At 37.5% G+C, this 1153433-nt stretch overlaps 3 protein-coding genes and 1 non-coding gene across 12 annotated transcripts in view; 3 read left to right on the top strand and 1 right to left on the bottom strand.

Annotated features, from left to right (window-relative positions):
- Window positions 1–35974: 35974 nt before the first annotated feature.
- On the bottom strand, window positions 35975–79609 carry TMX3 (thioredoxin related transmembrane protein 3). Its single transcript, XM_049902000.1, has 16 exons — window positions 79133–79609; window positions 78073–78127; window positions 69322–69361; window positions 67986–68109; window positions 62527–62572; window positions 61138–61218; window positions 56877–56976; window positions 55856–55933; window positions 53801–53867; window positions 49674–49772; window positions 47568–47625; window positions 47324–47377; window positions 46949–47005; window positions 39937–40066; window positions 38670–38738; window positions 35975–38026 (listed from the first exon to the last, which is right to left on the bottom strand). Exons 1-16 carry the CDS (start codon window positions 79176–79178, stop codon window positions 37766–37768), a joined length of 1365 nt encoding a protein of 454 aa, XP_049757957.1. The 5' UTR covers window positions 79179–79609; the 3' UTR covers window positions 35975–37765.
- On the top strand, window positions 78289–531503 carry CCDC102B (coiled-coil domain containing 102B). 9 transcript variants are annotated; one of them, XM_049901993.1, is made up of 10 exons: window positions 78289–78344; window positions 114116–114317; window positions 179198–179800; window positions 182301–182521; window positions 192091–192199; window positions 207970–208086; window positions 250133–250342; window positions 378033–378203; window positions 417950–418053; window positions 530114–531503. In XM_049901993.1, exons 3-10 carry the CDS (start codon window positions 179210–179212, stop codon window positions 530247–530249), a joined length of 1659 nt encoding a protein of 552 aa, XP_049757950.1. In that variant the 5' UTR covers window positions 78289–78344; window positions 114116–114317; window positions 179198–179209; the 3' UTR covers window positions 530250–531503. The 9 variants fall into 9 exon arrangements, with proteins under 9 accessions (XP_049757950.1, XP_049757948.1, XP_049757951.1 ...); XM_049901991.1 differs by lacking the exon at window positions 78289–78344 and adding an exon at window positions 106856–107017; XM_049901994.1 differs by lacking the exon at window positions 78289–78344 and adding an exon at window positions 114407–114531 and having other exon boundaries at window positions 114030–114317.
- A 147448-nt stretch (window positions 531504–678951) lies between these two features.
- Window positions 678952–679059, top strand: LOC126086394 (U6 spliceosomal RNA). The gene has a single exon (XR_007519485.1). It is a non-coding gene; the product is annotated as a U6 spliceosomal RNA (small nuclear RNA).
- Window positions 679060–747181: 68122 nt separating this feature from the next.
- The window catches only part of DOK6 (docking protein 6), a 436821-nt gene continuing 30569 nt past the window's right edge, over window positions 747182–1153433 (top strand). Inside the window, exons 1-7 of the mRNA XM_049902004.1 lie at window positions 747182–747247; window positions 913710–913817; window positions 947079–947193; window positions 1004318–1004437; window positions 1022721–1022910; window positions 1093340–1093478; window positions 1111716–1111833. Coding sequence (XP_049757961.1) covers window positions 747182–747247; window positions 913710–913817; window positions 947079–947193; window positions 1004318–1004437; window positions 1022721–1022910; window positions 1093340–1093478; window positions 1111716–1111833 — 856 coding nt within the window. The remainder of the gene's footprint in view (window positions 747248–913709; window positions 913818–947078; window positions 947194–1004317; window positions 1004438–1022720; window positions 1022911–1093339; window positions 1093479–1111715; window positions 1111834–1153433) is intronic.

Below are 1153433 nucleotides of genomic sequence, written 5' to 3' on the forward strand. Positions count from 1 at the left end.
ATCCAAGAGTTGAAGCAAAAAGCAGACAAAAATGAGGAAAAAATAGACAAATTTTTGGAAAAGGCAGACAAATTCATGGAAAATACAGACAAAAAATGGAACAATTCAGGAAAGTAATGCCAAAATAAATTCACAACTAGAAATCATACAAAAACAACAATTAGAAATCCAAAAGATAAACAACAAGATTTCAGAAATGGACAGTGTCATAGAAGGGCCGAGGAGCAGGTTTGAAACAATAGAAGACAGAGTCAGTGAAATTGAAAACAAACACTTGGATACAATTCTGTTTGAGGAAAAATCAAAAAAAAGAATGAAGAAACCCTGAGTATTATGTGGAATACAATAAAAAGCAAAAATTTGTGAGTGATCAGAGTTCCAGAATAGGGAGAGAAAGTGGAAAACACAGAGAGGATCATTGAAGAATTGCTGACAAAAAACTTCCCTAATATCATGAATGATGAAAAGACGACCATTCAAGAAGCTCAGTGAACCCTATATAGGATAGGCCTCAAAAGAAAAACAGCAAGGCATATCATAATCACACTCGCTAAAACCAAAGACAAAGAAAAAATCCTGCAAGCAGCTCGAGAAAAACAAAAAGTCACACACAGAGGAGAAACAATAAGACTAAGCTCTGATTATTCAGCAGAAACCATGCAGGCAAGAAGGCAATGGGATGACATATATAAAACCTTGAAAGAAAAAAATTGCCAACCAAGAATAATATACCCTGAAAAACTTTGATTCAAATATGATGGTGAAATTTGGACATTTCCAGATAAACGGAAATTAAAGACATATGTAAAAAACCAAACCAAATTTACAAAAATTATTAAAGGGAGTCCTCCGGTCTGAGAACAAACAACATCAGACCACAGCCTGAATCTAGGACACAAGGCCATACCAGGCAGATACCAACCTAGGAAATTGGAATATGGTCTCAAGGACTATCCAAAAATAAAACAATTGCAACAGGGAACCAGAGAGGTTAATCTGTAAATGACAACAATGTTAGAACAATAAAAGAGGGAATAAATGGTATAGGTATAGAACCTTCTAATGAAGAGGAAGGCAAGAAGATACCAAGTAATAATATACTGCTTCAAACCTAGGAAGATAAGGGTTAATTTCAAGGTAACCACAAAGGAAGTTAACAAACCCACTCATTAAAATAAAGAAGAAAAACATAAAGTCTCAATAAAAACAAAATATACAAAAACAAATGAAAAAGAAATCCACAAACAAAAGGAACTCAGCACTGGCAAGTAAGAGGAACAAAGAAAACATTAGCACCACAAAAAAAAAGCACTACAAACTGACAGGAATAAACTCAACGATAAAGAACAACAATGGATCTGTGAAGTATCTGATAACATGGATGCATCTGGAGGATATTATGCTGAGTGAAATAAGTTAATCACCAAAGGACAAATATTGCATGAGACCACTACTAGAAAAACTAATGAAAAGGTTTACATACAAAAAGAAACAATATTTGATGGTTATGAGGGAGGAGAGGAGTGGGGACGGAAAAACACTTAAAAGACAACCGATAAGCAGTAACTTTGGTGAAGGGTAAGACAGTACAGAATACTGGAGAAGCCAGCACAACCTGTACAAGGGGTGCATCAGCCCTGGGGCAGGCACTGGAAGGCAGGAGGGAAGAGAAAAGCTGGTAATAGGGAACCCAGGGTTGAGAAGTGAGAGTGTTGACATGTCATGGGGTTGTTAACCTGTGTCATACAACAACGTGTGTACTGTTTGATGAGAAACTAGTTTGTTCAATAAAAAAGAAAAAGTTAAAAAAAACAAAGATATCAAAAGACGTATTGCATTAGGCAAATCGGCTGCAAAAGACCTGTTTAAAGTGTTGAAAACCCAAGATGTCACCTTGAGATTAAGGTGCACTTGACCCAAGTAATGGTGTTTTCAATCATCTCATATGCATGTGAAAGCTGGACAATGAATAATGAAGACTGAAGAATTGATGCTTTTGAATTTTGCTTTTGGCGAAAAATATTGAATATACCGTGGACTGCCAAAAAAATGAACAAATCTGTCTTGGAAGAAGTACTACCAGAGTGCTCCTTGGAAGCAAGAATGGTGACACTACGTCTCACATACTTTGGACATATTATCAGGAGGGACCAGTCCCTGGAGAAGGACATCATGCTTGGTAAAGTAAGAGGGTGAGCGAAAAAGAGGAAGACCCTCAATGAGATGGATTGATATCATGCCTGCAACAATTGGCTCAACCAAGGATTGTGGGGATGGTGCAGAACCAGGCAACGTTTTATTCTCTTGTACATAGTGTCGCTATGAGTAGGAACTGACTTGACAGCACCTAACAACAACATCTAAACTATAATAAATAATGGTAAGCCCCCTCCCCCCACTTAGAGGTAAAACAGAATGATACGTAAATAAAGCATACATGGTTTATATGACTAAAAGAGTGAGAAGGCATTCCTGAGCAAGTAGCATAGGGTTTTAATAAAGTGGTTATAAAGGGCCAGGCCATTTCAGGAAATGAGAAGTAAATGATTAATGGGATCAGCTTTATTTGGCCACTGTGCAATTCTTTAAATGTTGTTAGAAAACCAAACCCATTGCCATCAAGTCTATAGGACAGAGTAGAACTGCCCTGTAGAGTTTCCATGGAGTAGCTGGTGGATTCAAACTCCTGAACTTTAGGTTAACAGCCAAACACTTAAGCACTGTGCCACCAGGCCCCATGATGCTGTTAGGTGCCATCAAGTCGGTTCCAGCTCATAGTGACTCCATGTACAATAGAACGAAACGCTGTCCTGTTCAGCATTATATCCTGTTCTGCTGCTATCCATAAGTTTTTCACTGGCCATTTTTTCTCAGAAGTAGATCATCAGATCCTTCTTCCTAGTCTGTCTTAGTTTGGAAGCTCTGCTGAAACCTGTTTACCATGGGGAACCCTGCTTGTATTTGAAATATTGGTGGCATAGCTTCCAGCATCACAGCAACACTCAAGCCACCATAGTATGACACACTGACAGGCAATTCTTGAAATATGTGACTGAATTTACATCCTTGTTTAGAAATAGGTGTGACCTGTGTTTTTTTTATTTTATTTTTTTGTGTGATAAGTATATATGTAACAAAACATTTGACATTTGAATAACTTTTAAACATCTTTATGATTTTTGATTACTTAAGCTTGATATATTATACTGCACATAAACATACAAACATTTCATAGCAGAGGGACCATTCAATATTTGTTCTTTTGTGATTGACTTATTTCACTCAACATAATGCTTTCAAGGTTCACCCATGTTGAAGCATGTATCAGGACTTCATTTATGGTTGAGTAATAGTGTAGTAAAAGCAGTAATGTAGAGAGACCAAGGTTTATTAGCATTTACCAGGGTCAGTGGGAGGGAGGGGGAAAAGAGGGGTCAATGCTTACGGGACACTGAGCTTCTAAGAATGATGGTGTAATCTGGGAACAAGTAAGGGTAATGGTTGAAGAATATGATGAACCTAGTGTCACTGATCTGTACATATGAAGATTGCTGAAATGTCAAATGTTTTACACTTTGGTGTGGAACTTTATACTCTATTAATATGAAATACCTTTCTGAATTCCCTTTTAGTACTTTTAATATCAAATCATATGTTGTAAAATACATTGCCAAAGCTATTTTTTAGTATTTACCTGGGATCATTTTTCTTTCTTCTCTCTCTCTCTCTCTCACATGCGCTGTCTTTTTTTTTCTTTTTTGAAAAATAATAAAACCTGTGGCAATAATCAAATTGTGTTAAAAGGAAAGTGAAAGATGAATTATTTTGCATTTTTTAATTAATCAAAACGTATTTTCTATGTTAAGTTTATTTAAAATATTCTAGAAATCTAGATCATGAATCCACATCATAATATTTTATTCAAGCATTATGATTTTAGAGAAGTTATATCAATGATTCAAAACCAGCTTTTAAAATAAAAGTAATTTTACTGGAAATTCTCTAAATTATACTCACACTTTTCCTGTAACAATCAAAGTTCAAAATCCAAATTGGTCAATTCTCTCATCTCTCCTTTGCAGAAAACAGGGATATAATTTTTCACATTACACATTTGAAACTAAGTGCCTATGGCAAGGGATAGAGGTTATCATTTTTAAAATCCAAGCGCTATTTTTAAAAATAAGGAGAGAAAAAGAACGCGTCAGATAAGGAACGGTCCATAAAGGACTAACACAAAACGTTGCAGTTATTTGGGTAAATTTCGTTTCTCTCAAGAGGGTTTGCTGCCCCCTGTCGGTTATTTGTTTTGTTTTTAGTTTTTTTGTCGGTCTTTGCAGAGGTAGGCTGCAAAAGAACAGGTACTAAGGGAAAACTAAAAGTGCTCAGCTCTAAAATATTTCAAAGGACAATTTATGGGCTGTATAAAATAAGTTTTCTTGGGGGAATCCATAAGACTTAAGGCTTGTTCCACCCTACGGTCCCCTGCAGAAAACGATGACCCTGAGGCTCCTACTGTGTGAGTTATCAGATTTTTGTTATCCAATTGCGCCAGCTGCCAGCTCACTAGACATGGCCGCCATTTATAGCCTCGGCAAATGAGAGGTGAGACACCGACCATAAAACCCTATAGAATGCCCCATAATAAAGGCGCTTCATGTTGACAGATGATTAAATAACTTTGAAAGACACAAAGGGCAGGGACAAGAAATAAGAGAAAAAGCACATGGGGCCTGTGTGTGGGCTCAGGACGGCTGAGATCATGCCCTATACTTCGTTATTTCCCAATTTATTCCTTACAATCGACTCATATTACTTGAGTTCCCATGAATATGTTTTGTTCTTCCAGATGAACTAAAAGAGCCCATCGAGATTTCTTCTATTATTTTACATAATCTAATTTAAATATACAAAGATATTACTGACCAGTATTATGTAGCAAGGCCCTAAAAATGATGAGAAATAAACCCTCCTTCATTTCCAATTCTTAAGGTAGAATTCTAAAACTTAGGCAATTATTACACACATCTTATGAATGTGATAATGTGGTTCAATGGAAAGAGAATTGGGCTGGTATTAAATGTTAAGAAAATAATTTAAGTTCCCTAAATCTCACATAAATTAACTATCGCTACTGCTCTGACTACTGTAGAGGGTTAAGGAATTGAACATAAAGTACTCGATACACTGCAAAATAACATACGAAGATAGCTTGTAGTAATATTGACAACGGGCAGCCTGTCTTATCTGACACTAGAAAATATAATTGTTGTTTTTGTTAGGTGCCGTCCAGTCGATTCTGACTCATGACGACCTCACTGACAGAGAGAACTGACCCCATAGGGCTTTCTTGGCTGCAATCTTTACAGGAGCAGATCACCTGGCCTTTCTCCCACATAGCTACAGGTAGATTCAAACTACCAACCTTTTGGTTAGCAGCCATTGCGCCTAACCATTGCACCATGAGGGCTCCTCAGAGGATATAATAGATGTCCATTTGTTCATAAGACAAATATTTACTGAGTACTTGGTATATCAACTACTTTGTGATGTTCTATTTTTCTTCTCACCTAAGCCCAAAGTAACTTGGCTTTATTCCTGTGGCAGAGATTGTCTGGCTGATAATCAAACCTGTTTCCTTCGTTTCCCTGTGCATACAGCTAGATTCATTTCCCAACCTCTGTTGCAGGTAGGTGTGGCCATGCAAACGAGTTCTAACAAACAGAATGTGAACACAAATAAAGCACCAGGAAATTTTACAGAAGAAGGAATGTATATGATTAATATACATTTATGACTAATAATCAAGATTATTAGTAGTCAAGGAAATGCAAGTCAATTCCATCCTACACAATGAAATCTAATACAGAGGTTAAATGCATTGCCTACGACAGTTAACTATAGATGAGCCTATATAGTCTATAATGGTTAAATGCACCATGATTTTTTCTTTTATAGAGTTTAAAATAACTATTGTAAAATACACTTTTAAAAATTTATTAAGATGCAAAAAATTATAAAATGGAAAGCAAGAAAAACATTAATACAGGATTCAGGATGACAGGATTCATGAGTGGGTGAGACTGGGGTAGAATGGTGGGACCCTATGGTTTGATACAGTTTACTAAGTCCTAACTTTTGTTTTAGGTGGCTGTTGCATGGAGGGGCTTATTACATGATTAAAAATAACTTGCTAAGTAATTAACTAAATAAGTGGCCATTCTTGGAACAATAATGAGAATGTTCATGAACTAAGAATTATGATTAATGCAACTCGATGTATCTGAGGTCCAAAGGAAGAAAATGGGGTGGGGTGGGCTACCATTTACTGAGCGTTTACTCCGTGGCAGTCCCTGGGCTGGCAACATGCACATATGTCCCAGTCAGCCCACACACATGATCCTCCTTGCGAAGTTGTTGTTGTTAGCTGCCATCCAGTCAGTTCTAAATTATAATGACCCTATGTATTTTTTTTTTTTTTTATGTATAGCAGGGAAACCCTGTTGGCGTAGTGGTTAAGAGTTCGGCTGTTAACCAAAAGGTTGGCAAGTTTGAATCCATCAGGCACTCCTTGAAAACCCCATGGAGCAGTCCTACTCTGTCTTATAGGGTCACTATGAGTTGGAATTGACTCGATGGCAACAGGTTTGGTTTTTTTGGATGTACAACAGAATGAGACGCTGGCTGGTCCTGCACCATTCTCACAATTGTTGCTATGTTTGAGCCCATTGTAGCAGCCACTGTATCAATCCATCTCATTGAGTATCTTCCTCTTTTTTGATGATCTACTTTACCAAGCATGAGGTCCTTCTTCAGAGACTGATCCCTCCTGATAACATGTCCTAAATAGGTGAGATGAAGGCTTGCCGTCTTTGCTTCTAAGGAGCATTCTAGCTGTACTTCTTCCAAGACGGATTTGTTCATTTTTTTGGCAGCCCATGGTACATTTGATATTCTTATCCAATATCATAATCCAAAGGTATCAATTCTTCTTCAGTCTTCCTTATTTATTGTCCAGCTTTTGCACACATATGAGGTGATTAAAAATACCATGGCTTGGGGTCAGGCGCACCTTATTCCTCAAAGTGACATCTTAGGTTTTTAACACTTTAGAGAAATATTTTGAAGCAGATTTCCTCAATGCAATATGTCATTTGATTTCTTGACTGCTGCTTCCACGGGTGTTGATTGTGGATCCAAGTAAAATGAAATCCTTGACAACTTCAATCTTTTCTCTGTTTATCATAACGTTGCTTATGGGTCCAGTTGTGAGGATTTTTGTTTTCTTTATGTTGAGGCGTAATCCAGACTGAAGGATCTGGTCTTTGATCATCAGTAAGTGCTTCAAGTCCTCTTCACTTTCAGCAAGTAAGGTTGTGTCATCTGCATATCGCAGGTTGTTAATGAGTCTTCCTCCAATCCTGATGCCCTGTTCTTCTTCCTATAGTCCAGCAGTACCCCCTTGCTGTATTTGAACGACTGCCTCTTGATCTATGTACAGCTTCCTCATGAGCACAATTAAGTGTTCTGGAATTTCTATTCTTCGTAATGTTATTCATAATTTGTTATGATCCACACTGTCGAATGCCTTTGCATAGTCAATAAAGCACAGGTAAACATCTTTCTGGTATTCTCTGCTTTCAGCCAGGATCCGTCTGACATCAGCAATGATATCCCTGGTTCCACGTCCTCTTCTGAATCCAGCTTGAATTTCTGGCAGTTTCCTGTTGACGTACTGCTGCAACTGCTTTTGACTGATCTTCAGCAAAATTTTACTTCCGTGTGATATTAATGATATTGTTCAATAATTTCCACATTTGGTTGGATCAACTTTCTTGAGAATAGGCATAAATGTGGTGTTGACTGTAAATGCTAGTTATTTTATGAAAAAAATCAACTTAATATTAAATAATAAAAGTGGTTGTGTAGGGATCAAGATGAGGGTCTGTGGAGGCTCATACTTATTCTAATTCTGTGCTGAGATTCAAAAAAAAACAGAGAAAATAGTATGTTTATGGAACAGAAGGGTCTCTATACACATATAATTGGAGTTCTAGAGAATAAATTTTAAAATGAAAGAGAAAAAATATCTTCAGATGTATAATAGGAAAAAATAAACTTTTCTGAAGTAAGAGAAGCTTTGAATTTTCAGATTAAAGGAGTAAAGAACTAATAGAGAATTTCTAATTGCAGAAGAAAAATACAGTTGTTACAAGAAGGAAAAATCAGGCTTGTTGAGATTTTTCACCAGACTTCCGACACTGGCAAAGTTTTGAGGAAATGAAAGTGTGAAAAGAAAATTTTATTATTATTTTTCTCCTAAAAGCATTAAAGAAACAGGCATTTGTATTTAAGAACATGGGTCTCAGGAAACATAGGACCCAAGCCCATGAGCTCTTCTTGGGGAAAAAAAAAAAATCTGAAAGTGAAATCCAGGCAATCAAGAGCAAAAAGAACACAAAGAACTTAAGAAACGAATCTGTGATGAAGGGATTGGTGATGAGCACTGAATCGATTTATACATAAAATCACAAATAAACAACTATGAGAACCTTGGCTACTAAAAAGAATGTAAAAATTATAAACCTTATTAAAAGTAAAAATGCAACAAAATCAATAGTCCAGGAGAATGGATGTGGAAGGAAGTTTAAGTATATTGATTTCTTCATTTTTCATAATAAAGGAGATGGTAGAAATGACTAATTTTAATAGTCATTAACTGACTTTAATCTCCTCCAGTGCTGTTCATAATCTTTGTTCTTAAAATCTTTCAGGAAATAATATCTCTTATCAGGAAAACATTTGTCTGAATTCCAGCCGTTTCTCCAAATCCACACAAAGACTCAAGAAAATCTAATGTTATACTTCCTATTTAAATTCATCTATACAGAAATTAATATCTACCTTGAAGAGAAAAATAACATTATTCATTCCAAAGAAAAAGATGAAACAGCAAAGTAAGAACCTCAGGGCTTCCAGGAACCTATTCAACTTTTATAATGTTTGTTTTCATCAAAAGGCAATCATTGTTGAAGCATGTGATCACCAGTTAGGAAAGAAATGCAATCTCTGTCTTTAAGCTCTGCAGCCTGCTATGTTGAACTGTTATTGACATCTGAGTCTGAGATGATATGTTGTGATTAACATAAATCACTATCTCTTCTTAGTGATGCCTTGCTTCATAATCCTAAATGACACTGTAACTTCAACAGCTTACAGCTCAACAATAAAATCATCTACTAAAACATGAAACTAATTGACACTTTTTCTAAATCTATGGCTGCAGAAGACTAGGACTTTAATAAATACCTCTATGATAATACCAGTATAGTTTTATTGCACACAAACATCATTAGGCATTTTCTTCACTGGGGAAGGACTCTAGGCACTATTGTGCTATCATGTTGGCTCTGGAGGACCACATCCTACCCAGGGAAATGGTAGAGAAACATGAAACGCTAATGCCTTTATCAAACCATACAGCCCACAGGCAGCTACCTGAGAAATGCAAACCCTCCCTCCACATCTCAACCCCCAAATTTCACAGCCTTCTTTCCATCTTTTATTTCTATCTTTAGCTTTTATCATTGACATTTTATATTTGACTTATTTTTTATTATCTCATTATTGTTTATCATACCATTATTATTTCCATCATCGACATATACATCCCATGATGGAAAGACTTTTGTTTTTGTTCTTGACTAATTCCCCTGAGCCTATGGGGACAAGGTATGTGAGTACTTGGAGCTCATTAAATTTTTGGGAAATAAATGAATTATTGCATGTTTAATTGAGTAGACATTAGTCATCTGAAATAAAATCATATATTGCAGAAGGGAGCTATTATTTCTTGATGTAGTCACCAACTGTCTTAGAAGAAGTACAGCCAGAATGCTCCTTAGAAGCAAGGATGACTAGACTTTGTCTCACATAATTTGGACATGTTATCAGGAAGGACTGGTCCCTGGAGAAGGATATCAAGCTTGGTAAAATAGAGGGTCAGCAAAAAAGACGAAGACCCTCAATGAGATGGATTGGCACAATGGGTGCAAAAATGGGCTCAAACATAGCAATGATTGTGAGAATGATGCAGGACTGGGCAGTGTTTCGTTCTGTTGTACATAGGGTCGCCGTGAGTTGGAACCAACTCGATGGCACCTAACACCACCACCAACAGTCACCAACTTAGGTTAGCCACACTACATAAATATCCTGAAATTTTTTGCATGAACCCTCTTACTAAAAACTAGAACTCTGACCCTTTATTAAGAACAGTGGTTTGTACCAAGATATGTGCTATAGCTAACCAAAAGAATATATTTTTCATTGGAAATAGCTTAAAAACCTTGGAGAAATATCATATTGTTTTGACAGGAGAAGAACTTCGTGATTTTCATTACCCAGTCTTAAAATATATAAAAGTATTATTAGATGCATTTTAAATCCTACAGTAGAAATAACTTTGAGAATATTTTCCTACCATATTTGTCCCTGATCCCTATTAAGTATTCACCTTGATTTGTGTTCAAATTCCAGTACTATGATTTACTGGCTATATAGACTTGAGAAATTGTCTAATCTCACTAAAACTCATTTCTAAACTTAAAAATAGTGTTAGAGACTTCCAGTGCTCACCCATACCAATTCTCCTCTCATTGGTACGTAGTCAGATTATTCTTCACCACCCCTTGAAAAAAGGCAGTTCCATATAACTGGTTCCTACCAACTGGCTATGAACATACATTGCTTTGACAACCAAGGTGGTCCGCTGTTTCAGACAGTGTAGCACAAGATAGTGGAGGCTCCAACAGTCTGAACTGCTGATACAATGAAACCTGTGAGAGCTGAAACTCAACAAGACTGCTTTGTTTTCCTGGGTCTTGCAAGTTTTCCACCTTTGGCAAGGTGCAGTCTTACCACTTTTCCTTTGCTCTCTATTGGTGAAAATATTTGAGTTTCCCTTTTTTTTTCTCTGACAGGTTTCAGCCTTACACAGGTTCCAGCTTTCACAGGTTTTGCTATACTTATGTAATTAATCCTTTTTATAGCTCAAAAGGGAATGATTCAAGATAGACCCTACACTAATCCTGCCTCATTAACATAACAAATCCCAGACATAACCCGTTGCCATTGACTTGATTCTGACTCACAGCGACCCTGTAGGACAGAGTAGAACTGCCCCATAGGGTTTCCAAGGAGCTGCTGGTGGATTCGAATTGCTGACCTTTTGGTTAGCAACTGATCTGTTAACCACTGCACCACCTGGGCTCCAAGCACAGGCACAGAGGTTAGAATTTACAACACATATTTTGGGGGGACACAATTCAATCCGTAACAGCGATGTACATAAGTTCAACAACCGAAGTAAAGTATTAGTTTAAATTTCACTATATTAGAAAGAAAGAGATAACTTTCATATAAAGATTCATAGCTCCTAATGCAGAAGGGAAGGAGCCCTGGTGGCGCAATAGTTAAGCACTTGGCTGCTAACAAAAAGTCAGAGATTTGAACCCACCAGCCACTCTGCAGGAGAAAGATGTGACAGTCTGCTTCCCTAAAGATTTACAGCCTTGAAAACCCTCTCTGGCAGTTCTACTCTGTCCTATAGGGTCTCTATGAGTCAGGATCCACTGGATGGCAACTGGGTTTTTGTAATGCAGATAAGGAGCATGTCTTTCAGCTCAGCACTTATTTTTATCAACAATATACAAATTAAGAAATGACATAGGCTAAATAGATTAGAATTTATTTGTATTCAGTTTCCCTTAAAACCACTGTTGCACATTTTTCAAATATGTAAATGATTTGCCCAGTTGCATTTTAGGAAAAACCTTGATATTTGCTATTTATATAGGAAATTCATGGAAATATTTTTACTTCGTACTTCAGTTAAAGTCCCTACAAATACCATTCTGCTAATTGTCACCCTTTGTAATACAAGAGAAGAATGGCTTCTATTTAGTTGTGTTATCAATAAGATTACATTGAAATATAAAAATATTATAACTTTGAACTAAGAATTTGTGTGTAATAGTAGAGATTGGTTTTTAGGTGAAACAAATTTAGAGTTCTTTACTAGTTGGATCATGGAATAGGTTTCCTGTTACAAGGTATGCCTGGTAATATATAAATTTTGCTGTTCCAGAGAGGTGAGCTCACCTAAATGCAGAAGACATTGATCCTACACCTTGTTTCTATCCCTAAGCCTAAATCAATGTTATCTGATGGCCAGACAGAGCTGATCGTGGTCAATGGACCTGGGTTGAACCTTGGCCTCTTCTTTGAATGCTTTGGTGGCAATTCATTGAGGGATGTGGTAGGGAGGAAGACCAGATTGTGATATTATATCATGACCAACAAACCTGCCACCCTACACACCAACACTACACCACACCACCCCAACATAAAATAGATTGCCATCCTCCCTTCCATGGGCATCCTCCAAGGGGTTTTTGGTGATCTTTTCCTGATCTTTTTTGGGTTTTTCCTGACCTTAGCCCCTTGATTTTCATTTTACCAATTATCACTTAATTTCCTTATGAAGCAGTCAATGATGTATTGCTTCGGGCAAATCAGCTGCAAAAGATCTCTTTAAAGTATTAAAAAGCAAAGATGTCACTTTGAGGACTAAGGCGTGTCTGACCCGAGCCGTGATATTTTTAACCACCTCAAACACATGAGAAGAAAGCTGGACAATGAATAAGGAAGACCAAAGAAGAATTGATGCCTCTGAATTATGGTGTTGGTGAAGAATAGTGAATATACCATGGACTGCCAGAAGGATGAACAAATCTGTCTCGGAAGAAGTACAGCCAGAATGCTCCTTAGAAACGAGGATGGTGAGACTTCATCTCATGTATTTTGGACCTGTTATCAGGAGGGACCAACCCCTGGAGAAGAACATCATTCTTCTAAACTGTAAAGTAGATGGCCAGCATAAAAGAGGGAGACCATCAACAAGAAGAATTGACACAGTGGCTGCAACAATGGGCTGAAACATAGCAATGATTGTGAGAATGGCACAGGACCAGGTAGAATTTGTTTTTTTCTCTTGTACATAGGGTTGCTATGAGTTGGAACCAACTCAATGACACCTAACAACAAAAGCTTTTTAGGGTCAGGAGACGGGCACACATAGTGGGCTTTGTGTCAGATCCCACAGAGTGGCTGCCTGATCCCACAGTTCTAAAACAAAATCCAGCTGGTTCACTATTATTCTCCGCCCTAGAACTATACAGAATCCTTTGAATTTTGAGTGTGGTATCCAGTATGGAGCAGTAGTGGCTCCAGAATTTTTATTGTAGGTGGGATCAGGGGTCATAATTTTGTTGGAAAGATAGGCTGATGGAACACTGAAGGGATTCAGCTGGACTCTTTTTTTTTGCACAATGGGCACACTGACTTGGGCGTGGAGGTGAGGATGGAGATCCTGGTAAGATCCTTAACTTCTCTTTGGTACCAAATTAACATTAAAAAAGGAAACTGCCTTTTTTCTGCAATTTATGGTGCCCTGCATTGCTTGCTTTTTCACCTTAAGTTTCAGTTTTTGTTTTTTTTTTAAGGCAATTCCAACTTATAGCGACCCTGTATGAGAGTAGAACTGCCCCCATAGATTTTCCTAGGCTGAAATCTTTATGGCAGAAGATCACCAGGTCTTTCTCCTGTGGAGCGGCTGGAAGGTTTGAACCAAAGGCCTTTCAGTTAGCAGGCCAGAGTGCCGCCAGGGCTCCTTTTGTAGTTGTTAAAAAAAAAAAACTCATTGCTGTCAAGTCAATTCTGACTCATAGTGATCCTATAGGACAGAGTAGAACTGCCCCATAGGGTATACAAGGAGTGCCTGGTGGATTTGAACTGCTGACCTTTTGATTTGCAGCCAAACTCTCAGCCACTATACCACCAGGGTTTCCTTGTAGTTGTTAGACACCTATATTTCTATTTTTAGAATGTGGTCATTGTGTAGTTCTTTGAACAAAGTTCAGAGCTGAATCCAGCTAATTCTGCTGGCTTCTTGGACTCCCAACACCCTCTCCCATTGTGTTTTCTTCTGGATCATTTAGAAAGATGCAGAGAAAAATATAAAAAAACTTTAATCTGTCAAACTCTGAAGATGCTACCGCCCTCCCCTCTTCATGATCCTCCCCTGGGCTGCTGGCCCAATGTTTGATTGGTTGGTTTGGGCAGAGCAGGTGAGAGTGGAGCCTTGTCTAAAGAGGAGTTTTCTTTGTCATTTGTTTTTCCTTTTTTCTTTTGATCTCTTTAGAATGTTATGAGCTGGTTGGAGGACAGAGGGATGGCTGAAGGATAACCATTTCTGGTTTGCTCGTCCATGACGGAGGAACTCACAGTCTTAAATGGAGCTTGTTATTCACAGGTTGGCACACTTTGATTTATTATCATTCCTCTGATTCTGCTTACTTTTTTAAAGGGGATCTGTGCAGAGCTACCATTTCATGTGAGAAATGCTGCTCAGCATGGCTGAGAGATAATAAACTTTACTGGGAAGCTGAGGGGGGTTGATTTGTCCCTGGAAACCTGCTCTTTAAAAGTTTTGCTGTTTTATATTGTACAGTCCCAGAGTTTGTACTTGTTCCTCCAGATATAAGCTTTCTCTAAATAACCACCCAATAACGTGTGGTTAAAGATGAGTGACGGGATATAATAAGAACATTTGTTTGCTCAACCACTGGGTTTTTTTCCTAAGGAAGAAATATAAAGCTAAATAATTCATGTAACATTACTGACTCCCACACTATTGATTATGGTACTCATCATCAATTTGCTGCCCCTCAAGCCATTCCAACAGGTTATTACTTACAGATTGTGGTATTGTTTGCTGCCAGGATTCCATTTTTGGGGGAAAAACTTTTTTTTTTTTTAATTTTTATTGTGCTTTAAGTGAAAGTTTACAAATCAAGTCACAGTCTCATACAAAAATTTATAAATGCCTTGCTATATATTCCTAGTTGCTGTCCCCCAAATGAGACAGCACACTCCTTCTTTCCACTCTCTATTTTCATGTCCATTCAGCCAGCTTCTGATCCCCTCTGCCCTCTCATCTGCCCTCCAGACAGGAGCTGCCCACATAGTCTCATATGTCTACTTGAGCCAAGAAGCTCACTCTACACCAGTACATTTTCTATCCCATAGTCCAGTCCAATCCCTGCCTGAAGAGTTGGCTTTGGGAATGGGTTCTATCTTGGGCTAACAGAAGGTCTGGGGACCATGACCTCCAGGGTCATTGTAGTCTCAGTCAGACCATTAAGTCTGGTCTTTTTACAAGGATTCCTTTTTTTTTTTTTTTTTTTTTAAGTATAAACAATGGGAGAACATTTTTACCACACCAGAGGGGTCCTTCTCTTTTGAACGTCACATAAGCTACATCTCTGATTTTTAATTAATCAGATGTGAAGAGCTGATCCTGAAATTTCAAGTAGGATCAAAATGAGTGGCAAATGGTAAGACTGAAATAATTGCCTACAGTAAGAGCAGAAATTTAGGAGAATAATTTTTTTATGATTTAAGACCAATGCCAGAGTAATCAAATACTCATCATATTTATTGACCAAAGACTAAAATAAATGATATACTTATTAATTGGAATATAATACAACAATAATGCATTTTATTATAAGTTCAAGCTCCCAGGTACAGAGAGCGAAACATGGCAAACTAAAAAAATTACTTATCACTTACCAGCAACTAGGAGAATTTTGGTTCAATATTAAGGAATTGCCTTTGAGACATTTCTTTTCCTCTTCAGAGAGCTGAGAAAATTCTATTTATCCTATTTCAGTAGGGAAGGTAATAACAAGCTATGCAACATATCAGTGTACCAATCGAAGAAGGTACAACTAGGAAAAAACAATATTACACGGTACAGTGAAAGGTGTTCTCTAAGTTGCATACAAAAGGAGTACAAGTGGGTCCATTCTGCTTTCTAGAAAGCTGTCTACTCTAAGTCACATGGTAATGGGGAGGTGAACATTTTGTACCTCCTGGTTTTCTTGGTGCCAGGTACATGGATTGTAAATATAAGCTTCTCACAATTTATTCTAATACTTGCAAATAAGTATTAGAATTTTAAATTCAAAATGATCGTGAAGGTAGAATTTCAACAATCTCAACTAAAAATAATTTAAGAATTTGAAGAGACCATTAAACCCATATGCTGTCACATAGATAATTCTCTAAAAGAGCACAATGCTCAAAGCAGATATTCTTTACTAATTAAGACAAGATTTTCTTGGTACAAAGAAGACTTTAGGAGATTAATTTGGCTTAAGGCTTAAAATTTAAAGATTATCTCAGGGCGGTAGTTTTGGGGGTTCTTCTAGCCTCAATGGCTCCAGAAAAAGTCTGGATTTCATTGAGAATTTGAAATTCTGTTTCACAGTTTTCTTCCCACAAGATTTTATTCTTCTGTAGAATCTCTGATCAAACTGTTAAGTAATGGTAACATGGCACCTCAAATTCTTCTGGTCTCATGGCAAAGGAGGCTGTTGCTCATGGAGGAAACCAGACATACATTCAGTTTTTATCTATGTGAAATCAAATTGACAACAGCAACCCAAAAGTTTGGATGGGAAGCTTTGGGTGGCAGTGAGTTTCAGATAATTGTGTTGGAATAATTTGGAAAAGGATAGCAAGAATAGCAGTACAACTTGAAGAATGTAAGTAATGTCACTGAATTGTACACACAAAAATTCTTGAAATGGTTTATCTTCAGCTGTGTATACTTTCACCAAAAAAAAAAAAAAGTTGCTAACAACGACAACAAACCCAAAGGCATTATCCACCCCCAGTTCTTGCTGTCTGAGGATGAGCGTAAGTGTAGGGCAGTTGTGCCGGTTTCCGTGCTTTCACAGCTAAAGAATCGTCTTGCAGTCTGTTGTGGGTTGAATTGTGTCCCCAGAAATATATGTTGAAGTATTAACCGCCACTACCTGTGAATGCTCAACATAGAGAACACAAATATCCTCACAATTGGACCAATAAGCAACATCATGATAAACGGAGAAAAGATTGAGGTTGTCAAGGATTTCATTTTACTTAGATCCATAATCAACACCCATGGGAGCAGCAGTCAGTCAAGAAATCAAAAGATGCATTGCATTGGGCAAATCTGCTGCAAAAGACCTCTTTAAAGTGTTAAAAAGCAAAGGTGTTACCTTGAAGACTAAGGTGGGCCTGACCCAAGCCATGGTGTTTTCAGTCACCTCATATGCATGCAAAAGCTGGACAATGAATAAGGAAGACCAAAAAAGAATTGACATCTTTGAATTGTGGTGTTGGTGAAGAATAGAGAAAATACCAGACTGCCAGAAGAACGAACAAATCTGTTTTGGAAGAAGTACAGCCAAAATGCTCCTTAGGAGCAAGGATGGTGAGACTACATGTCACATAATTTGGACATGTTATCAGGAGGGATCAGACCTTGAAGAAAGACATCATACTTAGTAGAGGGTCAGTGAAAAAGAGGAAGTCCCTTAATGAAATGGACTGATACAGTGGCTGCAACAATGGGTTCAAGCATAACAATGATTGTGAGGATGGCGCAGGACCGGGCAGTGTTTCATTCTGCTGTACACAGGTTCTTTATGAGTCGAAACCAACTTAACAGCATCTAACAACAACAATAAGAACAGCCTGTGAAGGTGATCTTGTTATTAAATAGGGTCTTTGAAGACGTTATCAGTTAACGTGAAGTTGTACCAGAGCGAGATGGATCCTAATACAATCTGAATGGTATCCTTATAAAAGAGAAGAGACACAGGGAAAACAGCCATGTGATGAAGGAGTTACACTGCAGCTGCAAACCGAGGAATCCCTGAGGCTACCAGAAGCCAGAAGAGATAAGAAAGCCTTCAGAGAGAACACTGACCCTGCTGACATCCTGAATTCAGACTCTCAGCCTCCAGAACTCTGAGACAATAAATGTCTCTTCTTATAAGCCACCTCTTTCCTACTGTTTGTTACTGAAGTGCTAGGAAATGATTGCATGCATAGTCTTTTCCACATTCGGAAACCCTGGTAGCGTAGTGGTTAAGTGCTACGGCTGCCAACCAAAGGGTCGGCAGTTCAAATCCGCCAGGCACTCCTTGGAAACTCTGTGGGGCAGTTCTACTCTGTCCTACATGGTCGCTGTGAGTCGGAATCGACTCAACGGCACTGGGTTTGGTTTTGGGTTTTTTTTCCACATTCTATTGTAATTTGCCAATTTATATGTCTCTCTCCTTCCTCAAGACTGAAGGGGAACCACAATGTGTAAATCTTTTTTCTTTTTCTTGTTTTAATTTTAGTTACCAAACACTGTATCTGGTGCATAATAGATGTTGAAGAAAGGCTACTTGAATTGAGTTCAATTGGAATTACCTAGCTTATATTATTCAGGAAGGAGTCCTGGTGGCACAATGGTTAAGGGCTGGACTGCTAACCTAAAAGATCAGTGATTTGAACCTACCAGCAGCTCCACAAGAGAAAAAACTGGTGTTCTGCCCCCATAAATGTTATAGCCCAGGAAACCCTATGGGGCAGTTCTACTCTCTCATATAGGGTCGCTAAGAGTAGGAATTGACTTGACGGCACACAACATAAGATTCAGAACTTTTCAAATAGGTAACTAAAATTGACTTTTTTATTATCTTTTTGTGCATTATCACAGGTATAGCAAAAAATAAAAATAAATGAAGACACAAACACATACCCCACTTCCACTCTTCAGGTCACCTTGGGGGGGGAGGTTATAATGCTAGGCAAGTCATTTATTTCGCTTAGGCTCAGTTTTCACATTTGTAAAAGTAAGTGGTAATTATACATATTTCTCAGGTATAAAATCATTCTACAGTAAAATAATTCAAAGAGAAGCAATCAGTAAAAGTTGTGAAAGAGCACTCTAAAACTGAGGCGCTTGACATAACTAAAATGGCTAACACAGGCCTAAATCAAGCTCCATATTGTCCTAGGTCCTTGCTTCTGCTTTTTTCAGTACATGACCCATGACCACACTCTTCACCAAAGTAACTTGTTGTGCAACATTCTGAGGTGGCCCACCAAGAATATTGTGGGAAATAAAAGGAACCAGCTCTGGAACACAGGAAACTATGGCTAAGGTTGAGTACCGCAGCCAATAGAAATATTTGGTCAACCAGTCTTAAAAAAGCATATTGAATGCCAACAAATCACATGTACCCCTGTACTCTTCCCAGCTCTGTATAAAGTTCTGAAAAAATTGTGTATAAAATACATGTGCTTATGCTCCCTCTTCAAAATGCCATTTTGGGCTTTTATTTTGGCACTTCCTGATTTACAAAACTTTGAGTATGAATAAAACTCTTATTTTATAGAAACTCTGCTTAGTTTTTAACAAATGTAAATTTTCAACAATGTAAATTGCTTTTATTTTTCAACATGCTACTACTAAACTTGGAGCCTATGCGTATTACCTAGCAGTTGAATAACACATATACGCTATTTGTTTTAACTCTCAGAATAAACTGCAAGCTTTGTGAGGCTAAAAACTTGTACAGTAATTTTGTCACGTTCTGAATAGCATACAATACAGTGCTGGCCATGCACCTGACTCAGTAAAATTTCATTATAGATGAATTGATTATTTCCCTTATTCACTCAATTAAACTACTAAATAGATTAATAAATGAATTCACCGGGTAGATTTCATTTGACATTTCCTTATCACTTTAATTTTAAAGTGATTAAGACATTTGTGTTATTTGCCAAGAGAGTTTTTATCTGGAACAAAACATGGGAGGAAGTTATAAATAAACAAAACAATCATACTTCTTAGTGACAGGAATAAAACAATGCTTTAGGATAGAGCAATAATAAAAATTACTGAAAAGATCACGCAAAATAATAGTAAGATACCACTACGTACTTATTGGAATGGCTAAAATTCAAAATACTGACACCACCAAGTGTTGGCAATGATGTGGACAACAGAAATGCTCATTCTTTGCTGGTGGGAATACAAAATGGTAAAAAATGGAAAAGTAGCCATATTTCAAAAATGCTTTACTACCATCTGGGTGCTCCCAGACATCACTTAAAAAAGAAAAAAAAAAAAAACCACTTTGGAATATAGTTTGGCAGTTTCTTACTAAACTATCCATAATCTTACCATATGATAGATACAACAATCATACACCTAGGTATTTACTTGGAGGAGTTGAAAAGTATGTCCACACAAAAACCTGCATACTAATGTTTATAAAAGCTCTATTAATAATTGCCAAAACTTGGAAGAAACCAAGATATCCTTCAATAGGTGAATGGGTAAACAAAAATAATACGATGAAATATTATTCAGCAATGAAAAGAAATGAGGTATTAAGCCATGAAAAGACACAGAGGATCTTTAAATGCACATTGCTAAGTGAAATAAGCCAGTATGAAAAGGCTACATAGTGCATGAGTCCACCTCTATGACATTCTGGAAAAGGCAAAATTATAGAGACAGTAAAAAAAATCAGTGATGACCAGGGGCCTAAGGGGAGGCAGGTACAGGTGGAGTACAGGCATTTTTAGGCCAATGAAACTATTCTGCATGATACTTCAGGGAAGCAGACTACCACATCTTTCTCCCACATGGCGGCTGGTAGATTCGAACTGCCAACCTTTTGGTTAGCCAAGTACTTAACCATTGCACTACCAGGGCTCCCACTGTAATGATAGACATATGCCATTATGTACTTGCCAAAATTCATAGGACTATATAACACAGAGAGTGAGCACTAATGTGAACTCTGGAGTTTAGTTAATAATAGCGTATCAATATTGGCTCAACAGTTGTAACAAATGTACCACAGAAATGTAAGATGTTAATAAGAGAAGCAGTATGCAGCCGGGAGAGAGGTATATGGAAATCCTCTGTATTTTCTCCACAATTTTTATGCAAAAATGTTTTAAAAATAAAGTTTATGAATTAGAATTAAAATCATCAAATACAAGAAGGAAAACTGAAACTGAGTAGAAGTTAGCCCAGAAAGGAAAGAGGAGTTTGAAAATGGTCTGCCTAAGACAACTCCAAGTTGCTGCGACCCTGAGAGGGGTTGGGGAACTGGGAAAACAATGGGCTTTGGGGCCACCACATTCCAGCTTTGAGATGTCTGGCAGGTAGATTAAAACCCTCTGATTGCAGGTTTCCTCATCTATAAAATGGGCACGATAACCCCTGGTTCATAAAAGTAGAGTATAATTTGTAGCAATTCTTAATTTTAACACAAACAATCTCTCGCTTGGTTTCCTAACTTTGGAGAATATCCTTTAAAAACATTTAATAGTTTTAGGAAGCATGAACTAGAATGATCAAAGCCGAGCAGGTAATTAACTGACACAATTAAGCAGATACTTTCGGTCTTGACTTTTTCTTCATGATCAGCCAAAAACTACACCTGTGTTTCCTACATACGTAGCATATGGCTTCTAGAAAAAAGTTTCCTAATACCAAATAAACTATACATCTACCTATAATAATTCCAGATTAAAGCACCAAACCCTCTGTTAAAACTTTATTAGAACATCCGTTGAAGCACAAGTAAGAGTCAATTGTTAAATGACTTTAAGACAATTGGCAAACTGATTTAAAAGAGCAACATTTGAGCTCGAGTCAGATGAAGAAGACTAGCCCAGGGGCAGCCAAGTTTTTAAGGCTCCATGTGCTTTTTTAAATTGTGCTTTAAGTGAAAGTTCACCAATCAAGTCTGTCTCTCATACAAAAATGTATATACACCTTGCCATGTACTCCTAGTTGCTCTCCCCCTAATGGAACAGCCCGCTCCTTCTCTCCACCCTGTATTCCCTGTGTCCATTCAGCCAGCTTCTGTCTCTCTCTGCCTTCTTATCTCCCCTCTAGACAGGAACTGCCCACATAGTCTCATGTGTCCACTTGAGCCAACAAGCTCACTCCTCACCAGCATTATTTTTCTATCTTATAGTCTTTTTTTTTTTTTTTTTATAGTCCAGTCCAATCCATGTCTGCAGAGTTGGCTTTGGGAATGGTTCCAGTCTTGTGCAAACAGAAGTCCTGGGGACCATGACCTCTGGGGTCCTTCTAGTCTCAGTCAGACCATTAAGTCTGGTCTTTTTACGAGAATTTGAGGTCTGCGTCCCACTGCCCTCCTGCTCCATCAGGGATTCTCTGTTGTGTTCCCTGTCAGGGCACTCTCCACTTGCTCTTACAGTTTCAACCTGTGAACCTGAAATTTTTCTCAGCCCTTCTTTACCCAATCTTCTTTATACCTGACCTTATACCTGTTTGCAAGGATTTTTAAAAGCCAGTGTTCGAATTCCTTATTTCCATCCCCATCATATCATGATTCCAATTCATGATAACTCCTCTTCTAATTGGTCTGCTTTTGTTCCTGGTGGTACTTTGTCTGTGCTTAACTCAAAGGAACTCAAAATAATAATCCTGGTCCATTCCCTTGGCATAAACCAGACTATGGCAAGGATGTATCTATATGGTGCTGATCTATTTTCTTGGAAGTGTTAAACTACTTCTATTTATGTCCAGGTTTAAACCACCTCCCTATACTTCCAGGTTTAAACTTCATTTTCAAAGAAGACTCCTGTTATAATGTGCTAATGTATAAGTGCTTAAGAGCTACGGCTGCTAACCAAAAGGTCAGTAGTCCAAATCCACCAACCGCTCCTTGCAAACCATGTGGGGCAGCTCTACCCTGTCCTATAGGGCTGCTATGAGTCGGAATCGACTCGACAGCATTGGGTTTGAATGCATAAAATAACTGTTTTTGTAATCCGTTTAAACAGACTACAGCATTGTTAGGAAATTGATATGTTGTACAATATACATTTTACATCTATACATATTCAAAATAATTATAACCAGTTGATAGAAACAACAAAAGCAGCGATGAGAATTTTAGATTCTGCCTTCCATTGAGACCTGAGCAAGAGCTGGTTTGTTTAAAAGGGAACTTGGGAAAGATCTATTTAAAAAAAATAATAATAATGTTAGACATTTAATAAATGTGCTAGGTGCATGCCCTCCCAGCAAAAAAAGTGATTTGTTTTATTCATATGCAAATGAAGCAGGTTGCTCGGTTTTGACTCAGTTGTCAAGAATTCTAAGCTTGTCAGTTCCTCCTGGAGAATCTTAAAGCAGAGGCGTGTCCATGAATGCATGGCTTAGTGTCTCCTTTGATCAATATGACAGTGATTGCTTACACCTTTATCCTGTACAGCAGTTTCTTTACTACCCATCCTTATCACAGTAAATTATGAGTAAGAGTATGAACATTTCTTTTCTGAAACATGCCATGCTTCAAGGATTTTTATTTCCCCTTCTCTATCTAAAAATAACTATTAGCAAATAGAGATTAAGTGAGAAGCAGTTTGGAAAATTTCAAGAAACAGTGTTTAGATTTTATTTGCCTCTGAATGTTCTTCATTAAACCTTTTGAAGGTTGTGTAACATTTAAGATGCATGCAGCTGCAGGTAACAGAAAACCACAGTCCAATCCAGTTTAGGCAATGAGGAAAATGTTTTATCTCGTATAACAAGAAATTCTGAGATCAGTTTTAAGTCAAGGCCATGTAACAGCTTGAGCTTAACCTGTCGGCAAGACCCCAGGTTCTTTTCATTCACTGCCTGCTTGGTCCTCAGGTTACTGTCTCTCATGGCCACAAGATGTATGCCATAGCTCCAGTCATCACATGCTGACCTGACAGTAGTAGCTGGCATATCTTCCGATATGTTCTTTTATTCTGAAGGGAAGCATTCTGAGAGGCGAGTTGATGGAAGATGTGTCTCATGACTGAGACTGGAGGAACCCCAGAAGACATGGCCCCCTGGGCTCTCTGTTAATCCAGAACTGAAACCATTCCTGAAGCCAACTCTTCAGACACAGATTAGACTGGACTGTAAGACATAAAATGATACTTATGAAGAGTGTTTTTCTTAGTTCAAGTAGATACACGTAACTAAATGGGCAGCTCCTGTCCAGAGGCGAGATGAGAAGGCAGAAAGGGACAGAAGCTGGTTGAATGGACATGGGAAATCTGGGGTGGAAGGGAGGAGTGCGCTGTCACATTATAGGGAGAGCAACTAGGGTCACATAACAATGTGTGTATACTTTTTTTATGAGAAACTAACTTGAGATGTAAACTTTCACTTAAAGCACAATAAAAAAAATAGAGAAAAGGAAATGTGTCCCCTGCTCATTTCTTAATCCATCACTGGCCAGAGAAATGAGATTTCAATGACTAACTTAGGGATGCTGTCTTAGTTACCTAGTGCTCCCTCAACAAAAAAAAATACTACACATGGGTGGCCTTAAAGAACAGAAATTTATTTCTCACAGCTCTGGGGGCTAAAAGTCCAAATTAGGGTTTCAGCCCTGTCAATTCCATCTGTAGACCTCTCTCCTACTTTTTGGTGTCTGTCAGCCAGCAATCCGTGGGGTTCCTTTGCTTATAGACTGGTCCTCACTTGGCGTCTGTCTCCCTCCTGTGTGTCTCTGTCTTTATTCTGCTTTTTTTTATAAGACACCACTCAAATGTGATAAGGTTTGGACTCTGGTATGGCCTCATTAACATAACAAAAGAAAATCCTTACTTCCAAACAGGGTCATGGTACAGTAGTTAGGACTTGCACATGTTTGGAGGGGGATACAATTCAATGTATATGGCTGCGTGGAGAAGATGGATTACCAGAATAAAATGACATCCTTTGCTAGAAGTATATACTGGGGCCAATTGAGATAAATCACTTATTTGTTCTTTGGTAAGGGCCTTTGTTCCTTTGCAGGTAGAGAATATACATGTATTTGTTTATTATTATACTTCATAGCTTAAAAGGAGGTTACCATATATTCATTTATATGAAAGAAGTAATACATTTTTGTAAATGAATACATCAAGTAAAGGACATTAAAAAAAAAAAAATCCCAGAGGGCTAAAACAGATAAGTGATATAGAAATTAGCTCTAAAAGGATGGAAACAGGACTTCTGGGCTACACCTGTGACTTCTTGTTGTATGCCATCACGTCAATTCTGACTCATAGCAACCCTGTAGGATAGAATAGAACTGCCCCATAGGGTCTCCTAGGCTGGTAATCTTTGTGCAAGCATATTACCAGGTCTTTTCTCCCACAGAGGAACTGGTGGGTTTGAACCGTCTACCTTTCAGTTAGCAGGCAAGTGCTTAACCATTGAGTCACCAGGGCTCCTTCATCTGTGACCTAGACCTTTTACATGGACACTGTTAAAGCAGAGAAACAAGGAGCCCAGAACACCTATAACCTCTCAATTAACTAGGGTTGACAGAAAAAATACCAGACGCCCAGTAAGATTTGAATTTCAGACAGTCGAGGAATATTTTAGTGTAAGTATGGCCCTAGTATAAGTATATCCCTCTTACCCTAGTCAGGTGAGGCAGGTGAGGGACTGTGGCTGCCACCAGTAACTTGACTCTCTGCGTTGACAGTGTCCAAGGAGCAATTAACATCAAAAAAAAAAAAAAATTTTTTTTTTTTTTTTTTTTTTTTTAGTAGGGGGTAGTCAGGGAGCTCTGGCGGTACACTGGTTAAGCAATCAGTTACTAACTGAAAGGTCAGTCATTTGAACCCACCAGCCACTTTGCAGGAGAAAAGACCTAGAGATCTGCTTCCATAAAGATTACAGCCTAGGAAACCCTATGGGACAGTTCTCCTCTGTCCTACAGGATTGCTATGAGTCAGAATCGACTCAACGGTAATGGGTTTGCTTTTGTTTTTTTTTTTAAGAAGAGTCAGTGAAGCTTCAAAAAGAGATGATTTATCAATTTATGGTGATTTGTGAATAGTTTATAAATTATCTTTGTTAAATTAGTGAAACGCTGCTATATAGTGACAGTAGTCAGACATTATTTAAATGCTTGTTTGAAAAGAATTATAAGCAAGTGTCTGCTTATATTTTTCTAAGTTGAATGAAAGGGATGGGCCTTTCAATCTATGCTCATGGTTTTGAGTATCATTTATTCATTTAAAACTTTATCTAATTTCCACTAAATAATTTTGTTCAAACCTTTCATGTGCATTTATAACAACAAGGTTATCATCTCACTAAAGCCACTCAGTCAGTCATAAATCCATTTTGCATCTAAGTTATTTGAAATACAGTACTTTTTAAAATCCATGTACAATGCTATCTGTAAAAAACGGCATGGGGGAGGTATCTGACCTCCTCCAACCCCAAAAGTGGGAAGGAGAACCAAGATCAGTAGCCCAAGGCTGATTCCTATGAGGTGGAGTCCAGACACACTTCCTCTCTCCATCATCTTTACTAGCTCTGACAGGAATCGCCCCTCCCACAGCATTAGGTTCGATAATTTATTGCAATGGCCACACAGAACTCACAGACCATACTCACAATTATAGGATTTGTTAGGGAAGTAACAGTTACAATTCAGGCTCAAGAACATTCAGGATACAGTTCTTCCATCAGGATAGCCTCTTCCCAGCTGTGCTCGTAGGCATGCCTGTCCCTGTCCCTAGGCCTCTCCCCAAAGCACTCAGCTTTCTCTCTCCATGGCCCACCTCGCTATCTCCTGCTGCAAGGTCTCTGCTGCCAGGTGTCTCCTGCCACCGCCTCTCATCATCTTCAGGGTTTCAGCCCTCTGTCTCCTGCTTCCCGGGGCTTCTCAGAGCAGGGATTCCAGGACCAAAGGACATGCTCTCTGCTCCTGGCTGTTCTTCCTTGGTGCTGGTAGGATCCTCCTCTCTACTCTGGAATTGGTTCTCTCTTAAGGCAACAGTAACCAATCCCCTTGGTGGGCCACAATTACCCTATCACATGGTCCCACCCAATTACTGGGGTGGGAGTTACAAGGCCATGGCTAGAAAAGCCACACTAATGTAATCAATCACACCACACTATCATAGTACATTGTATCTGAAGTCAAATATGTATAATTCCATCACATTTAATGTTTAAAAAAAAAAAAATCTCTGGGTGTATATTCAAGATCACCATAATTAAATAGCCTTGTACTATATTGCTTTTTAAAATTTTTTTCCAACATTTATTTTGAAACTCTTCCAACCTACAGAAAAGTTGCAAGAATAGTGCAATTGGCAATTCTAGGTGAAAAAGTGCCTTATATCCACGTACCCTTACTTAGAATCACCAATTTTAAACGTTTAGCCACATTTGCTTTGTTTGCCTCTAAATATACACAATTAGACTTTTGTCATTTGTTTTGTTTTTAACACATTTGCCAATTCAACATTTTTTTTTATGTATAATTCAGTGAAACCTATTACATTAACGCTTGCTTGATTTGTCAAGTTTAATTGAAGACACACCTTGACTGTTTCATCTCAGTGTTTAGAACCCTGTCGGTTTGTGATTATGTTGGGATTCCAGACAAGGAGTAATCTTGAAACCTCAACTACTCAACTACTCTTGCTAAATAGTCATTGTCAGATTTTATTAAAGCCCTCTCAATACAAAGAGATAAGACATTTCTTCTTTCCCTTGTCCTGCTGGGAATGGTAAATGTATAATTAAGCTTGGATATCATTAATCACTTTTGAGTTGTTTGCTCCAAGGTTTCAAATACAAACTATTCCAAGCTGCAATTTCATTGAAAATCATGGGCAGCTCAAGTTCACTTGCATATTAGGAGTGGCTGAGGCTATAATTTGTAAAATTTTTACAAAATATGCTAATTCTAACATCTGGTTTATCTGTGGGTGTGCTTCTATTAACTGCTTTTTCTCTTGACTACAGGTATAATTTCTTTTTTCTTCATGTATATGGTAGTTTTCAATTGTTTACTGAATATTGTGGATAATACAAATTAAAGTGTATCTGCCACTGAAGAATGTTGAGTTTTATTCTAGCAGGCAGTTACATTGCTGGAAGATCACTTTGATGCCATGGAGGCTTGGAGTTAGCCTTGGTTAGGGGTATTTTGGTTTTGGCCTTAGTTTAACGGTATAAATCTTAGTCCTGGGATAGGTCCTTACTTTAAGATTTGACTCTACAATTAGAAGTTAATTGTTTTTTAAAACTAAGAACATCTAAAATGGACTAAAATCAGAATTATTAGGGTCAGAACCATGGTGCCCCCATACCAAAAGTCATGCATTGCCCCACTAGGATCTGGAAATTTAAGTTCTTCTCTTATTGTCTTCTTCTTCTACAATCTGAGTTATCCAATACAATTTCCTTGAGAAGAAACTGTGTTTGATCACAAAAGTCCAGTTATCTAGAAATGAACTGCACCTAAGAACTAAAAGCAGAAAACTCCCCTATTGCTTTGGCTGTTTCTGGGCTTTTTGCCTTCTGTTCCTAAATAGATTTCTTGGTACACATTTTATATTTGGGACTAGCTGTTGGTCCTACAAACATTTGTTTCAGATAGTATAGAAGAAAGAAGTGGAGCTGTGAATGCATTTTTGTATTTTACATTTCACTTTCTATACCAATGAGTTATGAGATCTGGCCAGAAGCTGAAGCTGAGATGTATAATACCTCACTAGTGTGCCCCACACCATGTTTGCACAGCAAAAGCAAAACTAGTTGCTGTTGAGTTGACTCTGAGTTATGACGACCCCATGTGTGTCTGAGTAGAACTGCACTCCCTACAGTTTTCCATGGTTGGTTGTCCAGAAGTAAATTGCTAGGCCTTTTTTCCGAAGCACCTCCGGGTGTACTTGAACCTCCAACCTTTCAGTTAGCAGCTGAGTGTTAACCCTTTGCACAACCCAGGGACTCTGTCCACAGCAAATGCTGGTTTAAGTTGGTTGAACCATTGCACATCTCTCAAGCAAGGATGGCAGAATAAGAAGAGCAGTAAATAATCCCTGGCTGTACATAACCTACTTTCTTGCTTGTAAGAATAAGAATCCCATTCCTGAGCTGCTACTGTTGTGCTAGCGAGTTTACTCGCTGTTGGTCAAGGTTGAGGTGTCGATTTGGAGCCACTGGAGCATAGCAAGCTCTTGTACTGTCTTTGAACTCTGAGGCTTAGAAGGAAGTATCAAAAAACACAACCTCTCCCAAAGGCACTGACACTTTCACCCCCGCCACCTCCATAATCATTTAAAACATTGGTTCACAACTTGGAGTACACATCAAAACCAACTGGGGAAAGGTTTACTTTGTTTTTTTTTTTTTTTTCTCCTTTGTTCTAGTTTCAAGCAGAAGTTCACCCAAAGTGTACCAAATAGATTTTCTAGGGTTTATGTCTATTTTAATAAATCGCCCGAGGTGACGTTGGGGTAATTCTGCTAAGCACCACTCATTCAGAGTCCCGGACTTAAAATACAGTAATTAATACCACACAGGCTGAAATTTTATACTTCTAACATTTGCAGAAGAGCTACTTACTTATTTTTCCATCATATATGAAGGATGGAAAATTGTTTCGTTACCCTTATAACTTTTATGTTAATTACTTTTCCTTCTTCAGTAAGCATTTATATACTTTATTCTTCTCGGATCTAAGACATTAATATTTACGGTCACTGAAAATAGAGATTTGCACTTTCCTTCCAATAGGTTCTATTACTTAACAAGAGGAATGAAGACTCTGCCTGCCAGCTTACCCACCACATCAACGATTTCTTTGCATGTGGCTATGAAATAATAGGATAGTTAGACAGGTATCTTCCCCCTGTTGGCAGACTGCCTGTGAGAGGAGGTAGCTACAAGGAAAACAGTGTGTTAAGAGAGGTGGTAGGGGTGTGGGTTAGAGACTTGGGGATGAGGCTACCTTCAGTCTTCTAGCTCCTAAAAAAAAACTAATCTTATTCCTGTTTTCCTCCCTCTCTTCCTTAAATTAAGCTTGGGACAAGGAATTTTGGTTTTTGCAAGAAAGAAAAATTCTACTCGGTCATGTGGTATTGCTGCTTTCTTGTAAGGACCTCCCTGGAGATCACAGGAAGCAGGCAACACATGCAGACATGTTCCTACTAAGCCCCATAAAACTGCAGGCTTTGTAGGCACATATGCAGCAACACCATCAACCATTTGACAGTTCATGACCCCCAACTTCTCTGAGAAGGAAATGGGGTCTAGTCCCTGCTTATCATCTGATTTTGACTCAGCCAGTGAGATAATGAGCAAGAGTAATTTGTTCAGATTTAAAGTTACTGAGTGGGTCTATTCAGATCTGAACCTTGGTTTATCTTCAAAGGTCTTTTGAACTATATACCCACTCCTCACTTAGCCGACGTGGTTAGGTTCCAAAGACCAGGTTGTTAGGGGAAAGTCAGGGGCCATGGCGGTCTTCAGTGCTGTTGTTCTCCTCCTCCCAATCATGTGCCACCGGCCTGTCCCGGGATGTGTGTGGCTAGTGGGCTCCCCTTCCCCACCACGTCTTCCCACCACCGCAGAGCCCACGGAGGTTGGGGGTGGTGGTGGTTGTGTGTTGCCGGCCACCTCCCACTGCCCACCCTAGCAGGGGACCCAGCTCGTCCTCTGTCTGCCCTGGCCCCACAGGCCCGCATGGCCCCCTTCCCTTTCTCCCCCTTCCTGCGTCCACCCACCGGCATCCCCAGCACCTTCGGCCCGGGACCAGTCTCCGCCTGCCAGCCTGCAACCTCACATCATCCCGCCGTCATCCTGGGCCCTCTGTGACCAGATGGAGACGACACAGACGAACTGGGGACGGTGTCCCACGGCCGGTGGGCTGCCTTCCCTTGCGTGGCCCAGTTAGTCGCCGGGGCCTCCGGCACATTGTTGGGGTGTCCCAAAGAGGGCACCCCGGGCCCAGCTGTGGTCCTGTGTGGGGCCCAGACCATCAGAAGCACTGCCTAAGAATTGTCAGATAAGGAGATAGTCGGTAAGTGAGGAGCAGGTGTACTTCATATTTAAGATCTAAGCCTAAACAGTCTTTCCCCCCACAATATACCTGAGAAACGCCTCATACTCTGATAAGCAACTACGGATTTTTACAATGATAGAGAGCCAATGTAAGGGGAAGGGGACATAGCTGAATTTCTATTGGGAGAAGAGGACTTAAAGGGTTCATGGCTATGCCCTTTTGAGGTCGTTTGGCCCCTGTGAAAATTACTGCTGTGCTTCACACATCAATATTTGAATGGCTCTTTGCATATTTATAAGGACTCCAGAGAAAAAGTCATTATTTTGGAGGTTACCAATCCACAATTTGTAAAGAATAGATTTTACTAAGTGTGGAAATAAAGCATGAGAAATAAAGAAGAAAATGTTCAAAATATTTTCAAATGTCATTATTTATCCATTTATACATAAGTAACCAGTGTCAGCTTCATGTGATTATTATACAGTTTTAATAGACCCAATACTCAGCAAACTATTAGCGGTCCTATCCAAAATGTTTTATGTGATGGATTTTAAAATAATAAAATTCCACTGTAATTTTATATTCTAGAATTCAGACTTTATATGAAATTCATGAATTCTTCCTTTAAAATCAGCAAACTTTTATTGCAATTTTATCTCCCAAATCACTGGCATTCAAACAAGTGCTTCCATGCACAAAATATTATACTATACAATTGTTAAATGCTCTTTTAATGCCAATTAAATACATTATGCATGGAATTTAATAGCAATTCTATTAAAGTTTTGATTATATCTGACACTGGGTAATTTGGGTGTGAGATATAAATATCTTAGAAATTATCAAATTCTAAATGAGTCAATATATGTCCAAATATAAGGAGAGTTTTGTGAATTTCTTTAATCCTTCCAAAATTATCCCTTAGAGAAAAGGGAGTCACCTTTCACTTAAATTCTTACAAAAAATCCGATTTGCAGAAGTCACTCTCTCAACTATTACTAGAACAATAAAGTATTTTGGGAGAAGTCATATGATCTTAAAACATCCATAATGCCAATTCTGAATGTTTATCAAGGTACCTCAGGATCACAGATTATTTCTGCATGTACAATTTCAAAATTTTAACTATCACTATGAGTCATTAAAATCTAACCACTTACTATATTTTTAACTGGGTCCTTATGTTTTAGGATAACATTTCCAGTGATAGCACCAAACACATATTCAGAAACAAGTTTGATGGAAGGAACCATGGTTAAATAAATCAAGAAGTGAACATAATTAAAACTGATGCAAGGATTCAAATGAAAAATGTGAATGTATGCCGAAATACTCTCAATTTCTATGATATATTCACTCAGCTTCATCTATACAACTACTGTTTCAACTACACAACTAAAATTGATACATTAAAATTGGCTAAAACTTTCTTGGATCTTTTTGGTGGAAAGAGTAGGAACAGTCCTATACATGGGCATAGCGGGTGGCTTCAGTACTTGGAAGCTTACAATCTCGATCTCAGAAGGAAACTGGATACCAAAGGGTTGTCCGGCTTGTTCGAGCATTTTCAAACGTGGGTGCCCTCCCTCCCAGAGTAAGCCCATTCTGTCTCTGGTACTCCCTTCGTTGAACGTTTCCACACTTTGAGCTGCATTTGCTCTTATTACCTCCTTGATAGCACCTCCACCAGTGCAGACATACCGAGTAAACCTGAGCCCACACACATTTGAACAGTCTTCTGTTTTCCTCTTGCCCTCATGAGTCCCAAAGATCTAATAATTACCAATAATTTTGCACTCAACAATAAATTATGTGAGAAGGGAAAGTAAGAAAAGTAGAAAATCTGCAAGCAAGCATTTCAAGTAAAAACTGATTATTGATTACAGATGACTAAAAACTCCATGAGGGCTGAAGAACATGACTTTTATTGTGGGTGGAGTCCTCAGCAGCACACAGAAGACACTTGTTAATATTTGTTAGGTGAATAAATCATGAGTAGGTAATTTTCAACTCTTTGTCACTAGTTGTTTAAAACACCAATTGAACTTACAGAAGGGTTTAGAGAAAAGTTAAGGGCCTAGGACTACAGTCACAAAGGTATGGAAAAAAAAAAATTTCCATGTCCATTAACATTCTAAATGTGTCTAAATCACATGTGTATCTATGACAACTATTCACACACATCAATGATCCTATTGGATCCTTATATCCTAATATACTTGTTTTCACTGTAAGCAAAAAACTCAAAGGATTTCCAGGTATTTGTGAACCTCAATTATTTGTAAATAAGTTTAATTGCAAAATAACAATTCCTTTTCATTTCTAGCTAAAATATTAAGAGCTTAAATTGTAAAAAATAGCCAAGCAAATTAAAACATATTAGGATTTCATTCTTAATGACTTGGCCTTCCTCTGTGGTATATGATGACATAAATTCTAAATGGAGAAATTGAACGTTATAGTTGATATCTGAGCTCTATGTGCCTGCCAGTCACTGTTATAAACAGGCCTCATGAATCACTCATTTAATCCTTACAACTCAATGAGATAGGTGCCATCAACTCCAAATTACATATTAGACAGCTTGAGAGGTGAGGTTATATTCCTTACCCAGCTCTACACAGGTTAAGTGATGCAAGAACTCAGATCCAGGCGGTTGTGACACTGGAGACTCCCACACACAATGCTAGACAGTTCTCAACAGGGGCAGGGTACCTGTCTCACCCCCATGGAATTCATGGATGGCTGAACACGCTTTGTCAGTCTTACCAGAAACCCGTCCTTACCAGGTAGTCTTTGCAAGTTCACAAGTTGTATGGGACCATTTTGTGGCTTAACTATTTTGGTTATTCCCGTGCTACAGAGTAATTCACTGCATGCCCACGGTATAAAATATGAAAAAAGAGAAATTAAAACTTAACATTGACATAAAGCACTGTTTTTTCATATTTTCCCCAAATGATGCTTAGAAAAAAAGGAGGCTTCAGACTCTCATTTTACTTACAACAAAAGTGGGGTGCCGAGGTCATGGTGTATCCAGGATCACTATGTAGTAGTTAAGGACACAAATCCAATTCTTATAACTTTAAATTCTTTAACAGGAGGGTGAATGTAAAAAAAATGGCATGGTAGCATTAGACCTCATCTAACTTCACAAGGGAAGGGAGAGAGAATCAAGATCAACACCAGCCTAAGACTGATCCCATGAGGTAAGGTCAGACATACCTACTCTTTCCAACCTTTTTACCAATTCTGACACCAGTCGTCCCTCCCATGGCACTCCTTACATCTCTGCAGGTTTCAATAATTCATTGCAGTGGGCACACAGAACTCACAGACCATATTCACAGTTACAGGGTTTATTAAGGAAGTAACAGATTACAATTCAGGACCGGGAATGACTCAGGATACAGATCTTCGGTCAGGACATCTTGGCTATGCCCACAGGCAGGCCTCTCTCACTCTAGTGAAAGATACCCTCTTGGAAAAATCAATATTTATAAGTAATCAGATTTTACATGATATGTCAAATACAAAACAGGTCAAGCCTATGAATCTTAGGTTTCTCAACTATAAGTGGATTAGATTAGAATCAGATCTCTATAAAGTCTGTTTAAACTCTAAAATTGTTTTTATAATTATGAATGACTTACATTTTAGCAAAAGGGAAAAAATACTTTGTAGAGGGTCAGTCTTGGCTGTCCTCTCTGCGCAGAACACTATTCGTTTCACAACCAACCAAAAGAAAAATAATAAAAGTAATAATATATTACACATGTTTTCAGTTAATTTATTTTAGAAAGGCAAAGGTTTACAATTGGTGCCATAAAGCAGGACATCATGAATTCAACAAGTTAGTAATACACTTTCAAAAACCTTTATAGATTAGCCCAAAGTAAAAAAAAAAAAGTCCACTCTTGGACACACATTCTGAAACAAATATACATATATAAATAAAACAGTAAACATATCACAGAGATTGACAGCCCTAGCATTTCACATTGGTTTATTTGGACAATTTCTACATAACAAAAACAGCAGAGTGATTTTTCCCTGTCCTACCTCCATTATTATATGCAACTATGATGAAAATAATTATTTTGCAAAACCAGAACCAAAACTGTCCCCTGAAATAAAACACAAGAAAAGAACAGAAGTCCACCAAACTAAAACAAAGTGTAGTTAACTACTCATATAGACCGAAGACACAGGCCCTCCTTCAACCTCCAGACATTTGGCAGCTTAATGTCGTCTCTAAATCAGATACCAGGGAGAAGTGTGTAGGAAGAAGAAAATGAGAATTCTGGGCCTAATACACCTCAAACAAGGTTCAGGTAAGATTAGCCAGAGAAATACTAATGTATACAATGAAATAAAAAGGAATGCAAGCTCCGACGGAGTGCATCGGATACTTGATAAAAACATGCCATTTCTTTCTATGAAATATATATATTCTCTGAGGACCAAGTTCAGCAACAGCAAGCATCTAGAATTCTGAACTATAGAACCTTTGCAATTGAAAGGGAAGGTGAAACTCCAACTTACTAAAGGACATTTCCTGTGACTGAGATGCAATGACAGTTAAGATTTATCTATGAATTATGATGTCTACGTTCTCCTACTAGGTACAATTATTAGAGGTTTGCCTTTATTTTGAAGGAAATTTTCCTAAAATGAAAATAGCTTTTCTAGTAAGCTCTGATATCACATTCATGGGAAACGCATACTAGCAAACTAAAGTTTAAAATTTGCTTTGTGAGCAGTCTGACAATATAAACACAAAAAGAAATAAAACGGTAAACCTAAACCACTTACAAACTACATATTTTGTTCTTCCAATGAGCACACTTCAAAAGCACACACACACTTTGAGGCAACAGCACAAACGTGTGAAAAGTGTAACAGAAAACGAAGGCATTAATTTAGAAACGAAAACCTCGGAATACACAGGAAGATCACTGGATTTTTGTCTTCTGTATGTATTGAGCTTTACTTTTTAACCCCCTCCCTATCGAGGCCTCTCATTTAGAGATAATGCTTGAATGATTCAATCCAAATACAAAAACATGGAGGTGACTAACATCTGAGAGTGGTAAATGTGAAAGAAAGACAGAAAGAAAACAAAAAGGCATGTTTGTAGCAGAAATGTATCCTCTCACTGACTACACAGCTTTCGCTTTCCATAGTAGCTGAGTATCAAATGAGGCATCTGTAGTTATCTAAGCTTGTCACAATTAAAAATCCAGCCTGATCATTAGGAACATTAATATTTACCTTCTAAAATAATTCATCATGACTCTCTGGAGAGGATTCTACCTGATGAAGCTAATAGCATATATCTCCAATTTCTATTTAAGAACACTTACCCCAGTATTTCCTGAAATTCTCTGACTGTATGTCTCATTATTAAAAAAGTAATGGGTCCCAAACATTAAGAATGAGTAATTATTAAATTCTAAAAACAAGAGCACATGAAACAATAAACTACTAGTATAATTCTTTAGTACCTAAGATGTAAGAGTTTCAGTTTAGTCATGATCAGCAAGGCAGTAGAAATAACAAAAGCCCTAGACAACTTCAGTATCAGGACCATGAATGACGTATTTTTAAACAAGTAAACATTTTTAAATGCTTAAAGAAATTCTTTATATTGGATAACTCAATCACTCAAGAAATAACCACCCAAAAAATAGTCACCTAAGAAAATTCAGCTGGAACGAAAGCCTGAAAAACAACAAACTAATCTACAATAAACATACTATAATGTTACTGGAAAAACTACTAATTTATTAGACATTACGTGGGGTGGAATTCCTACCTTGTTTCACTGTGGACAGATGATGGGAGGGCACTGGTTAGTGGAACTGAGTGGACACTAAAGATAACTGGCAGATCTCTTTTTATTGGGCATGACTTTTGTTGTTTGACGTGCTGACAATGTCATCTATTACTCATACGAACACAGACATAGCAATAATATTACCTAACAGACTTATGGTCAATAAATTTTATATATACATATATATACACACACACACACTCACACACATTAGAATATAAGTTACAATAAAGAGTATCATATATATTACTTTTTTAAAAGCAGCAGAAGCTTTGTATGAAAGAAAATTTTAGAAGCAATCCCAATACATAAAATAAACCAAAAAAACAATGAAGCTGTCTTGGCCAAAGCTGGGTAGGAGAAACAGACCTTCTGTTCCTGCAATGACCACCGAGGCATCTGTTAAGAGTGTCCGAGGGTATGGTTTGAAACCACTGTTCCAAGTCAGCCCTGTTTACAGTGCAAAGATCAAACATAAAGACTACTTTGTCCCACTCTATAGGTCCATTTGAAAACTTTATAATAATGTAACTAAGTATTAAAGTTAAAAAGTAACATTTTCTCTCCTTTAAAAATAATAGCTAAAAAATAACATGGCTATGCTACACAAAACCAAATTATTAACCTCATAATTTTAATTCGATATATGGAAAAATTATTAGTTCTCCTTAAAGTGCCGAATTTTTTTTTAAAGACTTAACTTTGTCCATATAAATCTTATCCAAAATATATGAGAATGGATAATAGGGGGTGGAGGTATTATGTTCCTATAACAAACATGTATTTTCTACCTGATTGGCCAATTTAAATATTCTGCCCCAGAATCTGAACTTTGACACAAATATTCAGATAGAGAAACATGCAAATATAACTGATCTGCTAAAATAACATCTATGATGTAAACTCTGATGGAGTGTCTTTTTTCTGTCTGCATGTTTTAGACCAGCATCCCATCTCTCTGCTCCAAACATCCCCCCATTTATGGGAGAACTTTAATCCACGCAGTCAATATTAGTAAAAAACCCATAACATGTTCCCTTCTGTCAAGATCATGATTAAGTATCTAAATTCAATAAACAGACTCTTGAATAATTTGAAATCCTATCCACCATTTTATACTGCTAAGGTCTCAATCTTTCTTCTTTTCTAATGCATCTTTGGGTTCATGCATTGGAGGCATTACAGGCTCTCCATCGCTTGGCTCCTGTTGTTCTCTGCTCTCTTCCATGAAGTCTTGACCTTCCATTTCACTTTTCGATATTTCATACTGTTCTTCCATGTAACCTCCATCTGTGTCAGCAGAGTAGATTCCATAGCACATGATACTGATGACACCCAGTGGTAGGCCAAAGAGAAAGCAGCCCATAAGTGGTGAGCTCTTGAATATAGACTGTGGAAAGATAATTAAAACTCAGTTCTCCTCAGATGTCATTCTGATACACAAAAGCACAAATGAATTTAAACATTGAAGTTTGACTCCATTTTCAACATGTTTCGTATGTTCTTTCCCCTCTTCTGGGTTACACTACTAGAGAAACAAGGAGAAGGAAAATACTGTAAAAAAATTCTTGGCTAAGTTGTTCTCAAAGTAAATAAAATATGGGATTGATAAAATATGGCTTTAACTTCCCATGAATTAATACCAACATTTCTACAGTAACTAAAGACACTGTAAGAGACAAAAATTTTGTATGTATGTACGTATGTGTGTAACCAGCTACTACTACTGGCAACAGAGGATACCAAATACTATATAGCCTTTTCTAGAGACACTGATTTTTCTCACATCACATAGTTCTCTTTAAGATAGTTATTATATGCTCAACAGCTTTAGAGTTGTCTTCTGAGCTACAGTAATATTATTTTCCACCTAATGAATATATTTTCTTGATATTAATACTGACTAGTAAATATCCTGCAAATTAAAAAGACATATTTTTTCCTAAACCTATAAATTTCCAGATTTTATCACAGACATAAAAAACCTATTACCCTTAATTATAAAAGACACTAGACAAACTGTCACAACTTACCACAACAGTAGTCCTGGCATCAAACATTATTCTCTTCAATCTCTGCAAAATGCTATCACCTCCTTGGGCCTTAAAACAGGGGGAAAAAAAAATTGTTATGTAAGTACCATTCTTCTATGTTGTAATCAAACAACTGGAGGTCAAAAGCTAACTACAGAAGACGGCCTAAAGCACCTGAGCCTGGCCTGCCCAGGTGTTGTGTGTGGTTGGCATTGCTAAACTAGAGCTGCTGAGCAGTAAAAGTCACCTGAGGATGAAGCTCCGCAAGGAGTGAAAGGCAGAGAGAGAAAAAGTCCTGATGAAAATCAAATTCCTGCATCTACCCACTCTTGAAGTTTACCAAATTTGAATTTGTAGGCTAAAAGTGTCAACAAAATCTGTCATTAAACAGTTTGAATCACGTTTCACTGATTTACAAATAGAGGGTGAGTTTCGTTTGAACAAGAATATTATTTTCATAAATACAAAATTCCTACTATGTGATTGAGTATTCTTCAAACTTCTTGACCTGGATCCAAAGGAGAAATACTTGTTATGGTATGAACCAACTTTCAAATAAAGTTAGTGTAAAACAGATAAAATAAAAAGTTTCACAAAATTTCATAAAATCATCATCAAACTTAATAAAAACAAAGAAGTCTCGTATTTTCCATTTTACTCTATTAAATTAAAACACATGCAACTCACAGCCTACTCAAGTAATTACACTACCCTCTAATATGGAACCTATTTCAGAACCACAGTTGAAAAAGCACTAGAGTAAGATTTATAGAAAAGAAAATTAAGACATGCAGTCATTATTTCTGAGAAACACTTTATCAGACTGTAATTAAAACTTTTCACTGAGGCTCTGATTCTCAATTCATTTCCTTCTCTCTGAAGAAACTCTGGTCCTAATAACGTAATCCAATTGTACTCTTGAACCTAGAAAGGCCCTAACAGCCAGGAAAACCGATGATTGCTATTGGTTCCCTCAAATGCCAGAAACACTTCCCAATCACTGTCACAACAAAAACCACTCTCCAAATGACCCCTAAAGGAGCACTTCCACCAGTTAGCTGCCTCTGACATAAAAGAGCCTTCTATGTCCTCCATGTCAGGGAGACTTTGCCTATACCAGGAGAGGAACAATGTATAAAGTCTGCCCCCACCCTTCACCCCAGGTGATGGCCCACAACTGCTTTTAGAATCAGGAGTAAAGAGATGAACTTGTTTTCTTCTCTGCATCCTCACCATTATCACTTTGAAATAGAAACTGACAACTTACTTCTACTGTGCCATTCAAAATGTTATCAATGAACCGGACCATGTCACTGGCATTCTCAATTTGTCTATCCAGTAAAAAGTACTGTTGGTTAGAAGTATTCAGTACAACTACAGTTGGGACCGTCAATTCACTGAAAAACATAAAAGCAAAGAACTCAAAATACATATTAAATACAGAGATAACAAACATTCTGACATTATTTCACACTGTAGCTCAGTCACTATAATTACAAAAGGATGCACCAAAACCTTTGCCTCCGTTTGCCTACATGAAGAAATTTTTTAATTTCACATCAATTTAAAAGTATTCAAATCATTATATTAAAAAAACATTCTGATGTGTGATACAATAGACATAGCTGAATAATCATTATTAAACGTAAAGCTAAAATTATTACGTATGAATTATCAATTTCTGGGCAATGTGCCACAAATTAAATACATACCAAGAGTGTTAGTCATACACAGTCACATCTCAGTAAAATGGTACTCAGGTAACTAGGTAAGAGCATGGTCTCTCTGGAGTCATACTGCCTGTGTTCAAATCTGTCCTCAAACCAGGAGATGTCAGGCAAATAACTTAGCCTTTTTTTTTTTTTTTAATAAGGGGGGAGCGGCAATAATAGCGATCTTGCTTTACAAATTAAATGAGAGAATTCTACTTAAACTTACAGCACAGTACCTCGTACATAATACATTTGCAATAAACACTCCCGCAAATTCTCTAACTCTCACTATACACTCTATCGCATTCTCAGGAAATGTTTCCGTGATGTTACCCGAGCATTAGTTCACCTTGCAGAGTGAAAAATGATGTAACAACACCAATATGTGCCATTTAATTGTTTTAAATTTTATTGTTTCTTTCAGGGATAGGGTTTTGTTTAATCATAAAAAGGTGCTTAATTCCTATGTCACAAACACGTTACTTTATGGCTATTTGTATGTCTACATGAAAGCATTATTTAAAAGTATAAAACTTTATAACACAAACAATTTACATCAGTATATTGTTGCTGTGTCCCTTTGAGTTGATTCCAACTCATAGCGATCCCATGTGAGAGAGTTAAGCTGCCCCCTAGGGTTTTCTTGGCTGTCATCTTTACGGAAGCAGATTACCAGGTCTTTCTCCTACAGAGTGGCTGGGTGGGGTCAAACCGCTGACATTTCACTTAGCAGCCAAGCACTTAACCACTGCACCACCAGGGCTCCTTTATCTATATACTATCACTACCTAAATTACTGAGAAAGGATCACTAATTATTTCCTAAGAACAGAATCCCTTCCCATACCACATCCTTTTCCGGGTACTTTGCAGTTGTTCCTACTGGAGGCAAAATACACTCATCTGACCCCGGATGGACTTGCAGAGGCCTGAAGTGTGCTCATGTGGCTGGGCTTTTCTCTGTGTTTCTATGGCTGTCATGAGAAAATTCCCATGGGAATATTCTTCCAGGGTCAAGGACAACCAAAGACATGTGGAGCAAAGTAGAACATCACTGGCACGTTGGAGTCACATCTAGATGCACCCAGCCAAGGTCAGCCAACCCCAGACACGTGAGAGAAAATAAGTGATTACCGTTTTAAGCCACTAGTGTTGTACGGTACCCAAAGTTGTTATTAAGAAACAGCTGATTATAAAATTAAAAAAAAAAAAAAAACAACTTAGCTCCATTCTTATGCACAAAAACGGGATGCAGTTATTTATAGATTTTTAGTTATTAGTTATAAGGCATGAGTCACAAAAAAAAAATCCCTTCTTATGGAATAGATTAGAACCTGGCAACCACATAAAAATACCTTTTATAAAAAAATAAATACGCAATTGAAACAAATGTTTGTTTCGAAAGAATTCAGTATGAATGATGGGAAATAACACCTTATTCTGTTAATTAGATTCACAAAAACCCAATACAAAATAATTTAATAGCCCAAAGACCTGAAAGTACACCATTTGTCTTGGAAAAAAAGTAAAAAACATATTCAATACTGTAATTTTATCTTAGATAATAGTATCAGGCACTCGCCGTAAGTTAAAAACATTCTAGGTATCAATACCTGTTCAATCTCACTAAGTTATCTGCCAATATTAAGGCTACAGTAGTTAAGAGCTTTGGAGTAAGAGAGATCTGGATTTGAGGACTGGATCTCTTTAACTTACTTGTTGTGCATCCTTGGGCATATTACTTAACATCCTTGAGTTTCTTCTAAGAAATTTCAATTTCCTCATCTATATAAAATGGAGATAATAATAGTACTTACACCTCACGGAGTTATTATAAAAACCAGATGAGATAATACACACTGACCACTTAGTCCAGTGTTGGTCACAGGGTAAGTGTTCAATAAGGACTTTCAATTATTATTACATAACCTTGAGTATGCGCCCCTCTCTCTCTCTCAAAACAAACAAAAAACTGTCAGGGTGGGTTGGTAGAGGGGGAGGTTCGTGTTCCACCTGCTTTTATTCCAAAGCTCCTTCACTTCTCCTTCCTCTTGTGCTTTGTAATAGTTAACTATATAGTAATATCTAATAAAATAGATCTCTTTAAAAGACAGTCAAATTTCTTTTAAATCAACTACACAAAAGAAAGCAGAATTATCTTCTGTTCCCCCAGAGACAGAAAAATCCACTCATTATTTCCTACGTGAAATCATTCATGTAGTTGTAACACTATGACAGCATTTTATTAGCATGTGAAGTCATTTTCTTTCAGTTAAATAATCTTTAAAATGTCCACCCTTTGGGAGAACAAAAGCTAAAAACAAGATACATTTAATGTGTGTATTAGTTTTCTATTGTGGCCATAACAAATTACCACAACACCCATTTATTATCTCACAGTTCTTTGGTCAGAAGTTCGGTAGGCTCAGTTGGTTCTTCTGCTATAGAGCCTAACAAGGTCAAAATCAAGGTCAGAAGGCTATGTTCCTTACTGGAGGTTCTGGGAAAGAACCTATTTCCAGGTTCATTCTGTAGATGATGCAGCCGGCCTTGGGTCCCCATTTCCTTGCTGCTTGCTGGCTGGGAGGTTGTTCTCAGCTTCTAGAGGCCACAGAGTCCCCTGGCTCCTGGAACCCTGCAGCAGTGGGTGGAGTCCTTCTCTTGCTTTCTATCTCTCTGATCTACCCTTTTATTGCACCTCTTCTCTGCTTTTGCCAAAAAAATTCTCTGCTTTTAAGACCTCATGTGACTAGAATTAGGCCTTTCCCCACCCTGCAGCATGGCTAATCCAGGATAGACAGCTGCCTTCAACTCAACTGACACAAGGCAACCTTATGAACAACAGAACAAAATCATGATCACTGTGGCTACTGCGCCAATCCATCTCTAAGGGTCTCCCTCACCCTCACTCGCTCTCTACTTCACCAAACATGATATCCTCCTCCAGTGATTAACCCCTTCTGATAACGTGTCCAAAGCAAGTGAGCCAGACAGTTCTGTTGTCAGGCATAAAGTTTTCATTGGCTAATTTGCATAAGTAGATTGCCAAGCCTCTCTTCCTATTCCATTTTTTCTAGTCCATCTTAGTCTGAAACCTGTTCACCATGGGTGACCCAGCTGGTATTTGAAACACTGATGGCACAGCTTCCAGCATCACAGCAACAGGCAAGCCACCACAGGATGACAAACTGACAAATGGATGGTGGTAATTGAAGATAATCTATCTTAGGGTCCGTAAACTTAATTACACCTGCAAAGAGTCTTTCGATCTGTAATGTAATATATTCCAAAGTTCTGGGAATTGGAGCATGCACATTTCTGGGGGGCCATTTTGCCTACCACAATGTGGAAAATGAACAGAATCTATGCTACTATCTAGTCAAAATCACTTGTCAGGCTATCCTTGCCTAAAATGTATCTAATTCAAAATCCTCTGCGTAAACTCCCTGGTTTATATATACTCTAATACCCAGTCCTACTTATCTGCCAGTAAATATATTATCTTCTAAACACTGGTACTCTGAAATTACAAGACTTTTAAAAAATACATCATGCCACTTGTTTTTAGTTAAAATTATACTGCATAAAAGACAATTATTTTTTTTTTTAATTTTAAACATGTTTCAGGCATCTGCCACCTGACAGATTACTGAAACGTCATGCTAAATATCACCACTAGTCAGGTAAATTGGTCAGTACTTTTAACTCAGTGGGATAAAACTGCCAAAATTATTTCACAACTGAATTTAGAATTTACAGTAAAATTATGTCTATGTATTTTTTATTAGAGATAACAGAATTTTATAGTCACCAGCAGAATACCAAGCAAAAAAGTACTCTCCTGTTAAATCCATGGTAACTTTGTATTGCTATTACTCACATGCCTTACTCTACATGTAGCTCTCCACGTGAAACTCTACTGACACCGATGATTCTGAGAAAAGCCTTCTCATTACCTTCCTCATCCAATGCCACATCCCTATATGAAATTAACTTTTTCTGAAGTCAGATGATCCTTACTCCTCAAAGTAACTGCCACAATCCAAACTGATTTGAAATATCACAAAAAATATATATTCATTATCAAGATGACCACCTATACATCATTTTTATTGTGGTAAATATATATAACAAAAATTTGCCATTTCAAAATTTTTTACATGTACAGTTCAGCGACATTGACTAAGTTCATCATATGTTCAACCATCATCACTATCCATTTCCAAATTTTCCCATCACCTTTAATAAAACCTCAGCCAGTGTCCCCTAAGCAATGAAGTCCTTTTCCCCACCTGCCCCTGATAACCACTAATAAACTTTGGTCTTTATAAACTTGCCTATTCTAGATATTTCATGTAAGTGAGATCATAAAATATTTGTCCTTTTGTGACTTATTTCACTTAACACAATTTTTAAGGTTCATCCATGTTGTAGCATGTATCAGGATTTCATTTCTCTTTATGGATGAATAATGTTCATTACCAATGGTAATTACCATTGCCAACAATATACATGTGACACATATTGTTTACGAATTCATCTGTTGATGGACATTTAGGCTCCTTCCACCTTTTGGTTATTGTGAACAGTGCTGCAATAAACACTGGTGTACAAGCATCTGTTTGCATTCTTGCTTTCAATTCTTGTTTTACTACTCACATTTGTGTTTGGAAACTTTGCTGGTGCCAAAACGTTATATTTGAATTATCAGAGACTGATGAAAACAGAGGTGTATTCAATACGTAGTTGATAGAGTGGTGCAAAGTGAAGACCAAGGCAAGGTAAAAAATGAAGGATTTGTGGTAACAATTAAGAAAAGGTATCGAAGAAATGAATCATCACAATGCACACCATACCACAGGCATGCCAAGCTCCAAAGAAGTTACACATTAAGAGCCTTTATTATATTCTCACTAAAAGCAGCAATTTAGTTTCAGCAATATTAAATCATCTATCGCATTAAATGTAAATGAATTTGAATGTTATTGATTGTGTAGACTTGTGTCCATATTTCATTTGTAAAATCCATTTTTATAGCTGTATAAAATCTAAGCGTAAGAAATTAAAACTGAGTCACTTGTACAAATTAAAATATTAGAATAATTTAAAACAACATTGGGAACCTGCAACAGCTTTTTTATCTTTTAAGAGGGTTCAATATAACAAGGATTTAAGACACAATAGTTAAGAAAGTGATGGTATATAGCATTCACCTCCACATTACATCTATGCTTGTACTCTAACAAAACTCCTTCCATTTCATTGTTTTTCACTCAATCACTTCTAGTTATAAACAAGTGGCTAAAATGAGGGTCAGTAGCTATTTTCCTTTATTCAAGAACTTCTCATTTGCACTCCCTGTCTACAAAGTCTAGAGCACTGGATCTTAAACTTGGTGGCTACCTGAACCACAGGGAGAACTTGCTGAAACACAAATTACTGGGTCCCACCCAAGGAGTTTCTAATTCAAACATAAGATGTTATAAACATATAGTAAAATGACAATAGTGTGATATTGGTGCTGGAATTGAACTGAAACCAGAGTTTAGAATGGAAACAAAGTTTAGAAAAAGAATCAACAGAAATGAATGGAAAATTGCTTCATGATAAAATAATTGGGAACAGACCAATTCAATGAATTGTGTTAAGACGATTAATTTTGAAGGAAAAAAAAATACATATATATGTCTATTCTAACATTTTTAAAACAATAAATTCTGGGTTTCTGGTCTGAACAAGATGGCATAGACTAGTCTCTCCCTGTTCTTCCTGCTAAGTACCACTACAAACCCTTGAAATAACTCAAGATTGTTTATATCACTTTTAGTTTTGATAGTTTGTTGTTTTCCAGCAGATGCTTCATTTTTTTTTTTTTTTTTTTTTTTGAGAATACTGTCAAACTAATGATTGCAAAATTGTTTTAGTGTTTTCTTATCTGCCTTTTAATGGCTGCAAGGGCTGCAGCAAAATCCCACTTCATTCCTGCTACAGGTGATTTGTGTCATATCTCTGTCAGCCTTGCTAGAGGTTTATCAATTATACTGATTTTTTTGGTAAGAAATCAGTTTATTGTTTCATTGTTTTTCTCTATTATTATTTCCACTTTCTTGTTTTCAATTTTATTGATTTTTTTTTTTTTTTCTTATCCTTATTTCCTTCTGCTTTCTCAGGGTTTATTTTGCTTTTCTTGTTTTTGTTCTAGTTTCTTTAGGTAGGTCTTGCATTATTTTCTTCCGGACTTTTCTGATTTTTAATGTAAGGCTTCAGTGCTTTAAATTGCCCTCTCAGCACTGTCTTAACTGCATCCCAACTTTTTTTTTTATTGTTTTAATCACGCTTCCTACTTTATAACATTGACTTACGAGATGATAATTTGTTTTTTAGTAGAGAGCAATATTAAAATTCAGTAACTTTTGAATATGGCATTTAAAAACTAAAGTAAAATATTTAGCGACAGAATATCTGCATCAGAATATATCAAGTGTTTTTGTTTTATATTTACCGGTCCTCTGTCTCTCAGAAAGAGATTTAAAAAATGATCGCAAAAATCATTTAGCAGTTTACTTACTCCATCAGCAAGCTATTTATATATTCATTTCCATCCATATGGCCAAAGTGAAAATCCCTAATCAACAACAAGAGAAAGAGTGATTAAACACACACACAAAAAAGTAAACAATACAAAGAATGGAACTTTTGGGCTTAGTAAGCATGGAAACACTATATATTTAACATGTAAATCACGTACAATAAAGGTAGAAAAGAGAATATGAAGTCTACTGACTTTTGAATCATAAATACATATAAACAGAATTAAACAAAGGCTGTAATTTTCTCAGTTCCTTAATTCACCTTTGAAAGTATAAAATATTACTAGTGCTGCTTTATTAAATTACAAAGCATAATTAAAGACAAAAGAATCTTTCAGAATCCAAACACCTACCTACGGAAGTGGGCTTTGTAATCTTGGGCAACTTCCTGAATAACTGACTTTAATCTGCAGAAGAACAAACATATGAATTTTTCATCTCTCTTGAAAAACATAATAAAATAGCTCAATTCTAATGTCCGCTACCCTATCCTAAGTGCTGCAGGAAAAGTAAGAAACCATGTAAAATTTATCTGAACCCCTGTAAAGTCTGAATTAGATGACATTTGAAGCTTAAAACTATTTCAAGGTACTATACCTGGTATGTTCAATTGATGTATTTTTCTCATCAATAACTGCAATAACGACAAGCTTTCCTGAAATTAAGAATGACACATCTAAATTCAGTTAACACTCATTATATGAACTTTTCAATTATGCTTTTGTTGTGGATGGGGAATTAATAAAGAATGGTTCTGGAATTTAATTCCAATCATCCTATACAAGTTAAACTCAATAATTATATCAACACATTCTAGTACAATATATGCTTATAAAAAATCAATAATGAATTAGTTCACTCCAGGTGATAAGTTACCTCCCATCCCCGACCTCCAAAATGTAAGCAATGGTAAATATTTATAATAATTTATACACAAAATTTTTTTTTGTTTTCACACAACCTACACATTGACTAAAATAACTCTTTTGTCGAAAACTAAAGTCATATGGAATAAGCTAATATATCAAATTTACTAAAGTAATCACTATAGTTCTAAAAGAATGGTATATAACAACAAAAAATGATTTTTATACGGCTGTTCTCTTCAGTTCCAGAGATCACTACTTGCCATCAACTAACATTTATTTAACCCTGAACAGGACATAAATCATGACAAAAGTAGCTGGGACATTGGTATTGGAGTCAGAAAACTGGACACCACCATCCTGCAGAATCTACTACATCCTGGGTAGTGTACCCAGCCCTAGGAGAACAACAAGGAAGGCCATCACTTATAATCTCAGTAAACATCAACTTATTTTAGGGAACTAATACTGATTTCAAGGAGTTATTGAGAGAATCACTATGCTGCCAGGGTTCCCGGAATGAGATTACACGCACACAAATACTAGAACAGTATCTAGCTTAGACCAGGTACAAGAATATAGATTTAATTCAAGAATCTTTCATTATCATTCCCACATTTTAATGCTGCTTCCCCTAAGACCATACCGATTAAACAGCTCTCAACTCTTCTACACAATCTACACAATCTCAACTCTTCTAACCCTCTGCTGAAAACAGTAGTTCACAATGATTATTTTCCTTTTCAAAATATTATCTCATTTACGGTTTAGAACTTGGACTTTATGTGCTTCTTTAATTTTCAAATGCCTCATGAGTTATTTTCAAAATGTCTACCACATACAGAGCATCTTCCCAGCGGCCAGCAGGGTAAAAGAAACACGGGCAGTTTGTCATGCATTAACAAGCATTTAGTGCCAAATAATGTGCCACACACTGGGAGAGTTATAGAGGACACAGTGATGAGCACACTCAGACACAATTCTGCCCTTGGAGAGCTCATAGACCAGCCACGAGACAGGCAATTTAACCAAATAGTCACACAAATAAAGGTACGGTTAAAAATTAGAGGAGTTCTGAAGGAATAAGGTGCTATCAAAGAGTATTACAGAGGGAACTAACGTAGTTTGAAGGGGTAAGGGACGTTTTCTTAAGGAAGAAGTACTTGTATTAACTACACATTTCCAGACAAAGAAAATCTTCCCATTCTTTCACTCTAGAGCTATGCTTTTACTGTACTTACCATGAAGTTGTGAATGGAAGCAAATGCAGCAACAATGTTCATGATTTATTTCTCACTTATAATTCACTGTCAATTCACAAAACAATTCCTTCTAAAATTTACATAGGACCATATAGTTGCCTTTGTATAGCTTTCATTTTTTGCATCCATATTTATATTTGCTTTGCCTAACATTTCCAGTCCTATAACTTTACCAGTTTCATTCCCATGTCTTCCCCTCACAAGTAAAAAAAAAAAGTAAAAAGCAGACCTTAAAAGGTAATAAGTTGTATTCTAACTCCTATTACAAAATAAGTCTCCTCAGTATAAGTTCTTGGTTATTTTTTCTCATTTCTTTTAATTACCCAGGCTCTCTGTCGTCATTGTGCCAATAAGTTCTATCAGTAAAATGGTAGCTTGTCTTTAAGCCACACACAAAGGTATATACTCTGGTAATATTAGTCTGTACTCTCATAAAGCAGAGCTGGCGTTCAAATCTAAAGTAAGGAATAAAATTTTTAAATACAGCTTAAAATTAACTTCCTACACAATCAGATTTAAGCAATCAATTAAGGAAAGAATCTGTAGTGTGACGGAGAATTGTACATGACTGTTACCTGTGTCTCCAAGCTCATACAAGAGGAAGCCATCCACCGTAAGGTAATTCTGAAACCTCTCTCTGGTGATCCAGGATTCCAGATCACCGTCTTCAAACTCTAAAAACAAAGCAAAGGTGGTAAGTGATGGTGTAAATATGAGCTCAAAATGTCTACATCTCACAACCTGGCAACATGTATAAAAAGCCAGACATAAGATCATCATCTGAAATTTCTAACTTTCATTTTTCAGAATTTATTCCAAGCACACAATCAAAGATACAAAAGGATCCATGCACAAAGCAACTGTTCAATGTAGCACCATTAAAAATAGAAAAAAAAAAAAAATAACAACAGGGAAATAACTGAAATGCCCTAAATAGGAAATAATTTAAATAAATTATGGGACATGTTGAGGAAGACAATTTAAAGAACAAAAAAAATACGATAAATAATTAAACTGCAAAGCAGGTTACAAAGTATTATTGCAGAATGACAGTAACTCTGTAAAATCTAAAGTATGAAGAAATTGATTGATAGATGATAAAATGAAGGCATATGGCTCCTCAATGGTTATCCTGCATTGATGGCTACCCTGGGATTATAGAACAACAGGTAACTGTTATTAAAATTTATTTGCTCTTCTTATTTTATGACATTTCTGTCTTAAGTTTATCTTCTTTCTTATGTGCAGCTCCTAGCAATTACACACACACACACACATATAAAACCTTAATACTTTGACCTTTTTCCAACATCAAATCCTTACTCTGCTAAGCAGATAGAAATAAATCTAAGAGGAATATTATATCCTGATTAGAAACAAAATTCTCCTGCAATTCTGGAAAATTATTACAACTGCATGAAAAGGAAACTGATGTAAAGCAGCATCTTTAAAAGTCTACCAATACGTCTGAAGACTGATTTTTATGGATTTCTTGAAAGTTATACATTTTCTACCAAGTGCACTGACAAACAAAACACTTTCATATTCAAAAACCCACAGCACAATGGCTAGCATATATAAGGATGAATACCAGATTACAAAGGACCTTTCAGGTCAGAGAGTGTTTTTTATTTCATTAGTTGTCAACAGGTAAGTAATAACACATTTTTGAGAAGGCAGATGACTTCATACTAACGTTTTTGGCAGTCACATGCAGGGTGAACAAGAAGAGCAGTTTGAGGCAGGAAGACCACTTATGTCAATTTTATCTGAGTCTAGGATGCTGGGAGCCCAGGATTGAGTGCTGGCAGTGAAGTGAAGAGGAAATAGTAATAATTCTTAAAGTCATTTTTAAGGGCGAACTCAGGTATGATAGATTGGCACTGCTGCGTAAAAAGGAATGACCTAAAATAATAGTACAAGATTCTTAGCCTAGCACAGAACTGTAAAACCACAGGTTACATGGAAAAGAATGATTAAGTTTAATTTTTTGTGTATTTGCATATTAACTACTGTTTTGGATTTGTGGTATTATGCTTAATGTTCGAAAATAGGGAACTAGAGTGTAGGTGAGATGTTAGAGCTGGGATCATTGAGTCAAACAAACTAATTGTTGAACTTTGAGAGGAGACAAGATCAATGGCAGAGAAACAGGGAAGAGTTGATTCTTCCTGAAATAAACTTTTAACAATGCTTAAGGAACTATTAATTAGAATTCCTTTCAATTGTTCCTCATGAAAATAAGTTCTTATGTCCAGACGTACATGTTGATCAACATGCATACACACTTATCTACATCCATGTGTAGATTTTAAATATATGATACATCAAATCTGAAAGTATTTATGGATTCACAATTTAAAAATACATATATAAACTGGCCACATTCCCCACTCCAAGTCAAAACCAAATTTTCTAAAGATTCCAAAAAGTGATAAAACTGGAAACTCAAGAGATAATAAACCATCCTCCTGAACTCCTGTGCCAATGCTTATAATAAACTTATTAACAATAATTAAATATCAGCATAAGAATTCAAGGTAAAGCCTTTGTTTTATCTGAAGTCCTCAGGCAGGTCCTAAATACAAACCATTGCGGCTTAGGCAATTCAGCCTCGATGATCCCTACTGACACTTTATATTACTCCTGCCTTTTCAGCACTGTAGGCCATGTCTGAAACCTGAGCAATAAACAGGCACCTTCCTAGGCAGGCTCAAATAATATATTTGAGTTTAAACAGAAATGGTCAGGTTTCTTTCAAAAATGAAACGAAGTGGTTCTCTGAGTTGTTAAACACTCCTAACACAACTAAAACCAGTGATTTGGGGTCAGACATTTGAAGACGGAATTCTCATTATAATATTTACTATTTTAACTTAGAAAAAAAATCTCTTTAATCATGTTTCTCTAACTGTAAAATAGTAAGAATACAGATCTCAAAAGAGTGCAGGAATGATCAAATAAGACAATCTACACAAAGTGCTGCTCATACACGGAGTGCCGTCATCAAAGACCAGGTGGATGGAATACAAGTGGTGATGGATTAGTTTCTTCATATTTTCTTTTAGGCAAGCTTCTCTTAATTTTTTGTGAAGATGCTTAACACAGGCATTCAACAAACAGCTAATGGATTAGTGAATGAGCAAATGAATGAATCTGCTACTTAATGACACACCATTTACTTCTCTAACAACCTCTATTACCTCCTTTGTAACCTCAGGACATTAATGTATCTGCCTTCCTGCCTACCTCACAGATTATTCTGAGGGTAACAAGAAAATATAAGTCAACTACACAGACAGTACCTGCTGTAAAAACGATGAATAAATGCCAATTATTTTACAGCAAGCATTCAAATTCAGTCCTCACATTTAAAGACCATGAAGATACAAGATTGTAGAAATGCTTAGTCTTCACAACATGACTATAAAAACAACTAAAATGCTCCTTTTACTAAAACAATCAAAATGATGCTTTTATTGGATAACCCTCTATTCATTTGAATTATTTAATCAATTCAAAATCTACTGCTCTCAACTTGTTCTAGGTTCCTTTCTCTGATACAGAATTCAGAAAGAGAAAGAACCACACTCTAGAGCCTGTTTCTGCAATGAAGAGAATGCTCCTAATCTGTGCTGTCCGATAGTAGCGACTACCCACAAATGACTGCAGTGAGCACTTGAAATGTGGCCAGTGCAAATGAGGAAATGATTTTTTTTATTAAATTGTAATGTAGAAGATTATCAAAACTGCTATTAGGCAAGACGCTGCATTCACTTAACTTCTGAGCAGGCTCACATAACTTCTGAGCGAGCGGTCACTTAACAGATGTCAAGCTTCAATGCTTCCCTTGAAATCTAAAATACCTCCTAGTGCCCCTGTGAGTTTGGTGCACCACCCTTGTGTACCTCAGGGCACGGCCTGGGAACTACAGGAGTAGGTATTATATGAAACCAAGAAATTACTGTTAACTTTGTGAGGTGTTATGATAGCATGTGGTTATCTTAAAAAAGAGTGCATATTTTTTAAGACTGCCTACTGAAGTACATACTTAAGAAATGATATCATGTCTAGGGTTTGCTTTAAAATACCTCAAAGGAAAAAAAAAAACAAGTTGAAGCAAACATGGTTAGCTATTGGTAACTGTTTAGCCTGAGCTATACAAGGTTTTATTATTTTACTACCCCCTTTCCTACCGCATATGTTTGATATCATAATAAAAATACTTTAAAAATAAGCCAGTGTTTGCATCAATGAAGAAACAATGGCTAGCAGGTGAATGGTTACTTGTGTCAGGGGTGGAAAGGTAAGCACCTAGGGAGGGATGCGTGGAGGCTTTACCACCACTGATGTTCTGTTCCTTCACCTTTCTGGGTGTTTGGAATATTAGGGTTTTTTTTTTTTAATTAATGTAAACATTTCAGGGCAGTATTGTACAGTAATTGCATACGGTTCACTTCTCAAAAAGACAAATAATTTGACAAAAATATAACAAATTCGTTTTAGGCAAAACTCAATTAAAGAACACTAGATGGAAAAACTAAAATTGAAAGACAACCACAAATCCCCATTAGCCATTCAACTAATGGGGATTATAAGCAGTAGCTCCATTTGCTAATCTTTCATCAACACCTAAGTCCTACAAAAGATACAGCATTTTCATTTTAAGATGTTTTATATGAATTAAAACATTGCAACTTACCATCATAAATGAAGTAAGTGTCATCTTTGAAAACAAGCACAGCAGGCACCTCTCTCAGCACCACAGACTGCAAAAATTAGAAGTTTAAATAACATTTTATCATGGAAAAAATGTAGATGATAGCTATGATTGCAAAGGTACTGAAGGACACCAGAAGAAACCCCCCCCCCCACCAAAGTGTTAGAAACAGTTCAGAAGAGCACAGTGGGTCTCATGTTCATCCAAGAGTCAAGTTTGACCACTCTTTGTCCTGCAGCCCTGGCACAGGGTCCCGTCTATTACGGTGAATACCATGGATTACTGTTAGAGAAAGGAAACAGATCTAAAGGTACCACGGGAAGTAAGAGATGGGAGGGGCCCACAAGGTGCTGGAAAAGCAGGGGCTGAGGTATTAGCCCAGCTGGGCTCCAGTCCTCCCCACCACTTACTCTCTGGGTAGTAGTGAGTAAATCAGTTTGCCTATCTACTCTTCATCTGCTTCCTCCTCTATAAAATGAGGGCACTAACAATGCTTGTGTCACAGGCGGGTTATGGGAATTTATTAGATTGTGTATGTGAGAGCACTGTTTAAACTATAAACTGTTTTATAAATGACAAATTATAATGGTGGTTAACAATAAGAGATTCACTCAGGAGGTACCCTCTTCTTAAACCTGTGTTGCAATTACTTTCAAAATAGTAAAATTACCATGGACAATCAGTATCAGAGTAGAAGAGAAATAATTAGGTTAAGTCACATAGAATTACTACATGAGAGTGGTTAACACTGAAAATAACAATAAATAATAGGATAATAGATAAAATAATAAAACAAATAGTACAATAAAAATAACAATAATGATTAAAAAAACTATAGACAGATGTTCCAGGAAAATTTAAAAATGAGGGAAGGGAGGTAGACATATCTCAGGACAGAGAAAATAAAATAGAATTATTTGGTTACATAGCTACTAAAAAATGATACAGCACCATGTAAATGGCTATTTTAAGCAGTAAGGCTTTAAAATCAAGGACGCCTCCATTAACCTGCTCCTGGCAGCTCATCTAATGCTCGGGAAGTATTTTTTAATATTCACCTCTCTCTCTTTCAAGGACAATTGCTGGCATATTCCTGTAACACCAAGGAAATGGTCTGAAACCTTGTAGCTACCTAGTTCCACACATTCTAAATCCCTGCTCTTCTCTCTTGTTTTGTTTTAAACTCATTAGCTTGTATTAGTTATTTGTGTACCTGCCAAGCTTCTCCATTCATCTTCAGGTATCCTGAAGTCAGGAACTTCTTTTTTTTTTTTTTTTTACCTCCGGGGTTCATAAACTCTAGCTGTAAAGCTAGTAAAGGTTCCCATAACCAAACATTAAAATTCAACATATGAAGGAGACCATAAAATTATGGGCTTTGTCTCTTATTTGAATACTGTCTATAAGAGTAAAAATTCCCATATTATTACAAAACAACTGTTTTCCCCAGCAGACTTTTGCAACTTCATACTCAGAACTAAAACAAAGAGATGAAAAATACTGGTGTTTGCAGGAATAATTAAAGAATGCTTGAAGAAACCAGTTGAGAAAGCTAATAATAATAAAATTAATGCATAATAACCAAGGATATCCATGTAGCACATGCTATTTGTACCTATTCAGACCCTCTGAGTTCTAGGGCCCCTGACCTAAGATATCCCATTAAAATGTGAGTTCCATAAGGGCAATCTTGTTTGCCATCCATTAGCCAGGATTTTAAAAAAAGCATAGCACATGGTAAGAACACAATAAATAGCTGTTGAATAAAAAACAGAATATTAAGTAACTCAGCATTTCAGGATCTGAGCTATCACTTGTCACTACTGTTATTATTTTAAACAGAAAAAAGTACTAACTGTTAAATGCTACAAATCTGGGGATATTTCCTTATTAATAAGAAGCATTCTGATACCAGCAGTAAGGAGTTAACATGCTTGCTAGTTCCAAAAATATGAGAGTAAATATATCTGAAAGATAAAATCAGTAATAAATTAAAAAAAAAAATTTGTGTCATTAAAATCCAATTTTAAATATTACCTCAGGAACCACGTCTTCTGAGGCAGCAAAGAAGTATGAATACACAATTAATTCTGAAGCAGCATCTACATATTTCTCCTGTAAAGATACAAACAAAAAAGGTCATTTTTAAATATTAAATATCAAGTTCATTTCTCATTAAACACTCAGAGCAGCCTACGCAACAAGCAGTATTATCCCAATTTGCTACCTACACTTTTATGTGAAAAGAGGGAATATAATGGAATGAAATAAATTGTTTGTAAGGCAAAAGACCATCGTATTAAGTGCTTTTATCCTTCTCCAAATAAAGTTCATTAAATATAATGTAAGTTCAATTCATATTTATCAACTCAATTTGATGATGATTTCAGAAGAATATAGAAGTGATAGGTGGGTGGTGCAAACAGTTAAGTGCTCGACTACTAACTGAAAGGTTGGTGGTTTGAACCCACGCAGGGATGCCTCAAAAGAAAAGACCTGGTAATCTGCTTCCATAAAGATTACAGCCAAGAAAACCCTATGGAGCAGTTCTGCTGTTACACGTGGGGTCACCATGAGTCGGAACTGAAGGGTCAGCAACTGGTTTGGGTTTTTTTTTTGGTTTATCAGAAGAGATATGTGCACATATACATACATGCACATATAAATACATGAGTGTACACACACACGCACACATGCATATATAAAATAAGCTTAGGACACCAGTCTGTCTTTTGGCTTTAAAAAGTTTACACTTGAACTGCAACATGCAGTCTCAAAGCACCCACAACGTTAGGAAACAACGTAAGATTCAAATAACCAGGACAAAAAGAGAAGGTTTACCAAGGCAGGCAACATCACGTACCCACTTTTTACTCACTTCTGTTTCACGAAGGCAAACACTAAACAAGAAATCATCTCTGTTATAAAAATATTTACATTAAACTATGTCCAATAAGAGTAGGGAAAGTTTTGAGTTTTTGGTCTAGTCTCAGCTATGTAGCAAATTAAATTACAATATATCTGAATTCTGTGGATTAAAAATAAAACCATGCTTTACCTTCAAAGGTGACTCTCCACCTACATAAACGAAAAACACACGGTGCCTCCTTTGCACATGTTCAAACATTTGCTTACTCGGAAGTGGCCGGATTAGAGCCCTGTTTGAAAACAAAACAAACATGTATTATGAATTAGATATATTACATAATTTTTCCTATTTATATGATAGCCTATCATATCTAAAGTTTAGTAAATTTATATTAATTGCATGTTAAGTGTACTGCCCAAATTATGTAAAGCTAATGTTTTTTTTTTTTAATGTAGTAGCAGCCTATGACTACTACTGAACCCATATATGTAAAAGGAAACAACCATGCCTACCCATAATTTAATCCATCAGTTTAAAAACTAGCTTTAAATACATCCCTTCAGAGAGTACCATCTTTGTCAATATTGTGATAGGCCAAAAGAGAATTATAGTCGATTTAGAGTTCTCAGCTGAAAACAAAACAATTCACATGAGAATTATTTTCTGTCCTCCCTTTCAAAAGATTATTCTCATAAACATACTGTGAAACACTATCCCAAGAATTTATAATGCTATACTAAGAATATTTATTTCTTATGCTGTTTTAAAAGCTATATAGTTTTAAAATATAGAGGCTAAAACAAAAAGTTTCAGAAATATGTTATTAAATTTTTTCAGGAAAAATAAAATAGAAGATGGTAGACATAATATTAGAACATAAAATTCTCATTAATAGAAAAAAACAAAAAACATGAACAGCAAAAGACATAATAGATAAATGGGGCCTCATAAAAATTAAATACTTCTGTTCATCAAAGGTCTTTACCAAAAAGTGAAAAGACAACCTACAGACTGGGAGAAAATTTTTGGGAACCATATATTGAATAAGGGTCTAATACTCAAAATACATACAAAAATACTTGTACAATTTAATAACAAAAAGACAAACAACCCAACCAAAAAATGGCCAAAGGACTTGAACAGATGTTGCAACAAAAAGGATATTCAAATGGCCAACAAGCACATGAAAAGATGCTCAACGTCATTAGCCATTAAAGCCATTAGCCATTAGAGGAATGCAAATCAAAACCACAATAAGATAGATACCACTTCACTCCCACTAGGATGACTAAGATTTAAAAAAAAAAAAAAAATTTAAAAAATGGCAAATAACAAAGGCTGTTGAAGATGTGGGGAAATTGGAACCCTCATCCACTGCTGGTGGGAATGTAAAATGGCACAGCCGCTGTGGGAAACAGTGTGGTGGTTCCTTAAAAAGTTAAACGTAGAACTACCATATCACTCAGCATTTCCACTCCTAGGTGTATACCCAAGAGACCTGGAGGCAACAACGCTAACAGACACATATATACACCAAAGTTCACTGCAGCACTATTCAAAACAGTCAAAGGGTACACTGAGTAAAGTAAGTCAGTCCCAATAAGGGCAAATATTGTATGATCTAACTCACATCAAATAACAAGAACAGGCAAATGTACAGAGAAGGTAGTTTATTAATGGTTACTAGAGGTAAGAGAGACAGAAAGGAATGTCATTATTTAGGAAGCAGTGAGGTTTCTGTTTATAGTGATGGGAAACTTGGCAATGATTACAGGCGATGATTGCATGACACGATTAATGTAATCAATATCACTAAACTGCACACTTCAAAAATGTTGAGTCGGAAAATATTGTTTTATATATTTTTGCAATAAAAAAGTCTACAAAGAATTTTATTAAATGCACTTATTTCAAAGGCAACCAGACTAAACTGAGAAATGAATTACAGATATTACTTACAAAATTAAAATCTAAAAGATATGGCAGGCTTCTGTTGAACATGGTCTGTATTATTGCATTTTAGTCTGTCACCAAATTTGCAAAAGGAACAGTATAAATTTTACAAAAGCAACCGATTTTCAAAATGCACAATGCTGAAGATGTATTGCATCAGTCTACGCTACTCTAGTTTCTATTTTAACACTTCAGTAATTAACCAGTAAGTGATGTAACTCCAGAACTGACTCTTGAAAATTTCATTTGCAAAAGAGTCACCTTCAGTTACATCAGGAGAAACTCTTTTTAATGCCAACTAAAACTCACTGTTAAAACATAAAGGCTAACATAAATGATGGGGAAATTACATTCCACTACCAATCTTTTCATATAATGTTTTCTCAAAAGTTACTTACATGCAAGTCACATACAGAAAATGAAACATGCCATGCAAACAATGAGAAAACACAGTAAAAAGAATATTAATAAGCCCTGCAAGCTTTAATATATAAAGACTGTTCCTAATTCTGTGCGTTTCTCAAATAATTTAAGCCAGTTAAAAAAAAATTTTTTTTTTAGTATACTGCCACCTAGCAAATCCACCCCAATATTTTATATATGCAATATATAATATATACTGTCAAAACCATAATTCTGCAAGTACAGTTTCAAAGCCTATATACATTAACTTATTTTGAGAACCATCCTCTTCAAGAAGTTCCACATAATCACATTAAATAATTACAAGCACTGCCTGTCTTTTTACTCCAGCAAGATGCAGATTAAAAAAAAAAAAAAAAAATCACTGTATTCAAAGCAACAAGAAATGCTTACAGAAAAATGTTTCCTTACCAGTAAAACCTCAAAAGGCCTATAATGCAAAGAGATCTTTGGGTTCTAAATGTGTCATGTTCTAAGCATAAACTGCAGTAGTACTTCACAGCTGGCATCAAGTGGCATGTGATATGTAAGGTAGCACAAGAGGAGTATTTTAGCTGAATCTCAAAAGCATTTTTCAGTATCACAGGCTAGACACTGAGGTCCAACTTTATTCAGAACAATAATAACCTATGGTTTCTTTTCAAACTCTGAAATGAGGTAATGAGAAAAATCCATGAAAGCAGGTAGTACAAAAGCAAAATTATAAAGATTTATAAAATTGTTAGTATCAATGAAAAATTTTAAAACGTATTAAAAATTCATTGGAAAAAAAATTTTTTTTTTTTAATTTAAATGAGGTTAAGTACAGATAATACAAATTCTGGTCCCTTTTTATTTTTTTTTTTAATTTTTTATTTATTGTGCTTTAGGTGCAAGTTTACAGCTCAAGTTAATTTCTCATACAAAAATTTATATACACGTTGCTACGTAACCCTAGTTGCAATCCCTATAATCCCTATGACAGCATGCACCCTTTCAACCCTGGGTTTCCTGTGTCAACCTTTTTTTTTTTTTTTATTCAACCAGCTCCTGTCCCTGTCTGCCTTCTCATCCTGCCTCCAGACAGGTGCTGCCCATTTAGTCCCGTGTATCTACTTGAACTAAGAAGCACACTCTTCACAATTATTATTTTATGTTTTATAGTCCAGTCCAATCTTTGTCTGAAGAGTTGGCTTCGTGAATGGTTTTACTTCTGGGTTGACAGAGAGTCCAAGGACCATGTCTTCTGGGGTTCCTCTAGTCTCAGTCAGACCATTAAGCCTGGTCTTTTTATGTGAATTTGAGTTCCACACCCTACTTTTTTCCTGCTTTGTCAGGGGCCCTCTGTTGTATTCCCTGTCAAGGCAGTCATTGTTGGCAGCCAGGCACCATTTAGCTCTTCTGGTCTCAGGCTGATGGTGTCTCTGGTTTATGTGGCCCTTCTGTCTCTCGGGCTAATATTTTCGTTGTGTCTTCGTTGTTCTTCATTCTCCTTTGCTCCAGGTGTGTTGAGACCAATTGATGCATCTTAGATGGCCAATCGTTAGCTTTTAAGACCCCAGATGCTACTCACCAAAGTGGGATGCAAAACATTTTCTTAATAAACTTTGCTATGCCAATTGACCTAGAAATTCCCTGAAACCATAGGCCCCAGATCCCTACCCCTGCTACTCTGTCCTTTCAAGTGTTTGGTCGTGTTTAGGAAATTTCTTAGCTTTTGGTTTAGTCCAGTTGTGCTGACCTCCCCTGTACTGTACGTTGTCTTTCCCTTAAACTAAGATAATTCTTGTCTACTATCTTTTTTTTTTTTTAGCTAGTTAGTTTCTCAGGTTCCTCATTGTTCTCCATCGTTGTGTAGTATCTGATTGTGTGTATATACCATAATTTGTTTATCCATTCGTCTGTTCATGGGCTTTTTTATTTCTTTAAAGTATTCCTCTGGATGACCTTATCTTTCTAAATAAATAAATCAGCAAGCAAGCACAGTTTATTTAGCTAAGTCCCTAATATATGTGTGTATAACGTGGTCCATGAAAAATATATTTAATTTTCGAATATTAATGTCTCATAGTAAAGGCTGTTCCTAAGAACTTACCCAGATACTCTGTGAGCAAAGTCAATAATATCATCTTTAGTTCGTGGTCCTCTATAGTTATATGCTAAGTCGCCCTTTAATCTTAAAAAGAAAGAAAAGAGAAAAAAAGGGGGGATAAAAGCCTGGATTATCAACCTGTTTTAATATTTAATGTTAATCATTCAGTATTACTGCACAAAATTACTAAATGCAGTTTTAGAAGTAGCATACCCAAGTAACAAAATCCTATGTAACACACAGTAGAAAACTGGCAACTCAAAATATAAAGAAAAGTGCCTGTATTCTATTAATACACAGAAATAGTTTACTGTGCATTGGATAGTTACAGTGTGTCTATGACTCTTGCTAAGTGAATAACCTACACATTCATGGGCAAGACTTTGGAAAAATTAAAGCCCTTTAATTGCCATTGTCTTCCCTATCAAAACCTAAAGGACAGGAAATTCAAAGCATTTTGATAGAGACAAAACACATTTTAAAAGCAATAGTACCTTGATACTCCAAGATTACAGAATAAAACAATGCATAAAAACAACTCTTCTAGAAAATTACATAATTTTCCAAAAGCATGCCAAGGGATTAATTTAGACATCTAATAAACTTAAAATAATAATAAAAATTGAGAAAGTAAGACAGAACATCAGTAATTAAACAGAATGAATAGAAAGAAAAATTTACCTAGCACAAAAAAGTGAAAGGGGCATAGCAAACACTTTTCTAAAGTGGGCGGAGGGCCATATAAAACTCAAGAAAGAAAAAAAAAATAGCCAAATTTTGAAATTAGCACTTAAAAGCTTATTTTATTATCATAAAATAGGTTTCAAAATAATTCCTCAGCTCACTAAAAAAAAAAAATAGATTACCTAAATAAGGTTAATAGAAAGCATGAGAAAATTCAATGTAATCATGACATAAAATAAGGCCTTGAGAACTATCACGCCACTCCTTCCAACTTGCACTACCTTGTATTACAAGGGATTACAATTAACACCCATCAATTTTGATTCTCCTCCTTTTATCCCTAATGAATAAGCCTAGTTTACATAAAAGTAAAATTTGTTAGAAGGCAACATTTACACAGATAAAGTCGAATACACTCTTGAGTGCCTTGAGGGCAAAGCCTTTTCATAAAGATTGTGTGCCTCGGCCTACACAGCCCTGTGCCTATCGCACAGTAAGCACTGGATACAGGACTAGTGCACTAACAGTAAACAACACATTTATTTCAATGTGAATACAGTCTCTCTCTTTTGATCACATACTGCACCTAAAAAGAATTGCTGAACCCAAATCTTCAATGGCCTAAGGAAACTACCAGAAATTAACATAACAAACCTAAGTAGGGTGAACTAATAAAAAATATACATATAAACATACAACACGACTTACAGCTTAATTGTTGGATAACCTCGGACACCAAACTCTGCAGCAAGGCCTTGATAAGAAAAAGAACAAATAATTCTGAATTCTATTAAAACAAGAAACTAGGAAACAAAGGAGCTACTTAAAACTTATATATTTATACAAACACATAAGATTTTTTTTTTAAGTCCTAAAAAAGAATATATACACAAAACGAGATTCTTATACAAAATGATTTCACTTAATATAACCTAACCCGTGGTTTGCATGAAATACTATGACTAAATTCGCTGAGCTTGAAATGAGTCACCCCAGAGGCGGGCAAGAGAGGCTCCCACTACCACTAAGGAAGGAGAGCCAGAGAAGCGGTGGCAGAGGAACAGCGGCAGGAGACAGCACAGTGGGCTTCCCAGCCCACAGAGCTAGAATGCTGAGAGTCTTTGGGCCAAGGCTTACTGGTGGAGCGGGGTGCCTCGCGAGTACTCACTGGGAGATCTAAAAGTTTTTTAACACTTGTTTGAGCAGGGCAGAGGCACAGGGCCAGGAAGAGAGGCCTGCGTGTGAGCACAGCTGGGGAGAGGCTATCCTGATGCAAGAACCATAACCCGAGTGTTCCTCAACCTGAATTATAACCTGTTACTTTCCTAAAAAACCCCATAGTCATGAATATTGTTTGTGAGTTCTATGCGGCCACTGCAATGAGCAGAGAAGTAGAGTGTGTGGGAGGGACGGCTGGCAACAGAAATGGTAAAGATGGGGGAGAGAGGAGGTAAGTCTGACCTGTCTCACAGGAATCAGCCTTGGGCTGTTGATCTGGATTCTCCTTCCCCATTGTGAAGTTAGAGGAGGTCAGAAGCCACCTCTGTGCCATTTTCATAGTACTTATTTAAAAATATATATTCTTATGAAAAATTAGTTAATTAAGCCCCACATCTCATTTCACTTCATTTCCAAATATTTCTAAGTTCTGTCCACTCCTTGAAAAAATGGTCCATCGCCTCCTTTAAAAAAAAAAAAAAGGAACCTAAACCCTTTGCTGTCGATTGAATTCCAACTCAGGGTGACCCCATGAGTCACAGACTAGAACTTCACTACAGGGTTTTCCTGGCTGTAACCTTTATGGAAGCAGATTACCAGGTCTTTTCTCCAGCGGAGACACTGGGGGGGGTTCGAACTACCAACCTTTAGGTTAGTAGCCAATCACAAACCACTTGCACCACAAGGATCCTCTCTCTTCCTTTGGTGAGTTGTAAAAGAACTGCATTGTATTTTAATTTTAAATAAATTGTATCTGCAAAAATCCATAAATTTCTGTAGCTAACATAAGATCTAAAAGCAACTTCATCTACTTGTTTTAGGGGCTTCTGCTTTTGTAATAACCTAGGATAATTCCCATTATCTCAAAGATTATTCTGAAATCTTCACATTAATTAAAATGAAAAATAATTCATATTTTTATTCCAGGCAACAAAATCAGCACAGACAACAAAAACAGGAACTCAAGTTCTAAAGACAGAGTTTCTGCCTCTGATTAGTCATATTAACTGAGACCAATCACATCATTTATTTGTGTCCCATCTCTAATTTAAGACTTTACCTCTGTCAAGTATTTTCTAATTGGAGAGGAATGCTGTTACGGTGGAGACTGCCTTTTTCCAAGCCAAAAAACAAATCTGATTTGGGAGAGATTATGTGAGTAAAGCATGTTCTGAACAACGCTTCCTCAAATTAAGGAAGCAAGTAAATACAAACCCTTATTACTATAAACTAACTCATTAAAAACTGCCGAAACATGAAGCCTAATGTAATTGATGGGGGTGGGGGAGTGAGTATATCCCACTAGCAACTTCCCTTATATAATTTAAAATTTATTTACACACAAAGTAAATAAAGAAAATGAAATATGCAATCAATAAGAAAATACAGTGGTGGTATTTTATAACCTGATGTGGTGGATCTCATAACAGACTTCAGAGAGAAAATCCCAGCTCCAGACTTAACCCCATCACTTCATTTCCTTGACCTCAAATTCCATCTCTATAAGGTGGGGACAATGTCACCCACCTTACAGTCCCCTGGCTACTTGATCTTCATTTCTGACAGAAGTTCGATTAGACACTGACTCCCAAACTTAAGTCTTAGTTTTCCCCAGAGAGGAATGGTTTTATAATAAAACAGCAAAGAACAAAGCCTGGGTTATAGATATAAGGACCCCCAAGTCACAGACCAAAAATCTCTTGGTAGTTTATAGACAGTAGCTATTTGAATACTTATCAACTTCTGTTTTTAAATGCTGGCAAGATAATATTCTTTCTCTCCACAGCACATGAAGCATCTCATTGATGCTATAATTGAATGGATAATTCATCCATCATCAACACCAAACAGAAGCTAGCAATAAAACACTGTGAACATTACAATATTTACTTAGGTTTATTGGTTATCGTTCATCTCTCCCCAATAGAACATAAGCTGCATGAGAGCAGAAATGTTTGTCTTCCTCGCTCACTCATATATGACCAGTGCCCAGAACGTGCCTGGCACAGAGTAAACACTCCTTAAATATCTGCTGTGAACAAATGCTGACTCTGCAACATGCCCACAACAGAATCATTTTTCAATAAACCATATCTGGATATTCAAGGAGTCACAAGGTTCAACAAGCAAGCGGCACCTTATAGGCCAGAGTGCAAGGTGAAAAATGGGATACAGGAGGTACAGTATTCCATATCCAAGGAGTAAATTACATAAAGCACTCACCATGTGCCTGGCATATGGTAGAACTCCACATATACCAGTTCCCTTTTCTCCAAGCTAGACAGTTTCAGTGAAATAATGTGTTAATGTACATGCCCCCTACACTGCAAACTCCTCAAAGGGGTTTTTAAGCTCTTAATTCCACAAAATGTATAACACTATGCTAAGCAGACAAGAAATAAAACCTGTAACAATCATGGCATCACAAGCAAAAATTGTACCCAAATTAAAAAAAAAAAAAAAAAAAAAGCTGACATATGAAGCCAAGACCCACAAGAATATTCGTTTTTATTCACAGCATGTAGAACACTGTTTTCTAAGCTATTCAGAAAAAATATCTTGGCTGTTTTTCCCTAGTCTAGTGCCACTTAATAAATAGTGGCACATAATGGCACTTAACAAATAATAAATAACTATACACATTAATAAAGAATTCTTGGCTTAACGTAAACTGTTAATTATTACCAAAGCATCACATGAGTAGCTTACCACTAAGGTTGTTTTTATTTACATGCATGATTTCTGTCATTGACTATTTTTCTTTACATCCCCGCATTCCTTGATGCCTTACTCTATTATCTCATCGGGCGATTCAAGTGATTCTAAGGATTTATCATTTTAAGACTTTCTTACACTTTTCTATTTTTTTCACCTTTTTACCTCAATAATATTAAGACTGTAAGCATTTCCAGGGAAAGCAGTATTTGCTTTGGTCTTTATCTTTAGAGACTAGCACAGAGCTTGAAAACCAGTAGTTAGTAAATAAATATTGATTGAGTGAATAAATGTAAAATTTATACATGGATATAGGTAAGCAGTCAGTTAAAAAAAAAAAAAAAAATTTTTTTTTTCCCTAGACATAAGAACTTATTTTTATGTGGAACGGTTGAAAGAAATCTAATTAATTGTTCCCTAAACATCATTAAAAGCATATTTCAAGAAAGATCAACTCTTCCCTTTCTCTCTATAGTAAGTTCCTGCCATTGATCTCGCCTCCTCTCAAAGTTCAACAATTAATTTGTATGACTCAATAATCCCAGCTCTAACATCTCACCTACACTCTCGTTCCCTAATTCCAGACATTATTAAATATAATACCACAAATTCGAAACAGTTACTAACATGCAAATGCACAAAAAATTAAACTAAGAATCTTGTACTATTATTTTTAATCATTCTTTTTTACGCAACAGTGCCAATCCATCATGTCTGAGTTAACCCTTAAAAATGGCTTTAACAATTACTGTTTCCTCTTCATTCCACTGCCACCACTCAATCCTGAGCTCCCAGCATCCTAGACTCAGATAAAACTGACATAAGTTATCTTCATGCCTCAAACCACTCTCTTGTTCACCCTACATGTGACTGCCAAAAACATTTGTATGAAGTCACCTGCCTTTTCAAAAATGTGTATTTCTTACCTACTGACAACTAATAAAACAAAAAACACTCTCTTACCTGAAAGATCCTTTGTAATCTGGTACTAACCTTTAGCCTTTTATATGTGCTAGCCATTGTGCTATGGGTTTTTGAATATAAAAAATTAATACAATCCTTACAGCCTTGAGGATTATCACTCTCTCTTTTAGAGACATGGAAACTAAGATTAAGAAAGGTTAAGTACTTTCCAAAAGCCACAAAAGTGGGACGCAGCATGGCTAGTATCAAAACTAAGGTCTGTCTTCCTCCAAAGTATAGACTATAACGCTGATTTCCTAAAAAGAAATATGCACTGTATACTTCCACTTTCTACATTAACTAACGGGAAAGGGAATCTACATTTATTACTAGTACAAGGGGCTTTACATGGGCTACATCATTCAAATCTCAAATTCGATTACATATTTACCAATGTGGAAACCAAAGCTTAGCGGTGCTGAGAAATTCCTGGAATTACACAGGGAAAGCAATAGGCAGAGCCAGGATTTGAATCCAAGTCTGCTTCCTGAAGCCATGCTCTTTCCAAATTTATACAATGTTTCATACTTTTTCCTTTTCTCAAATCCTTCAAGTGAGGTCTTGGCAAATTTTTTTCTGCAAAGGGTCAGACAGTAAATATTTTAGGCTTTGTGGGACATGTGGTCTCTGTCACAACTACCTAATGTGCCACTATAACACAAGAGCAGTCATTGACAATAGGAAAGAAGTAAGTGTGGCTGTGTCCCAATATAATTTTATCTATAATAGCAGGTGGCAGGTTGGATTTGGCAAATGGGCCATAGTTTGCCAACCTCTGTTTAAAGACATTTTATCCTGTGGTACATACTCATTAAGCTCATTTTCCATTCTGTGATTTTGCCCCAATATTCTACCTAATTTGAATACCTTCCTCATTCTCATGTCTGTTTATCCTGGTTCTGCTCATTCTTTAAAATAAGTTCCCCTTTATTCCTCCACTAAGACATCACAGGCCACTCTAACAGACAATACATTAACTCATATGCCAACATCAACAGTGTAACTTTCAACTGTCTGTCATTTCTTCATGTAAGCTGATCATTTCAGGTGGGCTCAAAACAGGAACAATGACTTACACACCTCTGTTAGCTGTATTAATACATTGGATAGTCAATGGCTAATTTATTTAACTCATTAAGTATACAATCTTTAATTACTAACTTTTACTTTACATGAGCAAAGAATTTCCTCTCACCCTGAATACTGCTGCATACAATTTAAATATTTTTCTTATGACAACAGCAAAATAATAAAACAGAGTAAATGCTTACTAGCATAGGAAGTAGCATCCATCTTCCCAACTTTAACTGGAGAACCCATGTTTTTCATCTCAATACCAACTTCATTCCAAATTGGTTCCAGTTTTTTACAATGGCCACACCACGGTGCATAAAACTGGTTAAAAAAAAAAAAGACAACCACTAGAATGTTGTGCCACAGTGAACATCAATCTTAATTTTTAAAGAACTTCTTTGGTTAAATGGTCTAATAACTCATTTTACACAAAAAGTTTAACTATAAGTTTTAAAGTAGTTACACAGGATAAAATATACACACATAAACCTAAACAAGTTAACTCCTAGTATATAGCTCAACGGTGATACTATTCTAAATTCATTTTAACTACTGAAATTTATTTTACACAGATAAAACAATTTACAGTAAAATGTTTCTGCTTCCCAGAAAATGTTCCCATGTTCTACAGAAAATGAAGCCTCTAGAATATACACCTACACGCCACGTGCAGACCTCGTGAGTGTTAATGATGAACGTCAATCCATTTCTACCACAAAAATTCCAACACAGTTGGTGCCTTTTCTGACTTTCAGCCTAGCCATTGGTAAGACATGGGAGATCATTAAGATGATCAACTTGGCACAAGTCAGGATGATTAAACTAAAACCACAGACCTTCATTCTCCTTCTGAATCACTAACTGGTTAGGATGGTACCTAGGCTTGCCTAGTACAATGGTATCTCAATCTGCCTGTTCTATTTCCATGAAATAAAATTTATTTCTTAACTTTATAATATGGAAATTTTCAAATATGCACAAAAGGAGAGAGAATTAAACAATGGGGCCCCGTGCTCCATCATAACCTAGCTTCAATAATCACAGATTTTGCATTTTTGTTCCACCTCTTTTGTGCTACTCTACTTCTTTTTGCTAAGGCATTTTAAAGTGAGTACCAAACACCTTAAGATTCAAATGTATTTCAAACTTGAAAATAAAGAAAGGGAGACGAAAATTCCATTTTGTTAAGATAAAAATATGATATTGGCTACTAAGTGATATTAATATACTAAATCTCTTGGCAACTATGAAGTGAATTCTATGATAAAATCACACCATAATCTCCCTCAGACACAATCCAAAAGTTAACCTCATCATAAAGTAGGGCTCTGGCTTCCCTGCTAATGCCCTTGCCCTCAGAATTTCTCACCAACAGGTCACCCTGCCAAGACCCTCAAGGTTCAAGGATTCATTTTAATACATGAACCAAAATAGCCATAACTGAGAAAACAGACTGAGTAATACATAAACACATACTGTGGGTGAAGGAGAACAGAAAATAATACTTGAATTAGTAGAGGAGTAATTACTTACATCTACAAGCCAAATGTCATCTTTTCGACTTTGTTTAAATCTAAAAATAAAAACAAGAGAAACAAATCTTTGATTGTACATTTGTATACATTTCACAATTATATGGTATAAAACCAAACCCAAACCTATTGTCAACAAATTGACTCCAACTCATAGCAACCTACGGGACAGAGGAGAACTGCCTCATGGGGTTTCCAAGGCTGTAATCTTTACAGAAGCGGACCGCCACATCCTTCACCCATGGGGCGGCAAGTGGGTTTGAACCACCAAGCTTTTGGTGATAAATATATGAGCCTAGAACAAATTCTTTTCAATAATTTTTTATGTAAAATTTTTACACAGTGACCTACCTCTAAATCTTATCCTATCCATTAAACGCTTCAAGAATAAAAGTAGAGAACGAAGGGATAAAATAACTAGGAGGAAAGAATCTAAAAAAAGAAAATCAAAGTGGGACTTGGTGGCAACACAGATCTATGCCAAGCACCCTTCCCCTCTAGTACATTTCATACCTGTGCATAAGTTAACCCATCAGGCCTGAGACTGCTATCCTTAGACAGGCTTGCTTGCAAGGTTTGCCCTTGGCTGGTGTCTGGGAACCTGGATTTCAGGAGGGTTCCTGCCATTTCCTGATAAGGGTGGCTCACTGTGCCTAATCTGTGCAAACAATGTGATTTTATGCCAAACACCTACTTTCCTTCTGGGCATCTGAAATTTTGGTTCGTGCTAGGCAGAGGATGCCTGTAGGGCCGGCCCCCAATAAAAAACCCTGAGTACCAAGTTCCAATGTGCTTCCCTGATAGATAATGTTTCACACATGCTTTCAGAACTCATGCCGAAGGAATTATATGACTTCACTGGGAGGACTCAGGGGAGGCTGTGCCAGGTTTCCTCAGGACTGCCTCAAGTATCTTTTCCCCAGGGCTTTGAGTGGTTTGCTCAGGTTGGAGCCCCAGCTGAGAATATGCATTTCAAATAAGTTCCTAGGGGATGCTAATGCTGCTGGTTAGGAACCAATTCTGAAAACCACTAGTAGAGCAGTGGCGGGGGGGGGGGGGGGGGGGGCTTCAAAATTTATCATACAACAGAATCACCTGGGGATCTTGTTAAAATGTAGACTATGATTTAGTATATCTGGGCTGGAAATAATTGACTCGAGGACAACAGGGTTTTAACAGGTAGGGGATGGAAATGCAAATTCTCAGCAGGGGTTCAAACTGGAACTAAAGGGTTTGAACCAGAACAAAGGGGTTCAAAGCCCTGTTTTTCCCCGTTGCTGATTTTACTTTGTCTTTTCCCGTAAAAATCATAGCCGTGACTTCGACTAGATTGAGTCCTGGAGTCCTCCTAGCAAATGGCCGAACCTGGGGGTGGTCTTGGGAACCCCCACATGACACCAACCTGGTAAAATATCTTCCTAAAGCGCCATTCTGATCATGTTATTCTCTTATCTGACACTTTTTATGACCTCTGGAATCAACTCAAGGGCAACTGGTTTGTGGTCCCCTTTATAACCTACAGAAAAAAGTCCAAACTCCTAAACTTACCTAGCTCCAACTTGTCTTTCCACTCAAATGGAAACCCTGGTGGCATAATGGTTAAGTGCTATGGCTGCTAACCAAAGGGTCAGCAGTTCGAACCTGCCAGGTGCTCCTTGGAAACTCTATGGGGCAGTTCTACTCTGTCCTATAGGGTTGCTATGAGTTGGAATTGACTCGATGGCACTGGGTTTGGTTTTTTTTTTATAACCTACAGAAAAAAGTCCAAACTCCTAAACTTACCTAGCTCCAACTTATCTTTCCACTCAAGTGTTCAGTAGCCTATAATTTTCTGCTGCAAAAGACCTCTTTAAGTTGTAAAAAGCAATGACGTCACTTTGATGACTAAGGCACACCTGACCCAAGCCATGATCTTTTTAATCGTCTCATACGCATATGAAAAGTGGACAATCAAAAAGGTAGAAAAATTGATACATTCAAATTGTGGCCCTGGAAAAGAAGATTGAATATAATGTGGACTGCCAGAAGAATAAACAAATCAGTCTTAGAAGAAATACAACCAGAATGTTCCTTAAAAGTGAGGATGGCAAGACTTTAGCTCACTTAGTTTGGACACATCAGGAAAAATCAATGCTAGAAAATGACAGAATGTCTGGCAAAGCAGAGGGTCCGTGAAAACAAGTGAAACCCTCAATAAGATGGATTGACACAATAGTCATAACAATGGATTCAAGCATACCAATGATCATGAAGGTGGCACAGGATCTGGCAACGTTTTGTTCTGTTATACATAAGGCGGTCATGAGCTGGAGCTGAATCAATGGGAACCAACAACATGATTTCCAAACCACTCTCACCAATGTTCCACATGGAATGTTACATTAGTAGGAGGAAAACAGATGAAGGCTTATTTCCACAAAAGAAATAATAACTCAAGGGGGCAGATACAATGCTAAGAGTATAAAAGTCACCGACGACCATGTGGTTAACCAGCTAGAAGCTGCCCAGTGGGCAGAGTCCTTGAGTGTAACTGAAGAATCTACATAGGGCAGGAGTGAGCAGAGAGGAAGAGAAAGCTGCCACCGTCACAGTCAAAACAGCTTGACAGCCAATCCGGTGCCCTCCTTCTCCAGATATTTAGGTTGCCCCATCTGTGATAGGAGCAAGCTGACATTTAGGGGTGCATTTCATTTTTGTAGTGTTAGAGGCTCAGTTGCAACAATGCCATGGGTCCAGGTTAATAAAGTTGGGGTACCTCAGGTACCAGAAAGGTCCATGGTTAGAGAATGGTCCATTTGTGGTTTTCAGTGGCACAGCAATCAGATTTTCACCTGTGGGATCAGGCAGTGAGAGACATACCCAATAGCTCGTTAAAGTCAGGGCTGTGGCAACTGCCTGGGGCAAGCTTATCAACAAATTTGGCAAGATGGAGTCACATGAGCCGTCCTGTGAGACAGAGAAGAGCCATTAGGTCTCCTTTTCTTCCCTCCCTCATATCGGGGCTCTCCAGTCCCAAGGTGCTCACATCATATTATCAAGGATGGGCTTGTCTCCATCAACTGTGATATGCATAGTCTGTACTGTATAAGCAAAGAGAGTGCCCTCAAATAAACCCCCAGGGTGGTTAACCCAAATCTTTTGACTTGGATCTTCTTGTGGTTTAGTATTTTATATTGTGGTTTCTATTTCATATATTCATATCCATCCCATGGAGCTAACCAGAGAAAAGCAGCTGGGCCACCTTAAGGAAATTGTTGAACCAGACATCTCAAATTGGCGGTCAGTATTTTTGAGGTCCATGTAGGGAAAACTCATGACTCTGCACACAGGGGTGAATGGGGAAGGAGCATACTGTCACCCACTCCTTGCTATTTAATAGTCATCCTTATCTCCCATTGATTTGAATCTTCAGGAGGGGGTCAAAGGGAATGGAAGGCCCTTGCAGGGCCCGCCAAAGAAATCAAGGTCTCAATAATTGTAAAAGAAGGGTATACACCCTGAAGGAAGGGTGCAGATGAAGTGTCCTTCCAAGGAACTGTTGCTTTGAGACCCCTGACTGCTTGCCTGAGACGTGTGGTCCAAGCTAGGGTTATCTTGTTCCCCCCCACAGCCATGTAAGCCTGTCTTTTAACCATCCATTAAAGTGTCCAGTCACCCTGGAGCATGAAGACTCCATCACATGCCCCATGATTATGTCCACTGATGTGTCACTTAGGTCACAAACCCAGGGCCATTTCACATGCAACGTGTTCAGAGAACCCAAGCTGGAAAGAAATATGGTCTTGTAGGGCCTGGACAGTATGGTCTGAGTGAGTGGGATGCACAGGAATGCCTAGGCCAAATCTAGACAGTGTCAACTGCAGTCAGGATCTGGCAGAACCTTCAGGAGGACAATGGGCCTAATATGATATATCTACCAAGAACGTCTTGGCCTGCTGGCTCAAAGGATCTGTTCCTGGGTAATACTTTAGCCTTGGCCAAGGTCTAGCAGAAGGGACAGCTTTTCTATGCTGTGTCAATGTCTTCTCGTGACAGCTGCAGTCCGTGTCTGGGATGGTGTCTGAATTTCCATGGCCGTCCTCTCGTGATCACACATCTATTTGCTCTAGGGCCAAGGACAGCCAGTCTCCTCCTTTAGCTGACAGGTGCAACCTGGTTGATGGTTATTTTTCCCTTCCTCAGTGGAGCGCTGTTTCTGGTGAGCATTCCCATGTGTAACACAAAGCTTACTAGGAGCAATGCTGATTTTTATCTAAATGTCTTGTCCCCACAGGGGGCTTGTTTTACACACCAATCTAAGGCTTGCCAGTGGCCCAACCAAATGGCCAGGCCACAGCCACAGCCCATGAGTAAGTTAAAATACAGCAGAGCTCCTTTGTTGGGTTAGCCAGAGTAGTAATCCATACTGCATGAATCTGCCCATCATGCTGAGTTTCCTTTACCACACTCAGTAAGGGGCAGGTCTTTCTCAGGTTAACTGGCAGCTGCACCCCATTTCACCCCAGTACAAATTAATCTAGCAGAGCCATCAGTGAACCAGGCCCATGTGTGGTCTGGAAGGTCTCTATATCTGGGTCCCTAATGGGCCAGTGGAGGCAGCAGATCCTTGGTCAATACGCCTGGGACGGGTAGGGGCACTCCTGAGACTGGAAAGGATTCCTGAACTGCCACAATGCAGTAATCCAAGGCCTCTGCTCAGACTGACTTGATTGGGATTTCTGGTTGTATGACTACTTCATGATCATGGCTCATGTTCTCAGCATCCACTAAGAGGCCAATAATTGTTTGTTAAAAGGTGTATATCTTTCAGTCAACTCCAGGAACTCAGAGGTCCAAAAGCCCAATGGGCACTGCTGGCCTGTGGCAATGATTTTCTGCCACAGGTTCCAATCTGAGAAGCTGCTGAAACCTATAAGTCAAACAGCAAAAGTGGATGGGTGCGACCCAAAGGAAGGGGATCCAGGTGGGTGTGTTGGAGAGAACTCCTGGTGCCCTGTTGGTCAGGCCCCACTTAAAGGTAACAGCCCAGTAGGTGGATGCCAGTAGCTGAATAGGTCCAGAAATCGCTGTGCCTCTTTTTTATTTTTTAGGGCAGAGAGAGCCAAAAGTGTGACAATCTTCTCTGGAACGAGTCGTTGTGACTCCATTATGCCCAGGAATTTCACCTGCATACTAGAGGCCCTTGTCCCTTGCCTGTGTTAATGGCCCAGCTGTGTTACTGCATGTGTGTCATCAGGACCTCCAGCCCTTATCGGGTGATGACTGTCTGGGTCCACCAGGAAGATGTCATCAAGGCTAGTACTCCCACTGGGAGTGAGACTTTTTCCAATCATGGACTACCCATTGCTGGCAGACAGCTGGGAAATTCAGGTAGTTTTGTGGAAGAACCCTTTAATGCGGATTGCAACCCATTCTGCAATGAAGACAAATCAAGCCTGTTCATACCCATGGAGAGGTTATGCTAAAAAGGCAATTGTGATGTCAACTGCTGAATACCAAGTTCTCTCAGCTTGGGTGACAGCCTCTGTGACAATCACAATATCAGGTATCACTGGTGCCAAGGGTGGGACTACAGCACTGAGTGCCTATAATCAATGGAAAGAGTCCAGGCACCCAAGGCCTTTTGCACAAGCCAGACAGGCTAGGCTTCCTTAAGCTCAGCAATGAGGAAGGTTCTATCTTTTTCTCCTCCAGGTGGCTGATACTATTTTTAGGAGACAACTGCACTGGACATTGGTTTTGTTGTTGTTAGTTGCCATTGAGTTGATTCTGATTCATGGTGACCCCATGTGTGCAGAGTAGAACCATTCCATATAGTTTCCAAAGCTGTGACCTTTCAGAAACACACTGCCAAGTCTGTCTTCTAAGGCGCCTCTGTGGGGGCTAGTAATTGAGCTAGCAGTAAAGCTAGTAGTCGAGCAGTTAACCATGTGTACCGCCCAGGTGCCAGGGGGACTACAGTCTTCCACATGCCCCACTAAGATGGCCCTACTACAATAATTCCCATCAGGGCTTAAGAGTGAAGGTGAGTAGTTCTGCGCCCTGACAATACATCAATACCAGTAATATATTCAGCAGAGTGGCCAATAAACGCAGGTATGCAAGAACCTGAAGGTTACTTGGGCTTAGGCCAGGGTATCAGTGGCAGTGGCCTCAAAACCTGATGGTATGATCTGTTTCCCTCTCATGCTGGTGCCAGGAGTTGCAGTGATCACACTCACCTGTGTACCAGTATCCAAAAGGCCCAAGAACTGCAATTTTCTCTCAGAACTATGATCTTGGCATAAGACCTCTGGTGCCCCTTGAGGACAAAGGAACCTCCAGCTAACCCCTAGTCTTGTGTATTTTTTAAAGATGAGAGGCCCGGTGTCTTAGTTTATCTAGTGCTTCTGTAACAGAAATACCACAAGTGAATGGTATTAACAGAAATTTATTCCCTCACAGTTTAGGAGGCTAGAAGTCTCAAATCAGGGTGCTGGCTCTAGGAAAAGGCTTTCTCTCTCTGTCCACTGTGGGAGAAGGTCCTCATCAATTTTCCCCTGGGTTTAGGAGTTTCTCAGTGCTGGGACCCCAGGTCCAAAGGATGTGCTCCACTCCCAGTACTTCTTTCTTGGTGGTAGGAGTTCCCTCCTCTCTGTTTCCTTCTCTCTCCATTTATCTCTTGTAAGGTAAAGCTGTGACTCAAGCAAGGGTGGTACATCCCACCTTGATCCTCATTAATATAACCTAATCATGCCTCATTAACATAGTAGACAACTCTACTCCAAAATGGGACCATAACCATAAGCATAAAACCCGTAACCCACTGCCGTCAAGTCGATTCCGACTCATAGCAACCCTACAGGTCAGAGTAGAACTGCCCTATAGAGTTTCCAAGGAGCGCCTGGTGGATTCGAACTGCTGACCTTTTGATTAGCAGCCACAGCACTTAACCACCATGCTACCAGGGTTTCCCCACAGGCTAAGATTTACAACACATAATTACATCAGATCACAAAATGAAGGATAACCACATGATACCGGGAACCACGGTCTGGCCAAGCTGACAAGAATTTTTGGGAGGACACAATTCAATTCATGACACCCAAGTAAAGTTGGCAGGGGTCTCCAACTCCACTGGGGACAACACTTGTATTAGCCACAAGGGACTATCAGTGGGCAGATACTAATGAAGCTGCCTGTCAGACCTCCATATCAAAGTACTTGGCCAGTAGTTCCTTGGCAGAAAGCCTATCAATCTCCTCCTTTGAGACCCCTATTTTCAAGTAACTAGACTGAGTCTTTTCAGGAAGGCCCTTGGCCGGGCTGCCCAGGAAAAGGCACCTGGTTACCACTCTTCTGTTGGTCGATCTTTGCTATCTTGGCAGTAGCCATTTTTTCCACGTCTGGGAATGTCAGTTAAGATTCAGATTGTATCATGGACCAAATGACCTGACCTCATGAGGAGGTTTAACTGGGCCAGGTAACCAGAGAGAGTAGTACGGAAAAACCTAGAAATCTGGGTCAGGTTAACAGTCTCATGACCCAATTATTCCCAATCCCTCATTATAGACCCAACGGACCACCAGGGTGGTTCACAGGGACACTATAGTCTGAGAGGGTGGCCCAGACATGTTTTTCAGTGGCAGGAAACTCTTCATAGGTGGGACAGACCTATCAGAGCCCAAACAGTACCCAGCTGCAGAAGGAGAGTCTCGATGTTCATGCCCTCTCACTAGCCACCTCCTCCTTAGGCAAACTAAGGCTTCCTGTCAGTGCATCTGCAAAGAGGTCTGTAATGACATGCCCTACAAGGCACCACTCCCTCACTAAGTTTAACAAGATCAACTTCTTCATTATGGAAGCCAACTAACCGAGGCTCTAAGGTCTCTTCAGGCTGCTGGGCAAAGGGATCCTGACAGGCCCTACATTCTTTTTTACTGAAGGCCTGAGATTCAATAACTTGCTGTGTTGAAGAAGGTCTGTTGGCACCAGGACGTGCTGGGAGCTAACAGCAACCACTGGACGCAATTTTGCACGCAGAGCACCCGAGTAAGTATGCAGCGCAGATGGGGAATCCTCTTGCTGCCGAGGAGCCACAAGCAAAAGGCTTCTCCTCTTCATGAACTGGGCGGGCGGGGTGGGGGGGGGGGCCTGAGGGTGGAAGGTCAAAGTGAAGGGAAGTAACAAGTAACAAATGGAGGTGCCTGGGCTAAGAATGCAGATATGCATATGAGTATGGCTGGCAATTATGGGGGGAGGGGTCCTGAGAGCCTGACTACAACTCCCTCCAGACACCACAGGGCACCAGCTGTGCAACTCGTCTGGTGTGGGCAGCGCAGCTTCTCCCATGAGGCCTGCCAGTAACTGCTTATGGTCAGGCCTGAAAGAGTACATACAGGATTTTGGCTTGGAGCTAGGCTCCCCAGCTACTATAAGCAAGGTCTTGGGACTAATGCTGTGGGGGTAAAAGATATAGTATGTCCCAAATTCCGGCACTCACTCAGGTGCTATAGAATGGTAATATAGAATATTGAAAGGTCTGCCACGTTTTTGACCTTGTAAATATCAGTAAAACTCTTTTGAGCATAACCCTATCTCATATATAAACAGCACTTAGAACTCCTGGGATAAAATCGGTAATATATGAGCATAGTGTCTATTATTTTTATTAAGATTAGAATTAGATTATTAAGATGTGAACATGTAAATATTCAGGTTAACAACAGAATTAGAAATTAAAATACTATTGAAACAAAATACGTATACTCACGAGTCATCTAAATCTGGCACCACACTCTTACCAAAAGCCATGTCAAGAAAAATAACTGAAAAACAGAAAGAAGAGACTAAATGTATACTTCTGATTTATCATTTCGTTCACACTTGACGCTTAGTCATCTATAAAACGTTTTTTTTTTTTTTTTTGATGTTCTGACCAGAAACTCTATCACTGATTCATCCCGGGGTACAAGTGAAGGAAAACCACAAGGAGTTCATTTGTTTGATAGATATTTATTCTGCAACGTAATTTCCCTGTGACAGGTAAGTCCTACGTATGATAGTAAATTCAAAATATAAAAGCTCTTTTTCAACATATCTTTCCTCTGATCCTATTTTTCCATTTTAGCATTCCACCTGTTCGGAGCAGAGACAGAAATTGTTCTATACTTCTCCCCTTTCCTTAGTACTTCTAACTTCAAGTGCCATCCAAAATATTATTATTTTTTTAATATTTAGATAGAAACAGAATTGAGCTACCACTCTAGTACTTATGACAGAGCAGTGCCTGGCACATAGTGGAAAGGCAACAAATGGTTGCTGAGTAAGTGAACGCAGGGAGGCCGGCAGGAAGAGGCCCAAAAGGGTCACCACACCGCTGTCGCCGTCACTGCACAATTCCAGCGGTCTGATAGTGATCTGTCCTTGACCATCCTTCCCTTTGCCCATGGATGGTGAAAACCCTCCAAATACGACAACACTTGGCCCCTAAAAAGCCAAAGCAAAATGTGGCCACACGTTGGGAAAGTGTCACCTGCTCGCCTGTCTGAGAAGCCAGGGCGACGGTACCCCTGCCACAAAAGACGAAGACGAGGACAGGGAATCTCCTGGGGGACAGCGCATCTTTTGGGGCCTGGCACCGGGTATGCACTGCAATGCCGAGTGGGTGGAGGACCCTAAGGTGTCAGGACGCCGCAGGACTGCGCGGGGTCCGAAGGGGGAGGCCGGGAGCCCGCAGACGTCCCCGCGGACCCCGCAGGTAACCCCCAGTCCAGAGGCCACCCCCGGCGCAGGGGTGATCCCCGGCTCTCCTGTCTCGCGCGCGGCCATACCTGTGGCGCAGAGGCGCAAGGCGGTCGCACTGCTCAGAGCTGCCATGCTCGCCGCAGTAGCGACTCCGCAGTGGCCGGGACAGACGCAGGCGCCGGCCGCCGCTCTCCGGAAGGGGAAGCGGGCCCCTTCGAACGCGGAATGAAGCCGGGCACGGAAGGCGGGGGCGGGGCAACCCGGCCTCTGTTCTCTCCCGGACCCCGCCGGCCCTGCCTCTGAGCATGCGCGGACCGCGGGGGCGGGGCGGGCGAGCCTCTGCTCCCTAGTGGACCCGGCCAGCCTCTCCTCTGGGCTTGCGCGGGGGGCGGGGCGGGGCTGGCGGGCCTCCGTTCTCGCCCCCTCTGGGCTTGGTTTAGCGGGCTGCAATCGCGAGATGACGTGCACGCGCAGTCGCCTTATCGCGGAGCGTCTGTGCCCTTGGCCGCGTCTGGGGGCTATGGGAACCTGGTGGCGCGGGCTTCTTGCGGTTTGGGCGAAGAGGTGTGTGTGTGTGTGAAGGGGAGACGAAAAACTGAAATACAAATTCTTAAATTAATACTAAGCTTTGTACTGAGGATGAGGTAGGCTTCGAAAACGCAGTTTGAGGTTGAATCTCGCCTGCTCATTTACCTGCTACACCTGTTCAGTGAGCCCACCAGTGCGTTGGTTGGTGGATCACACTCGTGAAGAGAGGCACGCCTTAGTGTGGGGAGAAAAACGGGCCCTGGATCACCGGGTTCTGTGACACTGCCTACATTTCCAAAACGTGTTTGGAAGCTGTTTGAACCTGTTTCCAAAATTGGGCATTTTTTAAGTTCTTTTAATAAATTTTTGCTAACTAAAGGAGTCCGTTTTTTAAAATTTGTTTCTCTTGAAAACTGAAAAAAATGGCCTGTATCATTTGTAATGATTTTTTTCCTCTATATTTTCTTTTTTTTAATAATATTTTATTATGGTTTAGGTGAAAGTTTACACAGCAAATTAGGTTCCCATGTAACAATTTTTATACAAGTTGTTTGGTGACAGTGGTTATAATTTTCATAATATGTCGGCATTCTCATTATTTCCATTCTGTTTGTTTTGTTTCCATTGATCCAGCTTCCCTTCCCCTCCTTGCCTTGTCATCTTTGCTTTTGGGTAAATGTCGACCATTTAGTCTCGTATAGTTGATTGCTCGAGGAAGCACATTATACATGCATAATATTGTTTTTTTTATTAAGCCAATCTATTATTTGGCTGAAAGGTGACCTTCAGAAATAGCTTCAGTTCCAAGTTCAAAGGGTATCTTAGGCCAGCAGTCCCAGGGATTCCTCTAATCCCTTTTGGTCCAGTAAGTATGGCCTTTTTTTAGGAATTTGAATTTTGTTCTGAATTGTTTTCTGATTCTGTCTCAGACCTCTTATGTCCCTGGTCAGAATGGTCGGTAGTAGTAGGCGGAGACCACCTAGTTCTTCTGGTCTCTGATTAAAAGAGGCTGTGGTTCCTGTGGGCTGTTAGTCCTATGGACTAGTTTCTTCTTTGAGCCTTTGGTTTCCTTCATTCTCTTTTGCTCCATTCAAGTTGAGACCGATAGTTGTATTTTAGATGGCTGCTCACAAGCGTTTAAGAGCCCAGGCACTATTCACCAAACTAGGATGTAGAACATTATTTTTATGAACTATGTTATGCCAATTGACTGATTTGTCCCACTAGACTATGGTCCTAAGTCTTTTAACCAGGGCTTCTTACAAGTTCCCAGGCCATGCTAATGCTCCTGGTTAGGGACCAATTATGAGAATCACTAGCAGAGCAGTGGTTCTCAAGATTTATTATATGAGTATTACCTGGGGTTCTTGTTAAAATGTAGATTCTGATTCAGTATACCTGGGGTGGAAATGTAAATTCTCAGTAGGGTTCAAACTGGAATGAACCAGTTTGAAGCCTTGCTTTTAACCCAGTAAACCAATCCCACAAGTTGTTTGGATATGCTCAGGAAGCTTCCATAACTGTGTCCCTTATGTGCTTCATTATATAAAAAAAAAAAAAAATCCAGCACGCACAAATGCCTACAGATACTCCTATACATGCAGGTACGTTTACTCACATATGCCTTTCTATACACATATTTGCATACGTATCTGCCTATGTAACCACACACAGTTTTTTTGATGTTATTGTTGTTGTGAACTTGTATATATTAGAGCATTTACTGAAATTGTCCCTTTTTCTTGTGTACGTCTTGGTGTCTTTGTTTACTTTGGTCAAGTTATGCTGACTCCACCCATATTTGGTATTGCCTTTCCTATCACCAAAAATAACGAGTGTCTGCTGTCTAAAAAGTGATTCCTCCCCCTCTTCCTCCATCCCTGGCAACCATCAAAGAATGGTGCTTTGTGTGTGTGCATCTGTTCTTGACTTTTTGTAATAGTAGGACCATACAATATTTGTCTTTTTTGTGATTGACTTATTTCACTTAGCATAATGTCCTCCAAGTTCATCCATGTTATATTTCACGGACTCATTATTCTTTATAGTTGATAGTATTCCATCATATGTGTGTACCACAATTTGTTTGTTCATTCATCCATTGATGGGCACTTACGTTGTTTCTGTCTTTTTGCTGTTGTGAATAATTCTACAATGAACGTAGCAGTGCATGTGTCTATTCGTGTCACTGCTGTTATATCTCTTGGATATATATCTAGGAGTGGGATTGCTGGATCATAAGATACTCCTATTTCTAGGTCTTTGAGGAAGAACCATACTGTTTTCCATAGTGGTTGTACCTTTCTACAATTCCACCAGCAATGTATAATTTTATGATTATTACTTTTGAAATAAGTAAAGTACTTTATATAAAAAGAAAATTCCTACACAAGAAATGATTTCTGAAAACAATAGTATACTTTTATACAAAGGTTCCTGGACCAAATGCTGCATCTGACATTTTTATAGACACAAAATACCAGAGGGTTAAGATTACTTCAACTCTTGAAAAACATGTGAGAACAGAAAGGAATTATGATGTCAGCTGGTTCACCTTAGTTTCAAAATTCCAACAGTCAGAAATGTCATAAAACATTGCTATTCCAGGTGACTAGAAAGATAAAATTACCATCTGATTGTGAGCGGGGCCTAGGTTTCAGCCCTTTATTCATACTCCATAGTAGCCAACGCAGGCCTTCAGCAGATTTGAATATTTTCTTAATTTAAAAAAGTACACTAAAAAATAAGGAACCTAGTAAGGTGATAGGAATGTCTTATCAATGATTGTAGAACAGTTTCTTAGTCAACACTGAAGACTTGATTTTCTCTCATGCAGAGGATTTTTCATTTTCTTGGCAAGGTCTTTGAATGACCCAGTTTCATTGTTTTTTCTCTTCATTCTCATCTACTTCAAAATTTTCGTTCTTCCACAGCACGTAAAATAATGTAACTTATGTTAGAATTTGGATCATAGGTTAAATTTCCATGTGAAGGACAAGAAAACCTCTTGATCTAGACCTGCGCAGTTCAGTAGAGTAGCCACTAGCTACATATGGATATTGAGCTCTTGAAATGTGCCTAGTGTAGCAGAATAACTGTATATTTAATTTTATTTAATTTTAATAAATTTAAATACTGATACTTGATCGTTATTGGAAAACTGTTAAGTATTGTTAGAATAACCTAGGTATGTAAATCTACCTTCTCAACTGTAAATTTAATGAAATCTAAATACCAATCAAATACTTCTGGTGGAAATTTAGAGTCTGAAGTGAGATATACTGTATATGTAAAATAGACACTGGATTTTGAAAACTTACTACAAGAAAAGAATGTAAAATATCTCAATTTTTATATTGATTATATGTAAAAATGCTAGTATTTTAGATATGTTAGATTAATAAAATAGATTATTAAAATTCCACCTGCTTTTGTTTTTCATTGCAACTTCTAGAAATTACACGTGGCTTGTGTTGACCTAGACAATCTGAAAATGATCAAAACAAAATGATACACTGTTTCAAGTTTTTGTATAGAAAACAAGGCTAAACTTCCATATGTTAAAACTTCTATTCAGTGAGTTCATAATACATTATGGAATAACTTTTTTGAACTAATGAAAATCATTTGTTTTTCCCTGTTTGTCTGTATCAAGTGGTGATGAATTTCCTGGAGATTAAAAAGTTCCTGTAATAATTGTGACAAGTATAAAAAAGAAAAAAAGAAAAACTTTCAAATAAACTACATAACATACAAGCATCTTCTCCTTATTGTTGCTGTTGTCATTAGGCATCATCGATTTGCTTCGGACTCATAGAGACCTTACATTCAAGAGAACAAAACACTGCCTAGTCTTGCATAGATCGTTGCTATACCTGAGCCCGTTGTTACAGCCACTGTGTCAGTCCATCTCATTGAGGGTCTTTCCCTCTTTTGCTGACCTTCTCCTTTACCAAGCATGATGTCCTTCTCCAGTGACTAGTCCCTCTTGATAACATGTCTAAAATATGTGAAACAAAGTCTCACCCTCCTTGCTTCTAAGCAGTATTCTGGTTGTACTTCTTCCAAGACGGATTTGCTGGTTTTTCTGGCAGTCCATGGTATTTTCAATATTCTTCACTAACACCATAATTCAAAGGTATCAATTCTTCTGTCTTCCTTATTCACTGTCCGGGTTTCATATGCGTATGAGGTGATTGAAAACACCATGGCTTGGGTCAGGTGCACCTTAGTCCTCAAAGTGACGTCTTTGCTTTATAACACTTTAAAGAGGTCTTGTAGCAGATTTACCCAATGCAGTAGGTCATTTGATTTCTTAACTGCACTTCCCTGCATATTAATCAAATATTATCTTCATCAAAAGACATGTTCAAATATATTTATAACAGGACTGTTTGCAATTGTGAAAAGTTAAACAACTCAAATGTCCAATAGTTCAACAGATGAATTGTGTTGCATTCCTGTAGTGAACTGTGCTGTTGTTAGGTGCCGTTAAGATAATTTTGACTCATAATGACCCCATGTGACAGAGTAGAACTGCCTCAAAGGGTTTTCTAAGCTGTAATCTTTATGGAATTGGAGCCCTGGTGGCACAGTGGTTAAGTGCTCAGCTGCTAACTGAAAGGTTGTCAATTCGAACCCACCAAACACTCCACAGGAAAAAGACGTTGCAGTCTGCTTCTGTAAAGATTTAAAGCCTTGGAAACCCTGTGGGACAGTTCTACTCTGTCCTATAAGACTGCTACAAGTTGGAATTGGCACGACAGCAATGGGTTTTGTTGGTTTAATCGTTACAGGAGCAGACCAGCAGTTGTTTCTCCTGTGGAGCTGCTGGGTGCGTTTGAACTGCCAAGCTTTTGGTTAGCAGCCAACCATTTAACTTACGCCATGGAGGCTCCTTCTCTAGTGGACTACTATGTAGCAATGAGAATGAATGGGCTTTCCTAAAGGCAACAACACAGATGCACGTGGTAAACACAGCGCTGAGCAAAATAAACCAGAAAAAAAGACAGGTACTCAGTGTGTGGTTTCATCTTCACAAAGTTCAAAAACCAGCAAAGTAATCAATGGTGTTAAAAATCAGGGGGCAGACAATGTTTTGTTTCTTGATCTGGGTGCTGGTCACACAAATGTGTTTGTGAAAACACATTGAGCTGTACCCTTACAGTTTGTGTACTTTTCTGTAAGCATGCTCTAAGAATAACAATTAAAAAATAAAAACATAAATTTATAAAAGTTTGATTTTTTTAATGGAAAGATGACTATGGTAGAGTGTTGTGCCAAATTTTAGTAAACATCAATTACCTGGAGAGCTTGATGAAATGCACACTCTGAATCACTCCCTAGAGAATCTGACCCAGTAAATCTGGAGTGGGGCCCATGAATTTGTATTTCTCACAAGTTGCCGGATGATGCTATTGCTTTTGGCCTGCAGACCTCACTTAGTGGTTGAGGGAAAAGAACTTTGGAAAATATCATGCATTTTTAAAATCGGTTTGCGTAAAAATATGTGACAGGGGAAAAATAAATACAAATCAAATTTTATGGTGGCTATTTCTTTTTGTGTATAATAGTTTATTATTGTTATTTTAAATGAATAAATAAATATTTTTGAATGTTTCAATTTCTAATATGTTAAATACGATTAGCTATAACCCACGTTAAAACAAAAAAACTTCTTAGAATGCTTTTTTTTCTTCTTTTTTTAACATGTACAGAGGTCCTGAGGCCAAAAAATTTGAGAGGAAAAAAAAAATGGAGATAGTTATAGAACTTTGTGCTTGACAAGTGAGGAATGCATATTCTTCTCTAACGCTCATGGAACAGTTAAAAGAAAACTGTACACTTATCACACCATAAACCAAGTCTTAGCAGGTTGAAAAATGGTATTTCCATATAGTCTTTGACCACAATATAATTACATAATTGATAACAAAATATAAAAATCATATCCCCAAATCTTGGAACTTTGAAAACATATGTCTAAATAACATCTGTGTAAAAAAACAGTGGTAATGGAAATAAAAATATCCTTAGAACTGAACAATGAGAATCTGCCTATCAAAACTGTAGGATGCAGCAAAATCACTGCATTGAGAAAAATGGATAGACACAAAGGCTTGTTTTTTTTTATTTTAGAAAAAAACGATGAAAATTAGTGAATTAAACATTCTGCTTAAGTGGAAAAAGCAACAACAGAATAAAGAGGAACAAAAGTGATAAAAAGAAACAGAGAAATTCATTTTGTTTTATTCCAAACAATGTTTTATGCACGGAGAATTTATCGTTGAACAACTTGAACCCTCACTAGTGAATTATAAGAGCTATCACTTGTATTTTTTGTTGTTTGATGACTTTGAGTTTATTCCAACTCTCAGCAACCCCATGTGACAGAGAAGAACTGCCCCGTACAGTTTCCTAGGCTGCGATGTATATAAAAACCAAACCCATTGCTATCGAGTCATAACGACCTTATAGGACAGATTGGAACTGTCCCATAGGGTTTCCTAGACTATAATCTTTACGGGAGCAGATCACCAGGTCTTTTCTCTGGAGGAACGGCTGCTGGGTTAACCTTTGATTAGCTATAATCAACAGCTAACATTAATCAACGGTAACATTAATCAACATTAACAGTAATCGACAATAATCAACCGTTAACAGCCAAGCTATTACCATTGTACCACCAGGGCTCCTTCCCTGGATCATGGCCTCCTTCGAAGCCAGCAATGGTGGTTGGCTCTTCGTGTTTCATATCTCTCTGATTTTCACCTTTGATAGCCCTCCAAGTTACTCTTCTCCCTGCCTCCTCTATTTTTAAGAGGCCATGTTGATTACACTGGGCCCAAGTGAATAATCCAGAATAATCTCTTTATTTTAAAGCCAGGTGATTAATAACCTTAATTCTATCTGCAAATTCCTTCAGAGCAATGCCAAGATTAGATTTTGACTGCATAAGCAGAGAATGGAAATCTTAAGGGGCTGGCTACCTTCAGAATTTAAACTACCACAGACAGTAACGGATGAAAAAGGTGACCTGAAGGGAAAGGGCCTCTCAATCCAGTCTCTGTGGGAGGACCAAGACCTTTCAAAATGTGTAGGTGAGATGGCATGGGGATGGAGAAGAAATTCTTCTATGTCAGTTGGACACAGAGTTGCCTCGGTCTGCTAATGAGCCCCTCAGGAGAGAGGGAATTAATTTAGGGAAACATGGGGAAGCTACTGTGAAAGGAATAAAAATTAAAGTCTCATTAAAAGTTGAAGTATATGACTAAAAATGTAGACTGGTGGTATCTCTCTCACCTGATTGTATAATTTATTGGATATAATGTCTGGCTGGGAATTCCTCCCCCTACTGAATAAAGTAAAATAGAAAGAACTTGTAGATCCGCCCATCATCCAGTACTAATTGGATTTGAAAAATGGGAGCCATTAGAGTTGTCCAAGCCTACTGAAATAGTAAATTTGAAATACTATCATATGCCTAGGGCCACAAGAAGTGACTGCTGTAATTAGAAAAATGCCTGCTGACATAGTGTTAGTGCAGAATAGTGAGGAAGACTAATGGATCATGGAGACTGGCAATAGACAATAGGGGACTCTGTTAAGCTGCAACACTATTTGCTTCAGCAGTTCCCTATATGGCACGGACTATTCCACTGAACAACAAGCTAAAGGTGACTGGTTTTCTGTAATTGATCTGGCTGATGCGTTTCTCAATATGAGTTGTTATGGAGATAACAATTTGCATTTATGTGGAACATTTCTAATATAAAACTTACCTCAAGAATATTTGAACTCTCCTGCATACTGTCACAACCCCATGAGACAGACGCAGACCTAATACAACTGGGCAGTGTTCTCAGGTACTATATTGATGTTATGATGACTGTCTTGGAGGCTGAGAATCAAGCTGAAGGCAACCTTACTGATGACTGGTCAGGGATGGCTAATGAACCTTGAAGAAACGCAGGCCCCCACGCAGATGTAGAATTGTGGGGGATTAAATAAACTGGAGTTCCTTATGATACTCTGCAGATCATTAGGAATAACAGGGTATTTATCGTTCCCCACCCTTCACACTAAACAAGAGGTCTAATGCCTAGTGAGCCTATTTAGCTTTTGGAGAAATCATATCCTCCACTTAGGAATACTCTTGGGAAATAAATCACCTGGGAATGAACATTTATGATTGGAAGACTGAACAACAAGCTGCTATGGGCTGCATAAGGCTGAAGTTCAAGCTACTCCATTAGGAACATAAGATCCTAACGCTGAAATTGTACAGCAAGTGTCAACCACCCGCATGCATGCAGACTCATGTCCCTGGAAAAAGCCCATAAATACTGCTCATCAGTGACCTCTGAGCTTTTTGCTAGAAAATGAATGAATACTAATCTCTGGTATATTCCTTTCAAAAACAGTTGCTGGCTAGTTATTGAACATTCACTGACACAACTCCAATAACTGAAGGAAGTAAAATTATACAACTCCTGAATTACCCTCAATTACATGGATAATGTCAGAAAAGTATCCCAACAAGGAGGGTGATGTCCATAGTCGTTACATCATAAAGTGGGAATAGTTAATACAGAAGTCAAGGTCTAAAGGACTGACTCAGCATACTCATGAAGAAGTAGCCTCTTTCCACCAAGACCTCCTGTAAAGCCACCTGAAGATGTGCTAGCTACTTTTGCTGAATGGGCCCCTACTTCCTACCAATTGTCCAGGGATGACAGGCAACCAGCTGGGTTAAGTGATGATAGTTCTAGAATGGAGCGCCACGGCTCAGTATGGAAAGCAGTTGTCCTGTGACCAGCAGATTGTAAATTTGTTGTGGAAGAAGTTAAGAACAAGTCAGAAGCGCAAAGGCCTAAATCACAGGCTCTGTCCCTGGTAATAGAACTGGACACAAATAACTGTCCGCTTTGCCGTGAGACCAGAATCGGATGGTGCCCAGCTACCACTACTGAATATTTTGATCAAAGATTTTGCAGAAGAATTCTGACCAAAAGGGGAAAAATGCTAAACAGAATTTCAAAGTCTCACGGAATCCAATTTTTCTGGAACCATAAAAAAATAAAAAATTTTTTTTTTGACCATAGAGGCTGAATAAACCTTGAGATAATCTTTAAACCTTAAATCAAAAATATCCCCTGAAGCCTTCTTAAAATCGAGCAATAGTTTAGCTTAACTTAAATATTGTGATTTTTTAAGATCCATCTATACGGAATCCAACTGAAAACAGGAACTCAAAAGATTAGATAGGAAGCTTAAGGGGTAGTGAGTTTAGGTTAACGGGGAGGAACAACTTGGAAGAGGAGGATGAGAGTGGTTGTACAACTTGAAGAATGTAATCAATGTCACTGAATTGTGCATGTAGAAATTGTTGAGTTGGTTATGTTCTGCTGTGTATATTCCCAACAACAACAAAATAAAGCATAAAAAAAATCCTTACTATCTGTGTGCATACTAACTTTTGAACGGCTGCCAGTGGGCTCACAATTTGATCTAGCCAGTGGACAGTAGACAGCTGTCCCATAAGGAGGCTCCTGTGTTGGATAATGAACTTTGGAAAATGCTGTGGCAATCTTGAGGACAAATCAAAGCACAACATATTGTTGCTCTTCAAAGAACCGTATGCCAGTTTCTGATAGTGATTGGAATCAACAAGTTGATGCTCTAATTCAATCTCGTGAAGTGGCAACTTGGGCCCATGAATTAAGTGTACATGCTATGCAGTGATGAGCTGAATGGTGGCATATACCACTGGCCTCTGCTGAAGCTCAAATGTTCATAAAATTGTCCTGTATGCCAGCAGGAAAGGCAACATTAGCAGTTATTCCTGGAAACAAACACATATCAAGAAAGTAGATTATATTTTCTTGTTCCTTATTGCTTCCACAGGAATTGTATGGACTGGACAGAGCTTAACACTTATTGTTGGATTAGCTTTGCATACCCAGTAACTGAAGGCACTGCTGCTAATACTATGGAAGGATTGAATACACAAATATACATGTATATACACAACGATTCAGCCTCTTAGTTACAGCTCCTGAGATCAACGCAAAGCTTTTCAACCTGAGCACCAAGAACATGATACAAGTGTGCTACCATATTATTTCCTCAGCCCTAGACATGGCTGGGCATGGTCTAGAATAGGCAGAACAACCTAGTCTTTTGCCTCTAGCCTTGAGGGGCCTCACTTACTGACATCAGTATGTCTAAAAACTATTATAATTTCTTGCTAGTGTCATAATGCTTAAAAGGTTGTGAAATCAAAGGATAAATTATAAGAATTAATAACTTACATGAGCCATTGTTCTCAACAGTGAAAAACGTTTTCATATCAAGAGTTGCGTGAGTTCATTATTACCATGTCTATTAATGGGTTTGGGTTATTAAATATTACACTGAAAGTCCTGGCCTGTGTGGTACAGCAAAGGGGAAAGCATAAGGGCAACCCTTATAGAGGAGGAAACAAACTGTCGTTTATCATTTTAATATATTGAAAAATTTAAAAATACTTAAATACAGACTTAAAATTAATTAAAAAAAATTTAAAAACTCAGACAAATTGTTAGCATGAAGAAATGTTTATCAAAGTGGGTAGATACTACATCAATATGCAAAAAATCCATTTCTTTAAAATAGGAATTAGGAGAAAACAAATTTTAAAAAGATATTCACATTAACAACAAAAAATGTTATCTTATAATAAAACTACAGATTATGATAGCCTCATGGAAAAAAACTATACAAAATTATTTAAATAAACTAAACAAGACCCAAATAAATATAGACATAAAACATTTTAACAGATAGAAAACTCAACAGCACATATATACTGGTTATACCCCAGATTACATGCAGATTCAGTGAAATGTCAATGAAAATTTCAAGACATTTAAGATGTTTTCCCAAGAACTTTGACAAGCTGATTTAAAAATTTATGTAGAAGAGCAAAAGTCAACGTATAGCCAAGCCGTTCATACAAAAAAAAAAAAATAACGTGAGATAATGTCTGCTAGCTATCAAGACTTAAAGTCATAGTAATAAGAACAATGATATTAGCACAGAAAGAGAAAAGTTTGCCAATGGCGTAGAATAGACAGCTCAGAAACAGACAGCCCAGACGTAAATGGACACTTATATGACAGAAGTCACAATGAAGAAAACTGAAGACAAGGATATATTGTGCTGAAACAATCTGATATCCATAAAGACAAAACAGCTTGGTCCAAACCTTATGCTGTTGACAAAATACAATTTCAGAGAGAAAAAGACAAATGACCAGGAAAAATATTAATAACTTTAGAAGAACATGTAAGAGAATATCTTTGATACTTTGGAATAGAAAAAAGATTTCTTAAACACAAAAATTGGTAGTCAAAAAGAAAAGATTGATATATTGGTTGAAAGACACCATTAATAAAAAAGAAGCAACAGGGCTATTTGCAACACATATAATTAAAACAGGATTAGCTGATAAAAAAGAATCAATAAGAAAAGAAATGCAAAGCATATAACAGAAATGGGCAAAAGACATGGACAGGTATTTTCTAGAAAACAAATATAAACATCAATCAATCATATGCAAAGATGCTGTACTTCATTAAAATTTGTTAAATTCAAAATAAGACCTCACTGACGTCTCATTTGACTTTCATTTGGGAGTTGAATTGGGAATTCTTAAATACCATTAATGTAAGATTTATATTTATGAATAACAAACCAAAACCAAACTTGTTGCCATCAAGTTGATTTCAACTTATGGTGACCCTATATGACAGAGTAGAACTGCCTCATAAGGTTTCCAAGAAGCAGTTGGTGGATTTGAACTACTGACCTTTTGGTTACCACCCCAGCTCTTAACCAGTGCACCACCTGGGCTCCTAGTTATGAGTACAGTCAACTTAAATTGCTCTCCGGTGTTTTAATACTAAACTTAAAATTGTAAGATTACATCTAAACAAGTTACCTGCTTAGATATTTCAGATTAGATTCAAGGCTATCATCACAATAACTCATATTCTCTTATCTATTAAAAAAACAGATACAAAAATATAAAACAGTAAAACTGTATTTTTTTCTTAAAAATTTCTATAGTCTTTAAACCAAAAATATCCCTGAAGTCTTCTTAAAACTAAAAACTAGCTTAACTAGTAAAAAATGTCTACCTTGAACATTATGTTCTTTTAAGAACTATCTATATGGGATCAAATTAACAATAACAACTTGACAGATTAGATAGGAAACTTAGAGGACAATGAGTTTATGTTAATGGAAGAGGAGAGACTTGAAAAAGGAAGGTGAGAATGGTTGCGCAACTTAAAGAATGTAATCAATGTCAATGAATTGTACATGTAATAACTGTTGAATTGTATATTTTGCTCTGTATATTCTCAACAACAACAAAAATAAATAAAACTTAAACAAGCAAACAAAAAATAGGAGCAATGATGTGCAGGAGGGAGGAGGGTGTGTCGGAACTGTCTGTATTCTCTGTACAATTCTGCTGTAAACCAAAAACTGCTCTAAAGAATACAGTCTATTAAAAAAAAAAAAATTCTATCGTCTCCCAGTTAATGAGTTTATTCACTTCCGGAGAGTAAGTCCAGGAGAATTACTAAGACTCTTTTTCATGACCCTGAAGAAACACTTTGAACCTTATTTTTAATTATTATGCCATTTTTTTTCATAATTTCAACGAAAGAATGAACATTCAGCCCGCTGATGTTAATACTTCAGTTTGCTCATAGAAGTCTGCAGCTCCACCCAGGATAAGCAAATGATTAACACTTAAGATATGTAAACATTTTTCCTGCTGAATTTTAAAGACTTTTAAACACAAATGCAATTTTCCTTCATCATTTTAAAAGCAAGCAAATATTGATTTTAAAGTGACATAAGATTGAAATATGCATATCTCATATCTTCGTTTGACTGAATGTCACACTTACGAGACCATTTCCTTGAGTCAGCAAAGGTCTTCTAATTGATGCATTTAATACGTTTTTAGATTCTGCGGGGAAACCCTGGTGGTGTAGTGGTTAAGTGGTACGGCTGCTAACCAAAGGGTTGGTGGTTTGAATCTACCAGGCGCTCCTTGGAAACTCTATGGGGCAGTTCTACTCTGTCCTATAGGGTTGCTATGAGTTGGAATCGACTCGACGGCACTGGGTTTGGTTTTTTTGGGGGGCTTAGATTCTGCATCCTTTATCAATATTATAAATGTGTTGATAATATCAAAGGAACTGAGTAATAAGATCTAGCTGGAATACAATCTGCTCTCTTGACTTTTTTTGGTATACCTTGTTACTTTATCTTTTTGTGTATCATGGAATGGACTCAAGATTTTCATAGATTTAATGTATTTCAATTAACCACAATCATTATTCCATTTTTGATGCTCATATTGTCACTATCCAGCCCCTGTAATTTGTTTCCTGGTTGTATTGGTCTGATTCCATTAATCCTTGAAGAATTCCTTGGTTTTTGGAATGAGATGTTCTAAATTTCCTTGCCTCTTCCAGTCATAGAATCAGTTATCATTCCTAAATACCTTGTTCTTTCAAATAGAAAATTGATTTTAGAAACTCTACCTGGGCTTTAGGTGTGCATATTAGTTTGGTCCCATCTGAGGTCTGAGGTGCCATCGCTTGTAGGCATATCAGCAGACAGAGGGAGAAACAATTATAGGTATTTAGAGAGAGAGTCCGGGTGGCCTAAGTGTTCAGGCTGCTAACCTAAAGTGGGCGGTTTGAACTCACCCAGCCACTCTGGGGGAGAAAAGATCTGGCGATCTCCTTCCATAAAGATTACATATAAGATGGCTGTGTGTTGGAATTCACTCCACAGCAAAACAATACATGTGTATATGTGTACACACACACACCACACACGACACACACAGGCACAACCCAAGAGAATCTGCTATATAATAATGCTAATTCAGATACAGCAATTGTGAAATTCATTTGGAGGCATACTTTTCAAATAGAAAATTATTCTTTTTTTGATTTTTGTTTTTATTGTACTTTAGATGAAGGTTTACAGAACAAACTAGTTTCTCACCAAACAGTACACACATTGTTTTATGACATTGGCTAACTACCCCACAACATGCCAACACTCTCCCTTCTCAACCCGGGGTTGCCTATTACTAGCTTTTCTGTTCCCTCCTGCCCTCCAATCCCTGTCCCAGGGCTGGTGCGACCCTATAGTCTTGTTTTGTTCCATGGGCCTGTTCAATCTTTGGCTGAAGGGTGACCCTCAGGAGTGACCTCATTACTGAGCTGAAAGGGTGCCCAGAGGCCATACTCTAAGGGTTTCTCCAGTCTCTGTCAGGCCAGCAAGCCTGGTCTTTCTTTTTGAGCTAGAATTTTGTTCTACATTTTTCTCCAGTAGAAAACTATTCTTGAGACTGAAAACTCTAAACACCATTTCCGCTTTAATAAATAACAGTAAATTTTATGAATTACAGCAGTCCAAGTTCTCTTTGGAGGAAATTTTTTTTATAAGACTGCAATTATATAAATCTCTTATCAAAGGAGAATCATTTACAGTTTTTTAGATTTAAGCTTTAAAAAAAAGGATCTACTAAATACTTCCTATTTTTCTTTCAAATAAAAATAATTCTCTATCTTCTGGCTTTAGTATTCTAAGACTTCTCTAAGGAACTTTCTCCATTTTGATACATTTTCAATTACTCACATGTTAACGTTCAGAGATTGGTGGAATTAATTTCAATAAAATATACTGCTTTGGGGCAGAAATCCTGAATCCCTTTTATGTGGGCCTGACAGCATTTACTGGAGCACAAAGTTTCTTTGGGTGAGTACCTCATGTATTTTTAGTATTTCTAAGTTAGGTACCACAAAGGGCTCAGGAAATAGTAATCATATCATGAAATCTTATTCTTCTAAATGGGTGTTTGGCATCACTTCAAGGATTTTTATAGAAATCGCTCCTGGTTATCTTTCTTTTGTTACCCTCTTCTGCCTGTAGGTAATATGACTTCATCTATTCAGGGTTGAAGTTTTCCAGATTTTCTCTTAAATGTTTGAGAACATTATGCCTTCCAGCTGTGATCTACCACCACTAGCTGCCATCAGCTACCATCAAGTCGACTCTGACTCATGAAGACCCCCGTGTGTGTTGGAGTAGAACTGTGCTCCATCGGCTTCTCAATGACTGGTTTTTCAGAAATAGACCACAAGGTCTTTCTCCCAAGTTGCCTCTGGGTGGACTCGAACTCCCAACCTTTCGATTAGCAGCTGAGCAAGTTAAGTGTTTGCACCACCCAGGATCCCTGAACAATGGATAGAAAACTGAAATTTTGAGTCATCCTGCCAGGCCAATTACAACTTTACAGGTCAAATCCCATCATGTTTTGACATGAATTAAACAGAGTTGGGTTGGGGCTCCCTTCCTTATTCTTGGACCGATTGATCTAGTCTAGGAACAAAAGGGACACATCCGATATTTACAGAGAAAGATACAGAGGAGATGTAAGAGATAGGGAAAGGGCTATGCAGAGGCTGAAGAGACTCAGACGCTAAATGAGTTCAGTTCCAATCCTTATGTGAATTCGCAAGGCTTTCTGAACTAAAACAGGTCAGAAATGGAGTCAATGCCAGCTAGGTCAGCCCCAGGCCATGACGGAGAGAGAATAAGGCCTATCTGAAAGTAAGACACCAATGATGAGTAACTTTACATATTTTGTCTTTGTTCTGCCAAATTGTGAAAAATAAGACCTAAAACTCAGAATTTAAAATAAGTGTTTATTGTTTACTATGAACCACATTTAAAAAAAAAAAAAAAAGAGTTGAAGTGGGGGTGGGGGAGGAATACTTATCAGATCCTGGTTCCTTAATATACCAAGATTACAAATAGTCTTGTGTAAGTCCCTTTGAGAATTACATTATGGTTGACAGGGTGGGAGTTGGGGGTGGCGGTGGACAGGGAAGAGAAGAATATCTGATAAGAGAGAGGAAGGCAGACCTTTGAATCCTAGGTTAGAAAACTTCAAAAAGTTCTTTGTAAGGGACACTGAAAACAGATTTCAATGGGCTTATAGCGTTTTTCTAGTAAAATGGTGTTAAGGATCCATTGACTCGATGGCACTTAACAACTACAACAATAAACATTTCGTTAGACTCTTTCAAACTCAAATTACTGAAATTAATACCTAGGGGCTGAGTGTTTAATAGTTTGGCTTTGTCAGATAAACCCTTATATTCTTGAAGCAAAGAAAATTTACTTTCTTTGAAGGCATACGACATGCTATATTACCTATGTTACAATTTAATCTTCACAAGAACCTCGAGTGTTACAAATCGGTAATCTCTCTATAGATGAGTACACCGAGATTTAGGAAATTAAATGCCAGTAATTTGTATAAACTGAGAATTTACCTCAGAGGCCTCCCAACTTCCTCCATAAATTCAACTATGAAAAAAGGAAATTTTACACTTGTCGCCGTTTACTCATTTTACGTTGTGATGATATCTGTCTCCTAATATCCAAGATTGTTTCTATTAGTCTGGAAGGATCTTTAGGTTGGGATTTTGCGATAGCAATAAGAATGGCGACACCTGCTGGAATTTTGTGTTTCAGCATCCAAGAGCCAAGTCTAAGCCGCCGGCTAAGCCGACCCCATCATGCCTGTGTTTCCCAGGGAGGGTTTCAGATACACGTTAAAGTGGAGAAATGACAAGTCTTATGCTTCAGTGATAACAAAAATTTGTTATGGAGAAAGCCAAGCTCTTTAAGACTTCAGGAGAGCTAAAATCTTCTAGAATAATATCTTTGTGAAGAAATTCACACTCTAAAAACTTAAAAAAGTCAGAGAGAAAGCAGTTAGCTGTGGTTGCCATAGCAGCACAAGTAAACTTGTCTTCAGGGAAGAACAGAAAAGAATGATAAGGCCCCTAGGGAGTTGGTTCAAGGGCTCATTAGGCAGCACGGGGTGGGGGTGGGGGAGCGGCAGGAGATGCCTAGCTCTGAAATGACAAACATCTAGAGAAGTGCCCGTTTTAGTTAAGTACTTTTATTATTCAGAGGAGCCCTGGTCATACAGTGGTTAAGTGCTCAGCTGCTAACTGAAAGGTCGGCACTTCAAATCCACCAGCTGCTTCTGGGGAGAAAAACGTGGCAGTCAGCTTCCATGAAGATTTACAAGCTTGGAAACTCTATGGGGCTGTTCTACTGTGTCCTGTAGGATCACTATAAGTTGGAATCAACTCAACAGCAATAGGTTTGGCTTTTATTACTCAGAGGCTGCTGCACTGGGGGTGTAGAGATAAGCCAAAACAGCAAATTATGTAGATAATCTTTGAGTCCCAAATGTGCGTATTGAATTCCACAGTATGACAATAGCCAGGTGTTAGTGCCATCGCCTCGCTAAGGGAGAAACTAAGCATTACACATATTTAAACCACAAATAGAAATCCACAAATGTCAAGGGTTTTATGCATCATGACTCAAATGTCACAATGTTGTCTATTTCAGACTTAAGCAATGCCTCCTAATTAAGTATTCTGGAAATGAGTTTCTCCTACTTACTTTCTTTCATGATTTTATAAATGTCAACCTTTTTTAGTTTTTCTCCAGGCGAAAGATCACAATCATTTGCGTAGATTTCCTAAAAGAAATACTTGATAATTTAAAATACTGTTCTCTAGACATTTTCCATCTCTATGTGTCTTTTTTTCCACAGTTTGGCAGGAGAAAGATAAAATGCATGTTGTGAAAGGTATGAGTAGTTTAGCACACTCTTACACGTCTTTTATCTTCTCCCTCCTCAACCTGCTGGTATTTTCTAGAAATTTAATCCTGAGTTTTTATGGATATTCTATCTTTTTAAGTTCTTTGGCATTTGGTTTTTTGAACCACAAAAAATTATGTCATTTGTTCATCCTTACTGTCTGTATCTCTGATAAAACCCAGTAAAACACCTCATTTTAGTATTTCCTTCAGTAATATTTATCACCATTTGCCATTGAGTCGATTCTGATGCATGGGAACTCCATACATGTCATAGTGGGACTGTGTTCCACAGGATTTTCAATGGCCGATTTTTTGGTGCCTCTGGCTCGAGCTTCCAACTTTTTGTCAGCAGCCGAGCACTTTAACCATTTACATCACCCAGGGATTCCTAATGTTTATAAAGGACTTCTTTATATACAGAAAGTTCTAAAGCTTTGTTTTGGTGAAATATATTTTTATTATAATTACATATTTAAAAGGACATTTGATTGGATATAAAATTTTATATCCAAAAGCCTTTCTCTTAAGTACATACAGACATACTATTCCTTGTTTTCTTGCATCCACTTTGTTATGTTGTTATGTCTGATGTCCTTTTTATCCTTGTTTCCTTGTTGGTGATCTGCACTAACTCACTGTGAGCTTTGTGCATTTCTCTCTGTCTTTGATGTTCTTAGATTTCACTGCGTTGTCAGGCATAGGTTTCTCTTTATATGTCCTGTTTGGCATGAAGACAGATCTGACAAGGAAGCCCAAATACACAAACACAATGACTTTGCTGAACCTTTCTGACTTCTTACCTGGCATCCTCACCAAGCTTCAGGCTGCCCAGGTGCCAGGACCATCCCAAAGAGGTCCATTTGTTGATAGGAGATATGTGAGATCCACCACAAACTCATCAGCTAGAACTATCTGATGTTGTAAGAGCCGTGTTGCTGAGAGTAGTGCAAAAAATTCTGTCTAACTGAATATTTTTATTTGCAAAGCATTTCTTCTAAAGGTTTTATTCCATACTTAGAACCTTACGTTAGAGGGACATCATGTGGCATTATGAGGATATGCAGGCAGGCTTGGAAGTAACAATGTTGGTTTTTCTATCAACTCTTCAGGCACCAGATATACTTTTTCTATTGGTTATTTAATATGAAATATCATATCCTTTTATACCAGAGAATTTTTTTTATCACTTTATAACAGGCTTAAATTACTTAGATGGAGGGGCCTTTTCAGGATTTTTAAAAATATGTTTTTAAAATTAATATGTGGAATAATAAGCCCAAAGGCTGTTTTAGGCCATGTGATGATACAAAATATAAAACACATCCCAGTGGATGTCATTTTTGAGAATGCTTTAAATTTAAGGTCATTTAAAATTTAAATACTAATCACATCTTATCTTACGGGTTCCCACATTTTTATCATAAAATTATCAAGAAGGATGAATTTTTATGCTGTGGTGGTAATCTTAAATATGAAGTGCAGATATAACCAAAAATAAAAACCAAACCCACTGCCATCGAGTCAATTCTGACTCTTAGCAGCCCTATAAGGTAGAGTAGAACTGCCCCATAGGGTTTCCAAGACTGTAATCTCTATGGAAGTAGATTGCCATATCTTGCTCCTGAAGAGTGGCTGGTGGGTTTGAACTGCCAAGCTTTCGGCTAGCAGACCAGTGCTTTAACCACTGTACTATCAGGGCTCCTTCAAGTTCAGGCATAGCCTTCATAAAACACAAGGGTCTCTCCCCCAACTTGACAGTGAATTAACATTAGCCAAATATGACCTAATCTAAGACCTGTGTGATTTAAATTGTTTTTCTATGATTATGACCAAAACCACTGTTAATGCCAAGTTGTACCGTGGATATTACTTTATCAGTCACAGCCCTGATCCTGAGAGCTCTGACAATTTCTTTATACAATTTATACAATTTTGATGATTTATATTATATGTAGTTATTGATGGAGCATTGCAGACTTAGACAAAACATCAGAGTTTTAGATTTGCTTCTTAGAAGCCTGAGATGGGATTCTTGTTCAAGCAGTGTGTTGAGAGGGGAGAACATTGTTGGAATGAGGACAGAGCAAGGGCATGAGGCTCGGCAGGAAAGTGGTCTTAGCTGAAGGGTAGCTTTAGACTGATCCCACAGGACAGTTCTGGAGTACCTCTATTCAGTCACAATATAATACACACCATACATGTAATTTTAAATTTTTGAGCAGCCACATTTAAGAAGGTAGAAAGAAATGGGTATTTTAAGCATCTGAGAAGGGTATGATGAACAAGGACACAAACCCCTCTAGAATGACAGTTTGGGACAACACCCCACCTAAACCAGCAGATGTGCTAGCCAGAGGGGGAGGGAATCTAGGATGGGTAGGGAAGGAGGGAGACTGAGTACAAATTACAGCATTGGACCAAGACTTAGTATCAAAGGCTTAGTATGAAAATAGAATGCAAAATATCTCATTAATATCTTTAATATTGATTACCTATTGAAATGACAATATTTTGGACATATTTCAGCAGGTATTCACTGTTCACCATAACCTCCTCAGGCTGTGGTTGGCTGTTTAGTTAACGTGATTTAGAGAGATCTATGCACTTTGTTCCAACTCGATGCCTCTCGTACCTCTCATCACACGACTCTTCCCAGATCTCCGCAAATCCAGCATTCTCATCTTTTTCCTTCCAGGCCTCTGGCCAGTCATTCAGCACTGCCCATGAGATGTCCTACCTCAGCCACTCAGAGTACGTTGCCTGAATCTCTGTCTGTTGGGCTGTAAAGCAGCAGCCACTCATTTCCAGTATGCATTCACACTTCGAGCAGAACCATTTATGTACCAAGGTTGAGCTTTTCATCCTTTCCTCCCCTTCTCCCCTTTTCCATTCCCTGCTGCCACAATGCCATAATTTTGAGCTGAGGGCAATGTATCTGTGAGAAATGGCGGTTGACACGAGGCTCTGGCCATCAGTTCACACAACTTACTGTGGTCTCTGGACCTGCTGCTCTCTGATATCAGATGCACCCACTGCAATTTACTATGGACTGAGGCTGGGCCTACTGGATCCTAGGACTTGGTGTATGTGAGAGTACACAGCTCATGATGAGCATGCTTGGTTGTGGGGTCACTTGGTAATCCACCGTCAGATGCTCAGTTTCTGCTTGAGCCGACAAGGGTATCAGGAAGTGCTTTTTAAGTGATGCACAGTTCCTGTTCCAGACCTTGGAGGTTAGCTGCAACTCGCTTGCTGGGGCTCCCCAGAGGGTTCACCTGGTGTTTGTCTGTATTAAAGACACCTGTAAAATAGAAGGTGTCCCCATGCAGCAGGAATCGTAGTGCCACAGCCTGGAGCTGCTGCTGAGTGGTTTCCTGCTCTGTGTTTTGCTCAAACCCAGCTGCCTTTGCTGTCACAAGATAATTGGTTAGTGGTAATACTGACATAATGAATTAAGGGATAGTCCAAAAATTTTAATTACAAACTGTTATAGATTGAATTGTGTCCCCCCCAAAATATGTATGGTAAATTCTAACCCCTGTGCCTGTGGTTATATTCCCATTTGAGAATGGGTTTTCACTGTTATGTTAAAATGAGGCAATATTAGTGTAGGGTGTGTCTTAAATAAATCACTTTTGAGATATAAAAGAGATAAACAAGCTAGCAAGCCAGCAGAGATGGGGGAGAGGGATGCCAAGCCACACAAAGATCGCCCAGGAGTAGAAGCTCAAAACAGACAAGGACCTTCCTCCAGAGCTGACAGAGAGAGAAAGCCTTCCCCTAAAGCCGGCACCCTGAATTTGGACTTCTAGCCTCCTAAACTGTGAAACAATAAATTTCTGTTTGTTAAAACCACCCACTTGTGGTATTTCTGTTTTAGCAGCATTAGAGAACTAAGACACAAACACAACAGAGAAGGAGATAACTGATAGAGATTCCATGATATCGTTGAGATTGAAGGCTTCTCAACCTCAGCACTACTGACATTTGGGCTAGGTAATTCTTTGCCATGAGGGACTGTCCTATGCATTGTAGGGTGTTTAGCTGTATCCTTGACCTCTACTCACTAAATGCTAGCAGCATCCATCCCAGTTATTACAACCAGAAATGTCTCTAGACATTGTGAAATGCCCCTAGTTGCAGGAAGGAAAATCGTCCCAGTTGAGAATAGCTTATGTAAGTTATCTGATTCTCTAGAATATCTTTGGTATTGATAAAAGGAACAAACTGATTTTTTAAAAATCTAGGAAAGAAATTCTCCAACATTACTCTTACTTTTCAAGGTGGTCATAAAATTTTTGTTTCATCAAATTATAAATGAAACCGTAATGATTATAAAACTTGAAATTCCTGTTACAGTTTCAATATGAGATAGCTACAACTCATGTGAGGTTTTGTTTTTGTGTTCTTGTTACCATACCATAATCATTTATGACTTCTAACATTAGAATTAGCATATTGATAAATTCTTAATGTTTTAACTTGAGGGAAATCTAGAAGCCAACTGTTAGAAGGAGCACATTTGTATTTCTCCAGGAAACTAATCATTCCTAGTGGAGAGGAGTGATTTACCTGTTTGGTGAATACAGGAGGATTAACAGGGCATGATTAGCTGAGCTTTTGCCTCTTTCTTCTTTAGCGGACAGCCCTACTATACTTGGTCTTGCTATATAAGCTTAGTTGTGAGGATCTTGGTCTTTATGGGGTTTGGCATAGGGAAGTAGGTCTGTAGCCATCAAGCACCACCTATAATGGGGAGAGTAAGTCTGTCTAAAGCTGGGGTTCAGTTCTCAAGTTTATTTGGCTCCTCACTAATCTATGTCCCCAATTTGTATCATTGATAAAGTACAATTTTGTCTATTTTCTCTAGAAGTGTCTATTTCTTAATTTATTCAGTACTCAGAAGATGATTGCCGTGTATTGGACCCACTCAAGGACCTCAACAACTGGTGCCAGTGCTGGGAATATTGAGCAACAAAAAAGAGTAAATAGTTTGTAACACATTGGAGAAGCTTTGTTATTGGGGCTAGTATCCGACCTGCTCGCTTGGATCCTGGCAGTTTGTGTATATGTCTAACACATGGCCTGGGCAATTCCATGTGGGCAGATGGTTTTGTGCCTTAGACCACAGGTTATTTTAACCTTGGCTAGTGACTGTGCTTTATGGCAGCTTTACCCATAAGTGATCGGCTGTTTTTATTAATGTAAGTTACCTGATTCTCCAGAATAATCTTCAGTATTGATAAAACAAACTGAATTTTTAAAAACCTAGGGAAGAAATTCTCCAACATTGCTCCTACTTTCCAGGTCATCGTATAATTTTTGTTTCATCAAATTATAAATAAAATCATAATGATTATAAAACTTGAAATTCCTGTTATCATTTCAGTATGAAAAACTACAACTCATTTACTTATGGACAGTTTCAATCAAGTGATGTTCAGGCTGTTTAGCCCAGGGTCAGTGTGGGCAGGTCAGAGGGTCAAGACAGCTTTAGCAAACATGTGTATGCTGAACCAATGAGCCACAACTTTCTTGAGCAGGCATGATGGTGCCAAGGATTAAATGATAGGAAAAAGAGATTATTTTTCATATTCAAGCCTTTCAGATTTTAAAGGGCATAAGAAACATTACCTATTTTTATTGTATTTTTTAGTTGGATCTGTACAATATTAACAGGTAGCATAGAAGGAGTCTTCGTGGCATAGTTGTTAAGCACTTGGCTGCTAATGGAAAGATCAGCAGTTTGAACCCACCAGCTGCTCTGGAAGAGAAAGATGTAGCAGTCAGCTTCCTTAAAAATTACAGCCTTGGAAACCCTATGTGGCAGGTCCACTCTGTCCCATAGGGTCACTATGAGTTGGAATTGACTCGATGGTAATGGGTTTGGTTTTGGGTTTAGTGTAAATAGGGTCACTATGAGTCAGAATCAATTTGATGGCAAGGGGTTTGGTTTAGTGTAGATAGGCTGACCCCAAATCTGTTTCTCTTTCTGGTTGTTTTTATCGACCTTCTGAATCCAGAGAGAAAGAGCAGCAAAGGAATTTACCTTAAATACAGGAGGCTTGCTTATAAGCTTAAGAGTCACCCAACACCATGTGTTAGACTTATTCTCAGAACAGGAACAGTGGAACAAGCAAAACAAAACAAAGGATGCAGGGTTATTAAACAGGAAGAAGAGAGACATTTCCTTAGGAGAAAGTTGGAATTTTTTGTAGACACTTTTGAATTTACAAAGGAGAAATTAGATTTTAAACACCACTGTGTTGTTGTTAGGTGCCATCCAGCTGTAGTGACCCCAGGTACAACACAGTGGGATGTTGCCCGGTCCTGCCAAATTTGGGTGTATTAACTTTGATCATGAAACTATATAGTAAAGTGCCACAGATTTTCTTAGTTAGCCAAAACAAATGCAGAGTCCTTATAAAGACCATCTGTCATCTTGTTGGATTGAGGTAGAGAAAAATATAATGAAGTTATTGAAGCTCCAAAGAGAAGAAAGCAACTTAAAAAAATGAGGGCTAGGAAGTACATTAAGCAGGAAGTAGAGTGCTTTGAAACAAGAAACACCTGCGTCTAGGAACGAGCTCAAGCAGGGAGTACAGTTGTTTGAAAACAAGGAACACCTGTCCCTAGGAAAAAACTTAAGCAGGAAGTAGAGTGGCTTGGAAAAGTGTTATTCTCAGAACAGGAGCAGTGGAACAAGCAAGACAAAATAAAGGAAGTGGGCTTATTAAACAGGAGAAGAGAGAACTTTCTTCAGGAAGAAGTTTGGATTTTTTTCACACACTTGGATTTATAAAGGAGAAAATGAGACCTTAAAGACCAGTACAGTGGTGGTGTTAGGTGCCACCCAGTCAGCTCTGACTCAAACTGACTCCATGTGTAACACAACGTAATGTTGGTCAATCCTCCACCATCCTCACAAGAGTAGGTATGTTTGAGCCCATTGTTGCAGCCATTGTGTCAATTCATCTCACTGAGGGTTTTCCGCTTTTCTCCTGACGCTCTAACAAGTATGACGTCTTTCTCTTGGGACTGGTCCCTCCTAACAAGGTGTCGAAAGTAAACAAGATGAAATCATACCATCCTAGCTTCCAAAAGCCAGCATAGAATATACAAAAGTGAAGAGGCTGCACCAAAGTCTACATGCTTTTAAAGAAAGTGTCAGAGAAGATAGTTTAATTGTGAATTGATTAGAAATGCAACAGGCATTTAAATAAGCCCAAAAGAAGGATGAAGATGGAATAAAAGAGGAGACAAAAGAACTCCTCCAGGGGGAGCTAAGATCCAAGAAATTAGTGAGCAGCCTCTTAAAGGAGAAGCTAGGGGCTGCACATTGTTGTGTGCCATCAAGTCTATTTTCCACTCATGGTGATCCACGTGACAGAGGAGGACTGCCCCATAGTATTTTCAAAGCTCTAAACTTTACGGAAGCAGATTGCCAGGTCTTTCTTCTGCTGATCCACTAAATGGGTTTAAACTGCCAACCTTTTGGTCAGCAGACTAGCGCTTAACACTTGCACCACCAGGGTTCCTTAGGGACTGCACAGTGAGGGCAATTTGGGAAACATGCCTTGATGATTAGGAAAGCTGTTCCAGTAGAGAACAGGGAGAGATGTTAGTAGATGACCAGATGAGCAGCATAAATTCTAAAAAAATACTGGGAGGGACTGAAGATGCCACAGGCATCACTGGTGGAGACATAGGCATTGCCTATGCCCCAAGAGCTTTAGGGAACTCGAGGTCTAGCGGGATGCTCTGAAAGCTTAAGGAGTTTTAAAGGAAGCCAGGCCTCAGCACAAGGGCTTAAACTGCTTTCCTTGATGAGCCAACATTCTGAGCACAAACCTTTAAGGCTCAACCCCTGCAACAAGCCCCTGCCCTAGTTTCAAGCTCCCTCTGGCACACTGAAATAGACACCTGTTGGTTCCCTGAGCGGGAGAAGCCCTGGTGGCGCAGTAGTTAAAGAGCTCGGATGCTAATGGAAAGGTGGGATGTTCAGCCGCTCTGCGAAGGAAAGATGTGGCAGTCTGCAGCGGTAAAGATTTATAGCCTCAGAAACCCTGTGGAGTCACCGTGAGTCAGAATTGGCTCCATGGCAGTGAACTTGATTTGGTTTTTGGTCCTCTGTGCTAAGCCCCTTAGAAACTCCCGTCTTTTTCCCTATGTGGCCCCACTAGACAGTCTTCCTCGGGCTTACGCCCTTCTCTTCTCCCCGCGGTCCGTTGTTACATCTCTAATGACAGGCAGTCTCGCGTGATAGGCAGTCTCGCGTGATTGATAGTACACTCTCGCGTGATAGGCAGCCTGGCGTCGTTGTCTTGTGCTGTTTCCCCAGTAGATGCAAAAATGGCTGCAACAGTGGGCTCAAGTATGAGCGTAATAATAATTGTGAGGATGGCACAGGACTGGGCAGTGTTTGGTTTTGTTGTACATAGGGTCGCTGTGAGTCGGAACCAACTCCAGGGCACCTAACAACAGGCACGTGCAAAGGAGCACTGGTGGCACACTAGTTAATGGGCTGGGCAGTTGGAAGCCACAGACGGCTCCATAGGAGAAAAACCTGGCAATCTGCTCCTGTAAGGATTATAGCCTAGAAAACCCTATGGGGCCTTATGGGGCAGTCCTATTCTGTCACATAAGGTTGCTGTGAGTTGGAATCAACCTGACTCCAACAGGGACATACAGTCTTCAGGCACCCAACAACAGCAGCTGCTAATTTAAAATTTTAACTTGTCAAATCCACCAGGATAGCTAACTGCCTACCCCACCCTGACACCCCAAGAAACGCAGCTGCCACAGTTCCTTGCTTGCTCTCGATGGCTCTCCATTGGCATTGCCCTGCACCCGCTGGCCGTGCTCCCTGTGCTTTTATGGGTGTACCTCTCCGGACGGTGAGTGCAGTAACCCTGGTCACTCTCATGCCTCTGATCTTCGTTCCCCTTCGATCCTGGCCTGCCATTTCACAAACATGTCTGTGCACTGGCATAGCACATCCAGTTTTGGGTCACTGACTGATGGGAGGTACTTTCTGGATGTGTTTGTCAAATTCTTAGAGATCAAGTTGAAAATCTTTGCTTGAACAAAGGGTGTTTTCCAGCAGACATAGAGCTTAATGTTTCCATGGCCCTCATTTTGGGAGATGTCATAAGACAAAATCTAAATTGTATTTGGGAGAAAAATATCTAGGTTGGAAATAAATTGGAAAGAAAAATAAAAGAAGACACTCAAACCCATCTAAGAGCATGAGCCTACGTTATGGTAGAGAAGAACAGGATCCACTTAAACAGATTAAGCTGCAAGGAGTAGGGGGGACAGCAGAGGAAAATGAGCTGGGGTACATATCTCAGTCTTAGAAAAAGATGTAGCAAAAACTAGTGCCTAAGTTTTTCTTTTAAGGAGGGAGCTCTGGTGGCACAGGGTTAGAGGACCTCGCTGCTAACGGAAGTTTCGCATTTCAAACACACCAGCTGCTCGGAGGGAGGAAGATGTGATAGTCTGATTCGGTAACATTTACAGCCTTGGAAACCCTAGGAGGCAGTTCTGCTCTGTACTATGGGGTCGCTATGAGTTGGAATCGATTGGACAGCAGTAGCTTTTTTTTGGCAAGGACTGACACTTAAAAAGCTGAAAGAAGACGCTGTCTTGAGGAGCACAGGGCAGAGGTATGCTCCAGGGGCATGAGTGTCAGAAGCAGTAACAGCTGTGGATTCACAATCAGCGGAGGAGGATTCTCCAAGTATCTCATGTGGCTGTAGGGGGAAAACTCCCCTATAAGACAGATTCTAGCCCTAAGGGATTCCACAGAAAGAAGCAGTAGGGGCAGATATTGTGAGAGAATTAAAATTCTTCCTCCCAGGAGAACATGATGTCTCTTTCACTAAACGGAGACCAATCTGAAATGCAGCCCCAGGGTAACAGAAACATGGGCTCCATGGGGAAACAGGATGGGCCTGGCCTCCAAACACCACAGCCACTGAAGGGATAAGGAAGGGTTTACTATTCAGATAGTGGAGCTTTCTGGGGAGAGCAGGGTGGCTCCCAAACAGGTCTGAAAATGGTTTGAGAGGGTAGGGAAAGGAGACTTCTTGCCTTTTTTTTTATTGTGGTCGGTGGGTGAGACTGGGCAGAGGGTTCCTAAAGGTCGTTTGAACTTCCTGCCGACCCCAAAGAAGGGAGTACCTGGGCTTCTCACCAGGATGCGCAGTTGTGTGTAGAAGAGGATGAGGCAGAGTGAGGCTTAAAAACTCAGCAGACACCAGGAAATTGTGTCAGACTCTTAAATTTCTTGTCACCCTGACACAAGTGGATTATGCCCAGATAGAAGGTAAACATGTGGAAATTAACCTCTTGATGGCTGATTTCTCTATTATAAGTTTAAGTTAATTGGTCATGGATTCCTAGTACAGATTGATGGGTCTTGGTAAAGCTGAAACCAGCATTTTTCTGCACCTACCGGAATCGTTTCGACGGCACTGCGTTTGGTTTGGTTTTTGGTACCATTGAGCTTCTGCTGTGATTTTTGACATCCCTGAGGGCTGGAGAGTAAGAACAAACTTTTGCCTGGTAACTGTTTTAAGGGCTGCAGATTGCATGATTTTCTAAATTTGCTGGGTATAGAAACAGTGTTGTGATAATCTTTGAGCTCTTTCAAAAAAAGAAACTATGAAGGATTGTGGTAATTTACAGCTGGATTGGACTAACTCTAGCTTTATTTCTGGGGATGCCTGGATGTCTCTCCAGCCTTGATTCATGGCCAAGATAAGGGTAAAGGGCCAGTTTGGCTACTGATGATTTTCAGCTACCAAATGGGTTAGACAACCTGACTTGACTCCGTGATCAGTGGCACTTCTGCCGTGAGCTCTCTGAAAGCCAGGATTCAGTGCACAGACCTTGGTGGCCCCATCCAGTGAGCACATCATTGTGTGAATAAGGACCCCCTAGTGCTCTCTGTGCTCCATTCTCCTTCTCTGCTGTATCAGACACTTTTTAAATAAAACCCTGGTGTGAATAGGCTCTGCGGAGTCTTGTGAGACCTTTCAAATTCTAGAACTTGTGAAACCTTTGCAGAGGTTTATGGAAGACTTGGGATTGGATTAACACAATCTTGGAGTCCCTGAAGGAACTTTAGTCATTTCAGTGAGAGATGCTGAAAGAACCTCAAATCTCTCCAGTTATGAAGAACCTTTTTTTTTTTAACTGAGGTGGAGCAGAAAAAAGAAATTTGGGAGGAGTTAATTTTTTCTAACTTTTAACTTAAAAGGGCAAGACATTTCTGTTTTGAATATTAATTTCTTTGGATGTTGAAGTCTTTGGATTTGAACACTTTTAGTATTTTCCCTTAATTTCTCCCTGAGAATTTCATGAATGAGAAACTATATTCATTACCTAAGATGTTTCTATATTGTTGAAATTTTATTTGTTGGGTATCTTTATGCAGTTTGTTAGTGGACTATCTTATTGTTGTCATTTAATTTCACAGAGGATCTTTTGATAAACTGTTGAACTACTTAGCTGAACATAATGTGGGTAGAAAATAGAACAGAGAGGTGATTTTCAGGCTGGATGACTTTTCTTGGAGTTAATATATTCTTCTGACTAATCTCAGAGCTTTATGAGGACAACTATTGGAAATTTAAAACATGTCTGAAAAGCCTTCGCTATCCCTCTTATTCTCAGCAGCACCTAACAACAACAACCCCTCTTATTGAGAGCTGGAGGTCTATATCTCCTGCCCTGAATTAGGATTGATTTAATGATTTGCTTGTAACAAATAGAAGTGATGTTTTAACACAGTCTCTGCTGGTTTAGCCTTGTCCTGAGCTTAGGACCCAATGCCCCGCTCTTATAGGGAAAGCCTGTGGAGGTTTAGCTTCCTCTGTGACTGTAGGTCAGTTACTGAGCTTATTTCATCCTTCACTGTATGCAACCTCCTACAGTTTACTTTTAGGAAGAATAAAGATGACATCCTCCAAGTGCCTGACCCCTAGCCTTATTTCCCATTATGTTCAGAACTCATGTGGAGATAAAGGGTGCTATTTATTGGGCTTTCTTAAGATGCCGAGTCAGTTCCTCTGTATTTATATCACATACTCAATCATGTTAAGTATGTTGTCATGTGAATTATCTAACCGCAGGACAGAGTAGACCTTTACTAACTTATACCAAATTTTAAAAGTATATAAAATGTATGACATCTTGTTCTAATACTTAGAAATGGACTCCAGATGTATGCATGGAACCGGTCTCTCGATATATTACCACCACATTAAGAACTTCTTTTAAAAGATCTTATTTTACATAATTTCCGGGCCGTGAGATTATCCTTACTTTATTACCGAATACAATTCATCACCCTAAGAGGTGATAAAACATTTGGAAATTACTAAAAAATATCTTAAATGTTTTCAGCTGAGAATTCTTTTCAACCAAAAATAAATTTCAGAGGGCTGTTGGGAAATTTATTAACTTTCTCTCCAAAAGGAGTCTTAATCCGTTTGTTACCCAATGTGATATGCATCTTTCATAATAAAAACCATACCAGGATTGCACAAAGGAACGGTGAAATCCCTAGTCATAGAATTCCTGGTTAACAGTGGTTTTATGACTTTTGCACTAGTAATAGCGCAATGTCTTCTTTGATCCTAAGAATAAATATAATCTTGTAACTTTTACCTTTTTGGGAAACGTTTGACTTCTGAAATTCCTCTTAGGAATGTTTGGTTTTATACCTCAGTTCTATAGGTACTAACCCCTAAATTAGCTGCTTATTTATTCTTAGCAGAGAATCAATATTATAACTAAATCATAATCTTAACAAATAAAAGTGATTGGTGCTATATTTGGTTCTGCCTTAAAAGTAGAACATTTTTAAATGAGCTGTATAATTTTTGAAAGTTTAATGTAGCTTTTGTGCAGTACATTCCAAAAATTATTTTTGAATTCTATTATGTTCCATAAGGCATCTTTGCTTTCCTTTTTCTCCTAATCACAACGAATTCTGCAATGTTACGCTATTGTTATTAGTCAAGAGTCAACAAGTCTGTAGTGGATAATCTGAGGAGAGTTTAAGAGAATGTTTACAAAGATAAAATTGATTTTTTAAAATTTTTGTATAAAGCAGTCTATAGAGGTCAGTGTATTTTGTCCACAGAATACAATATACTGTCTAATTTATGGATTATCAAGAATTGAGATGTGTTTACGTCTCACACACTGTGGATTTATCAGTAGCTTCTTTTATTTCTTTCCTTGTTTATTTTATATATTTTTATCCTCATCGTTTGTTCTCCACATATTTAGAATTCTCATACCTTTCCGGTGAGATGGAGATTTTATCATTCTGTTTCAAATATCTTTGTTGCTTTGTACTTTAAGATCTATTTGTCAGATATTATGTAACTACTTCTTTTGATAATATTTTCCTGTTACAGCTTTTTTTTTTTCTTTTTAAAGTTTTAAATCTAACCCTTTCTGTGTTCTAACCACCATATGGAAGATTATATTTCTTAAGAACATACCAGTTTCAGCAGATTAGCAAAAAGATTGAAGAGTTAATTTTGACAAAATTTTGTGTTAAAAATTTTTTTAAAAAATTAAGGTGATTACGAGCCCAAGAGACAGAAGGGGCCACATGAACCAGTGACTACATCATCCTGAGACCAGAAGAACTAGATGGTGTCCGCTTACAACCGATGACTGCCCTGACAGGGAACACAACAGAGAACCCCTGAGGGAGCAGGAGAGCAGTGGGGTGCAGACCCCAAATTCTCATAAGACCAGGCTTAAGGGTCTGACTGAGACTGGAAGGACCCCGGGGGTCATGGCCCCTAGACCTTCTGTTGGCCCAGGACAGGAACCATTCCTGAAGCCAACTCTTCAGACATGGATTGGACTGGACAATGGGTTGGAGAGGGATGCTGGTGAGGAGTGAGCTTCTTGGATCAGGTGGACACTTGAGACTATGGTGGCATCTCCTGTCTGGAGGGGAGATGAGAGGGTGGAGGGAGTTAGAAGCTGGCGAAATGGACACGAAAAGAGAGAGCGGAGGGAGAGAGCGGACTGTCTCATTAGGGGGAGAGTAATTGGGAGTGTGTAGCAAGGTGTATATGGGTTTTTGTGTGAGAGACTGACTTGATTTGTAAACTTTGACTTAAAGCACAATAAAAATTATTTAAAATTTTTTTTTTTAATTATTAGAGATAAATACATTTAGGCACTAGTTTGAGGAGCCAATTATTTTGATTTCTATTTTCAAAATATGTAAGTTTATTTTTAAACATTAAAATACATTTATCTTTCTCTTTTCTTAAAATAATGCAAAAAAAATAGTAATGGGTGCTTAAATAGGACAGAGGAGCAAAATTATGTTGGAATCTGAATTAAGCTACTTCTGGCTCTATGGACATCAGCTGACAAAGAATATGACGTATAAAAAAAGTACCACAATAGGGACACAGTGACAGATTCTGCCTCCCACCAAGTGATATGCATGGTATGATTATGTATGAACAAAATCTTACAGGTTTAGCTAATCTGTGCACATGTTCTTGAATATGTGGTCTTAAAAAAACTGAGTCCATTGCCATCGAGTTGATTCCAACTCATAGTGACCCTGTAGGATAGAGTAGAACTGCCCATAAGGTTTCCAAGAAGCAGCTGGTGGATTCGAACTGCTGGCCTTTTGATTAGCAGCTGAGCTCTTAACCACTGCACCACCAGGGCTCCATGTGGCCTTAGTAGGTTGAAATTCTTATTCATATCAAGTGCAGATGAGGACTCTTTGTTGACACTGGGTTGAGATTGTGGTTAACTATTTGATATCTGGTCCATGAGAATGCATAGAAAGCCATTTATTTAGTTTTTCATAAAGCTAATAATGTGTTTCTAATCTGATGAAACTGGCAGCGGATCATACGGCACAGGAGTTTGCAAATGCTGTTCTGAGTCAGAGTAATTTGTGAGTCTGAAGCCTCCTTTTTTAAAAAATCTTTTTATTTTGCGTGCTTAATTTTACCAGCTGAGAAATATGTATCCAAGAAAATCAAAAGGTTATGAATCTGTGTTGGTGTGTCAGAAGGGCCTCAGTTGGAACTAACGTGTTCTTTGGGCATGGTTAGACAAGAAACAATAGCTCCTATTCAGCAAAAGAATAATCTTAGGAATTAAAGCCGAAGTCATTTAGGTGAATGATAATATTTTGAATTTTTATAATTTATTCTTTTGTAAAATCTAGTAATCACATTATTTCATTACTGTACATAATACTAGTTGAATAGGCTGCTTTGTCCTATTTCATGGATGAGAATATTAACACCAAGGAATATAGTGTTACAAATTATGTTAGATAAAGATTATAGAATCAGAAATCGTATGCTCCTTGAAATTTTCAAGATAGTCTTATCTGCTGTAACCAACCAAAACCAAACCTGTTGCTGTCTAGTCGATTCCCATTCATAGTGACCCTACAGGACAGAGTAGACTGCCTGATAGGATTTCTCAGGTGCAGCTGTTTGGGTTCAAACTGCTGACCTTTTGGTTAACAGCCAAGCTCTTAAATGCTGCACCATCAGGGCTCCTCATCTGTTATAAAAAATGGGGTAAAATTCATTGTTCTGAAAATTCTGCATTCTTTTTCTGTTTTTGCTGTTAATTTGTTGAAGCTAGGCAACTCATTTTAATTTAGTATACTCATGTATTAATGATCAGAGTACCTGTGGGAAATTAAGAACCCTTATAAAAATTTATCTGTTAAAATTCATGGAAGTATCAAAAGTTCATAATAATGCTCTGAAAATCTCTTTCTAATGATTATATGTGATTTACAAAGCTCTGGTGGTGAAATCGTTAAGCACTCAGCTGTTAACTAAAAGGTCTATGGTTCGAACCCACCAGCCTGTCCATGGAAGAAAGATTTGGCAGTCTGCTTCCATAAAAAAGAAACCCAGTGGGGCAGTTCTTCTGTGTCCTACATGGTCCCTATGGATAGGAACTGATTGGATGGCAACCAGGTTAGTGTAACAGTAACAGTTGTTTACAGTCATTTAAAATTTTAAATGAAAATTGTCAGTATTGATATTAGATATATTAAAGTTTATTCTACAAAATAAAATATCTTAGTAAAAGAGAAATGTTTTTGGTAAAATGTGTACAATGACTTTTAAAATTATTAATTTATCTTTAGTATATTGAATCAAGAATTAAATTTGGCATTTCAAGTCATCACAATTACAGTTCAATATATTTTTAGAATAAACCAAAATAAAAATGACATTACTTGAATAAGCATTTATTTTTGGAATTGGCAATTTTTTGATTCTCTTCTGGTTTGTAATCATCAATATACAATTTAACTTATTAGACTAGTTTATTAAAACTGGTAATTGCATTGATATCATTATAAATCTGCATCATAACAGGAGTCTAAATGGATTTATATTCTGAAAAGAAAGACTTTACAGATGAAGTTGTTGATTTCTCATTGCATAATAGGGTAAAGGGTCCAGTTTCCGGCTTCTAAACTCTTCTTGTAAGCCAGCAAAGACAGATGGGTTTTATTATTATAGAGACAGTAGTTACTCCCCTGATGATAGCTCTTCCCAGGGCTTAATCACGTGTAGCTAAAGAATTCTGTTTTTGGTCTGACCAAATTCATATGCTCCTTTTCAGATAGGAAGGACAGACAGTTGATGCATACCACTTAGGATAACCTTCCTATACTCAAACATACACCGTCACAACTCTACTCTTTGTCTTTTATCCAGGTTCATGAAGTTCAGGGCCTCATTGGTCTTGTATCTGCCCTTACTTTGTGGTGGAGCCCTACTGGTGAAGTGATTAAGAGCTCGGCTGCTAATCAAAATGTCGGTAGTTCAAATCCACCAAGCGCTCCTTGGAAACCCTATGGGGCAGGTCTGCTCTGTCCTATAGGGTTGCTATGAGTTGGAATCAACTTGACAGCAACAGGTTTGTTTTTTCTATTTTTTTGGTTTACTTTGTGGTACCGGTTACTTTAAAAAAGTTTAAAGTAAACTTTTTTTTTTTTTTTACTTTAGAGCACTGAAAATTTTTATACGTTGTTTGCCATGTGGCTATTAAATAGGAAATGAAAGCACTTAGTTAACAAAATCAAAAGCACAAGTTCAAGGAGGAGAGATTTGATGTTTATGTTCAATGCAAGGTAAATACATATGAACAAGTTATTTTTCCTGACTCAAAATGTCATGTAAACTATACTCTTAGGTTCAACTGTTAGATTCATTCAGTTTTGTTTATAAATGACTTTCTGGCTTAATATAATCAATATTTATTGCATTAATATGCAGTGAGCATGAATAGATGTTATCCCTTCAAGTTGCTTTCAAGTTAATGAGGTAAATATGCATAAAGAATCATTATCCACCATAACATGCAATAGAAGTTATTATAGAGATACAATTCTAACTGGAATAAAGGGGAGGAAGGTAACAGAAGGGACTTGATGGGTGATTTTCATAAGCAAAGGGGATAAATTTGATGTGTATTCCCTGGTGGCGTAGTGGTTAAGTGCTATGGCTGTTAACCAAGAGGTTGGCGGTTCGAATCCGCCAGGCACTCCTTGGAAACTCTATGGGGCAGTTCTACTCTGTCCTATAGAATTGCTATGAGTCGGAATCAACTCGACAGCAGTGAGTTTAGTTTTTTTTATTCTAGAGTAGAAGATAACACACACCAAGTGTAAGCTAAAAATGCAGAGGCTGAGCCAGGGAGAAATTGGCTGAGAAAAGAATATGTACTGTATTTGAGAAATTGTAAGTAATTAAGTTTAGCTGAGATACAGGAAATTGGAAAAAATACAATGGGAGCTGACACTGTAATCAACTTTACGTGAAATGCTGAGGAACTTGGACTTTATTTGGTAAGTAATGGGGAGCCATTCAGTGTTGTTAAGCAAAAGGACCTGGTGAGAATTATGTTATAACTAAATTCTTCTGGATCAGGGTGTAGGGTGTGTATGTGTGTGTGTAAAAACCAGAGTGAGTTGACTGTCCATGTGGGAAAAAAATGAAATTGGACTGATGCCTTACATCTTAAAATTTTGGGGTGAATTATAGGCATACATATAAAAGACAAAACTGTAAAGCATTTAGTAGATAATAGATAAAATATCTTCATGACTTCAGAGTGGGATTTCTTAAACAATTATTAAAATCTCTAGCCAAAAAGGAAAGTAGTGATAAATGTGTTATTATTAAAATTCTGTCATTTTCAATAATTAAAAATTTGACAGCACCAAATCTTGATAAAGAAGAATGATAGGAATTTTATGCACAGTTGGTGGAGGGTAAATTGGTGTCATTATTTTTGAGCAATTTGATATTATCTAATAATTTTGAGTTACGCATACACTTAAGAATTTAGAGGAATTTTTCCATGTATGCCATAGAACACATGCATGAGAATAGTCATAGCGGCTTTCTTAGTCATCTAACAAAAATGAAAACAATCCAAATGTCCATTTACAGGAGAAAGGATCAACACATTTAGGCATATTCATACAGCTGACTTCTATGCAGAAATAAACTATAACATCACGGAGCAGCACAGATCAATGACATAAATAAAATAAAATGTCGATTCTAAGAAGGAAGACACAAAATACATGTGATATGGTTCTATTTATATAAAAGTTAGCAAACTAGAAAATAATTGAACTAAATTGTTTAAGGATGCCTGTGTATATTTTAGGGAGTCCTGGTGGTGCAGTGGTTAAGAGCTCAGCTGCTAACTAAAAGGTTGGCAATTGGAATCCACCAGCTGCTCCTTGGAAACCCTATGGGGCAGTTCAACTCTGTTCTGTAAGGTTGCTGTGAGTTGGAATTGACTTGATAGCACACAAAAACAACATAAAGAATCCAGAGAAGTTATTATAGAGGCATAATTCTAACTGGAATAAACGAGAAGAATGTAACAGAAGAAGGGACTTCTTAAAATTTTTAAAAGTTTTGAGAAAGGCAAATGTGATTATCCTAAATGTTTGGATGCTGCTTGCTAAAAGGAGGGGGGAGAAGGTTGTGATTTCAGAGGGGCACAGAGAAACTCTAGAGTTCTGGCAATATTCTCTTCTTTGGTTTGCACTTATGTGAAGGAGCCCTGGTGATGCAGTGGTTAAGTACTCAGCTGCTAACCTACCAGCTGCTCCGTGTAAAAACGATGTGCAGTGTGTTTGCATAAAGATTACAGCCTTGGAAACGCTACGGGGCAGTTCTACTTTGTCCTGTAATGTTGCTATGAGTCAGAATTGACCATACAGCAATGGTAATGGGTAGTTATGTGACTCTTTCCTATAATTCATCAAACTATGTTATGCCCTTTCCTCTGATGCATTTTTTTTCTATAAAACTGTATAAAGAAAAAAAAAAAAACACTATAAGGAAACCAGTTAGTTGGCTATTGCTATGCTTCTGGTGAAGAGTAAAACAAAACAAAAAAACTAAACCCATTGCTGTCAAGTTGATTCTGACTCATGGTGACCCCTTGTGTGATAGAGTAGAGCTGCTCCATAGGGCTTTTTCTTGGCTGTAATCTTTATGGAAGCAGATTACCAGGACGTTCTTCCATGGTGCCACTGGGTGGGTTTCAACTGCCAACCTTTAAGTTAGCTGCTAGTTGCAAACTGTTTGCACTACCCAGAGGCCTCTGGTGAAGAGTTGTGTGCAGTTGGGTAAAAAGTAAAAAAAAAATAAATAAATAAACCCAAACCCAGTGGCATCTGGTCGATGCTGATTCATAGCAACCCTATAGGACAGAGTAGAAAAACTGCCTAATAGGGTTTCCATGGCTGTAAGTCTTTACAGAAGCAGACTTCCACATCTTTATCCCAGAGAGGCTAGTGGGTTCGAACCACTGACCTTTTGGTTAGCAGCTGAGCGCTTAACAACTGTGCCATCAGGGCTAGGCATTTAGGTAACTCCTATAAAAAAGGAGGTGGGGGGAAATCTTCAATACATTTTTTCATGGTTGGGTCACATGAGGCAAACTTACAAAATGTGGTGGAGCCCCTTGCACTGCAGAAGGAGGATGGTGAAGTTGGGAGAGCATGGGCTTTGGAGCTACACAGACCTGTGGCTGTGAAAACATTTGGATATTTACTAAGAGAATCCAAAGTTTCAACCTGGAAGTTACTAAGTTATATTGGATCTGCAAAAAAAAAAAAAACTTTCTGCCATCCATGCATGTAGGGGTCAAAGCGGAGGTCACCTAGAAGTTTAGTTTATTCATTAGAGGGCGATTTATACTTCTACACATGTGAATTGTGATTCTGAAACATAAAGACATGCACATCTTTTGGGAGTAAGAATTCTGAAGATCCTTAGTTCTTAAGTGTCTGGCCAGAGTCTGTTAGGGTAAATAGGTCTCTCTTCTGTTTTATGACATTTTAGAAATATTGTTTCACCATGCAGTAGCTTTGATCTTTATTATTTCAGTTCCACACATTTCTAAGGGTAGAGATTAATGTTACAAAGTTCAGAATCAAATGTAATGAGCAGAATCAAATTTTTCTCCCATGGTATCAGTCAAAGAACCAAGATCTTGACCCCAAGTTTGAACACCTTGGCTCTGCTATCAAAGTCAGAGCCCTACAGTATCACACACTATCTAGTACTATTCAACTGAATGAGGATTTGTTCATTCAAAAAGGTTTATTTTACTGAAATCCTTTTTGGTTGTTGTCAGTACAAGGTGAAGTGGAAAGTTGGAAATAATCCTGAAAAGTTGGTCAGCATAGGCAGCCAAACCAGATAATTAGGACAAAGCTGTACTCAGCACCATATTCTTAGAACTTGTAGAGTACAAATTATCTGCAGCTGTGGACAACTTCTAATATTTAAGCAATGGGCAGAAGTTTTACTTCTAACCCAAACTGTCTGGCTTGGCTCTCTCCACAAGCTGTAAGGCCAACTTTCCATTTTGTTTTGCTTTTTTACAGGCGTGGTCAAAATCTTCTGAACTAAAGAAACTGGATACTTTTAGTTCTTAATTTCGTAAAATAAAGCTGAAGTATTTAACAAGTTGTTTATTATTCATTGAGATATACTGTCTCTTAATAAATGGGTTAAATAATCAAAATATTAATTTTGTGTTTATTTGGAAATTGAGATCTGGAAGTAATTCTTCTAGCTCAAGGAAAAGAAGGAATGTTAATGCTGGAATTTAGCCAGATTTTTCTTGATAACTCTAAACAGACTAATTAAAAGAAAAGCTTTAATATTTTTCTCTGGGAGAGCTAGCTGGCCCTTACTCCCAGAGATCTTTATAGCTTAATAGATAAAATTTCTGGGAGAAAGAATATTAAGAAGATGAAAAATTAAAGAGAGAGAGAGTGCAAACTGGTATGAGTCTGGGAAAAGGAGTTAAAGATTTCTGGTAAGTGAAAAAAAGGCAAATGAGTGTTACCAAGTTTTGCTTTTTGGGACATCTGCCATGAAATGTGAAATCTAAAGGAAAAGTTACAAAGTGAAAAAAAGGATTAAATCATTACCAGTATGCACCCAAAAATACACCCTTAGCCATAAGAACTTCTTCCAGAATAATATATTTTCATTCTGGAAATATACTAGAAAAACTCTTCAAAACTAGGAAAAAAAAAAAAAAAATGCCAAGGCAGGGGAACCAGCTTGAGCTTCTCCCTTTAATTTTAAAGCTGGTCATTATTTTCAGTGTTTAGAGGATATCTGCAGCTGTAAATAATTTTCACTTCAACATTACAAGAAGGCTGAGTGAAATACTAGTAACAGCTGTAGGAGAACCAGAGAGAAGCGGAAGGTGAATTTTGACCTGTCATACAGTATCCAAGAAGTGAGTTTACTTCATATGTAGTGGACGGCAGGTAAAATTTATTTACAATAAAAGTTTTTTTGTTAAAGAACACACAGGTTTTCAAAAATAATCTTCTATATGTTAATTTTTACAATACTATTTTAAATATACTCATTGGAACTTGTAGAAAAAAAAAAGCCAATAATAAGAAGCCTTGCTACGTAGCATCCAAGGAGCCCTGGTGGTGCAGTTCTTAAATGCTCAGCTGCTAACCAAAAGGTAGATATTCACAACCACCAGCTGCTCTGTGGGAGAAAGATGTGGCAGTCTGCTTCTGTAAAGACTACAGGCTTGGAAACTCTGTGGGGCAGTTCTACTCTGTCCTGTAAGGTTACTATGAGTCGTAAATGACATGACAGCGATAGGTTTTGTTTTCGGTTACCTAGCATCCTAATATAAATTTATCTTAATAGTTAATTGATGCTAAGTATGATTATTTTTCGACAGCTCTGCTTTAAATGATTGTTTCTTAAAATCAAATGCAATGTTTCTCTAATAAAAACTATTCTTTCAAATGTATCAAATTGTAAAATACATTATTTATTAGCTATCATTAAGGATGAAGATTTTCAGAGATGTGAAATATTTTTTATTTTACAAGATAACTATATGAAATATAAGAATGTTTGATGTCTGGCATTAAAATATTTGAATGAAAAAACAGTAAGATGACATAACTGATTTTCACATTAGCACAGCACATAGTTTTGATAAAATGTCCAGACATTCCTTTTTTTGAACAAAACACAATAATAATAGCATAGTTATTCTACCCAAATACTGTATCATTTCAGTCATAAATTTTGCCTATCATTGAAATTTCAATTGTGTTTAAGAGAGAAAACAAAGGTTAACAAAAATGTAGACCTTTTCTTTGAATGGTACCTACAGGGTCACTGTAAGTAGGAATCAACACAATGGCAATGGGTTTTTTGGGGGGGGGTTATTAATTGTTAATGTGTCAGGTAAAAATGATCATAATGTCATTAGTTCAAACAATTTAAAATGTAAGCAGGTAGGGAATTTAAAAGGGATATTTTAGGTCCTTTCTTCTCCAGAGTGACTGGTGGCTTCACACCACCAGCCGTTTGGTTAGCAGGTGAGCACTTAGCAACTGTGCCACCAGGGTTCCTTAGCAAGGAGAGTAGAAAAATTAAATTGTGTGTCATGTAATGCTACAAAATAGGGGTGTGGATTTTTTGAAAGACTTGTGAGGCTGGGCATTTTCTAATAATTTAGAAAACTGTGATGGTCAACTTTGGGTATTAACTTGGCTTGGCTACCCAGTTACTTAATCAAACAGTAATCTAGGTGTTGCTGTGAAGGTATTTTGTAGACATGGCTGACATCTGTAGTCAGTTTACTTTAAGTAAAAGGGATCACCCTCGATAATGTGGGTGGGCCTCATCCAATCAGTTGCATGCCTTAAAAAGCAACAGCTGAGATTTTCCAAAGAGGAGGAAACTCTGCCTCAAGGCTGCAGCATTATCTCCTGCCTGTTTCTAGCTTGCCCACCTCTCAGGATTTCAAACATGCCAGCCCTCACAGTCCTGTGAGCCAATCATTGGATTTGTGAGGCTCTTGCTCTAACGAGACCAATTCCTCAGTCAGGAAAGCGCCATTGTCACAAATCTGCACACAGGTTCTCTGGCTCCTGTAAATATGTAGTGTTACGGGTGTGGGATCCCTTTATCAGAGTACTCTTCATAGCACATCTAGTTCTTTAGCTCAAACATACCTCTCTGAAGGAAAACCAAAGCTCAGGTGGCCTTATGGTCTTTGCTACATCTCTAACAAAGCCTATTCTGTTTTCGCTGAATGGCTCTGATATGTATATACGTTCTTATCACTGTACATGACAGTAATCTGTCCAGCCCCACTCCACCCCAATCTGATATTAGCATAGCCACAGCAGCTCTCTTCTGTTATTATTTTCATGAAATATCTTTTCTTTTTCCTTTTAATCTCTTTTATCTTTGAATCTAAAGTGAGTCTCTTATAGACAGCATATAGATGGACCTTTTTAAAAATCCGTTATGCCAATATTTGCCTTTTCTTTAGACAGTTTAGTTCATTTATATTTAAAGTAATTATTGATATGGGGGGACTTTTGCCACTTTTCTGTATGTTGTTGTTAAGTACTATTGAGTCAGCTCTGACTCATGGTGACCTTATGTACAACAGAATGCAATGTTGACAGGTCCAGCACCATTCTTACAATATTTGAGCCCGTTGTTGCAGCCACTGTGTCAGTCCATCTCATTGAGGGTTTTCCTCTTTTTTGCTGACCCTCTGATTAACCAAGCATGGTGTCCTTCTTCAAGGTTTGGTCCCCCCTGATAATGTGTCCAAAGTAAGCAAGATGAAGTCCTCACTCCTAAGGAGCATTCTGCTACACTTCCTCCAAGACAGATTTGTTCATTTTTCTGGCAGTCCATGTATATTCAACATTCTTTGCCAACACCATAATTCACATGTGCCAGTTCTTCTTCTGTCTTCCTTTTTCATTGTCCAGCTTTCACATGCCTACGAGGCAATTGAAAGGATCATGGCTTGGGTAGGGTGCACTTTAGTCCTCAAAGTGACATCTCTGCTTTTCAAGATTTTAAAGAGGTCTTTTACAGCATATTTGCCCAATGCAATACTTTTTTATTGTTTGCTGCTTCCATGGGAATTGATTGTTGATCCAAGGAAGATGAAATCCTTGAAAATTTTGATATTTTCTCCATTTATCATGGATGTTGCTTATTGATCCAGTTGTGAGGATTTTTGTTTTCTTTATGGTGAGGTGTAATCCATTCTGAAGGCTATAGTTTTTTATCTTCATCAATAAGTGCTTCAAGTCATTTTCACTTTGGACACGCAAAGTTTTGTCATCTGCATATTTGAAATTGCTAATGATTCTTCCTCTAATTCTGATGCCACATTCTTACTCATTGTAGCCCAGCTTCTCAAATTATTTGCTCAGCATACAGATTGAACAAATATGGTGAAAGGCTACAACCCTGACACACACCTTTTTTGATTTTAAATCATGCAGTATCTCCTTATTCCATTCAAACGGCTGTCTCTTGATCCACATCCAGGTTCTGCATGAGCATAATTAAATATTCTGGATTTTTCTCAGCGATATCCATATCTCGTTAAAATCCACAGAGTCAAATGCCTTGCATAGCCAATAAAACGTAGGTAAACATCTTTCTGGTATTCTCTGTTTTCAGCCAAGATCCATCTGACATCTGCAGTGGTATCCCTAGTTCCACACCCTCTTTTGATTCCAGCTTGAATTTCTGTCAATTCCCTGTTGATGTCTGGCTGCAGCTGTTTTAGAATTATCTTCAGCAAACTATACTTGTTTGTGATATTAATAGCATTGATAGTTTCTGCATTCTTTTGGATTACCTTCTTTGGGATGGGCATAAATATGGATCTCTTCCAGTTGATTGGTCACGTAGCTGCCGTCCAAATGGTTTAAACACTTGACTGATAACTGAAAGATTAGAAGTTTGAGTCCAGTAAGAGGCATCTCAGAAGAAAGGCCTGGTGATCTTCTTGTAAAAAACAGGCCATTGAAAACCCTGTGGAGTACAGTTCTACTCTGACACACATGGGGTTGCCATGAGTTGGAATTGACTTCATGGCAACTGGAAAAAGTTTATCATCTGGAGTAATTAGCTAACAATATCTGGAAACAAAAAAAAATTTCTTAGACGATCATGGGGATCATGGTTGGTAGTCTGCTTTGTGCTTATTTATATTTTCTAATGTCTTAAACATTTAGCACTCAATAATAATATTTTTACACAAAATATTTTTAAGATTGCAGGAAATGAATACGAGAATGAGAGAGTGGACAGAAAGAACTTGGACAGACAATTTTTTCTCACCGAAGTCAAGATTCTTTATCTATAAAATAAAGATTTTGCTGTATCAGTTGCTTGGCAAAGTACTCTCTAAGGTCTGAGGATTCTGTGGATTATGCCCCAGGGACTTTGTTTAAGGAAATTAAATGTGAGGAAAATTTCCAAGTGGGCTGGCATCCAAATCCTCCCCCAGTTATTAGTGGAGAAGTTCCTCTTTTGACACTGAAGAGTAAATGTTTTTGTGAAAAATTTAGGATTCCATTACTTAAAAAAAAAAAAAAAAATTGAAACCCAAGGTGTTACAGAATTTCTAAGGGTAATTCTGACTATATGCTGTGAAAATGTTACAGTATAATTATTATTTTGTTATTTTTCAAATTGCTTAGTATGTCATCTGAGCTGGGCCTGTATAATGATTTGGGGAGTAGATTGCAGACAAATGTCTTGGGTTATGGGTATTAGAAAAGATTTTTATTACACAATCTATCTGTGAGTCCTTGTATATTAATTGAAGTGATAATATATGTTAATTTCAAATTTTAATATCAAGAGATTATACTAATCACGTTGTGCAACCATCACCAATATCTGTTGCCAGATTTTCCGTCACCATAAACAGAAACCCAATGCTTTTGATGTTTAGAAATTTCCAAAAATGCCTTGTCTGATACTAGCACTCTTTCTTGATTTTAGCCCTGTTAGGGGTTTATTTTTTAAATAACAACAATAAAACTTTTATGTTTGTCATTGAGAATTGAGGTGTGAGGAGAGAAAAATGTATATGTCAAGCCTACTATGTTAAACTGAAGTCTACTGAAACCATTTATGAGTTTTGTGTAATACCTTGTTTTGGGTTCGAAAACTGATACTCAAAACTAAATTACAATTTTTTTTTTTTTTTGCTCTGTCTCAAAGGAAATTTTATAGCTATTCTAATGGGGCTTTGTTGAATTGTGATTTTTTTTTTTCCTGTCTTATTTATAAATTTTTTTTTTAATCCTTGAGCTACATTGATTTACCCTGAATATACTGTAAAATTCTAATATTTAGTAAGGAACTTCAAGCCTGGTTAATGTCTTGATAATAATGCATATTACTAATAAATTAAAGGGTAATATCTTGATAATAATGCAAGTTACTAATAAATTAAAGGCTAATAGAATACAGTAATTTAAGAATTCATGTCAGACTTGATACCATTTTTATTAAAGAGTATATTTTGTCATTAAAAAGTTATATTCTTATAACATGCAAAATACTATTTCCTAATTTTATTATAATTATTACATTCATTATTATATGTGTCTTATTTTCCAAAAAAAAAAAAAAAATTTTTTTTTTTTTTTTTTTTTTTATCTTAGTGAAGTTAAGTAAATGGCCTAACATGGGTAACATGTTGGGGCCATGACCAAGCTTGGATCTCTTAGAGCTTGGTTCACATTACCTTAAAGCAGTAAAAAAAAAAAAAAAACAAACCACTGCCATCAAGTCAATTCCGACTCATAGTGACCCTATAGGACAGAGTAGAACTGCCCTATAAAACCAAACCAAACCAAACCCAGTGCTGTCGAGTCAATTCTGACTCATAGCGACCCTATAAAGCATTACTATTTTAGAAACTTTTATTGTGTTCTGCCCATAGCTGTAGTACATTACCCAAAAATGACAATGACTTACTATATAAGGGAAAGAATTTTTATTCTTTCACAGATTATAGGAAATTCTGTTTCATAAGAGTTCAAATAGACAAGTAAACAACAGGGAACACGCAAAAAAGTGAAAGAAAACTTGTGTGCTTTGTGGAAAAAAGTAATTCATAAACATTAGCAAGTAGTGGTTTAACATTGGTACCCAGAATATTTATTAAAATTAATCAGAACAAGTATGCACTGAGAAGGATTAGTTCTGTTTTGAAAGAGATTATTTAGCAAAGGGTGTTTAAATGGTTGTAGTGTAAAGATTCAGAAATGTGATGTTTTCTAAATCAGCTCAATAAATTTTTTTATTTGTAGTATTTTTTTATGTAATATGTAGATTGTCTTTCCTTAGTGATGACAATAAAATTGCAATTTAATATTATTCTTGACTAGCATAAAGCACTTTTTATTAATTCAGTGACTATTAAGTTGTGTTCTTTTGAAGAAACAAAACAGTGCTTCTTTTTATCAGTTTATATGTATCAAGGAGATCTTTTTGTTTCTGTGTATGTGTTAATCCTGGAGTTACACTTACTAAGAAAAATCAAAGACTACGTCCCTGCATTTGAAATGTGCTTTGTAGAGGCCTGTGTGTCTGATGTCAGCACTATTTTCTGAATTTATAAAATGGGGAAAAAAACAAAACAAAAAAATAGAAAAAAAAATGTTAGGAGTAATTTAAAAGCCACCAAACAATTATTCAATCTTTTAAAGATAGTACCTTTCAACTTAACTTCCTCTGCAACTTGTCGACTTCTGATGTATTCACATTTCCTTATGCATTTGATATGCTGATACATACAGACTACACGAGTGACTGTGCTTGAAAGATGTGAGTTGCGAGCGTGTGTGTGTGAGAGAGAAAGAGTTAGTTTTAGCATGATAAATCTTAGAGATTGTCTAGTCCAATTTCCTGAAAATACAGCTTGGAAAGATGGAGTCACTTCATCTTACCCAGGATCACAAAGCTGACAGCTGGTTATTAGCAAAGCTAAGCCATGTCTTAGTCTCATCTTTCCATTGCACCATCAGTCTAAACAGTGATTCTCAACTTGTATGGTTCTCAAATGGAAGGGGACATTTGGCAATGCCTGAAAACATTTTTGGTTATAACAGCGGGGTGGGGTGGGGGGGCGGATACTACCAGCACCTACTGGGTAGAGCCCAGGGGTGGTACTAAACACCTGAGTGCTGAGATTTGAGAAACTCTTTCGAAAAGAGAAGTACATCATATTGTTATTAACTAAGGGAAAAATGGCTGACCATTTAGTTCTACTATGAGCTGGATTGAAATCCAGTGGTTAATTTTTTTTAACCCTAATTGTGTAAAATATCTTACGGTTAATACAAAACATTTTCTGCTGGGCCATTATCTCATAAGTATGTATTCCCAAGTAAAGCTCCTGACATGTTGAAAGCTGAGTTCACAGACCTGCTTGTAAGCCTAAGCAATATGTCACATTGGTTTTGTTGGGGCCTAAGTGGTGGATAAGGAGCCTGGGTTGTGCAGTGGTTGAGCACTCAGCTGCTGACCAAAAGGTCAGTGGTTCGAACCTACCAGCCGCTCTGCGGGGGAAAGATGTGGCAGTCTGCTTCTGTAAAGATTACAGCCTTGGAAGCCTTGTGGGGCAGTTATGAGACTGTCCTATGGGTGGCTCTGAGTTAGAATCTACTTGATGGTAACAGCTTTGGTTTTTGTTTTTTTAAGTGGTAGATACCAGGACAAGATCTCAACCATGAAGCTGTGACTTAGAGAGGTGATAAAATAAACTATATCATCATGCTTCTATTTGTTTAATGCTCATATTTAGAATAAGAAAAACTGATTTTAAACTATTTTCTAGGCGTTATAGTTAGGCCAACATAGCAACTTTTTTGAAAAATAATTACCGCCAACAATAAGTGCTAAGTGCCAGTGTTAAACACTGTTGTAGATACTTTATATCCATTGCCCCTTAATACTTTGAGTATCTCCATAGGTTATAATATTAATTTTATAATTGAAGGGACTGAGGCTCAGAAATGTATCTGTCTGAGCACATAACCTGTGAGAGGCAGAACTGGTGCTTGAACCCAGATCTGACCTCAGGGACTCTTCTGTCTCACTATGTTATATCGTAGATCAGATTTATTTTTCTTAAAAACTTCTCTGAAATTTTCCCTCAGTTGACATGAATAAAATTTACTTTGTGTTACAATTTATACATTTTAATGGGAAATATATGTTACATTTGTAAAGAAGTTGTAAAGACATTGGGAGACAATAATTCCTGTAATAGTAAGAGGGAAGAAAATATTACTTTCTATAATTCGTATAAAACTCATACATTGACATCTGGATTTATGTGACTGATGTGTGTGGGTAGGCATAAGTTAGTTTAATAAAAGAAACTGACTTTTCCAGCTGGGACTCTCTTGGTTAATGAAGGATGTATTTGTAAAGTCAGAGCTGTATTCAGTGATTTTATGTATGTACTGTCCTTTCAAATCACCTAGTATGTTTCAATCAAAACCAAAATTGCCTTGATGGAAATTTTGAGTTACCTAGGCAGTTATGTGTAGCTTTAGAATAATTCTACAATATTGTTAAAATCATCAAAAGTGTAGCGGTTAAAAGTACATCTGAACTCAAATAGTTACTAAGGTTCACAGAAAATTATTTGTCTTTGTGGGTATTATGGATTCAAGTAAGAGTCTCGTGTCTGATGTTGGCAAAAGTAGGGGGAAAAAACCAGTGTTATGAGTAATTTAGTAACCACCATACAATTATTCAATATTTTAAAGATACATCTTTCCAACTTACTTTCTCTACAACTTATGCAATTCTGATGTATTCTCATTATTTTATTCAATATTTTTCTAGACCATTTATTTATCCATCTATACTTTCATTCACTTATCCATTAATTTACTTGCTTATTTGCAAAACTGAGAATTCAGAGACAAATAGGATAGTATTTTTAAAGAAATGCACAGTTTGTTGAGGAAACAAATAATTGCATGAATATAGCCTTTGGCTGTAGCAGAAACTGCTTCTCTTGGAATTAGGACCCTCCTCACAGAGATGGTGAGAGATAACTGTAGAATTAGGTAAAGTCTTCTGTGGGAGTCTTCAATTACATGACCTCTTCTGGATGCCTCCAATCCATGCTTGGGATCTGGAGTAAAACTAGTTTTTTTGTTTTTCCTGTTGTGTTACAGCTTTTTTATTAGCCTGTAGCTTTCATTCTAAATAGTAAGAAGAAACCAGAAGAAAGGGGATTAACCAGATTAAGGTGCTTTTCCGTCCATATCCAAAAGCCTCCAGAGCCATGCAGGCCAGGGCTGGAACAGCATCACCAGACCAATAATGCCCACAGCACCTTCTGCCATTCTGAATGGGTAGCTTCTATCCTCATGGCCACCTCATATTTAAAGATGGCTTCTCCACCTCCAGCCTCCCATCCTTGTTCAAGGCAGGAAAAAGAAGAAAAAGGTGAAAATGAACGGAATGATGTCTGTATCAGGAAAGTAAAACTTTTCCAAAAATGCCCCTTAGACTTCTACTTGTGGCTAATTGGTATGGGCAGCTGGAGAATGCCTTCATCTTCACGTGATTGTCTTCCCTCTGTGTCTGTCTCTATCTGTTCTGGTCTTTTTATAAAGGTACTAGTCTTACTGGGCTAGGGCCCACCTGATGACAGGATGACCTCATTTTAACTAATAAGGCCTTTAAAGATCCTATTTTCAAACAAGGTCACGTTCACAGGTACTAGGGGTTACAGCTTCAACATATCTTTTTGGGGGTCACAATTCAACCCGTAACACCCCTCATTGCTTGTTATCAAATATGAAGCATTAAGATAATTACGATTTTTGTGTATGTACATGGTATAAGCCCTGGTTTATTAGTGTAACTTTTGAATAGATGGAGACACTGGTTAATCTTGTTTCTGTGATGCCGGAAGGTACCATGAATCAATCAACAATTTGTGAGCCAGACTTGAAAATAAAGACCAGGCAGGACACTTACTCCACTATCTTACTCTAAGGGAAGTGGGGTGATGGGTGGACAAAGAGCTGGAAGCTCTCTTGAGAAAGCTGTCAGTGAGACAAAGCTCTCCATGTATACTAAGTTTTACTGATCAGTATTTTATAAACTTGCCAGCAAAAAAATGACATGGTAAGACAAAAACATGATGGGCGTGGGTTCAAAAGTTATGAGAGGAGATAAAGTAGAGCTACACAGCCAATTCTTTCAAGTATTACAGCCAGCCAGCGCCATCGAGTCAATTTTGACTCATAGTGACCCTAGAAGTGAATTATTATATTTGAAGGGTGAAGAGAAATAAAGATTCAGGAATGATAAAGAGTATCATTTAAGATTGGGAATACAAGATACTGTAGAGATTTTGGAAGAAATGTTAATACATCCAGTTTTTGGATATTGTTGTGGATTTAAATGGCTCCTGGTGAATATTATTGTAAGACTGTTAGAAATACATATCTGAAGCTTGATAAACTGCTGTGTGCTGATCATATGTACCTGGGAATTGTATGTATGGCAAAATAAGCCACAGAGACAGAAGATGCAGAGTGAGAAACGGACCAGTGGTAGAGCCTTGGAGGTATTCCGCCACTGATGGGAAGGGAAATAAGTAAAGGAGGGTGTCAAGGACTTGAAGTTATCAGCAAAATAGGAAAAAAAAAAAAAAAAAAAAACCCAGGAAAGTTGTGTTACGAAGATCGAGAAGAGCATGTTTTGCAAAGAAAATATTTGTCAGGAAGGATAAAACCTTCAGATATTTCAAGCAGTGTGAATACTGTAAATGGGGCATGGAACCAGATATCTATGATTGGAAATACTTTGTAACTCTTGCTGAAGTCTGAGAGGAACAAATTTCGGGCAGGCATGTAATTCAGGAGGACACTGCAGTGATCCAACCACAACCTGTCTATTGGTTTGTCGTACTGTTCTGACTTCCATGTTGCTGGAAGCTGTTCCACCAGTATTTCAAATAACAGCAAGGTCACCATTGTGGACAGGTTTCAGTGGCGCTCCCAGACTAAGATAGGCTAGGAAGAAAGGCTTGACAATCCGCTTACAAAAATTGTTGTTGTTAGTTGCTGTTGAGTCAGTTCTGACTTGTAGCGACCCTGTGTACAACAGAATGAAACACTGACTGACCCTGTACCATTCTCAGAACCATTGTTATGTTTGAACTCACTGTTGCATTCAGTGTGTCAGTCTATCTCGTTGAGGGTCATCCTTTTCTTTGCTGACCCTCTATCAAGCATGATGTCCTTCTCCAGGGACTGGGCCCTCTAATAACATGTCCAGAGTATGTAAGATGAAGTCTCACCATCCTTACTTCTAAGAAACATTCTGACTGTACTTTTTCCAAGACAGATTTGTTCATTCTTCTGGCAGTACATGGTGTATTCAGTATTCTTCACCAACACTGTAATTCAAATGTGTCAATTCTTCTGTCTTCCTTATTCGTTGTCCAGCTTTTGCGTGCATATGAAGCAATTGAAAATACCATGGCTTGGGTCAGGGGCATCTCAGTCCTCAAAGTGGCATCTATGCTTTCTTAACACTTTAAGAAGGTCTTTTGCGGCAGATTTGCCCAATGCGGTACATCATTGACTGCTGCTTCCATAGGTGTTGTGGGTCCAAGTACAATGAAATCCTCGATAATTTCAATATTTTCTCCATTTAACTCTATGTTGCTTATTGGTCAATTTGTGAGGATTTTTGTATTCTTTATGTTGAGGTGTAATCCATATTGAAGGCTGTAGTTTTTGATCTTCTTCAGTAAATGCATCAAGTCTTCTTCACTTTAAACAAGCAAGGTTGTGTTATGTGTGTATTGTAGGTTGTTAATAAATATTCCATCAGTCCTGATGCCGTGTTCGTCATATAGTCCAGCTTCTTGGATTATTTCCTCAGCATGCAGATTGAATAAATATGGTAAATGGATACAACCCTGACACATACTTTTCCTGATTTTAAACCATGCACTACCCCTTGTTCAGTTCAAAAAACTGTGTCTTGTTCTATGTACAGGTTCCTCATGAGCACAATTAAATGTTCTGGAATTCCCATTCTTCACAGTATTATCCATAATTTTTTATGATCCATGCAATTGAACTTACAAAACATAGTCAATGAAAACCATATGGATCACAACAGAATATTATCTGACGTAGTGCTGGAAAATGGCCCCTTAGGTTGGAAGGCACTCAGAAAACACTGTGGCTGTGACACTGGACTTAAGCATACTGTGGATTGTGAAGATGGTGCAGAACCAGGTAGCATTTTATTCTGTTGTACATGGGCTCACCACGAGTCAGAGCCTACTCAGTGGCAACTAACAACAGCAGTGATCCAGGTGGAGTCTGACAGTGGTCTGAATAAGGGTAATTAGTAATGAGAAAAGAGAGGACTGGGTCATTTATTGAATTAAAATAAAAAGGAAGTTGTGCTTCACTGGATATAGGATAGAAAGAGTCAAGAATGATTTCTAGAATTTTTCTTTAGCAAATTAAGATTGGGTTGGCATTTATTGAAATAAACAACACAGCAGGCCCATGGAGAGATGATAGCTTCAGTTTTAGATGTGTCGATTTGGACGTATCTGCAGTGCTTTCTAGTGGAAGGATGTAGTGTGTAGATACGTATCAGCGTTGGGAATTAAGAAGAGGATTTAGCCCAAATGTAGATATTTGGAAGTCATCTGAAAAAAGAGATGGCAATTGAAACCACGAGGTTGTGTGACATAATCCAGAGAGAGGATATAACTGTACACAGGAACAAGGCCCTGATGTCTACCAAGGGATGAGAGGAGTAAAAGGGTACCACCAGACAGTGAGGCGAGGCAATGACAATGGCTGAGAGGAATACCAAGAGAGTTTTGTGCCAAGAGAAGAGCCTTGATAGAGGTGGTAGCATCAAAGCTGTGTAGAGGTCAAGTAGAATGAGGACTGAGAGTCCCTTACAGACTTTAAAAAACAAAGAGTTTGTGTGTGTGCATGTGTGTTTACTGAGAAGAGTCACTTGGTGCAGTGAAGGAAGTGGAAGGCAGATGAAATGGGATTATTGTCTGGGAAGAGCTCTTTGAATCATCTGACCATGAAGGGGAGGACAGTGGCACCTGGAAGTGAATATGGTATTGAGGGAAGCTTGTTTTGCTGTTTTTTTTTTTTTTTTTTTGGCTGAAGCACTTACTGAGACTGAAATCTCGTGGGGAAGATCCAGAAAAGAGGGTGCGTTCAAGGACATAGGAGAGAAAATCTTGATATAGCATGTTTCTAGAAAAGATAAGGCAGAAAGAGAACCTGAGTTCAAAATGTTCGTCTTTTTACATGACAGTTTTCACCCTGTCCAATTGTATCAGAAGTGAGGTAAGGATACTGTTAAGTAGACATAGATGATGATAGAATTGCTAATGGGCTAAGAACAACCCTCCGAATTAAAACTGAGGAACAAAATAAATTGACTGGACAGCAACTGGTTGATTGGTTTGGGTTACTCCCTAACTTCGAAATGCTGTCTTCATGCTATTATTAAGGAGCATACTGATTGTGTTTCTTTTGCCCTTTTCCCTTTTACTTTGGGCGTTTGTGCTGTTTTAACCAGGGAAGCTGTTTTATGTGGTCTGCCATCACCCTTTTGTCAGAACACTTCCTGACAGCTGAATCATGTCACTGGAAAGCCACTTGGTGTTTTTCCCTGGGGAAAGGGGCCAGAGAACTCCCACTGGGGCCCTGGGGACGGCAACTCACAGTTCCTGCCAACATGACTGAGATCAAGCGTTTTGACATACAGTTTTTGAGCCATGGTGTCTGTATTCAAGTATTGTATTAAACAGTACCTGTTTTGTTTTTTTCTTGACAATCTAATAAAAATTAGATCGGGCAGGTGATATTTTCTATTGTTCCTGTGATCTGCAGTAAAATCTTCCTTTAAATCTTTTGCAGACAGGTACTTTATCGTATTTTTGTTTTGCCATTTTGATTTTTTTTCTGTTATTGCAAGTTATACCTGTCATTATTAAACATAAGCAAATTTGTGAATGAAGTCATGGGTGTTTTCTTCCCTTTTCACTTACTGCCCATAGTTTTAGAGGGCTGGGATGTAAAGTTGTGGATAGCTGTACTTATACTTAGTTGGGAGACATTAAAAATGATTTTATTTTGGTTCGCTCACTTGTGTTCCAAAGAGGGTGTTGCGGTATTGGTTTTGATAAAACTTTAGAACCAATGGGAATCCTTTTGGATTTAGTGTGGAATGGCCTTAATGCTGCAAATAATCCTGTTGGCCAGGGCCCCAGAGCTATACAGATGAGAAAAGGATGCAGGAAATTCTGTTGTTTACACATATGTCTAACAGTGAGCCGCTAGAGCCGCCCAGCAAGCCCAGAGGGTAAGAGTGTTTAATAACCTTGTGGTTTTCTATTTAATTTTTATACTTTCCTGCTGGGGCAGAGTGTATGTTGTTCTCAGAGCAGGGAAAAAGCCAGTTGCTTGTAAGATGCAGAGCAAAACTACTGTAGGTCTGTGAAACAGAAGGGTTTGGTGTTCTTTTTCAAGTGGACTTGATTTCTGCCCTTCCCTTTCCATTTCTCCACTGTTGGTGTTATTTATCCTGACAGCATGTCACACATTTCCTGTCTTTAAAAAATAACTGTGTACTAAACAAACTCAGGTAAGAATTTCAACTCTAAATCTAGACAGTGATATAAGACGTTGTTATTAAAACCTTGTCTTATAGTTTCAAATGAATATGTGCTAATATGTTTTAAGTAATCTATATTCTTAGAGTTTAAAGAAAAAAAGAAGTGAAATTTTTATGCAACCCTCATAGGTATGCCTCATGCAATTAGCATTTTTATTCTGCTTGTCCTCATGCTGCATTCCTGTCACTGTTACAGAAAGTGATACTTCAGACTTAGTACTAATACTGATTTCTTTACATAAATTTCTGGGGTAGTATGGAGGAGGCAAGGACACAGAACAAAGCCCTATGCATAATAAGGAATAAATGAACATTTAACTATGTAGAAGGCAATTACAGAACTGAAGGAAAAATGCTGTAAATTATGGAGAAGTATTTGCTTATGTTTTTTGCAAAGATAAATTGTGGCATGAACGTTGAGCAGGTAAGTCTATTCAATGGAAGTATAAAAAAATTCTTAAAACAAAAAATTGCAATTAGAAATATGTAACATATGGCATTGAAATACACAAAGACATTTCTTGCTATTCTCATGTATGTCAACACTAGTTTTTCTGTTTTCTAAAATCTTTTTAATAACTTCTGATAATCTTTTTGTGGGAGAAGGTGTTGTAACAGTTACTGATTAAATGATTTGTTGTTCATAAATTCTTTTGCTGTCAATAAAGATCCTCATATATACATAAAAATTCATAAATTCTAACTCCCCCCCCCCATATTTTAATGAAGGTATTAAATTAGAAAGGAATCTTGAGAGGCTAGTGATATGTATATAAATTTTGGATGATTTTGTGTATTGATTTGAAATACTAGTAAATCTGTTTGAATGACATTTAGAAAAATGCTTTATGTTAATTTTTTTCAAGAACATTTAAAGAAATAGTATTCGTGTGAAATAGTACATTCTTCATATGTCTTCAATGGATTCAGTAAGTCCCTGACCACTGGGACAGAGCTTCTTGGGGCCTTACTGTGGATGTGGCCTCAAAATAACTTACAAGACTCTTCATCTAATCATTAGAGCCACAAGGATAATAATAATTATTAAAAATACAGACAATAATCTCAGCCGAGCTCTTTTTAAAGAAACATCTCCCATGCTGACCTTACAATGTCAGTTGAATTTTGCCATTATGCAGAATCTTCAAAAATTCCCTTTTTATAAGGAATTTTAGGGCTAGAGAAATTTGAGAAACGTTGAAAGAGATGTCTGACTTCCTGAACTGAGTCTTGAAAAATCAGTGGAAATTGGATAGTTGGTGAGAAAAAAAAAAAGAGTATTCTACTTTAGTGAAGAAGTTGAAACCAAGGGTTTGGAGGCCTGAGTTATCATAATGTGGGGAAAGATAACGGTAAGTCATCAGCCTGATGAAGCAGAAAAAAATACATCTCTGTAAGTAGCAAATGTTGTGCCCAATTAGATAGAGTGGGATGAAGTTGTGGAGCATATTAAAATTCGTGCAGAGTAATTTGTCTTTATAGATTGTATGGCAGGGGGAATGGGGAGTTCGTGAGAAGAGATAGAGTATCATCATCGTCACTGTCATCAACACACTGCCGACAGATTTCCTCTGTGCAGAATGACTTACATACAGATCTGCAGTTTCTATAGCTGTGTAGTACAATGAACTTCGTCACACGCATTATCTTCATTTTACACATGAAGGAACCTGATGCTCAGAGGCATCGAATGATTTATTTAAAGGCACAAATATAGTAAGCGCTGAAGCCAGTATTCAAAGCAATGTCTTTCTGGCTTCAGAACTGTTTCCACTCTATCGCACTGGTATCTTAGGAATGTGAATCTGGCAGAAGTTAAGCAGAATGATTTGATATGGGTGTGGAGGCAGAAGGTTGCAGGCAGTGAGACAGCAATCCAAAGATTGGTGCCAATATTCTGTACAAGTTAATCATAATTCCCTCAGGTGTCCTACCCTTTCTTTTGGTAGTGAGGGCAAAGAAACTGATACTGCCAAAGAGGAATAGTTGTTACATTTAAATTAACTGTTGGTTTCTGGGTTCTTATGTTCAACTCTTATGACTTTCTCTTTAATTTTCTTGAATATTATAGACAAAGAATATATCTTTTGATTTCCCCAGTCAAAAGAAATTCTGTTGCTGATTTTCACTGAACATTATTTTTTCACAAATAAAATACATGAGGTGACTGGAAATTATATTGGGAACATATTTGCCTTTCTTTGTTTCTTTTTGATGTACGATGTGTCTGAACGCTTAGTGACCACATCCTTTTTTTACTTATGGAAATATTAAATTGTTATCAAAACAAGTATCATACAGTTTTATTTGAGTGGGTGAAGAGCATATCCAAAATTAATGTTTCAAGTACCTAATACAAATTACAGTGTACACAAAGTTAAAAGAAAGTATAGCCCATTTATTAACACTGCCTTCTTCACATATTCAAATCTTAGACAGATGATTTTACTTCTTGAAGAATAGTAGTAGTGTCTTGAATAGTATTCACTTTCTTCTTTTATGTTTTTCAATGTTTTCACTGAAATAAAAACACTACCTTATATTATCACAAGTTTTTTTTTGTTATACATACACGCTCATACAGTAGATAGTATCTATGCTATCATTTTAGAAACCTACTGTCTACTATTTTATAAGCCTACTCGCATTTAGGTAGGCTTTACTGGAGGAATAGATTTTTGCCATATATCCAAACGTATGAGGAGGTCGAGATGCAAAGATTCATCCTTTTAAATTTATCATCATTAAAATGATGAATGCATTTGCATTTTAAATGCTTTTGGTATTGACCTTTTGACATTTTATTATAATTAAACAGACCTTGACTATATACCACAGGGGGCAATTTGTACATGCAGGGTCCAGTCCACCGTGCCCCGACCCACTGGAGATGCACAACAAGGTCTCATCATGATGAGTATGAGCTTGATACCTCGGTCGTAAAAAGGAAAATTGGAGATTACACTGAAGGAAAGTGTCTCAGCAAAAAAACTGTTGCTCAGCAAAGAGAATGGGGCTGTGCCTAAGCCCATTTCATTGAAGTCTTAGTTTTGTAAAGGATTGTTAATATTATTATATACTTAAATATTGTCTGGGTTGATTTATATCTGGTGGTATAGCCTAAGAATTGCTGTTATGTGCAGTTTTCTTTGAGGGAAAGAAGTCTTAAATTTCAGTGTTTTTGGTTGTATTTTACAAAGATAGGAAAGATATTTGATGCTAAAATTCTGAAAGATTCCCCTTCTTTCTTTCTCTCCTTTCTTTTTTAATGTAGTTGAAGACAGAGATGTCCTTAGTGTTAAGTCAAAAAGTATATGCTCATTGCAGAACTTAAAAATGGTACCTTATCATAGTGTCTGCTTTTAATCTGGGAAATTAAGATTTTGAAAAAAAAATAAAAATGAGTCTTTTAGTCACCAGCTCAGGAATGAGCACCTGCTTCTAAAATAAGTAACTGTTTAGAAACACAGCACAAGGTAATGTGTCAGTATTTTAGTATAGAAGAACTTGTATCAACTTTAGTTTTCATGTGGAAATAGTGTTAGTTTTTTTCATATAATCCTTCATTTCTTCCTTTAGTGAATTTAGAGTTATAAAGATATGTCAAAAGTTGAATGCATGGTGGCTGAAAAGACCCAATGACCTTATTATTCAACATACATTCAAAGATTCCTATCCCCTGTTCTCTCATCTTCTGGATGAGATGGAAATTGTAATTTGCACATGAAGAGGGAAGACTATAAGCACTGGGTTGGGTGACAGCTCTCAGTGGCACAGGAGAGGAGAGGGACTGCCAGGTAACCTGCTGAAGTTCACCGTAGCCCTGGAGATTTCTATTTACAACAGCTTTAAACCTGTTACAAATTAGGAGCCAGAGCATGCCAGGGTTTTCTAAGGGTTCAGGTCTGCTTCATCCATCTTTAATCCAGAACCTTCTTGTGGGTACAGTCAGTGGCAGGAATGAGCTGGGTCCAAGCCAGGCTGCTGAGAATTGCCCCAACCCTATTTTCTGCTGCTGCCCCAGACACTTTATTTTATTATTATTTTTAAATGACAAAGCTTAATTTATAAAACTTATGATTGTGTGAATTGAAAATATTGATTGTTGCAATTGCATCATGTTATAGTGGACTCGAAAGGTGTTGATGCCACGTGAATCTATATTCTGGAATTTAAACTTGTGAAGTGGGCATACAGTGAAACCTCCATCTGTAAGGGATGTTTTCCTTACTGTAAACTTGGACTAATAGTGCAAATTAACAGGAGAAATTAGTGTTCAGAGGGTTAGAAGCAGGAATGCTGTCTCAGACGTAGGCTTCTCACATGGGCCACAGCCTAAGCCTGGCTGAAACCAAAGCTCTTCTCCTTGATCCTGCATTAACGTAGTCACGTGAGGTGGGTAGTCATTGTCCATGTTACTGAGTAGGGTGTTTATCTATCTGAATTAATGAAGATGACTCATTCTAGAAACCTAGACATTTATCGGAAAGTTAATATCAGAAGTCAACCATTGAGTCGTCCTGGGTGGAACAAATGGCTCATGTTTTTGGCTTGGGGGTTCATATCCACCCTGAGGTGCCTCATAAAAAAATGGCCTGGTGATCTTCTTCTGAAAAATTAGTCATCGAAAACCCTGTGGAGCACAGCTCTACTCTGACCCCCATGGGATCACCATGAGTCAGAATCACTTGAAGGCAGCTGGTATCGGTAATATCAGACGTGTAAACAGTGCAGGAGGCAATACCCTGGACTCACCCCCACCCTCTGCTTCTGAGTCCTTTGAGGCTCTTCAGTTGCCTCGTCTTGTGGAAGGAGTTTTTATACTTCTTTTCTGTCTAATAGCCCATCCATTTTCCACAGTTTGAGAATAGAATAAAAAAACAAAACCCATTGCTGTCAAGTCAATTTTGACTCGTAGCAACCCTATAGGACAGAGTAGAACTTGTCCCTTAGGGTTTCCAAGGCTGTAGTCTTTACGGAAGGATCCCTGGTGGCGCAGTGGTTAAGTGCTTGTCTGCTAATCAAAAGGTCAGCGATTGGAACTCACCAGCCGCTCTGCGGGACAAAGATGTGCCAGTCTGCTTCCATAAAGATTTACAGCCTTGGAAACTCTGCGGGGCAATTCTACTCTGCCCTGTAGGGGTGGTCTGAGTTGGAATTGACTTGAGGCCACTGGGTTTTGGAATCTTCATAAAAGCAGACGGTCATATCTTTCTCCCACAGAGGGTAGGTTTGAACCGCTGACCTTTTGGTTGGCAGCTGAGTGCTTTAAACACTGCGCCACCAGGGCTCTTTTGTTTCAGAATATCTGTGGTGAAATAAGTGAAAATGTTTGTAGATACAGATATTCACTGTAAGCATAAAAAAAAATGCATATGTGTTATTTAGATACTTGGAAGAATAAAGTCCCTGATATAATTAAAATGGAAATGAATCTCACTGACAACTGACTTTTAGGGTAATTTAAAAAGCCTGTGAGACAATTTTCAGAAAGTCATCTTCTTTAAAGGAGTCTGAATTATTTGAATAAAAATGTATTAAAAAAGAAAAAAAAAAAAACCCATTGCTGTCGAGTCCATTCTGACTCGTAGCGACCCTGTAAGACAGTAGAACTTCCCCATAGGCTTTCCGAGGCTGTAATCTTTATGCAAGCAAACTGCCACATCTTTCTCCCCCAGAGGGTGGGTTTGAACTACCGACCTTTCATCTAGCAGTTGATTATTAACCACTGCACCACCAGGGCTCCTTAAAAATATATTAGAGCTTGTATTACTTGATTTTTGGGGAGAGAAAGAGTAAGTCTAAGTTACCCTGTTTTCATTCAGATTTTACTCATTCAGCAATGAATATGTCTGAAACTGTTTAGAACGAGGAATAGGGATGTGAAAGAAATTAAAAAGTCTGGCTCTCATCAACCATATAGTCTAGCTGATAAAGCAATAGAATCCACAAGTTTTATATAACTGTATGTTACGTAAGGAAACCTGGCGGTACAATGGTTAAGAGCTTGCCTGTTCACTGGAAGGTTAGTGGTTGAAACTCACCCAGAGGCTCCATGGGAGAAAGATCTGGAAATCTCCTGTAAAGATTACAGCTTAGAAAACCCTGTGCGGCAGTTCTACTCTATCACATGGGGTTCCTGTGAGTTGAAAATGACTCAGTGGCATCTAATCATAATCATAGCATATATTAACTAGTGGTAAGCTCTATGAAGGAAGAAAAGACAGGCTAAGAAGGAGAGAGTGTCCATTGGATACAATGATAAAATCAGGGAATTCCCCTCCATCAGGGTTGATGAAGTAAGGAATGTACTCATGAGGAATATAGGGGAGGAGAGTTATCTGCAAAGGAAACAAGTGTTCAAGCCTGGAGTCAGGAGAGTATCTCTTCAAAGAATGGTAAGTGAGCAAGACTGAGAGCTACAGTCCAAGGCAGGTTTCCTGTGAAGTTAATTCAGCAAGATACTTTTTTATTTAAAAAAGGTGCCTCTCTCCCTGTATATCATTCTAACACTATGAGTCTTAGGTCCAGAAACCTTGGATCCTGGAGAAAAATTTGGAAAAATAGCCTGTGTCTAGATCATGACACTGTTGTAAGCCACGGTCACAATTTTCTCTTTTTCTTCCTTTTTTTTTTGTTTTTGAGTATAATGGGAAGCCATTTAAATCTTTTGCTCCCAGAAATGACAGTAGTTTTAAAAGGATCACTCCTGCTGTGTATAGAGATGAGAGGAAAGGTGGAATCAGGGAGACTGGTTACCAAGCCTTAACAATAGCCCAGGTGAGAGATAGGTGACTTGAAGTAGACAGTAGTGATGGAGTTGTTGAGACTGTATAAATTTCATATTTCCCTGCCATCTCCTTGTTGACTCAGGGAAGATTCAGAGAAGCAGGTTTAGATGTGGAGGGAGGCAGGTTCAAGAGTTTGTTATTGGATGTGAAAAGTCTGAGATACTGATTAGATGGCCAAGTGGTGTCTGGAGATAAAGCAAGGTCTCAGACTGGAGATACAATTTTGAGAAACATCAGCAAATCAGTGGGTTTGAAGGCAAAGGACTAAATGAGTTCATCTAGAGTGATTCCCACTGGGGAAGACAAGAGATCTGAAGACTCCCTGGTGAAGCATTTCCACTGTAAGAGGTGGGAGAGGGGTTGACCCATTAAAATAGGATGAGAAGGAGCAATCAGTTGGAGTAAGGGGAGGACCTAGAGAAAGAAGTTTCTCAGAAACCAAGTGAGGGAATGATTCTGGGAAAATGAAATAACCAGTTATATAAAATATTACTGATTGATCAAATAAGACATGACATAGAATTAACCATTAATTAGATTTGGCAGTGTAGAATTCAGTGTTTTTATGGAATACTAGAGCTGGAAAAAAAAAAGCTGAACACTGATACAAATACAGTGTTTTCAGTTGAGAATGGGTTGAGTGGAAATGTGTTTTGAAGGTTTTTGTTACAAAAAATAGAAGAAAATCAGAATTTATATTTGGGAAACAAACTAATGATATTCTTGGGTTTCTGTTTATAACATTTAAAAAATTACACGTATTTTTCATTTTAGTAATAATTTTGTCTAAAAGCCTATGCTACCTCCTGAATAGCTTCAAAATGGGATTACTCAGAGTGTGGATAAGGATGTTGAGCAGACATCAATTTTTTGAATGATGCACATTTTGTTTTGGTTTGACCGTTGCAGTATCACCTCTTCGGCATGATGTGACCATGGGGCAGATAATGAAAATGTCCCCTTTAGTTATATTTGAAGAGCAGGCACTGGTACTTCAGTGTGTATTTTCATTATCAGTAGAACGAATTTTCTCAGCATATGGTTATGAATGTTATTGCAGTCATCCTAATTTGAAGTATTGATAATCAGCTTCTGAGAGACAGAGTCAGAAACACTGCCAAGCCATACTGAACAAGTTAAAAACAAACAAACAAACAAAAAACATAGATTTGTATCTCTGTGAAAAGTAACAAAAATAGCTTCTTGAATTTTGGGGGGTGCTCTAGAGCAGTGCTGTTGAAGACAAATGTAATCTGAGCAACGTTTACAATTTTAAATTTTATAGTGGCTATATTAAAGAAGAAACCCTGGTTGTGTAGTGGTTAAGAGCTATGGCTGCTAACCAAAAGGTTGGCAGTTCAGATCTACCAGACGCTCCTTGGAAACCATATGGGTCAGTTCTGCTGTGTCCTATAGGGTCGCTAAGAGTCGGAATTGACTCGATGGCAACAGGTATATTAAGGAAGTAAAAAAGAAACAGATATAATTTTAATAATACATCTTACTTAGCCCGGAAAGTAAAAAATATTATTGCAAAATGTAATTGTTATAGAATTATTAATGAGATATTTTATAGTTTTTACACTGCCTATTTTACACTTACATATTGTCTCAACTTACGTAGCACATTTCTGGTGCTCACTGGCTAGTGTGTACCGTATTGGACAGCGCGGGGTATAAACATTTACAACGTATTCTTATAACAACCATAGGTCATGATGAAGGCATTGGACTTATCCCTTACTGTAAATAAGGCCATACAAGTTTGGGTGACCTTATAAGGAACAGGTCTGGGGCTTCACTATAGGTTTTCTGAATCTTAACACAGTGTTTTCTCCACCATACCATTCTGATGTTGTTATAGCCATATATTTGTGTTATATGGTGAAAAGTGTGTGAAATATGGTGACTAGGGTAAATAATCTGTACCAATATATTATTTGCTTGCTCTAATTTAAGAAAATATAATTGCTGTGAAAAGCAGTGATGAAAATGATGAATTCCAATTTCAGGAACCCACAAAGCTCTTAATTTTTGTTTTTTTTATAAATTAATGATACAAATCTGGGAAAGCATGAGATATTTAAGAGACAAAAAGTGAAAAATAGAGTTTTTTGATGAAATTTAAAATCGTGGAGTTGTAGGATGTGATAGTTAAAGTTATGTGTCAACTTGGCTAGGCTCAGTGGTTTGGCAGATAGTTATGTAATCATCCTCCCTTTTATGATGTGATGTGAGCAGCCAATCAGTTTAAAGGGAAATTTCCTTGGGAGTGTGGCCTGCATCTGGTATATATGAATGTTCTGGCAAAGCTCACTCTTTCTGCATCCTGCATCTGACTTATCCTCTGAGCTCTGGTTCTTGGGACATGAACTAGCAGCCTGCCAACTGACCTGCAGATTTTGGGATTTGCCAGCTCCCACAGCCCCATGAAACCAGCAGCCTGCCGTCTGACCTGCCAATTTTGGGTTCACTAGCCCCTGCAACCACGTGAGTCAGGAGAAGCCTGAACCACGGATTTAAGACTGCCAGCCTTCACGACTGCGTGAGCCATTTTATTGAAATAAACTTCTTTCTCTGTAATATTATAAACATAAACGCATATAACCCAGTGCCATCAAGTCGATCCCGACTCGTAGCGACCCTATAGGACAGAGTAGAACTGCCCCACCGAGTTTCCAAGGAGCGCCTGGTGGAACTGAACTGCCAGCCATTTGGTTAGCAACTGTAGCACTTAACCACTATGCCACCAGGGTTTCCATAAATCTTGCTGTTGTTGTTAGGTGCCATCGAGTCGGTTCCGACTCATAGTGACCCTATGCACAACAGAAGGAAACACTGCCCAGTCCTGTGCCATCCTTACGACCGTTGTTATGCTTGAGCTCGTTGTTGCAGCCACTGTGTCAATCTACCTCGTTGAGGATCTTCCTCTTTTCCGCTGACCCTGTACTCTGTGAAGCATAATGTCCTTCTCCAGGGACTGATCCCTCCTGATAACTTGTCCAAAGTATGTAAGACACAGTCTCGCCATCCTTGCTTTTAAGGAGCATTCTGGTTGTACTTCTTCTAAGACAAATTTGTTCGTTCTTTTGCCAGTCCGTGGTATATTCAATATTCTTCGCCAATACCACAATTCAAAGGCCTCAACTCTTCTTCGGTCTTCCTTATTCATTGTCCAGCTTTCACATGCATATGATGCGATTGAAAATACCATGGCTTGGGTCAGGTGCACCTTAGTGTTCAGGGTGACATCTTTGCTCTTCAACACTTTGAAGAGGTCCTTTGCAGCAGATTTACCCAATGCAATGTGTCATTTTGCTAGCATGTGATATTAATGATATTGTTCTATAATTTCCACATTCAGTTGGATCACCTTTCCTGGGAATAGGCATAAATATGGATCTCTTCCAATCAGTTGGCCAGGAAGCTGTCTTCCATATTTCTTGGCATAGACAAGTGAGCACCTCCAGTGCTGCATCTGTTTGTTGAAACATCTCAATTGATATTCCATCAATTCCTGGAGCCTTGTTTTTCACCTTGGACTTCTTCCTTCAGTACCATTGGTTCCTGATCATATGCCACCTCTTGAAATGGTTGAATATCGACTAATTCTTTTTGGTATAATGACTCTGTGTACTCCTTCCATCTTCTTTTGATGCTTCATGCATCATTTAATATTTTCCCCATGGAATCCTTCACTATTGCAACTCTAGGCTTGAATTTTTTCCTCGGTTCTTTCAGCTTGAGAAACGCTGAGTGTGTTCTTCCCTTTTGGTTTTCCATCTCCAGCTCTTTGCACATGTCATTAGAATACTTTTTCTTGAGAGGCCCTTTGAAATCTTCTGTTCAGTTCTTTTACTTCATCAATTCTTCCTTTTGCTTTAGCTGCTCGACACTCAAGAGCAAGTTTCAGAATCTCCTCTGACATCCACCTTGGTCTTGTCTTTCTTTCCTGTCTTTCAGTGACCTTTTGCTTTCTCCATGGATGATGTCCTGGATGTCATTCATAACTCGCCTGGTGTTCGGTCACTAGTGTTCAATGTGTCAAACCTATTCTTGAGGTAGTCTCTAAATTCAGGTGGGATATACTCAAGGTCATATTTTGGCTCTCGTGGACTTGCTCTGATTTTCTTCAGTTTCAGCCTGAACTTGCATATGAGCAATTGATGGTCTGTTCCACAGTCGGCCCCTGGCCTTGTTCTAACTGATGATATTGAGGTTTTCCATCGCCTCTTTCCACAGATGTAGTCAATTTGATTTCTGTGTGTTCCATCTGGTGAGGTCCATGTGTATAGTCACTGTTTATGTTGGTGAAAGAAGGTATTTGAAATGAAGAAGTCATTGGTCGTGCAGAATTCTATCGTTCGATCTCCGGCATTGTTTCTTTCACCAAGACTATATTTTCCAACTACTATTCCTTCTTCTTTGTTTCCAACTTTTGCATTCCAATTGCCAGTAATTATCAATGCATCTTGATTGCATGTTCCATCAATTTCAGACTGCAGCAGCTGATAAAAATCTTTTGTTTCTTCATCTTTGGCCCTAGTGGTTGGTGCGTAAATTTGAATAGTGGTCGTATTAACTGGTCTTCCTTGTAGGCGTATGGATATTATCCTATCACTGATGGCATTGTACTTCAGGATAGATCTTGAAATGTTCTTTTCGACGATGAATGCAACACCGTTTCTCTTCGAGTTGTCATTCCCAGCACAGTAGACTATATGATTGTCCGATTCAGAATGGCCCATACCAGTCCATTTCAGCTCACTGATGCCTAGGATATCGATGTTTATGCGTTCCATTTCATTTTTGACGATTTCCAATTTTCCTATATTCATACTTCGTACATTCCAGGTTCCAATTATTAATGGATGTTTACAGCTGTTTCTTCTCATTTTGAGTCGTGCCACATCAGCAAATGAAGGTCCCGAAAGCTTTACTCCATCCGTGCATTAAGGTCGACTCTACTTTGAGGAGGCAGCTCTTCCCCAGTCATCTTTTGAGTGCCTTCCAACCTGGGGGGCTTATCTTCCAGCACTATATCAGAGAATGCTCTGCTGCTATTCATAAGGTTTTCACTGGCTAATGCTTTTCAGAAGTAGACTTCCTCGTCTGTCTTAGAACCTGTCCTCCATGGGTGACCCTGCTGATATCTGAATATTGGTGGCATAGCTTCCAGCATCACAGCAACACACAAGCCCCCACAGTAGGACAAACTGACAGACATGTGGTGGTCTGTAAACATATATATATATATATACTTCACTGGTTTTGCTCCTCTACAGAACCCAGCCTAAGACAGGAATTATGGGGAGAAAATTGAAGAAAATGTTTATCTAATGTAAAAGATAAATAAAAACCAGGCAAGTTTTTCAAAATGTTAAGAGTTAATCTGGTCTTTGGTTCTCTGTAGCTTTCTATTTCGGGGACAGGAAAGCTAGTTCTTTTGAGAAATAGAAATACAGGTTATTCATTTCCTGTTATTTTGAGATTTTTAATCCAATTTCTTGTCTTTACTGGGAAAATAAAATCAACTACACCTACAGTAAAAACAAACAGATGAAAACTGATTCCAGATCAATTAGCAATTGTGTTAAGAACTCTGATTTATGGATTGTTTTTCTCGAAATGTTATCTTCTCTTAAGCCAAAGGATAAAAGCCAGAAACATCAACACTTAAAAAGATGATTGGAGCCTGGGAAACTCTGTCTAAACAAATTCCTAATTCATTTTTGCTAAAATGGAGCAAGTATGGGCAGGGATCAAAACCAGGAAACAGATTTATTAGCATTTATAGCAACTGATCTTCAGATCAAAATCTGACCTTTATGTTTTTTTAAGAAAATTTCAAATCTTTTCTTCCTTAAGTGTATCTTATATACTTTATAGGTGAAAATTTCCCAGTGATACTAAGAGTTGGGTCTCATTATTAAATATTATTAAACTCAGCATTCAACTTAAATATTATACTACATTTTTTTTTTGCCTGGACTGAAGCATTTTCCTCTAAATGATGTATCTGACAATTGATTAGTTGTCTTATGTAATTATAATCATCTTAGAAGACTCCAGAGAATAAAATGGACAGTGACTGAGATACGGAATTCAAAATATGTTTAGACATCAACATATTACTAAAACTAAGTACTATTATAACTATTTGTGGTGATATATATGTATACCCTTTTTGTTACATAATACAAGAATGTTCATTTTCAAACAATCCATTGTTCCTCCTTTGCTTTTTTATACCTTTTTATTTTAGAGGTTATTTGCATATTAAAATACTCTTCATCAAGAGAAAAATTATTTAATATCTTTGTAGTACAGCAAATAAATGAATATAATTTTAATTAAATACACAATTTTACATGTTTGTTTAATATTTTTTCCATTTATGTAATAGGTAGTACAATTGCAATATGTTTTCTGAAATTTATGCTATTCCTATTCAAAGATAAGTAGCCTTGTAATTTCAAAATAGATGAATTGTGTATTTTAAGAGAAAAACATAATTATGAAACTTGTGAAGGTCAATATTCACCAATAATTTTATTTCCTCAACGTTCTTTGCAGTCGCACTCATAAAGGCACATAATTCAAGGACCAAATCAGAGATGTAGTAATTTGGAGCATTCAAGGTCTTGAATGAGCTCCGGCGGTATTGTACTTTGAACACATTGCCATGGAGAGGTGGAGGTCACTGAATTACTGTTTAAAATATTTTGAGAACTTTTAGAAAGTTCAGTTCTCTCTCAGTCCAGGATTTCCTTCATTTTTCATAAGGAAGGAGAGTTGACATGTGCAGGTATTTATATTTAGGAGATTAATCAGGACTATGTGACAAAGTCCAAAAATAGGGTTGTTTTAAGTTGTATAAAGTATGTTTATAATTTATGCAATTCTATTATTTCCAGTTCTTCCAATATTTTCAAAATTACTTTTTTTTTTTATTCCTTCATAACATACTTTTTGTTGCATTTAAAAATGTTAAAACAGTTACATAATTTGCTACAAGTGAATCTTTGGGAAAACTTTTTTTAAATATACACTTGTATTTCTCTGAGTGAGATTTCATGTATAATCAGAATGTATGTTCCATGAGGGCAGACATTTCACATCTGTTTTATTCCTTGATGTATCTTTAGCCCCTGGAACTGTGCCTGGAACATGGTAGATGTCCAGTTAGTATTTGTTTTATGAATACATGAATAAATTTAAGCATCAGAAGTGAAGAAATGTTTATTGTATTTTAACATCATGCAGAAATGTGTACAATGTTTTTACACAAATGGTGTGCACCTTCTGTGTTTGTTTGCTGGCTGTGCCCTTCCCTCTGTGATGTGTTTTCCTAAGTTCTCTTATGCTAATTTTTTTAAAGCAACATGTGGAAGGAGATTGGCATGATGGTGTTTGTGAGGGTGGCTTGCTGGGGGGGAGGGCGTGGCCAGCAAACAAACACAGAGGGCAGGCATTATATATAGTACATGTTATTGTATATGTTTAGGCACGTATTTAATAAAAACCAAAACCAAACCCATTGCCGTTGAGTCAGTTCTGACTCATGGCAAACCCATGTGCTACAAAGAAGACCTGGTACACACGATTTTCTTGGCTTCTTTATGGAAGCAGTTTGCTAGACCTTTCTTCTGCAGTGTTGCTGTGCGGGTTCAAACTGTACCACCTAGCCTTGAAAACCTTATGAGCAGCTCTCTGCACACATGGGTTCACCATGAATTGGAATTGATTTGATGGCAACTAATAGGGATATTTTTAATGATCATCAAAATACATGGTTTTACATGCATATACTGGCTTGTGTGTTCTTTAATTTTGCCTTTGTTACACGTGAGTTGCTGAAATCTTTTTTAAATGTTCTAAACTGGATGCCAATAGAAGTAAAGACAAAGGGAGATAAATATGAGTACTCAATTAAAAATGATTGTATTTTACCACTTATTTTTAATTAGGTGTATTTTAGGTTGAATAATGATTTCTCAGTCAAATTTACATCTATAGGGGTATTTGCAAGAGAGTGCTCGCCTTTGAAAAGAGTGCATTATGTTTAAAAGATATTATTTAAAAAGACAAAACTCAAACAAAAAAACTTAATAGAAACGAAGTTTTGAGAGAGGTAGTGAACAGCTGTTTTATAAAAACTAACTTTTTTCAGATGGATTTGATTCTTATCTTTACTTTTCATTTTTTAACCAAGGAAGTTATTTGAAAGCCTTGGTGAAGAACTTTAATAAAATAATCATTTGCAAAAAACATACTCAGTAGGTGGTCAAGCCCTGCCAAGGTAGGAATGTATCACACATATGACTTCCATCTGATTAAATTATAAATACAACAAAAATTCAGTGTAACTTGTTTTTGCAGTTCTACAGTGTCATTAGTAAAAATTCAAAGGAAATTTTCTCCCGTCTGCCTTAACAATCTAGAAAATAAAATCTCTTATTTCTGGGCCTTAGTCTGTGTCAATTTCAAATGCTTTCCAAGTGCAAGTTACTCTCTTGGGTATTTGTAAATATAGTGATTTTTAGGGAGACCCTGTTTTGAAAGATTTTTTCTAATTAGGAAGACTAGATATAAAACAATATAGGGTCTCCTTGGAAACATTCAAGAAAATGGTTCCCGTTCTATAATGATGAAATGCAAACTTAAAGTGAGCAATTTAGGCAGAAAGGAGAGGTTTTAATAAAGGGTGAGTTTGAAACAGCTAGGCAAGGTAATTAACAGACTAAAAGGCAGAGGCATTTAGGAAGGCAGGAGCATGGTGATGTAGCAAGGATGACAGGTGATGAGCCGGGGGTGGCATGAGCGTGAAAGACAGCAATCTGATTCTCATAGGAAAATCACAAGGGAGAAAAGTTGGGCTGAAACTGATACTTCTGTATTTTCTTAGAATAAATATTTCTTCTGAAGAATTAACAAATAGAAATTCAGTAATGACAGCCAATTGAAGCTGAATTATTTTGGTAATCCAAGACTAAAAGCTCAGCTAGAATCAGAGGTGAGATATCCAGTGGTCCAGGCAGAGGAAACAGTGGAGATGCTGAGATGGAAAAGAAAGGAAGGGAAAGTCTAGGAGGTGGGTCTGGTGAAGTAGGGGAGGATGAGAGCTGGGCCCTATAGTCATGATAAGGACTTGGAACTTCATCCTAAGAACAATTGCATTTTTATAGAGTTTCAGGAAAGAAGAAATAATCAAATTAAAATATATATAAAAAAAAATTTCCAGTTGTTGAGTAGAGAGTAGTACTGGAAGGGGGAACAGCTGGAAGAGTACTTCAGTGTCGGGAAGTGAGAGAGTGCTTGGACTAAGTTGGCTGAGATGGAGAAAAGTGAACCCAGACAAGAATGTTTTAGAAACTAAGATGAACAGGGCTTGGCAGTTGATTCGCTAAAGGGCATGATGAAGAATGATTAGTAGGGGAAGGCTGCTAAATTTCTGGCTTACACAAACTGAAAGGATGATGGTGCCTTTTATTAAGGGAAAAATGGAAGAAAACCAGGGTTAACATTCTGTAGAATGAGAAGTGTAATCACAAAGAGCTTTCTCCCAAATCCCTGAAGTAGCAAAATTCATGTTTTCCTTTAGAAAACAAAGGAAGTATTTTCCCTATTCCAGTTTCTTGGAAAGGAGTAAAATATGTTTCTCTCGCCCTCTTTGAGGGGGAGGAATTTTCTAGCTGTGCACATTATTGTTTGGCAATTTAGTAATTTTCTCCCCTAGGCTTTGTCTCTTAGTAACAGGCGTGGGCACTCTTACAAAAAAAAAAAATATGTTTACTCAATTTAGAGCATCACTCACAATAAATCAGCAACTTAAATAGAAATAAACTGGTTTTACTAGGAAATAACATGGAGAGATTTTGGTAATTCTTACTTCTACCTTCTTAGAAACATAATCGTAGAATTTTGGACCAGGGAGATGTTAGTTCTTCATTGCACACCCACTTATATGCAGACGTTACCTGAGGCTTTTTTCCCCCTGTTATATCATGTATAATCATATTTTTTCAAAGGAAAATTGAACAAAGATAAAATACATAGCAATTTTATGTCTTTAAACATTTCTTGTGATTTATTAAAATTGTTTAAAGGTAGAGCAATAAGTGGTAGACTATCACATCATGGAAGCTCTTCTTTTCATGTTTAAAAAATGGTATCTGTAAGATCACTTGCATTTTGAAAATGTAAGTAGTCCCAGGAAACCAAAAAACCAAACTCACTGCCGTTGAGTCCGTGCCAACTCATAGTATTCCCAGAGATATATGAAATAGTGATAATAACAATGGGTGTGTTTTCCAGAATATTTCATTTGAAATGAAAGAAAGCTGAAGAGAGAAAAAAACCCAACAAAAACCCTACAGTGTATTTATAGGTTTAATGATCAAACACTAGCTTTAATGAGAAAAACATTACTATGATTTTATTTTTCTGATACAACCTATATCGCTGATAAACTCTAATCAACTGCAGATTGTCATTAAGATTGTATTCAGTAGAATAATAACAGAGTAAATAAAAACAGTAATAAACAGAGAAATGCAGATTTTTTTTGCATAGTAGTATAGACAGTGCTTTACTCCTCTATATTGAAGCGGTAAGTATTATTTCATGTGAGTTTATATTATGATAAATGTGCTTTTTTCACATACTAGTTCTGAGATTTTGAATCAAGAAAATCTAAAACTTCCTTTGTCACCAGCCCTGAAATATTATAAGCTACTGATAATTTCCTACTCTTCTTTCACTTTTTCTTTCTTTTTTTCAAATTTCCACACATAGACACATACACATTAAATATACTTTTCATCTTCAACAAGCCTGAAGATTCCAAATTGAAGAAATAAAATTCACTTGTTATATCTCAGTGGATAAGCGTATACATGATGTCATGCATATACATTTGGCAGTTGTAATTGAATTGCAGTTGTAGTTTCCTCTAACTCACTGATTAAGCATCTTCTATATTCTAGTCACTGTGAGGACGAAGATAAATAAAATACATGCTCTGTCCCTTAGAGGCTCATAGACTGTTTGTGGAAAGAGATATTAAAATTATTATGCAGCATCATAAGTCCAAGTAAAGTAATTAACCAATGGATGGGACCACAGATGAAGGAAGAAGAACAGAGTATAGATCCATGATTTCTTTCATCACTAACCATCTTCCACCTCCATTCCACATACCACACATACACCAACTGAATTCTATTTTGCTTTTCAAATAATTTCTGCACCAATATTATTTTATAGTTGTAAAATCTATGTCTCTTTATCTGGTCTGTGTACCTTATAAGCAATATCATGATAAAAGGAAAATATTGAAGTTGTCAAGGATTTCATTTTACTTGGATCCACAATCAAAATCCATGGAAGCAGGAGTCAAGAAATCAAACCAAGTATTGCATTGGTCAAATCTGTTGCAAAAGACCTCTTTAAAGTGTTAAAAAACAAAGATGTCATTTTGAGGACTAAGGTGCACCTGACCCAAGCCATGGTGTTTTCAGTCATCTCATGTGCATGAGAATGTTGAATAGTGAATACGGAAGACCGAAGAAGAATTGATGTGCTTGAATTATGGTGTTGGCAAAGAATATTGAGAATACCGTGGACTGCCAAAAGAACAAACAAATCTGTCTTGGAAGAAGTATAGCCAGAATGCTCCTTAGAAGCAAAGATGGTGAGACTTTGTCTCACATACTTCAGACATGTTATTGGGAGGGACCAGCCCCTGGAGAAGGACTTCATACTTGGTGAAGAAGAGGGTCAGTGAAAAGAGGAAGACGCTTAATGAGATGGATTGATGCAGTTGCTGCAACAGTGGGCTCAAACTCAGCAATGATTGTGAGGACCTAGCAGCATTTCATTCTGTTGTACACGGGGTCGCTATGAGACGGAACCCACTTGACAGCACCTGACAATAACACAACAAGGCGAACCTCATATACTCTGAGTTTAAGCTAAGAGTTAATGACATGACTTGAGTAGAATAATACAGCAACTTGCCTCTATTTATATGGGCTCTGTGAAATGCATATTCCATTTGGACAGGTACCAAGGAAAAAATCAGTTTGAATTGTTTACTTAAAATTTGTCATTGTACTGTTTCCATAGCTTTAGATAACTTGGAAAGTGGAATTGTTTACATTCCTATATCTTTGTTTTATCTTTAAGTGCTTTTTTGCCTTGTAAATTTTATTAATCTTATTTTCTCCTAATTTCATTTTGGCAGATTTTTTACTGTCCAAAGGAGGAGTAGAAAATAGAGTAGGTTGTTCAGATAGCTGATCCTTTGGATAATACCCTCTACCTCCACTGAAGGTTTGGTAATAGCAATAAAAATGTGTGAACATTGGTCTTATACTCTGCATTTTAATTTCAGCCACAAATTCACGATGTACAGATGGGAATTTCAGGTAGTAAAAAGAATCATAAAGTAATAACTACCATTTATTAAGGTCTACAGTGTGCCTGCATCTTTATGTACTTTATCGCATTGCATTCCCACAGCAAACTGATGAGGTCGATATTATCATTCCAATATTATGGTTAAAACTGAGTTTGGGAAAATTAAATAACTTCTTCCAGGTTTCACGCCTGGTTAGAATTTAAGTCAAGTCTCTCTTCAGTGTACGCTTCTGCCTAATTTTTTTTTCTTCCACTTTTTGGGGAAATGGAAAGCTTGCAGATATTTTCTCTTGAAGTGTTATTTTAAAATCAGTCATAGTGAATGAGAGCTGATTTAAATAGAAAAAAAAGATTAATTTCTCTGCTTTTAATGTATAGTAAAATGATAAAGCAAAATGCCTTTGTGTTATGATTAATAAGATGTTCTTGTGTACTCTATTGTTTTACATTGTGGGAGAAAGCAAGCCAGGAGCTGTATTTAGGTCGTAAGTGTCCCAAGGTGGTACAGAATGCTTTTGCTGTTTACGAGGGAAAAAAAGGGATTGTGTTATCTTCACTTTCTTTTACTATTTGGAAGAAAATCTGCTGTTATAAAATGTTACATGTTTTTCGGTTTTATATTTACTTTTATGAAATGTTTAATTAACTGATGATTATTTTTTGTCTGGGAATTATTTTGACCTGTAAGGATGCAGATTATTTTAACGCATAAAAGAAATTTGAAATTGAGTTTTAGGTCTTACGCGACTTAAGTCAGTGAGAGACTTGAGCCTCTGAGGTCAAATGGTTCCTGTTGCCATACATTGTTAGAGATTGAGAAGTAGATTTGTCTTTTGAAAACGAATTGAACAAGTAGAACTCAATGTTTGAATTTAGTCTCATTCCAAATATCAGTTCCTTTTTGTTTTTTACATTTTCAATTTGAATTTTAGCATTCCAATAGCAAAATTATTATCGATTCTGTTTTTTTGTCTTCTGGCTTTTTGCTAATGGAAATATAAAGGAGATGGAGGAAGTGGTTGAGGTTGCTTTTTGTTTCCAAGTCCAATTCTCTTTGTGTTTTTAGTGTTTGAAGCAGACCCAGAGCACCTTGTTGCTTGTCTATGTAAATTACTTCCTTTTATAGATGAGAGATAACTGTGAAGGGAGGTGTTGTTAAGCAAGTGATACAGAATTAAGAGTGTGCTTGTGTTTTTTTTTTTTTTTTTGTGTTTAGGTAAGGGGAAGTGTGGGACAATTGATTACCCTGTCATGAGACATGTTAACTTTTTTACAAACCATTCGTTTGCTGAAACTCCTGCCTTATTTTACATCAAGAGGAGTTATTTATACCTGGTCATGAAATTGATAATTTGAACATTATTTTAATAAGCATTACTTCCACTGGACAAGGAAGTATCTGAAAAATTTAATCTGGGTGTTTGGATAACTAAAACACGAATCAACTAGCCTGCTATGTTATGGTAGGCTCCCTTGTATTATTGGAGTCCCAGGGTGGTGCAAGCAGTTAATGTGCTTGACTGCTAACTGAAAAGCTGGAGTTTGCAGTCCCACCCAGAGGCACCTTGGAAGAGAGGCCTGGTGAAATACTTCTAAAAAACCAGCCATTGAAAACCCTATGAAGCACAGTTCTATTCCGACACACATGAGGACCACCATCAATTGGAATCAACTTCATGGCAACTGGTTTTCCCTTGTATTAGACGTGATTAGAAAAAGCTAAAGCTTTATTTTTTTTTTTTATCATATATAAATTTCATCATTCCTAATATAATTAAACACACAGAAATCACTGATAATTTTTACATTTTAGGCCCATTTATAATATCCATAATAAGCCACATTATCTCACTAAAACTAACTGAGACTCATTGAGTTCAATCAAGATGATGACCTTTGGGGAATATACCTCCTTTCAAGCAGAGCTGATTGTATACAATTTGCCGAGGACTCTGAGCTGCGTAGACCCCAGTACAACCTATCATGTGGTTCTCCTTTTCGCATGACTGAAAGATTCTTACTCACTCTTTGAGGATATCTATCCCCTTATCTGGAGCCCTAGTGGTATAGTGGTTAAGAGATCGATTGCTAACCAGAAGGTCGGCAGTTCAAATCCAGCAGCTTCTCCTTGGAAACCTTATGGGGAAGTCCTACTCTGTCCTATAGGTTCTCTATGAGTCAGAATCAACTCGATGGCAGTAGGTTTGGTTTTTTTTGGTATCCCCTTATCCATTAAGCAGAAGAACATTTTCCCTCTCCTGTTGCCATTGCACTCTGATTGTACCTCCATTACAACACACATTGCTACATTGTGACAATGTTCCGTTCATCATGTCCATTCTCCTGCCAAATCTGGAAGCTTCTTGACATACAGAGATCTAGAACCATTTAGTGTTTGTAAAGACAGTACCTGGCCATTGGCAGTTTTCCAGTTATTTAAAGGATGATGTTCAATGTTGAAGACTCCCCATAAAGAGAACGAATTGTGAACATTTACAGATCACCCACATAGCCGCCACCCAGGTCAAATAATAGAATCTTGTTAGCACTCAAGAAGGCCCTCTCATGCCTTCTCCAAGTTATTGCCACTTTATCCAAGAGTAGCCACTGTTCTGACCTCTATCATGCTTATTTTTGAACTTGTTATAGATGGGATCATAAAGGATGTGTTATTTTGTGCCAGCTTCTTTCGCTTAACATTATGTTTACGAATTCATCTATCTATTTTTTATAGCAATAGTTCATCCATTGTTATTGCAGCATAGTATTTCATTGTATGACTACTGAAAAATTTACTTATCCATTCTTCAGTTTATGGGTAATGTATACTCTCAGTTTTGAGCTGTTAGAAATAATGTGGATATGATAATTTTTATGAGTTGTGGTTTTAATTTGCATTTCCTTGATAACTAATAATGTTGAGAACATTCCACATAGTTACTGCAAAGATTTTGTCAATCTGTACTCATTCTTTGTACATTCCAGGTATCAGTACTCAATAAATATATGTACGGCTAATATCCTCTCCCATGCCGTTGTTTGCATTTCTATTCTTTTGATAATATCTTCTCATGAATAGAAATTCTTAATTTTAATGAAGTTCCGTTTATAAATATTTTACTTTGGGTAATGTTTAGTATCCCATTTAGGAAATCTTTCCTTACTGCAAGGTTCTGAAAATAACTTTCACTTTCAGGTCAGTGCTCTATTTGGAACTGATTTATTTATTTGTTTATAATATAGTGTGAGGTAGCAGATCCATATAGATAAAACAGGTAAGCCTGCTCCATCTGTTGACAAAAGTAAAAATACTTTGCCTTACTGCATTGTCGTAAATCAGGTGCCATAGAGGTTAGGTCTGCATTTGAACTCTCTATTGTCTACCATTAATCTGTCTCTCCTTGTCCTAATATCTCATTGCCTCAATTATTGTAACTTAATATTGTCTTTATATCCAGTAGTGTAGTTCCTCTTTAATCTTATTAAAGATTATCTTGACTGTTTTTGACTCTTGGCATTTCCAAATGAATGTTAAAATCAACTTGTCAATTTCCACAAAATAAGCCTGAGGTTTTGAATGTAGAGGTTGATTTGTAGAAAACTGTCATCTTTACTGTTTGGACTTTATAATCCATAAGCATAATTGAGTTATCCATTTATTTGGATACTCTTCAGTATCTCTCACTAACATATCCTAGTTTATAGAGCTTAAGTTTACACATCTATATTATATTTATTCCCAAGCATTTTGATATATTTAATGCTGTTATAAAATGATATTGGCTATCAAAATCTGATGTCTGAGTATTTGTTTCTAGAACATAGAAATACACATGATTCTTTATATTGACGTTATAGTTAGCAACCTTACTAAATTTACTTATTCTAACAGTTTGTAGATTGGTTTGAATTACACAGTCAGGTTGTCTGAGAATGACAGGTTTATTTTTTCATTTCTATTTCTATTATTTTTATTTCCCTGCCTTGTCATATTGCACTGGCTGGGACCTCTCTTGTATAATATCAAACAGTAGTGATATTAGCAGGCACTCGTTCATTAAGGAATATTGCTTTAGGTTTTCTACAGACGCCTTTTACCATATTGAGTAATTTTCCTTCCATTTTTGATTAAAAAAATTTTTTTTTTGTTATACGCTGGTATTGAAGTTTATTTAATGAGAATTTTTCCTTTGTTTTGCTAATGAGGTGAAGTAGGTAAATTACACTGACTGATAATCAAATGCTGAAGCAAATATATATTCTTGGAATATATTCAACTTTATGTTATCTGAATCTTTTTAATCAAGAGGTTTTTCTTGCTAATGCTTCTGTTATGGTTTTACGTCTGTATAAATGAGAGAGATTTGTCATGAAGTCCTCATCAGGTCTTGGTATCAAGGTTATGCACATTTCATAAAATGAGTTGGGGTGTGTTCGTTCTTTTTCTCTAATATGGAAAAGTTTGTGAGTAATTGAATCATTTCTTCCTGGTATGAAAATATGTTCTTTCTAAATGCTTTATAAATAATATTTGCCGGATTTGAGAGACTCTCAATTTTTTTGGTTCATACAACAAATATTTACTTAGTGTGTACTGTAACACAACAGTGCTCATCCATGGGCATGGGAAGATGAGCAGAAGTAGATATGGGCCTTCTCCATTAGGCTTAAAGGGTAGTCAGTGAGTAAGATAGACAGTAATCCAATGATTTTAAAACATGGAACTAATGCTAATAAAAATTTATGAAGAATGGTCATCATTGTCAGAGACCACAGCAGGGGAACCTGAGCTAAGAGAGGATTATGGAGGCTTCCCTGAGGAAGCCAGTAGTCAGAAATAGATCAGTTAATTTCCTTTCTCTTATTTGAACTAACATCTGAGTTTTTGGTTGAATGTTTAAATGAGGATAACTGGCTGTCCGGTTTACTTGTATACATTTTATAGAGAATGTCATATCCTTCACACTACGTGAAAATCTGGCTCAGAAACTAAATATTTGAGTCAAAAAAGAAAAACACTGAAAATAAACCTTCCTGGGGCCATAATAGCAGTGACTAAAATAAATACTTGCTGCTGGTCTTAAATTCATTGCAGTCGTTTATCTTACCATTTTTACTTGTTTGAAAATATATGAAAGTTTGTATGTTTCTGGATGTTTTATAAACTTTTTCTTTCCTTAACTTTGCTTAAATGTCATTGGGGTATGCTATTACAGTTTGTTCCCTAATTCTTTTATTGTGCTCAAATCCAACAATTGAATGGCAGAGAAAGAAAACAAACCCTGAATCCTTGAAGTTCTTCTCTGTAATGAAACATACTGAGTTTTATTTTATCTGAGAAGCTAGCTCATGCAATATTAAATCATGCCAAATGTAGGCAGCAGGACAATATATGCAATATGTTGCTAAGTTCTTTTAGTTAAAAATCTTCTAGGAAAAAATCAGTATTTAATGGGAAAATGAAATAAATATTTTTAGAAAACACAAACATTTTGAGTAAAGGATACAAATATCATTCGGTGTAACTGCAGGAAAAAAATACAATATTCAAAATAATTTCAAAATTCCCTTAGGAAACAACTGTCAAAGAGTTTCAAGATTTGTATCCTTTTTGAGACATAACAAGTGTGGAGGGTTTACAAAATGTACAAGGTTAAGCATCACTTTGGGCTAGAAACTTATAAAGCTATGAATTTGGACTCCATTATAATGAACACCTGCTATGAAATTTTAAAACATCTATGGAATTTTTGTTTGTTTGTTTAAGACTGGAATATTACAGACACAAATGGAAAAACATTTAACGTGTCCAATTGTTCATTTGAACTAGGAAATTAAAAACTATGGTAATATAATCACATTCCTCCAGTAGATTTCATTGGGATAAATATTGCCAGAGAAATGAAAATACTGAAATGTATACAATTCATCACAATAATACAGAATGGCCAGATTAAAATGACATTATAAATATTTGGAAAACTTTTATTTAGGACAAAGGCTCCGGAAATTTCAGTTGAGTAATGAAAATGTTTATAATAAAATAATTGGAATGGACTTCGCGTGATCTGAAGAAATTATTTGTTACACATACACACACCCTCATCCACTCACACACATGTTTTTAAGAAAAAAAAAATTAGGATAGACAAAAAGCAGAGAGGGATAGAGAGAGAAATAAAATCAGGTATACCTTTTGGGTTGTGGTGAGAAAAAAATAGATTAATATATGTGAAATGTTCACAAATTTTCCTGATAATTTCCCTCACTCTCTGTGTCTTCCCAGATTTTATTGTAAAGTGCCAAACAGTGCAGTTAATCTGCCATTTGATTTGCAAAAATTATTTTTATACGAAGAAAGGAAAAGATGACAAATGTATTAAGAAGCATTAAAACAAACTAATTATCCTAGTAAATGAAATTGACTTTGATGAAACTGAAGAGCTTTATAATTTTAATTCCACTTTCAGTGTTAAAAATTAACACTACTGAACTTAAATGATGTTTGAATAAAAAGATTTTCTTATACTGTTGTAATTGATGTTCAAAAATGTGAAAAAAGTCTAAATAATTAGTTAAAAGGTTTATCTTCCCAAAAGCAAAACAGGATCATGTATTTTGAATGTAAAAATACTTTTTTGCATTCAAAATATTTTATTAATTCATTAGAATAACAAAATGTAAAAATAAGCATGCATTTAGTATTCTTTACATATCGCTAGAGAGGAAAATCGTATGCAATGAATTAAATGTATTATATACTATAACAGCTATATGTAGTCTTATACAATTTAGAAACATTTTAGGGAAGTGAATCTGTAAATTCTTATTTTCTAATTTTCAGTTGTTAGAGGCATTTTCACAGACTGGTTTATATTTTCTGTCACATTTCTGAAGAAGTTTCTATTCAAGAAACTAGAAAAATAAGAGTAAAATAAACCCAAAGAGAGGAGAGAGGAAGGAAATAATGAAGGTAAGAACAGAAATTGATTAAATTGAAAAGAGAAAATCAATGAAACAAAAGTATGTTCTTAAAAAAAAAAAGTGGTTTAAACTTAGAGCAAGACTGATCAAAACAAAAAAAGAGTAGATATAAATCATCAATATCAGGATTGAAAAAGGGGATATCACTACAGATCCTGTAACCATTAAAAGAAATATAGGGGAATACTTTAAATAACCTTATGCTTGTAAATTCTACAACATAGAAGAAATGGATCAATTTCTCGAAATCAGGAACTACTAAAACTCAACCAAGATGAAATAATCTAAATAGTCCTGTAACCGTTAAAGAAATTTGAATTTATGATTTAAGACAACTGAGTTTCTGTTAAGGGTGATGAAAAACTTTTGGAACTAGATAGAATTGATGGTTATACAACATGGTGGATATAATTAATGACAGTGAATTGTACACTTAAAAATGGTTAAAATGGCGATTTTTTTTGATGTATATGACTTAATTGTAAAATGTAACACTATGAAACTTTTAGAAAAAAAATTAGAAGAAAATATTCAGGGTCTAGGGCTAGTAATATTCTTAAACTTGACACCAAAAGTACAATTCATGAAGGAAAAATTAATATATTGGACATCATGAAAATATTGTATTGATCCAATTCTCCAATCTTATTCAGATATCCTGGTGTGAGACCAGATATCCTGGTTGTGATATTGTACTATAAATTTCAGAAGTTGTTATCATTGGGGGAAACTAGGTGAAGGGTACATGGGATATCTTGGTATTATTTCCTAAAACTGCATGTGAATATACAATTAACTTAAAAAAAAATCCAATTGTAAGCACACTAAAATCAACACTTGTTAGGTCTTAATGAGTGTTAGTTTTGCTATTGAAATAATTAAAGCCTCTGATGTAATTATACAAGAAAAAAGTGCTCTATTCAATGACCAGGAAATAAAATGGTTACTGTTATCCAAATAAAAATGAAAATGTGGTCTATATAAAGCTCACAGTGTTAGAGCTGGAAATCCCACATAGTCCATGAGTGTCTGGAATACTGCCACATACATATATACCCATACTTAGTCCTGTTGCCTCACCATCAGTGAGGCTCATAGTAAGTTTTCTATAGAAAAAAATGTTCTAACCCAAAGAGAATTTAGGAAATAGAGCAGATTTACATTTGATCTAGCCTCGCTTTTATTTCTATAGTACTCATTCATTATGTTGCTGTATGTTTTCTTATCATGGTATTCATTTATGATATATCATTGATTTGCAATGTCTAATATCTGTATCTTCTCATATTTATGGTCCTTCTTGATGATTCTCACAGTATACCTCAACTCGACCATTGGTTAAGTGCTTTGGATGCATATATATATACATACAATTAGAATTTAGTTAAAAAATGTCTATGTTGTATTCTTTTTTTTTTATGTTGTATTTTAATGATGTTGTCATTGAATGGTCATATATAATATGCATATTTATATGTATATATTAAAAATGCACTATATCCTAGACATCAGTATTAAGAAGAAAATTACACAATCTAGATATAATCTCTTTTAAATATTCAAGTTTGCCTTACTGCAGTCCTAACTTCTAAATATTAGATGAAAATATATTTTATGCAGCTTTTATACATTAATATTTATATTTTTTAACATTGAAAATTAGATTATTAATACAAATTGGTATGTGATATTTTTTAAAACTATGGTTGTTTTCAGGATAATGCTAAAAAATAATTCATCATGAGTCAGTGGACTAGAACTCAAAATTTTCTATTTCGTCTTATAATATTTCGATCTCCCCTGTTTTCTACCCACAAACTAGAAAGTATTCACTAGTCAAAAGCATAATCACTTGAAAAATTTCATATGGTTTAGGTGAGAGAGAGGTCAAAGCACTAGGAAAACTGCTTTTTCTGTACATACCACTTTTATTTTGTGTTTTCTTTTGATTTTTAAAAATGACTCCAAAATATAAAAAAGCATTTAAAAAAAAATTCTTCTCACCTACCCAATTTATAGCTTCATGACTGCTTATTACAAAGTAGACTATAAAGATTGATATTTTGATTGTAGAGGGACAGATAATTCAAAATAATATGGAATAATGTTCAGTTTACTCAGTCTTAGATTGTAAATCTCATCTGATTGTTGGAGTAGTTCAATTCCCTATGTAACTTTTGAAATGGTTTGTGTTATGGAAACCTCAAATGTGTTTGTTAAATTCTTTACCCATAAGATTTAGACCCAAGAGTAATTCAAAGAAAATTCCATACATATGTTTATAATTTAATATGTTAGGCTTTTTATTTTTTCTTTTTGCTATTTGATGTCCAACAACTCTCTTGAGTCACATCTTTCAGGAATGTTTTGGCAAGATTAGACTGGGTCACAAATGAAAAGTTTTAGTTTGGAATTCGCATACATCAATAAGATGTAGATTCTGAATTACCCTAAGAAGTCTTTTCATTCTGAATCTAAATGCCAGAAAGTAACTATAGAGTTAAATATTACTAAAAAAGCACTGAAGGATATTGAAGGTAATTCTGGTTAATGTTAACCCAGAGTCAACAAAATTATTCTTAAATTGTATAAATACTTAATCATGGAAAATGTTAATATAAATATTTTTTAAATTTATTAATACTTTTTACATGAACACTCAACTATTTCAACAGCACATTTTAATTTACTAGACCAGATTTGTTTAACAATTTTTAAACATCTAACCTTTAATCCCTGCTTTTTTCTATCATGGTTTAAAATCTTCTTGGTAAATGTACATGATTTGAATGTAAAAATATGATCTTAATGTTCTTTAGTAATTTATTATTATAATGTGTAGTTTGAATCTAACATTTATCGATAACTGATAATATACACAGAAGCTGTGTATTTTTTGAATTTAAAAAAGACTTCATAAGCATGTGACATGAACCTTGGAAACCATAAAGAAATATTGGAAATACATGTTCAAAATACATTAATAAGTAATTATTATTTTACTTTAAGTCTTTGCACATATGTAATTGTGGTGAAATCAGTTGAAAGGAAAAGTAATTTTTAGATTAGGGATGTATTTTCTCCAAGTACTGCTGACATCCCTAAATATGCACAAAATATCAGCTCAATCTGCTTAACAGTATAAAAATCATATACAACTCAGTTAAAAATAATATATATACACACACATATACATATGTGTGAATCTTTTTTATTTTTTATAATTGTATTTGTTGTTGAGAATATACACAGCAGAACACACACCAATTCAACAGTTTCTAATTGTAATTTAGTTACATTGATTGCATTCTTCAAGTGGTGTAACCATTCTCACCGTCCTTTTCTGAGTTGTTCATCCCCGATTAACAAACTCACTGCCCCAAAGGTTCCCATCTAATCTTTCAAGTAGCTGTTGTCAGTTTGATCCCGTATAGATAAATCTTAAGAAGCGTAATGCTCAAGGCAGACATGGTTTATTTTTAATCCCTGATTTAAATATATAATCCTTTTTTAAACATGGTACATTTTTATGGGTATATATGTATTTAAGGTGGCTTGAGGAAGACAGTGTAGGAGTACTGAGACCTTTATTTATTTATTTTCTCCCTTAGAATAAGTAATTTAATGGGATCTGGGCCCTAAGAGTATCTTGCTCTGAGGCCAAAAGTATGTAAGAATGGAGGGACCATGGAGTGTTGGTGCCACTGTTTACTGAAAATCAAAAACCAAACCCATTGCCATGTAGTCGAATTCTGTCTTATGGTAACCCTACAGGACAGAGTATAACTGCCCTGTTGGGTTTTCTAGGCTGTAATCTTTACAGAAACAGACCCACATCTTACTTCCATGGAGCGGCCAGTAGGTTTGAACTGCCCACCTTTCAGTTAGCAGCCAAGTGCTTAACTACTGTGCCACTGCTTTCTGCTTTGTCCAATTTACTTGGCCTTTTGTTTTTTATAAGAAAAATAAGAATGTAGTGATGGCTGTTAAATTCTATAGTTTTAATGGATGAGCTGGGGTTGTAATTAAATTCTTTTCCTTGGCCCTCATTCTAAGTTTCAGTGGGACCACACAATGTTCTGCTATTTTGGTCAGGGTATTGATATTCCTCCTGTACGGTTGGTAAAGAAACAATTTCATATAGTGGCAATAACTTTGATCTTTGAGGTGAAAGATCTGAATTAAGTCCTGTTTTTGTCACTTAATCAGGTTTTCTGATGTTAGTCCAGGCACCCATATCTACTTGGTAGAATTGCTGAGAGCATCATACAAAACATACATTTGAAAGCATTTTACAAGTGAAAGTTTATTATACAAATTTAGTTATTACATCTTGAAGGTGATGCTTGAAATGCTACTGTTAGAATTTTAGGTAAGGAAACATATTGAATTCTTAGACGTTCTGTACTTTTTGGGGGGAATAGAAACCTGAAAACCAGTTTTTATATGGATTTAAGGGAAGAAAACTTGAAGGACCTTAGTATAACTATATGTTGTTTTCATACATAGATCAGCAAAAGGAGACATTATTGAAAGAGAAGTGTTCAGAATTTGGACCTTACATATGTTTCTTCCCTATTATTAAACTTTAAGACTCAAAGATCCCTAAACTCTTATTTTGCTTTAAACTAAGCTTAAGCAGCAGTCAAGAAATCAAATGACGCATTGCACTGGGCAAATCTGCTGCAAAGACATCTTTAAGTGTTAAAAAGCAGAGATGTCATTTTAAGGACTGAGGTGCACCTAAACCCAAGCCATGGTGTTTTTATTCGCCTCATATTCAAGTGAAACTGGATAGTGAATAAAGAAGACTGAAGAAGAATCAATGCCTTTGAGTTATGGTGTTGAAGAATGTTGAATATACCATGGACTGCCAAAAGAACAAACAAATCTGTCTTGGAAAAAGTACAGTCAGAATGCTCCTTAGAAGCGAGGATGGCGAGACTTTGTCTCGCATACTTTGGACATGTTACCTGGAGGGACCTGTCCCTGGAAAAGGACATCATGCTTGGTAAAATAGAGGGTCAGTGAAAAAGAGGAACACCCACGATGTGATTGTCATGGATTGAATGATGTCCTCCCAAAAATGTGTATATCAATTTGGCTAGGCCATGATTTACAGCATTGTGTGGTTGTCCTCCATTTTGTGATTGTAATTTTATGTTAAAAAGGATTAGGGTGGGATTATAACACCATCCTTACTCAGGTCACACCCCTGGTCCAATATAAAGGGCGTTCCCCTGGGTTGTGGCCTGCACCACCTTTTATCACTCAAGAGATTAAAAGGAAAGGGAAGCAAGCAGATAGTTGAGGACCTCATGCCACCAAGAAAGAAGCGCTGGGAGCAGAGTGTGTCCTTTAGACCTGGGGTTCCTGCGCAGAGAAGTTCCTAGTCTAGGGGAAGATTGAAGAGAAAGACTTTCCTACAGAGCCGACAGAGAGAGAAAGCCTTCTCCTAGAGCCGACGCCCTGAATTTGAACTTTTAGCTTACTTTACTGTGAGAAAATAAACTTCTCTTTGTTAAAGCCCTCCACTTGTGGTATTTCTGTTATAGCAGCACTAGATGACTAAGACAGAGATGGAATGACGCAGTGGCTGCAACAATGGGCTCGATCATGAGGATGGGGCCGAACCAGGCAGTATTTTGCTTTGTTGTACATAGGGTCACTATGAGTTGGAACCGACTTGATGGCACCTAGCAACAACAAGAAGTATAGGACAGGAGTGTGGTGGAGGAGATGTACAAGAAAAGTTTAAACAGCAGTAGAGGCTATGGTAGGCAGAATAATACTCCCCACAAAGATATCCACGTATGAACCCCAAGAATTTGTGAAAATATTACCTTATGTTCAAAAGGTACCTTCCAGGTGTGATTAGGCAAAGGATGTTGAGATGGGAGATTATCCTAGATTATTTGGGTGGGTCCAATGGAATCACAAAGGTCTGTATAAGAGGGAGGCAGAAAGTCAGAGAGAAGATGCGATGCTGTTGGCTTAAAAGATGGAGGAGGAGGCCATAAGACAAGAAATGTGGGATGCCTCTAGAAGCTTGAAAATGCAAGGAAACAGACTCTTCCCTAGACTCTGGGGCTTCTAGAGCCTGATCACCCTCAGGTCCATTTTAGATTTTTGAGCTTCAGAAGTATAAGAGAATACTTTTGTGTTGTTTTTAACCATTGATTTTCCGGGAATTTGTTATAGCAGAAACCCTGTGGGGTAGTTCCACTCTGTCCTATAGGGTCACTACGGGTCGGAATCGACTCTACAGCAATGGGTTGTTGTTGTTATAGCAGCAATAGGAAACTAACAGAGAAGGTCAGGTAGGATCATATTTCTACCCTAGCAACACTGGACCACCCCTGTCCTTGCTTAGAGAGGAGGGGAGATTATATCATTATTGTGTTTTGAACATTCCACATACTTTCATTCCTTTGGGCCTTCATTTATGCAGATACTGTGTTTTTCTCCGGATTTCAACATGCTAAAATTCTCCTCATCCATGAAGCCTTTTTTGGCTCTCTTTTTTTCCCCTGTGGACTGAATTAATTATTGTTTTCCCTTTACTTCCACCATAAGATAAATGAGCCATTTATTTCAGCAGTTAATAAAAGATGCCGTTTCTTTTATTCTAACTATGTAAAAAGCACAGAATTTAAACCTTTGTGATTAGATAAGTTCTTTGATTAAAATCTTGTTTCCAACATTCATTAGATATGACCTTTGAGAAAGGTGCTTAAACTCTCTCAGTCTAGATTTCTTATTTGTTTGATGGGATACTAAAATCTATATTAAAATATTTTTTGTGAGTATTTACATCAACCATGTTTTAAAGTAATTAATATACTGTATGGAATATAGTAAATAATAAATGTTAGTTTTTGTGACTCGTATCAGCAAGCATTTATTTTATTCCTAGAACTTTTTTACAAATGTTAATTATAGGTTTAACAAATATTTATTGAGCTAGTATAGTCCATGCAGTATTGGAGGCATGCAATGTTAAAATATTAGACAAGATCCTTATTTTTGAAAATCATTTTGTAGCTGAGAATATACACAGAAAAAACTTACCAATTCAACTTTTTGCATGTGCAATTCAGGACAGACAAGATCCTTATTCTCATATTTTAGTAGGAGACAAAAAAAAAAAGCAATCTATTAAATAATTGTGGTATTATAAAGTAATGGTGAATGGCCGTAAGAAAAGTGAATGAATCATTAGGGAGGTTGCCTGGGAAAAATGGCAGATGGGCTGAGGCCAGATTGACCTGAAGGAGAGGAGAATGAAGATCTGAGGAAAGAGCATTGTCCACACAAGGTCTTGCAGCAAGAATGCACGTGGGCTGTTCAAAGAACAGGAGACAACCAACATGGCTGGAGCTGGTGAAGACAGATTAGTAGGTAGGTTGGAGGTCAGGGAGACATTCGGAAGCTGAGGCTGTGATTAAAAGCTTTTGTTTTAGGGAGAAAATGCAAAACAGAATTTCCAATTCTCATGGAATCCAGATTTTCTGGAGCCTGGAGATAGTCTTTAAACCTTCAATCAAAAATATTCCCAGAAATCTTAAAACCAGACAACAGTTTAGCTAAACTAGTAAAGAATGTCTGCCTTGAGCATTGTACTCTTTTAAGATCTATCCATAAGGGATCCAAGTGACAACAGGAAATCGAAAGATTGGATAAGAAACTTAAGATGCAGTGAGTTTATGTTCAGGGTGTAGGAACAACTCAAAAAAAAAGGAGGGTAAGAATGGTTGAACAGCTCAATGTAGTCAAGGTCACTGAATTGTACATGTAGAAACTGTTGAATTAGTGTATGTTCTGTGTATTTCTCAACAACAAAAACAAAATAAAATAAATTATAAATGTTTAAAAATTTGATTCTAAATGTGGAGGCATTGATGGGCTTTAATTTGGGAGTGAAGTAATGTGGTTTAAATTTTAAAAAGATTCTTTGGCTCCTAGGTATAGATATCTAGATATAGAGAAGTAGTAGATATTTTACTAGTAGTATAATTCAGAGGGGGAAGAAAGGCCTGGAAATCTACTTGATCTGCTTTGGAAAATCACCCAGTGATAACCCTGTGGATCACAACAGTCTGATCTGCAAATGATCATGCGAATAGCATGGGACTGGGCAGCATTTCATTGAGTTGTTCATGGGGTTCCATGAATCGGGGCTGACTCCATGGCAGCCAACAACAGCAATGTTTGAGAGATGGTGGTTGTTTCCACAGGGTAGAAGCAGTGAAGGTGGAAAGAAGTACATGGATCTAGGAAGTAATTTGAAGGAATGAGGGACTAGGACTTGCTGACTAAATATGGGGTTAAAAGAAGCTAGGTTTTTCACCTGAGCAGTTTGATTGCATAGCGGTGCCATTTACTGTGTTATTCAAATTGGGAAAAACAGCTTTGCAGGGGGCTAGGGATCAAGAGTTCAATCTGATCAATATTGAGTCTAAGATATCTATTAGACACCCAAGTGAAGATACTGAGAAAATATTACAATACGTGAGTCTAGAGTTTGGGAGATTAAAAAGGGCTGGAGATATGAATTTGGCAGTCAGTGACAAAGACATTACATTTAGTGCCCTTGAGCTTGGACTCTGTGACGTTTGGAGACAAGCAGCAGGGAGGAATGAAGGAGACCAGGAAGGAGGAGGCAGAGGGTAGTCAGGAGAATGTCATGATGAGGAAAGCAAAAGAATGGAGGGAATTTTCACCCGTTTTGAGTATTGCTGAGTTCGAGTAAGGTAAGGATAAAATAATGCACATTTGCTTTGGCAATAAGGAGGTCATTTGTGTTCTTGACAAGTGTGATTTCCGTGAAATGGAGTTTGCAGATTTCCACGTGGTATGGGCTGATGAGAGAATGGGGAGTGAAAAAATGAAAGCAGTGAAATTAAACACTTTGAATAGGTTGTCTCTGTTGTGGTGGGAGGAGAGAAGTGGGGTATTACTTGGTGGGGCCGGTTTGTAACGACACAATGAGTTGTTACGCTGAAGGGGATGATCCAGTGAAGAAGGAAAATTGATGTGGTGCTCCTGAAACAAGCACATTACAGAGTTACTAATATTCCCATTTAAAGATGAGGAAGCCTTTTAATGTAAATTAAGTTGCTAAGGTCACATAGATGCTAAATGAGAAAGCAAGAAATTAAAGTGGTTTCAAAGTCTAATCTGCTTTCGCTATGCCACCTATGGCAGGCTGAACAGTGGGCCCTCAGAGATGTCCACACCCTAATCCTGGGAACCTGTGAATAAATTACATAGTAAAAAGATTTTGCAGATATGATTAAGAATCTTGAGAAGAGATTATCCTGTGTTATCTGAACAGGCCCAATGTAGTATCAGGGGCCCTGTTAAGAGGAGGTAGAAAGATTAGTTAGTAGTCCAAGATGTGAGGATATCAGCTGAGTTGGAGTGATGCAAGGAAGGGGCCATGAGCCAAGGGGTGTAGGCAGCCTCTGGAAGGTGGAAAAGGCAAGGAAATTGATTCTTCTCTCAGAGGCTCCAGAAGAAACCAGTTGTACTGACGCCTTTATCTCAGTGAGACTGACTGTGGACTTCTGCCTTCCAGAATTGGAAGATAATAAATTTGTGTTGTTTTAAGCCACTAACTTTGTGGTAATTTGTTACAGCAATAGGACACTAGTACACTATCTTTACTAGTTTGGTTAATTATCCACAAGATTGTGTATTGCTCGTCAAAATCAAAACCAAACCTGTTGACGTCGAGTTGACTCTGACTCATAGTGACCTTGTAGGACAGAGTAGAACTGCCCCATAGGGTTTCTGAGGAGCGGCTGCTGGATTTGAACTGCCAGCCTTTTTATTAGCAGCTAAGCTCTTAACCACTGTGCCACCAGAGCTCCATTGCTCTTTAAAAACCCCTTAGCCTAAGTTAAATACGTTCCATCATGGTAGTGTCCAATGAACATATGAATAAATAAATTAAAAGCCAACTTCTATAATTTTTAAATACTGCTTCACTTGACCACCAAGATGGTGATGACAGCCTTACCCAACCTCTTAGGCGTATTTGTGAAACTTCTGAAGATTGACTGAAATCTTGATGTCCTCTGGCAGATATTTTGTCACCAGCCTCTCCATAGCCCTTGACAAACAGTAGCTGCAAATCCATAGGCTGCTTGTATTTGGCAGTTGCCTTCCTGGGTTCCGAAGTCTTGAACTCTGGGGGATAAAGATTCTGTCAACCTGGTCTTTTGACTGTCCAGAGAACAGCCTGACTTGCCCAATCTTTTCCAGATGCTCTCTACAGCATTTGGGCAACCAGTGATCCTATGATTTTGGGGGGAGCTAGGGTTCTTAAATCACTTTTTCTTCATCTGCTTTATATTTCAGAAGAGTGAATTTGCTCTCTGGTACCAATATGGTTATTGCTGTTTACACTGAAAATTAAATTCCAGATCATACTTAGGAAATGAAGCTTGAGTAACAAGCACCATCAGACATGCTTTTATATATAAACATTGCTTCGCTTGAGTGAGAAGTAGGGTGGACGAAACAAAGTATTTGGAAATATTACACATAAGTATAGTTCATAAATACCAAAATACATTAGATCACATTTTTGCTCTTAGCTTTTTGATGTGGGATACATTTTAGCGAATCTAGGTGATTAATCTAAGGAGGCCCTCTTGGGGAAATGAAACAGACTTTGAGAATAAATGTTGTTTTGATTAAAAAAAAATTATGACTGTTGTTCAAAAATAAACGTGACAATCACTTGGACTGTGTGCTCTTTAAACTTCATTATTTAAGCCTGAGAAAACTTTCTAGTCAGCTAATATAAAGTGATTTGGCAGCTATATGCATTCCATCAAATAGGTGTGAGAAAATATCACTGAATCACACTGACATGAAAAGCTTTCTCATTCACTAAGAAGTGTCACTAGATCTGTGAAGAATTTCTGACTTAGCCTCATACATTCTCTGCAAGCCAGTGTGAATGGGGTAAATGGCTTAAGAATTTTGCTTAGGAAATACATAGGAAAATTGAAATAGCATGTGGTTTTGTTCACTGGTACCTTGAAATAAACATAGATATTGGAAAATGTTCATGAATCAACCTTAAATTATTATTATTTCTATTAAACATTTATGTATACTAAGTTATAAAAAACAAATTGCTTTTAAATTTAAAAAACTTACGACTTTGAAAAAAATGACCCTCTGCTCTTACCACCACGTAGTTAGTAGTGGAACTATGAAGGGAATTATTTCATACAGTAATCAACTCTCACATTATAAATTAATAATAATACTAATTTAAAGTAGTTTACTATGTGTTCTTTGGATTTTATTTTAATTTCTGTTAAACTAGAATCTACAGAAATTTTGTTCTAGGCCTTATTTAGCAGTACCTGCGTGGTACAAACATCCTCACCTGCTAACTGAAAGATTGGCAGTTCGAGTTTGCCCAGAGGCACCTCAGAAGAAAAGCCTGGTGATCTACTTCTAGAAGATCACAGCTATTGAAAACCTGCAGAGCACAGTTCTACTCTGACACAGGTGGGATCACTATGAGTAGGAAGCCACCTGATGACAACTGGTTACGCATTATTTAGTTTGTATGGGATTATATATACTGATATTAACATAGCTATGAAATTACCAGATTCAGGGTCCCATGTCTAACTTTGGGAAGTGATAGAATCCTTGACATTACCAGGCTGTAGCAGCGTTCTTTCCAAAAAAGAGTGCCTAGTCTGACTGTTAGCCACCTGGAACTAGCGGTAAGGGAATTCTTAGACTCAGCAAGGCTGTACAGTTCCATCACTAGTAATAGTACTTTCAGGGTTGGCTTAAGTTCTCAGCAGATATTCTGGCTTATTTATTTGGCACTATTAAGTTGGATTAGATTGCATAGGAAAATTGGGATAGTTTGTGGTTTTGTTCACTGAAACCTTGAAATGAGCACAACTATTGGAAAATGTGGATGAATTCAACAAGTGTCAGGTTTCATACAAAGAGGCAAAAAGAAGTATACATTTTTATAAACTGCTGCAAGAAACAAGCTTCTAAACTCAAATTTTAGTTAAAATACCTTTCTCAAAATTCACATGCTGGTGAGAAATTTCAGGAATATTTTAATACAGCACTTCCTTGAACTTGTTTGGTACCTGAAGTAATACATAAGAATAGTTATGTTATATCCACCAAGAAATTCTAGATTGTCTGAACCTAAATTTGTACTTGGCAGGCAAACCACTACAAAGATTTCAAGGCCTGCCAGAAAACAGGAATTTTATTTTTCTAAGACCCACTACAAATGATGCATTGACACTTTATAAAATGGATTGTGGATTTTGGATCTCTCTTTATTCTTCTATTCATATTCCAAATCAGATCAGAATGGTTACTTTTTGTCTAACCTATAAGTAGGTTATTATTTTAATGTTGAAGTTTTTTCCTCTTAAAGCTTGTAAAACATTGGTTATGTCTGAGTATGGTAGCGATAACAACAACCTATTATGTGGAGAGATTATTCTGAAATAGTTGATTTTAAAAGAAATTGAATTCATTTTATCTGTCACTGAGCTTTTTCTAAGAAACATATTATTTTTCTTTTTTTTCAAATAATCTTTAGCTTAAAACCTAGACTCAATAAAAACATGATATTGATTTGAAACAATGATACATAGCTTCAACAATACTAAGCAATAGTAAGAGTTTAACGAGGTAGTCCGTCAGTTTGTCGTACTGTGGCCACTTGCGTATTGCTATGATACTGGAAGCTATGCCACCGGTATTTCAAATATCAGCAGGGTCACCCATGGTGGACAGGTTTCAGTGAACTTCCAGACAAAGAGAAGACTGGGAAGAAAGATCTCGCGATCTAATTCTGAAAATTAGCTGATAAAAACTCTATTGATCATAACAGAGCATTGTCTGATATAGTGCTGGAAGGCCCCTTGGCCTGGAAGGCACTCAAAATACACTGTGGCCACCACCAGGGACTCAAGCATACCAATGATTATGAAGATGGCACAGGACCTAGCAATGTTTCACTGTGTTGTACATGGGGTCCCTGTGTATCAGAACTGACCTGGTGGCAACTAGCACAAGCAATGAAGATCCCACTAACAAAAGGCAGGGCTTATCATATGAACTCCATGCCAGTTAAAAAAAAAAAAAAAAAAGAATTTCTATCGGACCAGATAATGTACTTTATAATTAAACAATGAATTTGGCCAAACATAAATATATAACCCACCAAAAAATATATAGGCTTTTAAAATGTTAAGTTTGTGCTTATTTTATACTATAATACTTTTGGAAAGTAAAAGATCTAAGCTTTAACTAATTGGCAGTTTGTACAGATTTATTTGACATTATTTAATTGCCTGTTCCGTGCAAGTATTTCCTGCCGTTATGCAGTTTCAAAATCTCAATTCAGCATCAACAAATGTAAACTGTAACTGTCCATTTAACTTGCCAGAGTGCCTGGATTTAAAAAATATAATATTTAACCATTGCCCTGGTGGCACGGTGGTTAAGAGTTCGACTGCTAATCAAAAGGTTGGCAGTTCAAATCCACCAGCCGCTCTTTGGAAACCGTATGGGACAGTTCTACTCTGTTCTATAGGGTCACTATGAGTTGGAATCAACTCGACAACAGTGGTTTTCTTTTTTTTTTTAATTGGCAAAACAGACTATATAGAAGTGATGTCACGTGACCGTCCACTGTAATTGTTTCACTTATCTCACTGTCACAACTGGTCTTTTCATGTTAATGATTCTGTATTTTCTCTGTGAAACACTCCCCCGAAGCACATGACTTTATCTGCGTCAGACTCATAACAAAACATTTAAGTTTTATGCAGATCATTTGTGCGTGCTTGATGGACAGGCCACATTATATAGTACAGTATGATGTTTTTCTTTCCTGAATATTAAAAACTAGTTGTTGCTCTTCTCTTTTTCTATCAGAATGTGTGACATCTTATCTATAGTTACAATTGTTTCTTAACATTGTGCTACAAATCGGCATTAATCTATTTTCTCTTTGCATATGGCTTTTGCTATTATTGTTGCGTGTGCATTTTTTTTTATGCATTAGAGATCCTAAGCTTCTTAGGAAAAAATGCAAGCAGGGTTTCATTTAGAAAGCATTTCCTATAGGTTAAGGGAAAGCAATAAGTATAAACAATAAAACAAAAAATCCTTCCAGTCTCTCTATTTTTCTGCCGTGATTGTGTTACTTTTGCCAAAAAATGCTTTTCTTTTGTTCCCCTTCATTTTTTGAATAATACATAAAATATCAGCTGAGCAAACCTTCCCTGTTTCAAGTAAATAGGTATGTTTTAGATCACAGCACACTGTTGCTCCTTTTGAAGGCTTAATTGAAATTGTTGATCATTAGTTTTATTTATTGTTTATGGTTATTAGCAAGGTTTCGTGATAGCAGATGTTAGCAAGGGCCCATGTCTATGTTGTTCACAACCACAGAAGAGACAAACACAGAGTAGGCGTACCTCTCAGAGGAAGAGCCTCTTACTTACCTAGGAGAGTCAGGGGATGGGCCCCTTAGCGGGGTGGTATAAGGTGCTGCCTGAAGGATAAGAAGCCAGGGGAAGAAGGGCATGTGGACAGAGGGAAGCGTGCTCCTGCATAGCAATCAGATTGCGCAAAGGAAAACAGAGGTAAGGCCCACACAAGGCAGTGATACACCCACTGTGGCTCAAGTCTGGATGGGAAAGCTGGAATGACAAATAGAGGAGGCCAGAAGGATGGACAGACACCAGACCTTGTAGTTCATTTAAACCAAGATAAGGGGATTGAATTAACTCGAACAGCGATGTCAGAATTGGGGGACTGATTATGGTGTGATACATAGAGAATATTTGAGCTTAGAAATATCCAAAATGAGATTCTACCAAATGTATTTCTCAAGTAATAGGAAAGGTATCTCACTGCAAATGAAAATAGATGATATCTGGGAGTGGTATATTTTTGATATGGGGAGGCAGTGGCTCTGGATTCAAATTTCCGTAATTCCAAAAGTAGATTGGCCACCTCTCATGGTACACCTGGGCTGGTTGCATTAGCACTCAGAGTCGTAGTTTCTTGACTTCAGGATGAGGGAATAATGGTAAATAATTCACAGGGCAGGTTAATTAATGAAAAGCACTTAGCAAAATTCCCGGCACCTAGAAAGCATTCAATGAATGTCAGTAATTGAAATTACCCCTTTGTCTAGAGAACAAACAAAAAAAAAAGATTATTTTCACTTTTTTTTGAAGTCAAAGTAAGGTTAGTAAAAAGAAGTGTAAAGACTCATCTACCCTGAGACCAGAAAAACTAGATGGTACCTGGCTACCACTATTAACTGTTCTAATCAGGGCCACATTAGATGGACCTTGATCGGGGGGAGAAAAATGTGGAACAGAACTTCAAATTCCTAAAACAAAACAAAAAATAGGCTTACTGGGCTAGTTGAGACTTGGAGTACTCCTTGAGACTATTGCCCTACAATGTTTTTTAAATCTTGAACTGAAACTAACCCCTGAGGTAACCTTGTAGCTAAATAACCAATTGGCTTACAAAACAATGAATATCACCCACGAATACTGTGCTCCTTTAAAAAATCATCTATATGAAACCAAATGGCCAACAATTATTTTAAAAAGAAGGAGAGACTAGATTAGTGGAAATGGAACAATCAGAAGGAAAATAATGAGAATGTTCATGCAATTCAGTGTTACTAAACAACTTGTGTATAGATTGTTTGAAGGGGAACCTAAACTTCTGGGTAAACCTTCACTGAAAACACAATGAAATATTATATTGAAAAATTTAAATGTAAAGACCACCATTCCAAACACACACACAAACACACACACACGCACACAAAATGCTTGACCTTTGAGCTTCCACATTCAAGGCACTTAAAAATATAGTAGAACAAGGAGCACTTGTCAGTTTGGTGCTCTCTTCCCTCTTTGTCCTTCCTGTATGGGGCCTCATATGGTACCTTATAGAAAAGTAGAGAATAAACAGCAAATTAAAAGATGAGAAGTGTCCGTGATCAAGGATGTCAGGGATCAATTTAGAAAATAAATTTAGTTATAGGAAAATTAAGTATATTTTATTTTGTGAATATCTGAGTTTGTGATTGGTGAAATCCATGCCTCCTATACTTGCTTGCTTTGAAACCTGTAACCTATTTTGAATTTATACTGAATAATATTAGTTTTTTTTAATATTAGTACTATATAAAAATTAATACTGTACTTTTATCACATAAAACTCAAAGCATTTTTGTAAATATCATTTATTCTTATACTCTCCCTGTTTAAGTACACCATTCCTGATTTTAAAAAAGAGAGAAAAACCAAAAAAAAAATTAAATGACACATTAGCCCAATGTGACATAATAGAGACTTCAATTGCTGAGAAAAACTGTCTCCTTGTCTAAGAGACAGACTAAGACAGCCAGTATGCAGGCATTTTCCCATTTAATGCTCACAATTCAATGAGGTACTTGCTATTTCTGTTTCCCTTCACATATAAGGATTTTGAGTCAAAGACAGTTTATATAATTTTTCCAAGTCATCTCTCTAGAAAGTGTCACACTCAGGACTTGAACAATAGAGTGTGGTTCTGGAGGTCACAGTTTTACACATCAAGCTCCTCTTTGGCAAGAAGCAATATGTTTAGCAATCTTATATATACGTTATAGAGCCGTAACATTTTATTTATTTGGTTGCATCCTATATTCAAAACTATTTGCAAGAATTATTTTAGTCTGATTATATAAGCATTTTTCTCAAAGCAAAAATTCAGTATAAGAAACCAAAAGTCAATGGCATTAAAATATTTTTTGCATGGATCAAGGGCCTTGTGTTACAACCATTGGCAAAGACTTTCATAGTTGTATGAAATAAACCCTGAAGAGAATGCACATATGTGTAAGGGATTGCTTCAATAAATATACATATGTATTAAATATTCCCATTTACCCTTGACTGAGAAAACTCCTCAGAACAGGAAATACTATTCAAGTTCAAGGACTGAATGATTAAACCCAACTCACTTTTGTTTAATCAGATGTAGAAAAATACATAGTAAATTGGTAGGCAAGATCCCAATGTACCAGAATCCAATTATACAGTCTTCAAAATGCTAGTGAGATAAAAGTTAATAAGAGATTTTTAAAGTCATTGCAATTTCATGATTCTGATTTATTTTGAAAAATGGGAAGGATAAATTTAACTTTGATGTGCTAAAAAAAAAAATCTGTCTTCATTTTAGAATTCTAACCAAAAGGAAAAAAATAGATATAAAATATTTAGTGTGCTTCTAATTAAGAGTTTCTTTTGTTCTTTTCTTCTTTTAAGAGTCTATGTTAAAACTCTATATATACATTGATTTTGGTTTAGTAATGGTCCAAGAAATTTGGTCAGTTTATTATTATTGCCCTCTGAATTACAGAAAATGAAGGATTGTTTACTCCAAATCAGCACTAATTCAAATATGATCGGCCATATACCAATGCTGATAAAAGTAATTACAATCATGAGTCTGTATTATTATAATAAGGATTATAATGAGTATATTGGTTTGGGCTCTCTACAGGACACTTGTTAAAAAATTTTTTTTCACACCTGAAAACAATATACACTTAGTATTATATAGTCCTTTTTTAAAAAAAATAAGTAAAGGCTTATTTTGCAAATTAGTTGGTATAATGAAACACAATCAGTCGATAAAATAGATGGGGTATAAGGAGGCAGCTTATGATCTATAATTATTAAAAATGAAAAAAGTGAAAGAAATTAATGTCATCCACATAAAATGTCACCTATGATTATTTACACCATAAAAACTTACCTGGTAATAATAATGAGTAATTTTATACAGCCACGGAACCATATTGATTTGTAAATTGAACTGTATATTTTAACTCAATTATTTTGAAGAAGAAATTCCACTTGGTTTGTTGTCAAAATAGCTCTGTGGTTACATTTACACTGAATAAAGTAATGGGTGTACATATTGTTAAGAAAGCTTTGCATTTATAAATGAATCTGCCTTTTACCATTTATAGGAAAAGCTGTCTTAAAAGCTTTGAAATTGCTAAGATTCTGTTCGAGTGTCATCTGCTGTGTGAGACCTCCTCATTTCTAGGAGACAGAGTTCATCACTCCTCTAAGGAGCTCTACTCCTTAGAGCACCAAGGAACCTAACACCAACTTCGCCCATAACGCATACAAAAAAAAGATGGGGTGAATCAATAAATATTTTTGTTACAGTAAATATAATATATTTTTTTATTTATACCTGCTTGCCTCATCCATTAGATTGTAAAATCTTTGAGGAAAAGGGCCATGTCTTATAATAACCAATTTTCAGAGCTTATAACAGTATTAGTACTAAATACTAAATAATACTAAATTAATTGATGTATCAGTTAGATATGTTTTTGACTGTAAGTAACAGAAAAACCAACTGCTATTATTATGTGCCATCAAGTGGATTCTGATTCATAGCAACCCCATGTGACAGAGTAGAACTACCCCTATAGTGGTACGCATAGGCTGTATAATCTTTATGAGAACAGGTTCCAGGTCTTTTCTCCCTCGGAGCCACTGGTTGGGTTCAAACCACCAGCCTTTCAGTTAGTAGCTGAGTGCTTAACCCGTGTACAACCAGGGCTCCTATTATAGCTTAAATAAATACCGGTAATCACTCTTACGTAGGAACGAGACCAGAGATAGGTACTCCAGAGTTGATGCAGTAACGTCATCATTAAATCAGGATCTTTTCCCCACTTGACTCCACCAACCTAAATGCTACCAGATGACTGGTACACTTTCTTCTTCCATACTCATGCCCTCATTCAGGTAGGAAGAAAACAGAGGAAAGGGGGTGTCTCATTCTGCGGTTTTCATATTTTCCTGGAAGAGAAGCCTTTCCCAGTGGATGTCTCTTTATATCTCATCAGCCAGAACGAGGCCATATTTGTGCCTTGAAACTAGTGGATGGTCAATGAGATGCGGTCAACATGGCAGATTTAGACCAATTATGATTTAGCACCTGGGATGGCAATGGGGATTTATCTTCCCAGAGATTAATGAATTCTGTATTCCACTTGAACAAATCGGGATTTAGTTAGCAGGGAAGAAAGGGACTATTGTGTAGTTAATGGACAATACACATGACAGTAAACATTATCTAAATATAATCTTATTTGTTGAAATAAATTATTGATGTCATATACTATTCTCAATTGTTTCTTTATATTTTTGGCAAGATTTAATGTGAGAAATTTTTCTTTCTTTGAGGATAATTACGATTTCACAAAATCCTGTATATTTTTTGGTTACACTGGAAAAAACAACGCGCATTTATGCAATATGGAAAACATGCATTGTTTTCATCAACTTAAAAAACAAATGAACAAACAAAAACCCAACTAGGTCTTGCTCTTGTAATTGCAAGGGAAATTCAAATGTGTAATTATGTTCCTTGTCTTCCTTAGGCCTGAAAAGGTATGAATTTAGATTCCATTCATCGATTAATTGCGGAAGCACAAATCTTCCAGATGCAGCAGTCGTCACTGAAATCACCTTGTGACTCAGTAGTGCCTGCCTCACCCCGCAGGGAAACCTGCCACTCCTATTTGCCACTTTATGGGCTCCAGTCTCATGCCACCCAAAATGTCTGTGCACACTCACACAGCACCAATGAATGGGACATCAGTGAAGAGCTTCGTCTGCGGGAACTTGAAGAGGTGAAGGCCAGAGCTGCTCAGATGGAAAAGACCATGCGGTGGTGGTCAGACTGCACTGCCAACTGGAGAGAAAAATGGAGTAAAGTTCGAGCCGAAAGAAACAGTGCCAGGGAGGAAGGAAGACAGCTAAGAATAAGGTTAGAGATGGCACTGAAAGAATTAAGTACACTGAAAAAGAAGCAAAGATTGCCCCATGAGAAAGAAGCTCTAGAAGTTAAAGTTACCCAGGACCTGGAGCGTCCTTATTTCTTAGAAGCCTATGCACAAGAAGAACAATTTCAAGTTCGTTCACAAACAAGAGAGTGTTTGGTAAAAAATCAATCTTCTGCAAAAGAGAACACAAATAGCAAGGTAAAAAAAAAAATCCACAGAGGGTCCTAGAGATTATGTAAATGTGTTAATGCTGTATAGAGTGATGGGAAGGAGCCCTGGTGGCACGATGATTAAGTGTTTGGCTGCTAACTGAAAGGTTGCTGTTGGAACCCACCAGAGGATCTGGGAGAAAGACCTGAAGATCTGTTCCCCTAAAGATTACAGCCTTGGTAAACTTATGGGGCAGTTCTACTCTATCGTGTAAGGTCTCTATGAGCTGGAATTGACTTGATGGCAATCGGTTTTTTTTTAATAGTGATGGGGAAGCAGGGATATGTGGCAAGCTGAACAGTGACCATGCTGGTATTTTTAGTGAAAATTAAGCCAGTGTTTATAAAAAAGAAAATTTTGATGATAATTCTCTCATTATCCTTGCTATATGAATAATAAGGGATCCGTAGAGTAGTTTTACACTTCCCAAGATGTGAAACTCTGGTCTGACAGTTAACTCCTTGCAAAATGGGTTCCATATGCAAATACTTTTAGGAGACAGGTCACACTACCTGCTCTTGGAACTTCTTGGTATAGTTTAGAATCGTGAAGTTTGTGAGAATTCTCTAACAAAGAAACTATTTAAATTTTATTTAATCTAGCAGTTCATACATACTTATTTACCCATGGACCCACCCCCTTTTCTTTAACCTGGTAAATACAATTAATGTCCCATGGAAGATACTTTGAGAAACTGTAGGTAATCATGTTATGTCATATCACAGTTTCAATTTATATTGTTATCCTTTTCTATTTAATTCCATCTTTCAAAATGTAAAATCATGTTAATGTCTTATACCTTTATAATTCTATCTAAAATTTTTTAGCCTTTGTATGAAGCATGGACCTTATGGTAGATATAATCTAGAATCAATCGTAAAAGAAGAAAAGTCTTAAAAAGATTACAAGAACACAATTACTTCTGCTTATTTGGTCTTGGTTTTGTGTGTGTGTGTTTAAGTGTGCCTTTTTTTTTTGGAATCTCGAGAATCTAGGCCATAGTATCTATATTCTCTTTGTGTGCATCTTTGGATAAATGTTACGTATTACCAAAATTCAGTCGTGTTAATTGTGTGTATTTGAATCTAGTGATTGGAATGAAGAAATGTAGCTAACATGATGTGCACTGAATAAAAAAAGGTCTTTATTATGTATGAGTCACTGGACATCACATTTGAAAATGTGAAGGCTTCCCTTCACATTTGTTATGCTAGGAAATTCTCAGTATCTTGGGATTTCACTTGGAATATCTTTTGTATCATCAATGTCAAGAACAAATCACGCATACCAAACCCATAGCCACTGAGTCAATTCCAACTCATAGTGACCCTATAGGACAGACTAGAACCACCCCATAGGGTTTCCAAGGAGTGGCTGGTGGATTTAAACTGCTAACGTTTTGGTTAGCAGCTGTAGCTCTTAACCACTGAGCCACCAGGATGGCGAGTATTTATTAAAAGTTGGTTTATTTAGGAAAAAATATAGTAAAAATCCCTTCTGATGATAGGGGAGTTAATATTCGGATGTTGAAGAAGCTTCAATCCGCTGTTTTTTATTTTGACCAATTTCCCTGCCAACTCTAGGCCTAATGAGAAAAATATTCATGGATGTATGGATTGCTTGACCACTGTATTTTTCATGTAGAACTATGTATGTCTTATTGTTTTTCAAAATGGTATAAATAATAAAAATACTAACTTTTTGAGAAAAAGGAGAGGCAAATTATACTACATAGCCCAGTACACATGTACTATTTTAAAAATAAAACACTAATAATGATGTGTCATTGAGATTTTATTTGAACTTGGCTACTATAAATTGCATTATCTCATTTAAAGCCCATACATCATGGCAAATTTAAATTATAGACAGATATCTATATCATGAGTTCAGTGCAGTTTTGGAATTATGATAAAGGATGATTGAAACAGTGTGCTTCTCTGGTAATTGATGTCCATATATATTAAAAGGTCCAATTAAATTCTACTTGCGATTCAACTAGTGAACTTAAATAGCTCAATGCACATGCCTGTTAAAATATTCAAGAGTTTCCTGAAAATTCTTTTTACCTTGTCCTCCAAAGTTGTTAAAAAATAATCAGTTGACTTCACTTTCAAACTTGTGACAAAACTTTAAAGAGCAATTCAGCTCATTAAATAACTCTTTACTGATATTTAAGTTTAGTCAGGGTTATTTTTAGATATTATTAGAAAAAGAAAACTTAAACTAAAAGTTAAAGCAGAACTTTTGAGAAAATAATTTCATCATAGTAAGATGGAACATAGAAAAGAAAAACCACTTTGAAGAAGAATGTAGTTGAAGTTTGGCGATGTAACAGTCTTATGATAATGAAATGAAAATAAGGACTTGATTCTACGTCAATACATTTATTTCCTTTCAAATTGTGTCTTTTTTCCCCCTGATTTTTCTCATGAAAGGTTTAAAAATTCACCAATAATTATTTTATTTTATTATTTTTTCCTTTCAGGAAGAAGGTGTGATTATTGATCCATTAGGATTAAATGAGAATATGAAGCTCAATCTTGATTTTTCTGATTTATTCAATAATGGTGGTTCTGGAAACTTTGCAACAAAGCCTAAACTAAGACCGCATGCGATAAATCCACCTTTGGAGAGTGAAGCGCCTGAAATGTCCGCTTTGCAGGTGCCTTCAGATGACCTCAAAAAAGTCTTATGGAAAGAAAGAGAGTAAGTGCTAATCATTGTCCCCCTTCACCAAGTCTGGGTTTTAAACTTCTTAAAATTGTTCACCCTGATGGAATGGTCACTTGAGAATGTATTTTACCCACAAATAGTCATTAAGTTTTAAGATTTTAAAACTGAGTTTGATAAATATTTACTTTTTTTCCAAAAAGTAATGGATAACTTGTTAGTTCTTATCTTTCTTTTACATGACTTTAATTATAACCATGTTCTTGTCACCTCCAGCATATTCACCTCAACTGTATTTGAATTCCTAACGTATATGGTTAAAATATCAAATGTATTATCTATTTTTGCAACATTCTTGGACTCAGATGAGTCGGTAAAAGTGAACAACCATGTTATTATTAGTAACAGACAACTCACAATGTCGTGAGCTATTGATCACAGAAAAGATGTCTTGGACACTGATCACGTGTGTATAGAGGAAAGAACACTAGACTTGTGATTCAGAAACCTGAACAGGCACCTTGGTTTTGACAAGTTCTAGCCATGTGACATTGGTTAGGAAGACTGTGCTTTCCTTTGTAGACTTAGGAGCAGCTATGCCTATTATCTAGTTTTCTAAGTAGCCCTGGTGGCGTAGTGGTTAAGAGTTCAGCTGCTAACCAAAAGGTCACTGGTTCAAATGTACTAGCCGTTCCGTGAAAGAAAGATATGCAGTTGGCTTCTGTAAAGATTACAACCTTGGAAACTCTATGAGGCAGTTCTCCTCTGTTGTATATAGTCGCTATGAGTCAGAATTGACGCGACAGCAGTGGGTTTGGTTTTTTGGTTTATTGTTGTGTAACAAACCTTCCCAAATAATGGTAGTTGTTTAAACAACAACCATATAATCTGTTCATGAATCTTAAGTATGCCTTGTCAGCGACAGCTGTAAGTGGCTTAGCTGGGCTGGCTCGGTGGCTGGGGGTGACTTGAGGGCTAGAGTTGAGACCATATGTAAGCCCTGCTCACTTATGTATCTGGTGGTTGACTTTGTTTTTCAGCTGGGGCCTCAGCTGGGACACCTACAGGTGGCCCCTTAGTATGGCCACTTAGCTTTTTCACAGCATCATGGCCAGTTTGTGGGTGAGCATCTTAAGGGAATAGACAGAAGTACAGGACATTTTTATGATCTTGCCTCAAAAGTCACATGGCATCACTTCTGCCAAACTTACTGGTCGAAGCAGTTTCTAAGGCCTGCTCAGGTTCAAGGGCAAGGGGATATAAACTGTACTGCTCAATGGAAGGAGTGTCAAAATCATATTATAAGAAGAACATTAAGAATAGGATAACTCTGGTGGCCATCTTTGGAAACTACAACCTGCCACAGCCTTCTTCACTGAGTTCTTGTAAGGATCAATCACAAATTATGTCTGAGAAAGTGACTGGTAATAAGAACACAATAAGTATTAATAGAATGAAATGCTGCCCGGCCTTGTGCTGTCCTCACCATCATTGCTAAGTTTGAGCCCATTGTTGCAGCCACTGTATCTTTAGACCTGTACACATACTAAAAATTAATTTTACCTGCACCTATATGTCACAATCACATTCAAACCTCTGTGTTTTTATTTTTTGAAGGAATTAACTTTTTAGTGGTTATAGAATGTTCTCAAACCCATTTACTTACTTCACTAATCTAGAGTAGTAGGAGTAATTAGAAACTGCTGTGTCCTAGATAGACCTTCCTCTAAGGTGCCAGTTTTAATGCTCTGCGCATGTAGCATTCATTACACACTCACACATATATACACATGTATTTTCCATTTTCAACTTCCCTGGAATACATGAACAATCTCCATAAATAGTAAGCTTTCAAGTTCCAGAAACTGCAATACAGAAACCATAGATAGGCCAAAAAAATAAGGGGAAAAGGGAGCCTTTGGTTCAGCTTTATCTTCCTACTCTCTTCTTTAAGAAACAATCCCACGGACATTGTAAGTCAGGGTGTACGTGTCCATGAATCAACATGCAATCCACATGAGGCAACTGAAAAGCCTTTTTTTTCCATCACAAAAGAATGTTTCTCAAGGATATAGTATGTGTTATTACTATAAATCTGTCTAAACTTTTAAAGTCTTCCTTCTGGAATCTCAGCAAGTGGGTGGCGTGAGTTGAGGAAATGTGAATGTGATTTTTCTATGTTCCCAGCTAATGGGAACATTCTCTTGACTGGGGCACGGGATTAAACTGAGGGAAGCCAGGGAATCATTTCCACTGTTGTCATGGACTAGACCCTCCCCGTCGAATAAAATAAGAGTTATTGTATTGTTTGTACTCTGTGTACTGTTTCAGCCTTATGCATAATTATCCAGTATCTGGAAACCTCTCATACTCTTGAGTATTTGTATATTTTTGATCACTTAGATATAAAATTGTCCAGGCAGAATATTTGGGATTAAGATGGGAAATCTGATTCAGTTAAGAGCTAGGTTCACCTAAACAGTAAGGAGGATTTTTGTGAAAATCTTAAGGGAGAATATGATGTAGAATGTTACGATGAACTGTTTTAGCATTCAGAACTAGTCTTCATATTAAACTACTGTATGCCTTATAAAATTGTCTGCTTTGTGTCGTTTAAACTGAACTTAAGTCCTTTCTCTTGGTTTTATTTTCTGAATTGTTTTTCTTGATAAGAAAAGAAATATGCCTCAATTATTTTTCTTTGCTTTGCTAAATGTTGAATTTTTTCCTTAGTAAAATGAATTTAAAATCCTGGTGAGAAGATATAGGAAATTAAAAATGGTTCAAAGATTACCATGCAAATAGAAACATGGGTTTTTTAATTACTGTATTAACACAGTGAATGAATTGGTGCATAAAAACACTAAACCCGCTGCTGTCAAGTTGATTCCGACTCATAGCGACCCTATAGGACAGAGTAGAACTGCCCCATAGAGTTTTCAAGGAGCACCTGGTGGGTTCAAACTGCTGACCTTTTGGTTAGCAGCTGTAGCTCTTAACCGCTATGCCACCTGGGTTTCCAAATTGGCACATAGACATGGTTAATATCGTTCAGTGTAATATTGTTAAAAATTAGAAATGCCTACTTTACTTATTCACTGTTAGTAGTGGGATATACAATAAGCCTTTGTCTTTTTTTTCATATTTTTCTCTATTATGGTAAATGTGTATTTGACATTTCAAAAATCTTCATATGTACAGTTCAGTGATACTAATTACGCTTAGCATGTTGTTCAGGCATCACCCTGATTTGTTCCCAGATTATGCTATCACCCTTCAGAGAAGCTCAGTGTGCCCTAAGCATTGAGTTTTCCTTTCCTCCTCCTTCCCACCCACTCCTGGTAACTACTCATAAACTTTGCTCTCTATACACTTGCTTATTCTAGATATGGACTGTCCGCTAGGAGCCTGGTGGCGCGATGGCTCCTGACCAAGAGGTTGGTGGTTCAAATCCACCAGTGGCCTCATGGGGAAAAGACCAGGCAATCTGCTTGGCAATCTGCTCCCATAAAGATTACAGTGTAGAAAATAGAAAAGCCAGTGGGCATATTGGCTCGCTATGCGTTGGAGTTGACTTGATGGCACACAGTAACAGCCACCTTATGAGGCCTAACCTATTGCTGTGTGTAGATTATACAAATCCTAATACGTAAGTGTCTACCACAGTCTCCCTTGCAATTAGGTTGCAGACCTTGGCCTGGGGCAGTAATTCAGATGAAGCCCCCTAGTCTTTTAAGCAGTAGCTAACGCTACAGGGAAGAAGAGCATATCCAGCGTCCATTCTGGTGAAGGGAAAGTAATGGCTGTAGTGACCTCTGGTTTTCAGAGGCAGCAGTGGTCTCTGAACTCTGGTGACACCACCCAGTGTCTTGCATTGGTGGCATTGAGGTCATGCTGTGATGCTGGACGTCAGTGGTGGCCCTGGTGCTGCCTCATGATTTTTTGGGGAGGATTTTTCTGATTGCACAAGTTTATAGTTTGCTTCTCTTGCTTCCTCAGAGATTATTTGAGCAACTAATGTCTTTCCCTACTTAAACTAGCTAATTTTGGACATGTTTGCTTGCCAGAAATATAATTGTTACCAGAAGAATATACTGGTGACAGATAGGAAAGGACAGATAGTGGGGTCTTCTTAGGACCAATCCTGTGGCATGCAGGTGGACCTCGTTCCTGGCCGCATCTCCTTCCTCTCTGGCTCTCCTGAAGATTTCCAAACTTAACAGCATTCTAAATATATATCTTTTCTAATTAAATTAACACTGTGTGGCTTGAACTGTTTGCAGCTAAGAACATTTACTTCTGCCAGATGTAATGATAAATAGTTGGAAGTGCAGTCACAGAATGACAGATACATTGCTCATTAAAAATAAATCTGTATAAACTTTATTATTCATAGTTCAACACTACCTCTGCATTTTGTGGTAAAATAACTATGGGCAGCCAAACATTATTACAAGTTAATTATTTTGGTCTGGCAAAAACATTTTGACATTAATTGGACTCTTTCAGAAAGACTAATTAGGTATTTTTTTACTATGGAATTTCCCACAGTTCAAAAATGATTAATATTTATTCCCAGATACTATCATTTCAGGGCATTTCACTCCTGAGAAATATTTTTATTAATATTCCTGTCTACGTATCCAATTTTTATGCCCAATTATGAGGTCATAATAGTTAATAAAGTGTAAGAAGATTGCATAAAGTGTAATCACATCTTTCTATAAAAATAACTTTGGTTCCTACTTTATCTTTTAAAAAAAAAAAAAGACCCTGAAAATTCTATATAGTTTAGTAATTTGATTTTTTAAAGTTCATAACATCATTTTAAAGATACTATATTTTTACTGAGCTTGGGCTTAAGTTTATTTTACAGAATTTATGTGTAAAATATACAGTATCCTTTGGAATAAAGATTAGAGTGTGTTTTTTGCTTTATTGTTTAAATAGCATGATGATGATTTAAATTTCAATTATAAATTTGACTATAGAATTAACCAATTTTGAAAAATCTCTCTGAAATCTAAAATAAATAACTAGGTCAGAAAATTAAGGCTTTATAGAGTGCCCTCTGCTGCATAAATTTAGGTATGCACTGTCCTTCATGGGTGTATAGAGTTACGTTCTTTGATAGGCCATTCTAACAATATCCAACCATCTTATTAAATGCTTTTTCATGAATTTCTTGTCCCTTATTTCCTGACCAAATTGTAACTTTTTTACATAATCAAAATATATAATTTTGAAAAATATTACCAATTATTTTAAGATGTATATCTAAAGAGATAAAGGTAATCTAAAATATCATTTCTAAAATATTACTATCCTTGAAATGTTATTAATTTGCTTTAAGTAAGGAATATGAATACTTTGGTAAAAAAAAATTTTTTTTATAAAATGTCTTTTGAATATTTACTCTAGGTTTAGATATGATATAGATAGTTGTAACTTTATATTTAGATTATATCCATATTGCATAAAACGGAGATTAAAAGCATACTTAGTATGTAGTTTGAAATGTTCTTGAACTATTTGTAAAACCCTGGAAGGAACAGTTTCCCGGTAATTTCGATGACATTTTGGAGGATGAGCATTTAGCCTGTAGTAGTTATAAATTGTTTTTATGTTAATGTGAACTTTTTTACCCTGAAAAAATTGTGTTTATTTTGATTTTTTCAAATTAGCATTTGATTTACTACCGTGTAAAAGCTAAAAAAAAAAAAAAAAAAATTTTTTTTTAGTTTTTAATTAAAAAAAAAACCTGACATTTGGTTTCTTAACATGTATAATTTTAAATTTATAAATTAAAAAATCTAGATCTTTCTCAAATTTTCAAGTACAATTTTTATGTATTATTCTGTTTATAAATAAAATAATTCTCGAAGTTATCCTTAAGGAATCAATTGATAAATATATGCTCCATAGTACCACCAGGATAGCAGTTGCCACTGACTAGATGCTGATTCATGGCGACCCTATATGTTTCAGAGTGGAACTCTGCTCCATGAGGTTTTCAATGTTTGTGATCCTTTGGAAGTAGATTCCCAGGACTTTTTCAATCTGCCAACCTTTCAGTTAGTAGCTAAGTCCTAAACCATTGGTACCACCCAGGGACTCCATGTGCTCTATTACCAAACCAACGCCTTTGCCATTGAGTCAATTCTGACTCATAGTGACCCTATAGGACAGAGTAGAATTGCCCCGTAGGGTTTCCAAAGCTGTCATTCTTTACAGAAGCAGACTGCCACATCTCTCTTCCGTGGAGCTGCTGGTGGGTTCCTTTTGATAAGTGACATTTTGGTTAGCAGTTGAGCGCTTTAGCTACTGCACTACCAGGGCTTCTATATGCTCTGTTACCCAGTATTAATTAATTTCTTTTAATAAAGTACTTTATTAGTTTCATAGATCCTGTTTCATCCCTATGTCTTTCAACTGCTGACAAGAAATGTTTCCAAGTTCTTAAATACTCATATAAATCTAATCAATTAAAATTATAAATATGGTGATTCTTATCATCAGTATTCTTTTTAAAAATGAATATATCTATTTAATGTCTTGAATTTCCCTCCATAATATACATGGACCTTTTGGGTTTTTTTTTGCTGTCTTTAGGACCTAGCATGTCTGGTGCATATTAAGTGTTGAACGTATATGAGATGAAGGTACCAGACAGAATTTCCCATGCCTGGTAGGACACTGTAATATTCTACTGGATAAATTTCCAATGTCAGTTGAAATGCCACCTCAGACACCTGACCGATGCATCTAGTGGTGATAGAAGAATCTCTAATACTTGGTAATGTTGAACTTACCCCCCTCAAAAAAAATCCTTCATTTTAATATTATTTTGATAGTTGCTCCATGGTTTTAATAAAATTTTTTTTTCCATGGTTTTTTTAGAGGGCCAGATTTCTGTTCATATTTTTATTGAATGTTAAAATATAAAGCATTCCATATGTCTTCTGTAAATTTTTAAAAATTAAAAAACTATAGTACAAAATCAGCTAATTTCAAATACTTATCCATAAAATTGTAAAAATTTGTTTAAGCAAGATCTAAACTTTAGATAAAAATATCTACAATATTTTAGCAAAGTTACAAACTTAGTACAATTTTATCATACTTTTCAAGAAATTTAGAAGTCTAATACCCAGTTCCCCTTAAATATTCAAATATGCTTTATCATGTGAAAGTTTAAAAGTATTCAAATGCCAAATAGTAATGTATTTTAATGATTTGTGCACATTCCTTCTAAACTTAACAAAAAATATTAATAGTTGGTGATTTGCTGATTATTTCTGTACCTAATTATATTCTTCTTGGTATCCTAAAAGCAGACACTAGGGACAAAATTTACATTATAAATGGGAACTTGGATGTCATCAGCTGGCTCGGTTTGCTTAGCTATCAGAAATTTTGGATTTTTTTTTAAATTTTGAGCTGTGGACATTCATAGGCTGTGTTTTTAAGACCCAGATTTCTACAGTGAGACTTTTTGTTAGTTAGATTTTGTTTGATATATTTGCTGTGCCAATAATCAGGGTTTCCAAATCAAAGTCCTAGAAATGGTGCTGTTTTTGCAGCCTGAGTGCTTCGAGGTTAAAAACTAATTCTTTTGTGACCTCTTTCAATTTTTTTGGCTTGGTGTTATAAAATGATGTAACTCTTTAATAGACAACTTAATTATTTGATTGGATTAAATTAGTATATTTACAGGCTAATTTCTACTTTGAATTATTTTCATAGTTTTGCTACCTGGAAGAGTCATAATTCTTATAGATATGTAAATGATATTCTATTTGGATTGTGCATATATTTTATGGTGCCGTGAATGTTTCTAAGCTTTCTAATGACGTTTAACATCACTGACATAGATTCATGTGTGAATATCAGTTAATTACATCTACGATAAGGTTGTACAGCTAACAAAGTCTCAGTGGCATAGGACAATCAGCATTTGTTAGCTAGAGTCTGTCAGCCAGCTGGGGATTGGCTGATGGGGGCTGGGCTCTGCAAGGGAGACTTGGTTATGCCCAGTGTCTCTTATCCTCCTTCTGGGAACAGTGGGCCAGCACCTGCAGGTACTTCTCACAGTCCTGTATGAAACACAGGAGAGCCAGCCCAGTTGCATAAGCACTTTTCAAGTGTATGGCCACCATGTGCCACTAGCATTCCGTTGGTAATGTCAGGCATATTTTCCATTTTCTAAGATACTGCAGATGACAATTTTACCACATGCTCCACCACTAAGTGACATAGGTCACTATTTTTCCAGCCTCCTATACATTTTATCAGCATTTCCAGCCTTTGGTCACCATCTGATCCCAAAGTGTAATCTCCATACTTTTGTTTTTGTTATTGATGCACCCCACTTTTAGATATCAATTTCTATATCAGTTATATTTTGCTGCATTAACAATGACAACAACAACTTGAAATTCAGTGACTTGAAGCACCCATTATTTACTTTGCCCCTGTGGATGCAAGGAGACTGGCATCAACTGATCTCAGCTGGGCTCTGCTAGGTGGCTCTGTTTCAAGCTTTGGATCTAACAGGGCTCAGATCCTTGGTGAGGTTGGCTAAGATCCGCCCATCTCTGTTTCAAGCCTTGGATCTAACAGGGCTCAGATCCTTGGTGAGGTTGGCTAAGATCCGCCCATGTCTGCTTCTTCTGGAACAGCAGCTACCTGGGGAAACTCTTCTCACAACCCTGACAGACGCATGCGAGAGGAAGCCCAAACCCACAAGTTATTTTTAAATCTCTACTTGTGTTACATCTGCTAGTATCTTGTTGCCAAAACCTAGGATTGAGGAATGGGGAAATCGACTCTGTCCATGGAAGTAGAGGAAAAAGGAATATGTTTGAACTGAGGACAAGCTGATTGCAGATGTCAATATTTGCTTATTACAGTCAGAAATGAAACAATTATTTTCAATGACTCACTCTAATGGACTTTGTGGGCATAGGAAAAATAATCAATGACAGAGATATTAAAGGATCAGATTTTATTCCTAGTTCTGTCAGTAATTCTACAAATTATGAAATTAATTTCTGTTATTTTGAGTATAGCAGAAACTCCAGTGAAATTGCTTCATTAAAACAAAGTTACAAATATTTTTAAATTACTTTTATATTCCCAATAAATGGTTAGTTTTTTAAAAATGTTTGGTAGGCTCTTTGGCATTCTCTGTCATTTCAAAGATTTCTTTGTTCATATGCAGTCACGCTATGAAGACAGAAAACCATGTTAAAGTTAGAAACTTATACTATCCTCCTCTATAAGGAAATATGAATAATAGGCATTGTAGAGAAATGTATTAATAACGTATGAGAAAGTAGCCAGGAAATCAATTATTGTGATATGGGCAAAGCCAAATTAAATATGCTTATTTTACTGTAGAGTTAATTGACAGAATAACAAGATAAATCAAGTTTTATTCAATATTTGTAATTTTAAATAAGTTGGAAATTTTTTTCTCATTACAATAATCATATACAAACATCAAAAATTAAGAATATAAAAAAGCTAAAATTGAATGCATTTGTAAGTTATTTTTACATTATAAATCTAATCTGCTTTCTTTTATTTCTTAAATGATTTAGAATACGCTCATCTTTGGAAAAAGAAATAGAACAATTGGAATCAGCTTTGTCTTTATGGAAATGGAAGTATGAAGAACTGAGAGAATTGAAGTTAAAAAATCCAAAAGAGGTATGGAGACATAAGATGTAAAAGAAGAAATGACACAGAATGTTTTCTCTGTTTGAATGTGTAATAGAGCAGGCATAAGGCAGAGCTTCTACAGAAAAGCTGAAGAGGTTAAAAAACTGGACTTCCGTGTATAAGATGAATATTTGAACTCACATCAGTAGTGGACATTGTCAAACTCGTCATAAGACATCTTGTTCTAAATAACTTATATTTTAATGATCAGCCTAACTAAACCAAAACCAAACCTATTGCCACTGAGTCGATTCTGACTCCTAGCGACCCTATAGGACAGAGTAGAACTTCCCCATAGGGTTTCCAAGGCTACAATTTTTAAGGAAGCAGATTGTCATATCTTCCTCCCCAGGGGCAGGTGGTAGATTTGAACTGCTAACTGTTTTGGATAGCAGCCAAACGCTTAACCACTGAGCAACCAGGGCTCCTTATCCTCTAACATAGACAAAGTTATTTTACTCTCTTATGACACGTTTTGAAAATATCAACTTATCTCATGCCTATTGACATTGTTTTCATATTTGGCATCATAGTTACTTAGGATCAGCTACTTGCCTTTATAAGTTTCCTTTGCACCTTTATCAGTAAAATGCTGTTGTGGAATCTTTCAGATGAAATGACTTATTAATATTTATTATATAAAACATTTATTGTACATGTTCTTTGTGTAAAATACTGAGCTAGCTAAGTATGTGGGATAGAACAATAAGTAAGACAAACTAAATGCTCGCAAATGAGGTAACACTTAGTGGCAGTGTGATAATATCTGTGTAAAGAAGCTGACTATCTAAATCTATTATGTAACCAGCCCTGGATTTTTTGTGTTTTTTTAACCATCCCTGGAGCTGCCTTCATTATTCTCCCATCAGTTGTTTAAAAAGTGGTACCATTCCTCTGCATATGAAATCCCATATGAATGTTGTTTAATGTTTGTGTCTAACAAGTGATAATGTTTGCAGTCTTTACCTAAGTTTAGTGAAATCATATGATGGAATGTTAACACACTTTTGCTGCCAGTGTGTGCCTTAATCCTGGGCCATGTGCAGGTGCCCCAACGTCCATTAGAGCATAGTTATCATCTTGCACAGGTGCAGAAGTAGTTATATTAACCCTCTGGATCAATGAGATGTAGAAGAACAACTTTTCCTGATACCCTCAAATAAATATGTCATGTTTACAAATCATTCATAAATGAGACAATTTCAGTGAGAACAGCAAAAATTTAGTTGGAGTGTCTGGAAAATGTAGCATATCTCAATGAGGAGTAAATTAAAATCATACAATCTAAGTTAAGTTTATTTCTTCTTTATGGGTTCATATGCTAGGTTGTCAAAGTGGCTTTGTTTCTATCTTAAACTTTGGAGGTATCTCTCTTCTTTCTAACAGACACAGACACACACACATACGCATATATGGATTCACAGTACTTGTAGTCACAGGTGCCTAACTGAACATGACTTCTTTAGGCATGAACATTGACAGTAAGTTAATATGCAGGAAAAATGGCTCACAACACAAAAACCATACTATGCTTGGAGCGTGTATGTATATGCTCTGTGATATAATGGGCTTTAAACATAACTAAGAAATCTAACATTTAAGACAGCATTGATCTTAACTTTAACTAAAAAAGAAACATGCATTTACTGTATATTGCCACCAGTGTGCAGTGCAGACTTGATAATATTACTCAGTCTCCTGTGCATCTCTTTATTCCTGTTATTTAGCATGTATGTAGCAACTGTTTTGGAAAAGGTCATATTCTGAAATGGTTTACAAAGCAGTATGTATATTATAAGATGTTTGATGCTTTTTATACAAGAACAGTCTTATTTTTGGTAGCAAATGGGAACATGCTTAATATAATTTTATAGGTGAGAAAGAAATATAACAAAATAGCGTTATACAGTGTAAACTGTGTTCATACTTTGATGTTCTTGTAGATATATATATTAATACAAGTATAATGTTTAATAGATAACCCGCTGATAGGGTTTCAGAACAGGGCACTTCAACGTCTTTGTGGAAAAATTGTCCAGATATTTAAACTGTTGAGTGAATGTTTCAGTTAGATGAACTACAAAGCTGGATGTCTCTAATAAATGACAATAAATGAAAAAAAATTTTTATTATACATGATGAAACATTATAAACAGAGATAAAGATAAAACATTGTTTGAATTATTTAAGTTGGATTAAAAAATATATAGATATACCTCTTTCTACTTCCTAACAAGGAATTTGTTTTCTTTTTTTGGAGAAATGTGGTATGCACATATATTTATTTTTATAAAATATAAATTTGAAAATGCTTAAAGGTTAAAAAAATAAGAATACTTAAAAAAACCCCATTGCAGTACTTAAAAACATGTAATTATTATTATACACTTGTCTTGAGTCTCTTTTATAATGGATTATAACAGGATTTTATGCTATATTTAAATATGGCAATAACGAATAATTATAAGAACAAAATATTCAAATCCTCATGTAGCTGATCAACAATCAGAAAGAAAGTAGTGTCATGATACATTATTTTAAATTTTATAAGAGTTCTCCCTTACTCCTCTCCCCTACAATTTTGATAACTCACCTTAGCCTTGACTGTAGCTCTCTATCTCTAAAAGATTTTGGATAAAACTGTAATTCTTTTTTAGATGTCTGAAACTGTTAAAAGCAAGCACATGCCTGGGTAAGAAGTGCTGATGGAAAGATTAGCAATTTTTAGAGATGGAAACAGATGTGCTTAATAGATCAAGATTTTAAAAAATGTATTTGAAAGTCTGGTACGCATTTTAGAGAGAAATCATTCTTAAGCTACTGGCATTTAGAATAGAGAAAGTATAACACTTTAATCATATAATCTAAGTAAGTATTTTACATGCAGTCAAGACAATGAGTAGTAGAGGTAATTATGGTAAAAATGCTGTCTGTATGCTGATTTTAATTCTTATTCAGCTTTTCCTTTGCAAGTCTGTATGTACTGATTTGGAATTAGATTATAAATTCCAAGGATGCTGAAACTATCGTTGCTATTAAATCTCATGGTCTAGTAAAAAAATGGTCATGTAAATAATATTGATTACAAATAATTATGATACGTTGCTTTAACAATCAGTGAATTTGATGCCTTATATGGAAGACATCCTTTGCCAGGTGTGGAGAAACTGCTAACATTTTAAAACTGGCCTCATGCTAAAAAATGGAAAATAACTTTTTCAACTTTCTTTGAAAATCATGTTTTTTTTTAACCTGATGTCTTTTTATGGATTTTACTCTGATATTTATCTTTTTGTGATCATAACAGTGTGACTCCGTTAAAAACCAAACCCATTGCCATTGAGTTGGTTCCGACTCATAGCAACACTATCGGACAGAGTGGAACTGCCCCATAGGGTTTCCAAGGAGCACCTCGTGAATTCGAACTGCCGACCCGTTGGTTAGCAGCCCTAGCTCTTAACCACCACACCACCAGAGTTTCCACAATGTGTCTAGTAGTTTACAATTTACAGTGACCTTTAATCATCCATTAAATAAATATTTATAGAGGCACAGGCATTACCGGCTCCCTTATGGTGCTTATAGCTTATATTGAAGCATTAGCGCATTTAACCCTCAGAAGACCGTTCTGAGTTGGGGGATTTAGGAGAATAGCAGTGCTAGTTATATGTAGTTAACTACATTGATACTTCACTTTTAAAAAGATCATGCCAGATGGGACATATTCTGCACACATCTGTAGAGAGTCCTTGAAGGTACTTATTAGAAATAGGTATATGGTGGAGAATTAGTGTAGTTGTGAACTCAAAGCTCATTTTAAAACACTGTCTCTTATTGCTATTCTTGGGCTAAACATTCATGTATTATCTTGTCATTTCTGCCTCCAAATCCTGTCTCATGCCATTTCATCTATCATTGCTACTTCCCCAAACAGAGCCATCATAAGCTCTTACTTGTGCCCTCCTACCAGGTCTCTTCACCACCACTGCTGACCTACTTTAATTCATTTTTTATTCCAGCAACAAGGGTGATAGTTCTAAAAACATAAATTCATTTGTATTACCCCCTTGCTTAAAACACGTCAGTGACTTGCCTTTGTACTTAGAGCCTAACTGCCTTCCAGGTCATTTGGAAACCCAAGAAAACCCAAATCCGCTTGGCTAAACCACCAAAATACATACTTAACAAAATCACCAATAAAAATGGCATTAGTTTTACATAGGATAGATAAAGTACAAAATGTGAAACAACTTCTGTGTGGGTAGGTCACTAGTGTATCCTGAGATAGTGTTTGTTTAGGCACTGAATTACGTGGGAGTAGTAATAGAAATGAAGCATGTGGCAAGGAACAGAGAAATCTTCATATTCCCTCTGGTGGAGGGGCTCATGGTAAAAACACTCAGGAAAGTGAACAACAACAAGCACAAAGAAACAGCAACCAAAACCAAAACAAAACAAAGCAGAAAATAAACAGAAAACAAGTAACTGTCTTTGTAGCCCAGCATGGGTTCTTAGAATAAGAGAATAGTCATGTCACATCAGCACTCCAGTCAGCGGATTTGCTTGTGATTCAAATCCTCTGTCAGATTTTTATAGTCTCTCTTTATTTCCTAATCACACCCTGCTGAGCTGAATTCTTGCCTCAGACTCTTTCATAGCCCAGTGGCCACCCTCCAGATAAAAAAATAGCAGCATTTAAATTGGCCACTATCAGAATTGTGGCAGGATTGCAGGACAAAGTATGGCAAGTTGGATGGAAGGGGCTCAGTTGGTCAGAAGAGGTGGTGGGCTTAGCGGAGACTCAGCATCATTCTTCTCCAGGCAGTGGAGCAGTGTTTCAACAGGAGTTAAGAACTCTCAGACAGAGGGCTCCTTTGGCTGGTATTTCTACAGGGATTGTATGGAAGGAATTAAGACACAAAGACTGCATACTAGAACAGCTATGAAATGCATTTTAGAATGTGCAGCTGCTAACCAAAAGATCAGCAGTTCAAATCTACCAGGCGCTCCTTGGAAACTCTATGGGGAAGTTCTGCTCTGCCCTTGAGGGTGGCTGAGTCGGAATTGACTCAATGGCAACAGGTTTGATTTTCTTGGTTTTAATTGTCATTTATGGAGCCCTATTGGTGCAGTGGTTAGGCACTCAGCTGCTAACAGAAAGGTCAGTGGTTTGAACCCACCAGCTGCGCCACGAGAAAAAAATATGGCAGTCTGCTTTCTTAAAGATTACAGCCTTGGAAACCATATGGAGCAGTTCTAATCTATCACATAGAGTCACTGTGAGTTGGAATCAACTTGATGGCCGTGGGTTTTGTTTGATTTAATTATCATTTTAGATCATCTTGAGGAGATGTTTTCCCTTCTGAAGCTATGATCAAAGCCAATACAATATATAATTCCATATTTATATTAAAACATCTGTGATACAGAAAATGAGATGCAGGTGCAATCTCTTAAAAGTTCTCATGTGGATAATTGGAATATTATAAAACATTAAATAATTCAGTTGTACTGAATTATCCAAATCTATCAGACTCATGTAGAAAGCATTTTTATTTTCTTTAATGTGTATGTCCAGATTCCTCCTTGAAGGTTTTGCTTTAGTAGGTTAGTAGTGCTTCTCAGATATCTGTGTTTTGAAAGCTCATTGTTCTAATGTTCACCCCCATTTTTGATCTACTGCTTTTAAATACTCAATCACAGAGCAGGAGAGAACCGTGGATATTCCCAAAGACCAACCTCACTTGCTGAAAGAGCCGTTACTTAACCTAGGTCTACTCACTGCAAGTCCTGCTGTTTCCCACTCAGCAATTGTCCCTTCCTTTGCCAATTGTGTTGGTATCAACAGAATTATGGGCTCCTAATTAGTAACTTCAACTTTGAGATGAAATATATACTTTATTTAACTCACTCTTCATGTCTATTTGTAGGTATGACTTAAAAAGAATTTGTAGATGTACAAGAAAGATTGCACTAACATAAAGATACTCAAGACAGTTGATTTAGATACTTTGAACTAAATCACTTTGATTCTATAAAGGAGAAAAGACAAGCTACCTCCTCCATGGGGATAGAAAAGCTGAAGAGGCTTTTGTCCACGGCCCCTCTATTGCATGGGCACTTTCAGGACAGCCACCCTGGAGAGATGATCAGCAGATACTTACAGGTGGGCTTAATGGAGGTGGAGAATGAATGCGTGGAGTTGTTGGAGGATTGTGTTGTGACTCCTTAACTTTTGGCCTATTTATTATTTATCTGACTTTTTTTTCTTTGCACTGCATGAGGTGACTTTTGCTGACTCTAGATATCAGCATTGTTTACATAAAAAGACACAAAGTCCCAAAGAAGAAAAGTGGTTTTGTCAGCTATTTGGTCGTGGGAAGGATTTGCACAGCTCAGACTCCTATCCCCAAAGATATCAGGAGAGCCATATGTTAGCAGAAAGGAGGAATATATTAACAAACAGCAAGTCACCAAATTAGAGAAAAATCATATAAGGTGGAGTGCCCCTGAGAATAACTTAACTTACATAAAAAGTAAGTACTATCCTACATAGAAGTTTAACTGTCATTTCAATATTGTAGAGAGAGAAAAAGAGTTTGAGAAGTGTGAAATTCACCACTTGTGAGCCACATCCTCAATGTTAAAATGCAAAATATAGAGAGAAGGGAATGGGTATTCTTTTGATTCTTCCTAAGATAGGGAGCCAGTGAGACAAATTAAGAGGTGAACACTTACTTTGTTCTTCAGGTCCTTTAATTAAGAATGCTCCTAATGGAAGCTATTCAAGATTTAAAATTAAAATAGAAGGAATAATTACTGTAATCCTTGTGACAAAAATAATCTTTGCTGTTTACAAAGCTCTTTTTTAAACAGCTTTATTGAGATATAATTCAGATACCCTACAATTCCCCCCGTTTAAAGTATACAGTTCAGTGCTTTTAATATGTCCACAGAGTTGTTCAAACATTGGAAACCCTGGTGGCATAGTGGTTAAGTGCTACAGCTGCTAACCAAAAGGTCAGCAGTTCAAATCCACCAGGTGCTCCTTGGAAACTCTACGGGGCAGTTCTACTCTGACCTATGGGGTCGCTATGAGTCGGAATTGACTCGACGGCAACGGGTTTGGTTTTTTTGGTTCAAACATTACTAGAATCAACTTTGGAACATTTTCATCAACCCCAAAATAAGCCCCAGAAACCCTAAGCAAGCACTACTCTAATTTTATCTCTAAGATTTGCCTATTCTGGGCATTTCATATAAATGGACTCATACAATAGGTGGTATTTTGTGATTGGCTTCTTTCACTTTATGTCAGTTTTTAAAATATTTCCGTAATCCACTATCCTAGCAGTTTTTTTCTGTCACAACCGGACAAAAAGCATAAACATCATGCTAATTTTAATGAGACCACATTTAGAAAAAAAAAAATCACGAGGTATAATTTTCTGTTTCTCATAAGAAAAATATTAACATGGATGTCCGTGTCAAGAGATGAAAAAATTTGAAATACTCTTTTCCTTACATGAAAACTTTGGTTTTGACAGTAGTAGAGACCACTATCTCATGCTTAATAGAAAATGAGTAAGTCTGAAAACAAAGGAGAACACTTTACATTTTACGGCTTTGTAGAAATGTAAGATTTTCCTTTATGATTTCTAAAGTTGGCACTCATTTTTTACTTGGTGAAGTTAAATCACATAGCTTGGCTCCTATAAAATATACTCAAATATGATAATTTAGTGTTTCTTAGTTTTATACTCTCTGTGAGTCTGAACTATCTAGATGGCACCTAACAACAACAGCAACAATTATGTGCAGCTTTATGTAATATTTAATTAAGAATGAAATCATACTAATCCCTTAAAGGAGCCATGGTGGCACAGTGATTAAAAGCTGGGCTGCTAGCCAAAAGGTTAACAGTTCAAATCCACCAGGTGCTCTTTAGAAACCATGTGGAGTGGTTCTATTCTGTCCTATAAGGTCTCTGTGAGTCAGGATTCACTTGACAGCAATGGTTTTTTTGGCTTGGAATCCTTTAAAAACCTACTTATATACAAGTAAAAATCTAAAACACAGTTTTTTTCCCCCTGAGAAATTTGATGTCCTATAATTTTAATTTTTTTTCTGAGCTAAAGGACTCAGAATTATGGAGGGGGTGGGAGAAGGGACCTTAGAGAACATTGTTCGATGAAGTTTAAAAGGCTTGTAAGGAATATATTAAGATATATTAAAAATAAGTAATATATTTAAAAGATATTACTTTCAAAATTGTATCTTGAAGATGCTTTTACATGGTGTTTTCCTAAAATTACAATAATGATGTATTTGTTTTTGTACCTGAAATTGATTTAAAAGATTTAGTATAAATGAAAATAAAGAACACCTTGTATGGAATATCTGTTCTGTTTATTACCTTTGGACCCATTCTCATTTTCTAAGCATATTTAGTATGAGTATTTGAGGAAGAGTGATCTATAGTCTTTTCAAAGTATTTCTCTTATTGTTGGTTATTTGAGAAATTAATGAGCCCATATCTCCTCTTTGCAAGTAGAAGATTGCAGAGGTTCCCATTGAATATGCAGAACAGAGCAGCTTACCTCTATCGCCAAAGAAGCACCGACCCACAGCTTTGAAAAGCAGTTATTGAGAAATGAACCGAGGATTAGAACAAAACTAGCTGGTCCTTGTGTGCTAGGTACACATTTTCATTCTACATGTAAGAAATTGTTTCTTTTTTGTTTTATTATCCCTTTTAATAATTACATATAAATATATGCATATGAATTTATGAACACAAATGCTATCCTATATTATTTTTAATTTTAGTGTAGAATTTAGTTTCGCATGTACAGTTTTTGTCTTCCCTCCCCTTCCCAGACCCCTTATCCTACATCACTCACCTCAAGGCTGTTATTTTCCTACAGGTTTATATACAAACACATATACACGTATACATGTATATGTGTATACTTATATACAAACCCACATACACATGTGTACATAAAACATATATGTGTACACATTTATAGTATTTTTGTAATTGTTCTATGCTTTTTTAGATAATATTATAAACATTTTTCTGGAGCTTTCTTTGCTTACTCAACACCTAGTAGGATAAACTCTAAGTAAACTGATACAGTGTAAATCCATATTTTGAATATTCCGTAATGTGGTCGTCCCACAATTTATTTAGCTATTCCCCTAATGATAGACATTGTCTAATTCCAGACTTTTGCCCCTGTGAGAAGTCCTACAATAAGCAAACTTGTACATATATCCTTATACATTGATGCTTTAATTTTTAGTCTTTTTTTCAGTAACACAGTTTAATGTCTGACTAAAGATTTCATGCTAGTTTACTGCAGAAAATTTAATCTTTGCAGGTTTAAACTTAATAAGTTTACAATTCTCCTCCCTCCTGATCACTTCTCCCCCAGTTCTCCTCAGAGTGGGGTTTTGTGATTTAACTTAGAAGGATATTTTATATATATATAATCTATTGTATGAATGTCTATCTAACCAGTGTGCCCGGCTTTCTCAGGCCCATATTAACGCAAAAGGAATAAAACTGAAGCTAATTCCTATCTCATTCTGTCAGTAAGTAATTTCATCTATAGATACACAAATTAATTGAGAAAAAAAATTATCCATTCATCTCATTAAGAGATGCATTGCCAGTGAATGATTCTTTTATACTTAATAATTATCAAAATTTATACTCTTGTTTTTTTTTTTGTTTACCGTTCATAATTATTAAAATAATTCAATTCATAAGAAAGTTTTTAGCATTTGAAGACTTACAGTCATGATATAAAAAATATATACACGTTTTGTTGTATACTATACAGTGAAAGTATTTTTAAGTATAAACATAGTTTCAGTATGATAATCTTGAAGAGGTGGAATAGAAATAAAAATTTAAAATAAAATTAATGATATAAATTAAAAAGGTGAATATGGAATGTATATGGTTCTTGGATATCATTGGATACAGTAAAGCTCAATGTAACCATTTTGTTTAAAATGTCAATGTTTAAAATGTACTATACATTTTATTTTTTGAATCTAAATAAATGTATTATTACTATTTTAAGACAAACTTTTAAAATGTAAAGCGTACATTAGCAAGAGAGCAAAGATGAGTTATTATTTTGACTTGAAGGAGTGCTGGTGGTACAGTGGTTAAGTACTCAACTGCTAACGGAAAGGTCGGCGGTTTGAGCTCACCAGCCACTCCACACGAGGAAGATGTGGCATTCTGTTTCCGTAAAGATTACAGCCTCGGGAACCCTATGGGGCCGTTCTGCTCCACCTTAGAGGGTTGCTATGAATCAGAATCAACTGGGCAGCAATGGGTTTAGGTTTTCGTTTGAATTTTGACTTGAAGGATTCAATAAATATTTCACTTAATCAAAGGTGACATTCTTTAGTGCCTTTCCTATTATTCTTTAAGGCTAACTGGGCGTCTTTTGTAAAAATTATGTTAAAAAGCTTTGGCTAACATTTTTGGAGCCATGATCTAAGGCAAGAAATTTTGGAGCCTTGTCTTTGTGCTTAAAGTTAATTCAAATTACTTGATACCTTCATCTTGCTGTTGGATAACCCTGGGTCAGCTGCGTTTGGGGGTCTTTCTATTAAGGCACATTTCTTTGTTACGTTCCTCACTTTTTGTAAGAATGTGATGATGTTACCAGAACCTGTCTGTTAAACACTTGGTCTCTTACTCATTTTTTTAACCAAATTAAACATGTGTGTACCAACATGAAAGCAACGGGGAGAGTCCTCAAAGTGCATTGACCAGGGGAGTGAGATAATCAGATTAAAATGTGAAGAAAATGACCAAACATCAGAGTGAGGAAGAGATTGAGGGAGGCGAGGAAATTGTTATGAGGCTGCATGATGATTCACAAAGAAATTATAGAATATACTAAGTTTGGTGGGGATGGCGAAATGTGGACAGTTGAGAAATATGCAGGTGGGAGAAATGGAGATGCTTAGTGATGAATTGAAGGCTGTGAATGTGTGGGGAGGCAGGGAGGTGACAGAGTAGGAGAAATTGCAGTTTTCTGGCCTTATCAACTGAATGGCCATTAACGCAAGAGGGAATATCAGCAGGAAAAGAAACTTGAGGAGAAAAGATAGTGAGTTCAGTTCTGAACAAGTTGAGTTAGAGGTGGAAATGTTTGGCAGGATTTTGAATTCATAAGCACAGAAAGTAAATATGAAGAACGAGCAGAGAGATGGTGGTTGAAGCCATGGGAGAAGATGAATTCACCAACGGATGGAGTATTAAATGAAGTGAAAAAGGGTTTGGAGGATTGGCAATAGGCAGATCATAGAGAAGTGGACAGTCCACAGAAGTCGTAGAAGGATTGGGGGGGAAGGGAACAGGAAATCCTTTCTTTGCATAAACCAGGGGAAGAGAGTTTTTGAAGAAGGGCATTATCAATAATGTCAAATTCTGCCAAGGATTCAAGTAAGGTGAAGGCTGAATATTCTGAGTTGGAGAGTCTAGAGAATGGTGGCAGCAGAAGTCAGAGAGTGGAGGAGTAAACAAGAGGGAAAGATGTGGGAAATGTGAATCAAGCCACTCTTTTAAGGCACTTTATAGTGAAAGGAAACAAACAGCTGAAATGGAAGCTTTAGGAATAGAGACAAAAGGGGAGTCTCTAACCTTACTGTCTCACATCACCTCCCTCCCCAAACTAAATGGAAAATATTGACCAATTTAATATGGATGAGGGAGAAACCAAGAAAGGGAGATGTAAAAGATGAGACACTTACAGGTACGGGAGAGGAATAATTCATAGACTGAGTTCTCCAAGTACCCCAAAGGTATCACATCCTGAACACAAGTGGAGGTATTAGCCTTTGACTCAAGGAGGGACATTTTAGTTCCTTAGTAGTAGGAAGAAGGAAAAGATTTGTGTAGATGCCATGCAAATTCATAGATTTTGTTCCAGGAATTCGAACGTCTTTCTTATATGCAGCTTCTGTTTTCCTGTGAAGGAAGCGGCAAGGTCATTTGTGAAAGGTAGAGGAGAAATGGTGAGTTTGGTATTTAGTGGAGACTGAATTAACGTTGTATTGTTAATAATGTTGACATAAATAGTCAACACATTATCTCACCGAGACTAGGCCTTTGAAGCCTGCATTAACTACTTAGACCTTTTAGATTACTTCGGAGGCTGAAATGTGAGGCAAAATGAAAATAACAGTGTTTTAGATACATTTATGTGTTCCTTTTGAAATGAATTTTTCTTTTCCTATAATATCTGTAAAAGAAAATATTTCTCTTTATAAGTTATATAATTTTTTTCCTAGACATCATCTTCAGAAAGATTTTCTACTGCATGCAAATCTGAATGTACTAGAATATATATTTACAGAAAATGTTGCTAATTCTCCAGAGCCAAATTATGACAGATATTCCTGAAACCAGACATGTGGCAAGTTGCCTGGTTTAACCTTTCAGAAATATTGCAGTTTGAAAAGCTGATTTTTAAAGAGTAATTTTGCTATGGTCATATTACGATGCAACCTCTTGGGGAGGGGAGAGCCTTATAAGACAAAACACTAAATAAATATTAAATGAAAGGACATGAACTTGGAAAAAGCTTTTTAATGCTGACTCATTAGAAATGAGTCAGGTACCTTCTATTTTTGTCACTTTTAATTTAACTGTGGAGATATATCATTTGTGGATGGCATAATTCTGCTAAATTAATAATCTTTAGCGTCTACAAGTGTACTGCTTTCAACTTTTCAGCTGCTAGTAGATTTTGAATACAACTCCATTAATCTAAACCCAAAGTTGAAACAGTAAGTGGTAAAAGCAAGGTTATTTTGGGTCCAAAGTATAATTTTAAAATGATCAAAATAATCCATTTTTAAGGGAGTTTCATTAATCTGTAGTCATTTTTTTCCCTGATATATTATTTTAATTACATTATCTGTACAATATCTCATTTATTATTTCTATTTTCTGTTAGGCTTTTGCATGCTTGGTGTATGCAAGGAGCACGAAGGCCAAATTGACTAGAGTGGAATGAGCGGGGGGGTGGGGGCAGAAGGGTGGGGGAGTGTGGTAGGAAATTAGAGCAGAGAGGTGATAGGACCAAGTAGATAGTAATGTCTTTGACTTAAACTCTGAATAGAGTGGGAAGCCACTGAAGGATTTTGTGCAGAGCAGTGAGACTATCTGAATTGCTTTTTAGGAAAGTTCATTTGGTTGCTGTGTTGAGAAAGGGGTAGGAAGCCAAGCATAGGAGCACGGATTGGGGCGGTCATTAAAATAACTGTAGCGAGAGATGTTGGTGGATTTTGATCAGGGTGTGTCACTGGTGTAGTTGGAAACAAATGCTTGGGCTTATTGTATTCTTTAAAGGTTAAGCTAAATCAATTTGCTTTTAGTTTGGATGTTGCATGTGAGAGAAAGGAGCTAAGAATAAATCCATACTTTTTGGCCTGATCAAAGGAAGAATGGAGTTTCCATTTATTGAGATGGCAAAGACTGATGGAGAAACGGGTTTAGGGGCAAAGTCCTGAGCTTTGCTTCCCAGTATGTTGTCTGAGATACCTACAGGGTAATAAATAGGATGTGGGCATATGGACCCACGGTTCAGAAGAGAACTACAGGTCAGAGATGGATGCTTGGTGATTGTCAGCATTTTGCTTAGTATGTAATTCCATGGGAACACACGGGCTCCCCAAAGGAATGAAAGCCTAGGGACAGGAGGTAAAAGGACTGAACTTCGGGGCCTTCCACATTCAACTCTTCCAACTTTTTTTAGTTAATGTTTATAAAGGAAAGATGATTAGATGCATTTTTTAATTTCCCAGCGGATGTCCTTTATTATTCTTTAGAATTGTTCAGTGTCCCTTATTTATATAAAAAAATATATATATAAGAATGCAATATAGTGTCGATTTATTTCTCAAGATAGTGATTAGTTTTTTCATAATATTTTACTTCATATTTTAAATTGTACCTTTTTCTTTTTTTTCTATCAGACATCCTAATTCTTAATCTTGACCAATTTTTTTTTTTTTTTTTTTGTGACACTGGGTTCTTCATATGCCCAAAGATCCTTGATTTTCCTCTCATACTTAAGAATGAAAATGGAATTATTTTAGGTAACTGGTGTCGGTTTCCTCTGCTGTTGAGTTTCCTGCCTCATCCCCACCTTCAGTGGTAAGGCTGACTGAAAGTTCTGCTGACAAGGAAGGATTTATTGATTGATTTAATTCCCTCTGGATTAGAGACCAAGATTTTAGGTTTTAAGCTAGGGGCATCCAGCTACCAGAATGAGTTAGATTATGGTTTGGTGAATCTAAACCACAACCAGTTGCTTTCATTTTACCCCTGCAACTCATTTTCTTCATTAAATGACTTTAATTTTGCTTTATTTTGGCCAGGGGTTAATGCCAAGCTATCTAATTTGCATAAAAGTGGGAGAAACTTGCCTAAAGAGACTTTCAGTGAACTTCATGCTATTATCTCCTGTTTTCAGTCCTACCTTCCATGATACCCTTTCCATGATACCAACTCTGAACATGGAACTTCTCTTTGGTTTGTTGATCAATCAGCTCCCGCCTTCACTGCAGTCCATTTCAAGTGTGATTGGGCTATGGCACCTTCTGCTGTTTCTGCCTTTACTCTACTTCTATCTACTTATTGCTTTTCAGAAAATTATTTCAACGTGTCTTTTCAGTGTTTTCCAGATAAACAGAACCAGTGATATAAATGTAAGTTAGGGATAGTAACAATGTCTAATGCACACATGGGATTACTACTAGCGTTAATTAAGGCAGTACATGTCCAGTTCAATTCCAGGAGACTAGTACATGCTTGGAGCCCTGGTGGCACAGTGGTTAAGAGCTTGGCTGCTAACCAAAAGGTCAGCAGTTCGAATGTACCAGTCGCTCCTTGGAAACCCTATAGGGCAGTTCTCCTCCGTCCTGTAGGGTCATTATAAGACAACTTTTACGTGCTTAATATTATTATTAACAATGACACTATTACTGATCGCATTCTTTAATTTTTTAAATAAATGGTATGATATTAGATTTAATTTTTTAATTTATCATAGGACTGCATACAACTTATATAATACAAATGATGGAAAGATGTACTGAGTATTTTAGTGAAAAATATGTTAATAAAACAAAATACTGTGTGTGTTTACACATTTTATATGCTTATCAAATTTGGCTGTTCTGCTGAGAACCTCTGATTGTAAAAATAGTTATGGAAAAAATTCACTGTATAAATTTTCAATATCTTTTCTGACTTTCCTATGTATTGATTTATGTGTTTTCATTTCCAAATTTGTCTGTTTCAATCAATATATTATTTATACTTTACAAATAATAGACATAAGTAGGATGCTAAATGCTTATAATCAGGACTAAAAGATAAATACTAATTGGATTATTGTAAGAAGCCAATTGGTAAATTGCTCAGGAGTTTGTGGAGGTAACTGGAATTCGCTTATTTTTCATTTGGTGATTTTGGATTTGCTGGTTTGCTTTCTAATATGTCATGGTTCTTCAATTACAAGTATAAAAATAAATGGTTCAACAACAATAAAAAAAACCGTCAACAACACAACCTGCCAGAATCCACACAGAAAGAAAAAATGACCTAAAATGAAAAGGAAAAAAAAAAAAAAGATAGTCTAACGTAGGTTATACTGGACCAGTCATTGTGGCATTGTGTGATTATAGATTTAACCTTTTTATTTTTTCTCCAGATTAGCCTTTTTCATGGTCAACATGAAAATGAAGTGGAAGGAAAATCAAAAGATGTAAAAGAAGGACCAAAATCTCAAAACAGCAAAGATAGAGAGATCCATGAGCTAAGAAGAGAGGTAAGACATTGACTGCATCAAGAGTATAATACACAGTAAAACATACCCAGAAGGTTATTAAATAATATGCTATTTTAAGTAGTATGGCTGAGGCATCCTTGGTTACTTTATGAAAAATATGGCTGAAAATCCAACAAAATAATATGATGAGTTTATATGTTATTTAAAATACTGTGAAATGATTGTTGTTGTTAGGTGCTGTTAAGTCAGTTCTGACTCATAGCGATCCTGTGTATCACAGAATGAAACACTGCCCAGTCCTGTGCTATCCTTACAATCATTGCTATGCTTCAGCCCATTGTTGCAGCCACGCTGTTAATCCATTTTGTTGAGGGTCTTCCTCTTTTCTGCTGTTGCTGTACTTTACCAAACATGATATCCTTCTCCAGGGACGGAACCCTCCTGACAACATGTCTAAAGTATGTAAGATGCAGTCTTGCCAACCTTTCTTCTAAGGAGCGTTCTGATTGTACTTCTTCCAAGACAGATTTGTTCATACTGACTTCATAACTAGATCTGAAATATATGAATATTACAAAGACAGAATATTTAATTAAAAAACCATTGCGTGGTCAGTATATCTTCCTGTGATAAATGCTTAAAAGTTCAATGAGCTTCATTGTCTAATATGCCAAGTTAGTGTCAGAATCAATGATGTACAAGATGAGCTACTATTGGCAATTAGTAATAGTAAACAGGCTATAGTTAATATAGTTATTAACTATAACTTTTGTTATAGTTAATTCATGTCTTAGATATATATGCTAAGTAAAATAGATGTTTCAACCATTTTAAATATAAAAAATTTTTAATTTTTTATATTTAAAATGGTTGAAACATCTATTTTCCACTCTTACCACCAGCTCTAACAAATGAATTCCACTGATTGTAAACCCCGAGTGTTTTTCCTGTCTTGATGATAAAGGAGAAATTATGTTCCTTAGATATAGAAGGGCATATTAAATTATTTGCACTTCATAGAAAATGATGTTACTGCATTAAAAATGGGTTTATTTATTTTGCAACAGGTAATTTTGGAAAAATGTCTCAGATACAAAAATGTAGGAACATTCAGGAAATTGAATGAAGTTAGTGGAAATATAGGTGGTGAGGGAGGAAGGTGATTTGTATTCAGTGTTTTTTGCTTATAAAACTCTTCAAAGATTGAACTCACACCAGAGTATATTTTATATCAGCTAAACACAGTAAAATGCCAAAGGCATAGAATGTTAAGGCAGAAGGGACTTCATTGCTTACTGATTACTTTATTCTTGCCAACTCATTAAAACTCTTGAAGTCTCAGTTTCCAGACTGAAATAATGGAGATAATAATAAAAGTTACCACACAGGATTTTTTAAAAAGGTTGCATGCTACAAGGGAAAACTCGCCCAGGATAAAAATAGAGTGCTGTAATGTTGGGAATTAGTGTTGTGCAGGAGAATTAGTTCCTCTCTGTGTTGCTTCTCATTGCATCAGTGCCATCCCTCGCCACCTCTTCTCCAAGTCATGTAGAGGGATATGGGGTAAGGGAAGAGTATCAAGAGATCCTTGATGAGAAATGCTGAAATTGTCAAAAAACAAATGTTCCTAGCAGCGAAGCCAAAGGAGGGAAAATGATAGCTTTCATATGTTTTGTTTTCTAAGAGGAATTATACCATCAGGATAGGTAACACGTTTTCTTGGGCCTGAGCACTAAGAAGTATCTTTGATTAAGGGGCATTTCACAGCGTATTGCCTAAAAGCTTATTTAGCACATAGGATAAAAACAGAGGAAGGCATATATGGCTGTTTACTGTAACTCTCAGCAAATCCTAAGGTGTTTTATTGTTGTTTTCAGGGTACATTGGGAGCCATAGCAATATAGGGCTTCTGATGTGCACCTTTTATACTTTGATTTAATAAAAAGCTCTAAGATCTGTTTATTAGTTATGTGGCCTTTGTTAAGATATTTTATAGATATCAATTGTGTCCCTTACAATATGGATGAAAACATTTTACCTACCTAAAGGCAATCTCCTACAAAGAATTCAAGTACTGTGATACATGATTTTATGATTTAAAAATCCTTAGAAAGCATTTAAAACTAAAAGCAAATTTTTTTTTAGAAAGCATTCAAAACTAAAAGCAAATGTAGACATGAACTAAGGCTGTCTTTTACTACATGCACTTGAGTGGTGTATTCAATCGACTGGAAATGCAGGAAGAAGGCTTTGGTCAAAGGAAAACAAAAGATGGAACGGATTATTTTAGAAACAAGAGTTTTTGTATGTGGTATATGTGGGCATATATGTGTGAATTTAAGATGTAAATTAGGATGGAAGCCATGTCGTCTCCCAAGAAAAGAAGACAGACAGCCACTCTTTGGTGCCTTTATTTTCCACAAAGTGTATGTTTAGATAAGGAGCCCTGGTGGTGCAGTGGTTACAGTGCTTGGCTGCTAACTGAAAGGTCAGCAGTTTGAACCCAGCAGATGCTCCATGGGAGAAAAGACCTGGCAATCTGCACCCATAGATTACAGCCTAGGAAACCCTATGGGGCAGTTCTACTCTGTCCTATAGAGTTGCTATGAGTTGGACTCACTCAATGGCATACAACCATAACAGCATATTTATTCTTAAAACCCCTGGAGGGGAGATAAAACTATTGGCCACTACTTATCTGTAGCAAAAGAGAAAGAAGGAAACCAGAGGTGCAAAGAAGAAACTAGTCTACAGGACAAATAGACTACATGAACCATGGTCTCACCTACCCTGGGACCAGAAAAACTAGATGGTTCCCAGCTACCACAGCCTGCTGTTCTAATCAGGGCCACAATAAATGGACCTTGATAGAATGGGAGAAAATGTAGAAGAGAGCTTCAAATTTCTCAAATCAAAACAAAACAAACAAACAAAAAAAACAAGCAAAAAACAGACCTCCTAGACTGATTGAGACTAGAGGATTCCCTGAGACTATTGCCCCAAGATACTGTTCAAACCTTAAGCCAAAACTAAGCCCTGAGGTCACCTTGTAGCTAAATAATATACTGGATCAAAAAATAATGAATATTTCCAGTGAGCACTATGCTCCTTAAAAAAAATCACCTATAAGAGTCCAAAGAGTCAACAATTACTTTAAACAAGCGAGAATGTAAGGGGGAAGGGAAACTAGATTGGTGGAAATGGAACAACCAGAACAGAAATAATGAGAATGTTCATGCATTGTGAAGAATATAATCAATGTCACAGAACAACTTGTGGAGAAATTGTTGAATGGGAACCTAGACTTCTGTGTAAAACTTCACAGAAAACACAATAAAATATTATTAAAAAAAAAAAAAAAACCCTGGAAGGGAGCTGTCTATTTAAAGCACAGGTGTAGTTTCTGTGCTACCAGCTTGGAAAGCTCATATTTTGTACTGTTATCAAGGTTGCTCTTGTTATATGACAGGGATAATGTTGAAGGAAATTGTGGCATAACTACCTAGAGTCGTGTAGTCTACCCCTGTCATGTGCTTTATATAATTTTGCTTGTCTTTTGTATGGCACTCACTCATCTTAAAGAAACACATGTAAGAACACATGTAGAATGGCTAAAATAAAAGCCAAAAGACTCTTTCCCTAGGGTAAATAAAATAAAGCCTTACAGGAATTCCTAAGTATTGTACTTTCTTTAATTGATACTTCCTATTAGGGATGTTATTGAAGCTTTCCTATTCTACAGGACCGTAGTAAAAAATGTTTGTGAGTACATATGTACACCTAAATCTATTTTTGTATGTACATTATAGTGGGCCTTATATTTTTTAATGTTTTATTGTGTTTTAGATAAAAGTTTACACAGCAAATTAGATTCCCATTCGACAGTTTATACACAGATTTTTTTGTGTGATTTTAATTTCAATCTGTGCAATGTGTCATCACTCTCACCATTTCCACCCCACCTACCCAGTCTCCATCCATCCACTTGCCCTGCGCCAACTTGCCTTCTTACCTTTACTTTTGAGTAAATGTTGACCTTTGGGCTCATATGGTTGATTTTTAAAGAAGCACATTCCTCACAGTGTTACTGTTCATTTTATAAGCTGGTTAATTATTTAGCTGAAAGGTGACCTCCAGGAGTAGCTTCAGTTCCAGGTTGAAAGGATATCGTAAGGGGATAGTACCTGGAGTTCCTCTAGTCACTATCAGTCCACTAAGTCTGGTCTTTTTTATGAATTTGAGTTTTATTCTATGCTATTCTCCCATTCTAACCAGGACCTGCTGTTGTGTCCCTGGTCAGAAAGGTCGGTGGTGATAGCCACACACCATCTGGTTCTTTTGGTCTCAGGCTAGGACATGCCATGGTTTGCATGGGCCATTAGTCCTGTAGTCTGATTACTTCCTTGAGTCTTTGGTTTCCTTCACTATCCTTTGCTCCAGATGGGAAGAGACCAATAGCTGTCTTAGATGGGCACTTGCAAGCTTTTAAGACCCGGACACTACTTACCAAACTAGAACGTAGAACATTATCTTTATGAACTGAATTTTGCTAATTGACCTAGTTGTCCCATAAGACAATGGTCCTGAGCCTTCAAACCCAGTAAATCAACCCCGCGAGGTATTTAAATGTGTCTAGGAAGTATCCCTAATTGTGCCCCCTGTGTGCTTTACTATATGTATGAATATATATGCAGTACCTACAGGCATGCATATGTGTATGCCAACAAATATATGTATATATGCACGTGCATGTACTCCCATACACCATCCCACATCCTTATAGTACATATCTACTCACGTAATAACTCACTATTTTTTGCTTATTACTGTTATTGCAAGGTTGTATATGTTATAGCATTTACTGTAGTTATCCTTTATTCTTGCATACCTCTCAGTGCTTTCATTTACCTTGGTCAAGTTGTGCTGACTTCACCCATATTGTATATTGCCTTTCCCATCACCAGGACTATCACATGTCTACTATCTAGTAAGTGATTCTCCCACCTCTCCCTCCTCTCCCTCCCATCCCTGGTAACCATCAAAGAACGCTGTTTTCTGTGTGTATACCTAGCCTTGACTTTTTATAAAAATGTCATGCAATATTTGTCCTTTTGTGTTTGACTTATGTCAGTTGGCAAAATGTCTTCCAGATTCATCCACGATATAAGATGTTTTGCAAACTCGTTATTCTTTATCATTTTGCAGTATTCTACTCTATGTATGTACCACAATTTGTTTTTATGTAGTTATCAGTGAATGATGCTGCAATGAAGGTACGTGCGTATGCCTATCCGTATCACTGTACTTACAGACCTTTATACCTATGAATGGGATTTCTGGATGATAAAGTATTTCTATTTCTAGCTTTTTGAGGAAGTGTCATATCATTTTCCATAGTAATTTTACTATTTTACAATCCCACTAGCAGTCCATAACAGTTCCAATCTCCCCACAACTTTGCCAACATTTATTGTTTTCTGTTTTTTTTTTTTTTTTTTTTTTGATCAGTGCCATTTTTGCAGGACTAAGATGGTAGCTCATTGTGGTTTTGATTTGCATCTCTCTAATAGCTAATGGGGAAACTCTGGTGGCATAGTGGTTAAGTGCTATAGCTGTTAACCAAGAGGTCAGCAGTTCGAATCTACCAAGTGCTCCTTGGAAACTCTATGGGGCAGTTCTACTCTGTCCTATAGGGTCGCTATGTGTCGGAATCGACTTGACAACAGTGGGTTTTTTAATAGCTAATGGAAGCCCTGGTGGTGCAGTGGTTAAGTACTTGGCTACTTAAATGATTGGTGGTTCAAACCAACCAGTGGCTCCAGGGGAGAAATATGTGGCAGTTTGCTTCTGTAAAGATTTACAGCCTTGGAAACCCTTTGGGGCAGTTTTACCATGTCCTGTTGGGTTGCTATGAATTGGAATCAACTCAACAGCAATTTTTTTTTTTTTTTTAATGGCTACTGATCACAAGCATCTCTTCATGCATTTGTTAGCTGCCCGAATGTCCTCACTGGTAAAGTGTCTGTTCATGTTCTTTATCCATTTTTTTAATTGGATTGTTTATCTTTTTGTTGTTGAGCTGCTGAAGTTTTCTATATATTTTAGAGTTTTGTCAGATGTGTCATTACCAAAATTTTTTTTCCAGGCTGTAGGTTCTTATTTTACTTTTTTGGTGAAGCACAAATATTTAATTTTTAGGAGGTCCCAGTTATCTAGTATATCTTTTGTTCATGCATTTTTAGTTGTGTTTGGTTAATGTATTATGCCCAAAATTAGGACCCCTAGCTTTGTCCCCATGTTTCTTCCAGGAACTTTAAACAGTTTTAGCTTTAACATTTAGGTTTTTTGATCTATTTTGATTTAGTTTTTGTGTATGGATCCTGTTTCATTTTTCTGCAAATGGATATCCAATTTTGCCAGCACCATTTGTTAGAGACTGTCTTTTCCCATATGAATGAACTTTGACCTTTTGTTGAAGATCAGTTCATACATAGATTGATGGATTTACTTCTGGGTTCTCAAGTCTATTCCATTGGTCTGTCTGTCCTTGTACCAGTACCAGGCTGTTTTGATTACTCTGGCTGTAGAGTAAGTTCTGAGATCGGGAAGTACGAGGATTCCTACTCTTTTCTTCAATATTGCTTTAGCTATTTTGGGTCCCTTTCCTTTCCATATAAAGTTGGAGATTAGTTTACCCATTTCATTGAAGAATGTTGTTAGGATTTGGATTGGAATTGGATTATATTTATAAATAGCTTTGGGTAGTATTGACATTTCCACAATGTTGTCTTAAAATCAATAAGCATGGAATATTTTTCCATTTATATAAGTCTCTTTTGGTTTCTTGCAGTAGTGTCTTATAATTTTATAAGTCTTTTACATCCCTGGTTAGATTTATTCCTAGGTATTTTACCCTTTGGGGGGCTATTGTAAGTGGTATTGTTTTCTTAATTTCCTTTTCAGAGTTCTCCTTGTTAGTGTAATGGAACCTACTTTTGTATGTTGATCGTGTACCCTGCTACTTTGGTGAACCCTACTATTAGTTCCAGTAAATTTTCTATGCATAGAATTATGTCATCTGTGAATAAGGATAGTTTTACTTCTTGTTTACCAATTTGGATACCCTTTATTTCCTTTTCTTGCCTTATTTCTCAGGCTAGGACTTATAAAAAAAAAAATAGCACAATATTAAATAAGAGTAGTGATAATGGGCATCCTTGTCTCATTCCCATTCTCAAGGGGAATGCTTTCAATCTCTCTCCATTGAGAATAATGTTACCTGTTGGTTTTACATACCTGTTACTCTTTGTCGTTGAGTAGATCCTGACTCATAGTGGCCCTAGGACAGGGTAGAACTGCTCCATAAGGTTTCCAGGGAGCACCTGGTGGATTCGAACTGCTAACCTTTTGGTTAGCAGCCGAGCTCTTAACCACTGCACCAGCAGGGCTCCATAGGAAACCCTGGTGGCATAGTGGTTAAGAGCTTGGCTGCTAATCAAAAGGTCAGCAGTTCGAATCCACCAGCCACTCCATGGAAACCCTATGGGGCAGTTATACTTTGTCCTAGGGCTGCTATGAGTCAGGATTGACTCTATGGCAATGGGTTTGGTTTGGTTTTACATATATGCCTTTAATTAAACTGAGCAATTTCCCTTCTATTCCTATTTTGCTGTGAGTTTTTATCAGGAAAAGGTTTTGGAATTTACCAGATGCCTTTTCTACATTGATTAAGATGATCATGTGATTATTTTTCTTTATTTTATTTATGCGGTGAATTACGTTGATTGATTTTCTAATATTTAACCACCCTTACATCCCTGGTATGAAACCTTCCTGATTATGATTTATATATATATATATACTTGATATGCTGTTGTAGTCTGTTGGGTAGAATTTTATTGAGAATTTTTACGTCGATATTCATGAGGGATATGGGCCTGTAATTTTCTTTTTTTGTGGTGTCTTTGCCTGGCTTTGGTATCAGGGTTATGCTGGCTTCATAGAATGGATTAAGGAGTATTCCTTTCTTTTCTATGAACTTGAATAGTGTGAGTAGAATTGGTGTCAACTCTTCTTTGAATCTTTGGTAGAATTCTCCAGTGAAGCTATCTGGGATGGGGCTTTTTTTGTTGGAAGTTTTTTTTATGACATCTTTAATTTCTTCTTTTGTTATGGGTCTATTTAGATTTTCTACCTCTATTTGTTAGTTTAGGTAGGTGGTGTGTTTCTAGAAATTTGTCCGTTTCTTTTAGGTTTTCAATTTTTTGCAGTACAATTTTTCATAATATACTATTATCCTCTTTATCTCAGTTGGTTCTGTTGTAATGTTGCCCATTTCATTTATTATTTTGGTTATTTCCTTCTTCTCATTTTTTTCATTTATCAATTTGGTCAATGGTTTGTCAATTTTATTGACTCCTTCAAAGAACCAACTTCTAGTTTTGTTGATTCTATTGTTTTTCCATTTCATTTATTTCTCCTCTCTGATCTTTATTATTTCCTTTCTCCTGGTGACTGGACCTTTTTTTTCTGGTCCTTCTTTATTTGTTCAAGTTGTCCGATTAAGTTATTTATTTTGACCCTTCTTTTTTGATGTGTGCATTTTTTGCTGTAAATTTTCTTCTGAGCACTGCTTTTGCTATGTGCCAGGGGTTTTAGTGTGTTGTGTCTTCATTCTTATTTCATCCTAAGAATTTTTAATATCATTTTTAATTTCTTCTATGACCCAATAGTTTTAAAGTAAGGTGTTTAGTTTCCATGGATTTAATTTTTTCCTTGCTCTTTCTGTTATTGATTTCTAGTTTTATAACGTTATGATCAGAGAAGGTACTTTGTATCATGTCAGTGTTTTTCAATTTATTGAGGCTTGCTTTGTGGCCTAGAATATAATCTGTTTAGGACAATGATCCATGTGCTTTGGAGAAGAATGTGTACTGTGCTACTATTGTGTGGTATGTGTTCTGTATATGTCAACGAGGTTGAGTTGTTTAATTGCATTGTTTAGATCTGTATGTTTATTGAGTTTCTTTGTAGTTCTGTCCATCATCAAAGTAGTGTGTTAATGTCTCCTACTGTTACTGTAGAACTGTCTGTTTCTCTTTTTCAATTCTCTTAGCGTTTGTTTTATATATTTTGGAGCTCTGTCACTGGGTGCATAAACAATGAATATTGTTAAGTCTTCTTGGTGAATTGACCCTTTAATCCTTATATAATGCCCTTCTTTGTCTCTTATAATGCATTTTGACTTAAAAGTCTATTTTATTTGAAATTATTATTGCTACTACTCTTCTTTTTTGGTTACTGTTTGTTTGATATATATATATATATTTTCCATCCTTTGAGTTTTAACTTATTAATGTCTTTGTGTCTAAGGTGTATCTCTTGTCGGTTAATCTATTGATGAGTCATTTTTTTTTTTTTAATGTATCTTCTACTCTGTTTCTTGACTGGTGCATTTAATCTATTTACATTCAGTGTGATTAACAATACGTATGAATTCTTTGCTGTAACTTTGTTATACTTTTTTTTTGTGATGGTAACGTTTCCTTTGTTTCTCTTAATTTTCTATGCTGAGTTCTTTTTTGTATATGGATTTTCTTTTCCTATCAATTGTTGTAGTTCCCCAGCCGAGGAGCTTCTCAGTGCAGGGACCCTGGGTCCAAAGGATGCACTATTCTCCTGGCTCTTGCTTCTTGATGATGTGAGGTCCCCTTTGTCTCTCTGCTCACTTCTCTATTTTATATCTACAAAGAAATTGGCATAAAACACAATCTGATCTTGTAGATTGAGTCCTGACTCATTAACATAACTGCTGCTAATCCCACCTGATTAACGTCTTGGAGGGTAATATTTACAACCCATAGGAAAATCACATCAGATGACAAAATTGTGGACAATCACACAATACTAGGAATCATGGCCTAACCAAATTGATAAGTGTGTTTGGAAGACACCATTCAGTCCATAACAGGTGGTCTGGTTTTTATGAAATCCCTTGATTTCTATTTATCCGAGTATGTCTTAGTTTTGCCATTGTTTTTGAAAACCAGTTTTGCTGGATATGTGATTCTTGGTAGAAAATTCTTTTCTTTCAGGATTTTATATATGTCATCCTACTGCCTTTTTGCCTGTGTGATTTCTGTTGAAAAATCAGCACTTAGTCTTATTGGTGCCCCATTGTAAATGATATTTTGTTTTTCATGAACTGCTTCAGAATTCTTTGGTTTTGGAAAGTTTGATTATGATATGTCTTGGTGAATTTCTTTTGGAGTCTATTCTGTATGGAATTCGTTGAGCTTCTTGGATGGAAACCATCTCGTCTTTCGTGATATTTGGGAAGTTTTCTGCCAATAAATCTTCAAAAATCCTCTCTGTACTTTTCCTTTTTCCCTCCTCTTCTGGAATTCATATTACATGTAAATTATTCTTCTTGGTGCTGTCCCACATACCTCTTAGGCTTTCTTTATTCCTTATTCTGATTGTTCCTCAAACAAATTAGTATCAAGTGATTTGTCCTGTATCTCGCTGATTCTTTGTTCCTGTGATTCTACTTCTGTGTCTTTCCATTGTTATCTATTTTGATATTTTATTGTTAATCTTCTGAAAATTTTTTCCTCCCAATGGTTGTTTATTGAGTCTGGCATTTTGTTCTTGTATTGTTTTCCTGAATTCTTTTAGGTTTTTTTTCTGTGTTTTCCTCAGTCTCTTTGAGGATTCTAAATATAAGTCTTTTGAATTCTTTATCATGTATTTCTATCATCATTTCTTCCTCAGGAAGGTTTTCTTTCCTTTTCCTTTGTTCACTTGTTTGAGCCATCTGATCCTGTTTCTTCATATGATTTGTTACTGTCTGATGTAACACCTTAATCTAAGACATTAAGGTGTTATTTATTTATATATTTATTGATTGGTTGTATGTTTGTTTTGTTCTGGTTTTTTTGTTTAGTTTTGATATATCAGGATGGGGAGGGTGGGCATGCTCTGCTGATCACTAATCTGGTGGCAAAGGAGTGCTGGCCACCTATTGCAAGTTGGTGGGGTGGCATTGGCTGGGGTGGGGCAGACAGATCAGGCACTTGCTCCCAGTCACCAAGTGGGCAGAGCAATGGTGTGGGGTTGGCAGAGCGGGTACACACCCCCACCAGTGGCCTGGTGACGTGGGAATGCGTGCTGCCATTCATCGGGTGGATGGAGTGATGAGGGGAAGATGGGCAGGTGTGCACTGCCATCGATCGTTGGCCTGGCAGTGTGGGAGTATGCGCTGCCACTTGCTCGGTGGGAGGAGCAAACATGCTTCATTGATTGTGGGAGGGATCAGGCTGGGTGGGGCAGTGAGCAAGGGACTTCTACTGCCTAGTCAGACAGAAAGGCAGGGGTGGGTGGCCCACGCACTGATCACTGGGAGGGTAGTGGGATGGAATGGGAACTTGTTCTTCCCATTCCCAGTAAATTCCTAGTTCTGGGCATGGATGCCAGGGCACTCCTTGTAGGCTGCAGCCAGCAATTGAGACCAGGCCCTGACCAAATGTGAGGATGAGCTGCTGCTTGGATCTTGTCTGGTGGGGGACCTCCTTTTGATACTCTACAGATCTGCTTTTCTCTGTGTGCCACCATCCTAATTTTCAGGCACCGCTGCTAGTAAGTGGTCCTTTCTCTGGTTCCTGGCTCCCTTTCTGCTTTGTGGTCATCAAGATCCTTGGAACTCTCATTTGGCTTCCTGTACTTTCCCATCTTAGATCTGGTTCATGTCCTATTCACCTTGCTTCGCTCCAGATTTGTCTACACAGTTGTTCTGTCTCCTGTTGGGAATTCTGTGAAGTTGTCTTACTGCTCCTTACCTGGGGTTTCTGCTCCTTTTGTTGCAAGATGTACATGCTGTGCTGGGCCAAATGGAAGGGTTCCTCTGATCCAGACCTCTCCTTGTTCACTGTTTTTGTTCAGTTTCTCCTTCTAATTGGTGTTCTATCTAATTCTGTATCCTTTTGGTGCTCAGGGTTCCAGGATTGTCATCTGTATCTGTTTTGCTTGATTTCTCAGGTCTTTGCTGTAGGGGGATAGCAGGGAATGTGACCAAGCCACTATCTTGGGCCGTCTGATCTTTATATTTCTGAAAAGCAATTTTTTCATAGGGCCATCAGCTGGGAGCCTGGCTATTTGATTCTAGACACGATTGCTTGGTTTGTTGGAAGTCACTGAATTTCTCTAAGTCTCAGTTCTTGCTTTGTAGGATTGAGCTACTTGGATTCGATGACAATTCAAGTTCCTTTCAATATTGTTATTTCTCAATTACATAATTAAAAATCAAGGATTTCCTTATAATGCTTGCGATTTTAAGGTTACATATGTAGTAAGGTAATACCAAAAAACCAAACCTGTTGCTGTTGTGTCAATTCTGATCCATAACAATAGGCATCAAATATTTTAGGATTTGTAATATATTTAAAAATTAACAGTTTTTGACCAAATAAGTTACCTGTGATAGTACTTCTTTCTAAAGGGATATTATTTTTTTTCTTATTTTATTGATTTTTAAAATTTACATATGTAATAGGAATTCATTGAAGAAATAATAAGAAACTGTAGCTAAGGAAAGATTAAAAAAAATACCACTTCTAATTTTTTTAACATCTTGGTATATTCTTTTCCCAATTATTGTTTTCTACTTATTTTTTAAATACAACTTACACTATATATAAATATAATTTTTTGCAACCTGTATCTATTTAAAATATATAATTTATGTTTGTGTAAAAGTCATTGTGTGATAATAACATAATTTAATTAAAAAACTCTAATTTTGAAAATGTTAGCTTTTATATTTGTGTATAATCAATACTACAATAAATATGCATATATAGGTATATCTTTGGACATTTATCTTTGGCATAAAGTAAATTCCTAGAAATGGTGTGGCTTGGTCAAGAAAAAGTTTAGTTTTTAAACCTTTTATACACATTGCCAAATTGTCCATTAGAAAAATTGTTTCCGTTTACAGCCTCACTTGCCTTTAGTGTGTAAACATGCACATTTCATTATTCTATAGCTAACACTAGATATCATTCTTTTTAATATTTGCCTAGCTAAGCCAATATATCTCATTTTAATTTGCATTTGATTGATCTTAACTTACAAATTTTCTAGGTGACCTTTGACATTTTCTACTTGATATAATGTTTATTATAACAGCTGCCATTTACTGAGAACTTACTGCTGCATGCCTCGTTTTATTGCACTTCACTTTATTGTGCAGATATGGCATTTTTTCCAAATTGGTTTCTGGCAAGTCTGTATCAAGCAAGTCGGTCAGCACCATTTTTCTAACAACATATGCTCACTTCGTGTCTCTATGTCACATTTTGGTAATTCTTGTAGTATTTTAAACTTTTTTATGATTATTGTGTTTGGTATGGTGATCTGTGATCAGTGATCTTTGATGCTACTATTGTAATTGTTTGAGGTGCCTCAAACCATGCCCATATAAGATGACGAACTTAACTGATAAATTTTGTGTGTGTTCTGACTGCTCCACTGACTGGCCATTCCCCGTCTCTCACCCTCTCCTCAGGCCTCCCTATTCCTTAAGGCATGACAATATTGAAATTAGGCCAATTATTAACCCAATGATAGCCTTTAAGTGTTCAAGTAAAAGGAAGAGTTTCATGTCTCTCGCTTTAAATCAAAAAGTTAGAAATGATTAAGCTTAGTGAGGAAGGCATGAAAGCTGAGATGGGCCAAAAGCTAGGCCTCTTGCGCCAAATAGCCAGTCAAGTTGTGAATGCAAAGGAAAACTTCTTGAAGAAAATTGAAAGTGCTACTTCAGTGAACATACGAATGATAAGAAAGTGAAACAGCTTTATTGCTAATACAGAGAAAGTTTTAGTGGTCTGGATAGAAGATCAAATCAGCCACAACATTCCCTTAAGCCAAAGCCTAGTACAGAGCAAGGCCCTAACTCTCTTCAATTCTGCGAAGGCTGAAAGAGGTGAGGAAGCTACAGAATTAAAGTCTGAAGCTAGCAGAGACTGGTTCATGAGGTTTAGGAGAAGAAGCTATCTCTGTCACATAAAAGTGCAAGGTGAAGCCGCAAGCACAGATGTAGAAGCTGCAGCAAGTTATCCAGAAGATCTAGCAAAGATCCCATTCACGATTCATGGGAGGAGGTCAAAATAGCGACATGAACAGGCCTTCGGAAGAAGCTGCTTCCAACCCTCATGGACGACTTTAAGGGTTACAATACTTCAGTGGAGGAAGTAAGTTCAGAAGTGGTGGAAACAGCTAGAGAACTACAATTAGAAGTGGAGCTTGAAGATGTGACTGAACTGCTGTAATCTTGTGATAAAACTTTAATGGATGAGGAGTTGCTTCACAGGGATGAGGAAAGAAAGTGGTTTCTTGCGATGGAAACTACTGATGAGGATACGGTGAGCATTGTTGAAATGACCACAGAGGATTTAGAATATTATGTAAGCCATTTTGATAAAACACTGGCAGAGTTTGGGAGGATTGACTCCAATTTTGAAAGTTCTACCATGGGTAAAATGCTATCCAACAGCATCACATGCTACAGAGAAACCTTTCGTGAAAGGAAGGGTCAACTCATGCAGCAGACTGCTTTGTTGTCTGATTTTAAGAAATTGCCACAGCCACTCCAACCTTCAGCAGCCACCACCCTGATCAGTCAGCATCCGTCAACTTTGAGGCAAGACTCTGCACCAGCAAAAAGACTATGACTTACGGAAGGCTCAGATGATGGTTAGCAATTTTTAGCAATAAAGTATTTTTTATTTTAGACATGTACTTTTTTTTGGACATAATGTTATTATGCACTTAATAGAATACAGTATAGTGTAAACATAACTTTTATATGCACTGGAAACCAAAAAATTTGTGTGACTCGCTTTATTATGATATTCTCTTCATTGCACTGGTCTTTAACTGAACCCACAATATCTCCAAAGTATGCCTATACGTGCCAGGGATAGCACTTGGCCATTCAAACATAAGTTAATCTACCCAGTTTCTTTCAGAAGTAGTTTGATGATCTTCCTACTTTGAGAATCAGATTAGTCAAAGACATTCAAAATGTAGATCCTGACAAAAAAGCCTCTAGAACCTTTGAATCTTTTGTCACGTGTGTAATGATGAGGTCTCTGAACTCTGAGGATGCTGGATAAATGCATATGTCACAGTCTATGCGTGTATACGTATGTGTATCAGTAACATTTAATCTCTTCTGCAGATTTAAGATCAGGACCCCTTGGACTGGAAATGAGAAGTTGATTTAGAATAGAAATCAAGGGACATTTGAGTCAGAAAATAATTACTTCTTTTTACAGTTGGCCTGGCTGCTTAAAAGCAAACTCATTATCAGGAAACACTCCTTTTTTAGAGTCCAAACAGTATGGGATAAACTTTTTCAAAGGAAAACTATTCTTTTCTCTAGTATTATTCCAAGAATACATCAGCAACATTTCAGTTCCAAAATTTGTTTTCTTAGCTCAATTGTTCTTTCTTCGTGCTTTTCTACATATTTAAATCCTATTCCTGTTCCACTTTTGGGAAGATGAAATACACATACTTGTCCCTCTGTAACCCACTAAGTGCAACAAAAACTGAACATTTTGTATAAAACAAATATTTGCTGTGTGCCGTTGAGGTGATTCTTACTCATAGTGACACTACAGGGCAGAGTAGAACTGCCAATAGGGTTTCCAAGGCTGTAATCTTTACAGAAGCAAACTGCCACCTCTTTCTCCCATGGAACAGCTGGTGGGTTCAAAACTCCAACCTTTTGGTTAGCATCTGAGCTCTTAACCACTGTGCCACCAAGGCTCCTTAAAACAAACATAAGACTCTGAAAGTTGGAGAGAAGGCCAGCTGAGTTAAGACATTGAGATTCAAGGAACAACAAGGTGGCAAGCTCCCTGTATTTTTTTTTTTTTTTTTTGCCTCCTATATCCCAGACTTGGAGTTGAAGAAGCTGGCAATCTGGAAATGCCTCTGGGCATGGTCAAAAAACAGCCCAGACCAAAGCCTGCTTGTTCTAGCCAAAGGACTAGGAAAGGGGAAGAATAGCAACACAGAAACTTCTAAACAAAAACCCTCCAATCTTGCCAATTACCACGGACAATAACTCCCCTAATCCAGCCAATTACCAAGAAATTTTTAGACATTAACTGCTCTAATGCAGCCAATTACAGCCCCAGCTCCATCCCAGCTAGCAGAGAATGAGTCAGAATCTGATATTTTCCATCACTAGGCTATGAAGAGGATCCCAACCCTCAATGCTGAGAGTTTGGCAGAGAAGGTTGAAGAGGAGCCAGGACCTTCTCCCCCTTTGGGCCATAATGAGGCCCCCAATCCCCACAGTGTCAGTGGAAACCATGTAGGGAGCCTGGATTTCCACCCCCACCCTCTTCCCAGTACAGTGATGTCAGAGGAGGCCCAGTGGAGAGTCCAGACTTGCACCACCACTCCATAATATCAAGACCACCTCCCCATGGTGTTAATGGAGCCTACGCAGGGAGCAGTGACAAGATGTTCACATCCCTCTCAGCCAGGGACATATCAGCAGAGGCCAAGGAGGAGCTGGAAATTCCATCTTCACCAAACAGTAAGAGAGTCCCCCCAGGCAAGTGTCAATGGTATATATGTGTTCTCTCTCTCAGCTGTGAACGTTTTGAGTGTATATTACCTACTGTGCTACCAAAAAAAAAAAAAAAAAAAACTCAAATCTGTTGCTGTCCAATTCATTCCAACTCTTAGTGACCCTCTAGGATAGAATAGAACTGCTCCATAGAGCTTCCAAAGCTGTAAATCTTTATGGAACCAGACTGCCACATTCTTCCCATGGAGCAGCTGGAACCACCAACCTTTTGGTGAGCATCTGAGTGCTTAACCATTGCACTACCAAGGCTCCTTCTTATTGTGCTAGAACCTAGTTTTTAATAGTATGCAGTGTAGAAATGGACCTGCCCTCTAAGAGCTGTGTTCAGTTAGGGACACTATTCATCAAAAATCATAATGTTAAGTTCATGTTTTCAAGTATATGGGAGCTACATAGCAGATGTACGTCATGCTTGGGTTGGTTGACCTACTCAGAGGAGATATCTGAGATTTTCTTACTGATGTAGTTTAAAAGTATCATCTTTGACTAGGAAGGGTGTAGTGTATTTAGAAATCCAGTGGCATCATAATTAAATTTGCTGATATTGCCGTGATAGATGTTGATTGAATTGATTTAAATCTCGTGTGTCTCAACAGCTTTTATTGGTTTTACACATTCTAACAAAGAGATTTAGATGGCTGATAATACTATGAATGTATCAAAAATGGTCATATAATTTTGAAACATGATATTGGGGGCTGCAAGCAGGTCAACTGAGAAGTCTGTTAGTGATATCTATGTAAGCATTCTGGCATACGCTGGGTTCATATTGACAAAACTCGGTAAACAGAATCTATAAAAGGGTATTTGATGTCAGTAAAGGCAGTAGAGAAAAATAACATCCTGGGAAAGCTGTGATTCAGATTGTCACAGGTAGATTTTTATTCTGATCACTCAGACAAATGTAAGTCTAAATGCTTTAATTTTCCAAGCCTAAAACTCTCACTTGTCCTGCATTTACAAAAGTCTGATGAGAATAAAATTTAATAACGGACGAAAACCTGTGATCAGTTATCCAGGAAGTACTGAGTACTTGAGTCACAGAAAAATCCTTCAAAATAGGTTTTGAATTAAATTTTGGATGAAACGAAGAAATCCAAATTCCTCTGTTAGGATAATCCACCAGTAGTAGCTTTTCCTGCTGGCCGGTTCTTCAGAAAAGCTTTCTAGGTCACTTAGGTTGATATTTTAGTTACAATCTGAGGTTTATTTTCTTTAACAGTACGTTTTTCTTACTATCTTCTTTTGAATGGAGGACCATCTAATGAAGATTTTTATGTGAGAGGGGATAGAGGAGACCCCATTAATTAAAACTGTTAAATGTTAGTTGCCTCACCTCTCTTCATCAGAAATCCCTGCACATTTTAGTCCTAACCCCAAAGGCACCTTTTGTTGTTAGTTGTCATCAAGTTGGCTCTTACTCATGGTGACCCCACGTACAACAGAACAAAATGTTGCACATTCTATGACCACCGGTATGCTCTAGTCCATTGTTGAAGCCACTGTGTATTTTGAGTGCCTTCTGCCATAGAGGCATATCTTCCAGCACAATATTAAACAATATTCTGTTGTGATCCATAGGGTTTTCATTGACTAATTTTTAGAAGTTGATCACCAGGCCTGTTTTTAGCCTGTCTTAATCTGAAAGCTCCTGTGAAACCTGTCCACCATACGTGACCCTGCTGGTATTTGAAATACTGGTGGCATAACTTCCACCATCACAGCAACGCAGAAGCCATCACAGTGTGATGAACCGACAGGTGGTAGCATCTAGTATTTCCTTAATGCCATCAGGCTACTTAGACCTCAGCTGTTACATCTACAGGTCTTGTCACCTTTGGGATACAGACACATACATTTGGGACTTTTCCTGGCCCTTTGTTCTGTGCAATTCTTTCAGGATCTTTTTTACTGCTTTCCAAGGGGGGTTGGGTAAACTTAGCAAATTCATATTAATATGCTATTTACAATTTTTATTTAACATATCATCTTTACTTTCAATGTTCTGAATTAAAAACTGCTTTACTAGAACTGTTAGACACTAGTTATGATTAACAAGGATACAAATTCCCAGTGAAGAGAATTGTTCTGTTTTACATTAGAGACATTTGCTGTAGAATTTTCTTATTATCATACTGAAAATGTTTCTCTTAGAAACACGAATAGAGGCCTTCTGGGAACATAATGCCTTAAACCAAATGAGCAACTGCACTTCTCTCTTTCTGCCCATATTCCTGATCAATATAAATATCATGAAAAGGTTAAAAAAGGGACATCCAGTGAAACAGAGTTCTTAGCTTCATTCTGCAGTAGTTTCTAGCGCATAGTAGGTGTTCAATAAGTGGCTACTGATTGAATAAATAAGGGGAAAGATAAAACACATATTAAGTAGAAGAGAGAGCCTCACATTATGAGGTTGAAAGAAAATATAAAATCAAAATGGAGTGACTGTGGAGCTGTTTATACTTATTTAGAATATGATTTTGATATACTCAAAACAATTAGTCTTTATAAATGCCCATCAATATAGATTGTTGGGTGCATTGTTTTAAGGGACAAAAATTTCAAGAAAACTAGTGGCTGGTCACTTAAGTCATAAAGATAAGCTCCATTTTATAACAACTCTACTTTCAGGAGTTAATTGAAGGAATTCTGTGGCCTTTAAAATTTTTTTTTTTTTTTAAATGAAGTACTGAAGATGTTTCTCTCAAATATTATTAGAAATTATTCTGTGGAGAATGTTGATAATAAGGTAGCTTCTATAAGTTTTCAATAAGTAAAACTTTGCTTCTATTTATTTTTCAATTGTGGTAAGCACAGGTGGCTGTTGGAACAATTATTTTGAACAGTAATGTACCATATTGATTTTTATTTTCAGTATTTATCTTTTTAAAACACTTCAGGTTCAGAACAGATGTTCTGGAATTGAGTCTTGTAACCTGAGGCTTTTTTTTTTTTTTCTTCTGTATAGTTAGCAAAGATTCACTTACGCTGGAAAAAGAGAAAAATTCTCTTTAGTTCATATTTAAGTCTCTGATTTTAGGCTTTCTAGTAATCACCACAACAATAATTGATTTACTAAAGAAATAAATCAGACAGGTGAAAAACCAGGACAAATGTTCTTCTCAATTAATTTATCAATCAATAAGAGTATGCCTTATACAAAGTAGAGGCTGTCATTTGGAGATTAGCAGGCACAGAAATTAAAGAAAAGCTGAGGTGGAAGGAGACAAAGAGAAAGGAAGAAGACAAGTCATGCAGCCTTACTTTAAATATTGACAAGTAATGGAAGGTGCATAAATATCTATTAAATACATTTCTTTCAGATTGAGTGTCACTAGGTATTTACTGTTAATGTTTATGAATGCTTTGTAGGTTCCATGTACTTTATACTCACTTAGTCTTTGAATTCTAGATAGTTTCCAGATAGAAAGATCTATCCAAGAACTTAGCGTAATAATAGACAAAATACACAGAACAAAGCCCATTTCCATAAAATCTGAGAACACAGGAATAAATCAAAGTGCCTAAAAACAACTGTGGAGAAATTAATAGACACAGAGATGAGCAAAGGATCCGTGGTGGTGTAGTGGTTAAGTCCTCAGACTCTAACTGAATGGTTAGTCCTTTGAACTCACCAGCCACTCCCTGGGAGAAAGATGTGGCAGTATGCTTCCATAAAGATTACAGCCTTGGAAGCCCTATGGGGCAGTTGTACTCTGTCCTCTAGGGTTGGTGTGAGTCAGAATGGACTCAGTGGCAACTGGTGGAGATGATCAGAAATCGTAATAGTATCAGACTTCTCAATAAACAACTATAGAACCTAGAAAACAATGAAGAATAGATTTTCAAAATTTGGGGGGACCACATATGAGCAGTTGACATTTGGTAACGTCTCCAAATCAGTTAAACGGGGAAAAGACAGTCTTTAACAAATGGTGCTGGCATAACTGGATATCCATCTGCAAAAAAAATGAAACAAGACCCATGCCACACACCAAGCACAAAAATGAACTCAAAATGGATCAAAGACTTAAATATAAAGTCTAAAATGAAAAAGATCATAGAAGAAAAAATGGGGACAACATAAGGAGCCCTAATACATGGCATAAACAGTATACAAAACATTACTAACAATGCAGAAGAAAAACTAGATAACTGGGAATTCCTAAAAATCAAACATGCTCATCCAAAGACTTCACCAAAAGAGTAAAAAAATTACCTATAGACTGGGAAAAAGTTTTAGCTACGACATTTCTGATCAGTGCCTGATCTCTAAAATCTACATGATACTGAAAAAACTCAACTACAAAAAGACAACCCAATTAAAAAATGGGCAAAAGATGTGAACAGACACTTCACTAAAGAAGACATTCAGGTAGCTAACAGATACGTGAGGAAATGCTCACGATCATTAGCCATTAGAGAAATGCAAATCAAAACTACAATGAGATTCCATCTCACTCCAACAGGGCTGGCATAAATTCAAAAATCACAAAATAATAAATGTTGGAGAGGCTGTGGAGAAACTGGAACACTTATACACTGCTGGTGGGAATGTAAAATGGTACAAACACTTTGGAAATTGATTTGGCGCTTACTTAAAAAGCTAGAACTAGAACTACCATATGATCCAGCAGTCCCACTCCTTGGAATGTATCCTAGAGAAATAAGAGCCTTTACATGAACAGATATATGCACACCCATGTTCATTGAAGCACTTTTTACAATACTGAAAAGGTGGAAGCAACCAAGGTGCCCATCAACAGATGAATGGATAAATAAATTATGGTATATTCACACAATGGAATACTATGCATCAGTAAAGAACAGTGATGAATCTGTGAAACATTTCATAACATGGAGGAATCTGGAAGGCATCATGCTGAGTGAAATCAGTCAGTTGCAAAAGGACAAATGTTGTATAAGACCACTATTATAAGAACTCGAGGAATTGTTTAAACAGAGAATATTCTTTGATAGTTACAAGAGGGGGGACGGAGGAAGGGAGAGGGGGATTCACTAATTAGATAGTAGTTAAGAACTACTTTAGGTGAAGGGAAAGACAGCACACAATACCGGGGAAGGTCAGCACAACTGGACTAAACCAAAAGCAAAGAAGTTTCCTGAATAAACTGAACACTTTGAAAGCCAGTATAGCAGGGGCGGGGATTTGGGGACCATGGTTTCAGGGGACATCTAAGTCAATTGACATAATAAAATCTATTAAGAAAACATTCTGCATTCCATTTTGGAGAGTGGTGTCTGGGGCCTTAAATGCTAGCAAGCGGCCATCTAATATGCATCAATTGATCTCAACCCACCTGGATCAAAGGAGAATGAAGAATGCCAAAGACCCAAGGTAATTATGAGCCCAAGAGACAGAAAGGGCCACATAAAACCAGAGACTACATCAGCCTGAGACCAGAACAACTAGATGGTGCCTAGCTACAAGTGATGACTGCCCTGACAGGGAACACAACAGAGAACCCCTGAGGGAGCAGGAGAGCAGTGGGATGCAGACCCCAAATTCTTGTAAAAAGACCAGACTTAATGATCTGACTGAGAGTAGAAGGACCCCAGTGGTCCTGGACCCCAGACCTTCTGTTAGCCCAAGACAGGAACCATTCCCAAAACCAACTCTTCAACAGGGATTGGACTGGACACTGGGATAGAAAAAACATGCTGGTGAAGAATGAGCTTCTTGGATCAAGTAGACACTTGAGCCTATGTTGGCATCTCCTATCTGGAGAGGAGGTGAGAGGGCAGAGGGGGTCAGAAGCTGGTGGAATGGACATGAAAAGAGAGAGAGGAGGGAAGGAGCAGTCTGTCTCACTGGGGGAGACCAATTAGGAGTATATAGCAAGGTGTATATAAATTTTTGAATGGGAGACTGACTTGATTTGTAAACTTTCACTTAAAGCACAGTAAAAATTTAAAAGAAAAAAAATTGGGGGGGAAATGATTTACATACTAGAAGCCTATTTGTAAACAATTTTCAATAAAATTGAGAGTAATGCATTTGAACACATGCAAAATATGAAAATATTGTCATTGTTGTAACCTGTTACTACTTGTCATGGGTTGAATTATATCCCCCCAAAAATGTGTGTATCAACTTGGTTAGGCCATGATTCCCAGTGTTGTGTGGTTGTCCTCCGTTTTGTAATTGTAGTTTCATGTTAAGAGGATTAGAGTGGGATGGTAATACCACCTTAATCAGGTCACCTCCCTGATCCAACTTGGAGGGAGTTTCCCTGGGGTGTGGCCTGCACCACCCTTTATCTTTCAAGAGATAAAAGGGAAGCAAACAAGAGAGTTGGGGACCTCATACCACCAAGAAAGCAGCTCCAGGACCAGAGCACATCCTTTAGACCTAGGGTCACTGTGGTTGAGAAGCTCCTCGACCAGGGGACGACTGAGGACAAATACTTTCTTCCAAAGGCAACAGAGTGAAAAAGCCTTCCCCTGGAGCTGATGCCCTTGATTTGGACTTGTAAACTACTGACTGTGAGAGAATAAATTTCTCCTTGTTAAAGCTATCCACTTGTATATCTGTTGTAACAGTGCTAGATGACTAAGACACTACTTTACAAACTTATCTAAAAAGGTACAGTTAGAAAATAGGAGAACTAAATTAGAAAAGCTAGACTAGAGTTTCCAGGATTATGATGAATGTTGATACCAGGTTGATAGTAGTGCCTCATTCATGTAGAACAACCATTCCAGACTGCAACCAAAGAATAGTAAAAAGATATCTCTAAAAAAAAAATTAATTTAATACAAGTGATTTCCATAGATTATCTGCTGTGTTTGTTAGTATTTCCAGGAGAATTATGCTTAAGTTAGTATGTTCCAGGTTAGAGATAAGCATGTGAAAAATTAAGCAAAAGAAAATGTGAATCGCATAGTAACTCCAGGAAACACAAAAATATATATGATACATTAAATACAGTTATAGCATACTGCATAAGTCAGCTGTACATAAAATGTATTTATTTTTACAGTATTAAGACAGAATATTATTGTGTTCTGTATTTAGAAGCTGGGAGAGTTTGTATGTGTACGGGGGGTAAGGAGAGGTTGAAATCCTCATGTCAGTGTTACTGTTGCTGGGTGCCTTGAGTCGATTTTCATCTTCTAGTGACCTTATGTGACAGAATAGAACTGCGCCATAGGATTTCCATGGCTGGAATCTTTATGGAAGGAGCTAGATAGCCAGGTCTTTCTCCTACAGAGCCACGGGATGAGTTTGAACTGCTGACCTTTTGGTTAGCAGTTGAGCCCTTAAATGTTGTACCACTTGGGCACCAGGGAGAGGGAAACAGTGTAAAATAGCTAAACCTTCCACTGTAGAATTTTTTTTTTTTAATTTTTATTAAGCTTCAAGTGAACATTTACCATTCCAATCAGTCTGTCACATGTAGGTTTACATACATCTTACTCCCTTCTCCCACTTGCTCTCCCCCTATTGAGTCAGCCCTTACAGTCTCTTGTTTCGTGCCAATTTTACCATCTTCCCTCTCTCTCTATCTTCCCATCCCCCCTCCAGTCAAGAGTTGCCAACACACTCTCCCGTGTCCACCTGATTTAATTAGCTCACTCTTCATCAGTATCTCTCTCCCCCCCACTGACCAGTCCTTTTCATGCCTGATGATTTGTCTTCGGGGATGGTTCCTGTCCTGTGCCATCAGAAGTTCTGGGGAGCATTGTCTCTGGGATTCCTCTAGTCGCAGTCATACCATTAGGTATGGTCTTTTCATGAGAATTTGGGGTCTGCATCCCATTGGTCTCCTGCTCCCTCAGGAGTTGTCTGTTGTGTTCCCTGACAGGGCAGACATCGATTGTGGCCAGGCACCAACTAGTTCTTCTGGTCTCAGGATAATGTAGGTCTCTGGTTCAAGTGGCCCTTTCTGTCTCTTGGGTTCTTAGTTGTCGTGTGACCTTGGTGTTCTTCCTTTGCCTTTGCTCCCGGTGGGTTGAGACCAATTAATGTATTTTAGATGGCCGCTTGTTGGCATTTAGGACCCCAGGTGCCACAATTCAAAGTGGTATGCAGAGTGTTTTCATAATAGAATTGTTTTGCCCATTGACTTAGAAGTCCCCTCAAACCAAGTTCCCCAGACACCAGCCCCTGCTTCGCTGACCTTTGAAGCTTTCATTTTATCTCGGAAACCTTTTTACTTTTAATCCAGTCCAATTAGGCTGACCTTCCTTGTATTGAGTGTTGTCTTTCCCTTCACCCAAAGCAGTTCCCATCTACAGATTGATCAGTAAAAAGCCCTCTCCCTCCCTCCCTCCCTCCCCCCTTTGTAACCACATAAGTATGTGTTCTTCTCCGTTTTTTCTATTTCTCAAGATCTTATAATAGTGGTCTTATACAATATTTGTCCTTTTGCAACTGACTCATTTCGCTCAGCATAATGCCTTCCAGATTCGTCCATGTTATGAAATGTTTCAGAGATTCGTCACTGTTCTTTATCGATGCGTAGTATTCCATTGTGTGAATATACCACAATTTATTTACCCATTCGTCCGTTGATGGACATCTTGGTTGCTTCCAGCTTTTTGCTACTGTAAACAGAGCTGCAATAAACATGGGTGTGCATATATCTGTTTGTGTGAAGGCTCTTGTATCTTTAGGGTATATTCCGAGGAGTGGGATTTCTGGGTTGTATGGCAGTTCTATTTCTAACTGTTTAAGATAACGCCAGATGGATTTCCAAAGTGGTTGTACCATTTTACAATCCCACCAGCAGTGTATGAGAGTTCCAGTCTCTCCGCAGCCTCTCCAACATTTATTATTTTGTGTTTTTTGAATTAATGCCAGTCTAGTTGGTGTCAGATAGAATCTCATCGTAGTTTTAATTTGCATTTCTCTAATGGCTAATGATCGAGAGCATTTTCTCATGTATCTGTTGGCTGCCTGAATATCTTCCTTAGTGAAATGTGTGTTCATATCCTTTGCCCACTTCTTGATTGGGTTGTTTGTCTTTTTGTGGTTGAGTTTTGACAGAGTCATGTAGATTTTAGAGATCAGGCGCTGGTCTGAGATGTCATAGCTGAATATTCTTTCCCAGTCTGTAGGTGGTCTTTTTACTCTTTTGGTGAAGTCTTTAGATGAGCATAGGTGTTTGATTTTTAGGAGCTCCCAGTTACCTGGTTTCTCTTCATCATTTTTGGTAATGTTTTGTATTCTGTTTATGCCCTGTATTAGGGCTCCTAGGGTAGATCCTATTTTTTCTTCCATGATTTTTATCGTTTTAGTCTTTATGTTTAGGTCTTTGATCCACTTGGAGTTAGTTTTTGTGCATGGTGTGAGGTATGGGTCCTGTTTCATTCTTTTGCAAATGGATATCCAGGTATGCCAGCACCATTTGTTAAAAAGACTATTATTTCCCCAACTGACTGACACTGGTCCTTTGTCAAATATCAGCTGCTCATACATGGATGGATTTATATCTGGATTCTCAATTCTGTTCCATTGGTCTATGTGCCTGTTGTTGTACCAGTACCAGGCTGTTTTGACTACTGTAGCTATATAATAGGTTCTGAAATCAGGTAGGGTGAGGCCTCCCACTTTCTTCTTCTTTTTCAGTAATGTTTTGCTTATCCGGGGGTTCTTTCCTTTCCATATGAAATTAGTGATTTGTTTCTCTATTCCCCTAAAGTATGACATTGGTATTTGGATTGGAAGTGCGTTGTATGTATAAATGGCTTTTGGTAGAATAGACATTTTTACTATGTTAAGTCTTCCTATCCATGAGCAGGGTATGTTTTTCCATTTAAGTGTGTCCTTTTGAATTTCTTGTAGCAGACTTTTATAGTTTTCTTTGTATAGGTCTTTTACATCCTTGGTAAGATTTATTCCTAAGTATTTTATCTTCTTGGGGGCTACTGTGAATGGTATTGATTTGGTTATTTCCTCTTCGGTGTTCTTTTTGTTGATGTAGAGGAATCCAAGTGATTTTTGTATGTTTATTTTATATCCTGAGACTCTTCCAAACTCTTCTATTAGTTTCAGTAGTTTTCTGGAGGATTTCTTAGGGTTTTCCATGTATACGATCATGTCATCTGCAAATAGTGATAGCTTTACTTCCTCCTTACCAATCTGGATACCCTTTATTTCTTTGTCTAGCCTAATTGCCCCGGCTAGGACTTCAAGTACGATGTTGAATAAGAGCGGTGATAAAGGGCATCCTTGTCTGGTTCCCGTTCTCAGGGGAAATGCTTTCAGGTTCTCTCCATTTAGAGTGATATTGGCCGTTGGCTTTGCATATATGCCCTTTATTATGTTGAGGAATTCTCCTTCAATTCCCATTTTGGTTAGAGTTTTTATCATAAATGGGTGTTGGACTTTGTCAAATGCCTTTTCTGCATCTATTGATAAGATCATGTGGTTTTTATCTTTTGTTTTATTTATGTGATGGATTACATTAATGGTTTTTCTGATATTAAACCAGCCTTGCATACCTGGTATAAATCCCACTTGATCAGGGTGTATTATTTTTTTGATGTGTTGTTGGATTCTATTGGCTAGAATTTTGTTAAGGATTTTTGCATCTATGTTCATGAGGGATATAGGTCTAAAATTTTCTTTTTTTGTAATGTCTTTACCTGGTTTTGGTATCAGGGAGATGGTAGCTTCATAGAATGAGTTGGGTAGTATTCCGTCTTTTTCTATACTTTGAAATACCTTCAATAGTAATGGTGTTAAGTCTTCTCTGACGGTTTGGTAGAACTCTGCAGTGAAGCCATCTGGGCCAGGACTTTTTTTTGTTGGGAGTTTTTTGATTACTGTTTCAATCTCTTTTTTTGTTATGGGTCTATTTAGTTGTTCTACTTCTGAATGTGTTAGTTTAGGTAAGTAGTATTGTTCCAAGAATTTATCCATTTCTTCTAGGTTTTCAAATTTGTTAGAGTACAATTTTATGTAGTAATCTGATATGATTCTTTTGATTTCATTTGGTTCTGTTGTGATGTGGTCCTTCTCGTTTCTTATTCGGGTTATTAGTTTCCTTTCCTGTTTTTCTTTAGTCAGTCTAGCCAATGGTTTATCAATTTTGTTAATTTTTTCAAAGAACCAGCTTTTGGCTTTGTTAATTCTTTCAATTGTTTTTCTGTTCTCTAGTTCATTTAGTTCAGCTCTAATTTTTATTATTTGTTTTCTTCGGGTGCCTGATGGATTCTTTTGTTGCTCACTTTCTATTTGTTCAAGTTGTAGGGACAGTTCTCTGATTTTGGCTCTTTCTTCTTTTTGTATGTGTGCATTTATCGATATAAATTGGCCTCTGAGCACTGCCTTTGCTGTGTCCCAGAGGTTTTGATAGGAAGTATTTTCATTCTCGTTGCTTTCTAAGAATTTCCTTATTCCCTCCTTGATGTCTTCTATAACCCAGTCTTTTTTCAGGAGGGTATTGTTCATTTTCCAAGTATTTGATTTCTTTTCCCTCGTTTTTCTGTTATTGACTTCTAGCTTCATTGCCTTGTGGTCTGAGAAGATGCTTTGTAATATTTCGATGTTTTGGATTCTGGAAAGATTTGTTTTATGCCCTAATATGTGGTCTATTCTAGAGAATGTTCCATGTGCGCTAGAAAAAAAAGTATATTTTGCAGCAGTTGGGTGGAGAGTTCTGTATAAGTCAATGAGGTCAAGTTGGTTGATTGTTGTAAGTAGGTCTTCCGTGTCTCTATTGAGCTTCTTACTGGATGTCCTGTCCTTCTCCGAAAGTGGTGTGTTGAAGTCTCCTACTATATATGTGGAGGTGTCTATCTCACTTTTCAATTGTGTTAAAATTTGATTTATGTATCTTGCAGCCCTGTCATTAGGTGCGTAAATATTTAATATGGTTATGTCTTCCTGATCAATTGTCCCTTTTATCATTATATAGTGTCCTTCTTTATCCTTTGTGGCGGATTTAAGTCTAAAGTCTATTTTGTCAGAAATTAATATTGCTACTCCTCTTCTTTTTTGCTTATTGTTTGCTTGATATATTTTTTTCCATCCTTTGAGTTTTAGTTTGTTTGTGTCTCTAAGTCTAAGGTGTGTCTCTTGTAGGCAGCATATAGATGGATCGTGTTTTTTATCCAGTCCGTGACTCTCTGTCTCTTTATTGGTGCATTTAGTCCATTTACATTCAGCGTAATTATAGATAAGTAAGTTTTTAGTGCTGTCATTTTGATGCCTTTTCATGTGTGTTGTTGGCCATTTCATTTTTCCACATGCTTTTTTGTGCTGAGACGTTTTTCTTAGTAGCTTGTGAGATCCTCATTTTCATAATGTTTAACTTTGTGTTTATTGAGTCGTTACGTTTTTCTTGGCTTTTTTCTTGAGTTATGGGATTGATATTCCTTTTTGTGGTTACCTTTTTATTTACCCCTATTTTTCTAAGTAAAACCCTAACTTGTATCCTTCTATTTCGCCTTGTATCACTCTCCATCTGGCAGTTCAATGCCTCCTATATTTAGTCCCTCTTTTTGATTATTTTGATCGTTTATCTATTGATTTCCATGATTTCCTGTTGTGTGTATTATTTTGTTTATTTATTTATTTTTTAGAATTAGTCTTAATTTCTTTGTTTTTGTGCTTTCCCTGTTTGAGTTGCGTTGATATCCGGACGTTCTGTTTTGTGACCTTGTATTGTGCTGGTACCTGACATTATCGGTCATCCGGCCAAACAATCTCCTTTAGCATTTCTTGCAGTCTTGGTTTAGTTTTTGCAAATTCTCTAAACTTGTGTTTATCTGTAAATATCTTAATTTCTCCTTCATATTTCAGAGAGAGTTTTGCTGGATATATGATCCTTGGTTGGCAGTTTTTCTCGTTCAGTGCTCTGTATATGTCGTCCCATTCCCTTCTTGCCTGCATGGTTTCTGCTGAGTAGTCTGAACTTATTCTTATTGATTCTCCCTTGAAGGAAACCTTTCTTTTCTCCCTGGCTGCTTTTAAAATTTTCTGTTTGTCTTTGGTTTTGGCAAGTTTGATGATGATATGTCTTGGTGTTTTTCTTTTTGGATCAATCTTAAATGGGGTTCGATGAGCATCTTGGATAGATATCCTTTCGTCTTTCATGATGTCAGGGAAGTTTTGTGTCAGGAGTTCTTCAACTATTTTCTCTGTGTTTTCTGTCCCCCCTCCCTGTTCTGGGACTCCAATCACTCGCAAGTTATCCTTCTTGATAGAGTCCCACATGATTCTTAGGGTTTCTTCATTTTTTTTAATTCTTTTATCTGATTTTTTTTCAGCTATGTTGGTGTTGTTTCCCTGGTCCTCCAGAAGTCCCAGTCTACATTCTAATTGCTCGAGTCTGCTCCTCTGACTTTCTATTGCGTTGTCAAATTCTGTAATTTTATTGTTAATCTTTTGGATTTCTACATGTTGTCTCTCTATGGATTCTTGCAACTTGTTAATTTTTCCACTATGTTCTTGAATAATCTTTTTGAGTTCTTCAACAGTTTTATCAGTGTGTTCCTTGGCTTTTTCTGCATTAATCCTAATTTCATTTGTGATATCTTTAAGCATTCTGTAAATTAGTTTTTTATATTCTGTATCTGATAATTCCAGGATTGTATCTTCATTTGGGAAAGATTTTGATTCTTTTGTTTGGGGGGTTGGAGAAGCTGTTATGGTCTGTTTCTTTATGTGGTTTGATATGGACTGCTGTCTCCGAGCCATCACTGGGAAACTAGATTTTCCAAGTAGTCGGCTAAAAAAAAATGCAGTCAGATCCCTATCTGAATTCTCTCTCTGGCTCCGGGTATTCGGATGTTAATGGGGTCGCCTGGGGAGGGTGGGGGAGGGATCTGAGACCTAGAAGTGTAGCACCACAGAATATAAAGCTGAACACCATGTTCACGCTCTGCTCCCATTCGCCAAAATCCGGGCTAGACGGGTCCCTGGCTAGGACACTGCTTTCCTTGCTCGGAAACCAGTCACTTCCTCCTGGGGACTTCCTCCGGTGCGCGGCACTGCTCGTGGGCACTGGGTGGGCGTTTCCCGCAAGAACGGGTGGGCCCGCCCCCAGGGTCTATTCAGGCTATTATAATTGGGTCCGGCGGTCACGCCCCGCCTGTGCGCGCGCCCAAATCCCAGCGGGATGACTTCCGGGTTGAGACGCTGCTTTCCCCGTTCCGGAACCAGTCACTTCCTCCTGGGGACTTCTCCTTCCGGAGCGCCACACCTCTCGCGCGAACTGGGTTGGCGTCACCTGCACGGCCAGGTGGGCCCGCCCCCTGGGTCAATTCAGGGCAATAAAAATGGACTCCTGCTCACACCCCGCTCATGCGCGTGCCCAAGTCCCAGCAGGACGGCACCCCGTCTGGGATGCTACTTTCTGCGCTTCGGGACCAATCACTTCCTCCCGGGGACTTCTCCTTCCGGTGTGCCACACCTCTCGCGCAAACTGGGAGGGCGTCACTCGCACGGCCGGGTGGGCCCGCCCCCTGGGTCAATTCAGGGTAATAAAAATGGACCCCACACTCATGCCCCGCCCGCGCGCACGCGCATCCAGATCCCAGCGGAATGGCTCCCCGTCTGGGATGCTGCTTTCCTTGCTTTGAGACCAGACACTTCCGGGGATTTCTCCCTCTGGTGTGCCGCGCCACACGCGCGGACTGGGTGTGAGTCCTCCCGCACGAACGTGTGGGCCCCGCCCTGGGGTCACTTTAGGGAAATATAGTTGACCCCCCCCCCCTCGCGCCCCGTCGGCTTCTCGCCTAACTCCCGGCGGGACGGCACCCCAGCTGGGACGCTGTTCTCCCCCCTCCCAGATCAGTCACTGCCTCCCGGGTGCTTCTCCCTCCGGCTGCGCCTCTACGCCGCCCGCGCCAACCTGCTAGACTTCCTCCCGGGATGGGTTCGGGGGGGAAGGGGTGGGCCCCCTTTCTGTGCCGTCTGCCACCCTGGGCTCTGCCCCAGATCGAGCTCCGAAGGTCACCTGCCTGGTGCGTTGGCTCCTAGTTCTGAAAACAGTCGCTGTCTGCCCGTATTTGTTCGTTTTCCGTCTCTAAGTCTGTGCTTGTTGTTCAGAGTTCGTAGATTGTTATGTATGTGATCGATTCCCTTGTTTTTCCGAGTCTTTGTTGCAAGAGGGATCCGCGGTAGCGTCCACCTAGTCCGCCATCTTGGCCCCGGATCCCACTGTAGAATTTTAAAACTAATATATACAACTGGAAACAGTAGTGTTCATATGCATTTAGGAGGAAAAAAACTAGGAAAGTCAAAAGTTTCTGGGGAACAGAAGTCAGCCAAGTCTGGAGCCAAATGCTGCTTTTGTTTAAATATTAATATTTTGACATTTAAAAGCATGTATATTTACATGTACATAACTTTACTAAAAAAATAAAATACCATAGATAAGTTACAGGAGAACACTGAAAAAAGAAAAACCCTAAAGAAAGAAATCAACCAGCCCAAGTTTTCAAGACCTTAACTTTACAGATAAGAAAGTTGACATCTGGAAAGTTCTGTGACACATAGCAGAATTCAGTAGTTTTAAGCTGCCTAATGGTTAAGCTGATGACTGAGAAATCTCATTCCATCAACAGAGAGTTGTACATAAATGAGCTCAAAATAACTTGGCTCATTGAGCACAAATTGGAACTCTGAATACCTAATAGGAAGTAAGTGCTTTGAAGGCAAGTCAGAGTAAACTCCTTCCTTTCCTTTCCCTGCCTTTCCATTTCTGTTCACCTTTTCTCATCATTGCTGCAAGAATAAATTTAGTTCAAACCATATCTTAAGTGGCTGGTAACTAACTAGTCCCAGGTACCCTAAAGCAGATAATTTTTTAGCCTTTTTTGATTGGAAATAGAGTAGAAACCCAGTAAATTATTGTTGTTATGTGCCCTTGAGTTGATTCTGACTCATAACAACTCCATGTATAACAGAAGAAATGTTGCCCAGTCCTGTGCCATCCTCACAATAGTAGTTAGGTTTGAGCCCATTGTTACAGCCACTGTCAATTTCATTGAGGGTCTTGCTCTGTTTCACTGACCCTCTACTTTACAAAGCATGATGTCCGTCTCCAGGGAGTGATCCCTCCTGATAACATGTCCAAAGTACGTGAGATAAAATTTCATCATTCTCGCTTCTGAGGAGAATTCTGGCTGTACTTCTTCCAAGACGATATGTTCGTTCTTCTGGAAGTCCGTGGCATATTCAGTAGTCTTCACCAACACCCTAATTCAAATGCGTCAATTCTTTTTCCATCTTCCTTATTCATTGTTCAGCTTTTGAGTGCATATTAAACCCCTAAAATCCATTGCTGTGGAGTTGATTCTGACTCATAGTGACCGTATAGGACAGAGCAGAACTGCTCCATAGGGTTTCCAAGGAGTGCCTGGTGGATTTGAACAGCCGACCTTTTGGTTAGCAGCTGTAGCTCTTAGCCACTACACCACTAGGGTTTCCGCATGCATATTAAGCCAAAAAAAAAAAAAACCAAACCCAGTGCCATCGAGTCGATTCCGACTCATAGCAATCCTACAGGACAGGGTAGAACTGCCCCGTAGAGCTTCCAAGGAGCGCCAGGCAGATTCGAACTGCCGACCTGTAGGCTAGCAGCCATAGCACTCAACTACTATGCCACCAGCATGCATATTAGGTAATTGAAAATACCATGGCCTGGGTCAGAGGTGTCTTAGTCCTCAAAGTGACATTTTTGCTTTTTAACACTTTAAAGAGGTCTTTTGCAACAGATTTGCCCGATGCAGTGTGTTGTTTGTCAGTCATTAATAACAAATATACTCTATCAGAGGAAAACAAAAATTGTATGTGTAAGTTTTATGTTACTTTACCAGGAAACTGAGGCAAAAAATGTTTGGGAGCTTTCCAAATGCCACAAATCTAGTACATATGAAGCTGGGATTTGAAACCAGACTGCAGATATTTCCCAACCACTATGCCATGTTTCCACGTATGGATAGAATTTTAATATCTCCTATAACTTCTTTGACTATTATTTTAAAAATGCATCAAATCCCATAAACATTACTGTTGTCAATTAGTCAATTTTCAGCCCTTCACTATTATAGATCACCTTTAAAAGAATTTTTTTTTTTTTTTAATATCTAATTCTTTTTAAATTAGATCTTCTGGATGAATTACTGAAAAAAAACTAGAAAATGTTTCTAAGGCTATGGATATTTTTATGGTGCTTGAATTGCATTTCTTAACTAATTTCAGAATGTGTTACTCCCATGTGTGTGCCATGGAGTAGTATGCTAGTTTTAACAACCTTTTTACTCTGGTATTAATAAAGAGAAAAAAAGTGGGGAGAGTGAAGTCTTTAAATTGGTTGGCTGCTTTAAGAAAAAATTCCAAGTATTTTACATATTTTAATGTTATAGTATGTATTTGCCAAATTTTCGTTGACATAATTGTCATTATCTTTCAGTTCACAATATGTTTTGTAATGAATATACCTTGTTAAGTCAGATGTTTGTGGATATTCCAGTGTTTTGTTTAGGATTCTGACTTTAATCATGGTATTAAATTAGCCAACCAATGAGTACTTTTTTCTTCATCTGAAAACATGAATAATAGTACCTGTTCTATAAGTTTTGGGGAGGAGTATGTGAAATAATGAAGGGAAATCAGAGTAGTGCCTATCCCATTGGATATAAATTGCTAACAAATATTAGCAATCACCATTAATAAACAGTACAGTCAGAGCACAAATCATAATGCCATATTTTATGCTCAGCTATGGTCTAGAGAGGCTATGTCTTCATATTAAGAGAAGTATAATGATTCCAGAAATCGTATACAGACATTACATTTTCATTAAAGGATCATGTATTTATTTTGGAAAAAAATTACTTTTCTTTATTCATTTTATTGGGGGAAACATTAGAGCTGGTAATTAACTATAAATAAAGATTGCTTTCTTCATTAATAGCAATGATAGGCAAGTGTACATGCAAGTGACCAGGGAAATTTTTCCTATAAAATGGAAATGTAAGATATATCCCTCATATTTTACAATGGATATTGAAAACATAATACTGACCAAAATAAGTGACCATGTATCTAGGATTAAAATTAAGGAAGAAAATCTTCAGTTGAACCTTGTTTAATGGCGACCTATATTATTATTATATTATAGGATTTAAAAAAGCTATTCCCAATTTATTTTTAAAATATGATTGAACGATTTTACATGTTCAATGATTGTTTTTCAAATATAGTGAATGCATTCATTTTTTATCAGTCTACAGAAACTTTTGTTCTAGAAAGTGTTCCAAGTAGCTAATAAACATTGAAGGAGAAGTTGTTTATGTTACTTATAGACTGTCACTTCTGTATATTACAAATAGCAGCTTCCTTATCTACCCTGCTTATTGATGCAGATATTTATTCCTCTTAGCTAGTTTGATATTCACTCATTTCACATGGACTTCTGCAAAATGACTCTATACTCTTTTTTTTTTTTTTTATTGTGCCAAAAATATAGACAAGCATACTTCGGAGATATTGTGGGTTTGGCTCCAGACCATCATAAAGCAAATATTGCAATAAAGTGAATCACATAAAGTTTTGGGTTCCAGGGGCATATAATAGTTACGTTTACACTATATTGTAGTCTATTAAGTGTGCAACAGCATTATATGTAAAGACATTAAAAAACACTTTATTGCTAAAAATTGCTAACCATCATCTGAGCCTTCAGTGAGTTGTATAGTTTTGCTGGTGGAGGATCTTGCCTCGGTGTTTATGGCTGCTGACTGACCAGGGAAGTGGCTGCTGAAGGTTGGAGTGGCTGTGGCAATTTCTTAAAATAAGACAACAATGAAGTTTGCTGCATCAATTGGATCTTCATTTCGTGAAGATAGCATTTTATTCACAGTAGAACTTCTTTCAAAAGTGGAATCAATCATCTCAAAGCTTGCCACTGTTTTATCAACTAAGTTTGTGTAATATTCAAAATCGTTTGTTGTCATTTCAACAGTGTTCACAGCATCTTCCCCAGGAGTAGATTCCATCTCAAGAAACCAGTTTCTTTGCTCCTCCATAAGAAGCAACTCCTCATTTGTTAACGTTTTATCATGAAATCGCAGCAATTCAGTCACATCCTCAGGCTCCGCTTCTAATTCTGGTTCTCTTGCAGTTTCCACTGCATTCGAAGTTACTTTCTCCACTGAAGTCTTGAACCTCTCAAAGTCATCCAAGAGGGTTGAAATCAGCTTTTTCCAAACTCCTTTTTTAAATTAATATTAATATTTTGACTTCCTCCCATAAATCACAAATGTTCTTAATGGCATCTAGAATGATAAATTCTTTCCAGAAGGTTTCAATTTTCTTTGCCCAGATCCATCAGAGGAATTACTATCCGTGGCAGATAGAGCCTTACAAAATGTATTTTGTAAATAATAAGACTTGCAAGTCAAAATTACTCCTTGGTCTGTGGGCTGCAGAATGGATGTTGTGTTGGCAGTCATGGAGACAATGCTAATCTCCTCATACAACTCCATGAGAGTTCTTGGGTGGCCAGGTGCATTGTCAGTGAGCAATGATATTTTGAAAGGAATCTTTTCTTTTTTTCCTGAGCAGTAGGTCTCAACAGTAGGCTTAAAATCTTCAGTAAACCATGTTGTAAACAAATGCGCTGTCATCCAGGCTTTGTTGTTCCATTTGTAGAGCACAGGCAGAGTACACTTAGCATAATTCTTAAGGGCCCTAGGATTTGGGGAATGGTAAATGAACATTGGCTTCAGCATAACTGAAGTCAGCAGCTGCATTAGCCCCTAACAAGAGAGGCAGCCTGTCCTTTGACGCTTTGAAGCCAGGCATTGACTTCTCCTCTCTAACTAAGGAAGTCCCAGATAGAATCTTCTTCCAATGTAAAGCCGTTTCATCTACATTGAAAATTTGCTGTTTAGTGTTGCCACCTTCATCAGTTTTCTTAGCGAGATCTCCTGGATGACTTGCTGCAGCTTCTCCAGCTGTACCTGCTGCTTAAGCTTGCACTTTTATGTTATGGAGATGGCTTCTTTCCTTAAACCTCATGAGCCAACCGCTGCTAGCTTCAAATGTTTCTTCTGCAGCTTGCTCACCTCTCTCAGCCTTCACAGAATTGGAGAGAGTTAGAGCCTTGCTCTGTATTAGGATTTGGCTTAAGGGAATGTTGCGGCTGATTCGATCTTCTATCCAGACTACTAAAACCTTCTGTACATCAGCAATAAGGCTGTTTTGATTTCTTATCATTCATATGTTCACTGAAGTAGCACTTTTAATTTCCTTCAGAAGCTTTTCCTTTGCATTCACAGCTTGGCTAGCTCTTTGACCCAAGAGGCCTGGTTTTTGGCCTATCTCGGCTTTCATGCCTTCCTCACTGAGCTTAATTATTTCTAACTTTTGATTTAAAGTGAGAGACATGCAGCTCTTCCTTTTACTTGAACATTCAGAGGCTGTTATAGGGTTATTAATTGGCCTAATTTCAATATTGCTGTGTCTTCAGTAGTAGGGAGGCAGGAGGAGAGGGAGAGAGAATGGCTCACACACAACATTTATCAATTAAGTTCACCATCTTATATGGGCACGGTTTGTGTTGCCCCAAAACAATTACAGCAGTAACGTCAAAGATCACTGATCACAGATCACTATAACAGATATAAAAATAATGAAAAAGTTTGAAGTATTGCGAGAATTACCGAAATGTGACATAGAGACACGAAGTGAGCACATGCTGTTGTAAAAAATGGCGCCAATGGACTTGCTCGACACAGGGTTGCCGCAAACCTTCAATTTATAAAAAATGCAGTATCTGTGAAGCGCAATAAAATAAGTTATGCCCGTAGAAGGCAACATTTGCTAGAAGCTGATAATTTTCCTGACATTTAAGTTTCAAGCCTCTATTACATTTTTTCCCCCAGTTATTCCTATAAGGTTATCCTATGTTCCTGTATTTTTTTTTTTTTAAAAAGCCTCTGGATTTCTTTAAACTTCCCTACATTCGTTCTACATTTTTTCTTCTTTGTGGAGTCAAAAACCTTGGCCTCCACTCAGATTTCCCCTCTTGTGGGCTGTATCCATTAATTCAAGTTTAATGGAAATCCTTACCTTTCCGAACTCCTCCTTCACTTTGATACTGTGACTACTCCTGTGCTAGTGAGAGAAGGAAAGAGACCCTTCCTTCTCCAATCTCTTTATCCCTCATGGAGGTGGTGAGGTGGAGTGTTGAGGTGAAAACGTGTGTATCAGGGAACCCAAAGGATATTTGCCTCAGAGATAAAAGTCACTTAAAATATTTTTCACAAATGATTTGGAATTCTGTTCATAAAAACTTATTGGAAACTAAATTCAAATACTACTCAAGTCTATACTTTGACCTTTTTAAAACCTTTTGGGAGATTCTTTCCTCTACCATAAATGTCTAAGAATTCTTCAGTAAAAAGGTCAGGTGAGTTGAAGATTCTTACATAACCGATCCATAGGCGTTGACATTTGTTTTTGAATTTGGACAAGTGTTCATGTTAGACTTTGGCTCACTGACATATTTGAGTAATTGATCCTTTTAACTGACTCGCCCTTGAAAAATATTTTTCCTCTTCCAGCAGAAAAAACTCAAAGTACAAATGTAAAGCTGCACTTAAACGCACCTTCAACATTGCTATCAAAATAATATTTTTGTCAAACATCTTAAACTTTAAACATTACCAAGTGAACAAAAGCATTGAAACACCTCAAAAATCCTTAAATATGCATAGTATATAGAGGAAAAGCATGTTTTCAGGCACCATTATGTTCTGGGATTGCCAAATACTTTTCTTGCTCCAGGTCTGCAATCAAGCATTACTGCAAATAGCTGGTTTATCTTATTGGAAAGATCTGGGTGTTCCAAAAAAAAAAAGAAAAAACACTTGCCACTGAATTGATTCTGACTCATATAACAACCCAACAGGACAGAGTAGATCTGCCCCACAGGGCTTCCAAGGCTGTAATCCTTATGGGATCAGACTGCCATGTCTTTCTCCCGTGGAGTGACTGGTGGGTTCAAAGCACTGACCTTTTTGTCAGCAACCAAGTGCTTCACCACTGTGCCAGCAGGGCTCCTTCCTACCTGAGTGTTAGGCATGCTTATTTCCCTGACAATGTGATTGCTTCCATGTCCTTTCAGCAGACAGAGCTAGAAATAGGTACACCCACAACCCTACTTCGAGTTTAAATTTAGAATTAAATATTTATTAACTTTTTTACTAAGGTATAATTTACACACAAGTTAAGGCATAAATATAAAAGGATACTGGTCAATGAGTCTTGGAAAATGCGAGCATCTGTATAATGCACACTCCTATCAAGGTACGGAACATTTCCATCACCGCAGCAAGTTCCCAGGTTTATTCATGCCCCTTCCCAGTCAATTCCCTAACCCAGAGGCCCCATAGATTAATTTTGCCCATTCTAGAACTTCATATAATTGGAAACACATCACAAGTACTCTATTGGCAGACTTCTTTTGTCCAAATTTAAAATATTACTTTGTTTTTGTCTTATTGCTTTAATTTACATTCAATTGAATGATTTTTAAGGTAATGGATCTTCATACGATTCATAGAAAACAATCTGATAAGGGATAATTTAGCAAAATGAAAAGTAAAATAAAATTCCTTATAATTTTTATGATATTCCAACTTTCGTATAGGAGCTTTAATTTTCTTATGTTTGTCACGTACATAATTTTATCCATTAATCAGTATGTCAGTTAAAACTGCAGATGATAAAAGCTCAGGCTCTGTTATTTAATCTTTATTGTTACTACTTTGGAAATCATTCCTTTTTAAATTTACTTTTTAAGATACAGAGTTTATTCATTAACACTGTAACATTAAATGCCTTGTTTTATCTGTTATCTGATATTATCAATTTATTTGACTTCAGCAATTTATTTTAAATGCCTACAATTTAATAAAGCTGTGACATGATATCATTATATTTGTCATTGGCCAAAAACATATTTATTCTCCTAAAATCAATTTTCCATCACTAACTTGCTGACTTTTTGTTGCAGCTTTGTTATTTTCATTCTGATAAGTGTTACAATGATAGACAAAATGTTTCAGCATTCATCTGAATAATTAAAGAAATGTCATGAACTTATTGCACTATGAAATACTATTTTCACCTCATATTCCCAAACAGGCACGCCAAATGTCAAACCACATTATCTAAAATTTGATCCATTAAAGTTTATTATATTTAATTGATAAATGAGGTCTAATGCCAAGAATGCAATTTTGGTTTCCTGTTTTTTAGAAGCTAACGTGTCTCTTAGATTTGGGAAAAGAACATTTCCTACAATAGTGTATGATTTCATGCATATAAAAAAGCCGTTTTTAGATTTTATATCAAATTTCATTTCCAAGGCTATTAGTGAACTCTAACATTTTTCTTAATGTTGACTAAGATGATTTTTATTTAGAATTTAAAATGGCATTAAAAAAAAGTTCTTGAGAGTATAATACTATACAGTAAGGTCCCTATGAGTTGGGATCAACTTGAGGGCACACAGCAATGATACAATACTTTGTGATCATACTATTCAAAATTAACAATTAAAAAATATCAGTAATTTCCAATTTTTAACCTTAACAGATACTTTCAAAATACCTTCTATTTTAGCCATCTTACACAGATTAGAAAGCATTCCGAATAATTGATCTTATTCATCCCTTACAGTAACTCCACAAATTTTGGGGGCTACTATCCTCATCCTTATTTTACAACTGAGGAAACAGTATAACAGAGTAAGTGGCTTGTTAGAATCAGAGAATGAGCAAGTGACAGAACCAGGATTAGAGTATGATAGTTTTTCACTACAAAGAGTTGCTCCAATCCACAGATTTATGCCATGAGTTTCTTCGACATTTGGATATACATATGGCCATATGGGAGATAAAAAAAAAATTTTTTTTTAGACATGCATAATTCTTTTTCTGAGATAATGTCTCCTTGTTTCTTCTCTAGGAAGTACATTGCTTATGCAAAGTGCTTTCCAATTATTTTAATTTTACGTCTTACAAACTTTGTCAAATTAGAGAATAAACTGTCCACATAGGGGAGATGAAGTTACCTAAATTATCTAGAAAATAAATGGTGAGGCCAGGATTAGACTTAAAAGCCAAAAGCTAATAATCATTTCTCCTTTCAACGTCCAGAAAAAAAAAATATAAAAGGCAAATATGATTCAAACTCAAGATAGTAATGAACAAACATTTAAACAGAATAAAAGTTGAAAATAAATACATTTGATATTGCCTCTTTAAAACTTAAACATAAAAAAATTAAAATAATAAAAATTGATCAAAGGAAGTATTAAAATGAACCTAAACCAATTAAATCAGAATTTCTACAGGGGGGTTCTGGTCACTGATAATTATGAAAACCTCCCTAACTGAATCTAACATGCAGCCTTGGTTGAAAACCATGGGTCTAGGGCAGAGGTTGGCATATTTTTTCTGTAAGGGGCCAGAAAGTAAATATTTTCAGCTTTGTTGGCCATATGGATTTAACATAAGTGCTCAACTCTGCCACTGTAGTGTGAAAGCAGTCAGACAAATGCATAAACAAGTGAGCATGACTGTGGTCCAAAGAAGGTATTATTTATGGGCACTGGAATTTTAATTTCATATAATGTTCATGTGTCATAAAGTGTTCTTCATTTGATTTTTTTCAGTGATTTAAAAATACGAAAACCATTCTTAGCTTGTAGGACAAATAAAAGCACATAAAAAATACAATCCCTGTTCTCTGAAAATCAAATTAGCCACTCATATGAATGGCTTTATTTTGTAGTATTCTTTTTTTTTTTTTTTTAATCACTCGACGGCTCGAAGGCAGTTTTTTTTTTCACTTTAATCACAGAATTTACAATATTGTATTACATTTGTCTTTATCTACTTTATCCACAGTGTCTAAAAAAAAAAAAAAAAGTGTCTAGCTAGCATCAAATCTGGAATTAGAAATCTCTACCTCTATCTGTCTGTCTGTTGGTCTGCCTGCCTATCTAACCCAGATAACCAGACAAATGAATGAGTAAATAAATGAATGAACTATATCCAGTCAAAACTGCCAAGAAATTATTTTATGTCTTCTCAACTGATAGCTGTTCATCAACTGAGTGGAGATTGTTGGTGAAAAAAATCAGCAATATTTCACTTAACTCACTTATTTCATAACTATGGTCAGTGCAATTATGGGGACAGTTCACATGGACCAAGAGGAAATATGTGCGTTTATCAAAGGATAGCCTAGTCTTAGGACTTTTGTGTTATTCTTAACTTTCCAAACAAATAGAGTGTCCTTTTTAAAATACAGATAGAATTATCTGTGAACCTTTCTGGTTCAGGGCCTCTTTGCTGGGTGCCTTGTCTTTGGCAGTTACGAAGGCTGCATACTCCTTCTTTGTGTTCTTTGTTTAGCTGGAGAGGTTGCAGGCTGAAAATACCTCAGAGTGGGACCAGAGGGAAATGCTTGAAACAGAAAAACAAGGACTGGAGAGAGAAAATAGAAGGCTAAAGGTCCAGGTGAGAGAACTGGAAGAACTGTTGGACAGGAGAAATAAATTAAGCGCAAACTCTCAAGATCCTGGTTTCAAAACACCAGAAATCGAACTGCAGGAACAATCCGAGGTATGGGTTCCCCTTGTGAGCACGTGTTCTTTTAGCTGTATCTTCTCTTCCTGATGCCCAGGCCGCTGCTGAGCTTCCTCAACTTCTACACACTTCTAGACCTGCGTATTTCCTTTTGTGCTGTCTAATATCTGAGAACTCATTATTTCTCCCACTGTGACATAAAATAATGTCGTTCATGCATTTCAAAACAGAGTGTGACAACTTTCGGCTAGAAGTGTTAGATTATGACACATCTTCTGACAGTTTCAAAATTTTGTGAAAGGAGCTAAAAAATGAAGTACAGGACAGACCTTTGTGCTTTTGCTCCTTGTTATGGTTTTTGTCTAAGTGTTTTCCAAGAAATGGATCTTACTTTCAATAAGTATCTTTCCTAATTAACTTGAGCAATTACACAATAAGCACTTCGTCTGTAACTATGGTAAATATCTCACAAACATTTAAATTTAGCCAAAGCTTACTGTTCTCTAGTTTATTTTTAGTCAGTCTCAGAACAATTATTTTTGAGTTAATTACAAACAGCTTTTATAGGCTGCAGCATAAACGTTAAAACCAGATTTAAATTCAAAATTCAACTTTGGGAAATCTAGCTTGTTTTGGAATTGTTTTATCTTCAAGGCAATAGACATAGTTACTGTTATGGATAGGATTTTTTTGGTAAATAGGTTTCAGATTTTCATATTGCTCTTAGTGACAGTTTTATAGTTGTAATGGGTATATTTTAGTGTTAGTATGCATCTTGTTTCTTTTTTTTATCTAGTAAAGTTATCAGTAGCATCTTAATACAAAATATTGTTTTTTCACTCAGTTCCGTTAACTGTTGTGAAAAGTTAGTTGGGTAAGTTCATATTTTTTTAAATTCTAGAACTAGTTCATATTCCTTTGAGCTCTAAAAACTAAATGGTAAGAAAAATATAATTCCATATCACTTTTCATTACTTTTTTGATCCTAGGGATTTATTGCAAACAGATTAATGGTTTCTGATTCGACCGTACAGATATCTAAAGTTAAATGTTATAGTCATTGATTATAATTTTCTATTTTATAGATTCATAAACCATCTATTGTGGTGTATTTGACCCTGACATATATACACTTGATAAACCTGTAGAGAATTTTTTGCCAATTTCTACTTGTGGAGGCACAGAAATATCTCTAATTATGGAACACAGTTTGCTTATCCAAATAGCTGTTTCCATTTGATTCACTGGAACAGGACATTTACTTATATCACACTCTGTGTCAGTCACTGCTCCAGATGCTCACGATATGAGTACTAATGAATCATTCTCCCTGACCATCATGGTCTTAGAGTCTGCACAGGGAGACATAAAATATTATGAATGATTCATTGCAATAATTTCTAAGAATAGAGTAGAATAGGAGTACAGATGAAAAAAAATAATTCGTTCTGTTTGACACCTTTATAGTTACATGAAAATGTCATAACATAAAGTACATAAATTGGGAAATATGAGGGCTTATTGGGTCTGTTTGGGGCTGGCATAAGTGCCAACTAAAGTGTCCCATCAACAGGATACACCAAGTCTAGACCTGGGATCTTTGGGACCAATGTAGCTCCTTGGCCTAGTACTAGACACAGTGGAAACTGGGAGGATTCCAGAAGGTCCGACAAAATATGTGCGTGTCCTCAAGCATCAGAAGACTAAGATTCCTTGACTGTGTATTATTTTCATGAGGGATAAGGTATTGGCTATGTTTACCCTCTTCACTGAGATTCAGGCATCTCTAACTTGAACTAAAATAATTACTTATCATGGAGCAGCTTCAGGTTAAACTCCTTGGTTCCATAAAGATCCCCACAAAAGCTGAAAATATCAGGATTCAGAGGCCCCCAAGTGCCAACTGAATGTGAGTTGGTGTACAGAAGATGCCAAAGTCCATGGAACAGTGTAGATTTTATCATAACTCCAAACCCGATTGTAGTTTTAACATCGTTTAACATTTTCAATAAGCATTAAGTTAGACATATGAGACAGTGGGGATAGTTGCTGGGATATAACAGACACAACTCTAAACACCATATAAATCATCAGCCTCTAAAAGAGATGTAAGATTTTACCACATGACATGTACATCTATTTTAGCAAATGTTTGTAGTAACTACCTGCAACTTATAGAAATCCTCATGTCAGTAGATGCTGTTAATATCTTGGATTTAAATAATCTTATTTTTCAGTAAAATTATTCTCAACTTACACAAGAAGGGGGGACTTTTGACATAGTTTTGCATATTTTTCTTGTACTTTATTGACAGGGGATATGTTTTTAAAGAAGATGTCTTTCAACTTAAATTGCACTATTAATTCAGAGACAAAGACCGATCTTCACATGAGTGATCTCATCATATAAATCTCTATCTGGAAGTTGCTCTTATGTAGTATATTTAAGCATACGTGTGTATCAATCTTTTACAACTTAAAAAACAAACAACAATACATCTGAACTTTAATGGCTACTTTGGAAAATTAGTACTGTGGTTGTAACAAATAGTTTTAAAACCATCAGATACTATCATAGACTTTTCTAGAACAACCTCCACATGTGGTTCTTTTGGTTGGTTGTTGTTTTTGGCAGTAGTGGCACTGTTTCATGGTTCCTTGAATCAGCATAATTGGCAAAACAGCTGATATCAGGGAAAGTATCTTCTGTGGCAGTATTGAGTGTTCTTCTCAGAATGAATCCTGCATTTTAAGTGATGACAAATACATTTGAGAACCAGCTTTGTAAAAATATAAATCAATGAAAGTGTGTGTTTTAAAGAAGAGAAAAATGGAGCAACATTTGAAGCTGTGATTCCACAGCCCATAGTAAATTATACACCAGTGATGCTTGAACATATTAGTCTATATTTCCAGCCAAGATTAAAAAAAAGTTCACCTATAATTGTGAATACACTGGTTAAAATTTAATAAATTTTGTATATACTTTTATTTCATTCATTAAACTTGAATTCAATTATCTGAAATATTTGTTAGAAACTGTTCTTAGTTTTCATTCACAAGGTCAAGGAAAGTAAAAAGTTGAAGAGTATTCCAACTTCTAGTAGAATCAAAAGTAAATTGCACATGTTACACTTGGGTGTAGAAAGAAACCACTAGAAAATGCTTTCTTATTTTTTTATTTTATTATGATTTGTACACACACACAGCTACCTTTGAGTCAGTTCTGCCTCATGGTGACCCCATGTGTGTCTGAGTAGAGCTGGGCCCATTAGGGTTTTCAATAACTGATTTTTCAGAATTAGATCTCTAGGCCTTTCTTCAAAGTTACCTCTGGGTGGACTCAATCCTCCAATCTTTCATTAACAGTCAAGCACATTACCATTTGCATTACTCAGGAACTCCATGGGAATCATGAATCATATTACCAGGGAATTAAGGGTGATTGAGTTTTCCATAGATACACATTTAAGAGAGGGAGAGCTAGAGACTCAAGAAATGAATATAAACAAATTTATAAAATTAACATATTAAGAGGTGGGAACTTGTATAGGAGAGGCAAGGAGAGAAGGAGGTTTCAATTTAAAAGGTAATCCTGGGATCAAGAAATGACATTTTCCCTGGTGGCTAGTGAAAATAAGAACTGTAAGTACTTCACTGATTCTAAGCCCTTTCTGTATTCTTACTTTATCTTACCTTTGTTCACTTCTATGACCTTTCTGAAGGACAGACAATAAAAAAAAAAAATTTTTTTGACAATAAGAGGAGATAAATGAGAGAAAAAGAAAAGTGGAGTTTGTACCCACCGCAGTGTGAGAAGATATATTAACCAAACAAGGAACAAACACACATAACCTAATATTTATCAAAATAAGTCGATTTTTCTGTAATGGAGAAAGCTAGAATATCCATTTGCAACCATTTATTTTTTTAATGATATTTATTTTATAAATGCCAGTTTGTTTAATTCAATGTATGGCCCAGATTCTTGTGTTTGTAAAATATTAGTCCGTCTGCTATTGATGTGTAACATATGCGTTTTCCATCACAAACACTTTTCCAAATTAGAAGTTACTGAAAAAAGCTGTCTATATTCTATTGGATAAAGCCCCATGAACTAGTCAACATGCCCCTCGTGAAATGTTTTGGAAGCTTGTTTTCTTAAATCACTCTGGCAATTGAATCCATTCATTCAGGTCACATAATGGGTCACTTTCAGAAAGTTAATGTGACAGGGTGGTAATTGATGTGTCTCAGGAAAATGATGAATTAATCTGAAGGTTGAAAGGCCATCAAAGTCAATTCCTAATGAATTTTCTTTCCTGACAGTGGTCCAGACTCAAGGAATGACATTACATTCATTTTGTTTAGTAACTTTGGCTTCAAAATACGTATTTTTTTTTCCATATTAGTTGTTTAGCATGCAGACTTCTGGATTTGTTAAGTTTTCCTCATTCATTAATTTTCTTCCCAACCCTTTTATTCATAAAAATGTTAAATAATTTAGGGATAAATAATAATTACATCTGTTATTTTGCTGTTGTGAAATAGCAATAACTTAATACAAGAATAACATAATTTGATGTTATTAGATTGGGTCATTTCATGTCTTTTTTAAATTGCTCTTACATAGCTTTGCTACCTGTAATACACTAGAAATTGTATTTTTAATATAGTTATTAATAAAAAATTTGTTATCTAGAGACTTTTAAAAACGGGAAAATTTAACCCTGTTGTATATGAAGTCTGTGATATTTTGTTGATACAAATTCAAATTATTTTTGAACAATGACTTGTTTGTAGTAAAATAGGCTACACATGAGTGTCTTCTGTAAATTGATAATTCAGTTATTTTTTAAAACCTAGGTTGCACCCATGATTTTGTATAAATTTTGACAAAAGTGAAAGGGATTATGTGGGCTGAGTTGAACAATCTTTTTTGTCCAAGAATTTCTGAAGGTACTGGAGATACAGACTGTTAGGTTTAAATGACTGTTTATAGTGTTCCAGGGAGGGGATCTCAGGAAGGTTTTCCACTGAGTTGAAATAATCACTATACTCCAAAATAGTGTGACATTTACTCTAACTTAATATGATTGCTCACACCCACTCTCAAATACACACACTCATGCATACAGAGAATCAATTAATTTTTACAAATGTAATTCTAAAATAGGAGAAGATATGTTTTTCTTACTGTTTTTTGGTTCTCCACTGAACTCCCATTAAATCCGTTGCCATCAAATCGATTCCAACTCATATCGACCCTCTATGATGGGGTAGAACTGCCCTATAGGGTTTCCAAGGAGCAGCTAGTGAATTTGAACTGTCAGTCTTTTCGTTAACAGCCTGAGCTCTTAACCACTGCGCACCAAGTCTCCTCTACTGAACCAGAGGTACAAAATTAAGATTTTATGTATATAAACTTTATTTCTAGGAATAAATTAGTTTAGGATGAAGTTTCACATTTCTTTACTAAAACAGTAAATACACTCACTCACTTAACAACATGGTTAGGTTCCAAAGACAAGGTTGTTATATGAAAATCAGTGTTATACAAAATTGGAGGATTGTCACATCAGATCGCAAAATGGAGGATGTCATAGACTGAATCGTGTCCCCCAAAATATGTGTATCAAAATTGGCTAGGCCTTGATTCCCAGTATTGTGTGATTGTCTACCATTTTGTCATCTGATGTGATTTTCCTTTGTATTGTAAATCCTATCACTATGATGTTAATGAGATGGATTAGCAGCAGCTATGTTAATGAGATCTACAAGATCCTAGATTGTGTCTTAAGCCAATCTCTTTTGAGATATAAAAGAGAGAAGCAAGCAGAGAGACATGGGGACCTCATACCACCAAGAAAGAAGCACCAGGGGTATAGTGTGTCCGTTGAACCTGGTGCCCCTGCACTGAGAAGCTCCTAGTCTAGAGGAAGATTGATGACAAGAACCATCTTCCAGACCAACAGAGAGAGAAAGCCTTTCCCTGGAGCTGATGCCCTGAATTTGGACTTCTAGCTTACTAGACTGTGAGAGAATAAATTTCTTTTTACTAAAGCCAGCCACTTGTGGTATTTCTGTTATAGCAGCACTAGATGACTAAGAGGATGACTATATTATTACACAACTGCCAAATTACATCATAACATAACTGCCAAACCACTGAGAATCATGGCCCAGCCAAGGTGACACATAACTTTCACAGCCAGCAAGCATTACTCTTGCCTCGCACCTCAGCGTTCATTATTGCCGGACATACATCACTAATATGCAAAATAGGATAGATTTTTTACTACTGTAAATGTAAAATGCTGGATACTGAGATAATTGATAAGTGAGGGGTAGGTATATTGTCAAGTATTGTTAAAAGCAAACAAAGTATCTCAGTCCTTTCTATAGTTCTTGGCACATCCCATAAATGCATCAAATGGATAAATTTATGCATTAATACTTGCATTTCTATTATTTAAATTTCATTATTTTTGATTCATCTGTAATTCTTACATTCTCCCTTTTATTTTATCAACGAGGTAAATGTAGAGGTCAACATGACCCCTAAGGTTATTGGAGATTTATATTATACTTTAAATTCTCCCTCATGTGTATCAGATAAATTATATTTTATCCCATGTCCATTTAAAACAAAGATAAATTTTTGACATTTTAGATCAGCTGCTTTCATAATGTACAACCAAAAGGTCGGCAGTTCAAATCCACCAGTCGCTCCTTGGAAACCCTATGGGGAGTTCTACTCTGTCCTGTAGAGTCACTGTGAGTCGGAATTGACTCGATGGCAGTGGGTTTTGTTTTTGGTTTGATGTGTGTGTTTATTTTTTACTCTCTCACATGAATTTATAGACATATATATGTGAATGTGTATTATTCTTTAAGTTGTAATTGTGTTGAACTGGCGCTACACTTCAAAGTTTTAATATATACATATGTCCTTGGGTTGGCAGTCACTAAGCATGAGGTAATGATTGGTAATTTATGCTTAAACTGGTGACTATCCACAGTGACTATATTTTTAACAGATTGCTTTTACTCTATCTGTATTACAAAGAAATTGTCAAACTTTAATCCTCCTACTTTATTCTTTTTCAATATTGTTTTGCCTATTCAGGACCTCTTGTAATTCTATATGAATTTGAGGATAAGCTTTCTGATTTCTGCAAAATTGCTGTTTTGGTAGGGATTGCTTTGAATCTGCAGATCACTTTGGGGAATAGTGACATCTTAAGTCTTCCAATCCATGAACACATGATGTCTTGCCATTTAGTTAAGTCTTTTCTTTATTTCAGCAATGCTTTATAGTTTTCAGTGTACACATCTTTCACTTCCTTGATTAAATTTATTCCTAAGTATTTTATTCCTTTGATTCTATTGTAAATGGAATGGTTTCTAAAATTTCCTTTGGATTCTTCATTGGTAGTGTATAGAAATATAGCTGATAGTTTTATGTTGATCTTGTATTCTGCAGATTTGCCGAATTTATTAGCTCTAAGAGTTTTTTTCTTTTTGTAGATTCCTTAGGATCTTTGTTATATAAAACCTTGTCTACAGCTAAAAGCAATGGTTTTACCTCTTCCTTTACTATTTGGATGCCTTTTGTTTCTTTTCCTTGCCTAATTCCTCTAGCTAGAGCATCTAGTACAATATTGAATAGATGTGGTAAAATTAAATATAAAAGAAAACTTAAGTTAAAACATTTAAGCTCTGTTTAATGTTATTCACTCAATAAGTAACAATTACAGTATCTCAAAATATGATGCCTGTACCAGCAGCACTGGCATCACCTGAAAGCTTGTTAGAAATGCAATTTCTCAGACTCTACCTAGACTTACTGAATCAGAAACTCCAGGTGTGGGGCCCAGGAATCTGTTTTCACAAGCTCTCCAGGTGAACCTGATACCCTCTAAAATTTGTTCACCTCTGCTCTAGCCTATATATTTTCATTAAGCCTGTTTATGCCATTTTATCAAGATTTGAAGATTCAACAGATATGGATGAATAAAGTATATGATTCACATAAAAAGCATATTAACAGTAGCTTTATCCCTATAGAAATATGGCCAATTGATTTTTTAAGGTCTTATTATAGCAGTCTTGCTTTGTATTGAAAACTGTTAGCCTTTAAAAATCATAATCATGTATTTTAACTCCATTGATATAGTTAATTTTTTCAACACATTTCTTGGTGTTTTGATGATTTGGATGGCTTTACGGGGAATCATTTCTGCTAAGCCAATATAACAGAATTCATCAGCTCCAGGGTAGCATTCAGGACAGAATAGAACTGCCCCACAGAGTTTCCAAGAAGTGACTGGTGGATTTGAACTGCCAGCCTTTTGGTTAGCAGCGGTAGCACTTAACCACTACACCACCAGGGTTTCCCATTTAGGAATAGAAACATTAAAAAAAAAAAGAAAAAAAATTTTTTTCTTTAAGGGTGAAGTAAGGAGTGAGCCTTGGACACCATGCATGAATCAAAATCAAAGAGATTAAGAGCTGAGGTAGACTAAAAACAAAACTAATAAATGAAAAACCAGTGGCTGCGATAGGAACAGGAAGTCGTCGGACTCATGGTCACGTATGTGTATGTGATTAGAAATACTGATATGGTGGAGCCTGAGGGATCCAGGAGCACCTCTGCTCATGTTCATTGGTGGAGACCCAGTAAGAATAAAGTGAGAAATTACCAGCCACAGTCATAATCCTGAGGTTACTGAATCTCAGGCAGATTGGTGGTGCCTCACCGCTGCTCCATCTGACTTGAGGATTTAACAACTTTTGGTGTTCCTCTCAAAATGGTCTTAAGATACTGTCACAACACAAGGGAAATAAAAAAAAAATACAAACAATAAGGGAAAAAAATCCCATACCTTGCAATTCCTGTTACAAATTTTTATTGGAATTTCTGTCAAAAATAACAAAATATCAAAAAAATTGTCTCTGCTCACCAGTACACCGTAGCCAAAGTAAATTACTTCTCTATTTGGTGTCTTTTATTACAATGTTTAAATAAGTCAAAACAAACATATTGAACATGGATTAAACCTACTTCATCAGATGACTTAATTACAGAAGAGGTTATGGGCCAGTTCTACTCTTCCCTCTAGGGTCACTATGAGTTGGATTTAATTTGAAGGCAGTGGGTTTGGTTTTTGGGTATGCCAACAATGTGTCCACCCAGATTCTATTACACCAGTTTTCCCTTCAAATAGCATCAATTTCTTTTTATTCCTTTTTATAGATCAAGAATGGTAAGGATAGGAGAAATCTGAATGTTTCCCATCATATCAAAATATTTGCTTTTATAACATTTCCCTTTACTTTTAGGGCAAATAAATTCAAATATTTAATACAGAAAGGGTTCTGTCAAAGGGTAAATAAAAGTGAAATCTAATTATAGCTAGCATAGTTTTCGTTAAATTTGTGCATGTCTTAATTAGAGTTGTTCAAAAATGAGATTAAATTTAAGAATATTTGAGAAAGGTGTCACATATGAGGCAAAGAAGATTAACAACACTTAAGAATTGTGGAGTACTTTAGCATTTCAAGTGAACTCAAATGAAACCACCATATTTTATTTTACTTTTTCATGGATATAACTAGCAAATACATCTCTTATTTAATTTTTATAGACACAGTAAGTAGTTATGACATCTATTATTATGGTTACTTCTATTTTATATACAAAGATACTAAGTCAGAAATTTTAAGTGATTCTCAAAAACAGTTGCATAATTAGGAAAAGGGAAAGTCTAAACCAACGATTAAGATCTCAAATACCAAAGTAGTCTGAGCTGTTTTGTTAGTGCTGTGAAGTCACTTCCAACCCACAGCAGCCCTATGTGACAGTAGAACTGCCCCATAGGGTTTTCCAGGCTGTAATTTTTACACAGAGCCTCTGAGCAGATTCTAACCGACAACATTTCTGTCAGTCAAGCCCCTAACTGTTGTGCTACCAGGGCTCCTTCAGTGGCCTGAGAGATAACTTAAATAGCTTTAAATCCATCTTGGAATAATAAATATGGCATAATGAGGCCAGGGAAGTAAAATGCTACACTAACCCACCTGCACCATACGCCACCCCACTAAATATGATTGGGAGGTGATATTCAAGGCCAGACTCACACTCATTTCTTATGGCAAGTCCTGAAATCTGTTTCAATGAGCAATGGGGCCTTTGGGTTTCCTTTGATGATTCAGTGTAAAACCAAGAACTGCACCAGGTGGACAGCAGCTCGGCCTCAGAGTTCCCTGAAATCTGGTCTCCATTGTGAGCTGAATCACTAGACTCCTTTCTCTGCAACTTTGGAGCTAGTGAAGCCTAGTTACTCTCTGCTTAACTGACCCCACTCTCAGCTGCCCATCCTAGATTTTCATTCTTCATAAATTCCTTGCTTTTCATATAAAACTGTGTTCAGTTCCAAAATTCCATGGTGTTCTTTTCCTTCTAAATTTTATCTGTTGGGTTTGAATAAATGGCAGTAATTTTATTTCATGTGGAAAATATGGGAATTCTTTAGAAATTTAGTTTTGCTTTTTTTTTTTTTTTTCACTAAAATAGCGCTAGGCTCTAGATAAAAAACAAAAAAACAAACCTGTTTTCGTCGAGTTGATTCTGACTCACAGGGATCCTATAGGACAGCGTAGAACTGCCCCATAGGGTTTCCAAGGAGCGCCTGGTGAATTTGAGCTGCTGACTTTTTGGTTAGCAGATGCAGCGTTTAACCACTGTACCACCAGAGTTTCCAGATAAGCTCCAGATAGAGCTCTGTGTATTACTAAAATTCAGAGGTCTGCTTTTCTGTCTTCATGTATTTCACCATATTAGAATATGAAGTATATTTATGATGACCGTATATTAATTTTGGAGCCCTGGTGGCATAATGGTTAATCACTCTGCTGCTAGCCAAACCCACCAGCTGCCCTGTGGGAGAAAGATGCAGCAGTCTCTTCCATAAAGATTTTCAGCCTTGGAAACCCTGTGGAACAATTCTACTCTGTCCTGCATGGTTGCTATGAGTTGGAATTTGAACTGACGATGGTGGATTTGGTTTTGGTTTTTGATATATTAATTTGAGATCAAGAATACTAAGGTGAAGGAATCCATGAAATTAAAATATGAACATGCTTTTAAAAATTCTATGTCAAAGAATATAATGAATTAACAAAAACACAGCTGGGTGTTGTATATTCTGAGATGTTATGGCTCAGGATAAAACCACTTAACCAAAAAAAAAAAAAAAGGCCTTTGTGGTAACAATTATTCCTTTAATCACGGGCTAGAAGTATAGGAAAAAAAATCAGTTTATCAAGACATTTGCCAGTACCAAGCTAGGAAACATTAACTTTCTCTCAGAGGATATACTAAAATTTTGGATTTTTCTTGTCAAAAGATCAGACATAAACAGAATTAACTTGCTATGGTCCAATGAAGAGTACTGAGGCATGGCCAAGGTCATTTTGATGGCCAGCATCATTTTGGAAGGAAACAAATGCTTCTACGGATAAGGCAATATGGTTTCTCAAGACAGGTTCCTGGCAAAGGTAATTCTTACAGAGGTGAGATGTTTTATTGAGAGCCACGTTTTATGTGGATGTAGCACTGGAGGTACTTGTTTGTCTATGCCAAGAAATTCGGAAGACAGCTGCCTGGCCAACAGACTGGAAGAAATCCATATATGTGCCCATTTCAAAGAAAGGTGATCCAACAGAACGCAGAAATTATCAAACAATATCATTAATATCATGCACAAGAAAATTTAGCTGAAGATCATTCAAAAGCGGTTCCAGCAGTGCATCCACAGGGAACTGCCAGAAATTCCAGCCAGATTTGAAAAGGCATGGAACAAGGAATATCATTGCTGATGTCAGATGGATCCTGGCTGAAAGCAGTGAATGCCAGAAAGATGTTTACCTGTGTTTTACTGACTATGCAAAGAACAGCCAGAGTGCTCCTTAGAAGCAAGGATAGAGAGACTTCTTCACATTTACTTTGGACATGTTACTAGAAAAGACTAATCCCTGAAGAATATTATGCTTTTTAAGATAGAAGGTCAGTGAAAAAGGGGAAGGCGTTAATGAGATGGCTTGACACAGTGGCTGCAACAATGGGCTCAAACATACCAATGATTGTGAGGATGGTATAGGGCCTATCAATGTTTCATTCTGTTGTACGTAAGGTCACTGTGAGCTGGAACCAACTTATTGGTACCTAACAACAACAAGTTTTTATGGGCAGTCAAAATATTCTTCTGCTCTGTTGATTTTCAGAAGGCATAGTTGTAACTAAGTTAGAACAAGAAATGGATGGTTATATAATTTCCCATGAAATCACACGTTTGAATACTACCCACAATATCAATAGTTTTTCTTTTATAATTTATTCTACTGAATTCAGTGCTATTATTTTATCTTTTTGGAATTGAATCCCTAATTGTAATTCACTGCCTTGTTGTAGGAAAATATCTTAATTTTTCTGAACTTAAATCTTCTCCACTATAAAATACAATGAACAAAATAACATTTACCTCAAGGGTTGTTATAAGGATGTAACATATTTGGCACAGTGGTCTTGAATATCCTCTTCACCCATTTTGTGGTAGCTCTTATATTATTTGAAGAAGCCCTGGTAGTACAGTGGTTAAGCAGTTGGCTGCTAACCCAGAGGTTGCTGGTTGGAACTCACCAGCAGCTCTGTGGGAGAAAGATGTGGCAGTCTACTTCTGCAAAGATGACAGCCTTGGAAATCCTGTGGGGCAATTCTTCTTGGACCTGTTGGGTATCTATGAGTAGGAATTGACTTGATGGCAATGGGTTTGGTTTTGTTATATTATTCAATAACAGTGTTGTTGCTGGTTGTTGTTATGTGCCCTTGAGTCGGTTCCAACTCATAGCGACCCTACTCTGTTATATAGCATTACTATAAGTTGGAATAGACTTGATCCAACAAGTTTCATTTAACCTTTATGGAAGCAAATCACCACATCTTTCTCCCAGAACTGCTGGTGGGTTAGACCTCTGACCTTTAAATTACCAACTGAGCATTTAACCACCATGCCAGCCGGGCTCCTTTTCAATGACAGTGGTGTCTGGTAAATATGTAGTTCAACTCATATATAATATGGTGCCTAGACAATGTGTAGTTCAACTCATATACAACAGGGAAATGGGATCTGAATTTAGAAACTGAAAGAATTAAGTTCTTATCCTGGATCCAGAGTCAATACAGGTAGCCCCCGACTCGTGAAGGGGTTCTGTTCCTACGACCGTGTCTTAAGTCAGTTCTGAAATAAGTCGAATATCTCCTTTTTTTTTTTTTAGTTTTCATTATTATTGCATTTTATCTTTTTTTTTTTTATCTTTATAAATCTGATCTTTATTTTCTTTATGGGTTGGAAACATATAAACATATATATATTTCAATACATAGATATAATAAACATATATATATTTCAATACATAGATATATACATAAAAATTCATATTTCATAAAAATTTACTTTGGTGTTGGTGAAGATTTGGACAACATTGACATTTTGTCAGTTGCAGTAGTAACTCCACTTGTGGAAGGTTCTGGATCGTCTGGTTTATCACTGGAAACGGGATGGTGTTTCTAGTCAGAAAATTAGTGAGAGTTGTCCTTATGATCCTTTTCTTTTTTTCTCTCTATATAGTTTGCGGTAACATGTCACTGCTTCCTGAATCTGCTTATCGACGTTAGCAAAGGGATCCGTGTTTGGGCCCATGTTTTCAAACAACCGAAGCCCCTGATTTAGTTCGGAAAAAACTCAGGCTAATCCTTTCACTATGCGCTGCAACGTTGAATATACTACCTATTACTAACAGTAAGATAAAAAAAAAAAAAAAAGACCATTGTAAGTGTGGTTTGTCATAACTCGATTACGTTGTAAATGAGGGGCTACCTGTACGTGAGTGATTTTGGCCAAATGATACTATTTGTGCTTGAGTTTGCAAAATTTTAAAAGAAGAGTTTGGACTAGAAGCTGAGATTCCCGCAGCACCAAAATTCCATGATTCTATTATTTTTTCCAAAAAATATAGTTACTGGGTTTAAATAAATGGCACTAATTTGGCTTAATGAGGAAAAAGTAATATTTCTTTGGAATTTCAGTTTATTTTCACTAAAATGGTTGTTGGCTCTTGATACAGCTTAATGTATGCTTTCCACTTGCTGAATTTATTTCTTTTTAATTCACACAGTTAAATTTAATATGGCTATTGACATAATTGAGAGATTTCTCATTTCATTTTTCTCTGCCCCTGGCCGTTATTTTATGTTTCTCCATCATTTTATTATGCTTAATTTAATGGTATTCAAATCCCCACAGCATTTGGCAACCCTTCAAATTCTTTCTGAATTCTAGGAAAGCAGAGGAGAAGAAGCATCAGTACACCAGTAACTAACAAGAATCATCTATTTTTTTAAAAAATAATTTTGATTTAATTTTCCATCACATATTTTCTTTTTCTTTGACAATAGTCCTATTTTAATGCAAAGTGAATAGGCAGTCAATAACAAAAGAATAATTATAAGTCACATTCATGTTTCATATGTCATATTCAGTTATTTTTGTATATTCCAGAATTGTGCTGTTCTGTCTGTGTTTGGTTGCTTTTACAGGTGAAGAAAGGGAGTTTAAAAACAGAGTCAGTGTGCTTTGAGTAGATGTTCTTATCTCCTAGCTCCATGTTTCTTAAAGTTGGCTCATAATCTTGTCAGTACCAGATAGGGTGCTTTCTGAACATAAAGATTTTGAATTAGCAGACATGTAACTTGGGACCTAGGAATATATATTTTTAAAAACAGGTACCTACTTAATGTTTATGTGCATGAAAATTGGGAAAACCACAAATCAACACAAGTGTTCCCAGCATACACATAATACCCATTGCAGTAATTGTAAATGATTAGTTTCTGTCTGATTTGACATTATTGAAGTGTGTGTGTGTGTGTGTGTGTAAAACTTTAGGGAGGACAGTGAGTGGGATAAATACTTTTTGTTTATGGTCATTTCAAATTATATGTTTTCAAGGATGTTTCCCTGGTTACAGTCAAACCAATATCACATCTGAAATATATTTCCCAATCTACTGCATTAGTAGTTCTCTTTGCACTGTAGGCAGGTTGGCGGTTATTGTGGTGCCATTGTTCTTGGCACCGCGGGGCAAGAGCAGTAACATGTGTGATCTGTAATGCCAAGATGAGGCAGGTGTGGGGAGCAGTAGCATATGGAGAAATAATTAGCTGGCAGAGTCTGTACTCCAAGACTAATTCTACCTTACGCCAGTTAAAATTAATTATCTTACTTTACACCAGGTAGAATTAATTCAATTCCTCCCAAAGAAACTATACATTTGGCGCAATTTGGGTGAATATAGCTGACATGATGTTTTTCAACCATAAAATTGAGTGTCTCCTAAGTAGTACTGTGTCCTCTGCCTATATAGACAATAAAGAGAAAAAAAGAAAATTTGGATTTACAATTTTTAAATCTAAATGAATCCTTCCCAGAGAGTTGTAATGTTTTCCAGTCTTTATATTTGAGTGAGTCACTACTTATTAGTCAGACTTGTACCATATAAAGAATTCTTCTTGCATTCCTTCTCCTTAAATTTGTCTTATCTACTTTTTGCTTACTAGCATGTAATCCATTTTTTAAAAAAATCAATTTCAGTCACTTTTTTGGTTTTAACAGTTGTAATGGAAGTATAAATTAATATTTTTTAAAATGAGGTAAAAGGATTTTGTGTTTTTTCTGTGATGTAGGCAGCATGAATTTTCAAATGCTGTAGTCCATCTCATTGTTTATTTCATGTAGCTCGCAAAGGACACGTGGAACATCCTAAGACATAATTTAATACAAGGGACAAGTTACCTCATTTTATCTATTATAGGCATAAGAAATTTTATGTAAAGTCAGGAAGAATCTGTTCTTTCATTTGTTTAGTATTCAAGAGATAAATGGATTTGGTTGTAGATAACAGAACATAGATACAGTAGAAAGCCATATAGTAGAAGGAATTACATGCTTTGAAAATATTGGAGACATGGGCTCTATATTGGCCATACCAAAATAAGTCCTACTTTGTTTTTTAGATTACCACCAAGTAGGCCTAACTGAGGATGGGTGTCCTCTGACAGCATCAGGAGAACATGAGGTCAGGATGCCACTGCTCCTACTGCTGGCTCCATGATCACTCCACCTTAGCTACCATGACCTGGAGGTTGGAGCAACCAACAGAACTGGACCTGCCAGCTCTACAACTTCCTCATGCTTCTGGCCACTTAAATCAGTCCCTAATCCAGACCTTGCTTAAGCAGATCTTTTTCGCAGCATCTAAATCACATCTGGAGCGCTGGCTAGCTGTAAGAGAGTCCAGAAAATGTACATTTAGTATTCCAAAAAGGAAAACTAGCAGGCAGCTGGAATACACATTGAGATAGCTTATCTACTGTATATATCAGACACAGAAGGAGTAAATACGGGATGCCAGATTGGCAAGACAGACACTAGCTGCCCTCATGAGGCTTATAGTCAAAGAGAAGACTGAAACAAATCAAATCATCAAGTAAGTCTGTAATTGTGACTGTTAGTGCTACAAATGAGTTGGATTCATGCTGCACCTTCATCCTGGCAAATGGCAATTCAGAATGAGATCAGAAAGCTGAGAGGAAATCATTTTCTGGAAAGAATTATACAAGAGCACAACATACAGAGTGAATTAGTGCAAGGGGCCCCCCGGGGCTGTAGGGAGCCCCACGTCCTAAAAGGAAGCCTGTCAGGCTGGAGAGACAGACCGAGTGTAAATGTGGTAGCAGGAGATGACATAACCAGACTGGGAATTTGAAATAATAATTTTGCCTGGATTCAGGGCTCCAGATGGCAAAATTGTGTTTCAACATCCCATTGTACTCCTTTTCTTCTGGTAATGTTTGTACCTCTTTGAGGGAAAAAAATTTCTTGAAAACCACCTGTTTTGTCAGATTATTCCATGTGTTTCAGGTTGGGGGGTAGTTCTGAGGGAGAGACACTTGGATGAAAACTGAGGCTGTGGGCTTTACGATCTGTGTGTCTACTACTCGGAGTACCCTGGGTTAGAGATAGAATTTCCAGGAAGGATTGAAGATTGCTGGTGAGCCCAAGAGAATCCATGTTCAGCAAAGTTTCGTGTGCTCTGGAAATGATGGCAAAGGCCCAAATAAGAGGGCATGCAAGCTCCTGAATTAACCTTCAAACCAGTCCACATTAAGGACCTGGTGGTTATACTTAGCTCACATAGCTAAGGGAATTGTCATGTTATGATCTGGGCTAGTAGCTTTCTACTTAGATCCTGTTGCTCCTCTTGTTTAAATTTGTTTGTACTGGGCTTAAAGTATCTTTGCATCTTGTATTAAGGACTTTATCCATGGATTCAAATTATTCTCAGTGTATGCCAATGATATAGCTCAATTTCTTTCATCATTAAGCCTATGGCAAATCATTATTTTGTATATTTTCTCTTCACATTCGCTGCAAAATGTTTGCTAATTCCGTGTTTACCCAAGAACGGCTATGTTTTGCTTTGTGTCTTTGTTTCTTTATGTTCCAAATATTCTATTCTGTAATCAGTGTTCTCCATTTCTCCATAACAATACAAAGAGGTTTTTTGTTTTTTTTTTTTTTTTTTCAAATTGGCTTATAACCTGAAGATAAATCTCACTTTTAAGCAGAAGGAAATATACTCAACCATTTTTGTCATGTGTACTCTATAAAAACACACATACACATACATCCCTTTACACATATAAACATGCACAACCACATATACACAAGATAAGTAGGCCAATGTGATAGGCTAAATAGTCATTAATCCAAGATGATAAAAACCAGGGGAAATTCCCTTTTTTATTACAATAATTCATTCATCTGAGATCAGGAGATATAAAACCTGTATAAAGATCTCTACCAAAGAAAAACTTACAAAACTAAAATATTTTGGGGGAGACAACACTCAATTTGCTTTATAAAGCTTAGTGGATACTTGTTGTTTTGGGACCTTTAGCATCTAGTCACCTGGCTTCACTTAACATGGACTCATTTTTCTGTAGGATCAATTCCACCCCCAAATTTCAGGCCATATCCTGTGGTTATGGTTAACATCACCTCTACCTTCACCGTTGGGTAGGTGATTCTCCTCTGGCTAATCAAAGCATTTAACTGTCTGGCCACAAATACTAGAATGGGTAAGAGACCACATCAGAGACAATCAAATGTAACAATGCTTAGGCTTTTGCGAGAGACACATTTTATTGTCTGTTAGAATTAAACTTGGGAAAATACAGATTTGGAGCTGTTCCAGGCATCTTACTATCACCTGGAGCCAAATGGGAAACAGCAGAGCTGAAGGCTGAGAGGGACCTGGCCAGGAGACATCACTGAGTGGAGGGGTCCCACTGGGGGGATTTTCAGTGACAATTTCATGTGAGTTTTCAGTAACTTGCAAGCAAAACAGATCCAGTATTTAGTACATACCTATCCTTCACACACAAAAAAGAAGTTTTTAAAGAAAAATATAATTTGGGCAAAACATTTAATTCCTTTGTTTCAAGGAAAACTAGGGAATCACTCTCCAATTTTATTAGTCTTTGTTAGGTTTTCTGGTAGTTGTCTTTGAGCTATCAATTCTGCTTTGCCCATGAAATGGAAAGGGGAAAAGGCAGTACAGCCACATATACAGGCGTGGTTAATAGTACCTGAGAAGTATGTGTAGATTTTTTTTCTTTTTCCTTTTTTTTTTTTCATATCTGTGTTGGGCAGAGGTATTCCCTAATATATATTATAGTTTTATCACATAACTATTTTGGAGAAAAGTATTCCATGATATGATATTACTTATAACTGATATTAAATAATTTCCTCCAACTACTAGTTACTATCACTTCATATATCTAAGTTGATAATGAAACTAGGTTAGACAATTAGTAAACAAGGAATTGAATTTTCCTATATTGACCACATTGGATAAGAATCCAGGCTCTGTATAATGGTTAAGAGCTCAGCTTTGTAGTTCCAATCCACCAGCCACACCTTGGAAACTCTATGGGGAGTTTTCCTCGGTCCTGTAGGGTCACCATGAGTTGGAATTGACTCGATGGCAACGGGTTTGTTTTTTGTTTTTGTATACAGCAGTACCTGCAAGAGAGAAATATTGCTTTCTTATTTCTTGTCTATTTTTGCCCATGTTAAGCTGAAAAACATTTCTTTATAAACTCCACCTAATATATTGGAAAGCTTAATCATTAAAAACAAAAAAGAAAATCAGAAACAGTAGTTCAGTGTCTAGAAAAACCATTCATCTGGTTACAATATGATTCTTCTGGAATTTGAGGAGTTTCAGTATACAGAACTCTGTTCACCTGGGAGTCCTATTATTCTTCTAGAGGTACACAGTATGCAGTTTGACTTAGCTACAAATTTGGTATCAAAGGACTCTCCTCTCTTCTTTAAGCCCTTCATTGGCTATGACACTTAGCATTTTGTGGGTGTGAAGATGAGGTAATTATATGGTTACTCCACTGAAGCTGGTATTGAGGTATTTCAGTTTGTTCAGATCTGTGGTTCCAAGTGAGAGAAGAGCTTCATTATTTCTTGTGGTGAATTCTGTGTATATTCTTGTGTTCTTGTTCTATAACCAGATCATCACTGCCACAGTGCTATGAGTTACATAGATTTAACTGAATTTTGGCAAGACCTCGAATGGTGGTGTACCTTGAGGGACTTTATTACTTGAAAAACAAAACAAAACAAACAAAAAAGCAAGCCAAATACAAAAAGGAGAATTACAAGAACCCAAGATGCTCAAAGAACCATGAGCATAATAGACCTGAATGCACAAGGAGAATACTTTCTCCCAAACATAATTAAGCAGAGGAAACTGAGATAAATGGAGACTTTTGAAATATTTTCTTCTTTTATTTTTAGAGCAGTTTAGTTGTAGATTGTTAACTGGGGAGAATCTCAGTTGTGACAGAAGAAAAATAAAAGGCTAAGTAAAAAAAAAAGTGGGGGCAGATATAGGAGATATTTTAATGATCTGCCTTAGTCAAAACAGCAGAGCCAGGCGGAGGCGGGGCCAAGATGGCGGACTAGGTGGATGCTACCACGGATCCCTGTTGCAGCAAAGACTCGGAAAAACAAGTGAATCGATCACATACATAACAATCTACGAACTCTGAACAACAAACACAGACTTAGAGACGGAGAACGAACAAATACGGGCAGACAGCGATCGTTTTCAGAACCAGGAGCCAGCGTACCAGGCAGGTGACCTTCAGAGAACGATCTGGGGCAGAGCCCAGGGGTGCAGGCGGCACAGACAAGGGGCCCAGCCCTACCCCCTGAACTTATCCTGGGAGGGAGCCTAGCCGGTTGGCGCGGGCGGCATAGCGGCGCAGGCGGTGGGAGAAGCACCTGGGAGGCAGTGACTGATCTTGGAGCAGGGAGAGCAGCGTCCCAGCCGGGGAGCCATCCCGCCGGGAGTTTGAAGGGAAGCGGGCGTGGCGCAAGCATGGGGATCAGCTATATTTCCCTAAAGCGACCCCGGGGGCGGCCCAGACATTCATGCGGGTGACACCCACCCAGTTAGCACATGCAGCACGACGCACCAGAGGGAGAAGTCCCCGGGAGGAAGTGACTGGTCTTGGAGCAGGGAGAGCAGCGTCCTAGCCGGGGAGCTGTCCCGCTGGGATTTTGGCGGGAGCGGGCAGGGCGTGAGCGCGGGGATCAGTTATATTCCCCTGAATTGAACCCGGGGGCGGGCCCAGCCGTTCGTGCGGCAGACGCCCACCCAGTTCGCACGAGCGGAGTGGCGCACCAGAGGAAGAAGTCCCCGGGAAGAAGTGACTGGTCTCGGAGTAGGGAGAGCAGCATCCCAGCCGGGGAGCCGTCCCACTGGGATTTTGGTGGGAACGGCCGGGGCGTGAGCGCGGGGACCAGTTATATTTCCCTGAATTGACCCCGGTGGCGGGCCCAGCCGTTCGTGAGGGCGACGCCCACCCAGTTCGTGCGAGCGGAGCGGCGCGCCGGAGGGAGAAGTCCCCGAGAGGAAGTGACTGGTCTTAGAGCGGCGAGAGCAGTGTCCCAGACGGGGAGCCATCCCTCCGGGATTTTGGCGGGGGCGGGTGGAGCGTGAATGCGGGGATCAGCTCTATATTCTGAGGTGCTACACTCCTAGCTCTCTGATCCCTCCCCCACCCTCCCCAGGCGGCTCCATTAACATCCGAATAGCCTGAGCCAGAGGGAGAATTCAGATAGGGATCTGACTGCATTTTTTTTAGCTGATTACCTGGAAAAACTTGTTTCCCAGTGATGACTCGGACAGCAGTCCATATCAAACCACATAAAGAAGCAGACCATGACAGCTTCTCCAACCCCCCAAACAAAAGAATCAAAATCTTTCCCAAATGAAGATACAATCCTGGAATTATCAGATACAGAATATAAAAAACTAATTTACAGAATGCTTCAAGACATCACAAATGAAATTAGGCTAACTGCAGAAAAAGCCAAGGAACACACTGATAAAACTGTTGAAGAACTCAAAAAGATTATTCAAGAACACAGTGGAAAAATTAATAAGTTGCAAGAATCCATACAGAGACAACATGTAGAAATCCAAAAGATTAACAATAAAATTACAGAATTAGACAACGCAATAGGAAGTCAGAGGAGCAGACTCCAGCAATTAGAATGTAGACTGGGACTTCTGGAGGACCAGGGAATCAACACCAACATAGCTGAAAAAAAATCAGATAAAAGAATTTAAAAAAATGAAGAAACCCTAAGAATCATGTGGGACTCTATCAAGAAGGATAACTTGCGGGTAATTGGAGTCCCAGAACAGGGAGGGGGGACAGAAAACACAGAGAAAATAGTTGAAGAACTCCTGACACAAAACTTCCCTGACATCATGAAAGACGAAAGGATATCTATCCAAGACGCTCATGGAACCCCATTTAAGATTGATCCAAAAAGAAAAACACCAAGACATATTATCATCAAACTTGCCAAAACCAAAGACAAACAGAAAATTTTAAAAGCAGCCAGGGAGAAAAGAAAGGTTTCCTTCAAGGAAGAATCAATAAGTTCAGACTACTCAGCAGAAACCATGCAGGCAAGAAGGGAATGGGACGACGTATACAGAGCACTGAAGGAGAAAAACTGCCAACCAAGGATCATATATCCAGCAAAACTCTCTCTGAAATATGAAGGAGAAATTAAGATATTTACAGATAAACGCAAGTTTAGAGAATTTGCAAAAACTAAACCAAGACTGCAAGAAATGCTAAAGGAGATTGTTTGGCCTGATGACCAATAATATCAGGTACCAGCACAATACAAGGTCACAAAACAGAACGTCCTGATATCAACGCAACTCAAATAGGGAAAGCATAAAAACAAACAAATTAAGATTAATTCTAAAAAATAATAAATAAACAAAATAATACACTTAACAGGAAATCATGGAAATCAATAGATAAACAATCACAATAATCAAAAAAAAAAGAGGGACTAAATATAGGAGGCATTGAACTGCCAGATGGAGAGTGATACAAGGCGATATAGAACGGTACAAGTTAGGTTTTTACTTAGAAAAATAGGGGTAAATAATAAGGTAACCACAAAAAGGAATATCAATTCCATAACTCAAGAAAAAAGCCAAGAAAAACGTAACGACTCAACTAACATAAAGTTAAACATTATGAAAATGAGGATCTCACAATCTACTAAGAAAAACGTCTCAGCACAAAAAAGTATGTGGAAAAATGAAATGGCCAACAACACACATGAAAAGGCATCAAAATGACAGCACTAAAAACCTATTTATCTATAATTACGCTGAATGTAAATGGACTAAATGCACCAATAAAGAGACAGAGAGTCACGGACTGGATAAAGAAACACGATCCATCTATATGCTGCCTACAAGAGACACACCTTAGACTTAGAGACACAAACAAAAACTCAAAGGATGGAAAAAAATATATCAAGCAAATAATAAGCAAAAAAGAAGAGTAGCAATATTAATTTCTGACAAAATAGACTTTAGACTTAAATCTGCCACAAAGGATAAAGAAGGACACTATATAATGATAAAAGGGACAATTGATCAGGAAGACATAACCATATTAAATATTTATGCACCCAATGACAGGGCTGCAAAATACGTAAATCAAATTTTAACACAATTGAAAAGTGAGATAGACACCTCCACATTTATAGTAGGAGACTTCAACACACCACTTTCGGAGAAGGACAGGACATCCAGTAAGAAGCTCAATAGAGACCTACTTACAACAATCAACCAACTTGACCTCATTGACTTATACAGAACTCTCCACCCAACTGCTGCAAAATATACTTTTTTTTCTAGTGCACATGGAACATTCTCTAGAATAGACCACATATTAGGTCATAAAACAAATCTTTGCAGAGTCCAAACCATCGAAATATTACAAAGCATCTTCTCAGACCACAAGGCAATAAAAGTAGAAATCAATAACAGAAAAACTAGGGAAAAGAAATCAAATACTTGGAAAATGAACAATACCCTCCTGAAAAAAGACTGGGTTATAGAAGACATCAAGGAGGGAATAAGGAAATTCATAGAATGCAACGAGAATGAAAATACTTCCTATCAAAACCTCTGGGACACAGCAAAGCAGTGCTCAGAGGCCAATTTATATCGATAAATGCACACATACAAAAAGAAGAAAGAGCCAAAAGCAGAGAACTGTCCCGACAACTTGAAGAAATAGAAAGTGAGCAACAAAAGAATCCATCAGGCACCAGAAGAAAACAAATAATAAAAATTAGAGCTGAACTAAATGAACTAGAGAACAGAAAAACAATTGAAAGAATTAACATAGCCAAAAGCTGGTTCTTTGAAAAAATTAACAAAATTGATAAACCATTGGCTAGACTGACTAAAGAAAAACAGGAAAGGAAACAAATAACCCAAATAAGAAACGAGAAGGACCACATCACAACAGAGCCAAATGAAATTAAAAGAATCATTTCAGATTACTACGAAAAATTGTACTCTAACAAATTTGAAAACCTAGAAGAAATGGATAAATTCTTGGAACAATACTACCTACCTAAACTAACACATTCAGAAGTAGAACAACTAAATAGACCCATAACAAGAAAAGAGATTGAAACAGTAATCAAAAAACTTCCAACAAAAAAAAGTCCTGGCCCAGACGGCTTCACTGCAGAGCTCTACCAAACCTTCAGAGAAGACTTAACACCACTACTACTGAAGGTATTTCAAAGCATAGAAAAAGACGGAATACTATCCAACTCATTCTATGAAGCTACCATCTCCCTGATACCAAAACCAGGTAAAGACATTACAGAAAAAGAAAATTACAGACCTATATCCCTCATGAACATAGATGCAAAAATCCTCAACAAAATTCTAGCCAATAGAATCCAACAACACATCAAAAAAATAATTCACCCTGATCAAGTGGGATTTATACCAGGTATGCAAGGCTGGTGTAATATCAGAAAAACCATTAAGGTAATCCATCACATAAATAAAACAAAAGATAAAAACCACATGATCTTATCAATAGATGCAGAAAAGGTATTTGACAAAGTTCAACACCCATTTATGATAAAAACTCTAACCAAAATAGGAATTGAAGGAAAATTCCTCAACATAATAAAGGGCATCTATGCAAAGCCAACAGCCAATATCACTCTAAATGGAGAGAACCTGAAAGCATTTCCCTTGAGAACGGAAACCAGACAAGGATGCCCTTTATCACCGCTCTTATTCAACATCGTACTAGAGGTCCTAGCCAGAGCAATTAGGCTAGACAAAGAATTAAAGGGTATCCAGATTGGCAAGGAGGAAGTAATGCTATCACTATTTGCAGATGACATGATCTTATACACAGAAAACCCTAAGGAATCCTGCAGAAAACTACTGAAACTAATAGAAGAGTTTGGCAGAGTCTCAGGATATAAAATAAACTTACAAAAATCACTTGGATTCCTCTGCATCAACAAAAAGAACACCGAAGAGGAAATAACCAAATCAATACCATTCACAGTAGCCCCCAAGAAGATAAAATACTTAGGAATAAATCTTACCAAGGATGTAAAAGACCTATACAAAGAAAACTATAAAACTCTGCTACAAGAAATTCAAAAGGACATACTTAAGTGGAAAAACATACCCTGCTCATGGATAGGAAGACTTAACATAGGAAAAATGTCTATTCTACCAAAAGCCATCTATACATATAACGCACTTCCAATCCAAGTTCCAATGTCATATTTTAAGGGGATAGAGAAACAAATCACTAATTTCATATGGAAGGGAAAGAACCCTCGGATAAGAAAAGCATTACTGAAAAAGAAGAAGAAAGTGGGAGGCCTCACTCTACCTGATTTCAGAAGCTATTATACAGCCACAGTAGTCAAAACAGCCTGGTACTGGTACAACAACAGGCACACAGACCAATGGAACAGAATTGAAAACCCAGATATAAATCCATCCATGTATGAGCAGCTGATATTTGACAAAGGACCAGTGTCAGTCAACTGGGGAAATGATAGTCTTTTTAACAAATGGTCCTGGCATAACTGGATATCCATTTGCAAAAGAACGAAACAGGACCCATACCTCATACCATGCACAAAAACTAACTCCAAGTGGATCAAAGACCTAAACATAAAGACTAAAACGATAAAGATCATGGAAGAAAAAATAGGGACAACCCTAGGAGCCCTAATCCAGGGCATAAACAGAATACAAAACATTACCAAAAATGATGAAGAGAAACCAGATAACTGGGAGCTCCTAAAAACCAAACACCTATGCTCATCTAAAGACTTCACCAAAAGAGTAAAAAGACCACCTACAGACTGGGAAACAATTTTCAGCTATGACATCTCAGACCAGCACCTGATCTCTAAAATCTACATGATTCTGTCAAAACTCAACCACAAAAAGACAAACAACCCAATCAAGAAGTGGGCAAAGGATATGAACACACATTTCACTAAAGAAGATATTCAGGCAGCCAACAGATACATGAGAAAATGCTCTCGATCATTAGCCATTAGAGAAATGCAAATTAAAACTACGATGAGATTCCATCTCACACCAACAAAGCTGGCATTAATCCAAAAAACACAAAATAATAAATGTTGGAGAGGCTGCGGAGAGATTGGAACTCTTATACACTGCTGGTGGGAATGTAAAATGGTATAACCACTTTGGAAATCTATCTGGTGTTATCTTAAACAGTTAGAAATAGAAGTACCATACAACCCAGAAATCCCACTCCTCGGAATATACCCTAGAGATACAAGAGCCTTCACAGAACAGATATATGCACACCCATGTTTATTGCAGCTCTGTTTACGATAGCAAAAAGCTGGAAGCTACCAAGATGTCTGTCAACGGATGAATGGGTAAATAAATTGTGGTATATTCACACAATGGAATACTACGCATCGATAAAGAACAGTGACGAATCTCTGAAACATTTCATAACATGGAGGAATCTGGAAGGCATTATGCTGAGCGAAATGAGTCAGTTGCAAAAGGACAAATATTGTATAAGACCACTATTATAAGATCTTGAGAAATAGAAAAAACGGAGAACACATACTTTTGTGGTTACAAAGGGGGGAGGGAGGGAGGGAGGGAGAGGGTTTTTTTATTGATCAATGAGTAGATAAGAACTGCTTTGGGTGAAGGGAAAGACAACACTCAATACAAGGAAGGTCAGCCTAATTGGACTGGACTAAAAGCAAAGAGGTTTTCAGGGTAAAATGAAAGCTTCAAAGGTCAGCGGAGCAGGGGCTGGTGTCTGGGGAACATGGTTTGAGGGGACTTCTAAGTCAATGGGCAAAATAATTCTGTTTTGAAAACATTCTGCATCCCACTTTGAAATGTGGCGTCTGGGGTCCTAAATGCCAACAAGCGGCCATCTAAGATACATCAATTGGTCTCAACCCACCTGGAGCAAAGGCAAAGGAAGAACACCGAGGTCACACGACAACTAAGAACCCAAGAGAGAGAAAGAGCCACATGAACCAGAGACCTACATTATCCTGAGACCAGAAGAACTAGTTGGTGCCCGGCCACAATCGATGTCTGCCCTGACAGGGACCGCAACAGAGAACTCCTGAGGGAGCAAGAGACCAATGAGATACAGACCCCAAATTCTCATAAAAAGACCATACTTAATGGTATGACTGCGACTAGAGGAATCCCAGAGGCAATGGTCCCCAGACCTTCTGATGGCACAGGACAGGAACTATCCCCGAAGACAACTCATCAGGCATGAGAAGGACTGGTCAGCGGGGGGCAGAGAGATGCTGATGAAGAGTGAGCTAATTAAATCAGGTGGACACTGGAGAGTGTGTTGGCAACTCTTGACTGGAGGGGGGATGGGAAGATAGAGAGGGAAGATGGCAAAATTGTCACGAAACGAGAGACTGAAAGGGCTGACTCAAAAGGGGGAGAGCAAGTGGGAGAAGGGAGTAAGATGTATGTAAACTTATATGTGACAGACTGATTGGAATGGTAAATGTTTACTTGAAGTTTAATAAAAATTAATTAAAAAAAAAAAACAGCAGAGCCAAAGGACTTGAACACCAGGATCACTAAGGGATAGAAATTGCCACGTCTGAGCTACAATCCACTGATTTTGAGAAATCCTAAAATCGTGGAGAAATCATGAGAAATAAAAAAGTGCAATAGTCCTGGGCAGTTTAAAAAACTGTAATTAAAATGAAATCACAGAACCTATATAGGTTTGCGAAAACCCTGGTGGCATATAGTCAAGTGTTATGGCTACTAACCAAAAGGTTGGCAGTTCGAATCTACCAGGCACTCCTTGGAAACTCTATGAGGCAGTTCTCTTCTGTCCTCTAGGGTTGCTATGAGTCAGAATCACTGGATAGCAACAGATTTTTTTTTTTTTTGGTTTGCACTGAACAGCAAAAGGGAAGCATTATTTGTGTACTGTTGCCTCCCTGTGAGGAAACCATGGTGGTGTAGCAGTTGAGCTACTGGCTGCTAACCAAAAGATCTGCAGTTCAAATCCACCAGGTGCTCCTCAAAAACTCTAGGGGGTAGTTGTACTCTGTCCTATAGGGTCGCTATGAGTCAGAGTCGACTCGAGGGCAACGGGTTTGGCCTCTCTGTGAACAGAAATTAAAGAGTTAGAGGTGACCATGGTAGCTCAATTGCATCAAGCTTGTTTTCTTTTTATCATCCAGAAAACAATGTCACACATGTGTAGTCACCCACGCAGACTCATGATGCACTGGAACACAGTTAGCCTGCGTTTGCAGGGAATGGATGCGTGATAATGAATGTCTGGATTCCAGGGGAATGCTTTCAATTTACTAACTATGACAAGGAATCTGTGGCTATCATTAGCAAAACTTTCTACTTTCTCCCAGAACTATCTATCACAAAACACTTTGTTTTGTTCTGCGCATATTGCTGTAGGTGGGATCACTGCCAAACAAAGAACTCTCCCAAGAGTGAAATTGCTGAACTATTTTCCTAAAATTAGTCTTAAAACTTACTCTGCTGGGCAGTCTCTACCTCTCTGCTCTTCATCCTTGCTTTCCCCTCCAACAAACATGATCAGATCTCTCTATTTCTATTTGCCCGTTCCTCTCCCTTTATACACCTTATATACCCAGATTTGGTTGAAGATGTAAACAAAAGTGGAGAATCACAATACCCTGGGCTACCAGATTTTCGAATAGGAAGGACAATCTCCACGTGACTCTATGCTATCCTGTTTCCACTATCATCCTCTTACTTTGACTCCCATTGCCTTCTGCATGCTAAGCCCAAAATCCAAACCCATTGCCATCAAGTCCATTCCAACTCATAATGACCCTATAGGACAAAGCAGAACTGCCCTATAGGGTTTCCAAGGCTGGAATCTTTACAGAAGCAGACTGCCACATCTTTTATCTGCAGAGCAGCTGGTGGGTTCTAACTACCAACCTTTTGGTTAGCAGCCGAGCAATTAACCACTGTGCCGCCAGGGCTCCTTATTTTAGCTCTTTCTAGTCCTCAATTTAAGGCTCTTGTCAAGCAGTGAAGAATTAAAGTGTTCTCTTGATCTCCCTTATCATAGCTGAGTTGTATAAACACCTTACTTAGGCTAATGATTCCCAAATTTCAGTGTGTTGCCAGAATCACCCAGAGAGCTTGGTAAAGCACAGATTACTGCACCCCATCCCCAGAGTTGCTGATGCAGCCAGTCTGAGGTGTGTCCTGAGAATCTGCATTTCTAACAGTTCCAGCTGATGCTGATAGTGCTGGCCCAGCACCACCGCACCTTAGGAACCACTGCTATGTGCGAAGACACTCAGAAAGGAAATGTGGAAAATTCAAGAACAAATGTTTTAAAAAATTGCAGTTTTCTGATCTGTAATTAAGATAATTATTCTCTTAAATCTCCTCATCCTGTCTCAATCCACAGCCTCTCTAAGAGAACTGTATCTTAGCCCAGTGTTTTCAACTCTAGCGTAATATTAAAATTACTTAGAGAGATTATTAAGAAATAGTCAGATTCTACTCCAAGAGTTTCTAATTAAATCAACCAAGGATAGTGTGGTGGTATCAGCATTTTTTCTTTAACCCTCCCTACCACCAAGTGATTCTGTTGTGAGGCCTGTGCTCATTACCACACCAAGCCCAAAAGGGGAGGCCATCTTTGCAGGCATCCAACACCTTTCCTCTGATTCCTGTACCTCAGACTGTTTCTACATGGATGATGTTCTCATGACCTCCTCTCATCACCATGGGCCACAGATCCAGGATTTCCTTAGTCAAGGGTCATTTCACTTCTTTATTCTCTAGATGATGACAGAAAGAATGACGTCCAAGTGAGACCCCGCCCCTCTGCCCAGAACGTAGCTAATTTGAGAAAACTTTAATCATATATTAAAATACCACTCACATCAGAATACCCACATTTCATATTGAAAGTGAAGTGTGGGTGGGTTGAAAGGAATTAATGAAGCCAGTCTCCATTTTCCTCCCCTCACCACTCTCTTCTTAGATGAGCTTGCTCTAGCTCTTCATCCCTCATCTTGAAGACTTTTCTTTCTCTGGTCACACCCTCCACATCCTCAAATCGGAAAGTGGAGCACCAGGCAAGCCATTTGGCTTGGCCGTTCCTCACCTCAGTTTTTATTCATGATGTTCATGGCTATGATGCACTCTTTCTTCTAAAATGTTAATAACACCTCTTTATCTTTGTTTTATGAGTACCTACTATGTGTCAGCATGTTCCCAGCTTATAATATATTTAATCATATATTTATGATATTCATGTTTGACTTTTAGATAAATAGCATTAATTTTTAAAAAGTGGAAGGAAGATAGAATTCTGAACCAATATAATTTTGGGAAGATATCACACTGGTCCATAAACCTATACATCATTGCTTTTGGGTGCCATTGAGTCAATTCGGATGCATAGCAGCCCCAAGTGTCAGAGTAGAGCTGCCTCATAGGGTTTCCTAGGCTTTAGTCTTTATGGGAGCAGAGTGCCAGGTCTTTCTCCTGCAGAGCTGCTGGGTAGGTTCAAATTGCCAGCCTTTCAGTTAGTTGCTGAGAGCTTAAATGTTGCCCCACTAGGGCTCCTTATATTCCAGATAACTGCTTCCCCTGCCAGAAAGCTCACTGAGGAACAGTTAAATTGGGAACGCCATTACAATAGACACAACGGTTAAGCACAATTGTACCAAACAATTCAGTTATTTCTGGTAATGTATTATCTATACAGAAAATATGAGACATTCTTTTAAAGACAAGATTAATAAAACACCTCTTACTTGACACGTCTTTGCTTTTTATACACAAATCATTCAAGACAAGTATTATGGTTGATATTACATTTGTGAATTAATCTTAGAGTTTTCTCTGATGGGAATAATAAATTAGCAAAATATTATTAAAATTGCAACCAGCCTAGGAAGAAAGAGGTCCAAGATTGGTATATGATGGCTTTTGCTAACATTTAGTGAGAAAGTACAGGAATATTTAGTCATCTATTTTTTAAAAAATCAGTTATTATAATAGCTGCAACAATATAGACTATTTTTAAATATGCAAGTGCTGGAAAAGTTTCAAAATTTAAACTGGAAAGGTAACTAAAAATGTAAATATATATTTACAAAATTTTCTAACAGTTTACTTAATACAAATCCTGTCCCAATACTTACAGTTGTATTTTAGTCACTGCTTCTGCATTTTAAAATGTCTGTTAATGTCTTGGAATCAGCAATGTTGAATTAAATTGTGAAATCAAATACCTATAGTGATTTACAAAACATCCATTAGAGTAAGATCCAAAAAAAAAAAAACAAATCTATTGCCATTGAGTCAATTCCGATTCATAATGACCGTAAAGGACAGAGTAGAACTGCCGCATGGGGCTTCCAAGGCTGTAATCTTTACGGAAGCAGGCCACCACATCTTTCTCCCTTGACGTGGCCTTTGGATTCCAATCACTGACCTTCCGTTTAGCAGCCAAGTGCTTTAACTGCCGCGCCACCAGGGGTCTTTTAGAGTAAGAGTTTAAAATTCCTATTATAATTTTTTCCTTGACTCCTTATTAGTATCTACTAATATGAATGAAAATGTTCTCATTTTAAAGGAGATAGAAGTTATACAGAATGTAATTCTCTTTTAGAAAAAACTACAATGGATATAAATTTTCAGTTCTTTTGAAGTTAGTAGATATTAAAAGTGAATACCAATAGTATTATTAAAAACTCATTTTGCATAAATGACTGATATCAAACTTCATTATTTAATGGATATCTTTCTGGCACTGACTTTTTTATAATCTGTTTTAAGATGCAGTTCATTTTTTAAATGATTTTCCCTCCAGGGCTTATTGAAATTTAATTTGTGTTCATCATTATTTTTTAAGGGCTGTAATAAGTTACAGTGAGAACATTTGTTTCTAAATAAGAAAGTTACAAATAATTGCCTGAGTAAAATTTGGAAAATCAAATGTGAATAAGTCAGGAAAATACAATATTTCACCTCAGTTTTTGGCATTTTTACAGGTCAGATAATATTCTTTGTTGTTGTCATTGTTAGGTGCCATCGAGTCAGTTCCTACTCATAGTGACCCCCCATGCACAACACAGTAAAAAACTGACCAGTCCTGCACCATCCTCGAAATTGTTGCTGTGTTTGAGCCCATTGTTGCAGCCACTGTGTCAATCCATCTTGTTGAAGGTCTTCCTCTTTTTCTCTGACCTTCTCTTTTACCAAGCATGATGTCTTCTCCAGGGACTGATCCCTCCTGATAATATGTCCAAAGTATGTGAGATGTAAACTAGCCATCCTTGCTTCTAAGGAGCATTCTGGCTGCACTTCCTCCATGACCAACTTGTTTGTTCTTTTCGCAGTCCATAGTATATTCAGTATTCTTCACCAGCACCACAATTCAAAAGCATCAATTCTTCGGTTTTCCTTATTCAGTGTCCAGCTTTCACATGCATGAGACGATTGAAAATACTATGGCTTGGGTCAGGCACACCTTAGTCCTCAAGGTGATGTCTTTGCTTTTGAACACTTTAAAGAGGTCTTTTGCACCCAATTTGCCCAATGCAATGCATCTTTTGGTTTCCTGACTGCTGCTTCTGTGTTGATTGTGAATCCAAATAAAATGAAATCCTTGACAACCTCAATCTCTTCTCCATTTATCATGATGTTGCTTATTGGTCCAGTTGTGAGCATTTTTGTTTTCTTTATGTTTAGGTGTAATCCATACTGAAGGCTGTGGCCTTTGATCTTCATCAGTAAGTATTTCAAGTCCTCCTCAGTATCTTTTTTTTTTTCAGTATCAGCAAGCAATGTTGTGTCATCTGCATAACACAGGTTGTTAATAAGTCTTCCTCCAATCCTGATGCTCCATTCTTCTTCACAGAGTCTAGGTTCTCGTATTATTTGCTCAGCATACAGATTGAATAGGTATGGTGACAGGCTACAACCCTGATGCATGCCTTTCCTGACTTAAACTATGCGGTATCCCCTTGTTCTGTTCAAATGACTGCCTCTTGATCCATATACAGATTACCTATGAGCACAATTAAGTGTTCCGGAATTGCCATTCTGTGAAATGTTTGTTATCTATAATTTGTTATCATCCACACAGTCGGATGTATTAACATAGTCAATAAAACACAGGTAAACAACTTTCTGGCATTCTCTGCTTTCAACCAAGATCCGTCTGACATCAGCAGTGATATCCCTGGTTCCATGTCCTCTTCAGAACCTGGCCTGATTTCTGACAATTACCTGTTTGAATGATCTTCATCAAAATTTATGATATTGTTAAAAGAATTAATGATATTGTTCAGTAATTTCCACATTCTGTGGGATCGCCTTTCTTGGGAATAGGCATAAATATGGATCTCTTTCAGTCAGTAGGCCAGGTAGCTGTCTTCCAAATTTCTTGGCATAGATGAGTGAGTACTTTCAGCATTAGATCCATTTGTTCAAACATCTCAGTTGGTATTCTGTCAATTCTTGGAGACTTGTTTTTTGCCAATGCCTTTAGTGCAGTTTGGACTTCTTCTTCCGTACCATCAGTTCCTGATCATGTTACCTTGGGAAATGGTTGAAAGTTCATCAGTTTTTTTTTGGTATAGTGACTCCATGTATTCCTTCCATCTTCTTTTGATGCTTCCTACATTGTTTAATATTTTCCCCGTAGATCCTTTAGTATTGCAACTCGAGGCTTGAATTTTTTCTTCGGTTCTTTCAGTTTGAGAAATGCTGAGCGTGTTCTTCCCCTTTGGTTTTCTATCTCCAGGACTTTGCACATGTCATCATAATACTTTATTTTGTCTTCTCTAGCAGCCCTTTGAAATCTTTTTTTTCAGCTCTTTTACTTCATTTTTTTCTTTTGCTTTAGCTACTCGAGGTTCAAGAGCAAGTTTCACAGTCTCTTCTGAAATCCATTTAGGTCTTTTCTTTCTCTCCTGTCTTTTTAATGACCCCTTGCTTTCTTCATGTGTGATGTCCTCGATGTCATTCTACAGTTTATTTGGTCTTTGGTCGTTGGTGTTCAACATGTCAAATCTATTCTTGAGAAGGTCTCTAAATTCAGGTGGGATATACTCAAGGTCATACCTTGGCTCTCGTGGACTTGTTCTAATTTTCTTCAGTTTCAACTTCAACTTGCATTTGAGTAATTGATGGTCTGATCTGCAGTTGGCCCTTGGCCTTGTTCTGACTGATGATATTGAGGTTTTCCATCGTCTCTTTCCACAGATGCAGTCAATTTGATATCCGTGTATTCTAACTGGTGAGGTCCATGTGTATAGTCGCTTTTTATGTTGGTGAAAAACGTATTTGCAATGAAGAAGTCGTTGGTCTTGCAAAATTCAATCATGCTATCCCCAGCATCGTTTCTGTCACAAAGGCCATATTTTGCAACTACTGATCCTTCTTCTTTGTTTCCAACTTTCACATTCCAATCACGAGTAATTATCAGTGTATCCTGATTGCATGTTCGATCAATTTCAGACTGCGGAAGTTGGTAAAATCTTCAGTTTCTTCATCTTTGGCCTTAGTGGTTGGTGTGTAAATTTGAATAATAGTCGAATTAACTGGTCTTTCTTGTAGGTACATGGATATTATTCTGTCACTGACAGTGTTGTACTTTAGGATAGATCTTGAAATGTTCTTTTTGACATGCATGCAGTGCCATTCCTCTTCTTTAGCTGATGGTGTATGTGAAACTCATAAATGACCCAAAGTTTAGAATTTATTTGAAATATGAAAGTATGCAAGATGACAGAGTCATGTCATGGTGTCTAGAGTGCAATACATGTGATGACAAAGGCTGCACCTGTTGTGTTTGAAACTCGATTCCCAAAGTCATTGCCTAGTATAGTGCTTAGTGTATACAGGGTACTCAATATATATTTTCTGAAAAAGTAGAAAGCACTGAGTATTTTCCATCCAGGCTTCTCTAGTCTTGTCTAGCTCCAATTATTTATACTACCTGGAAATACTCCAATCTCTGAATGTACTCAGTATCTGAAGTGAGAAGCAAGATGGTACAGAAGAAAGAGTGTGGATTTCAGAATCAGAAATGTATTGGATCGAGAACCTTGTCAAATCTCAGATTCCTCGTTAAAAGTCCTCATAAAAAGAGTCAGGAATAGGAGGGGGAAATGGAATGTGTCGCTGATTGTCCTCATGAACAACTGACCCCTTTGCCGTGAAACCAGAACTGGATGGTGCCTGGTTATCATTACCAAACATTTTCATCAAAGATTTTGTAGATGAATTCTGATCAAAAATGGAAAAATGTAGAATAGAATTTCAGATTCTCATGGAATCCAGATTTTTCTGGAGCCATAGAGGCTGGATAAATCCCTGAAACTATTGCCCTGAGAAAATCTTCAAACCTTAAAACAAAAATATCCCCTGAAGTCTTCCTAAAAGCAAACAATAGTTTAGCTTAACTAGTAGAGAATGTATGCCTTGATCATTATGCTCTTTTAAGATCTGTATATATGGGATCAAATTGAATAAAGCACCTCAAAAGATTAGATAGGAAACTTAGGTTTAGTGAGTTTATGTTAATGGGGGAGGAACAACTCAGAAAAAGAGGGTGAGAATACTTGCATAACTTGAAGAATATAATCAATGTCAGTGAAGTATACATGTAGAAATTGTTGAATTGGTGTATGTTCTGCTGTGTATATTCTCAAAAAATTATTTTTAAGTCCTCATAAGAATATTGTGAGAATTAAATAACATCATGTACACTGATAATGTCTAACATGTGAAAGTTGCTTCATTCAATTAGTTAAGCATTTATTCCTTCATTCAATCAACATTTTGGTGAGCAGCTATATTGTGAAAGCACTCTGTTAGGCACAATAGGTAACTTGTTACTAAGATAAAATTTATTCTTGCTCAGTGAATTTTAGATGCTAATGCTCAATGATGTCTGTGTCCTCTGTTTCTTCTACTCATATGACCAGTCTGATTTTTATTCAGTATATAACATCATATTGGGTGGAAATTTTCCTACCTGAGAAATGGCCTAATAATACCCAAAAATGACATTGACAACATGTGGTTTGTAGTTTTCAAAATCAATAATTACACATAATATAACATCAACAGTTGATATAGTTAGCCCACCGGTAGTTAGTTCAGTAGTATATTTTGAAAGCCAAATAGTACTAAGTACTTCCCCTGCCTCTGGGAATATAAAATGTGGCCTATTGCCATCAAGTCGATTGCGACTCATAGTGACTCTATAGGACAGACTAGAAGTGCCCCACAGAGTTTCCAAGAAGTGACTGCCAGATTTGAACTACCAACCTTTTGATTAGCAATGTGAGCTCTTAACCACTGTGCCACCAGGTTTCCTCTGGGGATATAGCAGTGGCCAGGATAGAAAATATGCTAATGGACAGCTAAGCCTACTGGAGAAATGGGGTCTTACATAATTAGATAACTAAATGATTTGTTGTTGTTGTTAGGTGCCATCAAGTCAGTTCCAACTCATAGCGACCCTATGCAAAACAGAATGAAACACTGCCCAGTCCTGAGCCATCCTTACAATCGTTGTTATGCTTGAGCTCATCGTTGCAGCCACTGTGTCAATCCACCTCATTGAGGGTCTTCCTCTTTTCCACTAACCCTGTACTCTGCCAAGCATGATGTCCTTCTCCAGGGACTGATCCCTCCTGACAACTTGTCCAAAGTATGTAAGACGCAGTCTCGCCATCCTTGCTTCTATAAGGAGCATTCTGTCTGTCCTTCTTCTAAGACAAATTTGTTTGTTCTTTTGTCAGTCCATGGTATATTCAATATTCTTCGCCAACACCACAATTCAAAGGCATCATTTCTTCTTCGGTCTTCCTTATTCATTGTCCAGCTTTCACATGCGTATGATGTGATTGAAAATACCATGGCTTGGGTCAGGCACACCTTAGTCTTCAAGGTGACATCTTTTTACTTCAACGCTTTAAAGAGGTCCTTTGCTGCAGATTTACCCAATGCAGTGCATCTTTTGATTTCTTGACCGTTGCTTCCATGGCTGTTGATTGTGGATCCAAGTAAAATGAAATCCTTGACAACCTCAATCTTTTCTCCATTTATCAGGATGTTTTGCTCATTGGTCCATTTGTGAGGATTTTGGGTTTCTTTATGTTGAGGTGCAATCCATACTGAAGGCTGTGGTCTTTGATCTTCATTAGTAAGTGCTTCAAGTCCTCTTCACTTTCAGCAAGCAAGGTTGTGTCATCTGCATAACGCAGGTTGTTAATGAGTCTTCCTCCGATCCTGATGCCACTTTCTTCATCATATAGTCCAGCTTCTCGTACTATTTGCTCAGCATACAGATTGAATAGGTATGGTGAAAGAATACAACCCTGATGCACACCTTTCCTGACTTTAAGCCAATCAATATCCTCTTGTTCAGCCAGAAAAACTGCCTCTTGATCTATGTAAAGGTTCCTCATGGGCACAATTAAGTGTTTTGGAATTCCCATTCTTTGCAATGTTAATTAAATGATTAGACATGGTATTTTCAATTGCCTCATATGCATGTGAAAGCTGGACAATGAATAAGGAAGACCAAAGAAGATTTTTGAGTTATGGTGTTGTCAAAGAATATTGAATATACAGTCCTAAAGAATGTACAAATCTTTCTTGGAAGAAGTACAGCCACAGTGCTCCTTAGAAGTGAGGATGGCGAGACTTTGTCTCACATACTTTGGACATGTTATCAGGAGGGACCAGTCCCAGGAAAAGATTGTCATGCTTGGTAAAGTAGAGGGTCAGTGAAAAAGAGGAAGTCCCTCAACAAGATGGGTTGACTCAATGGCTACAACATTGGGCTCAAACATAGCAATGATTGTGAGGATGGTGCAGGATGGGGCAGTGATTCGTTCTGTTGTACATAGGCCTGCTGTGAGTCGAAAGTGACTTGACGGCACCTAACAAAAAACAACAACAACGACAAATGATTAGAACTTTGCCAAGGGAGAGAAAGGAGGAGAAATTGCTTGTGTAACTGAGTGGGAGTGACGCTTTTGTAGAGATGAATGAAATTGTAGATGCTAAAATTGAAATTTTTTTTTCTGAGGAAACAGGAAAGGGGAAAATTGGAGGGATTTATCAAATTATTTTCAGATGTGTTTGGTGTGACGCTTGCCAAACATCTAATTTGTAGATGCTAACTGGATGGTTAGGTAATAAATAAGAAACTCATACTTGGTCCTTAGCTTGAATTTTGACTCCTCCACCTGCTAACTGTAATCTTGGACACCTCTTTTTATATAAGCCTCATTTTTCTCATTTGTAAAGAGGTGATAGGTATAGTATCTACCTTCTAGGGCATTCATGGGGGTTAAGTGAGGTACTGCCATTAAAGTGCTCATCTTAAAGATTGGCACATAGCAAGTGCTCAGAGCACTGCAGTTATTAAATTAGATTGAGTATTATATGGGTCTGGTCATCAGAACTATTAGATATATGGATTTTAGAATCTTGGGTTCACAGGTAATCATTGAGCCTATGAGAAGGTATAAAGCCTAGCAATTGACAATGAAAGAATAAGAAACTGGAATGGAAGGCATAGAAATATTTCATAATTAAAAAAATAATAATTCGGCAGAGAAAATAAAAGTAGCTGGAAAAGGAATCTAAGGAAGAGCATCAAAAAGAATAGGAGAAAGGCGAGAAGGGCATGATGTTACTCGAAAGACACTGATGCCAGGAGAAAGAGGTGGACCAAGTGGTGCCAAGAGTTAAAATGGAGGCTAAATGATATCCCTTGGATTTACAACATGGGAGCTAATGATGATCTTGGTGAGAGCTTTTCAGAGACGTGACAGGGCAAAGAAACCAGATTGGAATGGTAGAATAGATTGGAGCGGAGGTGAAGAAATGGAAGGAACAACCATAGACTACTATTTTAGAAGACGTATGATTGTGAATTTTTTTTTTTATTAACTTTTATTAAGCTTCAAGTGAACATTTACAAATCCAATCAGTCTGTCACATATAAGCTTACATACATCTTACTCCGTACTCCCACCTGCTCTTCCCCTATTGAGTCAGCCCTTTCAGTCTCTCCTTTCGTGACAATTTTGCCAGCTTCCCTCTCTCTCTATCCTCCCATCCCCCCTCCAGACAAAAGCTGCCAACCCACTCTCAAGTGTCCACCTGATATAATTAGCTCACTCTTCATCAGCATCTCTCTCCCACCTGCTGACCAGTCCCTATCATGTCTGATGAGTTCTCTTCAGGGATGGTTCCTGTCCTGTGCCAACAGAAGGTCTGGGGACCATGGCCGCTGGGATTCCTCTAGTCTCAGTCAGACCATTAAGTATGGTCTTTTTATGAGAATTTGGGATCTGCATCCCACTGATCTCCTGTTCCCTCAGGAGTTCTCTGTTGTGCTCCCTGTCAGGGCAGTCATCGATTGTGGCCGGGCACCAACTAGTTTTTCTGGTCTCAGGATGATGTAGGTCTCTGGTTCATGTGGCCCTTTCTGTCTCTTGGGCTCCTAGTTGTCATGTGACCTTGGTGTTCTTCATTTTTCTTTGCTCCAGGTGGGTTGAGACCAATTGATGCATCTTAGATGGCCACTTGTTAGCCTTTAAGATCCCAGACGCCGCATTTCAAAGTGGGATGCAGAATGTTTTCATAATAGAATTATTTTGCCAATTGACTTAGAAGTCCCCTTAAACCATGTTCCCCAGACCCCAGCCCCTGCTCCGCTGACCTTTGCAGCATTCATTTTATCCCGGAAACTTCTTTGCTTTTGGTCCAGTCCAATTGAGCTGACCTTCCATGTATTGAGTGTTGTCTTTCCCTTCACCCAAAGCAGTTCTTATCTACTGATTAATCAATAAAAAACCCTTTCCCTCCCTCCCTCCCTCCCCCCTTCGTAACCACAAAAGTATGTGTTCTTCTCAGTTTTTACTATTTCTCAAGATCTTATAATAGTGGTCTTATACAATATTTGTCCTTTTGCCTCTGACTCATTTCGCTCAGCATAATGCCTTCCAGGTTCCTCCATGTTATGAAATGTTTCAGAGATTCGTCACTGTTCTTTATCGATGCGTAGTATTCCATTGTGTGAATATACCACAATTTATTTACCCATTCATCCGTTGATGGACACCTTGGTTGCTTCCAGCTTTTTGCTATCGTAAACAGAGCTGCAATAAACATGGGTGTGCATATATCTGTTTGTGTGAAGGCTCTTGTATCTCTAGGGTATATTCCGAGGAGTGGGATTTCTGGGTTGTATGGTACTTCTATTTCTAACTGTTTAAGATAACACCAAGTAGATTTCCAAAGTGGTTATACCATTTTACATTCCCACCAGCAGTGTATAAGAGTTCCAATCTCTCCGCAGCCTCTCCAACATTTATTATTTTGTGTTTTTTGGATTAATGCCAGCTTTGTTGGTGTGAGATGGAATCTCATCGTAGTTTTAATTTGCATTTCTCTAATGGCTAATGATCGAGAGCATTTTCTCATGTATCTGTTGGCTGCCTGAATATCTTCTTTAGTGAAATGTGTGTTCATATCCTTTGCCCACTTCTTGATTGGGTTGTTTGTCTTTTTGTGGTTGAGTTTTGACAGAATCATGTAGATTTTAGAGATCAGGTGCTGGTCTGAGATGTCATAGCTGAAAATTGTTTCCCAGTCTGTAGGTGGTCTTTTTACTCTTTTGGTGAAGTCTTTAGATGAGCATAGGTGTTTGATTTTTAGGAGCTCCCAGTTATCTGGTTTCTCTTCATCATTTTTGGTAATGTTTTGTATTCTGTTTATGCCTTGTATTAGGGCTCCTAGGGTTGTCCCTATTTTTTCTTCCATGATCTTTATCATTTTAGTCTTTATGTTTTGGCCTTTGATCCACTTGGAGTTAGTTTTTGTGCATGGTGTGAGGTATGGGTCCTGTTTCATTTTTTTGCAAATGGATATCCAGTTATGCCAGCACCATTTGTTAAAAAGACTATCTTTTCCCCAATTGACTGACACTGGTCCTTTGTCAAATATCAGCTGCTCATACATGGATGGATTTATATCTGGGTTCTCAATTCTGTTCCGTTGGTCTATGTGCCTGTTGTTGTACCAGTACCAGGCTGTTTTGACTACTGTGGCTGTATAATAGCTTCTGAAATCAGGTAGAGTGAGGCCTCCCACTTTCTTCTTCTTTTTCAGTAATGCTTTGCTTATCCGGGGCTTCTTTCCCTTCCATATGAAATTAGTGATTTGTTTCTCTATCCCCTTAAAATATGACATTGGAATTTGGATCGGAAGTGCATTATATGTATAGATGGCTTTTGGTAGAATAGACATTTTTACTGTGTTAAGTCTTCCTATCCATGAGCAGGGTATGTTTTTCCACTTAAGTATGTCCTTTTGAATTTCTTGTAGTAGAGCTTTATAGTTTTCTTTGTATAGGTCTTTTACATCCTTGGTAAGATTTATTCCTAAGTATTTTATCTTCTTGGGGGCTACTGTGAATGATATTGATTTGGTTATTTCCTCTTCGGTGTTCTTTTTGTTGATGTAGAGGAATCCAAGTGATTTTTGTATGTTTATTTTATAACCTGAGACTCTGCCAAACTCTTCTATTAGTTTCAGTAGTTTTCTGCAGGATTCCTTAGGGTTTTCTGTGTATAAGATCATGTCATCTGCAAATAGTGATAGCATTACTTCCTCCTTGCCAATCTGGATACCCTTTATTTCTTTGTCTAGCCTAATTGCCCTGGCTAGGACTTCAAGTACGATGTTGAATAAGAGCGGTGATAAAGGGCATCCTTGTCTGGTTCCCGTTCTCAAGGGAAATGCTTTCAGGTTCTCTCCATTTAGAGTGATATTGGCTGTTGGCTTTGCATAGATGCCCTTTATTATGTTGAGGAATTTTCCTTCCATTCCTATTTTGGTAAGAGTTTTTATCATAAATGGGTGTTGAACTTTGTCAAATGCCTTTTCTGCATCTATTGATAAGATCATGTGGTTTTTATCTTTTGTTTTATTTATGTGATGGATTACCTTAATGGTTTTTCTGATATTACACCAGCCTTGCATACCTGGTATAAATCCCACTTGATCAGGGTGAATTATTTTTTTGATGTGTTGTTGGATTCTATTGGCTAGAATTTTGTTGAGGATTTTTGCATCTATGTTCATGAGGGATATAGGTCTGTAATTTTCTTTTTTTGTAGTGTCTTTACCTGGTTTTGGTATCAGGGAGATGGTGGCTTCATAGAATGAGTTGGGTAGTATTCCGTCCTTTTCTATGCTTTGAAATACCTTCAGTAGTAGTGGTGTTAACTCTTCTCTGAAAGTTTGGTAGAACTCTGCAGTGAAGCCGTCTGGGCCAGGGCTTTTTTTTGTTGGAAGTTTTTATTACCGTTTCAATCTCTTTTTTTGTTATGGGTCTATTTAGTTGTTCTACTTCTGAATGTGTTAGTTTAGGTAGGTAGTGTTTTTCCAAGAATTTATCCATTTCGTCTAGGTTTTCTAATTTGTTAGAGTACAATTTTTCGTAGTAATCTGAAATGATTCTTTTAATTTCATTTGGTTCTGTTGTGATGTGGTCCTTCTCGTTTCTTATTCGGGTTATTTGTTTCCTTTCCTGTATTTCTTTAGTCAGTCTAGCCAATGGTTTATCAATTTTGTTAATTTTTTCAAAGAACCAGCTTTTGGCTATGTTAATTCTTTCAGTTGTTTTTCTGTTCTCAATTCATTTAGTTCAGCTCTAATTTTTATTATTTGTTTTCTTCTGGTGCCTGATGGATTCTTTTGTTGCTCACTTTCTATTTCTTCAAGTTGTCGGGACAGTTCTCTGATTTTGGCTCTTTCTTCTTTTTGTATGTGTGCATTTATCGATATAAATTGGCCTCTGAGCACTGCTCTTGCTGTGTCCCAGAGGTTTTGATAGGAAGTATTTTCATTCTCGTTGCATTCTATGAATTTCCTTATTCCCTCCTTGATGTCTTCTATAACCCAGTCCTTTTTCAGGAGGGTATTGTTCATTTTCCAAGTATTTGATTTCTTTTCCCTAGTTTTTCTGTTATTGATTTCTATTTTTATTGCCTTGTGGTCTGAGAAGATGCTTTGTAATATTTCGATCGTTTGGACTCTGCAAGGGTTTGTTTTATGACCTAATATGTGGTCTATTCTAGAGAATGTTCCATGTGCGCTAGAAAAAAAAGTATATTTTGCAGCAGTTGGGTGGAGAGTTCTGTATAAGTCAATGAGGTCAAGTTGGTTGAATGTTGTAAGTAGGTCTTCCGTGTCTCTATTGAGCTTCTTATTGGATATCCTGTCCTTCTCTGAAAGTGGTGTGTTGAAGCCTATAATTGTGGAGGTGTCTATCTCACTTTTCAATTCTGTTAAAATTTGGTTTATGTATCTTGCCGCCCTGTCACTGGGTGCATAAATATTTAATATGGTTATGTCTTCCTGATCAATTGTCCCTTTTATCATTATATAGTGTCCTTCTTTATCCTTTGTGGCGGATTTAAGTCTAAAGTCTATTTTGTCAGAAATTAATATTGCTACTCCTCTTCTTTTTTGCTTATTGTTTGCTTCATATATTTTTTTCCATCCTTTGAGTTTTAGTTTGTTTGTGTCTCTAAGTCTAAGGTGTGTCTCTTGTAGGCAGCATATAGATGGATCGTGTTTCTTTATCCAGTCCGTGACTCTCTGTCTCTTTATTGGTGCATTTAGTCCATTTACATTCAGCGTAATTATAGATAAATAGGTTTTTAGTGCTGTCATTTTGATGCCTTATCATGTGTGTTGTTGGCCATTTCATTTTTCCACATACTTTTTTGTGCTGAGATGTTTTTCTTAGTAAATTGTGAGATCCTCATTTTCATAGTGTTTGACTTTATGTTAGTTGAGTCGTTGCGTTTTTCTTGAGTTATAGAGTTGTTATACCTTTTTGTGGTTACCTTATTATCTACCCCTATTTTTCTAAGTAAAAACCTAACTTGTGTCGTTCTATATCCCCTTGTATCACTCTCCATATGGCAGTTCAATGCCTCCTGTATTTAGTCCCTCTTTTTGATTATTGTGATCTTTTACCTATTGACTTCCATGATTCACTGTTATGTGTATTGTTATTTTTTTTTTTAATTAATCTTAATTTGTTTTCTTTTGTGATTTCCCTATTTGAGTTGATATCAGGACATTCTGTTTTGTGACCTTGTATTGTGCTGGTATCTGGTATTATTGGTTTTCTGACCAAACAATATCCTTTAGTATTTCTTGTAGCTTTGGTTTGGTTTTTGCAAATTCTCTAAACTTGTGTTTGTCTCTAAATATCTTAATTTCGCCTTCATATTTCAGAGAGAGTTTTGCTGGATATATGATCCTTGGCTGGCAGTTTTTCTCCTTCAGTGCTCTGTATATGTCGTCCCATTCCCTTCTTGCCTGCATGGTTTCTGCTGAGTAGTCTGAACTTATTCTTATTGATTCTCCCTTGAAGGAAACCTTTCTTTTCTCCCTGGCTGCTTTTAAAATTTTCTGTTTGTCTTTGGTTTTGGCAAGTTTGATGATAATATGTCTTGGTGTTTTTCTTTTTGGATCAATCTTAAATGGGGTTTGATGAGCATCTTGGATAGATATCCTTTCGTCTTTCATGATGTCAGGGAAGTTTTGTGTCAGGAGCTCTTCAACTATTTTCTCTGTGTTTTCTGTCCCCCCTCCCTGTTCTGGGACTCCAATCACTTGCAAGTTATCCTTCTTGATAGAGTCCCACATGATTCTTAGGGTTTCTTCATTTTTTTTAATTCTTTTATCTGATTTTTTTTCAGCTATGTTGGTGTTGATTCCCTGGTCCTCCAGATGTCCCAGTCTGCATTCTAATTGCTCGAGTCTGCTCCTCTGACTTCGTATTGCATTGTGTAATTCTGTAATTTTATTGTTAATCTTTTGGATTTCTACATGCTGTCTCTCTATGGATTCTTGCAACTTATTAATTTTTCCACTATGTTCTTGAATAATCTTTTTGAGTTCTTCAACAGTTTTATCAGTGTGTTCCTTGGCTTTTTCTGCAGTTTGCCTTATTTCGTTTCTGATGTCTTGAAGCATTCTGTAAATTAGTTTTTTATATTCTGTGTCTGATAATTCCAGTATTGTATCTTCATTTGGGAAAGATTTTGATTCTTTTGTTTGGGGGGTTGTAGAAGCTGTCATGGTCTGCTTCTTTATGTGGTTTGATATGGACTGCTGTCTCTGAGCCATCACTGGGAAACTAGTTTTTCCAGAAAATCCGCTAAAAAAAATGCAGTCAGATCCCTATCAGAGTTCTCCCTCTGGCTCAGGCTATTCGGATGTTAATGAAGCCGCCTGACTGGTACGCTGGCTCCAGGCTCTGAAAACAATCGCTGCCTGTCCATATTTGTTCGTTGTCCATCTCTAAATCTGTGTTTGTTGTTCAGGGTTCGTAGATTGTTATTTATGTGATCGATTCACTTGTTTTTCTGAGTCTTTGTTGCAAGAGGGATCCGCGGTAGCGTCCACCTAGTCCGCCATCTTGGCCCCGCCTCCTTTGATTGTGAATTTTTAAAAAATGAGAAATAGAATAATAGTTACATTGGGTGGAAGGGATATATGTATATATATTTATTAGAGAGGCTTGAGCCTTTTTAATGCTGATGAGTAGAAAGAGTTTGCAATCATAGGACAGAAAGGGGATAACCAATAATGCAAATTTTCTGAACACTGGTGAATATATTGACTGCCATAGAATAGTGTTACTTCTTCTTTTGCACTAAGATGGAAGGAAGACCAGATGTGTGCTGATGTAAGAATATTTTTTTTCTGTCAAGAGTAAGACTTATGCTCTTCTGGGCAGGTGGGTTTTGGATAGAGGGACACAAAAGATTATTGTAAGGCAAAAGAGAAGATGAGATAATGAATCCTGATTTCTAAGGTCAATAGTAAGAGAAGTGGTGGAGAAATTTGTAGGATCAATGGGCCTGAGGTCACGATAAAGAGGGAGAACAGCTGTGTGTTCAAGTATTGGTGATGTCAGGCATCAAAACAGATCAAGCGGATGGTTAGGAATTTGCGCTCAATGAGTTACACAGGATTTTACTCAAATACCTTATAAGTCATCACAACTAATGAGTAGTAGTTAGTAGCTCATATACTTTAGTACCTGCAAAGGGCGATGAAAATGCACGTCAATTTTTACTAGATTAAAGCAAAAGTCTTAATAATTTGGGCAGAAAATGCAGCCTAACAAAGGCATTTTCTCTCTCAAGAAATTCCACCCAGCAGGTGTTTCAAAGTTAATTTCACCCTTCAGTGTCTCATAAGACCCAAAACTTCAATTTTGACCAAATGGATGGAGAGGCCATATAAAGAGTTTTCTACCTTAAATGGAACAATTCTATCCTTCTGCTGAGTTTTCCACTTTACAAAAGTGCCAGTTTTCCAGCAGACTGCCTTTGCATTGGTTTTACTGAGGAAGAAAATGTCTTTTATAGGTGCCCCTGCTGCTTGACTCTCAGAAACTTCAGTTTCCCCTCAGTGAGGCAAAGGCAACACTAGGCCTGATCTGGTAAACATTAAAAATGGTATAAAATTTAAGTTGGGATTTAAGCCCTCTCCTTTCCATCCTGCTTAAAAAATCCTGGTAGCTAATAGGCCTAGATGTGTCATTATTTAATTTTATTTCAAAATTTCAGACATCAGCCATCTTAACAGCTTCTGAGTCTTTCTCTGAAATGAATTTAGGGTAACGTCATCAAACTTTATTAGTCCTGTTTTGTTAGACCAAGTAGAGGTGCACTGTATGGAACACAGTATGGCTACTAAAAATTTTATATATATGTCTGTGTGTATATGTATAGGTATAATATATCTGCGGTCACCAACTCTAAAAAAAAAAAAAATTTTGTTTTTATCCTATCTTTAACATTTTTATGACATATATATATATTTTTTACTGTAAGGAGGAATAGCCTATTATTATACAATCCAAAAAATCAACAGGGTAATTACATTGCCTTCTATATTAGCTCAGTTTTTGTTGTTGTTGTTCTTTAATTTCTGTCTTAACATCAGAAATTTCCCAGGGCCGGGACACTGTTTTAACTCAGAATTGAATTCACTCCCAAAGTTCATCCTTCAGCCATAGATAACCCCTGTTTCAGTCGAGTCAATTCCGAATCATAGGAACCCTACAGGACAGAGCAGAACTGAGTTTCCAGGGAGTGGCTGGTAGATTCGAACTGCCAACATTTTGGTTAGCAGGCAACCTCTTAACTACTGTGCCAGCAGGGCTGCACAGCCAAAGGTTAGACAGGTCTGTAAAACAAATAATAACACATGTGAGGAATGTGCTTTTTAGTTCAGTCATGTATATGAGACCAAATGGGCAGCACCTGCCCAAAAGCAAAGACAAGAAGGCAGGAAGGGACAATAAAAATGGATGAATTGGAAATGGGGAACCTGAGGTAGAGAAGGGGAGAGTGTTGATACATTGTGGGGATTGAAACCAATGTCACAAAACAATTAGTGTATAAATTGTGGAACGAGAAGCTAATTTGTTCTGTAAACTTTCATCTAAAGCACAATTAAAAAAAAAAGTTTTGTGAGACTGAACTTTATAATCACACAGAGCTTGCTGAAAAGATCTTCAAACTAACAGTGACAATTCAGTTTATAAAGGACTCAATTATTTTATTTGCAATTATAAGATGCATATATTTACATTTATGTGGCGCCCTGGTGGCGCAGTAGTTAAGAGCTTGGCTGCTAACCAAAAGGTCGGCAGTTCAAGTCCACCAGCCGCTCCTTGGAAATCCTGTGGCATAGTTCTGTTTTGTCCTATAGGGTTGCTATGAGTTGGAATTGACTCGATGGCAATGAATTTTTTATATGTATGTTTATAGGCTTTTCTTTATAATAGGGGTTCTCAAGATTCTAATATAGGCAGATCATTCTGATTCACCACTCCCTAGTATTTTATATAGAACGTACCATGAGCAGGAAACATCACAGGGGAAATAACTCTGTGAATGGCTGCTAAGGAGTTGTGGACTGGTGGTGAGTGTATGATGTGCAGTCCAGTCGGCTATATGTGGTCATGCAAGTTGTGCTCTGCAGAAGGATGCCTCACCCAAGATGTGATGGGGTTGAAATTAAAGGCAGCATGTGAGCTACCGGCCATGACTAGCAAATGGTATACATCTGAGGGTCAAAGAAGTTGAGCACTGACTGAGGACTCTTCTTTCTATGAAAATCACCACAAACCAGTAGTCGCAATAGTGCTATACTTGTTTGGGGATGTTGTATTAGAAAAAGCCAGTTGAAAAGCAAATAGGAATAAGCTACAGTGTCAGGAAATCTACAGCAAATGCAAGACCACAATAGCAATTACTTATTTAAATATGTATACATGTATTTTTTCCAAAAGAACAAGTGATTTATTTGGCAAAGACTATTTTATTTTTAGTGCTAGAGAACCCTCTAATTATTCTTATTTATTTTATACTACGTATCTTATTCAGAGGCATGATACATAAATTTAGGTTTTTATTTTTTAATAAGTACAGACACCCTAAAATTTAAAGTAGACTTTACAGTTTATTTCTAGGAGCATCACAGTTTTCTTCCTCATAATGCAGAGATTCTCGTTAGGCTTAATTTAATTAGGCATCATTTTGTATACTTGCAAGACCAAGGAATCACATTTATTCAATAATTTGGGTCCCTTAAGTGACACATGTTATTAAGCTGAATATGTTTCTCACACACGAAGCCAGAATAGATGAGTTGGGAAATGTGTTTCCCCCTCCTCCAATTAACAAATGACAGAAATTATCATTAGTTGACAGGATTTCAGCTGAATCTGCAGTTTGCCTGCATATTTGAAAAATGAAAGCAATTGGAGAAAAAACTTTGAATAACAAGAATTTTAGTGTCAAAAGTAATGAGTTAATATATACTAATATCACAGTTCTACTCCGTCCTATAGGGTCGCTATGAGTCAGAATCGACTCGAGGGCACTGGGTTGGACTGGGTAATATCATATCATAATCTACAAGAAGAACCATAAATATATTTACTGCAGAATGCTTTCAGCACAATTTTTACATGCTTAAAGTGAGAAATATCTGGTCCTTGAATGTCATATGAAAAGCTGAATGGTTTGCCAGCCCTGAGGACAATAAAATAGTGAGGATACTATGTGCCTCAATCTCTTCTATTTGTTTTGGAGGGAGTAGCTCTGTAATTGAATGGATAAACTAATCTCATAATATTGTGGTCATGCTTTATCTCTTCTATCAGTACGGGCTGCCTGGGAGTCCATTCTGACTCATGGCAACCCCGTGTGTGTCAGAGTAGAACTGTGTTCCATAGAGTTTTCAATGGCTAATTTTTGGAAGTAGATCACCAGGCCTTTCTTCTGAGGCTCCTCTCAGAGGACTCAAACCTCCAACCTTCAGGTTACCATTGAAGCACTTTGTACTACTCAGGGACCCCATGGGTCCTAGAAGTAGAGAAAAAAAAAAAGAGAAAAAAAGCTTTTTTAAAAAAAATTATTTTGATATTGTTGAAAATATACACAGCAAAATATAAACCAATTCAACCGTTTCTACGTGTTCAATTCGGTGACATCGACTATATTCTTCAAGTTGTGCAACCATTCTCACCTTCCTTTTCTGAGTTGTTCCTCCCCTCTTAACATAAACTCACTGCCCCCCAAGTTTCCTATCTAATCTTTTGACTTGCTGTTGTCACCTTGATCCCATATAGATAGTTCTTAAAAGAGCATAATGCTAAAGGCAGACATTTTTTACTAGTTAAACTAAACTATTGTTTGGTCTTAAGAAGACTTCAGGGGATATTTTTGGTTTAAGTTTTAAAGATTATCTCAGGGCAACAGTTTCAGGGGTTCGTCCACCCCTTTGGCTCCATAAAGTGTGGCTTCTATGAGAATTTGAAATTCAGTTCGCATTTCCCCCCCCCAGTCAGGATTCTTCTGTATAACAGCTTTTTGTGAATAGCTAAACCTGTTGCCTTCACATTGCGTCTGACTCATAGTGACTCTATAGGACAGAGTAAAAAACTGCCCCATAGAGTTCCCAAGGCTGTAATTTTTACTGGAAGCCCTGGTGGCACAGTGGTTATGAACTTAGTTGCTAACCAAAAGGTCGGCAGTTTGAATCCACCGGTTGCCCCTTGGAAACCCAATGGGGTAGGTCTACCCTGTCCTTTAGGGTCACTAGGAGCCATTATTGACTCAGCAGCAATGGGTTTAATCTTTACTGTGGCAGACTGCTGTGTCTTTCTCCCACAGAGCATCTGGTGGGTTTGAACTGATGACATTTTAGTTAGCAGCTTAGGGCTTAACCGCTGAGCCACCTTGGCTCCTTGGTGAGTAGCTAAAAAAACCCACTGCCATTGAGTCGATTCCGACTCATAGCGACCCTATAGGACAGAGTAGAACTGCCCGATAGTGAGTAGCTAGTGGTCTTTAAATTCCAATTCCTAGTTGAGTACCTGCCACAGCCTGGGTGTTCAGTGAGTGTTTCCTGAACTCTTGTTGAGCTGATCTGGGGATTTCTATGCAGCAACTTCTAAAATAGCTCAGGTGCCAGCTCTGTAGGTCTTGCCACTGGGTTTTTGACCAATGATGAGGAATCGTGAGTCCATTTCACTTTTATGGAATTCTCCCTTATTCAAGGTCAACACTATGTAACCTACCAGTACTTCTGTGATTTTAGTCAAGGCTTTTGCCATGTCTTTTCTTTTTGTACTATATTATTTTGACATTTAAATATAAATTTATTTATCTTATTATACAATATGGCTTTTATTATTAATCTTCTCTAATCATTTTGGATTTTTTTTAAATTGCTCTTTGTGCAATTCATTTGATAAGTCATTTTGAATGGGGATGCAATACTTTTCTTTATGACAATCAAATGACAAAATTTTCTGTTGCAAAGACCATGTGGTAGTTTTGGATTGCTTATATGGGAGAAGACCATAGGTAGAGACAATTTAGACTATCTTAACATACAAACTTGGTGCAAACAATTACTCCAGTATGTATCTTAGATTAGCATTCCTACTCCTTTATTCCATTTTATGTAACACAGTCAGCAAAATTACTAGAGTAACAAAATTACTAGAGGATGCTTTTTCTATCCACTTAAAAATGCTTAAAAAGAAAATACTCCTTTATGTCCTTTTTGGTTAAATTTGAGGTAAGAAGGTTTGGAAACAACAAACACTGTTAGGAGAAGTAAGAGACCTTGGTTCTAAACCTGCCCTCACTGTGAAATACATAAACCATGCTGTTTCTTAATTTCCTCATAAATAAACGATGGGGTTTTCTTAAGTGAATGTTTTCATCCCTTCCATTTATAGATGAGTAATACCAAATGATATCTCTAAATTTCCTTTCTGCTCTTGAGTGATGACAGAAATACGTAAATTTAATGTCCACCCAAAATCTTGAGAACAGGTTCTTACTCATTTTTTTTTTCAGTATTTTATTGTGTTTTAGTTGAAAGTTTACCCAGCAAATTAGGTTCCCGTTTAACAATTTTACGCAAATTGTTCCATGTTACTGGTTACAATTTTCCCAGTGTCTCAGCATTCTCATTATGTCCATTCTGTTTGTTCTGTTTCCATTGAACTAGCTTCCCTTCCCCTCCTTGCCTTTTGGGTAAACCTTGACTGTTTGGTCTCATATAGCCAATTGTTTAAGGAAGCACATACTTAGTCTTATTTTTTGAACTGGGCATTCATTTCAGTATTGTTAGCTGAAAATATAGTGCATGCTCATTTTGTTGTAACTTCATGCCTTTTAAGTATCTTTTAATCAATAATATATTCCTTTCCTTTTCACTTCTTTTTCTTTCTTTTTTTTTTAATGTCATTTCTTTGTTGAAGAAGCTGGGTCATTTAACTTGAATTTTGAATGTTCTAGATTTTGCTGATTTCATCTTTATAGTGAAGGCAACAGTAATCTTTGAAAATTTCTTTTTCTCTCTCCTTTTTTTAAAAATTTATTGTGGTGAAGATATAGACACCAAAACATCCTCCAACACAACTTCCAAATTTACAGTTCAGTGACATTGGTTACATTTTTCATGTGTGCCACCATTATTGTTCTCCTCATCCAGAACATTCCACCACCATTAACATAATAAGCTCAGTGCCCCTACACAAAAACTCGCCCATACCCCCTCGCACACTCATTTTAAATTTGCATTTCTGCTATTGAGGATTGTAACTGACTGATTATAGTGTCATGAACTCTATGTTAGGCTCTTTAAAAGTTTTGTTTATTCCTCACAGAAGTATAAAATGGTTATTCATTTATTGTTTCCATTTTGCAAAGGAGAAAGCTGAGGTGGAGGGATTAAGCAAAGCTTGTCAGAGTAGAGGTGGATTTGGAACCAAGGTTGGCTGACTGTAAAGGCCACGCCCCTCACAGCTCTGAAATACTGCTCAATAACCTTGCCATAAGCACTTAACAGATGACACTGTCAGGTTTCTTCTTCCTAATTTGTTCACGATTTGAAACTGAATTTTAATGAGATGCATTTATTTTTACTTAAAACTTTTGTCCAAAGCTTTTTGGAGGCCAAATATTCTTACGCTATAAAAAAAGCATAATTTTAATTTTCCTCCATAAACGATTCCTAGGTATGTTAACATCATCTTAACTGGTGATGTGTGACTTTTTTGCGAAAGCAGATCATATGGCAGGGATGTAGCCAAATCTACACAGCCTTGATATTTGGCAGTCATTCATGTATATGAAGACGCTTGGGCAAAAAACTGAATGAGTATGTTAACTATGGACCTCTAGATCCTGCAAGAATATTTTTTTGATAAAATAGTGGAAGTGAGTATCAGTTTGAAAACTTACTATATTATACAGTGCCAGGCTTTATTCAGTCATGGTTTCAAATCATAGGAGAAGTGTATGTGTTGTGATCTCTACACTACAATAGTGTGAATATAATTAGTATCATTGCAATTACCTGCAAGCTTCTATAACCCCTTTGGCCCCTTTAGTTTTGAACTAAAAACAAAATTAACTAGATACCAACAGCAAAAACCAGTCACCCAACTGAACAAAAAAAAAAAAAAACCTTTAGAATGTGACTTCTATCTCATATCAGTTTATTCTAAAGGAATATTTGAAAGCCAGAAAGATCTATTTGTGCATTACTGTAACTAAAATTACCCTTCTTTTTAAATATGTCAGTAAATGCCTTCAGATGCCAGTATAAAAATGTCCTTTCACCTATGATGATACATTCCTGATGATAAATCTTATCTTAGAAGCAGCTGGTTTCTGCTGCCCCACCTCCTTCATCAGCAGATCACCATGTAGCCATACTGCTCTATCTTTAATAATAAAGGGGGGAAGTTAACTAAATACTTTAAAGTGGTAGGAAATAATTTTGGAGTTTTTTTTAAGTTGTAAATTTTAAATTAAAATGACTAACCTACTAAGAGTTTTTGGAAAAACCTATTTTAAAGTCTTATTTTTCAGACCCTTAAAAAATTGTCTGATTAGTTTAGCTTTCTTGATTTCCGTGATGAAACCACTGTGTATCTCTCTTAAATCATGTATCTTATACCATATATATTTAATTTATATTGCACTAAAAAAGGTCTACTCAAAAAATAAAGGGTTTTTGAATTCAGTACACATAGCAATTCCATATTATAAATACTCATTGCTTTCTACTAAAGTTCCTCCTTATATATTAAATTCTGTATTATTTTACAAAAATCTTGCAAAATAACTGTGCTCTATTTCCAGTTCCCACCCTTGTCTGTCAGTTCGTCATACTGTGGTGGCTTACATGTTGCTGTGATGCTAGAAGCTATGCCACTAGTATTTCAAGTACCCGCAGGTTCACTCATAGTGGAAAGGCTTCAGAGGAGCTTCTAGACTAAGGCAGACTAGGAAGAAACACCTGGTGATCTACTTTAAAAAAAAAAAAAAAACTATCCAAGGAATACCTTATGCGTAGCAGTGGAACATTGTCTGATATAGTGCCAGAAGATGAGCCCCTCAATTTGGAAGGCACTCAACATACAACTAGGGAAGAGATGTCTCATCAAAGTAGAGTTGACCTTAATGACGTGGATGGAGTTAAGCTTTCAGAACATTCTTTTGTTGTGGCACGACTCAAAATCAGAAGACACAGCTGCAAACACCCTTTGGAATATGCGTTGTACAAAGGATGAATCAAGGAAAATTGAAAGTTGTGAAAAATGAAATGGAATGCTCGGAGATTGATATCCTAGGCATTAATTAGTGAGCTGAAATGGACTGGTATTAGTCATTTTGAATTGGAAAATCATATGGTCTACTATGCGGGGAATGACAAATTGAAGAGGAATGGCACTGCATTCATTGTCAAAAAGAACATTTCGAGATCTGTCCTGAAGTACAACACCGTCAGTGATAGGATAATATCCATACACCTACAAGGAAGACCAGTTAATACAACTATTATTCAAATTTATGCACCAAACACTAATACCAAAAAAAAAAAAAAGAAGAAATTGAATATTTTACCAAACATAAAATCAAGATGCATTGAAAATTACTGGTGATTTTAATGCAAAAGTTGGAAACATAGAAGGATCGGTAGTTGGAAAATATGGCCTTGGTGATAGAAACGACGGTGGAGATCGCATGATAGAATTTTGCAAGACCAATGACTTATTCATTGGAAATATATTTTTTCATCAGCTACTATACACGTGGACCTTGCTGGGTGGAATACACATGAATCAAATCAAATACATCTGTTGAAAGAGATGATGGAGAGGCTCAATATGACCAGTCAGAACAAAGCCAGGGGGCAACTGTGGAACAGACCATCACTTGCTCATATGCAAATTCAAGTTGAAGCTGAAGAAACTTAGAACAAGTCCACAAGAGCCAAAGTAAAACCTTGAGTATATCCCACCTGAATTTAGAGACCATCTCAAAAAACAGATTTAATGCATTGAACATCAAGTACATCATACATGAAGAAGGAAAAGTCCATTAAAAGAATAGGAAAGAAAGAAAAGTCCAGATGGATGTCAGAGGAATCTCTGAAACTTGTTTGTGAATGTAGAGTAGCTAAAGCAAATGGAAAAAATAATAAAGTAAAAGAGGTGAACAGAAGGTTTCAAAAGGTAGCTCAAGAAGACAAAGTAAAGTATTATAACAAAATGTGCAAAGACCTGGAGTTGGAAAATCAAAAGAGAAGAACGTGTTTGGCATTTCTCAAGCTGAGAGAGAACTGAAGGAAAATTCAAGCCTCGAGTTGCCTCATTGAAGGATTTTATGGACAAAATATTGAACAAAGTAGGAAGCATCAAAAGAAGATAGAAAGAATACACAGAGTCACTGTACCAAAAATAATTGGTGCACATTCACCCATTTCAAGAGGTAGCATATGTTCAAGAACAGATGGTATTGAAGGAAGAAGTCCAAGGTGCACTGGAGGCATTGGTGAAAAACAAGGCTTTAGGAACCGACAGAATACCAATTGAGATGTTTCAACAAAGGGATGCAACACTGGAGCACTCACTGGTCTGTGCCAAGAAATCTGGAAAACAGCTACCTGGCCAACCGACTGGAAGAGATCCCTATATGTGCCCATTCCAAAGAAAGGTGACCTGAAAGAATGCAGAAATTATTGAACGATGTCATTAATATCACACACCAGTAAAATTTTGCTGAAGAAAATTAAAGAATGGTTGCAACAGTACATTGACAGGGAACTGCCAGAAATCAGAACAGATTCAGGAGAGAATGAGAGGTATTATTGCTGATGTCAGGTGGATCTTTGGTGAAAACAGAGAATACCAGAAAGATGTTTATCTTTGTTTTATTGACTATACAAAGGCATTTGTGTGGATCATAACGAATTATGGATAACGTTGCGAAGAATGGATATTCTAAAACACTTAATTGTGCTCCTGCAGAAACTGTATGTACACCAAGAGGCAGTTGTTTGAACAGAACAATGGGATACTGCATGATTTAAAATCAGAAAAGATGTGCGTTAAGGTTGTATCCTTTCACTGTACTTATCAAACTGTATGCTGAGCAAATAATCTGAGAGGCTGGACTGTATAAAGGAGAACATGGCATCAGGATTGGAGGAAGACTCATTAACAACCTGCAATATTCAAACAACACAACCCTGCTTACTGAATGTGAAGACTACTTGAAGCACTTACTGATGAAGGTCAAAGATTACATCCTTCAATATGGAATCAGATACGGATAAAAAGTAATTGATGCACTTACTGATAAAGATCAATGACCAGTCTTCAGTATGTATAAAGAATACAAAAATTCTCTCACACAAAAAATCATCTCAATAAGCAATGTCATGATAAACGGAGAAATATTGAAGTTGTCAAGGATTTCATTTTACTTGGATCCACAATCAACGCCCATAGAAGCAGCAGTTATGAAATCAAACGATGCATTACATTGGGTATATCTTCTGCAAAAGACCTCTTTCAAGTTTTAAAAAGCAAAGATGTCACTTTGAGGACGAAATTGCACCTGACCCAAGCCATGGTATTTTCAGTCACCTCATATAAATGCAAAAGCTAGACAATGAATAAGGAATACAAAAGAAGAATTGATGCATTTGAATTATGGTGTTGGTGGAAAATACTGAATATACCATGGACTTCCAGAAGGATGAACAAATCTGTCTTGGAAAAATGCTCCTTAGAAGAGAGAATGGCGAAACTTCATCTCACTCACTTTGGACATGGTATCAGGAGGGACCAGTCCCTGGATAAGGATATCAAGTTCAGTAAAGCAGAGGATCAGCAAAAAGAGGAATACCCTCAAAAAGATGGATTGACACAGTGGCTGCAACAATTGGCTCAAACATAGCAATGATTGTGAGGATGGTGAAAGACTGAGCAGTATTTTGTTCTGTTGTACATAGGGTTACTATGAGTTGGAAGAGACTGGAGGGCACCTAATAACATTTCCAGTTTAAAAACAATGATATCGTTTTAGTTTTTTTTAAATAATTAAACCTTTTCTATGATGTAATATGTAGCCAATAGGGAAGTAAGAGATAATATTTCTATTATTCCTCAGGGTTTTCTAAAAAGACTAGCCAGCTAATTATATGTGAATGTTAACCCAAATAAGTCATTCAGGTAAGTTTTTAGTAAGTAATTGATACTCCTGAGATTATAGTTGTGCAATAGCAAATAAGTGTTATGTCTACCAAATGTCATTATTTTTGGCTATGCTGATTTCAAGGTCTTTATTTCTGTTGATTTAACTCTTCTAAGAGAAAAGTAGTCTATTATTAGATTACTCTGTATGTATTTTTTTAATATAATTTATATTTTTATTACTGTTTCAGGCATACTTTGTACATATAGCTTGCCTATTAGTTTCTTAGAGCTTTTGTAACATATTACCACAAACTGGGTGACTTAAAATAACACAAATTTATTTTCTCACAGCTCCTGAGGCTAGATGTATAAAATCAAGGTGTTGGCAGATCCATGTTCTCCTTGAAGGCTTTAGGGGAGGATCCTTCCTTGCTTCTTCCTAGCTTCTGGTGGTTGTTGGGAATCATTGGCATTCTTTTATAGATACATTGCTCCAATTTCTGCCTTCATCTTCATTGAGCCTTCTTCTTGTTTGTCTCTGTCTTTGCATCGTATTCTCTCATCTGTGTCCAAATTTTACTGTCCTTATAAGGATACCAGTTTTTGGATGAGTATACTCTAATCCAGTATAACCTCATTTTGACTTGATCACATCTGCAAAGGCCTTATTTCCAAATAAGGGAACATCCTGAGGTTCCAGGTGGGTATAGGTTTTTGTTTTGGGGAGGCACCGCTTAACCCAGTACAGTTGTTGCAACATGTTTCTGCTATTCCTTTTTTTTTTAATTGTGCTTTAGGTGAAAGTTTACAGCTCAAGTTAATTTCTCATACAAAAATTTATACACATATGGTTATGTAGCACTAGCTGCAGTCCCTATAATGTGACAGCACACTCCCCCTTTCCACCCCAGATTACCTGTGTCCATTCAACTAGCTCCTGTCCCCTTATACTTTCTCATCCTGCCTCTGGACAGGAGCTGCCCAATTAGTCTCAAGTATCTGCTTTAACAAAAAAAATTTTTTTTTTTTATCTGCTTTAACTAAGAGTTACACTCTTCATGAGTGTTATTTATGTCTTATAGTCCAGTCTAATCTTTGTCTGAAGAGTTGGCTTTGGGAATGGTTTTAGTTCTGTGTTAAGAGAGCATCCGGGGCCATGTCTTTGAGGGTTCCTCCAGTCTCAGTCAGACCATTAAGTCTGGTCTTTTTACTAGAATTTGAGTTCTGCAACCCACTTTTCTCCTGTTTTGTCAGGGACTCTCTGATGTGTTCCTTGTCAGGGCAGTCATTGGTGGTAACCAGGCACCATCTGGCTTTTCTGGTCTCAGGCTGATGGAGTCTCTGGTTTATGTGCCCCTTTTGTCTCTTGGGCCAATATTTTCCTTGTGTCTTTGGTGTTGTTCATTCTCCTTTGCTCCAGGTGGTTTGGGACCAATTGATGCATCTTAGATGGCCGCTTGCAAGCTTTTAAGACCCCAGACTCCATTCACCAAAGTTGGATGCAGAATATTCTCTTAATAAACTTTGTTATGCCAGTTGACCTAGATGTCCCCTGAAACCATGGTCTCCAGACCTGAGCCCCTGCTACTCTGTCCCTTGAAGTATGTGGTTGTGTTCAGGAAACTTCTTAGCTTTTGGTTTAGTCCGGCTGTGCTGACTTTGCATGTATTGTGTGTTGTCCCGGCCTAAGATAATTCTTGTCTACTATTTAGTCAGTGAATTCCCCTTTCCTTCCCTCCCCACCCTTGTAACCATCAAAGAATATTTTCTTCTGTGTTTAAACATTTTCTTGAGTTCTTAGAATAGTGGACTCACACAATATTTGTCCTTTTGAGGTTAACTGATTTCACTCAGCATAATGCCTTCCAGATTCATCCCTGTTGTGGCATGTTTCACAAATTCATCATTGTTCTTTATCGTTGCATAGTATTCCATTGTGTGTATGTACCATAATTTGTTTATCCATTTGTCTGTTCATGGACACCTAGGTTGTTTCTATATTTTTACTATTGTGAACAGTGCTGCAGTGAACATGGGTGTGCATATATCTTTTTGTGTGACAGCTCTTATTTCTCTAGGCTATATTCCAAGGAGCGGGATTGCTGGATCGTAAGGTACTTCTATTTCTGGCTTTTTAAGGAAGCACCAAATTGATTTTCAAAGTGTTTGTACCATTTTACTTTCTCACCAGCAATGTATAAGTGTTCCAGTCTCTCCACAACCTCTCCAACATTTATTATTTTGTGTTTTTTGGATTAGTGCTAGCCTTGTTGGGGCGAGATGGTATCTCATGGTAGTTTTGATTTGCATTTCTCTAATAGCTAATGATGGTAAGCATTTCCTCATGTATCTGTTAGCTGCCCGAATGTCTTCTTTGGAGAAGTGTCTGTACATATCCTTTGCCCATTTTTTAATTGGGTTATTTGTCTTTTTGTTGTTGAGGTGTTGCAGGATCTTGTAGATTTTAGAGATTAGACCGTAACTGGAAATATTGTAGACAATTTTTTTTTTTTGCCAATTTTTTTTTTCCCCCAGTCTATAGGTTAATCTTTTTTACTCTTTTGGTGAAGTCTTTTAATGAGCATAAGTGTTTGATTTTTAGGAGCTCCCAGTTATCTAGTTTCTCTTCTGGTGTTTGTGCATTATTAGTTATGGTTTGTATTCTGTTTCTGCCATGTATTAGGACTCCTAGCACTGTCCCTATTTTTTCTTCCATGATCCTTATTATTTTAGATTTTATATTTAAGTCTTTGATCCATTTTGAGTTAGTTTTTGTACATGGTGTGAGGTGAGTCTTGTTTCCTTTTTTTTTTTTTGCAGATGGATATCCAGTTGTGCCAGCACCATTTGTTAAAGAGACTGTCTTTTCCCCATTTAACGGTCTTTGGGCCTTTGTCAAATATCAGCTGCTCATAGATGAATGAATTTACATTTGGATTCTCAATTCTGTTCCATTGGTCTATGTATCTGTTGTTGTGCCAGTACCAGGCTGTTTTAACTACTGAGGCAGTATAATAGGTATTAAATCAGGTACTGCAAGGCCTCCCACTTTGTTCTTCTTTTTCAATAATGCCTTACCTATCCGGGGCCTCTTCCCTTTCCATATGAAGTTGGTGATTTGTTTCTCCATCTCATTAAAAAATGTTGTTGGGATTGGATTAGGATTGCATTGTATCTGTAGACTGCTTTGAGTAGAAGTGACATTTTCACAATGTTGAGTCTTCTGTTCCATGAACAAGGTATGTTTTTCCACTTATGTAGGTCTCTTTGGTTTCTTGCAGTAGTGTCTTGTAGTTTTCTTTGTGTATATGTTTTACATCTCTGGTTAAATTTATACCTAAATATTTTATCTTCCTGGGGGGTATTGTAAATGGTATTGTTTTGGTAATTTCCTCTTCGAAGTTCTCTTTGTCGGTATAGAGGAATCCAACTGATTTTTGTATGTTTTATCTTGTATCCTGATACTCTGCTGAATTCTTCCATTAGTGCCAGTAGTTTTCTTGTGGATTCTTTGGGGTTTTCTTTGTATAAGATCATATCATCTGCAAATAGAGATCATTTTACTCCGTCCTTACCAGTTTGGATGCCCTTTATTTGTTTTTCTTGCCTTATTGCTCTGGCTAGGACCTCCAGCACAGTTTTGAATAAAAATGGTGATAAAGGGCATCCTTGTCTGGTTCCGGTTCTCAAGGGAAATACTTCAAACTCTCTCCATTTAGGATGGTGTTGGCTGTTGGCTTTGTATAAATTCCCTTTATTATGCTGAGGAATTTCCCTTCTATTTCTATTTTGTTTTTATCATGAATGGGTATTGGACTTTGTCAAATGCCTTTTGTGCATCAGTTGATAAGATCATGTGGTTCTTATCTTTTGTTTTATTTATGTGATGGATTACAGTGATTGTTCTTCTAATGTTGAACCATCCCTGCATACCTGGTATATGAATCTTATTTGGTCATGGTAAATTATTTTTTTGATATGTTGTCGAATTGTATTGGCTAGAATTTTGTTGAGGATATTTGCATCTATGTTCACGAGGGATACAGGTCTGTAATTTTCTTTTTTTTGTGTCTTTACCTGGTTTTGGTATCAGGGTTATGCTGGCTTCATAGAATGAGTTCAGGAGTACCCCATACTTTTCTATGCTCTGAAATACCTTTAGTAATAGTAGTGTTATCTCTTCTCTGAAAGTTTGGTAGAATTCTCCAGTGAAGCTGTTAGGGCCAGGGCTTTTTTGTTGTTGTTAGGATTTTTTTAATTACCTCTTCAATCTTTTCTCTTATTATAGGTTTATTTAGGTGTTCTACCTCTGTTTGTGTTAGTTTAGGCAAGTAGTGTGTTTCTAGAAATTTGTCCATTTCCTCTAGGTTTTCAAATTTGTTAGAGTACAATTTTTTGTAGTAATTTGATACGATTCTTTTAATTTCAGTTGCGTCTGTGGTGATACTGCCCATCTCATTTCTTATTCGGGTTATTTGCTTCCTCTCCTGTTTTTCTTTCGTGAGTTTGGCCAGTAGTTTATCAATTTTGTTGATCTTTTAAAGAACCAGATTTTGGTCAATTGTTTTCCTGTTCTGTATTTCAATTATGTCTGCTCTAATTTTGATTATTTCCTATCTTCTGGTGACCAAAGACTTTTTGTTGTTTTTGTTGCTCTCATTCTATTTGTTTAATTTGTAGAGTTAATGTTTTTATTTTGGCCCTTTCTGCTTTTTGGATGTGTGCATTTATTGCTATAAGTTGACCTCTGAGCACTGCTTTTGCCATGTCCTAAAGGTTCTGGTAGGATGTGTCTTCATTCTCATTTTGATTCTATGATTTTTTTTTATTCCATCTTTAACTTCTTCTATAACCCAGTAGTTTTTAAGGAAGTTGTTGTTCAGTTTCCATGTATCTTTTTTTTTTTTCTTTTGTTGGTTTCTGCTTTTATGGCTTTATGGTCAGAGAAGATGCTTTGTAATATTTCAGTGTTTTGGATTCTGTTAAGGCTTGGTTTGTGGCCTAATATGTGATCTATTCTGAAGAATGTTCCATGTGCACTAGAAAAGAAAGTATACTTGCCTACTGTTGGGTGGAGTGTTCTGTATGTGTCTATGAGGCCAAGCTGGTTGATTGTGGCATTTAGATCTTCCATGTCTTTATTGAGCTCCTTTCTGCATGTTCTGTCCTTAACTGAAAGTGGTATGTTGAAATCTCCTACTATTATTATGGAGCAATTTCTCTTTTCAATGCCGTTAGCGTTTACGTATTTTGGAGCCCTGTCGTTGGGTGCATAAATATTTATTATGGTTATGTTCTCCTGGTGTATTGAACCTTTAATTATTATATAGTGTCCTTCCTTATCCTTTGTGGGGGATTTTGTTTTAAAGCCTATTTTGTCAGAGATTAATATTGTCACTCCTGCTCATTTTTGATTGTTGTTTGCTTGATATATATATATTTTTCCGTCCTTTGAGTTTTAGTTTCTTTGTGTCTCTAAGTCTAAGGTGTGTCTCTTGTAGGCAGCATATAGACAGATTGTGTTTTTTTAAACCGTTCTGCCACTCTCTGTCTCTTTAGTGTTGCTTTTAGACCATTTACATTCAGTGTAATTATTGATAGGTATAACTTTAGTGCTGTCATTTTGATGTATTTATGTGTGTGTGTGTGTGTGTTGGCAGTTTCTTTGTTCCACTTAATTTTCTGTGCTGAGTCATTTTTCTTTGTGTATTTTTGTTGTTGATGATTTTGTATTTGCTGAGTCTTTGTTTTTCTTGTTTTTATTTTAATGAATAGGATTGTTATTTTTGTTTGTGGTTACGTGTTTACCCCTATTTTTCTAAGTTTAAACCAATCTTTTATTTCCTTATATCGCCTTGACTTCCTCTCCATATGAAAGATCTATGGCTACATTTTCTAGTCCCTCTTTTTAGTTTTAATGTTGTCATCTTTTACATATTGATGTCTCTGTTTCCCTATTTTCAGTGCTATAGCTTTGATTTATTTTTGTAACTTCCCTAACTGGGTTGATATCTGGTTGCTCTGTCTTGTGTTCTAGTCTTGGGTTGTTACTGATTTTCTAACTGTAGGACCCCCTTTAGTATTTCTTATAATTCTGGTTTGGTTTTTACAAGTTCCCTAAACTTCCCTTTATCTGGAAATGCCCTAATTTTGCCATCATATTTGAAAGACAGTTTTGCTGGATATGTAATTCTTGGCTGGCAGTTTTTTTTCCTTCAGTGCTTTATATATGTCATCCCATTGCCTTCTTGTGTGCATGGTTTCTTTTGGGTAGTCAGAGCTTAGTCTTGTTGACTCTCCTTTGTAGGTGACATTTTGTTTATCCCTAGCCTCTCTTAATATTCTCTCTTTATCTTTGGTTTTGGCAAGTTTGATTATAATACATCTTGATGAATTTCTTTTGGGATCTACCCTGTGTGGGGTTCAGTGAGCTTCTTGGATAGCTATCTTCTCATCTTTCATGATATCAGGGAGGTTTTTTGCCAGCAAATCCTCAACAATTCTCTCTGTATTTTCTGTTATCCCCTCCTGTTCTGGTACTCCAGTCACACATAGGTTATCCTTTTTCACAGAGTCCCACGTAATTCTTAGGGTTTCTTCACTTTTTTAATTCTTTTTATCTGACACTTCCACAAATAAATTTGTGTCAAGTGCTTTATCTTCAGTCTCCTATTTCTAACTTCCCTTGCCTCAATTCTGCTTCTGTGGCTTTCTATTGAGTTGTCTGATATTGAATTTTTGTTGTTAATCTTTTGGATTTCTATTTGCTGTCTCTGTATGATTCTTGCAGCCTGATAAATTTGTCAGTTTCCTCTTGTATATCCTCTTAAGTTATTCTATTTATTTTATGTTCGTTTACCGTATCCTAGCTTCTTGTTTTGTTTTATTTTAATATGCCCAAATAGGCTAGTCATGTGAGCTGCTTTGATCATTGGTGTCTTTGAAGCCCTCACTTCCTGTCACCATGTGGTTAGAGCTGCTACTAATTGTGTGAGCCCAGAAGTCTGTTTACTTTCCCTGTGTTTATTCAGCTCAGGTGTCCAGGTCATTGGTCACTGAGTGTGTGGTGCAGTCTCTCACCTACAGTCTTAGAGGGGCAGGGCTATGTGGGGATGATTGGAGCAGGCACAGGTATCTGGCTGCAGTAGATGGTTACGTGCTGAGCAAGGTAGGGGGCTGATAGTTGTTCCTGCATTCCTGGGTGCAAGATATGTTCCTGTTCCCTAGAGTGCGAAGGTGGGTGAGTTTTGCAGGCAGATTTTAGGCACTCAGCACTGTTGGCTATAAGGACTAGGAAGTACCACTCTTACTGGACTTCTGTTGTGGGTGGCTAGGTGGAGTGGGTGGAGCTACTAGTTCTTGGGCCTCTGATGTATGTAGGTGAGGATCCTGCTTAATGGGCAGGACAGTGTCAAATGTCTCCAATCTGCCACTCCCCCTTAGCTGAGGCAGTTGAAAATAGGCTCCAGCTATATACCCTGTTGTACTATGCTAATGACGGCCTACGCTTGTGAAATGAGCACGCTCAGGTCTAGGTAGTGGTGAAAGGCATTCAAAGACATACACCCCTTATGCCTGTGCCTAGGCAGAGGGTCTTTGCCTGCCCTAAATTCCTGGCTTAGGGGATCTGGCAGATTGTTTTTCCCTGTTTGTTATTTTTTTGTTTCTTCTCCAAAGCCAGCAGAATGGCTCAGAATGTGCTGCAGGTCCCACTTCTGGCACAATGGGTGCAGCTTCAGCTCTGGGATCAGAGCAGAGTGGGGAAAGGTCAGGCAAAGGGGAGAGAGGTTCCTCCCAGAGGAGAGAAGGGTTATTTTGATCCCACATGGTAGGTTAGATGCTTGCACACACAGTTTCAGTGCCACTTCCCTCTGGCTCTGGAGGCTTATACAGACTGTCTGTCACTCGGTTTCTCCTGATGTGGAAAACGCATCCTGAGTCCTGTTGCTTGCCTTAGCCCACATGCACCTGCTTATCCAGCCTGCAGGGTGCTGGCCAGGTCAGGTCTGGCACATCCTCACTGCTTCTGGACTGTTTCTCCCTCCCACTGCCACTCAGTCTGACTTCTCAGCATTATCTTTGATGTTCAGGGCTCCTAGTTTGTCATATATAATCGATTCACTTGTTTTTTCAGGTCTTTGTTCTAAGGGAGACCACAGGAAGCGTCTGACTACTCCACCGTCTCGGCCCCGCCTCCTGATTCTGTTATTCTTGATGAGGATATCCTGTTGAGTCTGATATAGCTAAAAGTCAAGTTTTAGCTATAATCATGAACTTGCTATCTTGACTCACCATTCTCATATGATTGATGAAATAAAGGTTCTTCTTAGTTTTTGTTTGTTTTATTTATTTGTTGTTGAGAATATACACAGCAAAACATATACCACTTCCAGTTTCTACATGTACAATTCAGTGACATTGATTTCATTCTTCAAGTTGTATAACCATTCTCGCCCTCTTTTTTGAGTTGTTCCTCCTCCATTAACATAAACTTACTGCCCTGTAAGGTAATTATCTAATCTTTTGAGTTGATGTTGTCAGTTTGATCCCATATAGATGATAGGCAGATATTCTTTTCTAGTTAAGCTAAATTATTGTTTGCTTTTAAAAAGCTTCAGGGGATATTTTTGGTCTAAGTTTTAAAGACTGTCTGAGGACAGTAGTTTCAGGGGTTTGTCCAGCATCCATGGCTCCATAAAGTCTAGATTCCATGAGAATTTGAAATTCCGTTCTGTATGTTTCCCCTTTGACCAGGATTGTTCTATAGAATCTGTGATCAAAATGTTCAGTAATGGTAGCTGGGACCATTCATTTCTTCTGGTTTCATGACAAAGGGGACGTTTGTTCACACAGGCAATTAACCACACATTTCATTTCCTCCTCCTATTTCTGGCTTCCTTTGTTGCTTCTGGTGGATACAGGTAGTTCCTGGGTCCTGTTCTGACAACTCCATCATAAGTCGTTTCTGATGTGAGTTGAAAACTTAGTTTTTGGGGGGTTTTTTAGTTTTCATTCTTGTTGCCTTTTTGTTTTTATCACTATCTTTATAAATCCAACCTTTGTCTTTGGGGGTTGGAAACATTACATATATAATCACAGATATATTTTAATACATACATACATAAAAAAGTACATAAGTCATAAAAATTTACTCCAATGATGAACTTAACAACTGATGCTTCTGATGGTATGAAACACTGAGTAAGATCACACTATGGGCATTGTCTGGAAACCCTGGTGGTGTAGTGGTTAAGTGCTAGGGCTGCTAACCAAAGGTCAGCAGTTCAAATCCACCAGGCTTTCCTTGGAAATGCTATGGGGCAGTTCTGCTCTGTCCTATAGGGTTGTTATGAGTCAGAATTGACTCAATGGCAAGAAGTTTTTTTTTTTTTTTTAATAGGCATGGTCTATAATGAAGTTGGCATCGGTGTCATAACAATAAATTTCAGAATCATAATGGCTGTCAGACACATGTACAGTTCAGTTGTAGTACGTAATTAGAATTGAACATTGCCAGCTTTCTATTTGTTAGGACTCCTGCCACCGACACCAACTTCATTGTATACCAGGCCATACATAGCCTGCTATACAGCAGTGTTTTGAACGGTGGATCCTAACACTGAATATCTAAGAGTGAATATGTGAGAATGATAACACTGGCAAATTATGCATTGCAACATTGTATGTAGTACATATTATTAATGGTAAGATGTATTAAAAAAAAAAAAGTCAGTCATAGTAGTTGGCCATAACTCAAATACGTCATAAGTCAGGGGCTGCCTGTAGAGACCAATTGTTGTGGCTTGGATAGTTACTTCTTTTACTGTAGAAGAGATGTGAACTAGATGACACTACTAGGTGAAGGTTAGAATAGATAACAGATGTCAAAGATAATGACTTTTTACCATTTTACTTTCATATTAAAGTAAAATGTCTCCTCATCCTATTTTTTAAAAATCTTTCAACAGATTAAAACTCTGATGAAATTAACTCAATGAATTAAACATGCATGTTCTTAATATTCTCTGTCTACATGGTAGTATTAGATAATTCACTACATTAAGGTATATAAACCCATGATTGTAACATAATCAGATAAATTTGATTGCCATTTTTTTCCAGGTCAAAAATTCTAAATATGGTTTTCTCAGTATTGTATCTTTTAGATATCATAGTCTTTCGGGAGACTAGAGAAACAAGAACTATTAGATGGCACTACAGTAAGTAAGGAAATTTAGAAATATTTGAAAAAAAATAGTTAAAAATTCTACTACAAAGAGTCATAATGCTTTCAGCCTAAGTATATTCAACTGTTATGTTTTGAATAGTTGGCATATAGCATATATTGTTTTCAGATGTTAAGAAAATATTATCATAAATGTCACTTGAAAATTTATATTTGTGGAAGTCCCTTGAATTTTTCAAATGTGCTGTAAGTAAAGCAGAAAATATGCTTGTTCGATTTTTTCTTTCTTTCTTTCTTTTTTTTTGCAGAAGCCAGAGTATCCCACAGATGACTTTGTAATTATGCACTGACTGTATCTTTACATTAATGAATCACATGGCATGTAGGGAAAATTGTCTTATGAAAGCCAACATTATTTCATGCCCCATTACATGAAATGCTTACTAACACTTTGATTATTATATATAATCGTGCCCTGGAAAATCTCGAAAAGCAGCTTGTGATATACAAGTTAATGAATTCTCATTAGAAGTGATCACATTTCTCATTTCATAAAAGTGTTCTATGTTTTTACAGACTTGAAGGAAAACTTAACTTTTTCACGTAGGCATCTGAAAAAGAGCTTTGTATTTAAGCCAGCGTTTAAAACAGAGTATGCATTGATCTTTCAAGGACAACAAATATATAAGGTACCTAAAAAATTATGAGGGATATATGGAAGTACAGAATGCAATTTTATTACATTTATTATAAATCAGGTAATTCTCTTGGCATCGAGTATTCAACAATGATGTTCCTCTATCAGAAAATACAAAACTCAGGTTACTAAACTCAACAGAAGTTAATTAACCTGAGTTCAGTGTATTTCCCTAGCATGAACCTACTTTTGTAGAGATTAATGTTTAATATGTACATACACACACACACAAAAATATGTTAAGGAGCCCTGGTGGTGCATTGGTTAAACACTTGGCTGCTAAACAACAGGTTGGCAGTTGGAACCCACCTAGTGTTTCATTGGGAGGAAGGCCTGGTGACCTGCTCCCATAAAGACAACAGCCTAGAAAATCCCATGGGGCAGTTTTATTCTGTCACATGGAGTCACTGTGAGTCGGAATTGACTCGATGGCACACAACAACAACAAACGGACTCTTTATATACTGTTACAGCACATTTTCATGCTTATAGCTATTGTAAGGAAATGATTGCTTTTAAAAATTTGGAAAATATCTTTTTATAGCATCATAATGTTGATTGATTCAGAAAGTTGAACAAAACAGATATCGTAAGTTATGTACAGTAATGAAAGCTGTCCTCTGTTCAACAGTACTAGCCAGTGAATTACCACTTTATGTAGATTCATTCATGTAATATTAATAAACATATGATGTCAGCATCGGTAGAATATTTCACAGTTGTGAGTGAGAGAATACTAGCAGGGGTAGGAAAACTGCTAAGGGTCACCGAGCTGGCAAGTTCCAGATTTGGGTCTAACCTATGTTTGGCTCCAAAGCCTGTGGTCCTGAGATGTTCACCATGATACTGCCCTCAGAATTCTCCTTTCTAGCTTCATCTCCTTTATAATAGTAATAGTCCGTGAGCCCTGGTGGTTCCAGTTTCTTAAAGGCATTTGAGAGCGCCAGAGGTCCTTGCTTGGCAGAAGAAGCCTTGGTTTCTCAACTAGCAAGCCACTTGCCACAGGTGCATGTATTCTTGCTCCCTCTTTCTCTCTCTACATGTGCACGTATGCACAAAAGTGTGTGCTTATTTGTCTATTTGATTGTTTATTGATTGATTTGGATAATATATGAATAGTAATTTATGTGTTTTACATACCATGGGAAAAATGTGATGAAACTACTGTGTAACTACTAAGAGAAGTAGTAGCAGTGAATTATCTACATTACAAACTTAAAGTAAATCTAATGTCAATTTAAGTAAGCAACCTCAAATTACGAAATTAGTATTGTCAAGGTCATCTAAGACATGCGAGTTGCTGACCATAAGCAAATCGTTTTTTTTTAAACAAATCTGTATCCATCCACTCATTTCTATGATATAGAAAAAATTAGTTCCTCACTGACAAGTTTAATTTCAGAATTACACAGATATTCATATAAAAGTTAGCTACATAGTTTATTTGAAATGACTTTGTTTAGCTTGTTGGCAGAATGTTTTATAGTTTGTTGGTTTCCAGTAGATAATGGATTGAAACTGTTTTTAATAGTGTAGGTCACTGAAGCATGCTGTTACAATGTAACCTCAAGGTATTTGTCATAAATGTTGTGGAAAATCTCTTGTAGAACAGCAGTAAAGCAATTTGTCCTTGTGTATTCCCAAGAGACTATATCTGTTCGCTTTTTTCTATGATGGGATACTTTAATAATTGTCCTTTTTTTAATTTTAAGGTTGTAATTGTGGCCTGTTATTTCTGATATCTCGCTGTCTTCTTATAACCACAGTTATTAGAACAATTGACCTTGCGCACTGCTGGTTTGGGGGAATTTTTAAATACAGCCCTCTCCAAAATGGGCACTTTATTTTCTGCTTCTCTATCATGCATCATATGTATTCATTTTCCTAATTTTGTTATTTTCCAATACATTTCATTGTATTTATAGTTTAGTGGGCTAATTGTTCAAAAGTTTCTTTTGCTGGTAAGCACTTGGCAGCTTTTTTTGTAGCTTTATTTTTTTTTTAGATTATAAAATTATAGCAAAAAAGTCAGAACATATTAAAAGGAAACTGAAGCTCATCCATAATTCTGCAAAAAAAAAAAATTTTTTTCTAAGCAACACTATTATTGTCTTTTCTGTATAGACTTTTAGATTTTTTCTGTGTTCTTTATTAGATACATAGACACATACATACCTTAGAGAGCTTCATTCAACTTCTTCAACTAAAAATGGGAAAGCTGAAGGAAAGAGATGTTCACAGAGATAGTTTGTAATGTAATAGATAAAAACCTAGAGAGCAAAGGGACCATGTGACAAACTCTTCGGATCTAGGTGATTGTTACCAAAACAGATTATGAACCAAGTTGTTGTCCTTTCCAAATGTTAGAGAAAAATATATAAATTCAGATCTTGATATGATTGCCTCCTGATTTTCAAATGTCAAAAATAACTGAAATTATTAATTGTGTTCACCAACATCCCGTGGTCCAAAGACTATTGCCTCTCAAATTCTGACAAATTTCCTGAGGTACTTCCCTGAAAACTAAATCTTGGGCTTCAGTTAATAATAGTCTGACCTGCTAATATATGTCAAAAAGTTCACCAAGAAAAACACCTAAGAAAAACATGAGAGAACTCAAGAAAAACTTAATAATGGAGGTAAACTAATCAAAAATAAAATAGCAAAGCAAATAACAAAAATGATGACTAAAACAAAACTAGCTCTTTCAGTTTCTTACATGGAAAAATAAGATGTTTAAATAAGGAATAATACCACAAGTATGCAGTAAGGCAATCGTCATAAAAATACATGACTAAGAAACAGTCTGAAAAATTCAGCAAGCTGCATCAAGTCTTGTTACATAGACTTGGGATCAACTGTCTACCTCAAATGTTTTCTGCTTCTGGCTGTGGGGGCATATGAGTCTAACCTTAAGGACCTCAGATGGATGGCAAGTCCAAAAAGATGATTTAGTCTTCTTTAGTTAAGTCAAATAGATCCAGGTTTTAACTCCCTGTAATTTGGCAGAACATGGATTAGTAAGGAGAAACAAAGTAGGTTTTTTTCTAATGAGGTTCTACTGAGTTTTTTAATTGACGTCTTTTCCAATATATACAGTCTCTTGGATAATGTTAGGCAAACCCTGGGATTTTAGTTTATGATCATCAAAGGCTTCTTTAACCTGTGAAAAACATTCTGTAGCCAGCATAGTGTTATTAGTTATAGAAATAGTTGATTCTTACATTAAAAAAGGGAAGGAAAAAAGTTTTCTTTTATCTAGACAATAGAACATTGAATCACCAGCAGTATTCTCATATTAACCTTATTGTAATTCTTTTGGTTTACTCAGCCCTAGTTAGTTAGTCTTGGTTCCATGCAATTCTGGATCAACAGTACTGTGAAAACCCCATCAGCTTCTACACCGGAGTTAGAGAAATTTTTATTTAGCCCATTTTTGTTGAAATATTTTGGCCAAGCATTTTCAGCAAATAAGTAAATTAAAACTTATCTGTAAATGACAACTTAAAAATGTTCATGGTTAACTTATAATAAAATATAATTCTTAAAAGTATAAGAAATCAACTATAAAAGTAATGTAAAGCCAAATAAAGTCAATTAAAAAGAAACTTCAGACAAAAAACCCTCTACACATAATGATTAACCTTATTTTTAAAGAGCTTCAAATATAATATATAATAATCTTTAGACATAATATTAAATAGTCAGGATATAAATGATGCTAATTCCCTAGTTAAAATTATTGGCTTTGGTGATCCTAGATTCAAAAGAATCAAAGTTGCAACCATGTTAGCAATTGAAATAATCAAAATATGACATAATATGCTCTTGTTTCTAATATCAGGCAAACATCATGGACATATAAATTTTAACTCAAAGAAAATTTGGCACTTTTCCTGATTTGACAGCACATTTTATGTAATTCATAGCATGTTAGATAAACCTTTTTCTTTTAGTATTTTTTCCTTTATAAAATGGAAGAAATCTTCTGTGGCTTTCTATGAAGTTTCATAGTTGTCAGGAGTTTATCATAGGCCATCAAGAAACAATATTTAAGTTATCTGAAGATCTTAAAGGTAAAAATTCTAGCTTTTACTAAAGCCCTGTGGCTTGGTTTTTGACGCAGAATTTATTCTAGTGAGAAGCCAAACCTTTGCCTTTGAGGCAGGTTGCCCAAAGAGTAAATTAACTTTTCAACTTAGTATTCAGGAAGATTTGGTTTTTTAAATAGCAAGAAACCTAATTCTTTGCTTTATGTGCTCTTTGATATTAAAGCTCTTAAAAATTCTTATAAATTAACCTGTCAAACTTTTAGTTGCAGTAAATAAGAAGTTTGGCTCTATTAAATAAATCCTTTTTAATAAATCTTTAGATTTCCTGTCCTTGTTATATATGTCTTATAGTACAACCTTTTAACTGACAAAGATGAATACGTACATTACTAGACCATATATATATATATATATATATATATATATATCTCCTTTTTCTGTGGTATAAGAAAAGCCTGTAAACTTCAATTATAGTGAATATCCTCAATTTTATATCAGTAAGTTACTTAGAAAGATTTTGCTTTAAAATTTGGTTTTCAAGTTTGACCTAAATATAAAAACCTTTGTCAGAATGAATCTATGTTCATTAATTTCTAGGAAAACTAAGACTATTCAATTTATATAAGTGCTTATTTATCATTAAGCTAATCAGAGGAGTTCTTTGAAGAAATATTATAATCTAATTTTATAATATCATCTGGAAATAGTAAATTATTATATTTTCATAACCCTGTCTTTTGCATGTTTTATAGGATCCTTTAAAAAACAATTTAGAATAACTTGCCCCTTTTCAATGCACTTTTCAAATAGACAAATTTATATCAAAGTTCTTCAAAGTAGCTATTAAAAGCCAAAGCACAAGAAGCAGTTTTTCTTTGAAGAAAGAAGACAGCCTCATGAAAAACTATAACTGCCAGCCATGGCCTTCAACTTGATATTAGATTAAAAAAACCTATATACAAACTAGGTTTTTATGTAGACCAGAGGCAAGCTCTCAGAACAAAATCAAACAGGAAAACCACATAAACTCACTAGTCTTTGAGGCCAGTACAAAACTCAAGCTTATATTCAACATCACACAAGACAAACATGGTGAAACTAGTTCTTTAAAATGTATACAGCAATTCTTTGATAAGGTCAATTCAGAAAAACAGGTCTTAGATATAAACTTATTAATTTGTCAGAGTCTCAGATGGTGGAATTTTATTCAGATCCTTTGACTAAAACTGAGCATTAAACAAAAGTTCTCCAGGGTAGAGAAAAGACTACACAAATGGGAACTTATTTTTCCTAAAATGGAAGGAAAGAGATAAATGGAAGCTCATTTTCCCAAAGTGATTACTGAAATTCTAAATTATTCAAATATATTCAGCTTATAGTCTTTTTGAATATGAACTCCAAACCAGCATCCTGGTAAGGGAGATCTTAGGCTGGGTTTTCTAGAGAAGCAAAACCAATAAAGCATGTAAATATAGACATGGAGACAGATTTATATCAAGAAAATGGCTCATGTGGTTGTAGAGTCTGGAACATCCCAAGTTCCTGGGTCAAGCGGGAGGCTTTTCCTCATTCATGTAACCTCAGGGGCTGGTGAACCTAAGATTAGCAGGTTAGACAGCAGGCCTCTGGCTCACAGGCTGTGAAGACCGATGAATCTGAAGATCAGCAGGCAGGACGGCAGGTAAGCTGCTAGCTCAATCCCAAAGAACTGGAGGGTATATGGACAGGAGCCAGCTGCAGAATCCAGAGTAAGCAAAAGCCCACGAGCCTTGCCAGGAAGTCTACCTATATAGAACGCAGGCCATACCCTCAAGGAAACCCCCCTTCAACTGATTAGCTACTCACAGCAGATCCCATCGTAGAGGTGATTACATTGTATCACATCTCTTTGTGGAGGTGATCACATCATTATACAACAAACTACATCATAACTGCCAAACCACTGAGAATCATGGTCCAGCCAAATTGACACACAACCTTAATGATTACAAGGAGAAATCCAGGCTTATTTATCAAGGATGTCAAGAATAGTTTGAAATTTTGGTCTCCCAGAGTCAAATAAAATTCTTTGAATTGTGGTTTTGAGTCTGAGGAAGATACTGGTTCCTATTGTTTAGCGTTTTTTTTTTTTTTTAATTAATATCATAAACTTTAAAAATGAAATATTCCATATAATACTTCTCTATAGTAGAGCAGTTGGATGAGGAAGCAGAAAACTTGGTTTTTAGTTCTGCTCCTCCACCTACTCTAGAAGTGATTTTTCATGAATTATGTAACTGCAAAGGTGGCCAATTATATGCTTCTTTTAAAAAATGGGCTAAATCACAACTAACTTGGACACCATAACACTGTGATGTCAAATAAATAAGTGAATAAACATGAAAAGTTATGAGGTGTTTTACAAATATAAGGTATCTTATAGTTTAATTTAGGTTTTAGAGAGATGTTGAAGCCATTTTTCCCAATAATATTGAATATTCTATACTAATTAAATCGGAAACCCTGGTGGCGTAGTGGTTAAGTGCTATGGATGCTAGCCAAAAGGTTGGCAGTTTGAATCCACCAGGCGCTCCTTGGAAACTCTACGGGGCAATTTTACTCTGTCCTGTAGGGTCCCTATGAGTTGGAATCAACTCGACGGCAGTGGGTTTTTTTTTTTTTTTTAATACTAATTAAAAGTCTTGGGTCAATTTTCATCTCCTGACTCTGAAGTCAAGTGATATAGTAATGAGATTACTCAATAAGGATAGAAAAAAAGAATATTTTGTCTCTCCGTTTGCAGCTTTTTAAAATATCTACATTTTAATTAGTATAATATTAAAAGAACAATGTCTCATAAAATTTTCCACATGTATATCATTCCTCCTTTTTTTGTTATATAAAATTGGTATTATTATTTTTGCTCATCTTTATGAAAAATTGAGCTTGACCTGAACTTCTTTTACAGAGTTGCTATTAAAATGTGCAATTTTCTCTCCTAAATGTGTAAATTAAGTTCAATAAAGAAAAGAGGAAATCGCTGTCTTCCGTAACAGCAATGAGCTTCACCCAAATTCGAATTGTCATTAATTGCATTGGTAGATAAAACAAAGTACAGTCAATCCCCAGGTTATGAACGCCTGAATACTGGCAATTTATACTTGCCCTTTTATGTTATGTAAATTTGCCCTCATTTTGAAACCACTGAACCAACTTCTGCTGGCAACAAATTCTTCATCACAATCACCTTTGCTCGGAACATGCAGCTTTTAAATCACTGAAAAGGCCCTGAGCCTTTTCTTGCACTAAAGTAAGGGAAATAAGAACCGTATGCACCTGTACTGACTTACCTACAAATTTGACATAAAGACACATTTAGGAACAGATCTCATTCGTAACCCGGAACTGTCTGTACTGAATATTAATGTTCTTTACAGTATACTTCCATCATTAAGAAATGTCAGTGGTCATTATATAGATAAAATATTTGTTTCAATGTACTCTTTATTCACAAATTTATTAATCAATGTCTGCCTACTTTGTGAACTTCAGAGGAATAAATAAATAGAATATAATGAATAAATGGAAATAATTAATAAATTCAGTAAGGTGACTATATATAAGATAAACTCATAAAAATTGCTGTATTTCTATATTATTACATTTCTATATTATAGAAACAAATAATTAGAAGAATAATTAACAAAAACATATAAGTCATCTAGAAATAAAACTAGCAAAAGATATACAAATACTCTACAAATAGATTTGTAAAACTTCTTTGGAATTTAATAAGTAGAGGTGTACATTGTTTTATCAGATAGAGTAAATGGAATTCTAGTCAAATTAGCAATACATTTCTAAAATTACTTTTTGATAATATACAGGTTATTCCTAAAAACATTTTGGAAAGAAAGGACTAAGTCATTCCCAAGGATAAAGTGTTGGAAATGGTTTTTGCCTTATCAGATATCAAGACTTATCCCAAAGTTATGTTTATTAAGACAGTATTATTTATTCAAGATTAGGCAAATTGAGTGAGTACCCAAATGGCTAAGAAAAAAATAGCCACGTTTTATATGAAAACTTCATATAACAGAAATAGTTATGAATCAGTGGGAGAAGAGGCAACTATTCTAGAACAATTGGTTAGCTGTATGAAGAAAAAAATGAATACCTATCTTGACCATACTCCAAAATAAATTCCCAAACTATTAAAGATTTGAATTAAAAAATCAAAATATAAAATTTTTAAGAATTATAGGAAAACACCCTCAAGACATCAGGGACAGGAATATAATAGTTTCTTAAACTAGGAACAGAAGCATTGATTATTTAAAAAGGGCTTACAAATTAACTAGATGAAAAATAAGAAATTCTGTTCAACTGTCACCAAAAAAAAGTGCCATAATTAGTAGAAGGTATTTCCAAAATACATAACTGACAATGGCTTAGTATCTTAATATATAAAATCAAAATCAAATCTGTTGTCTTCAAGCCAATTCTGACTCATAGCGACCCTACAGGACAGAGTAGAACTGCCCCATAGGGTTTCCAAGGAACAGCTGCTGGATTTGAATTACAAACTTTCTGCTAGCACTGCTAACCCCTCCCTATAAAAGTCTTTCTGGTTAACCAATCTTTTGGTTAGCAGCCAAATGCTTAACCACTACATCTTAATATATAGAAAAAAAAAAGAACTACCAAAAATCACTAATGGATTCTATCCATGATTAATACAAGTAGAAAAATAAGTGAAAGAGTTCTTAATTAAGTGAAAGAGAAAACAACAAATACGTGAGAAAGTTTATTCTCATAAACTTTATTATTATTTAGGGAAATGGAAAAGTATACTGTCAAATAAAAGTAAATCTAGGCTTAGATAAGGAGAGACTTTATTTTAAAAGACTACTGGAATGGAAAGAACTCTTTAACATCAGGATCTGCTAGCATCTCAAAATCAAACAGAGAAAGACTTTTATAGGGAGGGGTTAGCAGTGCTAGCAGAAAGTTTGTAGGGGAGAAGATTAAGCAGATGAGATGAGATTAGCAGGTAGCAAAATGCGGACACTTTCACATGAAAAATTTCATTTTGTGGTTGTCTGATTCTCAGAATGAGCTGTTAAGAGGGTATATTTGGTACCTAGCACTTTAGTTCTTGTTCAAACATCAGGGCAAGCCAAAGTTTAGAGGCCTGTGGCAAGGAGAGAAACCAGACTAAATTTTCTCAAACAGGAAAGTAAATAAATAATGGACAATTGAGAACATTTGGTCAACCCCAGTGAGCTACAGTGTTATTATCACTAAAGAAATAAACCCAAAAAATCCAAACCTATTGCCGTTGAGTTGATTCCAGCTGATGGTGACCCTATAAGGCAGAGTAGACCTGCCCCCTGCAGGGTTTCCAAGGAGCAGCTGGTGGATTCTAACTGCTGACCTTTTGGTGAGCAGCTGAGCTCTTAACCACTGTGCCATCGGGGCTCTGCTATTAACACTACTTGATTATAAATGCTATTATAAACCCTGAAAATACCAAGTGCTATGGAGGTTTTTTTTTTTATGGAGGTTGTGTTTTGTGTGCTTACAGAAACTGTTATACATTGTTGTTGGGAATCTAAATTGATACAATCACTTTGAAAGAAATTTTGCATGATCCAGTTTGAATGTGCCTTTCTCATGAGTCAGCAGTCCTAGTACTAGACATCAAATTATATTGACAGTCTATGTGTAGACCAAAACGTAGAAATACTATATAAAGTAGCAAAACACAGAAAGAGCCCAAACACCTTTCAAAAATACAGTAAGTAAATTGTGCTATGGCCACTCAATGGAATATTTTAGAGGAATAAAAACAAAGCAAAACTGCATGCAGCAGGTTCAATGTGTGAATCTTAGAGATGCAATATTGAGTGAAAAACCAAGTCTCAGAACACTATATCCAGGATGATTCCATTTTTCAAAATATCAGAAATAAAAGGAAATTAAAATGGTATATATTTTTAGCAACTCATACTATACCTATGGCATAGATTGATATTTAAAAATCTTAAGGGTGATAAACACTGAGGAATGTTTTTACTCTTGGGAGGAGTCAGACAGATGGGACATGGGGTCAACAGAGATGAAGACATAATAATATCAGTAAGGTTCCTGTTCTTAAAGTTTGTTGTTGGGTTCATGGGTATTCGTTTAATTACATGCATCGTATTTCCCATATATTTTGTATGGCTCTAACATTATATTGAAAGATCTAAATGAAAAATCATTTGAACTTAAAGTAAGTATTCTTTTAGTGGCCATTGTGACTGTCACAGAAGAAACTATGTTACAGTTATCCATCTGTCATTTTATTGATTGCAAGGATGACACAGGACTGGGCAGTGTTTTGTTCTGTTGTACATAGGGTCACTATGAATCAAAACTGACTTAACCATGCCTAACAAAAACAACAGCACCTTTTTATTTGGGAGTTAGAAGTATTGGTTAAGAATATTGAATATACCATGGACTTCCAGAAGAACAAATAAATCTGTCTTGGAAGAAGTACAGCCAGAATGCTCCTTAGAAGTGAGAATGGCGAGACTTCGTCTCACGTACTTTGGACATGTTACCCGGAGGGACCAGTCCCTGGAGAAAGACATCATGCTTGGTAAAGTGGAGGGTCAGTGAAAAAGAGGAAGACCCTCAACTAGATGGATTGACACAGTGGCTGCAACAGTAGGCTCAAGCATAGCAGCGATTGCAAGGATGGTGCAGGACCGGTCAGTGTTTCGTTCTGTTCTACGCAGGGTTGCTATGAGTTGGAACTGACTCAACAGCACCTAACAACAACAAGGGGATTTCATGTTTAAAGTAATTTAAAGTTAGCATTGATTTTTGACTTGAAATGTTCAATTTTCCTGTTCTAAATGCAGTAAGGTAGAATAAGCAAGTAGAAAATTTATTTCGGAATCTATTGTGTCCTTTGTTTTTATCAAATAGAATCATTATTTTTGTTAAAAATGTTACTTTAGGTTTGTTTGCTATTGTGGAAATAGTTAAATGGATATAAAAATGCTTCCTCAGGAGAACCGAGTATAACACTGTGGAGGGGTAAGGCTACCAGATGACAGCTGAAGAAATCTTAGTTTCCTGTGAATATTTCCAACTGAGATTTCAAGAAGCTTTAAAGACAAAACTGACTCTTAGAATAATTTCATAACTTCTTGAGCATTATTTGAATCTACTTACATGGCATTAAAATACTCAAGTGATTTCCATTGAATGGCTTCTTCCTTTAATGTCTGACGGATAATTGCATTGCCTCATCATTGACATTCCTGTCTTGAATATTTGCGGTGTTACTAGTGGCCTTTTTCAATATGAAAACGTCATAACCCTTGAGCACAGTAACATCAGCGACACAATATACATGATATGCTGACTTACGGAAGTGATACAACATCCACAAGAAATGCTGATCTTTCGAAATATCTTGCCAGCTGTTACACAAAGAATAGAACTACCCTCACGGTTTAATTTCACTTTTTTCAGTTGTCTGGAAACTATAATATGGCATTGATGGCTACAACATAATTGCTTCTGAGATGGTGCATTGATATTTACTCAGTTAAAAAATTAGCTAAAACATGAGTCTAAATTTACTCCTTTTGCAGGTGTCAGGGCTATAACAAAGTCACATTTATACTCTCAGTACACAAGGACCCTAGGTTCTTAGGTGATACAACCAGTTTGTGTTCAACTGCTAACCTAAAGGTTGGTGGTTCGAACCCACCCAGTGGCACCACAGAAGAAAAGTCCTGGCTATCTTTTTCCATAAAGATTATAACCCAGAAAAGCCTTTGTAGCACTTCCACTCTGTAACACTTGGGATCGCCATGAGTCAGAATGGACTCAGTGGTAACTAACAACAATAATATGAAAATAATGTTGATGTGGAAGGAGAGGAAAAACAAAAGAATAAGAAAATGCCATTTTAAAACATCTATTAATTTCTATATATGATGCTAGACATTTTGCATACATTATATAATTTAATATTTATAAACCTACAGTAACCTTGGAGAGCTATTATTAATTGATTCATAAAGGGGAAACTTGAGATTTAGAGACATTAAGTAATTTGTACCAATAACACTTGCACAGTAGAAAAGTAATAATACTTTGAATTCCAAACATTTCCAGCTAAAACTAGCATGATGCTACCTCACCAGGCCGCTGTGGGAAGAGGTGGGCACAGATGACAGCCTGACCCATCTCCATGAGCATGATATGTGAATTGATGAGGTTCATTTCAACATTCACTTCAAATTTAGAACTTTAAATTTCTTCAATTTTTTTTAATTAACTTTTATTAAGCTTCAAGTGAACATTTACCATTCCAATCAGTCTATCACATGTAAGTTTACATGCATCTTACTCCCTTCTCCCACTTGCTCTCCGCCTATTGAATCAGCCCTTTCAGTCTCTCGTTTCGTGCCAATTTTGCCGTCTTCCCTCTCTCTCTATCTTCCCATCCCCCCTCCAGTCAAGAGTTGCCAACACACTCTCCAGTGTCCACCTGATTTAATTAGCTCACTCTTCATCAGCATCTCTCTCCCCCCGCCCGCTGACCAGTCCCTTTCATGTCTGATGAGTTGTCTTCGGGGATGGTTCCTGTCCTGTGCCAACAGAAGGTCTGGGGAACATTGCTGCCGGGATTCCTCTAGTCACAGTCAGACCATTAAGTATGGTCTTTTTATGAGAATTTGGGGTCTATATCCCACTGATCTCCTGCTCCCTCAGGAGTTCTCTGCTGTGCTCCCTGTCAGGGCAGTCATCGATTGTAGCCGGGCACCAACTAGTTCTTCTGGTCTCAGGATGATGTAGGTCTCTGGTTCATGTGGCCCTTTCTGTCTCTTGGGTTCTTAGTTGTTGTGTGACCTTGGTGTTCTTCATTTTCCTTTGCTCCAGGTGGTTTGAGACCAATTGATGTATCTTAGATGGCCGCTTGTTAGCATTTAGGACCCCAGACGCCACATTTCAAAGTGGGATGCAGAATGTTTTCATAATAGAATTATTTTGCCAGTTGACTTAGAAGTCCCCTCAAACCATGTTCCCCAGACCCCAGCCCCTGCTCCGCTGACCTTTGAAGCATTCATTTTATCCCGGAAACCTCTTTGCTTTTAGTCCAGTCCAATTGGGCTGACCTTCCTTGTATTGAGTGTTGTCTTTCCCTTCACCCAAAGCAGTTCTTATCTACTGATTGATCAATAAAAAACCCTCTGCCTCCCTCCCTCCCTCCCCCCCTCATAACCACAAAAGTATGTGTTCTTCTCAGTTTTTTCTATTTCTCAAGATCTTACAATAGTGGTCTTATACAATATTTGTCCTTTTGCCTCTGACTAATTTCGCTCAGCATAATGCCTTCCAGATTCCTCCATGTTATGCAATGTTTCAGAGATCCGTCACTGTTCTTTATCGATGCGTAGTGTTCCATTGTGTGAATATACCACAATTTATTTACCCATTCATCCGTTGACGGACACCTTGGTTGCTTCCAGCTGTTTGCTATTGTAAACAGAGCTGCAATAAACATGGGTGTGCATATATCTGTTTGTGTGAAGGCTCTTGTATCTCTAGGGTATATTCCGAGGAGTGGGATTTCTGGTATGGTAGTTCTATTTCTAACTGTTTAAGATAACACCAGATGGATTTCCAAAGTGGTTGTACCATTTTACATTCCCACCAGCAGTGTATGAGAGTTCCAATCTTTCCGCAGCCTCTCCAACATTTATTATTTTGTGTTTTTTGAATTAATGCCAGTCCAGTTGGTGTGAGATGGAATCTCATCGTAGTTTTAATTTGCATTTCTCTAATGGCTAATGATTGGGAGCATTTTCTCATGTATCTGTTGGCTGCCTGAATATCTTCTTTAGTGAAATGTGTGTTCATATCCTTTGCCCACTTCTTGATTGGGTTGTTTGTCTTTTTGTGGTTGAGTTTTGACAGAATCATGTAGATTTTAGAGATCAGGTGCTGGTCTGAGATGTCATAGCTGAATATTCTTTCCCAGTCTGTAGGTGGTCTTTTTACTCTTTTGGTGAAGTCTTTAGATGAGCATAGGTGTTTGATTTTTAGGAGTTCCCAGTTATCTGGTTTCTCTTCATCATTTTTGGTAATGTTTTGTATTCTGTTTATGCCCTGTATTAGGGCTCCTAGGGTTGTCCCTATTTTTTCTTCCATGATCTTTATCATTTTAGTCTTTATGTTTAGGTCTTTGATCCACTTGGAGTTAGTTTTTGTGCATGGTGTGAGGTATGGGTCCTGTTTCATTTTTTTGCAAATGGATATCCAGTTATGCCAGCACCATTTGTTAAAAAGACTATCTTTTCCCCAATTAACTGACACTGGTCCTTTGTCAAATATCAGCTGCTCATACATGGTTGGATTTATATCTGGGTTTTCAATTCTGTTCCATTGGTCTGTGTGCCTGTTGTTGTACCAGTACCAGGCTGTTTTGACTACTGTAGCTGTATAATAGGTTCTGAAATCAGGTAGAGTGAGGCCTCCCACTTTCTTCTTCTTTTTCAGTAATGCTTTGCTTATCCGGGGCTTCTTTCCCTTCCATATGAAATTAGTGATTTGTTTCTCTATCCCCTTAAAATATGACATTGGAATTTGGATTGGAAGTGCGTTAAATGTATAGATGGCTTTTGGTAGAATAGACATTTTTACTATGTTAAGTCTTCCTATCCATGAGCAGGGTATGTTTTTCCACTTAAGTATGTCCTTTTGAATTTCTTGTAGTAGAGCTTTGTAGTTTTCTTTGTATAGGTCTTTTACATCCTTGGTAAGATTTATTCCTAAGTATTTTATCTTCTTGGGGGCTACTGTGAATGGTATTGATTTGGTTATTTCCTCTTCGGTGTTCTTTTTGTTGATGTAGAGGAATCCAAGTGATTTTTGTATGTTTATTTTATAACCTGAGACTCTGCCAAACTCTTCTATTAGTTTCAGTAGTTTTCTGCAGGATTCCTTAGGGTTTTCCATGTATACGATCATGTCATCTGCAAATAGTGATAACTTTACTTCCTCCTTGCCAATCCGGATACCCTTTAATTCTTTGTCTAGCCTAATTGCCCTGGCTAGGACTTCAAGTACGATGTTGAATAAGAGCGGTGATAAAGGGCATCCTTGTCTGGTTCCCGTTCTCAAGGGAAATGCTTTCAGGTTCTCTCCATTTAGAGTGATATTGGCTGTTGGCTTTGCATAAAAAAAAGTACGATGTTGAATAAGAGCGGTGATAAAGGGCATCCTTGTCTGGTTCCCGTTCTCAAGGGAAATGCTTTCAGGTTCTCTCCATTTACAGTGATATTGGCTGTTGGCTTTGCATAGATGCCCTTTATTATGTTGAGGAATTTTCCTTCAATTCCCATTTTGGTAAGAGTTTTTATCATAAATGGGTGTTGAACTTTGTCAAATGCCTTTTCTGCATCTATTGATAAGATCATGTGGTTTTTATCTTTTGTTTTATTTATGTGATGGATTACATTAATGGTTTTTCTGATATTAAACCAGCCTTGCATACCTGGTATAAATCCCACTTGATCAGGGTGAATTATTTTTTTGATGTGTTGTTGGATTCTATTGGCTAGAATTTTGTTGAGGATTTTTGCATCTATGTTCATGAGGGATATAGGTCTATAATTTTCTTTTTTTGTAATGTCTTTACCTGGTTTTGGTATCAGGGAGATGGTAGCTTCATAGAATGAGTTGGGTAGTATTCCGTCATTTTCTATGCTTTGAAATACCTTCAGTAGTAGTGGTGTTAACTCTTCTCTGAAGATTTGGTAGAACTCTGCAGTGAAGCCGTCCAGGCCAGGACTTTTTTTTGTTGGAAGTTTTTTGATTACTGTTTCAATCTCTTTTTTTGTTATGGGTCTATTTAGTTGTTCTACTTCTGAATGTGTTAGTTTAGGTAGGTAGTGTTTTTCCAAGAATTTATCCATTTCTTCTAGGTTTTCAAATTTGTTAGAGTACAATTTTTCGTAGTAATCTGAAATGATTCTTTTAATTTCATTTGGTTCTGTTGTGATGTGGTCCTTCTCGTTTCTCATTCGGGTTATTTGTTTCCTTTCCTGTTTTTCTTTAGTCAGTCTAGCCAATGGTTTATCAATTTTGTTAATTTTTTCAAAGAACCAGCTTTTGGCTTTGTTAATTCTTTCAATTGTTTTTCTGTTCTCTAATTCATTTAGTTCAGCTCTAATTTTTATTATTTGTTTTCTTCTGGTGCCTGATGGGTACTTTTGTTGCTCACTTTCTATTTGTTCAAGTTGTCGGGACAGTTCTCTGCTTTTGGCTCTTTCTTCTTTTTGTATGTGTGCATTTATCGATATAAATTGGCCTCTGAGCACTGCTTTTGCTGTGTCCCAGAGGTTTTGATAGGAAGTATTTTCATTCTCGTTGCTTTCTAAGAATTTCCTTATTCCCTCCTTGATGTCTTCTATAACCCAGTCTTTTTTCAGGAGGGTATTGTTCATTTTCCAAGTATTTTATTTCTTTTCCCTAGTTTTTCTGTTATTGATCTCTAGTTTTATTCCCTTGTGGTTTGAGAAGATGCTTTGTAATATTTCGATGTTTTGGACTCTGCAAAGATTTGTTTTATGACCTAATATGTGGTCTATTCTAGAGAATGTTCCATGTGCACTAGAAAAAAAAGTATATTTTGCAGCAGCTGGGTGGAGAGTTCTGTATAAGTCAATGAGGTCAAGTTGGTTGATTGTTGTAAGTAGGTCTTCCGTGTCTGTATTGAGCTTCTTACTGGATGTCCTGTCCTTCTCCGAAAGTGGTGTGTTGAAGTCTCCTACTATAAATGTGGAGGTGCCTATCCCACTTTTCAATTCTGTTAAAATTTGATTTATGTATCTTGCAGCCCTGTCATTGGGTGCATAAATATTTAATATGGTTATGTCTTCCTGATCAATTGTCCCTTTTATCATTATATAGTGTGCTTCTTTATCCTTTGTGGTGGATTTAAGTCTAAAGTCTATTCTGTCAGAAATTAATATTGCTACTCCTCTTCTTTTTTGCTTATTGTTTGCTTGATATATTTTTTTCCATCCTTTGAGTTTTAGTTTGTTTGTGTCTCTAAGTCTAAGGTGTGTCTCTTGTAGGCAGCATATAGATGGATCATGTTTCTTTATCCAGTCCGTGACTCTCTGTCTCTTTCTTGGTGCATTTAGTCCATTTACATTCAGCGTAATTATAAATAAATAAGTTTTTAGTGCTGTCATTTTGATGCCTTTTCATGTGTGTTGTTGGCCATTTCATTTTTCCACATACTTTTTTGTGCTGAGACGTTTTTCTTAGTAGATTGTGAGATCCTCATTTTCATAATGTTTAACTTTATGTTAGTTGAGTCGTTACGTTTTTCTTGGCTTTTTTCTTGAGTTATGGAGTTGATATTCCTTTTTGTGGTTACCTTATTATTTACCCCTATTTTTCTAAGTAAAACCCTAACTTGTATCGTTCTATATCGCCTTGTATCACTCTCCAGCTGGCAGTTCAATGCCTCCTATATTTAGTCCCTCTTTTTGATTATTGTGATCTTTTATCTATCGATTTCCATGATTCCCTGTTATGTGTATTATTTTGTTTATTTATTTATTTTTTAGAATTAATCTTTGTTTTTGTGCTTTCCCTATTTGAGTTGCGTTGATATCAGGACGTTCTGTTTTGTGACCTTGTATTGTGCTGGTACCTGATATTATTGGTCATCTGACCAAACAATCTCCTTTAGCATTTCTTGTAGCCTTGGTTTGGTTTTTGCAAATTCTCTAAACTTGCGTTTATCTGTAAATATCTTAATTTCTCCTTCATATTTCAGAGAGAGTTTTGCTGGATATATGATCCTTGGTTGGCAGTTTTTCTCCTTCAGTGCTCTGTATATGTTGTCCCATTCCCTTCTTGCCTGCATGGTTTCTGCTGAGTAGTCTGAATTTATTCTTATTGATTCTCCCTTGAAGGAAACCTTTCTTTTCTCCCTGGCTGCTTTTAAAATTTTCTGTTTGTCTTTGGTTTTGGCAAGTTTGATGATAATATGTCTTGGTGTTTTTCTTTTTGGATCAATCTTAAATGGGGTTCGATGAGCATCTTGGATAGATATCCTTTCTTCTTTCATGATGTCAGGGAAGTTTTGTGTCAGGAGTTCTTCAACTATTTTCTCTGTGTTTTCTGTCCCCCCTCCCTGTTCTGGGACTCCAATCACTCGCAAGTTATCCTTCTTGATAGAGTCCCACATGATTCTTAGGGTTTCTTCATTTTTTTAAATTCTTTTATCTGATTTTTTTTCAGCTATGTTGGTGTTGATTCCCTGGTCCTCCAGAAGTCCCAGTCTACATTCTAATTGCTCGAGTCTGCTCCTCTGACTTCCTATTGCGTTGTCTAATTCTGTAATTTTATTGTTAATCTTTTGGATTTCTACATGCTGTCTCTGTATGGATTCTTGCAACTTATTAATTTTTCCACTGTGTTCTTGAATAATCTTTTTGAGTTCTTCAACAGTTTTATCAGTGTGTTCCTTGGCTTTTTCTGCAGTTTGCCTTATTTCGTTTCTGATGTCTGGAAGCATTCTGTAAATTAGTTTTTTATATTCTGTATCTGATAATTCCAGGATTGTATCTTCATTTGGGAAAGATTTTGATTCTTTTGTTTGGGGGGTTGGAGAAGCTGTCATGGTCTGCTTCTTTATGTGGTTTGATATGGACTGCTGTCTCTGAGCCATCACTGGGAAACAAGTTTTTCCAGGTAATCAGCTAAAAAAATGCAGTCAGATCCCTATCTGAATTCTCCCTCTGGCTCAGGCTATTTGGATGTTAATGGAGCTGCCTGGGGAGGGTGGGGGAGGGATCAGAGAGCTAGGAATGTAGCACCTCAGAATATAGAGCTGATCCCCGCGTTCAAGCTCCACCCGCCCCCTCCAAAATCCCGGCGGGATGGCTCCCCTGCTGGAATGCTGCTCTCCCCGCTCCAAGACCAGTCACTTCCTCCTGGGGACTTCTCCCTCTGGCGCACCACGCTGCTTGCGCGAACTGTGTGGGCGCTGCCCGCACGAATTACTGGGCCCCCCCCCCGGGGTCAATTCAGGGAAATGTCGCTGGTCCCTGCGCTCGCGCCCCGCCTGCTTCCCACCAAAATCCTGGCGGGACGGCTCCCCGGCTGGGACGCTGCTCTCCCCACTCCAAGACCAGTCACTTCCTCCCAGGGACTTCTCCCTCCGGTGCGCTGCTCCGCTTGGAAAAACTGGGTGGGCGCCGCCCGCACGAACGACTGGATGCCCCCGGGGGTCAATTCAGGGAAATGTAGCTGGTCCCTGCACTCATGCCCCGCCCGCGCCCGCCAAACTCCCGGCGGGACGGCTCCCCAGCTGGGACGCTGCTCTCCCCACTCCAAGACCAGTCACTGCCTCCCGGGGACTTCTCCCACCGGTTGCGCCGCCATGCTGCCCGCGCCAACTGGCTGGGCTCACTCCCGGGATGAGTTCAGGGTCTAGGGCTGGGCCCCTTGTCTGTGCCGTCTGCCCCCCTGGGCTCTGACCCAAATCGGGCTTCAAAGGTCACCTGCCTGGTACGCTGGCTCCTGGCTCTGAAAACAATCGCTGTCTCCCCGTATTTGTTCGTTCTCCATCTCTAAATCTGTGTTTGTTGTTCAGAGTTCGTAGATTGTTATGTATGTGATCGATTCACTTGTTTTTCCGAGTCTTTGTTGCAAGAGGGATCCGCGGTAGCATCCACCTAGTCCGCCATCTTGGCCCCCTAAGCCAATTTTTTTTTTTTTAATGCTTAGTTCCCATCTGCCCTACCGTGGTAACCATTTGCTAAAGCTCAGCATTTCCAAATGCTGCAGATAAAATAAAGCCTTTATAATTTATTTATGAAGCTTTTAATACTAGTGATGAAAGTTCTTTAACATCTTATTTTCGAGACTTATGAGGTGGCCTTTTGTTGATACATGGTGTACTTTCTAGACAATTTACCTGATACTGGCTTGTGTTTACACAAGGCGATGCTCCTCCTGCAAAGAGAAATTTACTAAAATGCATCAAATGTCTCTCTTATTTTTCATTAGAAAAAACTGTGGCTTTTTGAATTTGGAATTAGAAAATCCACTTGACAGTAAAGCAAATGTTAGAACTTTATTTTTAAGGCACGCATTGCTGCTTTATTAATTCTGTAAGATCAAATTTATTATAAAATGAAGTTACTTAATGGGGATATTATGGATGAATAGCCACACATGGGAGTTTACCACAATTTAGGATGCCATGACAGATGAAAATCTGTATGAGGTTAGAAGAACCCATTGTACAGAGGTGGTATTACTTTCCACCTTAAAGCACACATTGGGAAGTCAACAGTGTTTCAGTAAATTGGAGCACTTAAAATAGATTCATTATTTTCTAGTTGTGGGGAATACTCTGTCCATTTTTCTTCTTCATTTCTACCAAGTGTTCTCCCTCCCCTTAGCCCTGGCCACTCTACTCGTATGCGGAAGGCCCCAGTACTGACTTTCTTTGTGTGTATTTTACACAACTGGGAAGGCTGATCCCTGGCCCCTCAGGGGCCTTACCAGTGCTGAAGGTAAACCACTAGCTCCTGTGCAGATGAAGGATTGTTTTCATTGCTTCTGAGTCTCTTAATACATTTGTAATTCTTAGTCTCTGAAAAATTCCACTTCCTTCAACACATTGTGTTTAGCCATATTATACTGCACTCCTGTGTCATGTTGCAATTATTGTCTCTTATTTCAACCCAGAAAATTTATTTCTTTGGAGAAAAATAATCCTCAATAAATTTGAGCTATATTATATGATGAAGTTAAATACGCTTAGCATTTTCCATACTGCCATGCCATTTCATAGGAAGTGTGAATTCTGTATATGTAATAAGACCTGGCGGTCTGCTTCCATGAAGATTACAGACTAGGAAACCCTGTGGAGCAGTTCTGCTATGTCGTATAGGGTTGCAGTGAGTCAGAATCAACTTGACAGAACGCGCCACCACCACCACCTCCACCACCAACAATGCTTTCATAACTACCTCAGAAGATAAACACATGTCAGTAATAAAGGGGTGGGGGGGGGAATATGTCTAGACTCAGTGAGAAACATTGCAAAAGTTTGGGCTTGATATGGCCTGGATTTTTATTACTAAAAGAAAAAAAATAGGTGTACATTTGTGTTATGTGTTACTACCAAACCAAAAACCAAACCTGTTGCCATTGAATCGATTCTGACTCATAGCAACCCTATAGGACAGAGTAGAATCTGACTCATAGCAACCCTATAGGACAGAGTAGAATCTGACTCATAGCAACCCTATAGGACAGAGTAGAATCTGACTCATGCAACCCCATAGGACAGAGTAGAATCTGACTCATAGCAACCCTATAGGACAGAGTAGAATGGCCCCATAGAGTTTCCCAGGAGCGCCTGCTAGATTTGAACTGCCTACCTTTTGCTTAGCAGCCATAGCACTTAACCACTATGCCATCAGGGTTTCCTATGTATTAGTAGTCACCAATTTATTTTTTATATGGGTGGTAGAAATAAATTTCCTTTAGAGAAGCTATAGATTTCAGTTGGGCTACTTATGTAGAAAATGAATTCTTCTGTGTCTCTGCCCCAGCAATTTATACAGTCATGAGCCATTTAATGTCCATGACATGGTCTGTGAAACGGGTCGTTATGTATTTGGTCGTTGTGTGAACATCATATTATATACTACTGCTGCCTGCGAGTTGAAGCATACATTGTTATATGGTAAACTTTTTTATTTGTAAGTAGGCAAAGTTCACATTAAAATGACAATAGGAAGTATGGTACAATACATACCTATGACTAAGACTATCAAGACATATTTGTACTGTACCATTATATGCCTGGCAGCACTGTCCTTTGTATACAAGACATGAGATACACGTATTGCGTGCAGGAAGCTGTTGCATTCACTATGTCCAGTTATGTCTGCTATGTCCCATTCTCCAATCAGAGTTTCTGAACTCTATTATAACCTTATGGGACCACCGACATATATGTGGTTGGATGTTGCCTGAATGGATGTTATGAGGTACATGAATGTATTAAAGTACATTAAATAATAAAAAATGATTCTTCAATTAGTTTTCTTAATTTGTAAACTTTTACTTAAATAGGAAATGTTCCCATGAATTTCACTGAATTCTTGAAACATCTTCAGAGTGGAATGCTAATTAGGTCACTGTGTCCCTTAGTACTGAATAATGTCACTGCCCTGGGTTTTGGGAGAATTATCTGACTTCACATTTTCTCCTCAGCACTGACTCTCACCTGCCTCTAATTGCAGGAGTGTAGAGCAATGCTTTTTTTCTGTTACTGGAGCAAAACACACCATTTTACTTTTGCTGACTTTACCTCACTGAACTAAGCCACAGAAGCACTAATTTTCCATTATGTTGTATTAAGACATGCAACTTTGAACCCGAGTTTGAAACAGTACAAACAAATGTATTACTACTTTATTAATGCCATAAAGGCTAAAGTATGTTAACATGTTAACTTAAAAGAGATTTGGCAAATGCATTACCATACATACACACACGATAAATGCAAATTTGTATTTTCTTGGAAGAACCTTTAAAATATGAAGGAATTCACTACTTTTTTGTACAAAATTGCTTTACATACAAAAGCATTCAAAGTAAAATGGAAACATACAGTGACAAAAAGCATTTGTAAAATTTTATATTTGCAAACAAAGCTAGATATGGGATTATGAGAATATTTTCTTTCTTAGATACTGTAAAGTGCTCACATATTCATTTGGTAATAAGACAAAACTTAAGTTTCTTCAAAATGGATTTACAATAGTGTTTTCTTAAGTAGTAAAGTTCTTCAATACGGTACTCTTAGTATGTGATTAAATTTACAGGAAATTTTGTAGATGTTTGGATGCACCTATAAAATAAATAGTCCAGCTATTCTGCCAACAAAATTGTTATATGACATGAATAAGGGGGCTTTGAAAATTTGTCTTATGCTTTTACATTGTACAAATTGTAGCTTTTTTCTCATGATGAATATTCTATGTGGTGTTCTGTGTATGCGCATATAAAATAGCATTTTTGTAGAAATGTTATGGTACTTTACATTCTCCAGAAGGGTATAATTTGGTACCAACTAACATAGTACTTTATGGATTTTAATAGAATTGTAACTGCTTTTGTGTATTCATCCTGTATTGGAATCTGTAAATTTATTTTATTTTTAAATTTCATAAGTTGTAGGATCCCTGAACATTTTACTGCATATATTATTTTTATTTATGGACTGTATGTCTTGGAAAGTAAACATTTCTTTCACTAGATGTTTTCACTGAGTGTGGTGGAGAATTAGTTCTTGATTTTCCAATGAACAGCCTAATTGGTATTTAGAAATACCATGCTAAGAGTAGTAGTCTTTTCTAATATAATCTAGATATATCCATTCTTTTACTTGATTTACTTCAGTTGCTTTTAATTATGTTGAGGCAGTATGTTTTCTTAGTTTTGAAAAGAAAATATTACTTGATTTAGTCTCTGAAGTTTCCTCTGGATTTAGCTCTGTACTCTCCATGGACAAGTTATAGATATATCGCTTTGGTTGTCTTATGCTCACTTCAGCCTTCTATCTCCAGCTATTGAAGAAACAAAATTCCCCTTGGTCAGCTCATTAAAATAACCATACGACATCGACAAAAATTCATCATCTTCTACTCATTATTTCCATTTTCAAGGAAATCATGCTTTTCAGTGGCAGTAATATTCTCCTTTATTCCCTACTCAAAATATTTTAGTTATTATTGTACCATCATTTTATATCATTCCCTATATTCAGAAATTGGATGGATTGTTGCTTGATTTATTGATTGATAATTATGATTTCATCCATTCATTCTTATATTCAGTGTTAAAAAATTATATATTGAGCATTTATGTTTAGGTACTGGTCTTAAGCATTATATTGTTGTTAGTTTCCATTCATTTGACTCTGACTCATGGCTACCTTATATATAAGAGAATGAAATGTTGCTGGTCCTGTGCCATCTTCATAATTGTTGGTATATTTGAGTCCATTGATGCAGCTTTTGTGTCAGTCTTTCTCATTGAGGGTTTTCCTCATTTTCATTGACTGTCTACTTTACCAAACTCGATGTCCTGTTCAAGTGGGTGGTGTTCCCTGAAGACATGTCCTGAGTAAGCAAGCCAAAGTCTCACCATCCTTGCTTCTAAGGAGCATTCTGGTTGCATTTATTCTAAGACTGATTTGTTCATTCTTCTGGCAGTCCACAATGTATTCAATGTTCTTCACCAAGACCACAATTTCAATGAATCAATTCTTTTTCTGTCTTCCTTTTTCACATTGCAGTTTTCACACACATATGAGGCAATTGAAAAGACTATGGCTTGGGTCAGGTGCACCTTAGGCAAAATTTTAAAGAGATCTTTTGTAGCACATATGCCCAATGTCGTATACTATTTGATTTTTGATTGCTGTTTCCATGGACATTGTGATCCAGGTAGAATGACATCATTGACAACTTCAATATTTTCTCCAAGACACTGTTTGTTGTTGCTGTTGTTAGGTGTCGTCAAGTCAGTTCCAACTCATAGAGACCCTATGCACAACAGAACGAAACACTGCCCGGTCCTGCGCCATCCTCACAATCGTTGTTATACTTGAGCTCATTGTTGCAGCCACTGTGTCAATCCACCTTGTTGAGGGTCTTCCTCTTTTCCGCTGACCCTGTACTCTGCCAAGCAAAATGTCCTTCTCCAGGGACTGATCCCTCCTGACAACATGTCTAAAGTATGTAAGATGCAGTCTCGCCATCCTTGCTTCTAAGGAGCATTCTGGATGTACTTTTTCTAAGACATATTTGTTCGTTCTTTTGGCAGTACATGGTATATTCAATATTCTTTGCCAACACCACAATTCAAAGGCATCAATTCTTCTTCAGTCTTCCTTATTCATTGTCCAGCTTTCACATGCATATGAGGCAATTGAAAATACCATGGCTTGGGTCAGGTGCACTTTAGTCTTCAAGGTGACATCTTTGCTCTTCAACACTTTAAAGAGGTCCTTTGCAGCAGATTTACCCAATGCAATGTATCTTTTGATTTCTTGACCGCTGCTTCCATGTGTATTGATTGTGGATCCAAGTAAAATGAAATTCTTGACAACTTCAGTCTTTTCTCCGTTTATCATGATGTTGCTCATTGGTCTGGTTGTGAAGATTTTTGTTTTCTTTATGTTGAGGTGCGATCCATACTGAAGACTGTGGTCTTTGATCTTCATTAAGTGCTTCAAGTCCTCTTCACTTTCAGCAAGGAAGGTTGTGTCATCTGCATAATGCAGGTTGTTAATGAGTCTTCCTCCAATCCTGATGCCCATTTCTTCTTCATACAGCTGCTGCAGTCTGAAATTGATCAAACGTGCAATCAAGGTGCATTGATAATTACCGGCAATTGGAATGCAAAAGTTGGAAACAAAAAAGAAGGATCAGTAGTTGGAAAATATGGCCTTGGTGATAGAAACAATGCCAGAGATCAAATGATAGAATTTTGCAAGACCAATGACTTCTTCATTGCAAATACCTTCTTTCACCAACATAAACGGTGACTCTACACATGGACCTCACCAGATGGAACACACAGAAATCAAATTGACTACATCTGTGGAAAGAGACGATGGAAAAGCTCAATATCATCAGTCAGAACAAGGCCAGGGGCCAACTGGAACTGACCATCAATTGCTTATATGCAAGTTCAAGCTGAAACAGAAGAAAATCAGAGCAAGAACACGAGAGCCAAAATATGACCTTGTGTACATCCCACCTGAATTTAGAGACCATCTGAAGGATAGATTTGGCACGTTGAACACTAGTGAACAAAGACCAGATGAGTTGTGGAATGATATCAAGGACATCATCCATGAAGAAAGCAAGAGGTCATTGAAGACAGGAAAGAGAGAAAAGACCAAGATGGATGTCAGAGGAGACTCTGAAACTTGCTTTTGAGCGTTGAGCAGCTAAAGCAAAAATTGATGAAGTAAAAGAACTGAACAGGAGATTTCAAGGGCCTCTTGAGAAAACAAAGTATTCTAATGACATGTGCAAAGAGCTAGAGATGGAAAACCGAAAGGGAAGAACACGCTCGGCATTTCTCAAGCTGAAAGAACTGAAGAAAAAATTCAAGCCTCGAGTTGTAATAGTGAAGGATTCTATGGGGAAAATATTAAACGACACAGGAAGCATCAAAAGAAGATGCAAGGAATACACAGAGTCATTGTACCAAAAAGAATTAGTTGGTGTTCAACCATTTCAAGAGGTGGCATATGATCAGGATGGTACTGAAGGAAGAAGTCCAAGCTGCACTGAAGGCATTGGCAAAAAACAAGGCTCCAGGAATTGATGGAATATCAATTGAGATGTTTTGAAAAACAGATGAAGCACTGGAGGTGCTCACTTGTCTATGCCAAGAAATATGGAAGACAGCTTCCTGGCCAACTGACTGGAAGAGATCCATATTTACACCTATTCCCAAGAAAGGTGATCCAAACGAATATGGAAATTATAGAGCAATATCATTAATTTCACACACAAGCAAAATTTTGCTGAAGATCCTTCAAAAATGGTTGCACAGTATATTGACAGGGAACTGCCAGAAATTCAGGCCGGTTTCATAAGAGGACCCTAGTGGCATAGTGGTTAAGTGCTATGGCTGCTAACCAAAAGGTCAGCAGTTTGAGTCCACCAGGCGCTCCTTGGAAACTCTATGGGGCAGCTCTACTCTGTGCCATGAGTCAGAATTGACTCGACGGCAATGGGTTTTTTTTTTGTTTTCAGAAGAGGTCGTGGAACCAGGGATATCACTGCTGATGTCAGATGGATCCTGGCTGAAAGCAGAGAATAATAGAAGGATGTTCACCTGTGTTTTATTGACTATGCAAAGGCATTTGACTGTGTGGATCATAACTAATTATGGATAACATTGTGAAGAATGGGAATTCCAAACCACTTAATTGTGCTCATGAGGAACCTGTATATAGATCAAGAGGCAGTTGTTCAGAGAGAACAAGGGGATACTGATTGGTTTAAAGTCAGGAAAGGTGTACGTCAGGGTTGTATTTTTTCACCATACCTATTCAGTCTGTATGCTGAGCAAATAATACGAGAAGCTGAACTGTATGAAGAAGAATGGGGCATCGGGATTGGAGGAAGACTCGTTAACAACCTGCATTATGCAGGTGACACAACCAAGACATTGTATATACAGCAGTAAGTTTGACAAAGTCATTGTCTTTATGAAGTTTAGAGTCAAACAAATAAGGAAATTAAATCCAAATGCTGTTGATGTTTTCTTTATGAATATTGCTGATATCTGTCCCTAAATTTCCATTAAACCAGAGGTATATACTGTTGAAATCTCTGGATTTCCAGTGATTTCTAGATACTGGCCTCAGCAGTTGATTTTATTGTTTTTCCCCTAATCAAAGTCATTTTATTACTTATTATACTGAAGAGTCTAAAATATTCTTTCTGATTTATAAGACAGAGACTTTATTGATTCACTTCTTTATTGATTGGTTACATCTTTGAGTACTTGTACACATCAGGCATTATGCTTTAGTGCAGTGGATATGACAGTGAATGATACACAACCTGATCCTTATGGAGCTTGTCTAACAGTGGAAAGGATTTGTAAACCCATAGCCCCACACAGCGTGAGAGTGACTGTAGTGAAGACTCCTATAGAGTTGAATGATTTAATTAAGTCAGAAAGTTATAGAGAGCTTCCAGGAGGCAGGAAATTGTAAATATAGAGAAAATAGGTGTTAATTTTACACACTAGAGTGGAGGGAGGATGAGTGTGAACAATGTGGAAAGGGAGAAGGAGAGGAGGAGAGAGATATAAAGTGGGGGAGATGTTAATCTGTTACGGATTGAATTGTATCACCCCAAAAATATGTGTTGTAAATCCTGACCCCTATACTTGTGGTTGTAATCCCATTTGGGCATGGGTTTTCTTTGTTAATGAGGCCGTACAGTATTTCTTAAGTGAGTCACCATTGAGGGAAGAAAGCAGAGATGGGGGAAGATAGATGCCATACCACATGGAGATTACCAAGGAACCGAGGAATGGAAGATGAAAAGAGACAAAGACCTTCCCCCAGAGCCAACAGAGAGAGCCTTCCCCTAGAGATGGCACCCTGAATTGGACTTCTAGCCTCCTAAACTATGAGAAAATAAATTTCTGTTCAATAAGACAGCCCCTTTGATATTTCTGTTACAACAGCACTAGATAACTAAGACAGAATTTCACATTCTATTTAATCAGTCAGGTAAAACATTAACATGTTTTAGTTGTTAGGAAATCCAAATAATGTAGATAAAACAAAAATTATCCTTAACAATACCTATTGTTTTACTCCTGTTCTCAGACTCTATGAGACACTGTTTTCAGTTTGTTCTGTATCCTTGAGAGCATGTTTCCACATGAATAAAAGTGGAAACTGTTTACTTGCATTTCTCTGGTTACTACTAAGTCTGAGTTCTCTTCAGATACATGCTTTCCTTTGTTGTTTCCCTTGTTTGAGAACTGGCTTTGTGTCCTTTGACATACAGTGTGATAGTGGCACGTGAGTAGAGTTAAAAGCCAGTGCAGATCAGGGACAAACAGTGGAAACTGAAGGAATTTTAAAGGTGGCAATTCAGTTTTCATTGGAAAGAAAAGATTCTTTATTAGAGCATGTTGAGAAAAATATAACTTGTACTATACATAAAGATAAAATTCAGATTTATTGTGGACCTGTATATGAATAGCAGAACCATAATGTTATAAAAATAATCCAGGAGGAGAATGCTCTTATGACTTGCAATAGGGAAGAATGTTTTAAACTGCAAAGCAAAAATTAAAAGGAAAATGATCTGTTTGTCTGCTTTTTTTTTTTTCCTGCTGTCTTGGGGATTTTTCTTAATATCTATGAGCCCAGCAATGAAGCCTGCATTTATGGAGCCTCTGTAGGTTTGTAGGAAGTTTGCCTGGACTATCTAGTATATTACTCTCTCCCCTTTATATATGTATTTTTTCTGAATCCCTATAGGCCAACATTAGCTTCATGAGGTTAATTACTGTGTTTTTTTCCTTATAATTCCATTTCAGGCCTAGTACATAGAAGGCACCAAAAGGATATTTGTTAACTAAGTAAATAAACAGCGTATCATAATTAGTGTAATAGACACTGTGATAAAATAACATATGTGCTAAAAATTTGCTTTTTTATATTTTTTGGGGTGTTACTTTTCATGGCCTCATTTCTTTCCTCCAACATATGGGTTGACAAAAACTATTCTTAGTATTTTAAACATCTTTTTTTTACTGAATTATTAATTTTTATCACATCTTTTTGATGAATGGCCCTCTTTTCCTGTCAATTCCAGAAGTATATAATCATCTAAAATATTGGGTTCTCATCATCAGTGGTTTCAAAATTATTTAGTTGACAAAGAGTAAAAATATTTTGTATCCTGCATATACATATTTATTCTGGCAAGAGTAAATTATACAGCTTTGAAGTATAATTTTATTACTTTTCAATAAATCTTACATCATGTGACTCCATCAACCATGTCTATTTTCCTTATTGAATTTGAGAATGAGAAATTTAGGTTCCTTTTAAGCTGTCAGAATGAGAGAGTTTCATGAAATATATGAGCAAATGAGAAATATTTAGCATATTTATTGCTATGAAAATTATAGACCGACTGTATTTCAGTAGTAACAGAGATACAATATTAGCGGTAAATCTCTAAAGGACACTTATTTATCTTTCAGGTTCTTTGCTTATCACTTATTGCCTACGGGAAGAACGCAGCTAAGAGTTTATTTTTAGGTGAAATAAATAAAAATACAAAGAACAAGAGCTTGTACTGTAAATTAGAAGTAACAAATATTCCTTTTTATATTGCACAAGTCCTCATTTAAAAATATTTCTTTATGCCAAATATTTGTTAGAAAAACAACTGATGTTTCTGTTTCATGCCAACTTGGAGAAATATGCTTATAGAATTACCAGTTGTTACGTTATTCTTTCAAAATATCTAAAGTCTTGGTAGCGCAGTGGTTAAGAGCTGCTGCAAGCAACGACTGCTAACCAAAAGGACGGCAGTTAGAATCCAACAGCCACTCCTCAGAAACCCGATGGAGCAGTTCTACTCTGTCCCATAGGGTCGCTACGAGTGGGAATCAACTGGACAGCAATGAGTTTGGTTTCATTATTCAATTATATTAATTATATTTTTTCTGCCTGGTTTCTAATCCTATCTCTCCCACATACTTGCAGTATGTCCTTAGGAATATTTATGTTTACCACAGGTTCTTCATCTGTAAAATGGTTATATAAGAGTACCAGAAATGTTTAGCAAATTAGATGATTTAGTATTTGTTAAGAACTTTGAACAGCCTCTAGCACATAAATAATTAATAAGTATACTAATATTATTTTTGAATGCTATATGCTTGATCAATCTTTTATTGACTTTTTCAAGTTTGATAAATATACATAACAATATATTTGCCGTTTCAACATTCTTTACTTGTACAATTCAGTGATAGTAGTTACCTTCATCATATTGTGTAACTTATCACCACTATCCTTTTCCAGATTTTTCCATCACCCTTAACAGAAGCTCAATGCCCCCTAAGCAGTGATTCACATTTCCCCCTTTCCTCACACCCCTGATAGCCATAAATAAACTGTGGTCTTTATATACCTCCCTATTCTAGGTATTTCATATAAGTGGGTTATACACTACTTGTCCTTTTGTGACTGGCTTATTTAACTCAGGTAATGTTTTCAAGGTTTATCCATGTTGTAGCATGTATCAAGGCTGCATTTCTCTTTTTGGCTGAGTCATATTCCATTATGTATATATCCCATTTTGTTTATTCATCTGTGGATGGACAGTTATATTATTTTCTATCTTTTGAATCTGTTTGTTTTCCTGCTTTCATTTCTTTTGGGTATATACCTAGGAAAGGAATTTTTTTTTTGTTTTATGGTAATTCTATACCTATTTGAGAGACCTCCAAACTGTTTTCCATAGCGGCTTTGCCGTTTTACAATCTCACCAGCAGTGGATGAGGGCAGCAATTTCTCCACATTCTTGCCATTGCTTTCTTGTTCTCTGTTTTGTTTTTATACCACAACCGTGTTAGTAGGAACAAAGTGGTATCTTATTGTAGTTTTGATTTGCATTTCCCTAGTGTCTAATGATGTAGAGCATCCTTTTTTGTGCTTATTGGCCATATATATTTCTTCTTCGGTGAAATGTCGATTCAAGTCATTTGTCCATTTAAAAAAAAATTGGGGATTGTTGTTAAGTTGTTAGAGCTCTCTATCAATCTTTTTTGAATAGAACCTTTATCTAATGTGCAACACTACAATAAGTTAAACACAATATGTGTGGAATCTGTAATATTTTTAATAGTAGCAAAAAAGGATAATGGCTCCATCCTTGATTTTAGAATGTTATACTGAAGAAAGGTTTCGCTATGTACATGAGCTGCATAATTTGACCCAAGGGACAGGTGAACTAAATGTGAATTCATTGGGCAGAAAAAATTAAATAAAAATAAATATTTGGTTACAGTCAAGGTAGCGATTTTCAAGAAAAACAAAGTAAAATAAATATCTGCATTATAAAAACATTACTTTTTAGAGCTAACACTGTAGGACTAGTAATAAAGCCTATCAAAAATACCTTTCAACAAAATGTTTTCTTAATGAGCTTTTAATCAAATTTATTTTGATTACCTCCAATTTTTCACACTTCCTTTTGCCCCAATAGGTGGACCTAAAGTTGTGCTTGTAAAAATATTTTTAAGTGATATATAAATGTTAACACTTGACATCTTACTGTTGTATTATATAACTGGGTTTGTTTTTGCATTGTAGCTTTGCAGATTTATGGTCAGTGCTATCTTCTCACAATTTCACTCCTTTACGCATTCATCCATTTAGCCTTTTCCCCCAGCAAATAACTGACGTTACACACAAACACGCAGACATATGCAAATATGTATATATGAACAAATACTTCTTCATTGCTTTGAAATTTGATTCCCTCCAATTATACTATAGTGTCACTATGAGTTGGAATCAACTTTACAGGAATTTTTTTTTTTTTTAATTATGAGAATATATGCTCACCTGTTGTATTTATGGCTCTCTTTGAGGAGCACTGTATTTTTTTGTGAATGCTGCATAAATCAAGAGCTAATTTGTACACTTAAAGTGAAGGGAAGTAGAAAACACAAGATAACATTAAGCTCTATTAAAAACCACTAGACGTTTTGCATCTGAGCAAAGAAAATTATCTAGGCCACTGAAAGAACAAACAACATGCTTATACCATTTGAAATCTTCCCCTATTTGGGCCAAGACTTTTCTTTTGTGCTCCTGCATAACACTCAGTGATTATTATAATAAATTTTAGCATATATCATATTGTGCCACAGTTATTAATGTGGGTACCTGTGTCCTGTGTTAGACAATATGCTTATCTCTTCAAAGAAGTATTAGTGGTAGCTAATTGGATCTGCTAGAATGAAAAGGGTTAAAACACAGTTGTATTTTCTCTCTCTCTTCCTCCTGTCCACTTCCGTGTCTGTACGTTTTGTCCTGGTAAAATCAATGCTTGGAACCTAAGGCCAAGGCAAGACAGCATCCATGTAAACCTGTCTTCAGTCACACCAGGGAACGGTAATAGGCGTATTAGCATAATGCTTCTTTAAAAAACATAAAACAAACAATAGCTCCCACTAGGTTTTGGAAATGATTCTGAGTTCTTTTATTCAAAGATGATGTTGGGGTTTGGGGTCCAGACTACTCTTCACCTTTCGTTCATGTTTCCATGTAAGATTCTTCGAGAAAGGAAGAGGAGGAGAGGATTATCTGAAGCACGGTTTTGGCAGCAGGAAGCAGGTGTACTCAGCCCCTACCCTGCCTGTCCTGGCTCTTTGGTCTGCCTACAGAGAATAGCCCATCTCCTGAGCTCTCAGCTGTGCTGCTGAAGGGGCATGCTACCCTCTGCTGTGGCTGCGTGGGAAGCCCGTGTCACCCTATGGTTCCCCATATATTAGGATGCCCATTCTTGTCCTATAACTAAACCAGGCTCCCTAGCAGCATTTTCAGTAACATTTTCATTTGTGTGTGTTCAAATTTTTCTCTCACAACTGGTTTATAACCATTGGGGGAAACATTTGTTCTCTGTCAAGGCCCCTTAAAATACCAGCAGAGAATTGACATATAACGGGGATTCAGTAAATATTTCTTGAACAGATTCATAGATTTCAGTAAATTGACTTTTGGTTTCAGAAATATGCATGGGAAAACATTAGATACTAATGACATAATATATAGTGCTATAATTTTAAATGAATGTTAATAGCGATGAAAATTTCAGGCATTATTTGAATTCAATTTTAATTAAAATTAATGATGGTGAATTTTGCACTTATTTTTTACAGGAATATCTTTCTGCTTTGTGTAGTTTTCTTAGGTCTTTGAATAAAAATATTTTCTCTTTGTTTAAAGGCTACAGTTAATGTCTGAAAATGTACAGTAGTAGAGGAAAATGAATATATATTTAGAATTTCATGTAGACTATTCATGAATTCTTCAGTCAAGGTATACTTTCACTGAGAAAGGTTTAGATATACAGCAGTAGTTTCTAAGCTTCTTTTGGTGAGATTTGGATTATGGGTAGTCTAATAGTAATAAACTCAAACCACTGGCTCTGTTTATTGACTTGCGTATTGCTGCAATGTGCATGGAGTCCTGAGTCCTTAATTACCCTGATCAAATGCATAATAGACTGTCTTAACTATTTAAGTATTGCATTTTGTTTACTTTCTGTTTTGATGGAGATAGCTGTTCTAGTGGATTCCATATACTGATAAAATAGTTGAAAGCAAATAAACCTATTATTTATGGAGATTATTTGTAATTTAAGGAGCCCTGGGGTTTTTTGGGGGGCACATTTGTTAAGAAATTGGTTGCTAATCATAAAGGTCTACAGTTCGAATCCATCAGCTGCTCCTTGGAAACCCTGTGGGGCAGTTGTACTCTGTCTTTTAGGGTCTCTGTGAGTCAAAATCAACTCAGCAGTAGTGGGTTTGCGGGTGACGCAGTGTTTAAGTGCTTGGCTGCTAACCCAAACTTCAGTGGTTCAAACCCACCAGCAGCTCTGCAGGAGAAAGATATGGCAGTCTGCTTCCGTAAAGATTACAGCCTTGGAAACCCTACGGAGCAGTTCTCTGTCCTACAGGGTTGCTATGAGTCAGAACCTACTTGACGGCAATCAGTTTGGTTTTTGTGGTTTTATGTCTAATGCTGGATACGAAACAACCTAGAAAGTAAGGCTCGGATATGATCCAGAGCATTATAAAAGTGATCACCCATTCACAAAATAATAAATCCACTTTGCTTTCTTTGCATTAACCTTGGCCTTGTGGAGTGTAGTAGGCTTAGGTTGACCCACACCACTCCCAAATCTGTCATACTTGTTTATCCAACAGTGTCTCTGATTTAGGCCTAAAAAGTGAATAATATATACATCTTAACAAACCAAGGTGTGGCATGCTGATGCCAGTCAAGGATGCTCAACTTTCACTATATTTTATAGCTTACAAACTGTGTGGATATACTTCTAAACATACAGCATCATTAAAAATTTATTGACCATTATTTAACAAGACACATCACTAGCTACCAAAAAATACAATATTTATGATTCTTTCAGTATTTTTATTTTTCCACAAATAGCATTTTTTTTCCTCAAAAAGAATGTTCTTCAGGTAATGACTTCAGAATTGTGTCAAAAATGCTGATTGTTTTGGAGCTAGATTTTTAATGCTGACTATTTTTTTAATGCAAAATAGTCACAGGTTTGCTTTTCACTGTTCTTGCAAAAACTGTATTGAAACCATTGCATCTGAACTGCTGCAACATCAAATTCTTTGCAAAGTTTGAGCCACTCCACATAAATGGTTTTTAAAAAATGTATTCAAGCTGATATAAAAGAAGCAAATATGAGGCTGGTAGTTTGAATCCACCAGGTACTCCTTGGAAATTCTATGGGGCAGTTCTGCTCTGTCCTGTAGGGTTGCTGTGAGTTGTAATCGACTTGACAGCAGTGGTTTTTTGATGATTTGATCAATTTTGTCAGCAATGATGTTGGTGATTTGGTTTATATTTAGTAGTTAGATTTAAAAAAAAATTTGACTACAGAATACCTTCTTTTTTTTTTTATTCCTGAAGAAAAACACTAGAGCTCAGCTATTTGGGTCTACGTTTTCCTATGGCATTTTACCATTAATTTTATTGAAAAAAAATATTGGTTCTTCTTGGGTATAGTCATTTATATGCATGATTTAATGCAACACCTGATTTTCCTGAATGTTTTCCCCATGATATACTATAAATTTCCGTTACCCAAACCCACCAAAACCGTTGCCATCAAGTTGATTCCCACTCATAGTGACAATATAGGACAGATTAGAACTGCCTCATAGGGTTTCCAAGGCTGTAATCTTTAAGGAAGCAGACTGCAACATCTTTTTCCTGTGGGTTCAAACCACCGACCTTTTGGTTAGCAGGTAAGTGCTTAACCACTGCGCCACCAGGCCTCCTTTAAATTTCCCTTACTCGTTGCCATCAAGTTCATTCCGATTCATAGTGACCTCGTAGGACAGAGTAGAACTGCCCCATAGGATTTCCAAGGAACAGCTGAGTGGATTAGAACTGCCAACCTTTTCGTTAGCAGCTGAACTCTTAATCACTACACCACCAAATCTCCCTTAGTGACCATGAAATTATACATACAAATACTAAAAATTGACAAATTGAATTTTAATGCAAGAACATAGAAAAGTGAGATTTTAAGGTCTATAGGAGAATCAGTTTTTTTTTTTTTTGGAAGAATCAGCATGGTACCTTTTATATATGTATCTCTTTTCCCCAATCATTATTAAAAATAAAATTTACAAATATTCATTTAAAATATTTGGATAGGTTATATTTTATGGACAGATAAAACATAATAGTCTACTAAAATTATCTCTTTCCATCTACGCTCTAGCTGAAAGAGACTGCACTTATGCTATGAGAAATTCAAAGAATCATAGACATCACATCCTAAAGGGATATACAATTTGGCTGAGAACAAAAATATGCGTACGTGGAAAGATTACAAGTAGCCATGCCAAGTGGACTGCGTAGACATCTATTTTAGGCACCAATGCCAACTGTATACTTGAAGACAATTAAATTAATTTTTCAGGATTGTGTATTCTGTGAATTTTGCTTGCCCCTTTATCTTTTGGCTAATATTTCTAATCAGTATTATATCATGAACATTCCATAGGCCAAGGGAAAGCAAAGGTTCAGTTATTAAATCTTTCAACTCTTTTTTTTTTTTTTTTTTTGTCTAGGAAAACAGTAATTGGACCATATAGCAATTCACTGTATGTTGCAATTGTCCCCAAATATTTGTGGAGGGAAAGAAGCTAATACATACTGTACAGTTTATAATGATGTTTGAGAATTATCTGTGGATCAGTTTTTCTGTTTTTTTAAATTGAAGTGAAATTCACATAACATACAATTAGCCATTTTAAAGTATACAGTTTAGTGGTATTTAGTGTCTTCACAATGATATCTGTCACCATAGAGGTAGCCAAGCTGTTTCTGAGTTGTTTGAGGAGTATTATTTTACATCTTTGTTCTATTAATAAAAAAAAAAATAGGACATTAGTAATGATAAGGTAAGAGTATGCACCCCACTTTTTTTTTTCAATCATAGTGTATGGTTTGGGGTTATTTTCTGAAGTTTATCAGCTAGCTCAGTTTCCTAGAGCTGCCACAACAAAATACCACAAAGTGGATGGTTTTAAAGAACAAATCTATTTTCTCACAGTTCTGGAGGCTAAAAGTCTGAATTCACAGAGTCAACAGGACCATGCTCTCTCTTCCTCTCTGTAGGCTCTGGTGGGAAGATCCTTCCTTGTTTCCTTCAGTTGCTGGTAGCCCTGGATGTTTCTGGGTGTTTCTTCGCTTGTGGATACATCTTCACATGGCATCTTCCTCCAGTGTGTGACTATTTCCACGTCTGTCTTTTTTATGTAAGACATCACTAAGAAGGGATTAGAATTAGGAACCACTGTCCTCTGATACATGTTCGTTAATTTAACTGATAACATCTTCAAAGAAAAACCTTGTTTCTCCAAACAGGGTTACACTCACTTTTGCAGGGGTTAGGACTTCATCATAACTTTTCGTGCACACAGTTCAATCCATAACAGCAGCTTTTCTGTATGCTGTTCATTCACCACCATCACTTTGCCCAATAACATGATTTTGTAAGCAGTTGCCAAGAGGTGTTGCATGCTCCTGCCTTGGATCATTCTACAAGTGACTTCTTTCGTTCATTAGTTCTGTCAACAGCTGGTACACCTGATAATATGCAGGGAGAAACAGCCCCAAACTCTCCTCTAGTGACTTTAATTTTTTTTTAATTTCCCCATCATGAAATCTGTGCAAACAAGCCCTATGGGACCAAAGGCTCTTCAAGCTTCCTCACAATCAATATTTTTCTCTCTCTTTCCCTAGGATTTTTAGCCTTTTTTAGACAGCAATAATTAGGTTTTATGTCCATAGGATTCAATAGAAATTCAGATGCTTTTCAGTTTGCTCTGAAGAAATATTATGCATAGAAAATTCCATTTTCTCAGTAAAGCATTTTCTCTTTATTGCTGGAATTATACAAACTTTTAAAAAGTATGAACTATTTTCTCTTAGGTTTGTTTAAGGTTGCAAGTAACATGTATTTAGATTCCCATTTGTGTGTATACATAAACTGTACAAAAACAATAAACAATTTGACTAATGTAGCTCAAACTTCCACTAAAAAATCTACCATGTTTTTTTGCAAATAGTGCACCCACATAAATAACTGGCACATATATAACATGTGGAGATGACAAAATTATGTAAAAAAGTTCTGGCATAGCACACCCATGCATATACCATGCACATCTCATGACATTTCCAGAAGTGAATTTTGGCTTCATTCACCCTCATTAAATAGTCTGAAAATGTTACTTTTGATCAGATTTGTATAATAAAAGTATAAACCATGGTCAAGAAGTTATGGATCAAGTTTGGTAGTACCCCAGGAATCAGAAAATAAACAATTGAAACTGTGTTCTTTTCTGTTAATTTAAATTTATAATTATATCCCCGTCCCTTTTGAGTCATCAATCAGAACCTTGAACCTACTGAAGCCTATCCATAAATCACCTGATTTCAACTGGAAGTATAAACAAAGCGAAGCCTGCACTGGCATAAATAGCATCCGAGTAGTCACTAGTTTTTTCTTTTTTTTTTAGTTATCTATAGGAGTCTCCATTCAATCTGCGTTGACATAATCATCACAGTCGTCTTCCAACTCTGGCTTTAATTGAAGGAGTAAACAAAGCACAACTGATACACGATCACTCTCAGAACAACATTTGCACTCAAAAGCCTCACCAGATCATCTTATGTGAAGCCATTAAGCTATGCTGGGTCTGCTTATTTCATAGTCTAATTATCTTCTTGAATTCAGCAACATGTGAAAAAAATGGTATAGCGCACTTACGAAAATAATGCTTGGAGGGGTTGTGCCGTTTGCAAAAAAAATAATGGATGCGTTATTTGTGTAAAAATACAGTAATGGCTTTTAACAAATCTTAACAAAAATGTCAGTATTAGAAAATTAAATTTGTCCAAAATAGTAATTATTTTAAACAACTTATTGTTTTATTATGATAATAAAATAATGAAATAATAACAACAAAAATAATGTAAATTCATGTGAAAATTTGGGAAAATATATAAACTATCCAAAAATTTAAGAGGAATATTTTATTTATTTTTCAATAATAGATAGCATTATTATCTTTTTTTGGTTATTGATCTTTTGTATTTCTTCTTTGTTTATAACTTGTCCATGCCCTTTGACAATTTTTCTATCGATGTTTTCTTCTTACTAATTTGCAAGGCCTATTACAAATTTATTACAAATTTATGTTTCTTGGGTAGTTGCATTTCCAGGTTGTTTTTAACTATCTCTTTTCCTATCATCTGCCATTGCTTTTATGTCTGTAAAGCTGTTCCCATACTGTACATTGAATCAATAACCACCTATGTATTTTTCTGGATTTTTTATGGTTTTATTTTTATAATTAATTATTTAATTTCATCAAAATTTATTGCACAATCACCATCTACTAAATAATCTGTACTTTCCTGTCAATGAGAACTCCTAACTCAAAAATCCTTGGGAATAATTTGCAGAGTTTCTTCCCTCTTAAATGGATCCATTTATCTATTTCTGCCATAGCATCACCTGGTTTTAAATAATGTAGCTTTATAATATACAGTCGTGAGCTACATAGCATCCATTTGGGCGCCTTTCGACTGAATATATGTCCATGGTCCCACAAGGTTATAATAGAGTTCAAAAATCCCAATCAGAGAACGGGACATAGCAAATGCAACACATTTATCTCATGTCTCTTGTATACAAAGCAATTGCACTGCCAGAGTATAATGGTATAATATTTATGTAGCCTACAATATGTGTGTCTTGATAGTCATTATAAACGCCTGTGTTACTGGCTTATGTATGTATTGTACTGTACTTTCAATCATTTTAATGTGAACTTCCCTACTTACAAATAAAAAGTTTACCATATACAGTATATGGTTCGTCTTGTAGGCAGCGTCTTCCAATCTCATGTACCCTGTGTCTCTTGAGTGTTGTAGTGTTATCTCTCTGTTTAATTTTCTTTTGAAAATATTACCATGAAGTGAATCACGGCTCTGAAACGCAGCAAAATCAGTGCTAGTGATAACAGCAGCAAGAGGCAAAGAAGCAGTACTGATTTGGAAGTGAAGCAAAAGGTTATTAAATGACGCAAATGTGGAAAATCAGTGAATGCTATTGCTCGTGATTTAGTCATATTCACACAATGTCCAAGTCACGTAATGTCCTATTTCACAGAACGTATCGTGGGTGGATCATGGATGTTACGCTATGCATGACTGTATTTAATTGATAGGACAAGAACTGTAATATGTTACTGTTTCAAAATTGGCTTAGCTCTTTTACTGCACTTACTTCGCAGATGCCTTTCCAAATTACTGTTGCATGTTTCTAAGGAAAATCCTATTATGGTCTTGATTTGAATGACATTAAATTGTCAATTAAGAGATTTTACTCTTTACGTTATTGATGACTATTTATATCACGAGGGACATTTCTACAGTATTTAAACTTCTTTTTTTTCCTTCAGAAACATTTGTTTGTTTTCTTCATGTAAGTCCTTCGGATTTCCTATTCAGTTTATTCTTAAAAAAATTTTTTTTTTTTATTCTTAAATATTTTATACATCTTTGGCTTATATTACCCAAGCTTTATTTTTACTGTCATTCAGGTCAATTCTGTACCAGAAGAAAAGCTATTGGTCTGTATGTATTTGATTTGTGATTTATAATGTATGGTCAGATGGAAGGCAAATATGTTCCCAGAATTTTTCAGTTTATTTTCTAGGGGTTAGCTTGTTTACCCTTCTATGCAAAAAAATGACAATTTTGAACCCACATTTTAAAATATTTTTAATGTGTAAATATTTTAAATTCTTCAGTTGGCCAAAATTTAAATACCAACATTGAGACATAGGATTGAAATCAGGCATCCTAAGTTTTTTCCTGATCTTATGGAAATTCTTTTTTTTTTTTATGGAAATAGTGTGATGTTTTAACATTAAATAAGATTACTGATTATGGATACCGTATATAAATCTATATAATGTCTTGCTCATTCCAGTTTAGTGATTTTGGAATGCATTTTTTTGAAATGAGTTTTTATATTTAATCAAATGCCTGTTGGGCTTATATTGAGATGATTGTGTTTTTAGTTTTGTTTTTTGTTTTGGCCTCAATTTAGCATTTTATAGGAAGAATTATATGAATAACCTTCACAATAGTAATATCTCAGCAATTCTAGAATTGTTTTATTATTCATTTCATATACTGCTGAATTCAATTTGCCATTTTATTTTTGATTTATCAATTCATTCTTAATTTGCTTTCATATACAGTAGAAAAAGCTTATTTTCATTTCTAATATTCATTCATTTTGATAGCATAGAAAAATACATTTTATCATCACATTAACAGCCAGATCTGCTTTAGGTGTGGGAGTATGTAAGGCACTATTTATAATACTAGCCCTTTAATGTCGTTGTTTCATTTTTGAAAAGGAGAGCTATGTTTTGATTTTATATAAATAAGTGAATTAATGTAACGTGGTTTTTTAGATCCATTATCCATAGCTACAGACATTTGGAACTTAAAATTGTTTTGGGTGAAAAATACTAGTGCAGTTAAAATTATTCAAATGATGTGAAATTTGAAATGTGGATTGGAGAGGTTCTTCTTATTTGTTTATCTAGGGAAACCAAACTGTCCTGCAGTCAATCTTTGTCTTACCTACCTCAGCTGAAATGCAAATGCTGAAGGTTGTCCCCTTGCAGGCACAGACATTCACAAATATGAGCTATTGGGAACACACCTGGTTATCTACTGGTCATTTCTCTACTTAAAAAATCTCTGAAATAATCCACTGCCAAAAAATCGTATGTGGAGTTAACAACTTAGCCTTTGGAGTCAGACAACAAAGCACACATTGCAATGTTGTTGTTGTTGTTAGGTGCAATACAGTCAGTTACAACTCACAGTGAAGCTGTGTATAACAGAACAAAACTCAGCCTGGTCCTGCACCATTGTCACAATCGTTGGCTGTATTTGAGCCCATTCTTCCAGCCACTGTGTCAGTCTATTTCATTGAGGGTCTTTCTCTTTTTCACTGATGCCCTACTTTACCAACCATGATGTCTTTCTCCAGGAACAGGTCCCTCCTGATTACATGCCCAAAGTATGTAGGACAAAGTCTCACCATCCTACATTCTAAGGAGCATTCTGATTGTACTTCTTTCAAGATAGAAACGTCTGTTCTTCTTGCAGTCCGTGATATATTCAATATTCTTGGAACAGTGTAATTCAAATGCATTAATTCTTCTTTGGTCTTCCCTATTCATTGTCCAGCTTTCACATGCATATGAGGAGGTTGAAAATACCATCCTTGGGTCAAACACACCTTTGCCCTCAAAGTAACATCTTTGCTTTTTAACACTTTAAAGAGGCCTTTTGCAGCAGATTTTCCCAATGCAATATGTCATTTGATTTCTTGACTGCTGATTCCATGGGTGTTGATTATAGATCCAAGTAAAATGAAATCCTTGACAACTTTAATATTTTCTCCATTTATTATAATGTTGCTTATTGGTCCAGTTGTGAAGACATGTGTTTTCTTTATATGGAGGTATAATCCATACTGAAGGCTGTAGTCTTTGATATTCATCAGTGGGTGGTTCAAGTTGTCAGCTGTCTTCAATTTCAGCAAGCAAGGTTGTGTCATCTGCATATCACAGGTTGTTAATTAGTCTTCCTCCAATCCTGATGCCGCATTCTTCTTCATATAGTCCAGCTTTTTGGGTTATTGGCTCAGCATACACATGTTCAGAATTTCTCAGGCTGAAAGAACTGAAGAAAAAATTCAATCCTACAGTTGCAACATTGAAGGATTGTATGGGTAAAATGTTGAATGATGAAGAAGCATCAAAAGAGGGTGGAAGGAATACACAGAATCACTCTCGAAAAAGAATTGGTCAACATTCAACCATTTTGGGAGATAGCAAATGATCAAGAGCTGATGGTATTGAAGGAAGAAGTTGAAGCTGCACTGAAGGAATTGGTGAAAAATAAGGCTTCAGGAACTAACTGAATACCAATTGAGATGTTTCATCAAATGTCTGTAATGCTGGAAGTGCTTACTCATCCACGTCAAGAAATTTGGAAGACAGCTACCTGGCCAAATGACTGGAAAAGATCCATATTTGTGCAAATTCCAAAGAAAGGTAATCCAACAGAGTGCAGAAATTATCAAACAATATCATTAATATCACACACAAGTAAAATTTTGCTGAAGGCAATTCAAAAATGGTTGCAGCCATACATTGACAGGGAACTGCCAGAAATTCAAGGAGGATTGAGGAGAGGTTGTGGGATGAGGGATATCATTGCTGATATCAGATGGATCTTGGCTGAATGCAAATACCAGAAAGATATTTACTTGGACTTTATTGACTATACAAGGGCATTCCACTGTGTGGATCAAACAAATAACGGATACTGTTTAGAAGAAAGGGAGTTCCAGAACACTTACTTGTATTCATGTGAAACCTGTACATAGACCAAGAGGGAGTCTTTCTAGTAGAACAAGGGGATACTATGTGGTTTAAAGTCAGGAAAGGTATGCATCAGGGTTGTATCCTTTCACCATACACATTGCAATACCAACTCATAATTAAATGTTGAATAAATGTTTGATGGTTTTAATAGTATTGTTATTATCCCATTCCTTTGGGGTGAACCCTGGGCACCAGATTTCTTATTGAACTCCCAGGGTATGGTAACCTTCTCCTGTAGTTAATAACATCTGTTTACAACTTCTTTTAATATGACATTAGGCTAACAATTCCTGTCTTCTCTCAGTATTGTCTAGTGAAATAATGATGCTGTTTCCAAAAAAGGATTGAAAATACCAAACATTGAAACAAATTTAAAAGCTAAATTTGAAACTATATTGCAAAATAACTATTAGTATTTCTATTGTAGTCAGTGGCTGTTGAGTCAATTTCCGACTCATAGCAACCCCATGTAACAGAGTAGAACTGCCCCATAGGTTTTTCCTGGCTGTGATCTTTATGGGAGCAGATCACCAGGCCTTTCTCCCACGGAGCGACTGGGTAGTTTCAAACCACCAACCTTTAGGTTAGCAGCCAAACGCTTAACTGTTACGCCACTAGGGCTGCTAAACATATCCACACTAACGTAATTCCATGCTAAAGTAATGAAAATCAGAAATGTGGAGATGAAGAATGGGGAATAAAAGAGGGCTAAATCTTTAAAGATTAAAATATATTGATTTTATGCTTAAAATTGATAATTAAAAGCCATATATCCAAACGTTTATACTTTGAACTAAATGGATAAAAGATTGAAGTTGTGAAGGATTTCATTTTACTGAGAACAGCAGTTAAGAAATCAAAGGGCACATTGCACTGGGTAAATCTGCTGCAAAAGACATCTTTAAAGTGTTAAAAAGCAAGGACTAAGGTGAGCCTGACCTAAGCCTTGGTGTTTTCAGTCCCCTCATATGCACGTGAATGCTGGACAATGAATAAGGAAGACTGAAGAAAAATTGATGCATTTGAATTATGGTGTTGGCAGAGAATATTGAATATACCATGGACTGCCAGAAGAACAAACCAATCTGCCTTGGAAGAAGTACATTCAGAATGCTCCCTAGAAGTAAGGATGGTGAGACTTTGTCTCGTGTACTTTGGACATGTTATCAGGAGGACCAGTCCCTGCAGAAGGATATCACTCTTGGTAAAGTAGAGCGTCAGTGAAAAAGAGGAAGGCCTTCAAGGAGATGGATTGACACAGAGCCTACAACAATAGGCTCAAACATAGCAATAATTGTGAGGATGGTGCGGGACAAGGCAGCATTTGGTTCTGTGTACGTGGGGTCCCTATGAATCAAAACTGACTCGACTTCACCCGACAATAACAAATACAAATCAAATAACAAATACAAATCAAAAACTAAACAATCATTAAATATTCATAATTCTCTTGTAAGTGGCTATGAATGATATTGGGTCTTCATATAGGAAATATGTAAAATGTACACAAATACTTTTATGGAATATTTGTAGTTTCTCAAATAAGTGGATTTTTAGTTTCTATCGATATGAAGTATTTGATAACAGGCTTTAAAATTTGTATAGGGCTTATGAACCCATGTGTTAGTTTATGCTTATATTATAATTAAGGGTATTTCTACCTACCTACCATTAATTTCGCATCTGAGACATCAAGTACTAAGGCTTAAATGATACTGATTGTCACAAGCAGACAAAACTAAAATTTTCCTTGTAACTTGAAATGACATAATGAAAGGCTGGTAAATGTTATTCTAATCAGTTTCTGAACGTCCATTTGAAGGAAAAACAAAATGGCATGCAGAAAATTTAAGTGTTATAAACATGATTTCTGTTCAGTTTTTAAAAGTCCATAGAAAATTTGAAGTTACTACATCTTTAATTTCAAAAATAGCATAATAACAGTGTATTGATTTGTGGACAGCCTGAAATTCACAATGTAATACATGGTTCAACTATATTTAAACGAGAACAGCACTTGGGAAATTGAAAATAACTTGCTGAAGTTCTGTTGATAGCCTTGTTATATTCCAGCTGTGCTTAATAACGCTATCAACAAGGGCAGATTTTCTCCTCTCAAAAATTGACTCAAATACATGGATCGTTATCACAGTCAAATCCATCTACTTAAATACCACCACAATCTCATCCACATTAAGTATATTATGCAAGTTTCTTGTACCATCTGCCCATTTTCTTAAGATAAAATATCAGCATATATATACACATATATGCACGTATGCACACGTATACATAATTCTTACCTCCGAAATTGCAGAAGTCAGAGGAACATACATCTTCAATGAGAACAAATTCAAAACATATTTTTGGTGATTAGATTCTAACTTTAAAACAAGAGCATTTTAGTCATCTTAAGGAGCCTCTATAATTGTTTCATTTGAAATCTTACGTGTTAAATACAGAGTAATTTTAGTGTTAGAGAGTTGACACCTTATCATTCATTGATTCAACACTCAGAATATCGATCCTGTGCCAACAGCTGTGCTATGTGTTTTATTATAAAAGTAAGACAGATACAGTCTCTAACCTCATAGAGCTTAGAATCCAGCAGAGATATTAGACTAAAGGCCAGTCCATTAGCCAAGACTGCCAATTGTGACAGGTGCTAAGAATGAACCAAATGAGGTGGTAAGTTAGGGAATAATTCATGGGCAGTGGAAGAGAGGCAGGTAAGATCTGATACTGGGAGATGCTGCTCCGGGTCACCACAGTTCCACTTCGTGAAACATTGTCTGATGGCAGCTCCCAGCTGACAGCCCTTTCAGGATCCCCCCTTGGCTGGAAAGAGCCTCCTCACCAAGGTCACATCCCTTCCTGGGGCAGCGTCATCATTTAAGGGGTACAAGGGACTGTTCTTGCCTCACTGCTTCATTTCAGCTTTGAAGCACCCAGAAAATCAGCTGAACCTTGTTATCCTTGCACCACGCTCCTACTTCTGCCTGTGTCCAATGCTTCTGCAGCTTTTTCCCCACAGGTGTTGAACCCCCTAATAAACTTCCTGCATGGATTAGACTGGAATTGTGTGCAGGTGAGATATGAGGCTGGCTAAGAAAGCTGGTACCCAGTAGAGCAAGTAATACTTAAGATATGCTGAAGAATTTAACTTTTTTCTTGAGGTCAGAGGAAAAGCAAGGAGTTGTTATTGTAGAAATCATAAGATCAGGCTTACATTCAGAAAGATCTGGTTACAGTCAAGGTTCCAAACTGTAATGTTGGCCGCATGTCCAGAGATTCTGGTCCATTGGTCTGGAGTGGGACATAAGTATCATGTATTAGAAATTCCCCAGGGGATTCTAACTTTGCAGGAATGGTTGACGACCACTAGGCACAACTGACTGAACATGCAATCAAGATACATCAATAATTACTGAAGACTGGAATGCAAAAGTTGGAAAAAAAGAATAAGAATCGGTAGTTGGAAAGTATGGCTTTGGTGATAGAAACAATGCTGGAGATTGCATGATAGAATTTTACAAGACCAATGACTTCTTCATTGCAAATACCTTTTTTCACCCACACAAACGGTGACAATACACGTGGACCTTGTCAGATGGAATACACAGGAATCAAACTGACTATGTGGAAAGAGATGATGGAAAAGCTCAATATCATCAGTTAGAACAAGGCCAGGGGCCAAATGCAGAAGAGACCATCATTTGCTCATATGCAAGTTTAAGTTGAAACTGAAGAAAATTAGAACAAGTCCACCTGAGCCAAAGTACAACCTTGAGTATATCCTACCTGAATTTAGAGACCATCTCAAGAGTAGATTTGACACAATGGACACTAATGTCCAAAGACCAGACGAGCTGTAGAATGACATCAAGGACATTGTACATGAAGAAAGCAAGAGGTCATTAAAAAGACAAGAAATAAAGAACAGACCAAAATGGATGTCAGAAGAGTCTCTGAAAGTTGCTCTAGAATGTCAAGTAGGTAAAGTGAAAGGAAGAAATGAAGTAAAAGAGTTGAACAGAAGATTTCAAAGGGCAGTCCCAGAAGACAAAGTAAAATGTTATAATGACATGTACAAAGACCTGGAGATGGAAAACCAAAAAGGAAGAACACACTCTGCATTTCTTAAGCTGAAAGAACTGAAGAAAAAAATTCAGCCCTTGAGTTGCATTATTGAAGGATTCTAAGGGGAAATATTAAACAACTCAGGAATCATCAAAAGAAGATGGAAGGAACACACAAAGTCATTATACCAAAAAGAATTGGTTGATGTTCAACCATTTCAAGAGGTACCATATAAGCAGGAACCAATGATACTGAAGGAAGAAGTCCAAGCTGCACTGAAGGCATTGGCAAAAAACAAGGCTCCAGGAATTGATGGAATACCAATTGAGATGTTTCAATGAACGGATGCAGCCCTGGAAGTACTCACTCATCTATGCCAAGAAATTTGGAAGACAGCTACCTGGCCAACCGAATGGAACAGATCTATATTTATGCCTATTCCCAAGAAAGGTGATCCTACTGAATGCAGAAATTACCGAACAATATCATTAATATCACACGCAAGTAGAATTTTGCTGAAGATCATTCAAAAGCAGCTGCAGCACTACATCCACAGGCAACTGCCAGAAATTCAGGCCGGTTTCAGAAGAGGATGTGGAACCAGGGATATCATTGCTGATGTCAGATGGATCCTGGCCAAAACTGGAGAATACCAGAAAGATGTTTATCTGTGTTTTATTGACTATGCAAAGGCATTCAACTGTGTGGATCACAACAAATTATGGAAAATATTATAAAGAATGGGAATTCCAGAACTCTTAATTGTGCTCATGAGAAACCTGTACTTAGATCGAGAGGCAGTCATTCTAACAAAACAAGGGGATGCACCTAAAATATGACTAAGATGCTCCTGACCCAAGCCATGGTGTTTTCAACCTCTTCCTATGCATGAGAAAGCTGGCCAATGAGAAAGGAAAAATTGACGCCTTTGAATTGTGGTGTTAGAGAAGAGTATTAAATATACTATGGACTGCCAAAAGAACGAACAGATCTGCCTTGGAAGAAGTACAACCAGAATGCCCCTTAGAAGCAAAGATGACAAGACTATGCCCCACATACTTTGGATATGTTGTCAGGTGGGATCAGTCCCTGGAGAAGGACATCATGCTTGGTAAAGGAGAGGGTCAGCAAAGAAGGGGAAGACCCTCAGTGAGATGTATTCACACAGTGGCTGCAACAGTGGTCTTAAGCATAGCAACGATTGTGAGGATGGTGTAGGACTGGGCCATGTTTTGTTCTGTTGTACATAGGGTCACTATGAGTCAGAGCCAACTTGATGGCACCTAACAACAACAATAGGCACAAGTGGAAAGAAATGGAAGAAGTAGGAGTAGGCATGGAGTCTAGCCAAGAGGCTACTGAGGTACTAACGAGGACTCTGATATCTCCCTGAACTCTTTGGCAGTATATTTTTAATTTAGATCGGCTTAGAAATGTGGCTGAAAACCACTCATTACCTGTGTGAATGAAATAAGAAATGAGCATAATGAAAGTTTTCAGGCCCCTGTTGTATATGACAGAGTGCAAATGAGAGGTCCAAACAATTGTTTAGTTTATTTAGTTGCTGGTACATAGTGACTGCTGGTTTTTTCCTTTTAGTCAGAGAACCAAATGAAGTAAAATGAAAAAAAAAAAAAAAATCACATCCTAACTAGCAAGAATAAGGCATCTAGATTAGGATTCACATTCATTTGGATATGCTGTTAAAGAGAAAAAGTTTAAGTCAAGATTATTTTTATTTTTACACCGTTTTTAGATGTATACATCCTGAATATATCTCGTAAGTATCTCATGTACAAATACAAGTTGGTTCTTATGATGTAGACTAAATAAAAATAATGTCTCCTTAGATTTGTTTTCTTTTAATAACATGCATTAGTTACCAATTAAATCTACAAATAATAAGGTTCCATAAAAGTAAGCAATACATTTTCATCTGTTACCCAGACTGTGTGATATTTAAACGTTTCTAAAGAATTGCTAATATGGCTATTAACCCTGCAGCTAAACCATAACTATAAGTTACAGATATAACTTAGCATTCATAGAGCATTTTGTGCCTCTAGAGAACATACAGATATTAAGTTAAAGCCTTCATGGTTACTCACCAAAATTAGAGATGGAATCATAAGTTCTTTCTCTATTTTTCAGGTCCCATGGGGGTACAGAGAGATAAGTGACTCACACCCAGTGGGGAACACATTACGCCTACGCAGTTTTGCTTAAAGCCATGCACACTTAGCCAAGTAATGCTTTATAACTAGTTTCCAACATTCCCTCTACCCACATCCAGTGCCCTGTAATAGCTCAAAGCTGAAATGTTCAGAGAAAATAATTTTTTGTTGAAAAATGGCTTAATTTCATTTGACAAATCAGGTTTTTGCAAATCTTCCACATAGCCTCCTGAATATGAACGTGACTCTGTACAGAGTAAACTCTCCTGATAGATAAGGCCATTGCTTTTGCTCATCATTCTAGGGAAATAAATAGTTGAAATGAAATAAATAGACATGCATACCGAGTTTTACAGGCTCAATGTACAAACAATTCCCTACTTTCCTTTAGGTAAGAGAAAGACTAGAAAGGTCGATCTAGGTGGCAGTGAAAAAGTGGTCAGACAGACAAATAGAAATAATACTATATTGTGTTCGTAAAAATTAATGGGAAATGCATCCAGAGGCCAAGAGAAAAATGTATAAAAGAAAAAAAAATTAGTGGTACAAGGAATGTAATAATTTAAAACATGGAAAGAAATACTAACAATAAAAAATGCTGATTCACAAATGGTAAGAAAGACACACTGCTCAAGGAAGATTTAAATTTTCATAAATTTTTTTGGAGAGGATAATTTATGAAAATGTATCAGTTCTTAAATCTTACACATATTTTATAAGAAGAAAATTATTCTAGGAAGTAACAAGATATAAGTTTTATGTTTAAAAATACTCATTCAGCATTACCTCTAATAATAAATATTAGAGATAATCTATATGATCAGGCCCTTGTTGAATAAAATCCTAGTTCATCCTTACAGTGGAATATTACCATTTGCCCTCAAGTCAATTCCAACTCATGGCGACCCCATGTATTACAGAATAGAACTCTGCCCCATAGAATTTACAGGGCTGTGACCTTTCAGAAGTAGACCAGCAGGCCTGTCTTCTGAAGTGTTTCTGGGAGGGTTCCAGCTGCCAATGTTCCCATTTAACTGTTTACTTTAACTGAATGCTTAACTGTTTGCACCACCTAGGGACTCTTCCAGGGAAATATTATAAGCCTTTAAAATATATTGGAAAAATTTCGATGACACAAAAATAATGATCCCGACATGTTGTTGTTAGGTGCCGTCAAGTCGGTTCCGATTCATAGCGACCCTATGCACAACAGAACGAAACACTGCCCGGTCCTGCGCCATTCTTAGAATTGTTGTTATCCTGACATAACGTAGAATAAAAAGTACAACATTCAACTTTATACATACAACATAATTTCAATATACACACACACACGCACACACAGAGGACACACAGGCTGTATATGTGACAAGATATTAAAGCTTTTCCTTTTGTCCCAGTTTTACCTAAAGCCTCATCATTGAAAACAAAGGATTCTTGATTTCCTAAAATTCTAAAAAGAGGAGCCAAAACAAACAAAGGGATGACCAGAAAGAAAAATAAAGTGGGAGGGAGGGGGAGGACTAGCCCTGCACCCTGCAGGCCCCACCCCCTCAAGGGTGTGCAGGGGTGGACCACACTAGGAGAGAGTGGGGAGACCTGGTACCCCAGCCCTGTGGCACTGCCTCTCTTACCCTCAGAATCAAAGAGGGGTCACCTGTCCCACATGAAGCCAAATCAAGGTGGCTTCAAACAACCCCCTGGAGATCTTGACATGTGTCACCTGGAGGCTGAGAACAGGTTAATCACACTGGGAAAAATAAATCAGCCTGTTGTTACAGAGCACGGAGAGGGTGCTCCACTAATAGTCACTCACACTCAGAGGATTTGTTGGAACAAGAATGCTTGAAGTTTTCAGGTTAGCAGGAGTGGACCCTGCTGAGATGAGCTGGACTTGCATCATATTTAAGAAGATCCACCAGAAGGCTCACTTATATGGCTGGGTAATAGCAACAGGATTGTCTATGGAAGGATTGACAGTAAGAACTCAGGGCTGGGAGTAAGGTGGTAGGTGGTAGAAGGGCAAGGGCAGCAAGGGCCAGCATGGAGCATCTGATGACTGATATGGCACCCATGTCAAAAACAACTGTGCCACTAAGAAAGGTTTGTAAAATAATAAAAGTCAAAAAGAGTTTCTTAACTAATTTTCAGCTAGTCTTATATTCTGTGGATGTTACAGGGCCAGTGCATAAAGGTAAGGAAACTATTCCTGCAATTGCATCAAACCATATGGTCCATTAAGACCAGATTTAAGCTGGCAAGTGACATTTTTGCATGCATAATATTGTTTGGCCTCTGCATTGGTCAAATTAACTGGTCTCTTGCCAAAAGCCCACTTCACTGTGTGTCATATAGATAAAGATTACGGGAGTTAGAGAATGATTAAATGGTCTGCTAATGCCTGAAAGAGTTCATGTATTTGCCCAAATTGTTGTTGTTGTTGTTAGGTGCTGTCGAGTCAGTTCCCATTCATAGCAACCCCTATGTACAAAAGAACAAAACACTGCCTGGTCCTGCACCGTTCTCACAATCATTGTTATGTTTGAGCCCACTGTTGCAGCCACTGTGTGAACCTATCTTGTTGACCGTTTTCCTCTTTTTCGCTGACCCTCTACTTTACCAAGCATAATGTCCTTCTCAAGGGACTGGTTCCTCCTGATAACCAGTCCAAAATATGTGAGATGAAGTCTTGCCACCTTGCTTCTAAGGAGCATTCTGGCCATATTTCTTCCAAGACAGATTTGTTCATTCTTCTGGCAGTCCACGATACATTCAGGATTCTTTGCCAATACGATAAAGTCAGAGGTGTGAATTCTTCTTCCATCTTCATTGTCCAGCTTTTGCATGCATAGGTGATTGAAAACACTATGGCTTGGGTCAGGCACACTTTAGTCCTCAAAGTGACATCTTTGCTTTTTAACGCTTTAAAGAGGTCTTTTGCAGCAGACTTGCCCAATGCAATGGGTCATTTGGTTTCTCAACTGCTGCTTCCATGGTTGTGGTTAATTGTAGATCCAAGTAAAATGAAATCCTTGACAACTTCAATCTTTTCTCCATTTATTATGATGTTGCTTATTGGTCCAGTTGTGAGGATTTTCATTTTCTTTCTGTCAAGGTGTAATCCATAGTGAAGGCTGTGGTCTTTGATCTTCATTAGCAAGTACTTCAAGTCCTTTTCACTTTCAGCAAGCACGGTTGTGTCATCTGCATAATACAGGTTGTTAATGCATCTTCTTCTAATCTTGATGCCCTGTCTTAGTCTATCTTAGTCTGGAAATTCCACTGAAACTTGGCCAGCAGGGGTATCCCTGCTGGTGTTTAAAATACTGGTGGCATAGCTTCCATCATCACAGCAACACACAAGCCCCACTGTACGACAAACTGACAGAAGAATGGTGGATATATTTCTTACACATGTTTAATTTCCATTCAGATTTCTCCATGCACGTGGGATTGAGCTTTCATAATGTTTTCATTGGGTAATTTTCACAAGTAGAACTCCAAGCCTTTCCTAGTAGTACAGCTTAACCTGGAAGCTCTGCTGAAGCCTGTTTAAATAAAACCTGTTAAAAGATAATAAGTCACATCATAGTTGTTATGTACGTTTACTATTAAAATCTGTTAGAATAAGCTTACTTGAAAAGTCCATATGGATCTCTACTAACCATCTAATTTCTCTTTTCAAATCGCAAGTCATTAACCCCTTTAAATGAGCATCCATTTAGATGCCTATGATTGTACATGTACAGCTCGTTACAGGGGATATTGGATTTCAGATAACAGCATCAGACTGGTGCATGGGATCTTGGTGCGTGAACCTCAGTGCCTCTGTCATTTACTGTAGCTTGTATGTGAAGAAAAAACTAGGGGGGGAGTTTCATTACTCTCTCATCACAAGATTCACACACAAAAAAACATAGGGTGGTTAAAGCCATAGCTTTGAGAATTAAAGAAGAAATCCATCTCTTCCCAGAAATGGGGAGATGGTGGTGAATTAATGGATTAAAATGGTCAACTTGTGAAGTCTTGGAAAGTTAAGTCCTGAAAACAAGATTAAAGCCAGCCAGGTGATACTGTTTTGATGAAATGAAAAGTGCAGCAGTAATTTACACTCAGGTTAACCATAAGCAATTGGAATAGCCTTTCTGAGACTGAATTGGGAAAAGATTATCTTCGACACAGGATTTTTGTATGGACTAAGAGAGTGAGAAGTTATGTAAGAATTTAGTCCATAGTAGGCATTAGGCAAATATTAATTCTTTTCACCTTAAACTGATTTTGGAAAGCATTATATTAGTAAAACAATTATTTTTTCCTTGAAGTTAAATCTAATTTTCATCTTTTTTAGAATAGAAAGTAAAATATATCCTGTGACCATAATTAGGATATGCTTGTCTATGGCTGTAGATAACATTGGATATATTTTCTTATGTCACAGCGAGTCCCAAGGCCAGCCAGTCCTGGGCTAGTTATTCTATAACTTCAAAGTGTCATCTTGGATCCCATTCTTCCCGTCATTCAGCTCTGTTCCCCTGAGGTGTGTAAGCAGGCTTCCTCTCTGGGCCCAGATTGCTGTTGTAGCTCCAGGCATGTATGTATCTTCCTTATATATATTTTAAACATTAAAAAAAAAAAAAGTCTAGATCATCTCCTCCCACACAAAAAGACTTCTCACATGTCTTTGCTCAGTTCAGTTACATACATCTTCCCAAAACAGTCACTGGCAAGGGTAGAGGATACTACAATTAATTGGCTTATACCAGTGGTCCTCAAATTTTAGGCTAAATCAGAACCACCTGGGGGACTTGTTAAAACCAAGATTCCTGGGCCCTAGCCCCCTGAATTTCTGATTCAGTAAGTTTGCATTAAAGTTCCCAGCTAGTGTTGGCAAAATTCCCAGCTGATGCTGCTGGTTTGGGGACCACTCACTGAGAACAGTGTTTATTATTGTTAGCTGCCTTGAGTCCTTGACTCATGGTGACTCCACACACAGAAGTATCAACTGTTGTGATCCTTGGCCGATTTTGGAAGTAGATTGCCAGGCCTTTCTTCTTAGTCTGGAAGCTCTGCTGAAACCTATTCAACATCATAGCAACACACAAGCCTCCACTGACAGACAGGTGGTGGCTGCATCGAAGGTGTGTTGGCCAGGAATTAAACCAGGGTCTTCCACATGGAAGGGAAGAATTCTACCATTGAAACACCGCTGCCTCAGACTTTAATATCCACCTCCTGGATCTGAGGATAAGTTGACTTACCTTGGGCAAGTGGCCAAGCGGTGGAGCATGAATGTTAGGGCTCCACCTACAAAGATGACACATGGTGAGGGTGGGATCCACAGTAACAAACAGCAGTGTTTCTCTATGTGCTCCTTTCATTTCTTTCTCGCTGACTTGCCATAGGAGCCCTAGTGGATTCGAATTGCCAACCTTTTGGTTAGCAGTGTAGCTCTTACCCCCTATGCCACCAGGGTTTCCATATATATATATATATATATATATATATCTCCATGTCTCAATCTCAAAGTTTTTGTTTACTTAACTACTTAAAACCAATCTAAGTGACTTGTACTTGCCTAATAGCAAAGCATTGACTATCTTGAGAAATAATCTTGCTAAATCACACAGGTATTTATGTAGTTGTAACTAGATGCATATGCTTAAATTGACTAAGTCTTTTTGGTATAATGACTGTGTGTTCCTTCCATCTTCTTTTGATGCTTCCTGAGTCATTTAATATTTTCCCCATAGAATCCTTCACTGTTGCAACTCGAGGCTTGAGTTTTTACTTCAGTTCTTTCAGCTAGAGAAACGCCGAGCGTGCTCTTCCCTTTTGGTTTTTAATCTCCAGGTCTTTGCATATGTCATTATAATACTTTGTCTTCTCGAGCCGCCTTTTGAAATCTTCTGTTCAGTTTTTTTACTTCATCTTTCTTCCTTTTGCTTTGAGCTGAAGGTACTGAAGGAAGAAGTCCAAGCTGCCCTGAAGGCGTTGGCAAAAAACAAGGCTCCAGGAATTGACAGAATAACAATTGAGATGTTTCAACAAACAGATGCAGCACTGGAGGTGCTCACTTGTATATGCCAAGAAATATGGAAGACAGCTTCCTGGCCAACTGACTGGAAGAGATTCATATTTATGCCTATTCCCAAGACAGGTGATCCAACCAAATGCAGAAATTGTAGAACAATATCATTAATATCACATGCAAGCATTGGGGAAATCTGCTGCAAAGGACCTCTTCAAAGTGTTGAAGAACAAAGATGTCACCCTGAAGACTAAGGTGCTCCTGACCCAAGCCATGGTACTTTCAATCGCATCATATGCATGTGAAAGCTGGACAATGAATAAGGAAGACTGAAGAAGAATTGACGCCTTTGAATTGTGGTGTTGGTGAAGAGTATTGACAATACCATGGACTGCCAAAAGAATGAACAAATATGTCTTAGAAGAAGTACAACCAGAACGCTCCTTAGAAGCTAGGAAGGCGAGACTGCGTCTTGCATACTTTGGACATGTTGTCAGGAGGGATCAGTCCCTGCAGAAGGACATCATGCTTGGCAGAGTACAGGGTCAGTGGAAAAGAGGAAGACCCTCAGTGGGGTGGATTGATAACAGTGGCTGCAACAGCGAGCTCAAGCATAACAACGATTGTGTAAGGATGGCGCAGGACCGGGCAGTGTTTCGTTCTGTTGTGCATAGGGTCGCTATGAGTCGGAACCAACTCAACGGCACCTAACGACAACAACTAGGTGCATAATTCCTGAGAAAAAGCCATCATTTTGCAGGAGAGTTATAATGCTGCCATTAAGCCCTGCATTATCTTTGCAGGAAATTGTTGAAGTTTCATAGAAGAGGGACGATCTTTCTTTAAATGTTCCATTGTTATTCCAAATAATAGGATTGAGTTCCATATTACACATTTCTTTGTAAAAGGATGTGATACATAATTTGACATTTGAAAAATACACTCTGAAGAAACAAATTTGTCTGCATTTTAAATGTAATTGGTGATGTAACTCTTGCAAAATTCTGTGATTTTCCACCCTGCAGGGCTGTTTTGAGGCTAGTGAGGTAACCAGGGAATGCCTGCCCAGCCAACTGGGAAGTACCCAGGGTTGAGCTGTGCAACCCAAATTGGTGTGTTCCCAGCTGCCATTTGGCACTTCTTGGGTTTAAACATGAGTGTCAGTGACTCAGACTCCTACAGGGATAGGGTTTTGAAGGACAGCAGCTCTGAGGCAAGGACTCTCCCAGGTATTTGATGCCCAGTTTGTTAGAGGATGTTGAGAGGCTAACATTTTCTGGATGCTAGTGGGTGGTGGCTGGTAGGAGTGAGGGGACCCTCCTCTTCCTTGTCCTCTTCCTGGCTTTCTGAGAGTGGTAGCAAGTGTTTCTCCACAGTCCTGCCTTCCAGTTCTCTCCCCACACCCTCGGAACTTCAGCCTGGTCCCGTTTGAGTGCAGCGGTTTCACAGAGGAAAGGAGCCTGCCCATTACCAATGGTGCCAGATCAAACTTCACTTTGTATCAGCTTTTCCGTGTGGGAACTCTTTGTTCACACTGTTTGGCACTTTGATTTACTTAGTAGAATATTTAATAGAATATTTTGGAGAATCTTTATATCAATATACAAAGATCTGCCTTATTATAATAATTATAACTATTATAATTATAATTAATTATAATGGAAACCCTGGTGGCATAGTGATTAAGTGCTAAGGCTGCTAACCAAGAGGTCGGCAGTGCGAATCCGCCAGGTGCTCCTTGGAAACTCTGTGGTGCAGTTCTACTCTATCCTATAGGGTCGCTATGAGATGGCAGTGGGTTTGGGTTTTTTTTTTTTTTTTAATTTAATCACCCTGTTACAATGGATATTTCGTTTCTAATCATTCACTATGAACAAAAATATAAAGTTGTAATAAGTATCCTGACCTGTACAACATTGCACACAACCATGTGTACATCTAGAGAGTACAGTCCTGGGGGAAGAATGGCTGGGTCAGACATTATGTGCACTTTAAGTTTAAAGGACAGCACCAGTATTTCTCCATGCATGAGAAAATAATTTTCTGTTTCTCCGCTTTTTACCAACAGGTTGTATTATCACAATTTTCCTGCAAATCTGCAGCATGAAAAATAGTATTTCGATGTGCTCGGTTTTTTTTTTTTTTACTTTATTTTTTATAGTTATAAATTCATAGTTTTAAGAAATAATACGGAGATTTTTTTTTTTTTTTATCTGTGTACTCTTTGCCCAGTTTACGCAAGGGTGCCATCTTTTAAAACCGTAGTACACAGTCACGATGAGGTTATTGACACTGATAGGGTAGAAGCAGACATCTCCATTACCACAAAGGCTCCTCCTGTTGCCCTTTTATATTACTGCCTTCCCCCTGGTCCTTACCTCCTGGCAACCATGAATCTGTTCTCCATTTCTATGATTTTCTCATTTCAAGAATATTATATAAATTGGAATCATTTTCCCTTCTTTTGAGTAACAGTGAGTAACCTTTCCCATGCTTGAGATATTTTTATCCTATGAATTCTGTCCTTTCATGTTTTATATCAAGCCAATTTACATATACTTGATGTAACTCTTCATACAGTAAATAAAGCCATGGTCTGTTTCTGGTTGCAAGATTTTCTGTGTGGGACATACTATCTTATTTTCTACACACACATTGTATATTTAGTGTGATTACATCTATCATTGTTTTGTCATCTCATGATTTGGGATCATACTTAAAAAAGCCTTCCCTACTTGGTGATTTAAAAAAAAAATTTTTTTCTTCCAATATTTTATAGTTTTATTTTTTACTTTTGAAACTGTGATGGAAAGTTTTATATTCATCATAATCATCATTATTAGTGTATGAGGAAAAATTCCATTTTTAATGGCTTGCCTAGCTGTATTAAAAAATTTAGCCATGGATTTTTAGGTAATGACACCCTTTGTGATCTCCATATGTAAAGTACCATGACAGTAATTTTTGGGGAAATCAAAAAATATTCTAGGATTTTCTTACAGTTTTGTAACATTATGAGAAACTAGAAATTAGTCTTTTTCTACATAGTTCTAATGAAGGTATTTTCTATAATGACAGAGCTATTAATTTTACACAGAAAAGTCTTAATAAAAATGAGAAGCAATATTATTAATAATCAGAGGCCAATTAAGGTGACCTGCTAATTCAAATAATGTATGGTGTTAATTATATCAAGGTTGATTGAGATCTAATCCCTTCATGACTGATAGATTCACACTGTTTCTTCACCACAGGGTGGACACGTCACTCCAGACCTCTGAGCCAGATTCCTGTGGTTTCAGAAAGGGTGCCAAGTGAAGCGATGGCACGACCGTCACAGTACAAAACCATTTTTCTTCAGAAAAATATCACTAACTTTTAATACTTCTGCTGACATGGTAGATGAACAGCATTTTTTGCATTTATTTTTATTCTATTTTACATAATAAAAGTATTTGAAGAAAATATATTTAAATAAATGTATTTATGGATATCAGTTTCCTGTTTTGGAAAGCTTACAAAAATGCTATATTTGTGTAAGATGGAAAATGGATCATTTACTCCACTACAAAAAGAGTGCATTTTGTTTTAGCAGTTTTGGCCACACACAAATATATCTTTTATTTGCAGTCATATACAAATCAAAATATTTAATTACAGAAACGTAGAGATGACTCATCTGGATTCTTCCTCAACTGCTTTTCTCCTTTGTCAAACAAGCAGCCAGTCTTCTGACATTATCAGAATAAATTATCAATAACGGAATCCCTGTTTTCTTTTTAAAGGAACTGTTGGAAGTTCAACATGCCTACTATAAACTGAACAAGCAATATCAGGCAAGAAGGGCAGAGCTGACTCATGCAAACAACCAAGTGGACCAAAATGAGGGAGAAGTAAAGAAACTGAGATTTCAAGTAGAAGAACTAAAACGGGGACTCAACCAGAAGGAAGATGAGGTATTTTATAAGTAAATGTATGCTGGGCATCTTCAAAATTGTGTTTTATAACATATATAAAGCATTTTCTTCTTTTTTAAGATAAAAACCTCCACATGTTAATCATGAAAAATCAGTAAGCAATTTTAAGTGTAAGGAAAGAGAAAAAGTATTACATGAACAACCTGAACATCCTTGTGGTGCTTGTAGTTTATTTTCTTATTTTATTTGTTTTTAATTAACTCATTAATTTTTATTTTATTTTATATGTGCTCTGTATCTTCAACTAGCATGTTTGTGTATGGTATGTGTATGTGTAAAAAATATAGGCATGAGATCAGTAAAGCTCAGGGTTTCAAGTTTTAAGCTTTAAGCTTATATATCAGAGGATTAGCATAGATCTTCTCCCCACAGTGCTCTCTACATATCTCATGTCGTTGTGAAAGGTAAACTTGCTAATGGTTTCTAGAGTACTTCATAAGTTTCTGGAAGGTAAAGGCCCAATGTAATGTCCTGACAGCACACTGGCAACTCAGGCGATTTCAGCTACAATTACAAACAACAAAGAGTTTTTTTTTTTTTTTTCTGAAGGAAACATCTTTTCAAATGTGTATGTGATTGTGAGGCTGCTGCCACATGACAGCAGCAATTTCGGATGGTACTTCAGTCATTGCGTCAGCTCCTGTTGAACAACTTTTGGAGCAAAAAGCATTAGCTTCTGGGTTAGAAAGACTGTTTCCAGATAATGGCAAACAGGAAAACAAAACAAAATAAAAAGCTGAATTATTTTTCTGTGGGTTAATTTAACAACCAAACACATATTACATTTTCTGATTTAGGTTTTAGTCAGAACTGTTCCAGTCAAACTAGATTTTTTTCTCTAATAGCATCACGTGTCAAGAGGTAGTTGTTCGGATAGAACGAGAGGATACTGAGTGGTTTAAAGTCAGGAAAGTTGTGCATCAAGGTTGGATCCTTTCACCATAGCTACTCAGTCTGTATGCCGAGCAAATAATCTGAGAAGCTGTATATATGAAGAACGGGGCATCGGGATTGGAGAAAGACTCGTTAACAACCTGCATTATGCAGATGACACAAACTTGCTTGCTGAAAGTGAAGAGGACTTGAAGCACTTACTGATGAAGAGCAACAACCACAGCCTTCAGTATGGATTACACCTCAACATAAAGAAAACAAAAATCCTCCCAACTGGACCAATAGGCAACACCATGATAAACGGATAAAAGGTTGAAGTTGTCAAGGGTTTCATTTTATTTGGATCTATAATCAACACCCGTGGAAGCAGAAGTCAAGAAATCAAAAGACACATTGCATTGGACTAATCTGCTGCAAAGGACCTCTTTAAAGTGTTGAGAAACAAAGATGTCACCTCGAAGACTAAGATGCACCTGACCCAAGCCATGGTATTTTCAATCACATCATATGCGTGAGAAAGCTGGACAATGTATAATGAAGACCAAAGAAGAATAGATGCCTTTGAATTGTGGTGTTGGTGAAGAATATTGAATATACCATGGACTATCAAAAGAATGAATAAGTCTGTTTTGGAAGAAGTGCAGCCAGAACGCTCTTTAGAAGCAAGGATGGCAAGACTGCATCTTATATGCTTTGGATATGTTGTCAGGAGGGATCAGTCCCTGGAGACGGACATCATGCTTGGTAAAGTACAGGGTCAGTGGAAAAGAGTAAGACCCTCAATAAGGTGGATTGACACAGTGGCTGCGACAATGGGCTCAAGCATTACAATGATTGTAAGAATGGCTCAGGACCGGGCAGTGTTTCGTTCTGTGGTGCATAGGGTCACTATGAGTCAGAACTGACTTGACAGCACCTAACAGCAACCAGCAGCATCACGTGAATGCAGAATAATTCAGCCAGTGAGGCTCATGCATTGTTTTCTGCCCTTCCTTGTGTTGATTTATTGGGAAAGATTTCATCTTTGATATGCCTCTTTTTTATGAGGATATGTGTGACCTTTTTAATGATGTATATGTATATTGGGGCTGTACTATGGACTAGTAAGTCAGAAGAGAAATACAGTAGAAATATTTAAGACAATGTTTTGGATTTCTGTTGCACATTCGCCGTTGTTCCTGCTAATAATTTCCACATGCAAGTATTTGTTGGCTGTCAAGGAGAATACACCTCTGAGTTTTAAGAAAATGCTTGGGACTGAATCATTTGTGAGGAAATGGTGAAATTATTTAGGACTCGTGGATTAATGAAGTATTAGTCCCCAAATATCTGATTCAGTCATCTAATTTGTAATTTAGAAAAAATGAACTGGGGTCTTTGGGAGGTTATACTGTTTGCCCCTACCTGTTAGAGGATTATACTTTCCACAACATCACATCAGGCTTGTGCACGTGGTATTTGCTTGGCCAGTGTCAAATAAGCATAAGCAACAGTGCCACTTACCAACATATGGGGCTCTGCCATGTCTCATATCCTGAGGCAGCACATCCAAATTAAGTGTCATTCTCTCAACATGGATCCTGTAATAAGAGGACATGGCACAGAACCTTCACTGGCCCCTGGAAAGGTTGTGTAAGTCAACTTTTGTTGTTGTGAGCCAGTGAGATTTTGGAGTTGTTCGTTAATGTCAGGGCTTCGAACCAGCTCTTTCCAGTTTAAACCCCTGCTGAGAATTTACATTTCTACCCCAGATATACTGAATCAGAATCTACAGTGTAACAAGATTCCCAGGTGATTCTTATGTATAATAAATTTTGAGACCCACATTAGCATCACCCGTAAATTTGTTAGAAATTCAAATTCTCAGCAGGGATTCGAACCAGCATGAACATGGTTCAAAGCTCTGGTTATTGCATCATAACTTAGTCAAAGCTGACTGGTATGAACGTTAAAAGCAAAATGAACAAAAAACCTTTAAATGAGCTTTCAGCCTGGGCTTAATGAGACTGACTTCTTAAGATTTGAAAAGATCCAGGTTCCCCAAACTTTTATGGGTAGGGACTAGCCTAAGTATGCTGTGAACACCTAGGGAAAGCATAGTCTCCATTGCCATCTTCAGATATGGCAAAAATATATATAATAAAGTAGAAAAAAAACCTTCTAGAAAGCAGAGTAAAGAACAACAGAAACCCATATACTAATCAACTACTCTCAGGAAACAGAACCTGGGACAAAAAAGGGACTATTCCCTGGAAAGTACAGGGGCCCATTGCAACCTCTGCACAGTTAGATTTCAGAAATATTTTTTTATTTCCACATTCTATACGCAAGCATGTGTTGCAATTTTCTTGTCCTTTTTTTTTGCGATAAGGAGCCCTGTTGGCACAGTGGTTAAGTGCTTGGCCGCTAACCAAAAGTTTGGCAGTTGAACACACCAGCTACTCCGTGGGAGAAAGATGTGGCAGTCTGCTTCTTTAAAGATTACAGCCTTGGTAACCTCATGGAGCAGTTCTACTCTGTCCTATAAGGTCATTATGAGTTGGAATTGACTCAATGGCAATGGGTTTGGTTTTAGGTTTTATTTTCATGATAGTATATTTGGGTGTATGAGCATGTGGGGGTGAATTACATAGATATTCGGAGCAAGAAAAGACATATCTAGGTCTAAGAGATTGTTATATGAGATAATGGAATTTGAGACTGATGCTGCAATTGGAGGATCTTTTGGGTGAAAATTCTTTGGAGAATGGGTGAAATATTTGTAGTGAAGAAGTGAGGAAAACATTTTTTCCTTTTTTTATTATGCTTTAGGTGAAAGTTTACAGAGCAAGTTAGTTTCTCATTAAACAATACACATATTATTTTGTAACACTGGTTGCTAACCCTTGCGAGGTGTCAACACTCTCTCCTTCGTGAATTTGGGTTCCCCATTTCTATTTATGCAGCTTTCCTGTCCCCTCCTGCCTTCTCACCCTTGACCTAGGATGGTGTGCCCATTTAGTCTCATATACATGGCTGAACTACATGTGTTATTGTTTGTTTTATAGTCAAAAATGACTTCAGTACTGAGTTTAAAGGGTATCTAGGGGCCATACTCTCAGGGTTTCTCTAGTCTCTGTCAGACCAGTAAGTCTGGTCTTTTTTTTGTGAGTTTGAATTTTGTTCTACATTTTTCTCCAGCTCTGCCCAGGACCCTCTATTGTGATCCCTATCAGAGCTGTAGGTGGTGGTAGCCCAGCACCATCTAGTTGTGCTGAACTCGATCTGATGGAGGCTGTAGTAGTTGTGGTCCATTAGTTCTTTGGGCTAATCTTTTCTTTGCGTGTATGGTTTTCGTCATTCTCCCTTGCTCCAGATGGAGTAGGACCAGTAGACATGTCTTAGATGGCCATTCCCAAGCTTTTAAGACCCCAGACACTACTCACCAGAACGAAAAAATACCAAACTCATTGCCGTTGAGTGTATTCCAACTCATAGTGACCCTGTAGGACTTACCAAAGTAGGATGTAAAACATTTTCTTTATAAACTATGTTATACCAATTGAGCTGAATGTTCCCAGGACCATGGCCTGCAGCCCTCAGTCCAGTAAATCAGTCTCTCAGGGAGTTTGGATGTGTGTATGAACCTTCTATGACTTTGCCTTGGTCAAGTTGTGCTGACTTCCCCAGTATTGTGTACTGTCTTACCCTTCACCAGAGTTATCACTTATCTATTGTCTAGTTAGTGTTTTTCCCTCCCCAGCCCATCCTCCTTCTTAACCATCAAAAACTGTCTCTTTCTATATGTAAACGTTTTCATGAGTTTTAAAATAGTGGTCTCATACAGTATTTGTCTTTTGGTGATTGAATTACTTCACTCAACATAATGCCTTCCAGATTCATCCATGTTGTGAGATAATTGTTCATTATCATTATATAGTATTCCATTGTGTGTTTGTACCATAGTTTGTTTATCCACTTATCTGTTGATGGGCACTTAGGTTGTTTCCATCTTTTTGCTATCATGAACAATGCTACAATGAACATGGCTGTGCATATGTCTATTCACGTGATGGCTCTGATTTCTCTAGGATATATTGTGTTTCTCTTTCTAGCTTTTTAAGGAAGTGCCATATCATTGAGGAAAACAAAGATTTTATAAACAATAGTTTAGACTAGGTATATTGTATATATGTGTGTATATTTGCTTATGTTTTTAATATTTGCTCCCCTTTTCTGTGGTAGGAATACACTTCCCAAACATTAATGGCAAGGTATAGCCCTGTGACTCATTTGGCATATCAGACTTGTGCTGCTTTCCAACAGAATCTTAAGAATCTTATATATTATCCACACAGAGAAGTATTTGGCTATATTTCTTATTCGAGGCCTGAAAAAAAAAAAATAGATACATGGAAATATATGCTCAAACACTTAAGTATTTTGGCATTATCCACCTCTACATCCAATTAGTTGTTCACAAGAGAGGATTGACCCATGTATTATCCATTCATAAGGGTACTGTAATCTGATTTATTTGATTGCAGTTGTCAGGTTTTCAGTTTGCTCTTATTAAAGGTCATTACTTTTGGGGGAATGAAAATATTTATCATGGAAATATGATTTTGCATTAGGTGGCAATCAACCTACCCACAATTTGACTTATCATAAAAAAGCAAAGAAAATTCTAAAAGTTACACTGCTGATCTTCTCAATTTTATAGTAGCAAATTCTTCAAATTGCAATTAGTTGAAATTTGTGTTTAATTAAAACTGTCAGACAAAATTTTTGGCTCCCACAGTCAACGGATTAAAAATAAATGAAAATGAGATAGTAATTCCTTGTACTGTAGAAATAATAGACATATTTGAGGCCATAAGAGAAAGTTCAGGGTCTGATATAAAGAAATGAGCAAGTTAAAAAGAATTCCTTTTTGGATGGATTGCTTTTCTTAAAGTAAATTTGCAAAATCTGATTTCATGTATATTTTTGTAAGGTAAACATTAATTTCTAATAATTTTACTGAAGTCTTTTTGTGACTATATATTACAAAATAGCAAAATGTAATTGAGATTTCATTACCATAGTACAGGAACAATTACATATATATCCATATTAAAATATCAAAATAACTCACTGCTTTAATAAATATGATGGAAAAATTCCCTAATGAATTATATTAAGAAGCCCTGGTAAGAGAAATGGTTAAGCACTCAGCTGCTAACCAAAAGCCTGCAATTCAAACCCACCAAGTGACTGCTCAGAAGAAGGACCTGGTGATCTGCTTCTGTTGAGTTTAGAGCCTGGGAAATTCAATGGGGCAGTTCTACTCTGTAACACATGGGGTCACTCTGAGTCCAGAATGGGTTGGTGGTACCCAACAACAGCAATGAGCAAAGTCGTAAGAGACAAAAACATATGTAAACTGAACTCCCAAGGTTATTTCTCTAGTACCTAAGAGGAAGGAGCGTTGTATTAAAAATTTATGAACACACAAAGGCGCTCCGCTCTGTAGAACTAGGGTCAGGAAGTTTAAAGGACTGAATGAGATAAGGTTTGCCAAAGAACATCTTAAAATCTTTAAAACAGTATAACACAAAGAAGGATGAAGGGAAAGAGCTAACTATAACCCCATCATTGTAATATATTACTTCAATGTATTGGCTTCAAATGTCTAGGTATTTTTATATATGAATGCAGTAATTGTTTGCTAATAAATTATACTCTGCTTTATTGATTATTGTAGACAGCTTTCTTGTTCTTATGCAGTTTCATAGTTGGGACTTTAAAAGATGGTGAAGATTTATTTCCTTGGATATCCAGTATTTAATCCAATCTTCCCTTATTGGCAGTCATTTGGGTTTTTTTTCCAACATTACTATGAGTATTTTTATGTATATCCCTTTTTCCCATTTACATGTGTATGTGGGTGTGTGTATACATATATATACACACACATACATATATATACATATCTATTTAGTTTTTCAAGTGTGATTTCTTGGCTGAAGGATATACATATAATATTCCTCTTTATAAATGCAGTATTATAAACTTTTTTTTTTTTCTAAAAAGTGGCCACTAAGTTGTAAAATGGAGACCTGGTGGCACAGCTGTTAAGAGCTATGGCAAGTTATGGGAAGCCATGGCTGCTAATCAAAAGGTCTGCAGTTCAAATCCATCGGCTGCTCCTTGTGAACCCTATGGAACAGTTCTACTCTGTCCTATCAGGTCGCTATGAGTCGGAATTGACTTGATGGCAACGGGTCTGGTTTTGGTTTAGTCTATAAAATACTCTGCTTTATTGATACTCAGACACATGGGAAGACATTAAAAAATGGAATGGTGGTTATTATACCACCTGACAGATTCGTTATTATCTCCTGACTTTAAATCAACTGAAACACATTATTTATGTCCTAAGTTATAAAGAAGAATAAAATTGTTATAGGTAATATATACGTTTCATATGAAGTAAGTAGAAAGCATTTCTTCTAGAAATCAAACTAATGTTTCTTAATTCAGTTTCACTCAACAAACGTTTATGAAGCACCTCCTGTGAAGTGGGTACTTTTGACATAGTCAGGGAGAAAAACGTACAAGTGCCACTGGCAGGATGCATTTAGCTCAGCCCAGAAGTTCAGAAATGACTTCCTGTGAGAACATCTTTGCTTCAAACTGAGCTTTGAAGAAAGACTTTCTTCAGGGGAAAGAAGAAAGAGTTTTCCTCCCAAAAGGAGAAGATGGAGGAATGAAACTGCATTATTTCTCTTGGGGAAATTCAAGCAGCTTGTTATTGCTGAGGGTAAAAGGGCCGTTATTGTTGGGTGCCATTGAGTTGATTTTCAACTCATAGCAGCCCTACAGGATAGGATATAACTGCCCCATAGAGTTTTCTTGGCTGTAATCTTTACGGAAGTAGATCACTAGGTCTTTCCCCCATGGAGCCCCTGGGTGGGTTTGAACCACCAATCGTTTTGTTAGCAGCTGATCACTTAACCATTGCACCACCAGGACACCTTTTCTAAAGGTGTCCAGTTCTAAAAGAGACATTGAAAAATTGAGGTATTCTTTAATTCTATTATTAATTTAAAAATTATTTATTGAGCCTTTACTCCTATCCAAGGTGCTTTAGATAGCAAAACAGACAACAGATTCCTCTCATGGTGCTTGCATTCTGGCAAGGCTAGCGGGACAATAAGCATAATAAAGAAGCTGAGCATATAGTATTTTTAAAGACGATGATGAATCCTATGGAAAAATATAGAGCACAGTAATTGAAATCAGGAGTTCCGGGGATGGATGTTGGATTTAAGTTTTAAAGTGAGAGAGCACACGGAGATAGTATTTTAGCAAAGATGTAGGGAGGTAAAGGAGACATCTTTGCAAAAAACTTGGGGAATAATATTCATGGCAGGTTGGCAGCATTAACAAAGACTATGGAAATCAGGTTAAAATAAGAATGGTTGGAGTTGTTCTGTTCAGCTTGAAGATTATTTAAAAAACAAAAATGCAAGAATCGTGGTAGCTGTTGTTCAGTGTTTGCATGGTAAATTTCTTTAGTTAATGCCTCTGTTATGCCACTAACCCAAACTTGTCATGCTAATTTATGAAAAAATAAATTATTTTTGATTATACATTGTTAACATCTAAAACTTAATTCTGGTTTTGTGTGAAATAATATGAAATTTTAAATATATAAAATTATTTACAGATAAAGACAGTCTTTAACTCTATAATAAACACATTTTAAACTGTCAATATACTAATTAACCCTGTTTTGGATTAAAAAAAAATTTTTTTTGGATAAGTATTAGTAATTAAGAACAATATAACTGGTGATGATAAAAACATATTATCCAATGCTCTTTGTTTTTTACTGATTCAGAAGTAAGGTAAACAAATAATTTCTTTCATAAGAGTCAGCACAAAGCTGGTTTCTAGGAGGCAGAGGTAAAAGATATCCCAAATGTCTGACTTTTCCAAGCTGCTGTACCCCTCTGTCATCTCTAACATCCATCAACTACTCCCTCTCTCCTCAGTACTCTCCTTTCTGTATTTGGGTTCCCTAATTTCCTGCAATGTCTCACAGAGCTCACAGACCGTATAAAGGAAATGGTTTATGCCGTTGTGGAGACTGGCAAGTCCTAAATTCGTGGGTCAGGCGTAGACTCCCCCTGCCCCTCAGTCTCTGTCCTAAGGTACTCAGCTTTCTCGCTCTATGAGTTGGGAAGTCCTCTGCGCCTTCTCCTGAGGGTCTTGCCTTTTTGATGGTGGTGAGCTCTCCTCTTTACCCTGGAATTGGCTCTCTTTTAAGGCAAAACTGACCAATCACCTTGATAGGCCTCTATTACCCTATCACATAGTCACCTGGAGGGGGTGCGTTATAAGACCATGGCTAGAAAGGCCACACACAGAAGTAATTAACCCACCGCATAAGGTAAACCTCAAATAATTTCGTATTAAAATTAACAAGGATTTAACCAGTCAATTTGCTGATTTGTTAATTGAATTTAATTTTAATTCCAAAATTTCTCCCTTTCATTGAATTATTTTTCCCTGTAGTGCAAATCAATATTTACTGTTGACTTGTTTTCCCTGTTTATTCTTTAGTGATACATTTTATAAATAGATGAACCTTCAAAATATTCAGTGAATATTTTTTGTTAAAAGAGACATAAATCAGTGGTAACCTAGTCCCTAGCTGAAAGATGCTTATAATTCATAAATAAAGTCGTGTATGATGAAAGTTAGCATATAGTAATGGCAAAATTAAAGCTCTAGGATAAGGGAAAGAAGAATCACCAAACTTAATTCATGGATTTCATCAGTGAAGTAACATTTATTGAACTAGTTGCTCCATACAGTTCTAGGCACTAGAATATAGAGAGAAATAAAACATATTACCACTGTAAGCCGAAGAGTCTAATACAACCACTTTGCAACATGGCTACCCAAATTTTAAAAAATGGCAAGTTTTTTTTTTCCCCCTTAATAAGACTCAAGTTCCAAGTTCAGAAAATCTGATTTAGTTATTCACATGGAGCTTGGGCTTCACTAAAAATTCTAACGTATAGCCAGATTTTAGAACCAGCTGTCCAGTGAGAAAAGGCTGCCACAGTTGAGACTTGCATTTATAACTTTAGTGCTCCTGCCTAGAACGCATATATTTATGATGGCAGATTTTGCCAGTAGAAGTAAAAAACTTGCAACAAAAAAGAGGCTTTTATTCCACTATAGCCTGTACCTGTTGGCATTGTAATATGTAAAATTAATTAAAGTATTAAGTCTAGTTTTGATAAAATTCAAGAGATGGAAAATCACTTAAACACATGGAAAGAATAAGATACTATCAGCTCACACTGTTAGTGTTTTGCTTAATGCATTATCGGTGTGGCTTTACACTTAGCAATTATCACCTTTTTATTACAGCTTAGCTAATTTTGGCCTCACATTTTAATGCCTTCAGGTGTCACAAAGGTGGCATTTTTTCAAAAGTCTGATATCATCAGCAATGATGAATGTGAGAGACACTTTGTTTAAACTGACGGAACATTAATTATCTAAACTAACATCTGATTTTTAAACAAATCTCTATTTGGAAGGTCACAGAAATCCTAGTTCTCATTATATTCCACTAAAATCTCATTAATTTACACCCCTAAATAATTTTAAGTTTGTGAGCATAGTGATAGACTGAAATTCCCATTTTTCTATGAAAAAGATGGGGTAAGTGTTTCAGGGAAGATGAAAAAGAAATAATAGAGAGGCCAGCTGCAGGTTCCCATGGGGACACAAATGTGACACTTCCTGATAAGAACACCACAGATGCAGCATCTGAATTCAGCTGCGAACACCAGTCCAGTTAATCCTACTTCCTAGCATCTATAGTAGATGTTTGAATATACTTGACTTTTTCCCAGGAAGAGATTTTAGTATACTGGGGGATATCCAAGCATAAATATGTGAGTTTAGATGTAACAAAATAAATGTCAAGATGGTGGTCTTCACAGGATACTAGAGAAATAATTCGCTGTCTTAGTCATCTAGTGCTGCTATAACAGAAATACCACAAGTGGATGACTTTAACAAATTTATTCTTTCACAGTTCAGTAGGCTAGAAGTCCAAATTCAGGGTGTCAGCTCCAGGGGAAGATCCTCTTTCTGTGTTGGCTCTGGGGGAAGGTCCTTGTCATCAATCTTCGCCAATCGAGGAGCTTCTCAGCACAGGGACCCCAGGTCCAAAGGACACGCTATGCTCCCGTGCTTATTTCTTGGTGGTATGAGGTTCCCATAGCTCTCTGCTCACTTCTCTCTTTTGTATCTCAAAAGAGATTGGTTCAAGACACGATCTAGTCTTGTAGATTGAGTCCTACCTCATTAACATGACTGCTACTAATCCCATCTCATCAACATCACAGAGAGAGGATTTATAAGACATAGGAAAATCACATCAGGTGACAAAATAGTGGACAATCACACAATACTGGGAATCATGACCTAGCCAAATTGATACACATATTTTTGGGGGACACAATTCAACCCATGACATCCGCCATGTTTCTTTTCCTTCAAACTTTTTAGGGCTATTTGTAGTTAATTCTTCGTTCTACTTATTTATCATTGACACCTCAGCTGGAGTCTCTGGACAAGGATGAGCTCAGTCTGTGCCTCCACAGGGCCTGTATGAAGAGTGCTATCTGAAAGGCCTCTAAAAAGAAAAAATCGCAGGCAAAATGCAACATGAATACTCCAGCAACCCAGTCTCCATTCTTTAAAAAAAAAAAATTGTTTTTATTCAATGTATTTTATTTATAGAGCAGTTTTAGGGTTACAGAAAAAATGCACAGAAAGTTCAGAGTTACTATATACCACCTCTCTCCCCTGCACACAATTTCTCCTATTATTAACATCCTGAACTGATATAGATGTTATTATGAAGTAAAGCTCATAGTTTATATCAAGGTTCACTCTTTATGTTGTACGGTTCTATACAAAAAAAAAAAAAAAAACCAAACCCAGTGCCATCGAGTCAATTCCGTTTTGGCAAATGCTTAATATCGTTTATCCACTACTACAGGATCCTGCAGGACAGTTCTGCTACAGTCTCTCTGTTTTTTTGAAATTTTATTTATTTTGTTTTTGTTGAAAATATAAACAGCAGACATACCCCAATTCAATAGTGTCTACATGTTGAATTCAGTAGCATTGATTACGTTCTATGAGTTGTGCAAGAACTCTCACCTTGCTTTTCTGAGTTGTTAGTCTACATTTTTAAGCTAAATCATTGTAATAATTTCATTCCCTCTTCTGTAGACAGTTTACCATTTTCTGCAACTTTTTATCATGACCTTGTTCTCCCTTAACTTTCCCAGCCACCTTGATTGTCTACTACTTCTGCTCATCTTCATAACATGACAATGTAAACCAGACTCTTCATGCATGTTGCACTCCTGGCTAACATTTTTATGAGCTCTTTGTGTGTATAAGTGAAGCCTGAGAGAGTGAACTGAGGAAAATCAAGATGTTTCAAGGACGAGTTCCATGGAAAGGCTTAGACCGTGATCTTTTGTTCCTTTTCCTCACCTTCCTAACTCTAGGCAGCACTTAGGGGCCACTTTCCTTTAACCTTCGCAATTTTTTGTTTGTCTTTCAACATTTAGCTCAATTATTGCTCATTTATTTATGCTATGGAAAATGATGAAAGTAACATAGACCTCATAATGTTAACAAAAGAATAAACCATGACAACGGACAACCCATCAAAGCAGTGTATCTTTTTTTAAATTTTTCTCCCTCTGGTGCTCTGGTGCAGAGGACTGAGTTAATCTCACCTCCTATTTCGTGCACATTCATTGTTCCATGCAAGACCATTTCGTCCCTCCTTCCCTCCCTCCCTTTTACTCTCACACCCTTTCCCATTCCCCTCCCTCCATATGCAGCCATTTAAAGAGACTTTTATGTATCTTATTGTTCAAATGTGTTTTTGAAAAATATGCCCTTTGTTTGAGTACATGTGTCTTAACTTATGTTACTCTGTTCTTGGTTGCCTAACCCAGGGAATCCCTCACACAGATTCTTGAGGGGATGGGTCCACGGTATTTGTGGCAGCATTGTTTCTGGGGGTGAGAGATGAGGCAGCTTGGGTGGGTCCCTGGAGGAGTGGAGAGATAAGACCTGGTGGATGCACACCCTGGAGAGCTCTACTACAGACAGGATGAGCACATCATCACACTTCTTGTTGTTACGTGCTGTCGAGTTGGTTCTGACTCATAGTGACCCTGTGTACAACAGAATGAAACACTGCCTGGTCCTGCACCATCCTCGCAATTGTTTCTGTGCTTAAGCCCATTGTTGCAGCCACTGTGTCAGTCCATCTCGTTGAGGGTCTTCCTCTTTTTCACTGACCCTTACTTTGCCAAGCATGATGTCCTTCTCCAGTGACTGATCCCTCTTGAAAATGTGTCCAAAGTATGTGAGATGTAGTCTTGCCATCCTTGCGTCTAAGGAGTGTTCTGGTTGTACTTCTTCCAAGACAGATTTATTTGTTCTTCTCAGCACACTAAGGGTTGTTAAAAACTATGATTAGTGAAAAAAGAAAGAAAAGTATAAGATTTAAACAAGGAAACAGTATCTTTCTGATCTCTTACTCTGATTGAGTGATGAGAAACTCAATCTAGCTTGGGGAATTTTGAACCATATATAGCATAGTAGATAAGATAAAGGGCTAGAAAAAGTAAAACCTGGAAGTAAATTGTTGTTGTTGTTAGATGCCACTGAGTTCATTCCAACCCAGAGCATACCTACGCACAACAGAACAAAACACTATCCTGTCCTGTACCATCCTCACAATCGTTTTTATGTTTGAGGCTGTTGTTGTAGCCACTAGGTCAATCCATTTCTTTGAGCATTGAGAGTCTTCCTCTTTTTCTCTGAACCTCTACTTTACCAAACAGGTCCTTCTCCAGGAACTGGTCACTTCAGATAACATATCGAAAGTATGTGAGACGGAGTCTCTCTGTCCTCGCGTCTAAGGAGCATTTTGGCTGTACTTCTTCCGGGACAAATTTGTCCATTCTTCTGGCACTCCATGGTATATTCAATATCCAACACCAGAATTTAAAGGCATCATTTCTTCTTTGGTCTTCCTTATTCATTGTCCAGCTCTTCTGGGAGTAAATGCTGACTTATGCATTTACTAGTATGTTTGTGTGTTTTAATTTCAGAGTGGTTATTTAGTCTCTCTGGACTACACTCTCCCTATCTATAAGAGGAAGAATAATGAGTGGAATTACATAAATCTAACTTCTAAAATATGTGCAGTTGATTAGTGAAAGCTTGGAGAGAAGAAACAGTATACAGTAGTCCCCGATTTAAGACAATTTGAGTTACCACAGACCACATTTATGACCTTTTTTTTTATATCTTATCATTAGCAATATGAACTACACACATTGTTGCAATGTGTAATTTGCTGATGTTAACATTCTCAGATGTTCACTTGCAGATGTTTATATATGATGTTTCCAACCCCCAAAGACAAATAAAGACCAGATTTATAAATATACTAATAATAAAAGGTAATAATAATGAAAACTTAAAAAAATAGATATTCTACTTACATCACAACTGACTTACAACTTGTGATGGAGTCATCAGAATGGAACCCCATTTTAAATCAGCTACTTGTATCTTAAAATGTGAAAGCTTATACAAAATTAACCTAACTAGGTTTTGGCTCAGTGTTCAACGTTTAGAGTATTTCATCTAATTTTACATTATGTTACAGTGTTTAACGTTAGTGTCTAATATGTAATAATGTTAAATATTATAATCATTTATTTAATCTTCATTATAAATCTATCAAAGGTAGTTGTTATTATGAATTATTAACAAAAATATTATCTTATTACCTCATGTAAGGCTTAGGTACCATAATTACAGTAGTTATAGAAATTTGTGGTTTAAGTAAGCAAATGACAATGACCGTAACCACATAATGGGTAGCAAAGGAAGAGCTAAGATACCAGCCTGGGTGTTGGAATACATGTTAAGAACATATCCTTTGTTTTTATACACTATCATATGCTCAACACCATGACAACAATAATTATTATATGTATTCAACTTCTCTTCCCTGCAAATGAAAATAACGAGAAGGAGTATTATTTAGGATCTTTGCTTCCATGTACGAGTATCCAAGCATGCTTCCTAAAAGATTGGTTTCCAAAAGTCCTGGTGAGCCATCTCATAGGCATTGCTCAAGGATGACATTTTCTGTTTCTTACTAGAATGTTCTCTTCATGCACAAATCAGAATTGGGTTCAGTAACATCACATCTGAAATAACAGTCCAGTAAGATAAAATGTAAAACAGAAGGAATAATATTGTATTTAGGAAGAAGTAAAATTCTTTCTGGAAGTTTCTCTACCCAAAACATATTATAATGGAAGTAATGCATCTTTGGAGCATAGGGTCCCTATGAGTCAGAATTGACTCAACAGCAATGGGTTTTAGAGTATTAAAGGTATGTTCAAAAGAAAATACATGTCAAAGTGGGGGTTATACCTTTAGATTATGATGTTGTTTTAATTTCTAAAATGAGAATCATGTTACTATTTTTCACCAGTGATAACTGAAGTTCTGTGTTTTTTTTGAAGATTTGCCAGAAAGGGCATTATTACAGGACATTTGTTTACCTAAATAACGTGAAAAGTAAAACCATTTTTCAGGCTTGCTCAGTCTGGTACCATCAAAATAGGGAATGACTGTATCTAAATATCTTTAAAGCTGTGAAATTCTAACACTTGATATTTCTCTGTTATGCTACAATAAAGCTGAGATTTTTTTGAAATTAGAAAAATACATATTCTAGTTCTATTCCTGTGTATTTGTGTTGGTCTGTTGTAGTTGAAAAATCACATGAGAAAAAATCACACACAATTAGAAAAATCTTTTAAATCTTTATTCAGAATTTGACGCATTTCAATTCAATTCAATTTAATAACTCTGAATGCAAGACTAAAATTTACATTGGCATAAATGATCAAGAAATATTGTATGCCAGGTCTGGGTTTCCTTTTTATGAGGGAAAATGAATGAGTAAGTTTCTGACTCAAGATGAAGACATATGCCTTATTTTATATGTTCACTATAAGTTGGACTAATTATGTTTGAATAAAGATATTAGAATAATGGTTGTAAGCATATGATGCACATTTTCTGTAGTTTAAATTTATAAATATTTGGTTTTTATCTGTATCACTAATAGTAAAAATTTTAGGACAAGTTCATTTAATATTATTGAGGTAATAGATAAACATATAGTTTATTATATAATTTTATATAAATATTTTTAAATAATTTTATATTGATATTATAGATATTATTTTAAATCACCTATGGAATCAGACCAAACTGTCATGGGAAAAGTACCTTAGTCATATTTATATGAGTTGTCATGGAAATAAAATACAATAAATATAATGCTTAAGTTAGGCTTAAGATGTTGTTCATTTCTTCTTTATACCTTCCACTGAAGTAAGTACTGGAAAAAGTAAGGAATTATAGATAATAAGGCACCCTAATTGCATTCTAAAGAGACTAGTATACATAGGCTGAAGTGGAGACTAACATGAATCACAGAACTGTTGAAAAATAAATTTAGGGAAAGGAGAATAAATAATATTTGTTTTATTATCTTGAATTAAGGCATGACGTTACAAAAATTATATTTTCAGGTGTCAAAGTTATCTTTAGAATGGAAATATGGGACTTTAAAGTATAACAATATATGTATGTGTGTGCATGTATGTAGAGACCTGGTTAAGAGTGGTTAAGAGCTTGATTGCTAAACAGAGGTTGGAAGTTCAAATCCACCACCTGCTCCTTAGAAACCCTATGGGGCTGTTCTACTCTGTCTTATAGGGTCACTGGGAGTCGAAATTGACTTGACAGCAATGGGTTTCGTTTTTTTAATGCATGTAGGTATGTGTATATATATAATCACACATACATGTACACACATATATATTCTTCAAAAATTTTCTTTTACAAAGAATTGTTTATATAGACAGTAATTGCTGAGAAAACGTATCAGTCTATTGAATTAACATCTGTTACCTCATGTAGATTAAAGATATTTCAGTATATTTTAATCTGATGCCTGGGAGTAGGAAAAATTAAGACATGGATAATGAACACAGCTCTTGTTGTTAGAAAAAATGTATGTCTGTTACGTGATGTCGTCTGTCCACCATGGGTTTATAATCAAGGGAATTCTAAATCCTCAGAATATATTTTCAAGAAAATGAGAACATAACAGCAATGGTTGGAAAAGTCATTCTTGAACTGGGGAAATCAAGGCAAGACTGGACATCTGAGGTTGCCAAAGGTCAGGCCTAAGCATAACTACCTAGAAGTCATCCACCAAAAGTCCTAAAGCCAGAACTCAGACAAAAGGAAAACAAAGGTGTGAGGTGGACAGGGTAGGGTAGAGTGGAAGCAGTCTCAAGCATGTAGGATTTGTGACACTGTTAGGAGACTGAGGTTATACCTCCTACCTGAATGCCTTTTATTGATGGAATAAAAGCCAATTTCATAGGCGTAGTCACCAAAGAGTGTGGAAAAGAGAGAAGATAAATCTTGTTGTTAATTGCCCAACTATCGTTGTTAGGTCAGTTTGCACTCATGCTGACCTTATGTATAGTAGATGCTTCCTGAAAGATTGGTTTTCAAAAATCTAGGTGAGCCATTTGATAGGCAATGATCAAGAACAATATATATTTTTTTCCTCTCTCTTATCAGAAGGTTCTCTTCATGCACAAATAAGAATTGGGTTTAATAATATCACATCCGAAATAATATTTCAGTAAAATGAAATATAAAACAGGAGATATTATATTGTGTTTAGGAGGAAGTAAAATTCTTTCTGGAAGTTCCGCTATCCAAAATATAATGGAAATAATGACATCTTTGGGGGTATTAAAGGTATGGCAGATGTTCAGTTTACATTGGATCCATCTTGGTAGGCATTCTACATGAGGGAGCTCCAGAAGGGTGTTCTGAGCATGATTCTGGAGAATCCAGAAACAGGTAGTCCTTGAGGCTTGTCTAAAACCATCATTTTAACACCCTCTCAGATGGCTGTTGTAAGGCAGAACTCTTGTTCTGAGAGAGAAGACTGTTGTGATACCATCAGCATCTCAGGTTAAAAGGAACTTTACTCCACAGAGTATCAAGAGAGGAATCCAGTGTCAAATCTGGGAGACAGGATGATGTCATGATCTCAGACTGAGGCAGAATACAGCCTTTGGAGGCTCAATACAAAGGTAATTAGATGACCAGCAAGAGAATAGATATGGAGGTTAGTACTTCCGAAGGCACAGGAGGTGGCATAGACTGGGATTCAGTTAAGTTCTCTGAGGTGAAACCTGTGGACGCCAAATAATTCTTTTATGTTTATTTTTTCCACTGTGTATTTATCTGTCCCCTTTATATATGTAATATTAATACATTCATGGTCCCAATCATCCAAGAGCTTATGTTCCATGAAAAGAAATACCTTTATAGAAATTAGCACCTGTATGTACAATAAAAAAGTGAACGTAGGTGGGAAGGCAAGGAAAAGTGGACTGGGAGGATTTCACCGGCTTACTGCATAATATTGGAGAATTGACTTACTGTCTGTGATCCTCAGCTTCTTCAGTCATGAGTTCAGAGAGTGGTACTACATGTTCTTCAGTGTTCATTTTCAGCGTACTCTTCAAGAAGATACTCAGAACTAATAGAATTTAAACCCATACTATTAAAAATCATCAAGTTTTCCACACATCTGTGTTGTAACGTTCCCCATACAGATGTTAAACAGGGCTCTTAAGGTCTTTATGAAGTGTTTCTTCATGAGAAGTAGACTGTGGGACTTCCCCCTAAGGAGGTGATATGATGGCGTAAATGACCTCAAAGGGAGCTTCCATCTCCTCGATCCTGAGGAAAATGTTTGGTTACTTGACTTCATTAAAATGTTTTTCCTAACTGTACTCTAACATATTTGAAAACCTAGAAGAAATGGATGAATTCCTAGAAAAACACTACCTACCTAAACTAACACAATTAGAAGTGGAACAACTAAATAGACCCATAACAAAAAAAAAGAGATTGAAAAGCTAATCAAAAAACTCCCAACAAAAAAAAAAAACCCTGACCCGGACGGCTTCACTGCAGAGTTCTACCAAACATTCAGAGAAGAGTTAACACCACTACTATTAAAGGTGTTTCAAAGCATAGAAAAGGATGGAATACTACCTAACTCATTCTATGAAGCCAGCATATGCCTGATACCAAAACCAGATAAAGACACCACAAAAAAAAAAAAATTACAGACCTATATCCCTCATGAACATAGATGCAAAAATCCTCAACAAAATTCTAGCCAATAGAATTCAACAACATATCAAAAAAAATAATCCACCACGACCAAGTGGGATTTATACCAGGTATGCAAGGTCTTCTTTTTTTTTTATGCAAGGTTGGTTCAATATTAGAAAAACAATTAATGTAATCCACCATATAAATAAAACGAAAGACAAAAACCACATGATCTTATCAATTGTTGCAGAAAAGGCATTTGACGAAGTCCAACACCCATTCATGATAAAAACTCTCAGCAAAATAGCAATTGAAGGAAAATTCCTCAACATAATAAAGGGTATTTATACAAAGACAACAGCCAACATCATCCTAAATGGAGAGAACCTGAAAGCATTTCCCTTGAGAAGGGGAACCAGACAAGGATGCCCTTTATCACCATTCTTATTCAACATTCTGCTGGAGGTCCTAGCCAGAACAATTAGGCTAGACAAAGAAATAAAGCGTATCCGGATTGGCAAGGAAGAAGTCATAGTACCTCTATTTGTAGATGACATAATCTTATAAACAGAAAATCCTAAGGAATCCTCAAGAAAACTACTGAAAGTAATAGAAGGGTTCAGCAGAGTTTCAGGTTACAAGATAAACATACAAAAATCACTTGGATTCCTCTACATCAACAAAAAGAACATCGAAGAGGAAATCACCAAATCAATACCATTCACAGTAGCCCCCACGAAGATAAAATACTTAGGAATAAATCTTACCAAAGATGTAAAAGATCTATACAAAGAAAATTACAAAGTACTACTGCAAGAAACTAAAAGGGACCTACATAAGTGGAAAAACATACCTTGCTCACGGATAGGAAGACTTAACATTGTAAAAATGTCTATTCTACCAAAAGCCACCTATGTATACAATGCACTTCCGATCCAAATTCCAATGACATTTTATAATGTGATGGAGAAACAAATCACCAACTTCATATGGAAGGGAAAGAAGCCCCAGATAAGTAAAGCATTACTGAAAAAGAAGAAGAAAGTGGGAGGCCTCACTCTACCTGATTTTAGAACATAATATATAGCCACAGTAGTCAAAACAGCCTGGTACTGGTACAAAAAAAGGCACATAGACCGATGGAACAGAATTGAGAACCCAGATATAAATCAATCCACATATGAGCAGCTGATATTTGACAAAGGCCCAGTGTCAGTTAATTGGGGAAAAGATAGTCTTTAACAAATGGTGCTGGCATAACTGGATATCCATTTGCAAAAAAAATGAAACAGAACCCATACCTGACACCACGCACAAAAACCAACTCCAAGTGGATCAAAGACCTAAACATAAAGACTAAAACGATAAAGATCATGGAAGAAAAAATAGGGGCAATGTTAGGAGCCCTAATACAAGGCATAAACAGAATACAAAACATTACTAAAAATGACGAAGAGAAACCAGATAACTGGGAGCTCCTAAAAATCAAACACCTATGCTCATCTAAAGACTTCACCAAAAGAATAAAAAGACCACCTACAGACTGGGAAAGAATTTTCAGCTATGACATCTCAGACCAGCGCCTGATTTCTAAAATCTGTACGATTCTGTTAAAAGTCAATCACAAAAAGACAAACAACCCAATTAAAAATTGGGCAAAGGATATGAACATGCACTTCCCTAAAGAAGATATTCAGGCAGCTAACGGATACATGAGAAAATGCTCTCAATCATTAGCCATTAGAGAAATGCAAATTAAAACTACAATGAGATTCCATCTCACTCCAACAAGGCTGGTATTAATCCAAAAAACACAAAATAATAAATGTTGGAAAGGCTGTGGGGAGACTGGAACACTTCTACACTGCTGGTGGGAATGTCAAATGGTACAACCACTGTGGAAATCGATCTGGCGTTTCCTTAAAAAGTTAGAAATAGAACTACCATATCACCCAGAAATCCCACTCCTCGGAATATATCCTAGAGAAATAAGGGCCTTTACAAGAACAGATATATGCACACCCATGTTTATGGCAGCACTGTTTACAATAGCAAAAAGCTGGAAGCAACCAAGGTGTCCATCAACAGAAGAATGGATAAATAAATTATGGTATATTCACACAATGGAATACTTCGCATCGATAAAGAACAATGATGAATCTGTGAAACATTTCATAACATAGAGGAACCTGGAAGGCATTTTGCTGAGTGAAATTAGTCAGGTGCAAAAGGACAAATATTGTGTAAGACCACTATCATTAGATCTTGAGAAACAGTTTAAACTGAGAAGAACACATTCTTTTGTGGTTACGAGAGGGAGGAGGGAGGGAAGGCGGGAGAGGGTTATTTACTGATTAGATAGTAGATAAGAACTACTTTAGGTGAAGGAAGGACAATACTCAATACAGGGGAGGCCAGCTCAACTGGACTGGACCAAAAGCAAAGAAGTTTCCTGAATAATCTGAATGCTTCAAAGGTCAGCAGAGCAAGGGTGGGGGTTTGGGGACTATGGCTTCAGGGGACATCTAAGTCAATTGGCAAAATAGATTCTATTAAGAAAACATTCTGCATCCCACTTTGAAGTATGGCATCTGGGGTCTTAAATGTTAACAAGCAGCCATCTAAAATGCATCAATGAGTCTCAACCCACCTGGATCAAAGGAGAATGAAGAACACCAAGCTCACAAGGTAATTGTGAGCCCAAGAGACAGAAAGAGCCACATGAACTAGAGACTTATATCATCCTGAAACCAGAAGAACTAGATGGTGCCCAGCTACAACTGATGACTGCCCTGACAGGGAACACAACAGAGAACCCCTGAGGGAGCAGGAAAACAGTGGGATGCAGACCCCAAATTCTCATAAAAAGGCCAGACTTAATGGTCTGACTAAGACTAGAAGAATCCCGGCAGTCATGGTCCCCAAACTTTCTGTTGGCCCAGGACAGGAACCATTCCCAAAGACAGCTCATCAGACATGGATTGGACTGGACAATGGGTTGGAGAGAGATGCTTATGAGGAGTCAGCTACTTGCATCAGGTGGTCACTTGAGACTGTGTTGGCATCTCCTGTCTGGAGGGGAGATGAGAGCATAGAGGGGGTTAGAAACTGGCAAAATAGTCACGAAAGGAGGGACTGGACGGAGGGAGTGGGCTGACTCATAGTAAATGGGAGTATGTACAAAATAGTAAGGTGTATATAGGTTTATATGTGAGAGACTGACTTGATTTGTAAACTTTCACTTAAAGCACAATAAAAATTACTTAAAAAAATGTTTTCCAATTCTAATAAATACTAAAATAATTTAAAGCACATTTCCAGTTTTCTTGATTGGCATATGATAAATACATACGTTTCTTTTTCACTCGCCCAATTTGTATCGTGTGTACATTTAGAAATGGAATATAACAGGCAAGATTCATTTTGATGGAATCTGTATTATGCTCAGGTGCAAATCATCTGGTCCATTAACATTTTCACCTCAAAGGCCTGACAGTTAGTTTCAAATCTTGTTTAATGTTCAGTTTTATGCGTTGTGACATCAGTGAAATTTTTATAATGTTGGTAGAGAAGACCATTTTTTTTAAGTTTCATGCAACTCAGAACTACTTCATAGTAAAACTATACCACAGTATGTTAGTGTGGGTTCTCTAGAGGAGCAAAACCAGTGAAGCATATATAAAGATATATATAGAGAGAAATTTACTTCAAGGAAATGGCTGATACAATTGTGTGGGTTGGCAAGTACCAGACCTGTGGGTCAGGCAGCAGACCAAAGATCTCTACTGGCTGATGTGGTTGCAGGGGCTGAGGAACTGAAAATCTGTAGATCAGGCAGCAGGCTGGAGGCCCTCCAAGGTCATGGGGTCGGGGAGGTTGGTGAATCCAAAATCTGCAGGTCGGGTGACAGGCCAGATAGTTCTATTGGTTTATGTCCCAAGACATAGAGGTCAGACAATGAGAAGAGTGCAGGGAGGAGAGAGAGAGAGTGCGAGCTTTACCAGACCATCCATTTATACACTGGATGCAGGCCGCACCCCCAAGGAAACTCCCCTTTCAACTGATTGGCTGCTCACATCAGATCACAAAATGGAAGGTGATTACATAGTGTCTGCCAAACCACTGAGAATCATAGCTTAGCCAAGCTGACACATAATATTAACCCTCACACATAGTAAGAAAGATAGAATAGCTTTTTCCTTGAGCAATGCATACATGTGTTGAGGTGCATGATCTTTGTCTCGTCATATAGACGTGGAGAGATTTACCTTAGCGTCCCACATGTAATGTGTTCATTGGATGTCTGAGAAGTGTGAAGGAAAAAAAGAATGTGTTGTAAACAGAAAAATAATAATAATAATTACCCCATTCCACCTTCAGTACCAACTCAGAATTACTCCAGTCCACTTCCCACTCCATTCATTTATATGCTTTTATAGGCATGTGTACTTGCTTTTAGTCGTTCGCTTATTGAATAGTTCTTCATCAGGGGACAAATGTGCCAGAACCTGTGCACTCTTAGTGGAAGAAATCTCCAAAAATATTAACATACCTTCTGAGATGAATTGGGTAGGATTCTAGGTTCATGTCCTCCTAAAACACATATTACTATCTCCAAAGAGTGTGCAAGATAGTTGAAGATAATGGTTTTTAAGCTGCTTTCTAGAAACTTCTAGCCAAATGGAAAATAATCTTGTTTTGAGTTCGTACAGGTTGGAATGTACTCCATTAGAGACACATTCTTTAAACCAGCAGTTTCCAACATACGGTTCATGAACTCTGGAGTCTCCAGAGACACTTTCTGGAGGTCTGCAAGGTGAAAACTACCTCCATAATAATTCCAAGATGTTATTTGCCATTTTCACTGTATTGGCAATTGCGCTGATAAATCAAAAGAAAAGGCAGGTAAAAGTGTTTAGAGTTGGTTCCAGTGATTCAGATGGTAGGCAGTGATGATGTTCATTTCAAGAAAGAAGGATGCAAAGAAATATTTTTAGATTTTGGAATCTGAATGCTACTGAACTGAAAGAATGCTTATTGTCATCAGTTTTCATAAGTACAAAATTGGAATTATGTTTTAAGGAAAGTGCTTTAAAAATCAGTTATATGATGTTATCCCATCAGCACTAATGAGTATCTTTGACATTTGTAATATCACTAATGCTATGACTAGAAGTGATGTGTTCCAGTTAAATTAAACTAAAAGTACACCAGCTTTATTTTACTTATTGTTTAACAGAAGGAACATTTTCTTTATATTTCAATATCATATCATAATGACTGATGTTCCATTTAATATTCCTTGTTAATATTCAAAATAAATTAACAGTAAATATGAAGGCAAATGTAAGTGGATCATAAACTTATTTTTACTGGAAAATATATAAAATATAGTAGTTAAATATTTTTTGCTTTGAAAACACTTATCCTAATACACCAGTTTAGTTTTCCTCATGTATTCAGCAGTTCAAATACTGGAAAAAACCCATTGCCATAGAGTTGATTCAGACTTATAGGAACCCTACCGGCCAGTGTAGAACCACCCCATAGGGTTTCCAAAGAGTGGCTGGTGGATTCGGGCTGCCAGCCTTTTTGGTTAGCAGCTGAGCTCTTAAACACTGAGCCACCAGGGCTATAAGTGCTGATTTTTTTTCAGATAATACTTACCAAAATTATTCATGGAAATTAATCAGTTTCTTGGTGGGAAAATATCTAGAAAGTTATAGCTATTGGCCCAGTTATAAAATAACCAAAATTAGAGTAGACAAATGCAAATTTGGAACTCAAAAGCTTAAATAAAATTCTGCAAATAATGACGTGCTCATTTCTGTTTCAGATGTATTTTTAGAAACATTGCACTTGGGAATCTCTTCTGGTTCTTGGAAACTTTCATGAGAATTTGGCACGTTGCTGTGCCTATGGGTTATGCGTGCAGAGGTTCATACCCGGGCACTATCTATGCTCTTTAAAGGAATGTGTTGGGTTTTTTTTATTGTAAGATTTCCTATTTGAAGTTTATCCCATAAAAGAGAGATTTGGTTTATTTTTCTATCCCAGGAAAGAAAGTCAGATGAACGCATTGAAGTGTCCATGACCCAAAGGGCTTCATTAATGAAGGAGAGGTTGCAGGATAAACCCATTTCCCTGCCTGTGTTTTTTCACCTGAAGATGTCACCTAGAAGGAGATGTGTATTTCAGAGAAAAGCGTTTCTTTTTATCATATATCATCCCTCTGATCGTTATAGTCCTTTTTAGAGCCTTACTGGCTCTTGTATAAATTAAAAAAAAAATTTTTTTAATGTTAAATTATTATGTTCTCCCTTTGTAAGGGACTAAGCATTTGTCCTTTGATTTATAAGCCAATCATAAAACTTGTTTGTTTCCCCCAGGGCTTCAAACCGGTTCTTCCCAGTTCAGCCATGGCCAAGGAAGTGAAACCAGAATAGACCTGAAATTTTGAAATTTGGGTGAAACAGAATGATAACCAGAACTGGATACTGCTAGAAACTCAATCTCCATCTCAGAAAATAAGGACAGCATATGCATTGCATAGCAACCAAATCTCTTGCCCTGTTGAATTTTGAGCACAGTTGGAAACAGTGGTGCCCTGCTTAAAGATGGTGGCTAACTGCTGCGCTTTGAATGTGTGTTGCTCTCCACAGTCTGGCCAGCAATCCAATTTCGGATGTAAGGCTCCTGAAACGGCTCACTAGACCACTTCTGAGACTCTCATTCCGGGGCTTCAGCCCTTAATCTTTCCCATCCCACTTATTGTTCTGGATCACCCAAATTGTAGCATTTCAGGTCTGTTAGTTTCACTTCCTCAGCCATGACTGAAAGAGTCTGAACCAGTTAGAAGTCCTGGTTCCCCTTCATATGCTTTGCATCTCTTACAGTTTAACTTCTTTAAGACTGCTTATTTAAAAAGCGCGTTTGGAGACTTTTTCCTTTCTTCTAATTCTTTTCATGAATTCATTTTAAAATGAATTTTCTCTTTCTAATTTGGGATATCTAATTTATGCTCTAATAGTAGTTTGAGCTTAGTTGAAATCAATTAACCAAGAATAGTTATTGGTTTTTACCATTAGTTCCTAATTTGTTTTTCATTCTTTTTTGTCTTTTGGCTATAGTTCATGTGGCTCTTAACTAAAATTGCAATTTGCTGTGCTCTATGAAAATTATATCACCTTTTATGTAAGTGGTTTTCTCTGATTCTTTAGGAGATTGTCACCTGTGTAGAGGACCTATACTGTGACAGGTGTTGCCTTAATGACTGGCTTAGATTGCTAAAGTGTAGAGCCATGAGAGTTACCAAATTGTTGTAGCATATCTGGAATCAAGTGGTTTTATACTGAATTCCCTTGTTCTTAATGTTTAGATTTCTTTAAGAGGGTTTTTTAATCACATTTAATCTATGCCTTTCTATGGTAACTGATGTTACTGTAATTTCCTTTCATTTTGGTCAAAATAATGAGAAAAAGACTGAATTTTTTTACCTATATTCAACATTAGTTGGGTATTAAGTCTGGTGGTTCATGACATGTGATAACAGATTGAAACTTGAGGAAAAAATGGCTATTTCATTTTTCATTCAGTTTCTTGAGGCTGGAATCTATCCCAATATCCAGAGGCAAAGAGGCACAGAGCCCAGTACACTTAAAAAGCTTCCTTCTAATCTGTTTCTGAAAGCAGACATCTGTCATGTGTTAATTGAGCAAAGATAAAATAGGGGAGTAAGGACCATTAGTTCCCTGGATACTTTATTAGTGCTCACTACTATTAAGATCCTGAAAGGGAAGTAGGAAATATGTATCTCTTGTGATGATCAAATATAAGCTTTGTGGTTATGAAAATTGATAGTAATATTCTTTGACAATTCTTTTGTCTTCCTTTGATGTTAGACAAGATATTGTTATTCTCTGCACAAATTCTTTAGCATATTACTCAGGTTAAATTGCAACCTGAAACTTGAGTCAGTTTTAATAAAGATCCATACTAAAGCTCTTGTGAGGTGCTGGTTACAAATTAAATACTCTTAACATTTTGTCATACATCTTGATGAGAATATTCCACTTTATGAAAAGCAGTGTTCTGTGGTCGTTGTCTTTGATTTGGATAAAATTAACACCAATTAACTATCTCTTATCAAGATGTCATATGCAGAAGCTTGTAATATTGCTGCCCCAGGTGATCTAAATGAAATCTTGAAGTGTCTGTCAGCTATGAATTTGCCACATGGTGCCATTGCTTTGACTCTGCTGTTGCTATGGAACTCTGAAGAAATGCTCAGCATTAGTCCTCAGGGCATAAATTAAGAAGCACCAGCATTGTAGGCTATCATGTGCCCCACTCTCAGTGGTGACAGTGCCGGTTTAATTTATGGAAAAAAAAGAAGAAAGGAAGGAGAGAGGGAGGGAGGAGAAGAAGGAAATGGAGGGAGGGAGGGAGGAAACAAGAAGAGAAGAGAAAAATAACTCTGAGCTGAAGTCTTTTGCTTTATGGGATGCTTTGTATATAAAATTAATAATCATATAACATTACCATATCTACATTACCTAGGTTAATGATTTTAAAGCATTGTCAACATTTTTTAGACTTATTAAGGCATGTCCATTTACCAAATCAATTCTTAATAAAATTTCAAAAGTTTATCAGAGTTAAAGCAATCAAACATTCTAGATTCAAGTAATGCAATTATTTAACATAAAGTTCTAATAACTTTGGAATCAGTATGTTCTATTGACTTTATTCATTTGTAGATACCTTAGAAATCATTTTTTATTTTGTGTAATATATAAATATTAAAGCAGCTGGAAATGTATGTCATACTTATTGTTTTGTTTTAGCAGCTTTATTGATATCTAGTTCATATCCATGAAATTCATCCATTTAAAGTGTTCAAGTGCAACAATCACTATAACCTCATTTAAGAACGTTTTCATCATCCCCAAAAGAAATCCCATACCCATTACCATACTCTCCATATTCTCCTTCCACCAGCCCCTGACAACCACTACTATACTTTTTGTCTTTATGAATTTACCTATTCTAGGCATGTCATGTCATGCCTATGTAGGGTCTCTATGAGTTGGAACCAACTCAACGGCACCTAACAACAACGGGCATGTCATATAAATAAAATCATGTAATATGTGACCTTTTCTGACTGGCTTCTTTCACTTAGCATAGTGTTTTCAAGGTGCATCCATGTTATAGCATGGATAAATACTTCAGTTTTTTATTGCTGAATAATATGCCATTGTATGGATATCCCACATTTTGTTTATTCATTCATCACTTGATGGACATTTGGATTTTTTTCCACTTTTTGTCTATTATGATTAATGTTGCTGTGAACATTCTTATGCAAGTTTTTGTGTTAACGTATATTTTCATTTCCCTTGAAATCACAGTGTAATATGCTAACTCTATGTTTAATTTTGTGAGGGATTACCAGAGTACTTTCCAGAGTGGCTTCAACTATTTTATATTCCCACTGAGACTCCACATCTTTTCCAACAGTTATTTTATCTGATTTTTCATTATAGCCTTTTTTAGTGGGTGTGGCTATCACATTATGGTTTTGATTTCAATTTCCCTAATGACTAATGCTTTTGAGCATCTTTTCATATACTAACTGGTCTTTGTATATCTTCTTTGGAGGGATAGCTATTCAGATCCTTGGGTCATTTTTAAGTTGAGTTGTCTTCTTTATTATTGAGTTGTCAGCACTCTTTAGATATTGTAGATACAAGTCCCTTATCAGATATGTGCTTTGAAAATATTTTCTTTTGTGGGTTGTCTTTTCGCTTTTTTGATAGTGTCCTTTGAAGCATTATTTTATTTTTATTTTATGAAGTCTAACTTATCTTATTTCATCATTTTTATTACGTGTGCTTTTGGTGTTGTGTCTAAAAGGAACACTGCCTAATACAATGTCTGTATATATTCCTTCCATCTTATTTTGATGCTTCCTCAATCATTCAATTTTTGCTCATAGAATCCTTCAATATTGCAACTCAAGACTTGAATTTTTACTTCAATTTTTTCTGCTTAAGAAATGCCAAGCATGTTCTTCCCTTTTGGTTTTCTAACTCCAGGTCTTTGTACATTTCATTATAATACTTCACTTTGTCTTCTTGAGCCACCCTTTGAAATGTTCAGCCATTTCAGGAGGTAACATCTGATCAAGAATGGATGGTACTGAAGAAAGAAGTCCAAGCTGCACTGAAGGCATTGACAAAAAAACAAGTCTCCAGGATTTGACAGAATACTAACTGAGAATGCTTCAACAAACAGATGCAATGCTGGAAATGGTCATCATCTATGCCAAGAAATTTAGAAGACAGCTATGTGGCCAAATGACTGAAGGAGATCCATATTTGTACCTATTCCAAAGAAAGATAATCCAACAGAATGTGGAAATTATCAAACAGTATCATTAATATCACATGCAAGTAAAATTTGCTGCAGATACAGGCAGTCACTGGGTTATGAACAAGATCCGTTCCTAACTATCTTTAAGGCAAGTTTGTAGGTAAATCGGAACAGGCGCATATGGTTCTTATTTAGCCTTACTTTAGTGTGAGAAAATGCTAGGAGCCTTTTCAATGATGTAAAAGCTGCACATGCAGCAAGTGAAGGTGATTGTGATGAAGAATTGTTGTAAGTAGGGGTTGGTTCAGTCATTTCTAAGTGGCGGCGGATTTACATAACTTTAGAAGGCTAGTAAGTTTTGTCTGTAAATCAGACATTCATAACCAGGGGACTTGTTGTAACTCAAAAATGATCATAGCTGTACATTGATAGAGAACTGCCAGAAATTCAACCCAGATTCAGCAGAAGAGATGGAATGAGGGATACCACTGCTGATGTTAAATGAATCTTGGATGAAAGCAAAGAACATGAGAAAGATATTTACCTGTGTTTTATTGACTATGCAAAGGCATTCAACTGTATTGATCATCACAAATTATGGATAACATTGCTAAGAATGGCAATTCTGGAACACTTAATTGTGCTCATGAGGAACCTGTACATAGACCAAGAGACAATTATTCACACATAACAAGAGGATACTTCATGATTTAAAATCAGGAAAGGCGTGTGTTAGAGTTGTAGTCTTTCACCACTATTCAATCTATATGCTGAGCAAATAATCAGAGAAGCTGGACTATATGAAAAAGAACACAACATCAGGAATGGAGGAAGACCCATTAACAACCTGCGATATGAAGATGGCACAGCCTTGCATGCTGAAAGTGCAAAGGACTTAAAGCACCACTGATGAAGACTAAAGACTACAACCTTCAGTATGGGTTATACCTTAACATAAAGAAAACAAAAATCCTCACAACTGGACCAATAATAAGCAACATCATGGTAAATGGAAGAAATATTGTAGTTGTCAAGGATTTCATTTTACTTGGATCTACAATCAATGCCAATAGATGCAGCACTCAAGAAATCAAGCAACATATTGCATGAGGCAAATCTGGTGCAAAAGATCTTTTTAAAGTGCTAGAAAGCAAAGATGTCAGTTTGAGGACCGAGGTGCAGCTGACTCAAGCCATGGTATTTTCAGTCATCTCATATGCGTGCAAAAGCTGGAGAATAAATGAAGAAGACTGAAGAATTGATGTGTTTGAATCATGGTGTTGGCAAACAGTTTTGAATATACCATGGACTGCCAGAAGAACGAACAATTCTGTCTTTAAAGAAGTACAGCCAGAAAGCCCCTTAGAAATTAGGATGGCAAGTCTTCACCTCATTTATTTTGGACATGTTATCAGGAGGGACCAGTCCTTGGAGAAGGACATTATGCTTGATAAAGTAGAGAATCATCGAAAAAGAGGGAGACCTTCGATGAGATGGATTGACACAGTGGCTGCAACAGTGGGCTCAAACATAGCAAGGATTATGAGGATGGTGCAGGACAGGGCAATATTCGTTCTGTTATTCATGGGATTACCCTGAGTTGGAAATGACTCAAAAACGCCTAACAACAATACATGTCATGAAGATTTGATCTTATGTTTTTTTCTAAGGGTTTTATAGTTTTATCTCTTATATTTAGGGTATGATCCATTTTGGGTTTTTTTTTTTTTTTCTTCTTGTTAATGACGTGAGAGAAGGGTCCACCTTCATTCTTTTGCATATGAACATGTAGTCCTAGCACTATTTGTTGACAAGATTATTCTTTCCCCTATTGAATTATCTTAGCCCCCTTGTTGAAAATCAATGTAAGATAAATGTAATAGCTTATTTCTGAACTTGAAGTTCTCTTCCATTGATCTATATATTTATACTTATTCACTACCACACAGCCTAAGTAACTGTAGCTTTCAAAATTGGGAAGTGTAAGTATTCCAACTATGTTCTTTTTTTTCAAGATTGTTTTCATACTTTTTGGTTAAGGTTACCCCTATGTGTTCCTAAAGGGAGAAACCACGCTGGCATAAAACCGCATTCAAAAGCTATGCTGACCTTTTGTCCCTTAGGATGACAACAGAGCCTTTTGAGAAATAATTGGTTCAAATAATTGGGGATATAGTTTCTCAACATTCCAATCGCTGTAACAGTCCAATTACAGAAAATAGTCTCTAGATTCGCAAAAAGTAGTTTCCTAAAGACAAAAATCTCTGAAATCTGAACCTGTGCCATTCCAAGTGGAAAGACTTAATTATACCAATTCACTTACAAGAAAATTGTACCTTTTTCTCTAAGGAATTTAATTCAGAGACTGAATTATTCACCTGAAATATCCCCATATTAGTTCTATTAATCATATATTTAAAACATTGTATTTCTTAGTATAGTTGATTAGAAAAGTGATAGTTTGTAGTCCTCACAGTTGAATAAATTATTTCAGCAACACCTTCATCCAGGGCAAGCTTATTTAATATTTCTCGAATATTTTAACAAGTTGTGCATAGACAATGAAGCCACTGACTTTAAATGGAAAATATTTGGTAGAAATTGAGTAGCCAGTTCCATAAAGGCTTGAAACTCCTGTGACATTTAAAGGCATATATACGAAAAAAGAAGACCATTAAAGACCTGCATAAATCATTCTGGTGAATCACATCCATCATCATGGGTTACAAGTTCACAGAATTTTTTTTTAGAAGATCACATTTTAAATTCAAATACCCTTGTAATAATTTCTTGGACTCACTGAATTTAAACTATCCAGTAATTACCATGTTGGTAGGCAATAGCAAGATGTTATATGTGAGGACCTGGAACTGACTGTGAACAGGAAAATTATTTTAATTTGTACCATCATTACTTATTACCTTAATCAAACTTGCAAGCTGAAAAGATGATAAAAACATCTGTCTGGATGCCCTGGAGCAAAGGGTTGGAGCTGATTGGCCAACACGACTTGCCAGAATTCCTGGTGCTCAATATGTCATTCCAAGTTCCATGACAAGAATTGGTCCTGCTTAATTGCTAATGGAAAAATGCATCAAAACTTATGTCCACTGTTTCCGTTTAGAATTAGATAAAGATTTATCATACAAATAAGCATAGGATTTGTGTGTATGTTTGTTGTTGTTGCCTGCAGCATTCAACAGGCTTTTCTTTGCTAGTCTTATTCATTCTTTTTAATGGTAGAAATTAATATTTGCTAGGAACTGTGAACCTTTTTTAGATGAAATCATTATCACCGTATCACCAAGGTCTAGAATGTCGCTGGGCCCTTATTATATTGCTAATTTGATCAAATTAAAAAATATGGTTTGAACATATTTTTCTGGCAGTATAAATTTTTGGGAACCTCCCCAAATTTCAGCCAGACTGCCTGGGGCCTTATCAGAGTAGCGGTGGGAACAAAGCAGTTACTCTCCAATCACAGTAAAATTGAGTTAGATATTTCCGGCTTATCTAAGCTTTAGGATAGTATCTATAAAGAAGTTTTCAAATTATGACCCAGTCACTTGGCAAGAGTTTTATCAACAGTGGAATTGCATCTGTCATTTTAGCCTATCCAGCATCCATTTATTCTTTTTTAACAGAGACTTTCCAAGGACTTGAAATACATGCATGAATAAAATGAATATCCCTGCCGCATGGAATTTATATTCCAGTGGATAGAGAGGGACAATTAATATATAAATCATATAACTGTTAGAAAAGATCAGATTTCATGTGCTGGGGACAGGTTGCAGCATTAAATATGGTGTCTGGCCTCAGAGTTGAGTAAATGTGTGAAAGATGTAGAGAAGTTAATCACCTAACTGTTGAAAGGGTATTTCAAGCAGAAGGAACATTCAATACAAGGCCTTGGTGGGAATGATCAAGTAAAGAGAGGAAACTGATGATATATGAGAGATAACTGTGTATTGCTGAGGCTATTGCCTTGAGTAAGGAGACCCGGTGGCACAGTGGTTGAAGTACTTGGCTGTTAACCAAAAGGTTGGTGGTTGGAACATACCAGCCACTCCTCAGGAGAAAGGTATGGCAGTCTGCTTCTGAAATCCCATGGGGGCAGTTCTACTCTGTCCTGGGGTTGCTATGAGTTGGAATCAACTTGATGGCAATGGATATGCCTTTGAGTAGCTGAGAGGGAATGATCTGTTGTGCAAGTGGAGGAATTGGCATATATACATATATATATATATGTATATATATATGTATATATATATATATGGCAGGAATATTCGTTTTATTCACTCGTGTATTTTAAGTGACTGGACCAATTCTTTTTGGTACAGTGATCCCATGTATTCCTTCCATCTTCTTTTGGTGCTTCTGCTTCCTTCGTCATTCAATATCTTACCTACAGAATCCTTCAGCATTGCAACTCGAGGTTTGAATTTTTCCTTCAGTTCTTTCAGTTTGAGAAATGCTGAGCGTATTCTTCCCTTTTGGTTTTCTAACTCCAGGCCTTTGCACATTTCATTATAATACTTTATTTTGTCTTTTCGAGCCACCCTTTGAAATCTTTTTTCAGCTCTTTTACTTCATCATTTCTTCTTTTTGCTTTAGCTACTCTACATTCAAGTGCAAGTTTCAGAGTCTCTTCTGATATCCATTTTCATCTTTTCTTTCTTTTGAGTCTTTTTAATGACCCTTTGCTTTCTTCACGCATGATATCCTTGATGTTATTCCACAGCTCATCTGGTCCTCAGACATTAATGTGCAATGAATGTGTCAAGCCTGCTCTTGAGACAGTCTCTAAATGCAGATGGGGTATACTAATGGTCATAGTTTGGTTCTCCTGAAGTTTTTTTTTTTTTTTTTAACTTTCTTTAGCTTCTACTTGAACTTGCATATGAGCAATTGCTGGTCTTTTCCTCAGTCAGCCTCTGGCCTTGTTCTGATGGATGATATTGAGCTTCTCCATCATCTCTTAACAAAAATGTAGTCAATTTGTTTCCTGTGTATTCTTTCCAGCGAAGTCCACATGTGTAATCATTGTGTATGATGTTGAAAAAAGGTATTTGGAATGAATAAGTCATTGGTCTTGAAAAATTCTATCATGTGATCTCAGGCATCGTTTCTATTACCACAGCCATATTTTCCAACTACTGATGCTTCTTTGTTCCAACTTTCTCAGTCCAATCACCAGTTAGTGCATCCTGATTGCATGTTCGATCAGTTTCAGATTACAGAAGTTGGTAAACAGTCTTCAGTTTATTCATCTTTGGCATTAGTGGTTGGTGCTTAAATTTGAACAATAATTGTGTTAACTGGTCTTCTTTGTAGGTGTATGGATAGGTGTATGGATGTTTTCCCATCACTGACTGCATTGTACTTTAGGATAAATCTTGAAATGTTGTTTTTTGATAATGAATGTGATGCTATTACTCTTTAATTTTTCATTCCTGGCATAATAGACCATATATATATACAGAAGCCCTGGCGGTGTAGTGGTTAAGTGCTATGGCTGCTAACCAAAAGGTCAGCAGTTTGAATCTGCCAGGCACTCCTTGGAAACTCTATGGGGCAGCTGTACTCTGTCCTATAGGGTCGCTATGAGTTGGAATCGACTCGATGGCACTGGGTTTATATATATATTTAGTATTTGTAAAGATAGAATCTGTGGCTGGAGATGCTATAAAGAAACTCAGTCTATGAGAGAGATAGAAAATGATCGTTATAATTTAGTTTGGTAATGTCAAGGATAAAGATAACCAACAGGTATAATTGAAGTATTTAATAAACCTGCATAATTCAAGCCAGGATAACTGTATTTTCTCCTACTCAAAGTGAATTCCAAGAACTAGCAGCATCAGATTCGCCTGAGAACTTGGGGAAATGCAATTTTCTTTTGCTCTACCCCAGATCAAATGAATCAGAATTTGCGTTTTAAGAAAATTATATAGTAATTCATAAGAATGTTAAAGTTCAAAGACAACTATTTTAAAGGATTCTCAGACTAGCAGTCCATTCCGGAAAGGAGATAGAACATGACCAAAGGCATGGGCTAAAAGAAAAAATAACACAAATGAACCAAAAACTCACTTTGCTGTTTGCTAAGAACTACAAAAAGTTCAAGGTTGCTGGAGAATACAACAAAATCTGAGATTACCTTGATAGCAGGCAATATTGTGGAATCAGCTGGGGGTTGGTGCGTGTGTGCTCATCTGGAACACAGAGATTCATCTTGGGGACACTAGGAGCTAGTGAAGGATTTGCTGAGTGAGACAACATGGTCAGAGTTGTATTTTAAATGGGCCTTTGACATAGGCCAGATAAGAGATTGCAAAGGCCAGGATTACACCTTGGGTACTTTTGCTTGGACCTAAAACAACCTTAAAATTAATTTAAATGTTCATTTATTTTTTATTGCAAATTTCATAAAAACTTGTCACAGAATTTAGAAAATATCAAAAACTTTAACACAAAAGGAATAATAATGGCGTCACTGCCACCTTTATCAGAATTTTGGTAGTAATTTTGTTTTTCTCTTTTATTTATATATAATTTTTATTTAAGAGATGCCCTAATTTACTCACGATTTTGTGGAGATTTTTTTTCAACTTAAGCAACATAAAAATGGCATTATGAAATCTAAATAAACATTTTAATGTCTATAAAATGTTCCACCAGACTAACGTACTGTAATTAAACAATCTTTTAGTAACTATTTAGGTCAATTTGACATTTTTTTGTGATCATAATGGAATGCATTTGTGCAAAAAGTGCTTTTATGTGTTTCCAGTATTATGTTTGCATAACTTTAAATACACGATGAATAGTTTGAGACTTTTGGTATACATTACTAGTGTACATTACAAAATTTGCTCCAGTTTTTATTCCCATCCTTGTCATTATTTGAGTGTTGTAACTATATAAAGACCACATGAGGAGGAAAATGTGAAATTCTGTTGTAATACATTATTACACTTACATTAAATTTATAGATTTCAAATAGAGAAGTGAACTTACACCAAACAACACTGGCAAATGAACAACTTTGAAGGCAGTATAATTTAAAGGGTAATTCTAAAGTTCTAAAGGCCAAAGCAGCCTTGATTGCATACCCCAAAGCTGCCACTACTATTAAGGCACAGTTGTGGATTTGATAATAATAATAGCTCAAACATGTCCACTTTTATCTCATCTACATGGCCACTCCCATATTTAAAGCTACCACTGGGACCTCATCATCAGCCTCCTGGCAGGTTTATCTGTTTCTGCTCTTCTCCTAAAATTCATGATGACCTTTAAAAAGTAAAATGAAATCCTTGACCCTTAGAAGGAAGATGGTGAGGCTTCATCTCATGTACTTTGGACACGTTGTCTATCAGGAGTACTCAATCCCTGGAGAAGGACATTATGCTTGCTAAAAAAAAGAGGAGTACTCTTAATGAGATGGATTGACACAGTGGCTGCAGCAATGGGCTCAAAACGTATCAACGATTGTGAGAAGGGTGAATCACTGGGAAATGTTTCATTCTGTTAAACATAGGGTCACTATGAGTTGGAACCAACTCGATGGCACCCAACAACAGCAGTCAGAAAATGATGCATCTCCTGTGGCATCCTGTGGCAACTACCTGGAAATGCACTTACTGTTCCCACTTAAGATTTAAAGAGTTTCCTTTGACGGTACTCAGTATACCTCAAATGTTTTCAAATTTCATACACAAAGCCATTATCTAGATGCTTTGCTGAAAATATAGTTGGCTGAGGCCTGTCCCTGAGATTTTGATTGAGAATGTCTGGTAAGAGGCCTATAATTTGAATTTTTGAAAATGTTCCAGACTGTTATTAATGTGTGGACCACTTGCGGAAAAAGAAAACAAAGATATCTCAAACACCGCACTGGAAAGAATAATTTAATGATAAAATCTAACACTGTAATTAAAAGGAGTTCTGTCCATTTTGTATAAAGCAAGACATCCCACTGGATACAGGGTAGCAGATAAGAGCTTAGCCTTCTGGAATCAAATCGTCTGGTTCGAATCCTGGCTCTCCAGCTGATGAGCATTGTTTCAAAAGATAAGTCACTTAACTTCCAGACACCTCAGTATCCTCATTTTACCACAGTAATATCAGGATTACTGTGTAGATATAATGAGTAAATACTCTGAAAGTATTTAAAAATGCATCTAATACATAGTGAGCTTTCAATATTTGTTATCTTCTAAAATGATGAATGCTACCAATATCTGTCTTAGGAAACCCCACACATTAACCAACTTTAGTAAGTATCTTTCGTCTAGAGGGGCCAATGCAAAATATTTGAAATGAATAATTCTGAGAAATGCTGATTGAAGGGAGACAGCTATGCTGAAGACCATTATTGCTTATTGCTGTGTTTTGATTTACAGAACACCTTCTTAAGATTTTAATGGCTATTTACCTCAGCTCTGTGAAATGGTTTAACACCATTATCCTGTTTTTAAAATAAGGGAGCTAAATCTCACATAACTGCATCACTATGTACTTACATAATTAAAACAAACAGTAACACTTGGAGATGATGCCTGGGATCTCTTGCTTGACTTACAATCGCCAATGCATCTCCCTACATGGATATTAACGTGGATATATTAACAGCAAAGTATTCCTGAAGCAATCAAGATACTAAAAAAACTTGATAAATGACTACAAAAAGTAATAATTATGATAAAATAAATCCATACAAATACACAATTTTTTAAATTTTTATAAATAAAACATGAAATGAACTTAAATTGCTAGTGTTTTAATCATTTCCTGCACTGATGAAGTGCTCCAAAATATGTTCCCGACCAAATAATTCTAACTCTGTTGACAATATGCATTCTTAATACAATGGAAAAACTGGAAATTAGGAAATTATAAGTTCTTGACCAAGTTTTAGTATAATAAATAACTTTTACTTACTTTAAGTATCATACTATATGTCTTAGTTATCTAGTGCTGCTGTAACAGAAATACTGCAAGGGGGTGGATTTAACAAAAAGAAATTTATTTCTTCACAGTAAAGTAGGCTAAAAGTCCAAATTCAGGGTGTCAACTCCAGGGTGAGGTTTTCCGTCTCTGTCAGCTTTCTTATCAGTTTTCCCCTGGACTAGGAGCTTCTCCGCACAGGGACCCCAGGTCCAAAGGACACGCTCTGCTCCTGGCACTGCTTTCTTGGTGGTATGAGGTCCCCAACTCTCTGCTTCTTCCGTTTCCTTTTATCTCTTATAAGATAAAAGGTGGTGCAGGCTACACCCCAGGGAAACTCCCTTTACATTGGATCAGGGATGTGACCTGGTAAGGGTATTACAATCCCACCCTAATCTTCTTTAACATAAAATTACAACCACAGAATACTGGGGATCATGATCTAACCAAGTTGATATACACATTTTTTGGGGGGGACGTAATTCAATCCATGACACTATATTACAACTATTAGTTGGACCAAAATATTTTTAAACATCTAACAATATCTGTCTGTGATCACAATATCAAGTGTTGATGAAGATGTGTTTAAACAGAATCCCTTCCAATTGCTTTGTTGTTGTTGCTGTCGTTAGCTGCCATTTCAAGATCTATCCTGAAGTACAGTGCTGTCAGTGATAGGGTAATATGCATACGCCTACAAGGAAGACCAGTTCATACAACTGTTATTCAAATTTATGCACCAATTGCTTATGTTAAAGATGAAGAAATTGAAGATTTTTATCAACTTCTGCACTTAACAACAAATACATATATTTATATATATATATAAAAACATAAATTTATACACATATATATAAAATAAACCAAAGTTATTGTACAATGACTTATATAGGTAGATGAGGCAAGAGAGGGAATTGGGGAGAAATACCTAGATAGGAAAAATTTTATCAAATATTCTATTTTCATAAAGATGTGTATTTTATTATGAAATTTGTGCATTTATTCTATTATTGAAAATAAATGACTATTTTCCATACATTCCTGTATATATATATATACAAGACAGAACCACTAATAAGAATGTGTCATGCAAATGATAGATTTCTTCATTTCAATCACTGTAACTCAAGCACTTTGTACTTTGCTTTCAGCTTGGTGATTCCCTGAAACAAATCCATAAGCTCCAGACATCTCTGGGTGAACAGAAAGAAATAAATGAAAACTTGGAGACTGAACTCAAACACTTACAAAGCCGGTAATTATTTCGTATACCATATTGAATTCAAGATTGAAATACTAGTTAAGAAAAACTTGAAATCCGTTTTTTTTTTCATGTTTTCTTAAATATCAGTGACATTTTCATTTTATGTAGAAATATTGATGAAAAAACTCACAGACACCTGATACTTGAATCGATGGGTCTCTTTGCTTTTATTGTTTGTTTGTTGGCTAATACATGTTGCATGTTATGGTGAAGACAATTTAAAAACCATAAAAAAATTTAAGTCTAAAATATGTAAAATTTTTAGAAAGCAAAATGAGCTTTCAGAATACATTTCTCATAAAAGCTAAAAGAGTTATAGTATCTCTAAGCAAAAATAAGTTGAAAATAATACAAATTGCTGGGTAGTCAGTGAGAGAACTATTGTATTTAGGTAAAAGTAACGGTTTGTTTAAGTAACTGATAGATTTGTTTGCATATGGTTTTTGTCTGTTTGACAGTGGGAACCTTGTTTATTTCATACCCTTCAAACCACATTGATTCCTTGGGCTATTTATGGGTTCTAAGCCTATTTTGGAGCCCTGGTGACGCAGCCTGTATTCATCATGCAGGTAGCTCAATGCAATGAAAGTAGCCTTTTTTGAATCATTACAAACATGAGTCTGAATCTTGATTATTTAGGTGGTTTCTAAAGTTTGGTTTATAGTTATCTCATGGTGAGAGGTGACTGAAGAAAAATAGGCATTCTCCTGTATGTGGAATTTATTTCTGATTATCTTAGCCATATAAAGGTATATAAGGGGTAATACGGTTCATACTGAATGTGTTCTTTTATTTGCTTTGGATGTACAATGTGTTTGAGACAAATTTGCATAAGTTAAAACAACCTGGATGTAACACTGATTTCCCATAACAGAGTTTGAAGATCTGGCCCAATGGGGAGAGAGTTCTGCTCTAGTGGACCGAACTGTGGACAGTATTGTCGTTGTTGGGTGCCATAGTCTAGTCTGACTCATAGCTACCCTGTAGGGCAGAGTGGAACTGTCCCACAGGGTTTTCTAGGCTGTAATTTTAATCTTTATGGGAGCAGATCGCCAGGTCCTTTTTCCTGTGGAGCAGCTGGTGGATTCGGATCACTGACCTTTCAGTTAGCAGCTGAGTGCTTAACCACTACACTACCAGGGCTTCTTAAGAAAGCACTAGAAGAGGATTAACCCTCATTCAGGGGGATTGCTTAGTGAACCTTTAGTTTGGAAAGGTACTGATTTAAGACAGGTATTAACCTCAATGTTTTCTCTCCTAAATGCTGGAAACTAAAATATTGTTTTATTTATATCTTGCTGTGTAGCAAACTATGCTAAAACTTAAAGGCTGAAAGCAACAATGATTTCTTGTTATTCAAGATTCTGTAGGTTGACTGTGCTTCAAATGGTGGTTCTTCTGATCTGTGTGATGCAGGGTGAGGCCATTCTTGGGGTTACATTCATCTAGGAGCTCCATGGAGGTGGAATTTCCAGGAAGGATTCCCTCATGTGTTTGTGATTGGCTGGACTATTGTGTCCTGTCTGAACGTTTCATCATTCAGCAGCACAGCCTGCACTTCTTATATGGCACCTGGTTCCCAAGAAGGGTAGGAGTGGATTTTGGATTCACCCTCAGGATTCCTGCTTGTTCTCTCAATCATCCTTCCTTCATAAGGAAGCCATATTTGCTGCCGGTTAGCTCTCTTCTCCCATGCACTGCCCAGAGAATGTTGGGGAAGCAGAGGCCTCTTTTCATTTTGAACTCTGTTTCTTTTGTCTCAAGCTAGTGGTTCTTTTCCAAGTGGAACTTTTATTTAAACCTTTGTGTATGAATATTATCAGGGCTTACCACATTCACGCCCCCCAAACCATATCTCCATTCTTTTTTGAGACAAACCTCTCTCTCCTTTGTGCTTCTGAAGTGCTATAGGACAATACCCTTAATAATTTTAGATTATTCGTGCAGCTATGTGGTTAAGTCTTTCCTAGTTCTTAACAAACGGTAGAAGACCACCTTGAATTTATCTTTACCTGGAGACAATTTACTTTGGGACTGCCTGAGTCTTCTATATTTACTCCAAAATCCACTTGAAAACAAAACAGTTCATTTTTTACCTTGTTTCTCCCTTACAATCCCTTCTCACACATAGCTGAAGAGGCCATTTGGCACCTAAATATTCTACCAGAAATCTTGTTAGCTAGATCCACAAGTTTATTTTTACACTTTGTGTAGTTCCCATGTTAACGCAGTGAGACTCTTGCTAATTTTTGCACTAGTTCGTAGCATGCCTCCCTTTCTCCAGCCTCAAATGACTTCTCTGTGTTTTATAGCCATCACTAGCAGTCTCTTCACTGCCCTCCCAGCACTCACATGGCCATAGTCCCTAAGCCAAGGCACAGATCTTAGGTTTTTGTACCAGCACCTCACTTCCAGGTACCACTTTCTGTTTCAGATACATGTAGCTACAAAAATAAAAAATTACCCACAAACATAGGAGCTTAAAACATTTATTTATTTTTATCACAATTCTGTGTATTTTCTGGGTTCAGCCAGGTAGTTCTTCTACTTCACATGCAGGTGGCTGGGGTCATTCTTTCAGCCACATTCAACTTCGAGATCAGGTGGGGTTGGAATATCCAAGATGACATCACTGACATATCCGGTACCTAAATGGGAGGACTGGAATGGCAGCTGCTGGTGGGGCTTTTCCCTTGCTCTGAGTAATAACTCATATTCAATAGTCGAGAGTAAGCTTCTTCACATGCGCACTGCTGGCTTCCCAGAGGGCTTCCTAGGAGTCACACAATGCCAATTCCCCCAGGTGTTACTGGTCTAGGCAGGTCACAGGGCCACCACAGTTTCAAGAGGATAAGAATTTACTTCATGGTTTTATGGAAGTCTCCATAAGCACATCCAGGGACATCCCAGGAGTGGCTGGCATCTGTTTTTGCAGACGACACACCACAAATGGCAGTTTTACATCAGCCAAGTGCTGGTCCAGAAGGGCCTCAATGATCATACCCATTGCCAACTATACCCATCCTGTGGAAAAACAACTGAAACCTTAAAGCAAAGCCATTATTAATGGAAAAAATAAGGCTGGTGGGATGGTATATTGTGGCCTCTTTTCCATATTTTAGGAACCCGTATTGAGTGTTTGAGTTGATAAAATAATGTGGGTTGATTAGAAAGGAGCTATTTGTTCCCACCCATATTCCTCCAGATAATTCAGGAGATAGACTTTGCTATTTATTAGCTCTGTGACCTTCAGCATATTACTTATATAAAAAAAATATGATACTCTCTAAAAGATTGAAGAAATTATGTGTGAAGCACCTGACATAGCACCTGGCACCTAATATATATTCAATCAGCATTAGTTTCTTCACCTCATTCTACTTTTTAAGAGATGGTTTCCTTCAGAGCAAATAAATTTAGAAAATACATTTTTGTACAAAAATGGAAATATGCTTTTTAAGAAATCTTGGAAATGCCTCACAGAAAGTTTGACAATCATAAATAATGCTTGTCCTTGCCTTCCACCACTTGAAACTTTAAACTCTTACTGTGTATGTTTTCTCATATTTTGTTGAAATATCTCAATAAAATTATTCACGTTACTACCGAATTCGTTTTATAATGATAATCCTGTCAGATAATCTTGGTACAGTGGTTAAGCATTCAGCTGCTAATCAAAAGGTTAGCAGTTTGAATCCACCAGTTGCTCCTTGGAAACCCCATGGGGCAGTTCTGTTCTGTCCTATAGGGTTGCTATGAGTTGGAATTGACTCGATGGCAATGGGTTTGGGTTTAGCTTTTTTTATGTCCTCAAATGAAGATTAAATTTTTTTATTCATTGGTATATGTAAACAACGAAGGAAATTTTGGAAGTTTCTACTCTCATTGAGGATGATTCTGCTGTTTAGAAGAGAAAAACTTTTAGAGATATGTGCAATATTTCTATGATCCACCAAATTCACCAAAGGAAACCATACAAGATGAAGAGGATTTTTCAAATTCTATCAGATAATATAATGACACCATTACATATCAGATTAAAAAATGTCAGGGACTAGTAAAATAAGCAACTGAATTTTCCTCTTTAAATATTCTTATTTGTCATCTTAAATGTTTAAAAGTGTAAATACTGTAAATATTAAATACAAGAAAATGGGCATCTAAATAGGTTTTCTTTAATTTAGGTGGAAACCCTGGTGGCGTAGTTGTTAAGTGCTATGGCTGCTAACCAAAGGGCCAGCAGTTCGAATCCGCCAGGTGCTTCTTAGAAACTCTGTGGGGCAGTTCTACTCTGTCCTATAGGGTCGCTATGAGTCGGAATCGAGTAGACGGCACTGGGTTTGGGTTTTTTTTTTGGTTTTAATTTAGGCAGAATAAAGACACATAGCCATATTAAATAAGAAACTCCTGATAATGTTTTTTTTTAATTCCTTTGCACTAATTAGTTGTTATATAAATCAGCTCCTAAATATATACATTTTAAAATAGAACTATAGTAATTTAAGCATAGCTTATATTGATCTACTCTGTCCAATAGGGTCATATTGATCAACCTAAGGAAAAATATGTTGCAACAAGGAAAATTTAATATTTTATTGTAAAGTGCCACAGAATTATGTAAAACGTGAAAAAATATATACAGAAAATAGTTTGCCTTTGTTTATTCTCACATTTTTCATAACGCCTCATTACCCAGATCTTGTGGAGGTTAATAAAAAAATATGTAACAGAAAGGAGCTGTTAGGCAGTTGATTTTATTAAGTCAGACTGTTGTAAAAATGGTATTGTTTCTATATCCCAAGGGGACCTGTTACATACACTTTAGAGACTAGTGTTGAGCTAACATATACACTGTATACATTTTCCTTCAAAATGCAAAGGCCTTATGGGTCCTGACCTGCCCTGGTTTCTTCCCAGGAATAAAAATGTAGTCAGTGATTGTTGTGGGAAATGAGATCACCTCCAAAGTGTTCTCGCCCATGCAACTTTCCTTACTGTAGCTGAACTTTAAGAGTGAGTCTTTCTAATTTTAATGCATTTTTACCTTGTTGAAATGATCTGTTTCTAAAGAGCACATACTTTAATTTTTCTTTCTATTACATTTGGTTGTAAAGATAATATTTTCTGGAATTGCCTTCAAATATATGGTTCCTATATCTTCAAATGAGCCCTGTGGCTCAGTGGCTTAAGGGATCACTGCTAACCAAAAGGTCAGCAGTTTGAATCCACCAGCCACTCCTTGGAAACCCTCTGGGGCAGTTCTACTCTGTGCTATCAGGTTGCTATGAGTTGGAATTGACTTGATGGCAATAGGTATGTCTTCAGATGGAGCCCTGGTGGCACAGTGGTTAAGCATTTAGCTGCTCTTACAGAGTCACTATGAGTCAGAATCGACTTGACGGCAACGAGTTTAGGGTTTTTTTTTTTTTTTATATCTTCAAATGAAGATTGAATTTTATATTCACTGGTATAGATAGCCAATGAAGGAAATTTTGGAAGTTTCTACTCTCATTGAGGATGATTCTTTTGTTCAGAAGAGAATCATTTTTAGAGATGTGTACAATATTTCTATGATCTACTAAATTGAATTCATACAAAATAAAGAGAATTTTTCAAATTCTACCAGACCAATATAATTTTTTTTTTTTTTCCGTAATAGTGGCTTCACATGTTTAAGTTGGAAAAAAAATTTCTGTATTGAAGGTAATAATGTTCTTATTTGGAACTCTAAGCATCTAATCACCAGAGAGGAACATATCCCATATTTGAATGTATTCTATTGGGACAAGATACCACTAAGTACAAGTTGAACCATAGTTATTGATGCAAGGCATGAATCTATGGCAAGAAATTATGCTGAAAGGAGATTTGTCCTAAGTAAGCTACTTAATTGCCACATTGATGACCTAGATAAAGAAACAGAGAAATTAGCAACCCTATAACTGAATTCCTTTGTTTTTGAAGAGAAGTGGAGCTAGAAAATGGTCCTAAAGAAAAAGATTACAAGCCATAAGGAAAAAAAAAAAAATTAAGTATACCTGACAACATAATACGTAGTGAAATGGAAAAGAACTGCTGAAGCTTAAGTATAATATTAACAAAAGATCTCATTTATTATTTTCCCTGTGTGACAGACACTATCCTACCTGCTTTATAAGGGATTGTCATCTCCATTTTATAGGTGAGAAAAAAAAAGGCCTCAAATGAGCTCGTGATTTGCTTAAGTGTCATATGTATGTTTATTGGGTTGCTAAAGAACTTCTCCTTTATCAGCTTGCCAGCATTGTAGCAGAGAGTGTTTTGGAAACCATCTGATGTACATGAGACACTTAAGTAAGAGGATCTTAAGAAGAATCACAACAATGAGGAAATGATTTGAGAATATTTCTCACAAAGAAAATTAGATGAAATTAAACTTCTGTTACTTTGAGTAATTGCCACAATTTGACTGTTATCATTAACCACATAACCATTTGTTCTGATGAAGATGGTGAGCAATTCTTTGTGGCAAGAGAAAACTAAGTAGAAACATATGAACTTAACATTTAAAAGGAAGATATTTCATTTTAACAGTAAGCTATAAAGTGGAATAAAGAGCTAGATAACACTGTATGTATCTATAAATTGGTGATTTCTTGAATGAACTAGTTACGATTTTCTTGGGTATATTATACATTCAGTGCCTAAAAGCAGGAAATTAGATCAGTTCCCTTTAGCCTTCTTTTAGTCCTGTCATCTGTTGATCGGGAACCAGACTTTTGTTCATAATTCTTCAATTAATTTCTCTAGGTATGAGGTAGATTTTGGTATAAATTCTCTCATTTTAATTGTGGTCTTTAGGAAGTGACTGCTTTTTTTAGAACTGTAGAGTAGAACTTAGTTCTTTGATATTTTAATGTTGAGTCTCATGGTGGTATGTAATGGCTAATATTTCTAGAGTTGGACTCATTATTTAGAAAAGGAAAAAAAATGTTTATTTGGAGCTACAAAATACACATACACACGCCACAATAGCCCACACTGAGCCTAGGTATTGTACAGATGTTCACAACAAAAGTTGAGATAATTTCTAATAATATAAGAACGGCAATACTTATTTCATATAGAGGGTAGGATTGAAAGCAATTTCAGGGTACCCCAATAACTCAGCGATTCATGTTATAAGCTGGCACTTTATTTCAGTTATTTCAACAAAAGTGCCAATACTTACTGCAAATATCTAGAAACTAGGAGAAAAAGTCAACAAATATCTTTCCTAATGCACAAGTTAATTTATCGTATCTTGCCCCCAAAGATTCATCAGCGCGTTCAAAAAGAGTAAAGCAACATTTAGCAAAAGGAATTTCAGAATTTAAAAACATAAATGGTTTATAATAACAATGTACATTTCCTGTTGCCTGACTTCGCTGAGGATAACATTGCTTTTAGTAAACATGGTTGTGCTTGGGTATCAATCACTGTGACGTGAAGGTTTGGTGATGCTGCCAAATGGTCCAGTCTCAAAGACTGGAAGATGTCCAGAGAGAAAACATAAATAACATTGGTTTAGATCAGATTACATTATTCTATGGCATTGCATCAATGTGAGAAACTTTTACAGTAGCCCATAGACAGCCACAGTTAAGCCTTTAGTGTTGGAAGAATACCTTATTCCACTTGCATGAAATTCCCTTTACATTTTTAAAGTTCAAACTTCATGAAAGCTACAAATAGTAGGAAAAATAGTGTGTAAGATGTGTTAATTTAGCTAATTTCTGTTTGGGGGTGGCGATGGTATTTGTGATATTTAAGATGACTATAAAATTGTATCTAAAACATTAAAAATAAATTTTATATGTTTTCCTGATTACAACATAATGGAATTCAGTTAAAATTTTGAACAGAATGCATGAGTCCATAGCCTTCTGCCTAAATTTATTTAAATAAGTAATTTATTAAACATAAATAAATCCATGAAATTATATGTACTACTTAGGTAAAAATTAAAAAGACATCAATCCATACCATACAAAATTAAACTACAAGTATATTAAAGATATAACATTTAAAAAACAAAAGTAAGGTTGAAATTATAAGAACATAGGAGTTTTTTTGTCATCTTTCAATGCAGAACGTTCTAAACAAACACAAATCTCAGCAGCAATAAACTATGCCATATGTGACTTCACAAAATTTTAAAATATATTTAATTTTAATCAAAGCCCAGTTTTAGAACTACTTTTATATTGTTAGCTGTTTCTTGTGCTATTTATCTTCATGTTTCTATATCATATGCTTTTCCTGATATTTATTATTTTAATCATTTTATACTATCTATTGAGAACTCAACACAGTAGATGAAGGTTTACCTCATATGCCACCATCGCCATCATTCTTATCCTATCTCTTGAGTTTTTTTCCTTGAGACTACTTTAATTACTATCATTAAGTTAATTCCAAATGAGTAATCACTTCTGATAAACTAATTGGGAGTGATTCCTATTTAGGCATACTGTAATTTCAGGATTTTCATGTACCAACATTCCTAAATTCCTTGCCTTTATCTTTTGTGGTCAATTGTCTGCTTATTGATCTTCTATTGAAATAGAGATCTCATCAGTTAAATTTAAAATTACAGTATGATCTGGCTTTTTTTTTTAGTTATGAAATGTCATTTCCCTACTCTGATTTCATCTTCATGGATTACCCTTTCTACTGATGAAAATATTTTTCTGGGTCATTGTTCTGGAGATGGTTTTCCATCCCCTCAGGACTAGTCATTTAATGGTGAGAGTCTCTCAGGTGTAATCTATCAGTTGGTGATGGAGTGCCCAACAGTTTCTACTCTAACAGTGAACTGTGGGGAGTTGCACTGTGGTGCCTGTGGTGTGTTGCAGTGGGAAAGCTCTTCTGTCTCAGTCTTCTAATACTCAAGTTGTGTCTCTCTCCCAACATGGAGAATTAGAGACAGGCAAACAACACTGTTCTTTTTAAATTTTACTTGACCCTCATGATTATAGAGGGCCTTGTAGGTATAGGAGTTCCTGGGTGGTGCAAATGGTCAAGGTACACAGCTGCTAACCCAAAGATGGGAGTTTCAAGTCTGCTCAGAGGCGCCTTGGGATACCTGGTGATCTATTTCCAAAATCAGCCATTGAAAACTCTAAGGATTACAGTTCTACTCTGACATACATGAGGTCACCATGAGTTGGAATCAACTAGAGGGCAAACGGTTTGTTTATAAGTATACAAGGAATGTTTCCAGTAAAGAATTCACAGGCATCTGAACTAGGCCCTCCTTCAGAAGAACTAAAATCCCCCAGAAGAGACAAGTCCACGTTTCTCCAGCTTTATGCATCCAGGCCAACCAAACTTGTGATCTCACACTGGTTTTACTCTCGACATTCTGGTCAAAAATATATCAGAAGCATACTCCACAGGCCGGCCACTTGTGTTCTCCATGTTGTATTATTACAGTGAAGGGAAAAGAGGGCCCAGAGAAGGGGAAGAGGGAGAGAAGGGCAAGGAGCAGCACTGCATCTGCGTGCAGGTTGCTGTCTTCCATGTACAGACTCACTCTTGCGCCTCCTTTAAACCTGTATAAAAGTCGATCTGAGAGCCTTTGTCTTTTAAAGAAGGGTTTAAAATATTAACGTGTAATGTCATAAATAAAAAATCAGTTTTCTTGTCTTTATTGCTTTTATTTCTTGATGTTATCTATGCCTTCTGTGTTTTCCTGTAGGAATTATGCTTTTTGATACTGCTTTGATGTTTTATTCTCTGCCCTTGATTTGGAAGTTATATATGTTGCTTTTATTCCTACTGAGTCACTTTATTGCTCCTGAGTTATTTTTAAAATCTTGAATCTTTACAGCTCTCAAATTAAGGTCGAGAATAAGACAACATTTTAAAAATATTCCCTTATGTGAGCAATTAAGGCACTATAAATCTTTACAGAAGCACACTGTCACGTCTTTCTCCCATGGAGTGGCTGGTAGGTTCAAACCACCAGCTTTTTGGTTAGCAGTCGAACACTTTAACTACTGCAGTTGTTTGAACAGAACAAGAGGATACTGCACGGTTTAAAATCAGGAAATGTGTGCATCAGGATTGTATCCTTTTACTATGCTTATTCAATCTATATGCTGAGCAAATAATCCGAGAAGATGGTCTATAAGAAGAAAGAGCATCAGGATTGGAGGAAGACTCATTAACAGCCTTTGATTTGCAGATGACAAAAGCTTGCTTATTGAAAGTGAATAGAGTTTGAAGCACTTACTGATGAAAATCAAAGACTACAGCCTTCAGAATGGATTACACCTCAACATAAAACAAAAATTCTCTCAAATGGACCAATAAGCAACATCGTGATAAACAGAAATATTGAAGTTGTCAAGGGTTTCATTTCACTTGGATCCACAATCAATGCCCATGGAAGCATCAGTGAAGAAACCAAATGATGCATTGCATTGGGCAAATCTGCTGCAAAAGACCTCTTTCAAGTGTTAAAAATGCAAACATGTCACCTTGAGGACTAAAGTCCACCTGACCCAAGCCATGATATTTTCAATCACTTCATATGCATGTAAAAACTGGACAGTGAATAATGAGGACTGAAGAAGAACTGATGCCTTTAAATTATCGTGTTGGTGAAGAATATTGAATATACCATGGACTGCCTTAAGAATGAACAAATCCGTCTTGGAAGAAGTACAGCCAGAATGCTCCTTAGAAGCAAAAATGGCGAGACTTCATCTCACATACTTTGGACATTATCTGGAGGAACCAATCCCTGGAGAAGGACATTCATGCTTGATAAAGTAGAGGGTCAGCAAAAAAGAGGAAGACCCTCAAGGAGATGAATTGACATGGTGGCTGCAACAATGGGCTGAAACATGGCAACAATTGTGAGAATGGCAAAAGACCGGGCAGCGTTTCATTCTGTTGTATATAGAGTCACTATGAGTCAGAACTGACTCTCTGTCACCTAAAAACAACCTTGAAATTATTCTTTTTTTTTCCCAAAGACCAAAAATATTTTTCCTTTAACTTTGAATATGAACAGACTATAACTACATGTTTATCAGTGCTTAATAAATTTAATGTAATCATGAAAAGCACATTCAATCTGTGTGCTCAAGCCTTTAAATTTCAGCTGAGGCAGACTTTAAATGCAATATTAGTTCTTATATATATTTTTTTATTTTTCCGCAGTTCTTTTCCACTACTAGATCATCAATTATTCCTTTGGAAATATGCACACACACACACAGAGACATTCACATTTCATTTGGTATATGAATTACATACTCTCTAAATATTTTAATCCCCTTTATTTTTCCTTTTACTCTAAATTCTGGCAAAGGTTCTCAAGTTTGCTAGATTTTCATTTCTACAACTACTCTGCATACAAAATAATTTTAAAATCTGTTTTATAGGTTTCCTTGTATCCTTCTATTAAACTAAATGGCTCTCCTTAAATTTTAGTCATTTACTGAACATACTTTCTGCTTATTATGTGATACCTCCATCATAGAGGCCATTTCACATTGTATCTTATAGGTGATGACTAGCAGAATCACACACACGCACAATTTCCAAACTTAATTTATCTCTGAATACTTACTTTGTTCTGATTCTTTATAATAATATTTCATTTTCCACTACATTTTTCTCTGATCAAATGATCTTTTTTTTTTTCAGTTAACTGCATTAATTTTTTTCTTGTATGAGTAGATATTTATTCATGCCAAATTAGCTGCATTGTTATAAATTCCATTTTTTTAATTGTGTAGTGTTTATAATATGTGATTCAAATGAAATAGAGAAAACATGCCTGGCTTAAACTTAGAAGTGACAGTTGCTTTGACAATGTGAACAGTGAGTCATAGGAATTGGGGCTAAGAGTAAAATTTGTTCTGGCTGGTAATTTTAAAGCAATGGGATCTACAGGAATTTGGTAGCACCTTGTTAGTCATATGTGAGATGCTCTGGTATACCTTCCTTTGAAAATTCATGTTAAACATTTGCATTGCAAACTCAAGGTGCCTTGATCCCAAATACCCACCAGTGCACTGGGATGAGAATCCTACCTGGTGGTACCAATCACTCTGTTGGTGTTATGTTTATTTATCCTGATCAAGCTGTACGCATGAGACAGGTACATGGTGTTGGCAATAGTGAAAGCCTTTTTAATTACTCATAGACTACAGACAGTGTACAACAAGAAAAGTTCCATCACGAGCAGTCCTCTCTGGCTCAAAAGCTGCCCAGGCAGGATGGAAAACTTCTACAGGTGCCCCTCTTTTTGCACTATGGTCGATGGACCCCAAGGATCTTCACCCACCTGGTTTCATACCTCCAAACGTTGTGAATTTCACTGCACAGAATGTAATGCAAGTTTTCCCACCCGATCACCCAAAGAGGGGGTTATTAGACATGGGGGCACCAGCCCAGAATTGTTAGCCCTGTTTAGCCTTGATACTTATTTTGGCAGACCTTTAGGCTTCAAAGGTAGAAGTGGAATGGTTTGCTCCAAAGCCCTTTTCACAGTAACACTGTAAAATGGTATGCTCTACTGGGTTGGCCATAGTCTTCCTGTCAAGATGTGGGGACCTGAAAGCCACCCCAAGTGTTATCTGGGTGTTGGGTTTTCTTCTCCCTAATTCTATCCAACATGCTTCCCTACCCATTCTGCTTTCTGTCCCAATTTTTTTTTTCTTTTGTCCTTTCAGAAAGAGTGTCCTCATTTTGGCTGGCAACTTTTATATTACCACATGAATTCTTTCCACTTCCCACCTTTGCCCTCTACCCTATTCTGCCAAAGCAGTTCCCTCCTCCTGCACTGACAGGAACTCTGGGCAGGGAAGACGAGGGATGGGAGCTAACTGGCGATACATGGTATAAACAATTAACTTCCGACTCTATACGTTAAAGATTTTCCATTTGGCTTTGATTTAGGTTTTTTTTTTTTTTTTATGGTATACTTTATATGGCAATTTCTGTATTACCTCAGAATACTCCAAGTTCAGTACTTTGAATAGATTAGAATCTTAAATGTGTAAGTATTATGCAAAGGTTTGAACTGCAGACCTTTCGGTGAGCAGCCCAGCACTTAGTCACTGAGCCACCAGGGTTCCTCATGCAAAGGTCACTATAGGTGAAATAGATGTTTCTTGGGACTCAATACTGTGCCTTGATAATATAGAGTTATTGATAATGAAACAGTATAAGAACTTATTAAAAATGAATACATAACAATTATACAAATGTAGAATATTGTCTTATTTCTAGGACTTTCCCTGTGGCTTCTACAATGGGTTAAATCAGCAGATTGATATCATTGTTGTTGTTAGCTGCTGTTGAATCAACCCCCAAATCGTGACGACCCCACGCACAGTGGTATCACCTTGGTGTGGTTCATAGGATTTTCTTTGGCTGCTATTTTGGGAATAGATCACTAGAACTTTCTTCCTAGTCAGTCTTAGTCTGAAAACCCAGTACCCAGTGCCATCGAGTCGATTCCAACTCATAGCGACCCTATAGGAGAAGTACCACAGAAACCTGTTCAGCATTATGGCAACATGCAAGCCTTCACTGACAGGCAGGTGGAGGCTGCACCTGAGGTGAATTGCCCAATTGTACACCGTCTCCCGCGTGGGAGGTGAAAATTCTACCACCGAACCATACTGCCCCCAGAGATTTATATGACTGAAGGTTTGAATCTCTCCTTCCTCTCCCCCAGACACACGCATACACGTTTTCCTCCCTGAACTCCATACTCTTCTCTCAGTATAGTTGAATTGCCGATTTGGTCATTTCAGGATGCAGTGTTCTCATTAATATGGCTCTGTATGTAATTCAGGCTTGAGCCAAATACTCAACTATGATTATTTTCCTTTTCTGCACATCTTGATCTTCTGGTTTGTCTTTCCCATTTGCTTGAGTTTCTGTGTTCTTATCACTATTTCTACCAAAATTCTCCATCACTTATGGACATCTCCACATGGTTCCTTCCATCATTGAGGTATCCTATCAACTTTATCTCCTGAAAAAGTCATCCCAGACTCTTTTTCCATACTTGCCCCTGTCTGGACTAGACACTTTCTGTGCCTGCAGCACAGATGACACGCTACTCAGTACATTTGGTGTCCTTCTTTGGCTTCTCTTTGCTATTCTCTTATGTAGAATGTTTCCTTTAACACATGACTTCCTGTTTCAGAATTTTGTTTCTTATTTTGGTAAGACTTTTCCTTCAATTGTGTAGCCTAAGAAAGAGTGTTGGAATAAAATTGTTCTTATCTTACATGTCTCAAAATATATCTATTGTACTCTCTAACTGTATTAATAGTTTGGCTAGGTTTATAATTTTAGTAGGAGCCCTGGTAGCCCAACAGCTAAGCGATTGGCTGCTTACTGAAAGGTTGATGATTTGAACCCACCCAGTGGCTCTGCAGGAGAAAGGCCTGGCAATCTCCTCTTGTAAGGATTTTAGTGTAGGAAACCATGTGGGGCTTCTCTACTCTGTCCTAGAAGGTAGCTATGAGTTGAAGATTGACTTTACAACACCTAACAACAACAACATAATTTTAGTATGGATTGTTTTTTCATAATATTGAAACTTTTTTTTTCAGCATCTTCTGATTGCAAATGTTGTTGTTGAAAAGCCAAAGGTCAAGCATCTAGTCCTTATTTCATTTGTTAAACTTTTATTTTTATTATCTCTTTAATTCAGTTTTCTTTTAGTTTCATTTGTTCTTTTTCTAACCTATTGAGTTGGAAGCTTAGATCATTGATATTAAACATTTTCCTTTTCTAATATACCCCTCTCTCACATAGGACTTCACCATTAATCTCACAGTACCATCTTCCTTTAATTCATTTCACATCCCCAAATATGGTTTTCTACTTGTATATGGGTATATGTAAATCCTGTTGGCATAGTGGCTAAGTGCTATGGCTGCTGACCAAAAAAGGTTAGCAGTTCAAATCCACCAGGCGCTCCTTGGAAACTCTATGGGGGCAGTTCTGTTCTGCCCTGTAGGGTTGCTATATGTCAGTCTCTGCTCGCAGCAACCAGTTATATAGGTATATATCCTTGTTTAATACCTGTATATATTTTTTTTACCAGGTATAAGGTTCTTTTTTTTTTTAATAAGGTTCATGAGGGCACAGATTATATCTTGTTTGTTAGCATTATTTAATGTTGTATGCCCACAGCATCTATGCAGTATGTGAGTATGTGGTATATAATTGTTGTTAAACAAATATTTATTGAATGAATGTAGGGGTATACTACAGAACATATAATTTCAGACACAAAAAATAAAAATAAAAAAATCAGTGCTTTGGGGTTACTCTACTGGAGAAGCAAAAGTTTCAAAGAATCTTTGGGAATTAGAATTGGTAAAAACCATAAAGATTATTGATCCAATCATCATTTCTATGTAATAATCACTCTATTAATATTACCTGCACTTAAATCAGTCCAGTGTTAGAGAACTCACTAATTCACAAGGGAGTATATTTTATTTTCAGAAAATTCCTATTGTTTAAAAATTATATTTCTCATTATATTTAATGTGATTTAAGCATTATATTTATTTTTTAATTTATAAGCTTATACAAAGGTCTCTCACTTCTCCAATAGAGTTCTTCTGAAAACAATAAATATATTTCATTTCCTTTGATTTTTGTTTCTGAAAGCTAAACCACGCAAAGGAACAATTAAAAATAAAAATTATTTTTGTGTTTCATTGAACCTTAAAGAATGCCATTTCATTTTGGGATGAATTATAATAATTAGAATTATTTAAGTTGTATATTGGATCTATTTATTTTCCTGGTACACAGTTAATGACCTGTATTTCCATGTACTGCAAATATAACGTTTTTAGTTTCAGCCCAAATAACGATAATATAAAGTATACTTTGAAGAACTAACTTTTTAAAAAGGATGGAATTTTCTGTTTTACCCAACATTAAGAATGCTATGTCAAAGAGTTTTTGAAAATTTATATACTGTTCATATTTACTCATTTTGTTAGTATAAATGAAATACAGGTTTGTGTGTGTGTGTGTGTGCATTTAAGTAAATAAATAGCATATTTGAGTGAGAAGGCTCATATTTAATGTAAAAAATTCACTTAATTGCCTTACCTCAGTGTGCGTGAAACACATCTGTATTAACTACCTCAAAGAATTGTATTAATGATCAAATTGAGAAAATATATTTTAAAGTATTTTGTAAATGTTTAATGAAACATTATTTTCACAATGCCCATTGTAATTATAAAATCCAAAGAACTTGTGTACTTTTTTTAAACATAAATGAAATGAAACACCGCTCACAAACATAGCTGATTACTCCTAAATGCATGAAGTAACTGGCAAAATTGAATGATTTTGTTATTGCAGTTCTTTGATCCCTGTTTCTGAATCATTTTAATCACAGCTGCTCCATATTTTTTCCAAACCATAGAAGTTTGCTTACAGAGTGACCCACTTTCTTTTACCTATTCTTTGGGACTATATTAGACACCTCTAAACATAGCAGTAAGAAATAAGATCTATTTTTAAGAAGTCATTAAGAAACATGGGCACATTCAGCGGTATAATTTGAAATTGCCAATTTCCAGAAACAGCAGAGAACTGCACAGCAGCAGTGGGGCTACAGCCAGAGGCCTCCTCGTTTCTGGGTCAAAAGTGGGCCATCAGGACTCTGAGTGTGACAAGGATGCAAAGCAGCCCTTGTAAAGCAGAGTGGAGGAAGGGAGAAAAAATAAAGAAAACCACAGAATTTTCAGAATTTCTCATCAAACTCCAAAGTAAGTTATCAAAATTGATCAAAAAAAGAGGAAGCAAACTCAAACAAATTACTTCAAAACTTAAGAAGAACAGAATATAAAATTATAGCTGACATTTATAAAACATAAGACTATAAATTTTTTCAGTCAATTAAAACAGTAAATATAGAAGATACCTGAAATTTTTCTAGAAGACAATTATATGTATGATATAAAAAATGAAAAAGAAACCTGAATAGAACAATTGCTATTAAATACTCATAAATCAAATTCCCTATTCCCCTTCAGAACAAATAAACCAAGGTTTATAGATGTGTTTTATGCTTGAGTTTTGCCAGAATCTTGAGAGCAGATTTTAAAAAATGTTTTAGAGAAGCTCAAAAAGGCACATATCCCAACATACTATATATGAGCAAACTATTGAAATCCAATGATGAGAAAAGTATAAGAAAGGAAAGTTATAGGCTAATCTATGATTATGGATGCAAAAATCCTAAGTAATTGTCTTGGCAAATGAAATCTAGAAGTGTTATAAAATATTCATCCTGACCATATGGTATTTATTCTCAGAATTCAAGGAAGTTCTCTATCAGACAAAGTATTAATTTATTTCATCATTCCAATTAACGGAGAAAAACTATATAGTTATTACATAGAAATAATAAAAACCATTTAAAAATACTAACACTTATTCAGACAAAAACTAGAAACGTAAAAGAACATCTTTTACCTAGCTAGCATTTCTACTTGAAACTTACAGCAAATATTCTGCAGAACGAAATATTAAACCTCTGTCAGTGAATTTAGGGACAAAAGGAAACATTATATATATGATAACTACTATCTCTCCTATTCAACATTTTCTCAAGCAACCTTGTAAAAAAAAATAAAGCAAGAAAAAATAAAGATATGAACATTGGAAAAGAGACAATTTCCTATTATTTACAGATAAAGTACGCATCCAAGGCAATCTACAGACAGATTTTATATATATACGTATACGCACACTGGTGACATAGTAGTTAAGTGCTACGGCTGCTAACCAAGAGGTCAGCAATTCAAATCTGCCAGGCGCCCCTTGGAAACTCTATGGGGCAGTTCTACTCTGTCCTATAGGGTTGCTATGAGTCGGAATCAACTCGACGGCAGTGGGTTTGGTTTTACACACACATAAAGTTCAGTAAGTTTTCTCAGTAAAAGTTCAACAGACAACTAATTTTTTTTTTTGTATATTGCCTTTTCTTTTTTTTTAAAATAATTTTTATTGTGCTTTAAGTGAAAGTTTATAAATCAAGTCAGTCTCTCATACAAAAACCCATATACACCTTGCTACACACTCCCAATTACTCTCCCTGTAATGAGACAGCCTGCTCTCTACCTCCACTCTCTCTTTTCGTATCCATTTCACCAGCTTCTAACCCCCTCCACCCTCTCATCTCCCCCCACCAGGCAGGAGATGCCAATATAGTCTTAAGTGTCCACCCAGACAACTAATTTTAAAACATAATAAAAAAATTCAATATTAATCCAAAAATCTATGAACAAAAATTAAAAAGATGCCTTTGAATTAACATATGTGCAAGATTTCTTTGGAAAAGATCTCAGAATAGCATTATAGCTCTTGGAGGGAATTCTGAATAAATGAGGAGCTATATTATATTCATGATAATACATTACGTAATGACGCTGTTTTTTTCTTAGTCTAATATTTAAATATATGCAATTGCAATCAGAATATCAACTGAGATCTGCTTGGACTTGCCAAATTGGTACTGAAATTCACATTTAAGGGTAAAGTTTCAAGAATAGTTATGTCACTTCTAAAAACAAACAAAAAAAGATGTTATTTCCAAATTCGTCATGTATTTAAAGCTGTAGTAATTAAGATGATGTTTGCTAGTACCATTTGTAACCCAATAACTTTTGAAAAATATAATTTTTTGAAATTGAAAAAGAGATATGAGAGCTACAGAAATAGACGCACAGCCCTTTGACATATCACTTATTCTTCATTCAAAATAGAATCCATTTAAAATTGATATAAAAGACCGTACTTTCGCAGCTTTACAGTGGCCTGAGGGTTAAATTTAATTACATAGCTTTTTGAAAGTGATTAATTGAACTCGTTTTGAAATGCATTATGTGAAACTGAGAAGAGGAGGCAAAATACAGGCACGCTTTTGTGTTTGTTTTTTTCTGAGTCAAGAATCAACATACTGACATTAGTATATCCTTAAATTTTTGTTTGGGAGTTGAGGAAAATATTGTAATGGGAAAATCTTGAGATTTTAAAAGATGGAATTCCAAGACTGCAAACATCGTAATTTTTCTTGATATGTGTGTGTGTATTGTTTTAGCATTATTTATTAAGAGTTGAGATAGAGCTCACCCCTTGTGTTTTATTTTCATGTGTTTTGATTTATACTGTTTATCAATACACTGGCTTAGTCTTTCTCTTCTTTGGGTTTAGAGAAGACACATGGCAACGTGAATGATCAAATTCTGCTCCCTTCTGTATAATCTATGCCACCATGTGTCTGTCAGTTTGTCATACTGTGGTGCTTTGCATGTTGCTGTGATACTGGAAGATTTGCCACTGGTATTGCAAGTGCCAATGGGTCACTTTTGGTGGACAGGTCTCAGCGGAGCTTCCAGACTGAGACCTAAGACAGACTAGGAAGAAGGACATGGTGATCTACTTCTGAAACAATTGGCCACTGAAAACCTTATGAACAGCAGCAGAACATTGTCTGATACAGTGCTAGAAGATGAGCCCCTCTGGTTGACTGATAAAGAGCTGCCTCCTCAAAGAAGAGTCAACCTTAATGATGTGGATGGAGTCAAGCTTTTGGAACCTTCATTTAGTGATGTGGCATGACTCAAAATGAGAAGAAACAGCTGCAAACATCCATTAATAATCAGAACATGGAATATATGAAGTATGAATCTAGGAAAATTGGAAATTTTGTGGATCATAACAAATTATGGATAACATCGTGAAGAATGGGAATTCCAGAACACTGAATTGTGCTCACGAAGAACCTGTACTTAGACCAAGAGGCAGTCTATCGAAGAGAACAAGGGGATACTGCCTGGTTTAAAGTAAAAAAAAAGTGTGCATCAGGGTTATATCCTTTCACCATATTTATTCAATCTGTATGCTGAGAAAATAATCCAAGAAGATGGACTATATGAAGAAGAATGGGGCATCACGATTGGTAGAAGACTTAGTAACAACCTGCAATGTGCAGATGACACAACCTTGCTTGCTGAAAGTGAAGAGGAGTTGAAGCACTACTAATGAAGATCAGAGATCACAGCCTTCAATATGGATTACGCCTCAACATAAAGGAAACAAAAATCCTTACAACTGGACCAGTGAGCAATGTCATGATAAACAGAGAAAAGATTTAAGTTGTCAAGAATTTCATTTTACTTGGATCCACAATCAATGCCCATGGAAACAGCAGTCAAGAAATCGAACGACGCATTACATTGGGTAAATCTGTAGCAAAAGATCTCTTTAAAATGTTGAAAAGCAAAGATATCACTTTAAGCACCAAAGTTCGCCTGACACAAGCCATGGCGTTTCTAGTTGCCCTGTATGCATGTGAAAGCAGGATAATGAATAAGGAATACTGAAGAATAATTGATGCCTTTGAATTATGGTGTTGGCAAAGAATATTGAATATACCATGGATTGCCAGAAGAACAAACAAATCTGTCTTGGAAGAATTACAGCCAGAATGTTCCTTAGAAACAAGGATAGCAAGACTTCATCTCACGTACTTTGGACATGGTATCAGGAGGGACCAGTTCCTGGAAAAGGACATCATGCTTGGTAAAGTAGAAGGTTAGCAAAAAAGAGGAAGACCCTCAACGAGATGGACTGACACGGTGGCTGCAACACTGGGCTCAAGCATAGCAATGATTGTGAGGATGGCACAGGACCGGGCAGTGTTTTGTTTTGTTTTGTTGTGCATAGGGTCACCATGAGTCAGAACCAACTCAAGAGCATCTAACAACAACAACAAAATTCTAAATCTTTCAGTATTTTCACAAATGAGAAGATTATATAATAGAGAACTATTCTATGATTCTTTAGTTTCTCATTGTACAGGAAATTAAAACCAAATATAATCAGTCTCATGAGTAAATAATCACAATGTGTATAAATCTTATCTAACTTGTATTTTATAGTCCATCCAAATAACCCACAACACAGTTACAATAGTGTATTAGTTTTCTAGGGCTGCTATAACAAAATACAACAGCTTGGTGGCTTATAAGAACAGAAATTTATTGCCTCACACTTCTGGAAGACAGAAGTTCAAATCAAGGTATCAGCTGTGTTAATTCATTTTGTGGCTTTCAGGGAGAAACTGTTCCATGCCTCTCTCCTAGCTTCTGGTAGTTCCAGATGTTCTTTGACTTGCAGCTGCAGTATCACTTGGTGTCCTTTTTCAGTTTCTTAGTCTCTGTGTATCTTCTCTTTTATAGGAACACATTCATATAGGATTAGGACCCACCCCTCTCTAATGTGTCCTCAAGTTATCCTAACTCATAACATCTTCAAAGACACAGTTTCCAAACAGGACACATTCACAGGTATAGATAGACGTTAGGATGTCAGCATGTCATTATTGGGGACACAACTGAATTCATAACAATGAAGCTACACTTTTAATAGCATTCCTTATGCAGCTACCTGGAATATTAAAAAAAAAAAATCCCTTACTGTTTTCAGACATACAGAAATATACACGCACATATAATCATTCTATTATTTTAACATGTAAAAGGTGTTATTTGGAGAATAGAATTGAGGTGAGGCATAGAGACCTATCTGAATGGTCTTTACGTATATACAATATCAATATATACGATCAGTTCCATATAATATTTATTTATGTAGAAGGATTAATAGAGTATCATTCATATCACTCTCGTATATCTTATTCCTGTTTACTTGCATCCTCTATATAGTACTCTATATATTATTCTCATCATTTTAAATAATATTGTAGCTAATTGCTAGACTTTTACATAGAAACATGCTTCAGAATATGAAATCTGAGTGATTTATTTTCATGAGTAGTTCCCTGTTGTTGTAACCACAGTGATTTCTGGAAATAAGAAATGTGGCCTTGAATTCAAGGGCAAGTATCTGGCTCCTCACAACAACCAGATTAAGCTAACTAAAAATTATTCAGGGTAATGGGACATTTAGATTCTATGATGGTTTTCCAATCTAGCAAAAAATTTAAGAAGCCATTTACATTTAAATATATTCCAGCATTTTTTTAAGGAACTCAGAATGTGAATTATTAAATTGTTTTTTTTTTGTAATCTATCATTACGCATAACATTTGTAGATATTTTTTGATGATATTTTGCTGTCTTGGTAAAATTAAACTGTAATTCTGTAAATTTTAATTTATCCATAAATTCCATATATTTTTATACTTTGAAATGCACTTTAAGTATAGATTTTCATTTTTCCTTACCTTATTTAAATATTTTACATAAAATGTTTTCCTGATATATCTGTGACTATTCAGTAACTTAAATTATGTTTTAGATAGTTCCATTAACACTTATCTGATTCAGAGGAAATGCTTAACATGTCAAACTAGTATATTTCTCTTGCTGATTTTTACATTTTGAATGATCTCCATTGCTGATATATTTTTATGATTTAATATTTAACTTAGGCATTTATACTACACAAGTTCATATTTCTTTCACATAATTAGTAGGCACATCAGAGTTGATGCTAATTAAAACTTTGAGCAGAATAGTCATAACGGCTCTTAAAGATTCATGGTATTAACAGTATTACTGGCAGCTCTTTCTGGAGCACTGTAGAACTGACTGCAAAACGTGCTTACGCAGTCAGATGGGAAGACAAAAGTATTGATTCAATCCAAGATGATTTTCTAGCAGTGCAGTTGATGCCGCAAGTTTACTTATGATTATTAAATTTTGAAGATTAATAATTTTTATGACATATGCAATTGAAAACCTCAAATAGCAAAAATTAATGGCTACATGGCATTTAGCTTTTAAAAACCATATCTTGTGCTTTTGGAAATGCCCATTTTGAGAGACAGTGACACTCCATAAAATGAAAGTGATGAATTTCCTTGTGTACAAGCAGAAAGTCAACAACGAAGTTTACATTTTTGTCAGTAAGCAAAAGAAAAAGGTCTCAATGACCCATACAAACTAGGAACTGCCACTTTCATCAATAATAGTGACAAGCTCATAAATGTATGTGGTTTGTAATAATGCCCACAAAGTTATCTTTTTTATTTTTATTATTTTTTATCACTTTGTGACAAGTCAGTTATATCATAATCTTTAGTGCCTCATATAGAATTATAGAATTGCTGTTGCATTAATAAAGAATAAAATGTGATGATAAGAGAAATGGGGAAGAGAGAAAAAGAAAGCAGCAAGGACAGAAAGAGGGAGGAAGTAGCTGAAACGCTTTTATTTAACTTCTTTAAGATAATTAAGTGAAGAATTTAAAATTAACTGAGGTCAAAGATTATTTCTAGCCACAGAATCTAAAATTTAGGGGTTTTCTACTGAGTCTAGAATTTAGTGGGGTTTTTTTTTGAGTAAAAACATTAAAGTAAAAAAAAATATCTGAAATATTGCCTGAGCACAAATAAAATTTGAAGATATGGTAGATAATTTCACAGGCCCGAGAATTCCCACAAATGTTTGCAATGAAAGGCCATTCCAAGAGGTATCTGATGAATTTTATTAGCACTATATTTGCAAATTTGATTTATATTTAGGATCCTAAAGCACTTATCAAATGAGGACATGAAAACTTGTGAATGGAGAGCCGTTTTTTTTTTTTTTTTTTCAAATTCTTAAGTTATCTAATGACTAGTCGTTTATCCAAGAAGCTTATTTACACAGGGGATTAAATGTAAAATATATATGACAGTGCTTTGTTATTCAAATATTTCTCTTTATTATTAGTACTAATAATTAGAATTACATTCATCATTGGTGAAACATTTTAACTTTACTAGATTTTAATTGAATCGTATGACAGATTTGGGAATGTGAAAACAGTTATTTATATTAAGAAAGTGTAAGAGTTGGCAATCACATAGTCTGGATGAATTCACACTAAAATTCTAGCTTTGTTTCTGTCTTTCCCTCTCCTCTATGCCTGCCATTGATTGCTGCTAAAGGAAATCTAATTAGATGAGTGCAAGCGCGAGGATCTACTAGTAGATTGTGACTTCATTGTCTACGTACCCCATTCCCCGCCCTAGCTACTTAGAGCCATCTCCTTTCTTTACAGTCTTCCCTTCTTCAGTGTTGATCTTCTTCCACCTTACTTCTGATTTCACAGAGAAGTATAAAACCATCATCCCCGTGCTTGATACATTTTTTACTTTATGAATACAAATGTATTTATATATGCTCCCAGCCCTTCTTTCCAGAATCATAAAAATAATATTCCTCTTTAAAACAAATGTATCCTGTTTTACTCTTGATCTTATTTTCTCTAGCTTACCCAGATTCTGAACTTCTCCATAAAACTTATTATATTTCTCTATTGGTTTTCCACTTCACCCTTCAATGTTGCCTATAAAAATATATTTTATATATCTAAAAAATAATATATATTATAAAACTCAAACTTTGCTAGACCCGTATGTTACAATGCTTTTTTTTTTTTTCCTTTAACTTCCGTCCTTATAGATCTCTTGGGTGGAATATTCCCTAATTACTATGTCCAGTTCCTCAATTGGCATTTATTTTAATTTAATAAGATAGTCTATGTATATATTATGACCACAATTGTGTCAACTCAATGGCAGTGGGTTTGGTTTTCATATGTAGATTTATATATTTGGTATGTAGATTTATATATTTTCATTGAAATTATATTTAAAATATTTTCCTATTTAAAAATATTTTTAGAACACCATTCCAATGGATGGATAATGTTTCAAAGGTATGAATGTAACATTTTTGAAATTATTCCTCTATTGCTAAACATTCCTGTTTTCTGCTTTCAAATCTCAGTATTACAAGTATTACTGCAATAAACATCGATGTTTATAAAATTATGTTCTAATTTCTCATTATGAAGACAAATTCCTGGAAATAGAAACCTGGGTTGAATGGTGAAATGACTGATAGTAATTTACCAATAGTTTCTCAAGAAAAGAGATTTGAATTTCCACTGCTATAGGTGTATTAACCACGTTGTTGTTGTGTGCCATGGAGTCGATTTTCATAGTTATTCTTTAAAGAACAGAATAGAAGTGTCCCCTAAGATTTCCTAGGTTATAAATCTTTATAGGAGCCGATTGCTAGGTTTTTTCTCCTGTGGAGTAGCTAGTAGGTCGAACCCCCAGCCTTTTGGTTAGCAGCAGAGTGCTTAACCCTTGCGTCGCCAGGGTTCCTGAATTAACCGTAAAACCGAAACCAAACCCATTGCCATCACGTCAGTTGCGACTCACAGTGATCACAGGCCTATCATATTTCATTTATTAAGTAAACAAATACTGAATTGGCACCTACCTTGTGCCAGACACTGTGCTATGCCTGGGGACACAGTAGTACAGTGGTAGACCAGAGAGATACGGTAGACACGGTCACCAAAGTAAGCTCAGTGTGTGAGTATGTGTGTGTGATGGGGGCAAATAGTAAGTGAAAATATAAATAAAAATTATTTAATGATTGAGTGCTCAGCAGGAAGTATTAGGATACTATATAGGCAATAATGGACAAGTTACTTCACGATTTCTTCAGTTTTCCCTCTAGAAAATAGGAATGCTATCTGCCTTAGAATGCCTAACGCCAACTGTAAGGCTAGGTGATGGTTACCACTGAGTATAGATACCGTGGGCTGCTGTGCTCCATGCTCATTTCACCTGCCCATTCTTCCCCCTGCTACCCTGAATTCCAGACCTACGTACATTGGACTTATCTATGATCCATATCTATGACTTGACTGGACTAAGTACACAGTTATTCCTGTAGTACAGAGACTGTTTTGTTGATCTTTATATCTTAAGCGTCAAAGTGAATCTACAAATTAAACAGGAAGTACCACTCCATGAACAGAAATTACAGTCGTCTGGTTTATGTTATTTGTAATAATATAAAGAATATCATGGCTGAGAACTATAGTTTGACCGGGAAGCTGGCAACTCTGCTAAATGCTTTCTAAGAATCCCTTCTAAAGATCTTTGTTGGAGAGGAGTAATTTCCAATTATACCGGTAATTTGGCAAGTATAAAGAGCAAATTCAGATAATCCTGCTTTCACACCTGATTTTGTTTTCTTCCATAAATCATTTAGCTTCACTGAAGGCCAAGACGAAATCAGTGAGACACTATTCACCCTCTCTTGCTTTTAAAAAAGTGTACCCCACCCCTTTATTTTTCACTCCATACTTGGGTTCTTACTATAATATTCGACTGCTTTTCATTTCCAAACCTTTACTACGCCATGGGTAGTCTATGTATTCATAGTCTTCCTCCAAATGATCATTTAAGTAAGATTCTCAAGGGCAAGTAGAGCTTATGACGAACCTGATTATTGTGGAATTCTGCATTCGTATTTCTTCCCAGGCATCGCCTCCGGGCCAACAGGATTTCTAGTGCTATATAACTCTGATTTCATTTTTCTTATGGGAAATTATGCCAGTTCAGGAGCTCTACACCTTTTTACTGAAATAATTATTTTTAAATCCACTGAAGGTGGTTACATGATTCAAGGGAAGTAAAACATGTATTGCAGGACTAGTAAAATGTCTACCCCCGAAAAAAAATTTTTTTAATAATGTTTCATTTTTTCTTAATATTCACCTTCTGTAAGAGGAAATTTTGTTTATAAGAGTTACTAAGCAAGAAATTATTTATGATATTTACATACTAAACTGAAAAAGAGCTTTTATACTTATCCCTAAATATAGAATTGCATTTAGACATTTTGATAGCTTATCCTTATGGGTGAGAATCTGCTGAATGCGTTTTAAGCTTTTCAGAAGACAAATGCTCATCTACAAAGAAATCATATTGTGTCATGAGTGAGCATAAAGAAATTATTTTTCAGAGAAGCAGAGAGAAAGAGACAGGGAGAGAAATACAAAATGAAGGAAACTCAGCGCTTCTGGATCAAAACAAAGCAAGCAACACCCTTTGGATATTCAGTTCGAAAACTCGATCCCAATATTAATTTTTACATACTCAGCTTCCAGAATTACTCATATTCATGCTCAGATCTGTCCTAGTTTTATGTTCTTTGCATAAAATATACAGCCTTAACACCAGAAATACTTAAAACATTTTGTTTTTAAAGATATTATGTGCTTATAAAAGGAGCCCTGGTGGCTCAGTGGTTAAGAGCCATGGCTGCTAAGCAAAAGGCCAGCAGTTCAAATCCACCAGCTGCTCCTTGGAAGCCTTATGGAGCAGTTCTTCTCTGTCCTATAGGGTCACTATTGAGTTAGAATCAACTGGATGGCAATGGGTTTGGTTTGGTTATAGCATAAAAAATAAAAATTCTAGTGATAATCTGCATAGAATTTTCTTCAAATTACTCTGAATTTTACTTTAGGACTTTTAAAAGGACAAAAATAAATTTAAGTGAAGATTAATAAAGACAAAATCAGTAAAACATTACTATTATTTAAAAAGGTATCTTTTTTTTTTCTTCGTTGCTATCCTAGGAGGAAAAAGCAGCATGTAGCCCCAAATATATCCCAATTTCTTTTCCTTTGACTTTTATTCCTCAAAGTACTTTGACCTTCACCTCTGTATCCTGACCAACAACTCTGCCCTCCTTTGTTTCTGCTACTGTCTCACCTGACAGATACTTGACTTTGAGAAGTCGTTCATCTTAGCTGCAGCTTCTTTACCTATACTATGAATACCATATCTAATACATCAAGTTATTTTGGTAATGAGATGGTTAAAAACAAAACAAAACATTTAGTATAGTTGCTAGGATATTGTAGAAACTCAATAAAATTTAGTTTGCTTTGATTATTTGGGAGACAAGCACTACTCTTCTATTTCAGCCAAGAGCTGGTAAAATTCTTTGAAGCATTTTATGTAGTTATAATGGATAATGATTTTAACAGTTTTGATTTTAGGGTCACTGTGAGTCGGAAACGACTTAATCACAACAGGTTTGGTTTTTTGTTTTGTTTATTATAAGTGCATTTTAAAGTACCCATGATCTCTTATTGAATTTGTTGTTGTTGTTAGGTGCCGTCAAGTTGGTTCCGACTCATAGCAACCCTATATACAACAGAACAAAACACTGCCTGGTCCTGCACCATCCTCAAAATTGTCGCTTTGTTTCAGCCCATTATTGTAGCCACTATGTAAGTCTATATCACTGAGGCTCTTCCTATTTTTCACTGACCTTCTACCTTACCAAGCGTGATGTCCCTCTTCAGAGACTGATCCTTCTTGATAACATGTCCAAAGTGTGTTAGCTGAAGTTTTGCCATCCTTACTTCCAAGGAGCATTCTGGCTGTACTTTTTCCAGGACAGATTTGTTCATTCTTTTGGCAGGCAATGGTATGTATAGTCAATATTCTTCACCAACACCATAATTCAAAGACATCAATTATTCTTCAAAACTCCTTATTCATTGTCCAGCTTTCACACAATTAAAAACACCATGGCTTGAGTCAGGCACACTTTAGTCCTGAAGGTGACGTGTTTGCTGTTGAACACTGGAGAGAGGTCTTTTGGAGCAGATCTGCCCAATGGAGTATGTTGTTTGATTTCTTGATTGCTGCTTCCATGGGCGTTGATTTTGGATCCAATTAAAATGAAATCCTTGACAACTTCAGTCTTTTCTCCATTTATCATTATGATGCTTATTGGTCCAGTTGTGATGATTCTTTTTCTTTATGTTGAGGTGTAATCCATATTGAATTATTGAATGCTGTAATCTTTGATATAAATAAGTAAGTGCTTCAATTCCTCTTTGCTTTCAGCAAGCAGGGTTGTGTCATTGGCATATCAAAGGTCATTAATGAGGATTTTTAGTGCAGGTTGTTAATCAGGATTATTTAATTTAATCCTGCATTTATAAAACAGCACTTACATTTTTAAAATTAATTACCTATAAAGATATAGTCAGACTATTGACTAATACATGGATTTATTATTTATTTATTTAAAAAAAAATTCTAAATGGGGAAGCTAATATGGGGAAGGGGTGGTGCTTAAAATAAAATAGAAGTTTTATTTACACAACTACTATATCCAACATATGTGAGTTTTCTATATCTACAAAGGAATCAGCATTGGTAATAAACAACACTGGAAGTAAAATCTAATTTACATGAGCATTTTGTCCCCTGCTACTATGCAACCCAGTATAGCTTTTCACAGCAGAGTATAAACCAAAATCATTTGAGTTTGCCAGGTGCATTCTTGCTGAATCAGCCTACTTGGTATGATGCCAATTTGTACTGCTTCTCACTAAGGGAAAATAACCCTGAATAAAATATTAGTAATGTTTAAAGGGAAATAATAGCCTTGGTGTTGCAGTGGTTAAAGCACTCAGCTGCCAACTGGAAGGTTTTCAGTTTGAACCCACCAGCCACTCTGCAGGTGAAAGATGTAGCAGTCTGCTTTCATAAAGATTACATCCTTGGAAACCCTTTGGGGCAGCTCTACTCTGTCCTATACTGTCACTGTGAGTCAGAATAGGCTTAATGGCAATGGGTTTGGGGAATAGCCTTAACCCAAATTTGAAAGTTGTAACTAAGAAAGCTTTGTCATAAAAATAAATAAATAAAGACTTAAAAGAAATGCGACTTTAAATAAATACATAACATTGAAATTTGGGGATTATTTTTATTCAAAGAGTTTATTTCAAAATTGCTATATGCCCGGATTACAAAAATAAATAAAATATGTGCACAGAGAATATTTAGAGAACACTACATAATGAAATTGGTATCTGGCTAGTTTCTGGGGGGAGGGGCATGAGAAGGTGGGCAGGGTTAGAGAAAGGGATTTGAGACAGAAGAAATACATAAATGTATTGGAAAGAGTGCATGGCATCATGGAAAACTCTCAGACTGGGAAGTCAGAGTAGGTACATTCTTTGACCATTTGATCACTCACTTTCCTCATCTACAAAACTGAGTTAATAAATATCCATGTCTCCACTCAGTAAGTGACAGTTAATATTGTAAAAATTACCTTGAATTTTAGATACTGTATCAGATGCCTTTTTCACGTCAAGAATTTTACTTATTTTGAGGTAAACTAATTTGAAGGATTGAAGTATAAGCTTTAAGTCGGAAAACTTGGCAGCCTATGTTCTATCAATGAACATCGGTGTTCCCTAGATAACTATTTTTAAGGAGAGGAGAATGCTTTAGAGTAAGTCTGGCCTGGGTTTGATTCCTTAATCCCCCTTTACTTGTGTGACTTGGAGAAATGGCTCAAACTTTATTAAGTTTCAGATTCCTCATCCTTAAAATGAGGAACAGTTTAACTCACTTTCTCCTTTTAATAAATGTAAGCTCTTATTATTAATATTTAAAGCATTTGATTAGTGTACAATGAGCAGATATTACCTCAGTTCTGTCCCTATGTTGATTATGTGTGCATGTATCTGACTCTTACATGCATAACAAAAGTAATGAGGAGGAGGATGGCAATTCAAATCCACCCCAGAGGCACCTTTGAAGCAAATCCTGGCAATATACTTCTAAAAGGTCACAGCCATATGGAGCAGAGTTCTACTCTGACACACATGGGGCCCCCATGAGTCAAACTGACTCAGTGGCAAATTTTTATTTATTTATTGGTTTATCAAAAGGGCTAGAAAATATGTTGTCAAGAATCACTAACTCAAAATTTTTATCACTAGTGTCTCACTATATTCCAAATATTTTTTTTAAAGAATTAGGGGAGAGTCCTTCATAGCTGAAGAGAAAACACATTTAAGTTACTTATATGGTTGTGTGAGTTTCAGTAACAGCACAGCACAGCAGCTCTCACAAGACAAAATGAGAAGAGAACATGGAGAAACAGATAATTACGTGCCAAATGTACACAATGCATGTTATAGGAATTCAGAGACAGGATGCACAGAAGCAGAAAGGATTTGTACAAGAGGTGGGCTTGGGATGGCCCTTAAGAGTCAGAAAACTGTAGAATAGAGAGATGGAGCCATGAACAAACGGATGAGAAAGAACGCATAGGGCATGATATGGGGACAGAAAATGGACTCTGTGTCATTTGGACATATCAGGGCATTCAGTTGAATGGACTGAAAATTGAAGGCAGGTGACGAAAGTCATAAGTTATTCTGCTTCTAAGTTTGGGCTGGGCATCCCTCCAGAGGCTTTTGAGAAGAGAACTGGGGAAAGCTTTCTCTGAAAAATGCCAGGTTGGATGGGTTTCCATCTCTTATCTGCCATGGCCCTCAAACGTTAGAAATGCATCATTAGTCCTGGAGGCTGCAGCTAACTCCTTTTGACACTGGAAATGTTCTGCACAAGATTTTGAAGCAAATTAAATGCTCTTCTAGATATCACTAGAGCTACTTTCCTATTTGTTCAAATCTAGAAGCTGTTCAACTGCAAAACTGCAGCCCCTAATATTTTTCTTAGAAAGAAAATGAAAATAATGTACCAATTTTAAATTAGATTTCAACAGGAAAATGTAACACAAAATGATTTTAGAATTAAAAGGCTCTAAAATGGGCTTAGAAATAGTTGTCCATTTAATTATCATTGCTTGAGAAGATTGTATGTACCAATTTTAAGTATAAAATATTTATGAAGAAATTTCTTCATTTTTCTAATTCCACCAAAAGATAAGTATTCTCAGATTTGTTTTTCATCATCTGGCCCCATGGATGGTAAAAAAACACATGATCAAGTAGTGAACTTCAGAGGTTGGGCAAGATGGTGAAGTGAGTGGTCACTTCCATTTATACCCCCAGCAACTATTAGCTTATATGCAGATCTTGGAATTTGTTCATCTTCACAGCCTTAGAGTGGGAGCCCTGCTCACCGACCTGCCAATCTTAGGTTCACTAGCCCCTATAAACCCACTGCCGTCTACGTGAATTGAGAGAAGCCTCTATCCTGATACGCAGACTTGGGACATTTCAGCCTCTACAATCACTTGAGCCATTTCCTTGATATAAATCTCTCTATATATACATTTATATTCTTTACTGGTTTTGGTCCTTTAGAGAACCCAGACTAAGACAAAGCATATATGTGTATGGGTAGGTACGGGTGTATTCATATATGACAACAGATAGAAGTATCTGTATGTACATGTAAATACAGATATGTGTGGGCAGGCACATATATTCATTGAAGAAACAACTACAGGTACTCCCCAGGCATAACCAAACACCTTCTGAAATTGGTTTTCTAGGTTGGAAAGTTTAGAACCATAGTCTCATGGGACAACTCAGTCAATTGGCATACTATAGCTCACAAAGTTCATGTTCTGCATCCTAGTGTCCTAGTGAAATGAGTAGTGTCTGGGATCTTAAAAGTTCACGAGCAGCCATCTAAGATACAAATACTGGTCTTTAGTCATCAGGAATAAGAAGGTAACCAAAATCACAGAGAAGAAACAAGTCTACAAGGCTGATAGTTTATAGGAGCCACAACCTCAACTCCCCTGAGACCAGAAGAACTAGATGGTGCCTGGCTACCACCAGAGACAAATCTGACAGGGAGAACAATCGGTGATCCCAGTTAGAATGGGAGAAACATGCAGATCAAAACTCAAGTTCTTAAAAAAGGCCAGACTGACTGGACCACATGAGACCAGATAACTCTCTGAGGCTATTGTCCTGAGATACTCTTTAAATCTTGAACCAAAACTATCCCATAAGATCACATTTTAGCAGAAAAGCAGAGTGACACGCAAAATAAAGGATATTACCTGTTAGATTGGTGCTCTTCTAAAAGAACATCTGTAGGAGTCCAAAAGGTCAACATTAAATCCAAAACAAAGATGAGAAGATAAGGTAGCAAGGAAACTAGAGTACTGGAAATGGAACAACCAGAAGACAAAGAGAATGTTGATGCAAAGTGGAAAATGTAACTAATGTCACTGATAAGTTTGTGTGGAAATTGTCCAACGGGAGCTTAACTTGCGGTGTAAACTTTCACGAAAACACAATAAAATATTATTTAAAAAAAAATGAAAACTTAATGATAATGGAACATCATCAATTAAAAGCCATGTTTCTGGAAAAAAAAAAAAAGTAGTGACTTTTGGCTTTTTTTTTGTTGTTGAATGGGATGAAGAGAAGAAATATTCTTGCTAGATCTCTCAAAGAAATAGTTTTGGAGTCAGTCTGGCTACACTGGAGAAAAAGAGAGAGACTGTATTGCTGTGACCAGGGCAGTTTACCCCCAATAATCATGATGTCTTGCCCTTAAAAAAAAAAAAAAATTTTTTTTTTAAGGAACCAAAAATAAATGGAGACGGGAGAAGTAGAAGAGAAAGCCATGACTATACACTCATCTGTAAAATTCTAATGACTCTATTGGGTATGGACTTTGTCTGATTAGTGCCATAGCATCAGACCCATCAGATTAAGTGACCTCTTTCATGAGAAAGGAGCAAAGAAGAAGAATCATGTTGAGTAAGACTCATGACAGCTTCTCCCTAACTATGTTGTTAGTTACCGTTGAGTTGATTCTGACACATGGCGACTCCATGTGTTGCAGAGTAGAACTGCTCCATAGGGTTTTCAAGACTATGACTGACCTTTCAGAAACAAAAATCACCAGGCTTGTCCTCTAAGGTACCTCTGGGTGGATTGGAACTACCAACCTTTCTGTTAATACTAGAGCGCTTAACTCTTTGCTTTACCCAAGGAGTCTTTCCCCTAACTGCACTGTTACACATATGTTTATAAAAGAGAAATTAGTACTTAGAAAGATAAATAAATTTTCCAAATTTATGAGGTTCATACCTGCTATGTGCTTAGAGGGTTGTCTGCCACAGAGGAAGCCCTCAAAACTGTCATCTTAAGAATATGTTGTACACTGTTGGGGAAATATAATTAAAAACAAAATTTACTCCCAACCTAGAAACTTCTCCACAAAAATATGAAGTTTTATTATTGAATAAGCATTAAGCCAGAATGTGATACTTCACAGGCAATCAACTAAAGAGACTTCAAAAACAGAAAGAAATCTCACCCTTTATGTAACTCAGTGGCTACAACCCATTACACTGTTTTCAAGATAAAATTGCTAATTGTCTAGTATCTTTATGGCTGTAGGTACATTTGCAGTTTGGGTCCTTAGCCACCTGAGGTTACACTAATCTCCTTCCAGGAAACTGGGGGAGGTAGGGGAGAATGACCTGAAGTTACACTTTAAAGAGGTGGCTGCCAGGTCCTTGATTTAACCTCTTGGATTTACATCCTTTTCAAAGGAACAGAGAAAAATTTACAATTACAAGTTATCTAAAGGAGAGCAGGGGAGCCTCTTTCTTTATTTTCGACAGGGAGAATTAAAACCTCTTATTTTCAATTTGTATTTGTCCTAACACCCAACCCCATGATCCAAGTATGAATCATCTTTGAAGACAAACTGCTCCGGATTCAGGACTGAAAGATTAAGTATTGGTCTCACAAAACCAATGTTATTATCTCTCAGTGTTCTAATTAGCATGTTTCATTGCTAGGAACATTTGTAAAACACACATACACAACCTTTATATTTTTTGGCCATCTTCTGATTTGTATGGATAGGTTCACCAGGGCCCGGGGCAACATGACTGTACATATGGCCAGGGACGGATTACCCAATAAGCAAGGTAAGCATGTGCTTACGGGATCAATAAAACATGGACATCAGTTGTCCAAAGCAAAGACCCATATATGCCAAGCAGACTGTACACAAGGAAAAGCAAGCACCCCAGTGGAAGGGAACTGGCGGAGCACTAAATGAAATTGATACCAGCTCCAGTGCATGAGAATGTGTTGGAGATAAAGTTGGTACAGGGTCACCAGGGCACGCATGCACAAGGTTGTTTAAACTATGGGGCCCCTATCACTTCAATATCTTCATTGATATCTGTCTTCTGTGGTCCCCTCCTGTGTATTTGAAACTCCTTATCCTGATGGGTCTCTTGGGAGTATACTATTTCTTTTTAATAAAATAGAGGTGAGGGTGGCCTGTCGAGTCTAACACTTGCTACATTCACTCCATATGCAACTGGATCCAACATGAGTGGTTACTAAGCAAGGACATTAATAGATAACAGGTCTCTGATCCATTCTGAGAGAATCATCTTGTATATCCACATCTGCTTGATTCAGCATCTCCAGCCAGGAGGGCTAGCAATGCTCTTTGCCATGATACAAACACAAGGGTAAACTCTTATGCACATCCAGGTAAACAACCAATGGGAATTCCAGTCCCAGGTGATGTACGAAAGCAAGGGAACTCTATCTAATAAGTCAACCATTGCAATGAATTCAATCAAGTTATTTTTTAGCTGTGTAGCATTTACATGTACAGTTGTGTCCTAAATTTTGTAAACAATAACATTTATAATATTAACTTTAAAATATGTTTGGTATACATGTGGATGCAATCTAGCATACATTTAATATAATACTAACATAGGTAATAATATAACACTAGCATAACAAACATCCAGAAACTTTCCTTATTGTAGAATATGTGAAATATTCTTTTTTGTAGAAATTGTGGTATATCATAAAAATATCAGTACTGTGCATCCACTAAAATTTTTTATAATCCAGTTCATCGCATTCCGCTAAAATGGCATATGCACCACTTCTGTGTTCAATCACTAACGTTATAGTCACATTTAAAAAGAAGTTACATCATGGATAACTAAGTCACACATACATATATACATGTATGTATCTGTCTCACGTGATCCATTCAAATGCATGAAAAAGCAGAGTAGGGGGCGCCACAGATTATCAGCGTCTAGGGCCCTCACATGCCTTAATCCAGCCCTGCATATGGCAGCTACACAGCATTTGAGGTTTGGGCATCATCTTAGTTATCTAGTGCTGCTATAAGAGAAATACCACAAGTAGATGGCTTCAACAAAGAGAAATTTATTTTCTTGCAGTCTAGTAGGCTGGAAGTCCAAATTCAGGGCATTAGCTCCAGAGAAAGTTTTTATCTGTCAGCGGTGGAGGAAGGTCCTTGTCCTCAATCTTCCTCTGGACTAGGAGCTTCTTTGCATAGGAACCCCGGGTTCAAAGGATGAACTCTTCTCCCAGTGCTGCTTTCTTGGTGGTATGAGGTCCCCCTGTCTCTCTGCTCACTTCTCTCTTTTATATCTCAAAAGAGATTGGCTCCAGACACAATCCAATCTTGTAGATTGAGTCCTGCCTTCTTAACATAACTGCTGCCTATCCCACCTCAGTAACGTCATAGAGGTAGGATTTACAACGCATGGGAAAATCACATCAGATGACAAAATGGTGAATAATCACACAATACTGGGAATCATGGCCTAACCAAATTGATACACATATTTTGGGGGGACACAATTCAATCCCTGACAGGGATGTTCAGTCCATGCCTTTTGGCATTGGGGGACAAAAAAAAAGTATTAATTTCTATCATTTTTAAACAATATTAAAGAAAGAGCTCGGTATTCTAAAAATGATATGTACTATTTTATGAAAGTGTCACCTTTTTGTTAAAAGTGTCCGTGCATAATTTTTCCATTTACTTTAAATGTGTTGCCCTAATTGATAGCCTCTTTGAAGTTAAATCAGCATCAAATAGAGACCCAAATGTTCTGTTATCACCAGGCAATTACATTTGGTTAATAACCTGGCTGTATTCTCTGTTCACATAGGACAGTTTTGTAAAAGCCCTGGTGGTTATGAATTTTATTCGAAGTGACAAAGAAAATATTAAAATTGCAATACAATTTCCTTTATCTTCTTACATCTAAATAGAGAAGACATCCGCATCATGGCGTTAACGAACCCAGAGAAGAGGAAGTCATAATACTGCTATTTCTGCAGAGTGACCTTTCCACTGCAGTATTTGCTTGGCTCAGAAATATAATTTGGCTACAGACATGTTGTGTAATTAAAAAATATGGAGCTGAAAACAAGCAAAATATCCAATTTTTGACCATATATAATAAACACTGTACAATCTCCCTAAATTTATTTTTACCACATATTTGAATCAAAATATTGTCAATATTTTTCTATATCTTTTCATAATTTCCCAAGTATATATTAATTCTTTTCTCTCAACTAGAGTAAGTGATTTTAAAAAATTGGTAAAGCTGACATATATGTATATATATATACATATACATATATATATCAGCTTTACCCATTTATGCACATGTGTAAAATGTATATATAAACACATACACACACTCACACACACACACGCACAGTCAACACATAAAATCTCCTAAGAGCGCTTGTGAAATGTCAATTCTAATAGAGTCAATCATTCATTCCAATTTAGGAATTTAAAATGGACAAATTGATGGAACTAAAAAAAGAAGTAGTAAATAACTCACCAATATTTATTAAAATGTACAAATACTAAAGAACACACATTATATATACATTATATACAGCAAAAATATGCTAGTAAATACAAACTAACAACTAATTAAGTAAACCATCACATTAAAGTAAAGCCAAAGAGCTCTGTTTTGATGCCTTTTTGATACTTTATAATCAGCCTGGGCTTCTGCAGTTTAGATACAACTGCTAGAGTCTGTTCAATTCAGTTCAAAAAAAAAAAAACATTTATTGGGCACTTAGTGTGTAGGAAACATTGAGATTATGAGTAAATCATAATGTATTTCATTCACTCATTTACTTTTTCAACAATTATTGAGAGGTGTATTAGTCATGTAGTGCTGCTGTAACAGAAATATCACAAACGGATGGCTTTAACAAAGAGAAGTTTATTTCCTCACAGTAAAGTAGGCTAAAAGTCCAAATTCAGGGTGTCAGCTCCAGGGGAGGCCTTTCTCTATCATCCTTCCCATCAATCTTCCCCTGGATTAGGAGCTGTACAGGGACCCAAGGTCCAAATGACACACTCTATTCCCAGCACTGCTTTCTTGGTGGTATGAGGTCCCCTGTCTCTCTACTGGCTTCTCTTATATCTCAAGAGATTGCCTCAAGACACAGCCCAATCTTGTAGGTTGAGTCCTGCCTCACTAAGACAACTGCTGCCCATCCTCCCTCATTAACATCATAGAGGCAGGATTTAGAACATATAGGAAAATCACACAATACTTGGAATCATGACCCAGCCCAAATGCTACACACATTTTTGGGGGGACAAAATTCAATCCATGACAAGAGGTTAGTATATATTAAGTATTTTTTTAGGCACTAGGGATAAAATGATGAACAAATAGTCATAACTGTTTGCTCTTTTGGGATGTACATTCTAGTGAAAGGAAAAAAACTAAAAAATTTAATAAAATGTGAGAAAAGTACTCACAGGACACTAAGGAACAGAAATTGTGTGGTTTTATTTGTACACAGGATATTTTTAAATATAATCTTTGTTAGTAATGAGACCAGCATTATCAGAGAGGAAAAGGGAATGATCCTTTTGATTTTTCAAATTCTAAAAAATAAAGTCTGCATTTTTTCCAATTGGTAAAGCCAAAAAAAACCAAACCCACTGCCGTCGAGTCGATTCCAACTCAGCAAACCTATAGGACACAGTAGAACTGCCCCATAGGGTTTCCAAGGAGTGCCGGGCAGATTTGAACTGCTGACCTCTTAGTTGGCATCCGTAGCACTTAACCACTACACCACCAGGGTTTCCATGGGTATCTGGTATAAATTTCTATTCAATAGGTTGCATCAAAACCACTTCTAACAATCGTGATGGAATTTCAAAGAAAAAACTTTAGAGTGATTTGACATGGTCATCTTGATAATTTGATAAACATTGTTTAAAAGGACATTGACTCGATTGTTTAATCATATTGCAAAGATGGATAAAAAAGACAAAGAAAAATATATAACAATATTTGAGTTCACATATATGCTGGTAATCAAATCTTAAAGTGAAATTTGTTCAGGCTTTTAAGCAATTAAAAGAAAATTCTAAAATTTTCAAACATTGTTATAATTCTAATACAGTTCCCCCCCCACCCCCAGATAGAAACAGATTAGGTTAAGTGCAGTTGAGTCCATTCTGACTCATAGTGACCCTATGCACAACAGAATGAAATACTGCCCGGTCCTGCGCCATCCTTACAATCGTTATGCTTGAGCTCATTGTTGCAGTCACTGTGTCAATCCACCTCCTTGAGGGTCTTCCTCTTTTCAGCTGACCCTGCACTCTGCCAAGCATGATGTCCTTCTCCAGGGACTGATCCCTCCTGATAACATGTCCAAAGTATGTAAGACGCAGTCTCGCCATCCTTGCTTCTAAGGAGCATTCTGGTTGTACTTCTTCTAAGACAGATTTGTTCGTTCTTTTGGCAGTCCACGGTATATTCAATATTCTTCGCCAACACCACAATTCAAAGGCGTCAGTTCTTCTTCAGTCTTCCTTATTCATTGTCCAACTTTCACATGCATATGATGCGATTGAAAATACCATGGCTTGGGTCAGGCGCACCTTAGTCTTCAGGGTGACATCTCTGCTTATCAACACTTTGAAGAGGTCCTTTGCAGCGGATTTCCCCAGTGCAATACGTCTTTTGATTTCTTGACTGCTGCTTCCATGGCTGTTGATTATGGATCCAAGTAAAATGAAATCCTTGACAACTTCAATCTTTTCTCCGTTTATCATGATGTTGCTCATTGGTCCAGTTGTGAGGATTTTTGTTTTCTTTATGTTGAGGTGTAATCCATACTGAAGGCTGTGGTTTTTGATCTTCATTGGTAAGTGCTTCAAGTCCTCTTCACTTTCAGCAAGCAAGGTTGTGTCATCTACATAACGCAAGTTGTTAATGAGTCTTCCTCCAGTCCTGACGCTCTGTTCTTCATATAGTCCAGCTTCTTGTATTATTTGTTCAGCATACAGATTAAATAGGTATGGTGAAAGAATACAACCCTGACACACACCTTTCCTGACTTTAAACCAATCAGTATCCCCTTGTTCTGTCCGAACAACTGCCTCTTGATCTATGGAAAGGTTCCTTATGAGCACAATTAAGTGTTCTGGAATTCGCATTCCTCGCAGTGTTATCCATAGTTTGTTATGATCCACACAGTCAAATACCTTTGCATAATCAATAAAACACAGGTAAACATCCTTCTGGTATTCTCTGCTTTCAGCCAGGATCCATCTGACATCAGCAATGATATCCCTGGTTCCACGTCCTCTCCTGAAACTGGCCTGAATTTCTGGCAGTTCCCTGTCAATATACCACTGTAGCTGTTTTTGAATGATCTTCAGCAGAATTTTGCTTGCATGTGATATTAATGATATTGTTCTATAATTTCCACATTCAGTTGGATCACCTTTCTTGGGAATAGGTATAAATATGGATCTCTTACAATCAGTTGGCCAGGAAGCTGTCTTCCATATTTCTTGGCATAGACGAGTGAGCACCTCCAGCACTGCATCTGTTTGTTGAAACATCTCAATTGATATTCCATCAATTCCTGGAGCCTTGTTTTTCGCCAATGCCTTCAGAGCAGCTTGGACTTCTTCCTTCAGTACCATCGGTTCCTGATCATATGCCACCTCTTGAAATGGTTGAATATCGACTAATTCTTTTTGGTATAATGACTCTGTGTATTCCTTCCATCTTCTTTTGACGCTTCATGCATCATTTAATATTTTCCCCATGGAATCCTTCACTATTGCAACTTGAGGCTTGAATTTTTTCTTCAGTTCTTTCAGCTTGAGAAACGCCGAGCATGTTCTTCCCTTTTGGTTTTCCGTCTCCAGCTCTTTGCACATGTCATTAGAATATCTTGTCTTCTCGAGAGGCCCTTTGAAATCTTCTGTTCAGTTCTTTTACTTCATCAATTCTTCCTTTTGCTTTAGCTGCTTGATGCACAAGAGCAAGTTTCAGAGCCTCCTCTGACATCCACCTTAGTGTTTTCTTTCTTTCCTGTCTTTTCAGTGACCTCTTGTTTTCTTCATGGATGATGTCCTGGATGTCATTCCATAACTCACCTGGTCTTCGGTCACTAGTGTTCAATGTGTCAAATCTATTCTTGAGATTGTCTCTAAATTCAGGTGGGATATACTCAAGGTCATATTTCGGCTCTCGTGGACTTGCTCTGATTTTCTTCAGTTTCAGCTTGAACATGCATATGAGCAATTGATGGTCTGTCCCACAGTCGGCCCCTCGCCTTGTTCTGACTGATGATATTGAGCTATTCCACTGTCTCTTTCCACAGATGTAGTCAGTTTGACTTCTGTGTGTCCCATCTGGCGAGGTCCATGTGCATAGTCGCCATTTATGTTGGTGAAAGAAGGTATTTGCCATGAAAAAGTCGTTGGTCTTGCAAAATTCTATCATTCAATCTCTGGCATTGTTTCTATCACCAAGGCCATATTTTCCAACTACTGATCCTTCTTCTTTGTTTCCAACTTTCGCATTCCAATCGCGAGTAATTATCAATGCATCTTGATTGCATGTTCGATCAATTTCAGACTGCAACAGCTGATAAAAGTCTTCTAATTCTTCATCTTTGGCCTTAGTGTTTGGTATGTAAATATGAATAATAGTTGTATTAACTGGTCTTCCTTGTAGGTGTATGGATATTATCCTATCACTGACAGCGTTGTACTTCAGGATAGATCTTGAAACGTTCTTTTTGACGATGAATGCAACACCATTCCTCTTCAAGTTGTCATTCCCAGCATAGTAGATTATATGATTGTCTGATTCAAAATGGCCAATACCAGTCCATTTCAGCTCACTAATGCCTAGGATATCGATGTTTGTGCGTTCCATTTCATTTTTGACGATTTCCAATTTTCCTAGATTCTTACTTCGTACACTCCATGTTCCGATTATTAATGGATGTTTGCAGCTGTTTCTTCTCATTTTGAGTCGTGCCACATCAGCAAATGAAGGCCCCGAAAGCTTTACTCCATCCACGTCATTAAGGTCGACTCTACTTTGAGGAGGCAGCTCTTCCCCAGTCATCTTTTGAGTGCCTTCCAACCTGGGGGGCTCATCTTCCAGCACTATATCCGACAGTGTTCCACTGCTATTCATAAGGTTTTCACTGGCCAATGCTTTTCAGAAGTAGACTGCTGGGTCCTTCTTCCTCGTCTTAGTCTGGAAGCTCAGCTGAAACCTATGCTCCATGGGTGACCCTGCTGGTATCTGAATACCGGTGGCATAGCTTCCAGCATCACAGCAACACAGAAGTCCCCACAGTATGACAAACTGACAGACACATGGGAGATAAACAGATAGATGTTGCAGATTTAAGAAAATCAGTGGTAAAATCACTAAGTATTCAGTGGTCTCTTCTATATTCCATTTTTCCTGCTAATATCACATAAAAGGGTAATATTTCTGATTTCTCCATGGTGATCTGTTATACAAATTCCAGTTTATTTGATGGTTTAATGTTTTTCTTCAGGGGTTGTGGAAATGGTACAGTTGAGTGTTTAAGCTCGTTAACTCTGAGTAGACTGCATAGATTCATATTTAGGCCCTGGGGATTACTTGGAAAACTCACTTGATCTTTCTCAGGTCCCCATATGTAAAATAGGAATAGATATTTCATGTTGTTGTTATGAAGTCTGAATGATGTCATAAATGTAATGAGAGTGGAAGAATACCTGGCATAAAATTTTGTATTAGCATTAGCTGCTGCAGTCTGTTTGTTATACTATATTAAAACCAGTTGCTGTTCAGTTGACTTGAACTTATGACAACTCCATGCAATGGAAACGTTTAATGCACTAGGTTGCTAACAAAAGGTTGGAGGTCCAAGCCCACCCAGAGGCATCTCAGAAGAAAGTCCTGCTGATCTACTTTCAGAAGGTCAAGACATTGAAAACCCTGTGGAGCACAGTTCTATACCAACACACATGGGGTAGCCATGACTATACCATATTAAGGCAGTGGTTTCAAAGCATGGTCCCCTAAACAGTAGCAAAAACATCAGCATCACTTTTTCACTTGCCTGAGGTACAAATTATTGAACCCCACCTCAGACTGACTGAATCAGAGACTGGAGGTAGGGCCCAGCAGTCTGTGTTTTGACAAACTCTCGGGTGATCTGATACACCTTCCAGCTTGAGGACCAGTGCATGAACGGAAAGATTACCTGATGAAGGTGAAGGAGATAGATGACTATCCCTTTAGTTAATGTTGATGAGATTCCTTAACTTTCCTGGGAGATGGAGAGAGGAAGGAGGGACAAGGATAACAAACAGAGAGGAAGAAGGAACAGTGGAAAAAATAGAAATGAAAAGGAAGGAAAAGATGGAGAAGTAAGAAGACTATTTCCCTGCTTTATTTTACATGCAAGCCTGGGGCCTCCAAGGCTGGAAAGTGGTAGTGAGGTGTTAGGCTAGTGCTACCTGCCACTTTACAGACAGCCTCTGGGTAGCAAGGAACAATCTGTCTTCACCTATTTGCTGGACCAAGGACCAAGTACCGAAGCCAATACCACGCCTTCTCCATTACTGATCTCTCTCGTCCCAGGCCCCTATACAAACTACTTAGCTACAGAGGACATTCCTTCCCAGAGATTTAATTAAACAAAATCATTGCCGTGTTGTATTATGTTATAAGATCAAACATGATTTTCATGCATAAAAGCATCAAGAAAAGGTTAATACTTTAATTGTGGCTTAAAAAAGCATGATCCCTGGGCAAAGGGATTGGAACAAGGAAGGTATTCCATGTGTCCTTATTTTTATTATGAAACTGTCGTCACCATTTGTATGGATGGCTTAGATGAGTCCATCAGAATGAGCTACACATTCGTATGTTAATTAAGTGACTAAATTCAAAAGAAAGCCTCATGAGCTAATTCTGTGTATATCTTAGTTAAGGTGTAGATATTACACAGACATGGTGATAATTAATGATTGTATAATTAAAGTGAAAGTTTTCTACTTCATTTGATATGCATAAGTTTTACTTGGTAATTTCTAATCTGAGAGAATCCATTAAACATGATGAATATTTCTGTCAAAAAATCTTGTCATAGAAAACTCATTTTCTATGTGTTCAGGATGGTTTTATTACAACACATATATTAAAGGTTGTCTGTTTATGAATAAATTATCCACTCCAGTACAAAATTCAGGGTCATGAAGAAGAAGCCTAGGGACTGAGTTAGAACATCATGTATTATTTTTTAACAGATAGGAGTTGAGTTCATACAACAGTGCTGTCATTGGTGGATCTAGAATGATCCACATGGTGTCTTGTCATTGATTTATTAGGCTTTTCTACTTTTCTACCTAAGCATAATGTCAAGGCTGGGAGATGTCATGTACTGAATGTGAAACAGTGTATGGCCGACAGAGATCTCAAAAATTGTGAATAAGATCACTAAGTCTTACCTTGAAGCGGTGCTGAAAATAATATCATCTTCGTATTCACTGAGAAATACCTCTTTTTTTTTTTTTTTCTAATTTTGATTTAGGTGAAAGTTTACAGAGCAAATTTGTTTCTTGTTAAACAGTTAATACACATTGTTTTGTGACTTTGGCTGCCAACTCCATGATGTGTCAACACTCTCCCCGTCTCTACCCCAGGTTCCCTGTTTCCATTCATCCAGGTTTCCTGTCCCTTCCTCCCTTCTCATCTTTGCTTTTGGACTTGACTGTCCATTACTCTCATGTACATGATTGAACTATGAAGCACGTTCCTCGCATGTGTTATTGTTGGCCCTATAGGCCTGTCTAATCTTTGCCTGAAGGTTGAACCTCAGAAGTAACCTCAGTACTGAATTAAAAGGGTGTCTGGGGCCCATATTCTCTGGGTTTCTGTAATCTCTGTCAGACCAGAAAGCCTGGTCTTTTTTTTTTTCCTAATTTGAACTTTGTTCTACATTTTTCTCCTGCTCTGTCTGAGACCCTCTATCATGATCCCTGCCAGAGCAGTCAGTGGTGGTAACCGGGCACCATCTAGTTGTTCTGAACTTAATCTGGTGTAGGTTGTGCTGGTTGTGATCCGTTAGTCCTCTGGACTAATCTTTCCCTTGTGTCTTTGGTTTTCTTCATTCTCCTTTGCTTCAGCCAGGATAGGACCAGTAGATGGCCGTTCACAGGCCTTTAAGACCCCAGTCGCTACTCACCACAGTCAGATGTAGACTTTTTTTAATAGATTATGTGATGTGATGTGATGTGATGTGATGTGATGTGATGTGATGTGATGTGATGTGATGTGATGTGATGTGATGTGATGTGATGTGATGTGATGTGATGTGATGTGATGTGATGTGATGTGATGTGATGTGATGTGATGTGATGTGATGTGATGTGATGTGATGTGATTGATGTGATGTGATGTGATGTGATGTGATGTGATGTGATGTGATGTGATGTGATTGATGTGATGTGATGTGATGTGATGTGATGTGATGTGTGTTGTGTTGTGTTGTGTTGTGTTGTGTTATGTTATGTCATGTCAATTGAGCTAGATGTCACCCAAGACCATGATCCCTAGCCCTCAACCCAGTAGCTCGATCCCTCAGGGCATTTGGATATGTCTGTGAACATTCTATTACTCTTCTCTGGTCAAGTTGTGCTTGCTTCCCCAGTATTGTGTACTGTCTTACCCTTCACCGAAGTTACCACTTATCTTCCATATAGTTAGTGTTTTTCCCTCTTCACCACCACCCCCCCATAACCATCAGTGATTATTTCTTTCTGAGTGGAAACATTTCATGTTTTTACAATCGTGGACTCATACATTATTTGTCCTTTTGTAATTGACTTATTTCGATTAGCATAATGCCCTCCAGACCCATCCATGTTGTGAAATGTTTTGCAGATTCATCATTGTTCTTTATCTTTGCGTAATATTCCATTCCCATTGCCATCGAGTTGATTCCGACTCATAGTGACCCTATAGGACAGAGTAGAACTGCCCTATAAGGTTTCCAAGGAGTGACTAGTGGATTCGAACTGCAGACCTTTTGGTTAGCAGCCGAAATCTTAACCACTGTGCCACCAGGACTCCGAATATATTATCAGGAGGGACCAATTCCTAGAGAAGGACATCATTCTTGGTAGAGGGTCAGCGAAAAAGAGGAGGACCCTCAACGAGAAGAATTGACACAATGCCTGCAACAATAGGCTCAAGCATAGCAACAATTGTGAGTATAGCGCAGGACCAGGCAGTGTTTCATTCTGTTGTTATGAGTTGGAGCCAATTTGACAGCACCTTCTCCATTACTATCTCTCCCTTGTCCTGGCCACTATACAAACTGCTTAGCTACAGAGAATATTCCTTCCCAGAGATTTAAGTAAATGAAATCACTGCCATGTTGTAACTATCATAAGATCAAACATGAGTTTTATGTAAAAAAGCATTAAGAAAGAATATCTAGATTGCGGCTTAAAGAAAGAGTGATCCCTGGGCAGTGAGATTGGAACAAGAAAGGTATTCCATGTATCCTTATTTTCATTATGAAATTTTAGTCACCATTTCTATGGCTGGTGCAGTGATTAAAGCAATTGGCTGCTAACTGAAAGGTTGGCGGTTCAAAACCACTGGCAGTTCTGCAGGACAAAGATGTGGCAATCTGCTTCCATAGAGCTTTCCAGCCTTGGAAAGCTTATGGGGTCACTATGAATCAGAATCGACTCGACAGCAGTGGGTTTGGTTTGGTTTGGGGTTTAATGTTCCATTGTGTGTATTTATACCATAGTTTGTTTTTCCATTCAACTGTTGATAGCCACTTAGGTTGTTCCCATGTTTTTACTATTGCTAATAATGCTGCAATTAACGTGGGTATGCATATGTTTATTCATGTGATGGCTCTAATTTCTCTAGGATATATTCCTAGGAGTGGGATTGCTAGATCATATGGTATTTCTATTTCTAGCTTTTTAAGGAAGCGTCATATCGTTTTCCAAAATGGTTGTACCATTTCGCATTCCCAGCAGCAGTGCATAAGAGTTCCAATCCCCCCCACAATCTCTCCAACATCTATTATTTTCTGTTTTTTGTATTTGTGCCAGTAATGTCAGGGTGAGATAGTATCTCGTTGTAGTTTTGATTTGCGTGTCTCTAATGGCTGTCGACTCGACAGCAATGGCTTTTTTTTTTTTTTTATAATGGCTATTGATCATGAGCATTTCTTCATCTGTCTGTTAGCAGCCTGAATATCTTCTTTGGTGAAGTGTCTGTTCATATCCTTTGCCCATATTTTAATTGGATTATTTGTCTTTTTATTGTAGAAGTTTTGGGTTTTCCTATAGATTTTAGAGATTAGACCTTTGTCAGATATATCATAGCCAAATTTTTTTTTTTCCCAGTCCGTAAGTTCTCTTTTACTCTTTTGGTGAAGTCTTTCGATGAGCATAAGTGTTTAATTTTGATGATGATAGCATTTATCTGTCTTATTCTCTGATGTTTGTGTATTGTCAAATATGGTTTGTATCCTGTTTATGCCATGTATTAGGGCCCCTAGTGTTGACCCTATTTTTTCCATGATCTTTTGGCTTTATATTTAGGTCTTTGATCCATTTTGAATTAGTTTTTGCCTATGGTGTGAGGCAGGGTCCTATTTCATTTTTTTACAGATTGATACCCAGTTTTGCGAGCATCATTTCTTAAAAAGACTGTCTTTTCCCCATTTAATGGACTTTGCGCCTTTGTCAAAGATCAGGTGGCCACAGGTAGACGGATTTACATCTGGGTTCTCAGTTCTGATCCGTTGGTCAACGTGTCTGTCGTTGTACCAGTACAAGGCTGTTTTGACCATGTAGCTGTATAGTAGATTCTGAAGTCAGGTAATGTGAGGGCTCCTGCTTTGTTCTTCATCACTAGTGCTTTAGTTTTCCGGGGTCCCTTTCCTTTCCATATAAAGTTAATGATTAGTTTTTCCGTCTCGTTAAAGAATGCTGTTGGTATCTGGACGGGGATTGCATTGTACTTGTAGATTGCTTTGGGTATAATTGACATTTCACAATGTTGAGTCTACCTATCCATGAGCAGGTTTGTTTTTCCATTTATGTACTTCTCTTTGGTTTCTTGCAGTAATGTTTTATAGTTTTCTTTGTATAGGTCTTTTATGTCCCTGGTTAGATTTATTCCTAAGTTTTTTTTATTTTTTTAGGGGCTTTTTATAAATGGTATTGCTTTGATTTCCTTTTGGTAGTTCTCTTTATTGGTGTATAGAAGTCCAACTGATTTTTTAAATGTTTATCTTGTATTCTGCTACTCTGGTAAATCTTTCTATTAGTTCTAGTAGATTTCTTGTGAGGTCCTTTGGGTTCTCAATATATAGTATATCATCTGTGAATAGGGATAGTTTTAATACTTCCTTACCAATTCAGATACACTTTATTTCTTTTTCTTGCCTTATTGCTCTAGCTAGGACTTCAGCACAGTGTTAAACAGGAGTGGCACTAAAGGGCATCCTTGTCTTGTTCCTGTTCTCAGGGGGAATGTTTTCAGCCTCACTTCATTAAGAATGATGTTGGCTGTTGGTTTTGTATAAGAAAAAAGAAAACCAAACCCATTGCCGTCGAATTGATTCCTACTCATAGCGACCCTGTAAGACAGAGTAGAACTGCCTCATAGGTTTTGAAGGAGCCGTTGGTGGATTTGAACTGCCAGGTTTTTAGTTAGCAGCCTGAGCTCTTAACCACTGTGCCACCAGGACTCCATTTGTATAGGTGCACTTTATTATGTTGAGGAATTTCCCTTCTTTTCCTATTTTGAGAGTTTTTATCAGGAGTGGGTGTTGGACTTTATCAAATGCCTTCTCTGTGTCGATTCTTTCCTTTTAATTTATTTATATGATCAATTATGTTGATTGATTTTCTAATGTTGTACCATCCTTGTATACTTGGTATGAATCCCACTTGGTCGGGGCATTTTTATTTATTTATTTATTTTATGTTGCTGAATTCTGTTGGTTAGAATTTTGTTGAGAATTTTTGCGTCTATGTTAATGAGAGATACTGGCCTGTAATTTTCTTTTCTTGTGGTGTCTTTGCCTGGCTTTAGTATCAGGGTTATGCTAGCTTCCCAGAATTTGGAAGTATCCCTTCCTTGTCTATGTTCTGAAATATTTTCAGTAGTACTGGTGTGAGCTCTTCTCTGAATGTTTGGTAGAATTCTCCAGTGAAGCCATCTGGGCCAGTACTTTTTTTAATTGGGAGGTTTTTATTTTTGTTGTTTTTTTTTTTTAACCTTTTCAATCTCTTCTCTTGTTACGGGTCTGTTCAGATTTTCAGCCCCAGTTTTTGTTAGTTTAAGTAGGTAGTATGTTTCCAGAAATTTGTCCATTTCCTCTAGGCTTTCAAATTTGTTAGTGTACAATTTTTCATAGTGCTCTACCCCCCATATAATTTATTTGTTTCCTGTCCTGTTTTTCTTTTGTCAGTTTGGCCAGTTGTTTTTGATTTTGTTGCTCCTTTCAAAGAACCAACTTTCTGTTTTATTGATTCTTTCTGTTGTTTTTCTATTCTCTCATTTATTTCTGCTCTGATCTTTATTATTTCCTTTCTTATGGTAGATGTGGTCTTCTTTTGCTGTTCTCTTTCTATTTTCTTGAGTTGTATAGCTAACGTTTTGATTTTGTCCCTTCTTTTTTGATGTGTGTGTCTATTGTTATAAATTGAGCTTTGAGAACTGTTTTGGTGTGCTACAAAGGTTTTGGTACAGTGTGTTTTCATTCTCATTTTAATTTAGGAATACTTTTTATTCCATCTTTGGTTTCTTCTGTTACTCAGTGGTTTTTAAGCAAGGTGTTATTCATTTTCCATGTATTTGATTTTTTTCCCCTTTGTCTTCCTGTTATTAATTTCTGCTTTTATGGTGGTGTGATCTGAGAAGATGCTTTGTATTATCTCAGTGTTTTGGATTTTGTTGAGGTTGCTTTGTAGTGTAAGATGTGGTCTATTCTGGTGAATGTTACATTTACATTAGAAAAGAATGTGTACTTTGCTGCTATTGGGTGGAGTGTTCTGTATATGTCTATGAGATCAGGATGGTTGATTGTGGCCTTTATGGCTTTGTAACTTTGCTGAGTTTCTATTTAGGTGTTCTGTCCTTTACCGAGAATGGTATGTTGAAGTTTCCTGCTATTATTATGGAACTATTAATTTCTCTTTTCAATGCTGTTAGAGTTTGTTTTATGTATTTTGGATCCCTGTTGTTGGGTGCATAGATATTTATTATGCTTATGTCATCATGGTGAATTTTCCCTTTAATCATTATATAATGTCCTTCCTTCTCTTTTATGGTGGATTTTGCCTTAAAGTCTGTTTTATCTGTGGTTATTATTGTCACTCTTGCTCTTTTTTGGTTGCTGTTTGCTTGACCTATTTTTTCCATCTTTTGATGTTTAATATCCTTATGTGTTTGTGTTTAAGGTTTGTCTCTTGTAGGCAGCATATTGATGTGATTTTTGTTTGTTTGTTTGTTTGTTTGTTTTAATCCATTCTGTCACTTTCTGTCTCTTTATGGGTACATTTGGGCCATTTACATACAGTGTGACTATCAATAGGTGTGAGTTTACTGCTGTCATTTTGTAGTGCTTCTTTTTTGTGGTATTGATGTTTCGTTTGTTACTCTTACTTTCCAATGCTGAGTTCCTTTTGTCTGTAAAATTTCTTTTTGTCTCTTTTGTTACTGTAGATTTTGTATTTACTGAGACTTTGTGTTTTTCTATTTTGTTTTGTTGAATAGGCTTGCTAACTTTCTTTGTGATTCCCTTAAAATTTATGCTTATATTCCTAAGTTTGAACCAGTCTTTTATTACTTGATATCGCCTTGACTTCCTCTTCCTTTGAAAGTTTTATGCCTACACTGTGTATTCTGCCTTTTATTGTTCTGATGTTGTTGTTATTTATAGATTGTTGCCTCTAGTTCCCTGTTTTGAATCTTTTAGTTTTGTTTTATCCTTGAGAGTTGGCTGATACTGACCTGTGTCCTAGATTCAGGTTGTAGTCTGCTGTTACTGGCTTTCTAACCAAAGGACTCCCTTTAATAATCCTTGTAAGTTTGGTTCGATTTTTACACATTCCCTTAATTTCTGTCTATCTGGAAATGTCCTAATTTCACCGTCATATTTGAGAGAGAGTTTTGCAGAATATATTATTCTTGGTTGGCAATTTTTTCCTTTCAAGGATTTATATATATGTATATCATCCCATTGCTTTCTTGCCTGCATGGTTTCTGCTGGGTAATCAGAGCTTAGTCTTACCATATCCCTTTGGTATGTGACTTTTTGTTTTCCTTGAGCTGCTCTTAGGATTCTTTCTTTGTCTCTGGTTTTGGCAAGTGTGATTATATGTCTCGATGACTTTCTTTTGGGGTCTACCCTATATGTGGTTCGTTGAGCTTCTTGGATGTCATCTTTTATGATACTAGGGAAGTTTTCTGTCAGCAAATCTTCAATGATCCTCTCTGTGTTTTTCATTTTTTCCCCTTGTTCTGGAACTCTAATCATACATAAATTTTTGCTCTTAATTGTATCCCACATAGTTCTTAGGTTTTCTTCATTTTTCTTCATTATTTTCTCTGATTTTTCCTCAAAGATCTTGGCATCCATGGATTTTATCTTCAGTTTCGCTGATTCTGTCTTCCACTGTTTCATATTTGCTAGTAAAACCTATTGCATTGTTCATTTCTGAAATTTTGTGTTTATCTTTTTGGTTTCTAATTATTATTTTTGTATGATTTTTAATTGTTTTATTATTCTGACATTTTGTTCTTGTATTATTTTCCTGAATTCGTCTATTGCTTTGCCTGTCTTTCCTTTATTTTGTCTATGTTTTGATTGTTTTTGACCATGTTTTCCATGATGATGCCTGCATTTTCCTTGATCTCCTTCCTGATCTCTTGGAGAGCTCTGAATATTAGACTTGTGAATTCCCTATCAAGCAGCTCCATTGCCTTCTCTTCTGCGAGAAGGTCAACTGTTGCTTTATTCTGGCCACTCACTTACTGGAGGCATATTTTCCTGTTTTTTGTTTGTTTGTTTTTTGTTGTTGTTGTTTTTTATGTTTTGATATTGTCTGCTGTCTCCAACACATTCAGATATTATTTTCTTTATTTACTGATTGTAGGTTTGTTTGTTTGTTTGTTTTGTCCTGCTTTTTTGTTTGGTTTGGTTATGTCTGGGTGGGTGGTCTGGGCATGCTTTATTGCTTGCTCGTCTGTGGGTGGGATAGTTCTTACTACCTTGTCCAGGTATACAGGACCAGTCTTTCAACAGTTGAGAGAGTCTGGGCTCCTCCTTGAGTTGCAACCAAGAAATGTGGTCTTACTTAGCCTGGGTTTGTCTATGCCATACCTCTATCTCCTATTGGGAATTCCACAGAGGTGCCTTTCAGTGTGTGGGATTGTTGGCTTTATTCCAAGATGGCTACATTGAGTCATGCTGTTTGGCTGGGAACCACCGCTTCATCTCTGTGTTCCTTCCCCGTTTTCTATCAGTTTCTTCTTCTCAGTGAATTCGATCTAATACTTTATCCCTTTTTGGTTCAGGGTTATGTTTTACTTGGTTTTTCAGGTCTTTGTTGCAGCAAAATGGCTTAGGCAACTGACTAATCCAACATCTTGGCTCTACCACTTCTTTTACAACAATATTTACCTTTGGAGTTAAAAATATCAGATATCTGTAATTAAGGAGTTAATTTTAAGTTGAAATATTTTCTTATAGATTTAAATTTATTAGATACCAGCATTTTCTTTCATGTACTTCTTACTTGTCTGTAAACCTGTTGTTTTTATTTTGCTATTTTTTTAAAGTTTAGAAATTTCCAAATTCCCTGTTCAGAGACTGTTCTGTTTTTTGTCTCCAGACTGAACATTGACTGATACATTCAATAAATACTAAGTCTCACTTCTGCCCTTTTTTTATGTTTGCAACATAAAATAGGGTTCTAAAGACTATCCTTTAGCATAAGCATTATATGATATAGTACTTATTATTATCATTACTCAAGGGGAATGCCTTTTAGAGAGTTTCTAAGGTAACTGCTTAATACTTGTCTGCTGCAGATTTGATCTTTTCCTAAAATATAAATCAGCACAGTTTTCTTCATAAATAAATCTTGTTATTAAAAAAGAAGAGGCTTAAGTGAACACCGTCCTCAGTAATGCAGTTTATTTATATTCTGGCACAAGCTCCTTATCTCATTGAAGGAACACCATCAGTCTGGAAACTATGCTTTGAACAGCACTTTTCCAGAGAATCTGAGAATTGAGACTTTCACCAATATTTGAATATTTCAGCATTCTCTGTATGAGTCTCATAAAAGCGTTCTCTTTCTTCTGCTCTTATAATGCCTTCTTTTGACATCATTCAATGCTATGAAATTTACATTTTAGCTAGTTTCAATTATTTTTTTAATCCTTGAAATTTCTTCTATAATGAGTATTTTTTTTTCTTTGAAAGCTCTTTCTACGTGGAGACTTTGGTCTAATCTCTATTGTTTAGCTACTATAAAGGCATTGCCTTACCCTTGCCTCCCATTTTTTCATAGCATATGGTATATTTGGCTACCTTGATATCAAATGGAGGCCACCTTTGAGTGGTTGTTATCCTACAAAAATCCGTTTGTTTTTGTCACTGTTCTGTTTCTTCCCAATTGTAATTAGCACTGTTGGGTTTGATTAGTGTCTGCAGCTGTTACTGGAATGAAGTCACTGTGTCCCGTTGCATTTCATCCTCCCATTGTAATGACCTGACAGCTCCAGTAATTAGATTATTGTTGACTTCAAAACCTGAAACTGAGCAGTCGTTGTCAACCTTCAGAAGCATCAGTATGAACTCACACAGTACCTGCCATCTGCTCCTTTCATGGGGTCGTAAAAGAACATTTCTGAGATGTTACTGCTTTTCCATCATTTCACTGAGTTCTGTATCAGAATGCCCAGTAACAGTTTCCAAGCAAAACACCTACATTTTCTTCATTTCCACACCTGTCTAAATAAATGCTAAAATCCTTGAAGCCTGTCAATAATGTCAGCCTCATAAACTAAAAGTAGAAATGCTCTCCCCATGTTACAAAACGTGAGGGCCATCCACATGGAAACAGGACCTACTCTACACTCACCAACAGAAAACGGAAATCTGAGGAAAACTATCCCCCACCTGAGTTCTTATATATTTTTATTCAGTTCATGTTTTAATATGGATTGGTCTAAATAACATATGATACACATTTGACAGTGTCTATAAATTCAGATTCAGAAGGTGCAGTGTTTATTTTCATCTTTGATTCAATTATCCATTTAGAATTTTAGAAACCATTTTCCACGTGGCTTTTCTTGGTATACAGACTGAGTTCAGAATCATCAAAATATACATGTTAGTCAGAGAAACTGCTTGGTCAGGTTCAGATGGTAAAGATAGGTTTTTTGTGGTTGTTGTTTGTTTGTTTATTCTTTCTCTGCTCTGATTTTCAATCAAATCAGTACAATTTTCTGTTCTTATGAATATATAGTCCTTTGTAATTGCTATCTGCTGCAACGTTGACTTCAGGTAACTGGCCCAACACCCCAAGCTGTTTCCTGTGTCCACCCTTTTCCTACACCCTGTCATCTTGTCCAAATTTTAGTGTAGAGGAATTGTCTATAGTTTATTTTTTCTCTTTAACCCAGCCTTGCTTCTTAGGATGTTCTCTGTGACTCAGCCTATATCAAAGTAGTTTCTTTTCTTATTCCTGTCATTACCCACACTTCTAATTTCCTGATCTTTGAGATTCCCCTGCCCAATCTATCCAGGATGGCACATAAACATCCTCCTATTCCATTTCTGAGTCACATTCAAATGAATACACTTACATTTATAATTAACATCTATAGCAAAAAAAGAAAATGTACAAGCACAGTTAAGAAGGGTGTACATTCTATTTGAGAGCCTTATATGTTTATTCAGTACATGTTTTATGACAGATGTTAAAATAGAGGTGTCTAAATAATCTATGCTACACATTGACAGAAGTTTATAAATTTAAATTTAGAAGATGAGGTGTTAATTTATTTTCATATCCTTTATTATAAAGAGAATATATGACAAGCAAAAAACCTGGGCAAGCATGGAGGTGTTTGGAAGCAGCTGCTTTTCAGTTTGAAGATTCACACCATTTAAACACTACTTAGATTTTCACCAGGTGCACCACACTCTCTCAAGTACAATCAATTAAAAGTGCATGTATACCATTTAATTTATCAACATCCAGGAAACTTCACTGAAACCAGAAACCAGAACAGTAACTGTTCAGTAAAGGTCCTTTTTCATGTCTATTTTGATGCAATAATTTAAAATCACTGTCATAATTATATCATTATTCAATATTTTATATTTTTTCTAACTTTCCTATATAAAACTAAATTTACCTTTATGAAATGTGAATATATTAAATACACAGAAAATTAGCATTTTTCTATTTTCAACTGTGTGTGTTCATTATGCTTTGTGAACTGTGGAATTGTTTAAGAAACTATATACTTTAACACACAAAGGGTGGGCCATGATCCAGCCCCATAGATACTACCCAGGAGTTTGTTAGATGCAAACTCTCAGACCCCCACTGAGTCACAGCCACTCAGAATCTGCATGGTCTGAAAAATTTGAGCAAACCATTTAATAATTATACATTGAAAAATATGAAGTCACTATTTGAGTTTTGGAAACCCTGGAGGCATAGTGGTTAGGTGCTATGGCTGCTGACCAAAAAGTTGGCAGTTCAAATCCACCAGGCACTCCTTGGGAACTCTATGGAGCAGTTCTACTCTGTCCTATACGGTTGCTTATGAGTCAGAATCAACTCGACGGCAACAGGTTTGGTTTATTTGAGTTTTAATTTTTAATACGTATTATTTTTTAATACTTATTTTTTAATGGGATTTGGTCACTGAATTGTCTTATAATGAAATTTTTAAGAAAAGAAAAAGTCAACATCACCAACTGAAGTAAAACTTCCAATTATTTAGATATGTTGATTTATCAAGTGACAATTATTTCCCATGCATCCAGGACTGCACTTGATTTAATAGGGCTTTCTACCCTTGGCTCCTTCAGTAGCTTATAGGTTGTATCTTTTTGGGGTGTCAGATAAAACTAGATTTTGGTAATGGTTGCTTGGTTCTATACATTTGCTAAATGTCATTGAATCATACTCTTAGAAATGAGTGCATGTATAATAAGTAAATTATACCTCAATAAAGTTGCTTAAAAATGTGAAGAGCCAGGCAAATTTAGCTGGGTAAATTATCAGTGGATTTTTCTTATTCTCTTCAAATGTTATGCTCCATCAGTTTGGAAAATCAGTATTTAGTGTTCTATACAAACTGTATTTTTTCTTAATGTAGAAAAATATATATATATATATATGCATTAGTAATTACTAAAATGATAAAAAAAAAATAGATCTTGGAATGTTAAGAAACTAGCATTTTTACCTGAAAAGTAGAAAAGTCAACATTGTTTTCAAGGGCCACAGAACAAATTACATGCCTCTTAACCCATTATTTGGTGTTTCCGGGAGGCTTACTTTAGTACAACTGGTAAACATAATAGCCCAGTAAAATAAAGATGAGAGAGATTGAGTGTGTGTGTGTGTGTGTGTATTTGAATATGGTATTGGGGAGGGATAAAAAAGTTAACAATCCAGTTTTAGAATGGAAATTACAATAAAACTAACACATGAATGTGAAAAGTGTCCATCATTTCTTAAGACAAATCAACTTTGAAATTAAGGCAAGAGGAAAAGCTAATATTTTGCTGATAAGCCATAATTTTCCATTTAATAATTATCTTTTAAGAAACTCATTTTAATAAAATGACTAATTAATTCACTGTACTGCTTTGCTAATAGCACAGAAACTATGGTAATTGGAAGGAGATAACAAGAATTTTTAGTACAAGGAATAACTTGAATGGTGATGGGGCTCCTGTATTTTACCCTGTCAATTTAAATGCAAATATACGATCACAATATTCAGTCTCCTCTTGTTAAACCAGCAAAGATGGAATTGTACTGCTTTAGGTATTTAAAAAGAAAAAAACATTAATGATGATTATGAATGTACTATACAATACAAGAACATTTAAGATTAATGGAATCCAAAAGTCTTTTTTTTATCATTTGCATTGAACTCAAACAAAAATCAAGCAAAATGTTTCTGTAACAGGGATAGGCAATTTGCGTAAGGCAACAACATAAAACACTTGACCAATCCCATTAATATCAAAGGTACTTTTTTACATTACATCTTAATGCTTCCTGAGCATATGAAATTTTTACCCATAAAAATCATAGTGCCTAGAGTTTTGTTGCAGATTCAGCCATCCATTTTGTTAACCACAGTTATGTGAAGAAATAGAATTTTGTTCTCTGTGATGACTTGAAGGTCTCGATATGTATCTATAGGGAATGATGATGTCCTGTGTCTATGGGGAATAGAAACTACACCGACAGTTATATGGTATGGAGACTACGTATTTTTAGCACATTCAACAAAAAGAATTCTTAGTTATGATATCTGGGTTTTATCTACTGGAGCGAATCCATTTGACACTATTCACAGGTAAGTATTCAGATTTGAGTGTTTTACCAGGGAAATAGAGAACAGAGCCTATAAAATTTTATCGCATTTTCATGAATTTCTAGTGTTTACCGGTTCTCCATGAAGACTGAATTTGGAATTTGAAGTTATGAGATATATCCCAAATCCCACATTCTGAGGTTCCATGTAAATATAAAGTATTATGATATTATTATGTTTCTATGAAGTTTTGTCAGAGAATCATTATCATCTGCATGAATTTTGTTGTATCTTTTGACAAATCAACGGTAACAGCTAATTAGGATAGGTTTGCTTCCATGGGAAAAAAAATAGCAGCTCCTTAAGTGAGAAAGAATTGTATTTCATTCTTCTGTAAAAGTTACCTCTAGATAGGCAGTACAGTTCTGACAAAGTGGTTTCATGGTGTTATCAAAAACACAGGCTTCTAAATTTCTGCATATTGAGGGCATGGCTTCCATTGCTAAGGTCAAGCTAATAATCTTTAATAATTGCTAGAGAATGAACTATCACGTGGATGTTTCATAGAGCAGCAGGTTGGAAGGGGAAGAAGACAGTCCCTAAGCTTCTAAGGCAATTCCTGGTAGTGCCACTCAGCAATTCTGCAAACATCTCATTGGTTGGATTTTAGTCACAGGGCCCCAGATAGCAGCAAGTTAGTGTGGGAAAGGTAGTCTTTGTCCCAGGTGGCAGTGCATGGGATAAAAACTAGGGTATTGTTACTAAAGAAGCCCTTGTGGCACCGTGGTTATGTGCTTGGCTGCTAACTGAAAGATCAGCAGTTTGAACCCACCAGCTGTTCTGTGAGAGAAAAGATGTGGCAGTTTGCTTCTGAAAAGATTATAGCCTTGGAAGCCCTATGAGGCAGTTCTAGTCTCTCCTGTAGGGTCACTGTAAGTCAGAATCGATGGGAATGGGTTTAGTTTTATGGGTTACTAAAAAAGGTGAAAATGGATATTGAGGGGCAACAGCAGTCTCTAACACAACCAAAACATGTACATCCTTTTATGAAAAATTGTATTTTTATCAAACCCCAAGGGGAATTTTTTTTTGGCTTATTTAGAATTATTGTTAAAATATAATATGTACAAATATCTTTTGAGATTTTTCCTCATTTTGCCTTATCTCATATAAAGATCTTATATTTTGCTATTAACAAAGAATGGCACTACCCACAACCTAGATACTGATTTCCTACCTTCCTGCACATCAGGGAAATGGTATCTCTTGGACATGATAATTCTACCTTTCTTTCTCTGCCAGAATATGCCTTAGATATTTCCCTAGATCTCTTTTTTCCTCTGGGTATTTTCAGAACAAATGACTATGGGCTATTTTAGGGAAATATTTGAAAACTTACAATTTTCAATACCCAAAGACTGCGATTTTCCTAACTTTTCCTCGGAAAATTACTGTATTTTGAGCAAAGCTGCCCATCTGTTTGTATAGCAGAGAATGGGTTTTCTGATTTATTTAAAGCCTCCTTCAAGTTTGTTGTGCACTCTTTGCCTTTAACTTGGCAATGGAAGAGAGGATGTTTAACATTACCGCACTCAGTACGAATAGAGCAAAACAGAAAGAGTGACAGGGTTGGCACTTGTTTCAGCATTAAAGTCCTGTGAATCTACCGTGTGACTTCTCTTTTGTGGATAAGTTAGCGCCCAGGGTCTATGTGCATATATATATATATATATATGTATATATACACACGCATACATATATTTGACTGACAGGTAACTGTGGCCATGGATGTAGATAAAATAAGTATAAGCACATGAAACATCTAGAAAAAATACCCAGAATCTAGCCATGTGCATGTGTGTGTATGTATGTGTTGTGTGGCCATCCCTGGGCAGGGTTTGGGTTCTAGCTGTGTGAGATAGTTCCTAGGTATGCCTTGAAGTCTCAGTTTGCCAGTCTGTGTAATGAAGGAATTGACTTGCTCTGGACGGTTACTAAATGTTCTTCTCTGAAATTGGTATGATGTTTCAGAAAGGCACACTCTTACAGCCTTTCTGTTAATCATTCAAAGAATATTTCTTAATGAGGACCATAGCAAAAGCAAGGAAATATGTCATTTCTGAATCAGTGTTGGACCTAATGATTTTTTTTTTAAGCCATTCATTAATAAATCAACTGTAATTTAGAATGTGAGTATAAATCTTAACTGGGAACCTGCACATGTTTTCTTATAAAGTAAAACTTCACTATACGTATACTGACCTCAGATTATATTTGCAATGAAGTATACCTAGATGAAATTAAGCTCATGTCCAGCATTTAACTCCTCTGAAGGTGTGTCAACTCTAAAATTGTTCATCATTTTAAGTAAACAGAAAAGTCATTCTTGGGATTTTTTTATTCCTTCAGTTGTATCTGATCAATATATAAAATCTTTAAATTGTAGCTCAAGTAGACATTATTTTTAAGGATTGACATTTTACTTCTTTGAATCTACCTTGCACAAACTATATCTTTTACCTTAAAAAAGATGAGCCAACATGAATAAAGATTTTGGTTCAGTCAATGACATTGACACAGTAAGGACTATGGATTGCCTGAAAATTATGCATTAAAATGTGAAGATTTATTGAAAATATCCCAGACCAAACATGAAAATAATAAAAAGGAACAGGTCTTTGTACTGGAGCCCTGGTAGCACAGTGGTTTAAGCATTTGGTTGCTAATCAAAAGGGTGACAGTTTGAATCCACCAGCCGTTCCTTGGAAACCCTATGGACCAGTTCTACTCTGTCCTATAGGGTCACTTATGAGTGATCAAGAATCAAAACTTGTCACAATCTTTGACTTCCATATAGAACAAATGCCATTTAACTTACAATGATACAGGCTCCTAAGCCATACTTATAAGTAGAAAACCCCTCTTTCTTTTGTATAATGTATGATGTAAAATGAATTACAGTTAAACTTGTGAAAGCCAGAACCCGTGTAACATGGAAACCTTTCAGAGAAGGAAACTCAAATATTTTCCACTGAGAGAGAGTGATAGAAAAGTGGTAAGACTGCACCCTGTCAGAGGTGGAAAACTTGCGAGACCCAGAAAAACAAGGCAGTCTTGTCAAGTTCCAACTCTCTCAGATTTCATTGTATAATGAATAAAACTACTGAGTGATTTAAAAAGGGCATTTTCTCTTGCAAAATGGACACGTGAGAAAGCAAATACGGACTCTTACTAAAACATGTACCGTATGTACCATAGGCTACCATAGGATAGAAGCTGTGCTGATTTTATTGGTATCTAGCTAATATTCAAGTAATGTCTGGCCTCTTGTCTTCCTTTCAAAATCTCCCCTCAGTTTCTTCTAGTCTTAGGTAGGCCTTCTGCTACTGTTGGCAGGTCCCAGGATTCTTTGTCTTGTGAAACAGCAGGTGATTTTTTTGTTCATTCTTCTGGAATTGCTAGCTCCAAGAACATAGTTTAAGGCTCAATAATGAATGAATAGATGGAAAATCAGTCAATAGTGCTTAATATCACACCTTTGTACCTTCAGTCGATTTTTTTTTTCCTAATCGGCCAAGAACTATTTGAATTTTAATGTTCACTTAAAGGTCAACGCCCTTATAAAGGTTGGCAAACCTCACTGTTTTTCTCTCCTACCCCACAAAGTAGAATAACACACATTTCTTTCCCTGTCCTTCCACTAGTCCTAAATCTATTTCTTTCAGAACATATGTAATATTTTATACAGTGTTTAATTTGATATTCCTTGGGGGAGATCTTTGTATACCCTCAGTGTTTGCAGAGTACCTAGTAAATAGTGTGTGGTTTCAAATGCTGGTTTACCAAATTAATAATTACTCAATCTGAATTTACCTGTGGCTCAAAGACTAATTCATAATAGCTACATGCTAAAATATTCATTAAGTTATTTTCTGATTATTGAATGGGGGTGCTTTTAACAATTTCTGAGGTCACTGTGTGTGTGTGTCTGTTTTCTTTAGATCTTGCCATATTGAGCGTGTATGTGTCTTTATAACATGAGGGTGTCTCAGAATGTTCTTTCCTTTTAAAAATTATCTATCAGTTTCTTTCCCTCATTTCCCATAATACCAAACAGTCTCTTTGAAAGCAATCAATAGGAGGCCTGGATATCTCTAGGCATTGTCGTTGAGGTGCTCTGACCCTGTTCAGAAGGGTCACAAGGGAAGAAGAGGCCCAAAGAACCCAGAGAGCTGTTACCACAGAGGAAATACATCACAACTGGTAGTAATGGCATAGTAATTTTCATCACAATCAGAGATTTCTGGGTATTTTACTGAAAAGAATTTTAGATACCATTTGCTCTTCATCATTTAAAGTGTCAGTAAGAGAACAAAGGCCCAGAGAAGTTAAATGAATGATCTGTACAGCATTCGTATATTTTGTAGTATTGCTAGTACCCACAATTGGCTTAAACTGGTCTCTTGTGCTCTGCCACTCTTTCTCTTATTTATCAATATTAGAAAGTTATTTAAATTCTCGTTAAAAAAAAAAAAAACCCAGGACTGTGTATAAGAGGCTCTTTCACCAGTTCACATCTATTCTATGGTATAACTTGACTTTGATAGATAATATGACAAATAAGAAAATAGGTCATGCCTTTAAGACTGAAGAGTAAAATCTTATCATAGAACACGCTATAAACCAATAATGAAATTAATTTTAATTTTTAAAACCGTTTTTGGAAAATCCAGAAAAGCAAAAATGGAATGCAAAATCATCCACTACTCCACAAGTTTTAAAAAATATCATGTGTAATTGGAAATGAAAGCCCTCCCTGCAGTGACAGAGGTCGCCACTTTTAGCCAGTGGAGGTCCCACGTCTCTTAATTTACCATAGTCAGTTGTTTCGACTCTTCAGTGTTTCTCATGTGTTTCTTTGTTTTGTTGTTTCAATAATTTGAATATACGAATGAGGAATTTTGGAAAAAGGGTGACTCAAAATGTACAAAGGCAGAATTGAGTTTGTTTTTTTTTTTTAATGTTGTTATCCTTGAAATGACCTGGGGCTATGAAATTAAAATTCTTGAATAAAATTGCATTCTTTCCAATTTCAGTATGCATGTTTTTGCACATATGGATAAGCACGACCTGTGTGTATGTGTGTGCACACACGTGCACGCATGTGTTGAGAGGTAAGTAAATGAAAATTGAGGAAGAAGATAGACTCCACTTTTCATCCATAAGCTGATATTTTTCTTACTCTGAGAAATATAGCTTCACACAGCAGAGAAACAAACCTAAAGTTTACACAAAGTGCTTTCTTCCTTGGTTTGATATTTCCATTTCACTGCTTTATTTTTACTACCATGCAACTGTCCTAACCTGTAGGAACATGGCACCTCCAATCCCCAAACTCCTTACAAGACAAAGGAGAAGTCTAAGTAATGGATAAATTAATTCTCGTGAGTGCTGATTTCATCCTTGCTTTCTCTTAATAATCATTGATAATACAACATTTTCTGGGGAAAGGTGTTAGAACCAGGTCACCACGGAGGGTTTTCAACTAGCTTTCCAAGTGCTGTAAATGGGGGAAAGACTTCAGATGAATCAAAAGCAAATTAATTTGCATAATGAACTTTTCTGATCATCCATGGCAAAGTAAGAGAATTCTCCGACAATTTCAAAAATTATGTTTCAGCTTAGTTTCAGTGCACCTGAAAAGTACAAAACAATAAATCTCATCTAGTGGAAGGGAAGAATAGCTACTCAACCATGCTGAAAATCCTTAGTTATGTGGTTAAATTATTCTGTCAAACCTGGCTCTATCATTGCCAAAATTAACATAGGTGAATGCAAGGACAGTGCCAAGATATTACTTCTACTCAGAGGGAAATGAAGAGCCTCGGTGGTAAGGTTTTGAGCAGAACAACGGTAAGACTGGGTATTTTAGAAGGCCACGTTCTTCCTGTGTGTTGAAGACAGACAGGAGGGGACAAATGTAGATGGAGGAAACTAGTCAGGAGGCTGTTGTGATAATCCAAGAGAGAGAGTGTGTGTGTGTGGTACCGGTGGAAAGACTGAGAAATGATCCATATTTGAATGTTTAAAACATTACCATATTTTTACACAAATAACACGCACGTTATATGTTTTTTGCCAACCAAGCATGATTACCAAAATACCTGGGGGAGTTCAGTTGGCAAAAATATATAATGTGTACATTATTCATATAAAAATACAGTAGATGGTAGAGCCAACAGATTGACTGGGGTGTTAGAGAAAGCAATGGGTTTATGCTTGCTCCAAGTTTTTATACTGAGTTACTGTAGAGACGGACTTAACATACCTGAGATAAGAAAACCAGTAGAAAGAAGAACTTACAGATCAAAAGGTCAGTTCAGCTTTGGAATTGTAACCTGTTGAGTTTAAGAAGTACATTAGATTTTCAAGTAGAGAGGTTGAGAAATCAATTACATGTATGAATCTGGAAGTTGGGAGCAAAGCTGGGGATAGAGATAAATTTGGGAATCATCAGCATTTAGATAATATTTAAAGTTATAAGTTTGGATTCAGTCATAAAAGAGAGCGAGTTTAGGTAGAGTAGACTGAGTGCAGGATTCCCTAGGTAGCGCAAACAGTTAAACAGTTGACTACTAGCTGAAAGGCTGGCAGTTCAAATCCACCCAGAAGCTCCTTGGGAGACAGTCCTGACAATTTGCTTCTGAAAGGTCTAAAACTTGAAAATCCTATAGAGCAGTTCTACTGTGTATATACAAGGTTGCCATGAGTTGGAATCAACTCAATGACAACTAACAACAAGAACAGCAGACTGACTATAGGTAAAAAAAGGGCATATAATTATAAATTTTTACAAACACATTATCATTCTGTGAATGTTGTTTTGTGATGTGCTTTTTCTCACACACACACAAAAAAATGACAGATCCATTATCAACAAATAGAGTAACAATCTTTTGTTTTAACAAATTTATTGAGGCATTTTTTTTATGTAATTCATTTCAAGTATACAATTTAATTATTCTTTAAGTAACTCTACTAAGTGGTGCAACTATCACTATAAATCAGTCTTAAGAAGATTTTTCATACTCCTGCCCAATAAGTCCCTGCATGCCCACTTAGAGTTAACTCGCATTAGTCTAATGGCTACACAGTATTCTGCAACATGGGTATACTGAAATTGATTCAGTCTCCAGAGGGCAGTGGTAAATCCCTAATGAGCAGTTCTTTAGAAGCTATAGCTGCATTTTGACCATGCAGCTTATTGCACACACATTCCGTGGCACACAGTGATGTCTAAGCCAGTTCTGAGTTGTGGTAATCCCGTGTGTGTCAGAGCAGAACTGTGTTCTATAGGATTTCCAGTGGCTGATTTTTCAAAAGTAGATCACCAGGGCTTTTATCCAGGTACCTCTAGGTGGACTTCAAACACCAACATTTCAGTTAGCAGCCGCATGTTAACCATTTGCACCACCCTTTTTTTTTTTTTGGACAGTGGTAGGGATGTCTAGGTTTATTGAAATAACACACAATTCAAATGTCAAAATGTCAAAGTGAAATTTTAGAACATGAATTTAAGCAGAAGAATGTTTACCTGTTTGTGATAGACCATTGGAGCAAGGAAGAAAATAAATAAAAGTGTCCCATTTTCATTTGAAAATAATCTTATTACCTAGAACAATATGAGTTTTCTATACCATAGGAAACCGTGGTGCCGAAGTGGTTAAGAGCTCTGGCGCTAACCAAAAGGTCAGCAGTTTTGCATCTACCAGGCGCTCCTTGGAAACTCTCTGGGGCAGTTCTACTGTGTCCTGTAGGGTTGCTATGAGTCGGAATTGACTCGATGGAAACGGGTTTATTAAAGTGAAGGAGATTTAGATGTAATTAGGAAAAGTTATTTCAAATATAGAACAAAGTCCACAATGTTTAAATTTATGCAATTTTGTTGTTAAAGGAAATTTATTTTTAATTACAGCTCATATAAAATAAAGGGAAAACTTTAGACACACATATTCATGTCCATGAGCAATATTTGTCTGTAATATTTCTCTTCTTGTAATGTGTTTACCAGGTTTTCTTACAAGGGCTATATTCTCCTGCCCTCAAGTAAATTCCAACTCATAGTGACCCTGTAGGACAGAGTAGAACTGCCCTATAAAGTTTCCAAGGCTGTAAATCTTTACAGAAGCAGACTGCCACATCTTTCTCCCTTGCAGCTGGTTGGTTCCAACTGTTGACCTTTCAGTTAGTAGCCAAGCACTTTAACCAATGTGCCACCATGGCACAAGCTTCATGAAGGTTATCACACACACACACAAAAAAAATTGCCTTTGAGTTGATTTGACTCATAGTGACCCTATCAGACAAAGTTGGACTGCCCCACAGGGTTTCCAAGGAGCGGCTGGTGGATTTGAACTACCAGCCTTTTGACTAGCAGCCAGGCTGTTATCCACTGTGTCACTAGGGCTCCATAAGTGTTATAGGTACTCGTAAAACAAGTTAGGAAGGACTCACTCCTCCATGTTTTCTGAAAACATTTGTATAAATTTGGTTTTATTTCTTAATTTTTATTTCATACTTTACCTGTGAAACCACCTGGACCTTTAGAAAGGTGTTAATTACAAACTCATTTTCTTTAATAGTTTTAAGTATATTCAGAGTTTTTATTTCTTCTTGAATTCATTTTGTTATTTTTCAAGTAATTTGTGTTTTTAAGTTACTGGAAAGAAGTTATTTATAATATCCAGTTATCTGTTTAATGGTTGTTTCAATTGCATGTATTTCGAAGCTATTTTGTGAGGAGTCAATGTGTTTAGACTTTTTCTATACCTTGCACCTCCTTTCTGTTTTAACTTTCCACCCTCCTTTAAATATGGGACATAGCTGAATTTTTTTTTTTCAATCTAATAAGCAGACATTTTTATTCAGTGAGTTTAAATCATTTTTTGAGTTTCGTGATTGCATATGTATTTGCATTTTTCCAGTATCTTAAATTTTTTTCTATTTATCCCACTTTTTCTGTTTCTTTTTCTCTTTTGCTGTTTCCTTTTGAACAGCTGTCTTATAAAAATTTATTTATATTATTCACCTCTTCCATTTTTGAAATTGTATACTTTTTAATTATTATTTATTATTATTATTCTATGTTTTATCATTCTTTCATTAGATTAGGGTAACGCAATTAGCATTTGCCCTGAGGGAAATTAAGCTTATCTCTGCCCACACTGGTCAGCTCCCAGCTCAGGCTCTCCCTCACTGGGGAGGGGAGGTGGAGGGTGTTTCTGGGAGTCATTCCTCATGCCTTGCAAGACCAGCAATACACTGGAAAGTTTGCCTTGTCCAGTATTTATTTCTTCTACAAATAAGACGATTCCTCAGACCATCTAGTCAGCTATAGGACTAGAGGTAGAAATCTAAAAAGATAGCTTGACCTGTCTCTCTCTTATCTCACTGAGGAAGGGGGATTATATGTAAAATACAGTATGTTGCTTCATAGTGAAGGCTTGAAGAACACTTGCCTAAAAGCAAGACATGAAGGTTATGTCAGTTCACTTTCTGCTGCTCTGAGAAATCTTTCTCTTTTAAACTGAGTTTTCCAGATGTTTTAATTAAACGGAGCATTAGTATTTATTTGATTATTATAATTAGACCTTGTCATATGAAACTTAGGTAAATTATTCCAATTTTATTTTTGTTTCCTGTATACTTAATGCTTGGTGGGGAAAAGTATTTTTTGTCTATAATTCTATAATGTAATGAAAAATGGGCTGATACATTCTCTTCTTCATCTTGGGAGTAGTATTTTTTTCTGTGACTACTCGTAAAACTATTTTTACAAATAAATATTATATTTGTCAAGAGATTTAGTGAAATGTTGATACTAAAGAATACAAATATAAAAATTACTTCAATAAATGCATTTTAAAATAAGTTACTAGACAAATACATATTTGCTCACTCCATATGAGCACAGATATTCTCTTAGAATGACTCGTTAACCCTCTCTCTCCCCCACAATGGGTACTACTGTGAACAGTGGCCAACAGGAGAAAACCTGAGAGGAAAAAAATTCTGGCTCAAATTACCCAATTTGTGATATTTAGTTTAAAATGTTAGAAGCCATATAACATGTTAGAAAGAGTACATACTTGCAAATAAAAAAAAAAAAGGATTAATGTAACAGCTCTGACGCTTGATAATTTGTATTTAACTACTTTAAGCATCTTATTCTTTTGTTTTTTTTAAGGGGTCTGTTTTTTTCTTTTATTTTCTATCTGTTGTATTACTATGAAAGGAGCCCTGGTGATGCAGTGGTCAAAGCCATTGACTGCTAAGTGAAAGGTCGGTGGGTCAGAAACCTCCAGTGGCTCCTCTGGAGAAAGACGTGGCAGTCCACCTTCATGGAGGTTTACAGCCTTGGAAACCCTATGGGGTCGCTATGAGCTGTCATCGACCTGACAGCAGTGGGTTTTTTTTGGTTTGGTGCTACCATGTCATTCCATCAGGAGTCCAATAACTTCTTTCCTCAAATGAGATGTACTTTTTTTTAACCAACTTAAAGAGGAGAATGTAAAGGAGTAATTGAGTATGTGTGGGACCGTGGGTATGTGCCCCAGTTGTGCAAGTACCCATTAGATGGGAGCTGAAACACACGAGATAGTCCTGATATTCGTTTGGTAAAAGGATTGAAATTCCTAAATATTTAGCTCTAATTCTTCAAAACCAAAACCAAACTCTCTGCCCTTTAGTCAACCGCGACTCACAGCGACCCTATAGGACAGAGTAGAACTGCCCTGTAGAGTTTCAGAGGCTGCAATCTTTAGGGAAGCAGACTGTCACGTCCCTCCCCCAAGGAGCGGCTCGTGGGTCTGAACCACTGATCTTTTGGTTAGCAGCTGAGCACTTAACAACTGTGCTACCAGGACTCCTTTCTAATTCTCAGTTCTCTTAAAATACAAACTTGCTCCCAGTGTCAAAGCATCTTATTCTTATTTGTGATATTGGTATGACAGAATTTCCTTTTGAGGGCATAGTATCATATTTTTATGCAAATAACAGGCCTTCTACATTTGTTTGCCAACCATGCCTACCCCCGTTGTGAGGTATTTTTGTAAAGACAGAAAATACTTGGAGGAGGTCAGTTGGCAAACAAACAGAGGAAGTACAGGGCATGCATCATTTGCATTAAAATAGGGTATGCTGTTCTTAGAAATTGCTTAAATATATCATTTTCTTTTTCTAGGCTCTTAGCATACTATTTAAGTGATTACCAGTCTTTAAATTACGTAAACGTTATGTATGTACATTTAAGGCTTTTTTTTTTTTTTGCTTGCAATACATTTACAAGATTTTTCAAAAGTTCTCTGCTCTTGTAATGCTCCTGAGAGTTACTATTTCTTTTTTTTGAGATACAAAATTGACCAAATATTTTTAGCATATGGATATTTAGAAGTGACCAGGGTATAGATCTGTACACTTCTCTTTTTTTTTTTAAGTGGTGTTTGTTTCATTTTTTGTTGTTGCTCTTGTTTTATTGGGATAAAAATAAATATAATAAAACATTTGCCAGTTCAGTATTTTGTACATGTGCAGTTCAGTGACTTTGATTACCTTCATCACTTTGTATAACCTCAACGCTATTACATTTCCAAATAATTCCATTACCATAATCAGAAACTCAATGCCCTCTAAGCAATGGCTTCACCTTTCCCTCTCCCTCCCATCCCTTGTCGTTGTTTTTAGGTGCCATCTAGTCAGTTCCCACTCACAGTGACCCTGCGTACCACAGAATGAAACACTGCCTGATCCTGCGCCATGCTCACAATTGTTGTTATGCTTGAGCCCATTGTTGCAGCCACGGTGTCAATCCATCTCGTTGAGGGTCTTCCTCTTTTTCATACGCCCTATACTTTACCAAGCATGACATCTTTTTCCAAGGACTGATGCCTCCTGACAACATGTCCAAAGTATGTAAGATGCAGTCTCACCATCCTTGCTTCTAAGGAGCATTCTGGTTATACTTCTTCAAAGACAGATTTGTTCATTCCTTTGGCAGTCCATGATATATTCAATATTCTTCACCAATACCACAATTCAAAGGCATCAATTCTTCTTCAGGCTTCCTTATTCATTGTTCAGCTTTTGCATGTATTGAAAATACCATGGCCTGGGTTAGGTGCACCTTGGTCTTCAAGGTGACACCTTTCCTTTTCAACAATTTAAAGAGATCCTTTGTAGCAGATTTGCCCAATACAATGTGTCTTTTGATTTCTTGACTGCTGCTTCCATGGGAGTTGATTGTGGATCCAAGTAAAATAAAATCCTTGACAACTTTAATCTTTTCGCCATTTATCATGATGCTGCTTATTGGTTCAGTTGTGAGGATTTTTGTTTTCTTTGTTGAGGTGTAATCCATACCGAAGGCTGTGATCTTTGATCTTCATCAGCAAGTGCTTCAAGTTCTCTTCACTTTTAGCAAGCAAGGGTGTGTCATCTGCATAAGGCAGATTTTTAATGATTCTTCCTCCAATCCTGATGCCCTGTTCTTCTTCATATAGTCCAGCTTCTCTGATTATTTGCTCAGCATACAAATTGGAAAAAAAAAATGAATAAAAAGACCATTGCTGTCGAGTTGATTCCAACTCATAGCAACCCTGTAGGACATAGTAGAACTACCCCATAAAGTTTCCAAGGAGCACCTGGTGGATTTGAATTGCCAGCCTTTCAGTTAGCAGCCAGTAGCTCTTAACCACTGCGCCACCAGGGTCTCCACAGATTGAATGGGCATGGTGAAAGGATACAGCCCTGATACACACCTTTCCTGACTTTAAACCATGCAGTATCCCCTTGTTCTGTTGGAACAACAGCCTCTTGATCTATGTTCAGGTTCCTCGTGAGCACAATTAAGTGTTCTGGAATTACCATCCTTCCCACCCCTAGTAACCACTGATAAACTTTGGTCTCTACATATTTGCCTATTCTAGATATTTTATATAACTGGAATCATATAATAGTTAATAGTTATAATTATGTGTAAAGCTATGATGATCATCTATCATCACAGTAAGGCAAACATGAATTCTAGGACATTTAAAATGACATATCTCATATTTGGAGACAAATTTTTGATATAATAGTCAACCTCCATCATGTTTTATGGGAATTTATCACCAAATCTCAGGAGAAACTCCATTAGAGAATGTGGTCCGCAACTTAATTGATAAGTTATTTTTAGCCAGCAGGGAAGAAAATAATCAGAAAGTCAAGAGAGTTACATCTTTCAGGAGGATTTTTCAATAAATTGTCTTTATGTTCTCTATTAAGGGTAACATAAAGTAAGAATCAAACATCATTTCTCTTGACAGCTTCCAAAAAACCAAACCCATTGCCATCGAGTCGATTCCCACTTATAGCGACCCTACAGGACAGAATGGAACTGCCCACTAGGGTTTCCAGGAAGCAGCTTAGTGGATTCAAACAGCTGACCTTTTAGTTAGCAGCTGTGCTCTTACCCACTGCTCCACCACTGCTTAGGCCTCTGCTTTTCTTGAAATATTTTTAAAACATCCCTAGCAGAATAGGAACTCCCATGTTCTCCACCTACCCAGAGCATATTAAGAAGAAGAGGCAGAAACGTATAATTTCCCTCTGCATGACCTAATCGGAGTTTTCACCTCTTAAAATAACATATATCTCTTTTACCTCAAGAAGGTTGTTAGGGGTGTCATGCAGTCACTTTTCCTTTTCCAGAGGAGTAGAAAGAGCGCATGTTATAAAGACTGAAAAATATCTTACGTCTTTGTTTCCACTTTTAAAAAAAAATTTTTTTTAATATGAAAATATAAATTTTCCCTAACAGTGTATAATGGCTTGAAATATTCTGCAAAATCTCTGACCCACCTTTCATAAAGAGATGGAGTCTAATTCTTCCCCCTTTGAATACAGACCAGCCTTAGAGCCTCCCTTCTAACAAAGAGAATGCAATAATAGAAGTGACACGTGGGAACAGGTTAGAAAAGGTGATACAGGTTCTGTGGCCCTCTCTCTTTTGGGACATACAGCTATGGAGCCCTGAGTCACCATGGAAGATATCTGGCTACCCTGAAGTAACCATGATAGATAGACTGTGAGACTAGACCATAAAAAGGCAAATGTCCAGCAGCCTAGCTGTTCAGCTTCCAGCAGTTTGAGTCCCCCCAGCATCAACTACCAGACACCAAAAACATGAGTGAATGAGCCTTCAGAAGATTCCAAACTTCAGGCTTCCTGCCTTCCAGCTGAGGCCTCGGACATCACCGAGCAGTAATAGTCCACCTTTCTGTGCCCTGTTTGAATTTCTGACCCCTGGACTCTGAGCAAAATCAACTGGTGTCATGTCATGAAGTTTGGGATAATTTGTTTTATAGCCACTGGAACACAATGGAATGGCTTGAGCCATAGTACCTTGTTTCAGTGACAGTTGATAAATCCACAATTTCTAAATGGAGGAAAGATTGCCACACGTTGAGTCTTCGCTAAGCAACCATTATCCCAGGGTTCTCAGGCACTCTTGTCATTACAATGCAGAAACCCATAGTCTGTAATTATAGGAGATGTAACATGTATTATTTCTTAGAGAACTTGTGGTCCCTCATTTAAAACAGAGTGCTTACTTTTTAAACTTTTATGCCCAAATCTATTTGTTCGTTAGAATCAGTACTAAAAATTGAAGGTTTTATTGGTCACACAAGTATATCCTGTAGAAAGAAAAAAATAATCAAGATTTTTGGAAAACATTTATGGTATTTTTGCTATTGAGAAAAATAAATATGATACAGAAGTATAAAATAAAATGTTCACAACTTGTACTGATTTCTTTAAAAAGATACTGACTTGGTTAATATTCCCTGAGTAAAAATATCTTTACTGTAAACAACAGATGCTTGAGTTCCTATGTGCAGACTGAAACCACAGGTAGGAAGATTACATTTGAGTTGAATTCTACACCTCTGACTAGAAATGTGAAATATACTTCGTATTTGTACTAAATAATATCCTTTCACAGACTGATTTAAAAAGGAATTGCCTCTTCCATTAAGTTTCAAATTGCAAAGTTACAAAACATCTGAAAATTCATTTTAATCATCATTTTCATTATTGCAATTTCATCAAAGATAATTGTAGATAATAAAATGAATGAATTTGAGTTTTATCTGCTCTTTCTCCTCTGTATTTGGTTTTATAACCTACTCCCCAGCCTCCTCTCTCCCACAACGGATATGGGAACTAGTTAACAGTGACCAACAGAAGAAAACCTGAGAGAAAAAAGGTCTTGGGAGATTGATGAAGCAGATAATTAGCTTCTAAGTAATTAAGATTTTGACTATTCCTAGCACAAAATTTATTACACCTGAGAAACTTGAAAGAGCCTACCCATAGGAATAATCTTGTCTGTTTGGTAACATTTCCCTGCTTAAGAATTTTACCTCAGAAGTTTATTCATTTTATATTATTTGCTTCTGTGAGTCCATCGAGACTCCAAGATGATCAGTCTTTCAAGGTCGTTATTCTTTCCTTCGAAATTGCATAGCTATAAAATATAATCGTTTCAATCCCCTGCTGAACATTGCCTTTGAAACTTACCAATTCTCAAATATTTCCAGCCATTTTTCAATTTCTGCACTTTAAATTTTTAAAAGTTATAGCATTTGAAATGAATAAGAACACTGTAAATACATTTGGTATCCATTTATTAAAAATGATTTTTTTTTCTGTTCTTACGCTTTTGCCAATGTACCTTTCCATATTATCCTTTTTGCATCGTACTGCAAAAGACCTTTTTAAATTTTTAAAAAGCAAAGATGTAACATTGATGACTAAGCCATGGTCTTTTCAGTCACCTCATAATGCGTGTGAAAGCTGGACAACGAAAAAGGAAGACAGAATTGATTCATTCGAGCTGTAGTGCTGACAAAGAATATGGACTGCCAGAAGAACAGGAGACCTGGTGGCACAGTGGTTAAGTGCTTGGTTGCTAACCGAAAGGTCTGCAGTTAGTATCCACCATTCGCTCCATGGGAGAAAGATGTGGCAGTCTGCTTCCGTAAAGATTTACAGCCTTGGAAACCCTACAGGACAGTTCTACTTTGTCCTATAGGGTTGCTATGAGTCGGAAACAACTCAGCGGCAATGGGTTTGTTGTTGTTGGGCTTTTCTTTCCTTTTTTTTTGTTAGTGAGGAGAACAAGCAAATTAGTTTTAGAAGAAATACAACCAGGATGCTCCTTAAAAGAGAAGATGGTGAGACTTCAGCTAGCTTACTTTGGACACGTCATCAGGAAAGACCAATTGCTAGAAAAGGACACTGTATTTCGTAAAGCAGAGGGTCAGCAAAAATGAGGGAAACGCTCGATGAGATAAACTGACGTAATAGCCACTACAATGGGCTCAAACATACCAATAATCATGAAGACGGTGCAGGACCTGCCAGTGTTTTATTCCGGTATACATAAGGTCGCCATGAGTTGGAGCCAACTTGACAGCAACCAACAACAACAACAACAAACAGCCCCTTAATAGTCTCACTCAACACATTTTAACTAGTACAGCCTTACATTTTGTAGAAGAAACTAGTGGAGGCTTGTATTGTCTCAGTGCAGGATTGTACACTGATGATGAGGTGCCCACACATAGTCCCTGCTTCAAAACTTCCACTTCGCATGGCTCCTCAGTATGCCAGTTACAGCAGCACCATTTCTCAGTTCACTTGTCTTTGGATGTGGTAGAGTAGCACAGAAGTGGCATTCTGAGGACAGCTTCCTGGCCTCTCTCTGCATGTAGCACATGGTTTTAGAGCTGGGAACTCAAGGAACTCTGACAAGCTCCTGATGATTTCTTCCTATACATATGCGACCTCTTCTTAGGCACAGGTGAAACCTATCAACTTAACATAGGCAGCTGAACACCTTTAACTAAGCAGTATATATGTTCTATGTAAATTAAACATACCTATAATATATGTTTGGATGAGGGACCTTTTGGAATTTGCAGACTGAGCTTTCCCACTAAATGAACACAACTATACACTACCACACTATCAACCATTTTATCAGAGACTATTCAATTGTCACATTGGAAAAGCCAACAAAGCTTTAATACAGAACAATACATGGACAGACGAAGAGAGGGAGGGAGTGTGGGTGGGTGGATGGATGGATGGATGGATGGATGGATGGATGGATGGATGGATGGATGGATGGATGGATGGATGGATGGATGGACAGGAAGATTCTGCAGCTATAGAAGTTTTAGCATGTGTAATGTGAAACATATAGTTGAAGAATCTGAACTCAAGTTCTAGCTCTCCCAATTCCTGGCATTGCTGTTTGGAACAAGTAGCTTAATCTCACTGGCACTCTGGGATCCTTATTTTAAAAGAAAGGTACCTATTCCGTATGGATTTATGGATATTAAATGAAATCATCCATGTTAAAAGTCACCACACTGACTCTCCAGCATAAATGAACTATCCACATTTTGTCCCACACTGGATGGTACCAAAAAGACCTTAAGCTCTTGAGCTATCAGGGTCCCAGACTAATGTTCTCCCCCAAATTTGGGATGCCACACCTCCGTATTATTAGCTTATCAACGCTCAAACCAAGAGATCATACTCGAGGGTAGGTTGGTAATTGTTGTTTACCATCCCATGATGCTCTAGGGCTCATATGTAAGAACCATTCTTAGGGATTGTTATTGAGGATTTGCTACCATTATGACGAAGAGGGAACAAAGATCCAAATGGTTGAAAAAAGGAAGACACAGATTATTCAAAATTTCCAGATGCCAAAAAGACAGGTTGATCTATTGTGGGCTCTGTGAGGGCTTTCAACACTAGATGAAGTGTCAGAATTAATAACATAAGAATGAAGTGGAAGACTGCATGGAGGAAAGGCAGGACAGGCTATTAGATCAAATGACACATTAAAGTACAGATTCATCCAGGGGGTGGATCACAAGTCAGACAGCTCTAAAATAAGCTGATAGAGAAATGCTGGAAGCAAAGGCTATTTATTACATAAACGAAGACACATGCATCCATCCACACCCACACATAAGCATAGTTTCTCTTTCTTTCCTATTTGAAGATCCTTTGTAAGAGACTAATGCATTAGGAAAGAACATATCATGAATCCGAAACAGAATGAAAAAAAAAAAAAATGTGAAGGAACACCATCTGGTAGTTAATAGAGATGAACATTAACACTTTATGTATCTGCATCTGGACATACCAAGATGTTCTGATCCAGCTGTTTGCACCAAGGGCAATGCAAAGTAGTATGGCTTTGATTTGCTTTGGTGGCAGTTCCATATCCATGTATTTTAAGAGTGTTGTGTTTTGTTTGTTTTTAATGATTTTTTATTTGTAGATTCCAACAAATACTCATGCAAAACAGATGGTATCACTTTGCCTTTTTCCCCAGCTAGGACCCAAATTATAAATCTGTTCAATGTAGTATTTATTTATGTAGCTAGCATCAAACTAGTTAACGCTAGTGATAACCGTGTAAACACCAGTTGACTAACCAGTGTCAAGCTAATGTTTAACTAGTGTCAAACTAGAAATTTAGCCTTGTGACTCTGTTTTTCCACTGTACTTTACTGAATCTAATAATTAAAGAATATTAAATTTCTTCAACTTTCAAAATAAATGCATTGTATTATACTGATGGTCCTCTAACACTTTATATGGATCAAACATACCAATGATCATGAAGATGGTGTAGGACTGGGCACTATTTTGTTTGGTTTTACATAATTAGCTTTTAAGTAATTAAGATTTGGCATTTGATTTTATTTCATATCTTTGCTGTGGTGTATGGATTTATGTACCTGCCAATTCCCAAGACAGAGCAATAACTCACACTTACTTTGTATTTCTGAAATCAGTATAGGTCTCGTAGTTGGTGGAATCTGTCACCTGAGAGGTTCCAGAAAGTCCCAGATTCAATGAACATGAAGTAGAGAGAGCATAGACCTGGAAGTCAGAAAGATGTGGGTTCACATCCAAGATGCATTCTCCACAAGTTCTTTGATTCCCAAAATGTTAATTAATCTTTGAAAACTCAGTTTTCTGATCTGTAAATTTTTCCACTGCATACCTGCAGGACTCTCATGGGTATTAAATGAGATAAGCTTAATATAACAATGTGTTTTAGGCATGTGGCACATGGTAAATAAATGGTAGTTTCTTACCCTTTCTTACCTCCTCAACCTGAAATTCTACCATGGGATCACTTATTTTGTTTTTAAAGATCATTCAGTCTTTGTGCTCTGTAAAAAGTCGACTTCTTCCAACAAAGTATTATGTATATTTTTATCAACTACCCACTAACATCTCAGTAAGTCCCTGGGGGAAACAGAAAATAAAAAAGAGATGGATGAGTGGCAGAAGAGAAAGGGGTCATTGAAGGACATGCAGGAGTACTTCAAATGAAAGTTTATCCACTTGACAGGCTTCCCTTTTTCTTTTAGCCAACTCTGCCTTCAGTATCCTTAGAAAATTAGATACGCACAGTGAAGATAATACCTGAAAACATTTGGACAGACTGTGACAATAATAATAATAGCAGTTAATAGTTACCTAATGCATACTTTCTGCCAGGAAATGGGAATTTGCACATTTTCTCTTCATGTCTCTCAAAACTTTGAGATATTTTGTAACCTGCCCACAGGCACACTGTGAGTGTTGGGGGGAAGATGCAAAACAATCTCCAATCCAGAGCCTGAGTGCTGAACTACACACACACTGCAGGAAAAATTAAGACTTTATTAATGTAGAGTCCAAGAGAAGAGCCTGATGTGCCAACTGCTTACAAAAACTTTTCATCCACTGCTTGTCGTGGTAGTAGGTATACGGGGAGAAAAGTCAATTTGATAGAAGTAACATAAAAATTTGGTCAAAGGAATATATAACGTTGTCATTGAGAGTATGGTCTTTCCATTTGACTGAACTGAATTTAAATTCCATGCTGATTCCTTATTGGTTTTTTGCTTGTTTAGCTTTGCTTTTTTTTTTTTTAATTATATATATATTTGCTTTAAGTGAAAGTTTACAGGTCAAGTAAGTTTCTCATACAAAAATTTATACACACATTGTTATGTGACCCTTGTTGCTATCCCTGTAATGTGACAGCACACTTCTCTCCACCCTGGATTTCCTGCGTCCATTCAACCAGCTCCTGTCCCTTTCTGCCTTTTCATCTCTTCTCCAGACAGGAGCTGCCCATTAGTCTCATGTATCTACTTGAACTAAGAAGCATACTCTTCACGAGTATCATTTTGTGTCTTATAGTCCAGACTAATCTTTGGCTGAAGAGTTGGCTTCGGGAATGGTTCTAGCTCTGGGTTAACAGAATTTCCGGGGGCCATGTCTTCTGGAGTTCCTTCAGTCTCAGTCCGACCATTAAAGCTGGTCCTTTTACTAGAATTTGAGTTCTGCTGTTCGTTTATTTTGAAAAAATAATTTTACTCCTCTAAAGTTTGATTTTCTCTTCTGTAAAATGGGCATGATTGATGTATCAACAGCTGCAGTGGGTTTGTTGGGGACAATACAGAAGATATTGAATATTAAATAAGTGTTCAGTAATGATTGGTTATTATTTTCTAAAATGTGTATTTATTTTCTTTGTAGTACTCATTCTTTATTCCACTTTGCTCCCACTATGGCTTCTAGGCAGATTATCTCTGGGACCCTGACCTGAGGAAAACAGTTTAAGGAGTGGAATGGCATGTAGTAGAAGGCATTGGTGAAAGACTTTAGAAAAATAGTGAAGAATTAGATGCAAAACAATGGGACACAAATGAAAGCTATTTCAATTATTTTCTGCTAAATTAAATAACTCTTCTCTGGTCACTGCAATGGTTAAAATTGTGTGTCAGCTTGGCTGGGACATGATTCTCAGTGTTTATATGCAATCACCTCCATGATGGGATCTGCTGTGAGTAGCCAGTCAGTTGAAAGGGAGTTTCCTTGGGCAGGTGGCCTCCATCTGAATATAAATGGACATTCTTGCTTTTGCCTGCTCTGGATCCTGCAGCTGTCTCCTGCTTGTCTAACCTCCGGTTCTTGGAACTTGAGCTAGCAGCCTGCCAGTCTTAGGATTTGTCCATCTTCACGGCCTGTGAGCAAGAGCCCTGCTCTCCGACCTGCTGATCTTGGGTTCACCAGCCCCTGTGACTACGTGAATCAGGAGAAGCCTCTATCCTGATCCACAGGCTTGGGACATTCCAGCCTCTACAATCATGTGAGCTGTTCCCTTGATATAAATCTCTTTATATATATATTTATATCCTTTACTGATTTTTCTTCTCTAGAGAACCCAGCTGAGGACAGTCACAGAATATTTAAATTTGTTTACCTAGTTACTATTAGTAGTCATGACAAAAAAAAAAAAAATGCAAACATGGAAAAAAAATAAAGAAACCCATTGTGTTTTTTTTCAGTTAATCACTACTTACTCTGGACCGAGGTAAACATCCCTATTACTAGCTACTGTACTGCTCTTGAAGCCCTGGTGGCACAGTGGTTAAGAGCTCTGCTGCTAACTAAAAGGTCAGCAGTTTGAATCTACCAGCTGCTCCCTGGAAACCCTATGGGGCAGTTCTTAGTGTCCCAATGAGTTGGAATCACCCAACAGCAACGAATTTGGGTTTTTTTGGTACTGCTCTTGGGGCATTTGATTTGGATGTTACGTGGCTACCTTCTCTAAAATGTGATGTCTAAGATAAGAGAATTTGTTCATGTCCACTGAAATGTCTTAGACTGACTCTAGGCAATCTTTTTTTTTTTTTTAAATTACGTTTAAACTTCTCAGTGGACAGACTGTGGAATTTCTTCCCCCCCCCCTTTTTTTCTCTTAATTTTTGTACTGAAGAAGGACATGAATATCATTTCTTCAAGTAAAAAACAAACAAAAAAAACCTTTGCCATTGAGTCAATTCCAGCTCATAGCAACCCTATAGTAAAAGTAAATTTATTTTTGTTTTTTAAAAATTGCCATTAAGTGCAGGTACAGTATCATCGTTTTTCATCATTTCTTGTTTCTTAATTAAACTTTGTGGAGTGTCCCATGTGAACTGTCCTTAAAATTGGTACAGAGTTCATTTTTATTTTGACAGTTGATGCAACAGCCAAACAGACTTAATTGGCTCACGTGTAGCCAAGAGCTTGTATTTTGTTAAAGTGTGTTTGTTTTTTGGTGCCATGCCAATGATATAAATGATACTTTTTAAAATGAATTGATATTTTGAGTTTGGAGTCTTCTATTCACTTAAGGAAGTCCTGGCAGTACACTGGTTAAGCACTATGTCTCCCCTATGGGGCCATTCTACTATGTCCTATAAGGTCACTATGAGTCGAACTCAACTTGATGGCAATGGGTTTGATTTTTTGTTTTGGGGTATTCACTTAGGAGCTCGTATGTGAACCAAGGAAATCCTGGAGGCGTAGTAGTTAAGTGTTAAGGCTGCTTACCAAAAGGTTGGCAGTTCAAATCCATCAGGCACCCCTTTTAAACCCTGTGAGGCAGTTCTACTCTGTCCTATAGGGTCGCTATGAGTTTGAATCGACTCACCAGCAACAGGTTTGGTTTTTTGGTGTTTGCTTAAAAATCTTTACTCAGAAAAAAAGAGCAACTTAAATGAATAGTGAATAAAATAGAAAGCCCAGAGGAACGACGCAAAATGCTTAAGAATAAACACTGTATTTACCTCAGGCTGTTTTACAAAATCCTGCAGGTTTAATTGGGGCATTCAGTCAATGAGTCAATTACATGAGCAAGAGTCAGCAAATAAAAATGCGTCCTACTCTTTGACTCTAAATATGAAATGATAATTAACTTTTTAAATATTTAATATCGAAATTTTCCCAAATCATCCAGTCTACCAGTTTCCTTTAAAAATGTGCTATTTTGCTACCAATATTATCAGTATATAATATTGACATTACATATTTATGTCCAAAAACCAAACTCACTGCTGTCGAGTCGATTCCGACTCATAGCGATCCTGTAGGACAGAATAGAACTGCCTCATAGAGTTTCCAAGGAACGCCTGGCAGATTTGAACAGCTGACCTCTTGGTTAGCAGCCATAGCACTTAACCACTACACCACCAGGGTTTCCATATATTTATATAGCAATACATAATATCAATACAGTAATATTTTTATAATCTGTAATATATATCCAAACAAAGAAGAACTCTCTCGAATGATTCAAAAACTTCCATTCTAATTCTAATATTTACACATTTGGAAATGTTTGATATGGTTTCTTTATTACAAGATTCTGTGATCTCTATTCTGAGATTCTGTCTGGTAAAAAGTTATAAAAAAAATTTGAAGACAGAATATAAAAAGTTTGAGGAATAGCCTTTTAGCTCCTAGAAACTTGATGTTAAACCAACAAACTTTTATAAATATTGATTAAAACTTATCTAAATTTAAGCTTCTTTATTTTGACTTGGGAATTAGACTATGGTGAAAGATGATTATCTTTTAAAAATCATTTCTATTTTTGCCCATAATTCCAGCCTAGGCGCAGCGAATCTCATATGTATTTGTTCAGCCAACACTTTACGAAATGATTATTGTCCTTTCTATCAATTCTTTATCTATAATTTTTAACGTTTCAAATTCATTTTAAGGTTCAGCCAGAATTGGAGAATGAAAGGCACTAGATTACTTTTCTTATCCTTTAAGATGGAATATAGCAGGAAAATGTATCTCAGTATTGATATTTTATGTTTGCTTTTAATCAATAAAATATTTCCGTCACAATTTTGTCTCAATTTTGCTTCCGCTTTTTTTTTTTTCTTAGCCTCTTAGCTGGTGACATCACATTTTGTTTATATTTAAAAATTTATTTGGAAAAATACCATAAAAATTAAAAATATGAATAAAATGCACAGCTTAACAAATTAATTTACAAAACACACTACCTAAACCAAAAAGTAGAAGATGGCTCTCACTCCAGAAGATTGCAGCATGCCCCGACAAAATGCTGCCCCTAAATTGTAATCAATCTCCCAGCATCTATAGGAATCACTTTCTTGCTTTCCCTTGTAATTTTATCACTTAGGTGTATACTGCTAACCATGCAGTTTGTCTGTTTTGAACTTTATATAAACATGAATTAAACTGTACATAACCCCACCAAAACCCACTGCCGTTGAGCTAATTCCAACTCATAGCGACCCTATAGGACAGAGTAGAACCGCACCATATGGTTTCCAAGGAGCAAATGGTGAGTTCAAACTGCCAACCTTTTAGTTAGCAGCCTGAGCTCTTAACCACTGTGCCACTGGGGCCCCAAAGTGTACAAAGCATAATTTATATATAATAGGATGCTCTCTAGCAATAGAAATGAAAGAACTACAGCTACACACAAAACTGGATGTATCTCTTAAAAATACTGAACAAAAGAAATACTCAAAAGAATACATACAGTTTTCACACATTTGGGTTGCTTTCTAGCTGGGGCACAAGTTTCCTGGTACACATATGCACACATATCTGTTAAATATATGCCAAAGAGGGGAACTTCCAGGCCATCACGTATAGATATATTTAACCGTGTAAGTAAGGCCAGTTCTCCAACTGAAGGAAAGAGAGTTACCATTACTCTATATCTGCACAAACCATATATGTATATCCCAAGAAAAAGGACATTTTCTGACATACCACATTATAGTCTTCAGCATCTGGAAACTTAACATTGATGTAAACTTTTATGTAATCCATAGTCCATATTTAAATTTTATCAATTGTCTCAATAATATCCTTCATAGGCTTTTTTTTTTTTTTTTTGTAGCTTAGAATCTAACTCATATCCAGCACAGCATATAATTGACATGTCTCTATAGTCTTCTTCACTCTGAAACTGTTCTAAGCCATCCTCTTTGCTTTTTAGGTCTCAATAGTTTTGTAGAGTATAAGGCCAATTATTTATACTGTTCCAAAATTTAACTATTAAGAGTTTTGCAATTTTCAATTCTAGTATTTCCAGTTAGTTATCTTGCTTTTCTGCAATGTGTATAGACACATTCAGATTTTTGCTGAAAATTTTAACCTTGGACTCTTTGTCATCCATGAGCTTAATACACTTAATTGTTTTATAGAGAAAACTCCAATGTCTGATTCTTTGTGAATCTGTTTCCTTTGTCTGTTATCTGTGCCTGTTTTTTTATCTGTCTGTTGTCTGTTTTTTGTGCCTGGTCTTTGTGTGTGTGTGTGTGTGTGTGTGTGTGTGTGTGTGTGTGTGTGTGTGTGTGGTGGACAATGCATACAAAAATTTTGTAGAAATAATTTAAGGCTTAAGATGATTTTTTTTTTCCAGAATGTCTTTTAAGCTATAATACTTAAAATGCAAGAATTATCTCATTCAGTTTTCCTATTTACACTTTCAAAAAAAAGAAGGAATGCTATTATTGGAAACACTGTGATTTAGCAGAGACTAGCACTCTACATTCGTGCTGAAACAAATCCATTTCAAAATGTACAGCAGAAGGAACACAAACATTATTCTTGCATCTGATTCAACCAGAAGGTAGAGCCAATGAGAGGCAGCATGGGAGTGTGGTGCTCACATAGACCAGTCATTTTTAGGTAAAGTTAGGGCTGAGCTTGTAACTTCACTTAAATTTTGCAAAGGTGTTCCTTTTTGGTCACCTCTCCCTCAGCTTAGAATATCAGAGGGAGACCTATTTTCTGTACTGTTTTAAAATCTTCAATCTACTCTTAAATTTTTGGTTGTGGGGGAAGGGGTGGATTAGAAATATCCTAATATGACCATGTTACAAATAAGGTTTTGAGTCTTGTATTTCAGATATATATTCAGATATTCTCTTAAGGGAGAAGCTCTGGTGACAAAATGGTTAAAGTGCTCAGTTGCTAACTGAAAGGTCATGGGTTCGAACCCACCAGCTGCTCTACGGGAGAAAGATGTGGGGGTCTGCTTCCCTAAAGATAGCAGCCTTAGAAACTCTATGGGGCAGTTCTAATCTGTCCTATAGGGTCGCTTTGAGTCATAATTGACTTGATGGCAATGGGTTTTGTTTTGGGTTTTATACTCTTTAGGGGTCATATTAGGACCACAGAACAGCTCTTCCACTAGACTGGCTAACTCAGTACATATGCATTACGCATCATCGTAAGAGCAAAGCTTTTATAAATCACCTCAGTCCACTCCTCCTCTCTTGTGGAGTCCCAGATTAAAACACTGAGAATCAGAGTAAGAGAAAACAGAAGCAAATAGGAATGTAGCTGAGTGTAGAAAGTGACTCAGCTTCCATTGTTGTTGTTGTTAAGTGCCATGGAATTGGCTCCAACTCATGGCGACACTGCGTATAAAAGAACAAAACAGTGCCCGGTCCTGCACCATCCTCACAATCATTGCTATGTTAGCAGCCACTTATTGCTTGTTGCAGGACCATGTCAGTCAGTCTCATTAAGGGTCTTCCTCTTTTTCTCTGACCCTTATTTTACCAAGCATGATGTCCTTCTCCATGGGCTGGTCCCTCCTGATAACATGTCCAAAGTGCATGCCACAAAGTCTTGCAATCCTTCTAAGGAGCATTCTGTCTGTACTTCTTCCAAGATATATTTGTTCATTTTTCTGGCAGTCCATCCAGTACCATAATTCAAACATATCAATTCTTCTTCAGTCTTATTCATTCATTGACAAGCTTTCGCATGCATATGAGGTGATTGAGAATACCAAGGCTTGGGTAAGTTGCACCTTAGCCCTTAAAGTGACACAACTTCCGTTAATATCTAGAAAAGTTATATTACAGGCTTTCCTTTGTGCATAGACTCTTTTATTCAGAGAAGGCACTTCCCTGTAAAATGATTTAGGGGTACCAGGAAGCTCTTTGTAGTTCAAAGTACTGTTGATTATAAATTCTTTGGATTAAGTAATTATATATTTTATATAATATTCACATCTTCAAATGAATTAGTTTATAGTTTAACCTCAAGGCTCTATTTTTAAAATAAGTGAAATCAGCAACAGTGAAGAGTTAGGAGTTCCTATTGTGGATAAAAGATCCCTGGGTGGTACAAATGGTTTATGCATGACTACTAAGGCAAAAGTTGGCAATTTGAACCCATCCAATAGCACCTTGAAAGAAAGGTCTGGCAATCTGCCTCTGTAGAAGCTTACAGCCAAGAAAACCCTACGGGGTGGTTTTACTCTGTAACACATGGGGTCACTATGAGTTGGGGCCAACTCAATGGCAACAGTTTTGGTTTTTTTGGTTAGCAGCTGTAGCTCTTAACCATTATGCCACCAGGGTTTCTGAGAAAGAAGAAGGGGTACCAATATTATGAAATCTAGTCTGTAGATTAAAATAAACTTTGTTGAAACATTTTGCAAAACGACTTGGCAATATAATGCACCATATAAAAATTGAAATTACAAAGTTTTTCTTATTTTCAAAACAGTATTTTCTGCAACCATTGGTGTATTATAGAAAGTTTTCATCATTTCCCCATGTGAAAGAGGTTCTCGTTTTATTCTAAGTATCTTTCTGTCAGTTTTTCTATTGACCTATGCCATTAAATAGAAGTTTTTAGAGTTTTGTAGATGAGCTGAAACTATTTTTACTTCATAAAAGAGACAATGAAAGATAATTATGCCTTACTGTGAAACTGCTTAATGCAAGCAAGGTATTTTTTATGCAGTATGTTTCTATTCCTGGGATAAAATATACGTAGAGATGCATTAGCGTGGGTTTGTAAAAACATGAGTTACAGGAACATAATGGAGGAAGCCAGCAACTCCATATCTTCATGGCATCTTCTATATTTCAGCAGATTAAAGACTGAATGTGAACAATAAAATTTTAAAATGTTCAAAAGTCAGTATAGGAGAATATCTTTAATGAACTTGAGGTAGGGGAGGATTTTTAAACTGGAAGCAGAACAAGCACAGATACCAAACAAAACAAATAGATGAATCTGACAACATTAAAAACCAAGACTAGTCTATCCAAATCCACGTAAAGATGGTGAAAAGAAAGCCTAGAGATGTTATTTGCAACATACATAACTGCCAAAGGATTTTCAAGATTACTTAAAGATTTCCTGCCAATCAATTTTAAAGATGAAAACATAAATAGACCTACAAAAATTTCAGGTAGAAAACATGAAGAGGTATAGATGAGGAAACTGAAATGGCCCACCTAAACATAAAACTTAGGACAAGTACTCAAGTACTCACTAGCAGCCAGGGAAATACAAACTAAAACTCCATGTAAGTACTATTTCTCATCCAACAGTTTGGCTTTTTTTTTTTTTTTTTCCAGTTTTACAATATCAAGCTTTGGTGATGATAAAAAGCAACAGTAACTCATTTACTGCAGCTGGAGATGTAAACTGAAATGCAACCACTTTAAAAAGCCTTTCTGGCATTGCTTGATAGAGTTGAACAAGCCCTTAGTCCAGTGGTTTCTAAACTTTGAAGCTCATTGGAGTCACCTGGAGGACTTTTACAAAGGATGCCAGGCTCCACCTCAGACATTCTGACTTAATTTGTATGGACTAACACTTGGACACTGGGATGTTTAGAAGCTTCCTCGGTGATTTTAAGGTACATTGATGTTTGGGAACCACTGCCATTACAATGGAGAAGCCCTGGTGGCACAATGTTTAAGCGCTCAGCTACTAACCGAAGGGTTGGTGGTTCAAACTCACCAGCTGCTGCACAGCAAAGAGCAGTGACAGTCTGCTTTCATAAAGATTACAGCCTTGGAAACCCTATGGGGCAGTTCTACTCTGTCCTATAGGGTCGCTATCTGTTGGAATCGACTCGAAGGCAATGGGTTTGCTATTACAATAACATAGGCCCCCGTCTATAAAGTACATACCCAGAAAATATAAAAGAGTTCATAGTATCAATGTCATGATAGAAAAATCCTGAAAACAGTCAAAATGTACATCAATTTAGAATGGATAAATAATTGTGGAATATTCAATAAAACAAAACAAGTGAAACACAACTTCATGTATTAATAGTGTTGACTCTTAGAAGAATAATGTTGAGTGGAAGAAGTATGTCTCAGGAGACAAATACAATTCCAGTTATATGGTGTCTAAAATATGTATTAGTATAGAAAGTTTTCATTGAGGATGCAGACCCGAATAATGAAAAAGTTAGAAAACATAGGGAGTGATTGCTACAGATTTCAGGGTCACGGTTGCTTCTGAGAGGAGGGGAAAAAAGGTGGTCAGTGAATGGATCATGTAAGCTGTACTTAATGTTCTTTGCCTTGCCCTGGTGATAGATACACAGCCGTTAATTTCATTGCCACTCTTTACCTTTGTTTACACATTTTCTATACTTTGTATATCAGTTATATTTCACAATGATTTTTTAATAAATTACTGTAGAGATTTTAAACAGGAGAGTGACAAATAGGTTGTTTGTGTAATAACCATCACTCTGGCTACTAAGTAGAACATAGATCAGTGGGGTGACAAGAGTGGACAGGGTACAATTGCAAAAGGTACGAAAAGAAGCTGGATAGTTTAGGCTAATTAGAGCAAGGTCTAAGACACATGAGTTAAGGAAATACTCAGGATTTAATGATTCAGGAAATGAAACCAATAAGAATGAGAGGGCTGGTAATGACACAATGGAAAGTCAAAGATCTGTCACAATGTTGAATCACATGAAAAAAACTTATATCCGTTACTAAAGTAGGAAATGAAGGTGTAATAAAAATCTTCACCAGTAAATACAAAGATCACAATCTCTGATGTGAACATGTTAAGAAGACTCAACTTTCTTAGGTGTATGAAAGGTAGCTATGTAAAATGGCTGGGTCTCAGGAGAAAGGGATGGGTTGGATATATTTTTGAGGGCCATCAGTATATAGATAAATGTAACTGTGGCTAAAGAAAAAAATTGCATATCATAGTGTAAAGTAGAAGAGGACATTGTTGACTTAAGACCTGAGGAAGCAAATAAAGGAGGTCTGGGCAGAGAAAGAAGGCTGAGAAGGCATGCTACAGATCTCAAAAGAACACCAATGGGGCATTTCAAAGATGTGGAAATAATATGCATGTAGTACCAGCATTCACTTCTGCTTATTACATTATTAAGTTCATTTAAAAAAATAAAGAAAATCTACATGAAGACCAAAGAAAAATTGATGCCTTTGAATTATGGTATTGGCAAAGAATATTGAATATACCATGGCCTGCCAAAAGAACAAACAAATCTGTCTTGGAAGAAGTACAGCTAGAATGCACCTTAGAAGTGAGGATGGCGAGACTACATCTCACATACTTTGGACATGTTATCAGGAGGGATCAGTCCCTGGAGAAGGACATTATGCTTGGTAAAGTAGAGGGTCAGCGAAAAAGAGGAAGACCCTCAATGAGATGGATTAACACAGTGGCTGCAAAAATGGGCTCAAGCATATCAATGACTGTGAGGGATTAGTTCCTGGAGAAGGGCATCATGCTTGGTAAAGTAGAGGGCCTGTGAAAAAGAGGAAGAACCCCAATGAGACGGATTGACACAGTGGCTGCAACAAGGGCTCAAGCATAACAATGATTGTGAGGATGGTGCAGGACCAGGCAGTGTATCATTCTGTTGTACATAGGGTTACTGTGAGTCAGAATTGACTCCATAGAACTTAACAACAACAACATGTGAATTATGATATTGGTGAAGAGTATTGAATATACCACAGACTGCCAGAAGAACAAGCAAATCTGCCTTTGAGGAAGTACAGTCAAAATGCCTGAGAAGCAAGAGTGGGAAGACTTCATCTTATGTACTTTGGACAAGTTATCCCGTAAAAATGCATTTCAGTGGAATCGATTCCCACTCATAATAACCCTATAGGACAGAGTAGAACTGCCCCATAGGGTTTCCAAGGAACAGCTGGGGGATTCAAAATGCTGACATTTTGGTTCACAGCCGAGTTCTTAACTACTTTGCCACCAGGGCTCTGGACGTATTATCTGGAGGCACCAATCCCTAGAGAAGGATATCATGCTTCACATGCTTGGTAAAGCAGAGGGTCAGCAAATAAAGAGGAAGATCTTCAATGAAATGGATTGACAAGTGGCTGCAACAATGGGCTCAAGCATAGCAACGATCATGAGGATAGTGCAGGACAGGCCAGAGTTTCATTCTGTTGTTGCTATGAAGCCAACTTGATGGCACCTAACAACAATATGTGGTCCTGGGCTAATACAAGCCAGTGGCTAAAAGTAGGAGACGCATTTAGTAACACTTTTTGAAAATAAGGAAACCCGTCACTGAGAGTTTAAAATGAAAATTTATAAACTCTCTTATAAATCAGTTATTTGTTATTAGTCAAGGATTTTAAGGGAATCAGAAAACATAATAATTGCATAAAACTTTCATGACTGTCTTGAATTCTGATAAACATTAGCAGATACATTTAATTTTATAGTATTTCCATGGCACATTTTAAAAAATATTATAGAAATTTATAGGAAGTCCTGAAAGTTCAACATATTCAGTTTGTCACTGACATTGTAAATAGTAAGCAGGGAAAGTTCAGACATTCTTTCAAACAGGAATATGTAAGTATTTGAAAGTGAAAAAGAAGTGGCCTGAAGAGTATGAGAAAATAAGTAGAAATTGGCAAACTATCTCAATCAATGAAAACCAAAAAAGATAATATTATTTTCTTCCAGGTATTCCTTCTTTAAAATGTCAAAAAATCTGTCATATGGTGATAATTTCATATTACAGATAGGAACAATGATGCTTATGAGGTTTAATCATCGATATCCTAGGCATTAGTGAGCTGAAATGGACTAGTATTAGCCATTTTGAATCAGACAATCATATGGTATACTATGCCAGGAATAACAACTTGAAGTGGAAGCCATTGCATTCATTGTCAAAAAGAACATTTCAAGATCTATCCTGAAGCACAAGGCTGTCAGTGATAAGATAATATCCATATGCCTACAAGGAAGACCAATTAAGTCAAATATTATTCAAATTTATGCACCAACCACTAATGCCAAAGATGAGGAAATTGAAGATTTTTACCAACTTCTGAAGTCTGAAGTTGATCAAACATGTAATCCAGATGCATTGATAATTACTGGTGATTGGAATGCAAAAGTTGGAAACAAGGAAGAAGGAACAGTAGTTAGAAAATGTGGCCTTGGTGATAGAAACGACGCTGGAGATCTCTTGAAAGAATTTTGCGAGACCAATGACTTCCTCATTGCAAATACATTTTTTCACCAACATAAATGAAGACTAAACATGTGGGCCTCATCGGATGGAATACACAGGAATTAAATTGACTACATCTGTGGAAAGAGACAACGGAAAACCTCAATAACATCAGTCAGAACAAGGCCAGGGCCTGAATGTGGAATAGACCATCAATTGCTTATATGCAAGTTCACGGTGAAGCTGAAGAAAATTAGAATAAACCCACGAGAGTCAAAGTATGACCTCAAGTATATTCAATCTGAATTTAGAGACCATCTCAAGAATAGATTTACTCATTAAACACTGATGACCAAACCAAACAAGTTGTGGAATGACATCAAGGACATCATACATAAGAGGTCATTAAAAAGACAGGATAGAAATAAAAGATGAAAATCAATGTCAGAGGAGATGCTGAAACTTGCTCTTGAACACAGGGTAGCTAATACAAAAGGAAGAAAAGATGAAGTAAAAGAGCTGAACAGGAGATTCCAAAGGGAGGCTTGAGAAGACAAAGTATTATAATGAAATGTGCCAAGACCTAGAGTTAGAAAACCAGAAGGGAAGAACACACTTGACAATTCTCAAGTTGAAAGAACTGAAGAAAAAATTCAAGCCTCGAGTTGCAATAGTGAAGGATTCTGTAGGGAAAATATTAAATGACACAGGAAGCATCAAAAGAAGATGGAAGGAATACACAGAATCACTGTACCAAAAAGAATGGATTGATGTACAACCATTTTAGGAGGTACCATATAGTCAAGAACCTGTGGTATGGGAAGAAGTCCAAACTGCACTGAATGCCCTGGGAAAAAAACAAGGTTCCAGGAATTGATGGAATACCAATTGGGATGTTTCAACAAACAGATGAAGCACTTTAGACCAAAAAATTTGGAAGACAGCTAGTTGGTCAACCAACTGGAAGGGATCCATATTTGTGCCCATTCCAAAGAGAAATGATCCAACAAAATGTGGAAATAATCGACCAGTGTTATTAATATCACACACAAGTGAAATTTTGCTGAACATCTTTCAAAAGCGACTGCGGCAGTACATCATCAGGGAGCTGCCAGAAACCCAAGCCAGATTCAGAAGAGGACATGGAACCACAGATATCACTGCTGATGGCAGATGGATCCTGGCTGAAAGCAGAGAATATCAGAAACATGTTTACCTGTGTCTTATTGACTATGCAAAGGCATTCGACTGTGTGGATCATAGCAAATTATGGATAACATTATGAAGAATGGGAATTTCAAAACACTTAATTGTGGTCATGTGGAGCCTGTACATACAATAAGAGACAGACGTTTGAACTAATGAGAGGATGCTATGTGGTTTAAAATCAGGAAAGATGTGCATCAGGTTTTATCCCTTCACTATACTTATTCAATCTGTAAGCTGAACAATCAGAAAAGCTGATCTAGATAAAGAAGAAAGTGGCATCAGGATTGGAGGAAGACTCATTAACAACCTATGATATGCAGATGACACAACCTTGCTTGCTGAAAGTAAAGAGGACTCATATGCATGAGGAAGCTGGACAATGAATAAAGAAGACTGAAGAAGAATTGACTCCTTTGAAATATGGTGTTGTCGAAGAATATTGAATATACCATGGACTTCCAGAAAAAACAAATCTGTCTTGGAAGAAGTAGAGCCAGATTGCTCCTTAGAAGCAAGAATGGCAAGACTTCATCTCACATACTTTGGTCAGTGAAAAAGAGGAAGACTGTCAATGAGATGGATTGACATAGTGGCTTCAACAATGGGCTTAATCATAACGGTTGTAAGGATGGCACAAGATGGGGCAGCGTTTTGTTAAAAACTGACTAGATGGCACTAACAACAACAACAACATGAGGTTTGAATAACTTTTTGAATGTCACAGACCAGAAAATGACTTTTTGAATTGAATCATGATTCTCTAGTTATAGGTTGATGATAAATTAAAATTAGATGATATTTCTAGAAGCAAGACTGGTATAAATGATCTTACCAAAACAAAAAATTCCACAACTTTCATAATTTTAATCTATAGCCTTTAAACTCAGTTATTTTTTTTTGTTTATAGACTTATTTCTTAGGAGAATTATGTATTTGTGCAACTCATCCAAAAGCTGTCTACCATTTTATTTATAAAATGAGCCTGAATTCCTTTCTGTAATGTTTTATATTATTCATACATGATATTAGATCAGCTCACTTCTGTATAAACAATAAATCATGGATTTCAATTTTGAAACAATATTAATCATTAATGGTATCTAACTCTATTGCATGGGTATGCACAGATTTCAGCAAGACAAAAATGTTATATGCAACTGAAATAAGCAAAATTAATCTAATATTTCAGGAACATAAAATGTGTTCTTTAACTATCTTTTAGAAATTATGTCAAGTTCCAATCACCATGATTATTTTATAATTGATTTTTTGAAATATTACATTAAACTTCATGCATTTGTTTATTTCCTAAAGAATAGAACCTCATCTCCTTACTAAGGACACTCAAATCTCTTTCCCAATCTTGACTTAGTCTTTTACAAGTCTCTTCTTCTGTTACTCCCTTCCATTTATGCTCTGTATACTTGGGGCTCATCAATAGTCTTTATATATTTAATATTTTTTCAGAACCTTGTTTCTTTTTCTGGTAGTTATCTTCTTCTACATGCCCTAATATCAAAATCCCTCCTTCTCACTTCACCTCAATGTCATCTTTGTCTACCTGACTGTTATATTTATTCTTCAATGTCTAACTCGATTATGAACTCTTCCTTGAAGAACTTTCATCAAGTTCCCATGCCCACTATTCTCCTTGAATCAAATGCTCTTTGATTGATGTTTATAAGGTATTTTTTTCATTCTTTCTCCCCTAAATTTTTTACAGCAGATCATTGTTAGATGGGTCAGGCTCAGTCTTCCTCATCAGACATTTTTCAACTTTGCATTCCCACACATAGCCAAGTGCTTGGAAAGAGAAAATATTTGTTGAATTGAGTTACCTGCTGACAACTGCTATTAAGATGTTCCATGATTTAACCATTGGTATTTGTGAATGCGCCAAGCACTGCGAGTACATGACTGTTGTTATGGACTGAATTGTGTCACCCAAAAGTGTTGAAGTCAGTACTTGTGAATGTGACCTTGTTTGGAGAGTCTTTGAAGATGCTATTTGGTAACATGAGGTCATATTGGAATGGGATGTGCCCTAATCCAATATGACTAGTGTCCTTATACAAAGAAGAGATATAAAAAAAGACATAGAAGGAAAATACCATGCAAAGATGGAGTCAGAGATTAGAGTGATCCATCTGTAAACCAAAGAATGCCAAAGATTGCCAAGAACCACAAGAAGTTAGGAAGAGAGAAGGAAGAATCTTCCCCTAGAGCCTACGGAGAGAGCATGGCCCTACTAACACCTTAATTTTGAAATTCCAGCCTCCAGAACTGTGAAACAATTGATTTCTCTTATTTTAAGCCATCCAGATTATGGTATTTTTTTACAGCAGCCCTAGGAAACTAATACACCTATGATTCCATGAAACACCAAGGATTTCTAGTGCCTACAATTTCTTTATCAGTCATAAAAACACATGTAAAAAAGTCAGAATAAGCCTTAGAAGTTTATCTTAGTAATCTGCTGCTATAACAGAAATAACCCAATAGATGGTTTTAACAAATAGAAATTTATTCTCTCAGTGTAGGAGGCTATTTGGGGTGCCAGCTCCAGGGGAAGGCTTTCTCTCTCTGTTGACTCTGGAGAAAGATCCTTTTCATCAATCTTCCCCTGTTCTAGCAGCTTCTCAGTGCAAGGACCCTGGGTTTAAAGGATGTACTCCACTCTTGGCTCTCCTTGTTTGTGACAATGAGGTCCCTCTCTGCTGGCTTCTCTCTTTAATATCTCAAAAGAGATTGACTCAAGATACAGCCTAATCCTGTAGATTGAGTCCAGCCCCATTAATATAACTGTTTCTAATCTTGCCTCCCATGGGAACAGCAGTCAAGAAATCAACAGATGCATCGCGTTGGGCAAATCTGCTACAAAAGACCTCTTAAAAGTGTTGAAAACCAAAGATGTCACCTTGAAGACTAAGGTGCACCTAACCCAAGCCATGGTGTTTTCAGTTGCCTCATATTCATGTGGAAGCTAGATGATGAATAAGGAAGATCAAAGAAGAATTGACCCCTTTAAATTGTGGTGTTGGAGAAGAATGTTGAATATACCATGGACTGACAAAAGATGGCAGTGGGTTTTGACAAAAGAATGAACAAATCTGTCTTGGAAGAAGTATAACCAGAATGAATGCTCATTAGAAGCAAGGATGGCAAGAATATATGTCACATACTTCAGACATGTTGTCAGGAGGAATCAGTCCCTGGAGAAGGACATCATGCTCGGTAGAGGGTCAGCGAAGAGGAAGACCCCAATGAGATGGATTGGCAAAGTGGCTGCAACAGTGGGCTTAAGCGTAACAACGATTGTGAGGATGGCGCAGGACCAGGCAGTGTTTTGTCCTGTCGTATATAGGATCACTACGAGTAGAAACCGACTCAAGGGCACCTAACAACAACAACAGTCTTGCCTATTAACATTATAGATGTTAGGATTTACAACATATAGAAAAATCACATCAGATCCCAAGATGGCGGACAACCACAAAATAGTGGGAATTGTGACCTAGCCAAGTTGATACATATTTGGGGGGAACACAGTTCATAATACGAACGCTAATACATTTTTGGCATACTCCACTAAATGTCTATGAATTTATACTCAGCCATAATGAAGTGGGAAACCCTGAGCATAGTGGTTAAGTGCTACGGCTGCTAAACAAAGGGTTGGCAGTTCGAATCTGACAGGCGCTCCTTGGAAACTCCATGGGACAGTTCTACTCTGTCCTATAGGGTCGCTGTGAGTCGGAATTGACTCAACAGCACTGGGTTTGTTTTTTTGGTTTGGTAATGAAGTGAGCTGTTTGTTGGGTAGAATGGGCTTTTACAGAGTGCTAGTTTTTATATTGGGGATGGAGAGGATCTGTCAATATTCCATCTATATGTTTACTTTGCTTGAATGAGGCAAAGTCTACCACTTCATTATGTGTCAATTGGCTAGTTACCTCTCTATTATATAACTTTCATATAGGGTAATACTAAAGATAAAATAGTCATTATGCTACCTTCCAACTCTAGAATTCTTTAAATGCATTATACGCTGATATTTCTTTTTTCCCTCAAACTAGTTTCTAGGGAATTGCTCCTACTGTAATATCTTTGTCTTGTAGAGCATATAACTTGCAATGTAGCCTTGCCCTGAGGTAGAGATCCACCACCAATTTTATATGCTCGAAAATTGTCATGTAAGGAATGACATAAGTTTTGCATGACTATATAACTAAAACATTGAAAATCTAGTCTCAATTACACGTAAGTCTTATCTGCATGTTGTGTTTTTAAATAGAAAACAAAAGAGCACGATGACTGTTAATGCCTTTCTCTTGGTATTAGCATTTATACATTTATCGTTAGAAAATGTGGATTTATAAACCAAGTAACTTCATTTTTTTCTGAAAATCTTTTTCATGGTGTGTTTTTGTTGTTGTTAGATGCTATCAGGTCATTTTCAACTCATAGCAACCCTATGTACAACAGAGCAAAATGCCACCTGCTCCTGCACCATCCTCACAATTTTTGCTATGTTTGAGCCTACTGTTGTAGTCACTGTGTCAGTCCACCTCCTTGAGAGTCTTCCTGTTTTTCGCTGACCCTCTACTTTACCAAGCATGATGCCCTTCTCTAGGAATTGGTCCCTCCTGCTAACACATCCAAAGTAAGTGGGACAAAGTCTCGCCATCCTCACTTCTAAGGAGAATTCTACCTGTACTTCTTCCATGACAGATTTGCTCATTCTTCTGGCAGTCCATGGTATATCCAATATTCTTCATGAACACCATAATTCAAAGACATCAAGTGTTCTTTGGTCTTCCTTATTCATTGTCCAGCGTTCACATGCATACAAGCCAATTGAAAATACCGTGGCCTGGGTCAGGTGCATCTTAGTCCTTAAAGTGACATCTTTGCTTTTTTAATGTTTTCAAGAGGTCTTCTATAGCAGATTTTTCCAATGCAATATGTTGTTTGATTTCTTGATTGCTGCTTCCATGGGTGTTGATTGTGGATCTAAGTAAAATAACATCCTTGACAACTTCAATATTTTCTCCATTTATCATTATGTTGCTTAACAATGTATAATATATAAAAAAAATCAAAACTGACAATTTCACAGTAATGTACATGCAATAGAAGAGTGTTATTATTTAACCCTTTTCAGGAAAAGTAGAACTAGGTCACTTTATTTCCCTAACACTTGAATTTCATTTTATTGAGTAAGTCTTTTACTCTTCCTGAGTCTCACGTAACCAGTCCATCTGTAAAGTGAGAAAAGGAAAGCTCTCCACTTGCTTACGTTACAGGAGAGCAATTGTATTAGTTTCTATTGGTGCCATAACAAATTATCACAAATTTAGGAGCTTAAACCAACTCAAATTTATTGTCTCACAGTTTGGTAGATCAAAAGTTCAATGGATATAACTGGATTTAAATCAAGGTTGGCAGGACTGCGTTTCTTTCTGTATGCTCCAAGAGAGAATCCTTTTCTTGCCTTTTCCAACTCCTAGAATACATTCCTTGGGTTGGGGCCCCTTCCTCATCTTCAAAGCCAGGAAAGTCACATCTCTCTGACCCTGTTTTAGTCATCACATCTCTCTCTGAACACATCTTTATCTCTGGGAAAGGTTCTCCACTTTTTAAGGATCCATGTGATTAGTTTGGGCCCGCCTACATAAAATATATATATATATATATATTTTTAGATAATCTAGGATTATCACCCCATGTCAAGGTCCTTCATCTTAATCCATCTGCAAAATTCCTTTTGCCACATAAAGTAACATATCTACAGGTTATGGAGATTAGGACTTTGGCATCTTTGGGTGCCTTTATTCTGCCTGCCACAGCAACAAAGCATTTTAATGTGCTATTTTAAGATCACAGTTTCTTTGAAAATGAATGAACACATACATTATGCAAATCTTTTCAAAAACTCATTTGAAAGCAGTATTTAGAGAATCAGTTTATAGGGTGTCAAAGATGATGACCTGTCCTTTTTTAACTCGGTGTACAAAGAACAGAAAAACACTTAACTTGCATTATGATATGATGGAAGTGAAAGGCCCTGAGGGTTCCCATTCTTTAAGGTATACCCACTGGTTGAGATTTGTTTTGTTTTGTTTGTCTTTCATATATTTGGGTATTTGACATTAGGCAAACTATTGATGAAACAGTTTTCCACTTTTCATTATGGAAATTGAACTGTAACTCCCCCTCCCTACTGCCTGGCAGCCTGGCTATGGCCATATAACCTATGTTCTACTCGTCAAACACCCACGCCCAGTGCCCAGTGACAATGTTCTCTAGCATCAGTGTCCCATGGTTTTTGGCATTTTCTGGGTATGATTTTTAAGCTTTCTGTTGACTCTGTGAGCATCTTGATATCCTTAAAATAAATTCCATCACTGATTACATTAGCCTGATACTTACAACCAAAAATGCATATCTATGTATTTCTCCTTATCCCTAAATCCAAGGAAGCAAATAATTTAGCAGGGAAAAAAAAAAAAAAAAAAACCTGGATCTACTGACGTATATGAGCCTGTCAAGAGTATATATACTATGATGCCAATAACTAAAAATCTGGTAAGCAAATTTTCAATAATTCAGAATGAGAATTGAAAACTAGCTATGATTTAGAAAGCATGTACACATGCTTCTAAAAAAGAGTAAAACTGTTAGCTCAGATATTAAACTTTTTGTATCATGGTGAGTTTTAATTAGAAGAAAATAAGGCGTGGTTTTCTTTTCCTATCTATTCACAAAAATAACTCCATTAGAGAGTCAGTTTGCTGTATTTTAGGTAGCCAGAAGAATGGAGTTATAGGTAACACTGATTTTCTCATTACAGTGTCTGTGTAGCATAAGAACGTCTCTTGGTAAGGGATGATATTCAAATTTAATAGTATTTACAAAATTGTATTTCCAGGCATCATAGAAAGATACTTTTTTTGTTCACTTCTTCTAAAAGAAACTTTAAAAAAAAAAAATAAGTAAAAGGGGAGAGGTAAGAACTCTACCTCATGTTTGGAACTATAAAACAAGTCAAATTTGGGGAAAAAGAAACTTTTTTCTGTGTGTATATGTTGTTTATGCAAGTAAGAAACTCACCTATAGTTAGACACATCAACACTAGTCATATCAAAGCAGTGTAAGCTTCATCTTCATATTTTTACATGTGCAGCCAAATGGTTTGATTCCAATGACAGACTAATGGCATGTGAGTTAAAATCTAGTACTGCTACAACAAATGAAGATGTTAGAAGGAAACAGATGTGCAAGGACAGAGAGGAGTAAATTAGATTTAAGTGAAGAGGGTGATCTGTTCAATATGGTGGCTTTTAGGAGCTACAGTGCGGCGACGTATATATTTGAGAGTAAAAGAGCCAAGGAGGTTGATTTAAAAATCTAGGAGAATTAATATTTAAAACAGGGATGGAAAAGACAATAATCTGGAAAGTACAACTTTTAAAGAATTAAATTTTAAAAGAAGCGTTCCATTTTAAAAAGAAGGAAGGGATTAATTGCCAATTATGTAGTAAATAAATAATATATGTAGTAAATAGTACTAATAGAAGTTGGCTTTCTTTCAATAAGTTTCCCCTGTTAATGTCTGATCATTAACCCATTTAAAAGTGCGTCATTTTCTGCAACACTATATCATGAATTCAAAACTGTTTCCAGCCACTTAATAGAAAGCAAGTTTCATTAAACCAGACATCCAAGGAGAAAGATGAATTAGAATACAGAATGAGGAGGGTAACCTCATTCTAAATTAAAAAAAAAATAATAATGACTCTCCCATATTATTTTGTTACATGACACAAGGGTATTCCCCAGGGATATCATCTCTGTAAATTCTTAAAAACATAGACTGTCCCAAGCCTCTTCTTAAATAACCAACAGAAAGCAAATCAGTTTGGTGCCTTGTTCCTATGCATAATGAATATAAGTATCCCTGAGTTTTTCTCCTACTAGGAACAATTAAAAAAAAAAAAAAAAAACTCGTTCCCATTGAGTCCATTGCAACTCGTAGCGACCCTATAGGACAGAGTAGAACTGCCCTTAGGATTTCCAAGGAGCACCTGGTGGATTCAAACTGCTGACCTTTTGGTTGACTGCCGAAGCTCTTAACCACTACAACACCAGGGTTTCCGCTATGAACAATAGTAATGTTTTGTGTGTGTGACGAAAATGTATATAAGAAAACATACATAATCTCAATAATTTCTATATATACAATTCGGTGACATGGAACAATAATATTTTAGTATGCTAAATATATTATAAAAGACCCAAACCCACTGCCATTGAGTTGATTCTGACTCATAGCGATAAATATGTTATACACTTGACAAATATTTATTGATGATTAGCATTTCAGCAAGCAAGGATGGTGAGAGTTCGTCTCACATACTTTGGGCATGTTATCAGGAGTGACCTGTCCCTGGAGAAGGACATCATGCTTGGTAAAGTAGAGGTCTAGCAGAAAAGAGGAAGACCCTTGACAAGATGGATTGACACAATGGCTATAACAATGGGCTTAAACATAACAAACATTGTGAGGATGGTGCAGGACCAGGCAGTGTTGAAATGAACTTTGTAGATCTATGTTCCCTAAAACTAGTTCTCAAAAGAGGGTTCGGACTTCCTTTTCACTTCTTTCTGCCCAATCATTCCTGAGGTAGCAGTTAAAATTAGGGTCAACTCTTCTCAAAATTGATCAAGACAGTTCACTCTCTGTTGGATTTGGGTTGAAAAGTGGAGGACAGATGTACTTGTCAAAGTTAAAGCTTTATTCTTAAGCCTGTGGATTTCCAATTATGTTCAGAAACCTTTTTTTTTTTTAAGTGTCAATCTTGTGGAATCACATACTCTGATTTTCAGAAAACTTGTAAACTAATATTGAGGTATCAGATTACCAAGAGCTCATCAAAAAGACCCTATAATGCATATGTCCATTTATCTGGCACACATAATCTTGACATCCACATGTTCTTTCACAATTGCCTATAGAATAAAAGTTCCTGTAGTCCCAACCAAGACATTCAGCTGAATTAATTAGACTTAATCATCTTTGCTTCCACTTGTCTCATTTTGTTGTACTGTGATGGCATGAGTGTTGCTGTGAGGCTGGAAACTATGCCACCAGTATTCACATACCAGCAGGGTCATTCATGGCAGACAGGTTTTAGCTGAGCTTCCAGACTGAGACAGACTAGAAAGAAGGACCCACCCTTCAAGGAAGACCACTTAATACAACTATTATTCAAGTTTATGCACCAACAACTTAGGCCAAAGATGAAGAAACTAAAGATTTTTACCAGCTTCTGCAGTCTGAAATTGATCAAACGTGCAATCAGGATGCATTGATAATTACTGGTGATTGGAACGCTGAAGTTCGAAACAAAGAAGAAGGATCTGTTGTTGGAAAATATAGCCTTGGTGATGGAAATGATAGAATTTTGCAAAACCAATGACTTCTTCATTGCAAATATCTTTTTTTACCAACATGAACAGTGACTATACACATGGATCTCTCCATATAGAATACACAGAAATCAAATTGGCTACATCTGTGGAAAAAGACAATGGAAAAGCTCAATATCATCAGTCAGAACAAAGCCAAGGGCCAAATGTGGAACAAACCATCAATTGTTCATGTGCACGTTCAAGTGGAAACTGAAAAAAATTAGAACAAGTCCATGAAAGCCAAAGTACAACATTGAGTATATCGCACCTGAAGTTATTGACCATCTCAAGAATAGATTTGACACATTGAACACTAATGACCAAGACCAGACGAATTGTGGAATGACATCAAGGACATCATACATGAAGAAAGCAACAGGTCATTAAAAAGACAGGAAAGAAAGAAAAGATGAAAACGAATGTCAGAAGAGACTCTGAAACTCTTGAACATCAAATAGCTAAAGCAAAAGGAAGAAATGATGAAGGAAAAGAACTGAACAGAAGATTTCAAAGGGCAGCTCAAGAAGACAAAGTATTATAATGACATGTGCAAAGGCCTGGAGTTAGAAAACCAAAAGGGAAGAACACGTTCCACCTTTCTCAAGCTGAAAGAACTAAAGAAAAAATTCAAGCCTCACGTTGCAACAGTGAAGGATTCTATGGGAAAACATTAAATGACGCAGGAAGCATCAAAAGAAGATAGAAGGAATACACAGAGTCATTATACCAAAAAGAATTGGTCAGCGTTCAGCCATTTCAAGAGGTAGCATATGAATCAGGAACTGATGGTACTGAAGGAATATGTCCAAGCTGCACTGAAGGCATTGGCAAAAAACAAGGCCCCAGGAATTGACGGAATGTCAATTAAGATGTTTCAACAAAACGGTATAGCACTGGAAGTATTCACTCATCTATGCCAAGAAATTTGGAAGACAGCTATCTGGCCAACTGACTGAAAGAGATCCATATCGATGACTATTCCCAAGAAAGATGATCCAACTGAATGCAGAAATTCTTCAACAATATCATTAATATCACACAAAAGTAAAATTTTGCTGAAGATCATTCAAAAGCGGCTGCAGCAGTATATTGACAGGGAACTGCCAGAAATTCAGGCAGGGTTCAGAAGAGGATGTGGAACCAGGAATATCATTGCCGATGTCAGATGGATCCTACCTGAAAGCCTGTGTTTTATTGACTATGCAAAAGCACTTCACTGGGTGGGTCATAACAAATTATGGACAACATTGCAGAGAATGGCAATTCCAGAACACTTAATTGTGCTCATGAGGAAACTGTACACCACAGATCAAGAGGCAGTCATTTAAACAGAACAAGGGGATACTACATGGTTTCAAGTCAGGAAAGGTGTGTGTAAGGGTTGTATCCTTTCACCATACCTGTTCAATCTGTATGCTGAGCAAATAATACGAGAAGCTAGACTCTGAAGAACGGGGCATCAAGATTGGAGGAAGATGCATTAACAACCTGCATTATGCAGATGACACAACCTTGCTTGCTGAAAGTGAAGAGGATCTGAAGCACTTACTGATGAAGATCAAAGACCACAACCTTCAATATGGATTATACCTCAACATAAAGGAAACACAAATCCTCACAACTGGACCAATAAGCAACATCATGATAAACGGAGAAATGATTGAAGTTATCAGGGATTTCATTTTACTTGGATCCACAATCAACACCCATGGAAGCAGCAGTCAAGAAATCAAAAGACTCATTGCACTGGGCAAATATGCTGCAACAGACCTCTTTAAAGTGTTGAAAGCAAAGATGTCACCTTGAAGAATGAGCTCCATCTGACTCAAGCCATGGTATTTTCAGTTGCCTCATATGCATATTGAAAGCCGAACAATGAATAAGGAAGACCAAAGAAGAATTGACCCCTTTGAATTGTGCTGTTGGCAAAGAATACTGAATATACCATGGACTGCCGAAAGAAGGAACAAATCTGTCTTGGAAGAAGGATAACCAGAATGCTCCTAGAAGCAAAAAAAAAAAAAAAAAAAAAATCACAGCAAAAATATGTCTCACATACTTTGGACCTGTTATCAGGAGGAATCTGTCCCTGGAGAAGGACATCATGCTTAATAAAGTAGAGGGTCAGCAAAAAAGGGAAGACCTTCAGTGAGATGGATTGATACAGTGGCTGCAAAAATGGACTTACACATAACAGTGATTGTGAGGATGGCGCAGGACCGGGCAGTGTTTTGTTTTGTAGTAACATAGGGTCGCTATGAGTTGGAACCGACTCAATGGCACCTAACAGCAACAACGGTCATCTTTGAGTTATGCAACATCCTTTTTTTACTGTCCCTTATAAAAAACCCTTTGCCATCAAGTCATTTCCGATTTATAACAACGCTACAGAACAGAGTAGAACTGATGCACAGAGTTTCCAAGGCTGTAAGCTTTACAGAAGAGGATTGCCACGTTTACCTCCTGCCAGAGTGACTGGTGGGTTTGAATTACTTACCTTTTGTTTAGCAATGGAACATTTAACCACTGTGCCACCAGGGCTTTTCTGTTTCGTATGTATGGAATTTTTTTTTTTAAATCAGTGACCATTACTTGAATATTTTGACTAAATACTGATGAGCTGAAATGTGCTTGAACAATTTTTTTGTTTGTTTTTAACCACTGTTCTTCTCTACATCTTTTTTAACTCCATATGCCTTAACTTAAAGGACTCTAGAAAAGGCAAGCTATATGTCATTGTTGCTATTTTTTCCATGCTAGTATCTTAGCATCTTAACCCATCCTAAGTTAATAAGACCTATATTTAGGAAAACTGCAATTAATATAAAGAGCCTTCTTTTGGTTTGATCTGTCATTGGTAGAAAAAAACCCTGTTTTTAATGTATGAGTAGGGGTGTATCATTAAAATGGATACCTAAGATAATAAGATGGTATGTTGCCAGATAGCATGCAGCTTCTTTGTCAGAAAGAACTTATTTTAGGAAGAGATCCAAAATTTTATTCATAATGTATTAACATACAGATGCCCACACTTAAGAAAAGAGAACAAGGCAATTTCACAGCAAGAAAAACTGTCGGCATTTTTGAGTTCTAATTAAGAATGAACGCATGTGAGCCAGAGAGGTAGCTATGCCAGGCAGGAGGATGAGTGGCATGGAGCCAACACAGCACATTTCTATGCAAAGAATATGGTAACTGCTGTCTGCTGTGTTCCAATTACTATACATCAAACAATGGGCTCGACTCTATAATGGGATGAGAGAATGTAAATAAGGCCTGCTTACCTTTTTTAAAAACACAATTGCACTTGCCAGAATGTGAATCTGACCTGGAAGTCAGTGGTTTCTTCAAATAAGAAAAAAATGATTCACCAACTCTACTCGTCTCAGAAGTGCCAAATCCAAAGGTGAGTCCAAGGCTCAAGCCAAAAGAAGTAAGGGACAGCTTTGGAGAAGAGACAGATGCTATCCTTGGAGTTCCTATCTTCTTTTGTTGGGTAGCATCAGGTCCCTCTTCAATCTTTCTTAATGATAAAAGGTAAAATAAATCAATGAATAGTATTAGTAGTTTCCATGGATACTTAAATTAAGAATTTGTGCATAAGAAATAATGTGGATGGCAACACAGCCATACCCATCACCTGCAAGTAGACAACACAAATGTGAGGCACATTGGTTTTTCTTATATTTCCCAAATGCATGCTTGTTTAATTTGCTGTGTAAGATGAAGGCAGCATCATTGCATCACCTTTCTTCTCAATCCCTTTGAAATAATGCTTCGTGGAGTCTTATTAGGTGATTTGTGGACCAAGAATCCGGTACTTGTTCGTTTAAACCATGTCCAGAACTCTGAATCCCAAAAACCATTATAAGCCGTAGCTAATGGCCATAGAGCTTGTGTCTATACGTGGAGATAGCTTCTGTAAGGTAGATTTCAGATATTCCCTCTGCTGACAGATTTAGGATTAACTTTTCCTCAACCTCTAAACAGAAAGCTAATGGAAGAGGAGGAAAAATGTATAGATCCCCAAATATTCCTTCCTACACACACGTATAAATGTACATGTTGATGTAAGTGAAAAACACAAGATTATGCTCTTCCTCACCCATAAATTCACTGAACCAAGTGTAAAGTGGATAAAAAGGTGCGTGTCTGTATATGTGTTTATGTATACATTCTTGTGCTGATACTATTGATAATGGAAAAGTAAAAAAAAAAAAAAAAATAGCTGTCTAAGTAGATTAAATACCAGATGAAAAAAGCTAAGAAGCTGAAATGGTTGTTTCTGGAGAGGGAGAATTGCAGGTGGGGAGGCTAAAGCAGGGAACTGCTTTTAAATATGAAAACATGAATTAAAATGAAGAAAATTCTGCAAAAGTAAGGAATGAAAATAAACAACCCTCAAATGAAAATAGGTAGCTAATATCCATCTATAAAATGAAGAACTGTATAGCCATTAAAAAAGAACAGAGTAGATCTAGAATGTTCTGAATCTTCAAATATGTTCCAGATATATTATTAATTCAAAAAGTACTAATTACACGTCAGGCATGTTTGAGGCAAGTCAACGATAGTGAACAACACAGAAAATGTCCCATATTCTCCAGGCTTTACATTTTAGTGAGGGGCAATATAAAGTATACAGGCATACCCACTGCCGTCAGGTTGATTCCGACTCATAGTGACCCCATAGGGTTTCCAAGGCTGTAAATCTATGTGGAAGCAGACTGCTACGTCTTTCTTCTGCAGAGCCACTGGTGGTTTCTAACTGGCAACCTTTTGGATAGTAGTCAAGTGCCTATAACCAATGCACCACAGCATGTAAGCATATAGTATTTCAAATGGTCATCAGTTCAATGGAGTAGAGCAAAACAATTTAAGAAGGTAGCGTGTGTGTGGTGTCAGGCAGTGGTGGCCCAGTAATAGAATTCTCACCTTCCATACAAGATCCAGATTCGATTCCTGGCTAATGCGCCTCATGCGCAGCCACTACCCATCTGTCAGTGGAGGCTTTCGTGTTGCTATGATGCTGAACAGGTTTCAACAGAGCTTCCAGACTAAGGCAGATTAGGAAGAAAGGCCTGGCAACCTACCTCCAAAAAACCAGGCCATGTAAACCCTATGGAGTCACTATGTGTTGGAATCCATTCCACAGCAACTGGTTTTCACAGAATCAGAGTGAGAAACCCAGAGTTGGGTTGGTTGGGTGGTTCTGGCTTGGGGTCTCTCATGAGGTTGCAGGCAAGTTGTTTGCCGCAGGTGCAATCCCTATTGATTTGATAGGGGTTAAGGTTCTGCTCCCAAGCTTACTCCCATGGCTGTTGGCAGGAAGCTTCAGCCCTCTCCATGTGGGCCTTTCCATAGAGCTGCTGAAGACATGGCTTCCTGCAGAGTTAAACATCCAAGTGAAAGTGAGAGAAAACACACCCAAGATGGAAGCCCAGTCTATATACAACCTAATCTCAGAAGCATGTGCCATCATGTCTGCTATTTCTATTTAATGAAGTTAAGTCTCTTAAGTCCAGCCCATACTTAAGGAGAGTAAAATCAAGCTCCAGCTCTTAAGGGAAGAAACATTAAAGAATTTGTTGATGTGTCTTACAACTATTATCAAGAGCATCTTATCTTCAACTTAGTTCTTATTTTTATTATCAGTGTACTTAGTATGTTTTGTTTTCATCATGTTACAATTTATTAAAAATATCTGTGATATTTAAAATGAGAATGGTCTAGTAGAAAATGCATGGAATTATAATTAAGAATATCTGGATTTGAATATCAACTCTTCCATTTATTAATGTGTGATCCTGGGCTAATTCCTTACTTTAGTTTTTTTATTTTTGTAAATTCAATAATGACATTCATTATGAAAATTAAGTGAGGTAATACATCTAAAGCAAAGCAGTAACACTTAGAAAACATTCAGTAAATATTACTCTGGTGGTGTAGTGGTTAAGTGCTGTGGCTGCTAACTAAAGGTCAAACCCGCCAGGCGCTCCTTGGAAACTCTATGGGGCAGTTTTACTCTGTCCTATAGGGTCGCTATGAGTCCACAGTGGCAACAGGTTTTGTTTTTTTGTTGTTTATTATTATTACCTTTATTTTTTTTTCAATTTACGAATCATATTTATCTATATTCACATTCCTTAAAACAATTTTAATATGTAATTATAAGTAGTGAAATAAGTAATACAGCGATCATTATAATACTGAGCGTTTTACTCAAACAGCAAATCCCATATTTGCACATATACATGTGGCAATGAAAGTCTATTAGTGGTTTTAGCTGACAAGAGCAATGAGATGCACAGTTAGTCAGGAAATGTACCATATGCCATATTACACCTGGACACTGTGTGGTTGCACCTTAATCACCTTCCTAATGTCATTATAGTACCTGGATATTGGAAGACATATGGCATTTTGCCTCCTTGTGATGCTTTTCCATCCTAGACTTGGTTGACAGTTATTTACTATTAATCTTCTGCCAGCTGTAAATATGAAGATGTTAAATATAAAACTCTGCTCCACAGAAGGGCTTGCTCTTGCTTATTTTTAAACACTCTTCCTTTATTGGTGTCAGGATTTCCATTATCTGTGCTTTTCATTCCCTCCCAAGCAATTCTTATTAAAAAATGATTATCAGTTCTTTGTTATGAATGCAATTAAAAAATAAAAGTTATAATAAAACTCTTTAGTTCTTAATTGTTGCCCATGTTACATTAAAATAGAAAGCCCTCTCTCCATCCAGTTTTTTTTTTTTAATTTTATTTCAAGATGTAAAATGCTAAAAGACATTCTTGGATAGAACTTATCTGAACAGATATCCTTTTATAAATTTTCCAATTTTTGGAAAAAGAATCCTGAGCAAGTTTTAGACAAAGTCAGAATCTGCTTGAATGGCAATCTTCGCCTCATTTGACAGCAGGGTGCGTGGAAGAAGGGAAAGAAATTAATATACCATGGTTTGTTATATAAACAGGTGACCCACTGCATCTTCCTTAACTTAAAGCTTGGAAAAAGCCCCACCCTATTAAACATATAGCTTAACAGTCTTGTGCCAGTGAGATTGAGAATGCAGGTTGAAAAACAAACAAGGAAGCAAAGGAACAAAAACCTGGTTCTAAGAAGAGCCCCTGGTATTTAAAACACCAAGAGGTCCTGTTCTACTCTTCATTTATCTACCTGTGTCAGTCAGAATACAGAAAGGAGAAAGAAATCACACCAGCAATTTGAACAAGGGAAATTCAGCAAAAAGAATCGTTAACTAGGTTGACAATTAATCGTTAACTAGCTATGAGACAGAGTAGAACTGCCCCATAGAGTTTTCAAGGACCACCTGTTGCCTTTTTGGTTAGCAGACATAGAACTTAACCACTAGGCCACAACTAGGTAATAGGTGGCTATCAAATAAAAGGGATGAAAGAGAACTCTAAGGCAGAATAGAAGTGGCAGCTGTAGAAAGGAACTAACACCCCTGACCCCCGCAGTTGAGAGACAAGTGAACAAGGAGATACTGAGAAACTTGGAGGAGGAACCCACAAGGTAGAGATCAAGACACCTAAATCTCCTACCTAAGGAGCCCTGGTGGTGTAGTAGTTAAGAGCTCGGCTGCTAACCAAAAAGTCGGCAGTTCAAATCCACCAGCCACTCCTTGGAAACCCTATGGGGCAGTTCTACTTTGTCCTGTAGGGTTGCTATGAGTCAGAACTGACTCAACGGCACCTAACAACAACAGAACAAAAAAATCTCCTAAATTAGGAGATTGTGTGGCTGCTCTAAGAGCACACTGCCCACCCATTCCTGGGGTAATGAAGCAAATTGAGGCTGCCTGAAGCCACCAGAACAGCCAAGGGCCACAGGAACGCTTAGAGACCAGCAGCACTCAACAGCCTTGGGGCCACCAGAGGACAAAAACAAAAGCAGGAGGAAGAAAAGAAAACCCCTCCTTCAGTCTCTGCATAGTACCCCCCTGTATGCAGAGGAAGGAAAAACGCAGTTGACTGAGTCCAGCTCCAGTATCACAAAGTGGGAGAAAGAAGAGAGGATTTGGAGCTGCGAAAAAACACATGAACAACTGCCAAACCAAGTGTGTCAAGAATTGAGTTGTTCCACTTGACAATAATGTGTTACTGTTGTTTCATCTCCTCTGTTGGTATTGGTGACTGTTAACAATATTTCATCGTTTCACGTATTTTTGCTTGGTCAATCTAGCAGTTTATTTATTTATTTTGTTAATGTAGTAGTTTATAATCCCTTAAACCTTTGTTACCTATTTCTTTACAAAGTATTTTGAATAAAAATATAAATATATTCTCCAAACACATGTTATCTAAAACAGAGCATACTAAACCCAAACATCATAATCCCTAATAATTCAGAGCCTCCCCATCATGTTAATAACTGTAGTGTTATGATACCTGTGTAACACTGAGGGAGGCACGTATGTTTCCCCTCTCCTATCTGGTCCAAACTATCTCTAATTATTTACTTAGAAACTCCTACTTTTTTCTTCTGTCAGTAATTCTTCTGCTGTATTATTTGAAATAAAATCAATCATTATTAAATTCTTGCCTGAGTCAGTAGGAAATAAAACCAGAAGAAGGTATAGTATGGGTGGGACAAGCACTTACAGCTCAATTATGAAGACCTGGTATAGAGTGGCCTCACAATAAATAGAAATTTGAAATCAATATATTGCTATTAGAATTGTTAATACTATAATAAAGATGATTCCTACTTCAAATATTTCACTTAGGAATAACATATTTAAATAATAATTGAAAATATCAACAGAAAAGCTTTCATAAGCTGGGCTAGTATTAATTGTGAAATACTAATTAAAGGTAATGAGATGTCAGGCCTCAATTGAGCGGACACTTGATAAGTTGCATACTAACCACGGGCAAGAATTGCTGCAAAAACTTTCCAGGCAGATACTGTGTGCACAAAAGTGTTCAGATGGGTAAGTGTAAGGCATTTTCACGAACAATGCTTAACCACCTGGAGCAGAGATTTTAGAAAGTAGTAAGCTGTTCAGCATATTTATTGAGCCACTAGTATCTGCCTGACCCTGTCCTAGATGCTAGGAAAGTGAAGGGGTGAAAAAGATAAACCAAGTGTATGCCCTTAAAAAGCCTTATTCTAGTGACTTTGATATTTTGCTACAATGTTAAGTAGGATAAAACAAACCCCTTGCCTTCCAGTTGATTCTGACTTATAGTGACTCTATAGGACAGAGTAGAACTGCTGGATAGGGTTTCCAAGGAGTGGCTGGTGGATTTGAACTGTCAACATTTTGATTAGCAGCGATAACTTGCTGTATTTCTTCACCCTTGCGCACCAGGTCTCCTTAAGTATGATAAAGAAGGTGAAATAAGTAATAGGCTAGAAAGAAGAGTCATTAGTGGGCAGATAGGTTTTGGTTAGATTCTGAAAGGTCTTGAAGTTTGGATTTTCTTCTATTCATAAGAGAAAGAATTTAAAAATTTTGAACACAGGTATAGTAAGGAAAAACACTTTAGTAAGGCTAATTACAGGCACATCTAGTGTTGGACTAACGTGGTGGTGCTTGGTATCAGGAACCCTGTTTGTAGTTTAAGCAAAAAAGACATCATGACTAGTTATTTCTCACAAAGTCTTACTCATTCTAAGTAAACTCTATGAAAGCAGGGCACTGTCTGTTCTTGCTCAGTAACTGTAATAATCATTGGGACAGAGTAGACATTCAATATTTATTGAATGACAAAATAAGTGAATGAATCATGCATGCACTCTGTGAGTGTGTCTATATATCTGTGACAGAGATACGTGGATTTTTTTACACAGGGTATTTTTAAAGATAATGGCCATGTCTCATATTGTTAAAAGGGACAGAAATCTGACTCCTGAATACTCAAAGCATTATATTATTACACCTCCCCCAAAAAAGAAAGAATATGAAATTTAAAAAAAGATTGCCATCAGAATTATTTTCAGCATCATTCCTAATTTTTTGTTTTCCCGTAACTGAATCTAAAAGTTTACTTAGAATGAATGGCTGTCCATTTTAAAAATGATTGTTTTTGTAACGTAGCATATGCTATTTTCATTTATTTAAGAGCTCCGTACTGGTATTCTCTAAGATTAATCTGTGTTTTGATTAATCAGGGACACTAAATATATTTTCTATATTCTCCCCCGTGACGGTCCATTAACTCTGATACCTGAAATTTTAAAACAGAAAGTTTCAACTATTGTTAAAAAATACCCTGGGTATTAGAACAGGATTGTTGTTTCAAAAAGAAAAGGAAAACTGGAAAACAAAAAAAGAAAAAAAACAACATATAAAAATGGCTTTTAAATATGTGGATTATATGTAGCTCAAGAAAACACAGTCCAGGATTTAGGATGTATTGTTTTTATGCATCATTTCCAGTTAGATGTTTTCCTTTTTATACCCTAATTTTCTGCATCTCTTAGGACATAAAAGAAAAGTATGATTAGTGCTGTGTGTTTGAGGTTCTGTTGCCTTGGAAGCTGAGCTCTACTGCTTTGAAGTACATTTCCATTCCAGCACCTGCAATTGATTTGTACCAGTTAAAATATTAATGGAAATGCAAACTAAAGCTTTCATAAAGTTTTCTAGAACACTCTTTGATGACTCTAATAGATGTTTTAATTAAACACTATTAGCTATGATTTGTATTGAATTACAGAAAACGTGGAGTGATTTCTAGTCTCTTAGGGGCATTTTTAATATGGGTTTAATATGTAATTTAGTCAGTTCTACTCATTATTAAAAAATTGTTAGTATAAAACATGCATAAATTGTCATAACCATAACTAGTTTTTTTGGAATTCAATGATTTTAGGGTACCATTGTGTCTACATTTTTTAATAAAAGACTAATTTATACATTTAAATTATTAACCAAGTCAAGTCATTTATTTCTTTTCATAAACATTTTTTGAGTAACTACTACATGTTAGGCATAGATTAGTGCTGCTTCAGAAAAGATCACAGCCCAGAAGATAAATTTACAAAAAAAAGTAGTTACGTCATTTGCATACATACATATACAATGACAACTGTAACAAAAAACAAGTTGAACTCTGATTTTATGTGCTTGACTCAACCTGCATTTCACAGAGAATTCTGAGAATTTATTGGATTACCTTTTTAACGGGGGAACGTGTTCACAAACTATACCACAAAATATAGAGTGATATTTTCCATGGAAATCTTAAAAACTAAACTCAAGAATCTAAGAGGTGCAAAGGAGAAAATATTCCTTGTATAAAACCTCTTAAGTCTGCTACATTGCAAAAAATAGAGTTGTTTACAGTAATTCTAAATAATTTAAATACCTTATACCACAAAACTGGTATAAGTTAAATATGATTATCTGCCACTTAATGAAAAGACAGCTGTGGAGAGAATGTGTAAGTGCAGGGGAGGTAAATGACACTCAGTCAGCCTAGATGAAGTGAAGCCAAGGATGTGTTTGACTGGACAAAAGGTAATCGAAATCTTCTCTTTCAAGAAGGAGGAGATTTTCCAAGGGTCAAATAACCCAGTAATGTACATGGTTGGAAGAATTTGTCTGAAACATAATTCTCATTAGAATGGTAATTATTTAAGAATAAATTGTTCCTAGCTATTCTGGTTACTTTAGAACTTTTTTGGTTTATTCTAGATTTTGATCATTAAGTCTCTTAGTCACATTTTCCCTCTTTCTTTTCAGAATAGAACAGCAACAAAGATGTCTGTTTAAAGTTAAATTAAGTACCGAAAACACCTGTGGAGATTCCATGAAAACAGAAAATGAAGAAGAGGCTAGACTGACTAAGGAAAAAAAGACAGAATACTCAAAATATTAAACTCAGAAGAGAAAATGGGGGCATTACTACCGAACATACAGAAATAAAAATTATAAGAGAATATTATGAACAAATGGATGTCAACAAATTAGATAATCTAGGTGAAATGGACTAATTCCCAAAACACATAAACTACCAAAACTACTCAATAAGAAATAGGAAATGTTGCATAGACCTATTATAAGAGATTGACTAAGTAATCAAAAAACCCCTGATAACAAAAAACAGGACCAGATGGTTTCAGAGATGAATTTTATCAAACATTTAAAGAACAATTAACACCAATTCTTCTCAAATTCTTCCAAAATATAGAAGATGAGGGAACACTTCCTAACTCATTCTATGAGGCCAACATTACCCTGATATCAAAGCCAGACAAAGGTATCACAAGAAATCTACTGATCAATATCCCCTATAAAGATAGATGCAAAAATCCTCAACAAAATACTAGCAAAGAGTATTCAGCAACACATTAAGCGGATTACATACCATGATCAAGTGGGGTTTGTCACCAAATGCAAGTGTGGTTCAACATAAAAAATGAATCAGTGTAATAACACACCCCGTAATAGAATAAAGGAAAGTAAACAAACAGACCACATGATCATCTCACGTGATGTATAAAATGTGTTTGACGAAATCCAACAAACTTTCATGATTAAAAAAATGCTTAACAAACTAGGAATAGAAGGAAACTTCATCAACCTCATAGAGGACATTTATGAAAAACCCACAGGTAACTTTTTTTTAACATCATAGTCAATGATGAAAACCTGGAAGTATTTCCCATAGCATTGAGGAACAAGACAAGAATGCCTGCTTTGACCACTCCTAGTCAACATTGTACTGGATGTTTTAGACAGAGCCATTAGGCAAGAAAAAGAAAGAAAAGACATCCACATCAGAAAGGAAAAAGGAAAGTGGTTTCTATTCACAGATGGCATGATTTTATATACAGAAAAATCAAAAGAATCCACATAAAAACTATCAGAGTTAATGAACATACTCAGCAATGTTACAGGATACAATATCACTAGATAAAAATCAGTTGTATTTCTATACACTAGCAATAAACAATCAGAAAGGGAAACTAAGAAAACCGTTCCATTTACAGTACCATCCAAAAAAATAAAATACTTGGAAATAAATTCAACCAAGGAGATGGAAGACTTGTACATTGAAAACTATAAAACCTTGCTGAAACAAAGTAAAGAAAACCTAATATTAATGAAAAGAGATACCACATTCATAAATTGGAAGACGTAATATTGTTAAAATGTCAATATTACCCAAATTGATCTACAGATTTAATGCAATCCTTATTAAAATTCCAATGACCTTTTTCTAATACTAGTTACAATATGATAGATTTGACTCTCTTCTATCTCATTGCCTTTTTTTTCCCTACCACTGGTATTTCAACTATTTAAAATCGTGTATGTAGAATTATGAGTCAAATTACATATGAAAATGTGTGCTTGCTTATTAACATATGAATATAGACATTACTTTACTCACTCATTCATTAAGTTATTATTTAAGTATCCATATGCCAGTCTTTGCATATATTTTCTTTTTTTTTTTTCCTTGCTACTAGAACAGCAAAATTTGGCAGCCAGAGGATAGATGTGGGATCATTTCCCAGCTATGCCTTATATTTTTTGTGACTTAGGAAAATTTATTTAACATCTCTGAGCCTCTGATTCTTTGGATTTAACTTGGCAATAATATTATCACATTTTACAGTGGTAAAGACAACTAAATTAAATACTGTAAATGATAATATTTGACACACAGTGAGTGGTCAATAAAAGTTTATTTTCCCCTGACTCTACCACATGTAGCTCTCTTCTATTTGGGATTTGTTGTTGTTGTTGTTTATTCACCAACTGTGATTCTGCATCTCTCAGTACTTATATCATCCAGAGAGTATTTAGATGGATACATTTATTTTTTGAAACCCGCCGGTAATGTGTTCTATGCCACAGACTAATTTTTGACCTTTGTAATGTAACCAGGTTAATTGCTAGTTAATGAAAACCATTTATTTTGTCTACAATAAGCATCTCAGCAGGAATAACCTACCTAATTAATAGTGACATGTTATGTGAACCTCATCTGGCATTTTGCACCTAATTCAAAACAATTTAAGAGATTAATAATCCATCACCTATTTGAATATGTCACTGTCAGCAATGATAATTCTTGGTAAAGAATATTTCATCCTGTTTTTTCAAAGAAATTTCATTTCCTCATAGTGAAAATAAGTCAAGAAATGCTTCTTTTCTCAAGAGTAGATATGAAAATCCTTGTTTAAAACCATGTTCTAGCCCTCAGTGGTACTCCTCTCAACATTTTAAATACTTATACCTAATTACCAATTGAATTATTTTCCAAATGGACATACAAAACATGTTTTAAAGGGAAGAAAAACAGTCTAATGACTTTTCTAGAGAAAAGATAGTCATTAAGGCCATGTGACCTTATAAAGATCTGTCAAGTCAAAAGATTTCATGTACAAAATCATTAAAAACTGAAACTAAAAGAAACAAATCTGTTGCCCTCAAGTTGATTCTGAATCATAGGTGACTCTAACTACAGCCACCCGATAGAGTAGAACTGCCCCATAGGGTTTCCAAGGACCTTTTGGTTAGCAGCCGAGCTCTGAACCGCTACTACACCAGGTATCCAAAACCTGAAGCTAGGGAATAATTATTTTATTTTTAAAATTGTGGATGGAGGATGGGACTATATATGTTAGAGAAGTCAGGTAAAATGAAAGCCTTTTATCTGCAAACATTTCAACTTTTAATCACAGGCAGACGGCTTTGTAACTTCATCTTGTTAGAAATCTCACCAACTAGAGAGTTATTAGGCTTAAGAAGTGATATATTTCAAAAGTTCTGAAAACCATGTCAACCAGTACTCCTTAGTGAGTTGTTTATTCATATTAATTTTGCCTTAATAGTTTCAGTTTTGTAAATGTTTGATAGGAATAAGTAAAGGGATAAAATTTGGGGCTTTAGGGATGCTAATAAGACCACTTATGAAACCACCATAGTTATAAAAATCACCATAGTTATAAAATCATCAAAATGATTATTTCATTTTCCACTCTATGGTAGGTTAGATTACACACCTATAGCAATTCATGGAAACAGGAGAATTTCTACAGAAAATCTTGATAAAACTAGAATCCCTTGATAAAGGAAAAAATGGGAATGGGATGGTGAAGAGGGTAGAAGTAACCACAAGTTTTTATTTTATTACTGTAACTTATAAATTGCTCTTAACCATTCTCCGCACCTTCTCACTCACCTAAAGTTAAAACTGAGAGATGAAGGCAGGGTTCCAATCAGATTTCTCATACTATAGCTAAAGGTAACTCATCACTATAAAATTTAAGTAAACAGCAAACCGAAACTATATTTTCTGTATAAACATTCCTCTTCATGTATTGAAATGATATTTTTTTCATTAATCTACATGGTAGCAAATTGCACTAATTAATTCTGAATAAAAATTTTTAAGCCCAACTTGGTTATGGCGAATTATGCTTCTTACATTGTTCTTTTTTCTTCCTAATATTTTGCTTAGAATTTTTGTATGAATGTTTGTGAGATTCACTGGCTTTGTAATTTTACTTTTTTTTTTAAATATCCTTGTTAAGTTTTGTTTTAAGGTGCTGATTAGCCTCAAAAATATGTTTTCACTCTTTATATTTACTTTTAATATTTTTATATGATAGGACTTATTTGTTACTCAGGTATCTGATAGTACTCATCAGTGAACCTAACTGTGCCTACCATTTTTAATGTGGAAAGATTATTGAACAGTAGCTAAATCTGGCTTTAGTTATAATTCAGGTTCTCTGTTTCTCTTTTAGTCAGCTTTACCAAGTTGTATTTTACCAGAAATTTTTACCTAAATTTTCATATTTATTGGCATAAACTCATTCAAAATATGCTTTTTTCATTTCATATCCGAGCACATATAATTATATCTTTCGTCATTCCCAATATTTTTATTTTTCCCTTCTTTTTGTGCTCAATCTAACAAGAGGGTGGTCAGTGTTATCATTTTTTAAAACAAAGAAGTAATTTTTGTTTTTATGTAGATCATCTCGTATTTGTCTTATAACTCAATAATTCCTGTTCAAATCATTCTTTCTTTCCTTATAACACTTTTATATTATTTTGTTGTAGTTTTCAAACTCTTCATGACGGGTGATTATTTCATTCATTTTTTTGCCTTTTTTTTCCTAATATAAGCATGAAAGTCTATAAGTTTACCTTTAAGTATAACTTTAGCTATATCCCATATGTTTTAATGTATATTTATGCTGTGATCCAGTTTTAAAAAAAAAAATTCTAATTTCCTGAATGACTCACTTTGGACAATGGATTATTTAGAAATTCCTTTGATTTTTCCACTATCATTTGCTTATTGATTTCAGACTAAAGTACATGTGGTTTGAGAATAGGGACTATTTGATTTCAATGTTTTATAAAGTTTTTAGACTTGCTCTAATGGTCTAGGGTGGAATAAAATTGCTAGTGTCTTATTATATTTAATTGAATCAAATAATTTATTATTGAAGAGTAAGCCTCTCATCTCTGGTACTTATTTTTCCTATACAGTTTATCTTTTATGATATTAATATAAAACATGAGCAGTTTGGTATAGAATTTGCCTCCTTTTTGTTATTTGCATTCTTAAATCTGCATTGCTTTTTTTCTGTAAATCCTTAGACATATACAGTTGTTAGATTTTTTATTTCTCATATTCTTTAAAGAAAGGTTATCAGGTATATTGGAGTCATGATCTGACCAGGGTACCAACGATTGGTAAATAAAAATAAAATACTGGCAAATAGCGTAAACTGATTTTTGCTTTCATATTGCTATGTACATTTGAATAAAAATATCAGTCTTTTAATGAGGAAGTCACAAGGTTGGTCTTAATAATTCAGTCCTTGAGAAAGAACATAAATCATACATAATTCACTTTAATCTTCCTTTACTCTCTACCCTTTAAAAAACATGAGAAAAAAAATCTATTTTAACCTTCTTGGCTTAGTGTTTTAATTACATGACAGAGTAAAAATATATGGAAATGGGCTAAATATCCTTTTTAGATTTTGTAATAAGCATTGGATCTAAACCATGCTTTTCCTTGTTGACATTAGTTCAGGTTATCCAGTCAAAAGCTACGTTAAATTCTATACTTTTACTGCATCTACCAATTATACTTCTTTCCAGGTCACTAACTTCTCATGAAATTTTTATTACTAAATTAACTTGATTGAAGTGATGCTTAAATTTCTTTTTGTTACTTTCTGAAATTATGAGACTGATTTGCAGTCAGCCTCACATCACATCACCTATCAAACCATGTCTGGAAAATCTCTTCTGGAAAATGTCCCCTCCATCCCCCCTCACACACAAAGTATCTCAGGCTTTGCAGTATTTCAGATAGCCTCTTTTTTTTTTTAGATTTAGAAATAGTTAGCAGTAAGGAGAATGGGGTTTCATAACTATAAACACATTTTAAAAAGTAGCAAACAAAAAACAGTGCCCTCCAAGATACAATTCAAATAGATACTATATAATTTCAATATCTGTAAGAAATCTCCACTAAACAGAAAGTAGATGGAACAAGATATAAATGACTTTTTCCAGAATTCATATAACAGCATATTTAAGATTTGTTTCATAAGACTGAGGCAGTCTGCAACACAATATAAAAATTATTTTTACCTTTACAATTCTTGATTTAAAGACCTAGTGTCTCAAGCTACTAGTGTCAGTATCTTCACAAGCAATTACCAACTTCTACAGTCTGAAATTGATCAAACATGCAATTAAGATGCATTGATAATTAGTGGTGACTGGAATGCAAAAGTTGGAAACAAGAAGGATCAGTAGTTGGAATATATCGATAGAAATGATGCCAGAGATTGCATGAAGGAATTATGCAAGACCAACAACTTCTTCATTGCAAATATCTTTTTTCAATAACATAAACAGCGTCTAAACATGTGGACCTCACCAGATGAAATACACAGGAGTCAAACTGAGTACCTCTGTGGAAAGAGACAATAGAAAAGCTCTATATCAGTCAGAATAAGATAGGGGCTGACTGCGGAACAGACCATCAGTTGCTCAAGTGCAAGTTCAAGCTGAAGCTCAATAAAATTACAAGTCCATGAGAGCCAAGTACTGTATCCCACCCAAATTTAAAGACCATTTCCAGAATAGATTTGATGGAGGCGGAGCCAAGATGGAGGACTAGACAGATGCTTCTGGGGAGCCCTCTTTACAAGAAAGACCCAACAAAACAAGTGAAACAGGTATATTTGTGACAAGCTGGGAGCCCTAAGCATCAAAGGCCAGCTTAGACAATGAACTGAGGGGCAGGGGGAAAAAGAGACCGTTCAGAAGTGGAGAGGAGTTACCGGACCTGAATCGCCGGGAAACGTCAGGCACCATTCCTTGAATGGCAGCAGCGGCGGCAGTGGCGGGCTGGTACTAGCCTTCGGCCACAGGTTCCTCAGGGAGAAGCAGCCAGCCACACAGCCTACTCGCTCCTCCAGAACCTGAGGAGAATGGTGCTCTCAGTAAAAAGCTAAGTACTTGCGTATATTTTACCGTGCCCCCCCCACCCCCAAGCCGGCTTCAGAGGCTGAATCCCTAGGCCTGAAATAGACCCTGGTGAGTACCTAGAGCCATCGTCCCGGCCTTGGGGAAGGAAAAAATTTGCAATTGGGGGAAAAAGATCATTTGTAGCTCCATTAACCAGGGGAGCTCAGGACAGAAGCGGCTCCTGTCCAGGCATAAACCATCCGTGGACCTTGAGCACCTTTCCCTTCTTCATGGACCTGTGTGGGCCTATTTCGGGAGAAGAGGCCCTTGTTGGCAAACTCCAACCATTTCAGCTGTGCAGTGGAGAGGTGGGTGTTTCACACTTGACATTGCTTTGCCTATTAAACAAGGTCCTCACCTACCCACATCAGGGACCTAAGGACTGGTAGCTCCTCTCAGGTCACCCAGCCACCTGCGAAAGGGGTCCAAAGATAACTGGTACCTCCAAGCCATTACAACGAAAAACTTTGTGTGCCATGGCCCCTCTGCAGAACCCACCCACCAGCACGCTGTAGGGAACAGGGACGCGTTTTCCTCAGAGACACTTGGGGGTCGGTTCTCAGCCCCCTGCCTTGTTCAGAGTGTGACCCCTGCTGCAATCAGGTACCGGTATATACGCCAATCACCCCTGCCCCTCTATGACTGTAGGACAGAGCCTGTACCACACACCTGATGATCAGATATCTGAACACCTGAGCTGAATTCATACAAGAAAACTGAATGGACTCCTAGACTGATATACCTGATAACAGGTCTAGCCATCTGGGACAGGACATCAGAGCTCCAAAGGCAAAAATAATCAAGCTAGCTCACTCAAGCAACCCATAGGGGTATAACAAAACAAAACAAAGCAAGCAGCTATGATACAGTAAGCAAGCATAAACTAATACAAAAACTTATAGATGGCTCGGAGACAACAGTCAGTATCAAGTCACATAAAGAAACAGACCACGATCACCTCAACAGGCTCTCAAAACAAAGAATCCAGGGATCTTCTAGATGAAAGTGCATTCCTGGAATTGCCAGATGCAGAATACAAAAGTTTAATATACAGAACCCTTCAAGACGTCAGGAAGGAAATGAGGCAATACACAGAACGAGCCAAGGAACACACAGATAAAGCAACTGAAGAAATTAGAAAGATTACTCAGGAACATAATGAAAAGTTTAATAAGGTGGAAAAATCCATAGACAGACAGAAATCAGAAATTCAGAAGATTGACAATAAAATTACAGAATTAGACAACTCAATAGAAAGTCAGAGGATCAGAACTGAGCAAGTGGAAGCTAGAATTTCTGAACTCAAAGATAAATCACTTGGCACTAATGTATTTGAAGAAAGATCAGATAAAAGAATTTTAAAAAATGAAGAAACCCTAAGAACCATGTGGGACTCTATCAAAAGAAATAACCTACGAGTGACTGGAGTACCAGAACAGGAAGGGATAACAGAAAACACAGAGAAAATCGCTGAAGATTTGTTGGCAGAAAACTTCCCTGATATTGTGAAAGATGAGAAGATATCTATCCAAGCTGCTCATTGAACTCCACATAAGGTAGATCTTAAAAGAAAGTCACCAAGACATATTATAATCAAACTTGCCAAAACCAAAGATAAAGAGAGAATTATAAGAGCAGCAAGGGATAAAAGAAAAGTCACCTACAAAGGAGAGCCAATAAGAATAAGCTCAGACTACTCAGCAGAAACAGTGCAGGCAAGAAGGCATTGGGATGACATATTTAAAAAATTGAAGGAAAAAAATTGCCTGCCAAGAATCATACATCCATCAAAACTGTCTCTTAAATATGAAGGTGAAATTAAGACATTTCCAGATAAACACAAGTTGAGGGAATTTGTAAAAACCAAACCAAAACTACAAGAAATACTAAAGGGAGTTCTTTGGTTAGAAAATCAATAATATCAGGTATCAACCCAAGACTAGAACACTGGGCAGAGAAACCAGAAGTCAACCAAGACAGGGAAATCCAAAAAAAAGCAAGAGTATTAAAAAAGAAAAAACCCAAAACAGGGTAACACCAATGTAATTCTATGAAAGAAGACAACATTAAAATAATAAAGAGGGACTAAGAAATGTAATCATACACCTTCCATATGGAGAGGAAGATACAGCAATACAAAGAAATAAAAGTTAGTTTTAAATTTAGAAAAATAGGGGTAAATAATAAGGTAACCACAAAGAAGACAAACTATCCTACTCATCAAAATAAAATACAAGGGAAAAACACAGACTCAGCAGAAACAAAATCAACAACCACAAATATGAGGAAAGGACAATATATAAAGAAAATCTACTCAGCACATAAAATCAAGTGGGAAAAAGAAACTGTCAACACACAAAAAAGACATCAAAATGATAGCACTAAATTCATGCCTATCCATAATTAGCCTGAATGTAAATGGACTCAATGCACCAATAAAGAGACAGAGAGTGGCAGAATGGATTAAAAAACAAGATCCGTCTATATGCTGCCTACAAGAGACACACCTTAGACTTAGAGACACAAACAAACTAAAACTCAAAGGATGGAAAAAAATATATCAAGCAAACAATCAAAAAAGAGCAGGAGTGGCAATATAAATTTCTGACAAAATAGACTTTCAAGGTAAATCCATCAAAAAGGATAAGGAAGGACACTATATAATGATTAAAGGGAAAATACACCAAGAAGATATAACAATATTAAATATTTATGTACCCAATGACAGGGCTGCAAGATAAAACAAACTATCAACATTGAAAAGTGAGATAGACAGCTCCACAATAATGGTAGGAGACTTCAACAGACCACTTGCAGTGAAGGACAGGACATCCAGAAAGAAGGTCAATAAACACATAGAAGATCTAAATGCCACACTCAACCAACTTGACCTCGTAGACATATACAGAACACTCCACCCAACATCAACCAAGTATACTTTCTTTTCTAGTGCACATGGAACATTCTATAGAATAGACCACAGATTAGGTCATAAAGCAAGCCTTAGCAGAATCCAAAACATTGAAATATTACAAAGCATCTTCTCTGACCATAAGGCCATAAAAGTGGAAATCAATAACAGGAAAAGCAGGGAAAAGAAATCAAACACTTGGAAACTGAACAATACCCTGCTGAAAAAAGACTGGATTATAGAAGACATTAAGGATGGAATAAAGAAATTCAGAGAAGCCAGTGAGAATGAAAACACTTCCTATCAGAACCTTTGGGATACAGCAAAATTGGTGCTTAGAGGCCAATTTATACCAATAAAGGCACACATCCGAAAAGAAGAAACGGCCAAAATCAAAGAATTGTCCCTACAACTTGAACAAATACAAAGAGAGCAACAAAAGAAACCCACAGGCACCTGAAGAAAACAAATAATAAAAATTAGAGCTCAACTAAATGAACTAGAAAACAGAAAAACAATTGAAAGAATTAACAAGACCAAAAGCTGGCTTTTTGAAAAAATCAACAAAATTGATAAACCACTGGGCAAAATGACAAAAGAAAAACAGGAGAGGAAGCAAATAACCCGAATAAGAAATGAGATGGGCAATATTACAACAGACCCAACTGAAATTAAAAGAATCTTATCAGATTACTGTGAAAAACTATACTCAAACAAATTTGAAAACCTAGAAGAAATGGATGAATTCCTAGAAACACACTAACTACCTGAACTAATACAAACAGAGGTAGAACACCTAAATAGACCCATAACAAGAGATTAAAAAGGTAATCAAAAAACTCCCAACAACAACAACAAAAAAGCCCTGGTCTGGACGGCTTCACCACAGAGTTCTACGGAACTTCCAGAGAAGAGTTAACACCACTACTACTAAAGGTATTTCAGAGCATAGAAAAGCATGGAATACTACCAAACTCATTTAATGAAGCCACCATATCCCTGATACCAAAACCAGGTAAAGACACCACAAGAAAAGAAAATTATAGACCTATATCCCTCATGAATATTGATGCAAAAATCCTCAACAAACTTCTAGCCAATAGAATTCAACAACATATCAAAAAAATAATTCACCATGACCAAGTGGGATTTACACTAGGTATGCAGGGATGGTTCAACATTAGAAAAACAATTAATGGAATCCACCACATAAATAAAACAAAAGAATCACATGATTTTATCAATTGATGCAGAAAAGGCATTTGACAAAATTCAACACTCATTCATGATAAAAACTCTCAGCAAAATAGGAATAGAAGGAAAATTCCTCAACATAATAAAGGGCATTTATACAATGCCAACAGTCAGCATCATCCTAAATGGAGAGAGCCTGAAAATATTCCCACTGAGATCGGGAACCAGACAAGGATGCCCTTTATTATCACTCTTATTCAACATTGTGCTGGAACTCCTAGCCAGAGCAATTACGCTAGATAAAGAACTAAAGGGCATCCATATTGGCAAGGAAGAAGTAAAAGTATCTCTATTTGCAAATGACATGATCTTATACAGAGAAAACCCTCAGGAATCCTCCAGAAAACTACTGAAACTAATAGAAGAGTTCGGCAGAGTACCAGGATACAAGATAAACATACAAAAATCAGTTGAGAGGCGGGGCCAAGATGGTGGACTAGGTGGACGCTACCACGGATCCCTCTTGCAACAAAGACTTGGAAAAACAAGTGAATCGATCACATACATAACAATCTACGAACACTGAACAACAAGCACAGACTTAGAGATGGAAAATGAACAAATACGGGCAGACAGCGACCGTTTTCAGAACTACGAGCCAGCGTACCAGGCAGGTGACCTTCGGAGCCCGATCTGGGGCAGAGCCCAGGGGGGCAGACGGCACAGACAAGGGGCCCAGCCCTACCCCCCCGAACCCATCCCGGGAGAGAGTCTAGCTGGTTGGCGCGGGCGGCGTAGTGGCGCAGCCGGAGGGAGAAGCACCCGGGAGGCAGTGACTGATCTTGGAGCGGGGAGAGCAGCGTCCCAGCCGGGGAGCCGTCCCACTGGGATTTTGGCGAAAGTTGGCGGGGCGTGAGCGAGGGTTCCAACTATATTCCCCTGAATTGACCCAGGGGGCGGGCCCACCTCGTCGTGCGGGTGACGCCCACCCAGGTCGCGCGAGCGGTGCGGCGCACCGGAGGGAGAAGTCCCCGGGAGGAAGTGACTGGTCTCGGAGCGGGGAGAGTAGCGCCCCAACCGGGCAGCCGTCCCGCCCGGATTTTGGCGGACAGGGGTGGAGCGTGAAAGCGGTAATCAGCTCTATATTCTGTGGTGCTACACTCCTAGCTCTCTCTCCCCAGGCAGCTCCATTAACATCCGAATACCCGGAGCCAGAGGGAGAATTCAGATAGGGATCTGACTGCATTTTTTTTAGCTGATTACCTGGAAAATCTAGTTTCCCAGTGATGGCTCGGAGACAGCAGTCCATATCGAACCACATAAAGAAACAGACCATGACAGCTTCTCCAACCCCCCAAACAAAAGAATCAAAATCTTTCCCAAATGAAGATACAATCCTGGAATTATCAGATACAGAATATAAAAAACTAATTTACAGAATGCTTAAAGATATCACAAATGAAATTAGGATAAATGCAGAAAAAGCCAAGGAACACACTGATAAAACAGTTGAAGAACTCAAAAAGATTATTCAAGAACATAGTGGAAAAATTAATAAGTTGCAAGAATCCATAGAGAGACAGCATGTAGAAATCCAAAAGATTAACAATAAAATTACAGAATTTGACAACGCAATAGAAAGTCAGAGGAGCAGACTCGAGCAATTAGAATGTAGACTGGGACTTCTGGAGGACCAGGGAATCAACACCAACATAGCTGAAAAAAAATCAGATAAAAGAATTAAAAAAAAATGAAGAAACCCTAAGAATCATGTGGGACTCTATCAAGAAGGATAACTTGCAAGTGATTGGAGTCCCAGAACAGGGAGGGGGGACAGAAAACACAGAGAAAATAGTTGAAGAGCTCCTGACACAAAACTTCCCTGACATCATGAAAGACGAAAGGATATCTATCCAAGATGCTCATCGAACCCCATTTAAGATTGATCCAAAAAGAAAAACACCAAGACATATTATCATCAAACTTGCCAAAACCAAAGACAAACAGAAAATTTTAAAAGCAGCCAGGGAGAAAAGAAAGGTTTCCTTCAAGGGAGAATCAATAAGAATAAGTTCAGACTACTCAGCAGAAACCATGCAGGCAAGAAGGGAATGGGACGATGTATACAGAGCACTGAAGGAGAAAAACTGCCAACCAAGGATCATATATCCACCAAAACTCTCTCTGAAACATGAAGGCGAAATTCAGATATTTACAGATAAACACAAGTTTAGAGAATTTGCAAAAACTAAACCAAGACTGCAAGAAATGCTAAAGGAGATTGTTTGGCCTGATGACCAATAATATCAGGTACCAGCACAATACAAGGTCACAAAACAGAACGTCCTGATATCAACGCAACTCAAATAGGGAAAGCACAAAAACAAACAAATTAAGACTAATTCTAAAAAATAAATAAATAAACAAAATAATACACATAACAGGAAATCATGGAAATCAATAGATAAACGATCACAATAATCAAAAAGAGGGACTAAATATAGGAGGTATTGAACTGCCAAATGGAGAGTGATACAAGGCGATATAGAACAATACAAGTTAGGTTTTTACTTAGAAAAATAGGGCTAAATAATAAGGTAACCACAAAAAGGAATATCAATTCCATAACTCAAGAAAAAAGCCAAGAATAACGTAACGACTCAACAAACACAAAGTTAAACATTATGAAAATGAAGATCTCACAAGCTACTAAGAAAAACGTCTCAGCACAAAAAAGCATGTGGAAAAATGAAATGGCCAACAACACACATGAAAAGGCATCAAAATGACAGCACTAAAAACTTATTTATATATAATTACGCTGAATGTAAATGGACTAAATGCACCAATAAAGAGACAGAGAGTCACAGACTGGATAAAGAAACACGATCCATCTATATACTGCCTACAAGAGACACACCTTAGACTTAGAGACACAAACAAACTAAAACTCAAAGGATGGAAAAAAATATATCAAGCAAACAATAAGCAAAAAAGAAGAGGAGTAGCAATATTAATTTCTGACAAAATAGACTTTAGACTTAAATCCGCCACAAAGGATAAAGAAGGACACTATATAATGATAAAAGGGACAATTGATCAGGAAGACATAACCATATTAAATATTTATGCACCCAATGACAGGGCGGCAAGATACATAAATCAAATTTTAACAGAATTGAAAAGTGAGATAGACACCTCCACATTTATAGTAGGAGACTTCAACACACCACTTTCAGAGGACAGGACATCCAGTAGGAAGCTCAATAGAGACACAGAAGACCTACTTACGACAATCAACCAACTTGACCTCATTGACTTATACAGAACTCTCCACCCAACTGCTGCAAAATATACTTTTTTTTCTAGTGCACATGGAACATTCTCTAGAATAGACCACATATTAGGTCATAAAACGAATCTTTGCAGAATCCAAAACATTGAAATATTACAAAGCATCTTCTCAGACCACAAGGCAATGAAGCTAGAAATCAATAACAGAAAAACTAGGGAAAAGAAATCAAATACTTGGAAAATGAACAATACCCTCCTGAAAAAAGACTACATCAAGGAGGGAATAAGGAAATTCTTAGAAAGCAACAAGAATGAAAATACTTCCTATCAAAACCTCTGGGACACAGCAGAAGCAGTGCTCAGAGGCCAATTTATATCGATAAATGGACACATACAAAAAGAAGAAAGAGTCAAAAGCAGAGAACTGTCCCGACAACTTGAACAAATAGAAAGTGAGCAACAAAAGAACCCATCAGGCACCAGAAGAAAACAAATAATAAAAATTAGAGCTGAACTAAATGAATTAGAGAACAGAAAAACAATTGAAAGAGTTAACAAAGCCAAAAGCTGGTTCTTTGAAAAAATTAACAAAATTGATAAACCATTGGCTAGACTGACTAAAGAAAAACAGGAAAGGAAACAAATAATCTGAATAAGAAACGAGAAGGACCACATCACAACAGAGCCAAATGAAATTAAAAGAATCATTTCAGATTACTATGAAAAATTATACTCTAACAAATTTGAAAACCTAGAAGAAATGGATAAATTCTTGGAACAATACTACCTTCCTAAACTAACACATTCAGAAGTAGAACAACTAAATAGACCCATAACAAAAAAAGAGATTGAAATGGTAATCAAAAAACTCCCAACAAAACAAAGTCCTGGCCCAGACGGCTTCACTGCAGAGTTCTACCAAACCTTCAGAGAAGACTTAACACCATTACTACTGAAGGTATTTCAAAGCATAGAAAAAGACGGAATACTACCCAACTCATTCTATGAAGCTACCATCTCCCTGATACCAAAACCAGGTAAAGACATTACAAAAAAAGAAAATTATAGACCTATATCCCTCATGAACATAGATGCAAAAATCCTCAACAAAATTCTAGCCAATAGAATCCAACAACACATCAAAAAAATAATTCACCCTGATCAAGTGGGATTTATACCAGGTATGCAAGGCTGGTTTAATATCAGAAAAACCATTAATGTAATCCAACACATAAATAAAACAAAAGATAAAAACCACATGATCTTATCAATAGATGCAGAAAAGGCATTTGACAAAGTCCAACACCCATTTATGATAAAAACTCTTACCAAAATAGGAATTGAAGGAAAATTCCTCAACATAATAAAGGGCATCTATGCAAAGCCAACAGCCAATATCACTCTAAATGGAGAGAACCTGAAAGCATTTCCCTTGAGAACGGGAACCAGACAAGGATGCCCTTTATCACAGCTCTTATTCAACATTGTACTTGAAGTCCTAGCCAGGGCAATTAGGCTAGACAAAGAAATAAAGGTTATCCGGATTGGTAAGGAGGAAGTAAAGCTATCCCTATTTGCAGATGACATGATCGTATACATGGAAAACCCTAAGGAATCCTCCAGAAAACTACTGAAACTAATAGAAGAGTTTGGCAGAGTCTCAGGTTATAAAATAAACATACAAAAATCACTTGGATTCCTCTACATCAACAAAAAGAACACCGAAGAGGAAATAACCAGATCAATACCATTCGCAGTAGCCCCCAAGAAGATAAAATACTTAGGAATAAACCTTACCAAGGATGTAAAAGACCTATACAAAGAAAACTATAAAACTCTGCTACAAGAAATTCAAAAGGACATACTTAAGTGGAAAAACATACCCTGCTCATGGATAGGAAGACTTAACATAGTAAAAATGTCTATTCTACCAAAAGCCATCTATACATATAACGCACTTCCAATCCAAATACCAATGTCATATTTTAAGGGGATAGAGAAACAAATCACTAATTTCATATGGAAGGGAAAGAACCCCCAGAGAAGCAAAGCATTACTGAAAAAGAAGAAGAAAGTGGGAGGCCTCACTCTGCCTGATTTCAGAACCTATTATACAGCTACAGTAGTCAAAACAGCCTGGTACTGGTACAACAACAGGCACATAGACCAATGGAACAGAATTGAGAACCCAGATATAAATCCATCCATGTATGAGCAGCTGATATTTGACAAAGGACCAGTGTCAGTCAATTGGGGAAATGATAGTCTTTTTAACAAATGGTCCTGGCATAACTGGATATCCATTTGCAAAAAAATGAAACAGGACCCATACCTCACACCATGCACAAAAACTAACTCCAAGTGGATCAAAGACCTAAACATAAAGACTAAAACGATAAAGATCATGGAAGAAAACATAGGGACAACGTTAGGAGCCCTAATACAGGGCATAAACAGAATGCAAAACATTACCAAAAATGATGAAGAGAAACCAGATAACTGGGAGCTCCTAAAAATCAAACACCTATGCTCATCTAAAGACTTCACCAAAAGAGTAAAAAGACCACCTACAGACTGGGAAAGAATATTCAGCTATGACATCTCAGACCAGCGCCTGATCTCTAAAATCTACATGATTCTGTCAAAACTCAACCACAAAAAGACAAACAACCCAATCAAGAAGTGGGCAAAGGATATGAACACACAGTTCACTAAGGAAGATATTCAGGCAGCCAACAGATACATGAGAAAATGCTCCCGATCATTAGCCATTAGAGAAATGCAAATTAAAACTACGATGAGATTCCATCTCACACCAACTAGACTGGCATTAATCAAAAAAACACAAAATAATAAATGTTGGAGAGGCTGCGGAGAGATTGGAACTCTCATACACTACTGGTGGGATTGTAAAATGGTACAACCACTTTGGAAATCCATCTGGCGTTATCTTAAACAGTTAGAAATAGAACTACCATACAACCCAGAAATCCCACTCCTCAGAATATACCCTAGAGATACAAGAGCCTTCATACAAACAGATATATGCACACCCATGTTTATTGCAGCACTGTTTACAATAGCAAAAACCTGGAAGCAACCAAGATGTCCGTCAACGGATGAATGGGTAAATAAATTGTGGTATATTCACACAATGGAATACTACGCATCGATAAAGAACAGTGACGAATCTCTGAAACATTTCATAACGTGGAGGAATCTGGAAGGCATTATGCTGAGCGAAATGAGTCAGTTGCAAAAGGACAAATATTGTATAAGACCACTATTATAAGATCTTGAGAAACAGAAAAAACTGAGAAGAACACATACTTTTGTGGTTACAAAGGGGGGAGGGAGGGAGAGGGCTTTTTATTGATCAATCAGTAGATAAGAACTGCTTTGGGTGAAGGGAAAGACAACACTCAATACAAGGAAGGTCAGCCTAATTGGACTGGACTAAAAGCAAAGAGGTTTCTGGGATAAAATGAAAGCTTCAAAGGTCAGCAAAGCAGGGGCTGGGGTCTGGGGAACTTGGTTTGAGGGGACTTCTAAGTCAATGGGCAAAATAATTCTATTATGAAAACATTCTGCATCCCACTTTGAATTGTGGCGTCTGGGGTCCTAAATGCCAACAAGCGGCCATCTAAGATACATCAATTGGTCTCAGCCCACCTGGAGCAAAGGCAAAGGAAGAACACCAAGGTCACACGACAACTAGGAACCCAAGAGACAGAAAGGGCCACATGAACCAGAGACCTACATTATCCTGAGACCAGAAGAACTAGTTGGTGCCCGGCCACAATCGATGTCTGCCCTGTCAGGGAGCACAACAGACAACTCCTGAGGGAGCAGGAGACCAATGGGATACAGACCCCAAATTCTCATGAAAAGACCATACCTAATGGTCTGACTGCGACTAGAGGAATCCCAGAGACAATGCTCCCCAGAACTTCTGATGGCACAGGACAGGAACCATCCCCGAAGACAAATCATCAGGCATGAAAAGGACTGGTCAGTGGCGGGGAGAGAGATGCTGATGAAGAGTGAGCTAATTAAATCAGGTGGACACGGGAGAGTGTGTTGGCAACTCTTGACTGGAGGGGGGATGGGAAGATAGAGAGAGAGGGAAGAAGGCAAAATTGGCACAAAACGAGAGACTGAAAGGGCTGACTCAATAGGGGGAGAGCAAGTGGGAGAAGGGAGTAAGATGTATGTAAACCTACATGTGACAGACTGATTGGAATGGTAAATGTTCACTTGAAGCTTAATAAAAATTAATTAAAAAAAAAAATCAGTTGAATTCCTCTACACCAACAAAAAGAACTTACAAAGAGGAAATCACCAAATCAATGCCATTTACAGTAGCCTCCAAGAAGATAAAACACTTGGGAATAGATCTTACCAGAGATGTAAAAGACTTATACAAAGAAAACTACAGTACACTTCTCTAAGGAACCAAAAGAGGCTCACGTAAGTGGAAGAACATACGTTGCCCGTGGATACGAAGATTTAACATTATAAAATTGTCTATTCTACCAAAAGCGATCTATACATTTAATGCAGTTCCGATCCAAATCCCAAGGACATTCTTTAATGAGATGGAGAAACAAATCACCAATTTCATATGGAAGGGAAAGAGGCCCCAGATAAATAAGGCATTACTGAAAAAGAAGAACAAAGTGGGAGGCCTCACACTACCTGATTTTAGAAACTATTGTACTGCCACAGTAGTCAAAACAGCCTGGTACTGGTACAACAACAGATACATGGACCGATGGAACAGAATTGAGAATCCAGACATAAATCCATCCACGTATGAGCAATTGATATTTGATAGAGGCCCCAAAACAGTTAAATGGGGAAAAGACAGTCTTTTTAACAAATGGTGCTGGCATAACTGGATATCCATCTGCAAAAAAATGAAACAAGACCCATACCTCACTCCATGCATAAAAACTAACCAAAATGGATCAAAGACCTAAATATAAAATCTAAAAGGATAAAGATCATGGAAGAAAAAATAGGGACAACATTAGGAGCCCTAATACATGGCATAAACAGTATACAAAACATTATAAAGAATGTAGAGGAAAAACTAGATAACTGGGAGTTCCTAAAAATCAAACAGTTATGCTCATCCAAAGACTTCACCAAAAGAGCAAAAAGACTACCTACAGACTGGGAAAAAGTTTTTAGCTATGACTTTTCCGATCAACACCTGATCTCTAAAATTTACATGATACTGCAAAAACTCAACTGTAAAAAGACAAATAACCCAATTAAAAAATGGGCAAAAGAGATGAATAGACACTTCACTAAAGAAGACATTCAGGTACTTAACAGATATATGAGGAAATGTTCACCATCATTAGCCATTAGAGAAATGCAGATCAAAACTACAGTGAGATTTCATCTCACTCCAACAAGGCTGGCATTAATCCAAAAAACACAAAAGAATAAATGTTGGAGAGGCTGTGGAGAGATTGGAACACTTATACACTGCTGGTGGGAATGTAGAATGGTCCAATCACTTTGGAAATCGATATGGCGCTTCCTTAAAAAGCTAGAAATAGAACTACCATATGATCTAGCAATCCCACTCCTTGGAATATATCCTAGAGAAATAAGAGCCTTTACACGAACAGATATATGCATACCCATGTTTATTGCAGCACTGTTTACAATAGCACAAATATGGAAGCAACCAAGGTGCCCATCAACAGATGAATGGATAAATGAATTATGGTATGTTCACACAATGGAATACTACGCATCGGTAAAGAACAGTGAGGAATCTGTGAAACATTTCATAACATGGAGGAACCTGGAAGGCATTATGCTGAGTGAAATTAGTGAGTTGCAAAAGGACAAATATTGTATAAGACCACTATTGGAAGAGCTTGAGAAATAGTTTTAACTGAGAAGAAAACATTGTTTTGTGGTTATGAGAGGGGGGAGGGAGGGAGGGTGGGAGAGGGGTATTCACTAATTAGACAGTAGATAAGAACTACTTTAGGTGAAGGGAAAGACAGCACACAATACAGGGGATGTTGGCACAATTGGACTAAACCAAAGCAAAGAACTTTTCTGAGTAAACTGAATGCTTCAAAGGCCAGTGTAGCAGGGGCAGGGGTCTGGGGACCATGGTTTCAGGGGACATCTATGTCAATTGGCATAATAAAATCTACTAACAAAACATTCTGCATCCCACTTTGAAGAGTGGCGCCTGGGGCCTTAAACGCTAGCAAGCAGCCATCTAATATGGATCAATTGGTCTCAACCCACCCGGATCAAAGGAGAAGGAAGAACACCAAGAACACAAGGTGATTACGAGCCCAAGAGACAGAAAGGGCCACATGAACCAGACACTACAACATCCTGAGACCAGAAGAACTAGATGGTGCCTGGCTACAACTGATGACTGCCCTGACAGGGAACACAGCAGAGAACCCCTGGGGGAGCAGGAGAACAGTGGGATGCAGACCCCAAATTCTCATAAGACCAGACAATGGTCTGACTGAAACTGGAAGGACCCTGGTGGTCATGGCTCCCAGACCTTCTGCTGGCCCAGGACGGGAACCATTCCCGAGGCCAACTCTTCAGACGTGAATTGGACTGGACAATGGGTTGGAGAGGGATGCTGGTGAGGAGTGAGCTTCTTGGATCAGGTGACACTTGAGACTATGTTGGCATCTCCTGCCTGGAGGGGAGATGAGAGGGTGGAGGGGTCTAGAAGCTGGCAAAAGGACAGGAAAAGAGAGAGTGGAGGGAGAGAGTGGGCTGTCTCACTAGGGGGAGAGTAATTGGGAGTGTGTAGAAAAGGGGGAAAAGGGTTTTTGTGTGAGAGACTCACTTGATTTGTAAACTTTCACTTAAAGCACAATAAAAATTATATACATATATAAAAAAAAGAATAGATTTGATGCATTAAACACTAATGACTGAAGACCAGAAGAGTTGTGGAATGACATCCAGGACATCATACATGAAGAAAGCAAGAGGTCATTAACAAGAAAGAAAAGGCCAAAATGGATGTCAGAAGACTCTGAAAGTTGTTCTTGTACATAGAGCAGCTAAACCAAAAGGAAGAAATGATAAAGTAAAAGAGCTGAACAGAAGATTTCAAATGGTGGCTCAAGAAGACAATGTAAAGTGCTATAATGACATGTGCAAAGACCTGAAGTTAAAAACCAAAACGGATGAACACACTCAGCATTTCTCAAGCTGAAAGAACTGCGGAAAAAATTGAAGCCTCAAGTTGCAATATTGAAGGAGTCTAGGGTTTTATGGGCAAAATATTAAATGACACAGGAAGCATCAAAAGAAGATGGAAGGAATAAACAGAGTCACTATATGAAAAAGAATTGGTCGACATTCAGTCATTTCAGGAGGTAGCATATGATCAAGAACTGATAAAACTGAAGGAAGAAGTCCAAGCTGCACTGAAGGCATTGGCAAAAAACAAGGCTTCAGGAATTGACAGAATACCAATTGAGATGTTCCTACAAACAGATGCAGCACTGGAAGTGCTCACTCTTCTATGTGAAGAAATTTGTAAGACAGCTACTTGGTCAACTGACTTAAAGAGATCCATATTTGTGCCTGTTCTAAAGGAATGTGATCCAACCAAATACAGAAATTATGGAACAATATCATTAATATTACATAATATTACATACAAGTAAAATTTTGCTGGGAAATCATTCAAAAGCTGTTGCAATACTATATTGACAGGGAACTGCCAGAAATTCAAGCTGGATTCAGAAGAGGACATGAAATGAAGAATATCATTGCTGATGTCAGATAGATCTTGGCTGAAGGCAGAGAATACCAGAAGGATGTTGTTTACCTGTGTTTTGTTGACCATGCAGAGACATTTGGTTGTGTGGATCATAACAAATTATGGATAAGATTGCAAAGAATGGGAATTCCAGAACACCTAATTATCCTCATGAGGAACCTGTACATAGACTATATATCTATGTTTTAAAACTGGTGGTGCAGTGGTTAAGAGCAAAGGTTGGCAGTTCAAATCCACCAGCCATTCCTTGGAAGCGTTATGGGACAGTTCTGCTGTCTCATAGGGTAGCTCTGAGTTAGAGTTGACTCAATGGCAATGGGTTTTTGGTTTATACGTTTTTAAACTGTATATATGGTTTGAAGTGTGTGTGTGTGTGTGTGTGTGTGTGTGTGTGTGTGTGTATACAGTTTTAAAACATCATTTCCCTAGTCTTGACATGATCTAATTTGACATTTCTCTTGAATTTCAAATCAGTTTCAGGTGTAATCAATTCAACACTTGTCATCGTATGTGACTTGACTTAAGGAGCCCTGGTAACAGAATGGTTAATCACTCGGCTGCTAACTGAAAGGTTGGTGGTTTGAACCCACCAACCGCTCGTGGCAGAAAGATGTGGCAGTCTGTTTCAGTAAACATCACAGCCATGGAAACCATATGGGGCAATTCTACTCTTTCCTATAGTGTCACTGAGTCAGAACTGACTTAGTGGCAGTGGGTTTGGTTTTTGGTTTTGGTTTATAACTGTACTTGTCTAAGTTTTTTTGTTATTTCTGTAAATAACACTGCTATTCTTCCAGTAAACTCAGGTAAGAAATTTCATCACCTTTGAATTATTTTCCAGAATTCCCATAAAAAATCAATAATGGGCAATATCTACTAATTTGTTTTTAATTGTAAGATGTTCAAACAAATAATGTATTTAAACAAAATTTTTTGCTTTGTAACCGATTTGAGAAAAACTATTTTAAACCCATGAAACATTCAAAGCATATTGTGACAACCACCCAAATTCTACTACCTGGGATTAACGTTGTATCATACTGCTTCTAGAAAGTTTTAAAAGTAAATTAGTCAGTAATAGGCTAATTTCCCTTGGATTAATACTCCCAGTCCCTTCCCTCTTTACTCTCTAGAGACTATTTCTCTCATAAGTCTACATAATTCCATTCTATTTATTATACTTTTTACAAACAATATTACAGTTTATTTTTCACTGTGTTTTAAAAATTTACACAAATCATATTATAAGATGTTCTTGAAATTTATAGTGTTTATTCAAATCATGTTTTTTAAGTATTCCTCATTGTGTATTTATGTAATTATAAATTATATATATAAAACATACATTTATATTTATATAATTATATATCAATGTATTATTTATATATATTTTCACTCATTTTAACCCATATATAACTAAATCACTTATTCTATGAATATATATTCTCCAACTGATAGCTGACTGGGTTGGTTTCATGATGATTTTATATATGTATCTGGGAGAAATAATAGACTTTGATTTTATGCATGTAAAATATATACAAATGATTCAGTATCAAGCATGACAGGCATGAGGCATGTACCAATGAAAAGACTAGAATTCTTATGACAGGATTACGGGTAATTCTTTTATCCAAAATGGTCTTTAGTTCTACTGAATTATCTTCTTGGTAATAATAAAAATTAATAAAGAATGAATAGTTAAAAACTTGGCTGATCATCTAAAGACTATATTTTCTGACCATACTAGGAACTAGGTGTGGCCTTGAGATTCAGTTTAGGTCAGTGGGATGTGAGTAGAAACCATATATCCCACTTAAAAGTTCTTGCCTTTAAACAGATTGGGTATGAACTCCCTTGATCCCTTTCTGTTTTCCCTGGGGCATGGAAAGAACTGGTGCATATATACTGAGCTAAGGGACAAAAGCCATGCATGGAGGAGGTAGAGTCCCTCTACAACCCCTGGTCTGCCTACATTAGACTATTATGTAAAAGAAAACAAAAATTTTCATTATGCTTGATTCACTTTTTTCCGTGATCTCTTTGTCACTGCAGCTCCATCTGTATAACACCTCATGTGAACATTCAAAAGCAAACTTTCAAAGTCTTAAATTTCATAAGAAAACAGTTAATGCATTATGTTATGTTTCCTTCATTTACTAAAGAGCAGGTGTTTTGGTCTCCTCGAGCTCCATATTTCTCAAGCTGAATGTGTACTTTGTGCTTTCTCCTGTTTGCACTGCTACCACAGCTATTGGACCCTGACTCTCCTGGCTGACATGCAAACAATCAAGAATCAAAAACGATTAACCTTGTTTACTTAACAGAAAATGTGTTTTCTGACTTTGTTTGTTTGAGTTTATTTTTTGTGTTTTTTCTCCCTGCAAGGTTGTGTCTATTATATAATTTCAGTTATATAGCTTCCTTTTGGTATGCCAAGGCATAGTCTCATATTCATATGCAATTAAAATTCATGCAATTCACAGTAGGTTATTTTCCTAGTATACATCAGTTCATTCAGCTCAAGTGGGTCTGGGTGAGTAAAATCAACTGTATGTTAATAAATGGAAGAAAATTTCCAAGTTTCTTTCTAAGGAATGTAAATTCACAGTGCTTCGACAGAAATATGCTTGAGTTACCTCCAAGGATGAGGATTTTTTTATCTTTGATCTGCTAACACCTGTGACTGCTAAGCAGGGGTAGATTAACCAGTGGTTTCTATTATGCCAGGGGCAAAATTGTTCACTACAATTTCATGAAATTGTTCGCTACGGATTAGTAAATGCACACAAGTCAACGCGTGTGTGCCTGGTTTACTGGGTAATCTGGCCCTGTTGCTAAATGTGTTGATGTGTCACAGTGAGGCTTAATGCATCTAATCTGGAATGAACTCAATGGCAATGGGTTTTTTTTTTTAATCCATTTGTTCACTTTAATAAAAGCATGGTAGTTAGATGTAAAGTATTATACTAAAATTATGCAATTTTTAATCATTGTGAACAATTTCATATTTGTATTCAAATAGTTCATCCTTGAAGATTTTCGTGATTACTCTGCTTAAACTAGCATTCTATGGAACACTCTCTCCTCCTACTATGCTTTACTTTTATTCACTGTACTTGTCATTGTTGTTCTTAGGTGCCGTCGAGTCGGTTCTGACTCATAGCGACCCTATGTACAGCAGAAGGAAAGACTGCCCAGTCCTGCGCCATCCTTACAATCGTTGTTATGCTTGAGCTCATCGTTGCAGCCACTGTGTCAATCCACCTCATTGAGGGTCTTCCTCTTTTCCGCTGACCCTGTACTCTACCAAGCATGATGTCCTTCTCCAGGGACTGATTCCTCCCGACAACGTGTCCAAAGTACGTAAGACACATTCTCACCATCCTTGCCTCTAAGGAGCATTTGGCTGTTCTTCTTCTAAGACAGATTTATTCGTTCTTTTGGCAGTCCATGGTATATTCAGTATTCTTCACCAACACCACAATTCAAAGGCATCAATTCTTCTTTGGCCTTCCTTATTCATTGTCCAGCTTTCACATGCATATGAGGCAATTGAAAATACCATGGCTTGGGTCAAGCGCACCTTAGTCTTCAAGGTGACATCTTTGCTCATCAACACATTGAAGAGGTCCTTTGCAGCAGATTTACCCAATGCAATGCACCTTTGATTTCTTGACTGCTGGTTCCGTGGCTGTTGATTGTGGATCCAAGTAAAATGAAATCCTTGACAACTCCAATCTTTTCTCCATTTATCATGATGTTGCTCATTGGTCCAGTTGTGAGGATTTTGGTTTTCTTTATGTTGAGGTGCAATCCATACTGAAGGCTGTGGTCTTTGATCTTCATTAGTAAGTGCTTCAAGTCCTCTTCACTTTCAGCAAGCAAGTCTGTGTCATCTGCATAATGCAGGTTGTTAATGAGTCTTCCTCCAATCCTGATGCCCCATTCTTCTTCATATAGTCCAGCTTCTCGTATTATTTGCTCAGCATACAGATGGAATAGGTATGGTGAAAGAATATAACCCTGACGCACACCTTTCCTGATTTTAAACCAATCAGTATCCCCTTGTTCTGTCTGAACAACTGCCTCTTAATCTATGGAAAGGTTCCTCAGGAACACAATGAAGTGTTCTGGAATTCCCATTCTTCGCAGTGTTATCCATAGTTTGTTATGATCCACACAGTCAAATGCCTTTGCATAGTCAATAAAACACAGGTAAACATCCTTCTGGTATTCTCTGCTTTCAGCCAGGATCCATCTGACATCAGCAATGATATCCCTGATTACACATCCTCCTCTGAAATCAGCTTGAATTTCTGGCAGTTCCCTGTCAATATACTGCTGCAGCTATTTTTGAATGATCTTCAGCAAAATTTTGCTTGCATGTGAGATTAATGATATTGTTCTATAATTTCCACATTCAGTTGGATCACCTTTCTTGGGAATAGGCATAAATATGGATCTCTTCCAATCAGTTGGCCAGGAAGCTGTCTTCCATATTTCTTGGCATAGATGAGTGAGCACCTCCAGAGCTACTTCTATTTGTTGAAGCATCTCAACTGATATTCCATCAATTTCTGTAGCCTTGTTTTTCACCAATGCCTTCAGAGCAGCTTGGACTTCTTCCTTTAGTACCATCGGTTCCTGATCATATGCCACCTCTTGAAATGGTTGAACATCGACTAATTCTTTTTGGTATAATGACTCTGTATATTCCTTCCATCTTCTTTTGAAGCTTCCTGCATCATTTAATATTTTCCCCATGGAATCCTTCACCACTGCAACTCGAAGCTTGAATTTTTTCTTCAGTTCTTTCAGCTTGAGAAATGCCAAGCGTGTTTTTCCCTTTTGGTTTTCCATGTCCAGCTCTTTGCACATGTCATTATACTACTTTACTTTGTCTTCTCGAGAGGCCCTTTGAATCTTCTGTTCAGTTCTTTTACTTCATCAATTCTTCCTTTTGCTTTAGCTGCTCAGTGTTCATGAGCAAGTTTCAGAGTCTCCTCTGACAATCATCTTGGTCTTTTCTTTCATGTCTTTTCAATCACCTCTTGCTTTCTTCATGGATGATGTCCTTGATGTCATTCCACAACTTGTCTGGTCTTCGGTCACTAGTGTTCAATGCGTCAAATCTATTCTTCAGATGGTCTCTAAATTCAGGTGGGATATACTCAAGGTCAAACATGACCTTGAATGTATCATTGTACTTACATTGTTAATATTATCTTAAACATGCATTTATTTCTTAATAAACCAGAACACGAGCTCACACTCCTGGAATGTAAGCTCCATGAAGTCAAGGATGTCATTTTGTTTACTGCTAGGTCCCCAGCGATTAGAACAGTACCTGGAACATAAAAACTACCAAATTAATGTGTCCTGAATAGATTAATGAGCCTTCTGCATTCATTTTTATGTCTTTTTTTTTTTTCCTTTTGGAGTAAAAAAAGAATGGGTTATAATAGGAGCTAATGATTATTAATTTACTGTAACTTTGCTATATTATAATTTGCCATATATTACATTTTGTTAAAATGCAGTACCTTCTGAATAACAAGCAGGAAGATTTTTGCTGGAATGTGAGCAGTATGGAACATGGACAGGTATTTACCTGTGAAAAGACTAGAATTCTTATAACAGAATTGTGGGTAATTCTTTTATTCAAAATACCCCTTAATTCTACTGATATTGAACATGGCAGTATCAAACATGGTGGGAATGTACCAGTGAAAAGACTAGAATTCTTGTTTTTTTATAGGTCACCTATTTGCAGTCACATGATTGGCTTGAATTGGTAGTTCCTAAGCTTGGCTACAATGTTAGAATCACCTGGGGAGATTTTAAGCAAAGCAATAACTCACTGTCAATACAGACCAATTAGATCAGCATCCCTGGAGAAGTGGTTGAGGCATGGGTATTTACTAACTCCCCAGGTTATTTTACTATATAGCTACAGTTGAGAACAACTGGCTTAAAATATTCTCTTTAGCCCCTTCACTGCTCAGTTTATGCTAAATAGGAATATTTCATATTCATAATGAGTAAGATGCAAAATAGTACAGGTTTCATTTCTCCCAACTGATTATATAAACCAATCATTGTATTCCTAACAAGGTGTCGGTGGTAGGGTGGTTTTTTAACTTTCAAGTGTTTGTTTTAAAATGCGTATGTGCAGGGTAATACTATTCAGCTGTATGCATCCCCTCCTAATGGAGCCAGCTTTGCTCTTCTCCAAAACATGCTGCGGGTGAACTCAGGATGGACTTGGGCTAAGGTACAAGGCTGGGAGTGGTATGACTGGGCCAGTGGCCAAGGCCGAGGAATACCTTGGGAACAAGAAGAAAAACATCTGAGCCTGGACATGAAGTCCCTGGTATACTGACTGCCCAAGGACTTGGGAAGAAAAACAGTAAGCCTTAGCCCTAGATGGAACGGTATATAAATTTGTGTCCCTTGCTAGGCAGTTGTGGAGAGTTAAACTGGTCCAGCTGCCACCCTGGACCAACTGTCGTGTAAGTAAGCTCCACAAATAAACCATGTGTCATGATCGCTGGTTCTGGAGTCTTTCTTTGGTCTCTTGGAGACACAGCCAACCTTGGGTCCAGGTGCCACTGGGTTGTTACACAACAGTATGGAATATCAAAAAGCCAAATAGTTTACTATTCATTGAAAAAGTGTTTAAATGCTAAAAATTAGGAATAACAGAAAGTCAAACAAAAGAATGGGAAAATAAATTTTGTTAAACTCAGTGTTATAGTTACCATTTGCACATAAAACATTAGCACAAATGTTTGCAGATGAATCGTGTTATCTCAGTTTCTGTAGGTCAGGAGTTCTGGAGCAGGTAATTTGTGGTTCTGTTTCAGGGTCTTATCTGAGATTATAGTCAATCTCTTGTCTAGGGCTGCTGTCATCCGAAGGCTTGACTTCATCTGCAGGATCCATTTCCAAGGTGGCTTCCTCGTATGACTGTTTTCCCAGTCATTTATGGATTTGTTTTTCATATTTAGCTCCTTAAACCATTTATTGTATTATTATTATTTAATGAGGGTATGAGGCAGGGCTCTTTTTTTTTTCCCATTGGCATATCTAGTTCCCCCCATTTAGTGAATAATCCATTTTTCCTTAATGATTTGGAATGTTTTTTTGTTTTGGAATCTGTTTCCTGTTCTATTGTTCTAATTGTCCATTTTCATAACAGGCACTGATTTTTTTTTTTTTTTTTTCTTTTTCTATAATACTGATAACTTGCTGGGCAATTGCTACTTCCTTAAAAGAGAGAGATGGTGAGCCAAGAGGTTGTTTGAAAAACAAGTTCCTTTATTAATTTAGAAGGTTAAAGAGAAAACTCAGTGGCCTTAAGAAAGCTGTTAAAATGATACAGTTTCAGCTCATACAGAAAGATTTACTAATTAAATTTAAAGTGCCTTGAAACTATAATTTAAAAGATTTATTTAGAAACTATTAAATTCCTAGAACAGCCAAATTTAAATTTTTATCCTTAGGCAATTGTGGAAGTAGAGTATCATTCATTAGACCAAAATATCTCAGCAATGATTCTAAACAACCGGCAAATAAATACATATATGCGTACTTACACAGGGCTTGGAGCTGTTTTATGGCATCGTTACCTGCATTTCTTTCCTATTCCTACTTGTGAGCTAATTAGCATTCTAATACAGATCTTCATCAAATTACCCCTTGATTTTGGCTGTGCAATAACCATAAAAACAACAGAAGACAAATATTTGCATGTAAGACGTCTGCTTTGTCAGCAGGAGAATTCTGGCTGTATCAATTTAGCAGTAACAGTATAGCCTATAGACTCTGTCTCAGAATGGTTTGTACATTGAGATGAATGCCCTTGCAAATGAATTCACGTTCACATATTCTACACAGTGAGGATATTTACACCATTTTCAAAAAAAAAAAAAGCCAAAGCTAGCTAACATGATTTCATAACATTTGAGTTAGACTTATATGAAATGTTATACCAATCATTATATTTAACTTTTGTTTGATACAGTAGCATAATGAGTTAAAGGCAGGGGAATAGAAGTGTGAGGAGTAATTTACCTAGCCAACCTTTATTTTTATTTAGACAAAATTTTGTAAGAGGTTCTGCTTAACACCTCTTATCCACACTGGGCCTGGGAAACATGACTATAACATTAAAATAAATTTTACCTTTACCTTGCCTTCATGCTCATGTTCAAAATTACATTCTTTATCCTGTGACTGTATGATAATTACAATAAGATGATTTTCCAATAATTGAAGCCAAATTCCAGAGAAATTTCTATACAAAATTTAGTTTATACTACATTAAACCTAAATAAAAACAATGTAATTAGTACTATAACAGAAGGATTCTGATAAACACTTCCAATTAATCATCACTCCATATCCAGTGTTGCTATTTTATTATAATGAAGAAATTTATTATTTCTTGGTCCTAATGGGACTGTGTAATTTTTCCTGGTCTGCTAACCCCAGATATGTTTTGCACCAAAATGTTTACTCTTGTTTCAAGCCCATTATTATTAGTCACATAATGTTTTTATTGTTTGATAATAGGCCTGTTCAAAGTGTAGTCATTTAACACTACATCTTTTATTTTCCATCAAAAAGTTTCCTTCCTTCCACTCAAAATGCGCTGCAAAGTGACCATTACCATTTTTTAACAGAAATGGGTGAGTCAATTTCGGCTGTAATCTTTATGGAAGCACGTCCCCAGGTCTTTTCTCCCACAGAACTGCTAGGTGGGTTCGAACTGCCAGCCTTAACTGTTGCGCCACAAGAGTTCCTTAATGAGGGGTATTAATTGTGGGCAAACCAAAATGTTAGATGATGGAATTAGGTTGTATACTTCAAATTCATAGTTGAAATCATGAGCATGAAGCATTATATGTATGGATTCAAGGGAAGAGAATAAAATTCTCTTTTTGAATCACTGACAAATATTTTTGAGAACTTCAAAAAAGATGTAATATACAATTCATGTTTTTGTTAATACTTAAAAAGAATTTCACAGAAGAGTTTATCAAATATTTCATGTATTCTTCCTCTATTAAATGTTCACATACATACGACTTCTCTGGTATTTTTGTTTTGTTTTTCTTTGTGCTGATGTTGCCCACTAGGGAGGAGACCTACTATATTCAATTCTTTCATCATGTTTTTACTTGAGGAATGTCAGAAAGAGTCTCATTTATATTCTCTGAATATATAAAAGATGGAGTCACAAAGGTTATCTACAATGTTTAGGGTATAAGACATTAGATTCATATCAGGCAGAAACAATAATCTGAAATAAAATGTATAGTCTTCTTCATGTTTATTCTTAAATTTTTGTTGCTATTTTACTCTGTAAATATTTCTATTTTATTTATTGAACCTATGCCACTGGAGTGCTTTTTTTCCCCATGTTTATAATTACAAACTCCCTAATATTATATTTGCAAATGTTGGCTGACACTCTCAAATTAATTTTAAAAGCACACCTGTCATTTTATTTTTCTTCCTTATCTCCAGAAAGTCTGTCTTTGGCTAAATTGGATGTTAAGTGTGTGAAAGAGGTTAAGAAAAAGCCTCCAGAGTAAATTGCTGTTCTTAAAATAAACAGAATTATCTTCTTTCTCTATACCACTCCTTCTTTCAAGGAGGCTGCAAAGATTTTATTTTGATTTTTAATAAACAACTGCTCTTCACTGAAAAACCTCGAACAACTGAGAGCAATTGTGATGTGGCAATTTCATATATTTTACTGATTTTGTACAAACAGCAATTTGGATGACTTCTGTATTCAATAATGTGTTAGAGAAGACACAGTGTTTATTTCACACCTTCAACTTCATATTAATATCCGCTGATAAGGGAGTAGATAACTTACACTAAGAGATAGCATAGCTATATGGAAGTGAGAATTCATGCAGAACCCTCATGTGCAAACGTGATTTAAAAAAAACCAAATATCCAACTACATAGTAGAAATGAAAAATTCAAAATGTTACAGATTCTCAAATGCAAAAAAAAAAAAGAGCTAGAAATGTTAGAGGTCATTCTCTAGAAACGTCAGTACCAAATGTGCTTTCCTGGATAAAAAAGTGAGAGAAAATACTTAGTTTTATATTTGAAGAACTGTAATCTTCATGTAAAAAAAAAACTAAAAAAGTAAGTTAGAAAAATATATATTTCACTTACTTAATTATGGATATAAGCTTTAATGTAGTAGTTATTTGTGATTCTCGAATACTACCAAAACATTCGAATGTGCCACCTAAGATACACTCTTTATTGCTTCCTGGGGCTTTGGTAGCCAGATCTGAAACTTGGGGAAGGGAAAAATCATTTATCAAACAATATTGAGTGATAAATGTTTCCAAGGGGATGGGGACAGCACAGAGAGTTTTTTGAGGCTCTTCTTATCTAATAAAACAACCCACATGGGAGAGCAAGTCCTTCGACAAGCCAGACGGCCCTGGTTCTCTCCTTTCCTCTCCCTGATGGCATCTTTAGGCCTCAGAACAAACCACCACCCGCACTGAGGCCTGATGTTTGTTAGCAAGATTAAAAAGATTAATTCTGGGCTAATCACCTCCTCTCCTCAAGAAGTCTGGGGTCATGATGTAGCAGGATGTTTGTTAGCACGGTTAAAAAGATACGATTAGTCACTTAGGCTGGGGGTATAAATAGGCTGGGAGAGAAAGTTTTCTGAGTCTCCTCAGCTATGGTACAGGTGAGACACACGTAGCATAAGCTTACAGTCCACCTAAGTGGACCTACCTGCCCAAGGGGAGACCAGCGGTAGGTAGGGTCCCATTTAAGCCCCTCACCCATGACACAAAATGGGTTGTGCAAGGAAGAGTCGTCGTCTTTTCTCAGACAGCTTTTGAGGGGACTCTGCTCATTATAGAACTTTTCTGATTGAGTGTGGTCTGATTCTTGTAAGTAATAGAAGCTACTTTCCATATGCTGATGTATGTTCAAGTTCTGATTAGAAGAATGTGATGTTTGTAGAGCAATCTGTATCAGTTGATGGAGCCCTTTTCCTAATGGCCTCCTGGCTACCTAGAAATCGGGTACAACCTGCAGGTGTGGAGTGTTGTCTGGTATGGCGTAATACAGCAAGATGTGTTGTCCTGCACTACACATACAAGTGGGCATATATCAAGCTACAAATAAATAGGTTAAGTAATGGACTGAAGTGCCATGCCAGGATAGAATAGGACATTTTAAGTGCTGGAGATCAGAGACACTTAGAGAGGTGATGTGTAAAAATGGCCTTGAATGATGAAGAAACTAGATTTGCAGAGATGGGAGAGGGCTACGGAGCCATGTAAGACAGAGATCCCAGGGGTGAGCATGGGAGTGCTGTGGAATAGCAACAGTAAAATTAGGCTAAACTAGATGATTTGTAAAGAGCAATAATAAGACAAAAGTTTAAAAGAATATTGAAGACAATTCATGGTACATTAAACTAACTGACAGGTTAAAAAGTTTGCACTTTATTGAAAAAACAAAACTGAGGATACTTGAAGGATTTCCCAGGTAAGACTATTCTTCCATCAGTCAAGTATAAAATAGGATGAAATGAGGAAGAGACAGGAATACAAGGGGCCTATGGGGGAATAGCTATAGAAAGGGAATTTGAAAGATAAGTGGTTACATGGTTTTCAGATATTTTTCTTTGAAAATGTGTCTATGTACTTCATGTTAATGATAATAGAAAAGATAAAGGAAATGTATGATACCACCCATAGTCCTAGAAGGTAAACATGAGTATTATAAAATCAATGGCACCCATTTATGAATGTCAAGTTTCAAACCTGTATCTTTTCAAATACAAAACTGATATGCAAAAGAAGTTACAGTGATACTAGAAATGTTTTCAGTAGTTTAAAGATTAAAAGTAGATCAAATTACCTGTAGCACACTATGATTCCTAAATTGAAGTGAACATTCACAGTCTAAAGTGAAAAACCATCACTTGGCTGTCAGTTTGTTGTACTGTGATGGCTTGAGTATCACTGTGATGCTGGAAACTATGCCACCAGTATTTCAAATATCAGCAGGGTCACCCATGGTGGACAGATTTCAGCAGAGCCTCCAGACTAAGATAGACTAGGAAGAAGGACCTAGCAATCTACTTCAGAAAAAAATTGGCCAGTGAAAACCATATGAATAGCAGCAGAACATTGTCTCATATAGTGCCAGAAAATGAGCCCCTCAGGTTGGAAGGCACTCAAAATACAACCAGGGAGGAGCTGCCTCCTCAAAGTAGAATCAACCTTAACGACATGGATGGAGTAAAGCTTTCAGGACATTCATTTGCTGATGTGGCATGGCTAGAATGAGAAGAAACAGCTGCAAACTTCTATTAGTAATTAGTATGTGGAATGTATGAAATATGAATCTAGGAAAATTGGAAGGTAGATATCCCAGACATTAGTGAGCTGAAATGGACTGCTACATGCCATTTTGAATCAGACAGTCATATGGTCTATTATGCTGGGCATGACAAATTGAAGAGAAATGGCATCATATTCATTGCTAAAAAGAACAAGATCTAACCTGAAGTTCAACATTTTCAGTGATATGATAATATCCATAGGACTATGAGGAAGACCATTAAATATGACTATAATTCAAATTTACACACCAACCACTAATGCCAAAGATGAAGAAATTGAAGATTTTAGCAACTTCTGCAGTCTGAAATTGATCAAACATGCAATCTAGATGGATTGATAATTACTGGTGATGGGAATGCAGCAATTGGAAACAAAGAAGAACAATCGGTAGTTGGAAAATATGGCCTTGGTAATAGAAACAATGCCAGAGATCGCATGATAGAATTTTGCAAGACCAATGATTTAGTCATTGGAAATACTTTTTCTCAACAAAGTAAACAGTGATTATATACATGGACCTTGACGGATGGAATACATAAGAATCTAATTGACTACATCTGTGAAAAAAGACAGTGGAGAAGCTCAATCTCATCAGTCAGAATAAAGTCTGTTCCAATTGTGGAAGAGACCACCAATAGCTCATATGCAAGTTCAAGTTGAAGCTGAAGAAAATCGTAATAGTCCACAAGAGCCAAAATACAACCTTGAATATATCCCAACAGAATTTAGAGGCCATCTCACAAAGAGATTTGACACATTGAATACAAGTGAATGAAAACTGGACAAATTGTGGGATAACATCAAGAACATCATACGTGAAGAGAGCAAAAAGTCTTTAAAAAGACAGAAAAAAGATCAAACTGGATGTCATAAGAGACTCCGAAACTCGCTCTTGAACTTAGAGTAGCTAAAGCAAATGGAAGGAAAGATGAAGTAAAAGAGCTGAACAGAAGATTTCAAAGGACAGTTTGAGAAGGCAAAGTAAAATATTAACATGAAATGTGCAAATACCTGAAGTTAGAAACCAAAAGGGAAAAATATGCTCAGCATTTCACAGGCTGAAAAAACTGAAGAAAAAATTCAAGGCTCAAGTTGCAATTTTGAAAAATTCTATGGACAAAATATCAAATGACACAGGAAGCATCAAAAGAAGATGGAAGAAATAGAGTTACAGTACCAAAAAGAATTGGTCGACATTCAATTGTTTCAGGAGGTAGCATATGATCAAGAACCAGTGGTACTGAAAGAAGAAGTCCAAGCTGTACTGAAGGCATCGGCAAAGAACAAGTCTCCAGGAATTGACAGAATACCAATTGATATCTTTCAACAAATTGATGCAATGCTGGAAGAGTTCAATCATCTATACCAAGAAATTTGGAAGACAGCTACCTGGCCAACCAACTGGAAGAGATCCATATTTGTGCCCATTCCAAAGAAAGGCAATCCAACAGAATGTGGAAATTATCGAATGATACCAATAATACACATGCAAGTAAAATTTTGCTGAACATAATTCTAAAATGATTACAATACATCGACAGGTGACTGCCAGAAATTTAAGCTGGATTCAGAAGAGGATGCAGAATGAGGGATATCATTGTTGATGTCAGATGGATCTTGGCTGAAATCAGAGAATACCAGAAACATGTTATTCTGTGTTTTATTGACTATGCAGAGGCATTCAACTGTGTGGATCATAACAAATTATGGATAACATTGTGAAGAATGGGAATTGCAAAACACTTAATTGTGCTCACACAGAACTGATGCCTAGACCAAGAAGCAGTCGTTTGAACAGAAAAAGGGGATACTGCATGATTTAAAATCTGGAAAGGTATGTATCAGAGTTATGTATTTTCACCTTAATTATTTAATCTGTATGCTGAGCAAATAATCCAAGATGCTGAACTATACAAAGTACGTGGCATCAGGATTGGAGGAAGACTAATAACCTGAGATATAGAGATGACACAACCTTGCTTGCTGAAAGTCAAGTGGACTTGATGCACTTACTGAATAAGATTGAAGACTACAGACTTCAGTATGGATTACATCTCAATATAAAGAAAACAAAAATCCTTACAACTGGACCAATAAGCAACATCATGATAAGTGGAGAAAACATTGAAGCTGTCAAGGGTTTCATTTTGCTTGGATCCACAATCAACACCCCTGGAAGCAGCAGTTAGGATATCGGATAATGTATTGCATTGGGCATATCTGCTGCAAATGACCTCTTTAAGGTATTAAAAAGCAAAGATGTCACTTTGAGGACTAAGGTGCATCTGACCCAAACCATTGTATTTTTAATCACCTCATGTGCATGAGAAAGCTGGACAATGAATAAGGAAGACCGAAGAAGAATCGATGCCTTTGAATTATGGTGTTGGCAAAGAGTATTGAGTATACCGTGAACTGCCAGAAAATGGAATGAATCTTTCTGGAAAGAGAAGTACAGAATGCTCATTAGATATGAGGATGGTGAGACTTTGTCTCACATACTTTGGATGTGTTATCAGGAGGGACCAGTCCCTGGAGAAGGGCATCATGCTTGATCAAGCAGAGGGCCCATGAAAAAGCAGAAGACCCTCAACGAGATGGAATGACACAGTGGCTGCAACAACAGGCTCAAACATAGCAATGACTGTGAGGATGGAGCAGGACTGGACATAATTTCGTTATGTTTGAGATAGGATCACTACATATCGGAACTCACCTGATGGCACCTAACAACAACACAGCAAAGAGAAAGGTAAAGACTTAATTATCAAAAGATAGTATTTCCTTTTCAATTTCTAAAATTATTTTATTTACCTATTCATTGATTTTGAGGGGTGAAAGCATTGACAGGGATTAGCAGATGCATGTTTATGAAAACGTAGGCATTTGTGAAGTGTAAGAAAAAAGAAATCAATAAAAAGTGATAGGCTCTAGAATTTCCAACCTTTATTAAGTCTGATGTTGTTTGTTTTAGTGTATCTTCCAAAACTAATTATGCTTCTTGGCAATTTGCTATTCCTGAATTACTTTGAATTATTCTTAACCATTCAAAAAGCTTATAACAATTGCCATCTATTAGAATAATGACTTAAGAGAACACAAGGCTGATTTTTGTCATATTTGACCCATATATACAGAAGTGGCTGACTGGTAAAAGGTAAGATAAATATCAGTTTAGGTTACTAATTATTTTTTTCAATGAAAACTGCTTCAGAAATATATAACTATTAGGGACATGTAAGTATACTTCTAGCTTGAAATCTGCTGACACAGCTGAAAGACCATATGCCTCTGTGTTCACAGAGGATTTAAAACTTTACAAAGGCAGCTGGCTTTATTTCATAATCTAATTACACATAAAAATATTCAGCTAACTATTGCAATGCTTGCCAAAAATTGCTTTAAATGTATTCGTTCTCCTTAAGCCTCATTTTATTGAATTAGCATGTTTCATAATTCCTACCCTTATACTTCTTTGCTTACGTATCATTCAATAATACTAGTCTTTAATAAAATATTAATTTATTTCCCTAATAAATTTTGTTCCACCTAATAAGTTTTTGTGGATGTTATGTGAATGATAAAGCAAAATAATCTTATGTGGGTAGAAGATTATTTACATATATGAAACATGAAAAAGAGGAAGTTCCACATTCCAACATATGCCATTGCAAGGTAAGTATATAATGTGCATTCAACAGCAACCACAAAAACCCTCATTTGCCAGTAAATAGGTATATATTAATAGGATATATACAACAGAGTTGTTTATTCTATTAATGTGTATTTTCTTTACAGTACTTGTAAAGCATAGCTGTATTTTGGATGAACAGAAACAGTCTTATTTGATAGACATACCTCTTATCCAGTCTTTTCTACTCAGAAAACATTTTGTTTTCAGTTAAATTTGTTCTCAGTATGCTATTATGCCTCATTTCTTAAAAGTTGCAAAATTTAAAAATTTTCTGCCAATATTCTATGATTTTATGAGTTTCCATAAAAAAGACTTTTGGCCATGGAGGAGGAAATGTATTGCGTTAATAGCAAAATGAATTATTTTCCTTCTTTTATTCCCTTAAATGCTTGAGAACATTTTCATTTTTTCACAAAATTACATTCTAAAAGAACTCTGGATCCTTAACATCTTCACACCATGTTGTTATTGTTGTCAGTTGCCGTTGAGTCGATTCCAACTCATGTCAACCCCGTATGTGCAGAGTAGAACTGCTCCATAGGGCTTTCAACGCCGTGTGACCTTTCAGAAGCAGATTGCCAAGACTGTCTTCCAAGGAGCCTCTGAGTGGGTTCAGACTGTCAACTTTTCTGCTGGTAGTTGAGCGCTTAACTGTTTGTGCCACCCAGGGTACACTAAAATAATGAAATTCATTTATGCTAGAGAAAAGGACCATAAATAACACATATAATATAAATAGAAAATGTTTCAATGGGCACATGAAAATGTTTACTTAATAAAAACAAAATTATAATTTTGTGTCTTCATTATTTTAGGATTATTTTGTTTTAAATGAATCCATTAAAGAAACTTGAATAGGGTGCTTCTTTTTGAGCCTATTGTCCATCTTTTTTTTTTTTAATCTGAAGTTGAATGTTTAATTCATAAAAGGACTTTAAAATCTCAGAATTTAGAGAAAAATGTTCACTTGGCCTTTTTAGAATGTTCCTGTAAAATCCTCACTCTACTCTTATTGCCTGAATACTTGAAACTAAAAATGGCTCTAAATTACCCAAAGTTCTCACTCCATGGCCAGCCAATTAAGATACATGGCTTAACATCTGGCTTCACCAACCTTTTATGCCATCTCTCTAATTAACTTTCCCCGTCCTCAGTTATGGTACAGCTGGACTACGTGCCATTCTTAGCACATGACTTGTGCTTTTCCATCTACACTTTCTTTTAGACCTTGGATGCTCTCTCTTCTTTGTTTTTCAAAAACATTATTCATCCATTTAAACCTAGTTCAAGCCGTTTCTCTTTCAGAAAGCATTTTCCTTGACATTTCACCTCCAAAAATCTCTTCTCTGAATTCAGATTTTTGTCTCTACCACTCATTTGGCAATTGATAAACCAAAATATTCTGTTTGGGCATTAGAGGCTAATGACTGATTTTACTATTTCATTCAGCTTCCAAATGTCTATATTTGTTATTGGCCAGGCACTCTGGTGGGCAATGGGGACAAAGGCATGAAAACCACTAACTGTTTCCTTTATATGTCTCTCTTGTTGGAAAGAAGGGCACCCATGAAAAAATTACAGTGCAATTGATAAATACTGTCTTAGAGGTATGGACACTACACCATGAAGCACAAAAGAAGGAATGAGGCACATGCTATGGCTTGGGTGGAGGAAAGGATAGAGGATTTAATGCCTAAAGACCACAGACTGTCAATCAGACAAGGAGAAGTAGAAGCATTCCCCATGAAATTCTGAGCCAGTACCAGTAGGATGGGAGGCTTCTTAACTAGACGCTGTAACAAAGACATTTAAATGGCAATCTAAAAGTCATTCTTAAAATAATAATGCAACCTGAAAATATTGATAACATCTAATCCAGAGTAATTGTAATTTAGATCAAGTAAGAGTTTAAAATAATTTAGCACAATGTTATGAAATACTCATTACTTTGACTTCCCTAACCTCATATAAGAAAAAATTATAAATCTATGTTAACTCCTTATACTACTAATACGGCATAAGTATACTCATCCGTGTGGTTTTAGCATTTGCTAATTAAAGCATGTCTTTCTAAGAAATTAACTCTTATAGTATGTGGGAGTATATAAATATGTTTATAAATATAAAGTAATAAAAGCCATCTGAAAGCAAATTTTCTAAATACAGGCTTATCTTCACAGAGAGAAGAGTGGACACACACTTAAACTCACACACACACACGTATTTGTTTCTTCTATCTGATCAGAATCCCTATTCTTGGCTATCTTAAAATCATCTAATCCTCTGATCTGGATTCATGCATATTATTCTCATTTTTCTATTCTATTAATTGTTGTTGTGTGCCCTTAAGTTGATTCCAACTCATAGCAACCCTACAGGATAGAGTAGAACCTCCCCATAGGGTTTTCTAGGCTGTAATCTTTATGGGATCAGATCACCAGATCTTTTCTCCCTCAGAGCTGCTGGGTGGGTTCGAACTACCAACCTTTTTTTTTTTTTTTTTGGTTAGTAGCCAGGTGCTTTAACCATTGCACAACCAGGGACCCTATTCCATTAATAGCTATTTTTCATCCCTGGTGCTGCAGTGATTAGGAGCTCAGCTGACAACCAAAAGGTCGGCAGTTTGAATCCACCAGCTGCTCCTTGGAAACCCTATGGGGCAGTTCTTCTTTGTCCTATAGGGTCGCTGTTAGTTGGAATCGACTCAATGGCAATGAGTTTGGTTTTGGTTTGGTATTTTTCATCCATTCATCAGATGTTTGTATTTATTGATCACCTACTAGTTAATATGCAAGGCACTGAGTTAAATGTTGGAGAAGATGAAGATGGATGACTCAATATGGAGGGGTTAAAGCAGTTGCCTAAAAATTATGCAGCAAATTAGAGTGTTAGAATCAAGAAAGTGAAGAGGGGTTTAGAGGATGACACTATCATTTGAGTGGAAAAGTATTTTTGCCTGGCATTTTGTCTAACTTTGTTGTTCAGATTGTATGTATGTAAATGAAAAACCTACAAATGAAATCATTTTAAAAATTGCCCCCCTCCACAATTTTGCATAATATGATTCAGTGGGAGAGTGTACATTTAGTGGTTCCATATTCTCAGCAACAAACATATAATAGGCTGGAAGGGCAGCCATGGTTTTGATTCCACCTTATCGAGGATGATAGAGATCACGCAGGTGTCGTGATCCCCTTTTCTTTTGGACTGGCAGCTGCTGTCATCAGAGTGAGAGGAGCCCTTCCAATATGTTCAACCAAAACCTTTTGTCAGCTAAGCAGATGGCAAGGCTCATCAACGATGCTGACAGTTTGCAGATAAATGGAAGTCTTACTTGGCCAATCCATGCACTGCTGGGAAGTAAGAAAGGAGTAAAAACACAGAAAAACCTCCAAGTCACAAAAAAAATGGAAAATGTTCATATTTAGAAATAGCATGAGGCCTTTTTATGAATGTTGACAGGGCTTAACTCAAGAAATTTAAAGGAAAGCAATGTTACTAGTGACCAAACCGATGGGTTTTTTTTCAGTCTACTGAAATTAAAAATAGAGTGCTCAAACATAGTAATGATTGTGAGAATGGCACAGGACCAGGCAATGTTTCCTTCTGCTGTACATAGGGTTGCTATGAGTCAGAACCAACTCAAAAGCACCTAACAACAACAAAATTTTTAAAAGAAATTGTTTTGATTCAGTTAAATAGGAGAGCTTAGAAATGCCAAAGGAAAGAAAAATTATTCATTTTAAATTAAAATGTCTTTTAATTTCTTTATGTATTTTTTCATTTTCCACAAGTAAATTGGGGGATCCATTTATTTTCCAGCTTCTAATATGTTAGCATTTACGTTAGAGTTATTTTAAAAGTTCTGATTTTGCTTTTTTGATGTTATAGTTTGAGTAATGTCATGGATAGAATCGTGTCCCCCAAAATATCTGTCAACTTGGCTAGGTCATGATTCCCAGTATTGTATGATTATCTATCATTTTGTTATCTGATGTGACTTCCCTATGTGTTGTATAACCTGTAACTATGATGTAATGAGATGGATTAGCGGCAGTTATATTGATGAGATCTACAAGATTAGATACTGTCTTAAGGCAATCTCTTTTGAGATATAAAAGAGAAAAGCAGGCAGAGAGGGCACCTAGTGGGGACTTAGTACCACTAAGAGAGCAGTGCCAGGAATAGAGTGCATCCTTTGGAACTGAGGTCCCTGCTCTGAGATGCTCCCAGACCAAGGGAAGACTGATGCAACACAAGGACCTTCCTCCAGAGCCAACAGAGAAAGCCTTCCCCTGGATCCAGCTCCCTGAACTGTGAGAGAATAAACTTCTCCTTGAAAGCCATCCACTTGGGGTATTTCTGTTATAGCAGCAGTAGATGACTAACAAAGGTAATATTTCAAGTCCATGTAGGTGATGCAACCAGATTTTTTTTATTTCCTTTATTATTTTGAGATTTTTGGATAAAGAAGTATTTTCTATGACCCTAGGCTAATTAATGCCTTTCATTTTCCTCCCTCTCACCACTTTGATAATTTTAAAGATGTCTCCACTGTTCAGTTAGTTTTATAGTATCATTTTCTTTTCAAACGTACAAATGCCCAAATAGTATCAAATAACTATAAACTACCCGTTCTAGAATTCTACATTCAGTAGAATGCAGATTCCATGAGAGCAGTGAGTGTCTGCCTGCTTCACTTCTCTTTCCCTAGCTCCTGGCAGAGTGTCCTGCAAGCACGGATCTTTTTCTCCTCTTCTTCCTCCCTCTAGAGATGAAATCAAGTATTAATACCAAGCTATTTTTATATCTACAGGGTTTTAATGGATTACGGTTTTAATGCTCAAAGTAAGTAATTCCAAATTCTATTTCCATATATTCACCTAGGAAGTGCCCATGGGAGACCCTTTGCATTTCTCTTAACTTTTAAATCTTTTAGGCAGCAAAGACTAATGAACCTAACACCTCTCTCTCACAAGGGGGGAAATGGACTGTTATAAAGCCTTAGTGGGAGCCTCTCTGGTTTATGAGCAAAAGAAATATCCAGTCCTTTAAAGGTACAAACCTTAGCCTGTTCTGTCCAAAACTGTTTAACCTCTGGATTATCCCTGACCTGCAGACCTGGGAAGAGCCACAGGCAGAGCCAGCAAGCAGACATTAGTCTGAGATAATTACCAGTGTCACTCACTGACATTTTCTCCTTGGCCTTGTTATGAGTGGGGAAGGGCCACAGCTGTCAACATGGCACAATGCAAAGGGAGCCAAAGTTCCTCTTGACCAAAAGCCACTTCATCAAAGTCCTCCCTTTGTTTTCACAAATCCCAACATCATTAGCCCAGTTAGTGCCCTTAAGTGCTTTTTAGCTAGCTGAAGACATTATTTAAGTTTAAAAGGATAACAGATTTTCTATCAAATTAGCTGAGACTGGTTTATTCAATTATCCATTACTACCATCTGCCAAAGAACCTTAGAGAAATGAGATAAGTGACAAGACAAATTAGGTGATAGGAAAGATAAGAAATTACCAGGAGTATGGAACTTTACCTGGTGGGTAAATGCTCTAATTTCTAATCATAGGAACGTTTAGGTGAGAGACAAAGGTTAGAAGTCCTTATTAGAGATGGAGTATTGACATTTGTGCAGAGATATATGTGTTTCAGTCACCCAGTGACAGCTTAGGGCTTTAGGCCCTTTTTAAAAGGAGGTGAATGAATACTGTGGAACCCTGGTGGCACAGTGGTTAAGCACTCAGATGATAACTAAAAGGTGATGGTTCGAACCTACCAGTCACTCCACAGGAAAAAGATGTGGCAGTCTGCTTCTGTAAAAATTTACAGACTTGGAAACCAGGGCTTCAAACCGGTTCATTTCAGTTCGAGCCTCTACTGAGAATTTGCATCTCCATCCTAGATATACTGAATCACAATCTACAGTTTGACAAGTTCCCCAAGTGATTCTTATGTAAAACTTGTTAAAAATGCAAATTCTCAGCAGGGGTTGGCAGCTCCAGAAGACAAAGTATGGTATTATGAAATATGCAAAGATACGCAGATGACACAAGCTTGCTTATTGAAACTGAAGAAGACTTGAAGCACTTACTCATGATGATCAAAGACCACAGCCTTCAGTATGGATTATACCTCAACATAAAGAAAACAAAAATCCTCATAACTGGATCAATAAGCAACATCATGATAAAGGGAAAAAAGATTGAAATTGTCAAGGATTTCATTTTACCTGAATCCACAATCAAGTTCCATGGAAACAGCGGTCAAGAAATCAGACAACACATTGCTTTGGGCAAATCTGCTGCAAAAGATCTCTTTAAAGTGTTAAAAAGCAAAGGTGTCACTTTGAGGACTAAACCGCACTGACGCAGGCCATGGTGTTTTCAATCGCCTCGTATGCATATGAAAGCTGGACAATGAATAAGGTAGACCAAAGAAGAATAGATACATTTGAATTATGGTGTTGGTGAAGAATATTGAATATACAAATCTGTCTTGGAAGAAGTACAGCCAGAATCCTCCTTACAAGCAAGGATGGCAAGACCACATCTCACATACTTTGGACATGTTATTAGGAGAGACCAGTCCCTGAAGAAGGACATCATGCTTGGTAGAGTGGTGGGTCATTCAAAAAGAGGAAGATCCTCAATGAGATGGATTGATACAGTGGCTGCAACAATGGGCTCAAGCATAACGATGATTGTGAGGATGGTGTAGGCCCAGGCAGTGTTTCATTCTGTTGTACATAGGGTCGTTATAAGTTGGAATTGACTCAACGGCACCTAAGAACAAGAACAATAATAGCAGAGGTTCAAAACAAAATGAATCAGCTCGAAGCCCTGTTGGAAATCCAGTGGGCCAGTTCTACTCTGTCCTAAAGGGTCACTATGAATTGGAATTGACTCATTGGCAATAGGTTTGGTAAACGGGTTTCGAGTGAATACTACTGTTTCTATCAAAGCCTCTACTTCTCCTTGGAGAAAGAATGAAGACGTTATTTTGATATATGTTTAAAATGAGAACACCTTTAATTCTTTTCTGTACCATCTGCCCTCAACATAAAATATTACCTGTATATGGCAAGGGGGGGGAGACTCTGGGTGGTATAAATTATTAATGCACTTGGATGCTAATTGAAAGATCGGAGGTTTGAGTCCACCCAGAGGCACTTCAGAAGAAAGGCCTGGCAATCTACTTCCAAAAAATCAGCTATTGAAATTTCTGAGAGCACAGTTCTACTCTGACACACATGGGGTCCCCGAGAGTCAGAATCGACTGAATGGCAAATGATTTATGGCAAGGGGGAATCATATTTGCCACTGCAACTGAGCTTTAACTAAACCAGCAGAAATGGGGTGAAGGGGAGGCAGGGAGGTGCTGAGCAAGAGTTGGAATTGAGCCAGAAGATGCTGCTTTCAAAAGCATAAAATGCTAATACTCACTAAACACATTGAAGTTTCTCGTTTTTTTCTAACCTGTAGCATCTAGGGGGAAATTGTCTTCTAGAAGACGTACATCTTACTCTGTTCTCTGCATGCAATGATTGTTTATTTAGTATTAAATCATGTAAGCTAGCTCAATAATACATTTACTTTAGTGAGGACTGAAAAGAATACTTGTTAAACCAAGGGAATGATTTCTGGGGGAAAAAATGGTAGTGGTTTTCTTAAATTAGATTTTCTATTTGCTGAGCAGAACTTTAATTTTGCATTTTTAGTCAATAGTATTCATTCATCCAGATTTTTCAGCATAGGCTAAAGATGACAGGATATTTATCTCAGGGTAGTGAGATGTAGAGAAGCTTAGCTTTATGCACAGAGATTTCTGCAAGATTTGAATGTACACAGTTTTCAGTAGAAAACACACACATGGGTAGTTAATTTTGATACAAAGGAGGTTTGGTCATGCTCAGAAGTGTTACATGGCACTGAAGCACTTGTATGAAACTCGCCTTCCTGACTGAGGGACCCACTAACTATGTGATTAGGCATGCAAAGTGTCATCCCTGCTTCATTAGTAGGTTATATTTTTATGTTCAGCAGCTCTGAAGTGCTCGTCTCTGCCTGCAGGCTGATGTTGTTTATCGGTTGCTGTCTTTCCTCTGGTTTCTCATTCTATAGAGCTGCTCAGTGGCGTCACTAGAGGGGTGCAGGGATACGGACCACACTGGGTAACACTCTCAGGGGAGGGGGGCGGTGACACCAAAATGACTGCCTATAAAATTTTTGTGTGGTGTTTCAGCAGAAATGTATTATTTTTTATAAAAAATCCCTGTAATTAGTTATAACAACAAAAAGATTTTTTGTACAAACTTTTTTGTAAGCCCAGCTTAAAAAAACAAAAAAATAAACCTGTTGCCATTGAGTCAATTTCAAGTCATAGTGACCCTACAGGACAGAGTAGAATTGCTCCACAGGGTTTCCAAGGAGCACCTGGTGGATTTGAATTGCCAACTTTTGGTTAGCAGCTGTAGTCTTAACCACTATGCTACCAGGGTTTCCAGCTTATGTGTATCACTATAACTACAAGGCTAAGACTCTATGCTAATTTACTTTTTGAACCTCCTAATGTGTTCTGGTCAGAGCTGCCATTATTACCCAATTACAATGATGCTTCGAATCATGTGATTTCATCTGCATGTGTTACAAGCACTCACTGTTGTTTTTGTCCTTGCCGGCATTTTTATAGTTGCTGATTTTGTCACATTTTCTGGTGTTTTAGCTGTGGTATTGGGTAATCAGTATTCATGAGCCTGTCTCAGTAACTTTTTTGAGAATGAAGTAGTAATTAAAGGAAGAAACCAAAACAACCTAACCCAAGCCTCAAGTCAATTCTGACTCAAAGCGAACCTATAGAACAGAGTACAACTGCCCCATAGGGTTTCCAAGGAGCAGCTGGTGGATTCAAACTGCTGACCTTTTGGTTAGCAGCTGAGCTCTTAATTGCTGCACCACCAGGGCTCCAATTAAAGGAAAAGAAGGGGTGATATACAAGGACTACGATTTATGAGTAGCATTAGTACAAAAACCATTACTAAGGATTCTGTGTGGTCGTATATGCGAGGAGGTCCATGGGGGGGTTGGTGCAGTGATACCAAGAGTTACCACGCTGGGTGACACCAACCCTAGTGATGCCACTGGAGCTACCTCCTTTCCTTCCGGCTCATTCTGCCTCTTTATGATTCCTGAAGTCTCAGCAGGAAGCCATCCTAGATCACTAGGGGTAGGTAGGTGTTCTTACTCTATGAAGTCATTTCACCTTGCTCTTCCATGCACCAGGGTCTTCTACACAGTAATGGAGTTAGTTTGCTTAGGGACCTGCTTTCCCGCCTGGACTGTGAACTCCTTGAGAGCACAAACTCTGCCTTGGGTATTTTTGACTATCCAGGATTCACCTAGGAGCCCCAGTGGCCCAGCAAAGTGCCTGGCTGCTGCAGTGTGATAGATGGTTTTTGTGTAGACTTTCTTGCCATGGTCTTGTAACTCCCATCCAGGTGATTGTGCGGGACTGAGCAGATAGGGTAATTACAGCCCACCAAGGGGACTGGTCAGTTTTGCCGTCCTGCTGGGCTGGAAATGAGCCACCCCAAAGGTGAAAGGGAGAAGATCCCATTAAAACCAAGGAAGAACAGTCAGGAGCCAGGACTTCCCTTAGACATGGGATCCCTGTGCTGAGACACTCCTGGAAGCAGGAAACTGAGAGAGAGAGAGACAGCTGTAACCCTAAATACTGTGAGAAGCAGTGGCAGGAGAGACCCTGCGGAAGAGACTCAGCAGCAGAAGATGGCTGGGTGGGCTTCCTGGCCCACGGAGTGAGACAGCTGAGTGCCTTTGGGCAGAGGCTTAGGGCCAGGGAGAGGCATGCTGTGAGCATGGCTGGGAAGAGCCTGTCCTGATGGAAGAATTGTATCCTGAATGTTCCTAAGCCTGAACTGTAACCTGTTACTTCCTTAATAAACTCTATAATTGTGAGTACGGTCTATGAGTTCTGTGTGGCCATTGCAATGAATTATCGAACCCAGCAGAGTAGAGAGTGCCCGGGGCGGGGGGGAATTGGTGTCAGAATGGGTAAAGATGGCTGACAAAGGAGGCATGTCTGACCTCCACCTCATGGAAATCGGCCTTGGGCTGTTGATCTTGATTCTCCTTCCCCCTTGTGGAGTTAGAGGAGGTCAGACGCTACCTTCATGCCTTTTTTACAGTTCTGCTAACTGGAACATCAGCAGTTTGAACCCACCAGCCCCTCAGTAGGAGAAAAATTGGCAGTCAGCTTCCATAAAGATTTACAGCCTTGGAAACCCTATGGGGGCAGTTCTACTCTGTCCTACAGAGACACTATGAGTTGAAATGGACTCAACAGCAATGGGTTTGATTTTTGGTTTGAGGATTCACCTGTTTTCAGCATCTGTTGTTGTTGTGTGGCTCGGAGTCCATTCTACCTCATAGTCACCCCATGTGATAGAGTAGGCCTGCTCCACAGGGTTTTCTAGCCTGCAATCTTTATGGGAGCGGATTACCAAATCTTTCTTCTGCTGAGAGGCTGGTAGGTTCCAACAGCCAATTTTTCGGTTAGCAGCCGAATGCTTAACCACTGTTAAGTGCTTAACCACTCCTTTTTCCACATCTTAGGAGCCCTGCTGGCACAGTGGTTAAGAGCTATGGCTGCTAACCAAAAGTTCAGCAGTTCAAAAACATCAGCCGCTCCTTGGAAACACTATGGGGCAGTTCTACTCTGACCTATAGGGTCACTATGAGTTGGAATCTACTCAACAGCAATGGGTTTTTTGGTTTAGTGGAGTTTAAATACACTTTTCTTGAATGAGAGAATGAAGGGTATATATATATACCCACCAAACCAAGCCTATTGCCGTCGAGTCGATTCTGACTCATAGTGACCCTAAAGGACAGAGTAGAACTCCCCCATAGAGTTTCCAAGGCTATAAATCTTTACAGAAGCAGACTGCCACATCTTTCTCCCATGGAACGGCTGGTGGGTTTGAACTGCTGACCTTTTGGTTAGCAATTGAGGTCTTAACCACTGTGCCACCATGGTTCAATATACTGTATATATATATGTATGTATGTGTACATACAGTCATCATAACAGTGAAATATTATTATTAGACATTTTTAAGGACAAGCCTAATAATGAATTGTCAGAGACATTGACGAAGGGATTACTTAAATGTGTATAAAATAGTTTGATTCTACTACCTCTAATATACCCTTCTATTCCAAAAAGATCCTGTAATTCTATTGAATGAGAAAAGATCTCTCAAGATTTACATTGGCAAACAGCTCCACAAGGGAAATGTAGCCTTCTGTGCCATATCAACCAAACCATGGAGTTTGGGATGAGACTAGGGTCTGTGGTCAGACATGTTGGCCTGGCTCTGTGGTCAGTGAGAACTGTCAAATGCAGGGCAGAGATGGGAGGAGAAAGGACATGTTTATCTTTGTGAAGGTACAAAGTGTCCACCGCTGAATGAGACAAACAAGGGATAACCTATAATACATCCGTAAGACAAGACAGGATCAGGAGCTTCCTGTAACAAGTGTTTGCTGAAAAAAAAAAATTGTCCCAAAAGGCTTTAATGAAGGAATTAGTCATTGACAGCATGGAAAGATTAGTTTCCAAGAACCCCTACGAATACCAGGCATATTGTTGCTGGGGATGGCACCTCTGACCTGGGCTGGCTATAAGATGTTTCCAAGAGTACAGAGACTCAACAGTGGAGATACCCTCAAAAGGGGGTATTTATGGGTCCGGGTGTTATAAACAGTAACCAATCAGAACAGTAGTTATCTAGGAATTAGTCCTAGTTGGGACAGACGGGAGGGATCGAAGTGGCAAGGGAAGCAGGTAGCATTTGGGGGTCAGGACAGTAGTTATTTTGCAGCCAGTAAATTTTTCAACAAGGAGCCCTGGCGGTGCAACGATTAAGTGCTCAGCCACTAATCAAAAGGTTGGCAGTTCAAAGTCACCCAGCAGCTCTACAGGAGAAAGACCTAGTGATTGGCTCCTGTAAAGATTACAGCCTCGAAACCCACATGGGGCAGTTTTACTCTGTCACAAGGGGTCATTATGAGTCAAAATCGAGTCGATGGCAGCCAATAATAGCAACATATTTTAACAACCAGTACTTCTATACTGGTGGGTATAGGCTGACTTTTAAGTATGTGAGTTACAGAACGGAGTTCTCACTTGAATGTCCAGTTCTTCCTTTCCAAGAAACAGGTTGAATCCTTTAGCTGATGTCTTTTCTGAAAGAGTCAATATTTTCTTTCTTCTGCATTCAGCTGATCTTCAGATTTCTGCCCTATGGACAGGCTGACATGTGATTCTACTGGTGCTGGTATTCTTAAATTCAAAGTTTACTAATGCCCCACAGTGAAAACTTGACCACAGTGTAGCCAGGGATGCTTTGCTGTGAGTAAGCTTTCCTACCCACTGGATTCCTTCTCTTTGTGTTACTGAGGAATGACTCCTTGCTCTTTGCCTTGGCCCTGTGGCTTTCTATTTATGCATACTGAACTGGCATTCTTCTTGCCTACAGAGGTAGGGAGATTTTAATTCTCCTCCTTTGGCAGGCTAGGAAGGACTTGGGTTGGGGGAAGGGTAACTCTTATATACAGTAGAATATAAAAACCAATTCCCTCGTTACACAGGAACATGACCAGCTCAATACTTCCTCTACCACAGCTTAAACACACCAGCCACCTCCACATTTGCAGCAGCTCAGGGGTTTTCAATTCAGACTAATCACTCCCACTCAGCTGTGTGCCAGAATAGCAGATATTTTGTAGGACTAAGCCACCTTCTCCCATAGCAGCCCAAGAATATCTGGGTTTATACATTTCTCCTGGGCCATTCACCATAATAACCCCATGGTCCTTCTCTGCAATGGAATATTTTGAATTCTCATTCCAGTGCTCGAATTGGTTTAATTTCAATTTCTTGTTTCTTAAATGCTCTTTCTGGCCTATGATACAAGTATTCAACTTGTTTTGGTTTTGTCTGGTTTGGGGCCAGTTTTATCTCCCTTTTTGTTTTCTGTTCTTTTCCTATCAGTGGTTGCTAACCATCGTTCTCTCCTCTCACCTTCTGCACCTTGGGTCTTCTCTTTTGGGCCCTCTTTGTATTCCTCTCTCCCTCTTTTGTCTTTATTCTTTTTTGCTTTTTGTTTCTAACATTTGTGGTTTTGACAACCATGTACTCTTTCTTGGTCTTCTCTTTCAGGATCTGTGCCTGCTGACATTTCATGCAGTACTCACTCTTGGGAATTCACAGTACTGATTTCATGGACTTTATCCGACTTGAGAATATATTTAAGACTCTTTATTGATATCTTAACACAGTGATATTGACTCTTTTAATCTGTGGTTGGGCCACAAAAGTCGCCAACTTGTTTTTTGAGGGGGCATTTTTTTTTTTTAAATCAAGAATTGGTTGAACAGGGATTTGGCTCAAAGAAGGGGCACCAGACCAGTCTCAAGGAGAAAAAGCAGGCAGGAGATATTTCCCACTGTATTCAGGAGCCCTGGTAGTGCTATGGTTAAGCACTTGGCTGCTACCTGAAAGGTGGCAATTCAAACCCACCCAGTAGCTTCATGGGAGAAAGACCTGACAATCTGTTCCCATATAGAATACAGCCTAGGAAGCCCTATACGGCAGTTCTACTCTGTCACATGAGGTCACTATGAGTTGGAATCGACTCAATAGTACCTAACAACAACATCCACCAAGACTCAGCACGTTTTGGAAGAATGTCTATGCTCTGTCACATGTAGAATTTTAGGAGGCTTATAGGAACTACTCGTAGGTTGGGGCCCTTTGTTCTGTGGAGGTGAGGTTATTCCCACTAAACTACTTGCTGATGAAAGCACTGATTGGAAACAGCTGTGTGTAGAACAGCACTTCCTATTATCTCTTCCAATGTCCCTCCTACAAAGGTCCCTCCAGGACCATATCTCCACACTGGAGAGTAAGTCCAAACTCTTTTTTGTTAGATTCTATGATTGAACCCTCAACATGGCCACACTCCAAAAAAGTTAGACCTTTACACGTGAAAACAGTTTTCGAAAGTTTTAAAGGCATTTAAGTTTTCTAGAACACTCTCAGAGTCAGCAGGTTATAAAATACTTAGTATGACATCTGGCCTTAAATTTGACCAGAGAGGAAAGAAAAAGACAGCTTGCTTTCTAAGAGACAGTTCTTTGGCTAGCAGGACAGAAATCTTCCTCCCACTCCTCTTCTGCTGACTGTAATAAATGTTATATCAGTCTGCATCCTCCCAGATGGTTGCAGGACAGATGAAAAAGTAAGTAGCAAGAAGGAGAAAAAAGGCTCCTCTTATACCTGCCATCTCTCCAATGCATCATAGGGGCAGCTCACTCTCAGCCAGCTAGGGAGGAATCAGAACACACTCAGATGGCCATGGAACTGAAGGAGGTAAACAAAATTACATTCAGCTCTCAGTGTTTGAATCTAGCCTGTTTCTCCCTGAGCCACTGGGGTTCATTTCAATAGCAGAGCATCCCAGTAAAGTTTAATAGAACCATGGTCACTGAGGGTGCTGTGTGCTAGTCAAGGTTGCTGTGCTTCGAGGAGTAACACCCAGGAGATGGTTGTTTTGATGGTTCGTTATGTAAAGCAGGTCTGGAACTCTGGGCAGATGAGAGTCCCCATTGGCCGTTGAGACAAAATCCCCAGAACTGGACACTTCTCTGGAATATGGGCTCCGGTGTCAGTCGGGACCTCCCTGAACGCCTTGTTGACAAATCTCAGTACGGCGTCAGCCCACCGAAACAAGGCAGTATGTAGGGTCTATGATGCACTCAGCTTGGTCTGATGCCATCATATCTTGCAGAAACAATAAAGCTAACAGTAAATAAAATTCAACCTAAGCAAATTATGACTAATAAATCTAATTCCTATGTAACTATATAGTCAGAATCTCAAAATTTTAATAAGGGCAAGACGGTCTGACTTCCAAAGAGGATGTATAACAGAAAGTAATAAAAATATAAACATTTCTTCATTTGTAGCTTCCCTATAGCTATTTTCAACTTAAGGGCACTGGCACATTCCAGTTATTGAAAGCTTTTATGACAACTGAGCCAAAAAATATATCAACTTTAATAAAGTTAAAGTCAGCCAACATTTTAAAAATCAAATGTAACTGTAATCGTATTGTTTTTTCAAATATATTACTGATCAATCATGATCATAAAATTTAACAATTGCACAGCTTTTAAGGAATTTTATGGCACAAGGGAAAAACTATTAAATTGATCTGGAAATGTAAGATTTTTGAGAAATCACAAAAGTCAACATATGACCTTATGTCAGATTTATAATTAATAATCTAGACAAACATCCTTTTGGGTAACCAGGCAAGATTTTTTGGCTCTGGGTGATTCTCTTTCTGTGAAAAAAGTATTTATATAATAAATCTCATTCTTGCCATCATCTCTAACCCAAACCTTGGAGGCCACTTGAAGTTCGTGATGGTTTTTTCGTTGATTATTTAAAGTGTACCATCTATAAATTGTGCCTCTTTTTCTGCCTTTTGACATGTACTCCGAAGCTGTTGCAAGAAAAGATCTATACTTTCTTGAAGATAATCGAAATATTCTTGTCATCTAATTATATTGTTAGAACACATCTTTTTTATGTTCTTATTAACTTTACCTAATGTTTAACACACACTATTAAAATGTTCAGATGTTATCTTCTGTATATATTTTTTCTCATTAATTTCAATCCTAAGGACTGTGATTAGCATAAATAATTACTAGAATAAGAAAACTGAGCATTTTAAGATGTGGATGAGAGAGAGAGAGTTATTTTACGTCATAATTAACACTGAATTGAAGACATATTTTCCCATAAGTACAAAACCCAGCATTTCTGAAAAGACATAAACTCAGCAGAATAATTAGCAAAGGAGGGCTGAATATTCCATAAGAAATTTTAGAGAAAATTTGCTTCATATCTCATTTTAAGAAGAATGTAACTTTATATTAAAAAGTACACCAAGTTCTTTTGTGCCTGCTCCATTCTCCTGCTGGACCTCTTTATCGATCTTTTAGAAAGTATTATCTGTGATAATAAATATGCGTTTGAATGTGAAGACTGTGATCTTGCACATTCTCTTACCACTCTTTGTAATTTTTGCAATTATAAAAAAAAGTCAAGTTAAATTAAAAAAAAACAAAAAACCAAACAGAGTGCTGTCGAGTCGATTCCGACTCATAGCGACCCTATAGGACAGAGTAGAACTGCCCCATAGAGTTTCCAAGGAGCGCCTGGCAGATGTGAACTGCCGACCCTTTGGTTAGCAGCTGTAGCACTTAACCACTACACCACGAGGGTTTAGCAAACATTAATTAAAAGTCCCTTGCATTTTAGGCACAGCAAACGGTGTCGAGGATACAAACCAGAAAGCACGATCACCCTTCCCAAAGATCTTTCTGCCTACCTATAGCTTCCTAAATAGATCGTTTCAATATAATGGGGGAAATATCATGATGAAATTTATCTAGGAAATGAAGGGAGCCAAATACCTGCCATATTCACCAAGACTAGAAGATGTCAGGGGAGGCTTTTTGAAAGAGATGATGCCTGGTCTGTGTTCTTCAGGAATCAGGAAGTGTGTTTTAGTTGAAGAAAGTAACTGAATGTCTTATTTGTAACAAGGACAGCAAAAAAACTAAGGGAAAAAAAAATCAGTAAATACCTAAGCATGCCCTTTAAAAAGAGTTCTTAGTGAAATTAAGCTCTCCACTTCATCTAAGCCCAAAGCCTATACCAGCAGGCTGCATAGGAATAGGGGATCTAAGAGATGATTAATATAATAAGGCTTGTATTTGAGAAAAAAAGAGAATCCCAAGATGACTGAGCCTACAAGAGCTCACTCTGCTTCTTGATCAGCCCAGATGGAGGACACAGGGGACAGAAAATGGAGGAAACTCAGGTGCAGCACCTTTTAATGAAGAGCATTGTTGGCCACCAGTTACCACGTCTTTGACTTACTGGGTTAATTTTTTCCCTTCATATATTCTCTAGTCGTGTCACCTTTAAGCATTCTCTTGCTTTCCTAGATCTGTGTCTGTGCTATTTGATTTTGTCTCCCATTTTTAGTACATTCCTTACTGATTGTGAAATATTACTGTAAAGCGCCCTGTTGCAGGTATCAGCATTTCTAATGGATTAGCAGGTTCCACTTGCTGGCTGTGAGCCCCAAGCATACTTTTTAATACTTTCTGCTACTCTGCAAGTCTGTGATTGTTAAGGTTGTGTGTCAACTTGGCTGGGCCATGATTCTCAGTGGTTTGGCAGTTATGATGTAGTTTGGCAGTCATATGATGATGACATGATTACTTCCATGATGATGCAGTGACTTCCATGATGAGATTTGATATAACGTGATCACCTCTGTGATGGAATCTGCTATGAGTAGCCAATCAGTTGAAGGGAAGTTTCCTTGGTGGGGTGTGTGGCCTGCATCCAATATAGATGGACTTTCTGGCAAGGCTTGCAGGCTTTTGCTGGCTCTGAATCCTGCAGCTGGCTCCTGTCCATCTGTTCTTGGGACCTGAGCTAGCAGCTTACTTGCTGTCTTGCCTGCTGATCTTGGGTTTTGTAGTTCTTCGCAGCCTGTGAGCAAGAGCCCTGCTGTCTGACCTACTGATCTTAGGTTTGTAACCAACAAGGTTAAACTCTTCCCTCTCCATCCATCACACCCTGGGTCTGTGGTCAACTTGTTCCTGATAAGGCCTCCTGTGTAGCAGTCCAAGGCCACTTCACTGCTCCACCTCCATTCAGACATGCAAAAAAAAGCCATAAAGCTGTCCTTAGATGAACTTTATGTGTCATACGCTGAAAAACACATCCCCTATCCTCCGTGACACTGCACCCTCACACATGTTAATTAGTCCCTGGAATTGTCTGCTGATTCTCAGAAACTTCGTGAATTATGCATAACTTCCCTATCTCAAACTTTATAACTACTCTGGAATCCCCAACCTCACGGAGCTTGATTTGAGACTCAGTCTCCAAGCTCCTTGCTTGATCAACTTGCAATAAAGTCTACTTTCTCTTTCTCAAAGGCCTGGTGTGTCTCTCAATTGACTGGAGGAGTCTCACCAGGCAGAGCCCACCCTTATCAAGTTACAGGTTCACTAGTCCCTGTGGCTACATGAATCAGAAGAAGCCTCCAGCTTGACCCATGGTCTTGGGACATTCCAGCCTCTACAACCACGTGAGCCATTTCCTTGATATAAATCTCTCTGTCTATACATATATTTATTTTGCTTTTCTATAGAACCCAGCTTAAGACAGAGTTGAAGCGGAGTTCAGTGCTCTCCTTCTTTGTTGTCACCCTACCTGCCCTACAATTGATGTTATACGCTTCGATGCCCCTTTGAAGTTCTAATGGTGGCTGCCTTGCTCCTCTCAATATGCCAGAAACCCAGGGACTTAAACATAAATAAATAGCATAAAATACTGTGAAGTTACAAGAGCTAAGGTTCTTTCTTTCATCTCAAGCTCAATTCTCAAAGTGAAAGTGTTGCATTATTCCTTTTTAAGAAAGTTGATTGAATAATTAAATCCTAAAACACATATATTCTACAGCTAATATTTCTGTCCTGTGACTCAACCAAATCCAGTTTCTCAGTACTGTCAGAAAATCCTATCTTAATAAGTGAAATACCGTTTTACTGAAAAGACCGATTTAGAGCTTTGCCCGTTCTGTGAAATGCAATTTGGGCCACTACTTAGATCCCAGGTTTACCTTCTAAGGAGGATTTTTGGCTATGCTTGAACAGCAATAAACACAGAAATATTCTTTCCTATGGGTTGGATTGCAATATATTTGAATTTATGGAGAAGCTTCCTCATTTTCAAAATGAAAGGGTAGGACTAGCTCATATTTATCTTCTGGAAATAAAATTCCATGATCATCTGATTCTGTGATTCAGTTGAACATCCCTTTTTCAAACAAAAGGATAAGAGCCCAACTAATATTTGAATTTGGTAAGAAAGATAACTTTTATTCTCAGATGCCTACCAAATTTCCCTCTCTACTTTCACAGAACCTACCTTGGTCTCAGAAACCCTGGTGGAGTAGTGGTTAAGAGCTACAGCTGCTAACCAAAAGATCAGCAGTTCAACTCCACCAGGCACTCCTTGGAAACTCTATGGGGCAGCTCTACTCTATCTTATAGGGTCGCTATGAGTCGGAATTGACTGAATGGCAACAGGTTGAACCTTGGTCTCATAGAGATATTAGTGATTCTCTCTAAGACTGTAAGTTATTGCTTCCTTCAGAGCTAAACATTTGTTAAGAGGCGCTTTAAGACAGGAAAGCCTTCAAGATACCAAGTGAACAATTACAAAAGGTGATAAGGCAGGAAATGATGAGTGGTCCCTCAATGGGCATAGTGTATCTTATGTACTCACCCCTGCTAGGCTAGCCTTGATGTTCTGGAGCATTAAACTGGCTTTGAAAACTAGATGTTCGTAATTATTCTAAGTGACAATCAGTTGAGTAAAAGAAGTCAGACAAGTGACTTAACTGATATTTTGATTTGTTTATTTCATCATTGGTCAACATTTATTGCTGCTTCATATCTATTTGAAAGCAGACTGGATTAAAAAAATAATTACAAAAATATATTGAGTGCTTATTATGGTTGTATACTATGTCAATGTGCCAATGTGTAAGACCTCAAATTCCTAGTTTTTTCCAATAATCTTTTTAAACTAGAGCCAGGTTTGGCAATCTATAGTACCTGGGCCAAGTCTGGCCCATCATCTGTTTTTTAAATAAATTTTTATTGGAACACAACCATTGTTATCTGTTTATGTGTTATCTTAGGCTGGTTTTATACTTCAGAGTTGAGTAGGAGCAACACAGACCATAAGGCCACAAATCCTGTGGTATTTACCATAAAGCCTAAAATATTTACTACATGACCCTTTACAGAAAAGTTTTGCTAATCCAGCAACTACAATAACAATAATTTCAGTGTTAAAAATAATAGAATATATGTACATTTAAAGAGGGAGGAACCCCTGGTGGCATAGTGGTTGAGAGCCACGGCTACTAACCAAAAGATTGGCAGTTCAAATCCACCAGGCATTCCTTAGAATCCCTATGGGGCTGTTCTACTCTGTCCTATAGGGTTGCTATGAGTTGAAATTGACTCTACGGCAATGGGTTTGGTTCTTTTGGTTTTAAAGAAAGAGAGATATCTCAAGTGAAGTAAAATATACCATTTGTAAGAAATGATATATCAAGCATGTTTCATTCACTGCACACAACCTTTTGCCAGATAGAGGTGCCTAAAAAAGGTCATTGTTTTTGTTTGCCGTGATCCATCTCAACCTTAGACAACAGAGTAGAACTGCCCCATAAGGTTTTTTGGGCTGTAATCTTTACAGGCGTGCATTGCCATGTCTTTCTCTCGCAGAGCAGCTGGTGGGGTTGAACCACCAATCTTTCAGTTAACAGCTGAACACTTAATCTCTGTACCACCAAGGCTCCTTAAATTAAGGGTACCCATCAAAAAAAAAGGAAAAAAGGGTAGTACCGTGTACCTCTGAATCCAGTACTGAAACCAGAAACTTCGCACAGGACTGTTCACCACCAGGGGCAGCCAAACCACTGCTAAAAAAAAGAGTAACACTTTTTCACACTGGACCCTCTTCAATCTAATTTAAGGTGGGAACCCTGCCTATCCTGCCCTCCTATAGCCAGTATGTTCTATAGCACCTAAGGATGGAAAAAACATGAATTGAGGATTTTTGCCAGCAGGATTTCACCAGAAGACACCTCCTTTTACTATGTATTCCTAGAGATCTCATACTGTGAAATATTATCTACAAAATAACTTCCAAATGTTGTTTAGTATTTGACTCTTTTCTGTTTTCTTATTAATCCAAGAAAAGTATGACAGTCAATAAGGATATAATTCCATTGATATTTAATTATTGGTATAATTAAATAATCAAATATATTAAGTATTTCTGGTTCATATTGAATTTTCTTAAGTTTAAAATACCTTTATAGACTTATTCCTGATACTATGTGAAAATTCCTTTGAGATGGAAGCTCATTTTTGGAACGAATGTTTTATTTATTGTTTGAAGAACAGAGTAGTAGGTTCTGTATAAAGGCAGGTCAATATTGAGCTATCATATGGTAGTTAGAATAATGCAAAAGGCCTGATTTCCAAATCTGTCTCAGAGAAATTACTAATAATTCAAAGGATACAGGCAATTACAAGACACACAAACAAAGCATGTGAAGTCTGAAACCATCACCACACCTTACTTGGTCTTTCCTTATTGTAGTAGGATGCACTGTGGCTCAGATTTAGCATATGAGTTCTGAACTATGCATACAGGATATTGTTTTCACAAAAGGAGCCATTGTGGTTTTAACACATTTCCAATTTATGCCCCATTAACTAGAAGGCAGAGATGACATTTTCTAGGAAGACATGCCCTGATGAATTTAAAAATTCCAGGTTTGTTTACAAAAGCCCTCTAGGTAGACTAGGTTATGTGGCTAAAAGTATTTCACAGATCAGGGCTCTGGTTTTCTGCTAATGAGCACCATTAGTGTCTCTACCAGAAAATTCTATTAACATGTTTATAGGGAGCTTTGACCGGGTCATTTTTTTTTTCTTCTCTCTGCATTCCCAGGGGAGAGGAAAGGGATTAACGTTCTAACGTTAACCTTTTCCTTCACCGTGATCATATATATATTGTCCAAACTGGGGACACTGTTGAAAATTGGATTGATATTTTTAATAATTATCCAATTTCAATGAGTTAAAACTAGTACTTCTCTGGGGCAAACCAAGGTATAGCCCTTCTAAGAAAATTGTGATTGTGTAGCATTAAGTTTACACTATAAACAGAGCAAAGAACAGACTAGGTAGGTGATTAAAGAACAATACTACAATTGAGTAATAAATATTAACCTCTAATGTTTATGAGTAAATAAATAATATTTTACAAGCAAACAAACAAACCCTTACTTCTTAGAAGTACAGGCCTTGTCCCTCTATTAGTCTACCGCAGGAAATTGACATGAATGTAAATAATAAAAGTAATTTCTAAAAATTAGAACATAAAAAACACAAAGCTCATGGAATCCCATATGTTGCCTCTAGACAAAAGCAATACTGGCAGAGTACTGTCTTCCCCTTATCACTAGCACAACCCAAGGATCTTTTAGATCACTGATTTCTTACTCTTACTCTGCCTAATGATTGCCTAAAATAGCCTCACCCAGTTCCAATCTTGGAGATGCCAGGAAACGTTCTATCACATCATCTCAATGTAAGATAAAGCCCTGGAGGCATTATAAGGAAATTTCCCAAACCAGTAGTCACGCCAAAGAAAGAACACTTTTAAATTCTTTGGGACTCACCAAATAAAAGAAGTTGTAGAATCCATAGGAGACCGCCCACCCTTATTAAACAGAAGAAACTTGCTAACGGGAATAAAAAAGAGGAAGGCTACTTTATTTAAATTAATTCCTTAAGTTACTGAACTTTAACTCTGAGAACTTGGAAAAAGCCAAAAATAGAGAAACTTTCCTTTAAATAAGCCTGGCTTGATTAGTGTCAAAGGGTGAAGGAATTATTTGTTTTTGAAATAATGTATCCTAATCAAGAAGCATTGAGTAAAAAACAAAGTAAAATATGTATAACTGTAAACAACTGTGTTTTAACATCTGAAGTGATCTGATCTTTTACATATTAAGGATTTCTTATCTCCAAAGAGAACTTGGAAGTATTATGATTCATGCCAGCATTGTTAAATTCAAAAAAACTTATTCAGAGAACTCAGGTCTCAAGAACGAACCTTTGGAAAGAGTCCTGGAGCAGCCAGAGACCCAACAGATACAGGTGCTGCAATCATGTTAGTATAATTCCAGAAGGGTTTAATAAAGGTGGTATTTACAGAGGAAGGAGCCATGATGGTGCAGTGGTTAAGCACTCAGGTGCTAACTCAAAGGTCAGTGGTTCAAATCCACCATCCACTCCATGGGAAAAAAATGTGGCAGTATGTTTCCCTAAAGATTACAGCCTTGGAAACCCTATGGGGCAGTTCTACTCTGTCCTGTAGGGTTACTATGAGTTGAAATCAAGAAGACAGCAATGTTTTTTGTTTGTTTGTTTGGTGATGCAGTGGTTAAGCACTCGGTTGCTAACCAAAATATCAGTGGTTCCAACCCACTAGCCACTTGGAGAGAGAAAGATGTAGCAGTCTGTTTGTGTAAAGATTACAGCCTTGGAAACCCAATGGGGCATTTCTACTCTGTCCTATAGGGTCTCTATAAGTTGGAATCAACTTGATGGCAATGAGTTTGGTTTTTTGGTTTATATTGGAGCCCTGGTGGTGCAGTGGTTAAGAGCTCAGCTGCTAACCAAAAGGTTGGCAGTTTGAATCCACCAGCTGCTCTTTGGAAACCCAATGGAGCATTTCTACTCTGTCCTATAGGGTCGCTATGAGTCAGAATTTACTGGACAGCAATGAGTTTTAGGGTTTTATTTACAAAGGTGGGTCACAGTGTAGGGGACAACAGAGAGAGTGCTGGAACCCTGAGCCAGAAATGGTAGAGCTCCTAGAAGGAGCAGTTACCAGAACAGGAAGGAGAACATCATGAAGATAAGGTTTCAAGGGACACAACCAGCCAGAGGTGACTTAGAAAGGAGTGATCCAGAAATAAACAGCCTCATCTCTTTCTGTCACCATCTGCTGGGGTATCCACTGGCCAATGAAAAGTGAGAGGACACAGATCACTGTTGAAGTAGCTTATATAAGTCAGCTTCCTGGGGTGAGACAAGATGGAGAAGGGCAGAATAGATATGAAATGCTGAACCAAAAATACTGTCTAACACAGCTGTTTCCAAAAACACAGTTAAAAACAAAAATTGAAAACAAGACATTCTGTTGGTTAAAATATGCAGATCTGTGTTTACATTCTTTGCTTAAATGTATGTTTCTAGTTAAAAAGACAGAATGACTGTGAACAATTTGTATGAAGGTAAAACTGATAGGAATTGAACCTATCAAACTAATAATTCTTTCCATTTTTAAAAAAGTTCTCATATTTAGAAAGAAATTTAACTAATGGGCTGGTAAGAGCAGGCCAGAAGCCAAGGAGGAGATAAAAGGATTAACTAATCCAAGGCTGAAGGTCTTTATTTTTTCAAGAGTCAGTTTCAAATCTTCTAACAGCAAAAGCCCAGATTCTAAACAGGATTGGGGAATGAAAAACTCCAACCAAATCCACTCTCCACATTTTAGTTAAAGAATTATTTATGAATCTTTCTTTTCATACTTTTTTTTTTAATTTTGAAGGCTCATATTAAATGTCTTTCAAATTTAAATAAATGTGATTGCAAGTACATAATGCATAATGGAACTGAGAAGTTTAATGTTTTCCTTTAATTGGTTTAGAAGAACATTATGTTTTTCTCCATTGAAATGACTACACTTACTATTAATACAAAATTGGGAACCTGGGACATAGCATATTCTGGTTTCTTATAAGAATTTGCATTTCTTCACTAAAAGTAAATAAAACCAGAATGAGTTGCCATCAAGTCGATTCCAATTCATAGCGCCCCTAGAGGACAGAGTAGAACTGGCCCATAGGGTTTCCTAGGAGCAGCCGGTAGATTTGAACTGCCATCCTTTTGGTTAGCAGCCTAGCCCTGAACCACTGTGCCACCAAAAAAACAAATCCAAACCCCTTGCCCTCAAGTGGATTCCAATTCATAGCAACCCTATAGGACAGAGTAAAGCTGCCCCATAGAGTTTCTAAGAAGCACCTGGTGGATTCGAATTGCTGACCTTTTGGTTAGCAGCCATAGCTCTTAAACACTAGACCACCAGGGTTTCCACTGCGCCACCAGGGCTCCAAAAATAAATAAAGTCTTATTTAAATGTGATAAGAACTTAAGGATGACACTGAAATGTTTTAGGGTTTAAGAGAGTTAGAATTTTACAAACTGACCAAAAAGGAAAAAAAACCCAGTGCCATCAAGTCAATGCCAACTCATAGTGACCCTAATACTCTGAAAAATATGAATCATAAGCAAATCTATAGAATCTATAAAATAAAAATTAATTTAATATTTTTGTATTTTTTAGAATTTCCTACCATTTTTAATTAGTTTTTGGAAGTATGAATTTATCATGGAAATTAATATGTATATTTTTTCCAATGGCTTCTGAAATTTTGAATTTCACACTAGGGATTCTAGGAGTCAAAATAATAATGCTTAAATTAAAAAGATAAAAAAAGTTAAATTTGGATTTTGACACTATTCAAAAGGAGATTTTTGACAAAATCTACACAGTTTTATGACATAGAATTACAATCAATTTTAAAAGCTTTTATATAAAGACTTAGTGAAGTTAAAATTTAATTGAATATGCAAAATCTTATACATTTTTATATTACTAGAAATTAAAGAGTAGGAGGCAGAATTGGCTTGCTTAGCCAGAATGCTTATTTGTGAACATAGTAATTACAGCTGTTTTTTAAAGACAATGTGGATGGACCTTAGTAGGAAGTTACACTGTTGTTCAGAAGTTTGTTTATGGTTTTTTCAGTTGTCTCAAGGATAACTGGCTGAGAGACCCACCCCTTTCCTCCAATAATTCAATATATTTACAAAAGCAAAAACGAAAGAAAGAAAAGGACAAGTAGTGGAAGGGTGTCATCGTATAAGAATTTAGAACTGGACCCTTTTAAAATGCCAATGCCTTCAAATTGAAAGAGAAGAGACAAAATAGAACAAAAGTAGCAATCGCAAAGAGCCATGTTGACTATCACTAGAAAAGTAATTTAACGGTCCATATCTTGAGTGTTCTAAGGCAAAAAGAGCTTCAGGGAAAATCACAAACTTCACTAAATGAATTATTTTCTCATATGAATGTTACTCTGAAACTTTTCGTGTTATGTAACAGCAATGTGCTCATCTTTAGGAATCAAGATTTTTAATATAAAAAAAATGAGGTTCACTTGCAGAGTCAAAACATTTTAAGAGGAACACTCTAATACTAGAACTGAATTGGCAATATCAATGTGAACTCATGTCTCCAAAAGGGAACACAATTCTTGCATGTGTTCCCTTCTGAAATGGTGTAGGGGTGATGTGATCCCAAGGCTCAATACCAGTCTCCACAAAAAAGAACAAGAGTTCCTTGAAGATACAGATAATTCTATCTGCTCAAGGTGAGCCTGGAACATATTCTTGTGTTAGGAAACAGGAAATGTTTACAGGGTTAATGGAATCATGTCAAAAGGACATGAAATGGGGCTCCAGTTGAACAAAGTGTTGACAATTTGATCAGCCAAAGATGAATAACAATTTTAGTTAATTGGGGGAAAAAAGTCAAATCTGTGAAGTCCTGAGTTCATAATGATGCACACAAAAAGAAAAAGGTCATGTAAACTTTGTGAACAACTATAGAATGTATAATTATGGAGCCTTTTACTTAATTGTATTCATACTATAGACTCATTTAATGAATCTATTAAGAGATATTACTTTTGTGAATACTAGAAATTAGAAAGCATTCCCTGACTCAAGGGAGGATGTAATTAGATTGAGTTTGTGACTACAGGGCAGTTGATGCCATTTGTAATATCCAAAATCCAATTTAGTATTATTTGAAATTTGCATAATACTTCTATGGCCCTATGAGATTTTTCAAATTCAAAATTCCCGAAATGAATGCAAAATAAATTCATATTAGAACCTCATTACATTAAAAGGTTTTTGGAATTAGAAGGGAAAACACAGTTATAGGCCTTAAATGGTCAAAATGCAAAATCCAATCAAGCTATTGACTTGAGTGGGAATTATAAAATTCTCTGAGAGAACAGAAAAAAAAAAAGATGGATATTTAATCACAATCTAGGAATCTGGGAGATATGTGGGCGATAGGAAACCCTGGTAACATAGTGGTTAAGAGCTATGTCTGCTAACCAAAAGGTTGGCAGTTTGAATTCAACAGGTGCTCCTTGGAAACTGTATGGGGCAGTTCTACTCTGTCCTATAGGGTCGTTATGAGTCGAAATACGGTTTTTTGATATGTATATATATACATAAACCCACTGCCGTCGAGTCCATTCCGACTCATAGCGACCCTATAGCACAGAGTAGAACTGCCCCATAGAGTTTCCAAGGAGCGCCTGGAGGATTTGAACTGCTGACCCTTTGGTTAGCAGCCCTAGCACTTAACCACTACGGCACCAGGGTTTCCATACATACATACATGTATATACATATATACATGTATATAGGTATATGTGTATATCTATATATGTACAAACCCAACCCCATTGCCTTCAGGTCGATCTGGACTCATAGCGACCCTACAGGACAGAGTAGAAATGCCCTGTAGGGTTTTCCAAGGAGCGCCTGGTGGATTCAAACTAACGACCTTTCGGTTACTAGTGCTAGCTAACCAATATATATTGATTAAGTATTTAAAAAAGAATGTGACAGAACAACTGCGAAATAAACTTTGGGCATTCGCGTCAGCATCACAGATAAGAATCTCATCAGAGTCCTAGACAAATTCTCTGGTAATAAATAACTTCAGTCAACAGGAATGTTTACTTTCTCTTTAAGTGAGCAGGCATTGTGCACTATTTTGATTTAGTATAAAAAACGTTTGAGAATCAAATCAGTAGCATTAGTAATTCTGTGTTTAAAAAAGAATCCTGAAATACTAATTATAAACATAGGCTTATAGATTTGTATTTTTACATGGCAATATTTTATGAAGTAAAAAGAATCTTGGCCTTTTAAGGTGACAGCTTTGTTACTTTAATAATGTAAAATTTAAATTGTGTAATCGATTTAAATTTTTGTGGTGAAATTTTAGAATTTATAAACAGAATTGCGACATCTAAGAGAACTTAGCTTCACGGTGTTCGCCTATAACCATACCCATTGCAGTCGAGTACGTTCACCACACAGGACACAGTAGAACGCTCCACACGGTTTCCAAGGATTGGCTGGTCGATACCACCTCCTGACTTTTTGGTTAGCAGCCCAATGTTTAACCATTGCACCACCAGGGCTCCGTGTTCACATGTATAACTTATTCAAAAAATTAATAAATAACCCGGGAAAGATTAGTTTTAAAAATCATAAAACTGATACAGTCAATGCTCACTGTTCACAGATTCCATAGTTTAGATTTGCCTACTTGGGGATAATATGTTTTTGTAACCCCGAATGAAACTTAGCAGAGCTTTCGAGGTCCTGGGGGCATACGCTGATATGCGCGTGCGCAGAGCAGGAACACTGTGTCTCCCCCACAGGCTGGCGCCTAGCCGAGGTCCCTCGAGGGTGCTGTTTGAGAATTGTGTTCACGGGAGGTTTCTCGAACACCAACGCCGTGAGTAATGAGACCCATAGACCTTTAAATAACAATGGTATTTCTAAATTATAGTTTAATACATGTAAAGATAATGAATTAAGTTTGTAAATGGCACCAGAGGCAACTTAAAAGAGATAACTAGGCATTTTGGGGCCTATATGCTGTATAAGTTTTGCAAGTGAAATTAAAATCGTCAATGAGAACCTGTAGTTTTCATGGCCCTTGTGGAAACCCTGGTGGTGTAGTGGTTAAGTGCTATGGCTGCTAATCAAAAGTCGGCAATTCGAATCCACCAGGTACTCCTTGGAAACCCTTGGGGGCAGCTCTACTCTGTCCGGTAGGGTTGCTATGACTCTGAATCAGGTGAGGGCAACAGCTTTGGTTTGGTTTTTTATGACCCTTGTAAGGAGCGCTGGTGGCACAGTGGTTAATCGCCGGGCTGCTAACAAAAAGGTGGGCAGTTTGAACCCACCAGTTGCACCTAGGGAAAAGATGTGGCAGTCTGTTTCCGTTAAGATTTACTGCCTTGGAAACCTTGTTATGGGGGCATTTCTACTCTCTCCTGCAGGGTCGTTTGGAATCGGCTCCATGGTAGCTCAAAACCACAAGACAGCAACAACGATGGCCTTGTAGCCACCAGGGAAAGGGCTAACCAAGTCCCATCACAGGAGATTTAGAGACTTTCAAGAAGGCTGGGTCCGCTGGAGCCACCAGGACCCTCCTGTTCCTCCCTGTGTGTCCGTCCCCCACCTCTCCTCAACTGAGCTGACTGGGGGAGGGGATGGAGAGATTAACAGATGACAAGTATAGATGAATGAACACGTGACTTGTAGAGCCACAAAATGGGGAACATCAGAGAGAAATAACAGGGTCATCTACAAGTCATGTAGCCTGTAAGTTAGAGGAAAAAATGTAACTACTACTACTACAGAATGTCTTCCTGGACAAACACATACATTACCAGAACCTTTTCAACAGTTCTTCATGGCTCCAGGTCTCCTCTACTCTTCACTCAATGTCACAAATCTTTCTTCGTACTCAAGGGTCACAGATCTCTATTCTGGAACCAGGTGATTTTTGGAGAGGGTTTTTGGTTTACTAAAACCAAAAACCAGCCGCTGGCTGGTGAACATGTCTCTGTCTCCTTCCGGTGTGCAGTTCAGGGTAAACAACACAGTGTAATTTCATTGCTGAGTCTGTGGACCTAGTTTTTCTCCTCACAGGTGTTCTCAGAGCACTCTATGCATCCCTGAAACTATAATCTCACAGTGCCCGAAACTCCAAATCCTGTTTTGTCACCTACAAGCTGTGTGTCAACTAGCAAATCTATTGATTTCTCTGAATGTGTTTTCTTGTCTGTTAAATAGCGGTAATAGTACTTCCAATTTTACAAAGCCAGATGAGATAATAGATGAAAATTACATAACATACCACTGGAATATAATAAGATAATTTTGTTACAACTATCACACTTTTGCAGTTTTTTGATTTTTCTGCCTCCCCACTGATAATAAGATCTTTAAGGCTAGAGATAGTACTTTTATCTATGAATGCCCAGTACTTAATGCTAGGCGCTTAATATTGGCGATAACTGGATGAACTAGTAAATTAATTAAATAACGAGCTGATAATATTGTCTTTAAAATCCCTCCTAGTTATGGAATTATATAACTCAATGGCGAGGTGATTAATTTGGACAAATGGAAGTTTTGGCAGTCTGAGAAAGAGCTCAGAAGTCTTTGACTCCAAGGTGGCCTGAAGTTTGCAGCTATCCTTCAAGAGAATGTATTCAAGGCAGGATAGTTCTGGTGTTGTAATAAAATCAGTTATCTTGAACAATAAGAGAAGGTAATCAACAAATAGTTACATAGTTTTTGTGTGATTAAATGAGGTAATTAATGTGGAAAACTGCTCTAAAGTGCTATAGAGATATAGGACATTATCAATAACTAAAAACACACACATATTTAACATTATGCTCTGAACAGTAAATATAAGGATGCTCTAAATATCCAGTGTTTGTTTTAGTTTTAAAAACAGTCCCATTCTCATAGGAACTGTAATTGAATTTAAAAGGTGGTATGTTTAAAAAGCAGTATTGTGTTTATAATGCTTAAGTGAAGCATAGGTTTTCAGTAGACAGAAGTATGACTCTCCAGGGAGTGAGCATTTCTACCTAGGAGGTGATATGAACCTCACAAATGTAAGGACCCAAGAGCCCGTGTAGCAACCTGAAATTGCCCTGGGCTGAAACAAAAACTTCCAAAGTAGTGGTCCATGTAAATGAGTTTAATCTGGAAATGGGTGCTGATGGAATTAGTTCCGGCTGAAGAATGTCAGCGCCAAGAGATGTTCTTCACTTTTTCCTCATAGTTGCCTTGTGGCCACAAAATCACTACTCTTCCTCCAACATCACATACTCAACTTAGTCACGAAAAAGAGAGAAGATTGAAGGCCTACAAGAACAAAACAAACCAACAGCCAAAACAAAAAGGCAGGCTTGTTAAGTTAGTTCCATTTTGAGGAGCTTTCCTGGAACCCCTACCCAACAACTTCCATTTCCACCTCTGGGTGGATTCAAACTGCCAACCTTAAGCCAGCAATTTTTCAGTTAGTAGCTAAGCACCCAACCGTTTTCACTACCCAGGGACTCCTTGATGTGGTAGACTCATCCTTTTCATCGATCCACCAGTAGTTAGGCTTGGTGGGTTATTCTCCATTCCTTATGGGATATGTTGCTTGATTTGACTTCCCAAGCGTTTTGGAAGTAAGCAGTACTTATCGGCTGGATGTTCCTTGTGATGGGTTTCTTTCTCCTGAGTAAATACATCTCATGAGAGATTGAATGTGCCTTCAGTTGGCTAGCAAACCAAGTTGATGCTACTAAACCGACTTGATGCTACTAGGCACTAACTAAATGGCTGCTGAATAAGTGAAGCTTTTATGATATTTGCATTGGGGCTTCTCTATTGCTGTTTTGACATCTACTAATTACAGTCTTCGTTTCCTGCTTGAACAGACCTGGATTTTTATTTGATTTGGTTTGGGAATTTTTTAATAATAGTTGCATTCAACTTGTACTTTGCCCCAGTGCATACCTTGCAATTGACTTTTCAGTAATGAGAGATTCAGTCTTCAGTAAGCACTCAGTTCATCCCATTGCCAAAAGATCCCCAATTCAGATACCAGCCTTTGTTATAGTGAATGAATGCCATGCAAGCATGGAGTCAAAAGCAAATAAGGACAATTTTTAGCACAATTGCTATCTAGACATTATATTCCAAACTTCCTCTTGAATGGGTTAACCTTGGAGCAGAAGTCACTTAATGTGTGAATTTGGACCATACCTTATTATGGCGAGAGCCCTGACATCCACAGATCTCTTCACATTAAAATTTGTTTGAAAATAACAGGAAATTTCTATTCTCAAATATGTCTGCACTCCACCTTGATTTTGAACTAACTTGGAGTATGTTCTCATATCTTGAAATTATCTCATGTATCCATTATTGTTTTTATTTGATCCTAGTGTGATTTTGTATGCAAGTATAAACTTTTGGCAAGATATCCTCCGTTTCTCTTTTTTCTTTCTTCCTGTTTAAAATGAAGATGACATTTGTCCGAAACACTTAATTCTATTAAGATCTTTCTGTTTGAAGTTCCTTATTCACAAGAGGAGCAATCACACTTCCCTATAATGTGTTCAAAGTATGAAGACTACATTTAGCAGTGGCATTTTCTTTTATTTCTTGAATCTGCTGTATCTAAACATGCACAGTAGTAACTTCGGGATTATCAAATGCTCTTATTTTGGGGTGGAAATGTTAAATCAATTTACATTTCTCTTATGCTTCATTTTATCTGTAGTTACAAAGGCATTTCTAAAACATTCATGTTTTAAGAAATTCATTCCATGCCAGTATGGCAGGTCTTACATTCTAGGTGACATGGAAAGAACAAAAAGCAAAATAAGCCAAAACAGATAAAAACATGAGGTTTAAGTACCACAGGAAAAATAAAGTATATATAACCTATGTATTTCTTTTTAAAATGAATGTAAGTTGGTAATACTGTTTTTGAAAGAGCAAAAATGAAAGAAAATAAGGACTTAAAATTGCATTACAATGTCTTATCCTCAATCCTTTTTGCTTCCTTCTTGGCATAAAAAAAAAGGCATAAAAGGCAAGATTAAATACAGATTTAAATCATTCATATAACATTAAACACCCAAGGGTCTAACACTACCATTTTTGGTTGTTAACACAAATTTCTTTCATGATGCTTCTGCATATATCATGATAAATTTAAAAACCTGTCAGAAAATTGGCATTAACGTGTTCATTCTTTCCTAGCATAAGAAGAGTTTCAAAGAAAAATTCTCATTCATAGCATTTAATAATGCAAGTCCTGGGATCCAATTCATTGTGTTCATATGCACCAAGATTAAGATAAAATTTGATTATCACTTATCAGTTTTCCTAGCCTAGTAGTACACAACCTTTCAAAGTATGTCAAGTGATTTTAATTAATGTGGAGTTATCTGTGATATGAGAATGAAGATACCACTTCATTTTCCTCTCCAGTTCAAAAGGCATTCAATAATTTAAAAACTGATGAAAACATACAAAACCTGTCGTACTGCCATTCCCTGTTGCAAATATTATCTTCTGAAGCTCCTATCTTATTTGCATTTGGCCTGTGCTAGCACTTACAAAGAATAATTTGTAATTTCCTTCATTTAATTATCCCCTTAAGGAAAGGTAATAAAAGTATGCTTTTTCCATTGGTGAAAGTACTAATTGCAAGTACATTTGGACTCAATGATTAGTGTTTTTTACTAATTTAGTCATTTTTATTAATAGAATAATAAAATCCGTTCTGCAATTGAAAAAGTATTAATTATTTGGAGGTTGAAAGCGGACTGTGTGCATGCATGTGTGTGTATTGAATCACTGATTTTGTTCAGATTAAATTAAAATTACTTTAAATTTATTGACATATTAGTTTCTGAGATCCATCAAATTAATAGTAGTGACTCTGCATTGTAAGTTTTTCTTTACCAAAAACTAGCAAGTATGGTGGTATCTGTTAATGGATTGAATTGTGTCCCCCCCCCCCCAAAAAAAAGATGTATTGAAATCTTAACTCTGGCTACTGGTGACTGTGACCTTGTTTGCATATTGTCTTTGATAACGTGATCAGTTAAATTAACATGAGGTCATATACAAGTGCTAACCTTATAAAAAAGGAGGACACAGAGAGACAGAGGGAAGACTCCATGTGACACTGTAATTAAGAGCCAAGGAACGCCTGGAGCTATCAGAAGACTATAGTTCCCAATGTACCCAAGCTACGGATGCAGGCATTTCACCCCATTCTTCATCTTACCAATATATTTTTTATTCTAGTCATACCCAATTACATTTCATTCTGAATGCACCATGTGATTTTCACTTTCTTGGCTTAAACTTTTCCTTCGTTCTTAAATGTCTAGAATGCATATTCCTTTAACCTTAGTTACCCAAATCTTATAGCAGTCAAATGAAATTTCATCTTCTCTACTTTCTGTATTCTATATCAGGATTGACTTCTTTTTCTAACTACTTTTTTTTCCCTGCTAGGACATTTTGATACCTCTGTTTGATTTTTTTTTTAATTTAATATGGTGTATTTACTATATAGTTACGCATTCTACTATTCTGTAAATTTCTTAATGACATCAACTAGAGCCCTAGCCCTGTAGTGCCATAGTGCTGATGCCTTGAATATATTGGGTGCTTAAAATGAGTATTAATACCTGCATAAATGAATGAAAATCTCTAATAATCAAATGTAATATTACATTCACCACAAATATTTAGGTAAAATGAAGCATTTGGGACCCTAAAAGAGAGTAGCCATAAAGCTGGAAGAAATTAGATCATTGGGCAGAGACTTCACGAGACCCATCAAACAATTCACAATGATTTTTTAAAATACTTTTTCATGTAGAAACTGTAATCAGAGTGTTCATTGAATAATTGTTGCCTTAAAATTTTAATTAAATATGGTAGCATTGTCTCTGAACTTAAATACAAAACTAAGTTCCCAATATGAATTTCTAACTAACTAACCCATTGCAAAAAAAAAAAATTTTTTTTTTAACCCATTGCCACTGAGTTGATTCCGACTCCTAGTGACCCTATGAGACACAGTAGAACTGCCCCATGGGGTTTCTAAGGAGCGGCTAGTGGATTCGATCTGCTGACCTTTTGGATAGCAGCCGAGCTCATAACCACTGTGCCACTAGGGCTCGGTTATGAATTTAGTAATTATTTTTCATTCATTGTTATTTCACTTTTTTTTTTTTAATTACCATAGACTAAATGAGAAAATGGAAAAATTCAATGTCAGAATAATTTATTGCTGGACATATTTTTTCAATAAAAAAAATAAAAGAATAAAGGGAGCAACTGCAAAATATACATGTTCTATTGAAATAAAAACAATTAAAACTAAGATGCTTTGTAAGAGAAAATTATACTAGGTGGAGATTTTGTGAGTTTTTAAAAATAGTCAAATTTTGGATGAGTAGAGTAAGCATAACTTTCCCATCTCTATGGCTCAACACAATATCACCTTAACTAATTACAAAGTTTTTATTCACTAGAAAGATTGTCTTTGTATACTAGTTTAAAAAATCATGTAATTCATGTAATAGCTCCATTTATATTTCATTTCCTTTAGCTATCTTAAATGCTGTTTATTCCTTTCCTATTAGAATGTATTTCATATAAGAGATATGAAAAAGTTTAATATATCTATATATTCCATTAATAATAATTTCCAAACATATATTTATAAATACTAAATTTTTATAATCTAGCCCATCATAATTAGTACTTTTAACAGCATTTCAACACCTAAAAGAAAAAGAAAAATGTCAAAATAATTTGCTTAAAAAAATTGTAATTTGAATATTTGCTCAGATATATCCTGAAATACACACACACACACGCACATAAAATGACTTCTTGGGAGAAAAGACCTGGTGATCAGCTCCCATAAAGATTACACCCTAGGAAACTACCGTGGAGGCTGTTCTACTCTGTCCTCTAGGGTCACTATGAGTCAGAATTGACTAAATGCCAGTGGATTTGTTTTAGGATATACTTTTTGTTTTGTTTTGTTTTGGTCAAGGGAAACACTCTGGAATAATACATTGGTAAGATTTTGTCAGGTCCAATTTAATGTTTTACAGTAAGAAATCACTGGAAGCCTAATAGAAAAAGAGACCACTTTGGGGCAGGTATGACATAAAAACAAACCAAACCTACCCTTTGAGTCAATTCCAACTTATAGTGACCCCACAGGGTTTCCGAGGCTATGTATCTATAAGGAAGCAGACTGCAACATTTTTCTCCCACAGAGCCACTGGTAGTTTTGAACCACTGACTTTTCCATTAGCAGTCCATTGCTTTAACCACTGCGCCACCAGGGCTTCTTATTATGATGTACGCAGTGCCAAAGATTAGAAAGGCACATATCCCCTACTTGACAGTCTTTCCCAAGGCTGGCATTCCAAGTTATGCCATTACAAGGAAAAAACAGCAAACTGTTATTTTCAATTCTCAATGGGATAAAATCTGTTTCAGGATGGATATCAACTGTGGGAACATGTCTCATTTCTTCTCCCACCCCCACTGTCTCCACCTGAGTTTCCCTAGTTCTTTTCAGCCTAAGTGCTGTAATCTAGCTATCCATTCATTTGTCAATAGATCTCAGAAATGTTGGGCTTTAAATATTAATTGGCTGGAAATTTATGAGAATGAAATGATAGTTGCTGAGAGGAAATACCATGAATAATTTTACCTTGTGAAATTTAAAGGTCCAACTAACGTATAAGTGCAGAGTCAATTGGATGATAAGGAACTGCTTAACTTTCAGTTCCTTTTATTTAGTTTGGATAATACTGTGAATTTTAGTGTAAGGTATAAGTAGAGTTGACATCAGTTTCAGCTCTGATAAAGAGCTTGATCCTTCCCAGAATCTGCTTCTAAATCTTATCTCATGGAGTGGATGCTCTTTTGCTAGATACACAGCATTGCCTCTCTAACTTTGCCATTGATCTGAATGCTTATTCTCTCTTCAAGGCCCCATGCTCTAGAGCTCTCAGCTAAGGAGATCCAACACCATTTGACATTCTTCAGTCTCTAACAAAGCTATCTAGTCCACTTCCTTCAGAGAGTCCTTCATTATGGAATTATGCCCTATAGATCATACTCACATTTCTACTCTGTGCTGCCTCATCATAATGGGGTGGGAGATTCCTCCCTGAGACCTATCTCCCCTTCATCTACATAGACTCTGTAGCATACAGAACTGTTTCCACCTCTTTCAGATTTCCAAGTACTTCAAGCTTCGTATTATGTATCTTTTAATCCCAAGGCGCAGCTCAGGAGTTTGGGGACAGGATGAAACAACACAAACATCTCACATTTCAACATAAAATCTCTCCCTCTGTTTTCTAAGTAGTGGTTAAGAGCTTGGCTGCTAACCAAAAGGTTAGCAGCTATGAGAAAAAACAACCTTACCTCTCCTTACGACCTTCTGTTATCCATTTCCTTGCTAAGAATGTGTTATAATTGTTGATATGTCTGACAATTCCTTTAGGGTAAATGATACCCCCTCTTTTGCAGATATGAAATATGTATTTGCAGGTCCTAAGAAAATAACACATTTATTAAACTATGAAATCATTATTGTACTTCATCTGTACAAGTTCAAGGAAATTACATGTTCATATTATAACTCTTAACTCTTACATGTTTATTACACAGAGTCTGTAAAAAACAAAAAGGTATGAAATCTTAAGACAGCATTTTATGAACTATAAATTTCACAGGCCAATCAAAAAGTGCTGACTTAAATGGCCTTGCCCTGTCATCAAGCACTTATCTTTGTCTCAAGCATTCAGAAAAAGATTTCCTGTTATAGTCGACCAATTGTTTAGAAATCTTCCAGATATAGGTTATACATCTGTGTAATAGAGGGCAGAATCAAGAGTTTATCAATAACCAAGAGATATGGTAATTTTGCTATTGCCTTGGTGGTAGGCATCTACAGCATGCCAAACCCTGTGCTTCTTTCTAATCTTTCCAACTCCTTCAACCACATTTTGGAAACTTCCCAGTGGTCAGTATAATTCCTGACTGCACACTGACTCACCTTCCAAGCAGAGAGGACAATCAACTTTCTTCTCAACTCTACGTCCAGGATATCTTTTCCAAGCTCACCCACGTGAATGGCCAGTATATTAAAGTCTTTCTTTGTAAAGATGCCTATAAATGAGAGTAAAGTATTTTTATTTTATGTTAGATCATCATAAGAAACTTCCTTTTAAACCATAAAATTCTTTAGTGCCTCTTTGAGGGACTCATATTTTTAGAGCCGTGGGTTCTAAAACCCACCGGGGGAGGAGGGGTCTGAGGAATCTGTTAATTTAAGCAACTTGTGTTTTCAGTGACGCTGGGTGCCATTGTCTTTATGCTGCTTCTACTTAATCAGGAAATGTTTTGGAGGGCATACATAACTTCATTGGGGTGCATTAGCTTTGTTGCAAGACATATAATTTAACTTCCAGTTTAATGTTCCAGTTACCTGGTAACCTGTGGTCAAGTATTTAGGCTCCCAATTTCTCTTTTTCAAAATGAGAAATATGTATATACTACAGAAAGTATGTGTTTGTCCCAAATCCCCAGGAGACATTTCTTTAATTATCTTATTAATATTGTCACAGGCCTCTAATTGCACCCCCTCAGCTTCAGACACTTCAAGCACTGTTGAACCTTTAAAATTTCTCTTTTAAAAAACAGACATCTTTTCTGATAATAGAATAAATTAGTTGGAGGAGGTCACTCATTTTGGGTTTCTATGCCTCTAAAATCTAAGAAATTTACACTGGCGTTTCTACCATCTCCTTAGTGGTGCGTTTTCAAGATGTGCTATCTTGTCCTTTACCTTCATGAGGTTAATGCCTGTGTGCCCTGGGTTACTGGATCACAGAGACTTTAGAAATATGATGGGACTTCATGAGGTTTAACTCGCATTCTTTTCTACACAAAAAACGACTTGTCACTTCTCGCTTGACATTATAAATTTAGCAGAGAAGGACAATGTCCTACAAGATAGTAAATCCATCAAATTGTCAGAGAACTACTTTGTAGTACACAGGACTAGAAACTTCACATAACCTTGTAGCAGAATCAAAAGCATATTACTGTCATTTCGGGGTAAAAATGAAATGCTTTTGGTGTGTCAACTAAAAGAACAGAAAAGAAATGTGTTCACTGTATCATTAGTCCTGAACCAATTATCAGAGAGATATGTCAAATAACAAGATCACATTCAGAGGGGTAGCTATAACTGGAGCCACTACTAGCTAGGTTTTGGACCATGTGAAGACACCCTTAAGAGACCAGAGAAATTACCTTGTTGGATTTCACACATCTTCAGTAGTGGTCATTACTGAGGCAAACTTGAAACCAAAAAAAAGACCATTCCATTAAAGTTAACTTGAGTGTCGTAGGATTTTTTTCAGTTAGTATGAATTTTTCCTACCTTAAAATAACACGGAGCCATTTCTGCAAAAGTGAAATTTTTAAAAGTATTTCAAAGAAAAAGAAAAAATCATTCATATATCCGGTACCGGATCTACTAAAAAAAACTACTAGCATCTACTAAAATGGCTGTCAGTATTCTGGTGAGATGGGAATATTTATAGTAATGGGTGGTAGTGGAATTAAGAGCAGATTAAAGAAGCAACTATAATATTGTGCAAGAGGTCCTCCCTAAAATTCTTCTCATATTTTCTTCTTTGAACTAGAGCAGAATATATGTAAAATAAAGCACAAAATCCAATGTGGAAGAGGTAGATTTGACAAAATGGTAAAAATACAATTGTTTAGCCTTCTGGAAAACATTATCAATTTAGTCTCACCTCATTTGATAGACCAAAATAAGTTCCAGATGAACTGGGAAATTAAGAATAAAAAGTTAAACACTACAAACTGCCATTCATCTAAACTGCCTTGGAAGGAGAACTGGTGGCACAACGGTTAAGTGCTCAGCTGCTAACAGAAAGGTTGGCAGCTCGAAACCACTCAACTGCCCTGTGGGAAAAAGACCTGGTGATCTGCTCCTGTAAAGATCACAGTCTAGAAGACCCTATGGGGCAGTTCTACTCTGTTACATGGGGTAGCTATGAATCGAAAATCAACTCAACAACAGCTAATGACAACAACAAACTGCCTTGTGACATTAACATTTTAAAATGTAGTTATGTTTCTTCCCCTACTTAGATTATACAATTCTGGATCCATAATAGAACCTTGTCCACTTCCGGATTTAATTGGAGCCCTGGTGGTGCAGTGGTTAAGAGCTATGGCTGCTAATCAAAAGGTCAGTTGTTTGAATCCACCAGCTGTTCCTGGAAGCCCTATGGGGCAGTTCTGCTCTGTCCTGTAAGGTCATTATGAGTTGGAATTGACTCGACGGCAGTGTGTGTGGTTTATGATTTTTTTAATAGAATGACTTTACCTTCAGTTTATGTAAATAGAAGTAGTCACAATCTGATCAACCTTGCCCCATTTAAGATGTCCTTTTCCTAAGTACACAGATTATAAAGGCAAAAAAAAATCATCATTTTCAAATGGACAATTAGCTCAGTATTTTATTTCCAAAGAATTACATTTCAAATTATTATGTGTAACCCCTTAATTAAACAATTCCTTATTCTCATTCTGAAGATTTCAAAAGAAGAGAGAGAAGTCATACAAGTGACATAATTTACTGATGAGCAGCAGAGAGACTGCAGATGAAGGAAACACAATGGCCTGCCTGCATTCCAAATGGCACCATATTGATCTCCAAACACTGATTCTACCAATGGAGTAGCAATACCAAAGAGATGATGGATGTGCTGTTGACTTTCTCCAGCTCAAACCTTCTCCTAACCCAGAAATGCCTCAGTTCTTTTTCTAGCGATGGAGCCTGTAACATTTACATTCACTAAATAAAACTTTCGTCCATTTCACTGTCAGAAGAGCCAATAGTTAATTTTTTTTTTTTTCCTCCTGGCCTTTAAAGTGTATATTTTGGTTTCCAGCTTTGACTTTTAGTTGCCAATACTATATATATTTATCCTGCTGGGGAATAGAGGGACTACAGAGGAACATATGAGAAATAATATACATATATATATTTGGAAATAATTCATATAACATATATTTATTTTCAGCAAGTTTTTTTTGTGTAGCTGGTGCTAAGGAAGCAGAGATTTCGCACTTCCACACCTCCAGTGAGATTTAGGAACTAGTTCTATGTTAATACATACAGTTACCTCTTCAATTTATTACGTTTAATCTAATATTTAGATTATATTTTCTTAAATTTAGATAAAATTTTAAGATAAGCACAAATTATGCTCTCTTTAATAATCTTTCTGGGTATTTAATGGAGAGCTTCCAACTGAAACAGATTCAGTGAACCATTCTGTACAAAAAAATAAACCCAATGTGTTGAAATTGAAACAGATTGCTGAACCAATCTCTAGCCTTATTACATTTGGACAACCTTTCCCAAAAAGACTTATACAAGAATAATATCACAAAGAAATCTAGAGCTACTCTTTACCAGTAAAAACCTTCAAATAATTTCTGGAAGTAAAGAACTCATCATACCATTTTTGAACTTCATGCCATTATGCTAAGGGTCTACTTTTCTATCTATTTCCACATCTACCCCATGGCACCTCATTTTAGCAATTAAACCCTCTGATGTAGAATATGGTTAAATTCATTTTGGAAAATGGAAGTACAGCTCCATCACTTGGATTTTCCTTGTTTATCATGACAGTAATATCTTCAATGGGTTCCGTTAGGCTGGTTAAGCTTGGCCTCCATGCAACCCAAATTTACCATGATTGGCCCTTATCAAAATGCCCTTTGAGTTGTTTTCTCACTCTTCTCTGTTTCACTGCTGACTGACAGACTTGGTCTCTGTGCATCATGGCAAATGCCTAATGTATTCTACAATTTTCTGATGATGTAATAATCCTATACCATCTTCTAAGATTCCCATCTCCAGCACTTTTCCAGGGCATGACTACATGACTGGACTTTCCAACGATGATCTGCAAAGATGAAATTAGACAAAGTAGAAAGAACTTTGTACAAAAACTGAGTATTCATCATGATAACAAAGATTTATAGGCCAAAGGAAAATATTGATCCATTTAGCTATTGTGTTTTTCATAGTTACCTTGCAATAACTGAAGACCACTGTGGTCAGTCACCTTTACTTAACATACATTTGAAGCATGGTGCTTATTAGTGGAACTTTCGTAAAGGGAGCTAGTTGGGAGAAATAGTCCCTGTCATCAATACTCAGTAGGGAAATATGGAAGCTAATAAACTCAAGCATTATGATATCTTCATTTGTCTATGTCCTAAAAAGATGAAGATGTTTTTGATTATTATGACTCACACTAGCCAACTCTAATTGGTGAAACATTGGCATATAAGTAGCCCATAAACAAGTCTATTTTCTTCTCCCTTTAGTCTCAAAATTACAGATTACTATTTTGACTTTAAGGAGCCTAGTGGCACAGTGGCTAAGCGTTCAACTGCTAACTGAAAGGTCAGCAGTTGAAACCCACCAGCTACTCTGTGGGAGAAAGATGAGACAGTCTGCTTCAGTAAAGATTTGCAGCTTTGGAAACCTTATGGGACACCCTCACTCTGTCCTATAGGGTCACTATGAGTTGGAGTTCGACTTGATGGCAGTGGGTTTAGGGTTTTTATTTTGACTTTGGAATCAGTTTTAACAAGTTTACTTCAAATAACCAATAGATTCTTTTCCGTAAACAATAGTAAATAGAAATAATTTATAATTTCACAACTAAACTTGGTAAAGTTTTAGCCCAGTTTTCTAAACAACAGAAGATTACTGAGGAAAGTATTAAGAAATGTGAAGATTTTGCTTATTTGATATGACTAATATTTTTCTTAGGCAGTGGTTCATCACTGCCAAAGAGCAGCATAGAAATTGAAAATTTGAGAAATGACGAATCATTATAGCAGAGAATCATGAGGTTAAGTGAACTGGCAAATCTAGAGTGAACTCACCTCAATCTAAATGACAGACAAAATTTGAGAAGATGTGAACATTAATTCTGAAGAAGTACTCTATTCACCTGTTTATCAAGTTTAGTCTTTATGGCATGCATTCTAATACTGCTTTCTTTCACGAATTAATTTCATATATTTGCATTATTCTTTCATAAAACCTGTAACAACCCCCTCCCGCCATTCCTTCTCTTTAAATATTAGAAGATATATTTTTCTAGTTTGTAATATGCCAGAAAAAGGCAAGTAACAGAAAACATTTTTGTTTGTTGAATGTCATTCTTAAAAGATCTCAAAATGCTTCTAAAATAAACTGATCAGCTGCCTGTGTTAAGTCAGCTTATTAGCCACCATAGTTTCATCTGCAAACTTGTTCTTCTCTGCCATGTTATCTAACACATTCACAAACTTTAGGGATTAGGTTGTGAACACTTCTGGTGGGCTATTATTTTGCCTAAGGAACCCTGGTGGTACAGTGGTTAAGTGCTTGGCTGATAATTGAAATGTCAGCAGGTTCGAACCCACAAGCAGCTCTGCAGGAAAAGATGTGGCAGTCTGCTTCAATAAAGATTACAGCCTAGGAAACCCAAAAGTTGTGCTCTGCTTTGTAGGATCACTATGAAAATTCGACTCAAGAGCAATGGATATTATTATTTTATCTACCACAGGTGCAAAGAAAGAAGTGGAGATATAGAGTGATTATAATGAGCTTCACAGTGATTAATACTGAAACGTGATACGGAAGAAAGAGCTTTGGGAGTTCTGAGGAGGGAGAGATCAAGCAACATATTAACATGTTTATGTGACAAAACAGCGATGTATCATAACTGGCAAACACTCCCTGAAAGTCAATCCATATACACTCCTTCAACTCTAAATCTTTTCTTAATATATTTAATTAAATCAATTAAATGCGATTCTGTACAGAAAAGAGGATGCTTATGGATGTACCAATGAGAAAGCTAGAAAGTAGTTTGAACATAAATTCTCTGCCTTTAACAAACATACTTCAATTGAGCAAGAAGCAGCTAACGCATGCATAAAGTAAAGAGGTGTTCTTAGGAATTTGTCAGCAAATGAAATTTAACTCTTCATCTTGTAAATTATGCATGTTTGAATTCTTCTTTCAAACCTTTCAAATAAGTTGGGACTCTGTTTCCACTCCAACATATAAATAAGTAATATTGATTCCTCACATTCATGAACATGGAATGTCTAAGTCTTCTTTAATTTCTTTCATCAGAACTTAATATGTTTTCCTCGTATAGATTTTGTACATGTTTGATAGATTTATACCTTAGTATTTCTTTTTTCTTTTTTTTTTTTTTTTGGTGCTAATATAAATGGTATTGTTTTAATTGCGTTTTTATGTGTTCTATCAAGACAAACCCTGGTGGCATAGTGGCTAAGTGCTACAGCTGCTAACCAAAAGGTCAGTAGTTCGAATCCACCAGGCGCTTCTTGGAAACTCTATGGGGCAGTTCTCTGTCCTATAGGGTTGCTAGAGTTGGAATCGACTCGATGGCAGCAGGTTTTATCAAGAAAAACTTAAACTAATCTCACAATTTACCACACAAGCATATCATTACCATCTCTTGGTGGTCCGTGAAGGATTTCACTAGGCCACATAGAAAAATCATACCGTTTATGCCACAGTGAGTGACAAAAATACAAATAGTAACAACTCTCTGAAGATTGCCCTTAGAATTCTACTCCCAGTCATTTTTTTATCTTCCTGCTACTTTTTCCTCTTAATGACCTGAAATGTCTCCATGTTGCTCTTTCTCTTCTAATTTTCTGGGGTGACGTTTTTTCTTATACACATTTATAGCTCAAACAGTGTATTTATTATAAGGCTTTCTCCAGTTAACTCGCTAATTTCTGGATTTAGTTTTCAAGTTATATAATTTCAACAGATATTGATTCTAGTTCTAGAGATTTGCTTATGATGGAAGGTTTAATTCTATCAGAAAAAATATGTCAAAGTTTAGCTAGCACTTTTTTTTATATAGGGTCGCAATGAGTCGGAATCGACTCAATTGCAACAGGTTTGGTTGTTTTTTGCTATTTCCATCTTACATTTAATACAGGTACTTCTCTTTTAGACCATAATTACAATTTAATCCCATTATAGTAAAATATTTTAGAAATCCATGCTCATACCATAGCGTCATCTCTTGCAAGTTATTATTTTTAAAGATACAAAATGGAATTTATAGTTTCTTTTCGCTTTTCTTACTTGTCCTTACAACTTATAGTTCCTCCTTCCAATTGCTTTTTTTCCTCAAAAATATGTAAATATGGAATATCTCCTCTTTAAGAAATAAAAATACAATATTTCATATAAATTGTAAATTAATATAATATTTTTCTTCCACCCTTCTTTACCTCTGCTTCCTTTTCCCTTCACCTTCTTTATATTGATATGTTTCTATGTCATTCATAACTAAAAACAAATGTAAGCTATTTGGTTTTTTAAAATATTACAATAATTTTATAATGTGAGAAGATTTATTTTTCTGTGGAAATCATAATGGTCATATGAGATCGTGAGTTCATATATGTAAAACACTTTTTAATTATCAACAGACTTTAATTTTTAGATCAGTTGAAGATTTATAGAAAAGATGAAAAAATAGTACAGAGTTCCTATATATCCTACACCCAGTTTGCCTGAATTTTAACATCCTACATTAGTATAAAAATTTTGTTACAATTAATGGAACAATGTTGACTCATTAAAATTAACTAAGAGACACAATTTGTTCAGATTTCCTTAGTTTCATCTAATGTGGTTTTTATTTTCCAGGATATCACATTCATTTAGTCATCGTGTCTGTTTAGGCTCCTCTTGGCCACAGCCATTTCTTTTGTTTTTGATAATCTTGACAGTTTTGAGGAGTATTGGTGGAATATTTTGTAGATGCCCTTTCATTGGATTTTGTCTTAGGTTGTTTTCATGATTAGGCTCCTGGAAGATCACAGAGGTAAAGTGCTGTTTTCAGTCACTTCTTGTCAAGGGTCCATACTGTCAACATAATTGATGGCTGTTGATATTGACCTTGATCACCTGGCTAAGGTAGGGTTTGTCAGGTTTCTCCATTGTAAAATTACTCTTCTTTCCTTGGTTTAATACTGTACTTTGGCAAAGTGGATCCCTAAGCAGTGGGGAGTTATGTTCCCCCCACTTGAGGCAGAGTAACTATATAAATTATTTGAAAAGCTTGAGGATTGCAGATTTGTCTTATGCCTCCATTTATTTAATCAGTTATTTACATCAGTGTAGACTCATGAATTTTTATTTTGTACTTTGGGTTATAATCCAGTACTTCCTCATTTATTTTCTTGCTCAATCTCTTCAGATAGATTTATATTAGAAGATAATGCTACTTGAGCTATTTTTATTAAATCACTAGTAGCAATGCAATAAAAAGGCGACATCTGTTACAATCAGGTATTGTAAGCATTTAGTTTAATATGATAAATAAGATTAGATATTCTACATAAGTCCTTCCTTAGACATAATTATTATAGTTATGATGACAGACTTACTATTTTAGAATCATAGAAAAATACATTAACAGTAACACAGATAAGATATTTTATATGGCCACCTGTTTTAATAATAACAAACATGTTTCCTTCCATGCTAGTTATTATTTGACAGTTGAATTGACTAAATGGATTTAAGTAGAGAAATGTTCTTTATGTTTGAACTAAAATATAAGATACCAAGAGCAAATAATAACAGAATAATTGCTTTTTGGGTTCAAAATTCCCTGCAAACCTATTTTCAGAATTCAAGTGGTATAAAATAAAATTACTCTTACCATGGTGAAATCCAGGGTCTGCATTCCTAGTTCAGGAGTACTCTGAATATATTAAATATATAGGTTATTTCGAGCAGAGATGCATTTATCTCTTTGTCTGTCTCATTGGTCAAATGTCTGATTTAACATTCTGTGCAGCTTGTGTAAAGAGGGAATGAACTCTCAATGCTTAATTACTTTAGTTAGTTTCCGTTTGTTAGCTGATTTCGGCCTTTTTTCCAACAAGAAAGTCTGCAAGCAGGTCGACTGCATAGAGGGTATTTCATGCTGGCAGTTCTACAGACAATGTTCACCTACACATTTGTGGAACCAGCACATTGGCCTTATGTGACCTTCAAGTGTAGGAAACAAGCTCAGATTTCTCCACTCCTATCCTTTTCACAGTGGCAAGCCTAGTGTCAAAAATTTAATGCTAAATTGCTTTTTTCTGGGTCATATCTTTGTTAAACAGTGTATTTAAGAATCATTTACTACAACCAAAACAAATTGAGGTCTGACAAAACTCCCATTGTAAAAATCCAGCACCAGTTTGATGAAGAGCACATTTGCATTTGCTGTCTGCCCCTGTGCAAATGATCGGCCAGAACCATGGCAATGACGTGGAATGGGAAGGCCACTGGCACCCCAGCATACGCATCCAGTGGGCCAAAATGTGACACACTTAGCAGCCTCAGCCAAGGCCAAAATCCAAGAGTTGAGAAGACTGATTAAAAGGAACTATTTATTCCCGTGAAATTTAATGCTGGTTCAGCATTATAAAATTTTACATTAAATAAAGTGTCAGTTGAAGAGGACATTTAGTGTATTCTCTTACTTTCCAGCAGGAATGGCCACGTCCCCATTTTATTTTGTCGAAAGACTCAGACAATGTTACAAGGTCTTCTTCGAAGAGATTACTCAGGGCTTCTCGCTGACCTACTGCAATGTTTAACAATTCTTAGGCAAGTAAGAATTTTATTCATTTTGGGCAAAGGCTACTGTATCACTTCCAAAGAGTGGACACAATGTGATCTTTGAAAAAGACTGCAAAGATAAAAACCAAAAGAATGATTTCCTTAGTGCAGAAATAACTAATTTCTCCAGGCAAACCCATTTCTTGTGCATAAGGCCTGACTGGCTCTGAGTGGCAGCCACTGTGAATCTGCACTCCCATCCCCACCACGGAGTCTCTGGGTGGGGCAAACTGTTAACACACTCAGCTGCTAACTGAAAGCTTGGAGGTTTGAGTCTACTCAGGTGCCTTGGAAAAAAGGCCTGGCCATCTACTTCCAAAAGATCACAGCATTGAAAACCCTAAGGAGCATAGTTCTACTCTGACACACTTGGGGTCATGTTGGACAATATCATTAATACCACACACAAGCAAAATTTTGCTGAAGATCCTTCAAAAGCGGTTGCAGCAGTACATCAGCAGGGAACTGCCAGAAATTTAAGCCAGATTAAAAAAAAAAAAAAATTTTTTTTTTTTTTTTTTTCAGAAGAGGGTGTGGAACAAGGGATATCATTGCTGATGTCAGATGGAACTTGGCTGAAAGCAGAGAATACCAGAAAGATGTTTACACGTGTTTTATTGACTATACAAAGGCATTTGACTGTGTGGATGATGACAAATTATGGATAATATTTTGAAGAATGGGAATTCCAGAACACTTAATTGTGCTGATGAGGAGCCTATACGTAGATTGAGAGGCAATTTTTTGAACAGAACAAGGAGATATTGCATGTTTTAAAGTTAGGAAAGGTGTGTGTCAGGGTTGTGTCCTTTCATCATACCTAGTCAATCTGTATGCTGAGCAAATAATCCAAGAAGTTGGACTCTATGAAGAAGAATGGGGTAGGGCATCAGGATTGGGGGAAAACTCATTAACAACCTGTGTTATGCAGATGACACAACCTTGCTTGCTGAGAGTGAAGAGGACTTGAAGCACTTACTGATGAAGATCAGAGATCACAGCTTCAGTGTGGATTAAACCTTAACATAATGAAAACAAAAACCCTCACAACTGGACCAATAAACAACATCATGGTAAAAGGAGAAAAGATTGAAGTTGTAAAGGATTTTATTTTACTTGGATTCACAATCAGTGCCCAGGAAAGCAACAATCAAGAAATCAAACTACACATTGCATTGGGCAAATCTGCTGCAAAAAAATCTCTTTAAAGTTTTGAAAAGATGTCACTTTAAGGACTTAGGTATGCCTGACCCAAGCATGATGTTTTCAGTTACCTCATATGCATCTGAAAGCTGGGCAATGAATAAAGAAGACCAAAGAATTGATGCCTTTGAATTATGGTGTTGGTGAAGGATATTGAATATACCAAGGACTGCCAGAAGAACAAACAAATCTGTCTTGGAAGAAGTACAGCCAGAATGCTCCTTAGAAACAAAGTTGGTGAGACTTTGTCTCACATGCTTTGGACATGTTATCAGGAGGAACCAGTCCCTGGAGAAGGACATCATGCCTGGTAGAGTTAGAGGGTCAGTGAAAAAGAGAAAGACCCCCAACAATATGGATTGATACAGTGGCTGCAACAGTGGGCTCAAGCATAACAAAGATTGTGAGGATGGCGTGGAATTGGGCAGTGTTTCATTGGTAGTACATAGAGTTGCTGTGAGTCAGAACCGACTGGATGACACCTGACAACAACAACAACATGTGGGGTTGTCATGAGTCAGAGTCAACTCGACAGCAACTGGATACCCACCCTACCCACCCCTACATACACGGGCATCCACTCACCATATACTTGTGAGTCTCTCATGGATGGCCACAAGTCCATGGTGGGTGTTCTCATAGTACCACCAAGTCTCACGCTGGTTTTCAACTGTTTCTGCTGCATGTCCTGTCTCATCACAGTTCCTCACAGGTAGATGCCGGTGACCAGTCAGGTGCAACAGGTATTGACACCTAACACAACCTCCACTAGTCATTTCCTACTCACTGACCCTATAGTACAACTTTAGGTGCCCTGGTATGGCCCCAAAGTGACTCCAGCTTCTGGTATTTCTCCAGAATTGCCTCAGCCCATAGTTTTATTATATGTGTTTCATGTTCAGATGGATCTAAATCAGGCTGGGAACCTACATAAGAATATGCAAGAGTTTACTACAAATTTAAAAAAAGAAATGTGAGATCGGTATGTGACTGTTCTTCATAAAGTGTAGTAAGAATAATTAAAAAAAAAAAAAAACATAGCGACCCTGTAGGATAGAGTAAAAGAGCATTGAAATAACCTAAAGTATTCATGAACTTAACAGTTCTGTAGTTGGATAGAGTAAGGATGGTATATGATTTCATGTGAAACTTCTGGCTACTTTATGCTTTTCTTCTTACTATTTAAATTGAGGTGAGTTTTAATTGAGGAAAGAGCAGTATCTTGCTTTAATTTTATCTACCAGGCAGATGTATATGTGTGCATTTGTGTACACGCATGGTAATACACATGTACAGCCAAAAGGTTTTTTCCTTTTCTCCATTTCCAAATATATTTAATTGTGGCTTTTATTCTTTATTGACTAAATTATTACGCAGCTGCCTATCTTGTCTCCTTGTACTTTGTGTCAGAGTACTTTTACAAAAACCTCCCAGGCTGCTCGCTTGCTTTGATGACTGCCTGTATTTTTCATGGGAATATTCAAACTTGGTAACATGAGATGTAAGGCCTCTCTAGACATGGAACTCCTGCTTTATACTTTTCTAGACAAGCTGAACATTTGTCATTTCCAGAATGTGTCTAGCTTCTCTACACGTTGCTCTCGATCCCTGCCTGTCCTTTTCCCAACTTCCTCCTGTCCCTGTTGTCCCCTATTTGTCATTCTAAATCTACTTAAGTAATCACATTTTCTGTGCACTCTTTTCTGATTCTCTCCTGGTCCCATCTGTACTCTTCCTGCTTAGCCTCTTGTAACTACCGTAATTGTTACATTTAGTCAAATATTGCAGGATATTTATTTACCTGTCTTACACTGTTCAGGGAGCACACATTCTCAGATGGAAGAGCCCTAAATTTTTTAGTCCCCAAACCTAACATAGTAAAAACTTAGAAACAGATGGTGATGGTTGCACAACACTGTGATCGCAGTTAATGTCACTGAGTTGTACACATAAAAATGATTGAAATGGCAAATGTTTTGTTATATTATTTCTCCATGATAAATTAAAAAAAAAAAACATAGCTGGCATATGAAATTGTTCAAAAGTGTGTTATGTGGCTGATAAAATAATTTTAAATGTATAATCTTTGTTGTTTGTTTACCAACTCCACACCTCAATTACATGAGGAATGTGGGTCAGCCACATGGAAGTACTGAAGTACTGGAAAATGCAAGTACCCCCAGTGCTGGAAAATTTCTGATGGATGCTATAATTTTATTTCCTTTTACCAGTAACATATTGGCATGCTGCAGTTATTAGGACTTTTTCTTCAATTCTCATGTTAGAACTTAAGCCTGTTTCTTCATGATTTGGACTCAAAGGGATTAAAACCTGAGTGTTTTGGGATAGACATCTTTTCCTATTGCTCAAGATTTTCCTGCATCTTTCTTCTCTAAGTTAATCAAATTAAACTCAAATTTTTCCACTTTACTCATTGAGAACCATTATTATTCCCATTTAGAAGTTCTTCAAAACTATGAAAAATAGGTGACAGTATATATTTTATGTCCTCGGTAAACATGGGTAAAGAAACTTAAGTATTAGCAGAACTGTGTGAATATAGATGTCTCATTGAGTCAATAATTTATCAGTTTTAAATAGCAAAAGACACTATTTTCGATAAATAATTTTTGTTTTTTTCCCCATTAAAATATTTTCAATGGTGTTTAGAATGAGTTCTTTGTTTATAGCTCTTTTGAGAACATATGGTAATTCCATTGTTTATAGATATGAATTAACAGATTTAGAGCTCTAAAAAGAAGTCATTGTAACATATGTTTGTATATAGCACAAAACATGACAAACATACTCAGTAAATGCATGATACATAAAATGATTTGTCATTTAATTAAAAATGTAATTAATATTAGCACCTAAGCATTTGATGTTTTCTGTCACTTGAAAGAGTTCTAAGAAATCTGTTACAAGGAGAATTGTTTGTTCAGGAACCAAATCATAGTGAAAAAGAAAAAAAAGAGAAAAGCTGAAAATCTTATCTAATGCCCTGATTTATAATTTGGCAGTGATATTAAGGGGGACGTAGATTATTTGGTCTCATGAAATCCTCATTATTTTGAAAAGATATGAAATAAAATATTTGCAATACTTCAGGGGGCTCTTATATGCATGAGTTTTCATACTTATCAGAGATTATTGCGGAGTAATGAAATCCAGCTCCTAAAACTCATCTAAAAATAAATTTAAGCTAGCAAAATTGTTCTTATGAGTCAAATATGACAATTGAAAAGGCAGAGTGTATTAAAGTACACTGTATCTGTGCTCTCAAACCAGCCAGACATGGAAACATGGGGAATCTCAGAACCATTTCCATTCGGTTCCCCATCTCCAAAGGGCCAGCCATACTCCTGAAGGGTTGCTGTCTGTTAAGGCAGGGGAATTCTGTCTTATATCCACCCAACTCTGAAATCCAACATAATAAGCCCTGCCCTTGGAGCCCTGGTGGCACAGTGGTTAAGAGTTCAGCTGCTAACCAAAAGGTTGGCAGTTCGAATCCACCAGCCGCTCCTTGGAAACCTTTTGGGGCAGTTCTCTATCCTATAGGGTCACTATGAGTTGATTTTCGTGTTTGGTTGTTGAGCCCACAGACCTCACCCACTCTCATCCCTGGGTAGATATAAGACTGCAGCAACACCTAATGTTTTCCTAAGGGTTCACAATGAAACACACCCATTTGATGAAGAACTTGGCTCTTATCAAACCAGGGCCTGTGCAGTTCAGGCTTGGCTCTTGTAAAGTTGCCATCTATGCATTATCACCTCCTTGCATTGAACACCTCTGATGTGTATTTATTTAAGAAAGGACCTCCGGGATGAGGAAATGCAGACAGATGCTTTTTTATCACCTGAGTGTGATGTGAGAAGTCATATTCCCCTTTTAACATTTTATTATTATTATTATTATTATTATTATTATTATTATTATTATTATTATTATTATTATTATTATTATGGAGATACATATATATGTATATACACATACTGTGGGGGCTTGCATTTTGTTGTGATGCTAGAAGCTATGCCACCAGTATTCAGATACGAGAAGAAGCAGCTGCAAACATACATTAATAATCATAACCTGCAATGTACGAAGTATGAATCCAGGAAAATTTGAAATCATCAATAATGAAATGGAACATATAAACATCGATATCCTAAGCATTAAAAAAGCATTAGTGAGCTGAAACGGACTGGTGCTGGCCATTTTGAATTGGACAATTGTATGGTCTGCTATGCCAGGAATGACAAATTGAAGAGGAATGGTGTGGCTTTCATTGTCAAAAAGAACATTTCAAGATCTGTCCTGAAGTATAGTGCTGTCACTGATAGGATAATATCCATACACATACAAGGAAGGCCATTAATATGATATTATTCAAATTTATGCATCAACCACTAAGGCCAAAGATGAAAAATTTTTACCAACTTTTGCAGTCTGAAATTCATTAAACATGCAATCAAGATGCATTGATAATTACTGGTGATTGGAATGCAAAAGTTGGAAACAAAGAAGGATCGGGAGTTTGAAGATATGGCCTTGGTGATAGAAATGATGCCGGAGATCACATGATGGAATTTTGTGAGACTAACAATTTCTTCATTGCAAATACCTTTTTTCACCAACATAAATGGCAACTATACACATGGACCTCACCAGATGAAATACACAGAAATCAAATTGACTACATCTGTGGAAAGATATGATGGAAAAGTTCAATATCGTCAGTCAAAACAAGGCCAGGGGCCGACTGTGGAACAGACCATCAATTGCTCATATGCAAGTTCAAGTTGAAACTGGAGAAAATTAGAACAAGTCCACAAGAGCCAAAGTATGACCTTGAATATATATCCCACCTGAATTTAGAGACCATCTCAAGAATAGATTTGACCCGTTAAACACTAATGACCAAAGACCAGACAAGTTGTGGAATGACATCAAGGACATCATACATGAAGAAAGCAAGAGGTTATCAAAAAGACAGGAAAGAAAGAAAAGAACAAAATGTTGAAAGAAATTCTGAAACTTGCTCTTGAACATAGAGCAACTAACACAAAGGGAAGAAAAGAGGAAGTAAAAGCTGAACAGGAGATTGCAAAGGGCAGCTCTAGAAGACAAAGTGAATGAAAGTGAATGTGCAAAGAGCTGGAGATAGAAAACCAAAAGGGAAGAACACGCTCAGCATTTCTCAAGCTGAAATAGCTGAAGAAAAAATTCAAGCCTCCAGTTGCAATAGTGAAGGATTCTATGAGGAAAATATTAAACGACTGAGGAAGCATCAAAAGAAGATGGATGGAATTGGAATACACAGTGTCATAATACCAAAAATAATTGGTCAATGCTCAACCATTTCAAGAGGTAGCATATGATCAGGAACCGATGGTACTGAAGGAAGAAGTCCAAGCTGCACTGAGGGCATTGGCAAAAAACAAGGCTACAGAAATTGATGGAATATCAATTGAGATGTTTCAACACACAACAAAGGTATGCTGTGCTGGAAGTGCTAATTTGCCTATGCCAAGAAATTTGGAAGACAGCTACCTGGCCAACTGACTGGAAGAGATCCATATTTATGCCTATTCCCAAGAAAGGTGCTCCAACTGGATGCAGAAATTATCGAACAATATCATTAATATCACATGCAAGCAAAATTTTGCTGAAAATCATTCAAAATCAGCTGCAGCAGTTGTATCAACAGGCAACTGCCAGAAATTCAGGCTGCATTCAGAAGAGGGCATGGAACTAGGGATATCACTGCTGATGTCAGGTGGATCCTGGCTGAAAGCAGAGAATACCAGAAAAATGTTTACCTGTGTTTTATTGACTGTGCAAAGGCATTGGACTGTGTGGATCATAACAAATTATGGATAACATTGTGAAGAATGGGAATTCCAGACCACTTAATTGTGCTCATGAACCCGTACATAAATCAAGAGGCAGTTGTTCAGACAGACCTAGAAGTTGCTGCATAGTTTAAAGTCAGGAAAGGTGTACGTCAGGGTTGTATCCTTTCACCGTATCTATTCAATGTGTATGCTGAGCAGATAATCTGAGAAGCTGGACTATATGAAGAAGAATGGGGGCATCAGGGTTGGAGGAAGACTCATTAACAACCTGAGTTATGCAGATGACACAACCTTGCTTGCTCAAAGTGAAGAGGACTTGAAGCATTTACTGATGAAGATCAAAGACCACAGCCTTCGTATGGATTGCACCTCAACATAAAGAAAACAAAAATGCTCACAAGTGGACCGATAAGCAACATCATGATAAATGGAGAAAAGATTGAAATTGTCAAGGATTTCATTTTACTTGGATCCATAGTCAACACACATGAAAGCAGCAGTCAAGAAATCAAAAGACACATTGCATTGGGCAAATCTGCTGCAAAGGACTTTAAAGTGTTGAAAAGCAAAGAGTCACCTTGAAGACTAAGGTGCGCCTGACCCAAGCCATAGTATTTTCAGTCACATCATATGCATGTGAAAACTGGACAATGAATAAGGAAGACAGAAGAAGAATTGACGCCTTTGAGTTGTGGTGTTGGTGAAGAATATTGAGTATACCATGGACTGCCAAAATAACAAACAAATCTGTCTTGGAAGAAGTACAACCAGTATGCTCCTTAGAAGCAAGGATGGCGAGACTGCGTCTTATGTACTTTGGACATGTTGTCAGGTGAAATGAGTCCCTAAAGAAGGACATCATGCTTGGTAAAGTACAGGGTCAGTGAGGAAGAGGAAGACCCTCAACCAGATGGATTAACACAGTGGCGGCAACAATGGGTTCAAACAGAACAATGATTGTGGGCATGGTGCCGGACCAGGCAGTGTTTTGTTCTGTTTTACATAGGGTCACTTTGAGTTGGAACCAACTGGATGGCACCTAACAACAACAATAACATACATACATGCATACATATAAAACAAAATTTTTCGAGTTTAACTATGTGTAAGTGTACAGTTTCGATGGTGTAAATTACATTCATAATGGTGTGCAACAATCATCACTACTATTTCTGAAACATTTTCATCACCACAAATAGAACTTTTGTACCCACTGAAGAATAACTCCCCACTAACCCCTCCTTCAGCCCTGGTAACCTCTAATCTACTATATTCTACCTTTATGAATCTGCCTATTCTAGATATATCATATAGGTTAAATGATAAAATATTTGTCCTTTTGTGTCCTTATCGCATTTATTTCAATAAGTACCAAGTAGGATGGTCATGATTTTTTAAAAAATTAGCAAATGTTGGAGAGGATGTGGAGAAATTGGGAGACTCATACATTACTGGTGAGGATGTAAAATGGTGGAGCCACCATTTTGCAGACCTCCAGTTTGGTGTTCCTCAAGAAGTTAAACATAGAATTACCATACAACCCAGAATTCCACTCCTGGGCATATACCCAAAACAATTGAAAACAGAGACTAAAATGTACACAATGTTTATAGCAGCATTATTTGCAGTAGCCAAAAGGTGAAAACAACTCATGTCTACCCACTGATGAATAGATACACAAAATGTGGTATATACATAGAGTGAAGTATCATTCAGCCATAAAAATGAGTGAATTTCTAATGAATGAATTTTCAGCTTTCGAACTACCTTACATATAATCCACACAGCTTGTGCTACAGCTACCATAATCACTTAACTTCTGTTTGGATGTACCATCCCAGTCACATAACATTGAAAACAAGCAAAAAATTGCACATATAGAATTTTTATTAAAATATTTTAATCTTTTAATACCTGGACATCATAGATATTAATTTCAGTTTTTGACAATTAAAAATTTCCTCTTGGGAACCACAACCGTCACCAGACTGAGCCGAGAAAAACTAGATAGTGCTTGGTTACCACCGCCTACTGCTCTGGTAGGGATCACAACAGAGGGTCCTGGACAGCTCGGGAGAAAAATGTAGAACAAAATTCAAATTCATACACACACACAAAAAGGCAGCCTTGCTGGTCTGACAGAGACTGGAGAAACCTTGAGAGTATGGCCCGCAGACACACTTTTAATTCAGTACTGAAGTTATTCCTAAAGTTCAACCTTCAGCCAACGATTAGACAGGTCTGTAGGGCCAACAGTAACACATGTGAGGAACGAGCTTTGTAGTTCAGTCATGTATATAAGACTAAAGGGCACACTAGCACAAAAGGAAAGCTGAGAAGTCATCTGAGGTCAAGATCGTGCTTGTGTCATGAAAGTCTGACAGCATGTCATGGTGTGGTTGCATGAAGAAAGGAACATTGGCTTTCCAAAGAACTTGAGTGTGATTTGGGGCCAGTTTAGGCTCATTGAAACTCATTTTTATCATTTGTAAAATGGAGATGGGGATTGATAATTATTGATAACTGATCGTTGAAATGATAAAAAAGGAAAATGTAGTGAAAATTAGTGCAGTGTCCGGCAATAACGGGCTCTCAAAACATTTATTACACTCGTAATGTCGGTGAATGCAGCAGTATTGTTAGAACTTTTGGCGGTGGTATTCAAAGTTCACTATAAGGTCACTATGAGTTGAAATTGACTAGATAGCATCCACATGTTTGGAATATAAGATACTTGTTGAGGATATTTAAGCTGCATTTGAAGAGTTGGCAGTTCAAATCCACCAGCTGCTCCACGAGAGAAAGAGGTGGTAGTCTGCTTCTGTAAAGATGACAGCCTAGAAAACCCATTGGGGCAGTTCTGCTCTGTCCTGTAGGTTTGCGATGATTGGTCTTGCCTGGATGGCAATGAGTTTATGAGCTCTAATAGATTTGTGATTTGCAGTGATCCCTCCTGTGAAAGCGTAGAGATGTCTACTCATAAATGCACATTTCAGCAATGAAGTTGTATCTTCGTTTTCCCTCATCAAATAATTAATACGGCTTTAATCCTGAGAATTGAATTGCATTTTTCACTGCCAGCTACCCCTAAAATGCAACATCCTTGACATATTCCTGATGCTTCTTCAGGGAAGTCCTACCCTCTGAAATAGTCTCATCTTCTCACTACCCCAAGGCTGCTTTCCAAGTTAATTAACAACTATAGCAATCTTTGCTATGCTTATAGAACTGAGATTTCAGCAGTAGCTAAAGTTAAGATACTTAAATATCTTATTACAAAAATAAATAAGGAGCCCTGGTGGCACAATGGTTAAAGGCTCGGCTGCCAAGCCAAAAGTTGGTGGTTCAAACCCAGCCAGCAGCTCCATTGGAGAAAGACCTGGCGATCTGCTCCCTTAAAGGTTACAGCTGAGCAAACCCTGTGGGGCAGTTCTACTCGTGTCCTACAAGGTCACTATGAGGTAGAATTGACTTGATGGCACACACGGCATCAACAAAATCACAAAAATATATTTAAACTTATAGGATTTATTTCTTGAGAGGAAAATGTAGTGAAGAAAAAATCTGACACCCATTTTTGTGACCAATTATGTTAACTTTTTAAAATTTTGCAATGTGTAAGTGGTAATCTTGAGCTAAAACATTCTGATGAAATGAAGTGAGTTAATAAACATTTGATCCATATTTAATTGAAAGCTTAAAAGCTGAATTAAAGCCAAATTGAATGGAGGTCAAACATGAATAGTACTTTTATGACACATAAGGCCTTGAATATTGTGAATGTTTACTTTGGTAAATAGAGACTAAAAAGAAAAATAGGGTTATATTGCATTTATAAATCAGAAAGAACTTTTCTCGACCAAGATAAACTATAGGCAATATTGAGTGCTTGTGTACACACACACACACACACACACACACACACGTACACACCTCTTGATTAGTGAAACTCTTCTTTCAGTCAAAGTTTTGAAGTCAGAAGTACAGCTCCATCTGTCTATCATAGTCTTCTGTGATACATCATTGCTACTGCTATAAGAAAGCTTTTGCAAAAGTTACTGTAGATAAATTGCTATAGAAAACATGTATAGTATCTATAATTAAAATTCTCAGGATCCTATGTGAAACAGAATTAAAAAGCAAGCAAATGAATGGCTTAGCTCTCTGCAAGAATGGATAACTAAATAACCATTTGTATTTTGGCAGAATTTTATATAAAATGTAGGTTTCAGCCATATATTCACTTAGACTGAAAATATTAGGTCTCTAAATAGCATTATTTAGTCTTAAAGAATTATTACCTTTATCAGCCTTAGAAAGAGGCATCTTTTCTACAGAATCTTTAATTGATTTGGTTATTTGACTATTTGCACAGAGAAAACAGCATTTTCCATTTGTATAGTGTTCCTTTGAAAGGGCACAGATAAAGAATTATTCAAAAAATATTTTCAAATGTTTATCTGGAGTTAAACAATGGTTGATAGGACAGGACCCAACTCTTTCTATTTTTACCTATTTCATATAGAACATTGTATAAGTTCATAAAATAATAAACACTGAGTTCTGTGGAGATATGATTAGTATTTTAACAGGTATGTATGGATACCAAAGAAAATAAAAACCCATCTTTATTTAAACTGATTTCTTTAAACATAAGAAATTTTATACTATTTCGTTTATTCTAACATATGTAAACAATACTACAATATATGGCAGCCTAAAAACTAACTTCTAGAAAATAAAATCATTTAAATAATTTCAAAGAAATGTTATTTTATAATCCTTCTAGAGGTACATAAATCAAGAAAAATAGTAATTGAGAATATATTTGCTTCCCAGTGGACACATTCATCCATTGCTTTTTATATTACACATTCGCCGAGTCATCTGTCATTTTTCTTCTTTTAGTCAAAATATTTATGCACAATCTCTTCAGCTATGCTTGGCCATTTCTGTGATTATCATTGTATTATCCTTTATTCAGTCCTGAGCAATTTAAGAAGCCAGCAGTGAACTGAGGTCTGTACAAATTTGAGGCAGGGGCCAATTTCTCAAATTTTGCTCAGGTTTCCTCAGTATGTGTGTCTACATTGAGCTATACACTTAAGATTTATGCCCTCTGCTATATTTATGTAAGACCTCAATCAAAAGAATTTGTGCAAATATATGTAATAGTTGATTTAAAAAAAAATTGAAGCAGAAACCAAAATTAAAGAAAAACATTTAAGTAGGAAAAAAAAAATGGTGGTGGGAGGGATGTGTACTTTCAGCATGGCTGCTTCTCTGCAGTACCACATCTCTGAAAGCCAGTGGCTATGGTACGGTGTTCTAAGAGAAGAGGGTTGTGACCCATTGCGATAGACTACACCTTTTTGCTCATAGCCTGAAGCACGAATCCTTCAATTTCACGTTTGTGGAAAATAACCAAACAAAATAACTAAACTGGTTTCTTCCTGCATATACATCACAATAACAACAGACCACCATATTTTCTCTAAGGAGGCCATTTCAATATTCGGATCTCCTGAAACCCTTCATCTTGCCATCTTCTGCAATCCTCATTCTTACCAGAAGAACTATCTTCATCATTTGTAGAGAAAATGCAAGTTATCATTAGGATTCTCTTAACATCCTCTTACCAAACCTACAAAACTATTACTTTTCCATTTTTTCTTATCCTCCAGTTTTCTTTTCTTCTTCTTTTTTTTTTAGATGAATCCTTCCACCTTACTCCGGATGCCAGGGCTTTCTTGCCTTTTCTTGTGCCTACGTCTACTATGTATCTATTCTTATTGTTGTTCATTTTTACCAGCAACTTTAACATGTCCTTCTCTGTATCTTCTTCATAGTTACATTTTAAGTGGCTAGGTTTCTCCAATTAAAAATAATGCTCCTTAGCACTCACCCATCTGTGTCAGCCATGCTTCTCTCTCTCAATACAAAATTATTTTAAAAGATGTCTGCATTTGCTGGCTATAAATTGGTTCTGATATTACCCATTTCTCATCTACTTGATTGCGAAATCTCATCAAATTTCAAATCTGTTCTTAGTACCATCATCCTTTGACAAGTTTACTTAAAACACACACACGTAATTTGCCTAAATTATAAGTGTTACCTATTATAGTTATTATATTAAATATAAAAAAGTCCCTTTGGTTTTGGCAGAGATAATATGGAGAGGTAATTTTGAAAAAAAAAAATATGAAGTGACCTAAGACATTACTAGCATTTTTTTATTTTATGGTAAGCATGATTAATTTTCATAAGACTATAATCCATCTGAGTACATAAAATTCCTGTGAAGTTTCAATTCTTTACACTCAAAAAATCAGTAGTCAGACCAACTCTAAACTGAAATATAAAAACAATTAGAAAGAGTCCAATTTGTTAGGCTTATTAAAAATTAGGTGTTTGGAACTCTGAATGCCAAATTTAATCCATCGTTTATTCTGACAACCATATATGTACAGTCTCGTAAAGAACGAGCTTTAAATTTGTTGTTAAATAGTGATCACTTCCCCTTAGCAGCTGCAAGTGTTAGCATATCCTTTCCCTTCCTCTCCCCTCCCCTCCTTCCCTCTCTCCTCTTCTTCCCTCCCCTCCCCTCCCTTCCCTATCTCCTTTCAAAATTTACCTTCCTGTCAATTTCTGGAATTTTACTCACTACCAATACTTGTCAGAATACCAATTGAGATGTTTCAACAAATGGATGTAGTGCTGAATGTGCTCACTTGTCTGTGCCAAGAAAGGTGATCCAAACGAACACAGAAATTATCGAACAATACCATTAATATCACAGGCAAGTAAAATTTTGCTGAAGATCATTCAAAAGCAGCTGCAGCAGTATATCAACAGGGAACTGCCAGATATTCAAGTTGGATTGAGAAAAGGACAAGGAACCAGAGATATCATTGTTGATGTCAGATGGATCCTGGCTGAAAGCAGAGAATACCAGAAAGATGTTTACCTGAGTTTTATTGACTACGCAAAGCATTCGACTGTGTGGACCATAACAAATTATGGATAACATTTTGAAGAATGGGAATTCCAGACTACTTAATTTTGCACATGAGGAAGCTGTATATAGATCAAGAGGCAGGCATTTAGGTAGAACAAGGGGATACTGCATGGTTTAGAGTCAGGAAAGGTGAGCATCAGGGTTGTACCCTTTCACCATACTTATTCAGTCTGTATGCCGAGCAAATAATCTGAGAAGCTGGACTAAATGAAGAAGAATGGGGCACCAGGATTGGAGGAAAACTCACTAACAACCTCCAACGTGCAGATGATACAACCTTGCTTGTTGAAAGTGAAAAGGACTTGATGTACTTACTGATGAAGATCGAATACCACAGGCTTCAGTATGGATTACACCTCAACATAAAGTTAAAAAATATCCACACAGCTGGACCAATAAGCAACGTCACGATAAGTGGAGAAAAGATTGAAGTTGTCAAGGATTTCATTCTACTTGGATCCACAATCAACAGCCACGGAAGCAGCAGTCAAGAAATCAAAGGACACATCGCATTGGGCAAATTTGTTGCAGACCTTTTTAAAGTGTTAAAAAGCAAAGATGTCATTGTAAGGACTAAGGTGCACCTGACCCAAGCCATGGTGGTTTCGATCATCTACTACACATGTGAAAACCGGGCAGTGAATAAGGAAGACCGAGGAAGAGTTGACGCCTTTGAGTTATGGTGTTGGTAAAGAATGTTGAATATACCATGGACTGCCAAAAGAACGAATAAATCTGTCTTGTAAGAAGTACAGCCACAGTGCACCCAAGAAGCGAGGATGGTGAGACTTCCTCTCACATACTTAGGACATGTTATCATGAGGGAGAAGGACATCATGCTTGGTATAAAGTACAGCGTCAGCAAAAAAGAGGAAGACCCTCAGTTAGATGGATTGACAGAGTGGCTGCAACGATGGGCTCAAGCATAACAAGGATCATGAGGATTGTACAGGACTGGGCAGTGTTAAGTTCTGTTGTATATAGGGTCGTTATGAGTCAGAACTGACTCGATGGTACCTAACAGCAGCACCATGGTTCTAAGCCTTCATTGAAAGCTAGATCCCAATTATAAAGGCTTCCCTTTGAATGATATTCCCACATGAATTGCCACCTCAAAGCAACCAGATAAATTATCCTCCTTCATAACCCATCTCAGCCCCTTACCTAAAACGTCGTTTATCCCGTAATTCACTGGGACTTTTTCCTTCTGTGCTAGTGCATATGCCTAGTCATTCTAGATTCACAGGAACCTCAGATTTATGGTGAAAGAGAGCTGGTAAAACCCACTTAAGGGCAATGAAAGGTGGGATTCACAGCTCCCCCTCCAACTCCACCGTGGTCACAGTCCCCCAAGCAAGAAGCCCACCAGGGCACCCCAATACCTGGACCCCCTGTCTATGAACTCACTTTAGGGCAACATCTGTCATTACGAAAATACAAATTGCATATGCTTATGACTATTAAAGGAGCCCTGGTGGCACAGTGGTTAAACATTTGGCTGCTAACAGAAGGGTCACCGGTTTGAACCCACCAGCCACTCATCAGGACAAAGATGTGGCAATCTGCTTCTGTAAAGATTACAGCCTTGGAAGGCCTGTGGGACAGTTCTGCTCTGTCCTATGAGGTCTCTTTAAGTTGAAACCGACTCAACAGTGATGGGTAAATAACTTCTAATTCTTCACTCCAACTCAAAGAGGAAATTTTGCGCTTTTTTTGATTGATTTTACTACTCCATGGTGTTAAAGAAAAAAGTTTAATATAAACAAAAAGGTACAAAGACATGGATCTTTTTACAAAATAGCAGATATATAGTGAATAAAATAAATATTAGGAGAAAGTCTAACAGTAAAGAATCATGTCTTATCTCTTCTAATGCAGGCCTTCTGAAACTTATTTAAACATGAAGTTATTTTTCTCTTGAGATACCTCCTTCTTGCAGTTCTGTGGTCCATGAACCACAGTTTGCGAACAGTTGTTCTAAAGAGCCTAAAAAAGACAAGCAAGTACAGAAAACAGAGTATTTAATTCTTTTCGTGCAAACTACAGGGGGCAAATTGAGGACATTTCCCAGTTCTTTCAATGGAGCAGCCATCTCCTTTGTAGTAAATGACATTCGTATCCCTAGGATTGGTGGTGTCTACCAGTGCAAGTAATTACAGTGTAGCATTCCGGAAGTTTCTGCCTTCTGCCCAGGAGGCTATCCCAGGCACACTTGGCCTGCTCCATTTATGGTGCGCCTTGAATCCTGTTGTTATTTTGTGCCTTTAATAAATTTATTACAAAGAATATAAATAAGATTCTCTCCACATCCAAAGAGTAAAGGAAGGGGGAAAAAGCAGCTTTAATTTAAAGAAACCCGGCGAACCCTACCTCAGCCAGGTGATCAAGGTCAACATTAGCACTCACCAATCATGTTAATGTATGTGTCCTGGACAAGATGCGATAAGAATGGCTTTTACCTCATGTGGTCTTTCACCCACGAGCACATAACCCCTGTCTAATCATGAGAAACCATCAGACAAATTGAGCAGCATTCTACAAAATATGAGACCAGTCCTCCTCAAAATTGCCAAGGCTGGCAAAAACAAGGAAAATTCAAGAAACTCTCAGAGACCAGAGGAGTCTGAGAAGAGATGGCAACTAAATATAACATGGTATCCTAGACAGAACCCTGGAACAGAAAAACGACTTTAGGTAAAAACCAAAGGTATGAATGTAGTTCATAGTAGTATACTAATGTTGGTTCCTTGTTGTGACAAATGCGCCATAGTAACACATGCAATGTGTTAGTGCTAGGGGACACTGAATGAGGGTTATATGGGAACTCTCTGTACTATCTTTTCAACTTTTCTCTGAATCTAAATCTATTCTAAAATAGAGATTATTTATTTTTTAAAATCTCAGTCCTTTAAATGGGCACCTCAACAGTCCCTCTAGAGATAAACCCATTTTTAAGAAATGCTTGATTCTTTGACATTCATGGATTAAAGAGTGCTCTGAAATCTGTTCTTTACTAACATTTCTTTTCAGCTTGTCTGAAATTGCTGGGATTTCATAATTTTTTGAAGAGTGGGCGAGAGTAACCTTAGCTATTATTTCTTCATTTTCCTACTGCTTTTATCAATAGGTGTATTCTCAGAATCACATCTGCTCTTGTCATGGAAAATGCATTATGCGTTGGCTTCCTTCCTGACAAACTGACACCGTTTGAGTAATTGCCACATGTTTTCCGGCAAATTGTGAGACCAACACGGAGTAAGGATATACATCAAAAAATGGAAGGTAGCAAATGTACTTTAGTAGCATAACCTGAGCAAATGGAGAGAAGTCAGGAGAAGTAAATAGTGATCCCCCTTATCTGTGACACTTTAGCAAATGTTATCTTAATGTTTTACCCAGCAACATTTGTGACTGATTCCAGCACCATGGTTGTTAATTTAAAAAGTGTGCTGGTAAGGAGTATAACACAAGAATACAGATGATTTCCCCAAAATGGATAGTCTTGATTTCTGTAACCACAGTAAAAATCTTGCTTTCTTTTATAAATGGTATCTTCATTATCTGAGTTTTGGTAAATATAAAAAAAAAAAAAAAAAACCCAACCGGAAAGAAATGGTCATATAAATTTATCAATTTCACATAAACTAATTCAGTACATAATATTCATTGGTAGTTATAAAATTTTAAGATATGTATTTAAATAACACTATGCTATGAATGAGAGTAAGCCCTGGGTGGCAAAAGCGGTTAAACACTCCACTACTAGCTGAAACATTGCCAGTTCAAACCCCCCCAAAGACACCTACGGAGACAAGTCCTGGAGATCTTCTTCTGAAAGGTCACAGCCTTGAAAACCTTATGGAACAGTTCCATTCTGCATCTGTGGGGCCACCATGAGTCAGAATCAACTCCATGGCAACCAACAACAGCAATAACAAACTATAAACAATATAGTATAATATAATCAACCAGCAGTCATAAGAACTGGGCTTTGGATCTGCTTCCTTATTATCTGTGTGAACTATGCTTATAATTTGGATCTCCCAGTCTTTCTTTCCTCCTCTAAAGCTTGATGATGATCCTGTGTTCTGAATATATTCAGGACATCTATGAGGGTCAAGTATTACATAATAATATCTATGGTGTATGAAGAGTTATTCAACTCTTGTCTTTCCTTTTCTGTCTTTCATTTCACTCTAATAGTTCAAGTTATCATAATCTCTTACCACCATCATTGAAATGGCCTCCTGGGTGGGCTCTGAGCCACCAGACTCCAAACTTCCACCCGACATGTTCCAACCCTATGCAATATTACCAAGCTGATTATCTGATAAAGATGCTTCACCAGTATGCCAGTAGGAGCAAGTCAAGAGACCCATAAGTTACTCTGAGATCTGGCCTCTCTGCCTGTTCATCAAACTTCCTCAAACAGCACCTCCCCACCAACTCCTAATTAAGAGAAATAAAAACTGCTTATAATACCGCTGGACCCCTGGTGGTGCAGTAGTTAAGAGCTTAGCTGCTAGCCCAAAAGTTGGCTGTTTGAATCTACCAGTCACTCCCTGGAAACCCTACAGACCAGTTCAACTCTGTTGTATAGGGTAGCTATGAGTTGGAATTGACTCGACAGCAACGGGTTTGGTTTCTGTATAATACCATTACTTCATATCTCTGTGACTTTGTTCTTTTAGGTGTTGTAATTTTGTCTCCTCCTAATCCTAACACTGGGCTAAGGGTCCAACCTCTCTGCTTGAATAATGCATTGAGGATATCATTTAAAATTCATATTTAATAGCCTTTTCTCCTACTGAACTCACAGCCTGGGACAATGAAATTTTATTGTTGTTTTTTGAACACCTAATACAATATTAAAGAGAAAATCTTGTTCAACAAAGCTTGTGAACTACAGGTAGCATTTGGCATTTGTATTGTAAGAAAAAAAGAATACGTACATATATATACACACACACATATAAATGCTGTTGTTGTTGGGTACCCTTTAGTGGATTCTGACTCACAGTGACCCCATGTTACAGAGTAAAACTGCCCCATAGGGTTTTCTGGGCTATAATCTTTAGGGAAGCAGATTCCCAGGTTTTTCTCCCGCAGATTCCCAGGTTTTTCTCCCACAGAGCTGCTTCAAAATTTCGTCATCAGGTCATATTTTTATACAGATAGATACATGTAGTTGTTGTTGTTGTTAGGTGCCATCAAGTTGGTTCTGACTCAGATCAACTCGTTGTACAACAGAGCAAAACGCTGCCTTGTCCTGTACCATCCTCAGAGTCGATGCTATGTTTGAGGCCATTGTTGCAGCCACTGTGTTGCAGCCGTCTCATTGAGGGTCTTCCTCTTTTGCTGGCCCTCTACTTTACTAAGCATGATGTCCTTCTCCAGGGACTGGTCTTTCCTGATAATATGTCCAAAGTATATGAGACAAAGTCTCGCCATCCTTACTTCTAAGGAGCATTCTAGCTGTACTTTTTCCAAGACAGATCTATATAAATATACAGATACACATATATATGTATGTATATTGCATATATACACACACACACATACATTTTAGTTTTGGTTGAAAATTTCTCTTGTATATTGGAGTCTGTGTCATAGACTATATTTTTGAAGAAACTGTGCAATAAGAATGTTAGAATTATCTTTTAATGGGGCTCTTATATTTTTCTATAACAAAATTCTAATATTGGATCAATGAATCACACTTATACTACGTAGACGGCATTACAAATTGTTTAGGAATAAACTTATATGTACATATTAGTTAACTCTATAGACTAACAGAAGTGTAATCATAGGTTAATGAATATACCTGACAGTAGTTTCAAGAAAAGAGCTTCTTTGAAAAGTAGATTAAAAGAGTGCACTTGATTAGCAAGAAAAGAGTATCTTTATGACCTTACAAAATACGATTAAACTGTTCCAAATAATTATTTTCTTAAAAGAAAAATCAAAACAAAAACTAACAAACGGGGAGGCCATGAAATCAGGGGACCCATAATCCCACCACATCCATAAGCTCCAAAATTGCAATTTGTAACTTAGCAAACTGGAGTGGCTTTTCCTTCTATAAACTAGAAATTGATTTTTTATGGGGAAAATATAAATTTAAAATGTGAAGAAAGGTACGTAGCTCTACATTGGCCATAAAAAGAAAGTTTAATAATAAAACATTAATGTAGATTGTTTTTCACTGTTCTGATATTGCCAATGGAATTTTGCAAACAACTGAAATTTCACAGTAAAATAATTAAATATAGACATTGCTCAGGTTTAATAAAATAAATAAAATGTCCTCATATGCCTGCAGATAAGGGTAGTTAATATATCTCTTCTTAAATATTAAGTTAAATTATCCAAAATAGTTATTGGTAAACAGAGACAAACTGCCAAATCTCAGGACACAATGTCTCAAGGTCATGCCATACCTCAGCCTGGCCAGGAGACTGTGCTGAGCACAGCCAGACATAGAAAAACTGCAGAGAAGACCGAAGTAAAACATCTAAAGGATCTAAGGTTGATCTCAGGTGATCACGAGACACTCTAATTCCATCCTCAGCCTTGAAATATTAAAAAAAAAAGAAAAGAAAGAAACATATCTGGGCAGATCATGCATTACAAGGGATAAAACCTCAAACTTAGTGTGACTTAAAGGGGCAGTTCTGAGGTTTGAAGGGGCACTCTGAAATGCTTACTTTTGGAGTAGAAAGAAACAAAAAGGAAAAGAAAATGTCCTTTGGCAATTTGGCCATTGAGGAATCTGCAAGGTAAAAAAATAAATAATTTTTTTTTTTTTTTACCAAAAAAAAAAAAATCAAACCCATTGCCATCTAGTCGATTGGGACACAAAGCAACCCTAAGGGCAGAATAGAACTGCCCCATAGTGTTTCCAAGGAGCACCTGGTGGATGCAAACAGCCAACTTTTTGGCAAGACAAAAAAAATACAGACAAAAGAGGCCATAAAATCAGGGAGACTCATAACCCCCACTACAACCATCATCATAACAGAGAAACAAGAAGACTCTGGTTGAAATGGGCAGCTCCAGCAAAAGTGATCAGGAAAGATAAGACCTTGTTGGTATTAGGTGCCCTCTAGCCAGTTCTGACTCATAGTCACCCTATAGGACAGAGTAGAACTGCCTCGTAGGGTTTCCAAGGAGCAGCTAGTAGACTTGAACTGCCGACCTTTTTGTCAGCAGATGGAGCTCTTAACCACTGGGATAAATACAAATTTTAAAAATGAAATGTTTTAATTATTATTAAAGGCATAGTCAAAGCTATAGCCTTGGGAGTAGGTAGTAGAGCTAGGGTACAAAAAATGTCAGATATTTGGAGGTAAAGAAACCAAGAGGCCAAGTTTGTGTAGTGGCCACTTCCCTCTGTGTGTGTGTGTGTGTGTGTGTGTGTGTGTGTGTATGCATGTATGTATGTGTGTTTGTTCTCCATTGTTTGCTTCCTTCCTTCCTCTTTTCCTTCTTTAATTCTTCCCTCCCTCCCTTTCTTCATTCCTTTCTTTCCTCTAATTGCTCTGAAAGTTTCTAGACAGAAAAGAAATTTTAACATGAACTGCACAGTATTCTTGATTTGAGTTGTTAATACCTGTCATTCTTGAAAAGTGGACTTCCAATTTGGTTCCCAATGATTTCTTCCTTCACCTTAAGGGAGGCATTTCTCAGTAAGAGTAGTATTAGAAATTGTGAAATAGGAAACATCTAGTCAATACACAAATACTGAAAGCATACTAGTCCCATAAGTCATTATGTTGATGTATGGCCTCTACTCTAACTTGCCAAATTGTTGAAGACAGGCTTTTGTTATCATTAGGTCATATGTAAGAACTTTATTCCAAAACAAGGCACCAGGCAAATATTAAATTAACTTATTGGGTTGTCCATGTCAACTTGATAGCACTTTTGGGCAACAAGTGAAGATGTGTAACCTTGCCTATAAGCACAGTATCCTGCTGAACTGCCTGAGGCACATGCATATAACTGGGCAAAATAATCTGGGTCCTATGAGGAAAGGACAGCTTGGGGACGAATCCTCACCTAAGACGTAACTTGTTTCTGTAGTCCCATATCCTTTCAATGCCTTGATACTTAACAATGAGATCATCGTATATCATGATAAAACAAGCATCTAGGGACCAAAACACCATTTTAAGGAAAGATGATTTCTTAGTTCATATTGAGACATTAAATTCTTTATATTTCTCATTTTTCTTATTAGAGACATTATTGATATTATAGAGAATGATATTTTAGAGTTGTACTCTACTATGAGATTGAGCTCTAACCCAGAGGGATAAATTACATGATTCTCTAAAATTAATTTATTTTCAAAAGTATAATTAACAGTTCACTAAAATCTCCAGCACCATTATAGCAATAGAACAGCTCCTAAAGTTCCAACTACATGCTCATAAAATTTTGATTACTTCTTGTAATCATGCCATCTGGTAGCTTGGTTATAGCTGTATCTTAAAACTTAGTGGGGACTGGCTGACTTTTGAATTTTTTTTTAGTATTCTAATAGTTCAACATTTTAGGAATTGCTAAATCCAGTTTGTTTTTCATCTTTCATAAAGCAGTTTACCATGTATAAAAATTATCATGTTTCATGATAATTTAGCTAATTTTTTATATCAAGTACTGTAAGTACTGTAATTATAGTTTATAAAACCAATACTGAATTCAAACTTAAAAGGAAATTATATATGTAAGGTTCAAATAATGCATTTCTAATATTACTGTATCATCTTCTTTTAAATAATGTTATTATAATTGTGAGTTTGTTATAAATAAACTTAAGCTTAAATGTCTTATTTTTTATTTTATAAAAGGTTTAAAAATAGATTTCTCCTAGCAGTTTAAATTGGTAGTACAGAAAAGACAGCCTTTGGAAGATAACCTGGGATCCATCCAACATTCTTAAGTTAGGCTGTTGGTGGAGCTACTGGGTAATAGGGCCAGTATATAAGATGGTGGATAAGATGACAGATAAGATAGTGGATAAAATGGTGGATATGATGCAGCTCTGCTGAGGCATAGCTACAGGTCTGGGGTCTGAAGAGGACCTAGGAGGAAGCTAGGGCAAGCTCTGGGGCAAGAAATCATCTTGGAATTAAGGATCGAGTTGTATAGGTGGTACTGAGTTTAATAGGGCACCAAGTTCAATAGATGTCAGAAGTTCATTTGATTAAAATATTATCAAAGGAGCCCCAGTAGTTCAAAGGTTAAATACCGGGTTGCTAACTGAAAGGTTGGACGTTCGAACTCACTCAGCAGCTCCACAGGAGAAAGACCTGGTGATCGGCTCCATAAAGATTACATCCTAGGAAACCCTATGAGGCAATTCTACTGTGCCATATGAGGTTGCTATGAGTCAACTTGACTGCATAGCACCTAACACTCAACATTATGTTAGGACCAGACGTAGATATACCTTTGTTGGCCCTTTAAGAAACATAAGGTACAGCTGATGAGGTTGGCCCACAGAGATCCACAGGCACATGGCCACCACCACAGCCCCAGAGGGAAGGCTGGCATCGTCAATTACGTGCCTGGTACACCTGGCCTCCCTCTGCTGGGGGCATCAGGTCCTACCCCTCAGGTGAGTTTGAGCGAGAGAGGTGGACTCAAATTTCTCCAACCTCCGTGCTGTTAAACTGTGAGCACGCAGGCTGGCCAAGTCCACATACAGTGTCCAAGAGCTGGACCTTAGTTCCAAAGAGCACGTGAAGGAAAATAGCCCCATCTATGATCCTATCCCAAGAGAACACTAGACCAACACTCCATTCAGGCCCCTGCTAGTCAGATGAAGGAAGAGGAAAGCATCCACTGAAATAAAATCTTTTGATTTTTAGCATTAAAAAATACACACAATTTTAGAACTCCCATAGATATTTTGAAGGAAAGGGTGGTAATTGTAAAACCGAAATCAAGGCTTAGGCTATTAACCCTTTCAAGACTCTATTACTTTCTCCTTTAATTTTTTTTTTTATACTGTATGTTTTCACATGTCCCTCAGTTTGTCATACTTTAGTGGCTTACGTGTTGCTGGGATACTGAAAGTTTTGCCACTGGCATTTCAAATACCACCAGGGTAACCCTTGGTGGACAGGTTTCAGCTGAGCTTCCAGACTAAAACAGACTAGAAAGGAGGACCTGGTAGCCTACTTCTGGAAAGAAAAAATGACCAGAAAAACCTTAATAACAGCAGCAGAACATTGTTTGTTACAGTACGGGAAGATGAACTCCTCAGAATGGAAGGCACTCAACATGACTGGGAAAGAGCTGCCTCCTCAAAGTAGAGTTAACCTTAATGACGTGGATGGAGTCAAACTTTTGGGATTTTCATCTGCTAATGTGGCAATGTGGCAGGACTTAAAATGAGAAGAAACAGTTGCAAACAACTATTAATAATCAGAAGGTAGAATGTACGAAGTATGAATCTAGGAAAACTGAAAATTGTCAAAAATGAAATGGAATGAATAAATATTGATATCCTAGGCATTAGTGAGCTGAAATGGACTGGCATTGGCCATTTTGAATCAGACAATCATATGGTTTACTATGCCGGGAATGACAAATTGAAGAGGAATGGCATCGGATTCATAGTCAAAAAGAAAATTTCAAGATATATCTTGAAGTACAGTGCTGTCAGTGATAGGATAATATCCATACTTTTTTTTTTTTACAAGGAAGACCAGTTAATATGACTGTTATTCAAATTTATGCACAAACCACTAAGGCCAAAGATGAAGAATTTGAAGATTTTTACCAACTTTTTTTTTTTTTCTGTAGTCTTAAATTGATCAAACATGCAATCAAGATTCATTGATAACTACTGGTGATTGGAATGCAAAGTTGGAAACAAAGAAGAATTGGTAGTTGGAAAATATGGCCTTGGTGATAGAAATCATGCCAGAGATCCCATGATAGAATTTTCCAGGATCAGTGACTTCTTCACCACAAATAACTTTTTTCAACAACAAACACGGTGACTACACATGTGAACCTCATCAGATGAAATAGACTGAATCAAATCAACTACATCTGTGAAAAGCCCAATCTCATCAGTCAAAACAAGGCTGGGGCCAACTGTGGAACAGACCATCAGTTGCTTGTATACAAGTTGAAGTTGAAGAAAATCAGAACAAGTCTGTGAAAAACAAAGAACAACCTTGACTATATCCCACCTGAATTTAGAGATCATCTCAAGAGTAGATTTGACACATTGAACACTAATGACTGAAAACTAGATGAGTTGTGGAATGATATAAAGGGCAGCATACATGAGGAAAGCAAGAGGTCATTAAAAAGACAAGGAAGAAAGAAAAGCTCAAACTGGATGTCAGAAGAGACTGAAAGTTGCTCTTGAACATAGAGTAGCTAGAGTGAAAGGAAGAAATGATGAAGTAAAAGAGCTAAACAGAAGATTTCAAAGGGTGGTTTGAGAAGAAAAAGTAAAGTATCATGATGACATGTGCAAAGACCTAGAGATAGAAAAGCAAAAGGGAAGAACACACTTGGCATTTCTCAAGCTGAAAGAACTGAAGAAAAAATTCAAGCCTCAAGTTGTAATACTGAATGATTCTAAGCGGAAAATATTAGACAATGCAGGGAGTATCAAAAGAAGATGGAAGGAATACACAGAGTTACTGTACCAAAAAGAATTGGTCAACATTCAAGCATTTCAGGAGGTAGCACATGATTAAGAACTGATGGTACTAAAGGAGGAGGCTCAAGCTGCACTGAAAGCAGTGATGAAAAACAAGGCTCCAGGAATTGACAGAATACCAATTGAGATGTTTCAACAAACAGATGCAGCACTGGAAGCACCCGTTCATCTATGCCAAGAAATTTGGAAGACAGCTACCTGGCTAGCCAGTTGGAGGAGATGCATATTTATACTGTTTCCAAAGAAAGGTGTTCCAACAGAATGAGGAAATTAACAATATCATTAATATCACACACAAGTAAAATTTTGCTGAAGATCATTCAAAAGCATTTGGAGCAGTACATCAACATGGAACTGCCAGAAATTGAAGCCAGATTCAGAAGAGGATATGAAAAGAGAGATAACATTGCTGATGTCTGATGGATCTTGGCTGAAAACTGAGAATGCCAGAAAGATATTTTTCTGTGTTTTATTGACTGACTATGCAAAGGCATTGGACTGTGTGGATCATAACAAATTATGAATAAGATTGCAAAGAGTGAGGATTCCAGAACACTTAAGTATCCTCATGAGGAACCTGTACATAGATCAAGAGGCAGTCATTCAAACAGAACAAGGGGATATTGTGTGGTTTAAAGTCAGGAAAAGTGTACGTCAGGGTTGTCTGCTTCCACCTTACTTATTCAATCTGTATGCTGAGCAAATAATCTAAGAAGCTGGACTATGTGAAGAAGGACGGGGCATCAGGATTGGAGGAAAATCCATTAACAACCTGCTACCTTCCTTGCTGAATGTGAAGAAGACTTGAAGCACTTATGGATGAATATCAAAGACTGCAGCCTTCAGTATGGATTAAACCTCAACATGAAACAAAAGTCCTCAAACTGGACCAATAAGCACCATCATGATAAATGGAAAAAATGTTGAAGTTGTAAAGGATTTCATTTTACTTGAATCCACAGTCAACGCCCATGGAAACAGCAATCAAGAAATCAAGTGACGCATTGCGTTGGGCAAATCTGCTGCAAAGACCTCTTTAAAGAAAGATGTCACCTTAAGGACTAAGGTGCACCTGACCCAAGCCATGGTATTTGCAGTCACCTCATATGCATGTGATAGCTGGACAGTGAATAAGGAAAACTGAAGAAGAACTGATGCCTTTGAATTATGGTGTTGATGAAGGATATTGAATATACCATACATATGTCCCCCCAAAACCAACAGTTTTTACTTAATATTTTGTGGGGAACACACATTCCAAAAAAATTAAAGGTTTCATACATAAATGGTGTCTTTCAAATGAAAATTTACATTTGACACCTCTGGTTTCCAAATATGCCCCCCCCAAAAAATAAATAAATAAATAAGCCCAAACCCACCAGAGCTTCCTCACTATCACTCAGGAAGCCATAAATATGCTTGCAATGACTATCTAACAGTACAAAAGCCAAAAAAGGTGAAAGTTTGACCCAATCACACTTCCTGGATGTACTGTCTCTCCCATAAGCCTTCTATCTTAGTGAATTTTCTCCAAAAGCTGTTTCTTTCATTTTTTACTGTTACACAAGCCATCAGTGGAAAGCAGTAAATGCTTCTAGTGGCAAAAGTAGTATCCCAAGAAACCTGAGGGCCCCAAAATGTTTGTGGGCAGCTTCTGTCTCAAGAAACATTAAAGCATTAAGTGGAAAAAACATGCTTTAGACCATAGAATAAAGTGTAAATATGGCAGAAGTAAAAGCACCCAGAAATAGATATGGATAGCCCGATTGCCGTTGTTATTAAAATTATCTGGGCAATTGTAACATCTATAACAATTGGAAGTAAAACAGCAGTTAAAAATGTCATAATAGGAGATAACATTATTTTTACTAAAGTTATGATTTTATAATTAAAAATTCCAAGATATAAGTAAAATTTATTAGATTCAAATAGTTTATGAAAGTAACTGAAAACAGAATGGAAATGAGAAAAAAAATACTCTGTTAAAGAAACTATGACATATTATGTCATATATTAATAATTTATGTTACAACATAAATTTTATACTTACAAATACATTTAACCTAATATCACTGGACCTGTATGAAAGTAAAAACTACTATAAAAAAGATACAAATGGAAAAATAGTCCATTGAAGTGAGAATATAGTCATATAAATGCAAATTTTCCCAAACTCTACTATTAAATTCAATCAATTTCAACTAAAATCCCAACAGTGTTTTCTTTGGATTGAAAAATAAATAATTTATTCCACAAGTATTTGTTGAACATCGACATTATAGCTGGTGTTATTCTTATCATTGAGGATGGAGAAGCAAGCAAAACTCTGATCTCATGGTGTTTATACTAGAGGTAACATGTAAAAATGCTCAGGTAGGGATAAGTGCTGTTGTTGTGTGGTGCTGAGTAGATTTCAACCCATAGTGACCGCATGTGACAAAGTAGAACTGCCCCATAGTGTTTCCTAGGTTGTAATCTTTACAGAAGCAGAGCACCAGGTCTTTCTCTCTCAACGGCACTGGGTAAGTTCAACCACTGACTTTCCAGATAGCAGCTGAGTGCTTTACTTTTGCATCACCAGGGCTTCTTAGGGAGAAATGCTAGAATGAAAAAATAGAGAAAGATGTTAAAAATTAGAAAAGTTTTATTTTATACACGGTTCATGGTTGTCAAGAAATACCTTTCTGAAGAAGTGTAGTAGAAGTTTGGTGTTTGAACCACAGCGTGTAGGCCAGCCACTGTGGCTGAAGCAGAGTGAGTGAGAGGAGGATGGCAGGCACTAGGGTCCAAAGACAGCCAGATGCTGGGCCGCAGAAGGGCTTGTGTGCCATGAGGAGGGCTTTTTTTCCACGTGTTATGGAGAAGTAGAGAGTTGAGGGCAGGGGACTGATATGATCCCATGCACACATTTGATCTTACCGTTTTTGGTTTTGGGGGTCTTCCTTTATATTTTTTAAGTACTATTTTATTGTGTTTTTGGTGAAGGTTTACACAGCAGTTTAGATTCCCATTCAACAATTTCTGAACAAGTTATTCAGTGATACTGGTTACATTCACCAGCACGCATGAACATTCTTGTTATTTCCATTCTGGTTGTTGCGTTTTCATTAATCTAGTTTCCCTGCCCCCTTATATTCTTATCTTTGTTTTAAAGTAATTGTTGACTGTTTGATCTCATATAGGTGATTTTTTAAAGGACAGTACTTACGGGCGATATTTGTTATTTTTTTTAGCCAATTTGCTATTTAGTTACAAGGTGATGTCAGGGGTTAGTTTTGCTTGAGGGTTTGAAGAGTATCTCAAGGCAGTAGTCTTGGGGAGTCCTGCAGTCTAAACCAGTCCAGTAGGTCTGTTTTTGTTGTTGTTGTTTTGTTGTTTGTTTTAGGAACCTGTTCTACATTTTCATCCATTCTATCAGAGCCCATATATTGTGGCCCCAATTAGAACGATCAATAGTGATAGCTGGACACCATCTAGTTATTCTGGTCTCAGGGTAGATGAGGCTATAGCTCACATAGACTATTTGTTCTGGAACTATTTTCTCCTTTGAGTCTTTGGTTTATTTCTCTTTTGCTCTAGATATGTGGAGACTGATAGTTATATCTTATTGACCTTACCTTGCCATTGTGTGGGGAATGGCAGCAAGAGGGCAAAGCTGAACAAAGAGAAACCAGTGAGGAGGCCAGTGAGTAATTCAAGCCAGAGATGATTGTGACTTGGACAGAGTGGTGGTGATGGAAACAGTGAAACAGCGATTTAGGAAATATTTTTATGGTAAAGAGCAGACATAGTTTATGGAATGTATTCTGGTTGTACGTAAAATAGAGATAGCAAGGATGACTTTATGTTTTCCATGACCTGAGCATGTAATTGGATAATTCTGTTGTATTTGGAGGTATGAAAACTGGGGAATATCAAGGGGGAAAATAAATTAGAAGAATGGTGAAGGGATACCTTTAACAACCCAGATATTACTATATATTGAAAAATTAATGCAGTAAAATAAACATTATACTGGCATGCCAACAGACAAATAGATAATGGGTCATAATACAATATCCAGGAATAAAAATTAAAAAAAAAAAAAACATTATACTGGCAAGCCAATAGACAAATAGCTAATGGGTCATAATACAATATCCAGGAATAGCGCTCATTATATATGAGAATTTATTGTATGTCAAATGTAGTATTGCAGGTGTGAAAAGCATGGTAAACTTAATAAGATGTGTTGGCACAATCACATAGCCATCTGGGAAAGTATAATTTGGACCCCTTCCTCAAACATTATTAAAAATAAATTCCAGATGGTTTACAGATTTAATTGTAAAAAGTACAAAATATAATAATGTAAAGAAATTCTTGAAAAAGCCATGCACACTGTAGGGGTAGAGGAGATCTTCTTTACCACAGCTGAAAACTTAAAACAGAAGAGATAGCCATAGTTCGCTATAGGACACACACACACGATATTACAATGGAGACTGTGACAAAATTAATTTTAAAAATTATCAGAAAAATTGTTTTCAATTCACATGATCAAGAAGCATGGTTATTATTTGCATAACCCATTGCCATAGAGTCGATCCCAATTCATAGTGACCCTATAGGACAGGGTAGAACTGCCCCATCGGGTTTCCGAGGAGCAGCTGGTGGATTTGAACTGCGGACATTTTGGTTAGCAACTGTAGCTCCTAACCGTTGCACCACAAGAACTCCATTATTTGCATAGCATTTGATAAAATTAATTTCAAAATTATCAATATCCTAATTGAACTATGGACAAAGGACATGAATTAGCAGTTCATAGAAGAGCATCTATTAAAAATATATATATACCTTACTCTTTAACCCAGAAATTATATTTCTTACAATTTGTTTCACAGAGGGGGAAAAAAATGGATACAAGCTAAATCATATACATGTATATCTGTTGGCGAAATATGGAAATAACTGTCATGTGTTGCTCTAATTTGGTAAAACTGTGTTGTGGAATATGATGCAGCTGATGCAGCCAATATGAATTACACAGCAGTCACTCAAACAGAACAAGGATGATACTGTATGGTTTAAAGTTAAGAAGGTGTGCATTGGGCTCATATCCTTGCACCATACTTGTTCAGTCTGTATGCTGAACAAATAATCCAAGAAGCTGGACTGTATGAAGAAAAACACAGCATCAGGAATGGAAGAAGACTCATTAACAACCTGTGTTATGTGGATGGCACAATCTTCCTTGATGAAAGTGAAGAAGACTTGAAGCACTTACTAATGAAGATCAAAGACCACAGCCTTCTGTGTGGATTAAACCTCAACATAAATAAAACAAAAACCCTCACAACTGGACCAATAAACAATATCATGATAAATGGAGAAAATATTGTAGTTGTGAAGGATTTCATTTTACTTGGATCCACAATCAATGCCCATGGAAGTGCAGTCAAGAAATCAAACAAGGCATTGCATTAGGCAAATCTGCTACAAAAGATCTCTTTAAAGTGTTAAAAAAGCAAAGATGTTGTTTTAAGGACTAAGGTGTGCCTGACCTAAGCCATGGTGAACAAAAACCCTCACAACTGGACCAATAAACAATATCATGATAAATGGAGAAAATATTGAAATTGTGAAGGATTTTGTTTTACTTGGATCCACAATCAATGCCCATGGAAGTGCAGTCAAGAAATCAAACAAGGCATTGCATTAGGCAAATCTGCTACAAAAGATCTCTTTAAAGTGTTAAAAAAGCAAAGATGTTGTTTTAAGGACTAAGGTGTGCCTGACCTAAGCCATGGTGTTTTCAGTTGCCTCATGTGCATGTGAAAGCCGGACGAGAATAAGGAAGACTGAAGAAGAATTGATTCCTTTGAATTATGATGTTGGAGAAAAGTATTGCATATACCACGGACTTCTAGAAGAATAAACAAATCTGTCTTGGAAGAAGTACGGCCAGAATGGTCCTTAGAAGCAAGGATGGTGAGACTTCATCTAACATACTTTGGACATGTTATCAGAAGGGATCAGTCTCTGGAAAAGGACATCATGCTTGGTAGAGTGTCAGTGAAGAAGAGGAAGACCCTCAATGAAATGGATTGACAGAGTGGCTGCAACAATGGGCTTGAGCATAACAGTGATTGTGAGGATAGGACAGGACTGGGCAGTATTTCGTTCTATTGTACATAGGGTTACTATGAATTGGAACCACCTCCATGGCACCTAACAACAACCATTTGAATTATAGTTTACAAAAGGAGTTGAAAGGGATTTTGTGGAGTATTATTGAGTCAGAATTGATTCAATGGCAGTGGGGGATGGTGTAGTAAGGAGCCCTGGTGGCACAATGGTTAAAATGGTCAGCTACTAACGCAGTGGTTGGTGGTTCATATCTATCAATGGCTCCCAAGGAGAAAAGACTTGTAGATCTGCTCCTAGGAAACCCTGTGGGGCACTTCTGCTCTGTCCAATAGGGTTGCTATGAGTCCAAACCAACATAAAGGTACCTAACAATAACAATAGTCAAAGAGTAAAAAAGATAAAAAGCTGTGTGTTTAATATGATTCTATTTTTAAAGCACAAAATGACAAGAAAATCCTATATATGTCTGCTTATGTGTATTTATATATATTATGATATGAATAAAAACCACCAAACCTTCCAGCTTTTTGCATTATCAGGTAGATTATAACTGTGCTCAATATATAAAGGAAACCCTGGTGGCGTAGTGGTTAAGTGCTATGGCTGCTAATCAAGAGGTCGGCAGCTCAAATCTGCCAGGCACTCCTTGGAAACTCTATGGTGCAGTTCTCCTCTGTCCTGTAGGGTCGCTATGAGTCAGAATCGACTCGACGGCAGTGGGTTTTCAATATATAAAATAAATAAAAGATCACCTTTAATATATATGAACAGATAAAAATCTATGAAGGATGAACAAACTAAATGTAGAATAAAAACAAAAAAAACCCAAAGACCCTGAAACGGGTAGAAATAATGACCAAATTCTGAAATTTTTAAAATGCAGAATATAAATATGATCATAATGCAATTAAGCTAGATATCAATAGCAGAAGATAACTTGGGAAAAAAACATACTTATGTTGGGAAATTAAATGCAAGAAACACAATTCTGAATTATCTATATATGAAAGAAAAGACAGTAGCCATGTAAATATAAGGTTAACTGTACTTTGTACGTTATACTCAGCATAGAGGACAGAGCCTTGAACCAAAGAATCAAAAGTCCCTGCCTCACAGGGCTTTCATGCCATACCAAAACAAAACTAAACAAACTTGTTGCTGTCGAGTCAATTTCAACTCATAGCGACCCTACAGGACGGAGTATAACTGCCCCACAAGGTTTTCAAAGTGTAGCTGGTGGGTTCAAACTGCTGACCTTTCGGTTAGCAGCTGAGCTTTTAACCACTGTGCCAGCAGGGCTCCATCAAAACAAACAAACCCGCTGCCATCGAGTTGATTCCGACTCATAGGGACCCCATAGCAGGGCTCCATAGTGACTAACAAATATAAAGATGGGGGGTGAGGTGAGTGGGCTTTGTTCTAAACCCTTTACATTTAATCCTAATAAAAACATGAAGAGGTAAGAATAATTACTTAGTATACAGTTGAGGCAGCTGATGCCAGAGAAGATAAAAGACTTGGTCAAAATCACAGCTTGTAATTGGCAGACCAGGGATACATTGAATTGAATGATAAAGAGAAGGATATAATGTAACAAAGCTGGTGAGATGTAGCAAAAGCGTATTAGAAACATTCTTGCACATATGCAACAAGAGACTTGTGTAAGAATGCAAACAGCAGTAACAACCAGGCAAGAAACTCAACAAATAGCCATCAGCAATAGATTCCATAATTCTCTGAAGAATCATACAGTGATTTACTCTACATCAATTAAAATTAATAAACTACAACTATAAAAAAACTCACTCAAAATTAATGAACCCTATAAAGATTATGTTGAATGAAAGAAACAAGTCACAGACAAATACAGTATAATTCCATTTATATGGAATTAAAAACAAATTATGAGTAACATTGTGAAGAATGGGAATTCTAGAGCATTTAATTGTACTCTTGAAGAATCTGTACATGGATGAAGAGGCAGTTGTAACAAAACAAGGGACTACTGCATGGTTTAAATTCAGGAAAGGTGTGTGTCAGAGCTGTATCCTTTCACCATACTTATTCAATCTGTATGCTGAGCACATAATCCAAGAGGCTGGACTATATGAAGAAGAATGAGGCATCAAGACTGGAGGAAGACTCATTAACAACCTGCATTACATAGACGACACAACCTTGCTTGCTGAAAGTGAAGAGGACTTGAAGTACCTACTGATTTAGATCAAAGGCCACAGCCTTCAGTATGGACTAAACTCAACATAAAGACAACAAAAATCCTCACAGCCGGACCAATCAACAACATCATGATAAGCTGAGAAAACACTGAAGTTGTGAAGGATTTCATTTTGCAGGGATCCACAATCAACACCCACAGAAGCAGCAGTCAGGAAATCAGATGATGCATTGCATTGGGCAAATCTGCAGCAAAAGACCTCTTTTAAGTGTTAAAAAGAAAGATGTCACCTTGAAGACTAAGGAGCACCAGACCCAAGCCATGATGTTTTCAGTTGCCTTACACGCATGCAAAAGCTGGACAGTGACTAAGGAAGACCAAAAAAGGATTGAATTGTGGTGTTGGAGAATAATATTGGATATACCATGGACTGCTAAAAGGATGAACAAATGAGTCTTGGAAGAAGTACATGCTCCTTAGAAGCAAGGATAGAGAGATTATGACTTGCGTACTTTGGACGTGTTATCAGGAGGGATTAGTCCCTGCAGAAGGACATCATGCTTGGTCAAATAGAGGGTCAGTGAAAAAGAGGAAGACCCTCAATGAGAAGAATTGACACAGTGGCTGCAACAATGATTTCACGCATAACGATTGCGAGGAAGGTGCAGGACTGGGCAGTGTTTCATTCTGTTGCACATAGGGTCACTATGACGGCACCAAACAACAACAACAACAGAATTAAAAAAAAAAAAAAGCAGTCCAAATGAATAAGTCAGTATGTTGCTTAAGAATACATGTGTAGTAAAAATATAAAGAAAAGAAAGGGAATGGTTATCAAGAAATTTGAGATAGTGGTTGCATAGAAGATGGAGGGAAAATAATATGACAGTGATGACACAATTGTGCAGGAAGGGGACTGCCTAAGGTACTAAAAAAAAAAACAAACCCATTGCCGTTGAGTAAATTCTGACTCATAGTGACAATATAGGGCAGAGTAGAACTGCCCTGTAGGGTTTCCTAGGAGTGGCTGGTGGATTCAAACAGCCAACCTTTTGGTTAGCAGCCGAGTTCTTAACCACTGTGCCACCAGGACTCCTCTAAGGTACTGGGCATGTTTTATTTCTTAACCTGTGAGGTTGTTAAGTGTTTGACTTATAAATATTTTTTTGAACTTCACTTAGAAGTTTTTTACAGTCTTCTCTATGGTGACATGGCTTACAATTAAAAAAAAAATTAAAAGCAATGTATTGGTTAACTAATCCTATATAATACATTTACCCCAAAATTTAGTGGCTTAAAAGCTCATACATATTGATTCTCCTCAAAATTTCCGTGGGTCAGGAACTTTGAATCAGCTTGGCTGTGTGGTTCTAGCTAAGAATATATTATAAGGTCAGGATGTTGTCAGGTACTTCGGTGACTGAAGGTTCGACAGGGTGGAAGGGGCAGACTCTGCCTCCCAAATGGGTCCTTCACATGAGCCCTCAGTTCCAATTCAGCCTCTCTGCGGCTGCCCGAGTGACCTCCTGGCATGGTGGCTGGCGTTCCCTAGAGAAAGAAACACAAAAGAGAAGTTTAACAGCGGCCAGGTCTTTGATCACCACCGGGGGCATAGCGAGGGTAATGAGCACCCAGAGGCAATGTTGCACCCCCTTCCCTCCAGTTTCAAGACAAATAGATGCTGATAGTGGCAAGGTATTTAGCAGGAACAAATCTTCACCCATTGTCTGGCTGCTTCAGCCAGGTACCTTTCATATTTGTGACACCTTAGAATGTGAATCTAACCCTTGCTCACTGGCCCCCTGCCCTTGGGCTTGTGCCCAGGAGCAAGAGCCCCCATTCAGTACCTTCCCCCACCCTGCTCCTAATGCCTCTGACCAGCACCACCATCTCTGTCACATTCTGTTGGTTGGAAGTGAGTCAGAAACTCTGGTCAACATTCAAGAAAAAAAAAAATTTTTTTTTTTTTTTACATTTAAGGGGAGGAGAATTGCGTTCCATTATTTAAAGTAGAGGGTTGGGGAAAAAAATAGGAAGACCTTCAATGAGATAGATTGACACAGTGGCTGCAACAACGGGCTCAAACATAGCAATGATTGTGAGGATGACACAGGACCAGGGCAGAATTTCATTTTATTGTACATAGGGTTGCTGTGACCCAGAACCGGCTCAATGGCACCTAACAACAACAACATTTGAAGGAAGGAATGCCAAAAATTTTGCAGATGTACTTTAAAACTACTACAAGGAGTAGCACCAGACTTGGTGCTGCTTGAGACACAGTAAAATATTCATCTACTTCTGTAGATTTTAGGACTATTTTTTCGGGAAAAAGCCCATCTACCTCAAAACACCTTCCCATTCTAATATTCTAACCTATCCTAATGTGTCATGACTTTGAGGGAAAGTATTAAAATCCCTAGAAGGAAATAAAATAAATCTATTATGTTTAACATATTCATTAAGGTTTCTTACTAATCACATTATTGATTAGGCTACTAGTTACTTGGAGAGGAACTGTCATGGGACATATTTGGATAGCTTTTTTTTTAGGGATAAGAAAATAAACTATTATTGGAATGGTGTTGATAGAATACTTTCAGATGAGAACTTGAAGAAGATCAATTCCAAGGTTGTACATTCTGTCAATGATAAACTATATCACAAACTCCTTCACTTAGATTTGCATCAGAGAAGTGGAAAAATAATTCCCATCTAATTCCACTTATCCCTGTTCATTTTTAAATCTTTTCAGTATCAATGAATCCTTTTGAAATATTGTATGGATGAAATGTATGAAAAGTATACTCTCAGGTGATTCTTTCTTCTCAATTTAGAAGAAAACTCATTGAGGATAATGAATTTTTTAACAGTAAATCATGGTAATTTTGCAAATTGGAGCTAGATGGATTGAAGAAACACAAGAGAAAAAACATGAAAACACACATGACACATATGCACACTAATAACTCAAAATATAACCTGCCATATAGTCTCTTTTGATTTAATTTTGTCTTCCATGAAAATTTCTGGTGGATAGGGTTTTGCCCCAGCATGCAAATGTTAGTTAATGCAGGTTGTTCTAAGAATTAAAGTTCTTGCAGAGTATGATGTTCTTGCAGAATAGCTAATATAATTTGTAAAAATTCATATGTACATATATTATAAACCCACATTATCTTTTTTTTATTGTACTTTAGATGAAGGTTTACAAAGCAAATGAGTTTCTCATTAAACAATACACATATTGAAAAATTGGTTGCCAACTACACAACATGTAACCACTCTCCCCTTCTTGACATTGGGCTCCTTATTACCAGCTTTTCTGTCCTCTCATGCCTTCTTGTCCTTGCCCGTGGGCTGGTGTGCCCCTTTAGTCTTGTTTTGTTTTATGGGCCTGTCTAATCTTTGGCTGAATAGTGGACCTCAGGAGTGACTTCAATACTGAGTTAAAAGGGTGTTTGGGGGCCATATTCTCAGGGTTTCTCCAGTCTGTCAGAGCAGTAAATCTGGTCTTTTATTTTGAGTTAGAATTTTCTTCTACATTTTTCTCCAGCTCTGTCTGAGACCCTCTATTGCGATACCTGTCAGAGCAGTCGGTGGTGGTAGCCAGGCACCTTCTAGTTGTGCTGAACTCAGCCTGGTGGAGGCTGTTATAGTTTTGTTCCATTAGTTCTTTGGACTAATCTTTCCCTTGTGTCTTTGGTTTTCTTTATTCTCCCTCGTTCCAGAGAGGGTGGGACCAGTAGAGTGTCTTAGAGGGCTGCTCATAAACTTTTAAACCCCCAGACACTAATCACCAAAGTTGGATATAGAACATTTTCTTTATAAACTATGTTATGCCAACTGAGCTTGATGTGCCCCAAGACCATCGTCGCCAGCCCTCAGCCCAGTAATTCAGACCCTCAGGGAGTTTGGATGTGTCTATGAAGCTTCCATGACCTTGCCTTGGCCAAGTTGTACTGACATTCCCAGTATTGTGTACTGTCTTTCCTGTCAACAAAGTTACCACTTATTTATTGTCTTGTTAGTGTTTTTCGCTTCCTATCCTTCCCCTCTATGAGTCGGAATCGACTCGACGGCAGTGGGTTAGTGGGTGGGTTATCCCTCCCCTCCCTCCCCTCCCTCCCTTCCCTCGTAACCATCAAAGATTGTTTCTTTCTGTATGTAAACCTTTTCATGAGTTTTTATGATAGTGGTCTCACACAGTATTTGTCCTTTGGTGATTGACTTACTTCACTCAGCCTAATGTCCTCCAGATTCATCCATGTTGCGAGATGTTTTGCAGATTCATCATTGTTCTTTATTGTTGGATAGTATTCCATTGTGTGTATCTACCATAGTTTTTTTTAATCTATTCATCTGTTGATGAGCACTTAGCTTGTTTCTGTCTTTTTGCTATTGTAATGCTGCAATGAACATGGGTGTACATATGTCTATTTGTGTGACGGCTTTTATTTCTCCAGGATATGTTCTTAGGAGTGGAATTTCTGGATAGTAGGGTGGGTTATGGTATTTTTATTTCTGGCTTTTTAAGGAAGCACCACATCATTTTCCAAAATGGTTGTACCATTTTACATTCCCACTAGCAGTGTATAAGAATTCCACTCTCCCTGCAGCCTTTCCAAAATTTTCTGTTTTTTGTTGTTGTTGTTGTTGTTCTTGCCGGTAATGTAGACGTGAGGTGATATCTCGTTTACATTTGTTTTCCATTTCTGTAATGACTAGTGATTGCGAGCATTTCCTCATAAGTCTGTTAGGTGCCTGAATGTCTTCTTTGGTGGAGTGTTTGTTCATATCCTTTGCCCATTTTTAAACTGGATTATTTGTCTTTTTGTTGCAGAGGTGTTGGATTTTCCTATAGATTTTAGAGATTAGACCTTTGTCAGATTTGTCCTAGCCAAATTTTTTTTCCCAGTCTGTAGGCTCTCTTTTTACTCTTTTGGTGAAGTTTTGATGAGCATAAATGTTTAATTTTTAGAAGATCCCATTTATCTGGCTTATCTTCTCATGTTTGTGTATTGTTAGTTATGGGTTGTATCACATTTATGGCATGTATTAGGGCCCCTAGCATTGACTCTATTTTTCCCTCTGTGATATCTGTAGTTTTTCGTTTTATATTTAGGTCTTTGATCCATTTTGAATTAGTTTTTGTGTATGGTGTGAGGTGTGGGTCATGTTTCTTTTTTTTTTTTTTTTTTGCAGATGGACATCCAGTTTTACCAGCACCATTTGTTACAAAGATTATCTGTTCCTCCTTTAATGGACTTTCGGCCTTTGTCAAGATCAGGTGACTGTAGGTAGATGGGTTTACATCTAGGTTCTTGATTCTATTTCATTGGTCAATGTGTCTGTCATTGTACAGTACCAGGTTGTTCTGACTACCATAGCTGTACAGTATGTTCTGAGGTCAGGTAGTGTGACTCCTTCTACTTTATTTTTTTTTCTCCAATAGTGAACCTACACTATCTTGTTAAAATTTTTGCTTTAAATAATAATATGCTTTTAAATAAATTAAAAGAAGTACATATATGTATATATTTATGTAAATATATGTGTGTAAATACTCTTGTGTAAATGTATACATGTCGTCTTAGTTATCTAGTGTTGCTATAACAGAAATAGCACAAGTGAATGGCTTTACCAAAGAGAAATTTATTCTCTCACAGTCTAGGGGGCTAGAAGTCTGAATCCAGGTTGCCAGCTCCAGGGGAAGGCTTTCTCTCTCTGTTGGCTCTTGGGGAAATGTCCTTATCATCAATCTTCCGTGATCTAGGAGCTTCTCAGTGCAGGGACCTTGGGTCCAAAGGATGTGCTCCCCTCCTGGTTCTTCATTCTTGGTGGCTTGAGGTCCCATTTGTCTCTCTGCTCACTTCTTTTTTATATCTCAAAAGAGATTGACCGAAGATACAACTAATCCTGTAGATTGAGTCCTGCCTCATTAACCTTATTGCCTCTAATCCTGCCTCATTAACATCAGAAAGGTAAGATTCACAACACAAAGGAAAATCACATCAGATGACAAAAGGTGGACAATCACACAATACTAGCAATCATGGCCTAGCCAAGTTGACGCATTTTTAAGGGACCCAATTCCATCCATAACACATGTATATGTGTTTTTATATGTGTGTCTATACACACACACTCTGTGTATACATACACACAGAGTTATCACATATTTACTATTTTAGGTGCTTTTGATTGCTTTTTATAGATGTAAATTTTCATCTGGTGTCAATTTATTTCAGTAAAAAAATTCTTTTATTTATTCAACATTTGTTGTATTTCATTTCTGCTGGTGATGAAGTCTCTCAAGTATTGTTTGTCTGAAAATGTCTTCATTTCACCTTTTATTTTGCAGCGTATTTTCCCTAGATCTAGAACTCTGGATTGACAGGTTGTTTTTAATTTCAGCACTTTAAAGATGTTGAACCACTTTATTTTGGCTACATTATTTCACATGTAAATTACTTATAATTTGAATTATTGCTTCCCTGAACATAATATATTTCTTCCCTTCTGGCTGCTTTGAAGATTTTATCTTTATCCATGGCTTTCAGCACCTCATCTATGATGTATGTAGATATGGTTCTCTTTGTATTTATCCAGCTTAGCAATTACTGAAATTCTTGGATCTGTAAGTTTGTTTTTGACAAAGTTTGGGAAATTTTCAGACATATTTCTTTAAATAGATTTTTTACTATCCAGATCTCTCCTGTCTTCTCCTCATAGGCCTCAATTTGTACATCTGTCAGACAGGCTGTTATTCTCTCAGAGTTGCTGAGTGCCTGTTCATCTCTTTGCTTTCTGTTCTTCAAATGAGCTAGCTTCTGATCATCTGTCTTCAAGTCCACCTACCCTTTCTGCTGCTTGACACAACCAGTGAAATATTTATTTGAGATATTCTAGTTTTCCATTTTGACCTATGTTTATACTTTCCATTGCTCTGCTGATAGCTCCCTTTAAAAAAAAAAAAAAAAAAAAAAAAACAACCCAGTGCCGTCGAGTCGATTCCAACTCACAGCAACCCCAGAGTTCCCTTTATTCATTCATTATTACCATACTTTCCTTTAAGTCCTTGAGCATATTTATAATAAATTATTTACAGTCCTTCAGTGCTAATTCTAGTATCTGGATCATCTTGTTGTTGGTTTCCATTAATCATGCATCCCACCCCACCTCACCCCAGTTATGCCACCTGGGCTGCAGAATCTCAGCCCAGTCAAGTCTTTAGATGACCAAAATCTCCAAAAATATCTTGACTTGTATGGCCATCATGTTATGTGGGGCATGGTGAATGCTCCATTTTTTTTTTCAATTTAGATGTTTTTCCATCCTTTAGACAGCATTGGGTTTGGTTCTGGCAGACAGTTAAATTACTGGTGTATTAGAAGGAGCCGTGGTGGTACAGCGGTAAAAGCACTTGGCTGCTAACCAAAGATTGGAGGTTTGAACCTACCAGCTGCTCTGCAGGAGAAAGATGTGGCAGTTTGCTTCTGTAAAGGTTCAAAGCCTTAAAAACCCTACAGGGCAGTTGTATTCTGTCCTATAGGATTGCTATGAGTCAGAATCAATTTGACAGCAGTGAGGTTTTTTTTGTTTTGTTTTGTTTTTTGATTATTAGATTTCATCATTTCAAAGTTTTTTTTTGTTGTTCGTTTTGTTTTTTTAAGCTTTTTTAGGGAAGGTCTAGAGTAGCCATTAGGTGTGGTTTTTCTGAGTTGTTACAAGTTCTGGTGGCTGGCTTGTTGGAATTGTTACTTTTCAAAACACTATGTAACCCCTGGCATCTCTATTCAGCTCATAGCTCCCTAGAAAAATTTCTATGCCAGGCCTTGTGGAGTCTTGTCCTGAACATGCACAAGTTAGTATTCAGCCAAAGACTTATGGGGACTCATATGCAGATTTCTAAAATGTATTCCATGTGCATGTTCTTTCCTGCAAGGATCGCTGGTGTTTCAGTGGTAAAGTGCTCAGCTGCTAACTGAAATATCAGTGGTTCCAACCCACCAGCCACACACTCCAAGGGAGAAAGATGTGGCAGTCTGGTTTTGTAAAGATTACAGCCTTAGAAACCATGTAAGTTTCCTATATGGCTGCTGTGAGTTGAAATCAACTTGACAGCAATAGATATTCTTTCTTGCAAATTTCAATTGCCTTTTCATCCTTGAACTTAAACTCTGTTTCCTAAGCTCAGTGTGATCTCTGTGCTCTGTTTGGGCTCTACCTCTCCATGACATGGTGTAGAATGCATCCATGAGGCAAAACTGGGGTATCGTGGGTCTTGTTCTGTGTGTTTCTCCTTGTCGGGGTGGCAGTCTTATATTGCTCGTTGTTGCTAATCTGAAAATATTGCCTCATACATTTCGCCCAGTTTTCAAATTGTTTATGATGGGAGGGTTTCTGTGGTATAGCAGTAACTTCATCTTGGCTTAAAGCTAAAGCCACTTTTTACTAAGCCATTTTTCCTCCTTCTCAAGTCCAGCTTTGTGAATAAGTTAGTTTCATAAGGATATACATTAATACACACAAAGTAATAAGACAATACTCAATTACTCAATTACCCTTCATCTGAGGGAGGTAGGCACTTTGGAATTCACAGCAATTAACGTACAGTGCCCCAATATCCTAAGAAGGACTGAATATACTTCCCACGAAATAGACTTACAATTCGGAAGAGGCGTGGGTGTTGGAGTGAAGGCAGCTCATGCTATTTTCATATTTAAAATTGTCATTTTCCCCTATCAAGGTCAGCCAGAGAGAATATTGGGTATAATTCATGTGAATTAATAATGCTCTCAGAAATGTTAAATCATTAGATAGTGTACTATTAGAATAAGTGTAGAACGTCTTCTTTGGTTTTAAAAGACATTTTAGCCAAAAGAGAAAGGACCACATCAGTAATTTTAAAGTAACAATTCCTGTATATGTAATGAAAATTAGTTCATAATCCTTTTGATTTCTTACTGAAATCTCAAGATAAGTAAAAATGTCATATAGCAGTAAAATAGAAAAAATATATATAGTGATTCAACTGGTGACAATTCCAGGCATAGCAAACCATCGTAGTTTTTTTTTTTTTTAATGGCAGGGAATGTGTACTAAATTTTTAAATAATGTTTTCTTTCTTCCTTTAAAAACAATAAAAGCACATACCTTTTGTCAAAAAGTTATATAGTTTTAGGCAGTTGACCATACTAGTGGAAATAAGTGATAAATCATGATGATAAAAGACTATCATTATACACCCTAATCCATCATTCTAAATAGAGTCTACATTAATCATCTACTTAAATCCAATGCTCAAGTAGTCATCATTTATTATGGTAATTCAGACTAAAAATAAATATCAGCATTGTGGACTGCATTTGTCAGATAACACAAAGTGATTTTAGAAACTACCCTTTACCCAAAATGGTAAGCCTAGTTTATCAGAGGTAACTACATTCAATGCAAAGCTCATATATTCAATGGATAAGTCATATTGTTCCTGTAATTGGGCTAATTATGTTCAACCACATTGATCAAATGTTAAGCATGAATCAAATCCCCATGGTAACATGGACATAACCTAAATTATACATTATATATTACATAAAATATAATGTATATATTCTATATTACATAATTTAATTTTACAACTTAACTTGGAATATTGAATAAAAAGAAGATGGAAGCAGTGCATGCTACCAGGGTTCTACCATCATGCTAAATATGCTAAGGACAAATTTATTCACTAACAGTATTCCAACTGTGTTTTCTAGAGTTCTGATGTCTATCAGCTGCCATAGAGGATGTGTTGTGGATGAGAACAGAACTATGTCCCTTCTTTCTTCAATAAAAGCAGTTCTACTTTTTATTTCTTTTAGTTACCAAGGTTTAATGTGAGATGGAATTTGAAAATAGAATGTTGCTGTGAAAATAAATAAAATATGTACATTTTCTTACAGATTTCTCTTGTAAAATAAAAAGGTAATAAATAAATAAATTTAAGTATAAACATGTGTTAAAGTCAGTGATTAAGCAAGAGATTATTTAAGTAAGATTTTTGTTTTTAAATAACTACCCTATGTCTGTAAGTTCCTAGGATACAAAATGTTAAAAAATAATAATAATAATTAAGGAAAATAATGCTTCTTAGAGGAAGTAACTAGACTGGGGATAGAAATGATAAATGGCAAGTGGAAAAATAGATTTCGGCCAATGCAAAACAGGAATAAAAATGAAATTAACAAGTGATCTCTTAAAAAAATTGCACTCACCCAATTTCCATTGAATAAAATCCAAAATTACGTCCAGATACTGCCACTGGAGGTATTACAATGGTTATTGTGCTCACATTTTTAGTCTGGGTGATATTTATTCTTCCTGTAAGTCGGTTCTGTTAGGTATATATAAAAAAAAAAAAGTGGCAGTATATTAAATGATACATTCAAATATCCCCTATATCAATAAAAGCATTAAAGACAGGATAAGAAGAGAATTAATATCTGTTTAATAAGGGGAAGCTTCTTACAGTGGTTACTGTCTTAGTTACCTAGTGCTGCTATAACAGAAATACCATATGTGGATGGCTTTAACAAACAGGTATTTATTCTCTCACTGTTTAGGAGGCTAAAAGTCCAAATTCAGGGTGCCAGCTCCAAGAGAAGTCTTTCTCTCTCTGTTGACTCTGGGGGAAGGTCCTTGTCATAAATCTTCCCCTGGTCTACGAGCTTCTCAGTGCACAGACCTTGAGTCTGAAGGATGAGCTCCACTCCTGACTTCTTGCTTGGTGGCAATGAGGTCCTTCTTCTCTCTGCTAGATTCTCTCTTTTATGTCTCAAAAGAGATTGACTCAAGATACAACCTAATTCTGTAGATTGAGTCCTGCCTCATTAACATAACTGCCTCTAATCCTGCCTCATTATCATCATAGAAGTTAGGATTTGCAACACATAATCAGACTGAAAAATGGTGGACAACCGCACACAATACTGGGAATCATGGCCTAGCCAGGCTGAAACACATTTTTGAAGGACACAATTCAGTTTCATTGTGTATTGAATTGTGTCCCCCAAAATGTGTGTCAGCTTGGATAGGCCATGATTCCCATTACTGTGTGATTTTATCATCTGATGTGATTTTCCTATGTGCTGTAAATCCTAGTCTGTGATGTTAATGAGGCAGCACTAGAGGCAGTTATGTTAATGAGTCAGGATTCAAATCTACAAGATCAGATTGTTTTAAGTCAATCTCTTTTGAGATACAAAAGCTTGCAGAGAGACTCGGAGACCTCATACTACCAAGAAAGTAGTGCCAGGAGCAGAGTGTGTCCTTTGGACCCAGGGTCCCTCTGCTGAGAAGCTCCTCAACTGGGGAAGATTGATGACAAGGACCTTCCTCCAGAGCCGCAAGAGAGAGAAAGCCTTCCCCTGGAGCGATCGCCTGAATTTGGACTTCTAGCCTCCTAAACTGTGAGAGAATAGACTTACGTTTGATAGAGCCATCCACTTGTGGTATTTCTGTAATAGCAGCACTAGATGACTAAGACAAATCTGTAACACTAACTAAGAACCTAAACCATATTTAGCGTTGCATAGAGATAGAAAAGTAAATTATGGGTAAAGATATTCTCTTTGGTATCCACCTTCAGATAATCTGGCTGTCCGATAGTCTCTAAATCACTTGTGCGTCCATAGATCCCCACTTCAAAAATATCAAGGAAAGGGCACATTGACACAGCTTGGGCCAGGTGACATCCAGGTACCTATCAAGTGAGCCAAAGTGTTGAGGTCAGTTAAGAACATGTCTGACCTTCAGTTGAAATAGACAACCACAGATGAAAGTTGGTTTTCAGGAAGGATTGCACAGAACAACAAAAATGTCCAATGCCATCAGAATAATAATGTGTCTAGTTTAGCACAGCATTAGTATGCACTATGAAAAGTGATGGGAGTAACCAGGAAAGCTAACTTGTAAAAACTCCCTTCAGCATTTTCATAAAACTCTAAGAATGCACACTTTTAAACTGTGGATTATATAGAGTTTGAAGTTGTGTCGAATTTACCTAATAATAAATAAATAATAGTATGTTACATATTTGTTTCACAGATATCCATCTACGACATATCTCTGTCTTCATATTTAAAGTGGGTAAACAACCTATAGTTGGAGCTTGCTATTTTATCCATTTTGAGACTGGCTACTTTCTGATAGAAATGTTTAGACAATTTATATGTAATGTGATTATTAAAAAAAAAAACAAAACAAAAACCTGTTGCTGTTCAAGTCAATTCCATCTCATAGCGACCCCATAGCATAGAGCAGAACTGCCCCATCGGGTTTCTAAGGAGAGGTTGGTGGATTTGAGCTGCCAACATTTTGGTAAGCAGCCAAATGCTTAACCACTGCGATGCCAGGGCTCCAATTATCTCTTTGCGGGAAGGGATGGGAGTTAAGTCTACTGTCTTGCTTTTTATTTTTGTGACATCAGTTCTTAGGGTTTTTTGTTTTTTTTTTTGCCTTCTTTTGATTACTTAAATATATTTTTAGAATTGCTTTTTATCCCAAGTCTTGGCTTGTTAGCTTTACCTGGTTGTTTTATATTTTGGGGATTACTCTAGAGAGTGGTTCTCAAAGTGTGATCCCTTGACCATAAACATCAGTATCACCTGGAAATTTGTTGCATATTCAAATTATTGGACTCCACCCCCCAAAATTAAATAAATAATTAATTATTTACGTATTTGCATATTCAGATTCTTGGACTCCACCCAAGACCTACTATATCAGAAACCCTAGGGATAGGACCCAGACATCTGCTTTAACAAGCCCGTCAGTTGATTCCTATGAATGTAAGAATTTGGGATCTACTGCTCTAGAGTTTAAAACAGATATTTTTATTTATTACAGACTTCTTCAATGATGTTACACCACTTCTCACATAATGTAAGAACCTTAAAACAATATACTTTCATTTTCCACTTCCATCGTATGTACTATTTTGTGTGTGTGTGTTTCCCACAATTCAATGTTATTTCTTTTATTTAAACAGAAAATTGTCTTCTAAAGGGAATTTTTTTTAATGATACAATTTTTTTTTTAATATTTTTCCCAGATTTAACATTTCCAGTGCTCCTCCTTTCTTTGTCTAGGAATTTGAATCGCCAACTGATAAAATTTTCCTTCTGCCTGAAGAACTTCCTTTATTTTCTTGTAATGCTTGTCAGCTGGTGATAAAGCCTCAGATTTTGTTTTCCTGATAAAGTTTTTACGTCACTTTCATTTTTGAAAGGTATTTTCAGCAGGTATAGTATCCTAGATTGCTGGTTTTATCTTGCAGCATTTTAGAGATATCCTTCCATTGTCATCTGACTTGTACTCTGACAAGTACTCTGTAGATTTCTTCTCTATATCTCTCTGTATATAAATATATTCCCTTTTTTTTTTTCGTCCTGTCTGCTTTTAAGATTTTCTTTTTTACTGGTGGTTACTATGAATTTGGTTGTTATGTACCTTTCTGTTGTTTTGTTTGTAATTACTTTGCTTGGGGTTCATTGAGATTCTTGAATTTGTAACTTTATGGTTTCCATGATATTTGAGATATTCCCCGTGATTATCTCTTCAAATATTTTTACCCACCTTTCCTTCTGTGAATCCAATTGTATATGTTACAAAAAAAAAAAAAAAAAAACCTGGTTGCCATCAAGTCAGTTACTACCCATAGTCACTCTATAGGACAAGGCAGAACTGTCCCATTGGGTTTCCAAGGCTATAAGTCTTTATGGAAGCAGCCAGCCACGGTTTTCTCCGTGATGTAGGTGATGCGTTTGAACCGCCAACCTTTTGGTTAGCAGCAGAGCGATTAACCACTGCACTACCATTGTCCCAAAGGTCACTGGAGCCTTGTGTTCAATCTTTATTCCTCCCTGCTTCATTTTGACTAGTTTCTGTTATTATGTCTTCAAATCAAAAATCATTTTTTCTGCAGTGTCACATCTGATGTTATTCCCATATTTTTAATTACTGGACGTTCTACTTAAATCTTTTTATGTATTTCCTTTATCTCTCCTTACTGTGTTCATGTGTGCATTCCATTGCTTAAACATATATTAAATAGCTGTTTTAATATCTTTGCTAATTCCGTCACCTCTGTTTCTGAGTTGTTGTCTTTTGACTGACTTTTTTTATGCTTATGGGCCATGTTTTCCTGCTTCTCAGCATTTTTGGTAACTCTTAATGAATGCTAGAAATTGTTTTATTTTTACATTGTTGCAAGCATAAATTTTATATTCTTTAAAACAGTTTGGGGCTTTGTTCCGGTAAGCAGCTAAATTACTTCTGATTAACTCTAATCATTTTGAAGATTTAAAAAAAAATCTTTGAGAGGATATAGAGTAGTCTTTATCATAGGAAAAATATAACCCCATTACTAAGGGATGGCTTTTCTGGGATATCTATTAAACGCCTCAACTGATCAACGAAGACTTTCCAGTATGGCTAATTGGAATTCAAAGGCCTTCTAAGCTCCCTTTTAACTTTGAGAAATATTAAGGTCACAGCTTTCCATGTGTTCTGTCAATGTTTTGGAGTTGTACTTAGGTATGCAAATCTTAATATTCAGCAAAGACTCAGTGTAACAACTGTGCAGATCTCTGTAGCTTCCTTTCTGCACATGAATTCAATCTACCTCAATCTTCCTGAATATCAATCTCTGTCTTCTCAATTTAATGAGTGTGATGTACTCTGATAAGGATCCTTCTCTTGGTTAGCAGTCCAGAATGTGCCTCCAGGCAGAAAGCCAAGTTAACAATAAAGTGTTGTATTTCCCAAAGATCCCTGGTGGTGCAATGGTTATGTGTACTCCCACAAAATTACAGCCAAGAAAACCCTATGAAGTACTTCTACTCTGTCACACGGGGTCACTACGAGTTGAATAGTGACAGCACCCAACAATATCCCATCTCCCTTTTCTCTGTGATCGTACTTCTGAAAGACTTTTCATTCAATATTTGAAATAAGTTGTTTAATCTAGAGGTAATATATAATTTTTAGTTGTTTATAGTGGAATCATGAACCCTGTCTCTGTTATTCCATCATGACCAGAAGTGCAAGTAAAAATAAATATACATATGTATATTTGGTCAAGTACTGTACTGTAGGACATCAGAGGGATGAGCTTCACAAAGTTTAGAAAACTTCAACCAAATATTGCCAAAATTGAACAAACAGCTTACAAATGTACTTCAGATATAAGAAAAATACAAAGAACAAAAAAATAACTTTGCAGTATTTGATCCTGCGTCAGAAAATAAGTTCTAAATCAGCCTCTGTGATTAATATTCCATGAGACCTTTGTAAAAACCTTTTATCTCTCTGTTTTGTAATATCATTAAAAAATGAATAATTTACACATTCCCATGGAAGGTTTGTATTATGAAATTTTTAGGGATGGCATAAATATTCCATAGACTTTAGTAGCTTGGAAGTATTTTTATACAAAGGTAATCCACAAACTTAACTCATATTTCAAAACATGCTAGGGAACATATGTTTAATAAAAATGTGTCAGAGAGTAAAAATACCTAGTAAGGTAGTGAATTATCATCCTCTCTATTAAGTTTCACTTTGATTCCACTCAGGACTACCCCATACTCAGATTTCACTAGCTCATATTCTCACTTCTAAGAGTTACAAAAGGAGCCTTGGAGGCATGATGGTGAAGCACTCAGCTGCTAACTGAAAGGTGTCAGAGGTTCAAACCCACCAGCAGCTCTGTGGGAGAAAAGACCTGATGACCTGCTCCTGTAAAGTTTATAGCCTAGGAAACCCTGTGGCAATTCTACTCTGTCACATGGGGTCACCATGAGTCGGAATTGACTCAGCAGCTAACAACAAGAGTTGCAAATAAGGCAGTATAAAATTTTAGAATTTCCTCACATCTGCAAGTAATTTGTAGCATGAGAGTATATAACCCATTGCCATCGAGTTGATTCTGACTCAGAGCGACCTGATAGGACTGAGTAGAGCTGCCCCATATGGTTTCCAAGGAGTGCCTGGTAGATTTGAACTGCCGACTTTTTAGTTAGTAGCTGTAGCTCTTAACCACTATGCCACCTCCTATAGATGAAATATAACTCCTATCTAGTCTTCTAATGTATATGAACATGTACCACAAAAACATGAGATATGTGATAAACCTGCTCTCTCGTCAGAGAATGAGAATAACATTTCAAAACATATATAGTTCCAAATAGTTAGGAGTATACCCATTGAAGATTTTGGTGAACCTTAATTTCTAATTTGTGTAGTTCAGTGTAACTTTGCCCAGAAATAAAGCCTCTTTTGGTTTATAGGTTGGAAAATGGCTTTATTCACAGGAGAAATACAGCTCCTAAATCCTATGATCATGATTTACAATGAGGAAGAAATATTTCATAGTTATATGAGATCTTTTTTTAAATGGTGCAGATAATATAAGAGGAATAATTGAGACTTAGTATTTTATGAAAGAACAGGGAAGATAGCTGTGAGATGTTAATTTAACTCCTGATTTGTGTCAACTTTAAAGGTTAAAATTATATATTTTTTTCCTTTTCAAGATTATCACAAATTCACCTAACAGTCTAATTAAGAATGGTATTTGGATAGATTATTCTGCACTTGGTAAAATATGACTCATTATAAGAAAAAAGATTATGAATTTGGGGATTACTGGTGGCCCAGTGGTTCAAGTGCTTGGCTGCTAACCAAAAGGTGTGTGATTTGAAACCATCGGCCACCCCTTGGGAGAAAGATATGACAGTCTGCTTCCATAAAGATTTACATCCTTGGAAATCCTATGGGGTAGTTCTACTTTGTTCTATGGGATCACTATGAGTCAGAACCACCTCAATGGGCATGTTTTTATGTTTGTTTTTGTTTTTTTGGTTTATATTCACTCAGGAAAGAATCATCAGGGAACCTTGAATGTGTAAGACTCTTTTCTATGTGATGGTGGTGGTGATCCAAAACCCAAACCAAACCGTTTGCTGTTGAGTCAATTCTGACTCCTAGTGACCCTATAGCACAGAGTGGAATTGTCCCATAGAGTTTCCAAGGAGCGACTGGTGAATTTGAACTGCTGAACTTTTGAATAGCAGCTGAGTTCTTAACCATTGTGCCACCTGGACTCCAGTGGTGGGGATAGTCAGAGTTTATTAGGAATTTGTTCCTACCAGTGAGTGAGCTGATCTATTTTGTGCTTACTGCAGTTTTGTTTGCCTGCTGTGTTAATGTTTAGGTAAAGCAGATTATGAAATGACTGAGTCTAGATATGATAAATATGTTGGAACATCAAGGTTCATTTATCATCTTGACAGGAAGAATGGTCTTCTGGCCAGCTGGAACTGACAAAGGTATTCCAGGCTACTGAAGCAGACTTGAAGTTTGTCTTCTCTGGTTATGGGTTCATACCCATTGCTGTCGAGTCGATTCCGACTCATAGTGACCATTTTCCCTCCTACTTTGGTGCTTTTAAAGAACTTGGCTGCTGTTAATGTAGAGCTCTATTATGTTCAGTGGTGGTGTGATGGGGATGAGAGGATGTCTTTCGGTGCTTCTTTGGTCCCTTGCAAATGACTTACTCTCCTGTCAAAGCAAGTAAAGCAGCCCTGTAGCTCTGGATTTCATTTGTTTTATTAAATAAAAGAAGTAATTAAGAAAAAAAAAAGCAGTTAAATTATGAACTGTTAAGTTGTATTCTGATGGAGTTGACACCAACTAAGAAAAAACAAAGTCAGAAAGTGAATGGTCAGGTAAAGGCAAGACAGATGATTGTGAAAGTCTATCCGGTAGTCATCTATTAAACTGTGTCCCACGCAATGATTTCAATTTAGTTCTGTAAGGCAGAGTTTTGAATATATCACTTCCCAGCTCAAAGGTCAGCTGATCTGTTATCCTTCTTGAATAAAGTCCAGGTCTCTAAGAAATCTTTTAGAACATCAAGTTTTTGCATCATCTGGTTCCTAATTAATTTACTGGAGTTTTATATTTTATCCCTTTAATTTTTTTTTTCTTTTTTGCCAGAGTGATCTATTGTCTGTTGCCTATATATGTCTTGGTTTATTTTCTATTTTCCCCAAAACTTTGAAGATATGTTTTTTCTACATCTTAGCATACTGACTCTTTACCATTTTGAAAAGTTCAGACATCATCTCCTGGAAGATTTTATTTACTCGCCATCAAACCTCACTTGTTTTTCCAGTTTCCCATAAGACTTCACTAATATGCCTTTTATGAAACTTATCACTTTAGAACTTGCCCCTTAACACAACCAAAACCTTACTATGAATAGAATTCGTGTGTCTTTTTCTGTATATATTCTCCGTCACCCGGCATTGTAAACATGTCATTGTTAGGTACCGTCAAGTTGGTTCCAACACATAGCAACCCTATGTACAACAGAACAAAACACTGCCTGGCCCTGTGCCATCCTCACAATCGTTGTTATATTTGAGCCCATTGTTGCAGCCACTGTGTCAGTCCATCTCGTTGATGGGCATCCTCTTTTTCACTGTCTACTTTACCAAGCATGATATCCTCTTTCAGGGACTGGTCCCTCCTGATAACATGTTCACAGTACACGAGAAGAAGACTCCCCATTCTCGCTTCCAAGGAGCACTCTGGCTGTATTTCTTTCAAGACAGACTTGTTCTTTCTTCTGGCAGTCCATTTTATATTCAATATTCTTCGCCAGTGCCATAATTCAAAGGCATCAATTCTTCTTTGGCCTTCCTTATTTATTGCTCAGCTAGATAAATAAAGTTGGGAAATTTTTGTGTTACTTTTTAGCCATCAATCTTCAAGGCAAGCACACTGAAGTTTCTTTCCTTTTTTTTTCTCAATTCCATACTCTCTATAGGGTCGCTATGAGTCAGAATCAACTGGATGGCACTCGGTTTTGGTTTTTATAGTTAGGTACAGCATACCCCATTGCTATTGTATGATTTGGCTTTTCCTGTGTTTAATGAACTAAGTTATCTGAACATTTACTGAAAAATTTTACTAATATGCTCAACTATAGTACATCTTATTCAGTTTGCATCAAAAACTCTAGAAAGTATTTTCTATACTCTGTAGATGGTTACCTCTCCCATTAGAGTCACTTTAAAAACAAGTATTTCTGAACACACACACACACAAAATCAATAAGAGGATATCATGAAAGAATAATGAAAATTCCACATGAATATTTTAAAAAATAATAGCTACACTCTCTCTAAGAACACAAATGAAAGTACATTTTTAGCTTAAGAAAAAAAAAGACCTTACTTTGAAAATATATTTTCTGACCCTAAATCTCAATTTATAATATGGATATTTTCTAGTAAAAACACATCTTTACATCCATACTATGTAAATAAGAATTTCCTTTTTTTTTTATAATTTTTATTGAGCTTTAAGTGAACGTTTACAAATCAAGTCAGTCTGTCACATATAAGCTTATATACACCTTAATCCATACTCCCACTTACTCTCCCCCTAATGAGTCAGCCCTTCCAGTCTCTTCTTTTGTGACTATTTTGCCAGTTTCTAACCCTCTCTACCCTCCTATCTCCCCTCCAGACAGGAGATGCCAACACAGTCTCATGTGTCCACCTGATACAAGTAGCTCACTCTTCATCAGCATCTCTCTCCTACCCATTGTCCACTTCCTTCCAAGTCTGATGAGTTGCCTTCGGGAATGGTTCCTGTCCTGGGCCAACAGAAGGTTTGGGGACCATGACCGCCGGGATTCCTCTAGTCTCAGTCAGACCATTAAGTATGGTCTTTTTATGTGAATTTGGGGTCTGCATCCCACTGATCTCCTGCTCCCTCAGGGGTTCTCTGTTGTGCTCCCTGTCAGGGCAGTCATCAGTTGTGGCCGGGCACCATCTAGTTCTTCTGGTCTCACGGTGATGTAAGTCTCTAGTTCATGTGGCCCTTTCTGTCTCTTGGGCTCATAGTTATTGTGTAACCTCGGTGTTCTTCATTCTCCTTTGATCCAGGTGGGTTGAGACCAATTGCTGCATCTTAGATGGCCGCTTGTTAGCATTTAAGACCCCAGACGCCACACTTCAAAGTGGGATGCAGAATGTTTTCATAATAGAATTATTTTGCCAATTGACTTAGAAGTCCCCTTAAGCCATAGTCCCCAAACCCGCACCTGTGCTCCACTGACCTTTGAAGCATTCAGTTTATCCAGGAAACTTCTTCGCTTTTGGTCCAGTCCAGTTGAGCTGACCTTCCATGTATTGAGTACTGTCCTTCCCTTCACCTAAAGTAGTTCTTATCTACTAACAAATCAGTAAATAACTGTCTCCCACCCTCCCTCCCTCCCCGCCTCGTAGCCACAAAAGTATGTGTTCTTCTCAGTTTATACTATTTCTCAAGATCTTATAATAGGGGTCTTACACAATATTTGTCCTTTTGCCTCTGACTAATTTCGCTTAGCATAATGCCTTCCAGGTTCCTCCATGTTATGAAATGTTTCACAGATTCGTCACTGTTCTTTATTGATGCATAGTATTCCGTTGTGTGAATATACCACAATTTATTTAGCCATTCATCCGTTGATGGACACTTTGGTTGCTTCCAGCTTTTTGCTATTGTAAACAGAGCTGCAATAAACATGGGTGTGCATACATCTGTTCGTGTGAAGGCTCTTATTTCTCCAGGGTATATTCCGAGGAGTGGGATTTCTGGGTTGTATGGTAGTTCTAATTTTTTAAGAAAACACCAGATAGATTTCCAAAGTGGTTGTACCATTTTACATTCCCACCAGCAATGTATAAGAGTTCCAATCTCTCTGCAGCCTCTCCAACATTCATTATTTTGTGTTTTTTGGATTAATGCCAGCCTTGTTGGAGTGAGATGGAATCTCATCATAGTTTTAATTTGCAATTCTCTAATGGCTAATGATCAAGAGCATTTTCTCATGTATCTATTAGCTGCCAGAATATCTTCTTTAGTGAAGTGCGTGTTCATATCCTTTGCCCACTTCTTGATTGGGTTGTTTGTCTTTTTGTGGTTGAGTTTTAACAAAATCATATAGATTTTAGAGATCAGGCGCTGGTCTGAGATGTCATAGCTGAAAATTCTTTCCCAGTCTGTAGGTGGTCTTTTTACTCTTTTGGTGAAGTCTTTAGATGAGCATAGGTGTTTGATTTTTAGGAGCTCCCAGTTATCTGGTTTCTCTTCATCATTTTTAGTAATGTTTTGTATTCTGTTTATGCCTTGTATTAGGGTTACTAAGGTTGTCCCTATTTTTTCTTGCATGATCTTTATCGTTTTAGTCTTTATGTTTAGGTCTTTGATCCACTTGGAGTTAGTTTTTGTGCATGGTGTGAGGTATGGGTCCTGTTTCATTTTTTTGCAGATGGATATCCGGTTATGCCAGCACCATTTGTTAAAAAGACTATCTTTTCCCCAATGAACTGACACTGGGCCTTTGTCAAATATCAGCTGCTCATATGTGGATGGATTTCGATCTGGGTTCTCAATTCTGTTCCATTGGTCTATGTGCCTGTTGTCGTACCAGTACCAGGCTGTTTTGACTACTGTGGCTGTATAATAGGTTCTAAAATCAGGTAGAGTGAGGCCTCCCACTTTCTTCTTCTTTTTCAGTAATGCTTTACTTACCGGAGGCTTCTTCCCCTTCCATATGAAGTTGGTGATTTGTTTCTCCATCACATTAAAAAATGTCATTGGAATTTGAATCAGAAGTGCATTGAATGTATGGCTGGCTTTTGGTAGAATAGACATTTTTACTATGTTAAGTGTTCCTATCCATGAGCAAGGTATGTTTTTCCACTTAAGTAGGTCCTTTTTAGTTTCTTATAGTAGTACTTTGTAGTTTTCTTTATATAGGTCTTTTACATCTTTGGTAAGATTTATTCCTAAGTATTTTATCTTCTTGGGGGCTACTGTGAATGGTATTGATTTGGTTATTTCCTCTTCAATGTTCTTTTTGTTGATGTAGAGGAATCCAAGTGATTTTTGTATGTTTATCTTCTAACCTGAGACTCTGCCAAACTCTTCTATTAGTTTCAGTAGCTTTCTGGAGGATTCCTTAGGGTTTTCTGTGTATAAGATCATGTCATCTGCAAATAGAGATAATTTTACTTCCTCCTTGCCAATCCAGATGCCCTTTATTTCTTTGTCTAGCCTAAATTGCTCTGGCTAGGACCTCTAGCACAATGTTGAATAAGAGCGGTGATAAAGGGCATCCATGTCTGGTTCCCATTCTCAAGGGAAATGCTTTCAGGCTCTCTCCATTTAGAGTGATGTTGGTTGTTGGCTTTGTATAGATGCCCTTTATTATGTTGAGGAATTTTCCTTCAATTTCTATTTTGCTGAGTTTTTATCATGAATGGGTGTTGGACTTTGTCAAATGCCTTTTCTGCATCAATTGATAAGATCATGTGGTTTTTGTCTTTTGTTTTATTTATATGGTGGATTACATTAATGGTTTTTCTGATATTAAACCAGCCTTGCATACCTGGTATAAATCCCACTTGATTGTGGTGGATTATTTTTTTTTTTTTTTGATATGTTGTTGAATTCTATTGGCTAGAATTTTGTTGAGGATTTTTGCATCTACGTTCATGAGGGATATAGGTCTGTAATTTTCTTTTTTCGTGATGTCTTTACCTGGTTTGGGTATCAGGGATATGGTGGCTTCATAGAATGAGTTAGGCAGTATTCCATTATTTTCTATGCTTTGAAATAATTTTAGTACTAGTGGTGTTAACTCTTCTCTGAAAGTTTGGTAGAACTCTGCAGTAAAGCCATCCGGGCCAGGGCTTTTTTTTGTTGGGAGTTTTTTGATTACCGTTTCAATCTCTTTTTTTGTTATGGGTCTATTTAGTTGTTCTACTTCTGAATATGTTGGTTTAGGTAGGTAGTGTTTTTCCAGGAATTCATCCATTTCTTCTAGGTTTGCAAATTTGTTAGAGTACAATTTTTTGTAATAATCTGATATGATTCTTTTAATTTCAGTTGGGTCTGTTGTGATGTGGCCCATCTCGTTTCTTATTCGGGTTATTTGTTTCCTTTCCTGTATTTCTTTAGTCAGTCTGGCCAATGGTTTATCAATTTTGTTCATTTTTTCAAAGAAGCAGCTTTTGGCTTTGTTAATTCTTTCAATTGTTTTTCTGTTCTCTAATTCATTTAGTTCAGCTCTAATTTTTATTATTTCTTTTCTTCTGGTGCCTGATGGATTCTTTTGTTGCTCACTTTCTATTTGTTCAAGTTGTAGGGACAGTTCTCTGATTTGGGCTCACTCTTCTTTTTGTATGTGTGCATTTATCGATATAAATTGACCTCTGAGCACTGCTTTTGCTGTGTCCCAGAGGTTTTGATAGGAAGTATTTTCATTCTCGTTGCAGTCTATGAATTTCTTTATTCCCTCCTAAATGTCTTCTATAACCCAGTCTTTTTTGAGCAGGGTATTGTTCAGTTTCCAAGTATTGGATTTCTTTTCCCTAATTTTTCTGTTATTGATTTCCACTTTTATGGCCTTGTGGTCTGAGAAGATGCTTTGTAGTGTTTCGATGTTTTGGATTCTGCAAATGTTTGTTTTATCACCTAACATGTGGTCTATTCTAGAGAATGTTCCATGTGTGCTAGAAAAAAAAGTATACTTTGCAGCTGTTGGGTGGAGTGTTCTGTATAAGCCAGTGAGGTCAAGTTGGTTGATTGTAGCAATTAGGTCTTCTGTATCTCTGTTGAGCTTCTTACTGGATGTCCTGTCCTTCTCCAAAAGTGGTGTGTTGAAGTCTCCTACTATAATTGTGGAGGTGTCTCTCTCTCTTTTCAGTTCTGTTGAAGTTTGTTTTATGTATCTTGCAGCCCTGTCATTGGGTGCATAAATATTTAATATTGTTATATCTTCCTGGTCGATTGTCCCTTTTATCATTATATAGTGTCCTTCTTTATCCTTTGTGGGGGATTTAACTTTAAAGTCTATATTGTCAGAAATTAATATTGCTACTCCTCTTCTTTTTTGCTTATTGTTTGCTCGATATATTTTTTTCCATCCTTTGAGTTTTTGTTTGTGTCTCTAAGTCTAAGGTGTGTCTCTTGTAGGCAGCATATAGACGGATCGTGTTTCTTTATCCAGTCTGAGACTCTCTGTCTCTTTATTGGTGCATTTAGTCCATTTACGTTCCGCGTAATTATAGATATGTTTTTAGTGCTGTCATTTTGATGCCTTTTTTATGTGTGTTGTTGACAGTTTCATTTTTCTGCTTATTTTTTTGTGCTGAGACGTTTTTCTTTGGAAATTGTGTGTTCCTCATTTTCATAGTATTTGACTATATTTGCTGAGTCGTTATGTTTTTCTTGGTTTTTATTTTGAGTTAGGGAGTTGTCATACCTCTTTGTGGTTACCTTAATATTTACCCCTATTTTTCTAAGTAAAAACCTAACTTGTAATGTCCTATAACACCTTGTATCCCTCTCCATATGGCAGTTCTATGCCACCTGTATTTAGTCCCTCTTTTTGATTATTGTGATCTTTTACATATTGACTTCAATGGTTCCCTGTTTTGAGCATTTTTTTCTTTTTTAAATTAATTTTAATTTGTTTTTGTGATTTCCCTATTTGAGTTGAAATTAGGATGCTCTGTTCTGTGACCTTGTGTTGTGCTGGTATCTGATATTATTGGTTTTCTGACCAAACAATTTCCTTTAGTATTTCTTGTAGCTTTGGTTTGGGTTTTGCAAATTCTCTAAGCTTGTGTTTATCTGTAAATGTCTTAATTTCGCCTTCATATTTCAGAGAGAGTTTTGCTGGATATATGATCCTTGGCTGGCAGTTTTTCTCCTTCAGTGCTCTGTATATGTCATCCCATTGCCTTCTTGCCTGCATGGTTTCTGCTGAGTAGTCTGAACTTATTGATTCTCCTTTGTAGGAGACCTTTCTTTTATCCTTTTATCTTTTAAAATTTTCTCTTTATCTTTGGTTTTGGTAAGTTTGATGATAATATGTCTTGGTGATTTTCTTTTTGGATCAATCTTAAATGGGGTTCGATGAGCATCTTGGATAGATACCCTTTTGTCTTTCATGATGTCAGGGAAGTTTTCTGCCAACAGATCTTCAACTATTCTCTGTCTGTTTTCCGATATCCCTCCCTGTTCTGGAACTCCAATCACAGGCAAGTTATTCTTCTTGATAGAGTCCCACATGATTCTTAGGGTTTCTTCATTTTTTTAAATTCTTTTATCTGATTTTTTTTTCAACTATATTGGTGTCAATTCCCTGGTCCTCCAGATTTCCCACTCTGCATTCCAATTGCTCGAGTCTGCTCCTCTGACTTCCTATTGCATTGTCTAATTCTGTAATTTTATTGTTAATCTTTTGGATTTCTGAATGCTGTCTCTTTATGGATTCTTGCAGCTTATTAATTTTTCCACTATGTTCTTGAACAATCTTTTTGAGTTCTTCAACTGCTTTATCGTGTGTTCCTTGGCTTTTTCTGTAGATTGCCTTATTTCATTTCTGAGGTCATCCCTGATGTCTTGAAGCATTCTGTAAATTAGTTTTTTATATTCTGTATCTGGCAATTCCAGGATTGTATCTTCATTTGGGAAAGATTTTGATTCTTTAGTTTGGGGAGTTGTAGAAGCAATCATGATCTGCTTCTTTATGTGGTTTCATATCGACTGCTGTCTCCAAGCCATCACTAAGATATTGTAGTGATTTATTCTATATTTGCTCACTGAATCTTATCTTGTTTTGTTTTCTTCCAATATACGTAGATGGGCTACTAGATTGTGCTGTCTTGATTGTTGTAGCCCTTGACTCACTTATGTCCTATTACCAGCTGGTTTGGGCTGTTACCAGATATATAAGCCTGAGTCCATTCACTATTCTTGGGTAAAATCTGATTTTGGGTCATCAAGTGTGTGGTGCAGACTGTCACCTATCCACCTCGAGAAGTAGTGGTGGTAGTTGTGTGCACCAGATTCTAGTAGCAGCAGGGGTTCACACTCCAGGGGGTTCAGGATGCTAACAGGCTTCCCCCAAGTGTCAATGAGGTAGGTATGTCTCTATTCCTAAAGCACCTTGGTGGGGGGGCTCTGCAGCTGTACCTTAGGCCCCCAATGCAAGTACCTCTGCAGATTGGTAGGTGTCACCCTCCTTAGACCCCTAAGGCAGGAGGCTAGGTGGTCTGGGGGGAGCTTCAGCCCTCAGTTCCCTGTTGTGGGTCAGTGAAGGCTCTGTTGAATGTGCAGAGATCTCAGACCTGGGAAACTTGTCTTTCTAGTAATCCGCTAAAACAATTATAGTCAGATCCCTATCAGAAATGTCTTTGCATTATAATAGCCACCTTGTTCCCTGTAGGGATGAAAGCCCAAGACTGTGGATCACATATGCTTGGCTGGAGCTGGTTCTGTGTTTTTAGTCCAATTAGGGAAGGATTTTTGGTCCCCGGGCTTTTTGTAGCTGCTTCTCTCAGGCCAGGAGAATGTGTTAGGAAAAGACCAAAAAGAAAGAAGAACCGCAGTGCAGTTCTCTCTCTGGCTCAGGAAACTCCAATGTTAATGAAGCCGTGTGGGAAGGGGAAGAGAGGGGTCAGATAAATAGGAGAGAGTAGCACCCCGGAATATAGACAAAGTTACTTATCTTGCTTGGGATGACTGTTTTATCTGAGATTCCCAAGGAGCGTGTTAACTGTGTGCACTGGCTGGGTAGAGATTGCCCCCGAGGGTCAGGCCCGCGTCCTGTGCTAGCGCTGTCTCAGAAGCCGTGGTCAGTTCCTCCAATCCCAGTCCAAAGCCCAGCACCAAGGTTCCCCGGCTGGGACGCCACGCTCCCGGCTCCAAAACCAGTCACTGGCTCCTGGTGATTTCTCCTCCTGTCAGCCGCGTTGCTGCGCTGCCTGCGTGCACTGGCTGGGCTTCCCCTGAGGTCAGTTTGGGGGGGTAGGGCTGCGCCCGTGTTTGCGCCGTCACAGGATACTGTGCTCAGCTCCCCTGCGCCCAGACCAAAGCCCGGCGCCAAGGTTTCCTGACTGGGACGCTGGCTCCAGGCTCCGAAAACAGTCACTGCTTCCCCGTGTTTATTCGTTCTCAGGCTCTGACCTCAGGTCAACTCTTTAGATCTGTGTTTGATGGTCAGGTTTCATAGATTGTCATGTATGTGATCGATTCACTTGTTTTTCCAAGTCTTTGTTGCAAGAGGGATCCAAGGTAGCTTCTACCTAGTCAGCCATCTTGGCCCTGCCCTCAAGAATTTCCTTTTAAAAAAAGGAAAACAAATTTATTTTTCAGAAGATCCTGTGTAAGAAGGAATAATTTCATTTAATTTTTAATGCTTCCAGTGGTAATGAAGCATGCAAAGCTCTTGCAGTGAAGCTTGATTCTGAGTAAGATTGCCAAACCAAAATATAGCATAGTAAAATGTATGAAAACCTACAATTTCATAAAGCAAGCATTTTGAAAAAAAAAAAAATGTAAGTCAAAAATGATTTGATAATTTGGAGTCAGATTCCTTGACTAACAAAGACATATTTAGCAGGTAGAGACAAACACCGGATTGGTAAGCAGCTATTACAACAAAATATCTGTGGATAAGGTCTGGCATTTACTAAAAACCATAAACAAGAAAAGTAGCTGGTTCTCCTTGGAGGGCCTTAGAAAGATAGTTTTTGTCATAGAATGAAATTAACTAAAAGAGTCTTATTTCATGCATATAAAAAAGCATCAGAATCCACACCAAAAAGTACACATGTGGCTTTATATATGGAAGTGAGTTTCTCTAAATGAGATTGTTCAGGAGTAAATAAAAGGAATTACATCTTTTAGTCAGTGACAGAGTAATAAAATCTTGATTAAAATCATAAGTTAATATTTAATTGAAAACCCATTATGTATGCAGCACTATAAATAAGAATAAAGCAAACAAAAGCCACTGTCAGTGTTACTTCCTTCTCAACATCTTAATGTTTTTTGTCAAAAACACTTTCCTCATTTACATCACCAAAGTAGTTTTCACTAAGTTCCTCTGGCTGCATATCTTGGGTTTCTCAAATGGCAGCAGCGACAACATTCACACAAACAGCTATTCCTTCTATAACTCCATTTATGTTCCATTTGAATTTCCCTTTCAACATTACCACTTTTCACTTATTTGCTTCACTTTCATCTCTGTTGGTCAGTTCCCTCTTTTGATTATTCATTTTTATAAAATATCATACAGGTTTATCCTGGGGAGACACAGAAGTAGCACAAATATACACTTTGCTGTCTGCATGAACCAGTGACCAATGACTGACAGAATTTAGGAGAAGTGACAGGGTTGGCCACTGATTATGATACCATCTGTTCTTTACATACTGATTTGTGGACTGAAGAGCTAGCAATGAAGTTTATACCGTATGCAATTACTTACTGTTAATATACCTTGGTAACTGAAATTTTAACTGTGTTTCTGAGAGACTGGTGTCATCTAACTAAACCATGGTAACTGAAATCCATACATACAGGCAACATCTTTAAAGCATTGAAATAAACTGTCAACCTAGAATTCTTACTCGGTGAAACCAAAACCAAACCCAGTGCTGTCGAGTCAATTCTGACTCATAGCGACCCTATAGGACAGAGTAGAACTGCCCCATAGAGTTTCAAGGAGCGCCTGGCAGATCTGAACTGCCGACCCTTTGGTTAGCAGCTGTAGCACTTAACCACTACGCCACCAGGGTTTCCAACCAGTGAAAATATCTTTCAAAAACGTGGGTGAAATAAAAACTCTTCATATATACAAAGGTGAGAGAATTCAATACCAGCAGACTTCGAGACAATGAATAAAAATGATGCTGAAGGGAAACCTGGATATAAACAAAGGAATGACAACAGATATCTCTTCATAAGGCTTGCAAGCCAGAAGACAATGGAAAAATATATTTAAAGCACTTGAGAAAATACCAGCTATTAACCTTGAATTCTATAATCTATGAAAATATCTTTAAAAAATTAAAGTAAAATAATGACTCTTTTTCAGAAAAACAATAACTGAGAGAATTTACCTCCAGCATACTTGACTATAAGTAATATTAAAGGAATTTCTTCAAGCAAACAGAAAATGATGCCAGATAGAAACTTGTATCTAAGAAACAAATGAAGAGCAACAGAAACGGTCAATATATAGGTAAATATATATAAGATGGCTTTTTTTTTTCTTCAATTACTTTAAAGACTGTTGATTAATTGAGCAAAAATAACATCAGTGTATTAAGGAGGTGTATAGCATACAGGTGCTCACTTCAGCAGCGTATAACACTAAAATTGGAATGATACAGGGAAGATTAGCATGGCCCCTGCACAAGGATGACATGCAAACTCACGAAGCATTCCATATATTTTTTTTTTTTTTTTGCAGGAGCCCTGGTGGTACAGTGAAGCCCTGATGGCACAGTGGTTAAGTGCTCAGCTACTAACCAAAAGGTCAGCAGTTCAAATCCACCAGCTGCTCCTTGGAAACTCTATGGGTCAGTTCTTCTCTGTCCTACAGGGTTACTATGAGTTGGAATTACATACAAAAAAGCAACTAAAACATAACAGCCCTTGGGTCATCCATAAAATCTTAAACTATGAATTTAGTTTAAAGTGGTTCCAGACTCAGGTGTCTGATAATAGCAAATGCAAATGAGTTCTGGACACTAACCATTACCTGATGGCTGGAACAATTCACAGAGATAATTTTTTAAGAAAAATAAGCATCTCATGGTAAAAAAAAAAAAAAAAAAAAAAACTAAGCACAAGTTAATAGGACAGAATGGGTAAGAATCAGAAAAGCACACAAAGATCTGATAATTGAGAATGTCCTACAGATTCTAAAATCACGATACTGTGTTTAAATAAATAAAAAGTTTTGAAGTTATCTATAGGGAACAGAGAAGTTGGCCAAAGGTACAGATAAAGCTTCTAGCAGTGAGAAACACAAAAACTGGAATTTGTGACCAGGAAGAATAGAGCAGAAGAAATTATCTGAGATAGAAGCACAGAAAAGTTAAAAGATGGAAGATAGGAAACCAAAGTAAGAAGATACGGATGACAGGATTCTGGAAAAAAAAGTGGAGAAAAGAATTGGTTGGAAGAGAAAAATTAAGATTAATGGCCAAGGATTTTCCAAAAGTAATGAAAAAAGTTATAAACATATTCAAAAAGTGCAGTAGTTCAAAATGCGAGAAAAAGAAAGAATTGGTTAAAAAAAAAAATCAGAGGGAAAGAACAAGAATACAGAAAAATTGAACAAATATCAAACTTGCCACAAAGGACATACACAGAACTTGCGTGCCAAAGCTTTATAACATAAATTATCCTCAAGTACACCATAGATAGTTGCAAAAAATTGACTAGATGTGATTTTTAGCAAGTCTTGACAAAATGCAAAAGACTGAAATAATATAAAACATGCTGCCTCATCAGAATTAAATTAGACTACACTATATCGACTTGATGGCACCGGGTTACTGGGTATAAGATCCCAACAGGAAGCAGGTGGCACACTATTAGCAGCTTAACGGAAAAGAACGTAAAGAATACAGTTTAAAGCGGGATTAGCAAACTTTTTCTGTAAAGGGCCAGGTAGTATATATTTCAGTTGTTGAAAACCATACACTCTCTGTTGCAACTACTCAACCCTGCAATTATAGAACAAAAGAAGCCATAAACAATGAATAAATGTGGCTGTATTCCAATAAAACTTTATTTACAAAACAGGTAGTGAACTATATTTGGTCTATTGGCCATGGTTTGTTGACCTCTAATTTAGGGCATGAACTTTTGTTCAATGCCTGCTCTGCTTTCTTAGTAGCAGAGATTCAAACTGGTTCTGCCTGGTTTAGTCATGGCTGATGAAGCGAAGCTCACACAGGACCTGAATTTTTAAAATATGGGTGAAGTGCAATGATAAGTGGAACAGGAAAAATTATGGGTTGAAGCTCTGCTAGAAATTTAATCTCTCTCCTAGAAAACAAGGGCAGCGTGTGCATACCATAGGTAGCAGATCTCTTGACAGGTAGAGTTAGAAACAGTTGTCCCTCACTCAAAGATGGTGGCTGACTGCGTCACTTTGAATGTGTGTCATTCTCTATAACCCTGGCAGTAAACCAATCTCCTGCATTAGGCTCCTGAAAGGGCTCAGTATGCCTCTTCCAAGTCTCCCAGTTCCAGGGCTTTGACCTGTAATTTTTCCCATTCTGCTTATTATTCCTTTTCACTCAAATATTTTAAAAATCTGGGTCTGTTCCAATTTTCCTTTGTCAGCCATGACTGAACTGGTTTGAACCAGTTCAAAGTCCTGCTTAGTAGCTGTGTGATCTTAATTGAGTTAATCAGTCTTTCTTTGCCTACATTTGCTCACCTGTAAAATGGAACCAATAATCTTCCTCACATTATGGTTTTGTAGTAAGATATAAATGAGCTAAAATTGTAACTTAGAACAGCACTACATTTAATAAAACAAGTGGTTTTGTCAGGCTATTTAATCAAACGTGTATATGCAGTCTGACTTCACTGGGGGCATAAAGCTCATTTCTAAATGTCTATTTAAAAACAAAGTGAATAAACTAATGCAGTGATTTTTTTTTTTTTTTTTTTTTTACAAAACCTCAATTCAAGCTGTTCTTCTCACCCACCATAAGGAAAGTATTTTTTCACTACTTGATTTCAATTACCCAACTTATTCATTTGAGTCTATATGTTCATTTGATGGTTCTTAATGTAAGATTATCCTCATGCAGATGTATCACTTATCTTCTTACAGAAAACAAAGTGATAATTACATTTGGTACCAGTAATAGTACTGTATTCTCTCCAAAGCAACAATTCTGTGCTCATTGATAAGTGAAACCCTCACAGTTTGGGGAAGATAAAACAGAGATTTATCTTGTTTATTTAATTAAAAAACTTTGTATTCCATCTGTTTCAAGGAAAACAGTTTCATTTATTAAAATGTAACTGTGGCTGCTTTTTATGAAATTCTATTTAAAAGAGAAGCATGCCGAAATTCAGTTCTGACAGGAAAAATAATACATATCCAATATAATCCAGAATATGGTATTCCAATACTTGAGAGGTACAAAGAAAACAGTTTCAGTTTTAAGTAACAAACTCTGAAGTGTTCCATAGTATAATGGACAATAACATATTTGAAAATCAGTTGCGTCAGAATTCGAATTTCACAAGTCATTTGTTCTACTGTCTTGCATTTTACACAAAAATACCACCATCAGCACTATTACACCACTGAATAATATTTCATTGATTTTATAGAAACACTCTTAACCAATACACCACCAGAGTTTCCATTATATCATTACTAAACATAAATATATTATATGTATATTATATGTATTAGTTTAATAATTTGCTTAGAAGGAACATGAGTGTAGTTAATTTTGTTTGTTGGCGATAATCATGGTGATGACATTGATTACCGCTATGATGATAGCAGCATTGTGCTAAATTCCCTAGAGTTCGGCTTGGTAAAAAATAACACAGCGTAACATAATAATATGTAAACACTACTTTTGTTTTCATTTTGCTAGTGGAAGAGTTTATCTTTTATATAATAAACCAAAGGGGAAACTTACTGCTAACGGAGACCTGATTTCATTGGGCCCGATAGGGTCACTATGAGTCAGAATGGACTCGACAGCAATGGGTAATGTGTTTTCTTAGGAAACTGAGGTTCAGAAAGGTAGATGAGTTGCCTTAACGGTAGAGTGAGGACTTGAGCTTCTTCCCAGACCATTGCTCTTCCCAGTAGGCATCACCATGCCTTAAAAATCTCTAACATTGATTTAAAAGACTTGAAAAAAGAAATAAAAATCTACAATTTGTAGCACATATAGCAATCTAACCTGAAGCTGTTGAATATGCATATCAATATTTAAAAACCTTGGAAATGCTTTTCAGTACACAATTTTACAGAATAAGCTAAAATGAGCGATCATTAAAGAATTAATAATTATTTTAAGTTAGAAGTATTCAGCTATCATATTTAGTACCAAAAGTTACAGCATGGATTTACATATCACTGAACAAAGTGTTTTAAATTGCATTAGCATTGAAATTTAACCTATTTATAGGTTTTGATATTAAAAAAATATATTAGTGATTATTAATCTCAATCAAAATAAATTTGTTAAAAAAAATAAACCCATGATGGTCCTCTTTTATTTATGGTATAGGGTACTTTTCTCTTGTGATAAGACAGCAAATTAAGAGCTGTATTAAGTTTTATGATATTTAAATAATATGAATTATTTTTCAAGCTTTCATTAGGCTTAATAGACTATGAATAAGTATGGTATATAATTATTAATACCACTAAGATTTGATTACAAATAATTCCAAATTAGTGCTTCACTTCACTGCCTATTATTTTGTCCTTAACTTGCCATCTTGAGGAGAGAAGGGATTGCTCTTTCTTACCCCTCAGCCCCAGCAATGGCCAGGGAAGTGGCAATAGTAGCAGTGCATCCTTGCAACAAGTAGAGGAATGTCTTTTCTTTCCTGTAACTCATCCCATTCTAAACTTCGTGGTTGGGCTGCATTGGGATACGAAGAGGGGATGGGGACCTTATCCTTGGCTGCCACTTATGGTCTTCTAAGACAACTTTTTCCAGGTTTAAATCTCATAGGCTCCAAGCTAGAAATAAGTTGATTAGTATGGTTATGTCACCATTCCCTATGGATGGGAAAATTTGTTAAATAATCTTGGCTTTTGTTGTTTGCCATCGAGTTGGTTCCAACTCGTAGCAGTGAGCCTATATGACACCGTAGAAACATCCCATAGTGTTTCCAAGGTTGTAATCTTTATGCAAGGAGCCGTGCTGGTCCAGTGGTTAAGAGCACCCAGCTGCTAACTGAAAGGTTGATGGTTCCAATGGGAAAAAGATGTGGCAGTCTGCTTTGGTAAAGATTACAGCCTAGGAAGCCTTACAAGTAACTTCTGCTCTGTCCTATAGGGTCGCAGTGAATCAGAATCGACTCCTCGGCAAGGGGTTCAGAATCTTCATGCGCGGAGGCAGATCGACCAGTAATCACAGTACCCACCAGTTTAAACTGTGTTCACTTACTAATCTGTAGTGAATAATTTCACATATGAAAAAAACAGGTGAGATTGTGCATTACAGATAAGTAAATAAGCATAATTAAGCCCACGTGTACCTTGCTTGTTGGGTAATCCTTCCCTGTACGTGAGCAGATCGCCAGGTCTTTTCCACCGAGCCGCTGGTACGTTCAAACTGTCCACCTTTCTGTTAGCAGCCGAGTGCTTAACCATTGCATCACCAGGGCTCCTAAACAATCTTTGCTTCTCAGTATATCTGAGCCATAAATTTTCGTAGAGGAGGATGAAGGCAGAGTGAAGGATTAGGAGCAAGGACCGTGGGATACTACGGAGCCAGATTCTGCCGGGCCTTGTTGACTGCAATAAGGAATCTGACTTTTACTCAAAGTGAAACAGGGAACCATTGGGGAGTTTGGAGCAAAAGAATGACCTGATGTTAACCGCAGTCTTGCTTGTTATGGACAATTTACATACAGAAATGTGTTTCTCTTTCCCCAAACTTCCCAGATCCCCCACCCTATCTGCAGGTATTCTAGACATTTCTTCTTGGCTTTCTTTTTGATAATTTCTATCACCTTGGCAATGACAGATGTTTTGGCTCAGATAACTCATTTTTTACACACAGTTATAAAATATTTAATAGTCTAGAAAATGCATTTCCATTGCTGCTATGATTTTGTTATTTCCTAAATTATAAAAGTAAATGCCTGGGCAATAGGCAACTGCAAGACTGGAGGACTCCTCCCAGGACTTGGTGATGTCCTGGGGGGAATCCATATACCTCAGAACAAATGTAGAACCAGTAGCCTATAAAAGCTGTGATAGAGGCGGAGCCAAGATGGCGGACTAGGCAGACGCTACCTCGGATCCCTCTTACAACAAAGACACGGAAAAACAAGTGAATCGATCACATACATAACAATCTACGAACCCTGAACAACAAACACAGATTTAGAGACGGAGAACGAACTAATACGGGGAAGCAGCGATTGTTTCCAGAGCCTGGAGCCAGCATACCAGTCAGGTACGGCACAAGCACAGAGACCTGCTCCACCCCCCTGAACTAACCCCGGGAGGGGGACTAGCCGGTTCCACGGGTGGCGTGGGACGCAGCCGTTAGGAGAAGTCCCCGGGAGGCAGTGACTGATCTTGGAGCAGAAAGAGCAGCATCCGAGCCAGGGAACCGTCCCACAGGGATTTGGACTGCACGCAGGTACGCCATAAACACGGAGAGTTGCTCCACCCCCTGAACTAACCCCGGGAAGGTGACCATCCGGGTCGCGCGGGCGGCGTGGGACGCAGCCGGTAGGAGAAGTCCCCGGGAGGCAGCGACTGGTATTGGAGCGGGGAGAACAGCGTTCCAGCCGGGACACTCGGTCGCGGCACAAGCACGGGGAGCTACTCCACCCATCTGAACTAACCCCGGGAGGGGGCCCACCTGGTTCACGGGGGCGGCACGGCCACGCGGCTGGAGGGACGAGAAGTCCCCGGGAGGCAGCGACTGATTTTGGAGTCGAGAGTGCACCGTCCCAGTAGGGGAGCCTTGACGCTGGGCGTGGGGCTGGAAGCGGAGGATCTGACCGTGACTCCAGCGGGCCAGACCCCCCGGGGGCAATCTCCACACAGACAGCACACATAGGCGACGCGCCCGCGGGAATCTCAGATATAATAGTCATTCCAAGCAAGACAAGCAACTCTGGCTATATTCTGAGGTGCTACTCTCCTATCTCTCTGTTCCCTCCCCCACCCTCCCCAGGCGGCTTCATTAACATCTGAATAGCCTGAGCCAGAGGGAGAACTCTGATAGGGATCTGACTGCAGTTTTTTTTTAGCGGATTTTCTGGAAAAACTAGTTTCCCAGTGATGGCTCGGAGACAACAATCCATATCAAACCACTTAAAGAAGCAGACCGTGACAGCTTCTCCAACTCCCCAAACAAAAGAATCAAAATCTTTCCCAAATGAAGATACAATTTTGGAATTATCAGATACAGAATATAAAAAACTAATTTACAGAATGCTTAATGATATCACAAATGAAATTAGGATATCTGCAGAAAAAGCCAAGGAACACACTGATAAAACTGTTGAAGAACTCAAAAAGATTATTCAAGAACATACTGGAAAAATTAATAAGTTGCAAGAATCCATAGAGAGACAACATGTAGAAATCCAAAAGATTAACAATAAAATAACAGAATTAGACAACACACTAGGAAGTCAGAGGAGCAGACTCGAGCAATTAGAATGCAGACTGGGACATCTGGAGGACCAGGGAATCAACACCAACATAGCTGAAAAAAAATCAGATAAAAGAATTAAAAAAAATGAAGAAACCCTAAGAATTATGTGGGACTCTATCAAGAAGGATAACCTGCGGGTGATTGGAGTCCCAGAACAGGGAGGGGGGACAGAAAACACAGAGAAAATAGTTGAAGAACTTCTGACAGAAAACTTCCCTGACATCATGAAAGACGAAAGGATATCTATCCAAGATGCTCATCGAACCCCATTTAAGAATGATCCAAAAAGAAAAACACCAAGACATATTATCATCAAACTCACCAAAACCAAAGATAAACAGAAAATTTTAAAAGCAGCCAGGGAGAAAAGAAAGGTTTCCTTCAAGGGAGAATCAATAAGAATATGTTCTGACTACTCAGCAGAAACCATGCAGGCAAGAAGGGAATGGGACGACATATACAGAACACTGAAGGAGAAAAACTGCCAACCAAGGATCATATATCCAGCAAAACTCTCTCTGAAATATGAAGGCGAAATTAAGATATTTACAGACAAACACAAGTTTAGAGAATTTGCAAAAACCAAACCAAAGCTACAAGAAATACTAAAGGATATTGTTTGGTCAGAGAACCAATAATATCAGATATCAGCACAACACAAGGTCACAAAACAGAACGTCCTGATATCAACTCAAATAGGGAAATCACAAAAACAAACAAATTAAGATTAATTAAAAAAAAAAATACACATAACAGGGAATCATGGAAGTCAATAGGTAAAAGATCACAATAATCAAAAAGAGGGACTAAATACAGGAGGCATTGAACTGCCATATGGAGAGTGATACAAGGCGATATAGAACAATACAAGTTAGGTTTTTACTTAGAAAAATAGGGGTATATAATGAGGTAACCACAAAAAGGTATAACAACTCTATAACTCAAGACAAAAACCAAGAAAAACGTAACGACTCAACTAACATAAAGTCAAACACTATGAAAGTGAGGATCTCACAATTTACTAAGAAAAACGCCTCAGCACAAAAAAGCATGTGGAAAAATGAAATTGTCAACAACACACATAAAAAGGCATCAAAATGACAGCACTAAAAACTTATTTATCTATAATTACCCTGAATGTAAATGGACTAAATGCACCAATAAAGAGACAGAGAGTCACAGACTGGATAAAGAAACACGATCCATCTATATGCTGCCTACAAGAGACACACCTTAGACTTAGAGACACAAACAAACTAAAACTCAAAGGATGGAAAAAAGTATATCAAGCAAACAATAAGCAAAAAAGAAGAGGAGTAGCAATATTAATTTCTGACAAAATAGACTTTAGACTTAAATCCACCACAAAGGATAAAGAAGGACACTATATAATGATAAAAGGGACAATTGATCAGGAAGACATAACCATATTAAATATTTACGCACCCAATGACAGGGCTGCAAGATATATAAATCAAATTTTAACAGAACTGAAAAGCGAGATAGATACCTCCACAATTATAGTAGGAGACTTCAACACACCCCTTTCGGAGAAGGACAGGACATCCAGTAAGAAGCTCAACAGAGACACGGAAGATCTAATTACAACAATCAACCAACTTGACCTCATTGACTTATACAGAACTCTCCACCCAACTGCTGCAAAATATACTTTTTTTTCTAGCGCACATGGAACATTCTCTAGAATAGACCACATATTAGGTCATAAAACAAACCTTTGCAGAGTCCAAAACATCGAAATATTACAAAGCATCTTCTCAGACCACAAGGCAATAAAACTAGAGATCAATAACAGAAGAACGAGGGAAAAGAAATCAAATACTTGGAAAATGAACAATACCCTCCTGAAAAAAGACTGGGTTATAGAAGACATCAAGGAGGGAATAAGGAAATTCATAGAAAGCAACGAGAATGAAAATACTTCCTATCAAAACCTCTGGGACACAGCAAAAGCAGTGCTCAGAGGTCAATTTATATCAATAAATGCACACATACAAAAAGAAGAAAGAGCCAAAATCAGAGAACTGTCCCTACAACTTGAACAAATAGAAAGTGAGCAACAAAAGAATCCATCAGGCACCAGAAGAAAACAAATAATAAAAATTAGAGCTGAACTAAATGAATTAGAGAACAGAAAAACAATTGAAAGAATTAACAAAGCCAAAAGCTGGTTCTTTGAAAAAATTAACAAAATTGATAAACCATTGGCTAGACTGACTAAAGAAATACAGGAAAGGAAACAAATAACCCGAATAAGAAATGAGAAGGACCACATCACAACAGAACCAAATGAAATTAAAAGAATCATTTCAGATTATTATGAAAAATTGTACTCTAACAAATTTGAAAACCTAGAAGAAATGGATGAATTCCTTGAAAAACACTACCTACCTAAACTAACACATTCAGAAGCAGAACAACTAAATAGACCCATAACAAAAAACGAGATTGAAACGGTAATCAAAAAACTCCCAACAAAAAAAAGTCCTGGCCCGGACGGCTTCACTGCAGAGTTCTACCAAATTTTCAGAGAAGAGTTAACACCACTACTACTAAAGGTATTCCAAAGCATAGAAAATGACGGAATACTACCCAACTCATTCTATGAAGCCACCATCTCCCTGATACCAAAACCAGGTAAAGACATTACAAAAAAAGAAAATTATAGACCTATATCCCTCATGAACATTGATGCAAAAATCCTCAACAAAATTCTAGCCAATAGAATCCAACAACACATCAAAAAAATAATTCACCCTGATCCAGTGGGATTTATACCAGGTATGCAAGGCTGGTTTAATATCAGAAAAACCATTAATGTAATCCATCACATAAATAAAACAAAAGACAAAAACCACATGATCTTATCAATTGATGCAGAAAAGGCATTTGACAAAGTCCAACACCCATTTATGATAAAAACTCTTACCAAAATAGGAATTGAAGGAAAATTCCTCAACATAATAAAGGGCATCTATGCAAAGCCAACAGCCAATGTCACTCTAAATGGAGAGAACCTGAAAGCATTTCCCTTGAGAACGGGAACCAGACAAGGATGCCCTTTATCACCGCTCTTATTCAACATCGTGTTGGAAGTCTTAGCCAGGGCAATCAGGCTAGACAAAGAAATAAAAGGTATCCGGATTGGCAAGGAAGAAGTAAAGTTATCACTATTTGCAGATGACATGATTATATACACAGAAAACCCTAAGGAATCCTCCAGAAAACTACTGAAACTAATAGAAGAGTTTGGCAGAGTCTCAGGTTATAAAATAAACATACAAAAATCACTTGGATTCCTCTACATCAACAAAAAGAACACCGAAGAGGAAATAACCAAATCAATACCATTCACGGTAGCCCCCAAGAAGATAAGATACTTAGGAATAAATCTTACCAAGGATGTAAAAGACCTATACAAAGAAAACTACAAAGCTCTACTACAAGAAATTCAAAAGGACATACTTAAGTGGAAAAACATACCTTGCTCATGGATAGGAAGACTTAACATAGTAAAAATGTCTATTCTACCAAAAGCCATCTATACATTTAACGCACTTCCGATCCAAATTCCAATGTCATATTTTAAGGGGATAGAGAAACAAATCACCAATTTCATATGGAAGGGAAAGAAGCCCCGGATAAGCAAAGCACTACTGAAAAAGAAGAAGAAAGTGGGAGGCCTCACCTTACCTGACTTCAGAACCTATTATACAGCCACAGTAGTCAAAACAGCCTGGTATTGGTACAACAACAGACACATAGACCAATGGAACAGAATTGAGAACCCAGACATAGATCCATCCACGTATGAGCAGCTGATATTTGACAAAGGACCAGTGTCAATTAACTGGGGAAAAGACAGCCTTTTTAACAAATGGTGCTGGCATAACTGGATATCCATTTGCAAAAAAATGAAACAGGACCCATACCTCACACCATGCACAAAAACTAACTCCAAGTGGATCAAAGACCTAAACATAAAGACTAAAACGATAAAGATCATGGAAGAAAAAATTGGGACAACCCTAGGAGCCCTAATACAAGGTATAAACAGAATACAAAACATTACCAAAAATGATGAAGAGAAACCCGATAACTGGGAGCTCCTAAAAATCAAACACCTATGCTCATCTAAAGACTTCACCAAAAGAGTAAAAAGACCACCTACAGATTGGGAAAGAATTTTCAGCTATGACATCTCCGACCAGCGCCTGATCTCTAAAATCTACATGATTCTGTCAAAACTCAACCACAAAAAGACAAACAACCCAATCAAGAAGTGGGCAAAGGATATGAACACACATTTCTCTAAAGAAGATATTCAGGCAGCCAACAGATACATGAGAAAATGCTCTCGATCATTAGCCATTAGAGAAATGCAAATTAAAACTACGATGAGATTCCATCTCACACCAGCAAGGCTGGCATTAATCCAAAAAACACAAAATAATAAATGTTGGAGAGGCTGCGGAGAGATTGGAACTCTCATACACTGCTGGTGGGAATGTAAAATGGTACAACCACTTTGGAAATCTATCTGGCGTTATCTTAAACAGTTAGAAATAGAACTACCATACAACCCAGAAATCCCACTCCTCGGAATACACCCTAGAGAAACAAGAGCCTTCACACAAACAGATATATGCACACCCATGTTTATTGCAGCTCTGTTTACAATAGCAAAAAGTTGGAAGCAACCAAGGTGTCCATCAACGGATGAATGGGTAAATAAATTGTGGTATATTCACACAATGGAATACTACGCATCGATAAAGAACAGTGACGAATCTCTGAAACATTTCATAACATGGAGGAACCTGGAAGGCATTATGCTGAGCGAAATGAGTCAGAGGCAAAAGGACAAATACTGTATAAGACCACTATTATAAGATCTTGAGAAATAGTAAACCTGAGAAGAACACATACTTTTGTGGTTACGAGGGGGGGAGGGAGGGAGGGTGGGAGAGGGTTTTTTTATTGATTAATCAGTAGATAAGAACTGCTTTAGGTGAAGGGAAAGACAACACTCAATACATGGAAGGTCAGCTCAATTGGACTGGACCAAAAGCAAAGGAGTTTCCGGGATAAAATGAATGTTTCAAAGCTCAGCGGAGCAAGCGCGGGGGTCTGGGGAACATGGTTTGCGGGGACTTCTAAGTCAATTGGCAAAATAATTCTATTATGAAATCATTCTGCATCCCACTTTGAAATGTGGCGTCTGGGGTCTTAAATGCTAACAAGCAGCCATCTAAGATGCAGCAATTGGTCTCAACCCACCTGGAGCAAAGGAAAATGAAGAACACCAAGCCCACATGACAACTAAGAGCCCAAGAGACAGAAAGGGCCACATGAACCAGAGACCTACATCATCCTGAGACCAGAAGAACTAGTTGGTGCCCGGCCACAATCGAAGACTGCCCTGACAGGGAGCTCAGCAGAGGACCCCTGAGGGAGCAGGAGAGCAGTGGGATGCAGACCCCAAATTCTCATAAGAAGACCAAACTTAATGGTCTGACTGAGACTGGAGGAATCCCGGCGGTCATGCTCTCCAGACCTTCTGTTGACACAGGACAGGAACCATCCCTGAAGACAACTCATCAGACATGAAAGGGACTGGTCAGCGGGTGGGAGAGAGACGCTGATGAAGAGTGAGCTAATTATATCAGGTGTACACTTGAGATTGTGTTGGCAACTCTTGTCTGGAGGGGGGATGGGAGGATAGAGAGAGAGGGAAGCCGGCAAAATTGTCAAGAAAGGAGAGACTGAAAGGGCTGACTCAAGACGGGGAGAGTAAGTGGGAGTAGGGAGTGAGATGTATGTAAACTTATATGTGACAGACTGATTGGATTTGTAAATGTTCACTTGAAGCTTAATAAAAGTTATTATAAAAAAAAAAAAAAAAAGCTGTGATAGTGATTATGACTTCCAGTTGCAGTATCAGGTAGGGTTCTGACTACATTCCCACTGAGATTTGACGGCTGCTAAAGCACCTACTGACTTTTCACTAGGCTTATGTAACATAGCTTCCTGTTACTCTAATTTTTATCTCATTTATATTTTATAACATTCAGTTAAAACCACAAATAAATGCATTTCAGTGCATTGTATAATTATACTTATCTTCATTTTCATTTTGGCATGCATTTAGAAACAGATTAAGGTAAACGTTAGAAGTCTCAGCAATGAAAAAATGCTTTCCCATTTTCTTTCTCCCCCCATCCTTAATGTCTCCTTCTCACAATAGGAATAAAGTAATTCATCAATAATAGTTTTCAGTTAGTTCTTCTGAACCAATGAAGGAAGCATAGGGTAAGTCCTCTAGGTGAAAGATTTCATAAATTAACTGGAGCAAGCAGAAAATTTCTATTACCATCTTTTCACCTGTACTTTTTGAAAATTCTTTCTTTATGTGAATTATCATTGGAGGTAAAATTATGGATTGCTTTTTTGGCATTTTTCTAGTTTCTGCAACATTAGATGAAAGAGCATTTAAGTCTATAGAAATTCAAAATAAAGAATAAAAGCTTTTTAAGAACATAATTATAAAAGTCTTGAATTTGGAAATATTATTTAATTCTTAGTACAGGAAATCCTAAATGAAGTCCCTGGGTGGTGCAAACACAAGCAAGCATGGCTGCTAACAGAATAGTTGAAGGTTCAAGTCCACCTAGGGGCACCTCTGAGGAAAAGTCTGGAGATCTCCTTCTAAAAACTCAACCATTGAAAGCCCTGTGGAGCACAGTTCTACTCTGACACACATGGAGTTGCCATGAGTCGAAATTGACTTGACAGCAACTGTTTAGGAGCCCTGGTGATGCAGTGGATAAGTGCTCGGCTACTAACCAAAAGGTTGGCTGTTTCAACCCCCCAGCAGCTCCACAGGAGAAAGATGTGGCAGTTGGCTTCTGTACAGATTTACAGCCTTGGAAACTCTGTGGGGCAGTTCTACTCTGTCCTATAGGATATCTGTGAGTGGGAATCGATGGCAACAGGTTTGGCTTTTTAGATAGGTAAATTCTAGTATACTTAAGGTTTACTAAATCAGTTGATTAAAACTATAGCAGATGTTATTTAATCAATTACAGAATCTTCACTCGGTGTGTCTTTTTACCACTGGGACAGTTCATATATAAGTTGTTTGTAATTTATGAAAATCTATGCAAATGTTACTATTGATTTGTTTTTAAAATGCTGAAAAGAGAGTTTTCTAAATCTGCTTTAAAATATCTATATTTTATTTAAGGTGAATATATTTTAAATGCTTGATAGTGGCAAACATTGTTATTATATTTAAATATAACTCTGGAATGTCTTCACTGGAAACAAGAATCTCAGTTGTAATGGACGTTGTAAAATATAGACTAGACCTTCAGGAAGATAGAGAAAAATATTATGGATTCTCTTTAGAATCTTAGTAGGATGGTGGCTTCGGAGATTAATTAATGATCAATCATATTGAAAACAAAAAAACATATATTGTAAAATCCAGAGATATTTGTGCTGCTCTGCTATCTTTAAAAGTGTGGGATCTAATTCTACCATTTACTAGCTAAGCTCGCAAAAAGGATTGAATTGTCAAATCCAGCTCGCTTTTATCAGAAATCTTACTTATACCAAGCTTTTCAAATGAATACAGGGATACAATCAAGACCCTTGGGTGGAGCAGGGAGGTGTCTGGGACTTCCAGGATCCCCCCCACCACCACTACGCCTTCTTTCCCACCTGGGACAAACACTCTCTAGCACAAAATAGAGATGAGACCTTGAAGTGAGCTGTTACCTCGTACACCAGGAAATATTTAGGTTGTGAAGCATCTTCATTTTATACCCAAATACATGCTTAGCCTATGAGACCTTCACCCAGAAACCAAGGCTCGTAAATCCATATATTACAGTATTGTTTGCCGTAAACAATCCTAAACTAGGAACATCTTGATAAAAGCATTACATAAGTAGTGGCTCTCCTCCCTGTAACTATCATTAATCTGTTTTCAAGGACGTCCAGTTGTTAGTAGATTCACAGGAGATTAGATCAGAGTACCAGCCTTCTTTCCCCAGAAGAAAGGTATCACAGGCCAGTTGCTTTAGCTTTGTCCTTTCTACTAGCTGTATAAATGTGGACAACTTACTAAGCCTAGATAGATACCTGTTTTCTCATCTCTAATATGGAAATATACCATGGACTACCAGAAGAATGAACAAACCTGCCTTTAAAGAAGTACAGCGAGAATGCTCCTTAGAACCAAGGATGGCGAGACTTTGTCTTCAGTACTTTGGGCATGAGGGACCAGTCTCTGGAGAAGGACATCATGCCTGGTAAAGCAGAGAGCCAGGAAAAAAGAGGAAAACCCCCAAAGAGATGGATTGACACAGTGGCTGTAACAAGGGCTCAACAATTGTCAGAATGGCACAGGACCAGGCAGTGTTATTTTCTGCTGTTACATAGTTGCTATGGGTTGGAACCAACTCTACAGCATGTAACAAACACAACAGCTGTGTAAATGTGAGCAAATTAGTAAACCGAGATAGATAACCTGTTTTCTCCTTTCTAATATGGAAATAAAGAAAACTGTGTACAGAGTTGCATTATTAAATGAGCTGCCATATGCAACTTCCTGAGCACAGTGTCTGGCACACAATAAACACTCAATGAATATTAGCTATCATCATTACTATTGTTTCTTTTTTTCTGCATGAAAGGAGATGCTTCTCCTTTATCAGCAAAGATAATTTAAATCAGAGAAGAACAATCAGGAAGAGAGTGAATATTAAATAGGGTTAAATACATGAAGCACTTTACATGCATTTGTATAATGGGAAGAAATAACAAAATTTCACACCCAGCTGCCCTGCTAACCCAAAGCACTTCCATTTAATAAGAAGAGCAAGAAGATTCACACACACTTATGAAATGTTTTTTAATATTTTAATTTCACTACTGAGAAAAATACAAAAAGTCTGTACCTGGTAACATCAAGGTCCACTGATGTAAAAATAAATTTTCCTATATGTAGACCTTACGTTCTTTTAAATCTTGTACCTTGAAATGCAATGAGTGGAATGAAGCCCACAAAAATGAAGCTTGTTATGAATCAGTAAATTTTTTCTTCCATTTTATACTAACTGTAATAGCTCAGGCTGCTAACCAAAAGACTGACAGAATTCACCAGCCACTCCTTGGAAACCCTATGGGGCAGTTCTACTCTATCCTATAGGGTCACTATGAGTTGGAATTGACTCAACAGCGCACAATAACCACAGCAATCCTTCTATTTAAGCAGCCCTGGTAGCACAATAGTTAATCGTTCCCTGCTAACTGGAAGCTCTGTGGTTCAAACCCACCCAGTACCTCCGCAAGAGAAAAGACCTAGTAATCTTCTCCCTTTCAGATTACAGCCAAGAAAACTGTATGGGGCAGTTATACTCTGTCAGATGGGGTTGCTATGAGTTGGATTGACTTGACAGCACCCGACAACAATACCCCTATTGGGACAATTTAGTGGTCAAAGTGTTGGTAAAGGGTTCATAGGCAAATTTATTCTTCATTTCAAGTGACCCTAGTAGTAAATGTTAGGAAGTAAAGAGAGGAAGATCATTCCTTACCTGAAAAATGATGGAAAGTTGAACTGACATGCTAACCCTGCTTTGGTTATGTCAGATCTATGATTGGATCATTCATTCTTTCAGAAAGAGTATCTACTGGATGCCTACCAGGTATGAGAGATTGTTGGACAGGTGCTGGGGATACAAAAGGAATAAGTTGGGCAAAGACCAAGTGTTTATAGAGCTTACATCAATGTGAAATGATTATAAGTGGAAAAGACCAGAAGTGAGGGTGCGGGCTGTTTATCGGGAGTAAGGTATACAAGCAACAAAACCAAAAATCCAAACCTGTTGCTGTCGAGTCAATTCCATCTCCTGGCAACCCCACATGTGTCAATCAGAGTAGAACTGTGATCTACAGGGTTTTCAGTTGAAGCTTTTCAGTAGATCACCAGACCTTTCTTCCAGTGCACCTTTGGGTGGACTTGAACCACTGTTATGGATTAAATTGTGTCCCCTGAAACCGTGTGTCATCTTGGCTAGGCCATGATTCCCAATAGTGTGTGATTGTCCACCATTTTGTCATCTGATGTGATTTTCCTGTATGTTGTAAATCCTACCTCTATGATGTTAATGAGGCAGGATTAGAGGCAAGTATGTTAATGAGGCAGGACTCAATCTACAAGATTAGGTTGTATCTTGAGTCAGTCTCTTTTGAGATATAAAAGAGAAGCGAGTAGAGAGACGTAGGGACGTAATACCACCAAGAAACAAGAGCCAGGATAATAGTGTGTCCTTTGGACCTGGGGTTCATGTGCTGAGAAGGTCCTCAACCAGGGAAGACTGATGACAAGTACCTTCCCCCCAAGCCAACAAGAGAGAGGAAAACTTCCCCTGGAGCTGGCACCCTAAATTCAGATTTCTAGCCTGCTAGACTGTGATAGAGTAAGTTTCTGTTTCTTAAAGCCATCCACCTGTGGTATTTCTGTTACGGCCAAAAAATAAAATAAAACTTGTTGCCATCAAGTCAATTCTGACTCATAGTGATCATATAGGACAGAATAGAATGGCCCCATACGGTTTCCAAGGAGTAGCTCGTGGATTCCAACTGCTGACCTTTTGGTTAGCAGCCAAGCTCTTAATCACTGCACCACCAGGGTGCTGTTATAGCAGCACTAGATAATCAAGACAGAATTTGGTACCAAGAATGGGGTGCTGCTCTGACAGATACCTAAAATGTGGAAGATGGTTTGAAACTTCCAGCCTCTGTACTTCTTCCAAGACAGATTTGTCCTTTCTCTTGGCAGTCCATGGTATATTCGGTTTTCTTTGCCAGCACCGTAATTCAAAGGCATCAATTTTCTTTGGCCTGTCTTGGAAGAAGTACAGCCAGAATGTTTCTTAGAAGTGAAGATGGTGAGACCTCACCTCATGTACTTTGGACATGTTATCAAGAGGGACCAGTCCCTGGAGAAGGACCTTGTCTTAGACTGGGTTCTCTTGAGGAGCAAAACCAGTGAAGTGTATATATAAATGTAGAGAGATTTATTTCAAGGAAATGGCTCACGCAGTTGTGAAGTTGTAAAATCCTGAATCCATGGATCAGGCATCAGGCTGGAGGACTTTCCTGACACACATGGTTTCAGGGGCTTACAAACCCAAATATGGCTTCTGGCTTACAGGGTTTCAGGAGCTGGCGAATCCCAAAATCTGCAGGTCAGGAAGCAGCCTGCTGGCTCACATCCCAAGAACTGGAGGTCAGAGGATGACAAGTCAAATGCAGGATGGAGAGCAAGTGAGCTTTTCCAGAATATCCATGTATATTGGATGCAGGCCATGCCCCCAAAGAAAGTCCCCTTTCAACTGATTGGCTGCTCACATCAGATCACAAAATGGAGGATGAATATGTAATATCTGTCAAACCACTGAGAATCATGGCCTACCCATGTTGACACAGACCTCATGCTTGGTAGAGGGTCAGTGATAAAGAAGAAGACCCTCAATAAGATGGATTAACACAATGGCTGCAACAATGGGCTCAAACATAGCAATGATTGTGAGGAAGGCACGGGATGGGGCAGCATTTCTTTCTGTTGTACATACAGTAGCTATGAGTTGGAACTGACTTGACAGCACCTAACAACAACAATAACACGGTGTTCTTGAAGGTATGTCAGAATTCAGCCTGTTAAAATGATTGTTCCAATGCCCTTTTGGAGAGTAAAACTCACCTTATCTTTTCAAATCGTTCTTTGTTTCCTATTGATCCAATAAATTTTCTGCCTGCTCTTAAATCTTTTTGCTAATTTTTGCTTTTCTGAGTTAACCACTCCTTTCGTCTATAATTTCAATTGAATTGATATAAATTTATTCAAAGTGATAGGTTGCAAGTATGTTTGGTCTTATTTGTATCTGTAGTTTTGTCCTCTCTCTTATTCCTAAGATTTGCTTATCTCTTTCACTTTTATTATCCCTGGATCAAACCTGCCAAAATTGGTTCTTTCAAAGAACAATTTTGTGTTTGTATGCTCAACTTTGATTTTTTAATTTTTGTTGTGCTTTAGGTGAAAGCTTACAAATCAAGTCAGTCTCTCATACAAAAATTTATATACACCTTGCTATATACTCCTAATTGCTCTCCCCCTAATGAGATAGCCTGCTCCTTCCCTCCACTCTCTCTTTTCATGTCCATTCCACCAGTTTCTAACCCCCTCTACCCTCTCGTCTCCCCTCCAGATAGGAGATGCCAACATAGTCTCAAGTGTCTACTTGATCTAAGAAGCTCATTCTTCACCAGCATCTTTTTCTATCCCATTGTCCAGTCCAATCCCTGTCGGAAGAGTTGGCTTCGGGAATAGTTCCTGTCCTGGGCTAACAGATGGTCTGGGGGCTATGACCACTGGGGTCCTTCTAGTCTCAGTCAGACCATAAAGTCTGGTCTTTTTACGAGAATTTGGGGTATGCATCCCACTGCTCTCCTGTTCCCTCAAGGGTTCTCTGTTGTGTTCCCTGTCAGAGCAGTCATCAGTTGTAGCCAGGCACCCTCTAGCTCTTCTGGTCTCAGGCTGACATAGTCTCTGGTTTATGTGGCCCTTTCTGTCTCTTGGGCTCATAATTACCTTGTGTCTTTGATGTTCTTCATTCTCCTTTCCTCCAGGTGGGTTGAGACCAACTGATGCATCTTAGATGGCCACTTGCTAGCATTTAAGACCCCAGATGCAGCTGTCCAAAGTGGGATGCAGAATGTTTTCTTAATAGATTTTATTATGCCAGTTGACTTAAATGTCCCCTGAAACCATGGTCCCTAAACCCTACCCCTTCTATGCTGGCCTTCAAAGCATTCAGTTTATTGAGGAAACTTCTTTGCTTTTGGTTTAGTCCAGTTCTGCCAACAAATCTTCAACAATTCTCTCTGTATTTTCTGTTATCCCTCCCTGTTCTGGTACTCCAATCACTCGTAGGTTATTTCCCTTGATAGAGTCCCACATAATTCTTAAGGTTTCTCGGGGGTTTTTTTTTTTTTAATTCTTTTATCTGATTTTTCTTCAAATATATTGTAGCCTAGCGCTTTATCTTCAAGTTCACATATTCTGCCTTCCACTTGCTCAATTCCTCTCCTCTGACTTTCTATTGAGTTGTCTAATTCTGTAATTTTATTGTTAATCTTCTGAATTTTAGTCTGTCTATGGATTTTTCCAGCTTATTAAATTTTTCATTATGTTCCTGAATAACCTCTTTAATTTCTTCAGCTGCTTTATCTGTGTATTTCTTGGCTTGTTCTGCATATTGCCTGATTTCCTTCCTGATGTCTTGAAGGGTTTTGTGTTATTAATCTTTTGTTTTCTGCCTCCAGTAATTCCAGGAAGACACTTTCCTCTAGAAGATCCCTTGATTCTTTGTTTTGAGTGTTTGTTGAGGCGATCATGGTCTGTTTCTTTATGTGACTTGATATTGACTGTTGTCTCAGAGCCATCTATAAGTGATTGTGTTAGTTTATTTTATGTTTGCTTACTGTATCGTAGCTTCTTGCTTTGTTTTGTTTTGATATGCCCAAATGGGTTGCTTGAGTGAGCTAGCTTGGTTATTTTTGTCTTTGGAGCTCTGACGTCCTGTCCCGAGATGGCTAGAGCTATTATCAGGTGTATCACTCTAGGAGTCCATTCACTTTTCTTGTATGAATTCAGTTCAGGTGTCCAGATAGGTGATCAAGTGTGTGGTATAGGCTCTGTCCTACAGTCTTAGAGGCACAGGGGTGATTGGTGTAGGTACCAGTACTTGGTTGTAGCAGGGCGTCAGGCTCTGAACAAGGCAGAGGGCTGAGAATTGTCCCCCAAGTGTCTCTGTGGAAAGCGTGTCCCTCTTCCCTAGAGCATACAAGGTGGGTGGGTTCTGGAGATGGACTATGGGCACCCAGTGTTTCTGGTTTTAAGGGAGGTACAAGTTATCCTTGGACCCCTGTTTTGGGTGGCTGGGTGACCTGAGTGGAGCCACCAGCCCTTAGGCCCCTGATGTGGGTAGATAAGACCCTGTTTAATAGGCAAAGCAGTGTCAAACATCAAACACCCACCTCTCCACCACATAGCTAAAACAGTTGTAGTCTGCCAACAAGGGCCTATTCTGAAATAGGCCCACACAGGTCCATGCAGGGGGGAAAGGTACTCAAAAGTCCATGGACTGTTTATGCCTGGACAGGAGCCATTTCTGTCCTGAGCTCCCCTGGTTAGTGGAGCTGGCAAATTATCTTTTCCCCCAATTGTGAATTTATTCCTTCTCCAGGGCCTAGAGGATGGCTCTAGGCACTCAACAGGGCCTATCTCAGGCCCAGGGAAATCAACAGACGCCGAAGCTCTCTTGGGGGCAGGGAGCGTGGTAAAATATATGCACGTACTTAGCTTTTGCCAAGAGCACCATTCTCCTCTGATTTCAGAGGTGTGAGCAGGCTGTGTGGCTGGCTGCTTCTGCCTGAGGAAACTGCAGCCGAACACTAGTACCAGCCTGCCATAGCTGCTCCCGGGAATGGTGCCTGAGGGCTCCCAGCAATTCAGGTCTGGTAACTCTTCTCAGCTTCTGAACCGTTTCTTCCTCCCCCTGCCCCTCAGTTCATTTTCTAACCTTGCCTTTGATGTTCAGGGCTTCTAGCTTGTCCTGAATATACACATTTCACTTGTTTTTTTGGGTCTTTGTTGTAAGAGAGCTTGCTGGAAGCATCTGTCTATTCCGCCTTCTTGGCCCTGCTCCTGGTTATTTTTGTTGTTATCTTTTTGTTTTTATTTATTTAAATTTTATTTTAATTTTTCCCCATTAACTATTTTAATGTTTTATTATTTCATAGTTCATTAGAAGTGTTTTTATTCATTTTTGGTCCTTTTTTTTTTTTTTCCTTATGATTTAGGTTTTAAATTCTCATCTAAGGACCCTAGTTTGGATGTTTAGTGCTTTCACTTACATTTGTTTTTAATCAAACTTAATTTCATTTTTAAAAACATAACAAAATTTGTAGAAGATTTTATTTTAACTGCCAAATCTAAAGTTTGGAGAACAGTTTGTACTCTGTTTTTTGACATATTTTTATCTCATGTTCAGAGAATAAAATCTGTATGATTTCAACTCTTTAAGATTTACTTTTTTCTGTATTCTAGTAAATGGGCAAGAGTTTTAAATGTGTTATGGATATTAGAAAAATAAGTGTTCTTTCTTAAGCACTAAGTTATCTCTGGATGGAGATAATAAATAAATCTTATCTATTTATCCATATTTTAAGTCTTATCTATCTTGCAATAAATCTTATTTATCTATCCTTATCTATATGTCTATCTCTACATTTGTATGTGTATATATATATATTAAATAAAATATAAGATGACATAATATGATATATGATATAATATGGTATAGTGGTTAATCATTTGACTGCTAAGCAAAAGGTCAACAGTTTGAATCCACCAGGAGCTCCTTAGAAACCCTATGGGGCAGTTCTACTCTGTCCTATGGGGTCACTATGAGTCAGAATCGCCTGGACATCAGTGGGTTTGTTTTTTTCTTTTTATAATATAATATATATTTAAATCAAGCTCACTTAATGTGTCATTTAAATCCTGGCAATCTTTGTCAATTTGATCTCCGAATTTTAGTTGAATAAAGGCTCAGCGCTATCCTTTTTGGTGGATTATAATATTTGTCTGGTGACAGTATCCTTGTTTTTTTATCTAATAATGTCACGTAGAATTATCTTTCATAAGATAACATCTTCTTCATTATTACTTTATTTTTTTATTGCACTTTAAGTGAAAGTTTACAGTTTATCGCTGTTTATCATTTTATTGCTGTTATTTTGCCTGTTCCTGTTTCAGATATCCCATGTCAGTTTAAACAGCATATAAAAAAAAAAAAAATTTTTTTTTATATGCTATTGTTATTTTTTGTATTTTGTGTTTTAAACAAAGCTGATAATATCTCATGTCCTCCTACCAAGAAAAAATTAGAATAAAATAGATGGAATGTTTTCACAGTTGTGATTCCTAATTTGATTGTAAGATACTTCCTTTTGCTGTTTCTGTTTTGTTTAAATCTTCTATTTTATTCTCATCAAATTAAAAAGCTGCCTTTCAATAATAATACTTTAGTTTCCTTATGTGGTTTTCCTGTTTTCTTATATTAGTGGTTTCATCTTTCTTGGTTTATTTTCCATGTTGATATAATATACTCTGTGTCACTTCTTTTAAGAAATAGTGCATGGTGGAAAATATCCTGGCCTTGCATGTAGGAACGAGTCATCTCCCCTCACATTCAAATGCTTTTTTGGATACTGGTACACTGACAGATTCTGCGTCATTTTCTCTTGGGACGTCAGTGTTTTCTTCTAGCAGTTTGTATTGCTAATAACACACCTTATATTTATCTAGTTTCTGTTCTTAAATAGGCAACCTATGTTTTCTCCTCAGAATCTTTTACTTTTTCCTTCTTTGACCATGAACAAATATTTAGATTTGTAGATTTTCTTTTGCTCTAGGAATTTGCTGTATTGCTTTCCTCATTTCTTCCCCTCTATTCTTTCCTTTTGGAAATCATTGGTGGATGTTGGGATTTCTGGATCTCTGATAGCTCTAAATTTGCCTTTCATTAAAAAAACGAAATTTGTCATTTTCACTATGTTTTTAAGAGATTCCCTCAGTTCAGTCATTCCGTTAAGATGTGTCTGTTATGCTATTCAGCCCATTCATGGATCACCTTATTTCAGAAGTCGTGTTTCTAATTTTCAAGAAAGTAGAGTGTTTGCATGGCACATATCTTTTCCTTTAATGTGATATTCTGTCTACTTCCTTGAAAGATACTGACTGTACTTACTACAAAGCTGTCTTCTTTTTCTAAAAATTAAGCTTATTTCCTCTGGATTTCTTTTCTTTTTTGAGGTAGATGCCTCTCCTTTGTTCATCTGGTTTCCTCAAAGTTCTTGGGGTCTTTACTTATTTCTTCCTCTCCATTGATGAGGTTCAGGTTGATCAGCATTGAATAAGTGATATATTTCCCAGCCCTTGTAAGATCCTTGTATTCCAGTCCCCTATCTGAATGAAGATTCTACTTATTGGAGCTCAGACTCCAGTGATTGAAAGAGACCATGGACATATAGCCAGACTTCCTGCAAAAGTTTTCCATAAAGGCCACAGCAAGCTTCGATGAGGGGTGAGAATAAAGCTGGCAATTCCCAATCAAAAGAAACAAGGCTCAGAAAATCAATTCATTAGTTTTCTGGGGGTGAACAAAAGAATTGGCCTTCTGTTTAAATAATTCCTCTACTCTCTTCTTTAGGATTATTTCTTCTGTCTTCCACTGGCTCTGATTTTGTGATTATCCCAAGGCAGGTTACAATGAGATTGTAAGTTTCGCCCATCTTTGCTGTTGCTGCCAGTCTGATTCTGTAAGTTTTATATGTAACTAGGTTTTTTACTTATAAAGCTGCTGCTTCCACTGATGGTGGCTTTCTAGCACAACTGTTTATGTTTATTTGTTCTTATTTCTTCTGGTAGTTCAGTAGAACTATGGAAAAAGGGATTTATAATTAATTTCAGAAAAGGCATATTGAACTAGAGGTCAAAACACAAATGCAAAGAATTATATTTGATTTTAAGAAGCTAAAAATATGGCTAATCTAAAATACAGTCTGTAAGCTTGTCATGAGGTAATTCCAAAACATCATCCAGAGATGATGCTAGCACTTTGGGACTTTGGTACAGTATGACACAGCACATCCCTGCAAGAGCATGGGATCTCCCAGAAGGGCCTTGGGAGAAAGGCCTGGTGATCTCCATGCAAAAGGTCATAGCTTTGAAAACTCTATGGAGCAGTTCTACTCTGCACACATAGGGTCACCATGAATCTGAATTAGCTCTGTAGCAAAGAACAACAAAAAAGAGATAAAAGAATGTAAATGAAGATATTTTATTTCAAACCCCAATAAAAGTGTCTCATTTGTTTCCTTTATGTATTTCAAATGTGATACATTCAGTAAAAAGAAAAATATATACATGCATATATAGAAAAAGCATTTTACTATATTGCCATAGTTTAGTAATTTGAGCTTAATTTTAAGTTAGTATTAGGTATAATAAGGAGCACTTGTAGCACAATGGTTAAGCACTAACTGAAAGGTCAGAGGTTTGAACCTACTAGTGGCTCCACAAGAGAAAAGACCTAGCAATCTGCTGTTGTAAAGATTTCAGCCTAAGAAACCCTGTGGGGCAGTTCTGCTCTGTCCTGTTGGGTCACTATGAGTCAAATCGACTCAACAGCATACAACAACATTAGATATAATTTATTTAGAAATCAATTTCTATGCAAAGATCCCTTGTACTCCAGTCATAATGTTAATATTCTAGACTTACCTATCCAGTTTTTTTTTTAAAGCTGGGATTAGAAATACAATGGAATGATGAACTGCTCTTCAGCATTTGAAATGTTTTGAAACTTTGCCTATGAAAATTGTATTGTGGAATCAGGCCACTTTATTTTTTTTTAAAAAAGACATAGTTTAATGAATTTTTTTTTTCTAGATCATTTATAAAATATTATGTGCATTTAAGTTAATTACGGAGGGCTATTTAATACTTGCACTATAACTTTAATACCATTCCTTACACCGTAGGGTCATTATAAGTCCAAATCGACTTGATGGCAACAGGTTTAGTTTGTTTTTGGGTACACCATGTTCAGACTGTGGGCTAGACAGATGTGGACTTTCCCAACCATATCTCATAATATAATCACTAAGAATTTGAACAATGAGTGTCTCTGTAGTCCAGGTATGTAAACAAGTTAGGAATTATAATGATGGTCAACAAGTGAGTTCTTTGCTGAAGAATAAACATATGCACATTCGCATGTGCACGCATGCAGGCACAAACATGCACACACACTTCATAAACAAGGCAATGAATAAATAATGGCTATGAAATACACGAATTAACTATTTACCTAGAGTTGCAAAAGCTCTCTTTCATCCTCTCACGAAGACTCTGATACTACAAAATTGAAGACAGGAACAGCTAATATTACTAGAAAGGCAACAATACTGTGGCGGTTAAAATGTACCTTCCAGAGCCAGATAATGTTTGAATCCCAGCTCTACCCATAACAGCTCTGTGAACCCGAGCAAAATCATCAACCTCTGAATCAGTTTCCTCTGCAAAAATGGAGATAATACTACCACTGCTATTACTACTATTATTAATAACCAAAAACCAGTTGCCATTGAGTTGACTCCCCATGGGGTTCAGAGTAGAGCTGTACTCCATAAGGTTTTTAACGGCTGATGTTTCTAGAAGTAGATGGCCAGACCTTTCTTTTGACAATCCTCTGGGTGAATTCGAACTGCCAACCTTTCAGTTAGTAGCTGAGCACTTAACTGTTTGAGCCACCCAGGGGCTCCTCCTCTTAATAGATAATGTTTGTTGAATATTTATTTTATATTAGACACTGTATTAAGCACTTTACATATCTTATCTCATTCAATCCTCACTATGAAAATTTGTCCCTGGGTGAGAGGCACAAGCACTGTGCAATTGGTTGTTAACCTAAAAGTTGGTCATTTCAACCCACCCAGCAGAGCCATAGGAAAAATGCCTAGCAATCTGTTTCCATAAGGAATACAGCCAAGAAAACCTTATGGAGCAGTCATACTCTGTAACACATGGGGTTGCCATGAGTCAGAGTTGACTCAATGACAATGGATTTGGTTTTATGAAGATTTGTGCAACTCTCATCTTCATGTTCACAAAGAGGGCACTGAATCAGTGGCAGGTTAAAACTCGCCCATGCTCACACATCTCAGATGTGTTGTTGTTGTTGTTGTTGTTGTTAGATGCCATCAAGTTGGTTCCAACTCATAGCAACCCTATGCGTGACAGAACGAAACACTGTCCGGTCCTGAGCCATCCTTATAATCGTTGCTATGCTTGAGCTCATTGTTGCAGCCACTGTGTCAATCCACCTCGTTGAGGGTCTTCCTCTTTTCCACTGACCCTGTACTCTGCCAAGCATGATGTCCTTCTCCAGGAACTGATCCCTCCTGACAACATGTACAAAGTGTGTAAGACACAGTCTCGCCATCCTTGCCTCTAAGGAGCATTCTGGCTGTACTTCTTCTAAGACTGATTTGTTCATTCTTTTGGCAGTCCATGGTATATTCAATATTCTTCACCAACACCACAATTCAAAGGTGTCAATTCTTCTTCGGTCTTCCTTATTCATTGTCCAGCTTTCACATGCATATGATGCGATTGAAAGTACCATGGCTTGGGTCAGGTGCACGTTAGTCTTCAAGGTGACATCTTTGCTCTTCAACACTTCAAAGAGGTCCTTTGCAGCAGATTTACCCAATGCAATACATCTTTTGATTTCTTGACTGTTGCTTCCATGGCTGTTGATTGTAGATCCAAGTAAAATGAAATCCTTGACAACTTCAACCTTTTCTCCGTTTATCAGGATGTTGCTTATTGGTCTAGTCGTGAGAATTTTTGTTTTCTTTATGTTGAGGTGCAATCCATACTGAAGGCTATGGTCTTTGATCTTCTTTAGTAAGTGCTTCAAGTCCTCTTCACTTTCAGCAAGCAAGGTTGTGTCATCTGCATAACGCAAGTTGTTAATGAGTCTTCCTCCAATCTTGATGCCCTGTTCTTCTTCATATAGTCCAGCTTCTCATATTATTTGCTCAGCATACAGATTGAATAGGTATGGTGAAAGGATACAACCCTGACACACATCTTTACTGATTTTAAACAACACAGTATTCCCTTGTCCTGTTCAAATGACTGCCTCTTGACCTGTGTACAAGTTCCTCATGAGCACAATTAAGTGTTCTGGAATTCCCATTCTTCACAATGTTATCCATAATCTGTTATGATCCACACAGCACTGTGAGTTGGAATCGACTCAATGGCACTGGGTTTTGGGTACACAGTCGAATGCCTTTGCATAGTCAATAAAACACAGGTAAACATCCTTCTGGTATTCTCTGCTTCCAGCCAGGATCCATCTGACCTCAGCAATGATATCCCTGGTTCCACGTCCTCCTCTGAAACCAGCCTGAATTTCTGGCAGTTCCCTGTCGATATACTGCTGCAGCCGTTTTTGAATGATCTTCAGCAAAATTTTGCTTGTGTGTGATATTAATGATATTGTTCTATAATTTCCACATTCAGTTGGATCACCTTTCTTGGGAATAGGCATAAATATGGATCTCTTCCAGTCAGTTGGCCAGGAAGCTGTGTTCCATATTTCTTTGCATAGACGAGTGAGCACCTCCAGCGCTGCATCTGTTTTTTGACTTATAGGAGGCAGGAAACAGCATAGTGAATGTTGAGGAAGGGTTTGCAAAGTTGAGTTAATATGCAACTCTGCTACAGCCTATCTCAATCCATTCTTATGAATACAACAGTTATAAAGGTGGCCCAGGACTGGGCAGTGTTTCACTCTGTTGTACATGGGTCACTATGAGTCAGAACTCACTCCATAGACCTAACAACATGTATACATTCCTGTTTTTGTGTACCGTTGAGTCAATTCCAACTCATAGTGACTCTATAGGACAGAGTACAACTGTCCCCATAGGGTTTCCCAGGCTATAATCTTTACGTGAGCAGATTGCCAAGTCTTTGCTCCCAAGGGGTAGCTGGTGTGTTTAAACCACTTACCTTTTAGTTAGCAGCTGAGTGCTTAACCATTGTGCAACCAGGGCTCATTCCCACCAACTCATATAACATCCAAATATCTTAGGAGAGTTCGTTTGAGTCCATGGAGTCCATGAAACAGATTTGAAAACTAAAACCCGAACGGGGCTGATATAACATGTACATTTTGGCTACTCACAGCATGGACAGTTGCCAGCTGAAGCCCAAATGCTCTCCCCAAAACGACACGGTGCTGCATAAAACGCCTGAATGCCACCTGGGGAAAATGCCGAATAGACGGACTTCTCTGGTTTCAAAATAGCATCCCTGTCCATCAGCTATAATTTGTTCTCGTGTGTTTGTACATTGTGTTGTACAAACAGCCTCCCCAACAGATTCTTGACCTTCCTAAGACAGTGATTATTATAATGACTATTTCCTAGTATTTTATGTCCCTGTGGCATAGTGGGAGCCCAGAAAATATCTATTGGCTTCAATCAAATAAACCGAATTGAACGTTTTGTGAATGGTTTACTCTCAGCAGACATGACAGCATTCAAGGGACAAGGTTCTATGACTCAGGCAAAAAATTCTCCTAAACCAATGGATAGATGCAATGGCTAGAAAAGTACTTTAATTAGACAAATTATTGACTTGTCCATTAGTGTAGTAAATGCTAGAAATAGGCTCTCATTGGTAAAATGAAATGTGATCAAGTTATATGACTAGCTAAATGGCTTAGGGACACTCCTCACCCAGAGGGGCGGGGGGAGTAGGAAGGCTATGAGTTTCAGTGAGACCTACAGCATTTATCATTATGAATGGCACCTAAGACTTCATCACTGTGCTAGCATCCTACCTCCAATATCAATTTTTCCAACACCTTCTGCTACTTTCCTCCCTTAAGTAAAGACCATATCTTTTAGATTTTTTTAAAATAATAATAACAGGAGCCCTGATTGCACAATGGTTAAGCCATTGGCTGCAAACCCAAAGGTCAGTAGTCCTAACCTATCAGCGACTCTGAGGGAGAAAAGACCTGGTCATCGGCTCCCATAAATATTACAGCCTAGAAAACCCTATAGGGCAGTTCTACTCTGTCACATGGGGTTGCTATGAGTTGGAATCTACTCGATGGCACACAACAACAACAACAGGTCACTACTACAAGTTACCAAGTCTGTGGCAATCAGGACAGGCTAAGTTATATGTGATAACAGTCTGTGGATCTCAGTGACTTGAAACAACAGAGATTTATTTCTTCCTCACTGCTTGTCCAACACCAGTCTTCTTGGGAATCTGCTCCAACCAAATATGGCTGGTGGAGTAGGCGCCATCTGAATGTTGATAGCTGTACTGACAAAGGGACAAAGTAATGAACTGTGCTAGAGATTCAACCCAGAAAAGACACACAGCACTCCACTACCTGTGCGTTGCAGAGTGGATGACATTAGTGTCCTGTCCATATCCCCTCAGCCCTTACCGTACCCACCTCAAACACCAGCATCTTTCTGCTTCTCAGCAGACAGGAAAGCTTGCTCAGCTCATGTACAGGGACTCTCAGAACTTCAGAGTGGTTAATGTACCCTGTCACCTAGGGAACAACCTTCAACCATTGAGATGACAACAGATGTGCTCCCAGACTCCTGGACCCTTGGGGGAACAATTCTGAGGCACGTTCTGCATGGTTCTTCAGAGGATCCACCAGGAATGATCTCCAGTTACCACAGGAGTAACAGACTTACCGTCATACTCTTGGCTTCCCCTCACTTTCCCTCCTCCCAAGACCACTACCAAACCCAAACCCATTACCACCGAGTCAATTCCAACTCATAGAGACTCTTCCTGGGAGCAGCTGGTGGATTCAAACAATTGAACGTTCAATTAGCAACTGAGCTCTTAACCACTGCACCACCAGGGTTCCTCCCAAGTCCATTACCCATCCTCAGATCTTCAATTCAGATCTGCTTTTTAGGGAACCCAAAGTAAGAAAAACCTCAGGGCTAATACTGTGCTGGTAAAACTTTCAATTTTTTTCTTAAAGGTAATGTTACACAATAAAATATATGCCTTTTCTTCATTTAAATTCTAGGTTACATCATTTTTTCCTTTGTGTTTCTTTGTTCTTTTATGTTGTTGTTAGATGCTGTCATGTCAGTTCTGACTCGTAGCCACCCAATGTACTATAGAACAAAACACTGCCAGGCCCTGCTTCATGCTCACAATCATTGTTATACTTGAGCCCATTGTTGCAGCCACTGTGTCAATCCATCTCCTTGAGGGTCTTCCTCTTCTTCTCTGACCCTGTACTTTACCAAACATGATGTCCTTCTCCAGGGACTGATCCCTCCTTCTAAGTATATATAGGTATATATGTGTGTGTATATGTATATGCGGCCATCAAGAAATCAAATGACACATTGCATTGGGCAAATCTGCTGCAAAAGACCTTTTTAAAGTGTGAAAAAGCAAAGATGTCACTCTAAGGACTAAGGTGTGCCTGACCCAAGATATGGTGTTTTCAATCACCTCCTATGCATGAGAAAGCTGGGCAATGAATAAAGAAGACCGAAGAATAATTGATGCCTTTGAATTATGGTGTTGGGGAAGAATATTGAATATACCACGGACTGTCAAAAGAACAAGAAACATCTCTCTTGGAAGAAGTACAGCCAGAATGCTCCTTAGAAGCGAGGATTTTGAAACTTCGTCTCATATACTTTGAACACGCTATCAGAAGGGATCAGTCCCTGGAGAAGCACATCAGGCTTGGTAAAGTAGAGGGCCAGTGAAAAAGAAGAAAACCTCCAATGAGATGGATTGACACAGTGGCTGTAATGATGGGCTCAAGCATAACAATGATTGTGAGGATGGCGCAGGACGGGGCAGTGTTTCCTTCTGTTGTACATAAGGTCGATGTAAGTCAGAACTGACTTGACAAAACCCAACAACAACAACGTATGTCTATGTGTATATATACACAAATATGTATAGGTATCAGTCTCTTCAATATTTTTGCTCTGTACTTTAAAATAGTGATTGCACGTAATCTGTCTAGTCCCTCCTACAGGAGAGAACAGTGACCATATTTGAGTTCATCAACCAAATGTTTAGCCAGAAAATCATTTCTTTGTCTCTAGAAATTCATTTTCTAAGTAGGAGTGAGGATATAGGCTCTATTTAAACTTCATTTGTTCTTATTATTGTTGGGTGCCATTGACTTGGTTCATACTCATAGGGACCACATGTGACATGGTACAACTGCCCCATAGTGTTTCCTTAGCTGTAATCTCTGTGGAAGCAGATTGCCAAGTCTTTCTCCCATGGATCCGCTGGTTGGGTTCAAACGACTAACAGTTAGAAGCTGAGCACTTAACCATTTGTGTCATCAGGGCTCTTTTTTAAACCACCTTACCAAAAAAAAAAAAAAAAAAAAAAAACTCGTTGTAGTAGAGTCGATTCCGATTCATAGCGACCATATATGCAAAAGAACAAAACACTGCCCGGTCCTACATCATTCTCATAATCATTGCTATGTTTGAGCATATTGTTGCAGTCACTGTGCCAATCCATCTCTCTGAGGGTTTTCCTCTTTTCTGCTGACCCTCTACTTTACCAAGCATGATGTCCTTCTCCAGGGACTAGGCCATCTGAATAAGTTGTCCAAAGTACATGAAATGAAGTCTTGCCATCCTCCCTTCCAAGGAGCATGCTGGCTGTACTTCTTTCAAGATAGATTTGTTCGTTCTTCTGGCAGTCCATAGTATATATCCAGTATTCTTCGCTGGCACCATAATTCAAAGGTGTCAATTTTTCTTTGGTCTTCCTTATTCATTGCCCAGCTTTCACATGCATTTGAGGTGATTGAAGATACCTTGGCTTGGGTTAGGCACCTGAGTCCTGAAGGCGACATCTTTGCTTTTTAACACTTCAAAGCAGTCTTTTGCAGCAGATTTGCCCAATGCAATACATCCTTTGATTTCTTAGCTGCTGCTTTCATGGGTGTTAATTGTGGATCCAGGTAAAATGAAATCCTTGACAACCTCAATATTTTCTCTGTTTATGATGATGTTCCTTACTGGTCCAGGTTTGAGGATTTTGGTTTTTTTGATGTTGAGGTGTAATCCATACTGAAGGCTGTAGTCTTTGATCTTCATCAGTAAGTTCTTCAAATCCTCTTTACTTTCAGCAAGGAAACTTGTGTCATCTGCATAACACAGCTTGTTCCACCAATCCTGAGGCCATGCACTTCCTCATATAGTCCAGCTTCTTGGATTATTTGTTCAGCATACAGATTGAATAAGTATGGTGAAAGATACAACCCTGGAACACACCTTTCCTTGTTTTAAACTATGTAGCAACTGCTTTTCTGTTTGAACAACTGCCTCTTGTATTTATGCACAGGTTCTACATGAGCACAATTAAGTGTTCTGTGGAATTCCCATTCTTTGCAGTGTTATTCATAATTTGTTATCATCTATGTAGTCAAATGCCTTTGCACAGTCAATAAAACACAGGTAAACATTTTTCTGATATTCTCTGCTTTTAGCCAAGACTAGTCTGACATCAGCAATGATATCCCCCTTTCCATGTCCTCTTCTGAATCCAACTTGAATTTCTGGCGGTTCCCTGTCAATGTACTGCTTTAACTGTTTTTGAATCATTTTCAGCAAAATTTTCCTTGCATGTAATATTAATGGTATTGTTTGATAATTTCCACATTCCGTTGGCTCACCTGTCGTTGGAATGGACACAAATATGGATCTCTTCCTGTCATTTGGCCAGGTAGCTGTCTTCCAGATTTCTTGACATGAACAAGTGAGCTACCTATCTTTTTTTGTGAAGCACCTCCCTGTTCCATGACTATATATTCCCAGCTCAGCTCCCATAAGCTCTGTTTTAGTTATCGAGTGCTGCTGTTATAACAGAAATACCTCAAGTGGGTAGCTTTAACAAACAGAAATTTATTTTCTTACGCTTAGGAGGCTAGAAGTCCGAATTAAGGCATTGGCTCTAGGAGAAGTCTTTCTATCTAGAATCTGGGGGAAGGTCCTTGTCTCTTTTCAGCTTCTGCTCTTTGGCTCCTTGGTGATCTTCATGTGACATGACACCTATCCTCTCCTATCTCTGCTTGCTTCTCTATGCCTAATGTGCTCTTTTTATATCTCAAAGGTGATTAGCTTAAATCACAACATATACTGATACGTCCTCTTAACATAACAAAGAAAACCCACTCCCAAATGGGATTATAACCACAGGTATAGGAGTTAAGATTTACAACATATTTTTGGGGGACACAATTCAATCCATAATGAGCTCCTTCTTAGTATCATATGGACTAGGAAGATCAGGCATACACACAGGAATTGACTTAACCTGCCGTTTTGTAAACATAGATCTCTATGAGTGAGACTCTTTCCAAGATCCCTAAATTTCTCTTTATTTCCCAGTGCTCTAGGCACTTAACTATTCCCCAGAGGAAGAACAAAACTCCAATACCAGTTCTTTCCAAAATAACCCAATGTAAGGAGCTCAAAGCTTCATTTTCTTGCTGCAGCTCCTAACCCTTGGCCAGAGTTTAGCTCAGAAGATGAGAGAGATAGGAGTTGACAATGAAAAGGATGCAAGTCTCAGGTCATCATAGTCCCGTAATGCCATTTTAGAGCAACCTAGGCTTTCATCTCATTATCTTTTTTGTGCTCTAACTGCTCCAGTTTGTGTGTGTGTGTGTGTGTGTGGTTAAATTAATAAAAACTAAATTTTTCACTGGCCCTGGTGATGCAGTGGTTAAGCACTTGGCTGCTAACCAAAAGGCCGGAGGTTCAAATCCACCAGTCACTAAGTGGGAGAAAGATGTGGGAGTCTGCTCATGTAAAGATTACACCCTTGGAAACCCTATGGGGCAGTTCTACTCTGTCCCATAAGGCCACTGTGAGTCAAAATCAACTCAACGGCAATGGGTTTGATTTGGGCATTTTGGGTTAAACTTTTCATCAGGACAGTGTTAAAAATGCAGTCTTGAGAATGGGATTAACCAAAAAGTCAAATCTGTTGCTTTCAAGTTGATTTTGACTCATAGTCACCATATAGGACAGAGTAGAACCGTCCCATAGGGTTTCCAAGGCTGTAATCTTTACAGAAGCAGATTGCGACATCTTTCTCCCACTGAATGACTGGTGGGTTCAAAACCACCAACCTTCCAGTTAAAAGCCAAGAGTTTAACCAATGTACCACCTGGGCTCCTGAGATTAGGAGTACATGGATTCAAGTCACAGTCCATCTACTTACCATTTGCATGATCTGTTGTTGTTGCTGTGGTTAGGTGCTGTCGAGTCGATTCTGACTCATAGTGACCTTATGTACAATAAATCACCCTGTGTGACCTAGACATCGTAATTTAAACTCTGCTTCTGTTTTCTCTTTTTTAAAACGTGGAAAATAGGACTTACTGTTCAGAGTCGCCCAGGAAAGATAATACAATAGACATCTCACCTCTTCACCAGATTCTGAACAATTTGAAAATAAAATGACAAACATCTATGTCCAAAAAAGCCCTGGTGGTACAATTGTTAAGCATTTGGCTGCTAACTGAAAAATCAGCAGTTGGATCCCACCATCGGCTGTGCAGAAGAAAGACCTGACGATCTGCTTCCATAAAGGTGACAGCCTAGAAAACCCTATGGGGCAGTTCTACTCAGTCATACGGGGTCACTATGAGTCAGAATCAGCTTGATGGCACACAACAACGTGTATCTCAAAGCATCAACTTATAAGGCTAAATTGAAGTATGTATCTTGGTTAAAAAAAAAAGTCAACTAAACTCCAGAATTAGGTGCACTATCACACATTTGCAAGCAAACTAAACTATGTGCTCATTATGAGCTGCTCATTCCCAACAGGAAGAATGAGGGCAGAGTTGAGTTATGTACACCCAGGTATTTTCTCTGAAGTTACCAGTCAATTAAGTTTTTCAACTTCTCTACTGATGAAGAGGATGTTGGGGTGCAGTGTCTCTGAGTTGTTGAGTGAAAAGCTATCCCCATGGAAACAAGGGAGAACAGGAAAAGGTGTTTCACGTGGAATGGTTGCTTCCCCCCCTCCCTGAGAATTATTTGTGCCTACCTTTCTCTACTCTACCAAACATGGTGTCCTTTTCTAGCGATTGGTCTTTCCTGATGACATGTCCAAAGTAAGCCATCCTTGCTTTTGTTATTCTTCCTGAATTTACCTATTAAGTGAGTGAGTAGGCAGAGAGAAGCTCTTTGTGTCTACTGACAGACTCCTCCTCCTGGTAACCAGGAGAAGGGATGTTATCTGTTGAATTCCACTTGATATAGTGGTGAAGACCAAATGTACTGAAAGAACAGTGGATCTATTTACAGAACTTCCTGGCAAATCGTCCATACTCAGTAGTCTGACTGTTATTATTTCTGTTTGTTTCTGTGCTCCCTAGCACTTCATATAATATAGGAACTATTTGTTATTGAAAAGATTTAAACCACTCAAGTAAAAAGGCTTTGGCTTACTGTGGCTTTCAAGTCATCTCTGATACCCTTTTAATTTCATTAATGGATGTTGTCTCTTCAAGATTTTGCCTTTTCTTGAAGCAAATTGGCTATTCTTAGTCATCTACTCTACAGAGACTTTCAAAGTCATGATTACAACTCTAAAAGGTTTCACTGTTTTTTGCTGGGAAAGGCTTTGCAAAGAAATTTCTTTGGGTCTATCAATTTTGTGTTTTTTTGTTGTGACTTGCTCTTTGCTTTATTGATGTCTGCCCTTGTTTCTCTTCACTTCTTTATGGATTTACTTTGGTGTTCTTTTCCAGAGTTCTATAGCTAAATGCTCATTGGTATTTTTTTTTTTAATTTTATTAACTTTTATTGAGCTTCAAGTGAACGTTTACAAATCAAGTCAGACTGTCACATATAAGTTTATATACACCTTACTCTGTACCCCCACTTGCTCTCCACCTAATGAGTCAGCCCTTCCAATTTTATATTGTTTATTTTCTATAAACATGCATTTAATGCAATATATTGTCCTCCAAAGATTGCTTCTATCCCATACAAATTAAAAAAAATAATATACACTCAAACTCCAAAGCTGGAAGAGTGAAAATCAGCTCCCACTGAAAAAGAAAAAAGCAGCCTGCCATTCAGCAGGCAATGAGGACAGACAAGGCAAATCCAACAGCAAATTTAACTGGCATCTTTGTTTCTCCTCAGGCCCGCCAGCAGCTGGAAAATGCCAGAACTCTTATAGTGACTATGCTTTCTACCAATGACGTCCCAGACTCACTTGGCTATTCCTGTTTATTACTGGAGATTCTCAACAGTTATGGATTGAATTGTGTCCCCCAAAAATGTACATCAACTTGGCTAGGCCGTGATTCACAGTATTGTGTGATTGTCCACCATTTTGTCATCTGATGTGATTTTCCTATGTGTTGTAAATTCTACCTCTATGGGGTTAATGAGGCAGGATTAGAGGCAGTTACATTAATAAAGGAGGACTCAATCTACAAGATTAGGTTGTCTTCAATCAATCTCTTGAAATATAAAAGACAGAAGGGAGCAGAGAGACAGGGAAACCTTATTACCACCAAGCAAGAATAGCCAGGAGCACACGTCTTTTGGACCCAGGGTCCCTGCAATGGAAAGCTGCTAGACCAGGGGAAAATTGATGACAAGTACTGTTCCGCAGAGCCAATGGAGAGAGAAAGCCTTCCCCTAGAGCTGGCATCCTGTATTTGGACTTGTAGCCTCCTAGACTGTGAAAGAATAAATTTTTCTTTGTTAAAGCCATCCACTTGTATTTCTGTTATAGCAGCTCTAGATAAGTAAGACACCAACTGAGTAGAATTTCCCTCAAGTATATTATTCCATTGCTCTGTTTTCATCTTATTAATACAATTTTCTTCTGTAAGTATTTCATTGTTAAAAATCAAATTGTTGTGTCAAAAAATCTAGTTCCAGAATGGAGGATGTCATTGTTGTTAGGTGCCATTGAGACCCTATGTACAACAGAAGCAAACACTGCCCCATCCTGTACCATCCTCATAATCATTGTTATCCTTGAGCCCATTGTTGCAGCCACTGTGTCAATCCATCTTGTCAAGGGTCTTCCTGTTTTTAGCTGATCATGTTTAGTTTATTTTATTATTTACATGGCATTCAGTGTTAAAATGTATTAATTTATTTAGCAACATTCCTAATTAAAAAAAAAATGGAACTTTTCAACCCTCCTCTTGAGACTCTGGAAAATAGCCATGAATGGAGTGGCTATTTCTTAACTACTGCATTGAAGCCAGTTGTGAAATAAGAAAAGTAGAGCTGTAAACACAGACGAAGCTGACTTTTGAAAAGTCTGGAGAGACTTGAGCTTTTCCAGTTTAAAAATCAGCTGAAGCCTTAGAAAATTGTCAGAACAAATATTGCCAGAGGCCTCTCCTAGCTTTCAGACAAAGCTGACAGAGAACTAGATTGCAGAAATCTGTCTCTCTGAGCCACAAGACTGACCTGACATTTGGAACACTATGTTGAATATACAAAATAAGGCTCCCCTTACTCCACCATTTATTTATCTTCCAAGTTGCTATGGTAATCGTCCTAACTCTAATTTTAATCCTGGTGTGGCCCCTGGAGAGCTATGAGTCAGAATTGACTCAACGGCAGTGGGTTTGGTTTTTGGTTTTTAGATGGCCCCTGGGTGGCTCAAATGGTTTGCTCTCAGCTACTAACCTAGAGGTTGGAGGTTAGAGTACCCAGAGGTGCCTCAGAAGAAAACCCTGGGGCTCTACTGCCGTAAGATTATAGCCATTGAAAAGCCTCTGGAGCACAATTCTACTCTGTAACACGTGGGGCTGCCATGAGTTGGAATTGACTGGACGGCAATGAGTATTAGACGTTATACAAAAGATCAAATTTGAGGCTATGTATAGCCCTCCACCAAAATCATTGGCTGAACGGCCAAAATGAAACTTAATGGATATTCAAATTTATGAAGAAAAGAGCAAGTCTGCTAGAAAAATAGTTAATATCTGGACTAATTCTATATCCAGAAATCCTGGTGGCATAGTGGTTAAATGCTACGGCTGCTAACCAAGAGGTCGGCAGCTCAAATCCACCAGGTGCTCCTTGGAAACTCTATGGGGCAGTTCTACTCTGTCCTATAGGGTCGCTATGAGTCGGAATCGACTTGACGACAATGAGTATGGGGTATGGTATAATTCTATTTCCATGCATAACCTAGTGTCATTCATACTCCTTCTAAACTGTAATCATGGCTTCATTTTTTAATTCCTGATTTACCACATAAAGAATTTTAAACTATATTTGATTTTCCTCCCTCCTTTTGAGTTTCTTAGTAAGTGATGTTAACTTTAAACTACTTTGTGCCTTTATATGTATGTTTTTCTTGCTCATTGAGTGTTCTTTCTCTGACTCAGCTTATTTCTTGTGATTTCTCTCATCCTTTTCCATTCTTTCTGTCCACTCCTTTTTTCTGTTTTGCTTCCTTTTTCTTCCTTGTCCCAGGACCTCAGTAACAACAAGCACTGTTTGTTCTTGATGGATCTACAGTGTGCTGGCCCTTGAATAGATGTTACTGTCTCCATTAGCTCAAACTCAGCTTGGCTAGCAGGAAGCCCTTAGGAAGTGGTAGAGGAAAACCCCAGTTTCCAGATGGTGTGGATCAGCCAGAGAGACATTTTCTCATCTCCATTGTGACAACTCCAGCCTACTCTGCACCATCAGAATTTTGCCCTGAGAGGCTCATTCCCAGTACATATAAAAATGCAGTCAAAAATCAATATCAAATACTCTTTAGTACTTGGCAACAACGGCCTCTTTAGAATAACCTTCCAAAGTCTTTCACACACTGATGATGAACATTTAGATTGTTTTCAGGTTTTCTTTTGTCTTCTTGATTGTTTTCTTTAAGGCAACAAAGAACATTTTGCATTAATCATCCTTGTACATATCCTTTATTATCAGTGCTATTTTCAGAAATGAAATGATGGGTCAAAGTGATGTGTATTTTTAGTTTTAAGACATGCTGCCAGATTGCTTTCTCCAAATGCTAGAGCTAATCACGTTTCCTCCAGAGTGTAAGAGATAGGAAGTGGGTGGTATGGTTAGAGGACAACAGACCCAAATCAGACAAGAGGCCTTATAGACCCTGAGAAGAAATTTGAGTTTTATTCTAAGTTTATGATAAAGCATTGGAGGCCTTTAAGCAGAGTGACATGATTTTTAAAAAAATATGACAAAAATCGCCCTGACTTGACTTGTGGGGAATGACTTGGGAAGGCAAGGGTAGGAGCAGAGGGAAGAACATAATGGAAAGTAATGTAAGATTTCCTTCAATTATTTGGATACTGAAAATATCTTTAAATGAGTTCATAATATTATAGGTATCCACTGATATTTATTATTTGAAGCAGTTACACTAAAACTTCTGATTTAACTCATGTAAAATATATTCATATGCTTGTTTCTAAATAAATGTCTACAGAATATAAGGGTGCTAAATAAAAAATAAATGAAAGGAGCTATCTAAGATTCATCTATTGGTCACATGCCGCCCAAAGCAAAGGAGAATGAAAAAAAAAAAACAAAGATACAAGGAAAATATTAGTCCAAGGACTATTGGACCACATGAACCACAGCGTACACCAGCCTGAACCCAAAAGAAAGATGGTTGTGACAGGGATCACAATAGAGGATCCTGAACAGAGTGGGAGAAAAATGTAGAGCAAAATTCAAATTCACAAAAAAAGACCAGACTTACTGGTCTGACAGAGACTGGAGGAACCCTGGAGACTATGACCTCCGGACACCCTACTAACTGAGAGCTAAAGCCACTCCCTGAAGTCCACCTTTCAGCCAAAGATTAGACTGGCCTATAAAACAAACAATAACATATGTGAGGAATATGCTTCTCAGTTCAGTCAAGTATACGAGACCAAATGGGCAACACTTGCCCAAAAGCAAAGACAAGAAGGCAGGAAGGTACAGGAAAACTGGATGAACGGACATGGGAAACCTGGTGTGTAAAGGGAAAGGTGGAGAGTGCTGACACATTGCCGGGATTGAAACCAATGTCACAAAACAATTCAAGTATAAATTTTTGAATGAGAAACTAACTTGTGCTGTAAACTTTCACCTAAATCACAATAAAATTGAAAAAAAAAAAAGAAATTAGATGCATTTAACAGTGCTTTCTCGGAGAAGTCAGGCACAGTAACTCAGTCTGAAACAGACCCTCCTCTCTTTTACACTTTTTCTTGTTAAGCATCCTGTTTTTATCATGCCACATATCTGATTTTGTAGTTACGCATTCATTTGTAGTTTTATTTGCTTAATGTCCATCTTCCCATTAAATCCTACCTCTATGGCTGTTTGTTCCCAGTAGATACCCAAGATATAACACAGGGCGTGTGCAGGGCAGACAGTACCTACAGGTAAACATTTATTAAATCAATAAATTAATATTCATATGTAAAAGGCCAAAGAAGAGTAAAACTCATGTCTCTTGATTTCCATAGCTCAGAGAAGACGTTGGTTGATGTTTCTAGGATCTAAATAAAAGATATTACAGAATCCATAGATTTAGAAATATATTTTATGCAAATTGATATATCATGCTTCTATTTCATAATCTCGAATATTAGCCTGAGGAAATTACCACTGCATATTTATTTTAAAGTGACAACATATTTATGTTATATAACAATTCTTTAATTATGGTTTGAATGTAGTTTGTCTATGAAAAAAAATTTATTTTCTAAATGACTTCTGCCTACCAGTGAGCATTCTTCTAAACAGCTTGTCCAAGTGGTTATAGGGAGATAGGAAGTTATTATTGCACTGGAGAAGTAATTAGAAATTACAATACGTTAGACTTGGCATATGATTGAATATGAGGGTGAGGGAGGTAAGGGAAGTGTCCAAGTGAATCTCTGATAGAGATAAAACAGGGAATTTGGAAGTAGAAACTATGCCTACAAAGCCTATAGATAATGTGTTGGAAAATTTCACAACATGTGCATTGGTTGTTTTTAACAGGATTCCATGATTAGAAGCTGAAGTGAGACTTGGCCAGTTACCAAGAAAAATAAAAGGGAATAGAGTTTAGCTTAAGGAGGCTCTCTCTGCTGTGGACTGCTGTTTAAAATGTCTGACAGTCAAGTAATATGCTGTTTCACAGAGCTGGAAAAGCCAATAATATGTGTGACCCAAGGAAGAAAAGATACGATTTTCTAAGAGACAGCCCAGTTGTACCAATCTAATTAAGGGCATTACCTTTTTTACCCATTTCTTATTTCACATGAGGAGCCTCGGCATAGTGGTTTAGCACTCGGCTGCTAACCACAAGGTCGAAGGTTCAAACTGACCAGCTGATCCATGAGAGAAAGAGATGGCAGTCTGCTTCTGTAAAGATTTACACCTCGGAAACTTTTGGGGGCAGTTCTACTCTGTCCTATAGGGTCGCTATGAGTTGGAATCACCTCGATGGTGATGGGGGCTTGGGGTTATTTCACTTTACCTCTAGGTAATTTCCATTAAATTGAATGGGAGAGAGAGGTGAAAAAACAAGCCCCAGCAAATTAAAGAGGAGACTTGTCAGTTGTAAGAACTACAGGTGTGATTAACTTCATGTGGAGCTTATTGAATGCAGGGAGCCATTAAGCCTGCTGATGTTTGAGGAAGTTATACTGCCTTGGAAATTACAAATCTTTACAAAAGACTGTCATTGTTTAATTCTTAAAGTTGCTCTCTACCCCATGCCTGTGCCAGCCCACATGAGGCATCATGATATGAACTTTATATGTGACCACTGAGGATACAGTGTGGTAGATCACTTTTGTGTGGCCTTTCTCATCCTGATCTTGTGTCTCCCACCCAAGTGATTGGGTGGGACTGTGCAAATAAGGTAATTGTGGCCCACTAAGGAGATTGGTCAATTGTGCCATCCTGCTAGGCTTAAAAGACACCCAATTCCAGAGCAGAGGGTCTCACCACCACCAAGGAAGAGGGGCCAAGAGTAGAGCACATCCTTTGGACCTGGGATCCCTGCCGCTAAGAAGCTGCTGGAACCAGGAGATGGACAGAGCAAGAGCTGTAACACTGAAGACAGCAAGCAGTGGTGACAGAGAAACAGCAGGAGACAGCACAGCGGGGTTCCCAGACCACAGAGCAAGGAAGCTGAGTGCCTTTGGCAGGAGGCTTGCTGGAGGAATAGGGTGTTTTCAGACACATGGTGGAGCTGGGTTTGCTGACCCATAAACTAGAGCCTAGTGCCTTTTGGCCGAGGCTTATTGGAGGAGTAGGGTGCCTGGGGGCGCTTATTGGCAGACCTAAAAGATAACGCTTGTCCCAGCAGGGTAGAGACCGAGGGGCCAGAGAAAAGGGATGATTGTGGGCACAGGTGAAAAGAGGCTGTCCTGATGGAAGAACTGTATCTTGAGTGTTCCTGAACCCAAATTATAAACTGTTACTTCCCTAATAAACCCCATAATCGTGAGTATTATCTCTGAGTTCTGTGTGGCCATTGCAATGATTTCTTGAACCCAGCAGTTAAGTGGAGAGTGCTGTGGGAAGGAGGGTTGGATTCAGAATTGATAAAGATGGTGAAGAGAGGTGGCATGTCTGACCTCCACCTCTTAGGAACCAGCCTTGGGATGTTGATCTTGATTCTTCTCCTCCATTTGTGAAATTAGAGGCCACCATATCATTATTTCAGAGGACACTGGATACAGAAGAGGCTTCCAAGCCCAAGGAAGACAAAGAAGGAGTTTTTTCCAGATCACAAAAGGAGAAGACAGAGACTAACCCAGGATTCTTTTCCAATGTTCTTATTTCTAACTAGATGTTTGCTTATTTCTGTTCCAGCATTGTAGATCCGATGCAGTGGCCAGTTCTAACACATTGGTGTAGTGATGTGTTTTGAAAGTATACTTAACAGAACAAGACTTTGGCCTGGATGTGGGATGAGAGAGAAAAGGCAGTTCATCTCGGTTTGATCCCTTGCTGAGAATTTGCATTTCTACCCCATATATTACTGAATCAGAATCTACATTTTAAGAAGATCCCCGAGGTTCTTCCTAAGGTGTACATAAAAATCATCTGCAGATCTTGTTAAAGACTAGGGGAGAGACAGGTATGTGGGACTCAATGATTAACTTTGACATATTGATTAGACTCAATACTATTCAAATAAAGTTAAGTGGAAGAACCAGGCTGGAGATATTTAAAGCCATGAGACAAGATGAGGAAGCCAGGTATCTTAGTCATCTAGTACTGCTATAACAAAAATACGACAAGTGGATGGCTTTAACAAATTTATTTTCTCACAGTCTCGTAGGCTAGAAGTCCAAATTCAGGGCGTCAGCTCCAGGGGAAGGCTTTCTTTTTCTGTCGGCCCTGGAGGATGGTCTTTCTTGTCAATCTCCCCCTGGACTAGGAGCTTCTCCTCACAGGACCCCTGGGTCCAAAGGGATGAACTCTTGCTAGTGTTGCTTCTTTGTGGTGTGAGGTCCCCAACTCTCTGCTTGTTTCCCTTACCTTTTGTCTCTTGTAAGATAAAAGGTGGTACAGGCTATACCCCAGGGGAACTCCTTTTACATTGGATCAAGGATGTGACCTTATTCAGGGTGTTACAATCCCACCCTAATCCTCTTTAACAGCAAATTACAATCACAAAATGGAGAACGGCCAAACAGTACTGGGAATCATGGCCCAACCAAATTGTTACACACATTTTTGGGGGGACATAATTCAATCCATGACACCAGGGAAATGCATAGAGATGGAGAAGCGTTTTCTACGGCATTCCAATGTTTAAAACTTGGGAGATAATAGCAGTTTCAAACATAATAAGGACAAACAGTGCCAACCGTTGTCCCAAGTCTTTTATATGCATGTGTGTATTAACTCATTAACTCATTTAATCCTCAGAACATTATGCAATAGACACTACTGTATTTTTACAAAAATAATGGATACCTTCTATGTTTCTTCAGAGCTATGGCTGCTAACCAAATAGTCGGCAGTTTGAATCCACCCAGTGATCCTTGGAAACTCTATGCGGCAGTTTCTCCCCTGTCCTATAGGGTTGCTATGAGTCAGAATCGACTCGACGGGAAAGAATTTAGTTTTTTTGATTTCTATGTCTGTTTGCCAACCACACCCACCCTCCTGCAAGATATTTTCATGAGTGCAGGTATGTCAATTGTATTACATGTTTTTGTAAAAAAAAAAAATAGCATCGTACACTTACAAAAGTACCTGGGGTGGGGGGGAGTGTTTGGAAAACAAATGTAGGCCTGAATTATTTGTGTAAAAATATGGTATTACTATCCCATATATATACTGATGGAAGAACTCAAGCACAGAAATGTTAAGTAATTGTCCAAGGAGTCACACCTAAATAGGTAAATTTGGACTCAGGTGGTCTGGTCCAGAGTAGTCCCCTATCTCTTTATGAGGAAACACTGGAAAAGATTTCTGGTAAGGGGCATCCATTGAAGTTGGAGAAAAAACAAGAGAGAAGTGGTGTGTTGGAAGCTGAAGACATGTATCAGGGAAGAAGTGATGAGTAATTTCAAATGTTGCTGGTAGGTCAACAGATAGATGAAAACTGAGCATTGGATTTGCCAGATGGAGTCATTGGTGATCCGACAGAAGCAGTTTTTCCAGAGGCATAGCAAGGGGAGTAGAGGCAGGCATTTGCCCCGGCTGCAAATCCAAGAGGGTGCCAGATGAGGCTGGCCAGGAGAATCAGGCCCTACCCCTCCCCCCTCCACACACACACTGACAAGGCAGCCAGGGTGTGGGTCACAAACTTAGAGATTGCCTCTGGGCACTGTTACCCTTGCTATGCCTCTGAGTTTCTCCCCAAAAGCCTGGTGGGAGTGAGTTCAAGAGAGAACATGGAGAAAATAAAAGCAGAATGTAGATCTTGCTCTCAAGATCAGAGCAATGAGATAGCAGCTGTAGAGGGTTATGAGTGCAAGGAAAGGCCTTCTAAAGATGAATTTTTTTTTTAATTAATTTTTATTAAGTTTCAAGTGAACATTTACCATTCCAATCAGTCTGTCACATGTAAGTTTACATACATCTTACTCCCTTCTCCCACTTGCTCTCCCCCTATTGAGTCAGCCCTTTCAGTCTCTCGTTTCGTGCCAATTTTGCCGTCTTCCCTTTCTCTCTATCATCCCATCCCCCCTCCAGTCAAGAGTTGCCAACACACTCTCCAGTGTCCACCTGATTTAATTAGCTCACTCTTCATCAGCATCTCTCTCCCCCCCGCTGACCAGTCCTTTTCATGCCTGATGAGTTGTCTTCGGGGATGGTTCCTGTCCTGTGCCATCAGAAGGTCTGGGGAGCATTGCCTCCGGGATTCCTCTAGTCGCAGTCACACCATTAAGTATGGTCTTTTTATGAGAATTTGGGGTCTGTATCCCATTGGTCTCCTGCTCCCTCAGGAGTTGTCTGTTGTGCTCCCTGACAGGGCAGACATCGATTGTGGCCAGGCACCAACTAGTTCTTCTGGTCTCAGGATAATGTAGGTCTCTGGTTCATGTGGCCCTTTCTGTCTCTTGTGTTCTTAGTTGTCGTGTGACCTTGGTGTTCTTCCTTTGCCTTTGGTCCAGGTGGGTTGAGACCAATTGATGTATCTTAGATGGCCGCTTGTTGGCATTTAGGACCCCAGACGCCACATTTCAAAGTGGGATGCAGAGTGTTTTCATAATAGAATTATTTTCCCCATTGACTTAGAAGTCCCCTCAAACCATGTTCCCCAGACCCCAGCCCCTGCTCTGCTGACCTTTGAAGCTTTCATTTTATCCCGGAAACCTCTTTGCTTTTAGTCCAGTCCAATTAGGCTGACCTTCCTTGTATTGAGTGTTGTCTTTCCCTTCACCCAAAGCAGTTCTTATCTACTGATTGATCAATAAAAAACCCTCTCCCTCCCTCCCTCCCTCCCCCCCTTGTAACCACAAAAGTATGTGTTCTTCTCAGTTTTTTCTATTTCTCAAGATCTTATAATAGTGGTCTTATACAATATTTGTCCTTTTGCCTCTGACTCATTTCGCTCAGCATAATGCCTTCCAGATTTCTCCATGTTATGAAATGTTTCAGAGATTCGTCACTGTTCTTTATCGATGCGTAGTATTCCATTGTGTGAATATACCACAACTTATTTACCCATTCATCCGTTGATGGACACCTTGGTTGCTTCCAGCTTTTTGCTATTGTAAACAGAGCTGCAATAAACATGGGTGTGCATATATCTGTTTGTGTGAAGGCTCTTGTATCTCTAGGGTATATTCCGAGGAGTGGAATTTCTGGGTTGTATGGCTTCTAACTGTTTAAGATAACGCCAGATGGATTTCCAAAGTGGTTGTACCATTTTACAATCCCACCAGCAGTGTATGAGAGTTCCAATCTCTCCACAACCTCTCCAACATTTATTATTTTGTGTTTTTTGGACTAATGCCAGTCTAGTTGGTGTGAGATGGAATCTCATCGTAGTTTTAATTTGCATTTCTCTAATGGCTAATGATCGGGAGCATTTTCTCATGTGTCTGTTGGCTGCCTGAATATCTTCTTTAGTGAAATGTGTGTTCATATCCTTTGCCCACTTCTTGATTGGGTTGTTTGTCTTTTTGTGGTTGAGTTTTGACAGAATCCTGTAGATTTTAGAGATCAGGCGCTGGTCTGAGATGTCATAGCTGAATATTCTTTCCCAGTCTGTAGGTGGTCTTTTTACTCTTTTGGTGAAGTCTTTAGATGAGCATAGGTGTTTGATTTTTAGGAGCTCCCAGTTATCTGCTTTCTCTTCATCATTTTTAGTAATGTTTTGTATTCTGTTTATGCCCTGTATTAGGGCTCCTAGGGTTGTCCCTGTTTTTTCTTCCATGATCTTTATCGTTTTAGTCTTTATGTTTAGGTCTTTGATCCACTTGGAGTTAGTTTTTGTGCATGGTGTGAGGTATGGGTCCTGTTTCATTCTTTTGCAAATGGATATCCAGTTATGCCAGCACCATTTGTTAAAAAGACTATCATTTCCCCAGTTGACTGACACTGGTCCTTTGTCAAATATCAGCTGCTCATACATGGATGGATTTGTATCTGGGTTCTCAGTTCTGTTCCATTGGTCTATGTGCCTGTTGTTGTACCAGTACCAGGCTGTTTTGACTACTGTAGCTGTTCTGAAATCAGGTAGAGTGAGGCCTCCCACTTTCTTCTTCTTTTTCAGTAAGGCTTTGCTTATCCGTGGGTTCTTTCCCTTCCATATAAAATTAGTGATTTGTTTCTCTATCCCCTTAAAATATGACATTGGTATTTGGATTGGAAGTGTGTTATATGTACAGATGGCTTTTGGTAGAATAGACATTTTTACTATGTTAAGTCTTCCTATCCATGAGCAAGGTATGTTTTTCCACTTAAGTATGTCCTTTTGAATTTCTTGTAGCAGAGTTTTATAGTTTTCTTTGTATAGGTCTTTTACATCCTTGGTAAGATTTATTCCTAAGTATTTTATCTTCTTGGAAGCTACTGTGAATGGTATTGATTTGGTTATTTCCTCTTCGGTGTTCTTTTTGTTGATGTAGAGGAATCCAAGTGATTTTTGTATGTTTATTTTATAACCTGAGACTCTGCCAAACTCTTCTATTAGTTTCAGTAGTTTTCTGGAGGATTCCTTAGGGTTTTCCGTGTATACGATCATGTCATCTGTAAATAGGGATAGCTTTACTTCCTCCTTGCCAATCTGGATACGCTTTATTTCTTTGTCTAGCCTAATTGCCCTGGCTAGGACTTCAAGTACGATGTTGAATAAGAGCGGTGATAAAGGGCATCCTTGTCTGGTTCCTGTTCTCAAGGGAAATGCTTTCAGGTTCTCTCCATTTACAGTGATATTGGCTGTTGGCTTTGCACAGATGCCCTTTATTATGTTGAGGAATTTTCCTTCAATTCCTATTTTGGTAAGAGTTTTTATCATAAATGGGTGTTGAACTTTGTCAAATGCCTTTTCTGCATCTATTGATAAGATCATGTGGTTTTTATCTTTTGTTTTATTTATGTGATGGATTACATTAATGGTTTTTCTGATATTAAACCAGTCTTGCATACCTGGTATAAATCCCACTTGATCAGGGTGAATTATTTTTTTGATGTGTTGTTGGATTCTATTGGCTAGAATTTTGTTGAGGATTTTTGCATCTATGTTCATGAGGGATATAGGTCTATAATTTTCTTTTTTTGTAATGTCTTTACCTGGTTTTGGTATCAGGGAGATGGTAGCTTCATAGAATGAGTTGGGTAGTATTCCGTCTTTTTCTATGCTTTGAAATACCTTCAGTAGTAGTGATGTTAAGTCTTCTCTGAAGGTTTGGTAGAACTCTGCAGTGAAGCCGTCTGGGCCAGGACTTTTTTTTTGTTGGAAGTTTTTTGATTACCGTTTCAATCTCTTTTTTTGTTATGGGTCTATTTAGTTGTTCTACTTCTGAATGTGTTAGTTTAGGTAGGTAGTATTTTTCCAAGAATTTATCCATTTCTTCTAGGTTTTCAAATTTGTTAGAGTACAATTTTTCATAGTAATCTGAAATGATTCTTTTAATTTCATTTGGTTCTGTTGTGATGTGGTCCTTCTCGTTTCTTATTCGGGTTATTTGTTTCCTTTCCTGTATTTCTTTAGTCAGTCTAGCCAATGGTTTATCAATTTTGTTAATTTTTTCAAAGAAGCAGCTTTTGGCTTTGTTAATTCTTTCAATTGTTTTTCTGTTCTCTAATTCATTTAGTTCAGCTCTAATTTTTGTTATTTGTTTTCTTCTGGTGCCTGATGGGTTCTTTTGTTGCTCACTTTCTATTTGTTCAAGTTGTTGGGACAGTTCTCTGATTTTGGCTCTTTCTTCTTTTTGTATGTGTGCATTTATCGATATAAATTGACCTCTGAGCACTGCTTTTGCTGTGTCCCAGAGGTTTTGATAGGAAGTATTTTCATTCTCGTTGCTTTCTAAGAATTTCCTTATTCCCTCCTTGATGTCTTCTATAACCCAGTCTTTTTTCAGGAGGGTATTGTTCATTTTCCAAGTATTTGATTTCTTTTCCCTAGTTTTTCTGTTATTGATTTCTAGCTTCATTGCCTTGTGGTCTGAGAAGATGCTTTGTAATATTTCGATGTTTTGGATTCTGCAAAGATTTGTTTTATGACCTAATATGTGGTCTATTCTAGAGAATGTTCCATGTGCACTAGAAAAAAAAGTATATTTTGCAGCAGTTGGGTGGAGAGTTCTGTATAAGTCAATGAGGTCAAGTTGGTTGATTGTTGTAAGTAGGTCTTCTGTGTCTCTATTGAGCTTCTTACTGGATGTTCTGTCCTTCTCCGAAAGTGGTGTGTTGAAGCCTATAATTGTGGAGGTGTCTATCTCACTTTTCAATTCTGTTAAAATTTGATTTATGTATCTTGCAGCCCTGTCATTGGGTGCATAATATTTAATATGGTTATGTCTTCCTGATCAAATGTCCCTTTTATCATTATATAGTGTCCTTCCTTATCCTTTGTGGTGGATTTAAGTCTAAAGTCTATTTTGTCAGAAATTAATATTGCTACTCCTCTTCTTTTTTGCTTATTATTTGCTTGATATATTTTTTTCCATCCTTTGAGTTTTAGTTTGTTTGTGTCTCCATGTCTAAGGTGTGTCTCTTGTAGGCAGCATATAGATGGATCATGTTTCTTTATCCAGTCCATGACTCTCTGTCTCTTTTTTGGTGCATTTAGTCCATTTACATTCAGCGTAATTATAGATAAATAAGTTTTTCATGCTGTCATTTTGATGCCTTTTCATGTGAGTTGTTGGCCATTTCATTTTTACACATCCTTTTTTGTGCTGAGACGTTTTTCTTAGTAGATTGTGAGATCCTCATTTTCATAATGTTTAACTTTATGTTAGTTGAGTCGTTACGTTTTTCTTGGCTTTTTTCTTGAGTTATGGAATTCATATTCCTTTTTGTGGTTACCTTATTATTTACCCCTATTTTTCTAAGTAAAAACCTAACTTGTATCATTCTATATCGCCTTGTATCACTCTCCATCTGGCAGTTCAATGCCTCCTATATTTAGTCCCTCTTTTTGATTATTGTGATCGTTTATTGATTTCCATGATTCCCTGTTATGTGTATTATTTTGTTTATTTATTTATTTTTTAGAATTAATCTTAATTTGTTTTTGTGCTTTCCCTATTTGAGTTGCGTTGATATCAGGACGTTCTGTTTTGTGACCTTGTATTGTGTTGGTACCTGATATTGTTGGTCATCAGGCCAAACAATCTCCTTTAGCATTTCTTGCAGTCTTGGTTTAGTTTTTGCAAATTCTCTAAACTTGTGTTTATCTGTAAATATCTTAATTTCTCTTTCATATTTCAGAGAGAGTTTTGCTGGATATATGATCCTTGGTTGGCAGTTTTTCTCGTTCAGTGCTCTGTATACGTCGTCCCATTCCCTTCTTGCCTGCATGTTTTCTGCTGAGTAGTCTGAACTTATAGATTCTCCCTTGAAGGGAACCTTTCTTTTCTCCCTGGCTGCTTTTAAAATTTTCTGTTTGTCTTTGGTTTTGGCAAGTTTGATGATAATATGTCTTGGTGTTTTTCTTTTTGGATCAATCTTAAATGGGGTTCGATGAGCATCTTGGATGGATATCCTTTCGTCTTTCATGATGTCAGGGAAGTTTTGTGTCAGGAGTTCTTCAACTATTTTCTCTGTGTTTTCTGTCCCCCCTCCCTGTTCTGGGACTCCAATCACTCGCAAGTTATCCTTCTTGATAGAGTCCCACATGATTCTTAGGGTTTCTTCATTTTTTTTAATTCTTTTATCTGATTTTTTTTTCAGCTATGTTGGTGTTGATTCCCTGGTCCTCCAGAAGTCTCAGTCTACATTCTAACTGCTCGAGTCTGCTCCTCTGACTTCCTATTGCGTTTTCTAATTCTGTAATTTTATTGTTAATCTTTTGGATTTCTACATGCTGTCTCTCTATGGATTCTTGCAACTTATTAATTTTTCCACTATGTTCTTGAATAATCTTTTTGAGTTCTTCAACAGTTTTATCCGTGTGTTCCTTGGCTTTTTCTGCAGTTAGCCTAATTTCATTTGTGATGTCTTTAAGCATTCTGTAAATTAGTTTTTTATATTCTGTAACTGATAATTCCAGGATTGTATCTTCATTTGGGAAAGATTTTGATTCTTTTGTTTGGGGGGTTGGAGAAGCTGTCATGGTCTGTTTCTTTATGTGGTTTGATATGGACTGCTGTCTCCGAGCCATCACTGGGAAACTAGTTTTTCCAGGTAATCAGCTAAAAAAAATGCAGTCAGATCCCTATCTGAATTCTCCCTCTGGCTCCGGGTATGTGGATGTTAATGGAGCCGCCTGGGGAGGGTGGGGGAGGGATCAGAGAGCTAGGAGTGTAGCACCACAGAATATAGAGCTGATCCCCGCGTTCACGCTCCGCCCGTGCCCGCCAAAATCCCAGCGGGATGGCTCCCCGGCTGCGAGGCTGCTCTCCCCGCTCCAAGACCTGTCACTTCCTCTGGGGGACTTCTCCCTCCGGCGCGCCGGTCTGCTCGCGCGAACTGGGTGGGCGTCGCCCACACGAACGGCTGGGCCCGCCCCCGGGGTCTATTCAGGGGAATATAACTGGTCCCTGCGCTCATGCCCACTTCCTCCCGGGGACTTCTCCCTCTGGTGCGCTGCACCGCTGGTGCGAACTGGGTGCGCATCGCCCGCACGAATGGCTGGGCCCGCCCCCCGGGGTCAATTCAGGGGAATATAACTGATCCTCATGCTCACGCCCCGCCCGCGCCGCCAAACTCCCAGCAGGGCGGCTCCCCGGCTGGCACACTGCTCTCCCTCCTCTAAGATCAGTCACTGCCTCCCGGGTGCTTCTCCCACCTGCTGCGCGGCTACGCCGCCCGTGCCAACTGGCTAGGCTCCCTCCTGGGATGAGTTCGGGGGGTAGGGCTGGGCCCTTTGTCTGTTCCTTCTGCCCCCCTGGGCTCTGCCCCAGATTGGGCTCCGAAGGTCACCTTCCTGGTACGCTGGCTCCTGGTTCTGAAAACGATCGCTGTCTGCCCATATTTGTTTGTTCTCCTTCTCTAAGTCTGTGTTTGTTGTTCAGAGTTCGTAGATTGTTATGTATGTGATCGATTCACTTGTTTTTCCGAGTCTTTGTTGCAAGAGGGATCCGCGGTAGCGTCCACCTAGTCCGCCATCTTGGCCCCGCCTCCTAAAGATGAATTTTGTTGCTGTTTGTGTGTTGATCAAAACGATGCAGTTGAAAATATCATTTGAAACAGGCACATATTTTGAGTACTGTTGTTAGCATAAACATTTACCTCACAATTTTGCCCAAACTTGAGCAAGTCTACCTTTCCTTCAGGGAGCCCTGGTGGTGCAATGGTTAAGCACTCAGCTGCTAACTGAGAGGTCAGAGGTTGGGACCTGATTGCAGCTGTATGGGAGGAAAGATCTGGAGATCTGCTCCTGTAAAGATTATAGTCAAGGAAACCTTATGGGGCAGTTCTGCTCTATCCTGTAGGGTAGCTATGAATTGGAATCAACAACATACAACAACTACAATCTTTCTTTTAGGACCCCTCCTAAACCCTCAGCTCAGTAACCTACCGTTTCTATCGCCCTCTCCCTTCACCCATGTTTCAGTGTTCTTTATCTTAATGTTGACTTCCATTTCTTAAAGTCATACTTGCAAAAGAAAATATATTGTAGAGCAAATTAAAAAAAAAAAAAAAGATAAGGTAGCATTTTGAATTTGTTTCCCACATTGACTCTAGTCAAATTTTTAAATCCTTATCTTCGTTATAAAATAGAATGCCTTACTCCTTTTTTATCATATTTTCATTTGGAAGAACAACAAGGCTAAATGTGTTCACAATTTACTGCTCTTTTAAAGAAAGCGGTAATGGGCTTTCAGAAACAACTTTCAGAGTACACTTAAATATTTAGCAACATTAAAGCACTCTGTTTTTTCCACTAAAATTTAATGCTTCCGGTATAAGATGTATCCACCTACAAATGCTTAAATGTTAAATACCTCTATATTAGTCCTTGAGTATAGGCTCAATTAAATAAATGTTTATGGGATCTCTATTATGTGACAAAATATCCCAGGTGGCTTTACTGCTAACCTTAAGGCTGGTGGTTCAAATTCATTAGTGGCTCCTTGGGAGAAAAGAACTGGAGATCTGTTCCCATAAAAAAATTGCAAGCCAGGAAACCCTGTGGGGAGGTTCTCTTCTCTCCTATAGGGTCATTATGGGTGGGAATGTACTGACTGCACACAACAATAAGAACAACAACTCAAACGCACAGAATTCATTTACAAATACTGAAATTAAAAAAAAAAAAAACACAAGAGGAAGGTATGCCAACTCCCCTTTCCCATTCCCACCACCAGACTTTCCACTTCTTATTCTCCTAGTTTGATTGCTGCTCTTTTTCACACCTGAAATTCTCCTAGCTTCATACCTGACAACCTGAAATAGTATTTTCAGTCTCTGCTCTGATAAGATAACCTTGACCCTAGGACAATCAATGTCACACCCTCTTCTCTGCAGTTTTCCCAGACATGCAATGATTAAAGCATTGTATTTCTTTTGCCCAGTTTCAGATATTCATGCTATACTTATATTGCTCTTATCATTAACATTTAAATGTGTTTGAAAAAATGAGGTGCTGCTGGGAGGTCAGAGATACAAGGATTATCAAGAAGGCGATGAATTTGATGATCCCTTGCAAGAACTAAAGGTGTAGGTGAGTGCTACAGTGGAGTTAAGTGTGTCCCTCGCCACTGGAGGAGGTATGCAGAAGTACTGCTCATATATGCACCAGGAGTCTGGTGGATTCTGTTATCTTTGGTTCATCCTAGAAGGTAGGGAACAAAAAGAGCCCAGGGAGCTCCTCTCTTGTAGTCTCTCTACACCAGTTGTCTGCAGAACTCTGGACTACATTGAACCACATGGGAAGAGCCACATGGACTTCCTTTCCTCTAGAGCCAGTACACGTGGGAAGACAGTACACGTGGAAAGACAGTGTGCTCTAAAGGAAATCATAGAGCATGGAGTGAGACAGTCAAGTGGTGATCTTGGCACAACGATTCAACTGAATTTAGTTTCCCTATAAAAAATTTTTTTTTTTTTTTTTTTATCTATTAGTTTTCCGTAGGGTTTCCCCTGGCTAATTACGTTCACTGGAAGTGGATCAATAGGTCCTTCCTCCTAGTCTGTCTTTGTCTGGAATTCTACTAAAACCTGTCCGCCATGGGTGACCCTGCTGTTGTTTGAAATACTAGTGGCATAGCTGCCAGAATCATAGCAACATACAAGCCACCACAGTACAACAAACTGACAGACGAGTATGCTCTTTAGAAGCAAGGATGGTGAGACTTTGTCCTGCTTACTTTGGATGTGTTATCAGCAGGGACCAGTCCCTGGAGAAGGACATCATCCTTGGTAAAGTAGGCAGTGAACATTAAAAAGGAAGACCCTCAGTGGTAGCTACATAGACACACGGACCTGAGGGACTGAATTGCTGGGCTGAGGGCTGTGGGGACCATGGTCTCAGGGAACCTCTAGCTCAGTTAGCATACAGAGTTTATATATATAACCCATATATATATATAGCTATGTTGTTGTTGTTAGGTACTGTCGAGTCGGTTCCAAGCTCATTGTTGCAGCCATTGTGTCAGTCCACCTCATTGAGTGTCTTCCTCTTTTCCACTGACCCTGTACTCTGCCAAGCATGATGTCCTTCCCCAGGGACTGATCCCTCCTGACAGCATGCCCAAAGTACGTAAGACGCAGTCTCACCATCCTTGCTTCTCAGGAGCATTCTTGTTGTACTTCTTCCAAGACAGATTTGTTCATTCTTTTGGCAGTCCGTGGTATATTCAGTATTCTTAGCCAACACCACAATTCAAAGGGATCAGTTCTTCTTTGGTCTTCCTTATTCAATGTCCAGCTTTCACATGTATGTGATGCGATTGAAAATACCATGGCTTGGGTGAGGCGCACCTTAGTCTTCAAGGTGACATCTTTGCTTTTCAACACTTTAAAGAGGTCCTTTGCAGCAGATTTGCCCAATGCAATGTGTCATTTGGTTTCTTGACTGCTGCTTCCATGGCTGTTGATTGTAGATCCAGGTAAAATGAAATCCTTGACAACTTCAATCTTTTCTCTGTTTACCATGATGTTACTCATTGGTCCAGTTGTGAGGATTTTTGTTTTCTTTATGTTGAGGTGTAATCCATACTGAAGGCTGTGGTCTTTGATCTTCATTAGTAAGTGCTTCAAGACCTTTTCACTTTCAGTAAGCAAGGTTGTGTCATCTGCATAACGCAGGTTGTTAATGAGTCTTCCTCCAATCCTGATGCCCCGTTCTTCATATAGTCCAGCTTCTTGTATTATTTGCTCAGCATACAGATTGAATAGGTATGGTGAAAGGATACAACCCTGACACACACCTTTCCTGACTTTAAACCAATCAGTATCCCTTTGTTCTGTCTGAACAACTGCCTCTTGATCTATGTAAAGGTTCCTTATGAGCACAATTAAGTGTTCTGGAGTTCCCATCCTTGACAATGTTATCCATAATCTGTTATGATCCACAGAGCCAAATGCCTTTGCATAGTCAATAACACATGTAAACATCCTTCTAGTATTCTCTGCTTTCAGCCAGTATCCATCTGACATCAGCAATGGGTTCCATGTCTTCTTCTGAAACGGGCCTGAATTTCTGAGAGTTCCCTGTCAATATGCTGCTGCAGCCATTTTTGAATGATCTTCAGCAAAATTTTGCTTGCATGTGATACTAATGATATTGTTCTATAATTTCTGCATCCAGTTGGATCACCTTTCTTGGGAATAGGCATAAATATGGATCTCTTCCAGTCAGTTGGCTAGGAAGCTGTCTTCCATATTTCTTTGCATAGACGAGTGAGCACCTCCAGCGCTGCATCCGTTTGTTGAAACATCTCAATTGATATTCCAGCAATTCCTAGAGCTTTGTTTTTCATCAATGTCTTCAGTGCAGCTTGGACATCTTCCTTCAGTACCATCAGTTCCTGATCGCATGCTACCTCTTATAAAGAATATGTTCTACGTTCTACTTTGGTGAGTAGTGTCTGGGATCTTAAAACCCTGTGAGCAGCCATCTAGGATACTGTACTGGTCTCGCGCCTTCGGGAGCAAGGAAAAATGAAGAAAACTAAAGACATAAGGGAAAGATTAATCCAAAAGACTAATGGACCACATCTACCATGGCCTCCACCAGCCTGAGTCCAGTACAACCAGATGGTGCCTGGCCACCACCACTAACTGCTCTGACAGGGATCACAATACACGGTGCCAGACAGAGCTGGAGAAAAATGTAGAACAAAATTCCAAGTCAAAAAGAAGGACTGGACTTGCTGGCCTGCCAGAGACTGGAAAAACACTGAGAGTATGGCCCCTGGATGCCCTTTCAGCTCAGTAATGAGGCCACTCCTGAGGTTCACCTTTCAGCCAAAGATTGAACAGTCCCATGGAACAAAACAAGACTAAAGAGGTACACTGGCCCTGGGGCAGGGACTGGAAGGTAGGATTGAACAGGACAGCTGGTTATAGGGAACCCAGGGTTGAGAAGGGAGAGTGTTGACATGTCGTGGGGTTGTTAACCAATGTCATACAACAATGTGTGTATTGTTTGATGAGAAACTAGTTTGTTCTGTAAACCTTCATCTGAAGTTCAATTAGAACAATAAATAAGTAAATAAATAAGGAAGACCCTCAACATGATGGATTGATACAGTGGCTGCAACAGTGGGCGCAAACATACCTGCTATTGTGGGGCTGGCACAGACCACTGTGAGTGGGAACTGACTTGATGGCACCTAACAACAACCATCAGTTTAGAATAATAATATTTTTCTTACAAGATTTGAAGGAGAATTAAATGAGAAGGCATATGTGAAGTAGCTGGAAAAAGGAGGCTTTCAGTGAAAGATGGTTTCTTTTTCTTATTTACTCCTCCTCCACTCACCTGGGTTCCTCGTTAATGTGCAAAATAGTGTGAGAGTAGTTTTTTTTTTTTTTTTGGTCTTTTTACTATTGTCATTTATGCGAAATGTCGGATAACAAGGTAGTCAATAAGTGGGAGCATGAGGCACTGATGAAAATACCTGGGGGAGGAGGATGCTGCTGAAAACAAACGTGGAAGGTACACATTATTTGCAAGTTTTACTGAGCATTTTTATTCTATTCAAGTCACTATGCTAAACTATATATATATATAAAAACAAATTAGACATTGTCCTTGTCCTAATGGAGCACTCAGTTTAGTGTTTAGCTGGATATATAAGCCAATGATTATACTAGAAAATATTAAACCTGTGTATTTCTCAGTAACAGTGGTTATTATACAGGGTAAAGAAATATTATGGATCTGCCATCTGGGAAGAAAGCATATCTTTGAATTGGACATGCCGTGTTGACAGACAACTACTTTCTGTATCTTCAATAATGATTCTTCAACCATCACTATGCACAGTATTTTATGATGCTGTAGGCATAAGCAGAATCCCTGGTGGTGTCGTGGTTAAGAGCTAATTCTGCTAACCAAAAGCTTGAATCCAGGCCCTCCTTGGAAACTCTGTGGGGCAGTTCTACTTTGTCTGATAGAGTCGCTATGAGTTGGAATCGACTACGGGGCAATGGGTTTCGTTTTTGGTTTTATGGGCATAAGCAAGCTTTTCCCCATAGTTCTTAATATCATTTGCTTCTCCTTGTCCTGTGGACTGTAAGAAGCTGTTCCCTGAGACAGTTCAAATTCATCTTACATGGGAAAATACTGAGTTTGATACAAAGTGAATATGGTATAGTTTAGATTTTGCCCTTAAATGCTTTTGAGTCTTGCCTTACCTATTTGCTGACCAGTTGTGTGTTCTTTAGCAGCTACTTAATCTCTTAATAAAGGAGCCCTGGTTGCACAGTGGTTAAGCACCTGGCTGCTAATCATAAGATTGACGGTTTGAATCCGCCAGCAGCTCCGTGGGAGAAAGATGTGGCAATGTTGTTCTGTAAGGATCACAGCCTAGGAAACTCTGTGGGGCAGTTCTACTCTATCCTACAGGGTCGCTACGGGTCAGAATCAACTTGGTGGCAACAGGCAATCTTTTAATAACAATACCTATTTCATTTCTCCTGCAGGAACAAAAGAGCACGTCCTATAAAGACGTCACAAGAAGTGTTTTGAATATCTTGCCCCATTCTGTTTAGAGTTAAAGTTAGGGTTTTTACAACCTATTCAGCTTTTTTTTTATAATTTAGCTCCTTCTGTGATTAGATCAGAATTTTACTGAAATAAGCTCTTGAGCCAAACAGCTCCATTTTATTGAAACCGTGTGTATATTTGGAGGCAGGTTACTCAACCCCTCTGTACCTCAGTTTCTTTACCAGTCAACCAGTTGCCGCGGAGTTGACTCTGACTCATGGTGAGCCCATGGGTATTGGAGTAGAGCTGAACTCCACAGGGTTTTTAATGGCTGATTTTTTTGGAAGTAGATCACCAGGCCTTACCTTCTAGGCACCTCTGAGTGAACTTGAACCTGTAACCTTTCAGTTAGCAGCTGAGTGTGTTAACCATTTGCACCACCCAGGGACTCCTCTTCATCTGTAGAATGGTGATAATACTTTGCAAGGTTTCTATAAGGATTAAATTAGTTAAAACATCTAAAGTGTTTATATGAGTTCCTGACACGTATTAAACAAACAAACAAATAAATCCGGTGCTGTTGAATCGATTCCGACTCATAGCGACACTACAGGGTAGAGTAGAGCTGTCCCGTCGTTTTTCCAAGCAGCAGCTGGTGAATTTGAACTGCCAAACTTTTGGTTAGCGGCCGAGCTTTTAACCACTGTGCAACCAGGGTTAGAACACTCAATATATTATATATTATTTATTATCTTATTTTTCATAATGACATCACTTATAACAAAGAATTTATCATTAAAGCTTTGAACACGGCCAATAACTTGTTTATGTAGTTGTCTCTTTGCGATGTATTTTAAGTCGTCTGCTGAAATTTCACTGACTACTTCTTTGACTAAAAAAATCTTTGATTAAAGTAGTTGTAAAAAATGAATCTTGGGGATTTGCTTAGTGTTTTACTATTGATTTAGAGTTTGGTTGCTGATTATTGTAAATGTTGTTTATTTGTATGCCTTGCCAAGTTTATTGAAATTTTATATTTTATGTCATATAATTTTACTACATATTTTTGCCATTTGGAATATTCTGAGACAGTTAATATAACCTAGGCTATAATCGCATTCAAATTTATAAATGTCTCAGTGGACACATTGCAGGTTTGTAAGATATGAACTATGACGTATATTTAATGAAACAGTCCAAATTTACACTTTAAAAGCCATCATTTCTATTTTTTGGCATTAATTCTTTCACCTTTGTAATCCTTTGTCTTTTATCTCCTATGCTTGGTATATAGACTATTTTTAACCTCCTATCATTTTCACAGAACTAATGTGATAAAAAAAAAAATGTGATAGGGACCTAAAATTAATCTTAAGGAGACCTAATATTCAAACAGCACTGAGATGAACTCAGAAAAGCAAAAAAAAAAATTGAACTTGTTCTTTCCCTAATTATCTGCAGTGGATCCGATATTATGGCATAAATCCAGAATATTTTTGAATGGCCAGGTACTTCCATAGACTTTTCCCAACTATCCCATTTTTCTTCCCATTGCCTAAATTGTTATGTAATACACTTGGTATATCCCTGTTTTCCGAAAGGAACCTTTTCCAAATGCTATGTAAAATTCAGGGACCAGGAGCAAGATAAACCCTAATGAGTTTTCTGAGTTTCTTTAAGTTGAATGAATTGTAGTGGCAATGAGAGTGGGTTGAAGAGGGAAGGCATTGAGGAGCCATTGGGGTTTGTGAAACCTTGGCGAGAAATTGCCCCTCTGGGTCATGACCAACCAGGGTCTTCTCCGGCCCCCACGGTGTGAGCTATAAAATCTCCTATGACTCATTTAAGCCCAAGAGATGATGCTGTTCAGCCTTAACATATGTTAGGATGTCCACAGAGGAGAAAAAAAAAATCCTAGCTTTTCCTCTTCACTCTTGGAATGGTCCTCAAGTATAAACCTCATATCACTATTTAATTTTCTGCTTAGGGGATTCTGACTTTCTTTCAGTGGAAGGTTTTGAGCCACCATCTTGTTTCCTTACATTCATCCCTTAATTTAGCCAGTTCTATTTTAATACAATAGGTTTTATCTTTCATTAGGATCAATATATCTTTTATTAAAAAAAAGTATTTTAAGTACCCTCTATAAGTTGCTTTTTCATTCTTGCAGTAACTATTTCTATTTATTTAGATAGCTATCTATGTTCAGGGCCCCATACTGTACATGTGTCGATTTTTTTCTCCACACGGACAAGGAGATAGCTCTAATATTTCTCTGAGCCTACTATTTAGAGAGTTAAATGTAGTCTTTGGTGAAGTAAATGTTCTCTTTCTTATCACAATACTTTTCAGATAATTTGTTAAAATTGAAGGTGTAGGTAATAGAACATATTTAGAATGTGCTTTAAGGTTATAGCACTTTCATTTAAATATTATTTGATCATCCTACCAATTCTGTGGAACATTTTGTTTGTATTGAGTACCCACCTGAATTTTACCAAAGAAACTTCAGACTGGAGAAGATGAATGACTTCCAAGCTCTCCCAGCTTACAGAGTTTACAGGTTGCAGAAATAAGACCCTCGGTGAGAGCATGCGACCTCATATCCTAGACTCTCTATTCAGTTTCGAGCTACATCTCTGTCATTTTAATCATAATATGGCTCTATAATATTAAAAGATTTGTTTATTATACTAGTGTTGATAAGTTTTATTTACTAAATAGTATTAAAAGTTCTGAGTAAACAATAGTTGGGCCTCAACTAGAAGAACCATTTTGACTGCAATTAATCACTAATTGTATAATTAGTGAATTATACAATTTTCCTATTCAACAATAAAAAAATTACTTAGACTTATCATTAGACTGAAATAACTAAACTACTTAAACAGCTTATCTGTCACCCTGAGTTGAAAAATACTGAGCAGAATTGTGATTACATGGGTATGAGATGGTCTGTCTGTGATCTAAGATAGAATGTTGCTAGAAATTTGGAGAAGGTAAATTCTTATACCAAAAAGACATTCTTTTAGACAGGACAATTGATATTTGCTTAATGGGCACTGTGCTTAGTATATTATGCCACCTAATATACATAGACATTTCTGATTTATAAATATCCATCTGTATTAGTTGGGGAAAACTGAGGCTGCTGGAAGTTAGGTTGCGTGTTGCTCTAACGCTCAAGCTATTTCTACAACAGATGAGGTTTCAGAGATGAGACGTGAGTGGCAGAGATTAATGATGCCTCTGAGAACCAGAGAAGAAGCCGGATATCATATGTAAGAGTTAGTGCTAAAGATTTTTTAAAGATGCTATTAGAGACAGAACAGGAGTGTGAGAAAGTTTATCATGGGTGAGACAGATCTGCAAATGCAGTGTCTACAGTGTCCTAATAGCAAGTCAGCCCTCAGGCATTGTGGGACTCTGAGACAGGAGCTTCCTCATCTGTCATTCTCTGTGAGTGTTTTCTATTCAAATGGATCATGCGTGTTCTGCTTCCTAATTGAAAAAGAATTTCCCTTTATTTTTGGCTCCCTTATATCTGCTATGGGGCCCTGGTAGTACAGTGGTTAAGAGCTTGGCTGCTAACCAAAAGGTTAGCAGTTTAAAATCTACAAGCCCCTCCTTGGAAACCCTATGGGGCAATACTACTCCGTCCTATAGGGTGGCTATGAGTCATAATCGACTTGACAGCAATGGTTTTTTTTTTTTTTTAATTCTTTAAAATATCCCATTATTGTAAAAAAGCTCTGGATTAAAATAAAATCCCCTGGAGAATTGTAAACAAACTACTGGCTTTATAGAATTGAACATTTCTGACTAAAAACTAAGGAGAACTCTTTCCTACTTTAGCTGACTAAACAGTATCTACTTTTTCCAAATCACATGTCCTGCAAGTATGTGTATTAGTCCTATATGTTAATGATAATACCAATTAATAATCAGAGTTTTGAAATTCTAAGCTTAAGCTTTATAATGAAACATTTCCATTTAGTACATTGGTTTAGTATCAACTAATAGAATAAACGGTAAGACTTAATCTTGGTTTTATTTATTAAATCTTGATTTTATTAATTAAATGTATTAATTAATTTTATTCATTAAAAGTAATAGTAAAGTTACAGCTGACTAAAGTTGTGAAGCGTGGGTCCTTGGGGAGCAGAGCTGGAAGGAAGGGCCATAGCATTAATACATTCATAACAAAAAGTAGAAGGAGCCCTTATGGCACAATGTTTAAGTGTGGGGCTGCCAACTAAAATGTCAGGGTTCGAGCCTGCCAGCAGCTCTGTGGGAGAAAAGACCTGGCAATCAGCCCTGGTAAAGATTACTGCCTAAGAAACCATATGGGACAGTTCTACTCCGTCCTATAGGGTCACTGTGAGTCTGAATTGACTTGTTAGCACAGAAAAACAGTAGAAAATAGGGAGTCGATATGAAACGATAATTAAGAAACACATAAAGGTTTAAATTATTTTTTAAGGTAACAGTGAAAAAATAGTGGAAATAAAGAGTGAGGAAAATATTAGTAGGAGGGAGGATAGTGTTGTTAGGGGTGTGGTAAAACTGAGCCAAATGCTCCATTTATAGTAGAAGAAAATCAATACCAGGTAAACTCTTAGGTTAAAAAATCAAGAAACAGTATTACAAGCATATAATTTAACAATATGGAGAAACTATTAAATAACAAAAGATAAATAAAACTTATTCAATATGGCTGACTCCAGGGAGTGGAACAGGGTCTGTATAAAGACATAACCGGAAACTACTTCACTCTAAAAAAACCTGTACAACTTTTTTAGCTCTGGGTATATGTTAAAGATAAAGAAGAAAATAAATGAAATTCAAATCTCTTTCCTCTTGCATTTTACTAAGCAGGAAGAAGGAACAGACTGAACCGTTAACATTTTGTTTGGAATATTTATCTAGATCATTAGCTATGTTCTGTAGTTTCCACGTAGTTGCAGGCAACAGTATTGCTGAGCTTCCTGCCAATACAAAACCAGGATACTCCTTTCTCTGTGTTCTAATAATATTTTCCACACTTCCTTGCTGGATCTCACACACGGTGTCTTGAAGTCCAAAATTTGACAAACTGTGTTCAGTAACTCCTTACTCAAGGCCCACTGATGGATTCCAAAGACACTTCCACATTTCAGGTTTTTGTTAAAGCAGTGTCCCACCTCCAGATACCAAAATCTCTTTTAGTTATCCATTCCTCATAACAAGTTACCCAAAAGACAGCAGATAGAAACAACAAACACATACTGTCTATTTTTTAGGAATCTTAGGAGCAGCATCGCTGGGTGGTTCTGGCTGAGGGAGCAGCCATCCCAAGGCTTTACTGGGAAGGGTCCCATTCTAGATCCATCTCTTGTGGATGTCAGAAAGTCTCAGAAGATCCTGGGCCTCATGCACTGGTTTTTGGCTTCCCCCAGAGCAAGCGATCCAATAGATTGCTCAAAATGGAAGCCACATTCTTTTTATAACCTAACACAGGAAGGGCATTCCATCACGTCTGCCGTGTTCAGTTCATTAGAAGTTTGTCAGTCAGTACAGCCCTCACTCAGAAGGCATACTACTAAGAGGTGGGGATCTTTGGATCCCAGCTGAGAGGCTGTCTGATAAACATTACATACCCGATGTTTCTTATATGGAATCTGTTTCAGAGCAATCTGTTAATTTGTGAAAGAAAGTGTTTCTTGTTTTTGTTTTAAGGAAAAGAACAAATAAATTTAGGGAGAAGGTCAGGTTTGGAAACCCTGGTAGCATAATGGTTAAGTGCTACGGCTGCTAACCAACAGTTCAGCAGTTCAAATCCACCAGGCGCTCCTTGGAAACTCTATGGGGCATTTCTACTCTGTCCTATAGGGTCGCTATGAGTTGGAATCGACTCAACGGCAGTGGGTGGGTGTGGTCAAGTTAGAAAATCAAAAGTTTGCAATCCCCAATTGTCATGGATTGAATTGTGTCTCCCGAAAATACGTGTCAACTTGGTTAGGCCATAATTCCCAGTATTGTGTGGTTGTCCTCCACTTTGTGATTGATATAATTTTCCTATGTGTTGTAAATTCTTATCTCCACCTGTGGTTAATGAGGCAAGATTAGATTATATTAAAGAGGATTAGGGTGGGACGTAACACCCTTACTAAGGTCACATGCTTGAGCCAATGTAAAGGGAGTTTCCCTGGAGTGTGTTATAAGAGATAAAAGGAAGGGGAAGCAAGTGGAGAGGGGGAACTCATAACACCAAGAAAAAAGATCCAGGAGAAGAGTGTGTCCTTTGGATGCGGTGTCTCTGCACAGAGAAGTTCCTAGTCTAGGGGAAGATTGATGACAAGGACCTTTCTCCAGAGCAGAAAGAGAGAGAAATCTTACCGCTGGAGCTGATGCCCTGAATTTGGACTTCTAACCTACTAGACTGTGAAAGAATAAATGTCTCTTTCTTATAGCCCTTCACCCTTCACTTGTGGTATTTCTATTATAGCTGCACTAGATAACTAATACACTAATGCAATAACGCATCTACCCAACGGTCATGGGTTGCTGCAAAAATCGTTAGTGCGAGGTTGATTGAGAACTTCGTAATAGATGGGTCAGGCTGACAATACTTGAACTCTTTAATCAATGGGACAAGCAGACATTTTGCTTTTTGATGTGATGCAGTAGGATATAAACATCTTTTATGAATTATTCTTGTTTGGTGGGGGGAGAAGGAGAATGTAATCAAACTTCTACGTCACATTAGGAGTTAATAGGAAATATAAGGCTTAAGTGAACTCATTAAATGATTCCATGGTGATACAATCAACCAAATCCAGAACTGGGAAAATTTACAGGACAAATGACATAATGTTTTGAAATGGCAAACAAACAAATGGTCTAGGAAAGAGGGAGAGAGTACTTGTTATAGAAAAAAATCATATATCTAAAAATTTTAAAATGAACAGTAAATATAGATGAATATTTACTTAAATTACATTAGGGTGTCACAGATCTTCATATGCATATGAGCAAAGGCACACTCCAGTTGTATACAGTCTTTGAAAGTCACAGTTACCACCACACCTGTGTGTTACGTAAGCATTGAGATTGTTGCTGAGACAAAAAGAAATTCCTGCCTTAAAGACCTTTCAACTGACTTGTATATCCTTCATAAGAGGATGGAAGTTAGTCGTTATGGAAATTATTGTAGACCCAAAGCCAGTCTTGAAGTTGTGAATTTACATCTGAACATCTATCTCGGAGCCGAAGTTTCCTTATCTATTAAATGGCAAGTGGCTTTGCTTGACATACATGATTACAAAGAGGACTAAATGAAATAATGTAGCTAAAGCATCTTGCAAATCTAAAATATCCTCATGTTAAAGAAGGAAAAGAAATATTTAGCCATATAGGATATGGAGAAGTAACAAACGAGTGGAATGGACAAGCCTCAGGCATTTGGAAGAGGGGAATCACATCTGGGGACTAGGGAATTTATGCAGGTTTCATGGGAAGGTCAGAGTTTGAGGTCACTCCAGACGGAAAAAACCCTAAGGACCTTGTCATGTTATTCTAAGTATTCAAAGTATCTGTCCCAGCGTCTGCTGCTTGGGATGGTTGGCAGGGCAACAAAATGTTTGCTACATGCATGAATGAATAGAAAGAGTGTGCTGTTAAGTAGAGCTTCCATTGTATTTTATGGGCTCTAGGTGGAGACTCTTTTTTTTTTTTTTTTTTTTTTAGGTGGAGACTCTTGCCAGTGGTGGGACAAAGATTACCACTGGGATGCCCATTTGTGTTGTGGGGACTTGCTACTTTGTCCTTCAGTGTTTTATGTTTTTCTTCGCTCAATCAAGTTCGGTTTCTTCTTAATACTATCTTCCCAATTTAAAGAAACAAAACACAGACCTGTGAGAAATTTTAACTGAGAACGTGCAAAAATACTTCTTATTGTAACAAGCAGAAATAAATACGAGCTTCTGAACTTTTATTAAATGAAAGTTCTTTATAAATAAGGGAGTCATTTATAAAATCTTGGATCTTTATAATTATTTTTCTCAGTTAGAAATATCCTTAGCTATTTTACTAGGTGCTGAATGTTCTTGCCTATAGCAAAAATACATATATAGTATTTTCCCTTAACTCTTATGAAAATGATACAAAATTTTAAAAACAAAATTCCTTTACAATAAGGAAATGCCTACGTCTAAATACCACGCTTTGCTACATTGAGGGGAGAAAGTTGTTTCTCCTTTTGTTTATTCAAGTTGCACGGCTAAGAAATCACATGCATGAACTGGTAATGACCATGGTCTCCATTTCCTGAGAACATGAAAAGCCTTGAGGCACTTTTCGTCGTAGTGAACGACAACGGACGCATGTATCAGTCCCCTTAGGACTTGGCTGGTTTTCCGGGAGCGAGGGGCGCCGGGCTGCTTCGCCTGACGGTTCGTCTTCGGCAGCGGAGGGATTGGACACATGCGCACGGTCGGTCTCTTTGTGTGCGCCGGGCAGGGCTCGGCTTCGATGTACACATTTCCTAACGGGGCAGAGCCTGGAGCGGCTGCGCGTTTGGAGATAAAATACACTGAGCCCACAGTCACTGAAATAAACAATTGTCTCCTCCGTGGATGTGTTTCCTCCGCCCTTGCCCTTGGGTCCCTGGGAGTGGAGATGGGCGCCCGGAATGAGGCGCGGCGTCTCCTTGGGAAGCCTGGCCCAGGCGCGCGGAAGCCGGGCGGGTCGGAGCGGCCCGGGAGGTCGACAGGGGAGGGATGGCGCGCGCCTCGGAGCATCCCTCAGCCCGTCGGCCACGGGCCGGAGTGGGGGTGGGGGGAAACCGTCGCCGCTCGGCCCGCCCCGCCCCTCCCAGCGCCGGGCGCCGCGCGGTGCGCTCGGGCCAACTGTGCGCCGTGAGCCAGGCGCCGCCGGGGGTGCTGCCGGGGGTGGCGGGGCGAGGGCCGCGGCGCTCAGTGCGTGGGGGCGAAGGTGTGGACCGGCTCGGAGGGCGGCGCTGCTCGCGGCCCGGCCCGCACTCCGTCCTTGCGGCCCTGCCACCCGCAGCTCCGGCGGCGGAGCTCGCGGAGCGCGGGTGGCGTCGGCGGCGCGAGCTCCCCGGGCCGGCCGGCGGACGCGGCGCTCGCTCGGGGACGCCGCTCGGGGCGCAGCAGCCCGCTTGCACTGGCCATGGCCTCCAACTTTAACGACATAGTCAAGCAGGGCTACGTGAAGCTCCGCAGCAGGAAGCTGGGGGTGAGTGGCACCCGCCTGTCTCCTTCTTTGGGCGCCTTGGCGCGGCGGGCGGCTGGCGGCGGGGAGAGGTGGCACGCGCGGGGCCGGGGCCGGAGGGAGCGGCCACCCGCGGCAGCCCGCTTGTTGCTTGGCCGGTGATGGGGGCGCCGCACCTGCTTGGAGGCTCCACTGCCGGGGATGGGGACGCCGCACCTGCCTGGGGGCTCCAGAGCCAGGAATGAAGGCGCCCCATTTGCCCGGGGAGTCGGGGGCCGGGCGGGGGTCACCACACCTGCGTTGGGGCTCCGGAGCCGGGCGGGGTCGCCACGAGCGCCTGGGTCCCCTCCGCGTGCGTGGTGTGCTCTGCACCCGGACCGGGGAGTCCAGTGGGCGAAAGGGGCTGTCATAGCCAGAGATGAATGTGCCTGGGGGGATTTACAGACCTGCCATCTACCATGGCCTGTTATGGAAGGTGGGCGCCTGCCAGTGGAACCTCCGCGGCGAGAGCGGGCATCCGCGCAAGGGGTTGTCTTTACAATTACCATGTTCTACTCCCGGTTTCCCAAGCCCATTTAGAAATTCCCGTTTGCTGCCCTCCCCGCGCCGCGCGTCTCAGCCCGCAGTGTCTAGCAAGTTTCCTGCGCCCTGAGCCTTGCCGGCTCGCCAGCCCCTCGCCATGAGTATGCCCCCAGACGTGCGTGCATGCGCCCGTGTGCACGCAGGTGTGTGCACGCAGGTGTGTACAGGCAGGTGTGCACGCCGACGCGGAGAACGCGCGGCGGCAAAGTTTATGGGGCTCTTCGCCTAGTTTCTTCTTGAGAGCTGTTTGGCCTGACTTTGTAGAGAGGCAGTGTAGACCCCGACAGCTCTACACTTGCTTAGTGATCAGACCAGCAGGTAAGAGGGGCGCGTTGAGGGTCCCCGAGGACCTGGGTGCGGGCCGGAAGGGGGGACGGAGCCCCCGGAACACGGGACCTAAGGTGGTTTATCGGAGACCGACCGGCCAGGGTCTGTAAGCAGGAAGAGAAATGCGATCCAGGGAGAAAGTGCCCGTTTTCCGGATTCCCTGGCTGTCACTCCACATCGCTGTTCCCAAAGTTCCTAGTTCTGCGAAGCTCCCGAATCCTGGGGCAAAGTGGCCTTTTGCATCCCCTGCTGAAAGGATGGACACCCTCACCTGGAGAGGGGAGGGCAGGGAGGAGGAATGGCGTAATTTTTTCATAGAATAAAAATAGCTATGTCGTTAAAGAACTGAAAAGGTGCGGCAGGGTCCCCCAAAAGAGGGAAGGTCCCCATGCCCCCCACAAGTCGCATTGTTCTAAGTTGTGATTCCCCAAGGCAGATGTGGGGGAGGAGGAAAGGGCTTGGCTTCTGGAGCTGCCTCAGTTCGCTTTCGCGGTGAGGGTCCAAGCTGAGCCCCAAGGACTCAAGGGACCCATTCTTGAACTTCGCCAATCTGTAGGATGCTGGGAGGCTTTAAGAGCGGGAAGGAGGAAGCCAGGTGACAGCACGGCCACCAGCCTGGAGCCCCCGTGCGCACCTGTGTGTCTCCCCAGGACAAGAGTCTGAGCCAGGCTTCAGGGGCTTTGCTTGGGGAGAAGAAAGTGCTTCATTCTTTCCTAGGGAGATGTGCAAAACTGTGGTTGTCCAGAGGCCGATTGCTTCCCTGGGCCGCTGGGATGCAGAGCTCAAATTTGTCACCAAACAGCTGTCAGCCAAGGAAGTGGGTGTGGCACCAGAGCCCCAGGCTAAAATCATCTTCACAACTTGACCTTTGATGCCCTTTGCTCTGGGCAGTGTGCTTGCTCATCTTTCTCACTTTCTGCCTTCTTGAAATCCCAGTTGCATCTAACACCTCAGAGAATCAAAAGCTAGACGATGATTTGAGCTCAGGGGAGATATGCGTGTGCTCCCAGACACAGTGTACCTGGAAATCAGACCAAGACATACAACCCTGAGAACCGCCCTCCTGCACTCTCTGAGATGGGAGCCTTTTGGATTACTCCCCCATCTGAGTTTTCCAGGATTTCATAAAAGAAAAACTGAATATGGAAACTAATTACAAGATGGGAACCAATGAGAGAGCATTGAGTGCCTCTGGGGTAACTGGCATGGACTTCCTTTGAAATATTATTTTAGAACACCATTTCTGCCTACCATGTGTGCAAATGAATGTTTACACTTTCAAAGAGTCTTTTTCTATTTTCATTGCTTAGAGCTACACCTTTTTTAAAGGACAGCTTTCATATAAATGACAAAAGCGTGTTTATATAGAGATTAATTGCTTTTATCTTCTCTATCTACTTGGGAAATGTAAAATTCCACGAATGATCTTCAGACAGGTTTGCTTCGCTTTAGCAGTAAATCAAAATATTATATTCACCTTGACTATTTTGGAGAATATAATTCATTCCAAAAACATTAGAGACTTCTGTTTAGCATATTCTGATATTCAGAATGGTAAATTCACATGGCAGAACTTCACACTAATTGTTCTGTGAAGCATAAGAAGTTAAGTGGGTCCCTTAAGGCAGTAAAGCTATAAGCAAGCACTCCTTTTTATAGCCATGTGTGCTTTAAAAAAAAAAAAAAAGTATACGTCATACCCGAAACTCATAGAAAGATTCATCTAAACAAAAATATTTTATTTTTTATACTTGATACATGTCCTTAAGCTTATGGACTCAAAACTACAAACTTTTCCAAATAAAATGTTATTTTTGATTCTAAGACTAGATAAGGATTCTTGAGGGTTTCTGTCCAAAAGTATATAAAAATAATTCTAACTATACATAGATATTTGATTTACTATGGACAGAACTTATACTTACAAAAATTGAGTTTTGCTGTGTGCTGAGGGGAAGAGGCCTGGGTACCAGGCTAATGACATCAGGGATAATTATGACGTGAAAATATATTTTATGATGAAATATTCAAATGTACCTTTTCTGCTTCACAGATCAGTGCTTAGTATAGTGCTGTATCAGGGCATTGCAGTATTTATTGCCCTTCAGGCACTGGGCCAACCCCTTGCATGGGTGCTTCCAAGTTAAACGACCTGAAAGTGCTTTTGCCACGTGTTTTATGAGAGCCTAGTACAACCTATTGAGTGTAGTCCATAAGTCAACCGTTTTAGGAAAGTTAAAGAAGTCATTCTGACTCACAGCAACCCTATAGGACAGAGCAGAACTGCCCGTTAGCGTTTCCAAGGCTGTAATCTTTACGGGAGTTGACTGCCACATGTTTCTCCAGCAGGACGGTGGGTGGGTTCAAACCACCAATCTTATGGTTACCAGCCTAGTGATTAACCATTGCACCACCAGTCCTTCTTAAAAAAACTGTTTAGTAAGTGTTAAAGAAATTTTGAATGTCACCTTTGAAATTTGTCTTGACTCAGTAATCAGCTTTTCTTCAATTTAGGACAATAATTTTGAGGAACAAATGGAATCATTTTCATGAATTTTGCTCCTGTTCTTTAAAAATATGTTTACTAAATCATTAAAAGTTTAATGACATGACTTACAAAGACTTGTTTCTTTGAATGTTTTTTTTTTCATTTTATCACTGCTTTTCCTTTTGCAAACTTTAAAACAGTCTAATTCTACTTAACAATAGTCTAGTTCCTCTTGTCATCTAGTGTGTTTTATGGCAGGTATTATAGTTCACAAGGTACCATGGATGCTAGTTTTTTAAAGAAAGGGGGACTTAGAAACACTATTAAAAATAAGGCAAAACAAAAGCATGTTGATCAACATTGTTTATCTCTTAGCCTACTTTCCTGTTTTCTTCTGGCTTCTGATTGGTTAAATCTAGTCATCAAGGCACGTATTGCAAAATATCCCACCTGTGCTGCTTCAGTCAGACTAAGGATTCAGTCACTGAAACCATTAATGACCTGATACATTGTTTATTGACTCTGTAAATGTAGCAAAGGTGAAGGCAAAAATGATATCATCATCATTACAATCACATTCACCATCATCATCATCAACATCATTATATGAATTCCATACTGCCTTTAAGTGCTCAACTGCCAACCGAAAGGTCAGCAATTCGAACCCACCCAGTGGCTCAGCAGAAAAACACCTGGTAAACTGCTCCTGTACAGATTACAGCTTAGAATACCCTATGGGGCAGTTCCACTCTGTCACATGGGGTCACTATGAGTCGGAAATCAACTCAACAGCACCCAACAGCAACAACAATGATTTGAATAAATGCTAGACTCAGCCCTCATGTCATCGTTTCAGGAAGTCAATTAAAATACAATATGAATATTCACAGGCACAGAAAAATATTTTACACGGGTTTTCTTAATATTACTTAATCAAATTCAGGATGAGGTTTTGGTATGTGCGAGTGTTAAGAGTGTCTCACAATTGTTAGGTGCCATCGAGGCAGTACCGGCTCATAGCAACAGTATGTACAACAGAACGAAACGCTGCCCAGTCTTGCACCAACCTCAGAATCATTGTTATGCTAGAGCCCATTGTTGCAGGCATGTGTCAATCCATCTCATTCAAGGGCCTTCCTCTTTTTCGCTGACCCTCTAACAAGCATGATGTCCTTCTCCAGGGACCGATCTTTCCTGATAACATGTCCAACGTACATGAGAGGAAGTCTCACCGTCTTTGCTTCTAAGGAGCATTCTAGCTGTCCTTCTTCCAAGATTCAAAGGCATCAGTTCTTCTTTGATCTTCCTTATTCATTGTCCAGCTTTCACACGCATATGAGGTGATTGAAACCACCATGGCTTGGGTCAGGTGCACCTTAGTCCTTAAAGTGACATCTTTGTTTTCCAACACTTTAAAGAGGTCTTTTGCAGCAGATTTGCCCAGTGCACTACATCCTTTGATTTCCTGACTGCTGCTTCCATGGGTGTTGATTGTGAATTTGAGTAAAATGAAATTCTTGATGGCTTCACTCTTTTCTCCATTATCATGATGTTGCTTATTGGTCTAGTCGTGAAGATTTTTGTTCTCTTTATGTTGGGATGTAATCCATACTGAAGGCTGCGGTCTTTGATCTTCATCAGTTAAGTGCTTCAAGTCCTCTTCACTTTCAGCAAGCAAGGTTGTGTCATCTGCATAGCACAGGTTGTTAATGAGTGTTCCTCCAATCCTAATGCCCCGTTTTTCTTCATGTAGTCCAGCTTCTTGGATCATTTGCTCAGCATACAGATTAAATATATATGGTGAAAGGATACAACCCTGACCCACACTTTTCCTGGCTTTAAACCATGCAGTAGGCCCTTGTTCTGTTTGAACAACTGCCTCTTGATCTATGTAAAGGTTCCTCCTGAACACAATTAAGTGTTCTGGAATTCCCATTCTTCCCAATGTTATCCATAATTTGTTATGATCTACACAGTCCAGTGCCTTTGCATAGTCAGTAAAACACAGGTAAAGATCTTTCTGGTATTTTCTTAGCCAGGATCCATCTGACATCAGCAGTGAAACTGCTTGTTCCACATCCTCTTCTGAATCCAGATTGAATTTCCATAGTTCCCTGTCAATGTTCTGGTGCAGCCCCTTTTGAATGATCTTCAGTAAAATTTTACTTGCGTGTGATATTAACAATGTTGTTCGATAATTTCTGCATTCAGTTAGACCACCTTTCTTTGGAATAGGCATAAATATTGATCTCTTCGAGTCAGTTGGCCGGGTAGCTATCTTCCAAATTCCTTAGCATAGACCATTGAGCACGTCCACTACACAATGGGGTGATTAATGTATATATGTGTGTGTGTGTATTTATTTACACATTCAACAAATGATTGTGGAGTGCCTGCTGTTCATCAGGCTATGTACACTGGTGTGTGTGTGTGAATATTCCAGACTGTTGTATTAGGGTTATTAACAATAAAACCAAAAAACCCAAACCCATTACTGTCCAGCTGATTCCAACTCATAGTGACCCTGTAAGCCAGAGTAGAACTGCCCCATAGGGTTTCCAAGGAGCTGCTCATGATTTGAACTGCTGACCTTTTGGTTAGCAGTATTATCAATAAAAAAAAAAAAGTAAGTCCTAAATCACTTCTCCTCGTAGTATGTTTGGCCAGTATTAATCACTAGGCCCTAACTTTGCTGCAATGGAAACAGGGAAATGTAGAGAAATACTGAGTATTTAATGAGCACTGACTATATAAGCTAAATGATCTTGCAGGGTTTTCTCATACGCGGATTCTCGATTTGTTTTACCAACTTATTGTGGATTCATCTACCTATTGTACCTTTTCCCTTCCTTGGTTAAAACCTCAAGACACCTCCATTTCTGACTGGATTATTGAACTCTTTTCTGAGCTTTCCTGTCCTGTTAAAAGCAGCTTTCCTATGATGCAAATAGATAGCAGAGTAAATGTTTGTTAGACATGGTTATGAAAGTGTATTCCCTTATAGAAGCTCAGTCATTAATAGGAGTTTGTGTGTGTGCATTCGTGTATTTTTTGTCCATTAGAGCCTTGAGGAATTTCGCTGGTCTCCTGAATCATTAGAAACCATTTTGTGAATAGAGAGGATATCTTGCATGGTGTGCATTACCAATTTTCCAAGAATTAAGTATATTTAAGACCAAATTTATAAATAATAATTTTTACCATCCAAAAGGCATACTAAGAATTTTCAAGACCATTATTTCAGATACGAATTCCCAGTTGGTGGGCTTGAGATGCAGACATGATATTGAGTGTGTTTAGGTCTTTAGACATTCTAGAATAGTGTTTGTTGTGGGCAGTGCTCTCTGAAATGGATCCATGGTATTCAGGTTTGTCGTTTACCTCCTTACCATTAAATATGCATGGAGAATAGAAGAAAATTCAATTATTTGCTCTTCCTGATTATTTCGTTTTGGCTTTTTATTCATGGTGACTGGTATGCATATACTTAACACTGTCTACACATATGCCTCCTATTTCTGTATCTTTGTCTACAAATTTTACAGGTTCATAGAGCCTTAGAGTATGAAAAGGCCTTATATACCTTCCATTTTATCCTCATGTTTTACATTATTTGCAGTTGTATATTTGTGTGTTTGACATGTCAAGTATGCTTAGAAACTAATATCTACTTTAATAAGGATTCTTTTTCTTTTTTTATTCCTATGTGTAGATATAGGCCCACCTGATGTTCTTAAAGGAAAAAACAAAGAACGCAAAAATAAGCCTCCCTGTGAAAATGAAACTCAGACTTTTTGCTGGATTTTGATATTAAATGATTATGCCTGTATAATACCTGGGGAGAACTGTTAAATTAGGAATGAGGTATAAGGATTCCCATCTCAGTTTTTATCCTGATTACAGATGACCGTTGGCAAGGTGAATCTTAAAAAGATGGCATTCCTTTTCTTAGGTAACAAACGTTATACCTAGAACTTAGAGAAAGCTTTCAAAGGTAACTAAACAACTGAAATTAATGCATTTTGAACAGGGAGGTCATACAATGGTCAAACATCTTTGTAAAGTCGACATCCCCAATTTCCATAAATGTCTTTCAAAAGAGAATGGTAATGGTTGATATTTTTGAGCAGTATAAAATAGCATAAAGAAAATGGTTTAATCTGAAGCCTGCGTGTTTGACATCAGTGTCATCGTTTTCAAGTAGTTGTGAAAGTAGTGTTTTGATGTGTTTGGATCATAATAAGTTGAATAGGACAATTAAATATTTATATTGTTGAACTGTTCCTATTTACATCAAATTAAAATTTTTTATTGTGGGAGTGTGCAAAATCTTCTATATTCATCGTGAGAGATCTCAGTTCCTTTTTTGTCTTTTATTTGGTTGACTCCATTTCATTCTTCTATGTTAAAAGAACATACATTTTGCATTACATGATGAACACAATTTTACTTCAGAAACTTTGACAAGATAAAAATAAGCAATACAAACAAGATAAAAATTACCTGTATTCCAACCAGCTATAGATAATCTCTAGATTTCATACATTTTGAAGTAATAGTTTTATGGAAAAAGTAATTTCTATCAAATGAGGCAAACTAAAAAGGAGTGTAGTATAATTTCTTTAGACTCAGTGTCTTAGGATGGGTTCTCTGGAGAAGCAAAATTAGTGAATGGCCATATATATAGATGTGTGTATGTATCTATATATCTGTATGTGTATATATCTATGTATACCTATATCTATATAAAGATAGAGATTTATATCAAGGATTTATATCACGGAAATGGCTCATGCAGTTGTAGAGACTGGAAAGTCCCAAGTCTGTGAGTCTGGCTGGAGGCTTCTCCTGACTTACGTAGCTGTAGGGGCTGATGAACCCAAGATCAACAGGTCAGACAGTAGGCCTCTAGCTTATAGGCTGCAGAGGCCAACATATCCCAAGATCAGCAGGTAAGCTGGCAAGTGGCTGGCTCACAGACTGTAGAGGGTGACGAATCCCAAGATCGGCAGGTAAGCTGGTAGCTCAAATCTCAATTTTTTTTTTTTCTTTAAAATCCCAAGAACCAGAGTTCAGATGAACAGGAGTCAGCTGCAAGATCCAGAGTGAGCAAAAACCCGTGAGCCTTGCCAGAAAGTTCACCTATGTTAAATGCAGGTTACGACCCCAAGGAAACTCCCTTTCAGCTGATTGGCTGCTCACAGCAGATCCCAGCACAGAGGTGATCATGTTAATATACTACTGCTGAACTACATCATAACTGCCAAACCACTGAGAATCATGGCCCAGCCAAGTTGACCAGCAACCTTAATGATCACACTCGGTTTTACAGTTTTGGGTCACTTTACTCACAGCATGTTTTGTCCTTCAAGCTTTATAGTGACTTTGCCCAGAGGGCTAATGCATTCTAGGTAGAGAATATTTTCATAAACTTCCTGCAAAAATCCCCATTAGTTTTAAGATATATAGAGCAGGATTATTCTGAGTAACTTATTTTTATATTATTACACTAATCCTCAGTGAGAATATTGAACCTGCCAGTGGCTGGAATAAGAGATGATATTTTGGTATTAGCAGAGAGCAGAAACTCATTTAATAAAGAAGACTAGTCTTTTCATGTTGTCAAAGTCATTACTGGTGGTTGCAATCTGTGAACAAGTGCAAAGTATTTTCTCTGCTGTTTTACTGGAGTTAGTTGCAAAAAGACTTGGCTAATTTTTTTTTTTTTTGGCTTAACACTAAAAATTACTGGGAGCAAAACACATTGAAGCTTAGTTAAATTTCAGACTTCCAAACAGAAACGTAATTATACTTCACTCTGTGTATACCATGCATTTTACAGCTTATAAAAAAGTCACACATATTATCTTAAATACTTCTCCCAGCATGTTTGTGAAAGCATATTTAATTTTTACCCCCGCTTACACATCAAGAAACTAAAATTCGTAGGAAGTAAAATCAATCAGCTAGAGTTAGAGAGCCACAGGTTTTGTGTGTGTGTGTGTGTGTGTGTGAACATGTGCACTAAATCTATGATCCGTGACTTCATGTTCACTGTTGTATCTACTGTGCAGCAGCTGCCACTTTGCAATATATGTAGACAATTACAACATGATTATGTGTACTCTTCAAAGTGTGTATGTGTGTTTTTTTTTCTTTAAAATGTGGTATAAAACTAATATGATTATTCACTTTCTCAACTTTAAATTATTTGGATCACTGGTAAGAGTGCTATTTGGCAAATGAAATTATGCCCAACATAGGAGAATAGCAACGATATAGCTGTTCCTCCAGACCACTTTTCGTGGACATAGCTTCATTTTCATCGATGCTGTTCTACAACCGGTTCATTTCTCCCTCTCTCTCTTTCATTTTGATTTTAACTGCAAGCTACCAAATTTATGCATGAGTATGAAATTTACTTTCCTTTGTATGTAGAACATGACAACTATTTAAAAAACGGAAGACAACTCACCACACATGCTGTTGTTTCCTGATACTTTGCTTATAGCTCTCTGCACTATTTAGCCCTCTTAAAATTTTTTTTTTTTTTTTTTTTTTTGCTTCGCAGTCATGATTGAATATTGCTGTCACTTACAGAGCTTATAACATACACCTTGGGCTTGTCCTCCTTAAATATGTCTGGGTGGGTTTTGAGCTTGGGTCTGTTTCTAATGTGGAGAGCCATTGTCATGTAAGGAAATACTTAATTATTCAGCACTAAGACTGCTGAATTGGGAGTTCCTGAAATATAAAGTTTGTTATCCAATAAAACTAAACACGTTGCTGTTGAGTCAGTTCTAACTCATAGCCACCCTATAGGACAGAGTAGAACTGCTCCATGGGATTTCTAAGGAGTGGCTGGTGGATTCCAACTGCTGACCTTTTGGCTAGCAGCCTTAGCTCTTAACCACTGTGCCATCAAGGCTCCAGTTATCTAATAAGTCAGTCACAATTTGCTAATTTGCTTGCAGTCTATAATGTGTTACAAGGTGCACAGAAAATGGATACAGTAGAAACTTCCCACCCATTGCCATTGAGTCAGTTCTGACTCATAGTGACCCTATACTCTCTAGTGGCATAGAAGTCCACTTCTTAGACAATGTGATGAACATGAGTTAAACTTTCTTGATGACCCTGGATTATGCTTTCTGTCAGCTGTCTTGATGCCTAGCTGATATTTCCACCTGCAATATGGCTGCTTTTGAGCAGCTCCTTCTTGTAATTTGTATGTGTTCATCTAAGTATTAGAATACTATGGCTATTTAAATGTACTTAATTTAAGACTCAGTAAGTTCTAATAGTTTATTGGAGATTCAGTGCTTCAGCCTTTATTACAAAACAATAGTTCAGAGTCCGTGTTGTATTCTTTATAGGTCTAGACTAATGGCTATGCAGCACAGTTGTTGTAATGAATATCGCATTCCTGATAGTTAAGAGGTTTCTTTTGTTGTCCACCCCCCCCCCCCAATTTAGGAGATAGGGCATGGATAGATGGGTGGGAAGAAAGAGCACTGAGTCCATACAGATAGTACATGCTGTGTGGTTTCCAGAGAAAGTGACCACCAAGCTGAGGAGTCATGAATGAAGAAGAGTTTGCCAAGATTCCATGCAGAAGAAATAGCGTGCCTGAGTAGTCAGATGTGCCTGGGTGGGTGTGGAATGTTGAGTTAAAGGCTGGGATAAAGGGGGTTGCAGTGCTCTAAGAACATTGAAAATCACTGATGTGTTTTATAAGAGGAGTTAAATGCTCAGATTCTTAAATTAGTAAGATCTATGAGATTGTGATTTGTGGAATGGATTATAGCAAAATAGAACTATTGGCAAAGAGACCAACTAGGGGTGAGTTTGATAACCTGGAAAGGCACCTAGGTGATCATAGTGGCTAGCCAGGATTGAGAATGTCTACCTTAGAGGTATTCTTTTCCCAGTCCTACGAAGAAGTGTCTTCCACCTACTATTGCTTGTGTTGAGAAGTCAGCTGTCAGTCTTACTGTTGCCTTTTGAAAATGATCAGTCTTTTTTTTTTTTTTTTTTTTGGCTGCTTTTATTGTTTTCTTTGTCTTAGAGAAGTTTTACTATGATAGCTGTAATTGTAGTTTTCATTCTGTTATTCTTTCTATTCTTTCATGGGGTTTTTGGTGCTTCTTGACTCTATGGCTTGATATCTTCAGTTTTAAAAAATTATCCACCATTACCTCTCCAAATATCAGTTCTGTTAATTCTTTCTCTTTTTCCTTCTGCATGTGTCCTATCATTTCTACCATATCTCCTGTAATTCTATACTATTTTCTTTTTTTCTCCAAGGTTCAAGATGTTTATTTTTTTCGTGATATATCTTCTGGTTCACTGTCTGTTCAGCTGTGTGTAATCTACTGTTAAAACTATTCATGCAGTTTTCAATTTCAGTTATTGTATTTTGGGGCCTAGAATTTTTAGTTTTTTTTTTTTAGGATTTACTGCAAGAATGAATTCTCAGTTTTGTCTTCAGTGTCTTCAGAGATGATTTTTGTGTTTGTTCAACATCTCTAATCATTGTCAGCTGGAGGACTTGCCTGAATTACCTTGTGCACCATTACCAGGAGTGCAACTTTCTCAGATGGTTGAATTTTATAGTGATTTCCTGTGGGGAGCTAGGGGCCGTGTGGTTCTACCTCCACTGAGAAGCAAGGGACCTGGGCTGTAGCTCTTCCCTCACTGTGAGACCCTCTCCCTGAGGTAATTTTGACTTAGAGTGTTTTCAAAGAAGGTAACCTACCTCCATTGTAGAACTAAGATTTGTGATAGTGACGCTGAAGAAAAATGTAGAGATTTGCGTGATGGCCCTAACCACAACTGTTGCCAGGTGGTGGCAACAGTTGTATAAAAATGGGGTAAAAGATGAGACAAGAAGCAGTCATGAGCCTGTTCCAGGATGGTTGCGTAATGGTGAAGAGCTACGGCTGCTAACCAAAAGGCCGGCAGTTCGAATCCACCAGGCACTCCTTGGAAACTCTGTGGGGCAGTTCTACTCTGTCCTATAGACTCGACAGCAACGGGTTTGTTTTTCTTTTCTTTTTTTTTTTTTTTTTAATAAGACTGTAAAGTTCTACCCTTTACGGTAGTGATCCTCAACTCTGAATACACATTATAATCACTGGACAAGGGTTTTGAGTTGTTGTTCGTTTGTTTGTTTTAGTAAATAGGAATGATAAGACCCACTTTCAGAGATTCTCTTTTAATTGATCTCTGGTTATCAGAGTTTTGTTTGTTTTGTTTGTCCGCCCCCCCCAAGTGATTTTAAAATAACTGAAGTACTTTTCACGAGAAAATTTTTCAAAGCACATTGCTCCTCTTCATGATTCCAGAATAAATGAGAGATTTTTCACCAGACCAGTTTTCAAAACAAGCTGATTATTACCACATATTATCATAGAAGCCTACTAGAGTAGGATAAATAGGCTACAAGATGCCTATATACATAGCTAAATAAATTAGCAATATGAATGCTTATATCAGACATTTACCATTCATTTGTCAACCCAGAACTTGACTCTTCCTTCAATATTGGGAGAGTACCCCCACAATTATGGGTTTTGAGGGTAGCAAATAATGCCACCATTATAGACAATGAAAAAGCAGAGATATTCTTTCCTCTTCTCCTTTGCAGCTAAGGCATGAGAGAGGTTTTTGCCAATTACAACAAGCTAGGACAGAGTTTGTGTTAGTGACAAAAGAGGAAGCCAAGTGGGGGGATCGTCACAGGGGATGACACAGTGGTAGTTTGTTAGGTCCACATATTGATGTAAAAGTGGAAGCAGTGCAAATTGTTGCACTTATTGTCTGAAGGCAGTGGCAATAATATCCTCATGAAGCTACTTCCATGATTTTAGGGATCATTTGTGGTTGCTTAGTCTTGAACCTGGTTCTCCAGCTCTAATACATTTTAATAAATTTGAAGTAATGGTAATTGTAATGTAAGATGAGTAGCCTTTGTGGCATAATGGTAAAATACTGGACTGTAACTAAAATATTGATGGTTCACATCAGGGCTTTGAACTGATTCGTTCCAGTTAAAACCCCTGCTGAAAATTTGCCATTTCTAGCAAGTTCTCAGGTGATGCTAATGCTACTGGTTAGGGACCAATTCTGAGAACCACCAGTAGAGGAGTGGTTCTCAGAATTTATTATACGTAAGAATCACCTGAGGATCTTGTTAAAATGTAGATTCTGATTCAACATATCTGGGGTGGAAATACAGGTTCTCAACAGGGGTTCAAACTGGACTGATCTGGTTCAGAGCCCTGGTTCAAATACAGCCAGTAGCTCCTTGGGAGAAAGACCTGAAGATCTGATTCCATTAGGATTACAGTCTAGGAAACCCTATGGGGTGTTCTGCTCTGTCACATGGGATCACTATGAGTCGAAACAGACTCAGCAACATCTAGCAACAACAACAGTGTAAGATGGCATTATTGGAGGTGACTAAATTAAATTTAAGAAGTAATATAGTAAGTTACTAATTTTCTTTGTAAAGTCATGAATATTCAGCAGTTCTTAAAAATATGTAGATGCTAAAACTCATGTTCTGTTGTAGTCCCTCCTAGCTCTAGGACATTAAGAGCTTCATTAGTAAACCCTTCTGTTTATCCATGGAGAAGTGCGGGAGCTTTGCTGAAAGCATAATTTCACATCAGTGCTATCGAACAATTTTAAAAAGCTCGATTTAAAAGTAAGAAGGGTTTACTCAAATATACCCAAGAGATTTTTGAAAAGGTTGCAAAAACATTTTAGCGGAGGAAGGATGGGCTTTCAACAAATAGTGCTGGAGCAATGGGTCTCAATAGCAAAAGAAATGAATCTCTACCTAAACCTGACACCTTCTAAACAAAATAAATTACAGACTTAATGTAAAATGTAAAACTACAAAACTTTTAGAAAAAAAAATAGAAGTCTTTAGGGTCTAGGTAAAGAGATCTTAGACTCAACACCTAAAGCATGATCCATAAAAGGAAACGTTAATAGACTGGACATCATCAAAATTAAAAATTTTGCTTTGTGCAAGATTATGTTAAGAGGATGAAAAGACAAGCTATAGACTGAGAGAAAATATTTGCAAACTATGTATCTAACAAAGATCTAGTTTCTAGAATTCATTTTTAAAACTCTCAAAGCTCAATAGTAAGAAAACAATTTAGTTTGAAAATGGGCAAAAGATATGAACAGACATTTCACTGAAGTTGATATATAGATGGCAAATAAGCACATGAACAGATGTTTGACATCATTAGCCATTAGGGAAATGCAGATTACAACCACAATGAGATATCACTACACACTTACCAGAATGGCTAGAATAATAATAGTGACAATACCAAATACTGGTGAGAATGTGGAGAAACTGGCTCACTCATGCATTGCTGGCAGAAATGTAAAATGATACAGGCACTTTGGAAAACAATTTTGCAGTTTTGTAGACAAACCAAATATGCAACTACCATATGACCCAGCAGTTGAACTCATGGGCGTATTTCCCAGAGAAATGAAAATGTGTCTTCACAGAAAAACCTATATATGAATGTTCACAGCAGCTTTACGAGTCCCTGGGTGGAGAATATGGCTGAGCACTGGACTACTTGGCATTAGGTTGGCAGTTCTAACTCACCCAGAGGCACCTTGGAAGACAGGCCTGGTGATCTGCTTCCAAAAATTCACAGCCCTGAAAACCCTATGGAGTGCAGTTCTACTTTGTACACATGGTTTTGCCATGAGTTAGAATTGACCCAATGGCAGCTAACAACAAGAAGCAGCTTCGTTCATAATAGCCCCAGATTAGAAACAAACAAGATGTCCATCATTGGGTAAATGGCTGAATAAACTGTGGTATATCTATACTCATGCAATACTACCCAGTAATAAAAAGGGCCAAACTGTGAATACCAGCAAAAGCATGGATAATCTGGAGGGAATTCAACTGAGTGAAAACTCCAATCCCAAAAGATTATATACTGTGTAATTTTTATGTGTAGAATATTCTTGAAATAACAAAACTATAGAAATGGAGGACAGATAGGTGGTGGGCAGGGGTTTTAGATGGGAGACAAGGTGGGGTTTGTCTGTGGAGGTGGTATGATTATAAAAGGACCACATGAGGGATCCTCGTGGAGATGGAAATACTCTATACCTTGATGATATCAATACCAATATCCTGGTTATGATACTGGACTGTAATTATAAAAGATGTTACCATTGGAAGAAACTGGGTAACGGGCACCCCAGGACCACCCCAGGACCTCTATGTATTATTTCTTACAACCAATTGTGAATCTACAATCATCTCAAAATAAAAACTTAAAAAAAAAAAGTAAGAGGTAGTATCACAGTATAGCCCCATTTTACAAAGATGATAAACAGTATTGTGGGACAGAAAAGAAATTAAATCATATGCCGCTTAAATTTCTTTTTTTTGTTTTCTCCTTCACCTCTTAGACTGTATTTCTTTCTCATTTTTTGTTGTGCTTTAGATGAAGCTTTACAGAGCAAATTAGTTTCTCATTAAATACATATACTGTTTTGTGACATTGGTTGCCAACCCCATGGCGTATCAACACTCTCCCCTTCTCTACCCTGGATTCCATGTTATCAGCTTTCCTGTCCCCACCTGTGTTCTCGTCCTTGCCCCTGGGTTGCTGTGCCCATTTAGTCTCCTTTCATTTTATGGGTCTGTCTAATCTTTGGCTGAAGTGTAAAGCTCAGTAGTGACTTCACTACTAAGTTAAAAGCGTGTCTGGGGGCCATACTCTCAGGGTTTCTCCATTCTGTCAGACCAGTAAGTCTGGTGTATTTTGTGAGTTAGAATTTTGTCCTACATTCTCTGTCCCTGTCAGAGCAGTTGGTGGTGGTAGCCGGGTACCATCTAGTTGTGCTGGACTCGTCTGGTGGAGGCTGTGGTAGTTGTGGTCCATTAGCCCTTTGAACTAATCTTTCCCTTGTGTCTTTGGCTTTCTTCCTTCTCCCTTGCTCCAGACAGGGTGGGACCAGTGGAGTATCTTAGGTAACTGCTCACAAGCTTTTAAGACCCTAGCTGCTATTCACCAAAGAAGGATGTACGACATTTTCTTTATAAACTAGGCTATGCCAGTTGAGCTAGATGTCCCCTGAGACCATGATCTCCAGCCCTCAGCCTAGTAATTTGGCCCCTCAGGGACTTTGAATGTGTCTGTGAAGCAGCCATGACCTTGCCCTGGTCAAATTGTGCTGGCTTCCCCAGTACTGTGTACTGTCTTACCTTCACCAAAGTTACCATGGATCTATTGTCAAGTTAGTGTTTTTCCCTTACCACCCCTCCCCTCCCTTGTAACCATCAAAGATTGTTTCTTTCTGTCTATAAACCTTTTCATGCATTTTTATAGTGCCCTCCAGGTTCATCCATGTTGTGAGATACTTCTGCGATTCATCAGTGTTCTTTATCGTTGCGTTGTAGTATTCCATTGTGTGTATGTATCATAATTTATTTATCCGTTCATTTGTTGATGGGCACTTAGGTTGTTTCCATCTTTTTGCTATTGTGAATAATGGTGCAGTGAACACGGGTGTGCATGTGTCTCTATTCACATGGGCTGTTATCTCTCTAGGGTATATTCTAGGAGTGGGGTAGCTGGATCGCATGGTATTTCTATTTCTAGCTTTTTTTTTTTTAATTAACTTTTATTGAGCTTCAAGTGAACGTTTACAAATCAAGTCAGTCTGTCACATATAAGTTTACATACCTCTTATTCCGTACTCCCACTTGCTGTCCCCCTAATGAGTCAGCCCTTCCAGTCTCTCCTTTCGTGATAATTTTGCCAGCTTCCCACTCTCTCTATCCTCCCATCCCCCCTCCAGACAGGAGATGCCAACACAATCTCAAGTGTCCACCTGATATAATTAGCTCACTCTTCATCAGCATCTCTCTCCCACCCACTGTCCAGTCCCTTTCATGTCTGATGAGTTGTCTTTGGGAATGGTTCCTGTACTGTGCCAACAGAAGGTCTGGGGACCATGGCCGCCGGGATTCCTCTAGTCTCAGTCAGACCATTAAGTATGGTCTTTTTATGAGAATTTGGGGTCCGCATCCCACTGATCTTCTGCTCCCTCAGGGGTTCTCCATTGTGCTCCCTGTCAGGGCAGTCATCGATTGTGGCCGGGCACCAACTAGTTCTTCTGGTCTGAGGATGATGTAGGTCTCTGGTTCATGTGGCCCTTTCTGTCTCTTGGGCTCTTAGTTGTCGTGTGACCTTGGTGTTCTTCATTCTCCTTTGCTCCAGGTGGGTTGAGACCAACTGATGCATCTCAGATGGCCGCTTGTTAGCATTTAAGACCCCAGACGCCACATTTCAAAGTGGGATGCAGAATGTTTTCATAATAGAATTATTTTGCCAATTGACTTAGAAGTCCCCTTAGAGCATGGTTCCCAAACCCCCACCCTTGCTCCGCTGACCTTTGAAGCATTCATTTTATCCCGGAAACTTCTTTGCTTTTGGTCCAGTCCAATTGAGCTGACCTTCCATGTATTGAGTGTTGTCCTTCCCTTCACCTAAAGCAGTTCTTATCTACTAATTAATCAGTAAAAAACCCTCTCCCTCCCTCCCTCCTTCCCTCCCCCCTAGTAACCACAAAAGTATGTGGTCTTCTCAGTTTATACTATTTCTCAAGATCTTATAATAGTGGTCTTATACAATATTTGTCCTTTTGCCTCTGACTAATTTCGCTCAGCATAATGCCTTCCAGGTTCCTCCATGTTATGAAATGTTTCACAGATTCGTCACTGTTGTTTATCGATGCGTAGTGTTCCATTGTGTGAATATACCACAATTTATTTACCCATTCATCCGTTGATGGACACCTTGGTTGCTTCCAGCTTTTTGCCATTGTAAACAGAGCTGCAATAAACATGGGTGTGCATATATCTGTTTGTGTGAAGGCTCTTGTTTCTCTAGGGTATATTCCGAGGAGTGGGATTTCTGGGTTGTATGGTAGTTCTATTTCTAACTGTTTAAGATAACGCCAGATAGATTTCCAAAGTGGTTGTACCATTTCACATTCCCACCAGCAGTGTATAAGAGTTCCAATCTCTCCGTGGCCTCTCCAACATTTATTATTTTGTGTTTTTTGGATTAATGCCAGCCTTTTTTGTTGGAGTGAGATGGAATCTCATCGTAGTTTTAATTTGCATTTCTCTAATGGCTAATGATCGAGAGCATTTTCTCATGTATCTGTTGGCTGCCTGAATATCTTCTTTAGTGAAGTGTGTGTTCATATCCTTTGCCCACTTCTTGATTGGGTTGTCTTTTTGTGGTTGAGTTTTGACAGAATCATGTAGATTTTAGAGATCAGGCGCTGGTCGGGGATGTCATAGCTGAAAATTCTTTCCCAGTCTGTAGGTGGTCTTTTTACTCTTCTGGTGAAGTCTTTAGATGAGCACAGGTGTTTGATTTTTAGGAGTTCCCAGTTATCGGGTTTCTCTTCATCATTTTTGGTAATGTTTTGTATTCTGTTTATGCCTTGTATTAAGGCTCCTAGGGTTGTCCCTATTTTTTCTTCCATGATCTTTATCGTTTTAGTCTTTATGTTTAGGTCTTTGATCCACTTGGAGTTAGTTTTTGTGCATGGTGTGAGGTATGGGTCCTGTTTCATTTTTTTGCAAATGGATATCCAGTTATGCCAGCACCATTTGTTAAAAAGACTATGTTTTCCCCAATTAACTGACACTGGTCCTTTGTCAAATATCAGCTCCTCATACGTGGATGGATTTATATCTGGGTTCTCAATTCTGTTCCATTGGTCTGTGTGCCTGTTGTTGTACCAGTACCGGGCTGTTTTGACTACTGTGGCTGTATAATAGCTTCTGAAATCAGGTAGAGTGAGGCCTCCCACTTTCTTCTTCTTTTTCAGTAATGCTTTGCTTATCCGAGGCTTCTTTCCCTTCCATATGAAATTGGTGATTTGTTTCTCTATCACCTTAGAAAATGACATTGGAATTTGGATCGGAAGTGCGTTATATGTATAGATGGCTTTTGGTAGAATAGACATTTTTTACTATGTTAAGTCTTCCTATCCATGAGCAAGGTATGTTTTTCCACTTAAGTATGTCCTTTTGAATTTCTTGTAGTAGAGCTTTGTAGTTTTCTTTGTATAGGTCTTTTACATCCTTGGTAAGATTTATTCCTAAGTATTTTATCTTCTTGGGGGCTACTGTGAATGGTATTGATTTGGTTATTTCCTCTTCGATGTTCTTTTTGTTGATGTAGAGGAATCCAAGTGATTTTTGTTTATTTATTTTATAACCTGAGACTCTGCCAAACTCTTCTATTAGTTTCAGTAGTTTTCTGGAGGATTCCTTAGGGTTTTCTGTGTATAAGATCATGTCATCTGCAAATAGAGATAATTTTACTTCCTCCTTGCCAATCCAGATGCCTTTTATTTCTTTGTCTAGCCTAATTGCCCTGGCTAGGACTTCTAGCACGATGTTGAATAAGAGCGGTGATCAAGGGCATCCTTGTCTGGTTTCCGTTCTCAAGGGAAATGCTTTCAGGTTCTCTCCATTTAGAGTGATATTGGCTGTTGGCTTTGTATAGATGCCCTTTATTATGTTGAGGAATTTTCCTTCAATTCCTATTTTGGTTAGAGTTTTTATCATGAATGGGTGTTGGACTTTGTCAAATGCCTTTTCTGCATCAATTGATAAGATCATGTGGTTTTTGTCTTTTGTTTTATTTATGTGATGGATTACATTAATGGTTTTTCTGATATTAAACCAGCCTTGCATACCTGGTATAAATCCCACTTGATCGTGGTGAATTTTTTTTTTGATATGTTGTTGAATTCTACTGGCTAGAATTTTGGTGAGGATTTTTGCATCTACGTTCATGAGGGATATAGGTCTGTAATTTTCTTTTTTTGTAATGTCTTTACCTGGTTTTGGTATCAGGGAGATGGTGGCTTCATAGAATGAGTTGGGTAGTATTCCGTCATTTTCTATGCTTTGAAATACCTTCAGTAGTAGTGGTGTTAACTCTTCTCTGAAAGTTTGGAAGAACTCTGCAGTGAAGCCGTCCCGGCCAGGGGTTTTTTTTTGTTGGGAGTTTTTTGATTACCATTTCAATCTCTTTTTTTTGTTATGGGTCTATTTAGTTGTTGTAGTTCTGAATGTGTTAGTTTAGGTAGGTAGTGTTTTTCCAGGAATTCATCCATTTCTTCTAGGTTTGCAAATTTGTTAGAGTACAATTTTTTGCAATAATCTGATATGATTCTTTTAATTTCAGTTGGGTCTGTTGTGATGTGGTCCTTCTCGTTTCTTATTCAGGTTATTTGTTTCATTTCCTGTATTTCTTTAGTCAGTCTAGCCAATGGTTTATCAATTTTGTTAATTTTTTCAAAGAACCAGCTTTTGGCTTTGTTAATTCTTTCAATTGTTTTTCTGTTCTCTAATTCATTTAGTTCAGCTCTAATTTTTATTATTTCTTTTCTTCTGGTGCCTGATGGATTCTTTTGTTGCTCACTTTCTATTTGTTCAAGTTGTCGGGACAGTTCTCTGCTTTTGGGTCTTTCTTCTTTTTGTATGTGTGCATTTATCGATATAAATTGGCCTCTGAGCACTGCTTTTGCTGTGTCCCAGAGGTTTTGATAGGAAGTATTTTCATTCTCGTTGCATTCTATGAAATTTCTTTATTCCCTCCTTGATGTCTTCTATAACCCAGTCTTTTTTCAGGAGGGTATTGTTCATTTTCCAAGTATTTGATTTCTTTTCCCTAGTTTTTCTGTTATTGATGTCTAGTTTTATTGCCTTGTGGTCTGAGAAGATGCTTTGTAATATTTCGATGTTTTGGACTCTGCAAGGGTTTGTTTTATGACCTAATATGTGGTCTATTCTAGAGAATGTTCCATGTGCGCTAGAAAAAAAAGTATACTTTGCAGCAGTTGGGTGGAGAGTTCTGTCTAAGTCAATGAGGTCAAGTTGGTTGATTGTTGTAATTAGGTCTTCCGTGTCTCTATTGAGCTTCTTACTGGATGTCCTGTCCTTCTCCGAAAGTGGTGTGTTGAAGTCTCCTACTATAATTGTGGAGGTGTCTATCTCACTTTTCAATTCTGTTAAAATTTGATCTATGTATCTTGCAGCCCTGTCATTGGGTGCATAATATTTAATATGGTTATGTCTTCCTGATCAATTGTCCCTTTTATCATTATATAGTGTGCTTCTTTATCCTTTGTGGTGGATTTAAGTCTAAAGTCTATTTTGTCAGAAATTAATATTGCTACTCCTCTTCTTTTTTGCTTATTGTTTGCTTGATATATTTTTTTCCATCCTTTGAGTTTTAGTTTGTTTGTGTCTCTAAGTCTAAGGTGTGTCTCTTGTAGGCAGTATATAGACGGATCGTGTTTCTTTATCCAGTCCGAGACTCTCTGTCTCTTTATTGGTGCATTTAGTCCATTTACATTCAGCGTAATTATAGATAAATAAGTGTTTAGTGTTGTCATTTTGATGCCTCTTTATGTGTGTTGTTGACAATTTCATTTTTCCACATACTTTTCTGTGCTGAGACGTTTTTCTTAGTAAATTGTGAGATCCTCATTTTCGTAGTATTTGAGTTTATGTTTGTTGAGTCGTTACGTTTTTCTTGGCTTTTATCTTGAGTTATGGAGTTGTTATACCTCTTTATGGTTACCTTATTATTTACCCCTATTTTTCTAAGTAAAAACCTAACTTGTATTGTTCTATATCGCCTTGTATCACTCTGCATATGGCAGTTCTATGCCTCCTGTATTTAGTCCGTTTTTGATTATTGTGATCTTTTACATATTGACTTCCGTGATTCCCTGTTATGAGTATTTTTTTTTAATTAATCTTAATTTGTTTTTGTGATTTCCCTCTTTGAGTTGATATCAGGATGTTCTGTTTTGTGACCTTGTGTTGTGCTGGTGTCTGATGTTATTGGTTTTCTGACCAAACAATATCCTTTAGTATTTCTTGTAACTTTGGTTTGGTTTTTGCAAATTCTCTAAACTTGTGTTTATCTGTAAATATCTTAATTTCGCCTTCATATTTCAGAGAGAGTTTTGCTGGATATATGATCCTTGGCTGGCAGTTTTTCTCCTTCAGTGCTCTGTATATGTCGTCCCATTCCCTTCTTGCCTGCATGGTTTTTGCTGAGTAGTCTGAACTTATTCTTATTGATTCTCCCTTGAAGGAAACCTTTCTTTTCTCCCTGGCTGCTTTTAAAATTTCCTCTTTATCTTTGGTTTTGGCGAGTTTGATGATAATGTCTTGGTGTTTTTCTTTTTGGATCAATCTTAAATGGGGTTCGATGAGCATCTTGGATAGATATCCTTTCGTCTTTCATGATGTCAGGGAAGTTTTCTGTCAGGAGTTCTTCAACTATTTTCTCTGTGTTTTCTGTCCCCCCTCCCTCTTCTGGGACTCCAATCACATGCAAGTTATCCTTCTTGATAGAGTCCCACATGATTCTTAGGGTTTCTTCATTTTTTTTAATTCTTTTATCTGATTTTTTTTTTTTATGTTGTTGTTAATTCCCTGGTCCTCCAGATTTCCCAGTCTGCATTCTAATTGCTCGAGTCTGCTCCTCTGACTTCCTATTGTGTTGTCTAATTCTGTAATTTTATTGTTAATCTTTTGGATTTCTACATGCTGTCTCTCTATGGATTCTTGCAACTTATTAATTTTTCCAGTATGTTCTTGAATAATCTTTTTGAGTTCTTCAACAGTTTTATCAGTGTGTTCCTTGGCTTTTTCTGCAGTTTGCCTTATTTCGTTTGTGATGTCTTGAAGCATTCTGTAAATTAGTTTTTTATATTCTGTATCTGATAATTCCAGGATTGTATCTTCATTTGGAAAAGATTTTGATTCTTTTGTTTGGGGGGTTGTAGAAGCTGTCGTGGTCTGCTTCTTTATGTGGTTTGATATGGACTGCTGTCTCCGAGCCATCACTGGGAAACTAGTTTTTCCAGAAAATCCGCTAAAAAAAAAATGCATTTAGATCCCTATCAGAATTGCTTTTGGATTATAACCGCCACCTTGTTCCCTGTAAGGATGAAAGTCTGAGATTTGGATCATATATGCTTGGCTGTAGGTGGTTCTGTGTTTTTAGTCCAATTAGTGGTGGATTTTTGGTCCCTGGGTTTTTTTTTGTTTTTTTTTTTTTTTTTGTTCCTTCTCTCAGGCCGAAAGAGTGGGTTAGGAAAAGACCGAAAGAAAAAAAAAAGGGGGGGGGGGAAGCAAAGCAGCCGCGGAGCCGAAGCCGTTCTCCCTCTGGCTCAGGCAATTCCAGTGTTAATGAAGCTGCCTGGGGACGGCGGGGGAGGGATCAGAGAGATAGGAGAGTAGCACCTCCGAACATAGCCAGATTTGCTTGTCTTGCTTGGAATGACTATTTTATCTGAGATTCGCGAGGGCGGTGTCACCTATGTGTGCTGGCTGTGTGGAGATTGCCTCTGGGGATCTGGTCCACTGAAGCCGTGGTCAGATCCTTCGCTGCCAGTCCAACGCCCAGCGTCAAGGTTCCCCTGCTGGGACGCTTTACTCCCAGCTCCAAAATCAGTCGCTGCCTCCCGGGGACTTCTCCTCCCGCCAGCCGCGTCGCTGCGCCGCTCTCGCGAACCGGCTGGGCCCCCTCCCGGGGTTAGTTCAGGGGAGTGGAGCAGCTCCCCGTGCTTGTGCCGTGACAGCGCCCAGTCAAATGCCCGGCGGCATGATTCCCCGGCTGGGACACTGCTCTCCCAGCTCCAAGACCAGTCACTGCCTCCCGGGGACTTCTCCCACCGGCTGCGTCGCCACGCCGCCCGCGCGAACCGGCTGGGCCCCCTCCCTGGGTGATTTCAGGGGGGTAGGGCTGGGCCCCTTGCTTGCGCCGTCAGCTCCAATTTCTAGCTTTTTAAGGAAGCACCATATGCTTTTCCAAAATGGTTTTACCATTTTGCATTCCTACCAGCAGTGCATAAAACTTCCAATCTCTCCACAACCTCTCCATCATTTGGTATTTTCTGTTGTTTTCTTTTTTTAATTTGTGTCAGTAATATCGGAGTGAGATGGTATCTCATTTTAGTTTTTATTTGCATTTCTCCAATGGCTAGTGATCGCGAGCATTTCCTCATGTGTCTTTTAGCCCGCCTGAATGTCTTCTTTGGGGAAGTGTCTGTTCATATCCTCTGCCCATTTTTTAATTGGATTATTTGTCTTTTTGTCATAGAGGCGTTGGATTTTCCTATAGATTTTAGAGACTATACCTTTGTCAGATTTGTCATAGCCAAAATTTTTTGTCAGTCTGTAGGTTTTCTTTTTACTCCTCTGGTGAAGTCTTGATGAGCTTTAGTGTTTAATTTTTAAGAAAATTTCAGTTATCTAGCTTATCTCCTGGTGTTGTATATTGTTAGTTATGGTTCGTGTCCTGTTTATGCCATGTATTAGGACCTAGAGCATTGACCCTATTTTTTCTTCCATAATCTTTATAGGTTTTGGTTTTATATTTGATCCGTATGGAGTTAGTTTTTGTGTATGGTGTGTGGTATGGGCCCTGTTTCACTTTTTTTTGCAGATGGACTTCCAGTTTTTCCAGCACAATTTGTTAAAAAAGACTGTAAGGTGACTGTAAGTGGATGGATTTACATCTGGGTTCTTGATTCTCTTCCATTGGTCAGTGTGTCTGTCTTGTACTGTTACCAGGCTGTTTTGACTACTGTAGCTATATGGTAGGTTCGGAGGTCAGGTAGTGTGAGTTCTCCTGCCTTTTCTTCTTCAGTAGTGCTTTAGTTATCCGGGGTCTCTTTCCTTTCCATATAAAGTTAATAATTAATTATTCCATTTTGTTAAAGAATGCTGTTGGTATTTAGATTGGGGTTGCATTGTATTTGTAGATTGCTTTGGGTAGAATTGACATTTTCACAATGTTGGGTCTACTTATCCATGAGCATGGTATGTTTTTCCATTTTTGTAATTTTCTTAGAGTAGTGTTTTGAATTTTTTTTTGTACAGGTCTTTTACATTCCAGGTTAGATTAATTCCGAAGTTTTTTTTTTTTTTTTTAGGGGCTATTATAAATGGTATTGCTTTCCTGATTTCTTTTTTGTAGTTCTCTTTATTGATGTATTGGAATCCAACTAATTTTTGTATTTTTATCTTGTATCGTGCTACTCTGCTGAATCTTCCTATTAGTTCCACGAGTTTTCTTGTGGAGTCTTTTGGGTTCTCTATAGTATCATATCATCTGCAAATATGGACAGTTTTACTTCTTCCTTATCAATTTGGATGTTCTCTATTTTTTTTCTTGCCTTATTGCACAATGTTAAAATAGGAGTGGTGATAAAGGGTGTCCTTGTCTTTTCCCGGAAACCCTGGTGGTGTAGTGGTTAAGTGCTATGGCTGCTAACCAAAGGGTCGGCAGTTCGAATCCACCCGCAGCTCCTTGGAAACTCTATGGGGCAGTTCTACTCTGTCCTATAGGGTCGCTATGAGTTGGAATCAACTCGATGGCACTGGGTTTGTTTTGTTTTGGTTTGGTTTTGGCTTTTTCCTGATCTCAGGGAGAATGTTTTCAGCCTCTGTTAAGAATGATGTTGGCTGTTGGTTTTGTATCGATGTCTTTTATTATATTGAGCAGTTTCCCTTCTATACCAATTTTATTGAGAGTTTTTTATCAGGAATCAGTGTTGGACTTAATTGGCATTTCTTTGTCGGTCAAGATGATCATATGATTCTTTTATTTATGTGGTGGATTATGTTGATTAATTTTCTAATGTTGAACCATCCATTCATACATTTTATGAATCCCACTTGGGTTAGGGTTTATTATTTCTTTTATATGATGCTAAATTCTATTGGCTAAAATTTTGTTGAGAATTTTTACATCTCTAAATTTTTTTTTTTTTTTGTCTGTAATTTTCTTGTGGTGTCTTTGCCTGGTTTTGGTATCAGGGTTATGTTGGCTTCATAGAATGAATTCAGAAGTATCCCTTCCTTTTCTGTGTTCTGAAATAGTTTGAGTAGTACTGGTACAAGTTCTTCTCTGAATGTTTGGTAGAATTCTCCAGTGAAGCCATCTGGGCCAGGGCTTTTCTTTGTTGAGAGTTTTTTTTTTCTTTTTAAATCATTTTTCGTTCTCTCCTCTTGTTATGGGTCTGTTAAGAATTTCACCTTAGTTTTAGTTTAGATAGGTAGCGTGTTTCCAGAAATTTGTCCATTTCCTCTAGGTTTTCAAATTGGTTGGCGTATATAGTTTTTCATAGTACCCTGTTGTGGTCCTTTTTATTTCAGTTGAGTTGTTTCTAATGTCCCCCACTTCAGCTTCATATTTGGGTTATCTGCATCCTCTCCTGATTTTGTTGATCATTTCAAAGACCAACTTTTGGTTTTATTGATTCTATTGTTTTTCTGTTCTCTATTTCATTTACTTCTGCTCTGATCTTTATTACTTTCTTTCTTCTGGTGGCTGTGGGCCTCTTTTGCCATTCTCTTTCTATTTGTTAAAGTTGTATAATTAATGTTTTGATTTTGTCCCCCCTTTTTTTTTTTTAGATGTATGCATCTGTTCCTGTAAATTGACCTCTGAGCACTGTATTTGCTATGTCCCAGAGGTTTTGGTATGATGTGTTTCCATTCTCATTTGATTCTAGAAATTTTTTTATTCCATCTTTGATTTCTTCTATTACTCAGTGGTTTTTAAGCAAGGCTTTATTCAATTTCCATGTATTTGATTTTTTTCCATGCTCTTGTTGTTACTGATTCCTAGTTTGATGGCATTGTGATCAGAGAAGCTGCTTTGTACTATCTCAGAATTCTGGATTTTGTTGAGGGTTGCTTTGCGGCCTAATATGTAGTCTATTCTGGAGAACATTCCATGTGCGTTGGAAGAGAATGTGTACTTTGCTGTTGCTGGGTAGAGTGTTCTATTTATGTCTATGAGGTCAAGTTGGTTGATTGTGTCCTTTAGATCTTCTGTAACTTTGCTGAATTTCTTTGTAGGTGTTGTGTCCTGTACTGAGAGGGGTGTGTTGAAGTCTCCTACTATTATTGTGGAACTGTCAATTTCTCTTTTCAGGGCTGTGAGAGTTCATTTTAATATATTTTGGAGCCCTGTCATTGGGTGCATAGAAATTTGTTATGATTATGTCATCATGGTGGATTGCCCCTTTAAGCGTAATGTAATGTCCTTCCTTGTCCTTTGTGGTGAATTTTGCCTTGAAGCCTATTTTATCTGAGATTAGTATTGCTACTTCTGCTCTTTTTTGGTTTCTGTTTGCTTGATATATCTTTTCTGTCCTTTGATTTTTAATAAACTTATGTCTTTGTTTCTAAGGTGTGTCTCTTGTAGACAGCATATTGATGGGTCCTTGTCATGGATTGAATTATGTCCCCCCAAAAATATGTGTATCAACATGGTTAGGCCATGATTCCCAGTATTGTGTAGTTGTCCTCCATTTTGTGATTGTAATTTCATGTTGAGAGGTTTAGGGTGGGATTGTAACACTACCCTTACTCAGGTCACCTGCCTGATCGAAGGTCAAGGGAGTTTCCCTGGGGTGTGGCCTGTATCACCTTTTCTCTCCGAAGATATAAAAGGAAAGGGAAGCAAGCAGAGAGTTGGGGACCTTATACTGCCAAGAGAACAGCACCAGGAGCAGAGCACGTCCTTTGTACCCGGGGTCCCTGTACCTGAGAAGCTCCTTGACCAGGGAAGTTTGAGGACAAGGAATCTTTCTCCAAAGCCGACAGAGAGAGGAAGCCTTCCCCTGGAGCCGACACCCTGACTTTGGAGTTGTAACCTACTGAAATGTGAGAAAATAAGTTTCTCTTTGTTAAAGCCATCCACTTGTGGTATTTCTGTTTTGGCAGCACTAGATGACTAAAACAGTCCCTTTTTTTTTTTTTTTTTACGTATTCTTTCACTGTCTTTTTCTGTATGCATTTAAGCCATTAATGTTCAGTGTGATTATTGATAGGTGTGACTTTATTACTGTCATTTCGTAGTGCTTTTTTTTGTGTGTGTGTGGTGCTGACATTTTCTTTGTTCATCCTACTTGCCTGTGTTGAATTCCTTTTGTTTGTGGATTTTTTCTTTATTTTTTTTTTGTAGGTTTTGTATTTACAGAGACTTCATGCTTTTCTTCTTTATTTTGATGAGTAGGTTTGTTAACTCTCTTTGTGGTTACCTTGAAATTTACCCTTGTCTTCCTAAGTTTAAACTAGTGTTTTATTACCTGATATCACCTTGACTTCCTCTCCATTTGAAATTTCTATACCTACAGTTTATACCTTCTTTAATTTTTCAAATGTTGTTTTCATTTACAGATTGACCTGTCTGGTTCTCTTTTTTAAGTCTTTTAGTTTTGTTTTATTCTTGAGAGTTCATTACCTTGGTTGGTATCTGGCTGATGCTGTCCTGTGCCCTAGACTCAGATTGTCATCTGATGTTGTTGGTTCTCTAATCAAAGGATTCCCTTTAATAGTTCTTGTGAGTTTGGCTTGGTTATTATATAATACCTCAATATCTTTTTATCTGGAAATGTCCTATTTTTGCCATCATATTTGGGCAAGAGGTTTGCAGGATATATTATGGCTGGAAATTTTTTTTCTTTCTAAGTTTTACATATGTCATCCCATCCCCTTCTTGCCTACCTCGTTTCTGCTGAGTAATCAGAGCTTAGTCTTATTGTTTCCCCTTTGTGTGTAACTTTTCATTTTTCTCGAGCTGCTGTCAGGATTCTTTCTTTGTCTTTTGATTTCGCACGTGTGATTGTGATACGGCCTGATGATTTTCTTTTGGGATGTATCCTATATAGGGTTCATTGAGTTTCTTGGATGGTCAGCTTTTCATCTTTTGTGATATTAGCAATGTTTTCTTCTTAACAAATATTCAGTGTTCCTCTCTGTGTTTTCTGTTTTCTCCCCCTGTTCTGGAACTCCAATCTCAAGCAAAATTTTGCTTTTGATTGTATGCCACATTTTTCTCAGGTTTTCTTCATCTTTATTTTCATTCTTTTCTCTGATTTTTCCTCAAAGTGGTGTATAAAAATTTGTCTTTAATTTCACTGATCCTGTCTTTCATTGTTTCAGATTTCCCCTAAAACCTTCTATTGCATTGTCCATTTTTGAGGTCTTGTTGTTTATCTTTTGGATTTCAAATTGATGTTTTTGTACAATTTCTAGTTATTTGTTTATTTTGACATTTTGTTCCTGTATTATTTTCCTGAATTCTTCCATTGCTTTGTATGTGTTTTCCCGATTTTGTCTATTTTTTTTCCTTATTTTTATCTGCATTTTCCGTCATCTCTTGGAGAGCTCTGATTATTGGAGTGTTTAATTCCTTCTCAGGTAGTTCCAGTGCCTTTTCTCCTACTGGAAGTTCATCTGGTGTTTTATTTTGGTCACTTTCTGGAGCCATCTTCTCCTATTTTTAAAATGTGTTTTAATATTGTCTGCTGTCTCTGTGACATTAAGAAATTATTTTTTTTTTGTTTATTGATTGTAGTTTTTTTTGTTCTGCATTTTTGTTTTATTTGGTTACGTCTGGGCAGGTTGGCTGGGTGTGCTTTGTTGCTTGCTCCTCTGTGGGTATTATACTTCTCACCACCTTGCCCAGGTGAGCAGAGCCAGTTGCTCAGCTATGGTGCAGCAGGGCAGGTTCAGCGGCGGGGAGTGGGGAGGGAAAGGGAGGAATGGGTCATTTGTGGCAGTTACTGGGTCCGGTGGGGTGAGGCCGGGGCAGTGCAGGGTGAGGTCTCGTGGTGGCGCCTGTGCCGCTCAACGGTGTGGTGCTTGGCACGCAGTGCATGTTGGCAGGAGGGAAGAGAGAAGATGTCATTTGTGGGGCTAAGTGGATGAGAGAAAGAAGAGAAAGAAACAGAAGCAAAAAAGAAAAATAAAGGAAGGAGAAAAATGAAGTAATAGAATCATGGTGTGGTAAGATTTGGCAGGTGGGGGCGGGGCAGACCCAGCAAGGCCATGTGCTGGCGGTTCTTTAGTCAAGTGGTGCGTCTTGTCTTGTTGAGATGTGGTGTGGGCGGCACACAGGGCTAAATGGGGAGGAGAAAGGAAAGGAAAGAAGGGAAAGAGACAGAGAGAAGAAAGAAAAAATAACAGCAACAACAGCAAAAATAAATACGGTGCTGGGGGAGATATGAGGCAGAATAGGGTGGTGATGAGCTGATGCCTCTCTCACCAGGCAGTGTGGCATGGCCTATCAGGAAGGGGAAGAGGCAGCGCAGGGCCTAGATGGGCCAGAGAAGGAAAAGGGAGAAGGGGAAAGATAAATTTTTTTTTTAAATGGCACTGAGGTAGCCTGCCAGCGAGGTGGTGTGGACCAAGGAAGCTGTATGCTGGTGGCTCTCTAGCTGAGCTTGTGGCACAGCCCATCAAGAAGGGGAGGAGATGGCATATAGGGCTTGCTGGACTTAAGAAAGAAAAGGAAGTGAAGGGAGAGAGAGAGAGAAGATTAAAAAAAAAAAAAAAGCCAAATAAAAAAATGGCGTTGAAGGAGCTTACAGTGGAGGTGGGTGGACCCAAGTGGCAGTGTGCTGGTGTCTCTTCAGCTGAGCGACCATGGCCTGTTGGAAAATTGTGGAGGCTGCATAGAGGGAGGGGTCGGGGGCAGGAAACCGTGTATCCCTTGTTACTGGGTGCTCTGTCTCCTGTTGAGAGCTATACGAAGTTGCCTTCCCATACTCCCAGTCCACCATTCTTGTTGGCTGAAGTCCAACATGGCGAATCAGTGCTGTGTTAGCTAGTAGGGGTCCTCTGCTCCTTAGCTCTCCTTGTTCTCTGTTCTCTTGTCAGTTTCTTATTCCATTCAGTGCTTGATCGAATTCTTTATCCTTTCATTTGACACTTAGGGTTCCAAGATTAACATTTGTATCTGTTTTACTTAGTTTTTTGGGTCTTTGCTGTAAAGGGATGGCATAGTGCTTCTGTCTATAGTCCCTTATTGGCTCTGCCTCCTGTTTCTTCTCTTTAAATTAAAGTTAGAAAGCAGGCTAAAATTAAAGTTGGTGCTGAAGATGGAATAACCAGAAGTTATCTAATCATTTTGTACAACACATAAAAAGTTTAAAATTTTTAAACTTAATGTTTTCTATATGGGAGGGGAGCTGTTTAATTGTGAAATAGCATATTAATCAACATTCCAAATAGGATTGGCCACCCTAGAGCAATCTAATGTTTGTCAAAGTCCCTTGAAGCAGTCTGCATTTATAAAATTTATAAATGAGGACCTATGGCAACCCCTTGGCCTTGAAAATGGTCTCTTATTTTGCAGTAGTGAAGCACGTATTGTCATTTGTGAATTAAATGAAAAATGCAATTGGATTTTTAGACTGAATATATATTTGTACAGATTTTTCCAATGAATAAAAAAAAAAAATGAATACAGTATCATTTATTGAGTTCCTGTAAAGTTCTGGCATAGACCATTTGAAAATGTAGTACATTATAGCCTAACATGTGATTGACTTAATTAACACATCATAATATGATATTTTTTCATCACATTTCAAAGTGTCCTCTCCTGTAGCTCCTTGACTTCCTTATGCTCTCCAGCAAGCTTCTCTTAACTAGGAAGGAAGGGAGGGAGGAAGGAAGGAAGGGAAAAGAAGAAAAGAAACAAACATAGCCTCATAATGAGTAGATACGCTTTTACTGAACAATCCTAATGATACAGGAATTACTCTGAAACCCAAGCCACAATGGCATGGAAAAGTTAAATTTTGTGTTTGTGCATAAAAGTAAACTCTCTGAGTACATATATGACCAGGTAAATGTGCTTTAATGTGATAACTATTTGCCACATGTGAAAATTGGACATAAAAATGGTTCTTCTCTTGGAAATGATGAGAATTTCTCACTTTAAAGACGACTCTTCATCCTTTATCCTTCCCAAGTAAGTTAGCAGGAAGTGGTGGAGACAGCTGGCTTGCATTCCTCCTAATCCAGGGACCCCAGTATGTCCTGTTTCAAAACCTCACCTAGTGAAAACAGTGCTCAACTTTTACTCTCTCCAGAATGTCTCATTCCTCTTCACCAGCCTAGAAGTTTTCTTCCTCTCTGAGCTCATAGAGAACTCATCTATAATTAAGGACTCCTTGTAGAACTTTGAGGGTTGTACTCATCACAAATTCAAGTGACTTCATTCATTGATGTAAAGCCCCTTTGGAGTTACATAATCTTGGCCCTTTTTAAATTATATAATATTTTCAAACATTCGTATGTTTGTCTTTGGTCTCTTAAACCATTATAGGTTGTTGGAAGTTAGGACAATTTTTGCTATTTTTATCTCCAACTCTCATTGCCAAATAGTCATAAAGAAAGATCAATAAATATTTGCTGATTATGTGTAACGTAACTATTATTAACATCATCCTTATTCTTATTGTGCCTGGATCTTTTTTGATGTTTTGGGTACTTTGGCAACGTTTATTATCTAAGGTAGATGAATGTTCTTTTATCATAACTGATGGATTTTATATTTTTAATCTAAGCCTGATAAATGATGTCAGATTTTCTCAGTGAGTTCTAAAATAATTGGTAATGAATAAAGCAGGACTTATATTTAAATATTAAAGAGCTTTAAAGTAAATATGATGGGGATAATTTCTTAATCCCAGTTGAGAAATAACTCTTTCTTAAACTTGGTAAGGTTAAGCCTCACTTTGCTTTAAGTACAGATACTGCAGTTATTAGCTGGAACATTGTCATGGCTTGCTCTCTATTTTTGAATGGTGGAAAATATCAATGTTAGTCAGTTTGCAGTTGCAATTTGGTGTTCTCTGTGAGATGAAGTTTATATAAGCTACATTTGTCCACAGAACACCTTAATTACTAGAAGCCAAGTGGTTTGAACACTCCATTGACTCTCGAAACAAACAGCCCTGCAAAACTCATCTACCTTTGATTTTGAGCTCTGAATGAGGCATCTTGGCAAAATTTTAGAAAACATAATTACTTAGAAAGAGGTAAAGGTCAGCTGCATGCCAATGAAATTTTATTTTGTATCCTCCCATAAAGGATAGATCACTTGGCTACATTCCCATCCAAAAAAATGTGACAAGGTGATGCTTAATCAGAGCTTCTCTTTAAATGATGATAAAACTGCAGAGTACAAAGTATTGAATACAGAGTACAAAAAGTAAAGTCCCAAATTAAGTAAGAGGTTTTAGTTATGTGCTCTGCACTGACAGGTCAGCTTTGATAGCTGAATAGAAAATGAAGGGGTAAAAATAAAATTTGCTTTTTACAAAGATAACAGAACACCTGAAGTATTTGGATATCTGTGATTCACCTGTTGTTGTTGTTGTTAGGTGCCGTCGAGTCGGTTCCGACTCATAGTGACCCTGTGCACAACAGAACGAGACACTGCCCGGTCCTGGGCCATCCTTACAGTCGTTGTTATGCTCTAGCTCATTGTTGCAGCCACTGTGTCAATCTACCTCGTTGAGGGTCTTCCTATTTTCCACTGACCCTGTACTCTGCCAAGCATGATGTCCTTCTCCAAGGACTGATCCCTCCTGACAACATGTCCAAAGTATGTAAGATGCAGTCTCACCATCCTTGCCTAGGATTTGGAATAAAAGATGGAGGAAATAATTGTTCTTCTTTGCCGTTAGAATCTGTAACATTATTTAGTATACTTTTTCAATTAAAATATTAAGCCTATATAGCTATATCTGTATATATACCTCTCTGTGTATCTATATGAAGCCCTGGTAGTGCAGTAGTTAAGAGCTTGGCTTCTAACCAAAAGGTTGGCAGTTTGAAACCACCAGTTGCTCTTTGAAAATCCTCTGGGGCAGTTCTACCCTGTCCTATAGGGTCGCTGTGAGTTGGAATTGAATCCATGGCAACAGAGGGAAAAAGAAGAAACACCAAAAACCAAACTCGTTGTGGTAGAGTCAATTTTGACTCATAGCGACCCTATAGGACAGAGTAGAACTCCTTCATAGCATTTCCAAGTATGTTATTGTTAGGTGCCTTCAAGTCAGTTCTGACTCATAGTGACCCTGTGTACAACAGAAGGAAGCACTGCTAGGTCTTGCTCCATTCTCACAATCCTTGCTATGTTTGAGCCCATCTGACATCCATTTTGGTCTTTTCTTTCTTTCCTGTTTTTTTTAATGATCTTTTGCTTTCTTCATATATGATGCACCTGGTATCATCCTACAGCTTGACTGGTCTTCCTTTATTAATGTTTGGCGTGTCAAATTTATTCCTGAGATGATCTTTAAATTCTGCTGGGATATACTCAAGACTGTACTTTGGGTCTCTTAGAATTGTTTTAATTTTATTCAGCTTCAGCTTGAATTTGCTTGTGAGCAATTGATGGTCTGTTCTACAGTTGGCCCCCTAGCCTTGTTCTGACTGATGATATTGAGCTTCCCCATTGCCTCTTTCCACAGATGTGGGTGATTTGATTCCTGTATATTTCATTGGACAAGGTCCATATATTTAGGCACCATTTATGTTGAAAAAAGATGTTCCCAATGAGTAAGTCATTTGTCTTGCAAAATTTTATCATGCAGTTGCCTGTGTTACTTCTGTCACCAAGGCCATATTTTCCAGCTACCAGTCCTTCTTCTTTGTTTCCAACTTTCCCGTTCCAGTCACCAGTAATTATTAATGAATCTTGATTACACGTTTGATCAATTTTAGACTGCAGAAGTTGATAAAAATCTTCAATTTCCTCATCCTTGGCATTAGTGGTTGGTGTGTAAATTTGAATGTCATATTAACTGGTCGTCCTTGTAGGCGTATGGATATTATCCTATCACTGACAGTGTTGCATTTCAGAAAAGACCTTGAAATGTTCTTTTTGCTGATGAATTCCCAGCATAGTAGACCATATGTTTGTCTGATTCAAAAAATCCCAATACCAGTCTATTTTTGCTCACTAATGCCTAGGATATTGATGTTTATTCATTCCATTTCATTTTTGGCAACTTCCAATTTTCCTTGATTCATACTTAGTACATTCCACATTCTAATTATTAATGGATGTTTGCAGCTGTTTCTTCTCATTTTGTCATGCTATATCAGCAAATGAAAGTCCCAAAAGCTTTACTTCATCCAGTTCATTAAGGTCGACTCTACGTTGAAGAGGCAGCTCTTCCCCAGTCATATTTTGAATGCCTTCCAACCTGAGGGGCTCATTTTTTGACACTATATCAGACAATATCCTGCTGCTATCCATAAGATTTTCTCAGGCCAGTTTTTTTCAGAAGAAGATCACCAGGTCCTTCCTATTCTGTCTTAGTGTGGAAGCTCTGCTGAAACCTGTCCACCATGGGTGGCCCTGTTGGTATTTGAAATACTGGTGGCATAGCTTCCAGCATCACAGCAACATGCAAGCCACCACAGTATGACAGACTGACAGAGGAGTGGTGGTATAATATGTATACAGACATGTATATATATGGAAAACACTCAATGGGATGGATTGACACAATAGCCTCAACGGTGGATACAAACATACCAACCACCGTGAAGATGGCACAGGACCAAGCAATGTTAAGGTCACCATGAGTTGAGGCCAACTAGATGGTAACTAACAACAATAAATGTATATATGCAGATGTATTAAGGGAGGAGGAGTAATGAGAAGAAAAAAATGGTGTTAAATAGCAACAAGCACAGTATGTACTCTGCACAGGGGGATACAATGATGAATAAGACATTGTTAGTCCAGCCAGGCACAAAAAAGGGCAGCCAATAAACAATTGCTAAATTGTTAAATAAGTGTACATTTGAAACTGTGCTACCATGTTTTTGATGGATATATATAGGAGTATTGGCAATGCCTTTATGTAGTCACTTTGTAATTAGCTTTTGCAGTATCCATTGAATTGCAATACAGAGGCTCTAACTGGGAATATATTGACCAGAAAATGTCTTATATCTCACCTAAAAAGTGTTATTCAGTGTTTAATTTTTACAAAATATATTTATTTTGTAACTTCAACTACACTTTTGAAAATTCTGTAAGAAAGCACTAAGTTTAGCTTTACTGAGAACAAAACGTACACAAAAATGTACCAAAAAAACAAGTGTGTGTAGTTTTTTGAGGAGTATAGGTTTTGTGTGTTTGTTTTTTTTATAGGTTTTGATTTAAAGGCTATCTAAATAAAAAAAATTAAACACTGCAATATTATCTTTAGATGCATTTCTTATATGTTTTCGTTTCAGTTGCTATTTTGACTCTTGGTTATGTACATGTTTATTTCTAACATCTATTATGATATTTCAGATAGCATATAAATTAGAATCTTGTGGTATGTTCCAGCAAGTAGAATTTTCCATTAAGAATCATACCAACAATGTGTATTGTTGAAGCTTTTTGCAGTTTGAAATGGGGTTTTACATATAGTTCACCTTTAACATGGCAACACTATTCAGTGGGCAGGACAGATATCTTCTTCATTTTGTATAGAAGCACCCTGAGCTTAAAGGAGGTGAGCTCACATGTCCTGAATCGAAGCTGAGTTCCTTTACACTTACTTTCAGTGCCTTCTCAAGAATACCTCTCCTAACTACTGCACATATTTTCATACAGTATATTCCACCCTTGCCCCAATATAGGCTGTCATATCTCTGTCATCCTCTGGTATGGCACCGTAGACTAGGGCATGGTGTACTTTTTCTTGATAAACTTTCGTAACTGGGCCGTGGCTTAAGTCATATTGTTGGGTGTCGTTGAGTAGATTTCAACTCACAGTGACCACGTGAGACAAAGTAGACTGCCCCATAGGGTGTTTTAGGCTGTAATTTTTACAGAAGCAGGTTGCCAGGTCTTCCTCTCTCAGAGCCACCAGTTGGGTTCAAATTGCCAAACTTTCAGTTGGCAGCTGAGCTCATAACCTTTGTGCCACCAGAGCTCCTTACGTCCTGTTTCATGCACTGATTGATGCCTCTCCTATAACACTTGGCATGCAATATCTGTAACTCTGCTTGATTTTTTAATTTTCACAGTTGTAATTTCTAGGCTTTAGTGTAACAATTAAAAACTGTTAAGGCAAGATAAACTATATTGTTTCTATTAAGATGTAAAGTATGAAAGGTATTGCTCTTTGAATGTGCCCAGTGAACAAATAGGTTCAACTATTGATTGCATAAAACACTGATGCATTGACTGCTTTAATCTAATGAAATTTCCTTCTTCAGAAAAACAACCTCAATGCAGAGAGAGTTATACAGCAGCTTCTGATAGAAATCTGCACATCGTTGATCTTAGTCCGCAGAGGGACAGTTGCAACTATTAGTTCTACATTGTGTTGGAAGGTCTGGAATTGATTTGATTATAAGAGAAAAGAAAAAAACCCTCATGTCCAGAAAGCCATAGATTACTTACAAAAATATATATTTTTTTCGTTCTAACATCCAAGTTCAGAATATTCAAAACCCTGAGTCCTCAGTCAAGTAGTTAATGACAAGGGGGGCTGATCATTATTGGTTTATTCAGATTTAAGGCTCAGAATAGTTCTTTATACTTTTAGAATTTTTTTTCTAAAAGTTTTTTAATTTTTTTGAGAGCAAGGATTTATTTTATTTAAAATATAAAAATTTTATTTTCTTTCATCGTGAGAGCTGCTCATTATTCTTAAAAAATTCAGACAATATAAAAAGTTAAAAAGAAGTTAGATTCACCCATGAATTCCCCTGCCTCCTAATGAGCACCGTTATCATTATTCATGTTTTGCATGTATCTTCCCAAACTTGTTCTTTGCCTAAATAGAAATATATTTTTTTTGTTTTGTAAAGATGGCATAGAATATATGCATTTTTCCACTTGAGAATAAATCATTAAGGTTTTCCTAAGTAACTGTTCTAGCTCAGTCAGCCTAAGACCACCAGTGACAAGCCTATCATCTGATAAAATCAATTTTATTGACTCACTGTAATGAGGGATCACCACCCATCTGTCAGTGTTTCGTATTGTGGTGGCTTGTGTGTTCCTGTGAGGCTGGAAGCTATGCCACCAGTATTTCAAATACTAGCAGGGGTCACCCATGATGAACAGGTTTCAGTGGAGCTTCTAGACTTAGGAAGAAAGGGCCTGGTGATCTACTCCTGAAAATTAGCCCGTGAAAACCCTATGGGTCACAGAATATTGTCCTTGAGACTTCAGCTCGCCTATTCTGGACACATTCTCAGGAGGGACTGATCACTGGAGAAGGACATCATGTCTGGTAGTAGGGCCAGTGAAGGCAAGGAAAACCCGTAGTGAGATGGATTGACAGCAACAATGGACTCAAACATACCAACGATCACGAAGATGGTACGAGACTGGGCAATGTTTCATTCTGTTATACGTGGGGTCACCATGAGTCGGAGCTGACCTGACAGCAACTAACAACAGCATCAATGAGGGAGACCCCACACCAGAGGAGCTATGAGGTGCCTGACTCAACTAAGAAAAAGAGTTAGTACGGTATTTTAGGGAAGATTGTGGCTTAGATGAAATTCAAATGAAGTGGTGTTTTGAGAGGCTCACATCAAAGCAGGACTCCTTAAACGGTCAGTATCACATCTGGACTGCAAGGAGGACTTGGGGTCCTTTTCCCTGGGAAATGGCAGGATTGAGCCAACGACGGACTGCCGTGTCTAGAAGCTGCTCGTCTGAAGCACCGCGCCTGAGTTGGAAATTGAGGCTGCTTCTCTGAGTTAAAGCCACTTAGCTCTTCTAGGGAAGAGAAGGATGTTTCATTCCTATTTATGTAATTTCAAACAGCAGATTTTCTGATGGCGAGCACAGTTTCTCCATGAGTAGAAAAGCAATAGTAGGCACTCAAAAAATGGGGTGTTCATGCTACTTTCGTTTGTAGCATATTCTTGGGAGAAAGACTTTTCCTGTTAACCTTCCATCTGGCTTTATCTGTACCTCTTATTCCAGACCAGTGAATGGCAGAAAAGATTTTTACAGTCCAAGCTAATTTTTACTTTCTCACAATGAACAGATCGCCATGGTTTTTAGCCGTTACAATTTATGGATGTTACATAATTCATTTAACTAACGTACTGTTAGAATTTTCCCCCTTGGATAATGTCTTAGAAGTAGAATTGTTGTGCTATATTTTTAAAAAATTTTTATTTTGAGATAATTTTAGACTTACAGAAAAATTGCAAAAATACTGCAGAAAATTCCTCATACTTTCCATCCTGGTTTCCCTCAGTGTAGAATAATTAATTATTTATTTTATACAGCCATTAAAAACAGCTAGAATACTGCACTTAAAGTTTCTTGAAAAATGCGGCCCTTAAATTATAGGCACCTATTGCTATGGAAACTGTGGTAATGAAGTGGTTAAGAGTTTGGCCACTAACCAAAATGTTAGCAGTTTGAATCCACCAACCACTCCTTGGAAACCCTATGGGGCAGTTCTACTCTGTCCTATAGGGTTGCAATGAGTCAGAATCAACGGCAATGGGTTTGATTTCTTTTTTGGTTTATGTTAAGTTATAATAACCTAAGAAAAGCAAACAAAAAAGAATTTTAAAGCAAATTAAAATTAGACACTTAGATATTCCATGATATAGTTTATAAGTAGTACATATTTTTGTAGAAATACGTAATACAATACTATTTTGAGGCGAAGAGGGAATAGATTCTTTGTGTCGGAGTCAGCTCGAGGGCAACAGGATTGGGCAACAACGTTTGAGTAGGTGAAACTAATCTTATGCAGAGTTTTCTAATTATATAATGGCTACTGTGACAGTAACTCATTTGATGGTGTTAATTCTTTGAAAGTGGTGTTCAAAGTTTACAAAACATTTTAACATTACCATTAAAAAAAATAGAAAAAAGTATTAATGGAGGAAAACAGAAATTTCTTCAAAATATAGATTACTACAATTTTAAAAATATTCCATTAAGGCACACTTATTTGTGTTGTGCTTGGAGTATATAAAATGAATTAAATAAGCTAAGGGGAGTCCCCTAGGATTTCACAATTAAAGATAAAGTTAACTGTGCATTACACTTTGGGACCAATTCACTGTTATTAAATCATGGCTTTCATGCAGCAAATGTGTCTGCTTGGCCCCAAAGCCCAGCAGTTTGCTTGTTTTAATGATTTTGATTATTGCAAAGTCATGAAAATGGCAGTTTGTGACAAACGTGGTGTAAATGAAAACATAGGCAGTCTTCTCAGTCTTACTTGACTTTTTTAAATAGCCTGTCTCTGTGTTCTTATGGGTTGGAATCTAGTTTAGGCCGATATGTCAATATAATTTGAATTGCTTTTTAAATTTAAATGGAGCACACCCAGGGTTCCCAGGAGATTTGTTAGCACTGTAGTGTGTTCATGCCAAGGCAGTATAGCTTCTGCTTGAGGAACAGGTGGTAACGCACTCTCAAAAAACAGACTTGAGTTTTCCTCTTTTGATATTTCCTTCTTTTCGATGTTAAATTAAGTATTTAAAAGTATTTTCTTTTTAACTGAATGGCCAAAAAACATAATAGTTTTGACTTCTGGAAAGCTTTCACTTAGAGGTTTTTACAAGAACCACTACTAGAACATTGGAATAAAAGAAAAAAAACCCAAACTCACTGCCATCAAGTCAATTCTGACTTACAGCGACCCTACAGGGCAGAGTAGAACTGCCCCACAGGGTTTCCAAGGAGCACCTGGAGGATTTGAACTGCTGACCTTTTGGTTAGCAGCTGTAGCACTTAACCACTATGCTACCAGGGTTTCCTGCACATTGGAATAGAGGCAGGGAAATTTAGAGACATCTTTTAAGTGAGCAACATTTTTTATTTCATCAAATGTTTGCTAGTTAGTTATCACATAAATATACATATATATATTTTAACCCACATTGGGAACCAAAAATGACCCAGACAGAGAAGAAGCACGTATATGTCGAAGTTCTCAAGCTGCACTTGAAAATGCAGTGTGTAGTGAATGAAGCACACTGGCTGGGGGAGCTGCATCTTGGCTTCTTATTCTGCAACCGGGACTGAGGCCTCGTTTGTGTGTGTGTGCATGTGTGTGTGTACGTGCACGCGCGCACACGCATGTAGACACTTTTAGAGGTGTTGCTCTCTGTTTAATCTGTACACCTGGCAGAACAGAAGAAAACCCAGGTACATTTGCCTTTTAAAGACCTGGAGATAACTAGTTCGCGAAGAAATGTGGAGTGTTTCTTTTCAGGAACCGGCTGAATATATAGTTACTTACTTTTTTTTTACGTGGTATTAAAATCACTAGAAAGAGCACAAAATATGGAAGGAACCATATGAATTTAACATTTGGGATTTTTTCATAGATGTTTCTATGTTTTTTTTCACCTCAGATTTTTTTTTATATACTTTAAAATTTTTCTAAGGCATGGCCAATCTAGGAAGAATATTTTAGGCACTAATTTTATAACCCCAAATATACCAAGATTTTCTATTTCCACATGATTTTTCCACAGGGAACAATCAATGATATTTTTTTATTGTACCTTTTAACTTTTTCTTACTTGTTTGTATGTACTTTTCTTTTGAAAGTCAGAGATAGAGATAATATTTAAGACAAGATTTGTTTACTTACTGCTATGAATACTGATAAAGTTAACATACAAGTCTTCCTAATTTTTGTATGCTGTAATCTATAACTTGATATGGTTTTTAATATTTACTTTGTCTTTTGATTATAGTCCTAACAACTTCTAAAATCTCAGTTTTATATTTAAATACACGTGATGTTCATCGCTGCTTCAACACGGTAGCTTCCCCATTCTTGAGTTCTGTATTTTGATGCATATCTGTATTACCTGGGTTTCATCGTTAAATAGTTGGTTACAAGAAGCTATTAAGGGTAGTCACGAGTATGTTCTCTGAGTTATTTCACACTTGGGAATGTCTGCCTGGTGCTTTTATACTTGAAGGAGAACTTAAACCTGATTGTATTTCTTGGGTTAGAGTCTTTTCACTGAGATGCTTGTTGACATTGTTCTGCTGTCTTCCAGCATTAACTGTTTCTGTAAAAAGTTTTAGTCCCTCAACTACCTCCCTTTTCTGTACAACTTGCTTTTTACTCCTGGATTTCCATTCTTTTAAAAATAATGTATATACTGATTTTAGCCTTGACTATAGGAGGCATTCAACATGGAGCAAAAAAGAAAAAAAAAAAGATAGACTTCATGTACAATTGCGAGGTTTGAAGAGAAAAACGACTGCACAATGTCTAATTGAACCTTTAATATATGCAGAATTTGAGTGAGTGGGTAGCAGATTTCAGCAGCTTCTTGAAGTATTTCACATCCCACTATTTGATTCTCAATAGGCTAATTAAGAAATTAGTTGACTACTTTAACCTTCTGAAATCACAACAGAAGAAAGAAAGACACTAAAATTAAACTTTTCAAGTTAATTCTCTGTACTCCCTTTTTCCTGGTAAATTTGGATTCTTTTGTGATTCACATTAAATCATAGATTTCATATTCTTTAGCCAACAGGAACCCACCCTTATATCAATACCAGATGAAGTTAAAAGTAACATTCCACTTCAGTTATTATTAAATTATTGTTGAAAATAGTGTAAGTCTAAAAGTATGACAAACATTCTAATATAATAATGCTTAATTTTTGAAATTCAATAATTAGGTTGTTCCTTTCATGTCCACTTTTAACACAAAGATTGTGTGTGTTTTGTGGTAGGCATCTCCTCTTTAAGGATCTCAGTTTTTCCATGGTTTTTGAAACAGTTTTGCAATCAAAAACATTGGAAGACAAGAGAAAATGCATTCAGTAAAAACATCTTTGCACGTAACATCTATTACCATTCAACTTAGTGCGAATTACTTATTTTGAGGTACATTTCTGATAAAGGTAATATTTTCAAAACCGTACCTAACATACCCACAACGAGTCATCAAACGTAGATGGTGGTTGTTGGTAGTTGCCATTAAGTGGGCTCCCATCCATGATGACCCCACGTACAACAGAACACAACATTGGCCAGTCCTGTTCCATCTTCGTGATCATTGAAGTGTTTAGGTAGCATAGATAAATGTACAAGTTATTTCTGAATCTGATATTTTTATTCTTTGTTCCACCAGAATATTTGTATTGGAAAACATAGCAATAAACATAGGTAAAAATGAATTATTTTTTATAATTGAAATATCAACATCCAGGAAGTCCAGAACAGTTGTTGATTCAGTAGCTGTTAAATTGTGAAAGCACTACAGGTATTCAGTGAAATAAAGGGCTGATTCAGTGGAGGAGGTAAAACATCAATATACATAATGCAACGTAAACCCATTGTGTCGATTCTGACTCATAGAGACCCTACAGGACAGAGTAGAACTGCCCCGTAGGGTTTCCAAGGAGCGGCTGGCGGATTCAAACTGCCGACCTTTTGGTTAGCACTCTACCTCTTAACTACTGTACCGCTAGGGCTCCTAATGCAAGATACCCATATATCCATTGCCTTTGAGTTGATTTTGACTCATACAGTACAGAGTAGAACTGCCCTGTAGGGTTTCCAAGGAGTGCCTGGTGAGTTTGAACTGCTGACCTTTTGGTTAGCAGTCATAGCTCTTAACCACTAAGCCATAGGGTCTAGTGGTTAGGATTCGGTGTGCTCATCACTGTGGCCTGAGTTTGATTGTGGGTCAGAGAAAGCAACATAGGAAGGCACGGTAAAGTATTTTGAATATTGAGAGAAAAGAACAAATTTTTCTGGCTGGAAGGAGAGCAGAGTTCAGAAAAATACTTTAGAAAAGAGATGACATTTAAACTGGGCATTAAAATGTGGCTGTCCTAGGACATGCAGAGATGGGGTTAAGAGAAGAGAAGAAAGGTCTCAGGAGGATTTGGGTAATCCTAGATCGTGTACAGAACCTGCATAATTAACAAGTCTTTCTTTTAGGTTTTGTTTGATGTTTTTAAATTACTTTTATTTTTTAATTACACCATTAATATGACTTTTGACTTGGTTTGTTCTCCTTAAAGTAGGGTCAATTTGCTCATCTTGTGAACATTAACAAAATTATTTAGAATTATTTTTATATGCTTTTTATTATTATATATCTTTAAGGATTGTTAATATGCTTTGCAAATTTCTTTCCAACAAATAGAAATTCAAGTTTTGGTTGCTACTTTTCACATGCTACTTTTTGTCATAAATCATTTTCCCCTCATGACATATACACAGACTTGAATCATATATTTGTGTGGTTATTTTCTTACTGACTCTCTTCCCCACTAACTGGGATTTCCATGAGTGCAGGGACCGTTTCAATGAGTTCTCACTACGTTCTCATAGTACACAGCTGACCCATAGCGGTGCTGAATCAATGCTTGTTGACTTAATGCACAAATGATTGGGGGAAAAATGAATGTTCTCTCATACTCATTTAATATAAAAATAATGAAGTTGGCTCATACTTTTCATTCGGTGTAAAGAGAATACAATGAGGGAGGTTTACCTCCAAATTGAATGCATCAGTAGATTCAGTACCTGAATCAGTTTCTTCCAAAGTCAAAAATTATATTGATGCAGACTCCATAGGTTTCTGAGCATAGTTTTTCCCATGGTGTTGATTTTAAAAGACCCCTATATTTGTAGAAAGAATTTGGTGTCTGCACATGGAGCTTTGATGACCTGCTGAATACAGTCTCCCTTTCAGCAAGTACCTGACGACAGATTCTTTAAGGGACCTTCTGAGATACCACAGGGTAAGCACTTGGACCTGGAGCCAAACTGTCAGGGTGAAGCCCAGCTCTAGCCCTTCCTAGCAATGCGACCAAAGGGACAATTTATCCTCCTTTGGTATCAGAAGAAGCCCTGGTGGTAAAGTATTGAAGCGCTCTGCTCCTAACTGAAAGGTCAGCAGTTCAAACCCAGCAACTGCTCCATGGGAGAAAGATGTGGCAATCTGCTTCCATAAAGATTTACAGCCTTGGAAACCCTGTGGGGCACTTCTGCTCTCTCCCTTAGGATCTCTGTGAGTTGGAATTGACTCGATGGCAACTGGTTTTGTTTTGGTATTCAGCTTTCTCCTTTGCAAAATGGTGTCGGAGTAAAGAATAAATTAATTTAAACATGTAGGTTACTTAGAACAGTGACACAAGTAAGGTGCTGTAATAATGTATTATTATTGTTTGTCCAGGTGAACCCTCTTCTGGCCACAGATGGCTAGGACAGGGATTGCTATCTCTAAGCTGGAGAAATCTGTTTCTTGAAGCCTGTAAGAGAGTAACTAAAGAAGTTCCATTTGTTACTGGACTGTGTTATCTAACATGGCTCTGCTTGAGATAAAGTCTAATCTCCTGAGTATGACTTCAGTGCTGGTCAGGATCTGACCCTCGCTGTCCTCCCCAGCATGTTCCTGTGCTGTTTTCTGTCCCTGGTACCATATGCACTGCCACACAGAATCACTTGCTGTTGACTTTTTCTTGCTTCAAGGAGTTGCTGATATTGCTCCCCAGACAGACCCACAGCATTCTTGCTACTGCATTTTGTCCAGGCTAAATCCTCACGTATCATCTCCTCCAGAAAGTTTCTTCTGGTCTCCAAAGTCACTTCCATGTGCTCCCTTAGCTTCCTGTAACACCTAGCATATTCCATGTGCAACCCTGCCTTGTCCTGCTCTGCACATCCTGGGTGTCTCTCTCTTTCTTTCTGTCTCTCCTCTCTCTCTGTCTCTCTATATAAATACATACTCACACGTATATATGCATATAATTGTAGAATATGTACATACGTGTAGATGGATAGATGATAGAGATGTAGATATAGAATCTGTCTCAGAAAGATATGAAACAGGATATTAAAAATATAAATTTTAAGGTGGACTTGTATCACCACAAGGAAATGGCTGAGGTAATGGAGGGTCAAGATCACAAGGATATTTGAGATTTTTAAAATCCTTTGACACTTCAGAAGGCATGGCATGTATCACTGTGACCTGGGCAGATTTACCCACAACGAGTGGAAGGGAGCTGAAGACAGTATGGTGGGCATATATCCTGATGGCTGGACATATGAAGAGCACCAAAGACCAGTCATCAACATACAATGCCAGTAACTCATTGCCTTAGCAACTGTGCCACATGGACACCATGTGGAGCTGGTTCAGTTGATGGTCATTTTCCAAGAATGCATTTCTCGAACCCCAAACCTCACACATGAGCTATACCTATTTTGTAATGGTTTCTCTGAGGTTGAAAAGCTCAGAGGGAAGAATTTGTCATCTTCATTGCCAGCTCAGTGCTAAACACCATATTGGTTCTTTTTTTTTTTTTTTCCTTCCAGTTTATATACTTTTTTTATTGTGGTAAAATCCACATAACATAAAATTAACCATCAATGACATTTTGTACATTCACAGGGTACATTCACCATCACCTCTATCTGCTTCCAAAACATTTTCATCATCCTTTTGAACCACCACATATTAGTTCTTAACAGATAATTCTACCATATTTTGCTCTTAATGAGAGATTAAATATTTTTTGAGAACTAAGTAATAAGGGTATGTGTTGTCTTTTTAAATTAAATATTAGGGACAATATCAAGTTACATTTAATATTCATTCAGCAACTACTTCTTGAGTGCCTTCTATATCATTTTTAAAAAGTAGAATATAGCAAAATGCAAATTATACATATTACTGGTTTTTGGATGTGGTATATATTATATATATATGTAATATATATATTATATATGTAAGTGTTATATGTAACACTTCTAAAAGAAAAGGAAGAGCTAACGAGACAAGAATTCAGGAGTAAGGTGTAACCTGGACTGTATCAGACTATCCAGGACTTATGATCACTCTAGTTATACTTTTCACTCTCTTTGGTGATTGCTAAGCTTGATTAATTGTCTAGTTCCTTACGACCTTAATTACTAGTTTTTGTTATTCTTTGTAGTGCTGAAGGAGCCCAGGTTGTAAGTGGTTAAGGCCTCGACTCCTCCCTGAAAGGTTGGTGGTTTGAACCCACCAGAGCACTCTGCAGGAGAATGACATGGCAGCTTGCAGCCTTAGAGACCCTATGGGGCAGTTCTTCTCTGTCCTAGAGGGTTGCTAGGGGCTGGAGTCGACTCGAAAGCAACGGGATGCAGTGGTGCAAAGAGCTTGTCCCTAAAGAGTTGGGTATAAGTGAAGTCTGCTTTTGATAATTCTATGAAAACTGTATTGTATTCTCATTGAGGTATAATCAAATTTATAGCAGATATTACATCAGAAGCCTTTGCTTCACTGTTGTAGAAATGGAATTTAATATTCAGGCAAGAGGAATGATGAGTTTTTTTCCCCCCCTTAGTAGTAAACTCTGACATAAGTTTGCAGAAAAAAAGGAATATAAAAAAGAACTAGGTAATGAATTGACATTTTAAATATCACAGTGTATCGCAGTACCTTGGCATTTGAAATAAGACATTTGTCAGTAACTGTTAATTCAATTTAATACCAAAAGCTTTGTTCTTTCTTAGATTTTACGTAACTATATTGATTATAGCCATGGTACATTTTCAGGCATATTTAGAGGTCTTGTTCTTTAGGTATTTACATGGAGTAGGTAATACAAAAACAAAGCCGAAATTCGTTAATATGTAAAGACAGAGAACATGGCAGAGGGAAGAAAAGTAACCAGTAGGCACACTTCTAACAATAATTGTAAAGCCTCCCAGGATCCCAGCCACCATTCTTGTGGGATCAAAAAAACCCCCTGATGCACTTGTAGCTTAGGCCTTTGCTACGTTGAGGGCCTGTAAATTTTTTGTTTGTTTACTTATACAAAGTGAACGTTCTTTGAACTATTTTAATAGATATATGTATAAGTGAATAGTTCATCCTATAAAATATCTCTGAGTTCTTTTTTTTCCAATATTTCCTCTTTTCTCCCTATGTGGTATATGCATGAGAATTCTCTGCAGCCACAATTGTATGCTGGAACATATTTGATCAATATGGTCGTTTGTTTTTACGTATGGATGTGAAGTAAGACCCATAGAGACTTGGGATTTTAATTGACAGCAGATGAGAGGCATAGAACACTTTGGGGGTAAATGCCACAGTGCAGAATGTAAAATATTGGCAGTCCTCCTCTTTCAGTGAAATTACCTGCAGCTGTATTGGCAAATGACTTGTCATTTATATTCAAAAACTAAATTATGGGCAATTTGAACTCATTTATCTTTTTTCAAATCCATGCAAATAATGGCAACATTAATCTTTTCCTTTTTTCCGAAAGAATGAACAGCTAGTTTGAAATGCCAATTCCCTAAAGAGACTACTGACTAGAATGTATTGAGATTAAAAATCAGAATTTAAAGGAGTGATTAATGTCTTCAGATTTCTCCAAAACACGGGAGATACAACATTCCAGATAAACATTTGTCATTCAGGCATTATCATCAAGAGTCATGCCTAGCCCGTACGAAAGCGCGCTTTTTGGCATGATACCGAAGCATTGTTTTTACTCAGGAATGTGTTTCCCAAAACCATTCTTTTGTTAAGGTACCATTTACTTTATCATATTCCAACTCAATAACTTAAACTTTAGCAACAACTAAAATGTGCCTTTTGCACCTGCTAGAGTGTGTCAGCTTTTCTGAGTTGTTTGCACATTTTGTCGTTTAAAATCTCCTCTCCAATTTTCTTCTTACCCTCTTTGTTGTCCTCATGGCCTTGAGTTGGTAGCACCAAATATTAATTAATGCCTAGCCTTTATTGAATATTTAAAAGGTGTCAGTGTTCTCAGCATATTACTTTTTAAATAATTTAATCCTCCTATCAGCTTCTCTTTATTTGAGGAAAGTCAGACCTCTGGTTAGTGACTAGCACATTCTAAAACGGTATGAAAGCCCAGTTGTTTTGTCTCTAGAACCAGCATTCCAAATCCGTATGCTTATTCCTCTGATGGTGATGATTGTAGAAAGTGCTGTCTTCTGTTTCTATATTTATATTCTCCATGACCAAGCTTCTGCCCCTGCAGTTAGAACTTCACTGTAATTGAGCAGTGGATAGTATTTCATAATTCACATTCAGGGAAAAAACAAAAAGAAAATTGAAAGCAGTATTCTGGTTACATCTAGTAATTGTCTGGCATATATATAATATAAAAATATGTCTTTCAGATAATTTTTTACTTAAGGTAACCAAAGTATTGTATTGTAAATATGGGCAAAAATCATTAATAAAGAAGCTACTTTAATATTAGTATGTTATTTGTGTTTAAAACTGAATTTTTCTTATTTCTTTAGTATAATTTATGGACTCTAAAAAAATTCAGTGCATAATTCATTTGTCATTATTTATTCTGGTACTTAGACTGTCCCAAATGTGGCTGGTGAGAGCCTTTTCCAGCTGGCTTCTGTGACCTTTTGACATTCCTATCGGTTTTTAGGCATATCCTTATTTTCTGGCAAAATATGTGAGGCTTTTGAGGAGAGCAGAAAATTCATCTTTACTGAAGAATACCAAATAAAAATGTGAAGTGAATGATAGAAATGGAAAACTATTCTTTTACAACCTCTAGTTTTAGGCTGTATTGAATTGTTAGCCCTGATGGCTTTCTAGGAATTACACGTGAATAAATGTTTTTAAGTGTGAAGAACAGTAGTAATTGGGATCCTGTTGTGGTGACAGCTTGTCTGTGGACTGCACCATGGACAGCATGCACTGCTCAGTGCTGAAGTTCCCCAGTCCAGTAGCAGTGCATTGGAAAGCACACGGGCCGAGTTGTATTTCTAACCTTGCCACGTCTCTTACATCTAGGTTCCTCAGCTGTCAAGTGGGCTATGAAAAAAGGTGACCTCTAAATGCTCTTTCTTCTACACCACCCAGGGATTTTGTGACTTATTTATGGAGCTTGATATTCCCATTTTGTATTGTAGAAACAGATCCTGATAAATGACTGACAGCCCTTACTGGTGTCTAAATACCCTTTGATTTATTCCCTTTCGATTAAGATGGGGCATGTGCCTCTGCTGTTGTCGTTGAGTCAGTTCCAACTCATAGTGACCCTGGGCATAACAACGAAACACTGGTTCCTCCTGATAACATGTCCAAAGTACAGAAGACAAAGCCTTGCCATCCTCTCTTCTAAGGAGCATTCTAGCAGTAATTCACCCAAGACAGATTTGTTCAATCTTTTGGCAGTCTGTGGTGTATTCAGTATTCTTCACCAACATCATAATTCAAATGTATCAATTTTCCTTCAGTCTTCCTTATTTATTGTCCAACTTTCACATGCATATGAGGTGATTAAAAATACCATGGTTTGGGTCAGGTACACCTTAGTTCTCAAGGTGACATCTTTGCTTTCTACAACTTCAAAGAGGTCTTTTACAGCAGATTTGTCCAATGCAATGTGTCACTTGATTTCTTGACTGCTGCTTCCATGGGTGTTGACTGTGGATCCAAGTAACGTGAAATCCTTGACAACTTCAGTCTTTTCTCCATATATCAGGATGTTACTTATTGGTCCAGTTGTAAGGATTTTTGTTTTCTTTATGTTAAGGTGTAATCCATATTGAAGGCTGTACTCTTTGATCTTCATCAGTAAGTGCTTCAAGTCCTCTTCGCTCTCAGGAAGCAAGGTTGTGTCACCTGCATATCACAGGTTTTTAATGAGTCTTCCTCCAATCTGTTGCCACAATCTTCTTCATATCATCCAGTTTCTCCGATTATTTGTTCAGCATACAGATTGAATAAGTATGGTGAAGGAATACAACCCTGACACACACCTTTCCTGATTTTAAACCATGCAGTATCCCCTTGTTCTGTTCAAACGACTGCCTCTTGGTCTATGTACAGCTTTCTCATGAGCACAGTTAAGTGTTCTGGAATTCCCACTCTTTGAAATGCTGTCCATAATTTGTTATGATCCACAGAGTTGAATGCCTTTGCATCGTCAATAGAACACATGTAAACATCTTTCTGGTGTTCTCTGTTTTCAGCCACATCAGCAATGGTATCGGTCATTCCACATCCTCTTCTGAATCCGGCTTGAATTTCGGACAGTAGTTCCCTGTTGATGTGCTGCTGCAACCATTTTTGAATGATCTTCAGCATAATTTTATTTACATATGATACTAATGATATTGTTCAATAATTTCCACTTACAGTTGGATCACCTTTCTTTGGAATGGCCACAGATATGGACCTCTTCCAGTCAGTTGGCCAAGTAGCTGTCTTCCATATTTCTTGGAATAGACAAGTGAGCACTTCCAGCATTGCATCTGTTTGTTGAAACATCTCAGTTGGTATTTCATCAATTCCTGGAGCCTTGTTTTTTGTCAGTGCCTTCAGTGCAGCTTAGACTTCTTCCCTCTGTACCATCAGTTCTTGATCATATGCTACCTCCTGAAATGGTTGAATGTTGACCTATTGTTTATGGTATAGTGGCTCCGTGTATTCCTTCCAACTTCTTTTGATGCTTCTTTTGTCGTTCAATATTTTGCCCATAGAATCTTTGAGTACTGCAACTCAAGGCTTGAATTTTTTCTTCAGTTCTTTCAGCTTGAGAAATGTCAAGTGTGTCCTTCCCTTTTTGTTTTCTATCTCCAGGTCTTTGCACATTTCATTTTAATACTTTGTCTTTGGTCTAAATCCTTTCCCACTTTCTTCTGAATAATACCCCCCTTGGGGGCCCTATTTCATTCATTGTCACACTTTCCCCTAGTCTTCAAAATTTCCCGTTTTTCCAACTTCAGTTTCCAATTGCATAAACATCTTTTCAAGAGTCTTTAAAACAAAATTAAAAAACATTTTAATCTCATATTCCCTTCCATTTGTAGCCCTATCTCTCCTTTTATCAGCAAACTTTTCAAAAGTACCACACATCTGTATGTGTGAATACGTGTGTCCCAAGACCAAGATTTTGAATTTAAAATGACAAAGCAGTCTCTCCTTCAGTCCTTTCCAGCCCACCTTCCATCTTGCTAACTGGGACATCCTTGGAAATTCTGTCCCTCATAAGCCCTTTAATGGGCCTTTACTGTCTTTGGGAAGAGCTCCAACACCTTAACTCACAACGTGGCCTCTCATCCTTTTCTGATCTGTCTCCCGCATAGGTCTGTGCTCCAGCCACAGTGGACTAACCTTTGCTCCTCCAATTCCTTGCTGTTTGCTCTTTCCCCCTCATCTCTAGCCCCCTATGGCTGCTCTTGCTTCTGCGTAGAACACTTTTTCCTGCACCTTCTCTTTTTCTGACCTGGCTTACCACTAATCATTTTTCATGTAGGGAGGACATCTCTTCTTCCAAGGTAGAACATATCCTTGACATTCCAACATTTCCCCTGCATGCTTCCAGACCACTGATCGTATTGTACTAGAATTGTTGTGTTTCTGCTAAACATGGGGTTTGTGAAAGCAAGCACCATATGTACTTATTTTAACCATGTGCTCTCAAGATTTAGCATAGTGCTTAGCAGCTGCAGATAACCCACCAACTATTTATTAAAGGAAATGTTAGTTGTTTGTCTTCTTGCAGAGACTAATGTGTATGTGACCTCAAATTTCTCCTTGGACTATGACAGTTAAGAGTATTTACAAAATGTTTCCTCAGACTTCAGCTTCCATGAATATTTTGATTACGTTATTGCTTCTTTCCATCTTGGTATTAAAAATTCTAAATGTCATGGATATTTAAAGATATATTTATTCAAGCCCATTCTTTTTTTTCATTCTTATTTGTGCTGGATTTTTTTAGTCTTTATTTTTATTAAAGGCTTCAGTGAATTGCTTTGGCTTTAAAAAATGTTTTTATAGAGCATTCATGGAGAGTATTAACCGATTAATTCCTCTGCCAGAAGATTATGAAACCCTCAAATCTGTGCAGAATTCAACAAATCCAGATTAAGAGCATTTAAGCATTGGAGAGGTGGTTTCTCATGGGAGCTTGAGCAGTTATTTTAACTTTGTGCTCAAGTAACCCAAGCCATTTAGAGTTTCCCTGCCTTTTTCAATTCTTTGATCCAGGAGGGCTGACTGGCAGCTTGGCCTGTTTCTCATTTCCTTCATCAGTGGTTTCTTTTCAGCCTGTTACTTGGATTCCTGTCTGTGGCTAAGCATTCTGGAATATGTTTAGCCACTCCTCCTCTCCTTTAGCCTTCCCTCTAGTCAGCCGGAGAGCCCTTCATGAACAGTTAGCGCTTGGAGATAAACCGTAGCATTTGGGTATTACTGTTTATCGTTGGCCTCTCTTGGCCTCTGTCCCCCTTAGGAATCTTTCCTGTTAATGCAACACTAAAGTTTTGCCATTAAACTAACCGAAAAAGCAGGTAATCGTGAATGACACTAGATAAAGGAGACACCACCGGGCACTTTCCAGTTCATTGTGCTACAAGTAATTAGCTTTTCAGGGTTTCTTGCCTTATTTGTGTGTGTGTGTGTGTGTGTGTGTGTGTTTTAATCTTAATTGTGTGGACTTCATGCCACTGTGTCTATCTCATCCGAATAGCACTTAGCATCCTATAGACAGCAAATAAAGCTCCCACTGTAATGATTGTAATTACTGTTGCTTTTGTTTGAAAATAATCATTATGGTAGACACTTGTCAATATTTTTGTTCCTTAAACTGCTTCCTTCCTCCTGTGTTTCTGGCATTCTGAACTCTGAACCTAAAACCATAAAGATCGGGGCCATCTAAAGATTTGGAAGTTTTTAAATTGCACATAGTTGCTCTGGGCTTTAAACAGAATTGTAAATTGTAGCACACTGAATGTCTATAGTGCCCTAGCAATGACTGTAATGCCCTAGCAACACGCGCACACGCACACATAGCAATGGGAGTGTTGTTTTCCCAAACATGTTTGCATAATGATAGGCTCACATCTAAGAAGGAATCATCTCATCAATGTGAATTTCAGTAATTTGTCACAGATCCTGATGTGGGATTGACATTTCTAAAAACCTGTGTAGGTGAAAGCTTGTCTCAAGAGGTTTTAGACAAAGATGTGCATCACAGTGGCGGGAACTATGTTTTGTTTGGCTGTTTACTATTTGGTCATTATGGTCCACTTTCCTACCCTTGGAGGAGAGATCTGTTTCGAGTGTTGCCTACATCTTCGTCTTCACGTGTGCTGACAGTTTAATGACAGGAATTTGATACTGAAAAAAAAAAAAAAAGCAGGGTAGGGACTTCATTTTAGATTATGGAAGAACAAGAAGCTAACACAAAATGATGTTTTTATTTCATTATCTCCAGTCTAGGATAGAGATGCTAGTGAAGAATTCTGAAGAATAATCCATAAAATATAAACTCTGTACAGTTCTGTAGCTAAAATACCATGGATGTCATAATTTTCAATAAAATCTTTGCCGTGTGGTCAGAGCCAGTCAGAATCAATGAGCAGCGCAAATTAAGTATTTTTAAAGACATAAAACATTGTTGCATAAGATGAAACAGGGCACCTGAAATTAGAGTATTGACAGTTAAAGTGCTTAAGGGATCTGCTTCCAAGAACAACAATGGCAAAAACAAAAACAGCCTCTATTTTTAAATTTCAGATCACACTTTTTAAAAGTAAATGCCCCTCAAATGTACTTCAGATTTTATTTCAAATTATTTAAATTTCCTTGTAGTACCTTTATGTAATGTAATTGGGTATTAAACACTTTCATTCACGACGAAAGTTAAACTTTATTTAAATCTGTTCCAAGTTGTCAAAGTCTAAAATTAGTGGACCCCAGTCATTGATGGAAGAAAAGATTGTGCTCAGGCATGCGTGCACACGTGCGCGCACACACATACGCACACACAAAAAACTGGAAACTATTTCCTTGCTTTCGTTTTATGGTGTGTTTGATTTATTTCCTAGATTGGAGGACCTTTAGTTTTCATAATGTTAAAATAATGGAAAGCAGATATTGCTGTGTATATATTTTCATTTAAGACAAAAGAAATTGAGTTTCTCTTTTGTATTTTTGTGGTATAACTGTAAAAGAATAAGCAAAATTCCTAATAAAATTATACTATTGTACACAAATTTAAACTTAATATAAAATTTTACATGCAGTTTCTGCCGTTGGAAAATCTTTCAAAAACAAGGAAAAAAAAAAGAAAGAAAATGGGAGGCAGGTAGGAAGGTAGAAACCTTAACTTATTCTATGATTAGTTAACCACTTTATATCATCTCGAGAGGATAAAATAGATACTGATAAAGAGATAAAAAGAAGGAAGGGAGGAAAGAGAAAGAGAAAAGAACACCCTTTTTTCTCTGTCCATAGTGAAATTTCTTTTTCTGACGAATAAGGTGTTGATCCAAGTCACTATTGTATTATGCTATATTATATACATACATGTATTACGTATATGCCTATATATATATATATATATATTTTTTTTTTTTTAAGGAGAAAGGAAAGACCATGATAGCACTAGGAGCCTAAGAGGGTATGAATCTGTAGCAACATCAGAAAGTTTGTAGAGATTATTGTAACCTTACTGAATTTTTTCTTATGTTCATACTATAATACAGGCAAAAAGTCATTTTATAATCTCATTTAATAATGTTATATAGTAGAAAGGAGGTTAAGATTAAGAAATGTTTAAAAGAGTGATTAAAAATACATCATATCCTGTTATAGCTGCTAAAAGAAATCATATGGTAGACAATGAACTCTACAGTTATTGATAATTCACATATGAGATCATAGAACCATTTTCAAATGACAAAATGCGAATGAAATAAAAAAACAAGTGCTTACTTTAACATGAATCCAAAATTGGTAAGAAACTAAGAAAGAATTTGTTTTGAATTATGAATGTGATCTGTTGCTATTCTATCAGAGGTAAAATAACATTAGGAAGTGAGTTGTTTCAAACATGTTCTCATAATTATCCAAGGAAATGCAGAGTTGTTTTTCCTACTCTATATTCAGCTAATCTATATTCAGCTCATAATGTTGTATAATTACTAATTTAACTTGTTTCCTATAAAGCCATCTAGTTATTATCAAATCATGTAATTTCTTATTTTTCTTACCTAATGAAAAAAAAAAACACCTTTATTTTTAACACATATTTTTCTGTGTGCCACCAGATAATCAAACACTTACTGTGTCAGAATTATCCAAAAATCCTATGTAAATATGCAGTTTCAGCATCACTTTTGTTAATTATTGTGAGGTACACATTAACTGTTAGTCTCTGTATTTACAATTACTACTGCTGTGATATCTGTATTAAAAGTGATGAGGGGTGATACATATATTAAGAAAAAGGTTGCCATCGAGTCAATTCCAACTCATAGTGACCCTATAAGACAAAGCAGAACTGCCCCATAGAATTGCCGAGGAGCAGCTGGTGGATTTGAACTGCCCACCTTTTGGTTAGCAGCCAAGCTTTTAACCACTGCGCCACCAGGGCTCCCTGATATATATATATGGAAAATAAATAGTTATCAAAGGGATTAAGAGAGGGTATGTTAGCTCCCTAGTTGTACTGTGAGTAATAGCATGGAAAAGGGCTTGCATTTTTGAAAAGCACTGTGCCATGCAATAGGCAGTGATTTAATTTTGAGGTTATTTTATTACATTTTCAAATGAAATGAAAATTCCCATTGTTTCTTACTGTGGGCCTCATTATTAATTCATATTTTATCCTCCTTAGGTGATTATTATGATTCATGTATCATTCCCTGGCTTATATACACACAGTTGCCATTATATAATGGTGCCAATTTGATATTTCTCATTACAATGGAATTACTTTCCTTGTATACAGTTAAGGAGGCTTCTGTATTTCAGGAAGCAAATTATGGAAACTTATTTAACAAATAGAAACATGTCACTGAGCAGATTCTCACATTAAATTCTGCTCTGCCTGGAATTTGAAACCGACTAACTCTGTTAAGCTCAACAGCAGTAACACACCCTGCACACACAATAAAAAGTTTATTGCCTACTGTGCACAGGTCCTAGGTGAGGTAGTAGGCAGGATCTATATTCTTGAGGTCTGGAAGGGGCCCTGGCATGAGGCTCCATTGTCTCCAGGGATGCGCACCCTCCTAAGAGCAGATGTTCTCATCGAGGCAGGAAGTCCAGTGCTGGGACCCCCCTCCAGACCAGCCCTGTGCGTCTCCTGATTTGTACCTTAACTGAAAGTATAGATGCTTCCCGTGAATTTTGTGAGTCTTTTTTTCCAGGGAATTAACAGGCAATAAGAGCTAGCGGGGAAACCCTTTTGGTATAGTGGTTTAGTGCTCTAACTTCTAACCAAAAGGTCAGCAGTTTGAATTCACCAGGCGCTCCTTGGAAACTCTATGGGGCAGTTCTACTCTGTCTTACAGGGTTGCTATGAGTCGGAATCAGCTCAACAGCAATGGGTTTGGTTTTTTGGGGAAGAGCCTGCAGGGGCTGGTGTTTGCCTATTTGGCAGTCTGAAGGACTGTATGTGTCCTTTTAACTTGTGTGTTCTGCCCTAGCTCTGGGCGCTAGGATCAGAGAAGGGGCTAGCTGGTCTGAAGTGGAGGGAATCATATGGACCCTTGTGCTTGCAGCTGGTACTCCTTGACCTGGCCCAGGGTGGCTGGGTATGAGAGAGTATCCCTTGGAATGGCTGGGAACATGAGGACTAGACCCATTTCCAGATGGAAGTTGGATTTATGCTGATCCTTACCATGCAGTTAGCAATGAAAGTGGAATTTGCCCACTCTGCTCTTGGTGGTGTGATGGTTAAATGTTTGGCTACTAATTGAAAGGTTGGTGGTTTGAAACCACCCAACGGCTTCACTGGAGAAGACCTGGCAATCTGCTCCCATAAAGCTTACAGCCTAGAAAACCCGATGGGGCAGTTCTACTCTGTCACATAGGGTTGCTCTGAGTTGCAATCGACTTGGTGGCATTTAACACCAACAGCTCCTTGCTTAGCACAGTTACATCCCCATTTGACATATAAGGAAACTAAACCATAACCTCACCTAGGCAGTGGTTCCACCAATTTCTATTTAGGAGAAGCTAGAAATGAATGTCAGAAACCCAATGTATAACTTAAAATACCCCTTCACGTGAGGTTAAAGAGCTATGTCAAAAACAGGCTTACTGGACTCTAATTATTGCAGGCCAGACGCTGAGTATGAACACTCAGACCAAGTAAGTGCTACTGCTCACACAGTGCCATTCCCTTACTCCCTGGGTGACCACTCTTCTCTTGTAGCTCCTTCCTGAGAATACCCTCAGGGACTATAGCCCGTAGAAGAAGAGGAGGTAGATAATGTCCCTGTTTGGGAGTCTAGGATTTCTATGGAGGAGTCCTCTACCTGGGCTTTCCTCAGCTACTTATGCCTTAGAAATGGCATTCTTCTATTGAGGCTAGTCAGCCATGTACCCTGTTCCTTCCATCCAGCTTCCAGTTATCTGTGAGGGTTCAACCCTAGAACCTACTTAGACCTAGAAGCAAGAAGGTTCTTCCTTCATTTCTAGAACCTCCTCTTCTTCTTCCCCTTCTCATCCTCTCCTCCTCCTCCTCTTTGTCCTCCTCCTTTTCTTCCTCCTCCTCCTCTTTCTCTTCCTACTCCACCTTGTGTTCATTCTCCTCCTTTTTCTCCTTCTCCTCCTTTTTTCTCATCAAGAGAAATATTTGGAGAAAAACCCCTCATGTCTGATCCCATTATTCTTTCAAATATAATGTATTTTTTCTTTTCATTTGTCTTTAGACTACAAAGCCTAGCCTAGAGACAGACAAGTTATCCAATTCAAAAATAGCTTTCTAAGAAAGAATTTCAAGCATAGGTTATTCATATCATGTTGTTGTATGCCATTTTCTTATCAGTACTGAAAAAAATCTCACCGTGTTGAAAACTCTTCAAAGGCAACTTCTGGCATTTGCTTCTTTTGTCTCCAGCAGTATTAATTAATATACAAATTGGAAGGAAAACCAAATTTTATATTGACCTTATTTTCCTTACATTTTCTAATTATTTTCGAGGCAGTTATTAATGTAGTAGAATAAAAATTTAAATACAAACAGGTGGGAAAATTAATATTCTTTTTATTATGTAACTAATATAAGTATGCTTTCCTAAGATGAGGGAGAAAGTTCAAACTTGCCAGTCAATTATAACCTGGTTTTCCAAACAAAATACAGGATAGGATATTCAGTTAAATTTGACTTTCAGATAAACAATAAATAATTTTTAATATAAGTATGTCCTATGCAATATTTGCTTTTTATTTGCTAAATCTGGCAATCCTAATTATAGCCCTAGTTATATGACTATTTTTAGTTAAAGCTTAGGCCAAATAATAAAGGTGTTAAGATTTCTCAAATTGGTTTACATAATCACAATAATGGAATGATATTCCCTGATATGTGCCTGTACCTAGACTAATTTCTGTCTGAAAGTAGGTGCTCAATGAATATTTGTTAATAAATGACCCCTGGTTGCACAGTGGTTAAGAGCTCGATGCTAACCAAAAGGTCAGCAGTTCAAATCCACCAGCTGCTCCTTGGCAACCCAATGGGGCAGTTCATCTGTGTCCTATAGGGTTGCTATGAGTTGGAATTGACAGCAACGACTTTGGTTTTTTGGTTTGCTCTCCAGGAGCTCCCAGGCTAATGGGGGTGGATACGGAGTGAGCATATAAAGGCAGTGAAAGATCAGGTATATTCAGTATCTTTTCTGTGTCCCTGTAACAATGTATACCTCACTTTTTTTTTGCCTTGTGTTTTATGTACATCTGTGCCCCCTCCTTTAGTTTGAAGCTTCTTAAGATGGAAAACTATACCTTAGTCATCTTTACATCTTTCCCAGGCGCCTAACTTTAGACATATTTAAAAAAAAAAAAAGTTACCATGGAGTCAATTTCTACTCATGGTGACCCTGTGTGTTACAGAATGAATGGTTCCATAGGGTTTTCTTGGGTGTGATCTTTATAGAAGCAGATCTCCAGAGGTTCATTTCTATGGCGCCACTGAGGGGGTTTAAACCAGCAACCTTTAGGTTAGTAGAGTGCAAACAGTTTATGTCACCCAGGTGCCTTTAACCAGTTGCTGAGTCAATTCCGACTCATGGAGACCCCATGTGTTCAGGGTAGAACTGCTCCATAGGGTTTTCATGGCTGTGGCCTTTTGGAAGTAGATCTCTAGGCCTTTCTTCTGAGGCACCTCTGGGTGGGTTTGAACTGCTAACCTTTTAGTTAGTAGTCAAACACTTAACCTTGAATCAATTAAGTAATTGATTTGATGTTGCCTCATCTGTCATTTTGCCAATATGCTTTCTATTGTGGCTGCAGTAGACTGCCTCTCTCTTTCTTTCTTTCTTTGCATCTACATAATCATGGGTACATAATATAAAAGCAAGACAACCCCCTAAAAATTGGGGAAACAGAAAAACCATTTCAGAGGCTGAACAACCCTGATGCTGGTCATTAAATTATTTATAAGGCAGATTCTAGGCTGCCTTTTTCTAATATGAATAAAAATAGGTCATTTTATTTAGGCTCATTCAGAAAATATGCCATTGGATCTTTAAAATAAAATTTTTACCTACAGTGAATATGACTCTTGGTATGGTTCTTTATAATTTAATATATTCTAAGAGTTTTTTTCATTGGAAAATGTGTCAAATAATGTTTTTAATGTCATTTTTCATTTTTGAACCAACTTGTACAATTCCCTGGAGAATTCTCTGAAGTTCTTTCTTTGCAAGAAAATTTTTGGCCAGAGCATAACTAAAATAGTTCCAAAGGCTTTCCAGGATGATGTTTTATAATTGGTGTATTCAGAACTAGGAAAATTCTTCTCAAAAACAAAAAGTAATGCAGTCTTATAATTCTTGTCAATAACTACATTACCTTTTAAAATACTCCAGCCAGTGGTATTCATTATCTGCAAACAAGCACTAAACCAAATAAAAAACTGTGACAGAGTATAATAACTTACTAAACAATAATATGTACATTCCAGATATTAAAAAAGAAAATATTTACCTTGGGTAAGATTTGGGTATTATAAAAGTCCCCAAACAAACCTTAAACCAGATAGAAGCTTCATTTTTGAGTTCCAGGTGGGGATATTTGCATTAATTTTAACGTATTAAGAACAATTTCAGTCGGTCAGTATTGAAGTTATAATATAGTTAATAACTAGCAACTTTGTATCAGTTTTTCATCAACTTCAGCATAATTAAAAAAGTATTCTTATAACATTCAGCTATTTTGGGAAAAAAAGAAAATGCAATTAGGTAGAATATTGGAATTTTATTTTCACTGGGCAAGTTGGAAAAATGAAACCATTGATCTTACCAAGAGCAACTAGTTTACAAGCAAATAAAGTAAAACTTAAGGATAGATCCTGTGGAAATACATTTTCATATTGATTATAAATACCTACTTATTACTTTGTAAATTGCCTGTAATGAGGTAGTAAAAAAAAATTAAGTACTTTAAAATCAGAAGAATTATAAAACAGAGAAAAATAGGATAAAATATATCACAGAGTTGGCAAATAGTTTTATATTTGAGGACAGAAATTCAGAGCTTCTTGTGCTGCTAAATATTGCCTTTGATAATTTTTTTTTAATATAAACTTTTGTTTAGATTGTCCCAGCTTTCCCTGAAATTGTGTTCATGAAAATAAGAATGCTTGATTCTAAATGGCATTGTACTGAGCTATTTAATCTGCCGGAAACTTAATAGTTTACATTTTGGTATAGCAATTCTCCCAGTAACTGTGGATCCCTGGGTGGTGCAAATGGTTTGTGTTTGACTGCTAACCTAGAGCTACAGCGCCTAACCAAAAAGTTGGCAGTTTGAACCCACTAGCCACTCCTTGGAAACCCTGTGGGTCAGTTCTACTCTGTCCTATAGGGTCACTATGAGTTGGAATCGACTCGACAGCAACAGGTTTGTTTTTTTTCTACTAACCTAAACACCAGAGGTTCAAACATGCCCAGAGGTAAACCAAAAAGAAAAAGGCCTGGTGATCTGCTCCCATAAAGATTACAGCCTAGAAAATCCTGTGGAGCAATTCAACTTTGTCACACAGGGGGTTACCATGAGTTGGAATCCACTGAACAGCAACTAGCAACAGCAATGATTCTTATCTTGCTTTATACTTGAAAAACTTTACTTTTCTCAGCTCTGTTTTATATATGTTGATCTTCTTCCAGTTTTATTTAAGAAGGATTAAACAATATTAAGTTATCCATCATAACTACCTAACATTTTAAATGCGATTCTCCACAATAGCTTTATGACTTTGGTATTATTGATGTGGTTGGTTGTCAATTGTACAAGGAAGTTATTATCTTTTAAACTATTTTTCTTTAACACATAGGAATCAATTTTCTTCCTAGATATTAGCAATATATGAAAAACATATGTAAGTGCAAGATATTTTCTAGATATCCCTAACTCTTTGTTTCATATTAAGTATAAAAAACCCTGTTGTTGTCGAGTCAATTCCAGCTCATACATAACAGAGTAGAACTTACTCATATGGTTTCCAAACCTGTAAATCTTTACAGAAACAGATTCTGCTACATCTTTCTGCTGCGAAGCAGCTGGTAAGTTCAAATTGCTGACCTTTCAGTTAGCAGCTGAATGCTTAACCACTGCGCCAACAGGGTTCCTTCATTAAGTATTAAGTATTAATACTTAGGTATTAATACTTAATTATTCCAAAAAACCAAACCCATTGCCATCAAGTCAATTCTAACTCATAGCAACCCTAAAGGACAGAGTAGAACTCCCACATAGGGTTTCCGAGGAGCTGCTGGTGGATTTAAACTGCTGACCTTTTGGTTAGCAGCTGAGCTCTTAACCAGTGCACCACCAGGGCTCCATATTAAGTATAAGTACCCAAAAACTCATGATTTGAAAAATATATATATTTCAAGAGTGGAATGGAAGTTCAGAGGGAACCCTTGGAAAAGAGGCAAACCTAAAAGTCACTTTGTTAATCAGGGTCTCTGAAGGAAACAGATGACTCTCTCAAAAGAAGCAACTAAGGAAATCTTACTGTGGACAAAGTGTGGACAAGGTTAAGGAAGCCAATGAGAGATGGGGGAAAGTGGAGTCAGCCTCTGCCACCCTACGGACAAGAGAAAGGACATTTGACCAGCATTCAAGCTGAAATTGAAGGAGGGGCCTCCCAACAGAATCCATGACCTTGAGGTGAAGAAGGTAGCAGTGCCCACAGGGGGAGCAAGTAATGCAGTCTTTCTCCTGCGCCACTCTAATCTTTGTGGGGAATTTTCCTTTGTCAAAAGCCAACTGGGAGCCAAAGGACAAAGGAACTTGGCTCCTGCAGTCCACAAAGACGGCCTCCTGGGGGCATGGAGCCCATTGGAGAACAGAGGGAAATGACGAACCTGGGGGGCAGATGGAACATATTACATGATGACCATCTTTACAAATGAACATAATAGAAGATTACTTGAATTAGTTAATATACATTATAAGTCAAGTCTTGAGTACGTGAGTTTCATTAATGATCCCATCACTGGCTTTATTTTCATAGCAGGCTTCATAGTAGGCCACATTTAGCATAGCAATAATTTTTTCTTTTTAAGATAGATTTAGTGTAGGGATGAATCTGTTGTGTGTTTCATAGAGTGCATGATATCCTTATGGTGACAATGCCTTTTGAAATATAAAGTTTGAAATACAGTTTCGAAGAACATTCTGATTTGGGGGTATCCTGCCTATCCTCAAGTGTAGAATCAGGTTCCATAGAGCTATTCTGGGCCAGAAACCTCAGTTCCAAGAATTGCTGAGACCACTTCTTCCCATTGGTGGCTGGGGAGGAGGTAGCCACAGCAGAGAGTGAAGAACAGAGAGGTGCTCTAACAGTAGGGGGTGGCTTAGAGACTCCATGAGCTTCATGGTCTTTAAGTGTCTTTTGGAGTCCCTAGGTGGCACAAGGAAGCTCTGGTGGTGTAGTGGTTAAGTGCTACGGCTGCGAACCAAAAGGTTGGCAGTTGGAATCCACGAGGTGGTCCTTGGAAACTCTGTGGGAAAGTTCTACTCTGTCCTGTAGGGTTGCTATGAGTCAGAATTGACTTGATGGCGGTAGGTTTGTTTTTTTGGCTTGCTTTGGGTGGCACAAATGGCCAAGTGCCTGGCTACTAACTGAAAGATTGGTGGTGCAAATCCACTCAGAGGTGCCTGGGAAGAAGGACCTGGTGATTTACTTCTAAAAGATCACAGCCACTGAAAACCCTCTGGAACACAGTTCTACTCTGAAATGTATGGGGTCACCACGAGTGGAAATCAACCGGATAGCAGCTGGGTTTTGGTTCAAGTGTCTTCTAGATTTAAAATTCTGTTTTCTGTCCTCCTCCTTGTGAAATGAGACTATGGTATGGTGTTCTTTGTTTGGAGTAGCTATAGAAAGCTTACAGCAAGAGAGTGCCTAGCTGCGTCATTCATTTTGTTCATATATTTATTGAGTTCCTGTGTGCTCAAAATATGTTAAGTCCGGAAGATACAAGAATGACATCCATTTCTCTGTTCCTCTGAATCATAATTATTTGTTTTATATTTGAATTTGGCTAATATACATGTTTTTTTTTTAATTCAAAAGCTGACTCAATTTCTGTTTTTAGTTAGGTATAACGTGAGTGTATAGAAGTTTCAAAGAAAACATTTTGAGTATTGATAACTTTGGAGGTGGTTTTGGCACTTCCTTGAATGGTCAATGTGTTAGCTCTACTGCCAAGATGATAATCCTGCATATAACCATGAATTTTACCTTAAAAAGCTACATTTCCATACCTCTTAAGCTCTTTCTGTATTTGGTTTCCTTGAACATAACTAGGAGGAAGCATACTGCTTTAACATTTGAGACTTTAGCCTTGATTTCGTTGAGGCTAAGCCTGTCACAAACGTTATCAATAGTGCATGCAAGTGAAAAGGATTATCAGTAGGAAATGATTTTTAAAAACCTGACATCTTCTTTCTTTTTAAATACAGAAAATTTCACTAATGCTACCTCAAATTGAGTTTTTAAGTGAGCATACTCCTCACATATGTAAAATAACCTATAATTCACATAGCATGTGTACAGCTGTCGTTTACCTCTTTATTTCCATTAACTCAGTGAGGTAGAAAAGAGAAGAGGCTTCTGAATCAGATCCATTTCGGGCATTACATTTAGCTGTATTCCCTGCGTATGAAATAAAATCAGACTGTTTTATATTAGCTTCGGACATTTGCTGGGAAAATCGTATCAGCCCTCTTTTATGCCCAGGTATTTCCTTGCACCTTGCACCTAAATCCATGTTTTAGGGCCCCAACTTCCATTCTCACACCTCATCTTAGTCTCCCTCTTCTTCCTCTTCTTCTTTTTTTTTTTTCTTTTTTCTTTAGAAATGTATTGGAAAGCAGTCACTTGAAATTTCTTCTTTTCTAATCTAAAAAATTGAGATAATAATAACATGATATTTTCCTGATTACAGCTTCTGTCAGTTCTTCATTTTCTTTGAGAAACAGATTCATTGTATGCAATTGTAAGATGAGTGCTTTTGTTCCCTAATCCTACTGATAAACGCATTCATTCGTATAACAACTACCACTATCAGTTTATTTCTAGTTTATCAATCATACATCAACTTTGGAGCATAATACCAGTATTGCATATAAGGATGCTAGTGTATATATTTTTTTCCAAAATGCTTATATTTTGCAACTTTTTTTAAATTTGCAGAACAGTTGTGTAGTACAGAGAATTTTCATATACTTCTCTTCCAGTTTCCTTTACTGTTAATATCTTATGCTACTGTAGTATATTAGTCAAAATTAAGAAGCTGACATCTGTACACTACTGTTAACTGAACTACACACTTTATTTGGATTTCATGGTCTTTCCCACTAATACCGCTTTTCTGTTCTAGAATCCAGTCTAGGGTACTATGTTGCGTTTAATAGTGCTTATTTTTTTTTATATTTGGTACTGCTTTTTCAGTTATAGAAAAAGACTTCTCCTGTATGGCTTGTATACACCACACACTATACCCACTGCCTTAGAGTCAATTCCGACTCATAGCCACCCTATAGGGCAGAGTAGAACTGCCCCACCGAGTTTCCAATGAGCGCCTGGCGGATTCGAACTGCTGACCAATTGGTTAGCAGCCATAGCGCTTAACCACTACACCACTGGGGTTTCCAAATCCAGTCAAGTTTAATTAAAACAAATTTATGATACGTATCCGATTTAGGTATTTTGCCAGCTTCATTTTTGATAAGCTATTTCTTAAGCATTCAGCACACTGAAGGGTTCTTATATTGATGTAGGTAAAAAAGAGTGTGGAGCCCTGATGGCGCGTGGTCAAGCATTTGGTTGCTAACCAAAAGGTCTGCAGTTCAAATCCACCAGCACCTCCTTGGAAACCCTATAGGGCAGTTCTGCTGTCTCCTGTAGGGTCGCTATGAGTCGAAATAGACTCAAAGGCAGTGGGTTTTAAGAAAGAGTGTGACTAAAAAACAAATGCATGTTTTCTATTTTGGAAACCTAGTGGATCTATAAACAAAAATATAATAAACAAGGAAAATAGAATTAGGCAGATTATTTTTTTTTTTAAGGAGGAATGGGGGCATTAAGTTCATTCTGGACAGTTGGGCCAGAAGGGTCCCAGTAAAAAAGTTAAAAATATGAGAATGCAAATCAAATAAACAGGTCTGGGGTGCCCTCCCCAGAGGGAGAGGGTAACATAAGTTGGTATAAAAGTTAGCAAAACATGTAGGACATTTAACAGTACAGAACCTTTCCCTCAACATACAAGAGATGTGGACCCATTAGTGGCTGACCATAAATATAGGAGCAAGTTTTGCAGGGTTCTGGGACTATAGGAATACAATCATTTTCTCCACTTATATTTTGCTTCAGATACTTTTTGTGTAACATGGTCATCATCTTAAGTTTCAGAAATTTATTTTTAGTTCTTTGAAAGGATATCAGTGCAGTAATAACTAGTTAGTATTATCTAAGTTAAAACATTCTTCTCTAGGTAGTTTCTTCACTAAGTGGCACATTTTCACAAAAAAGAAATGTGCTTTGTCCTTTCTGATCTCAGAATGGAATAACTTCTTCCATGAGGAAACATAGGAAGTACAGTTCTTAAAGTAATCTACGGTAGGCTTAAAGTTCTGTAAAGCATTTCAAATTAAGTGACACTAACGTGATTGAATATTTCCTTTGCATCTGTTCAGTCTCTTGTGAGTATGTGGTGGTGACCTGATTTTAATTTCATTATCAGATCATTATCTAAATAATAAATTTAGACATAAATCACCAGGGAGCAGGTCAATTTCAAAAGTTATTAATAAATTTGTACCCTCAAAACTTATTTAATTCCTGAGCATCTAAACTAATGAGGTGTTACAGTTTATTTGTTGGGATATTAATAGAGATTGATGCACCTCTATTAATCAACTGTGCAACACTTGAAATGGTAGAATAATCCATTTGAATAATAGTGATAACTTACCTCAAAATAATTCTATTTTAAAAATAAATTATACTGTTCAGTTTTTAAGTAATAGCTTATGGAATATATTAACAATTTAAGTGTGCTTATTGATGAGCAATGTATAAGACTAAAGCACAAATGAAATAATTACAAAGATTTTCCCATTGCAAAACTCCTTGCTGTCGAGTCGATTCCACCTCATAGCAACCCTACAGAACAGAGTAGAGCTGCCCCATAGAGTTCCCAATGCTGTAATCTTTAGGCAAGCAGACTGCCACATCTTTTTTCTTGCAGAGTGGATGGTGGGTTTGAACTGCTGACCTTTTGTTTAGCAGTGGAGCACTCAACCACTGTGTCTCATAAACATTTTACTTGAAGATATAACAAACACTATCATATGAATGTATGGAAAATTTGACTGGAGAGCTTTTATTAGAAAAATCATGATTTATAGTAAAGCACATTCAAATCAATGTATCTATTGCTTACATGTAAGTACAATGGATTTGTATCTCATTTAAAAATAAACAATTATGATTATTTAATACACTTTGGATATGGGAAGTGAGGAATGCATTCTTTGATGGAGAATGGAATAATTCCATGAAGTACTGGACCTTACTGCCTTTTATTTTTTTGCTTTTAATAAGACACTGAATGTCACAGATATTTAGAATTTATTTATATTTTATTGAGTTCCCTAATTGAAATATGTAAAGCCAGAGCAGTTAAATAGCTTGCTGAGATCAAACCAAAACCAAACCCATTGTGGTTGAGTCAGTTCTGACTCATAGCAAACCTACAGGACAGGGTAGAACTGCCCTATAGGGTTTCCAAGGCTGTAAATCTTTACTGGGGCAGACTGCCACATCTTTCTCCTGTGGAGTGACTTGTGGGTTCAAACTACCAACCTTTCAGTTAGACACTGAGTGCTTAACCAGTGTGCCACTAGAGTTCTTCTTGCTGACATAACGCTACCCAATTACTATATTCAGATGTATTTTACACATCATTTTAAACACTTGCTCCTATATATATATATATATATATATATATATATGTTGCTTAAACATTACATTTACCAAGTGACCTTCAAAGTGGTCCCTCCCAATTTCCCACCTGTAAAAACAGCATGGGGGCAGTGTCTGACCTACTCCAACTTCGTAGTCTCTGCCCAAAGGCACTCAAATTTCTCTCTCTGTGGACCGGGAATCCCACTGCATTGTCTTCTGCTGCTGTGTCTCTGCTGCTGGGTCTCTGTTTCTGGGTCTCTCCTTCCTTGGTGGTGGTGGTGGTGGTGGTGGTGGCAGTTTCCTCCCCTCTGCCCTGGAATTGGCTTCCTTTTAAGGCAAAACTGACCATCCTCTTGGTAGACCACAGTTACTGTATTACACAGTTACCTGGGTGGGAGTTACAAGATCATGGCTGGAAAGGCCACACACAAAAGTAATTGCACTGCACCACCAGACACTTTTAAGAAGGCAACAAAACAACAACAAAAATTAAGCAAATGTTTTAAACCAAAAAAAAAAAAAAAAAATCCGTTTCCGTTGAGTCGATTCCGACTCATAGTGACTCTATAAGACAGGATGGAACTGAGTCGCATGGGTTCCAAGAAGCACCTGGTGAATTTGAACTGCTGATCTTTTTTTGGTTAGCAGCCATAGCTCTTAACCACTACACCACCAGGATTTTATTAAAATAGGCATATAACACATTGCCCAAATTTGGGAGGAACAGAAGCTTACAGAATATTTGTTAAATGAGGCCTAGTTTCAAAAAAGGAACCCTGGCGGAGCAATGGTTAAGCATTTGGCTGTTAACCTTGAAAGGTTGGTGGTTCTGACCCACCCAATGGCTACACAGGAAAAAGACCTGACAATCTGCTAGTGTAAAGATTAAACCACTCTGTAAAGATTATAGCCTAAAAAGCCTTATAGGGCAGTCTGCTCTGTCACATGGGGTCGCTATGAGTTGGAATTGATTTCACGACCCAACAACAATGCTACAGTGCAGTCAAGTGGTCCTGTGACCCCTTCTGTCTTAGGAGAAGCATTCTATACACAAAACAGTACCTTAGGAAGGCCACTCACCTAGAGCTATCTCAGGCCAGCTTGGGAAGAATGGGCCGCCAGCCTTCCACAGGGTTTGACCAGATTATGGAGCGAGCAGTCACTTTTTTTGCTGATTCCTTTTTCCCATCTCTGCTTCTGTAGCTACCCTTGTCTTTGGACCATTGTAAGGTGAGAGTCCTTGCAACTCTTTGTTCCTCAGTAATTGCAGATGCCATTTAAACCTCAAGAAACCCTTCCCTACAGATTGTGAAGTGGTGCGGGACAGATCTGTTTTGTTAAAATAATGTCTCGCATACTGTGGTCCTTACTTGTGCTTGAATTAACAAAATATAGAAAAGAAAGGCATTCAAAAGGCACTTGTCTTCCTGTTTTATTAATTCTTGTTGCAGAGCCTCCTTTTTACAGTTAATTGCTTTCTTGTAATGATTAAAATAAAAATTTCAGCCCAACAATCTGCGTGCCAAATTGAGTTTTTTCATTTGATAAAATATTTAAGTCTTTTTTTTTCTTCTTCAAATTATCAAGCATATTTAACTACTTAGAAAATAATCCTAGTGTTTTTCTTCTTTTACTATATCAGAAAGCAACAGGTGGAGGGCTCCCTGCTCTTTGTTGAGACCCTTGTGATCCTAATATATATTGAATTGTTCACTTAATTTATAAACCCTGTGGCCTGAGCCTTTCCTCAAAGGATAGATTAAATTTCCAATAGGTCTCTAAAACACCAAGACTGGGTGAAATATTATTCTTCTAAAGCACTTTGAACAACTGATTTCTATGTAATATGTGTGTGATTTTACATTAAAGAATTGGCACTCTTTATGTGATAAGCAGCTAAAAAAGGTATTTTATAGGAGTCCAAAAAAAAAAAAAAAAAGCCTCAGCTTTGTAAGTATGCATACATACATACGCTCAGTTGATTTATTTTTGGTGATGGGAACAAAGCCTAAATTTAGAAGCTATCTTTCTTTTACAGCACAGCCCTAAAATACTTTTAGACATTTTCAGTTTTTGTATTTTATATTTTGTTCAGTGAATTAAAGAACATCACAAAATGTAGATGACTTTTAACCATGTCTGTTATTAAATAGTATATTGAAATATATTTAATATTTTTTATAGTGAGCCTTTAAAAAATAAACATATTAAGGAGTTTATTTTCACAATGCATTTTTTAAATAAGTTTCTAGAGTTACGTGCAACAAACCAGTGCTACCATATTCACGTGAGGAAAGAGTTGTACATGTTTCACAGCACATCCTTTGTATTGATCAGTGCTATACTCAGGTTTTTTTATACTCAGGTAAAAGAAAAAAAATTTTTGTTTTTTCTACTCAGGTTGTTTGTTCTTACTAGGTGCCTTCTAGTCAATTCCAACTCACAGTAACTCCATGTGACAGAGTAGAACTGCCCCATAGGGTTTTCTAGGCTGTAGTCTTTACAGAAGCAGGATCGCTAGGTCTGTCTCCCATGGAGCTGCTGGATGGGATTGAACCACTGACCTTTCAGTTAGCAGTGGCGTACAGTTCATAATAAGCTAAAGGGTGAATGAGAATATGTGCTTAAAGACATGTGTAGCAACATCCATAGTGATTTTAGATTAGTTGGATCTAATTAGAAAATGGATTTTTATATTGTGTCTATTTTTTTAGAAATTCATTTTGATGTACTTTGTAAAGGTTCATAACAGATAGGAGCCAAAAAAAAAAAAAAAGTTGAAGAAAAACTGGCTCTTTACCTGAGAAGCCCTGCCTCAGTGGTGGTTTAAGTGTATCCACTGGCTACAGAATTTAAAGCACAGAGGGCATCCATTATCCTGCAGTCTAATTGCCTTGTCCTCTTTGGCTCCTGTGGTTTCTCTCCCCCCAGCTGTGCCTGAGAAACAAGGGCCTAGCCCTTTGTATTGTTTTACACCAGGATCCCTTCAGGGGAGTGAAGAAATGCCTGGCTGACCACAGGCTCATCAGCTTTGTCTTCTTGGAAGATAGGATTGGTGTTGCTCTGGGACAGAAAACATGCTTCTTCTCTGGTTTAAGCGACCAGACAAACTGTTCTCTGATTATAGTGTATGTTTTATACCAAAACTGACTGTATACATTGCTTTAAACATAGGTTGAGATTCATTATGTTTTTCTCTTTCCCCATGCTCCACCTCCTCTATCTCTAAAGAAAAATAATTCTAATAATATAATTTTTGGAAATATTCCCATGCGTGGTCTCATACTTGCTTCTGACTCATCTAAAAAAAAAAAAAAACTGTTGCCATCAAGTCGATTCTGACTCATAACTGCCTCATGGAGTTTCCAAGGAGCAGCTGGTAGATTCAAAGTCCTGGCCTTTTAGTTAGCAGTGGATGTCTTCACCACTGCAGCACCAGTGCTCCTTTGCTAAAGGCCAAAACCAAAGCCGTTGACATCAGGTTGATTCTGACAATAGGGTCGAATGCCTTTGCATAGTAAATAAAACACAGGTAAACATCTCTCTGGAATTCTCTCCTTTCAGCCAGGATCCATCTGACATCAGCGATGGTATCTCTCATTCCACATCCTCTTCTGAATCCAGCTTGAATTTCTGTCAGCTCCCTGTCAATGAACTGCTGCAACAGTTTTTGAATTATCTTCACCAAAATTTTACTCATGTGTGATATTAATGATACTGTTGGATAATTTCCGCATTCGGTTGGACCACCTTTCTTCGGAATGTGCACAAATATGGATCTCTTCTAGTTGTTTGGGCAGGTAACGGTCTTCCAAATTTCTTGGCATACACGAGTGAACACCTAGCATTGCATCCATTTGTTGAAACATCTAAAATTGGTATTCCATCACTTCCTGGATCCTTGCTTTTTGCCAGTGTCTTCAGTTCAGCTTGGACTTTTTTCTTCAGTAACACCAGTTCTTGGTCATATGCTGAAATGGTTGCACGTCCACCAATTCTTTTTGGTACAGTGACTCTGTGTATTCCTTCCATTTTCTTTTGATGCTTCCTGCATCGTTTAATATTTTCCCCGTAGAATCCTTCAAAATTGCAACTTGAGGCTTGAATTTTTCTTCAGTTCTTTCAGTTTTGAGAAATACCAAACGTGTTCTTCCATTTTGGTTTTCTAACTCCAGGTCTTTGTGTATATCATTATAATGTTTTACTTTGTCTTCTTGAGCTGGCCTTTGAAATTTTCTGTTCAACTCTTTCACTTCATCCTTTCTTCCATCTGCCTTAGCTACTCTACATTCAAGAACAAGTTTCAGAGTCTCTTCTGACATCCATTTTGGTCTTTTCTTTCTTTCCTGCCTTTTTAATGACTTTTGCTTTCTTCATGTATGATGTCTTGGATGTCATCCCACAACTCGTCTGGTCTTCAGTCATTAGTGTTCAGTGCGTCAGATCGACTCTTGAGACAGTCTCCAAATTCAGGTGGGATTTACTGAAGGTCATATTTCGGCTCTCAGGGACTTGTTTTAATTTTCTTCAGCTTTAGCTTGAACTTGCATATGAGGAATTGATGGTCTGTTCCATAGACCGTGTGTGTGTGTGTGTGTATGAAAAAATAGGGAAGTTGTGGAGCATTTGGCATTTGTAGGACGAATAACCCAAGTGAGTGCGAAGATAGATGTATTCTTGCAAAGTTCTGCCAGATAGATAGATAGCTGATTATCAGTCTCTGTGTCACATTGTCAAAAAGTGGTTAAAGAACAAAAGAATGCAGTTAGGAGAAAAGATCATTCCTGGTACACAAAGAGTCAAGTATTTGTGTACCATAAACATCTGGGGTTCGTTAGGGGCCCTGCTCTAGATGTTCATCTGAGACTTAGCAGATGAAAGTGCTACCTCATGCTGCCTCCTCAGTTGCCATCACAGGAGATGAATAGCCTGCAGGATCTTGCATGTGTTTGTCATTAGCTCAACTGAAGGTGACATAAGCCACCCTCACGGATGAGTCATATGGCCCTGCCTAACGGCAGAGGCCAGGAAATGTGGCGATCAGACGGAATAGTGGTGACCTGTCTCTGTCACACCAAATGAGTGATGGAGGGGATTGGATAATGCTTTTAAACCTGAAAGTGCTCTACTACAGGTGCTTGGGTCAGTGTGTGCCCCCCTGTGACTTGTTTGCAGGCAGTGGGCAAGTGTGCTTTTGGACATATTTTTACTTAAACCATTTTTCTCTCAGTAAAACGCATTGATTTTTGACAGAGGTGCTAACCAGTGGCTTTTGAATGGTGTGTCTTGGAACCCTCCGTGTCTAGCGGGGTGATTCCGGAGCTTCCTCAGCAACAAGGGGGAGCTCAGCAGACAGAGGGCTGGCTGGTTCCCCGCCTTAGGCCACAAAATAGCAACATCCTCACCTGTTTCACTTATTGCAATTGTGAGGAAAAGTTTGTGACAAAAACAGCTTCTACCATGGAGGAAACTTTTGAAACCCTCTGATATTTTACAGAAGACTACGTTAAATTTTATTACTGAATCGATTTTGAGATCTATAGTATAAAAAGGTAATATTTGGACTTCTTGAAAAACAACCTTTTTGAAATTTCAACAGAATACAAGGGTGTATGTATTTGAAAGGTGGTTGTTCTTAGCCAGTGAATCCACCGTGATAAATGTCTTACCGTTTACTTGGTGTTTGAGTATTTTAATCACCTAATTATCCTCAAAATAAATTTCCTCATTTATGATTTCATGCACTTGTATACAATAGTTCAGTTTTTCATAAAGAAATGAATGATAAATCAAGGCCTTAATCACAGCATAAATTTCTGATATTTTAATAATTCCATAGTAATACTTATATTAACATAGTAAACACAGGAAACAAAATTTTACATGTATAAAAAATATAGTAAATAAAGAAAACAAAATGTTGTAAACGCTTGGGCAGAAAAATATATCTGTTGGGAAATAGAAATGCTTCACAGCAAGAAGGATCAAAAGAGGTGCAATGATGAAATCTTATTAAAACATCCATAATAGATTTTGAACAAGCCCCTAAAGAGAATTATCCTTTAGAAAACATCACTTCCTTCATACTAAATGCATGGCTTTACTTTCCCTTCAACTAAGTGATGTAAATATTTGACAGTGAAGTCTCAATCACTGACAGAAATTACTGTAGTGCTGTTGCAGCCTTTGACATTTATTTCCCTGGCAAAACACATTTGTTTCCATTGTTTAATATTTAAGATACACTGTGGTTTAAAAGTCTAAATATGGATGAAAATCAGTTGATAAATAAAACTGCCTCTGGCCTTTGAGGTAAATACTTGCACGTTCCATATCTATTTGAATTTTCTTACTTTTCTCAAGTGGTCAAGTATGAATTTAATATATTAACTCACAAGGATGTTTTAGAAATAAATCCAACATCTATTAGTATAGATAGAAATTGGGTGTAAGAAGGTAGAATTAATCATTTTGGAAACCAGATAAAGATTCAGTCAGATAAGTAACCTTATTTCTTACTTTCTTCTTCTGCATGTTGGCTAATAAACAGTTCCCCAATGCCATCACTTACTGTGACAAGCTCCTTTTAAACTTAGTGACAATCTTTTTGCAACTCGGGAAGAGGCGTATAACAGCTATGCTGTGTACCATGAAAAATTAACTCATATGAAATTGTTTTAAAGCATTTCATGCCTGGACAATCCAGTTGCAGCGGAGTCAATTTCAACTCATGGCAGCCTCGTGTGTCAGAATATAGCTGCTCTGTAGGGTTTTATTGGCTGTAGCCTTTTTGGAAGGAGATTGTCAAGGCTTTCTTCCATGGTGCCACTAGGTAGGCTCACACATTTGTTTATATATATATTTTAAACTGTATAAACATATAATGCATATATATGGTTATCTAGTTTTTTTAAATAGAATGCTAGTTGAAATATAAAATTAGCACAAATGGATCATACATTTTTTCAACTCAAATAGAAGATAATCCATATTGTTAGACATTTAGATGATAAAAAGAGAAAACCAAACCCCTTGCCGTCCTGTCAGTTCTGACTCATAGTGACCCTAAAGAACAGAGTAGGACTGCCCCATAGAGCTTCCGAGGAGCACCTGGTGGACTCAAACTGCTGACTTTTTGGTTAGAGCCATAGCTCTTAACCACTATGCCACCAGGGTTTCCATTTAGATGATAGAAGAAAATATACTTAGTCTACTCTTCCTGTTGATTATCCTTCTTCAGATAGTTACTGATTCATTAAGACTAATCAAGTATGAGATAAACAATATGGTATAGTATTTAAATAAAAAAAATAATAGGCTCAAATAATATCTATGTAATAAAGCTGTCTGTCACTAGCAAAACTCAATTTTCATCATCTTCAATTGATAAATACCACTGAATTGGTTAACCTTTATTATGCCCACAAAAGGAATGGCATACAATAAACCCTCTGCCGATGTTAGCTATTAATAGTAAGAATACATGCAATGAAATAGAAATTGTTTATATTATATTGGAAACCAGATAAAGATTCAGTCAGATAAGTTATCAGTACAGGACACCTATGGAGTTTATTTAAATCATTAGTGAATACTTTTCTTGTCTGCCTTTTTAAAGGCAATGCATCATTTTTTGCACTTTGCTATTTTGATGAGCTCAAACGCTCTTCACAGCAAAAAGTAAGCTACGGAAGAATGTTGCTCATCATTTTCTGACACAATGAATGCATGTTTTGTGTATATAATAAAACAGCTTTTTTTTTTTTGTCTGCGTTATTGAATTCTTCTTGGAAAAATAGTTCTAGTCATAGGGTATTTTCTAAAATTTCAGTAGAACTACATGGGCCCAAATTTGAGACTCAGAAATGCCATCTCGTTGATCACATTGTTATCATAGATGTCCTTTGAATGATATGATTCTCATTGTACATTGGCAAGATGTTAACTTGTTAGCCGTGCATATCCAAAGGAAGCAGGGAAAAGTCCAAGAATCTGTGCTGAATGTTAATTCCAACCATAACTGAGGGTTTTCTGAATTGCAGTAGTCATTTAGCAGACTAGTGTTTTGCATAAGAATATGACCTGGAAAGTTTTTCATTGTATTTAGCGATTTTGAGTTTGTTTAGAATAGGTTGCCCAGATGCGTTTCTGAAATTTAACCATGCTTTCTCAATGTATGAATCATCTTTTTCCGCCAACTGGCCACATACTACCACTGAGTGAATGGCAGTCAGTGTGCAGAGAACCAAAGGAACGATAAGTGTGGGCCTCTCCAAGCTGAAAGCTTAGCTCGGGCTTTTATGGCTACCTTTGTTAGGGAGTGCTCATTCCCAAATCTGTCTTTTTGCAGAGCTAATCAGATACCAGCAGCATGTAGAAAACTGAAAGGGTGAGTGGTGTAAAAGTATAACTCTAATTATTATCTTTTTTGGGGAATAGAGGATGTCAGAAAAATTATACATTGCTTTTACTAAAAATCCAGAAGAGAAACTATAGAAATCACAGGATTGTTTACATGAGGGTACGGTGACATACAACTATTGGTTTTAAACTTGTTAGTATCCTACACAATTGAACCTAGTGTTAGATGGGTCACTTCCTGAAATAGGTAAGAGCAATATTGCCCTGGTAGGAAGTGTAGACTCTGCCACTGTGAGTGCAAATTGTAATAAAACCCTCAATGAATTATTATTATTATTTTATGCTAAAGCTTTGAATTTTTGTAAGGCTAAAATAAGAAATCCTCACAATGTCTCTTTTTTTGGTTTATTTGTGTTTTTAGACTACCTGGCTTCAAATGCAGTTTCTGCTGTTTACTACCTGTGCTTTCTCATTTCCGAAATGAGACTAGTAACAGTACCTACCTGATGGAGTAGTTATGAGGCTTAGTGAGCACTTCAACTGATTAGCACGGTAATTGCCCAACCGTATTAACTATCACATAAAAGCAGGATGGTGATGCCATTATGACTAAGACCACACTAACATTACCAAAGATTTCTCCCAAACCTCTGAGGTAGAGTCCATAATCTCTCTCTATAAACATAAAAGCACCATTTTAATACCACAGCTTTGAGTAACTCTTTAAAAGGTTTTAAAAGACATTACCCTACTTAATCATTACTACAGACTTTTAAGATATGCTTTACATGGTTTATTGTGTGCCTTTTACTAACAAGTAAACTGAGGGGCAGATAAGCAAGGCACAAAGCATGTGCGGGGCCTCCTTCCACTACACTGGTCATTCTTAGTGTGAGCCACAGGCTAGCAGTATCAGCATCACCTGGAAACTTGTTAGAAAGGCAAATTCCCCGTCCCACACCAGACCTACTGAAGCAGAAACTCTGGGAGCGGAGCCCAAAATCTGTTTTTTTAGTAAGCACTCTAAAACCCGTTGCTGTCAAGTCAATTCTGACTCATAGTGACCCTATAGGACAGAGTAGAACTGCCCCATAGAGTTTCCAAGGAGTGCCCAGTAGGTCCGAACTGCCGGACTTGTGGTTAGCAGCCGTAGCACTTAACCACTACGCCACGAGGGTTTCCTAATAAGCACTCTAAGTGGTTTTAATGCACGCTAAAATATGAGAGCCACTGCAGTACACAGTGCGACTGAGGATAGTGGGTAAATTATGAGCAACTAGCAGTTAATAACTGTCAATTTTGTCAACCCCAGAGTCATGTATCTATGTATTTAGTATTTCAGTCTTACAGAAACACTACCAGACATGTATCTCCTAAAATTGTGGCTATACCTACAAATGGAACCCCGGTGGCCCAGTAGTTAAGAGCTTGGTTGCCAACCAAAAGGTCCACAGTTTGAATCCACTAGCCACTCCCTGGAGACCCTATGGGGCAGTTCTGCTCTGTCCTACAGGGCCTCTATGGGTTGAAATTGACTCCACAGCAACAAGTTTGGTTTGGATTTCGGTTTTATACCCACAAATAAAAGAAAATTATGTATGGTAAACAGGAAATAATCCTTTGTGGCCCTTCTTAATCACATGTCCAGCAACTGCACTCAAACGTGTCATTTTACTTCAGAGGAGAGTACTGGTTTCTCCCTCATGGGGTTTAGAGTTCCATAGGCAATGACTGAAGCCTGAAGTCTAAGAAACTTTGTCTTCTGACTACAGGAAAATCAAATTTTAAAGAGTTGGTTGTCTTTCATGGTTTTTTTCAGATCAGTACTTCCTTCTTCAGCCCAAATTAAACACCTTCTAGATAAAAAACATTTCCACATGGCTGTTGTTATTAGATGCCTTCAAGTTGATTTCAGCTTATAGCAGTGCTAAAGGATAGAATAGAACTGCCCCATAGGGTTTCCAAGGAGTGGCTGGTGGATTTCAACTGCCGACCTTTCGGTTAGCAGCAAAACTCTTAACCACTGTGCCACCAGGGCTCCATTCCACAGTTTATACTTTTACAACTTTAGTGCCAGTTTAGGGTCTCCATAGTTTCGCTGTGAGTCGGAATCAACTAGATAGCACACAGCCACAACAGTGCCAGTAATTAGGCACAGCAAAGAATAAGGTATTCCATTTTCTGAATTACCAAGAAATTATCCTTTCAAATTCTCTCCTCATTTGGTTTCTTCTTCATTTTATCAACTTATCTTTCTTTGCTCATGAGTTAAATGTTGGTATTGTCCAATGTGTACCCTCAGCCATACGAACTTCTCATTTTTCTCACTGATCTCTAGAGATATAATTATGTTTCATTTCTTAAATGGTCTTTTATACACTGACTATTCAAATATTTGTATCCAGCCCAGTTATTTCCAATGACCTATCCATCTAACTTTCATACTTGCCTACAATAGGTTCCCCAAATGGATGATGGTTTCTAATTCCTCTGTCTTTGAACACTATTTTCTCTACTTATATTTCCTGCCCAATATCTCTTTCCTTGGGCAATCCCCATTTATTCCTCAAAACTTACCTCAGATGACATCTTAGAGAAATCTTCATGATTGCCTCAATCATGGGTAAAGTGATATTGTAGTCCATGATTCCTTCCATCATAAGACTTACCGTATCGTGTTGTAATTACTTAAATCTCTGTCTTTCCATAAAATGTAGGAATCTTGAGGACATAGTTGATATGTAGTAATTTCTGGGTTTCCGGATTCTTTCCATGGTATAGAACAATTATTTGAAGATTTTTATAATGCGATATAGTGGATATAAATAGTATGGAACCTGGTATTCTCTATTTAGTAGCATGTACTATTCTGATAAATAAGAGTTAACAGTTCATTAGGATGTAGCAGGCATTGTTATAAGCACATTTCTTATTATAAAACATTAATCCTTAAAGTAACCCTATGAGGTAAGCATTATTGACATGGGAATGATATTTACTTTGCATACCATACACAGTAAGTACAGAAAATGCAGGATATTGCACCAAATATGTAAGATCTGAAGACATAGCTAAGAAAGCCACACTAAGTATATTCTTAAGCTTTATAGCCACCTACCCGTCTGTCAGTTTGTTGTACTGTAGTGGCTTACATGTTGCTATGATGTTGGAAGCTGTGCCACCGGTATTTCAGATGTCAGCAGAGCCACCCACAGTAGACAGCTTTCAGCAGAGCTTCCAGATTAAGATACACTAGGAAGAAAGTCCGAGTGATCTACTTCTGAAAATTAGCCAGTGAAAACCCTATGGATCACAACAGAATATTGTCCAATATAGTGTTAGAAGATGAGCCCACTAGGTTGGAAGGTACTCAGAATACACAGTAGCCTCAACAGTGGACTTCACCATGCCAATGATCATAAGTTGGCACAGGACCAGGCAGTGTTTCATTCTGCTGTCCATGGGGTAGCCATGAGTCAGAGCTGACTTGATAGCAACTAATAGCAATAAGCCTTCTAAACTGCATTCTTCTGAAATATACTTTTCTTAAATTCAAGCAGAGTTATTAAAATGGTAGTTTTTGGTGGTCCCCAGTACGCTGAGAAATAAACTTAAGGGTCATGCTAGAGAAAGGGCTAAGTTTTCCCCAAATGACAGACACACTGTGTCTAGCCCCAGCTCTAGGACCTCACCCCGAGTTTCACAGGCAGGATCCTTGGGAAGAAAGGGATGATGCTGTGGCTAGAGGCTGATAATTGTGCATGCCCTTGCATATCCAGGCTGTGCAATGGCGACTTCCTAACACCAGCTATCCCCTGTTCACAAGCGGGCCTCTGAATGGATGACCACACGTTTATAAATTCCGAGTTGATGGTAACCAGAGCCATCTTAGGCACCAGTGTGGGCAAGCATCTATTGAAAATAGCAGATACTGAATGAATTTTTGTTGAGTTGCAAAATGAGTGAGTGGATGTTCACTTTATTGCATTAGTTGTAGATTCTAGAGAAATATACACATCAACTTTATTTTAAAAGCTTTTTCAGTTATATAACAGATAATGTTAAAATTGGAGCCCTGGTGACAACGGTTAAGTGCTCACCTGCTAACTGAAAGGTTGTTGGTTCAAACCCATGCAATGGCTCTGCAGGAGAAAGACCTGGCAGTCTGCTCCTGTAAAGATTACAGCCTAGGAAACCCTATGGGGCAGTGCTGTCCTGTCCTGTAGGTTTACTGTGAGTCTGAATTGACTTGATGGTACCTAACAACAGTATAAAAATCAGATTTTAGGGGATAGTACTTTATTTTTTCCATATTTTATAGAAAAATAATATTAACCTTACCTATATATATATATATATATATATATATATATATATATATTATTGGAAACCTTGGTGGTATAATGGTTAAGTGCTACGGCTGCTAACCAGAAGGTCGGCAGTTTGAATCCACCAGGCACTCCTTGGAAACTCTATGGGGAAGTTCTACTCTGTCCTTTAGGGTCACTACGAGTCAGAATTGACCAGATGGCAATGGATTATATATATTATTAAAGATTTAGTATGCCTTCTAAGGACCAACTTTACTCCTACATAAAAATATGTCACACAGAAGAATCCTGCTATGTTTATAGGAGACAAGAATATTGTAAAAATTCACTATATTTGGGGAAATTAATTTAAAATAATGTGTAATAACATGTTTGTAAATTTTAGCTGGTTTCTTACTATCGAAATAAAATATTCCAGTCTGCTTTGAACCTACAAAGTACATTTTAATAATGTCCAAAGAGGTAATATAATAAACCCAGTGAATTTTCTTTGAAGAACAGAGTTGGGATGGATCATGAACAGAGCCATTTTCATTTTTTATGTAAATGTTTTATATGAAATAAAATGCCAATAAAGGCTATAATTATTCTTTTTTAGCAAAATTCAATTATATATACTCTTATAATAATGGATCTCTGTTGGCACAGTGGCTAAGAGCTTGGCTGCTAACCCAAAGGTCAGCAGTTTGAATCTACTAGCCACTCCAAGAAGACTCTATGGGGCAGCTCTACTCTGTTCTGTAGGGTCTCTATGAGTCGCAATTGACTTAATGGCAATGGGTTTGGTTTTTTTGTTTTGTTTTCTAAATATATGATAAAATAGGCATTTCTGCAAATTCTGGTGTTCTCAGGGAGTTTTATTGAATATGTTAATATATATTTTAAAGAAAAATAAAGAGGAAACACCATTAACTTATATTTTTGCCCTTAACACTGTATTATGTGAATCTCAGCTTAACTTGTTTTTTAATAACTGTTTTTAGAGCCGAAGTACTTCACACACCTTGATAGTTCTTCCAGACATTGAGCAGGGCAGGACACGTTCTAGTTCAGAGATATGACCCCAGTGGCTAGTAAAATGCCTGGTAGGCAGCAGGTGTTGAATAAATACTGGTTACTGCCTGAAAACAATTTGTTCCCAGCGTATCAAGGTGAAATATTAGGCTGATTTCAGAAATGAGAGGGAAAATATTTAAATTTTAGGTTAGGAATGCCTAAGTAACCTTTTGAGAAATGTTCTTTTTTAAGACTCTGTGATTATGAAGATTCTCAGCTTGAGCCACTTTGGGACAATATATTCATCTGTTTATTATTTAATAATATTTTGAAGGTCACATTTTGTACAGGTATATGCTGCATATAAGTGCCATTGTGCTGAACAAATTTTTTAGACAGAAAAGTCATAAAAATAGAATAAACAATGAGATAGTTATCCCTTCAAAATTTAGATTTAAGGTTATAGATTGAAAATTTAAGATTATGTATCTAAGTGAGATAAGGACAAAATAAAAATGACATTATAGTCCAAAGAAAAACAATAAGTATTTTTTTAGTTCTTAAAATAAATTTTAATTCTGGAAAATTGACAATTGTTTTTAACACTTGAATAAATTAATCAATGGGTATGAACTGAAAGCAATAATCTTTATTGTGGGAAATGGGCTAGAATTAATGTGATTGAATTAATTTACTTTTCCCTTGCAGAACAATAATAGTTTACATTAAAAGTATTTAATTTTAATAAAGGGCAGTTTTTCTTTGCTTTTAAGAAAATTTTCTCTCCAAAATACAAGGTGGGGACTTCTAATTTGGCAGGTGGATCACAATACAGAGTTGAAGACTTTGACTATATGACTATATAATAAAGACTTAAATATTTTCATAATTTTAGCATAGTAATGTTTGATTTGGAATTCAGTATTTTTCACTCTTTATCAGTCTTCCCCTTTGATCTATATTAGCATTATTTTTCCCACTGAAATCAATTTTGATATTGGTTAATCTATCATATTGTTCTCTCAGAAGTCAACTTGCCATCTGGTTGGGTTAAATAAATTCATTTTCTTTCCCCCAACCCAGGTTGTACTTTCATTTCACACATTTCTCAAACTCACATTCTTTTTCATTTGGCATGTGATCCATTTTTGCCTTTTTCTGTATTTAAAAACTCCCTCTGAAAGTCTTCCACCATTGCTCATCTTTACTCCTAGTTACCTGTGTGCTTGTTTTCACTTAACATATTTATGATTGCATTCATTAATATAATTGGTTTGCATCTATAGATTGTATCTTCTTATCCCTAGTGATAATCTGCTAGAGAACAGAGTAAATGCTATGTTGTTTGTCCCTGTGGTCTGTAATAACATACACTAACACATTTGCAAATAAAGACTACTAAAATGTTGTTAATTAAACAAGTAAGGACATTAACATTTTATCAGGTAGCAACTGATATGTTTGGGTTTTTTTTTTTTTTTCATTGTCCTTAAATTTGGGGGTTAGGATGATGATTTTGGAGGGTATATGGAAAAAAATTTTTTTATGGTTATGTAAAAAGAGTTTTATGTATCCTTAGCTTTATATTATTTAATAACATTGGTCAAGTCTAGCGTAAATAATGAGTGGCTTATTCCATTTTCATGTTGCCTGTGTGAGTCTCTGTACTATAGAATCCTAAGGTTTCTTATTTGGAGGGGGGAAAACGTGTGATGAAGTGGCTGAGAGTCCTAGGTTTGGAACTAAACATAGAACTGTGTTCAAATGCTGCACATCTCTGACTCTTTACTCAACAAAAAAAGGAAAGAAAGAGTAAAAAACAAATAAAAATACTATTCACTAAGAACACAAACAAAATCCCCGAAGCAGTTATTAGCAAAATTACAAAGGAAATATTAAAATTTCTTAAGGAGAAAATTCTGGGCATTTATTTTTATGTCCCAAACCTCAATCTTTTTCACATTAAAATGGTGGTAATTATAGATGAATTATGGGATCAGTGTGAGGATTAAACGAAATAATGAATGTAAAGGTCTTAGTACAGTGCCTGATAAATTTTAGCAGCAAATGAATGTAGCCACTATTTTTAAATAACTTGTTTCTTTCAGTAAGCATACTCTTTAAGATCGGCAGCCATTGACATCTGTTCCCTCCAATTTATCTTCTGATGGGCAAACTGAAATTGATGGGAGGTATAAGGGCTGTAAGGAGCCCTGGTGGTGCAGTGGTTAAGTACTCAGCTGCTAACTGAAAGATCAGCAGTTTGAACCCACCAGCTGCTCCACAGGAGAAAGATGTGGCAGTCTGCTTCTATAAAGATTACAGCCTTGGAAACCCTGTGGGACAGTTCTGCTTTGTCCTATAGAGTCTGTATTAGTTGGAATCGACTTGACAGCTACAGGTTTGGTTTGGTTTTTTTTTTTTTTTTAGTTTTATAAAGGCTTTAAAACAAACTTATGTAAAGTAACACCATCAATATTGCATTCAGTGACAAGACTTTTTTTTTTAATTGAAGTTTAATTTACATGCAGTAAAATTTACATTTTTCAATGCAACATTCTATAAGGTCCTACAAATGTGTACAGTCATTTAACCAACACAGGAATCAAGATATAGAACAATTTCATCACCATCCCCCCAAGAGTTCCCTCCTGTTCCCTTATGGACAACCCCACCCTTCATCCGCAGTCCCTGGCAACCACTTATCTGTTTTCTGTTTCTATAGTTTTGCTTTTTTAGAATATAGAGAGATAGATAATATAGACTACTTATCCCTTTGAATCTGGCTTCTTATGAAAGGCTTAACGCCTTTGAGATTCATGTATGTTGTTGCATGTATAAATAGTTCTCTCATTTTTTGTTGCTTAATAGTATTATTTTAAATGGATGAAAACAGTTTGTTAATCCACTTATCTATTGGAGGACCTTGTATTGTTTCCAGGTTTGGGAGATTATGAATAAAGCCACTATAAACATTTCACATACAGGTTTATGTATGAAAATAAGTTTTCTTTTCCTTTGGAAAATAACTAGGCATGGGATTGCTGGGTTGTACAGTGAGCATATGTTTAATATTATAGAAAATGCTGAACTGTTTTACAAAGTGGTAGTACCGTTTTGAATTCCCATCAGCAATATACGAAGGTTCATGTTGCACCACATTATTGCCAGCACTTAATATTGTCAGTAATTATGTTATTTTAGCCATTCTAGTAGGTGGCTAGAACAATGGGCTTAAGCATAACAACAATTGTGAGGGTGGTGCAGGACCGGGCAGTGTTTTGTTCTGTTGTACATAGGGTCGCTATGAGTTGGAACCAACTCGATGGCACCTAACAGCAACAACAGTAGGTAAATAAGGAAAACCAAAGAACTGATGCCTTTGAATTATGGCATTGGTGACGAATATTGAATATACCGTGGACTGCCAGAAGAAGAAACAAATATGTCTTAGAAGAAGTACAACCAGAATGCTTCTTAGAAGCAAGAATGGTGAGACTTTGTCTCGTGTACTTAGCACATGTTATTAGGAGGAGCCCTTGGAGAAAGATATCATGCTTGGTAGAGAGTCAGCAAAAAAGAGGAGGACCCTTCACTGCTTGGCCTCTTTAGCCCATCATGCCATCAATCTGCACTTCCACCCATCCGTTTACTACATCACTGGCTCCATAATGTGAGCTGTAAAACCCACAGAAGTCTGTGACTTTAAAACATTGAATTCTGAATTAAAAACTTTCCAACGAAAACTCCAGGCCCAGATAATTTCACTGATGAATTTTACTAAACAGAAGGAAATAAAATGCACCCTCTGCAAACTACAGCACAAAATAGAAGAGGAAGGAACATTTCTCAAGTCATTCCATGAGGCCAGCAGTTACCTAGGCCAGAGAAAAGACATTTCAAGAAAAAAGGAAAAACGACAGACCAGTATCATTCATGAACATAACGATAAGCCTCTCGGTAAAATCGTAGCAAATACAATCCATTAATATATAAAAAATGATAATACATCATGACCAATCAAGGTTTTTTCCAGGAAAGCAAGGCTGGTTCAATATTAGAAAACCAATAAAGATAATTTAGTATATCAAATCATTAAGGAAAAAAAGCGATAATTTAAGTAAGATAAAATGTTTGGAAGTAAACAAGTTCCATTCATTAAAAAAAGACCCTGGAAACTAAAAATACAAGTGAACTTTCTCAACCTGAGAAACAGCCTCTATTAAAAACCTATAGTTAACATCATACAGAATGGTTAAAGACTGAAAGCTTTCCCCCTAAGATCGTGACAAAGGAAAGGATCACCTCTCTTCCCACTTCCCACTCCTATTCAGCATTGCCCTGGATATTCTAGCCAGTGTAATAAAGCAAGAAAAAAGAAATAAAATTCACCAAGTCTGGAAAAAAACTAGAACTGCCTCTATTCACAGATAACATGACTGCCTCTATAAGAAATCCCCATGAATACACAGAAAAGCTGCTAGAATTAATAAGTGAGTTCAGTCCTGTCATAGGGAACTGGATCAATATATAAAACATTTATTTATGTACACTAGCAATGAAGTTTAAAAATTAAAAAAAAAATTTAAGTCCTTCTTAAAAATAGCACCAAAAAAAAAAAAAACCATGGAATACTTAGGTAGGTTAACTGATTTTTGACAAAGGTACAAAGACAACTCACTAGAGAATGAATAATCTCTTCAACAAGTACTGCTGGTACTACTGGACATCCATGTGCAAAACAACAACAACAACAGAAAAGCTTATACCTATATTTTGTGCCATGTCCACAATTTAACTCAAAATAGAACATAGACATACATGTAGAACCTAAGGCCACACAATGTCTAGAAGAAAATATAGGGAAAAAAAACGAGACCTTGGATTAGGCAAACATTCTTAGAAGTGACACTTTAACATGAATGATTAAAGACAAAATGTAACAAATTAAGTGATATTAAAGCCTCTGCTCTTTCAAAGATGCCGTTTAAATGAAAAAAAAAAAAGAAGCCACAGCCTGGAAAAATATTTATAAAACACATATTTGATAAAAGACTTGTATCTGGTATATGTAAAGAACTCTAAACACTCAATAGTAAGAAAATAGCCCATTAAAAATTGCCAAAAGATCTGGATACTTCACCAAAGAAGACATATGGATATACTGAAGATGTATGTTAGCACATGAAAATATGGTCAACATTATTATTCATTAAGAAAGTGAGTGTTAAAATCCTAGTGAAATACCACTGTATACCTACCGTTGTTAGGAGCGGTCAAGTTGGTGCTGATTTACAGCGAGCTCATGTACAACAGAATGAAACACTACCTGGTCCTGTGGCATTCTCACAATTGTTGCTATTTTTGAGTCCATTGTTGCAGACACTGTGTCAGTCCCTCTCATTTGATCTTCCTCTTCTTTGCTGAGCCTCTCCTTTACCAAGCATGAAGTCCTTCTCCAGGGACTGGTCTCTCCTGATAACAACATGTCCAGAGTACATGAAATGAAGTCTTTCCGTCCTCCCTTCTAATGAGCACTCTGGCTATACTTCTTCTGAGACAGATTTGTTCATTCTTCTGGCAGTCCATGGTACATTCAGTATTCTTTGCCAAAACCATAATTCATAGGCATCGGTTCTTTTTCTGTCTACCTTATTTATTTTCCAGCTTTCATATGTCATGTTTATGAGGCAAAAATGAGAAACAGTGATATGTAGGGAGTGATGGAAAGCTACAGACAACTAGGGAAGGTTATGGAGAAAAGGGAGACATACTGTTTTTAAACAAGCAGTAGTTTCTTTGTTGATGTTTTTAAAATTATATATCAAAGTTATTTTTATATTATTAAATAATAGAATGTAGATTCCAAATTTTTACAGCTAATACTACCAGGCTCTCCTTGGAAACTCTATGGGGCAGTTCTACTCTGTCCTATAGGGTCGCTATGAGTCGGAATTGACTCGACGGCACTGGGGTTTTAATATTACATTTAACAGCCCTGTTACAGTTCCAGGGAGTCCCTGGATAGCTCAAACAGTTAAGCACTCAGCTACTAACCAAAAGATTGGTAGTTTGAGTCCACACAGAGATGCCTTAGAAGAAAGGCTTGGCAGTCTAATTCCCAAGATCACAGCCATTAAAAAATGGAGCACAGCTTTGCTCTGACACACATGGGGTTGCCATGAGTCAGAATCGACTCAGTGACAACTAGTTTGTATTTTTGTTTGTTCTATCACATTCCCAACATTTACTCAGGTTTAATTTTTAATCCCAGCCATGATAAGACATGTCCCGCACCCCTGGCTACATTAATGGGTTCTAGATATCCCTCTCTTCATCAGAGACCTATCCTTATCTTCCTTCAGAATCTCTCCACCATTTCTCAAGTCATTCTTCCCAAAATTGTCTTTTTTTAGTTCTTTTCTCTGCATATTCTTTTCTTCAAACCCACTTATGAATGAAAGTCAACTATCTGCCAAAGTCTTGGCAAAATATTATGTCAGTATTCAAGAAATGAAGTTAAAAAGCCAGGCTCTTTCTAATTCTGGTGACAGTAAGACTTGTAATTCTCCTTTCTCCTAGCAACGCATTACCAAATGAATTGTTCACTTAGTCTATAAGATGTGCGTGTGACCGCTCATATTTAAATAGCCCCCACATAATTTTGTTTTGGGGTAAATATGACCAAACTGTTACTGAGCCATTGTTGAGACTCTTGGGGTGCTGTGTATTTATGCGTTTGAAAATGGATGTGAAATGCTTTCATTATTTCCAGTTTTCAACATAAAAATGGCAGTGGCAACCAGTTCCTGGCTTGTAATGTTCAACTTGATTGGACTGCTCCGTCTTGATGGTAGTTTTATTAAACCAGTGTTGCCATACACAGGTCTAATGGAAAGATGGTGATTAGAGGTAAATTTTACCCTGCAGTTACTCCCTTGGGAGATTAATAGTCTCCTCTGTGCTTTATGAGCCTATTATTATTTAAGAGTTCTTTTGCCTAAAATTTGAAAGTTCTTTGAAACAAATGAATCCTAGCATCCTTTTTAAGCACAGAGAGCAAATAAAATGTAAATTTTTTACATTGAATTGGAGCTGCTGGATATTGCCCTTTGATTCTTGATTACTTATGCTTCTCTTGTTGGTGTTATTGTAATCATGCAATATTAATATTGCTTCTATGTAATATCAGGCATTAAATAATGAAAACATCTTCAGCCACTTGACAGGAGAGCTTACCTCTGACTGATCATGCCGTCACTGTGCTTTTGTACTACCCTATTTATATTAACTTTTTCACTAATTGCTTTTAAAACATTCATGCAAAATATTTTTAAAAACCTGAATGACATGAATTAGGGTTTTGTTGTTTAGCTTATTAAATTTAAAAAACAAACACCGAGCCAATTACTTTTAGATTTTTCTATGGTCTTCAGACTGGCCATTACCAAAGTAAATGCTACTTTTTATTCTATCCATAGTAATCTATGTATCTCTATATTGGCCACAGTACAAGCCATGAGCAATGGTGGAAATACCTTTGCTGCAACATAAAAAAGTATTATTGTTCTGAATTTGTATAGGAAAGAAAGGAAATCTGATTCTTTTCACTCAGTTTGGTTAGTTAGTTATTTTGGATAAACATGTTTAACAGCCAGTTCCAACTAAGGAATTCACATCCTTTCAGTGATTTTTCAGTTAGTTTTGTTTATTTTTTCTTGTTTCTTTCTGTGGTTATCTTTATTTTCTTCCTCTTCCCTTCTTTGTCTTCATTTTCCTCTTCCTCTTCATCTTGATCTTCATTTCAGCCATTTCTCTTTCTCCTGTTCTCTTTGTCAAAACCGTGTTGAATATAGACCCAAGTACAAACATTACCAAAACATAGATGAAGTGGGGGAGTTGAGGAGGAAACCAAATAATTCTAGCAACATTATCTTAATATTAAGCCAAGAAAACTTTAAAACAAAATATGAAAAAAAATTAAACCAAATAAAGCAAGAGGAAATGAATGTTGAAGAGAAAGATGATTTGAGTAACGAGATGGCTCCCCCTCTTTTGCTATAGATGCTTTCTTTACAACACAGCCTCTGTATCCAATTATTACATAACCTATGATGAGATGACCTGGAGGTACATTCTTTTACAGTAACTTAGCTCTTCACAACCTACAAGCATCCTTCTCCCGAATCTACTGCTGTTTATATGTCTCTCACACATTGTGATAATCCTTTTGGGGGCAGATTATCGAGTCTATTGATATAAATATATCGGTAGTGTATGTGGCTATTTCCTTTGTGGCCTGTTGAGTCTATTCTGATTTATAGCAACCCCATATGACGGAGTAGAACTGCCCCATAGGGTTTTCTTGGCTGTAATCTCTACAGGAGCAGATTTCCAGGTCTTTTTCCTGAGGAGTAAATTGTGGGTTCAAACCAACAACCTTTCATTTGCAACCAAGCACTTAACTGTTGTGCCACTAGGACTCCTTAATAGTACGATTCTGTGGCTCTTTCTTTTCAGCTCTCTGTCTAAATCTTACTTTCATTTAGGAGTTAAGATCTAAGAACTGCCTAAGAATGAAGGACTAGGTTAAAGAAGAAGTAAGGAATGTTCCAAATCCACAAAAACATGCTTTAATTTTAGCATTCGTATCCAAGTACTCGTTAAAGGAGATGGAGTCTGTTATACACATAGGCACAGTGTTTTTTCCGCCACCTCATTATTTTATAGTCTCATAAGTGGTAGCGATAGGTGAGGGTGAGGACATGGTATCATTGTTGATGTTATTAAATGCTTTTCATTTATTGATCCCACAAACGATTGCGACAGACATGTCTCTCTCTGGCCTTATAATACAACAATTTTCGCTATTAATAGAAAAATATAAGTACCTTATAATTGGAACTAAAACTCTTCTGGAATCTGATTCCTTTAAATTTCATCCCAAATTAAGCATACAGCCATAAAAACCCACTGCCATCAAGTCAATTCTGACTCATAGCAACCCTATAGGACAGAGTAGAACTGCCCCATAGAGTTTCCAAGGAGCACCTGGCTGATTCGAACTGCCGACCCTTTGGTTAGCAGCCATGGCACTTAGCCACTATGCCACCAGGGTTTCCAATTAAGCATCTGGTAGACTAAAATCACTAAATGTGGTACATATTTTAGTTAAAAATATTTAGCTTAAATATTGTAGTTAAATAGTAAAAATATATTGGACAGTAGATGTACTCATTCCTATTCATTTTCATTTTTTAAAAAAAATCATGGAAGAAAAATTTTCTTTCCTGTATAAAATAGAGGAATAGGCTTTTAAGATTTTTAAAATTATTGTCTTATTTTAGGCAGTAACCGTACTTCTATCCTCCTCTCAAAAGCTTAAACTAATTAAGTTCCAAGTGTGACTGCTGATATATAAGCCTGTCACACACACACACACACACACACACACACACACACACACACACTCATTCTCACCCTCTGGTTATAGGTAATCTGTCTCAATACATCTTGACATACTGTCTTTATGGAAAGCTTCCAATCACTGTAGATAATGGTGATTTTCAGCAATAAATGGTTTTCAAGAAGGAGGGGACCCTTTGTTTTCCAACCTCTCTGACACTGGTGATGAATAGTGTAAAATACGTAGAGGTCTGTTATTTGGAAAGCTTACATAACATGAGAGATTTTTGGTAATGTATGCCTCATGGGAAACTTATATGCCTCATGGGAAACTTCTTGTGTAGCAAAACAATGTTGACGTGCTGTGGAGTTCATTTTAATAAATTTTAGTTGGGTAAAGTGTTTAGCAATAAATAAATTCAGGTGTTACTTGCAAACCAAAAAACCAAACCTGTTGCTGTTGAGTCAATTCCAACTTATAGTGACCCTATAGGACGGAGTAGAACTGCCTCTTAGAGTTTCCAAGGAGCGGCCGGTGGATTCAAACTGCCGACCTTTTGGGTAGCAGCTGTAATTCACCATAGCTCTTAATCACTGCACCACCTGGGCTCCGTTACATATTGCTTGGTATTATAAAACCACAATATTACAATTTTACCAAAAAAAAAAAGATAAACCTGTGAAAATATGATTTATAATTAAAATGGTAGTGTGTTATCTCCTAAAAACTAAACTTTCTTTAATAAAATATATTTCTCAATTCATATTAATATTTGCCTGGATTAAAGTTTAATAAAATGGTAAGCCCATTTTAAGCTTTAAAATATGTTTTCTCTCTGGTTAGGTGTTATTTTAACTCCTCTGTAAAGACATACAGCTTATTGAAATCATAATTTAGAGATTTTTGTAGCAAGAGTTCAAGAATCACTATATGCCAAAAAGGATGAAGTGTGAGAACCTTTTATTATTTAGATTATTTCCTCTTGAAATTTTGCAGTTATTTGGTTACTTCCCCTAAGTTAATATTTGAAGTATATATTTACTTGAATGTGTATGCCAGTATTGATTTATGTACTTTTTATTGGTCACTTTGGAATAAAAATATTGATTCTAACCTATAATAAAGATATAAATAAGTAAATAAACAGGAAAGAAAGAAGGGAAGAAGAGATGGAGGAAGGGAGGGAATAAGGAAGGAAGAAAGGAAAAAATGAAGGAACAGAAGAACGGACAAAAGAAGGAAACATTTAAAAATACTTTTTTTCTCCTTTGCCATCATCTTGGAAAACTGAATGCTAAGAATTCCCGTATGTACTGTATCAATTTTCACATCTCCGCTGTGTGTAAATTTTCCAAGATGGGAGAAAGTAACATTACTGAAAAATTAAATAGGACATTGTATTATAAAAATGTTTAACAACTACATCGATTGACTGAATCCTGAAATGTAATTTATTTATTCTAATTTATTCAGAAACTCTAAAATGAAAAACAGCAGCTCCATGTAACTCATATAGATGGCTTTGTTGATAATGAAGAAGTAGAGCATTGATTCATTAGTTTATATTGTAAATAAAATCATGATTGATGTCATTCAACCACCAAGTATGTTAACTTATCCCATATGTCTCATCTCAAAAAATTAAGGTAGTTTTTGGAGTCTGGGTTTTTTGGTTTTGTTTTTCTTCTTTTTTTAGTCAGGGCACTGTTCTTGCAAACAGGGAAGCCAAACTCTCCATGTAATTGTACAATTTTCCCCTCCCCTTTCTGAACCAGTCATGACTAAAGCACCCCACTTTTTGGAAAGAAGCATATTATCCACGTATGCGTTTAGGCTTTATAGGCAGCCCGTTCAACTTGACAATTAGTCAGCTTTGTCTTCTGCCCATAACCTTGTCTAACTAGAAGTGCTGCTGAATAAATACGATGGTACACTGGGAGGTATTTAAATGATTAATGGTAAATCTTTAAGGACTTCAGGTCACTATTTGCATGTGGGCTTTTCTTTGTTAAGGTTGGGATCATGCTGCTGTCATTATTGTCGTGAGGTGCCATCTCTTAGTGACCCTGTGTACAACAGAATTAAACACTGCCTGGTCCTGCGCCATCCTCACAATTTTTGCTACGTTTGATCCCATTGTTGCAGTCACTGTGTCAATACATCTCATCGAGGATCTTCCCCTGTTTTGCTGATCCTCTGCCTTACAAAGCATGATGTTGTTCTCCAGGGATTGATCCCTCGTGATAACATGTCTAAAGTTTGTGAGACGAAGTCTTGCTGTCCTCGCTTTCAAGGACCACTTTGGCTGTACTTCTTCCAAGACAGACTTGTTCATTCTTAGGGCAGTCCATGGTATATTCAGTATTCTTTGTTGGCACCATAATTCAAAGGCATCAGTTCTTTTTCGGTGTTCCTTTTTCATTGTCCAGCTTTCCTATGTATATAAGGCAATTGAAAATATTATGGCTTGGGTCTGGCACACCTTAGTCTTCAAAGTCACATCTTTGCTTTTCAACACTTTAAAGAGGTTTTTTTTTTTTTTGCAGCAGATTTGCCCAGTGGAATGTATCTTTTGAGTTCTTGACTGCTTCTTCCATGAGCTTTGATTATGGATCGAAGTAAAACGAAATCATTGACAGCTTCATTATTTTCTCCATTTATCATGACGTTATTTATTGGTCCAGTTGTGAAGATTTTTGTTTTCTTTATGTTAAGGTGTAGTCCATACTGAAGGCTGTAGTCTTTGATCTTCATCAGTAAGTGCTTCAAGTCCTCTTCACTTTCAACAAGCAAGGTTGTGACATCTGCATATCACAGGTTGTTAATAAGTCTTCCACTGGTCCTGATGCCATATTTTTCTTCATATAGCTAAGCTTCTTGGATTATTTGCTCAGTATAGAGATTGAGTAAGTATGGTGAAAGGATACAACCCTGACGCATACCTTTCCTGACCTTAAACCACACAGTATGCCTTTGTTTTGTTGGAACAATTGCCTGTTGTTCTATATACAGGTTCCTCATGAGCACAATTAAGTGTTCTGGAATTCCAGTTCTTCACAGTTTATCCATAATTTGTTATGATCCACATAGTCAAAATCTTTTGCATAGTCAATAAAACACAAGTAAATGTCTTTCCGGTATCTTCTGCGTTCAGCCAGGATCTGTCTCACGTCAGCAATGATATTCCTGTTTCCACATCCTCTGCTGAATCCAGCTTGTATTTCTGGCACTTCCCTGTCGAAGTACTGCTGCAACCGCTTTTGAATTATCTTCAGCAACATTTTACTTTTGTGTGATATTAATGATATTGTTCAATAATTTCCATATTCCATTGGATCACCTTTCTTTGGAATGGGCACAAATATGGATCTCTTCCAGTTGGATAGGCAGTTAGCTACCTTCCAAATTTCTTGGCATAGATGAGTGAGCATTTCTCCCCACTGCATCAGTTTGTTGAAACATCCCAATTGGTATTCTGTCAATTCCTGGAGCCTTGTTTTTCACCAATGTCTTTAGTGCAGCTTGGACTTCTTCCTTCAGTACCATTGGTCCTTGATCATATACTACCTCCTGAAATAGTTGAACACTGACCACTTTTTTTTTGGTTCAGGGACTGTGTATTCCTTCCATCTTCTTTTGATGTTTCCTGCCTTATTAAATATTTCCCCATAGAATCTTTCAGTATCACAACTTGAATTTTTTTTTTTTCAGTGCTTTCAGATTGAGAAATGTCGAGCATATTCTTCCCTTTTGGTTTTCTAACTCCAGGTCTTTGCACATTTCATTATAATACTTTGTCTTCCTGAGCCACCCTTTGAAATCTTCTGTTCAGCTCTTTTACATCATCATTTCTTCATTTACGTTAGCTACTCTGCATTCAAGAGCAAGTTTCAGAGTCTCTTCTGACATCAATTTGGTCTTTTCTTTCTTTTCTGTCTTTTTAATGACCCTTTGCTTTCTGCATGAATGATGTCCTTCATGTCATCCCACAACTCATCTGGTCTTCGGTCATTAGTGGTCAGTGAGTCAAACCTGTTCTTGAGATAGTCTTTGAATTCAGGTGGGATAGACTCAGGGTCGTATTTTCCTATGATACAGGAAGCTTTACCAGTGGCATAGCTTCCAGTGTCACAGCAATGTGCAAGCTACCACGGTATGACACACTGACAGACTCGTCACGAGGGATCATGCTAGTCTTCCATTTTTTGAGATGTTTAACTCACCTTGACAATAATTCTTAAAACATATGAGAGGAGACAAATACTTTTACATCAAACTTAGTTTTATCCAGAGTGCTTAACCATTTACAATTTGTTGAGTTGCTGTCATTTCTTCCTAGACTTCTGGTAGACCAGAGGAGCAAGAATGCGAAGGAAGCATTGTGTAAATACATGTCCCTGGAGAAGTTTACTGTATGTTACTGGTGAGATAACCTTTCTAATGCATTAAAAAAGAGTGATAAGCGTTTTTTTTCTAATTCTAAGGTGACCTTGATAATAAATTCAGCAGCCTGTCAGCTTCAATGTGTTCTGATATTCACAGATAACTTCCTTTACTGCTGTTGCTTGGTCAATCATTTGTCTTGTTTCCTTTTGTTCCTGGGCCATCTGAACATCATCACAACAAAACTAGTGACATACTGGACAAATGGGAGCCAGGTATGAACTAAAAATTACAAAATCTGTTTTTAATATTCTTTGTTTAGGCAACAGCTCAGATGAGACAATAATAGGATGGACTTGAAAAAGTAAACAAGTGTCTGCAAAGTGACAGTGGTATCATCAATAGGCCTTTCAACAGAAAAGATGTTGCTGGGTGCCATCAAGTCAGTTCTGACTCATAGTGATCTTATGTACAACAGAATGAAACACTGCCCAGTCCTGTACCATACTTAGAATTGTTGTTATGCTTGAGCCCATTGTTGCAGCTACTGTGCATCTTATTGAGGGTCTTCCTCTTTTTCGATGACCCTCTACTTTACCAAGGATGATGGCCTACTCTAGTGACTGGTCCTTCCTGATAACATGTCCAAAGTATGTGAAATAAAGTCTTGCCATTCTAGCTTCTAAGAAGCATTCTGGCAGTACTTCCTCCAAGACAAATTTGTTTGTTCTTTTGGCAGTCTATGGTATATTCAATATTCTTTGCCAACACCATAATTGAGAGGCATCAATTCTTCTTCAGTCTTCCTTCATTGTCCAGCTTTTGGATGCATATGCGGTGATTGAAAACACCATGGCTTGGATCAGGTGCACCTTAGTCCTTAAAGTGACATCTTTGCTTTTTTAATGCTTTAAAGTCTTTTGCAGCAGATTTGCTCAGTGCAATGAATCATTTCATTTCTTGACTGGTACTTCCTTGAGTGTTGATTCTGGCTCCAAGTAAAATGAAATCCATGAGAACTTCAGCCTTTTCTCCATTCATCATGATATTGCTTATTGGTCTAGTTGTGAGGATTTTTTGTTTTCTTTATGTTGAGGTGTTATCCATGCTGAAGGCTGTAGTCTTTGATATTCATCGGTAAGTGCTTCAAATCCTCTTTACTTTCAGCAAGTAAGGTTGTATCATCTGCACACTGCAGGTTGTTAATGAGTCTTCCTCCAGTCTTGATGCCCTGTTCTTCTTCACATAGCCCCGCTTCTCAGATTATTTCCTCAGCATACACATTGAATAACACATACCTCTCCTGACTTTAAACCATGCAGTATCCCCTTGTTCTGTTCAAGCAACTGTTGTCTATGTACAGGTTCCTCATGAGCACAAAACACTTGAGCACAATCAAGTGTTCTGGAATTCCCATTCTTTTCAACGTTATTCATAATTTGTTATGATCTACACAGTCTACACACACAGTCAAATTCCTTTACATATTCAATAAAATAGAAAAAGCTAGATAAAGCTAGATATGTAGTATTTTGATTTTCTAATTTCCAAGTTTAGAAGTAAATTGTATCGTTTGTGATCATTTTGTTGCACAAAATCATATTGCCTAAATGTGTCTAGGACACTGTTCGCATTAGCAGCTTCATTTAAAGAATAATCAAAAAATGATATTTTTATATTTTATATAAAAATATATTATACTTGATATAAAATATATATTTTAGAATATATTATATATTTTATAAATTGTATAAATATATATTTTATAAAATATGAAGTATAATATTTATATTTGTAAATATTAATTAAATACAATAAAAATTACAGAAATAACACTTTCTGTTTTCTTCCATGCAAAGATAGTTCCAGTTTTTTGAATTTTCTCAATTTAGTATATAGAAAAACTTTCATGTTTATTACTCTTTAAGAAGATTTACGCATTTGAGAGTTACTTGCAATTTTAATTACCCCAGCCAAGTTTCTAAAGACTCTTCAAATCTGAATACTTTTTAAAGAATGTTTATTTCCTTATTAAAATGCTTAATTTCTATTTGGTCTAATAAAAGTAGATATTATTGCACCATTGATTTGGATAAGGTGTTGCTAATGTAAGCTGAAGTAGTTAAATTATATCACCCTATTCGTGTGATTTTAAATACTCTTGAATAGTATATATGTAAATTGATGCACTATTTTAAAATGTTAGTTTCTTTGTTTAAATCAGTTACAGATATTTTCCACTTCTGTTTTAGAAAATGAGATAATAGTCTGGGATCAGCCTTGGAAATTTTCTTTTAGTTCAGTTCACATCTACGAAATATGCTAGGTTCTTCCTAAAGTTTTTGGATTATTATGGTAAAAAAGATGAGGCTCCTTACTTCAATTGTTCATGTTTTAGAAATAGGAAGCAAAAGCAATTAATGAAATCTGGAAAATTAATGGTACTAATGATAAAAATACTAATTGCTTAAAAGACATCACTGCTTAAATGCTTATTCTTTAGTAGGTTGTCCTGGTAAAATATCTACAGTAAAGCTGAGATATCACTGTAGTTGCAAGGTGATATTCCAGATTTCTCAATTTTACGTAAACAATTATATATCTGACAGAATTCTACTTATGCCTCAAAATGAAAAGAAACAGCTGCAAACATCCATTAATAATCGGAACCTGGAATGTACGAAGTATGAATCTAGGAAAATTGGAAATCGTCAAAAACGAAATGGAATGCATAAACATCGATATCCTAGGCATTAATGAGCTGAAATGGACTGGTATTGACCATTTTGAATCGGACAATCATATAGTCTGCTATGCTGGGAATGACAACTCGAAGAGGAATGGTGTTGCATTCATCGTGAAAAAGAATGTTTCAAGATCTATCCTGAAGTACAACGCTGTCAGTGATAGGATAATATCCATATGCCTACAAGGAAGACCAGTTAATATGACTATTATTCAAATTTACGCACCAACCACTAGGGCCAAAGATAAAAAAATAGAAGATTTTTATCAGCTGCTGCAGTCTGAAATTGATCGAACATGCAATCAAGATGCATTGATAATTACTGGCGATTGGAATGCAAAAGTTGGAAACAAAGAAGAAGCATCAGTAGTTGGAAAATATGGCCTTGGTGATAGAAACAATACCGGAGATCGAATGATAGAATTTTGCAAAACCAACGACATCTTCATTGCAAATACCTTCTTTCACCAACATAAATGGCGACTGTACACATGGACCTTGCCAGATGGAACACGTAGAAATCAAATTGACTACATCTGCGGAAAGAGACAGTGGAATAATAGCTCAATATCATCAGTCAGAACAAGGCCAGGGGCCGACTGTGGAATAGACCATCAATTGCTCATATGCAAGTTCAAGCCGAAACTGAAGAAAATCAGAGCAACTCCACGAGAGCCAAAATATGACCTTGAGTATATCCCACCTGAATTTAGTGACCATCTGAAGAATAGATTTGATGCATTGAACACTAGTGACCGAAGACGAGACGAGTTGTGGAATGACATAAAGGACATCATCCATGAAGAAAGCAAGAGGTCACTGAAAAGACAGGAAGGAAAGAAAAGACCAAGTTGGATGTCAGAGGAGACTCTGAAACTTGCTCTTGAGCGTCAAGCAGCTAAAGCAAAAGGAAGAATTGATGAAGTAAAAGATCTGAACAGAAGATTTCATAGGGCCTCTCAAAAAGACAAAGTGTTACAACGACATGTGCAAAGAGCTGGAGATAGAAAACCAAAATGGAAGAACACGCTCGGCATTTCTCAAGCTGAAAGAACTGAAGAAAAAATTCAAGCCTCGAGTTGCAATAGTGAAGGATTCCATGGGGAAAATATTAAACGGCGCAGGAAGCATCCAAGGAAGATGGAAGGAATACACAGAGTCATGATACCAAAAAGAATTAGTCGATATTCAACCATTTCAAGAGGTGGCATATGATCAGGAACCGATGGTACTGAAGGAAGAAGCCCAAGCTGCTCTGAAGGCACTGGCGAAAAACAAGGCTCCAGGAGTTGATGGAATATCAACTGAGATGTTTCAACAAACAGATGCAGCTCTGGAAGTGCTCACTCGTCTATGCCAAGAAATATGGAAGACAGCTTCCTGGCCAACTGACTGGAAGAGATCCATATTTATGCCTATTCCCAAGAAAGGTGATCCAACCAAATGTGGAAATTATAGAACAATATCATTAATATCACACGCAAGTAAAATTTTGCTCAAGATCATTCAAAAACGGCTGCAGCTGTATATCGACAGGGAACTGCCAGAAATTCAGGCCGGTTTGAGAAGAGGACGTGGAACCAGGGATATCATTGCTGATGTCAGATGGATCCTGGCTGAAAGCAGAGAATACCAGAAGGATGTTTACCTGTGTTTTATTGATTATGCAAAGGTATTTGAATGTGTGGATCATAACAAACTATGGATAACACTGCAAGGAATGGGAATTCCGGAACACTTAATTGTGCTCATGAGGAACCTTTCCATAGATCAAGAGGCAGTTGTTTGGACAGAACAAGGGGATACTGATTGGTTTAAAGTCAGGAAACGTGTGCGTCAGGGTTGTATTCTTTCACCATACCTATTTAATCTGTATGCTGAGCAAATAATCCGAGAAGCTGGACTATATGAAGAAGAACAGGGCATCAGGATTGGAGGAAGACTCATTAACAACCTGCGTTATGCAGATGACACAACCTTGCTTGCTGAAAGTGAAGAGGACCTGAAGCACTTACTAATAAAGGTCAAAGACCACAGCCTTCAGTATGGATTACACCTCAACATAAAGAAAACAAAAATCTTCACAAGTGGACCAATGAGCCAACATCATGATAAATGGAGAAAAGATTGAAGTTGTCAAGGATTTCATTTCACTTGGATCCACAATCAACAGCCATAGAAGCAGCAGTCAAGAAATCAAAAGACGCATTGCCTTGGGCAAATCTGCTGCAAAGGACCTCTTCAAAGTGTTGAAAAGCAAAGATGTCACCTTGAAGACTAAGGTGCGCCTGACCCAAGCCATGGTATTTTCAATCACATTATATGCATGTGAAAGCTGGACAATGAATAAGGAAGACCAAAGAAGAATTGATGCCTTTGAATTGTGGTGTTGGTGAAGAAAATTGAATATACCATGGACTGCCAAAAGAACGAACAAATCTGTCTTGGTAGAAGTGCAGCCAGAATGCTCCTTAGAGGCAAGGATGGCGAGATTGCATCTCACATACTTTGGACATGTTGTCAGGAGGGATCAGTCCCTGGAGAAGGACATCATGCTTGGCAGAGTACAGGGTCAGCGGAAAAGAGGAAGACGCTCAATGAGGTGGATTGACACAGTGGCTGCAACAATGAGCCCAAGCGTAAGAACGATTGTAAGGATGGCACAGGACCGGGCAGTGTTTCGTTCTGTTGTGCGTAGGGTCGTTACAAGTTGGAACTGACTCGACGGCGCCTAACAACAACAATAACAACATCTAGCTTCTTTACCAGTGGATTGTGGATAATGAGTCTGAGCTGCTTATTTTACTATTGCATATTTTAAATAATATACATTTATCTCTCGCAGTAAAGGCGCTCCTTGGAAACTCTATGGGGCAGTTCACTCTGCCCAACAGGGTCACTATGAGTTGGAATCGAATCGATGGCAGTGGGTTTTTGGGTTCTTTTTAGTATATTACCCAAAAAATTAGGGAGTATATATAATCACCAAGTCTTCTCCTGCAGAGCAGCTGGTTGGTTTGAACCACCAACCTTTTTGGTTAGCAGCTGAGTGCTTAACCACTGGGAAACCAGGACTGCTTTTATCCAAGATACATCTTAAAAGTTGGGGGGTGGGGAGGGAAGAACCAAGCAAACCACATGATATTATTTTGAAAGTATTTCAACTGAGTTATTTTAGAAAGTGTTATATCCAGTGCCCTGAAATTTAGAGTTATTTTTTAACCTGTGAATTAATGTTTACCTCTGTCTTTGCAGTAGCCTTTAAAAAGGGGGTTGGGGGGGCATTCTGTTTGCTTTAAGTATAACAGTGTCTTGTGGAGCCGTGTTAGCACAATGGTTAAGTGCTTGGCTGCTAAACAAAAGGTCATGAGTTTGAACCCAACAGCAGCTCTGATGGAGAAAGACTTGGTGATCTACTCGTGTAAAAATTATAGCCTAGGAAACTATGGGGCAGTTCTACTCTTTCGTGTAGTGTCAATATGAGTCATAACAGACTTGATGGCACACAACAACAACAAAAAACATAGCAAATATTTTAAGTTTTTAGAAGACTATGAGAAGAAAATACTGATGCTCAAAATTTTCTACAAATGAAGAATTTCAATTTGTGGAGTAAGTTGTTTATTAATCTTCTAGTGGAAACAGCAAGTAGAGACTTGCAAAACTAACTTGCTCTTTCCAAGAGAAATAAAATTATAAAGTACTTGTCTACATTCTGCATTTATTAGCTATAAAATGAAACTAGTTAGGAGTAGCATCCAAACCTGTCTTAACTTCATGGGGGATGATCAGAATCACCATCAGCAGAAAACTGATTCCCATGAGGTGGAGGTCAGACATACCTCCACTCTCCAGCCTTTTTACCAATTCTGATACCAGCCATCCCTACTTCTCTTCTGAGTTCAGTAATCTGTTGGAATGGCCACACAGAACTCACAGAACATACTTACAGTTAAATGGTTTATGCAGGAAGTTATAGGGTATAGCTTGGAATCAGGATGCAGGCAAAGTCTTCCTTCTTCAATGCAGGACAGTTCTCTCAGCTCCTCTCAGCCATGCAGGCCTCCCTCTCTCTCTGGACAGGCCTCCCTCAGCCCTGTCAGGACAGGCTCCTCTTGGCCCTGCTGTCTCTCACCACTAGCTCTGCTGGTGGGCCTCTTCCAGGCCTCTTGCTGTTTTCAGTGTTAAAGCCTTTGACCCGGGTTACAGCTCTTTCAGGAGGTTCCTTTCCTCCTCTCTCTCTTTGCTTCATCTCTCTTTCTTCCTTCTGCTGCTTCCTGTTAGTTCTCTTCCTGCTTCTCTCTGAAAAACTTCTGTGGGGCTGGCTGCTTAAATACACAAACTCCTTGTCAATTTCAAGGCATGGCACGCCCACCAGGGCCAGAAACTGACCAATCCCCTCTCAGTAGGCCACAGATTGTTCACTTCCATAGTAGGCTACAACTCACCTCATTTGTATAGTGTACTGACCAATCCCTACAAGGTGCATACCAGTCACAGGCCAGGCTGCAGCCCAGGGCCAGACAAAAGTCATGTTGTTTACAGTTTGCCCAGGAAATGTCAATCAACCTGAACAAAAGTAACAAACCCTCTGGGGTAGGAACTAGGCCAAAGGTAACTCTTAGGAGCTTAAGGGAAAAAAATCTCTCAAAATATTTTTTCAAATAACCAAGGCAAAAGGCCACATAAAGGAACTCGTTTTACCACATATAGTTCAATTTAACAGTTTCATTGTAATATAAACATTTTTATGTCTGTAACTGCCTATGCTTGGGTAAAAGTAATAGTTCTCATGCAATATTTGTAGCTCTTCTATCTAGCTTTTATGATATATTCTTGGGAAGTATAGAGCACTGTTCCACATTATTGAAATTTCTTATATCTTAGCGGTGGGCTTGGGCATTCAAAACTTACTGAATTGCAGATCAAAATGCAATGGGGTGGGGGCAGGGAAATCAACTATTTCCAATTCCCTTGCTGCTTTCTAAGAAGGGTAACAGGGGCTTCTCATGTTTTCTGAGCCAGGTGGTGGGTGTGATCTGTAAGAATGGAGGCACTAAGTCAGGGTTAATTGCACTACAAGAGAAAGAGAAAACGAAGCTGGGAAGGAAGGTCCACAAAGTGGGACTGGAACAAACCAGAACTTAAGAGACTTCACAAAGGGTCCGGAGAGAGCTGGAAGGGAGACTTTGGTGTGATTAGGAACGTACACCTTACATTTGATGTTATGTTGTTTACTTTGTGGTATGTCATGCAAAACCTCCCCGTTGTTTCCTGCCAATTATTCAGTGAAGCCTGTGTTTCTCTGAGAATTAATTCAATAAAGTTCTACGTCTTCCACGATTGACACACAGTGCACAAAAAGCTGTGCGTAGAGAGAGCCAACAATGTGATCTAAAATAATTACGTTGTGAAATGCATATAAGGAATGGGATAAAGTCATAGTAAACCAAAATGTTTGAAATTTCTTAAATCGACTTACTTTTCTGTTCCGTGAGTGGCTCCTAAGAAATTCTTTTTTTTTTTTTTTTACAAATTAAACCATAATTGTAACATATATCTCAGTTAAGCAGTAACTTATTGCCTTGCTTCTTACCTGAAGAAACAAGTCAAAATTTAAACTCTACAGTTGGCTTAGTGTCAGATGTGTCATAGAAACGATCTATTGTTTTTATCTAAATTTTTCTATTTTGATTTCATAACAAATGTTTTATTCAGTGGTTAAAAATATTTTCACTTTAATGGTATTTTCAGATACTAGATATCAATCTGCCACCGATTTTTTTCTCTACAAAGTTTGATTTTCCTTGTCTCTGGTTTTATTTTGTTTATGTGTTTGTGTAACTGTTTAGGTCTAGCCCTAATAGTAGTGAGCGAAGAAAATACTCCTTTGTCAGCACCAATCATGGTTGTGTGGCTGATAGCCCCATGAAATCTCTTTTCCTTACAATCATCTGACCTACAGGGAATGTGTGAACATAATCTGCAAATGCATTAGGCGAACATGATCTACAAGCTAAATATTGACTTGAAAATCAATCAAAAGCTTTTCTCAGTTCATATGTTTACAGCCGCAGATGTTTTTCCGAGCTCCATCTGAGATTTTCAGCATTAGATAGTGAAGAGATGATCTGTCTAAAACGGTCCTGATTCAGCCTGTGTGTGTACCTTAATGCCATGATGTTTGCATCTTGGGATATATGAGATGTTTTGTGTTCATTCCATGTTGAGATTTTCACCGTTTTAGTCAGATGAGATAATATTCCACCAGAGAGTCAAAGCTATGAGTGAAATAATTACTGAAAGTTGAGAGCTTGAACATTCTATTAAATTAAGCAACATAAACATAAAAATGAAACAGGCACCGCTTTAAAAGATTTTGGGAGTGTCATAACCCCTTTGGAGAAAGTGTGTTCTGTGGAACATTCTATTTTCATGTGATATTTTATGTAATTTAAAGTTTTGTTAGCAGTACTTCTGCTGGGTCTGTTGTGAAATTAAAATGTCGCTTTCATTGTAACTACCCTCCTTAAATATAGTGGCGTGTGTAGTGATTTAATAAACTAGAGAGTGTGAATAATGACATGAAATGTCTTCTGGTTATCTATATATGTCTTATATATAGTTTATTTTTGACAATTGTAATTGCAATTATACTATTAGGTCAGAGCTATTTAGAGAAGTTAGTTTTCTTTTTTTAGTTTATAAACAAAATGTTCAGTTGAAATGGAAATGCAATGAAGAAGCATTAATTTTGAAAATTTCATCAGGTGATCATCTAGAAGTTTAAAACTATTATTAATTTTAAAAAATATTTTATGTAATTGAATTAATTTTTGAAAATTGCAATTCAATTATTTTGATTAGTTTGCTTTAAAAAAGGTAATCGAGAGTTTTTTTTTTCTTATATCAGTTAATATCATCTGATTCTTCTCTTCTCAGTCATTTATTCCTTCCAATGGGTAGACCCATCAAGTTTTATTACTATGCTGGTGTATTCACTGGAAAAAGAAAACAGTGCTATTTTGCATAAATAGATATTAAATGAGTCTTTTCAGTGGAAAATGAAACCTTAATTTCATAGTCAAATACACAGGCATATAAAGTATTATTGTTGTTGCTGTTGGTTTAGGTGCTGTTGAGTTGGTTCCAACTCATAGGGACCTTATGTACAACAGAACGACACCGCCCGGTCCTTTGATATCCTCACAATCGCTGCTGTGTTTGAGCCCATTGTTGGAGCCACTGTGTCAATCCACTTCATTGAGGTCGTCTTCTTTTTTGCTGACCCTCTACCAAATTAAATTTGGTGTTTAAGTCAGATATTCTATTTTACAATTCTTTTTAGGTGAATAGGTAGAAATGAAGGAGACCTGGTGGTACAGTAGTTAAAGCACTTGGCTGCTTACCAAAAGATCAGCACTTGGAACCCACCAGCTGTTCTGTGGGAGAAAGATGTGCCATAAAGATTACAGCCTTGGAAATGCTATGGGACAGTTCTCCTCTGTCCTGTGTGGTCAGTATGAGTCAGAACTGACTTGATAGCAGCGGAAGGTAGAAATGGCAGTGGTGTCACTAGGGTTGGTGTCACCCAGTGCCGGTAACTCATGGTGTCACCCCCTATGCTAATTACCACAATATGGCAGCTAGAACACCAGAAAATTTGACCAAGTTCCCCAGTTGACCAAGTTAGCAACTATAAAAACACTGGCAGCAATGAAAACAACAGTGTGTGCTTGTAGCACATGCAGATGAAATCACATGATTCGAAGTGTCATTGTAATTGGTTAATGACAGCATTGACTGGAGTGCAATAGAAGGTTCAAAAAGTAACTTAGCATAGGGTTTTAGCCTCGTAGGTATATTGATACACGTAAGCTGGGCTTATAAAAAGTATTTTTGTTGTTAGAACTAATTACAAGGATATTGTTATAAAAAATAATGAATTTCTGATGAAATGCTGCACAAAAATTTTACAGACAGTCATTTTGGTGTCACCCCCTCTGACAGTGTCACTGGGTGTGATCTGCACCCCCAGACCCCCTAGTGATGCCACTGAGAAATGGTAAATTTTGAAACCTCTTTAAACTGTGTAAGAAATAGAAAACTCTGGCTTTGCAAACTAATCCTGCCTTAATTGGCCATTTGCATATCTTCTTTGGAGAATCGTCTATTCAGATTTTTGACCATTTTTTAATTGTCTTCTTATTGTTGAAATTATAGAGTTCATTGTATATTCTAGATACAACTCCCTTATCAGATATATGAATTGCAAATTTAGTCCCCATTTTGTGGGTTATCTTTTCACTTTCTTGGTGGCATGCTTGGATGTATGAGACTTTTAATTTTGATAAACTCCAATTTATCTGTTTTTCTTCTATTGCTTGCAATTTTAGTGCCACATCTCAAAAACCATTGTATAATGCAAGGTCACAAGAATGTATGCCTTTTTCTTCTGAGAGTTTTATAGTTTTAGCTCTTCTCTTTAGCTCTTTGATCTGTTCTGAGTTAACTTTTGTGTATGCTGTAAGGTAGATATCCAAGAATCATTTTTCTCTTACTGCTTTTGAGATTTTCTGTTTGTCTTTGGTGTGCTACTATGATACATCTGAGTGTGGGTCTTTTTGTGCTTTTCCTTCCTGGAGTTCAGGGGCATTCTTGGATGTAAAGATTAATATTTTTCGTCAAATTTGGGAAGTTTTCAGCCTTTGTTTCTTCAAATTTTTTTCTCTACTTTCCTTTAGGTATTCCTATTTTGCATATGTTGTTGCACTTAATAGTGTCCAAAGTCACTTAATTCAGCACCTCATTTCCCCACTACTTTCAGTGAAGTTGTTTCATACATTTGTAATGCATTTAAACTCGTTGGCCACATTCTACATTTCATCCTTTTGCATACAGGCTTTTTCCTGGAAGTCACTTAGCTACTACTGATTCATATAAAAAAAGATCCTGTTTAAGAAAGGCAAATGCTGAGCTTCGATTGATTTGAATTTATACTTATAGAAATTAGCGAAGCTGACTATTTTATGTGCCTAAATAACAGTCAGCATTTGTGAGCTTTAAGCATGGTTATAAGCATAATTGTACCAGTTACCTTTCAGTACAAATTCTTCATCTTACTTACAGATCCAGAAACTTAAGACTCAGGTATGTAAATTATTAATATCACAGTAAGTTAATTATAGACCTAGACTAGCGTTCAGGTCGTTTGCTTCCTAGAAAAGTATTTTTTTGAACTATTTCTCCCATATTCTTTCATATACAATTTTTATAAGTGCAACAGTAATACTCTCTAATTTTCCTTTCAGAACGTAAAATTTTCTAAAATGCCTAGAGTTTCTGTAAGAAGTAAAAATAACTTTGAAATAAGCAAGAACTTGACTCCTCAATAGGTTCTAATGACACATTAGACTCCTCAATTAAGGTGAATTAGTCCAGGGAAAACTTTCATTTCTGTGTTTGGCATTTATCCAGGAGTTTCCCTGAAGTGGAGCCTGACTCTCATTGCTGGTAAGAGAACTTCTTCCAGAGACACCTCTAACCTTGCCAGCTTCTGCAATGCCAGAGAGCCTTAAAATGGTCGGTATTCCAGCATTTATTTATTTAGAATTTTTATTTAAAAGCAAGTTTTTAAAAAATTTCATTTCTATAGATTAAGTATCCATCATTCCTGTGGTCATTTTTCTGGGCCTCTTTAATTAATCTTCAACACATTCATGAAGTATTAATCATTATTCAACAATTGTCTTGGTTTGGAACTATTAAAACAGCATCCATTTAGAGCAACTAGCAGTCCTTACATTATGTTATTCAGTATCACCTCTTTCCAGAAAAGAAGAAAACAAAAGCTAGTTATCCTCCCCCAATAGGCCCAAAGAGCAAAATAGTGTGGAAACAGTAGTATAAGAGTAATCAAGAACTTCATATAGCACCCGACTACATCACCTGCATTTCTAGAATTTCTACCCAATGAAGGGGCCCTGAAAGCACAGTGGTTAAGCTCTCGGCTGCTAACTGAAAGTCAGCAGTTTGAACCCACCAGCTGCCCCGTGGAAGAAATACCTGACAATCCATTCCCACAAGGACTACAGCTTAGAAAACCGTATGGGACAGTTCTGCTCTGTCCTATGGGGTCGTGATGAGTCCGAACTGATTCCACTGCACCGAACAACAACATAGTCAGACCTTACTATGAGTTATGGTCTCTCGGTTAGGTACTCTTATTTTCTGCATGTGTGTATGTGTATTCTTCTCACCACCTTCCATGGAAAGGAAATTACGTAGTAAATTAGATTACGGATGGGGTAGCGAGACGTATAGTGGTATACTGGGCACTATCGAAAGCCCCATAAATCCCATTCTAGTCTTTCATAGTGGGATTTGCCTTTGCTTTACTTCTCCCTCCACTCATCTCTCCAACTATTCAATTTTTTTTTTCATTTATGGATTTTTTTTTTTTTTGTACTGGATTCTTTTAAATTCACATAAAAAAAAATTCACATAGTCAGCACTATTTCATACCTTCGTCTCGTTTCTTGGACTCATTGGGCAAAGGCTTTCAAACTGGGTTCTCCAAACTAGATTCACTCTCTGCAGCCCCTGCAATCATTTATTTATGCAACTTTTATTTAATGCATTGTGCCAGCCACTTGGAAAAGAATATAAAAATTTACTGAGTCTCCAGAAAAAAAAAAAAAAAAGCACTGCTGTCCAATCATCCTGACTCATAACAACCCTATAAGACAGGGTAGAACTACCCCCATAGACTTTCCAAGGCTGTACTCTTTACAGGAGAAGACTGCCACATCTCTCTCTCATGGAATGTCTGGTGGGCTTGAATCACCCACCTTTCAGTGAGCAGCCAAGTGCTTAACCACTGTACCATCAGCTCTTGCTATATAAATCAGTAATTGTAAGAGAGCATAATGAGTGTAATAACATATTAAGTACACACTGTGCTCCACATAACCATAAAAGCCAAATCTGTTACCATCAAGTGGATTACGACCCGTAGTGACCCTGTAGAACAAAGTGGAACTGCCCCGTAGGTTTTCTAGGCTATAATCCTTACTGGAGCAGATCGCAAGGTCTTTTCTCCCATGAAGTCCGTGGTGGGTCCGAACTGCTAATTGAACTGAGTACCTAACCACCTGTGCTATCAAAGTTCCTCCTGCTCCACATACTCCTTGTATTTTTCTTCCTTTACATCTTTGCTCAAGTTACTGTTTTTTAAAGGTATATAAACACTCAAACCCACTGCCATCAAATCAATTTCTGTATCATATGATTATATATTTTTTTTAATTTTGTGCTTGTTGACAGTATACACAGCAAAACATGCACCAATTCAACAGTTTCTACGTGTACCATTCAGTGACATTGATTACATTCTTTGAGTTGTGCAACCATTCTCACCCTCCTTTTCTTAGTTGTTCCTCCCCCATTAACATAAACTCACAGCCACCTAAAGTTACCATCTAATCTTTTGAGTTGCTGCTTTCACTTTGATCCCATATAGATAGTTCTTAAAGGAGAATAATGCTCAAGGCAGATAATTTTTACTAAAGCTAAACTCTTCAGCTACACTATTGTTTGGTTTTAAGAAGACTTCAGGAGATATTTTTGGCTTAGATTTTTAAAGATTGTCTCGGGGCAGTAGTTTCAGTGGGTTGTCCAGCCCCAATGGCTCCAGAAAGTCTGGATTCCATGAGAATTAGAAATTCTGGTCTGTATTCTCTGCCTCTTGATCAGGATTCTTCTATAGAATCTTTGATCCAAATGTTCAGCAGTGGTAGCCAGGTGCCATCCAGTTCTTCTGGTCTCATGGCAAAGGAGGTAGTTGTTCATGGAGGTAATCAGCCACAGATTACATATCCATATCCTATTCCTGACTCTCTCACTTCCTGTGTTGCATCAGGCAAATAGAGACCAATTGTTGTACCATGGATGGCTGCTTGCAAGCTTTTAAAATCCCAGGCACTACACAACGAACTAGGAGGTAGAACAAAAGCACTAAACATGTTATTAGGCAAGTTAACTGGGATGTCCCATAAAACCACAGTCCTAAACCTCCAAACCAAGAAACCAAATCCCATGAGGTTTTTGGTTGTACTTAACCAGCCTCTGCTCAAGTTATTATTGCTACAGAGAAAAAGACCTCTCTTCTTCAGCTCATTAAAATCTAACATATCTAACATTTAAGGCTTGGTATTAATGTCCCCTTCTTCCATGGAATCTTCAGTGACAATTGAAACTATAACAAAATCTCTTCTTCTTAAACTTCATTATTATTAATTAGACATGTCACCTCTCACAATTCCCTGAAGTTTTGTTTAACAGTGATGAGTTAGGGACTTTACATACATCATCTCGTTTTTATAGCTGAAACATACCAAATTTGGACTCAGAGAGGCTTAAGACTGAATCTTGCCTCTGGTACTTTCCAGCAGAGTGCTTTGGGCAAGTCTATTAACCATCACTCATCTATCGGGCGAGAATTATTATGGTAATTCATGGTGTTGTTGTAAGGATAAAACAAAATTATGCATGTGATCATATAAAAAGTACTCAAATTATTACTAAACTGATGTCCCAAAGGTATAATAAACTGAACAAGATCATGCCATTAATAAACAGTAGAGCCCAGGACTCTGATTCCAAAGCACACTATCTACTACTATGTTGCCTATTGTATATCCTTATCTTCCTAGTTATTGAACAAGTATCATTTACATTATAAGTACTGGGCAGACATTACCCCCAGATGATGTTGAGTGGATTCCGACTGATAGCAACCCTACAGGACAGAATAGAACTGCCCCACAGGGTTTCCAAGGCTGCGGGTTTTGCTGAAGTAGACTGGCATGTCTTTTTCCCCGAGCCACTGGTGAGTTTGAACCACCAGCCTTTCGATTAGCAGCCGAGCACTTAACCACTGTGCTACCTGGACTTCTTGGGCAAACATCAGTTGCATCTTAATAGCAAAAACACTTTGTGTGTCTGGTATGCTTTCTTTTGTGTAATACTATTGCATATATACAAAAAGAAAAGAAAAAAGTTTTCTAAATCTGTCTGCATCTGAAGCTGAGCTTAGGCCTTGAACAGGTAAAGTGTGGTTGTCAGCAGGACATGGATAGCAGATACTGCTTTGAGTCAACAGTGGTTGGAGAACCATGAGGAATAAGAAGTCACCCTAGTCTAAAAGATAGCCTTAAAGCACTGGACCCCCCTCTTCAGTGTGCCCTTGAATTGCAGGAGGCTTTGCTAAAACACAAGTTGATGGAGCTCCATCTCCAGTTTTTGATTCATAATTTGTCTTCCTAACATGTTCCCAAGTGGTGCAAAAACTGCTGGTCCGTGGAACACGCTTTGAGAACCTGAGAACCAGTGCCCAAGAAGCTTGGTTGCCATGGTAGCTGTTTTACTAAAAAAAAAAAAAAATTTTTTTTTTTTTTTTTAGCTTATGTTTATTATCAGGAATCTCACAGAGAGTCAGTCTAGAGTATTAGACCTTGTACTAGATATTCAAAGTTAATAAGAAAATTAAGTGTCCAGATACATGTAAAATATTTTTGATGGAAGATAATGACATGGAGTGATAAAAACACTAAGTTTTTCGGTGGATCTTATGCATAGCTCTAAATTGATGAAGACAAGTGCGAATATTACCATCTTAACATTTCCCTCTTTATTTTGACTGAGCAGAAAATCAGTATTGTGCTATACAGTGGCATTTGTGAAAAGTCAGTGTTTTTTACCTTTTAGTTTTTTGCTAGACCCTGGTGGTGCAGTGGTTAAGAACTCAGCTGCTAACCAAAAGGTTGGCAGTTCAGGTCCACCAGTCACTCCTTGGAAACCCTATGGGGCAGTTCTGCTCTGTCCTGTAGGGCTGCTATAAGTCAGAGTCGACTCGATGGCAGTGGGTTAGTCTTTAACAGAACAAAGGTAAGTAAGTTACTGAGAGATACAGTGAAACCGGTGAGAGCTGGAACTCAACAGGACTGGCTTTTTTTCTGGGCCTCGCAAGTTTCCTGCCTTTGACAGGGTGCAGTCCTACCACTTTTTCATTGTTCATTTTAGTGGAAAATATTTGAGTTTTCCTTCTCTGACAAATTTCCACCTTACACAGGTTCCAGCCTTTGCAGGTTTTGCTGTATTTTAAAAATAAATGAGTTAATTTATTGGTTAATTTTCCCACTTGAGATTTTCTTAAGTGAAGGATACTTACAGATGTTAAGAGCCATGAATAAGTGTAACCTTTTATTTCTTAAGGATGTTTAGATTTCATAAATGAACTTTTCATTGAAGGGCCAAGCCCAGTCAGGCAGTAGTTTTGTGGGGTAATGATAACTCATCAGGCATAAACTGCTGGTTTCTTAGTTTTCTGTTCATTTAAGCTGTGACCTTTGAAATATATCCTGAATTTAGTTTCTTAGTTGGCCACTAATGAACTCAAAACTTATGTCCCTCCTATAATTTGATAAGGAAACCAAAGAATATCTTTTTCTTGTTTGAGGTATAAATACTTGAAAATGTGTTAACTTTCTATCTGATCATTTATTGGGCCCTGATATTTTTCCCAGGTTATATAGTTAAACTGTAGTATCATTCAACAAAAGTATTTGGTTCATAGGAAATTGCATGGAAGTTATTTTAAATTATTTGAGATGAATCAAGTCAGCCATTTCCAGTTCCTTTGGTTTATGATAAAATGGGAATAGGTAGAATTTTACTTTTCTTCTGCTTATCTTAGACACTTTTTTATTGCTAGAAGAGGAGGTGTTATGAATTAAATTGTGTCCCCCCAAAATGCGTGTTGACGTCTTGGCCCCTATACCTGTGCATGGATCCTGTTTGTAAATGGGGAGTTCCTTTTGTTATGTTAATAAGGCCATATCAGAGTAGGGTGGATCCTAAACCTCATCACTTCTGAATGATAAAAAGACCTGAATAAACACAGGGACACACGGGGGAAGATGGACACCATGTGAGCATTTTGGCAAAGGAGTGCCAGGAACTGCTGTCAGTGTTCAGAAACTAGGAGAAAGTCCCACAGAAAGAATTGACGTGGCCTAGACCCTGATTTGGACTTCTAGCCAAAGAGAAAATAAATGTGAGGAAATAGATTCTGTTCTTTAATGAGTTCTTATATATACCACCCAGTTTATGGTATTTCTGTTGTGGCAGCCCTAGCAAAGTAAGACAGGAGAGAATTTCTAATCAAAGATAAGTTCAGTATTTTCCTCGCTCCTTATGTTACTTCTTTACTGTATAATGTTACTTCTTTATTATATGTTATATAATTATATTCATTACATAATTTTCTCATTACCAAATCTGCCTTAATAAATCCAGCACACAGGTCATTTTAGTTTACAGTCTTTTCCCCCTTTTCATGATTTTATTCGCATTTCTTCTCATGAAGTCCCTTCACTGTTTTAAGACCATGGGCATCACCCATTTGTATGTTTTTCCCCCTTACTTGGCAATAGTGTTCTCATTCTCAATGAAATAGCATTATTAGGATGACAGCATTTATGTGTCCTTTTAAAAGATTGTCTCATCCAGAAGAACTAGATGGTGCCCGGCTACAACTGATGACTGCCCTGACAGGGAACACAATAGAGAACCCTTAAGGGAGCAGGAGAGCAGTGGGATGCAGACCTCAAATTCTCGCAAAAAGACCAGACTTAATGGTCTCACTGAGACTCGAAGGACCCTGGAGGTCATGGTCCTCAGACCTTCTGTTAGCCGAAGACAGGAACCATTCCCAAAGCCAACTCTTCAGATAGGAATTGGACTGGACTATGGGATGGGGTAGAAAATGATACTGGTGGAGAGTGAGCTTCTTGGATCAAGTGGACACATGAGGCTATGTGGGCAGCTCCTGTCTGGAGAGAAGTTGAGAGGGCAGAGGGGGTCAGAAGCTGGCCAAATGGACATAAAAAGAGAGAGTGGAGGGAAGGAGTGTGCTGTTTCATTAGGCAGAGAGCAATTAGGAGTATATAGCAAGGTGTGTATAAATTTTTGTGTGAGATACTGACTTGATTTGTAAACTTTCACTTAAAGCACAATAAAAATTAAAAAAAAAAGATCGTCTCATAAAATTTCCACTAAAATTTTGAATAGAGTCCACCATGTTCCTTGAACAGAGATCTCTGATCTCTTCTCCCACTTTTGTAGTCAAAACCCTGGGGATAGAAGGGCATTTATCAACAAGTATTGGCAGTGTTCTCAATATCAGTCTACATAGTAAGATATTCTACGTTTATGATCCTGCACGGGAGAACATCTGCTAACTATAAAATGAGCATTTCCTTATTTTATAAAAATGCGAAAATAGAAGTTTTCCCTGCCAGTTCTCTGGTCAGAATGTATTTACCCTTTCAAATAGCTTATTTAATAAGTCAGATAATATTTTTCTTAATAACTTAATATTTTCCTTTCAATTACTATTGTCTATGCCTTTAAGATATTTGTTGAGATAGAATTGCTTACAACAATCAAATTTCAGTGCCATTTAAATATTTGTAGAAGTGTGCACTGACTTTTGAGAGAGCAGTTTTGTGAGAAACCATCAATTTCGATGCCCGCAATTTGGGGAACAAACAAGAAAAAACAATCACTCAGAAAAGTGACAGTCACTTTGAAAAGTGATATTCTAAAAGAAACAAGGAGGAATAAGAGTAGCAAGTACATTGCTTTTTCAAAAAAAGTGTCACATGTTTAGTTACAGTGACCCAACATCTTGTGCTCTTCCAAAAGAAAATTATTAGTAACTGAAACCAAACACTCAGTCCTCTATGTTATATGAAAATTGCTTTAAATTTGTTTTAAATTATACACTACATTATAATGCTCATTAATAACACGGTTCCAATGGTAACTCAAAATTAGATTTGACTGCTTGCTTTTCAGCCATTTCAATTGTTTTCTCATTATCTTCCAGAAAAAAAAAAAACTATTTTTCGTGTGGTTTGTCATGTCTTCTCTAATACAGAATAAACCATGTCTAGCATTATGCCAACAGACTTTCCATTCAGTCTAATTGAATAAAAATATGATGCTAGACATTATCTAACCAGAAAAGTATAAAAATGGAATGGATTCATATTATGCAAATATAATCATTAACCTGACAGCTGCAAGAAAGGAACTTCAGTAATTGTTTAATTTAAATGACTAATGTGGGAAGCTCATGTTAGCATATAATACCTATGGACAGAATTATTTTTACTTCAGTAACCAGTACAAGTAGTTAAGTTTAAGTTATACTGAGTTTTAAAATTTGTTCATTTAGATCCTTAGTGAAGTAGACTGCTTCATTTCCCTCTTTCTTAGACCTTGTCACTTTGAAAATCAAGGAGATTCTCTCCTTTTTATAATTCCTTGTTTATTGGTTTTTATGCTTTATGATATAAACACTTGACTACCAGCAGATGAAACCCTGGTGGCGTAGTGGTTAAGTGCTATGGCTGCTAACCAAAAGGTCAGCAGTTCAAATCCACCAGATGCTCCTTGGAAACTGTATGGGGCAGTTCTACTCTGTCATATAGGGTTGCTATGAGTCAGAATCCACTCAACAGGAATGGGTTTTTTAATGGGTACCAGCAGATATTCAGGTCTGGAGTGGGATGGAGGAAGTTGGAGGAACCATCAGAAATCCTTTTATGTGTATATGTGTGTGTGAGAGAGAGTAAGAGTGAGAAAGACAGAATGGGTGTAAGTGTGCATATGTGTTTTCAAGCAGCAAGAGACTGTAAATACCACTCATCCAAGCAAGTCAGTTTTGTTTAGATCTGGTTGTTGAAGTTCTTTTAGGTAAGGGAATTAAGCATTTTAACATGAATATGACTTGTGGGCATATGGAATGTGTTATGTTATTATGCAAGAGACATGAATTAGCATATTCTTTCTTCAGTCACTTTAAATGACTTAAAATAATTGGAAATAAATGCAGTTGACCAAAGTGCAATGGATTATTTGTGGTTCTATAACTTTCTGTGTATACCTAAAATACAGCAGCTGTATTCTTTTATATTTAACTGGTCTGGAGAGATAATCAGCTCTTTGAGAGTCAAGCCTTTTGTATTCATCATTGAATATCTAGTTTTTGGTAAATAATTGTATATCTTAATATAATCCAATCAGATTTATTTACTTAAGAGTATATACGTCTAGTCCTTTGTGAAAAATTTTGGGGTAGGGTATGGTAAAAGTTTTTAAGACAAATACATATTTGTGCTTATTCAGCCTTTCATATGCTGAGGCACTCATACACAGATTGGTCTTCCCTCTTTGTGTTCTGAGCCGGCTGTAATCTCTAGGAAGAACTAATGTATTTAGGAAGGTGATTTTAAATAAGAAAAACTAAGTTATAGCACTCACTGTAAACCAAACCTATTACCATTGAGTTGATTCCAACTCATAGTGACCCTGTATGACAGAATAGAACTGCCTAAGAGTTTTCAAGGAGCGGCTGATGGATTCCAACTGGTGAATGGCTGAACACACAACCACTACACCACCACGGCTCCACCTACTGTAAGAGCACACTATAAAGCTAAGACCCTGAGTCTATGATATAAATAGAGTGCATGTGGCTTAACCATTATGCTCAAAATAAGTAACTGTAAAAGCTTAGGTGGCCCCAGCAACACACAATTTTTGCTGCTAAATAAGTTAGGAATCTGAACCCCTTTCCTCCATCTCTGTTTGAGCTGTGCCTTACTGCTCAGCTGTCTACTGCAGTCATCTCCTCAGTATGTACCCAGAAGAATTGCTGGCCATCAGGTATGCTTAACTTTCAGAGGGACTTCCAAAGAGTTGTCAAAATTGGTTTTACCGTTTTACATGATTTCCAGCAATGTGTTAGAATTCCAGTTCTTTTTAAAAGTTTTTTTTTTCAGTTATAGGTCATTTGAACTTCCATATTAATTTTAGAATCACCTTGTCAATTTCTACTAAAAAAAAAACCTGTTAGGATTTCTATTATAATGGTGTTGAATCTGTAGATCAATGAATGCTGTATCTCCACATTTCCTTTGTTGTCATTAGGTGCTGTCTAGTCATTTCCAACTCACAGCAACCCTGCATACACCAGAACAAAACACTCCCTAGTCCTGTGCCATCCTCACAGTCTTTGCTATGTTTGAGCCCATTGTTGCAGCCACTGTGTCAACCCATCTCATTGAGGGTCTTCCTCTTTTTCTCTGATCCTCTACTTTACCAACCATGATGTCCTTCTCCAGGGACTGCTGCCTCCTGATAAAATGTCCAAAGTACATGAGATGAAACCTTGCCATCCTTGCTTCTTAGGAGTGTTTTGTCTGTACTTCTTCCAGGACAGATTTGTTAGATCTTCTTTTATTTCTCTTAGAGATGATTTGTAGTTTTCAGCATAGAGATCTTGCCTGGATTTTGGTATTTTTTCCTCCTAAGTATGTTACGCTATGTGCTACTGTAACCGGTGATATTTGATTTATTTATTTTCCAGTTGGAGTAGCATATGGGGAATTGTGCCTTAATTTTTACATTTTAAACTATTTTCTGATTCCCTGTGTGATTTCTCCTTTGACCCATCTTTTATTTATAATTGTGTTGCTTTATTTGTGAGTACTTGGAAGATTTCTATTTATCTTGCCTTTATTTCTAACTTAATTTTATTGTAGTTACAAAAGATGCTCCGTGTGATTGCAGTACTTTGAAATTTATTGAGATTTGTTTTCATGTTCCGAGATGTGAAATACCTTAAGGAACATTCACTGAGACTTGAAAAGAACATGTGATGTATAAGTTTTGGGTATAGTGTGCTGGAGATGTCAGTTAGGTCAAGTTGTGTGGTAGCTTTTTTCAATTCTGTATCCACACTGATTTTTGCTGATGTTTTCTATTAATTACTGAGGAAAAATGTTAAAATCCCAAGAAATAGTTGTTGATTTATTTCTCTTTAATTCTGGCAGCTTAATTATTTTTGTTTGTGTGTTTCAAAGCTTTGCCATTTTCCCACTTTCAAGTACTATAAGGATGTACTGAAGAAAGCTTTATTCCTACAATGAAAGCAGAAATATCAATCATTTTAATAATATTTAACCTAGATAAATATTTGGCCACCAACATTTTATCTATTGCTAAGATAAAGAAAAATGCCAAAATACATTAAAATTTTTGAAAAATGAAAGAGGTTCTACCTGTACCGTTTTCTGCATATGTTGACAAGCTTTTTTGATTATAACTAGACATTTTATCTTCAGCTTCATTTATCAGCTTGTATCCACTAACTTTTAATGAATTGGTTACAAATCCTAACTGTATGGAATATCTTTCAGCTTAGAATTATGGTGAAATTTGACATGTGTAATTTTGTGTGTTTAAAAAGGTAGTGATTTTTTTTGTGTCAAAACATGTTTTAAAATATTGAATTTTCATGCATTTACATAGAGTCCCTGTGTCTCAGAAAGAACACATTTATAAACAAATTGATTTCCATTAAACAGACTTGATTCTAATTAAAGTCAATAGCATTCATACCATATAAATTAAATTTCTCTAAATTCACAAGATGCACTGATGTAAACAATACTTCAAAAGATTTAGCTAATTAGATACAAATAAATGAGTCACAAATAATTTTCTTAATAGGAAATTCATTCCTTCATTTGTGTTATCAGTATTCCTCTTATGTCTATCAGTTATTGTAATGAAATTGTTTATTTTGCTTCTTTGAGTCCCTTGAGGGCACCGACTATGTGTGGCTGGTGGTTATGTACCTACCAAAGCTTGTGGCTTGTGGAATACAGCTATATGGAATAGTAAGAAGACAGGCTTTGAGGTCAGATGTATATGTACAATTTCTCTGTTTCTGCATAACTAATATGGGGTCAGAAACCCTGGGGACGTAGTGGTTAAGAGCTACAGCTGCTAAGGAAAAGGTCGGCAGTTCGGATCCACTAGGTGCTCCTTGGAAACCCTATGGGGCAGTTCTACTCTGTCCTCTAGGGTCATTATGTGTAGGAATCGACTCAACAGCAATGGGTTTGGGTTGGTAATATGGGGTCAGATTAATTACTCTGTGGAATTGTTGGGTTATTAGGAATAATGTACAAATCCTCTGGCAAGAGAAGATGCTCAGTATTAGGCAGCTGTTATGAAACCTTCATTATAGATTTGATCAGTGAATATCTTTGAATTTAACATCTTTTAGAAAAGTTATTCATTTTCTAATTTTGGTGAACATTTTTTCTCTGTTTATGGAAGAGAACTAAAAAGATTATGTGCTGTAAAGAATAGTTTGATTAAGACTGTTGTTTTTAGATGCCATCAAGTTGACTTCCACTCATAGTGACCCCATGCAAAAGAATAGAATTGCCCCATGGGTTTTTTTAGTCTGTAAACTTTTACAGCAGCAGATTGCCAGGTCTTTCTCCCATGGGGCTACAGGGTGGGTTTGAACTGCCCACCTTTCAGGTGAGAGCTGACAGCTTAACCATTGTGCTATCAGGGATCCTCTAATTAAGACTACAATGAAGTAATTTATTTCTAGAATAGTTGTAATCTCTGAATACTTCAGCATAACAGGTTATATACAGAAACGGTAAGATCGGTAGAGTCAATCATTAGTACAGATGTTAACTGGCTAGATTTATTTGGAAGATCTGTTACCTTATGTTATGGATTGAATGCTGTCCCCCCAAAATGTGTGTCAACTTGGCTAGGGCTTGGTTCCCAATATTGTGTGATTGTCTAGTATTTTGCCATCTAATGTGATTTTCCCATGCATTGTAAATTCTATTTCTATGATGTTCATGAGGCAAGACTAGAAGTAGTTATGTTAATGAGGCAGGACTCAATCTACAAGGTTAGGTTTTGTTTTAAACCAATCTCTTTTGAGATATAAAAGAAAGAAGGGAACAGAGATAGGGAGAGTTCATACCACCAAGAAGCAAGAGCCAGGAGAATAGCATGACCTTTGGACCCAGGATCCCTGCACTGAGAAGCTCCTCACTGGGGAAGATTAATGACAAGGACCTTCCCCAAGAGCTGACAGAGTGAAAGCCTTCCCTTAGAATTGATACCCTGAATTTAGACTTCTAGCCTCCTAGACTGTGAGAGAATAAATGTCTTTGTTAAAGCTATCCACTTGTGGTATTTTTGTTAAAGTAGTGCTAGATGACTAAGACACCTTATGAAGTTAATTAAATTTTATGTTACTGAAGTTTATGAAGATCAATTGTTTATTAATAACTGATAATGATCATTTTGATATGTAAATTTGAAGCAAATACTTGTTTTAACTTATGTTCTATTGCTTGAGGAGAAAGATATCACCACATAGAGTCTAAAAATCTGGGGTAAAGTGTTACATTTTTTAGCTTTCATTACATATTCTTATTCATAGAATTATAATATATTGCAACTGTAAGTTTTTTTCTATAATGAGACTGCAAGTCCTGGTAAACTGATTAAGTAATTCACATATGTCAACTAGTGCCTATCGTTGTGCCAGACAAGCAGTTAGCACTCAAAAAATGTTTTAATGAATGTGGCAGCATTTAGGAGGAACTTTTGAAATATTCTAATTTAGCTTTTGAACTTTATAGATGAGGAAACCTGTGTAGTAAATATTTGCCTCATATCACTTATCTGGTAATTGTTGGGAATAAGAAATAGAAACTCAATCTCCTGCCTTCCAGCCTACATACATTTTCTGTACTCTGTTACTAATTACCAAATAATGTAGCAGCTCAAAACAGTGTGCATATACTACCTCCCAGTTTCCATAGGTAAGGGTTCTGAGCACAGGTTAGCTTGGTCCTCAGCTCAGGGTCTCATGAGGCTACAATCAAGTTGTCACCAGAACTGAGATCTCACTTGAGGTTCTGGGACCTCCTCCTGGCTCACTTGTTGGCAGGATTAGTTCCTTGCAAATGTAGAAATGAGCCCCTCGGCTCCTAGAGGCCACCTGCTCCTGGATGGCCCATTGCTTTTTCCATTCCAACAGGAGAGCATTTCTGCGGCTTCTAATCTCCTGCCCCTGACCACTTGTTGTTAGGTGCTTTCAGAGGGTTGCGACTCATAGCAACCCTGTGTACAACAGAAGGAAACAATGCCTAGTCCTGCACCGTCCTCACAATCGTTGCTGTGTTTGAGCCCATTGTTGCAGCCACTGTGTCAGTCCATCTAATTGAGGGTCTTTTCTTTTTCACTGACCCTCTACTTTACCAAGCATGATGTCCTTCTCCAGGGACTGGTTTATCCTGATAAAATGTCCAAAGTATGTGAGAGGAAGTCTCACCATCCTTACTTCTAAGGAGTACTCTGGCTCTCCTCCTTCCGAGACAGATGTGTTCGTTCTTCTGGCACTCCATAGTATATTCAATAGTCTTATCCAACACCATAATTCAGTCAGTTTTACAAAACAGGGATTTTCTAGTTACATGTTATTTTCCCCACATTTTGAATTATGGTCTCTGACCACTAGATCTTCTTGGATTCACCTGAGTAGGTCCGACCAACCAGGATAACATGGCTCTTTATATGTAACTGAAAGTGAATTGATCAAGCACCTTTATTACATGTGAGAAATGCCTGTACCTTTACCACATAACAGCTTAATCATAGGAGTGATATCCTATTCACAAGTCATGCCCACACTCTTGGGAAGAGGATCATGCCGGTGTATACACCAAGGGGCGGGAAACTTGAGGACCACTTTAGAACTCTGTCTACCACAAAGACCTGTGTTTTTCTGCTCATGGCCATTTTCACCAGAAAGAAATTATTTTAATTATAATTTGTTTTGAAAAAAAAATATTTTTTGTGATCAAAAGAATACATGTTTTAATAAAAGGGATTTATCTGGCCAGAACAGAAAAGAGTAATGAACTCCCTGAGAATGAATGATATTCTCCTGGAGATCTTTCCAGGTTTCACAATGATGTTTCTGTTTGCTAGAGAAGCAGCCCATAGTCTAATACAATGGTTTTCAAGCTGTACTGGGAGTCGGGGAAGGCTGGCAGGCCCTTCTGTTGCTTCAACCAGCATACCTCTTTTCCTTCTGTTTTATCATTGGTAGAATTTTGTTTGAAGAAAGGTTTCCTGTCCCTAAAAAGTGATAGGCGCCTCAGGTGAGATACTCTATTAGCTGTATGACCTTTTTTTAATTGTATTTTAAGTGAAAGTTTACAGCTCAAGTTAATCCCTCGTACACAATTTAATGCACATATTATCATGTGATACAAGTTGCAATCCCTGCAATGTGATAGCACACTCCCCCTCTTCCACCCTGAGTTTCCCATGTTCATCGAACCAGCTCCTGTCTCTTCCTGCCGTCTCATCCTACCTCTGGACAGGAGCCGCCCATTTAGTCTCCTGTATCTGCTTGAACTAAGAAGCGCACTCTTCACGAGTATGATTTTATGTTTTATAGCCCAGTCTAATCTTTGTATGAAGAGTGGTCTTTGGGGACGGTTTTAGTTGTGGGTTAACATAATATCCAGGGGCCATGCCTTCAGGGGTTCTTCCAGTCTCAGTCACACCATTAAGTCTGGTCTGAAAAAATTTTATTTTGAAAATTTTCAAACTCTCAGAAAAGTTGAAATAGGATAACGAACACCTGTACACTCTTCACCTGTCTTCATCAACTCTTGATGCCGTCCCACCTGTGCTCCATCTTCCTGTTTTGCTAAACTATCTCAAAATAGTACAGATATCACAACACATCACCCCTAAATGCTTCAGTATGCCACTTCAAACCAAGGCTGTTCTCCAACCACCAATTACCATACCATGCAGTGGTGTGTTATGAAATGATGGTTTCTAATAACATCGTTCAACATACAGTTTAGAATCACATTTCCACAATGGTCCAAAAACTATTCTTTTTCTCCCTGGATTGAAGATCCATTCAAGTTTACATATTGCAATTGGCAATATGTCTCTTCAGTCTTCCCCAACCTAGAACAGTTCCTAGTGGCCCTACTTCTTCTGTTCTTCTTCATAATAAATCCTTTGTAGGAAACAAGCTAGGTGCACTGTAGAAAATCCACATTGTGGGTACATATGTTTCCTCATGTCAAGCGTTTATGGTAGGAGCATCACAGAGGCTATGCTATGGATTCCCCACTGAGCTCTGTTCCAGAAGTCACATAATGTCAGGCCATGCTTGGCAGAGCTAAGCTTCCCATGTGGCAAAGGGCACGTTTTACCATTTTTAATCACTTTTTTTTTTTATGTTATATGGGGTAATACTTTGCAACCTAATTAATGTGTTCCTCAACAGTATTTTATACAATGGTATTAGCCTTCATTAGTAACAGTGATCCTTGTCTGAGGTTTTACACTGGGTTTTATAAAACAGGGATTTTCTAGTTGTATCATTTTCACCATGTTTTGTCTTACATTTTTCTGTAAAGAAAAGATTCTCCAATTCTTTCTCTTTGCCTTTCTCTATGTATACTTAAATAGGTGACAGATAGATACATACATATATACATACATACATACATAGTACATAGATAATGCATGCCTAAATGGCCTCTGTTACAGATTGAATTGTCACTCAAAAAGATAATATTGAAATCCTAGCCCCTGCACAGGTGAGTTTGATCTTATTTGGGGAACTGTGATTTGCAGATGTTGGTCAATTAGATTAACCAAGTCATACCGGAGTAGTGTGGGTCTTAATCTGATCACTTCTGAGTAGCGTTTTATAAATGAGATGGGGACAGACTCAGAAATGGGGTTACATAGAGAAGGAAGACAGCATGTGAGGATCTATCTACACACCAGGGAATACCAGGCATCACTGGCGGTCACCAGAAACTAGAAGAGACCCATGGAACAGTTGTTCTCTCAGAGCCTTCAGAAGGAATCTACACAGCCAAGACCCTGATTTGGATTTCTAGCCTCCAGAACTGTGAGAAAATATGCTTCTGTTCTTTAAAGCCACCCACTTTGTAGTATTTTGTATGGCAGCCCCAGGAAACAAAGACAGCCTCTGATACTTTCATATGGACTGCTATTTTTGTGCCAAGCTCTGGTATAAGTGCTTCACACATATTAGCTCATTGAGTTACTGCAGCAACTTCTAGAAGTTCTTTTCTTTTTTTAATAATATTGTGTTTTTTTGTGGAGGTTTAGAAAGGAGTTTACCTTTCTGTTCAACAATTTCTACCCAAAATTTTCAGTAACATTGGTTACATTTTTCACAATGTATGAACATTCTCCTGATTTCCATTCTGGTTCTTTTGTTTCCATTAATGTAGTTTCCCTGTACCCTTACATTCTCATCTTTATTTTAAAGTAATTGTTGACCATTTGGTCTCATATAGGTGATTTTTTTAAAGGAGTACAGTACTAACAGGTGATATTCATTATTTTATGAGCCAATTTGTTATTTAGCTACAAGGTGACCTTGGCGAGCAGGGAAGGATTACCCAAAAAGCAATGTACACACAGGCTTAACTGTGTTTACTTATTAATTTATAACAGAGGCTGCTTAGGCATGCACATTTACCTATCTGTCTGTCACCTATTTATCTAACTATCTAGAGGGAGACAGAAGGGGCAAAGAGAAAGAAAGAATTGGAAAACTTTTTCTTTACAGAAAAAATGTATGACAAAATGTGGGGAAAATGATACAACTAGAAAATCCCTGTTTTATAAAACCCAATGTAGAATCTCAGATGAGGATCATTGTTACCGATAAAGACTGATACCATTGTATAAAATACTGTTGGGGAACATGATACTAATTAGGTCTGAAAGTATTACCCCATACAACATAGTCATTAAAAATGGTAAAATGTGCCCTTTGCCACATGGGCAAGCTTAGCTCTGCCAGGCATGGCCTGATACTACATGACTTCTGGAACTGGGCTCAGTGGGGGATCCATAATATAGCCTCTATGATGCGTCTACCATAAATGTTTGACATGAGGAAATAGATGTACCCACAGTGTAGATTTTCTACAGTGCACCTAGTTGTTTCCTAGAAAGGATTTATTATGAAGAAGAACAGAAGAAGCAGGGCCGCTGGGAACTGTTCTAGTTTGGGAAAGATTGAAGAGGCATATCGCCAACTGCAACCAGGTGAAATTGTGCACTGCAGGTTAGTAAGTAAACCCAGGTGAAATTGCGTAGTACAGGTTAGTAAGAAAACACGATTAAGCCTGTTTTACCTTGCTTACTGTTCGTCAGTGCATACCATGCTTACTAATTAATCTGCCCCAACTTGGGTTAATTTCAGTTCAAGGTTTGAAGAGTATTTTAAGGAGTCATCCAATGTCAACCAGTCAGGTAGGTCTGTGTTTTTTCATGTGTGTGATGTTGTTGTTTTTGGTGGTGGTGGTGGTTGGTTGGTTTGTTTTTTAGGAATTTGAGGTTCTTCTCTTCCACATTTTTTGCCCATTCTATCAGGTCCATCTACTGTGGCCCTGCTTAGAATGGTTGGTATTGGTAGCCAGGCACTATCTAGTTCTTCTGGTCTCAGGGTAGATGAAGCCATAGTTCATATAGACTCTTTGTCTTGTGGACTAATTTCTTCCTTGAGTCTTTGGTTTCCTTTTTCTCTTTTGCTCTGGACTATAGAAGTTGTTTTTAAAATCCAGTTTTTAGTCTGAAAAACTGAGAGTTAGTAACTGAGTAAGTAGCTTGTCTGCAGTCCCCCTGCTATTAAGTTGCAGGTTTGCTCCAGATCTCTTTGGCTATGCTGTGTCTGTTTCATAAATAGTGGTTCTGTTTGCCTATTTAGCATTTTTTTTAACTAAAAGGAAATAAAGGTGTGTAATCCAGTGCATGAGTTCAGGGCTATCAGATTTGATTACACAAATGACTCTTTGCATCTTTCAGGTGCTGACAGTTTTAAATACTGCTAGTCTTCAGCTGGGCTAGTTTGTAGTGCCCCATAACAGGCTCACAGCAGCAGGCCTATATAATACTCAGCATCCAGTGCCTGAGCACTGCTGTGGGAGAGTCTTAGCTGGAGGAAGCCAGGTATTGCTTTTGTTCTTTTATAAATATTAAATCACTCTGAGCTCCAAACTATGTTAGAAATGCTAAGTTATTTTAAATGGAAATTTTGATAATTTTTCACTAACCAATGTTAAAAAAAAACTGATCTAAAATAACTTGAAAACTTTTTATCTAAAGATTTTTTTTTGTAACAGTTTGGTTTTGGTTTATTATGATTTTGAAGTTTATCCTTGTTTTTCTTCCAATATTTGCTTTATATATTTTGAAGTTACTTTATTAAAAAAAAAAAATTTTTTTTTTTTTAGGTTCATGTAATTTAAAAATTAACTTTCCTGCCAAATCAAACCTCTCGTGCGTATAAAATGTCCTTCTTTACTTCTAGTATTAAGTTCCAGCCTTAAAGTCTCTTTTGTCTGCTATTGGTAAAAGCAACACCAGTTTTCAATTGGATATTATTTAACATGGTATATCTTTTTCCCCATCTGTTTACTTTTAACCTTTCTGTATTTTTTGTGTGTGTGTGTCTGTCTGTGTGCGCTTTAGGTTAAAGTTTACAGCTAAAGTTAATTTCTCATATGAAAATTTATACACACATTGTTATGTGACCCTAGTTGCTATCCCTATAATGTGACAGCACACTCCTTCTTTCCACCCCTGATTTCCCGTGTCCATTCAACCAGCTCCTGTCTCTTTTTGCCTTCTCATCTTGCCTCTGGACAGGAACTACCCATTTAGTCTCATGTATCTACTAGAACTAAGAAGCAGAGTCTTCACGAGTATCATTTTATGTCTTACACTCCAGTCTAATCTTCGTCTGAAGAGTTGGCTTCAGGAATGGTTTTATTTTTGGGTTAACAGAGTAGAGGGACCATGTCTTCTGGGGTTCCTCCAGTCTCAGTCAGACCATTAAGTCTGGTCTTTTCACTAGAATTTGAGTTCTGCACTTTTCTCCTTCATCAGGGACTCTCTGTTGTGTTCCCTGTCAGTGTGGTGATTGGTGGTAGCCAGGCACCATCTAGTTCTTCTGATCTAAGGCTGATGCAGTCTCTCTCTGGTTTATGTGACCCTTTTTGTCTCTTGGGCTAGCTAATATTTTCTTGTGTCTTTGGTGTCCTTCATTCTCCTTTACTCCAGGTGGATTGGGACCAATTGTTGCATCTTAGATGGCCACTTGTGAGCTTATAAAACCCTAGTTGCCGCTCACTAAAGTGGGATGCAGAACATTTTCTTAATAAACTTTATTATGCCAGCTGACCTAGAGGTCCCCTGAAACCATGGGCCTCAGAGCCCTGCCCCTGCTACTCTGTCCCTTGAAGTGTGTGGTTGTGTTCAGGATACTTCTTAGTTTATCTAAACATTACTGTGCAAGTAGCCAATTGGGTGTGTTGGGAATTGGTAGATTACCATTTTGTAAATAAAAGAACCAGAAAGCTCCGAAATGGATGTGATATTTTATTATGCTTCAAAGACAATGATAAAGAAGTGAGATTATTATGAAACATAATATTTCCCTCTAGGCTGAATGCTGTCTTATCTTTCCCTGGTTCTGACAGTAGGCTTGACATCAAATAGATTCACCATAATAGATGATTGTCTTCTCAGCTGTACATGAAAAATTGCCTAATTTTGTTTATTTGTTCCAGTGTTTCAATATGATTTTACTACAGTTTTTTAATCTTGAAGATTAATAATAGATGTCTTTGCTTTATAGGTGTCTTCTCTTTATGTAAGTAACTTTTTCCTTCATGATTGTCATTAAGCTATTATTATTTCCAGTGTGATGTTTTATTACATTAAAAATTGAATCAACCTATTAAAATGCACCTTGTACAAGGCATTTAATACGTGTCTCACTTCACAATGGAAAAGAGTATGGAATGATAAGAAAAATATTAGTCTAGGCATCAGTAAAACTGATTCAAGTCCTAAGAATTCTACTAAGTGTCAGTGTTTTTACGTAAATTTATTCTCCATTTTCTCGTCTCTGAAATTAAAACTAGGATCATTTCGATGATCTCATTAGATGCATGATGTTTAGAGACAAATATATGATACTCCCTTTCATCCTAATAAAGAAAAAACAGCCACAGCCATTTTTCATTTTGATGTTACTTATATAGAACGCTATTCAAAATGAATCTGCTATTAATATATTTTTTTCTGGAGAGTGTGTATGAAGGTGGTGGTATCTGGTCAGTCCACGCTGAGGAAAGTTTGTGCTCTAAATTACCATTTGTCTAAAGCACCTGCTGTGGGTATCAGGATTTGTGGAGAATTAGATAAACGTGATGTGAAATTGTTGCTACGTATAAATTAAACATGAGACTACTGCCAGATACTTAAGAATTTTGAACACTGGCCTCTCAATTGCCAATTTGTAGTCTGCCTCTGAAACATTTGTTATTTTTGACCTCTTGTGTTTCTCATTTTGCTTTAGTAACTGCATCCTTCTCTCCTGTTTTCTTAACAGTTGTCCTTATTCACTGCACATGCGTCAATCCTAATTGAATTCTAATTCAAGTTAACAGGGACACTTGGTTTTACTTAGGCTACATGATGTAAAATTTTTCAATCTAATGCCTTGAATTTTACCTCAGCTAATAAACTAATCTCTGGTGGCCTAAACCCATACCTTTAGAAAAACAAATCACACAGTCCTAGCCTCTTTCTGCTGCTTATTAGAGAAAAAGAATCTCATATATATATAAGCAAAAATACTTGGTTTTTCCCAAGATTTAGGAGATAGTAAGAATTAAAATGATGAAATGTCCTGATGTGAAATGAATTAAAAAAGTTCACTCTTAAAGTGTTTATTATTCAACATTCAAAAGATTTAAAGTATAAGAAAATGAATACTGTATCTTCACCAACTAGCCTAAGAAAAAGTTCTCTGAACACAGTTAACTGCCCTTTGTGTATTCTTCTCTGATCACCTCATGCTCTCTTGCCTACGAGATAAATTTGGGATTCACTATTCCCAAGCATTTATTTAGTGTGTTTTTACTAGGCATACATTATAGGTATGTAGAGGGAGAGAGATGTAGCTATAGATATGTAGAGAGATGTAGATAGATATATGTACATATATAATATGCAATATATAGTATTTATATTGGAGGTTTTAGGCTTTTATTTCAATGGTTTTCAGTGGTTTCAGAGTATTTTTTTGTAATTAGTTTTCATTTCACTCAACATTGTTGTGTGTGTGTATGTGTTGAAGCCTGTAGTTCTGGTTCATTCATTTTCATTATTATTGCATTCATTGTATAAACTTACCACAACATACACAATTAATTAATCTGAAATTAGGCATTTAGGTGGTTTTGTGTTTTTTTTGTTATCACGTACATACTTGTACGTATCTTGTTTCTCTGTGCACAAGTTAGGGTGGAACTGCTTGGTCATTAGTTAGGTGCAACTTAAATGTTACCGTATTACTGATATGCTCTTCCGAGTGGTGGTAAAAAATATTCTTGGCTTCTGTTGCTTCGAATCCTTGATTCTTTGTATTATCAGGCTTTTTTTGAAAGCTTTCTGGGTGCAAAATGGCATTTCATCATGGCTTTAATATACAACTCCTTGATTCCTAATAAGCCTGAGCATCTGCTCACGTATTTCTGGCCATTCATCTTTCATTTTCAGCAGATCGCCTGTTCGCACCTCTTTCTCATCTTAAATAGAGTTGCTTGGCCTTCTTTTGTTTTGTAAAAGAGAGAAGACAAATCTTAGTTATCTAGTGCTGCTATAACAGAAATACCACAAGTGGGTGGCTTAAACAAAAAGAAATTTTTTCTCTCACAGTCTAGGAGGCTAGAAGTTCACATTCAGGATGCTGGCTCCAGGGGAAGGCTCTCTCTCTCTCTCTCTCTCTGTCAGCTCTGGGGGAAGGTCCTTGTCATCAGTCTTCCTCTGGTCTAGGAACTTCTCAGCACAGGGATGCCGGGTCCAAAGGATGCGCTGTTCTCCCTGGTTTTTGTTTTTTGATGGTGAGGTCCCCCTGTTTCTCTGCTTGCTTCTCTATTTTATATCTCAAAAGAGATTGACTTAAAACAAAACCTAATCTTGTAGATTGAATCCTGCCTTATTAACATAACTGCCTCTAACTCTGCCTCATTAACATTATAGAGGTAGGATTTACAACACATAGGAAAATCACATCAGATGATAAAATGGTGGACAATCACACAATACTGGAAATTATGGCCTAGCCAAGTTGGCATGTATTTTCGGGGGACACAACCCATGACAAAATCTTTTGTTGGCTATATGTAAGTTGATCATATGTCCTGGTTTACTTGCTACAGTCCCAGTTTTCTACTAGCTTTCACTCTTAAAATATCCAGGTTTATATAAGATATATACATACATGTCACTTACATGTTTCAAATATCTTTTCCAAGAGTTTCTTTTAACTTTCTAGTGATACATTTTTATAAACAGCATTTTAACTTTTAATGTAGTTACACTTTCCAATCTTTACATTTATGTCTTGTGTATTATTAGATGTATGGTCTAAGAAATCCTTCTTAGGCCCAATGTAATACTTTACTATTTTGTATTTGTTTCTAAAAACTTTAAAACTTTGCCTTTTATATTTTTGATACTTATCTATGTATGTGGATATATCCATGTATATGGTGAGAGGTAGGAATAAAACTTATTCTTTGTTTTTGTTTGTTCCATAGAAATAACCAATTTTTCCAGTACCATTTACTGAGTAGCCCTTCACCCCATGGATATAAAATGCTAGCTCTGTCATGTATCAGCATCCCATGTAGATTGGTACCAGTTTATGATCTCCACTTGTCCTGTTATCTGTTCCTGTATCAATACCACTTAATGGTATGTCTCTGTATCAGAAAGAGTAAGATCTTTACCTCATTCTTCAGCATCCGCCATGATTTTAGCCACACTTTGCAAAGTTGCCCAGAATAACTTGTAAGGGTTTTGGTTGAAATTGCATTTATAGATTAGTGTGAGGCAAATCAATGTGAATCATTATATTGCTTTATAAATCTTTTCATTTCCTCAGGGCATTGATTCCTTTCAGACAAGATAATTTTCTCCATAGTAGTCTTAATAGCTTTTCTTAGATTTATTCCTAAGTTTTATATTTTCAGTGCTATTATAAAATTTATATTTTTCTCTTACATATGCTATGTCTTTGGTGATGATGAATAGGAAAACAATTGATTTCTGGGTATTGATCTTATGTCCACAGACTTGCTGAACTTTCTGTAATACTAATAATCTGCTATAGATTCACTTTTTTTAATGTAGACAGTATAATTTCCATGAATAATGAGAGTTTGGGTTTCCTTTTAATCTTTGCAACCCTTATGCAGTTTTCTTTTTTCTTGTTACTGGATGTGGTAGGAATTTCCAGTACATTGTTGAATATATATACTGCCGGTATTGGACATACTATGTTCTTGATTTTAGGAATATTACCCCTAATGTTTTGCTATTAAATGTGATAATTCTGTGTTTTCTTTGGTTAAATTAAAGGATAAAAGTGTGGAGGATTTTATTTATTTTTTATTTAAGGAGACTATATAAAAGTCAGGTTTCCAAGAGAAGAGAAGATTACTTAGAATAGGATCAATCACATAAACCTCTAATTTATCATGAAACATTGGATAACAGAAATAAACAGATCCATACCTACAGTTTGAGTACCAGGAAGTGTTACTAAAAAAAAATTATAGTTAGCCAAATTATGAGCCAAATATCAATGCAACAGGGACACCTTCCTAAACATGAGAGATGTTAGCAATTATAACACCTCCAAGAGCTTCTTGAAAAAAATAATAAAACACAAAATGTGGCAAAAGAAAAAAAATGGAGATGCCCAAGGGAAAAGTCTGTGGACAAACACTATGCTGACATAATTAGTGCAATGTTCATAAGGTCTGGCAGAATCAAGCATTTACCAAGAAATTTAATACCATAGAATAGTCTATGAGTACAAAGAAAACATGTAGCCATTTTCAGGAATGTATGAACTCAAGAAATAGACCTACAAGCCCTTCTTAGAACATATAACTTGGCCATAAAATCAAGTCCACTAACATAAATTGGTATAATTAACTCAGGGATACAGAATCTGTAAAAGGATTTGGTAAGCATTGAATCCATTGATACTTAAAACTGAGACCAGACAATTATGAGCAGAATGCAAGGTAAATGCTATAGAACTTGATAGGTAATGGTATGACTAATAAAATTCAAACTGCAAAATACATATTGTTAAAACAGAAAAGTAAAATTGAAAGCAATGCTTTTATTACATATGACGTTTATTAGCTATATGCCATCTTTATAATATTAAGTGTGACTATCCATCCATCTACCCAGGTATGTGAAGAGATAATTTATGTGAAATATTATCTTAATAATTATGGTAATTTCTGGTTGATGGGATACTTGTTTACTTCCCATCTCCTCTGTCCTTTTTATATTCTTTGAAGTTTTTATGATTAGTATAGACAATAACTTTTATAAAATTATCAAATATTCATTATTAAATTTGAACAATAATAGAGATACAGCTTATATGTTCACATGTATTAATATGTTTATGTTGTTGTTAGGTGCCATCGAGTCAGTTCCGACTCATAGCAACCCTGTGTACAGCAGAACAAAACACTCCCCGGTCCTGTGAGATGCCCACAATTGTTGTTATGCTTGAGCTCATTGTTGGCAGCCACTTGATCAGCCCGTCCCATTGAGGGTCTTCCTACTCCTCATTGACCCTGTACTTTACCAAGCACGACGTCCTTCTCCAGGGACTGATCTCTCCTGACAACATGTTCAAAGTACTTAAGACATAGTCTCACCATCCTTCTAAGGAACATTCTGATTGTACTTCTTCCAAAACAGATTTGTTTGTTCTTTTGGCAGTCTATGGTATATTCAGTTATCTTTGCCAACCCTACAATTCAAGGGTGTCAATTCTTCTGTCTTCCTCATTCATTGTCAAGCTTTTGTATGCATATAATGTGATTGAAAATACCATGGCTTAGGTCAGGTGCACCTTAGTCCTCAAGGGGACATCTTTGCTTTTCAACACTTTAAAAAGGTCTTTTGCAGCAGATTTGCCCAGTGCAATGTGTCTTTTGATTTCTTGACTGCTGCTTCCACAGGCGTTGATTGTGGATCCAAGTAAAATGAAATCCATGACAACTTCAATCTCTTATCCATTTATCATGATGTTGCTTATTGGTCCACTTATGAGGATTCCTGTTTTCTCTCTGTTGAGGTGTAATCCATACTGAAGGCTGTGGTCTTTGAAATTCATCAGTAAGTGCTTCAAGTCCTCTTTACTTTCAGCAAACAATGTTGTGTCAGCTGCGTAATGCAGGTTGTTGATGAGTCTTCCACCTGTCCTGATGCCCCGTTCTTCTTCATATAGTCCAGCTTCTCAGATTATTTGGTCAGCATACAGATTGAATAGGTATGGTGAAAGGATATGACCCTAATGCACACATTTCTTGACTTTAAACCATGCAGTGTCCCCTAGTTCTCTTAGAACAGCTGCCTCTTGATCTATGTACAGGTTCCTCATGAGCACAATTAAGTGTTCTGGAATTCCCATTCTTTGCAATGTTATCCATAATTTGTTATGATCCACACAGTCAAATGCCTTTGCATAGTCAATAAAACACAGGTAAACACCTTTCTGGTATTCTCTCCTTTCAGCCAAGATCCGTCTGACATCAGCAATGATATCCCTGGTTCCACGTCCTCTTCTGAATCCGGCTTGAATTTCAGGCAGTTCCCTGTTGATATACTGCTGCAACTGCTTTTGAATGATCTTCAGCAAAGTTTTACTTGCATGTGATATAATGCTATTTGATAACTTCCATATTCGGTTGGATCACCTCTCTTGGGAATAGGCATAAATATTGAATCTCTTCCAGTATTGACAGTATAGTCCCAGCTTGTCCAAGATGTGTCAGAGAGATGGCTTCCAATAAAAATAAGCTCCTGAAAAAAGCTTTCAGTATTGTCATTTTTTTTCTAGAGGAATGATTGAAGGACTTTTTTTAAAAAGAACTTGTATCTAAGAAGAGATTTAAAATATAACTGTCATATTCGACTTGACATTTTGACTGTGACGTATAAAAAATATAAAGTTACAGGGCTCATTATTTTATTGAAATACAAGATAAATAGGCTCTTTTCTTATGTATCTTCTTGGTCAGAACAAGTGTATTTTGAAAATAGAAATGGTATTTTGATAGATGGAAACCTTCATGGAAGCAAAGAAAAAATATGAGAAGAGTGAGGAGAAAGATAATTCCTATAGCATTTAAGTGATAACAGAGACCAGTGTGGACTTGGGGTCTGATTTTCAGCATCATTTCTTATAAGCAGGCTACATGTCACTTTTTTCCCCTCTAATAACAATACTTAAAATACTTGACTTAGATTAATTTCTCCTTTTCTATGCCATCCTTTCTATTGCTCCTCCCTTAATTGCTGGGATGCATCACTTTCTAGTTATTGCTGTTACCTCTCTGATTTTCCTCCGCAGGATTCCATCTCTTCATTTCCCGTTGAATGTAAACCTTATCCCCTTCTGCCCTCAACCACCCAGCCACTCCCCTCCCAGCAAAATGTTGTCCTTGATCCTTCTAAGCCATTAGTTTGTGTAAGCCTCAGTTATTTCATTTGTAAAATGGAAATATTAGGTGACACAATGGTTAAGCACTTGCCTGCTAACTGAAAGGTTGGCAATTTGAACCCACCCAGTGGCTCAGCGGAAGAAAAGACCTGGCAATCTGTTTTGTAAAATTACAGTCTAAGAAACCCTATGGGGCAGTTCTTCTCTCTCACATGGGGTCACTATGAGTTGGAATCAATTCGACGGCACCCAACAACAAGAACCATGCAGTGTTGGTGTGAAGAGTAAGTGAGCAGGTGCTTGACAAATAAAAGTTGTTTAATGAGTATTAGTTGTTACTACGCAAATATCATGGATTCAATTGTGTCCCCCCAAAATATGTGTCAACTTAGTTAGGTCGTGATTCCCAGTATTGTGTGATTGTCCTCCATTTTGTGATTGTAATTTTATGTTAAAGAGTATTAGGGTGAGATTCTAACACCCTTACTTAAGTCATATCCCTGTTTCAATGTAAAGTGAGTTTCACTGAGGTGTGGCCTGCACCACCTTTTATCTTACAAGAGATAAAAGGAAAGGGAAGCAGGCAGAGAGGGGGACCTCATACCACCAAGAAAGCAGTGCCAGGAGCAGAGCATGTCCTTCGGACCAGGGGTTCCTCTGCAGAGAAGCTCCTAGTCCAGGGAAAGATTGATAAGAACCTTCCTCCAGAGCCGACAGAGAAAGCCTCCCCTGGAGCTGACGCCCTGAATTTGGACTTCTAGCCTACTAGACTGTGAGAAAATAAATTTCTCTTTGTTAAAGCCATCCGATTGTGGTATTTGTGTTATAGCAGCACTAGATGACTGAGACACCAAACAAAAGATTTTCCTGCTTTAGGCTTTTTCTCCTCAAAACTATTCTGTGCCCCGTTGTCAGAGTTAGCAGTTTTAAAATACAAATGTGATTGTAGATCCTTAGTGGCTGCCTACATGAGTTAAAAAAAAGGGGGGGGGGGGCAGGGAGGTTCAAATACCTCTGTCAAGCATTTAAACTTTAAGAATTTGTTGATCATGTTGTAATATTCTTCATCAGAAGGCAAATTGGTGGCACAGAATTTATAAATTGTGAAGCCTCTCTATTAGCCTCATCTTGGTATACCTAATTCCCTCCTCCCTGTAGTGAAAAACAGTTTTTAAAGTTCCTTTTGTATAATACAGTAAAACCTATGAAAGCCAGGACCTGTGTAAGGCAGAAACCTGTCAGAGAAGGAAAACTCTGGTATTTTCCACTAATAGAGCATGATAGAAAAGTGGTAAGCTGCACCCTGTCAAAGGCAGGAAGGTTCTTAGACCCATAACAGTAAGGCAGACACTTTGAGTTCTGGCTCTCAAAGGTTTCACTGTACTTCTATAAGGAGATCCAAGAAAATATGGCTATATATATATATATATATATAGTGTTTTTCACGCATAAAGCACCTTGTTTTTGTTTGTCTCTTCATGTATATTCTGGAGATACTTTCACATCCATGCAGAGAGAGCTGTCTTCTTCCATTATGTAGAAGTACTGTACTCTGTTTAACAAGTTCTTTATCGATAGGTATTGATGCTATTTCCAGTGTTTTGCTATTATCAACAATCCTAGAATATATAACTTAGGTTTGTAACATTGCTATGAATGCAGATTTATCTATGGTATAAATTCTAGAATGTGGGAATGATGGTTCAAGTTTACATGTCTGTAATTTTGATATATATATTTTTTAATTAGAAAGTTCGTTATCCTAGAGTAGTCATGAAGAACCTAAGTTCATGTCACTGAACTGTGCTTGTGAAGAATGTTTGAAGTGGCAAAGGTCTTGTTACATATGTATTTATAACACGCATAAAACCAGTTCTTTAGCCTTCGTCTGTTGATTTGTCGCTTTTAATCATACATTCTCTCTGGACATTCTATTCTGTTTTATTGGTCTCAGTGTTCATGTGTTATTACCGAACTGTTTAATTACTGAGGCATTACTATGTTTTAATATCTCCTGGGTTTGCTCTTAATTTTGAATTTTTCTCACTATTGCTTATTTTACCGTGAATTAAATAGCTCTGGAATTTCATTGAACCTATTAACTAGTATAGGACAATTGACTTCTATCCACAATCATGGTGTGTCTTTGCGTTGATTCATAATTTATATCTTCTAGAAATTTTTTCTAATGTTCCTTTTGTGGGTCTTGGTATTTCTTTTAAGTAGGCTCTGTAACTTTCATGCGGCCATTGTAAATGGAGTCTTCTCTTCCATCATACTTTGCAAGCAATTGTTGTTTGTATATTTAAGATTATGGACTTCTGATAATTGATTTTATATTTTTATACCTTAAAACCCATTTCTGTCAAGTTGATTCTGACTCATAGCAACGTATAAGACTGAGCAGAACTTCCCTGCAGGGTTTCCAAGGCTGTAATCTTTTTGCAAGCAGACTGCCACCTCCTTCTTCCATGGAGTGGCTGGTGGATTTGAACTGTTGACCTTTCAGTTAGCAGCTGAGCGCTTAACCACTGTGCCACCAGAGCTCCTTAACATTGTGCCTTAGTGAAATGAATTCTGTTATAATCTGTCATTGATTTCCATTGATTTTTCTCGATTTCCCAACACACAGACATTTTACCTGCAAATAGTTTTAATTTTTACTTTATAATATTTATTCCTTTCTTTCTCTTTTGTAATTACACTGGTCAGTCCTTCTAATACCAAGTAAATTATAGTGCTGCTTGAGGGCATTCTTTTATGACCTGACTTTATTACTTTGGTTAATACCTCTGGTAACATGTGATAGAGATGGAGAACATCCTTATTGTGAGTCTGACTTTGGCAGAAATTCCTCTGTGTTTCTACATTAAGTATAAATGCTGGTTCTTGGGCTTATTCAAGTGTGGATGTGTGTGTGGTAGTGGTACATGAAGGGGATTGTATATTTTATCCTGTTAACATATATATATACACACATATATCATCACATTTTTCATAACTCACCTAATAGTATATTTGTGCTTTTGTTTCCCCAAATTGTTTGCCCCTTGAAAGCAAATATGAGTTTTAATCTTCCCCAATTATAAGCAGCATTTATTTACTATATGTCTTGGTCATCTAGCACTGTTACAATAGAAATTTTGCAAGTGGGTAGCTTCAACAAAGAGAAATTTATTCTCTCACAGCCTAGTTGGCTACAAGTCCAAATTCAGGGCAATGGCTCCAGGGGAAGGCTTTCTCTTTTCAGCTTTGGAGGAAGGTCCTTGTCATCAATCTTCCGCTGGTCAAGGAGCTTCTTGGTGCAGGGACCCCAGGTCCAAAGGACGCATACTCTTGCTCTTCATTCTTGGTGGTACGAGGTCCCCGTGTTTCTCTGCTCACTTCCTCTCTTTTATATCCCAAAAGAGATCGGCTTAAGATGCTACCTAATCTTGTAGACCTCATCAATATAATTGCTGCTAATCCATCTTATTACATCATAGTGGTAGAATTTAAAATATATGGGAAAATCACATAAAATGGTGGATAGTCACACAGTACTGAGAATCATGGCCCAGCTAAGTTGACAGATATTTTTGGGGGGCACAGTTCAATCTATGACATTATGTAATCTGAATTATAAATTAAACCTCTAAAATCACAGCCTTCTGTAATTTGCTGTCATGTACTGGAATAATTCCTAAGACAAGAAATATCAATTTGTATGAGATGTGGGAACTGTTGCCCTTCTCAGTGGCATGATTATGAGTTAAGACTTGGGACAAGGAGGTGGCAGTGGGTAGGATGTGCATAGGTAATGTATATGATCCAAAAAGATTGAGTACATCAAGTTATATTCCACACTTAACACCACTGCCAATCATTTGTGAAAAACATTTTATTGGGAATAGGTATAAAAGTGCTATTGAAGTGTATAATTGCATTTATTTAAGCTTGGAATTGTCATTGGTTCTTGAGAAATCTAAGGCAGCATTTATGCTTTCAACCAGTATATATTGAGCCTTTGGGGAATATATTGTGCTAAAATCCATTTGCCACACAAAGTCGTAATTTCTCTAATAAAGAAATTAAATTTCTCATCGCCAATTTACAAAACAAAGCAGAATGTCATAATTCTCATGTTTATGATATATAGACTGTTGGAATGTAGAGAAAGGCATTACCATGAACAGGCAAATTTGATCTGCCTAAGATTTCCTCCCTTGAAAAAAGAACTACGATGTCAGTATTGAAAAAGCTCATCAGGTTGACCAGATGTTGGGACACCTGAAGAGCACAAGGAGAGAGAATATGTTGTTAGGTGGTTTGTTTCTTTGAATTTTATTTTGTTGTTGAGAATATACACAGTAAAACATACACCAACTCAGCAGTTTCTAGGTGTACAATTCAGTGACATTGATTACATCCTTTGAGTTGTGTAACCATCCTCGCCCTTCTTTTCTGAGTTGTTCCTTCTCCACTAACATAAACTCACTGCCCTCTAAGGTCCCTATCAAACCTTTCCTGTTGCTGTTGTCTATTTGATCCCATATAAGATAGTTCTTAAAAGAGCACAGTGCCGAAGGCAAACATTTTTTACTAGTTAAGCTAACCTATTGTTTGGTTTAAAGATGACTTCAGGGGATATTTCTGGTTTAAGGTTTAGAGATTATCTCAGGGCAGTGGTTTCAGGGGTTCATGTCAAGTGGTTTTGAATCCCTAGAGGCCTTAGTATGAACAAAAAGAAATGGGAGACAAGCTGAGAAGGCAGGATGAGGATGGGGCGGGAGGCCTGTAGGTTGGGTTTATGTAATCGGAATTTACCTTATAGGCAGCTAGAAGCCTTCAGTGTGCCATGGAATTGAGAAAATGTTGATAAGATTATTTTGATGGTAGTGTATGCAATAGATTAGGAAGAAACTAGAGCTAGGAAGCCAACTTAGCAAATGAAAGTAATAATTTGGTATTGTGCTAAACTCTGAGTAAATTATAAACCTCCCCTCCTAGGTGTCTCATTCGGTAAACAGGGATAATTACATTGTCTATCTCCTTGGGTTTTGGTGAGGCTTAAACTATGTTAATATTTGTAAGTCACTGAGAAGAGTAGGAAACATAATAAGAACTTAAGATGCTAGTTACTGTTATTGAAATAGAGATTGCTATCGCTACCTGATGGAAGCAGTACCCAAAAATTGCCCCAGGAGAAAAAGTCAACTATAAAATCAAAATACTACAATACATGTAGAGTCCTCAAATCTAATTATGTAGCTTAAAACAGAAAGTCAGTGCATTCTTTGAACAGCCGCCAAAATTAGATTAGGGAAAATGGTAGAAATAAAAATGTAAAGCAGGCAAGAGATGCTGTGTACTTTTTTGTGAAGAAAGTGACTTTCTCACTGAGAAAAAAATGCTTGCTTAAGGTGACTCATTGCAAGGTAGAAAGGTAGCTCTATCCATTAGAAATCACTTAATTAAGCTCTAAGCTAGTTCTTCCCTGAGTTTTCCACCTCCTGAAGCTTCCATGCCTTTTTCATGTGGAGAGGTGAGAAGTTTCTGTTTAGCTACTGAGCCTGACTTAGTGCCTAAGGCTCTGGGGTGCCCATGCCCTCAAATACCATTTAGTTAAGAATTTGACATTTTCTTTTTCTCTTGATTTTTAAAAAATTATTTAATACTGCAGAAGATTTACATCCTAAAAAAGAAAGGACAGAGGTTATCCAAAAGGATATTTTCAAAACAGCCTTTTTTGGACCGGGAGTTATTTTTAACTAAACACATGGGTTAAAGAGTTCTTCATTAATTTAATCCAACAAGCCCAGTATTGGCTTTAGATGGAGGAAAATATGTTGCAAGCCCTTTTTCGTTTCACACTTTTCAGTCATCTTTTTTATTTCTCCTTTTCCACTTTGGCTTTCAAATATGACACGTTGTAACTGTCTTTTGAGATTTTCCATGTATAAGACTAAGTAGATGATTCTCCTCCAGTGGCTGGTTTCCAAGTTTTGGGAAACAAGAACAAGTAGGAAAGCGTAAGTTTGAGGGAAGGTAGAGAGGACAGTGCCCACGCACAAAGCTGACTTAAAAAAAATGTATAGACAAACTTAGGCTACGTCTCCTTTTAGACCCATTTCTTTGTTTCCAGCAACCCCTCTTGTCCAGGCCAAGACTCTCAACCGTGGAGAAAGCAGACCTCTTTCTCTATCTTGGTGTAAGATTTTCCAACTCTAAAATCAATACGTTAATATGTCACTTGCTTTAAGACTCAAATAGCATAATGCACGAGGGAGTATAATGCAGTAATTTCTAGCACAGATTCTGAAACCAGTTTACCAGTGCTTGATTCTCATATTTGTTAGTTACTGTATCTTTTTAACGATTCTGGGCCTCAGTTTCCTCATGTGTAACATGACAATAATATAACCCAATGATGTTATTTTGTGGATTAATGAATTAATACATTTAAAACATTTAGAACAGTGTGTGGCCTAGTGGAAGAACTTGCCTTGGACATTATGAAAGGGTTCATACCTATGGAGTATTGATTAATTCACTCAACCATTTTTAGGCAATCACCTTGCTAAGAGTTGGGATGGGGAGGGGGAATACAATGTTGTATAAGGCATGGCTCCTTCTCTGAAGGAGATTTTCATCTAGTAAAGGACATTAATTTCCGTAAGACAACAAGGAACAACTGATAAGGGAAAACAGGGTAAGGAGAAGTTACTTTTAACCGATGTGTGATACAAGAAAGTTTTGTGAGAGAAATAATATTTGTAGCTAGGATTCTAAAGAGTGCGAATTGAAAAATATGGTAATTTTAGGTTAAAAAAAAAAGACACAATTGAAGAAATAGATGCAAATTTATTCAAGAAAATAATTATGAGTATACCCAGGTGATTTGAGGATAGAATTTAATGGGGAGAAGTGAACAACAGTGTTCCACATGACTTTAGGATTAGGTCGTGGAGGTTCTTGAATGGCAGTCTTCAGAATTTGAAATTTTTCTTTTATAAGCAGTGGACCATGTTAGAGGATTGAAAAGGTTTTGCTCTTTGGTGTATGTGTGTGTTGGTGTATAGCTATAGCATGATCAGAGTTGTGCTTTAGGACATTTAACATGGCAGTAATTTATGAATTGGAGTAGAAAAATCTTAAAGGCAGAAGACTAGAAGTGAGGTTATTTTTTACAGTGTTTCTTCGAGGTAAAGTGAGATTCTGTTTAGTTTTAGCAGTGGAAATGAAAAAGGGAGAGAGATATGGGTGGAGGGTTAAACGTATTTGCCAACTAAATGGATTTTTTTTTCTGGAATGAGAATTAAAAAAAGAAATTATATAACCTCCAATTATGCTAAAATTAGATAATGTGCTGATATGCCAAGTCCAAGGATTAGAACAGAGGGAGAACATGTTTAACTAGATATATAATCCCTGGGTTTGAGTCATGCTGAATTTTCATTACTAATGAATAAATTTTTTTTTGAATGTGGAAAATATGGATGACCCAGAAATAAAGGTTTAAATGAAGAATTAAGATTTAAAAAACAAAACAAACAAAACCAAGAGTGAATACAGAACATAATCAAATATGTTGCTAAACATGATTGATTTATATTAAAAGTTTTGCAGTATTATGTAGATGAAAAATTGTAAGCTAAGGATTGTGGGTCAAAGATAGGAAATGGTGGTCGAGGGTGGTGATTGAGACTATCCAATTGATGGTTCAACCTTGCTAATATCTTGGTTTTGCTGGCGGGACAATAACTACAGATTTTCTGGTAAAAGAAAGATATAAATATGTACTTTAAAATTTCAGAGATAATCACTAAACATTTATTGAAGCCAGTTAAGGGGAAAAAAGGAGGCAATCTGTAAAACTCAATTCTTGTATTCTATTCTTTCACCATACCTATTTAGTCTGTATGCTAAGCAAATAATCTGAGAAGCTGGACTATATGAAGAAGAACGGGGCATCAGGATTGGAGGAAGACTCATTAACAACCTGCGTTATGCAGATGACACAACCTTGCTTGCTGAAAGCGAAGAGGACTTGAAGCACTTACTAATGAAGATCAAAGACCACAGCCTTCAGTATGGATTGCATCTCAACATAAAGAAAACAAAAACCCTCACAACTGGACCAATGAGCCAACATCATGATAAACGGAGAAAAGATTGAAGTTGTCAAGGGTCTCATTTTACTTGGAGCCACAATCAACAGCCATGGAAGCAGCAGTCAAGAAATCAAAAGATGCATTGCATTGGGTAAATCTGCTGCAAAGGACCTCTTCAAAGTGTTGAAGAGCAAAGATGTCACCCTGAAGACTAAGGTGTGCCTGACCCAAGCCATGGTATTTCCAATTCCATCATATGCATGTGAAAGCTGGACAATGAATAAGGAAGACTGAAGAAGAATTGATGCCTTTGAATTGTGGTGTTGGCGAAGAACATTGAATATACATACCATGGACTGCCAAAAGAATGAACAAATCTGTCTTAGAAGAAGTACGGCCAGAGTGCTCCTTAGAGGCAAGAATGGCGAGACTGCGTCTTACATACTTTGGACATGTTGTCAGGAGGCATCAGTCCCTGGAGAAGGACATCATGCTTGGCAGAGTACAGGGTCAGCGGAAAAGAGGAAGACCCTCAACGAGATGGATTGACACAGTGGCGGCAACAATGAGCTCAAGCATAACAACGATTGTAAGGGTGGCTCAGGACCGGGCAGTGTTTTGTTCTGTTGTGCATGGGGTCGCTATGAGTCAGAACCGACTCAACAGCACTTAACAACAACAGCAACAACATTACAAAGAAGGAAAAGAAGAAAGTAATCATATTAAAAAAAAAAAACCACAAAACAAAGATGATGAAAAGTTCAAATATATCAGCAACCATATAAATGTACACAGATTATACATATGTTTTTATAATAGCCTAACATCAGAAAATATTCTAAAATATAGTAATGTTGTATTTGGCTTAACACTAGTTAAGAATTCAACAAACTCATTAGAAAACAGCCCTTTTGAAAGGATTTATTATTAATAAAATTTAACCAAGAGAAAGGAGGATTAATAATGCCTTCTTGAATATCTTCAGAAAAGAATTTTTGCAGTAACAAGAAATTCTTCACCAAATTCTTATAAAGATAGACAATGAAACCACGATCTTAGCACTTAGAAGGATTTATATTCCAAATTATTGAAAAAAATTGTAGAGAAGTATACTTGTAAATTTTTTTTAAATAATGTCGATCGGTAATGATGTGATGTGTGCAGTGCACGTACAAAATAGTTTATTACAGACAACTGACCCTACAAACTCTAGAATTTCTTTTAGATCATTGTAAAATTTCACCTATAATTGAAATTTTAGTGATCCCTCAAATTCATTACCAAATCTAGCGGTTTTTTATGGCCATTTGAAATATAACCAGTGATGTTACTGCTGTTGTTAGGTGACATTGAGTTGACTCTGACTCATAGAATGAAATGTTGCCTGATCCTTTGCCATCTTCATGATCATTGCTGTGTTTGAGCCCATTGTTGCAGCCACTGGGTCAGTCTACCTCATTGAGGGTCTTCCTCTTTTTCACTGACCTTCTATCTTACCAATGATGACATGTCCAAAGTAAGTGACACACATCTCACCATCCTTGCTTCCTAGGAGCATTCTGGCTATACTTCCTCCCAGACAGATTTGTTCGATTTCCTGGCAGTCCATGGTATACTCAATATTCTTTGCCAATACCACACTTAGTATCGTAGTCCTTTTTATTACCAGAAAACTCACTCACATCAGCCAAAACTATAGGATGTGTCCCTCATTTGAAACCAACCTCTGAATAGCACATTATATTCAAAGAGGAATAATTTATTAGAAGCATTGAGTAATTCTGCTTTAGCTTTAAACATTCCATTCAAGACAGTTCAGAAAATATGTGGATGTAAGCCAAGTTGGTATACTGATTTGCAACAGAAGTTATGGAAATTTCTTTGTTGATTTGATATTTTACATATATTGAACTTTCCAGTTTTAGGAGGCAGAAGAAAACACTAAGTAATAAGTAGTTAGGGAGGAATTGACATAGAAAGATGGGTGATGCATATGAAAATTTATACCAAGGAAATAGAAGTAAGATAAAGTTTTCACAAAAAGGATATAGTTAATAGTGAGAAATTATGTTAAGAGGTAGACTGAAAAGCTTTCATCTGATTTAACAGGAAGGCTGCACTTTATAACTTTGACAAGAACAGTTTTGGTATATGCAGATGTTTAGATATCATCAAACTTAATATTCCTAAAACTAAACTCCTCCTTTCTTAGATTTTCTGACAATTGCAACAATGCCATCATTTACTTCATCGTACAGGTGTAAAAGCCTACATATGTCTTTAACTCATCTCTCGCCTTCAATCTTATATTGAGTTTACTTTGAAGTTCTAAATTCTTAATATTTCTCATCTTGAACTCATCTTCTGTCTTCAACAAAAGGCTGAGTTGTAATCCTGTTACGTGTAATTACCTAATGAAATGTTTCCATTCCCAAAGTCATTATTAATCCTGCTACTGGACTAAATAGTCCTTAAATGTCAATTCCATCGTATCACTCTCGTAATAAAGCTTATCAATGACCCCCACTTTCTGCTGCATCAAAGTAAAAATTGTGATGGTTAATTTTATGACTAAATTAGGTAATAAAATATTTTAGACTTGTAACTATGTGAGAAAATACATATATATACCACAGCCCTAGCAATATGTTCATTTGAAGAAATCTCTTTGCCTTTTATCACTGTGGACTGGTTGGTACCCCTTACTAAAATTTTATAGTGAAAGTTGGCTCATCATTTTCAGTTGCTGCTGTATTTTTAAATATTTCTGATAAAGTCACAAGTGGAGAAAACCATTTCAGGCTTTACGTTTATCAAAGAGCCATATCATTTATTTCAGAGAACTCAGCAGACTGTGAACTACATCGGAAGATACAGATATGTATACATAAAAAGGACCCAAAAAGGATGTATTTCTGCTAGCATCCTCAACTCCCCATTCAGCTGAGCATACAGGAGTCACAGAACTATAGGAGTTTACAATGACACCTAAGATTCTGGCATTGTAGGAGGGACGTGTAGCTTGAAAAATCAAGGCAACCTGAAATACCAAGCCACCCGCCTGGCCTGTGATATCCTTGGCCTATACTGGCTGTTTTTAAGATTTGATTTCATCGGTAATTTTGAAATATTTTGTTTGTTCTAAAAACCTAAATTCTTTAGGCTGTAATTTACGTAAGAACCTCTACCTTAATATGCAGAAAGAGTTAATGGTATCTGGAGTTCTGTATCTGATTTTAATCTTAAAGAATGACGTGCTCCTTAGATGCATGTGGATGTTTGCCAAACGAATGAGACTTCTTGGAAGAAAAATGTTACATAAGGGGAAATATCATTATTGTGTTTGCAGTTCTTGTGAGAGTTGCCATGTTTAAGAGCAGTTGTATAAGGGGATCTTACAAATTACAGACATGCGCTGTTTTATTGAGTAATTATAAGATGCAGTGTTCCTACTACCATACTGATGGAGTCAAACAGCATGGAAGCGAACGGCTTGAGATGCTACAGATGTTCTCTTAGTGCTCACCCTATAAATTTGTATAATGAAACCTGGATTTTAAGTTTTGTAATCCAACACCCTGTTCTCATTCAGTCCTTTTCCGTGTTGGTAACTTCAGAATTTTCTAAACATTTTTTTTGGACAAAACCCAAAAACTATAGGTTTTCCTGTTGCTGCTGTTGTTAGGTGCCGTTGAGTCAGTTCCAACTCATAGCGGCCCCATGCACAACAGAACAAAACACTGCCCGGTCCTGAGCCACCCTTACAATCGTTGTTATGCTTGAGCTCATTGTTGCCGCCACTGTGTCAATCCATCTCGTTGAGGGTCTTCCTCTTTTCCGCTGACCCTGTACTCTGCCAAGCATGATGTCCTTCTCCAGGGATTGATCCCTCTGGACATGTCCTAAGTACGGTCCCGCCATCCTTGCCTCTAAGGAGCATTTTGGCTGTACTTCTTCCAAGACAGCTTTGTTCCTTCTTTTGGCAGTCCATGGTATATTCAATATTCTTCACCAACACCACAATTCAAAGGCATCAATTCTTCTTCAGTCTTCCTTATTCATTGTCCAGCTTTCACATGCATATGATGGAATTGGAAATACCATGGCTTGGGTCAGGCACACCTTAGTCTTCAGGGTGACATCTTTGCTCTTCAACACTTTAAAAAGGTCCTTTGCAGCAGATTTACCCAATGCAATGCATCTTTTGATTTCTTGACTGCTGCTTCCATGGCTGTTGATTGTGGCTCCAAGTAAAATGAAACCCTTGACAACTTCAATCTTTTCTCCGTTTATCATGATGTTGCTCGTTGGTCCAGTTGTGAGGATTTTTGTTTTCTTTATGTTGAGGTGCAATCCATACTGAAGGCTGTGGTCTTTGATCTTCATTAGTAAGTGCTTCAAGTCCTCTTCGCTTTCAGCAAGCAAGGTTGTGTCATCTGCATAACGCAGGTTGTTAATGAGTCTTCCTCCAATCCTGATGCCCCGTTTTTGATTATACAGCCCAGCTTCTCAGATTATTTGCGCAGCATACAGATTAAATAGGTATGGTGAAAGAATACAACCCTGACACACACCTTTCCTGACTTTAAACCAATCAGTATCCCCTTGTTCTGTCCGAACAACTACCTCTTGATCTATGGAAAGGTTCCTTATGAGCACAATTAAGTCTTCTGGAATTCCCATTCTTTGCAATGTTATCCATAGTTTGTTATGATACACACAGTCGAATGCCTTTGCATAGTCAATAAAACACAGGTAAACATCCTTCTGGTATTCTCTGCTTTCAGCCAGGATCCATCTGACACCAGCAATGATATCCCTGGTTCCAAGTCTTCTGAAACTGGCCTGAATTTCTGGCAGTTCCCTGCCAATATACGGCTGCAGCCATTTTTGAATGATCTTGCGCAAAATTTTGCTTGCATGTGATATTAATGATATTGTTCTATAATTTCCACATTCGGTTGGCTCACCTTTCTTGGGAATAGGCATAAACATGGATCTCTTCCAGTCAGTTGGCCAGGAAGCTGTCTTCCATATTTCTTGGCATAGACGAGTGAGCACCTCCAGCGATGCACCTGTTTGTTGAAACATCTCAATTGATATTCCATCAGTTCCTGGAGCCTTGTTTTTCGCCAATGCCTTCAGAGCAGCTTGGACTTCTTCCTTCAGTACCATCATTCTGATCATATGCCACCTCTTGAAATGGTTGAATATCGACTAATTCTTTTTGGTATAATGACTCTGTGTATTCCTTCCATCTTCTTTTGATGCTTTCTGCGTTGTTTAATATTTTCCCCATGGAATCCTTCACTATTGCGACTCAAGGCTTGAATTTTTTCTTCAATTCTTTCAGTTTGAGAAACGCCGAGCATGTTCTTCCCTTTTGGTTTTCCATCTCCAGCTCTTTGCCCGTGTCAGTATAATACTTTACTTTTTCTTATCGAGATGCACTTTGGAATCTTCAGTTCTTTTACTTCATCAATTCTTCCTTTTGCTTTAGCTGCTCGACGTTCGAGAGCAAGTTTCAGAGTTTCCACTGACATCCATCTTGGTCTTTTCCTTCTTTCCTGTTTTTTTCAGTGACCTCTTGCTTTCTTCATGGATGATGTCCTTGATGTCATTCCACAGCTCGTCTGGTCTTTGATCACTAGTGTTCACTGTGTCAAATCTGTTCATCAGGTGGTCTCTAAATTCAGGTGGGATATACTCAAGTTCACATTTTGGCTCTCGTGGACTCGCTTTGATTTTCTTCAGTTTCAGCTTGAACTTGCATATGAGCAATTGATGGTCTGTTCCACAGTCGGCCCCTGGCCTTGTTTGACTGATGATATTGAGCTTTTCCATCGTCTCTTTCCACAGATGTAGTCAGTTTGATTTCTGTGTGTTCCGTCTGGCGAAATCCATGTCGCTGTTTATGTTGATGAAAGAAGGTATTTGCAATGAAGATGTCGTTGGTCTTGCAAAATTCTGTCATTCAATCTGCGGCATTGTTTCTGTCACCAAGGCCATATTTTTCAGCTCCTGATCCTTCTTCTTTGTTTCCAACTTTTGCATTCCAATCGCCAGTAATTATCAATGCATCTTGATTGCATGTTCAATCAATTTCAGACTGCAGCAGCTGATAAAAATCTTCTATTTTTTCATCTTTGGCCCTACTGCTTGTTGCATAAATTTGAATAATAGTCATATTAACTGGTCTTCCTTGTAGAAGTATGGATATTATCCTACCACTGACAGCGTTGTACTTCAGGATAGATCTTGAAATGTTCTTTTTGAGGATCAGTGCAACACCATTCCTCTTCGAGTTGTCATTCCCAGCATAGTAGACTATATTATTGTCTGATTCAAAATGGCCAGTACCAGTCTCTTTTAGCTCACTAATGCCTAGGAGATTGATGTTTATGCGTTCCATTTCATTTTTGACAATTTCCAATTTTCCTAGATTCATACTTCATACATTCCAGGTTCCAATTATTAATGGATGTTCGAAGCTATTTCTTCTTATTTTGAGTCATGCCACATCAGCAGATGAAGGTGCCGAAAGCTTTACTCCATCGACGTCATTAAGGCCAACTCTACTTTGAGGAGGCAGCTCTTCCCCAGGCATCCTTTGAGTGCCTTCCACCCTGGAGCGCTCATCCTCCAGCACTATATCAGACAATGTTCCACTGCTATGCATAAGGTTTTCACTGGCTAATGCTTTTCAGAAGTAGACTGCCAGGTCCTTCTTCCTAGTCTTCCTTAGCCTGGAAGCTCAGCTGAAACCTGTCCTCCATGGGTGACCCTGCTGGTATCTGAATACCGGTGGCATAGCTTCCAGCATCATAGCAACACGCAAGTCCCCACAGCACGACAAACTGATGGACATGTAGGTTTTCCTAGGGTTGTTTATTTCTTTTATAATATATAATAAGGTTTTAAGTTTCAGTCACTCTATGTCTCTGAAACTCTCTTCTTAAGGATCAAAGTTATATATTTTATATATAAATAGATAACCATCCACATATTTTCAGACTCTCATAGTGCCTAGGTGAAAATGTTTTTGGAAACTAGCATCGGTAAGAAATTGTGATTTCTTCCCAGTATTCAGCAACCCTGGATAGGATAAGATGAAGCAAAATAAAACAAAAGAAACAGACAAAAAATATACTCTGGTTAAATGAATTTGGAAAACAATACATACTTATTCCCTCCAGATATACCCAATGCATATTGTAAAGGCTTTGAGAATCCGAGTAAAAAATCCATTTAACTCAGTTTAGTCTAACATATTGCAGAATCATTTATAAATAGAAGAATCTTGGTTTCTTTACTCAGTGCGTATGTTAGTATCAAATGGGGCACTAGTCCACAGAGAACACTTCATGAGTGCTTCTTTAGAAAAATGTGAAGAAAATTATGAGGTACATGGAGAACTGAGAGTTCATTTAGTTTAGGCGTTAGAGGGTGGCTGCATCATTTTGTTTTCCCTACTGCTATAATTTGACAGTTTCCATCAGTAAATTAAAAAAAAAAAAAACTTAGTTACCGGCAGTAACATTTAATAAAACCAAACCAAACCTACTGCTGTCAAGTCAGTTCTGACTGATAGCAACCCCATAGGGTTTCCAAGGCTGTAAATCTTTAAGGAAGCAAACTGCCACATCTTTCTCCCACGGAGCATCTGGTGGGTTCAAACCACCTGCCGACCTTTTGGTTAGCAGCTGAGCACTTAACCACTGCGCCACTAGGGCTCCTTTCCAAGAACTTAATGAAGACTTAATGTACAAAGATTAAAAGAACCTGGCCTATACACTTGAAAAACGCATTGTCTAGTGGCTAAATCCAGCAGAAAAGATACTCAGGGAGTTTTACATACTGAGATGTGCAGGCATAGACTATTTTGAAAAATAAATTTTTTCTAAGAATTTGTTTTAGAGCATTTGTATATGTAAAATATATAAATGTTTAAATATACAATCATGTATTATATAAATTTTATATAGGAAATATACTAAATTTATATGATCTATATTTTCTTTTATAGTGATGTCAAGAAAATTCATAGTCATGAATTCAGGAAATGGATTCATGATTGTGAATATTTAACACATAAATGGAAATATTTAACACAAAAATGCACTTATGAGTTACCATGAAAATGATTCTGTACATGTATGTTTACTGATATGGAATGAAGTGCAGAACATCTGCTGAGCGAAAAAGCTAATTACTTCCTCCAGAACTTCCTGTTCCCGTTCTCTTAATTCTCTTCATTGTGACTATTCTTTATTGTACTCTGTAGTCTGTTTAGTAATAGGCAGTCTACAGGTTAGAAACGTCTGACTTTTGTACAGCCCGTAGTTATGAATCAGCCCCAGTAAAGCCTACTATATTAAAAATTCAAGGTATATACAGTGGTTCATAATAACAGGTGCTACTTTGCAACATGCATCAAAACATTATTATTACTGTATTATGTTAAAGGTGTTTTAGTGTATCTGGAAGTGTTTCTTTAATGTTCTTTAGTATATAGTATACCTTTCTATGCATATATACTAAGACAAACATCTGACTGATGTTAGATATGAACTGTACCAAGTGTTGTGATTTATCTACAAATTTGACTTAAAGACAGATTTAGGAATGGAACTCATTCATAATCCAGGGACTTGGGTGTATTTTGCATATTGTCTTTGTCCCTCTGCTGGAAGGCAAACTCCATGAGGACAGGGAGGCAGATATTTTTGTTTTGTTCACTGCTTAATGCCCAGCAATTGAATCTGTACCTGACAAATAGCAGATAAGAGATTATTTGTTAACTGAATTACAAAGTAACATAGCTGCACATAAGGGTATGTGTGTGAGTGGAGAGAGAGCAAGAGAGGGCTGTCTTGGAAGGATGTCCAGTACAGTGTTAACGATATTTTTTCTATGGATGGTGGTGGTATTTTAAGGGATTTTTAATATTCTCCAATTTCATTTTCAGTATTGAGTAGATATGTCTTTAAGAAAAAAAGGAAATAAAAACTGATTTTTAAATATTAGTACAGCTATGAATTCATCTGAATCATATTTTTAATGCCTATTTTGCTGTAGGAAGGAAAAAATTGCTATTTCTGCCCCCAAGTCAATTAATAGTTCACAAGGAAAGATAAAAGGTAGCTGGAGAACACTGTTAATGTAATAAATTCCAGCATGGTCATGCATAGCATATGAAGTATATTCTAAAGAATGATTATAGAAAATAATTATTTCACACAAGGATAATATAACGTGTCATACCCTTCTCTATATAGCCATTACTAAGTCACGCTATTAATTACACCTCTGGTACACCACAATTTAGATTAGAGACAAAACGATATCACAGGAACAGGTAGGCCACAGGGATGGGCTAAAAACACAGGCTTTGAAGCCAGACATGGATTAGAGTTCGGTTCCTGTTGATTTTGGGATTTTTGCCAAATTGCTCGAGTTAAATGGATTAGTAATATTTACCTTTCTGGATTGTGGCCATAATTACCTGATAATGTATGTAAAGCTTTTAGCACACTGAAGTGCCCAACAAGTGTTGGTTTAATACACTTGCCCGGTTAGAATCCCACCGGGCTTCCCTTCACGAGAACCAGAATAGCCACTTCTTTATATGCTGCAGACTCTGAAATTCAAGGTCTGGTTGTTGACTTATTTTTTAGTAGACAAACTGGAACCATCAGGGCTTTTTAGAAACTCAACAGCACTTCTGGGATAGCTGCATCTTAGCCAAGAAGTTGTTTTGTGTTTACTTGATTGCTTAATGTGTGCAGTCAAATTCATGGTTTACCCTAACACCTTCTTATCAGAGACTGCCTTCTGCTATCCTGGAAAATACTAGAGGAGATAATTCTTATACCCTTATCTCTTGCTATATCTTTTCTTCTTAGAAATAGAAACAAATATGAGTGAAATGCCCTCGCCCCCTCCCTGTAAGATCTGAGTAAACCTGAATATACAACATGGTATTTTTAAACGTTTTTTAATTGTCAATGAAAACAACCGTAGAGAATATGGCGTGAACACTAAATGGACAGATTAAAGCAAATACTGGTGTATATACCACCCAGATAGAAAAACAGGGCACTGTTAGCAGCCAAGTAGAAACTTCCAACGTGTCCCTTTCCTTCGTATTTTCTATTGTCAGTTGCCATTGAGTAGGCTGCAACTCATGATGACCTTGTATATAATAGAACACAACGTGGGCTAATCGTACGTTATCTTCATGATCTTTGATACATTTCAGCCCATGGTTACACAACTGTCATGTCAATCCATCTCATTGATGACTTTCTTCATTTTCACTTACCCTTTACTTTCTTAAACATGATGTCCTTTTTTAGGTATCGGTCTTTCCTGATGACATGTCCAAAGTAAGCAAGTCAAAGTCTCCTCATCTTTACTTCTGAAGAGCAATTCTGTTTTTATTTCTTCTAAGACTAATTTGTTCATTTTTCTGGCAGTCCACAGTATAGTCAGTGTTCTTCATTAGCACCACAATTCAAATGCAGTTCTTCTTCAATGTTCCTTTTTCATTGTCCAGCTTCTCATGCATAGTGGTGATTGAAAAGACTTTGACTTGGTTCAGGTGCACCTTAGTTGCCAGAGTGACACCTTTGCTTTTTAGAACTTTAAAGAGATCTTTTGCAACAGATATGCCCAATGCAGTATGTTGTTTGATTTCTTGACTGCTGCTTCCATGGGCATTGATATTCACACCACTACTTCCCCCCAAAATGTAGCCACTGTGATGATTGCCGTGGAAGCCGCCTCCTTGCTCTTCTGTACACACTCACCATGTACGTATGTATCCCAACAGTCTCCCAACAGCGTAACTTGATTTTGCCTATTTGGGGAGTTTATATAAATGACTCTAAATATGTATTCTTCTGTGCCCGATTCTTCAGTGTTAGGCTTTTAAGATTCATTTGTGTGGTTGGTTAGGTATAGATGTAGTTCATTTATTTCATTGTTGATTAGTATTCCGTTGTATACATAAAGCACAGTTTATGCATTTGAGACTATATAAGCAATGCCGTTATGAATATTCCTGTGCAGTATGCACTCATTTCTGTTGGGTACATAACCCAAAGTAGAATTGCTAGATCATAGGTATGTGTATCTTCTAATGTTATCCAAAACCCACTCCCACCAGCAAGGTTGCTCCTCCTTCTCACCAGTACTTGATATTGTCAGCATTTTTACTTCTTTATTTTGTTAAGAATGAGTGATATTTCATTTTACTTCAGATTTCCATGAGTGTTAATAAGATGGAGCAACTTTCATAAGCTTACTGGCCATTTGTACAGCTTCTGTTTGTAAGTGCCTGTTCAAGCACCTTGCCAATTTTTCCTCCTGGATTCTGTCTTTTTTCTTTTGGATTTCTTGGAGTTCTTTACATTTTCTGGATATGTGTTCTTTGTAAGTTACCATATTCTGATGCAAATAATGTGCACTTTCTACATTTCTTTGCCAACAATTTCCTCCCCTTACTAGGTATTTTCGTAAGTATGCTGTGCTAATTTTTTACAGCAACTTGTAAAAAATTAACATAGAGGCACTTATGAAAATACCTCACGGGGGAGACAGCAGTTGGCAAACACATAGAAGGTGTGCATTATTCACGTCAAAATACCATGTTTGCAAATATCTTCTAATCTATGGCTTGATTTTTAATTCTGAATGTTCTTTCTTGATAGAAAAGAAATTTTAAATTCTTATTGATTTAAATATCTTTTTTTTTTACATTTATATATTTCTGTCCAATAGTTTCCAAAAATGACTTTGAGATCATTACTGTACTAATTAGCATACCATGAATTTTTCTAGAAGCTTTATTACTGGGGCTTTTAAAAACATTCATGTCTACAATCCACCTGAAATGGATTTTTAGGTATCATGTGCGGGAGAGCTCAGTTTTCATCTTGTTTTTGACATGGACATCCAGTTGTCCCAGCACAATTTATTAAGAGGACTGTCTTTTCCTTATTGTGTTAAAATGCTCCTTTTGTTATAAATCAAATTTGCACATGTGTTGATCTGTTTATAGACTATTACAGTAGTTTATTTGTCTTTGCCCAATTCTATGGTGTATTAATTAATGTGTACTTAATGAGTCTTGGTATTCCATATAGCAAATCTTCCCATCTTGTTATGTTATTCAAGTATCTTGGCTATACATGGTCCTTTGTACTTCATATTTACAAATGTGATGATCAGTTAGTGAAGTTCCATGAAGTAGAACATTTTTAGATTGGCTTGCATTGAATCTGTAGATTAGTTTACAGAGGATTAACATTTTTGCAATATTCAGCCTTAAACTGCAGCAAAACCTGCAAAAGCCAGAATCTTCGTAAGGCAGAAACCTGTCAGAAAAGGAAATTCAAATATTTTCCACTAATAGAAAAGTGTTAAGACTGCACCCCGTCAAAGGTGGGAAACTTGGGAGACCCAGAAAAAGAAGGCAGCTCTGTTGAATTCTAGCTGCCACAGATTTCACTGTATAAACATGATAACTCTCTTCAATGATTTATTTCTTCTTAAAATTTCTTAATTTTTTTAAGCAGGGGTTAAGTAGTTTTATTAAGAGTTGATTTGATGTGGCTTTATAGTTTTCCTGCTTGGAGTTTGTAGAGCTTCTTGAATCTTTGGGTTGATATCTTTTGCTTTAAAAAGTTCTCAAAAATTATTTCTTCAAATGTTGTTTTTATACTCTTTTCCTTTTGGGATTCTAATTTCACATATGTTCAACCTTTTTGCCATGCTACAGATATCTCTTACGTTCTTTTCTATATGTTGCATCCTTTTGCCTCTTTGGGCTTCAGTCTGAATATTTTCCTTTGGCTTTGTCAGTTTTTTACAGTTTGAAGTCTTGTACATCATTCATTAGATTTGTTGCTCAATATGTGGTGTCTAAGGATGCTAATTCAAATCGTTATAATTTTTAAGTTTTCATCTTGTTAGTGTTCATTGATGGCATATAATAGTACCACTGATTTTACTGTATAGAGCTAGTATCCACAGACCTTGCTAAACACATTCTAATACTAACAATTTATCTATAAATTATTTATGATATTCTACATACAGAATAAACTTATCCAAGAATCATGACAATTTAATGCTTCTTTTCCAAACCTTCCACTTTTCACTCCTTTTTGTTGCCTCATTGCGTTGACTAGCACTGCCAGTGCACTATGAAGTGGAAGTGCTGATAGTAGATACCTTTTGCTTGTTCTTGCTAAGAATTATTATAATGAAAATGTATTGAATTTTATTTACTGCCTTATCTGCTGTTTGTGAAATGATTATAAGATTTTTACCTTTATTATGCTAATGTGGTCAATTTTATTAGTTGATTATATAACTTTAGGTAATTATTGCATTACTGGAATAAACCCAAATTAGTTTTGTTAATTTATCTTTGCATATGATTTTTTCTCCCTATCCTTGTTGAAATTTTTAATCTAAGTTATTCTGACTTCATAAAATAAGAAACTATTCCCCTATTAATACTCTTTAGAAAAATTTTATGTAAGGCCACTGATGTTTCTTTCTTAAATGCCTGACAGAATGTTATGTTAAAACCTTGTTGGTTTTGTTTTGTTTTTCTCAATAGTTCATCATATAGATTCAATTTTTGAAAAAGTTATAGAACTTCTCAGATTCTGTAGTTCTTCTTGAGTGTTAGAAATTCTGTTTAGTAAGTTGCCCTATTTTAGCAATTTATCTACTCTATGAAAATTTTCAACTTTATTAACAAAGCTGTTCACAATATATTATTATATTCTTATTGTCTTCAGGATCTGTATTGAAATTCTCTTTTTTCTTTCTAACGTTGCCACTTATCCCTTCTCTCTTTTTCCATGGCCAGTCTTGCTACAAGTTATCAATTATAGATAATAATAGAAACTTATAAAATAGAAAACAAGCATTCAATAGAGAGGATCAATAAAGACAAATTTGCTTCTTTTAGGAGAATATTATAGTTGATAACTGAATTTTATTATTCCTCTTTTATCTTTGTTTTTTATTAGTTTTTACTATTTTATTTTCTATGTTCTGTTTGTATTTAGTTTCCTTTTTCTTTTCTAACTTCTTGAGATTGGTACCTAGAGCATTAATTCTTTTTTTTTTTCTTGTTTTTAATCCATACGTTTAAAACCATAATTTCTTTCTAAATACTGCTTTAACTGTCACTAATAAGTTTTGTTGTATAATATTTTCATTATCACGCAGGATGAAATAGTCTCTAAATCCCATTATTATTTATTATTTGAACTAAGGACTATTTATAGATTCAATAAGGTAACATCTAAACATTTGGGAATTTTCTAATTTTATTTTAATTGACTTTTCTGTTACTATATTATAGTCAGAGAGCTTAATATATGATTTCAGTCATTTGAATTTGCTGGTTTGTAATCCAATATATGGTCAATTTCTGTCATGTTCCTTTTGAGTTTGAAAGTAATTTATATTTTTCAGTCACTGGGTGCAGTGTTCTGTATATGTCTGTTCAATCAATTTGATTAGTCTTGTTTCTCAAACATTCTGAGTTTTTTAAGTATTTTTGTGACTATCTTTTTTTTTTTTTTTTTTGGTCAATTCATTTTTTGAGGCTACCTTAGTGGGTATTTACAAATTCAGAAAATTGTTGAAATTTTCTGCTGAATTAACCTTCACTCACGTCAAGTGTCTCTGTAGGGTCTCTATGAGTCAGAAATGACTCGACGACAATGGGCTTGGTTTTTTTCTTTTTTTTTTGGTTTGTCTTTAATAATATATTTTTGCCTTAGAATGCGCTTTTTCTGATGCTCGTAAAGCTGCACTAACTCTTTCTTATTAAAATTTAAGTCATATGTTCCCTCACTGCTCAAAGCCTTCAATGGCGTTTTCTAGGAAAAGCCAAGCTCCTTACCTGACCTGGCTCCACCAGCTCTCTCTTCTCATGTCATACTGTCTAACTCTGGGTAGCTGCCTTCCACACTGGCCTATTGCCCTTCCTGGGGAGGCTCCCACATCAGGGGTTCGGCTTGCTATTCTCCAGTGGAAACGCTCTTTTCCCAGATATAACAATCATTCTCTCACCTCCTCTCTGCTGTGATGAAGTGTCCTCTTCCCTTACCACGCCTGGGCTTCCCTCCCCACATTGTGCTCTAATTCTCTCCACAGCACTTAGCACTACTGACCTTACTGTTTACAAACACATTTATTTATCTGTCTACCCACTGAGGTATATACGTTCCATGAGGGCAGCAATCCTCTTTCATAAGTTCAGGAACTTGGTTTTGGTTGCTGTTGAGATGATTGTTTTTGTTTGTTCCTCACTACTATATCCATAGATATTAGGACAATGACTGGAACATAATAGACTCTCGAATATTTGTTGAATGAATGAATAATGAACGAATGATTCTGGTATTGATATATATTTAATAGCAATTAAATACAAGCCATTATTGAAAAGGTAGCTAACACTCTTAAGTGCATTAAGTGTAATCCAGGGTATTAGCTGCTTTTTAGAAAAACAAAATGGGTCCTTCAATAGTCCCATATACATTTTGTGAGAGGACAAAGACCTGCAACTGAATAATTGAAATTACTCATAGCATAAGACTGCAGTTAGTATTGCTGAGTGAGCTTTTGTTGATACGTTTATTTTTCATCTGATATACTGTTATAAATAACAGTGCAATGAACCCACAGGTCTGACAACTCCTGTAATCAGAAAATTTTCCAAGTTTCTAACCAAAATCTTGTTTGAAGTACAGGGTTCATTAGGTCAACAGCTTGGGATGGAACAGGCACATTAAATCTGACTTTTGGTTAAGTTAAAGCTTGTGAATGAATCCTAGCTAAATAACGTAATTATAGCTATGAACTAAAGCCAAGAAATCTGCCATCTATTTCACAGTGACTCTTAAATAGAGAAAAAAAAAAAAAAAAAAAGTCCTTTGTGTAAAATCACCTTGAAAAGGAGAAAGCCCTCAGGAGAAGAGACTATCTTGAGGTAAAGGGGTTTTCATCAGATGGAAGGGAGTTAAGAGGGTATTTAATTACGGCAAGCTAGCTGGCTGGCTAATGCAGTGGAAAACTCAGGACATGGAACAGCTTGAGATCCTGGGAATTTCTGGAGTCCTGGCAACCTCTGTAAGGAGAATCTTGAGGGACACCTAGGAACCAGTTTGTAGAGACAAACTGCCATTCATTGGTGAGGAAGTGAATTCAGTTTATACCCCAGGACAGCAATGGGGCAGACAAAGGTGTCATCCACAAAGAGACGGAGCACATGGGGAAGGTGAATCTTCTTGTAGGCAGTTGCTCTCCAGCCAAATGGTCTCTACCTCTTTCCATGCCCTTGAAGAGCCAAGCACTGTCTGAAGAGACTGTACCATCCCCTCCCACACACCGTAATGAAGGTAAATTATAGTTTGTATTCTCATGAGAAGCACATAAAAACAAGGTACTCTAAGAATTCATATCTTATATAAGCAAAATAAAACCTGTTCCTTTTTTCCACCCTCGGAGGAGTGATTTCCGAGACTCAGACAGTCATTTTTGTTGCTCAATTCTGGAACTTTTCCAGCATCTTCACGTAAGACCTCTGTCTAGGGCCTAATGCAGAACATAGTACAGCAATAAAATCCTATTCGATGAAGAGTACAAAGGAGTCATTCCCTCCTGGTACTGTTAATTCCATACTCCTGGTGTGGAGGCTACTTTTGGTGTGCTGACCATGCTTTGTTTGACTTCACGTTGACAGGAAATGACACTTCCAAACTCTCCACACCAGGGAAATTTTGTCATTTTACCCTCATTGAAAAGCAAAGTATTTTGAAACACTTTGTCTTAAGACAGAAAACTCTGCATTTATTAACTGATTCATTTGCTACTTGTTTAGAAACTCAACTTAGAGATCTGATCAAAATAAAACAGGACCATAAAAATAGCGAGGATAAATTCCTATTATTTTTTTCGAAGAAGCTATTTGTTTTAATCCTTTACTGTGAGATTTTCATAAGACTCTTTGAAGATCAAAAGTAATTGAGACATAAAAAGACCAGGCTTAATGATCTGACTGAGACCGGAGAGACCCTGACAGTCATGGTCCCCGGACCCTTTGGTAGCCCAAGATTGGAACCATTCCCAAAACCAACTCTACAGACAGGCATTGGCCTGGAGTATAAAATAGACAATGATACTGGTGAGGGGTGAACTTCGTGGCTCAAGTAAACATGTGAGACTATGCAGGCGACTCCTATCTGGTGGTGAGATGAGAAGGAAGAGGGGGACAGGAGCTGGTTGAATGGACATGGGGAATATAGAGTGGAGAGGAGGAATGTGCTGTCTCATTAAGGCGAGAGCAGCTGGGAGTACAAGGCGGGGTATATATGTCTTTTTGTATGAGAGACTGACTTGATTTGTAAACTTTCACCTAAAGCACAATAAATAAATTTTTTAAAAAATCGAGACAACCAAAATTAAGAGACATTGTACAAAATATTTGACCAGTACTCTTCTAAACTGTCAAGGTAATAAACAATGAGGAAAGTCTGAGAAACTCACAGATCAGAGGAGACTAAGAAGACGTGATGGCAAAATGCAATGTGGTCTCCTGAATGGGATCCTGGAACAAAAACAAGACACTAATGGGAAGCTGATGAAATCTGGGAGCCCTAGTGGCACAGTGGTTAAGATCTTGGCTGCTAACCAAAAGGTCAGCAGTTCCAATCCACAAGCTGCTCCTTGGAAACCCTATGGGGCAGTTCTGCTCTGTCTGATAGGGTCACTATAGGGTCGCTATGAGTTAGAATTGACTCGGCGGCAACAGGTTGTTTTTTTTTGTTTGGTGAAATCTGAATGAAGCCCGTAAACCAAGAAAGTAAATCCAGTGCTGTACTGTCGATTCTGACCCATAGCGATCCTGTAGGACAGAGTAGAACTGCCCCATAGGGTTTCAAAGGCCATAAATCTTTTTTGAAAGCAGACTGCCACATCTTTCTCCTGTGGAGTAGCTGGTAGGTACAAACCATCGACCTTTTGGTTAGCAGCTGAGCACTTAACCACTGTGCACCGAGGGCTTCTTATAAAGTCTGTAGTTTAGTTAATAGTATTTTGTTGTTGTGTGCCATTGATTCCACCTCATGGTGACCCTATAGAATGGAGTAGAACTGTCTCATAGGGTTTCTCAGACTGTAATCTTTATGGGAGCAGATTGCCAGATCTTTTCCCCCATGGAATGGCTGGTGGGTTCGAAGGCCAACCTTTTGGTTAGCAGTCCAGCACTTAACCATTGAGCCACTAGGGCTCCTTTTAATAGTATTTTACCACTGTTAATTTCTTAGTTTTGAAAAATACACCACGGTTATATAGGATATTGGGGGAAGCAGGGTGAAATGTATGCAGGAACTCTCTGTACTATCTTTTCAAAGACTCTAAATCTAAAATTATGCCAAAATAAAGTTTATTAAAATATGATTTATGGCTCTCCACTTGGTAAGTAGCCTACAACAAAATCTTTAACAATTAGTCTTTTCTGTATGTGGTTGCCTCTATTAATGTAATAAAAAAAATTAATGTAATAGAAAAATATTTTTGAAAATACCACATTTCCTTTTCCTTATCTGTAATTAACTTCATTCTGTAATACCATTTAGACTCTAAATGTAAACATTTAAGCTTTTGGGCCCATTTTTAACTTAATAGAAAATAACAGTAATGCAAGAGGGGCATTCCAACCAGTGTGTATTATGTGCGTCCATAAATGTTGTAAGACTTCTTTTGACACCACAAAGGTTCCTGGGCTCTGAGCCTTAGTCTGAGAAAAGAAACCATATTACTAGGGATTTGGGTCTCCATTGCATTTGAGAGCCTTCCTACTTCAACTAGGACTGTAGATACACTATAAAATAACCAGAAGGTAAATAATGATAATTTATATACATCCCAAATTAAAAAATATTTATTATTTTCTGCTTCTAATCAGTTCAGTTCCTACTCAGAGTTGTCTAATTGTTTTTCACTTCCACAGTATTACTACTGCAAGGAGCACCACCACTATCCCACCACCCTGCTAATCAACAACAGCAACAAAAATCTAAAAATACCCCAAATCCAAGTGTTTCAGATAAGGGATTGTGGCCCGTACTTCAGACACCAATGCTAGATCCTTTCAGCAGGCTGTCTTATGTAATTCTCAAATAACAACCTCATGAAGTATATTGTCTTAATTTACAGATGAGGAAGTTAGGAAAACTTCTGTGAGGCAAGGCATTTAATCAACAGCAGAACCTGCACTGGAAATCACAAGCTGGTCTGATCTAAAACCTGTGTCCTTGGACACTACGCTATAATCCTCTGCTTCTGAAACAAAAATGTGTGAATTGTATTAAAGACTGAGTAAAATGATTTATCCTATGTAAAAATGACTTCATGCTACATTGTGGAGAGAGTAATTTTAAGAAGAGACTGAATCTAATGCATTTTTTTCTTTCAGTTGTGTATTGGTAAATACAATAGCTATATTGATTGACAATATCCAAACCCTTGAGAAATTAGCAGGAACTCATATTTTTGTTCAATGGGATATTTAGACAGTTTTGTTTATTGATATTATGTGACTAATGATGGGAATCATTTGACACCTTTAAAAATATATTGGTACAAGCAGTGATTTTTACAGTACGTGCAAAGATCCATTATGATTATGGATATGCTGAACTAGATTTGTTGTTAAAATAATTTTATCTACTTTTTATTATACTACCATCTGTTTAGTTATAGGCTTCTCTGTATGGCTCTGTGGCAAGAGCTTTATATGCCTCATTTCTTTCATCATAACATAATTTCATGCTAATAGGTATAGTTTTCCCCATTCTAAGGACACAATTCAGAGGGTTAATTAACTTTCCCAAAGTTGCATGACACCAACAACAGGCTCAGCTGCAATTCCAATTCTAGTCTTTCTAGTCCCATAGGCCGTGTTGTAGAGATCATTGATTTATTTTCTATTTATTTTCCTTAATTCTTATATGGCACCGTGGAGCCCTGGTGGCTCAGTAGTTAAGAGCTTGGCTGTTAACCAAAAGGTTGGCAGTTCAAATCTACCAGCCCCTGCTTGGAACCCTTATGGGGCAGTTCTACTCTGTCCTATAGGGCTGCTATGAGTCGGCATCGAGTCAAGAGCAATGGGTTTTTATACGGCACTCTAATTGTTCTGGACCAGGAATATTTAAATGTCTTTTAGGATTATGTTATCATTGGCTTTGTTGTGTACAAAAATTGCACCTTCTCTGTAAGAAGAAATGACCTGATCCTCTTGAGAACCCTCTAGGCACAAGACCATGGGCCCGTCTCGTTACACTCTCGTTCCATCCTACCAGGCATCTTTCATTATTAGAAGAGGAAACTGAAAGTCAGAAATATTACTTTGTCTAAGGTTGCGCAGCTAGTAAGTAGTGTAGCCGTAATGTAAACCCAAGTCTGCCTGACACCAAAGCTTTCTTAATTTTCTACTGCAACAAACTGTCTCTACTTACGCTTGCATTGTCTAGATCTATTATCACTTAAAATATACATATTTTTAAGTTTAAAAGGCAGAATTCTACAACCCTAAATAAATTCATATAGAGTTAATTAAAGCTATTAAACCATATGCTGGTATGATATTGTAATGAAAATTTACACTTTTTTAATTGTTTTTATAATTAAAACACTTTGGTTCTGCAAAAAGTTGTACTCCTACTGTGTTTCAGGTGTTTGTTTGTAGATGTCTGGTATTAAAAAATGAGTAAGACCTGTTCTTAAGTAGTTCACTTTGGCATTAGGGCTCTGAAGGAATAATAAACTCCTAATTCGTGGTACATGGTTAACAGTCACTTCACAGAGGACATGCATCTAAACGGGGTGTGGGCACATGGATGTGTGCAGGATGTTCAGGTTTGTCCTTTATATGCTTTTCATGGCTGCAGAAAAGGAGCTCAGAAACATTGTGTATTTGAGTGGTTGTTCTATGAATTCTGCTTTTACAATGAGAGTGATTGTCCTAAGACTGCCATTTAATATGGGGAATACTGTCTTTTAGTAAATAATAATGCACATCTCGAAGGAATTATGTTATCTGGCCTATGTTAGTAGTGAAGCACTTAACTGCTAACTGAAAGGTGGGCAGTTGGAACCCACCAGGTGCAAAGCAGGCGAAAGATGTGGCAATCTGCTTTCATAAAGATTTACAGCCTTGGAAGCCCTTTGAAGCAGTTCTACTCTGTCCTACAGGGCCGCTCTGAGTCAACTTGAAGGCAATGGATATGTTAGCTAAAAAAAAATAATAATAACATGGCAACTTAGCCATTAAATAAAGAAATAGAAGCAAATTATAGTGATCAGAGTTTCTGGGGTTTTCTTCTTTGAATTTCTTTATGGCTGTAGAGAATAAACACCAGCAAAAAAAAAAAAAAAAATTCTAAATGTTGAAATTTAAAAGTTGAGGGCAATTTGCATTTCTAGACATTTTCAGTTACTAGAGAAGATGACTCATTTTCACTACTTTGCCTGAAAACATAACTGTGGATGGAGGGTGATACAGTGGGGGTCAGCTGACAAATAAATCTAAAGATCCAATATGAATTAGTTCTATAAAGAGGAAAAGTCTAGAAATGATGGTTTGTGTTTGTGTAATTACTAGTCTTGCTTTTTTACCTAAGAGTTAGACAGATATGTTCAAATCCTGATGTTGGCACTATGTTTATCTTAAAATGAAGGTAGCAATGTCTACCTCTTTAAGGAGTTATGAAGATTAAATGTTAATATAAATTTTAAAATACTTTGCATATAAACCAAAAAAAAAAAAATCAAACCCATTGCCATCAAGTCAATTCTGACTCATAGTGACCCTATAGGACAGAGTAGAACTGTCCCATATGGTTTCCAAGTAGCAACTGGTGGATTCAAACTATCGACCTTTTGTTTGACAGCTGAGCTCTTAACCATTGTGCCACCAGGGCTTCACTGCATATAAAAAAAAAAAATTTTCATAGTTTTTAATAAATACTAATTATGAAAGTATAAAAGGATGAGACACAGATATGTCCATTATAAAAACATAACTTCTTTCTGTTTTCTAAATTAATATATGAGGAGCCCTGGTGGCGCAGTAGTTAAGAGCTTGGCTGCTAACCAGAAGGCGAGAAGTTTGAATCCACCAGCTGTTCCTTAGAAACCCTGTGGGGCAGTTCTACTATGTCCTTTAGGGTCATTATGAGTCGGAATCGACTCGATGGCAACAGGTTTGGGTTTTGGGTTAATATATGAGCTTTTATTTTTTAAAAAAAAAATCCTACAAGATAATTTTAAATGTGATGTTTTTCCAAAAGATAGAAAATTGAGCATTATGTAAATACTTCACTTTATGAAGTCTCCACTTCATTAGCATGGATAATGGGAAATTGCCTGTCGCTAGCTGCTAAAAATAAATATTTTCAATTGTATTGACACCCAAGTGATTTAATTACGTTACAGATGACTGAAACGAGCAGTTTAAAAACCTTATCATTTGAAATCTTTTCACACAAAAAATCTTTTTAAATTAAATACTTTTTTATATTTTGCTATAATTTTAACAAGTATCATGTTTATGACTCAAAAAAGAAAGCTGATCTGTAAGACAAGTGTATTTTTTAAATTCCTTACAATGAATTAATTGAAAATACAAAGTCCTGATGCTACTAAACTCATCTTGAAAAGACGGATAATGGGTTTCCTTTTTGCTTGCAGATTTTCAGACGATGCTGGTTGGTTTTCAAGAAGGCTTCCAGCAAAGGACCCAGAAGACTAGAAAAATTTCCAGATGAAAAGGCAGCTTATTTCAGAAACTTCCATAAGGTAAGCCACCATCTTTGGAGTCCCGGGGGACCCACCCTTGACAGCAACTTCTGGCGACACTTCTGTTGATCGATGAAATCTGCAGAAGCAAAAATGCATAGCCAGGATAAAACAGCCCTGTGCTGGTAAAATGCAAAAGTTATTTTTCTCCTTTATTTTAATCATCTGCTGTAAATGCCAGTGGTACCTCTGAAAAATGGAAGACTCATTTTTATTGCTACTTGGCAAAATGAGATGACTCATAACTCAACCAGATCATTTTCCAAGGTGCTGAGTAAGCATTTTCCCTCTGTTCAGGTTAATTGTGCATTTGTTACTTTGGTTTAAACTGTGGGCCATGTTTAGGAGATAGAACCTGGAGACTGGATTCAGCAGTGCTAATGACAGTCTGAACCTATATGGCATGTGCTGTTTAGTCAGCTCCTTAACAAGGAAGAAGAAGGTCATCAAATACGCTGATGTGTACAGATGTGGCATAAATTCTACAAATGAAATTATCAATTTCCTAAAAATTAAAATAATGTAAAAAAAACCCCTAAAATATCCTTAGTATATTGCTTAAAGAACTCAGAATAGTAGAATAGTATTGCTTGTTGGTAGAATGCCTGAATAAACTCAATAAAGATTCTCATTCCTCACTGACAGTCATATAAAGTAAGTTACCCTGAATAATGTAGTGAAGTTATGGAATTTTATTTTATGTGATATACAGTTCTAATTTCTCCTTTTATTAAAGAAAATTATTTGACAGTAATATGCTAATCAATACTATTGACCAAATAGCTAGCAATCATTTTTTTTTTTTTTTGAGCCTGGATCCAGAGGGTTTAAGATTTGAGTTTCTGTAACTCCCTGTTAAGGAGCTCGGGTGGCAAAGTGGTTAAGCGTTCAGCAGCTAATTGAAAGGATGGTGATTCAAACCTACCAGTGGCTCCACAGGAGAAAGATGTGGCAGTCTGCTTCCATGAAGACTACATCCTCGGAAACCCTATGGGGCAGTTCTACTCTGTCCTGTATGGTCGCTGTGAGTCAGAATCGACTTGACAGCAGTGGGTAACTCCCTGTTAAGTGTTCTATATAGTAGAAATAATATAGATTTACTGCCAAAGAATCTAAGTTGAAGTTCCCACCCTGTCGTTTACTAGTTTATGAATATTTGGGTTTCTCACAAGTATATGGGTTTTAACATTGCTGTATTCCACTTCTGTTTTGAGAATTATGTGTGACATAGTATATCAGAAATAACCAACACAATGCTTCCTGTTCTAACTAAATGAAAAAATATTTTAAGCCTAAAGTTTCAATAGTATTTTTTGGATTATGACTATGGCAATAATTTTAACTTGATTTAATGAGGAGCTGCCAGGTTGTAACAGGTGATTCCATGGCATTGAGTTTGTGGGAAAAAAATTGAAGGCTGGACATAACACGTATTCTGTAGGTTAATGGCCAGAGCCCCTCTGGGAACAGTGATTTCTGCTGGCCGGTGACGTGTACTATTCAGATGCCCTCTAGCCAACACACCTTGGTTTATTTCTGCTAACAGATAAAACAGGCTCAAGGAATTGTTGTATCTCAGTTTTGGACTGATGCATTGATGGTTCTGTGGTAGAATCCTCACCTGCCATGTGAGTAACCCAGATACAATTCCCGACCAGTTTACCTCATGTATAGCCACCACCTGTCTGTCATTCGAGGCTTGCATGTTGCAATGATGTTGAACAGGTTTTAGTGGAACTTCTAGACTGAGACAGACTAGAAAGAAAGACCTGGCAATCTGCTTCTGAAAATCAGCCAATGAAAACTCTGTGGATCACAATGTTCCAATCTGCAATCCATCAGGCAGTGCTTCCTTCCATTGTGCAAAGGGTCACCATGAGTTGAGGGTCAACTTGACAGTAGCTAACAGCAATTTTGGACCAAACCATGTGTTATTTAAAAGGAGACACATTCCGGTATTCTGACCCCAGGTAACAACTAGTAACTTAGACAAAGGGAAGTATTGGATGCCTACTCTACGCCAGCCCATCTACTCCTGGTTGGGAATACAGAGATGCATGAGAAACAGTCCTTGCCCTCCAAGTTCTTGTGTTCTAGTGGGAAATGCACACACACAGATACCTCCAATTCAAATATGGCAAGTACAGTTAGAAAAGTAGGTTGTTGCAGAAAGAGCATTTTGCCTAATCTGGGATTTACTTAAAACTTCTGACAAAGATGATATTTGAATGAAGAAACTGGTATTATTGATGTGTTTGCCAGATGAAGAGAAAAAGCTATTTCTGAAAGGCATCCGGAGCATGGCACCCTTGCTGTCTGTGCTTTCAGTCTTCCTTTCTCCTTATTTTATGCTCTTTTTACTCTTTATGCCTTGCCCGTGTCTTTCCCTTACAATGGCATTCACAACCACTCCATAGCAGCACTCAGAGATGAAGAAAGCGTTAGCTAGCTCCTCTTTGACTTGGAGTCGGCCTCATTGAAAATCACTAGGCTTCCACCGTGGCCCGAGCCTGTCAAAGGCAAACTTCATTCCTTGAGTTACTGTGTGAATTGCCCAAATTTGGACTATCAGCCTGGTATAGAACTCCAGATCATTAATGTTCATTATACTTATGCTTATTGAATACTTATTATGCATGTGGCACTGTTCCATGCAACAGGGATAGAGTGGTGAAAAAGATGATGCATCGTTCTGTCACTAATCTCACCTTCTTAGTAATGTAAACAAACGATAACTAGGTAAATATCATGTAGTAGTAAGTGCATTTATTTTTTAAATGAATGATATGAGGCAGAATGAATGGGAACTACTATAGATAGGAAGAGGCTGAGACCTAAGTGGGGAAGAAAAGTGCCAGCCCTTAAAGGATTCAGAGATGTAGAAGAAGATCATTCCAAGAGAATAAAAAATAAATAATCCACTTGTTTAAAAAAAAGAAAAAAAAGTAAAGTGAGAAGACTTTGGCGTGCCTGTGGATCAAAAAGAAGGTTCTAAGGCTAGAGTATAGGAGAAGAGGTCATAAAAACTGGATTATATTCTACAAATGATGAGAGTCTCTTAAAGGGTCTTATGTAGGGAACTGGCATTAAATGACTAATATTTTTAAATACCAGTAACAAACGAGTACCCAGGTCTCTGAACAAAAGCATGTAGTTTCTGGAGGGGAGTCAGATCTTGAGACAAATGAACAACCCAGGGTATCTTATATTCGTTGGCTGCAGCTTTACCCTGAGGGCAGCTCTAGTTGCAGCAGCGGTGATAGCCATGGGTGACTAAAGTTCCTATAGATAAACTTCTTACCTTTTAGGAACCTGTCGAAGTAGCACTGGGGTAATCAAGGCAGGCAAGGAGTGAGGAGGAAACCCTTCAGAGACAGAGAAGGGGAACCCCTAAATATATACATAAACTCAGCCCAAAGCTACAGCTGAGCCCTGAACCACACAGGAAGGAACAAACTAGAAAGCAGTTCACCACTGGATTAGGAACTGAATCGAGGTCTGAGCCACAGGTGTGACAGCCTGTAATTCAGTCTAAGTAAGGTAATTACCTGCTGAAACAAAATATCAACACTCTTCAGAACACTATAACAGAACACAGAGTCTACACGTGATATTCATAATGTCCAAGAAAAAAGCCGAAATTCCTCAAGACATGAAAAGGCACAGAAATGTGATCCAATCTCAGAGGGAAAAGAAAATCAACAGATGTTAAACCTGACATGACCCAGTTGGAATTATCAAACAAGAATTTTAAAACAGACGTTACACCTAAGTGAGGTAAATGAAAATATTAATCATATTTATAAAAGATAGGAAGTCCCTGCAAAGAAAAAGAAATTATAAAAAAAATAGAAATTTTATAACTAAAAATAAGATATTTGAAAGTCAAATTTTACTGTGTCGGATCAACGGCAGGAAGGAAACAGAGGAGATGGTGAAGTATGTCTAATACCACAGAGACTGAGTAAACTGACTGAAAAGGGATCGGGTGTTTACTACGTGGAGGTCTTTGTTGACGAAGTTAGGAAGAGACGGCTACTTTGACAGCTATTTTCAAGAAAAGTTTTTCTGTAAGATCAAGCCACGTTACGTAGCAGGGATGCTTTTTAAACGTAAGATGTACAGGCAGTCCCAGATTTAGGATGTATTCGAGTTAGGATGAACCTTACTTAGAACCATCTGTTTTGCCTTCTTTGTACATTTTATCGTTAGTAATATGTACTGCAGACAGTATTGCAGTGCATGCTTTGATGATGTTATCATTCTCAGATGTTCATTTGCAGATGCTCAATGTTATGATTTACTGTTCAAGATCAGATTTATAAAGATACTGGTAATAAAAGGCAATAATAATGAAAAAGAGACATCTGACTTACGTCAGAGCTGACTGACTGCGGAGTCATCGGAGCGAAACCCCATCATTAGTCAGGGACCGCCTGCATTGTAACATATCTGTAGGTCAATAGGAATGACCTAGTAGACAGAAAATGTAATGATGAGAAGGCTCCAGCGTATAATTACAGGAGTTGGCTTTTCATAGAACCAAGGACACTGTATTTTAACAAAAAGTCAGGAATGAGATGAGTACAGATAGAAGTAGATAGGATAAAACTTAATATTAAAACATTGAATAACACTTCAAATACACACAAGCTTCATATGTGTGAGCGTTCTCGCTCTAAAAAACCAGTTAGTCTGTGAAAATTAAGCAGAAAAAGAGAATGGGGAGCACAGTGAGAATAGGAATAGTAAGGGAATAGTCTCTTAATAAATAACTAAACAGATTTCATTAACTGTAAGTTGAAGTTCCCTAAAGCACTTTAATAACTAGATTCAATGTATGTGATAGCTAAAAATTACCTTTCTCATGGCAATGTTATGAAGATTAAAGTTTTTATTGTTATAAGTTACTTTCCATAGCATTGGGGTGGCTGATTCAGTTTCTTAGTGATTTAAGCTTCCCTTGAGGAGATTTATCTTTTTTTTTTTTTCCTTCTTCGATTGATTGTGAATGGAAACAGTGCAGCTAGATCAATCATTTTATGGAAAAATGATTTTGTCATGGTTCATTCATAGGAACCAACATTAAGGATTGTTTTCAAGAGATTATGTACATGACCACTCTCTTACTTTGATTCTCTTTTAGTTTTGACCTATAATATTTTTACCTGACTGCCTTATTTTAAAATACCAGTCTTGTCTTCTTCCCATAATTTTAAATATGTCAGTACTACTGATTTTTTGCTTCTTTTCGTCTTAGGATGCCCATCGAGTGTTCTTCAAATTCTCCTTTATCAGCCTTCTAACAGTATTTTAATGCCATTCTTTATTACTCAAATGGTATCTGTTCTTCCTGGTCATCAGAATTATATCACCATTAAGCAACTCTAACATTGCCCTGATTAAAGTAAGAGCATTCGAGGTACATAGCCTGCTTTCTTTGGTTGAGAGAAATAACATACAGGTATTCTGCCTCCAAGAGTAATTACCATTATGCTACAAAGGAAAAAGGAAACCCACCACTTTTTTGGGAAACTGCTGTTTAAACTCAGTTCATACATGTTCTTATTGTTGTTCTTGTGTCCTGTTGAGTCAATTTTGACTTATAGTTACCCTATAGGACAGAGTACAGCTGTCTTATAGAGCTTCCTAGGCTATCGTCTTTATGGGAAAAGATCACCAGGTCTCTCCCGTGATGCCACTGGGTAGGTTCTAACCATTGATCTTTTGGTTAGCAGCCAAACACTTGACCTTGGTGCCACCAGGACTCCCCAATTCATATATAATAATAAAGTACTACTAATCATGTAATATGTATTTTTGTGAGACTACTATGTTTGATGCCAAGATAGACACTGAGTCTCAGAAGACAAATAAGCTAAATAAGATACTCTTCTTATTTGTACAATAAAAACAATAATTGCCCTATTCCTTGAGGACTGTTAAGAGGCTTAAATAAAGTACTACATAAAAAGTATTTAAAAGAGTGCTAGGAGAAGTCCATACTGTTTAGAGTTATTATCACTGTGGTTTGGAAATTTTACAATCCAGTGGGGTAAGGTTTATAAATAGCTAATTATAATGAAATATGATGATGTGCACAGTGCTATAATAAAAGGATAAGGGAATGGTTAGTTCTGCCTTTGGAAATCAGGACATCACAGAGGAGGTCATGAGTAAGGGGCTTCTTGAGAGTATTCTGTTTAGACAAAACAAAATGATGGTGGGAAAGACACTATGCAAGGAAGAGAGAGTATGTTTATAAGTATTGAAAAGTTACATTGCATGGATGGCAAGATGAAGGGAATTTGGGCAATCTTGAGTGAGCAAACTCTGAAAATAGGGCCACAGTGCTTAGAGATAGCCTAAGAGAAGTGAATGGACTACAACTATCGGTCTCGTTATCTGGAATAAAGGAGAAAGACGGAAACCAAAGACCCAGAGAAGAAACTGGTTTATAGGACTAAGAGTCTACAGGAACTGTGGCCTCATCTACCCTGAGACCAGGAGAACTAGATGGTGCCTGGCTATGACTAACAACCATTCTGATCAGGGTCACAATAGATGAATCCCGATTGAAGAAGAGAAAAATTTGGAACAGAACTCAAATTCTTCAAAAGTCCAGACTTATTAGACCAGTGAGATTAGATTTCCCCTTACTATCGCCCTGAGATGCTCCTTAAACTTTGAATCAAAACTAACCTGAGGTCACCTTTTAACTAACAGATTGGCTCATAAAATAAAGAAAATACTACCTGTGAGTACTGCACACCTTTAAAAACCCATCTGTATGAGACCAAATGGTCAGCTATTAACTCTAAACCAAAGATGAAATGGTAAGGGGACAGGGAAATCAGATTACTGGAAATGAAACATCCAGAATGGAAATAGTGAGAATGTTGACACTATGAACAACGTAACCAATGTCACTGAACAAATTGTGTAGTAATGGTTAAATAGGAATGTAATTTGCTGTGTAAACTTTCAAAGAAAAACACAATAAAATATTATTTTAAAAAATTAAGCAAATGGAGCAATACTGTGAAGGATCATGAGTACTTTACTAATGAGTCCAGTCTTTATCTTTTTTTTTTTTTAATTGTGCTTTAAATGAAAGTTTACAGTTCAGGTTAATTTCTCATACAAAACTTTATACACACAGTGTTATGTGACCCTAGTTGGTCTCCCTATAATGTGACAGGACAGTCACATTATAATGTACAGACAGTACAGTCCTCCTTTCCACCCCAGATTTCCCGTGTCCATTCAACCTTTCTGCCTTCTCATCTTGCCTCTGGACAGGAGGTTCCCATTTAGTCTCATGTATCTACTTGAGCTAAGAAGCACAGTCTTCACGAGTATCATTTTATGTCTTACAGACCAGTCTAATCTTTGTCTGAAAAGTTGGTTTCAGGAATGGTTTTAGTTTTGGGCTAGCAGAGAACCTGGGGGCCATGTTTTCTGGGGTCCCTCCAGTCTTAGTCAGTCCACTAAGTCTGGTCTTTTTACTGGAGTTTGAGTTCTGCACCCCACTTCTCTCCTGTTCCGTCAGGAACTGTATGTTGTGTTCTCTGTCAGGGCAGTCATTGGTGGTAGCCAGGTACCATCTAGTTCTTCTGGTCTCAGGCTGATGGAGTATGTGATTAATGTGGCCCTTTCTGTCTCTTGGGCTAATATTTTCCTTGTGTTTTTGGTGTTCTTCATTCTCCCTTGCTCCGGGTGGATTGGGACCAATTGATGCAGCTTAGATGGCTGCTCACTAGCTTTTAAGACTCTGGGAGTCTAGTCTTTATCCTTTAAGTAGTAGAGAAATTGTGAAGGATTTAAAATGTTTTGTCGTATATCCTCAAATATATATTTTAGAAAATATAACTTGGAAGACACCACATCAAAGAGATAGGGTAATAGACTAAATGCAGCGAAACTACTAGAGTATTATATTTCCAAAAAGAAAGATGAATTGGAGAGAAGCAAAGCAAATGAAGAGGAGGAGATAGATGGATTTTGATGACATTGTCCAGATAGAATCAAGTAGAATTAACAAGACTTAATAATTGATTGAATAAAGGTGAAAGGGAATCCAAGGCCAGTCATTTCAAGCCTGGGTGACTTGAGTGGCTGTGTTCTTCAGATACAGGGGACACGTGAGGAGAAGCAGTTTTTAGCAGTAAAGAAAACAAGCTCCTCGTCAGAATGTTTGAGGTATCCCTAGTATACTGAAGGAAGTATTTTCATTATGCAATTGGAAGTACTGTCAGATTGTAAGGAAATTTTTCAGAAAATCTGTTGGACAGAACTAATATTAATGTGGGTATATTTCAAAGCCTATCTTTGAAAGCCTGATCATTGCAAAATAAAGCTTTGTAACTAGCAGTTTTCTCTAAAATGGATTTTGAGACCACCTTAGAGTGGCTTCCAGGGTATTTCACAGGTATTGCAATTCTAAATCTTGAGAATTGCAAATCAGATAAAGTTGACACTTAAATGGAAAACAGCTGGTTCAAGAAATGCTAGAAAATTGTGGAAAGTGCCATTTAAATGAGAAACTGCTGGTAGAATGTCAAATATACTAAGCAGTAAAATTTAGAGTAATTTTCTAGACTCCCTTAAATATACATCTAACTGAATAACATAATAATTCTAAAGAGAAAATATGTTTATCTTACCAGAAAAATATAAAAATACTGACACGTGCAACCTCCGAAGGGTAGGTGAGTGAAGGGGCCACTACAAGGATCGTGTAGTTACGTTGTCTAAGGTCTGGACAGCCAGCCATCAAGTCAAAAAAGCAATCACTGGTGTTCTTGATAGTTTTATCCTGAAATAAACTCTTGGCTCCTGCAAAGTCAAGGATGAACCATCTCTCCATGGCTTTTTCCATTCCTAGAGTCATAAATTCTCTTCTCAGAAGTGAACATTGGCAAAACTGTAAATTTCGCACAGTTCCCGCTGATGGTCAGATAAACAAAGGAAGATCCCCTTATGTAGCAAGCTGGCATGTTTGAAATTTTTCTTTTTCTTTGGGCAGTCCCATGACGAGCCCAAATATTGGATCTCCAGAAATGGGGGGGGGGGGGGGAAGTTCTTCCATTTTCTATAAGATCTAAAGAAATAGACTAATACTAATTTCCCAAAATTTTGTTTGTGAATGTTTAAATACTTCAGGCTTGTAATTAATCAATTATTTTAATATGCCCTAAAATCTGCTATAGAGCTCAATTCAAAATAAATGAATGAAATGTTTCCAACCTAAGTGAACAATGTATGAAAAATAAGCTAAAGACACAATTCTTTATCAACTTTAACTTTGTGCCATGCTCTATCTGGAACGTGAATATTATAAAAAAAAGAAAAAAGCTTGTGATTATTAATGGTCTCATTTAGACATTTGATGTGTTTACTGTGAGAGAGATCTTGCTGCATAAATCAATTTTTATATGAAACAGCTATAAGTTTTTTTTACTTGGTAGAAAGAAATTTGAAATTCAAATCAGTAGCTGCTGAAGGAAGTTATTAAAAATGCATTAGCGTTCAAAATGTAGCTGTATATAATTGTAGTAACAGATATTCAAAACAAATTTATCCTCAATGAAAACTGAACTAGAACAATTTACATAGAATCAACTAATAAATTTTCCTTAATTTTCTAAGCAGATGAAAAAGAAACAGTTTAAAGAAATTTTAATAAAATAAATATGAGTCCTGTCCACGGGGAGGAAAATATAAATAAAGTCTCCTGGAAGGAGGAAGGAAGATAGAACTGTGGAAGTTGCAGGGATAGAAATTAATGATGCCAAGGAAAGCAGTACCTTTATTAGGACCAATCTTATTTCTAAATCCTTTGTAATGTGAGACGGAAAATATCAGTCCATTCTGTCTGCTTTACTCCTATATGAAGTCAGCAGTATTTATCTTTATAAAGCAAACATCTGAGAAAGTTGAAGATGGAGATGAAAGATGAAGACATCCTTGTGAAAAATAACCACCTATAATATTACCTTGACTACCTGTCTGTCACTCTGATGGCTTGCATGTTACTGTGATGTCGGAAGCTATGTCACTGGCATATCAAATAACCAGCAGGGTCACCCATGGTATACAAGTTTCAGTGGAGTTTCCAGACTAAGACAGACTGGAAAGAAAGACTTGGCAATCTATTTCCAAAAATTAGCCAATGAAAACCTATCGATCACAACAGAACATAGTCTGACATGCTTGCTTTTGACACATTATCAGGAAGGATCAATTGCTGGAGGAGGACATCATGTGTGGTGAAGTCAAAGGCCAGCAAGGGTGAGGGAGACCCTAGGTGAGATGGATTGGGATAAGAGTCGCAATGATGGACTCAAACATGCTGGTGATTTTGAGGATGACGCAGAACTGGGCAACATTTTGTTGAGTTGTACAAGGAGTCACCATGACTTGGAGCCACCTATCTCTCTTGATAGCAGCTGTGTATCTAAATATTACTGAAAGCTGGAAGCAAAAGCATTGGTGATTGTAGAAACATCACGTGTGCACAATGTGTCATACTAAACACTCTCATTTTGATTCCATGAAGAAATGACTGTATGCACACTTGGTAGGAAATGAAGGGTTTTCAAAGGATTGATGTCTGTAGAAATACCTGCCTGACATTCCCATATCAGTCTTCATTTATTTGAATTAAGGCGTCCTGTCCATTTGTTCAATCATCCATTTATTGATCGATTGATTGACGTGTAATTTCAGATTGCAATAAAAAGGTTTCAGTCTCTTGAACACAAGTACTATTAACATACACAAGCCTTCCTGGGACGGTCACACGTTAACCCATGATCATTATTGAGAGTTTTACTTACGTTATCTGATCACTGGCTAGTCACTGAAGGAGGATGCAATGAAGTGAGTATGTAACATTGGCTTTTATGTAGATGAAAGGAACGAAAAGAAAAATGGCCATGGTATGATACACTGTGGAGAGTATGTGTCTCTGAGAGAGATGGGCTGGTCGTGACCTGACACTGGACTTTTGAATGAAGGAGATCAAAGTTGTCATCTCAGAATGATGGGGAACTCCCACAGCTAAACTTGTTCTGTGTAATATTTGAACCAAGGTCAATGAAAATTTTATAAAATTAAAATCAAAGTTTAATCTAAGATGAAAAGTTCTTCAATAAGAATTTTTCTGAATAGCTTAAGGATGCCATGGGAAATAGATAACCCAGTAACTGGGATTTTTATATATTACCTGTTGCTCTGCAGCAGTGATCTGTTCACAGAGAGATATAGAATTGAGTGCAGAATATATGGTGTAGTTGTTCTGGACTTGACTTAGAGTATACAGCAGAATGATTTATGTTAGCAAGCTCCCCCCCCCCCCAAAAAAAAGATGTCATCAAGTCGGTTCCAACTCAGCAATCCTATAAGACAGAGTAGAGCTGCCCCATAGGGTTTCCAAGGAGTGCCTGGTGGATTCAAACTGCCGACATTTTTGGTTAGTAGATGAACTGTTAATCACTAGGCCACCAGGGTTTCCAATAAGCACAATGTTTCCACCCAGTTTCCATTTTTCTGCCCAGTTTCCGTTTCCATAGTGTAGTGTACGTTAACAAAACTACTCTCTTTATTCTGCTCATTAAAACTACCCCTTTTCCTTTTCCAAGGCAGCCATCCATAAATGGTACTGTATAAAAAACAACATAGTATAATTTTAACATTATACTTCCCTCACTTTTCCACCTGTAGAATGAAAATAGTAATACCATTGTTCAGAAAGTGGGATGATACCTGCACGTAAAATAATATGTAAACCGTAAAGCCACTGTGGTTGTAAAAATTTGTCCTAGATTTTGCATCTTGGAAATCAGGGAAAAAGTTCATACCAACCTCAGAAATCTTTTGAGATCAACTTGGATGGTAAAGTAGCTTGAAATTTCAGAAAAGGCATTTTATTCAGTAAATCAGATGGTAATTTCAGAAAGGATATTTAATACCATAATTCTATTATGATTTTATTTCCATCATTTATGGAATATTTTTATGTTTATTTAATGGATTGAGATCCTATGCCCTCATTATTATTTCACAAAATATCATGAATGCTTTTTTGGTTTTTAAAAATCTCATTTTTACCCATTAACAAATGCTACCTAAGAGTTGAGTGTTAGACAGATGCAACAAGAGAAATGCTTATTTTATAATGTTCACTGAAGCTAAATTGTTTTTCTGCCTTTCATGAGAAAATTATATATTATACCTCAAGCAGTGAATGCATATTTACAACTTAAAAGTTGAAAAATATTTCCATGAAAATTCAGTCTTGAATTAATATTTTGCACAGTGTTCACTATTGATATCTATCTAGTATCTTTTGTTATAAATAATGACATCGTTTCATATTATATAGTATTTTTTTTATTGTACTTTACATGAAGGTTTATAGAGCAAACTAGTTTCTCATTAAACAGTTAGTGCACATGTTGTTTTATGACATTGGTTAATAACCCCACACAACATGTCAGCACTCTTGCTTCTTGACCTTGGGGTCTGTATTACCAGGTTTCCTGTCCCCTCCTGCCTTTTGGTCCTTGCCCCTGGGCTGGTGTGCCCCTTTTGTCTCATTTTGTTTTATGGGCCTGTCTAATCTTTGGCTGAAGGGTGCACCTCTAGAGTGACTTTATTACTGAGCTAAAAGTGTGTCCAGGGACCATACTGTTGGGATTTCTCCAGGCTCTGTCAGGCCAATAGGTCTGGTTGTTTTTATTGTTTGTTTGTTTTTGAGTTACGATTTTGTTCTACATTTTTCTCCAGCTCTGTCTGGGACCCTCTGTTGTGATCCCTATCAGAGCAGTCAATGTCATGTAGTATTTTTTTTTTTTTTTAATAATTTAAAACCTTTTCAAGGTCATGGTAGCTCCACAGACACATCCAAACTCTCTGAGTTGCTGGGCTGAGGGCTGTGGGGACCATGGTCTCGGAAACATCTAGCTCAGTTGGCATAACATAGTTTATAAAGAAAATGTTCTACATTCTACTTTGGTGAGTAGTGTCTGGGGTCTTAAAAGCCTGTGAGTGGCCATCTATGAAACTCCACTGGTCTTACCCCTTCAGGAGCAAGGAAGAATGAAGAAAACTAAAGACACAAGGGAAAGATTAGTCCAAAGGACTGATGGACCACATCTACCACAGTCTCCACCAGACTGAGTCCAGTACAGCTAGATGGTGCCCGGCTACCACCACTGACTGCTCTGACAGGGATCACAATAGAGGGTCCTGTACAGAGCTGGAGAAAAATGTAGAGCAAAGTTCTGACTCAAAAGGAAAGACCAGACTTGCTGGCCCTACAGACACTGGAGAAACCCTGAGAGTCTGGTCCCCGGACACCCTTTCAGCTCAGTATTGAGGTCACTCCTGAGGTTCATCCTTCAGTCAAAGATTGAACAGGCCCATGGAACAAAAAAAGACTAAAGGGACGCACCAGCCCTGGGGCAGGGACTAGAAGGCAGGAGGGAACAGGAAGGCTCATATTAGGGAACCCAGGGTTGAGAAGGGAGAGTGTTCACATGTCGTGGGGTTGTTAACCAATGTCATACAACAATGTGAGTCCTGTTTGATGAGAAACTAGTTCTGTAAACCTTCATCTAAAGTTCAATTTAAAAAAAAATTAAAAACATTAAAAAAATAAAGCCTATAAAAAAACTATAGCTTCTATTAAAGACAGCAGCAAAATTTTAATTGAGCAGTGAATAACCCTTGATTACATACCTATGGGCAACCACTGAACTGATTTTATTGATGAGAAAACAGTTTATTTAGACAACTGTGGGCTTTGAGGAAACCCTGGTGGCATGGTGGTTAAGTGCTACAGCTGCTAACCAAAGGGTCCGCAGTTCGAATCTGCCAGGTGCTCCTTGGAATCTCTATGGGGCAGTTCTACTCTGTCCTATAGGGTTGCTATGAGTCAGAATCGACTCGACGGCACTGGGTTTGGTTTTTGGTCTTTTGGTGGGCTTTGAGACTTAGTAAAATTACTTGTTTTGTTGATAAATGGTCTATTTTTTCTTAGAATGGTCACACATAATTTGAAGACATGGTTGAATTCCTGCTGTACAATATTCAGAGAAATAAGTTTTGTTTGTTTGGGAGAAGCAGAAATAGAGTCAGTGTCTGCTTAAAAAATTCTCTGTTATTCTCCCTTTCTATGCCTTTGAATCAAGTTAATCATATTTAAATATCGAGTATGCTATAAAATTAAAATTTAAGGTGGTTTTTGGTAGTCTTGAATTTTCCTTTAGTCTTCCTTATCCTTTTGTAAAGGACTTGGCTTGGCTACTGGAAATTTTCCTTTCAGGTGATATTCTCTTAGGCTTGAGGCTACCATGATGTTCTTATGGTCTTAGAGCTGGTGTAGTGAACTCCCTGATGGTGGGCCAATAACTCAGCTTCCCATGTTTTATTCCAGTTCTGTCTTGCAAGTAAGCTGATATGGTCAGGCTCATCATTGTTCCCAAGGGTTGAATCTTTTCTGCAGTTCCATCACTAACAATAAATTGGGAGACTGTCTTAGTTTTATATTGCTGTGTAAGAAGTTACCACAAACATAAACACCCATTTGTTTGTTCAAAGTTCCATTGTTCAAAAGTCTGGCCCAGCGTGGCTGGGTTGCTTGCTCAGGGTTACACAAGGCTGAAATCACGTTTACTGGGCCGAGCTCTTGTCTGACAGTTCTGGAGAAAAATCTGCTTCTAAGTACCTCCTGTTGTTGGCAGAATTCAATTCCTTTCAGCTGCAGGACTAAGGTCTCCACTTCCTTGCTGGCTGTCTACAAGGGACCTGATCTCAGCAACTAGAGGCTGTCCCCAGTCCTTGATACACGGGTCCCTCCATCTCTGAACCAGCAATCTGACGCGTTAAATCCATCTTGTACTTGGAAATTCTCTGACTGTTTCTTCTGTGACCAGGGAAAACTCTGTGCTTTGAAAAGGGCTAATGTGATTAGGTCAGGCCCACCCAGATAACTTTCCTTCTTTAAGGTTAACTGTGCCATAAACATAACCTAATACAGGGTTATGTACAGCAGAGATTGGGGAATCTTGAGAGCCATCTCTGAATCCTGCCTACCACTGGTACCCATCTGACACCCTTGTCTGGCCCAGTGGTTGATAACTTGTTTGCTGCTTCTCAGAGCTCAGTTGCCCAGCCCTGTGATGACACTTCCTCTAATCAGTGGAAGTACATTGGTCAAAGTTATTACATCAAATAATCTGAAAAAATGATATAAGCAAACCCAAAATCTATGGGTTTGCGTGTATCATTTTTTCAGATTATTTGTTCAAGGGAGCAGGGAATGCTGCTCTGAAGTTATATGTTGCCATCTAACTCTAGGGCCTGCCATTTAAATTTGTATCTTTTATTTGGGTAGGGATTTTTTAGGGTGGCAAAAGTGTAAGAACTGTCTTTTCCTAGTTGCCCAGAAGAGATATATGCATTATAGATATCATATTTGAAGTGAAACGGGGCAACTTTGATGATTCAGGCATGGGATTTAACTTGATTGCTAACTCAACACCCATTTGTATAACCCACTTCTTCCTTTCCCATCTCCACAGTAGAGACTAAAAAAGACTGAATGACCACTTTCTTAGACTTCTTACAGATAGGGGGCATATTTCAGGCCAATGTGATTTATAAATCAGTCTACTAGAAGCTGTGAAAGAATTTTATATTTTCTGATATGACCAGCAGTAGACCTGATAAAGACTACCCGTCATGTTTTCAGTAATAAATGGAATGTGTCTAATACTTCAGCATGAAGTAAAATGTTGTGGTATATAACCTCTAAGTTAAGGAAGTTCCCTTCTGTTCCTGTTATAGTAAGAGTTTTTCTTATAGAAAGTGTTGAAATTTATCAGTGATATTATTTTTTTGATCTGCTGAGGTAATCGTGTGATTTTTTTTATCATTTAATCAATTTTGAGATTTATATTAATAGACTTTCTGATGTTAACTATACTTTCACTCCTAGGATAAACTCAACTTGCATCTTAGGGTTCCCCCCCCCCATTTATAGATGAAATACAGCCATATAATTTTTATATTTTTCCTATCTGGTTTTGGGATCAATATGAAAAAAAGGTGGTAGAAACTAGCAGCTTTTGCTGGTTTTCAGGTTTCTGAAATATCTTGCTGAAGATAATAATTCACTGTCCCTTGAAAGCTCAGTAAAACTCAATTATGAAATTGTCTATAAATAGGGCTTTTAAGAAATGAGTACGTACTTTTAAATTTTTTTTTATTGCCAGTTTTAGCGTTTTGTATTTTCTAAATATATGTATATGTATATATATCTTTTTACCTATATTTTAATTAATTAGTATACAACCGAAAAGCTTCCATTAATATTTAAATTTTTGTGTTCCGTTTTCTCATTTCACCGTGTATTTGATCTATTTTCACATTTTTTTTTCTTTGATCTGATGCCAGAAGTCTCCTTTCAGATGAAATTTTTGGTTTTGTTGAATGCCTTGGTTTTTTAAATTCATTTCACTGATTTCTGTCCTTTATTATACTTCTTTCTGAAAATGCTGTTGCTTTTTTTTAAAACTTCTTCAATTGAATGCTTAAGTTCTTTGTTTTCTACCTATTCTGTTCATGAGAAATATTTTTTAAAGCTACATATTTTTTTATTCAAATTTTAGAGTATTTCATTTTTGTTAAAACCAAAGTGTCTTGTAATTTAGCTTATAACTTCCTTTTCAACTCATATGGTCTCTAGATATATTTTACTTAGTTTTCATATGTATGGGCTAGCTACTGTATTTTTACAAAAATAATGCGTGCCTCGTATGTTAGTTTGCCAACCAGCTCTCCCCCAGAGAGGTATTTCATAAATGCACTGTGCTAATTTTTTTTACAGGAACATGTAAAACATTGGTATAGCAGTGTTTACAAAAATACCTTGTGGTGGGAAGGGTGCAGTTGGCAAACAAACGTAGAAAAAAAAAAAGTAGGAGGCACACGTTATTTGCATAAAAATATCATCCATTTGTTGTAAATTTTAATTATATGGTATTAAGGCTGTAGAATGGAATCTGTATAATATCTGTTTTTTTAATTTATTAAGGCTCTCTTATTACCTCATTAGTGGTCAGTTTTTACAAATAACCCAAATGTGCTTAAAAAAAGTCTTTTTTTTGTTCATAATAGATATGTGTGTATGTGTCTTTACACATAATACAGAATAACCTGACCTTATTGATTCTATTTTCTATTCTATTTTTTCACATATGACAAGTGCAGTTTTACTATTTAACTTCTTTGTGGACTGTGGGATGATTTTATCACATGCGATTAGATTACATTTGTCCCTTTTTTCTCACTGAATTGTATAATTTACTGGGTAAAAGTCAATGTGTTTTCCAGACCACTTGGAATGGGGTGTACGAATGGACTGCATTCTTTTCCCACTCGTACGGTCCTGCCTGAGAAACAAGTTTGGTGGGCTGTCTATGTAGCCATGATTCAACGTTGGATACCATTCACAGATAGATACAAAGTCAACATGCAAGCAGTCTATCTTAGACTTTCCCATTCCTTTTTCCACTTGGAACCCACACTTGTGACAGTTTTTAAAAAGTTTATGTAAGTCAACAGGGTTTGTACCGAATCATAGCTTTGTGTCTTTTCAACAGCCACAACAGTAGTTTTGCAGCAACTGTCCTTAGGTTGCCATCAATTATTTTTCTTGCCACTGGTACTTGCCTTCTTTCTATGATATGTTCTGTCTCCTATATAATGGAGGCTCAACAATCTTGGGCAACTCATGATAGTTCCTTCTAGCTGTCAGATGTGCACAATGAGCATTGAATTTCTTCATTCAACTAGTACCTATTCCTATGTTTTGAGTCCAGAAATAGTAGCAAGAAATAGAGTTACAAAAATTACAGTATTAAAATGACTTCCTTGAAATTAGCCATGTTTTCAAAAGATCCTTGTGAAAATGACCAACAACTTTGATCATAGACCATAGAGAGATAAAGATGTTTGTACAAATAAATGTTGATCTGTTTGAAGAGGACAGATTGGGATCTTTTCATCATCTACTACAGAGAAGAAAGTGGGCACCACTGATGGTCTTCTCCAGCATTCTTTGGCCTGACATTTCTGGTTGGTGACAGGTCTCCATGGGGCTCCTTCTCTGTTCCCTGTCAATGTGCCCAAATCAGTAAAGAAAAGTTACTTTTGGCCGTGTATGGATTATAAACAAGGCAAAGAACTGAGCAGGACCAAAGCCTGTGGAACATCAAACTTTTACACCTGGTCCTCTTACTTGCCTCTCTTTCTGGAGGTGGATTTCTTCCACCCCTAATCACTGGTTCCTTAGTCGAGAGAGGATAAAAATCCCAGAGGTAAGAAGCTTAGTAACAGGTCAGCCTTGCTGTTGGCCCCCACTGAATGTTCATAATTTTTCAGAGAAAAGCTTTCTGCTTTATGATCTTTGTTTATGACCTTATCACAGAGTTTGCCCCTGAAACCCTGATACTGATGGAGTTCAATGATAGGAGCACTTGCCTAGTGGACCTCCATGTCTCTGTGGCTGTCCTTCAGTCATTCATCCAGTCTCTGTGGAAACCACATGGTATAGATTGAACTGTCTCCCCCCTCCCCACGACAGAATACAAGTTGGAATCTTAAACCCTTGCTGAGTGATAACCCAGTAGCATCTGGACCTAGGATCAGCCGCGTAGCCAGCAGACCAAAGAAAGACTCTGGAACCAGGAATTGGGACATATGGTTTAGTTGGGAACTTATATACAGGACAGTCCACGGTGGCAGCTGGACTAGAGTAGTGCTGTGCCATCACCTAGCAGTTCCAGCTGGGGCTCAGGCTTAATTGTTTTTCTTCCAAGTCCCTGAGCAGCCACTGGTTCCAGTGACTACATGTCCAGGCCCAGTTGTTTTTCTTTTTGTTCATAAGGCATGCCTTGGCCACTGGCCCAGTCATGACACTACAGGCCTTGTACCTTAGCCCGAGTTCATCCGCAGTATGCTTCAGGAAGAGCACAGCTGCCTCCATTAGGAGGGGATGTATACAGCTGAATAGCATTTCCCATTTGGGAATAGGGTATTCTTTGTTATGTTAATGAAATCATATCAGTGTAGGGTATGTCCTAAATCTAATCACTTCTGAGTTATAAGGAATAGCATAGACACAGACAAAGAAGCACAAAGGAGGGAAGATAAATGCCATGTGAAGATCACTAAGGAACACTAGAAGAGACAAGGACCTCCAGAGGCCACAGAGAGAGAGCCTTAGAGCCAGTGCCCTGAATTTAGACTTCTGACCTCCTGAATAATGAAGACTGAAAAATCGATGCCTTTGAATTAATAGGTTTTGGTGAAGAATATTGAATATACCATGGACTGCCATAAGAAAGAACAAATCTGTTTTGGAAGAGGCACAACCAGAATGCTGCTTAGAAACAAGGATGGTGAGACTTCATCTAACATACTTTGGGCATGTTATCAGGAGGGACCAGTCCCTGGAGAAGGACATCATGCTTGGCAAGGTTAGAGGGTCATGGAGGAGGAAGACCCTCAACAAGGTGGATTGACACAGTGGCTGTAACAGTGGGCTCAAGCATAACAACAATCATGAGAATGGCACAGGACCAGGTAGGGTTTCACTCTGTTGTAGGTAGGGTTGCTATGAGTTGACACCAACTCAACGGCACCTAACAACAAAAATCTCTTGAACTGTGGGAAAATAAATTTCTTTAAAGCAGCTTGCTTGTAGTTTTTCTGTTACAATAGCACTATTAACTAAGGTACTACATTACACAGCTGTGTGAATTTTTGATTAATCAAAAAAAAAAGGTGAATAAACATACTTAATATCATTACTCGTTGTTGAGTCAATTCCGACTCAGCAACCCCACAGGACAGAATAGAATTGCCCCATAGGGTTTCCAGGGGGCAGCTGGTGGATTCAAACTGCCAGCCTTTTAGTTAGCAGTTGAAGGCTTAACCACTGTACCACCAGGGCCCCTTAATCCCTTTAAGTGACACAAAATATATAGAAATGTGTCTGTTGCTCTTTAAAAAATTAATATCTTATAAGGAACTATGAATATATACAATATTTCAGTGATTTTTTCTTTCATTTTATTTTTATTCAAGAGTATTAACTTTATAACACAAATAGAACTGTTCATCATGAAATAATTCTGTACAATTGTTAGTTTCTCAGTGCTGCCATCGCAAATTACCACAAATTTGGTGGCTTAAAACAGTAGAAATTTATTCTCTCACAGTTACAAAGGCTGGAAATCCAAAATCAAGGTGTCGTCAGGGCCACACTGCCCCCAAAGACCCCAGGGAAGTATATTTTCTTGACTCTTCCTAGCCCTTCCTCCTGCCTCTCAGAGATTCTTAGCTGGTGATGGCATCGCTCCAATCTTTGCCTCCATCTTCAAATGACCTTCTCCCTTGTGTCTTTGTCTCCAGTCTCCCTCTGCCCTTCTCTCCTAAGGACACTCATTGGATTTAGGGCTTACCCTAAATTCAGGATGGTCTCATGTCAAGATCCTACACTTATTTGCAAAGGCCCTTTTCCCAAATAAGGTCACATTCACAAATTCAGGGGATAGGGTTTGAATGTATCTTCTCAGGTGCCATTGATCAACACACTACAATAAATGAAAGTTTTAGTTTTGTACAGCTACTAAGTAAAGCCATAGTAGCTGTATACCAAAAAAACAAAACCAAAGCCTTTGCTGTTGAGTCAATTCCAACTCATAACGATCCTTCAGGACAAAGTAGAACTACCACAGAGTGTTTCCAAGGAGCAGCGGCTGGTGAATTCAAACTGCCGATCTTTTAGTTAGCAGTTGAGCTCTTTAACCACTGTGCCACAAGGGCTCAAGTAGCTGTATAGTAACTGTTAATATCTGTCTAATAAAGTCGTTGAACTCGAAGTTAAGAGTGGTGTTGCAGCTGTCTGAGTTGTTTTCATATTATTTTAGTTCTTAGAGTCAGGGAAGCATGTTATTAGACATGCTAAATTTGCACACGCAGATAAAGTAGAACAAGAAAGAAGCATGCAGATTTCGTCTTAATATGCTTATTAATTTTCTGCATTTCTCAAACTTAAAGATAGATTATTTTTTTTTTATAATATTTAAGATAAGGAGGTTTTCCTGGACTTCTATCATCCTTACAATTTGAGTCTCTTTTGCAATTAAATTCTCCTTCCTGTAATGACTTCTTGATTCATCTTTATTTGCCATTAATAAATCACATGCCTCTCAGAGCAATGGTTTTTGCATAAATTGGTGGAAAGCGTACTGGCCCAGGAGATAGGAGACATGGGCCCTTACTCTGGCCATGTATTCAACTCACTTGTGACAGCCACCCAAACTGAGACAGTCACTTCCCATTGGTAAAATGAAGAAAGCTTAGCTCTGAAGTTACTTTATCATTTAAAATATTTTCGGCTGCAGATAACAAACTAAAACTCCTTTTTAAAATTGCAGTATCATATATTAGAGCATGTACAGAAGAAGAAACTGGCTTCAGGGTTGGTTGACTTAGTAACTCTTGCCCAGCAATGAAATTTAAGGACCCAGGGTTTTTCTCTATCTCTGCTCTGCTATCCATAGTGTTGCCTTCACCCCTGATTTAGTAGAATGGTAGCTGTAGCATTTGTGAGCTATTACGTGCAGACAGGACAGCATCCATTGGGAAAGTGGGCTGGTTTTGTCCTGAGGCTCTCTTTGAGGCAGAAACATTTATCAGAAGCCAACCAGAAAAATTGTCCTTACATCTCATTAGCCATGTTTGAGTCATATTCCCTTTCCTGAACCAGTCACCAGCAAGGAGACCATGACCTTTGGAAAACAAGTTCTCTGTCATTGCTAGGGGTGATGACAGCTTCCCACCATGGCACATGGCTTGCATGAAGAAGGGATGGATGAGTGAGCAAATCAGGTTCTGGTAAGAAAGAAGGAGCTGGAGATAGCCAACAGTGAATTTTGTGGTTAATTCCAATTTTAATATCATTTTATCCATAGTAATTAGTTTCCAGATGACACATTTCTTAATATGGTTTAATATCTGAGATATCTTAATCTGTCAAAGATATTTAAAAAATCTGTCAAAAATATAAAAGACTAGACTTTTAAGTATGGATAGTGAACATGTTGGAATATTCAAATAGTGAAGATGGGAGAACCATATCAGAGCACATGGTATCTGTTCAGGTAGCTTTAAGAATAAGTTATATTGATATTTTTCAGTGGTGCATATTAATTTTCATCAGCAACGGGAAGCAAAGTTAAGAAAGCAGCTATCAGAAAAATGATGTAAATTTAACTGGAAGGAAGCAGTAGGTAAGATTTCTGTGTATTAATCATGTATTGAAGCATAGAATTTATGGTGTAATATCAGTCTCTAAGTTGTTATAAAAGTTATGGTCTTATACACATAGAGTTGATATGTGTTAATTGTAATAATAAAAAACAAACTCAATAAAATTCCTAACTTGTTTCCTTACTAGAAAATCAGTATTTACTATCATAATGAAATTTTATTAAACTTGTTCCTAAATACTATTTTACTGGAAAAATAAAAACTCTGACTTAAGGCAACCATAGAAGATTAGTAAAATGCCAAAATAGCAAAATTATTAGTATAAGAATTAATTATTAGTAATTTTTTTTAATTATTAGTAGGTGCTATGAGTCAGAATTGACGGCACTGGGTTTGGTTTGGTTTTGGTTAATTATTAGTAAAATTATAATGTATTTCTGATGTTCTAATTCATTTGATTCTACTTAAACACAGAAGTTAATATTCTTTCAGTTTTCAGGACATAATTAGGTTTAAAAAGAAATCAAGCACCTAAATAAGCAGGTATCTAATCCCAATTGCCATGACAGTAAGTGGAAAAGAGGTGCTTTAGAACTACTAGTAATTTCAAGAAATATAGTATTTTCGTGTGTACTACCTGCTACCTATCTACATAGTGTAAATGCAATTTTATAGCAGTGAAGATCGGCACTGAACGCCAATATTTAGCTTAATTTGTAGAGTTAGGCTAAGAGGACGGATGCATAACTTAGACAGCAAGCTGATTTTTAAATTGTACAATAAATCTTAATTTGTTCACTCTAAATGTTGCTAAATATGCACATAAAATCACTCTGGAAAACATCGGCTTAACTGAAGAAAATACCACTGTGTTCTTCAACCCATAGAACATTCCTCTGGTTATCAAGTGACAGAGCAAGTAAAATCTAATCAACCATTTTGAATTACAGCTGAAACAAAGTTTTTCTCTCTGATGTTTAGTCTTCTGTATACAGCTCCTTAAAACATCCAAGTATGCTCTTCCTCTTAGAGCAAACAACCCAAAGCGGCAAATCCTATTCTATTTCTTATTTTTTTTAGTGTCTTGAAAATATATACACCAAAACAGTGGCCAGTATGACAGCTTCCATATTTAAAATTCAGTGACATTGATTATGTTTTTCAGATTGTGCCATCATTATTGCTTTTTCCCAAAAATATTCTGCTACCATTGCAAATCTTATTCTTTAGTCTTTACTTCTGCCACAGGATATGAAAGAAATAGTCATTTAACAGATGTCCCTGGGTGAAACAAAGGTTTAGTGTGCTTGGCTACTACTGACAGTTTGGTGGTTAGAGTCTACCCAGAGATGCCTCAGAAGAAAGGCCTGGATATCTACTTCTGAAAAATCAGCCATTGAAAGCCTGTGAAGTACAGTTCTACTCTAACACACACGGGGTCATCATGAGTTGGAATCAACTGGAGCAACTGATTTACAGGGAAGACGTGTGCATTGCTCTTGAAGAATGACAAGAAAATGCAAGGGCAGGGTGCTCCAGGCAAATGAATATGTGAAAGTCTGTGTAATCTGTAAGTGTCACATTTTCATTCAAGAGAATTGAAAGATTTTGTACATGGCTGGAACATAACTTGTGTTCAGGATTGTGGAGAAAGACGAGATGAGATATGCGGGTGGGGGCTGGATCACTGAGCATCTTGAAGGCCTTGCTGTGGGGTCAGAACTTTATTTTTCAGGTGTTATTAAATGGTTTTACATCAGAGAAGAACATGGTTAAATGTTTAGTTTAATAATAGTCAGGAAGTAGTATGAACAATACAGTGGAAGACCAGGAGTGTGTAGGCTAATGGAAAAATAACAGAAATATTTCAGATAGTTAAAAATAAGGATCTGAAGGAACCGAGATGTGAACTGCAAGGAATGAATAGAAGGAATGTTCTAGAAGTGGAATTGACAAATTCTATGACAGGATCGAGTGTTGTGGGTGAGCGAGGGGGCTATAACTGAAACAACAGAGACAATGCTCTTTTCATCAAAATCTTAATATGGTATTTGTCTTTTTTTTTTTACTTGCACTTTGTTTTGGTGCAAAAGCCAAACTGGGTAAAACTGCGGCACATATGAAGGCAGTGGCAACAGAAAATACCAATACTCATTTCATTCTTGAATAAATGAATGTTAATTTCATTTTCATTTCACTTGATGAAGCAGTAAAAATTAATTGTATTACATCTAGATCCCTGAATGTCTTTTTAATATTCTGTTTGACGAAACGATAAGAACATGTACTGATAGGCAGTGATTTTCTTGAGAAAGAGCACTTGTGTGATTGTTGAAGTTGCAAGGGAGCCAGCCTTTTTTTTTTTTTTTTAACTTAAGGAATCAACTCGACGGCAATGGATTAACTTAAGGAACACCACTTTTAATGAAAGAATGACTGACAGAATACCTATAGTCATTCACACTTGGGCATTTGTCAGGTAGTTTCTTGAAAATGAATTAAGTGAGCCTGTCATTTCAAGGAAAATAACTGACAGTGTTTTATTGACAACGTTAAAATTTAAGTTTTCACATGATACTGAAAATTTAGGAAACTTGTACCTGCATCCTTGCACTTGACAGCTTCTCAAAACTTAGAGTTTTTTGAGGAAATCAGGGGTGACGATAATGAATATTTCTAATAATGTGTTATGAAATGTGTCAACATTTGGAAGACCTGCATAACTCAGTGAACCAATATTTTCTCAATGACCAATCCATGATGTTACAAAACCATGATGACTAAAACACCCATTGAAAGTTGAAAGTAGACCTAGGAATTTTAATTGAGCAGAGCAAAAAAAATTATATTGACATGGTGTCAGCTTCCCCCCTGGAAAACCTTTTAAGAACATTTTTCAAGCTTGAAGTTAGAATCAAAGAAGAATATCCACAGTTGGCTGAAAATGCTTTTATAAATAGTCTTCTCTTTTACAGCTCCATGTCTGTGACAGGCCTTCTTTTCTTCATATACTTTTTTAATCGAAAGAACATATTGCAACAGGTTCCATTTAAAAGCAGATACAAACAATCAAGCTGCCCCTTATTAAGCCAAACAGTAAAAAGTTTTGCAAAAAATGTAAAACCATTGCCACCCTTCTCACTATTTGGGGGAATTTTTTAATTTAAAATGGTATTTGTGTTATGAAATGAGTTTATTGTTATCTTTAAATAAATATTTAATAATTTATAAGTTCTAATATTTCACATGGGAATTATCAACATATATAACCCACCTGAATAAAGTCAGGCTGGAGGTTATGGTTTGGAAGTTATCTGTATTATTTTTATTTATACTTAAAATCGAGGTGCCACTTCCATGGCAGAATCCCTAAATTAAAACATAGATCTTCTACCCCTGTGCTTCTGCGGTTTTGTTTTCTATCATAGTGCTTATCACTGTTATTTCTAGTCTTGTCTCCCAAACTAAATTATGAGGCCATAAAGAAAAAAGGCTATGTGTATAACCTTGAACTCTCTGTTCTTAGCACCATGAATCGCTGAGGGATTACTCCTTGAAACAAAAATTAAATAGCATCAGTTAACAAAGTCATCATTTAAGCATATTTATATTTAGGCTTTCATTCTATCACTTATCACACTTAAATATTTTAAATCATTTGATCAAGGTATTTATTGACTTAGAGCTACCTAAAAACAACCAGAGTTATTTTCAAATGATTTGCTTTTCAATTAAATTCCGTTAGTTTCGTATTCATTTAAAATAATCTCAGTGCTTTCATTAGGCTTTAACCCCAATATCCTGTGTTTTTATAAGCATGTAAAAAGTCAGTATTTCAGAAATATGTGTTAAAATTTTGTATGCTACAATAATAAATATAGAAAAGCTCTAGGATTTCACAATCTTAGTAAATATTGGTGATTATTTTTATGTTAAATTGACAGGGTCTAGATTAACAGAGACATTTTAAAACATCAGTTTAAAAGTTTCTTTTGTCCGAGCAAACAAACAGTTTCCTACTGGATGGTAAATTCATGTAGAGCTGAGTTAAAATATGAGGATAGGACATCGAAATGAATTGGAAATAGACACATGTATATATGCATATGTGTGTACGTATATATACATATATGTGTGTATATATATCTATGTGTCCTCTTGATCTAAATTGTAAAAACAGATTTTGAATTAAAGAGGAACAATTCCCATGATATACAAACTTCTCAGACATTTTCTGATGTAATTTTATAACCTTTGACAATCTAGCATAACACTTGGTCATCGTCCTCAGGACAATCTGAAGAGTAAAATTTTCTCCTCCCCTTTAGTACTTCACTTTTCTGGCATCTCTTTAATTTCTTAGCATGCACACTGAGGCAGATGGCATCACACTTCTGAGCAACAACAAAAAGCTTTTCAATATTCTGGAAACCACGGTAGCAAAATGCGTGTGTGAAGAAGCTGCCTGCATTTCTAAATGCACATTTCACAGAAGAGCAAACGCATGGTTTGAACTACACCCTCCCTTGGATTGCCTGAGGCACCGGAGTCAGAAAATCCCCAGTGCGGGCTGCATTTTGCTAACCTTACCCTAGTTAGTGTTGTTGATTTTTGCTACGGGAGGAAAAAAAAGATGTAATCCGCAATATTTGTTGTAATGTTCTTTTACATATTTTAGGTGTTTTTGGAGATGGAAGGATTTAATTTAAAAAGTGTAGATCTCTACAGTCTCGACTGGATCTTCCACCATCATGCTAGGTCCCACGATTTAATTTAAACTTTGATTGCCTGAAAACATAAGCACTCCTCTTCTGAGCTCTGAAAACTTTGGAGCGTATGCTCTATTATTGACTAGTATATTCTTTTGCATTCATAAATAAAAATCTTTTGGGGGAAAGACCCTTGAGCAGAATTGTAAATGTTTTTATGACATTGTTGGTACAAGTAGATATCGTATATAATGTATTTTATATAGCAGTATATCCCTTCTATGCTCACCTTCTAGCATAATTTTCAGGCAGTACATAATCATTTCTTTAAGACTCAACTTAGTATTGGTAAGATCCTTTGTTTAGGTAAAAATAATATTTGAAAATCATCTGTTTTTTAAATATAACCTCAACTTACTATGTTGGAAACATTGGCTTAAATATCACGAGTCAATTATTTAACCACTTAGAAATTCAGTAAACTTTATTCGAAAACATGCTTTAATGTGCTCAATTTACAATATTGTTGCCAGAGTCTCTATGCCTTTAAGTGAACAAGGTTCTTGCCTCTCACTGGTCAAGAATGAACAGGTAAGGCATGCAGCAAAGCTTTATTGAAGAGGCTTGCAAGCGTCGATGAGGAGGGCCTAAGCTATGCTTACCCCGCTCTCACAGAACAAAAGACTTGCCTTGGTTTTTTAAAAGTTCTAGGGCCAGAAGAGATTCATGTTTATTCATAGGCGTAGGTGGGGATATATTAACTACGGTGTGAGCGCAGCATCTTTCTAAGATGGCTCCCGTCCCAGAGGCCTCTGGGATTCATAGCAGAACTTATTATGGGGTGTCATGCCTACACAGCCTCTCGCTCCCCAAGTTTGATTCTCCAGCTGAGGCTGCAGCCCCTCACTGCCCCTGGTGGAAGGTCACACAGCAGTCACAGGTGGATGTTCTGCTGGTTTTATCCTAAAAAAAAAAAAAAAAAAAAAAAAGGGCTGGTTTTATCCAGCTGCTTCTGAAAGACAACTTTAAAGAAGTTTGTAGGCTGTTTTCTGATACCCTGCCCCATTATTCTGGGGAATGGCTTTGTTTCTGCACTCTGGCCTATTTCTTTTTACTTTGTTTGCAGATCTGGGGGCCCCTCTGTTCCCTGTCTTAATATGTGAATCATTGTTCCAAAAGAAAAAAGCGTTCTCATCATTTACCACAGGGTTTAATCCTCGGGAACTATAAGATATTGGAGTCTAATTTGTTTCCTGGAAGGGGAACGGTACATACACATATGTAATTATACATATATTTTTTATATAGCTTATTCATATATATACATATATATGAAGCAAACTTTTTTTGTTTATTTTTCTTAAAATCACTCATCTTACCCATTTTAATTTTTACATAGTAACCTTATGTGAAGTCATTATAAGCAGAGAAGAACAAATACGAGTAATGGATATATTAAAAAATTTTCCAGCAATGTGACAGAACCGGGAACTCATTGACAGCGTAAAAGTGCTCCGTTAAAGTCTGGGAAGCAGCCCTGAGCAATGAGCTTGCTCTTATTTTGAGGCTAGAAGTCTAGGCCATCAGAGATTTTAGAAGAAAGTATAATGAACAGCATCAAGCTCTTAAAACTGTAGCCAAGTAATTTTATTTTGCAGATATTTTATGTGACATGGGTATGATTTTTGGTCGTGAATTTATCATTTCAACTGCCTTTCTATTATATCCTAATCATTGTCAGAGAGATACACCATCTTCAAAAATGGAGGCTAACTAAAAACGTATTAAATATATCTATACATTTTTCCCTGCACTTAGAGCATTCTAGGTAGTGACTGATTTCTGTTCTGACATTGCATTGTGAGTTATGAGTGAAATTAGGTCTTTTCCTTTCAGCAACATCCTTCATTCACATTAAAGCATGTGTGGTAAAATGAAAAGCACTGATCATTGATCAAGCAAGTCAAAACTGAAACCCTTGTCAAAGGCATTGCTCTTTAGAGAACATTCACTGAAGAAACCAAATAATTCTGGGAATTGGGTGCACAGAAGTCAGTATTCGGTGTGGGTCTGGGTCCCTCTGTTAAGGAGTTGTGTAGCTTTGGAATAGTCATGCCCTTAAGCCCTCCGAACATCAGCTTTCTTATCTGTAATACGGGAATGCTGCTAACATCAGCGCATTAGGGTTTCATGGGAACAATTAGAATAATATCTATTGATTCGAACACACACTAAAACCCATTGCCATCAAGTCAATTGTGACTCATCGTGACCCTCTAAGACAGAGTAGAACTTCCCCATAGGGTTTCCAAGGAGCAGCTGGTGGATTTGAACTGCTGACATTTTGGTTGGTAGCCACAGCTCTTAAGCCACTAGGGCTCCAAACACATACTGCAAGACCCAAAATCCCAAAGATACTGAATAGCAGAAGGGGTCATTTCCACAATTAGTGATATGGCTATTACAAGGATAAAGAAAAAAATTACAGGAAGTGGAAGATACAGCATGATTTAGCACTTCCTGCTTTGGGCTCCTCAAGTTCCTGTTATGACAGAGATCTAATAGTCATTAGTCTTAGATCCTACAAGGTGTCCTCATATTTATTCCTGTAAAAATGATTGATACTCAAATGTGACACTTTTGTAAATGTGTTTATGAAAGGAATAACATTTTTTTTTGACTGGAGCCCTAGACATAAAACTGAATTATATAATCAAAAGCCATGAAATGCACAGCTAACTAAAAAGAGTAAAATTGCATCTCAGATTGCAAATTTAAATGCAACCAAAATATGTACATCTAAAACTTCATATTTTTACAGTTACTTGTAATAGTATTTGATAGGTTTATATCAATAAAAATTAGACATACTTAATGTTTATACCTTGTTATAGCGCTTTACTGCTTATAACATGAAGAGTGAGCTCTAATGTAAACTATCCATAGACTTTAGTTAATGATAATATATTGGCTCATCAATTGTAGCAAATATACCACGTGAATGCAAGATGTAAGTAATAGGGGAAACTGTGCAAGGGGGAGGGGGATCTCTGTACTTTGTACACAATTTTTCTGTAAACCTAAAACTGCTCTAAAAAGTAAAGTATACTAAAAAAAAGAACTTTTAAATTGCATTTAGAAATTTAAAAATCTACTTTTAAATTATAAATTCACTGAAACAAGATAAATGGAACAAGAAAAAATCAAAGCCAAACTCACATGCAAACATTTTTAATTTTGAAGGTATATTAACCCATTAATATCTATAAGTATATAGAAATTTATAAATCTATAGAACAGTGTATTAAATGTAACATTTTATATAAGATAAATTTATCCTAGGAATGCAAAGATACTTTTTTATTAATGGCATTCACTATATTAGTATATTAAAGGAGTAAGAGCTATATGTCGAAATTAATAGTTTCAGAAAAAATTATTCAATAGGATTGTAAACTCATTCATGCTTTAAAAATATATTTAAAAGCTTTCAGTAAGCTTAGGGACAGAAGAAAATTTTTCTTCCTCTCATAAGGGATTTTCCACTGACTAAAAGGAAACCCTGGTGACATAGTGGCTAAGAGCTATGGCTACTAACCAAAACGTCAGCAATTCTTACCCACCAGGTACTCCTTGGAAACCACATGGGGCAGTTCTACTCTGTCCTACAGGGTCGCTATGAGTTGGCGTCAACTTGACGGCAGTGGGTTGGTTCTGGATCTATGGAAAATATAATGAATGATGAGGCGTTAGAATCTTCCCCTTTTATATGAGAAATGTGAGAGAGATACTCATAGTCACTCAATAGAATTGAGGCTAGAATGACAGTCGCAATTGAATGGGTAGAAAAGGACCTTAGAACAGGTATATAACATCTTATGAATACACCGGAAGGTGTAAAGGAAATATGAACACAGTAAGAAGAGAAACAATATATCAAAAAGATACAAGTTTCTCTTCAGCATGACCGAATGAGGAACTCTGCAGAATGCTACCCAGGGAAACGGGTGGAAATTATTAAAGCAAAAATCAAAACTGCACATTGAACATCTCTGAAAATGGTCCTGAGGGCAGACAGTAAATGAAGAAACACTCATTCAAGAAAATCTACTAAAATTTTGTCAAGAACAAAGAGATATGATATTTGAACTAAAACTCACTCCTACCCTCTCTCCTCATAGCTCCTAATTCAGCAGTGTCATTTACGGGGAGGGAATTATCTGATTATTTTTACCAAATGAATCAGATGATTACCCTGAAGAAGTAACTTTCACCATCTCCCTTTCGTTTCCAGTTCAGCAGAGACACTTGCCCATTTCCATGCACATTACTGCCTCAGCTTGCCCTCCCTTACCTGTGACTTGGTTTTTCATTTTTTTGTGGGAACTTCTAATTTATATAATGTAATTATATAATGTAATAAAATGTAAATTATATAATGTAATATTCTAATTATATAAAATAATGTAATAAAAATATTACATTATATAATTTATATAATGTAATAAAATACAGATATATTTATACATACATTTCCTGAGGCTTACCACACTAAATGATAAAGATAATAAAATATTTTTCTAGAAGATATATATTTATATGTATGTGTGTATGTGTGTGGATATACACATGTATTTGTATGTAGATAGATGCATGTGTGTGTCTGTGTGTGTGCAGATAGATACATGGATACATAAGATAAATAGAATTAAAAAACTACCTAGTCATAAAGGGAAACCCTGGCAGCGTAGTGGTTAAGTGCTATGGCTGCTAACCGAGACGTCAGCAGTTCAAATCCACCAGGCGCTCCTTGGAAACTCTATGGGGCAGTTCTACTCTGTCCTGTAGGGTCGCTATGAGTCGGAATTGATTGGACGGCAGCAGGTCCAGGTTAGTCATAAAAGTAAAAATTTAGTATTTAGTTCTTGTGTCTAACAGAATATCCATCAAAAGTATTAATGACAATTCCATATTTGTAGAAGGAAAATTAAGGCATAGTGAAAAGATAATGAATGTATTTGTGGTATTTAAGAGATGATTTCAAAAAATCATTCTAGCTATAGTTTTGCCAAAATCAAAATATTGCTCACTATTATCAAAACTATTTTAACTTTATGATGAAAGAAGTAGAATATTTTATTATTTCAAATATGTCCTTGTAGGATGCCATGACAAAGATATTAATTGGCTGTTCATTATCTTAGTTAATTCTGCCTATCTCCTACCAACACTATTGAACCAGAAATAAACCTTTTATATTAGCAAAAAAAAAAAAAAATGAAATTCAGCATGTTAAGAAGGGAATTAGAAAAAAACTACCTCATATAACATTGTATTTCAATGTTGGGTTTGCAGAGAAGTTGATGAAATAAACATTAGTCTGTTTCTATGAACCATGAGGGAATAAAGATGCACAGGTTGTAGCTGAATAACTTGTACCAATAAAGAGCTAAAAGCTAAAATTCATAGATATATTAAATATTTATTAATTGCCAAATGAATAAAATTTATTAAGCTGGTCCATAAATCATGGGTGGGCTTCCAAAAGGGAACAAGGTGAGGCAGTGGGGTTATAGGGACCTGTTAACATTATGTGCATTTTTCCAAGGACAGGGTCTATTGCTTATATTTACCCATTGCCACTGAGTCGACCCTGACTTACAGCAACTCTATAGGACAGAATAGAACTGCCCACAGTGTTTCCAAGGCTGTAATCTTTATGGAAGCAGACTGCCACATCTTTCTCCTGCAGGGCGGTTGGTGGGTTCAAACCACAGACCCTTCAGTTAGAAGCTGAGCACTTAACCACTGGACCACCAGGGCTCCTTTGTTTATATTTAATTTTGGAATCACTGTCTCTGTCAATGGACAGGTATTAGTTGCATCTTGACTATGGTCGTACTAGGTCTTTTCTCCTGTGGAGTGGCTGGGTGGGTTCGAACTGCCAACCTTTCAGCAGCCAAGCACTTAACCATTGCACCACCGTAGCGCCTTTAGCAAGCATTATAATCTGTGACCAAAGTTGGGGTCGTAATAGAAGACTTATTTTTTTTTTCCTGTACTGTTTTCAGCTATAGTTAATTGGACATGAGTACAAATAAGTGGTGGGAAGCGGTTAAGACAGTGATAACTGATCATTTTGTTTAAACACTCCAGCATAAAGTATATGTTGTACACTAAGTTAAGAATTTTTTCTTTCAAGGTAACTGAACTGCACAACATCAAAAACATAACGAGACTGCCTCGAGAGACAAAGAAGCATGCAGTGGCGATTATTTTTCATGATGAAACGTCAAAGACATTTGCCTGCGAGTCAGGTAAGCAATTACAGCCCATCTACAACGTGAGGAAACTGAGCTGCTCCTGAGACAATGGTCCAGATGGATTATGATGCAGTACTGAATGAGAGGGCTTAATGTAATGAAGATGTGCTGTGGAAGACTTGAGTACACGCTTAGCATATTGATTTCTACAGACGTTTGGGGTGCTTGTTTGTTATCTGTCTGTGTCTGGATTTTGCTCCCAGGTGGTCTGAGGACTCTTGAGGTTTACATTCAAGCTTTGAGAGTTAAGTAAACAGTGCTCTGGAGATGTTGTTAGGCTGAGCATGTGCCTGCTATTTTAGTTCTTGCCAAACGGTGCTGTAGGCGTGTGGTAGGGTAATAATCTGCCCTGCAAAAGTGAGGTAGAGCACTGCCCACATCCTACACATTTAAAAAATTTAGTCAGTTTGTTGCTTTCATGAATTCTCAGTACTACAAGTAAATCCATTTCAGATTGAATTTTAGCATTCCAGCACTGTGACATTATTGAGGCACGAGGCAGTGCATAGCTGGAGTTTGCAGTATTTTTCATTTTGGAATTCCAGTGCTATACAATATTTTAAGTGGTTTATTATAGCTTTTTAAAGATTTTGCTCAAATGTCTCAATAAAATATTTTTTTTAAAAAAAGACTGCTCAATGAAATGGTACATACCTTCATTATAATGGATGAAAGTACAAGTTACTAAGGACTTGAAAGAGGTGAATTTAAAATAATAGGTAAGTCTTAAAGCTTCGTTGAACTTTTTTAAGGAAAATAAAGCTTCTGATTTTATGGAGTTAGAGCTTATAGGTATAATTAATACCAGGCTATATTATTCTAAAACTTACGATGTCATTTTGCTCACACCTCCTCGTCCATGCTTATCTTAGTTTTGTGAAACTGAGTTGACATTTATCAAAGTGTTCATCTTTCCTTGAATGCTTTTATCTGTCAGTCCTTCTGCCGTACTTTCAATAGCTATCTGACCTTATTTTATCATTTAAAATTGACTTTTTTGGAGTTGCACAGAATTCTGTTAACTGGCTATACGAATCCCCATTTTGTGTTTGAACTTGTCCCAACTTTGCTATTATCATATATTAATTCCAAAATTATTTCTACTGTCTTAAACTGTTGTAGCACTTCATTTTTTTCTGAGTTCTTAAAAAAAGTCTCATTAAAACTAATAAACACCAGAAAATTGGTTTTCAAAAAAGATAATTTTCACTATTGTTTTCATTTTTCAATTTTAAAACTGGGCATTGTTTTACATTTTTAAAAATGTAGTGACCCATTTTATGGTAATACTGGAATCTATTATGCAGGAGCCCAGGTGATACAGTGGTTAAGCACTCGGCTGCTGACCTAAAGGTTAGCAGTTCAAACCCACCAGCTGCTCCATGGGGGAATGATGTAGCAGCCTGTTTCCATAAAGATTACAGCCTTGGAAACTCTTTGGTACAGTTCTGCTTTGTCCTCTAGGGTCACTATGAGGCAGAATCGACTCAATGGCAATGGTTTTTTGATATTACTTTGAAGACTACAAAAATTTTTAGAAGATTTCATAGGAGACAGTTTAGGGACTGAGGAGCTAGGGCTTGATGTAGACATGACATGACACCAAAATCATGATCCCTAACAGAAAACAAAAAGAAACAGTATAAATAAGCTGTCATCAACATTTAAACATTTGCACTACAAAAGAAAATGAGAAGACAAGCTACAAACTGAGTGAAGATATTTGCAAATCACATATCAGCCAAAGATCTCCTCCCTAGAATCTATAAAAAAAACTTTCAGAACTCAATGTTTTTAAAAAATCTCATTAGAAATGGATAAAAGACGTGAAAAGACATTTCACTGAAGAGGATATACAGATGGCGAATAAGCACATGAAAGATGTTCAACATCACCAGCCATTAGGGAAATACAACTTAAGACCACAACGAGGTATCATGGCACACCTATGAGAATGGCTAAAGTAAAAGTTTTTAAAAAGTGACAACACAAAGTACTAGAAAGGATGGGAGAAACTGGATCAGTTATACATTGCTAGCGGGAATGTAAAACGGTACAGTCATTCTAGAAAGCCATTTGGCAAGTTTCTTAAAAATTAAACATACACTTCGTTTATTTACAACCCAGATATCACACTCCTGAGTCTTTATATTCCAGAGAAATGAAAATGTATGGCCACACAAAAATCAGTGCATGACTGTTAACAGTAGCTGTATTTGTAATAGCTCAAAATTGGAAACAACCAAAATGTCCCTCAACAGGAGAATGGATAAACAAATACTGGTACATCCACACCATAGGATATTACTCAGCAATAAAAAAAAAAACAAGCTATACATGCAACAATCTGGACGAATATCCAGAAAATTATGCTAAGTGAACAAAAAAAACAAACCCATTCCTGTCAAGTCAATTCCAACTCATAGCGACCCTATAGGATGGAGTAGAACTGCTCCATAGAGTTTCCAACAAGCGCCTGGTAGATTCAAACTGCCGACCTTTTGGTTAGCAGATGTAGCTCCTAACCACTGGTGGTTTCCCTAGTGATGTAGTGGTTAAGTAAACAAAACCAAAACCCGTTGCCATCGAGTCAATTCTGACTCATAGCGACCCTAAAGGACAGAGTAGAACTGCCCCACAGGGTTTCCAAGAGTACCTGGTGGGTCTGAACTGCTGACCTTTTAGTTAGCAGTGAACAAAGCCAGTCTCAAAAGGCTACATACTATATGGTTCTATTTATATAATAGCCTTGAAATGACAAAATCATAGGGATGGAAAACAGATTAGTGGTTCTAGTGGTTAAGAAAGGTCAGAGGGAAGGCATGCATGTGACTATGATGGGTAGCGTGAGGCAGATCTTTGTGGTAATGGGACAGTTCTGTATCTAGATTGAGTGGCGGTTACACAAATCTACACGTGATAAAATGAGATTGAATTATACACACACGGTACCCACATCACATTCCTGGTTTTGATGATGTACTATAATGATGTAGAATGTAACCGTTGGAGCAAACTTTGATGGATACATGAGGAACTCTCTGTCCTGTCACTGCAAGTCCCTATGATTCTATGATAACTTCTAAATAAAACATTTTTAAAAAACTCTATTTCAATATCAGTCCTTCTGAAATATTTCATATTTTCTAAGATGTAGGGAATGTGTGTCAAAAATTGTAGAGGATCTGGTATTTTACTCTACTTAGAAGCTAATACAGACCTTAGGTGGTACAAATCATTGATACATTCGGCTGCTAACTTGAAAGTTGGGGGTTCAAGTCCAACCAGAGGCACCATGGAAAAAAGGTCTAGTGATCTACTTCCAAAAATTCAACCATTGAAAACCACGTGGAGCATAGTTCTACTCTGACACACATGGAGTTGCCATGAGTCAGAGCCCATTCGATGGCAACTGATTTTTGGTTTTCAGAACCTAATAATTTCATCTTTTGTTACTACTTCATGGAACCTAGCAGATGACAAGAGACTCTTGGATCAGAGAAAAATGATTTTGTTACTCAAGACACAGTGATTGGCATGAGCCTCAGCATATTTGTATTGACTCCTTTTTCCCCCAGATCCCACAGAGGCAATGTGACAAGCCTAGATGGATGCCTGCACGTGCAGTGGGTTTGTGTCGCTGCTGAGAAACTCAGATCAGGGCCCAACACTTGCTGAGCTAGCAGTAAACATAACAAGCAACAAACAAGCCAGCCCCCCTCCCTCCAGAAGGGACCACCAGTTACCTCGAGTTACACAGTGGCTGCCTGGGTGTACTTCGTTGTCTGTATGATACTACAGAAACTTTCCGTAAGGACCACTGCAGCCTGGCACACTCAGCAGAAGAATAGGGAAGCTTCAGGCCCGTGATAGCCTGCCTCTCACCACAGTTGCTGCTGCTGTTGTTAAGTGCTGTCAGGCCAATTCCACCTCACAGTGACCCTGTATGACAGAGTAGAACGGCCCCTTAGGTTTTCCTAGGCTGTAATCTTTATAGGAGCAGATCTCCAGGTCTTCTCTCCTGCGGAGGCCGGTAGGTTCAAACGCCCAATTTTTAGGTTAACACAGACCATGTTGTTGTTGTTGTTAGGTGCCATGGAGTCAATTTTCGACTCACAGTAACCCATGTGAAAGAGTAGAGGTGCCCCATAGGGTTTTCCAGGTTGTAATTTTTATGGTGCCCTGGTGGCATAGTGGTTAAAAAGATCGGCTGCTAACAAAAATGTCAGCAGATTGAACCCTCCAGCCACATCTTGGAAACCTTCCGTAGGGTTGCTGTGATTCAGAGTTGACTAGACCGCAACAGGTTTGGGATTTTTCTTTTTTTTTTTTTCAGTCTTTATGGGAGCAAATTGTCCAGTCTTGCTCGTGCGTAGCCACTAAGTGTGTTGGAACCACCAACATTTCAATTACCCCAACAACAGCTCATCTTTTATATACTTAGTTTGCTGGTTCTTCACACTTCACACTTTCATTTGTTCTTGTTTCATTTTAAAATGGGAATCCTGGTCATCATTATGGCATGTATTCAAAAATTAATGTTTATTGAGTGCCTACTATGTTTTTTTTACTATGTACCAAGTAGTGTTCCGTGCCCTGGCCTATACTGAAGATTTAAAAGATAATTAAAACTCAGTTACTCTAAAGAGTACTAAGAGCAGAATTTTTGATATCTGAATTCTATCTTAAAACTAACGTTTCTTTTCAATATTTACAGCTATAACAACTCATTTTAAAAAATGGAAGTGGCTGTAATTTATTTTGTGAAGCTAGCATAGAAAATCTGATATTTTCTTCACTTTTAATATATTTTTAAAATTCTAAATAAAAAAACAGCAAAAGTTATAGCAGTATGCCGTAGCGACAAAAGCTGAAAGTACGCAGAGAGAATTTAAGAAGAAGGGTGCTATATAAAGGAAAGGACAAAATCTTCTTTAAGAATATAAACAGATTATTTCCTTGGCTAGGAAGACATAATATTAAAATAATAACCTTCCATTATAGTGCCTTTAATGTAATTTCAGTTTGAGGTTCAACAAGATTTTACTTATAGAGTAGAAAAATAATTATTGAGATTTTGTGTGGAATAATAAACCAAAGCCACCAATTGCTGCCGATTCTAACTTAGGCCAACCCTGTGTGTGTCAAAGTGGAGCGATGCTCTGTAGGGTTTTCAATGGCTGATTTTTTTGGAAGTAGATCACCAGCCCTTTGTACCGAGGCATCTCTGGATGGACCTGAACCTCCAACCTCTTGGTTAGCAGCCAAGGGCTTTAACCGTTTACACCACCCAGCAGCTCCCATATGGAATAATATCTGGTATTAATCAAATAAAAAGTTTTAAAATATATAAAGATTTTTGAAGAAAATTGAGAGGACTACAGGAATAATCTAGAGGTTGGAGAGAACTTTACAAGACAGAAGATCCATAGCTATAAAAGAAAGGACCAATAGATCTGACCATTTAAAATCAAACAACTCACATGTAACTAAAGATTAACAAGCCTAGTCACTGGGCACATTAAAGTTTTGGAATAATATCAGGAATACAAGTGACAGATAAAGAGTTAATAACTATAATGCCCCAAAACTATTAACTATGAAAAACTTGCAAATATTATGCCTAAGCAGGTCATAGTTTGATAAATCCAAATAGCAAAAAATATATGGAAAAAAGACTGAAACTCTAAGTAGTCAGGGACCTGAAAATCAAAATAGCAGTAAGAATAAAGCAAAGACTGGAAGGAGCTGTCACATTTATTGCTAGTGGAGGTACACATAACAGTGTATTCTCGTAATGGTTAATGGGAATGTGAATTGTTTCAACTTGTTTTTCAAGAAAACAAGCAAGTATTATTTAAAGAGTATTCATACACCCTTTGGCCCAGTGAACCACTTTTGGGATATATCCCTATATAAACATACCCACCAGTACCTGCAGATGTAGGTTTAAGTACACGATGTATAATAGCAACAAAATTAGAAACAAATGAATGCCTATCAAGAGAATAGTTGAAAAAAGTGTGGTATTTTCTCATCATGAAATAACATGCAATCACTAGGAAGAATTCTAATTAAACCAATTAACTTGGAGAGAGTTCTATGAAATATAGATCCTCAAGCAGAGCAGCTAGCAGGGAAGTATATACTGACTGATCACATTTTATAAAAGAAATAGAAAGTGTGAGGTTAGTTTTAACAAGCATTACCTGGGGTAAGGTGAGATGATGATGATGTGGATGGCGAAAAAAGAAGATGGAGAAAAAGGTAAGCAAAAAAGGAAAAGTAAGAATAGAAAATAAACAGAATACCCAGCACATTAGCTTTCCCATTTACATGAAATTATGTCTATGTTAAGGTGTGCATGAATGTAACCCAGTTTTTTAAAGTTAGTCTGTCATGTGGGAAATGGTGATTAAAACCACACTGAGATATCACTACCTGTCAGAATAGCTAAAATGAAAAATCATGGCACCACTAAAGACTTGTGAGGATGTGGAGAAACTGGATCAGTCACATTGCTGACCGAAATACAGAATGGTCCGACCACTCTGGGAAATGGTTTGGCAGCTTCTCGTAAAACCAAACAAGCAGTTAGCATCCAAACCAAAAACCAGACCCAGTGCCATTGAGTCAATTCCAACTCATAGCGACTCTATATAAAACCTGTTGCCGTCGAGTCGATTCCAACTCCTAGCGACACTATAGGATAGAGTAGAACTGCCCCACAGAGTTTCCAAGGGGCGCCTGGTGGATTCGAACTGCTGACCTTTTGGTTAGCAGCAGTAGCACTTAACCACTGCACCACTGGGGTTTCCAATACAACCTAGCAATTGCATTCTTGAGCATTTATCCCAGGAAAAAAAAAGAAAACTTATATTCATACAAAAAATATATATCCATGAATGCTCACAGCAGCTGTATCTGTAATAGCCCCAAACTGGAAAGAACCCAGATGTCTTCAACAAATTGTGGCATCTCCACACCATGGACTACTAGTCAGCAATAAAAAGGGGCAAGCTGTTGATACAGAACAGCAACCTGGATGAATCCAAAGGGAATTATCCTGAGTGAAAAAAAAAGCCAATACCAAAAGGTTAAATACTGTGTGATTTCATTTATATAGCATCTTGCAAATGACCAATTTTAAGAATGGAGAAGATTAATGGTAAGCAGTGGGAGCAGAGGGATATGGGTGTGTGGTTATCAAAAGAGTAGGTGCTAGTAACAACTTTGTTGAATGAATGAATGAATGCATGAATGAGCAAAATTTGTATTTAAGATTTGTTATAGTGATATATTTATCGTTCTTTTCTTCAAAAAGATAATCATTTTGCAAAAGCAAGTTTTAAAGACTAATTTGGCAACCCTAGGAGACAAATTATTTAAATTGTTATATAACAGATTGAAGTGTGTTTGTGATGGGGGCATAAATGAACTGTGTGTGTGTGTGTGTAAATTGTCACAGCCCATCAAGTCTGCTGCAATAACTCTATAAGTAAAACGTTTTTGAATACAAATGAGAATTCCTGCATTTTGCCCATTCCTTAGAATGAGAATCCTTGTTCCTTTTTTTGGAGCATGTTCAATGCCTCATAAATGAAAGAGCAGATGGCTTAGACATTGAAAACCCGGAGTTCGGGTAATACCTTCATTATGGAAAAGAGAAAGAGGAGAGAAAAGAGCTCAACCATCTCTATCTTTTTCAGCATATGAAACCTGAAAACTTATCTCCCAATAAAAGCAAATAGTGTTTAAAGTCTGAATAACCTGGTTAATTTTCTAAATAATGAGTTGAAGCAGTGAATTTACTTTCTAAAATACTGAAGTTATTTCTATAAATTCCTCAGTCCAAAATATGTAACAGAATACTCAAGAGTTAAATTCCCCCACATCAAAAATAAAAAATAGAAATGCCAAATCCCAATTTAGCCATATATTTTTCATTAAAAATTTTAAAGTTTTGTATAAGTATTACTTTGTACCTGAAATACCTATGTATCAGTTTATTGCATTTTTTTTGTGTTTAAGAATATAACTTATAACCCAAATTCTATATCTTTATATAAAACGAACATTTTCTAAAATAACATCTTTTCTCCATAATGATTTTGTATTACTTAATAAGATATATTTGTAATTTGTAATATTATCATTAATTACTTTAAGGAGGCATTCACCACCTCCAAGGGTCCCTATAAAGAGCTTTCTGCTTCTCAGGCTTCACGTAATTTTTCCTACCACAAATGACTCCAGAAGAAGTCGAAAATCATTCGCAAATTTAAAATCAAAGATAATAGGCATGCGTCTTCCTGATGATTAGCCTTTTTATTGATGTGCAGTTGCAAACCCTGTGTTGACCCCTACCTGTGGCATGCAACCTTTAAACATTGAACATGGATCTATGTTGAAACTTTTGGCACTAGACAAATAATCTGTACTTGTACTTAGATGAACAGAGCCTACTATAAGGTTCCATGGCTATTCATTAATATTATAATAAAGTATATATATATGTATTATTTTACCAAAAGTCTTTTTTTTAAAGCATTCATATTTCATAATTAAGAAATCCTTTGAACTTTGTAGATTGATTAATTTTGGAAAAGGGTTCAACTCCTGCTTAAGAATAAGGCCCTTGAGATGCAACCTGCCAGACCAGTCACATTGTCCCTCATGTAAATGTTCTGTCCTTCAGGTACTCACTGAGGTTATAGAGCTTTTTTATGTTTGTGGTAATGGAGCTCATGTAATAGAAGTAAGCCAGTAAAACAGCAAATGGATTTTGATGGTATTTGGTCAACTGTACAATCAAATATAACATTAAGTTGTTTCAAATAGAGTTTTTATATAACCCAAGCTATATATATCCAAGACGAAGGAGGAAGTCAATTTCATTGCCTTTAGGAAGCCAAATTAGGGTGTGACATTAGAAAAAATATTCCCTACTGCTGCCCATAATTTCTTGGTCTGAGGATGTAGAAACAACGTATCCTGCTTGACCATGGCTAACTGTGAGACTGCTCCAAACCTGTGTGGTGCTCATAGGTTGTACCCAATTTCTAGATAACCGGGCGCCAGTAACTAACATGGATTGCTCCATGAACGTTATGTCCTTCCCATCAGCGTCTGAACATACTTCAGCACATGGAAAGTAGCTTTTGTTACTTAGGAGAATCAGAGAGCACACAGCTGAAAAGGTTCCTTGAGGAGCAGGCCCCACTCAAAAGCTGTCTGCGCAGAGATGTCGATCCTTCCTTACACACCCCATTTTGTGCCATGGGTGAGGGGCTTGAATGGGACCCTACCTACTGCTGGTCTCCGCCTGGCCAGGTAGGTCCACTTAGGTGGAGTATAAGTTATATGTGCCCTGCCTGCACCATAGCTGAGGAGACCCAGAAAACTTCCTCTCCCAACTATTTTATACCCCTAGCCTAAGTGACTAATTTTATCTTTTTAACCCTGCTAAATATCCTACTGCATCATGCCCCTCTGCCTTCCTGAGGAGGCAAGATGGTTAACCTCGAATTGTGTCTTTTTAATCTTGCTAACAAAGGGAAGGTTTGTTCTGGGGCCTGAAGATGCCAGCAGGGGAAGGAGAGGAGAAAACTATGGCCGCCTGACTTGTCCAAAGGACTTGCTCCTCGCAGTGGATAAACATAATTCAGTTTCAAGTGACATATTCCAGCCGTTTTATGAGCAGTCCTTTCATTTGGGGGATAATGGGAGACACTTCTGTTTACTGATTGTTCAGTACAAAAGACAACTTGAAAGAAGTTGGGACAACTTGTATTTCTAGCTGACTCAGTCATGGTAGAATAGAATTGCTGATTTATAACCATCTGCTTCTTAACTATCTTGCTAAGAGATTTGGAAAAAATCATTAAAAGTAGAATATAGTGGTCTTATGTGATCTGAAATGTGTTGGGATTTTGAAGTTAATTCTTTAAAGAAAGTGAAGTGCTGTGTAACAGTAACAGTGTAATGAGACTTTGAATTTTTAATGCTCTTCTCAGGCCCACATCATATAAAAATACCAAACCTTAAGCTGCATCTCATAAAAAAGTTTAAATTATTTTTTGCAAAATTTGGGCATGGCTTTGTAAGGTTGGGCTGATGCAAACAAATCAAGGACAGAACTGAATTGAGCAAAATTTGGTAAGAATTACCCTGGGAAGCCCGAGTGGTGTAGTAGTTAAGAACTACTACTGCTAACCAAAAGGTCAGCAGTTCGAATCCAACAGGCAGGCACTCCTTGGAAACCATATGGGGCAGTTTTACTCTGTCCTGTAGGGTTGATACAAGTCAGAATCAACTGGATGGCAACAGTTTTTGTTTTTTTTTTTTTTTTTGGTTAATTACCCTGTGTTATCCAGGCTCCAATGTAAAGCACATAGATATCAAGTGAAATGGTCTGGTCGATTCGATCTCAAGAGCTTCCCTATCTGAGCACCACAGTCATGACTGAGGTGAGTTAACTCCATGTAGGAAGAGTGTGGCTAATACACCATATCTGTAAGAGGTTCCTTGGGACATTGGAAACAAGAAAGGAATTTGGTCACGGTGAGAGGAAAATGTGTAGACTTGATCAACAATTAATTTAAGCATACAGTAGAGTGTAGTATGTATAACTCTGGTATAATGTGGTTTAATCACTCCCTAAGGGCTGTTGTTGTTATGTGCCATTGAGTTGATTCTGACTCATAGCAACCCTGTGGGACAGAGTGGAACTGCCCCATAGGATTTTCTTGGCTGTAATCTTTACAGAAGCAGATCAGCAAGTCTTTCTCCCACATAACTCCTGGGTGGGTTTGAATCTCAACCATTTGGTTAGCAGCCAAACACTTAACCATTGTGCCACCGGGGCTCCTTAAGGACAGACAGGCTCTAGAAATTAATGGCTCAAGAATAAAATCTAGTAGAAATCCTGAGTGTCTTCACTTTCTGCCCAAACTCCAATGATTTCCTTCAGTTTCACCCTGCTCCTACTTTGTTTCTTTTCCATTGAAGTGCGTGAACAGTAAAAAGAGCTACCACTTATTATGGAGGCACTAGATGTATATCCCATCACTTCATCCTCTCGTCCAATGCGTTGCTCTTTCAGCTGATGTGGGCTGCCTGTGTATGACTTTTTAACATCATAGGACACAATGAAGCACTAGCTTACTCTCTTGTCCCTTCTCTAAGCCAACCGAGTAGATTTCCCCTAAAACCAATCAAGTGACAGAAAGTAATTTTAGAACTAAGTACTATATGTGAAAGAATTTTTAAAATAGTTTTCAGGTTTTATGAATAACATCGATTCTGACTCGTCGTAACGCTATAGGACAGAAATCCCCATAGGGTTTCCAAGGCTGTAATCTTTACCAAAGCAGACTACCACATCTTTCTTCCGCAGAGCAGCTGGTGGTTTCAAACCACTGACCTTTTAGTTAGCAGCCAATCACTTAACCTCTGTGCCACCAGGGCTCTTTTATTGTCAGCTGGAAAATGCTCAAATGGAGAGCCATCATTGTCGTTTTTGAGTCTTGTACATTAAGAAAATGTACTTTTTTATTTTCAGAATTTACATAAAGAATATTATCTTTGATATGCCGCTTCAAAGTTTTACCATATGCTACTTTATATTTTTGTACAACTGTAGTTTTCTAAGAAATCAAGATACTTATAATTTGGTGCTAGACCCTTTTTGAAATCTCAAAGCAGAAAAATGTTTTTGAATATTTTTATGCAGGGAAAAAAACTAAATTTGAATTGTTGAAAGAGGACATACTGATTCTATTTCTTGGTGTAGCAGCCCATTTCAGTTGACTAAATTGTGAATAGTAAGACTATTTTTAAGGACCCCTGGTGGCGCAATGGTTAAGCGCTCTGCTGCTAACCAAAAGATCTGTGCTTTGAACCCACCAGCTGCTCACAGGAGAAAAGACCTGGTAGTCTGCTCCTGTAAAGATTACAGCTTAGGAAACCCTATAGGGTGGTAGTTCTGCTCTGTCACATGGGGTCACTATGAGCTGGAATCAACTCAAAGGCACATGGCACCACCACCTGACTACTATTTAAACTTTCTAGAAAATGTCATGAACGGTTAATATTCAGTAGGCTCGACTGAATTTATGTTTTGCCAACTTGTCGCTTATGAAGCTTTATATTTGTAAAAGATTCACTGTTAACAGATTAGTAAGAGGAATTAAAAATACAAAGTGCTCTGGTAGCACAGAAGAGGGCAATAGTGTATTTTAATTATCTTTTGTTTGTATACATGGTTCTCCTCACTGATAACGTTATGTGCTTGTGTTTCCTTCTTTTTTTATATACTATTTAAGATGCTTAGAAAAATGTAAATTTTGTTGATTGGGAAAGATTTTGCCAAGTGAGTATGAGGGAACAAGGGGGAGAAGTAAGGAAGTTCAGTTTGTATGCCATGATTGACCACAGAATTTAAGGTAAATAAGAAGGGAAGAGGATCCCTCCTCAGCACAGTGGTTAAAGTGCTTGGCTGCTAACCAAAAAGTCAGTGGTTCAAACCCACTAGCTGCTCCAGGGGGGAAAGAGATGGCAATCTGCTTCCATAAAGATTAGAGCCTTGGAAACCCTATGGGCCAGTTCTGCTCTGTCTTATACGGTCATTATGAGTTGGAATCGACTTGACAGTAATGGGTTTAGTTTGAGGAATGAAGTAATGATATCAAGGGAGTGATTGAGTTTGAAAATGTAGTTGGGTCAGCACTGGACTAGAGATAGGGTTGAAAGTTTGCTGGAATTGAGCTGTTTAGTGGAATAAACTAAAAAGGTAGAGGGTGCCCATCTGTATAAAAATAGATTTAATGAAAGATACAAAGGTCGGTTGTGTGGAAATTTTCCTATGGGAAATAGTTAATTCCTTAATGATAAAAGACGATGCCTTGCATATAGTAGGTACACAATAAATATAAGCTGTTGCTGGTCATGTGCTTTAAAAGGAAGAGAATGACCTTAAAGTATATTCAAGATGATGTTGTAGATAATGTAATTAAAACTTCATCCTAATATACTTCTGCGCCAGCTTCTTGGGAGGATTTTTTTTTATTTACAAAAAAAAAATTAATAAAATTTTATGACTATCAAATACTCCATGTACCATAACAGATTTTGCATGAATTTGCCTCTAGGATTTCCAGTTTCAGCCAATTAAGATGCCAGAAAAAATTTTAACCTGACACTGTGCTCAGAAAGATCACATAGGAAACCCCAGTGAATTTTTAAATTTGTGCTTATTGTGTTTTCTAGGCCTGAACCTTCTCATTAGCTTATAAGCCCATTGCCTTATTTTTATGACCTTCTCCAGCTCCATAAAGACAGAAAACAGAGACGATAGAATTATATTTATGTCCACAGTCTGATAACCTTCGTCTCCTGTGAACTCAAGCTTTGTATTACAGAAGCATATCACATTGACATCTGTAGGATTTATTTGTTTTGACAACTATAATTTCTTGGGCAGAATATATCAAAAACTGCCTCTTAATGTCCGCTGCCAAAACCATTTTTCTTTAGTTGTCACTAGAAATGCCATGAAATAAGCAGTAGGATTTTGTGTTTATGTATCCTGTTGCCATTTGCTTCAAGCTCTATTTTCCTGTCTTTAAACATACTACTTCTAAAAACATAGCTCTCGTTCGCAACGTTGCACTGAATTTGTTTATAAATAATAGTGAGGCAAATGTCAGTAGCAAATTAGATTTCATGCAGGTCACTATGGTCTCCTTAGATAAGGAGTTTGCAGGCATCGAATGGAAATTGCAGGATGACACAAAGGAAATTGAGATTCAGAGATTTGAACAGTTGGCAGGCGCAACAACTATTATTGTTTAAGGGCACAAACAAATGTAATAACTTTTAAAAATTAAATTATATACCTTGAGACCAACTCCAACTCGGAAATTTTAGGGAGATAAGAATTTATGGAAGTATACCTAACTGGAGAGAAAAAAAAAAATTGCTGGTGTAATTACTATCACTCTTGCATCATAAAAAAAAAAAACAACTGGAGAGAAAAAAAAAATTGCTGGTGTAATTACTATCACTCTTGCATCATATGAAAGTGAAATAAACCCATTTGAGTTGGGATTGCCATTTCCCTATCACCACAGCATTGGTGATATTATATACACCAGTATACATTATAACAATTAGTATTGTGGACAGTCCATGCACCATATTCAGGAAAGTTTTCCAGTATATTTTAAAGGTAATAAAATCTACCTAAAACATAACTAGGAAGGTGAAACTCAACTTTGGCCTAAATAATTAAGTAGTTGTCTGTGTTGTCTGGATAGTACTTGGCTCATAATATACATAATCACATTACCAAGAAAAGTTCTTTGTCTTCCAAGAAAGCAAAGCAGTGTAGTGAAGTGAAAACTGATGAATCCAATTCAGCCAATTGTTAGTTTCCATGACCCTGAGCAAACTCCTGGATCCCACTAATGATGGTAACTGATATTCATTGAATGCCGTTGTATTTGTGGTGCTGTTACAAATGCTGTACAGTATGAACTCATTAAAATCCCATAATCTCACTGCACTCTTAGAAGGTTATTGTTTCCATTGTGGAGGTGATGAAAAGAGACACAGAGAGGCTACGATGCCCATAGTCATATTACCAATACTGCTGGAGCCAAGATATGGTCCAGAGAATACCACTTGAGAACCCCACTCCTAACTGGTACACTACATGTGCTTTTAGCCTTAGTGTTTTCATCTGCAAAAAAGGAATCATTCATAGTGTCATTGATAATTAGAAATGATAGGTAAAAAGCACCTGGCGTATGGTGAAACTTAGTGATTGGTAACTACCATTAATATGACTCAGATCACTCCCTCGTTCATCAATTCTTGATGTAAAGTAAGGGACAGTGATGTCTTATTCTTTGTGGAGGTGGCACAGTGGTTAAGCACTCAGCTGCTAACCGAAAGGATGGCAGTTTGAACCCACCAGCTGCTCTGCAGGAGAAAGATGTGGCAGTCTGCTCTCATAAAGACTACAGCCTTGTCAACCGTAGGGGGCAGTTATGCTCTATCCTGTAGGTTCACTAGGAGTAGGAATCAACTCACCGGCAGTGGGTTTGTAGTGCTGAATACATCTGAAAACAATTCAGAAATGAATTTGTTTTATTTATTGGCCCCTGAAATGCTCTTCCCTTTCCATGAACCTGCCCTCAGTTCAAGAGGTTAAAGATATTTCACCATCACCACTGTCATCATCTTCATCATCACATTGTCATCATCACCTCATCACCATCATATAGTGTCAAATAGATTTTAGTAAATCATAGTCATTTTTACCTCTGCATTCCATCCCACCAGTTGAGGACAAATGCCTAACATTTTTTAAAAATATAGCAAGATTTTGTAGCCTTTTATAACATATCCTAGAAGCCTAATTATATTTCAAGCTTTATTCCTTTGGAATCTAAAACCAGAAAATAACCCACCGTTTGTTCCGTAAACAGAGAAAATGGAAAAGTAATCATAATCCCTTTGCAAAAATGCCAAAAAATTTGGTGTCACTTTTCATGACTGTAAAATCTCTCCCTGTAATGATTTGGCCTTCCCAATAGATCCCAAAACTATATACAGTTAATTTAACAAATGTTTAGCCCCAGATGAATTTTATGAGAGTATTACTTTATGATTCTTTTCAGGGACCATATTTTTAAATTTATTAACGGATTGCTCTGTGTGTATGTGTGTTTTCTTAATAACACCATTTTAATTGCCATTTAATTAATGGTGAATCATGGCTTTTGAATCAATTTATCATATATACTAGAGAAGTCAGTTCCTTTCCAGTGTGTATGTACAAGTGTTGTGTGCATTCTTGTACTTTATGCTGCAGGAGTTAGACTAATCTTATTAAGCATGATGTTACTGTGTTATTTTGTTATCCCCTATGTGCTTTTCTAGACATTTTTGAAAATAAATGCATTTTAAAGCTTCTATACATTTCACTCAACTGAATAAACCAAAAAAACCAAACCCATTGCTGTTGAGTTGATTCTGACTCATAGTGACCCTATAGGACAGAGTGGAACTGCCCCATAGGATTTCCAAGGAGCGACTGGTGGATTCGAACTGCCAGCCTTTTGGTTAGCAGCTGAGCTCTTAACCACTGTGCAACCAGGGCTCTACCTCAACTGGATAAAAAAAAAAAAAAGATAGCACCTATAAAATTTTATTTTTTAAAAACTACAATCAGAGTCATTTTTAAATGTAATGAAGGCAGATGCATGTTGCAGAACCACTGACTAGGCAACTCTAGAGAGGAACCTGAAAACTAGTTTTCTTCCATTTCTTCTGGCATCTTTAGTATCCTCATCACATAGGTGAATGCCCAAAATGTCATTTAAAGGCTATAAAGCAGTGCAGTGGGTGACCCGAGGATACTGTAAACTCTTTATTGGTGTCAGGACCAAATTAGAATTCATCTTAAGGTCACAAGTTGGAGTCGTTTAATTACATTTTCATGAGATAAAACCCTAAGAGGAGACTGTTTTATGGCCAGAGAGTAAGTTTGTTTTATAATTTGTCAGGGAAATAAAATCTATAGCTTGATCAAGTTCTCAGGTAGTGCGTCTCAGGAGGGTGGCTCACCTTGAATTGCCTTGGTTGAGAATTCTGCTTTGAAGGTTAAACTTCCCCATAGTCCATGCACGGAATGAGAGCTCAAGCTATCCCTAGCCCACACTGTGTCAGACTCATTACATCTCTCATGGATAATAAATGTGTGTCTTTCCTCCAAAGGTGTAAGGTCAAATGTGCACATTTCAAATGTCTACAGTCAAATCCTGAAGATAGGAAAAATATTCAAGGATTCTGAAGTGTGCCTTTTTTTTTTTTTTTCTCCCTCTACAGCAGGTATCTTAATTGCTTCAGAAGAGAAAAAAATTAACCATTTCCTGTCATCTTTATCAGCAATAACATTACTACCATTTATTACATGCTTTGGTGGGGCCAGGCCCAGAACTCAGAACTTATGAACATTTTCTCATAGTATTCTAACACTATGAGAAGATGTTCATAGATTCAGGTTTGGTCATTCTGGAACCTGTTTGTTTCTTGTTTCAGAACTTTTATTCATACATAGTATCCCTATGAAAAGAAAGCCATCAAAAGGGCAGTTATGTCAGTGTTTTCACTGGTAGAAATAAGTGAAGTCTGAGATATGGATTAAGGAAGGGGTTGTGGTGTCAATTTTAAATAGGTTAATCATGGGAAGTATCACTCAGGAAGTAGGTGACACTGGAACAAAAGCCAGAGGAGATGAGGGAGTATCCCATAGAGGTAATGGGGAGAGCATCCGAGACAGAGGAAACAGTTAAGACCAAGTTCCCTAAGCAAGAGCAAAACAGTAAGTGAGCTGGGATTCATGGAGTTAATGTGAATAAAAGAAAAAGCAATAGGAAGTGAAGTCAGAGATGTAAGGTAGGGATGGTGTGCCTGGTCAGGTGTTGTGGTTAGTTGCTGTATGCTTGGCTCCAACTTACATGACTTTATGTACAAAACAACGAAACGCTGCTGGGTTCTGTGCCATCTCCATGATCATTGGTATGTTTCAGTCCACTGTTGTGGCTGTTGTGTCACTCCATCTCATTGAGCCCGTTGCCATTGAGTCAATTCTGACTCATAGCAACCCTACAGGACAGAGTAGAACTACCCCGTAGGGTTTCCAAAGCTGTATATCTTTACAGAAGTATACTGCCACATCTTTGCCCCACAGAGTGGCTGGTGGATTTGAACGGCCAACCTTTCGGTTACCAGCTGAGCACTTAGCCACTGTGCCACCAGGGCTCTTTATCTCATTGAAGGGTTCCTTCATTTTCGCTAACCCTCTACTTTATTAAACATGATATCCTTTCTAATGATTGGTCTTTCCTGATGACATAGACAAAGTGAGTGGGTCGAAGTCTTGCCTTCCTTGCTTTTAGGTGCATTCTGGTTTTATTTCTTAAAAGGCTGATTTGTTTGTCCTTCTGACCATCCATGATATATTCAATATTCTTCACCAGCACCACAGTCCCAATACATCAGTTCTTCTGCCTTCCTTTTCCCCATTGCCAAGCTTTCACATGCATATGAGGCGGTTGAAAAGACCATGGCTTGGAGCAAGAGAATCTTAGCCATCAAAATGAAATTTTGGTTTTTAAGATTTTAAAGACACATTTTGTAGCAAATAGCCCAATGTAATATGTCATTTGATTTCTTGACTGCTGCTTCCATGGGCATTGATTGTTAATCCAAGTGGAATGAAATCATTGACAACTTATTTTTTTTTTCCCTCTTATCATGTTATTTATTAGTCTACCTGATCAGGTAGAGGAGGCCTTATAGGCCTGTGAGTACTTTGGCTTTGGTCAGGTGAGATGGGAAGGTATTGGAGGGCTTGGATCCGAGCAGGGTCATGAACTGATTCTCATTTGAGAAAAGAAGGGCACAGGGAATGTAACCCTATTCAATACTAACATTTAAAGGACTGGGGAAAAAGAAGATTGAAAGGATTAGACAAATGGAAGTGGAACTGAGGGAGAGTGGTGGGTGCCCTGGGAGCCCAAGAAGGAAGGCTTGGTTAGCAAAAAGCCAAAAGCTACAGATGTTCTACAGATCTGCACTGCACACACCTCTGATGACAACCCAAAGTGGGAACTGGAGACACTGCAAACTGTTTACAGCACATCTAAACCAGAACTTGGAGTAATATGCATGGTACTTTCTAGGGGGGTTTCTAGTGTTCAGTGAGATACCTGTATGTGATATTTTGTAAAGAAATTAAACATCCTAAACTGGGCAATGAATAAAGAGACCAAAAAAGAATTTATGCCTGTGGTGTTGGCGAAGAATATTGTATATACTATGGAGTGCCAGAAGAACGAATAAATCTGTCTTAGAAAAATGTTCCTTAGAAGTGAGGATGGTGAAACTTTGTCTCATACACTTTGGACATGTATCAGGAGGGACCAGTCCCGGGAGAAGGACATCATGCTTGGTAAAGCAGAGGGTCAGCAAAAAAGAGGAAGACCTTCAATGAGATGGATTGACACAGGGGTTGCAACAATGGGCTCAAACATAGCAATGATTGTGAGGATGGTGCAGAACTGGGCACTGTTTTATTCTGTTGTACATAGGGTGGCTCTGAGTCAGAGCTGACTTGACAGCACCTAACAACAATAACAACAACAAACTTTTCTTTGGTCTTTAAGCACAAATATCCTGGGTGTCAAGTCATGTATGAGGATAAAGAGACTTGGCAAAATCCTAGTAATTTAATGGAATTCATCCTTGGTCAGCACTTTTTCTTCAATGTATTTATCCAGAACTTATATTTGTACGATAAATACAGAGATACCACTTCATAAATCTACATAAGATAGAAAAAAACTTTTAAGATGCACATTCTGCCCTTTAAATGGACTTTATACATAATGTACAAAGTTTCCTAAAATAGATTCCTATAGAATCAGTTTTTAACTTTTATTTCTTTATAAATGATGCTTGAAAAAAATTAGTTTTACATTAGAGTAATGTTTCCCCAAATTGCATCGTCTACCATGAATTTCTTTTTTACAAGGTTAATATCTATCACATGAAAAGACGGCTGAGTGGTCTCATGTTTGAGGAATGCTGGATTAAACAGAGACAAACATTTTAATTACTATAGGACTCCTTAGAGCCTTTAATATGGCATAGTAAGTTATACCTCTCTAAGAAGGTCATGTACTATGAAACTTTCCTAATATACTTGATGATGGAAACTTTTTTTTTTTTTTTAAACCTCTGAGCATATCTTTGAACTGGAGTTCTGTAGAGACACATAGAAGCAATTAGTCCGCTTATCAATTTGAGAACATCTTAAAGCTGGGTCTAAGTGTGAGAGTAATTCAGACCTCCATGTAGGAAGAAGTTTCTTGGATAGATTTGAGTAGGACCTAGGTACGCTAAGGAGTTGACATAAGGCTTGGGAAAGCTGAGAGTGGTGTATGCAATTTGAACATGGGGGTTAAGTGCTTATCAAAAGGCCTTGCGCTTACCCAAAATACCAGAGGGCACCTCGTCCCTGGCCAGAGAGAAGATCATATGGTATGAAAACAGCACCAATTTATTCACAAAGGCTGAGATGTTTTAAGGTCTCATAGCCAATCAGTGGGCTGCTGGGGGCCTGCCAGTTTGAGGATCACTGTTCCTGCCAAGTGAACCTGGCAGCTGTTCGGAGAACATTTCAGCAGCTCCAAGTCTATGCAGTAGCATCATTTTTATGGTGTTTATAATTTTTTTTATAGCCTAGCATCCCTGGAGCAAAACAGAAGACTGGTGTGGTCTTTGGAGACACAGGAAGTGGCAGTGTTTCTATAATTTGCTCAGTGCCCAAGAGTTTAGATGGAGACTTGCTGAAGTTTAGAATATCAAAAATAATTGTTACTAAATTTTTTGTTTCCCTCATCCTAAATGGCTGTATCTTAAACTTGTTACTGACATGTTTCACATTTCACAGACAGTCTGTGCCCAATTAAAAGGGTGACGGCCCAACAGGCCCCTTTTTCCTCCTTTTCCTCTCTTCCTACATCTGTCGCTCTTTTTCAAAGAGGAATTTGCAATATAAACTTCTTTTAATATTAATTTATTTAGACGCAGAACAAAAAAAATCATTGAAATTTGGCATTGAGGAACTAGTTAATTTTTTAAAAAATCTTATATAACCAACTCCAATAAGCTTTCTTTCCTTATTATCCTGTCAGAGTTTCAATTTTGGATAGACTCACTGAGCCAGCATCCTTCTCATCACCTGGGGGACTGGAATTTGAGAATTGCCATGGAACTAGATAAATATGAGAAAACAATAAATTTCAAAGGGGATTGTTGTTATTCTGTCCCTTTGGAGTTAGGCATTGAAGCCCATCATTTCCATTCTGAAAACTGATCCTAGGATGGAGTTCATGTCACTGGGATTCTGTACCTAATGAACTCCAGCCTCCTTCAGCAACGGCTCTTCAGTATATTTCAGCTCTTCAGGTACAGTTATAATTGTTGTTGCTAGGTGCCATGGCACTCCTCGGAAATTCTATGGGGCAGTTCTACTCTGTCCTATAGGGTCGCTATGAGTCGGAATCGACTCGACGGCACTGGGTTAGGTGCCATGGAGCAGATTTTGACTCATAGCAACCCCATGTGACAGCATAGAACTGCCTCATAGAGTTTTCTAGGCTGTAATCTTCACAGAAGCAGATCACGAGGTCTTTCTCCTATGGAGCCACTGGGTGGGTTCTAACCACCAGCCTTTCAGAACTGCAGCATTCAGTTGGCTCTGTATTCGACTGTAATGCTTAACAGTTAATAAGTTACTAATCTAAAACCTCTTGGGTATGCGAGTTGACCCTGAACACATATCCGCCTGGCATGTATCTACAAGCAGACAATAAGTATCCAGAAAAGGCCTGAATAAACCCTGGTCATTTTAAAAATGGTGCTTCCAAAGCCAACTGAAAAACAGATTTTGAGTTTCTTGACTCTATTGCTCCTTTGATTATATCATGCTTCTTTTGAATGAGGAGAGTCGGGGGTGTTCCACCTTGTCAAATTTTAATTCCTTTGGTTTTTTTTTTTTTTAACATTTAGTAGAATTTGTGTTAAAATATGTTTTGCTTTAAAACTTTTTGCATGAGTGAGGCAAGCTATATGTTTCTTCACAGTCAGTCATTCATTATTCATGAAATCAGAACGCAAATAGACTGTCAAAATATAGCCAAAGGGCTTAGTTTAGAGTAAGAGGCTTGCCATTACCATCGAAAGAGCTATAAAAAATTGAAGTCATAATAATGGGGGGTAGATATATAGTTCTTCCATAGGAAAATGCGCCCCAAGTTTCACAAAGCATTAATCATTATGTTCATTTCTATTTTCAAAGCCCCAGGCATTATTTTGGATTTCTTTGTTTTGTGTTGAATGGTCAAATTATACTGTGACTATATGTATTGCATTGTATATTACAAGTCTTTATTGAATTCCCCTGCAAATTTTTTTGCTTCTGTAAAATACTTTTGGTATTGCTGAACACTTTTTTGTGTTATTTGGAAAAATATAAATTTATAGGCCTTCTTTTAAGATAGTTTCTTAGGGCTGGGCAAAGTAAGTACCCCAAGTAACCTTCAAGATTTAGAAACACAAGTAACTGAGGGGCAAATTTAACACTGTGAATTCGCTCCTTGTAACCCTAGGGAGTGAATTAAAAGTATTAAATAATTTACATTCAGAATGCTTTATTCATTATTGAATTAAGATATATGCCTTTGTCAGGACATCATTCGTATTCTAAAAATATATCTCCAGCTATGTCTGAGCTCTCCTGAGTGGCACAAATGGTTAAGTGCTCAGCTACTAACCAAAAGGTTGGAGGTTCAGATCCACCCAGAGGTGCCTCAGAAGAAAGGCCTGGAAATATGCTTCCAAGAGATCACAGCCATTGAAAACCCTATGGTGTACAGTTCTACTCTGAGACACATGGGGTTGCCATGAGTCTGAATCGACTCGCTAGCAACTGGTTTGTTTGATTTGGTCTAGCTATGTCTATTTGAAAAATAACTCCCATCTTTGCATTTAAGCACATTTCACAGTATACTTCCTGGGTGAAGTACCAACTAAGGAGATATCCAAAAAGCAAAGGCAATATGAGAAAACTTGTTTGTTAATTGTCTCCATGGATGAGGAATTTGACCATTAGAGATCTGGAGAAGATATAATTTTTAGTGTATAAACCCAGGATCTTCTGAGGCTGTTGGAATCACCTGTGCCAAAAATTCCTGACAGTAATTTGTAAGTAGGATTTGAGATATTGACACATGATGTATGACTGGCTGGGCCCTGGAGACCTTCCATAGATAACATGGAAATTTACTACTCCTAACCTATCACTCTTCAGCCTTAATTTGGTCACTAGTGTCCTGGGCACTACATCATCCTGCAAACAGATTAACTCTCCAGCCCACCTGGCATGCCCTAATCATCACTGAATGGAAGACTCGCCAAGGGACTGGTGGGTGTCAGCATGTGTCAGTGTGGCAAGAATTCATCATAGATTATTCAGACTCACTTCTCAACAATAGAAGATGTTTGATACGATGACCACGCACACAAGGAAAGGGAATGGTTCGTCTACACAAACATCTGACATGAAAAGTACTGCTAATACATTTAAAGTGTGCATTTCCATATAGACAAATTTTCCAAATTCCAAAGCATTAACCTTTAGATTTCATATACCTCATTCCTGAAAATCCTTTTGCCTACGATAGACAGCTGCTGTCGATTGACTCTGACTCATGATGACCTTACAGATGACAGAATTAAATGTTCCCCAGTCCTGCATCATCCTCATAATCACCAGCATGTTTGAATACACCATTGTGGCCACTGTGCCAATCTGTCTCACCAAGGGTCTCACTTGCCCTCGTCAGCCCTCCACTTCATCAAACATGATGTCCTCCTACAGTGATTGATCCCTCCTGATGACATGTCTGAGGTGAGCGAGTCAGACATGTTCTGTTGTGATCCATAAGGTTTTCGTTGGGTAAGTTTTGGAGGTAGATCGCCAGGCCTTTCTTTCTAGTCTGTCTTACCCTGGAAGCTGAAATATGTCCACCATGGGTGACCCCGATGGTATTTGAAATACCGATGGCATAGCTTCTGGCATCACAGCCACACGTAGGCCACCACAATACAGCAAACTGACAGATGGTGATTCGCTGTGATGCCAGAAGCTATTCTAATTTTTTTCTTTTAACTCTCATCCTTTTGTTACAACTCACTAGCATTTACTCAATTTGAAAATTTTTATGTTGATTACATAATTAAACTTGAATTCATGAAATGCTTTCAGTGTTCAAATATTCATGTATTTTCTTGACTACATGACTATCAAAAAATGCCATTCTTCTCAACTTGAAATATTCTTGACGTTACAGACTTTTATCATTATTTGGCAATTTCATAAAGTGCATTTGCATTCTCCTTGATGACCTTGCAATAAAGATTAAAAGCTCTATACACACTTTATTACTCATAAACAGATTCAGTTCATTTGTCCTAGGAGACATATTTGCTCTGGCTAATAAGTGGTAGAACCTCGGACAATGGGAGATTGAGTAGAATGTATAATGCAATCAATACTTAGTGTTTTTTTTTTTTGCTTGTGGCTTTGAGAACAATTTATCATGCTTTTTTAAATCCCTTAATGCATGTGTCTGTTTCCTTTTGATCTGAATTTTACATTTGAGGCCTGTAAAAGTAATTATTGCAAAATTTTCAAAAGTCTTGCATTTAGATTTTTTTGTTCCTCAAAAATGTTATCAACATAGTCTTCTATAGTCTAAGATTTTGGCATCCTGTTACCCTGTAGATAAGAACTGTGTGTCAAAATACCATGTATAGGTTGGTACCTGGGGACACACACCCTCTCATAGGTATAGATTTTAAATATTGAAGTCATCTAATGGCCTCTGACAGCTAAAGTGATTTTGGTGGTAAAATGTTTGAAAGTGAGGTCTCCCTTGGTATGTTTCTCAATATTTAGAAATGTGTAATTTCAGTAAGCCCCTTTTTTAATATTTTGTATAAGATATTTATTGATAAATTTATAACTGCATATATCCTATGGAGTGCCCGTACAATAAATATAAACAGAAGTATCATTTGGAGCAAAACTAAACAAACACTAGAATCCAGCTTCAAGAAGTAACCTAATGTTTTTATTTTCCTACTACTTTGCTTGGACATAGCCTGTGAGACATAGTTTACCTTAGAAATTGTTCTGGCCAGATACAATCCTGTGTGGCCCTCCAAGACCCCAATTTGGATGTTCTGGGAGCATCAGAGTTTACCCTGATCTCACCGTGTCTACTCTTCATTCAAGGCTTCAAATACTGGGGGTCCCCAATTGGAACCCCTGTATGGGCAACTAGACATGCAGGGGTATTAACAGCCCATGGTGTGAACCTTTCACCCATGGGACATAGCGGCCAGGTTCTAAATTTGTTTCTCTCTCCACATATGGATGGGCCTGAGGCATGGTTTTTGTGGCTTCTTAGGGGACAACTCTGCCAAATTGAGCAGTTAATCTGCACAGAGAAGTAGCCAGCTCAGTAATCCATCTTTATAGTGGCTTTCCTTTTTTCCTGTCCTTCACTGCTCCTTAAAGAAAATGAAAATCCTCACTACTAGACCAATAAGCAACATCATGATAGATGGAGAAAAGATTGAAGTCATTAAGGATCTCATTTTACTTGGACCCACAGTCAACACCCATCGAAGCAGCAGTCAAGAAATCAAACAACGTGTTGTACTAGGCAGATCTGCTGCAAGAGACCTCTTGAAAGTGTTGAAAAGCAAAGATGTCATTTTGAGGAGTAAAGTACACCTGACCCAAGCTATGATGTTCTCAGTTGCCTCATATACATGCAAAAACTGGACAACGTATAAGGAAGACTGAAGAAGAATTGACATCTTTGAGTTGTGGTATTGACGAAGAATATTGAATATGCCATGGACTGCCAGAAGAACAAACAAATCTGTCTTGGAAGAAGTACAGCCAAAAAGCTCCTTAAAAGCGAGGATGGCAAGACTGTATCTCACCTACTTTGGACATGTTATCAGGAGGGATCAGTCCCTGGAGAAGGATATCATGTTTGGTAAAGTAGACTGTCAGTGAAAAAGAGGAAGACCTTCAACTAGATGGATTGACACAGTGGCTGCAACAATGGGCTTAAGCATAACAATGATCATGAGGATGACTAAGGACCAGGCAGTGTTTTGTTCTGCTGTACATAGGGTGGCTGTGTGTAGGAACTGACCACAACTCACTTAAAAACAACAACAACAACACTGCTCCTTTAGTGATTGTATTTTCTAATAAACTAGTATCACGTATGCCTTTGCTTCAGGCCTTGTTTTGTTCAAGGTCCCTTGCTGCCGGGGAACCAGGAATGGCCCACAGAAAGCATACCCTCAGGGTAGGTTTTGGGAGTTGGGATTATTCCCCTGACAGCCATGCAGATCAAACTTCTGGTTGTAAACAGATGGTGAAAACTCATGGCATGTGGTAGCATCACAATCACCAAGACTTCTACTTGTGGCTAACTGGAATGAGGTGCAGGTGCTGCAAATGTAGACTTCCTCACCCAGACACTACATAAGGTATTACACCATCTCCTCCTTCCACTAAGAAAGAGGCACAGTGTTTCAGGAGCCTCTTTATATTTTGGAAACAATGCCATATTTCAGAATATTTTTTTTCCAGTCCACTTACTGGTTTGGAAGGCTGCAAGTTTTGAGTGGAGCCCTGAGCGAGAAAAGACTCGAGCATCCCATGGCTGCGTTGTAAGCCTTTCTGACCCAGAACTGAGTGACCTAGTAGATCTAATGGTGCTAAAGGTGTCTGTGTGTATGAGAATGCTGAGTGGAGTCTCTGGCAAGCCCCAGCAGGAATCCGGCAGTGCAGACACCTAGTGGTCTGGACCAAATTCATGCCATTCATGGAGAACTGCTCTCCACTTTAGAAACGGCTGCTAGCATGGTGCTGGTCCTGGTAGGTAATGATGACTGGGCTCTAGGCACCAACTCCTTACATGACAGGAGCTGGATTGGAGTAAATCTACCAGATCTTAAGGCTGGGTGGACACGGGAACAACTCATGTTATAATGGAAATATTCAGGATGAAGTCCTAACAGGCACAGAAGCACAAGATGTTTCAAGAACAGGTGGCACAAACCTCACATCACCTATCTTTCTTTCCCTGGGTAATTTGTTTCATCTCACACCCGTGCCTTATGGGGGATTCACTATGACCAACTAAAGGAGAAGAAAGAATGCCAGGCATGATTCACAGATAAGCTAGCAAGATATATCTGCAAACCAACAATGGACTTCTGCCGTATCATAGCTCCACTCAAGGGTGGCTGTGAAGGATGGTGGTGAAAACGTGTCTTCTCAGGGAAGCGCCGCTTCTGTCCGGCTCTGCTTCGTGGGGCAACACAAGCTGAGGCACTGCTATGCCACCTTTGAAGATGTTCTCAGCTTCCTCTCCCTCTTCTGACTGCTCCTTCTTGAAGGTGACTCCTGGCAACTGTCAGTGTTTAGCTAAATCTATGACCAGGGCTCCCAGAGGAGCTCTAATTATTAGGAACACATTTGTGTTCCAGTCCTGAAAAACACCTTTTATGCAGGTGAAGTCAGGTTGCATGAAGTTCAAAGTCAACTTAAAGGCCAAAAAAAGGCTGGAAAGGCAAAACACAGCCTGAGTGTGTGTTTGTGTGTGAATGCATAGGTGAAGAGACAACTTTAGTGTAGTAGGTGGTAGGTCTCTGGGATGATTGCATATATAAATATATAGGCCTTAAAAACAATTTTTTAGCCTTTAATAGCACAGCCTCCGCTCCTCAATCTGTATCCCATTCCCCGCTGTCTGACACCCTGAGTCATAACCTGAGCCTCAGGAGAGGGCACTCCCAAACATGGCTTCCTGTCTTTGTATCCTCCTGGTCTGTCTTGTAGCCGAATGACCTTTGCCATTCACTTTTATTCTGTCATGAATCCACCCAACAACAGTCCACTGATCACCATTATTAGAGCAACATTTTCTCTAGAGAAGGTTACGAGAGATGCCCAGGAAAATGTATTTTCATGGTCATGAGTTTGGGAAATACAATTAATATGTCTCCCTTTTGAAAGTTCATCAGATACATTTACATGTAAATGTATGTATGTTTGTATGTATGTATGTATGTTTTTATGTTTTGTGTGTATGTTTTATGTTTTTATATTAAAAAGCTTCCAGAAAACAGCAAAAGCAGTAAAAAGACACTTTTATCCTTACTCAAGTCATCTCCAAAAATACCTGAGAGGGAGGAGAAAAGAACATACTATTTTGCGTCTCAAGTGATTACTCTCAGAATACTTTTGTATTGTCCATGCTGCTGCTTGGGAACAGTAAGACGGCTGTGGTGGCAGTTGGTTGTGGAGACTTTAGGATCGTAGATATTGAGACACCATTATCTTTAAGGAAGTAGAAAGGAGCTTGAAAATTCAAGGTAAGAGACTAAGTTTTAAAATAACAGATATCTTGGGGCAGCATTCTGACTGAAGAGATTCTTAAGCAATATGATTAGTATGGAAAGCCAGAACTTAACTCACAAGTCAAGCAATGACTATGTTAGGTGTAAAAAACACAATAGTAACAAACTTGAATTACTCTCATGGTTTCAGAATCTGCATCTTTGAAAATGTACATTCTTAGGCTCCATTTCAAAGAATTAAAAATTTCAGGGGGTGGCTCCAAAATCTGAATTTTTATCTAATTCTTCCAATAATGTTAATCAGTCAGCTAAGGTCTATAAACCATGGATGTAAGGTGTTACTGCCATTGTCCAAATATAAAAATAAATGGACCTAAATGTCCCACTATATATTTTTGTAATCAGGCTATCCAGTGATTAAGCTGAAATGTTTTGTGAAACAACTTTAATACTCTTATTTAAACTGTTGAGAGCAAAGATGCCAGAGATGTTTTTTTCTTTAGAGGCATTTAACAATGCCTATATTTTTTTTTTTATTAACTTTTATTGAGCTTCAAGTGAACATTTACAAATCAAGTTAGACTGTCACATATAAGTTTATATACACCTTACTCCGTACTCCCACTTGCTGTCCCCCTAATGAGCCAGCCCTTCCAGTCTCTCCTTTCGTGACAATTTTGCCAGCTTCCAACTCTCTCTATCCTCCTATCCCCCCTCCAGAGAGGAGATGCCAACACAGTCTCAAGTGTCCACCTGATATAATTAGCTCACTCTTCATCAGCATCTCTCTCCTACCCACTGTCCAGTCCCTTTCATGTCTGATGAGTTGTCCTCAGGAATGGTTCCTGTCCTGGGCCAACAGAAGTTTTGGGGACCATGACCGCCGGGATTCCGCTAGTCTCAGTCAGACCATTAAGTATGGTCTTTTTATGCGAATTTGAGGTCTGCATCCCACTGATCTCCTGCTCCCACAGGGGTTCTCTGTTGTGCTCCCTGTCAGGGCAGTCATCAGTTGTGGCGGGACACCATCTAGTTCTTCTGGTCTCAGGATGTTGTAGGTCTCTGGTTCATGTGGCCCTTTCTGTCTCTTGGGCTCTTAGTTATCGTGTGACCTTGGTGTTCTTCATTCTCCTTTGATCCAGGTGGGTTGAGACCAATTGATGCATCTTAGATGGCAGCTTGTTAGCATTTAAGACCCCAGATGCCACATTTCAAAGTGGGATGCAGAATGTTTTCATAATAGAATTATTTTGCCAATTGACTTAGAAGTCCCCTTAAAACATGGTCCCCAAACCCCCGCCCTTGCTCCGCTGACCTTTGAAGCATTCAGTTTATCCCAGAAACTGCTTTGCTTTTGGTCCAGTCCAGTTGAGCTGACCTTCCATGTATTGAGTACTGTCCTTCCCTTCACCTAAAGCAGTTCTTATCTACTAATTAATCAGTAAAAAACCCTCTCCCACCCTCCCTCCCTCCCCGCCTCGTAACCACAAAAATAGGTGTTCTTCTCAGTTTATACTATTTCTCAAGATCTTATAATAGTGGTCTTATACAATATTTGTCCTTTGGCCTCTGACTAATTTCACTCAACAAAATGCCTTCCAGGTTCTTCCATGTTATGAAATGTCACAGATTCATCATTGTTCTTTAATGATGCGTAGTATTCCATTGTATGGATATACCACAATTTATTTAACCATTCATCTGTTGATGGACACCTTGGTTGCTTCCAGCTTTTTGCTATTGTAAACAGAGCTGCAATAAACATGGGAGTGCATATATCTGTTTGTGTGAAGGCTCTTATTTCTCAAGGGTATATTCCGAGGAGTGGGATTTCTGGGTTGTATCGTAGTTCTATTTCTAACTGTTTAAGATAATGCCAGATAGATTTCCAAAGTGGTTGTACCATTTTACATTGCCACCAGCAGTGTATAAGAGTTCCAATCTCTCCGCAGCCTCTCCAACATTTATTATTTTGTGTTTTTTGGATTAATGCCAGCCTTGTTTATTTTGTTGTTGTTGTTGTTGTTGGAGTGAGATGGAATCTCATCGTAGTTTTAATTTGCATTTCTCTAATGGCTAATGATCGAGAGCATTTTCTCATGTATCTGTTAGCTGCCTGAATATCTTCTTTAGTGAAGTGTGTGTTCATATCCTTTGCCCACTTCTTGATTGGGTTGTTTGTCTTTTTGTGGTTGAGTTTTAACAGAATCATATAGATTTTAGAGATCAGGCACTGGTTGGAGATGTCATAGCTGAAAATTGTTTCCCAGTCTGTAGGTGGTCTTTTCACTCTTTTGGTGAAGTCTTTAGATGAGCATAGGTGTTTGATTTTTAGGAGCTCCCAGTTATCTGGTTTCTCTTCATCATTTTTGGTAATGTTTTGTGTTCTGTTTATGCCTTGTATTAGGGCTCCTAAGGTTGTCCCTGTTTTTTCTTCCGTGATCTTTATCGTTTTAGTCTTTATGTTTAGGTCTTTGATCCACTTGGAGTTAGTTTTTGTGCATGGTGTGAGGTATGGGTCCTGTTTCATTTTTTTGCAAATGGATATCCAGTTATGCCAGCACCATTTGTTAAAAAGACTTTCTTTTCCCCAATTAACTGACATTGGTCCTTTGTCAAATATCAGCTGCTCATATGTGGATGGATTTATATCTGGGTTCTCAGTTCTGTTCCACTGGTCTATGTGCCTGTTGTTGTACCAGTACCAGGCTATTTTGACTACTGTGGCTGTATAATAGGTTCTAAAATCAGGTAGAGTGAGGCCTCCCACTTTCTTCTTCTTTATCAGTAATGCTTTGCTTATCCGAGGCTTCTTTCCCTTCCATATGAAGTTGGTGATTTATTTCTCTATCACATTAAAAAATGACATTGGAATTTGGATCAGAAGTGCATTGTATGTATAGATGGCTTTTGGTAGAATAGACATTTTTACTATGTTAAGTCTTCCTATCCATGAGCAAGGTATGTTTTTCCACTTAAGTAGGTCCTTTTGAATTTCTTGTAGTAGAGCTTTGTAGTTTTCTTTGTATAGGTCTTTTACATCCTTGGTAAGATTTATTCCTAAGTATCTTATCTTCTTGGGGGCTACTGTGAATGGTATTGATTTGGTTATTTCCTCTTCGATGTTCTTTTTGTTGATGTAGAGGAATCCAAGTGATTTTTGTATGTTTATCTTATAACCTGAGACTCTGCCAAACTCTTCTATTAGTTTCAGTAGTTTTCTGGAGGATTCGTTGGGGTTTTCTGTGTATAAGATCATGTCATCTGCAAATAGAGATAATTTTACTTCCTCTTTGCCAATCCGGATGCCCTTTATTTCTTTGTCTAGCCTAATTGCTCTGGCTAGGACTTCTAGCACAATGTTGAATAAGAGCGGTGATAAAGGACATCCTTGTCTGGTTCCCGTTCTCAAGGGAAATGCCTTCAGGCTCTCTCCATTTAGAGTGATGTTGGCTGTTGGCTTTGCATAGATGCCCTTTATTATGTTGAGGAATTTTCCTTCAATTCCTATTTTGCTGAGAGTTTTTATCATAAATGGGTGTTGGACTTTGTCAAATGCCTTTTCTGCATCAATTGATAAGATCATGTGGTTTTTGTCTTGTTTTATTTATATGGTGGATTACATTAATGGTTTTTCTGATATTAAACCAGCCTTGCATACCTGGTATAAATCCCACTTGATCGTGGTGAATTATTTTTCTGATATGTTGTTGAATTCTATTGGCTAGAATTTTGTTGAGGATTTTTGCATCTATGTTCATGAGGGATATAGGTCTGTAATTTTCTTTTTTTCTGATGTCTTTACCTGGTTTTGGTATCAGGGAGATGGTGGCTTCATAGAATGAGTTAGGTAGTATTCCGTCATTTTCTATGCTTTGAAATACCTTTAGTAGTAGTGGTGTTATCTCTTCTCTGAAAGTTTGGTAGAACTCTGCAGTATAGCCATCCGGGCCAGGGCTTTTTTTTGTTGGGAGTTTTTTGATTACCGTTTCAATCTCTTTTTTTGTTATGGGTCTATTTAGTTGTTCTACTTCTGATTGTGTTAGTTTAGGTAGGTAGTGTTTTTCCAGGAATTCATCCGTTTCTTCTGGGTTTGCAAATTTGTTAGAGTACAATTTTTCGTAATAATCTGATATGATTCTTTTAATTTCAGTTGGATCTGTTGTGATGTGGCCCTTCTCGTTTCTTATTCAGGTTATTTGTTTCCTTTCCTGTATTTCTTTAGTCAGTCTAGCCAATGGTTTATCAATTTTGTTAATTTTTTCAAAGAACCAGCTTTTGGCTTTGTTAATTCTTTCAGTTGTTTTTCTGTTCTCTAATTCATTTAGTTCAGCTCTAATTTTTATTATTTGTTTTCTTCTGGTGCCTGATGGATTCTTTTGTTGCTCACTTTCTATTTGTTCAAGTTGTTGGGACTGTTCTCTGATTTTGGCTGTTTCTTCTTTTTGTATGTGTGCATTTATCGATATAAATTGGCCTCTGAGCACTGCCTTTGCTGTGTCCCAGAGGTTTTGATAGGAAGTATTTTCATTCTCGTTGCATTCTATGAATTTCCTTATTCCCTCCTTAATGTCTTCTATAACCCAGTCTTTTTTCAGGAGGGTATTGTTCAGTTTCCAAGTATTTGATTCCTTTTCCCTAGTTTTTCTGTTATTGATTTCTACTTTTATTGTCTTGTGGTCTGAGAAGATGCTTTGTAATATTTCGATGTTTTGGATTCTGCAAAGGTTTGTTTTATGACCTAATATGTGGTCTATTCTAGAGAATGTTCCATGTGCGCTAGAAAAAAAAGTGTTCTTTGCAGCAGTTGGGTGGAGAGTTCTGTATAAGTCAATGAGGTCAAGTTGGTTGATTGTTGTAATTAGGTCTTCCGTGTCTCTATTGAGCTTCTTACTGGATGTCCTGTCCTTCTCCAAAAGTGTTGTGTTGAAGTCTCCTAATATAATTGTGGAGGTGTCTATCTCACTTTCCAGTTCTGTTAAAGTTTGTTTTATGTATCTTGCCGCCCTGTCATTGGGTGCATAAATATTTAATATGGTTATATCTTCCTGATCAATTGTCCCTTTTATCATTATATAGTGTCCTTCTTTATCCTTTGTGGAGGATTTAAGTTTAAAGTCTGTTTTGTCAGAAATTAATATTGCTACTCCTCTTCTTTTTTGCTTATTGTTTGCTTGATATATTTTTTTCCATCCTTTGAGTTTTAGTTTGTTTGTGTCTCTAAGTCTAAGGTGTGTCTCTTGTAGGCAGCATATAGATGGATCGTGTTTCTTTATCCAGTCCGTGACTCTCTGTCTCTTTATTGGTGCATTTAGTCCATTTACATTCAGCGTAATTATAGATAAGTAAGTGTTCAGTGTTGTCATTTTGATGCCTTTTTATGTGTGTTGTTGACAATTTCATTTTTCCACTTACTTTTTTGTGTTGAGACGTTTTTCTTTGTAAATTGTGAGATCCTCATTTTCGTAGTATTTGACTTTATGTTTGTTGAGTCATTATGTTTTTCTTGGCTTTTATTTTGAGTTATGGAGTTGTTATACCTCTTTGTGGTTACCTTAATATTTACCCCTGTTTTTCTAAGTAAATATTTTTTATTTTTAAAAATTACACACTTACGGAAAGTAGAAGGAATAGAAATATGAAGAGTTTGAGTTCAGTTAACATTTTGCAATGTTTACTATTCTTTCCCACTCCCTACCTACCTATCAAGGAACCCTAGTGGCACAGTGGCCAAGCGCTTGGCTGCTAACCTAAAGGTCAGCAGTTCAAACCCACCAGCCACTCTGTGGGAGAAAGATGTGGCAGTCTGCTTCTGTAAAGATTACAGCCTTGGAAACCCTATGGGGCAGTGCTGCTGTACTTTAGGGTTGCTATGAGTTTGAATCGACTCAGTGGCAAGGGTTTCATGAGGCCTACCTATCTGTCTCTATCTACTTATCTAGACAAAGTGCATGTACAGTTCTGTGTCATTCTATTACATGTGTAGATTCGTGTAACCACCATCACAACATAGACACAGAACTATTCCATCACCTCGATCACCTTTGAAATTATTGCCGATACTTTGGTCTCTACTTTGTCATTATTTTATGTTTCTTCACTGTGTTCTGTTTCATTTTTCCATGTGATAGGTTTCCTTTGCTATTCTTTTACTGGAGGGAGGTCTTTTGGTAGGTAAACAGAAAGGTTCACATTTGTTATAGTGATACTATACAATTAAATATGCTAAACAATCACAGGAAACCCTGGTTGTGTAGTGGTTAAGAGCTACAGCTGCTAAACAAAAGGTTGGCAGTTCAAAGCCACCAGCCGCTCCTTGGAAACCCTATGGGGCAGTTCTACTCTGTCTTTTAGGGTCGCTATGAGTGGGAATCAACTTGACGACAGCAGGTTTTTGGTTTTTTTTAAATGATCACAGTCAGTCCTTGTTTTAGACTGTGCTCGCTATAGAAGTAAAACCAGTGCAGCGTATAAATATGTGTTGTTGTTCTTAGGTGCCATCGAGTCGGTTCCGACTCATAGCGACCCTGCGCACAACAGAACAGAATACTGCCCGGTCCTGCGCTATCCTCACAATCGTTGTTATGCTTGAGCTTATTGTTGGAGCTACCGTGTCAATCCACCTCATTGAGGATCTTCCTCTTTTCTGCTGACCCTGTACTTTGCCAAACATGATGTCCTTCTCCAGGGACTGATCCCTTCTGACAGCATGTCCAAAGTATTTAAGACGCAGTCTCTCTATCCTTCTAAGGAGGACTCCAGCCATACTTGTTCCAAGACAGATTTGTTCGTTCTTTTGGCAGTCCATGGTATATTCGGTATTCTTTGTCAGCACCACAGTTCAAGGGCATCAGTTCTTCTTCGGTCCTCCTTATTCACTGTCCAGCTTTCACATGCATATGATGCAATTGGCTTGGGTCAGGCTCACCTTAGTCTTCAAGGTGACATCTTTTCAACGCTTTAAAGAGGTCTTTTGCAGCAGATTTGCCCAATGCAGTGTGTCGTTTGATTTCTTGACTGCTGCTTCGATGGGTCTTGATTGTGGATCCAAGTAAAATGAAATCCTTGACAACTTCAGTCTTTTCTCCATTTTTCATGATGTTGCTTATTGGTCCACTAGTGAGGATATTTGTTTTCTTTATGTTGAGGTGCAATGCATACTGAAGGCTGTGGTCTTTGATCTTCATTAGTAAGTGCTTCAAGTCTTTTTCACTTTCATCAAGCAAAGTTGTGTCATCTGCGTAACACAGGTTGTTAATGAGTCTTCCTCCAATCCTGATGCCCCATTCTTTGTATAGGCCAGCTTCTCGGATTATTTGCTCAGCATACAGTTGAATAGGTATGGTGAAAGGATACAACCGTGATGCACACCTTTCCTGACTTTAAAGCACTTAGTATTCCCTTATTCTGTCCCAAGAACTGCACCTTGATTTATATACAGGTTCCTCATGAGCAGAATTAAGTGTTCTGGAATTCCCATTCTTGGTGGCGTTACCCATAATTTGTTATGATCCACACAGTCGAATGCCTTTGCATAGACAATAAAACACAGGCAAACATCCTTCTGGTATTCTCTGCTTTCAGCCAGGATCAATCTGACATCAACAATGATATCCCTGGTTCCACGTTCTCTTCTGAAACTAGCCTGAATTTCTGGCAGTTCCCTGTCAATATACTGCTGCAGCCGTTTTGGAATGATCTTCAGCAAAATTTTGCTTGTGTGTGGTATTAATGATGTTGTTCTATAGTTTCCACATTCGGTTGGATCACCTTTCTTGGGAATAGGCATAAATATGGATGTCTTCCAGTCAGTTGGCCAGAAAGCTGTCTTCCGTATTTCTTGGCAGAGACAAGTGAGCACCTCCAATGCTGCATCCGTTTGTTGGAACATCTCAACTGATATTCCATCAATTCCCAGAGCCTTGTTTTTCACCAGTGCCTTCAGTGCAGCTTGGACATCTCCATTCAGTACCATCAGTTCCTGATCATATGCCACCTCTTGAAATGGTTGAATGTCAACTAATTCTTTTTGGTATAATGACTCTGTATATTTCTTCCACCTTCTTTTGATGCTTCCTATGTCATTTAATATTTTCCCCCATAGAATCCTTCACTGTTGCAACTCGAGGCTTGAATTTTTTTTCTTCAGTTCTTTCAGCTTGAGAAACACAGAGCATGTTCTTCCCTTTTGGTTTTTTATCTCCAGCTCTTTGCACATGTCTTTATAGTACTTTGTCTTCTCAAGCCACCCTTTGAAATCTTCTACTCAGTTCTTTTACTTCATAGTTTCTTTGTTTTGCTTTAGCTTATCGACGTCCGTAAGCAAGTTTCAGAGTCTCTTCTAACATCCATCTTGGTCTTTTCTTTCTTTCCTGTCTTGTCAATGACCTCTGTGTAGACAGATTTATATAAAGGAAATGGTTCACAGGGTAGTAGAGGCTGTAAAGTCTCAAGTCCGTGGGTCAGGCTGGAGGCTTTTCCTAACTCACGTAGCTGCAGGTGCTGGCGAATCCAAGAATGGGAGGCTAGATAACAGGCTTCTAGCTATCAGGCTGTGAAGGTCAATGAACCCTAAGATCGGCAGGTAAGCTGCTAGCTCAAGTCATAAGAACCAAAGGTCAAATGAAAAGGAGCCAGCTGTAGGACTCAGAGTGAGCGAAAGCCCACGAGCCTTGCCAGAAGGTCTACGTATATTGGATGCAGGCCACATCCCCAGGAAAACTCTCTTTCAACTGATTGGCTGCTCACAACATCTCATCATGGAGGTGATCACATTATATCAGATCTCATTATTGGGGTGATTACATCATTAAAAAGCTGCTGAACTACATCATAACTACCAAACCACTGAGGATCATGGCCCAGCTACGTTGACACACAACCTTAACCATCACAGTCCTTTTGTTGATATTTATTTTGATTGGATAAAGCTTCTTTTCTAGCAGGTTCCTGAGGACAATAGTTTTTGAGTTTTCCATGTTTAAATGTATTTCTATGGCCTACAGTTTAACAGGAGCCCTGGTGGTGCAGTGGCTAAAAGCTATAGCAAGCTATAGTTGTTAACCAAAAAGGCAGTTCGAATCCACAAGCCGCTCCTTGGAACTATCAGTCGAAATCAATTCAATGGCAATGGGTTAGAGTTTAAGATTCTTTAACACTCTCTTTATGTGATTCTTATGGAAATGTACAAGTATTCTCTTGTGTCTTGTGGTTGAAAAATCTGACTCCATCCTTATTTCCTTTCCTTTACAATTGACTCAGTCTTTTTTTTCAGAAGCTGAGATGAATTTCTCTTTATTCTTAAAACCCGTAGTTTTACTAGACTATATCTAAAATTTTATTTTTTAATCAAATTTCCTAATTTGATTTCGAGGAAGTTTTCTTGGATTATCATTTTATTTATTACTCTTGTTCCATCATTTGGTCTTTCTTCTTCATGGATGTCAATTATACATATTTTAGTCATTTTTTCTACTTCTCTGTCTGTATCTGTATTTCTTTCCATATCTGTTCCAAGTTTTTGACATTCTAATACAAGGAGTTTGTTTTTATCATGTCCACAAGTACCCAAGGATCCTTGGTGGCACAGTGGTTAAAGGCATGGCTGTTAACTGAAAGGTTGGTGGTTCAAACTCGCCAGCTGCTCCAGGGGAGAAAGATGTGACAGCCTGCTTCCATAAAGATTTACAGTATTGGAAACCCTATGGGGCAGGTCTGCTCTGTCCTTTAGGGTCCCATGAGTCATAATTGACTCAGTGGCACCTAACGATAACAATAGCAAGTGCCTGTGTGTGGGTATTGAATGAAGACTTAGATATTGTATTACATATTTCCTCTGCTTTATGGTTATTTTTATGAAAAAAAAAATTCCTCAGCTGTTACGTTTTATTCTTTTTCTGTTTTCTTCCTTTATTGCAGGGCATGGGTGTTGTCCTGCTCTTCGTTCTTTTTAAATACTGTTATTACCCAACAGTTAGAGTTGATGCAGGGACCAGGACTTTGAGCAGGCTTTCAAGGTTTAATTCCTCCATGGGTGCTCATTTTGGTTGGGGGTGATGGCTGGATGCCTGCTAATTGGCACTTGCTTATTCCTCTTCTGTTCCACCAAACCTCTCAGAGATGCTTCCCTCTACCCAGAAATAGGGTTGTCACAAGACTGGCCCCCGAGTCCTGCCCCTTTCAAGCCCCCTGCCTTTGAGTCCCCCGTAACCAGTGCTCTGCCCATGGAGGCTCAAACACATTACCTCTGCTTTGCCCTCATGACGGGGCCTTCTCTTTCTGGGAGTGAATTTATCTGTGCTCCATCATCACTAAGCACACTCCAGTCTCTCCTTTATTCCACACGGTCTCCATCTGCTTTCTTTCCAGGCTGCAATCCAGAGCTGGCTGCTAGTTGTGATGTTTGTTTCCTTATGATGTTGTAAAGCGAAGTTTATGGTATTTGAGAGATAGTATGCGATAAGGAGCCCTGGTGGCACAACAGTTAAGTGCTTGGCTGCTAACCTGAAAGGTCTGTGGCTTGAACCCGCCCAGTGGCTCTGCAGGAAAAAGACCTGACAATCTGCTCCCATAAAGATTACAGCCTAGAAAACTCTATGGGGCAGTTCTACTCTGTCATGTGGGGTCGCTGTGAGTCGGAATTGACTCAGTTCCTAACAACAAATGTGCAGCAGGCATGGGTTATTATTGGTGGTTTTATTTATTGTCCCATTGATGGGTATTATGTTGTTGTTAGTTGCTGTTGGCTTTGATTCATGGTAACCCCATGTACAATAGAAGGATACATTGACCAGTCCTACACCATCTTCGCAATTGCTGGTATGCTCAAGTCCATTGTTGCAGCCAGTATGGTTTTGAGTGTCTTCTAACCTAGAGGGCTCATCTTCCCATTATATGTGGAGTATATATGGAGAAATAAGGCAGCTCCCATTAGTCTAAATGAAACTGGAAGTCCCGAAGCTGCTAGATTCTAAACTGCTAGTTCAAAGCTCAGCACTTCCAGCATGTAACTACATAATTCTATTGAAATGCAACTGGGCAGAGCCATGAAATTTGAAAGTAGATGATTGCTGTTGGCTGGATAAGACTCCCAGGTCGACAAACACTGCCAGGCCAGATGAGACCCCCAGGTAGACAAACTGCCAGCTGGATAAGAACCCCAGGTGAATGAATCCTGCCAGGTCAGATAAGACACCTCGGATTTTAGAGAGAGAGAGAGAGAGAATTGTATAGAGGGAGGGAGTGACATGGGTTGCGTTCCCCATTCCCAGTACAGCCCGGAAACTTTGGGCAGAATATGTGCAAAGGAGGAAGAAAAGCATGAGTGACTCCTCAGTGACATGGAAACTTATGTCCTCTAGTTGTTTAGAGACTTCTGTGAAAATGGAAGTCCCCTCTTCAACTCCACACCATCAGGTTGAGAGCAGGTGATAGTAGGAATAGTGACACAGCAAAATTGCAGGAGAGGACCAGAGAAGGTGCGGTCAGGATGTGCTAACCAGGCTCCTGCCAGGGAAGGCTGCAGTCTACTGCCCAGAGGGAATCAGAGTCCATTTATCTTTAGTCATTTGTGAATACACTGCTTTGTTTGAGAACAGGTTTACAGTGACCAAGAAGCTGTCAAATACTTGTTTAGTTTTAAGAATCATCATGAAGCTTACCAAAGCCAAACCAAAGCCATTGCCGTGGAGTTGGTACCAACTTATAGTGACCCCATGTAACAGAGCAGAAGTGCCCTGTAGGGTTTTGTAGGCTGTAATCCTTACACCAGCTCTGTTGTCTTGCAGAGCAGCTGCTGAGTTCGAACCACCGGTCTTTTGTTTAGCAGCCAGATGCTTACCCATTGTGCCACCAGGACTCTTTCATGAAGCTCAGCACCTCTTTTTTTCTCTTTTTCTTGTTAAAAAGAACTTGTACCCTTTACTGCACCTTTTACTCCACACACCTAGAAAGGGAAGCTGTCACATTCGTTCCTTCATAAGCATTTCAGTTATATGAAATTAATTACGGCAATGGTCGTGGAAGAAATTAAAATGACAAAATGAAAGGTGTTGTGCTGCATTTGAGGCTATTTGTAAATTGAGAACCAAGGTTACAGTCTGTTTGCTCCTGACCAAAAACAAAACAGAAGAAAAGCACATTGTTTCCTCATTGAAAAGGCTGTGTTCACCATCCTACTACTGTGAGTTTATAGGTAAATAGTCTTTACCAGGAAAATTTAAAAAATGACAGTGAAAGGCTGTTAATATTTCTCGAGTAAGAACTAAGAATTTGAAGATATGGGGGTATGAAAATGTATGTACAAAATGTTGTTGCTGTTGTAGGCCATCGAGTCAATTTTGACTCATAGCAACCCCACATGGCAGAGTTAAACTGCCCCTAGGGTTTTCTAGGCTGAATTCTTTATGGGAGCCAGGTCTTTCTCCCACGGAGCAGCTGGTGGGTTCAAACTGCCAGCCTTTTGGTTAGCAGCTGAGTCCTTAACCACTGCACCACCAGGGCTCCTTATTTACCAAATACCCCCTCTTAACTGGTGTCTAGAAGATCCTGACTGGATCTAGCAGTCCTGAGTATGCAGGCTTCCTTTGGCAACATGCCAGTGCACGTTGTGCCTGCACCTGTAGAGTTGATAGAAAATGATTGGAACGGCCCCCTGTTCCCATCCGTAGTAAAAGAGCTGTTCATGCAACTAGGAATAGTTGTAAATTCTTTTTTATTTCCTGGTTCTTGTGCAGAAGGTCAGATCCCTGGCCAATTTCAGATGTATATTATTAACAAAAAAAAAAAAATTGATAAATTAGGAGAGAGAACATGAGCTGAATTTTACCCACACAAAAAAGAGACATAGTTTGTCCGATTAAGCATATAATCCCAGTGAATATGATATTATTAGAGGAGAACAGCCAGATGGCATATTCTTGAATCCTCATCACTGCCTGGCAAGGAAGTTTTCTCCAGCTTCTCTTACTATCCACACAGTACCTCACAGCCTCCCACTTGAGGAGTCTGGGTGCTTCCGTGTCCAAGAACATGTGTAAGTCCCAGGCATGAAAGGGACTCTGGTATTTTTTAAACATCTATACTGATAAAATGTAAAAGACTCATCTAATTACAAGAGAGGAAGAGTCTGTCTTCATTTGGGGGCAGTGGTGCCTCACTGTTAGAATTCTTGCCTTTCACGCAGGAGACCCAGGTTCAGTTCCCAGCCAGCGGACCTCCTGCGCAGCCATCACCCGTGTGTCAGCACAGGCTCACATGTGGCTATGATGCTGAACAAGTTTCAACAGAGCTTCCAGACTAAGGCAGACTAGGAAGAAAGGCCTGGCGATCTATGTCTAAAAATCAGACAGTGAAGACCCTACAGAGCACAACCTGTTTTTTGTTGTCATCCTTATTATTAAGAGATCTCAAATTGGATTTAAACATCCAATTATATACTTTTTACGAGATGCAAAACCAAAAAAAAAACAAAACCCATTGTCATCAAGTTGATTCCAACTCATGGCGACCCTATAGCACAGAGTAGAACTACACCATAGGGCTTCCAAGAAGCTGCTGGTGGATTCGAACTGCAGAGCTTTGGTTAGCAGATGCACCAAAATAAAGACCCAGAGCAACAGACAAAATAAAGACCCAGAACAACAGAAGTGAAGGGTGGGGAAAAGATGAATAAGATGTGGTAGAATGTATCATTGTTTTGAATTATTGCTGTACTTTCTCTGGAAACCCTGGTGGTGTAGTGGTTAAGTGCTATGGCTGCTAACCAAAAGGTCGGCAGTATGAATCCACCCAGCGCTCCTTGGAAACTCTATGGGGCAGTCCTACTCTATCCTATAGTGTCGCTATGCATCGGAATTGACTTGATGGCAATGGGTTTGGTTTTGGTTTGGTGGTTTTTCTGTTAGAATTAGAAACTTTCTTACCCATTCACTTGCTTTCGTCAGTGGAGTAGAGTAGGGGCAGGGGCAGTGACATGCCCCATTTGGGCTTGGTTGGCATTACATGATTCTGCTTTTGCTTTTATCCCTTTTGCCAGGAGACTGGGATAGGGGTTGCTTCCTCAGGAGACTGGGATAGGGGTTGCTTCTTCAAGAGACTGGGATAGGGGTTGCTTCTTCGGCCTGGTCCAGAATGAAGAAAGTCTGGAGCAGAGTTGAAGCTGACCTGCCTCCAACAGTGTCATAAGTGAGAACTCTGCATTTGTTACAGAAATCCCCTGAGATTTCAAGGCCCAGAGCCCTGGTGGTGCAGTGGTTAAACATTTGGCTGCTAACCAGAAGGTTGACAGTTCGAACCTACCAGCCAGTCCTTGGAAGCCCTCTGGGGCAGTTCTAACGCGTCCAATAGGGTTGCTATGAGTTTTAATCAACTCAACAGCAAGGTTTTTTTTTCTCTTATTCCAGCATAATATAAGCAGAAGTTGAATACAGAAAAATATAACAGACACAAGTTAACCAAAGAAATTTGATATGAGATTTTGAGGTTAAAATATTTCCTCCTTTGCCACGAGACCAGAACAGGATGGTGCCCAGCTACCATTATGGCATGTTTTGATCAAAGATTCTGTAGAAGAATCCTTGTCAAAAGGTGGAAGAATACAGAACGGAATTGCAAATTCTCGTGGGATCGAGACTTTCTGGAGCCACTGAGGCTGGATGAACCTCCAAAACTATTACCCTGAGATAATCTTTAAACCTTAAACCAAAAATATCCCCTGTAGTCTTCTTAAAACCAAACAAGTTTAGTTTAATTAGTAAAGAATGCCCACCATGAGCATTGTCCTGTTTTAAAGAACTATCTGTATAGGATCAAACTGACAACAGCGACTCGAAAGATTAGGTAGGAAACTTAGGGGTCAGTGAGTTTATATTAGTAGGGGAGAAACAACCCAGTAAAGGAGGGTGAGAATGACTGTACAACTCAAAAAATGTAATCAGTGTCACTGAATTGTACACGTGGAAACTGGAATTGGTATATGTTCTGTGTATATCTAGACAACAATAAATAAAATAATTTAAAAATATAGTTATTAGGAATAAATAGAGTCTAATAATCTTTTTTTTTTTTTTTTAATAATCTTTAGCCGGTATGTTGTTGTTGTTATGTGCCATTGAGTCAGTTCTGACTCATAGCAATCCTATGTACAACAGAACGAAGCAAGGCCCGGTCCTGTGCCATCCTCACAATCGTTGTTATGCTTGAGCCCATTGTTGCACCCACTGTGTCAGTCCATCTCATTGAGGGTCTTACCCTTTTTCGTTGACCCCTTACTTTTTTTTTTTCAGCCACTATAAACCTAGCAAAATAACCTCAAAATAAAAGTCATACGTTGATAACTTTACAAGGGGGAAATTGATCCAGTACATGAAAAAAAATAATAAATCTCCCAGCAGGAAGAAAGATTTTTTGACCTGTGTCTCTTATAATTATGGGACTGGGTCTGGAATTCTACCAGACCTATGGTAAAAATTCGTCTGCCTTTTTCTGTATGGGTAAGAGCAGAGACCCTGGGGCCAGACTGCAGGTTTGACTCCTGAAATTTCCCATGCTGGATGTGCGACTTGGCAATTCCTTTAAACTCTGGGACCTCAGTTACGTCATCTGTACAGTCGGGATGCCCACAATGCTCTGCTCCTAGGGCTGTTGGGGTGCTTACAGGAGTTACCCGTGCTTGTTGCTGTCGAGTCGATTCCGACTCATAGTGACCTTATAGGACAGAGTGGAACTGCCCCCATAGGGTTTCCTAGAATGTCAACCTTTACAAAGGCAGATGGCCACACCTTTCTTCTGCAGAGTGACTGATGGGTTTGAACCACTGACCTTTCAATTAGCAGCTGAGTGCCTAACCACTGCACCACCAGGGCTCCTTTATAGTAGTTAGTATGTGTCAATTTCATAGAACAGTAGTACCTGGCGTGCAGTAACTATTTTAAAAATATTAACTACTGTTTTAATTTTTAGAAAGGTAACTACTACTACTGTTGTTGCTGTTCAGTGCTGCTGAGTCCATTGTGACTCGTAGTGACTCCGTGTGACAGAGCAGAACTGCCCTATAAGGTTTTCTTGGCTGTAATCTTTATGGAGGAAGATCACCAGGTCCTTCTTCTGAGGAACTGCTGGGTGGGTTTGAACTGGAAGCCTTTTGGTTAGTAGCTGAATGCTTAACCACTGCTCCACCAAGGATCCCTTTTACTACTACTATTAAAATACAGGCGCATCATTTCATTTCAGAGCAATGTGGAGAAAACACCACAGTAAATAATTGCCTTTTATTCACTAATTTTCTTGCTCAGAATAAAGGGCCCCCCTTTGCTTCCTTAGCTCTGCTACTTAGTTCCGCCAGTAGCAGCTCTTTGTCTTCCTCCATTTATTTCATAATGGAAGCAAATCCTTCCCCAGTGTCTTTTTTATTTTTATTTTTTCAGTATTCCAGAATAAAGCACAGGCTACCATTTAGTGACTTAGAATCCTTTATTTCCTCATACATAACTTAAAAAAAAAAAAAATTAGAGAATGTAGTTAGGAACTGGCTTTCCAATAATTCATTCCTTTCAGTATTCTCGGTTGAAGCTTAGAGCAGCTCTTAAAATGTCAGCCTGCACGTCATAAGCCAACAGTATACCAGTCAGCCAGAGTAGGTTCATCATCCCCTTGGAATGATGTAGGAGCCCTGGTGGCACAGTGATTAAGCACTCGGCTGCTAACTGAAAGGTTGGCAGTTTGAACCCATTAGCTGTTCCATGGGAAGAAGATGTAGCAGCCTGCTTCTGTAAAGATTTATAGCCTGGGAAACCCTATGCGGGCAGTTCTACTCTGTCCTCTAGGGTCACTATGAGTCGGAATCAACTCGACGGCAAGTTTTTTTTTTTGGAAAAGTTACAGCGCTGTTTTGTCAGTTCCCATAAGGAGGATATTTTCCTACTCTGAACATTTGAAAGCATATTAAAACACACAGTTAGAAAACTTTCTTTGCACCCTGTAATTAAATGGTAGAGCTTGAGCCCTGGAGGCACAGTGGTTAAGAGCTCAGGATGTTAATCAAAAAGTCGTCAGTTTGAATCCACCAGCCGCTCCTTGGAAACCCTGTGGGGCAGTTCTGCTTTGTCCTGTAGGGTCTCTATGAGTCAGAATCAACTCAACGGCACCGGGTTTTTTTTTTGTTTTGTTTTGTTTTGTTTTATGTACACATTTAATCCTGGGATCTGATTTTGGGACCACTGAGTCTCAGTGGTGAAAGGGAGACTGTCACCCTGAGCTCTGTGTGGTTTCTGCAGCTACACAGCTTAACCTCCATGTCCTATCTCTACTCACTGACCTGCTCAGGAGAAACAGGCAACATCTCGGCACTGCCTGTTACATAAGACGACAGAAAGCCCTGTATCCACAGTCACATGCAATCGTCAGAAGGAAGCACAGGCAAAGTGAAAATAAAATAATGTCCATAAGTAAGAAATAAGTGGCCAGCAGAAACCCTAAAAGGAAACCTACATACTGTTATTACCAAACATTAAGATTGTCACATCATAATATGTGATTTGTTTCTGTACGATATGTTCCTTTGTGCTTTTACTTAGGAATTAATTCCCTGAGAAGTTGGCCATTGCTCACATTTGCCTGTTGAACATTATTCATTAGCAGTCTGAGACGGTCAAGGGCACCACAGACGTCAACACACAGGTTGTTAAAGGGGACAGCTGGAGAGAGGATCAAGATATGTAATATACACTGACTGGGCTGTGACAGTGGTATTACATTTAGAATGTCCTAGAAAATGGCCAAAAGGAAACTGATCTTTGTGGACCTGTGATGATATACTAGGACACTTTCTCTCTGAACATTAAATTCATGCTAGTTTTGAAATGTTAGATGAAAACTCTGAAATTCTGGTGTTTCATTATAAGCAGTGAGCTATTTTTTATAGAACTGCTAGATCAATGGGTGCAATTGATTTGGGGGTGCCCTCCTGCTTTGCAATAAGAGGAGGTACCTCGCCGTTCTGTCAGTTTTGCTTGAAGTGCGTCATCAGGTCTGTTTGGAAGAGGTTTTGATGCATGTCAGACACAAGCAAACAGCCACTTGCTGATTTGACCCACTTCCTTCCTTCCAGAGTCACTTTTTCCTCATTTTCAGTGTGGTCTCCGTATGTCTCAAACCAAGGCCAGTGCATAAAATGTTCATATTTGGGAACATAACCTAGAATCAATTGCTAAATGTATTCCTCTTTATATGAAGAGAAGCAGGATGCAAGTGTCTCTTTGTATAGCTATTCAAATAAAAATATGTTGTCGTTAGTTGCCATGGAGATGACTCCAGCTCATGGTGACCTTATGTATAACAACCCAAGGTCACCATTCTTTTATCTGTACAGCAGTATAAAAACAAAACGTTGCCCAGGCCTATGCCATCTTCATGATCATTGGTATGTTTGAGTCCTTTGTTTTGACTCTTTTGTCAGTCCATCTTGTGAAGAGTTTCCCTTGTTTTTGCCAACTCTCTACCAAACACAATGTTCTTTTCTAGTGATTGGTTTTACCTGAAGACGAGTATTAAATTTCTAATAACTTATAAATTTTTACTCTTATGTAGAAATCTCAGAGGCTTACCACTTTTCTATGATGGTGTGTGCTAGTGCAGGGTGTTGACAATTTTTTTCATATTGGTCTTAATATAGTTGCCGGTGTTTCCATCTTAAATGATATATTCAGTAGGACTAAAATTTGATGAGAGATCACTTCACATCCTAAATTGAGCAAATTCTGGAGTTTTCACACTAACCTTGAGGGACAATACACTTGTTTTCTTATTTATCAGGGAGACATCTGTTCATCTATACCTGATATTTCTTCTGCTTGAGTTGCAAATTCAAATGAGAAAAAAGCAAATATAGAACGTGAGGAAAGATAGGAAAAGCGCTTCAATATTTATCAAATTATATGCATAAGCACCTAATTAACAAGCAAAAAAAGAAAAGAAACCATGGGCATGCCTTAAATAAGAAATTGACATTCAGAAACCATAAGTAACTTGTTCAGGAGCGCCAATGAGAAGTAGCAGCATCCCCTTTCCGTTATATGGTATAATATCAATTCAAGATTATGTATGATTATCAAGCTAATAGTTCCACAATGTAGACCATTCTTATTAGCGAGTATCAAAACATTACGTAATTAACAATCATCTAGTCAGTCGTGATTTTCCTACCTAAAATAATTCTTTATTAAAATATGACCTTAATTTTCTGAATTAATTTTAAGAAATGAATTTTAAAAACAAGCATAATGTAAAGACTAAGTAAAATTATGTGACACTGTCACCAACTGCTCCTAACTGTAAACATACAGTACAAACATTTTCTTATTGTCTGTCAGAATCAAAAACCTTTTGAAGTGTGTCCACCTTATCTCACCGTGAGAAGCTGAACTTCTGGGCATAGCACAGAAACAAATAATAATGAAAAGAGGTGTGGCTCAGTTACCTTCCACCTTAAGTCTTCTCAGTAAAACTAGAATTGAATCTCCCTGCCGATATTTTGAGTCTCCTAACCAAAACCCAGTGCTGCCGCCGAGTCGATTCTGACTCATAGCGACCCCATAGGACCGAGTAGAACTGCCCCATAGAGTTTCCAGGGAGTGCCTGGCAGATTCGAACTGCTGACCCTTTGGTTAGAAGTCATAGTACTTAACCACTACGCCACCAGGGTTTCCTTGAGTCTCCTAGAGGATAAAATTTCAGAACTCTGGGAGCTAACGCTTTATTTTATTCTCTCTCTTGTTTTTCTGGTACTTTCACCTGGAGGCTTTCATATTTTAATCAGGATAAACATTTATCTCAGATACTTTTAGAAGGCTTGCTCTTGATATAATTTTCTGCTTTCTCTACCATTATTCCTCATAAAGACGACTCTTTGATTTTTCTATCCTGTCCTGTGTTCTCAGTAGTTTAATAATACCTGCTGAAAATTCTAGGCTCTTTCCTCTTACTTATTTTGGCTTTTCATTTTAAGAACCTTTGCTCTTAGATGGATATTACCTTTGAACAAATAGAAAATAGTTGAACACAGTTTCCCATTGATCCATTTTAATCAATCAAACCAAATATTGCAAGAGTGTACAGTTAAGAATTAGATTTCCAATAAGGCTTATTACAGTCAATTTGAAAATCTGTACCATAAACACACAAAATGGTAGTGATTTAAAGATTAATTTCTTGTGCCATGTCAATAGAATACTGTCCTGTTGCCAACTCTATGATTACCACACAGCCATACTAAACTCCTGCTATAAAGCCAAGTCAAAATAGTTGCTTGCATAGAAATACTCATTACTAGTAACAGATGAATTTAAGCAATAGGAATTAATAAAGTCTTTAAACTAACTTCATTTCAAGCCAATGAAGAAAACGTTTTTGCATTCCTAAGTCATTTGGAAATTGCTTCGTAAGCTTCTTTTGCCATGTAATGTAACATAGTCACAGTTTTAGATAATTAGAATATTGGCATATTTGGGGACGGCTGCTATTCTGCCTACCACAATATCACTAGTAAATAGCACAGTGGTTGGCACACAGTGGAGCCCTGGTGGCACACTGGTTAAGAGCTTGACTGCTAACCAGAAGATCGGCAGTTCAAATCCACCAGCCGCTCTGTGGAAAAGCTATGGGGCAGCTCTGCTCTGTCCTATAGGGTCACAGTGAGTTAGAATCAACTCGAGAGCAACAGGTTTGATTTTGGTTTTGGCGCATAAGAGATTGTCAGTAATTGCTTTCTAAATGAATGGATTAAAAAAGAAAAAAGTCACTATCCCAAACATTTAAAAAACGGTAACCTCTAAATATGAGCTGTCGTGTAAACATTTTGTAATAATGCTGGTTATGTGTAGGGAAAGAGTTTTAGAGCTCTGTGTGATTTTAGACAGTAGGCTTAGGTAGCCATATCACTGGCAACAGTCTCCTATTCCAGCCAACAGCTCTCCTTGGTTTTGTTTTTTCTTTCTCGTCTCAAGCACCTTGTGAGAGATATACACAGAAGATTTGCTTTCAGGACCTTAAGAGAACATCACCTAGATGAAAGCTTTGATAACAGCTCTTCCTCAGAAGTTTGCTGCTTGATAATTACATTCTTGTGAGAAGCCTAAAACCTGTGCTTCACATATTCTACTGCTATCTATTAAGAATTCCTTAGATGGTAAAGTGTTCTATCCTGCTTCTGGCTTCTCATCACAGAAATGCACTCATTCTCCAGGGGGGCTTTAGGGTTTGTTACAAAGGCCCATTTTATCTCACTTTCTTGTAATGCCTTAACACCTTATTCCCGTCTCCACAACACACTCACGCATGCACACACACACTACACCATCATTTTCCAGACCTTTCGTAAATGTTGATTTCTGTTCTTTTTTTTATTTTCTTTGAATTGTTTTACACTCTTGTGCCATTCGTTAATCTCCATATTAAAGTGTTTTCCAGTACATTCTTACCAGGCTAAAGCACAGCATATTTGATTGCTGTGTCAATTGCTGCTATTCATCACGTGTTACTTTGGAGAGTAGGCAGGAACCGTTTTCTCCATGGCCATGTCTGAACACTTAACCCCCGTCCTCCAACTCACAAAAGGAGAGAAGTAACAGAATAAGGTTTTCTGCATAGACTCCAAAAATTTGACATATCAACTTGCTCTTAAATTAAGGAAAATAAGTTATGATTATCTGCCGAAAAATGTAATTCATGTAAATTAGTGATACATTCCCTTTGCTCTAAATTGACCTAAGATTCCACTGCTTTATCTATATAAAAAATAAAAATCAAGTGTTTATCTCATGTAGAATCAAAAGGAATTTATACAAGACTTCCATTTAGGCATAAATGCCACCAATGATGTTAAAAGGACAAGTTTAATAAAATAAGAAACCTTTTTGAATGAGTAATATTTAGTATTGCTGAAGTTCAGTAGAGATCCATGTTTGATGTCATCCCCTTCCCTTTCCTAATCAAAGATCTCCTTTGAAGAGCAAAAGTTATAGTCTCCACTCAAATGGAGGTGTGCGTTGCGATCTCAAAATCCCAGCAAGTGGCTACTCCCCAGATTATTTGCATTTGATTGCATAATCGATCTCAAATTTCTGAGCATTAACTACAAATAACATCTACTTCTTCGTTGCAAGTTTATTAGTTTCTATGTCCAGACACCATGCTAGGCTCTAGAATGACTATATCAAGTCACCCACACTCCAATTTCTTAAAAGTATGTTGTTAGACAGGGAGACATATAGCTTAGTGACATATAAACCAAAAACCAAGCACACTGCCATTGAGTCAATTTAGACACGTAGCAACGGTATAGGATAGAGTAGAACTGCCCCATAGGGTTTCAAAGGCTGTAAATCTTTATAGAAGCAGACTGCCATATCTTTCTCCTGCAGAGCAGCTGGTGGATTTGAACCATTGACCTTCTGGTTAGCAGCCAAGTTCTTTAACCACTGTGTCACCAGGGCCTCTCCAATGACATATAAAAAAAAAAAATTGCCGATGAGTCTATTCTGATGCATAGCTTCCCTATAGGTCAGAGTGGAACTGCCCCATAGGGTTTCCAAGGAGCAGCTGGTGGATTCAAACTGCAGACCTTTTGGTTAGCAACCAAACACTTAATCACTCATGCCACCAGGGCACCTCCAATGACATATAGTGGCTATGATAAAACTTGCATAGAATGTTAAGGAAATATGGAGGAAAGTTGCCAAATCCATATGTAGGTCTCGAAGCACTAAACTGAGAAGGTCATATTTGAACCAAGTTTAAAGGACTGTTAGTTGTGAGTGATTTTTTGTGGAAGGGAGCAAATGAGGGACATTCCAGGGAAAGGGAATAAAAGCAGTTCTTACCTAGAAAACTAATTGTTCCCCCATCTGTAAACTTTTCATTCCTACAAATCTGACTTCAGCGGAAAAAGCCCTTTCCTGTAGGCTGCAAAGTTCCAATGCATATCCATCATGGAAATGATGCAAGAACTGGCAGCATTTCATTCCATTGTGAGTGGGGTCATCATGAATCAGGGTCCAACTCCATGGCAGCTAACAACAACATGAGTTGAACAGAGATAACCTTTTCAGCTTTGCTGAAGCAAGAGTTCAAGTTTTAACTGGATTCTTCTCTTCTTACTACAGACACAGTGAGAAAAAAACAAAGTCAATGAAATGTCAACAAGCTCAGTTAAGTAACAAGTAGCTATCAATTTTCAAGAATGAAAAGCATCATCAAAATGTCTTACATTTTTATAGCTCTATAAATTTCAAGTGGTGAAAAAAGAGATCATTCATATTCTTTAAGCAATATGGGGAAACATCTTCATTTTCCAGCAAAGTATGTATTTAAGAAGACATTTAATGTATATGAAAACATTTATCACCAAATCATGGAGAATCCACACAGGTAATGAACATTAGATACATGCAAAACTTGAAGTTGTCAATGATTTCATTTTACTTGGATCCACAATCAACACCCATGGAAGCAGCAGTCAGGAAATCAAAAGACCCATTGCACTGGGCAAATCTGCTGCAGAAGACCTCTTTAAAGTGTTGAAAAGCACAGATGTCACCTTGAAGACTAAGGTGCACCTAACCCAAACCAAGGTATTTTTAGTATATTTCATATACATGCAAAAGCTGGACAGTGAATAAGGAAGACCAAAGTAGAACTGGCGGCTTTGAATTGTGGTGTTGGTGAAGAGTATTGAATATACCATGGACTGCCAAAAGAATCAACAAATCTGTCTTGAAAGAAGTACAACCAGAATGCTCCTTAGAAGCAAGGATGGTGAGACTACATCTCACATGCTTTGGACATGTTATCAGTAGGGATCAGTCCCTGGAGGAGGACATCATAGTCGGTGAAGTAGTGGGCCAGCGAAAAATAGGAAGACCCTCAACAAGATGGATTGACATAGTGGCTGCAACAATGGGTTCAAGCATAACAAAGATTGTAAGAGTGGCAGAGGACTGGGCAGTGTCTTGTTCTGTTGTACACAGGGTCATTATGAGTTGGAACTGACTCAACAGCACCCAACAACAACATATGTAAAAATTACTGTTTTTGCAGGATTATTTTACTGACACTTTTCCTAAAATTATTATTAAACACTAAAACTAATAATGACTAGATAAAATGATTTACTATTTCCGTACGAAACTCATCTTGACTTCATCTTATAAAGTAACATGAAGCCCATACAGTGCTATCTTGAATTGTGCTGCATGACCTTGGCTGACAGCATATTTTCTATGTTATGTGATGAAAATTTTTTTTAACTCTTTTCAGATTTAGCTCATTCTGGATCATTTAACTTTAATGTCATTATCCTAAGGCCTAAATTACGTGAAAACAATAAAGCTTGAACCTAATCATTTAGTCAATAGGTATTTATTAAGGATCTGCTATATACAGATCTCTTTCCCGGTGCAAAAGGATATAGCCATTACTCTCCTGAGAATTCTGTGGAAGATGGATGCAACGAGATTCCGGGAGGAGCAGCCACCGGCCTGCGGGTGTTTTTCTTTAGCAATATCCCTGATCATCATCTTCCCTTGAACCCAATAAACCCATTCATCATGCCTTTTATCATCTATTTAGTCTCCCTTCTCCATTTGTCTTATTATTCCCAAACGTCCTTCAGTTTTCCTTTTAGAAATTACTGAATGTTTTCATCTAAGTAATCTTACGTGGTAAAGAAATTATTTGGGTTTCTGTTCTAGAGGCTGGGTTATTTACCTGAATTAAGAATTGGAATATAACTACAAGTGACCAGAAAACAACATCTTAATGAAAAAGCACTTCCAACATGCAAAGGAAAACATAGAAAACTTTATAGAACATTTTTATGTCTTTATTACAGCATGAAGCATTTTAATTATTTTCACACTATCAGTAGGCTAAGATAGAAGTTGGAAAGATAAAGCAAAAGACAAAAAGCACTAAATCCATGGGCAATTTTTTTTTTTTAATGCAGTAGATTCACATTATTGCATTTTTATTTAATCTCCTCATTTAATCATTATGGAAAGGTAAATCATGGAAGGTATTCAGAAGAAAACACTAATTAAATAACGATAGGACAAAACACACAAAAAAAGATTAAAAGGCTTTAATACATAGAGCTTGCCTAATCAAGAACAAATAAAAAACAGAGCTATAATTGTTTGAAAGGTGACTATTAAAAACAGGAAGTCCTGTATGGCAAAATCTAGCTTCTCTGCAGCAAAACCGTGAGATCAAGTATGTAGATTACAAAGGTTAATACTTTTGAGATGAAAGTTTAGGACTGCTGTAATTGAACTGAATACTAGAAAATTGAGGAGTGAATGGATAGAGCGCTGCTTTTCACATTGTATCACGTGAACTCAGGGCTGTCCTTAGCTATTAATGGGATGTTACTCTCACTGCCCTGGAAATGCCTTTCTCAGCGCCTCCATCTTCCTCTTCAGTTCACCTGACTCTCCCAGCCCACAAACATACTGTCTCACACACACACACACACACTTAAACACTTATACTCGTTATCACACACGCTGACTGTCACATACACACACTCTCAAATACACTGAATCATACACCCTCACCTTCTTCTTGCTTGTCAGATACCTTCCACTCTGCTGAGCTCCCCCGTAACTCCTCAGTTCTGACCTGGCTCAGCCAGTGGCTCTCCAGAGCAACGCATACCAAACTCACCTGCCCATCCCATCAGCCTCTAAGATTACTGAGAGGAGAAACTGCGTTCTCATCTTTTATACTACCTCCTCGCATAGTGTCAGAAACCCTGGTGGCATAGTAGTGGAGGGTTCAGCTGTTCACCAAAAGGCTGGCAGTTCGAATCCACCAGGTGTTCCTCGGAAACCCTAGGGGGCACTTCTGTTCTGTCGGTAGGATTGCTGTGAGTCGGAATTGACTCAACGACAGCAGGTAGCATAGTGTCTGGCATGAAGTCAGTTCACAATAAATGCCTGTTTAAAAAAAAAAATGAACCCTTGATGATAATATGAATTTCTGATGATTCTTACATACTCTCTTTCTCTTTATTTCTGAAATAGCTTATAGTTCAGTCTCTAATGTGACTACTTCAACTCTATTATTACTCTTGCTACTACTATTTTTGTATGCTACTGTATTACTCAAATGCCGAAGCATTGTGATTCTAAAGACTGCTTGCAGAAGACATCTTGACCTGCTGGAGGAAGCCCATGAATACTGGCACTGCTGCCTAGACACCTCCCTGCACCCTGGTTGTCAGAGAATTCCATTTGAAGGAGTCAGCTCCCATTTCACAGAAGCCCTTTGCTGTATGGTTGCTTCTATTGTCTCATTAAAGCCCAGGACAAAAGAGTTAATAGAATGAATGAGTGACATATTCCTGTAACCTTTGGGCATGTGCTGACTTAGTACTTAAAGGGAACATTGACACAAAGGTGCTTTGGCATATTTAACGTATTCACCCCAAATAGAATATTCAGTATTCTCATTTTCATCTATGGAGTACTGGAAATCATATTAGATAGAGTAGTGCAACTAAAATGTTAACTACATGTAATTTTACTGATGATAGTAAATTGTGGAATCCTGAGAAAAATTCAGAACATTAAAAATTAAAAGAAAAAAAAGTACTCATGTTGTCTCCCAAAGCAAAAACTCCAACTATTTCTAAATACATAGGATGTAAATTAGCTCAGCCTGTTAAGATTTTGGCTTTGGTGTTAGAAAAGCTTTCAAAACTTCTATAACTTCACCAAAACTCATAGATCTAATAAAAATCTCTTTCTAAATATGCTATCTTTGCTTCTGTAGAATTTTTCGATGAAGTTGAACATTCCCTCACTGGAAGAAAAACTGAGATGTTTTCCTTAAGAAACCTGTGAGGGCTCAGTATGCATTAATTTTATTAGTGATCTGCTAGTTGGAAGTTGATTCTCCTTATTCCCAGTAGCTGGTCTGACAAAGCCCACGAATGCTAAATTAGCGAATACAGAATCACAGCTGAACCCACCCTCACAGGCAATATCATCAATCTGTGCATGCGCGTAGCTGGGACTATTTAGTGATCCCAGTAAATCAGTGAGTTCACAAATAAGGAATCTGCAAAAAATGAGACGCCATGTTAACCATATTTTCTGGACTCCAGAGGAAACTCCCAAGGGGGGAGCACCAGGCTCACTAGGAATTGACTTAATCCTTGAACTAGGTCGACTGTGTGACCGTACAGAGAGAGGATGGTCCCTGAATTATGCAAACGGGGTCTTTTGTGAAGAAAGTACCTTTCATGAGTAAACATTGGAGCACCTATTTTTGTTGGACTGGTACCTCATGTGTGGGTGACTGCATGTTCTTTCCTTTGTTTTCTAACAGCCTTTTATGGTCTTGATAAAAATAAAAATCAAAATAAATGACAAATCTGGCTTGACATCTCACTGATGACACCTGTTTTTGACACTAAGGCAGTGTGATTCAGCTCAGGAAAAAAACATTACCCAGGTTTGAAGGTTGTTGACCAATGTGGAGAGTGATTGTTCAGATCCTTCCAGTCAGAAAAAAACCTGTCACAGCCGACTTTTCAAAGGAGTTTAAAATGCCAAGGCAAAGGTTGGAATGTCATCCAGAGAGCAACATGAGAGTTGAAGGAAATATCTATTGAATAGTATAGATGTATGCTACATGGAAAAGCCAGAAACATGCCATTAAAAAAAAAAAAAACCAAGCCTGTTGCCGTTGAGTCCGTATTGACTTATCAACGTGTCTGGGCAGGTATAAACGGGACACTTATCCAATTTGTACATTGATCTTGGGGCTTATCCCAAAATATTCAAACCCAGGCCTATCTGATATTTCTGCATATTAAATATAGATACCATATCATTGGCACCGTCCAGTGGTACGACATGGAATACAAATATGACTCTCACTTTTAGCCACCCCCACCCTCACAAGACTTATGCGACAATCAAATTCATTTATGTCTGTGAATGTATTAGATACTACAAGATTCTGTGTAGACATAAGATGTTCTAATGTTTCAAATAAGGAAAAAAACTTTTAGATATAAAGAAGGTGGCAAGTAATGATAGTAAAAGCAGTAATGATCTAATCAACGTCTTAGATGATTAGTTTTTCAGAAAAAAAGATACTTTTAATATCCTACCCAAATTTCTTCAAAGGAAGGATAGCACATTTTTTTTTTATGTTAATAAAAGAAAAGCTACCAGATACTAGCACTGGTCTTATGATCCATTACAATTCAGAATGACTTGGGAATGAGACCTTTAGCCCACGCACATCTTGGCTGCATTCAGGAAGATTCACTTAATCTAATCCGTCATTATTCTAATATTCATTTATTTTTTTAATTCAATTTATTATTCTGTGTAGTTTCCCTCCAAAATTTAAATCAATCTAAAATGCCAGTAGTCATTGAGTCAACTCCAACTCCTGGCAACACCATGTGTGTCTGAGTAGAACTATGTTCCACAGTTTTTTTTTTTTAAATCATTTTTTTTTTGGTTGTCATTGAAAATATACACAGCAAAACATACACCAGCTCAACAGCTTCTACACTTGCACAATTTGGTGACATTGATTACATTCTTCAAGTTGTACAACCATCCTCAGCCTCCTTTTCCTAATTGTCCCTCCTCCATTAACATAAACTTTCCTGCCCCCTAAACTTCCTAGGTAACCTTTTGAGTTGCTGTTGTCAATTTGACCTCATGCATAGGATTTTCAAGGCTGTGACCTGCCATTTGTGCCACCCAGGGACTCCTGAAATATACTAGATATGGATATGAAATATTCTTGAACTATTATTTGCAAATAAGATAAAGTACATCAAAAGTGCTTGAAAAATAATGTCAAACAATGGGGGAAAATCTGGACCTTTTTTATTTCTCAAACGTAGTTTTTTGTTTTCTTAAGATAGATTTTTAACTTTTATGAATGATGCATCACTCATATGGGACATTGCCTGACCTTGGGGATATATGGTCCCTTTCAGAGCTGGAGGCCGAGGAGTGGTGCAAACACCTCTGCATGGAATGTCTGGGGACCCGGCTGAACGACATCAGCCTGGGAGAGCCGGACCTGCTGGCGGCAGGCGTGCAGCGTGAGCAGAATGGTGAGTGTGAGCTGACCTGTCACTATTTCCAATCACACTAGTAATTGTAGAGCTTCGAAACTAGACAGGGCCTTTGAAATGTTTCGATAAATTGTTCTGTTTTAGTTTTTTTTCTTTTTAAAAAAGCAAATTAATCAGTTTGGGTCGTTAAGGGTCTTTCCCAAGATTACACAGAACTAGTGAAATGGTTAAGTAAAAACAATCCAGATCTCCTGACTTCTTGCTGTGTGATGCTGTCGTTTCTCTAAATAAGTAATAAGTTAACTCACTGTACAGAAAGTTTTGCAATGTTTAACATCCTCACTTTTTCTTCTTTGAGAGTTGCTATAGATTTAGAGTCTATATTAACCTATTCGGTTTATCATGCTATCAGTAGACTCTTAGGGTATTTGGTTAATCTTACAAATCAGGAAGTACAGTGGATGTAATCTCCGAGTATAATCAAGTTGAGGTTTTTATGTCTAGTGTTGTTTACTTACCACACTGTGCTTGTAATTTAACAGACAGTTCTGATGTCTAGTAAGAATTTATGCTGCAACTTCTTGACTAACATCTCTAAGTAATGAAATTAGAGTGATGCATTTATTTTTCAGGGTGTCATTATAGTTGATGGTAAGCTAGTTTTTCTCCGTTTCTTTTTTTAATGCTTACCACCATGTCCAGATGATCTAGTAGTATGAAAAAGAGAAACTTTTCAGCATTCCTAATTTTGATGGTCAGGGTTTGGAAAGGGTGAGAGATAGTGGGGAAGCTTGACACTAACGATTAAAAAGAAATTCTGGAATCATCTATGGATTATGAATTAGATAAACCAAAAATTAAAAAATAAAACACCAAACCTGTTGCCATCAAGTCAATTCCGACTCAAGGCAACCCTATTGGACATAGTAGAACTGCCCCCTAGGGTTTCCAAGGAGCGGCTGGTGGATTTGAACTGCTGACCTTTTGGTTAGCAGCCAAGCTCTTAACCAGTGCACCACCAGGGCTTTGTAATTTAAATAGCACAAGTAAAGTACTTGATGATTATAATCTTATTAGTACTAACAACTGTGTTGTTAGTGGTCATCCCTGTCTCAGAGCATATTAAAAAGCACTTTTTTGTTTGTTGCTAAAATGAAAAAAGATGTTTGCTGCTAGTTTATCATGAACATGAGCAGATATTAAAAAACTTCCTATGTGTGATAGTTTTCAGAAAATCACCAGAGAGCTCCTGTGACTCTTTGTTTACTTCTTATTTTATATTCCTCTCCCACATTCTCTGGGGATTTCTTCTCACTGACTTGTTTTCTCAGAGCTGTGCTCAGTATGAAAGTCCATAACCACACTGCTTTAAGTGTGCAGCCCATTCGCAGTTTAAGGAAAGAAGGGAAAACCTCTTACTGATAAGCGCTTGTCAAATACTGCAGAGAGAAAATGTGCAGAGAGCTAATAAATCAGGGCTGTGGGTGGGAACATCTGTGGCTCTTTTAATGTGGGCTTTGTGCTTCTACTTAAAAGATGTGGAGTTCTATGTGGTTTCTATCCAAATGGATGATGTTACTCCCTTGGTTTATTATAATTTTAATTTCTCGTTTAAAATGTCTAAGTAATATGCCTAGAATATAAGGAGGAATCCCTAATATGGATTTGTTAGAAAGGGACAAACACAGATTTAAATGTCATAAAAAGCTCAAGCTTTTTAAAAAAAAAAAAAAAAGCACAAGCGAAAACATCATAACTCCTGCATATACTGTAAAAAAAAAAAAAGCAGACCTGAATTTATAATATCACCAATACCTTAAATGTTTTTCTTGGATTCGTTTTTTTAATAATCCCAACCTTATGCAATGGGATATATGTGCTTTAAAAGTATATTTCACAAATCTATGAGTAATGATTTAATGGAGAAGGTAGTATATGGTTTATTTAAATAACCTCTAAAAGTCCTTGGTACGCTGTAAGGAAACTGACAATCTCACTTGAACACGTTCCCTGTTGTTGTTGTTAGTTGACATTGAGTTATTCCGATTCATGGCAGCCCCATGTGTTACAGAGTAGAACTGTGCTCCACCGGGTTTTTTTTTTTTTGGCGGTAATCTTAATGGAAGCACATTGCCATGTCTTTTCTTTTGCGGTACCTCTGAGTGAGTTCAAACCTCCATCCAACCTTTAGGTTAGCAGTTGAGCATAAGCTGTTTGCACCACCTAGGGACCTTTCATACTCACTAAGACTCTTCAGTGTGTATCATTCCAAGGAAACTTCTGAGATGGGGAGATTTCATTTCCCTAGGAATCATTGTCCACAGGGATGAATTTCTCTCTTTCATTACAAAGTTCATTGCTACAGCTGTTGCTAAGGGGTCGTCCAGTCTGCATGCCCTTTCTTTAAAGTGTCGTTCAAGTTCAGACAATAGCACCTTTCCTCTGTTCCTCTTGGCACATTTATGCTTAGCTGAAATTTAAAAAAATAGTTATTCATACTATATGTGAAATGATGGGAGTAGTAATAGTAGCATCAGAACCTACCTAACTTCAAGGGGGAAAAGGAGATTCAAGACCAGCCTAAGGCTGACCCTTATGAGGTGAAGGTCAGCTATACCTCCACCCTCCAACCTTTTTACCAATTCTGACATCAGCCATCCCTCCCATGGCACTCACTACTCTTCTCAGTTTGATATCTGTTGCAGTGGCCACACAGAACTCAGAGACCATATTTACAGTTAAGTGGTTTATTAAGGAAGTAACAAGGTACAACTTGGGATCAGGATCAACAGATTAAAACTCAGGATCAGGAAGCATATAGACAAAATCTCCCATCTTCAGTGCAGGACAGCTCTCTCAGCTCCTCTCGACCATGCAGGCCTCCTCTCGGCCCCCTCAGGACAGGCTCCTCTTGGCCCTGTGGTCTGTCACTACTGACTCTGCCACAGGGCCCCTTCCAGGCCTGTCACCACCAGCTCTGCCACTGGGCCCCTTCTGGGCCTCTCTCTGTCTTCAGTATTACAGCCCTTGACCCATATTACAGCCCTTTTAGGAGGTTCCTTGTTTCCCCTCTTTCTCTGCTTCTCTCTTCCTTCTGCTTCTCTTCCTGCTTCTGTCTAAAAAAACTTCTGTGGGGTTGGCTGCATACGTGCATAACTCCTTGTCAATTTCAAGGCATGGCACTCCCACCAGGGCCATGCACTGACCAATCCCATCTTGGTAGACCACAGACATTTCATTTGCATAGTCTGTGGTCACTTTATTTGCATAGTCTATTGACCAGTCCCTTCACGGCGTATACCAATCACAGGGTAGGCTGCAGCCCGGGACCAGACAGAAAGTATCAAACTCAAATTGTTTACAACATACCCAGGAAATGTCAGTTAACCTGGACAAAAGTAACAAACTCTCTGGGGTAGAAAACTAGGGCAAAGGTAACTCCTCAGGCCATAGGGGAAAAATCTCTCAAGCTGTTTTTCCAAAGAACCAAGGCAAAATGTTACATAAAGGAACTCATTTCACCACACTCTGGTGAACAGTAAAACAAATGAACCTCTACAGAATATCAATTTTTCAGACTCTACTATTCCTTGGTCAATAATTCCAGTGTACATATGCAGGCTAGGAGAGAAACACACACACACACACACACACACACACAAAGATTGGCATAACTTCTTACATGTATTTCCTGATGCTTTTAGCTTTCTAATCAACAGGATTTTCCCATTATGTTAGTTTCCTAGGCCTGCAGTACCAAAGTACCACACAGGGTGGCTTAAGACAACAGCAATTTATTCTCTCACAGTTCTGGAGGCTAGAAGACTGAAATCAAGGTGTCAGCAGGGCCATGATCCCTCCAAAGGCTCTATGGAAGAATCCTTCTTTGCCTTTTGTAGCTTCTGGTGGTTGCCAGCAATCCTTGGCATTCCTTGGCTTGTGGCAGTATAACTCCGACTTCTGCCTTCATCTTCATATGGCTGTCTTCCCTCTGTGGGTTCATGTGTCTAAATTTCCCTCTTCTTGAAAGGACACCAGTCTTTGGATTAGAGCCCACCCTAATTGAGTATGACCTCATCTTAATTTGATCATATCTGCAAAAGGCCCTATTTGCAAATAAGGTCATATTCATGCGTATCAGGGTTTAGGACTTGAACATAATCCTTTTAGGGGGACACAATTCAACCCAGTATGCCCATACATATGATAATTTCATTTCAGAGTCTCCCCTGAAATGACTGTTGTTGTTAGCTGCTGTCGAGTTGGCCCGATTCTATGTACAATGGGATCAGACCATTGTGATACACAGGGCTTTTACTTGCTGATTTTTGGAAGTAGTTCACCAGGCCTTTCTTCCTAGTCTGTCTTAGTCTGGAATCTCTGCTGAAATCTGTTCACCATCTTAGCAAGCCTCCACTGATAGATGAGCGGTGGCTACACTTTGAGGTGAATTGGGCAAGAAGAACTACCCGTAGGATTATAAACTACATGGTCAATACTAAGGTTGCTCTTTAGCCAACTTGGACTCTAATCTTCAGATTCCATGATTATTCAGGGGCCAATGTCTCTCCTGTAGACAATAAACCCACTTATTTTACTGAAAATGTGTAGGAAAAGTATTTGTTATTTTAGCTAGCTAATTAAAATCTTTAAAGATGTGCCATCCTTTAAAGTGGTCCTTTCATTTAGCTCTGAACCACTATTACAGACTTTTTTTTGGGGGGGGGGGGCTAAAAATATAAAACACAGCAAAACCCACTCCCATTTCACAGTTTCTAGACCCAAAGATCAGTGATAGTGGTTAAATCCTTCACTTTGTGTCAACATTCTCGTTATTTCTGTTTTAGTTGTTTTACTTCCTCACTTTGTGTCAACATTCTCGTTATTTCTGTTTTAGTTGTTTCACTTTGACTTCCTTAATCTCCTTGCCCCCAACCTTCTCATCTATGCTTTAAATAGCTGTTGACCCTTTGGCCTTATATAGATTTTTTTTTTAAGGTAATACAATACTCAAAGGTGACAATCTTGATTCTTTGCACTAAACCGTTACTTAGTTTAAAGGTGACTTCAGGGGATAGCTTCAATACACAGTTTGAAGAGCTACTCAGGGCCATAGTCTCAGGGACTTCCCCAGCCCCAGTCAGTCCAGCACATTACAGACACATTAAACATAACATCTTTTAAAATAAATGAAACTCTCAGCTTCCTAAAATTTGCGTGAAGTGATTGATACGTACAGACAGAAATAAATTTTTAGTGACAGATTTCTCTTTACAGATTCAGTTAATTTTTTTCTTAAGCTATTGTAGTATTAAACTGCATAGCTTACATGCAGACAAGAAGGCAATGGGATGACGTATATAAAACCTTAAGAGAAAAAAATTACCAACCAAGAATAATATATCCTGCAAAATTCTCATTCAAATATGATGGGGAAATTAGGACATTTCCAAATAAACAGAAATTAAGGGAATATGTAAAAACAAAACCAGACTTACACGAATTATTAAAGGGAGTCCTTCAGTCTGATAACAAACAACATCAGACTACAGCCTGAATCTAGGACGCAAGATTGTACCAGCCAGATACCAACCTAGGAAATGAACTCTCAAGGACTATCCAAAACCAAAAGAATTACAACAGGGAACCAGAGAGGTTAATCTGTAAATGACAGCAACATCAGGACAATACAAAAGGAATAAGTGGTGTAGGTATAGAACTTTCTAATGGAGAGGAAGGCAAGGCAATACCAAGTAAAAAAAAAAAGTAATAATAGATGGGTTCAAGCCTAAGAAGATAAGGGTAAAGTTCAAGGTAACCACAAAGAAAGTTAACAAACCTACTCATCAAAATAAATTGCATAGTTTATCCTTCAACAGAAAACTTACTTTATTGTTTTATCAATAATTTGCTTGGATTGAGTTTGGAATTTCTTCTAAGAGGTAAGATCCATATGCATGTAGATGGAATTGAGGTGATAAGCCTGTCATCAAGGGAGGGGCACATTGCTCAGCCTTGACGGCAGCCTTGTGTTGACATTCAGAATGGCTACTTCTCCTCTGGTGTTTCTCTGAGTTCCAGACAATCCATACAGCTTGATTTTATTTACTCTGTGATTAGCTAAGAATAAACATTTATGCAAATATTTTAAAGGCAAAAGATAATGTCTGTTGCTGAGATAAAAGTAGTTATGATTAAATCCTTTGCTATAATCGTCTTTATCTAGTGCTGTCAGCTGCTTTCATATCAACTCAGAATCCCACATGGTATAGGGGAACGGAAAGCAAACACGTACCCTCTCTCTCTCTCTCTCTCTCACACACACACACACACACACACACCCACACTCTTATTGTTAGACTGCAGATAACATTGCAGCATAAGTAGATGTTTCAAACTTTAAATTCTTAAACTATTTCCAGGATCTCTGGATCTTTCATTAACATTTATCATGGCCTATATACTGATCTTAGAAAATACTAATGCATGGTGTTACAGTCTGATGGCTACTTACAAAGGATTCACAGCACATAATAGAAATTCCAGAAAACGAATGTTGTCTATAGCAGAGGTAAACATCATAAACAACTCACCTGTAGGAAATTCTTGCAATTACAGTTAGAAGTGGACTCAGAGGAAGTGTCCAGCTTGCCATTGACGCAGGAGATGCCCGTCGGAACAAAAATTGGAAAAGGAACCTGTGACTTTGTCATCTGGTTTATTTAGGGTCCAATATGAAGGTTTGTGGGTTTTTTTGTTTTGTTTTTTTCTTCAGGATCTAGCAACCGTGCTTATTAGATTAGAATCAGCATGAATTCTTACTTTAGCCTAAAAATGTCTATAACCTTTCTTCAAAACTGAAACAGTATTTCAGCGTTGTTTCTAAATTTTTTACCTGGGCTTCCATAGCAACCATGCTGCCCACATCTCAGACACGCTTGGATGCATTCACTCATTCACTATCCACCCATCAAACATTGTTGAGGACCTATTATAAGCTAAGGAAATGTAGAATTGAGCAAAAATGATCATTACTTTTCAGAAACTTAGGAAACAATGGGAGAGACAAACCTGTAAACAAAGTTTATGATTAATGCTTTTTAAAACAATGCTGTGACACCTCAGAACTTCACTGGCACCCTTGAGCATTATGCTCTTTTAAGATCTATCTATGTGAGATCAAACTGACAACAGCAACTCGAAAGAATAGATAGGGAACTTAGGAGGCAGTGAGTTTATGTTAATGGGGGAGGAACAACTGAGAAAAGCAAGGTGAGGACAGTTGTACAACTCAGAGAATATAATCAGTGTCACTGAATTGTACATGTAGAAACTTCAATTAGTATATGTTTTTGCTGTGTATATTCTCCACTACAAAAACAACAAAAATAATTTAAAATTTTTTCAATGGCATAGACCTATAAAAAAAAAAAGCAAACCCAGTGCCGTTGAGTTGATTCCGACTTACAGCGACCCTATAGGACAGAGTAGAACTGCCCCATAGAGTTTCCAGGGAGCACCTGGCAGATTCGAATTGCCAACCCTTTGGTTAGCAGCCATAGTACTTAACCACTACGTCATCAGGGTTTCCGTAGACCTATCAGCTTGTCTTTATCATTCATGCATGAATGGGTTGGCTAGGGTTTAGCCGATTTAGGCTGGGCTCTGCTGAGATTGGCTGCAAGCTGCAGACTGTGTCTAGATCTGTCCATGTGTCTCTCATCCTCCTTACACTAGCTGCTGCATGTTCTCCAAACAAAAAGTAGTAGTAGAGAGTAAGCCCAGACTTGCAACACAGTCCCAGCCTCTGCATGTGGCATAACATCTTCCTTGATGGTGAAATGTTGAATGTTTCCCCCCTAAAATTGACAACCAGACAAAGATACCCTCACTCAACTTTTCTATTCAGCATTCTAATGAAGGTCCTAATCTCTATAACCAGATAACAAAATAAAGTAAAAATTATAAGAAAGGATTGTGTACCCAGAAAACCTTAAGGAATCTACCAGAAAGCAACTGTAACTAATAAGAAAATTTAGCAATGTCACACGATACAAAGCCAGTATTCAAAAATAAATATACAGAGAAATATATTAGCAATGAACAATTAGAAAATGAAATATAAGATACCATTTACAATACAAAAAAAATCACATATTCAGTCATTAGTAAAGAATGTACCAGACCGCTACACTAAAAACTAAAATATTGCTGAGAGAAATTAAAATCGATCTAAATAAGCGGAGTGATAAACCATGCTCATGATTGGAAGACTCAGTATTGTTAAGATTATTAGTTCTCCCCAAATTGATCTGTAGATTCAATGCGATATCAATAAAAATCCCAGCAGGAATTTTTCTTCTAGAATTTAACAAAGTTGTTTATCCATTCTTCTGTTAATGGATATTTGGGTTATGTCTATCTTTTGGCTATTGTGAATAGTGCTGCAGTGAACATTGGTGTATATGTGTCTACTTGCATTGCTGCTTTCAAGTCTCTTAGGTATATACCTAGGAGTGGAATTGCTGAGAGCTACGGCTGTTAAAAGATCAGCAGTTTGAATCTACCAGGCACTCCTAGGAAACCCTTTGGGGCAGTTCTGCTCTGTCCTGTAGGGTCGCCATGAGTCAGGATTGACTTGGTGTCAGTGGGTTTTTGTTTTTTTTTAACGGTAGTTCTATAAGTTCTTGAAGAACTGCCAAACCATTTTCCACTAAATGGCTGTACCATTTTGCGACGCATTCCCATCAGCAGTGGATGAGGGTTCTAGTTGCTGCACAACCTCCCCAGTATTTGTTATTTTCCTTTTTTGTTTCCTTTTGTTTAGCCATCCTAGTTGGAGTGAAGTGGTACATCATTATGATTTTGATTTGCATCTCCCTAATGACTAATGGCAGCCCTAGTTGTGCAGTGGTTAAGGGCTAGGCTGCTAACCAAAAGGTCAGCAGTTCGAATCTGCCAGCCACTCCTTGGAAACCCAATGGGCAGTTCTACCCTGTCCTATAGAGCTGCTATAAGTCAGAATCGAGTCAATGGCAACAGGTTTAGTTTTTGGTTTTTTAATGGGACTAATGACATTGAGTATCTTTTCATGTGCTTGTTGGTCATTTGTATATCCTCTTTGGTGAAATGTTTATTCAGGTCCTTTGCCCATTTTTCGATTGGGTTGTCTTTTTTCTTGTCAAGTTGCAGGAGTTCTTTTTGTATCCTGGATATCAAACCCTTATCTGAATTATGGCTCCCCCCAGTTTCTCCCAGTCTATAGATTGTTTCTTCACTTTGTTGGTAAAGTCCTTTGATAAACAGAGGTTTTTAATTTTGGTAAGATCACATTTATCTATTTTGTCTTTTGTTGCTTGTTCTTTCAGTGTCATATCTAAGACTTTATTGTTGAAGACTAGGTCCTAAAACATTACTCCTGTTTTTATCTAAGAGTTTTATGGGTTTAGATCATACATTTATGTTTTTTATTCACTGTGAGTTAGTTTTTGTATATGGTGTTAGGTACGGGTGTAACTTCAATCTTTTACATGTGAAAATCCAGTTGTCCCAGCACCATTTACTGAAGAAATTATTCTTTCCCCCATTTGATGGATTTAGCACCCTCGTCGAAGATTAATTGACCATAGACACGCATGCTTAACTCTGGGCTCTCAATTCTATTCCATTGGTCTCTATCAAATGACATGTTATCTATATTTTACAACAATAAAAAAAAATGCATTTGGAAAGACAAAGGGCCAACATTTGCCAGAGAAAAACCAAAGTGGAAGACGTACCCTTCCTAATTTCAGGACTTATTCTAAAGTGGCAGCAATTAAGACAGAAGATAGTGAGATCAATGGAAAAGAATAGAAAGGAGGAATAGATCCACATACAATTTTTGGCAAAGGCACCAAAGCATTTCAGTGGGAAAATGAAAAAAATTTTTTTAATAAATTTTCTGGAGTTACTCAATATCAATATGGGGAACAAGGAACTTCAACCCCTAACTCACAACATACTCAAACATCAATTAAAGATGGATTCAATTTTGAGATAGGGAAAGATTTCTTAGTTAAAACACTAAAAGCGCAGGCTGTAAAAAGAAATGATAAGTTGGACTTCATCAAAATTCGAACTTATGCTTATCAAAAAAAGCACCATTGAAAAAATGAAAAAAAACACAGACTGGGATAAATTCCTAGCGATGAAGCCGGCTGCTTCCAGCACACAAGAGCCCACAAGAATAGGCAAAACTAACCTACAGTGTTAGAAATCAGGTTACTGGTTGCATCTGGGGACAAGGAAGACTCGGAAACAGAATAAGGAGGCCTTCTCTTGTGTATCTTGATACACATTTGTCAAAACTGAATGGACATTATACTTGAGTATGAACATTGCATTGTAAGTTACAATACTGTTCAATGTATTTGGTTAATGTAAAAAATACAATTCTGAAAATGCTGTAGGAAGTCTAGAAAAATATTTAATTTTCTTTCCATGGCCAAGAGTTTATTCCAAAAATTAGAGAAAATCTATTTTCTACCTTCCAGACTTCACTAAATACCGTAAACAAAGTTACTATTAGTGAAAATCTGAGATGAAATGTTTATCATAAATATGGTAGGAAAAGTCTTAGTGTTTGTGGTATATACAATTCTAAAATTCAACAAAAGAAACCATAAACCTAATTTTAAAAAAATCTGCAAAGGACATTAAAAGAGAAAAAAAATAAATGGGTAATAAGCTTATGAAAAAAGTTAAATCTCACAAGTAAGTATAAATTAATAAAATAACAGTGTTATATTTATAACATGGAATACTCTGTTCTGACATGGCTACATTCAGATGAATGCTCTGCATGCTGCTTTTTGGAGTAAGTATTTCTAAGGAGTTTCTAGAAAGCAGTTTGGCAGTGTGACCTTTAAAAGCGTTTTGAGCATCTGAATATCAAGGATTTTAAACATGATCAAAACTCTATAGACAAGAATAAAGTAGGCCTCATGAATCAATAGGAAAGGAATGAATTATTCAGCTGAAAGTCTGTCATTGTATTGCAGTTTAATTTATATTAGGCAAAAATTGGAATCACTTCAGCGTTCATCAAATGGAGGATTATTAAATAAATTATGGCATAGCTATACAGTGGAATATTATGCATTCATTAAAAATCATGTTTCTAAGGAATACCTAATAGCATCTGAAAATGCTTATAATAAGTGTAGTATATAGGGTTTAATGTTTAATATTCAGTATAATAACGTGGCACAGTGGTTAACAGCTACAGCTGTTAACCATAAGGTCTGCAGTTCAAATCCACCAGCCACTCTTTGAAAACCCTACAGGGCAGTTCTGCTCTGTCGTATAGGATTGCTACGTGTCAGAATTGAGTCAGTGGCAATAGGTGTTGTGTGTGGTGTATAAAAACACATGCAAATATGTTTGCATGTTAAAATATAGTATTAATAGAACTGAAATCACTCCCAAAGTCCACCTTTCATCCAAAGATTAGACAGGTCTATAAAACAAACAACACATGTGAGGAATGTGCACCTTAGTTCAATCAAGTATATGCAACACCTACCCCAAAGCAAAGATGAGAAGGCAGGAAGGGACAGAAAAACTGCATGAACGGACACTGAGAACCCATGGTGGAAGGGAAATGGGGAGAGTGCTGACACATTGCGGGGATTACAACCAATGTCACAAAACAATTTGTGTATAAATTTTTTAATTAAGAACTAATTTGTGCTGTAAACTTGCACCTAAAACACAATAAAATTAAAAATGTATATGCATAGTATTACCCTAATAGGAATTATCTCTATAAGGTATAATCAGTTGAATTAATTTCATTTTTAAGAATGTTTTTCTGTATTTATAGCAATGAACAAGATTTAATTGGAGATGCAGAGAAAATGCAATCAACAATCACTTTTTGTAAAGAAAAAAATTCATGGGAAGATAAAAAACATTGGGATTTTTTAAGCATTGCCGATTTATTCAAGAAAGGCAGGTATTGGCAGTTCACAGTGGCCATGTGCACTGAGCAGATGGCCCCTTTAAAAAAAAAAAAGTTGCCTTCAAGTCAGTCTCTACTCCTGGCAACCCTGTATGGCCCCTGGCAGCTGAATTTATTGCCTCTGGTGCAGTGGTTAAGAGTTCAGCTGTTAACCAAAAGGTCGGCAGTTCCAATCACCAGCCGCTCCTTGGAAACCCTGTAGGACAGCTCTACTCTGTCCTATAGGGTCACTATGACTCAAAATCAACTTGACAGCAACAAGTTTGCCACATTATGTAAAAAAATAAATTTTGACAAACTTGAGTACGATTGTAGAAATAGACAATTTCTGAAGAGGGTCACAAATTTTCACAGGCATAAATCATGCTTTGTTTCATCAGTTTAATCGCATGATGCAGGTCTCAGGATATGTCTAAATGTGGACCTCTCTGCCTTGTCAGGGTTCCTCGGTTTCTAAAGCTTCTAGAATTGGAAAGCGCCTGCTGCAATATTCCAGTATCATGGGAATTTTGGAGATAAGAATATAAAGAATAATCTTGAAATGTCTGATTGTTTTCTGCATAATATTTGGTTCTATATATTTTTCCTTTGTGTAACTTTTCAAAGTTGATAATATCAGACAATGCGGCGAGCCTAGATTCCAAACCAAGGTGAAACTGATAAGGCATCCCAGTGCTGTCAAAGTGCAGGTTTAGTTTTTCAAATACCAGATCCTTATGGATTTATCATTGGTGCTTAATTTTAAAGCAGTGACTCCGGGATTTTGCCTGAATAATCCTTAGTAAAATGTTTATTGGTTTTATATTAATAAGAAAATTTCATGTTTTAAACTGTCATGTAACAATACTTAAGTACCAAGTATAGAAAGGAACTTTCATATGTTTTCTCATATAGCAATTAGTATAGAACCCAACTTGTTGCCTTCAAGTTGATTTCAACTCATAGCAACCTTATAGGACAGAGTAGAACTGCCCCATAGGGTTTCCAAGGCTGTAATTTTTGCAGAAGCAGACTGTCACATCTTTCTCCCACAGAGCAGCTGGAGAGCTCGAACTGCTGACCTTTCGGTTAGCAGGCAAGCACTCAACCACTGTGCAACCAGGGCTGCTTTCAGCTAATAGGAAGGTGGAATGTACAAACTATGAATCTAGGAAAATTGGAAGTCATCAAAAATGAAATGGAATGCATAAACATCAAATGTTCTAGGCATTAATGAGCTGCAATGGACTGGTATTGGCCATTTTGAATCAGACAATAAAATTGTATACTATGTCAGGAATGACAAATTGAAGAGGGATGGTATTGCATTCATCGTCAGAAAGATTTCAAGATCTCTCCTGAAGTATAGTGCTGTCAGTGATACGATAATATCCGTAAACCAAGGAAGACCAGTTAAAATGACTGTTATTCAAATATACGCACTAACCACCAATGTCAAAAATTAGGAAACTGAAGATTTTTACCAACTTCTGCAGTCTGAAATTGATCAATCATACAATCAAAATACATTGATAATTACTAGTGATTAGAACACAAAAGTTGGAAACAAAGAAGAAAGATTGGTAGTTGGAAAATATGGCCTTGGTGATAGAAGTGACTCTGGAGATCATGTGATAGAGTTTTGCAAGACCAGTGACTTCTTCACTGCAAATACCTTTTTTTCAACAACATAAATGGCAACTACACATGTGGACCTCGCCAGATGGAATACACAGGAATCAAATCGACTACATCCATGGAAGGAGACAATGGAAAAGCACGATATTATCTGTCAGAACAAGGCCAGGGGCCGACTGTGGAACAGACCATCAGTTGCTCCTATGCAAGTTCAAGTTGAAGCTGAAGAAAATTAAAACAAGTCCACAAGAGCCAAAGTATGACTTGGAGATCATTCCACCTGAATTTAGAAGCCATCTCAAGAATAGATTTGACTAATTAAACACTAATGACCAAAGACCAGATGAGTTATAGAATGACATCAAGGACATCATGCATGAAGAAAGCAAGAGGTCATTAAAAAAACATGAAAGAAAGAAAAAAACAAAATGGATGTCAGAAGAGACTCTGAAACTTGCTTTTGAGGGTAGAGTAACTAAAGTGAAAGGAAGAAATGATGAGGTAAAAGAGCTGAACAGAAGATTTCAAAGGGCAGCTCAAGAAGTCGGAGTAAAGTATTACAATAAAAACTGCAAAGACCTAGAGTAAGAAAACCAAAAGGGAAGAACATGCTTGGTATTAAGCTGAAAGAACTGAAGAGGAAATTCAAGCCTCAAGTGGTGATATTGAAGGATTCTATGGGGAAAGTATTAAACGATGCAGGAAGCATCAAGAGATGGAAGGAATACACCAAGTTACTGTATCAAACAGGATTAGTCAACGTTCAGCCATTTCAGGAGGAACCAGTGGTAGTGAAGGAAGAGGTTCAAGCTGCACTGAAAGCCTTTGGTGAAAAACAGGGCTGCGGGAATTGACGGAATAGCAATTGAGATGTTTCAACAAATGGATGTAGCTCTGGAAGCTCTCATTTATCTATGCCAAGAAATTTGGAAAACAGCTACCTGGCCAACCAACTGGAAGAGACCCATATTTGTGCCCATCCCAAAGAAAGGTGATCCAACCAAATGCTGAAATTACTGAACAATATCATTAATATCACACACAAGTAAAATTTTGCTGAAGATCATTCAAAAGTGGCTGCAGCAGTACATTAACAAGAAACTGCCAGAAATTCAAGCCAGAGTCAGAAGAGGACATGGAATGAGGGGTATCATTGCTGATATGTGATGGACCTTGGCAGAAATCAGAGAATACCAAAAAGATGTTTATCTGTGTTTTATTGACTATGCAAAGACATTTGACAGTATGGATCATAACAAAATATGGAAAGCATTACAAAGAATGGGAATTCCAGAACATTTAATTGTGCTCATGAGGAATGTGTACACAGACCAAGAGGCAGTTGTTTGAATAGAACAAGGGAATACTGCATGGTGTAAAGTCAGGGAAGGTGTACGTCAGGGTTGTATTCTTTCACCATACTTATTCAGTCTGTCTGCTGAGCAAATAATCTAAGAAGCTGGACTGTATGAAGAAGAATGGAGCATCAGGTTTGGAGGAAGACTCATTAACAACCTGTGATACACAGATGGCACAACCTTGCTTGCTGAAAGCGAAGAGGACTCGGAGCACTTACTGATGAAGATCAAAGACTACAGCCTTCAGTATGGATTACACCTCAACATAAAGAAAACAAAAATCCTCACAACTGGACCAATAAGAACATCATGATAAATGGAGAAAATACTGAAGTTGTAAAGGATTTCATTTTACTTGGATCCACAATCAATGCCCATGGAAGCAGAAGTCAGGAAATGAAACGATGTATTACATTTGGCAAATCAGCTGCAAAAGACCTCTTTAAAGGGTTAAAAAGCAAAGATGTCACTCTAAGGACTAAGGTACGCTGTACCCAAGCCATGGTATTTTTAATCACCTCAAATGCATGTAAAAGCTAGATGATGAAAAAGGAAGACTGAAGAAGAATTGCCACCTTTGAATTATGGTGTTGGCCAAGAATAATGAATATACCATGGACTGCCAGAAGAACAGACAAATCTGTCTTGGAAGAAGTATAGCCAGAATATTCCTTAGACACAAGGAGAGACTTCATCTCACATACTTTGGACATGTTATCAGGAGAGACAAGTCCCTGGAGAAGGACATCATGCTTGGTAAAGTAGAGGGTCATTGAAAAAGAGGAAGACCCTCAATGAGATGGATTAACACAACGCCTGCAACAGTGGGCTCAAACATAGCAACAATTGTGAGGGTGGCGCAGGACCAGGCAGTGTTTCGTTCTGTTGTGCATGGAGTCGCTATGAATCAGAACTGACTGGAGGGCACCTAACAACAATAACAAGATGTCATCTAAATCTTTTCAATTCACTTATGCATTCTTTTCCACCTTTCACCAGTCCCCACTGTGAGGATTTGCACTCTGTCCCTGTTTATTATTACTGGGTTTTATCTGCTAACATTTGAGCGCAGAGACATTCGTAATGATTCTTCTGGGTCCTCTGTAGTACTACTCTTTAGATTATATGGAGTATTTTATGTACCGTCCACTTGAAGTATATTCAATGTCAGGATTATTCTTTTACTTCTTTTAATAAAATATCACTCTATGGATGTAAATATCAAGAATCGATATAGTCTCAAGCAACAATATAATTGGTTAGTGATATCTATTTTATAACTATTTTGAAATAATTATTATTTCTTGGCATTTTGACAATGATTCTCTAGTTGCAAACTTCAAGCTTTGGAATTGATGGAAGGATTTAGGGGAATTTTTTACTTTCCAGTTTTATAATAACAGTGCTTTTTCTATGTACAACAGAAGCCACTAACATATGATTAGTTCCAAATATAGAAGCTATATTTTTATAAATAAAATTTATATAAATAAGGAAACCCTGGTGGCGTAGTGGTTAAGTGCTACGACTGCTAACCAAAGGGTCGGCAGTTAGAATCCACCAGGCGCTCCTTGGAAACTCTATGGGGCAGTTCTACTCTGTCCCATAGGGTCGCTATGAGTTGGAATCAACTCGACGGCACTGGGTTTATAGAAGCTGAAGTTCATCAAAAAGGTCTCTACCAAAGGAAAGAAGATTGTTGTTCAGGCGTTATCTGCATTTTTGAGTTACCCGTTGGGTCCAAGTTTCATTTATATTGTTATATGAGATCGTACCCCCTTTGATTTACTACTTGTAATCCCGCCGGAGCAGGGATTGTGGTAGGAAATGTGAGTGATGTATTTAATGCTAAATGTCTTTACTTGGTGGCACGAAAGAATTTTAAGATTTATGAAATGCATATATATTTGGGCTTTTTAAATTGTAGATAGTAAGACATTGTTCTTCATTTTTCAGCTGTAGAATGGATCTCACTTGTCATTTCTTTAGCAAATGAATGTGAAATCCATGTGTATCGGTTTCATGGGCCAGTCATCAAAGTAGAAAAGGAAATCATTAGATTATCTTTTGTGCAAAAATACCTAGATCCCTTGAATATAAATAGTCATCACATGGTTACTAAACTTGAAGCTAGCATGCTTGTGTTAAATTAAATCCATTTGGAATCTGGGTATTGCTCTTTGGTATCAGTGATCCTAACTGTGCAAAATACCTGCCACAGAAAAGATTCTGTTACGCAAACCAGCTCAGTCCTAGCAAACATTCGACTTTGAGATCATCGCATTGTGAATAATAGCACTTCCCTAGGCCTATCAATTCTCTTCCAACTTCAGCTTCACCATTTTGCTTGTAAAATAATTAATCCAACAGTACTGTCTTTAAAGCACTATTCACAATTAAGTTCTAACTTACAGAAACGTGCCTTCTAGTGGTTCTTAAGCTGTTGTTATCACACTGATTATTTTTTGTAATTCCGCTGTCATGTATATCAAATTCCTCATGACATATATTTATTTCATTCGTACAGCCAACCCATATTTATTGGTTGCCTACTATAAACCCAAAATGGTCTAGAATCTAGGGATGTTTTATAGGACACTTATAGGGCATTTCTAGGTACTTGACTTCCTGGAATTAACAATCTAACATTGTTTATCAAAATAAAGTGCATTTAAATAAGCACTAAAGGCTGCAGATTTTGTAATACTCCTTGAAATATATAGAAAATTCCAAAGCAGGATTTGGAATCACTACCTAATAATCAGATTTTCAACCTAGAATGTGCAAAAATGACAAAAAGTAATGTCTTTTTATTTTACTTATCAGAACAATGACTTTAGTTCTGCAAAAGAGAGTAATGAATATCTGCCACTATTATATGGTGAATTTCACCATGAGTAAAATTTGTTCTGAGATACAAACAGAGTTATTTTTTCAGTACTTACTAAGTAACTAGTGAGTCAATCTGGGTTTAATGCTTTACGTCACAGAGGTGAAATTGAGTAAGTTCTCAATGAAATAAAGAAATTCCTCACAGGAAGTACGTAAGTACCATGACAGCAGAGACCCTGTCTAGCTTTTTACTTTTAATTTTTCAGTATACAATTTGACAATTTAATCCCCATGGTAGAGAATGTATGCAACAAAAAAGCTGTAGAATGAGCAAGTGAATGAATGAGTGAATAAAGAAGACTTTAATAACTCCTTTTGCCACACACAAAGTGAAAGAAGATGTGAGAGACATGGAAGTGCTTTCTGAAGTTTGCCGGTTACAAATGAACGCACTGCCGCCAAGAGTCACACTACTTTACGCTTAACGTTCTCCATTCTTCTTTCTTTGCAGAACGATTCAATGTGTACCTTATGCCTACACCTAATCTGGATATTTATGGTGAATGTACAATGCAGATCACTCATGAGAATATCTATCTCTGGGATATCCACAATGCCAAGGTCAAACTGGTGATGTGGCCTCTCAGCTCGTTGAGGAGATATGGTCGGGACTCAACGTGGTTCACGTTTGAGTCAGGAAGGTAAGCGCTCAGTGTGGTGACCAAGTGCCGGAGGCGGGAGCAATCTTGAAGGGAAGGTTGTAACCACTGCCACCCAGGATACTCATTGTTTTTTTTAAGGGGTAGAAGTTACAAAATATATCATTGCTTCAGTTACAAAATATATCATTGCTTCAGATTCCTGTCGATAACCTGTGTAAAGTTGTGTTAATTGTATGGCAGGATTATTGCCTTATTCAAAATAATTTTTGGCTTCTTCCACTGACATCAAATTAGTTTCATAATTATCTCAATAATGCACTATTTTTTTTGCAAATGATTGCAATACTCTATTTTGGTGGATCCCCATTCAGTAGGTTTTTCATGAAATTCAGTATGTCCTTGCTTGGATTAGTTGTCAGTTTTTTTGTTTGTTTCAATAGCGCTTTTGTTGAAAGTTTATGCGGCAAATTAGGTTCCCATTTAACAATTTCTGCACATACTTAGTTACGTTTCCTACATTGCATCAACATTGTCACTTCCATTCTGGTTGTTTCGTTTCCATTATTCTTGCTTCCCTGCCTCCTCCCCACCTTCCCCAACCTTCTTATCTTTGCTATAGGGTAAATGTTGACTGGTTTGGTTTCACATAGATGATTGTTTTATGTATATTTCTACAAGGAGCACAATACTCACAGGTGGTATTATTTTATGAGCCAATCTATTATTTATTTGAAAGATGACCTCTGGGAGTAGTTTCAGTTCAGAGTTTAAAGAGTATCTCAGGGTGAGAGTCTCGGGGGTTCCCCAGGTCTCTGTTGGTCCAGTAAGTCTGACTTTTTTTTAAGATTTTGAATTTTGCTCTAAAATAGTTTCCCATTCTATCAGAGTATCTGTTGTGGCCCTGGTCAGAGAAGTTGGTAGCAATAGCTGGGCACCATCTAGCTCTCTTCTCTGGATAGGTGAGGCCATGGTTTGTGTAGGTGATTGGTCCTATAGACTGGTTTCTTCTTTGAGTCTTTGGTTTCCTTCTTTCTCTTTTTCTCCAGATCAGTAGAGACCAATAGTTGTATCTTAGATGGCTGCTCACAAGCTTTTAAGACCCCAGACCTTACTTACCAAACTAGGATATGGAACATAAACTTTATAGCTGTGCCAATTGACTGAGGTGTCCCATGAGACTATGGTCCTAAGCCTTCAAACCCAGTAAACCAATCCTGCAGGGTGTTTGGTTATGTCTGGGAGGTATCCATAACTCTGCACCCTATGTGCTTTATTATAAACATATGAATATATGTACAGCACTCACAAACATGTATATAGATGTGCTTACAGATACACTATATATGCTCACGTATATATACATATTGCTGAGCAAATAATTCATGAAGCTGAACTATATGAAGAAGAACATGGCATCAGCATTGAAGGAAGACTCATTAACATCTGGTGATATGCAGATGACACAGCCTTGCTTGCTGAAAGCTAAGAGGACTTGAAGGACTTACTGATGAAGATCAAAGACTACAGACTTCAGTATGGATTACCTCTCAACCGAAATCTTCACAACTGGACCAATAAGAAACATCATGATAAATGGATAAATATTGAAGTTGTCAAGGATTTCATTTTACTTGGATCCACAGTCAACACCCATGGAAGCAAAAGTCAAGAAATCAAATGATCTATTGTATTAGGCAAATCTGCTGCAAAAGACCTCTTTAAAGTGCTAGAAAGCAAAGATGTCATTTTGAGGATTAAGGTGCATCTGACCCAAGCCATGGTATTTTCAGCCGCCTCATATGCATGTGAAAGCTGGACAGTGGATAAGGAAGATAGAAGAAGAAGTGATACTTTTAAGTTATGGTGTTGGTGAAGAATATTGAATATACCATGAACTGCCAGAAGAACGAACAAATCTGTTTCGGAAGACTTAGAACCGAGAATGGAGAGACTTTGTCTCACATACTTTGGATAAGTTATCAGGAGGGACCAGTGCCTGGAGAAGGACATCATGCTTGGTAAAGTAGAAGGCCATCAAAGTAGAGGAAGACCCTGAACAAGATGGGTTGACAGTGATTGCAACAGTGGGCTCCAACATTGCGACAATCGAAAGGATGGCACAGAACCTGGAAGTGTTTTGTTTTGTTGTACCTAGACTCACTAAAAGTTGGAACTGAATCGACAGCAGCTAACAACAACATGAACCAAAACCCATTGACATCCAGTCAGTTCCAACTAATAACAACCCTAAAGGACAGAGTAGAACTGCCCCCTAGGTTTTCAAGTAGCACCCAGCGGATTTGAACAACATACACACCTTCATATACGCATATATGCATACATATCTATCTGTGTAACCACTCACATATTTTTTGGTTGTTACTGCTGTTGTAAACAAATTGTATATGTTATAGCGTTTACCAATAATGTCCCTTTTTTTTGTGTACTTCTTAGTGTCATCCTTTACATAGGTTAAGTCGTTTGTGCTTGCTTCAGTAACTTTCCCATCACCAAAACTAACAGTTGTATTCTGTCTAGACAATGATTTCCCTTCCCTTGCCCTCCCATGCCTGGCAACCACCAAAGAATGTTGATTTCTATATGTATACGTATTTTGGTCTTTTTATAAAAGTAGGATCACATAATATTTATCCTTCTGTGCATGACTTATTTCATTCCACATAATGTCCTCCAGATTCATTCATGTTATGTTTCGTGGACTCATCATTATTCTTTATAGCTGCATAGTATTCCATTGTATGTATATACCACATTTTGTTTATCTGTTCCTCTGTTGATACGCACTTAGGTTGTTTCCATCTTTTTGCTATTGTGAGTAATGCTGCAGTAAACGTAAGTGTGCATACGTCTGTTCGTGTCATTGCTATTAGATCTCTAGGGCATATACTTACGAATGGGATTGCTGGATCATAGGCTATTTCTAGCTTTTTGAGGAAGCGCCATACCATTTTCCATAATGGCTATACCATTTCACATGCCCACCAGGAGTGGGTAAGGGTTCCAGTCTCTCCACAACCTAGCCAACTTCTGTGAGTTTTTGTAAGCAATTTCAAAAGGAATTTTACATAAATATTATTTAAATCTTTTTAGATTTGAGGTAAGTTTAAAAAATATTAACTTACCAGATTTGTATGTTAAAAATATCAGTTAAGTATAAATATTAATTCACAATAACTGAGGAAATGTTGGTAAATGCACATTTATGAAATGTGTACCTCAGACTTTAAAGCCTGGTGTGTCAAGACAAATATATTGGCTTCTTGATTGTAGCATATGGTCAGAGTCCATAAATATTTGAAAAGAATGCTTGTTTCACAGTTATTATTCACAGCCATTGATTTAGACATTTGCTACGACTAACCAAATTAATGTCTCTATACTATGTCCACTCGGTGATATTGTTATCAGGCACTTAAGATAAGACTTAGGTTTGGGGATTCTATATAAGAATGTTTAATGCATCACTCTTCACACAGGGGACAGGATGATCACTTTCTGAAAATGAATCCGTGGTATTCTCATGTAATTGCAGTCAGGTTCCATTGTATTTGACATGACAATGTAAAGTGTGTAAGTTACTTCTTACAAAACTGTCTGAAAACCAGTTGCTGTTGAATCAACTCTGACTCATGGCAACCCCAAGTGTGTCAGAGTAGAGCTGTACTCTGTAAGGTTTTCAATGGCAGATTTTTTGAAAGTCAATTTCCAGGTCTTTCTTAAGTGCCTCTGGGTGGACTCAAACCTCCAACCTTTTGGTTAGCAGGGAGTGTGGTTAACTTTTTGTGCCACCCTGGAACTCTCTTATTCAAGGTTAAAAAAAATAAATAACCACTGCCACGGAGTCGATTCCAACTCATAGCAACCCTATAGGACAGAGTAGAACTGCCCAATAGGGTCTCTAAGGAGCAGCTGGTGAATTTGAACTGCCAGCCTTTTCTTTAGCAGCTAAGCTCTTAACCAGCACACTACCAGGGCTCCGATTCAAGGTTAGATCCTAATAATAATACCCATTTACTACCCTAAATGGGTCATATGCCTTTTAAATTTTTTAAAGAGGAAAAAAAAAAACACCCTAAGCTGGAGTAAGTTGACCAGTCTGGAGTCTGTTTGCACTAAGGTAAGATGGAAGCATCTACCACACTGATTTCTCCGAGGAGCCCACGTACCTATGTATACTCCTATGTGCTCACTCACCTAGCTCTCCCTCCCCTCTGCTTAGATCTTGACAGTGTCAGGGTTATCATCTGTCTTAAGACTGTCTCAATCCACAGTCTTAATTCTCTTAAGAAAATGAATATCACATTGCTTATTAAAAATTATATGGTTATGAAAAAGGAAGCATAGCTTAGAGATGTAATGACCTAAAATCTATGATGCATTTTTTACTAAACTTAAAACAATAGTGTGTATATAGAAATGAGCTGGATGGTTTGTTTTCACCACTTTGCAGCACTACCTCCAGGCTCACCTTCCTGTATCTTTCCCCGGGGGTCCCTTATCTTCCTATTTTTATGTACATTTTAACTACCTGACTGTTCATCATTTTGCCTGGCATCTATGCACCTAAGAGAGCAAGAAAGGATTTAAATAACTAGTTTTTTTATTTTTTTTAATAATGGTTATCCAGAATTTTCACCCTGTATATATTTTTTTTATTTTTTATATGTGTGTGTGTGTGTATATATATATATATGTCCACTTAAGGAGCCCTGGTGGCTCCATGATTAAAGTGCTCAGAAGCTCTGGCAGCCTGCTTCCATGAAGATTACAGCCATGGAAACCCTGTGGCTGTAATCTATAGGGTTGCTGTGAATGAGTCAGAATCGACTCAGCAGCAATGGGTTATACCTATCCAAGTTAGTTTTTGCCAATTTCCTGTTCTTTTAAAGCCTTTAAGGGGCAAGCACTGCCTCCTTACAGGTTTTAAATTTTCTTAACTAAAACACCAAACTGCGTAATGTGCAAGCCACTTGGCTTCTCTGACAATCAATGTGAATTGGCCTTCAATGATCTTGATAATTTCTAATGATTTTAAGATTCATAATATATATACATATATTCATTTACATACATATACACATATATACATACATACGTGTATATGTGTGTGTGTGTATCAGAATAGATAAGGTCCAGAATCTTCACGGTTTTGTGTTTTTGTTTTATTGCTTTAGGAGGTTTTTGTTTTTCTTTGTTCAGCAGAATAACTTCTTAAAAAGCCAATATATTAATATCTAGACAGCATCTTGATACCCACCCCTACATGCCCTAAGAACCAGAGAGAGCTAGATTAGAACACACCTTTGTCTCTTATTAACAATACAGCTTGTGAAGTTTCACTTTTCTTCTTTGTATTATAGGCATTATAATCTCTATGTTCTATATATTTGGAGAGGCTCAGTGGGTTAGTGTATATAGAAGGCAGCACACAGCACAGTACTCTCACCAGTGGGTATGTAAGAAATCATAACTGCTTACTCTTTCTCAGAAATTACATAATTTGCCTGTTTCTCATTTCTGAATAAAGTTTCTACTTAGGTCTGCAGAACTCTCCATCCTGAAAACTCTGGTAAGGTATATTCTTAGCCAATACATTTGGAAGTGTGGGTAGACATAAACCAAGCAGAAAGCCCATTGGGAGAGGCTACATTCAAATGTTGGAGAATTCATTATAAACCTTACGTCTAGAAAGAGAAATCAGTGCTACCTGACATGGGTCAGGAATTTGAGACTGGGTGAAAATGAGATTAATGCAACAAGACTTTAAAGAATAAATAAGGGGAAAATATTGAATGGCTGTCTTTGTACTAACTGGTGTTTGGGGCATAACTTTATAGGACAGTAGGTGCCCACTTCATGGGAGAGCCCTCTAATTTACCACATATAGTTCTTTGGAATGAGCATAAGCTCCTTAGAGAAATCAGATTGTACAGCAGTGACCATCAAATGTCCTTACAATTAAAAATATTAAGGGAAAACCCCAAAGGTGTTTTTGTATATATGTACCACATTTTGTTTATCCATTCCTCAATGGAGATTTTATCTTAAAATAAGTAGAGCATGCTCAGGTTTCTCATGCATAAACTCATTTAGTTTATCGCAGGTGGTCATGGCACAGCACCTAGACGTTCATTTAGTCCTGCAGAATGAGGTGGTGGGTAAAGTTAGTCCAATAATTAAAGTCTAAATCCTCAGCCTTTAGGCATTTACTTCTAACCAGTGGCCTCAGGAGGAAGGAAGGCTTGACCAGTGGCTCATCCTGGTTGGAGGTCTATCATAGTCGGGGTCCAAGGTCTGTGGCAGCAGTGGGCAGAGTCCCCAACAGAGCTTCTGGCAGAGCCTTAGTCTTTGGAAAGGGTCAGAGACAGAGAGTTGTTCTGCCTCTACCTTCATTGGAAGAGCAAGAGCTTGGGGTTTTTATGTGATTTAGTGCCTCTGGTTTTACAGATAAGTGTTTATCAGGGATGTCCAGTTCCCTAGTGCGTCAGGGTAACTTTCATCAGGTTCATAATCAGAGGTTTACTCACAGTGTCTAACACAGATAAACGGAAGGTTACATAAAACCATGTCACTGCAAAGCGATTGTTAACCTGAAAAATGCATTTTAAGTTGTTCACAGCTTAGTTTTAAATGTTCGCATCATACATGTTTCACACATAAGTTGTCTGAGATCATTACGTAATGAGGATACATCACAATCCACTCTTTGATCTCAAATTGCATTCAGTCAAAAGTCTTAGCATTAACTTCTTTAAGGCAAGTTTCATGGAAAATTTTCCAATTATAATCAGTATCACAAATGGAGATGCTTCTTTTATATGACTCAATATCCATTCATCAAAATTCTAAAATTTTAGCTTGTTTAGCCATTCAGACAAACTTCCTTTGTCCAGGTAAACATCATTTTTATAACACTGATAGGAGTAAAAGCTTTAGTAGCATGTTGTAAAGCATAACACAGATGCCATAAATGCTGTATTTAAAGTGATCATGGTTTTTGGAAACTTGTCCTTATATTCTTTAGTTACCTTCTGGGTCTGAGACTATATATCTTTTGTCTCTTGCCTCAAGTGTTTGCTCACCTGGTTGTAGTTCCTCTATGTTGCTTTGATATTGACCAAGGATGTATTAGGTTTAGGTTTATTCAGGTGAAAATTTTCACTAGTTGTTACTGTTTTATCCTGGATGTGAGTAATAAGTTTTCTTCCAACTGTCATTTTAAAGGCATTTATCACTTTAAGGCAACCTTAAAGCAGATACTCTGCATTCTCACCATTTGTCCTGTAAGTAGAGTTTGTAAGATTCTTGAAGCAAGCCCCAAAAGTCCATTGCCTAAATAATCTATTGCTGGTTTTCCAGGCTTAAAAGCCATAGTCACGGGTACCTGTATGCCAGGTGTATCTATAGCATCTGGTGTTATCCATGTGTTATAATTCCATCCTGTCGATTGGTCATGAGGAACACGAACACCATCTACAAACAGTGGTGTTTGATCATCTCTAACCGTCCAGTCCCGTTTTTAAAATTGGATATGTCCATGTATGATAACACTATTTCAGTCCTGCATTTTAAAGCAAGGATTTTTATTTGACAAGCCTTTGTGGCATCACATCCATTATCAAAGGTAACATCAACTTTTGATTTAATAAGATTATCTGTTATGGGTGGGCTTCAGTATCTACCTGTAATGACCACTTCAGGTATTTCCTATATTAGTTTTTAAGCTAGAATATTGCATTTTTTTAATAATATTTTATTGTGTTTTTGGTGAAAGTTTACACAATAAGTTAGGTTCCGATTTGAGAATTTCCATAGAAATTGTTCAGTGATATTACATTTTTTACAATGTGTCAGCGTTCCCTTTAATTGCATTCTGATTGTTCATACCACATTGGATTTTAACCTCAAATTCTTCTTTAATTTTGTCAGTGTTGATTTGTGGTTGTGGAATGTAGAGGAGGAGTTGATGGCCCAGTTGATGTGGTAGGTTCAATTGAGGTGGCAGGTGTTGGTGATTTGACGTCAAATTATACAAACGGTGGAATTGTAATGTCTAAAAGATATTCATAACGTTGACTTGGAATCCATTGCTATGAGTTAGGCTGTCAACAACAGAAATGCTGGGAGCAGTAAATGGAAGCTGTAGGAGTCCGAGAAGTCAACAGAGCTTATTGTGACACATCTGAAAGTGATTAAATGGAAATTAGGGAAGTGTCCTTAATCTGTAGGAGTTTCAATTTCTCTGTAGTTACCCAGTGAGTTTCTAGTGTTTGAGGCAACATTTTCCCCTTTACTAAATGAATTATTATTAGATTTTATAAGGATTGTATCAGAAAGTGTGTAGGTTTCTCCTGCTATCTGAAAGTCGAGTGTTCCTATGAAGCATTTCGTAAGCCAAAATGGCACAAATGAAGATGCAATTACCATTAATTTTAATGGGAAAAATTTTTGAGCATTCCCAGGCCCCAAAATAACCTACTAAATCATACCAAATAACACATAAAACCTAAAATAACACTAACATATAGGAAAAGCAGGAAGGATATGATAAATACATGGGTTATATAAAGTAGAAATAATGTATGTACCGTGTAGTTCCTGGGAAGGAGCTTGGCAATGCCATGCTGGCTGCAAAACAAATACCAAACATTAGTTTTGCTTTTTATCTTTTTCCGTAAAAGCAAAAACCTTCAGGTTTCTTTCAGTTAGCAAAAACAGATGCTAATGTAGGTCATTTGTAAAAGCAAAGTGGCATAAAGTGAACTTTCGAAAAATGGAGGATACCTGTATTATTTATGGTATCAAGTATCTTAATATAACTAGTATCATACCTGTGGGGCTGAGAGAGTTAATTTTTTCTCTGTGGTTGACAGTTTTGGCTGATTTCCATAACTGTTTAGACCATATTCCCTAGGGATCCGAATTATTGGTTTAAAAAGTAGCATCATTGGTGATTATACCCAACTGTATTAATTTGTCACCTGTGAGGCTTAGTTTCTCCTACCTTTTGACCAAAGTTCAAAAAGCAATTATGTTTCAGTGAAGGTGCTTGCTTGTTGAAATTCTTGTTTTGTGACTCTGATGCAAACTTCGTCACTACTGTTTTTGGTAATTTTGTCACTTGTCATGGGTCATGAGAGCCGACTGTCAGGGTTATATTGGTCACCAGGATAATCATCAGGATCGAGGTAGTGGATCATTATTTATTGGAACAAATGCGTTGGGATTTGGAATAAGCCTTTGGGACGCTATCCTTCTGGCCAAGGTATTTCCTTTATGTCCATCTTATGCTTATTGCTCCTAGTAGCAGGGCAGGTACCACTTCTTTCTTATCCCTTTTAATTATAAGGTATTATTGCTGTGGTCGGGTGTGATCAGGCTGACATCAGGGGTTATCCTTTAAGTTTGTGCCTTTACTGAATCCTCTGTAGGAGTCCTAGTGGTGCAGTGGTTAAGCTCTGGGTTGCTAACACAAAAGTCAGCAGTTTGAACCCACCAGCCGCTCCATGGGAAAAGATGGGGCAGTTCTAATCTGTCCTATAGGGCCGCTATGAATCTTGACAGCATACAACAGCAACAGATCCTTGGTAGCCTCCAAAAATCCCCACTTGGGAGTACATGACCCTTCCCTTTGACCCTAGTAAATGGTTGACTGAGCGATTCATTTTGTTAGTAATTTAAAATTTTAAGTCTAAATGTTTCTGATTCCATGTCTCCCCCCCTCCCCTGCCCCCCAGGGTCAGTCACAAGTCTTTTTACCTTAAATACAATTTTGTATGTTCCATGTTATTTCCTATATCTATACCAGGTCTAGCCAAAGAAAGTTGAAAAGTTATGGTTTGGAGTATCTTGGTCATCCATACACTATGCCCTATTTCCTCAAGGTGGTAGTATTGAGGTCTGGGCTTCTTGTGTTTGACAATGTGCCTTTCACAGGGTACTTCTTGTATACTGGCGAGCAACCTAATGTCCTCTTTGCTCAGCCTGTGAAAAGTTTATCCTGTCACAAAGAGGCCTCTTTATAGTGGTGGACATCGTAATGACTTTTAACTGTTGACTCACACCCACTTAGTTTCATTTTCAAAATATGGATAACCAATAGCTCTTTTCCTCACTAAACAGACCCAATTCCTGTTCAAATTTTTAGTTAGTTCGGATATTACCATGCATGCAAGCCTTTAGTAATTTTCTAGAGTTTCATCTAATTTTATCAACTGTACCAATTGTCTTCTGAAGATTTTATCTTAAAATAAGTAGAAAAATGCTCAGGTTTGTCGTGCATGAAATCATTTAGTTTATTCCAGGTGGTAATGGCACAGCGCACAGGTTTTACCCCAAGACATTCATTTAGACCTGGAGAGTCAGGTAGGGTAAAGTTAGTCCAATAATTAAAGTCTAAAACTTTAGCCTTCAGGCATTTACTTTAATAGAGCAATATCATGGGAGTATACTTGCCAGTTTCTTATGTGCACCATATGACTGAGCAGTCCTATTTCTAGTTACTTAACCTCCCCCCCCAAAAAAAGCAAACATATTCACAAAAATATCTGTACTTGAATGTTTACAGCAGCTTTGTTCATAACCATCCAAATCTGGAAACAACCCAAATGGTCATCAGTATGTGACTGGAGAAACAAATTTTGATATACAATTGCATGCTGCCATAAAAAAAAAAAATTTTTTTTTCATAGCATACAATAATATGGACTAATCTAAAACACATTAGTAAGCAATATGTATGATTCCATTCATAGAAAATTCTACAAAGGCAACAGCTAACTATAGTCACAGAAAGTAGATCAGTGGTTGCCTGGGATTGGGGGAGAATGGACTGTGAGGGGAGTACAAGGGAACTTTTTGGGGTGATGAAAATGTCTTGTATCCTGACTGTAGTAGTAATTATACATTTTGACATTTATCAAAAATCATGGAGCTTTTTACTAAATATCAGTGAATATTTTTATATGCAAATTATACACCAATAAATGTTTTTAATGTGGGGAAAGAAAGTAGGAGGGGATTTACTTATTTTATATACCTTCATAGTATATTTGCATGCTTGACAATGAACATATACTCCTGTTATGATAAAACAGTTCCCCTGGAAAAAATGAGGCCCAGGAAGGAAAGAGAGAGAAGCCCCAGTGTTCCCTGGATAGGATGTCTTCACATTGGGAGATAGGACTGGGCCTTTACTCTTAACTAGGTATGCTGACATCACAAATCTGTTTTCATAAGCTGGACTCATTTTGCACTGTTAATTTTCTTTGCTTGCTGAAAGTGAAGAGGACTTGAAGCACTTACTGATGAAGATCAAAGACCACAGCCTTCAGTATGGATTACAGCTCAATAGAAAGGAAACAAAAATCCTCACAACTGTGGACCAATAAACAACATCATGATAAATGGAGAAAAGATTGAAGTTGTCAAAGATTTCATTTTACTTGGATCCACAATCAACCCCCATGGAAGCAGAAGTCAAGAAATCAAATGACATATTGCATTGGGAAAATCTTCTGCAAAAGACCTATTTGAAGTGTTAAAAAGATGTCACTTTGAGGACTAAGGCACACCTGACCTAAGGCATGATCTTTTCAGTTGCCTCATATACATGCGAAAGCTGGACAATGAATAAGGAAGACTGAAGAAGAGTTGATGCCTTTGGATTATGGTATTGGCAAAGAATATTGAATATACCATGGACTGCCAGAAAGATAAATAGGCCTGTCTTGGAAGAAGTACTGTCAGAGTGCTCCTTGGAAGGTAGGATGGTGAGACTTTGTCTCACATACTTTGGACATGTTATCCGGAGGTACCACTACCTGGAGAAGGACATCATGCTTGGTAAAGTAGAGGGTCAGTGAAGAAGACCCGTCAATAAGATGGACTGACACAGTGGCTGCAATAGTGGGCTCAAACACAGCAATGATTGTGAGGATGATGCAGGACGGGGCAGTGTTTTGTTCTATTGTACATAGGGTCACTATGGGTTGTAACCGACTTAACAGTACCTAACAGTACCTTTCTTTGTAAATCTCTACTTTTTTATATTGATAATTTTTAATACCTTACACTATCTGAATAAAAAGTTAATATAAACTTTCTAGGGAAGACTTAGAAAAAAAATCACACAAGATTCCTTTGTCCTAAGATAACCACTTTTAATATTTTGGTGTACTTCTGCTCGATGTATTTTACAATAAATATATGTTTGTCTTATTTTTTCATTTAATATTGAGAACAAATCTCCTAGGCCTTGGAAATCAAAATTTTAATGGCTGTGTAATACCCTGGGGGAGCTCTGCTGGCACAGTGGCTAAGTGCTCAGTTGCTAACTGGAAGGTCAGTGGCTCGGACCCACCAACCAGCTGCTTCCTTGGGAGAAAAATGTGGCTGTCTGCTTCTGTAAAGATTGTAGCCTTAAAAACCCTGTGAGTCAGAATCAATGACAATGGGTTTTTTGTTGATGTTTTTCAATGATACCCTAACATATGGGTGTGCCATTATTAATTTAACATTAAGATGTTTCCATTATGAACTATTACAAATAAGGCTGTGCTGACCATCTGTGCAATGATGTCCCAATCTCCAGTTATTTTCTTAGCAGAGCCTTTTATAACAGGAATTACTGGGTCAAAGGCTCTTCACAATATAGCAACTTGCTTTCAAGAAAAGTAATTATCAGTTCAAACCCTCTAATGGTACAAAGAAAGTGCCCTTCTTGCCCTATAAACACAAGCATTAAAATGATGATTCAAGATATTTTTAGAGTGGAATTTGGTATCTTTCTCTTCTGTTTGTTTCATTAGAGGAGGTTTGTCCTTGTATGCACTGTTCCTTTGTCCTCGTATACACTGTTCATTCCTTTTTTTTTTTTCCTTCTGTGAATTTTGGGTGTCCTTTTCTCTTTGCTAATTTGGATACCCCAAACCAAACCCATTGCCATCAAGTCAGTTCTGACTCATGGTGACACAATATAGGACAGAGTAGAACTGCCCACCCCTGGGGTTTCCAAGGCTCTAAATCTTTATGGAAACAGACTGGCACATCTTTCTCCTGAGGAGCAGCTGGTAGATTCGAACCACCGACCTTTTGGCTAGCAGCCCAGCACTTAACCACTGTACCACCAGGGCTCCTAATAATTGGGATACTGACCATTATTTTGTGCATTTATTTTGTAAATTCTAGACTACCTCATTTTTGTTAAAGGAAGCAAAGGGCAGAAGGTTTTGTCCATGCTCGATCCAGAGAAATATTGTGTCCCCTGGCTCAGGCATGTTGGGGGCACTGGCAATGAGAGTGAGGACACTTCAAAGAGAAGGCAGGCCTGGCCAGTTAACTCAATGTAACTTAAAGGCCTCCATTTTGGAGGTTTTATTTTATTAGCTCTTTCCATAAGGCATATTATTTGGTAGCACTTTTCAGCCATTTATTTATATTACTATATATAGGAAAGTTATTATATTGTATATGTCAGAATACTCTATTTTTTCCACTGGTAGGCTTTTTTCAAATGCATTATTAAATTTTGCTGTACCACTAAGATATAAAAATGAACAGTAGCTATGGATCCAAATTTTTCTTTCAGGAGGAGTGTCGTCATTCTTCATCTTAATTATAACCCTACGCCCTAAGCCTCAGTGAGCATGCACCACGTGCAAGGAGATGGGGACCAGGAAGTTTTCAGTGGAAATTGTCCTCCGAGGGGCATGGCATTTGGAAGATGAATTTATAGTTTCAGACAGACTCCAAACAATTTCCCTTTTACTATAAAAATCACCACCTTGCATTTTTAAGAGTAAAAGGTAGCCAATTTACCAGGCAAACATAATTTCTTCAAAAATCTTCAGACCTGTAGAGGAAGTCATATAATTCATGATTATGTGCAATTTTATCCTGAGAAAGATACTTTTTTTTTTTAACTGCTAATATGGTATTTTCACTTCATAGAGCCGTATAAAAATGGTAAGCAAAATTCAAGATGAGTTTAAATGCCACATAACAAAATTCAAGTGATAACCAAATCCTTTTTTATAAAATTATTTTTCAAAAACTTAATATAGCACAATGCTTTATGTAACAAAGTTGGTACTTAAAATATATATCTTACTAATTTGATACTATTGGTTCTATTTAGAAGTCTAGAAAAAATCTGGTTACAGATTTTTAACAATTAGAAATGTAAGACAATACTTAAGTATTGCAATATGGGAAGATGGTTGATGGAAAAAAATACTACATGTGGTATAATAAAGGATTCTATGATTATACCATGGAAAAATTTTGCTGTGAAAATAATGAATAAGGAAGAAGCTAGAAGGAAGATGTGAGGTTAAAGGAGAATGTTTTATTTAAAAGATGGGATATATTTAAACGTGTACTGATGGGACTCATGCTACAGAAAGAAAAAATGATGAAAGAGGAAAACTGTTGTTAACTCATTATTGCTTAGATGGTGAGAGCAGGACCTAGTAAACAAATAAATTTATACAAATATAGGTATAAATATAGGTAAGCTTGCAGGAATCATGACGGAGGCATTCCAAGGGTGGAAGCCTGGGTCACTTGGAAGTAGCATTGAGTGAGGACTTTAAGACCAGGGAAAATGGTTAAGGCCGCAGATCCACTGGTGATAACGAGAACTGTGCTTTGTTGCTAACTGGCCATCCTACTCTATTTCCCTAGTGGATTTACTCACTCTTTTAAACAATTGCATCATACCTTCTTTTGTCTCAAATCTCAAATTTCTCTTTCCTCTAGCCTCATGCTCCAGCTACCTTGCTTCCTATTTCACCAAGGAAAGAGAGGCCATTAGAAGATAGCCTCCATATATGCCTCCATCATGATCCCCACAAGCCTACTTCCATTTATTCCAAAATATCATATTTTACCTAGTTCTGCCTTAGGCCCTCACTTGTTCACTAGATCCTGTTTCACTCACCACCTCAGTGATACTAAGTTAGCAATGTTTCCTTCTTCCTTCTGTTACCGTGTTTTTCTCTGTGCAGTGTGAATCTCATCTGCATACAAACACGTATACATATATCTCATCTTGAAAAAAAACTCTCCTTTAACTCACATCCCCTTCTAGCTTCTTCCCTATTTCTCTGTCATCTTCAGAGCAAAATTTCCTTGGAGTCATCCATACATGTTGTCTGTAATTTCTCTCCTCCCATTCTCTCTTGTGCCTACTCTAACACTCCAGTCTTTTGCCTCCACTCTGCCACCAAAACAGCTCTTTTCAAGACCATCAGTAACCTCGGATTTACAAAATCAACTTGTTACTTAAGCCTCATCTTAATCTCTCTGCAGCATTTAACACAGTTAATAGTCTCCACTTAAACCCTTTTGCTCCAGGGGTAAGTAATGAAAATAATCGTATCATCTCTATATGTACTCTGTAAAGGAGTCAGTCATCCAGGTACATGCCTATAAAAACAATCTTGATTTTGATGACTGTCCATATTAATATCTCTAATTCAGAATTCGTCCCTGACATCCAGATTTTATATATATATATATATACATACACACAACTACCTTCTCAAGTTCTACTTGGATGTGTACTACGTATCTCTAGCTTATCAAAAAGCAAACTTAATTTTCAACCCAGTCTTTCACCCCTTCAATCTTCCATGTGACGGTAAATGCAACTATATTCCTCTGGCTCTTGAACCAATTCTTGGAGTCATGTTTGAGCCTTGTGATTTCATGGATTTTTCTCATATGCCACATCTATTCAGACTCTACCAAACTGTAAATCTGGTGCTTTCTCATCATCTCCCTTACTAACCCTCTGCCTGAATTACTGTAATGAAATCCTAACTGGTCTCCTTACTTTCGTCCTTACTTCCCTACAGCCTAGTATCCCTACAACATCTAGAATAAACTCCTTTATAACATAACTGAGATCACTTGGTCCAAATACTCCCATGACTTTCCACCCCATTTAAAGCAAACCCAAAGTCCTTAACATGACCAACAAGACACCACATTTAACCCAGCCCCCAACACTTGTCTGAAATCCTCTCCTCCCATTCTTTCTATCACTCATCTAACTGTGGCCACACTTCCTGTCCTTTATATATGCAGGTACAGTACTATCTCCAGCCAGGCCTTTATATCTACTACTCCCTCTGCCTAGAATATTCTTTCCCAAGTAACCACCTATAAAACTTCTTCGATTCTTTAAAAGAGACCTTATTTGACAATACTATAAAATAGCACCTACATCTACAGCATGCCTATCCATTTCACTATGTTTATTTTTTCTCCGTAACGCTCATCTTCCGCTGGTATATTATGTATCTTTATACTAATTTGTGTCTCTTTGTACTGTCCTACCCAGTTAGCCTATAAGCTTCATAAAGTCAGGGAACTTTGTCCTTTGATTTATCCCAAACACCTAGAACACTATCTGATATTATCAACTCAATAAATACCATATACTGTCAAATGTAAAATACCAACAATTCTAACATCCACCATCATTGTATGTATCCTGTGGGAAAAAGTGCCAATTATAGTATTATACCAAGTTCTCTCATCCCTTAAAGTTTTTATTTTATATGCCTTGAAAGACTCATTTGCCACAAATTATTATAAATTACTCTTGTATATACATAGAAAGTAGATATAACTAAAATAGTTAAGGAATTTCTAAAACTTTTTCACATACAGAGTCCAATTCTTCTGAGTCAACTCAGAATTATCAATGCCCTGGGTCTGTCTGTCTTATAAACTGTTCTCTCCTGTGCTATCAGGAGTGTAAAAGAGTATGCTGCTCTTGATGCCAAGATCTTCTTCTGAACCATGGACACCTATCCTTCAGGTTTTATGCTGGTGCTTTATCTACCAGAAGGTGTCCAGAGTAGGTTTCTATACAACAACCAGGATTCATGTTTCTTTCTCAAATGGTCGTAAAAGATTTCTTGACTGAAACGTAATTAAACACAGGAAGCACAAACACTGCACATAGCTTCAGCAGAAGTGAAGGATGCAGGAACATCTCTGACCAAGGTACTGCATGTGCATCTCTCCACCACCTGGCAGCACCACTGAATGCTGCTGTTGACTAGAACCCAACGCTATCAATCACAGCAATTCCGACTCATGGCGACCCCATATGTTAGAGTAGAATGCTCCATAGGGTTTTCTTGGCTGTAATCTTTATGGAAGCAGTTCACCAGCACTTGTTTCCACAGAGCCACTGGGTAAGTTTGAACTGCTAAGCTTTAGGTTAGCAGCTAATCGCAAATCGCTTGCACCATCCAGGGGGCATTGAATGTACCTATTTCTGCTGAGTCTGTTCTGACTCACAGTGACTCTACAGGACACAGTACAACTGCCCCATAGGGTTTCCAAGGCTGTAATCTTTGTGGAAGCAGACTGCCACATCTTTCTTCTGCAGAGCATCTGGTAGGTTTGAACCACCAACCTTTTGGTTAGTAGCCAAGTGCTTAATCATTAAGCCACCAGGGCTCCTTATTGAATATAAGATGCCATAAATAATTTTTAAAAAAATACCTCCTCTCCCCAAATTTCAGAAATGTTAAACTGTAAAAATATGCCCACCTACTGAATGAATGAGTGCTTGGTTCAGTTGTTCTAACAAAGCAGCTGGGAACAATCTCTTGCAAGAGACCACCAGTCAGGCAAGAGACCACCAGTCAGGGAAGAGATCAAACCAGAACTTGTCATCTCTCTCCATTGATTTTTATTCCTTGATTCCAGCAATCATTTCTTGATTTAATGAATATTAATAAAGTTTAGGAACTTTTTTTTTAAGGAAAAGCAAAAAAAAGCCAAAGAAGAAGACCAAAACAGTCACTGTGGTCCCTATAGACCAATTAGTGAAAAGCAATTCATATTTAAAGTGTGTGTGGGTTCAGTAAAAATGTATTGAACTTTAAAGTTAATGGAGCAAAAACTGAGATCAGAGCCTCTATTCTTTGATAAAAACAGTTTCCTAAGTCATTTAATTAATGCTTTATCCTAGGGGAAGAAATTAGTCCTCATATTAGAGTAGCAAGAGATTTACCAAATGAGACATGGAGAGAAAAAATAAGCTCAAAGTTCCTAAAGGCTTAGCCTTAGCATCACTTCTTTGGAATTAAAGGGTTTATGTACACATATGAGTTCTTAACATCACATACATCCATGATGCAGTTCTTCAAGATTTTCCTGTACCATGAGTGACATCAATCAGTCCATTTAGTCTCTGGGCTGCTTTCATCCACTTGTCAAGCTCTATGATAAGGAATAGAGAAATAAAAATGGGTAAGACATAATCTCTGTTCTTAATAAGCTCATAGGATGCTTGGAGAGACACATGGATCAAGCAATAATTACATTATAATGGAGGAATTGTAATAAAAGTAATTTAGAGAGTAGCTGTCGAAATCACAGGAGGGATATGCATTAAGCATATAGGTTATGTTTTGATCATTTAAATATGATAATAACCAAACCCATTGCCATTGAGTTGAGTCCAACTCATAGCGACCCTGTAGGACAGAGTAGAACAGCCCCCTAGGGTTTCCAAGGAGCAGCTGGTGAAGTTGAACTGCCAACCTTTTGATTAGCAGCCATAGCTGACTGTAGTTCTTAACCATTGTACCACCAGGGCTCGGTAATGATAATATCAACTCCAAATCTTAGTAGCTTCACAAGACAAAGGATTCTTTCTCATTCAAGTTATCTGACGGAGATCTGAGCAAATTTCTAGAGCAATTGGACTGAAAACCCTGGGGTGCTTTCATCTTATGGCTCAGAGGTCTCAGCACAAGACCACCTCAGTTGCCACAGTAGGGGGCAAGGGTGGGAAAATTCCCCAACAGACATTTAAGTGCTTGGGCTCAGAGATGATGCTTGTTTCCCATAGCAGGCCTTTGTCTAGCCTTGTCACATGGTCCTACCTCACTGCAGGGGAGCATGTGGATATTTAGTATTACTGCCTCTATCAGGGAGCCATGGTGGCTCAGTGGTTGAGAGCTATGGCTGCTAACCAAAAAGTTGGCAGTATGAATCCACCAGCCACTGCTTGGAAACCCTATGGGGCGGTTTTACTCTGAGGGTCTCTATGAGTCAGAATCCACTCGAGGCAATGGATTTGGTTTTATTTGGTCTCTGCCACACGCAGCTTTTCTAATTAGCAAAGATTCCTTTGCTCTTTTTTTTTCCCATGTGTATAGAACATTAATTTTTTCCCTAGGGGAAACAATCTAATAAGGCAACCTATTCGCCACTGCATCGAGCTCAAAGTCCAGCATCTCTAGGTGGTATGTGACAGTGTTTTCATCAGTTCCAGATATGACTTTGTTGGTATCAAAATAATGACAACTTTCTGCCCGTACACAGTCTCACCCAATGAACAATGATTTAAGAGGAATAGGAAGCCTACCACAGTAAACACTGCCATTCAAGAAAAGAAGGTGTGGAAGACACGTAGCAGGCAAGCCCTGGTTCCGGTATTTCTCAAATTACTGTACAAGACAGTGTGAAGGTTCTTACCCTGAGGGTTAACAAGGACCCTTGACTGGGCCTTCGTCCTTCTCTTTGGGAGATGCACACTTATCCACTGTTCTCCTTAGCACTACCCTCTGGGTGTATTTTTCTTTTAATTATCCTCCTTGGCCATGTCTGAACCAGGCATTGTGAAAATGTCTCTTTGAGGCCTGGCAAGTTTCTCAGCCTAATTTCTGCCATGAGAGTTATGTTAGATGTCTGAGGCTTATCAACTTTTGGTAAGTCAAACATTTTTGGTTTAAGGTTTTTGTTTTTTAACCTCTGTCCAACTTTCTAAAAATACTACTAAAGCTAATGTAGTTAGATAAGAACAGGAAATAAAAGATACACCAATGTGGAAGGGAGAAATAAAACTATCTTTGTTTTTTTTTTTTTTTGTTTGCAGATGATATGATTGTCTATGTAGAAAATCCTAAAGAATAGACCAAAAACTCCTGGAATTAATCGATTATAGCAAGATTAACGTAAAAAATTCAATCGCTTTCCTGTTTGTAATGAACAATTGGATTTTTAAATTAAAAACACCATTTACATTAATACCAAAAAAAAAGACCTAAATACTTAGGTATGTTATTGTTATTATTTGCCATCTGTTTGATTCCCACTCATGTCAATCCCATGTGTGCAGAGTAGAGCTGCTCCATAGGGTTTTCAAGGCTGTGACCTTTCCGAAGCAGGTCACCAGGCCTGTCTCCCAAGGTGCCTCCGGGTGGGTTTAAACCACCAACCTTTTGACTAGTAGTCGAGCACTTAACCATTTGTACCACTTATATAAGCCTAACAAAACATGTACAAGATCTGTTTGAGGAAAATGAAAAAAACTGATGGAAGAAATCAAAGAATATCTAAATAAATGAAGATAGTTCATAAGTAGGAAAACAGCATTACTAAGATGTCAGTTCTTCTCAACTTGGTATATAGATTCAATACCATCTCAATCAAAATTATTTTGCGGATATTGACAAACATATTCTACAGCTTATATGGAAAGGCAAAAGATGCAGAATGGTCAATACTGAAGAAAAACATGGAGGACTGACACTACCTGACTTCATGACTTACTATAAAATTAGAGTGAATGAGAGAGTGTGGTATTGGTGGAAGTATAGGCAAATAGATCAGTGGACAGACTAGAGAACCCAGAAATAAGCTCACACAAATATAGTCAACTGATCTTGAACAAAGGTAATTCAGTGGAGAAAGGATAATCTTTCCAACAAATGGTGCTAGAACAACTGGGCATCCACATGCAAAAAAAAAAAAAAAATACTAGACGAAGACCTTACATATTTTATAAAAATTTACTTAAAATGGAAGATGCAAAACAATACAACTCCTAGAAGATAATACAGGAGAAAATCTAGGTGACATTGGATCTGATAGCTACCACACCAAAAGCACAATAAAAAAAAGTTAGTTGGACTTTATTAAACTTAAAAACTTCTGTGCAAAAGACACTGTTATGAGAATGAAGAGACAGCCATAGACTGGTAGAAAATATTTGCAAAACATGTATTTGGTAAAGGACTTGTATCCAAAATACACGAAGAAGTCTTAAAACCCAAACACCCAATTACAACGACGAAATGGTCAAAGATCTAACCAGGCACTTCAGAAGATATGTACATAGCAGGCAAATAAGCATATGAAAAGATACCATCCTAACGTCATTAGGAAATTAAAACAATGTGATACCATTGCATCCCTATTAAAAAAAAAAATTAGAATGGCTAAAATCCAAAACACTGACAACTCCAAATGCTGACGATGATGCAGGGTATCAGGCACTCTAATTCATTGCTGGTAGAAATGCAGATATTAAGAACCTAAACATAGGCTAACTATCCAGAAGTCCTGCTCCTAAATGTTTACCCAAATGAATTAAAAACATGTCCACATAAAAAACTGCACACAAATGTATACAGCAGCTTTTTTCATAATTGCCAAAAAATTGGAATCAACCAAGAGGTTCTCCAGTAGTTGAAGGGATAAGTGAACTGTGGCACATCCATGCAGTAGAATATTATTTCAACAATTAAAAAAAAAAAGTTATCAAGGTACTAAAACACATGGAGGAACTTTAAATGCATATTGCTAAGTAGAAGAAGCCAGCCTGAAAAAGCTACATACTGTATGATTCCAACTCTATGACATTCTGAAAAATCAAAACTAGAGAGACAATAAAGAGGTCAGTGGTTGCCAGGGGCTCAAAGGGAGAGGGGAGGGTTGAACAGGGGGAGCCCAGGGCATTTTTAGGGCAGTGAAACTATTCTGTATGATACTGTAATGGTAGACACATGACATTATGCATTTGTCAAAGCCCGTAAGGCTCTACAACACAGAGTAAGCCCTCATGTAAACTATGGACTTTAGTTAATAATAACATATTGGTATTGGTTCATCAGTTGTAACAAATGTACCTCAGGAATGCAAGATACTAATAATAGGGAAACTGTGCAGGAGAGATGAGGTATGTGGAAATTTTCTGGACTTTCTGTAAATCTAAAACTCTAAAAAAATAAAGTCTAATGGACTTATCTATTTGATTCAGTAGATTATATGTATCAATAGCCATACCCACTATTTACCCACTATTTTTCAGGGTTTTTTTTTTTTTTTTTAAAACAGGTCTCAAATTTGCTGTAATCTTTTGATTTGCTCTTTTTTGATTTGAAAGTTGCTACTTTGCTTTATCTAGATTCTGTAGTAGCACTCAACACTTAGTTCTTTGCCTAGGTCAGTTTATCTAATTAAAAGATTATAGTGGGCACCATACCTTTAAGCTGCCTTTCACATGGAAAAACCTTTATCAACTGAGAGGTTTTAACAATAGGTATGGAAATTACACACTTAATCAGGTCTTTTCCCTGAGGCTATTTTAGTTTGCCTTTGTGTTTTAAAGACTTTCTTAATTTTATCTCCCACTCTTTGGTGTCTCATCATAATTATCTTTTCCAGCTTTGCAACGTTTTGAATTCTTTTAAATCTCTTTCGTTTTTGTTTGCAAATACATGTAGTCCCCTGGTTAGCAATGTCTGACTTTTGTACAACTCATAGTTTGGAGCCAACCCCTGTAAAGCCTGTTATATTAAAAATCCAATGTTCATAAAATGGTACATAATAACAAACAGGCAGTACTTGATAAGAGGCATCAAAACATTATTACTATTACTGTATTTTATGTTCAAGATGTTTTAGTGTATCTGGAAGTGTTTTAATGTTTTTTGTGCGTAAAAAGGTATACCATATACTACATTCTGACAAACATTTGAATAATTGACGTTAGTTACAAACCATACCTAACGGTTCCAATTTGCGTACAAATTCAACTTAAAGACAGATTTAGGAACGGAAATCCCCCATAATCCGGCCACTGCCTGTACTTAAGGTCACTCTGAGTTGGAGCCAACTCAGCAGCAATTAACAGCGACACTACTATCTTTGCAAAAGGGCACCCCATCTAATTTTAGGGACTTAGGAAAGATTTACCAAAGGAGGTGGTGAGCAAGCTGTTTAAAGATGAGTTGGAATCACTGAAGCTGGAGTGGGAAGGAGGTGGCAGTTTATTCCCCATGGAAGCAGTGTGGGTGATGCTGGATGTTCTTCATCATTTTCTGGTGCTGGAGTTCACAGTAAGAAGTAGAAAGTAGGCATAGAGTTTGTTAGAAAAGCAGGTAAAGCTTAGAACCAGGAGTATTTTTTAAGCCATGCCAATAACGCTTGAACTTTTGTCTTAAATGCAGTAGGGAGTTGCTTTTAACATAGGTAGGTAAACATAGATTTAAATTTTAGATATGTCGATCTGGTCAATCTGTGGAAGATATCTTAGTAATGAATCCTTTAACTAGGTTCATAGTTTCAAATAAATAGAATAACTAGGTCATTATTCTCCAAGTAATGGAGGTGTGGAAAAACATCAGACAAGGAATTAGACAACTCAGCCTTGACTTGCACATTCGCCAGCCACTTACTTTCCGTGTGACTTCAGGTACACTGTATTAACCTTTCTAAGGCTTGATTTTTCTCATCCATGAACAGTTGATAAAAATATTTTCTATTCTGTCCATCTACAGTGCTGATGTGAGGATCAAGTGTGAAATTGTGCTTTGAAAATACTTTGAGAGCTATCAGATGTAACACACATGTAAGAGATGATTTAAATTCAGCAAACACTTATTTTACGTGCACAGCCCTGGACAAGGCAGTGTAGGGAACCAAAAAGGATCATTTCCTCTGAAGAAATCAACACTCTTCTATGGAAAAAGCTAAATCACTACAGCATGGTTCTGTAGGATCAGCCGTTAAAGCGTGATTGCAAAATAGAGACTGTGTTTTAACAAAAGTGCTGAATATAAAAGACAAAGGAGCTCTTAACCCTGTTTTGTCACAGTTGCTTTGCCTGTACTGTGAAACTATCTGTAAGAGGGCTTTTCAAAGAGTCTTAATTTGTCACTTGAAAAGATCAAGCTTTGGGTTCATTTATTTTAATGATGGTGATAACCACATGGATAAGTCAGAAGATTATGTGAAGGAATATCAGTGTTAAATGTAGAATAAAAATGTACTTTAACACTTATAGATACCTAGATTTCTTCATGCACATTTCTAAAGATAATCTAGTCTTTATCACAGGATACTCTGCCATGGGAACAGAAACCTATCAAACAACATGTGAAATCAAGTATTTTTTTTCCAATGTATTTCACTATGAAAGAAACTAATTAAATGTGAGGTTTTTTTGTTTGTTTTTTATGTATGTATTACCTATTTTGTATTCAGAGTCCATGAAGTCCAGAAGTTTCTGGCCCATGATGATAGCTGATTTGGATTAAATCTGTACTTCGGTTTCTTTAAAATGAGCCCTATTTTTAGTTGACTAGACATTGCATTTCAATAGAAAACACATGGATGTTAAGAGCCATGGGACCACAAGGCTCATTGTTTGCCACAGGCACCATTGGCTTTGGATTGTCTGGTGTTATTCTTCAGGCTATACCGACAGTTCCAGAGGAATATTAGAGTCAATTAACCCTTCAAGTGGAGGTGAGAAAATCCCTCAAATTTATTTCCTGCATATGGCATCTGGAACATAGCCATGGTAAAACACCTCAAATTGGTATCATTTCCTTCAACAGAATCAAACAAAACAAATGCACAGAGACCCTGAGTTCATAATATGCTCCACTTCAGGCCTGTTTCCAGGTAAATATTTTTGATTTGCAAGTAGAATTAAGCAACAATTAATGCATCTGGAATGTATTACATTTGGAAGTATAATTCTGATGAGAGTGGAATCATTTAATGATCAACAAGTTTAACAGATATTCAAATCCAGTCACCCTATTCTTCAGTGATAAAAAACAAAAAAAAACATTGCCATTGAGTCAAATTCCAACTCATAGCAACTCTATAGGACAGAGCAGAACTGCGCCATTGGGTTTCCAAGGAGCAGCTGGTGGATTGATACTGCTGACCTTTCAATTAGCAGCCAAGCTCTCAACCAATATGGTACCAGGGCTCCGTTAAAAATATATATTAAAAATTATCAATTTTCTGAGGCAGAGCCAAGATGGCAGCCTAGTCACACACACCATAATGTCTCCCTGCACCAAAGACCTAAAAAATCAAGCAAAACAGAAGCAGATAACCAGGAATGCTGAACATCAAAAAAGAAAGTCTAAGGACTGAACTGAACACCAGTTGGAAGGAGTAAGGAAAGCAGCAAAAAAGGAGTAACACAGAACAGCACAGCTCAACCAGCTGTCCCAGCCTGCTGAGGCTAACTTAGGACTAAGTCACCAGAGACCTTGGGTAAAGAAAACAGCAAGGCAACTTCACAACTTTCCGAAAAGGGACAGAGAACCTCTATAGACACACACGGAAAGAAGCAGAGACCAGATCAGAACCAGACATACTCAGAAGTGGCAGCCCTTGACCTCAGGGGGTGAGTGTGCACATGGCACGGTGGACTCTCGGAGTGTCAGCAGAAGCTCTCCCACCCAGCCGGTCCCTGTGTGGCTCCACCCTTGCGCTCGAGAGGATAGGTCCCGTTAACTGGCTGCAGTAGACACAAGGTGCCCTGGCGCCACGTATCCTACATAGCTGGAGGAACACACTCCCCAACACACCATCCCCCTGATCAGAGTCGGCAGAGGGTTCTATACCCTGACTGCTTTGCCTGACTGGGGGACCCTAACATGAGCCTATCTTCTTCTCCCCACCCCACCCAACTCTGGACTAGGCGTGCCCTTGTGCTTGTGCCTGCCACCTACTCCCCACCAAGGGTCTGGTGGAAGGCAGCAGTGATGGGACAGCAAGAGGGCTCACCCACTGCTCCCTCCCCCCATCTGGCATGAGGCAGCATTTCTGTGCATGTATCTACTAGGCACAACTCTCTCCCTTAACCTGCCCAGTAAGGGGCAGAGGAGACACAACTACACGCATATCCGCCAGCATCCCCTTCGTTCCTGCCCTTGCCTGACACGAGGTGACACTACTGTTCATGCATCTCCCAGGATCAAATCCATCCTCTATCCTACCCAGGAAGGGGCAGAGGAGCTACAACTATGAGCACGTCACCCCTGAGGCCCTTTCTTCCCTCCCCTTGCCCAGTAAAAAAAGCCCAGTGCAGGGTGGAAAAAGTGTAAGTGCACTGCACCTTCCTCCTCCTTTCTGCTACCAACAGACAGAAGCAGCGAGACTGACCAAACATCTGGGTGCTGTTCCTTCTTCTTTTCCCTTGCCCAGGAGGAGGTAGAGGTAGAGCAACTCTGTGAATGTCCTCCTGCCACTCCCCTCACCTACACCTACCCCCCACAGCTAGCGAGAAGAGAGGAGCACATCTCCACTCGCCCACCACATCAGCTGCTCCACCTGCACAGAGAGCATCATTCCTTCCTCCTGAGCCACCAAACTGAAGACAGATGGAGGCCAAAACCAAACAAACCCACCCTCAGCTGCCCTGCAAGACCAGTAAACAGAGACCCACGCTCCCACATCTACCCGCCACTCCATCCATCCACCCAAAGAAAGGTTGGGAGGGCTTCAGCACAGCCAGTCCAGCAACCAGAGCACCACTGCAACCATGCCTGCCAGGAATCACCCAAGGGAAAGAAACAAAAAGGACCCAGCAAACAACTGTACAAATAAAAATGAAATACAATAAGCCCTTAATATTCCAGAGACAACAGATAATAGCAAGCCACCTAAAGAAGCAGGGCAAGATGACCCCAGCAAGTGACCATAATAAAGAACCAGAAATCCTCCCTGAGGAAGAAAAGGTAAATAGAGCTTCCTGATAAGGAATTCAAAAGGCTTATATATTAGCTCCTCAAAGAAATCAAGGGAAACACAGGCAAAACCAAGGGAATGCACAGACAAAACGCTAGAATAATTCAGGAAAACAATACAAGAACAAAATGACAAGCTAAATAGAAAATTGGAAATAATACAAAAGCAACAATAAAATTGCAGAAATTGACAATTCAATGGAAAGTCATAGGAGTAGAATTGAAAAAATGAAAACAGGATTAGTAGAAGACCAGTCCTTTGACACTAATCTGTTTGAGGAACAATCAGGAAAAAAAAGAAGTCTGAGAGTTATGTTGGACACCATTAAGAGGAATAACTCATACCTGATCAAAATCCTAGAAGGGGAGGAGTCAACAAAAAGCAGAGAGACTTGTTGAAGGTATGTTGACAGAAAACTTCCCTAATATCATGAAAGATGAGAAGATAACCATACAAGAAGGACAACAAACTCCATACAAGATAAAAAAAAAAAAAATCCCAATAAAAGAACACCAACACATATCATAATCAAACTTTCCAAAACCAAAGACAAAGAATCCTGAAAGTAGTTCTGGAGAAACAAAAGACCACCTGGAAAGGGACATCGATAAGATTAAGTTCTGAGTACTCAGCAGAAACAATGCAGGCAAGAAACCAATGGGATAATATATATAAAACCTCAAAAGAGAAAAAAACGAAACTGCCAACCAAGAATTATATATCCAGCAAAATTATCCTTCAGATATGATGATGAAGTTAGAACATTTCCAGTTGAACAGAAATTGGAGGAATTTATAAAAAACCAGATAAACTTTACAAGAAATATTTCAGGGAGTCCTTCCAACAGAAAACTAATAACACACCAGACAACAACTTGAGATTAAAATACGTGACAACATCAGACAGACATCACCCCAGATAGAGAACTCTCAAAAATAAAATAAAGCTAAAGGAGGGAAAACAGGGAACCAGAGATGTTAATCTGTAACTGAAGACCAAATCAAAATATAAAGGCAGAATAAAGGGTATAGGTTTAGAACTTACATATGGAGAGGAAGTCAAGGCAATATCAAGAAATAAATTACTACTTTAAAACTTAGGAAGATAAGGTAAATTTCAGGGTAACCACAAATAAACTCAACAAACCTACTCATCAAAATATAAAAGAAGAAAATCATAAAGATTCAGTACACAGAAAACCAAAAATGATGAAGGAAATTAAAAGACAAGCCACAATAAACAAACAAACAAGAACTCAGCATGGAAAATTAAGTGGAACAAAGAAACAGTCAACACCACAAAAAATATAAATAAAAAATCATAAGAAAATGACAGCAATAAACTCATACCTATTGATGATCACACTGAATGTAAATGGTCTAAATGCACCAGTAAAGAGAGAGTGGCAGAATGAATAATAAAACATGACCCATCAATATGCTGTCTACAAGAGACACATCTTAGACACAAAGATATAAATAAACTAAAACAGGCTCTTATTTCTCTAGGAAAAGTTATATCAAACAAATAATGACCAAAAAAAAGCAGGAGCAGCCATAGCAATATTAATCTCTGATAAAAGAAATACTGCTGCAATGAACATAGGTGTGCATATATTTGTTCTTGAAAAGGCTCTTATTTCTCTAGGAAAAGTTATATCAAACAAATAATGACTAAAAAAGAGCAGGAGCAGCCATAGCAATATTAATCTCTGATAAAAGAAATTTTAAAGCAAAATTCATTATATAAGATAAGGAAGGACATTACATAATGATTAAAGGGTCAATCCAACAAGAGGACATAACCATAATGAATATATACATACCCAAGAACAGAGCTCCAAAATACATTTTAAAAAAACTCTAACAGCACTGAAAAGAGAAATAGACAGTTCCACACTAATACTAGGAGACTTTAACATACCACTCCCAGTGAAGGACAGAAGAATGAGAAAGAAATTCACCAAAGACACAGAAGATCTAAACATCACAATCAACCAACTTTACCTCATGGACATATATAGAGCACATCACCCAACAGCAGCAAAGTACACATTCTTCTCCAGGGCTCATGGATCATTTTCCAGAATAAACCACACTTTAGGCCACAAAGCGAGCCTCAATAAATTCAAAAACATCAAAGTAATACAAAGCATCTTCTCTGACCACAAAGCAGTAACAGGGAGAACAAAGAAAAAAAAAAAAAATCTAGTAAATGGAAACGAAATAACACTTTTCTTAAAAACTGCTGGGTAGTAGAAGAAAATTGAAGATGAAATCAGAAAGAGCAGGAAAAGGAAGCCACAGTCACCAGAAGAAATAATAAATATTGGAGCAGAAATAAATGAAGCAGAGAACAGAAAAACAATAGAATCAACAAGACTAAAAACTGGTTTTTTGAAAGATTGATAAAATTGACAAACCACTGGCTAGATTGACAGAAGAAAAACAGGAGAAGATGCAAACAACCCAAATAAGAAATGAGATAGGTAACATTACAACAAAGCCAACTGAAATAAAGGATCTTAACAGAATACTAGGAGAAATTGGACTCCAACAAATTTGAAAACCTAGAGGAAATGGACAAATTTCTAGAAATACAACATCTACCTGAACTAACACAAACTGTGGTAGAAAATTTGAACAGACCCATAACAAAGAAAGAAATTGAAGGAGTCATTAAAAAAGACTCCCAACAAAAAAAGGCCCTGGTCCAGATGGCTTCACTGGAGAATTTTACCAAACATTCAGAAAAGAGTTGATACCAATTTTACTCAAACTATTCTGGAACATAGAAAAGGAAGGAATACTCCCAAACTCATTCTATGAAGCCAGCATAACTCTTAAAGCCAGTCAAGGACACCACTAAAAAAGAAAACTACAGACCAATATCCCTCATGAATATAGATGCAAAAATTCTCAACAAAATCCTACCCAACAGACTACAACAGCGTATCATGACCAAGTGGAATTCACACCAGGCATGCAAGTTTGGTTCAAAATTAGAAAATCAATGTAATCCAACACATAAATAAAGGAAAATAATCACCTGATTATCTCAATCGATGCAGAAAAGGTATTTGATAAAATCCAACACCCATTCGTGTTAAAAATTCTCAGCAAATTTATTCAACATTGTATTGGGTGTCCTAGCAAAAGCAATAAGGTAGGAAAAGGCAAGAAGAAGTAAAACTATCCCTATTCACAGATGATATGATTCTATACATACAAAACCCTAAGGACTCCACAGGAAAGCTATTGGAACTAATAGAAGCATTCAGCAAAGAGGAAGAATACAAGATTACCATACAAAAATCAGTTGGATTCCTCTACATCAACAAAGAAAACTGTTAAAAGGAAATCAGGAAAACAATACCATTTATAACAGCCCCCCAAAAGATAAAATAGTTAGGAATAAATCTAACCAGGGATGTAAAAGACTTAAAGAAATTGCAATACACTACTGTAAGAAACCAAAAGAGACCTCCATAAATGGAAAAACATACCATGCCCTTGGATAGAAACACTTAACGTTGTGAAAATAAATGCCAGTACCACTCAAAGCAGTATTATAGATACAATGCAGTCCCAAACCAAATCTCAACAGCATTCTTCACTGAGATGGAAAAACTAATCACTAACTTTATATGGAAGGGGAAGAGGCCCCAAATAAATAAAGCCTTATTAAAAAACAAGAACAAAGTAGGGGGCCTCACACTATCTGATCTCAAAACCTACTATACAGCCACATTAGTCGAAACAGCCTGGTACTGGTACAACAACAGACAGGTAGACGAATGGAATAGAACCCAGACATAAATCCATCCACCTATTGACTGCTGACCTTTGACGAAGGACCAAAGATTGTTCAATGGGGAAGAGACAGCCTCTTCAACAAATGGTGCTGGCAAAATTAATATCTACCTGTAGAAAAATGAAACAGGATCCATACCTCACACAATACACAAAAACTAACTCAAAATCAATCAGAGATCTAAATATGAAACTTAAAACTATGAAGATCATGGAGGAGAAATTAGGGACAATGTAAGGGGCCATAATATTGGCATAAATAGATGACCAAGCATAACTAAAAATGCACACACAGAAGAAAATGAACTAGATAAATGGTACCTCCTAAAAATGAAACACGTTCAACAAAAGACTTCTCCAAAAGAGTAAAAAGAGAACCTACTGATTAGGAAATAATGTTTGGCTATGACATATCTGACAAGGGTCTAATCGCTAAAATTTATGGAAAACGTCAACACTTCAACAACAACAAAAAAAGACAAATAATCCAATTTAAAAACGGGCAAAGGAAATGAAAAGACACTTCTCCAAAGAACACATCAAGAAGCTAACAAACATGAAGAAATGCTCACAATCATTAGTAATTAGGGAGATGCAAATCAAAAATATAGTGAGATAACATCTCACGTTGACATTACTGGCACTAATCAAAAAACCAGAAAACAACAAATGTTGGTGAGAATGTGGGGAGACTGGAACTCTTATACACTGCTGATGGGAATGGAAGATGGTATAGCCACTATGGAAAAGGCTATGGTACTTCCTTAAAAGGCTAGAAGTAGAAATGTCCTGTGATCTAGCAATCCCACTCCTAGGTGTATACCCTAAAGAAATAAAAGCTATGACAGAATAGACATGTGCACACCCATGTTCGTTGCAGCATTATTCACAATAGCAAAAAGGTAGAAGCAACCTAAATGCCCATCAACAAATAAATGGATTAACAAACTGTGGTACATACACACAATGGAATGTTACACAACAAAGAATAACAACAAATCCGAGAATTTGGAGGGCATTGTGCTGAATGAAATAAGTCAAATCACAAAAAGACAAATATTGTGTGAGACCATTTTTATAAAGTAACAACAAAAGGTTTACATACAGAAAAAAAAAAGTCTCTTTGATGGTTACCAGGGATGAAAGGGGGAGGGAGGGAACATTACCAAAAAGATAGTAAACCTGAGTTAATACTGGTGAAGGGAAAGGCAATACACAATATGAGAGAAGTCAGTACAACAGGACTAAGGTAAGAGAGGACACTGAGAGGAACACAGCAATAAAGAACAACTATAAAAAAAAAAATTTTTTTTTTTTTTATGTAGCCCTGCTGGCACAGTGGTTAAGCTCTCAGCTGCTAACCAGAAGGTCGGCAGTTCAAATCCACGAGCCATTCATTGGAAACCCCATGGAGCAGTTCTGCTCTGTCCTTAGGGTTACTATGAGTCAGAATCGACTCTATGGCAGTGGGTTTGGTTTGGTTTTTGGTATGGTAACTACTGTAGCGTAGACAATCCATTAACAACAGAATCAACAGTCTACAAATTGATACACAGATATGTCAGGAGATGAAGGAGGGTTTAAGAGAACACACTTACCAGCAGATAGAGGTCCAGAGGTGGGAATTTCTAAATACATGACTGTAGGTGCACCTCATATATTAATATAGACAATAGAGCACACAAGTGGCAGTCAGAGAAACCTCTTAGGCATAACTAAACATCCCACAGGATGAAGTTCCCAGGCTCGAAGGCAAAGGACCATAGACTCGGGGAACATCTACTTCATTTAGCACAACATTGTTCTTAAAAGACAATGTTCTATATCCTACTTTGGTGGGTAGCGTTTGGAGTCTTAAAAGCTTGTGAGCAGCTGCCTAAGTTATAACTTTCGATCCCTTAGCAAAGGAGAAGGGGAAAAACTAAAGACCCAAGGGAGCAATTAGTCCAAAGGACTAATTGACCACATGAACCACAGCCCACACAACCCCAAGTCGAGAATAACTGGATAGTGCCTTTGTACTACTACCAACCACTCTGACTGGGGTTACAACAGAGGGTTCTGGACAGAGCAGAAGAAAAATGTGGAGCAAATGATCAAAGTCACAAAAAAGACCAGACTTACTGGTCTGACAGAGACTGGAGGAACCCCCAAGACTATATCCCCCAGACACCCTTCTAACTCAGACATGAAGATACTTCCAAATGTTGCCTTTCAGCCAAAGATTAGGCAGGCCTGTAAGACAAACAATAACACACAAGAGGAACATGCTTCTTAGATCAATCAAGTATATGAGATCAAATGAGCAACATCTGCCTAGGAACAAAGACGAGAAAGTGGGAGGGAACAGGAAAACTGTACGGATGGACACAGAGTAGAGGGGGAGAGAGGAAGAGTGCTGACATAATGCAGGATTACAGCCAATGCCATGAAACAACTTGTGTATAAATTTTTTAAATAAGAACCTAATTCGCTCTGTAAACTTTCATCTAAACCACAATAAAAAACGTAATATAAAAAATTAGTTTTCTTATAGAATTTTTACAAATTTTTCATATTAAAAAAGCATCCAATGGGGTCATGTATTCTCTGAGTCATTTCTTTTGAAAAATAATATCTTCTTGGGTTGCAACATTGGATATGGAGGATATAGTATTGTTACTGTTCTCTAATATGAAGATATCATTGCTCCTTGAAATTCTGAACAATTCATTTTCATTTAGCATTTGGTTGCCTAAGTACTCTTTAAGATACATTTTTACTTCAACATTCGTCATTCGACCTGTTTAAGCCATTCATCAATATTGCCAAATATCAATTCATTTTATCATATTTTGTAAAAGTTAATGCCAAGTCAAGGAGAAAAGATAGAATATAACTGCGTGTCAGAAGTGCTAGAAGAAAAAAAAATACTATAGACTAAATTATTCATGGCAGGTCCACTGGTATTTGTTTTCTATTAGATTTCAATACTTGCCTTTTTTGTTTGTTTTTAAGTCACCCTGAAAAACTCACAGTGACCAAACAATTGATTATTAATCCTTCTTTATGTTGGCATAAAGAAATATATGTCAGCTTCTTCTGGATTATATTTAGGTAAAAAAAATCAGTTGAGAATAGGAATATGTTTTAAAAAGGCAATGAACATTATTCTGTTTATTTTTGAAGGAACGCAAGTTACATCTCAGAATAAAAGAGGAAGGTAATGAATTTTAACTCTTCATTCAAAAAAAGAAAAGATTTCCCAGGTGAAAAGGGCACCTCATTCCTTCATATCAATTGAACACAATTCTTTTGACACAAAATAATTTTCTCACACAGGTATATTTTACTGAGATGGTCAAGACCTATAGTTTCAGGACTCCTGTCTAATATGAGGGGCCCCAGTCACCAGTTTACATGTGTAGTCATACTTTTTTCTTCATTTTGTACATGTAATATATTTTTTCTTATTATCATTAAAGAAAACGGACCTTCAAAATCGCATAAGCTTTGTGCTCCACAAAACCTGGATAGGTCCCTGCTCATTCTAGTACTTGCTGAATTAGTTCACCTGCAGGGGTTCTGGATTTATGCAAATGTGTTTACCTTCTTCAGCAACCTCCCTTTTCCAAATGGAATCAATAAAATACACTCTTAAGATAATAGGCTACATTGGTGAGACAGTATATCACCATGAAAGATTTCTGCAGGGATCAAATAGGAATTAAACCCCTGATCTTAACCCTAAACCCTGTAAGTACTCTGAACATTCAATAAACACAAGTTATAATCAACAAAGTGAAAAGCCAAGCTACAGATTGGGAGAAAATTTTCAGGAGCCACATATCCAATAAGAGTCTAATAATATTCAAAATATATATTTTAAAAAACTTCTACAGCTTAACAAAAAGATAAAGAACCCAATCAAAAAAAATGGACAAAGGACAGACATTTCACCAAAGAGAATATTCAAATGGCTAACAAAGTACATGAGAAGATGTGTAACGCCATTAAAAACCAAAAAGTCAAACCCATTGCCGCAGAGTCAATTCTGACTCATAGGACCCTGTGGGACAGAGCAGAACTGCCCCGTAATGTTTCCAAGACTGTAATCTTTACATAAGCAGACTGCCAAATATTTCTCCTGTGGAGTGGCTAGTGGTTTTAAACCACTGACCTTTAGGTTCGCAGCTGAGTGCCTTACCACTGAACCAACAGGGCTCCTTCGCTAGCCATTACGGAAAAAAAAAAAAAAAAAAAAACAACCAAACCCATTGCCATCAGGTGGAGTCTGACTCATAGTGACCCTGTAGGACAGAGTAGAACTACCCCTTAGGATGCAAATCAAAATCACAATGAGATGCCACCTCACCCCCCTTAGAATGACCAAACCAAACCCATTGCCGTTGAGTGTATTCTGAATGACAGTGATCAAAAAAATGTAAAACTGTTTAAGTGTTGGCGAGGTTGTGGAGAAACAGAAGCTCTCATCCGTTGCTGGTGTGAATGAAAAATGGTAGAACCATTATGGAAAATAGTTTCATAGTTCCTTAAAAAGTTGAACATACCTACCACAGGACCCACAAACCTTAGGTGTATACTCAGAAGTGAAGGCAAGAATGCAAACAGAAACCTGTACACCAATGTTCATTGCAGCACTTTTAACAACAGTCAAAAACTGGACACAACCAAAATGTCCATCAACGGATGAATGGATAAACAAAATGTGATATATATGCACAATGGAATAATACCCAGCCGTAAAGAGAAATGAAGTTCTGATGCATTTCACCACAGGGATGAAACTTGAACACGTCATGCTGAGTCAGTAGCAAAAGGACAAATACTGTATGACCTTATATGAAAAAAGCAAATATATAGAAACCAATGAATATTAGTAATTACCAGGGGTGGGAAGGGGTAGGAAAGGGGAAGTGTTTGCTTAGGGGGCATAGAGTTTATGTTAATGGTAGTAGAGTGATTTGGAAAAGGAAAGTGAGATGGGTTTCACAACTTGGAAGAATGTAATCAATACAGCTGATTTGTATGTGTGCTAATTATTGAGATGGCATGTGTTATATGTATTTTCACCACAATTAAAAAAAAAAAAGTTATGGAATCAGGGGTGTACTCAACAAGGAGAAGCAGGGAGTTAAGGCATCTGGTCTATGACCCCTTTCTCTCTTGCACTGCCACTAAGGGGGACAGAAAGAAAGCAGGTAATCCAGTCTAAACTCCTTGTAAATATGCTGGTGAGTGACCTCTTGGTAAATAGACTGCTGGTGTTTGCCAGGAAGAGATTCCCTATTTATGGAATGTTCTTAGCAAGAAGTTCCTGGTTTAGCATCATCCTGGTGGCATAGTGGTTAAAGCACTTGGCTGCTAACCAAAAGGCTGCTCTGTGGGAGAAAGATGTGGCAGTCTGCTTACGTAAAGATTCCAAAAAAATAAAAAACCAAACCCAGTGCCGTCGAGTCAATTCCGACTTATAGTGACCTTATAGGACAGAGTAGAACTGCCCCATAGAGTTTCCAAGGAGTGCCTGGTGGATTTGAACTGCCGACCCTTTGGTTAGCAGCTGTAGTACTTAACCACTACACCACCAGGGTTTCCGAGTAAAGATTACAGCCTTGGAAACCCTATGGGGCAGTTCTGCTCTGTCCTGTAGGGTCACTATGAGTGAGCAGTGAGTTAATGGTGGTGTGGTTGTTAAGGACTTGGCTAGTAACCAAAAGGTAGGCGGTTCAAACTCACCAGCCTCTCTGCAGGAAAAAGATGTGGCAGTCTGCTTCCTTAAAGATTAAAACCAAAAACCAAACCTGTAGCCATGAAGTCAATTCCAACTAATAGCAATCCCATAGGACAGGGTAGAACTGCTCCATAGGGTCTTCAAGAATCAGCTGGTGGATTCAAATTGCTGACCTTTTGGTTAGCAGCTGTAGCTCTTAACCACTACACCACCAGGGCCCCTCCATAAGGATCACAGCCTTGAAAAACCCTGTGGGGTAGTTCTACTCTGTCCTATAGGGTCACTATGAATTGGAATCAAATCTGTAACAATGGGTGTTTATGGTAAACAAACCTACAATCTACATTTGTGAGGCAGTGCTCTCTGGAGAATGCCACTGAAGCTAGACATCTGGCTCTAAAATATAGTTCCCAACCCTAACACTCCTTGGTGGGTGTACTAGCCATGTACTTCACTTAGAGACCTTATCTACTCCTGGCTAGATAGTACATATCCAACTCCAGAAGGAAGGGCCCGGGAAGCCCTTCCTGCTTTGTCTGTGCCTCTTAATTCCTTCTATCAGTGTTAAAACGTGATACCGAGTACAATCTCTGATTCATGTGATTCTGATTTGACAATCTGATCCTTTGGCTTGGCTCACCCTGCTCTGATACTCAAAAATGGATGACAGAGAATAAGTAAAATAATTTCAGAAACTGAAAGTATGATCCATTGTAAGTGTTCCTTATAAGTGATGTCAGATGAATCTTGAATAAAAGAGAATACCAGAGAGGCTTACCTGTGTTTTATTGACCATGCAAAGGCATTTGACTGTGTGGATCATAACAAATTATGGATAACATTGTGAAGAATGGGAATTCCAGAACACTTATTTGTGCTCATGAGGAGCCTGTACATAGATCAAGAGCAGTTGTTCAAACAGAACAAGGGGGTACTGTGTGGTTTAAAATCAGGAATGGTGTGCATCAGGGTTGTATCTTTTCTCCATACTTAATTCAGTCTGTATGCTGAGCAGATAATCCTAGAAGCTGGACTGCACGAAGAAGAACATGGCATCAAGATTGGAGGAATACTCATTAAAAACCTGCAATATGGAGATGACACAATCTTGCTTGCTGAAAGTGAAGAGGACTTGAAGCACTTACTGATGAAGATCAAAGACCACAGCCTTCAGTGTGGATTACACCTCAGCATAAAGAAAACAAAAATCCTCACAACTGGACCAAGGAGCAACATCAGGATAAACGGAGAAAAGATTGGACGTTGTCAAGGATTCCATTTTACTTATATCTACAATCAATGCCCGTAGAAGCAGCAGTCAAGAAATCAAACAATATTGCATTGGGCAAATCTGCTGCAAAAGACCTCTTTAAAGTGTTAAAAAGTACACCCAGAATGTTCCTAGAAGTGAGGATGGAGAGACTATGTCTCACATACTTTGGACAAGTTATCAGGAGGGATCAGTCCCTGGAGAAGGACGTCATGGCTGCTAAAGCACAGGGTCTGCAAAAAAGAGGAAGACCCTCAACAGGGTGGATTGACACAGCAGCTACAGCAGTGGGCTCAGACGTGGCTAACAGCTGTGATGGTAGCGCAGGACTGGGTGGTGTTCCGTTCTGTTGTACGTAGGGTCACTACGACTTGGAACTGGCTTGACAGCACCTAACAGCAGCAACAGTATACGTGAGTAATCCCTAAAAATAAACACTTTTTTAGCAATATATGAGGCAAAGGAAAAAAAATGGTAAATAAAATAATGTTTCAAATAGATGCTTTTAAATCCCAAAATACATTAGCCGAATAAAAAGAGCTTAGAAAGAAATTTTGCAGGCAATTCACCTTAAATATTTAGCAAGATTTAATATATTGATCATTAAATATTTAGCAATACTTTTATATGATAAATATTTTATTTATGCAGTGACATTCTCCAAAATGTGATGAGTGCATTTGTCAATATCTAAAGAACTGAGACTAGTTGAAGCATGCTTTCATAGACTCACAGACATTACTCCAAGAGTATATAAATAAAGAAGGGCTTTTTAGGAATAACATGTTTGTACACCAATCAAATCATGCCACAGAACCTCATTTTGTATATTTTTGTTGTTGTTGTTGTAATTAACTAGGAAAACTTATAACTCAGAAAAAAGTACTAGAGTGAAACAGCCTTTATAGCTGACCGAATCTGCCCCTATCACGTGATACATTTCCTATATTTACGTTATGTAATGGAGTACTTTAGAATCTGAAATCTGATGGCAAAACTTTCTAGGTTAAAATGCTCTTGTGCAAGACACTTAACTCTTTTCAGCATCAGTTTCCTCATCTAAAAACTGGAGATTAATTTTTCCTAGGCCACAGAGTTGTTTTAGAATTCACTGAGATGATGCACATATGTTACGGGTTGAATTGTGTCCCCAAAAAATATGTGTTATAAATCCTGACTCCTGGTAGTACAGTGATTAAGAGCTATGGCTGATAACCAAAAGGTCAGCAGTTTGAATCCACCAGTCCTTCCTTGGAAACCCTGGAGGCAGGTCTCCTCTGCCCTATATGGTCACTATGAGTAGGAATTGACTCAACCGCAACAGACTTTCAGTTTACACCTGTGGTTATAATCCCATTTGGGAATGGGTTTTCTTTGTCTTGTTAAGAGGCCATATCAGTGTAGGGTGTGTTTTAAGCCACTCGTCTTTGGGATATAAAAAGAGCAGATTAGGGCAAAGAAGCAAGCAGAGTTGAAGAAAGATAGATAGCATGCCACAGGAAGATCACCAAGGAGCCAGGGAACAAGGACCTTCCCCCAGAGCAGACAGAGAGAAAAAGCCTTCCCCTAGAGCCAGCACCCTGAATTCAGACTTCTAACCTCCTTAACTGTGAGAAAATAAATTTCTGTTTGTTAAAGCCATCCACTTGTGGTATTTCTGTTCTAGCAGCTCTAGATAAGTAAGACAACATGTAAAGATATTATCACTATGCCTGATGCATTGCAAGCACACAGTGAATGGCGGCTGCAGTAATAATTAATTAGACCTATGTCTGTTTTAAAATTTTAAGGCATTATCTGAACTTGAAGAACACACAGAGTTTTCCATTTTAAAAGAGAAATCAGGAATCAAGCCCCAGGGTCGTGAGCACACATGGTAAACAAAGTAGTGTTGGCCTGACAACTTGCCAAATAGAAAGAGCATCCATTCTCCCGCCTTCGGGCACCATGATCTGTGCAACGGAACTGTCAGTCAAGTGCACCCTTAACCACAGGCCTGGGGATGAGTGGAAGCACAACTTTTGACATTTGACTTTGCAAGTGAGTGAATTCTTCCAGCCCTATGGTCTTTGATATAAAGGACTCTCGCTAAAGCTACATTTGGCAGATTCATGCTCCGTTGCTCTGTAAAGGGATTGTATTTGAGTCAAATCAAGATTTGAATTGGTCACACAGGCATTGAAAGTCCCCCACTGGCTTGCTATTTGCCTTCCCACTACCCATTTCACTCATGCACGGTGATTTTTAAGGCTGCTATGTTTATATTTCGACGGTACTGGGTTTTTATGTTTATATTCATTATATCACAATTGGCAGGAACTAGTTCATTCAGCAGATTTGAAAAACAAAACCATTAGTAATTCTGCTGGAATAACTAATTCATAAACATAAAATTTAATCAGGATGCAAAGGAAAATAATGCTTTAGAAACGGACATTTCAGCAGCTTAATCCCAGCTGTATTTAAACAGATGCACTTATATTTCCTGGAATCATGTTTCTCTCCAAGCTAAGCAGGCTGACACCAAACTACCCTCCAAGGAGGACAGAATACAACGTAGAACCTCCCAGACAAAACCATGCTTCATTGAGGAAGCATTCTTTCTACCCATCCATGGTATCAGATTATTGAGGGAATTAAGTTATTTGATACTCATGTAGTCCATGTTATTATGTAAAGCTTTATCTTGAAATGTTAACTTGGAAATTTTAGCTGAGAATGGCACTATAGATTGAGAACTATGGGGCAATTTCATATGCAGTTTAAGCATATTTATAAATGTGTCATAGTGACGTTCTAACCTGAGTGTTTCTATTTCCTTTTCACGATGGAATATTGAAAATCTTAACCCAAAATATCTAGGATTTTATTTTGTTGTGTGTCTTTGTTTGTACAGGTACTGCTGATGCTATACTATACCCACACTGTTCTTTTTCTATACTGTGGTTATTAGCTGCCATCGAGTCAGCTCCAACTCACGGTGACCTTGTGTACAGCAGAACAAAACGTTGTCCAGTCCTGTGACATTTTCATGATTGTTAGTATGTGTAAGTCCATTGTTGTGGCTATTATGTAGTACCTTCCAACGTGAGGAGCTATCTTCCAGCTCTGTATCTGACAATGTTCTGTTCTTATCTGTAAGGTTTTTATTGACTGATTTTCAGAAGTATATTGCCAAGCCTTTCTACCTAGCCTGCCTTATCTGAAAGTTCACTAAAACCTGTCTACCATCAGTGACCCTACTGATATTCGAAATACTAGTAGTATAGCTTCCAGTTTCATAGCAACATGCAAGCCACCAAAGTATGATGAACTGACAGGTGAGTGGTGGTTTCTATACTAGTCTACCTTAAAATGTTCCTACTTTGTTTTAGGACCTTTATTTTGGTGTAAATGGTTAAGCACTTGGCTACTTGCTGAAAGGTTGGCAGTTGGAGTTTATCCAGAGGTACCTGGGAATACAGGCTTGGTGATCTACTTCCAAAAGGTCATAGCCATTAAAAACCCTGGGTGGCACAGCTCTACTCTGACACACACGGGGTTGTCATGAGTCGGAATTGATTTGATGGCAGCTGGTGGTATTGCCATTTAGACTAGAATATATCATTCTCAGACTTCACCTACAGTTTCTCAAAGCTGCTTTAGATACCAGACTCTGTGGAATTAACAAAAATGAATTCCTCTCTTTACTTTTAACTAGGAACTGACTTTTTCTATCATACTCCCACCCTGGGAAGGTGTTTTGAATTCTCCTTTTGCTAAGGATAATTTCTGAATTAGTCCTAATTTCCAGATGGACACCCAAGTGAGCGAAGCCACAAACACCAATCTGATTTTTCTCCCTATAGTTTTGCTTTTTCCAGAATGTCATTTTAATGTATGTCTGGCTTCTTTCAGCGAATTATAGCTAATATTTTCACAGTTATGTAAATTTAACTTCAAAAATATTATAAATTCATTAAAGTTGATGGGCCAATAGGAAAAAACAATCCTAGCTAATTGATACAATTGATGCAATAAAAATATTGTCCCTAATAGTATGGCCCCCAGATACCCTTTTAGCTCAGTAATGAAATCACTCCTGAGGTTCTCCCTTCAGCCAAAGATTAAACAGGCCCATAAAACAAAACAAGACTAAATGGACACACCAGGACAGGGGCAAGGGCAAGGACAGGAACGCAAGAGAGGACAGGAAGGCTGGTAATGAGGAAGGTTGAGTAGGGGAGACTGTTGATGTGCTGTGGGGTTGGCAACCAGTGTCACTAAACAATATGCGTATTGTTTAATGAGAAACTAGTTTGCTCTGCAAACTTTCATCTTAAGTATAATATAAATAAATAAAAATTGCCCCTAAAAATTTTGAGGAGGAATAACATAAAATTTTCCCTGAATATAATTTCTCCTAGGGCCTAGACCAGTGGCTTTCAACCTTATGAATCCTTTACAGTCACCTGGGGAGCTTTTATATGTATAATTTACAAGACTCAGAAGATAACTCATCAATAGATTATTTTCTGATTGGAGCACATTAAAATTAAGAAAGTTAAATTCTGTTCTTCAGAATGACCATTGAGGCCATGAAAACTAGGCACAATATGCAACAAAGTATTTGCAAAATATGTAAAAGAGCTCATATCCAGTCTATATAATGACCACCTTTAAATGCAATAAGGAAAAAACAACCTAATAGAAAAATGCATAAGTAACTTGAAAAGGCACTAGACAGAAGAGACTATCCAGATAGCCAATGAAAATAGTCAAGTCATTCATTCTTGTTATTACTCAGGAAAACACAATTTCAAATCTCAATGAGATAATGTTATATGTACTCCAGAATGGCTAAAGTTTAAAAGACTGACAATATCAAGTGTTAGTAAGGATGTAAAGCAACTGGAACTCTCACACACTGTAGTAGGAGTAGAAACTTATACAGTTACTATTTTGGCATTACCTAGTAAAGCTGATCATGTGCATACTCCATAACCAAAAAATTCTCCTTCTAGATATATGCCCAGCAGAAATGCTGTACATGTCTACCGAGAGATACGTACGCCAATATTTATATATTTGGTAAAAGCCCCAAAATGGAAATAGTCCAAATGTGCTTCAGCAGAATGGAGAAATAATTTAGTATAATCAATAGAATGCTATAACACACTAAAAACAAATAGCCTACAACTATACACAACTATATAGATGAATAAATATCATTTTGAGGAAGAAAAAGAAACCAAACACAAAAGAATGAAATTTAAAAAACAGTAAGCTTAAACTACAGTCTTTAAGAATGCATACATAATTAGATGGCAAACTAGGTGTTACGTATTGAATTGTGTCCCCAAAAAATATGTGTTGTAAAGTCTGACCTCTATGCCTGTGGTTATAATAACTTTGAGAATGGGTTGTCTTTGTTTTGTTAATGAGGCAGGATTAGTATAGAGTGTGTCTTAAGTTAATCTCTTTTGAGATATAAGGAGTTAAAACTAGCAAGCTAGGAAGCAGAGATGGGGGCAGATTGATGCTAAGCCACATGGAGATCTCCAAGGAACCAGGAAGCAAGCTGAAGAGACAAGAACCTTCCCTCAGAGCTGACAGAGAGAAAAAGCTTTCCCCTATGGCCAGCACCCTGAATTCGGACTTCTAGCCTACTAAACTCTGAGAAAATAAATTTCTGCCTGTTAAAGCCATCTACTTGTAGAAGCTATTGCCATAAACATCTGGCTAAATCAAGGGATAGAGTGGGAGAGGGTAGGAATTGGGGGAAGAGGGCACAAAAATCCTAGAATGCTAGCAATGTTGTAATGTTTGACTAGGTGAAAAAAAAAGTCATGTTTTTGTTTCCTTTTTGGTAAAATCACTGAGCTGTACATTTATATTTTATTTCATCTCGTTATCTGTATGTTTCTCATGATTAAAATTTAATATGAAAATATTAAAATTATACTTTTCAGGGTTTTTTTATTTTTAGGCCTCAAAATTCTCTGAATCCTATTTCAGGATATTGAAAGGTAGCACACATTAAGAATCATAGTCATTCTATAATATTATATATCTCTTAAAAATATTTTGCTCTGACTTCATGAACTTCTTCCTTTTCCATGTGACCAGGAGAACTGGATGGTGCCCAGCTACTATTACTAAATGCTTTGATCAAAGATTCTATAGAAGAATCCTGATCAAAAGGGGGGAAATGCAGAACAGAATTTAAAATTTTCAGGGAATTCAGACTCTCTGGAGCCATGGAGGCTGGATGAAGCCCCAAAACAATTACCCTGAGATAATCTTTAAACCTTAAACCAAAAATATACCCTGAAGTCTTCTTAAAATCAAATGGTAGTTTAATTCAACTAGTAAAGAATGTCTGCCTTGACTAGTAAAGAATGTCTCTTGTCAATATAAAATCAAATGGACAACAGCAACTGAAAAAATCAGATAGGAAACTTAGGGGATGGTAAGTTTATGTTAATAGGGGAGGAATAATTTGAAAAAGGAAAGTGAGAACGGTTGCACAACTTGAAGAATGTAATCAGTGTCACTGATTGTACACGTAGAAATTGTTGAATTGGTGTGTCTTTTCTGCTGTGTGTATTTTCAGCAATAAAACATAAATTTTAAAATATAATTTTGTTATGATATTGGGTCAACTTTGAACCCATTGCCTTTACTTGACAATTTCTGAACTGAGAAAAATTTGCTGGGCGATAAGATTATGGCAAATGGTCAAGTCAGGATCAGTTTGATATTTACATTTCTCTTTTGACCTCATATACTAATTCTAAACTTAAATGTGTTTACTTAACGCAATGAGGAATTTTTCAAAGATTTGCTAAGGCGAAAAATAAAAATCTTACTCCAAAAGCAGATCATTTTAAGTCTAGATTACCATTGGCGTAGAAAATCAAAGTTGATTGATTTCCTAAAGGAAACTCTGACATGAGTTCATATAGTTGAATATCTTCCATCTAACTTTTACTGTAATTGACAAGAACACGATACTTGATCCATTCTTTTATCTTTTATATATTCTCAATTTCAGAGGTGTTTCTGGCTTTTGAAATAGACTGGTGATTGTATGATCATGTTCCTTTAAAGGACTATTTTCTTGAAATAAAAATCAAAGCTTTAATAGAGTTCCTATAAGACAGCTCAAAAGAGTGATAATTTTTTAATCAAATATACATACTTTCAGTTCTACAGTGGTGGGTTATGTGAATACCTATATAAAGAACTAAATACATCTAAAAAGAAAGAAATCTTTCTTGTGTTCTTAGAAATACCCTATGTTGTTGCTAGGTGCTGACGAGGTGTTTCCAACTCATAGCGACCGTATGTACGATGGAATGAAACACTGCCCGCTCCTGCACCATCCTCACAATATTTGTTTTTGAGCCCACTGTTGCAGCCACTGTGTCAGTCCATCTCATCAAGGGTCTTCCTCTTTTTCACTTACCCTCCAGGGACTGGTCCCTCCTGATAGGGATGCAATACCCTATAGACATACTCTCCCAAAAAGTATCTTTGTAAGTTCATCCTTGACTTTCTTGTACTTTATGTCTTGAATGTTGCTTGTATTCATCAAAAAAATATTGTATAGAAGTCCCAAAGCTTCCCTTCTTCAAGTTATAAATAAGAAGAGCCTGTCTTCTCATAGAGCACCTGGGTGGTGGAAATGGTATCCAAAAGGTTGGAGGATCATGCTCAGCTGTTAACCAAAGGGTTGAAGGTTGAAGTCCAGCCAGAGATGCCTTGGAAGAAAGGCCTAGCAATCTACCTCCAAAAAATCAACCATTAAAAATCCTATGGAGCACAGTACTACTCTGACACACATGGGGTCACCATGAGTCAGGGCCAACTTAGTGGCACTGATTTGGCTTTACATTATGTACCTGTGGCATTACACTGTTAATGTCTAGATTACAAAATTCCTTCGTATCCTGTTATCAGAAGATCACTCCGGTAAATATTGTGTAATGCACACCTAACCTAAATTCCTTCTCTGAAGTGCTTATCTCCAGAAAGCACATATATTCCTGACACATAGTAGGTACATGAGAAATATTTGCTGAATTATTTGAAGATGCTTGTAGCCTAAGGCCAAAATTTACTTATAAAGTGATAGGTTTTTGTTTGTTTTTTGGCCTACTTCAGCCTCCTATGGCAGGGGCCGGATACAGTACTCAGCAGATGCTCCAAGGTAGCCATGGCTCTGACCAAAACTTCAAATGAAAATAAACACAAGGTTTCCCATAAAAATATTTCCAATCCAATGTAAGCTATAAAACTAGGAGAAATAATGCTCTGGTTTTTTGAAAACAAAATAAACCAAAAAAGCCAAACCCACTGTTGTCAAGTTGATTCTGATTCATACAGACCCTATAGGACAGAGTAGAACTGCCCCATAGGGTTTCCAAGGAGCACCTGGTGGATTCGAACAGCCAGCCTTTTGGCTAGCAGCCAAACTCTTAACCACTACGATACCAGGGTTTCCAAAAACAAAATAGTGGGTTTAAGTTCCTTTCTCCAGCCATATTGTGCTGTGGCAGCCGTGTACACTTGAGTGTGTTCTTTAACTGCAGTAAGCATTTTCATCCCCGAGCCTTGACACTAGTCATCCATCAAAAAATGCTAATTATATTAGCTCTTTCCTACACTATCTTCCTTGGCAGGAAATTTTAAAATGCAGTGGAAGCATTATTATGAGTTTACTTAAAGTATTTCATAAATGTATTGATGTGAATAAAAGTAGAGAAGGTAACCACCAAAGATTTATTTTTCTTTCAGATACAGAAGATAACCTAACAAATATATAAATAATGAAAACTATGCTGACTTTTAAATAAAATGAAACTAAAGATCTGCTGAAAGCTTATTCTCTGCCTTGTGAACTGTGACTAAAAAAAAAAAAGTGACTACACTGGATTAATTCTGTTCAATCTGTCTTTAAACAAATGAGCTGAATTTATGAGAGAATTTATAGACTGGGGAGGGTTAGTTCAAGGGTATGTATGGATTTAGAACATCATGGTAACTCAAGGGAAATTGAAAGCTCCCTCAAATACAATACGCTGTTGCTCTAAGCCTCTTTTCAGTGGAGATCTTAATTTAATTCTTCATCACAATATGAAATCATATGTTTGGATCCGTGTGTCACTTTTAGTTACCATTTAATAGTTCTGGTATTCTTAACACATTGTTCAAGGAAGATCATGTCAAAAGTTTTATAATATTCACATTTACACCTTCCAAAATTTGGTTCATATTTCTAAAAAGCAGGATTTTCCAAGTAAGTTATTTTTCTTCAAATGAGTGCCTTCAACCAACCTAGCACCTCCTCATCAACGCAGAGGACCCCACCATTACATACAAGCCTTATGTCTCAGCTTGGATATGTTTTATTCTTTTGATCTAAAACTATGACGTTAGTAACCAAGATTTAGAGATAACTACTAAATTTAGAAACCATGTCAAGAACAGATTTGACACGTTGAACACTAATGACCGAACAGCAGATGAGCTGTGGAATGATATCAAGGACATCATGCAATAAGAAAGCAACAGATCGTTAAAAAGACAGGAAAGAAAAGACCAAAATGGATGTCAGAAGAGACTCTGAAACTTGCTCTTGAACGTCAAGTACCTAAAGCAAACAGAAGAAATGATGGAGTAAAAAAGCTGAACAGAAGATTTCAAAGGGCAGCTCAAGAAAAGTATTATAATGATACGTGCAAAGACCTGGAGTTAGAAAACCAAAAGGGAAGAACACGCTCAGCATTTCTCAAGCTGAAAGAACTGAAGAAAAAATTCAAGTCTCGAGTTGGATTGAAGGATTCCATGGGGAAAATATTAAATGACGCAGGAAGCATCAAAAGAAGATGGAAGCAATACACAGAGTCACTGTATCAAAAAGAAGTGGTCAGTGTTCAGCCATTCCAGAAGGTACCGTATGATCAGGAACCAGTGGTACTGAAGGAAGAGGTCCAAGCTGCACTGAAAGCATTGGCAAAAAAAAAAAACAAGGCTCTGGGAATTCATGGAATATCAGTTGAGATGTTTCAACAAAGGTATGCCACACTGGAAGTGCTCACTCCTGTATGTCAAGAAATTTGGAAAACAGCTATCTGGCCAACTGACTAGAAGAGATCCATGTTTATGGATCCAAAGAAAGGTGATCCAGCCAAATGCAGAAATTACCAAAAAATATCATAAACATCACACAAAGTAAAATTTTCCTGAAGATCATTAAAAAGCGGATGCAGCAGGGAACTGCTAGAAGTTCAAGCTGGATTCAGAAGAAGATGTGGACCCAGATCATTGCTGACGTCAGATGAATCCTGGTTGAAGGCACAGATACCAGAAAGATGTTTAACAGTGTTTTATTGACTACGCAAAGGCATTGGACTGTGTGGATCATAACAAATCATGGACAACATTGTGAAGAATGGAAATTCCAGAACACTTAATTGTGCTCTTGAGGAACTTGTACACAGGTCAAGAGGCAGTCATTTGAACAGGACAAGGGAATACTGTGTGGTTTAAAATCAGAAAAGATGTGTGTCAGAGTTGTATCCTTTCACCATAGCTATTCAATCTGTATGCTGAACAGATAATCCAAGAACCTGGAATGAAGAAGAATGGGGTATCAGGACTGGAGGAAGACTCATTAACAGCCTGTGTTTTGCAGATGACACAACCTTGCTTGCTGAAAGTGAAGAGGACTCGAAGCACTTACTAATGAAGATCAAAGACCACAGCCTTCAGAATGGATTACACCTCAACATAAGGAAAACAAAAATTCTTAAAACTGGACCAATAAGCAACGTTGTGATAAACAGAGAAAAGACTGAAGTTGTCAAAGACTTCATTTTCCTTATACCCACAATCAACACCTATGGAAGCAGCAGACAAGAAATCAGACAAGGCATTGCGTTGAGCAAATCTGCTGCAAAAGACCTCTTTAAAGTGTTAAAAGGCAAAGATGTCACTTTAAGGACTAAGGTGCACCTGACCCAGGCCATGGTGTTTTTAGTTGCCTCATATGCATGTGAAAGCTGGACAATGAATGTTGTTGTTAGGTGCCATAGAGTAGGTTCTGAATCATAGCAACCCCACATACTACAGAACAAAACATTGCCTGGTCCTGCACCATCCTTACAATTGTTGTTATGCTTGAGTCCATTGTTGCAGTCACTGTGTCAATCCACCTCATTGACGGTCTTCCTCTTTTCCACTGACACTGCACTTTACCAAGCATGATGTCCTTCTCCAAGGACTAATCCCTCCTGACAACATGTCCAAAGTATGTAAGACACATCCTTGCTTCTAAGGAGCATTCTGGCTGTACTCCTTCCAAGACAGATTTGTTCATTCTTTTGGCAGCCCATGGTATATTCAATATTCTTCGCCAACACCACAAGTCAAAGGCACCAATTCTATTTCAGTGAATAAAGAAGACCAAAGAAGAATTGACGCCTTTGAATTATGTTGTTGGCAAAGGATCTGGAATATACCATGGACTGCCAAAAGAATGAACAAATCTGTCTTGGAAAAAGTAGAGCCAGAATGCTCCTTAGAAGCAAGGATGGCAAGACTGTGTCTCATATACTTTGGACATGTCATCAGGAGGAAGCAGTCCCTGGAGAAGGACATCATGCTTGGTAAAGTACAGGGTCAGCAGAAAAGAGGAAGACCTCAATGAGATGGATTGACTGAATTGACGCAGTGGCTACAACAATGGGTTCAAGCATAACGATGATCATGATGATGGCACAGGACCTGTTGTACATAGGGTCACTATTAGTTGGAATTGACACGACACCTAACAACAACACTATGTCCTCTCCCCAAAATGTTCATCTCCTTGGTTTCTGTGTCAGAGACTTAAGGGTGAACTGGATGGACTCTGAAACAGCTTAATACTTCTTATGTACCAAATACCCAATAAAAACAAAACAAATAAGCTCTTGAATTTTCAGCCCACTTATTACAATTTTCTGGAGAATCCTTAAGGACTTACACTGCTGAGCTCGTGTCCCCTGAGGCAGTCATGGATCAAGGCTGGAAAATAATTGGTTTACATTTAAAGTCATATTCTTTTTGGAAACCCTGGTGACATAGTGGTTAAGTGCTATGGCTGCTAACCGAAAGGTTGGCAGTTCAAATGCACCGGGCGCTCCTTGGAAACTATGGGGCAGTTCTCCTCTGTCCTATAGGGACACTATGAGTCGGAATCGACTCGACAGCAATGGGTTTTCTGTTTGGTTTAGCCAAGGTTAACTCTCCAGCCCCAAATATAACATTATAGCCCTGGTGGTGCAGTGGTTAAGCGCTTGGCTACTAATGGAAAAGTCAGCAGTTTGAACCCACCAGCCACTCCAGGGGAGAAAGATGTGTCAGTCCGCTTCTGTAAAGATTAAAGCTTTGAAAACCATATGGGGCAGTTCTCCTCTGTCCTGTAGGGTCACTGTGAGTCGGAATCGACCTGATGCCAATGGGTTATATAAGAATTCAGGTTCTATAATCACACCATAGTAAGCCCTTCAGGTATCTGGGTGAGGAGATTGGTGTTAAGAGCCTTGGTGATGCAGTGGTTAAGCACTCAGCTGCTAGCTAAAAGGTCAGCGGTTCAAACCCTCCAGCCACTCTTCAAGAGAAAGATGTAGCAGTCTGCTCCTGTAAACATTTACAGCTTTGGAAACCCTATGGGGCAGTTCTACTCTGTCTGTTCTGGCAGTTTTTACTCTAAACCAAGGGTTATAAGTTGGATTTGATGTGTTGGCAATGGGTTTTAGTTTTTTTATCTTCCATTTAGATACACTTAACGCTGTCAAGTCCCCGGTATGTTTACATTCAGTGTTATCTCTCTCTCAAGACTATATCCCACAAGTCTCATTTCTCTTCTAATTACCTAATTCCCTTTTCTATTATTATATAATTTTTGAAATTTCTAATTTGAATACGAAAAAGCCAAACCAAACCTGTTGCCGTCAAATCAGTTCCGACTCACAGGGACCCTAAAAAGCAGAGTAGAACTGCCCCATAGCGTTTCCAGGGAACACCTGGTGGATTTGAACCACCAACCTTTTTGGTTAGCAGCCATAGCCCTTAACCACTATGTCACCAGGGTTTCTGGAATGAATATACAACACCCAAATCATCCATTGACACACATGGCCAGCATGCCTCTGGAGACTCATGCAGTAGAAACTTCATAGTCATGATAATTTAAAATATTAATAATAAATATTCAACACCAAAATCTAAAATGGGAACACAGTATCCTGAAAAAAATATATATTATTGTTGAACGTACTAGTAAAAATGGATCAAAATGATCCCTGAAATAACATAGGAACCCTAAAGCCATAAGAGATAGTCACTAAAAGAAATTCCATTTTCTCACTCTTCATGCCGAGGTAAATTGCTGTTTTAAATAGAACCCCAGAGAAAAATACATCAAGTCAGCCAACTCCCAAAAGCAGAAACTAAGCCTCTTCAATTTCTTCAAATCCTGATCAACTATAAATAGGTTTTGCATACTGCATTTCTATGAAATAGAAAGGAAGTTGACAATAGGCATAGTAATGGATTATTTTGTCTGCAATTCTAACTACATAGCCAGCATGCTCTGCTGCACTCAATAGAGTGAAAGTCGCTATGGGGAAAAAGAGCACAGCCCCCGAGAGCAAAAATGAATTTCAAAAAAGGCAGCATTACTAGAGCTATACAATCAAAACCTTCCACTGCAAGAGAAACAGGTTGAAAAATGACCTTTACACATGCCGGTAAAATAGCAAAGTGGTTTTTGTTCGCCTCTCAGATATCGTCTGTGTTGGTAGAAGAAGAAGGAAGATTTCCCTAGTGTAAAGCCGCCACTTCCCCAGGGGAAGCCGTTTGTCACAGGCAGACTGTGACAGGGACAACTGCATGTCTGCCAGAGTATACAGAAGGGTGTGCTTGGGCTGGTTGGGGGCACCGTGGGCCACAGTCTGAGAACAGGAAATGCTATCTCCAAATGTAGGAAGCGCAGCCTCAAGTGTGAGAAGCAGAGGCTGGTGATGTTCAAAAGCACAGCAAGAAATCATTTGCAAAGGAGGATGTCAGATCTCCAGATACCGTAGTGCTCCTGTGCAACCATCTGTCATCACCACACTAATAATTCTTTCGTTTCACTGTGTGTGACAGTTTGCAGTGTGCTTTCACATTTGACCCTCGTAGCCGCCCTGTAGACAGTAGGGCAAATGGGTGTATAGGTAAGCTGCAAAGACTCAGAAGCCAGCTGACTTTCCCAAGGCACCTGTGCTGGTTTTCCCACAGCTGCCCTAATAAAATACCACAAACTGCTTTTAAGAAAGTTGTTGTCTCACAGTTTGAGGCTTGAAGTCCAAATATAACGTGCCAGCTGGGCCATACCAGTACCAGTTGCCCTCAAGTCAGTTCCAACTCATGGCAACCCTATGTGTGTCAGAGTAGAAGTGTGATCCATAGGGTTTTCAGTGGCTGACTTTTCAGAAGTTCCCCAGATCTTTCTTCTGAGGCGCTTCTAGGTGGACCCAAACTGCCCACCTTTTGGCCAGCAGCCTAGCACTTTAACTATTTGCACCACCCAGGGACTCCTTCCTCTTTAGGGGAAGATACCCTACTTCTGGTATCTCCAGGTGCTCCTGGGCTTGCTTGCTGGAGCATAACACCGTTGTCATATGGCCATCTTTCCTCTCTGCCTCTGTTTCCCTCCTTTATAAGGACAGCAGTCATATTGAATTCGAACCCACCCTATTCCAGCATAGCTCATTGTTAACTGATAACATCTTCAAAGACCATTTCCAAACACGGTCATGTTCACAGGTACAGGGGTAGGACTTCAAAATGGCTTCAATCCATAGCAGCATCCAAGCTACAGCCCACATCCTTTGGCTTCTCATCAATGGTTTCCCCAGGATGCTCCATCCCACCCCAAAGCATTGTTTTATTCTTGCAAGTTATCCTTACTACTTGCAACTTATCCTTACCACTCTTAGGTACAACCTCATGCAGCTCAGCCTCTTAACCCTGGTCACAAAACCTTTATCACTTCCTTTGGGGTAATACAGTGAAGCCTGTAAGAATTGGAACTCAACAAGATTGCCTTGTTTCTCCAGTATCACAATTTTTCCACCACTGACAGGGTGCAGTCTTACCATTTTTCTACCATTAGGGAAAAATATTTAAGTTTTCTATCTCAGACAGGTTTCCTCTTTACACAGGTCCCAACTTTCACAGGTTTTACTGACTCATTGAAATAAGACACAGATTTACTTTTCAATTCTCTCTTGTTTGCTACTTCACTAATTCCTTCTTCATTTCAATTTGTAGAAAAACAATTTCATGAAAATAGCAAAAGATACCATCTTTAAGCACTGAAATGAAGAATCAATCCCTGGATGGAAAAAAAAAATTAGCGTGAACTATTTTTTTATATATATAAACATAATTTTACAGCTCAGGCATTTAGAATTGTATACAACAGAGCAATACAAAACTGCATATAATTGAGATCCTAAAATTAATCCTTATATACAGTCAGAAAAATGAAATAATACAGATATTCCATAGGCAGCAAATGATCTTCTACTGGAAGAGAGGATAGCATTTAAAATGCGCACTTTCAAGGAGCTTTAACAACTAGCAAAGCTGGATAGAATATTTCTCACTGAGATTGCTTTGATCCGTGATAGTTATTTACATTAGGCAGCCAAGGGCTCTGACCATTAAGAAAAGTAAAATAAAATGTATGCTGCTTGAATTCTCATTAGGTCTCAAGGGTAAAAGAGTAAATTTCTTTCAACTACTTTCCTATGGGCCTTTTTATTCTGCTCTTTACAACAGTTGGTGCTGACAGAGAGCTGTAGAAAAGATTCCAGTAAACTCCCACCTCTTCTAGGCTCCACAGCATTTCATTTAAGCCAGAGAGGTGGCGGCGAGGGAGCTGCTCACTCTGTCTTCTCTACCCTCACCCCTTTGCCTGGCCACTCAGGCCAGGGGTTTTGAAATGTCTCAAAAAACTTGAGATGCCTTCGCCAATTCTTGCCAAGATCACCAGGAGCATAAAGTCAGTTGCGTCGTCTGTTGCTACCCGGAAAAAAAACCCGGTTCCTTCGAGTCATTTACTTAGGACTATCTCTGTCTCCAGTCCTCTTCCTGATCCACCAGGAAACATCTCCACGCAACCCTCTGGCTAGCAAAGCCAGCAGTGATGGCTCTCATTTCTAAATTATTGAAATTGCCCTCCCCAAAAAAGCAAAACGCTATTTCTCTAAATGCTTCTTAGTTACACAAGTGATAGATTCATTCTAGGTTACAGACAATAGATATTCACCCCTACCACGAGCCCTCAACTCTCTCGAAAGTATTTAATTAATCACTGAGGATATTTATTTCTGGAAACATGAATGAAATGTGTTTAAGACCAGGCATGGCACCACAGTGAACTGGAGGCAGTAGGGAAAGTACAAACCCCTCAGAGAAGTGCCTGAACCTGCGCACTCGACAGCCTTCCCATCACCACGCGGCTATGCTCTGTGCCTGTCAGAGCACCTAACGTACACTGAGTGACTGGTGAATGTTTGCTGAGTGAATAAACAGGCTAATGAGAATTTGGTCCTGCAGAAAGGCCCTGTATGGTCCTTGGTTCTCTCCTACATTTGATGGAGCAGGAAGTCATCCTGGGCTTGCTCTAAAAGCACTTGTTCTCAAACTTTAACCTTTATTTAAAGTTTAAACACCTACAGAGTTTACTTAAACACCAATGGTGTTTGTTTAAAATACAGATTCCGGCCCTGTTATGAATCGAATTGTGTCCCCTAAAATGATATGTTGAAGTCCTAACCTCTGTACCTATCAGTGTGAATTTGTTTGGAAATAGGGTTTTTCTTATGTTATCAATTCAGTTAAAGAGGTCAAATTGTTATTTGCTGGTGAGTCGATTCCCCATATTACAGAGTAGAACTGCCCCATAGGGTTTCCTAGGCTATAATCCTTACAGGAGCAGACTGCTGGGTCTTTTCTCCTGCAGAGTCGCTGGATGGGTTCAAACCACCAACCTTTTATGTAACCATTGTGCCACAAGAGTTCCTTTAAAGAGGCCATGTTTGATATTGCTGTTGTGTACCGCTGAGTTGATTCCAAGTCATAACAGCCTTATATGACAGAGTAGAACTGACTCAGAGGTCATACAGGGTCCTGATCCCTTCTAAGTGGTATCTTATAAAAGGAGAGAACAGACAGGGAAACAGAGTCACTGGGGGAGGGGGGAAGGCACCTTGTAAAGACACATCTACAAGCAGTACAGGAACACGAAGGATTGCTGGCAGCCACTAGAAACTAGGAGAGAGACCTGGAACAGTTCCTTTCCCAAAGCCCTCAGAAGGAATCAATATGGCCCATACTCTGATTTGGACTTCAGCCTCCAGAACTGTGAGACAATAAGTTTATATTCTTTAAAACCACCCACTTTGTGGTATTTTGTTACAGTGGCTGGAGGAAGCTCAGACAGGACTCACTATCAGAAATCTTATGGAATCCAAATACACAAGATAAAGTATACCTGACGTTAGACTAAATGGAACGGAGAGCTGAAAATTCAGGGAGAAACAGCAACAACCCCACCACCCCACCCCCAACCCCCGCCAAGGTCTCATCGCCTTTCCCTGCTTCCCTCCCTTTCACCGCTGGATATCTACCATGGATGCTGTCACTCTCCTGTCTCATAGCTTAAGTTCTTTGATGTGGAGAATTTGATGGTCTCACCAGTCTACAGTTTATCTGGGAAATGCAACCAGCATATTCAGTCAGGGCTGGGACAGCAGAAGCAATGAAAATGTGTCCAGAATATTCTCCAAGGATGGGACTCCAATAACAACGCCTACATCCTAAATTTTGACATTCCCTCTGTGTGTTCTGATCTTCACTCCCTCTTTTCTGAATCCTGTGACCTTTTCTGTTCCCAAGATATTGCCCACTTGTTCACTGAAAAATGCTCTTGTTGGAGTAATTGCTTTCCCAACTGCTTGTTGATTTTATCACCATTTAACTCGCTGACCTTTCCCATGCCTCATTTTTTTCTTTAACTTTTAGTTTATTTGCTACTGCTGGCCCCACTCTCTCACACCCTATACTGCGCCTCCAGTTTCTCACCAAGCGTTAATCTTAACCAAGAGATTGTTTTTAACCTACTAATTCAGACCTCTCCTCATTCCGGGTGTGAGTTAGCATAGCAGAAAGGATTCTAGAGCTCAGATGTGCGGGGCCCTAGCGACCCTTTCTTCACATTGGATTCTTTTCTGAAGTGGCTGAAATCTAGGTCATTAGAGCCTGTTCTAGCACATATCTTAAATACTGACCATTTTAAGGATACATTTTCGGTTTAGGCTCCTTTTGTGACTTTTTTTTTTTGCCAATGATAAGATCTTTAGTAGTAATACTAATCAAAAATAAGATATATTCATTTCACTCCATACCTTCAAGTGGTTATGGAGACCAGGAACAATATAGTGGAAGAATTAGAAAAAGGTGTTAGCAGAAACTGAAGGAAAAATATTTTTCCACAAGTTCACAGAGAGACTGTAGGTCAGACATAAAAAAAAAAAAAAAAAACACCAAACTCACTGCCATCGAGTCAATTCCGACTCATAGTGACCCTATAGGACAGAGTAGAACTTCCCGAGTTTCCAAGGAGCACCTGGGGGATTCAAACTGCTGACCTCTTGGTTAGCAGCCATAGCACTTAACCATTATGCCACCAGGGTTTCTGGTCTGACGTGAGGACTATATAAATATTAGCTCACAGAAAATAAAGACCTTTGCCAATTAATTCTCATAGATAAGGGAATGAGAATATTACTATAGGAAATTCCAAATGTTTTACAGCTGTAGCAAACTCAAGAATTTAACACATGAGACAGAGTGCAGAAGGCAACTGATGCCACTGAACTGTACATGTAGAAATTGTTGAATGGCTGCACGTTTTCCTCTGTATATTTTCACCAAAAATAAATTTTCTTTTTTTTAAGAAAAAACTTAACGCAACTTGGTTGGGCAGAGAAAACAGAAATTTTTTTCTGTCTAATATTTCTCATGAACCCCCTCTTCCATGAGGATGAGGAAACTGTAAATTGTCCTTTTTAGATGACTCATCTTCATGTTATACTGGTTTCCTCCCCTTCTCCCAGTTCTCTGTAGTTGGGTGTTTGAACACACAGAAATTTTACATGACCTTATAGCGTAAAGGGAGCCTTAGGTCCAAACACCACCTGACCTGGTCTGCCCCAGCCTGGTGTCTGCGTAAGTGTGACTGTACCCATTTTCCCTTTTGAAAGAATATGATGGTGCTCTCCGCTAGAAGCCCTGATCCGGACCATCTTCTTCAATCTCATAGTCCCCTTACCCTTCTTTTCTCCAACTCCAGTCCTCTACAGAGAGATTTCTGCAGCCCTGCATCCAAATATAGACTGTTGGTGCAGCCTTTAGCTCACCCATCTAGGCACCAACTTATTTAACATTCCTGCCTTCTTCAGAATCTAAACCCCAATAAAGGACATCAAGATGTATCTCCCCCTATGTTTCTCTACCTCTTTCTCCTTCTCTTTCCCACAGTCATCCAAGTCCAGAAGGAACTCTTAAGTCATGACCTAAGCTCTTTCTACTCAAAATTTACACTCTGAGGCCCTGGAAAATTTGTAAAAGCCTGCCTCTCCACCAACTCAAATCTTATTCTAAATTTCAGAAGCAGAATATAGACTCCCTATTTCTTTTGCTATAATAATATTCCCAAGTAAATAAAAACCCTTGGCAGATTAGAAAGTCCCAATGCTTTCTCAGTAGAGAAAAGTATGTAATAAACTTGGAGGGGGAAAATGATTAGGCATTATACTAGTAACCTTTTCTCCTGCCCCATTTTTCAAGTCTAGCTGTATGTATGGCTGTGTCTGGGAAAAGAGAATGGCTCCTTGGGTCTTGTAGGCAGCATTTTTCCTATTTTCTTACCACCAGCTGACTTGGGGAAAGTCCAAGTGAGTCTCAGCAGAAAGAGAGGCATGCAAGCAATATCCATAGTGAAGCAAATATGAAAACTGGAGGAAATGCCTCGTTTTTAGAAAGAAAGAAAATCTATCTTACTCAATTTTTAGATGTTTCAGCTACCAACGTGACCTTTGTGACATCGATGAGGTCCCACTCTTCACTCTGAGACTAACCGGAGTCAGGATATCAGATCTCCGCTGGGTAGAGGAGGGCTGGAGGAGTTGGAAGGCAGAGATACAGTTAGCAGAAAGAGTGGCTGTTGACTCTGTAGAGGTGACTTCAGGAAGTGAGGCAGAGAATCTGAGTGAGAATTTCCAACAGCAGCCATGTGACTGTCAAAGCTCAATATAATTGAGGAATCGAATTGATATGAGATATGTAAATGAGCCCTTGCTGTGAACTCTGTGTTCATCATGATGTACATTCCTGTTTCATGAACTCTTAAGCAACAAGATGTCTCAGTTAACTCTTTCCTTACATGGAAGTTTCTAAACAGGAAAAGGATAGTACCTAAGGTAAGACTGAAGAAGCACAACATGGTAACTCATGTCTTAATGATATTTGGTAGCTTCTGAAATACAAATATAGGTAGAGTTTAAAGTAAGCTAACCTCTTAAATGGAACTAAAAGTTGAAGCTTAGTTATGAACCTCTTCTATATATGAGACCTTAACCATGTGGCTAAACCTGCTCATTTTTAAACCCAGAAAACTGAGACTCAAAAATGGATAAGAATAGAGTAAGTCATAATTTCTTCATGTATAAAACTTCCATTTCACCTCTTTTTTAGGCCTTTCAATGTCAGCGTCTCTTGTCTTTTGCCCTGTTACATGACTTGATGTGCTATAAGAACCCAGAAACTTTCTTTGAGGTAGATTGGAGGTGAAGGGTGAAGGTGGGTCAGAGGTAGAGATGGAAAATCTATTCAAACATGAAAAGGAAGTATATTTTTGGAAGTTAGCTGCCCTAAGAGAAATCAAATTACATCTGCTTTGTCTGGATTTTTAAGGAGATGCTTGAGTCAATATAATTTTCACTTACTTCATATCTTCTGTTTAACAGCATCAGCAAGTCAGATCCACGTTCTTCTTCATGTAGTCCAGCTTCTCAGATTACTTGCTCGGCATACAGATTGAATAAGTATGGTGAAAAGATATAGCCTTGACGTGCACCTTTCCTGACTTTAAACCAGGCAGTATCCCCTTGTTTTTTTCCAAATGATTGCCTCTTGGTCTATATACAGGTTCTTCATGAACACAATTAAGTGTTCTGGAATTCCTATTCTTTGCAATGTTATCCATAATTTGTTATGATCCACACAGTCGAATGCCTTAACAAGTAGTGGTAGTTAAACTCAGGATTGTGGATAAGTGTAACCAGGAAAAAAAAAAAAAAAAAGTATACATAGAAAGGTGAAAAGTCGACCTCTGATAGAACTCTAGGACAAAATACAATTTAATGAGCTAATGCAATAGCAAAAATACTGAATTATAACAGGTGGATTCACTTCAACCAGGGATTCCATATTTTCCTAATAATGACCTCTGGCTTTGTTATTTCACTTGAGTTTTTCTTATTTTATTCAAGGACTCACATTTAATACTGGCTTTGCTTTTTTACCATTACATGAAGTAATGTCAATTAAGAAACTATTTTCCCCTCAGTATATTTGTCCCAGTTGTTCTTTTCTATCAGCATGTCTGTCTTTTTAATAAAAAGTAAAGGTTTCATTTTCAAAACATTAACCTAGATTGGCTTGACCAGACTTAATCATATTTATTTTACCATTAGAAACATGAAATTTAAGGGAGGTAGGAAACCATCTTAACTCAGTACACAACCTGAGGTAGATGGAAACCAGTAAGAAGCCAGAATCAGGGTAGCCACTGCATGTTGGTCTAGACTCCATCCACAGGCCTGAGAATGGGAATATGTTCTTAGTCAAAATACATTTTTATGTTGTTATTAGCTGCCATTGAGTAAATTCCAACTCATGGTGACCCCATGTGTACAGAGAAGAAGTGCTCTGTGGGGTTTCCAAGGTCGTGATCTTTCAGAAGCAGATCGTCATATCTGTCTTCCAGGGTTCTTCCAGGTGGGTTGGAACAGCCCATTTTTCAGTTAGTAGTCAAGCACTTAAATGTTTGTATCACCCAGGGACTCCCTATATGTGTATATATATATATATGCACATACATACAAAATATTTTAATCGGAAGGGAGGCCCCTAAAAATCTGTACAATATTTTATAAGTTTAACAGTAAAAAATGTTATATGCCAAGTGACAGAGACTGAGGTAGGCACATTATAAACACTAAATCTTCACAACAATCCTGTGAGAGCACTGTGAACCTTGCTTTACAATTTAATGTGTTAATTTGATTTTAATTAAATTTAATTAATAAACCAGTAAATTTCTTTAGTCATTTGCATGAAGAGGTATCCGTGAAAAGTGTCTCTCAGATACTTACACCAAACTTGCCCTGTTTTTACCTCACCCCAATAAATAACAGTTACTAGTTTCTTGTGTGCTATTCCAGAGATTGTAACGTACAGACAAGCAAATGTGCTTATGAAGTCTTCCCTTGTGTGCATTTTTTACACAAATGATAGCACAGTGTACATATTATTTTCATGTTGTTTCATTTAGCAATGTATTTTAGAGATCTATCCATCTCCATAGTAGTAGTAGTGATCATAGTATTTAATGAATTATATAGTATGTTATAGGTACTTTTCTGGAAACCCTGGTGGCATAGTGGTTAAGAGTTATGGCTGCTAACCAAAAGGTTGGCAGTTTGAATCCACCAGGCGCTCCTTGGAAACCATATGGGGCAGTTCTACTCTGTTCTATAGGGTTGCTATGAGTCGGAATCGACTTGACGGCAATGGGTTCGATTCAGTTTTATAGGTACTTTTCTAGGATATATTAACTCATTCATCCTCAAGCACTCCTATGAAACAAGCACTGATAGATACCTATTTTATAAACGAGAAATTTCCAGTGTTGTGAGTTTCAAATAGGTTTCCTAGTTTTTATTTTGCCTTTTGACATCTTTTAATTTCTTTTTGTTTTTAATTTTGTTTACACGGACACATTTGTCCATCTTTTAATTTATCACTTTTGGTCTTGAGCCCTACTTTGAAACCCCTTTCTAACTCAGAGCTTAAATAGGAATTCTTCCATATTTTCTTCTAGTATTTTTTTTTCTTTTTTTTTTAGCTTTCTTGGGAATTTATACCCTTTACGGAAAAGGCATGGATCTAAATATGTTTCCAAATAGTGATGTATTGAAGAGCCCAGCTTTCCCTTCACTGATTCACAGTAACATTTTTATCATATATTGAATTGGGTTTATGTCTAGACTTTCTATACCGTTTTTAGTCTGATTGCCTGTTTATGTGCCTATAGTTTCTTATCACTCAAAGAATCTGACTTACCAGAGCTGTTAAGTGAAACTTCAGTCCTTTCATAGCTGCTAAAAAAATGCTGGCATTGTTAAATGACAATAAAGATTAAACTGTTATCAGGATAAAAGTGTTAATTGGCTCTAACTGCTCTGCAAAAAAGCTGTGCTTTTAAGAATTTCATTACTTTCTATAATTAAACATTAAATTTTAAATACTGAATAGAAACACCACTGGGTTTTTAGGAAAGTGCTCTTGGTCTGCTCCATTGCTAAGAGATTAAAATTTCTGTATGCATGGAGGATATATATTTGGTTATTAAATACATACATAATATTGCAAAACTTAGAGTGATAATGAAATTTATACAGCTGTGAAGATGGACGAAATTGCCAGAGATCAATTAATTCATCTATAACAAAAGTTTTATCTTGAGGCTTACAAAAAATTATTCTAAATAATTTTCCACTTTTTAAAAGTAAAGCACTTCTACAGTTTTTGACTTGGCAAATGTCTCTCGCTTGTCATTTGGAGGCAAGATTGGCGTTTTGAAATCACCCCCTCATTAGAGCTAGGTTTGAGAATTGAAGACTGGAAGAGAGGACAAGGTCTAATAGTTACATAGTAGAGGTTTTTTCTTAAGTTTAATTGCTACTAGGGCAGCAGAATTTAAAGCTGTTTCTCCCCTAGAAGACGAATGTGAGAACCATGAGTAGTGAAGCCCTTCATTTGAAGTTCAGCATTCTATGAATACATTTATTCACGTAAACCCTCATTATTTCTTGATTCCTTGTTGTTCATTGCCTTCAAGGCACCTTTGATTCATGGCAGCCCCAGGTACAACAGAACAAAATGTTGCCCAACCCTGCACCATCTTCACAATCATTGGTATGCTTGAGTCCATTGTGGTGGCCACTGTATTTTGAGCGTCTTCTTCTAGCACTGAATCACACAGTATTCTTTTGTGATCCATAGAGTTTTCACTGGCTAATTTTCAGAAGTTAGTCTGCAGGCCTTTTTTTACTAGCTTGTCTTAGTCTGGAAGCTCCAATGAAACGTGTCCACCATGGGTGACCCTGCTGGTATTTGAAATACTGGTGGTATAGCTTCCAGCATCATAAGCATCATAGCAACACGCAAACCACTGCAGACAACAAACTGAGAGGTGGTGGTCCTTATTTACCAGGGTTAAATATATTCATATACACATTACTTATTCTTTACTTATTAAAACACAACAACGACAAGAATGAAGTGGTTCTGGAAGTGAGGTAAGATGCAGTAAAGAAAGAGGGTACTTTCTTAGATCCCTAAAAAATGATACGGAATTTGAAATCATTTAGGGAAAGCATTAGAATTTTTAGATAGTTATTTTATTATAATATATTGATGATCTGCCACATGCTGGCTCTGTCAGGATGGGGGGACCCAAAGACTACCTTCAACATCAGTGATTTGCTAGAAGGTCTCACAGAATTCAGGAAGGCTGTTATACTCATGGTTATAGTGTGTTACAGAGAAAGGAGAGAGATTAAAATCTGCAAACGGAAAAGGCACAGGGGGCCAAGTACAGCAGAAACCAAGCACAAGCTTCCAGGTGTCCTCTCCCAGTGGAATTGCTTGGGGAAACAATGATGTGTGCCTATACCTAAGAAGTATTGCCGTCCAGGGAAGCTCACCCCAGCCTTGGTGTCTGGAGTCTTCGTTGGGAGTCAATCATTTAGGCATTCAGTGCCCAAGTGACTGACCTCAGCTATTTAGACTCCAACCTCAGCCAAAATCACACTGCCAAAGTAAAGATTATCTGGTCAAACTGGTACACCATGACCCAAGGCCTTGGGCGTACAGGAACACTCTTATAAGGCATAATATTCCAGGGCCTCCCCAGGAATTGGCCAGGGGCCAGACTTGAAGTGAGGCATTTTTTTGGAATGTTCCGGGTTTGAGCAACTTGGGCTTGCTCAGTTAATCCTTTCCTGCCCAGTGGCACATACATTATTCCACTTAATCACCAAAAACTTTGTGACATGGGTCTTATTGCCCCCATTTGATAGATGAAGAAAGAATAAGTCAAATAACTTGCTCAAGTTAATCTGGCTGTTGCTTTCTTCACGGACCTGTACTTCTCCCTGGTAGTGGTTACCATAGTGCTTTGTTGATTCACTCTTCCTCACTACTTGAAAGCCTCAGCAGAAATGAGCCGTGTGTATTTTCCTTTTCTATTTTTCATCTCTAGGCCCAAGATGGAAACCCTGGTCGTGTAGTGGTTAAGTGCTACAGCTGCTAACCTAAAGCTTAGCAGTTCAAATCCTCCAGGCACTCCTTGGAAACTCTGTGGGGCAGTTCTACTCTGTCCTATAGGGTCGCTATGAGTCCAAATCAACTTGTCGGCAACGGGTTTGGTATTTTTTTGGTTAGGCCCAAGACAACACCTGGCGTAGACTAACTACTTGACAGATATGTGAATAAATGGATACAATAGGTTGTAAAATGATACTTGAAAATTTGAGCCCAAGCCTTTTGAATCCTACACTATTACGATTCCATTACATCACAATATCAGGAAAAAAAAAAAAAACTAAAAATAAGTTTGCCTGTCCTCCCTACCTCTTTGAATTTTTATGAGGCAATAGACTATTATTCAGAGCTGAAAGAGCTCTTAGATATTGTATATTATCATTTTTGTAAAAACGGCATGGGGGTTGTGCCTGGCCGCCTCTAACTTCACAAGGAGGAAAGAGAATCAAGATCAGCAGCCCAAAACTGATTCCTGTGAGATGGAGGTCATACAAGCCACCTCTCTCCACCATCTTTATTGATTCTGACACCAACTGTCATTCCCAAGGCACTCTCTACTTCTCTGGTGGGTTCGATAATTCATTGCAGTGGACACACAGAACTCAGTGACAATACTTACAATTATGGGTTATTTTTAGGGAAGTAAAAGGTTACAATTCAGGTTCAGGAATGCTCAGAACACAGTTCTTCCCTCAGGACACCCTCTTCTTAGCCATCCTGACAGGCATGCCTCTCTGGCCCTCAGCCTCTGCCCTGTTCAGGCACATGTTACAAAGCTCTTTTAGCTCTGCCAGTAAGTACCCAGAGGCACCATACTCTGCCAGCAAGCCTCCTGTCCAAAGCACTCAGCTTTCTTCCACCACACCATGTCCTGCTGTTGTTTCTCTGCCACAGCTTCTCAAGAGCTCTGTCTCCTGATTTCAGGAGCTTCTTAGTGCAGAGATCCTGGGTCCAAAGGATGCCCTCTCTGCTCCTGGCTGTTCTCCCTTGGTGGTGGCAAGTTCTTCTCTCTGCTCTGGAATTGGCTCTTTGAAGCCTAGTAGGATGGCAAAGCTGACCAATCCACTTGGTGGCCACAATTATCTAATTTGCACAGTTACACCCAACAGAAGATTTCAAAGGATGGCTGGAGACTAATGTATTATGATGACATGTGCAAAGACCTGGAGATAGAAAACCAAAACAGAAGAACACGCTCAGCATTTCTCAAGCTGAAAGAACTGAAGAAAAAATTCAAGCCTCGAGTTGCAATAGCGAAGGATTCTATGGGGAAGATATTAAACGATGCAGGAAGCATCAAAAGAAGATGGAAGGAATACAGAGTCACTATACCAAAAGAATTGGTCGACATTCAACCATTTCAGGAGGTAACATATGATCAGGAACTGACGGTACTGAAGGAAGAAGTCCATGCTGCACTGAAGGCATTGGTAAAAAACAAGGCTCTGGGAATTTATGGAATACCAACTGAGATGCTTCAGCAAACCGATGTAGTGATGGAAGTGCAAGAAATTTGAAAGACAGCTACCTGGCCAACCAACCAGAAGAGATCCATATTTATGCCTATTGCCAACAAAGGTGATCTAACTGAATGTGGAAATTATCGATCAATATCATTAATATCACATGCAAGCAAAATTTTGCTGGAGATTATTCAGAAGTGGCTACAGCAGTATATCAACAGGGACCTGCCATAAATTCAAGCCAGATTTAGAAGAGGACGTGGAACCAGGGATATTTCTGATGTCAGATGGATCCTGGCTGAAAGCAGAGAATACTAGAAAGATGTTTACCTGTGTTTTATTGACTGTGCAAAGGCATTTGACTGTGTGGACCATAACAAATTACGGATAACATTTCAGAGAATGGAAATTCTTGAACTCTTAATTGTGCTCATGAGGAATCTGTACATGGATGAAGAGGAAGTCATTGGAACAGAACAAGGGGGATACTGCATGGTTTAAAGTCAGGAAAGGTGTGTGTCAGGGTTGTATCTTTTCACCATACCTATTCAAGCTATGGAAACCCTGGTGATGTAGAGGTTAAGAGCTACGGCTGTTAACCAAACAGTTGGCAGTTCGAATCTGCCAGGCGCTCCTTGGAAACTCTATGGGGCAGTTCTACTTTGACCCTATAGGGTCGCTATGAGTCAGAATCGACTCAATGGCACTGGGTTTGGTTGGGTTTGGTTTATTCAAGCTATATGCTGAGCAAATAATCTGAGAAGCTGGACTCTCTGAAGAAGAATGGGGCATCAGGATTGAGATAGACTAACAACCTGCATTAGACAGATGACACAACCTTGCTAGGTGAAAGTGAAAAGGTTTTGAAGCATTTACTCATGATGATCAAAGGCCACAGCCTGCAGTATGGATTACACCTCAACATAAAACAAAAATCCTTACAACTGGACCAATAAGCAACATTTTGATAAATGGAGAAAAGACTGAAGTTGTCAAGGATTTCATTTTACTTGGATCCGCAATCAACACACATGGAAGCAGCAGTCAAGAAATCAAAAGACACATTGCATCAGGCATATCAGCTGCAAAAGACCTCTTTCAGGTGTTGAAAAGCAAAGATGTCACCTTGAAGACTAAGGTGTGCCTGATGCAAAAAAAGACCCAAGCCATGGTGTTTTCAGTCACCTCATATGCATGCAAAAGCTGGACAACGAATAAGAAAGACCAAAGAGGAACTGATGCCTTTGAATTGTAGTGTTGGCAAAGAATACTGAATATACCATGGACTGACAAAAGGGACAAATCTGTCTTGGGAGACATTCAACCAGAATGCTCCTTAGAAGTGAGGATGGCAAGACTTCATCTCACATACTTCAGACATGTTATCAGGAGGGATCAGCCCATGGGGAAGGACATTTTGCTTGGTAAAGTAGAGGGTCAGCAAAAGAGAGGAAGACCTTCAGTGAGATGAATTCATACAATGGCTGCAACAGTGGGCTCAAGCATGGAAACAATTTTGAGGATGGCATAGAATCAGGCAGTGTTTTGTTCTGTCGTGCATAGGGTCGCTATGAGTCAAAATGACTCAACAGAACGTAACAACAACCACCCATTCACTTGGGTGGAAGTTACAAGACCATGATGAGAAAGGCCACACAAAAGCAGTCTATCACACTGTAATTTTATTTTAGATAAGAAGAAACACTAATTTTGTGCAAGTACAGTGAAACCTATGAGAGCTGAAACTTGATGGGACTGCCTTGTTTTTCCAGGTCTGGCAAATTTTCTGACTTTGACAGGGTGCAGTCTTCACTTTCCTAATACTCTCTATTAGTAGAAAATATTTGAATCTTCCTCCTCTGACAGATTTCTGCCTTACACAGGTTCCAGCTTTCCCAGGTGTTACTATACTTTGTTAAGTATAAACAGAGAGAATATTTCTACTTTTCTATTAATATCAATAGAATCCTTGTTTGGGGCCAGGACAAACATACATTGTCCATATTTTTACTTTTCTCACAAATTGAATGCAGTTGAAGAATATATATGTTGCAGGCAAAGCGGTTAGGAAATTCAAATATAACTAGCACCTCTGTTTTAGTTTTTCTCAAGTTAATTCTTTTGGGTTGTTTGCCCTTTTACCGTGTTTCTTCCTTTCTGGTCTTCAGTTTCGTACATCACAATATGAAATAAGCTGCACAAATATGGATTCTAATTTGGCTTCATTTGGGCCACAGTGTCATCTCCCGTTCCCCTTCAATGCAATGGTGACAGGTGTGCTTTTGGGAAGAGTTGCATAGACCTGTCCTCAAATGATAATATGCATGCGAATCACCTGGCAATATTGCTAAAATGCTGGTTCTGATTCTGTGGTCTGGGTGGGACTTGAGTATCTGCCTTGCTAACAAACTCCCAGAGATGCCAGTACTGCTGGTCTGGGAACCACACATTAAATAGCAAGGCTATAGCTATCTAGTCATTTCATCTTTCTCTTTATCATCTTCTTTAGTACTGACTTACTATCTAAAACTGTTTAGGCACATAAGAAAAAGTCTCCACATCTGTGCCCTGTTGTTGATGGTGGTGGTGTTAATTGCCATTGAGTCTGCTCCCATTCACGGTGACCTTATGTATAAAAACCCATTGCTGTTGAGTCCATAGGGTTTCCTAGGCTGTAATCTTTATGGATGCAGACTGCAGCGTCTTTCTCCCATGGAGCCGCTGGTGGCTAAAACCACCAACCTTTCAATTAGCAGCTGAGCGCTTAACCACTGTGTCACAAGGGCTCCTTGACCTTGCATGTAACATAAATAAATGTTGCTGGTCCTGTACCATCCTTATGATTTTTGGTATATTTCCATATCCATGCCCAAGTCCCAAAGGAACATGGTTTAAACAATATCCAGGGAAACCTAGAGCTGTTTATTCCAACCCTGCTGAGGAAAGTCATAAATGGGGGCCAGTATTACCAGAGATTTTGACTTTCAGCTTGGCTGTAGTGCACAGGTACATAACTGAAGAAAGAGTATTTTCCACCTCAAATTTCTTTTCCTTTTATGCTAATATTTTAAACCCTTTCTTTCTTGATCAGAGGATGAGAGGATGAAGCTTACAATAGTTTTTATTTCAAAGGATGAAAAAATCCTTCTGTGAGCTTTCAAACGCCCCACTGGACCGAGTCAAGTGCCAGGAGGCGGCAAGCATCAGCCGTTTGTATCTCAAGGGCTGAGTGTGGAGTAGCAATTCCCACATCCATTATCTCATTTCCAAAGGCTAATAAGCAGTGTTTTCCAGGTGACAATGAACAAAACACAAACAAAATGTACTCACTGCTTGTCTGTGGTTTTGCCGCCACTGCTGCAGTTGGATTTCTTTATTCCTTTGAATCAACAAAGAGAACTCATTTGTTTCACTTTGTGAAAACTCTTCATTTTTCCCCTGGACTTTCCATTTCATGCTGTGTGAATTTTATTAAGATCTCTTTCACAGAAGCTAAGTGCTGGGTCTATGGGGCCCTAAGGGATCTCAGTTGCAGCCTCTGTAATGTCTGAAGCCTCTTGAGATGTTTCTTTTCTACTGAAAACTCCTTGGAGAATCATAGAGAAGAATCCAAAACCTTTTTGGTGCTTGGAGAAATAGTTTGGCCTCCTGAGCACTGTGTGTACATCATTTGATGTTATAATGTGAAAACAACACAGCAATCAAGTTAATATCCAATTCCTGAGTATTAGCATCATGTTGATACTGGGTGGGTCTTTCTGAAGGTGACTTAAAATACTAATTAGGAATATTTTTCACTTTAGAATTAGTCTGCGTTAATAAAATTTACCTATAGTGGCTTTTTTCCAATAAAAATTATGTTTTCAAAAGTAATTATGATATAATTGAAAAGGATTTTGAATTCTGATTTTTCCTCTTGATATTACATAAGAATTTTCAATGTTATGACAGTTCTCATAAGTAACATAAATAATAGCCCCATAATAGGCCATCAGATGAAAATACTATTATTAATCCAACCATTTCTCTGTGGTGGATGTTTAGATTAGTTCCAAATTTGATCTGTGATGACAATAGTAATAGCTAATGTTTTTTGAGTAATTATATGCTAAGATTAAAGACCACAACCATCAGTATGGATTAGACTTTAACATTAAGAAAACAAAAATCCTCACAACCGGACAAACAAGCAACACCAGTCATAAATGGAGGAAAGATTGACGTTGTCAAGGATTTCATTTTACTTGGATCTCCAATCAACGCCCATGGAAGCAGCAGTCAAGAAATCAAATGACATATCGCAATGGGCAAATCTGCTGCAAAAGACCTCTTTAAAGTGTTAAAAAGCAAAGATGTCACTAAGGTGCCACCTGAACCAAGCCATAGTATTTTCAGTTGCCTCATATGCATGCTAAAGCTGGACAATGAATAAGGAGGACTGAAGAAGAATTGATGCCTTTGGATTATGGTGTTGGCTAAGAATATTGACTATAACATTGACTGCCAAAAGAACAAACAAACCCGTCTTGGAAGAAGTAGAGACAGGATGCTCCTTAGAAGCGAGGATGGTAAGACTTCATCCCACAAACTTTGGACATGTTTTCAGGAGGGACTACTCCCTGGAGAAGGACGTCATGCTTGGTAAAGTAGAGCTCCAGGGAAAACAGAAAACCCTCAACGAGATGGATTGGCACATTGGTGCGACAGTAGGCTCAAGCATAGGAACAATTGTGAGAATGGTGCAGGACCGGGCAATATTTCGTTTTGTTGTACATAGGGTTGCTATGAATCAGAGCTGACTCAACAGCACCTAACAACAATAACAACAAAATACCACTGTAAATATTTTGTGTATCAACTCATTTAACTTTCTAAAGATGTGATGGAATGGGTACCATTTTTATTCCTATTCTGGAGATTTGGAATGGAAGTGTTGACAGGTGGAGCAGCGTGCCCAAGGTGACACTGCTAGTAAATGACAGGGCCAAAATTCAAAGCATTCTCATATCCAAATACAGTCTCTTTTATGACACATTGTTCTCTGGGATATGCAACACTTTACTTAAGGATTACTCAGTTTAATTAGAATCTTCAGCCTGTGTATGAAAATGTATCAATTAAAAAATGTATGTTCTTCTCCTTGGTTCCTATTGCAATGCGTATAAAATTGCAGATATCTCTTAAGTTCTTTAAATTTCAAGAGCCATCAAGTCATAGGTGATAATGGCATTATCACAAATGTGAAAATCTTTAAAGAAATTTTTTTCTGCTTTTATTTATTTACTTGTTGCTTTTATTAAATATTGGTAAGAGATGCATTCATAACTTCAATCACTTTTACCTTTTCCTTTACACTGTTGAGAACACTTCATCTCAAAAAATCAAAATATGCATGGGTTTTTTTCACCCTTAGTTTTGTTCTCATGTACCACTGAAAGACGTGTTTGTTTGTTTGTTTGCTCCAAGATGAATCTGCTTTTCTGACTCCCACAAAGGTCCGGGAGGTGGGTGACACAGGGCAAGGACATCTTTTACCTAGAGTTTACACAGTTAAACACATGAAGACCCATCTCTCTCCTTATCTCTGTTCCCACAGAATGTGTGACACGGGAGAAGGACTGTTCACCTTTCAAACAAGGGAAGGGGAGATGATCTACCAGAAGGTCCATTCTGCAACACTGGCCATAGCTGAGCAACATGAAAGGTTGATGCTAGAAATGGAACAGAAGGCCCGGGTGAGTTCCTTCCTCAGTAATGATTCATGCTGTGTGTGTTTGGGTCATTCATGTTAGCACCGTGTCCACTCCTACCTCAACCCAAGGGCACACCTTGGTCACTGACCCTGAGAGGCCCATCATCTCTCCTCTCTTAATACCTACTCAAAAACCAAGCTAAACCCGTTGATGTCAAATAGATTTCAACTCATAGAGACCCGGGAGGACAGAGTAGAACCACCCCCATAGGGTTTCCAAGGCTGTAATCTTTACAGACGCAGACTGCCAACATCTTTCTCCAGTGAAGTGGCTGGTTGGCTCAAACCGCCAACCTTTTGGTTAGCAGCTGAGTTCTTAACCACTGTGCCACCAGGATTCCTTAATACCTACTCAGTATATCACAGAAGTAGTTATTTGCAGCGACTATACATGTATCTGTATAACTACCTGTGATCTGTTGCCACAGTTACCCAAAACCAAGCCAAACCAAATTCACTGCCATGGAGTCGATCCTGACTCACAGGACCCTGTAGAACAGAGTAGAACTGCCCCACAGGGTTTCCAAGGCTGTAAAATCTTCATGGAAGCAAACTGTCACATCTTTCTCTTGTGGAGCAGCTTGTGCGTTTAAACTGATGACCTTTTGGTTAGCAACTGAGTGCTTAGGAGCAGAATTCATAGAGATTGAAATAGGAAACAGTGCTGTCTATGTACCTCCACGTATAGGTGGATGATCAGAGATTCTAATGTGGGCTCAAAATAACTAGGAAAATCATGTCAATCCCCAAAAGGATTCTATTATGTGTGTGTTTACCTTTATCCTAGGTTCTCTGAAACGTCCAGCTTTTTCTGTCTAAATTTCACAGCCAGTAATAAAATGTTTGTAGAAGAAGCTCATACTGTTTACCATCAGAATAATTTGTCTTTTATCCTGCCCTGGAAGTACCCCACATATTCAGGGCCAAGCTGAGAAGTAATTTAGTCAAAAACCTGAAATAGCAAATTTTATAACTGGCTGGGAAAAAAAAAAGTTGTAAGCTTTACTACTAACTCGCTTGGAGAGCAATCAATGGAATAACTATTGGCTATAATCTTAAAAAAAAATATTCTCTTTTTTCAGGATTGACAGAGATACCTTAGATTTAGTCTTCAAGAGGATACGTGATGTTTTGGGAAATAGGTGTGGGTCATTACCAGTAAAACGTTCATGATTCTAGTCCAGTTTAAGGTGACAGTTTTATATCTGGTAGTATATTAGTTTTGATTTAAATAATTCTTAATTACATAGTATTTTGAAATATAAAAGATAATTCTCTTCAAAATACAAGAAAGCAAAGATGTTTAACAAATGAGCTTATGTTAGGTCACTATGAGTCAGAATCGACTCAACGGCACTGGGTTTGGTTTGTTTTTTGACAAAAACGTTTTTACATGTCTGAGATAGGGTTAAATACTGAGAGTGCAGAACAGTCTTATAGTGGATGTTTGGCCCTCCACGGGATGAATGAAGCTTCAGCATGAGTGGGATTATAAATGTATGAATACAGCATTGACTAAAGCACAGTAATAACTCACTCTTTTTAATGAACAATTTACTGAGTTATTTGCTGAATAAGGTATTAGTAAGACTTGATCTTCTCCAAAGATTTGGTTTAAATTTAAACCATTGTAACAATTACCTAGTTGATCTGATATTTTTCCAGTGGTTAAAATCAGGTGAAAAAAAGTCACTTCTAAATCTCAAATTACCTCAGATTCTTGAGCATTCGTTATCACCCTATTTTGTAATCAGCTGATGTTTATTTTCAACCAGAATGAACAAATGTGGCTAGAACTTGCCATTAGTCAACAGTTGTAGCTCATCCTTTCTCTAGTTCTCCTACACAAGCAAAAATGCTCATAAAGAAACCAGTTGCCATCGAGTCGATTTCAGTTTCTAGTGACCCTATAGAATAGAGTGGAACTGCCCCATGGGGTTTCCAAGGAGCAGCTAGTAGATTCAAACTGCTGACCTTTTGGTTAGCAGCCGAGCTGTTAACCACTACACCACCAAGGCTCCAAAATTCTCAGAAGTAGAGTCATTTAAATTATATTTTCACAAAGGAAATTAAAGGAGCTATCTAAATAAATGTAATATGGTTGTGCACCATAAAGGAGAATACCCTGTGTGTATGTCCTGGGTTTGAATTCCAACTCCACCACTCACTGGTTGGGTACAGCAAGGTGTAAAAAAAAAAAAAAAAAAAAAAGGCATAACGTGCTTCCAAACATACCTCGATACCTCGAGGAGTGGGGAGGGCACAGTTGGCAAACAAATGTAGAACGTGCATGCTGTTTGTGTAAAAATACAGTAATCTTGGAAGGTAATTTAACTTCTAGGTGCCTTATTTTTCTGTACCTGTAAAATGGGGATATCTGTTCTACTTATTTGGTTGTTCGAGGATTTTGTGTGTTAATACATCTAAAGTGCTGAGAACATGACCTGGTACATAGACAGTACCGTGAAAGTTTTTGCTGTGATGACGGTGATCTATCTGTAGGAGTAATTTTGAATTATTATAAGACTTGCAATGATTGTGAAGACACTAAGTTGTTATTTCCAATGCTGGCTAAAAAACATCTTTCAAATCCTTTGAAGAATTTCTAACAACTTTCTGCCAACAAAATTCGCAGAATTTAATTCACATTTGCTGTTGATGTTATGTGTTTATTGTACCCTGTGAAACTGACAGGCAAGTTAGGGGAGTGGAGCCAAGCCCTCAAAGTGTTGGCAAAGGTCTGTCCACTTAGTACAGCCTCAGGCACTCTAAAGCTGGAGGCATATGTCACATGGTGTTGACACAAGTCAGAATCGTCTCCACAGCTGCGGCTTATGCCATAGACCTGTGTGCTGAAGCTGGCAGGTAGAGGGACAGTATACCAGATATTGTAATGGATTGAATTGTGCCCCCCAAAAATATCTGCCAACTTGGCTAGGTCATGATTCCCTTACATGATTGTATGATTGTCTACCATTGTATCTTCTGATGTGATTTCCCTGTGTGTTGTAAATCCTATCACTATGATATAATAAGATGGGTTAGTGGCAGTTATACTGATGAGGTTTATAAGATTAGATAGTGTCTTTAGCCAATCTGTTTTGAGATATAAAAAAAAGGAAGTAAGCAGAGAGTTGGGGACCTCATACTGCCAAGAAAGCAGTGCCGGGAGCAGAGCGCATCCTTTGGACCTGAGGTTCATGTGCTGAGATGCTCCCAGACCAAGGGAAGACTGATGCATCACAAGGACCTTCCTCCAGAGCTGAGAGAGAGAAAAGCCTTCTCCTGGAGCTGATGCCCTGAATTTGGACTCGCAGCCTACTTGTCTGTGAGAGGATAAACTTCTCTTTGTTAAAGCCACCCACTTCTGGTATTTCTGTTGTAGCAGCACTAGATGACTAAGACAGATGTCAAAGAACAGGCTCAGTAAGGCAGCAAAGAAACCAAATGCTTCTTAAAATCAGAAAAGTCTAGAGGCTGTCACTTGGTGCACCCATGTAAATAGAGCATTCGATTTAATTTCCAAAACTATTTGATAGCTGTGCTTTTCTCTGAAGTTTAATGCTAGTAGAAATTATTCTGTATCTAGTCCAGTCTTCAGAGTAAGCTGAACCGATGATGCATTATCAAGCTACCTAAACTTGATAAACTGCCCTAATTCCCAAAATTCTAGGCCCCCTAAACAAAGCCTTCCAGGTCTGCAGATACAACTTTTGCTAAATGCACAAAACTGTTTAAAAAGTTCCAAATACGAAATAAGTTTTTAAAAATTCTAACTGTTCATTCACTTAGTTAAATAAAGTGAAGTCCTGTGCCATAAACTATGCAAATATATAACTTGGGAGTTGGAAAGTTACCAAAAAAACTATTTAAAATGTAAAAATATTACATTCCATTTATTGTGTATATATTACAAAATAAGATGCCATTGCTAACTGGCTTTCCAGGGTTAAACTGGGCCATGTAAGATTAATACCAACTAGAGAGAAAATGTTTTTGTTTTAAAACATGATTTTAAACATTTTACATGATTAAATTATAAGCGAGCTATGTAAGCAGTGCATGTCTAAAACATAATTGTTCCAACAACTGAAGCATTCACTCTCATCCTTTAAAGGAGAGATTACTGAGGAGTATTACTGGCTCTATAGATAAATGAACTTGAATAACAAATAACAACTGAACAACAATTTTTTACAGGAAGCGGAAGTTCTCAATATAATCTTTTGACGTATGTTTTTTCCTTGTTTATTACTTCCCTTCTTGGAGTACACATGAATAAACATATTTTCACATATCTCTATAATCTAAATTAAGCAGTATTTCTACCCTTGCTTGAAGAATCTGATATTTAGAAAAATTTCCCAGCATTGTGAATAACACAGTACACCTGCCACAATACAAAATACTTTGTAAAAAGACTTCCTAAATTGGTAAGGTAACTAAATGTGTGAATTTTGATTTCTTTCACTGAGAAGCATAATGAAAGAAATTAGTTCATATTAACTGATCCTTTTAAGAAGAGTTGACTATTAACTATTCACAAGTTTTAAAAATGCTTACTTTGTGCTCAATACAGCAGTAAGGGAAATATAAGACAGAAGCAACAAACAGTTCTTCTCTCAAGTGGGATCAGATAGTTTATACTGCCCAGAGCAAGATTATCTCATGTCCTTTTCCTCCTTAAAACACCAAAAGTTTCCCATAACTTAATACAATTAATTTAATCAGATGGGTATGATATCAACATTACAAAATTTGGATAAACAATTATAAACATACCACATGGGCTTGTTCATATTGCCCAGAGAGTAGAGTCAGATTAATTTTCATAGTCATTGGAGGAGCCCTGGTGGCACAGTGGTTAAGCACTCAGCTGCTAACCCAAGGATCAGTGGTTCAAACCCACCAGCAACTCCATGGGGAAAAAGATGGGAAGTCTGCTCCTGTGAAGACTATAGCCTTGGAAACCCTATGGGGCAGTACTACTCTCTCCTATATGGCCACTATGAGTCAGATTCGACTGGATGGCAGTTGGTTTGGTTTGTTGGTTTGTTTTTTGTTTTGTGGGGGTTCAGTTCATGGGAAACGTCTCAGTTAAACCTCCATAGAGAAAAAGTTGTGCAGCATAAGAAGATGCCCTTCCCCATTTTCATCCAGATGTAAAACTACTGCTTTGCACTCCTCTATCCAAGTGAGAATATCAGAAAGTAGTCATGGTAAGAAGAAAGAATTGCAATCTTAAGTAGTCTATTATTTTTTATTTATTAACCCTGTACTAGTCTTCTTTTTTGGAGCCCTGGTGGCATAGTGGTTAAGAGTTCAGCTGCTGACCTAAAGGTTGGCAGTTCAAATCCACCTGCCACTCCTTGGAATCTGTATGGGGCAGATCTGTTCTGTCCTGTAGGGTTGCTGTGAATAGGAACCGACTAGATGGCACCTAGCAATAACAGCAACAGTCTTATTTTACAAGAGAGTTCTGTGTTTTGGGTTCAGGGAAGAATTAAAACATCCTAATAAATTTTACACTGGAACATAATACATTATTAAGAATGCAGAAGAAAAACTAGATAACTGGGAGTTCCTAAAAATCAAGCATCTATGCTCATCCAAAGACTTCACCAAAAGAGTAAAAAGACTACCTACAGACTGGGAAAAAGTTTTTAGCTATGACATTTCAGATCAGAGTCTGATATCTAAAATCTACATGATACTGTAAAAACTCAACTACAAAAAGAGAAATAACCCTATTAAAAAATGGGCAAAAGATATGAATAGATACTTCACTAAGGAAGACATTCAGGTAGCTAGCAGGTACATGAGGAAATGTTCATGATCATTAGCCATTAGAGAAATGCAGATCAAAACTACAATGAGATTTCATCTTACTCCAACAAGGTTGGCATTAATCCAGAAAACACAAAATGTTGGAAGGGCTGTGGAGAGACCGGAACACTCATACACTGCTGGTGGGAATGTAAAATGATACAGCCACTTTGGAAATCTATTTGGCGCTTCCTTAAAAGGCTAGAAATAGAACTACCATACGATCCAGTAATCCCACTCCTCGGAATATATCCTAGAGAAATAAGAGCCTTTACACGAACAGATATATGCATACCCATGTTTATTGCAGCACTTTTTACAATAGCAAAAAGATGGAAGTAACCAAGGTGCCCATCAACGGATGAATGGATAAATAAATTATGGTGTATTCATACAATGAAAGAACAGTAAGGAATCTGTGAAACATTTCATAACATGGAGGAAACTGGAAGGCATTATGCTGAGTGAAATTAGTTGCAAAAGGACAAATGTTGCATAAGACCACTATTATGAGAACTTGAGAAATAGTTTACACTGAGAAGAAAACTTTCTTTTGTGGTTACGGGGTGGGGGGGAGAGGAGCATTCACTAGATAGTAGATAAGAACTACTTTAGGTTAAGGGAAAGACAGCACACAATACAGGGGAGGTCAGCACAACTGGACTAAACCAACAGCAAAGAAGTTTCCTGAATAAACTCAAAGCTTTGAAGGCCAGTGTAGCAGGGGCAGGGGTCTGGAGACCATGGTTTCAGGGGACATCTAAGTCAATTGGCATAATAAAATCTATTAAGAAAACATTCTGCATCCCACTTTGAAGACTGGCATCTGGGGTCTTAAATGCTAGCAAGCAGCCATCTAAGATGCATCAATTGATCTCAACCCACCTGGATCAAAGGAGAATGAAGAACACCAAGGACACAAGGTAATTACAAGCCCAAGAGACAGAAAGGGCCAGATTAACCAGAGACTACATCATCCTGAGACCAGAAGAACTAGATGGTGCCTAGCTACAACAGATGACTGCCCTGACAGGAACTACCACAGAGAACCCCTGAGGGAGCAGGAGAGCAGTGGGATGCAGACTCCAAATTCTCATAAGACCAGACTTAATGGTCTGACTGAGACTGGAAGGACCCCGGGGGTCATGGCCCCCAGACCTTCTGTTGGCCCAGGACAGGAACCATTCCCAAAGCCAACTGTTTAGACATGGATTGGACTGGACAATGGGTTGGAGAGGGATGCTGGTGAGGAGTGGGCTTCTTGGATCAGGTAGACACTTGAGACTATGTTGGTATCTCCTGCCTGGAGGGGAAATGAGAGGGGGTTAGAAGCTGGCGAAATGGACAGGAAAAGAGAGAGTGGAGGGAGAGAGTGGGCTGTCTCATTAGGGGGAGAGTAATTGGGAGTATGTAGCAAGGTGTGTATAGGTTTTTTATGTGAGAGACTGACTTGATTTGTAAACTGTCACTTAAAGCACAATAAAAATTATTAAAAAATATTTACACTGGAATTATCTCTGAGAGTTCACTAGTATTCAGATATTTGAGGAAGTTATTAAAGCTAAATACTGAAACAAAAATGGCACTGTAGAATTTTTTTTTCCCTTTCACATTGATCACGATTGTCCTTAGAACCAACACTTCTTCAAATTGTGTTGCCAAAGGACTGTACAGATGCTCTCTTGCACGTGTGCAACATTATCATGGGGAGTTATGACTTTCTCTGTGATAGAAGCCATTCATCAGAAACCATGTCACAAACGGCCAGTGTGATTTCATCTCAATATGATTTAGCCTATTGTGGTTGAGTAGTTCCCAGAATCATCGTGGAAGAAAAGACCTCAAATGGCCTGAAATAATTTAGCTTTAGATTTTCATGGATCTCTTGAACACACATGCACAACATACATACACAATGTAAAAGAAGCTTTCTTTTTAAATTGACTTTTATGTTGTTAATCTTAATGGATGTTATAAAATGTCCACAGGTAGTGAGCACTGAAGCTGACATGAATGAAAGTAAAAAAAAAACTCTCTGATAACTTCCAGAAGTAAATAAAATGAAAGGAAGCTGTCAGTAGTAATTTCTAATCTTCTAACAATGTGGATCATTTTAAAACATACCTGTAGATAAACAGTGTCATATAATGAGAATTACAGTGTATTCTTTTAACACACAGCATTTGGAACACTCCAATAGTCTGGTAATTCTGGTAATTCCTTCCTTGTAGTCACCAGAAAATCTGTGTGCCCAATTTAGGGACAAGTATCATCATTGTTATTGAAATGCCAGCAAGATGCCTAAAACACACCCCCAGCAGGACTTGTTGAATGTGCTGCTGTCAGAGCTGCCAATTCAGTAATTTTCCTAAGCTCCATTGGCCACAGTGAAAACACATCTTAGAAGTCTTGCATTTTAACACTTCTTTTCTTGAAAACAAGTAGTGTCTTCTTTCTCCATCATTTGCTATTTTACATGTTGTTTTTACTAGAAATATAAGAAATAAAGTCAAATCCACACATTTAACAAATGTAAAGGTAACTAATAATTACTAAAAATAAATTATCTTATTTCTTTTTATAATGTAAGATTAGAAGAAGTGTATGATGAAGCAACAGTATTTTTTAAATGAAAAGAAGTTCAAATGGATTCAGCATACAAACGTATAACATACACACATACAACCCAATGAATCAGACTCTCTTCTCTTTGAGACAGTGCTGTATAATGGAAACAAAAACGTAAGCCAGTCATGAGCAAACTAAAATTTAAGAAGTTGCTGTAAGAATTGTATGGAGAATGAATTCTGCAAGGTGGCAAGGTATAAAGTCAGCGCACGAAAATCATTCATGCTCTATATGTCAACGAGAAAGCAGAAAAGAAAGTTAAGGAAACATTATCATTTACAACAGCATCTAAAAGAATAAAATACTTAGGAATAAATTTAACCAGGAAGACAAAAGACTTGTATGTAGACAACTATAAAACATTACTAAAATAAAGAAGACTGAAACAAATGGACATTCCATGTTCATGAATTGGAAGGCTTAATATAGTTAACCTGTCAATAATACCCAAAGCAATCTATAAATTCAATGCAACCCTCTCAAAATTTCAGCATCCTTCTTTCCAGAAATGGAAAAGCCAATCCTCGAATTTATATGGAAGGACAAGGGATACCAAGTAGCTAAAGAAATGTTGAAGCAGGAGGATTCACACTTTCTGATTTCAAAAGATAGTGTAAAGCCACAGTATTTAAAACAGCCTGATATTGGTATAGTAATAGACATACAGGGTTTTTAATAGACATATAGACCAAAGGAGAGAATTCAGAGTCCAGAAGTAAATCCATACATCTATAGTCAACTGGAAACCCTAATAGCATAGCGGTTAAGAGCTACATCTTCTAACCAAAAGGTCGGCAGTTTGACTCCACCAGGAAGCTCTTTGTGAACAGATTTTCAACAAAGGTTCTAATTCCATTCGATGGGGGAAGGAAGAGTCTCTCCCATAAATGATGTTGGGTAAATTATATTTCTACACACAGAAAAATGGAACAGAATCCATACCTCACACCATACACAAAAACCAATTCAAAATGGGTCAGACTTAAATGTGAAAACTAAAACCATAAAATTCTTAGAAGAAAATAATAAGAGCATGGCTGCGGGGCCTAGATTTAACAATGGATTATCAAACATTACAACAAAAGCACAAGCAGCAAATAGATAAATGGGACTTCATAAAAATTAAATATTTTTGTTCATCAAAGGGTTTTATCAACAAAGTAAAAAATAATTCACAGATTGAGAGAATTTCTTGGGAATCATGTATCTGATAAGGGTCTAACCACCTACTATCCAAAAATGGGCAAAGGACTTTTGTGTGTGTGTGTGCGCGTGTGCGCTTTAGGTGAAAGTTTACGGTTCAAGATGGTTTCTTATACAAAACTTTATACACATATTGTTATATCACCCTAGATGCTATCCCTATAATGTGACAACGCACTCCCCCTTTCCACCCCAGATTTCCTGTGTCATTTCAGCCTGTTCCTATCCCTTTCTGCTTTCTCATCTGGCCTCTAAACAGGAGCTGCCCATTTAGTCTCCTATATTTACTTGAACTAAGAAGCACACTCTTCATGAGTATTATCTTACGTTTTATAGTCCAGTCTAATCTTTGTCTGAAGAGTTGGCTTCGGGAATGGTTTTAGCTCTGGTTTGACAGAGTCCAGGGGCCGTGTCTTCTGGGGTTCCTCTAGTCTCAGTCACACCATTAAGTCTGGTCTTTTTATGAGAATTTGAATTCTGCACTCCACTTTTCTCCTGTTCCTTCAGGGACTCTCTGTTGTGTTCCCTGTCAGGGTGGTCATTGGTGGTAGCCAAACACCATCTAGTTCTTCTGGTTTCGAGCTGATGGAGTCTCTGGCTTATGTGGCCCTTTTTGTCTCTTGGGGTAATGTTTTCCTTGTGTCTTTGGTGTTCTTCATTTTCCTTTGCTCCAGGTGAGTTGGAACCAATTGATGCATCTTAGATGACCGCTCCCTAGCTTTTAAGAACCCAGATGGCACTCACCAAAGTAGGACGCAGAACATTTTCTTAATAAACTTTGTTATGCCAGTTGACCTATGTGTTCCCCAAAACCATGGCCCCTAGACTCCCACCCCTGCTACTCTGTCCCTCAGAGTGTTTGGTTGTATTCAGGAAACTTCTTAGCTTTTAGTTCAGTTGAGTTGTGCTGACTTCCCCTGTATTATATGTTGTCCTTGCCTTCACCTAAAATAATTCTTGTCTACTATCTAGGTAGTGGATTCCCTTGTCTGTCCCTCCCCACCCTCGTAACCATCAAACAAGGATTTCTTCTGTGTTTAAAACTTTTCTAGAGTTCTTATAATAGTGGTCTCATACAATATTTGTCCTTTTGCTACTGACTAATTTCACTCAGGTATTGATAGGTATGAGTTCACTGCTGTGATGTACTTTTGTGTGTGTATGTTCTTGGCAATTTATTTGTTCCACTTAATTTTGTATTCTGACTCATTTTTCTTTATGTATTTTCAACTTTTTCATTGTTGATTCTGTATTTGCTGAGTCTTTGTTTTTCTTATTTTTTATTTTGATATGTAGGGATCATTGGTTTCCTTTGTGGTTACTTTAGTATTTATCTCTATTTTTCTAAGTATAAACCAGTCTTTTATTTCTTTATTTCACCTTCACCTCCTCTCCATGTGAAAGATCTGTGACCACATTTAGTGCCTCTTTTTTTAGTGTTGTCTTCTTTTTCATATTGATGACTCTGTTTCCCTATTTTCAGTGTTTTAGCTTTGATTTATTTTTTGTGACGTCACTATCTGGATTGATATCTGATTGTTCTGTCCTGTGTTCTAGTCTTGGGTTATTTTCCGATGTTACTGATTTTCTAACTGGAGGACTCCCTTTAGTATTTCTTGTATTTTTCGTTTGGTATTTACAAATTCCCTAAACTTCTGTTTATCTGGAAATGCCCTAATTTTACCATGGTGTTAGAGAGACAGTTTTGCAGGATATATAATTCTTGGTTGGCAATTTTTTTCCTTCAAGGCTTTATATATGTCATCTCATTGCTTTCTTGCCTGCATGGTTTCTGCTGAGTAGTCAGAACTTAGTCTTACCTACTCTCCTTTGTAGGTGACTTTTTGTTTATCTCTAGCCAGTCTTAAAATTCCCTCTTTATCTTTGGTTTTGGCAAGTTTGATTATGTCTTGGTGACTTTCTTTTGAGGTCTGCCCTGTGCAGGATTCAGTGAGCTTCTTGAATAGGTAACTTCTCATCTTTCACAGTATCAGGGAAGTTTTCTGCCAACAAATTTTCAGCAATTCTCTCTGTAATTTCTGTTATGCCCCGTTCTGGTACTGCAATCACTCGGGTTGTCTTGATAGAGTCCCTCATAATTCTTAGTTTTTTTTTTCATTTTTTAAAATTCTTTTATTGATTTTTCCTCAAATAAGTTGGTACAAGTACTTTATCTTCAATCTAATTCTGACTTCCATTGCCTTGATTCTGCTCCTATGACTTTCTATTGAGTTGTTTAATTCTGAAAATTTATTGTTAATCTTTTTGATTTCTGTTTGCTGTCTCTCTATGGATTCTTGCAGCATGTTATATTTGTCATTATGCTCTTGTATAACCTTCTTAAGTTCCTCTGTTGCTTTGTCTGTGTGTTTCTTGGCTTGGTCTGCATTTTGCCTGATCTCCTTCCTGATCTCTTGAAGACCTCTGTATATTAACCTTTTGAACTCTACCTCTGGTAATTCCAAGAAATTTTCTTCCCCCAGGAGGTTTCTTGGTTCTTTGTTTTGGTCACTTGCTGGAGCCACCGTGGTCTGCCTCTTTATGTGATTTAATATTGACTGTTCTCTCCGAGCCATCAGTTAGTTATTGTATTTATTTATTTAATGTTTGCTTATAGCACAGAGGTCTAGTGAAAAGCTCTAACAGGGCCTTCATGTGACCTTGTGCAAGCCACTTACCTTCTGTGTCCTCAGTTTTCTCTTCTTAAAGGAGGCAATAATAATATCTACTTTATAGGGTTAGAATACCATCTGGCCTTTAAGAAAGGCTCAGTAACAGTTCAGCTTTGTATTTGTCATTGTTAGGTGCTGTCTAGTCAGTTTCAACTCACAGCAACCCTAGGTCCAACTGAACGAAATGCTGCCTGGTCCTACACCATCCTCATAATCATTGCTGTGTTTGAGCCCACTGTTGCAGCCATTGTGCCAGTCCGTCCCAATGAGGATCTCCCTCTTTTTCACTAATGCTCTCCTATACCAAGCATGATGCCCTTCTCCAGGGACTGCTCCCTCCTGATAACATGTCCAAAGTACGTAAGACAAAGTCTCACCGTCCTCGCTTCTAAGGAGCACTCTGACTATACTCCTCCCAAGAAAGATCCATTCATTCTTCTGGAGTCCATGGTGTATTCAATATTCCTCACCAATACCATAATTCAAAGGCGTCAGTTCTCTTCAGTCTTCCTTATTCATTGTCCAGCTTTCACATGCATATGAGGTGACCAAAAACACCATGACTTGGGTCAGGTGCACCTTAGTCCTCAAAGTGACATCTTTGCTTTATATTTAAATGGGTAAAATTGTTTTAACCACCACTAAATGTTCATCTTGGTTTTCATTTTGTGCAGACACAGGAAATTATATAAATTTTCCTACAGCCTCTAGGTATCTATATATTTCAAAACTGAAAGAAAGCAAAACTTTTATTTATAACACCTATGGATTTAATGTTTTAATATGTATTCATCATGTTCCTTTAATTCAAAGAGTAGCTCTGTAAGTGCATATACTTACATAGTATGTCTATATTTAAAAGCCATACTGATTACAGATGAGAACGGTGCTCAACGTATTTCTGTAGATGCTTATAATACTTTCTGATATTACTCTGAAATCCAGTTTGTTCATACTATCTGAAAGTATTCTGGTCAATACGTGGCTTAAGATATATAATAATAACCATTTTGTTTCAAGTTTCATGAAAATAATATTCTACAAAGTCCAATTGAAATGACATCTAGCAACTTCCATTAAATAACTCTGTAAACCACATTTGTTTATCTGGTACAAACTCAGCAAGGTGTCTCTGAACGCCTTTCCATTTATCTTGGATAAAATGAAAAATTAAGTGTGAGGTGTCCCCTACTGAATTAAGTCAAGTCTGTGAGAAACCAATTGCCCATAAACGCTCAGACTTCAGAGACTTTCACAGAGCTGCACAGTGCCAAGCTTGACTGGCTTGAGGTCTCTAGTGTTTGTGTTCCCATTCAGCTCTCAAGTTTCATGAGCTCTTTTTTAAGAATAAAACAAAATGCCTTCAACTAGGAGGGCACTTATATTCAGCATATTTTTACAACCGACATGAATTTCACATTACCATGTTTCCCAGCCACTTGTACTTTCCTGCTTATGTGTTTCTATTTACAATATCTTTCACTAGAGAGGTCCCCCTTGACTCAGTAATGCCAGGGAACATGGATGTACAGAGCTGGGACTATCCTTTCCCAGTTATCATTGTACACAAATAAAAACTCTGCTACAAAAATTTCTCACCTGTCTCCCATCTGCCTCCCACCTTTTCCCACCTGCCCATAGTCATATTCCTTGGGGTTTGTACTTCTGTCTAGTTCTTAAGCTTAGATCTAAATATGTGCCCTTGCTTTCACTGTCCTTTCTTGGATAGCCCATGGACAAATTTCCATGCCTCAACTGCAAATACACATACAGCTCTGGTCTGTATCATCTCTCCCATGCAGAAGTAGCAATAATAATAAAGCCATCTTTATGGAGCACTTCATGTGTGACAAACACTGTGCTTTTCACTCTAAAAGCATCATCCTATATAATATTCATATTAACACTTAAGATTGTTGTTGTTTTACCTGCCATTGAGTCTGCCCTGGACTCATGGTGACTCCATGCATGATGGAACGGGCATAATACACTGCCCAGGTGTAGATTGGACTGTTGCAATCTATACGGTTTGTACTGGCTAATTTTCAGAAGTAGGTCGCCAGGCCTTTCTTCCTAGTCTGTCTTAGTCTGGAAGTTCTGTGGAAACCTGTTCAGCATCATAGCAATACATAAGCCTCCACTGATAGAATGACGGTGGTTGCATTGCACATGGGGTGCACTGGCTGGGAATCGAACCCAAGCCTCCCTCATGGAATTGGAGAAGTCTACCATCAAACTGCCACTGCACCATACACTTAAGACAGGTTACATTAACTCCAATTTAGAGCAGAGAAAAAACTGAATAATTATTTTTAAAAAATGTTGAAGGACTTTGCCGAGGTCAAATCAAATGACTTCCCCATAGAGTGATATTTGATGTCCTGTCTGCTGGTAGCCAAGCCCATGTGCTTAACAACCAGGTGATTTCTGCCCTGCATATCATGGTGTTCCACTTGGAAAAGAGGAAAGAGGCACCCACATTCCTGGCCTGCTCCAGTGGAATTTATCCAACTGGTGGAATTCTCATCTGCTCCCTGAAGAAAAGGGATACAATAATTATTTTATAGTGAGTTGTGGTAAAGAGGAAGAACCTCAGGAGCTCTGAGGTCCCAGAGACATCACTCACCGGCTGTGTCACCAGGAGCAAATTGTATTACCTCTGCACCTCGCTTTTCCTGTCTGCAAAATTCTGATGGCATATTTGCTGTCAATTTATATGAATATTAAATGGGATAACATATGAACCTAGTTTGCACATTGCCAGGCACATAGGGAATGACTCAGAAATGCTGATTCATAAATGCTAAATTGTATAGATTTGTCTTTTACAGGCTAATAGAATTTTAAAATTTCTAGGCAATCACTAGGGAGATAGAGAGTAAAAGGAAAATTACCTTATTTTTACATAGATGAATTTTATATAGGGGAATACAAATTGGCATTAATGTTCATCACCAACCAAAAACCAAACCTGTTGCCACGGATTATAACTCATAGTGACCCTATAGGACAGGGTTTCCAAGAAGCAGCTGGTGAATTCGAACTGCCCGTCTTTTGTTTAGCAGCCAAATGTTTAACCACTTTGCCACCAGGGACCCGATGTTTATCACAGGCGAGGCAAAGTCTCAAAAGAGATGAGAATTGCTAGATTCTCTTAAGAAAGATTCAAACCTTGAATTATATAATTTTTTTTTTTTTTTTTTTTTATATCCGTGTAGTTAGCTTGGGCTTCCTCGTACTATGGCCGCCTCAGAACAGTGAGACTTACATGACAACTCAGAACAACAAGATGAAGGAAGAAGAAAGTAAAGGTCATAATGTCATATCTACAGTACTTTATTCATCAAGGCAATCATCAGCAAGGCCAGATGTGATATAGATGTTCTACTATAATATAAAAAGTAATATGTTATATACTACTACTTATGATGCAAGTTCATTTGAAAGACAACATATGGAATCTTTTGGTTAAAAAAAAAAAAAAACAGAAGTACAGAGCAGAATCATGATTGTCAATGCATCCACCAGTTATATGGCCTTAGGAAAGCCCATTAATATCTCAAAGCCTCAGCTTCCTCTCATTTTAAAAGGGATACTTCATCCCTTTCCTATCTTTCAGGAATTTTATGAATATTTAACTAAATTATATAAATTATTTCTGGGTCAGATGCCAGGAATGATGACAAAGGGAATTTTAAAAAATTTAATATTTGACATAGGCTGAAAGTAAGGGAAAGGTATTATCTATATTTGGAAGACTTGACAGCACAAACGACATACATTGAAAATGCCCAGGAATTCCAACCAGGCCAAATGCAGATTTAAAAAAAAAAAAAAGATGGCATTAATGGGTGATGAACAGCACTACTTCTTGATGAAGAAATTCAGACATGCTGGAAAAAATAAAGGAGATTTGTAACCCTTTTATGTAGAAGAGTTGGGGCTGAAATTGAATCTTGGAACAGTTGTGGAAAAGTTTTATAAATCAAGTTAACAATATAGCTAAAGAATAGAAAATATTACATAACCGTGAAACAGTCAGGAAGCTTTGTGTGTCAAATAAAAGTCCATTTTCATGTATAAAAAGTACTTGTAAATACAAGAGGAAATGGGCAGATATGGCTATTTAAGTTACTTGAAATCAAAGCTTTCCTTCATATCTTGATAAGTGGATTAGAAATTAAAGAGAGAAGAAACGCAGAGTGAGTAGTATCTGTGTACATATATAAATATACATTGAGAGAAAGAACATCCATCTGTGCATCTTTTAATGCACCCATGAAACATACACAGAAATTGGCCTATAAAATAAACTTCAGAATATGGAAACTACTCAGGCTACGTTCTGTAACTATAATGCATTATTACAGAAAATAAAATATGCACGAAAAGTAGTATCTCAAAAAAATCAGCAATTTTTTTTTGTATAAAAGAAGACATACTACTACTATCATAGAATACCACTACAATTAGAATTTTAGGATAAAATGATTTTTATTCCACTTATCAGACCATTGGGAGGTGCAGAAAGTGGTGATTGCAAGCAAACGCTTTCATCAAATCAATAATTTAAAAAGCAAAATTCTTCTTAAATTCTTGAAAATTCAATGTCTCTTTTTTAAAATATATATATATATATATATATATATATATATATATAAATGCCCAATAAGTATAGGGCAATGGATGACTCTTTGGTAAATAGTCATAATCCTGCTTGCACATACACAAAATAAATTCCCTAGATGTAATACTGACTTAAATTTTTTTTTTTTTTTAAGTTTCTCAAAGTTCTCTAGAGTTGGGATTTGTTGGTTTTAGCCTTTGCTATGAGCCTAAATCAACTCAAGGGCACCTAACAAGAAGAAGCATCAAGAGAGCAGAAACAACTGAAAAGTCTTTCAGTGTGAATATATTGAATGTGTTTGTGGCATGATGAGATAGCCCTTTGTATTAGTCATGATCCACTTAGGTAAACAATTTACCTAAGGTACTTCAATTGAGGGAATTTAATAAGGGAATTTCCTTTCAAGGCAGGAAGACCAGGGGCAACTCAGAGATTAGCAAAAGCAGGAAAGATGCTACAATCCATCCCTCTCTTGCCTGCCACAGTCTCGTGGATGCTAGCAGAAGACACAACACTCCTGGGCCAGAGACAAAGGACTTTATTACTTACTGCATAGCAGGCATCATGAAGTCCATGTTCCCATCAGTAGGGGTAATACAGAGCAGCCCAGGTGGATACTGCACATCCAGTAGATTATTATCACAGCTCAGGAACCCAGATTTAGGGAATTCCCAATTTTATAAAGTGGCTATTGACAAACCTGCCCCAGCTTTGCCCTGAAAGAAGACATTATCTTTCTTGACCTGGTCAGTAAACAAATCTGATGGACCCTGCATCATATGATGGCTTACACAATGCCTGGCACAGAATGTGTCCTTAATATTTGATACATAGTTGTGAATGATGAATAATGAATGGCTTCCCTAAAGTCTAGGAGAACGCCTAAACATCTGAAATGTAGTGGACAAAGATTTGTATCTTTCACAAAGACCTGAAATGATTCTTATCCATAGAAATGCAAATATAGTTGCCTGGTGGCGTACAATTGATTATTACCTTGTATATTGATCAGCATACCCCTTGGAATCAAGTGTAACATCTTGCTCGTCCCCCAATTAACTAGTGACTTGAACTGTGTTCATTTCATATTGTTGTGAGTCATAGTTCTACTTCTTTAAAAAAAATTAACCATAAATAAGGAATCATTCAGGTATCTCTAATAGATTCTATCATGTCACCCACGCTTAATCTTCAATATTTGAAAGGGAAATTTTCAGTTTAATATTTTTCATAAAGCCTAAGGTAATTTTTCTTTTCCTTTTAGCTTCAGACAAGCTTGACTGAACCCATGACGTTATCCAAATCCATCTCTCTTCCTCGAAGTGCATACTGGCATCACATCACACGCCAGAACAGCGTCGGAGAAATCTACAGTTTGCAAGGCAAGTGACTTTAAAATAATTGGGCAACACCTCCATTAGCTTCCTTCCTGTTGACCAGGAGTCCTGCGAATTGCTTTCCATTTGCATTGCTTATTTTCCCTCCATTTTCATTTATCAGCTGTCACAGGCCACAGTGGGAGCCCCAAGGTTTACAGTGGCATCTTTAAAGCCATCGTTTCATAGGCTAATGTTAAAAAAATTATTTCAAAAACCATTATGTGGGCCGAGGACTCAATTTGCCTCAGGAACTTGAGTAAAACACTATAAAAAGCACATTATCAGAAGCTAAAAGTAGCTCAGTCAGGGTCTGTTTCATACTGTGTTTTACAAAGGATTTCTTTCTTAGCATCTTTTTTCCATAAAGGGTTTGAGTATCAGTTCAGGAAGGAGCCCTAGTGGTACAGTGGTTAAGCACTCGACTGCTAACAGAAAGGTTGGTGGTTTGAACCCACCAGCTGCTCTGTGGGAGAAAGATGTGGCAGTCAGCTTCTGTAAAACCATCATCTAGTGGATTGACTCATAGCGACTCCATAAAAAAAAAAAAAGATTCTTTATAGGACAGGGAAAAACCGTCCCATAAAGTCTGCAAGGCTGTAATCTTAATGGTAGCAGACTGCCACTTCTGTCTCCCACGAAACAGCTGGTGGGTTTGAATCGCCAACCTTTCAGCAGCCTAATGCTTAACCACTGTACCATCAGGGCTCTTTTTTCCATAAAGATTAACCCATCACCGTGGAATTGATTCTGACTCATAACGAACCCTACAGGACAGAGTAGAACTGCCCCATAGGGTTTCCAAGGAGCGGCTGGTAGATTTGAACTGCCAGCCTTTTGGTTAGCAGCCCAGCTCGTAACCACTGCACCACCAAGGCTCCTTTTTTCATAAAGATTACAGCCTTGGAAACCCTATGGGGCAATTCTACTCTGCCCTATACGGTCGCTATGAGTTGGAATTGACTCAGAGGCACACAACAGCGGCAACAGGATCAGTTCAGGAGGCTGACTCTCGGCTGTGTAATAAAAAGCTACATAAACCTACTCAGAGAAGTTTCAAGGTTTAGCAAAAGCCTTGAATTAGAAACCATTTCAGGAAGGCAGAAAATACCACGTGGAAATATTTTACTCCTGTATTTTTCCTGATGATAAATGGTCAGTTAACTAGCACGGGAATTGTGTTCCAGATGAATCAAATTAATAGAAAGAAGCTATTTGGTCAGCAACAGCAGAAACCTTACCTTGGGGGTTCTCTTTCTGCTTTTTCCCTTTTGCTCTAAAATGAATAATTCTTCACCTTGAAATAAAATATTCGGCTGCAAGCAATTGAGTAACAGCTGGCCAAGACTGGAGGAAGCAGGAAACTAAATAAGGTTAACCAAACACGGCTGCGAGTACCTGTGACTTCAACAAACATTTATTGAGCACTATAGGCTTGAACTTAATAGGCGCTCAGTAAATATCTGATAAGCTAAGAATCCATAATGAGAGATATTTTTTCCTGTTCTTACTATACTTTGGGGTCATATTAACAACACTAAATGCTTCCATAAACATAGCCTTTGAAACTCTATGGGGCAGTTCTGTTCTGTCCTATAGAATCTCCATGAGTCAGAATCAACTTGATGGCAGTGGGTGGCAGTGGTAGATCAAATTTCTAAGCTAAAAAAAAAAGTGAGACATTAATACAAATAATTTTGAAGTAGGTTGGAAAGCAATATAATGAAAACTTTGAGTTTTGTCAAGGGTTTGATTTATAAATCCAGAAAATAAATGACTTTTTTGTCATAGCACAACAGACAATTTTCCCTGAAAGGAGAACTAAAATACAGGCTGATATACAACTTCAGAACTGAATTCATATGCAACCGAAGAAAATGCTAGAATGAACTGAAATATTTTAAAACACTGACAGAGAGTCCTTCTTGATTTACGTAATAAAGTAAAGCTAATAATTCACTGAAATATTACAGTTTCTCTCATTATTAGCGTCTTTCCAGCGAAGTCAAGGACTTCAAATGCTTTATCAGTTACTATGAAAAGTTTAAGGAGCCCTAGTTGCGCAATGGTTAAAGTGCTTGGTTGCTGACCAAAAGGTCAGCGGTTCAAATCCACCAGCCACTCCAGGGAAGTAAGACCTTGCCATGTGCTCACATAAAGATTACAGCCTGGGAAACCTTATAGGGCACTTCTACTCTGTACTATAGGGTCACTATGAATCAGAATCATCTCAGTGGCCCGCAACAACATGAACTGTTTACTTTTATGCTCTCCATATCACATTTTTGGGGGGTTGGTTGTTGTTTGTTGGTTTTGTGTAACAGAAAATATGCATTAACTAATGTAATTACTGTAAGTGAAATATATATAACATGTTATTCAATATAAATGTAAATTACATTTCACTACATCGTGGCTTTACTCTTGTATTAATTCTTAGAGCAATACTTTTTACCATTTTGGATACCCTTCATTTTATCGTTATATATATGTGGTGGTTAGCTGATGTCAAGTCAGTCCTGACTCATGGCGACCCCCACGCACAACGGAACAAAATGCTGCCCGGTCCTGTATTGTCCCCATGATCAGTTGCAGGTCGAAGTGTTGTAATCCCTAGTTTTTCATTGGCTGATTTTCAGAAGCAGATCACCAGGCTTTTCTTCCTAGTTCACCTGAGTTTGGAAGCTCTGCTGAAACATGTTGAGCATCATGGCCATACACAAGCCTTCACTGACAGATGTGTGGTAGCTCCACATGACATACCTTGGCCAGGAATCAAACCCAGGTCTCCCCCATGGAAGGCAAGAATTCTGCCACTGAAATGCCTCCCACATATCATATATACAGATGGGTGGGTGGGATAGATGGGACAGGATGGGACGGGATGGGACGGACGGGACGGGACGGGACGGGATGGGATGGATTGGATGGATTGGACTCAATAGTGCTACTTTGGCACTGGTGATTTATTTTATTATTTTATTCTTTTGAGGTGATCAAATAAGCAGAGGATAAGAAGCCTTTTGATTCCATGTGCCCTCATGGAATCAGGGCAGGATAAAACTACTGAAACAAAAAGCAATAGAAAGTATCACTGAGCCTTAGCACCCTCTCTGCACAACTACATGTTTTCACTAAACTACATTTTAAAGTGTGATGATTTTGCACCTCACTTCCTCAAGCTCTGCTCCTTGAAGTGGCATCACTTCTGCCTTACAAATAGGAAAACATTGCCTGCCAACTCTCACCATTGATCTCACAAAGTCAGAACCTGGAGGTAGAAGGTGTTATATCATCAAGCAAAGCACAGGTAGCAGTGAGGAATAAAAATAGATCTTTAGAAATTTCTCATTTTTTACAGTCCATCTGTGATGCTGAGATCAATATGAATTGAATTTAGCAGGCTTTCATTCTGAGGGAGAGGGGGGAACGTTTTATACGTTCAAAGTTTAGTAACTTGGGATTCATTAATAAGCACCACATGTACTAGAATCACAAAAACATTTATGGCATAAAAACAAATCCAATCTATACTAAGACTTACGTCTCACTTCGATTCTGCATCAACCCTCACAGCTCTGCTGTTAGCTCAGTTTCACTGTATTTGTTTGTCGTTCGTGACTAGAACTATAGAGGCAAGATGCACTCTAAAAGACCAAGATTATCAATACCATTGTTGTTGTTGTTGTTAGGTGCTGTAGAGCCGGTTCTGACTCACAGCGACCCCATGCACAACAGAAAGAAACACTGCCTGGTCCTGCACCATCCTCACCATTTAATGGATGTTTGCAGCTGTTTCTTCTCGTTGAGTCATGCCACATTAGCAAATGAAGGTCCCGAAAGCTTGATTCCACCCACATCATTAAGGTCGACTCTACTTTGAGGAGGCAGCTCTTCCCCAGTCATCTTTTGAGTGCCTTCCGACCTGGGGGGCTCATCTTCCAGCACTATATCAGACAATGTTCCGCTGCTATTCATATGGTTTTCACTGGCTAATGCTTTTCAGAAGTAGACTGCTGGGCCCTTTCCGAGTCTGTCTTAGTCTGGATGCTCAGCTGAAACCTTCCTCCATAGGTGACCCTGCTGGTAACTGAATACCAGCGGCATAGCTTCCAGCATCACAGTAACACGCAAGCCCCCACAGTATGACAAACTGACAGACATGTAGGGGATCAATACTGAGATCCTACATTTACCTTCATGTTTGCAGAACAGGTACGATAATCTGCCAAGCCACCCATGCTACTCCCAGAAGGGTGTGCTGAAAGTATAATTTATTATGGTTTTACTCTAGCTCTCTGGGGCCCAAAAAGTGAGAAAAGGAATAAATAGCTTATGACATATCGTTTGGTGTGTACTAGGAAGCTACTGTTTAAAACCCATACCCTTAAATGGCTTGCAAGGATTCCTGGTGGCACAAACAGTTAAGCGCTCAGCTGCTAACCAAAAGGTTAGTGGTTCAAACCCACCCAGTGGCTCTGTAGGAGAATCTGACAAGCTGCTCCTGTAAAGATTTAAAAAAAAAAAAAAATTTTTTTTTTTTTTTTAAGATTACAGCCTAGAAAACCCTTTGGGGCAGTTCTGCTCCGTCACATGGGGTCCCTATGAATCGGAATCAATACTTGGGTACCCAACAACAGATGGGTTTCAATAATTCGAATTATGCCACCTCTTCTTCTAGAAGGGGTAAATGAAGACTTCTGCTTTCCTTTCTTTTGGCTAAATAATAAGGGTGATTGATTTGTATTGTGGATAATTTTCTATTTATGTTTTTCCAGCTACCTCTGTATTTCTGAAAAATGTTCATGTTACAACACATTCTAGAGATGTTAACTCTAAGTTTGTTGTTGTTGTTGTTAGTTGCCTTCAAGCTGATTACAACTCATGGTAATCCCATATGTGAGGAGTAGAACGCTTCCTAAGAGTTTCAAGGATGTGACCTTTTGGAAGCAGATTGCCAGGCCTGTCCTCTGAGGCACCTCTGGATGGGCTCAAACTGCCAGCCTTTCAGCTAGTAGTTTAAGGCTTAAACATTTGCGCCACTGAAGGACTCCTAAGCTCTTAAAGGGAAGGAACCATGATTTTGAACTCTTGATTCAAAAGTCAATGCTTAAAAACTACTATTTGGTTTTCATATTGATACAATTGTGATTTTGGTTCCAACACCTTTAACTGAAAATATGTTGGAAGCATGAGGAACATTCAGAAAGAAAGAAAGATGGAAGAGATAAAATACCATAACGAGGTCCAAATTATGACGTTTGCTTACTTTAAGGCTCTCACCTTCACTCTTAATCATCTCTCTGTGTATTTAGATGATGGAATATACACTAGGGTCTTTAAACCAGGATTTGTGAAGATGGCAAAAGCACATACTAAAAATGACAAATCAGTCTAGTAAAAATCATCGACAGAGCCAGGCCCATTGTGGCACCTGGTGAATCTCTGTTGAATGCAACAATTAATTAGGAATCATATAGGTTTTTATTATAAAGGATATAATGATATTAATACCATGTCCTCCTCCTGCCTGAGGGTGGAGCTGTGGAGAATTTGTAACTATTGTCACAGAAGGAGTCATCTCTGGTCTCACATGGAGCCTATTCTTGCTCTTCTCCTTGAGCATAGTCAGGTCTTGCTGGCATGTTGTCTTCTTGCCTTAGATCGGTTTTACTGAACACAGATACCTGCTACCCTTCATCTTGGTTACCATGCTGTAAGGTTGTCTTCTTGCTTTAGGATCAGTTTTACTGAACACAGATATTTGCTTTTCTTCATCTTGGTAACCATGAGAGGAGCTATGAAATCCTGTAGATCTGCCCCTCTCACCTGGTAACTGTTTCTGCTTATCTCTAGCTACTGCTTCCCTGCAGGGATGAATCAGGTTCTCTACAAGCTTTAATGATGCAAAGAGGAACTGAGGGTGTGAGTTAAATATAGTAGCATTACTAGGGTTGGTGTCACCCAGTGTGGTAACTCAGGTACCACACCATACAGAATCCTCAGCAATGATTTTTGTACTAATGTTACTCACAAATCATAATTCCTGTAAATCAATCCTTCTTTTCCTTTAATTACTACTTCATTCTCAAAAAAGTTACTGATATAGATTCACAAATACTAATTACCACAATATCGTAGCTAAAACACCAGAAAATGTGACAAAATCAGTGATCATAAAAACACTGGCAGCAACAAAAACAACAGCGCGTGCTTGTAGCGCGTGCAGACAAAACCATGTGATTTGAAGCATCGTTGTAACTGCGTGATATTGACAGCTCTGACCAGAGGACACTAGAAGGTTCAAAAAGTAAATTAGCTTAGAGTTTTAGCCTTATAGGCATATTGATACATGTCAGCTAGGCTTTTGAAAAATGTTTTTGCTGTTATAACTACAGGGATATTTTTATTTAAAAAAATAATACTAAATTTCTACTGAAACACTGCACAAAAACTTTACAGCCATTTTATCGTTACCCTCTCTGATAGTGTTACCTGGTGCACTCTGCACCCCCCTACTGACATCACTGGCTGAATGTAAGCCCCGGGGAGCAGGGCTATGGGACTGTGTGCTCACCTTTAACTCTCCCTGATGTATTTAATGACTTACTTTCACACATACACACACAAAAAAATATATATATATATATAGGAAATATGCTTTGACTCACTTTTACACAGCTTTGAACCACTTCGCTCTTTGGATCAAGGATGACTGGGTATGCCTGTTGCAAAGGTAGTACCTTTGGAACTCTGCCATCACTAACACCAATTAATATTCAAATGCCAGTTCTAAATGGTCTACACCTCCCTTTACCCTCTGTACGTGTGTAATTAAGCCTACAGACCTCCGGCGTCAGCACCGCCACCTTCCTGATTACACAGAAGATGTTTTATGTGCACTGAAAGAACATCTGCGGCTCCAGTATCTCAGGACAGATGCAAACAGACCACTGGAATTTGCAACAACCGTAAGAAAATGGTACATACAGCTCTGCCATAGGTTAGGGAGTTAACGAATTTACTCTTTGCTCAGTCCTTCTTTACTGTATTCAGTTTCAAGTTCACTGTGTATATAAATTGCTTTTATTGAGATTTTGTCTTTAAGTGATCATTATATGATCTTTTCTAAATTGAAAAAGTTAATTAAAGCCACTTGTAGCAAATAAAAAAAATAGAGAAATTTGCACTGGTAGTAAAAAGGATCCTACATATATGTTCAGGTTACCATCTTCCCAGTTTATACATTTCAGTGGATCAGTTACGGCCATCAGTAGTAGCAAATATATCCCACGTTCTCAGTAAAGCACAAACCAGCTGATGGCAATTTGGCAACAACCTTTAAAAACAGGAGCATTTTCTAGAAGCAACCTCTTCTGTTTATTAAACCTGATTTGTCAACATTTACTGCATACACTACCTTAAGAAAGACAAGTCAGAGGCAGGGAATGCTTCCTGGATATTAGTGTTTGCAGATAAATTTATTGGTTGCTCCCTAAAATAGACATCATAGAAATGCTCTGAATACTCCGTGAAATGTTCCATGCACCCTGCAGCCATCATTAATCACTCCCTCTTCCATGATCTCATAGACATTTATGCATAACTTTATGACATCAGTGTTTATGTTTATAAATATGCTCCTTCCACTAGACTGTGAGAAAGAAACTTTGAATAATTTTTATCCCTATGGCTCAGCCTAACTTGGGGGCTCAATAATTGTGGAGAGACACTTTCTACAGACATTAACATCTGGAGTTTTGGAGTCAGAATAACCTGGATTTGAATATTAACTTTACACCCCTTGTTGGGTGACTTTGGGCAATTGACTTAACCTTTCTAAGCCTCATTTTCTTCATCTCTAAAATGTCCATGTTCATGTTACAACATATTCTGGAGATGGTAACTCTAGGCCTAGGTAATCCTAAAGTCTTAAAGGGAAGGAATTTGCCATGATGATTTAATAAGGTCACCTGCAGAAGGTATCAACATTCAGTAACTACTAACCATAGTCAATATACGGAAATAAATTCCTACTAAGGAGTTCCTTTCTATGGCAAAGACAGGCATGCTATCCCACTCCCATTCATTCTAGTTTTTATTCTAAAATATTACAGTTTCTACTATGTGTGAGGAATTTTGGTTCATTCTAAGGACTGTATAAAAATCTAGTTTAAGAAATGGTTTCTAGCTTTCTAGGCACTGACATTAACCCTAACTTTTTAATGCAAAAATAAATAAAGTCTTATGGTTTCAGTTAAGTTTTTCAGTTATTTTTTTCTTGCCACCAGTGAATGTAAATAAGACACTGTACCTTGAAGACATCAACTCCCCACCCTGGACCACTGTTGCCAAGCCTGAATATCTCAGTCCAGGCCACCTAGGGAAACTAGACCCTGTTTTTCAGGCCCAGTTGCAGATCTCCTAGAAGGGCTTCAGTCAGCTCAGTGCAGAAGAGGTGCCCCTTCCCCAGATCAATTCTTGCTCACAAGCTTACCCTGACTGCCTTAGGAGACTTTCTAAGAACATTCTTCCTCCACTAGGCACCAATCTCTCTCCTAATACAGACTAGCTTTACTTCAGTCGGATGTTAATAAGTTTATTCTCCCATATGGCACATTCTATTGGCTGGACCAGAGGTGAACTGCCAGATTGAAGCTGTTAATTAAGTTCTGCTGACATAGCACAAAGCAGAATCTAAAGACGACTCACAGTTTGCAATATAACAAGTCAGTCATTTAATCATTTTTTACCAGATACATAAAAGTAATTTCTAAAAGATAAAAAGACGTAAAAGTAATTTCTAAAAGATAAAAGATTAAGAGTTTCCAGATGTTATGCTGGGTTAGTATAATCCACCAAGGTTCTTATTAAAATAAATTGCTTCACTCTCTACAATTCAAAAAAAAAAACCTGGAATTAAACCTTCTGGTCTCTCTGCTTGTATTTTCTCCATCAAGTTTCACCATCCAACTTTTTTAAATGTAGTGACATATTTCTAAGCTCTATATGAATCAAACTTTTATAGAATCTATCACTGTGTGTGTATTATATATTATACATATATTCCATTTTATCCAGTTGAGAATAGACATAGTATATGATATTAGTTCAGAGAAAGCTTAATACAGCCATGACAGAGGCTCAGCTCTCTCTGTCATGTATGTGAGTGTGGGTGTGTGCACTCACGTGCACACACACAAAGGGGGGCACATTTGGCTCACTGCTATCTCACCATGTATTGTTTCCCTCAAAAAAATGTAGTTATTAGGCTAAGCTTCATAAATTATGAACTATATAGAAGAACCTAGAGGGAAAATTGTCCTTTTTTTTTTTTTTTTTTTCCTCCCTTATCTCTTCTTCCTGGCCTCTTTTTTAACCTGATCTCTATCTCTTGCTTTTCAACTAAATGTAACCTACCCCAAGGTATAAGCTTAATAAATATATTTATCTTTTTTCCTGTATTTTTCCTTTGTCTGCCAAACAAAGAAACTAGAATCTAGAAACTTGAAAATGATTGGAGGATAAGAAAAATGAGAAACATCAGGAAGTTAGCATCATTACAAATACCGAATTACACTTTTCTGAGAATAAACTGGCAACCCTGGTTGCATACTGGTTAAGAGCTACGGCCACTGGCCAAGGGGCTGGCAGTTCAGATTCCACCAGGTGTGCCTTGGAAACCTTGTGGGGCAGTTCTACTCTGTCCCATAGGGTCGCTATGAGTCGGAATCGACTCGATGGCAGCGGGTTTGGTTTTGGCTTGTAGAATGAACTACCTAGTCAGTGTAGCTTTTAAGCCTGAAAGTTTTGTCCTTTAAAGACTTTCTTGCACCTGCTACACTACCCTACAAATAACAGATGCTAATTGAATGTTCCTGATTCAAATATACCCATATTTTAAAACTTAGGTTATATAAGTTTATGTAAGAGAATTTATGTTACCAATTAAAGCTATGTGCATATGTTTGAAAGCCTGTAGTTAACATGGAAAGAGCAGTATAGTTTGGGAATGTTCTTAGAAATTCTTGATAGCTATTGCTGTATTATATTGGTTTGGTATAGAGTTTAGAATCTTTGCTTTATGGTGTTTTAATATTCATAGAACAAGAAAAAGTTGTTCAATGCCAAACTTTAAGAGACATAGTATGCCATTTAAAGATGTTCAATGATGAAAATATTTGACTTTAGAACAAAATTTTCTTACTGGCAACATAACTGTACATCAGAAAATGTACTTCTTATCCATTTTTTCATCCGAAAATCCCACTCTTCCAAATGAAATCAAGAAGGTGCCTCTTCGGTGTACATTTGAGGAACAGTTATTGTGTAGAGCCCTAGCAATCCATTTTAGAATTCTGTGTATGCTCGAAAAAGCTGTTGACTGAGAAACACCCTGTGCCTGCACCCACAACGGTAGTAAGAAGCACCATCGTGATTAGTTGAAACTTTTCTTTGAGGATAGTATATTATCCCTGAATTTCTTTATAAAGTATTTTTAAAGTTGTCCAAATTTTTTACAGTAAAATTTAGTGTTATAAATTCACATACTCTACCAAAAAGAAGCAAATTATATAAAGTATGCTCACGATTTTATTATTCAAGCATGTCTCTATATTAATGTTGCAGCTTCTTTTGTTAGATTGAAGTATGTACAGTGAAAGTTACAATGTGTTCTTCATTTTGTAATCTACTACTTTTTTCCTGGGTCTCAGTGCTGAATTCATTCTTCAGAAGGCAATAAGGCACTACATCAGGAAACCAAAGATTTCAGACGGGCTTAGTGATTTAACCATCGTACAATTTCATTGAAGTGTCCATAATTTCTACAATAAGGAATCCATCCTGGTGGCAAAATGGTTAAGCATTTGGCTGCTAACACAAACGCAGTGGTTCAAACCCACCCAGTGGCTCTGCAGGAGGAAGACCTGGTGATCTGCTCCCTTAAAGATTTCATCCTAGGAAACCCTGTGGGGCAGTTCTGCTCTGTCATATAGAGTTGCTATAAGTCAGAATTGACCTAACAGCACATAATAACAATAGTCTCTGCAGTCTTGAAAGTAAATAGGTAAAGGCAGACTACTTACTTGGTTTGAAACAGATAGGTATGGTTTGAAGAGCTGTTGAGGAAACGTAATACGTTTCTTTTTACATGTAAAAATTATTTAACAAATTTTTAGGAAGAAGAAGGGTGTTTCATTGAGCAATCTATGGACAGATATGCTAGGTAATTTCGCATATATAATCTCATAAAAGCCACACCCACCCAAAACCAAACCCACTGCCCTCCAGTCAGTTCCTACTCATAGCAACCCTGTAGGACAGAGTAGAACTGCCCCATAGAATTTCCAAGGCTGTAATCTTTACAGAAACAGACTCTCATAGCTTTCTCCCACAGAGCAGCTGGTGGGTTTGAACTGCCAACCTTTTGGTTAGCAGCAAAGCAAGCACTAAACTACTGCACCACCAGGACTTGTTAGAAGCCACACAAACCCCTGAAAAAGCAGATTGTTATTCATGCAGTTTTTATAGAAGGGGGAAGGAGGTTATTATCATCTTGGCTCACACTCATTGAGCACTTTACATGAGTCACGGTATTTAATCTTCCCAAAAACCCTTTGCGTAGGTGCTATTATTATCCCCATTTCACTAATAAGGAAATTAAGGTGCATAAAGATTAAATAACTTGCCTGAGGACAAAGAGTAATCAGTGGAAGCGGTCTTCATTTTTAGCTAGATTGCCACCACCATAGGAAGGTTATGTAACTGTCACAGAAAAATAGAGTTTAAGGCAAGATGGGATAAAACACTGACAATCTAGACTCTTCTGCCGAAGTCCATTCTCTTTGAACCATATTCAGGGTTCACAAGAATTATTCTGCAGAAAAGCAAGGCAGCAGCTATCCTCAAATGTGCTTTAAATGAGACATCACAGAAGGAGCCATTGAAGCGATTTCTGGAAAATCCAAGTATTCAAACGCAAGTTCTACATGATTTGGGCACTGCTTTATTTTAAAAAAAAATAAAAATAAATCTTTTTTTTTTTTAATATTTTATATCACCACTTTTCTACCTTTATGGAACAATTTAAAGCACATTGTGTATGTAAATTAGTCAGCTTAACTCTGGAGAGTTACCATTACTTTTCATTGTTACTTTTCAAGCTTTTTAACTAAGCTTTACAGAAAGTTCAAATGTGTTCCTCCTTCAGTTCCAACTTCTTTAGCGTGCCTTACTTTGGAGATTTCAAAATCACTTTTCCAGTAGCAAATCACTTTTCCAGTAGCAAATCCCTTCTCTTTCATATGCTTTCCTCCTTCCTGAATATTTTCTTCTTTTTAGGCAATAATACTGACATCCAGGGCCGCCATGTTGCTGAATGTTGTAAGTTCATGTGGCTTCCATAAAAAAAAATACATGTCTTCTTAAAATGTCTTCTTACCTAAGCTTTATTTCCCTTAAATAAACAGTTTTTGTGTCTTTATTTAAAAGTTTGTTTTTGTATAGTAGAAGAATTTCTGAAAATCTGTCCAAAATTCCAAGGGATAAGTACTTGAAATTAATAAACTTTTTAGTTGCAAAATGATTCCATCCTCATCAAAAAATATCAAGACATGAAGAAATATGAATAAAAAGTAAAAATTACCACTAATTCTACCCTATATTGTTAACTTTTATAATATGGATAAAATATAGATAGAAATAGATGGAGATAAAATTCATATGCATATATGTATAAAAAACTTACAAAATTAAGCATATACTTCATATGCAGTTTTGTAAGTTTTCAAGTTATATTTTATATTGAGAACAAAGTCTAATTATGTCACATTTAATGGCTGTATGATATTCAATTGCAAAACCCTCGTTTAACTATTTCTCTACCATTTCTCAGGAGCATGTACTATCCCCTGCTTTTTACTATTATAAACAGTGCTGCAATAAACACATTACTACATAATCGTTGGTTGCAATAACATCTTGTATAAGTGGAATTTTTTTTTTCTATCACGGTTTTTTTTCGTGGTGTTAGATCTTGGGGATGCATTTCATTTACAGAGAACAAGGACAGTGTGGTCTCCATCCCTATATACATTACAGTCTTACAGGAAATATAGGCACACAGGCAATTACAGCAGATTTATTTGTCCATTCATTCATTCATTAATTCATTCAACAATTATGTATTGAGTGCCCTTACGTACTCATCAAACCCATTGCCATGGAGTTGATTCCAACTCATAGTGACCCTAGACGACGGAGCAGAACTGCCCCCATAGGGTTTCTAAGGTGTGACTGGTAGATTCTAACAATCCTATGGGGCACCTCTACTCTGTCCTATAGGGTCCAACTCATAGTGACCCTATAGGACAGAGTAGAGGTGCCCCATAGGATTGTTAGAATCTACCAGTCACACCTTAGAAACCCTATGGGGGCAGTTCTGCTCCGTCGTCTAGGGTCACTATGAGTCGGAATTGACTTGATGGCATACAACAATAACAGATATAAAGATAGAAATGTCAGGTACAGCTGTTTACAAGAGAGGGCAGAGAAATAGGATCCATCCCCCACCCCATGGGGAAATGGCTATGACTGAGCTCAACTTCCCATAGGACTGCAGCCTAAAGGGCCCAGCAGCTGAGATTTCCTGGAGTCCCAGAAACAGCTAGCACCTAAGATCAGACTCCCTGGTGCCTGAGTCTGCTTGTCTAACTCCTACAGGGTTGTATCTACATACAAAAAGAAGAGCATTATGGGGGCTGTTTTCTTCTGTTGGAGTCTCCCTATTGTTGTCAAGTTGATTCTGACTCATAGCAACCCCATAGGAGAGGGCAGAACTGCCCCATAGAGTTTCCAAGGAGCGGCTGGTGTATTCAAATGGCCAACCTTTTGGTTAGCAGCCAAGCTCTTAACCACTGTGCCACGAGGCATAAGTCAAGTCTAAATACCTCACTGTATCCAACTGTGCCTGGTCTAAACACACCCCTCTGCTGAGTGCTTGGAGAACAGGCTGGGAATACCTCCATCCCCTCTGCCAGTGAACCCCAGATTGCACCATGTGGAGCTGATGGTATGTTCCTCATGTCCCTTGACATGTCCTTTAAGGAGAGCAGCTTCACTGGGAGGGAATGGCCAGAAACAGGAAGAAAAGAGATCATGAAATGAAGATGTGGAAATAGCAAAAGGACTACCTACTCTTTCAAGAAGTTTAGCTATAAAGAGAAGTATGGAGACTAGGCATGGTAGAAGCAGCACAGGGAATCAAGGTGACAATTTTAAATACCAATGAACAGAGCTAATAGAAAGGAAGATACTGAATCTATAGGAGAGACAGTGGAGATAATCAATAGAGCAAAGTTACTGAGGTGACAGCAAGTTAAGTGAACAATTCTTATAACTTAGTTTGTTAAAGAGTGAAATATTTTTTAGGCTTCTATACAGAAAACATCAAAATTATAATGATACAGGGATATTGAAAGTAAATGAAAGGTAAGGCAAAGAACACTGCTTTGGATAAAGAGGGCCATTATATTTTATAGTTGTAAAAAAATAATTTACCAGGAAAATGCAGTGTCCCTCAACCCCTTGTACATACATATGAAAATGGAAATATTATATTGAACCAATTGAAACTGCCATTTTTGTAGGCCAATAACTGTTAAATAACAACATTTTTTATGGTTCAACCTTGAAAGCAACTTAGCAATCCCAATGGGATTTTTTAAAACCATGCATTTTACAAAAGTAAAAACAAATACCCTGAGGAAAATGAAGATTTAACAATACAGAACAAGCTTGAGCTAAAACAAATTATAAGATACATATTATTTTTTAAATATTCACACAACACTAATAAACATTGACCATAGATAAAACCACAGATTGTCTCAACGTGTATAAAATAATTAATACCCTACAGAACATGTGCTCATGTTTCCTGAACATAATGTGATAAAAACCAAAATCAATAATTAAAAGCCAAAAGGTCTCTTTTCAATTTTAAAAACACAGCTATATGATCACAGATTTAAAAAAGAAAAAAAACAGGAAAAAGAAACTACTGACATTATGAGATAATGAAAACACTACATCAAAACTTATGAGATATAGCTAAATTGGTGAAAGAAATCTTATAGTCTGAAATGCTCGTAATTAGAAGAGTACTGGGATAGAAAATTAATAAGCCAACTTTATTATAAGCCATTCAGCTATGGGCTAGATGAGGAAAGTACAAACTAGAAAGAAAAAAAATCAGCCAATCTCATTTATAAATATCAATGCAAAAAGCGTCATCATAATTTGATTGTATTTATCCTAGAGATACAATGGTAGTTCAGCAATTAAAAAACAAATTATTTCATATTAGGAAATTTAAGCTAAAAAACAATGTGATGATCAACAGGTACAGAAAACTATTTGATAAAATACAGTACTTCTTTATAAAAAGGTAGGAAACCCTGGCTACGGCTGCTAACCAAAGGGTCCGCAGTTCGAATCCACCAGGCGCTCCTTGGAAACTCTATGGGGCAGTTCTACTCTGTCCTATAGGGTCGCTATGAGTCGGAATTGACTCCACGGCACTGGGTTTTTTTTCTGGATTTTATAAAAAGGTAGTGCCTCCATGGGGTTGCAGTTTGACATGGCCAGGTGACACGGCAGGTAGGGCTGTTGGGGCAATTTTTCTGCACTCTCGGACTACAAGCCAGAAGTTTCTAGGGTAAGTTAGAAAGTGGCAAGAAAGTAGCACAGTTTGCAGCATCTGACCAAAGACAACGGATTAATGGCAATTACTAAACCACCTCACAAAAGTATCTGAGGCTTCATGGACCATCCCACCCTCCACATGGGCCCATCTTTTCAGCTGAGGTAAGGTAAGACCTGGACTGAGCACAAGGACCATCTAGTTTGATCAGAGTTCTGAAAAGATCCACCCAATTCAGCATGGCCTTCTGACCTATCTTTGCCGCTTGTCTTTTATGGCACCCCACATTCAGAATAAGCATCAGCTCTAGAGAGACCAGTTGCATTCAAAGATAGGTACTAAGCAGAAAGGATTCAACATGGTATCCATATGTAGACAATAAAAATTATTTTAAAGCAGAACAAAAATTAACAAAGAAAAAAATGAATAAAAATGGGAAAAACAATTTCATTTATGTAAATACTTCTCTACACATTCAGAAATTAATAAGAATGTGTATACTCTTTAAAGAAGAGTTTTTAAGAGTTACAAGACATCCAAGAATAGATAAGACAGTGGAAAAGGTTATAAAGTGGACTAGAGTGCCCTCAGTAAAGTAAAATTTAAAATAATAAATCCTTCATGCAAATAAAACTATTTTATAGCACTTAGAAGCTCAGTAATTGCAGCTGAAAAGAGCCTATAATGACTTCAATAAATAACATACATGGATAAAGAAACAAAAAAAAATTGAAAGTAGTAGCCGTGGGAAACAGAAAAGAGTATATGTATGCATAATTGTATATAGTTATGTCCCACATAACATCCATTTGGGCAATATTTGACCACATATACATCCACGGTCCCATAAGTTTGTAACAGAGTTCAGAAATCTCAATCAGAGAACAGGATAGAGTGGAATGTAACTGGAAGTAGCGAACACAACAGCTACCCACACACAACACATGTATCCCATGTCTCTTATATACAAAGCAACTTTGCTGTCTGGTATAAACTCAAAATTTTAATAGAATAAGTTTTACGGCAGTCTGTTCTTAAGGAAAACATGGGTCTTAGCTTAGGTCTTCCGACGAGCAGATGCCAAGACGGGCTGAAATGGGCAGGAGATTAGCTACTCAGTGATCACCAGCTAGTTGAGGAAAGCATAACACAAAAAACAGAAGCCATAGCAAGTAAATTGCAGAAAAAGAACTTGGAGGAAAAACGATGATGCAGAAAGCATGTAAAACCACACAAACAAGCAAACCAACAAATCTGACAATTACTAGCTCTAAATCTGGGTCAGGAGCCCCAGGTGGCACAAGTGGTTAAGCTCTGAGAGGTTGGCAGTTCAAACCCACGAGAGGCACCTCAGAAGAAAGACCTGGTGATCGGCTTCCAAACAGCCACAGCCTTGAAAACTGTGGAGCACAACGGTTCTACCGTGTGCATATGGTGTCTCCATGAGTTGAAATGGACTCGACAGCAACCAACAAGAAGTCTGAGAACAGACATGAAATCATTGTACACAACATGGCTGCCTTATAATTACTGCATTAATGTTGCTAATGCAGACACTGAATAAAAAAAAAAAACTGAACACTGCTTGAAAATATAATTAACGATTTTAAGAATGCAAACGGAAGGGACATTTGCATATGAGGAAGAGAACTAAGAAAATCTATAGTGTCTGAAAACGAAAAATCCACAAATGCCAGTTTTAAAAGCAAAGAGCTACTTAGGAATATGGGGAAAATATCAGAAGAAATAACCTGAAGGACTGTGAATGTTCACCTTTGGGGATATAGCCTAGTGCCGCCATTACCACTGTTTTGCGTTTGCTTGTGTGAGCGTGTTAGGACGAGGAACCTCAAATCCCACCCCCTCCTGAGTAGATTTAAGGGGAAGCTGAGTGGACAAAAGACATTTCCTGCTCACTTCTGTCTGAATCTCTAAACAAAAATCATGTATCATTTATAATAAACCAATTTAAAATATGAAATACAAAAGAAAGCAAGCAGGAGATTTCCACTGCCTCCAGACTTCTGTTGTATAATGTTTGTAGTATTTCATATTCTGGCCCCACCAAGCCCGTCAACATCTTCTCCCTCAAGAAATCTTACAGTCTAGACTTACCTGTCCCAAATGGGATAGTTTCCCCTTTTTACCCCCTTTTTACATTATTGTTCCTACCCTGCCCCCCAATGATTTTCCCCCATCTCTAGTTGTGATTCTTCTACAAGTACTTAGGGGGCCAGACAAAAATGAATTAGTCTTAGCTTTCTCCATCCGTGTCCCCACCTGCCCACTAGATTTTCGAATCTAGGAATACGTCCTTCCCAAATCTTCGCGTGCCTCTGTACCTAGCTAGCACAGTGCCTCGTAAAGATTTACTGAACAGTAAACACAAAAAGCATCTATATGAAAAGCAGTAGAGGCTTCCAGCAAGAAATTTCACTGTTGTTAGGCTGCCGTTTAAATTTTTGTAATTATGTTGCCTTGTGATAATAGAGGAAACGCTGGTGGTTTGGTTAGCTATGGCTGCTAACCAAAAGGTCGGCAGTTCGAATCCACCAGGTGCACCTTGGAATCTCTATGGGACAGTTCTACTCTGTCCTGTAGGGTCATTAGGAGTTAGAATCGACTCCACGGCAATGGGTTTTGGGGTTTTTTTGTTTGTTTTGTTTGTTTGTTTTTGGCGATAATAGAAATTGTGCCATGGGAGAGAAGATGTATCCCACGTTATTTTGTCTCTGATTTGTAAGATAAAAATGAAAAGTAGTGAGAGCTTAAGAGTGAAAATTAATTTAGCAGTAGTAACAGGACAAGTTTTTCTCTGTGTGTGTGTATGTGTATGTGAGTGTGTGAGTGAGATCCATTCCTGTATTATAGTTGATTTTACTTGACATTCAAAGGCCTCTTTGTTGGTTTTCTTTTTGGCATATAATACGTACAGTATCCTGTTGATCTGGACTTAGGCTTCTCTGAATTGTGAAAAATTATTTTACATGTTTTCCCAATTTTGTGAAAACCAACATGAATCCAGCAATAATGTCCTGCTCATCATGTTGCTATTGGCAAAAGAAAATATTTTAATCTGAATGCATAAATTATGATTTTATAAATAATAGGACATGCAAATGTGGACCCACCTTTACATGTGGAAAAAAAAAAAACAACTTCTGAAAATACAGCAGTGAGGAAGGTTATGTTTTGGTAATATAGAATTGGAAGTTTTGGCAGCTACAACTTCTCTTTACAAACAGCAGAGAATGTTAGGCAATTAATATTTTTCTGCTATGTATGGGTTTATTTATTATACAGTTGCATGCGGGGTAAAAGCAAATTTTAAAATAGAGCTAAGATTGTCAGTGAAAACCATGTAATTGTGTTACATATTTCCACAAGTTCCAGGGTAGCGAGAATTCCATATTGCTGTTTTCCTTGTTTTGCAGGGGACACAAAGAAGTGGGTATTTATGGGCTGTCTACTGTAAGGCCACACGCAGTGGCTCTAAGATGACTTAACTTGGCTAGGTGAGATCTCCATTCATTTCTCTTTTCATTGATAGATGACCATTTGTCAGAAGTATTATGATGGACACCTTGTCTTTGTAATACCTGCAAACTGTTTCAGCTACTAAAAGACTCTGAAAATGCCTTCCTAATTGATCATCTGATTGTCCCCTTCAGACTGTTTAGAAGATAGTTTTCACTTACCTAAATAATTTGAGCTCTTAAATAAGAATTTTTTCTTTCATGTTATGAAAACTAATTTTTTTTTCCCAAAAAAAAAAAAACTGTGAAGCACATAGAGTTTTTAGTTAATAAGCTTGACCGTTTGATGTTCTCCCTGTGACACTTCCTAGATTTCTTGTGGAAAGCATATCCTTGAAAATACAAGCCATCATTCACCATTTGTTCAAGGGATACTTTTACATGCACTATTACCCTTGGCTTGCAATAAACTAGCTCTAGTTTTATCATTAGTGTTAATCATAGATATGTTGTTTGTGATCAGAAATAAATGCTGGTGACGCCGTGATTTAGTTATTACCCAAACGTATGATTATGTAGAGAAGGCAAAACCATAATGGGTACAGTTTTTCAAAAGTACTCCATCATTACTGGGACTAAAATAAAATATACTTTTATATACTACAAGTAAATATGTCAGCTAGAGACAGAGAAGTTAGGCTAAAAAGTATTATAGTCCTATAAAACAAACAAAAACCCATTGCGGTCAAGTCGATTCTGGCTCATAGTGACCCTATAGGACAGAATAAAACTGCCCCATGTGTTTCCAAGGAGCAACTGGTGGATTCCAACTGCTGACCTTTTGATTAGCAGCCAAGTTCTTAACCACTATGCCATCAGAGCTCCTATAATAAAGGCTTTTAATTACTATGAAAAGGGTAGACTATTATAGAGAGAATAAATATGATGCAGACTACAGAAAGAGCAGGTATTTTGAAGAAATAAACTCCTATTTTTCTGTCAATAGGTAAAGATTTTTTAAAATCTAGAACTATTTGGAAATTTTGTTTTGTAAGATTTTCTAAGCATCATACATCTTCCTGAAGAAATTATCTTAGGAGCTAGTTGTACAAGGATGAACAGTCAAGTTCTGTTTCGTTAAATCATTGCAAAAAATCATAATTTTAAAAATAAATCAAAAGAGGTCCTAAATGATCTAAAATACAAGTTGGCTATCCATTCCCTCTATCCTCTCCTGAGAGTGGGATCAATCCCTTTCCTCTTTCTATTGGTACCTAGATCCTCATTTGAGTACCACACCCACCCAGGTGCCATGTATCGCATGGGCTTTGGAAGAAATTGACAGCATCCTGACTCCAGGAGTGGTGACACTGGTGGGCTTAACCAATAAAGTATATCCTGCGTTATGCAGATTACATAACCTTGCTTGCTGAAAATGAAGAGGACTTGAAGCACTTACTGATGAAGATCGACGACTACAGTCTTCAGTATGAATTACGCCTCAACATAAAACAAAAACCCTCACAACTGGACCAATAAATAACATGATGATAAATGGAGAAAATATTTAAGTTGTAAAGGATTTCATTTTACTTGGGTCTACGACCAACACCCATGGAAGCTGCAGTCTAGAAATCAAACAACATATCGCACTGGGCAAATCTGCTACAAGAAACCTCTTTAAAGTATTAAAAAGCAAATATGTCACTTTGAGGACTAAGGTGTACCTGACCCAAACCATGGTATTTTCAATCTCCATATGCATGAGAAAGCTGGAAATGAATAAGGAAGAACAAAGAATTGATGTTTTTGAATTATGGTATTGGCAAAGAATGTTGAATATACCACGGACTGCAAGAAGAATAAACAAATCTGCCTTGGAAGAAGTACAGCCAGAATGTGCCTTAGAAGGGAGGGTGGTGAGTCTTCGTCTCGCATACTTTGGAGATCTTATCAGGAGGGATCAGTTCCTGGAGTAGGACATCGTGCTTAGTAAAGTAGAAAACCAAAAAAACTAAACCCATTGCCATTGAGTTGATTCTGACTCATAGCGACCATATAGTACAGAGTAGAATTGCCCCACAGGGTTTCCAAAGAGCGCCTGGTGGATTCAAACTGCCGACCATTTGGTTAGCTGCCGAACTCTTAACCATTACGCCATTAGGATTTCCAGTAGATGGTCAGTGAAAAAGAGGAAGACCCTCAGCTAGACGGATTGACACAGTGACTGCAACAATGAGCTCAAACACAGCAAGGACTGTGAGGATGGTGCAGAACCGGGCAGTGTTTTATTCTGTTGTACTGTACAATGGGTCGGTATGAGTCTGAACTGACCTGATGGCACCTAATAACAGTAAGCCACATGTGGCTACTGAGCACTATAGATGTGACTAGTGCAAACTGAGATGTGCTGTAAGCACAACATACACGCTGGACTTGAGAATTTAGTGTGAAAAATGCACACTATTTCATTAAGTTTTTATACGGATTACATGTGGAAATGGTATGTTTAATATGTTGCATATATCAAAAGTAGTTCCATCTCTTTCTTCTTACACTTTTCATGCGACTGCTAGTGAATTTAAGATCATCCGTGTGGTTCGTATTCTATTTCTTTTATTGGACAGTCCTGCTCTAGAAGAAACCAGGTCCTGATGACCTTCTTGCACAATGAGATCTGCTAACCTCAAATTCTACCCCACCTCTGTACTCGCTAGTGATATTTCTCAAGATTTTATTTTTTAAGTCTTTTTGGGTTTGTAAAACCAAAAGCATCCAAACCAATACACTATTCATTTATATTTAAGTACTTAATTTATTTGAAAACTATGAAAGCCTGTAACAAACTTTTCTTTTAAAATGTTATGATTTCCAGCTAATATCTCAAAATATTATTCCAAAAAATATTGACTATTTCAAAGAACATGGAATTTTATTATAACATAGAATTTTGATCTTAAACTTTTCTTTAAAAAAATCAACTGTTCACCAAGAAGTGATGCTGGAAAAAAAATGTTTCTAGCCTTTCGTTATCATTACCATCATACAAGAAACCCACCCAAGAACCTTTCATAACAAATTACAAATTAATTTTTGCTGTAAAAAATGACACAAATACCTGCAAGCATAATAAGATATATATTCTGAAGTAAAAATTTCATGATTCTTAGGCATGAGATATGGTCTTTTCTTCGATTGGAATAATTAGCTTTGCTCTAGACAAAACATTATGCATTTTGTATGGGATTATTTTTTTCACCTATAAAAAAATTGTCAGAACATTACAGTGTCAGAAGAGCACATTTCATTGTATTAATGTGAAATATTATGATACAATTGTAGTTTCCTATGCAAGTAAAATTGTGATTAGTATCTACAACATTACATAAAATTAAGTGAAACTAGTAATCAGTCATAACTTTATATTGACGATTCTACATTTCACTACACTTTTTCTGTCCAAAAGCCATTTATTGGTACATTTGATTGAATTCGTAGGTTCTTACTGAGAATCTATTAAATATGTCAAGATAGTTATAGGGGAGGAAAGGTCTATTGCCCTGTCTTAGTTTTCTAGTGCTGCTAAACAGATATGCTGATGGCCTTAACGAAGAGAAATTTCTGTTCTCACAGTTTAGGAGGCTGTAAGTCTGAATTCAGAGCACTGGCTCTAGGGGAATGCTCTATCTGTTGGTGCTGGGGGAAGATCCTTGTCTCTTTAGCTTCTGTTCCCAGGTTCCTTGGCTGTCCTCATGTGGTGTGGCATCTATTTTCCACCACTTATGTATGCTTGCTTCTGTGCCTAATCTGCTCCTTTTATATCTCAAAAATGATCTGCTTAAGATACACAGTACACTGATATGGCCTCATTAACATAAAAAAGAAAACCTTATACCAAATGAGATGATATCTACATGTATAGGGGTTAGGATTCCAATACATTATTTTAGTGGGACACAGTGCAACCCATAACATTTCCCAAGATCAATGACTCATTTAAATAAGGTTTTCACATAGTGCTTGAGAAATATTAATGAGAGATTCATCGTATTTTCCATTTTCATGGTCATGTATCGTTGGTCTCAAAGAAATGCAAGAAAAATTGACTTTGCTATTTCTTTTGTATCATTATAAATCCCCGAAGTCAAAGAGATGGCTGATCAACCATGCGCGTGCTGAAAATGCAGTTTCAAATCCTGATTCTATAAACACTTCATCAAAACTTAAAACTGAAAAACATAACCTAATTCACTGACGGTCATTAAAGAGTACTTAATGTCCTTTTGATTTGAAGGTAAATGACAAGCTTTGGTGACTTGCTTTTCCCATGATCGCTGTCATCGGATGTACTGCAAATCACAAGTGCTTCGCTTTCCCAGAGCTTATGTGTGTCATGACAGCTGGACCTTCAGCAACAGTTTGCTGATATATTAAAGGGAAGGAGGTTACCTGTTTAGAGTTGGAAACTAAAAAGATCATTTGGATGATGCCTTATGGAGTACTTCACTCATCAAACTTGGAATTTAAATTTAAGATGCAGTTCTTTAATTATGCATTTTGATACAACAAAAATAGTTTTAAACTTTGGGTGTTGAGATTTTTTGGCCCCTTCAACTATGTGACTTTGGCTGAAATTTGCAGTCTAAGGCAGTTAAGGCAGCAGTGGGGTCCTCAGGGAGCAATGAGATTATGAGGCACAAAACCAAAGGAGCTTAATGGATTGTAGAGCAAATGGGGGAGACAACATTCTTGGATTCTATTGTGATGACCTTATTTCAAGGGTCATGCAAATGCTTGATGTATAATTTTCATTGTTCTCATAGGGCAATTTAGGGCTGTGAAAGAGAATAAGGATCTCTGTTCTTGAGCCCCCACTGAGGGTAAATTAGAGTGACTTCTGAGGAAGAAACAAGGGAAATGGGATATATGTTAATCCCACCTCATGTTGGTGCCTATACCTCCAGCCCCCTAAAAAGCAGAATGGTATTAGAAACCTAAGTCTCAAATCATGGGTTGTTCCTGCTTTTACTCACAAGTAAGAACTCTTCTACCCTGACACACGGGGTCACTGTGAGTCAAAGTTGACAGCACCTAACAACAGCAAGAACTCTTTTAAATTGCCCTAAATATTATTCCTGATCATCTAGAATGTTCTGAAATGCAGCAGATACAAGGGAGTTTGATTTCAGCATGTAGATAAAAAACAAAAAACCTGTTGCCACCCAGCCAGTTCCAACTCATAGCACCTTACCTATACGGCAGAGTAGAACTGCACTACGTAGGTTTCCAAAGCTGTAATCTGGACAGAAGGAGACTGCCGTATTTTTCTTCCAAGGAGCGGCTGGTGCATTTGAACTGCTGACCTTTCAGTTAGCAGCCTACCGCTTAACCATCACGCCACCAAGCTCTTAACCACTACACCACCAGGATTTCAGGGTATAACTAGCTAAGTAAAAACATTTAAATTTACTGTTTCGAGAGCACTTAAAAACCGCATTAGGACATGGCAATGGGGACTGGAAACACTTAGAACGGTGGGACAGAAACACAAGTCAAAGCTATTTGTGCCTTTGCTGACTTGTTTAGACACCAAGCAAAAGATTTCAGTGTGTTTGCTTTTGTTTCTATCACTTACACTCTTTTTGGTATCTGTTTGATATCTGAAGTATTCATGTTAAGGAAAGGAAAAATACCTACATTTTAAAATAATGGTTTCACCATGCTTGAAAAACTAAATCAAAGCCTGGCATTGAGAATATCTAAAAAGCTGTTGACTTAGGACTAAATACATAATCCAAGGCCTATATTCTCAGAAACCAACCAAAGTAGGTAATAATCTAGCAAAAAGCATCCTAAGGTACAAAAATGATATACAAAAATATCTTCACAATATTTAAGATTGAAACGTGTTGATCTTAAAAATTGTATTTTGACACAAGTATATTTCATTTCTAAAAAGACTATTTGCCCTTTATTTTTACCAGTCTGAACCTTTTGATAAGCCACTGAGAAATATTTAGTGCTGTCTTGGAAACAAAGTGTTGTCCCCAAGGCATCTTGTATATTCTTCCTTTAGCTCGTGTATCACAATGCTATGATTAGCTGTTTTCAAGATTTTTTCTCCCAATTGGACGGTGAATTCTTGAGATCAATACCTGTTAAAGATTCCCCTTGGTACTTCTGATCTTTAGTTTAAAAAAAAAAAACTTATTGCCCTTGAGTTGATTCCAACTCATAGTGACCCTATAGGACAGAGTAGAACTGCCCGATATGGTTTCCAAGGAGCAGCTAGTAGATTTGAACTGCTGACCTTTTAGTCAACAGCTGAATACTTAACCACTGTGCCACCAGGACTCCGATATTTAGTGTAATGTCTGATACTTTAGAAACACAAAAAGCATTTAAGTAAATGCATGAATTTAGGATCTTTAATGTGCCAGTTATTTGAAAAACATTTATTTAAATGTTATTTTTGGAGCCTTTTCAAAATTTCATAGAATACTTTTTGTTCTTGCATCTTTGGCGGGTAGCTAGAAATTTAGGCAGTTAAGTACCAACCCTGTATTTTAATCAGCCAAAAACCATATCACTCTACAGAAAAATCTTAATAAAGATCTATTTCTCTTTTGCCATAAAATTCATTTTTAAAATAGACTAACTGTGGATATAACTTTCTGGATTCAGCTAATTCTATTTTAGTGAAGACAGACTGAGTAATAGCAGCCTTGGCAGTGGTTAAGAGGTCAGCTGCTAACTAAAAAGTTGCCAGTTTGAATCCACCAGCCACTTCTTGGAAACCCTGTGGGGCAGTTCTGCTCTGTCTCATTAGGGTTGTTAGCATTTGGAATTGACTTAGTGGCAATGGGTTTGGTTTTTGGTTTCTGCTCTTTGGCTAGAGTGTTAGTTTATTTGTAAAGATCGCTTACAACTAAACCTAATTGCTGTCTGGAATACCATGTTTAATATAAATAATGGACAATCTTATGAAAAAGAAGACTGATGTAGATTATAAATAGCTATAATGTGAAATTATTCACAGTAAGTGATGGGGAAAATTTGAGTGGTGAGATAAGTTAATTCATTTCCCAGATAACCTGAACACAACAGAATCTTGCATGATGACCTTTCACTTCCTACTAGTGCCAAGCATCCATTTCCTTACCTCCCTTTGACAAGCCATTCATGTTCCGGAAGTATTCACTAATCAGCAGATTAGCACAGTTCTTGCAACAGCTGCAAATGGCATCTGAGAAATATTTTGTGCTATTATCAGTAAAGTACTGAAACATGCACAATAATTACATTCAGTAAACTTTAATACTTTGCTGATGTTCAGTCATATAACAACCATGTTGTTGCTATTAGGTGCCATCAAGTCAATTCCAACTCATGGCAACCCTACATAATAGAATGAAACACTGCCGGGTCCTGCACCATCCTCACAGTCATTGCTATGTTTGAGCCCATTGTTGTAGCCACTGTGTCAATCCATCTCTTTGGGGGTCTTCCTCTTTTTTACTGACCCTTCACTTTACCAAGTATGATGTCCTTCTCCAGGGACTGGTCCCCGATAACATGTCCAAAGTATGTGAGACATAGTCTAGCCATCCTTGGAACCATATATATCCATATATTAAGTTGAACCCTGTGACTCCCATTTTTTTACGTCAAAAGTGGTTAAATGTCAGCAGTTTCAGATGGTTCAGCCTCATTAGACAACTGCATGGATCCTAACTGTACAACTGGGTGAATTTTATCCAACTGAAAATATCTGCATAACCAGAAACAAGATGAGTACTCCTGCTGTCATAATGATGTATGTTTGTCAAGCAGGCAAATAGAACATACTTCCTTTTACCATGGGTTAGCTTGATTTATGACATTTAAATATTTAGATAGGTGGGATGTGGACCTCCTTTCCTGTTCTTGCCCTGGGCCATGTAAATGTTAGGGTAGCCCTGTCTCCTCACATATCCTCCTCCCTGAGGGGGAGAGAAAATGGTCTTTATATGGAGAGGAAGGATCATGAGGATCACCACGCTGGTTCTCCTTCTGTCAGGGCCACAGCTTGAGCTGCCTGTTGTCATCCAGTGTCTGAAATCAAGTGTTTTAGACATTGTGTCCAGCTTTTTAGTTGTTTTCAATAGAAAGGTAAATCCATTCCATTCCTGGTCATTCCATCATAGCCAGAAGTAGAAGTCTAGGATATAGTAGTAAACAACCTCAAACTGAGAAGTGGCCCTAGAAGACACAGGATCTCTTTTCAAACTTTTCTGCTCAGCAAACAATAATAGCAGAAAGGAGGGAACATGGGCCCTATAGGGTCTGTGGAAAAACTCGAATCGGCCCAGCAGAAGAGCCAAATATCTTTAAAGTCTTATCTTAAAAAGTGTCAAGTAATCTGTTCTCTGTGCTCTATATATGTGTATTTTAAACTAAGTACATTTAACCATTGGGGCTATAAAGGGTCTCCGTTACCCTGTTCTAGTTTATTGATTTAATGGATACTTACCAGCCATAAAGTATATTATTTCTGAAGAAGTTGCTGAGTCTCCAGCACCTCTAAGACATTTTGAAACCCTCATAGCTCTCCCAGAGCCACTTACAGGACAGGGGTTTTAAACAGAAAAGGACGCTGGTCTGAAAGCCTCGAGTCTCAGAATACCAATACATTTTCTAGCAATTCAGGAGGAGCCCTGGTGGCACAGTGGTTAAGCACTTAGCTAACTGAAAGGTCAGCAGTTTCAAACCCACCAGCCGCTCTGTGGGAGAAAGATGTGACAGTCTGTTTCCTTAAAGACTACAGCCTTGGAAACTGTATGGGGCAGTCCTATTCTGTCCTATAGGGTCTCTTTGAGTCAGAATCCACTCAACAGCAATGGGTTTGGTTTTGGTTTTGTTTTAGCAGTTCTGTTTTCTCCACTTCAGAGTGCTAACAGGCTTATGGACTAGACAAACGTAATCTGGGTCTATCCCAGATTGAACTGGGTGCCTTGACAATCTCCACACACAGTAGGGTAAACGTCCAACAAGGTACCAGAACTGGCTCACCACCAGTTGTGTGTGCCAATCTTATCAGTATCTCAGGATCATCTAGAAATCTCCTAATCCCTCCTCTCACTCAACTAACTGAACTGTGTAGTTCACACTCACAGAGTAATGACTGACTGCCCGCTGAATGTAGTCACAGCTTAGGACTGCAGTTAGGCTCATTGTAATGAGAAGAAAATTAGTGGGCTCTAATTTGCATTACAATTTGGAATAGAAGAGCCGAATGGAAGTTTCCAATGTTATATAACAAATAAAAATTAAGGAGTAGGTGGACATTCCAGCATCAAAGTAATGGTTAAGCATATGATCCATTTAAACTTGGCACTTAACAAACAGCTGGTAGAGCTATCCAAGGGGTCCTAACCAATCATTTGGAACCCTGGCAAAAGTGGTTGGCATAAAGACAATATGCAATAGTATAATCCAAATGTGTAAATTGGAATCATAATGCCTCTTAAATGTACTACCAGGTAATGAAGTCTGAATACTTGATCAGAAAAAGCTATCTCATTTACTTCTTTAATATGCCCCAGTCTGTAAATCAGGAGCATAAAAAACTGGTTCAGCTGCCCTGTGTTTTCACTTTTATTGAGGATATCTCATGCTACCAGGGAAATGTTTTCCTATGGATGATGAAGTACAGAAATAACGTAGCTCATTATAATAGAGTACATCACTTCAGCTGCTTTTAATAAACATGGCATCCCCAATAAACATTTCCTTAAAATGTGAAATTGATGACATTTATTGGAGTTCTTTAAAGATAAATAATTAGCTTTGGTATTACTTTTTTAAAAAATTGTCAAATAAAATAGCTAAGATCATATGTTGGGCTTACAAATATATTCATAAATGACAAAGTATATATGACAATTGTTACAAATGAAGTTAGTAAAGTTTTCAATTCGAGAATTATGCATCTCCTAATGAACCCTTTATTTTTGTTTTGTTCCCTTTTGTTTCTTCCATCACAAAAATGCTTACATTACTTTGGTACAGCTCCCTAAAGTTTCGCAAAGCACTTATATTCTAAATGAAGCAGATGTGTGACCATTTTACTTGGTCAGGTGTGTGTGTATGAGAGAGAGTGTACGAGAGAGAGAGAGCATGTTAATTCAATCAAAAACGTTAAGCTTGTCATTTCTATATCTTGTGATAGCTAAACAAAAGAAATGAAATCATTGTTTTTATTTAAGCAGTACACGTGGCATTTTTTGGTAGTGGTGGTATAACTGAATGCATGGAACTGTTGGTGTTGCTAAAAGTAACAATGAAAAACTTTTTATGAACATACCATATTTTTACACAAATAACTCAGGCCTTCTACATTTGTTTGCCAACTGCATTCCCCACGCCCCAACCAGAGGTGTTTCTGTAAGCAATGCTATGCCAATTTTTTTTAAGTGTTACTGCTAACATTTATTTGCCAACCACACCCCCCACCCCTGCGAGGAGGTATTTAATGTGCTAATTTTTTTTTATATGCTGTGGTTAAAAAAATTGGCATAACAGTGCTTAACGAAAGTACCTTGGGGGCGGGGATAGGGTGTGGTTGGCAAACAAATACAGAAGGTGCACATTATTTGTGTGAAAATAGGATATACTTTGGCAATATTTTTTTCAAAAATTTGTATCGATGTACTAATCATATTCGACCCAGTATAAATAGTTTCAGAATCAAGCTTTGGCTAGCCACAAGGATTTCAGCTGGAACTATTTGAATCTCATTAAAATTTTAAACACTTTTTCTTGTTAACTTGAATACTCAGCAGATGTTCTGCCACTGAATTCCCTACGGGAAGTAAAGCACATTAAGAGAAGGTACAGTGTGAGTCGGACGAGATACTACACTATTGCTAAGATGCAAAGATCCTTCTTGTCCCCTAGGTCTTCACATGCATATGATTCCAAAGGCACTGTTGTTATTAGGTGCCATCAAGTCGATTTCAACTCATAGTGCCCCCATGTGACAGAGTAGAACTTCCCCATAGGGTTTTGGTCTTGGAAGATGTACAGCCAGAATGCTCCTTAGAAGTAAGGATGGCAAGACCTTGTCTTAGCATATTGGACATGCTGTCTATCAGGAGGGACCAGCCCTTGGAGAAGGACATAATGCTTGGTAAAGTACAGGGTCAGCAGAAAAGAGGAAGACCCCTGACGAGATGGATTGACATGGTGGCTGCAACAATGGGCGCAAACAGAGCAATAATCATGAAGATGGCAAAGGACTGGGCAGCATTTCATTCTTTTGTGCATAAGGTTGCTATGAGTCAGCACTGACTCGACGTACCTAACAGCAACAATAACCATCTTTACAGGAGCAGATCACCAGGTATTTCTCCTGTGGAGCCTCTGGGTAGGTTTAAACCACTGACCTTTTGGTTAGCAGCAAAGCACCTAACCATTGCGCCATCAGGGTTGCTTGCAAACGCCCTACTGACTTCCTTTTGGTATTGCAGCAGAGCAAAAAAATCAATGTCCTCTGAGTTAAACAAAGGGTGTAGGTCCTGTTACCTGTGACCAGAGATTTATAGTCTATAGAAAAATCTTATCAAAAGGAGGAAAATGTAAAACAGAATTTCAAATTCTCATGGAATCCAGATTTTCTGGAGCCATGGAGGCTGGATGAACTCCTGAAACTGTTGCCCCGAAATAACCTTTAAACCTTAAACCAAAAATAACTCCTAAAGTCTTCTTAAAACTAAACAATAGTCGTGGACACATCCAAACTCCCTGAGGAACTAAATTGCTGGGCCCAGGGTTGTGGGGACCATGGTCTCAGGAAACATCTAGCTCAATTGGCATAACATAGTTTATAAAGAAAATGTTCTACATTCCACTTTGGTGAGTAGCGTCTGGGATCTTAAAAACTTGTGAGCCATCTAAGATACTCCACTGGTGTCACCGTGTCTGGAGCAAGGGAGAATGGAGAAAACTAAAGACATAAGGGAAAGATTAGTTCAAAGGACTAATGGACCACAACTACCACAGCCTCCATCAGACTGAGTCCAGTATAACTAGATGGTACCTGACTGCTGCCATTGACTGCTCTGACAGAGATCACAATAGAGGGTCCTGGACAGAGCTGGAGAATAATGTAGGACAAAATTTTAACTCACAAAAAAAGTCCAGACTTGCTGGCCTGACAGACACTGGAGAAACCCCAAGATTATGGCCCCCAGACACCCTTTTAGCTCAGTTAATGAAATTACTCCTGAGAGTCACCCTTCAGCCAAAGATAAGACAGGCCGGTAAAGCAAAACGAGACTACAGGGGCACACCAGCCCAGGGGCAAGGACTAGAAGATAGGAGGGAACTAGAAAGCTGGTAATAGGGAACCCAGGGTTGAGAAGGGAGAGTGTGGTCATGTTGTGGGGTTGGTAACCAATGTCACAAAACAGTATGTGTACTAATTGCTTAATGAGAAGCTATTTTGTTCTGTAAACCTTCATCTAAGGTACAAGAATAAATTTTTTTTAAGTGCTTAAAAAAAAACGATAGTTTAGCTTAACAAGAACGTCTGCCTTGAGCATTGTGCTCTTTGACAGCAACTCAGAAGATTAGATGGTAACCTTAGGGGGCAGTGAGTTTATGTTAACAGGAAAGAACAAGTCAGAAAAGGTAGGTGAGAATCGTCACTCAACTGGAAGAATGTAATCAATGTCACTGAATTGTACATGTAGAAACAGTTGAATCAGTGTATGTTTTGCTGTGTATATTCTCAACAATAAAATAAAATTTAAAGCAAAATTAAAACATGTGGAATGTATTTATAGTTTGTTTCTCTATTGACCAGTAAGTAGTGTCAAAGAAGAAAATCTTGTACTTTGATAGGAGTAAAACAAAGAGTTTTATTGAGGAATAGCAACTCCAGCTGGGCAGTACAAAGTCCTCCGCAGTTCTGAAAAAGGGTGGAGTTTTTATATATATGGGGTTCAGTGTGACCAATACCACAGATATTTCAAAGGAACAATTCTTTCTTCATATCGATTCCTGATAACAGTTTGGGTAAGCAATTTTCAAGAACATTTTTGTTACATGCCTTCTGGAACATTTTTGGTGCATACTTTCAGAGAACAACCTCTTCTCCTCTGCCCCCTTTTCTTTGCCCAAAAGCAGCTTGGGTTAACCCCTTATTGAGAGCCCATTCAAAATGCCTTTGTGTTTTGAAGGCCTACTAGCACAGCAGTCATGCAGTGTCTCATTGAATGGCAGTGGGGTCCCATCCTCACGTCTAGACTCTTCCATGTGCCTACTACTATTCAATTGCAAGTAACCCTGTTGAACGTGCAAATACATTTCAACTGGGTTTCTGCAACGTGTCCACTTTTTGTAGGTTTCCAAGGTAAGCACTATCTTCCTAGCATAGGTAGGTAGATGTCAGTAGCCAAAGAGAAAGTAACTGTATGCAAAATGAATGCCTGTTTTCTATCCCTGAGTTAATCTCTATATATGTACTTCTACAAAAACTGTTTTAAAAGATATCTGAAATAAGTAATATAGTCTATTTTATCTCTAACACCTAGAGTAAATTATTCCAACTAAGTTACATTTTCTGATGACTATAATTAATTCATGTGCCAAAATTATGATTCCTTTTTTAGTATTTAAGTAGAAAATTATTCTACAATATGAAAAACATCCCTGTCTTCTTACAGTATATTATGATGTAATTTGCATTTATTTAGGATCGATGGTCATTATTTTGAACATTAATTATACCATACTGTTAAAAAGATTTAGATATTTTGCACATTTGGTGTCTCCTCCATGAGAGTTAATTTATTTTTTGCTGCTAAGACATGGTGATGCAATAGAAGTTACCCTTCCTTCACCTTTGCTTTACCAAAATATCCCACTTTCTTTTTTAATGTATGCTCCAATCTGCTACAGCTGGCAAATCAGAAAGCCAAGCATGTTTAAACTCTGTGTGAGAACCCCTGAGGGCTAATGCAATGGGAAGTTGAAGTGTTACGTTTAGCAAGTTTAAATTCTATTTTGTGTATACAGTGATCTTGGTCTCCTTAACGTATTCTTGCTTGCGTGTACAACCAGGGCATAGCATGCTTCTCTCCTTGCATTAGCTGATCCCTTCCCCCTGTGCTATATGCCTCTGCTCCTACTACCACCAAACCTACCCCACATCTTCCTATGTTTAACTAAAGAGAGAGAAGATCAGGGATGAAAGTTCTAAACATGAGGTAGGAACTTCTACCCTAGCCAATCGTGACTGTCTCAGAGAGGTTCACTTGCTCTGTTCAACAGCTTATATCCTATGAAGTGATAATGAAATTCCCTATTTTGCCCAGAAGAAAACTGTAGATTTTGTTTCATCTATCACTCATACGTCCTTAGACTCCAAGAATTTTTAAGACTTTAAAATCTCCTGGCAATTTATTTAAACATAATTTTAGATAACACACTCTATTCCCAGTGTTAAGGTATGATGGGACTTCAATAAAAGCATGACCACTTTAAGTAATTTTCAAAATATATCAATCAAGGAAATTGTTATTATTTCCAATAGCTATTTTCCGTAATTGATTTTACTGTTTTTTCATCTAAATGTTTTACAAGACAAAAAAAAAAAGCTTTATTTTATTATAACTAAAATCAACCAAATCGTAAATTCATTGAAGAAATATCTTCACCCAAATCTTTCATTGTTGGAAATTTGATAGCAGGACTCAAAACTCATCCTTTTATTGAATGAAGTCCAGTTACTGAATGAACTCCTTTCCCCAAAGAATTCCCACACCCAGTCCATTAGTTCCTCAGCTGGAATTAATATGAAAGGATCCCATATATACATAGGCATGTACAACATATCTATGTACATATACACACATTTAAGAGCCCTGGTGGCACAACAGTTAAGGGCTTGGCTGCGAACTGCAAGGTCAGTGGTTCAGACCTACCAGCAGTTCGGAGCAAGAAATGGGCAGTCTGCTTCTGTAAAGATTACAGCCTAGACAACACCATGGGACACTTCTGCTCCATCACATGGGGATGCTATGAGTTGAAATCAATTAGCACCTGGCAACAACATACACACACACACACACACACATATACATGCATACACACATATATCTTATTCCTATTATTTGGAGGATTTTATTGAGAGAAAAGGTAGAGTATGAAAATACTGGGTTTTTGTCAAAATTTTTTGGCTATAAAATTCAGTGTTTCCTCTTTTCTAAATGAGATGGTTTTCTGGCATTAGGAGCAGTGATAACTTGTCATAAAGACTGAGTTTTAAATTCAGAGATTTCAAGACAAATTTGTCAAGTAACTTGAGTAACAGTTTACTTTTGGCCACTATGTATGTCATATCCCCTTGACAGAATCGTCATCACAGTGTGATACAGAGAGCATTATTCTGGGTGTCAGGACACCTGTATTCTGTCATTAACCTCTTTTGCAAACTTGGACAAGTTGATAACCCTCTCTGGACTGTAGAGTTCTCATGTAAAACACATACCAGATAATAGCTAAGGTCATTTAAGGTTCAACATGCTTGCTGTTGTTGTGTGCCACTAAATTGATTCGGACTCACAGCAACCCTATAGGACAGGGTAGAACTGTCCCCTAGGGTCTCCTAGGCTGTAATCTTTATGGGAGCAGATTGCCAGATCTTTTTTCCTGTGCTTAGCCCCTCAGTTTTCTTCATTCAGACTATGTTTTACAGTGGTTGTAGAAATCCTTATTCTCTTAAAACATGTGATAAAGGATATGAGAATATTTCTATACAGCTAATAATGTTTTTTTTTTAATAATGTACTTATATTTATAATGTACTTATATTTAGAACAAGGAGACAGTGGGTAAAGCCAGTTTGCAAGATATGATAGTGATTGGTAATAGTGTGACCCAATTGCTAGAGAAAGCAGAAATACAAAAGACAAAATCTTGGAACAGTATTGCTCAATGTATGAACAAGGGCCCAACTCTTTAATAATGCTTGTACCATGTAACAAGTATTTACTGAGCACTGACTGTGTGCTGGGCACTCAGCCAGGGCCTCAGAATTAACAACGTTCATTCATGATACAAACCGAGTCCCTTCATGACAGCCTGCTTGGGAATTTTATCTATTCGGCTGGCAGAATAAGTAAAGCATTGTGCTGTCCTGGAAGTAAAGGTTTATAATGAAATCATTATCTGCTTTTAACCACCTCCTGACAAGTAGGAAGGAGATCCCCTCAGCCACAAACCAAAAGGTCAGTGGTTTGAACTCACCAGCTGCTCCATGAGAGAATGATGTGGCGGTCTGCTTCCATAAAGATTACAGGCTTGAAAACCCTATGAGACAGTTCTACTCTGTCCTATAGGGTCGCTATGAATTGCAGTCCCTTCGATGGCAATGGCTTTGGTTACAAGTAGGAAAGAGGAGAGAAGCAACTCCAGCTATCTGTCCAGGCTTATTTTTCCTTGGAGCAGTAACACTATGAAATGCAGCCCTTGAAAATTCAGGAAAGAGCCAGCCAAAAGACCATGAACTGCAGACACCCCGCAGCTGGGCTCAGGCCCCTTCTAGAAAGAGCTTACTGCCTGAGTATGTCTTTTGAAGATAGAAATGAAATGTCACAGCAATTATCTGGGCAGTGGACAGTGCAAGGAAAGCTGGCTGTGGCCAGAGTCCCAATTACAGGATTGGGCAGAGATGGCTTCCAGCAACACTGTCACTTGGAGATGACGCTAATAACTGTAGGATGGGAGGTATGAGAAGAATTCAAAAAGAAGACACACAAAGACGATGGCTTGCTCAGTGAGAAGGTTTTTGGATCCATTTCACAAACAGCTTCTCTAATCCCAAAATCTGCCGTTCCACATGACAAAGGATTGTCACCGAGAATTTGGGGTGACATTAGCACAGCAACCTCCTTGCTCATCTCACTCAGTGCTTAATTTCTTATAAATATATTTAAGTCTAACTGGATCTGGAAAAATGACAGCAGTTTCTGTCTATTGGCTTTCACCTGTTCACCAGCCTTGTAAGAACACAAGAATGTTCTGTCTCTGATGGTATTTTGTCAGTCTGAAAAGTTGGCCCAATAAAAAAAAAAAAAAGTGAAGGCAAAAAAAAAAAAAAAACAGATTGCCGTCAAGTCAATTCCAACTCATAGCAACCCTATAGGACAGAGTAGAACTTCCCTGTAGGGTTTCTGAGCAGCTAGTGGATTCAAACTGCTGACCTTTTGGTTAACAGCTGAGCTCTTAACCACAATGCCACCAGGGCTCCAATATTGACATATACATCCTTAAAAAATAGTGTGCCATGCATAATCCATGATCCAAATCAACTTCAAAAGAGACTAATGTTGCTCCTTGTCTTAGTTTCTTAGTGCTGCTGTGATATAGAAACCACAAGGGATGGCTTTAAAGAACATTAAATTTATTTTCTTATAGTTTAGAAGGCCAGAAGTTTGAATTCAGGGTGTTGCTCTAGGAAGGTGTCCCACCCTGCCTATTTCAGCTTCTAGAAGCTGCCAGCAATCCTTGGCATTCCCTATTTGTAGATGCATTTGTCTCCATAGTCTGTCTTCCTTTTCCCATGTATGTGTCTGTGTCTATTCTGGTCTTTTTATATCTCAGAAGCGACTAGATTTAGGACCCACCCCTCAACAGAGGTATGGCCTCATTAACATAACTTAAAAAAAACCCTATCGCCAAACAGGACAACATTCACAGGTAAAAGGGCCAGGAATTCAACACATATTTTGGGGAGAGATAAACCCACTTCATAACATTCCAAAAATAAAGTTTATAGAAAGACTAAAGTCATCGGCCCCTTGTTGAAGTTCTTCATCATGAATGAATTTTGGGAGGTATACATGTCAAATTGGGGAATGACAGCTAATCCAGAGAAAGAAGTCACAGTCAGCTTATCCTCATTTCCCTGTTGTGAGTATCCTAGCATACTTCAGCTATGTGATGTTGCATAACTGCCCCTGAGGATGGTGACCTGAGCAGAGACTGCAGTTTGGATTAAAAGTGTCATGAGTTTGTGTGAATTATTTTTAGTAAGATTCTTGAAAACAACTCATCTTTAATGACCTGACTCAGCCAGGCTATGATGACTAATCTTTTTGGAAATTGTACCTGTCAATTCAATAATTTTAAAAAGATTAATCTATTATTTCCAATTTTTAATTTGTCTCCTGATAGACACAATTGCTTGTATTTATAAGAAAAGATTTAGAATTCAATGACTTATGCCTGCACAAAAATCTACCCCACATGATAGCAATTGTTACCTACTGAAAGACAGAGATACATGATTTTAAAATTATTTGTTGCCCTGGCTCTGGCACGATTTTAAGATTCTTTGAGAAAAGAGTTGTATCATTTTTATGGGAAATGACGTGCCACCATTGTGTAGTCAGATAATTTTACCTACTGAAAATGCATCTTGAATCTTAAAAATACAAAACAAACAACCAGGAAAGTGAATATTATTGCTTCTTTACTTTTTTTTTTTTTAACACTTCTTCTATTTATCTGAAAACTATTTACCACATGCCAGATAAGTCCTGTCTCGTTTACTGAATTGCCTATAAAAAGTAGCTTTTTTATTTTCATTTGGGAAACCTGCAAAGTTGTCAGAACATTGCCTCAGGATGTTTACATCCTGAAATGACATTAACCTTTACAAAACACCCTTATACATTATGCAGAATGTAAACAAAAAAGATGCAGGAATCTTCCATTTTGTTAGTGCTAAAAGAAAAGGTAGCTAAATTTTAAATATTCCAACTTCTTTACAAAAGAATGTACAGAATAAACTGGATATAAGTAACTGTTATTGAAAAATTCTGCAAATAGGTTCTCTTCTCCTTCCTCCACTAAGATTTTCTCGCTCACTGATTGCTCCAACTGGTCATGATTTCTTCCTCTTTGAGCTGCCATAACATTTTTTTTTTTCTTACATGACACTACTTTCCAGTTTGTATTACAAATAATATTACATAGAGTTTATTCTCTCCTCGTAGTTAGAGTATCTTTTTACTTTCTTACAGTGCCTGTGACTAAGCCTTATAGTCATTTCTTGTTTTTGTTCATTCTTTAATCAAAGATTAAGGCAGTAGTTAAGCTAGAAAAACATGGTTGTTGCCTCTGTTATGTTCCTCTTTTAATATAAGGATTCTTGATTGTTTTCTTTACAGCTTATACTCTGAAGTTTTACATAGAGATTCATATAATAGGTGAACTTAATTAACTTCTTTGTTTTTTCTATACAATTTATTCATACAATGTTTCAGTGGTTCAATTTTTCTGAATAATTTTTGTTGAACTATACATTGCATACAATAAAACACATAGGTTTTAATTTCAGATCTTTGAGTTTTAAAAGTACATTCATCTATCCACCACCTAAAACAAGATGTGGAATATTTCCATCGCCTCTTAAAGTTCACTTGTGTCTCTGTCCAGTGAAATTCTCTAGAAGCCTCCCCACCCCAAACAACTTTCATATTTTCTAACACCATATAATCAGTTTAGCCTAGCCATAGACAAATCAGACAGTGTATACTAATTTTCTGACTGGCTTCTTTCATTCAACAGGTTTTTCATTGTATTTATATTGTGTTCTTTAGTACTTTGTTTCTTTGTATGTCTTGGTCATCATCAGGTGCCACTGAGTTGATTCCTACTCATGGCGACCCCATGTATTATAACAGAATGAAATACTGCCCAGTCCTGTGCGACGCTCACAACCATGAGCTCGAGCCCACTGTTGCAGCCCTTGTGTCAATCCATCTCATTGAGGGTCTTCCTCTTTTTTGCTGACCCTCTATTCTACCAAGCATGATGTCCTTTTTCAGGGACATCTTTGTGTAGCTGAATATTATTCTATTATATGAATATGTCACAGTTTGTTAATCCTGCCTCTTATTGTTCATCATGTGGATTGTTCCCAGTTTTCATTGCCATGAATAAGGCCACTGCAAACAATCTTATACAAGTATTTTAGTATATATATATGTTTTCATCTCCTTTGGGTCCATAATTTGAGAGGAATTGGTGGGTATTAGGAAACCCTGGTGGTGTAGTGGTTAAGAGCTACGGCTGCTAACCAAAAGGTCAGCAGTTTGAATCCATCAGGCTCTCATTAGAAACTGTGTGGGGTAGTTCTACTCTGTCCTATAGGGTCACTATGAGTCAGAATCAACTCGACAGCAATGGGTTAGCATTTCTGTTAGGAGGTCCTCTTTTTCCTGGAAGTGGTCCCCTGGAAGAACTCACATTAATTCATGGAATAGTCACTATCATCCATGTGGCCCCCACATGAAGGTGGCATCCTGGTTCTGCCACTTCCTCCTCCACCACGTCTGAAGACTTCTCAGAGGGCCTCCATGTCTATCACTTTCAAATGTTAGTTTAGTGGCTTGTTCCACTTTGATGATTTTTCCATCTAAGGACTTCCCATTCATATCTCTGGTTGCATCTTTGGCATCTGCCAAGCTTTCAAAGGTGACAAAAGCAAATCCTCTAGGTTTTTTGGTTTCATAGTCTTTCAAGAGCATTTCCACAATTCATCCATGTTTGCCAAATACTGCAAGGGCTTTCTCATTTGTTTCTCTGTTGAGCCCACCAATGAAGAGCTTTCTCAAATGATCAGATTCAACCATTTTCCCCCAGATGAGTGTTAGAGAGGTGATGGCCGTTTCAAGCCCCTACAGCTCACAGACAGGTGCTTCCCAGTGACTCAGCACTAAGGCCAGCTGCCCAGGCTTAGGACAGAAGGGGGAAGCCACTAACATTATTGTGCAACTTCAAATAGATTTTTGTATATGTAGTGAAGTAGGAATAAAACCCTGTTTATTTCCTCCATATGGGTATTTAGTTGTTCTAACAATTTGTTTTTCTTAAAAAATACTTATTTTCCCTATTGACATGAATTACCAATGAAGTGAAAAATTAATTGTATCTTTTGGCTATAGTTCGGTGAGGACAAGATTTAGACAACCAGAATGACTAAGATGAAAGTAACAGTGACTCTTGATGAGCAGCAAATGTATAGATACTTGTGGAAAAAAGATAAATGGGAGTTATAAGGGGTAAAATATAGTATACAATAGCAGCTTGATTTGACAATGTAGATATAGTTAGTAGAAACAGTCTTTAAATGGGTGCAAATAAGCATAAAATACACACAAAAAAATTTTATCTATTTTGGATAACCAAAACTGGTGGTAGTATTGTTAGTATTATTATTCTTAGGCTTTTGTATGTGTAATGGAGGATTATGAATAATTATGGACTATTCTGTTATCTCCAGTGTCCTTGTGGCCCAGTGGTTAAGAGCTTGGCTGCTAACCAGAAGTTCAGCAGTTTAAATCCACTAGCTGCACCTTGGAAACCCTATGGGGCAGTTCTACTCTGTTACACAGGGTCGCTATGAGTCATAATTGACCCGATGGCAACCGGTTTGGTTTTTTTGTTTTTTCCCTTGTCCTTGACAATCAAGATTCATGATGTGGAAGAAAGATACAGATTAAATAATAGAAGAATTTATAGTCACGAATTTGAATTAGAAATATCTGTATGAAGTTATGAGTTTTTTTTCTTAAGATAAACTGATCTATTCATACTTACATTTTATTTCCCATTAAAAGACACCAGAGATTTTTGAAAACATATCTAATGCCAGCTATGTATAACATGAGCCTGAACATCTTGACACAGAAAATAGCAAGGAAGCTATCAAAAATTGTTAGGGTCATGTCAAAGGACCAATTGAAAAGATTAAAAAAAAATTAAAAAGTGAAAAGATTACCACTAGATAAAGATTGGTCAGTTTGAAATACGGTAAGGTTAAGATTATAATGGATTGAAGCCCATCAAATACATTTAAATCAAGGAGTTCATAATTATATTAATAAGACAAAACTGTCACTTTCAGAAGGTAACAGGAACAATTTATTACTTGGAAACTATGCAAATCAGTTTTCTTGCCTTTCCTATATGGATGGTGCCACCGGGAAACCAAACAGTGGACATGGTGAAGCATTGCTTCATAAACATATCCAAGGTAATGAACAAAAAAATACATATAAGATAAAATTAAATATTACCATGTTTAACACCAGTGAATTAATGGATTAGGCACCAGCAGCTGATAACATCAAAGAAGAGTGAAAACTAGACATGCTGTACCCCTGATGAAAGAACCCAGAACTATACTCTTAACAAAGGAATCTACCTGGAATCAGAGCAAGTCTCTTCATCCATCTGCTAATTTTTAGGAAAGCTGGGGGGAGCCAAACATATTGGACTAAACCATGAATGTGCAACAGCAGACCCAGTCAGTCTGGGATCTTTAACAGATAAATGGTAAGATAAAGGGATGAAGAGGTAACTGGAAGATT

Source organism: Elephas maximus, chromosome 11 (genome assembly GCF_024166365.1).
Source record: "Elephas maximus indicus isolate mEleMax1 chromosome 11, mEleMax1 primary haplotype, whole genome shotgun sequence".
Classification (NCBI taxonomy): Eukaryota; Metazoa; Chordata; class Mammalia; order Proboscidea; family Elephantidae; genus Elephas; species Elephas maximus.

What these genes read in the sequence shown, in the direction of transcription:
- TMX3 (XM_049902000.1), bottom strand. Translation starts at nt 79,178, where the DNA reads ATGGCAGCTCTGAGCAGTGCGACCGCCTTGCGCCTCTGCGCCACAG. An exon ending in CTTGCGCCTCTGCGCCACAG is followed by an intron (nt 78,128 to 79,132) that starts GTATGGCCGCGC and finishes TCTGTTTTTCAG; the next exon opens with TTATTTTTCTTGACATGGCT. An exon ending in TACAAAGCCCACTTCCGTAG is followed by an intron (nt 47,006 to 47,323) that starts GTAGGTGTTTGG and finishes GTTGTTGATTAG; the next exon opens with GGATTTTCACTTTGGCCATA.
- CCDC102B (XM_049901993.1), top strand. Translation starts at nt 179,210, where the DNA reads ATGAATTTAGATTCCATTCATCGATTAATTGCGGAAGCACAAATCTTC. An exon ending in AGTTAAAAAATCCAAAAGAG is followed by an intron (nt 192,200 to 207,969) that starts GTATGGAGACAT and finishes TTTTTTCTCCAG; the next exon opens with ATTAGCCTTTTTCATGGTCA. An exon ending in AACTGCAGGAACAATCCGAG is followed by an intron (nt 250,343 to 378,032) that starts GTATGGGTTCCC and finishes TTCTTTTTAAAG; the next exon opens with GAACTGTTGGAAGTTCAACA.